The following is a 1,153,433-nucleotide window of genomic DNA, read 5'->3' as shown; positions in this document are numbered from 1 at the left end:
TGTTGTATTCTTTATAAATTTTTAATATTAACATATTATTCGATGTATCATTGGCAAATCTGTTCTCCCATGAAGTGGGTTATCTTTTCATTTTGTTGATGGTTTCCAATAATTTGCAAAAACATTTTAGTTTGATGTAGTCCCATTTGTTTAATGTACTTTGTTTCCCTTGCCCAAGGACATATATCAGAAAACATATTGCTATGTGTTGCATCCGCCATCACCAGAAACAGAGGTTCGGAGACTTTCAGAATTTTCAAGATGTTACTTTATTGGCCAAGTTTTACCTGCACAGGGGCAAGCTCTCTGAGTGTCCGAGGACACTCTGCTCAGGAGAGCTGCAGATGAGAGCCGCGCCCTGGCGCTTACAGCTATGTCCTTCTTTGAACAGAAGCAGACGTGGCTGTTAGCTATTAGCTAGCTCTAAACAGCTGATTGCCATTGGCTTATTAGGGAAATTCAAAAGGCTCTTTAAAAATTTCCCTGTTCCTGGTCAGCCTAACTTTAGTTCCTGGTCAGCCTAACTTTATCCGGGGCTCGTTCGGGATTGTCCCTTTTCAACATCTGTTTTGGACCTCAACACTATGGAAATGTTGGAGACTTTACTGTCTGTTTTCTTGCAGGAATTTCATAGTTTTGAGTCTTACATTTAAGTCTTTGATCCATTTTTGAGTTTATTTTTGTGTATGGTTACAAGGAGGTGATCTAGTTTATTTTTTTTGCATGTATCTGTTTAATTTTCCCAACACCATTTGTTGAATAGGCTGTATTTAGCCCATTGTATGTCCTTGCCCCCATTGTCAAATATTAATTGTGTATACATATGTGGGTTTATTCCTGGGCTTTCTAGTTTGTTCCATTGATCTATATGTTTGTTTATATACCAATACAATGCTGTTTTGATTAATATTGTCTTTCAGGATATAGTTTGACATTAGGCAGCATGGAAACTTCAAACTTCGTTCCCTCTCAACATTTCTGTGGCTATTTGAGGTCTTTTGTGGTTCCATATAAATTTTTGAAATATTTGTTCTTGTTCTGTGAGATATGCTATTAGTATTTTTATAGGCATTGTGTTGAATCTATAGATTACTTTGGATAGTAGGGGCATTTTAATGATATTGATTCTACCTATCCATGAACAAAGTATATGCTTCCACTTATTTGTATCTTCCTCAATTTCTTTCTTCAGTATCTTACAATTTTCTAAGTACAGGTTTTTTACCACTTTGATTAAATTTATTCATAGGTACCTACTATTATTTTTTAATTGCAAATGGGATTGTTTTCTTAGTATCTTTCTGATATTTCATTACTGGTGTATAAAATGCCACCAATTTCTCAATATTAATTTCGTATCCTGCTGCTTCACTGAATTCATTGATCAGTTCTAGTAGTTTTTTGGTGGAATTTTTAGGTTCTCTATATACAGTGTCATGTTATCTGCAAATGATGACAATTTTACTTCTTTTCCAATTTGGATGCCTTACATTTGTTTTTCTTGTCATACTGCTGTGGCTGGAACTTCCAGAACTATGTTGAATAAGAATGGTGAAAGCACACATCCCTGGCTTTCTCCTGATCTTAAAGAAAATGCTTTTAGCTTTTTCCCATCAAGTATAAAGTCAGTTGTGAGTTTGTCATATATGGTCTTTATTATGTTAAGTATGTTTCCTCCATACCCATTTTTGCTGAGAATTTCTAATCATAAATGGGTGCCATATTTTGTCAAATATTTTTCTGCATCTATTGATATGATCATATGATTTTTATCTTTCACTTTGTTTATGTGATGTATCAGATTTATTGATTTGTGAATATTATACCTACCTTGCATCCCCAGGATAAATCCCACTCGATCATGATGTATGATGTTTTTAATGTATTGCTGGATCTGGTTTGCTAATATTTTGTTAAGAATTTTAGTGTCTATGTTCAGCAGGGATACTGGCTTCTATTTTTTTCTTTCTCTGTGGTATCTTTATCTGGTTCTGGAATTAGGATAATGCTGGCCTTATAAAATGAGCTTGGGAGTCTTCCTTCCTCTTGAAATATATGAAATAGCTTGAAAGGAATATGCATTAGTTCTTCTTTGAATGTCTGGTAAAAGTTACCTGTGAAGTTGTCTGGTCCAGGAATTTTGTTTGCTGAAAGTTTTTTTTCATTACTGATTCAGGTTTTGTCTTGAATCAGTAATAAAAAAACTTTCAGCAAACAAAATTTGTTGCTGATTTTATTAGTTGTAATCAGTCTGTTCAGATTTTCTGTTTCTTCTTGATTCAGTTTTGGGAAATAGTAAATTTCTAAGAATTTATTCATTTTTTTCCATTTGGAATCCAATCTGTTGTCGTATAGTTGTTCATAATATTTTCTTATAATACTTTGTATTTCTGTGGTATCATTTTTTACTTCACCTCTATCATTTCTGATTTTCTGTATTTGGGCCCTCTCTCTTTTTTTCTTGATGAGTCTGGTTAAAGGTTTATCTGTGGGGGGTGACTTTCCTCACCAGTCCCCTCAGGCACCACAGATGAGAGTAAACATGACTGAGATATGATGTTATCTGCTTGGGGAGGAGAGGTGGCCATTTTCCCAGAGGAAAAAGGCTGTGAGCAGTGGCCAGTTTCTCAGGGGAAAAAGGCCTCGAGCCCCTTTCTCCAGAGACTTTTACTGGGTTCTAATACACAGGAATACAGGGTGGCAAGAATCAAACAGTAGATAACATTTCAAAGAAATTTGAGGGCTTACTATGAGTCTGAGTCTGTCAGGAACAGAGTTTTAGGATTTCCTGCTCAAATCCTTAACACATGAATGAAAGCACTTTTAGTACAGCAGATTTCACAGGTTTATCAGGAAGTCTTTGTGATGCCAGATTTTCCCCCAGACACACTCTAGCAAGTCAAGGAGCTGCGCCTCTCCCCAACAGGTGTTTAGGCTTAAGGCGGTTAGAGCCAGGGAGCACTTCTCCCAGAGAACATGGGGACTTGGGCTATGTCAAAGTTGGGCTATGTCGAAGTTGGGGGGTGAGAGTCCATTGCTCCCTCTTTGTTGCAGCCCCCGAGTCCTTCCATGAAGGCCTCCCGAGTGACTGAGTCTGGCTTAGGTTGCCCCCGCTGTGAGGGGTTGTACCTGTCATTGACTTTCAACCAATCTTTGGGGCCAGGGAGAGGAAACTGAGGCAGCGTTTGTTACCAGAGACAAGCTTTGTCTCCTGCAGCTCACATTCCAGAGGTAGTTTGTTGGCCCTTAACCACAAGGAGTCGAGATACAATTCCTAGAACCAGGCAGAATGGTCTACAACATTTATCAATGTTATTTATGTTTTCAAAGAAGTAGCTCTTGGTTTCATTAATCTTTTGTATTGTTTTTTAGACTTGGTTTTATTTCACTTGATCTTTACAATATTTTTTTTCTATTCACTTGGCTTTGTTTTTCTTTTGACTAGATCCTTTTGGTGTAAGTTAAATTGTTTATTTAAGTTTTTTGTTTGTTTGTTTCTTTATGTAGGCCTGTATTACTATGAATTTTCCTCTTAGGATTGCTTTTACTGTGTCCCATTGATTTAGGGTTGTTGTGTTCTCCTTTTCATTTGTTTCAAGCTAACTTTTGATTTTTCCCTGACCTCATTATTAACCTATTCCTTGTTTAGTGGCATTTATTTAGCCTTCATGTATGTGTTTTTAGTTTTTCTTCCATGTAATTGATTTCTAGTTTCATGCCATTGTGATCAGAGAAGATGCCTGATATGACTTCAATCTTCTTCAATTGAAAGTGTTATTTGTCTTAACGTGTAGCCTATCCCAGAAAATATTCCATGTGCACTTGAAAAAAATATATATTCTGCTGCTTTGGGGTAAAATGCTCTGAAAACGTCAATTAAATCTATCTGGTCTAGTATGTCATTTAAGGCCATTCTTCCTTGCTGATTTTCTATCTGGATGACCTATCCACTGATGTTAATGGGGTATTAAAATCCCCTGCTATGACTGTATTACTGTCCATCTCTTCCTTTATGTCCATCAGTATTTGATTTGTATCTTTAGGTGCTCCTATGCTGGGTGGATAAATGTTTACTAGAATTGTATCCTCTTGTTGTATTCCTCCTTTTATCATTTTGTAGTGTCCTTCTTCGTCTCTTATTATAGCTTTTTTTTAATTTGTCCCAGGCATGAACCACCTCTGGCCACCAATGCAGGCAACAAGCTAGGATGAACTAAGGACCATACAACTGCTTTGCCCCTGACTGATATAAGAGTAACACCACCAATCATGTGTGTCCTTGCCCATTGCCAGGGGGTTTATAGCTTTTGTTTTAAAGTCTGTTTCATCTAATATAAATATTGCTACCTCAGTTTTTTTTTAGTTTTTCATCTGCATGAAATATCTTTTTTAATCCAATTAGTCTGGGTGTATCTTTCAGTCTGAGGTGGGTCTCCTATAGGGCAGCATATATATGGTTTTGTTTTTTTATTTATTCAGCTATGCTATGTTTTTTTATTGGAACAATTAAGTCTTTTACATTTAGGTGATTATTGGTAGGTACATACTTATTGCCATTTTATTCTCTATAACTAAATTCCTCTTTTTTTTCCTTCCTTCTTTTTGAAGAAGACCCATTAATATTTTTGTAATACTGGTTTGGTGGTAATAAATTCCTTTATCTTATTCTTGTCTGGGAATTTCTTTATTTCTCTTTTAGTTTTAGATGATAGCCTTGCTGAGTAAAGTAATCTTGGTTGTAGGTCCTTGCTTTTCATCACTTTGAAAATTTTGTGCCAATCTCTTCTGGCCTAAAATATTTCTGTTGAGATCAGCTGAAAGTGTTATGGGAGCTTTCTTGTAGTAACTGTTTCTCTCTTGTGGCTTTTAAGATTACCTCTTTGTCTTTTACCTTTGCCATTTTAATTATGGTGTGTCTTGGTGTGGACCTCTTTGGGTTCATCTTGTTTGGGACTCTCTGCACCTCCTTGACTTGTGTGTCTTTTTTTTCACATTTTAGGGAAATTTTCAGTCATTATTTTTTCAGGGAGGTTCTCAGTTTTTTGTTCTCTCTTCTCCCTCTGTTACACCTATGATGAAGTTGTCATTACAATTCATGTTGTCCCAAAGGTCCCTTAAACTATCCTTATTATTTTAAGGGGCCTCTTGGGAGAGATTCTCATGCAGGTCAATGGCAGATGCTGCCTATGACTGGCCCTGGGAAACCTATTTGGAGCTACTAAGCAACACTGTGGCTGCCTCTGATGGGCCTGGGAGTGCATGAGAAGTTACAAGATGTGCACCAAGAATGGCTGCTACCAGCACTGAAATTGAGGCCCAGGGAATCTAGAGATCCTCATCCACCTGCCTCCACCTGCCTCTGCCTGTCTCTGTTTACTGACTGTCTGTTAGGCTCAGTCACTAAAAAAGCCTCTGGTGGTACCTGAGTTGCATGAGGTAAGTTCTCAGTGAGTGACCAGGTAGGGGCAAGTGGTATTCCACAGATTGATACAGATTCAAACTCAATGTCAATGCTGGGTCTAAGACCACTCAGCAAAAGCTCCAGGGTATATCAACACTGTCCAGTCAGGTGTCCAAACACCTTTGTAGTAGGATGGGGTTTCAATGAGTTGTCAGAGTAGGCTCAACAGGTTTCACCAGGCCCAAACAGACCAAGATTTGGCTGTTGCAAGGATGGCTCTGTACTGATCTGTTGTGTGAAAAAAAATGACCCCACATTAGAGTCACATAACTCAGTCACTATCACCCACCACCACATCTGCCCATGCTTTTATAACCCAGGCCTAGGCAGCTGACTCCTCTACAGGGTAAGAGAAGTTGCAAATAGGGGGCAACAGGAAGTTTTTAGAGTGGACCTGTGGCATTTCCACAGTCTGATGCTGTAAGAAGGCGAGTGCTTCACCTAAGAAAGATGGCATCTGCAGTGTTTGGCAAAAGACTCGACACATGGACTTCAGTGGCTGTCCCTTCAGCTTTCTCCTTAGAGCCACAAACCCCAGTCTCTTTGCACAAGACTCTACTCTACTATGCCCTCCCTCCACCACAGCCCAGGTGAGTGACTACAAATAAGATTTTGTGCTTGACTCTTTAAAAAGGTACCGCATGTGGTTTAGACCCTTTTCTCATCACGGGGAACCTTTGCAGTTGAGATATCCCTCTTAATCTCAGGCACTACCTGTATGAGCATGGCCAGACTTTTTAGCATCTCCACTCCTCCTATCAGTCTCATTGTGGCTTCTGTAAATCCTTGGTTATAAAATTTCTGTTCAGCTAAGCTTTAGTTGGTTATTCTGGTTGATTGTTCTATATTTTAGTTATAATTTCAGCTTGGTCCTGGTAGAAGATAAGCTATCTTCCACCAACTCTGCCACCATCTTGGATATCCTCCTAGGAAAATGTCTTATCAACCAGTACCAAGGTGAGCCAAAGTAGGTTTACTGTGAGTAAATGAGACAGTTTATTCTTGTATTATTATTTATTATTGTATTATTTTCCACATGAATGACTATAAAGCTACTTTTGCCCACCCTTGTATAAAAATCTGATTCTTAGTCAGCCAGTAGAAAGGGTGTCAGTCTAGAGAAAACAATGTGTTATATTTTGCTGGACTTCTTGATCCATCCCATGTTAGTTAAAAGCAGCAATTAAATGGAGAGTTTTGTTTGGTGACCCATGTCATAATTTTGCATTGCCTAGGAATTCAAAAACTATAGACTGAAATTTGTAGTTGCCATTTACTATGTTTCCATGAAAGCAGTATTGAGACTGATGACCAGAACTTGGGTAGAATTTTGTCTCCTTCTCCCAATATTGTTTCCACAGTTAGTCAATCCACCATCAGAGCACATGACCCTAAACACATACCACCACCACCACCACCACCTTGATTTTGCATCAGTATAACCCTACAGAGTTAACCAAGTCTTCCTTCTGGTACTTATGACCCCATTCACTCATCTGCTAGATGATGTAGTGAGATAAAACAAGGATGCCTTGAAACTGTTATTTAGGGAGACAGCTGGCTAGAAGCAGTTGTTAACTTACCTATATATAAGTGGATTCAGGGGACTAATTCACAAGGGGTTGACATCAAGCGGCCCATCTTTTTTTTTTTTTCCAGAGAAAATGCAACTGCCCAGTAAGCAGAATGCCTGTAAGAGCTGGTCAATAGTCAAGAGTATTTTCCCTATAGAGAAATGTATTTGGAGAGGGAATTCATAGTCAGAAGCTTGTTGATAAGCATCAAGTCTAAGCACAAGAAGTTGTCTTGGTGGTATTAATGATGTGTGCCTTCAAGTTTGGTCACACAAACTGCTGCTTTCCTTTCCACTATGGTATATTCCAAGCCCTGGAGAGTTAGGGCTTCCCACTGTTAATTGTTGAAGGGACACTTCCACATTCTTTCTTCTGAGCCTCTTCTCTAAATTCTATGGGACACTAGCTTTCTACTGAGGTATTCTTGTGCGTGCAATTTGGCCTCAGTCACCTTAATTCTATATCTTTTCAGTCGCCTATTTGACTGGATGGTGGCAACAGGGGGGTACTTCTGATCATTGATTTCATCCACATATGAAAGATGAAATCTACATGTCATCTTTTATATAAATGTAGGCTCTTCCTAATTTCAGGCCAAAGAATAAGTTTATATTTAAGTTCTTATTTACTACTTTGTTCTCTATTAATTACTTCTACGTCAAAACATAGATCAAAATGTTATGTTATGAAATGTGGGGGCTTTACACAACTGTCAGTGGTAGTGTTGTACTGATTAAGTCACAGGTGGAAACACAAGGCCCACAGGCCAAATCCAGCCCTCCACCTCGTTTTATCTGGCCCAGCACCTCGTTTCTCCCTAGTTAAGAAGTAGTTACATTTACACAGTCCTAAAATTACATTCATCCCTTTGAAGGCAACCATGAGGCTGATGTGGCCTCCAGTGGAGGGGAATGAAAGGGGGAAAATGGGACAACTGTAATAGCATAATCAATCAAATATATAAAAAATAAGAAAAAAAATGAGTTTGACACCCCTGGATTAAGTGAAGGTAAAAGTGACTTAATCCTAATCTTTAAATACCTTAATTTCTATATTAGCATCCAACATTTTTTTCCTTTAGACATCATGAGCTAAAGACACTCACACAAGTAAACTTAAGTAAAAGGGGATTTCTCAGAAGATAACTCTCACAGAAATTAATATGACCAGGCCAAAAGTGAACTGGAACTAGAACTTGGAACTGGGTACTGAGACTATTCTATTTCTGAATGGTTTCTAATGAGTAAGGGCTGTGTGGGCAACTCATACTGCATCTTCACCTCCTCTTACCTTGTTCAATTTTTTTTAATTTTGTATGATGGCCCAACTAGGCAATCAGTCCCAAAGTATAGGTTCTAGATAACCCCATAGCTTCATTTTCCAAAACTAATTCAAGATGGATGTCAAGATGTATATATAAATGAGGGGCAAAACAGGACTAAAATAAATGCAATAAAGCTACTCAGTGGGATTAAGGTATAAATATGGCTCTGAATTTATAGAACTTTTGTTTGAAATATTTGTTTCTTAGATAAGGATTTTCTAAATCTGCTATTTGATTTCTTACACATTGTGTATTCTTACAATAGGCCTGCTGTAACAAAGCAACACAAACTGGGAGCTTAAAACAACAGAAATTTTTTATCTCTTAGTTCTACAGGCTAGAGATGTGTAATCAAGGTGTTGACAGGGTTATGGTCCATCTGTAAACTTGTAGGGGAATCCTTCCTTACCTCTTCCTGGTATTTGGTAAGTGGTCAGAAATTTTTGGTGTTACTCAGCTTACAGATGCATCACTCCAATCCTCCATCTTCACATAGTGTTCTCCCTGTGTGCGTTCATCCCATTTCCCCTCTATGCATATCCGTGTTTCCAAATTTCCTCTTTTTATAAGGACACTAGCCATATTGGATTAAGGCCCACCCTAATTACCCCATTTCTATTTTATTACCTCTCTAAAGATCCTACATCTAACAAGGTCACATTCAGAGATACTGGGGGTTTATACTTCAACATATCTCCTTTTGGGATAAATAATTTAACCTATAGATTATAGACTGCCAGCCAAGCTGGAGACATAGGTAGATACACTGTGCCTCCTCACACAACCTAAAGAAAGACAACAATAAATTTAAGAACAAAAAAATAACCAGAACTGACAGAAAATCAAACTGTATGGAAGTCCAACAACCAAGGAGTTAAAAGAAGAAACATTCATCCAGACCAGTAGAAGACAAACAGCCAGGGGTGAAGACAAACAGCAAGGTAGAGCAAACCTGCAGCAAGGCGGTGGCTGGCAGAGCAAGCAGTCCCACCTCTGAGTGCAGATAAACCAGGAGAAACTACTGGGGAGTGAGCGAGAGCATGTGACCCAGAGTTCCACCATGGGAAAATCAAGCCTCAAAACCTCTGACTGAAAAAAACCTGTGAGGGCTGAGGCAGTGGGAGAAACTCACAGGAGAGCTCATTGGAAAGACTCACAGGGTCCTACAATGTTCAGAAAACCACCCACCCTAGAATCATCACCAAAAGGGCCCAATTTGCTTGTGGATAGCAGGGGAAGTAAATGAAAGCCAGTTGAGAGCTGAGCAAGCAGTATTATTCCCTCTCAGACCCCTCCACCACAGACAATGCCACAGGAAAGCGATGTGGGCTGGCCTGGCCTGGTGAACACCTAAGGCTCTGCCCCTTTGGATGTAACTGGCAGGCCAAGATAGAAAAAATGGCCCAAATGAGAGAACAGATCAAAGTTCTAGAAAAAAATACAACTAAGTGATGAAGAAGTAGCCAAACTATCAGATGCACAGTTCAAAACCCTGGTGATCAGGATGCTCACAGAATTTGTTGAGTATGGTCACAAAATAGAGGAAAAAAATGAAGGCTATGAAAAGTGAAATAAAGGAAAATGTACAGAAAGCCAACAGCTACAGAAAGGAAACCAAAATTTAAATCAACGTTTTAGAACAGAAGGAAGAAATAAACAGTCAACCAAAACAGATTGAAGAAACAAGAATTCAAAAATATGAGAAAAGGTTTAGAAACCTCTGGAACAACTTTAAATGTTCCAACCTCTGAATCATAGGAGTGCCAAAGAAGAACAACAGTGAGAAATTTCAAACTTATTTGAACAAATAATGAAGGACAAATTTCCCAGTCTGGCAAAGGAAATAGGCTTCAGGAAGTCCAGGAAGTTCAGAGAGTCCCAAAGAAGTTGTACCCAAGGCAGCACACACCAAGGTACATCATAATTACATTAGCCAAGATGAAAGATAAGGAGGGAATCTTAAAAGCAGCAAGAGAAAAGGAGACAGTTACCTACAAAGGAGTTTCTATTAGGGCATCAGCTGACTTCTCAAAAGAAACCTTATAGGCAAGAAGGGGCTAGAAAGAAGTATTCCAAGCATTGAAAGGCAAGGACCTACATCCAATATTTCTCTATCCAGCAAAGCTATCATTCAGAATGGAAGGGCAGATAAGTTGCTTCCCAGATAAGGTCAAGTTAAAAAAATTAATCATCACCAGGCCTTTATTATATGAAATGTTAAAGGGACTTATCTAAGAAAAATAAGATAAAAAATAAGAATGATAAAATTACAACAAACTCACAACTATCAACAACCAAACCTAAAAAAACACAAAAACAAACTAAGCAAACAACTAGAACAGAAACAGATCACAGAAATGGAGATTCTGTGGAGCATTATCAGCAGGGGAGTGGAATAGGGAGAAAGAGGGAAAAGGTACAGGGAATAAGTAGAGTAAGTTGTAGGTAGAAAACAGACAAGGGGAACTTAAGAATAGTATGGGAAATGGAGAAGCCAAAGAACTTATATGTACGACTCATGGACATTAACTAAAGGTGGGGAATGCAGGTGGGAGGCGGTGTGCAGGGAAGAGGGGAATAAAGTGGGGAAATGGGACAACTGTAATACTATAATGAATAAAATATATTTAAAAATAATTCAACCTATAGTACAAAAGTAGATGTGCAATTGTTTGTATGGCAAAAGACAAGCAGTAGCTTTATGAACTTAAAAGAATGATTTATTGACTTAAAAGAATATCGCTGACAACTTTAAACCTATTTTTGCCCCCCTGTATATGTAATTTTATATAAAGTCATAAATATGGCCATATAGATAGATTTTTAATATATTTTTAGTGAAATTATTTATTTTACATTTTTTCTTAGCTCTGTCTCCCCCTTTTCCTCCCTCTTCCACTTTCATTCATCTTCATCATCCCTTCTTCATCCTCCAACCGAAGAAACAAATTTTTACAACCTAATTAATATTATTATATTCCCTCAAAAATAGAATCATAGGGAGTTTTCTTCATCTTTTCTTCTCAACAGTTAGCTCATCATCTTTTTCCATTATAACTCATTTATTTATTTATTTATTGTTCAAGTACAGTTTTCTGTCTTTTACTCCAATCCCATTCCACCCCCCCATGCACCCCACCTCCTTCCCAATCCACCCACTTAATTGTTGCCCATGTGTCCTTTATACTAGTTCTTGTAAATCCTTCCCCTTTTCCTTTGAAATTCCCTCCTTTCTCCCCTCTGGTCACTGTGCCTCTGTTCTCTGTTTCAGTGTCTTTGGTTATATTTTGCTTGCTTGTTTGTTTTGTTGTTTAGGTTCCTATTAAAGGTGAGATCATATGGTATTTGTCTTTCATTGCCTGGCTTATTTCACTTAGCATAATGCTTTCCAGTTCCATCCATGCTGTTGCAAAGGGTAGGAGCTCCTTCTTTCTTTCTGCTGCATAGAATTCCATTGTGTATATGTACCACAATTTTTTGATCCATTCATTTACTGACAGGCACCTAGGTTGCTTCCAACACTTGGCTGTTGTCAATTGTGCTGCTATGAACATTGGGATGCATAGGTTCTTTGATATTGATGTTTTAGGATTCTTAGGATATAATCCTAGCAGTGGAATTGCTGGATCAAAAGGCAGATACATTTTTAGTTTTCTGAGAAAATTACATACTGTTTTCCACACTGGTGTACCAGTCTACAATCCCACCAACAATGAGTTAGGGTCCCATTTTCTCCACAACTGCTCCAACACTTCTTGTTTGTTGCTTTGTTTATGATAGCCATCCTGACTGGCGTGAAGTGGTATCTCACTGTGGTTTTACTTTGCATCTCTCTGATAGCTAGCAATACTGAGCATCTTTTCATGTGTCTCTGGATCTTCTGTATGTCCTCCTTGGAGAAATGTCTGTTCAAGTCCTTTGCCCACTTTTTAATTGGGCTGCTTGTTTTCTTAGAGTGGAGTTGTGTAAAGAAATGCACAAATTCTTTGTATATTTTGGAGATTAAACCCTTTTCTGAGGTATCATTGGCAAATATGTCTTCCTATATAGTTGGTTCTCTTTTATTTTAAAACTCTTTGCTGTGCAAAAGCTTTTAATTTTTATGAGATTCTATTTGTTTATTCTTTCCTTTATGTCCCTTGCTCTAAGGGACACATCGGTAAAAATGTTGCTGGGTGAAATATCTGAGATTTTCTTGCTAATGTTCTTCTCTAGGACTTTAATGGTGTCACAGCTTATATTTAAGTAATTTATCCACCCTAAATTTATTTTGGTATATGGTGTAAGTTGGTGCTCGAGTTTCATTTTTTTGCACGTAGCTGTCCACTTCTCCCAACACCATTTGCTGAAGAGGCTATTTTTAGTCCATTTTATGTTGCTGCCCCCTTTGTTGAATACTAATTGCCCATAGAGACTTGGGTTTATTTCTGAGCTCTCTGTTCTGTTCCATTGGTCTATATGCCTGTTTTTATGCCAGTACCAGGCTGTTTTGATTACAGTGGCCTTGTAATACAGTTTGGTATCCGCTCTCGTGATCCCTCCTGCTTTGTTCTTCTTTCTCAAAATTGCAGCTGCTATTCAGAGTCATTTATGGTTCCATATAAATTTTTGAAGTGTTTGTTCTATACGTGTGAAATATGTCATTGATACTTTAATAGGTATTGCATTGAATCTGTAAATTGCTTTGGGTAGTATGGACATTTTGATGATGTTAATTCTTCCAATCCATGAACATGGTATATGTTTCCATTTGTTTGTGTCTTCCTTGATTTCTTTCTTCAGTGTTGTGTAGTTTTCTGCATACAGGTCTTTTACCTCTTTGGTTAGGTTTATTCCCAGATTTTTTTTTCTATATCAAATGGAATTCTTTTTTTTTTATATCTGTTTCTGCTGTTTCATTGCTGATATAAAAAAATGCCTTTGATTTCCAGATATTGACTTTGTATCCCACTGTTTTACCAAATTCATTTATTAGGTGGAACAGGTTTTGGTGGAGTCTCTAGGGTTTTCTATGTACACTATCATGTCATCTGCAAACAGTGACAGTTTTGTTTCCTTTTTTCTGATTTGGGTGCCTTTTATTTCCTTTTCTTGTCTGATTGCTGTGGCTAAAACTTCTAATACTATATTGAATAGGAGTGGTGAAAGTGGACAACCTTGTCTTGTTCCTGATTTTAGTGGAAAAGATTTTAGTTTTTGTCCATTGATTATGATGTTGGCTGTAGGAATCTCATATACGGGCTTTAGTATGTTGAAGAATGCTCCCTCTATTCCCACTTTGCTGAGTGTTTTTATCATAAATGGGTGCTGTACCTTATCAAAAGCTTTTTCCACATCTATTGATATGATCATGTGATTTTTGTCTTTGCTTTTGTTTATGTGATGTATTAGATTTACTGATTTGCGAATATTGGACCATCCTTGCATCCCTGGGATGAATACCACTTGGTCATGGTGTAGGACGTTTGTTAATGTATTGTTGGATGCAGTTTGCCAACATTTTGTTGAGGATTTTAGCATCTATGTTCATCAGCAATATTGTCCTGAAGTTTCTTTCTTTGTTGTGTCTTTATTTGATTTTAGGATTTGGACGATGCTGGCTTCATAAAAACAGTTTGGAAGTCTTCCTTCATTTTGGATATTTTGGAATAGTCTGTGAAGGATAAGGGTTAGCTCTTCCTTGAATGCTTTTTAGAATTCTCCTGTGAAACCATCTGGTGCAGGGCTCTTGTGTATTGGGAGATTTTTGATTACTGCTTCAATTTCATCAGCTCTTATTGGTCTGTTCAGGCTTTCTGCTTCTTCTTCATTGAGTTTTAGAACATTATATTTTTCTAGAAATTTGTTCATTTCACCTAGGTTTTCAAATTTCTTGACACACAGTTCTTCATAGTACTTTCTTACAATCCTTTATATTTCTGTGGTGTCAGTTGTAATCTCTCCTTTTCACTTCTGATTGTGTTTATTTGGGTCTTCTCTCTTTTTTTCTTGATGAGCCTGCTTAAAGACTTGTTGATTTTGTTTATCTTTTCAAAGAACCAGCTCCTGGATTCCCTGATCCTTAGAATTGTGCTTTTAGTCTTTATGTCATTTAATTCTGCTCTGAATTTGGTTATTTCCTTCCTTCTACTTTCTCTGGGCTTTTTGTTGTTCCTCAAGTTCTTATAGACATAGGTTTAGGTTGTTTGTTTGAAATGTTTCTATCTTTTTTTGGTAGGCCTGTATTGCTATGAACTTCCCTCTAAGCACTGCCTTCACTGTGTCCCATAAGTTTTGGGTTGCCGTGAGTTCATTTTCATTTGTTTTTAGAAACTTTTTGATTTCTTCCCTAATTTCATTCTTGACCCATTCATTGTTTAATAACATGCTAGTCAGTCTCCATGATTTGAATGTTTTTGGTCTTTTTCTTTGGGATTGGTGTTCAGTGTAAGTCCCTTGTGGTCATAGAAAATGCTTGGTATGATTTCAATTTTCTTGAATTTGTTGAGGCTCGTTTTGTGTTCTATCATGTGGTCTATCTTTGAAAATGTTCCATGTACATTTGAAAAGAATGTGTATTTAGCTTATTTGGGATGAAGGGCGCTCTATATATCAGTTAAGTCCATTTCATCTAGAGTGTTGTTTAATGCCGCAATATCTTTGTTGATATTTTGTTTGAAATATCTGTCCATTTTTGACAGTGGGGTGTTAAAATTCCCTACTATAATTGTGTTGCTGTCAATATCTTTTGTGAAGTCCTCTAAGATTTTCTTTATATATTTGGGTGTTCCTATCCTGGGTGCATATGTATTTACAATATTTATGTCTTCTTGGTGGATTCTTCCCTTGAGTATTATGAAGTGACCTTCTAGGATTCTCTTTATGGCCCTTTTTCTGAAGTCTATTTTGTCTGATATGAATATTGCTACCCTGGCTTTCCCCCCACCCCCCTGTTTGTTTGCTTGGAAAATTTGTTTCCAGCCCTTTGCTTTTACTCTGTGTAGGTTTTTTGTCCTGAGGTGGGTCTCTTGTAGGCAGCATATGTGTGGGTCATGCTTTCTTATCCATTCAGCTATTCTATGTCTTCTGATTGGAGCATTTAATCCATTTACATCTAAGGTTGTTATTGATAGGTACTTATTCTTTGCCATTTTTGTATCTGTGTTCCTCTCTCTCTCTCTCTCTCTCTCTCTCTCTCTCTCTTGTCCTTAAAGCAGTTTTTTTTAGTATTTCTTGCAGAGCTGGTTTGGTGGAGGTGTATTGTTTTAGACTTCTTTTGTCTTGGAAGCTCTTTATTTGGCCTTCTATCTTGATTGAGAGCCTTACTGGGTAAAGTAGCCTTGGTTGCAGGCCTCTGGTTCTCATTAGTTAGATTATTTCTTGCCGTTCTCTTCTTTCTTGGAGCCTTTCCATTGAGAATTGAGCAGCCAACCTTATCGGGGCTCCCTTGTATATTACTTTCTTTTTCTCCCTTGCTGCCTTTTAGATTCTATCTTTGTCTTGGAATTTTGCCATTTTAATGATGATATGTCTTGAAGTAGGCCTCTTTGGGTTCCTCTTGATAGGGACTCTTTGTGTTTCCTGGATTTGTGTGACTTTTTCTCTCATCAAATTAGAGAAGTTTTCCATCATTACTTTTTCTAATAGATTTTCTATCCCTTGCTCTTCTTCTACTCCTTCTGGTGTTCCTATTATTTGGATATTATTACATTTCCTATTGTCTTGCATTTCTCTTAATCCCTCTTTATTTTTTCTGAGCCTCTTTTTCTTGTCTTAGTCTTTCTGGGAGTTTTTTTCTACTTTGTCCTCCAACTTGCTGATCCAATCTTCTGCTTCATCGATCCTGCTTTTGATACCTTCTATTGTGTTCTTCAGTTCTGAAATTGTATTCTTCATTTCCTCTTGGCTCTTACTGATAGTTTCCATTTTCTTTTTCATGTTGATATAGTCTGTAGTGAGTTCATTGTAATTCCCCTGTAGTTTCTGCTGGCTCATTGTGAGCTTTTTGAACTTCCTGATAACCAGTGCTTTGAATTCAATATCTGATAGTTGACTTGCAGTTGACTTGCCTCTATTTCATCTAACATTCTTTCTGAGGCTTCCTCCTTTTCTTTCATTTGGGGATAGTTTCTTTGTCTTCCCATTGTTTGTGAGACTCTTCTTGTTAGCTTCAGCTTCTTAAATTGATTTGTTCTGGCTTTCTGGGTTTATGGTGTGAACTTCTGTGGTATAATACCTTCTGAGATTCAGTGGTGTAGTCTTCTAGATTTCCCCAGCTCATTGGCCTTAGGTTGTTCTTTATATTGGCTCTGAGTTTGTCTTTGAGTTTTGGTTGTATTTGGGTCTTTCTTTTGTGGGTCCTCTCCACCAGCTGGTGAACTGATGGTCCCTCTGTCCACCACCCATTTTAATTGTAGTTCTGGTGAGGGCAGGTTTTGTTGAAGTTAGTTCTTCCATGTGTATAAGGTTTTGAGAATTCTCTTTTGCTCTTGTTCAGTTGTTTGCACTGGGTATTTTCTCCACTGTTTAGTTGTATTTCCAGATAGGTCTTGGATTGATGTTTGTGTGGTTTCCACTCTCTGCTTCACCTTCTTCTGTTGTTATCTGTTGGTGGTTCTCTTTTTGTTGGGCTTCCTGTTCCAGTGGGTATCCTGGTGTTCACCGCTTCCACCTACTCTTCTTTTTTTGTGATCAGTTGGAGGGGAAGGCAAAATGGTTTAAGACAGTAAGAGTATTCTATTCTATTTTCAGTAGCAGCAGGGAGAGAAGAGATAGGAGATCCTTTGCCTATGTATAGTGATAACTGTAATCTTCAACCCAACTAGCCACTTTTAAGAAAGATGGAAAGATAAGACCCTTGTTGGGGAGAGAAGTTTTGTGAGTTGGATGTAGAAAGCAGTGAGGTTGTGGGATGTCAGATTCTGAGGTAAGGTGAGAATAAAGGATAGTAAATAGGTGTAGTTTGAGAGAGAACAGAGTTAACCACTACAGTATTATAGTTCTGGAAACAATGAAGTGGGCTAAGATCTGAGGAGGGTTTTGTGTAGTATTTACAATAGTGTGGAATAGCTATTATTTACAATAATATTAGAGGAACAATCATATGACGGAATCTATGAGATACCAAAAATAGGAAGTATCAGACCATAAATAGTGTGCTAATGGGGCACAGGTGAAGTGAAGGACAGTAAATTAGCAATACACTATGATTGAGGGAACAGAGGAAACCTGTCAAGTGATACAATATGTCCAGCCAAGGCAAAGAAGACTATACAGAAAGAGGAGGAATACAAAGATACTATTAAAGTCAAAGATGTAAGAATAATGAAAAAATATTAATACAAATATGCAGTAACTTGTAATTCCTCTGCTATAGCAAAGTGAAATTTGTCTCTGTCTCTGCTATTGGGATGCCTCCTCTTTGGATCCAATTCTGGTCTTTTCACAGTTCCAAGTTTTTTGTCTCACTTGTGGAGGAAAGAAAAGGCAGCGGAGGGGAGGAAAAAGCAATAAGTTTGGAAAGAAAGGAAGAAGAAATGAAACAAGAAAGAAGGAAAGAGAGGAAAAAGGTGTTGAAAGATAAAATAATAATAAAGTTTAAAAATAAAAGATTACTTAAAAACAAAACAAAACAAAACAAAACAAAACAAAACAAAACAAAACAAAACAAAACAAAAAACACTTCTTGTTGGATTCCAGCTGGCCAGACCGGTTTTTCTGGTCTCACTGGCTGCAGCAGGCTGAGGGGCAATTGGTGTGTCCTCTCTCCCTTCCCAGTGTGTACTCAGCCAGTCTCATGAGCACTCTCCCAAGATCCAGTCTGGTGCCTCTCCCCCGAGCCCCACCCAGGGAATCCAGGTCCTCTTCAGAGCACTCTTTCCCCGGGAGTCACCGCCAAGGGCTGGGGTGGGGGCACACATGCCCAGCCAGGCTGCCTTTGTCCCTCAGGCTTAGGCACAAACCTTTCCCAGTGCTATGGGGGAATGCAAGGCCTTCTGCCCAACCTCGGGATCACTGCAAGGCTGGGTGGGTAGTAGGCTGAGTAGCTGTCACAGGAGGATCCCTCAAGCAGTTTACTTTTCAAGGAATTTCTCCCACTCAATCCTGCCGCTTAGCTCAGCCCAATTCTCCAGCCAGACTGGCAACATTCAGGGTCAGGGCCGGACACTGCAACTTTCAATTCTCCCAAGCCAGGGACCACAGACTTCACGGGTGATTGTGGCCCCTGTGTTTGCATCCTCATGCCCATTCCCCTCTCTGCAACTTCAAGCAAACAGGTCTCTCCTGGTGTTGCTCAAACTGTGCCCAGCTGGGGAGGGAGGGAACTGATGACCCGGCTCCCTCCCAAGGACCCTGCTGCTGGCCCTTAGCTCCCAAAGAGTTTGCAGCAGACCCGGCACCAGGTCCCTTAGACCTTATTGACCTGCAGCCATCTCCTCACCATCTGGTCTTTCAGTGTCTGCTACAATTTCTGGACTCGTATTTTCTTATTTGCTGGGGCACTGTTGGCTATTTGCTGTGTTCCTCCGCAGATTGCCCAGGTTTTTCTCTCATGTGTGGGGGGAAGCGGATCCTCTCCATCCTACTCCATCGCCATCTTCCCCCTCTTCATTTTTTTCTTTTTTTTTTATTGATTATGCCATTACAGTTGTTCTATTCCCCCCCTTCATTCACCTCTACCCTACCCCCCATCCCCACCATTCCCCCCTTTAGTTTATGACCATGCATCTCAAGTTCTTTAGATTCTATATTTCCCATACTATTCTTGCCCCCCCCATCTATTTTCTATCTACTGTCTATGCTACTTATTTTCTGTACCTTCTCCCCCCTTCTCCTCCTCCCACTCCCCTGTTGCTAACCCTCCTTGAGATCTTTATTTCTATGTTTCCACCCCTGACCTAGCTGTCCTTTTAGTTTGCTTTGTTTTAGGTGTGGTTGTTAATAACTGTGAGTTTGCTGTCCTTTCACTGTTCATGCTTTTTTTAACTTCTTCTTCTTAGGTAAGTCCCTTTAACATTTCATATAATAAGGGCTTGGTGATGATGAACTCCTTGAATTTGATCTTATCTGAGAAGCACTTTATCTGTCCTTCCATTCTGAATGAAAGCTTTGCTGGATAGAGCAATCTTGGTTGTAGGTCTTTGGATTTCATGACTTGGAATATCTCTTTCCAGCCCCTTCTTGCCTGTAAGGTCTCTTTTGAGAAATCCGCTGACAGTCTGATGGAAACTCCTTTGTAGGTTACTGTCCCCTTATCTCTTGCTGCTTCTAGGATTCTCTCCTTCATTTTAATCTTGGCTAATGTAATGATGATGTGCCTTGGTGTGTTTCTTCTTGGGTCCAACTTCTTTGGGACTCTCTGAGCCTCCTGGATTTCCTGGAAGTGTATTTCCTTTGCCAGATTGGGGAAATTCCTCTTTATTATTTGTTCAAATAAGTTTTCCACTGGTGGCTGTGCCTTTCCCCCTTCTGGTACCCCTATAATTTGGATGTTGGAGCATTTAAAGATGTCCTGGAGGTTCCTAAGACTCTCCTCATTTTTTTGAATTCTTGCTTCTTCACTCTTTTCTGTTTGGCCATTATTTGCTTTCTTCTGGTCCACTCCATTGATTTGAGTTCCAGTTTCCTTTTCATCGCTATTGGTTTCCTGTGCAATTCCATTCATTTCAATTAGTTTTGCCTTCATATGTTTGTCTAATTTGTGGCTATAATCAACCAGTTTTGTGAGGATCCTGATCACCAGTGTTTTAAACTGTGCGTCTGAGAGTTTTGCTATTTCTTCATCGCTTAGATTTATAGGCTCTGGGGCTTTGAGTTCTTCTTGAGCCATTTTTGGTCCATTCGTTCCTGTTAAGTGTGAGGAGTGAGCCTTGAACTCCCAGGTCGCTGGGTTGTGATGCTGTATGTGGGGGCATGGTCAGAGCGGGGAAATGGCGGTCCCCTCTGCTGTTATGCGCTGTTAGGTGAGGAGCTGGGTTATGACGCTGTATGTGGAGGTGGGGTCAGAGCAGGGAAATGGCAGCGCCCTCTGCTGCCGCTCGCCGTGGGGACCCGCTGGGACCCGGTCCAATCACCCGCACCCTTGCTTTTCTATCCGAGCATGAAAGCGCGACCACAGTCAACCCGCAGCCCAGGTCCCTCGCTGTTTCCTCGTGGTCACTGGGTCTCTCACTAGGTCCAACCCTGCACCTGTATTCCGCACGCCTGAGTCCATCTGACCGAATTTTCCTGTGCAACTCCACTCCGCCAGCTGCTGGTTTTGCCCTTTACCGATCAGGCTGAAGAATTTGTTGTTAACAGACTTCCGAAAAGTTCAATTTTCTGTGTTCTGGCTGTGTTTTCTGTTGCTAATATTTAGTTGTCTCTAAACTTGGTTGTGTGAGAAGGCAAGGCATCTCCACCTATGCCTCCATCTTGGCGAAATTCCTCCATTTTTTTTATTAATTGCAAAAATATTCTCTTGTATGAGGTGTATCATGAATCATTAAACTACTGCTCTGTGGAAATGTACTTTTGTTTCCCCTGTTTCTTCCCCCTGAACAATGATGCACTAAAGCCAGCTTGGACATATGTCCTTAAAGCTGTTACTTTTATTTCTGTGGGCTAACTTCCCAGGGGCAGAATTCCCTGGATCAAGGAGTACATGCACTTTTTATTTTAATAAATGCTGTCAAGTTTCTTTCCAAAAAGATTTTTAGCATACCACATTTTATGAGCCAATTATCAGAATACATTCCCCCTCTCCCTACCAGCATATGATATTATGACTCTTTCTGCCCACCAAAGTGTAAAATAGATTTTTACTGTTAAGTTTAATTTGCTTTTCTCTGACAACTAGTAAATTTAATTATCTTCTCCTGTTTGTCAGTTTTTTGAGCATTTGAATTTATTCTTCAAGTGAAATGTTCATTTGTATGCTTTGAACATCTTTCTTTCTCCTATCTCACCCTTTTCTCACATTTAAGAGTTTATGTTATAAGACTTCTGGCCAAGATGGAGGTGTAGGTAGACACACTGTGCCTCCTCACACAACCAAAAGAAGGACAACAACAAATTAAAAAACAAAAAATAACCAGGACTGACAGAAAATCGAACTGTATGGAAGTCTGATAACCAAGGAGTTAAAGAAGACACATTAATCCAGACTGGTAGGAGAGGCGGAGTCAGGCAGCCGGGTTGGAGAGAACTTGCAGCAAGATGTTTGGCTGGCTCCACATTCATGCTCAGATAAACCAGACAAAACTGGGGAACAGGATGGACCACACAACCCAGGGCCCCAGCTCATGGAAATAAAGCCTCAAACTACTGATTGAAAACACCTATAGGGGTTGGGGCAGCAGTGGGAGAAACTCCCAGCCTCACTGGAGACTTTGTTGGAGAGACCTACAGGGTCCTAGAATGTACACAAACCCACCCACCTGGAAATCAGCACCAGAAGGCCCCAGTTTGCTTGTGGGAAGCAGAAGAAGTGACTGAAATCTGGCAGAGAGTGAAGCAAGCACCATTGTTCCCTTTTGGACCACTTCCACACATACAGCCTCACAATGCAGCCATGTGGCTTACCCCACCCTGGTGAACATCTAAGGCTCTACCCCTAACTACATAACAAGTGCATCAAGACAAAAAAAATTGCCCAAATGAAAGAACAAATCAAATCTCCAGAAAAAGTACAACTAAGCAATGAAGAGATAGCCAACCTATTAGATGCATAGTTCACAACACTGGTAGTCAGAATGCTCACAATTGGTTGAATTTGGTCACAAATTAGATGAAAAAAATGAAGGCTGTGCTATGTGAAATAAAGGAAAATGTACAGGGAATCAAAAATTATGGGAAGGAAACTAGGACTCGAATCAATGGTGTGGACCAGAAGGAAGAAAGAAACATCCAATCAGAAAAAAATGAGGAAATAAGAATTCAAAAAAAATGAGGAGAGGCTTAGGAACCTTCAGGACATCTTTAAACATTCCAACATCTGAATTATAGGGGTATCAGAAGGAAAACAGGGAGAGCAACAAGTGGAAAAGTTATATTCTATCTATTTGCTGAATTGCTCTATCCAGCAAAGCTTTCATTTAGAATGGAAGGGCAGATGAAGTGCTTCTCAGATAACGTCAACTTAAAGGAGTTCGTTATCACCAAGCCCTTATTATATGAAATGTTAAAGAGATTTATCTAAGAAAAAGAAGATAAAAAGTATGTACAATAAAATGATAACAAACTCACAATTATTAACAACCACACCTAAAACAAAAGCAAAAGCAAACTAAGCAAACAACTACAACAGAAACAGAACCACAGAAATGGAGATCACATGGAGGGTTATCATCAGGGGAGTGGGAGGGGGAAAGAGAGGGAAAAGGTGCAGAGAATAAGTAGCATAGATGGTAGGTAGAAAATAGGCAGGAGGAGGGTAAGAATAGCATGAGAAATATAGTAGTAGCCAAAGAACTTAATATGTGTGACACATGGACATGAACTAAAGGGGAAGAGGTGTGCAGGGTGAAGGGGAGTGAAGGGGGGAAATGAGACAACTATAATAGCATAATCAATAAAATCTATTTAAAAATAAATAGAGTTTATGTTATAAATTTAAACTTTCTGTCCCTTGAAGTACAAATGTACTTTTCTTATGATTTTTTTGAGTTTATAACTTTAAAATCAGATATAATTATATTTTTCTTTATAGCTTCTGGTTTTGATTTTAAAAGTTCTTTCACACCCAAAGAATGTACATGTAGCCTATTAGATATTTAAATATACTCACATTTAAATATTTAATCTCACCCTGGCTTGTATAGCTCAGTGGATTAAGTGTGGGCCTACAAAGAAAGGGGTCACTGGTTCCAGTCCCAGTCAGGGCACATGCCTGGGTTGTGGGCCAGGTTTCCAGTGGGGGGTGCATGAGAGGCAACCACACATTGATATTTCTCTCCCTCTCATTCTCTTTCCCTTCCTCTCTAAAAATAAATAAATAAAATCTTTTAAATAAATATTTAATCTATTTGAAATGATTTTTTCCATGTATGTAGGATTTATGTTCATTTTCTTCCAACTAGAAAATATATTATATATTATGTATTTTCTCCATTGTTACACATTAAATTTTCGGTTATATTGGGATTTGTATATGGCTCTTTCAATCAGCCAATTCAAAGAGGAAACAAAAAAGACTGGAAAGGTAAGTGACATTTTAGCTATGATAGCTTTTCAGTGCTAAGAATTTAGGTAACACTTATTCTTCATTTTGCATAGCAGTATATATTTGGACTTTTCCAAATATACTGATCATGTATTACTATAGTAACAAAAATTAACAAACAAATAAAGGGAAAAACAGTAACCACAACTAGTTTCATCATTGATAGAGTCCTGGGACAACAACAAACTACAAGTAGGGAATGGCACTACTATTCCCTGAAGGAAGATCTGAGAAGCTTTTCTCCATGGGGGGGTGGGGGGTAGGGGGGTAGTGAACATGCATAATAGGGCTGTTCCCAAGAGACCCTGGAAAACCTCTTTAAAGGCCAGTTTGTCCGAGGTGAGGACTGATTAAGTTTTAGGAGCCCTCCTTGTGCCACAGGTTGTGAGGTAGAGATTTCAAGTGTAATTGACCAGCATCATGTTCAAGCGCAATGAGTTTAATTGATTGGAAGAGCAGGTTGCTCTGAGCTGATGCAATAACTACTAGGGCTGAGAGTTCTGTTTGAATGTGTGGAATGATGCAATAATTGCATACTTTAAACAGCAGCTGAATTACTGGTAGGAATTTAAATGCTTAAAACAGTACTTTGAACTGGTGAGTAGAGAGCATGTTCAAATTAAGTATAAGTTACCAGATCCCCTTAACCCTGGGCACAACACCTGCCCCTAAATGATAAGGGTCAGTTAAAGCCGTAGTGTCTCCATAAAACAGTGGGTGGTCCTAGTGAACCCCCTGCAGTAAACTTGCATCTCATTTGTCTGTCAAATACTAAAATAATAATGGCTGGTGGGGACCCTCCCAGTAAACATGACCACCAGCTGCACAGCCCAAGGTAACTCAGGCAGACTCCTACCTGGCACATCACTGCAGGGAAAGTCAGTATGTGAGGAGCAGGCCAAAGCCTTGTACACCTCCGGGCAAGGCCTGGGACTAGGGGCAGAGTAGGGGAGGACCGTCTGAAAACAAACTTGCACATAGGAATTCTAGTTCATGCAGGAGCAATCCTAAAACAGTCATGAATACTTTCTCCAGACTTGCTTATAACAAGTTCAGCATCATGTTTCTTGGCACTGCTTCTTCCTCCTCCCCTCAGAGTACATATAGGGCAGAATGCCAAAGCTGGGCTCAGTAAAACTAACTAGGTGGGAAGCCAGAACTTCATGATCCAGGTAGTCTGCTCTCTAAGGGTCTGCTAACCCAAGACTTAATTTTGGTGTCATGAGGGCATCTCCCTGAGGTAGTCCTCCATAAAACAGAATCTCTCACAACTGAGTCCTTGATAATTATTGATCCTCCTGGTGTATCTTTGGGCTAGGACTATTCTATGATGATGCTGAAAAACAATGGTATATGTTTTGGCAGTCAGCCATGCTTGCAGAACAAGGTGGTGTAAGGACAGAGCAATTTTAATCTAATCTTCTTATGACCAAACAAATCTTGAGGCTCTAGAGTTTTACTTTACCATATCATAATAATTTTTGTCTTGAACATTTAAAGGAGGCATTCTCATATATCCACCTCAGCCATTAACTAAACAATAAAAATCTCAATAAGGCCCAGACAGCCCTTTAACTTAGAGAAATAAAAAAGTACTTCCTGATGTATCTTCCAAGACAATTTGATCAGGAGATAAGTGCCTTGTAAAATATTGGGGGTGTCTTCCCAAATTTGTAACTTAAGTTTCAGAATCATTTGTATCAAATCCATTATTTTTCTCAGAAATGGATGATAAGACCAAAAAAAGCTTTACGTTCACTTCTAGGTGGCTACCACTGAATTATTTTTCCTTCCAATCACTTTAAGAAGCTAGTCAGGTTTTCCCACTTGTTTGTTTGTTTTTTGTTTTTTGCTATATTTTACCCTCTGTCATGGTTGTTTATTTGCTATTGGACAGTCCTTATCAATTCTGGCACGTGAAGCTCAGAGTCCCAGACCATAATGCCGATAAAACTATGTAACTTTAAATTATTAGCAACAATCTTGATAGCAGATGAGAACAGAAAGTTCCCCTTTAAGACACAGGAGGTGGACTTGTGTAAAGTTCAAGTGTGACAGCAGAGCACTGAGGAAGTTTGTAAACCTCAGGGCCCCCAGCGTCCTGTGATCACAACCTGTTCTTCAGGACTGGGAACCCAGTGTCTGGCAAGGTAGAACTTCCAACCTGAGGAAAATGTGGATATTCCTGGCACGATGGAATAAGGCAATAAAGATGCTGGTGTTTTCAGTTCCCCCACCCCCACCCCACACCCAGACTTGCCCTGTCCCCTCCACCGTCCTACCAGTCAGACCAGTTCTTGGGTTTTATGTAAGAGACTAGGGTGGAAAGACAGAGAGGAGGAAGGGAGCCTGAAAGTTGGGCAGCGTAGTGTCCAGGGTGGCTGTGGCATGTGAGAGGATGGAACTGGATAAAATAACAGGGCACTTTAAGAAGTGTGGTTGAAGACTTCTGGACAGCCCTCATATTAAACTAGAAAAATAAGTAAAACATTTCATTTATGCTGACCTGTCTGGAACACAGCATCTGCTCTTTTCACTTGTTTATCACCCATTCCCCCTTCTTCAGCTGAGCAGCTTGATTTTGTTTCGGGGTGGGGGGAAGTTTGGTTAAGAAGCTCCTGATCCCTACTCTGCCACTGCTTTATTGCCAGTTCAGCCAATCAGCTCCTTTCTCCCCAGTCATGGAATTTGGTTGGTGAATGTCAATCCCCAGAGTGTGCTAAGAGCCACTGTGAATGGGACTGCTTTTAAGCAGTGGCTAAACTGCAGGCTCTGAACTGGGACGGCCACCAGCTCACCCCATCCCCCTTCCCCTTGGCCCTCAAAGGCTGGCCGAGGTACTTGGGGTTGCGTAGTAGGCAGTAGAGGGGTTGGGGGGCAGGCTTTGAAGGCCAGGGATGGAGAAACTGGTTTCTAGCAACCAATGGGAATCCAGGGCTGACTGAAGTCACTCTATCGCAGCTGGCTTCTTCAGTCATTAAGTTCCCCCTTCAGTGTCTTAATGAGCTGGTTTGTGCTGGGGTTCTAATTCACTGCACTTTTGGCTGCATGCTTTGGGGGCTGAGTCACCCCAAAACACCTGAGTGTGAAATTACCCCTTGCACCTTCCTCTCATTGACTTTATTCCCTTGGAACCAACAAAATAAATCTCTCTCCTCAGGTGACTGCTATCAGTTTCTCTTTCTAGCATTCTTTTCTTAAGTCTAACACTCCCAGTTTCTCTATGCTTTTATGGTATTTACTCACAGAATGAGAAGGTGAAAGATCAGATGTCAAGTTGTCTTCTCAAAAGGGTGTGGAGTTCCTTGTCTGAGTTGCCTTTCTTCTCTTAGAAGAATGAAAACTACTTGAAACTTCTCAGTGTTCACTTAAAAAAATTTTAAAGGACCTTCTAAGCAAACAGAGCCATATGAGCCGCTAAATTAGAGCCTCCTACCTACAAGTTATCAGCATGACCCAAGTCATTTATTACTATATATAAGATTACAAATAGTATACTTTAAAATTATTTTCTGTAACTTAGAAAAGATAAGGGTTTCCTCTTGAATAATATTGCTCTCACCCATTAACCTTCTGCTATTTTCCCAAGAGGGGAATGAAGGAGAGGGAGTACCAAGGACTATATAGCCCGTAGGATAACAAATCAATGAACAACCCTCCATTATTTGTGCCAGGGTGTAGGAACCACTGTTTGGGAATAGAAACCTGTCCAGAAGGGCATTGGGTCTTGTTTGCTCTTGTGTTTTCAGAGCCTGGCAATAGTAGGTTCTCAACATATGAGCAGTCAATGAATGATGAGCAAACAAATGAGTGAACAAACACATGGATTTTGGGGGCAATAAGGAGAATAACCTTGGAGCAAGGTCATTTTGAATCATAGGAGAAGGTGGCAGTGGAGTCAGGTAACAAAGGGCCTTGAATTTCAGGCAAGAGCATTGAAAAAAACAGCCTCTACAGAGGCAGGAGAACATAGCTGAGGCACTAGATACCAGAACCTTGGTCACAGTTTAAGTACCAATGCTCTATGTCACTTCCCCTACAGAGCCTTAGGTTTCCTCCTAGATAAGGAAATCATAACATGGCTTTTTTTCCTCATCTAAAATTGTGATCTAAGACTCATGGACATCTAGTATGACATGGAGAGCCATTGGCAGCATCACAGCCCCTATGCCCAATGGCACTTTCCTACACACTTTCTGGCACACAGTGCCCCATTGCTTTGTGAGTTAGTCTTCATTCTCTGGCCTGACCATTCTGAAAGTTAAAGACTTTCTCACATTTCTTGTGTCTCCATGAAGTCTAGCACAGCAATGAAGTGAGGATCACAAATAGACACTGTTAGAAATGTGGAAGAGATAGCTATAGGAGGAGCCAGATGATGTGATCCGAGTGCCTTTATTTGATGCTACACTTATAGGCAGGCTGTCTGAATAGACTACAGCCCTGAAAGCAGGCAAGAATGGGGTTTTAAAAGAAAAGTGGTGTTCGTGGGGGGATAAGGGGAGGTTAGTCTCTTGTTCCTCTGGGCTGTTGCCTCAGGGTTCTGGGATGTGAGTCAGGAAAGTGGGTTAGGTAAAGGGTAGGCTGTTCCCAGGTACAGGAAGGTCAGTCTGACCACTGGCCATCATAGTTGGCTCCAGATGTCTATTGTGCAAGATGGGAGAGAGTTTCTCTTAAGCCTCTGGCTATCGAGTGTTGGGATAACTGAGTCATGAACAGTCAAACTTAGCTGACCCTTTCAACTCGGAATGCTTTTTATTATTTGTGTGAGGCTGGGGGTAAATAGATGAAGCTCTGTCTTCTGGAACTGTGTCTGGCTGGGAATGGACTTGGAGCTGTCCCTAAGCCATATCCATGAGCTGTGCTGGCTCTGGTTGATAACGTTACAGGACAAGTACTGCCCCAATTTGGTTTTGAACTGCTCCAGCCTGAAAGATATAAACTTTACAAGCAGGTTAAAGATACATGCTCTGAGCATAAGGAGTAAGAGTATTGAGAGGAGGCAATCCAGGAAAGGCAGTAGCCAGGTTATGCCAGAGAGCCTGGAACTAGGATTTATGGACAGACTCAGATTTTTTATTTTTAGATGCAGACTCCACTATAACCCAAATGTTTTGTTGGACCTTGCCTGACTTGTTAACATAGAAACAGCACTCTTCTTTGAGATACAGACATGTCCCCCTTTCTGATGCTGTGAGTAGGTCTAGGGCTCTTCGATTTTGAAGGGCTACCCCTGCTAGGGAGTCTAACGGTTCCTGGAGTGCAGCTAGGGTTTCCCTCGTCTTAGTCAGTGCCTCTACTGTTTCTAGAAATAATTGGTAATGAATTATTGGTCATGGCCCCAGCCAAGAGAGGACTCCTAGTAATGGGGATCAATGGGCAGCCCCTTTTGCATAAGTGTCCCTGTCCCTAAGGGGAAAGGGGAGTGAGGCATCTTCCCATGTGATTGATTTGTCAGGAAGAATGTATCCCAGGGAGCAGACCCCTGTCCATTTTGGAGGAAGGGTCCAATGGGCCCGTGATCCACAAATCCAAAATGCCCCTAAAGAGTTGTGGATTTCTGCAGAAACTTTGTATTTGACAGACCTAGGTAGGCCTAGGAGGAATGGAAAATCACCAGGTGGGAAAACTGTACAGTGGGAAAATGTAACCTGGGAAAATGCCTGCTACCCTACCCAGGACACCTGGCTAAGACTGGGGTTTGGAATCAGCCTATCTGGCATAACAGGATGCAGCTTTAACTTGAGCCTGACAAGATATATCAGGAACAATGGTCAGTAGAAATGGCACCTAGCAACCAGCTCTAGCCAATCAGACTCTGACATCCCAACCAGTTACCCTTCATGGGTTTTTGCACTTAAAAACCCTGCCCTAAGAACAACCGAACGAGTCTTAACCTCCCTTGGTTGGCTCCCCAACCTCCATAGGTTGGCTCTACTTTCTTTCTTATTCCCTGCTAATAAACCCTGCTCCTTAGCTCGCTGAGTCCATCTGGTTTCTTGAGCGACTCCTGCCTAACAGTATTCTGTCAGCAGGATGGGCTGGGTTTCTACTGAGATATATTTACCATTAACAAATGCTTTAGTAATAGTGTATCTGATGCCCCAGTATTAAAGGCCTTGTGCAGCTGGGATGTTGTGACTATGGCATCGATGAGGAGATTTTGGAAGGGTTTGTCCAGAAATTCAGAATGGACAGAGCCCTGCTTTTTCCTGTAATGAACTGCCACATTGTGATCTCAGTACAGGGAGAGAGACAGTCCTTGTCCTTTTGGGAAAGAAAGTTGAGAAAGTTAATTTTTCCAGCTGGTCTGCTATTGCAGTAAGTAGACAGACATCTGCGTTGGTATTGTGCTGGTGAGAGTCATGGGTTTGGGGAGGCAAATATGTAAGAAAGCAGTTTCATCTCCAGGATTTTGGATTCTGCCTATTCCAAGGTTTGGTGACCAAGTTAGGGAGAATCTTGAGATGTTTCTGAGAGAAGGTTGTAGGATTGTGAAGCTCCGTTGGCACTAGCTTGGGTTAAGTGAGCCAACTAGGGTTCCCCAACTCCTCTGACTTATGTAGAAGGGGTAGGTGGCTTGTAGGTGATTAATCATGTGAGAGACTAGGGGGCCTTGAGGAGAGTGCCAGTTGTGGGCAGAGGTATCTGGTAGTTTGTTGTGACAGTTGTTGGTAACCTGAGGCCCCCAAGCATTTGTGTGGGTGGTTTTGGGGTCAAGATTGCCAAAGACATTACCCCACTGACCTGGCAGTAGGGGTTGGACATGCCCCCAGCTATGGCAAAGCCAGTGGGAGTAATTTAACTTTAGGGATTGGGCTGTATCGATGGCTAGGTTGAAGGAGATTTCTGGCCCAGGTAAGACTGAGTAAGAAGGGGGAGGAAAAAGAGTAGGAAAATGTCAATTAGGGTTAATCTAGCTAGAGCCATGCAGAAACTAGTTCCCAGAAAGAGTCCTGGATATCCCCCTGGAGGTAAGCATCCTACAGTATTTGGAGTACGTCCTGTTTGGTGGAGTGCTGTGGTGCTGTGTCCATTATGATGCTTATACAGGGGCCATAAAAGGCCTGGACACTAACTGGTAGGGGATTCTTACTGCTCATGGGAAGGTCAGGGGTGTGGATTATTTGGGAACAAGGATGGAATAATGCAAAAAGCTTCTGAGAGAGCAAAGAGTTATAATAACAACAGTGAGCAACAGGATAAGACAAAGGAGATGCTCAAGAGTTCCCACACTGTTCCTGCTGTGGGACACATTCTGCTCGGGCTCCCAAGGAGAGTGGTGTGGTGAGGGACACAGTGGTTATGGCAAGATTAGGAGGGCAGGTCTCTTATGACCTTGTTGTCTTCTTCCTGGATCCTAGTTAGCTGCAAATGGGTACATATTAGGACTTCTGGTCCATACTGAGGCAGATCATTCTTTGGAGAAGCAATAGATTCAGGCTGGGAGGTCTTTAGCCTGGAGGAATGTATCCATTGAGAAAGTCCTTGCAGTTTGCCAGCAGAGGGTGTGGTGAGGATGACCTGGTAGGGTCCTTCCCAGCAGGGGCTAGAGTCCCTCATGCTTCTAAGGGTGTCTATAGCAGGACTCAGTCCCCCAGTTCTAGGGGAATGGGAGCTAGGGTGCCTTCTACTGGTTTAGGGAGAACCTTGTTGGTGTGTTCCCACAGGAGCTGCCTGGTTAAGGCAAGAGTGGGGGGATAGTCTCCAAGAGGGGGTGGGAATTTGGAAAGTTAACAAGCAGAAAGGGCCTGCTGTACATTCAAAGGGACTAAGGAAGGTGGGTGCCCATGGAGTGGCTCAGATTCTGGTGAGTGCTTGGGGAAGCAAGGAAATCCAATCCATCTGCAGTTCTAGAGATAGTTTAGTTAGTTTTGTTTTCAGAATGATATTGGGCTTTTCTACTTTAGCCAAAGATTGAGATGGTATGATATGAGAAGCTCCCATTGGCTATTTAGTGTGCTAGCTACTTCTTGTGTGATTTGAGATATAAATCCAGGGCCATTATCAGATTGTATGGAGGTAAGGACCCCAAAGTGGGAAACAATGTGATCCAGTAGGATGCAGATTATCTCAGCTGCCTTTTCTGAGGTAGTAGGAAAGGATTCTACCCACTCCAAGAAGGAGTCTACTAGAGTTAGGAGGTATTTGTGTTTTTTAATGAGGGGCATATGAGTAAAGTCAATTTGCCAGTCTTGTCCGGGAATCTGTTCCCTAGCTTGGTGAGTGAGGAATGAGGGTGGAGGTCTAATCCCTTCCTGCAGGTCCTGGATGCAAATGTTGCACTGGTGGGTGATGCTCTACAGTGTGGAGGCCAGGTGAGGGCAGATGACCAAAGGGGCAAAAAATTTTAATAGTGGCCTAAATCTTACATGTAGGGCCTCAAGGAACTGTTTAAGGATTTGTTCCTTCTCTTTGTTGGGGAGTATTAGCTATTCTCCAGATATGAGCCAACCGATTTCCACATTACTTTCTCATGGGTTAGTGATTGTATTTCTTCAGCTGTATATTGAGGAATAATAGAGGGAATGGCTAAGAGCTGAAACTCTGTGTTCTCTATGGCTGCATATTTTTTTTGCCTGTCAGTCATCTTTTTCATTTCCTAGTGTGATATTGGAAGATGTGACTTGATGGCCTCAGCAGTGGGTTACTGCCATTTGGGAGACCTCTTGTGCCTTTTGTAAGAGTTTGGAGATCAGGTCAGCATTTGTGATAGGGGATACTTTGGTCATGAGAAACCTCTCCTTCTGCCCAGATTGCTGCATGGGAGTATAGGATGTGGTAGGCATAGCAGGAGTCAGTGTAAATATTAATTTATTTGTTGTGTGCAAGTGCTAGGGCTTGGATTAATGCCTTAAGTTTAGCCCTTTGGGATGAGGTTCCAGGAGAGAGAGGACTGGATTCTATGACCTGGCATTAATGAACCAGGTGTCATCCAGGTTGGGCAGAGTGTTTCAGAGATGTGGGGAAAGGGAGAAAGGAGATTAGATACAATTTCAGAGCATGAGTGGGGATTGTGTTGAGGGTCAGGCAAGGGAAGGAGAGTTGCTGGGTTGATTGTGGTATGCCTTGCCACTGTTATATGAGGAGCTTGTAGTAGAATAAGGAAAGTTTGCCGTAGTTGGGCAGGGTGGAGGAATTTTTCTGCCTGATTGAATATTAGATCAGAAATAGCATGAGACCTGGTTGGTGTGGCTCAGTTTGGACCTGGTAAACCAAAGGGTCACCAGGTTGATTTCCAGTCAGGGCTCATGCCTGGGTTGCAGGCCAAGTCCCCAGAAGGGAGCACATGAGAGGCAACCATACATTTTTTTCTTTCAGTGAACTTTTTTATTGGCCTTCTCCCCTGCCAAAAGATGCCCCACTCCTGCTGCCTTTAATGCCTCAAAACTTTGGTGTCACTGACCTCAGACACCACTCTGCCATCCACAATCCTGTGTGTCGTGGTCTTTGGATGGTTTGGAAAGAGAAAGAGGGGCTCTTTTCCAGGGCACTGACAAGATTGAAGTCCTCCCCTTTTTCCAGTAGGTTGTGGTATGTGGCAATCTCAGCCTCCAGCTTGACTTTGATGTTCAGCAGGACCTCATACTCCTGAGTCTGGCACTGCCCCTGTCTGGGTCTGGGCCAGCTCTAACTCCAGGTGCAACAGGATTCCACTTAGTTGTTCCATCTGCATTGCATAGAGCTCCTCCCCTTGCTTCAGGCTGTTCTCCAAATTTCCCTCATTCCTCATTGAGTCAGGTTGATCTCCACGACTGGACCCTACATCTCAGCTCCATAAGTATCATCTCAGCAGTGCCTATCTCAGGTGGTCTGGGAGGTGAGCACTGTGAGGCTCTTTTCAGTCTGATGGGACCAGTACTTATCTAGCTCCTCTCAGTTCTTCTGAGCCAGCTCATCATACTGGGCCCAGAAGTCTGCCATGATTTTGCCAAGGTCCTGAGATTTGAGGGCATCCAACTCCACAGTCTACCCAGAATTGGCAATTTGGTTTTGTATATGATTCCCTTCCTCCTTTCTGTTCTTCATGAAGAGCAGCTTCTCTTTGAGAGCCTCAATCTCTGTCTCCGGAGGCAGCCTAGTGATATCGGTGTCATCAGTGACCTTTTGGAGCCCACTGATGTCATTCTCCACAGGCTGGCACATGGCCATCTCCATTTCATACTTGACTCTGAAGTCATCAGGAGCAAGATGGGCATTGTCAATCTGCAGAATGATGTGGGCATTGTCCACAGAATTTGCAAAGATCTGAGCCCTCAGTCCTTGATGGTCTTGAAATAATGTCCCCAGTCTCCGATCTGGGGTCGCTTCTTCTCTAAGTGTTCCCAGATTTTAATCTCCAGTCTCCCATTATCAGCCTCCAGGCTTCTTACCCTCTCCAGGTAGGAGACCAGGTAGTCATTCAGGCAGTTCATAGTCTTCTTCCTGCTCTAGATGCCCCTTATGCCCACCAGACCCCTGGCCATCCCTGCAGCCAGGCCCTCAAATCCCAAGCTGTCCCACACACTGGTAGAGTGGGGCATAGAGATCCAGAAGCCCAAGCCCCTGATGCCTGCATAGACACTGGCTGCACTGCTGGCCAGCTGGATGCAGTAGCTGGGTAACTGCACGGAGCCCAGGGTCTGGTAGCTTGTCAAGAAGCTGGAGCATATGCTGAAGCTCATGTTGTTCAGGGAGGAAGGTGAAAAGCTGAGACTCAGGTTGAAGCTGCCGGGAGGCAACCATACATTGATGTATCTCTCCTCTCTTTCTCTCTCCTTTCCCCTCTCTCTATAAATAAATAAATAAATAACTCTTAAAAAGAGAGAAAGAAATAGCATGAGGAGAATATACACTTATTTGTTGAGAGTAGGTCAGCTTTTGTGCCTTGAGAGCGAGGGCAACTGCTATGGCTAATGCTCTGAGGCAAGTAGGCCAACCTCAGGCTGTGGGGTCTAGTACTTTGGATAAATAGACTATAATTTTTAGGTATGGGCCTGACTTCTGTTCTGAGACCTACAGCAATGCCCTCTCTTTCATCTGAGTATAGAATGAAGGGTTTATTGAGGTCCAGAGGGCCAGAGCAGGGGGTTTGGTGATGGCCTCCTCTAGCTCCTGAAAGAGTCATTCAGTGGGCTTCCCAGGCAATAGCAGTTCCCATAGGGGTACTTTTATTGCCTCCTATAATGACTTGGCTAGAATACTGAAGCTTGGAATCCAATTACCAAAGTATTCAGCCAGACCCAGAAATAAGAGGAGGTCTTGTTTAGTAATAGGGATGGGCATTGAGGCTATTAGTGTTCAGCTACCTGGTGGCATTCCCTTCTCAGTGGGTGTTAAGGTGAAACCTAGGTAGGTGACTGATGTCTGTGATATTTGAGCTTTTTGGGATGAGACTCAATATCCTAGTTGTTCTAAATAATTTAGGAGTTTAGCAGTGCTTTGTTGGGAGTCTGGAAAGGATGGACTGTATAGTAGGAGGTCATCTATATATTGAAGGAGAATAGATGGGAAGAGATCAGTGTTACACAGGTCACAGGCCAGTTCCTGTCCAAACAGGTGGGCGCTGTCACAGAACCCTTGGGGAAGAACAGTCCAGGTTAACTGTTGGGAATGATGTGTGTCTGGGTCCATCTAGGTGAAGGCAAATAGCTCTTGGGAGTTGGGGTGTAAGGGGATGGTAAAGAAGGCATCCTTAATGTCTAGGACAGAGTAGTTGGAGGTAGTGGGTATTATAAGGGAGAGAATAGTATAGGGGTTTGGGACTATTGGATGTATAGGAATTACAACCTGGTTAATGATTTGTGGCTTTTAGACTAAGTGATAAGTTCCATTAGGTTGTTTTTTTTTTTTTTTTTTTTTTTTTACCAGTAAATCTGGGGTATTATATAGGGAATTAGTTGGTCATAGAAGTCCTGCCTGCAGGAGATGAGTAATTGCAGGTTTAATTCCTTGCAATGTTTTGAGTGGAATTGGGTATTGGGACTCGGCCAGTCATTGCATTGGATCCCTGACAGTATAGTGACTGGTTCATGGTGGCTGGCAATGACTAAGGTGTTAGTGTTCCATACCTCTGGATTACCAGAGGGGGTGGGGGCAAGGGAAAGAGGAGGGGTGGGTTAGGGGTGCATTTGTTAGAGAGAGAAAGAAAATACCCTGTGCGTTTTAAGGAGAAAGAATGAGTAATTGGGCCTTTTAAGCATGGCAAGAATGTCTCTTCCAAGAATTTGGTATAAGGCAGCAAGAAAGGACTGGAATGAGTGAGAAAATAAATGGTCCTCTAGTGAACAGGGTAGGAGAGAGGTGGGTAGCTAATGGTTGTGAGACTATGACATGGACTCCTGCTATTGAGACTGAAGAATTGATTGTTGGCCCAGAGTAGTCAGGGAGAGTAGAGTAAGTGGCCCTGTGTTGATGAGAAAAGAGATATGCTTATTTGTTACTGATAGAGTTACTCGAGGTTCTGTCCTGTTGATTATTCTGGGGCCATGTGTGATTCCAGGACACTGTCAGTCTTCTGCTTCTAAACCCAGAAGGTCACGGAGTTCAAAACCAGGGATCTGATTTGAGTAGGTAACCTGTACCCCCTTGCCTTGAGAGGTGCAGGAGCAGTCAGACTTCCTATGGCCCTCCAATTTGCATAGCGGGCATGGCCCTGAGGGTCTAGGGGGTTTGAACATTGTTTGGCCCAATGCCCCGGTTTCCCACACTTGATACAGGTCTCCAGAAGGGTTTTTCCCTTTTGTCTGGGGAAACCTTGGGTCTCTTTTAGTGCTGAGGCAAGTAGCTGGTAGGCCTGGTTGCAGGACTTGGCCTTAGCTTCCTCCCTTTGTCTCTCCTGCTGGGCTATTACCTTATCTCTGTTGTTGAAAACCCTAATGCCTAGATTAACATTAACGCTTATTCTGGTTTGTTTGAGGGCCTGCCTCTAATTTGGGGGGCTTTTGGCATATGTCTGGACCAATTCGGAGATAAAATGCACATGGAGGAGTAGGGTGCCCTCCCAGGTGTCTCAGTTCAGATTACTAAAATATTGGAGGGCTTCCTGTAGTCTAGCAAGAAAGGCAGTGGGATTCTCACCTGCCTCCTGGGAGAGCTCTTTTAGTCTATCACAGTCAACTGCCTTGTGTGTGGCAGCCTGCAGTCCTGCCAGGAGGCAAATTAACATGCAGTTATGGGACTGCCAACCAGGTTTCCCATCTCAGTAGTCCCAGTTAGGGATTTCATGCAAAACAGCAGTAGCTCCTACAAGGCCGTTGGTGGGGTCTTGCCTGTTTAGGGTGTCAGCGTGAGCCTCAGCCACCAGCCAAACATGTTCCTGTTTTTTTTCCTCTGAGGAAAGACAGGTGGAGAGTATGACATAAAAGTCTCGCCAAGTGAGATGACAGGAGACAGATACTGAAATTCTCTGAGTAAATGAGTGGGATCAGAGGAAAAGTACCCAAGGCATTGTTCAATTTGGAAGAGATCAGGGAGGGAGAAGGAGACATAGACTTGGATGGGCTCTTCTGGTCCTGCTACCTCTCGAAGGGGTAAGGCAGGCTGAGGCCTGCTGGACCTGGTCTGCAAGGGGAGGGAGGTAAGGGATCTGAGGTAGAATCAGGAGAGGTGGGGGATTTATAGTCTGCAGTCCTAGCCCTGGCTAGGCCAGAGGGAGGAGGAGAGGATGCATAGTGAGGGGGAAGAGAGTCTTCAGAGGGACTGAAAGATGTTTCTACCAGGACACTGGGTATAGGCAGATTCTGCTGGGGAAGGTGAGGATTCTGCTGCAAAGGAAAAGGACTTGGTAGGTGGAACAGGTCTGACATAGAGAGAGGTGCCTGAGCAGCTCAAAGAAGGCCTGGACATATGGGGCCACTTGCTGAGACGTGAACAGAAATTGTCTCAGTCTGTGAGGATTCAAGGGTCAAATATCCCGTTTTCTGGCCAGATGGATCCATTATCCCGTGTATAATGAGGCCAGGCAGTTTTACAGAAGAAAAGAAGTTTCTTGGGTTTTAAGTCCATTTCTAAGCCCAGGTCTTTTTAGATTTCTGAGCAGTCACCACAAGGGGGTGTTACAGGGAGGCAGCAATTGCTCCCCACCCCCACCTTATGAGGAATAAGATTGAGAGGGGGCAGGGAAAGGAGCAAGCCTAGTCTCCCTACCCTGGGACAAACAGGGAGGCATCCCACCCTCAAGTGTCTTAGGGTCGTGACCGGAAAAGAGAGGAGAGGAGGGAGATGTCCCACCATCTTTTTCACTTCTGAGGGTCCACGACATGTCAGGCAGCAACTCTCACCTGGTACTGGGATTTTCGAGACATTGTCCAGGACAACAGCAGAACAGAGAAGGAGAGTGTCGAGATGAGGCAGAGGGATATACTCCTTACCCTAGTTTATTTTGCTGGTGTGGATGTGAAGGTCAGGCAAGTGGGCTTCCCTGGTCACTGTCCTCCCAGGTTTCAGCATCAAACTGTTAGAAATGCATGGGAGATAGAGGTGGGAGAAGCCAGATGATCTGACCCAAGTGACTTTATTTGATGCTATGCTTACAGTTGGGCTGAGTCTACATGGACTACACCCCTGAAAGGAAGCAAGAATGGGTTTTTTTAAAGAAAAGGCATGGGGTTGCAGCAGGGTGGTGGGGGATGGCACGGAAAAGAAGGGAGGGGTTAGTCTTTTGTTCTTCTGGGCTATTGCCTCAGGATTTCAGGATGTGAGTCAGAACAGTGGGTTAGGTAAAGGGCTGGGCTATTCCCAGCTACAGGAAGATCAGTCTGACCAGGGCCATTGTACCTGATGTCAGATGTCAGCTGTGGGAGGTGGGAGTTTAAGCTTCTGGGTACCAACCGAGTTGGGATGACTGAGTCATGAGCTGTCCAGCAGGTCAGAAATCTGGCCTGAGTCATGAGCAGACTGATGGGTCAGGAAACTGGCCTGACTCTTTCAGACAGCCCATGGACTTCATCTAGCTTTAGTTTGATTGTTTTTATAAAGGTTATAGCAGGCAGAATAATGGCCACCTGAAGATGTTCACAACCTAATCCCCAGAATCCGTAATGTTTACCTTACAAGGCAAACAGGATTTTGTAGATGTGATTACATTTTTTAAAATAGGAAGAATATTCTGGATTATTTGGGTGGGTCCAGTGCAATCATGATCCTTAGAAAATGGGAGAGAGTGCTGAAGAGTCAAACTAGAGGGATGGCATTATGAGATAGACTTGACTGGCAGTTGCTAGCTCTGAAGGCAGAGGAAAGAGGCCATGAACCAAGGAATGCAGGTGACTTCTAGAAGCTGAAAGCAAATTCTTTCCTAAAGCCCCCGGAAAGAACAAAACACTGCCAACACTGCTTGATTTTAGCCCTGTGAGGCCCATTTCAAACTTCTGACCTTCAGAAGTGTAAGCTAATAAGTTTGTGTTGTTTTAAGCCACTAAATTTGTAGTAATTCATTACAGCAACAATAGGAGACTAGTATAGGAGGTAAATCTGAATGCCTAGTCAGGGCAGGGCATACTACTTCTGATTGTTCACCACTACGCATGATTTGTTCATTTCTACTACATTTGTGACTTCTGGTTAAGCCATGGTCATGACTCAAGTTAGTAATCAGATACCATGAACTTAGGGCTGAGTATCAGAGGAAGACTGTGGCCCTTAACTCTCCCAATAACCAGTGATAAGACTGTGGGCCTGTTGGTTGACCTCATTTGTTCTCCCTTTCCTTCTTTGTAAAATCAATGGGTTATACTAGACTGCCTTAAAGGACTCCTATTCTAGAGAATAATGTTTAAATGGCTGATCAGTAATGGTTTCCTACCCTATTACTATCATATAATTTGGGTTTCTATGCTTCAGTGGCTATTGCTTCCCTGATGATTGGGATAAGAGTAGTTCCCAGCATCCTCTCTCACCATACTGGCTTCCAGCAGTCAACACACATTGAAATGCCTGCCTCAGGCAGGACATGCACCACCTGGGAAAAAATGAGGACTTAGATCTTGGTCCCTGAACTTGCTACAAAGAAGCAGTGATACAAAAAGCCTATGATTAGATCTAGATTCTCACAGCACAGGTACATAATGTCAATATATGTTAAAGGCAACTAATATGTGACCAAAATATTATTCTAACAAATTCCATTTGTACTTCTATAAACAAGAAATGGAAATTCTTTTTATTTTTTAATTCTTTTTAATTTTCTTATCTTTATTGTATTTTTTTCGTTCCCACTTAGTCCCCTTATACCCTGCTCTCCTCAGCCATCACCACACTGTTATGATGCCCGAGTCCTTTTTCCTTTTTGATCTATCCCTCCATCCCTAACCTCACCTTCCCCTGCTAGCTGTCAGCCTGCTCTCTATGTATGAATCTGTCCCCATTTTCCTTGTTAGTTTAGTTTGTTCATTATTAGATGCCACATATAAGTGAAATCATGGTATTTGTCTTTCTCTGACTGGTTTATATCACTTAGCATAATGATCTCCAGGTTCATCTATACTGTCACAAAGGGTAAAATTTTCTTCTTTTTTTTCTTACAGCCAAGTAGTATTCTATTGCGTAAATGCCCCATAACTATTTTATATACTCATCTACTGATAGACACTCATGTTGCTCCCACATCTTTGTTTACAAGCTACAATAAACATAGGGGTGTTTATGTTCCTTCAGATAAGTGTTTTGTGTTTTTACCCAGGCATGTGCCCTGACTGGGAGTCAAACCAGCGACCCTTTGCTTCACAGGCCCGTGCTCAATCCACTGAGCTACACCAGCCAAGGCTGTTTTGTATTTCTTAAGATATGTCCCAAGTAGTGGGATTACTGGGTAAAAAGGCAGATGTATTTTTAATTTTTTGAGGTATCTTCCTACTGTTTTGCACAGTGGCTGGCTGCACCAGTCTACATTCCCACCAACAGTGCAAAAGAGTTCTTCTTTCTCCACATCCTCGTCAGCACTTGCTGTTTGTTGATTTGATATTATTCATTCTGACAGGAGATGGTATCTCACTGTAGTTTGAATTTGCATTTCTCTGATGATTAGTGAGGTGAGCAACTTTTCATATGTCTATTGGTCATCAGTATGTTCTTCTTTCAGACACTGAAAAGCATCTACTGAGGTCCTTTGCCCATTTTTTTTAATTGGGCTGTTTCTTTTTTCAGTGTTGAGTTTTATAAGTATTTAATAAATTTGTATATTAACCCCTTATCTGAAGTATTGGCAAATATGTCCTCCCATTTGGTGGATTGTCTTTTTTTTTTGTTGATGATTTCCTTTGCTGTGCAAAAAGTTTTAGTTTGACGTAGTTTATTTTTTCTTGTTTCTATTGCCTGGGGAGTTACATCTGATACACTATTGTTAACAGCAGCATCTGAGATTTTGCTGCTGATGTTTTATTCTAGGATTTTTATGGTTCTAGATCTAACATTTAAGCCTTTATTAATTTTTAATTTATTCTTGTGTATGGTGTAAGCAGGTAACCCAGTTTCATTTTTCTGCATGTATCTAATTTTCCCAAAACTATTTATTGAATAAGTTATCTTTAGCCCATTGTGTGTGCTTCCTTCCTCTGTCAAATATTAATTGACTACAAAGGTGTGTGTTTATTTCTGGGCTCTTTATTCTGTTCTGTTGTTCTATGTGTCTGTTTTTGTGCCAGTTTTATGCTGTTTTGATTACTATGGCTTGATAGTATAGTTTGATATTAGGTAGCATGATTCCTCCAATTTTGTTCTTTTTCAGGATCGCTGTTGCTATGCAGGGACTTTCGTGGTTCTATATAGTTTTGAAATATTTGTCCTAGTTCTGTGAAATATGTCTTTGAAATATCGATAGAAATTGCACTGAACATATAGATTGCTTTGGGTATTACGGTCATTTTAATCATGTTAATTCTTCCTATCCATGAACACACTATGTGCTTCTACTTATTTGCATCTTCTTCAATTTCTTTCTTCAGTGTCTTATAATTTCTGAGTACAGGTTTCTTCCTTCCTTGGTTAGGTTTATTTTTAGGTATTTTATTCTTTTTGAAGCAATTGTGAATGGGATCGTTTTATTAGTTTCCCTTTCTGTTGGTTCATTATTGACATATAAAAATGCATCTGATTTCTGAATATTAATTTTGTGTCCTCTTACTTTGCTGAGTTTATCAATTCTGGTAGTTTCTTCATGGACTATTTTGGGTTCTCTATGTACAGTATCATGTCATCTGCAAATTAAGACAATTTTACTACTTTCTTTCCAGTTTGGATGCCTTTTATTTCTTCTTATCTGATTGCTATAGCTAGACCATCCAGTACTATGTTGAATAAGAGAGGTGAAAGTAGACAATCCCTATCTTGATCCCCATCATCAGGAGAACATTTGTAGTTTTTGCCTATTGAGTATGATGCTGGCAGTGGCTTTGTTGTATATGGCCTTTATAATGTTGAGGTGTGTTCCCTCTAATCCAACTTTGATGAGAGTTTTTATCATAAATGGGTGCTAGATTTTAACAAAAGTTTTTTCTGCATCTATTGTTATGATCATGTGATTTTTATCCTTCATTTTTTTATGAGGTGAATGACATTTATTGATTTGTGAATGTTGTACCAACCTTGCATTCTTGGTATAAATCTTATTTGATCAATGTGTATGATCTTTTTGATATATTGCTGTATTTAGTTTGCTAATATTTTGCTTGAGGACGTTAGCATCTATGTTCATCAAGGATATTGGCCTACAATTTTCTTTGTAGTGTCTTTATCTGGTTTTGGAATTAGGCTAATACTGGCTTTATAAAATGAGTTTGGAAACCTTCCCTCCCCTTGAATTTTATGAAACAGTTTGAGAAGGAGAAGTTCCCAGAATGTTAGTTCCCAGAACATTTGGTAAAATTTACCTGCGAAGCCATTGGTCCAGGGGTTTTGCTTCTTGGGATTTTTTAAATTAATGTTTCAATATCATTAGGTGTAATCTGTCTATTCAGATTATCTGATTATTCCTGATTTAGCTTTGAAAGATTGTATATTTAAGAATTTATCCATTTTGTCCAGGTTGTCTGATCTGTTGGCATATAGTTGTTTATAATGTTTATTATAATCCTCTGTATTTCTTTGGTGTCAGTTTTTATTTCTCCTCTTTTGTTTCTGATTTTATTTATTTAATTTTATTATATTCAACTCAATGTTATCTAAAATATTTCTTAAGCTCTCATTTTTTAAATTTGTTTTTCTTTTTGCTGCTCTTCCTGCATGTTTTGTACTGCCTTTTGTTCTCCCAAATTACTGATTGAATCCTCTGCTTCATCTAAACTGTATATTCTTTCTAGTGTATTATTTACTTTATATGTTTTCAGTGTATTATTATTTTAGCTATTGCATTCTTTATTTTTGACAGGTCCTTTTTTATGGTTCCTATGTCTTTTTTTCATGCTTTTGTATATCCTTATAATCATTACTCTAAACTCTCTGATAAATTGCTTGCCTCCATTTCATCTGGTTCTTCTGGAGAATTCTCTTGTTCTTTCATTTGGGGTCTGCTTTTTTGTCTTCCCATTTTTGCTGCTTCTTTGTGTTTTCTGCCTTCAGTGTTAAACTAATGAGTCTTTAATGTTTAAAGACTGATTTGGTCAGTGATCTGCTATTAAACTAATCAAACTGTAATCAGCAGCTCTGCTTAAACTCCACAGGGTGGGGCAGTGTAATTTCTCTGGGTGGGGCTCTTGCTTCCCCTCAGGCTGATCCACTTGGAGAAGAGTGCTGTGTCTGAGAAAGATGGCTTCTGAAGAATGAGGAGTGGTTTCAGCACAAGGATCCTGGCTGTTGTTCCTTCAGGTCTCTCCCTAGAGTCACCAACTTTAGACTCTCCTCAAGCATGTCTAGCCCACTCTGCCCTCTTTCCGCTGGAACATAGGGAAAGTGGTTGCAAATGAAATTTTGTGCATCTGCCCTTTAAGAGGCTCTCTTTGTCTCTAGCCATCTCTACTGGCAAGACAGAAACCCTGCTGCTTTTCACAGCTATGTTATCTGGGTTCCTTTCTGGCTCTGGTGCTGGAGCCCAGCGTGGGTATTAGACCCCACACCTCTCACGAGAACTCCAGTGCTGAAATATCCCTCAAGAACTTCAGCTACTGCCCGTGGGAGCCCAGCCAGGCCTCTCGTGCCTCCCATGAACTCCCTACCAGTCTCATTGTGGTAAAGTGCTTTCTTCTGTCTGTCCTTGATCATAAGGCTTTTCTCTAGCTGCTGTTCCTTGATTATTCGGGATGATTTCTCTACAATTTAGTTGTAATTCCAGATTGGTCCTGGGAGGAGTTTAGAGTAGCTTCCCACTTACTCCTCCACCATCTTGGATCTGCTGGAAACTTTTTTATTGTCTGCCCCTCTTCTTTTCAATCTCCTCAATATCTACCCCATGTTATGGATATTGATCCTGTCAGTATCATTTATGCTTTTTCTTTGTCCTAGTAGAAAGGAAATAGCAGTATGTATTTAAAAATGAGCAATGTTTCAACTTTTTTCTCCATTGGACTTAGAACAAGAAAGGAGGGTTGAGAGAAAAAAGAAGATAATTCGACAGATGGTAAAAAAGGTAGGCAAGAATGTTCCCAAACTCAGTTCAAGACATCAACTTGACATTTTCCCCACACTGAGGGAAATTTTATTTTAGGGAGTTAAGTGGGTTGGTCAACTCTGCTGGGGATGAGGCTTGAATGAATATCTTCCTAAATAATAGTCTTGCCTGATAAAGAAGTTTTTTTTAAGTGGCCTCGATTTTCCAATTTGTAAAGCTGTATTTTATAAAAAAAGAAAAAATATCCCTTTACTATCATGAAAAATTTCCCAGGCAGTAAAGTTATTTAGGTTCTACCTTAGTAAACATCATCCCTTCAGGATGTGGCTCTTCAGCCCATGTCAGAGTCACCAGATCCCCTGCTCAGGGGAGGTTGTGAAGAAATGTAAATTGCACATTCCTAGAGATACAACTCACAGCTTCAAAAGAAAGGACAATCTAATATTATCTGTGACTCTGCATATTTATATAGTGAGAAGGGAGTCTCCAGAAAGAAAATTTGAAGGAAAAAACAGAGTTCCTTCCCTTACCCCCATTCTGGGATACTACAAAGTGTCAACCTGTCTGGAGTAGGAGTGTCCAGATAGCCATTGAAACATCCACTATCCAAGTCCACAGGGGACCACATTCTAGTGAGTCTCTGCTGCCTGTGTTCCATACTTGGGACACAAAATGCTTTGATCAGGCTGCCCATGGCCTATCTGCCTGGATGCACCAAGCTCCACTTCTCTGGGGTCCTGCTTTTCCCCCAAATATTCCCCACAACCTCATATCTGCTGTGCCTAAAACCACAGCTCTCTCTCCCCTCTGTTGTAACTCTGGAGGATGGAATTTTTTCCAGTGTGACAGCGAAGCTCCAAATTACCTTGGTTCCTTCAAGATATTCTGTCTTTTTCAGCAAACCCTATTCTCCCTCTCAATTCTTTCAAGACACTTAGGAATCAGATTTTCGAAAAAACAAAACCTAGAAAGAATTATAAATCACTTCTGCTTGCCAGCCCACCTTATTCCTGTTTGGGCAAGGGGCATGGAATAGACTGTCAGCTTGAATGAATGTAGAAGAAATTATATGAAGGAAAGAAATTAATATGTCAAAATATTACCTAGTCATATTAGGTACTCTTTAATGGTACTCCAGAAAAGGTTGCCTCTTGAAAGGGAAGTGTGCTGTGGACACACCTCAGTGCTTCTCATCACTATCCCAGCACCAAGAATACAAAAAAAGATTTCAAAAAATGTTTGTTCCTTCTTATCTTCTCTTGGGAATTCAACCCAAAGGTTAAAATTTTTTGCTCAAAGAGCTAAATTCTTTATTTCAGAGCTCCTCCTCATCTCCATTGTCAAGCTCAAAAATTCTACACACTGTGTCAAAAATTCACTTTCATTGCTCTGAAATACAAATACCTGCTCATCATGTTCAATTTTTTTCTATTTTAATGTTTTTAATTAACCCAATATATTAAAATAATTTTAGCATACAATCAATATAAAATTATTAATCAGATATTTTACATTTTCTCTCTTTTGGTAGTACATCTTTATAATCTGGTGCGTATTCTAATGTATGGCACATATCAATCCAGAGTGGCCACATGTAGTTAGTGGCTATTTCAAATATTTTTTAAACACTGACCACCTGAGAAATAGATATTGTGTCACCTGACTTAAACTAATGCAAAAAGTATAGTGCTTTGACCAGAATGGCTCAGAAACAGAATTAGTTACTTGGCACAGCCACCTCAGAGAGGTTCATGTTATAGGAATAGCAGAATTAAGGAGGAACCCAATAACTAAAAATAAGAAATTCAAGCTGGGTTGTCTTTGTTTGTATTTTATGTAGAGATTTCAGAATATCATAGTTCAGTCAGAGACAAGGTCAGAATTCTAAAGTACTCTGCATAGAAAGATTTTCAAAGAGACCATTTCAAAATTGCACTGGTCAGTCAATTGTTTGGAATTTAGAATTTCTTTCTTTCATAAAGACATTATAAACTATGGGTGCTTTCCAGGCAGGCCCAGAGATACAACTAAAACAAAATGAAAAAATCATCAACATATTTTATTTCTCTTAATGCCATTTTAATAAAGCCAAGAAAGTACCAGCTTCAAGTTATATTGGTTCAGATTTATATGAGAGCTGAAATAACATATTAAATTTTTCAAAGATTTCATTTACTTACATTTCTTGATTGTAGTGGTGGTGTTTTGCATGGTATGTGGCAGTGGTGTGGTTCTGTAGCAGGATATTGTCTAGCTGGAGTGGAGATGTTGTGGTGTCTTGGTTATTTTTTAAAGTATGTTTATTGATTTTAAAGAGAGAGGAAAAAAGATATATATATATATATAGAGAGAGAGAGAGAGAGGGAGAAAGAAACATCAGTTGGTTGCCTCCCATATGTACCCTGACTGGGAATGAAATCCCCAACTTTTTGGTGTATGGGATGATGCTACAACCAACTGAGACACACCAGCCAGGGCAATGTCTTGCTTATTGACCACTGGGATTTGTTGTGTCCATTTAACAATGATCAATCACCCAATTTATTAAGAGCCTTCTTTGTGCATGAGAAGGCAAAGGGAATGGTGACACCCAGTGTGGTGCTGGTTTCATCTGGAAGAAGACTTGGGTACAATCTCCTAGTGGGAGAATGCCTTGCATTGATCTGGAATGCATGAATGATTCATCAGTCTGCAACTTACCTACTTTTGCTTCTAGTGATTTACACTCAGCCGAGCTATCAACTGCATCTAGGACAGAATCAATTTTCCCCAATAGCCAATCTCTAATTTATCTTGTGTCAGTATATCACTGGTCTCTTCACTTGACTCACTTCTAAATGTCTTTTCCTTTTTACTCTTGTCATTTGTAGAGTCATCTCGTCTGTTGGCACTGCTTCCATCCTTGTTTCTGTTTCTGTGACAGCTGGAGATAGAGTTTGGGTCATCATTTTTTTGCGATATATTGTCAGGAGTGACAGTGAATCTCTGTAAGCTGAATCTTTTGGTGGACCTGCTTGATGAGGATCCACTGACTTGGACACTGTAATCAATGATGGCCTGCCTGGATTAAAAACCATTTTGGTTAAAACTTGTTGGATCAATTTTTTAATCATCCTCGATCATTAAAAAAGTAGGAGACTAATTCCTGATTCATTTGCATGATCCAAGCATAGCATTAATGATATTTGAGTAATACCACAAGATCTCAGGACTTCCCACTATTCATCAGTAAACAATGACTGTCCCGTTTTATTAAGCTTCCAGCAAAATACAACCTGGAGCTTTGTCTCAGGTACTCCACCTGGGATAGGATGGCCTTGTTGGTAATCCTTCATAGTAGCCTTCATCTCAGATGCATGTTATAAGATAGCTGATGAAAGTTTTAGGAAGGCAGACAGGGCCACCTTGGCAGCTTCTGGGTGATGTGTAGCCTTGGCATATGAAAACAAGTCGGGTCCTACTTCTTGGTCAAAGTGTCTCCATGCTATGCAAAATTTTGGTATTTCACCTGTAATTCCAGTTTTTAGGATGAGAGCTGAGTCAAATTCTTTGAGAAATGTATTGATAGCCATAAGTGAAGTCATCTATGCTTCTTTGGCTATTATATGAATCTGGATCATTGACAACTGGGGTATGCCAACAAACTTTGTAGACAAAATATTAATTAGCATATAATGGGACCAGTTGTAAGTGGCTATACTTGCTGCATATGATAATGTACATAACAGGAAGTCATTTACATACATGATGTTCAAGCCAGCTGTAGCCTAGAATGCATTAAACCAGTTTTCCATGACTCTTATGTGTGAATTGTCTCTAGAGCCTTGATGCAAAGTCACCAGTATATGTCATAGGGTTCAAGATGATGAGGTGTATCATCAGGTATTACTGAGATTCTATTTGAACTTTGAGATCCACAGCCTGTGGACAACCAGGATACAACTGAACCATCCTGCTTCTTGAAATGGCTTTTAGCTCTAAAAAAAAAAAAAACTGGCAAAATGCCAGAATCACACATAGTTGTACCCACAGTAAGAGAACAGTGATTCCAACAAACGTCATTGTTACATAGGATGAGGAGAGCAGGAACATGTCCCTCAGTAATGAGTGGTACAACATGTTCAAATTGTAGACCAATGGTAGGGAGACTTTCCACAAGAGCTTCTGGCCAAGAGTCCTGATTCATCACTATACATCAGGGGTGTTAGGTATTCATATAAGAGGGTTAGATCCTTCAAGGTGTTCAATGTTTAGGGAATTTTTTTATGATGTCCATTTTTACTTCCTTCTTTATCCTTAATCCTACAGTATTGCCAATAATCTTAGAGGATATCAACCACAATCATATGCAGTGAAGATAAGGCTAAAATACAATAAAAAGAGTGAGAATATTTGAGTGGCACTGAGGTTATTTGGTAGGAAATTAAAGGGAAATGGGAAGAAGAAAAGAAGTAAAAATGAAGGGTGTGTTTGTGATGAAAAGGTCACTTGAAATGTAGTTAATGGAGCTGAGAAATGAGGAAGATGAGCAGTGTCACTCCAAGAAGGAGACAGGATAGAAATTTGCAAAAGCAAAACCCAAAGCCCTTTAGGGTAAAAATCCAGAAAGTTAAATGAAAGAAGCAGGCTGGTTATGGGAAGAAAAAAAAAAAAAAGGAAATAGTAGGGACTGTTGCAAACTGGAAAGTTTCAGGAAATTCTAATTTAATTTTTTGTAAAACATCAGTGTGAGCCAACACAAATAAATCTGCAAGCTGAATTTTGTCTGCTGGCCACCTTTCTGCATCTTTGGCAAAGAGATTACAAGTAAGGGATCTGGTGGCAACCTGACTGGGTTCATATCTCTGCTTCATCACTCAGAGGTTCTGTGACCTCAGTTTCTTTGTTCCTATCTCATAGGACTGTTGTGCAGATTAAGTAAGATGTCATAGGTAAGGTGACTTGCACAGGCACTATCAGGCCTCAAATAAGTGCTTAATAAGTATCTACTAGAACGTAACCCTCTGGTTAGTCTATTTGTTGCTGTATCCCCAGAGCTTTCCATAGTGTCTGGCACATACTTACTATAAAGTACCTGGATGAACAAAAACAAGAGAAGTAACTATAGCAAAGAAATGCAGGGTCATAAATTTTCCCACTGACTATGAGGCAGATTATGATTGTTAGGCTATATTTTAAGGAGTATAGAGTATGATGATTTCGTAAACTCAAAAATATTTAGAACTAGAATGCAATGAGTCTTGCTTCTCATCTGTGATGGTTAATTTTACATGTCAACTCCATAAAGCCATGGGATGCCTAGATATCTGATTAAAAATGATTTCTTGGTGTGTCTGTAGAGGGTATTTCTGGAGAGATTAGCATTTGAATCAGTGGAGTCCGTTAAGCAGACTGCCCTCTTCCATGTGAGAAGGCATCATTCAATTTGTTGAGGGCCTAAAGAGGACAAAAAGGCAGAGAAAAGTTGAATTTACTCTCTTCTTGACTAAATGAGCTGAGACAGTGTTTTGCTTCCTTAAGAGCTCCTGGCCACCACCAATTTTCCTGGGTCTCCAGCAGATGACAGATCATGGGACTTCTCAGCATCCATAATCACATAAACCAATACCTTATAATACACCTCTTTCTAAATTTTCATTATCTATCATCTCTCTCTCTAACATCTATCATCATCTATTCTCCTATTGGTTCTGTTTCTAGAGAACCCTGATTAATCTATGGCCTAACCCCTACATTTTACAAATAAGGAAATCATGACCCAAAGAGACTAAGCCAGGTGTGCAAACTAGGTAGCCAATGATGAGGAAGTAACTGTTTTTTTTCTGTTAGGTTTATATGATTCAAAATGCTATTGGAGCAACATGTACCAGATTTATCACTCACTTGAAACAGTTTAAAAAGTTGACAAAAAATAACCAATATTATGAAGTGTTACAAATAATACAAATTTCTATTTCAGACAAAATATATGAAACAATACTTTCTAAGACTTGGACATCAGGCAACCAAGGACAGTGACCCAAGGAGATGGGAGAAAATAGGGTTAGCCCTTTAATTGCCCCTGCTCACTTCCTTGACTTTCAGGCCATGGTCCAGGGAGAGGGAACCCAGACAGAGAGTAGTAGATTCCCTGTGTGGAAAAGACAGAGTTGAGTCTGGGGAGATCAAGGCAGCTTGAGTTTGCAAGATAGAGTACTGGAGAGAAGAATGCTGCAAGAGAGAGAACTCTGGAGGTCTGAAAAGGATCGTCCTTGAATATTCAGTAGACTACTCACGTTTATGAGAGGAAACTGCTGGAGAATGGGGAAGGAATCACCTGAAAGAATTAGAGGAACATGCACAAAGCCTGAAATAGTGCCAATTCCTATAAGTCAAACTGGAACATCTCAAAATTCATGGGACATTGGTAGAGTAGTCAAAAAGTCTTGCCACAGTAATGGGAAATAATTGGTTCCAGACAAAAAGGTGCTTTGGTCCTTCCTAAAAAAAGCTGAAGAGCCACTGGCAGCCATTGAAAGCATTGTGCTAAATAAAATAAGAAGAGAAAGACAGATAGTACATGATATTTTTTTTCTTCAGATTCCACATAGAGTAGAAAAGTTGTTGCCAGGGCCTAAGGGTGAAGTATGGGAAAAGGATACAAATTTTTATCTGTGAGATGAATAAGATCCTATTTGGTTAGGTTAATAAAACTATATTTTATAATTAAAATTTGCTAAAAGACTAGTACTTAAATATTCTCACACATACAAATATATATGAGGTGGTGGATATGTTAATTAACTAGATTGTAGGAATCCATTTACAGTGTATTTGTATATCAAATCACCATGATGCACACTTGTATCTTACAATTGGGTTTATCATTTATACCTCAATAAAGATAAAGATGAGCTTAAGAGTAAATCCAAAAAGATAAACCCGTTCCCCAATAATATTGCATCCCAGAAGAAACATCTAGTATTTATAGAAACAAAAATATCCAGCAACCAACAAGATAAAATTGAAAACATGTGCTATTCAATAAAAATTACTAGGCATGAAAATAAGCAGGAAAATGTCACCCATAATAAGAAAAATCCATAAAAAACAACCTAGAATTGTCACAGTTGATAGAATTAGTAGACAGAAACATTAAAATAGTTATCACTATGTACAATACGTACAAAACTCTAGAGGAAAGATTGAATATGTTAAGTGGATACGTGGGTGATAATTTTTAAAATATTCAAACTGCACCTCTGGAGGAGAAAACTACAATATATGAGCAAAAAGAAAATGTACTTGATGGGATTAATGGCAGCTTAGGCATTAGAGGGGAAAGAGTAATGGATTTGAAGACACAACAATAGAAATTATCTAAAATGAAACAGAGAGCCCTGGCTGGTGTGACTCAGTGGATTGAGCATGGGCTTGAGAACCGAAAAGTCACTGGTTCAATTCACAGTCAGGGCACATGCTTGTGTTGCAGGCTGGGTCTCCAGTAGGGGGTGTGTGAGAGGCAACCACACATGGATGTTTCCCTCTCTTTCTCCTTCCCTCACTCTCTCTCTAAAAATAAATAAAAACATTTTTAAAGTAATAATAATAAAATAAAATGAAATGAGAAAAAAAACTGAGAACATAGTCTCAGAGGGATTTATCCTAGGAATGCAAGTCTGGTCAAACATTTGAAAATCTGTTAATGTAATCCACTCTAGCAATAGGCTAAAAAGAAAAATCACATGATCATATCAATCAATGCAAAAAAAGCATTTGACAAAATCCAACATCCAATTAGAGTAAAATTTCTCAGGGAACTGGAAGTAGAGAAAAATTTTCTCAACTTGATAAAGACTACGTACAAAAAGCCTACAGCTAACATATTACTTAATTGTAAGAACCTAGAAGGTGTCTTTTTCAACACAATACTGGAAATTCTAGCTAATGGAAAAAGACACAAATAGGAAGTAAAAGATATGCAGATTGAGAAGGAAAAAATAAAACTTTTTGTTTGCAGACGATATGATTGCCTATGTAGAAAATCTAGAAGACTTCCGCCAAGATGGAGGCATAGGTGGATGTGCCCTGCCTTCTCACACAACCAAGTTTAGAGACAACTAAATATTAGCAACAGAAAACACAGCCAGAACACGGAAAATTGAACTTTTCGGAAGTCCGTTAACAACAAATTTTTCAGCCTGACCTGTAAGGGGCGAAACCAGCGGCTGGTGAAGCGGGATTGCACAGGAGGTCTCGGTCAGCCGGACTCAGGCGTGGAATCCAGACGCGGAATTCAGGCGCAGGGTTGGACCTAGTGAGCGACGGAGCGAGCCACCAGGCGAGCGACCGCGGGGGAGACAGCGGGGGAGCGGTGCTGCGTGTTGACTGTGGTCGCACATTTGTGCGCGGGTGGACAGGCGAGGGAGTGGGCAGTTGGACCGGGGCCCGGCGGGTCCCCGCGGCAAGCAGCAGTGGAGGGCGCCGCCATTTCCCCGCTCTGACCCCACCTCCACATACAGCGTCATAACCCAGTGACTCTGACCCCACCTCCACACCCAGCGACTCTGAGTGGCCTGGCCCAGGTGAACCACCTAAGACGCTAATCCTCCCTCACCCAGCTGTGAGAAACAGCAGAGGGGGTCGCCATTTCCCCGCTCTGACCACGCCCCCACATACAGCGTCACAACCCAGCGACCTGGGAGTCCAAGGCACCGCTTCTCACACTTCAAGGGCCAGAACAGACCAAAAATGTCGCAAATTCTCAAAGCCCCAGAGCCCATAGATCTAAGCGATGAAGAAATAGCAAAACTCTCAGACGCACAGTTTAAAACACTGGTCATCAGGATCCTCACAGAACTGGTTGATTATACCGACAAATTAGACAAATATATGAAGGCGAAACTAATTGAAATGAACGGAATTGCACAGGACACCAATAGCAATGAAAAGGAAACTGGGACTCAAATCAATGGAGTGGACCAGAAGAAAGCAAATAATGGCCAAACAGAAAAGAGTCAAGAAGCAAGAATTCAAAGAAATGAGGAGAGTCTTAGGAACCTCCAGGACATCTTTAAATGCTCCAACATCCGAATTATAGGGGTACCAGAAGGGGAAAGGCACAACCACCAGTGGAAAACTTATTTGAACAAATAATAAAGGAGAATTTCCCCAATCTGGCAAAGGAAATAGACTTCCAAGAAATCCAGGAAGCTCAGAGAGTCCCAAAGAAGTTGGACCCAAGAAGGAACACACCAAGGCACATCATAATTACATTAGCCAAAATTAAAATGAAGGAGAGAATCCTAGAAGCAGCAAGAGCTAAGGGGACAGTCACCTACAAAGGAGTCCCCATCAGACTGTCAGCTGATTTCTCAAAAGAGACCTTACAAGCAAGAAGGGGCTGGAAAGAGGTATTCCAAGTCATGAAATCCAAAGACCTACAACAAAGATTGCTCTATCCAGCAAAGATTTCATTTAGAATGGAAGGACAGATAAGGTGCTTCTCAGATAAGATCAAATTCAAGGAGTTCATCATCACCAAGCCCTTATTATATGAAATGTTAAAGGGACTTCTCTAAGAAAAAGAAGTTAAAGAAACATGAACAGTGAAAGGACAACAAACTCACAGTTATTAACAACCACACCTAAAACAAAAGCAAACTAAAAGGACAGCTAGATCAGGAGTGGAAACATAGAAATGAAGATCTCAAGGAAGGTTAGCAACAGGGGAGTGGGAGGAGGAGAAGGGGGGAGAAGTTACAGAAAATAAGTAGCATAGACAGTAGATAGAAAATAGATGGGGGGGGCAAGAATAGCTTGGGAAATATAGAATCTAAAGGACTTGAGACACATGGTCATAAACTAAAGGGGGGGTAATGGTGGGGAAGGGGGGTAGGGTGGAGGGGAATGAAGGGGGGAATAGAACAACTGTAACAGCATAATCAATAAAAAAATTTAAAAAAAAAGAAAATCTAGAAGAACTGACAAAAAGCAAACAAACAAACAAAAAACAAACCTGGAACTAATAAGTGATTATAGCAAGGGTGTAGGACACAAGATTAATATACAAAAGTCAATCACTTTCCTATATACCAGTACTGAACAAGTGGAATTTGAAACTAAAAGCATAATACCAATTACTCAGCACCCCCCAAAAGGAATACATAGGTATAAATCTAACAAAATATGTACAAGATCTATGGGAGGAAAGGTATAATCTGAACAAAAATCAAATAAGAATCAAATACATGGAGAGTTATTTTATGTTCATAGATACAAAAACTTGATATTGTCAAGATGTCAGTTCTTCCCAACTTGATGTACAAATTCAATCCAATCTTAATCAAAATCCCAGCAACTTATTTTGTGCACAGTTTCTAAAGTTTATATGCACAGGCACAACAGCCAGAATAGCCCACACAATACTGAAGAACTAAATTGTAATTTACTGGTATTATCTGACTTTAAGACTTATACTATAGAGCAACAGTAATTAAGACAGTATGGTGTTGGTGGAAAAATAGACAAATAGATCAACAAGACAGAATAGAGAACCCAGAAATAGACCCATATAAATACAGTCAACTGACCTTTGGCAAAGCAGCAGATGTGATACAAAGGAGCAAAGATGGTCTATTCAATACATGTTGCTGGAAATGACTGGACATCCACATATGATCAAATAATGAATAGAGACACAGAACTTATACCCCTCACAAAAATGAACTCAGAATGATCATAGACCTAAATGTAAGATACAAAATGGTAAAACTCCTAGAAGATAACATGAGGAAAACCTGTATGATCTTAGGTATGGCAATGACTTTTTAGATACAATACCAAATGATCCATGAAGGAAATAATTGATAATTAGATCTATACAGAGTAATGAGAAGCACCAGAAATTGGTTGAGTTCCTTCTCTGTAATTTGGGTGTAGCACTTGTGGATTTGAAGTTTTCATCATAATCACCAGGACCAACATGTATATTTGTGTAGGTTGTGACATTGTACAAATTAATAATTCAACCCTGTTAATGCTTCCAGAGTTCAAAGACTGTTTTCAGGGGGTGATCACAAGGAAAGTCTCTGGGAGGTTTAGACAGTCCAGAACATGGTCTTCTTTGATCTCTTGATCTAATATAAATAGTCTATTGGCTGAACCAATTCATAAATTCAGGTTATGAGCTTTACCTACACAGAAGTAAGCTTGAACAGGCTCAAGATTTTCCCTTGGGAAAATATGAACCTAATCTGCCACTGGGTCAAGTAAATATATTTATTAAGTGTTTATTACATTCATGGAACTATGCCCAGTATTATAAATGCTGTCATTCTTTATTCACACTGGAACAAAGTAGATGGGCAACTAAAACCCCCTGTACTGCAATTTCTTTATCTCTCAAATAGGGATAATGTTGCCTATCTTACAGAGCTGTAACCAGAATTCGATAACATAGTGCACAGAAAGCCTGTGGCTCAGTTCTTGACACGGAGTATGCATTTCACCAATAAGAGCTTTTCTAATACAAACTCACTTGTCTGCCATTCAGCAGTCTCTTCTCCTGGGGCATGATGGTGAAAGTCAGAAAGATCACAGTCTAGAATCTTGCTATGCAGAGTGTGTGCCAAGGCCCGCAGAAACAGCACCGTAGAGTTTTTTAGGAATGCATAATTTCAGATCTCAACACAGACCTATTCAATCAGATTCAGGTGATTTGTTTATATATTTGGATTTGAGAATTGTTCCAGAAAATTGCCCTTTCTACATCTACCTTTCCAGCCTGGATAACATCTGTAACTCTCCAAAGTAATGCCATTTATACGAGGTCTGTCCAGAAGGTATCCAGCGATGTAATATGAGAAATAGAGACATTTACTGAAGAAGATACAAGATAAAAGAAACTTAGGACAATGATGCCTCAGTCCCCTTCAAACTAAGCATCTTGGAACCTTACGCAGTTCTCCCAGTTGCCATCAGCTGCCCTGTTGTATTTTCCTGAATCTCATTGATAGTCTGAAATTTCTTCCCTTTCAAAGGTAATTTTAGTTTGGGGAAAAGCCAGAAATTACAGGGTGCAAAATCTGGGCTATAGGGGGCTGAGTCACCTGGGTGATATGATGTTTCACACACACACAAAAAAAACAAACTGCGTGAGATGTGATGTATGAGTGGTGCATTGTTGTGATGAATTTGCCAATCACCAGTTGCCCATAACTGTGGTCTTCTGAATCGTTTCTGTGGGGGGATGTTCAAGCTTAAGGCAAAATCTGATGTGGATTTTTTGCTCTACTTACTCAGTCATTTTGAATTGACAGCCACACAGTACACATGCTTACTCAATAACATCTACTGCCCCTATGGACTAGTACAGTGAAGTCATCATTGCTAATGCATGCACCCTCTAGTCCACTCTCCTTGGCTTCCAGGTTACATCAATGTTGCACAAACTGTTCTTGTTATATTAACAATGGCTGGACTTTTTCCAGACAGACCTTATATATTCTGCCTTTCCCTCTCACTCTGCCTCTCAGGTTTTTTGTGCTCCTTCCCGGTCATCTCCTTCAGCAGACAAGAGGAGGAAACATTTACTCAAAATAAGTAAGCCTTGGTGCTGATATCTATTTCCTACAATTTATAACCAATATGTCAGAGAGGAATGAAGGGTCACATATCTGATTCTCATTTGGTTTGGGGCTTCCTTGCCTGTTTTTCACATCCAGTTCTTGGCACTTTTGTAGCAAAACTATAATGATGGTTCACTATTAAGCATCAAACATTGTATTGGTGGGAAAGCATAGTCCACATTTGCATAATAAATGCTTTCAAACCTATCAAGAAAAATGTCTGATTAATTCTTCTTAGCACCCCCCTGAAGAGTTTGGTACATAAAAGCAAAGTCCATTACCAGTTCTTGGAATCTCCATGCTAATGGCCTTAACATCAGTCTGTAGAATCTGAAACATTGACTCCAAGCAGATAACAAAGTGTACGGAGCTATTGCCATTCACTAGGAAGGGAAGTGATTTTGACTCAAAGAGATTGCATTAGTTAAAAATGCAATTACATAAACAACTAGAAATCCCATAACTGAGAAGTGTGGTGAAGGCCCCAAGGGGCCACCTAATCAGCGTTCCCAGCCAGCGGGTATGGCTATGTGTCACAGGTTGCACTGCGGAAGAGTCTTGGTTCCTCTGGAAGAGGTGAGAATGAAGGATTTGGAAAAGACTGTTAAGTAAACAAGCACTCCTGAAAAAGAGAATGACAAATAACACTACCATTCTGGAGAGACTTCAGCCTGAAGCCAAAGTCGATCTTCATCCTGAGCCACCAAGTGCATATTAAGAAGAGTTACTTTTGGGAGTAGCAGTGTTCAGTGTCTCTTAAATGTCTTCCATCCTCAGAGGAGCTTTCTGTCCTTTCACATTTTGCAAGAAAAGGGGAATATGAAAGTATTGAGGGTCTAAAATACTTCAAACATCATGGCTGCTGTAAGGTACTCTAAACACAAGCTTGTTCTGGTAGATGCCTTGTAAATAACTTGGATTAAAGAGGAGTTGCCACATTTGAGAGCAAACAGCCACAGGAGCTCTGAGAGTGGCCCAGACAAAGGCAACTGATGGTTTTCTCTCAGGAGCAACTCAGCAGAATGTGGTCCAGACTGAAAAACTTACTGGGGGCCACAGGGACTATTAGAAAAGCAAACATAGGGATAGGTGTCCCTGGGAATATCAACACTGGTCTATCCCTAGAGAGAAACCTCCTACATAATCTTTGTCTCTAGAATTTGCCTGTTGCCTGTACCTACCAAACTGAATTACTCTAGGTTTTTTTTAATGTTTCTTTCTCTGCCTAGACTAACGCTCTCTAAGGAATAGGACTGAGTCTTGAGTCTTAGTAATTTTGCATCTCTACCCCCTTAGCGAAGAGGCTAGAACTTTATAAATTTCAGTTGAATGAATAGTGGGGTTCGAGAGGCAAAGGCTGCTTTACCACTTGCCATTAGCATGCAGACGCCTGACGGTCACACTACTGCTGTGGACTAAATGTTTCCATTCCTTCAACGTTCAGATGTTAAAATCCTACCTCCCAAGGTGATGGTATTAGGAAGTGGATCTTTTAGGAGATTAAGTCATCAGGGTCATAAGACTAACATCTTTACAAAAGAGACTCCAGAGAATTGACCTGCCCCTTTCCATCAAGAGAGGTCACAGTGAAAAGATATCATCTATGAACCAGGAAGTGGGTTCTCACCAGACCCCAAATCTGTTGGGGACTTGGTCCTGAACTTTCAGCCTGCAAAACTGGGAGAAATAAATTTCTGTCATTTATAAGCCACTCAATTTACAGGGTGGGGAAAAAGTAGGTTTATAGCTGTTAGTATGGAAAAATACAATAATTAATAAATAATAATATAAGAACAAACTCTGTGTTTCACGTACTTACAACCATAAACCTACTTTTGCTCAACTCTGTACAGTATTCTATTACAGCAGTCCAAACAGACTAAGACAACTACTGTACTCATCAATCCATAAAGGAAATAATCTTCCTTGGGAGCATCCTATGTGATCAGAATATCTGAAGAGTTTTTATGCAAAAAATCATAGCATGTTAGACTGGTAACAAAAATGGCTTCATTGCCCTGGCTGGTGTAGCTCAGTGGATTGAGCACAGGCCTGTGAACCAGAGGATCGCGGTTCGATTCCCAGTCAGGGCACATGCCTGGGTTGCAGGCAGGTTCCCTGCAGGCCAGTTCCCTGCAGGGGATGCACTAGAGGCAACCATACATTGCTCTCCCTCTCTCCTTCCCCTCTAAAGATAAATAAATAAAATCTTTAAAAAAAATGGCTTCAATTCTTCACCCCTCCCTGTACCTGTACCTGTACCTGTTCAATATGACTCTGTGCCTCCTCTCATAAAGAAGTGGAGTCTCTTTTCTCCACTCCTTGAATCTGGACTGGCCTCGTGACTTACTTTGACACAGAACGTGACAAAAGTAATGGTGTGCTGGTTCTGAGCTTAGGTCTCTACAGACCTTGCACATTTCCACTCTCTCTTGAACTCCTGCCACCACTATGTAAACAAGCCCAGGCTAGCCTGCTAGATAATGAAAGACATGTGGCCTAGTCACTCGTTGACTCAGCTGACAGCCAGCCAACTGCCAGATGTGTGAGGCCATCCTAGATGAGCAGCTCAAGAAATAGCTAACTAATATATAGAGTGTTTAAAAGCTGTTTTGCACTCTGATCAATAACTTGGCTAGTTATATTCTACCTTTAATCAGACCAGACCTTCAAATTATTTTCATATTTTAAAATGGTCAAAGGGGAAAATGATCAAGTCTTCATATTTTTCTTGACACAGACCTTGAGGATAGGCTCAAAAGAACTGATTACTTGCAAAATTGACTGACCTTTTCCAGGTTTACTGGCAATTGGAAGCAATCGATAACAGAAATATTGGTGTTATAGTTGCATGCTAATCAGAGACCTTACTAGCCTGAAATGCTTTATACCAGGGGTGTTAAACTCATTTTCACCAGAGGCCACATCAGCCCTGTGGTTGCCTTCAAAGAGCTGAATGTAACTCCAGGACTGTATAAATATAACTCTCCTTACCATTTAAGTGAGAGCTTGGTGCTGCCCTCAGGTAGAACCGAGGTGCTGGGCCAGATAAAACAAGGTGGAGGGCCAGATTCAGCCTGTGGGCCTTGTGTTTGCCACCTGTGCTTTATACTGACAAGAGAATATTAATGTTTGCAAGGCTCATTTACAAAAGCAACTTAATGTAGGTGCTGAGTTACCATATTTTTCAAACTATAAGATGCATTTCTTGATCCCCCCAAAATTTGGCAGGAATAATGGTTGTTAATGCTCCTGTTGAGTTCTGTTTACATTTACATTGGTGAAATATTATGTTATTTATGTTATTAAATATTTTACCACATTTTTTGCTTCAAAATGTTTTCCCTATTTTCCTCCTCTAAAACCTAGGTGCATCTTATGGTCTGAAAAATATGGTAACACCAAAGGGTTAGAATCAAGTGTGTTACTATTAAGAGTTATGGTAGTAAGTGTTTATTTGTCAAAATTAGGTTCAGCTGTGACAGAAAGCCCTAAATTCAATAGTTTAAACAGGATTGCAGTTTATTTACCTTACATAAACATCCATGATGCGAGATCAGGATTTGATGCTCCATGGTGCCAGGGGCCCAGGCTTTCTCTATCTGGGTGCACTGCCAAGGGCGGCCTTGACTCCATGAAACAGCATGGCAGCATGTACACTTCAAGCAGCAAGAGGAAGGAAGGGAAGGGCCCTACACCCAACTCTCCCATAATTAAGCATACAAACACACCATATAGAAACACTCATGCCAGCATCTTCTTAGCCTATTAGTCATCAGGCACACCTAGCTATAAGGAAGGCTCAGAAGGGGAATCTTTGAAAGTTTATGTGCTTAGTTAAGTTTGGATTACTATGGAATTGGAAGTAATGAACAGTCTCTGTCACAGAATGCTTAATATCATCATATTATATGTTTCTACTACATGCCAGTAAGGACTGTCAGGTGAGTTGGGTTCCCAATTATGCTTATACCTCAGTTGTTTATAAAGCAGAAAGCAATTCCTCACAGAAAAAAATGTTATTTATGATGAATATGTTCCCTAACCAATAAACAAAACCTATTTTAGCCTACACTATCTTTGAAATATGGTTTTTCATCTATACTTAGCAACCCCTTATTCTATCATTTCAAGGAAAAACTACATTCCTAATGACCACAGATTGTTTATCTAAGAAACAAGAAGAGATCTCTTGAAACAGCAAAAGCTCAGGGGAAAGGAAACCTCTCGGGTCAGGAGGGTGCCCTACGTTTGCATCAGAGAATATGAATTTTCCTGTCTAGGGCATTAATCATACACTAAGGTTCTGATGTAGAACTGAGAGACCAGTGGGGGATAACCCACTCTGTCTCACTTTAACCTATTCATCCCTCATTTTGGGGGGAGAAACTGTGCTCTTGGAGTCCGCATGGCCCTAGACATGCTTACAAGATACATGAAGATGAGTGCAGTATTGAGCTATCCCAGACCCCAAGGTAGTCCTTTGCCTTCACTCTGCCTCAGTTCCAGGTTTTACCAAATGCAACTGCAAAGACATTAAGCCTCCCATGAAGGCCAGTCTTTCACCAGTTCACAACTGGCCTCATCTGAAAAATCCCTAACTGTGTGTATGTACTAAATACATTCACACTTCCAAAAACAGAGACCAAGAGATAGAGAGCAGGACAAGAGAAAGACAGGGAAATAGAGTAAAATTTAAAATTTCATAGAAGTTGACTTCCGGCCAAGATGGAGGTGTAGGTGGAAACACTATGCCTCCTCACACAACCAAAATTAAGGACAACAAAGATTTACAAATAAAAACATAACCAGAACAGACAGAAAATTGAACTGTACAGAAGTCCAACAACCATTCATCCAGACTGGTAAGAGGGGCAGAGAGGGGTTGCAGTAATAAAAATTGGTGGCTGGCAGACCCAGGTGTGCAGGTGGTGCAGGGCTAGCTGACCCCAGGCACTGGGAGGAAATGAGCAGACCCAGTGAGGAACACAAGACAGCTGGCTGACTGCGGTCACACATTCACATGAAGATAAACTAGGCAAAAATGGGCAGTGAGATAGACTGTGCAACCTAGGGCCCCAGTGATGGGTAATAAAGCCTAAAAGTGACTGAAAACACTTGTGGGGGCTGAGGTGCTGGGAGAGACTCCCAGCCTCACAGTCTGTTTGTTGGAGAGACCCATAGGGTCCTAGAACATACACAAGCCCACCCACCCACGAAACAGCAGCAGAAGGGCCCAATTTGCTTGTGGGAAGTAGCAGAGGGGACTGAAATCTGAGAGAGAGCAGAACAAGCACCATTGTTTCCTCTCTGACCCTGACCCCACATAGAGCATCACAACCCAGGGACTGCCCCACCCTGGTGAACATCTAAGGCTCCACCCCTCAACATAACAGGCACAACTTGACCAAAAAATTATGGCTCAAACAGAAAAACAAATCAAAGCCCCAGAGCCAATAGTTTTAAGTGACCAAGAGATAGCCAACCTATCAGATGCACAGTTCAAAACACTGGTGATCAGGATGCTCACAGAACTGGTTGATTTTGGTTGAAAATTAGATGAAAGAAATGAAGGCTACACTAAGTGAAATGAAGGGAAATGCACAAGGAACCAATAGTGATGGGAAGGAAACTGGGATTCAAATCAATGGAATAGACCGGAAGGAAGAAAGAAACAAACCAACATAAAAGAATGAAGAAACAAGAATTCAAAAAAATGAGGAGAAGCTTAGGAATCTTCAGAACATCTTCAAATGTTCCAACATCCAAATTATAGGGGTACTAGAAGGGGAAGAGGAACAGCCATGAGTGGAAACCTTATTTGAACAAATAATAAAAAAGAACTTTCCCAATCTGGCAAAGGAAATAGAATTCCAGGAAATCCAGGAAGCTCAGAGAGTCCCAAAGAAGGTGGACTCTAGGAGGAACACACCAAGGCACATCATAATTACATTAGCCACAATTAAAATGAAGGAGAGAATTCTAGAAGCAGCAAGAGATAAGAGGACAGTCACCTACAAAGGAGTTTCATCAGACTGTCAGCTGATTTCTCAAAAGAGACTTTGCAGGCAAGAAGGGGCTGGAAAGAAGTATTCCAAGTCATGAAATGCAAGGACCTACAACCAAGATTGCTCTATTCAGCAAAGCTTTTATTTAGAATGGAAAGGCAGATAAAGTGCTTCTCAGATAAGGTCAAGTTAAAGAAGTTAATCATCACCAAGCCCTTATTTTATGAAATGTTAAAGGGACTTAACTAAGTAAAAGAAGATATAAAATGCAAACAATGCAAGGACAGCAGACTCGCAGTTATTAACAATCACACCTAACAAGTAGAACAGGAACTGAAACACAGAAATGGAGATCACATGGAGGGTTAGCAACAGGGGAGTGGGAGGAGGAGAGAGGGGGAAAAGGTACAGAAAATAAGTAGCATAGATGGTGGGGGGAAAATAGAGAGGGGGAGGGCAAGAATAGTATGTGAAATGTAGAAGCTAAGGAACTTATGACACATGGACATGAACTGAAGGGGAGGAATCTGGGTGGGAAGGGGTGTACAGGGTAGAGAGGAATGAAGGGGTGAATGGGACAACTGTAATGGCATAATCAATAAAATATATTATTAAAAATTTCATAGAAGTTAAATTCTGTCATTTTATAGTCCATGTAAATTGTGGAGGACATGGACCATGACGGATTTCCAGCACATAGATCTCTGGAATGACTGAATTTGGAATTTATGTTGTTTTCTGCTACCATCAAGCAGTTCACCATTTCTGACAGATGTCTTTGCTGATTATCACTGGGAGCCTTGCTACTTTGAAAGCTATTGATTAATATTTCCATCTTCCCAGCCTTGGAAGCCTTTTCACTCAGCTGCTTGGGAAAGTTGATTAACAGGCCTTCTTCATATTTTCAATCCCTCTAAAAATCCATATTAGGCTATATAGACCAAATGGGGACAATAAATCAAGGTTTTCGGAGACAAGTTTTCAATGGGCTTAACTTTTTTTTTAGTCAACTCTTCAGAAATTTGCTTTGTCACTTGGCCAAAGGACATGACTGATGATAACACAGCCTCCTTTTAACTTACTTTCCAACAAGTGAGGGATGGGTATCCCTTTTTTTTCTTTTTAAAATATTATTAACAAACTAAGTGTCTTTCAAGAGGTTCAGTTTTGACTTAGCTTCAATCACAAGGAAGGTCCCAAAACTTTCCTGTGGCTATATGCCAAATTACTTTTTCTAATGAGTTTCACTAAATTGGTTGTCAGCAGGACAAACATGTTTGTAATCTCTCATGCCACTTCCTGTGGGGAGGCTGAAATACTGTAGACACTACCACAAGGTTCAAGAATGGAAACAATTTGCATAGATCCAGGATGACTAAGCTACACAGAGGTCTCAGAGCAATCGAGATACACAGTGTAAGATCCAGGCTGCTCCCACCAGAGTTAAACCTGCCTTCTCTTTCAGTAATCAAATGAGCACTAAGACCACCAAAAATGTTTTTTAACTTCCCTCTTTTCCCCTTGGCATTGAATACTATCCAAAAGCCCTGTCCTTAGATTCTGGTGCCTAATCTTTTTTTCCTACCAAGGCTTTAGAGATATTCAAAAATATGTTTACCATTGAGCAGCCAAAGACTCAGAATACATGTATCTTTGTATAGCACTCCTTATACCAGTAATATGAGTGAGTTGGTCTGTCCCCTCAGAAAAAGTAGGTGTGATGCTCATATTTGATAACACATAAAGTATAGCAGTCATCAGCCCAGAGGGATGATGGGCAGTATGTCAGATCAGTACATACCCCAGAAGGTCAGCCCCGTCATGAATGGGGAGACTTCCCCTGGTGAGTAGACCCCAATTTGAAAGACTCACCCCTTGTTTCTTTTTCAAAAAGAGGGCATAGCACTTTGTGGCCTAGGGTTTTTTTTTTCCTTATAGAAGATTCATCCTTCCTTCTTCTAGAAGTTTGAGTGACAGTCTTTTTAAGACTTGGTTAAGGCTGAGAATCTATTTGTAGATTCCAAAAACATTCATAATTTGTAGAATGCCCCTTTCTTCCTAACCAGTCACTAAGGTCTGTCAATTCTACCTTTTAAACAGTCCCAGATCACTCCTGCCTTTTGCCCTCTCTCAGACTTAGGTCAGGCATGGATCATGTCTTATCTAGATTTCTCATAATTAGTCTCTCAGGCATGCCCTTCTAATCCAGGGTACACACACATACAGGGAGGGTCTTCAAGTACAAATCTGATTTTGTTACTTCAGTGCTTAAAATAATTAAATGCTGCTCCATAGTGAGATAGAGTATGTGGTAAAAGGGCTATAACCAAAAAAAAAAAAAGCTATAGGGACAGTCAAGGAGATAGTGAGACCAACTATCAATGGGTTTATGGCTTAGAACCAGAAAAGATCAGCTCAGTACAACATGGCTACTAATTTCACCTTGTGGTAAGCCCTAGCTTCATTATATGCTCAATGTAATACCTTAGCACACTAAACACCACTCCTGGTGGTACAGCGTATGGTGTTTAGTATGCTAAGGTATTACCTTGGCTTGGAGCTCTTCCAAAGAGTCTCCACACCTTTTCTGAAAATATCCTGAATATTCCTTCTCCTTACTGAATGCCCTACTCCTTGATTAAATGAGCCTCAATAAAAAGAAGTAAATCCCAGTAGGGAGGAGCTGCTCTGCCTGTGGAGTGGCTGCTCTTCGTCCTACTGCTTCATTAATAAACCCATTTTCACTTTAAACTCTATGCTGGTCAAGTTTAATTTTTTTCTTCCTCGAAGTCAAAAACCCACAGTGGGTTGTGAACACTCGGGTTCATGAAACCCCAGAAGACCTGCATCAGTAAGAATACAAAGTGTCTGTAATATTTCCAGGCACTCTGTGGTATAACCCTACAATCGTCCCTCACTTCCCAATTAAAGTCTGAAGCTCTAGCCAAGCTCAACTACTTAAAATTCCTTGAAAGTATAGTTCTTCCTCACTTCAGAGACTATATGAGTTGCTCTCACTCAGTCAGGAATGTGGGCTACATGTTTTTCCTCATCTCTCCAAGATTTTGTTTTTTACAATCTCATAGAGCCTCACCTAATGGCTTTTACTGAGGTAGGTAGACATGCTTCACCTCCTTACACAACCATAAGAAGGATCACAACTAACCTCAAAACAAAAAACAGACAGAACTCCAGAAAATCAAACGGTATGGCAGTCTAATGACCATGGATTTAAAGAAGAAATATTCATCCAGAAGGGTTCCTCTCTGGGGCAGAGAGTACACGGTAGGGTGGTGGCAATGTGGCAGGGTGGTGCCAGTAATGAGGCAGTAGCAGTGGTGGCTGGCAGTATGGGCAGTTCTACATTTATATGTGGGTGTGTTCTGTCTTACTCCCCAGTTGTTCCTCCAGGTTTATCTGCATGTAAATGGGGACTGCTCTGTCTGCTAGCTGCTGCCTTGCCAGTTTATTAATATAACTAGATCACAATAAATTAATAATCATGTTAGCACTACAAAGAATTGGTGGCTGCAGAATTTCTGGCCAAGATGGAGGTGTAGGTGAAAACACTGTGCCATCTCACACAGCCAAGTTTAAATACAACAAAGTTTTAGTAAGAAAAATGCAACCAAACACAGAAAATTGAACTATATGGAAGTCCAACAACAACTAACCATTCAACCAGACCGGTGAGAGGGGTGGAGCCAGCGACTAGCAGAGTGGGGTCCACAGGAAAACTTGGCCAGACTGACCCAGGTGCGGGGGCCACAGTTGGCAGATCCCAGGCATGAGGTTGTGATAGGCGGACCCAGTAAGGGTGCAGAGCGGCTGGCTGACTGCAGTTACACATTCGTGCGCAGATAGACCGGGTGAGGGAGCGAGCAGTGAGACCGACCACTCAGGCCCCAGTGGCAGGAAGCAGCAGAGAGGACCACTAATGCCCCTCTTTGACCCCGCCCCCACATACAGCATTACAACCCAGCAACTGAGTTGCCCCACCCTGGTGAACACCTAGGGCTCTGCCCCTCATATATAACAGGTACCAACAGATCAAAACATGGCTCAAACAGAAGAACAAATCAAAGCCCCAGAGCCAATAGTTTTAAGTGACCAAGAGATAGCCAACCTATCAGATGCACAGTTCAAAACACTGGTGATCAGGATGCTCACAGAACTGGTTGATTTTGGTTGAAAATTACATGAAAAAAATGAAGGCTACACTAAGTGAAGTGAAGGGAAATGCACAAGGAACCAATAGTGATGGGAAGGAAACTGGGACTCAAATTAATGGAATAGACCGGATGGAAGAAAGAAACAACCCAACATAAAAGAATGAAGAAACAAGAATTCAAAAAAATGAGGAGAGACTTAGGAACCTCCAGGACATCTTCAAACGTTCCAACATCCAAATTGTAGGGAAACCAGAAGGGGAAGAGGAACAGCCATGAGTGGAAACCTTATTTGAACAAATAATAAAAAAGAACTTCCCCATTCTGACAAAGGAAATAGACTTCCAGGAAATCCAGGAAGCTCAGAGAGTCCCAAAGAAGGTGGACCCAAGAAGAAATACACCAAGGCACATCATAATTACATTAGCCAAGATTCAAATGAAGAAGAGAATTCTAGAAGCAGCAAGAGATAAGGGGACAGTCACCTACATAGGAGTTTCCCTAAGACAGTCAGCTGATTTCTCAAAAGAGACCTTGCAGGCAAAAAGGGGCTAGAAAGAAGTATTCCAAGTCATGAAATCCAAAGACCTACAACCAAGATTGCTCTATCCAGCAAAGCTTTCATTTAGAATGGAAGGGCAGATAATGTGCTTCTCAGGTAAGATCAAATTCAAGGAGTTCATCATTACCAAGCCTTTATTATATGAAATGTTAAAGGGACTTATCTAAGGAAAAGAAGATAAAAAAGATGAACAGTGAAAGGACAGCAAACTCGCAGTTATTAACAACCACACCTAAAACAAAAGCAAACTAAGAGGACAGCTAGATCAGGAGCAGAACCATAGAAATGAAGATCTCATGGAGGGTTAGTAACAGGGGAGTGGGAGGAAGAGAAGGGGGGAGAAGGTACAGAAAATAAGTAGCACAGATGGTAGGTAGAAAATATATAGGGGGGAGGGCAAGAGTAGTATGGGAAATATAGAATTTAAAAACCTGAGACACATGGACATAAACCAAAGGGGGGGATGGTGAGGGAGGGGGTGTGCAGGGTGGAGGAGAATGAAGGGGGGGTAATAGGACAACTGTAATGGCATAATCAATAAAATATATTTAAAAAATAAAAATAATACATTCATATGTGGCAGATAAAAACCAGGAGAGACACCTGGGGAGGGAGTCATCCCAGCCGTAGGCCAAACCATGAAACCCAGGGACCCAATGCTGGAAAAATAAAGCCTTATAATGAGCTGTAAAAACCAGTGGGGGTTGGGGAGGTAGAAGAAACTACCAGTCCTCTAGGAGAGTCTGTTGAAAGGTCCCACAAGATCCTAGAATGTATTCAAACCTACCACTCTGGGAACTACCACCAGGGCAACAGCTACAGGTACAGCAGTCACATATGAGAAATGGGTGAAGTGACTGGAAATAAGAGGAGTGCCCAGCAAGTGGCATTGTTCACGCTCCAACCCCTCCCCCACATTCAGAGTCACAAAGTGATAAACTGGATTGACCCACCCTGGAGATTACTTAAATCTCTTCCCCTTACAACATAACAGGTGTGCCAAGACAAGTAGTCAAAGCAGTTTTACCTAATACACAGAAGCAAATACAGAGAGGCTGTGTTTGAGGAGACAAAGAAATATGGTCCATATGAAAGAACAGACAAAACTCCAGAGAAAGAACTAGGTGAAATGGAGGGAGCCAAGCTATCAGATGCAGAGTCCAAAATATTGGTGGTAAGGATGCTCAAAGATCTGGTTGAGTGTGCCAAATGCATAAGGGAAGGAACAAAGTCTCCACTAAGTGAAATAAAGAAAAATCCACAGGGAACCAACAGTGGAGTGAAGGAAGCAGGGTTCAAATCAATGATTTGGAGCATAGAGAAGAAATAAACAGTCAACCAGTACAGAGTAAAGAAAGAATTTTAAAAAATGAGGAGAGAATAAGAAGACTCCAGGACATCTCCAAAAGTACCAATATCCAAATCATAGGGATCCCAGGAGAAGAGGAGGAGCAAGAAATTTAAAACTTATTTGAAAAAATAATTAAATAAAACATTCCTGCCCTGGCTGGTGGAGCTCACTGGATTGAGTGTGGGCCTGTGAACCACACAATTGTGGTTCGATTCCCAGTCAGGGCACATGCCTGGGTTGCAGGCCAGTTCCCAGCAGGGGACACATGAAAGGCAACCATACATTGATATTTCTCTCCTTCCCTTCCCCTCTAAAGATAAATAAATAAAATCTTTAAAAAAAGAAGAAGAAAACATCCCTAATTTAGCAAAGGAAGTAGTCATACAAGTCCAGGAAACATGGAGATTCCCAAATGAGATGGACCCAAAGAGGACCACATCAAGATACATCATAATTAAAATGCCAAAAGATTAAAGATAGAGAGAATCTTAAAAGCAGCAAGGAAAGACAGATAGTTACATACAAAGGAGTTCCCATAAGACTATCAGCTGATTTCTCATAAGAAACTTTGCAGGCAAGAAGGGACTGGTAAGAAGAATTCAAAGGGATGAAAAGCAAAGACCTACAACCTAGATTACTCTTTCCATCAAAGCTATCATTTAGAATAAATGGGCAGATAAAGTGCTTCCCAGACAAGGTAAAGCTAGGCCTTATTATTTAAAATGTTAAAGGAACTTATTTAAGAAAAAGAAGATCAAAATTATGAATGGTAAAATGACAACAAACTCACAACTCTCAACAACTGAATCGAAAAAATAAAAAACAAAACAAACTAAGCAAACAAGTAGAACAGAAAAAGAATCATAGAGATGGAGATTATATGGAGGATTGTCTGTGGGGAGGGGGAAGGAGAGAATTGGGGAAAGGTACAGGGATTAAGAAGCATAACTGGCAGGTAGAAACTGGACAAGGGGGTTGGTAGGAATAGTATAGGAAATAAAGAAGACAAAGAATTTATATGCAGGACCCATGGACATGAACTAAAGAGTGGGGGATTACTGGATGAAAGCAGGGTACTAGGAGGAGGGGGCAAAGGGGAAAAATTGGGACAAATGTAATAGCATAATCAATAAAATATACTCTAAAAAAGCTTTTATTCAGGTTCATTTTAGAAATGACATTTTCCACCACATTTCCACAAAGTGGTGAGACCCCAAAGGATGGCAACCTTAAGTCATTTAGGAGTAAATTCGACATTTACTTTCAGATTGAGTGGAGTAGTAGAAAGAATGTGATTTTAGGGTCTTAGCACGAACCTTGGTTAACTCAGTCTATTAAGTTGTATCATATGACATTTTTGTAAGTCAAAAATAATAAAATCACCAATTTCATGTTGCTTATATGAACCAAAATCCCCTGCTCTGTAAAATGCAGCTATGTCTCTACCTGCCAAGTCTGCTGTGAGATGGTTTAGCATCGAGGTTAAAGCATGAGTGATGAATTCAGAAATGGGTTAAAGTTGTCAATACAAGTTGTGTGTGGCTTTGGACAAATAATTTGACCACTTTGGGCATCAGTGTCCTCAGTTATAAAATTGGGGATAATAGCAATGCCTTATTCATCAAAAAGTGAGAATACACTAATTTGCATAAGAGGCTGAGTTCATAGTAAACTCCCTAAATAGCAATTTTTGTGAGCAAATACAATGATATATATATGACTCACTGTAAAATGCTCTAATTTCAATTGCTCTGTGTGTAGCTTAATAATACAACCAATTTGCAGTCTGATTGCTTTGTTGATGGCTATCTTTAAAGCCTGAATACTGTCCTCACCATTTAGCAGCCTTCATTTCTATTTATATATATTGATCAGGATCCTGGGTGGGTATGTCTACATGTTTCCTTCTCTTTCTTATTCCTGCCTGTATAGTCCAGATGCCACCATTATGACCTCATAAGGTTGGAACAGAATTACTGTGGACCCCAAAACGTGCCCCATCCCATTTCTCGGACTCCCATTAACTCCTCAAAAAGACAAAAAAAAAAAAAAAATGAAGAAGCCATGCTTAAAAAGGCATATAAAGAGACTGTTTTACTTGTAAGACCTCAGTGAAACCATCCCTGGTCCCAGGAGCATGTTGTAAAATGACTATGCTCTTCTTTGGGATGTCTCCTGTCTTGGCCTCTGTTTACAAAGTCACCTGGATCCCCAGGCCTGGGTCTGCTAACTGCTTCACCCACTGGTTCTCCTCAATACCCCACAAAGAAAGATATCAACTCTACAAAAAGAGATACCACAGAGCAATCTGGCCTGCTCAGGCCAGGTCCAGCATATTTGGTCCACTTATTTTATTCACATTTCACAGGGACATTCCAGAGATATTGCAGTTCAGTTTCAGAACACCACAATAAGTGAGTATCACCATAATGTGAGTTGTAATCTTTTTGCTGGTACAGGATTTAATTTTTTTTTATTTTTTTTTATTGATTATGCCATTACGTTTGCTCTATTCCCCCCTCCCTTCCCCTCCACCCTGCATACCCCTCCCCCACCATTTCCCCCTTTAGTTCATGAACATGTGTCTCAAATTCTTTAGATTCTGTATTTCCCCTACTATTCTTACCCTCCCCCCTATCTATTTTCTATCTACTGTCTATACTACTTATTTTCTGTACCTTCTCCCCCCTTCCCCCTCCTCCCACTCCCCTGTTGCTAACCCTCCATGAGATCTTCATTTCTATGGTTCTGCTCCTGATCTAGCTATCCTCTTAGTTTGCTTTTGTTTTAGGTGTGGTTCTTAATAACTGTGAGTTTGCTGTCCTTTCACTGTTCATCTTTTTTTATCTTCTTTTTCTTAGGTAAGTCCCTTTAACATTTCATATAGTAAGGGCTTGGTGATGATGAACTCCTTGAATTTGGTCTTATCTGAGAAGCACTTTATCTGTCCTTCCATTCTAAATGAAAGTTTTGCTGGGTAGAGCAATCTTGGTTGTAGATCTTTGGTTTTCATGATTTGGAATACCTCTGTCCAGCCCCTTCTTGCCTGTAAGGTCTCTTTTGAGAAATCAGCTGACAGTCTGATGGGAACTCCTTTGTAGGTGACTGTCCCCTTAGCTCTTGCTGCTTCTAGGATTCTCTCCTTCATTTTAATCTTGGCTAATGTAATTATGATGTGCCTTGGTGTGTTCCTTCTTGGGTCCAACTTCTTTGGGACTCTCTGAGCTTCCTGGATTTCTCGGAAGTCTATTTCCTTTGCCATCTTGGGGAAATTCTCCTTTATTATTTGTTCAAATAATTTTTCCACTGGTGGTTGTGCCTTTCCCCCTTCTGGTACCCCTACAATTCGGATGTTGGAACGTTTAAAGATGTCCTGGAGGTTCCTAAGCTTCTCCCTCATTTTTCTGAATTCTTATTTCTTCATTCCTTTCTGTTTGATCATTTTTTTCTTCCGTCTGGTCCTCTCCCTTGATTTGAATCCCAATTTTCTTTCCATTACTATTGGTATCTTTTGTATCAGCATTCATTTCAATTAATTTAGCTTCCATATGTTTCTCTAATTTGTGACTAAAATCCACCAGTTCTGTAAGGATCTTTATAACCAGTGTTTTGAACTGTGCATCTGAAAGACTGGCTATTTCTTCATCACTTAGGTCTATCGGTTCTGGGGCTCTAAGTTGTCCTAGAGCCATTTTTTGGTCTATTCGTGCTGTTAAGTGAGCGGAGCGAAGCCTTAGTTGTTTACCAGGACGGGGCGACCCAGGTCGCTGGTTTGTGACGCTGTGTGTGGGGGCGGGGTCAGAGAGGGAGCAATGGTGGTCCTCTCCGCTAGCCCAGCTCATCCAGTCACTCAAACGCCTCGGGCTTGCTTATCCGATCCTAATTTTGCGAGCCTGCTGCACCACGCGGGTTTCCCTTCTCACTGGTTTCTCCACACGTAAATGCGCGCGACCGACCGACCCACCACGCCTCTTCCCTGTGCGCTCCGGCAGCCAGCTTGCTGGCGATCAGCGCACCGCCCCGGGAATGTTTTCTTGCTAACCTGCTCCGCTGCTGGCCTCGCTCCTCGTACCGGTCCAGCCGAGTATCTAGTTGTCCTTTGGACTCTGTATTGTCGATTTTCCGTGTGGCTTGGTTGTGACTGCTGTTAAAAATAGTTGTTCTTAGATTTGGTTGTGCACAGAGGTGAGGTGGAACCTCCACCTACTTCTCCATCTTGGCGGAAGTCGCTGGTACAGGATTTAGCTTTCAATTTGTAAAAAATGCAACATCTGTGAAACACATTAAAACACAGTGCAATAAAATGAGGTATTTTTTTTCTGGTTCCCCTTTGCTGGCCCTTTAGCAAATGCCCATTGTGATAGACTCAAGAATTGGAAAATTTTAGTTTAAGGTAAAAAGTTATAGGCCAAGCAACTAATGTATATGTTAAAGCTTTTATTTCATAAACTACAGATTAGGCTCATCCTGGCTCCTGGGAAAACTGCTGGCCTCCTGGGGCACTGCTAGAGATTACCACCTGGAGACAAGTGGAGGCATCCAGGTCTATGTGTTCCAGGAAGAGACAAAAGACCACCCATCTCTGGGAACCGCTAACTGCCCAGGACAAGAATGCTGAAGTCTTTTTCACCTATTCCTCCCTGAATTTCAAAACCCCTCACTGCACCTTGCTTATTCCCTGTTATAAAAAGTCTGGCCTGGAAAGAAAAGGGAAGACGGTTCTTCTGGGTGTGAACCCTTCTCAGATCTGGCCATCTGAATAAAATATCCATAAATATCCATTTGCTGGGCTTGGTAGTGACAGGCAGCCTGAATGCTGGTGTCTTTTCCAGTTTCAATTAAATTTGGAACATGCAGCTCTCATCTACTTCAGATGTGGCCCAGTAAAAACCAAGACTTCTCTGATTTTGAAGAGAAGATACCCTTCCGAAAGACTTTAAAGTTCCCCATAAAGACACATATTCCTGAGGTGATCCAAAGCCAAAGAGAGGGGAACCACAGTGGCAGCTTCACTGAGCTTGCACTTCCCTCCAGGGCCTCCTCTGACTCTGATTTAGAGGAGGAGCCCAAGAGGGAAGGAACTGAGGCCCCAACCACAGTTCCTACTGCGAATGTCCTGCCAGTCTCCAGCTCTGCACCCCTCACTCCTGGCCATCACTGCTCTCTACTGTGGGACAATCCTGTGCTAGGGCAGGTAAACCCAAGGAGCCTGTCCTGCAGCCAGAGTAACCAGCTTCCTCATTCTGGCTGCTCTCACCTTGTCTGGGCCCTTATTTTGTCAACTAACTTTCATATAGTTAAGGGGAACAATCACTACCTGTTCTCAGTTCCACTAGCGTTCTCTTGAATTGACACCTCATTTGGAGAGGTGAGGGCCTGCCTATCTGCTGCCAGCCCTCCTGAGGACCATGGCCTCCATCTTAAAACCCAACCAGAACTGAAGAGAATTCTGCTGTATGACATGGTGCAGTGTGGGGAGCAGCTACTGTTCCCTGCTGGCAGCAGAAGAAAAAGTCATCACAAAGAAGGTATAACAGAACAGAGAAAAGACACAAAAGAGGAAAGATAGATGGAAAAGAACATACAATGGGGCGGTGGCAGGGTGAGGAAAGAGAGGAGAGCCAGCAAGAAACCAATTGGAACAACTGTTAGTGTAACGAGGTATAGGCTAGGAAGCTCCAGGGCCCCCCAAAGGGGGGATTTGTATGGGGCCCAGCACTTGGGGTGTTTGGGAATATAGGATATCCCCCATAGGCCTGGCTGGGGGAAGGGAGACATGGAGCTGGGCCATTGAGAGTTATTTTGCATCTCAGTAACAGCAGGATAGCTTCATACCTGATATGCAAAAAATTGTTATTTTGCATATGAGTAACAGTGGGCCAGCTTCCAGCCTGAGTGGAGCTAGAAAGGTATTCATGACTTTGACCCGTGATGTAACTGGGAGGCAGCTCCCCCTGGTTACAGGACCTGGGTGAGAGCTTAGAGATGGTTTGTTCCACACCATGGGGCCACGCCTTCCTGAACTAACTATGGCGCTAAGAAAGGCTAAAAATGTGGGCATGATGGCTGATTGTGAGAGGAGTTGGAAATGGGGTTACAGAGGTTCCAGGCCAGAATTTAAACTAAAGCAGCCGTGAGGGATGGAGACAATAAAGGCAACAACAAGGTCTGCAGGAAAATGCAAGACCATTGGAGAAGGAAAGGGATGCAAGGACTCTTCACTGGTAGGCCATGAGGAGGTGCCATGTAGGTTTGGATTAAGGGCTGGAGATCCGGAGGACACAAGTGATGGTGCTGGGAACTGTGGGCAGGCTGCACAGTTGAGCACAGATTACTGGGAGGAACTGGGAGTCGAGCCAAGCTATGGACATCTATTTGTTTCCTGAGATACAGCAATACCCCTGACTGGCCTGGTTGGACAAAGGGGGAAGGCAGGACTGTGTGTATGTTTTTGGGTGTTTTAAAGGGACTTTGGGGGTTTTGATGGCGATATTCTAAACCTGTACAACTTTTGAATAAATAGTTTTTTTCCTTTTTACTGAACTCTCACACTGAGAGCCACAATTCCTAACACAGTTCTTCTTGTGGCAAGGAAAAGGAACTATAGCACAGAAAGACCCTTGGGGAGGGAGCTTGTTTGCATAACAGTATCTGGGCCCTCCAAATGGGCTGACATTTTGTAACATTGGGAATCTAGTACTTAGCTTTTCTGCTCAAATAGTTTTGAGGAACTGAATGTAACTTTATTTTACCCACCTGATTCAGCAGGGGAACACTGGGCCTAGGAGAGAAAGAGAGAAACATTGGTAAGAAACAAACAGAAATTTACACTAAGCATTCCTTCTTGGCTATTAATTTATTTTTAACACAGGGTGTGCACCTGTAAGGCAGGGAGGACACTCCTAATTACTGGTTTTAAAAGCATCTAGCTTGTTTATACATTTTTGCTTCCTTTTTCACATTGCCAAAATGCAAACCTTGGACAAGTCTGTCTTCAGTCTGACCACAGTTACTGGGACAGCTCTGTCCACTAATAGTGCCCCTTGAACTGTACCCACTGAGCTCTAGCAGCTATATAGGGTAGCCCCCAATTTGATTCCAGGATTCCTCCCTCTGTTCAGTTTTCTCTTGATTGAATCAGTTTTCTGGGTCAATTCAGAAATCATACAATATCCAGTATATCTTCAATCAGTTATCATAATCTTGTTAGAATTTACCATTATCTCTCAGCTATCTCAATTTCCAGTAGGATTTTCTTCCTGTAGCACTTCGTTTCCCACCTCTGCCCGTAGTTATTCACTGGAACATAGGTATGATGGCAATAATAACAACAGGTATTTACAAAGAACTTACCTGACAGACACTGAGCTAGGGACTTTACACTTACTCTCATTTTATACTCACAAGCTGGAGAAATTGTCATCTGTAGACTAGTATTTCTAATCATAGGAGAGAATAGCTATTCTGAAAAGCCACTTACTGCAAAACATTTATAAATGATTCCTAAAATATAACAAGCAGACTTGTAAATGCAAATCCGAGCTGGTCAGAAAGAGAAAAATTCCCTAGGAGTGAAAACTATAGTGAAGAAGAACAAAAGGTCAGGTGGTCAGCAAGCTCTAATTGCCTTGACTGCCCTAGGGCATTGGCTGACCTTCCCAAACAAGGAATTTGGATTTTAATATCCACTTGGGAAAGTAAGACTAAGCCTTGCACTCACTCCAGGTAAAAAGTTGGAAGTTAAATGCCTGTATTAGGAAAAATTGATGTTGAAAATCAATTATGTAAGCATCCATGTTAAAAATTAGATAAAGAACTGCAAATACAATCCAATGAAAGTAGTAATAAAGAGCAAAAATGAACACAAAACAAAACATAAACAGGCCACATAAAGCTATAGCCCCTGAAGATACAACTTCAGTGAAAAGAGGGCCCTAGAGAAAGTTCTGTCCCCTGGCAAAGGGAGACCACAAAGCAACTTGCCCGTGTTGGCCTGGTTCTGGACTGAAAACCAAAAAGCTCTTAAAATTCATAAACATAAACCTCTGCTGGCTCAGATTGAAGCAAACAAACAACAAGTGAACAAATAAGCCTAAAAGAAGTCCCTGATTGGCAAGGCCCCTGACACAGGACATAACCTCCACACAGGCTGCATCCATTCGCCTTCAGGAGAATAGAGGTCTGAGAAGCTGCCGAGTGCAGTCATTCCTCAAGTCCCCGAGTCCCAATCCATATCCATCACTTTAAAAAAGTGGTGCTAGAAGTAATTGCATCAGCATCACCTGGAGCTTGTTAGAAATGCAAGTCATTGGCCCCAGTTTAGGCCAGCTGAATTAGGACCTCTGAGAGAGCCCAGCACTGGGTGTTTGACAAGCCCTCCAAGTGATTTTGATGCACTCAGTTTGAGAACTTTATACTGGGTCTCCTCTCCATGGACTGCCTACAAGACAAACATTCAATCAGTTCCAATAGATTGGGAATTATCACTCTAGATCTTAAATTACCTTATGTCTACCACATCCTAACAAATATAATTTTTAGAACACCAAACAATTTATATTTTTCAAATGTTTGAACATATATGAATCATTCTTTTCATGTTTTATATTATAAAATAGTAGACCTTTTAAACAAGTAAGATTTTAGTTTAAAAAAATTAAGTCCTTGCACTTGATTATTTATAATCTATTTATAATTAGCATATGACAGAGATACCAATTATATTCACATGAATAGAGCAGCTATTTACATAAATTATAATGCTAATAATATTCTATTTTCAGTCCAGAATTTGGGCGTATGTACTGTATTACTTGATAGTAGAAAGAACCACTACCTCTTAAGTAGAAAGAGCATTTATTCTGTTACTTGAATATATGAATAATTTTGAAATTAGAAAATCTTGCTTAGGACCCAATTAAATCATCTAATCACCTCTGATTGCTTACACCCTGAGTTCTTAATTTTTGTAGTTATTCATAGTTCTACAGGTCTGAAATGATGGCATATCTCATTAACAATGAGAACTTTTCTCCAGACAAAATAGGTTTTATTTAATATTTATTATATTATTTTCCATTACCATTAAGATACTTTATACCCCCTGCCCTCCAGCAGTCCCCACACTGTTGTCCATGTGCACAAATCCTTTTTCCTTTTTGCTCAATCCCTCCACACCCTAATTTTCTCCACTTAGCTGTCATCCTGATGCTTTCCATCTGTGAGTCTGTCCCCATTTTGCTTGATTGAATTTGTTCATATGATTTCATATATGAGTGAAATCATATGGTATTTGTCTTTCTCTGATAGGCTTATTTCACTTAGCATAATGTTCTCCAGGTCCATCCATATTGTCACAAAGTAAAATTTTCTTCTTTTTTTAATGCTGAGTAGTATCTTATTGTATAAATGCCCCATAGTTGTTTTATCCACTCATTCATTAATGGACATTTGGGCTGCTTCATATCTCGGTGATTGTAAATAATGCTGCAATGAACTAGTGTGCTTATGTTCTTTCAAATTAGTATTTTGGGTTCCTTCGGATGTATTCCCAGAAATGGAATTGCTGGGTCAAAAGGCACATTCATTTTTAATTTTTGAGATATCTCCATACTGCTTTCCATGGTGCCTGCACCAATCTGTATTCCCTACAATAGTGCAAAAAGGCTCCCCTTTCTCCACATCCTAACCAGCACTTACTGTTTGTTAATTTATTGATATTAGCCACTCTTCCAGGTGTCAGATGATATCTCATTGTGGTTATAATTTGTATTTTTCTGATGATTCATGATATTGAGCATCTTTTCATATGTTTATTGACCATCTGTATGTCCTCTTTAGAGAAGTGTCTATTCAGGTCCTTTGCCCATGAGATTGTTTGCTTTTGTGGTGCTACACTTTGCAAGTTCTTTATAAATTTTGGATATTAACCCCTTATCAGATGTATAGGTGAATTTGTTTTCCCATACTGTGGGTTGTCTTTTTATTTTATTGATGATTTCCTTGCTGTGCAAAAACTTTTAGTTTGATATAGTCCCATTTGTTTACTTTTTCTTTTGTTTCCCTTGCCTGGGGAAGATATATGCAATAAAAATTTTCTACAAGCAGTGTCTGAGATTTTGCTGCCTATGTTTCATTCCAGAATTTTTATGGCTGTGGGTCTAACATTTAAGTCTTTGAAACATTTTGAATTTATTCTGTGTGTGGTGCAAAAAGGTAGTCTAGTTTCACTTTTCTGCATGTATCTGTCCAACTTTCCCAACACCATCTATTGAATAAACTATCTTTAACCAATTGTATATGCTTGTTTCCTTTGTCAAATATTAACTGACTATGAAAGTGTGGATTTATTTCCAGGCTCTATGTTCTGTTCCATTAATCTATGTGTCTGTTTTTATGTCAGGACCAGGCTGTTTTGATTACTATGGCCTTATAATATAGTTTGATATCACGTAGGGTTATTCCTCCAACTTTGTTCTTTTTTTCCTCAGGATCACTACTGCTTTGTGGGGCCTTTTGTAGTTCCATAAAATTTTTTGAAATATATGTTCTAGTTCTGTGAAATAAATCATTGGAATCTTGATAGGAATACTGTTGAATCTACAGATTACTTTGGGTAGTATGGACTTTTTAATGATGTTAATTCTTTCTATCTGTAAATATGGTGTGTGCTTCTACTTACTTGTATCTTCTATTTCTTTCTTCAGTGTCTTTTAATTTTCTGAGTGCAGGTCTCTTCCTTCCTTGGTTAGGTTTATTCCTAGGTATTTTATTGTTTTTGTAGCAATTGTGAGTGAGATTATTTTTCTTTCTTTTTTTTTGGGGGGGGTTATTTATTTATTTTTAGAGAGAGTAGAAGAGAGGGAGAGAAACATCAATATGTGGCTGCCTCCTGTGTGCCCTGCACCAGGAACCTGGCCCACTACCTAGGCATGTGCCCTGACTGGGAATCAAACTGGCAACTCTTTAGTTACCAGGCCAGCACTCAATCCACTGAGTCAAACCATTCTGGGCTGGGATTGTTTTCTTAATTTCCTTTTCCATTAGTTCAATATTGGCATATAAACATGAAACTGATTATGGATATTAATTTAGTATCCTACTACTTTGTTGAATTTATTTATCAGTTCTAGTAGTTTCTTGGTGGAATCTTTGGCATTCTCTATGTACAGTATCATGTCACCTGCAAATAATGACCATTTTACTTCTTCCTTTCCAGTTTGGATACCTTTCACTTCTTCCCCTTGTCTGATCACTGTGACTAGGACTTTCAGTACTATACTGAGCAATAGAGGTGAAAGCAGACATCCCTGTCTTGTTCCAGATCCCGAGAGGAATGCTTGTAGTTTGCCTGTTGAGTGTGATGCCAGCAGTGGGCCTGTCATATACAGTCTCCACTATGTTTAGGTGTGTTTTCTCTAATCGAACTTTGCCAGGAGTTTTCATCACAAATGGATGCTGGATTTTATCAAATGCTCTCTCTGCATCCATTGACATGACCATGTAGTTTCCATCCTCCATTTTGTTTATGTGGTAATCACACATATTGATTTGTGAATGTTGTACCAAAATAGACTCTAAAACAAAGACTGTAAGAAAAGACAAGAAAGAGTATTACATAATGGTAAAGGGGATCCAAGAGGATATTACATTTGTAAGTAATCATGCATCCAATATAAAAGCACCTAAATATATAAAGTAAATATTAATGGACATGAAGGCCAAAACTGACAATAATACATAAGTAGTAGAGGACTTTAACATTCTACTTCCATTAGTGAATAGGTCATCCAGACAAAAAATCAACGAAGAAACAGTAGCCTTTACCTGACAGATTAGATATGAGAGACTTAATAGCTACATGCTGAACATTTCTTCAAAAACCTGAGGAAAAAAAAGATTCCTGAGGAATCTTTCTGGATTCCTAACATGGAACATTCTGTAGGCTATATAACATGTTAGTTCACAAAACAAGTCTCAATAAATTCAAGAAGACTGAAATCATATCAAGCATCTTTTCTGACCACAAAGATATGAAAGTACAAATCCATTACAAGAACATAATACAAATATGTGGAGACTAAACAATGTGCCAGTAGACAACCAACAGTTTAACCAAGAATTCAAAGAGGAAATTTAAAAAACCTTGATAAAAATGAAAATACAACTTTCCAAAGTTTATGGGGAAGTACCAAAAACAGTTCTGAGAGGGAGATTCATAGGGATACAGGCCTACCTCAAGAAATGAGAAAAATTTAAAACACACAATCTAACTTTATACCTTAAGAAACTAGAAAAAAATATAAAAAGCCCAAAGTGAATAGAAAGCCTATCTTTCATTTTTAAAGAAATTTTCATATTGTTTTCCAAACTTGTTTTAAGAGGAAAAGTGAAATTGTATATCATACATGTTCTTAGCTTATATTTATTCTTCTCCAAAATAAAAATCCTTCAGAAATTGTTTAATAAAAAATCAGGTTTTTTATTTATTTTCCAAGATTTAGTTTTAAAACTTTATTGGTAAATTGTTATAATACCTTAAGCCATGATTTTTAAAAACATGATTACCTCAACAACGTCATTTGATATTAGATGAAGTAAAGTAAAACGTTAAAAATTTGACATAGGTACATAGAATTTTTTAACAATAAAAAGCTCTATACTGTTAGTAACTTTTAGTTTTCTAATTTGGTTTACTTGAGTTTTCTGTTTACAAAAAAAGCTAGTTTTGATTATAATGATTTTCTTTTGGTTATTTTGATGAAGAAGCCAGTCTTTATTATTTATCTTTTAATGCTATTAGTTTTCTGCATTCTGATTTTTTTTAATCTCTAACTTCTTGAGTAAAAAGCATTATTTATCTACTTTAACTCAGTCACTTAAAAAAAACATAAAGTTGTCTGCGTACAGCTTTGATTATATCCAACTATTTTTTATTTGTGCTATTTCAAATTAGCCTGCTTTTGGGTGTTAATTTCATCATTTTGCTCAGTCATCCCTTTTCTCAGTTTTATATTTTAACCCTCCATTTGCTCTCTCAGGCTACTCTCTTCTGGTGCCTCTCTTCTAAAACAGATATTCTCTTGACTCAGTTTATCTTTTCCCAATGTACGGTGATTACACATAATCCAATGAGGGATGGGAGATCAGGAGATTATCATTTGTTTTTCTGATCCAGTTACATTATTCAGGCTCACAAAAAGACAATAGATAATTTTGCCATAAAAACAAAAAGTAATTTAAAAATATAATGAAAGAATTGGTACCATTTATCATAACAGAAGAAAAAGGAGTAGAAGGAGGAAAAGGAAAGGAAGGAAGAAGGGAAGGAAGGAGGGTAGGGAAGAAAATAGAAATGCATTATAAAGAATATGCAAGAACTATATAAGAAAGACTTTCAGAAAACTGTAAAACTCTTCTCGAGAAATTTATAAAGAAAAACAGCTTAAATATAAATGGAGAGCTATTTCTTCTATTGGAATAGGGAAAGCCTATATTGTAAGAATGTCAATTTTCTCTAAATTAGTATGCAAATTTGTTGCAACCCCAATAAAATAACAACTAATTTTTAAAAATTAGAGCAGCTGGTTCTAAGATTTTTGTATAAATATTAAAACTCAAACTTAGCCAGACAAAAAAATTTCTGAAAAGGAAGTATATGAATTAGGCAAGTTCTACCAAATAATAAACTGTTATAAAACAAATGTGGTTAAACTAAGCAAATAAATTATGATAGAAAATCCAAAGCTAGATTCAAATCTATATACAAATTTAGTATATGACAAAAGTGACATTTCCAAACAAATGCATTGTTATAATAGTAATAATGATGCTATTTATAAAGTCATAATACTTTTTCTTATGAATGTTTTAATTATTGTTACAATGCTATATACATTTTTTTATGTTGTAACATTTGTCATGAATATTATACATTTTATATATAAATGAATTTGTAAAGTTCTAGGAGAAAAGAGGAGAGGATTTTTTTCAAAGACTTTGTTTGTTTATTTATTTTTAGAGAGAGGGGAAGGGAGGGAGAGAAACATAGATGTGCAAGAGAGTAGGTTGCCTCTCAATACCCACAACCAGGAACCTGGCCCACAACCCAGGCATATGTCCTGCCCAGAATGGAACCAGTGACCCTTTGTTCTGCAGGATGATGCCCAACCCACTAAGCCACACCAGTGAGGGCAACGGGGGAGTTATTTTTATATTTTGGATCAGGAAAGGCCTTTTTAATATTTACTGTGTACATGTTGCCAAGAATCTTGTAAGCACTTTACATATATTTATTAATTTAATCACCACACTATGTTATAATCACCATAACAGAGGAAGCATGAAAGCACAAAATGGTGATGCTAATTTGGCTTCTGACCCAGAGCTCAAAAGTGGCAGAATGAAAGTACATACTCAAATAGTTTTAATCTAGAGCATATGTTCTCAACCTTTATGATAACAACTGAAAAACCACCTGGGAAAAAAACAAAGATGGAAAAATATCAGTGGTAAGTCCTGGTCCAGCCTGCTGGGCTGTCATTCCTTGACCTTGAAACATGGCCGGTATCTGATTGCAAATGTTCACAGGTGGGTCACTGTTAGCAGATGTATAAAAATGTCTTGGCATTATTTTCTAAACTGTGAACAGGTAGTAGGATGGCCCTGGTGGCAGAGAAAGAAACTGTGCCCATCACCAGGAAGTGAAACCCAGATGATATGATATGCGAAAGGCAGCTTTGCAACCTTGTAAAGTAATTAAGATGGACCTGGCCGGAACTTACCCTGGAAATACAAAATGCTATGTGTTTCTCACAGGAAGAAGAAGAGAAGCCAGGGAGGCAGGCTCACCCAACATCTGCATGCCACACACAGCTCCTGGCATACTTTGTTTAAAAAACCTGTATGGCATGGATCATAGTAAACTACTACTTCTGTGGACTTAAGTGTCAGAGGGCTCATTTTGTAAATGCTTCATCCCAGTTGTCTGCAGAATTTCTTTAATTATTACCTCACTGTCTACCCAAAATTCAATTGTATGTGGAGAAAATATTTTTGATAAGAACTAATTAGTAAAGCCCTAGGAGAAGACATGGGGAAATTATTTTTATACTCCACAGTGAGAAAGATTTTTCTAACATAGAAACATAAAGCTCAGATGTTATGATGAAAAAGAAGGATCATTTTTCCTGGATTAAAATTTAAGATTTTTGTATAGAAAAAGTCAAAAGACCAGTGAAAGATAGGGAAATAATTGCACCACCATAGCAGACAAAAGCTAATTTCCATAATACTTCGTTTTCAGAAAACAAAATGCAATATAAAGCAGAACAAAAACCCAATAGATAAATGGAGGATACAAAAAGGAAGTTCACCAGAAAATAAATCTAAGTGGTTAAAAAAATACAAAAACAGTACAACCTCATAAGTTTAGAAATAAATTTAAAATAAAAATGAAGCATCACTTATTTATCTACTGGACAAAAATCCTTGCTAATGCACAGCACTGATAAGGGAAATAGAGATACTTTCTAACTCTGAATAAACTAGTTGGTACATATTTTTTGGAGGACAATTAAATACAATAATAGTAATAATAACAATAGTAATAGCTTACATTTGAGTGTTTCCTATGTTGGACAGGCAATAAGCTCTGTGTTTCAGATATATTAATTCCTTGACTCCTCATAACAACAAAGTAGTTTCCATTATTGTTCTTATGAGAAAACTGAGTCACAAAAAGATTAAAGTACTTGTTCAAGATCACATGTGTTATCAGTAGAGTAGCTGGATTCAAACTCAGTTTGAAAAATTCCGTTTAAAATGGCAAGTTTGACAATATCCATAAAAATTCAAAATGTTATATTTGTTATCTATTCGTTTAGGAGTAAGTTTGGCTACACGAGATGGAAAAGAAAATAACTATGATTTAAACAAGATAAAACTGTCATTCTCTCCGAAGTAAATGAAGTCTGGCAGCTCTATTCTATAAAGTGCCTAGGAACCTAGTTTCTTCCAGCTTACCATTTACCAAAGGGTGTGGCCCTAGAGCTCACGGTCTAAGGCAGCATGTGAATTACAACAAAGAATAAATAATAAGACACAGAAGGCATGCATCAGCTATCTCTCAAAGAACTTCCTCAGAATCTGCCACATGACAATTCTTGTTTTGCTTTGGCTGCAAGGGAGGCTGGGAAATGTGGCCTTAATTCTGAGCAGCTATAGGCACAGCTGAGCATGGGTAATAAGCATGGAAGATGAGGAAATGGATGTTGAGGGGGCTCTTTCCTTTTGACTGATACCACAATTCCAGTCCTAGGAGATTTTCCAACATACGAATGACACGTTTGTGCCAAAACATATTATATTACTTATTCTCTATTTATGCTGCCAGATATATTTTGACCCCACTCTGTTTGTCTGTACTCTGGGGCCTGACCTCCATGGACTGCCTCACCTGGATTTTCTTGTCCTTTGGCTTTCACTTGTATTCAGTTGATGGATTCAGTTTTGGCAGCAGCTGTATTTCTCAATCAATGGCCACATCTCCTGTTGGGTGGCCTCCCTCTCACTGCTATGGACTCACTGGCTGGTATGGACTCACTGGCTGGTACTAAATAACACTGCTTCCTTCCCTTGTCTCCTTGTGCATATGAAGGTGAAGGCTTCTCACTCCTGCTTGTTCCTGAGTACTTAACCATTTACTGTTGGATCCATTAACCCAGCCAGCACCAGTACCAATAGTCCCTCCATTAAACTATCTTCATTTAAGCTTTGGATGTACCTACCATCTGCTTCCTGCTGGACTCTGGCTGATGCAAACATGTGAAAATTTTCATTGCAGCATTGCTTGAAATAGCAGTAGAGTAGAAATAAATTACATATTCATCAATAGGGGACTAATTAAATATATAGTGCAGTCTGAGTGGAAATATTATGTAGTAGTTTAAAAAATAATTTCTCACTGTACTATACACTTAAATTTTTAATAGGGTAGATCTCATGTTATGCCTTGTTACACAATTTTTTAAAAAGTCTCTATAAGCTAAACTGGAGAGCTCTTGATGATAGAATGCTACTGACTATATAAAAATACAGATATAAATATGTATCTAAATTTGGATTTATAGAAGTTAGCACGTGTGATATTTCATATATATATGCATATATATATATATATTTATGGAGAGAGAGAGGTTTGGAGGAAAAACAGAAATTGATAATTGTGGTTACTTCTAGGGAGGAATAATAGAGGCCTTGGGTAGGACAAAGATTTATTTTCATTGAATACCCTTTTATATTATATGAATTTTTCCATTTATATATTTCCTTTTAAAAAACTAGTTAGTGGAAAAAATATTATTTTCCTCAGGACAAATATAGACAATCATATAAATAGGACAATAGCATTCCTTTGATGTTCCATTGCTGTAATTGGAGTCCAACTTCCTCCCCTACCTCCCCCCAGACAGGGCTACTCAGGACTTTCCTATCTAAGAAAGGGAAGCACCTCATTCCCCTGGGCTACTGTGGTCCTTACTGTGGCTCTCCCAAAGTGTCCACTGCTCTCATAACACTTGAGAATAAATAGCTTTACTATGATCCAGAATCTTCTTACCTACATATAGTTATTACAAATAACATTTTAAAGTCTGGCCTCAAGAAATTATAAACTCCCTTTCAAGTTTCTGCTGAAGATCTTACTCTCTAAACTTACAGCTCTTTGAATATGATGAATTCTCCTACAATAGGTTGAAAGGACCCTCTGGTCAAACTCAAAAGCTCTGGTTTTACTCTGGGTTAAATTTAAGTGCATCAGTATCCTTAGTGAGGTTTTTGTCTTTGGATCTCATTCCTTCCTTCATTTGATTCAGCATCGATTTATTAAGCATCTGCTCTGCCCAAAAATTGTAGGAGGTGCTGGAAATTAAGAAAATGGATGAAGCTATTTCTCAGAGATTAAATCTTACATAGAGGACACAAAAGTGTAAGAGTTGTTGCTAGAGTGACTATAAAAATTAGAGTCAGGGCACAGAGAGAGAGAGAGGTAGCTGATTGTAATTGAGGACTAGGATGGGAGAATAGAATGACTTCCTAACAGTATTGAGAAGGGGTGGTGGCAATAAAAGGAGAGTAGGGTGTTCTAGGAAGACATGGGAAAGGGAAGGAAGGGCATTTAAAGCAGCAGAAGCAATATAACTTGATGCAGAACACTTCAGGTAACTTAAGACTGTTGGTGGAAAAATGAAATGGGGAGTCAATCTGTTAGAGATCATTATGTCTTTCTCATCCTGGAGAGAATCAAAACAGAAAAGTGGAGAAATGGATCAAGAGTGTCTACTACAGTCGTTGTGTAGAAAAGAAAAGAATAGCTAAATGTTCGATTGTTGTTTTAGACTGCATTAAAACGTTCATATTAAAATGCTGCATCAAAATACTCTCATATCTGTGTGGGGAGAGGGAGGTGGAAGACATCTAGGCATAAAATAATAGGGCATATTAAAGAAAATGTTGATATTTGATCATACTAGGGTCTAGGGGCATGGATGAATGGCCAGTGACTGATAAGAATGTAGATATCGCAGCAAGGGTTGTATGGAAAGGCCTTTCCTATCATGCTGGAAGTATGGGAGAGACACAGCTTGGCCAGGCAGTGATGTAATCACTTGTACATGGTAGAAAGATCTCTCTAGAGGGAATACAGATGTGAGGACAGTTACGAAACTGTTGCACTAATGCTGAGCCAAGATGAAAAGGGGAGAGGAACAGAAGAAATGTTGATGCTGTAGAATCAAAAGAAGTTGTTACTAGTCAAAATACCCTAAGTTTCTGGTGACTCAATGAGTAGTGGTGTCATATAGTAGAATAAAAAATAAGCAAGGAGAAGAAAATTGGGGGGAAATGTGTTGATTTTGAGGTTATCTGTGTGATGGCCACACAATGAGGTCCAGGACATAGTCAAGAATTAGGGTAATTCAATTGCATATGTTTACTTATACCATCTTTCTAAACTCAATTTTGCTTTTCTCTGTCCTCTAATCTTTGACCTTCCTGTCTCCTTCCTAATCTAGTTTTGCCTAGTTAATATGTACTTACACTTAAAGGCTTAGTTCAAGCAACACTACATTCAAAATGCTCTCCATGACACCTCATCTCCTTTCCATGAAGGTTGTGTTCGGTGGCTTTTTCCCTTCGCACTGTTATAATGTTCTGTGTATATTTCTACCATTATACCATCATGCCCATTGAATTATAATTCATTTATAGGCCTGTTTATCTTACATGATTTCAAGCTTCTTATGGTAGTGTCTATTCTTCTTCATCTCTAATATCCTCAGCATAGAACACACTATTTATTAGGGTATAATACACTCTCAGTAATTAGTAAATGAATAAGTAAGTAATGAGTAGAAGAAGGAATGTTTCTATCTCTTAGACTGGGGTGGAGATATTGGAAGGTGATAAAAGTTGTGGTTGTAGGGGGCTGGGTGAGAGTTCAAAGTTGTCTATATTCTAAATTTTGTCCATGAAATAAGAGTCATTTTCCAGGAGAAAAGTGAGAAGGATAGGCTGGGGAAATGATTGGGGTTTGGAATAGATGCTGTGGGAAATGGAAGTGGGAGGTGCCCAGGCCTATTTAAGACTGTCAGAGAATCCTAAAGTCTAGCTGACATTAGCAACAGTAAAGTGTCGACCAAAGGTTATTGGCACCAATTACACACCAACAGGAATCCCCAATTTGGGGTGTGGTGAAGAACTCTTTAATCAGTGCAAAATAGCTCAATAGTGGTACAGCATGGCTGTGAAAACAGTACAGCTATAAGGCAGCCCTAGTGCCAGGCCCTTCTCTGGCTAGACAGCTCTGCTCTGGCAAGAAGTCTTCAGTGTTTAAGCTCAGCCAAGGAAACATAGTCTTCATTCTTATGGGAAAGTAAAAGTGCACTCCCTAAGCCAACAGGAAGCTGGCTTATATAGACAGAAGTTCCTGCCTCTGGTCCCTGATTGGTCTGTCCTCATGCAAATCAGGATTCCAAATCCTTGCAGTTTGATTAGTCCAAAAAGCACTGTACTGATTAGTTAGAATGAAGCTGCTCTGATTGGTTGGTGGAGATGTTGATGAGAATATAGCTGCACAGTTCTGGTTGGATAAGGAAAGCCCGAGTCCTGTTGGTTGAAATAGGATTCCAGGAACTCCTTTAGAAGGGCTGGCTCAGATGGCAGAAACAGTGCAGGCAGGCAGTTCATTGCAGAGGTGGGCAACTCAGTGCAGGCTTCTCCCTGAAATGTAGTTGGCATGAGAGTCTACTGTGTAGAAATGGCTACTAGACTCTATTAAAAAAAAATTGAGCCCAGTTAGCTCCCAGGAGCCCTTCTACTTTAGTAGCTATCTTCTTACTCATGGCCCACAAAAAATGTAATACCAGTGACTACAATGACTGGGATTCCCTCTAGCAGTTTAGTAGGTTGAATGTGAGAATGAAGGGGACTGGTGGTGGGATGAATCTAAGGTTCAAGTCCAGCAAGACAAATTCAGAAGAGAACAAAGAGGTTCTGACACAAAGGGACACACTGTGGGGTGCAGAACAGATTAGGAGGGGAATTGAGCCACAAGGGATAATAGGCAGAAAAATGAAAGTGAGCAAGGAACTACAAGTCATCATTAGGCTGAAGAAAAGACATTGTGGAGAAAGTTAGTGGGACACCTCATTAGTGGAGGATCTTTTGAGATATCAGGATGTAAGTTTGGGATTTGCAGTTGAATATCTGGATGATAACAGAGCCCAGGGTGCAGCCACAGGAGTTAGTTGCTAAAGGGACTACAGTTGATGTTTAGAACTCAGAAAGTTATAGAACTTTGAAGCCACTGTTGGGAAGCAAAAATCTACTACCTCAAAGAGCATCTCTGGCATAAGGACTGTATCAGATTATTTTTAAGACACAAAAGACTCAGGAAGATCTTTTAACCTTCCCCTTAAATAGCTAAACAATCTTAAAGGGTCTGTTCCCGGAATAGAGCTATGACCAGAGATATGTACCAAGAATATGGGCTAGATGTAGTGGGAGAGACTCCGCAGGGTCTAGAGATCAGAGTCTGCTCTGTATACTGTTGTCTCTGAATGGCCATCTCCATGTGAATGCCTCCCATTTAAAGTCCCAAACTGTAGGGGACCAGTTTGTTTTGGTCTGGCAAATGTGACTCAGCTCTGTATGGAAAACCTACAGAAGCCAGGTGGTAGGCAGGAGCCAGACCTTCAATCAAGTCTTCCGGTAGGAATCAGGCCTAGAAAATGCATAGACTGTTATGGCTTGCTCTTGCTAAAACTCTCACCCTGGTCTGAAACAGTAGATGTGTATTGTCTATCTTCAAGGTAATATCCAAAGCCTGTGTAAATTTTTTCAAAGATGGAGCTAATTAGCTCACTGCCTTTCCTCATGCCTTTCTGCATGTGTTATTTTTATTTCCTTGATTGTACCTAAAATGTAGACAATAATATTCTATATAATAGATAATTGTGGGCGCCACTGGCCCCCCATGGCAAAGCCAGGGGGTCAGGACTAGCCCGGCATAGCCACTGCTCGTGGAGACGTGCGGTAAGCCCCCCCTTGGCAAAGCCGGGGGGCCAGGGCCAGCTGGCAAGGCCGCTGCCCGATGCTGAGACCTCTCCAACCTGACTCCCTGCGTCCTTGACTCATTTCCACCCCCTCCCCTCTCCTGGCGAGGCTGGTCCGCGGCAGATAATAAATCCTTCTTTGATGTAAGACCCAAGAAAAACAATAAAAGCTTGTCTAGGCAAGGGTCAGGGTGCTCTCCTCTTGAGAGAGTGGCCACACTGTCACCTTTTTCTCCACAGGATTGCTATAGCCTGACCATGTTTCTCATGTTCAGTCACAACAGTTGTATTCTGCTGGCCAGAGTCTGCCACACCAAACCACTACCCCTTCTCCTTAGGAAAACATGGCATGTAAGCCTCATCTGCCCAATTAGTCCTTGGGCCACTCATATTCTTATGAAATGCCCACTTGTATGAAATTAAATTGGATTTTTTGGTTAATTCATGATATGTCAATTTAATTCTTAATCCAGCCAGGAGAACCTAGAAGGATAGAGGAAAATATCTTCCTCCCCAACACAACGGTACCAGGACTCTGAAATTGCCTATAATAGAGGCAGAAGCAAGGTGAGAAGAGTAGAAATAGGGTTCCCGAGAACTCAGTGAAAAATAAGTGGTGCTCAGGAATTGCATAGATGGATTGAAGAGGATAGAAGAAGAAATTTCAAGAGAAGATGAAAAGAATTTCTGCATGAGAGTTAAAATAATTCTGGTGCTGGTAATGGGGAGCCTGTAGGATACTGACCAGTATGTCCCCTAACCCTAACAGTTTTTTCCCTACTAGAACAAACTCTTTCATCTCTACAGATAAGACAGCCTTTACCTTTGTTCTATGTTTGGCATCTTGATTCTATTTTCTGGGATGACTCTTAATTTGAGTTCCCAGTTTCGTGCTCTTGTTTTGTCCTTTCATGGGTATCAATCTATGTTCTCAGAATGTTCTGGTGCCTGTTCTCATCAAAACTAATCTGTCCTGTTTTTAATTCCTTAATGTGACTAATATAATCCACTGGAAATAAGCTGAGTTTCTTGCTAGATGATAATGGATAACATGCTACTCTGCCCGAGAAATATATTTGCACCTTAGAAGATCCTCCTAGAAATAAAACTGCATAACCCAATCCAGCCTACAAAGTCAGAATATGAGGCAGCCTCCCTGGTATACCTCACAATACAACAGTTCTGTGTTTTCTAGAGTTTCTTCTTTTGTGAACTTGAAGCTCACATGAGCATGTAGCCCAAAGGGAATGTGCTAAGTTATTTGCAGTTAGGATGTGAAAGGAAGATAAACTGCCATAAAGGTATTATAAATTGTTGGGAAGAAGGGGTTGAATAACAGTATCCTAAATCCAGTCATTCATGCAGGACATCCTGTGTTTCCAGGACTTCAGGTTGAGCAAAATGTGGTTTATATAGTAGAAAAAGCTCAATCCTTGCTTTCTTCTTTATGCTCTGTCTGTACCTGACCACTATGAAAACTGCTGAAACAACCCAGTCAGTAACAGATGGTAATGAAGTACCCATAAAATACTGTGGTAGGTATGTATGGGCAGAGGATATAAAGTACAAAATATGGTTCTTGCCCTTAAGAAACTTAAAACTCAAAGGAAAGGTAAGACAAGTAGATAAGGACAATTAACTAACAAAGTTAGAACTTGTGTTTAAGTAATACTACTTCCTGTCAGCATCAAGGATCAAACACTTTATTGCTTTGGAATTGTTAACGTTGCCAGTGTGTTAGAATGTTCCCTTGATTGTTGGAATATTGTGAAAGTTTGGCTTTTCTGAGCACAAACATTTCCTAGACCTGTGCATTGTGACATAAGCAAGTAAGATCAGGAGGCTCATTATCCTCTGCTTTTTGAAGAATGTGCTGGCACTTTTGTCTGTCTACACCACCTGGCTTAGCAAAGTAGGTCACATCAGGGCTTTTGGCTCAGAGGCAATGAGAGGCACTGGAACATGTTGTAACTGAAAGAGATCATGATGATATCTTCTGTAGAGACTTTTTAAGAGTAGAAAGACCAAGAAGATTACAACTATAATTATGCTTTTTATCTTTAACCCATTCCTCTCTTCCTTTGTTATAGTCTATACTATAGTAAAATATACAAATTCAACATCTTTCTATTATCTTGTCACAGAGTATTATATGAAATAGTATCTTACACTGCATAGGACATTTTCATTTACAAAATTCTTCTACATACACGAACTCATTTGATCTCAAAGCAAACTTTGTAGGAGTAAGTATTACCAACCCAATTTCCTTGGGTTTCATTTCAGGTTTAGGCCCCATTTTACTGCACCGTTAGAACTGAGTAAGCAGTTAGTTATCTACCACCCTCATGGGCACGAGCTCCCCTCCTCATAGAGCAGCTGAGCCTGGTTCCAAATGCCACCATTTTCTGTCCCTAGACCCTACCTCTCCTACCCACAAACTTTTTCTGCTGATCCTTTTTGTACAATTCAATAGGCAATAGACCAACCATGGGCCTAAAATACCATAGTAGAAACTGAGATGACCAAATTGACATCCTCGAAGTATGGCTGACCTAACTGTGGAAAGAGGGAAGCAAATTACTATAATAATATGACAACTATTATAGTAGAAGGATGCACATGGTACCATGATAGTTTCAAGAAGGGAGTAATTAATTCTGCCCGACAGGCTTAATTAAGTGGCAGTTAAGCTAAAAGTTAAAAAATTAATAAACACAGTAGAGAAAGCATTCCAGATGGAACAGCCTGTGCAAAGGTAAAGGAATGGAGAACTGCAAGAAGGTCAATTTATTTTTACCTCTCATCCATATCAATATCAAATTTGACTAGAGAAAAACACACAACAGTTACTTCAGAGTCATTGTCCCCAAATGAGGTCAAAGGCTATTCACACACACCTCTGAATTAGTACTTTACAACTTCTTTCTCTGCAAAACTACAAATGTCACTGACCCCATATTCACTCTCATCTTACAACTTTGCACTGAGCAAATTTAATCAGTGAGAATAGAACTTTGCAAAACCACCTGCCACCACATCTACCATTGTACCTCTATTACCATGTACTCTGCTCTCATCAAAGTTAGTGTGGAGGATCTGTTCATCCCTCTCTGAGCCCACTCTTCACTGGACACTAGACTTGAGGCACTTTTGCCATCTCAAGGACATTGCTGCAAATGATAGTCCCCAACTCTCTCATAAGACCATTTTTATCTGTAAAATGGAAATACAAAAGTGATATTATTTCTCAAATCTTAAAAAAGCCCTTTCTTGATCCCACTTCCTTCCCTCCCCCACTACTGCCTCATTTTTCTTCTTCACTTTGTAACAAAACTCTTCTGAAAAAATTACCTTACCCACTGTCTACACTTCCTCTCCTCTAATTCTCTGTTGAACCCACTACAGTTAGGCTTTCCCCCAATGCTACTGAAACTTCTCTTATCATGTTTCAATTATTTCCACATTTAAAATCCAATGATCATTTCATTAACTTCATCCTATTTAACCTGCCATCAGCACTTGGCCCATTTGCCTCCCCCTTTGAGAAATGTTTTCCACTAGGCTTCCAGTACTTCATCCTTTCCTAGAATCTCTCTTCCTCCTTCAGTGGCCACTCCCTCCAGTTTCCCTTGCTGATCCCTCCCTTACAAATGTTAACTGTGTTAAGATTTGGAACCTCAAAGTTTCAGTTCTTGCAGTTCTTCTTTATTTACTCTCACTCCCCAGGTGATTTCATTCAATCTTATAGCTTTAAATATCAAGTAAACCACAGTGAGTCCTGCCTGAACCTCTCCTGTAACTCCAAATGCCAATATCTAACTACACACTCAAAATGCAGCTTGTAGAAGAGGATAAAGAAGGGATAAATGGTGATGGAAGGAGAATTGACTTGGGGTGATCAGCACACAATACAGTACATAGATGACATATTATAGCATTATATACCTTAAACCTATAATTTTATTAACCAATTCACCCCAATAAATTCAATACAAAACTATATAAATAAATAATGCTGTTTTGATTTATGATAGGCATCTCAAAATTGCCATGTTAAAAAAAAAGTCCTGATATTTCTTCTAACACCCACTCTTCTCATGATCCCAATATCACAAATGAAAATACCTCCATCCTGTGGCTGCAGCCTTGGTGTTATCACTGACTCCTCCTTTTTCTCAGACCCCACCCTATATTCAATCGACCAGCAAATCCTACTATTGATACCTTTAAAATATATTCATAAACATAGTCCTTACCATCTCTCCAGCTTCCATCGTGGTCCAAGCCACAGTCATTTCTGGAATTTTACAGTGACTTTATTATTCATCTCTTTGCTTATATGCTGTTTCCCATCCTATTCTACTCTTCAGACAGTAGCTGGGATGATTCTTTTAAAACAGACGTATCAAGCCACTCAACTGGCTTTCTTTTTTCTTTTATTAAAAGATTTTTTAAATTAATTTATTTATTTACTTACTTTAGAGAGGGGAAGGCAAAAACAAAGAGAGGCAGAGAGAGATTGATATGAGAGAGAAACATTGATTGGTTGCCTTTCACAGGCACCTCAACTGGAAACGGAATCTGACACTTAGGCATGTGCCCTGACCAAGGCTTGAACAGGCAACCATTTGCTTTTCTGAATGGTGCTTAATCACCTGAGCACAATCACCTGAGCCACAGCCATCAGAGATCAACTGACTTTCTACCTCAACTAAATAAAGCCGAAGTCCTTTTTTTTTTTTTTTTAAAGATTTTATTTATTTATCTTTAGAGGAGAAGGGAAGGAGAGAGGGTGAGAAACATCAATGTATGGTTGCCTCTTGTGTGTCCTCTGCTGGGAACTGGCCTGCAACCCAGGCATGTGCCCTGACTGGGAATCGAACCGTGGTTGTTTGGTTCCCAGGCCTGCGCTCAATCCACTGAGCTATGCTGGCCAGGGCCCAAAGTCCTTTCAATGACTCATGCATACTACATAATACAGGATAATCCCACCACACATGCACGCACACACCTGACTAAATAAATCAATGAGAAAATGAGTGAATGGATTGAAGGGGAGAGGAAACTGGGAAGTGTAACACTAAAGAGTTAGGTGATCAACAAACTTTCTAACTAAGCTAAGGAGCTCAGACTTTATTTGAGGATAATGGGTAGTTACAAAGGTTAAGAATTTTAATAAGACAAGTATTTCCAATAACCCCTTTCTACATTCCAACCAATATATGATCTTCTATACAAATTCTGACTTGATTTCTCTACCAGCTTCCCATCCTCATCCATAAATCCAGTCACAGCAAACTCATTGCTTCTCCTTTAATATTTCACATTTCCAAACTCCCACACCTTTGCCCTCCTTGTTCCTTCTGCCTGGAATGTCCTTCCTTACTTTGTCTGTCTGAAACATGTCTATTCATCCTTCTTGACTCACCTCAAATGCCATTGTCTTTGTGAAGCATTCCTTGACTGCCTCAGAGAGGTATGTGTTTTCTTCTTTAGACTTCCAGAGTACATTTTATCCACCTCTGTTATAGATATTATCACCTTACTGTGGATATTTAGTTACATATTATCAGGTCCTAGGAAGACAAGATCCATAATCAGTCCTTGATGAGGCCCTAGTACTTGCACATATGATGTCCTTAACACTTTTGTTGAATGAAAATACATCAGCAAAACAAAATTAAAATTAGTAGAGGAAATGTGTAAGAGAAACCAGAGAAATAAGATGTCATCAAAATGAAAACAAGAGGGATTTTTAATAAATAAAGAGTGGTCAGTACTTCAGAGATTTAAATAAGCTGATAGATGCCACTGTATTTAACAAGTAGGAGAGATTTGGAGATAAAACAGTCAAGGTTCAGTAGCATAAATTGGACTTTTTATATTTAAGCAGTGATCTTAATATGAGAAATTGGTACTCAAAATATCATTAGAATGGCTGGGGAAGTGGGATCTAGACTACACTCCTGGGATCCTAAGACAATACTTCAGAATTGTCCTGCATAATAACCCCAACCTTTGTCACAGTGTGAAAGCTGGAAACAAGGTCAGCACTGGAACTGCTGGCTTCACAGACACTATACCTGCTAGGTCTACACCAACCAAAACACATTCCCTATACCTTGCTTCTTGATACCGATAACTTGTCCCTAAATCTCTGCTAATACTGCCACAGGAAAACACACTTCCATAATTATGTGCATGAGTTTTCTTTGCTGTGTAACAAATTACCACAAACTCTTAAAACAATACCCACTTATTGTATGAATTCTGTAGGTCCGAAATCCAGACAAGCTCTACTGGGTTCTCTGCTTAATGTCTCACCAGGTGCAAGTCAAGGTGTCTGCAGGCTGGGTTTCTGTATGGAGGATCTGGGGAAGAAATTACTTGCAAGTACATTCAGGTTTGGCAGAATTCAATTCCTTTCAGTTGTAGGACTGAGTGTTCTGTTATCTGACTGTTGGCTAAGAGTCATTCTCAATTTCGAGGGCTCATTCACAGTTGTTTATTTATTTATTTAAATTTATGACATTTATTTATTTATTTATTTTTTTTTAATTATTTTTAAGTACAGTTTTCTGCCTTTTACTCCCTTCCCAGCCCCCCCATGCTCTCCACCTCCCTCCCATTTCCACCCCCCCCTTAGCTGTTGTTCATGTGTCCTTTATACTAGTTCCTGTAAATCCCTCCACTTTTTCCCCTGAAATTCCCTCCCCTCTCCCCTCTGGTCACTGTCTCCCAGTTCCCCATTTTAGTGTCTTTGTTTTTATTTTGCTTGCTTATTTGTTTTGTTGTTTCACTGACCCTCTCATATGCCCTCTCACGGCACCATAGCTGGTGCAAGATCTGTCATGTGGAACCCTCTTCACACTATTCCCTTTAACCTCCATTACCACCTCCAACCAGAGAAAACTCTGTTTTTAGATGGGCTGATGTGATGTGATTAGGCCCACCTGTGTCACCTCTCCACCTTTCCACAGTTGATCATTCAACTGTGCCATATAATATAACATAAGCAGGGGAGTGATACCTCATCTTATTTACAGTTTCCAAGGATTAGGATTTGGAACCTTGGGGGCTGATTTTAGAATTCTGCTTATTACACTGTGTTTGCCAGGAAAAGCAATATAACCAAATAGATACACCCTTTACCTTCTAAATTAGTTAAAATTCTCAAGAGAAACAGAACCAATAAGGTATATATATAAAGAGACTTATTATAAGGAATTGGCTCACATGATTGGAGTGGCTGGCAAGTTCCAAGATCTGCAGGGTGACCTGGCAAGCCACAGACCCAAAAGAGCTAATGGTGTAGTTCTAGTACAAGGGCCAGCAAGCTTGAATCCCAGATAGAAGTGATGTTTCAGTCTGGGTGTGAAGACAGGAAGAAACCAATGTCCCAGCTTGAAGGTAGTTAGGTAGGAGGTATTATCTCTTGGGAAAGTCAGCCCAATCAGGATAAGTCCCACTTACATCAGGAAATGTAATCTGCCTTACTCATTCTACTGATTCAAATGTTAATCTCATCCAGAACACTGTCATAAAGCATCCAATATAATATTTAACCAAATATCTGGGCACCCCATAGTCCAGTGAAGTTGGCACATACAATGAACTATCATGCCTTCTGAATCTCATTCAAGTACATCCAATTGGCTGCACCTAAGTTATATCTAGAACTCCAGCTGCAGAGGAGTTGAGCAGTTCAGGAAGGTGTATTACAACAGTACCTTTTAAAAATTTTCACCCTGATCTATGATAAGAAACAAATACTGCGTCACAGTCCAGTGTCAGTATGCACACATAAACAGAATAAAATTTCATGAAATATTGCTTATCCTTACTAAATGTAATGCACTCTGATATTTTCTTTATGGTCCTATTTGATTTTAAACCATGCTGAGCTGGATCCACTAAGTGGTTTCATGATCTTCAAAAAAACAAGGCATCATTAGGAAAGTGAACTGATTTTGAGGGTCAATCTTCAGTATCCATCACAAGTCATCTTTGAGAACCAATTTTTCTTCAGTTATATGTCTCGCAACATCTGATATGTAATACCATGTTTGTTAAGTTGAACTGAATATTTACAATGGGCTTCCAGCTGAATCTGAAGACTGAAAAAGTTTAAATTCTTTTACAGGGTTAGGTCCATAACTATTCAATAAAATCAAACAATGGTCATCAAGGAATGCTCTGTTCTGTCCCCCACCCCCATGCAGAAAGGCTAAATTTGCAAATCCACTGTACTATATAGGACCCATTTTTAAGGGGAAAAAAAACTACCAAGGGGATGTTCATGTGACAGTACAGACTTGACTAAATATTATACAAATAGGTGTTGAAGCACATAGAAATTGTCAGCCTTTGTGCTAATAAGCTTCTGTGCCATAAGTGTCAACTTCTGTGCCATAAGCACTTAATTACTCCCTTGGATTATTATGCCAGAATGTAAGGCACAATTTAGAGAATTCTATTACTCAGACAACTGTGCCCTTTCAACAACTACATGAATTTCACATTTTTTATTCCCTCCCCCCCCCCCGCCTCCGCCAGTGGTGAATTGTGACTCTGCACTAGGAAAAACCCTGAAGAATTCTTCCTTTTTGAACTTCTCAATATCTGTTGCAAAACCGTTTTCCAGTAAAATGACTCACTTGTCTAAACACTTGTTTTTTGTTACTTGGATGACCAGGAGACATATTTCTGAGTGCAACATTTCCATTTAACTGCATTCATGAGGTAGGCAGTTTATAAGGATCAGCCCAGAGAGTTCAACTTGAATTGATCCTTTCTCTCTGTTGCCACATCAATGGCAGTGTTTCACACAGTCAGATTTAATTGTCTGACAGAGAAGAAAGTAAGAATTTGGACTCCTTAAACAAGAATTATATTATAGCGTCTTCCTCATTCAGTTGCTCAATAGAGTGAATGGAAATAAGGGCATTGTATGACCCAGGAAATGAAGCTGTCTCAAAACCTAATCATTGCTTAAAGACCAGAAAATCTTGAAACCAGAAAAATTGCCATGATTTGGGGGTTTTTACCATTAGGATTGTCAAATATCTGGATATATGCTCTATATGAAAACAACAAAACTCAATTATTCATTTAAGAAAGATTCAATGAACACCTACTACGTGATATTTATAACTCTACTATAAACATAGATGTGATCAAAACAGACTAACTCCCTGCTTATTATATAGTAGGAGAAGGCAGAGGACAACTAGCTGGTGACCGAGCACTTAAGAAATGGGCAATGTTAATGATACACTGCAATTCAGCATCTGGGACATGCCACCATCCCCAAGATGCCTAAAGCAAACATACACTACATTGCCCATCTCATTTATGGACCGCAGTTCCAAGAGCTGTGACATCTCTAACTGCTACATATTATAACTGCCAGAGTGTTTCCCTTTTCTCCCAGATACATTTATTCCAAGTCATTTATTGATAGATACTGAGGATTCAAAGAATCAGTGGAGGCTGAAGCATCGGGTTTGAAATAGCAGCCCTGGAAGTGGAGAGGCAAGATATCTAATTGTGTTTTCTTTATAAACAGCTTTATTGAGGTATAACTGATATACAATAAACTATATTTAAAGTATTGGGTTGGCTCAAAAGTTCATTTTTTCCATAACATAAAAGGCACACTTTTCATTTTCACCAATAACTATTGATTTGGATATTTTGAGTATGTTGGCTATCTCCCACTATTGGAATCTAGTTGGTAGAGGCCAAGGGTACTGCTAAACATCTTCCAATACATAAGACAGCCCCACAGCAAAGTATTATCTGGCCAAAATGTCATTAGTACCAAATCACTTTGACATGTTTGACCAGTCACAGCATCCTCTCCATACACTGCACAAATCTTTTTTTGCATTTCAGTTGTGTTTTTGCCTTTATTGAAAAACTGTACTTGAGAGGACTTCTGCCAAGATGGAGGCATAGCTGGAGATGCTGTGCTTCCTCATACAACCAAGTTTAGAGACAACTAAATATTAGCAACAGAAAACACAGCCAGAACACAGAAAATTGAACTTTTTGGAAGTCTGATAACAACAAATTTTTCAGCCTGACCGGTAAGATGGGCGAAACCAGCAGCTGCCAGAGCCGGGTAGCACAGGAAAACTCGGTCAGACGGACTCAGGCACGCAGAATCCAGGCACAGGGTTGGACCTGGTGGGCAACTCAGCAAGCAATCACGGAAACAGTGAGGGAGCAGGGCTGCAGATTGACTGTGGTCTCGCATCCGTGAGTGGATAGACAAGCGAGGGAGTGGGCGATTGGACGAGAGCCAGCAGCCCCAGCGGCAAGCAGAGGTGGAGGGTGCCGCCATTTCCCTGCTCCAACCCTGCCTTCACATACAGCGTCATAATCCAGCGACATAAGTGGCCCTGCCCCGGTGAACAACCTAAGGCTCTGCTAGTCACCCAGCTGCCAGAAACAGCAGAGGGGGCCGCCATTTTCCTGCTCTGACCCCGCGTCCACATACAAAGTCACAACCCAGTGACCTGGGAGTCCAAGGCTCCGCTCCTCATACTTAACGGGTGCAAACAGACCAAAAATGGCTGAAGAAGATCTCAAAGCCCCAGAGCCTATAAATCTAAGCGATGAAGAAATAGCAAAACTCTCAGATGCATAGTTTAAAACACTGGTGATCAGGATCCTCACAAAACTGGTTGATTATAGCCACAAATTAGACAAACATATGAAGGCAAAACTAATTGAAATGAATGGAATTGCATGGGAAACCAATAGCAATGAAAAGGAAACTGGGTCTCAAATCAATGGAGTGGACCAGAAGAAAGCAAATAATGGCCAAACGGAAAAGAGTCAAGAAGCAAGAATTCAAAAAAATGAGGAGAGCCTTGGGAACCTCCAGGACATCTTCAAACGTTCCAACATCCGAATTGTAAGGGTACCAGAAGGGGGAAAGGAACAGCCACCAGTGGAAAACTTATTTGAACAAATAATAAAGAAGAATTTCCCCAATGTGGCAAAGGAAATAGACTTCCAGGAAATCCAGGAAGCTCAGAGAGTCCCAAAGAAGTTGGACCCAAGAAGGAACAGACCAAGGCACATCATCATTATATTAGCCAAGATTCAAATGAAGGAGAGAATCCTAGAAGCAGCAAGAGATAAGAGGACAGTCACCTACAAAGGAGTTCCCATCAGAGTGTCAGCTGATTTCTCAAAAGAGACCTACAGGCAAGAAGGGGCTGGAAAGAGGTATTCCAAGTCATGAAATCCAAAGACCTACATCCAAGATTGCTCTATCCAGCAAAACTTTCATTTAGAATGGAAGGACAGATAAGGTGCTTCTCAGATAAGATCAAATTCAAGGAGTTCATCATCACCAAGCCCTTATTATATGAAATGTTAGAAGGACTTATCTAAGAAAAAGAAGTTTAAAAAAGATGAACAGTGAAAGGACAACAAACTCATAGTTATTAACAGCCACACCTAAAACAAAAGCAAACTAAAAGGACAGCTAGATCAGGAGTGGAAACATAGAAATGAAGATCTCAAGGAGGGTTAGCAACAGGGAAGTGGGAGGAGGAGATGGGGGGAGAAGGTACAGAAAATAAGTAGCATAGACAGTAGATAGAAAATAGATGGGGGGGGCAAGAATAGCATGGGAAATATAGAATCTAAAGGACTTGAGACACATGGTCATAAACTAAAGGGGGGGTAATGGTGGGGAAGGGGGGTAGGGTGGAGGGGAATGAAGGGGGGAATAGAACAACTGTAACAGCATAATCAATAAAAAATAAAAAAGAAAAACTGTACTTGAAAAATAACTAAATAAAATTTAAAAATAAAAATAAAGCATAATACACCAAAAAGTTGTGTATTTTCTTCCATCTTTGATATTAAAATGGCTGTACAATATTCACCAATTTTGATACTTTTTAAAAAGTTCATGCTGATATGACCATACAGTCTGTTACAGTACAATCTAACAAAATTGTTTCAAATGAAAGTAAAGACAACTGACCCCTACTAGAGCCATTGTATGAACTTTTTGGTCAATCCAATACATAATTTGATAAGTTTTGATATATGCATACACCCATGTGCACATCACCACATCCATGCAAAGAACATATCTGTCACCTCTAAAAATTTCCTTGCGTTCCTTGGTTATCCTTCCATCCCACACCTCTTTGATCTCTTTTGGAAAAGTAACTGAGAGTAGATCGACTAAGTCATATGCTAGGTGAATGTTTAACTTTTTAAGACACTGTCAAACTTTCCTTCTAAGTGGTTGTACCGTTTCTAAATTTCCATCAGCAGTGTGTGAGAGTTCCAGTTGTTCCATATCCTAGCTAACACTTGGCAGGCCAGTGTTTTAATTTTAGATATTTTAGTAGGTGTGCAGTGTTATTTTATTGTAGTTTTTATTTGCGTTTCCCTTTATGATATTAAACAGCTTCCAGTGTGCTTATTTGCCATTCATGTATTTCCTTTGGTAACATGTCTTTTCAAATCTTTTACATTTTTTATTGGATGGTTTATCTTTATGATACTTAATCTTAAGAGTTCTTTACATGGTCTAGATATAAATCCTATGTTATATATGTGATTTGCAAATATTTTCTTCTATTTTCTGTCTTGGCACCTTATATTCTTTTTAAAAATATATTCTTAATTTTTAAGTTACATTTAATGTACAATATTGTATTAGTTTCAGGTGTATAATGCAGTGATTAGACATTTATATAACTTACAAAGTGATCATCTCAATAAAACCAGTAACCATCTGACACCATATATAGTTATTATAATATTATTTACTATATTCCCTATGGTATATTTTACATCACATCACTATACTGTAGCTACCAATTTGTGCTTCTTAATCCCTTCACCTTTATCACCCATGTCTCTGACCCTGCCTCCCATCTGGCAACAATCAAAATATTCTATCTATGAGTCTGTTTTTATTCTGCTTGCTTCTTTATTTTGTTTTTAAATTCCACATATAAGTGAAATCATACAGCATTTTCTTTTTCTGACTTATTTCCATTAGCATAATGCCCTCTAGATTTATCCATATTATTGCAGATGGCAAGATTTCATTATTTTTTATGGCTTAGCTATATTTCATTGTACATATGCACCACTTCTTTATTCATTCATCTACTGATGGACACTTAAGTTGCTTCCATATCTTGGCTATTGTGAATAATGATGCAATGAACACATAGGTGTGCATGTCTTTTTGATTTAGTGTTTCAGTTTCTTCATATAAATACCCCAAAGTACAATTGCTGGGTCCTTCTCTGTCTTTTGTTATATAGCTTTTGTTTTAAAGTCTATTTTGTCTGGTATAAATATTGCTTACCCAGCTTTTTTTCCCTTTCATTTCCATTTTCATGAAATATCATTTTCCATCTCTTTATTGTCAGTCTGTGTGTGTTTTCCAATCTAAAGTGCATCTCTATGGAAAGCCTATGTAGGGTTCTTGTTTTGTTATTTATTTAGCAACCCTATATCTTTTTTCTTTTTTATTGAATTTACTGGAGTGACACTGGTTAATAAAATTACATAGGTTTCAGGGGTATAATTTTATCTGTGTATTATAACATTATCTGTGTATTGTATTGTGTGTTCACCACCCCATATCAAGTCACTCCCATCAACATTTATCACCCCTTTAAACTCTTCTACCTTCCCACACTCTCCTTCCTCTAATAATCATCATATTCTTTACAGTTTTATTAAAAGCAAAACAGTTATTTGAAAAGCAAAAATTCTTAGTTTGATGTAGTCCAATTATTTTTTCCTTTTATGGAATCATGCTTCTGTTGTTGTAGCTAAGAAATCTTTTCCTAATGCAAGATCATAACAACTTTTTCTTTAGATACTTTAAAAATCCTGTTCCACTGTTTCATAGATTACATTGGTACTCATGATAAATCTGCTTTAATTTTTATCTTTTTCCTCTGGGTTCTCTTAAGATTTTATCTTTATCTCTGGATTGAAGAAATTTCATTATGGTGTGAGTTGCTGCAGTTTTCCTCATATTTCCTATGTTTGGGTTTCCTTCAACTTCTTAAAAATATACAGTTATAGTTTTCACGAACTTATAAAATTCTTCTATTTTATATATTTAATTAGTTTTCTTTCCTGCTCTTCCCCTTGAGAACCCAATTACATGCATATTAAACCATTTCAAGTCATCTTTTTTTGTGTGTTTCATTTTAGATAGTTTTCATTGCTATGTCTTCAAGTTCACTAATCTTTTCTTTTGCAATGTCTATATAACATTAATCCCATTCAGTAGTCATAGACCAAATTTTTCATCTTAGTCATTATAGTTTTAATTTCTAGAACTTTGATTTGGGTCTTATTTATTAATTGTATGTCTCTATGTAACATAATCTGTTCTCTAATTCCTTGAACATATGGAATATAGTCATAATAACTATTTTAATGTTCTTATCTACTAATTGTATCATCTGTATATTTCTGGGACTGTTTCAATTGATTGATTTCCCCTCTTATTATGGATTTTATTTTTCTTTATTATATTTTTGCATATCCAGTAATTTTTTACTGGATTCCAGACATTGTAAATTTTACCTTGCTGGATATTTTTGTATTCCTATAAATATGCTTGGTCTTGTCTTGATTCTGGAAACAAAGTTACTTGGAAATAGTTCGATTCTTTCAGGTCTTTCTTTTAAGATTTTTTAAGGCTGGACAAGAGCAACATTTAGTTGAGGGAGAATTATTTCCCAGTATTGACACAGGACTTTCTAAGTATTCTTCCAAGTGGCATGTAAATAATGAGTTCTTCCACATGCTTACTAGGAATAGGCATTATTCATGGCTCAATGTGAACCTGGATATTGTTCCCTTTAATCCTTTTGAGTGTTTCTTCCGCTGGCCTCAGATAGTGTCTTTATACACATGAATTGATTAGTACTCAATTGAATACTAAAGGCAGATACTGTTTTTTTTCTGGAGTTCTCTCTCTGTGAAACTTTGTTTCCTCTGACACTCTTCCCTATAAAGTCTAGAAGCCTCCCTGTACAGGTTAGTAAGTCTATCTCCACAATTCAGAGAAACTGCTGGGCTCTGACTAGTTTCATTCTCTCTGTACTGCAGCCTTGATATTATGTCTAATCAGTAAGCTAGGATGATGTAAGGATTATTTCATTTATTTCTCATTCTCAGAGATTATTGTTCTTTACTGACTGATATCTGATGTCTTGAGAACAGTTGTTTCATATATTTTGTCCCCTTCTTTTGTTGTTTCCAGAAGGAGCATAAATTTAATCTGTTTTTATATTTTGGCTGGAAGTGGAAGTGTTAACTCTAAATTACATTTTAATGTTGAGTCTTCCCTAGTTTTATTTTTTATTTTTATCCCTCTTAGATGGTACATATAATGTGGACATATGTGAAATGACAATCAAGACATGGAGAGAAATTAGAGGAAATGAGCTGACAGATGGGAAATGTAGTTTCAAAGAAAGAATTAGAATTGGAATGAGAACAAGCAGTCCGATCCTGGAGAAAGAAACTGATGGTGATTATCAAAGCCATTTAAACCGCCAAATTTCACCTTTAATAGACCTAATATGTGGTTGCAGAATAATTCAAGGTATTCTCTTCACCCTGGAAACTTGAATCAGTTAGTGATCTTTACTAATTTTTACAGTCCTCATAGCTGATGAACAAAGGCAAAGCTTAGAAATTTATCATCTCCATTTCCCAGAGAGAAAAGCATGGAAACTATTGAGTAATGACAAACTCAAAGTCACCCAGAGAATAGTACTTTCTAGGCAAAGAACCAAGAATAGAGGCCCTTTGAATGTGGAGTATGTGAGGGAAATGAAAACACAAATCTCCCAATTCTGTGTATGAACCAACACAAATCCCAGAACCTCCCTGAATGTGTACATGATGTGAAAACAATGCAACACAGAAAAGGTTTATAGATTGGAAAGAAAAAAATAAAACTGTCTCAACTCCCAAATGATAGGGTTATCTACAGGAAAGAGGCATATATATGCAGTATACAAGGTAAATGTGCAAAAATAAGTTTTATTTTCATATACTAACAATAAACAGTTATAATATAAAAATTTTAAACTATCATTTAAAATCACACCAAACAATGAAATACTTAGACTTAAGTCTAACAAAATATGTACAGGATATGTATGCTGAACATTACAGAAAACTAACAATAAAAGAAATCAAGGAAGACCTCAATAAATGGAGAAATATGTCATACATATAGGTGGATGCCTCAGTATTATTAACATAGCAATTATCCTCAAATTAATCTATAGATGCAAAATCATTCCAATCAAAATTCCAGAAGTTTTATGGAAACCAACAAGCTCATTTAAAATATGTGTGGAAAAATAAAGGAAATAGAATAGCTAAAACAGTTTTGAAAAAGACCAAATTTCTACAATTTACACTACCCCAATTTAGGACTTACTATAAAGCTAAGTAATGAAGGCAGTGTGGTATAATAGAAAAGATAAATGCACAAATCAAAGAGACATAATAGTCCAGAAATTGACCCTATACACAAGTGTAGTCACTTGAATTTTGACAAAGGCAAAGAGCCAATTTAATGTGGAAAGGGTAGTTTCTCCACAAATGTTACTGGAACAACTGTAGTTATAGGCAATAAAAGTAAAGCTTGTCCTAAGTTCACACCTTATACAAGAATTAACTCAAATGGATTATAAATGTAAATTAAAGTATAAAACTATAAAGCTTTCAGAAAAAAACATAGGAGAAATATTTAGAAACTAGAGTTAGGCAAAGAGTTCTTAGATATGATGCAAAAATGCATGATGCACAAATTTTTAAAATAGTAAATTGGACTTTAACAAAATTAAAAGCTTCTGCAAAGGACACTGAGGATGAAAAGACAAACATATACTGGGAGAAAAATTTTCAAATTACATAACTGACAAAGGTTTTCATTGAGAATATATTAAAAATTGCTAAACACGACAGGAAAAAGAACACAAACAATCCAAGAGATACTTCACTAAAGATGTATAGATAATAAATAAGCACTTGAAAAGTTACTTAACCATATTAGTCATCAGGGGAATACAAATCGAAACCACAAATTCACACCTACAAGAATAAATATAGTTTTTTTATAAAAGACTGTTACAAGTGTTGACAAAGATGTGGAGAATGTAGAACCCTCATGAACAGCTGGTGAAAATGTAAGAGAGTGCAGTCACTTTAAAAAAGAGTTGGGCACAATGAATCAGCAGAAGCAGAAATCAAGGAAAAAATCCCATTCAATATAGCAAAAAGAAAAATAAAATATCTGGGAATAAACCTAACCAAGGAGGTAAAAGACCCATGTGCAGAAAACTACACAGCCCTAAAGAAAGAAATCAAGGAAGATACAAACAAATGGAAACATATATCTTGTTCATGGATTGGAAGAATTAACATCATCAAAATGTCCATAATACCTAAAGCAATATACAGATTCAATGCAATACTTATTAAAGTACCAATGGCATAGAGTACATTCACAGACATAGAACAAACACTTCAAAAATTTATATGGAACCATAAACGACCCCGAATAGCAGCTGCTCTTTTGAGAAAGAAGAACAAAGTGGGAGGGATCACAATACCTGATATCAAACTGTATTACAAGGCCACTGTAATCAAAACAGCCTGGTACTGGCATAAAAACAGGCACATAGACCAATGGAACAAAACAGAGAGCTCAGAAATAAACCCAACTCTCTACAGTCAATTAATATTCGACAAAGGGGGCAGTAATATAAAATGGACTAAAAAATAGCCTCTTCAACAAACAGTGTTGGGGGACTGGACAACTATGTGCAAAAAAATGAAACTTGAGCACCAACTTACACCATCCACCAAAATAAATTCAAGGTGGAGAAAAGACTTAAATATAAGCCGTGACACCATTAAAGTCCTAGAGAAGAACATCAGCAAGAAAATCTCAGATATTTCACGCAGCAACATTTTTACTGATATGTCCCCTAGAGTAAGGAATATAAAGGAAAGAATAAACAAATGGGATCTCATCAAAATAAAAAGTTTCTGTGTGGCTAAAGAAAACAGTATTAAATTAAAAAGACAACCAACTGTATGCGAAAACATATTTGCCAGTGATACCTCAGACAAAGGTTTAATCTCCAAAATATACAAAGAATTTACACAACTCCACTCTAAGAAGACAACCAACACAATTAAAAAAAATGGGAAGAGGACTTGAACAGACACTTCTCCAAGGAGGACATACAGAACATCCAGAGACACATGAAGAGATGCTCAATATCGTTAGCTATCAGAGAGATGCAAATTAAAACCACAATGAGATACCACTTTACACCAGTCAGGATGGCTATCATAAACAAAGCAACAAACAACAAATGTTGGAGAGGTTGTGGGGAAAAGGGTCCTTAGTTCACTGTTGGTAGGATTGCAGACTGGTACAACCATTATGGAAAACAGTATGTAATTTTCTCAGAACACTAAAAATGGACCTGCCTTTTGACCCAGCAATTCCACTGCTAGGATTATATCCTAAGAATCCTAAAACATCAATTTAAAAGAACCTATGCACCACAATGTTCATAGCAGCACAATTTACAATAGCCAAGAGTAGGAAGCAACCTAGGTGCCCATCAGTAAATGAATGGATCAAAAAATTGTGGTATATATACACAATGGAATTCTATGCAGCAGAGAGAAAGAAGGAGCTACTACCCCTTTGTAACAACATGGATGGAACTGGAAAGCATTATGCTGAGTGAAATAGGCCAGGTGCTGAAAGACAAATACCATATGATCTCACCTTTAATAGGAAGCTAAAAGACAAAACAAGCAAGCAGAATAAAAACAAAGACACTGAAACAGAGAACAAGGGGACAGTGACCAGAGGGGAGAGGGAAGGGAATTTAAGGGGAAAAAGGGGGGGTGGATTTGGAGGAACAAATAGGAAGGACACAAGGAAGAGAACTAAGGGGGGTGGAAATGGGAGAGAGGTGGGGAGCATGGGGCGAGGGGGGGCTGGGATGGGAGAAATAGACAGAAAACTGTACTTGAAAAATAACTAAATAAAATTAATTAAAAAAGGAAAAAAATAAATAAAAAAGAGTTGGGCAGTTCCTCAAAATGTTAAACATAGTGTTACCTTTTACCCCAGCAATTCCACTCCTATGTACATACCCCAGAGAAATGACAACATGTGTCCATATAAAAACTTGTACACAGATGTTCGTAGCAGCATTATTCATAATAGTCAAAAAGTAGAAAAAATCCAATATCCATCACTGGTTAATGAATAAACAAAATGTAACACATCACAAAATGGAATATTATTTGACAGCAAAAAGAAATAAAGTACTGATACATGCTAAAGCAGGGAAGAACCTAAATTATTATGCTAAAAGAAAGAAGCCAGTCACATACTACATGATTCTGTTTTATGAAATATCCAGAATACAAAAATCCACACATTACAGAGTAGATTAATGGTTGCCTAGGACTGGGGGGACAGGCAAATGGGAGTAACTAATCATTACCAGATTTCCTTTTAGGTGATGAAATACCTTGGAACTAGACAGAAGTGATGGTTGTACAACACTGTGAATGCACTAAATGCCACTTCATCAGACACCTTAAAATAGTTAATGATCAATTTCATGTAATGGGAATTTTACATCAATCATATCTTTTATTTTATATTTTTAAAGATTTTATTTATTTATCCTTAGAGGGGAAGGGAAGGAGAAAGGGAGAGAAATATCAATGTATGGTTGCCTCTCACAAGTCCCCTGCTGCCTGCAACTGAGGCATGTGCCCTGACTGGGAATCAAATCCTTTGGTTTGCAGGCTCGTGCTCAATCCACTGAGCTACACCAGCCAGGCTCAATCATATCTTTTAAAGCCTAGATCTCAGGACCAATCATTTCAGCTATGTTCTCATAGTTCGCTTACCCTTTTGGTCTTTTGCTGCAATGATTCTGACACTCCCAGCCATGGATTATCCAGCCACTGACGAACCCCAGGTTGTGAGGCCCTCAACAGTGCCTGCCTAGTTCCACAAGTTTTTCCAAACCTTTATTGTTTATCTAGGCTATAACCACACCTTTCTTCCCTCATATTTAATAAGTGGCGTTCATCTTATAATACAAAGTAAGGAGAAATGATCAATTTTCTGGTACTTAATGGGAGGCACTATTAATATGTATTGAATAGATGAATGAGCACTCTTCACTCCCCTACACTTCATTACAGTCAATTCAGTGTCTGTATTCCTTGCATCCTTTCCTCTTGTCCTAATGAAGTCTGGCTCTATAGTCTTCCTCTCCAAGCTAGCTTCCCTGTCACCTTCCGGGGTTTCTAATGCCCCAAGAAGAGTCCAGACTCCATATCAGGACATTTCCAGCCTCACTTCCCCCACCCCTGTTACAGGGACTGTCCTGCATTCTCATCTGTCTTCTGCCCTTTCTTTTACCTTAACTTGGCGAATTCAGTCAGTCTTCAATAGCTGCCTCGATGCCCATTAAGCCTTCCCCAATTCCTCCACCCAATGAAACTCATCAGTGGATTTGTCAATAATTAGGAGGTTGCTGTTAACATAAACAAAAACCTTTAGTGACCTTTGGTAAGATAAATTCAGTGCACATGACAAATTGAAGCAGAATTAAAGATAAATTATTATTAATAAGAAATTATTTACTATTTTACTCAGTCTCTCATGAGTTGACAGCAGAGTTTTTCAGAGGCTGTATGGAATGCTACATCTCAACAAACTGAACAGAAGCAGATATAAGAACCCAGCGGTCTTTTGCCATTAAAATGATTGGCAAATAGGTAAAACAATGCTCCTCTTCTCACTGATTTTTGGGGGAATATATTGTATATTTCATGAAAATACGTTGTTTGCATTAACATGTATTGTTTTATTGGTGCTATTTTTAAATTATTTGAATATTTAAATATTTTGAAATGTCCCACTTTTATTTTCTAATACAATAAACATCAATAGATATGAGTACATGAAAAAAAAGTTTTTAAAATATATTTTATTAATTATGCCATTAGAGTTGTTCTATTTCCCCCTTCATTCCCCTCCACCCTGCACACCCCCTCCCCCACCATTCACCCCCCTTTAGTTTACGACCACCTGTCTCAAGTGTCTTTAGATTCTATATTTCCCATACTATTCTTGCCCTCCCCCCTATCTATTTTCTACCTACCATCTATGCTACTTATTTTCTGTACCTTCTCCCCCCTTCTCCTCCTCCCACTCCCCTGTTGCTAACCCTCCATGTGATCTCCATTTCTATGGTTCTGCTCCTGATCTAGCTGTCCTCTTAGTTTGCTTTGTTTTAGGTGTGGTTCTTAGTAACTATGAGTTTGCTGTCCTTTCACTGTTCATCTTTTTTATCTTCTTTTCCTTAGGTAAGTCCCTTTAACATTTCATATAATAAGGGCTTGGTGATGATGAACTCCTTTAACTTGACCTTACCTGAGAAGCACTTTATCTGCCCTTCCATTCTAAATGACAGCTTTGCTGGATAGAGCAATCTTGGATGTAGGTCTTTGGATTTCATGACTTGGAATACTTCTTTCCAGCCCCTCTTGCCTGTAAGGTCTCTTTTGAGAAATCTGCTGACAGTCTGATGGGAACTCCTGTGTAGGTGACTGTCCTCTTATCTCTTGCTGCTTCTAGGATTCTCTCCTTCATTTTAATCTTGGCTAATGTAATTATGATGTGCCTTGGTGTATTTCTTCTTGGGTCCACCTTCTTTGGGACTCTCTGAGCTTCCTGGATTTCCTGGAAGTCTATTTCCTTTGCCAGACTGGGGAAGTTCTCCTTTATTATTTGTTCATATAAGTTATCCACTCGTGCCTGTTCTTCTTCCCCTTCTGGTACCCCTATAATTCGGATATTGGAGTGTTTAAAGATGTCCTGAAGGTTCCTAAGCCTCTCCTCATTTTTTTGAATTCTTGTTTCTTCATCCTTTTCTGTTTGGTCATTTTTTTCCTCTTTCTGGTCCACTCCTTTGATTTGAGTCCCATTTTCCTTTCCATTACTATTGGTTTCCTGTGGATTTCCATTCATTTCCATTAGTTTAGCCTTCATATGTTCTTCTAATTTGTGACTAAAATCAACCAGTTCTATGAGCATCCTGATCACCAGTGTTTTGAACTGTGCATTTAAATGTTTGGCTATTTCTTCATCACTTAGATTTATCAGCTCTGGGGCTCTGAGTTGTTCCTGAGCCAAGTTTTGCTCTATTCATGCCTGTTATGTATGAGGAGCAGAGCCTTAGTTGTTCACCAGGGCGGGGGCACCCAGGTCTCTGGTTTATGACACTGTATGTGGGGGTGGGGTCAGAGAGGGACAATAGCAGTTCCCTCTGCCGCTTTCTGCCTCCGGGGCCTGTGTGGTCCCTCTCACTGCTAGCTCCTTCACTAGTTTATCTGCACGTGAATGTGTGACGGAGATCAACCCTCTGTGGGTCCACCCGCTTCTCCACACCTGGGATCCGCCCACGGCTGCTGGCGCACCTGGGTCTTGTGCCCGGGCCAGCCAGGTGGATCTTTCCTGCCCAATCCCGCTCTGCTGCTGGCTCTGTCCCTCTTACTGGTTTGGCTGAAGAGCTTGTTGTTGTCAGACTTCCGTGTAGTTCAATTTTCTGTGGTTTGGCTGCGTTTTTGTTGCTAAAACTTTGTTGTTTTTAAATTTAGTTGTGCAAGAAGATGCAGTGCTGCCACCTACGCCTCCATCTTGGTGGAAGTCGAAAAAAAGCTTTTTGAGGTCCTTAATAAAGGACCCCAAAATGTAAAAGGGGTGCTAAGACCAAAAAATTGAGAACCTCTTCATTCCAGTATTGCTAAGCAGAGCTGTGGGCCTGCCTGAGGTTGGGTATGGCATATTTGCAATGAAGCTGGTTACTCAGTTTTCTTCAAAAGTGACTGTTAGTCTTGGAGCAAGAGGAGAAACAAAGAAAATGCATCATTGTGTTGGTCAATAGTGGGGTTTGGCAGAGTTGCTGTAGTGGGCTGGCTAGGTCAAGCTGTCTTGTGCTTCTGGATAAAAATAAGCTTGTCATCTTAACAAATCACTCTTTATATTTTGCAAGAATTGAGACGATTAAGTGGTTTCTTAATCCTGAACTTCCTTTTCCTTCACAAATCTTCTTTAAATCTGGTTAATTAACCAGATTATTTAAATCTGGTTAATTATGTACTTAGAATAGTTTTTGCAGCTTCTTGTCTCACTTTTATGTTCAGTGACATAAAGAAGCATTATGTATTCAGCCTCATGGTTTGACCTGTCTCTGATGATATACCTGCTCACTTTAAATGATGGAGTCTGTTTAATTTATGTATTCAGTCTCTTGAACCAGATTATAAATTTTCTTCAGTATGGGTATTCAATAAAAGATTTCTTATGGAGATAAGCTATAGATGATGATTATGACGACAGTGACATTGATTCATTCAACAGATACTTTTTGAGCATTTAAAATGAGACAGGCCCAGGCCAGACACTTTGAGGATTCAGCAGTGAACAAAAGAAGCAGTGGTGCTTATGGGCCAGTGAGAGAGACCAACAAGGACCAAGAACAGAAATAGAAACTATGGTAGATATTAAACACTAGAATGCAAAAGTAAATAAACCTTGAGAGATGATAGAAATGGGGTTATATGTGTGAAATGCCAGGTATAGTGACCAGAGAATATCTCACTGAAAAGATGCCATTTGAGTTAGGACTTCAAGGAAATGAGGGAAATGTGGTGACTTGAGAGAAATGTGATCCAAGCAGAAGAAGCCACAGTTCCTGAAGGCAGGAGAGTAACTGATAGAGTGATGGACAGGAAGGAGGCCTATTGTTGCAGAAGTGGGGCAGGCAGTGGGAGTCAGAGACAAGGAAGGGGAGAAAAAAGAAGAGGAAGGAGAGAATGATGCAAAAAATGTTAGCAATAGATAAGGCATAACAAAATTTGGCTGTGTCAGCTCCCCCCCCACATCACTTGCTGTAATTCTTTTTCTTTCAATTGAGATATAACCTGTACTTTAACCTGTTTTCTCCACCAGACAAGGTTCATTCCATTTTTAGCATCATTAAATGCTTTAAATAACAGGAAGAAAAAAAAAAAGGAAAAATCTAAGTGTTCAACAACAGAGTCCAAATAAACTATAGCATGTAATGTGGCCTTTAAAATTCAGAGCTCAGCAGAGCATTTATGACTTATGAAATGCTTATCTCACTAGATTAAAATTGTGAGACTCAATGCTAGACAGCTCGTTTTATTTAAACACCTGCATATATGCACCCTTTTCCCTTCCCAGGTAATTATACCAGTGTTAAAAGTGCTTACTTCCAGATGGTTGAATTGTGAGCATTTTTATTTCTTATTATTTTCTGGCTTTTCTCCTCTAAACTTATATTACTTGTATTACTGTCATAATCATAAAATGATAACATATGGAAGTAAATTATTCAGTCCAGTATCATTTGAATCAATAAAATATTTTAACTCATAAATTTATTAGTTACCCTGAAGATATTACTGGTGATTTAAAATTGTACAGAGTTGACACTGCTAAGATCTATAATATAATCTGGGTCCATAAGCTATTACATTTTTATGAAAATCATATAACTGGCTTTATACCATAAGCTATTTGCTTTAAAACAGAATCAAATGAACAGATTTATTTGGACCCCTATTTACTGCAATTAACATATTAACATCTAAAACACTGTCTTAAGTTGGTCTGTCTCAAAGATTATATTATTTTTAAAGATCAAGAATAGTAGATAGTCAAGACCTAGAGCAAAGTCACTATAAAATCTCATTTTTTTTGACCAGACATTCTTCCAAAGATTATATTGCTTGATATTAGATGTGAATCTCTTTGATTATTTTAAGATAAAGATTTTAGAGCACACTGAAATGATAATGCAGAACCTGTTTTATGTTGTATAACCTTAGGCCTCTAACTTCTGCAAAGCTCAAAAAATAGTTCATTACCACCCCCCTGGATTCTCTCCCTGTGGTCATTCCCAATCACTTCCCAGCTCCCTCTCCAAACTTAACCAATACCCTGACTTTTAAAGTCATACATCAGAATTGTTTGAAGTTTATAAAAATAGAATGAAACCATACGCATTTTTAATCTTTGATTCCTTTCATTCAACATTGTGACGCTCATCTCTGCTGGTTTTGTGTAGTTGTAACTCAGTTACTTTCATTGCTGTATCATATTCTCTAGTATGAGTATTCCACAATTTAGTTATTCGTTCTACTTTGGTGGATGCAAGAGAGAGACCCTCTCTCTTGCACCCACCTCCTGTATATGCTAGCCAGAGCATTTGAGGGATCCCTAGCCCTGGAAGCAGTGTAGCAAATGACAATGCTGACAATACAAGCAGACTCCAGGACAGAGCTTGAGGCCACAGAACCACCCACCTAGCCACCTTGGACTCCTAAGGACAGATAAGGATAGAGTGGGAATTTGGGGCATCATTCATTCATTCACAATTTAGTAGATATTTGGGTTGTTTCCAGACTGCAGTTTTTATAACAAAGGCTGCTATGAACTTTTTAGTTCCATTGTGCTTAGACAGAAGTACCTGTTACAGAGTGTTGGTATTTAATTATCCACCTCAGCCTTAAAGTCTGGCTGCACAGTAGAATTGCATTGGTGCCTGGGGGCTGGTTCCACAGGTAATTCTTATCTGAGCTGGGGTTAAGAACCACTGTGAATCTAAACTCTCAGACAAAAGGAAGAGGAATTTACTACTAGTTCAAAGAATTCTGAGTGAATTATTTCCAGAAAGAGGACAATAAAATGCCATGTAAAAATTAGGTTGTGTCTATATTGACTTTGTCTATTTTTTGCTTTAAGCTCCTAAATCAAAAGTCTACATGTCTAGCTTTATAATGATACTGGCATAACCTGGCTGGTGCCAGTGTGTGAGTGGGGCCAAGGAAGGGACTGCAGAAGAAGGACGCCTGAGGCTGCCAGGGCTAAGCTGTGTTGCCTGGTAACCAAGCTAACGCAGCACAGGAGGGCAGATTCCACCATCCCAGTGGGTGTGAGGAGGTCTTGCACAGAAAATGTGCAAGGCTACTGAGGCTAAGGGAAAGCCCTCCTACTCTCTTCTGGTCCCTGGGTGGGGGTGGGGCCAGGGAGAAGCAGCCACATGAGATCTTAGAGGTCAACATGGCAGCAGGGGCGGGTGCTGTGCCAGAGAAAACCTGTCAATCTAGCCTGGGAAAAAGACAGGATTGGTTGGAGGGCCAGACCCTCCCTCAAACCTTGGCAGTTTGGGTGGGGAGATATGAATGGAGGGAAGGGAGAGACCCTCTCTCTTGCACCCACCTCCTGTATATGCTAGCCAGAGCATTTGAGGGATCCCCAGCCCTGGAAGCAGTGTAGTAAAGGACAATGCTGACAATACAAGCAGACTCCAGGACAGAGCTTGAGGCCACAGAACCACCCACCTAGCCACCTTGGACTCCCAAGGACAGATAAGGATAGAGTGGGAATTTGGGGCATTGTTTTGGCCTTTGGGCTTTTTTGGGAATGGCTTGGTTTTGTTTGTGTTTTTTGGAAGAGATGAGCCTGGAGACAGGGAGTCCCCTGTCTGCCCAAATTGTACAGTATTTTAATAAAGATCTCTTTTCTTCCTTGCCAAGCTTTGCCTCCCAAATTTGCCTATTGGTGGCAGCAGGCAGCCACATCCCACTTTTGTTCAGTAACAATAGCACTGTAAGTGGCCTTCACATTATTTTGAAAATTTCTCAAATTCTCAAAGCAAAATTACTTTAGACATGTTCTAAAAGTACATATGTCATAATCTGCCACAATTTGGGTGGGAGATTTGGCTATCAAAAATTTACACAGACACTAGTCTTGTTTCCCAGCTCCACAAATATTCAAAAAGGCAAGAGTTAATTTTTGGTTGTCCATACCACAGCCTGGAATTACATCAGATCTGCTTAATAATTATTGTTGCAACTGAAAATTTGCTTGGTGCTTTTAATTCCTTGGTTTTTTTTAAACTGTTTTTTGGACCCATGCCCAGGAGTTGTCTTGATGAATGTATTTCAGAGAATGAAAAACAAAAATGAACAACGTGACTCTAGAAAGTACAGCAGCAGATAACATTGAACATCACAAGGCTCCATCTCTGATATGCATTAGCAGATTGGAAAGAACAGAGGGCATAAATAAAACTACTTTGAGATATGCACAGGATATTTTAAAAGTTAATACTGTTTACGTTTACTCAGGTAGTTGAATACCTTCACTTGCTAGTGTGAGTTGTTTTAAGGTCCCACCCCATCCTAAATAACTCCCTTCACCAGACTGACTTGACATGAACTCAACTATTTAACCCAAAATCATTGTTTGAACTTTGACCATGTGACAGGATTCATGAAAGGTCCTGTAGACATATAAAGACTCCATTCTTGCCTTCAAGAAATTTACACTCTGGGGTGAGGCAATAGGCCTGAAATGAATTTTTAAAGGATGATCAGGCTGCTAATTGGCAGGCCAAAAGGAAGAGGACATTTCAGACGAGAGCAAAGGCACAGGGAAAGAAAGGGGCAGATGTTTAGAGAACAATGAGAACAACCCAGTTTTGAACCTTCTAAAGCAGTGATTATTGAAGGTTTGTGTCTGTGACTACAGCAGAGCGGAAGAGGATGTACATACATAACCCACTAGTTCCATATTAGGATGCACTGCTTTGCTGAAAGCAAATAACTGGGGACAGTCAGGATGGTAATTTGGTAGGCAGTTAGACAGACAAGAGCTGAGCAAGAACCAGGGCCTGGTACAGAAGGTCACTGGGGTGAAAAGCCTTGGATGCCTAGCAACGGGCAAAACTGAAAAAAACAAGAACCTTGACCCCAGGGTAACATTTCTTCCCCTAGCATGTTGTTGTTCATTGGCTCAGACCCTCCCCTGACCATTTTCTCCCCTAGCATGCTGCTAGCCACGTAGGTTAGATCTGTGTGGAGATGGGAACAAACAAGGAGGGCAGAGAATAGCTGGTAAGCATTGAGCCCGTAGGACAATGACGTTCTGACCCACATGAAATACATCTAGGCTTCAGTTGTGTTTCAGCTCCAGGCTCAGAAAAGCAGCCAAACCAGACAAGCAACACCCTGGCTGACATCAGGACCCACTGCACTGACTAATGACTTTCTGCCCTGGTGCCAACAAATCAGTGGAGACCATGGCTCTGAAAGGAGACACCTGCAAAGATGATGAATATTTTATTGGGATCCTTCTCTGAGACAACCAGACAAATGACCTTAAGATTGAGCACCCAATGCAGCTCTCTCTGTGGAGCACACTCGTACCTTTCCCCAGCCCCTTCCTCCAGGAGCATTTTTCTTGCCTCCCTCTTTCTCCTAAGTTCCAAGGGCCCTTCTGGTTCCTCTGTAACTTGTTTTCTGGGCCCATTTCTTCTATGGCTCACTTCTTATGCCTCTGTGACTTTCTAAATATCTCTTATACTTTAATTCTTGGGTCTAAATTCTTTCATAGCCAAAACTCAAGTACCAAGATTGCTGAACCAAGACTGGGTCTGACTCTACCAGTCTAACACCTGGTGATGTTTTGTCCACCAACAGTAACAGCTAAGTAACTTGACAGAAGCAAAACAAGCAAAAAAAAATACTAAGCAAAATTTCCAAAATGTATGCTTTAATACCCAAAGTAGCAACAATTAAAATCTATGGCCAACTTAAGACCACTGTCATGATGCTCTGTTAACATTCCTTCTAGCTGCTGAAGCAAGAAACCTGGAACTCACCTTCCATCTCTCCGTCATCAGCCTTCTTCCTGTGACCCATCCAGCAGCAGCTCTTCTCAGCTCTGTACCCACCTCACACCAGGCCATCTTTTGGCTCAGCTCTGTGCCCCCTTCATTCTTCCCACCCTGATCCCAATTCATTCTTTATGCAGCAGCTAGAATGTCATCTAAAATCCTTAATCTCATTAGACCATTCCCCTGCTCCACACACTCCTATGATTCCCCTTGTACCCAAGATAACATATAGAATCTGTAATATGACCACAAGGCCCTGGAGGGTCCCATTCTGTCCCTTCTCTAATGCTGTCTTTTTTGCTCCCCTTTGTAATGGGGACCCACTTTCCTTTCCTGGTTTCTCAAACTAGATCCTCTTTCCTCAGCCACCACTCAAAATGCACTTTTCCTGACTAGTTTCTATTATGGGTCACAGCTTAAAAGTCATTTCCCCATAGAGGCCTACTTTGACCCATCTCCTACTCTATATTTTGTCTTGTGTCATTCTTTCTCATAGCTTGTAGTCCTTTATTTCATGGCACTTACTACAACTTGTGATTATATAGGAGTAAGCAAAAGCAGGTTTACAGTTGTGAGTGTGTGAAATAGAGTTTATTCTTGTATTATTAACTACTTATTAATCAATACATTGTTTCTATTATTATTATTAACCTACTTTTACCCACCCATGTACATGTAAATTGTATTTAAGATTTGAAGAATTGTAACAGTGTGCAGCCAGGGCCCACCCCCAAAAGATGGATTTGTAATGAGGTCAAAAACTCAGGGTCTCCAGGAAATTCTAAAAATATAGTATGTCCTCACCCCCACAAGTCTGAACTGCAGGATGAGACACAAGGAGCAGGGCCCTTGAGTTATTTTGCATACTGACAGTTTTGCAAATAACCTCTGGAATGGTCATTTAACATCTATAACTTTTAACTGGTTTCATGGATATGTTAAATAGCTGTGGCCAGGCTTTGAGCCAGGGAAATGGGAGTGACTTCCACTCAGGATGTAACTGGGAGGCAACCTCCCTGTTTACAGCTCCTTTGTGAGAGCTTGGACATGATTCGCTCCACACCATGGGGCAACAGCTGCCCTGACTTACTATGGCAGCCCAGAAAACCTGGAAAAATAGAGGAATGCTGGCAGGTGTAGTCTATTGTGGGAGGAGTCAGAAATAGGGCTGCAGAGGAAGATTGGCACTGGGATTTTAACCCAGGTGCGGCTTTGGTGAGGGTTGGAACCACACAGCTTTGCGTGCTCCCTTTGCCACGCAGCTTAGGAAGCTATAAAGCAAGATGTAGCAGCAATGCAGAGCTCTCTTTTAGCAATTTGGAAGAATGCAGGAGAGACATTGCAGGAAGGAAAGGGGTGAAAGGACTTTTGCTGGTGGGCCATGAGAAGCTGCCACACAAGTTTGGATTAAGAACTGGAGTACCTGGCAATACAGCTGTTGGTGCTGGGAACCACGGGAGGCCTGTTGGCTGAGCTAAAATTACTGGAAGAACCGAGGGCTACCAGAACCACAAACTTCTATTTGTTTTCCTGAGATATGGTACCCTGGACTGGGCAAAGTGGGGAAGGAAAGACTGTGTGTGTTTTTGTATGTTTTAAGGGACATTGGGATTTTAATGAAGACATTAAGTCATTACTCTAAGTCTATATAACTTTCGAATAAATAGTTCTTTCCCTCTCCACCAATCTCTGTCATTGAGAACTATATTTCCCTGGTGGCAGGCAAGGCGAACCTAATGCAGGGGGACCCTGAGAGAAGGGGGTCCATCCGGTAATAGTATTTTGCCCCCCACCCTGCAACATGGCTCCATTCTGTAACAGAATCATGAAAATATGAACCATGTGTATTTGATTCATCACTGTGTACCTGAGCCTTGCACCCTGACACCTAAGGTCTTCAATAAACATATTTACAAAGCATAAAATGGAAGGAATTTCAACTACCTCTCTGGGCTACACTATAATATTGATTCAAATCCTCAATATTCTTTACCATCACATTTAGTAACTCCTTTGATCAATTCCTACTATAAGTAGGCCTCATTTATATGTAAACAAGAGTTGTATCCCACAAGCATAGAAGAAAAACTTTGCATTTTGGATAGCCCCATATGGATGCCATTTGACCTACAAAAGCCACCTTGAGATACAATGCACATGGCAGTAGTGAGAAGTATGAGGAACTCATAACAACAGCACAGTGTTTATTGAGTGTGCCCTGCCAGGCTGCCTGCCACACCCCTCACAGGCATTGTCTGTAATGGTACAAGTATCCTGAACATAGGTATTATAGCTCCTTTTACAAATGGGAATAGTAAACTGAGAGATGACGTGCCCACAGTCACAAAGTTAGTTGGCAGTAGGAATTGATGAAGTAAATTTTTAAAGAAATCCACAATGTAATCTTTGTGAAATTGGAAAACCATTGTGGAATTTCCACCTCTGCTATTATTTCCCATATTGGTTGAAATGATATTTACCATAAGTTCTTAAGAACTTTTTATTTTGAATAGTAAACAATATCGATTACAAATAAATGTTTTCTGATCCCAAGGTTTGGGTGGAGGGACTTTAGGATTAAAAAGAAAACTAAAACCAAATTAGGGTGTTTATAAATACCATGTGTCTGACCTAAATAACAAAAAATAACATTTCACCCACATACTTGGGGAATGCATGCAGCTCCCTGGTATGTGTCAGGGAGTCTGTGGGCTGGGTAAACAAATATTTAAGCATGTGTAAGGACAATAATGGCTCCTTTGGAAGTCCTCAACACACTAAAACCATAAATATGCAAGGAAATGCAGCACTGTCAGGGAGAGAATTCCAAGTTGACTTGGCATGAAACAGGAGACTGCTTGAAAGCTTTAAAACTTCTTCAGACTTGGACATTAGAAGAATCCTGGAAGGGAGATGTGGAAAAAAGTAGGGGACCTGCCAGGTAATCCTGAGTTGGGGTATGCAGTTAAATTCTTCTCTTTATGGGCCTTAAAGCCAAGTTTTAAACAACAGAGACTATTTTAGAGACAAATGCCACATTGTTAGAGGGAAAGACCTTCTTGTAAGAATTAAGAAAAGGAGAACTACTATATGCACAAGTTTTATATAGAGGTTGAGGCAAAGGTAAGTTTACAGCTGTTCATAAGGAAAATACAATAACTAATGACTAAATAATATAAGAACAAACTGCATTTTGCATACTCACAACAGAGGCAAAGGGACCCTCCAGTGATATTCAACCACTATTATTTTTCTAGTCTTTCTTTGGCATTAGCTAACGCAGAGTGGGCATGAGTGCTGGGCAAAAGGAACAGAAACTAAGTAACCATTAGAACAGTTCCATCTTGTGTTGGCCTCACCCCCTTTGTGGTAAGCAGGGCAAGTGTTATTAGACACAGGCTGGCAACATCTTTCTCTCCCTATCTCTCTCTCCTGACTTCCACATCTCCTTGTCACCCTTATTTCACCCAGGACTTTGTTTCCTGGCTGGATATTATGTCTGGTCTCTGTAGACTTTAGATTATTCTCTTTTGGCTGGGACACCCTTATTTTACAGTCTTTTCCAGGAGTAAGTATTTGATTCTGTTCAGGAAGAGCTTGAGAATGGCAAAAAATGTCATTTATGCATCATTTTGTTGTGTGAAAAAGTTCCAAGTCATCAGTCTGGGATGTTATATGTAAGTAATGATTCTTCTTAGATATTAAGTGGAAACTAATCATTGCAACAATGTTTATCAAGTGGCAAAGTCTGTGGGGAAAGAGACATGAGAACTAACCACTCTAAAGACCTCCAGCATCTCAGCTGTTCTTGACTGTTGGCTTCTGAACAGGAGAAGCATGTGGCTGTAGTTGGACTCTGTGGGAGTTGGAAGGAACATGCTGAGAAGAGGCATTTCCTATGCCCAATCTGCCTGTACCTTAAGGAATAGAGGTGGGAGACACTCTTGAGAAATGAGTGGCCAATTATGAGTCAGGGTAGACGATGGAATGTCCTGTGGAAAATTGAGAGGGGAATTTACCTCAGAAAATAGGAGAATTATTTAAAGTAGAAAATTACAATAAAATGTTTCCTCTGTGCGTGTGTGTATATGACCCTAAACCCCCATTAATAAAAGTACTCTTCAGACCACCAAAAATGATCTTCTTAACTTTAAAGGCAAAGGGAGCCATCTTTTAGTTTATTCTGAACAGCAACTAATCAGATAAGTTGGGGGGGGGAGTTTAGGTCACAACAGGTGCAGAAATAACTTTGAGCCTTGTGGTGGGTTAGTGACCCCAAAACAATACATCTAAACCCTAATCCTTTACCTATGAATGTGACCCTAGCTGGAAAACAAGTCCTGCAGACATAATTGATTAAGGACTTTGAGACAAAATCATCCTGTATTTAGGGTGGGACCCAAATCTAAAGACTGGTGTCCTTATATGAGAGAGGAAAGGGAGATGTAACATGAGGACACTGGGAAGAAGAGCACGTGAAGTTGGAGGAAGTATGTTACACAGACACCGGCAGTATGTTCCACTGCCAAGGGCCCTAGAATGCCACGGGCTGTGGGCAGCCACCAGAACCTAGAAAAGAGGCATGGAATAGACCCTTCCACAGAAACTCCAGAAAGGACTAACCCTGCTGAGACTTTTATATTGGACTTCTGGTATCTAGAATTATAAGAGAATAAATGTCTATTGTTTCAAACCATCTAGTTTGTGGTAACTAATGGCATCACCCTAGGAAACTAATACAGACCCCCAAGCCTCAGGTATGAGTACAGAAGTGAGTAGGAAATAACTTACAGAAAATATTACTTTGACCTACTGCAATAACCTTTACAACATAAATAACTTCTATATTAGACAGAAGAATATGTTTAAATTCTAGTAGTCTTGCCTAAAATCCCTATGACATCAAAGGAAGAAGGCAGCAGGAAGATCTATGCTCATACCCTTGTTGAATTCAGGATTTCCAAGTAGACCCACCAGGGTTTTAGCTGCAGAAAAGTCCCATAAGTTTCACGTGGGCAGTGGTTTGGTTCTGTGGGGCTGGTAGACATCCTGCAGGGCTAAGGCTACAAGTGGGTGTAAATTGGGGCTGCTCTTCATTTCTAGGACAATAGCCAGGCTGGGGAAGGGACTTGCACCAGGGGAGGAGGAAGTGATGGGGAACAGGGTAAGCCCGCAAAGGGGAGCAGTGTTGGAGTGCAGCACAGTTTTGTATCTTCCATCTTATCTTCTGGCCCTTCCTCTTGTATCACCTAGTTAGAGAGCAGGCAGCAATGGACTGAAATGCAGTTCAAATGATTGGTTCAGAGCATCAGTGGAAAAGAGGCTATGAACACAAGCTCTATTGGGAACTGGTGGACAATGGGAGAAGGGTGGTTGCCTAGCCCAGCTTGATGGCTATTGGAGCAGAAAAATAAGAAGCCACATGACAATGTGGGAATATCATAAGGGATGGCAGGAGTGGCCATTTTGGATATTGGCTCAGCAATAGTATGACATCCATGTTTAGCAGGGGTATCACAACAGTGACCGGATTAACACAAGGACAAAAACAGTACATCAGAGAACCCCACAGACCTCTGAACTATCAGGGATGATTTCAGAGTTAAGATTGTAGCTATTTTAACTAATGGAAGCTGGAGCAAAAGGCCACTGAAAAACCAACATGAGATCCCACCTCACACCCATTTGTTTCTATTAAAAACAAAACAAGACACAGAAAATAACAAGTATTGGTGAGAATGTGGGAAAATTGGAACCCCCTGTGCACTGTTGTTAAGACGTAAAATGGTACAGCCACTGTGGAAAACAGTGTGATGGTTCTTCAAAAAATTAAAAGTAGAACTGCCATATGATCCAGCAATGGCACTGCAGGGTATAAATCCAAATGAACTGAAAGCCAGGTGTTGAAGAGCTATTTGTACACCCATGTTTATAGCAGCATTATTCACAATGGCAAAAAGGTGGAAGCAATCCAAGTGCCCATCAGTGGATAGATGGATAAACAAAATGTAGTATGTAATACAACAGAATATTATCCAGCCATAAAAAAGAAGGAAATTCTGCCATCTTCTATAACATGATGGCTCATGAGAACATTATGCTGTGAAATAGGCTTGTTACAAAAAGACACATACTGTAGGATTCCACCTAATATCGAGGCAGAAAGTAGAATGATGGGGCCAGCTAGGATTTGGGGATGAGAGGAATGAAGAATTTTTATTTAACGGGTCAGTTTCAGTTTTTCAAGATGAAAAGAGTTCTGGAGATGGATGGTGGTGATAGTTGCACAGCAATGTAAGTAAACTGAATTGTTCATTTAAAAATAGTTAGGATGACAAATTTTATATTCTTGTACTTTACCATGATTAAAACAAGACAAAGCAAAAGGCATTACTCCATTCCCCTATTTTACCCTGAAACCTACATACACACAACATACGCCTATCTCCATATCCACACACTTGAGGCAGATGACCTGAAGACACCTGTTGCTGTATGACGGGTTCTATAAAAGAAGTTGTGCCTCAGTGTTTAGTGCCTGGTGGATGTCACAAGCCATCTGGCTGCTCAAACAAAAAAAACTGGAAGTCAGTTTGACTCCTGGTTTCCTCTTGTAGCTATCTTCCATTGGCCAGATCTTGTTTATTCTGCTTCCCTGATATATTTTACATTTGTTCCTGCATCTCTATTATTAGTTCAAGTCTTCCACTTAGGTTTTGCAACAACCTCCTCCTTCATCTCCCTGCCTCCAGTCTCACTCCTCCTAGATTCACCTTGCCCAGGGCTTCCAAAGGGATCCTGAAAACAGCAAATCTGATCACGTCCCAGCTCTGAGAACCCTCCAACTCTTGTCCATCCACTCTAGAAGGTGCCTCCTGAGTCTTGAAAGGTTGAAAGTTTGCAAGTTCTGCCATTATTCTGCAGGGAGCAGCCTGACTCACTAGCCTCACTTCCTACCTTTGGCTAATTCCCAGCTCCTGCTGTATCTCCCTAATTTTACTCTCCAGCAATACTTGTGGTCATATTATGAACATGCTGTCTCATGTCTATGATTTTTCACACACTTTTCCTAGGTCTAGAAATGCCCTCTCTGCCTGCCAATCTGACAACCTGTAATTAACTTTCCAAACTCAGATAAGACCAGAGCCTTCGCTTATCTGTGTATCACCCCTCACCCCACCCTGAATAACACTAGCCTCTCCTCTCTTTCTCTTGCCTCTTTAAACATAACTCTATACTGCTACATGTCACCCAGCATGAGAATTCTTACTATTTTCACATGTGTCTCTTCCCTCCTGAACAGATTCCCTCCCTTTAACAGATTTTATTTAGCAAACATTTATCACATACTAAGTATACTAAACCCCTTAGAGTTTCTTAAGGGTAAGGCCGTATGCTTAGTATGTGATAAATGTTTGCTAAATAAAATCTGTTAAAGAATTCCATCCACTAAAGTGGTCATAATTATAAGATTTTTATCATAACTATAAAATTGGTCATAATTTTATTAAAATTAAGTGATCATAGCTATTTAATTTCTGTCAATCAAGGAATCTTTACAACTCCAAGGAATTGCAGACCCCTGTAGTCAGCCAACTATAGCAGAATATCAAGATTTGGGGCCTGGGCATTAGTATTTTTTAAGCTTTCTAATTGGATGAAAGGACTTCAGAATCATTATCAGCCAAGTTTATAAAGTTCTGATCTCACTTATTTGTCTATGATCAACTCCCTATATCCATCCCAAGAAGATATGTATCTTATTACTTTTTAAATTCATTATTTTTTAGAATCCCTGGGGACACAATTCCAGAGTCTCTCTTGCCTTACACTTTCTCTTTAAAATAAATAAATGAAATAAAGTGTTAAAAGAAACTTGTAATACTTTTTTAAAATATTGTTTTTATAAATTTTAAACAGTCCTGAAGTCTTTTTCTGGGTGTCTGCTCTTCTACCCCCTGTTTGGCATGATGTTCTCCTAATTTACTGTGTCTTTGAAAAATAATTTCAGCATTACTGTTTCCTAAGAAGTCTGGGATCATGACAGAATGAGCTGGCCAGCAGAGTGTTTATTTTTAGCTAGAGACTCGGATCCAAGCTCCTTAGCCAGTGGTTAACACTCTGCTTCCTTATCCTGCCCTGACACTTTTCTCTACTTGTGGGCAAATCCTCCTTTTCAGGGAACATCCCATATATGAAATGTTTGCCTGGCTACAGATAGTTCTTAGCAACTCAAGCCAAAGTGGAGCCTTTGACACCCTCAGATACAAAACTTTGAGAGGGCCTTTCAACATTTGTGTGTTTTGTAAAGTGAACCAGAGCATCTGGGGGAGGCCATTTGGAAGGAACAATGGTTATAAAGATCATTGTTTGAATCTGAAAAAAACTATGTGTAAATCCTAAGTTCTGTTGTTAATTTAAAAAAATCTTCTCTTTTCTACAAGCTTAAATTATTTTTATTTAAAATTGCAGACCAAAACCAGAATTGGCCTGTCTTTGTAAATTATCTCCTAAAGCACACATTCCTGTGACAGTGCATAAGCACAGCAGTATCTCCGATTCCTCATATGCCCGGATGCACGCACCGACATTCCTTCATGATCTTTCTTCCATTAGCCCTTCCCCCCATCTCTCCTCTGTTTCTCCCACTCTCCCCACAGGTTACCCTCTATTTACTGTTTTCTTTTCTTCATACACAGTCAGGACTCACCCTGCCTGCTATAACACCACTTTAACTAGCCCTCTTCCTTGTATTAGTTTTCTTTGGCTGCTGTAACAAATTACCACAGACTTACTGGCTTAAAACAATACTATTTTATTCTCTTACATTTCTGGAGTCAGAAGTCTGCAATGACGCTCATGAGGCTAAAATTCAAGGATCAGTAGGAAAGTGTTCCTTCTGGAAGCCCCGGAGGAATCTATTTTCTTTTCTCTTCCGGCTTTTGGAGGCCACTGGCATTTCTTGGATTACTGCCCCTTCTTTCATCTTCAAAGCCCATCATTCCAACTTCTGCTTCTACAATTCCATCTCCTTCTTTTGCCTTTGACCACCCTGCTGCCCTCTTATAAGGACCCGTGTGATTACACTGGGTACCTGTAAATAATCTAGGATAATCTCCCCATCTCAAAATCCCTACTTTACATCAACAAAGTTTTATGACATATAAAGCAAAATATTCCTATATTGCAGGGATTAGGATGTGAATGCTTTCAGGGAGAGGTATCTGTCTACCACAGGTCCTGAAGCTTTCTGGTCAGCCAGCATTCCAATCATTTTCTCCTTTCTCACTGCTAAAATATAGTGTTGAATTGTGCCCCCTGCCAACCCTTGTCAAATTCATATCTACCTAGACCCTGAGAATGCAAGCTTTTTTGGAAATAGTTTGCAGATGAAGTTAATTAAGTTCAGATGAGGTCATACTGGAGGAGAGTGGACCCTAAATGCAATGTGACTGGTATCCTTATAAGAAGGAAAGATTTGGACACAGAGATTCACAGGGAAGAAGACCAAGTGATGATGGATGTAGAAATGGGAATGATGAAGCTACAAGCCAAGGAATGCTGAGAACTTCTAGCAACCTCCAGAAGTTCGAAAGAGGCAAAATAGGATTTTTTTCTCGAGGCTTCAGAGGAAGCAGAGACCTGACAAGGATTTCAGACTTCTGACTTCCAGAACTATGGAACAAAACATTTTTGTTGTGTCCACCTCCCAAGTTGTATGATCTTGTAGCAGCCCTAAAACACTAATACAGAAGCCCTAATGATGGAAAAGAGGCTCCCTATTTTGCTCATGTTGCCAGGTTTTGCTCAGAGACAGTTTCACTGACAGTTCAGCTTACCAAATTCTAAAAGCTTTCATTGTTCCATTTGTAATGTGCAAAGATCTCTGTAGGTTGTTGGCTCTGTGCCTGGGACTTCTCCATCTCAGGGCCTCAGACTGTCTTCTGGCACAACAGGAAACAAGAGCAGTCCAGGTCAGGGTTTTATGTAAGAACTTGTATAATGAGAAAGAAAACAAACTTCCACACATTTTTTTACTGATAAACTTCAAAATATAATAATAACTTAGATTATAATGAGAATAATAAAATTCTTTGGGGGGTGATAACATTTCACTTAATTGGGGTTCAAATGTAATCAGTCTATTATCAACACTGACTGCTAATGCTCATCTGTTAGGGCTGATCTGTAATGAGATATTACCACATTGAGTATTTCACCTCAAAGATGAATATTGCATCTTTGAAAAGTACTGCCAAATACAGATATTAATTCATGAGCATATAATTTTAATTGGGCACATTGATTGCAAGACATTTATGGTTCTCTTAAATTTTTCTATTGATATTTGTCTTTTAGCATATCATCACATTGTAGATTAATCACTACCAATTGAAGGCAGGTAGAAACTCCTCAATTGCTCATTTAAATCGACATTAAAATACATAAATTTTCTTTGCATTTGCATTGAAGTCTAAGAAATGCTGCTGGAGCTGCAGTTTCAACTCAGAAAATATATCCACTGCAAATTTGCAGGGAAATAGAGATCTCATTACTTGTTTTGCCTTTTTATACCACTGGAAGTGTGCAAGGTAGTTTGATCTTTAAATGATGTTAGTTGTCAAAATGACTTTATAGCAGTGTTAAGTTTCTCACATGAGCACGGTTTAGCCTTGTAATTTTAGGTTGAATTCATTAAGAAACATCAGCAAAAACTAATTTCCAAACCCATTCGGTTTTCAACTGTAGTAGTTGAAGGCAGTTCTTCTCATTAAAAATATTTCAGCCCCAGTTGGTGTGGCTTAGTTGTTTGGGCATTATTTCACAAACCAAAAGTTCACTAGTTCAATTCCTGGTAAGGGCATAAGTCTCAGTTGTGGGTCAGTTCCCAGTTGGGGCATGTACAGAAGGCAGCCAATCAACACTTCTCTCTCACATCAATGTTTCTCCCCATCTCCTTCTTCCCTCTTCCCCTTTCCCTAAAATAAAAAATACTAGTAATCTTAGCCCCAATCTCAAAAAGAGTCACAATGAAACTTTACCACTACCTCAAACTGCTGTGTGGCACAAATCAGGATATTCAGCTTCTTTTTCTAACAAAAATCCATGGAACTAACTATGGTTATGTCCACAAAAGCACAGGATGCAATTATTTTCTGCAAAGCACCTGTTAATAAATAACACAATCAATAACCACAAGCTATAAACACCTCATATTTTCTCAAGCTTTGTAAATTTATTCAAATAAGCTTTTAATGATCCACATATACTTTTGACACTATCAACTGCAACACATTTTAGCAGATTCCCCCTCAGGTTGTACTAAAATAGTTTTCTCAAAAATTTTGAAAATATTCTCACTTGCAGATAATTTATCAAAGTTAAATCCCCAGTTGCTTCGAACTCTGCAGTGACTCCTTGAATAAATAGCATCAACTGAGCAGTATCAGTAAGATCTGTGGGATCATCAAGAGCCGAGAAAAACCTCCAAGTTATTTGTCTTATTTTTTTTAATTGACTAGTGATACTGCTTTCAGTATTTTCATTTCTCTGAGCAACTTTTCTCATTGGAAGGCTAAAAGTCTGAAACAAGTTTCTTTTCTCTGGACATATGTCTTTGGCTGCTGCCATCAGTCACAGTTCAGTTATCCCACCATTGGTAGAGAGCTTCCCTTGCTTGGATTACAAATGAGCCACTCAGAACTTTCTTCTGTGAAGAAATTCTGCTGTGATGAGAAATTCTGTTTTAAGTTTTTCTAATTTCTAACCATTGCTGTCCTGTGAGCTGGGAATATTGTGATGATTGTTTGGTCTGGTGATGCTGACATATATTGCATTCTTTTAGCACAACTATAATGTCACTGTACATTCAGCAAAATGCTTTGCCATCTAATTCTGTAACAAAATAATCCTTACTCCTAAAAGCATAATAGTCAAATCCACTTTTCCTTTCTTGTTTTGACTTGATGGGTATTTACTATAAATTCAAGTGAGTAAATGGGGGTAAATAAGTAAGTTGAAAAAAGTTCAAGTAAGTAAGCAGAAAAAAGGGAAGAAACAAAGAAGCGAAGCAGGAAGGAATGTCATCATGACATTTGAAATGATGTTGAATTACAACTGCATCACTGCAATCTGCAGTGCGCGAGATATCAGGCAATGTGAAGGGAGTGTCATTTAAAGAACCTATGCACCCCAATGTTCATAGCAGCACAATTTACAATAGCCAAGAGCTGTAAGCAACCTAGGTGCCCATAAGTAAATGAATGGATCAAAGAACTATGATACATTTACACAATGGAATTCTATTCAGCAGAAAGAAAGGAGCTCCTTTCCTTTGCAACAACATGGATAGGACTGGAAAGCATTATGCTGAGTGAAATAAGCCAGGTGGTGAAAGACAAATACCATATGATCTCACCTTTAACAGGAACCTAATCAACAAAATGAACAAGCAAGCAAAATATAACCAAAGACACTGAAATAGGGAACAGGCTGACAGTGACCAGAGGGGAGAGGGAAGGAAATTTCAGGGGAAAAGGGGAAGGGTTTACAGGAACAAATATAAGGGACACATAAACAAAAAAAAGGGCAGGGTGGAAATGGGATGGGAGTAAAAGGCAGAAAACTGTACTTGAACAACAATTAAAATAAATAAATAAATAAATAAAGTCTATTACAACCACTCAGTTCTGCCATTATAACTTGAAAGCACAAAGACAATATGTAAACAAATGAGCATGGCTGTGCTCCAACAAAGCATTATGGGGAGTGAAATTTGAATTTCATAGAACTTCCATGTGTCATGAAATCTTTTTTCTACTTATTTATAAATATAAAAATTCATTCTCAGCCTGTGTGCCATACAAAAACAAGTGTTATGTCAGATGTGGCTGGTGAGTTGACTTCTCCTGAAGTGACTAAGTCATCTTCAAAGTTCACCCAGCTCAATAGCGTAAGATACCCTGGAGGTACTGCGTAATTATCTTAGTCACTTCCTTCGCACAGTGTACTTGTATATGACTGTTCACTTGCATACTTCAAAGGAAAGGCTGTGAGATTTGTTTTAAAACAAACTTTTAAAACCATTTTGTCTCTTTTAACTTTTGCTGAATTTATTCTTAATTTATTTTATTTATGTTTGCTAATGGTTCATTGTTGTTTTGTTTTGTTTTTTTAAGTGACAGCACAGAATTGGGAGCCATAGTACATTATAATACCTGGGATCCATACACACAAGTTTTCTTATTTGACTCATTAATAGCCCTATCTCATGACAGTCCCAGAGGATTCTTAATCCTACAGAAGACTTAAAAACAAAATTATAAAACAGATCAGTAGTTGTCATGGGTTGGGAGTGGAGAGGCTGATCACAGAGGTAGCACAAGGGAATCCTGTTGGTAAGGGACTATTCTCCATCTTGGTTGTGGTAATGGCTACATGATTTTTTGCATTTCTCACAACACAGAGCTTTGCACCAAAAGAATGAATTATACTGCACATAATTTTTTAAGTGAGTCATAAAAATAAGATACAAAGAGGACTTTTGGTTTCAACTCTAACATGCAAAGAACGTGAAAGTCATCACTCCCATGCTCAGAACAAGATAAAAACTAAACAAACTGACAATCAGTGACTTTTCTTAGATCCATCAGAAAACTGAGGTCACAAAATTCACAGAGACTGGAGAATACAGAGAATCAAGGTTGAGATCAGCATACTGGGAGCAGAAGCCACTGGAGCCAGTAACTGATACGAACGTTAAACTGTAATTGATGAATTCCTGGAGGCTGAATGTAAACTAACTGGGAAGTTAAAATCTCTGGGGGCCCAGTCCTAGGGGAGGTGCCACACATTGATAGGTTTTGCCTCTAGGAGCAGGTTCACAGGGTGAAGGTTACAGAACAAAATTCCCTTATGATTCTGGCAGAGGAAGGGGGAAGAGGTACTCATTTTGAACTACACCCAGAGTTTCTCCATAGGAAGGCCTGGAGAGCACTTTATCAGAGGCTTAGCCAACCTAGTTGGAGGGCAATTAGCCAACTCCAGCCCTCTCTAGCCTTCTTGTCTCACATAAGGAAGAAAAAATACTGAGTAATGCTTCTGAAGATCATAGCTCAGAGACTCAGACCACTAAAAAAATTGAGATTTAGTTATAAGATCATAAAGTACTTTCCCTCCCCAATATCTTATCACCATAACAGGGCTCCAGTATAGTAATAGTAGCTTTCCACTGAGGGACATGTAGAACACAGACTCTATCTAAAAAGGAATTCTTAGGGAAACCCAAAGACAACAAGGGAGGGGGAAGTCTGAAACCCCAGAACCTACAGCTATAGGAAATACTAAACACAACCTGTCTTCTAGCCAGTTTAACATGAAACCTCACACTAAAACCAGTTTATTACGCTTCCTATGATCAGCACAGCATGCCTGGCTTTCGACAAAAAATTACAAAGCACACTAAAAGATCAGGGGGAAAAAGAGTCTGAAAATACAAAGCAAATATCAGAACCAGACTTCAGAGATAAGGAGATCTTGGAATTTAAAGTTAGGGAATTTAACTATGATTAATATGTTAAGGGCTCTAATGGAAAGAGAATAGACTAGATTTAAGAACAGATAGGTAACGTTAACAGGTAGATGGAAATTCTAAGAAAGAAGAAAATACCTTACCTACAGAGAAAAAAAAGATAAGAAAAAGATTATTCAGGACAGCTCTTCAGAAACCGTACAAGCAAGAAGAAGGTGGAGTAAAACATTTAAAGTATTGAAAGGATAAAAACCACCAATCTGCAATTCTGTCCAGCAAAATTCTCTTTTGCTAATGAAGGAAAAATAAAGACTTCCTCAGACAAGCAAAAACCGGGTGAATTTATCCTTTGTAGACCTGCCTTACAAGAAATGTTTTAAAAAGTTCTTTAGAGAGAAGAAAAACTATATAGACTAGATAAAAAATTCAGATCTACATAAAGAAAGGAAGAGCATTAGAGAAGGAATAAATGATGGTAAAATTAAGTATTTTATTTTTCTTATTACTAATAGATCTGATAATCATTGTTCAAAATAATAACAGCAGCAATATATTGGGTGATGATACCACTTGCATAAGTGAATGCAGTGTTAGGGAGGAGGAATTGGGAAGACTCAATTATAAGGTGCCTGTACTACCCGTAAAGTGGTATAGTATTATTTGAAAGTGGACTTAAATTAGTGGTAAATGTATATTGCAAACACTTAACAAATGATGTGTTATAGAAATTGTATACTTGAAACCTATATAATTTCATTGCTTAATGTCACTTGACAAATATAAATAAATAAATGGCACTAAATTTCTTTTGAAATATAATCGATATGCCTAAGAGAGGAAAAAAATAGAATAACAGTAACTGCTCAATTAAAATCAGAGAAGGAAAGAAGGGGATGGTTAAAATGAAATAAAATAAAATTACAATGAATAAAAAACAGTTACAAACATGGTAGATATGAATCCAATGATATGAATAGTCACATCAAATGTAAATGGTCAATTAAAAGTCAGAGACTGTTGGAGAGGATTAAAACAAAAAAAAACAGAAAAACTAAGATCCAATTATTATGTTGTTTACAAGAAACTCATTTTAAATAAAAAGACACTGATGATAGATTAAAATTAAAGGGATAAAGAAAGATATACTGTGATAACACTCATGAAAACAAAGCTAAAGTAATATTAATTTCAAACAAAGCAGACATCAGAACAAGGAAAATTCTGAGGGATAAAGAGGGGCATCATATAACAATAGTGATTGACTTTCTAAGAAGACACCAGATCATCAATTAACAGAACATTAAAATATTGAGGAAAAAATGTATAGAACTACAAAGAGAAAGAGAAAAATGTATTATTATAATTGGAGACTTTAGCACCCCTCTATGAGTAACTGACAGATACGGAAGGTGGAATGCCAGTAAACACATACAGTCCGTCGTTGAACAACACTGGTTTGAACTGCACAGGCCCACTTGCACGTGGATTTTTTTTCAGTAACTACTGTAAATGATTTTTTTCTTCTTTATGATTTTCTTAACACTTTTTCTCTACTTTACTGTAAGAATACAATATATAATACACATAACATACAAAATATGTGGTAATTGACTATTTATGGTATCAGTAAGGCTTTCAGTCAAGAGGAGGCCGTGATATGAAGTTTGGGGGGAGTCAAAAATTATAAATTTCACAGGGGTTCAGTGACCCTAACCCCCATATTGTTCAAGGGTCAACTATAGTTGAAGCAACAGCATCAATCAACTGGATCTAGTATAGATATATAGATATATACTAGTATAGATATCTAGTATAGATATATACTAGATCCAGTTGATATTTGTAGAATACTTCCTCTAACAATATTTGAATAAACATACTTCTCAAGTTTACACAGACCATTTACTAAGACAGACCACATTCTGTGCTATAAAACATACTCTAACAAATTTAAAAGAATACAAATCATACAAAGTAAGCTCTCAGGCCACACTAGGATTAACTAAAAATAAATAACACAAAAATAGCTGGAAAAATCCCAAAATATTTGGAGATTAAACAACACACTTCTAAATAACACATGACTCAGTGAAGAAATGTTAAGAGAAATTTAAAAGTATTTTGAACTAAACAAAATGAAAATACAACCTTTCAAAATGTGTGAAACTTATAGTAAAATGTGTGAAGCTGTATAAAACTTACAGCACTGAATGCACAGAAGAAAAATCAATCCAAAACTAGTAGCGTAAACTTTTACCTCAGGAAACTACAGAGGAAGGTACAAATGATGACTAAAGCAAGCAGAAGAATCAATAGAGACACCGCAAACTGTTTTTTTTTAAAAGAGCAATAAAATTGAAAAATCTATAGCCAGGCTACCCAAGGGGAAAAAAAAGAAGGCACAAATCATTAATATCAGAAATGAAAGAGAGGTTACCACTACTGATTCCATGAACATCAAAAGGATAATTTTAAAAGTCCTGGCTGGTGTGGTTTAGTGGATTGAGCACCGGTCTGTGAACCAAAGAGTCACTGGTTTGATTCCCAGTCAGGGCACATGTCTGGGTAGCTGGCCAGATACCAAGTACAGGGCATGTGAGAGGCAAATGTACCCTGTTTCTCTCCTTCTCTTTCTCCCTCCTTCCACCTCTCTCTAAAAATAAATAAATACAATCTTTTTTAAAAAAGGATAATAAAAGAATATCATAAAAAATTCTATGCCTCCAAATTTGATAACTTAGATGAAATGGACCAATTCTTTAAAAGACACAATGTACCAACACTCACACAAGGAAAAATAGATTTTATGAATAGAACTATATTTATTAAATAAATTTAATCAAGGATCAATAACCTTCCAAAAAAAAGAGAAAGCAACAGGCCCAAATGGTTTCACCGGTGAATTCTATCAAATGTTTAAAGGAAAAATTATGCTAATTCCCTAAACTCTCTTCCTGAAAATTAAAGCAGAGGAAACAGTTTCTAACTCATTCTATGAGGCCAGAATTTTTTTAAAAATCAGCTAATATAAAATGAAATAAAGACATTATAAGAAAGGAAAACTACAGACCAATATCTTTCACTTACATAGTTGCAAAAATCCTCAGTAAAATGTTAGCAAATAAAATCCCACAATGTATAAAAATAATTATACACCACAGCCAAGTGGGATTTATTGTAGGTATGCAAGACTGCTTCAGCATTTGAAAATAATTTAATGTAATCCATCATATCAGGAGGCTAAAGAGAAAAATCATATGATCTTAACAATAGAGTCAAAGAAGCACTTGGCAAAATCCAACCCCTATTCTAAAATAAAAATTATAAAAACTTCTAAGGAAACTAGAAATAGAGGGAGACAATTGATTTGATAAAGAACATCTATAAAATTTTAAAGACCCTACAGTTACAGTATCATATTTAATTCTTTCTGAAAAACTGGTTGCTTTCCGAAATCTGAAAACTAAACTTACCAATGAAGAAGCTAGGCAGGTGAAAGACACCCAGGGTACATCACCTTCCATGTAATCCCTTCAAGGACTTACAAATCAAAAATACCTGTTGGTCCTACCCCTTTGTTGTCATCTCTTCTTAGAGTGGTAATCAATAACCCTCAAATAAACCTTTCCTTTCCCTCATCCCTCCAACCATTTCTTTGAACTCTCCAAGCAGTTATCCCTTCTTTAAGGGTCTTTGTACTTGTGATATTACACACCCACTCCTTCCAAACCTTCAGCCTTCAGAGTCCACATCTACAAAGACACCTTCCTTAACAAGTTCCCCATTTAAGTTATATTCATCCCCAGGATATACTCAGATACTGTGCCTTCACCACATAAAAACTAATCAGCTTTATTTTGAATAAAAGCAACTCCCAAACATGACACTTGTTCCTCCTTCCCTATCTCTGTCTGACAGTGCCCATTCTAGGGCCCAGGTTAATTGATGAAGACAATGATGTAGCAGCACACCAAGAACAATTCTGTTCTGATGAAGCTTCTCTGGTTCTGCCCTGTTGGGAACTGCCCTTCCTGGTCTCAGAAGCTGTAATCCCCCATGGCTAAGGCTGAGTTAAGGACTTTGGGACCTTAGGAGACAAGGTCCCAAAGCTTGTCACTTAGGAGACAAAGCTTATCTTCCTTGTAGGGGTATCACCTCTGCCCCCTTTCTCTTCACCCTACTTGGCCCTGGGTGGATGACTGGTTAGCCAAAGACAGGTAAGATTCCTCAAAAGATGGATGACCTAAGATAAGCACGGTCTTAAATGGGCCCTCAGGGAAGGACTTGAGGGACTATAGAAAAGGGGGTGATGGACCCTCACCCCTCGGCTTTGACGTAGCTTGAGTTCTCACTGTGTCTGGAAGAAGTCTCCTAATCTCTTGGCTGCCTTACTTCCCCTGCCTGACTTTAGCCTGAAATAATGCTGGTGGTGAGTGTCACCCTGTGCTGGAAAGGGCAGGTTCCCTAGGGCAATCAGGCCTAAGAAAGAATGCATAAAATCCTATGAAACCTTGACAAGGTTGGACAGCAGGAAGTGAGTTTGTTTCCCAAAGTTTTATGGCCTTTTAACTATCCGATCCTGACTCAGAATAAGCCCTCAGAGTTCTTTGAATGTTACCTATTGTGTAATCATTTCTACCTGACAATGACTGATGAGCTTTATGTATACATCCTGTATTCCTGTGCAAATTGAATCCAATAATAGCTTGTCAAGGCCTGGGTCGAGGTGCTCTCCTCTCGAGAGAGTAGCCACACCATCCCTTTTCCTCCACAGGATTTGGTAGTTCATGTGAATTTGTCTCTGTGTCATCCACAATGCCAAGAACCCCAGGAGCCAGGCTCTGTGTCACTGTTGACCAATTAACAGTTTATGATCCCATCTTCAACAGGCAGCAAGAAAGTGCAACCAGTCAAGTACGCAGAATGTAAAATTCTCAAACACTCAACGGTTTCTCATGTTGTCAAAGTAAAGTCATGAGCCACCTCCAAGTTTACTCAGAGCTCCACAGAGTTAACAATGTAATACTCATAGCCTAAATTTTACCTGCAAATGGCATTCCTGTCTTTACATTCTGTTGCTTTTTCATGTAAATCCAGAGTCTTATAATGCATGATCCTACAAATGAAGAGTTTTGGGTCATTTGTTTAGATGTGAATTTGAAAACCATAGCTGTATAGACTGCTAAAACAGGCTGAGTTTCCAATTCCCATAAATGTGAATTGATGGAAAGGGAAGAGCATGATATTGCTGGAATTCCAAGGATAGGCATTCAGCTAGCTAAACAGTCAGTGGGACCAGGTTAGTTAGCTTTGGATAGTTTGTATACACAAGCTGCTTAAATACAGTTTCAACATTGACTTCACATCATAAAAAATAAATGGCAGGGAAAGTAAAACAGAACCACAATAATGACAGTAATCTGTGCAGTGAAGAAGATGCCACAGAGATCATATATACTAGTATAAGGTGCTCACTTAACAGGTCTTGAGGTTGCCATTCACACTGCAGGCCATATAATCATGCCACCTAGAGTTGTGAGGTGCATAACTTCTGCAACCAGAAACAATGAACCTGCAAACATTCTGTTGCTTGTATATAAAAGCAAATGCATGCCAACAAAGAGCACAAAGTTAATGGCTGAAGTTATAAGCTTTATAAATTAATTTATTTAAAAGAAAAAAATCAATAAATTGGACTGTATCAAAATTAAAACTTGTGTCAAAGACACAGTTAGGAGAACAAAAGACAAGCCACAGACTAGGAGAAAATATCTGTAAATTATGTATCCAGCCAAGGTCTTGTATCCAGAATGTCATATTATTTAAATACATAAAAAAATACAAAACAATAGACCTTAGAGAAATGCAAATTGAAACCACTATGTGATACTGCCACACACCTATTAAAATGATTTTTTTAAGACAATACAAATACTTGCCAGGATGCATAGCAGTTGTTTATATAGTTAAACATTCACTTACCATATAACTCCTTAATCCCATTCCTAGGTATTTACTCTAGAGAAGTGAAAACTAAAGTTCACACAAAACCTGTATACAAATGTTTATAGCAGTTCTATTCATAACTGACAAAAACTGGAAATAACACAAATATCCTTCAGGAGGTGAATGGGTGGTTAAACAAACCCTAATATATCCATACAATGGAATGATACTCAGAAAAAAAGATGAATGAACATTGATAACATGGATGTTTCTCAAAGGCATTATGTTGAATGAAAAAACATCTCAGAAAGTTAAATATAATAAGGTTCCACTTATATGATTATAAAACAAGATAAAGCTATAGGTATGGAGATAGGTGTGGCTGTCGGGGATTTGGGGTTGGGGAGGGGTGACTACAACATGAGGGAATTCTGGGAGGGTAGAACTCTTCTATATTATGATGGGGAGGGTAGTGTTTTCATGACTCTATACATTTGTTAGAACTCATTGTATACAACAAAGAAAAAAATTTATAGCATATTAATTAAACAAAAAAAACTTTAAAAAAAATCCCAAATCTGTCCTCATCTCTCCTTCTGCTCCCCCCCCCCTTTAATCCCTCCCTGTCACTTTAGCCTCTCTGGACTATTGCCATACTTCTGACCGAATTTCCTCTATTACAGTCCTTTAATCTGTTTTTTTAAAATTAATTATGGAATATTGCTGCTGAACAAAATGTTGTAAAGAAAAACATCAGATTAAAGAACTCTAGCCCTGTTGGTTTGTACACATACACCACTCCCAACAGTATCCCCCACACTGAGACTCAATGTGAAAATTAAAATAAGCATCCAAAATAATATGTTTATAGTATTCTGCACACTTATATCATAGTTTAATGAAGATAAAGCTTGATTACAGAGCTGGTAAAACTTTCTTTCTTATAACTAGCCCATTCTGCTCATTTGAGATTCATTTCCATGTCTCCTGCCCTAATCACTGTGCCCACTGCCTCTAGCAGGTACTAACCTGACCCTAATTGAATTGAATTTCTAGCTGTTTCAACTCAATAGCTTCTTTAGCCTATTTGTTGCCTTTGTCACATGGACCTGAAAGTCAGTGAGGGAATTAACATGCTAGGACTGGCATGGCAATACCAATGCCTGGCAAAGAGCAGCACACTCCCAGAGAGAGTATCTATTAAACAATTAATTGGCTATTTAGGAAACACGAGCCAGAAAATAGAAGAAAGAGAACTTCCCAATAGGATGCTAGAAAAAATTGCACTGGAGTTAAAACTTGAAAAAAAAAAAGGTAAAACAAGGTTTCTGAAGCTAGTGATTTCAAAGCAAACAGGAAAAGAATAGTGTCATATACGCATTGGTATAATTTAGCAGGTAATCAGAGCCACAGAAGACTACCTTTATGTGGAAATAATTAGCATGTCATAGCTGCTCAGAGGAGTCACGTTTACTGCTAATAACTAATGCTCAGGTGGCGTTGATCATTTTATCACCCAGCACTAATTAAGGATCTTAAAAATGAGGAGAGAACCCATACAGGGAGACAGAAATGGCTGAACAGATGGGGTGGCTCATGGGCTCAGTGAAACAGGAGGCCTTCATCTCCAAGAGAACAATTAGCCTGAAAATTCAGGCATGCACACAAGGCTGCCAGGCCCCCTGGTATGAGTGCTGGGCAATATTAGGGGGCACTGTGAAGAGCTGACTGTTATGGAGCCCTTCCTCTGTGCCACGCACATTACTTAATGGAAGCCACCCAATCACCTCTGTTTGCAGAAGAAGGAATTGAGGCTTAAGGAGGCCCTGTAATCTTCTCAAGGTCATGCAACTAAGAAAGTGACAGAGATGGCCTATAAATTCAGCCCATGACCTTAACCTGATATTCTATGTCTCAAGTATACAAAATTGAGCTTTGTGACCCTTTTGCCATCTTTGATTACCAATGTCGCCAGTACAAGTCTTGGCCTATGCTCAGAAATTTTCTACGTGTTAATGCTTTCTTGTCCACTCCAAATCAGAATTTACTTGTTCTCAAAACTCTGGAAGAACATGAAAAATAAATTTAAACATAAATAAATAATATATTGGTATATCATCCCTTGATCTTAGCAATATATTTTTAGCTATCAGAAACATAATATTATAATAAAATATATAGCTCTAATTTCACAGACGAAGGCCAAATTCTGGAGAAGTATCAGGGTCAGCACATGTTTTTCTTTAGTCATTCATGCTCACCCAGTAAAGAGGTGCCTGCTTTGTCCATAAGAAGCTTTGCTGGTAAGTTTCCTTTAGGTTGCAAGAAACAGACACTCACTGAAGTTATCTTAAGTAATGGGGGGTGGGGAGCATTAATTGTGAAGGTTGATGAGGAAATTAAAAATACAGGATTCTTAACTGCTGAGCAAGAACACCTAGAAAAAGAGAAACCACAACAGAGCCAGGCCTCCCAGGCTTGCAATTAGTTCAGAAATCCACAAATGGGTGACCGTGTTACCATCACCCTCAGCAACATAATCTGCTGGTCCCTCCTTCAGAGGCTAGCTTCTCTGTCTTCACTTCCACTGCATTTATTTTCACTATCACTCTTCATCACATTGTGTCTGCTCACGTAAAACTTTTGCTTACTTGTGATAACTGTAGAGACATAAAAATATAGGAGTTGAAAAAAATAAAACTGGCTTCAAGCATTTACTTCAGCATACACACACACACACTATTCTATATGTGTATGTGTGTGTATAAATTAACAGATTTATTCAGCAAGTAGTGCTGGAACACGTGAATGTCCACAAGGAAAAAAAAAAACTTCACATTACCTCAGATCATACATAAAAACTAACTATATTATAGACATAAATAAAGCTAAAAATATAAAATTCCCTTTAAAAAGGAAAATAAAAACATAGAAAATCATTGTGACTTTGTGACAGGCACAGATTTCTTAGAGCACAAAAAAACCTATATTGTATTCTTTGGTTGTGACAAATGAACTGTACTGACATTAATGAGAGAAAAGGCTGGAGGTGGGGGGCAGTGCAGGAATTCTCTGTGCTATTTTTGCAACACTTTTATACATCTAAAACTATTCTAAACTAAAACCTTTATTATAAAAGAGTATAAATAATAGAACTAAATATGGCTAAGTATGGATAAAATTTAAATGTTTGCTCTTTAAAAGACTATTACAAAAATGTAGAGATAAGGCATAATCTGGAGGAAATGTTTGCAAATAAAAAGCTGACAATTATATATAGCATATGTAATGAATTCTCAAAACTCAATAGTAAGAAAAGTCCAATTTTAAAAGATTTAGACATTTTACTAGAGAAGATACCTGGATAGCTTATAAACGTGAAAAGATGCTTGACATTAGTTACTAAGAAAATGAAATATGACTGCACCCTATCAGAATGGCTAAAATTTTTAAATACACTGTACTGTGAGCTTAGAGGATACAAAATGGCAGAAATACTTCAAAAAACAGTTTGACAGTTTCTTAAACATATACTTACCCTATAGCCCAGTAATCCTTTTGCTAAGGTGTTTCCCAGGAGACATAAAAACATTATGTCCAGTGGAAACAAAACAACCCATGTGTCTGTGGGCTGGCGAATGAACGAAGTGCGATATGTTCATATACTGCAATACTGCCTGGCAACCAAAGGACTGAAGTGCTGATGCACATAACATAAATGAATCTCTAAAGTGAAAGAAGCCCGGTGCAAAAGGTGAAATGCTGTATGATGTCATTTACCAGGCATTCTGGAAAACGCGAAGCTACAGTTGGTCAGGGAATGGAGTGGAAAGAGAGTATGGAAGAGAGTATGGACTACAAAGGACAAAAGGGAATGTTTGGGGTGGTAAAATCTAATACCTCGATTGTGGCGGTGATTACATGACAGTATACATTTATATCTCAAAAGGGAAAAATCTCACTGTACGTAAGTCATACCTAAAGATATTTTGAGTTATTTGATTGAAAAAATAAATTAGGACCATATCTTCTACATTCTTTATATACTGCTTCTCTTTTTCACTTAACTCCAGAGCACTAAATGTACTATGAAAACATGACTTTAATGATTACATAAATTTTCATTGTGTGACCTACACAGTCACCTAATTATTGTTCCATACTGGGCACTGTTTATTTCCAATTTTTCTTAAATGTAGTCTTCCATGAACATCTCTGTACACCAATTTAGATTGTTATCTTTGATTATCATGTTAGAACAACATTCTAGATGTGCAATTACAGAGCCAAAGGATATAAGCAGGAGTTCAAGGTTCTGGATATTTATTGCCAACTGGCTCTCCAAAAAGGTGGAAACAACTTACATTCCTATCATTGTGAGAGTGGGTCTATAATAGAAATCTTAAATCTATCTCTTGTTTAACATGAAGCAATCACACAAGAAAAGGTTTTCTCAAAGTGTTAGAAAGGCAGCACCTGAACTCTCAGATTCAGAACAACAAACCAAACATTGGAAAAAGGTCTACGCAGTAGGGAGAAAATAAAAAGGACAGATAAAATGGAAAAAAAAACAACCAATATACAGGAAAGTGGCTTTTCTTTCCTTTATAATCAAAGTTCTCTTGAATAATATTTCCCTCAAGAGGAAAAAGTCGTTTCTTAATACATTTTTGAATAATGAAGAAAAATTAGGAAAGTAATTAATCAGAATCCTATTATACTTCTATTTTCAAGAGCAATCATTTCAACTAAGATATCCCTCTCTTCTTAAGCATCAGTGCCAGTGACTAAGCATGTTGGAATTCTCATAATAGTCTTGCAACAACAATCCCTGTATTCCACAACAGAGTCCTAGGCTCACCATATTCTTTCATGTGCTGCTCACCATATTTAAGACATAGTTTATGACTCCTTTATAATAGAAACAGAACTTTTATTCATTAATTTTGTAATGATATTCCTATTCAGACATTAGTTATTTTATAACTAAGATGAACACATTGCTGCTCTAACATTTTAAGTAAAAGGTGACCAAAATAGAGGAACTAAACCTGGACAATGTTAAATTTAGTTTTGGGGTTTTTTAAAAAGATTTTATTATTCTATTTCTAGACAGAGGGGGTGTGAGGGAGAAAGAAAGGGAGAGAAACATCAATGTACAGTTGCTTCTTGCACGTCCCCTACTGGGGACCTGGCCCACAACCCAGGCATGTACCCTGCCTGGGAATCGAACCAGCAACCCCTTGGTTTACAGGCCCACGCTCAATACACTGAGCCACACCAGCCAGGGCTCTAAATTTAGTTTTAAAATGTCTTTACTGGTGATTGAATAAAATTTCTGAACCTCAGACATATGATCCTGGAGTTCCGATCATCATTTTCCATTACAAACTTGAAAGATGAACAATGTCTATCAGAACAGCTCTAACTGAAGCCCTCTTTTCTGAATTATTAAGGCAGGTACAAATTCTGATTGTATGGAATTCATGTAGAACTTTAACCTGCATCATGAAATTTTGGGATAGAAAGATCCCTGATTTGCACAAATTGTCACAGCAGGCTAGCAGTTGTGCTGGCTGTGAACTCATCTTCCAAACTTCACGCTCCCCATGACCTCCCCATTTCACATTGCCCTCTGGTCTACATTGACTGAGATAATTCATTTCTCTGTACATTTCAGAATGTTCCTGCCAGAATGTTCAATCTGTGATATGAATTAAAAATCTCAACAATGAAGATTCTATTCCAAACCATTTTTAATATTCCATTACATCTTCTGGGATTTAGAAGAAACCAAAGCCAACTTCTAAAATCAAAGGAAAAATGTTTAACAATGCACATCAATTTCTAGATCTAATTTTTATTTATTATTATTGCTATTATTCTTTAGAATTTACTTTTTAAGGGAAATGTCCCATGATTTGAATCATTTGCAAATAATGTGAATAAGCATTCAAAACAAACATCACATTCCTCCACTGTCATTCTCTCTCTCTCTCCCTCTCTCTCTCTCTCTCTCACACACACACACACACACACACACACACACACACACACACACACCTGATTCCCAGACTGCCTGGAACTCACTGAGGCCTTCACATGAAACCCTACCAACACTCAGAACCAGACTACCCAGACCTCCTCACAAATGCCAGAGCTGATCAAAATGGAAGGAGGCAGAACACCCCTCAGGCCTCCTCTCCTGGCATTTCCGTGCCCTCTTTCCTTCTAGATCTCCCTGCTTCTCAACCATCCTGCTGTCACAGCCCCTTTCCCCAGCTCAACTACCTGAGAAACCTACCTTTGTTTGATTCCTACTGTAAAACACAATACAAGTCCAAGAAAGGCTAAGCCATCCTAAAGAAATGAGTGGGCAGAAAAAACACTGGACAGAGAATCAGGTGACAAAGATTCTCATACCACCTGGGTTGAAACAGTAATTTGAGGGAGCTGGGCTGGGTTGTTTCCAGAGGTGGCTCTAAGCCACACCCTTCAAGGTCCAGGAAGGTTGCATTTTAATCAGAAAAAAAGAGCCCTCAAGCATCAAAGACTCCATGAGTGATGAAGTCACTTCAGGTGTGGTGGCTGCTGCATTGCGGCAGGTACAGCAGTGGCGCCTCCTCCCTCCATTGCTCCTGAGGCATAGAGGAAGGACATGCAGTGGGGACTCACAAGGGTCCACCTTCACACTCAGTCATCCTCCTGAATCTGCAGTCTGCATCCGCCCCAGGTTTGGGGAGTTAACCAATAACTTTGTCTTTTGACCAAATGCTTCTGGGGAAAAAAAGACACTGACTGTTGGTCAAACCCTTAAGACAAGGGTGGCAAACACAAGGCCTGTGGGCTGAATTCAGCCCCGCACCTTGTTTTATCCTGTCTGGCACCTTGTTTCTACCTAGTGGCAAGGCTGAGTTCCTTGCCCCTAGTTAAGGAGTAGTTACATTTATACAGTCCTAAAGCTACATTTGGCCCTTTGAAGGTAACCTCAAGGCTTATGTGGCCCCCAGTGAAAATGAGTTTGACACCCCTCCCTTAGGACATAAAATTTTGATGAGCCCCTTCTGGTTTGCTTTGCTTTGTTTAAAATATATGGCTCAAATACCACATGATTTCACTCACATGTGGAATCTAACAAACAAACTGCACTAAAAAGCAAACTAGAGACAGACCCACAGATGGAGAGCAGGATGACAACTAAGGGAGGGGAGGTTAGGCAGTGTGGAGATTGAGCAAAAAAAACAAGGACTCTGGACATGAACAACAGTGTGGTGATTGTGGGGAGAAGGGAGTATACGGAGACTAAACAGTAATGGGAAAAAATACAATAAAAAATGTTTTAAAGTCACTTTGGAGCAAAAAGTGTAGCTAATTCCTATTATTAGCATTTTTGTAAATCACTAAAAATTATACCTATTTTTTTGTCAGAAAAAATAAAGATACTTTTTCCAAAAAAGTAAATACATAAAATATATGGCTCAAGAGTAGTTTTTGAAAAAGATATGTAGAATTCACCAAGATATTAGACCATTCAAGAGTCCCTTCACTAGAATCATCCATTATTCTCAAAACCTTGGATTTCACCCTGTGCGTTAGAGAAAAGAAGCAAGCAACCACCAGCCAAATGGCAATGGAAGAACAACAGAAGGTTGTGGAGTGACCACCTGGAGTAGTAGCCACAAGCAAAGAATCCCACACCAGCCTATAAGCACCAGTGTGCAGGGATTTACATCTAGAACAGATCCTGACATACAGAGGCCCTCAACAAACTTTTGTTAAATGATTGAATAATGTCATGGGTGGATAAATGAGCTGAGAAGCAAGTCTGAAACAGGTAAATCTAGTTGTTCTGTGGTGTTATGAGGAAAATAGGTGTTTTAAGTAATACCAGCTGGGGGTAATCACTATAGAGCAAGAGAATGAGGGAATTGTATTGGTGGTGTTCCCTGCCATGGTGCCAGAACAGCTGATCCCCACCACAGCTGTAAAGTGCAGAGCAAGCGGATACCATGAGCTGAGGACAAGCAGTTCTAGCAAAGGAATGCAAGGGATAACTCTCCACTTTGGTTAGAATATTAACTTCCATTTAAAGACTCTCCAAGTTCCCCTTTTTCCTTTCTCACCTCCCCTTTTACCATCATGTGCCCTGTCCTTATATCAGTCTATCTCTGGTTCTGTGTCCCCTATTCCATTTTGTGTTGTCAGCTGTGTAGTAAAAGCCCTGATTTAAAACTTTACGAAGGTGTTTAGAGAGTAAAAGAGAATTATAATACACCCAGAACTTCATGCACATTGTTACCTTGTAGGATTCTAATACAGGGAGGCTGGCAATTGCAGGTAGAGGAAGAAGGGTTTAAAACTGTGTATGACTCTCCATGGTGAGATTTGTAAAATCTGCATTTTTATTGGCTTACAAGTAATTTGAGACAAAAGTTACATTAAACAAACTTCTCTTGCACCTGCTTGTGGCACTTGGAAGAGAAGGCACATTCGATGGCTTATGATGGCTATAAACATAAGCCAGATCGCCCTGAGGTCCTCAGCCAAACTACAGAACCCAATCAGAGCAGCACAGGAATTCACGCTTATACTCATTTATTCATAAACTTATTCTCTCATAAGGTTATTCACCCACGAACATTAAACACTGATGCTGTACACCAGAGAAGCATATAAGTGAATAATACAGGGTTCTTTTTTTTAATTTAATTTTTTTATTGATTATGCTGTTACAGTTGTTCTATTCCCCCCTTCATTCCCCTCCACCCTACCCCCCATCCCCACCATTACCCCCACTTTAGTTTATGACCATGTGTCTCAAGTCCTTTAGATTCTATTTTTCCCATGCTATTCTTGCCCCCCATCTATTTTCTATCTACTGTCTATGCTACTTATTTTCTGTACCTTCTCCCCCCTTCTCCTCCTCCCACTCCCCTGTTGCTAAACCTCCTTGAGATCTTCATTTCTATGTTTCCACTCCTGATCTAGCTGTCCTTTTAGTTTGCTTTTGTTTTAGGTGTGGTTGTTAATAACTGTGAGTTTGTTGTCCTTTCACTGTTCATGTTTCTTTAACTTCTTTTTCTTAGATAAGTCCCTTTAACATTTCATATAATAAGGGCTTGGTGATGATTGGTTTATTTTTTCACTTGGAGATTTCAATTTCTATGAAGTGTTCTTAAAGGGATAAGGAATTTATTTCACTTCCTCCAAAAATATTTATAAAGATTAGTGGAGGAAGGGGTTTACAACAGATGTGAGTTCAAATTCTAGTTCTGCTACATAGATGTATGATATTTGGCAAATTTATTAAACGAAGCTTCAGTTTATTCCTCTATTAAGTGGGAATGATAATACCTACCTCACAGAATTGTTAGTTTTACTTGAAGGAAAAACAAGCATTAAGTGTACAGAATAGTACCTGATAAGAATTATATCAAAGTTAGTTTTGCAACAGCATGGCTGGAATTAGAGGGTATTATGCTAAGTGAAATGAGTCAGACAGAAAAAGACAAATACTGTATCCTTTCACTTACCTGGGGAATCTAGAAAAAAATAAAAACAGACTCGCAGAGAACAAACTGAGTGAAGTAGAAGGTGGGTTTGGGTACTAGGTGGAAAGATAAAGGAATTAAGAAGTACAAGTTGGTAGTTACAGGGTAATCATGGAGATGTAAAGTACAGCACAGGAGATATAGTCAATAATATTGTAATAACTGTATGATCTCAGAGAGGTACTGTACTTACAAGGGAGTGATCACTTCATAAGTTCTACAAATGTCTAAACACTAAGTTGTACACCTGAACTAACATAATATTGAACAGCAATTGTAATAGAAACTTTTTTAATTTTAAAAAACAAAACCAAGAAGTAATTAAATCAGTTACTTTGTCCATTCTATTATACAATGTATTTTTGACCTGAATATATTGACCTGTAGTACCAGTGTATATTTTGACCAGTTTTTACCTAGGCTGAATCTCATGCACCTCTGAGCTCCTCCCAATATCTGGGCATCCTTTTGCATACACCACTTTTAGTGAATTTGACCTCAATCTCCCAAATAAGTTGGACTGATAAGTTGGACTTTGTGTACTATAGCTGTTCTTTGCTTTCAACACATGCTAGTATGAAAATTTTAAGTAAACAAACTGAGACTCTATAAAGTTTTTTACATTATTACTAATAAAAGCTAACATTTATTGAATTGAAGCTAACCAAGTTGCAAGCACTATTCTTAAGTGTTTTGCCTGTGTTTACCTCACTTAATTCTAATAAGAGCTCTGTGAGGGAGATGCTGTATTGCACCAATTTTTTTAAAGATTTTATTTATTTATCTTTAGAGGGGAAGGGAAGGAGAGAGGGAGAGGAACATCAATGTATGGTTGCCTCTTGCGTGTCCTCTGCTGGGAACTGGCCTGCAACCGAGGCATGTGCCCTGACTGGGAATCGAACCACGGTTGTTTGATTAGCAGTCCCGTGCTCAATCCACTGAGCTACACGAGCCACGTGTATTGCACCAATTTTTTAATAAAATATTTTATTTCTTTATTTTTAGAGAGAGGGGAAGGGAAGGAGAAAGAGAGGGAGAGAAACATCAATGTGTTGTTGCCTCTCACATGACACCCACTGAGGACCTGGCCCACAACCCAGGCATATGCTCTGACTGGGAATCAAACTGGCAACCCTCTGGTTGGCAGGCAGGCATTCAATCCACTGAGCTACACCAGCCAGGGCTTGTATTGCACCTATTTTTACAGCTCAAGAAACTGAGGCACAGAGAAATTAAGTGGCTTGTGCAAAGATTCCTTACCAGTAAGAGATGGAGGCAGCCTGGCTCCAGGGTCCACCACCCTGACTCATGCTTTATGCTGCCTTTTGCTAAGGCTCTCTAAGGTAGTGATTATTAGGTGGGATTGGGTTGCAAGTAAAATCGTAAGAGATATCAAACTTTTCAGCCAGTTCACTTGATCACAAAGTACTAGAAATTCATCAAAATTTTATTACATAATTTTCTGTAATATATATACATATATATTTTCTCTATTACAGATTGCTTCTTTTACACATAATACTGAAATAAAAGAGCTAGTTCTTCCATTAAATTTGTGAGTCTGTGTTCTGAGTTTGTCTGAACTCCATAAACACACTGCATTTATTCAATACCTACTGAGCACTTTGCACACAGCCAGCACTGTTGGAATGAAACAAAGATGAGAGAGATGAGCCCTGCCAATGAGGAATTCATGGTCTAAAAGAAGGGAAAGAGCGCTACTTAAGGAGTTAATTATAATAATGTTGTGAAGAAGTACTGTGGACACACAAGACTGAAGTAGATATGCCCCAAGACACTTTATGTAAAAAAAAAAAAAAGTCCCTTTTAAAGTTCTAGAGGCATTTTCCCCTAATGTTCTAAGTATACTTCTCACTAATTCCATAACAATTGAGCTGAGCCCTGCTGAGTCCAGCCCTTTCAACTTTCCTTTGCTCACCTGGCTTCAAGTAAACCTGGATATTCTGCACTTCTACCTGGTCTCCCTCTCCCACTATCATACCTCCAACCCCTTCAAAGCCTAGGTAAAATCAAACTTTTTCTTCCAGAAACAGGGTTTCCACTATGTTATTGATTAATTCAGTAAAATCCTGCTAATGGCTGAAAAAAGAACTCCAAGAGATGAACTCAAAGTCTCCTCAAATGCTTGGTTTTATGACAATTTAAGTTCACTGAGGTTAGGTTAACAATAGTCAACATTATTCCTGATCTCAGAGGTAGTTTTGTACAAAGGATGAAAAGAAAAAGAATGAATAAAAGACTTTTTTAGAAGCTGAGCTTTATGATGGCAAGAAGAAAATGTGGAGGAAAAAAGTTTTTATTTCATGTTAAAAGCAGAAAGAAAAATCTTCAACTTTGAAAAACAAAGAAATAATAGCATTACACAAAGTGAACTATTAAAAGATATGTTTTATAATCTTATTAATAAAAAGTTTTTAGTAAAATTTATAGATTATGATATTTCTCATAACTCCTAGGGAAAAAAATTCATTGCTTAACTTTTATCTGATTGAATGACTTTTCTTTTTTTTTTAAAGCAAAGCTTAGCCCTGGCCTGTGTAACTCAGTTATCTGGAGTGTTGACCGTAAACCAAAAGATGAGAGGTCCGATTCCCAGTCAGGGCATATACCTAGGTTGCAGGTTCCATCCCAGTCAGGGCACATACACAAATCAATGTTTCTCTCTCACATCAGTGTTTCTCTTCCTCTCTCTCCCACCCTTCCCCTCTCTCTAAAACATTAAAATAAAATAGCATACAGCTACCCTAATAAATAAAATTAAAATAATTCATTTATTTTTTGATTACAGAAAGGAAATCTAATTTATACTTCTAATCTTCTTGTGCCACCTTACAACACCTAGCATATTTCCTTGCGCACATATTTGCTGATCCATAGCAAAGACATTTTTATTTGAGATGAAAAATAAAAGACATTGGTTTATTTATCTTCCACAGAGAGAATCAACTCCTACCAGAATAAATAAAACATTTGAGTATTGAACATGTCAATGCTCTTCCAAATGTTCATATTCAATTTGAGGAAAAGTTTGATGAGTATGGGCAAATGCCTAGTGAAATAATGCAAAAAAAGAAAAGAAAGTTTTAGAGAAAACACCATTGAAAGCTAGTGAAAAACTGGAGACTGAGATCCAAATCTTTAAAACCTGTAAATTTATACTGACAAAGACCTTACAAAGATTTGTTCCCAGGTTAAAAACAATGTTTTGGAAATTAAAAGGGCAATAACTTTGTAAGGAAGAGTTTCTCCAAGGATGATCTGACCCTCCCTCAGGTACAGACCCCAAGGTCCCACCATTATATTTTTAGGGAATTCACCATTTATTGGTAATATAGCCAAAACTAGTACCAGTATTCAAATCTGCAGAGGACACACAGACCACACATTCTTTGTGATAAATTTTAGGTTAGTCCGGTAAATGGGTGAAGGTGACACAAACACATCAGCCTGCATGGGACAATAAAGACTCAAAGTGCTTAAATTGTGTCCTGCCCATTTCTGAGGAGGAACACAGACTCTGCACTGCAGTCCCCCACACCAAGTGCTTATACCAGAACTAGCTGGCTCTCCTGGCCACAGCTAAGTTATCCAGGGGGATGGTCTATATCTCTATCTGCTAGAGACTCACTGACTAATCAGACTTTCACTCCTCGTGTGGCTGGGAAGTAAAATATTTGGAGAGAAACAGACAAACCCAAATGACCAAGAACAAGATGGAGTTCACTCAAGCTCCTACCACTGCCACATCTGAAGTTTCCAGAGCTGATACTATACGTGGGGACACCACTGCTCTGTGATGACATCAGCGTAGTTATATGATGACAAGAATTCAAGAAAATGAAACTTGTTAACTTAGCATATGTTAGAAAATGTCAACAAGAATACATAGTAAAGTTCTTTATTTTCATTTTAATTGACAATTATAATGGATATAAAAGTTGAAGTGCCTTATGTGAAGTAAGGTTTTTGTCAACAGAAGCACAAATCCAATACACTCACAGGAGCACCTTCTGAGAATTAATCCTGAGAGGGGAGGGAATTTAAGGGGAAAAAGGGGAGGGATTTAGAGGAACAAGTATAAAGGACACAGGGACAATAACTAAGGGGGGTGGAAATGAGAGGGAGGTGGGGAGCACAGGGCGGGGTGGGCTTGGATGGGAGAAATAGACAAAAACGGTACTTGAAAAATAATTAAGTAAAAAAAAGTTGCAGTGCCTCATGTGAAGTAAGGTTTTTGTCAACAGAAGCACAAATCCAATACACTCACAGGAGCACCTTCTGAGGATTAATCCTGAAAGAATATTAAATATCATGGATCTTTAACATGATTTGAAAAAGTTGGACTGGTTTCTCCATAACACAAAAGCATTAGAGTCTAGAATTCTTATACTTTCTTGGTGCGTTGATTAGCAAAAGAAACCTTGGAGGAAGCCCTAGCTGGATTGCTCAGTTAATTAGAGCATCATCCCAATACACCAAAATTCTAGGTTCACGTACAAGAAACAACCACTGAATGCATAAGTTAGTGGAACAACAAATTGATGCTTATCTTTCTCTTCTCTCTTCTCTCTCTCTCTCTCTCTCTCTCTCTCTGTCATATCAATTAAAAAGAGAGAAAGAGAGACACCTTGGAGGGATTTAGGTGAAGCCATGTGCCCTGGAAATATTACAGCTAGGTTGTGACTTGGAGAAGATGAACAGGAATGACTTTCAAAAGGCATCACTATTCCACTTCACAAGTTTGTTGTGAGCCTGACATGCTGATATATGTAATGTACTTTGAAGAGGGAAAGTGGCACATAATGAGTAAATATTGGTAGTATTAGCATTAATTATTGCAAACATTTCTTCCAATATTTTGAAGTAGGATATAGAGGAATTGGCAGTTCTGTCCTTCCATGCAGCTTCTTTCAGAAGACACTACTGCCTTATAGTAGTACAGCCTGCATCCTGTTTTGTGAGTAAATCTCTCTGTTTAAACCACTAGTGGCAGGTTTTCTGTTACTTGCAGCTGAATGCATTCCTAACTAATACTACTTGCATTTATTCATACCATTGAAATATAGCTTTACATTTTATTGACCCAGATGACATTAATGATTCAGCCTTTATCAAACGTGAAATTACTAGTTAAAAACAAAGATGAACAGGTGACACTTAAGAAACAATGTCAGAAAAGTTTCCTAATTGAAGTAGAGTCTTGGAAATCCCAATATTCTCTGATACAAGCATGCCTTCAGAAAATAAAGTAAATTGTAGGACCTATAGTTACTACAATTTACTCTCTTTGTTACTACATAACAAATGTTGTTCTTCATCAATGTCAGCAGAAGCCCAAGCTAGAGAAGGGTTTAATTAAAAGAACAGAGATAGTACAATGAAATATTGCTTTGAAACCACAAACTTCTAGAATGAGTAAGTAGACTAAGACAAATATGCAGCTGCAAACACAGGCTACCTTTTGTGAAAAAGGAAAAATGATTCAAAGGATGAAATAAAAAACCCAGAGTGTAGGATTTCAAGATGACTGCAGAGTAGGTGGAAGATACACTCACCTGCTCCCACCCCAAATTGGATTTACAGCTGAATTATATAGCAATCAACCTGAATAACCAACTAAAGGCCAGCTGAACTGAAATACTATAACCAAAGATTTACAGAAGAAGCTGCATAGAAAATGGTAAGAAGGGCAGAGATACAGAAAGGACTATCCCCTGCACACAGGTGCAGCAGTGGCTGGAGGGTTATCATGAGTACAAAACTCCCTCCCCACAGGAGTGTACAGTCCCAACTCCATACAGGAAGCCCAAACTCAGAGCAGCAGAAATTGGGAGAGGAGCCCACATGGCAACTGGTGGTGGAAATCAGTGGAGATTCAGTCTACTTGGGAAACCCAAGCCCCACCTTTCAGGGACTGGCACTCTTATTGTTAAGCACCAGCCTAGGGGGTCCACTTCCTGGTCTCTGACTGCTGGTGAGCCCACTCTGCCCTATTCGTGTCCTGCCGAGGGGTCTGCTGGCTGCAGCCAACAGTGACTGTGGGGGCCCTCTTTTTCTGGGGAGGCTCTTGGTGAAGACCCGGATAGTAACAAAACTGTGTGACTTTGGAAAGAGGGCCAGTATCCTCCACTTCTGGAAAGAGGGCCATTTTCCCCAACCTCAAGCACATAGCCAGCATACCTCCTGTCACCTGTTGAATTACTTGGACAGCCCCCATCCTGCTGAGTTCAACTGAGCAGAAAACCAGAGTGCCACAAGAACTGGGACATTTGAATCATGTCTCTTGGGGGCTTTTCTCTGGGAACCAGATGGGTCAAGCCTGAGTGTAAGGCTACATCACAGGGGAAAGGGACACTCCTATCTCCCTGGTGAGCTAAGCTTGAGCTACCCTGAAAATGGGAAGAAGTGCTTGTCCTCACCCTAAGGATTGCAGGCACTACCCCCAATAGGAGACTGTCTGGATCTACCCTTCTGAGTTCTGGATATTTCACCCCTCTGGGCTTAGTTCTGCAGGGATCAGGGAGAATGGCTCAGAGCCGAAATGTTCAAAGGGTGAGTCTCCCTGATGCTATTATCTGGGACCAGGACAAAGTGCTTAGCTCCTTCTGTGGGCTAAGCCAGCATCACCCCAATGGAAGACTTTTGATCTATCCTCCTGAATCTGGGGCATCTGAGTGTCCTCCTACAGAGGAGATGGCTGGCTGCACCCAACCTGAACCTGCAGTGAGCCTCCTCCAAGGAAAAATAGAGTTAGAGACTCTGGCAAAGACTGAGTGCTTTGATTCTAGAGTAGGGGCAACTTTCCCCTCATTGACTGTCTGACTACATGATACTCAAGTAGGGGGCCCACCAGCCCTGTCCTCCCAACCCTGGTTGCTATGCCCTACTGAGCTTGCAACCTCTGGAAGGGGCTGTGGTTTGCCCCTTCCCACTCTAAAGTCTTTTTTTGGAGGGCTCTGGAGAAAGACTTGGCAACAGGAGGAGGCAGAGCAGCTGACAGGTGGAAGTGGAACTCAGAGTCTCAGTCCTCTTACAGAACTTCCCCCAGCTGTAAGCTGGGAGAAGCAGACCCTTAAACACAGGTTGGCCCCTCCCATGCAGGTCAAGTCCTGAAGACACAGCCACAAAGAATAAACAGCATAGTATCTCCAGGCAGTTAGCCCAAGGCCCGTTATACACGAGGTCTCATAGTGACTTGTACTTGAACCCCACCCAGGTGGACCCAGAACCCAACAACTAATGGTGGACTTCAGACAATATTAGAGCTTAACCCAACTAGCCACACAAGTGGCACACCCAAAGGGGAATTCTGGCAGGCATGATACCTGACTGGGAACAACTCCACCTTGGGGGACAGCCTCTGCACAGTATCTCACACGCAGTGATCAATGTTTACCCTTTTCTCACACACAGTGATCAATGTTTACCATCCCGAATGGTTAACTCCACTCCTAAAAGGGCAAACAGCATTCAAGACTGAACTATAACAGAAAAGTACACATAAATCACAAGAAACATTCCTGGAGTACAGAACTCAGGTGATCTGGAAGATGCTGCCACAGTGCCCAACAAGACACTTTGATCATAAAGCCATCATAATGTAACCAAATGCAGATCCACTGCCTGCCACTATGAAAACCAATACTGGAGAGGCAGGTGCTGATTTAAAGGCAAGTGGTTTATTTGCAGGCAAGTGGTTTATTTAAAGGCAGGTGCTGATTTAAAGGCAAGTGGTTTATTTGCAGGAAAGTGGTTTATTTAAAGGCAAGTGGTTTATTTGCTGTCCATCTGGAACATGGCGGACTCACACCTCAAAGCCCATCTCCTAAAAGATGGGGGCTCATGTCACAGAGCCCAGCTCCACCTCTCAGTCAGAGGTTTTTTCATAAGAAGAGAGTGGGGAATGAAACAAAGAGATCAAGGGAGGAGGCTGAAAGTTCTCTGTGTGCAGATGAGCACAGTCCATTCTGATATTAAAAGTGATGGCCCTGTGTGCATCATCCTGGTTTAGTCATCCTGGCTCCATGTCACCTCAGCTTCAGTCATCCTGGATCCATAGATAAAGGTTAGCAAATCTCCCAGTACTAGGATGCTTAAAAGGCCAGAGTCTATATCTTTTGAAGTTAGTCCCTAGGATTCTTATACAAACACGCTGTTCATCTACAAGCTACATATTAATCAGAGTCAGCACTTACAGAAACAATGTCAAAGAAATGGTGGGATGGGTTACAATTTCCCACCATTACAATTTTCCACTGTTACAATAGCAACTTTGGGATTCATTGCACACCTACATAATACCCAGATACAAAATGGGGAGGCAAAGGAATATGCCCCAAATGAAAGAACAAGAGAACTTCCCAGGAGAAGAATTAAATGAGATGGAAGTAACCAAAATAATAAATGCAGGCTTAAAACAATGGTTATAAGGATGCTAAAGGACCATAGGGGAAGAATGGATGATCTCAGGGAGAACTTAAACAAAGAGTAAGCATTTCAAAAGTTATGAAAACCATAAAAAGAACCAGTTAAAAATGAATGCGATATCTGAAATGAGTAATACACTAGAAGAAATCAACAGTAGGTTAGATGTAGCAGAGGATCAAATCAGCAAATCAGAGATCAAGATAACATATCCACCCAAGGAGAAAATGAAAAAAGAGAGTGAGATAATTTTAGGAAATGAGAAAAGTCTAACGGACCTCTGAACATCAAGTGTAACAACACCCACATCACAGATGTATCAGAAGGAAAAGAGAGTAATCGAAAAATATGCCCTGGCCAGGTGGCTCAGTTAGTTGGGGCATTATCTCAATGTGCCAGGGTTGTGGGTTCAATCCCCAGTCAGGGCACATATGAGAACCAACAAGTGAATGCATGAATAAGTGAAACAGCTCAACTTCTTTCTGTTTCTCTCTCCCTCTTTCTCTCCATCTCTCCTTTCTTTTCTCTCAAAAAAATTCAAATTTTTAAAAAAGGGAAAAAACTAGAGTACCTGTTTGAACAAATAATGGAGAAAACTACTCTAACCTGGTAAGGAAAAAAGTCACTCACTGAGGAAGCACAGAAAGTCCCAATCGAGATGAACCCAAAAAGACCCACACCAAGACACCTCATAATTAAAATGGCAAAGGTTAAAGATAAAGAGAGAATCTTAAACACAGCAAGAGAGAGTCAGCTGGTTCCTTACAAGAGAGTTTCCATAGGGCTGTCAGCTGATTTGTCAAAAGAAACACTTCAGGCCAGAAGGGATCAGCATGAAGCATTCAAAGAGATAGAAAACAAGTACATGCAACCAAGACTACTTTATCCTGCAAGACTATCATTATTTAAAAATGAATGCAAAATAAAGAGCTTCCTCAACCAAAAAGAAAAAACTAAAAGAGCTCACTACCAATAAACTGCATTGCAAGAAATGTTAAAGGACCTGCTTTAAACAGAAAGGGGAGGGAGGAGAGGAGGAGCTAGAGAGACAGGGAGAGAGAAAGAGAGAGAAGAACACAGGTGTAAATAATAAAATGGCAATAAGTAAGTACCTATCAATAATAACCTTAAATGTAAATGGATTAAATACTCTAATCGAAAGATACAGGGTAGCTGAATGAATTAGAAAACATGATCCATATAAATGTTGTCTACAAGAAACCCACCTCAGAATAAAAGATACATACACACTGAAAGTGAAAGGATGGGAAAAATATTTTATACAAATGGAAACAACAACAGCAAAACTGGGATAGCGATACTTATATCAGACAAAATAGACTTCAAAGCAAAGGCCATAACGAGACACAAGGAAGGTCACTACATAATACAGAAAAGATTGATCCAACGAGAGGATACCCAACATAGGAGCCCCTAAATATATAAAGAAAATCTTGGTGGACATTAAAGTAGAGATGGACAGCAATACAAACATAGTAGGTGATTTTAACACCCCACAGTCATTAATGGATATATCTTCCTGAAAAAAAATAACAAGGCAACAGCAACCTCAAACAACAGACTAGATTTGATAGATTTAATTGATATTTACAGATCATGTCACCCCAAAGCAGCAGAATATACATTCTTCTCAGATGCACATGGACTATTCTCAAGATAGGCCACATGTTAGGACACAAAATAAGTCTTAACAATTTTTCAAAGATTGGAATCTTATCAAGCATCTACACTTACCACAATGGTATATGACAAGAAATCAACTACAACAAAAACTGAAAAAGATTTAAACACATGAAAGCCAAGTAGCATATTAAACAACGAATGGGTTAATAATGATATCAATGAAGAAATTAAAAATTATAAGGAGAAGATGAATATGAACATATAACAACCCATAATGTATGGGACACAGTGAGGGCAGTTCTGAGAGGGAAGTTTGTAATATTAAAGGCTTACCTCAAGAAGCAAGAAAAATTTCAAATAAATAATCCAACACTACACCTACAAGAACTAGAAAAGAAAGCAGACCAGCGTAAGTAGAAAGAAAGCAAAATAATAAAGATCAGAAAGGAAATAAATGACATAGAGACTGAAAAAAAGTACAAAAGAGCAATGAAATCAAGAGGTAATTCTTTGAAAAGATAAACAAGATTGACTAACATTTAACCAGGCTTATCAACAAAAAAAAGAGAGGACTCAAAGAAATAAAATCAGAAATGAAAGAAGAAAAGTAACAACTGATATCACTGAAATATGCCAACTAATCAGACAACATTGGTGAAATAGATAAATTTCTAGAAACTTACTATCTTCTAAAGCTGAATCAGGAAGAATCGGAAAACCTAAATGGAACAGTTACAACTAATGAAATTGAAGCAGTAATAAAAACAAAAAAAACTCTCAGCAAACAAAAGCCCTGAACCAGATGGCTTCACTGGTGAATTTTACCAAACATTCAAATAAAAACTAACATGTATCTTCTTACACCATTACAAAAAATTCAAAAGGAGAGGAGACTTCCAAGCTCTATTTATAAGGCTAGCAGTATTCTAATTCCAACATAGAACAGAGACACTACAAAGAAAGCCAATTATAGGTCAATATGCCTGATGAATATAGATGCTAAAATCCTCAACAAAATATTGGCCAATATGACCCAACAATACATTAAAGAGATAATACACTATGATCAACTGGGATTTATTCCAAGGATGCAAGTTTGGTACAATATTTGCAAATCAATCAACAGTATACATCACATAAAGGAAGTGAAAGGTAGTCCAGGCTGGTATGGGTCAGTTGGGTGGAGTGTTGTCCCATAACCAGTTCCCAGCCAGGTAACATACCTAGGTTGTGGGTTTGAGCCCCAGTCAGCAGGAATACAATCCCAAACCTGGATGCATACATGAAGCAACAAATCAGTGCTTCTCTCTCACACTGATGTTTCTCTCTCTCTCTTTCTCTTTATCTAAAAAAAATGAAAAAATGTATTTTGTGAGGAAAAAATAATTATAATAAAAAAGGAAAGATAAAATTCACACGATCATATCAATAGATGCAGAAAAAAAGCACTTGATATAATCTAGCATGTATTTATGATAAGAACTCTCCTCAAAGTGAGAATAGAGGGGTTATGATATAATAAAGGCCATATATGAAAAGCCTACAGCCAAAGTTATACTCAATGGGCAAAAACTAAAAGTATTTCCCTTAAGATCAGTAACAAGACCAGGACATTCACTTCCACCACTCTTATTCAACACAGTACTGGAAGTCCTAGCCATAGTGATCAAACAAGAAGAAATAAAAGGCATCCAAATTGGAAAGGAGTAAAGCTGTCATTATGTACAGATGACATAATATTGTACATAGAATACCCTAAAGACCCCATGAAAACGCTATTAGGTCTAATAAATGAATTTGGCAATGTAGCCAGACACAAAATTAATATTCAGGAATTGTGGCATTTTTATACACTGGTAATGAACTATCAGAAAGAAACATTAAATAAACACTTCCTTTTACTATTGCAACCAAAAAATAAATATATAACACACCTAAGAATAAATTTAACCAAAAAGGTGAAAGACCTACGCTCAGGAAATTATAATATACTGAAGAAAGAAACACAATACAAATAAGTGGAAGCATATACCATGTTCATGGATTGCAATAATTAATATCATTAAAATATCCATACTATGAAAAGCAATCTATAGATTCAATGTAATTCCCATTAAAATACCAGTGGCATATTTCACAGATGGGCAAAATCTGCCCATTGAGTAGAACTAATAATCCAAAAATGTATATGGAACTAAAAAGGACTCCAAATGCCTTAGCAATCTTGAGAAAGAAGAACAAACTTAGAGGTATCACAATACCTAATATCAAACTATACTACAAGGTCATTATAATTATAACAGCCTGGTACTGGCATACCAACAGGTATATACATCAAATAGATAGAAAGCCCAGAACTAAACTAATGCCTTTATGGCGTTGGGAATATTGGACAAGTATTTACAAAAAAAAATGAAATCAGACCACCAACATTCATCATAAACAAGAATAAAGTCAAAAGGGATAGAAGACATAAATGAAAATCATGAAGTCATAAAAATACTAGAGGAAAACACAAGCAGTAAAATATCAGACATACTGCTTAGCAATATTTTATTGGCCAACAAGTCTCCTAGGTCAAGGCATACAAAGGAAAAATAAACAAGTAGGACTAAATCAAATTAAAAAGCTTCTGCACAGCTAATCTCATTCAACAAAATGAGAAGAGAACTTATGAGAAAACATGTTTGCCAATGATATATCTAAAATGGGTTTAATTTGTAAGATATATAAAGAACTTACTTATACAACTCAACATCAGAAAGACAAACAATACAATTAAAAAATGGGCAAAGGCCCTGAGTAGTGTTACTCAGTTGGTTAGGTATTGCCCCACAAAGCAAAATGTCACTGGTCAGGGCACATGTCTGGGTTGCAGATTTGGTCCCCGGTCAGGGTGTGTATGATAGGTAACTGATCAATGTTTCTCTCTCACATCGATGTTTCTGTCCCTCTTTCTCCCTCCTTTCCCCTCTTTCTAAAAATAAAAAATATATATATTTTCTAAAACTGGCCAAAGACCTGAATAGACACTTTTCCAAAGAGGACATATCGATGGCCAACAGACACATGAAAAATGCTCAATATCACTAATCCTGAGAGAAGTGCAAATTAAAACCACAATGAGATATCACCTCATACCTGTCAGAATGGCTATCATCAATAAGTCAACAAACAGCAAGTCTTGGCAAGGATGTGAAGAAAAGGGAACCCTCATGCACTGCTGCTGGGAATGCAGATTGGTGCAGCCACTGTGGAAAACATTATGGACTTTCCTAAAAAAATTAAAAATTGAACTGCCTTTTGACTCAGCCATTCCACATCTTGGAATATATCCTAAAAACCTGGAAACACTAATTCAAAAGAATATATGCACCCTACATTCATAACAGCATTATTTACAATAGCCAAGATCTGGAAACCGTCCAAGGGTCTATCAGTAGATGAGTGGGTAAAAAACTATGGTACATTTACACAATGGAATACTACCCAGCCATAAAAAAGAAGGAAATCTTACCTTTGTGATGGCATGGACGGAGCTGGAGATTATTATACTAAGTGAAATAAACCAGTCAGAGAAAGACAAATATTATATGATCTCACTTATGTGTGAAATCAAATTAAAAAAACCAAGGAACAAAATAAAAATAGGCATGATACATGGGACAGACTGGTGGTCAAAGAGGAGGAGGGGGAGGGGGGACTGGACAAAAGAAGGTGAAGGGATTAGTCAAATAACCGGTATACATGACACATAGACACAGACAATAGTGTGCCAGATTGAAAAGGGGGTGGGGGCTAGGTGCAGGTGGGCAAAAGGGGGAAACAGAGACCGAAGAAGACTTTGCTTGGGGTGAGGGGTGCACAATGAAGTGTGAAGATGATGTTGTACTGAGTTGCACACTTGAAACCTGTGTGGTTTTATGAACCAATGTCACACCGATAAATTCAATTTAAAAAAAAACCAACTCGGAGGGTAAAGCTGGAGCCATAGAAAATTATCCCAGGTTTTGAGTCCTAATAAAATAATTGTCAATTGTGCCCAGCTGAATTTTAGAATTACTACTGTTTTGAGTTTCCCTTTTCCCCCCTTTTGAACAGCAGTGTCTATTCTGATTATCCTGTGCCTGTCCCACCATGGTCTGTTGGTTTTATCTTTAGTTTATTGATCTTCGAATTGAGAAAACAGGTATTCAAGGACCTGTGTTAAGAAAGGCGGCCAAGAAGCCCCATCCATACCTGTATCTATTTTAGATGATAACATCTGGTCTTTTGGCTGATTATAAAGTATAAAAGACTAGGACTTTTAGAGGGAGAATCTTAGGACAGGTGAAAGATATTTTGAATATGAGATGAATGTAAATAATTAAGCCCAGAGGACAGACTGTGGTAGTTAAAATGCTCATAAATTCTTTTTGGGGGCCCTTCAAAAGGTTGAATCTCATTTCCCTTGACTTGAATGTGGGTTGGACTTTGTGAATCATTTCAAAGAATAGAATAAGATAAAAATGACAAAATGAGTCAGAAACACTATAAAAGGTAGATATGATCATTCCAACAGCGTTATAGTCTAGGACCATCTAGGGAAGGGGCAATGAGTAATCACAACTTAGAATTCTAAACCTATTAAAACTGTCAATTAAACGTGAGATAGAAAAAAATATATTTTTAGATATAAAAAACCTCAGAACATTTGATTCTATTCCCTCTTTCTTAGGAAGTTATATGAGGATGCACTTCAGCAAAATAAGAAGAGAGGAAAATAAAAAATTCTCCATACTTTCTGGTTAAGCTTTCTGTAAACCCTAAAACTGTTTTAAAAAATAAGCTCTATTAACAAAAGAAAGGAAGGGGGGGTAAAAGACATTGAGAAAACTTACATACATATTGCTAAGTAAAAAAAAAAACAGTCTGAAAAAACTATATACTCTATGATTCCAACTATATGACATTCCGAAGAAGGCAGAACTACAGAGAGTGTAAAAAAGGAAAAAAAAAAAACACCACTGGTTGCCGTGGGTGTGGGGGAAGAGAGGAAGCGATGAACAGGTGGATACAGGGCATTGTTAGGGTAGTGAAACTATACTGTGTGATACTGTAATAGTAGATACATGACATAATGCAATTATCAAAACATGAAACTATACAACATAAAGTGAACCCTAATAATGTGTCAACAATATCTCATCCATAGTTATAATAAATGTACTCACATAATGCAAGGTATTAATAACTGTAGAGAATGGGGTGTGAGGGGAGGCTCTATATTTTCTGTACAATTTGTTTCTAAACCTAAAACTGCCCTTAAAAATAGCATGTTAAAAACATAATCAGACTTTTTAAAAAAAGTGTTGCCTCTAGGAAAGGGGTAGTTGGGGTGAGGTAGGGGATTATTATTATTATTATTTATTATTTATTATAAGCCCTTATGTGCTATTTAAGGTGGGTTTTTAAAACCATATGTGTACATTGCCTAGTTTTAAATGTTTTTAATTTTTCAAAAGTCTGTGTACCTACCAGGATGGTGAAAATAAGAACAACCAAAGATACCAAGTGTTAGCAAGGATATGAAAATCCTGAACTCTCATACAGTTTATGTAAATTGGTATAACCACTTGGGCAAAGTGAAAGAATTTACCAAATCTGAGCATTTGAATAATATATAATCAGGCAAATTCACTCCTAGGTAAATACTACCCCACCCCACCCCCCAAAAAAAGTTCACCAAAGGACATCATGTTCTCTAATGTTCACTGAAGCTTTGATTATAATTGCCCTAAACTGGAATCTATCTTAATGCTCATCAAGAATTGCAGAGACACTGTAGAATATTTACACAATAGTAGTCTATACACCAATGAAAATAAATGACTTACGACCAAATGCAATTATATGAATGAATCTCATAAACATAATTTTGAGTGAAATAAAGTAGGCGTATGATACATAATTCTATGTACAGGGGTTGACAAAAGTAGATTTACAGTTAATTGTTCATATGAAAAATAATACAATAACTAATAAATAATACAAGAATGAACTGTTTCACATACTTATAACTGTAAACCTACTTTTGTCAACCTCTGTATAAAAAGTCAAAAAACAGGCAAAAGTTATCTATGCTGAAAAATGCCAGTATAATTGTGATCTGGAGGGGAGATAGATAATGACTGAAAGGGGCATTAGTGGTCCTCTAGGGTACTGGTAATGTTCTGTTTTTCTTCTTCGACTGAGTGTTTATTGCATGAGAATATTGAACTTCTTAAATTTTATGAAGCTGTGCCTATAATATATTTTTTTAAAAATTTTATTCACTAATTTGAGAGAAAGGGGGGAAAGGAGAGAGAGGGAAAGAGACATCGACCAGCTGCTCCACCCATCCATTCATTCACTGGTTGATTCTTGCTTGTGCCCTGACTGGGGAATGCAACTTGCAACCTTGGGGTGTGTGACTATACTCTAACCAACTGAGCTAGCTGGTCAGGGTTATAATACTTTTAATACGTGTACTTTTAATATGCTTCAACACTTTTTAACCTAGATTTTAGGGCCCTAAATTACACCCTTTTTTTCCATGCTCTACTAAATATTTAAAGAACATGTACTTGAAAAAATCCTACAAGATGTGTGTAGATACATACAGACACCTTAAAAAATTAATTTTAGTACTTTGAACTATCTCAATGTAACATTTTTATGAATACTTTCAGAAGCAAAAGAAGTCCAATTTATTCAAACTCCCTGGGCTAGCCATAGTGTATGATGTTGTGTGATCACTACCTCCCAGTTGGGCTCTGGATATGTTTACAGTATTATACGTTATGGTTTGAGGTAACATTTACCAATACCAGTGCTGACAGTGAGAAGTCATTGCTATTGTGAAATCTGCAATCAGGCTGTTTGCAGCTTCTTCCTACAGGGTAACTTCCATCTAAGAAAATTCTTTGGTGTCAACTTCAGATACTACAACTTTGGGTTGCTCATCAAGTTAGAATATACTGTTATTGTTTGTACTATCAGGAATTAGAACTAAATTACAGGCTTTAGATCCAAAATCTAAAAATAAGTGTATCAATGCTTCAAATAGGATCTTTTTTACTTTCAGTAATAATTTTCTGCTGTTTCAAACCTAATTATTGCACCCATTTGTTTCCTTTAACAAAGAAAGTACAAACCTCACACAAATTAAGTCCAATTTAGCTCTGTACATGTGGATTAACATGGTTCTTAAGCAACCCTCTGAATTCGTGCCAAGCAAAAACTGAGCGTGGAAATTTGGCAAGTTCTTGGGTCAGTAACTTTAACTGATTACTTTTATAAATTCTCAGTTTAAAACACATAACAGCAGATTTTAAATATCTTGAAAATACCAGGATGATAAGACCCCAAAATTTTAAGAACCTAAAAAACCTCCAACAGTGAAAACTACTACTAAATCAATTTAAACCAACCTCATGCTGTATAGTTTGTCTTTAATTTGCCCACAAATTACCTTCCCTTGTCTTTTAGCTATCCCAGACCACACTCTGTTCTTGGGATGCTAAATTCCCAAAGGACCACTCTTAGCATATTCTTATGTTCAGTATTCATGACTCCAATTAATAGCATTTATTAAATATTTTCTATGTGTCCACCATAAATGTGCACTTTTAATCTAACAGTTTCCTTTACTAACCATGTTTGATACCTGAGGAAACTAAGGCTCAGTCTATGTAACCTACCTGAAGTTCTAATGCCAATAGTAAAGCCTTAATTCTGTCCCAGGCATTGTGATTCACAGCTGTTACATCATGATGATTCCATTTTTTATAGTAACTCAGGTACAAAGACAAATTCAGATCACAGAGGACAATGAATCCTGTGCTTGCTAATATTCCATTTCTCCCTTCTAGACTGTTGAAAATTCTAGTTCTACTCTGTTAAAACAGCCCTTACTGATGCTACTCATATGGAACACTCTTTCTTTCATAACGTGAAAGAATGTGAGCTTTAGACCTTGTATCACTACCACAGAGGAGCTTGGGGTCAGTGATCAAAACTAAATTCTGATGCATTTTTAGTCTTTATTGCTGACAAAGTGGGTAATGACTTGGTCTTGGGCATGAAGCCCTGTCCTGGAGACTCACTAGATCATTAGAGCTGATGTAACAGACTCCCATTATAGCACCTGCACACCCATCTCAAAACTTCCAGGAGTCTGAAGTCAAAAAGTCAAAATTTATCACATGATAAATTAAAATGTTTTCCAGTTCACGTGTAAACATAAAATCCCATTTCAAAAACTTTCAACATTAGAGAAACCAGACACTGTGTATTCTCTAAAATTTATTTACAGTCAATAAATTAAAAAGCAAAGTACAATCAGATTGTAAATCTTAGTCATATGCACATCAAACTGTCCAAAAAAAATCAGTTCCATTACGAACAATTGCCTTCTAATGCACTTTAAGACATAAGTCCATTAAGAAATATTTTAAACAGGTAAATATTATGTATGTCCATTAAAAAACACCAATTTAAAGGGTGCTGTGGTAACCCTTAAAAGAACAAAAAACTTTTGAGTTAAAAATTTACTTTTCAGATTTGCACATTGCAAATCAATAGTCAGCCACCAGCTTAAGTTACACTTGTCCAATAGGGTCCTCAAACTTGGACAAAATAAATACACATCCCAACAATGACACTTTACACTATCAACAATGAAGCTTGCCCTCAACAATCATGACATTACTGGTTTCAGTAAGGAAAAATAACCTTGCTGGTTGACAGGAAGGGTGAAAAAATGACATCAGAAATTTCGAAAGCTTAACTGAGGTGCCAGTCACCACATTTAGGCACTCTAGAGTTAAAAATTAAATAAAAGCTGAGCAAGGTGATATACTTCCTAGCTTCCCCCTTCTCCTTGTGCCATATGAGATATAAGAGAAGGTAAAATAATGAATGAAGATCATAGGACTTCTTACAAAAACTATATACAAGCTAAACTACAGACTCACTTTAGAGGACAGTAAATGGATGCCTCACAATAAAGGCTACTGTGCCAAGTTCCCTTTTCACATTCTGCCCAAAAGTATCCATGAAATACTTTCACTTTCCTATTAATATACTAGTCAACTATATTAGTTGTTTCTTCACATTATGGAAGTTGTAGCATAGGTGTTGCTAAAGAAAACTTGGCAAAAATAAAGATTTTTTTCTACATCATACAAAGTAGAAAATGGCATGAATTTTTAACAAACCAAAAAAATAACATATTGAATTCAGGATGAACAATTAGATCCAAACTGAAATCAGACAGACCAGATAATCCAAAGAAGCATTATGTGAATTCAAGTGCTCTAAAGAAAAAAGCATAAGAGAAAAAAAGTTAAAACCCTAAGTTACAATGAATGCATGGTGTAAATGATTGTTTCAGTTTTGTGCTGAGCAAAATTATCCTCCCAGCTAAGTCTAATTTCAAAATCCTCTGGGAAATTATCTAGATAAGCAGTATGTTCAAATTACATTCTAATATGGCCATTGGATTTACTTTTTAATTATTATAAAACTATATACAATAGTAGTGGTACAAATACAAATTTTCTTCTCAGATGCTAGCTTAAAAAGTTAACTTTTTTTGGCAGGGGAGGAGAAAACCCTATATAACTAAAATACAATTGGCAATGGAAGCTAATAATCAAAAGAATATAGATGAGCTTCCTATCACACAAATATAACACTCTCCATCTTCTAATCATTCACTTTTATTTATTCATGTGACAGTGTATGTAACAATACATTATCACTGAGTAGTAAATAAAAGACTGTGATGCTTACTAGGAAACTGTATAAAGTCATTATATATATATAAAATGTTTTTAACAAAACAAAAACACTGAAAGTAAACTCACAAAGCTCCTACAAAACTATTCAACTTGGAAAAAAATCATTTCAGAAAGCTATGCTGTTTAAATTCTAAGAACACAAGAGTCAAAATTGCAGCTTTCATGATTCTCCAAAGAAGCTGCCAAGCAGAGATAAACCTTAACATTGAGTATTCCATATGTCAAGTTCCAGCCCAGTACAGGTTGCTCCATGGCAGAATACTTACATTTGAAATAATAGTGGTACAAAAACTTGACCCTTTAGATATTGCAGTAAAATCTGGCTGTGGCACCACTGACTAAAAACCATTAAGTCTTGTTGCCAACAATGACCAAAGGCACTTGGATAATCAAGAGTTACACACTGGGCCATATGATATAAACACTAGTGTAAATGTGTAAAAAGAAGGGTCAGAACTCTGTGTGGCTTGCCTGTTTGATTCCTGTGGTCTTCAGCTGTCAAAGACCCATAACTGCAAACATAAATTGAAATGGAAATAAGATTAAAAAAAAGGCAACTGGTGGAGCAAAAAAGTCAACTGTCATGATGTTTATAGAAGTGGTGATATTAGTCTGGACATTTCTTGTTATCCAACAACAAAGCCAAATAAGAAAGAAAAATAAATCTATTTCACCCAAAGAAACTTCCAACAAGTTATTTATACCAAGAAATGCCCCCACCCCTGTAGATCATTTACAGTTCTGAGGATTCTAGTGGGTATTCTGTTTATCATTTTAATCACAAAATTTATACACATTCGTTTCTCCTATTGGACTCCCATTTTAAAATAAATTATCCTTGAAATATTCCTGGATTTGTATGTTAAATCAGTACAAAGAGGCCATATCATTTCCAATCAAATTTCATCCATCTCTTTAACCAACGCCAGTTTTTTATAATGTATTCATTTCTTTTAATCACAAGCCATGTGGTTTCAATGTACTTTAATTTTCATTCAATTTTTTTAAGTTTTTAACAACTCAACTCGTCCTAAACAAAACTTTATATGAGTTTTGTTTACCATTTTCTTTAGGAGCTCAGTAAATATAAACTTTAAATTTCAATATAAAATATTTAGAAACACCTTAAAATATTTAAAACACTTGTATTTTGCATCTCTTTGCTTGCAATCACTGAGCCTATGAAGTTCAAAGTCATACAAATCCTTGACAGTCCATAAGCTTGAATCACTTAGAAAACATCCCTGGTCAAAAGCACTGGAATCCAGTTCACGTTAGGAAACGAGTGAGATTCAGAATACCCTGAGCACAAACTACTGCAACACCACAAAACATGTTTGATCTTTCGTCCAAAAAGAGGGGTGATAGTTCAAAAGAAAAAAAGGGGGGGAGGGGAGGCGGGTACCGGGGAGGAGAGGTATAAAAAGCAAGTGAATTCTGGCTTATTACACAAGCTCGAAACCAAATCCTTTGGAAAAATAGTGACTTCTTCGGAGGCTTCCAGACCAGTGAGGTAGAGTCCAAAAGGGAGAGAATGTATCTGCCCCTACAGTCCTGGAGACGTCTCAATCTGGGGTTAGGAAGAAAAGGGGCCTGTCTTGCGGGTCCAGCACTGGAAGGCAGGAGAGGGCACGCCTGCCCCGGGGTCCCAGACGGCGGCGCAGGTCCAGGGCGCAGAGCCGGGAACATCATCCGGTGACTTCTTCGCTTGTAAAGTGCACTAGGGGACGGAGTTCTGGCCAGATCTGTAAACACTCGACTGACACTTGTTCATCCCTCCAGGCGGAAGCTCCGTCCGAGGGTCCACCGGGCTGCGTTTCACACCCGAGGCACCGGGAAGCGGCGGAGCCTCACCACCGGTTCCAGGTTCACTCGCAGGACTTGGTGTGCTCGGCGCCGTGCCGCCGCCAGGCTGCGCTCGCCCCACACGTCACAACCGACGCGGATAGTGGGGAAGGTGGTCAGCGTCGGGGTAGCAGCCCTCCAGATCTCCTCTAGGGTGCGGCCCCCGAAGCAGGGGCCGAGAGCCTCGGGCTCAGCGGTGCAGCTCTCCTCTGGGGCAGGCGGCGGGGGCAGCGACGGTTTCTTTCTGTGGGCTGCGGCCCCCCGGGCTCTGCGGCGCCTCCTCCTGGCCGCCCAACCCCGGCCCGGCCTGCGTGTAGGGCCGTGGACAGCGGGGGGTCCTGGGCGGTCAGGGACTAGGGCCCGGCAAGAGGAGTAACCATAAACGTCCTTGCTGCGTAGGATGTGCGGGGAGAACTGGTGCTTGAGGCTGCAGAGAAAGCTCCAGAGCTCCGCGTCCGAGCTCATGAACTCCGTGCTTCGGGGCATGAACAGCTTGAAGGCGTCGCCCAGCGCCTTGGTGGTGTCTGCCAGCGACAGCTGCGAGCGCGAATACACCACCTTGTCCTCCAGAGCCTCCAGCCTGACCCCATCTCCTGCCCTAAAGCCGCCGCCGCCCCGGAAGACCGAGGCTGGGGCCGCCTGAGGCCGCCGCTTCTTCACGTTGCGCCGCATCGGGGCCACTCGGGCCGCCTGCGCTCTCAGGGTTCCGCTGCCGCCGCCGCCCCCTCCTGCGTTCGGCTCCGGGCGGCCGCCGCTGCAGGCGCCTTTCGCCGGTGCCTCTCTCGCTACTTTTCTCGCCTCCGCTGTCGCCGCCCCACCCCCTCCGAGGGCGGAGGACTCGGGTGAAGATCCTGCCACCCGGTACAAGATGGCTGCCGGCGCCCACCCCTGGGCTTTGTCATTGGACGGCGCCTCACCCCCTGGTTTCTCTTTCTTCTCCTCTCTCGCTTCCTTTCGCCCTCTGCCTTTCTTTAAATGTGCCCGCCTCAGGCCCCTCCCACCGCAGCCCCGCTTTCCACCCATTGGGTGCTTTCAGAAGAGGGGCGGGGACTAGTGGGGTAGAGGCCAGTTCCTGGAAAATGGTGCTAGGCTTTACTACCCACTACCATAGTGGCCCTTGAACCTGAGTCAACTGTTGGATGGGTATTGGGAAGGTTGCCGTGTGTAGAGGAAGTAGTGGACACCAGCTCCACCTTGGGGGCAGTCATTCCCAGAATGAATGGGTATGCATTTGTAGATTCAGGTGGGAGATCTACCAGTCTAAATAACAAAGGAAGCTATGCTGAAAAGCTGTTGTTTGTATCACAACAAAGAAATTTAGGTTTAAATCAAGAGAGAATGGTCCTTTCACAGTTCCCCTCTAAACCCTCAGAGACCTCTTTTGGCAGCTTCATCCCACGTCCCTCTATTGGCCCCAATCCATTTCAAGTAAGCACTGGTAATCTAGAATTCTTCAGGTAACAGGGGTGACATCAGTGACATTATCTCCTAGACAGTGACATCATATTTAAGAGATACTCTGCTTATTGGGAAAACGAAGTATTTTATACCTATAAAACTAAATACTATTTGCTCAAGTTGATCAAAGATCAATTACAACAAAGCCATTCTACTTAAAATATCCTTATTTTTAAATATATAGTTCTTTTTAATTCACTGCACTTCATTTTTCATTTAGTTTTAATATGTCCTTTTGCAACGTCTGTCATTTACAAATAATACATCATCATAGACAGTCAAAAGAGCTCTGTTGAAAGAACACATTACCTGTTGTATTTGAAAGGAGGGGATTATGAATAATTATAGAGTAGTGGACATTCTAAAGTTGTCTTTTTCATCCTCAATATTTAGCTCAGTGGCTGTCAGAGAGTGGGCATTCTATTTGCTGAGTGAATGGATGAAATATTTTAGATGAGGTGAGAATGAAAGATAGCGAAATTGCTCAGAACAGGACAATTTTATAATTTGCATTTATATTGCAATTTTCTCTTTAACTCCTTCAAATTTTTAAGGTTAAAAAAATCTAATACTTAAAATTCTGAGGTAGACATGCAAATTGTATCCTTCAGTGACCATCTTATTTTGCACTAGAGAACTGATAAAGCACAGAAGTTTTGTGATTTGCATATAGTTTCTAATGGTTCCCTCAAATATTTTAGATTAAAGATACCTACTTCAATTTCCTATTGTTCAGTAACACAGCTTGGACTGGGACTACAGTTTAGGTCTTAGATTCCTACTCTGGTCACCCTTATATTTCCACTGAGGATTTTTCCAGTTGTGCTGTTGGGACTTTAAAATGTTCAACAGAAAATTAAGCATACATGAGGTAATCAGGAGACAGAGCTATACCCTTATTTCTACTGGCACGATACCCATAATTGAACCATTTTTATGTCTTATATTGTACTTGTATTTTGTTTGAACCAGATAATGTTGTGTAGTTTCAATAATTTTTAAAAAACTGCAAAGAAAATAGTTCTCTACCTACCAAAATCATGGAATATCATGGTAAATTTCTGGTGAGAAGATCGTTTTCCTAGAAAAGCACACCCTCACATAGTTTTACAAATAGTTCCTTATCTATTCTCTGAAGGAAGTAAAATTTACACAGGAAGATGATATATTTCTTCTAGTTTCTGAGACTTTCCTGAGACACTATAAAGTTTATGGAAGTTGACAAATTAAATTTTTGTTTTTGAAAATAATAGTTTAAGTCCTCAATTTATTCCTTTACTTCTCAACTTGATGCCTCTTATATGTCTCTAATAAATGATGGGTAATAAGAATAAGTGGGGAGGGATGGGCAGGGGGAAAGGCAGAAAACTGTACTTGTCAAATAAAAAATGTCAAAAAATAAAAATTAAATTAAAAATATAAATGGGAAAAATCAAGCTGTGTACATTTCTGAATTTATCTAAAAAATGAATACAAGCAAAATAAAGTGATTGGGGGAAATTATAACCAAAATATATCTCTCAGCTATCCGGAACCTTTAAGATAGTACTTCTATAAAGTAATTTGCTTCTTGGAAAATGACCAAAAATAAAAAGTATATGTGAGTGGTTGTGAGCATCAACTCTGGAAACAAATATACTCGGAATCAAATAGGTCTTTATAACAAGTATCTTAGAGGACTTTTTTTTTTACCTGAGCCTCAGTTTTCTCATCTATAAAATGGATATAACTTCTACTTCAAAAATTGTTTTCAAGGTTGCATGAGATAACATTGATAAAACATATACTATTGTACCATGATCACAGTAAGCATCCAATAAATACTATTCTTATTTTTCTTATCTAATTATGAGGATTTTACTGATTTACCCAACATATTCAAACCTGTGGTACAGTGTAAGATTTTTTTCAAATAATGATTGATGAAGAGAATATAAAGATGCTGTTGCTACAAGAAAACTTAGAGATCATCTAACAAGTCCAACTCTCAATTCAGATGAGAATATTGAGATGCCAAGAGATCTGCCTAAGGTCACCATAGCTGAATGGTGAAATACCCTACCCTAAACCAGAATTCTGTTAGTTCAGATTTGTTTCTAACATTTTTATATTAGTACAAGGAGATAGCATTAATTATTAGTTCAAATTAAATTAAATAGAGCATGATTCATCAACAAAACTTTCAGCATTTTCATTAGAACCATTCTAAAGTAATTTAGATTTTTCTACAAGAGTTATCTCAAAGCTCTGATACACTATAAAACTGTGTGATGTGAAGCACACAAAGACCATATAAACTGAGAGGCTAGGACTAATAAGTATTATTGTTTTCCCTATACTTCCTCCAACTTATAACTAAAAACCCTAAACATGCCATGTTAAATAATAGAAGATTGATAAATGGAGAGTGAAAAGTAGACATGCTAGAAATCTAAGAACCTAAAGAAAAATATAGCAGAGAGTTCCCTGGGTTTTCTTTTTAATTTTTTTCTCTTGTCTGCACACTTCTCAGACTTAGTAGTAGAGAAGCCAGCAACCCAGAAATGCCAACAGATGTAGGCAAAAGAAGCCAAAACAAATTCTTGTTCTCTCTTACTATAAAAGCAGGGAAGGAACAGACTAGCAAGACAGAAAACTTTTAAGAAAATAGTCTACTTCAGCAAAACACCACAGGAAACTATGGCATCTACCCTTCTCACCCCGGCTATAACAAGGCACCATGTCAACCATTGTGAGGTGGCATCAGAGAAGGCTAAACAGGGAATCTAAATTCTCACCCATTCTAGGATGTTTAGAGGCCATCCCCTCTCAAAGTGTCAGTGGAGACCATGTGGGAGCAATAATAAGACACTCCTACCCCTCCCAGCTAGGAAGCTATCATTGGGATCTAGTAGAAAGCTAGAATTCCCAACTCTACCCAGCAGTAATGACTTGGGTGTCAAAACAGGCAGACCCAGGATACCTGGACTTCTACCTGGCAACACTGAGGAAGCACCTCTCCCTTTACCTGTTGGAACAGTGTCAGAGAAAAATAGCTAAAACAAGTTTAAATAATATCCAGAATCTCACAACACAATAGTGCCCAGGTTTCAATTGAAAATTACTTATCATGCCAAAAAAAAAAAAAAACAGGAAAATCTAAAGCTAAATGAAAACAATCAATAGATGCCAATATTGAAATGAAGGAAATTTTGGAATTATGTAGTAAAGATATTAAAACAGCCATTATAAAGATAATTTAATAAGCAATTGTGAACACTCTTGAAACAAATGAAAAGATAGAAAACTGCAATAAAAAATAAAACTTTCAGTGAAGAAACAGGAAATATAAACAGGGACCAAATAAAAATTTTTAGAGATGAAAAATACAATAATCAAAATTAAAAGCTCAGCTAATAGACTAAACAGCAAGATTGGAGGAGGAAGGGAAAAGAATCAATGAGCTTGAAGATAGAAGAGAAAATTTAAAAATAAAAATGAAACAGAGCCTCAGACACCTATGAGGCTTACAAGAGCTCATATTTGTGTTGTCGGAAGCTTGAAAGGAAAGAAGAAAATTGTAGGGCTGAAAATGTACTTGAAATAATGGCTAAAAACATTTCAAATTTGGCAAAAGACATAAACCTACAGATTCAAGAAGCTGAACTAACCTAAACAAAATAAATCACAGAAATCCATATCAAGCTTGTCAAACTTTTGAAAACTGAAGAAAAAGAAAATCTTACTGAAAGCAGTGACATAAAAATAATACATTACCTACAAGGGGAAAAAGCAATTTGAATGACAGCAGATTCCTCATGAGAAAATATGGAGGCCAAAAGTAAGTGGCTCAACATTTTTCAAGTGCTGAAAAAAATGAACTCTCAACCCAAATTCCTGTATTCAGTGAAAACATCCTTAAACAATAAAGAGGAAATCAAGACATTCTCACATGAAATAAAATGAAGAAAATTTGTAGCCAGTAGAACTAACCTAAATTAATGGCTAAAGGAAGTTCCCTAAATAAAAATAAAACAATAAAGAAGGAATCTTGGAACATTAGGAAGGAAGAACATAGTAAGCAAAAATATGGATATGATAGACTTTTCTTTTTCTATTGAGTTTTCTGAATTATGTTTGATGGTTGTTATGGACTGAATGTTTATGTCCCCCCAAATTTATATGTTGAAACCTTAACTTCTAATGTGACTTTGGAGATAGTGCCTGTGAGCAGGTGATAAAGATTAAATTAAGGTCATAAGGGTGGGATCCTAATCTCATAGGGCTGTTAAAAGAGAAATAGACATCAGAGCTCGTTCTCCCTGCCATGTGAGGACATAGAGAGAAGGCAACTGTCTGCAAGCCAGAGAGTTCTCATTGAGACCTAAATCAGCTGGCACCTTGATCTTATACTTCTCAGCCTTTGGAACTGTAAGAAAATTAATTTCTGTTGTTGCAACTCTACTGTATATGGCATATTTTGTCATGGCAATGTATCAGACTAATACAACAACTGAAGTAAAAAATATAGCACTGTCATATGTGGTTCTAAAGGTATGTAAAGAAAATACTTAAAACAAATTTATTAAAATCAGGGAGGACAAAGGGATGTAAATGAAGGTAAGGTTTCTGTACCTTACTGAAAATGGTGAAATGACACCAGCATACCAGGGATAAGTTATGTATGTGTAATAAAACACTTAGAGCAACCACTAAAAACCCTATTTAAAAAGTCATACAAAAGCATTATAGATAAATCAAAATAGAACTCTAAAAAATTGGAGGACTTCCACCAAGATGGAGGCGTAGGTAGAAACATTGTGCCTCCTCACACAACCAAGTTTAAAAACAACAAAGTTTTAGCAACAAAAACAGCCAAACCACAGAAAATTGAACTATACAAAAGTCTGACAACAACAAACATTTCAGCCAGACTGGTAAGAGGGGCGAAGCCAGCAGTGGAGGGGGGTCAGGCAGAAAATTCACCGGACCGACCCAGGCACGCAACCCAGGCACGCAGGCAGCTGTGAGTGGATCCCAGGTGTGGAGTAGCAGTGGGCAGACCCACTGAGAGCTGACCATGGTCACACATTTGTGCGCACATAAACTGGCAAAGGAGCGAGCAGTGAGATGGACTGCCCAGGCCCCAGCAGCAGGAAGCAGCAGAGGAGACCGCTTTTGCTCCCCTTTGACCATGCCCCCACGTACACCGTCACAAACCAGCGACCTGGGTGGCCCCGCCCTGGTGAACACCTAAGGCTCTGTTCCTCTTGCATAACAGGCGTGAACAGATAAAAACATGGCTCAAGAAGAACTCAAAGCCCCGGAGTCCATAACTCTAAGCGACGAAGAAATACCCAAACTTTCAGATACGCAGTTCAAAACACTGGTGATCAGGATGCTCACAGAACTGGTTGATTATAGCCACAAATTAGACAAACATATGGAAGTTAAACTAATTGAAATGAAGTGAAATGCACAGGAAACCAATAGTAATGGAAAGAAAACTGGGACTCAAATCAATGGAGTGGACCACAAGGAAGAAAAAAAAATGACCAAACAAAAAAACTTGAAGAAACAAGAATTCAAAAAAATGAGGAGAGACTTAGGAACCTCCAGAACATCTCTAAACAGTTCAACATTTGAATTATTGGGGTACCAGAAGGGGAAGAGGAACAGCCAAGAGTGGATAACTTATTTGAACAAATAATAAAGGAGAACTTCCCCAATCTGGCAAAGGAAATAGACTTCCAGGAAATCCAGGAAGCTCAGAGAGTCCCAAATAAGTTGGACCCAAGAAGGAACACACCAAGGCACATCATAATTACATTAGCCAAGATTAAAATGAAGGAGAGAATTCTAGAAGCAGCAAGAGATAAGGGGACAGTCGCCTACAAAGGAGTGCCCATCAGACTGTCAGCTGATTTGTCAAAAGAGACCTTGCAGGCAAAAGGGGTTAGAAAGAAGTATTCTAAGTCATGAAATCCAAAGACCTACATCCAAGATTATTCTATCTAGCAAAGCTTTTATTTAGAATGGAAGGACAGATGAAGTGCTTCTCAGATAAGATCAAATACAAGGAGTTCATCATCACCAAACCCTTATTATATGAAATGTTAAAGGGACTTACCTAAGAAAAAGAAGATAAAAAAGATAAACAGTGAAAGGACAACAAACTCACAGTTATTAACAACCACACCTAAAACAAAAGCAAACTAAGAGGACAGCTAGATCAGGAGCGAACCATAGAAATGGAGATCACATGGAGGGTTAGCAACAGGGGAGTGGGAGGAGAAGGGGGGAGAAGGTACAGAAAATAAGTAGCATAGATGGTAGGTAGAAAATAGACAGGGAGAAGGCAAGAATAGTAGGGGAAATATAGAATCTAAAGAACTTGAGACACGTGGTCATAAACTAAAGGTGGGGAATGGTGGGGGAGAGGTGTGCAGGGTGGAGGGAAATAAGGAGGGGAATAGAACAACTGTAATGGCACAATCAATAAAATATGTTAAAAAAATAAAAAATAAATTGGCAAATTAAAAAAAAATAGTTTAACCCCCCCAGAAGTCAGGAAATGAAAATAAATGGAAAAATAGAGAAAAGACAGAAAACAAAATTAAGAGAGAATAAATCTATGACATAACATTGTATGTTAATCATTGCTGATGATTGATTAGATTAGAAATTGCCCGGACAAGAAATGAACAAAAATATCGACCATATTTGAAGCAAGCCATGCCTGAATTAACCAAAATTCTTTGTCCCTCAGATCTATTTAAAATATTTTCCTTATGTTTAATTGAAATGTCCCTCCAGATTCCAAGATGGCTGCAGAATAAGTGGAAGTTGTATCTAATAGCTTCCAGCTCCAAACCAAATTTACAGGTTAAATTATAACCAAAGAGTACAGAAGAAGCTACCTAGAGACTGGTAAGAAAAGTTGAGATGTGAAGGGAAAGCCCCCACATGCAGATGTGGTGGTGGCAGCTGAGAAGCTGGAGAGATGGAGATACTGTGCTGCAGAACTCCCTCCCTGTTAGAGCACAAGATTTTAAACCATGCAGGGCTCCCTGACCCAGAGCAACAGAGATGGGAAGAAGAGTCATTGTAGCATATAGCAGTGGGAATCAGTGGGGATACACCCCACCTGGGAGACTTAGAGGGCCCCTTCCTAGGATAGAGTGCTCCAGTTATTACAGCACCAGCCTGGGAGTTCACAGTTTGGACTCTGACTGCTAGAGAGGCTACACTGCCACCCTTGGGTCCTGAAGAGGGTTCTGGTGGCTACACTCAGTATGATTGAAGGGACCCTCTATTTTATGGAGAAACTTTTGGTGGAGTCCAAACCAGTAACTAAACTATGTGGCTTGGGAAAGAGGACTGGTCTCCCCCACCTCAAGGGCACAACTGGTGCCCCCATCCCCTCCCAGTTGAGCCACTCATCCTGCCTGGTTTCTGTAAGTTCACAGGCACAGAGGAGCTGTGCATATCTGGGACCTTTCCGTCTGCTGTATTTGACATTGTAGGAGAGATGCATCAAGCTGGGACCTGGCCCAGACCTGCTGAGACTCACTGCATTGAAAGATCAAAGTATATCGCAGGGCTGGGATATTTGACCCTATCTTGCTTGATTTGGAGGTGTGCCAGAGAACAACACAGAACTGGGATTTTCATACTGTGTCTCCTAGGGAGGGTTCTGTCTGGGAGCCAGAGAAGTGAGCTCTAGGCTTCATGACTACATTGTAGGGAGGCAAATACAATATCCCCTGTGAGTTCAACTCATGTTACCCCACGAAAAGAAAGAAGTGCCTGCCCCTCTCCTACAGATTTGCACAAACCACAACTGGAAACTGTTTAGATCAGACCTGCCAAGACCCAGATAACTGCACTGGGTGCAGTTCAGTTGTGGGGAAGAAAGAGCAACTCAAGGTGAGAACTTTCATATATGTGAGACACTCAGAGTCTATTGTCTAGATCAGAACAAAGAGCTTAGCCTCCTATTGTGGGCTGCACCGGCAACCACCCCAATGGGAGACTCTTGTGATCTATCTCCCTGAGCCCAGGAATGATGAGCTTTCTCCTGAAAAGGGGAAAGCTGGCTGTACCCAAACTGAATCTTCCCGCTGATCCCTGCTAAGGGGACTAGGATCAGAGACTGGAAGAGACTGAAGGGGTTGGCTTTGAAACAGGAACTATATTTCCCTTATTGAGTGCCTAAGTGTGCAACCCTGAAGTAAAGAACCCATTAGCCCTATCTCAACTCTCCTAGGCTCATTCTACAGTCACTCATCAGATGGCTCCAGAGGAAGACCAAGCAACCTCAGAGGAGGTAGTGTAGCTGACAGATGAAGGTAGACTTCAGGGAACCTTGGTTCTTTTACAGATCTTCCCCTAGCTCTGAGCTGGAGGAAGCACACCGATGTACACAGACTGGCCCCTAATGCACACATGCAGGACCAGTAGACACAGAAACAAACAGTGAACAGTATGATAGGTACAGACAGGTGACATAAGACTGGTTACACACAACACCTGACAGTGACATGTACCTGATCCCAACCCATGTGGACCCAGAACCAATGCAAACAGTGGTGGGCTTCATATCACACCATAGCTCTATGTGGCATAGAGCCACACAAACAACATACTCAAAGTAGATTCTGGTAGGCACTCAGCTTTGCTGGGAACAACTCCACCTTGAGGGCAGCCCCTGCACAGTGTCTCATACATGGTGTTTCCCAGCCTGAAGGATTAACTCTATGCACAAAAAGGACAACAGTATTGAAGACTCAACTACAACAGGAGGTACACATAATCTACAAGAAACACCTCTGGAGTAAGAAACTCAGGTGATCTGGAAGATTGTGCCACTAAACCAAACAAGACACTTTCATCATAAAACCATGAAAACAAGTTTGGGAGACATAGCAGATCTACCTAACATACAAAGATGAAATGAGGAGACAAAAAGAAATGTCTCTCCAAAAGAACAGGAGAAATCCCCAGAAAAAGAATTAAAAAATGGATGAAATGGAAGCAACCAAAATGCCACATGCAGAGTTTAAAATAATACTTATGAGAATGCTCAAGGACCTTAGGGAAAAAAAATGGATTATCTCAGTAAAAATTTTAACAGAGGGATAATAAGCATTAAAAAGGACATAGAAACCATAAAGGAAAACCTATAATAAATGAAGAACACAATATCTGAAGTAAATAATACACCAGAAGGAATCAAAAGCAGATAAATGAAGCAGAAGATAAAGACAGCAAATTAGAGGACAAGATAACAGTATCCACCCAAGGTGAAGATAAAAAGAAAACAGAATTAAGAGAAATTAAGAAAGTCTAAGGATCATCTGGGACAACATCAAGCATAACAACATCCACATCATAGGGATACCAGAAGAAGAAGAAGAGAATGAGCAAGAAATAGGGAACTCGTTTGAAAAAATAATGGCAAAAAACCTTCCCTAACCTAGTGAAGAAAAAAGTCACACAAATCAGGAATAACAGAGGATCCCAATCAAGATGAGCTCAAAGAGATCCATACCAGACACATCATAATTAAAACTGCAAAGGTTAAAGACAGAGAATCTTAAAGACAGCAGGAGAGAGGCAGTTAGATACCTACAAAGGAGTTCCCATAATACTGTCAGCTGATTTCTCAACAGAAGAACTTCAGGCCAGGAGGAATTGGCATTAAGTATTGAAAGTGACCCAAAAAACACCCCAAAAAAGACATGCAACCAAGACTAGTCTATCCTGCAAGGCTATCATTTAAAATTGAAGGCAAGATAAAAACGTCCCAGGCAAAATGCAAAACAAAAATACAGAAAAACAAAAAGACAAAATAAAAACCCAAAAGCTAAAAGTTCATTACTACCAAACCAGTATTGCAAAAAATGTTAAAGAAACTGCGTTAAGAAGAAGAAATAGAGAGAACATGGTATAAAGAAAAAATGGCAATAAATACATATTTATCAATAATAACCTTAAATAAAAATAAACTAAATGTTCCAATTGAAAGATTTTAGGGTAGCTGGATGGGTAAGAAAATATCACCCAGAAATAAGCCTCTACAAAAAATTCATACAAGCTGAAAGTGAAAGGTTGCAATAAAATATTCCATGCAAATGGAAATGAACAAAAAGCTGGGGTGGCAATATCTGACAAAATAGACTTCTAAGCAGATGATGACAAAAGACAAAGAAGGTAACCACATAATAATAAAGGAATCAATCCATCAAGAAGATATAGCTCTTCTAAACTTATATAGACCTTTTTATGTATTAGGAGCACCTAATATATATATATTTAAAAATCTTTGTGGACTATAAGAAAGAAATTAAGCAATGAAGTCATGATAGAGATTTTGAACACTTCGCTGTCATCAATATAGAGCTTTCGGACCAAAAAAAAAATCAACATGAAAACAGCAACCTTTGAAAAATTTTTTTAAATTTATTTTTAGAGAGAGGAGAAGGGAGGGAGAAAGAAAGAGAGAGCAATGTCAATGTGTGGTTGCTTCTCACATGCCCCCTACTGGGAACCTGGCCCACAATGCAGGCATGTGTCCTGACTGGGAATTGAACTGGCGACCCTTTGGTTCATAGGCCAGTACACAGTCGACTGAGCCACATCATCCAGGGCAGAAAACTGCAACCTTAAATGGCACACTAGATTGGATAGATTTGACTGATATTTATAGAACATTTCATCCTAATTCAGCAGAATAGACATTCTTTTCAAGTGCACATGAAACAATCTCAAAGACAGACCACATGTTAGAACACAGAATAAGTCTTAACAATTTCAAGAATACTTAAATAATATCAAGTATCTTCTCCAATCACAATGGCATAAAACTAGAAATCACTTTAATTTTAAAAAACCTCAAAAAATTTCAAATACACGGTAGATACATAGCATGTTACTAAGCAATAAATGTATTATCAATGAGATCAAGCAAGAAATCAAAAATTACCTGCAAGCAAGTGCAAATGGACATATAATCCCCAAATTTATAGAACACAGCAAAAACAGTCCTGAGAGGAAAATTCATAGCATTAGAGGCACACCTCAAGAAACAAGAAAATTTTCATACATACAATTTAACCCTATACCTAAAATAACTAGAAAAAGAACAACAAAAAAAGTCCAGAGAAAGCAGAAGGAAGGAAATAATAAAGATTGGGGAGGAAATAAATGACATACAGACTAAAATTATAATACAAAAGAGAAATAAAACCAAAACCTGATTCTTTGAAAAGATAAACAAGATTGAAAACATTGTACCAGATTCATCAAAAAAAGGAGAGGACCCAAATAAATAAAATTAGAAATGAAAGAACAGAAGTAAGAACTGGTATCACCAAAATACAAAGGATTGTAAGAAAATACTATGAAAACTGTATGACAAAAAATTGGACAACATTGGTGAAATGGATGAATTTCTAGAAAGATACAATATTCCAAAATGCTATCAAAAAGAATCAGAAAACTTGAATAGATTGATTACAATTAGTGAAATTGAAGCAGTAATTAAAGACTTTTAGAAAACAAAATTCCTGGACCCAATGGCTGTACAGATGAGTTTTACCAAACATTCTAAGAGCTAACACCTATCATTCTCAGATACAAATAATTCAAGAGGAGGGAGCAATTCCAATCTCTTTTTACAAGGACAGCATTATTCTAATTCCAAAGCTAGAGAGAGACACTAAAAAGAAAGAAAATTATAGGTCAATATTTCTGATGAATATAGATGCTAAAACCCTCAACAATATAATAGCAAGCTGAATAGAGCAATACATTAAAAACATCATATACCATGATCAAATGGGTTTTATGGAGGATACAAGATTGTTATAATATTCAGAAAACCAATATACATGATATATCACATCAACAAAATAAAGAACAAAAATCACATGACCATATCAATGCAGAAAAAGTATTTAATATAATCGATCACCTGTTTATGATGAATACTCATAGCAAAGTAGAAATAGAGGAATCAAACCTCCACACAATAAAGGCAATATATAAAAAACCTACCCCCACCATCATAGTCAATAGGCAAAAACTAAAAGTGTTTCCCTTAAGATCAGGAACAAGACAGGAATGTGTGTTTTCACCACTCTTATTCAACATAGTACAGGAATTCCTCGCTATAGCAACTAGATAAAAAGAAGAAATAAGACACCCAAATTGGAAAGAAGGAAGTTAAACTGTCATTATTTGCAGATGACATGATATTGTATGTAGAAAACTCTAAAGACTTCACCAAGGAGAGCCAAGATGGTGGAAGAGTAAGTGGAAGTTACACTAACCCCCTCCCAGAACCAATCTGGAATTACAAGTAAATTACGGAGAAATCACCCAGAACAAACAACTGAACTATAGTGAGAGAGAAGCCTTATAACCATGGACAGACAGAAGAATTAGCTTCAGCAAGAAATGACTGGTGGGGAGTGCGGTGGAGACACAAGAGGGCTAGATGGGCTCCCACAGTCATCAATAGAAGCAAAGGAGGGATATATATGCAGCAGATTGGATTCCCCTGAGAAGTGTGGCACCTAAAACCTAAGCTTGGATCCCCAGCCTAGATCACCAAAGCTGAAAAAGTACACAGATAACATCCAGCTGCAAAAGGTGGCAGAGTTCCTCTGTCAGAGATGGATAGCTGGAGACAAAAAGAGCCATTTAAAGGGTCAACACATAAATTTACACTTGCAGTCACTTACCCTGGGCCCCAGCAAAAGATGAGTGGAGGGGCAGAGTGGTTGAGAGATGCTTGAAGAGAGACTGGGGACTGGAAACTTTTGGAAGAGAACTGAGAGAGTAGCAACTGAATCCCAGTACTGAGTCATCCCCCATACTGTACCAGCCATCTTGCTCAGGCAGACCACTCCCTGCAAAGTGGCAGCAACCTTAGGGGTAACAATAGCATCAACCCCAAAAGGGATTCTGTCCCACCCTGTGGTGCTTTAGCCTGATTGCTGAGTGTAGAGTGACTAGATGAACAACTGAAGGAATCAACTACAGACAGGAGAATGCTGGTAGTCTTGAACAGGCTGCCTAACGTCAGACAGGGACACCATCTGACATCACCAGAAGGGGATCCAGAAGGAAAAAAACAGTGGTAAATACTAGATGCTAGTGAGATGAAATCCACCATGGTCTTTTCCATGATTTGTGATATTTTCTTTTCTGAATAGCTTTTTAATATTCATTTCTTGCCCTTCAAGTTTGTGCATATTAAGTCACTAGATTTTATACTATAGTTTATTTCAATTCACATATTTTCCCCCTCCTTACTTTTATCCCATTTTACCTTCCTCTTATTATTTTCATATTAAATTTTGTTTTCCCTCTGCTACAGTTTGTTTCTATTCTCCACACTTATTATTTCTCCCCTGTCCAGCCTCTCTAAACCAATTTTCTTGTCAATATTCATTTCATTCTATTTCCCGCTCTTAAAATATTTGCAGTCTTTCTCCACCTTTACCAGTCTTTGATCATGGGTTGTGGATAGAGTAGTTGTTGTTGCATTTTTCAATTTTAACACTATATCTTCACTAGTTTTGTATTTCAGACCTCAAATATTATGGTTCCCTTCTCCTACTCTTTTTTCTTTCAAATTTTAATTTTGCCCTCTCTTACCCTCTTTTTTTTTCTTTCACCTGTCTTATATTCCTTTTTACTCTTTATTTTTTCATTTCATCTCAAATTTTAATTTCTTCCTAAGCCTGGTTTTCTTCCCGACTCTTGGTATTCTCTCTCTGTCATTTCAGATTCACTTCCCTTTCCTCTGGACATCTCTTAAGATTTTCTTTCTTTTTCCCCCTCTTATTCCCATCCCATCAATATTAATTTTAGGCCATTTTTTATTCATAGTGATGTGGTAAATCTTTCTCTCCAACTTAGTTGCTATTTTTCATTAATTATTTAATATTTTTCTTTTTCTTTCAATCTCACTTTATTTTATTTTAATTTCTGTTTAAATCTAATATTATATGCTTCATTTCTCTTACTCCATTCTGCATGCTTGATTCCCTTTTTTATTTATGATGTAAATTTTACTTTCTTTATTGCCTTGCTACAATTCTTTATTCTTATTAGTGCTCTTCCGTCTACCCTCTCAAAACCCCTTTCTTTCAGTAGGTCATCTCATATTCAGTTTCCTATCTTTTTTAATAGTTAAAGTTATATTAACCATATTTTCTTTTTTTAAAGATTTTGTTTATTTGTTTTTAGAGAGGGGAAGAGAGGGAGGAAGAGAGGACAGAGAAATAACAATATGCCATTGCCCCTCACATGTATCCCACTGAGGACATGTCCTACAACCCAGGCATGTGCCTTGAGTGAGAATTGAATTGGCGACCCGTTAGTTTGCAGCCCACACTCAATCCACTGAGCTATGCCAGCCAGGGAATCACTTTCCTTCCTTATAATAGTCTTAATATCTTTACTTGCTTAATATCTTTACTTGCTTTACTTGCTTAATCTTAATACAGATTCAGTAGCTGTTCATAGTGAGATTGCTGGTGGAACTTATTTTGCTGGTGTGGATTTGTTCCCTGGGCTTTGTGGTTTTGTTTGGGCAGTACCTGCACAACAACATATGTGATGAATAGAGTGACCCTCAGTCAACCAGTTGGAGAGATGGACCCACCAAAAAAATACCCAACAATCAAAACCCAATTACAACCACAGACCTAACATAAATGGCATAAAAGAGGCTGGAAAGATGGTGACAGAGGAGGACGGAGCAGATTCTAGCTCTTGTACTGGTGGGTGAAAATCCTGGCAGATCTATAGAGAAACAGCGCAACAAACCATCGGTTACCCAGCATTTATGAAATTAAAAGACCAGAGATTGTGACCCACGCTGAAACACTAGATATCGGCAGAGTCAGCTACAGGAGCCGGGACACTCGCGGCCCCTGTGCCACTGCCATAGCGACAGGCCTGGGTCCCTGAGGAGTCGGCTTTGGGACACTCAGCAGTGGTAGGTGACCAGCGCGGGGACCAGTGTGAGGACCAGTGTGGAAGTAGGTGGAGATGGAGACTATCAAGATACCTGAAGGAGTCTGCACCACTGAAATTCACAGGTATTATACCACAGAATTTCACACCATAAACCCAGGGAGTCAGAACAGATCGATTTTAGGAGTTGAGACTAACAAGAAGAGTCTCAAACAATGGGAAGACAAAGAAACAATACCCAAATGAAACAAAAGGAGGAAGCCTCAGAAAGAATGTTAGATGAATTAAGGCAAGTCAACTATCAGATATTGAATTCAAAGAACTGGTTATCAGGAAGTTCAAAGACCTCACAATAAGCTACCAGAAACTACAGAGGACCTACAATGAACTCACTGCAAACTATACCAACAAGAAAAAGGAAATAGAAACTATCAGCAAAGGCCAAGAGGAAATGAAGAATACAATTTCTGAACTGAAGAACACATAGAAGGAATCAAAAGCAGGATCAATGAAGCAGAAGATTGGATCAGCAATTTGGAGGACAAAGTAGAAAAAAACTCCCAGAAAGACCAAAAAAAGAAAAAGAGGATCAGAAAAAATAAAGAGGGATTAAGAGAAATGAAAGACAATGGGAAACGTAATAATATCCGAATAATAAAAATACCAGAAGGAGAAGAAGAAGAAGAAGAAGGGATAGAAAACATATTTGAAAGAGTAATGAGAGAAAATTTCCCTAATTTGTTGAGAGAAACAGTCACGCAAATGCAGGAAACACAAAGAGTTCCAATCAAGAGGAACCCAAAGAGGTCCACTTCAAGACACATCATCATTAAAATGGCAAAATTCCAAGACAAACAGAGAATCTTAAAGGCAACAAGGGAGAAAAAAGAAGTAACATACAAGGGAGCCCCAATAAGGTTAGCTACTGACTTCTCAATGGAAACACTCCAAGCAACAAGAGAATGAAAAGAAATATTCAAAGTAATGAGAACCAGAGGCCTACAACCAAGGTTACTTTACCCAGCAAGGCTCTCAATCAAGATAGAAGGCCAAATAAAGAACTTCCAAGACAAAAGAAATCTAAAAGAATACCCCTCCACCAAACCAGCTCTACAAGAAATACTGAAAGGACTGCTTTAAGGAAAGGAAGGAAAAGAGGGAGACAGAGAGGAACACAGGTTCAAAAATGGCAATGAATAAGTACCTATCAATAATATCCTTAAATGTAAATGGATTAAATGCTCCAATCAAAAGACACAGAATAGCTCAATGGATAAGAAAGCATGACCCACACATATGCTGCCTACAAGAGACCCACCTGAGGACAAAAGACCATCACAGACTAAAAGTGAAAGGCTGGAAACAAATTTTCCTAGCAAACGAACAAGAAAAAAAAGCTGGGGTAGCAATTCTTATATCGGACAAAACAGACTTCAAAAAAAGGGCCATAAAGAAAGACCCAGAAGGTCACTTCATAATACTCAAGGGAAGAGTCTACCAAGAAGACATTGACATCATAAATATATATGCACCAAACATAGGGGTACCCAAATATATCAAGAAATCTTAGAGGACTTCAAGAAAGATATTGACAGCAACACAATTATAGTAGGGGATTTTAACACCCCACTGTCAAAAATGGACAGATCTTTCAAAAAATATCAACAAAGATATTGCAGCATTAAACAACACCCTAGATGAAATGGACTTAACTGATAATATATACAGCCCTTCATCCCAAAGAAGCTAAATACACATTCTTTTCAAATGCACATGGAACATTTTCAAAGATAGACCACATGATAGGACACAAAACGAGCCTCAGAAAATTCAAAAAAATTGAAATACTACCGAGCATCTTCTCTGACCACAAGGGACTGAATTTGGAAAGCAACCCCAAGAGAAAAAACCTAAAGCACCCAAAATCATGGAGACTGAATGGTATGCTGGTAAACAATGAATGGGTCAAGAATGAAATTAGGGAAGAAATCAAAAAGTTTCTGGAAACAAATGAAAACGATCTCACAACAACCCAAAACTTATGGGACACAGCGAGGGCAGTCCTGAGAGGGAAGCTGATAGCAATACAGGCCTACCTAAAGAAGATAGAAACATTTCAAATAAACAACCTAACCCTACACCTGCAAGAACTCGAGGAACAACAACAAAGACAGCCCAGAGCAAGCAGAATGAAGGAAATAACCAAGATTAGAGCAGAATTAAATGACATAGAAACTAAAAGCACAATTCTAAGGATCAATGAATCCAGGAGTTGGTTCTTTGAAAAGATAAACAACATAGACAAGCCTTTAAGTAGGCTCATCAAGAAAAGAAGAGAGGGGACACAAATAAACACAATCAGAAATGGAAGAGGACAAATTACAACTGATACCACAGAAATAGAAAGAATTGTAAGAAATTACTATGAAGAACTATATGCCAAGAAATTTGAAAACCTAGGGGAAATGGACACATTTCTAGAAAAATACAATCTTCCAAAACTCAATAAAAAAGCAGAAAATCTAAACACACCAATAACAGCAAAAGAAATTGAAGAAGTAATAAAAAAACTCCCATCACACAAAAGCCCTGGAGCAGATGGTTTCACAGGAGAATTCTACAAAGCATTTCAGGAAGAGCTAACCCCTATTCTCCATAGACTATTCCAAAAAGTCCAGAAGGATGAAAAACTCCCAAATTCTTTTTATGAAGCTAGGATCATCCTAATTCCAAAACCAGATAGAGACACAACAAAGAAAGAATCACTGATGAACATAGATGCTAAAATCCTCAACAAAATATTGGCAAATTGCATCCAACAATATATCAAAAATATCATACACCATGACCAAGTGGGATTCATCCCAGGGATGCAAGGATGGTTCAATATTTGCAAATCAGTAAATGTAATATATCACATAAACAAAAGCAAAGACAAAAACCACGTGATCATATCAACAGATGCAGAAAGAGCTTTTGATAAGGTACAACACCCATTTATGATAAAAACACTTAGCAAAGTGGGAATAGAGGGAGCATTTCTCAATATAATAAAGGCCATTTATAAGAGACCTACAGCGAACATCATACTCAATGGGAAAAAACTAAAATCTTTTCCACTAAGATCAGGAACAAGAAAAGGATGTCAAATTTCACCACTTCTATTCAATATAGTATTAGAAGTTTTAGCCACAGCAATAAGGCAAGAAAAGAAAAAGCATACAAATAGGAAAGGAGGAAACAAAACTGTCACTGTTTCAAGATGACATTATAGTATACATAGAAAATCCTATAGACTCTACAAAAAAACTGCTCAACCTAATTAATGAATTTGGCAAAACAGCGGGTTATAAAGTCAATATCTGGAAATCAAAGGCATTTTTATATACCAATGATAAATCAGAAGAAGCAGAAATCAAGGAAAAAATCCCATTTGATATAGCAAAAACAAAAATAAAATATCTGGGAATAAACATAACTAAGGAGGTAAAAGACCTGTATGCAGAAAACTACACAACACTGAAGAAAGAAATCAGGGAAGACACAAACAAATGGAAAGATATACCGTGTTCATGGATTGGAAGAATTAACATCATCAAAATGTCCATACTACTCAAAGTAATTTACAGATTCAATGCAATACCTATTAAAGTACCAATGGCATATTTCACAGAAATAGAACAAACACTTCAAAAATGTATATGGAACCATAAACGACCCCGAATAGCAGCTGCACTTTTGAGAAAGAAGAACAAAGTAGGAGGGATCACAATACCTAATATCAAAGTGTATTACAAGGATACTGTAATAAAAACAGCCTGGTACTGGCATAAAAACAGGCACATAGACCAATGGAACAAAACAGAGAGCCCAGAAATCAACCCAACTCTCTACAGTCAATTAATATTTGACAAAGGGGGCAGTAACATCAAATGGAGTAAAGATAGCCTCTTCAACAAATGGTGTTGGGAGAACTGGACAGCTACGTGCAAAAAAATGAAACTTGAGCACAGACTTACACCATACACCAAAATAAACTCAAGGTGGATAAAAGACTTAAATATAAGCCGTGACACCATTAAAGTCCTAGAGGAGAACATTGGCAGGAAAATCTCAGATATTTCATGCAGCAACATTTTTACTGATATGTCCCCTAGAACAAGGAATATAAAGAAAAGAATAAACAAATGTGATCTCATCAAAATAAAAAGTTTCTGTGTGGCTAAAGAAAACAGTATTAAATTAGCAAGACAACCAACTGTATGGGAAAACATATTTGCCAATGATACCTCAGACAAAGGTTTAATCTCCAAAATATACAAAGAACTTACATGACTCCACTCTAAGAAGACAACTAACCCAATTAAAAAATGGGAAAAGGACCTGAACAGACACTTCCCCAAGGAAGACATACAGAAGATCCAGAGATACATGAAGAGATGCTCAATATCACTAGGTATCAGAGAGATGCAAATTAAAACCACAATGAGATACCACTTTACACCAGTCAGGATAGCTATCATAAACAAAGCAACAAACAACAAATGTTGGAGAGGTTGTGGGGAAAAGGGGACCTTAGTTCACTGTTGGTGGGATTGTAGACTGGTACAACCATTATGAAAAACAGTATGGAATTTTCTCAGAAAAATAAAAATGGATCTGCCTTTTGATCCAGCAATTCCAGTGCTAGGATTATATCCTAAGAATCCCAAAACATTACTTTGAAAGAACCTATGCACCACAATGTTCATAGCAGCACACACAATTTACAATAGCCAAGAGGTGGAAGCAACCTAAGTGCCTTTCAGTAAATGAATGGATCAAAAAATTGTGGTACATATACACAATGGAATTCTATGTAGCAGGGAGAAAGAAGGAACTACCACCCTTTGCAATAACATGGATGGAACTGGAAAGCATTATGCTGAGTGAAATAAGCCAGGGTTTGAAAGACAAATACCATATGATCTCACCTTTAACAGGAAGCTAAACAACAAAACAGACAAGCAAGCAAAAATAAAAACAAAGACACTGAAATAGAGAACAAGGGGACAGCGACCAAAGGGGAGAGGGGAGGGAATTTAAGAGGAAAAATGGGAGGGATTTAGAGGAAAAAGTATAAAGGACACAGGGACAATAACTAAGGGGAGTGGAAATGGGAGGGAGATGGGGTGCATGGGGGAGGGATAGGCTTGGATGGGAGAAATAAACAGAAAACTGTACTTGAAAAATAACTAAATAAAAATTTACAAAAAGAACCAGAGACATTGAAATAAAGAAGAAACTAACAGTGAATGGTGAGTGGGGGTGGGGATAACAAGAGAAAGAAGGGGAGGTGTCAAGTCATGTAACATGTATAAAGGATCCCTGGAGAAAGACAATGAAGTGGGGGGGTGACTATAGGAGAGGAAGGATGGGCAGGGCAGGGGAGAGTAATGGGGGGGGATGGGGACAACTTGTAATTGAACAACAATAAAAAACTAAGAAGCTAAAAAAATAAAATAAATAAATGGCATAAAGGATATCCAAAGACCACCAAGTTCAGGAGATCAAGGAGACTACACCACTGAATCTTACAGCTATCCTAGATGGAAGTTCACACCACAAACAAAGTAGTCAAAACAGATCAATTTAAGAACCAGAAGTAAACTAGAAGAGTCTCCCCTGAAAGTGAGAAGGCAAACAAACAACGCCAAACCAAAAGAAAGCAAGAATGCCCAGGAAGAGTGCTAAATGAAATGGAGGCAAATAAACTGTCAGATATAGAGTTCAAAACAATTGTTATAAGGAAGCTCAGTGAACTCAGTGAGAATTACCAAACACTCAGGGAAACTACAATGAACTAACTTCAAATTATATCAACATGAAAAAGGAAACAGAAACAGAAACTGTCGACAAGAGCCAAGAGGAAATGAAGAATACAATTTCTTAATTGAAGAAGACAGTAGAAGGAATCAAAAGCAGGCTAGATGAAGCACAGGATTGAATCAGCAAGCTAGATGACAAGGTAGGAAAAAACATCCAGAAGGAGCAAAAAAAAAAAAAAAAAGACTCAGAAAGAATGAAAAGGTGTTAAGGGAACTCCAGGACAACATGAAATGGAATAGTAGTCATAATAGGGATACCAGATGGAGAAGAGCAAGAGCCAGGGGTAGAAAACCTGTTTGAAAAAGTAATGATGGAAAACTTCCCCAATCTGATGAGACAAAAAGTCACATAGACCCAGGAAGCACAGAAGGTCCCAATCAAGAGGAACCCAAAGAGGCCCACTTTAAGACACATCATAATCAAAATGGCAAAATTGCAAGGCAAAGACAGATCTTAAAGACAGCAAGGGAGAAACGGGAAGTAACACAAAAGGGATCCCCGATAAGGCTAGTGCTTGACTTCTCAAAGGAAACACTCCAAGCCAGTAGCGAATGGCAAGGAATATTCCAGGTAATGAGAACCAAGGTCCTGTACCCAAGATTATTCTATCCAGCAAGGGTTCTCAATTAAAATGGGAGGCCAAATAAAGATTTTTCCCAGACAAAAGAAGGCTCAAAGAATACACCTCCACCAAACCAGCATTGCAAGATATACTAAAAGGACTGCTTGAAGAAAAAGAGGAAAAGAGAGAGGAACACAGGTACAAAGGGGTAAAGTAGCAATGAATAACTACCTATCAATAATAACTTTAAACATAGATGGAATAAATGCTCCAATCAAAAGACATAGGGTAGCTGAATGGATAAGAAATCATGACCCACACATATGCTTCCTACAAGAGACCCACCTCAGAACAAGAGACCTACAGACTGAAAGTGAAGGGCTGGAAACAAATTTTACAAGCAAACAAACAGGAAAAAAAGCCAGGGAAGCAATACTCATATCAGACAAAATAGACTTCAAAACAAAAGGCCATGAAAAGAGACCCAGAAGGTCACTTCATAATACTCAAGGGAAGAATTCATCAAGACATAAATATTGTAAATATATATTTACCCAACATAGTAGTGCCCAAATACATAAAGAAAGGCTTGGAGGACTTCAAATAAGATATTGATAGCAACACAATTATAGTAGGGGATTTTAACACCCCAATGTCAAAAATGGATAGTCTTCCAAACAAAATATCAACAGTTATTGTGGTACTGCACAATGCCCTAGATCAAATGGACTTAACTGATATATATATATAGAGAGAGAGTTCTTCATCCCAAAGAAGCAAAATACACATTCTTTCCAAATGCACATAGAACATTTTCAAAGACAGACCACATGATAGGACACAAACCAAACATCGACAAATTGAAGAATATTGAAATCATATCAACCATTTTGTTGGACCACAAAGGCTTGAAACTAGTAGCCAACCACAAGACAAAAACTATAAAACACTCAAATTAATGGAGATTGAATAGCATGCTATTAAACAATGAATAGGTTAAAAATGAAATCAAGGAAGAAATCAAAAAGTTTCTGGAAACAAATAAAAATGAACAGTAGTGTCCAAACCCTATGGGACACAGTGAATGCAGTTCTGGAAAGTTCAGGTAATATTGAGAGAGAAGTTCATAGCAATACAGGCCTGCCTAAAAAAAATGGAAACATATCAATTAAACAATCTAACCCTACATCTACAAGAACAGGAGAAACAACAACAAGCAAAGCCCAGAATGAGTAGAAGGAAGGAAATAATGAAGATCATAGCAAAACTAAATGACAAAGAACAATTCAAAGGATAAAGAAATTCAGGATCTGGTTATTTGAAAAGATAAACAAAATTGACAAGCCTTTAACCAGAATCATCAGGAAAAAAGAGAGAGGATATAAATAAATAAAATCAGAAATGAAAGAGAAGAGATAACAATGGAGTAGGAGGGAGCAGATTCCACTTCCCCCTACACAAAGGAGAAAAACACAGAAAACAGCCAACAGTACTCCAGCATATATGAAAATAAGAGACTGTCTTTAAGATCTGTCTTTGCCAGAAATTGTAGCAGATACTGAAAAACCAGAAGGTAAGGAGACTGCTACAGGACAATAAGGTGCCAGGGACCAGCATTGGGTCTACAGCTGTAGCCCCAGGCCCGGAGCCTGACATTGGGTCTACCACAGACTCTTTGGGAGGTGCGGGCCTGCCACAGTCCTTGGGAGAGAGCCAGGTCAACTGCTCCTGCCCTCTGTGGCCAAGCAGGGTTTGAGCAGCACCAGGAGACACCTTATTGCTTGAAGTTACAGAGGAGGGAATAAGGATAAAGAGACAAACACACAAGGGCCGTGATCACCCTCAGAGTCTGTGATCGCTGGCTTGGGAGAATTGAGAGCCCTGCAGTGATGAGCACTGACCCTGATAGTCACTGGTCTGGCTGGAGAATTGGGATGTACTGAGTGGCAGGCTTGAGTAGGAGGAATTTCTCAAAAAATAAAACTGTTTGGGGGTTCTCCTACAACAGCCACTTGGCCTACTTCCCACTGAGTCAGACAGCGATCCCAAGGTTGCGCAGAAGTCCTTGTGTTTCCCCATAGCACTGGGAAGGGTCCATGCCCAAGCCCACAGGACCCAGGCAGCCTGGCCGGCATGCATGCCCACACATACCCCAGCCCACGGCAATGATTCCCGGTGAAAGACTGCTCTGAAGAGGACCTGGATCCCCTGCATGGGGCCAGATTAGCTCTTGGGAGACAGCTCACAAGACTGGCTGAGTACAAGAAAGGCCACACCAATTGTCCCTCAGCCTGCTGCAGCCAGCAAGACTAGAAAAACCAGGTTGGCCAGTTTGAAACCAACAAGAGGTTTGTTTCTTTTTTAATCTTTTATTTTTATTATTGTTTATCTTTCAGTGCCTTTTTCCTCTCTTTCCTTTTTTCTTGTTTTATTCCTCCTTTATTTCTTTCCAATTTTATCTCTTCTTCCTCATTTATTCTGCCTTTTTTTCCTTTTTTTTTTACTACCCACAAGTGAGACAAAAAATTTGGAACTGTGAAATGACCAGAGTTGGACCCAAAGAGGGGGCATCCCAACAGTTGAGACAATGACACAAATTTCACTTTGCAATTGCAGAGAGGCTACAAGCTACTGCATATTTGTATTATTCTTTTTCATTATTCTTACGGCTTTTATTTTAATAGTATTTTGTACTCCTTTCTGTATAGTCTTCTAAGCTTGGCTCATTATATTGTATCATTTGACAGGTTTCCCCTTTTCTTTTTTCCACAGTGTATTGCTAATTTACTATCCTTCACGTCACTTGTGTTCCTTTAGCACACTACTCAAAGTTCTATACCCCCTATTTATGTTAATCGGATCATGTAGATTCTGTCATATCACTGTTGCTCTAATATTATTGTAAATAATAGCTGTTCTATACCATTGTAAATACTTCACATCACCCCTCCTGGATCTTGGCCCACTTCAGTTTCCTGAACTTTATTACTGCAGTGGCTAACTCTGTTCTCTCACACACTATGACTATTTACTATCCTTTACTCTCACTTCACCTCAGAATCTGGCCTCCCACAACCTCACTGCTTTCTAGATCCAACTCAAAATCCTTCTCTCCCCAACAAGAGTCTTATCTTCTTTGCTTCCTTTCTTAAAAGTGGCTAGTTAGGAGGAAGATTACAGTTAACACTATACATAGCCAAAGGATCCCCTATCTCCTCTCTACCAGCTGCTACTGTAAATATCATAGAATACTCTCCTGCTGTCTTAAGCTATTTTGCCTTCCCCTCCAACTGATCACACACAAAAAAGAGTAGATGGAAGCAGTGAACACCAGGATACCCACTGGAAGAGGAAACCCAACAACAAAGGAACCACCAACAAATAACAGAAGAAGATGAAGGAGAAAGAGGATAGGCCCTCAATCCAGGACCTATTTGGAAATACAACTAAATAGTGGAGAAACTACCCAGTACAAACCAGCGAACAAGAGTAAAAGAGAATCCTCACAACCGGGTACACATGAAAGAACTAGCTTCAACACAACCTGCCCTCACCAGCACAACAACCTACAAGAGGTAGTGGGCAGAGTGACCATCAGTTAACCAACCGGTGGGAAAGACCCACAAAAGAAAGACCCAAAACAATCAAAACCCAAAGACAAATTGAGAGCCAACATAAAGGACAGCCCAAGACCCGTGAGCTTGGGAGATCAAGGAGACCACACCACTAAATCTCACAAGCATTTTACCACAGAAGTTCACACCATAAACCCAGGAAGCCAGAACAATTTAAGAAGCTGAAGTTAGCAAGAAGAGTCTCAAAAACAATGTGAAAACAAAGAAACAATTCCCAAATGAAAGAAAAGGAGGAAGCCTCAGAAAGAATGCTAGACGAAATAAAGGCAAATCAGCTATAAGATATTGAATTCAAAGCACTGGTAATCAGGAAGTTCAAAGACCTCACAATGAGCTACCAGAAACTACAGGGGAGCTACAATGATCTCACTGCAAACTATATCAACATGAAAAAGGAAATAGAAACTATCAGCAAAGGCCAAGAGGAAATGAAGAATATAATTTCTGGCCCTGGCTGGCGTAGCTCAGTGGATTGAGCGCAGGCCTGCGAACCAGAATATCGTGGTTTGATTCCCAGTCAGGGCACATGCCTGGGTTGCAGGCCAGTTCCCAGCAGGGGACGCATGACAGGCAACCATACATTGATATTTCTCTCCCACTCTTTCTCCTTCCCTTCCCCTCTATCAAAAAATAAATAAATAAAATATTTTTAAAAAAGAATATAATTTCTGAGCTGAAGAACACTGTGAAAGGAATCGAAAGCATGATCGATGAAGCAGATTAGATCAGTGAGTTGGAGAATAAAGTAGGAAAAACCTCCCAGAAACAGCAAGAAAAAGAAAAGAGGCTCAGAAAAAATGAAGAGGGGTTAAGAGAAATGCAAGACAATACGAAATGTAATAATATCCAAATAATAGGGATACCAGAAGGAGAAGAAGAAGAGTAAAGGATAGAAAACCTACATGAGAAAGTAATGATGGAAAACTTCCCTGATTTTATGAGAGAAAAAGTCACACAAATGCAGGAAACACAGAGAGTCCCAATCAAGAGGAACCCAAAGAGGCCCACTTCAAGATACGTCATCATTAAAATAGCAAAATTCCAAGACAAAGAGAGAATCTTAAAGGCAACAAGGGAGAAAAAAGAAGTAACATACAAGGGAGCCCCAATAAGGTTAGCTACTGACTTCTCAATGGAAACACTCCAAGCAACAAGAGAATGACAAGAATATTCTAAGTAATGAGAACCAGAGGCCTACAACCAAGGCTACTTTACCCAGCAAGGCTCTCAATCAAGATAGAAGGCCAAATAAAGAACTTCCAAGACAAAAGAAATCTAAAAGAATACTCCTCCACCAAACCAGCTCTACAAGAAATACTGAAAGGACTGCTTTAAGGAAAGGAAGGAAAAGAGAGAGACAGAGAGGAACACAGGTACAAAAATGGCAATGAATAAGTACCTATCAATAATAACCTTAAACGTAAATGAATTAAATGGTCCAATCAAAAGACACAGAATAGCTGAATGGATAAGAAAGCATGACCCACATATATGCTGCAGACAAGAGACTCACCTCAGGACAAAAGACCTGCACAGACAAAAAGTGAAGGGCTGAAAACAAAATTTCCAAGGAAACAAATGGGAAATAAAAAGCCAGGGTAGCAATGCTCATATCAGACAAAATAGACTTCAAAGAAAGGGCCATAAAGAGAAACACAGAAGGTCACTTCATAGTATTCAAGGAAACAATCCACTAAGAAGATGTAAACATTGTAAATATATATGCACCCAACATAGGAGCACCCAAATATATAAAGAAAATTTTAGAGGACTTCAAATAAGACATTGACAGCAACACAATTATAGTAGGGGATTTTAACACCCCACTGTCAAAAATGTACAGATCGTCCAAACAAAATATCAACAAAAATATTGTGGCATTGAACAATGCCCTAGATCAAATGAACTTAACTGATATACATAGAGCCCTTCGTCCCAAAGAAGTTAAATACACATTCTTTTCAAATGCACATGGAACATTTTCAAAGACAGACCACATGATAGGACATAAAAAAGCCTCAACGAATTCAAGAAAACTGAAATAATAACAAGCATTTTCTCCAAACACAAGGGACTGAAACTAGAAACCAACCCCAAGGAAAAGAACACAAAACACCCAAAATCATGGAGATGGAATAGCATGTTATTAAACAATGAATGGGTCAAGAATGAAATTAGGAGAGATATAAAAATGTTTCTGGAAACAAATCAAAATAAACTTACAACAACCCAAAACCTATGGGACACAGTGAAGGCAGTGCTTAGAGGGAAGTTCATAGCAATAAAGACCTGCCAAAAAAAGATAGAAACATTTCAAACAAACAACCTAAACCATGTCTATCAGAAATTGAGGAACAACAAAAACATAGCCCAGAGCAAGTAGAAGGAAGGAAATAACCAAATTCAGAGCAGAATTAAATGACATAGAGACTAAAAGCACAATTCTAAGAATCAGTGAATCCAGGAGCTGGTTTTTATAAAAGATAAACAAGATAGACAAGCTTTTAAGCAGGCTCATCAAGAAAAAAAGAGAGAAGACCCAAAAAATACAATCAGAAATGAAAAAGAAGATTACAACTGACACTACAGAAATACAAAGGATTGTAAGAAAGTACTATGTAGAACTATATGCCAAGTAATTTGAAAATGTAGGTGAAATGGATAAATTTCTAGAAAAATATAATCTTCCAAACTCAGTGAAGAAGAAGCAGAAAGCATGAATAGACCAATAAGAGCAGATGAAATTGAAGCAGTAATCAGAAATCTCCCATCACACAAAAGCCCTGGAGCAGATGGTTTCACAGGAGAATTGTACAAAGCATTTAAGGAAGAGCTAACCCCTATCCTTCATAGACTATTTCAAAATATCCAAAATGATGGAAGACTCCCAAACTCTTTTTATGAAGCCAGCATCATCCTAATCCCAAAACCAGTAAAGATACAACAAAGAAAGAAAACTTCAGGCCAATATCGCTGATGAACATAGACGCTAAAATCCTCAACAAAATATCGGCAAACTGCATCCAACAATACATTCAAAAGATCATACACCATGACCAAGTGGGATTCATCCCATGGATACAAAGATGGTTCAATATCAGTAAATGTAATACATCACATAAACAAAAGGAAAGACAAAAATCATATGATCATATCAGTAGATACAGAAAAAGCTTTTGATAATATAGAGCACCCATTTATGATAAAAAACACTCAGCAAAGTGAAAATAGAGGGAACATTCCTCAACATAATAAAGGCCATATATAAGAGACCTACAGCCAACATCATGCTCAATGGGGAAAAACTAAAATCTTTTCCACTAAGATCAGGAACAAGACAAGGTTGTCCACTTCCACCACTTCTATCCAATATAGTATTGGAAGTTTCAGCCACAGTGATCAGGCAAGAAAAGGAAATAAAAGGCATCCAAATTGGAAAGGTAGAAACAAAACTGTCACTGTTTGCAGATGACATGATAGTATACATAGAAAATCCTATAGACTCCACCCCCAAAGTGCTCAACCTAATAAATGAATTTCGTAAAACAGCAGGATACAAAGTCAATATCCAGAAATCAAAGGTGTTTTTGTATAACAACAATGAAATAGCAGAAGCAGAAATCAAGAAAAAATCTCATTCAATACAGCAAAAAGAAAAATAAAATACCTAGGAATAAACCTAACCAAGGAGGTAAAAGACCTGTATACAAAAAACTACACAACACTGAAGAAATCAAGGAAGACACAAACAAATAGAAACATATACCATGTTCATGGATCAGAAGAATTAACATCATCAAAATGTCTATACTACCCAAAGCAATTTACAGATTCAATGCAATACCTATTAAAGTACCAATGGCATATTTCACAGACATAGAATAAACACTTCAAAAATGTATATGGAACCATAAATGACCCTGAATAGGAGCTGCAATTTTGAGAAAGAAGAACAAAGTAGGAGGGATCACAATACCTGATACCAAACTGTATTACAAGGCCACTGTAATCAAAACAGCCTGGTACTGGCATAAAAAGAGGCACATAGACCAATGCAACAGGGCAGAGAGCCCAAAGATAAAACCAAGTCTCTATGGTCAATTAATATTCAACAAAGGGGGCAGCAACATGAAATGAAGTAAAAATAGCCTCTTCAACAAATGGTGTTGGGAGAACCGGACAGCTATGTGCAAAAAAATGAAATTTGAGCACCAACTTACACCATACACCAAAATAAATTCAAGGTGGATAAAAGACTTAAATATAAGCCGTGACACCATTAAAGTCCTAGAGGAGAACATTGGCAGGAAAATCTCAGATATTTCATGCAGCAACATTTTTACTGATATGTCCCCTAGAACAAGGAATATAAAGAAAAGAATAAACAAATGTGATCTCATCAAAATAAAAAGTTTCTGTGTGGCTAAAGAAAACAGTATTAAAATAAAAAGAGAACCAACTGTATGGGAAAACATAATTGCCAATGATACCTCAGACAAGGGTTTAATGTCCAAAATATTCAAAGGACTTACATGACTCCACTCTAAGAAGATAACTGACCCAATTAAAAAATGGGAAAAGGACTTGAACAGACACTTCCCCAAGGAGGACATACAGAAGATCCAGAGACACATCAAGAGATGCTCAGTATAGCTAGCTATCAGAGAGATGCAAATTAAAACAATAATGAGACACCACTTTACACTGGCCAGAATTGCCATCACAAACGAAGCAACAAATAACAAGTGTTGGAGAGGTTATGAAGAAAAGGAAACCCTAGTTCACTGTTGGTGTGATTGCAGACTCGTACAACCACTATGGAAAACAGTATGAAATTTTCTCAGAAAACTAAAAATGGATCTGTCTTTTGACCCAGCAATTGCACTGCTAGGATTATAGCCTAAGAACCATGGAACACCAATCCAAAAGAACTTATACACCCCGATGTTCATAACAGCACAATTTACAATAGCCAAGTGCTGGAAGCAACCTAGGTGCCCGTCAATAAATGAATGAATAAAAAAACTATGGTACATTTACACAATGGAATTCTATGCAGCAGAAAGAAAGAAGGAGGTCCTAGCCTTTGCAGCAGCATGAATGGAACTGGAAAGCATTATGCTGAGTGAAATAAGTCAGGTGGTAAAGACAAATACCATATGACCTCACCTTTAACAGGAAGCTAGCAACAAAACAAACAAGCAAGCAAAATAAAAACAATGACACTGAAATAGAGAATAGGCTGACCCTGACCAGAAGGGACAGGGGAGGGAATTTCAGGAGAAAAGGAGGATTTACAGGAACTAATATAAAGGACACATGGACAAAAACTAAGGGGGATGGAAATGGGAGGGAGGTGAGTAGCACTGTGGGAGTGGGCTGGGATGGGAGTAAAAGACAGAAAACTGTACTTGAACAACAATTAAAAGAAATAAATTAGCAAATAAAAATTATGCTTCTAAAACAAACAAAAAGAAATGAAAGAGATTACAAGTGACAGCACAGAAGTACAAAGGACTATATAAAATTACTACAAACAAATATATGCCAAGATTTGAAAACCTGGATGAAAGGGACAAATTTCTAGAAATACATAATCTTCCAAAACTGAATCAAGAAAAAGCAGAAAACCTGAACAGAATAATATCAGCTACTGAAATTGAGGCAATAATCAAAAAACTTCTGGTACACAAAAGCCCTGGAACAGATGGTTTCACAGGACAACTTTACACAACCTTTAGGGAAGAAAAAATGTCTATCCTTCTCAAACAATGCCAAAATATGCAAGAAAACACAAGACTCCCAAACTCTTTTTAAGATGCCAGCATCATCCTAATCCCAAAACCAGATAAAGACACAAACAATGAAAGAAAACTATAGGCCAATATCACTGATGAACATACAGGCTAAAATCCTGAATGAAATATTGGCAAACCATATCCAACAATACATTAAAAATATCATACACCATGGTCAAGTGGAATTCATCACAGGGGTGCAAGGATAGCATAATATTTGCGAACCTATAAACATAATATTCATCACATAAGAAAGAAGAAAGGCAAAAATCACATGATAAATATAAATAGATGTGGAGAAAACATTTGATAAGGTACATCACCAATTTATGATAAAAATACTCAACAAAGTGAAAGTATAGGGAGCATACCTCAACATAATAAATGTCATCTACAAGAGTCCTACAGCCAACATCATACTCAACAAGCAAAAACTAAAAAGTTTCCCATTAAGATCAGAAATAAGACAGGGGTGTCTGCTTTCACCTCTTCTATTCGACATAGAATTGGAAGTTCTAGCCACAATGATCAGACAAGAAAAAGAAATTAAAACCATCCAAATTGGAAAGGAGGCAGTAAAACTGTCATTGTTTGCAGATGACATGACACTATACATAGGAAACCCTATAGAATCCATAAAAAAACTACTTGACCTAATAAGTAAAATTGGCAAAGTAGTAGGATACAAAGTCAGTATTCAGAAATTGAAGGCATTTTTGTACACCAACACAGAATACTGGAAACAGAAATTAAGAATAAATTCTACTTGCTATAGCAACAAGAAAAATAAAGTACCTAGCAATAACTCTAACCAAAGACGTAAAAGACCGGTACTCAGAAAACTACAGAACACTGAAGAAAGAAATTAAGGAAGACACAAACAAATGGAAGCATGTACCATGTTCATGGATTGGAAGAATTAACATCATCTAAATGTCCATACTATCCAAAGGAATTTATAGATTCAACATAATTCCTGTTAAATTACCAATGGCATATTTCACAGATATAGAGCAACCATTTAAAAGATGTACATGGAACAATAACCCAGAATAGCTATGTTGATTTTGAGAAAGAAAAACAAAGTAGGAAGGATCACAATACCTGATATCAAACTATATTACAAGACTACTGTAATCAAAACAGCCTGGTACTGGCATAGGGACACATAGATCAATGGAACAGAATAGAGTGCCCAGAAATAAACCCATGTCTCTATGATGAATTAATATTTGACAGAGAGGGCAGGAACATAAAATAGAGTAAAAATAGCCTCTTCAACAATAGCATTGGAAGATCTGGACAGCTACATGGAAAAAAAAGGAAACTCAACCAACTTACACCATACACAAAAACAACTCAAGATGGATAAAATACTTAAATATAAGTCACGACACTATAAAAGTCCTGGAAGAGAACATAGGCACAAAAATCTCAGCTATTCCATGCAGCAATATTTTCACCAATATACCCCCTACAGCAAGGGACACAAAGGAAAGAATAAACAAATGGAACTACATTAAATTAAAAAGCTCCTGCATAGCTAAAGAAAACATCACCAAATGAAAAGGGAAACATCCATATGGGAAAATATATTTGCCAATGATACCTCAGACAAGGGTTTGATCTCCAAAATATATAAAGAACTCACATGACTCCACACCAGGAAGACAAAACAATCCAATTAAAAAATGGGCAAAGGTTCTGAACAGATACTTCTCCAAGGAGGACATACAGAGGTCCCAGCAATATATGAAAAGATGCTCAGTATCATCAGCCATCAAGAGATGCAAATTAAAACCTCAATGAGATACCACTTCACACTAATCAGCACGGCCATCAAAAACAAATCAACAAACAGCAAGTGCTGGCCAGGTTGTGGAAAAAAGGGAACCCTAGTACACTGTAGGAATACAGACTGGGTTAGCCACTGTGAAAAATAGTATGAAATTTCCTCATAAAAATAGAACTGCCTTTTGACCTGGAAATTCCACCACTTGGATTATCTTCTAAGAAACCTGACACCAATTCAAAAGAATCTATGCACCCCAGTGTTCTTACCAGCATTATTTTACAATAGGAAGGTGCTGGAAACAGCCTAAGTGTCCATCAGTAAATGAGTGAATCAAAAAAGCTGTGGTACATTTACACAATAGAATAATAGGCAGCAGACAGAAGAAGGAACTCTTACCCTTCGTGACAGAATGGATGGAACTAGAGAGTGGTATGCTAAGTAAAATAAGCTGGCACTGAAAAACAAATACCATATGATTTCACCTATAAGTGGAACCTAATCAACTAAATAAATAAGAGAGCAAAATACAACCACAGATGTGGAATTAAAGAACAACTGACAGTGACCAGAGAGGAGAGGAGAGAATAATAGGAGAAAGAAGGGGACGTCAAGGAACATGTGTAAAGGAGCCATGGACAAAGACAACACGAGGGAGGATTGAAAGAAGGAGGTGGGTAGGGCAGGGGAGTGTTAAGCAGAAAATATAGGAACATCTGTAATTGAATACCAATAAAAAATTTTAGGACTTCAGCAATACACTACTCAATTTAGTAAATGAATTTGTCAAAGAAGCAGGATAAAAAAATAATATTCAGAAATTGGTGGCATTTTTATAAGCCAATAATGAACTGTCAGAAACAAAAACTAAAAACACAATCCCATTTATTATTACAACAACAAAAAATATATATGGCACCTAGGAATAAATGTAATGGTTTTTATGTAAGGACATAAAAACCTTTACTCAGAAAACTATGGGCCATTGAAGAAAGAAACTAGGGAAGACAGCAATGGAAGTATATATTGTATTCATGGATTGGAAGAATTAACATCATTGAAATGTCCATACTACACAAAGCAAGCTATAGATTTAGAAATTTCTATTAAAATACCAATGGCATATTTCACAGATCTAGGATGAATATTCCAGAAGTTTATATGGATCCAAAATGGACCCCAAATTGCCTCAGCAATCCTAAGAAAGAACAAAATTGAAGGTACGACAATACTGATATCAAACTATGCTACATGTCCATTGTGATCAAAATGACTTGGTAGTGGCATAAGAACAGCATATAGATCAATAAAACAGAACACAGAGCCCAGAAATCAATACATGCCTTTATGGTCAATTCATATTTAAGAAACAAGGCAAGAATACACAATGTAATAAAGACAGTCTTTCAATAAATGGTGTTGGGAAAATTGGACAGGTTCATGCAAAATAATGAAATTAGATCACCAATTACACCACACACAAGAACACAAAATCAATAAAACACCAAAGTACAAGTCAAAAAACCAAAAATCTTAGAGAAAAAAAGGCAAGAAAATATCAGACATTCCACATAGCAATATTTTTGCCAATATATCTCCTGGGGTAAGGGAAACAAAGAAAAAATAAAAAAATGGGATTACATCAGATTAAAAAGTTTCTGCACAGCTAAAGAAGCCATCAACAAAATGAAAAGGAAATTCACTGTATGGAAGCACGTATGAGGTTTTTCCTGAATGTATCCAGCCATGTAATATGAAAAATAGAGACGTTTACTGAAGAAGATACAAAATACAAGAAAGATTGAGCATAGGACAATGATGCTACAATCCCCTTCAAAGTAGGCACTTTGGGACTTCCCAATCAGAAATCAGCTGCCTCTTCATATTTTCCCAATTCATCAACAGTGGGAAATATCTTCCCTTTCAAAGGTGATTTTAGTTTTGAGAAAAGCCAGAAGTTGCAAGTTGCCAAATCTGGGCTGTAGAGGGGCTGAGTCATCAGGGCGATTTGATGTTTTGCCAAAAATCTCTGCACAAGATGTGATGCAAAAGCAAGCACATTGCCATGATGAAGCTGACAATCACCAGTTGCCCACAGCTGCAGCCTTCTGAATTATCTAAATAGTTTCTATAGAAGAATGTTCAAGCTCAATGCAAAATCTGAGGCAGATTTTTTGCTCTACTCAGTCATTTTGAATGCAATGCCCACACATTACACATGCTCACTCAATAGCATCTACTGACCCCACTGACTGTACAGTGAAGTCATTATTATTCATACCTGAGCATTCTACTCCACTCTCCTTGGCTTCCAGGTTACAATGATGTCACACAAACAATTCTTTTTTTTAGTATGTTTTATTAATTATGCTATTACAGTTGTACCATTTTTTCTCCCCTTTATTCCCCTAGACTCTGTTAACCCTCCCATCCAACATTCTCCCCGCTTAGTTCATGTCCATGGGTAGTACATATAAGTTCTTTGGCTTCTCCATTTCCTGTACTATTCTTAACCTCTCCCTCTCTATTTTGTACCTAACATTTATGCTTCTTATTCTCTGTACCTTTTCCCCCATTCTCCCCCTTCACCCTACCTGCTGGAGATAAACCTCTATGTGATCTTCATTTCTGTGATTCTGTTCTTGTTCTAGTTGTTTGCTCAGTTTGTTTTTATTTTTGGTTTTGTTTTTCAGGTTCAGTTGTTGATAGCTGTGAGTTTGTTGTTATTTTACTGTTCATATTTTTTATCTTCATCTTTTTCTTAGATAAGTCCCTTTAACATTTCATATAATAAGGACTTGTTGATGATGAACTCCTTGAACTTGGCCTTATCTGGGAAGCACTTTATCTGCCCTTTCTTTCTAAGTGCTAGCTTTGCTGGATAAGGTAATCTTGGATGTAGGTCCTTGACTTTGATGATTTCAAATATTTCTTTCCAGGCCCTTTGTGCCTGTAAGGTTTCTTTTGAGAAATTACCTGATTGTCTAATGGGAACTTTTTTGTAGGTAGCTGTCTCTTTTTCTATTGCTGCTTTTAAGATTCTCTCCTTATTTTTAATTTTGGGCTATTTTATTATGATGTGTCTTGGTATGTTCCCCCTTGGGTCTAACTTCTTTGAGACTGTCTAAGCTTCTTGAACTTGCATGTTTATTTCCTTTGCCAGATTGGGGAAATTCTCCTTCATTATTTTTTCAAATAAGTTTTCAATTTTTTCTTTTCCTCTTCTTCTGGGACTCTTATGATTCAGATGTTGGAACATTTAAAGTTGTCCCAGAGGTTACAAAGCCTCTCCTCATTTTTCTGAATTCTTGTTTCTTCATTCTGTTCTAGTTCAATGTTTATTTCATCCTTTTGTTCCAAATTGTTGATTTGAGTCCTGGTTTCCTTCTTTTCACTGTTGGTTTCCTGTTTACTTTTCCTTATTTCATTTTGTACAGCTTTCACTTCTTCCTTTATTTTGCAACCATACTCAACTATTTCTGTGAACATCCCGACTACCAGTGTTTTGAACTGTGCATCTGATAGGTTGTCCATCTCCTTGTCACTTAATTCTTTTTCTGGAGTTTTGATCTGTTCTTTCATTAAGGCCATATTTATTTGTCTTGGCGCATCTGTTATATTGTAAGGGACAAAGCCTTAAGTATTTGACAGGGCAAAGTGACCCACTTCTCTGCATTGTGGTGCTGTATCTGGGGAAGGGGTCAGAGAGGGAACAATGCCGGTTGCTCAGCTCTCACTCTGCTTTTGTGAGACTGGCAGTTTCTCCCACCGCCACAACCCCCACAGGTTTGAACAACTACACGTTTCAAAGCTTTATTTTGCCTAAACTGGAACCCTGGGTTGCACGGTCCATGTTGTTCCCCCATAGTTCCTCCCTACTTATCTGCACATAAATGTGGGACCAACCAGTTGTCCTGCCACTGCCTTGCCCACCTGGTCCAACAGCTACCACCTTGCCACACATCTTCTCCACTATGGCTGTCTCCAGCCCTCCTATTAATCTGGATTAATATTTTTCTTTAACTCCTTGCTTGCCAGACTTCCATATAGTTTATTTGGCAGTTCTGGTTGGTTTTTGTTTTTAAATTGATTGTTTTCTTCTTTTGGTTGTGCAGGAAGTAAAGTGTATCTACCAATGCCTACATCTTGGCTTTTCAGTCCTCACACACACACACTTTCTACTCCAATATCTAGTCTTATTAGTCTCATAATTATATTTAAGACAATTGTCACTATTTACATTATATGACTATATGATTGTTCTTTCTAGCTGCACATGTAGGATAATACAATAATGTATCATTGTTTGCTGACTTTTTATTGTGCTGGGATTGTTAATATCTTCCTTTTCATTTGTTTTGTTTTTATGTACACCTATCTCTCATTCATTTATAGATATTCAACATACCTAAATACTTTCTCAAAACTGTTAAACACATTTGGCAAAATATCAGTTTTATTACTTCTTAGAGACTTTACTTTTAGCTTCCTCAACCCTCTTGTGCCAATCCAAATTAGTATTTCTCTTGGCCAGCTTCTCTGGTCAGCTTCTCTGATGTCCTCCTGGATTCTCTCTTTCCCACCAGCCTGGGACTTCCCTTTATTCTCTCTCCTGTGTTGGATATCTTTGGGTATTCAGATCCTGTGTTATAATTTTTCTTGTTTTATTTCTTTATTTAGTAGAACACCTCCTCTAGTCGTCTCTTGAAAAAATGTACGCATGAGTTACATATTTTTGAAAATTTGTACCTAAATGCCACAGTGGATTGATTGTTTGACTGAAAATAGAATTCTGTGTTGGTAATTTGTTTCCCTAGGCAACTTAAGGAGATTGTTCCATTTTATCCTAGTTTTCAGTTTTACTGTTGAGAAACTTAATGATATTCTGATCCATTAACCTTTGCATGTGACCTGTTTTTTTCTTCTGTAAGCATTAGTGTCTTGTCAAATGTCTGAAAAATTAATGATTATTGTTTTTGATGTGGGTGTTATTTGTATGTTTAGTTGGTTAGGTTTTTTATTGTTGTTCGGTTGCAGTTGTCCCAATTTTTACCCCATGGCTCTCTCTTGCCCCACACCCCCAGCCCTGCTCCCACAGCCAATCTCCACACCATTGTCCATGTCCGTGGGTCCTTTATACATGCTTTGGGTCCTTAGTATGGAAACTGAAAACTTTCCATTCTGAGAATTTTTTGTATTGTTTCTAAGTTAATTTTCTCCCTTCTGTTTTTCTATCTCCTTATTTTTGGAACACCTTTCCTTTTATTAATTCTTATCCATTTTTCCTTCTATCTATACTATTTTTCGGTGTACTGAAAAAGATCTTCATCTTTATCTTCTAACTCTTCTGCTACATTTTTAACTTCTGCTCTCATATACTTAATTTCTAAGAATTTTGTTGTTGGTATTCTCTGAGTATTTCTTTTCATGTATACATTTTACTCTTTTACCTCTCAAATGTTAATGATAGTTTTCTAGTGTTTTCTACTCCCTGCCTTGTTCATGCATACTCCAAGCTCCTCTTTAATTTTTTCTTCCATTTTGTACATTTTATTCTACATTAAAGTATTATTTCAATCATCTCATGACTGTTAGATCTTTAATTATATTTAAAGATGAGCACTGAATAGGGCTTTTACACATCGCTGATTGAACAAAGACAAAACCATTTATTGGGAATCCCATACCACTATATTTGTTAGTTTTTCTCATAGGTTGATTAGTCCTCTTGGGGTGTATAAGTCTATCAACATTTTCTTGCAGCTGTGTAGGGGAACATAGGCACATTATTTTCCAAGCACAACTTGGGCTTCAGAGCCTGAAGGAGAAGGCAGATGACAGAAAAGCAGAAAACAAGTTGTCTAATACAGTTATCTGGTAGTGCCAGTTTTGCACTCTATCTGCCTGTACTTTTTGTATCAGGAGAGAACTTGTGGTTGCTTCACTGGTTTCCTTTCCTCACTTTTCTTGTATTTAAAGGTTAACAAAAAAAACCCTTTCACTGCAGGGTGCAGGATGCTATGCAGCAAGAATGAGAAAGCAGGTGGTAAAAAGCTATGAAAAAACAGTGATAGATAAATTGAAAAAAAGGGAAGATAAAAGAGGCTAAGGAGTAACTTAAGACTGTCAACTATACCAATTGTTTTTAAAAATTCATGAAACATAAGGGCATAAAATAGTCTGCTATCTATGTCAACTAAGATATAAGAATTGACTTTTTTGAGAGAGGCTTTATTGAGTGGTGAAGGCTGAAGCAAGAATGGAAGTGCAAAAATCTGAAATCTGCAGGGAATGTGGGGGACTGAAATATAAAGTTTAAGACTATATTTTCAAAATATTTGGGGTGTCAATAAAAGAAAATAAATAAATTCACTAAATCTGTCTACCATCTTTCCTATGGTCTCCTTTAGTAACCAGTGTACCAGTGACATTGCTTTGCTTACCTAGCCTGAAGTGGGCATTTGTCAAGGGAAGTGAATCTTTTGAGCACAGATAACAATCAAGGAGAGGCATTTAAAGCAAAGCAAATTGGCTTTCTCTTCATAAAGCCTCTTTCAGGAGGAAATTAAAAGTCTATTCATAGTATATGAAAGATGCAAAATGACACTATTGGAAGAGTCTTACGTTTTTGGAGTGATGAACACTCCACTTTTTCTTGGAGATTAATTGATTTCCCCAGTAATTAGTCAAGAAAATAATTTTCAAAGGAAAAGTATCTGCTAGACTGGTTTTCAGAGATCACATCTTTCCTTTTCCATATTTCCCATTGTATTGAGCCACGAATAGAAAAGCAAAGGACCATTAAGGAACCTATAGACCAGGAGTGTTAAACTCATTTTCACCAGGGGCCACATCAGCCTCATGGTTTCCTTCAAAGGCCTGAATATAATTTTAGGACTGTATAAATGTAACTACTCCCTAACAGTTAAGTGAGAGCTTGGCATTGCTGCCAGATATAAACAAGGTGCCAGGCTGGATAAAACAAGGTGGAGGGCCGGATTCAGCCTGTGGGCCTTGTGTTTGCCACCTGTGCTATAGACTAAACACTTTTTGTTTACCCTATTATGATCTCAAAATAAGTAATTGGTCAATACAAAAAAAGCCAAATGAGTTGACAGTCATTGAACTCGGACTTGTTTTTGTACCAACTTACTAGTTTTGTAAGCATGGGTACTTATAATTATATCCTTAAAGCTAACCAGAATTTTTAAAAGTCAAGTGTAACCATGAGCTGTGGCTTTCATTAGTCACAGCCTCCGGAAGTGTTGATTCAGCTGAGCAGGAAGCAATAGTAGTCTTCGCTCTGACTTACTTAGTAGTCATGTGTGGGGGAAGGGTGTAGGACTGAATAGGAAAGGGAAAAAAAGAGATAAGCAAATGATTTTTTAAAATACACTTAAAAAATACACCATTTACCATGATTAAGAAAGTAGCATTTATTTTTTTATGCTGTCATTTGTTCAACTTCACAATAGGTTGTGAAATTTGCTACATTCCTTTAATAATATCTGAGCAAAGCAAGAACAGGGAGGCATAACAGTAAGAGATTAGTGATAAATAATTTACACCATTTTAAAATATGTAATATCCTCTGCCTTTGTTTTGCAAAGGTATACTACCATTTTATTATCATTTTCTGAATGTTACAGCTCAAATAGTCAAGCTGCCATGTCTAGTCTACTGTAAATAAGAAAAATAAACCCATCATTATTGAAAAATCTCAAATGAGGTAACTGCCTTGCATTTACCTCTGTCAAGGCTAGGCAACTTCACTTGGGATTTGGGCAGATGGAAGAAAATGCATGGAGCTTGACATTACTTTATTCAATGGTGGGCAATGCATGCTGTCTGCAAGGCACATGTCACTAGCAGGAAGTCGCAACCCCTTTATATACTAATGCACACAAAGTGTGACTCTGCTCATGCAGGCCAGTTCTCAAGACTATAGGAATACTGCTTATTGGACCCATTCTCAGGGGTATGGGAAACTGCTTCCCTTAGTTGCCCAGACATCTGGTTGAGGGAGCCTAACTGATTCCATTTACCCTATGGTAGTGTCCATCAGTTTGAAGATGGCCTGCTTTTCTGAACACCTGAGAATGGTCTTTAAATTTTTTACCACATACATGAAAAACCAAAGTTAACTTGAGATAAAAACTTAGGTTTTAAGAATTTTTTGGGTATGGGTAACATAATCATTCTGAGAGAAAAGATCTTTTGGCTAGCTTTTTAAATCCCGCTTCCACCCCATTTCACCCACTCCACAACCTACTACAATACCTGATACCAATTTTTTTAATTGATTATGCCATTACATTTGTTCTATTTCCCCCCCCATTCCCCTCCACCCTGCACACCTCTCCCCCACTATACCTCTCTTTAGTTCATGAACACGTGTCTCAAGTTCTTTAGATTCTGTATTTCCCCTACTATTCTTACCCTCCCCCTATCTATTTTCTATCTGCTGTCTATGCTACTTATTTTCTGTACCTTCTCCCCCCTTCTCTTCCTCCAACTCCCCTGTTGCTAACCCTCCATGAGATCTTCATTTCTATGGTTCACTCCTGATTTAGCTGTCCTCTTAATTTGCTTTTGTTTTAGGTGTGGTTGTTGATAACTGTGAGTTTGCTGTCCTTTCACTGTTCATATTTTTTATCTTCTTTTTCTTAGATAAGTCCCTTTAACATTTCATATAATAAGGGCTTGGTGATGATGAACTCCTTGAATTTGATCTTATCTGAGAAGCACTTTATCTGCCCTTCCATTTTAAATGAAAGTTTTGCTGGATAGAGTAATCTTGGTTATAGGTCTTTGGATTTCATGACTTGGAATACCTCTTTCCAGCCCCTTCTTGCCTGTAAGGTCTCTTTTGAGAAATCAGCTGACAGTCTGATGGGAACTCCTTTGTAGGTGACTGTCCCCTTAGCTCTTGCTGCTTCTAGGATTCTCTCCTTCATTTTAATCTTGGCTAATGTAATGATGATGTGCCTTGGTGTGTTCCTTCTTGGGTCCAATTTCTTTGGGACTCTCTGAGATTTCTGGATTTCCTGGAAGTCTATTTCCTTTGCTAGATTGGGGAAGTTCTCTTTTATTATTTGTTCAAATATGTTTTCCACTCATGACTGTTCCTCTTCCCCTTCTGCTACCCCTATAATTCGAATGTTGGAACGTTTGAAGATGTCCTGGAGGTACCTAAGCCTCTCCTCATTTTTTTGAATTCTTGTTTCTTCATTCTTTTCTGTTTGGTCATGTTTTCCTTCCTTCTGGTCTACTCCCTTGATCTGAGTCCCAGTTTCCTTTCCATTACTATTGGCTTCCTGTGGATTTCCATTCATTTCAATTAGTTTAGCTTCCATATGTTCCTCTAATTTGTGACTAAAATCAACCAGTTCTGTGAGCATCCTGATCACCAGTGTTTTGAACTGTGCATCTGAAACTTTGGCTATTTCTTCATCGCTTAGATTTATCGGCTCTGGGGCTCTGAGTTGTTCTTGAGCCATGTTTTGATCTTTTTGTGCCTGTTACGTATGAGGAGCGGAGCCTTAGTTGTTTACCAGGGTGGGGCCACCCAGGTCACTGGTTTGTGATGCTGTATGTGGGGGTGGGATCAGAGAGGGAGCAATGGTGGTCCTCTCCACTCGCCCAGTCTGTCCCATCGCTTGCCCCCGCCTGTTTATCTGAGCGGAAATCTGCGAGCCTGCCGCCCTGTGCTGTGTGGTCTCAATGCTCGCTTCTTCACTGGTTTATCTGCATGCAAATGCTTGACTGATTGCAGACAGCCAGCAGCACCTCTTCCCTGGGTTCCACCCATAGCTAGCCTGCACCTGGGATCCGTGGCCCCAGCTGCCTGTGCACCCCCTGGATCTTTTTTGCCCGACTGGCTCCGCTGCTAGTTTCGCCCCTCTCACTGGTTTAGCTGAGCAGTGCGTTGTTTTCGGACTCTGTATTGTCAATTTTCTGTGTGGTTTGATTGCGTTTATTGTTGTTAAAACTTTGTTATTTTTAGATTTGGTTGTGCGTGGACACAACGCGTTTCCACCTACACCTCCATCTTGGCGGAAGTCCCTGATACCAATTTTTTGAAGAAATATTTATTGAGCACATTTGTATTCCAGGCATTTTCTAGGGGATGGAGACACAGGAATAAATAAGAAGAGTACCTACTTTCTTTTAGAGAAGTATAGGTACTAATACAAAAAACATTAACAATTTAATGATGTCTTCTATGCACTAACATTTAGGTTTTATAGATATTGCATCAGAAATTTATAAAGAATATATGGTGTACCACCTGTACAGAAAAATTCCAATAGGATCAGGAAAAACTTTATATAAGAGATGTCATAAGTTGTATTGGGTTGGAAAATTTATGTCTGTGGAAAGTGATCAGACCAAAAGAAGAGACAGCTAGATACTGAGAGAGTTGTGAGTCCTACAGTAAAACTGTGCAGGTCCTGACTAATGACCATATAGCAAAGCCCTCCACCAAAAAGCACAGCCTCAAATCAGAACCTCAAATCAGCTTTTAGTGCCTGTTCATAAATATGGGCAGATAATCAGGAATCACCACATATTTGAGGAAGGTCTTCATTGTAAATAATAGAATTAAAAAAGGAAAACCTACCCAAAAGCAAAGTAGGAAGAAGCACAATTCAAGAAGAAATCATTTCTAAATATCATAATTGATACCTTTAAGAAAAATTAGGAAATGTGATCCATTCATAAATAGGAATAGAAGGTTATAAAAAGGATACTCAGAGAATATAATAAATTTTAAAGTGATCTCAGAAATATTAAACTCAAGAAAACTTGATTGACAAAACTGAAGAAATATCCTAGAAAGCAAAACCAAAAGACAATAACTCTACATGACTCAACATTTAAATCACAAGAGGTTCAGAAAAAGAGAACAGAAGAAAAAAAGGAAGAAAACTGTGAATGAAATAATTCCCAAGGTTTAAAGGTAAAAGCTTCAAGATAATGAGAGTCCACTGAAGGTTCAGCATACCATCACACAACTTCAAAATTCAGTTAACAAAGAGAAGCTCTAAAGTCCTTGGAATGGGGTCTGGGATGATAACATTTAAGTGATCTAGAATTAAGAGGGCATGAAACTTTTATTGCAAAATTGATAGCAACAAAAGACAGTGCTAACAAATGGAGTGGACAATACTAACAAAATTTGGAGGAAATTTTATGTCAACCTAGAATTCCATACTTAAACAAAATATCAATCAAGGAGTGGAGGAGACTAGAGACATTTTAAGATATACAAGGTCTCAAAACATTTGCTTCTCCAGGATCATTTCTGACATTGCTACTGGAACATGTGCTTCACCAAAACAAAAGAGTAAGCAAAGGAAAAGAAATGCATGTTACACAGATCTTATAAAGATCTAACAAAAGAGATGACAGGGAAACCACAGGATGATAGCAAATGGAAATCTCAAGATGATAGTTGATACAGGCCCCAAGAGCACCCAGTTCAGTTAGGAAGATGGGAACAAAACAAATCATACTCAAAGAAACATTCCCCTCAAAATAAAATTAATAGAATATCTGACCATTTGAATATATTGAGAAAAGGTACAGATTTTCCAGATAATTTGAAAATGAAATAGTGAGAGAAACAGAAAATTAAACAAACATGTGAGGGAGAGTAATTACAGGGGAAATAAAAATTGTACAAGAAAATTTTGAATTAATAGTGTATTACATGGTTCAGGTGGGAGTACTAGTAACAGTCATACTATTGTAAATGGTGAATACATATCTAACTAAAAATTATAATGTAAACTTTGGGGGGAAAAGGAAAGTGAGGAGGATTTATATGTCTTCAGGGGTGAGAGGTAGTAAGAGATCATGAAATAGTTATTTTCTATAATAAGAAATCAATAGATAGGCCTAACTGGAAAAAAATCTGAAGGAAGCAGTACAAGGATGGTGCTTAGAGAAAAAGAAAACAAGCACTAGAGGAAGTATTTAAAAAACTTGAAAGTAGACCCAACCAGTGTAGCTCATTTGGTGGAACATTGCCCCATAAACTTAAAGGTTGTGGGTTCCATTTTTGGTCAGTGCACATGCCTAGGTTGTGGGTTCGGTCCCCAGTTAGTTTGGTCCCCAGTCTCCCATCAATGTGTCTCTCCCTCTCTCTCTCCCTCCCTTTCCCTCTCTCTAAAGTTAATAATCATGTCCTCAGGTGAGAATTTTAAAAAATATTTGAAAGTAGCTGCCTCCAAGAAGTAGAAATAAGGGTATGTGCCTAAAAAAATCCTGATTTTTATATTTAAAGAAGCCAAAAAACTTAAAAGATTATCACACTTCACTGAATTTTAATGTATTAAGATGCACTATTTTTTTTTATGTACCAATAAAGAAAATAGTACTGAGAATTAGGACAAAATGCTCTCCTAAAGCTAATAATTTTTATATTGCTTCATTGAAAGAGCTACTTTGGGCTTATGTAGATATTTTGATAATTCCTCATTCTTGTACATATATAAAAAGGTAAAAATTAAGTAAACTAGCCATAGTATTTTTAAAACTTCCTCACAGAGTCCAACTCTTCTGAGTTCTCTTGGACTCAAAGTAGTTGATCCCCATATTTTTCCTGACAGTACCTGTGCTATCTAGAGTACTAACAAAATATTGCATCTATTAAAAGAGTGCTTACTTATCCTTCCTAATGAAGCCACTTAACATTTTAGTGTTGTCTGGTGGTCTTCTTCCAAGATGCTGACACCCATTCTGTAGCTTCTAATACTGTTATTCTTTAATTTTACCAGAAGGCATCCATAAAAGTTCATATAACAACCAGGACTCATATGCCTTCCTTTCTTACATGGCCCTTCAATAATTGTTGAATAAAACATCAGGGAGTTGCAGTTTTTCAGTCATATCGCTGTAAATAATAATCAAGTTTGTGCAAGCAGATAATGATCGCTATGTTAGAACCACTTCCTGGCTGACAGTAAATGGAAGACATTATCAAGTATAAGATGTACCCCAATTTCAGACATGTTAAAACATAAAAACAAACATAAAAACCCCACAATTATCTCCAATACAGATTTTGAAACCTAGAAAAAAAGGAGGAAGATGAAGATAAAGGGAAGAGAAAGATTATTTTAACAATCCAGACAAGAACTGAAGCATGAGCAGTCAGTGGGCATAAAAAGAAGAGGTTGAATATAAGGCATATTTAGAAACCAGCATCAATAGGTCTTGGTATGATGGAAAGTTGAAGATGAGGACAACATGGGAGGCAGTAAAGGATGACTTGAGTTTCTAGGTTATATATCTGGATAGAGAGAAGAGAAAGTATTAGGAAGAAATTAGTTCAACTTTGGATACACTGAATTTGAGGTTTCATGTGATATCTAGGTAGAGATATACAGTAGGCAGTGGAGTTACAAATCTGGAGCTAAATAGAGTTGCCTAGTCTGAAGATATAAAATCAGTAGAAATAAGTCAATGATAACGGGATGATACCACTCCTGTTGAATTAAAAAAACAACAGTAGAGTATTGGTCAGTATTTACAGGGTATATGAAGAAGAGAATCTACTGGGGCTAGTTTAAGAGGAAAGGGATTTATGACACAATATTAGTGACTGCCTTAGGAACACTAGTTAAAAAAAGATTCTCTCCAAAGTCATTATAAACAATTCCCAAAGCCACACTGCAGAAAGGGGCAGCTGAGGAAGCTGCTGCCTTTACAATAACCAGAGATCTGTAAAATCAGGAAACTGTTGACAACATCAGAAACTAATTTTATAGCTATGTGCTCCAAATCCACAATACACTCATTAAAATCTATAGCAGTACCCCCCACCTCAAAAGTCTCCATGCCTTTACTCTCTGCTTTCAAATTAGCTCCAAGTTTAAATCTTACACAAATGTTATCTACCTGATTGGCAGAACTGAAATTACATCCAGAACTAAAGGAATCTGAAAAATGTTTTCCTTTGTTGTTCTGTTTTGTTTTGTTGTAGTGGAGAGGGGTTTGGTGTGCAGGGCAGGGCATGAGGCAGGGTTGTTTAGCTTTCTGGCTTCCAAGTGATAGAAGGAATCTGGGTTGAAATGTATGACTGGTGAAGCACATTACCTACAATGAATATCAAAAACAGAATATTGGGGGAAATGAAAATTGAAAATGTGAGAAGTCAGTAAGGAGACAGAGAACGCATGGTCAAAATAGTGAGCACCACTGTGAGCACACTGTAATGAAAGCAAGTAGAAAAAAAATTTTAGAAGCAATGAGTGGTAAACAGTGTCAGAAGCTGCTGAGAAATAAAAAGTTTAAACAAATAAGATCTAAAGAGTATCTGATAGAGTTCCCCAAAATGATATCCTTTGGTGAGCTTGGCTAGAGCAATTTCAGTGAAGTGGTTAAGGAGAATGTGTGAAATGGGTTTAAAAGTGAATGAGAAGTATAGGCTGTGATTTCAAGAACTTTAGCCTCATCTTAGACATGAAGTAATCTCTAAGAGCCTGTTTTCTCACCTGACAAAGTGGATTTATATAATACAAACCTTGTAGATTTGTTATAAGTTAACTTAGCGTGGCCAGGACTTCACCACTACAAAACAGATTTAAAAAATTAACCTCACTTTTGCAAGAGGTCTCCCTAATTTCCTCATGGCTGTTGGCATTTGGAGGAGCTCAGTCATTCACTCTCTCCACTTCCAGCCTATTACAAGTTGAGAATAGACTTGTTTCAGAAAAATCCATCTCATCACTAGGAGGCTGTGCCAGCCCTAGTCCCACCGTATTTGCTACCATATGCACAGCCTCAGGGCTTCAGCCAGAGGCTCTCCTCTGACACTCACCACCGGCCTCTAAAAAAACAGAAAGGGCTCATGAAGCTGTGAGCAAGAGTGGATACATGAGTAAGTGCTTTAAATTCAGTTCAGGATTTCCATAAAAGAGAACTGTGATTTATATATTGGCCTTACCCAATGCCTACATGTGGTCTCATCTCACACAGAGAGAACAATCCCCCTATCATGGTGTTGCTCTTGTCTCTTCTGGAATAATAAACTACACTTCCTGTCCTGTTTGAACCAAACTATACCACAAAAGAAACTGTGTCAGTTGTCAATGGTTTGTCTTTTTGCCATTCAAATGGAATGGAGTCAGGTCTATGTACATTCCAATAAATTCTATATACTTGGTGGAAAGTGCAGAGGGCTGGGATAGCTTCCAAATTACCTGCCACTTTAGAATCAGAGCTGAATGTAAAAAAGGTCATAGCTCAGTGCCTGACATTATAAGTACATTTTAATTCTCTCTTATTTTTAAAGGTGAGTAAATCAAACTATAATTGCAAATGACATAAACTTATATATAAAGAATTTTGAGTATTCCACTAAAAACTATTAGTGTTATCAATGGAAAATGGGTTCTTGCAGTGTCCAGAGGAAAAGAATTTGCTGAGACCCACAAGGGAGGATGTGGTGAACTTTACTGATGATGTAAAATTAAGGGGCTCCCGTCCAAACTTCTTAATATCCCATCTCCTTCATCTCACCATGGAAAAAATCTGGTCTTGTCTTCAGTAGGGTCAACATAAAAGTTAGTGTCCAGAGTTTCTGTTCCATATTAAAGACCAGACTGGACTCCATACAGTCCAGTCCAGCATCTGGCTACTTTAGTGTGTGTTCCCAGCTGCAGTCCATTGCTATGCAGTGGTATTCAGGCTCCTTCCTGGAGCCTGCGTGTGTGGAGCCCAGATGGCCATGGGACACAAAGCCATGGGGCCACATACCCCTTAGGGCCACATGGTCACGTGCTTCTGTGTGAGAGAGCACATGAAGAAGAGATCTTCTTTGTTCCATTGGGATTATATTAGCTTGGGTATGGGACAGACCAGGTGCCATTTTAAAAGAACCAATCAACTTTCCAAGCTTTCACAGGCTTTGGATGGGTTTATCTTTCCCCAACTCGCTGACAGGACTCTATGGTCCAGCACCTCCCCTTGTGCCCCCCAACAATCTGGTACTGGAGGGCTAAGTGAGGAGTGTTAATCCTCTTGGCAGAGCACAATGCTGTGGTGCCCTGGATTATGAAAAGCTGTAGCTTCTTGGTGAAGCAAACAGGCTTCTGCTTCTCAGTTTTTTAAGCCCAGTGTCTAATCCCCCATACTTACCTTTTGTAGCCAAATACCAATGGTAACATTAGAAGTAATAAGAGAGTTTGGCAAAATTATAGGATACAAAATCAACACACAAAATATAACTATGTATCTATACACTTGCAAAAGAAAACACTAAAAATAAAATTTAAGAAAATAATCCCATTATAATTGTATCAAAGGGAATATAATTTAAAAAGAAATATCAGCCCTGGCTGGGAGAGAAGGGTTTTTCTCTCCTCTCTCCTTCCTCCTCTAGGTAAATAATTGAAATATCAAACTATACTCTGAAAAATACAAAACATTGTCAAAAGAAATTAAAGACAATCTAAATAAATGGAAAGGCATCTCATCTTCATGAATTAAAAGACTTAATAATGTCAAGATAGTAATACCCCCAGAGTGATCTACAGATTCGATGTAATCCCATCAAAATCCCAGCTTTTTTTTTTTTGGTGAAAATTGACAGTCTGATTATAAAATTTATACTGGAATTCAAAGAATTTGAAATAGCCAAAACAATCTGAAAAATGAAAAACAAAGTTGGATGATCACACTTCCCAATTTCAAAATTAACTGCAAAAGCTGCCAAGATTGGTGTGTGGCTCAGTTAGTTGGGCTTCATCCTGCAAACTAAAAAGTCACCAGTTCAATTCCCAGTCAGGGCACATGGCTGGGTTTCAATTTAGGTCCCAGGCTGGGGCGTGTATGAGAGGTAACTGATTGATGATTCTCTTTCACATTGATGTTTCTCTGCCTCTCTTTCTCCCTCCCTTCCCTATCTATAAAAATAAATAAATAAAATTTGTAAAAAGCGTAAAACTATTGCACACTAAACAGAATGATATGCAGTATACTGTATGCAGAATGGCATACAGTGTGGTATGCACATAACTTAAAAAAACTAACAGCAAAAGCTAATATAGTTTGATAGTGGCATAAGAATAGACCTGTAGGTTAGTGAAATAGGCCTGAGTCTAGAAATAAATCCTCACATTTATAGTCAGTCAATTTTCAACAAGGCATCATGGTAATTCAGTAGAAGAAAGAAATCATCACAATAGATGGTGTTATCATACTTATGGGGGAATAAAAAAGAAATCTGACCCTACATTACACCGCATAAAATGAACAGAAATATGTACAAAAACTTAAATGTAAAACCTAAAACTATAAATATTTTTAGAAGAAAACAAAGGGTTAAATATTCATGACTTTGGGTAATACAGTAATTCAACACCAGAATCACAGGCAAGCAAAACAAAACAATAAATTGGATATCATAAAATTTAAAAAACCTTTTTTTTGGCTTTTTCCATCTGGCATGAAGGGATAAAAAGAAACTTGCCTAAAGATAATGGGACAAGTTCAATCACCAAACCCACTCAGCAGGTTAACTATTTAATTATTTATGTAACTGATTTTAGAGAGAGAGAGAGAAACAATGATTTGTTGTTCCACTTATTTATGCATTCATTGGTTAATTCTTGTATGTGCCCTGACCAGGGATCAAACCATCAACCACAGCATATGAGGACAATGCTCTAAACAATTGAATTTTTCAGACAAGGCTGTTTTATTAAGCAGTAGTCACATCCTAAGCACCACTGGGGATTTAGTTGTGAACAAAACTCAAAGTCCTTATCCCCAAGGAGATTATGTTTGAGGAAAGAGAGATAGACAATAAACAGATAAATACATAATACAACACCAAGTATTTACAAGTGCTATTAATTGAAATAAAAACAAAAAGAATTAACTGGGTGGAAAAGGGTGCATATCAAAGATGGCAGAGGAGTGAGTGGAAGCCACACTAACCTTTCCCAGGACCTTTCTGGAATTACAACTAAATTGTGGAGAAACCACTCAGAACAAACAACTGAACAGTAATGAGAGAGAAGCCTTATAACTTTGGACAGATAGAAGAATTGCTACAGAACAAACCCAGAGTAGGGGATGAGATACTATTACTGAATGGAACCCCCCCTTCTCCTGGGGTCCCCCTGAACTGTAGACTTCATCTTGCCTGGTGCCAGGGAATTACAGCTCTCAATGCCAGAGACTGGTGAAAAGGAAAAAAAATTATTATTTTTTTTTAAAGATTTTATTTATTTATCTTTAGAGGGGAAAGGAAGGAGAGAGGGAGAGAACTGGGGGTTATTTATTCAAAAGTTACACAGACTTAGAGTAATGACTTAATGTCTTCATTAAAATCCTGAAGTTCCTTAAAACACCCACAAACATTTGCACTCCTTCCTTTCCCCCTTTGCCCATCCAGCCAGTCAGGAGTACTGTATCTCAGGAAAAGAATAAAAGTCTATGGCTCTGGTAGCTCCCCATTCTTCACAGTAATCCGTGATTAGCTGGCAGGCCTCCTGCAGTTCCCAGCACCATCAGCTTTTTCCTTGCTGTGGTCTCCAGTTCTTAATCCAAATCCATGTGGCAACTTCTTTCTGGCCTGCCAGCAAGAGTCCTTTCATCTCTTTCCTTCGTGCAACATCTGTCCTGCATTCTTCTAAACTACTAAGAGAGAGCTCTGGATCACTGCTACATCTTGCTTTCTAGCTTCCTAGGCTGCAGGGCAAAGGGAACAACCAATGCCAAGTGATCCCCACCCCCACCCTGCAAGGCTGCTATGTATGGGTTTAAATCCCAGTGTCAATCTTCTCTGCAACACCATTTCTGACTCCTCCCTCAATTGGCTACACCTGCCAGCATTCCTATATTTTTCCAGATTTTCTGGGCTGCCATAGTAAGTCTGGGTAGCCATAGCCCCATGGCATGTAGCTAGTCAACTCCAAGCTCTCATGCAGGCACTGTAACCAAGGGGAGTTGCCCAACTACATCCTGGATGCAGGACACTCCCATCTCCCTGGCTCAAAGCACTGCCACAGCTATTTAACATATCTATGAAACCAGTTAAAAGTTACAGATATGTTATATGACCATTCTAGAGGTTATTTGCAAAACTGTTGGTATGGAAAATAACTCAATGGCCCCACTCCATGTGTCCCATTCCCTAGTTCAGATTTGTGGAGGTGAGGACATACTATATTTTCAATATTTCCTGGATACCTTGAGTTCTGGACCTCATTGACAATCCCTCTTGGGGGGTGCCCTGGGTGTACCTTGTTACAAAATCACCTTCAGCACAACCTGTCTGGTAAGGAGTGTGGTGAAGATTCAAGAGAGCTGGCTGAGTGCCCACAGGCAGCAGCACTGGAGAGAATTAAGCAGCAGGTTGGATCCCCCTGAGAAGAACGGGGGTCTAAGCCCTCAGCTGGGATCCCCTGCCTAGAGTACCAGAACCCAAAAAGTACAGAGATAACAACTGGCAATAAAAAGCTGCAGCATTGCTCTCTGCCAGAGGTGGACTGCTGGAGATGCAAATTGCTGTTTAAAGGGCCAATGCACAAATTTTCATTTGCTGTCACTTACCAGGGGTTCTGGCAAAGGTGGGAGCAGAGTGGGCTTAAGATGCCTGAGGACAGACTAAGAACAGAGACTCTGAGGAGAGAGTGGAGAGAGTAGCCCCAGGGATATCAAGACTGAATTATCCCCCCAAAAGAAGCAGCCATCTTGCTCAGGCAGACCACTCCCCTCTGAGCAGCAGCAGCCTGAGGGGAACAACAGCCTCACCCCCAAGAAAGACTCCTCCCCAGCTCTGTGGTACTTAAGCCCAACTACTGAGTGCAGAGTGACTAGATTAATAATTCAAGGAGACAGCCACAGACATAGATTCCTGGCAAAGCGGGGTACAGAGTGGACTAGAGACACTTGAGGAGAGACTGGGGACTGAAGCTTAGGGAAGAGAACTGAGAGAGCAGCTGCTGAGATCCCAATGCTGAGTCATCACTCAAACTGCAGTAGACATCCTGCGCAGACCACTACCCTCTGAGTAGCAGCACCCTGAGGAAAAACAATAGCTGCAAACCCAGGAGGAATTCTGCCCCACCCTATGGGGTTTAAGCTTGATTGCTGAGTGCAAAGTGACTATTTAACAACCAAAAGAGACAACTATAGACAGGAGATCTCTGGCAGTCTTAGAGCAGGCTGTCTAAGGTCAGACGAGGTTAATATCTGACTCCTGCAGAGGTGGATTGAGAAAGAAAAATAATGATAAATATTACAGGTTACCAAGATGAAACTCACTGTGATCTTCTGCATGATTAGTGATATTTTCTTTCCTGCATAACTTTTCAAACTTCATTTCTTGTCCAGCAGTTTCTGCATATTGAGTCACTAGAATTTTTACTATAGCTTATTTCTCTCCTTTTTTATAATAGTCATAATGTCTACATCCTTATTGATATTGGTTCATTTGCTCTTGATACCAAGATTGCAGGGAAGAGATATTTTTGAGGATGTGGGTTTGTCCTCTGGGCTCAGTGGTTTTCTTCTGACAGCACCTGCACAATATCATACAAGACATGGTGGACAGAGTGACCCTCGGTAAACCAGTTGGAGGGAAGGACCCACCAAAGAGTGACCCAACAACAAACAAAACCCAATTACAACCAAAAACCCAACATAAACAGCATCCTAAGAGCAGCATGTTCAGGAGATCAAGGAGACTGAGCCACTGAATCTCACAGGTCTCCTATCATAGAATTTTATAGCACAAACTCAGGGAGTCGGAAGAGATCAATTTAGGAAGCAGAAGCAAATAAGAAGAGTCTCCCAGAAAAGTGAGAAGACAAACAAGCCACAAATGAAAGAAACCAGGAATCCCAGGAAGAATGGTAAATGAAATAGAGGCAAGTCAGCTGTCAGATATTGAGTTCAAAACAACAGTTATAAAAAAGCTCAATGAACTCAGTGAGAATTACCAAACACTCAGGGAAACTACAATGAACTAACTGCAAATTATATCAACATGAAAAAGGAAACAGAAACTGTCGACAAGAGCCAAGAGGAAATGAAGAGTACAATTTCTTAATTGAAGAAGACAGTAGAAGGAATCAAAAGCAGGCTAGATGAAGCACAGGATTGAATCAGCAAGCTAGATGACAAGGTAGGAAAAAACTTCCAGAAAGAGCAAGAAAAGGAAAAAAGACTCAGAAAGAATGAAAAGGTGTTAAGGGAACTCCAGGACAACATGAAATGGAATAGTAGTCATATAATAGGGATACCAGATGGAGAAGAGCAAGAGCCAGGGGTAGAAAACCTGTTTGAAAAAGTAATAATGGAAAACTTCCCCAATTTGATGAGACAAAAAGTCACATAGACCCAGGAAGCACAGAAGGTCCCAATCAAGAGGAACCCAAAGAGGCCCACTTTAAGACACATCATAATCAAAATGGCAAAATTGCAAGGCAAAGACAGATCTTAAAGACAGCAAGGGAGAAACAGAAAGTAACATACAAGGGAGCCCCGATAAGGCTAGTGCTTGACTTCTCAAAGGAAACACTCCAAGCCAGTAGGGAATGGCAAGGAATATTCCAAGTAATGAGAACCAAGGTCCGGTGCCCAAGATTATTCTATCCAGCAAGGGTTCTCAATTAAAATGGAAGGCCAAATAAAGATTTTTCCCAGACAAAATAAGGCTCAAAGAATACACCTCCACCAAACCAGCATTGCAAGATATGCTAAGGGGACTGCTTTAAGAAGATGAAAAAGAAGAGGAAGAGAGAGAGGAACACAGGTACAAAGGGGTAGAATGGCAATGAATAAGTACCTATCAATAATAACCTTAAACGTAGATGGAATAAATGCTCCAATCAAAAGACATAGGGTAGCTGAATGGATAAGAAATCATGACCCACACATATGCTTCCTACAAGAGACCCACCTCAGAACAAAAGACCCACACAGACTGTAAACGAAGGACTGGGAAAAATATTCCAAGCAAATGAACAGGAAGAAAAAAAAGCTAGGGTAGCAATACTCATATCACACAAAATACACTTTAAAACAAAGGACCATAAAAAGAGACCCAGAGGGACATTTCATAATACCGAAGGGAAGAATTCATCAAGAAGACATAAACATTATAAACATATATGCACCCAACATAAGAGCACCCAAATATATAAGGAAAATCTCTAGGACTTCAAGTAAGATATAGACAGCAACACAATTATAGTAAGGGATTTTAACACCCCACTGTCAAAATATAGATAGATCTTCCAAATGGATAAATCAACAAAGATATTGTGGCATTGAACAATGCCCTAGGTCAAATGGACTTAACTGATATTGTTACAGAAAACAACTCAGCCACTTTCGGGTGTACAGAGTGGAACTTTATTTTATGCATGTGGATCCACATAAGTCAGTCTCCAAATTCTGGGCCCCGAGCAGTGGGGGAGCAGTTATTTTTATAGAGCAAGCCAGGGCCCATCCTTCAGACCCTTACTTCTGGCATGAAAGCAGGAGGCAGCTTACAGAAGCAGAAAGCAGAGTGTTATCTCTGGCGTGCAGATGATAAGCAGTCGTCCAGAGAAGCCAAAAGAAAACAACTGAGCTGCAAAAACAAATCACTCTCTAATTGCTGTCCTGTGTCTTAAAATAGCTATCAATTTCCCCCAACATTCCCCCCTTTGATGCTTGACAGCAGTGTTAGCTGGTCTAGCATCACTATAAGGCTGGCCTATAAATCTTGGAGTATCTTCTGATAATGATGTCTCTGGAGGGACAAGATCTTGGCGGTTGTTCTGCAAGTCACTGTGGCCCCTGGACTCTGGACTATGGTCCGTAGCATACAGGGGCCAAAACTCAGGCCTAAGAAAATGATGATTAGGGGTCCCAGGAAGGGGAACAACCACTGAAGCCAGGCTTGAGGGTTTATTCTCCAGTCCTCTAATTCTAACTTTCTGTTTCTTTGGAACGGTGGTTTATGTTCTCTCTGATTTCTTTAACTTTCTTTGCTATGATCTGCAACTGATTTACATAGTAGCAACATTTCTCTCCTAGGAACATACAGGTACCCCCTTTCCCTGGATTCAGAGCATTAATGAGGTTTCTTTCCTCATCATTTTTCTCCTCCTGTGATTTACTATTAGGGAGGGGTTCTGAGATTTCTTTCTCCTTCTGGAATCATATAAAGGACAATGGACGAAGGTCACATCTTCCTGTAACTACTTCCAGCTGGACATGGACATCGTCCTACCTACCCTTGGGTCAGGGGTACCCTGAAAGAGGAGGGGGAGTGCAGCACAGAGGGAGTCCTTCCTGCAAGGGGAAGGACTTTACAGGGTCCCAGTCAGTTGGCTGTCACCAGGAAGTCACAGGCTTGGTGTCCAAAGGCTGGCATTACTGGCACATTGGCCTTTTGGTCAGGTCATATTCTGGAGGTGACAGATTAGGTAAGAAATTGGAAGCACGATTAAATCATAGCTATTAAATGACGTAGGCAGGGACTTCAGTAAAGAATGGCTTATCTGGAGGAAGGTGTACAAAGCATGTTACACCTATCCAAGACTCTTGTGGCCCACTATACTTCACTCGGGCTGAGGGGAATACATTAGGATTTCCCTTCTTTCAGATTTTTGAGCCCTTTCTGTCCAAGTTATCAAGACAGAAAAGGGAAAATCAGTTCTAAAGTGAAGGCCAGAGACCACCCCAACCCTTTATCAACCTAACTACTTAGTTAAATCAAACCCTTGAGTCTCAGAGGGGCGATGACGAAGATGGGCTCCTTAAGTGAGGCCTATATTGTAACTAATCATCCATAGGCATAGGCAGGTCATAGGCATATGCCCTATGAAAACAGAAGAACATACAGGCAAATTCACACAATAATCCCCAAGCCAGTCACTGTGCTTGTGAGACTGTCTTTTCGGATGACATTCCATTGCAAGGTCCTTCCTGCAATGACATTTAACAGTGGCAATTTGACAGGTCCTTTGCACCTGTAAATTGTACATCTTTGGTGACATTACAAACCTGGTTTCAACTATTAAATGAAAGTAAACTTTTAAGACAGTTAGCTTCACCATTCTGATGTACAATACTGAGCATAGTGATTCTCCTTGAACTATAATTTTTCTCCTTAAGATCACCCTTACTGTTATTACAGGGACTACTTTGGGTCCCACTTTTGATTTTGACTGTTCATTTGCATGAATACACCAAGAGCAGCCTGGATCACTTCTGATCCTTAAGTATGCTTTGCTGGAACTTACACAGGGAACCCTCAGACTGATTTCTCAGTCCGCCCCTCGGGGCACAGAAGCAGAGCCACACATCTGCCATCAGGCTTCACCTGTACTAGTCATTTCACTCAAATCCTTGAGCCTCCATTATGCCTACAGGTTCTTTTTTAGCCATCTTTCAGGAAAGCAACTTTCGTTCCTTCACTGGAAAGGCTGGCTGGAACTGCACAACCAACCAAAGTACCAGGCTTTTCTCGTGGGCTTTTACTAGCTTCACAGGTCAATCCCAGTTCCTCTGAGCTCTCTGGTAACAACCAGAGCCCATACATGCCTCCTTCAGGTGTGACATTCCAGTCAAACTCCTGGTTAACAAAACCACTATTAATGACTGGTCTTATTGGTTTTATGCAAAGAAATCTTACATCATCATTTATGCTTTCAGAATGCCAAATTCTGGAGGGATCAGGTAGGGTGAAAAACACAAAGCTTGAAGGAAAATCTTTCTCTTTCTAATACTCATCAAGATGCATCTCCATGCCTTATACCTTCTATTACTACCACCACATAATTTCTTTCCAAAACTTTCACATTTCCATTTATTTTTATAACTTCCCACAGACTTTCTGCAATATTCACAAACCTTCTATAGCCTTTTTACCTATCCAGATTTATCCATTATTCACTTTTAATCCCTGTTCCTTTCCCACACTGGGAAGAACTGTACTTAAACTTAGTATCTGGCAGCTAAAAGTCCCTAGATTCACAGGGACATTTTTCACCTTTCTGAAGCTTAGACCTTGCAAACACCCTATGAATCAGATGGTCAGCCTTGGACCTCAGTTCATGACCTTCAAAACTAGAGCTATTCCTATCAGAAACAGTTACACAGAGAACCTGACTGCTGCAGTGTCCACACAGCAGCAGCATACAGCTCATAATCTGAAAAGAAGCCTTAGCCAGTTCCAAGATGGCGATGCCCATGAATGCTCTGTCCCCCATGGTGGGTCATTCACGTGGCTCATCCATTTTACCCAAAATGGCAGTACCCCGACTCTGGTTCCGCCCACCTGCATTGGCAGCCCTGAGGCTCTGGCTCCAGTCTCCAGAGCTAAGGAGGCCCCAGAGGCCCCCAAGGCCCCTGGTGCAGCAGGTGAGCAGAGCCCACTCACAGAGGCTGTGAATCCGTAGTGGAGACTTCTCCCACTTGCAGGGTGGGAGGAGCCATAGTGGGCCTCACCTCCCCAGAAGGCAATGGCTCCACAGGAGTTCCTGCTGTCTGGGGTCAGTATGCATTGTTCCCACTCTGTTTCAATTTGTGCCCCTTCTTTAAGGACACTTAGTACCCTGTCTTGGTTAGCAGTTCAAACAGCTGGCAAGGGCCCTCCCAGTACCCGTCTCGGGTTGGTGCAGCTGAAAGGAGGTCATCTACTCACCACAGTAACACTGGGTGAGTCTCCATCTTGGTGAATAATTTTAGATCTCTGGCCAGGGCCTCTCCGAGGGGAGTGGGAGAGTTTATGAAACCCTGTGGCAGTCTGGTCTGGGTCTAAGACAGCTAGGCTGAGGACTGTAGGCACCTGCAACCCTGGTCTTTGTCACCTGCCAGTGGGCTTTTTCTTTTTCCTTTTCAGAGCAGATAGAGAGAAAAATCCGAAACACAGAGTTCTGAAATAATACACAGGTAGAGGCATTCTCTTGCACCAGTGCATCCACTGGTGCCTCGCAGAGACATGCTCCTTCAGGCCCAGTCTCATGGCACAGACATGCTGCTTTGCTTCAGGCTGAAACCCCTTCCTGGGTCCCAGGTGGCAAAGGCATTCTCCCCAACTGGCTACAGGTGACCTTTCCTAGGTCTTACAATACAGGTTTCTGAAACAGAACCACATGAGAGAAATTTGCTCTTTTCCCACGAAATCAGAAAACAAGTAGTTAAGGTTTCCTTTACTCCAGGTTTAAAACTTTCACATTCTTTATACATATTTCTACTTATCTAGATTTGTCTATCATTCTTTTTACTCTTGGTTCCCCTGCTTAGGCAATCTGGTGGCTCCCTGCTCCTGGGAGGTATCTGGTTTCCCAAAGGACCCACTGCTGGGGCCACCAGCGCAGGCCCAGGAGGTCTTCACAGCTCGCTCCTGGCTAAATCAAGGGGGCTCGGCTGGGGTAGCCCTGCTTGTCTCCTTGGCAACCCGTTTAGCAGGACCAGGTGCAGGGGGCCATGCGGGTCTCTGCTGCCTCCCGTCCCTCCAGCAGCAGTGCAGGTCACTGTCTGCCGCCTGGATGGGTGACTTCTCTGTAATACTGGGGCATATTTTAGAGAGGCCGACCCCTTTGAACACAGTCTCTACTCTGCCTCCAGAGACCAGCAGGAGCCGGAATCTAGGTCGCAGACAAGGGTCTTTGTTTCCCCAGGTCTGGCCGAGAGTTTCCAGAGCATATAAGGGAGGCAGACTGATAGGCGGCTCTTCCTCTGGCTCTCCTTTGAAAATGGGGGGGGGGGAGGGCGGCGTGTTTCAACCCGTGGAGCCACAAACACAGTCACTCCTACAAACACACAGACAAACACCCAAGAGTTTATACAGTCCCTCCCGAGTAGGACTGCCCAGGTGGGGATACGTTTCTTTTTCCAGATGGCCAATTGGCCTCCATAGGACTTATGGCTAATTGCCTGCCTGAGAGGTAATCAGTCTCTACTTCCACCACAAGGGGTGGGCCTGGTCTCAGTCTCTGGTCCCCGGGCACTTACTGATCAGCGCCTTCTCAGGTCCAGATAGTTCCAGTCCGCACCCCACCTGCCCGGGTCAAAGAACAGTTCAGAGGATGACTTCCATGGAGCCCGGGGTGTCCAGGACCCGAAATCACCAGGGCGTGCACTTCCCTTTGGCTGCTGGGCTCCCTATGGGTCACTCCCCCCTCACCTTCACAGGAAGCAAAAGTCCTGCTCATGTGAGTGGGATTTCCTGGTCAGGGAACCAAAATGTTACAGAAAACAACTCAGCCACTTTCAGGTGTACAGATGGAATTTTATTTTATGTGCTCAGACCCAGAGGAGTCAGTATCCAAATTCTGAGCCCTGAGTAGTGGGAGAGCAGTTATTTTTATAGAGCAAGCCAGGGCCCATCCTTCAGACCCTTACTTCTGGCATGAAAGCAAGAGGCAGCTTACAGAAGCAGAAAGCAGAGCATTACCTCTGGCGTGTAGACGATAAGCAGTCGTTCAGAGAAGCCAAAAGAAAACAACTGGGCTGCAAAAACAAATCACTCTCTAGTTGCTGTGCTGTGTCTTAAAATAGCTATCAATTTCCCCCAATAATATATATATATAGAACCTTTCATCACAAAGGAGGAAAATATACATGCACATGCACATGAGACATTTTCAAAGATAGACTATATGATAGGACAAAAAACAAGTCTCAACAAATTCAAGAAAATTGAAATCATATCAACCATTTTCTTGGACCAAGGGCTTGAAATTAGAAACCAACCTCAAGGAATAACCTCAAAAACACTCAAATTCATGGAGATTGAATACCATGCTATTAAACAATGAATGGGTTAAAAATGAGATCAAGGCAGAAATCAAAAAGTTTCTGGAGACAAATGAAAATGAACTCACAACTACCCAAAACTTATGTGTCACAGCAAAGGCAGTCCTGAGAGGGAAGTTCTTAGCAATACAGACCTACCTAAAAAAGATAAAAACATTTCAAATAAACAACTTAACCCTACATCTACAATAACTGGAAGAACAACAACAAAGACAGCCCAAAGCAAGTAGAAAGAAGAAAATAACCAAGATCAGAGCAAAATTAAAGGACACAGAGACTAAAAGCACAATCCTAAAGACCAATAAATCCAGGAGGTGGTTTTTTGAAAAGATAAAAAATATTGAAAAGCTTTTAAACAGACTCATCAAGAAAATAAGAGAGGGAGTGAGGCTTTCAAGATGGCGATGGACTAGGACTCAGCAGATACCAGTTCCTAGTACAAAAGGGAGAGAAACCTGTCCGATCAGAGGAGGTGAAACCAGCAAGCCAGCAGTTGCCAAGCATATATGAAAATAAGAGACCAGAAACCTCATCACTCAGGGAGGAACCAGACAGTAGGGAGACAGCAGTGGTACAGTAGTCTCTGGGACAGAGCAATGAGAAACAGCCGGTGCAGGTTAGGGGAACCAGCGCCCAGTGGCGAGATCCCAACGGCACATGGGACAGCCTTCAGCACCCAGACAGCTCCCTCCCTAGGATTTTTGGGCCGGAGACCTGCCAAGTGGCCCAACCAGAGGGGAGCAGAAGTGATTTCATCCTGTGCATAGTTCGGAGGCCCTGCGCCTGGTGGGAACTGTGTCTGGGAGAGTGCCTAATGGCGCCTGGGACAGCTTTCAGTGCCCAGATGGCTCTCTCCCTGGGATTTTTCCACCGGGCAGGCCAAGTGTCCCAGGCAAAGAGGTGTGGAAGAAATTTTAGTCTGCACGCAATTTGCAGAACTAGTCGCCCGACACGCAGTGTATCTGGGTGAGTGCCTGAGGGAGCCTAGACCAACGCTCAGCGCCCAGAAAGCTCCCTCCCTAAGATTTTTGGGCCCAGACCGGCCAAGAGACCCAACCAGAGGGGAGCAGAGGAGATTTCAGCCTGCACACAGTTCTGGGTCCAGCGCCCGGCGTGGTGCTGCTCCATCCCTAGGTTTTTTTTGGCAGAGGTTGGCCAGGGGACCCAGACAAACACAGGAGCAGAAGGGATACACACCTCGCAGAGTGCCATGATGTGCGCACAGAGTTTTTAGGTCGGAGCCCAGTCCTCAGATAGGCTCCCGGCTTCCAGTCCACCCCCCTCAGAATATCGGGAAGCCCCGATATTCTGAGCCAGAATATCTCGAAGCGCTGAGGGGTCCTGGGAAAAGAGCTGAGACCCTCAACCCCCTCCCTTTCTGGCCAAGCAAGGCGGGGGGCCAGGAGAGACTTGTTTGATACAGTTTGCGGAGAGGGTGCAGAGGACAAAGGGCCCCAACCAAAGACTCTGTGGTTGCCAGCCGAGGAGAACTGAGAGGTGCAGCCTGGGGCTCTGAATCCAATAGACACAACAGCCTGGTTTGCTTCACACCCAGCTTGGCAGCAAACCCAAGATTGGGCAGAGGGCCTAGAGCTTCCCAACAGAATGGGGGCAGGTCTATGCTCAATCTCGAGGGAACCAGGGAACTAGGCTGGTGCAGGTGCCCACAAACACAGCAAACCAGCCCAAGGTGGTAACCCCTCGGAGGGGAGCACTGTGAGGCAGTCCTAGTTCCCCATTGTAGGGAGCTGGGGAGAGGCGCCAAGTGTCTGGATCCTGAGAGGGGCTGGCTGAAAAATCACAACAATCGACCCTCAGCCAACTGCAACCAGAAAAACTGGTTCAGCTAGTTTGAAGACAACAAGTGACATTTCCTTTTCTGATGTTGTTTTGGGGGAATATTTTTCTTTGTGTGTTTTTTGTTTTTTGTTTCTTGTTTTTTTACTTTGCTTTATTTTATTTTTATTCTTTCTTTTTTCTTTTACTTTTTTTCCTTCTCCATTCATTTTCTTTATCTTTTTGCTTTTTAAAAGTAATCTGTTTGTTTTTTAGTTATTTCTTTTAAACTTTATTACTGTTTCATCTTTCCATACTTTTGTCCTCTGTTCCCGTATTTTCTGTTTTATTTCTTTTTCTTTTCTTTCTAAACTTATTGCTCTTTCTTCCATTCCCCTACCATTTTTTCTTTCTTCCTTTTATTTCTTTCCTTTTCATTTCTTTCTTTTACCCACAAGAGTCACAATCAACTTGAAAATATGAAAAGACCAGAGCTGGACCCATAGAAGAGGCCTCCCAATAGTAGAGTCAGAGAGACAAATTGCACTTTGCTGTAGGAGAGAAGCCAAAAGTTGCTGCATATTTGAGTAGGTGGAAGCAGAGAACAACAGGATAACCAAAAGAGACTGCACCATTGAAATTCACAGGCTTTCCACCACAGAAGTTCACACCATAAACCCAGGGTGTCAAAACAGATTAATCTAAGAAGCTGAGGCTAACAAGAAGAGTCTCACAAACAATGGGAAGACAAAGAAACAATCCCCAAATGAAAGGAAAGGAGGAATCCTCAGAAAGAATGTTAGATGAAATAGAGGCAAGTCAACTATCAGATACTGAATTCAAAGCACTGGTTATCAGGAAGTTCAAAGAGCTCACAATCAGCTACCAAAAACTACAGGGGAGCTATAATGATCTTACCGTGAACTATATCAACATGAAAAAGGAAATGGAAATTATTAGCAAGGGCCAAGAGGAAATGAAGAATACAATTTCTGAATTAAAAAACACAATAGAAAGCATTAAAAATAGGGTAGGTGAAACAGACGATCAAATTAGTGAATTGGAGGACAAAGTAGAAAGCATCTCACAGAAAGAACAGTAAAGGGAAAAGAGGCTCAGAAAGAATGAGGAGGGATTAAGAGAAATGCAAGACAATATGAAACGTAATAATATCTGAATAATAGGAATACCAGAAGGAGAAGAAGAAGAACAAGGGATAGAAAACATATTTGAAAGAGTAATGAGAGAAAATTTCCCTAATTTGACAAAAGAAAAAGTCACACAAATCCAGGAATCACACAGAGTCCCATTCAAGAAGAACCCAAAGAGGCCCACTTCAAGACACATCATCATTAAAATGGCAAAATTCCAAGACAAAGAGAGAATCTTAAAGGCAGCAAGGGAGAAAAAAGAAATAACATACAAGGGAGCCCCAATAAGGTTAGCCACTGACTTCTCAATGGAAACACTCCAAGCAAGAAGAGAATGGCAAGAAATATTCCAAGTAATGAGAAACAGAGGCCTACAGCCAAGGCTACTTTACCCAGCAAGGCTCTCAATCAAGATAGAAGGCCAAATAAAGAGCTTCCAAGACAAAAAGAAGTCTAAAAGAATTTGCTGCCACCAAGCCAGCTCTACAAGAAATACTAAAAGGTCTGCTTTAAGGAAAGGAAGGAAAAGAGACAGACAGAGAGGAACACGGGTACAAAAATGGCAATGAATAAGTACCTATCAATAATAACCTTAAATGTAAATGGATTAAATGCTCCAATCAAAAGACACAGAATAGCTGAATGGATAAGAAAGTATGACCCACACATATGCTGCCTACAAGAGACCCACCTCAGGACAAAAGACCATCACAGACTAAAAATCAAAGGCTGGAAACAAATTTTCCAAGCAAATGGACAAGAAAAAAAAGCTGGGGTAGCAATTCTCATATCAGACAAAATAGACTTCAAAAAAAGAGCCATAAAGAGTGACCCAGAAGGTCACTTCATAATACTCAAGGGAAGAATCCACCAAGAAGACATTAACATCATAAATATATATGTACCCAACGTAGGAGCACCAAAATATATCAAGAAAATCTTAGAGGAATTCAAGAAAGATATAGACAACACCACAATTATAGTGGGAGATTTTAACACCCCACTATCAAAAATGGACATATCTTCCAAACAAAATATCAACAAAGACATTGCGGCATTAAAGAACACCCTTGATGAAATGGACCTAACTGATATATACAGAGCTCTTCACCCCAAAGAAGCTAAATACACATTCTTTTCAAATGCACATGGAACATTCTCAAAGACAGACCACATGATATTACACAAAACAAGCCTCAACAAATTCAAGAATATTGAAATCATACCAAGCATTTTCTCTGACCACAAGGAACTGAAACTGGAAACCAGCCCCAAAGGAAAAAAACCCAAAACACCCAAAATCATGGAGGCTGAATGGTATGCTATTAAACAACAAATGGGTTGAGAATGAAATTAGGGAAGAAATAAAAAGTTTCTGGAAACAAATGAAAACGATCTCACAACAACCCAAAACTTATGGGACACAGTGAAGGCAGTCCTGAGAGGGAAGTTTATAGCAATACAGGCCTACCTAAAGAAGATAGAAACATTTCAAACAAACAACCTTACTCTATGCCTGCAAGAACTCGAGGAACAACAACAAAAACAGCCCAAAGCAAGTAGAAGGAAGGAAATAACCAAGATCAGAGCAGAACTAAACAACATAGAGACTAAAAGCACAATTCTAAGGACCAATGAATCCAGGAGTTGGTTCTTTGAAAAGATAAACAAAATAGACAAGCCTTTAAGTAGGCTCATCAAGAAAAGAAGGGAACAGACACAAATAAACACAATCAGAAATGAAAGAGGAGAGATTACAACTGATACCACAGAAATACAAAGGATTGTAAGAAATTACTATGAAGAACTGTATGCCAAGAAATTTGAGAACCTAGGGGAAATGGACACATTTCTAGAAAAATATAATCTCCCAAAACTCAATGAAAAAGAAGTAGAAAACCTGAATAGACCAATAACAGCAAAAGAAATTGAAGCAGTAATCAAAAAACTCCCATCACACAAAAGCCCCGGACCAGAAGGGTTCACAGGAGAATTCTACAAAGCATTTAAGGAAGAGCTAACCCCCATCCTTTACAGACCATTCCAAAAAATCCAAAAGGATGGAAAACTTCCAAACTCCTTTTATGAAGCCAGCATCATCCTAATTCCAAAACCAGATAGAGATACAACAGAGAAAGAAAACTTCAGGCCAATATCGCTGATGAACATAGACGCTAAAATCCTCAACAAAATATTGGCAAATTGCATCCAACAATATATCCAAAAGATCATACACCATGACCAAGTGGGATTCATCCCAGGGATGCAAGGATGGTTCAACATTCGCAAATCAGTAAATGTAATACATCACATAAACAAAAGCAAAGACAAAAACCACATGATCATATCAATAGATTCGGAAAAAGCTTTTGATAAGGTCCAGCACCCATTTATGATAAAAACACTCAGCAAAGTGGGAACAGAGGGAGCATTCCTCAATATAATAAAGGCCATTTATGAGAGACCTACAGCCAATATCATACTCAATGGGCAAAAACTAAAAGCTTTTCCACTAAGATCAGGAACAAGACAAGGATGTCCACTTTCACCACTTCTATTCAATATAGTATTAGAAGTTTTGGCCACAGCGATCAGGCAGGAAAAGAAAATAAAAGGCATCCAAATAGGAAAGGAGGGAGCAAAACTGTCACTGTTTGCAGATGACATGATAGTGTACATGGAAAATCCTATAGACTCTACCAAAAAACTGCTCAAACTAATTAATGAATTTGGCAAAATAGCAGGATACAAAGTCAATATCCAGAAATCAAAGGCATTTTTGTATACTAACAATGAATCAGCAGAAGCAGAAATCAAGGAAAAAATCCCATTTGATATGGCAAAAACAAAAATAAAATATCTGGGAATAAACTTAACCAAGGAGGTAAAAGACCTGTATGCAGAAAACTACACAGCACTGAAGAAAGAAATCAGGGAAGACACAAACAAATGGAAACATATACCGTGTTCATGGATTGAAAGAATTAACATCATCAAAATGTCCATACTACCCAAAGCAATATTCAGATTCAATGCAATACCTATTAAAGTACCAATGACATATGTCACAGACATAGAACAAACACTTCAAAAATTTATATGGAATCATAAATGACCCTGAATAGCAGCTGCTCTTTTGAGAAAGAAGAACAAAGTAGGAGGGATCACAATACCTGATATCAAACTGTATTACAAGGCCACTGTAATCAATACAGCCTGGTACTGGCAAAAAAACAGGCACATAGACCAATGGAACAGAACAGAGAGCCCAGAAATCAACCCAACTCTCTACAGTCAATTAATATTCGACAAAGGGGGCAGTAACATAAAATGGAGTAAAGATAGCCTCTTCAACAAATGGTGTTGGGAGAACTGGACAGCTACGTGCAAAAAAATGAAACTTGAGCACAGACTTACACCATACACCAAAACAAATTCAAAGTGGATAAAAGACTTAAATGTAAGTCACGACACCATTAAAGTCCTAGAGGAGAACATTGGCAGGAAAATCTCAGATATTTCACGCAGCAACTTCTTTACTGATATGTCCCCTACAGCAAGGGATGTAAAGGAAAGAATAAACAAATGGGATCTCATCAAAGTAAAAAGCTTCTGTGTGGCTAGAGAAAACAGTATTAAATTAGCAAGACAACCAACTGTATGGGAAAATATATTTGCCTCAGACAAAGGTTTAATCTCCAAAATATACAAAGAACCTATATGCCTCCACTCTAAGAAGACACCCAACCCAATTAAAAAATGGGAAAAGGACTTGAACAGACACTTCTCCAAGGAGGACATACAGAACATTCAGAGACACATGAAGAGATGCTCAATATCATTAGCTATCAGAGAGATGCAAATTAAAACCACAATGAGATACCACTTTACACCAGTCAGGATGGCTATCATAAACAAAGCAACAAAGAACAAAAGTCGGAGAGGTTGTGGGGAAAAGGGGTCCTTAGTTCACTGTTGGTGGGATTGCAGACTGGTACAACCATTATGGAAAACAGTATGGAATTTTCTCAGAAAAATAAAAATCGACCTGCCTTTTGACCCAGCAATTCCACTGCTAGGATTATATCCCAAGAATCCTAAAACATCAATTTCATAGAATTTATGCACCACAATGTTCATAGCAGCACAATTTACTATAGCCAAGAGTTGGAAACAACCTAGGTGTCCATCAGTAAATGAATGGATCAAAAAACTGTGGTACATATACACAATGGAATTCTATGCAGCAGAAAGAAAGAAGGAGCTACTACCCTTTGCAACAACATGGATGGAACTGGAAAGCATTATGCTGAGTGAAATAGACCAGGCATTGAAAGACAAATACCATATGATCTCACCCTTAACAGGAAGCTAAACAACAAAACAAACAAGCAAACAGAATAAAAACAAAGACACCGAAATAGAGAACAAGTGGGCAGCGATAAGAGGGGAGAGGGAAGGGAATTTAAGGGGAAAAATGGGGAGGGATTTTGAGGAACAAGTATGAAAGACACAGGGATGACTGTGGTGGGGGGGGAAATGGGAGGGAAGTGGGGAGATGGGATGGGGGGCTGGGATGGGAGAAATAGACAAAAAACTGTACTTGAAAAATAACTAAATAAAATTTTTTAAAAAAGAAAAATAAACACTAGTGAATGGAAAAAAAGAAAATAAGACAGGACTGAAATAAACAAAATCAGACATAAAAGAGGCAAGATTACAACGGAAATACAAAGTATTTTAAGATATTACTACAAAGAAATATATGCCAGGAAATTTGATAACCTAGATGCAATGGACAAGTTTCTAGAAAAATACAATATTTGAAAACTGAAGAAGAAGCAGAAAGCCTAAACAAACTAATAACAACTGACAAAATCAAAGCAAAATAAAAAACTCCTGGCACACAAAAACCCTAGACTGGATGGTTTCACAGGAGAATTTTACAAAACATTTAAGGAAGAGCTAACCCCTAATCTTCACATACTATTGAAAAAAATCCAAGAAGGTGGAATACTTCCAAACTCTTTTTATGTAGCCAGCATCATCCTAATCCCAAAGCCAGATGAAGACACAACAGAGAAAGAAAACTACAGGTCAATATCACTGATGAACATAGATGAAAAATCTTAAACAAAATATTGGCAAACTGCATCCAGCAATACATTAAAAAGATCATACACCATGATCAACTGGAACTCAGCTCAGGAATGCAAGGATGGTACAATATTCTCAAATCAATAAACACAACACATCACATAAACAAAAAGAAAGACAAAAATTACGTGAACATATCAATAGATGCAGAAAAAACATTCGATAAGGTACAGCACCCATTTATCACAAAAACACTCAGCAAAGTGGGAATACAGGGAGCATTCCTCAACATAAAAAAGGCCATATATGAGATACCTACAGCCATCATTATACACAATGGGCAAAAACTAAACTCTTTCCTGTTGAGATCAGAAACAAGACAAGGATGTTCGCTTTCACCACTTCTATTCAACATAGTATTGGGAGTCCTAATCAGAGCAATTAGACAAGAAAAAGAAATAAAGGACATTCAAATTGGAAAGAAGGAAGCAAATTTGCAGATTACATTATAGTGTACGTAGACAATCCTATAGATTCCATCAAAGAACTACTTGACTTAATAAGTGAATTTGGCAAACAGCTGGATACAAAGTCAACATCCAGAAATAAAAGGCATTTTCTGTACACAACAATGAAATATCAGAAACAGAAATCGGGGGGGAAATTCCATTTGCTACAGCAACAATGGAAATGAAGTACCTAGGAATAAACCTAACCAAGGAGGTAAAAGACCTGTACTCAGAAAACTACAAACACTGAAGAAAGAAATTAAGGAAGACACAAATGGAAGCATGTACCATGTTCATGGACTGGAAGAATTAACATCATCAAAATTCTCATACTACTGAAAGCAATTTATAGATTCAACACTATTTCTATCAAAGCACCAAAGACATATTTCACAAATATAGAACAAATATTTCAAAAATATGTATGGAATCATAAACAACTCTGAATAACTACAGCAGTTTTGAAGAAAAAGAATAGAGTAGGAGAGATCAGTTTCATACTGATATCAAACTGTATCACAAGGCCACTATAATCAAAACAGTCTGGTACTGGCATAAGAGCAGATACCAATAGAACAAAATGGAGAGCCCAGGAATAAACCCAAACCTCTATGGTCAATTAATATTTGACAAAGGGGACAAAGGCATAAAATGGAGTAAAAATAGCCTATTCAACAAATGGTGTTGGGAGAACTGGACAGCTCCATGTAAAAAAGTGAAACATGATCACTAACTTACACCATACCCAAAAATAAATTCAAGGTGGATAAAACACTTAAATGTAAATTGTGACACCATAAAAATCCTACAGGAGAACATAGGCAGGAAAATATCAGATATTCCACGCAGCAATATTTTCACCGATATGTCCCCTAGTACAAGGGACATAAAGGAAAGAATAAACAAATGGGATCTCATCAAAATAAAAAGCTTCTGCATGGCTAAAGAGAACAGTATTAAAGTGAAAAGAGAACCAACTATATGGAAAAACATATTTTCCAATGATACCTCTGATGAGGGTTTGATCTCCAAAATATATAAAGAACTCACACAACTCCACTCCAGAAAGACAAACAACCTAATTTAAAAATGGGCAAGGACTTGAACCAACACTTCTTCAAAGAGGACGTACAAAGGACCCAGAGACATAGGTAAAGATATTCAGTATCACTAGCTACCAGAGAGATGAAAATTAAAACCACTATGAAATGCCACTTCATGCTGGCCATCATAGATAAATCAACAAACAATTGTTGGAGAGGATGTGGAGAAAAGGGAATCCTAGTGCACTGTTGGTGGGAATGCAGACTGGTGCAGCCACCGTAGAAAACAGTACGGGAGGGATTCCCTCAAAAAACTAAAAATGCAACTGCCTTTTGACCTGGCAATTCCACTGCTGGGATTATACCCTATGAATCCTGAAACACCAATTTAAAAGAACCTATGCACCCCAATGTTCATAGCAGCACAATTTATAATAGCCAAGTGCTGAAAGCAACCAAATTGCTGATCAGTAAATGAATGGATAAAAAAAACTGGTACATTTACATGAAGAATATTATGCAGCAGAAAGAAAGAAGGAGGTCCTAGCTTTTGCAACAGCATGGATAGTACTGGAAAGCATTATGCTGAGTGAAATAAACCAGGTGTTGAAAGAAATATACATTATGATCTCACCTTTAACAGGAACCTAAACAGCAAAACAAACAAGCAAGTAATATATAACCAAAGACACTGAAATACAGAACAGGCTGGCAGGGACCAGAGGGGACAGGGGAGGGAATTTCAGGGGAAAAGGGGGAGGGTTTACAGGAATAAGTATAAAGGACACATGGACAAAAACTAAGAGGGTTGGAAATGGGAGGGAGGTGGGGAGCACTGGCGGGTTGGGATGGGATGGGAGTAAAAGACAGAAAACTGTACTTGAACAACAATTAAAATAAATAAATTTAAAAGATAAAAAAATAAAAATGGTAATATACTAAAAAAAAAGAAGGTCTCTTGGTAGCTAACTGGCCTCAAATTTTAAAATACAGAGCCTAGCATCTGTTGCTATACACAGGACTCTCACACAGTCTGCACTTCAGGGAGAAGCCTGCACTGAACTACTTGCCTCTACACTGAATTGCTTACCTACACTGTATTTCTGCCATCTGAGCCAGCCCTTATAAAGGAGTTCCTGGAATCCTTTTTCAACCAATAGGACTGAAGCTTCTCCCATCCAGTCAGAGCTGAGAAGCTCTAATCAACCAAAGCAGCTCTATTCTGACTACAGGACAGTGTATTTCACATCAGTCAAACTGCAGTGATCTGGAGTCCTCGTTTGCATGAAGATGGACCAATCAGGGACCAGGGGCAAGGACTTCTGGGAGTACACTTTCCCATTCCACTGCAGACTAAAGACTGCATTTTGCCAGCTAGAGCTGAAATACTGAAGACATTTCATTGGAACAAAGTAGATCAGACCAGAGCACAGCTGCCTGGCTGAAGAGCAGCCTGACCCCAGGGCTGCCTTACAGCTGTGCTGTTTTCACATCCATGCTGAATCACCATTGAGCTCTTTGCAGTGGATAAAGCTTTCATCTTCTCCACACACCAAATTGGGGATTACCGTTGGCATTGAATTGGCACCTGTCACCATGAATTGACAGCATGGATGACATTAAATTAACAGCTACCCAAGTAATCTAGGTGTCTGAATCCACTGAGTTTAAAACAAAAGAGAGTTTTGGGAATGATTGAGTATGTACTCCATCTAAAAGCGTTTAATATGAAAATTTTAAACACTGATGGTAGAAGTATACAAAAAACTCAATTGTTGCCCAGTTTGCTGAATCCCATGTCTGTTCCTCTGCTAAAACCAACAGATTAGTCTAAGGGAGAAGTTGTATCTTTAACACATTCTTTCTTTTTTAAATGTGTTTTAATAATAACCATTATATTTTTAATTTATTGTTATTCAGTTACAATTTTCCTCTCTTTTACCCCTTTGCTCACCCAACCCCATCACCCCCCATTCCCACAGTCAATCCCCCTCATTGTCTCTGCCCATGAATCCTCTATTTGTGTTCCTTTGCTTATCCCTTCACTTTCTTTCCCCCATTACCCCCCTCCCCACTCTCTTCTGGTCAATATCAGTTTGTTCTTTTATTCCCAAGTCTCTGGTTCTGTTCTGCTTATTTGTTTGTTTTGTTGATTAGGTTCCATTTATAGCTGGTATTTGTCTTTCATTGCCTGGCTTATTTCACTTAGCACAATGCTCTCCAATTCCATCCATGAAGTTTTGATGGGTAGGAGTTTCTTCTTTCTTTCTGCTGCATAATATTCCATTGTGTAAATGTACCACAGGGTTTAATTTTTTAAAATTTAATTATTGCTCAAGTACAGTTTTCTGTCTTTTACTCCCATCCCAGCCCACCCCCCCAGTGCTCCCCACCTCCCTCCCATTTTCACCCCCCTTAGCTGTTGTCCATGTGTCCTTTATACTAGTTCCTGTAAATCCTTCTTTTTCCCCTGAAATTCCCTCCCCTCTCCTGTCACTGTCCCCCTGTTCTCTATTTCAGTGTCTTTGTTTTTATTTTGCTTGCTTGTTTGTTTTGTTGCTAGCTTCCTGTTAAAGGTGAGATCATAGGGTATTTGTCTTTCACCAGCTGGCTTATTTCACTCAGCATAATGCTTTCCAGTTCCATCCATGCTGTTGCAAAGGGTAGGAGCTCCTTCTTTCTTTCTGCTGCATAGAATTCCATTGTGTATATGTACCACAATTTTTTTATCCATTCATTTACTGACAGGCACCTAGGTTGCTTCCAGCACTTGGCTATTGTAAATTGTGCTGCTGTGAACATTGGGGTGCATAGGTTCTTTTGGATTGGTGTTTTAGGATTCTTAGGATATAATCCCACCAGTAGCATTGCTGGGCCAAAAGGCAGGCCCATTTTTAGTTTTCTGAGAAAATTCCATACTGTTTTCCACAGTATGTACCACAGTTTTCTGATCCACTCATTTGCTAATGAGCACTTAGGCCATTTCTAGTACTTGGTTATTGTAAATAATGCTGCTAAGAACATTGGGGTTCATAGGTTCTTTTGAATTAGTGTTTGAGGATTCTTAGGGTACAGATTGTTTTCTAATTCAAGACCCTGAATATTTCTCCATGTATTAACATTGCCTTTTTAATATCTTCATAAAGTCCTGTAGTTTTCTTGACTTTTTAACCTACACATTTCTTGCTAAATCTGTTCCTATGTATTTTGTACGTTTCTTGCTATTATAGATAATTTTTTTCTATTATATTTTTTTAGATTAATGATATAGAAAAATGTTTATTCTCATAGGATTCTCTTGAAATTTGTTAGGGAGACAAATGTATCATCTGTAAACAATAATTTTCTCTCCTTTTTTAGCATATACATTTTATCACTTTTTCTTTTCTCATAATGGCTAATTCTCCAAGTTAATTATTAAATAACAATGGTTATTATAGCCCAAGTATAGTCTATCATTGACTTTTCATTAAGATTTAAATTTATTATTAAATGAGCAAAGTATGCTTTGTGGCCAAATTTGCCAAATTTTTATTTAATAAGGGATAAATGTTTAATTGTATTAAAGTTTTTTTTATCATCTATTTTGATATTATGGTATTTCTTCTTTAATTTGTTGATGTGGTAAGTTATTTTAATAAATTTTTCAAATACTGAGCCATCTCTAAGTTGTTAGAATAAAAATTGTCTTCTTAGAGTGTGTGGATATTTTAATATTTTGCTATTATCCTCTTATGGATGAAAAAGGGGTTCTTTAATAAAACTGGCAAGTTTAGTCAGTTTCTAACTGGGCAGGTAATGGTGGGTGGTTACCACCCACCCAGGCATACATCTTTTATAGTAAAATCTTTGCCTTAAGTAAACCCTGTCCATTGTTCTTGTACATCTGTGTTTTTTGTTAAACATTTAATTTTATTTATTTTAAGAGAGGAAAGGATGGAGAAAGAGAGGCAAGAAAACATCAGTGTGTGGTTGCCTCTCACATGCCCCCTACTGGGGACCTGGCCTGAAACCCAGGCCTGTGCCCTGACTAGGAATCGAACCAGCAACTCCCCAGCACTCAATCCACTGAGCCACACAAGCCAAGAAATGTTCTTGTGTATCTTTGTTAACATTCTTTTGAAATGCCAGAATAATCCTCTTTTTCACGATCCTTGGAGGTATAATCACCCTCAAGGCAGCACAAAATTTTGTTGCTTATCCTATAATCCAGTCATCACCTTCCTTTAATCTTCCTTACCTTGCTTCCTTGGGTCCAAATGTAGAAAAGAAACTTCAAAGTGTCATTCTGGGAAGCAATTTTCTCAGTCTGTTGAGATCTTGCTTCTAGTCTGTTTAACTCAAATAAAATCTGATAAACTGTTATAAAAATTTTCTACAGGTTTAGATGTTCTTACATATTTATGCTATTTTCTCAATTTTGGGATCATTTTTATAGTACTTTTATAGAATGAATTGGAAAGAATTCCATATTCTCTCCATGCTCTTAAAGAGTTTACAAATGAAAAAAATTATTTACTCCTTAAATATTTGGTAGAACTTACCCAGAAAACGTTTTGGTTGGTTGTGGTGGAATTTTTAGGATAATTTTTAAATTTTTTTCCAAAGTCTTTTCTGAATTAACTGGTTTTCCACCTCTCTTTTGGTAAATTTCTATTTTCTTGAAAACTCCATAATTTCTTAGAATATTCAAATTAATTATCATAGAATTTTATCTGATATTTTCTCATTTTAAAAACTGTCTTTTTGACTTCCAGCCAAGATGGAGGTATAGGTGGACACACTTTTCCTCATCACACAACCAAAAGAAGGACAACAAGTTTAAAAACAAAAAATAATAAAAACAGCCAGAAAAGCGAACTGTATGGAAGTCCAACAACCAAGAAGTTAAAGAAGAAACATTCATCCAGATCAGTAGGAGGGGCAGAGAAGGGCAGCTGGGGTGGAAAGGACTCATGGCAAGGGGGCAGCTAGAGTTCCACAGTGGACGAGGTGGCAGATGGTGGACCAGACAGTCCTGTACTTGCATGTGAATAAACCAAGAGGAACAACTGGGGATCAAGACAGACCACACAACCCAGGGTTCCAGCATGGGAAATGAAAGCCTCAAAACTTCTAACTGAAAAATTCTGTGGGGGTTGAGGCAGCAGGAGAAACTCCCATCCTCACAGGAGAGTTCATTAGAGAGACCCACAAGGTCCTAGAACATACGTAACCCACCCACCCAGGCACCAGAAGGGTCCAGAAGGGCCCAATTTGCTTGTAGGTAGTGGAGATAGTGGCTGAAACCTGGATGAGAGCTGAGTAAGCAGCATTCTTTCCTCTCAGACCTCTCCCCCACATACAGCACAAAAACATAGCCAACTGGGTTGCCCTGTCCTGGCGAATATCTAAGGCTCTGCCCCTTATTATGTAACAGGTGCACCAAGACAAAAACAATATGGCCCAAATGAAAGAACAGATCAAAGCTTCAGAGAAAATACAACTCAGCAATGAAGCAATAGCCAACCTATCCGATTCACAGTTCAAAACACTGGTAATCAGGATGCTCACAGAATTGGCTGACTTTGGTCACAAAATAAAGGAAAGAGTGAAGGCTATGAAAAGTGAAATAAAAGAAAATGTACAGAGAACCAACAGTAAAGGGGAGGACACCAGGACTCAAAGCAATGATTTGGAGCTGAAGGAAAAAAATAAACATTCAACCAGAACAGAATGAAGAAACAAGAATTCAAAAAAATGTGGAGAGGCTTAGGAACCTCTGGGACAAGTTTAAGCATTCTAACATCCAAATCATGGGGGTGCCAGAAGCAGAAAAGGAAGAGCAAGAAATCAAAAACTTATTTGAAGAAATAATGAAGAACTTCCCCAATCTGGTGAAGAAAATAGCCTTCTAGGAAGTCCAGGAAGCTCAGAGAGTCCCAAAGAAGATAGACCCAAGCACACACCAAGGCACATCATCATTATGTTACCCAAGATTAAAGATAAGGAGACAATCTTAAGAGCAACAAGAGAAAAGGAGACAGTTACCTACAAAGGAGTTCCCATAAGACTATCAGCTGATGTCTCAAAAGAAACCTTGCAGGCACAAAGGGGCTAGAAGGAAGTATTTGAAATCATCAAAGGTAAGGACCTACATCCAAGATTACTCTATCCAGAAAAACTATTATTTAGAATGGAAGGGCAGATCCATAAAGTGCTTCTCCATAAGGTGAAGTTAAAAGACTTTTTCATCACCAAGCCCTTTGAAATGTTAAAGGGACTTATCTAAGAAAAGAAGAAGATAAAAAATAAGAACAGTAAAATGACAACAAACACAACTATCAACAACCAAACCTAAAACAAAAACAAAAAAATGAACTAAGTAAACAACAAAAACAGGAACAGACTCACAGAAATAGAGATCATATGGAGGGTGATCAGCGGGGAGCCGAAGGGGAAAGAATAGGGAAAAGGTACAGGAAAAAGGAGCATAAGTGGTAGGTATAAAATAGACAGGGGGAGGTTAAGAATATTTTGGGAAATGGAGCCAAAGAACTGATATGTATGTCCCATGAATGTCAACTAAAGTGGAAAAATGCTGATGGGCGGGGGGTGACAGGTGGAGGGGAATAAAAGGGAGAAAAAAATGGGACAACTATAATAGCATAATCAATAAAACATATTAAAAATTTTTAAAGATAAATGAAACCAATAACAATTTTAAATGTCTTTTTCATAAAAATTCAATCAACCAAACTGAGAATGTAGAAAATTCAAGGCACATATAACTTCATTTCTCTCAATATTTTTTTAAATTTTAGCCCTGGCTGGTGTGACGCGGTGGATTGAGTGCAAGCCTGCAAACCAAAGGGTCTCATGTTTGATTCCCAGTCAGAGTACATGCCTGGGTTGTGGGCCTGGTCTCCAGGAGGGGGCGCAAGAGAGGCAACCACACACTGATGTTTCTCTCCCTCTCTTTCTCCCTTCCTTCCCCTGTCTAAAAATAAATTTTAAAAATCTTTTAAAACATTTTTTAAACTTTATTTATTTTTAGAGAAAGGAGAAGGAAGGAAGAGAAGGGAGAGAAGCATTAATTGGTTGCCTGTCACATGTGCTTAACCAGGGACCTGGCCCACAACCCAAGCATGTATCCGGACTGGGAACTGAGCCCATGACATTTCCATTTGTGGGACAGTGCCCAACCCACTGAGCCACATTAGTCAGAGCTACCTGCATTTCTTTGAGAAACAAATGGCATGTGGGAAGAAGTGGTGGAAATGCTGTTTTAGGCTCAAGAGACTTAAGCAATGTATTAACTAAATGCAATGTGTAGACCTTGTTTGGACATAGATTTTAATAAATAAAACAGTTGTTCAAAGAGTTTGAGACTATCAGAGAAAGTTGAACACAGACTGGGTATTAAATGATATTAAGACATTATTGTTCATTTGTTCGGTATAATAATATTACAGTTAAAACATACATTTTTAAGCCCTAATTTGTTAGTGATATATATACTGAAGAATTTATGAGTAAAATACTATATCGTATGCATTTCCCTAAAATACTGCAAAGGAAAAATGAAGTAAGGAGCCAGGAGAGAAAGACAAAGAGAGAAATAAATAATAAGAATGCCAGAAAGTTCAGGATTTTTGAAGCTGATTGATGCATGGGGTCAAGGGGAGAGGGGTCATTGTAATATTTTAAATATTTCGTAATATTTAAAATATTTAAAAACATCCATGTCTAGAACTTTTTCTTCTATGTATGAGTTATCCCTTTTATCATTCTGAATGTTATGTTTTCTTCATTTGCTCTTATAAAGATATTTTTTGTTGTGACTTTAGAGAACTTTAAAATGTATGTACTAATTATTCTGCTTTAAAAGAAAGTAACAGAAGATTTTATAAAAAATAATTTATTTTGTATTTTTTAGGTTAATTTTATTGTTCTTTGCACAGCTTCTTGAGTTGAATACTTAGTTCTCTTACTCATTTATTTTCTTTTCTGGTTACAAATTAAATACAAATTAAAGCATTTAAACTAAAAATTTTCCTTTAAGTATAGTTTTGGTGTACACCATAAGCTTTGACAGAATATTGTACATACATATGATAGACTAACGTTCAATATTTATTTTACTATATTTCTCATGTGCTTTTCTAAACTGCAGAATCTGAAAAGCTAAAAACTACATTTCCCAGATTTCCTAGCAGATAGGGTTTTGAAGGAGATTTAGATTTGGACAATCAGATGTATCCATGCAAGTTTTGGAAAGCAAAAGAAAGGGGGACCTCATGGTGCTTGCTTCTCCTGGCAGGTGCAGTTCTAAACTATTAATTCTCCTGCAGCTGAATAAGCAGAGGTCCCCATGTCAATCACTAGTTTTGTGGATGTCATAAAGCAGGCACCAGGCACTATTTTCCTGATGCAGATTAGAGCAGAGGCTGCATGCTTTTGACCTGAGTGGTTTTGGAGCCAGCAGCAGTAGTGCAGGTTTCTTGTTTACAGTAGCATCCTTATCAGAACAGTATTGTTCTGTAGCAGTGGGTTTCTGATGTGGAAGACAACAGCAGCTGCTTTGGTAACACCATTTGAAGTGTGGTTCTCAGAGTCATTTCTGAAAGCTCAAACTAGCATCTGGTCTTCAGCATGTTCTCAACATGTCCACAAATCATTTAATTTCCTATCATAATCTTTCTACACTGGCCACAATGAATTCTGTTTTCTGCAACTGAACCTTGACTAATATAATGAAATTAGCAGTGTGGTTCTATAGTACTTACAATAAAGGATTGGTTACATTTAACAGACCCAAAAGATCAGTGGCTTAAAAAAGTTAGAATTGTTTTTCTTTTTAATATAAGTGAGCCAGTATGGTGTTCTGCTCTGCAAAGCTTAAGTACTTTCTGTATTTTTGCTCTGACATCCCTGGGCTATTACAAGTGGCATACAGTCTAAAATAGCTCACCACCATGTCTGTATTTCATCCAGAGAGAAGGATATTTACTTGGCATAGTTGGCAGGTTTCCAGAGACATCCACCCAGGACCACCCTGCAAACCTAGGTACCAGCAAGGGCCCATTGCATCCCAGTGGCTTTTCACCTTGCATTTGGTGAACTAGAGTGAGTTTTCCCTCAGAATCCCGACCTTCCTGCTTTAGGTAGCAGACCTGACTTCATCTGAGCTATTCTTAGAAAATCCCTGAGGTGAATAAGTTTTGAGATAACTTAGGGAAAGAAGAAAAATGGGTAACTGCTTTTAATTTTGACTTTTTATTGGTTTGCATACTAGGAGTTGGAACGAAATCTTTGCTGTTTAAATGATAGACTGAACTCCCTTACCTCTGAAAGAGAAAGAACACTTACTTCCTGCAGATTAAAAAAAAAAAAAGGATGCTGTAACAAATCTAATCAAAAGTAACCCATAGGGTGATCTGATCAGAAATTCCTAACTGGGCAGTCATGGTGGGTAATCACGTCTCAGACATATAACTTCTTTAGTAAAAGGTTTACCTTTGCTTTAAACAAGCCCTATCCATTGTTTCTGTGCATCTAGGTTAACATACCTTTGAAATTGCCCTTTTGCAAACTCTTAGGAAGCCTGAGCACTCTCACAAGGGCACATAATGTTTTTAACTATCCTGTAGTCCAGTCTTTGCTTTCTTCTACTTTAATGTAATCTTTCTTATAGTTCTTTTTAAATTCCAAATGTATAAAAGCAACTGCAAAATTGTTATTCCCTGGAGCATTTAAGATCGTGTTTCCTGGCATATGTTGTCACTTTTAGTTGAATAAATTCTACAGGTTTAGACAACTCTTTTTTAAAAATATATTTTATTGATTATGCTATTACAGTTGTCCCATTCTCCCCCTTCATCCCTCTCTACCCTGCACACCCCCTCCCACCCACATTCCCCAACTTTAGTTCATGTCCATGTGTCATAAGTTCTTTAGCTTCCACATTTCCCATACTATTCTTGCCCTCCCCCTGTTTATTTTCTCCCCACCATCTATGCTACTTATTCTCTGTACCTTTTCCCCCTCTCTCCTCCTCCCACTCCCCTGTTGCTAACCCTCCATGTGATCTCCATTTCTATGGCTCCTGATCTAGCTGTCTGCTTAGTTTCCTTTTGTTTTAGGTGTGGTTGTTAATAACTATGGGTTTCCTGTCATTTTACTGTTCATGTTTTTTATGTTCTTTTTATTAGATAAGTCCCTTTAACATTTCATATAATAAGGGCTTGGTGATAATGAACTCCTTTAACTTGACCTTATCTGAAAAGCACTTTATCTGCCCTTCCATTCTAAATGAAAGCTTTAGCTTTGTTGGATAGAGCAATCTTGGATGTCCTTGCCTTTCATGACTTGGAATACTTCTTTCCAGTCCCTTCTTGCCTGCAAGGTCTCTTTTGAGAAATCAGCTGACAGTCTGATGGGAACTCCTTTGTAAGTGACTGTCTCTTTATCTCTTGATGCTTCTAGGATTCTCTCCTTCATTTTAATCTTGGCTAATATAATTATGATGTGCCTTGGTGTGTTCCTTCTTGGGTCCAACTTCTTTGGGAGTCTCTGAGCTTCCTGGACTTCCTGTAAGTCTATTCCTTATGCCAGATTGGGGAAGTTCTCCTTTATTGGAGAAACATTGGGAAGCAACCAATCAATGTTTCTCTCTCTTGTTCAAATAACTTTTCCACTGTTCCTCTTTCTCTTCCCCTTCTGGTACCCCTATAATTCAGATGTTGGAATGTTTGGAGATGTCCTGAAGGTTTGTAAACCTCTCCTCATTTTTAAAAATTCTTGTTTCTTCATTCTTTTCTGTTCAGTTGTTTCTTTCTTCCTTCTGGTCCACTCCATTGACTTGAGTCCCAGTTTCTTTCTCATCACTATTGGTTCCCTGTGCATTTTGCTTCATTTCACTTAGTGTAGCCTTCATTTTTTCATCTAATTTGTGACCAAAGTCAACCAATTCTGTGAGCATCTGATCACCAGTGCTTTAAACTGTGCATCTGATAGGTTGGCTATTTCTTGGTCACTCAGATGTATTGCCTCTGGGGTTTGGATCTGTTCCTCCATGTGAGCCATTTTTTTTTTTTTTGGTCTGGTTGCACCTGTTATGTAGTGAGGGGCAGAGCCTTAGATGTTCACCAGGGCGGGTCAACCCAGTCCCTGGTTTGTGATGCTGTATGTGGGGGCGGGATCCCAGAGGGAACAATGGTGCTTACTTCACTCTGTTGGATCTCAGTCCTCTCTGCAGCTTCCCCCAAGGGAACTGGTCCTTTCTGGTGCTGATTCCCATGTGTGTGGGCTTGTGTACATTCCAGGACTCTGTGGGTCTCTTCAACAAACTCTCCCTGCAAGGCTGGGCATTTCTCCCACCGCCTCAACCCCCACAGGTGTTTTCAATCAGTGTTTTGAGGCTTTATTTCCCAGTGCTGGGGCCCTGGGTTGCCTGGTCTGTCTGGCTCCCCAATTTTGCCTGGTTTATCAGTATGGATGAATGTGTCTATTTTATCTCCTTGGTTGTCTGACTTCCATACAGTTCAATTTTGTATCAGTTCTGATTGTTATTTTGTTTCTAAATTGTTGCTATCCTTATTTTGGTTGTGCAAGGAGGCACAGTGTGTCTACCTAGACCTCGATCTTGGCTGGAAGTCAGTTTAGACAACCCTTACATCAACATTCCACAATGTGAATAGCTAATTAGGCAATGATATTTCTTGCAGATCTCTGAATCCAGGGAGGCAAAGATAAGCACCATTAGGTGTACAGTGCAGTAATGCAACTAATCCCAGAGAAGCCAGGGAGAGTTCTTTGTGAGGGCAGAGTGTCCTGGAGTAGGTTCACCCTGAGAGATAGGCCTGTGCCTTGAAAAGTGTTGCCATTCCAGCAGCATACAGAAGGTTCTCCCTGGCCCTTGATTGGGTATAAAGTGACTAAGATTTTGTGGGGTTGTCTGAGAAAAATTGCCTCTAGGGTGAGAAGTGGTTCTACTGGGATATTAACCACATTTGGCTCATCTGAAATCTGAAGACTTGTTTGTTTTACAAGTCTGGCTTTCCCCAGAAGATTGTTCTGACTCTACAGATCTCCAAAAAAAAAGTAAAATTAACATGGGAAATTGTGCTTCTGAGGCTGATAAGCCCCATAACAGTCAGCTTCCCTTTAATGCAGGAAGATGGCTGAAATGGCAATCTTCTGATATGTCTATTAATACTTTGCCAGTGCAATTTTTAAAGATGGCTATATCTTTAGCCAGTGTGGTTCAGTTGGTTGGAGCATTGTTCTGTACACCAAAAGGTCGGGTGTTTGATACTGTCAGGGCACATTCCCAGGTTGAGTGTTCAGTCCTCAGTCCGGGTGTGCATGGGAGGCAACCAATCAATGTTTCTCTCTCACATTAATCTCTCTGTCCTTCCCTCTCTCTCTACAACTCCCTCTAAATTCAATAAACATTTTAAAAATTAAAAAGAAAAGACAGCTGTAAAATTAGGTAGAATAAATTAAAAACATTTAATTGGTCTTTCCAAGCTACAAAAAGAGGATTTAAATAAATGGATTAACCTATGCTATAATTTAGGTGTCAAACCAATTCTTTGAGTTATTAAAAATGGCTGCTCTTATTTAAAAGAGTATTTTTGAACTTAACTAGTCAGACAGATATAAACTGTAAATGCCTGCAAAAGAAAATTTGGATCTGATTGTTCTTGTATAAACTAGTCAATTGTTCTAATGGATATAAGGTCTCTGTTTGTGCCTATGTATGTTTATATAAACTGTATGTTGTAAATGTGAGTAATTTTCTACTTCTTGATGGTATTGTTAAAATAACTTAAAGGTAGGCTCTTATAAGGATTGAGTATTCTAAAATTCCCAGAAATATAGAAACTAACCCAAGTGTTTTTCAAGTTCATATGATCTAAGATTAATCTTTAGTAAATAAAAGTTAGTTTAAGTTTGTTTCAGTAGAACAGACATGTATTTTGGTTGATATTAAGTATATTATATTTTATACAGCATTTACAAAAATAAGTCCATGTTAATTAACTTTGATATCTATAAAACATGTTTCTACAGATTATAAAATGCCTTCATAATGAGTTTGCCAAGCTAAAGCATGCTAATTGCTTACCTCTTTATTTTCATTAGAAATTGAGGTTTTTAATGGCTAGCAACTCAATGTATGTAGGAATAACTTCGATGTGTTCTGCAGTGTTCTAGAAGGGCACCTGGAACATCTCAAAGGATTTGTTTTTTTATGTTAAAGTGAATGGGAATCATTGAAAATAAATGATGAAAAACTTCAAGGGTGTATGATACGGTAAAAAATGGTTGTAAATTAGACAAATAGCAGGGTCTAAGGGAAACCCAAGATATCCCCCGGGTTTATCCAGGCTCCCTGGCAAACCCTATGTTTGGGTTTTTGCATTCCTTCATTCATCATAGTGCATTTAAGCTTGAGTTATATAAATGAAGGAACTTATAAGCTGACATATTGAAAGGAGACAACTTACACTATTGCTATGGTTTGATAAAGTCACTTCAAGAAAATACCAAATCCAGAAGACATCTAACCCAATTAAAAAATGGGAAAAGGACTTGAACAGACACTTCTCCAAGGAGGACATACAGAACATCCAGAGACACATGAAGAGATGCTCAATATTGTTAGCTATCAGAGAGATGCAAATTAAAACCACAATGAGATACCACTTTACACCAGTCAGGATGGCTATCATAAACAAAGCAACTAGCAACAAATGTTGGAGAGGGTGTGGGGAAAAGGGGACCTTAGTCCCCTAAATCCCACTGTTGGTGGGATTGCAGACTGGTACAACCATTATGGAAAACACTATGGAATTTTCTCAGAAAAAAAAAATTGACCTGCCTTTTGATCCAGCAATTCCACTGCTAGGATTATATCCTAAGAATCCTAAAACATCAATATCAAAGAACCTATGCACCACAATGTTCATAGCAGCACACACAATTTACAATAGCCAAGAGGTGGAAGCAACCTAGGTGCCTTTCAGTAAATGAATGGATCAAAAAATTGTGGTACATATACACAATTGGATTCTATGCAGCAGAGAGAAAGAAGGAGCTACTACCCTTTGCAACAACATGGATGGAACTGGAAAGCACTGTGCTGAGTGAAATAGACCAGGGGTTGAAAGACAAATACTATATGATCTCACCTTTAACAGGAAGCTAAACAACAAAATAAACAAACAAGCAGAATAAAAACAAAGACACTGAAATAGAGAACAAGGGGACAGTGACCATAGGGGAGAGGGAAGGGAATTTAAGGGAGAAAAAGGGGAGGGATTTTGAGGAACAAGTATGAAGGACACAGGGATGAGGACTGGGGGGGCGAGGAAATGGGAAGGAGGTGGGGAGCAAGAGGTGAGGGGGTGGGATGGGAGAAATAGACAAAAAACTGTACTTGAAAAATAACTAAATAAAATAAATAAATAAATAAAGCATAGTATATTGAAAAAAAGAAAATACCAAATCCATATGGCTTCCTTTCACGGCAAGACCCCAAAGAGACAGACTTTAGGTATCAGTGTTTGTCACCTGAAGATTATGTTTATTAAAAAGGACATTCAATAAAAACACTCTCCAGCCCTGGCTTGTGTGGCTCAATGGTTGAGTGCTGGCCTGCAAATCAAAGGGCTGCTGGTTTGATTTCTGGTTTAGGGTACATGCCTGGGTTGCAGGCCGGGTCCCCAGTAGGGGGACCTAGAGCCTGTGTTTATATGGTTTGATTGACCTAGAATGAGAATTCATATAAGGGCCATAATTTCAGCCTTTTGGGTTGAGGTCAAGGGTAGAAGGGGTTGTGCCTCAGTGGTGTCCTAGACACTAACTACTGCACATCCCACCTTTTGCTGCACATTCTGTGCAAAGCTGCTTCCATCAGGGTTTTCTGAGGTTTGGTCTAGCAAGTCATTCCTGCTGGAATATGTAAAATTAATTATCTCTAAGCAGGAATGGGTCAAGCCTGGAGATGATTCTGAAAGCATTAAGGAGGCTGGATTTAAGGTATTACAGGTTTGTATAGTTACTTCAGGGTTGTCCAGGAGAAGGGCCCAATATCTGGTCAATCTATTTCCTATAAGCAAGCTATGAGCCCTCATTCTAATATTCTGTGTAACTGACTTGGGGTTAAGACTTCTAACTTCTGCCAGAGAGTTAACTTAGCATCTTCTTTAGTTAACATGGCTGTGGCCGCAAACTGCTCTTAGACATGAAGACCACCAGGTTGCTACATTGTCTGGCTTTTTAGAAAAATATGCAGCTGGTCAAGGCTCATTTCCTAGTCAGTGGACTAATACCCCTAAGGCCATTTCCTGCTTCTCTGCTATGTATAAAGAGAAAGGTTTGTTTAAATCAGAGATGCTTAGGGCCAGGGCCTTGACTAGGGCCTGCTTGATTTTATTGAAAGCCTGATCATCTTCCTTCCCACATATAATGGGTTCAGTGTCTGGTCCCTTAATAGCTTTGTGTAAAGGTTTTGCAATTAGTCCAATGCTTGGCAACCAAATTCTGCAAAATCCAGCCATTCTTAAGAAAGAGCAAAGCTGTTGTTTGGTAGCAGGTGGTGGTTAGTACAGTGATTGCTTTTATTCTTCCTTGTGACAGTTGTCTAGATCCTAGAGTTAGGATATATCTTAAATAGTTTGTTTTTGTCTGGTAATTTGGTCCTTTTTCTTAGAGAATTGATATCACCAGAGTTTAAATGGTGTTCCAAACTGAGGCTTCCTTTGAGGGGTTGCAGACTAGGATATTATCTACATGTTGTAACATGGTTCCCTCTTGTAATTTCAATTCTTAGATATTTTTTCTAATGCTCCTGCAAACAGATAAGTGCATGACCCATCGGCAATATACTGGGATGGTACTTTTGTCATAGTACCATCCCGGTATATTGCTGATGGGTCATTGTTTTGGGGTCTGTCCCCTCAAATGCAAACAGGTATTGGGAATCTGGACAGGAATGCAAAAGAAGGCATTTTTAAGTCCAAAACTGAGTATAGTCCCATATTTAGGTGACTGTGGTGTAAATGTTGGCTATAAGAGGAGGTAGGAGGACAACAGCTTTGTTAACTAGTCTTAATTCCTGGACCAATTTGTGCTTCCCTATTGGCTTAAGAATGGGGAGAATTGGAATATTGCAGGGGAATTGACGAGGTACTCTTAGTCCATGTTACAAAGTTCTCTATGATGGGCTGCAACCCCTCTTGGGCCACCTGCTTAATGGGATATTGTTTCCTATAAGAGTAGGCTGTCCCAGGCTTTAAGCAAATTTGATCTGGTTGGAAAGTCTTGGCTTTTACAGGAACTCCAGAATCCCACACTAGGGGACCTACTTTTTGTAATATTTGTTCCAGGATGCCATTTTCTAGTTTACTTTGATTGGCTAACATAATTTTAAAGATCTTAATTGGGACCTCCTGAAACTTCAAAATGGCCCCTTTCTGGCCAAAAGTTCTCATCCAGCAATGGGATGGGACATTGTGGAATAATTAGAACAAAATTTTTAAAAATTTGGTTTGCATATTGACACATTACAGGGGGGAGTATAAAAACAAGTTTGAGATTTTCCTTCAACCCCCATAATATTAATTAATTCAGAGGAGAGAGGTCCAGTGTAAGAACTAAGGACAGAGTAAGTAGCCCCAGTAGCAATAAAAAAATTAATTTTCTTGCCTGTCACATCAGGGGTCACCAGGGTTCCTTTGTAGAGACCAAGATGCTAGTGTAGGCTGGAGCCAACCTTCTCCCCAGACACCCTCAGTCCTCAAGTGGGTGCTATGGCCTTAGGTAATGACCACTTTCCACTCTACCTTCCAGTGCCAGGGATCAGTATTTGTACCTTTGCACATGGGACATGGCTCTGGGGTTTGCCTAGCACTGCATCTTGGTATTTTTACTTTTATCCCCTCCCACTGTATTACAGTCTCATTCAGGGTCCTGACCTGGGACTGTGTGAGCTGCAGATCCTACATCACTGGGGTTCTGAGCATGTAATTGATCTACATGTTTGCAGGCCTCTTCCCAAATTTGTTGCTTTTCTTGTGGAGAGGAACAGGTGGTCAGGATTATATAAAGGTCTCTCCAGGACATATCAAATGCAAGGATTAAGGTTTGGAAGTTACTAATGAAGTGTGAGGGATCCTTGGAGAAGTTTCCTAATCTACCTTTGCACTGCTTCAGGTCCATTATTGAAAAGTGTACATGTACCAGAATAGGGCTTCTGTAGCTGCTACTTCCCTCAGAGGTAGGAGGACAGGAGTGGTAGGGAGATGTCAGGCTCTGCTCCAAGTATGCCCCACTGGACTAGGTTTCTTTTCAGAAACCTATGTGGTAATTTGGAATATATTGGAGAGTAGGGTGGAACAGAGGTTAATTCCTCTGAGATGAGAGAACAGAGGCTTCAGTAGGACCTTGGGGCCTACTTGGCTCCCCCTGAGAGACAGATGGGGAACTTACAAGGGGGCTGTTGTTGACCCCCAGTGGGGCTGCCCCCCTTGGCCAGAAACAAAGGGCTAGACTGCAACATAGAGCCATGAAGTATTGATCATAGGGAACCTCTAACCATTTGCCTAACCTTCTACAAAACAGATCAAACTGGAGTATGTTGTGGTTGTCGCTTCCACTTTCAGGCCAAACTTCCACATCTTTTAGTTTATACTGAGGCCAGCCTGTATTTCAAAAGAAAGTTAACCTCTTTTCCTTGAGATTTGCAGGGTCAATTTTCCTGATTTCTGAGAGTGTATCCCAGTGGGGATCCTGAGGGGATAGAGGGTGTATTACCCATCTTGTCTGAGGTGTGCCTAGGGAAAAGAAAAAGACAGTGGAATTCCCTGGCTCCCTAGAGGTTTCCCCCTTCATTTACCTAAGGAGTACTCTAGTGGGTACAAGGCATCCTCCGTTATCCTACCATTCTATACTATCGAACATCTCTGGCAACACAAAGGCTTGGGTGTACTGGAGGGCAGAAAACTATGGTTGCCATTGACTAATTTTACTGTCTTTTCTGGCATCTAACTTAAAGGCTTCAGTTAAATTGGACATGGCCTGCCTCACAAAGAGCTCAGGTAAGTTGGACTCCTGCAGCAAGTTGTAGGGAGGAAACTGTACCAGTCATTTGAAACATTTCCTGAAAAGACTGGAGACCAAAAGAATAACTGCTCAATCCAGACAGACTATTCCTGAGTATGAGAAAAGAATCCTCCAATTATGTGAGCCAAGGTCCTTCCTGTCCCAAGAATCTACAGGATTAAAACAAAAGATGTTTAAAGAGGAGAGGCATGCCCCTTTCTGTAGTCACAGAAGGGGATATTAATGAACTCAAACTAGTTTCCTCTGCTCTTCATGGATGCAGAAGGGAAGGAGAATTCTAGTTTTTTAAAAAAAACTACCTCATCTGCTCTAGGGTAGTACTGGTTGAAAGGGTCCACTGGCCTCAACCTACGTTCAGCACTAGAGCAAATGCAGCAAGCATTGTGGTTGTAAAAAAGACAGACAGGGAAGAAGTACAAGTCGAGAAGCCAAAATTCAACAGGTGAAGCAAGTTTAAGGAGGAACATGGTTAATTTGCAAATGAGGCTGACAGTACAAGAGGACATAGTGAAGAAATGAGGTGCACCCAGCAACCCTGTTCAAGAGTTACAATAGTCCTAAATGGAGAGCCACAGGGAAGGGAATGATGTTATGTTTTAGAGTGTGCCTCATTGTGTGGATGTTGTCTTGTACCTGGCAGGGGACCTAGTATCTTCTTTCCCTAATCCACAAACAGGTAATCCTCACATGGGTGTCTTTTAAGCAGTGAGCACCCTTTTGGCTCTTAACTGCCCAACCCATGCCTGCACAAAAATAGCATACTCTTCAAGGAGCCAGGGAATCCCAAGGCATCAGAAAATGGAACAGAAAAGACACTGAACAAAAATCTCCTCCAACCACTTGGCAGTGAGGAGTTATCTTACTGCTTTGGCATTTCCAAAGAAGATTCTTGGCTGGCTCACCAAATTCTTACAGATGGAGATGGGGTTCAGACTCTTGGTAGTCACAAAGAATTGAATGGACTCCACAAAGATAAGTGAAGAAGCAAAGCAAGTGAGATTTATTAAGCCCAAGATATGGGAGTGGGCCATTTCTGACCATAGAATGACCCCTCTCTAGTGAAGAGTTACAGGCTTTAGCATTTACAGGGTTTTTACTTAAGCTTCTGCACATGCAATTTCCCACAATCCTCCTTGATTGCCCACTTGGGAAGGAAACTGCAATGTTAATTTATTAACGAGACAAAGGTGCAACTGAAATTCTGGAATGTAAGCATGGTTCCTTGCCAAGTGTCACAAGGCAATTCTCAGAAATCAAGATGCTGACTGATGACAGATGTAGTGTCTCAGGACTTCCTCATTCCTATTCTACCTCCTGCCTCACTATGGGCATTTGAGTTTGTGAACCAAGCAATGTTCCTTTTCCTTCTGCCAACTGGAATACCTCCAAGGTTAAAGAGTTTACCATACCCCACTCTAAAGGAAATCAAAGTACTACTAAGGGCCAGTTTCTTTTCATTTATTTTCCTCATTTTATTATAATATTCCTTACATCAATTATTTAGTTTCTCTCTCTCTAAATTTCCATATTATGTCATCTCTAGCCTAGCCTCTTTATGTCACATCACGTCTTAGAAATGTGAACAGGACAAACTAGTACTACTGGGTGGTTGTTTTAAATAATTTGTAACTAATCATTGTGGTACCTTACTCAAGCTCAGTCATTGTTGACCAACAATTACAATATTTTCTTAACCACACTTTATCAGTAGATTGTTCTCTATTTTCTTGCAAGTCAGTTCTCTAATATTCAAAATCCATACAAGGAGAATTAAGTTACCATATCATCCAGCAAATCTACTCCTAAAAAGAGTGAAAACATTTCTCCATGTAAAAACTTGTATTCATAATAGCCAAAGTGGGAAAAATCCAAATGTCAATCAACAAGTGAATAGATAAATAAATGTGGTATATTCATACAATGAAATATCATTCAACCATAAAAAGGAATGAAATAATAATGCATGCCACGTTGTAAATAAAACTTCAAAACATTATGGAAAGTAAAAGAAGGTAAAAATTATATGATTCCACTTGTAAGAAATGTCCAGAATCTATAGAGACAAAGAGTATATTAATAGCCGAATAAGGCTAAGGTAGGGGGTGTTTTATAGGTGGAGGGTAATAGCTAAGGAGTCCAGGTTTTCTGTTTGAGATGATAAAAATATTCTAAACCTGAGCATGGTGATATGTTGTGGACTGCTCTGCCTGGTTTCAGGAATTGTAACTCTACCCCCTGTGGCTAAGGATGAGTGAGTGACTACCTCTGGAATGTGAGCCACAGGAGACAAAGCTTGTCTCTGGTAGCAAATGCTGCCTCAGTTACCTCCCTGCCCCCAAAGCATGGTTGGAAGTCCTTGATGGGTAAGACCCCTCAGAGGAGGGCCAACCTAGGCCAGACATGATCACTTGGGAGGCCATCATGGAAGGACTCAAGGAGCTGAAACAAAGAGCAATGGACTCTAGCCCCCCGGCTTTGACATAACCAGTGTCCCCATGTTCTCTGGGAGAAGCACTTCCTGGCTCTAAGCCCCTTAAGCCTAAATACCTGGTGGGGAGGGGTGCAGCTCCTTGCCTTGCTAGAGCATGTCCCAGGGAAAAACCTGGCATCACAAAGACTTGCTGATAAACCTGTGAAATTTGCTCTGTTAAGAGTGCTTTCATTCATGTGATAAGGGTCTGAGAGGAAATGAGTATGTCTCCCAAAGTTTCTGTAAAACTCCCTTCCTGACAGACTCTGACTCAGACTAACCCCTCAGATCTCTTTGAAGTGTTATCTACAGTTTTATCCTTGCCGCTCTGTATTGCTGTGTACTGCAACCCAATAAAAGCCCTTGGAGGTAGGGGCTCAATGCCTTTTTCCCCTGAGAAACTGGCCACCTCTCCTCCCCAAGCAGATCACATCATGTCTTAGTCATGTTTACTCTCATCCATGACACATGGGGGAACTTGCATGGAAAGTTGCCCCCACAGTGATGGATACACAACTTCACACAGTATTAATGAATTTACTAAAAAGCTACTGTATTTACACATTCAAACTGGGTGATCCATATGCAAAAGAATGAATCTAGACCCTTACCTTATATGTGTGGGGGCGAATTCCTTGCAAGTCCCCCCGAGTGCCACAGACAAAAATGAATATGACCAAGACATGAGTTGATCTGCTTAGGGAGGAGGAGTGGGATGTGGCCAGTTTCTCAGGGGAGACAAAGGTCAGCAGTGGCTAATTTCTCTGAGGAGAAAAAGGCCCCGAGCCTCCTGCTCCAGGGCTTTTATTGGGTTGTAATTCACAGGAATACAGGGTGGCAAGGATCAAACTGTAGATAACATTTCAAAGAAATCTGAAGACTTACTATGAGTCAGAGTCTGTCAGGAACAGAGTTGCAGAAACTTTGGGAGACATACTCATTTCCTCTCAGACCCTTATCACATGAATGAAAGCACTCTTAACAGAGCAAATTTCACAGGTTTATCAGCAAGTCTTTGTGATGCCAGATTTTCCCCCAGGACACACCGTAGCAAGGCAGGGAGCTGCACCCCTCCCCATCAGGTATTCAGGCTTAAGGGGATTAGAGCCAGGAAGTGCTTCTCCCAGACAACATGGGGACTTGGACTATGTCAAAGCCGGGCAGGGTGAGGGGTGGTGAGAGTCCATTGCTCTCTGTTGCAGCCCCCCGAGTCCTTCCATGATGGCCTCCCAAGTGATCAAGTCTGGTTTAGGTTGTTCCCCACTGTGAGGGGTCTTACCTGTCATTGACTTCTGACCAAGCTTTGGGGGCAGGGAGAGGAAACTGAGGCAGTGTTTGCTACCAGAGACAAGCTTTGTCTCCTGCAGCTCACATTCCAGAGGTCATCTCTGGCCCTTAGCCACAAGGGATCGAGATACGATTCCTAAAACTAGGCAGAGTGGTCTACAACATTATATGCTATACAAAAATTAAATTAAAATGACTTGATGGTGAGAATCTATGAAAGTCTTAGAAGAAAATATAGGGGAAAAGCTTCATGCATTAAATTTGGCAATAATTTCTTGGATCTGTCACAAAAAAAGTCAATACAAATAAAAATAGATAAATTGTACTACATCAAAATTTAACACCTTTGTATACCAAAAGATACAATTAATAGAATGACAAGGCAACCTTCAGATTTTGAGAAAATATCTGCAAACCATATATCCTGATAAGGGATATATGCCTAGACTATATAAAGAACCATACAACTGAAAACAAACAAACAAACAAACCAAATAACCCAATTAATAAATGGCAAATGACTTGAACAGACATTTCTCTAAAAATATATATATATAAATGACCAACAAGCATATGAAGACATTCGACATCACTATTCAGGGAAGTTCAATTCAAAACCACAATAAGTATCATTTTATACACATTAGAAAAGCTGCTATCAAAAGAAGCAGAAAATACCAAGTGTTGGTGAAGGTGAAAACAAAATTATGGGTGGGAGTATAAAATGACACAGACACTATGGAAAATAGTATGGATATTCTTCAAATATTAAAAATGGAATTACTGTATGATCCTGTGATAGTACTTCTAGATGTATATCCAAAAGAATTGAAAGCAAAGGCTTAAGTATTTGCACACCCATGTTCATAGAAGCACTATTCATAATAGCCAAAAGTGGAAGCAGCACAAATGTCCATCAATGAATGAATAGATAAACAAATGTGGTGTATACATACAAGGAAATGTTATTCAACCATTAAAAGAAAAAAATTGTATACATGCTCTAACATTGGTAAACTTTGAGGACATTATGCTAAGTGAAACAAGCCAGTCACAAAAAAACAAACACTGTATTATTCTACTTATATACAGTATCTATAGCCATCACATTCATGAAGACAGAAAATAGAATGGTAGTTGCCAGGGTTTGAAAGGAGGAACGAGGAGTTGTTTAATAAGTATAATTTCAGTTTTGCAAGATGAAAAAGTTCTGAAAATTGGTTGTACTATGCTGTGAATATAGTTATAACTACTGAAGGTTACACTTAAAATGTATTAAATGGTACATTTTTATATTATATTTATTTTACCACAATTAAAAATAAAATAAATAATAAATCCATATACATTGGCCAGCGTTGATTGCCCATTCACTGGCTTGAATATTGCTTTAAAAAAGAAGAAAGTGAGGATCCAAGATGGTAGAAGAGTAAATGAAAGCTACACTACCTTCTCTCAGGACCAAACTGGAATTACAATTCAATGATAGAAAAAATATCCCGAATAATCAACTGAACACTAACTGTAGAGAAGCTGGCTCAAGTGCACATAGAATGTTCTCTAGGATACACAAAAGCAAGTCTTCATACATTTAAAAAGATTGAAAGCATATCGAGCACATTCTTTGACCATAAGGCTATGAAATTATATATCAATCACAGGAAGAAAACTAAAAAATGCACGAAGACCTAGAAGCTAAGTAACATGATATTAAACAATGAATGGATCAACAATGAGTACAAGAAAGAAACCAAAAGATGCTTTGTAACAAATGAAAATGAGAACACAACAACTCAAAATCTTTGGACAATGGCAAAGCAATACTAAGAGGGAAAGTCATAGCATTACAGGCTTATTTCAGAAAAACGAAAAAGCCCTGGCTGGTGTAGCTCAGTGGGTTGAGCGTGGGCCTGCAAACCAGAGGATTGTGGTTTGATTCCCAGTCAGGGTACATGCCTGGGTCGCAGGCAAGTTCCCAGAAAGGGACTCATGGCAGACACTGATATTTCTCTCCTTATCTCCTTCCCCTTCCCTCTAAAGATAAATAAATAAAACTTTTTTTAATTTTTAAATCAACTTGTTAATTTATTTGAAAAGACCTATTGGAACTTGGATTGAAATTATATTTTAGTCATAGATACTTTGGGGGTAATTGACACCTTAAACATATCAAGCTTTTCAATCCCGAAACAAAAATCTCTCCGTTTATTTAGATTCTCTTTAATTTTTCTGAGTACTCTTTTATAGTTTTCAGTATATAGATCTCACATGTATTTTGTTAAAATTATCCCTACGTATATACAATTGATTTTTTATATGTACCTCATATTCTGTCATCTTGCTAAATGTTTTAGTAGCATTTTCTATAAAATTTTCTGCACATATGTCATACATTAATAAAGACAGTTTATTTCATCCTTTTTCACATGTATGTCTTTCATTTACTTGTCTTGTTTTATTGTACTGGCTATAATTTCCAGTACAACATTGAATAGAAGTGATATGAGGTTATTCTTGCTTTGTTCCTGATCTTGGGGAGAAATTAATTCTCCATTAATAAGTATAATGATGGTGTAGATTTTTCAGGGATGATCTTTATTAGATTGGGGATGTCCTTGGTAGTCTCCTACATCATGGATGGTTTTTTAATATATCCTGAGATGATTTTAATATGCATGTTGTAAATCCTAGAGCAACCTCTCAAAAGAGAAAACAAAGAGATATAGCTAACAAGTTTATAGAAGAAGTGAAATGGAAAACTGAAAAGTTATTTATCTGAAGAAGTCAGAGAAAGAGGAAAGAACCAAAGAACATATAGGACATATAGGAAACAAATCCCAAGGTGATAGACTTAAATGAAAATATATTCATAATTACATTAGAGTCTAAGCACTTCACCTAAAAGACAAAGATTGTCACAATAGATAACAAAGCAAGACTCACCTATTTTCAGTTTATAGAAAATCATTTTTACCATAATGATACAGTTAGACTAAAAGCAGGAAGAAAAAAATAGGAAAACATTTGCCCTGGCTGGTGTGGATCAGTGGATTGAGCACCAGCCTCCAAACCTAGAGGCCACTGATTTGATTCCCAGTCAAGGTACATGTCTGAGTTTTGGGCCAGGTCCCCAGGTCGAAGAATGTGAGAGACAACTGATCACTGTATCTCTCAAACACTGATGTTTCTCTCCCATTCTTTCTCCCTCCCTTCCCCTCTCTCTAAAGGTAAATAAATAAAATCTTTTTAAAAAAGTAAAATAAAAAAATATAATAAAAAGAAAATGTCAGAAAACTAGATTTTAGGGCAAGCAATACTACCAGATATAAAATAAATATTTCAAAATGATTAAAGGGTCAATTCATCCAGAAGATATAATTCTAAATTTACATTCAACTAATATCAGTGATTCAAAATATATGAAACAAAATCTGATAGATTTGAAAGGAAAAAATAGATAAATCTATATATACAGATAAACAATTGAATAATCCTTTCTCATTAATAAATAAAACTAGTAGGCACACAACCCTAAATATCAGTAAATTTTGAAAAACATAGTTAACAATTTGGACTGAACAGTTATAGAACATTAAGCCCAACAACTACAGAATGCACATCCTTTTTTTAGTGCATGTTGAACTTTCATCAATTCACACTATAGATTTGCTCATAATGCATATCTCAATGAAATAAAATCTTTAAAAGAAAAGAAAAAGATTTTCAAATAAATGATCTAACATTACATTTAAAGGAACATAAAAAAGAACAACAAACAAAGGTCAAAGTAAGTAGAAGGAAGGAAAGGTAAAGATGAGAGAAGGAATAAATGAAATAGAGACTAAAAATCAACACAAATGATCAATGAATATAAGACCTGGTTCTTTGAAATGATAAACAAAATTAACAAACCTTTAACCAGACTTATCAACAAAAAAAGAAAGAGGACCCAAATAAATAAAATGAGGAATGAAAGAGGAGAAATAACATTTGACGCCAAAGAAATACAAAGCATTGTAAGAAAACATTACAAACAACTATATGCCAAGGAATTAGACAACCTGGATGAAATGAATAAATTGCTAGACACACACAATCTTTCAAAACTAAATCAGGAAGAATCAGCAAATCTAAATAGATTATACTGAGTCCAATTGAAACATACACAGAAATCTCCAACGAACAAAGGTCCTCAACCAGATAGCTTCACAGGGGAATTTTACCAACATTCTGAGAACTATTGCCTTTCCTTCTCTCATATTTCATAAAATTCAAGAGGAGGGAAGATTCCCCAGCTCATTTTATGAGACCAACATTATCCTAATTCTATGCCAAAAATTATATGCTGATATCCCTGATAAACATAGATACTAAAATCCTCAACAAATATCAGCAAACTGAATACATCAATGCATCAAAAAGATCATACACCATGATCAAGTGGGATTTATTCTAGGAGTTCAAGGTTGGTACAACATTCACAAATCAGTAAGTGTGATTCACCACATAGAAAAAGTGAAGGATAAAAATCGCACGATCAAATCAATAGATGTAGAAGAAGCATTTAATAAAATCCAGCACCCATTTATGATAAATACTCTGAGCAAAGTGGAAATAGAATGAACATACCTAAACCTAATAAGGCCACATATGACTAACCCACTGCCAGCATCATGTGCAATGGTCAAAAACTATAGGTATTCCCCTTAAAATTGAGAAGACAGGGATGTCTGTTTTCACCTCCTTTATTCAACATAGTACTGGAAGTTTTAGCCATAGTTCTCAGACAAGAAGAAAAAATAAAAGGCATCCAAATTGGGAAGGAAGACATAAAACTGTCATTATTTGCAGATTACATGATACTGTACATAGAGAACATCAAGGATTCCACTAAGAAACTGCTAGAACTGATAAATGAATTCAGTAAAGTAGCAGGATACAAATTTAATATACATGGATGGACCTGGAAATATTATGCTAAGTGAAATAAGCCAGTCAAAGAAAGACAAATACTCTATGGTTCCATTCATATGTGGAATCTAATGAACAAACTGAACAAACAAGTAAAATAGAGACAGATTCATAAAGAGAAGGCTGACAGGTCTGGGAAGGGAGTGGTTAGGAATTGAGCAAAAAAGACAAAGGAGGACTTCTGGCCAAGATGGAGGCAAAGGTAGACACACGGTGCCTCCTTGCACAACCCAAATTAAGGACAACAAAAACTTAGAAACAAAAAAACAACCAGAACTGACAGAAAATTGAACTGTACCAAAGTCTGACAACCATTCATCCAGACTGGTAAGAGGAGCAGAGCTGGTGGCTGGCAGACCCAGGCACACAGACGGCAGTTGGCAAACCCCAGGCACAGGATGGCAATGAGCAGACTCAGTGAGGTGCATAAGAAGGTTGGCTGACCGTGGTCACACATTCACATGCAGATAAACCAGATGAAAACAGGCAGTGAGACAGACCACGCAACCCAGGGCCCCAGCATCAGGAAATAAAGCCTAAAAGCAGTGATGAAAACACTTCTAGGGAGCGAGGTCCCAGAAGAAACTCCCAGCCTCACAGGAGAGTTTGTTGGAGAGACCCACAGGGTCCTAGAATGTACACAAGCCTACCTACCGAGCACCAGCACCAGAAGGGCCCAATTTGCTTGGGGAAAGCAGCAGAAGGGACTGAAATCCAAGAGAGAGTGGAACAAACACCACTGTTCCTTCTCTGACCCTGCCCCCACATACAGCTTCACAACCCAGGGACTAGGTTGACCCACCCTGGTGAACACCTAAGGCTCCACCCCTCATACATAACAGGTGTGACCAGACCAGAAAAAAAAAAGGCTCAAATGGAAGAACAGATCCAAATCCCAAAGCCAATACTTTTTTTTCCTCATTTTTTTATTTAGTTATTTTTTAAGTACAGTTTTTTGTCTATTTCTCCCATCTAAGCCCCCCCCCCCCGCCCCGTACCGCACTCCCCACCTTCCCCCCCACCCCCCAGCCCTCATCCCTACGTTCCTCACATTTATTCCCCCAAATCCCTCCCCCCTTCCCCTTTATATTTCCTTCCCTCTCCCCTCTGGTCACTGTCCCCTTGTTCTCTATTTCAGTGTCTTTATTTTTATTCTGCTTGCTTGTTTATTTTGTTGTTTAGCTTCCTGTTAAAGGTGAGATCATATGGTATTTGTCTTTCAACACCTGGCCTATTTCACTCAGCATAATGCTTTCCAGTTCCATCCATGTTGTTGCAAAGGGTAGGAGCTCCTTCTTTCTCTCTGCTGCATAGAATTACATTGTGTATATGTACCACAATTTTTTGATCCATTCATTTACTGATGGGCACCTAGGTTGTTTCCAACACTTGGCTATTGTAAATTGTGCTGCTATGAACATTGTGGTGCATAGGTTCTTTTAAATTGATGTTTTAGGATTCTTAGGATATAATCCTAGCAGTGGAATTGCTGGGTCAAAAGGCAGGTCGATTTTTATTTTTCTGAGAAAATTCCATACTGTTTTCCATAATGGTTGTACCAGTCTACAATCCCACCAACAGTGAATTAAGGACTCCTTTTCTCCACACCCTCTCCAACATTTGTTGTTTGTTGCTTTATTTATGATAGCCACCCTGACTGGTGTAAAGTGGTATCTCATTGTGGTTTTAATTTGCATCTCTCTGATAGCTAACGATATTGAGCATTTCTTCATGTGTCTCTGAACGTTCTGTACGTCCTCCTTGGAGAAGTGTCTGTTCAAGTCCTTTTCCCATTTTTTAATTGGGTTGGGTGTCTTCTTAGAGTGGAGTCGTGTAAGTTCTTTGTATATTTTGGAGATTAAACCTTTGTCTGAGGTATCATTGGCAAATATATTTTCCCATACAGTTGGTTGTCTTGCTAATTTAATACTGTTTTCCTTAGCCACGCAGAAGCTTTTTATTTTGATGAGATCCCATTTGTTTATTCTTTCCTTTACATTCCTTGCTCTAGGGGACATATCAGTAAAAATGTTGCTGTGTGAAATATCTGAGATTTTCTTGCCGATGTTTTCCTCTAGAACTTTAATAGTGTCATGGCTTATATTTAAGTCTTTTATCCACTTTGAATTTGTTTTGCTGTATGGTGTAAGTTGGTGCTCAAGTTTCATTTTTTTGCATGTAGCTGTCCAGTTCTCCCAACACCATTTGTTGAAGAGGCTATCTTTACTCCCTTTTATGTTACTGCCCCCTTTGTCAAATATTAATTGACTGTAGAGAGTTGGGTTGATTTCTGGGCTCTCTGTTCTGTTCCATTGGTCTATGTGTCTGTGTTTATGCCAGTACCAGGCTGTTTTGATTACAGTGGCCTTGTAATACAGTTTGATATCAGGTATTGTAATCCCTCTTACTTTGTTCTTCTTTCTCAAAAGTGCAGCTGCTATTTGGACTCGTTTATGGTTCCATATAAATTTTTGAAGTGTTTGTTCTATGTCTGTGAAATATGCCATTGGTACTTTAATAGGTATTGCATTGAATCTGTATATTGCTTTGGGTAGTATGGACATTTTGATGATATTAATTCTTCCAATCCATGAACACGGTATATGTTTCCCTCTGTTTGTGTCTTCCCTGATTTCTTTCTTCAGTGCTGTGTAGTTTTCTGCATACAGGTCTTTTACCTCCTTGGTTAGGTTTATTCCCAGATATTTTATTTTTGTTTTTGCTATATCGAATGGGATTTTTTCCTTGATTTCTGCTTCTGCTGATTCATTGTTAGTATACAAAAATGCCTTTGATTTCTGGATGTTTGACTTTGTAACCAGCTGTTTTGCCAAATTCATTAACTAGTTCGAGAAGTTTTTTAGTAGAGTCTATAGGATTTTCCATGTACACTATCATGTCATCTGCAAACAGTGACAGTTTTGTTTCCTCCTTTCCTATTTGGATGCCTTTTATTTTCTTTTCCTGCCTGATCTCTGTGGCCAAAACTTAATATTGAATAGAAGTGGTGAAAGTGGACATCCTTGTCTTGTTCCTGATCTTAGTGGAAAAGCTTTTAATTTTTGCGCATTGAGTATGATGCTGGCTGTAGGTCTCTCATATATGGCCTTTATTATATTGAGGAATGCTCCCTGTATTCCCATTTTGCTGAGTGTTTTTATCATAAATGGGTGTTGTACCTCATCAAAAGCTTTTTCCGCATCTATTGATATGATCATGTGGTTTTTGTCTTTGCTTTTGTTTATGTGATGTATTACATTTATTGACTTGTGAATGTTGAACCATCCTTGCATCCCCTGGGATGAATCCCACTTGGTCATGGTGTATGATCTTTTTGATATATTGTTGGATGCAATTTGCCAATATTTTGTTGAGGATTTTAGCGTCTATGTTCATGAGCGATATTGGCCTGAAGTTTTCTTTCTTTGTTGTATCTCTATCTGGTTTTGGAATTGGGATGATGCTGGCTTCATAAAAAGAATCTGGGAGTTTTCCATCCTTCTGGATTTTTTTGGAATAGTCTGTGAAGAATAGGGGTTAGCTCTTCCTTAAATGCTTTGTAGAATTCTCCTGTGAAACCATCTGGTCCGGGGCTTTTGTGTGATGGGAGTTTTTTGATTACTGCTTCAATTTCTTTTGCTGTTATTGCTGTGTTCAGATTTCCTGTTTCTTTTTCATCAAGTTTTGGAAGATTATATTTTTCTAGAAATGTGTCCATTTCCCCTAGGTTTTCAAATTTCTTGGCGTACAATTCTTCATAGTAATTTCTAACAATCCCTTCTATTTCTGTGATATCAGTTGTAATCTCTCCTCTTTAATTTCTGATTGTGTTTGAGTCCTCTCTCTTCTTTTCTTGATGAGCCTACTTAAAGGTTTGTCTATTTTGTTTATCTTTTCAAAAAACCAACTCCTGGATTCATCGATCTTTAGAATGGTGCTTTTAGTTTCTATGTCATTAAGTTCTGCTCCAATTTTGGTTATTTCCTTCCTTCTGCTTGCTCTGGGTTGTCTTTGTTGTTGTTCCTCCAGTTCTTGTAGGCGTAGGGTTAGGTTGTTTGTTTGAAATGTTTCTATCTTCTTTAGGTAGGCCTGTATTGCTATAAACTTCCCTCTCAGGACTGCCTTCACTGTGTTCCATAAGTTTTGGGTTGTTGTGAGTTCGTTTTCATTTGTTTCCAGAAACTTTTTGATTTCTTCCCTGATTTCATTCTTGACCCATTCGTTGTTTAATAGCATACCATTCAGTCTCCATGATTTTGGGTGCTTTGGGTTTTTTCCTTTGGGGTTGGTTTCCAATTTCAGTCCCTTGTGGTCAGAGAAAATGCTTGGTATGATTTCAATTTTCTTGAATTTTTTGAGGCTCGTTTTGTGTCCTATCATGTGGTCGATTTTTGAAAATGTTCCATGTGCATTTGAAAAGAATGTGTATTTAGCTTCTTCGGGATGAAGGGCTCTCCATATATCAGTTAAGTCCATTTCATCTAGGGTGTTGTTTAATGCCACAATATCTTTGTTGATATTTTGTTTGGAAGATCTGTCCATTTTTTATAGTGGGGTGTTAAAATCCCCTACCATAATTGTGTTGCTGTCAATATCATTCCTGAAGTCCTCTAAGATTTTCTTGATATATTTTGGTGCTCCTATGTTAGGTGCATATATATTTACGATGTTAATGTCTTCTTGGTGGATTCTTCTGTTGAGTATTATGAAGTGACCTTCTGGGTCTCTCTTTATGGTCCTCTTTTTGAAGTCTATTTTGTCTGATATGAGAATTGCTACCCCAGCTTTTTTTTTTTTTGTCCGTTTGCTTGGTAAATTTGTTTCCAGCCTTTAACTTTTAGTCTGTGATGGTCCTTTGTCCTGAGAAGGGTCTCTTGTAGGCAACATATGTGAGGGTCATGCTTTCTTATCCATTCAGCTATTCTGTGTCTTTTGATTGGACCATTTAATCCATTTACGTATAAGGTTATTATTGATAGGTACTTATTCATTGCCATTTTTGTACCTGTGTTGTTCTCTGTCTCTCACTTTTCCTTCCTTTCCTTAAAGTAGTCCTTTTAGTATTTCTTGTAGGACTGGTTTGGTGGAGACATATGCTCTTAGACTTCTCTTGTCTTGGAAGCTCTTTGTTTGGCCTTCTATCTTGATTGAAAGCCTTGCTGGGTAAAGTAGCCTTGGTTGTAGGCCTCTGGTTCTCATTACTTGGAATATTTCTTGCCATTCTCTTCTTGCTTGAAGTGTTTCCATTGAGAAGTCAGTAGCTAACCTTATTGGCCAAAGCCAATACTTTTAAGCAACAAAGAGATAGCCAACTTATCAGATGCACAGTTCAAAACACTGGTCATCAGAATGCTTACAGAACTGGCTGATTTTGGTTGCAAATTAGATGAACAAATGAAGGCTACACTAAGTAAAATGAAGCAAAATATACAAGGAACCAATAGTGATGGAAAGGAAACTGGGACTCAAATCAATGGAGTGGAACAGAAGGAAGAAAGAAAGAAACAACCAAACAGAAAAGAATGAAGAAAAATTAGAAGAGGCTTAAAAACCTCCAGGACATCTTTAAACATTCCAACATCTGAATTATAGGGGTACCAGAAGAGAAGAGGAAGAACAACAAGTGGAAAACTCATCTGAAAAAATAATGAAGTAAAATTTCCCCAATCTCTCTTCCAGCCAAGATGGAAGCATAGGTGGAAATACTGTACCTTCTCACACAACCAAATTTAAGGACAAGAAAGATTTAGAAACAAAAGCAAAACCAGAACAACAGAAAACTGAACTGTACCAAAGTCCGACAACAACGAACCGTTCATCCAGATTGGTAAGAGAGACAAAGTCAGTGGGAGAGGGGTCCCAGCAGAAAGAGGAGGTGGTTGACAGGCACGGGTGTGGGGAGAAAATGAGCAAACTCAGTGAGGCGTGCAAGGCAGCTGGCTGACTGCAGACACACATAAAATGAGCAAACCCAGTGAGATGTGTAAGGCAGCTGGCTGACCGTGGACACACATTTGCGTGCAGATAAACCAGGCAGGTTTAAAAATGGTCAGTGAGACAGACTGTGCAACCCAGGGCTTCAGCAATGGGAAATAAAACCTAAAAGCACTGATTGGAAAAACTTTCAGGGGTTTAGTTGCCAGGAGAGGTGCCCAGCCTAACAGGAGAGTTCATTGGAAAGACCCACAGGGTCCTAGAATGTACACAAGCCCACGCACCTGGGAACCAGCACTAGAATGGCCCAATTTGCTTGTGGAAAGCAGCAAGGGGGACCGAAATCCGAGAGAGAGCCCAACAAATGCCATTGCTTCCTCTCTGACCCCTCCCCCAGTCACAACTCAGCTACTGGGTACACCCACCCGGTTAACACCTAAGCCTCCACTTGTCATACATAGCAGGTGTGAACAGACCAAAACATTATGGCTCAATCAGAAGAACAGCTCAAGGCCCCAGAGCCTATACTTCTAAGCAACAAAGAGATAGCCAACCTATCAGATGCACAGTTCAAAATACTGGTGATCACAGAACTGGTTACTCAAAACTGAGTATCAAAATACAGGATACTCACAGAACTGGTTGATTTTAGTTGCAAATTAGATGAAAAAAATGAAGGCTACACTAAGTAAAATGAAGCAAAACACACAGGGAACCAATAGTGATGGAAACAAAACTGGGACTAAAATCAGTGGAGTGAACTAGAAGGAAGGAAGAAACAACCAAACAGAAAAGAATAAAAAAGCAAAAATTCAAAAAAATGAGGAGAGGCTTAGGAACCTCCAGGATATCTTCAAACTTACCAACATCCGAATTATAGGGGTACCAGAAGAGGAAAAGGAAGAGCAACAAGTGTAAAACTTATTTGAATAAATAATAAAGGAGCACTTCCCCAATCTGGCAAAGGAAATAGACTTCCAGGAAGTCCAGGAAGCTCAGAGAGTCCCAAAGAAGGTGGACCCAAGAAAGAACACACCAAGGCACATCATAAATATATTATCCAAGATTAAAATGAAGGGGAGAATTCTAGAAGCAAAAGACATAAGGGGACAGTCACCTACAAAGGAGTTCCCATCAGACTGTTAGCTGATTTCTCAAAAGAGACCTTGCAGGCAAGAAGGGGCTGGAAAGAAGTATTCCAAGTCATGAAATCCAAAGACCTACATCCAAAATTGCTCTCATTGACCTATCCAGCAAAGCTCTCATTTAGAATGGAAGGGGAGATAAAGTGCTTCTTAGATAAGGTCAAGTTCAAAGAGTTCATCATCACCAAGCCTTTATCATATGAAATGTTAAAAGGACTTATCTAAGAAAAAGAAGATAAAAATATGAACAGTGAAAGGACAGGAAACTTATAGTTATTAACAACCACACCTAAAACAAAAGCAAACTAAGCAGACAGCTAGATCAGGAGCCACAGAAATGGAGATCACATGGAGGGTTAGGAACAGGGGAGTGGGAGGAGGAGAAGGGGGAAGAAGGTACAGAGAGTAAGTAGCATAGACAGTAGATAGAAAACAGACAGGGGGGCAAGAATAGTATGTGAAATGTAAAAGCTAAAGAACTTGTAACACATGGACATGAACTAAAGGAGGGGAATGTGGGTGGAAGGAGGTGTGCAGAGTGGAAGGAAATGAGGGGGAATGGGACAACTGTGATGGCATAATCAATAAAATGTATTTAAATAAATAAATAAATAAAATGTCCTCAATCTGGCAAAGGAAATAGACTGCCAGGATGTCCAGGAGCCCAGAGAGTCCCAAAGAAGTTAGACCCAAGAAGGAACACACCAAGGCACATCATAATTACATTATGCAATATTAAATATAAGGAGAGAATCTAAAACAGCAATACAAAAGCAGAGAGTTACCTACAAAGGAGTTCCCATACAACTATCAGCTGATTTCTTAAAAGAAAACTTGCAGGCAAAAAGGGGCTGGAAAGAAGTATTCCAAGTCATGAAAGGCAAGGACCTACATCCAAGATTGCTCTATCCAGCAAAGCTTTCATTTAGAATGGAAGGACAGATAAAGTGCTTCTCAGATAAAGTCAAGTTAAAGGAGTTAATCATCATCAAGCCCTTATTATATGAAATGTTAAAGGGACTTATCTAAGACAAAGAAGATAAAAAATATTAACAGTAAAAAGATAGCAAATTCACAGTTATTAACAACCACACCTAAAACAACTAGAACAGGAAGAGAACCACCGAAATGGAGATCACATGGAGGGTTAGCAAGAGGCGAGTGGGAGGAGGAGAGAATGGGAATGGTACAGAGAATAAGTAGCATAGACGGTAGGTAGAAAGTAGACAGGGAGGGCAAGAATAGTATGGGAAATGTAGAAGCTAAAGAACTTATGACACATGGAGATGAACTAAAGGCAGGGGATGTGGGTGGGAATACCCCACTGCAGGGGGTATGCAGTGTGGAGGAGAATGAAGGGGGGAATGGGACAACTGTAATAGCATAAGCAATAAAATATATTAAATAAAATTTTAAAATAACCATCACACACACAAAAAGACAAAGGACTCATGGACATAAACAATATAGTGATTGCAGAGGGAGCACCATGGGATTAGGTGGATGAGGGTATAAAAGGGTATAAATGGTAATTGAAAAAATGCAATAAAAAAGAAGGAAGTTAGTGCCATATGTAGAGAGTAGGCCCTTCCACTAGTTCAAGGTAGCTTTGTGTTCATTTTTAAAATCAGAATGATATGTATGTAGTATGTGCTATATGCTTATTTTTATGTTTTACTAGAGAGGTCTCTTTATAATTAAAGATATTTGCAGTACCAGTGTTCCAACCTTTGTCCTTTCCCCTATTGATCTTCAGAACCTCTCTGCTCCGTCAACTCCTACCCCCTTAAGGACCCTGAAATTACATTTTTACTTTTTACAGGGGCAAGTATAAGATAATATTTAGTTTAAATTTACAGTGATTTCTTTTTACCCAAAATTGGCCCTTCCATCATTAAAATTAGACTATGGGGCTGAAGATTAGTGACTGTAAGAAAGGCAGATCATGGTGGACAAAAGGCAGATTTTTGGCTCTTAATTTCTAAAACAGACTCTTGAAATCTATGCCAGAGAGAACAGGTTGGAAAGCCAAGGAATTCAAGAGCAACTGTCTGTTTTTTTGGTAGTGGGGCAGGGGATCTATTCAGATCCCAAAAGGTAAGGATTAGATGCACCAAGTTTATGCCAGTAGCAAAACAAGCTAGGGAGATTCCTTGATTAGGAGCCAGTGTTTCTACCTCCAAGGAAGTGAAGTTAGTTCAGCAACAAAGGCTGTAGAATATTTAGTTTACCGCAAAATTATGCTGTACCCCAACTCAGCAGAGCCATGAGAAGAGACCCAAGTTATGTCCTAGTGCAGCCTGGGGAGGCAGCAGGCTTCCCAGGTACATCTCTGACCTCGGCTCCTGATGCACAGCCCTCTCCATGCCCTGCCTGCCCTGGCATCTTGCTAGTTCTTGAATGTATGAGGATGCCCTCATGCAAGACATCTATTTCAACAAAAGGCAGCAGCAGCTGAATGACAGAAATGTCATCGAGGTTTGTCAACAAAGAGAGCACATGTTTATCTAAGTCTCCCTTTCTGCACCCAGAGGGACAGGGAGCCTTTCCAAGGTTCATCATGCCTCCAGGAGGGACAGAAATTGCAGAAGTGGCAGAAAGAGGAATGATGGAAGAGAAGGGACTTATGGGCCGTGAGGAGAAGACAGAGTGACCTGGATGTTACTAGCTGGAATCTACAGCCAGACCCCTAGTTTCCGCAGCACAACAGATGCTGCCAACCAAAGACATGACAATTACATCTCAGCAGAAGCTGGAGAGGACAGAGAACCACCCGGGATCTGATGGCCCTTCCCATGGATGCCTGAAGTTCCTCCCCTTACCTCTCTCCCTCATGTAGCCAGACCTCCAGGGAGACAGGGAGAGATGGTTCTCTGAACTCTCCGGGAACTCTCTGAACTGATTGAATCTAATTGGAAATGACTAGGTCACATATTTGCTGTCAGCTGAAAGGGGGCTTGAGGTAAAATTAATTTTAGTAATGGGGGAAAAGTTGTGTGCCTGAGATTGGTCAACTGCAGTTATTCTTACCCAATACACAAGAACCTAATAGTAATGCTAAATCTCATACATTCAGTAATAATGTGATGATTCATAATTGTATATTATGTTGGACACTTTGGAGGATTCAGTGGCAAATATGCTGACAAAGGTACTTTGGGCAAGTCATAGCCCTAAAGGAGGGTGAGAGCTGCTGGGAATTTATACAAGCTTTCCAATGGCTGTCTTAGTGACAGAAAAAGCAGTATATTCAGAGATCCCATGGTTTATTTTTATCTGAAGCCTAAATTTGTGTGGACTAATGATTTTCAAATGATTGTTCTTGGCCATGATTTATGAGAAAGAGTTGCAACAATTGTTAAATTTTTAAAAGTTAGATTTTCAAGTATGGATTTTAGGGCCAATTTTGTAGATCTCATATGATCAAGAGCTGTGGTCCTCAGACTTCCCTATGAATAAAACAAATAAATAAGCAATTCTGAGCAGATGACCCAATAACTGCGAGCTTACCACCCAATGCCTGTCCACAGCTACTAACTTCAGTGGGCCTTTAGTATCAGTTGGCAATCTTACTACACATCCTTAGTTCTTTCCCTTTTACTATTCTGGGTGATTCTTTTACTCTCTTTTCACTCTTCTCAAATCTGTACTTCTCCCTAAGTTTGCTTAGCTGATGACCTTGTTTTCTGATTCACTGGAAAAACACAGTAATCAAAAAAGAGCCTACATTTCCTCCATCTCCACATATCAAGCCATTTGCTCTGTGCCCTACATTCTGCCCCTTCTCCACTTTCTATGGATGAACTGTTTGGTCCCTGTCACCTACTCGATGACCTGCCTCCAGGTGAGTGCCTTCTAAGACACTTCCTTAAAAATGTACATAGCACCTGACCCCTTCCCACAACCTCTATCCCTCCAGCCTCAGCTTCATTTAAACCAAGACAGCTGCTCCTGTGGTGAGTGAACTAGCTGTACTTTCAGCCTCACCACCCTGAACACAGTAGACCCAGTTCTTTCCAAAGGCAAGTCAGATGAGGTCATTCATCACTCAACACTCTCCAATGAATTACCCTCTACTCAGAGCAAAAGCAAAAGTCCTAGCAGTGGCCTGACAACCCAACATGATATGGAAGCCAGGAACTTCTCTGACCTCAGCTCCTGCTGCACTGCTCTTTCCATGCCCTGCCCACTCTGGCCTCCTGTTAGTACTTGAATGTATGAGTAGGCCCTCATGCAAGCCATTTGCTTTTGCTGCTTCCTTGCAGAGGAATGTTCTTCTCCCAGATATTTGTATCATTTGAGTTCCCTTTTTTTTATATCTCTGCTCAAATCCATTCTATTATCAGAAAGGATTTCCTTGACTGTTCTTCCTAAAAGAATGGGCCCCTCATCCTGATGTGTTTTCTTCCATGATGCTATCATCATCTGACAAACTTTGTGCCCTTTCTCTTTCCTCCCATCTCCACCCAACTAGAGTGGAACCTTTGATGCTTTGTTTGCCTTTTTGCCCACCACCTGCTACATAGTAGGCCCTGAATAAATGTCTTAAATTAATATATGCATACTTATTTACAAATTATTTTTGTAAATGCCTATCAATTCATATATACAATATTAATAAATATGTATTTGCTTATTTATTTATTAATGCTGCACAGCACTTTCCCTCATGCTACAGTCCCTGGTCTGAAGGTAGCTAATTACTACCCATCTGTAGGCATGGCCTTTTCATATTCGTGGAGTTTCAACTTCTTGGTTGTCTGCTCATTTCAAAATACTTTCTGAATTAGTCTCTGAATGCCTTTTCCCCTAAGAATATTTGGCCATGTATTATTTTCCAAGTGATCATTTTATTTCTAAAACAACTGTCCTCCAAACATTAATAATAGTAGTAATAGTATTAGTTTCATAAAACCTTCTTTTTCCTAATGGCACAATATGTTTTGTGAGGTGAAATATACATTAAAAAGTTTACCATTGTAACCATTTTAAAGTAAACAATTCAATGGCATTGAGTACATTCACATTGTTATATAACTTTAAAGGAACTATTATTTCCGGATAAAGTTATAATATTCTCCTTTCTCCTTGCCTCCACTACCTTATTGTACTTAGCTTCATTAAGCAGGATCACTGTACCCACTCCAAACACTGCCCCTGAGAGAACCTTTTCATGGTGACCCACTGTTCCAGGGTGTTTTGCCTGCATGGTCAGGAGAAAAATCAGGATGAGAACTACTGGTTCAGAACTTACTCTGTTATTTTTACTATAACATTTCAGAAATGGTCTGGTCTAATCTAAGGCTCCTATCAAGGAAAAACAGCTGTTTTCTAAAATTTTATTTTTAAACTGCAGAAACATCTTGATCAAACTCCCTGCCTGTCCATCATTGGGTGATGATGAATATATTCAAATCTAAATTCAAAATTAGGGGGAAATCACATTTATGTATGAACATTTATATTAGCATATAATTGGTATGCAGATAAAATGTTTCTATAAAACTCTACTTGAAAAATAAATAAATAAATAAATAAAATAAATATCTTTTTAAAAAATGCATATACATGTTCATCAACTTACACATCAATTTTGTGTATATGTTTCCCTTTAAACACCAACAAAGTTATAAAAATTAAGTATTTTTTACCTACATAAAGTATTTTTTAAAGATTTTATTTATTTTATTTTTAGAGAAAGGGGAAGGAAAGGAGAAAGAGCAAGAAACATCAATGTGTGGTTGCCTCTTGCATGCCCCTACTGGGGACCTGTCCCACAACCCAGGCATGTGCCCTGACTAGTAATCAAACCTATGACCCTTTACTTCACAGGCATATGCTCAATCCACTGAGCTATACCAGACAGGGCTAAAGTATTTTAAATGTAATCTAGATGATGCAAAATGCAAAGCTTTCTTTTAAGGATGTTCCCCCTAGGCTAGAGCAAAACTCCCCAGTAGTCAACCAAAGATGCTTTTCTCCCTGTGGTTTCTTTATGTGGAAATAATCAGAGCCCCGGCTACCCCTCCTCTGCCACTGCCTGATCATTGACTGTTTTATCACCCACCTTTTGAGTATCTGCAGAGAGCACAGGAGCAATGAGAATGGTGACTACAGCAGCAGATGCACTGCGTCCTACTCCAGGAGGGAAAGTAGGTAAGTGGTGCTGGGGCAGGATGGGTGGACAAGGTCTGATTTTTTTCAGAAAAAAGGTGATGCTTATGCTCCTCCATGAAGAGGATGTTATATGAGGTGAAACTTGGTGCCACTTGAGATCCCAGTAAATAGACATGCGAAGAGAGGGCAAGTGAGGCTCATTTCTTTTTCCTGCTTTTAGTTCTGAAGGACACGGTCACCCTGACTTTCCGGCCTGGTCTGTTTTCCAACTCAGTCAAATTTCCTTTTCTTCCTAATTTAAGTGTAGAGTATTATGCTAAGTGAAATAAGCCAGTTAGAAAAAAACCAGAACCATATGATTTAACTTATATGTGGAATCTAATGAACAAAATAGAAACAGACTCATAGACACAGAGAACAGACTGACAGCTGTCAAAGGGGAGGAGAGGTGGAGGCCGGGTGAAAAGGGTGAAGGGATTAAGCAAAAATAAAAATCTCATAGACACAGATAACAGTATCATGATTACCAGAAGGAAAGGGGGTGGGTAAGGTAGAAGAGGGTACAGGGGCATAAATGATGCTTGAAGGAGACTTGGCTTGGGCTGGTGAGCACACAATACAATTACAGATGATATATTATAGAATTGTACACCTGAAACCTATATAATTTTATTAACTAATGTCATCCCAATAAATTCAACTAAAAATAAGTCAAAAGTAAAAATAAATAAATAAATAAATAAATAAATAACAAAAAAAAGCATAGCCCTGAAGAACAATCACAACCAGAACACAGCATTGAACATTGGGATGCCTATGCTAATAACAAAAGAGGGCAAGACTAAGACATTTAACCTGAACTACAATCTTTCCTGGAATTAAATAACAGGTGGCTTTATTCATCATGTTGGCTTTCATTCATCATCTGTCTGCTCATGTTGGCTTTTATTCATTATCTGTCTACTCCTCAAATCCTCACCTCTGCTTTTTAAATAGCAGGGAAGGGTGGAATAAGTGAAGCCATTTTAAAATGGAAACAGGACAGCCAGTCTGGGGGAACTGAGTAGCATGGCTTGTTTCTCAAATCCTTGGAGTGTTTTCCCTGGGCAAAATAACCTTTGGACGGGACCAAACCAACATTGTCTTCTGAACAACTGTTTGCAAAGCTAACAGGAAAGCAGATATCCTGACCACAAGAGCTGATATTTATGGACATTCTTTAGAATCAGTAAACAGCATGTATAGCTAAAGAATAACTTAGCTTATTAGCACCAGTAGAAATTCCTTTCTTCCGCTCATGTAATTATTTCCTTTCCCTTTCTTATAAAAACCCCTTGTCTTCACCCCATAATCAGACACAATTTGGATTTCTTCCTGAACCTATGTTCTGGATTGCAAGTTTTTAATTTCAAATAAATGCTTGCTGCCTCCCTTTTTGGCTCTTTATTTTTAGGTTAACAGTACTTTACCAACCTGTGTCTGCAAGCCTCACAAAGTCCTAAAGCTTACAAGTAGGGAAAGGAGTGGAAATTGTTCTAATTCTGTTAAAAAATAAAAACAAAGGCTTTTATCACTAACAGGCCCGTGAACAACACTGCCACCAGTCCGGCAGCAATGCCAGAGAGTGTGGCTGTCCTCTCAGTTCCCCATTCAGCTGGCAGCTGCCCCCTCCAACTTTGCCTCTTCTCTGGGCCAGCTCAACACATTACCAGGAGATGGAGCAATAGAATAAAATCAAGGTAGAGGATCTGAGACAAAAAAATTCCATCTTCCAAACTCTCTCTCTCTCTCTGAGCGGTGTGTATTGGGGCTGGCTCACAGCCGCTAGCAAGAGCTCCTGCATGCACCAGTTCAGAGATGCGTCTGGTGAGCTCAATGGTAGCTGTCATCTGGTGAGGTGGGATTATTTACAGGAATACCTTGGTTTATTGACCTTCACAGCCGTTATGTTTTTTTTTTGTTTGTTTTTTTACAAATTGAAGGCAAGCCCCTCCAGCAGCAAAAATATTATGGCTAGTTTTATTGCAATACTCATTTTACTGTGGTGGCCTGGAACCAAACCTACAATATCTGTGAGGTATGCCTGTATACAGAAATTGGTAAACATTACAGATCCAGCCCTTGTTTTCTTCAGAGAGCCCATTGTTAAATATCACCAACACTTCACTGCTCTCGAGCCTAATGTTTGGCTGAGCATTTCAAATGTTTAGATGTCCTAATTCTGAAAGCAGAGTCCAAAATACATGCCTGGTGCCTGCCACAACATAATGACTCTTCAGTCTTTTTGTTCTAATATTGAAAAAATAGTAAGAGGATTCCACTCTTAAAGAGGTTTTATTTTTTTATTGAAGTAGTTTTTTATTGCTCTTAATATGATACCACTGGGAAAATACTAGATAATACAGAGCCATATAAAGGATGTAAAAATCTTTACTCTAAGCTCACTGTCTTAAACACAGTGAATTATCTTTTACATATATCTTTCCAGACATTTGTGTGTTTTGTAACTTTTTTTTCTAATCTGATTATTTTTAATATTACTTAAAAAACAATATTTGATCATTAACACATTTTAAACAATATCAGTGAGAAGTGGAAGACCCATCCTCAATTCCTCTCACCTTTTCCTTCAAACCCCTTCCTAGTTTCACTATTGTCTACAATTTGGAAAATATTCTTTTAGATGCTTCCCAGATATGTGGTTAGACTTTGTTTTTTAATAAAGACAGCATCATTTATAAATACTGTTTCACAGCCTGGTTTTCACTCAATAAAGTAATAGTACTGATATCTTTCCATATCAATACATATAGAGAGTCTGTTAATTACTGTAGAGTTTCATAATATGTAGAGCATGCTATATATTATCCAAGCAGATTTTGGTTGTCTTCCTTTCTTCCTCCCTTCCTTCAGCTATTTATTCATTTTTGCTATTATAAATAGTGCTTCAAGGACCATCCCTTGCAGCACTGTTTATACTTAGTGCCCATACTTCAAACATGCTTGAGCTCTCATTTGCCCACTGCTGTTTATGAGTGAACAGCCAGGTGGATAGTCTTAAATCAGTGGTCTGAATTTCCTGGAGTCAGGTAGTCCTGCTTCCCCTACAGGAGACTTCCTCTGTAGGCTCTATATAGTGGACAGGTAGTTAGTTCATTATTTGGTTATTTGTCATTAGTAGATTATATGGTTATTTATTAAGCCATGTCTATGAATGGGTTATTTCCAATTATTTTGTTATTGAAATAAAACAATGTTACAGTGCACATCCTTGCACATATGTTATCTTTGTGCACATATGTTTCCATAGGATAAATCCCTAGACACATGATTCTGCCTCAGTTATTCATGTTTAAAACTTTAATACCTCTTACTAAACTGCTGTCCAGAAAGGTCTCACTAACATATGCCCCCCAATAACAATAAATAACAATAATTTGTTTTCCTGTCTCCTGACAACTCTTGATCATATCCATATTTTTAATTTTTGCCATTATAATAGGTAAAAAAATCTCCTTTTAAAGTCATATTGCCCTGATTGCTAATTAAGTTTGTCTTATATTCATTTGCTATTTATATATCTTCTTTCACAAAGTACTTTGTTTACATTTTCCTTGGTTTTACTAATGACATTGTCCCTATACCTCATTGATTATGAGAGATTTTTAAAAACTTGGGCAATACATATATTCTATTAAATGTATCATAACTATTTTTCACCTCTTTCCACTCCTCTTGACATTATTTTGTTATATCCGATAGATATTTGAGCATTCCAAGACCCCTAATTCAACACTTGACAAGGTCTTTATTTGTTCACCATGATTGAAATGCCTAATTATGCCCAGTTTGACATTAAACATGGTTCATGAGCTCTCTTAGGTTATTCTGATAACTTAGGGCACATTTTGCTAATAGATGCACAAAATAAATGAGATAAAGTACAAGTGCTCACACACACAATCTGAAACTATGGCAGCCTGATGCTCAGATGCGGAGTGTAGTTGCCAGGACAGAGTTTGGCAGGGCCACTCTCATTGCTCTGGGTGCCTGCTGACTCTGTGACACAAACACTGAATGCTATTCTTGCTTTTTGCCTTACTTCCTAAAAGCAAAAATTCTCTGAATTTCTTTCAGTTAGCAAAAACAAGTACTAGCAAAAACAAGTACTAATATAAGTCTTTCATTAAAGCAAAGTGATGATGCGAACTTTTGAAAAGTGGGAGATACCTGTCTTTGTTTTATTTTTGGTAGTTATTATGAGTTTTATTTGTACTTTTTTCAATTTCTTTTGTTTTTCCTTTTTTATTGACTTTATTGGGGTGACATTGGTTAATACAATTCTATAGGTTTCAGGTGTACACTTCTATAGTACATAATCTTTATATTGTATTGTGTTCACCACCCCAACTCAAGCCTTTTTTCATTACCATTTATGCCCCATTTACCCTCTTATACCTCCTCCCACCTTCCTTTCCCTCTGGTATTCACCATACTGTACCATACTGCTGTTTGTGTCTATGAGGTTTTTCTTTCCTTTTTTTTTTTTTTTTTTTTTTTTGTTTAATACCTTTACCTTTTTTATCTGGCCCTGAAACTCTCCCTCCCTTCTGACAGCTGTCAGTCTGTTCTCTGTATCTATGAGCCCATTTCTATTTTGTTTGTTAGTTCATTTTATTCCTTAAATTCTACATGTAAGTGAAATCATGTGGGGCTTAATGCCATTGTGATATCTTTCCTCCATCACATTTTTCTAATTGTATTTCACCAATATGTAAAAGAGTTGCTGAGTTTGTACCTCAATCTTGAATCTTTCTTACTTTGAGCTCTCATATTAGTTCAAATAGTTGTATTGCTGAGTTTCTTGATATTTCTAGGTAAGAAAATATTACTTGCAAATAGTGACTCCTTGATTTTCCCTTTCCAATATGTACTCCTCTTCTGTTTGTATTATGTGACACTAAGAACCCCAGCATAATGTTAATTGGAAGCAGAGATAGTGAGCTTGTTGTAACTCTAACGGAAATGGTCAAGTGCTTCACGGTTAAGATGAATTTATTGCACTTTTCTAGACAATGTTTACCCATTTAAGGTAATTATGTTCCTGGGTTACAAATGGTTATTTTTCTTGTTGTTATAGTTATTATTATAAGCTTATGTTGAATTTTTTCAATTGTGTCTTTTGGCATCTACTTGAAGAATCATACTCATTTTTTCCTTTAATCTATTGTTATATTCATAGATAAATTAATGATAAATCTTCTATGTATAATGTGATAAACCCTAGTAAGTCATGACTTATTGTTCTTTTAATATTCTGCTGGATTCTATTTTCTAAAAATTTGTCTAGGATTTTTATTTCATCAATGAGAATAACATAGTCTTTTTGTGCTACTCACTGTATGGTTTCACTATTGAGACTATAATGCTGCAGAATGAGTTAGAAAACTTCTCCACATTTTGTGTGATATCGAAGTTTCCAAAGTATAAAAATTTTTCTTTCTACAATTAAATTACTTGTTAATTTTTTATCTAGTTCACCTTTTAGTTCTTCAGTCAATTTTTGTTATCTATTTTTTAAGAAAAGCATACCATTTTGCCTAAATTTTAAAATTGGTTGCCACATAGTAAATTAGACAATTTCTTATAATTTAAAAAGTTATTTGTATCTATAGTTACTTATCTTTTGTCATTCTGTAGTATTTATTATTTCTTTATTCCCTATATTCATCAGATTTGTCACAGGTTTGTTTATTTTACTGGTCTTTTAAAAAAACCATATTTGGGTTTTCTTGATCAAGATTACAATCTTGTAAGGGTTCCACTTATTTGTTATTTTAGGTTTTTTCTCTTTGTTACTTTCTTCCTTTTACATTATTTGGGTTTATTTTTCTTATTTTCCTCCTAGTTTCTGAAGCTATATTTATACTTAGTCATTTAATTTTTGTCTCTCTTGTTTTCTAATAATTCATTTAAACTATAAATTTTCCTGTAGATTCTATATTTGGTGTATTTCACAGAGAATATTTTGCAATCTTATTTTCATTTGTTTCCAAATAGTTTATATTTTCTGTTATTATTTTCTTTGTTTTAAACATGATTTTTAAAAAATTTCCAGGTCTGTGGGATTTTTTGTTAGTTTGTCATTGTTTTGTTATCATTTGGCTATCCTTTTTTGTGTGTGAATTTTTAATTGTATTGCAGTATCATTAGTGATTGTGGTCTCTGTGGTTTCCATTTCTGAGGACCTAATGAGATTTCTTTTTTCTCTAATTTCTTTAATCCTCACCCAAGGACATGCTTATTGATTTTAGAGAGAGGGGAAGGGAGGAGAAAGAGGAAGAGAAACATCAGCCAATTCCATTTTGTACCTGCTCCAGCCAGGGACAGAACCCGCAATCTAAGCATGTGCCCTAACCTGAATCAAACCCACAACCTTTTGGTTTATGGGAAGATACTCTAACCAACTGAGCCACATTGGCCAGGCCTTGAATGGAATTTCTCAAGAATGTAAAGGATGTGTAATCTTTGCTTGTTAGACATGTTCTTGATATGTCTATTAGATTGGGTTTATAAATTGTTATTAAAATATTTCCTATTCTCATTTGTCTACTTAATATGTTAATTTCTAAGAAATGTATTGTATAGAAGGCTCCATGATGTATTTATAAAATAAATTAATTTGGTGTTTTGAACATTTTATCTGCATAACAAATTCATTTTATTCTGTTATTCAATATAGTGCTTTAGTCTTCATTGCTATTTGGTCTTAAATTAGTATTACCACACATTTTTTCTTTGATTTTTATTTTCCTGGTAATTTTTTTCTTCTTTATTTTCAACCTGTGTTCATTTATTTTTAAATTAAAACTTAGATTGACAAAACAAAAAGTACCTAACTTTATTTCTGCCATATTATATTATACTTCCTATTCACAATGGTTTCTTTTTGTTTTGTTTTATTCTTCCCTGACATTTTTTGGCTTGTTTACATTTTCTTTGAAATATATTTTTTCCCATAATGATTTGAAAGTTATATATTCTATTTCTGTTTTTCTATAACCTAAAGCTATAGCTCTGAACTTTATTGTACACCAGAATCACTGGAAGACATTATTAAAAGACAAATTTAAGAACCCTGCACCCAGATTTACTGATACAGTAAATATAAGATAAGACCCAATAATTTATATTTCTTTTTTTTTAAGAAAGCTGCCTTTATTCCATTAGTAGTTGGAAAAATTAACTGGTACAGAAAAAAAGTGTAGTCAGCTGGAGATAAGAGAGAAACTGAGAGCCACCCGAGAGAACTGGCAGCTCCTCCAGGAAGGAATCTGGGTACAGTGAGGAGAAACAGCACTGTGAACTAGAGCCAAACCCTGCAGTCCAGTGAGACAGTTTATGCCACCCTCGCAAGTGTCTCAGTGCCTCAGGCACAAAACCAATAATTCATATTTCTAACACATTCTTAAAGGATATGGTACTCCTGGACTAGAAGACCATACTTTGAAAATGAAAGTTCTAGAAATTTCTACTATGTTCAGGGATAGAGAGAATTAATATCATTAAAATGTACATATTACCTAAAGCAATATATAGATTCAATGCAATTTTTATCAAAATACCAATGGCTTATTTCACAGATCTGGGACAAATAATCCCAAAATGTATGTGGAGCCACAAAAGATACCCAAATTGCCTCAGAAATATTGAGAAAAAAGAACAAACTTAAAAACATCAAGCCACCTGATATCAAACTATACTACAAGGCCATAGTAATCAAGACACCATGGTACTGGTATTAAAAAAAAAACAGATATACACATCAGTGGAGCAGAATAGAAAACCTAGAAATAAACCCATGCCTATATGGTCAGTTAATATTTAACAAAGGAAGCAAGAACATACAATGAGGTAAAGATAGCTAAGTCAATAAATAGTGTTGGGAAAATTGGACGGACATGTAAAAAATGAAAATAGATCTTATTTTTATATCATATATTACACAGAAATAAACTCAAAATAGACTAAAAACTTAAATGTAAGACTCAAAACAATAAAACTCCTAGAAGAAAACATAGGCAGTAAACTCTTAGACATTTCTCAGAGCAATGCTTTCTCTGTTATATCTCCTCAGGCATGGAAAACTGTTGTGGACCTCTCCACCTGGTTTCAGGAATTGTAACTCTACCCCCCATGGCTAAGGATGAGCAAGTGACCCCCAGAATGTGAGCCACAGGAGACAAAGCTTGTCTCTGGTAGCAAATGCTGCCTCAGTTTCCTCTCCCTGCCCCCAAAGCATGGTCTGTGTTGCTGATGGGTAAGTCTCCTCACAGTGATCATGTCTGGCTTAGGGGAGCAACCTAAGCCAGACATGATCACTTGGGAGGCCATCATGGAAGGACTCAGGGGGCTGCAACAAAGACCGAGCAATGGACCCTTGCCCTCTAGCTATGTGACATAGCCCAAGTCCCCATGCCCTCTGCAAGAAGCACTTCCTGGCTCTAATACACTTAAGCCTGAATACCTGACGGGGAGGGGTGCAGCTCCTTGCCTTGCCAGAGTGGATCCCAGGCAGGGGGGATATCTGGCATCACAAAGAATTCCTCAAAATCCTGTGAAACCTGCTCTGCTAAGACTGCTTTCATTCATATGTTAAGGGTCCAAGCAGGAAACCCTAAAGTTTCTGCAAAACTCCCTTCCTGACAGACTCTGACTCAGACTAAGCCTTCAGATTTCTTTGAAATGTTATCTACTGTTTGATCCTTGCCGCCCTGTATTCCTGTGTATTACAACCCAATAAAAGCCCCTGGAGGAAGGGGCTCAAGGCCTTTTTCCCCTGAGAAACTGGCCACCTCAAGGCCCTTCCCCTTTGAGGAATCGGCCACCTCTCCTCCCCTAGCAGACCATGTGTTGGTAGTGTTTACTTTCATCCATGGTGTGGATGGGGGGACTTGCGGGAAAAGTTGCCCCCACAAAAAACAAAAGAAAAAAATGGGCCCACATCAAACTAAAAAGCTTTTTCATAGCAAAGAAAACTATCGACAAAATGAGAAGACAGCCTACTGAATGGGAGAACATATTCATCAATGATACATTTGATAAGGCGTTAACATCCAATGTTAATGACTCATATTACTCAACACCAAAAAACAATCTAATTTTAAAATGGGCAAAGGATCTGAATGGACACTTCTTTAAAGAAGACATACATATGGCCAACAGACATGAAGATGCTCAACATCACTAATCATTAGAGAGATGCAAATTAAAATCACAATGAGGTATCACCTCACACCTGTCAGAATGGGTTGCATCAATAAATCAACAAACAACAAGTGCTGGTGAGGATGTAAAGAAAAGGGAACCCTTGTGTACTATTGGTGAGAATATAGACTGGTGCCACCACTGTGGAAAACAGTACGGACATTCCTTAAAAATTAAAATGGAATTTCTTTATGATGCAGTCATTCTATTTCTGGGTATATATTTGAAGAAACCCAAACACTAATTCAAAAAATACATATTCACTCCTATGTTCATTTCAGCATTATTTAGAACTGTCAAGATATGGAAGCAACCCAAGTGCCTATCAATAGATGAGTGGATAAAAATCTGTGGTAAATACACACAATGGAATAATACTCAGCCATAAAAAAGGATGAAATCTTACCATTTGCAATGGCATTATAGACCTATGAGGTATCGTGCTCAGTGAAATAAGTCAGGCAGAGAAAGACAAATACCATATAATTTTGGTTATATATGGAATCTAAAGAACAAAATGAATGAACAGAGAAAATTGAGAGATTCATAGATACAGAGAGCTGACTGGTGGTTGACAGGAGAGGAGAGGGGGTTTGGAAACTGAGTAAAAGAAGTGAAGGGATTAAGTACAAACTGGTAGTTACAACATACTCTCAGGGATTGGTGGAACACTTCTTACAGTATATGAATGTCTAACCACTATGCTGTATACCCCAAACCAATAAAATTAATTGAAAAGTTAAAATTAGGATTAACAGATTCTGGCCAAGATGGAGGCAGAGGCAGAAACACTTAGATTCCTCACACAATCAAAAGAAGGATAACCACCAATTTAAAAACAAAGAATTACCAGAACCTCTAGAAAATCATTTGCATGGAAGTCTAAAAACCAAGAAGTTAAAGAAACATTCATCCAGACTGGTAAGGGCAGAGATAGGCAGCCAGGGGGGAGAGGACACAAGGCAAGGCAGTAGACTGCTCAGGCAGGAGAGCCTACATTTGTGTGCAGATCAGCCAGGAAGAACAACTGGGGAGCAACACAGACCCAGGGTTTCAGTGCAGGGAAACTAAAGACTCAAAACCGCTGGCTGTAAAAAAAATCTATGGGGGTTGTGGCAGTGGGAGAAATTCCCAGCCTCACAGGAGAGTTTCTTGGAGAGGCCCCACAGGGTCCAAAAACATACACAAATCCACCTACCTGAGAATCAGCACTTGAAAGGGCACAATCCATTTGTGGGAAGTGAGGGAAGTGCTGGAAAGTGGGACATGAGCCCTGGCTGGTATAGCTCAGTGTTTGAACTCAGGCCTGTAAAGCAAAGGGTTGCCAGTTTTATTCCCAGTCAGGGCACATGCCTGGCTTGGGGGCCAGGTCTCCAGTAGGGAGAGCATAAGAAACAACCACATATTGATGTTTCTTTCCCTCTTGTTCTCCTTCTCTTCCCCTTTCTCTAGAAAGAAAGAAATAAAATCTTTAAAATAAAAAAAGAAAGTGGGGTGTGAGATGAGAGCCAAGCAAGTGTCATCATTCCCTCTTGGATGCCTCCCCCACATACAGCACAACAACACAGCCACCTGGGTTGCCCTGCCCTGGAGAATACCTAAGACTCCACCCCTTACTACATAACAGGTATGCTGAGATAAAGAAATATGGTCCAAATGAAAGTACAGACAAACCCTCCATAAAAAGAATTAAGTGACTAGGAGAAAGACATCCTATCTGCTGCGAAGTTCAAAACACTGGTAATCAGTATGCTCACATAATTGATTTAGCTTGGTCCAAAATGAAGGAAGAAATGAAAACTACACAAAGTGAAATAAAGGAAAATATACAGAAAACCAACAGTGAAGGGAAGAAAACCAGGACTCAGATCAATAATTTGGACCAAAAGAAAGAAACAAGCATCCAACCAGAACAAAATGAAGAAACAAGAATGCAAGAAAGTGAGGACAGGTTTATGAACCTCTGGGACAACTTTAAGCATTCCAAGATACGAATCATGGGGATGCCAGAAGGAGAAGAGGAAAAGCAAGAAAGTGAAAACTTATTTGAAAAAATAACGAAGGAAAACTTTTTCAATCTGGCAAAGGAAATAGACTTCCAGAAAGTGCAGGACCCCAGAGAGTCCTAAAGAAATTGGGTCCAAGGAGGAACACAGCAAAGTACATCATAATTACATTATGCAAGACTAAATATAAGGAGAGAATCTTTAAAACAGCAAGAGGAAAGAAGAGAGTTACCTACAAAGGAGTTTCCATACAACTTTCAGATGATTTCTGGAAGGAAACCTTGCAGGCAAGAAGGGGATGGAAAGAAGTATCCCAAGTCATGAAAGGCAAGGACCTACATCCAAGATTCCTCTATCCAGCAAAGCTATCATTTAGAATGGGAGAGCAGATAAAATCTTTCCCAGATAAGGGCAAGTTAAAAAAGTTCATGATCACCAAGCCCTTATTATATGAAATGCTACGGGGACTTATCTAAGAAATAGAAGATCAAAACTATGAATAGTAAAAGGACAACAAACTCACAACTAAAAACAATTGAACAGTAAAAACAAAAACAAAACCTAAGGAAACAACTAGAATAAGAACAGAATCACAGAAATGGAGATCATATGGAGGGTTATCAGTGGAGAGGGGGGGGAGAGAGTGGAGGGAAAAGGTACAATGAATAATAAATATAATAGGTAGACACAAAATAGGGAATGGTTAAGAGTAATATAGAAAATAATGTAATGTAATGTAATGTAATAATGTAATGGAGAAGCCAAATAACTTATATGTATCACCCATGGACATAAACTAAGGGAGTGGGGGAATGCTGGAGGTGGGTGGGGGTGGTACAGGAAGAAGAGAAAAAAGGGGAGAAAAGATTTGGGACAACTGTAATAGCATAATCAATAAAACATACTTCATAAAAAGAAAAATTAAAATGCAAAAATAGGAAAAATATTTTTAATTGTCATTTCTCAACTTTTATCAATGCCTATATTTACCCTGTTTAACCTTTTTATTTACTAATAAATTATTGAAATTGCTACAATGTATTCCATTACATTGTTTGAATCTATGATAGTTTAAATAACTAATTGATTACTGATAAGTATTTAGGTTATTTCTAAATTTTTACCAGTATAAACAAGACCACAACCAACACTCTAAAACATCCACCTTTACATATTTAACCAAATATTTTGTCAGGACAAATACCTACAAGTAGAGTTACTAGGTCAAACTAGTGCATTGATATGAATTGCCACATTTCCCACCAAATATATAAGGTATTGTCAAATTTTCCTCCAAAAAGATTATCTCACTTTATTATGGAATTAACACTGTGCAAAAGTGCCAAAGTATCTATTTTTACAAACTGATGACTTTAATGTCTCTATTTTCCTTTTTTTCTTTTTTTTCCCTATTTTTCTCCCCTTTATTCTCTTCCACCCTGCATCCCCCCAACCAGCATTCCCCACCACTTACTTCATGTCTATGAAGTTAAGACCTCAAAAGCCCTAACTGTATATAAATCTGTGAGGGTGGCAGTGACAGGAGAAACTCTCAGCCTCACAGGAGAGTTTGTTGGAGAGACCCACAGGGTCTGAGAGCATACACAGACCCACACACTTGGGAATGAGCACCAGAAGGGCCCAATTTGATTGTGGATAGTGGAGGAAGTGACTGAAAGCTGGCTGAGAGCCAAGAAAGTGGCATTGTTCCCTCTCGGACCCCTCCCTCACATATAGCACAACACAGCCACCTGGGTTGCCCTGCCCTGGAGAATACCTAAGGCTCCTCCCCTTGCCACATAACAGGTGTGCTAAGACAAAAAAATATGGCCCAAATGAAAGAACAGATCAAAGCTCCAGAAAAAATACAACTAAGCAATGAAGAGATAGCCAACCTGTCAGATGCAGAGTTCGAAACATTGGTAATCAGGATGCTTACAGAAATGGCTGACTATGGTTGCAAAACAGAGGAAAAAGTGAGTCTATACAAAGTAAAATTTAAAAAAATGTACAGGGAACCAACAGTGAAGGGAAAGAAACTGGGATTCAAATCGATGATTTGAAACAGAACTAAGAAATAAACATTCAACCAGGACTGAATGAAAAAACAAGAATTAAAAAAAAAATGAGGAGAGGCTGAGGAATCTCTGGGACAACTTTAAGTGTTCCAACATCCAAATCATGGGGATGCCAGAAAGAGAAGAGGAAGAACAAGATACTGAAAACTTATTTGAAAAAATAATGATGGAGATCTTCCCCAATCTGGTGAAGGAAATAGACTTCCATGAAGTCCAGGAGCCCAGAGAGTCCTAAAGAAATTGGACCCAAGTAGGAACACACCAAAGCACATCATAACTAAGTTGCCCAAGATTAAAGATAAGGAGAGAATCTTAAAAGCAGCAAGAGAAAAGGAGACAGTTACCTATAAAGAAGTTCCCATAAGGCTATCAGCTGATTTCTGAAAAGAAACCTTGCAGGCAAGAAGGGGCTGGAAAGAAGTATTCCAAATCATGAAAGACAAGGACCTACATCCAAGATTTATCTATCCAGCAAAGCTGTCATTTAGAAAGAATGGAAGGGCAGCTAAAGTGCTCCTAGGTAAGTTAAAGGAGTTCATCATCACCAAGCCTTCTTATGAAATGTTAAAGAGACTTATCTAAGAAAAAGAAGAAGATCAAAACTATGAAGAGTAAAATGACAACAAACTCACAACCATCAACAGCTGAACCTAAAAAAAAAATAAAATAAAATGAGAAAAATAAACAGCAAACAACCAGAGCAGAAACAGAAGCACATAAATGGAGATCACAAGGGTGGGAGGAAGAATGGGGGGAAAGGTACAGGGAATAAGAAGCATAAATGGTAGGTACAAAGTAAACAGGGGGAGGTTAGGAATAGTATAGAAAGGGAGAATGCAAAGAACTTGTATGTACAAGCCATTTTAGGGATCCTAAAGCAGGAGGGTCACAAATATTTCAAACCATGAAGGCCAAACACAATAATATAGCTAAAAAAATACCACAGGACCTATAATGACCATTGCATATATTAAATATGAGCCCAAGAGAGAATTTCCCAAACTGTTCAAATTGCAATTAGAATGTTTCTGTAGATTGCTTAATCAAAGTCATATAGAATTTCCTCATCTTTAATTTTGTAAGGTTAATTCCTCACCCCCCAAATCCCAGGAAATATTTTAATAATTTTAAAATGTATTTTAGAAAAATATCAAACTGGTACAGATAATCAGGAAATAACTTGTAAATACAAAAATGAAACTGAAACATTCTTCTGTTGCCATATAAAATGTTTTGTTGACTCCTTGAGTCACTACTAAAAAGAGAATTGGATCATCACAACTCAAGTTCTAAAGAACATGAGAACTTTATTTTTGAGTCACTAATTACTCAGAATTGGAGATCTCTCTTTATTAATCATGTGTTCTGCCATGTCTATAAAATGAGTATTCATCTTTACTGAGCTTGAAGACAATTGATTGAAGTTTTGCAAATGAGTATGTGATACTTTGGCAGATAGTTTAGAGATATTTTTATGCTTCAGTGCTGAAGTCAGTCTATGAGGTAGGTGTGGGAGTGGAGCAACAGTTGGATTCTATTAAAGGTGGCTTCAATTTAACTGCTTTGCTCTTTGCCTGTAGTAATCAGAGACCCATGTAACAACACCCCCAACCACTCCACGTCCCTCACCTCTCCTCCTTTTGCTCTTTTCTCCCAGATGTCAACTAATTTGTGGCCAGAGGGCAAGCAGTTTCTGGTATAGGAGGTGGATATTTAAGAAAAAAAAAAAAAAGCTGTTCTGGAGTGCAATGTTCTAGGTCAGCTGGAGCTGGCTGTCCCTGGCTCAGGCAGAGTAAGTTCTGTGTTTGAGCTCAATGTACCTGGAAGCTGTAGGCTGTATCATCTCACTGAAGGATGGTGGACATGTTGTCCTGGCCTGCCCTTGGCCCTGCCAAGGTGAAAAACAGCTAACAGGATTCAGGTGTGGATTTTATCTTCGAGGAAGGGAAGGTGGCTATCCACAGTCATGATGTGAGAGATGCAAGAAAAGCTCCTTTAAATGCTCACGACTGGTCAATCTCCATGTTGACCTGCTTTCAGTCATTAGTCATGGCATTCCCAAATACAAGGGGTTTGAAAATATTTTCACAATAAATTTTAGCTTGGGTAAACAGACCAAGTTTTCTTATTTTATTCCTTTTGTAATCATAGCCAATTGTCCTGGGAAGTGATTCCTTAATAATAAATGATCGACCTCCCAAGAGCTGTGAAAATTCTGAAGTTCTACTCTATTGGAAAATTAACAAATTTGCTTATTACTGTTCCATGGATGCTGGCAGAAGGCACAAGGCTTCTAGATCAGAGACAAAGGATTTTATCACTCAGAGCTCAGAAGGCAGCACAAACTTCAGGTTTATGTCAATCCCCTTCCTCTCCATATCCCACAGTGCAACATGGGTGGATGCTGTTGTATATGCAGTAGATATGCAATTGCAGATAAGAAACTCCAAATTTAAGGAACCCCAGTCTTTTATATATGGGCTACAAGCAAATCTGTCCATTCTTTGCTTCCAATATCTTTATTATATTGGACAGTAAATTAATCCATTCTCTGCTCCATAGAGAGACACTATCTCTATCTTCCAATGCTGTTCACTATACATTCTTGAAAAGATATTCTACAAACTATTATTTTGAACCCTGAAAACTAATACAATGTTACATGTCAATTATATCTCATTTAACAAAAAAAGAAAAGAAAGAAAGAAATGAAAGAATGGACAAAACTAGGGATTCCATGTAGGGGAGGCAGGGAGACCATTCAGAACAGAGACAGTCAGTGCCTGCACATGTAAAATATGCAGAAACATTAGGGACCTGTTGTAGTCTATTCAGGCTACTAAGACAAAAATACCATTTACTGGATGGCTTAAACAACACATTTATTTCCTACAGTCCTGGAGGCTGGGAAGTCCAAGACTGAGGTGCTGGCAGATTCGGTGTCTAAGGAAGGTCCACTTCCTGGTTCATAGATGCTGTCTTCATGCTGTGTCCTCATATGGCAGAAAGGGTGAGGAAACACTCTGGTTTCTTTTTTATAAGAACACTAATTTTATTCATGATGGCTCCACCTTTATGATCTATTCGCCTCCTAAATGTCCCACCTTCAAATACCATTATGCTGAGGATTAGGTTTCAACATATGAATTGGGGTTGGGGAGAATACAAGCATTCAGTTTATAACAAGATCCATGAAGAATTGTCTCCCAAGAAAATTCTATTTATCAAACCCTCAGCAAGACTTTAATCGATAGATTCACCATTGGTACCTTATCTCGCTTTGAATGCTATAAGGAAGGCAATATTCTCTCCCTCTTATTAAATGAGTTTCAGAAGAGAACCACAGTTTGACTTGGAAGGGAATAAGGAAAGTGATGCCAGCAGTGAACTGTTGCCCTTTTCACTGTTCTCCATCTCAGGGCCTTTGCGAAATTACAAAGTCAGCTATTAACCAGAGGCAATCACTTGAGCCACAGAGACTGTGAGAATAAAAATATTAGCATTATTTTCATGGCACTATTCATGTGGTTATTACAGAAATGATTGACATCAGCATATTACAGTGCTTATTTCATTCTTGAATGTTATGACACCCTGGGAGAAAAATTATATTTATTTGGAAAGGTCTAAATGAAAGTACAGGTCATGTATCTTCACTGAAATAATAGTGAAAATGGGTTTGTTTAAACCATAAAGAAGAAAAGAAGAAATCAATCAAAAGCAGAAGTCTAAAAACAAAAGAGAGAGAACCATAGTATAGTAATCATACTATGAAAAATGGGCATCAGAGACCCACATAAAAAAAGTTTCTTAAAATTCAAGGTACATCAAGGTAAAACTCAAGGTGTCATCAGTTAATTCTACTTTTAACTGATTACTCATGGTCCTAGCAAGTTACCTAATTTTTCACAATTTGAGTTATTATTTGTCTTGGCGGTATAATAGAAACAATGAACTGGGAGTCAGGAGACATTGTTGTATGTCTTTTGAGCTGCCCTTGGGCCTCACTTTCTTCCTCAACAAAATAAGGGGCTACACAGCTGATCACAGGCTGTCCAGCTCTCAAATGCTAATACACCTTTCAGAGAAGAGAATTTAATTCATTTTATCTCATTATTAAGTTTAGTTTAGTCCCATTATTAATTGCTGTATTCTCATATATGACAATGGACTATGCATGGCTGAAAAATTATTATGAAGAAAATCATGTCCTGATTCCTTATTTCATTGCTATCCTGGAACATGACCAATCATCCTCTTTGTTATAGGTGCTACTGGTGCACTACCTAGATCCCATTTACCTCACCAATGCATCCATCCTCCAACTGTTGTGACTGTTGGCTACCCACAGCTATACCCTTCAACTGAGAATCGCCTTCAGCAGCAGTGCCTTTCTGGAAAATACTCATGAGGGTATGCCTTTCCTCACCTTACTTCCTCCAAATACACACACAACATAGACAGCCCATAAGCACTGGCTGACTAATACAGGGGCATCAGAACTCCCTGTGCATCAGGTTGAGGTTAAACTTTAGTTGAACTCATGTCTCTGTCCAGCTTCTTCCCTGGGTTGTCCTGCTTCCCTTATTCTTACATAGGTTTCTCCCAATGAATCACTTGCAAAAGAGTATCTGTTTGAGGTTCTGCATCTAAAGGACCTGACCTTAGATATCCTCCTTGAACATCTCCACAAATAGAGCTAACACTACACAGCATGTGATTCTGTTTTTGGACATCTCTGATCATCAGAAAGTTTTTTTCAATTATATTAATAATATCCCATCTTCCTCTATCATTTATGCCCATAATTTTATGCAGAATGAGTCTCATTTCTTTTCCACATGATAGCCCTTCAGATGTGTGTGGGGGGGGCAATATGTTTATCTTAAATACTTTCTCTAGGCTGTGAGAAAGAAAAGAAAGTTCTTTTTTAAAAAATCAGTATAATATTTTAATTCAGGGTAATGTGTATCTGATAAAATTGCATGAAGAAAAATAATGGAAAATGAACCAGGAGAGAATTTGAAGAAGGCAACACTCACATTTACTGGGGGATAGATGGGGAAGAGACTATCTCAGTACAGGAATTAAGAGAAGATAAAATCTCAGAAAAATAAAATAAGACAATAACTACTTAAAACTAGATACAATGAATGGCTTGAAGTATCCCATGAAAAAGAACTCACAATTCTCAGAAGATGTCCTAGAAACAGGTCAGGAAAAAATCTAGAACTCAAATGTGTATATATATATATATATATATATATATATATATACACACACACAGCATATGTACATTTAAGTTTTTAGGTAAGGAATGATAAATACTGTCTCAGAAGCATCAAGACTTATTGATGAGATCTGTACAATAAGGGTATGCCTTGTTCAATGAGAAAATGTTTCATTGAAAGTACAGGATAGGAAAACTGTATGTTGAGAACATAGACACCGATACACACTTTGTGTGTATACACTTGTATACACACAAAGGAATACATTCTATTGTTATAATTCTAGGCATTCATCTCATGGGGAAAAAAGAATGTGTACATTTTTATAGAAATTCAAAATCTGAGGGCAGAATCACTTATAAGAGTATAAACCCAAGTATGAAATAGAGTTGACCTGTGAACAACATGGGTCAATCAACTGTGTAGGTTCCATTTGTGTGCAGTTCCTTTAAATAAATAACTATAATGTTTTCAATCCACAGTTGGGAGTCTGGAGTCATGGAGGATCAACTGGATGCACTGATCTATTCCACATTACACAGGGGACTTGAGCATCAGCAGATTCTGGTGTTCATGGTGGGTCCTGGAACAAATGCCCCACAGATACTGAGGAACAACTAAAGTATCAGTGGAATCAAAAGACATTCATGGATTTTTTGATTGTGCAAAGGTTGGTTCCCCTAACCTTCACATTGTTCAAAGGCTAACTTTAGTATCTTAAGGGAATATCCCTGCAGATAAATAAAATTAGGCTTACAAATGCTGAATAGAATTTATTGGCATTTTATAATTTAAAATGTACTTGCCAAAATTTGTTTTACTTATACTCTCACAGTAACTCTATCAGATAAATAATGTATTATGATCATTTTATGGAAGTTATGTGTGATTGACTGACATGTCCAAATTACACAACTCATAAGCAGTAGATCCAAAGCTTCAGCATGGGTCTTCTAACTCTATGTTCTTGCAACCTCATCATGCTGTCTTACAATACATACAGGAAAACCACTACAGAACTGGACTTCTGGAATCTGTTGGTGGTCTTATGCTGTTAACTAATTCATTAGTTTCCTAAGACTGCCACTACACATTAACACAAACTGTGAAGCTTAAAAAAACAGAAATTTATTGCCTCACAGTTTGGTAGGTAGAAGTCTGAAATCAAGGTGTCAGTAGGCCCACACTCTCCCTTAAGGCTGTAGAGAACAATCCTTCCTGTCCCTTCCTAGCTTCTCATGGTTGCTTACAGTCTTTGGCATTCTATGGCTTGTAGAAACATCACCCCAATCTCTGCCTCCATCTTCACATGGTGTACTTCCTGTGTGTATTTCCCTGGGTTCAAATTCCCTCTTCTTATAGGGATACCAATCATGTTAAATTTATCCCCCTCCCCATCCAGACTCTATCTCCAAGTAAGGCCACACTTACAGGTGCTAGGGAGACATAAATGTGTGGGACACAGCAGAACAAGTGACTTGCTCTAGGCTATGTTGCTGACAATTTTCCCTCAGAACATAATGGAAGAATTTTAGGAAACTTATGTCCTGGATCCCAGTTTGACCAACACGAAAGAATGAGGCACCATATATAATAACAAGGAAATTTCAGAATAAAAAAAGAAGAAAATTTCAGGATAAAATGGCTTTGATGTTTTACAATAGTGAAAAGGGTAATAATGAGGACTTCAGTAAGGGAGCTTCAAAAACAGTAAAGAAAATAATAGTGCCCAAACAATTTACGAGAGGGATGTGAACTCTAAATATGGGATTCCTTCAGCATTATAAAAAAAATTGATGCTGTTGAGGAAAAATATAGGCTGCCTGAAAAGAAAATGCAATAGAAGTAATAGTGTCTAATAATTGGCCATAAGTGAGGTCCCGGGCTTGAACAGAAAAAAATAAACAGCCTAAGTAGAGAGGTAGCTTATAAGCAGACAGCTCTCAGAGAGGAATTGAAAGGAACATTGAATCTGGAATCAGAAGATTTCAATTCAAGTTCCTATGGATCAGTGAGTTCTCTGATAAGTTCAAAAATATGGATGGGGTAGACAATGTCATGGATATAATAAAAGAGAGGGAAAGAAAAACAGTTTAGAGTATATGAAAGTAAAGCCTCAAAATAAATTGGGGACCTGAGATAAATACCAAACACAATAAGAAAGCTGTTTTTCTTGTTAACCTCTGGTCAGGAGAAGATGAGAGAAGGAATAGTTATACTAAATCTCAGACAATACAACCTTAATGAATGATATCATAACTAAAGAAACATTCATTTTCTGCTTCACTTCCATAATCTCTCTCATGAAAATTATCAGTTGTGGAGAAAACTCTACTGAGAGATAATTAAGTCTCTTACAATAAAAAACTTATAATAGGAAAAGATATAGGAAGAGGTCCTCACCCATTCAAAACTTCAGATAGCACAAATTCTATCCCAAAATATGAGAAATGGTAGATAAGATCAGACAATGGCTGCTGGGAATGAAGGAGGACAAAGGAGGTGTCTGGTGACTGAAAAATGTTTCTATTCCTAAAAGGGGTGAGATTTATATATAAATTAGTGAGCCTCATGCAGATTCCAAGCAAAATTCTAGAATGAATTATTTGTAAGCAATAAGGAAATGCTGACACTAGCAATGACTGTGATTTTACTAAAAACAAGTCATGTCAACCTAATCTCATTTCTTTTCTAGGTTTTGGTCGCCAGTGTGTCAGAAGAAGGCATGAGCACAGCATGTCTTCGTTTTAATGAAATATTTATCAGATCTTACAGTGTGCTTACTTTTACTGTTAAAATGGAGAAATGTTGGTCAGGTGCTAGGAAGATGCCTGAGTTAGCTAGCTTCTTAGCTAGGGAACCAACAACACTCAAAATGTGTTGGTAAAAGGCTTGAACTCAACTTTCACAGACAACTGCAAGAATTTATGATTTTTCTATCCTTGTTCAACATATTTGTCAAAAACATGGAAACCAAAGAACTCAGGTTTATAAATACTTGGATGACAAAAATTTTATATAGAGAGATAATACATCATGACACAATTCAAAAAAACATTTCTTCACTTAGAAACCGGCACCACGACAAAGAAAATAGAAATTATCTGAAATAAATGTGAGGTCCTATTCTTAGGCCAGAGAGAGTGAGAGAGAAGACTATCAATAGCTAACATTTATTAAACATCACTGTACATTATATCTTCACATGAGTTACATTTAACTTCACAATAACCAGTATAATTATAATAGTTATAACTATTCTAATTCACAAAGACCAAGGCCCAGAGAGGCTATGTAACTTATTTTCAAGTGACATGATTACCAAATGGTAAAGGGAGAACTTAAATCCAGGTCTGCCTAACTCCAAAGTTTGTGGTTTCAACCATTTCACTATTTTCATCAATGCATAAATGTAATAAATGTGTCATAGATTTATGAGTTTTAAGGGAAAGCACCTAGACAAAAGCATCTAATAATGTTGCATAGTGGTCACTCAATAATGTTTTCATCTTTGTACAATATTGAATATTTAGGAGAAAAATGATAATTGAATTTAAATATTTTAAGAATTGATGAAATCCATGTAGTTCAAAATGAAAAACAATGACTGTGGTTAAAAATTGCAATGAGACAGATTTTTGTTCAGTAAAATGAACATTTTTCTATGTTGAGTCTGCTCAGCCATAGAAGAAACCACCTGGCTGAGCAGACCCAATACACAAAATGTTCCTTAAGGAATTTTTCAGGACTGTCAGGGAAGAGTGTGTTTGAACCTGGAGAAGCAAGCACTAGGTGACTTCTTAAGAGTTTTCTGAATTTGAGATTCAATTAAAAAATGGTTTCAGGGCTAAATGGTGTGAAGAGGAATTCTCGAGAATCAGGTTTAAAGTTACAAGAAAATTGAAGCCATCAGCTCTCTAAGTTAAAGAAGTTGTAGTCTAAAACTTAATTCTCCATCCTAATTCTATCAGGAAGGTATGAAACGCTTGGAGCATTTCACTTATTTTGTTGCATTTATTTTTAGCATGTTTCTTGAAAGTAAAGCAACCATCAACATCCCTGTTTTATTGACTAGAAAGTGGAAACGATTCCACAGCTAATGCGTGGCCTGGCAGAATGGAAAGTCAGTTCCTGCAGGCATCTGGTAATCTTTCTCCCACATTACTGTTCTCCCAAAACCAATTAGCTCAACAGATCTTGCCAAGATTTTGAAAAATCAAATAAAGCAAAAATTAATTTTGATTCTCTTACAAATATATATATATAAAATATTGAACTTATACAATGTTTATCAGAAACACATTCAAGAAAAAAGACTCATTAAAGCTAATTTACCACTAACAAGAATGGTCAAGAATTGGGAGCTTAAATTAGGACATCTTTCTAAGTAAAATTTCCATATGTTATTACCTAACAGAGTTAAATATTTTTAAACTTTTTGATTTGTTACCATTGTCTACTATAAGTAGATCCTAAGTAGTTAGAATTTTTTACCACGTTAAAATAATTTATGTGACCTATGACTGTATAACTTATTTATTTGTACATTTTATACAGGGTTAAGTAAAAATAGGTTTACAGTTGTTTATATAAAAATAATATAATAATTAATAAAGAATAATAAAGAATAAACTTTCATATACTCAACTGTAAACCTACTTTTGCCTTTTGCTGTATAAAGTTTTCTAAATACATGATAAAATGTCAGCATTTCTTTTTCTTTTGTTTTTCTGATTAAACTCAGTGTTTCTTTGGGTAAATTTTAACAAAGTTTTTGTGGAGGGACTTTGAACCGGCTGGGAGACCAAAAATGTTTCTTTTGCTACCATTCTTTATTGACTGTAAATATTTCAGTTAAAAGAAAGTCATGTGAGAGCAAGTGGTTAGATCTTTCTGGGTTTAAAAGCAGAAAATAGTTCTGCTTTCTTCATCACCCATTCTATCGGTAGCTACATAACTTTGCTTCCTGATGTTACGCAGGAAATGGATGCCTTTAGATATAAAACTCTTGTACATGCTTGCTTTTTCATCCTTTGATCCCTCACCTCTCTTTGAGATGTCAAAACATCACACAGCTTTGACTTGAATAGTGTCAAAACATACATACACACAAATATTGAATCAGCTCATAAATCCTCAAAAGCAGTTATTTTATCTTAGCCAAGTGCCCAGCATTTGTGACTTAAGGTAGTGAGTCACAGGGCAAGGAAGTGAATCACAGCCACCCAAAAATTCTTTTTTTATTTTTTTTTTAGCTGTTTCTGTGAAATTGTAGAGATCAGAATTCAAAGATATCTAGAAAGTATTAAGATGAACTTTTCCTCCCCTACAACATTCCACAACCTTCAAAGTAATTTGCTAACTTAAAAAAGAAGTAAACAAGTCTTAACTAATATGGGTTGTGTGTCATTCTACAAACTAAAAGGTTGCTGGTTTGATTCCAGTCAGGGCAGGCACCTGGGTTGCAGACCGGATTCCCAGTTGAGGCAACAAATAGATGTTTCTCTCCCTCTCTTTCTCCTTCCCTTCCTTTCTCTAAAAATAAAAAAATAAAATAAAAAGAAGTAAACATATTTTTAAATCTCCAACAAATAGCTACAGAAAACAATTGATTACCTTTTATGTAGTCACAGCACATGTTGCCTGCATCTGATGATTCTTTTTCTCATTTTCTCTTCTTTCATTCTTTTGTTCCACTAAACTGACCAACCACCATATTTTTAGCACCCTTCCCCATCACCACCACTTCTTCCCCTTCCTCTCTCACCTAGGAGATCCTTAGAGAAGGTTGCCCAAGGTCTGGGTAACAATCCCAGAAAGTTCCTAGGATTTCAAGTTTAGGTGGGAAAGGGGGAACTTACTTACATTACTTACATGGGGAACCTGGAAAGACTCACCAGTTCACATGAATTCATCCATGTGTTCCAAGTGGGTAAGATAATTAGCTAATAAGTGTAAAAGCAAAATGCTAAAATTAAAATCTCTGAGAAACAGCCCATTCTGTAAAAAAAAATCTTCCTTTCAACAATTCATACATTCTATATTTGTCCTGCCAATTTTCCCATTCATGATCTCATCTTTCCATTGTTGTTTTCCTGAGCTTTGGGAAAACCTGATTATTTAGCACATCCAATAAATTGGAGTAAGTTCAATTGTTCATCTTTGTATTTGCTGAGGATAACCACAATAAAAGAAGAATTGATTAACAGGAACCTAAATTTAGAAAAGTACACTACTAGGACTTCCAGCCAAGATGGAGGTGTAGGTGGAGACACTGTGTCTCCTCATACAACCAAATTTAAGGACAACAAAGATTTAGAAACAAAAACACAACCAGAAGAGAAAGAAAATTGAACCGTACCAAAGTCCAACAACACCATCAACCAGTAAGAGGGGACCCAGGAGAAAGAGGCAGTGGTTGGTGACCCGGGTGCGGGGAAGAATCAAGCAAACCCAGTGAGATGCACAAGGCGGTTGGCTGACTGTGGACACACATTTGTGCTCAGATAAACCAGGCAAAAAACTGACAGTGAGACAAACCACGCAACCCAGGATCCCAGCAATGGAAAATAAAGCCTAGAAGCACCGATTGAAAACACTTGTGGGGTTGAGGTGCTGGGAGAAGCTCCCAGCCTCACAGGAGAGATCATTGGAGAGACCCACAGGGTCCTAGACTGTACACAAGCCCACCCACCTGGGAACCAGCACCAGTAGGGCCCAATTTTCTTGTGGGAAGTGGGAGAGGGGACTGAAATCCAAGCAAGTGTGGAACAGGCACCATTGTTCCCTCTATGATCCCACCCCCACAGACAGTGTCACAACCCAGGGACTGGGTTGCCCTGCCTTGGTGAACACCTAAGGCTCTGCCCCTCATACATAACAGGCACAACCTGACCAAAAATGGCTCAATCAGAAGAACAAATCAAAGCCCCAGAGACAATACTTTCAAGCAACAAAGAGATAGCCAACCTATCAGATATGCAGTTCAAAACACTGGTGATCAGAATATTCACAGAACTGGTTGAATTTGGTCATGAATTAGATGAGAAAATGAAGGCTAAACTAATTGAAATGGAGGGAAATGCACAGGGAACCAATAGTAATGGGAAGGAAACTGGGACTCAAATCAATGGAGTGGACCAGAAGGAAGAAAGAAACAACCAAACATAAAAGAATGAAGAAACAAGAATTCAGAAAAATGAAGAGAGGCTTAGGAACCTCCAGGACATCTTTAAATGTTCTGACATCCAAATTATAGGGGTACTAGATGAAGAAGAGGAAGAGCAACAAGTGGAAATGGTATTTGAACAAATAATAAAGGAGAACTTCCCCATTCTGACAAAGGAAATACACTTCCAGGAAATCCAGGAAGCTGAGAGAGTCCCAAAGAAGGTGGACCCAAAGAGGAACACATCAAGGCACATCATAATTACATTATCCAAGATTAAAATGAAGGAGAGGATCCTAGAAGCAGCAAGAGATAAGGGGACAGTCACCTACAAAGGAGTTCCCATCAGACTATCAGCTGATTTCTCAAAAGAGACCTTGCAGGGAAGAAGGGGCTGGAAAGAAGTATTCCAAGTCATGAAAGGCAAGGACCTACATCAAAGATTGCTCTATCCAGCAAAGCTTTCATTTAGAATGGAAGGGCAGATAAAATGCTTCTTAAACAAGGTCAAGTTCAAGAAGTTCATCATCACCAAGCCCTTACTATATTAAATGTTAAAGGGACTTATCTAAGAAAAAGAAGGTAAAAATATGAACAGTGATTGGACAGCAAACTCAAAGTTACTAACCACACCTAAAACAAAAGCAAACTAAGCAGACACCTAAACCAGGAGCAGAGCCACGGAAATGGAGATCAAATGGAAGGTTATCAACAGGGAAGTGGGAGGAGGAGAGGCGGGGAGAAGGTATACAGAATAAGTAGCATAGATGGTGGGGAGAAAATAGGGGGAGGGCAAGAGTTGTATGGGAAATGTAGAACCTAAAGAATTTATGACACATGGACATGAACTAAAGGAGGGGAGGTGGGTGAGAGGGGGTGTGCAGGTTGGAGGGATATGAAGGGGGGAATGAGACAACTGTAATGGCATAATCGATAAAATATATAAAGAAAGAAAGAAATATTTTTTAAAATTTAAAAAGTATACTACTCATTAAACTGAAAACCAAAGCAAACTTCCAGAAGTTAGATTCAGCAATTTGAAAGTCAGACCACATGAATCAATTGCCCAGTGTAAGGGTCTTGCTCTTCTTTTTTTTTTTTTTATGGCTCAGAGCATGTCAAGTGTTTTTTTTCCCCTCCACTTCCCCCCCCCCGTGTTTCCCTCCCCCCCCACCTTCAGTCCTACCCCCTTTGGCTTTGTCTGTGTGTCCTTTATAAATGTTCCTTGACAACCCTTCCCCATTTTCTCCCCATTATATCCTCCCACCTCCCCTCCAGTTACTGTCAGATTCTCTTTACTGCTAATGTATATGCCCATGTTTTAAAAGTTAGTTGGTACCAGTGTGGACTTTTATGAGACTTTAACTAATATCCACCTAATCATGATTTATACCTAAAATCATGATTTATAAATATAAAAATCAGCAACAATTTTCTTTTTAAGAGCTCACATTTCCCAAGAAGTGTTTCTGTAACAGGTAAATGAAATAAGCAGTTTTTATTCCTTTCTCATTATTCTGGAGGACAATGTTCAAGTACCAAGCCAGTAGGGACACTAGAATATCACATGTAAAACCTGTCCCCACAGTAACTTCAGTTTACAGTAGAGCATTGTTTCCATCAAGGGACAAAGGCACATACATTTTTAAAGGAATTTTTTAAAAACACAGATAGACCCAGATTATGCTTTGACCCATAAGGAGAAATAATCACATCTGCCCTCTTGCAGCCCCTTCACTTTAATGTCCTCCAGTTCCTCTCTGTAACTGGGTTTCATGGGGGAGAAGGTAGCTTCTATCATTCAATACCTCATAAAAGCAACAAAGGATTATTCACTGAATTATGCTTAAGAATAAATGATGCTTAGTTCACCTAACAATTAAATAATATATCAACCTTTATACCACAAGTTTTTAAATGGTATCCAGATAAAATTGCAAAGTTCGAGGTTTGTTCACAACACTACTAACCAAGCATGTCTTCCTTTTGTAAGTTCATTTTCTCGTGTTGCTTAGTTCTGGTTAACCCTCCATTCATGCATTCACCAAATACTCACTGAGTACATCCTAGGTGTCAATACTGTTCTAGGCTCAGGGAAGAAGAAGAAGAAAGGGCACTAACAAAAATCAAGGAAGTTGCATCCTACTGGGTGAGATATGGAATAACCAATAAACATAATAAGTAATAGGGTGAGGGAATCCAGGACCCTGGGTGAGGTCTGGAACTTTAAACAGGGCGGTCAGTGTGACCTCATTGAGAAGCTGACATTTGAATAAAGATGTGAAAGCAATGTAAAAACAAGGCATAAGTTTACTTAAGGAGAGGAGAGTTCAGGCAGAGAGGACCCAAGGCCAAAGCTATGAGGCAGAGTGTGTTCTGGATGTGTTCAAGGAAGAGGAGGGAGACCAACCTAGGAGGGCAGGGACTAGGAGAGACTATTAGGAAAAGTCAAGGTTCCCAGATCCAGCAGGGTCCTGAAAGGATTTTGGTGTTTACTCTGAATGAAACAAAGGGAACTAATCTGGCTGAAGTGTCTGGTTAGAGCCTTGGACAGGAGGGATAGGAGACTAGTCAGAGACTGAGGCTATCATCAGGCCGAGGATGATGTGGACCAGATGGCCACAGTAGGAGTGATAAGAAGGGGCCACACTCCAGAAACGCTCTGAAAAGAGAGTCAACACAAGTCCCCATGAGCTACGAGAGGAAGGCTGAGTCCAGGGTATTGGCCTGAGCAAGTGGAAGGATGGAGAAATGCTTGTGAGGGTAAGATCAAGAGTTTAGGTTTGGATATGTTACTAGACTTCCAAGTAGAGAAAATGAGGAAGCAAGTGGATATCAGCTTGTAGTTCAAAGAGAAGATCCAGGCTGGAGCTATAAACTTGAGGTTGACACTTAAGTCTATGAAATTGACTGAGATCACCCAGGGAGTGAGTGTATATAGAAAAGAGAAGAGGTCCAAAGTCCAGAGTCATTGCAGATGTAATAAGTTTTGTTAAGACAAGGTCATATTGGAATACGGTGAGCCCCTAAATTCAATATGATTGGTGTCTCTATAGAAATGCAAGAATTGGACACAGACACACACACAAAGCAAACACCATGTGAAGACAAAGGCAGGGATTGGTGTAATGTGTCTACAAGCCAATGAATGCCAAAGATTGCCAGAAAACTACCCAAAGCAAGGGGAGAGGCAAGAGATACATTCTTCCTAACAGGCCTCCGAAAACACAAACCTTCTGACATCTTGATCCTGGACTTCAAGCCTCCAAAACTGTGTGAGAATAAATGCCTTATTTACTTATTTAAACTTATGCCTTGTTATGTAACCCACATCGTCTGTGGTACTTTGTTATGCACCCTAGCAAACAGAGCTAGAAAGAGTGAGTGTAGTAGAGAAGGCAGGAGTCAGCAAGGGAAATGCACACGTTGCAATCATGGAGGGCGTGCAGCAATGGGTAGTGATGGGTCTGGTATAACCATGACTGTAACAAAAGGCGAGAGGCCAGATTGTGACAGAAGGTAAACAGGTCACTGAGAAACCAGGGGAATGGAGAAACAATCTATGTGTATATTGAAATTGCCAAGAATCAAGACTGCTATAGAAATGACCTCAAAACAATAGGCATCAGCAAAATAGAAGAACAAGTGACACAACCCAATGATCTGAGATTCAATCTAAGAATCTGAGAAGAAAGAGAATAATCTAGAGACAATAAGAAACAAAACGGAAATGCCGCCCACCTCCAGGTTCCATGGAACAAAACCATGATGGAGAAAACCACAGCCACCACATGACAGGACTACAGGAGAATAAAAAGGCTATGTTCCTAACAGAGAGCCAGGTTTTTATCAGAGCACTCTGGTGGCAGGAACATTCAGGGGTGAGGCTGAGGATATCAGGTTTTGCTAATAGTTGTCTGTGAGTTCTAGCAGGCCAAGAAGAGAGCAAGGTTAGGGAAGGGTAGGAGATGCCTTTTCTATGTTCAGGACCAATGCTGATCCATACTGAACTAATTACTTCCTTTGTTCAAAGCTGATGTATTAGTAGCAATCAACACTCAGTCTCCAGCAATTATTACTCAAACACTTTGTCTTAGAGAACTCTCATTGACTCCATTTTCTGGCTCTAGTAATTCTGTCCCAATACGTGGTTATTATACAGCATAAAGCAATAGTGAAGCTTGGCTTTTTTTTCCTGGGGCTGGGAAATCATGGCTGCTGCAGCTGCCTGTTCCCTTTAAGAAAGGCATTCTTTCTTTTTGCTGCAGTGGAGATGGGGCAGGAGGGTGAAAAAAACTGAATTAACACTGAGCATCTCTTAAGAGGCTCCCACCATTCTTCATACAGCATCATCCTAGCATCCTCTATTCTGTGGTTACTTTGAGGGATTCCCCCAGTAGACATTCCCTTTCTCACAGCATCCCAGAATTGATGAATTTCATGCCCACTTATGGTAAAAACCATGTAGTCTTTATTCCTAACAGTGCATTTACCAATACCTTACAGCAACCTTACAAAAGCTGAGACTGCATCTTTACAGAACAGTCACTTATTCATTCAACAAATATTTATTGAGTACTTCTAGACAGTGGCAGGAGTTCATTAAGCATACAGGGTAGGCAAAAGGAGGTTTACAGCTGTGAATACGTGCAACAGTTTATTCTTGCATTATTATTCCTTAATAATTGTATTGTTTTCCCATATTCACAACTAAACTACTTTTGCCCAACCCTATATAGTAAATAAAATATTTATATGAAACATTAGATCTATTAGTGATAAATTATACAAAGAAAATGGAGAGTAAGAGCATACTAACCATACTCCTTAGCATACTAAGGAGATGCTTTTATAAACCAAAATGTTAATTTCTTGATTTATAATAGGAGACATATCTGGCCAGACAGCCAGGCTCTGCTCTTTGCCCAGACATATCTTTCTGGAAGGGAAGTCTCCATAGAAAAATATATTAAAAGTTTGGCTACCACTGCACCCCAAGGGAGTCCCTTTGCATGGACCTAGGTCTGAAGATGTATGATTTGAGGAGCAGACTATGACTTTTTGTGATTAGAAAAAGGCACCCTTCCTCCTGGTGAACACAGGCCGATGATGGGACATGCAGCTTGATAACGGGAAAGAGGATTAGATTTCAGCTCTGGTTCATTCCTTTTATTTAATATTGTATTTTTAGAGAGGGAAAGGGAGAGAGAACAAGAGGGAGAGAAACATCAATGTTTGGTTGCCTCTTGTGCATACCCTCTGGGGACCTGGCCTGTAACCCAGGCATGTGCCCTGACTGGGAATCAAACTGGTGACCCTTTGGTTCATAGACCAGCACTAAATCCACTGAGCCACACCAGTCAGGGCACTGACTCATTTCTTAGGGTAAGTGCTCCTACCCAGTGAACAACCTAGGGATAACTGTATAGACCTAATAGAACCAAGGAATTAAAATAAAAGTAATTGAGTGTTTTAAGGAACATTGCCTTTAAGGTACCAAGTAAAATGATTGTCACATAATGATGCCTTTTAAACCTTTTAGTGTGTGTGAAATATGTAAAAAGTAAAGCAAAGTATCATTTGTTAATTCACTTATAGATTAATTGATTCAACTTTGAACAAGTCTCTTTGTTTCTTACATGCAAGTGTAGTTGAGAATATTTTAAAGTCACTCCAAAAAGTGTTCACATTTCTAGACTCTATCTCATGCCAAGAAAAAGTTAGTACGACTTGAGTGATGTGGGAGCGGTTGGAATCCTGGTGAGAATAATATTAGACATCCTGGATTCTGGCTTCTCCCCGAATAGCTAAGATCAGCCAGTTCAGCAAAACAGAATTATGCACCATCTATCTTCCACCCCATAGGTGAGAGGACAGCAGACAGGCTTAGAAAGTTTGACCCTGCTACATAGGTCTGATTCGCTCCCTCACTGAGGCCTGCAGTGTGGCTAAGCCTGGAGGTCACATTTACTTTTCTCTCGTCCATTTTTTTTTCCTTCCACATGGCCTGGACAGTGTCTTGATCAGAAGAAATCAATTCTAAGACATTAATAATTTGAAAACATTGATTAGGTCTGCCCCAATCATTTGTGGGATCTGAGGTGAGAATACAATAAAGGCCTCACTAATCATATGTCTACATATTTAGAATATTTAAATCAAAGCTAACAAGCTGCTGTTCTGTTCTTCTATCTGATAAATATAACCTTCAAAAGGGCCTGAAACACCAGATGTAGGAGTGTAGTGGAACAGGGAGAACCAGCTCCTGGCCCACATTCCTGCTTTTCCCAGGGCCAGCCCTCCATCTGGGGCTTTATCTGGCCACTAGTGGACACTGCTGCTCACACAGCCAAACTCAGTCCTCATTTCCACAGGGCCTCTCCACCAGCTGAGGCCAGGGGCTATCTACAGTGGGGTACGCCCTCTGGAGGTCAGCCAAGGGAAGAAGCTCATGCAAAACCCGGTATCAGCTCAGTGCCATTTGGGCAGAACATTCCAGGGACCCAGATCATGGTCCATAAGGTTGGTTCTAGGCTCCAGGCTGGCATAGATCTTTGGGCCCACAGTTTCCCCACCTCAGAGGAGTGTCACAGCCAGAGTAAGATCCTCCTGATCGTAACCCCACAGCAGGAGTCCCACCGGCCTGGACCTAAGGGTGATATTTGTCAATGTGAAAAGTAATTAATTTTTATCCTAGCCACTTCAATTATGAGTCTAATCCTCTTAAAATGTGGCCCAGAAAAGGCCTATTAAAATGTTAATTCATGAGCCCTAAGCCAGACCTATGAATCAGATTAAGTGGGGGAACCGTAAAGAGGGGGGGTGGAATTTCCAGAAATCTACATTTTTAAGCAATGTTCTTAAATGACTCTTCCTCGAATTAAACCTTGAGAACTGCTATCAAACAGCTGGGGGCTGGAGCCAAAGGCCCTGCCTTCCACATGGACTCCATCAACTCTGTCTCCAAAAGCTGGGCCCCTAAACATACTGATGAACTATTCACCATTTTAAAGACATTATCATCTAGATAAACCTGTAGGACTCCCAAAAGCTAAGGCTAGGACCCTTCAGCACAGTGTTAGATACACTGCTCACATCATACTCTCCAATTCCAAGAACACCATTACTTAATTCCTGGCAAGTTGCAGTGTAATTGAGTAGGTTGAGTTTCTTTATACAGCTGCTGTTAGCCAACTTCCTGAGAACAACATGATCTCATGAACAGGCATGGTTTGCCAATTGTAGTGGGCCAATTACTGTTGTTACTATTATTATTATTACTAGTATTGTTATTGCTGTGTACTTTTTTATTACTGTTACCCTTTCCTTTCACCCACCATTTAGCATCAAGGGCACTACCTTTATGCACCAGCCTCAGGGCACAATCAGGTAGGCAGAACAAAAGCCATGGGTTATGAGTTATTAAGAATACTGGTAGACCCATGGCAGAGACCATGGTCTGCAGGGCCTGTGTTTGTAAGTGGAAGGTGTTTGAGAGACTTAAAAAGGGTTTCTCCTTTTTTTTTCTTTTAATTACCAGAGGCTTAACTTTAAATATTAAGATCCAAACCCCTAGAATTCAGAAAACTTATAAAGCATTGATGGGAGAATAATGTAAATGTAGACCAAAAGCATATAAAAATTCAATAAATGGGAAAAATAAAAGTCATAGAAGATATAACTGGGATTCAGACATGCATACATCTCTGAGAAGATATCCAGCTCTCCATTCCTGATAACAAGTTCTGAAGGGAACATGAAGAATAGAAAGTTAGACATCCAGATAAGAACCCCAGAAAAGGTGATGGGGGCTCTGAAAGGGCCAGGGCCAGGGCCTGGCTTCCTGGTGAGATGCCATCTTCCTGAGAGCTTGCAAACTTCAGAGAAGACTCATATCCAACATGGCACTTGAGTAATAGATGAGCAATGGCCAAGGCAAATGGCCAAGCATCTGGGTCTCAGAGAGCCCTGCATACCTCAGAAGGTACAAAAAAATGGAACAAAGAGGTACTACATGCCTATAGAGGGCACTCCTATGAGAAGAGGTTTCTGACTGATAGAGGAGAATAGAGTATATGAATGTGACAAATGAAAGTCATGAAAAAATCACAGACATAACTGTCCATGCAGCAGGGAAAGCTGTCGAGATGCCCAAGACCAAGTGGGACAAGTCACACCTCAGCAGGTGCCAGCATGGACAGAAGATACCTTAGCCCAGTTTACTTTATCCCACCACACCCCATGTTACAGCTAAAGAGAAATGAGGAACAGGATGGAGGGAATCTGAGTTCCCAACTTCAGGCAGCTGAGTTACCTTATGGTCTATCATTGGCAGAGATTAGAACTCGAAATAAAGTTAAATTTCATTACGAAGAAAAAAGATTACACTTTTGCATGCCTGGGTACATGGCCTAACAACAGGATATATGTAAAATATCAAACCTGTCACATAAGGAACAAAGTCCTTGAACCTAGTCTGTTCTGTGTATGGCTTTTTCCAAACAAGTAATGTGTTCATTTTTACCACCTTCTTTTTGGAGCAGTACTTGCTGATGCAGGTCTGTGAATGCAGATTCTGGAGGCATACTCCATTTGAAGCCCTATTTGAGGCCTATCATACCTTACATACTGTCCTCAATTATCTTGCAAGTACATGTCATTGCCATGTCAGGTCTGAGATTTGATTTTACCCTGCATACAAGGTGGTAAGTTAACCTGTTTGCATTTTGAGGGTCCTGGGTCAAAGACAAAGGACTTTATTACAGCGAAGTGAGAAGCATGAGCACCAATATACTTGCCCTCAAGACCCACAGGGTCATCATGATCAGCCCAGATGGATGATAAGCACACAGTAGGTTTGTGTGAGGGCTTGTTACCCAGATTCTCAAGGTTAGCAACCCTGAGAAATGGCCCAGGTAAAAGAGCAGTCAGGGTCTTGCAGATTTGGTACGCCCAGCATGATGTGTAAAAGTAGAAGAGACCCAAAGAGGACTGCCTAACCAATGTGCAGGAGAGGAAACAATGACTCAGGCTAAAATATGATATTATGGGCGAAGTGCCAAACCAAGATCCTCAAGGACCTGGGCTCTATCTTATTCTGACATTTGGTGCCCATATGATGTGGTCAAAACCTAATTAATTCTTCTAGGCCATAATGTTCTCATCTCTAAAATGAAAGTAATAATACAGGTCTTGCCCACCACAAGGGTTGTTATTAAGACCAAATGAGCTACTTTTGTGAAATCATTACATAAAATGTAAAACACTACACACATGAGAAATTGTTATAATTATCACAAATCCATCACCATCTTCTTTAAAAATAACTCAAATGATATCTGCTTCAAAATTTTTGTTCAGAGAAAAATGGGGTGTAAATGAAAAATACTCAAAGCACATCATCACTGACTCCAACTTACTATTACATTGACTTCCAGTTTTCTTCTATGCTGTAAACTCCTTGAGGGATCTTTTCATCTTTGTGATGCCTGTCTTCGTGTCTCTGGCAACCAGCCCTATGCCAGACACGTAGCAATCATGGGTATGATAATGGAGTCTAGGTCTCCAACAGTTAAACCCATCAGAAGAAAAAAACAACTTTGACATAATGGATGAGACCATGCCTCAAAGGTGCTAGCCAAATATTCAGAACTTTGGGAAATGTCTGCAGTTTGCAGGGGTGGGAGGTGGTCATTATTTCTCCAGCTCTGCTTTTCAAAAGCTCATGTCAACAGCACACTTATAACTGCCCTTTTCTGTGCTCAAAATTTTTCTGTCCACTTTTTCCACATGAAGTCCAGCATCATCAACTATTGAAACTATAAAGATTTGACACATTAAATCAGTGATCTTATAACTTTTTTATCTCCTACAGCACAAAAGAATTTTGGAAAGCTATGTATTCCCTTACATAATTTCAAGTAGATACCTAAAATTTCTCATCATAAGTTGGAACAGCTTCAAAATATGTACTTCCTAGCGTATTGTCAATAATTAATTTTTTAATAAAACATATAATATACAATGGACTCTAAATGCCCAAGCAACTTGATACCCAGTCTCACTCATTTAAAAATCTACAGACAAGCTCTTTTGTGACAACTGGAAAATTTATAACTTTTCCTTTTCTTCTCAATCTCATATTTTCCTCAAGGAAATGTTATTAATGCAATATATTTTTATACTTGAAAGATTTTATTTGCTCACCCTATAACTTCTCTACAGTAAAATTATCTATAGGTTGAAACTTAAACATTGTAATTTTGTATAAGAGTCTAAGTTTTTTTAAAGTTTTCTGGATTGTGTTATCTTTACAGTGATTTTTAGTATACAACTGACAAAAGCAACATAAATGTATAACATATTTTGAGAATTATAATTATAATTACTAAAACTTAGCACAAATAATTATACTAAGTTTAATTTAGGATTTAACAAATGAGTAGAAAAGTGGGTGATCTGTGATAGCAGCAGAGTTGTACCTTCATTAAAAATGAGTATGGAACACATATTTTTCTAACTTTTAATAGAAATGTTTGTCCTATGATTTTCAATAAATATTCAAGAAAATATTAGACATTAATTTACCTCTAATATATGTTTCTCATTAGAAAATATAACATTGATATGTTGGGGGAAAATGTGTCTTTTCACCTTGAAATCATGCAAATTATACTATTGAGACTTGATTGAAATACAAATAAATGAGAGTAATAAGACAGAGCTCATCCTCATTACTGAGATGGTAAACTGCAGAAAATATGTACCTCATAGAAGACTGGCATTTCCCAGCATGCTTCTTACAAATCTTGAATATTTAAACATAAGTAGATAGCTAAAGTACAGAAACCTATCATGAGTTTGTCACCTGGGTGAATAACATGCTGCCATCTTCGATATTTCCAAGAGATATTCTTTTTATTCTGTTTTCAAGGGTTTCTTTGCACAGTAGTGCACACAATATTCCATAATATACCTGAAATCAAAATATCCAAATTCCATAATGCACTTGAGATCTATAATATACTCTCCTAATTCCACAGGTATTTGAAATCAAAACATTCAAATATGCATCAGCATACCTGTTTAAAGTATTGTCTCAGGCAGTTGGGGCTGATATAATAAATTGTCAACGACTGTGGCTTAAACCAGAAACATTTATTTCTCACATTTCTGGAGAGCAGAAGTCCAAGATCAAGATGCTGGAAATTCAAGTTTCTGAGGAAGTTCCTCTTTCTGGTTTGCAGATGGCAGTATTCTCATATCCTCATGTGGCAGAGTGTAGAGAGTGAGAGCAGCCTCCCATGTCTCTTATTATAAGAACACCAATCCCATTTATGAGGGCTCTAAACTCATAACCTAATTATCTTCCAAAGGCCAACAACCCTCCACATACCATCACACTGAGTGTTAAGATTTCAACATATAAATTTTTGGAGACACAAATGCATAGTCCTTAACAGTTAGGCTTCGCTCTTAAGAGAGATAAACATAAGACAGGGAAAGACGTGGTGGCCTAGTACCTTTGGTTCGTGGTACTATTTTGATTAAAGGAAGCTATCAAGTTACCTGTAGTTCTAGTTGTCTCTACTTAGTGTCCAGAGGTTCCTACACCAAGGCAATGTACCATAGTAATATTTGGGTTTGATGAGAAATTCGTCTCTCTCTTGTAAACAGAAGAAGGAAGATTATGAAAGTAAAGGTGGAAAAGGAGAAGCAAGCAGCCTGATGCAGGTACATATGCAAGCAGATGAATATATAAAGAATGTTAGAGAGAAATATAGATTCTGGAAATTGACCCCTTCAAAATTATATGAATCTATATACCTCTTAGAATGTCTTCATGTTCCCCTAAAGCTATGCAAACCCCAATTTGAATTAAATATTTCTACTATTGCTAATAACTACCACTACAATGTACTAACAGTTTAAGTATTACATTCTTCATTCTTAAGTATTGCATATTACATTCTTCAAATATATCAGCTCATTTAAATTGTTTTTCATGTGATAGACCTTAACCCGATTTATAGATGAAGAAACTGGGGCTCAGAGAAGATAAAAAATTTGCCACAATTTCCTGGCTAGTAAGTGCCAAAGCCAATTCAATCTTAGCTCCATTCGACTCTAGAGCCTGTGCTTCGTGATAATCTTGTGTGGCTTTGTCTATGCATTCTCGATTGACAGAAATGGTGTTTCCAAAATTGTGGTTCTCTAACTGTGGATTTTCAGGATTATGTGGCAGTCTTTGAGGAACACTTCATCAAGACAGTCTTCCTAGTGTTTCATATAATCATGAAACATATATATATGTATATATGTATATTACTCTTATGATACTACATTTTACTGTGTTTCTAATAGGGTTGCAATGGGGATATCAAATATGAATAGCAAATAAGCATTCAAATTAAGAAAATGAGTTTATTCCAAGGTTTTTATTTAGTTCACTGTTAGAAATTTCTCGTTTCATATATAATTTAACCTTGTGCTTACTGTGTTTTTCCTTTAAAATATCTACCAAAGGATTGCTTCTTTAACTCTCAATTTTTGGTCTAAACCTGAAAATGCATCTGAAAGCCCCTTTACTGATTAACCACATAGTTAAAAATTAAAGGTAATAGGTGACCATAATAGCAAACCCTAAAGAAGATTGCATTGTTGTTTGCAAAAAATAGACAAATTTATGTACATATATCATCTTCAGTGGAATTGTGAGTAAAGTGAATATACATTTGTATTTCATAATACAGGCTATGTTAATATTCATCTAAGTATTCATTGAGGTAAATGAAAGCTTGTTGCCTTGGGCAGAGTAGGGCATGTGTATTTTCAGTCATGAAGACATCTTAGAAGCAGCAAGACATTGGGGTGAAGAAGTCATGTCAGTTTCCCACATTACAGATTTAGGAAGAGAGTAAGCTTAATGATCCAGACTGGAAATACTACACAGCAGTCATTAAGATGAAAGAGCACCTCTGATAAAAGCCACAATGCATGGCTGAGACACCGGTAAATACAGTAGAGGGGAAACTGAAAAATCTAAGGAATTTAGTAAAGTAATGAAGTAGCAAAGAGATATTTTGCTAGTTTTTAAAATTACATTCCCTAAAAAGAATGAAAAAAGATTTATGTGTATATGGTTCATAATGAAATAATAATAATATTACATATTTATGTTTTGCTTAGAGAACTTTTATGTAAATTTATTCCTCATAACAGCAGGTAGAGTTTATGGGGCAGACACTATTTTCAATATATGTCAAGAAAGAAAACTCAGACACAGGAAGACTGGGTAAATTGCCCAGTGTCCTTCAGCTGCTTCTGGACATAGTAGTAGACAGACCCAGTCCAAGAGAGTCCCACTTCTTTCTAGCAGTTTGACACAGTCTCCACTGTCACTTCCTCTGTCCTCTCTCTTCTAATATCTAGTATTTGTAATGGCTTCTTCCGTTACCATCTTCCGACACTAGAAGTACCATCTACTGCACCCTCCTATAGCTACATCTGCCTCATTGCTTCATTTTCAGCAAAGGTAAAGACCATAAGAAAAATATAGGCCCCAAGCTTCTGTTGGTGGTACCGAGGGCTGTGAGCCCAGAATTCCCTACTCAGAGGTTAAGAATTTATATGAACCCCACATCAAGCTATAACTATGAACTCTGTCAATGCCCCTTTTGTTCTATTTCTTGATTATTGTACTTGCACAGAAATAGTGACCATTTTTTAGTAGTTGATATCTAAAAGAATGACTTTGCTTGTAAAATCTCAACAAGAATGTGAAAAAAAGTGCATTTGAGTATCTATACAGATCTAAACAACTTTGGTCTGCTGAGTGGATTTAAATGTTTTGTTATTTTGAGTCTATGTAAATTTTGTCATTTCTGGATGAGGAAACATATATATAAGCTTCTGCAACTAGACAACAATTAAGCAGACATTTAAGTTAAAAATTTCAAGTTAAGTTAACCTCTCTACTTTTCTATATACAAGAATTCTTTTGTCATGTGAATTTGCCACTTGATCACATTTCCTCTGTAACAGCCTGATTTTTAAAAAGATTTTATTTATTTATTTTTAGAGGGGAAGGGATGGAGAAAGAGAGGAAGAGAAACATCAATGTGTGAGAGAAATATCAACTGGCTGCCTCTCATGCCCCCAACTGTGAACCTGATCCACAACTAAGGCATGTGCCCTAATGGGGAATTGAACTGACACCATTTTGATCTGCAGGCTTGTGCTCAATCCACTGAACCACATAAGCCAGGGCAAGCCTGATTTTTAAATCTATGTTAGGTTTGAGTAATAACAATAGGTGACATTTATTTGAGTACCATTCTAAGTGTTTTGTTTATATTATCTTATTAAGCTCTCACAACAGCCTTAAGAGGTGAGTACATATTCTCATTAATCCCAATTTTCAGATACAGAAACTGAGACCACAGGACTTCCTAAAGGTCTACCAGGCAGTGTAAACATTTTAATCCTAGCAGTCTGCTTAGCACCCACATTCTAAACTGTCTCTAATGGACATAGAAATTTGATCTTACCAGTCTAGCTGCTTTTGTCACCTGCATGCTTACCACATCTTCAAATTCTCTGATTTTAAAAGTTGAACAAATTGGATCAATCCAAGATGGTGGAGGAATAAGTGGAAGCTACACTAACCTCCTCCCAGGACCAATCTGGAATTACAACTAAATTGTAGAGAAATCATCCTGAATATCCAACTGAACACTAGCTAGAGAGAAGCCTTATAACCATAGACAGACAAAATAAATCATTTCACCACAATGTGACTGGTAGGGAGTGTGGAGGAAGTCTGAGAGGGCTGGCTAGGCTCCCACGGGTGGCAGCTGAAGTTCTGGAAGAATATTTCAGTAGCTGGAGGGTTCTCCCTGGGAAGTGTGGGATCTAAATCTGAAGATGGGCTCCCAAGCATACAGCACCAGAGCTGTAAAAAACAAAAACAAAAAACAGATAGCATCCAGTTGTGAAAAGCAGCAGGGTTTACGTATGCCAAAGAGAGATGGCTAGAGATGCAGAGAGCCTCTTAAAGGGCCAACACGCAAAATTTCACTTGCAGCCACTTACCCTGGGCTCCAGCAGAGGGAGGTCAGAGTGAACTACAGAAACTTGAGGAAAGTCTAGGGCTGGTGGCTCTGGGGAGAAAACTGAAGGAACAGCTACCAGGACCCCTTTGCTGAGTCATTCCCCACAGTGCAAAAGCTATCTTTTTCAGTTAAAGCACTCCTTTCTAAGTGGCATGTGCTCGAGAAGAAGTAATAGTCCTACCCCCAGGAATTACTCAGCCCCATCCTATGGTGTTTAAGCTGGAGTACTGATTACAGCATGATTAGGTTAATGACAGATCAGTTTAATGGATGATCAATTTAATATCTAAGGCAGAAAATACAAAGCAGCCAAACTGGGAAGATAAAGAAACAAACTCCAAGTGAAAAAAACAAGAAAATTCTCCAGAAAAACTAGATAACATGGAGGCAAGCAATTTATCAGATAATTTAGAGTGATGATTATAAGGATATGCAACAGCATGAAAAAAAATAGAACCCATTAAAAAGGACTAGTCAGAAACAAAGAATGCAATATCTGAAATAAATAATGCACTGGAAGAAACAAACAGTAGGCTAGATGAAACAGAGGATCGAATCTGTGTTTCAGAAGACAAGGTGGAAAAAAACACCCAAGCAGAGGAACAAAAAGAAAAAAGAATTTTGAAAAATGCTTTAGAAACATTTTGGACAACATGAAACATAACATCCACATCATGGGAATACCAGAAGGAGAAGAGAGAGAGCAAAGGATTGAGAACCTATTTGAATAAATAATGACTAAAAACTTCCCTAACCTGGTGAAGGAAAAAATCACACAAGTCCAGGAACCTCAGAGAGTCCCAAACAAGTTGGACCCTCAGAGGACTCTACACTGAAACATATCATAATTAAAATGACAAGACTTAAAGACAAGGAGATAGTCCTACAAACTGCAAGAGAAAAGTAGGTAATTACCTACAAGGGAGCACCAATTAGACTGGCATCTGATTACTCAACAGAAATATTTCAGGCCAGAAGGGAGTGGTGTGAAATACTCAAGGTGATGAAAAGCAAGGACCTACAAATAAGGCTACTCTATCCAGTGAGGCTCCCATTTAAAATGGAGGGAGAATTAAGGAGCTTCCCAGACAAGAAAAACTAAAGGAGTTTGTTAAAACCAAACCAGTATAGCAACAAATGTTAAAGGGCTTTCTTTAAGAAGAAGAAAAAGAGAAAGAAAAAAAGAAACAGAAGAGAACAGTCCAACAAGAAAATGGCACTACATATATATCTGTCAATAATCACCGTAAATGAAAATGGCTTAAATGCTCCAACCAAAAGACACAGGGTAGCTGAATGGATAAGAACACAAGACCCATATATATGCTGCTTCCAAGAGACACATCTCACATCACAAGATACACACAGACTAAAAGTAAAGGGATGGAAAAAGTATTTCATGCAAATGGAATAGAAAAAAAGCTGGGGTAGCAATACTTATGTGTGACAAAATAGACTTTTAAACCAAGGGTATAGTAAGAAACAAAGAAAGACACTACAGAATAATAAAGGAGACAATCCAACAAGAGGATATAACCCTACTAAACATTTACACACCCAACATGGGAGCACTTAAATTTGTAAAGAAAATCTTGATGGGCATAAAAGGAGAGATTGACAGAAATACAGTAACAGTCAGAGATTTTAACACCCCATTTACTTCAATGGATACATCTTCCAGACAGAAAATCTATAAGAAGCCAACAGCCTTAAACAACACACTAGATCAAATGGATTTAATCGATATCTTCAGAGTATTTCACCCCAAAGCTGCAGAATAAACATACTTTTCGAATTCACATGGGACATTTTCTAAGATATACCATATGTTGGGACACAAAATATGTCTCAATAAATTTAAGAAGATTGAAATGATATCAAACAACTTCTCTGACCACAATGCTATGTAACTAGAAATCACAAGAAGAACGCTGAAAAACATGCAAAGACATGGAAGCTGAATAACATGTTATTAAACAATGAATGGGTCAACAATGAGATAAAGAAAAAAATCAAAAGATACCTGAAACAAATCAAAATGAGGACAAAACAATCCAAAATATGTGGGACAATGGGAAAGCAATACTAAGAAGGAAATTCATAGCATTACAGGCCTATCTCAAGAAAAAAGCTCAAATGAACAATCTAACTTCACACTTAAAGGAACATGAAAAAGAACAACAAAAAAAGCCCAAAGTAAGTACAACAAAGGAAATACTAAAGCTCAGAGCAGAAATGAATGAAATAGAGTCTAAAAAATGATATTAAAGATCAATAAATCCAAGAGCTGTTCTGAAAAAAAAGATAAATGAGATCAATAAACCTTTAACAAAAGTCATCAAGAAAAAAGAGAAAGAACCCAAATAAATAAAATCAGAAATGAAAGAGGATAAATAACAACTGACACCAAAGAAATAAAAAGAATTGTAGGAAAATATTATAAATAATTATATGCCAACAAATTGGACAACCTGGATGAAATGGATAAATTCCTAAAAACCTACAGTCCTCCATAACTAAATCAGTAGAATCAGAGAATCTGAATAGACAGATAACAGCTAATGAAATTGAAGCATACTCAGAAAACTCCCAAAAAACAAATGCCCTGGACCAGATGGCTTCACAGGTGAATTTTACCAAACATTCTAAGAAGAACTAACACATCTCCTTCTTGAACTATCTCATAAAATTCAAGAGGAGGGAAAGCTCCCAAACTCATTTTACAAGGTCAGCACTATCTTAATTCCAAAACCAGATAAAGACACTACAAAAAAAATTAGTTTAGGCCAATATCCCCAAGTAACATAAATGCTAAAATCCTCAACAAAATATTAGCAAACCAAATGCAGCATTGCATCAAAAACATCATTCACTCCCTGGCTAGTGTAGCTCAGTGGATTGAGTACGGGCCTGTGAACCAAAGAATCGCAGTTCCATTCCCAGTCAGGGCACATGCCTGGGTTGCAGACCAGTTCCCAGCAGGGGATGCACAAAAGGCAACAATACACTGATATTTCTTTCCCTCTCTCCTTCCCTTCCCCGCTAAAGATAAATAAATAAAATCTTTTCAAAAAAAAGATCATTCACCATGATCAATTCTGTTGAGTGAGAATTTATTCCAGGAGTGTAAGGTTGGCACAGTATTTGCAAATCAATAAATGTGATTCGCCATATAAACAAATGAAGGCTAGAAACCACATAATCAATAGATGCAGAAAAAGCTTTTCATAAAAATGTGTTTTTTCACACATTTATGATAAAAATTATTAGCAAAGTTGGAATAGAAGGAACACACCTAAACATAATAAAGCCCATATATGACAAACTCACTGCCAGGATCATACTCAATGGTCAAAAACTACAAGCATTCCACTTACGATCAGGAACAAGATAAGGATATCCACTTTTACCTCTTATTCAACATGGTACTGGAAGTCCTAGCAACAGTTATCAGACAAGAAGTGGAAAGAAAAGGCATCCAAATTGGAAAGGGAAAAGTAAAACAGTTTTTATCTGCAAATGACATGACACTGTACATAGAGAACCCCAAGTATTCCACCAAGAAACTACTAGAGTTGATAAATGAATTCAGTGAAGCAGCAGGATATAAAATTAATATCCAGAAATCAGTTGCATTTTTATGTCAATAACAAACCAACAGAAAGGGAAATCAAGAAAACAACCACATTCACAATTGCTCAAAAAGAATAAAATACCTAGGAATAAACCTCATGAAGGATGTAAAAGAAAATTATAAGACAGAAGAAAGAAACTGAAGAAGATACAAATAAATGGAAGCACATACCGTGTTTATGGATAGGAAGAATTAACATCATTAAAATATCCATACTACCCAAAGCAATCTATAGGTTTAATTGTATCTTATCAAGATTCCAATGATGTGTTTCACAGAACTAAAACAAACATTTCAAAAATTTACATAGATCCACAAAAGTTCCTGCATGGCAACAGCAATCCCGAGAAAGAAAAAAGTTGGATGAATCACACTACCTAATATCAAACTATACCACAAAGCTACAGTAATCAAAACAGCCTGATACTAGCATAAAAACAGACACACAGATCAATGGTACAGACTAGTGAGCCCAGAAATAAACCACACATTTATAGTCAATATCAACAGAAGAAGCAAGTACATACAATGGGTTAAACATGGCTTATTCGATAAATGGTGTTGGGAAAATTGGACAGACACATGCAAAAAAAATGAAACTAGACCACCTTCTTATACCACACACAAGAATAAATTCAAACTGGATCAAAGACTTAAATGTTAGACCCAAATTCATAAAAATCCTAGAATAAAACATAGGCAGCAAAATCTCAGATATTGCTCATTGAAGTTTTTATCAGATATATCTTCCCAGGCAATTGAGACAAAATAAAAAAATGGAACTACCTGAAACTAAAAAGGTTTTGCACAGCAAAGGAAAACATCAACAAAATAAATAAGAATGGGAGAACATATTTGCACACACATATTGCAAGGGATTAACATCCAAAAAGTTTTTTAAAGATTTTGTTCATTCATTTTTGCAGAGAGGGGAAGGAAGAAAGAGTTCCTCTATAACATATAGAGTTCCTCTATAACATAGAAACTTCTGTGGAAAGCAGTATGAAAGTACCTCAAAAAATTAAAAATGGATCTGCCCTTTGACCTAGCAATCCCATTTCTGAGAATATATCCCAAGGAACCCAAAACTCTGATTCAAAAGAACACAAGCACCTCTATGTTCATTGCAGCGTTATTGACAATCACCAAATCAACCCAAGTGTCCATCAGTAGATGAGTGAATAAAACAACTATGGGACATTTACAGAATGGAGTATTACGAGGCCATAAAAACAGAAGAAAAGCTTACCCTTTGTGAAAACATGTGTGTGCCTAGAAATAAGTCAGTCAGAGAAAGACAAACTAATGCTACACATAAAAACTTGGATAGATCGCAAGGGAATTATGCTGGGTAGGAAAAGCCAGTCTCAAAAGATCACATAGTGTATGCTTTCATTTATATAACATCCTTGAAATAACAAAATTACAGAGATGGGTAACAGATTAGTAGTTGTCGAGGGTTAAGGATGGAGGGTGGATGTGACAATAAAGAGATAACAAAACAGAGTCTCCTGGTGAAAAAACACTTCTGTATCTTGATTGTGGTTGTGGCTACATGAATTTACACATGAGATAGTTTCACAGAGCTATACATACACACTCCCCCAACACACACATACATTTCAGTGTGTGTAAAACTGGAGAAATCTGAATAAGCACTGTGGATTGTACCAATGCCAATTATCTGGTTTTCATATCATAGTTACACAAGGTGTCAATCATTGGGGGAAACTGAGTGAAGCATACATGCAAACTCCCTACGCATCCTTTTTTACAACTTTCTGTGGGAATCTATAATTATTTCAAAATAAATCATTTAAAAAATGTTGGTCAAGCCCAAGACTTTAACCCTGTGGCAATCCACCAAATACCTCATTCCAGGTAGAAAATGCAATTATCAACTCTATTTGAATAACATTAGCTCTAGCAGCTGTAAATTAACCTAACAGTATGATGATCAAGTCTTTATTTCACCAACCTAACAAAAAAAATCAAGGGGAACTTTAATTGCTTTTCTGAAGTTAAGATAGATTACATCTACAGCCTTCCCTCAACCTACGAAGCTGGAGACTTTATCAGTGAGGTTACCAGGACAAGTCCTTGATAGGCCATGCTGGTCCTAGCCGTGATGTCTTTTGTAAATTCTCAGAAACCACATTTAGTAATCCTCGGATTTGATCTGAGATTAACAAAGAGCTGATGTCAACTGTTACGGTATGTTTCCCCATTTCCTCTAGCCCATTGGTTTGTCTTACTTTCTTACATTCATCATACACTAAGTGTTCATCCTACATGCAATACTGCTCTACATGGGGTCATTTGTCTTTCTCCCAACATTTAGCTCCAAGCTCTTTATTTTTCTGTAGAAACAGAGGAGAAAGCAACTAATTCCGCCTGGAGGGATCAGGCAGCCTCACAAAGTGGCCATTTAAGCTGATTTTACCAGGATTTATTTCTCCCTTCTCCAGAAGATTGATTGGAAAAGCCTTTATGACCACATCAGCAATTCTCCTGCCAAACAAATTCTTCCATCCTTTAAAGATACACTTTGGTATGTTTGGCTATTAACTCAACCAATCTAATCTGCTTCTCTAAACCAATAATAAAAGCCAACTCTTACTTCTCTACATCATTTTCTTCCAAAATTAACTAAAAATAAATAAATAAAATTTTTATATAAAATTCTGTTTTCTGTTTAAAACTCCAGTGACAGAGATAAAAGCCCAATTTCTTTTAAAGTCATGTAATATTGTCAGAAATAGATGCTAGAGGCCATCCTCCTGTCACAGAGAAGAAACAGATTCAGAGGGTGGTGCAGTGTGCCGAGTCAGGCAGCTGAGAGAAGGCAGACTTCCTATTCCCCGCCAGGGCCCCCTCCACCCAGCCATATTTGCTAAATATTTTCTCACCGGTATTTCTAGATATCTTAGGATAGCTGCTCAAGGAAGAGGGCTTGCCTCCTGATGAACTGTATCAGATGCTTCACAAGTCTCTTACATTCTAAAGGGATCCTTGAGGGCAACAACATCTGCACTTTCTTTTTATTTTATTTTACTGCTTATGTTATTATTTTTTAATACTAGTTAAGTTCTGAGCCTCAAGAAATCAACAAAGTCCCCACTGCCTGAAGAGGCAGTGAAAAGGGAAGCCCAACAATGCTTCAGACAAGATCAGGGACCCTCCCCATGTTCTCTTCCACATCACTATTGGCAGGAATGGAAAGGGGACCATTCACACTCTAGCAAGAGAGCACCCTACAACTCCAACCCAGACAGTCCACAGCACTGCCTTCCTTGAGACCATCAGGACCAACCTCAGTATAATTGTAACACTGTTTATGTCAACACAATTGGCTCAGAACTCTCAGGTCAGCTCTTGTCCCCCATATGGCTTTGTGAGCAGTGAGGCAACCATCTCCCCAAATATACACACACTCAATTCCTATCACCTTTCCTGCCCTATTTGTTTTACCTTAACATTTATGATGATATGACAAAGCATGTGCTTTATTTACTCACTTTTCTCCCCTCTTCAAAAACGAAAGCCCTATGAGGACAAGAATTTGTGTTTGTTTTGTTCACGGCTCTATCCTTCATGCTGGTATTTTGTAGGAGCTCAAAAATATTTGCCAAATAAATCTATCCCCACAACTATTTTTTAAAATCTGAAAGAGAACAGTGTGAGGACCAAAGGATGTCTGAGAAGTTCAAGAGGACAGCAAAGGTCATTTGTAGCTACCAGAAAACTTGAACAGAAGGCTTGAGACCTAAGGATTTCCATAAATGGCATTAATCACATTAAAGAATTGTGAATAGGGAGATACTCAGACTGAATATGAGCAGACACGGCAAGCAGTGTGCCTTTTGAACAGGAATAGAAATAACTTGGTATCTAGTATGTTCCAAGCACTACGTCAGTAAGTTGTCACAAGAACTATAAAAGGTGGTACAGATGAAGCAACAGGCAAAGAGGAGTTAAGTAACCATCTGATATCCACAATTAATGATTGGCAGAGTCACCTTTCAAACCTAAGTCTCTCAGCTCCAAAAATCCATGTCCTTTCCTCTCTCAAAGCCTTCCTGCCCCCTTCATTCCAGGCAGTGACACCCCTGCCAAGAGCACCAGGTCTCAGTCCCTCAAAGGATCCTCCTCCAAGCCCCACATAACCAACAGGATCCATCAGCTCCCAGGCATGTGTTAATACGCGCTAGCAGGCTTTCACCCTGGTTGCTGTCTTCCTCGCTCTCTTGTGTTTTTCCAGCTTTATTTGGGTGTAACTAATGAAGTTACATGTATTTAAAGTGTACAACACAATGATTTGACTTCTACATATATTATGAAATAGCTACCACAATCAAGTTAATTAAACCTCACATATGTACTCTTTTGTGTGTGTGATGAGAACACATTATCTACTCTACAAATTTCAAAACATCAATTTCAAAGAACCTATGCACCACAATGTTCATAGCAGCACAATTTACAATAGCCAAGAGTTGGAAGCGACCTAGGTGCCCATCAGTAAATGAATGGATCAAAAAATTGTGGTACATATACACAATGGAATTCTATGCAGCAGAGAGAAAGAAGGAGCTACTACCCTTTGCAGCAACATGGATGGAACTGGAAAGCATTATGCTGAGTGAAATAGGCCAGGTGTTGAAAGACAAATACCATATGATCTCACCTTTAACAGGAAGCTAAACAACAAACAAGCAAGCAGAATAAAAACAAAGACACTGAAATAGAGAAAAAGGGGTCAGTGACCAGAGGGGAGAGGGAAGGGAATTTAAGGGGAAAAAAGGGGAGGGATTTGGAAGAACAAATAGGAAGGACACAGGGACGAGAACTAAGGGGGGTGTAAATGGGAGGGAGGTGGGGAACACGGGGCAGGGGGGGCTGGGATGGGAGAAATAGACAGAAAACTGTACTTGAAAAATAACTAAATAAAATAAAAAAACAAATATGCAATTCATTATTAATTATAGTCCCCATGCTGTATTTTAGAACCTCAGAATTTATTCATCATATAATTGAAAGGTTGTAGCCTTTGACCAGTATCTCCCCATTTCCTGGCAAACCCCCAAACTCCCATAACGTCCATTCCACTCTGTTTCCATGAGTTGGACTTTTTTAAAGATCCTATACCTAAGTGATACCATACAGTATTTTGTCTTTCTCTGCTTGACTAATCTCACTTAGTATTATGCCCTTCAAGTATATTCAGGGTACTATCACAAATGGCAGGATTTCCTTCTTTTTATGGCTGAATAGTATTACATTGTACACACACACCATGTGAAAAAGTATAGAATTCACTGGAAAGTAATTCTAGTGAATTTTTAATGATTGCATCTTGAATAAAGAATAAGTCCAGTGAAAGGGGGTTGATAGGGGCTAATTAGAATATAATCTGCTGGTATATTTTGTAAAGTTTTTATGAGTACGATTTTATCAGTCATTTCCAAACCTTAGGAGAACAAAAGAGACTTTTACATAAAAGCAGGAAAGATAGTTTTGTAATGAAGTCATACTAGGATAATGAACATGTGAATGAATTTTTGCTGAGGTTGTGATCCTTCGAGAAATCTTCCAGAAAAGAATTTATTTTGTGAGTTCCAGCCAAGATGGAAGCATAGATAGAAACCCTTCACTTCCTCACACAACCAAAAGGAAGATAACAACCAATCTAAAAATCAATAAACAATCAGAAGTGCCAGAAAATCAAACTGCATGAAACTCCGACAACCAAATAATTAGAGAAACTGTAAACCAGACCCACCAGACCAGTAAAATGGGTGGACAGAGAGAAGTCTTGGTAAGCCTGCAGACCATGTGGGCTGGGCTGGCTGAGAGAACCCCCCAAGGGGACCGTACAGGTGGGGCTGACTGAATGGGAAAGTGAGACTCAGAGCTGACTGTGGACTATGGCAGGGGTTGTCATGGGGGTAGAAACTCCCAGTCTCACAGGAGAGTTCATTGAAAAGTGGGGCTAGAGCCAAGCAGGCAAGCTGTATCATTCCCTCTCTGGCCCCTCCCCCACAGGCAGTGCTGCAGTGCAGCAAAGAGGGTTGCCCTGCCCTGGTGAATACCTAAGGTGAATACAACTTAACAGGTGTGCCAAGACAAAGAAATATGGCCCAAACAAAAGAACAGAGCAAAGCTTCAGAAACAGAGTGAAGTGATGAGACATAGCCAACCTATCTGATGGAGAACTTAAAGCCCTGGTAATCAAAATGCTCACAGAACTGATTGAGCTTGGTCAAAAAGTGACAGAACAAATGAAGGATACCAAAAGTGAAATAAAGCAAAATATTCAGGGAACCAACAGTGACGTGAAGGGAACCAGGACTCAAATCAACAATTTGGAACAAAAGGAAGAAATAAACATCCAACTAGAACAAAATGAAGAAATAAGAATTTGAAAAAATGAAGAGAGGCTGAGGAACCTCTGGGACAACTTTAAATGTTTCAATATCTGAATTATAGGGGTGCCAGAAGGAGAAGAACAAGACCAGATATTGAAAACTTATTTGAACAAATAGTGAAGGAAAACTTCCCACTCTGTCAAAGGAAATAGACTTCCAGGAAGTCCAGGAAGCCCAGAGTCCCAAAGAAGTTAGACCCAAAGAGGAGCACACCAAGGCATATCATTATTGTTACCCAACATTAAAGATGAGAAAATCTTAAAAACAGCAAGAGAAAATGAGACAGTTACCTACAAAAAAGTTCTCATAAGACCATCAGCTGATTTCTCAAAAGAAAACTTGTAGGCAAGAAGGGGCTGGAAAGAAGTATTCCAAGTCATGAAAGGCAAGGACCTACATCCAAGATTCCTCTGTCCAGCAAAGCTATGAATGGAAGGGCAGATAAAGTGCTTCTCAGATGAGGTCAAGTTAAAGGAGTTCATCATCACCAAGCCCTTATTATATGAAATGCTGAAGAGACTTATCTAAGAGAAAGAAGATAAAAAATGTGAACAGTGAAAGGACAGCAAATTCACAATTATCAACAACTGAACCAAGAAAAAAAGAAAGAAAAACAACAAAAACAAAAACAAAGCAAACAACTAGAACAGGAACAGAATCAGAGAAATGGACATAACATGGAGCGTTTTCAGTGGTGGGGAGGGGAGGAAAGGAAGGAAAATATACATGGAAGAAGCATAATTGGTAGGCATAAAATAGACAGAGATGAAAAATAGTATAGGAGACAGAATTCAAAGAACTTACAGTATATGTACAACCCACGAACATGAACTAAGAGGGGGAGGAATGCTGGAGGGTTGGGGGTGCAGGGTGGAGGGGGCATAAAGGGGGAAAATTGGGATGACTTTAATAGCATAATCAATAAAATATACATAAAAATACTTTTAAAAAGAATTTATTTTTTCATCCTGATGGTTCTTACTGCCACCAGCAAGAGGTTTTGATCCTAATCAGTTGGCCTGTTGCAGTTCCCACAATGGGGCAATCTAGGATTAAGAATAGCCCCCTACTTGATGTATCAGCTGTTCAGAGCTGTAGTGCTCAGAGAATTAAAGTCGCATTGAATGGATGTGATTGTTGTTTCTTGTTAAACAGTAAGTATATCTATGGAATGACATTGTTTAAAGGTGCCTATGGACCTTTAATATTTTAATTGCATAAAATCATCTCACCTAAGAAATCTCAGATCTAATACAGGTCTTTATATTTAGTGGTAGAGGGAAATGGAAACTTAAAACTAGGATAGTTGTAAGAAAGCTAATTTAAAATAAATGCAATGAAGACAAAGACTGTTACAAGTAGCAGTTATTTTCCCATCTTCCCAGTAGGTGTCAGCATAAGACAATGTTCCTGCAATTGATGAAGCTTTAAAGCAGATGCAGAGTATGGAGTTATAGAGCAGAGAAAACATAATAAAGAAGGGGGACCAAAATTCCACCTGAAGCTTTAAATGCCTTTGTTTAAAGAGCTGACCTAAACAATTTTTTTTCACCAGTGAGAGTACAGAGTTAGCTGAGGGGGCCTCAGAAGACCCCATCTGGCTCTCATATTCCTTGTCAACTCAGGCAGAATTCCTGGGGTGTCTCACAGGACTTTAGCAGGACTCGCATTGTTAAGTTAATTGCTGTTAACTAGTACAGTAACCAGTGAAGACTCCCAGAGAAGATCACTGTTTAGCCAGGTATACCCTCTTTGTAAAAACAAATACTACCCCTGCTTCTCAGAGATTCACAGTATAAAAGTAAAAATCCTGTAATCCACAAAAATACATAATTATAAGGATTACAAAAGTAAAATGAGGAGAAAGAGGGGAATCGAAGGTCATATGAGTGGTTGCAGAATGTCTAGTCAGCGAGGGCAAGCTGCTTGGAAAAGTTGGCCTTGAGCTGTGAGGGAGGAGTCCCAGCTGCCACTCCACATTCAGTTTTTCTCCTCCAAATACGAACACCCCGTACTCTAGTACAGAGCAAGCAGAATAAAGAGAATAAAAATTAGCATGGGTTATTTTTTAAATTCACCACATAAAGTTATATTGATACTTCAGCAGAATAGGGGAAAAACATGTCTATTGAGCACCTAACACATGCTCACACTGTTATACAGTTCTGACCAAACTCCTGACATATAAGTGGTGTTGTTCTCATTTTTAGACAAAAGATCCGAGGCTCACCAAAGTTATATAACTTGCCCAAGATTATAAAATCTAATATTTATAAGTGATTATTCTGTACCAGCTATTGAACTAAGTGCATTCATAACAATCCTAATGAAGTTACTATTATACCCATTTTGCAGATAAGGAATTTAAGTCTTACAGAAAATAAGTTGTTATCCAAAGGTCACTGGGGTCCTCAGTACAGGTGTACTTGGAGATATTGTGGGTTTGGTTCCAGACCACAGCAAAAAGTGAGTCATCTTTTTCTTAGTGGAGGATCTTGCCTTTAATTTGTAAAAACCACAACACTGTAAAGTACAATGAAGTGAAGCACTATAAAATGAGGTGTGCCTCTAGTTGATGTGAAATTCAAACTTGTGTTGCAGGTTGGATTCTCTGGGAGCAGCCTCTGAAATGGAATTAAAGTTGTCATTGTTGATTAGGAAATGCCTTTAGGATTAGCACCTGTGGGAGGAAGGGAAGCGGCACTAGGCCAAACAGCCTGGTTTTCATACACACGCCTCTGTCAGTCTTTGGATTCGAACGTAGCTCTCTGTTGGTGAAACAGACCCTGCAGGGCTGACAGCCAACAACTGTCTGCGGACAGCACTCCAGGAGCTGGAACCACAAGTCCTTCCTGGAAGGACATCTGTGCAGCACACCTTCTTCTTCCATCACATTGTATCTTTATTACCCTCAGTTGTTTTTCTACTGCCCCACGATGGTGGGAACCAGAATGGTGGTACCCATCTTTGACAGAGTTGTAGCTGTGAGGTTGCAGGGTGGTGAGCCCTGGCCCCAGGATTCACAGGGAAATGAGCACCAGGCTCTCAGCCCTTCTATGCCTCAAAAAGCACCAGCTAGAAATCCAGTAAGGAGGCTGACAGCATTGAATCAACAGTAGGGTGCATCATTCATTGCTTGTTGTTCAGTTGTTTAAGAACATGGCCTAGTTATGGAGGTACCAACCTACTTGTCAACCCAACAGTCCAGGCACTTCTGTTTGGTAACATCCGGTCTCCCTGCATCATGCCATTCACTCACCCCAGAGGCCACCGAGAGGGCAAACCCACCTGGTAAGCCAAGTGCCAGCCTGGACATACTGCTCTGCCCTAGGTGAGGGTAGCGTTGAGTGGGCTATTTTCCATTTGTAAATAGCCAGCTTATGCTATCCCAAGTGGTGAGAAGAGCAAAATTCCAGCCTGAAAGGCAACAAATTCTCACAGTTCTGATTGCATTCAGAGAACAGATGCCCTGACAAGAGGCAGAAAGCCGGGGAGTTTAGCTTACTCAATGGCAAATGAGCACAAAGCAAAATCCTCTACCCATGGTGACATTTTTCTCCAGTGTCATACTGGTTGCTCATACTGGTTGCTCATGGAAGAGAGAGAGACTACAGAATGGCCATTTAGAAGGGAAAACGTGTTGCCTGGTTGATCTGCACCATGGGTTGGTCAGAAGCCTCAGAGCACCCATCATCTTCTCCCTGCACTGTAGTCACTGCCCCCCATGCACTTCACTGGAGTGGCCGCTCCTCACTCCTGGAATGCCATTTCCCCTTTGCCAGTCAGCAGAACCCAGCAAAAGCCTCAGTTCATATTCTCCAGAAAACTGTCTATCCCCTTCCTCCAGGGCAAAGTAATTTCTCTTTTAAATTAATTTGGTACCTACCACAAAGCAGCAGGAGTCCTAATATTTTAAATTGTGCATACGTGCTTGATTAAAAGCCAGATTCCTGCCTTGGCTGATGTGGCTCAGTGGACTGAGTGCTAGCCTCCAAACCAAAGGGCTGCCAGTTCAATTCCCACTCAGGGTACATGCATGGGTTGTGGGTCAGGTCCCCAACAGGGGACACATGAGAGGCAATGCACATTGATGTTTATCTCCCTCTTCCTCCCTCCCTCCCTTCCTCTCTCTAAAATAAAAATAAAAATTTTAAAACAAAAAAAAAACCTTTAAAAAAGAGCCAAATTCCTTGGCTTTGGGTTCTATGCACTGACTCAACAGAAATGGAGAAGCCTGAGAATCTGCATTTTCATAATCAGCCCTGATATTCCTGATGTGCTTGATCTGCAAAGGATAATTTGAGAAGCACTGGCATTGTGATTTTAAAAGGTTTCTTCTCTGCAAAAGAGGATGACACACTTGCTATGGAGTCTATTTCCTCCCCCTAATTGCATGTTTAGATACAACAGGAGGATAGAGACCCTGCCTTAATCATTGCCAGGTCACCCACAGCATCCAGCAGAGTAATTTGCATACAGCAGGTGGTTGGACATTGTTTATTGGCTTGCCAAGAGCCTTTCTGTTCTCCTGATTTTCTTTTTACTTTTCCAAATGATTTGAGATTTGTAGGAAAGCCCAACTCTCACTCCTGTTTCTCACTTATTTGCCCCCCCCCTCACCGCTCCTTCATGCCCCATGATCTAGAGGAGCCACTTGAGCTGGTTCTCATTTAATAGGTCTTCACTGTTTAACAAGGGATTTTGAGTGTGACTTTTCACTCTCTAATTTTTTTAAATATACATTAGTCATATTTTAGAAAATAAAAATATTAAGAAAAAAATCCTCTTCTCCTCTTTAATGCCCATCTTCATACATCCTGAAAAGATCCCTTTTTCTGGTGCCCATGTCAACAACTTCTTTTCCTTTGGACCTCTCCCCCTCTTTTCTGAAAAGGCTGGGAATTACAGATTTAGAAAGGATATTTGAAGGGAACAAAGAATCTAAATACTGTTTTAAGAGAACAAAATTTGTTCTACTATTTACCCCTACCTATCAAAAATTAAATATGAAACTAATAGGACAACTTTGATCAAGCACACTATATAGGGGACAGACATTTGGGCAATGGCATTTTAAGAAATTCAGTGTCTTTTTGTTGGCTTTCAGAATCCACTTAGCGCGAAGGGCGGGTAATTAAAAGAAGGTAGGGAGAAGGTACATCAAAATGACAATAGCAGGTATCTAGTACTTCTTACGTGCTGGACACTGATATAAACACTAACATTAACTGATTTTGCTTCACAATAGCCCTATGAGGTAGGAATGAATGTTACCATCATTTTACACATGAAGAAATTGAGCCCCAGAAAGGTTAAGTAACTTGTAAAAGGCCGCACAGCTGTTCACTGGCAGAGTTGGAATTTGAACCTAATCAGTCTCCAGAATTCACGTTCTTAATCACTAACTGCAAGTTAACTAGGACCATGCCAACACTTAAAACAATTTAGTCATTTAAAGACCTTATATAAAATTACACTTGAACTTTTGTCCAAAGTCCCAAATATCCCAGTGTTTTCTTGGTAAATAAACCCACAGTCAAGCCTCAATCAGACAGTTGTTTCACTCATAGTTTCATGACACAGCCTTATCTGACAGAGCTTGCATGCAGCTTGATTGAATAGCCAGGCTTTATTTTAAGAAGGTGCTTCTTTTATTCCTGGACTTGGTTGTTCTCCTGAACTCCTTTATTCAAAAATTTATCGGGCAACTACCATATGCCAGGCATTATTTTAGGCTCTTGATCCAGAAGACTGGTGAGCAGCATTGTTTACCCACCATGGGAGAACTCGGGTCCATGGATGAACAAGAGATGTAGGGATGGGTTGCATACTCAAAGATTAGAAAAACAGCCATGTAACAGGTGAAAACCAGCACCTTAAATAACTATGCGTAGCTGAAGTATAAGACACCCAACTAGTCCCCATGGCCATCACAAAGAAGCCTGACAAGCCAGGAAGGGGAGTTCTTTAAGCTCCCAGGAATTTCAGATGTCAAAAACATTCCCTGTGCATGGGATTTGGTATTATATGGTTCATTAGGATCTGTCATGGCTCACCTTGGACATTTTTTGTTAACTAGTAGAATTAGATCATGTGATACCGGAGTAGGAAGATTTACCCTGGTGACTGACTATAGGATGCTGGTTCCATTATAGGTATAATTATACATAGCTAAGAATCCATGAAATAGTTGCAAAAGAATAAATTAAAAATAAGATTTTCAACTTCTGGCCAAGATGGAGGCATAGGTAGACACACTGTGCCTCCTCGAACAACCAAAATAAGAACAACAATAATTGAAAAACAAAACAAAAAAACAACTACAACTGACAGAAAATTGAACTACATGGAAGTCCAACAACCAAGAAGTTAAAATAGACATATTCGTCCAAACAGGTAGGTGGGGCAGAGTTGGGCTACTGATCCAAGAAAGGTTGTGGCACAGGAAGTGCTGACACTGGGCATGCAAGGCACCCCAGGCCCGCAAGGTGGCACCAGGCAGACCCTTGGCACCCAGGCGGCGACTGGCAGACCCCAGGTGTGGGATGGCAATGGGCAGACCTAGCAAGGCAGCGATTGAGAAGCAGGGCATCATGCACAAGGTGGCTGGCTGACTGGGCAGCTGTCCCACATTCATGTGCAGATACGGGAGCAAGACAGATCGCGCACCCCAGGATCCTAGTGCTGAGAAATAAAGCCTCAAAACACCAATTGAAAACACTTGTGGGGGTTGAGGCACTGGGAGAGGCTCCAACCCTCACAGGAAAGTTCGTTGGAGAGACCCACAGGGTCCTAGAACACGTACAAGCCCACCCACACAGGAATCAGCACCAGAAAGGCCCAGTTCACTTGGGGGAAGCAGCAGAAGATACTGAGGTGCAACAGAGAGTGGAGCAAAGCACCATTTTTTCCCTCTGAGACCCCACTGCCACATACAGTGTCACAACCCAGAGACTTGGGTTACCCCACCCTGGTGAACACCTAAGCCTCCACCCCTCACACATAACAGGTGCAAACAGACCAAAACATTGTGGCTCAAGCAGAAAAAAAGCTCAAAACCCCAGAGCCAATACTTCTAAGCGACAAAGAGATAGCCAACCTATCAGATGCACAGTTCAAAATACTGGTGATCAGGATGCTCACAGAACTAGTTGATTTTAGTCACAAATTAGATGTAAGAATGAAGGCTAAACTAATTGAAATGAAAGGAAATGGACAAGAAACCAATAGTGATGGGAGGGAAACTGGGACTCAAATCAATGGACTAAACCAGAAGGAAGAAAGAAACACCCAATCAGAACAGAATGAAGACACAAGAATTCAAAACAAAACAAAACAAAAAACGAGGAGAGGCTTAGGAACCTCCAGGACATCTTTAAACATTCCAACATCTGAATTATAGGGGTACCCGAAGGGGAAGAGGAAGAGAAACAAATGGAAGTTATTTGAACAAATAATGAAGGAGAACTTTTCCAATCTGGCATAGGAAATAGACTTCCAGGAAATCCAGGAAGCTCAGAGAGTTCCAAAGAAGGTGGACCCAAGGAGGAACACACCAAGACACATTATAATTACATTAGCCAATATTAAAATGAAGGAGAGAATCCTAGAAGCAGCAAAAGATAAGGAGACAGTTACCTACAAAAAAGTTCCCATCAGACTGTCAGCTGATTTCTCAAAAGAGACCTTGCAGGCAAGAAGGGGCTGGAAAGAAGTATTCCAAGTCATGAAAGGCAAGGACCTACATCCAAGATTGCTCTATCCAGCAAAGCTTTCATTTAGAATGGAAGGGAAGATAAAGTGCTTCTCAGATAAGGTCAAGTTGAAGGAGTTCATCATCACCAAGCCCATATTTTATGAAATGTTAAAGGGACTTATGTAAGAAAAAGAAGACAAAAAACATGTATACTAAAATGACAGCAAACTCACAATTACTAACACCTAAAATAAAAACTAACTAAGGAAGCAACTAGAACAGGAACAGAACCACAGAAATGGAGACCACATGGAGGGTTAGCAACAGGGGAGTGGGAGGAGGGAGGAGGAGAAGTGGGGAGAAGGTACAAAGAATAAGTAGCATAGATGGCAGGCAGAAAATAGGGGGAGGGCAAGAATAGTATGGGAAATGTAAAAGCTAAAGTACTTAAGACACATGGACATGAACTAAAAGGGAGGGAATGTGGAAGGGAGAGGGTGTGCAGGGTGGAGGGGAATGAAGGGGAGAAGTGGGACAACTGTGATAACATAATCAATAAAATATATATTTTTTAAAAACTGAAAAAAATAAGATTTTCTATGAAAGCACCCACACCTTAACCCTGAAAGAAAACAAACCAGTGGCAACAGCAGCAATTGAGCAGAGTCTCAGGCACAGAAGCACAAATAGAACTCATTGAAGTCAGGGGGAACAGAGTTGAGGTAAACTATGTAAAACTATATACCAAAAGAAGGCTTTTAATAAAGTAAATATAGTATGTATAAGTTGAGAGGAAAGAAAGAGAAGAAGGACAGGCCCAAGCAGTATGTGGGCAGGGCAAGAATTTTTCATTTTGCTCCCAGTGAAAGGAGTAATGGGTATAAAGCACCCGAAGCCCATTTCCTGGCTCTCTGAGCTGTGTAAGGATGTGTCCTGATCCTGTTACCCAATGGACCCATGGCAGGGGAAAAAATACTGTTACCGAATGGACTCCCACTTCTCCCAGGGCCACCCTATACTAGGTTTTCCTTACCTACCACCAGGGAATTATAGCCCTCAATGCCAGAGACTGGTGGAAAGGAAAGGAATTATTTATTCAAAGATTATACAGACTTAAGAATAGTGACCTGCCCTGGCTGGTATAGCTCAGTGGATTGAGCATGGGCCTACAAACCAAAGGATCATGGTTCCATCCCCAGGCAGGACACATGTTTTGGTTGCAGGCCAGTTCCCAGCAGGGGACACAGGAGAGGCAACCATACATTGATATTTCTCTCCCTCTCTCCTTCCCTTCCCCTCTAAAGATAAATAAATAAAATCTTTTAAGAATACATTACAAAAAAAGAGTGATGACCTAATGTCTTTGTGAAAATTTCAAAGTCCCTTAAAACACAAACATACACACTCCTTCCTTCCCTGCTTTGCCCAGTCCAGGGTACCATATGTCAGGAAAAGAAACAGAAGTCCATGGCTCAGGTAGCCCCCGGTTCTTTCCAGTAACCCATGTTTGGCTGGCCGGCCTCCCTCAGTTCCCAGTGCCATCAGCTGTGTCACTGTCACGGTCCCCAGTTCTTAATCCAAATCCATGTGGCAGCTCCTCATGAACCAACAGCAAGAGTCCTTTCACCCCTTTCCTTCCTGCTGTAGCTCTCCCAATTCTTCCAAACTGCTAAAAAAAAAAGAAGCTCTGCATTGTTGCTACATCTTGCTTCCCAGCTTCCTAAGCTGCATAGGAGAGGGAGCCCCAAAGCTGCATGGTTCCCCCTTTCTCACCAAAAGCTATGTAATCCCTCTCTAGCATGGCTGCCACACCTGGGTTTAAATCCCAGCACCAATCTTCCTCCGCATCCTCATTTCTGACTCCTCCCACAATCAGCTACACCTGCCTGCATTCCCGTATTTTTTCCAGCTTTCGTGGCTGCCATAGTAAGTCTGGGCAGGCATGGGCCCATACTGTGGAGCCAACCATCTCCAAGCTCTCACTCAGGTGCTGTAACCAGGGGGAGTTGCCTCCCAGTTACGTCCTGGGTGGAAGTCACTCCTATCTCCAGCCACAGCTATTTAGGATATCCATGAAACCAGTTAAAAGTTATAGATATGTTAAATGACCATGCCAGAGGTTAGTTGCAAAACTGTTGCTATGCTGAACAACTCTCAGTGGCCCTGCTCCATGTGTCCCATTCCCCAGTTCAGACTTGTGGGGGTGGGGACATCATATATATATTTTTAAAATATTCCCCAGACACCCTGAGTTCTGGACCCCATTACAAATCCCTGTTTGGGGGCCCCCTTGCTGCACCCTGTTATAATCTCACCGTGTTGGCATAGTCATCTCTTCCTTCTAGCATCACCTTCCAGCTTCACTGTCTTTTACAGTAAATATTTTCTCTAATTTGCCTAAGTATTAAATGTTTTCATGTGCTGTCACTGACATAGCCAAGTAGTACAATCAGTGAACAAAATAAAGATTGCTGCCCTTGCAAAACTTACATTCAAGTGGGAGAAGCAGACAATAAACAAGAAACACTAAAGATATGTGAAAAGTAAATAATATAGTATGTCATTTGTTATTTGTTATAGTAAGATGATAAGGGCTGTATAGAAAACCAGCAGACCAGGGTAAGGGGATCAAAGTGGCAAGTGAAAGGGACACAACTGTCCATAGAGGGGTCAAGGCAGGCCTCAGAGAGGGTGGTACTTGAACAGAGGCTTGAAGGAGGAAAGGAAATTATGTATGACGATATCAGGGGAAGATCATTTTATGCAGAAGAGTTCAGAGGGAAGCGCTAAGATGAGAAGGTGCCTGCTGAGTTGGGGGACAGCAAGGCCAGGGAAGTTGGAACACAGTGAATGAGGGGAGAACGGTGAGAGATGAGATGAAGAGGGCTCCTGGGCCCAGTTCCAACGTGTGAGTGTGACTGTGTGTGTGGTTAGGCTTCGACCAGCAATTCTCAGACACCAGCAGGGTGAATTCAGCTCAATTCTGACACTCCCTGAGAGACAGAATCTGATCCTGCAAAGGGCCCAGTCCCACAAGACCTCCCTCCACTTCAGGCACCAACTGCAAGCCCAGTTTGTTACCTGTGCTTCCGAACCACCAGCTACAAATTGAAGGTTCCAATGACCCCTCCAACTCAGGACAGTAACTGCAAGTCCAGGATGTTGCCTGTACTTTTCATCAACTTGCCATAAATCAGAGCTTCCCATCTCTAACTCCTTAGCCTTGATTAATTGCTAGAATGGGTCACAAAACTCAGGAAAACCCATTTATTCACTAGATTAAGTACTTATTACAGGATATTAAAAGATACGAATCAACAGCTAAATGAAGAGATATATAGGGTGAGATCCTCATGGAGCTGGGGTCCCAGCACAGAGGCACATGGAAGCCTTTTGTTTGCCCAGTGTGGAAGCTGTTTGGAAAAAAAGGCCAACAAAGTGTTCTTTGGGGGTTTTATGGAGGCTTCAGCAGGTAGTCATAACTAATTAAATCATTGGCCATTAGGGTGTGATTCAACCTCAGCCTCCTGCCCCTCCCCAGAAGTCAGAAGGTGGAACTAAAACTCCCAATCCTCTCACCACGTGGTTGGCTACTGCTGGCAACCAGCCCCTACCTGGCTGAGGTCTAAAACTTACCTTATTAACAAGAAACACCATTGTTACTCCCATCACTTAGGAAATTGCAAGGGGCTTAGGAGCTGTGTGCCAGAAACAGGGTTGAAGACAAAACATGCATTGTTATAAATCAGAGTATTGTGGAAAGGTAAAGTGAAGCTAATCATGCTGTGCCACTTAGGTCGCATAAGGACTGGCTCTTACTCTAAGTGAAACCAGGAACCACTACAGAGTTTTGAACAGAGAAGTAAAACAGGTTTTAACAGGATCTCTCTGGCTGCTTTACTGAGAATCAGCCACAGGAGGCTCAGGAAAGATGCAGAGAGATCAGTTTAATCCAGGCCCAAGATGACGATGGCTTGAACCAGGATAGTAATCAGAGTCTGGATACTTTTTTGGAGGGTCTGTTGGCCAACATGAGTAGTTATGCTGTGGCAACAAGAGACCCCCAAATCAACAGCTTACAACACTTTGTGTCCAGGGCGAGTCACCTGTGGCTCAGCTCCCACCTGTGTCCATTGCGGGACATGGTGGCAGGGGGAGAAAGAAGATGTGGCAAATACATATAAATGTAACATACGCGTTAGCTCTTATTGCAAAAACTGAATATGATGTCCATCAATTCTGCCCACATTTATTTGATTAAAGCAAGTCAGATAGTCACTCCTAAACTCAATGAAGTAGGGATATTTAATTCTGCAAGGGGGGAGGGCATGACAGATATAGAAACTAGATTATTAGGTGAAAAGTAACACTACTAGCCATACTGAGCCAACAGAATTTCTTGATGGATTTGTTACAAGATACAAACTGGCCTGGAATTGATCTGCCTTGCTTGGGCTGGCCTGTAGTGTGTAGATCTTGACTTCATGCAGCAAAGATTTCACAACATGAGTCCAGGTGATTGTGAGAGTACATTAATTAAAGCTGGGGACAGTGAAACAAGGAAGGGCCTAAGATAGAAGAAGCAACAGGAAAGAGCCTAGGCAGGGCTGCTGTCAACTCACTAGAGAGGCAGAGAAAAGGAGCCTTGGGGACAGTTTTAGAGGGTTAGCCCAGGTCGAGCTGCCGTTGCCCATTTCTCCCCTAGTTGTAACTTTCATGGGACCCTTAGAATTTAATGGAGAATTCACTCAAAAAGAAGATTCAAGTGGTCACACCCTCAAGGGGAGTGTGCACTGGCTTCCTTGCCTTGAAAGGTTTTATCTGCTTTTGCAAAGATGGGGATTTTAGGGAAGATTTCAGGTTTTCCAGGTATGCCCCTTCCAGGGTTGTGGTCTCCACTGATTGGTCAGCACCAGAAGAGGAAAGCCGTCCTCAGGGTGAGGTCCAGCACCATTTTTGCCCACTACTAAGCAGCTAGGGCTTTCCGCCCTGGAATGCCTCTGCATCTGGCTGTAACTTGCTTGACCAGTTTGTTCAGCTGTCTGTGTGTTTCTCCACTCCACTTGCCAAGGAATTTCCTACCTGCTTACTAACCTGTCTCAGATTGGATGTAGGGGTATGAGTAAAAGAAGTGTCAGAAATTACTTGAAGATTTTGATCTGAACAACCACAAGGATGGATTGCCATCAACCATCCTATAAGTAGGCTATAAGATCAGGAGGTCAGTTCAGGGCAGGTTCAGGTCAAGCTATCAGACATTCTAGCAGAGATGTTAAGTGGGAAGTTAGATAATCTAAGTGTAAATTTCAGGTCAGGCATCTGGACTGGACACATAAATTTGAAAAACATCATCATATGGTTGGTATTTAAAGCCATGAGCCCAATGCAATTACTAGCAGCATGTAGACAGAGAAAGGTAGGAGACCGAGGGCTGAGCCTGAGGCACCAAATGTAAAAAGTTAAAGAAGACAAGCAAGCAGCAGGGGAGACTGAAAAAAACTGAGCAGTAAGGAAACCCTAAGGAGTGTTCTGAATGCCAAGTGAAGACATTTTATAAAAGGAGGACTAAGCACCCTGGCTGGTGTAGTTCAGTGGATTGAGCGTGGGCCTACAAACCAGGAGATCTCATTTTGATTCCCAGTCAGGGCACATGCCTGGGTTGCAGGCCAGTTCCCACCAGGGGACGCATGAGAGGCAACCATACATTGATATTCCTCTCCCTCTCTCCTTCCCTTCCCCTCTAAAGATAAATAAATAAAATCTTTTTTAAAAAAAAAGAGGAAAGGGGCCAATTGCATGTAATCCTGTCAAAGACTGAGAAGTTTTCTTTTGGAGTTAAAAGTGTAGCAGTCACCCCTTGAGAAGAGCAGATTCCATGGGGTGGGATGAGTAAAGCCTGAATAGAAAGGTTTTCAGATACTCTTTCAAATAGGGAAGAAAAATCAAAGTCAGAGAATATAAACTGTACTTTGATTTTTGCTAGAATGAAGAGCAAAGAAATGAGGTCTAGTAGTGGTGGTGGAGTCAGGAAGAGTTGTTTTATTTTTCTTTTAGCAATTTAAAATAGCACAGAAGTAAAAGCTCAGAAGAATGGGTTCAGCAGTACATAAGAGAAAAGGAAAAGAATTGCTGGAGTGCTCTTCTACTGCAGAGAGAAGGGGGTGGTGCTTAGCTGTAGACAGAAGCTCAGATCCTGTCTAGGGCATGTCCAGGTCCAGACAGGATGTGTGCAGACACAAATGCTAGTAGATGGAAAGAGTGGCGGGGAGCCAGTGAAAGGTCTCTCCTTGCTGCCTTCATTTTCTCTCTGAAGTGGGAAACAAGATCATCAGCTGAGAGTGGGGATGAGAAAAGGGAGTTAAAGACTTGAGGAGAAAAAAAAAGTTGTGAGATAGTCACTCAAAATAGAAATCAGGACAGTGTTTGCCCATGAGGAGGTGGAGTTAGGGACCAACTAGGAAGGGACTTCAAGGAACCTCTGAAGTGATGGTGGTATTCTATTGGGTTGGCCAAAAAGTTCGGTTAGTTTTTTGTTTGTTTGTTTGTTTTTGTCAGTTATTTCCTGTCAAATAAAAGACATTTTTTATTTTCATCAATAACTTTATTGATTTGAATATTTTGAGTATATCGGCTATCTACCATGTGGTATAATGTAGATTGTTCTCAATTAATGTCTCAATTTGATTGCTATCAACTTCAATTGTTCTACCTGACTATGGAGCATCACCCAGTAAGATATCTCCAACACAAAACTTCGAAAACCAGTTTGGGCGCGTTTGATCAGTCACTGCATGTTCTCCATACACTGCACAAATCTTTTTTGCATTTCAGTTGTGTTTTTATCTTTCTTGAAATAATAAAGTATAATATGCCCAAATGTTGCATATTTCCTTCCATCTTCAATATTAAAATGGCTACACAAAAATTCACCAATTTTGGTAAGTTTTTAAATGCATGTTGTTATGACAACTGTTACAATACAATCTAACAAAACTGTTTCAAATGAAGTTCAAGACAACTAAGTGCTACCAGAGCCATCTTGCCAAAAAAATTGACTTTTTGGCCAAGCCAATATATCTTGATAAGGGTATGTATGAGTTACTCAATGTATGCATTTGTCAAAATCATCAAATGTATAATCTGTGCATTTCTCTGAGCATAAACTGTATCTCGATTTAACAAGAAGGCAGTGAAAGAGGAGAAAGAAGAGGAGGATGAGAAGGGGGAAGAGAGAGGAAAGAAGTCGTGGAAGAGTGAATGGAGGAGAGAAGTGTGGTATTAAAGGCCCACTTGAAGTTTGTGTTCAGTAATTCAATGAACATCAAAGTGTGGTGTGTTATTTACCTGCCACATTCAGCTGCACAGGTGCAAGGCAGAATTGGATTGTTCCGGGGCTGTGGTTTTGCCAAGCTGGCAGAGTGAAGTGAGAGAGGTATGCAAGAAGTGTTTGTAATGATTGACTACTGTGACTGTAGTTTTAAAAATAGGGCGTCACAGGGTGTGGACTGTATATCAAATCTACTAGAAGACTGAAAGAAACACATGTGTGCATTTCAGAGAAAACACATTCTTATTGTTGATCTGTTATAACCAGCATCACGGATATTTTTAATCATTTCTGACTGCATCTTATTCACAATGTATTCATGTGCTCTTTGGAGATATCCTATAACAAGGAAAGGGCCCTTCTTTGGGAGGACGGGCAGAAATACAGGGGTGAGCAAAAGTAGGTTTACAATTGTTTATATGAAAAAACATAATACAAGAATGAATAACAGTACAAAAATAAACTCTGTTTTGTGAACTGTAAACCTACTGTTGCCCACGCCTGTACTTGATTCAGCACATGCACATTTTCTGGCTCTCTACCGCGTTGGCCAATGACATCGCTGTTTTTGTCTTCCTGGGTTTCAGGCGGTAAATTCCACCATTGCCATTCATGGGTCTGTCCTCATGGTAGGGGAAGTGAATAATAGTCCAGGGGTTGTGAATCCAGAAGTACAACCAAGTTTCTTCCTCCTGAATGAAATCTTTCTTGCCTAATGTCTTGGTTAATGTCTGAATGTCACCAAAATTATAGTCTTCCAGCATAAGGCTTTAATCATAAATCAAAATTCAAGTTATCTGGCTATCAACAAATTATACTTTACCCTTATAATTTCCCCATCCTACCTTTGGCACTCCCACAAGGTTTTGAGAAGCTCAAGACAGAATTTTGTCTTAAGGCTGGTGATCTCAGGGCACTGCCCTCTGCTGAGCGCCCTGCTCCTGATCCCAGTGCTCCTCCGCGGGGTCTGCAGCTCCTGATCCCAGTGCTCCTCCACGGGGTCTGCAGCTCCTGATCCCAGTGCTCCTCCACGGGGTCTGCAGCTCCTGATCCCAGTGCTCCTCCGCGGGGTCTGCAGCTCCTGATCCCAGTGCTCCTCCGCGGGGTCTGCAGCTCCTGATCCCAGTGCTCCTCCGCGGGGTCTGCAGCTCCTCATCCCAGTGCTCCTCCGCGGGGTCTGCAGCTCCTGATCCCAGTGCTCCTCCGCGGGGTCTGCAGCTCCTCATCCCAGTGCTCCTCCGCGGGGTCTGCAGCTCCTCATCCCAGTGCTCCTCCGCGGGGTCTGCAGCTCCTCATCCCGGTGCTCCTCCGCGGGGTCTGCAGTACCTGATCCCGGTGCTCCTCCGCGGGGTCTGCAGCTCCTGATCCCGGTGCTCCTCCGCGGGGTCTGCAGCTCCTGATCCCGGTGCTCCTCCGCGGGGTCTGCAGCTCCTGATCCCAGTGCTCCTCCGCGGGGTCTGCAGCTCCTGATCCCGGTGCTCCTCCACAGGGTCTGCAGCTCCTGATCCCAGTGCTCCTCCGCGGGGTCTGTAGACACAGCTCAGACCCTGCCTTTGTTGCCCTGATTCTGCAGTCCAGCCCCCCAAATTTACCTACACCAGCCACTTTGGGAAAAATTTACTGAAGGATCAAGGTAATTTTAAAGAGACCATAGGCCAAAAAAGAGGAGAAAGTTAAATTGAATGCTGGTTTGATTTCTTTCAAAATCTAAAGGCAACAGATACCTAAGATGTTAACTCTTCAAAACAGGGCTTCCACTCAGGCTCAAAATGAACTTGTTTGCATCCTGAATCCAATGCCTTCATAGCTAAAGGTCTCCCTCATCCCTGACTGGTGTGGCTCCATGGGTTGGGCATCATACATTAAACCAAAAGGTTGTCAGTTCCATGTGCTATTCTAGGGCACATGCTCGGGTTGTGGGTCAAGTCCCAAGCTGGGAGCAAGTGAGAAGCAACAGATGTTTCTCTTACATATCAGTGTTTCTCTCCCTCTCTTTTTCCCTCCCACCCTTCTCTCTTGTAATAAATAAAATCTTCAAAAAAAAAAGAAAGCTTCTCCCTCAAGGAGATACTTGCCTCTAGTTTTCAGGAGGAAAATCTTCATCACCTTCTGAAAAACTATGCCCCTCATGCAGAAGGGTCCATTACCACCCCAGAATGTGTCTTCCCCATTAGAGTGCATCCCTCATCTGAGCCTTTTTGCAGGCACTTCAGTAAGACGATCAGCAATGTCTATGATCCCTCATGTGCCAGGGATGTGGAGAGGAGAGGCTTTCCAGGGGGAACATAGCCCTCCAAATCAGTCTTGCTTCTAGACTTCCCTACAGGGTCAGCTGGGAGCACACACCTACACACCTGTTTATTTAACACCTATTGATTCAAAGGTGGACCCATTACACCAAGTCCATCACACATCCTTCAGGGACAAACATTAATGCTCATGGACAGTCTGATGTCATAATGAGGAAGAAAATATTTACTAAAATCGCTGTAAGTTTTTCCCATAGAGTCAGGAAGTCGCATTATTACACAGAAGAGAATCTAGTTTCTTTCCCGTTTCCACATTCTTGATGGACATTTCCTTGAGACAAAAACTTTGAGACAAACATCTGTTGTAGGTTTGCTTCCATTCTGCTCAGCTCTCAAACAGGTAAAGCAATGCAGTGGTCCATCGGGCTAGTCTCTGCATTGACAACACTAAGCACTGGGTGGTATCACTCCCCAAGTACTCTTCTCCTCTTCCTTACACTGCTATCCCCCACACTTAAAGGACTGAGTGCAGCAGAGAGGGGTTCATATCAATGAGACAGAAGCAGCACAAACTTTGACTACAGAACTGAGGTAGGGACACAAACCTTGGGTGAGCATGTGCTGGGGGGACAGGCATAAGAGGAGACAAGCTTCAGTGGCACACAGAGAGAAATCATGAATGGACTTACAGGCCATGCTGTTCCTAGTCTTTTGAAAATATTGGGCAGGAATTCTGAGGCCTCTCTTCATCAGGCTGATGGCTCATCAGCTGCCTAGATAGCTTTCACAGAAAAGAAACTTGGAAGCCTGTGGTCTCATGGTATTTTTTTTTTGCTTCTAGATAACAAAAAAATTAATTTAATAACTATTTGCTAAACACACATGGAGAATAACAATGACAATTTTCATAACTACTGATAGGATTGGCAAATAAAATTGAGAAGCAGTTAGCAAGGAGTAAATTGGTTACTATGCTTTAGTGCACAGTATAGTAAGTTATAGCTGAAATAACAACCCCAGTGATAAAAATACAAAAAATATAAAAATTTGATGTCTAACTCCTTATTTTATTATAGTTTATTCACAACTATTTTTCTAAATCCTAGTTATTAATAATACTTCTTAATATTTGCCCAGAAAAATATTCTCACTCTTTTCATATTACTTCACAGAAAGACTATAAGCTATTTCATTCCTATTCATGTGAAAAAAGGCTCAGAGAATTCAGTGGTGTGCCAGTCATTACACAGCAAAAATGAAGCAGCTACCCATCAAGGAGACCAAGCCTGTTCCTCCCACAGAATCTTTGACCCAGCTATTCACTCTGCTTAGAATTCTGTTCACCCAAACTTCATATGGCTGGTTCATCGTCATTCTACTTTCATTCCAAATGCTGCCATCTCAGAGGAGTGTCCCCTAACCACCCAGTCTGAAGTCACCATCTTCCACGCCAAGGACCACGCTACTTCAGGAGTCACTAAACTACATCCCAAATCTGGCCAAGTGCCTGTTGTTGTTGTTTTATAAGTTACAGTTTTATCGGAACATGGCCGTGTCCATTCATTCACATATAGGAGAGGTGAGTACTTGAGGCTGAGACAGAGATTGTATAACCTGCAGCTTAAATATTTACTATCTGGCCCTTTACAGAAAAGAATCAATCAACATTTGCTCTATATTCTATTGCTCCATTTATTTTCTTGACCACACTAGTCATAATATGCATGTGTGTGTTCCTACCTGCCTCTAGGCTGACCAAAGGAGGGAAATATCTGATCCCCTTTGCTGTTATATATTTCATTGTTCATTGAATATACTTTTTTGCATTTAAAATAGGTACCTGAAGGGCACTGCCACATAATTCATTTCAATATTATTACATTAAATTATTTAAATTAATTGATTACTGATTAATTATAATTATGATTAATATTGGTATTTTGATATATGAATGCTAATGGTGAACTTTCAAAATTCTCAAACCATTTAATTTCTTAACATAGTATATATTTTTCTAATAAAACCAAGCTGGGAAATATTACCTACTGAAAATTACACAGTTGGACCAATTTAACCCGCCTTCTCTCTTCACTACTAGAAAAATCCTGAAACATTTATCATGGAGACTAAGAAAGAAAGGAAAGTATTTGATTTCTGCTAGCAAATTCCTATTTATATCCTTCCACCATCAACTCTCGCCTATTCCTCTGGCCCGAAAGACCAAAGAGAAATTAGGGGATAGTGAAACGGTTATTAAATGGGGTTACCAGAGGTTGCTTCACATAAAATAATCAGGAGAAATTTTTCTAAAATAGCATTTTCCAGTAAAATCCCCCACAAGCATAACTTGAGACTAATTACTAGATGAGCAGTTAGTTGCGAGTTTTAGCTGATCAGTGACAAGAGTCCAGTTCCCTCTGAAACAGAAGACCTAGTATTCAACCCGGCTTGTCCCCTCTGCACCACTGTGACCTTATCACATCACACCTTTCTTCATAAAGTCTATTGTGTCATAGATTCTCGGATCTTCAGCTTAAAAACAACAAAGGTAATTTTATAAGCCAGATGCCTGTGTTTTCCTCCTTTTCTACTCATTCTCCCCAAAGTAACTTAGATTTTTTAAAAAACACAATCAGAATTAAGAAGCTTACCAGTATACATTTTTGGAATTCTTTTTTTTTAACGTATTATTTTATTTTATTTATTTATTTATTTTTAATTTTTTTATTGATTATGCTGTTACAGTTGTTCTATTCCCCCCTTCATTCCCCTCCACCCTACCCCGCCATTCCCACCGTTACCCCCCCTTTAGTTTATGACCATGTATCTCAAGTCCTTCAGATTCTACATTTCCCATGCTATTCTTGCCCCCCCATCTATTTTCTATCTACTGTCTATGCTACTTATTTTCTGTACCTTCTCCCCCCTTCTCCTCCTCCCACTCCCCTGTTGCTAACCCTCCTTGAGATCTTCATTTCTATGTTTCCACTCCTGATCTAGCTGTCCTTTTAGTTTGCTTTCGTTTTAGGTGTGATTGTTAATAACTGTGAGTTTGTTGTCCTTTCACTGTTCATGTTTCTTTAACTTCTTTTTCTTAGATAAGTCCCTTTAACATTTCATATAATAAGGGCTTGGTGATGAGGAACTCCTTGAATTTGATCTTATCTGAGAAGCACCTTATCTGTCCTTCCATTTTAAATGAAAGTTTTGCTGGATAGAGCAATCTTGGTTGTAGGTCTTTAGATTTCATGACTTGGAATACCTCTTTCCAGCCCCTTCTTGCCTGTAAGGTCTCTTTTGAGAAATCCGCTGACAGTCTGATGGGGACTCCTTTGTAGGTGACTGTCCCCTTAGCTCTTGCTGCTTCTAGGATTCTCACCTTCATTTTAATCTTGGCTAATGTAATGATGATGTGCCTTGGTGTGTTCCTTCTTGGGTCAAACTTCTTTGGTACTCTCTGAGCTTCCTGGATTTCCTGGAAGTCTATTTCCTTTGCCAGATTGGGGAAATTCTCCTTTATTATTTGTTCAAATAAGTTTTCCACTGGTGGCTGTGCCTTTCCCCCTTCTGGTACCCCTATAATTCGGATGTTGGAGTGTTTAAAGATGTCCTGGAGGTTCCTAAGACTCTCCTCATTTCTTTGAATTCTTGCTTCTTGACTCTTTTCTGTTTGGCCATTATTTGCTTTCTTCTGGTCCACTCCATTGATTTGAGTCCCAGTTTCCTTTTCATTGCTATTGGTGTCCTGTGCAATTCCATTCATTTCAATTATTTTTGCCTTCATATATTTGTCTAATTTGTGGCTATAATCAACCAGTTCTGTGAGGATCCTGATGACCAGTGTTTTAAACTGTGCGTCTGAGAGTTTTGCTATTTCTTCATCACTTAGATCTATGGGCTCTGGGGCTTTGAGATCTTGTGACATTTTTAGTCTGTTCTGGCCCTTTAAGTGTGAGAAGCGGTGCCTTGGACTCCCAGGTCACTGGGTTGTGATGCTGCATGTGGGGGCGTGGTCAGAGCGGGGAAATGGCGACCCCCTCTGCTGTTTCTCACAGCTGGGTGAGGATTAGCGTCTTAGGTGGTTCACCTGGGCCGGGCCACTCATAGTTGCTGGGTTATGATGCTGTATGTGGAGGTGGGGTCAGAGCAGGGAAATGGTGGCACCCTCCACTGCTGCTTGCCGCCGACCCGCTGGGCCCCGGTCCAACCACCCACTCCCTCACCTGTCCGCCCGTGCACAAATGCACGGCCACAGTCAACACACAGCACCGCTCCCCTGCTGTCTCCCCCGCGGTCACTCGCCTGGTGGCTCGCTCGGTCGCTCACTAGGTCCAACCCTGCGCCTAGATTCCGCGTGTCTGGATTCCGCGCCTGAGTCTGGTTGACCGAGACCTCCTGTGCAATCCCGCTTCACCAGCCACTGGTTTCGCCCCTTACCGGTCAGGCTGAAGAATTTGTTGTTAACGGACTTCCGAAAAGTTCAATTTTCCGTGTTCTGGGTATGTTTTCTGTTGCTAATATTTAGTTGTCTCTAAACTTGGTTGTGTGAGAAGATACGGCACATCTACCTACGCCTCCATCTTGGCAGAAGTCCTGGAATTCTTAAAATACAAATTTTTTTTTCCTTTGCTTCCCCAAATATTTGACTTCAAAACATTTAGAAATAAATGCAGAGGGGAAAATTTTAAAGACTATTTATTTTATGTTTGTTGTTCCTATGTCAAGAATACCTTTTGTGATGATTTGATTCAAATAGGAGGCTCACTTCCCTTCTACATGAGCTTCATGTGAAAGAAGTTCCCAGGGTCAGGGAGAAACAATACACAAAGCAGTATTTCTGAAGGCTAGCTCCACAGAAACTAAAATACCTTTTTTCACATAATTTGATTATTTAGTTTACCCTGAGTACCCTACCTAATCTAGCACCCCTAATCATTTTCTATTCCCTCACCCTGTAGTCTTCATAATGTGTATCACCATGCTACTAAAAGTTATTTGTGTATTACCTACTTATGACCTTCACATTAGCACAAAAGCCCCACAGTCTTATACTCCACTGAATCTTCAGAGCTTTGAACAGTACATCACACATAGTAGTTGATCAATAAATATTTGCTGAGTGCAGTGAACACTGCTGGTTCTCCTTCCTGATTATATCTTTCTAAATCTTATCTTGTTTCTGTGCATCCCTTTATGTACTTTTGATCCCAGTGGCCCCATTCCTCCCTTCAATATGAAGGGCACTGCTCTGGAGCTACCAGAGCTATTTGGCCACCTTGTGCAGAGGTCCTGAGTGCTTGGGCACTTCCTTCTCCCTCGAGCAGCCCACGGCCAATGACTGACTGTTGTGGGACTATGGGAGCACAGCTTACCTGCCCACAAGTCCTCAGCTCAATATCTGCTTCTAAGGACCCTGACCTACAACACTGTGAGATTGAATGAGTGCACTGTAATATTTTATACAAACTCAAATCACTCCTCCTTGCAAGTTTGGTAATAATAACAAAAATGTCAACCACATTTTGAGGGGCTCTGTCCCAAACAGTAATGGATTGATATTTACCATCTGAATTTATGGTAAAATTAATTACCCAGAGCATTTTAGAAATGACTGAACTTCAGGGACTTCGGGCCAACATGGAGGCATATGTAGACACACTGTACCCCCTCACACAACCAAAAGAAGGACAACAATTTAAAAACAAAAAACAATCCAAACTGTATGGAAGTCCAACAACCAAGGATTTATAGAAGAAACATTTATCCAGACCAGTATGAGGAGCAGCCAGTCAGAGAGGACTTACAGCAAGAGGACCGGGGCAGGCAAGGTGGTAGATTACGGACTGGGTGGCAGATTTGCAGACTAGGCAGTCCCACATCCATGTGCAGATAAACCAGGAGGAACAACTTGGGAGCAGGATGGTCTGCACAACCCAAGGCCTCAGAGCAGGGAAATAAAGCCTCTGATCACTGATTGAAAACACCTGTGGGGGTTGAAGAAGGGGGAGAAATTCCCAACCTCACAGGAGAGTTGGTTGGAGAGACCCACCGGATCCTAGAATGTACACAGACCGATCCAGATGGGAATCAGCACCAGGAAGGCCCAATTTGCTTGAGGGAAGCTGGGAAAGTGACTGAAATCTGGCAGAGAGCAAAGCAAGTGGCATTGTTCCCTCTCCAACCCCTTCCCCAATACAGCGTCACAACCCAGCGACATGGGTTGCCTCACCCTTGTGAACATCCAAGGCTCTACCCCTAACTACTTAACAGGTGTGTAACAGGCAGGTAGTAACAAAAAAAATGGCCCAAACAAAAGAACAGATCAAAGCCCCAGAAAAAATACAAGCAATGAGGAGATAGCCAACCAATCAGATGCACAGTTCAAAACACTGGTGATCAGGATGCTCACAGAATTGGTTAAATTTGGTCATAAATTAGATGAAAAAATGAAGGCTATTCTAAGTGAAATGAGGGAAAATGTGCAGGGAACCAGTAGTGATGGGAAGAAAACTGGGACTCAAATCAATGGCGTGGACCAGAAGAAAGAAAGAAACATTCAACCAGAAAAGAATGAAAAAACAAAAATTAAAAAAAATGAGGAGAGGCTTAAGAACCTCCAGGACATCTTTAAATATTCAAACATCTGAATTATAGGGGTACCAGAAGGGGAAGAGGAAGAGCAACAAGTGGAAAACTTATTTGAACAAATAATGAAGGAGAACTTCCCCAAGCTGGCAAAGGAAATAGACTTCCAGGAAGTCCAGGAAACTCAGAGAGTCCCAAAGAAGGTGGACCCAAGAAGGAACATACCAAGGCACATCATAATTACATTACCCAAGATTAAAATGAAGGAGAGAATCCTAGAAGCAGCAAGAGAAAAGGAGACAGTTACCTACAAATGAGTTCCCATCAGACTGTCAGCTGATTTCTCAGAAGAGACCGTGCAGGCAAGAAGGGGCTGGAAAGAAGTATTCCAAGTCATGAAAGGCAAGGACCTACATCCAAGATTGCTCTATCCAGCAAAGCTTTCATTTAGAATGGAAGGGAAGATAAAGTGCTTCTCAGATAAGGTCAAGTTGAAGGAGTTCATCATCACCAAGGCCTTATTATATGAAATGTTCAAAGGATTTATCTAAGAAAAAGAAGATAAAAAAACATATACAGTAAAATAACAGCAAACTCACAATTATTAACAACCACACCTAAAACAAAAACAAAAGCAAACAACTAGAACAGGAACTGAAACACAGAAATGGAGATCACAGGGAGGATTATCAACAGGGGAGTGGGAGAAGGAGAGAGGGGTAAAAGGTACAGAGAATAAGTAACATAGATGGTAGGTAGAAAATAGACAGGGGGAGGTTAAGAATAGTATAGGAAATGTAGAAGCCAAAGAACTTACATGTACAACCCATGGACATGAACTAAAGTGGAGTAATGTGGATGGAAGGGGGTTTGCAGAGTGGAGGGGAGTGAAGGGGGGGAAAATGGGACAAGTGTAATATCATAATCAATAAAATATATTTTAAAAAACAAATGACTGAACTTCAAAAGTAATTTCATAAGCAATAACTATAAACTATTGGAAAAAAGAAATTACTGAGTCAATTCCCATTAACCATGCAGAATTACACATCTTTGAATTAATGCTATGATTTGAAAAGCACCACTATTTTGAAAGCAACAGAACTATAACAAAAAAACTAAAAATGCATTTGCTTTCAATGCTGCTTCTTTATAACTCCCTGCTAACATCTTCTTGGTCAAAATGTGGGTAAAATAAGTTTACTTTGCATTCTTCAGAATATTATTAGCAAAATGATAGCATAGCTGCATGACTAATTTTGATTAAACTGCACTTCATCTAAATATCTAAGTGCCATGTTTGCTTCTTCAAATGGCCTTTACTTAGCTTGCAGTATCTCCCACAATTAATTTTCCTTACAGGAATGGTAAGAAAGGACACTGTGTCAACTCTAACTGCCAGATACAGAAATAAATAATGGCAGCATTTCCAAGTACAGGTTAGTATAATTTTATGAAATCAATGCTAATAAAAAAGACAACCACTTACATTTCCATTTTCCTGCCCTATGGATCTTGTAGCTACACAGGAAGCAGGTATTTCCCAGCAATGCTTTTAGGATCATGACTAACATTTAAAGAAATAAAGGATGGCAATTTGTACATGCAGTAGTGTGAATTATCTATAGAAAGAAAATACATGTCTTCATATTTATACTTCCTGTTCTCATATGCATAGTTTCCAAATCTTCAGTCATCTCCTTGGTACTTTAGCAAAATCTTTCTGTGTCACTCCTCACACCAAGTTTTTTTTTTTTTAATCAGGAGTTATTCTGCCCTGGCTGGTGAAGCTCAGTGGATTGAGCGCCGGCCTGTGAACCAGAGGATTGCAGTTTGATTCCCAGTCAGGGCACATGCCTGGGTCGCAGGCCAGTTCCCAGCAGGGGACACATGAGAGGCAACCATACATTGATATTTCTCTCCCTCTCTCTTTCCCTTCTTCTCTAAAAATAAATAAATTTAAAAATCTTAAAATTAAAAAATGTGAGTTATGCTTATCAAAAACCCATAAGATTCTCCTTTTACTGTGTATGTATCTCCCCTTACCTGCATAGTCCCAGCTGTAACAATACTGCATCTTCACAGGATTGGGCTCTCTGATGTCATTTCTTTTTTTTTTTTTTTTTGAAAGATTTTATTTATTTACCTTTAGAGGGGAAGGGAAGGAGAGAGGGAGAGAAACATCAATGTATGGTTGCCTTTCGTGCGTCCCCTGCTGGGAACTGGCCTGCAACCCAGGCATGTGCCCTGACTGGGAATCGAACCGCAATTGTCTGGTTCGCAGGCCCGAGCTCAATCCCCTGAGCTACACCAGCCAGGGCTCTGATGTCATTTCTGATTAACTGATTTTAGACTCTAAGTCTCAACAGATTTTGTTCACTTAATGGTTTTTGCTTACATGGACTTAGTGTGGACCCATGTTCCCCTTTGTTACTTCTGTTGCCAACAGTCAAGACAATAGGAGTGATTCTTAATCTTCTACAAATTCCCTGGGCCAACCAGTGGCTTTACCCCAGCTCTTTCTCTACATTTGAGGGACCCCAATTGGAGGTCCAGGGCATTACATAATGTGGAGCATCCATTCTCAACATCTGTGGCAATATATCTACAGAGATAAATAAATGCTAAGAACTTAACATAGGCACAGAGAGTGCATCTTCTTTTTTGTTGCATCTATACAAATATTTTATGCATAAGACAACAATAATAATGTCTGATATGTAGGTAAAAATAGTGAATCTGAAATGCTAGAAATTATAACAGTAAGTTGAGAAATAGGATTTTAAAGAATGTATATGTTCTGTTTTTATTTTTGTTTTCAAATTTTTTTAATTTTATAGATTATACCATTATAGTTGTTCTATTTCCCTGGGTTGTGATGTCATTCCCCTCCACCCTGAACACCCCTCCCCCACCATCCCCCCTTTAGTTTATGACCATGTGTCTCAAGTTCTTTAGATTCTATATTTCCCCTACTATTCTTGCCCTCCCTCCTATCTATTTTCTATCTACTGTCTATGCTTCTTATTTTCTGTACCTTCTCCCCCCTTGTCATCCTCCCACTCCCCTGTTGCTAACCCTCCATGTGATCTTCCTTTCTATGTTTCTGCTCCTGATCTAGTTGTCCTCTTAGTTTGCTTTTGTTTTAGGTGTGGTTATTAATAACTGAGTTTGCTGTCCTTTCACTGTTCATATTTTTTATCTTCTTTTTCTTACATAAGTCCCTTTAATGTTTCATATAATAAGGCCTTCGTGATAATGAACTCCTTGAATTTGATCTTATCTGAGAAGCACTTTATCTGTCCTTCCATTCTAAATGAAAGCTTTGCTGGATACAGCAATCTTGGTTGTAGGTCCTTGCCTTTCATGACTTGGACTACTTCTTTTCAGCCCCTTCTTGCCTGCAAGGTCTCTTCTGAGAAATCAGCTGACAGTCTGATGGGAACTCCTTTGTAGGTGACTGTCCCCTTATCTCTTGCTGCTTCTAGGATTCTCTCCTTCATTTTAATCTTGGCTAATGTAATGATGATATGCCTTGGTGTGTTCTTCCTTGGGTCCAACTTCTTTGGGACTCTCTGAGCTTCCTGGGCCTCCTGGAAGTCTATTTCCTTTGCCAGCTTGGGGAAGTTATCCTTTATTATTTGTTCAAATAAGGTTTCTGCTCGTGGCTGTTCCTCTTCCCCTCCTGGTACTCCTATAATTCGAATGTTGGAGTGTTTAAAGATGTCCTGGAGGTTCCTTAGCCTCTCCTCATTTTTTTTTTTGAATTCTTGTTTCTTCATATTTTTCTGTTTGGTCATTTTTTTCTTCCTTCTGGTCCCCTCCCTTGATTTGAGTCCCAGTTTCCTTTCCATTACCATTTCTTTTCTGTGCATTTTCCTTTATTTCAATTAGTTTAGCCTTCATTTGTTCCTCTAATTTGTGACTAAAATCAACCAGTTCTGTGAGCATCCTGATCACCAGTGTTTTGAACTATGCATCTGAAAGTTTGGCTATTTCTTTGTCGCTTAGAATTATGGGCTCTGAGACTTTGAGATCTTCTTGAGCCACGTTTTGGTCTGTTCATGACTGTTATGTATGAGGAGCAGAGCCTCAGGTGTTCACCAGTGAGGGGGCCGCCCAGGTCCCTGGGTTGTGATGCCGTATGTGGGGGCGGGGTCAGAGCGGGGCAATAGTGGTCCCCTTTGCTGCTTCCTGCCACTGGGGCCTGTACGGTCTGTCTCACTGCTCACTCCTTCGGCTCCTTAGCTGGTTTATCTGCATGTGAATGTGTGACCATGGTCAGCCTGCTGCCTTGCACCCTCACTGGGTCCGCCCTTTGCAGCCCCACACCTGGGGATTCACCAACTGAGGACCACGGGCCTTGTTTGGTCTGGCCAAGTTTTCCTGCGCAACCCCACTCCACCAGCTGCTGGCTCTGCCCCTCTTACTGGTCTAGCTGAAGGGTTCCTTGTTGTCGGACTTTGGTAGTTTAATTTTCTGTGTTATGGCTGCGTATTTGTTTTACTAAAACTTTGTTGGTTGTGCGAGAAGGTATAGTGTTCCCACCTACGACTCCATCTTGGTGGAAGTTGCTGTTTTTGAATTTTTTTATTATTGTTCAAGTACAGTTGTCTCCATTTTTTTTCCCAATACTACCCCACCCCCAGCTATTTCTACCTCCCATCTTCAATCTACCTCCATTTGGCCTTGTCCATGTGTCCTTTATACATGTTCCTTGAAGACCCTTCCCCCTTTTTTCCCAGTTATCCCTTCCCTCCTCCATTCTGGTTACTGTCTGTTTGTTCTTTATTTCAATGTCTCTGGTTATATTTAGCTTGCTTGTTTGTTTTGTTGATTAGGTTCCACTTACAGGTAAGATTTTCTTTCAATGCCTGGCTTATTTCACTTATCATTATGCTCTCCTATTCCATCCATGCTGTTGCAAAGAGTAGGAGCTCCTTCTTTCTTTCTGCTGCACAGAATGCCATTGTGTAAATGTACCACAGTTTTTTGATCCATTCATCATCTGATGGGCACTTAGGCTGCTTCCAGCACTTGGCTATTGTAAATTGTGCTGCTATGAACATTGGGGTGCATAAATTTTTTTGAAGTGGTGTTTCAATGTCCTCAGTGTATAATTCCAGTAGTGGAATTTCCAGGTCAAAAGGCATTTCCATTTTTAGTTTTCTGAGGAAAAAATTTCATACTGTTTTCCATAGTGGCTGCACCAGTCTGCATTCCCACCAACAATGATGGGATAATAATGTAACAGAATCTACAAGTCCATTGATAGAGTTTCAGATTTGATATTGCAACTAATATACAAGAAAATACCATTCACCAATTTTCAGTGGTATCAAACAAGAATACCCACAGTTATCAAAAAGGTTATTAAAGGCTATTTAAATGCAGAGGATATATAATCTGATATATAGATAGATGATAGATAGATAGATCTTTGCAGATAAAGGCTATTTTCTTATATACTTCCACCCAAAAACATAGTATAATAGATTGAATGCAGAAAAAGACATGAGAATCCAGGTGAATTCTATTAAACCAGATATTAATATTAAAAAGATTTAGAAAAATGCAAAACGATGCTACTATTGACACTAATTTTTGAAAATATATCTATAAAATATGTTATTTAGTTTAACATGTTGATTTGTTATTATTGTTTTAAAGTAATTATTAACTTCTTCAAAAATTTCTCAGTTTCAATTTCTAATACTATAAATATTGATGAATAAAGTTTATGTAAACTAAAGCTTTTGGATTGCCTCAATAATTTTTTTTAAATATTTACTTTTCAGAGACAGGGGAAGGGAGAGAAAGGGAGGGAGCAAAACACCAATGTGTGGTTGCTTCTCATCTGTCCCCTGCTGGGGACCTGGCCTGCAACCCAGACATATGCCCTGACTGGAGATCAAACCAGTGACCTTTTAGTTCACAGGCCATCACTCAATCCAGTGAGCCACACCAGTCAGGGCTTCTCAATAATTTTTAAGAATACAAAGCAATTATGAGATTTTTTAAATGGAAATTGCTATAATAGATTGATATAGAGTAAAAATCTATATGTAAATTAGTCTAGGAACTCTTTCAATACATATAAAATATAAAATTATAAAGCATTACTTCATTTGTCAGACTACACTATTGTTTGGTGGAACATAAAATAATGGTGCCTCTTACTATCTATGGGTTTTTAGGGTTATTGGGGGGAAATGCAGACACCTATATTTGAACAATAAAATAATTTTAAAAATATTATTTAAAAACCTCTAAATGAGTGTGCTTAAAAAAAAAAGAAAAGAAAACATGCCCAGAAAACCTATGAATAATTACACCAAAGATATCTCATAGTCCTCCATATGCAACTGCATATTCATTTTAGAAAAAATCTCCCTCATGACTCCTTATATCACTAGCTTTTTTAGCACATTTAAATGCAATCCTCATCACAAAATTTCTATTTACACTTACTTTAGCGAGGGATCACAATCATACTTGTAATGTGAGAAGGAGATTCTGGCTTTCATTTCAGTCATGACTTTTCCTGATATGCATGACTCACACATCCACATCCAATTCACATTGTTGAGTTCAAAATTATCCAAAGACCCTTACTTAGCTTTTCTTTTCCTCTGAGGGGAACTTCACTTTTTCTGAAAAGAACTACGCCCTATCTGATGGTCGCACTGAGCCATTATATCCAGAGGCGTAATACAGTCAATTTTGCTGAGGCTCAGGGCTGTCCCTGTCATCAGGCCAGCTCTGGTGGAATACTTGCCACTCATTTGTGATGCAATCATAGGAACTTTTGCTAAAACAAGAATTTAGATAAAATAGATTAGCAGTTTCATGGTATTTGAGACTCAGCCACAAAAGAAAGTGGTTTTGTAAGGAAATGCCTAAAACAACACATACTTATTAAGGTCACGGTTTTATCTACGTACTTCAGAATCTATTGATTACAATTATGAGAACAAGATCAAGAATTTTTGTTCTCTTATCTTCTATATCTATTTCCTGAAGCAAAGATCAAAAAACAAAACTTCATGATAACAAGCCCTCTGATGTCACAACTCTTCCATAACATGACACCATGACCTCAAAGTCATCCAGCTCCCATTCTCAAACAAGTGTAGGTAAATCGTGAACACTGCCTGGGAAGAGTGAGGGAATAAAATGGAAGTAAGAACAAGATTGAAGGGGAAGATGGCAGGCAGCCCCAGATCACAGAGCAGAGAGGAGGGTAGATTTCTGCCAACAAACCTGGAAATTTATGCAATCCTCATTAAAATACTGGAAGTCCTATTCAGGCACAGGAATCAGAATGGTCGCTATAAATATGTAAGCAGTAGCAAACCACTGCCATCAGGATGGTCCAGGCAGACCCATGAAATTCCTGGCCAGTTAGCTATGCAGATGCACCCCAGGCATTTCATTACTCACTAAATCGCTGTCTTACAATTTATTATTGATTATTTTAGATCCTGCTCTTCCCATTTCCTTATAGTACATATTTCCTGTTGATATTACCATACATCCTTAATGGGGAAAAGGAAATAAAAATACATGAATAAAATAAATATGTTTTTATCTCCACTAACATCCTACTGCAAAAGGATATAGGAGATCAGGAAATATTAAGTAATCCAGGTATGACATTGTAGCACCCTGGACTAGGTTATGGTTGTGGGGCAGAGCGAAGTGGATATATTTTGAGCATTGTTTTGAAGTTAAAATCAACAGAACCTGAGGGTGTTTGGATGCAGCTTATGAAAAAGGTCAAAGGGAACCCATAGTTTTCTGGCTTGTGCATCTGGGCAGATGGTCATGTCATTTGCTGAAACAGGGAGCACAGGAAGAAAGGGGTTTGAGCAGGGAGAATGATGTGTTCTGCTTTGAACCACTGGTTTTTCAGATGCCTGTGGGACATCTCAGCAGATCTGGAGGACACAGCTGCAGACCAGAAGAGAAAGCAGCCAGCTGTGCCAGAGAGACAAACTGTGCAGCTCTTTGCTCTCTGCAGCCAGGGAGGCCTCTTAAAGACAGGCTGACTGGTAACCAAGTATGTTAGAGCGGAGGCATGCATCTTCTGTAGAGAGACTGTAGGCCATCAATACACTCCACAGCCCTTTTTACTTCATCATTCTCAAACGACACATCTAGAAAGTTAAATGCCAATTCCATATTCATTAGCAACTGCAAATCAAAACCTATCTTTCAGAAACATATACAAAATAACAAAATGTCATTCAGAGGTACATACATGATTATTCCACACTAAGTGATGCTATTCGTGAATCCCACAGGGTATCCCCTTGTCATTGTTCATAAACTGACCTGCCTTGCTTGGTCCAAAATTTTAAACCCTGCAGTAAGCAATGCTTGTGTCACCTTCCAGGGGAAATCACAGGAATAATTAAGCATGAGGGCAACTAATAACCTCATTGAAGTGTATTGTCTATCACATCATCAACAGCAATTGCCCCCACTTCACATATTGCCTGACAAAAAGATCTCTTTTTTTCCTAAAATAAAAACCAAATATAAGCTGAAAAATATTTTGATCACCTTTATAGGGCAGAGATATCAATATTTCAGGGTTGCAAGTGAACCCAAGGTAATTTGATCAATCAACAAATTATCAGATTAAAAGTAAGGCTGTCACCTCTACAAACTCACTACTAGGTGAATGTTACAATAGAAATCTTAGACCAAATTTTGCCATATATGCAAGTTTAGTAGTAATCAGGAACAAAACCTGGTTACTTTAAGAGAAGTCCCTGCCCTTTGTCTTAGACAATATACTCCAACAATCACCTTGTAAGAAGAGTTCCCTCTGAGGCAGATAAATGATATTACAAGAGAAGAATCAGCAAAACTTCTAGTTTTATTAGGTATCATTAGATGGCCTGGTCCTTCACTAAGCAGGGAACACAGAACCAAATAGAGTTCTAGACCTTGTTCCTAACTCCAAATATTTGTTGTTGCTGTGCCTGGTCATTCTCATGGTTTATTTATCCAAGGGAGGTAAGGTCCACCAAATCTTTCTAACTTACCACATATTTTTAAAACTCTTTCTTTCAACAATTAAATATTATTGTTAATATCCCTTATGCTGATAATTAACAAGCTCTATGGTGTAGACTTAGATGCCTATATTTACAACACTAGTGCTCACCTCTTTGGTATGCGAATTTTTAGTTAAAGAGCTTTAAGTGCTACTTAACCAGTTCTGCCTAGAAGATAAATTCTTGGGACTTCAAGCCAAGATGCAGGCATAGGTAGACACACTACCTCCTTGCACAACCAAAATAAGGACGACAACAATTTAGAAACAAAATAACAACCAGAACTGACAGAAAATTGAACTGGATGGAAGTTGGGCAACCAAGGAGATAAAATAGACACATTCATCCAGACCAGTAAGCAGGGCAGAGCTGGGCGGCCGAGCAGAGAGGGGTCAAGGTACAAAAAGCAGTGGCACAGGGCAGGAAAGTCACCCCTGGTGTGTAAGATGGCAGTGGGCAGACCCTGGGCATACAGGCGGTGGCTGGCAGACCTCAGGTGCGGGTTGGCAACTGGCAGACCCAGCGAGGCAGCGATTGTGAAGTGAGACACTGTGTGCAGGGCAGCCAGGACCAGGTGGTCCCACATTCGTGAGCAGATAAACCAGGTGAAATTGGAGAGTGAGACAGACCACACAACCCAGGCTCCCAGCTCAGGTCAATAAAGCCTCAAAACACCAATTGAAAACACCTGTGGGGTTGAGGCTCAGGGAGGGACTCCCAGCCTCACAAGAGAGTTCATTGGAGAGTCCCACAGCATCCTAGAACATACACAAGCCCACCCACCCAGGCACCAGTACTAAAAGGGCCCAATTTGCTTAGGGAAAGTGACAGAGGGGCCTGAAATCTGACAGAGAGCAAAGCAAGCGCCATTGTTCCCTCTCGGACCCAACCCCACATACAGCATCACAACCCAGGGACTAGGTTGACCCACCCTGGTGAGCACCTAAGGCTCCATCCCTCACTACATAACAAGTGCAACCAGACTCCCCCCGCCCAAAAATGGCTCAAACAAAAGAACAGATCAAAGCCCCAGAGCCAATACATCTAAGCAACCAAGAGATAGCCAACCTAAGAACTGGTAATCAAGATGCTCACAAAATTGGTTGAATTTGGTAGCAAATTAGATGAGAAAAATGAAGGCTATGCTAAGTGAAATGAAGAAAAATGTGCAGGGAACCAATAGTGATGGGAAGAAAATTGGGACTCAACTCAATGGCGTGGACCAGAAGAAAGAAAGAAACATTCAACCAGAAAAGAATGAAGAAACAAGAATTCAAAAAAATGAGGAGAGGCTTAGGAACCTTCAGGATATCTTTAAACATTCCAACATCTGAATTATAGGGGTACCAGAAGGGGTAGAGGAAGAGCAACAAGTGGAAGTTATTTGAACAAATAATAAAGGAGAACTTCCCCAATCTGGCAAAGGAATTAAACTTCCAGGAAGTCCAGGAAGCTCAGAGAGTTCCAAAGAAGTTGGGAACTTTCTGAGTTGTGTTCCAAGAAGGAACACACCAAGGCATATCATAATTACATATCCCAAGATTAAAGATAAGGAGAGAATATTAAAAGAAGCAACACAAAAGAATAGAGTTACCTACAAATGAGTTCCCATCAGACTGTCAGCTGATTTCTCAAAAGAGAACTTGCAGGCAAGAAGGGGCTGGAAAGAAGTATTCCAAGTCATGAAAGTCAAGAACCTACATCCAAGATTGCTCTATCCAGCAAAACTTTCATTTAGAATGGAAGGGCAGATAAAGTGCTTCTCAGAGAAGGTTGAGTTAAAGGAGTTCATCACCACCAAGCCCTTATTATATGAAATGTTAAAGGAACTTATCTAAGAAAAAGAACATAAAAATCACGTATAGTAAAATAACAGCAAACTCACAATTACTAACAACCACACCTAAAACAAGGAGATCACATGGAGGGTTAGGAACAGGGGAATGGGAGGAGGAGAAGGGGGGAGAAGGTACAGAGAATAAGTAGCATAGATGGTAGGGGAGGAATAGACAAAGGGTGGGTAAGAATAGTATGGGAAATGTAGAAGCTAAAGAACTTATGACACATGGACATGAACTAAAGGGGGGAATGTGGGTGGGAGAGGGTGTGCAGGGTGGAGGGGAATGAAGGGAATGAGACAACTGTAATAGTATAATCAATAAACTATATTTTTAAAAAAGAAGAAGATAAATTCTTGGTTAAAGCATCTCAAAATACTACTTTAAGGTGCCTAGGGCTTAGATTACTGTTACATTATGCCCATGTATATAACATACTAAAACATTTCAAAGTAAAAATCACACATGAACAATATGACATTTGGGTTCTTATTTTTGTTGTTGCTTTGGTGTTAAAAATAAAACCATAACATGGGCTATGCTCCAACTACCTTTTACTATATAATAAGACATCTCAAAACCTAATGGAATCTAATATATAGCAAGCCAATTATAGTTAATAATACTGCATATATACCTGAAAGTTGCTAAGGGAGTAGATCTTAAATGTTCTCAACACACACAAAAAAAATGGTAATTATGTTATGTAATAGTTGCATTAGCTGTCAGCTATGGTGGTAATTATTTCTAATGTGTGTATATCAAAGCACTTTTGTGGGGACAACTTTGCCCACAAGTCCCCCTGTCCACCACGGATGAAAGTAATACTACCAAGACATGATCTGCTTGGGGAGGAGAGGTGGCCAATTTCTCAGGGGAAAATGGCCAGGAACCCCTTCCTCCAGGGGCTTTTATTGGGTTGTAATACACAGGAATACAGGTGGTAAGGATCAAACAGTAGATAACATATCAAAGAAATCTGAGGGCTTGGTCTGAATCAGTGTCTGTCATTTCCTGCTCTGACCCTTAACATATAAATGAAAGTACTCTTAGCAAAGCAGGCTTCACAGGACTTTTAGGAATTCGTAGGCCGGATCACCCTAGATCCTGCACTAGCCAGGCAAGGGGCTGCACTGCCTCCCCCATCGCAGGTTTTCAGGCTTAAGTGAATTAGAGCCAGGAAGCGCTTCTCCCAGAGGACATGGGGACTCGGGCTATGTCAGAATAGCCTGGGGGTGAGAGTCCATCACTCCTTCTTTGTTGCAGCTCCCGGAGGAAGCCCCATTCCATAATGGCCTCCCAAGTAATCATGTCTGGCTTAGGCTGCAACTCCTCTGAGGAGTCTTACCCATCCTGAACTATCCAACCATGCACTGGAGGCAGGGGGATGAAGCAAAGGCAGCATTTGCTGCCAGAGACAAACTTTGTCTCCTTGTGGCTCGCATTCCAGAGGTTGCTCACTCAGCCTTAACCACAGGGGATAGTTACGACTCCTGAAACCAGGCAGAGAGGTTTCCAACACACTTACACTTATATAGTGTTATATATCAATTATATCTCAGTAAAAAAGAAGGCATAATAGAGTAATACAACAACAATCATCATTTGCTTTGTTCACAAGTTTATAGTTTGGTCATGGCTAGTTGGGGGCAGCAACTCCTCTCTGGTTCAATATCCCTCTGGGGCCTCAGCTGAGTAACTTAGAACAATAGGATGGGGGCTGGGATCATGGGAAGGCTCTTGACTGATCATCTATCTGGTACCTGGATTGGAATGACTCAAACAGGGCTCAGCCAGAACTGTCAATCTGAGCATCTGTATGTGGCCCCTCCATATGTTTTCTGTTTCTGACAGAATGCTGGCTGGGTTCCCAGAGGGAACATACCCACAGTCAGTGTTACAAGAGAACCAAAGAGCGTGACCTTTTCAGTCCTAGGTTCAGAAATCACACAGCCTCACTTCCCCAATGTCCTATGGTGACAAACGATTTACAAGCTTCCCCAGATTCAAGGGAGGGAAATTAGACCCCATCTCTAGAGTGGCAGTGGGGGATCGCACTGCAGGAGAGAAGGAGGGATGGGAAATGTCATTATGGCCATCTTTGTAAAAACAATCTGCCACACAGAAATTAATAATGGTATGAAGGACACATGGACAATAACAAGGAGGGGTTGGGAATGGAAGGGAGGTAGGGAAGGCTGGGGTGGGCTGGGATGGGGGTAAAAGGCAGAAAACTGTACTTGAACAACAATTAAAATAAAAATTAAGAACAAAACATATTATACTGAAAAAATAGATATGGTTGTTGTGTTCTTATCCTCCAAGAACTCATAACTTAGTTGTAGAAGCAGACACATAAACTAATAATCACAATACAATACAAGATGGCAATAGAGCAGGGATGGGCAAACTATGCCTTGACTCTTGTTTTTGTAAACAAATTTTCTTGAAACATAGCCATGCTCATTCATTCATATCATCTGTGGCTGCCTTCACGCTGCAGTAGCAGAGCTGAGTAATTGCGACAGATGCCATATGGTCCACAAAGCCTAAAATAGTTACTTTCTGGTCCATTAGAGAAAATATTTACTAACCCCTGCAATAGATTCTAGTAACAAATGTTTGGGCAGAGTATTGAGGATGGAAAAAATTAAATTTTTGTGGGTATTTCAAAAACGATGTCACAAAAAAGTAAAATTTAGACCAAATTGTATCCACTGGCATTCCTATTTGCCTTATTTGACAAAAGGTTAAGGCAGTTTACAAGGATATAGAAAGAATAAATAATGATCACCCAGCAGTGGCATTCAGGAAGGGACATTCCAGGAAAAGGGAACAAAACTCAGAAAACATGTCTAAGGAAATGAAAAGCTTAGCATATTCAGAGAGCTCCAACAAGTTTGGTGAACTGGACCATATGCTCCAGGGTGTGAGAGGAATGAGATGGGAACATGAAATATGAAGATTGAAGTAGGGAGTCAGAAAACTCCTGGCAGGGCGGTGATGGAATCAGAACCTGGTCAGGGCCAGTGAGAAGACAGAAGCACAGTTATGTCCAGACACTCCATGCCCTCAGGCACTCAGATGTCTTTTCATCTGTGACCTCACCAGAAATGTCTTCTCTAATCAGTACATCTAAAATGGCAACTCTGTCCTTTTACTCTGTGTTCCCTTAGCCTGCTTTATTTTCATTTTGGCACTAATACCAGCGACCATTATATTTTTATTGTCCATTGCCTATGCCCCCCTATCAAACATAAGTTCCAAGAGCATGAGCTTTGTTTCATTCATTGCCATTACTCCAATGCCTGGCACAGAATAAACTCATTTGATGAATGAATGAAGAAATGAATGAATGGAAAAATGATGAACAAATGAATAGATAAATGTCAAATAGCAGAGTGGCCACAATTCAGAAACAAACTGGGCGTGGGAAGTGGAAAGGGTCACTCTAGGCTTTCTAGTTCATTTGGCTGGGTAGAGGCTGATGCCATCAACTAAGGAAAGGAGATCAAGTTTGGTGGGGAATTGGGCATTGGTGGAGAGACTGCAAATTTGGTTTCAGATATATTGAGTTCAAGTTGCCTGTAGATACTTGAACAGAGAAGCTGTTCAACAGGCAGTTGGGAATGTGGATACAAAGTTTAGGAGAAAGGAACTTGGTGTGTAGATTTGCGATCACATGAGTACAGGTGATAGGTGGTTCCATGAGAGAATATAAGATTTTCCAAGAAAAGGCATAAAGTAAGAAGAGAGCTGGTGACTGCATCTAGGAAGAGAAAGCACACTTTAATGGACTGACAACAGAATCAAGAAGACTTGAGGCAGAGTCAGAAAAAAAAGAATCAGAGAAGAACTGGTGCCAAGTGAACCAAGATAGTATTCAGTAGTCCTCCCTTATCCATGAGGATATGTTCTGAGGTTACCAGTGGGTACTTGAAACCATGGATAGTAACAAACCCTATATATGCTATGTTTTTCCTATATGTATTTTAATTTATAAATTAGGCACAGTAAGAGATTAACAACAATAACTAATAGAACAATATAACAATAAGCTATAATAAAATTTATGTGGATATGGTCTCCCTATCTCAAAATGTCTTATTGTATGATACTCACCTTTTCACTTAAAGAAAGCATTTATGTCTTCTCTTTGGCATATTCAAATTGCCAGCATCACAACTCTTCCACTTTGGGACCATTATTAAGTAAAATAGGGGTTACTTGATCACAAGCACTGCAATACCACAAGAGTTGATCTGATAACCAAGATGATGGCTACAAAGTGGCTACTAACAGGTGAAGAAAGTCAACAGCCTGGAGATACTGGACAAAGGGATGATTCCTATACTGGGCAGAATGGAACAGGACTTCGTGAGAGTTCATCACACTCTCAGTATGGTTCACAATTTGAATTTTACAAATCGTTCATTTCTGGATTTTTCATTTAATATTTTCTGATCATGACTGACAGCAGGCAACTAAAATTGTGAAAAGTAAAACAAAAAATAATGGGGGGGGGATACTGTATTTTCCGTAGAGAGAATGACCAACAAATTAAAATCCAGCAGAAGACTTGTGATAGGACTAGTGAAAAACCACAAGTAGTCCCTAAAATGTTCCAATGGTGACTCTTACTGTTTTCTGCCAGCCTTAAAGAAATAAGATTCATAGATCTAAAGACCAAAACTCTTCTTCTATAGTTGACAGCCTTTCATCTCCGTGACCAGGTAAATCCATGGTAAAGGAGATATTAATCCAAGTCATTTTTTGTTTGTGTTCCCTCTCTGTGTTTCCCCTTTTCCCTCTCCCATTCTAACTGGGTCCATGCATTTTTTCCTCAGAATAGACTTGTGGCTAGACTTCTGGATTTAGTTCTGAAACACATCAAGGAGAATTTGGTTCAAGGAGATCTGTATCCCCAAGACTGCAAAGATCTGATCTCCCAGAAGCAGCAAGGATGTCACTCTGTCTCTTGGCACTAACCTTTCATTGTATGCCTCAGCGAGGCTGTGTCTTTTCCAAAGACCCCCCCTCTTTTCTAGAAAACAGCTGAGGGGTGAACCCAAAGGGACTATATGCAGATTGGGACTTGCTCCTGTAATTCAACCCATTTTAATATCCCAACTACCAGTACATGGGTTGATCATTAGGTGTGCACTCACTGGCTAGTGAACTTTTCTCTTGGGTAATTAATGAAACCAATATTAAGTCATTGTTTTGAGTATGAGTTACAAACACTAATAGATTTTTTTTCAGTCCTTAATTAAAGTAAACAAGGCATTTTAAGGCAGCCAACAGTCAACTCTTGGCTAAAGAGGATAAAAATTTTCTCTGAATCTCAGTCTATGATTCTATTTCCCTTCCTTTGTTCTTGCATATCCACTAAAATCTCAATATGACACTTATTCACCCCCTGAAACTGTTCTCCTCACAAAAGGACCGAAGAGAGCCTGATCGAATGTAGTAGTCTGTCCAGCATTTTCATTTGCTATGTCTCACCTGATTGGTCACGTCCACCTTCCCTTTCTCTTGGAAAGCTCTTCTCCTTTGGTTTCTTTGATGCCAATCTCTCCTGGTTCTTCTGTTTTTCTATGCATTTCTTCTTCGTTTGCATGTTTTTTTAAATTAAATTTATTGGCACGACATTGGTTAATAAAATTATATAGGTTTAAAGTGTACATTCCTATGATACCTCATCTGTATATTGTGTTCCCACCATCCAAGGTCAAATCTTCTTCCATCACCATATATTTGACCCACTTTACCCATTACTACCCCCTCACCCTAATCCATCTGGTAACCACCCTAACAAGTGTTGGAGAGGCTGCAGAGAAAAGCCATTTCTTTTTCTTGTTTGTTCATTTGTTGCTTTCAATTTTCTGTCCTACAAATAAGTAAAATCATGTGGTTCTTAACTTTTTTGTCTGACTTATTTTGCTTAGCATGATATTCTTTTTTTTTAAATTTTTTTATTGATTATGCTGTTACAGTTGTTCTATTCCCCCTTTATTCCCCTCCACCCTACCCCCCCATCCCCCTCCTTTAGTTTATGACCATGTGTCTCAAGTCCTTTAGATTCTATATTTCCCATGCTATTCTCGCCCCCCCATCTATTTTCTATCTACTGTCTATGCTACTTATTTTCTGTACCTTCTCCCCCCTTCTCCTCCTCCCACTCCCCTGTTGCTAACCCTCCTTGAGATCTTCATTTCTATGTTTCCACTCCTGATCTAGCTGTCCTTTTAGTTTGCTTTCGTTTTAGGTGTGGTTGTTAATAACTGAGTTTGTTGTCCTTTCACTGTTCATGTTTCTTTAACTTCTTTTTCTTAGATAAGTCCCTTTAACATTTCATATAATAAGGGCTTGGTGATGATGAACTCCTTGAATTTGATCTTATCTGAGAAGCACCTTATCTGTCCTTCCATTTTAAATGAAAGTTTTGCTGGATAGAGCAATCTTGGAAACTGGGACTCAAATCAATGGAGTGGACCAGAAGAAAGCAAATAATGGCCAAACAGAAAAGAGTCAAGAAGCAAGAATTCAAAGAAATGAGGACAGTCTTAGGAACCTCCAGGACATCTTTAAACGCTCCAACATCCGAATTATAAGGGTACCAGAAGGGGGAAATAGCCACCAGTGGCACAGCCACCAGTGGAAAACTTATTTGAACAAATAATAAAGGAGAATTTCCCCAATCTGGCAAAGGAAATAGACTTCCAGGAAATCCAGGAAGCTCAGAGAGTACCAAAGAAGTTGGATCCAAGAAGGAACACACCAAGGCACATCGTAATTACATTAGCTAAGATTAAAATGAAGGAGAGAATCCTAGAAGCAGCAAGAGCTAAGGGGACAATCACCTACAAAGGAGTCCCCATCAGACTGTCAGCAGATTTCTCAAAAGAGACCTTACAGGCAAGAAGGGGCTGGAAAGAGGTATTCCAAGTCATGAAATCTAAAGACCTACAACCAAGATTGCTCTATCTAGCATGATATTCTTGAGGTCAACCCAGTTGTTACAAATGGCAATATTTCATCTTTTCTTATGGCTGAGTAGTACTGTATCATAGATATGTACCACATTTTCTTTAGCCAATCATTCACCAAAGGACATTCAGTTGTTTCCATGTCTTGGACACTGTAAATAATGCCACAATTAACATAGGGGTGCATACATATATTATCGTGAATAAATTATTTTCTTTTTTTAGTAGATACCCTTTAGAAGAGGTGTTGCTGGGTCATATGTTAACTCTATCCTTAATTTTTTTGAGGAGACTCCATGCTGTCTTCCATAGTGGTTATACCAGTTTACATTCCTACCAGCAGTGAATGAAGATTCCTTTTTCTCCACAACCTCTTTAACATTTGTTATTACTTGTCATGTGATAATAGCCATTCTAACAAGGATGAAGTGGTATTTAATCTTAGTTTTGATTTGCATTTGTTTTTTTAAAGGTTTATTTTATTCTCAGTTGAGAGGGGGAAGGGAGGAGAGAGAGAGAGAGAGAGAGATCCATTCCCTCCTGTACACACTCTGACCAGGGATCAACCCACGGAGCCACACTAGTTAGGGCTATTGGCATTCTTTAATAGAAGTTCAGCATCTTTTCTTTTTTTCAAGTACATTTTATTGATTATTGTATTACAGTTTTCCCAATTGTTTCCCTCCTTTATCCCTTCTCTGCCCCATACACCTACCACTCTCCGGCATCTCCCCACCTTAGTTCATGTCCATGGGTCGTACATATAAGTTCTTTGGCTTCTCTATTTCCTATACTATTCTTAACCTCCTCCTGTCTATTTTGTATCTACCAATTATAGTTCTTATTCCCTGTATTTTCTCCCCCCATTCTCCTCCTTTCCCTCCCCATTGATAACCCTCCATATGATCTTCATGTTTCCAGTTGTTTGTTTAGTTTTTGTTTTTTAGATTCAGTTGTTGATAGTTGTGAGTTTGTTGTCATTTTAATGTTCATAGTTTTAATCTTTTTCTATTTCTTATGTAAGTCCCTTTACCATTTCATATAATAAGGGCTTGGTGATGATGAACTCCTTTAACTTGACCTTATCTGGGAAGCACTTTATCTGCCCTTCCATTCTAAAGGATAGCTTTGCTGGATAAAGTAATCTTGGATATAGGTTCTTGCCTTTTATGACTTAGAATACTTCTTTCCAGCCCCTTCTTGCCTGTAAGGTTTCTTTTGAGAAATCAGTTGATAGCCTTATGGGAACTTCTTTGTAGGTAACTGTCTCCTTTCCTCCTTGCTGTTTTTAAGATTGTCTCCTTATCTTTAATCTTGGGTAACTTAATTATCATGTGTGTTGGTGTGTTTCTCCTTGGGTTCAAATTTTTGGGGACTCTCTGGACTTCCTGGAAGTCTATTTTCTTTGCCAGATTGGGGAAGTTCTTCTTCATTATTTGTTCCAGTAAGTTTTCAATTTCTAGCTCTTCCTCTTCTTTTTCTGGCACCCCCATGAATCAGATGCTGGAGCACTTGCAGTTGTCCCAGAGGTTCTGAATTCTCTTCTTATTTTTTTCAAGTTCCTGCTGCTTCATTCTGTTCCAGTTGGATATTTATTTCTTCCTTTTGTTCCAAATCATTTATTTGAGTCCTGGTTTCCTTCTCTTCACTGTTGGCTCACTGTATATTTTGCTTTATTTCATTTTGTGTAGCCTTCATTTCTTTCTTCATTTTGTGACTGGGCTCAATCAATTCTTTGAGCATCTTGATTACCAGTATTTTGAACTCTGCATCAGATAGGCTATCTATCTCCTCATTACTTAGCTCTTTTTCTGGAGTTTTGATCTGTTCTTTCATTTGGGCCATATTTATTTGTCTTGGCACACCTGTTATGTTGTAAGGGGTGGCAGACTTAGGTATTTGCCAGGGTGGGGCAACCTACTTTACTGTGTTGTGGAGCTGTATGTGGGGAAAGGGTCAGAGAAGGAACAGTGTCACTTGCTTGCTCAGCTCTAGCCCCACTTTCTTTCTTTTTTAATTTTTATTTATTTATTTTCTAGAGAGAGGGGAAGGGAAGGAGAAAGAGAAAGAGAAATATCAATGTGTGGTTGCTTCTTGCATGCCTCCTCCTGGGGACCTGGCCTGCAACTCAGATGCCTGGCCATGGGGTCAGTTGAACTGGTGACCCTGTGGTTCATAAGCCAGCACTCAATACACTGACCCACATGAGCTAGGGCTAGCCCCACTTTCCAACAAATTATCCTGTGAGACCAGGAGCTTCTCCTGCCTTCTCAACCCCCACAGTATTTTACCACTAGAGGTTTTAAGTCTTTAGTTTTCTGGTGAGCCAGCCCCTCCTTGCCAATGGGGTCAGCAGCCTTGCCAGGGGTCCTCTCCACCTGCCCAGCTACCTGTCTCCGCCCCACTCCTAACAGTCTGGATGAATATGTCTTTAACTTTTTGATTGTCAGAGTTCCACACAGTTTGCTATTCTGGCAGTTCTGTTTGTTTATTGTTTTTAAATTGGTTGGTATCCTTCTTTTGGTTGTGCAGAAGCAAAGTGTTTCTATCTAGGCCTCCATCTTAGCTGGACTCAGCATCTTTTCTTATATCTGTTGGTCAGCTGTATGTCTTTTTGGGAGAAGTATCTGTTCAGGTCCTCTGCCCATTTTTTAATTGGATTGTTTTGTGTTGAGTTGTATGAGTTTTTTAAATATTTTTTGGATATTAACTCTTTATCTGAGGCATTGTTTGCAAGTATCATCTCCCATTCAGGTGTCTGCTTTTTTATTGTGTTGGCAGTTTCTCTTGCTGTGCACAAGACTTTTAGTTTGATGTAGTCCTATCCATTTATTTTTCCTTTTACTTCCCTTTCCATTGGGGAAAATTCATAAAGTCCTCTTTGAGACCAATGTCCATAAGTTTAGTACCTATGTTTTCTTCAATGTAATTTATTGTTTCAGGTTTTATATTTAGGTCTTTGATTCATTTCAATTAATTTTTTGTGTATGGTGACAAGTAGTATATGGTAACAAAGAGCAGTGTAGTTTCATTCTTTTTCATGAGGCTTTTTTGTTTTCCCAGAGCCATTTATTGAAGAGGCTTTTATTTCTCCATTTTATGTTTATGACTCTTTTGTCAAAAATTATTTGCCCATATACATGTGGGTTTATTACTGGCCTTTTAATTTTGCTCCATTGGTCTGTGTGTTTGTTTCTCTGCCAAACCATCTTATTTTATCAAAGCTCTGTAGTATAATTTGAAGTCAGGGAGTGTGATACCTCTGGCTTTGTTCTTTTTTTTTTTTTCAGGATTGCTTTGGTTATCAGGTTTTGTTTTTCTGATTATTTTATGTTCTATTTCTTTTAAAAATGACATTGAAATTTCGATGGGAATTATATTAAATCCCTATATCGATTTGGGTGATATAAAATTTTTAACTGTTGATTCTTCTAATCCATAAATATGAAATATCTTTCCATTATTTGTTTTTTTCAAATTTTTAAAATAATGCTTTGTAGTTTTCAGTATATAGGCCCTTTAAATCCCTTTTTAAGTTAGTTTTTAAGTATTTTATTATTTTTGTTGCAACTGCAAGCAGAATTATTTTTCATTGCTTAACCTGAAATTTTGTTATTAGTAAATAGGAATGCAATGGATTTTTATAAATTGATTTTGCATCCTGCAACCTTACTATATATTTATTTACTGTTTCTAATAGTTTTTTTGTGGAGTCTTTAGGGTTTTCCATTAAAGAATCATGCTATCTGTAAAAAGTGACAATTGTACTTCATCCTTATTTGGATGCCTTTTATTTCTTTCTCTTGCCTTATTGCTGTGGCTAGGACTTCCAGTACTATGTTGAATAAGAGTGGTGAAAGTGGACATCCTTGTGTTGTTCCTGATCTTAGAGAAAAAGCTTTCAGTTTTCACCATTGAGTATAATATTGGCTGCATTATATGGCCTTTAGGTTGAGGTACTTTTCTTTCTTTATCCATTTCATTGAGTGTTTTAATCACAAATGGATGCTGTATCTTATCAAATGCTTTGTCTGTACCTATTGATAAAGTCATACGATTTTATCCTTTCTTTTGTTAATGTGATGTATTACTTTGATTGATTTGTATATGTTGAAGCATCCTAGTGCCCCTGAAATGAACCTAACTTGATCATGGTGTATTATTTTTTAATGTATTGTTGTATTTGATTTGCTAGCATTTTGTTTAGGATTTTTGCATCTTTATTCATCAGTGATATTGGTCTGTGGTTTTCTTTTGTGTGTATGTTATCCTTGCCAGATTTTGGTATCAGAGTTATGTTGGCCTCATAAAACTTATTAGAAAGTATTGCCTCTTCTTCAATTTTCTGGAAGAGTTTCAGGAGGGTAGTTATCAAATCTCATTTGAATGTTTTGTAGAATTCACTAAGGAAGCTATCTGGTCCTGGACTTTTACTTTTGAGGGAGTTTTTCTTGGTTGTTCCAATTTCCTCACTGTTGATCAGTCTATTTAGATTTTCAATTCTTTATGATTCAATCTAGAAAGGTTACATGTTTCTAGGATCTTCTCCATTTGTTCTAGGTTATCAAATTTTGTGGTATATAGTCATTCATAGTATTCTTGTATGATCCTTTGTATGTCTGTAATATCTGTGATAACTTCTTTTTCTGATTTTGTTTATTTGGGTCTTTCTTTTTCCTTAGTGAGTTTATCAAGGTATTTCCCAATTTTATTAATCTATTTAAGCAACCAGGTCTTTGTTGCATTAATTTTTGTAGTCTTTTATATGGTCATTTCATTCTCTATTTTATTTAATTCTGCTTTAATTTTTATTCTTTCCTTTCTTCTGCTGACTTTGGGCTGTTTTTGTTCTTTTTTTTCTAGTCTTTAAGATATAATGTTTGATTGTCTATTTGGGATTTTTTGTTTGTTTCTTGAGATAGGCCTGTTATGATATAAACTTCCCTCTTATTACTGCTTCTGCTGCATCTCAAAAGTTATGTTGTGTTATCATTCTCATTTATCTCTATATCTTTTGATCTCACTTTTTATTTCTTCTTTGACCCATTTTTTAGGTGCATGTTGTTTAATCTCCATATATTTGGGGTTTTTTTCACTTCTTTTACTGCAGTTGATTTCTAATTTCAAAGCATTGTGACCAGAGAATATGTTGGTATGATTTCAATCTTCTTCAATTTGTTGAGGCTAGTTTTTTGTCCCAACACATGATCTACCTTTGAGAGTGTTCCATATGCACTGGAGAAGAAATACAGAATCTGATGTTCTGAGATGAAAGGTTCTATAAAAGTCAGTTATGTCCATTTGATCTAATGTGTCATTTAAGGCCAGTATTTCTTTGTTAATTTTCTTTTTGGATGATCTATCCATAGCTGTCAGTGTGGTGTTTAGGCCTGCTACTAGATTGTGTTTTTGTCAGTTTCTGCCTTTAGTCCTACTAGTATCTGTTTTATGTATTTTGGTGCTCCCTGATTGGGTACATATACAGTAAGAAGGGTTATGTCTTCTTGATGTAGTGTTCCCTTTATTATTATAAAGTGTCCATCTTTGTCTCTTGTTACCTCTTTGAACTTGAAATCTATTTTGTCAGATATAAGTATGTCTACACCTGTTTTTCTGTGGGTCCAATTTGCTTAGAGAATCATTTTTCACCCTTTCACTATGAATCTATATTTGTCTTTGCACCTTTAGTCTCCTGAAAGCAGCATATGGTTGGGTTTTGTTTTTTGATCCAATCTGCTGCTCTGTGCCTTTTTACTGGTGGATTCAGTCCATTTACATGTAGGGTAATTATTGATATATAAAGATTTCTTATAGCCATTTTATCTTTTGTTTTCTGGTAGCTCTGTGCCTCCATTGGTTCTTTCTTAGAACTTTACTTATTGATTTTAGAAAAAGAGAGAAGAAGGGTAGAGAAAGAACAAGAGAGAGAACACCATCAATTTGTTGTTCCACTTATTTATGCATTCACTGGTTCCTTCTTGTATGTACAACCAGAGGTCAAACATGCCACCTGGGTGTATTGGGATGACACTCTAACCAAATGAGCCACCTGGCCAGAGGTCCTTTGTGTTTCTGTCTGTTGTTTTTGTTTAGTGGTATTCTGTAACATTTTTCTGTTCCCTCTTTTTTCAAGTGATGTGTCTTGGTTTTGGTTTTTTGTGTGTGGTTGCAATTATGTTTATGCAAAAGAAAGTTTCATATATACAGTATTTCTTTTTCTTCTGAATGTATCTAATATCCATCTCCCTTTGCAAATTCATACCTTTACACCTTTCCCCTTTGATGTTTTTGTTAGTACAAATTACCCTTATTTATGCTGTGAGTTCATTTCCAAAATGTAGTATGTATTGTCTTCTTCCTCTCTTTTAATGTTATGACTCCCTTTAAACTTAATGTGATATTAAAGTATATAGTACCCTGTTATAAAAAAAGGGTTGTGCCCTGGCTGGTATAGCTCAGTGGATTGAGCACGGGCATGTGAACCAAAAGACCGCGGTTCGATTCCCAGGCAGGGCACATGCCTGGGTTGCAGGCCAGTTCCTAGCAGGGGCCAGTTCTCAGCAGGGGACACATGAGAGGCAACCATACATTGATATTTCTCTACCTCTCTCTTTCCTTCCCTTCTAAAGATAAATAAATAAAAAAATTTTAAAAAGGGTTGTAATATCCTTATTCTGTCTCCTTGTTGGTGATTTTACTGATAGTTGGGTGAATTTTTATTCTCTGTTTTAGGTAGAATAACCCCTTTGAGTATTTTCTGCAGGGGACATCCTCTGGTGGTAGATTCCCTCAGCTTCTGTGTGTTTGGAAAAGTCTTTATTTCTCCTTCATGTCTAAAGGGTAACTTTGCTGAGTGTATTTTTCTGGCCTCATAAATTCTCTATTTCAGTAGATTGAATATTAGTTTCCACTCCTAACTTGAAGGGTTTCTGCTGAACAATCCAATGATAATCTAATGGGATTTTCTTTCTAGGTTACTGTCTTATTTTCCCTGGTTGGCCTTAAGATTTCTTTCCTTGTTATTAAGTTTTTACAGTTTTAATACAGTGTGCCTTGGAAAGCATCAAGGATCAAGTTCTTTCAATAGGTTTGAACAGGATCTCCATTCCTTTCTCCCTCTCTTCTTTTGGTATTCCTGTTATTCTTACATTGCTTTTTCTGACAAAATCAGATAGTTCTTATAGAATTCCATCATAATTTTTATCCTTAAATTTCTTCCTCTTCCCTCTGTGGCATTTCTAGATTTCTATCTTCAATGTCTCTGATTCTTTCCTCAGTCTGGTCAGTTTTATTTTCTAAACTCCTTAGTTTATTCTTTATCTCTTTTACCGAGTTCTTCATCTCTATAATTTCTATTTGTTCATTTTTTAAAGTTTCAATGTCTTTGGTAAAGTATTTCTTATTTTCATTGATTTTATTCCTGAATTCATTAAACTGGCTATCTGTATTTTCTTGTAGCTAGAGTTTTTTCAGAAATGCAATCTTGAATTCTCTATCATTTAAATCACATATTTCCACCCTGGCAGGTGTGGCAAGGGCCTGTGAACCAAGGGTCACTGGTTTGATTTCCAGTCAGGGCACATGCCTGGGTTGCAGCCAGGCTCCTAATAGGAGCCACGTGAGAAGCAACCACACACTGATGTTTCTCCCCCTCTCTTTCTCCCTCCCTTCCTCTCTCTAAAAATAAATAAATAATATCTTTTTTAAAAATCACATATTTCCACGTCTTTAAGTTTATTTCCTGGAGATTTTTGTTCTGAGCTTCTTGGTTGCATTGGTCATTCATGGTATTTGATGGATTTCTTCTTTATTTAGGCATCTGTGTATGAGTGGTACATCTCTAGTAGATTGATAAGGACTTGCTTTTCTTTTCTTGCTTGCTTTTGTTTTCTGGTAGGTGGCGCTAAAGCACACATTTTTAGTTTTCCTATACCACTCACTTTTCAGATCTTGGGAGGGTGGTGGAAATGTTCTGTGTTCCATGGGAAAGTGAGCATCTCATCTGTCTGTATTCAGGTGTCCTCAGTCCCAGGTCAGGTGTCCTCAGTCCCAGGGGACCCCACAAGGGAATGTGGTGGGAGGCGGGGTTCCATATCTGTGAAATCACAGTGCTATCCCCTACAGCCAGATACCACTGGCAGTGCAGCCACAATGGGTGAAGGTGAGGTAAGCAAGAGGTGCTAGCTGCTACCTCTGTTGCTGTGTTCTGCCAGTCATGGTGACTGGCAAACATCAGCAACTTCTCCTCTGTATCTCCACTTGGTCCTGGGATTAGTAGCAGACTATGCTTATTGCTCAGGTAAAAATGTTTCTGTAGTACCAGTTCTCAGGTTTGCAGATAATGTGCTGCACAACCTAACACTCACTGCTACAGCTTCTTCTGGAACCAACTCCTCACTCTGGGAGCATGACACCAGGCAAGCTCTGGGACGGGGAGAGGAGGCAGTAAGGCTCCATGGCTTTGTTTCTCATGTGGAATAGCTATTGCTAGACAACCGTAACCACACCCCTGTGCTTCAGCCCTCTCCAGGTCACTGGATTCAGCCTCAGCATGTACTGATCACTCCTGCAGGAATGTCCATAGTATCTCTCTGCTCCTTCAGAATGAAGGTAGCACCAGTGGCAACCTGATTCCTTCCCTCTCTGGGCCAAAATTCACAGACATCCCAGGGATGTGAGCTCCAGGTTGTCCCCAGCACTGAGTCAGCCCTTCTCCCTTCCCATCTCCATGGTTCACTCCCACTCATCCACCTTCAGGTGATTCAGTGCATGGATCTCTTAGATGTGCTAGTGCATTGAGCAGGGAAGTTTTATTGAATTATAGTTGTTCAAATTGTTGAAACTTCAAGGGGAGAGACCAAGGGGACCTCCCACACCACCATTCCTCTGATGTCACTTCAACAAATCTACATATTTCTTTTTCATTTCTTTGAATGGCTAAGTTTTCCTCCTTCTTCTGCCTGTTGCTGTAAGTTGTCTCCTAAAATTAAGTCTTCATTCTTCAATCCTTTTACTATACCCAGCCTTGTCTTCTCTACTTCTCTGTTCTCCTATACTTTTCTAACTGGTCTTATAGTTTATGTTTTCTTTGAGTATTGTGATTATACAGAACATTAGCATTTGTAATAATATTACACTGCCCACTTGAGTCAGTATCAGTTTAGGTAACCCTTTTACATTGGAGTCAAAGGTGATTTTTTTACTTCAGATATATTATAAAGAAAGCATTTTAAGAGAGAATATCTGAGGATTGTCTAAGAATGAGATTAGGCTCCCCAAACCAGACCATTAATATCAGGACGAGGAGCTCACAAAACATCTGGCTGTAAAAACCAGCCAGTATTCCATCCATTCAGGTGAGACAAAAAGCTGCTAAAAACCCATGCATCCTCTTAAAGGGCCTATGCACTGACTCTTGCTTGCAGGTACTCACCATGGGCTCCAGTGGAGGAACAGAGGCTCAGAAAGTGCCAGAGGCATACAAGGGGAAACTGAGTTTCGTAGCTTCAGGGTGAAGGCTGGAGGGACAACCATCAGTGTCCCTGTGTTGAGCCCTTGTTTAATGCAGTTGGCAGACAAGAACCATCTTTATTTTATTGACCCCCCTTGCCCAACACACACACACAGAGGAATCTGAATCTGCATTAGTCTGGTGAACTCCTCTCACTTCACTCTGAGACCCCCCACCCCTTGACCAAAAATGTATGTAGTCCCCAGACAGTAGGCCTCAGTGTATACTATGACTTTTGCAGATTGGCCTCAGGCTCAGCACCAGCACCCAATCTGAAACTGCATTAACCTGGTAAACATGACTCACTTTACCCTGATGACTCTCTGAGACCATGCCTCACCTAACTCACGTACCACTCAAGACTTTCAGCAGCTGAGGCTTATAGACATCCAGCAGGCAGCAGCAGATCTCAGGGGTCCTTCGTGCCTTTTGCTGACCTGCTCCAAGCTCCATACTGGTAGTAGCTAGCTTCACCTTTCAGTGTGGCCTCTCCCACATGCACCCAGGTCCAGTACAGGCAACTACCAACTGTGGATCACTCTGTAGCTCTTGATGGGTAGTCCCAAGCTGGTCACAGTGTCTGACATTGGTCTGAAACTGAGCCCCTCTCAAGAGGCCTCAGAACCAAAACACCCAGTGGCCTGCTTCAGACCACAATGGACCACAATCTGATAAGCTCCACAAGCAGCACACCAAAAGGATGATCCTGTCCAAACAGGCATCAGACCCTGTTGGGGCAAATCCTGCACCATGATGTCAGCCCCACCCAGCAGCTCATGCACTGTGTTTGTGGCCAGTCGTCAGAGCCAGTTAGCCTGAGGGTCAATCCCACCCACTGACATGCCAACGGCAAACAAGGCTCAACTACAGCAGGGGGGAACACACAACCCACAAAGGAAACACTTCTGGAGCACCCAGTTCAGGCAAGACTGAGATACTGGGCCCCACAGGACACCTACTACATAAGGACATCCTGCCTGGGAGACGTAATAGATCTACACGATACACAGAAACAAAAACAGAGAGCCAAAATGAGGAAACAAAGAAACATGTCCCAAATGATAGAACAGGAGAACTTCCTTTAAAAAAAACCTAAATGAAATCGAGACAAGCAATCTACTAGATAAACAAAATGAAGGATAAAAATAATATTATCAACAGATGCAGAAAAAGCATTTGACAAACTCTATCGTCCATCTCTGCAATGTGGGGATACAGGGAATATACCTCAACAAAATAAAGGCCATGTATGACAGATCCCTAGCTAACATAATACTCAATGAGAAATAGCTAAAAGCATGTTCCTTAAGATAAGTAATAAGACAAGGTTTTTCTGCACTTTTATTCAACATAGTGTTGGAAGTCCTAGCCAAAGTAATCAGACAAGAAGAAGAAATAAAAAGCATCCATATTGAAAGGGAATAAGCAAAACATTATTTGCAGATGACATGATACTATATATAGACAACCCTATGGATTCCACCAACCACTATTAGAACTGAGGAACGTAGTCAGTAAAGTAGCAGATACAAAATTAATATTCAGAATATTCAGAAATCAGTTGTATTTTATATGCCAATAATAGGCTAGTTTAAGACTTTTTAAAGTCCTTTTTACAATTGCTTTAAAAACTACCTAGGAATAAATTTAACCAGAGAGGTGAAAGAGCTGTACTCAGAAAGTATAATTGAAGAAAGAATTTAAAAATACAAATGAAACATATGTTGTGTTCAAGGACGGGAAAAAAATTAACATTTTTAAAATGTCCACACCACCCAAAGCAATCCCTTTAAAAATAGCAATGATGTTTTTCACAGAACTATAACAAATAATGCAAAAATTTATTTGAAACCACAAAAGACCCCGAATAGCTTCAGCAATCTTGAGAAAGAAAAAAGTTGGAGGTCTCATGCTACCGGATATCAGACTGTACTGCAAGGCCTTAGCAATTAAAATAGCATGGTACTGGCATAGAAACAGACAAATAGATCAATGGGACAGAATAAAGAACCCAGAAATAAACCCCAGCCTTTATAGTTAATTAATATTTGAGAAATGAGGTAAAAACATACAACAGGCTAAAGATAGTCTATTCAATAAATGGTGTTGGGAAAATTGAATACATGCAAAAAATGCAACTAGATAATCTTACACCATATAAAAAATAAACTCAAAATGGAGTAAGACTTAAATGTAAAGCCCCCAAACCATATAAACCTAGAGAAAAACACAGGCAGCAAACTCTCTGACAGTTTTCTTATGTCCCAAGGTGGTCTATGGCACAGAGGCAAGGGCACATACCCTCATGACAAGAAGGATGAAGAGGGCATGTGACCCCTGTGCTGTCCTTTGTGGGTCCTCTATGGCCTTTCCTGACATGGACCTGGCTGTCTGTCCATCAGAATCAACTGGAGAGATTATTATAACAATCCTTTTAACAGGTCCTTTTGATTCAAGGGAAGGGATTGAAATGAAAAAACTGTTTTTTTTTTTAAATAAGTCTGCCAGAGGGCTCTGATGTAGCCAAGCCAAACCTGGCATTTGTTAAACACCAGCAGAGTCCATCCTGTTTCCTGTCAAGCTTGGAAATTCCTGCTGTATAGCCAAAGACAAAAGACTCATAAACTATTGTCTCCCATTGAGAGGTATATACATGTTTTCATGTTGCTGTCGTCTTTATCCATTGCTAGGAGTATTGGGGCAGACGATATAAGGCAACCACAATGAATATTGGCCTTGGTTGCAATTATACTACTGCTGCAATTTGAATGTGATAATCATAGAATTTTTAAGACAGAACTGAGGAAACAAAAGGAGAAAAAGCTCTTCTGGCACTAATTTCAGTTATTCAATACCATGAAGAAGGAGGAGTTTCTAAAGCCACACGAAATCCCTGAAGGGGAAGAGAAATGATTGTTATGAAGAAAGATGAAAAGAATTACATGATTTATTTTTACTAAAATCTACACCCAAAACTCTGAAAATTATTTTATTTAAAAACTGCTGGAAAAAGAAATTAGTTATTATTTTTCTGTAATTGTATACCTTAAACATTAGATAAAATATTTGCTGTTTCTTTGGTATTTTCATATAATAAAGAAGCTACAGCATCACTTTGTAGCATTTTTAAATCAAATATTGTATTTTAATAAATAAATAGGGTTGGTTTATACCACTTAAATTTGATGTTAACAAAATTGCCAACCCAAAGCAACATTACATTTCAAATCCCATAGAATGAAATTTAACCTTTTAAAATCTGATCCAAAATATTATCTCAGATTATTGTTTTCAAGGAGAACCCTTCCCCGATATAGCAGTCAGATCTGCATTTACAAACAACTCCAAGACTTCAACACCTAGACCCATGAAAGGTGCGTTTTCTGCCTGTGTATATTCCGAACATGGGTGAACTGGGCAGGTCTGCTGATCCCAGTCTTCCAAGGGCCAGGCTGACAAGGCCTCAGTATGTGCTCCCAAGTCATCCACAGCAGCTTCTGCTCAAATCTCACTGGCCAGACAAATCAATGATCACTCTTCACTTCAAAAAGGGTGGAGGATTTTCGTCTCTCTACTACCTCCCAGGAGAACTGGAGTGTATTTCAGCAGCCTTATTGACTATCTGTTTTTGCTTTTTATCTTCTTTGGTCTTTGGCATCTTATAGCAATCCACACTATCTATCCCCTCATTTGGAACTCACATCATCAATCCAATGAACTGATATTATCAATCAAACAACAACAAATCATTTCATTCTTTTACACCTTCATATTAAAGCAAGATCTTCTTTTTTTCTTAGGATGAACATCCCTAGTACATCTCATTTTGACAGAGCCAGGGTGTTACATACATGTTAAAAGAAAAGAGAAATTGGTAGTGCCAATATGGCAGGGATGACAAGCTGTTCACCAAAGACTGATGACCCTCCCCACCACCACCATAGGGTAGAGATGCTGTTGAGTTGTAACAGGAGATATACTCAGGCCCTTGTAATAGCTCTGTTACATGACTGAGTTCTGGCCAGTGTAAAGTAGATGGACGTGCCATTCACCACTTTCAGGCCCAGCCCATAAAATCTCCTGCTATTCATCTTCTGGCTGGTTATTGATGCCTGAAGCAACCTAGAAAGCCACACTTAGAAGATGACAAACCCTCTAACAGCCTGGTCTCCAGATGACTATATGACTCAGACCCCCCATGAATCCTTTACCCTGCTGATCATATAAACTTTTAAATTAAAAATAGTTTTATTGACCTGGCTGGTGTGGCTCAGTGGATTGAGTGCTGGCCTGTGAACAAGTCACTGTTTCAATTCCCAGTCAGGGCACATGCCTGGGTTGCAGGCCAGGTCCCCAGTAAAGGATGTGCGAGAGGCAACCACACATTGATGTTTCTCTCCCGATCCCTCCTCCCCCTCTCTCTAAAAATAAACTTTTATTGTAATAAGTAAACTTTAATAGTGATGGGGGTAGTTAGAATAAACTGACAGAACACTCCAAAGTGTGAATTTTATAAAACGTTTTGGTTAGCCTTCACAGTGTAACTCCTTAGCTGTCTACGAATTTCTCTCCATTCTCTTGTGTGTATTCTCTGGATTACTGCTCTGCCTGATTGGAAGAGACTTTCCCGGCAAGTGAGGGAAGACTGCATTATTATGAAGGATTTTGGAGAAGTATACAGGGAAGACTACCAAGAAGTTCTAGTTTTATACAACCCTTTACTTATCACTAATCACTTGACATAGAAACAAGATATAATCACAATGTCAATGACTGCCAAAGGTTGACAGGCCATATTCTAAGTGTCTCATGATAGAAATAATTCACAAAGCAAAATTAGATATATGATAGTACTTAAATTTTATCATGCTCACCAAAGCCTTAAAATCTCTAACATGTTGTGGCAAACATATTGCTAATGGCTCTGCCAAACCTATTTTCTTTCCCCCTGGACACACAGGCAGTGAATTTCTCAGCCGCCCTTTGGAGGACTCAAGGCCCGTGGGAAGGCAGGATCACTCCTGGGAAGGAGCTGGGTCCTGAATGAGTGCTTAAAACAGCACAGTCTCCCCCAGCCAGCTTGGGACTAGGAAGTGGAGAGGATATAAATCACCAAGATTTTGTCATCGTGATTAACGCAGCATTCCTTAATAAATGACTTCGGACTGTTGCATTTGCTTCAAAGAACTATGTAAAAGGTTGAAACTGAAGGGATGGTATGTAAAGTATACATCAATAGAGCTGTTAATCTAAAAACAGAAGTCCGACTCTGTAGAGGTACTCTATCCCCACCCCCACTCCCACCCCACTCTGTTCCAGTTGGCTCTTGAGTGTTTAAAAACTGTACAGAGTGCTTCTTGCTGTGGCATGGGGTGGGGCAGACCCTAGAGGAACTTGCCCTCTCTGAGACACACCCATCAGGGCTTTCTCCTTATCTTCAAAAAGTCTCTGATGGAGAGGAATAAGAGGTAAAAACTTCCAGTTAAAAAAATAACAATAATAAGTCATGGGGATATAATGTACACATGAGAGAAAAGTCATTATTATTGTAATAACTTTGTATGATGACAGATTTTATTGCCATGCTCCCATGGCAAGGAATATAAATGATGAATCACTATTTTGTATGCCTGAAATTGATATAATACTGTATGTCCATTATAATTATTAAAAAAGCAGACCCATGAAATGGGTATTCTACCTTTGGAAGAGAAGAGGATTCTTCCTGGGTGCCAAGCAAGGCAGGCACAGCTGTAGCCCCAGGCCACTGGTCCCGCCCTCCCAGTCCACTTACACTGGCCATGCCAGCAGCCTACCAGGAGGCCTTTCCCTCCAGCCACCAAAATAAGGCCCTGCAGGGCTGTGGCCCTGCTGCATCCAGGGCTAGGGAAGCTTAGCTCAGGCCAGCAGCCCCATCCCTTTACCCACCTTCAGTCCACACTCCTGTGCCCTTTTTCTGAACTTGGAGAGGTAGAGCATCCTCTGGCTTCCTTCCAGTGGCTCCTGTCAGACTCAGGAACCCAGGGCTTTGGAAGGAACAATCTTCCACACAAAGACCTAAGAGGCAGCTTCTATTTGGATGTCAGGGCCTCGGGACCAAGGCTTTGAGATCAGGCTGTATTCGAGAGGTCTAAGGCTTCCTACCTCTTAAGACCCTCTGCTATGCTCTTAAACAGAAAAAAATCCTGTGAGGAAAGGAACTGTTATTGGGGATACCCCTTCTCAGCTCTTGTCTCCCTCGAAAAAAGAGAGTCCAGGTGAGAGACAACACGCATAGTAGAAATGAGGTAGCAAGTTTATTTACGAAATACACTTGAGTACGAAGCTGTAAGCAGGGACCCAGTTAGTCTGAGTACTACAACTATTGGGATTTTGTGGGGTTTATGCTTGTACCCAGCTTCTACATTCCCTCTCCTCCTCCCCTTTCCCGATCTTGAGATTAATATACAGTTTTAAAAGCATACAGAACTTCAAGGGATCCCCTCCTCCTATGCTATTTTTTTTTTCTTGTGATTTTCAGAACACCAGGCAATCTTATCAGACCAGGCTCAGGACTGCTGAATTAATGGGTGAGACCTGTCTCCCTCCCCCTCTCTGCCTTGGTTTACTATCTATCCTGTCTAACAGAACCATCTGTGATTTGGAAACTCCCTATTGCAAACAGTTTATTCGGGATCCTCGTATGTGTGTAAGAGGTAGATAGATACAGGTAGGTGATTAGTTAGCTGTGTAAGTAGAGAGCTAGATAAAACTCCTTGACAGTCTGAAAATCATTCTAAAGATAGAGTCCCAGGGGTGAGTCTGGGTAACCATTATATGGGAGAGTTCTTGATCACAAGAATGTAGTACAGTTTTTGGTCTTATGTTTCAGTCAATATAAATAAGGGAACAATAAAGAAAATGAATAAATTGGGTCAGGCAGAGGGGCTAAAAAGGGGATATTTCTAAAGTTCCTACACAGATGCTTACAATTTAATCAGGCTAGGTTCCCTCCCAGGTTCCACACTGCACATCATTCCTCTCCCAAGTTTCCCTCTTAGGGTTCAAGAGGAGGCAGATTGCTGGGCTTTGGGTTTCATGGTTAAATGGGAGGGAGGGGATGCCTGGGCTGATCTGGGCCTTCAGGAGAATCATCCAATATTCCTGTTGCTTCCTATAAATGCAAGGGAATCCACAGACTTTTAAAAAAAAGGAGTTATTCTATACAAACTATCCATTGCACAATTGTTTATCAAGCCCCTTGCTTTGTATGCAGCAAGTACCATGTGTGGCGGTGGGGAGTGCCATGATGAACAGAGCAGCCACTGACCCCAAGCACTCACAGTCTGGTAGAGTAGGCAGCCTCATGAACATCTATTCTCTGCAAGGAGAAGTGCTCTGACAACTGCCACTTGCTGGCAATGGGACCTGGGGCAAGTTACTTGACTTCTCTGTGTCTTGCTTTCATCATCTGTAAATGGGTTTAATAGTAGTGCTCCTCTCCTTGGGCTGTTGGGAGGATTAAATGAATTCATATATTAAGGTGCTTAGAACAATGTGAGACACACAGTAGGAGCTATGCAAGAGTTTGCTCTTGATGATGGTGGTCACTAACAGAGAAAAGCTTCCTGACCCTGTGCTCCCCTAAACCAGAAAGACCTCCCAGAGGATGTTACACAAACTGAGTAGAAGAGGAGTTGGTCAAATGTCTGAGGGGAGGAGAGAGCGGGGAGGAAGAGGAGGGAAAAGAACAAGGGGAATAGATGGAGCAGAGGAAGCAGCGTGTGGCAGCACAGAGGTGTTGAAAACACAGCAAATGTGAGAGCAGAAATCAAGTCCATGGGAACTCGGAGGCACTTTGGAAGACGAGGCAGAGAGTTATGAACAGACCACACAGAATAGGTCATAAAGGTCTGTTGTATCATGCTAAGGAATTTGGATGTTTAAACATCTATTTATGGGAAAAATTTTTCTAGAAATCTGTGAAGTGCTTACTAAGCTGTATTGGCAGTTTAGCTAAACAAGGAAATTGAGAAAAGTGCCCTCAATGGCCAGTTTCCGATTATGAGAATGGAGAATGTGTGCAGTGTCCCACAGGCACCTGGATCTGGCTGTAGATCCCTGGGGCCATGTTGACTGTGACTGATTTCCTGTAGCTTCTTCTCCCTGCCCCTAGAGTGGCTCCCCTCTACCCACATGGCATGATAATAGCCTACCTCCATAAAGGCATTCCAAGCTGTGACAAACTCTCCTGCTGTCCTCCCTGGTGCCCCTTTGTCCTTACTGTCAGAGCATTGACATTTTGTTCTGGGGTCCACCCTTTTCTCCATCTATGAACTCAATAGAGAAAACTCGGATTAGCTCAAACTGCTCATGTCATTCTTTCCCCCTTCCCAGTCATTGGCTGAGAGACAGATGGGCACTTGTCTCAATTCTGGCCAGAGACAGGAGGGGACCCGGGAGGCTCCTGGGAATGTTTTTCCATCTCTGAAAAAGGAACACACAGGCTGACAAGCCTCTTCTTCCTCTGAGTGTTGTGTTGGTATGAGACACCCGGAATCACAGGTCCTCTGGCATATCACAACGACTTTTGTACAGTTAGATAAATAGGCATTTCATTGAAAATTGGAGATTTATGACAACTTCCTGTGGGATATTTAGGGTGGTTGTTATCCCTTTGGTAGATTAGAAAGCTGGAAGATATAAATTAGCATATGTATTAGGCCTAGAGAATGAGCAGAATAAACCCAGGTCTGATGATTGCTAGTGCTTCTACAACACCGGGACGCTTCTCTTTCATCACACCAGGTACAGACCAAAAAGCTTCATAAAGATTGGCATTCATGCCCAGATGGAAAAGCAAGGCATGAAGATCAACCAACCTGTTGCAGTAGATTAAAATGTCCTTCAGCGCTTTTGTTCACATTGTATAAGCCATTTGAGGCTGAGCTGAACATACATGAAAGGATGAATTCTAGTGCTTTTCAAGCTGAGAGATACACACACACATCTGAGTCAGACAGCTACCTTACCCAGGAACAATTACCAATAACACGGCTTCCCAACCAGTGTGTCTCAAAGGGGTTCAGGGCCCTTGGGGATGCAGGCATTATCTCAAGTTTTGAGGAGACTCTTCACTTCACCCCAGTGTCATAGTCAGTCCGGGCTGCTGTAACAAAGTCTCTCCGATGGAATGGTAATAAACAACAGAAATTTATTTCTCGTAGCTCTGAAGACTGAAAGTCTGAGATCAGGGCACAAGCATGGTCAGGTCCTAGTGAGGGCCTTATTCTGGATTGCAGACACAGCTATATTTGTATCCCTACATGGCAGAGGCAAAGCAAGGGAGCTCTCTGAGTTCCTTCTATGAAAGCACAAATCTCATTCAGAAGGGGTCTGCCCTGATGCCCTAATTATCTCCCGAAGGCCCCACCTACTAATACCACTATACTGCCCTCCAATATAGTATTTCATTATATGAATTTGGGGTAGGAGGGCAAACAGTTTATTGCACCCAGTATGCCATATAAATGTCATTACTGTTCCACGTGCCAAGATATGAAATAAGTGGGAAGAACATGCCTATCTTATCATGTTCCTGTACCTTCTACTGCTGTGCTTTACAAACCCTCCATTTCAGCAAACAGATACATTCACTGTTTATGAAACTGTTCTGTTTGTTCACAGTTTTGGCTTGAAGACCTTTCCCATGATCTCTCTTGCCTTAAATCCTGCGTCTCCTCCTGCAAAATTTTAAAAAATTAATTATGCCCAAAGTGATCTTCTCCTGTAAACTATTTCACATCTTATTTTTTCATCTGTGTGCCTTGTCTCCCCAGACCACAATCTCTCTGAAGGCTATCACAAAGATCCTTTCTCAGCAAATAATTCCTTCTTAACCTGTTTATTGGTCATTGACACATCTCACTGTGCGCTTATTTTCTTCTCATTCCTGTGATAGTTGGATGTGCTACAGAAGGTCAGATGATTTGATTGTATGATTCACAGCTTTAGTGTAGTGCACAACTGCTGGGCACACAACATGGTGCTGGGTGTACAACATGGTGCTAGCTGCATGGAGATTCACAGAAGAAAAAGACGAAAAGAAACACATTGATAAAAACAGGATTATAATGAAGTCTAGGGGTCTTCTAACCTAAAAATCTGGAGATAAAGGAGGCCCTAACTAGTAAAGAATTCCTCTGCATGGTGGGAGGACCCACAATGAGGAAGGAGACATCAGCCATTACTTCTCCCTTGGAACATTTACTATATGTAGTCAAATTTTAGTGACTATATTAGGATTTGGGGAAGGGCAGGGTACTGTTATTCTCTAACCACCAATAAAACCTGAAGTATTTGCAAGTTCAGTCATAGAATAGACAACTTTGCATAATTCAACTTAGCTGAATATCTCCTGTGGAAGGTACGAAACCCAAGAGCCAGAGTCTAGCATTTCTGAAATAACCTATGTGTGTTGGAGGTGGGGGGGGGGGCATGTCAGGTTGGGACTTTGCCCCAGGGTGTGACTGAGACAGGGCAGGGAAAGAATCTGTTGAGGGACAGAATCTATTGACTGGTCTGGAGAACAGAGCTGGCCAAGCTTGTGGTTTCTCTGTGGTCAGCCCTACTAACCACAGACCCCTGTCTAGCCCACCTCCCCCTGGGAGCCCTCCCAACACACTCGTATGAAGAACGGCTTGGCAAACTCCTGCAGTGGGGCTCCTTCAGAGTTCCGCTTTTGACTGACTCCTTCAGAATCAGTCAAAAGGGCCAACACTAAGTCTTCTAAAGCTGCCAGCCTCCTAAGGGAGTATTCCTACATAAGAATATGTTTTGGGGTGCTAATAAGTCCCCTATCAATATTTGGGACACAGCTTTTGAATTCAATAGTTTGCTGAAATCAACTATTATAATACCACTTATGAAAAGCTAAGATGCAAGAGGCCTATATGAAAGGAGATAGATAGATCCTGTCAATCATGTAGTATGATGTCAGAATGGTTTAGAAAACTTTTAATTATATACCTCCAAGGAACCTGTGAGGCTAACACCATCCTATCTGTGTTCCCTGGGGCTCAACTGGAGTCCATGAGAACTGAAGGTGGAGGATGGACTCATATAGAAACCCTGGATGAAGGACAGTGGGCACTGGTCCAGGATCTGAGTCTGCTCAGGGGTTCTAGAAGGAATTGAGGTCACCTGGAAGATATAGAGCTACTGCAAAAATTATTTAGAATGGCTTTTCTTTGAATCCTCAACTCCCATGACAATCAGGAGCCAACTCCCAGTGACTATCTGTCTGATTATGTGACAATGCTCAGCTCCCTAGTTTTCCCACGAAATCAAAAACCTCCTAGTTTGTGAGCTGCAATCATTGCCCACAGTTAAGCCTCCACACCAACACTCACATACAAACGCACACGCACCGACACTGTACTTTCTGTTTCAGGCAGCGATACTCTGGATCCTAATGCTCTGAAAAAATAGAGAACTATCTCACCAAGCTAAGGAAGTGAGCTCCCAGACCTTGTTTTTAAAAATGTTCAGCTTGACAACTGAGTCCCCTAGATCATTAGTTTCTCTCCCCCACCCCTCAGTTGCAGTGTATAAACAAGGGATTATTTGAATTCCCCTGAGGGAGAATTAATTGAATCAGCTTTGCAGGACTAATGGATTTAATTTGGTTGTAAAAATCTTCTTACCTACTCGTTTTTCTAATGTTGTGACTGTCAAGCCTTTTCTTCTACTTAGAACTACCTAGAAAATATTTCATATGCTTGTGTCTCGTGAATGTGGGGTTTTTTTTAGATCTATGTAATTTTAATTTGCTTTGGTCTCTCACAATTATTAAAAATTAGTTCAAAGAGTAGAAAGAATGTACATGGTAAACAGTGCCCCTTCTCGTGCTTCACTCTCTGTGCTATTAACAGGAAACGCATTTCTGACACTTTTAAAATGAGCAATCACACGTATAATCAACTTGGTTAAAACTTCCTTCCTGGTAACTGCAACACTTCCTCTGCATCTGGATACGAAGGGAGACCCAGAAAAGCGGAAGAGTTTAGAGGTACACTGGGTAGGTTCAAGTGCATTGTTTTCAAAAATCGAACAAATGATCCTTCAGCTTCATCGCCTCCACTGCTTTATCAGGTATTTTTTCCCTCTCTATTTTTTGCCCTTTTTGGGGGGATGACTGGGAATACTGACTCTTCCTTCTCAGCTAGAATATTTTTATCTGGAACAGTTGCTGGTTCTTGAGACGATACTACCACTGAATGTCTCTGTTTCATTGTCTAGTTCAATCTGTATGTGTAGAGATATCCAGGAGGTCCTGGTGACAGCTTTGCAGGTGCATCAGTCCTTTTTTGTTTTTGTTTGAGAGGAAGAGGGAGGGCACAGGAGCCTGTACTAGCCAAGCTTCACGTTCTTACCAGCGCATGCTGAGCCATTATTGTACTTACCAGTGTTTCTGAGGTCTTCTTGTAAAAGGCAAACGCTCCATAACCTCGACCATGAAGGAAGCAGTGAGTATGTAATCTGCCTGTTTGTTCTGCATCTTGTATCTTTTAAGATTGACTGAGGCAGAAGTTACTGCTCTGTGTTTGTGCGTTGACTAAATTCAGACCTATTTAATTTCAAGTGTGAGTATTAATATATCTTACAGTTCTCTTCTTTGCTATTCTATAATGTAGCAACATTACAGATCAAATAGTTAACGTTTTAAGCTGCAAGAGACAATGCTTTAGGACAGTTGGTGTTGTGTATTTACTCAGTAGAATTTCATTATATTTTATGGAGGGAATATTGACTTTAAAAGTAACTTTAAGCCAAGATTTGAACAGAAGTTTGGATCTCATGAAACTTGTCTTTCATATCATTTAATCAAACTCTTCTTTTTTGTATATGTCAAATGCTCCACTATTTCTTAAGAAAATAAATAGTTATGTGTCTCACTAATATTAGTCATTTTGAGTACATGCTATCTTCTGAAAGAATTTTTGTGTCAATTGTTGATTCTTGTTTAGAATATAATATCTGACAACACAGTGAGACAATATTAAAATAAAAACACCTTATTTATATTTCAACTTCAATATTTTAGCATTTCCATTATTATTTGAAGTGTTTCTTACTATAGTATGTCACACTTGTACTTAAATGTTTTGTACAGGGTAGGTACTCATTAAATATATATATGGAAAGAGTAGATAAATTGATGAGAAGAAACTTGTGAATTCTCATTATACACATGAAAATATTGGAGAAAAAAATAAGTTAAATAATCAGTTGGGATCCGAACAGTAGGTTACTGGAGCCCAAAGCCCTTCCTTCCGTCCTATGGCCTCTTGACTGTCTAATGCAGAGGAGGATGTAATGAACTGTACCAAAGTTAAAATTACCTGAATGCTCTACAAAGAGGGCTCAGCCGTGGGTGCCTCCTCTAAGACACAACCCTAACACAGCAGTGACACCCAGAACTTCCTGATTCAGAATGATAAGTGTGTGTGAATGTTCTCGGCTGAAACTAGCAATTCTGATATTTTTGAGTTTTGTTAATGAAATGATTACCTTTCCTAACTAGAAAGAAAAAAATGAGGGTGGGGGGAAAGGAAGACAGGACCTTGACTTAGGGAGTAGATACAAGAACCAAAGAGTTGGAGCACAGAGAATGTGAAGTGAGGTTGGGGAAGGCATCCGGGTCCCAATAAGTGGGAGACTGCACAAATAGGAAATATTTCAAAGCCCTGTTTCCTTAGTGGGGTGTTTCAATATTTCACAGAACACCTCACAAACTAGCGCTTGATTTTTAAACTGGATTTAAAAATAATTAACACCTCGAGCCGTTATAGTATACTAGACACCATGCTAAATTGGTGCTTTACCTATTTCCTTTATTAAATTAAATTCTCAAACATAAGTAGATAGAATGACTACAGAACCCCTTACAACACAGTGATACTGAATGTTAAAATAAAAATACATTATTTATATTTCAATGTTAATGTTTTAGCATTTCCATCATTATTTGAAGCATTTCTTACTGCAGTATGTCACATTGGTACTTAAATGCTTTGTGCAGAGTAGGTACTCATCAATATATCATCGTCCATATTGAACAGGTATATGCATTACCTTATTTAATCCTCACCTCCAGCCTCTGAGAGTATTACTCCTTTTGAATGATGGGAAACAGGCGCAGAAATTGTTTAACTAGCTCAAGTCACCAGATACTAAGTGGCAGTTTCGGGACTCATGGGCCCTGACCCCGAAGCCCTTCGTGCCCACGTCACTGTCATTCGTCTACTCCGACTCCTGCCGTCTCACAAAAATGCATCCGGACAGTGCCTCCCTGTGACACCGCCCTCTGTTTCTCTGCTCCCAGGTCGCACGGGGCATGGAGTCGGAGAACGATGAACAGCCCGTGGTTCTGAGGGAGGACAACTGCCGCAGGCGCCGGAGGATGAAGCCACGCGGCTCCGCGGCCAGCCTGTCCTCCATGGAGCTCATTCCCATCGAGTTTGTGCTGCCCACCAGCCAGCGCACCAGCAAGACCCCGGAGACGGCGCTGCTGCACGTGGCGGGCCACGGGAATGTGGAGCAGATGAAGGCGCAGGTGTGGCTGCGCGCGCTGGAGACCAGCGTGGCGGCTGACTTCTACCACCGGCTCAGCCCCGACCATTTCCTGCTGCTCTACCAGAAAAAAGGGCAGTGGTACGAGATCTACGACAAGTACCAGGTCGTGCAGACGCTAGACTGCCTGCGCTACTGGAAGGTGCTGCACCGGAGCCCAGGCCAGATCCACGTGGTGCAGCGGCACGCTCCGTCCGAGGGGTCGCTGGCGTTCCAGCGGCTGCTCACTGCCCTCATAGGCTATGACGTCACCGATGTCAGCAACGTGCACGATGACGAGCTGGAGTTCACGCGCCGCCGCCTGGTCACCCCACGCATGGCCGAGGTGGCTGGCCGAGACCCCAAACTCTATGCTATGCACCCCTGGGTGACGTCCAAGCCCCTCCCGGAATACCTGTTGAAGAAGATTACCAACAACTGCATTTTCATTGTCATTCACCGCAGCACCACCAGCCAGACCATCAAGGTCTCGGCTGATGACACCCCAGGCGCCATCCTCCAGAGCTTCTTCACCAAGATGGCCAAGAAGAAATCTCTGATGGATATCCCCGAAAGCCAGAATGAACAGGACTTTGTGCTGCGCGTCTGTGGCCGTGATGAGTACCTGGTGGGTGAAATGCCCATCAAAAACTTCCAGTGGGTGAGGCATTGCCTCAAGAATGGGGAAGAGATTCACCTGGTGCTTGACGCGCCTCCGGACCCAGCCCAGGACGAGGTGAAGAAAGAAGAGTGGCCACTGGTGGATGACTGCACAGGAGTCACCGGCTATCATGAGCAGCTGACGATCCATGGGAAGGACCATGAGAGCGTGTTCACTGTGTCCTTGTGGGACTGCGACAGGAAGTTCAGGGTCAAGATCAGAGGAATTGATATCCCTGTGCTGCCCCGAAATGCTGACCTCACAGTGTTTGTGGAGGCAAACATCCAACATGGGCAGCAAGTCCTTTGCCAAAGGAGAACCAGTCCCAAACCCTTTACAGAGGAGGTGCTCTGGAATGTGTGGCTTGAGTTCAGTATCAAAATCAAAGACTTACCCAAAGGGGCTCTACTGAACCTCCAGGTCTACTGCGGCAAAGCTCCAGCGCTGTCTGGTAAGGCCTCTGCAGAGGTTCCAAGTTCTGAATCCAAAGGCAAAGCTCAGCTTCTCTATTATGTGAACCTGCTGCTGATAGACCATCGGTTCCTCCTGCGCCGTGGGGAATATGTGCTCCACATGTGGCAGATATCTGGGAAGGGAGAAGACCAAGGGAGCTTCAATGCTGACAAGCTCACGTCTGCAACCAACCCAGACAAGGAGAATTCAATGTCCATCTGCATTCTTTTGGACAATTACTGTCACCCAATAGCCTTGCCTAAGCATAGGCCAACCCCTGACCCTGAAGGGGACCGGATTCGAGCCGAAATGCCCAACCAGCTTCGGAAGCAACTGGAGGCCATCATAGCCACTGATCCACTTAACCCTCTCACAGCAGAAGACAAAGAATTGCTCTGGCATTTCAGATATGAAAGCCTTAAGCATCCAAAAGCATATCCTAAGCTATTTAGCTCTGTGAAATGGGGACAGCAAGAAATTGTGGCCAAAACATACCAATTGTTAGCCAGAAGGGAGATCTGGGATAAAAGTGCTTTGGATGTTGGGCTAACAATGCAACTTCTGGACTGCAACTTTTCAGATGAAAATGTGAGAGCCATCGCCGTTCAGAAACTGGAGAGCTTAGAGGATGATGACGTCCTGCATTACCTACTACAGCTGGTCCAGGTAGGGGATGCCAGTGTGATTTACAGAGCACTCTTCCCCAGAAATTCATTTGCATGTGCACAGGAGCTCCATTTAGTTGTCATCAAATGCCCTTTGTCCAGAGCATCCCGATTTGTCAGAGCAGAAATGAAGAAGCCACCTCAAAAAGTGGTATTCTGTTCCTTTTTTTATTATTATTATTCTCTTTGAGGGTTTTCTGACAGGCGTTTTGAAGATGTTAAAATTTCCACTTTTTAGGAGGACTGAGTTAATGGGACTATGTTGTTCACATTTCTTGTATTAATGATAGATTTGATTTATAGAATGCTCCTTTTTGTCCAGGCTTCAAGTGATATACATGCTTTTTATGTATTATTACATTTAATTCTTCCAATAACTATGATGGAGGTCGAGTTAATACTTTAATTATAAGGAAACTGAGGCAAAAAGAGAGGCTAGCTAATGTGCCCAAGGTCACACACTTTGAAAAACTGGAGTTTAAACCCAGGAGGTCTGACCCCAGGCCCTGCTTCTTTCACTGCCTCCCAGGATCCGGCATCAGTCCAGTGTCAGGGTTGGGGTCCTAGAGAGAAAAGGTCATACTCTCTGATCATGAACACGACATTCATGAATAACACCTCATATCTGGATGGGACCTTGAAAGCCCCTCTCTTCAGACAGGTCTGGCACTGTGTTTCCGCTCGTGTTCTCATGCCTTTCCCTGGGGTCGGAAGAGGTCACCTCATTTGCCTAAGTTTTTCTCAGGAAGTTGAAGAAAGGAGGAACGGTTCTCCTACGTGCTGCAGCCAATCTCAAATTAGATCGTGCTGCTTGATAAGGACAAGGAAGTAAAGAAATTGAAATAGCAATTCTCATTTAGAATGCAGGAGTGTTCATTCACGAATTCAACAACATGTGCATCGCGCTTCTGCTGTTCTGAATGCTGGACATGGTGCAGTGATGAAAACAGAGCCTGTCTGCTCTCATGTAGCTTGTCGTGCATGCAAAAGACTGACATTTAATAACAAATTGTAATGAATACTTTGGGGGAAACCTAGAGTGTTATGAGAAAATAGTTACGGATCCTGGGAACACAATTTAGATCAAAGAAGCCAGGGACAGTTCTAAATGGGGGATGTTTGAGCTGCGATCATTAAGATTAGCCAGGGTAAGTGTTGGACACAAAACCACCTAATTATTGTCTGTATGACTGGAAGGCCCTAGAGTTTCTTGACGAGCACTGTGGATGCTCTTTACTTAAACTCTGAACCACCACCTTTCATTAAGCAGATACTTGAAACATGATATTTGGCCTTTACTTTCATCTGTCAAATGTACCCAATAGTTTTAATCTGTCCGTGAGTGCAGATACTAGCATAACACTAAGGAAAATTTTAGAATAAGCCAAGCATCTTCAGCTTTCTAGCTCTCCAAAGCAAAATAGAACATAAAACAAATTTGCGTGAAATGTGTTCCAAGTCCCAAGGCCACTATGAATTATTTTACATGGGCATTTTCACACATAAACTTTACAGAATTGAAAAATGAATGGTGTTCTTGGAAATATTTAAATGAAAAAGGTCAATAAGTAATATCAGCATTGAATTTGTGGTCATAAATTTGAAGAGTATTAGTCATTTGTAAAATTGAGACATTTTCAAATATGGTCGAATGACTCATTTAGACTAAAATGGCCTCCTCATTGAGACCTGCATTGTCTTTGCAGAAGTGAAACATGAAGACGTTTGAAAAGACTCACATTAAAACATTTCTGAAGTGAGTACTGTTAGCGAAATAGCCATACTCTCCAAATTGAGATCTTAGCTGGAGCTATAGTGGCACCTATTTGACCATACCCATGGAAAGGATCTTTGAAAGTATTGGGGATAATTGAAATATTATCAAGTCAGTATTGATCACTTCCAAACTGGAAAACCAGAGTAAGAACTGGAAATCATACCCAAAGTTCCCAGGCCTTAAAACATAAAGTGAAACAGGAATTTCTACTGTTTCATCTGAAAAAAAGGATAGACCGTGTCTATTTATAAAGAAAATACTCTGACATATTTAATTTTAAGCCTCCTCTCTTCATCATACCCACCCTATAGTTTTATAGATGCATCTATAATAAACAGTATTTGTTAGTCTTACTGTTTTTAAAATTATGGACTATTGCAGATTTATAGAAAAGTACAGAGAATGATGTAACAGATATCACACACCCATCAGGGGTTAATTATTTTTTACATTTTATTGGTTCTTTTTCTTCAGCCTTGGAGGTATCATTTAAATCAGTATCTCTACATTAACTAAGTGATATGAAAACCGCTATACACTTTTCCTGAGGAACCATATTAAATAAGAGTTTTTAGACAAAAGCTCTGTATACACCACTACCTGGCAGGGGGTAGAGGTCATGCTGCATGAACTGATGTTTACTTGCAGTTAGAACCTGTGAGACAGCTCAGTGACTTGCCTTTGAGATTCCAGGCACACATCCTGAGCAGAAGTGGAGTGATAAGACTTTTAGGATCTTCACATTTAACAAATATTTTCTTCCTTACATGTATTCTGTCTTCACTATTTTCTTTCCAACAACCTCTCTTGCGTTCCACTTTTATAGATTTGTTATAGCCATTTCCATCTTTCCCTTCTATCCTTCCAATCAATCATCTAAGCCCTTAACAGGAGCCAAAGTCCTCCCCTCTTCACCTTTGAAGTTATCAAAAGCACCTGACTGTGAGTCAAGAGTTCTGGCTTCTACTTCCAGTCCTTAAGCAAGTTCACTTTGGTTCACTCTGGCCCAAAGCGTCCTTGAAAAAAAAGTTTTGCGCTTAAGTGACTGGTAAAATTCTCATCACCTTAGCCATAAAAACCCACCAAGACAGAGTGCTAGTTTTTCTCCATTTCCTTTTCCCTGATTCACCAACATAGAATGTAGCCCTACAAATGCCCATGTGTTCTTCCTTCAGGCTGTGAAATTTGAACCTTACCATGACAGTGCCCTGGCCAGATTTCTGCTGAAGCGTGCTTTAAGAGTAAGTACTTCCATTTTGATAATAGCATGACATTTTAAAAGTTACTGGGAATTGGCTGGTAGATCTAGACCATTAGTCACAATAATTTCAACCATCTTGTTCCCACCCTCAGAACAAAAGAATTGGTCACTTCTTGTTTTGGTTCTTGAGAAGTGAGATAGCCCAGTCCAGGCACTATCAGCAGAGGTTCGCTGTGATCCTGGAAGCCTACCTGAGGGGCTGTGGCGCCGCCATGCTTCACGACTTTACCCAACAGGTCCAAGTAATCGAGATGTTACAAAAAGTTACTATTGATATTAAATCGCTCTCTGCTGAAAAGTATGACGTCAGTTCCCAAGGTATGGTAGCTATGTTTTCTGGGTTCTCTTTCCAGATGCCTTCATCTCCAAATGACATCATCCCTGGAAGGCACTCTGTGCCGTCCTAAAGGCAGCAAAGAGCAATTTTTAAAAAGCGTCTGTCTTTAGGGAGCAAGCAAATTTAAGTTCTCCCTTTACAACTTAATATATTTTTACAACAGTGTATTTTTAATGATGAGTTTATGATAGATATTAAACTGAAAATTATTTTAAGCATTATGCTGATGTAAGATCTATTCTTAAGAACAATTGTGCATACACAATAAGATTAGTTATTTTCAAATATTTACCTTTTCCCCATCTTTCAATATATACATATAATTTTCAAATTTTCAGTATTTTAAAATAACAAATTATTAAGAAGATATTTAAAATTTTTGGCACATATATATATGTCTATACATATACACCTCCATATATTATATCTATACATATATAGTATATATACTATATTATATATATAATATATATCAGAGTACTTCATATAAAAATATATATCACCTCTTCTGTGAAGGAATTTCTAATATTGTTTTCTTATTCCTAAGAAACCCTGTCCCTGGCCCCCACAGAAAATAGATGAAAATTAATCACTCTTTCTCTGTCATCAGTACATCCTTCTGGTCTGCTAAACTATATGAACCTTGAAGCAGGGAAATATCTTTTATTCCTAATTTGTATACCTCGACCCAGCAGCATGGCTCATAAGGGACATTCACTAACATACTCAGCCAGTATTACAAACTTCTGGATATTTAAAATTTCCACTTTTTCCTTTTGATTCTTTTCCAATACAACAATAATGCTCTGTTCTAAAAGTACTAATAGTAATAATGACTTTACTCACTTTTATTTATATTGTAAGTAAGAAAGGGGAACATTCGTACTGGCCTCCAGTCTGTTATACAGGGAGTAATTTTTAATTTTGGAACTTTACTTTTAGAATTTTGAGGCTGTCACATCATCTCCACCCTGCCTAACTTACTCTTTGGAAAAGATTTTACAGAACCCTAACCAAATTCTATTTATTATGGTCTTCAAATGTCTGTTCCCCAAATCAGATGGCAGTTTAAAGTTTCACATGTTAGAAAGAAAACTAAAGTATCAGTTCCTTAGCACTATTCTTAAAATACCCTTCCCTAGGTGGTGGTCCTGGTGCACTGTATCTATCCCCTGTCTCCGTCCCCTGGTGTGGTATGTGCACTGGCAGTATTGCTCCCAGAGCCTGCTCACCTTGACACCCCAAATGGGTAGTTCCTCTAAGACAGAGACTAACCCCCTTTTCTCTTACTCCACACCAGACCAAACGTATAGAATGTCATGAATAGATGTGGCCTCGGGAAGTGTCGTGGAGAATGTTGCTAATTTCTTGAGCTCACATAACTCGTGTGCTTTTGATAATTACAGTCATTTCACAACTTAAGCAAAAGCTTGAAAACCTTCAGAATTCGAATCTGCCCAAGAGCTTTAGAGTTCCGTATGACCCGGGGCTGAAAGCAGGAGCACTAGTGGTACGTATCACCTGGGTGTCTCCGCATAGTCTGCATGTCTTGAAAATGTCTGTACAGCTCTTTTCTAAACACTGGACACTAAAAGCCTAAGAACAAGGCAATCACCCACCCATTTTGTTTTAAATTAGCTTCCATGAGGAATCATTTACATGCAAAAAAATGTCCATTTTAAGCATACAGTTCATTACCACAATTGAGATATAGAACATTTATATAGAAATTTTGTAGAAATAGTTCTTTCATATTCTTTTTTTAGTTAGTCTTTTCTTCCTTCCATGCCCCATCTCTGACAACAAATCTGCTTTCTATTATGTAATTTTGCCTTTTCTAGAATTTCATGGTGTGGAGTCATACAGTATGTAGTTTTGTATCTGGGTTATTTTATTTAGCATAATGCTTTTAAGATCCATCCATGTTGCTATGTGTATCAGTAGTCTGTTTCTTTCTATGACTGAGTAGTATTGCCTGTTATAGCAATGCCACAGTTTGTTCTCCATTCACTTTCTGAGTAAATATTTAGCAGTGAGATAGTTGGGTCAGATGGTACATGTACATGTAATTTCATAAGATACTGCCAGGCTGCTTTTCCAAAGTAACTGTACCATTCATTTTACATTCCCACCAGCAATGGATGTGAGTTCCAACAGTTCCACATCCTAGCCAACACTCGTTGTCAGTCTTTTCAGAAGACTGATGACACCCATTGCAACGGTGTGAAATGGTATCTCATTGTCAGCATCTTCTCATGTACTCAGCCTCCACCTTCTCTTGAGCAGTTTCTGTTCATATCTTTTGTTCTTTTTTAATGTGGGTTGCCTTCCTATTTTTTATGAGTTATTTATATATTCTGGACACAAATCCTTTATAAGGTATACATTTTACAAATATTTTCTCCCAGTCTATGACTTGTCTTTTCATTTTCTTAGTATGTTTCAAGGAGCAGAATTTTTTAGTTTTTATTAAGTCAATTTATCACCTTTTCTTTTATGGCTTATGCATTTTGCATTCTAAGAAATATTTTCTTAATCCAGTGATACTCCACCTGGGGTGGCCAACCCCCTCCCACATACATACACTCACACACCAAAGGACATTTGATGACATATGGAGACATTTTTGACTGTTACAACTGGGAAGATGCTCCAGTGGGTAGGGCCAGGAATGCTGCTAAACATCCTAAAATGCACAGGGCAGCCCCCAAACCCCAGCAAAGAATTATTCAGCCCAAAACATAGTGCCAAAGTTGAGAAATACTGCCTCATTCAATGTAACAAATATTTTTCCAAAAATCATATAGTTTTAACTCTTACATTTAAGTTTTTATCTATTTTGAATTAATTGTTTAATATAGTTTATTATGTTATTACAGTTGTCCCATTTTCCCCCTTCACTTCTCTCCACCCTGCACACCCTCTCCCACCCACATTCCCCCCTTTAGTTCATATCCATGTGTCATACTTGTAAGTTCTTTAGCTTCTACATTCTGCATACTATTGTTACCCTCCCCCTGTCCATTTTCTGTCTACCATCTACACTACTTATTCTCCGTACCATTTCCCCCCTTTCTCCTCTTCCCACTCCCCTGTTGCTAACTCTCCATGTGATCTCCATTCCTATGGTTCTGTTCCTGTTCTAGTTGTTTGCTTAGTTTGTTTTTGTTTTTGTTTTAGGTGTGGTTGTTAGTAATTGCAAGTTTGCTGTTATTTCACTGTACATATTTTTTATCTTCTTTTTCTTAGATAAGTTCCTTTAACATTTCATATAATAAGGGCTTGGTGATGATGAACTCCTTTAACTTGACCTTATCTGAGAAGTACTTTATCTGCCCTTCCATTCTAAATGAAAGCTTTGCTGGATAGAGCAATCTTGGATGTAGGTCCTTGCATTTCATAACTTGGAATACTTCTTTCCAGCCCCTTCTTGCCTGTTAGGTCTCTTTTGAGAAATCAGCTGACAGTCTGATGGGAACTCCTTTGTAGGTAACTGTCTCCTCATCTCTTGCTGCTTCTAGGATTCTCTCCTTTATTTTAATCTTGGCTAATGTAATTACGATGTGCCTTGGTGTGTTCCTTCTTGGGTCCAACTTCTTTGGGACTCTATGAGCTTCCTGGATTTCCTGGAAGTCTATTTCCTTTGCCAGCTTGGGGAGTTCCCCTTTATTATTTGTTCAAATAAGTTTTTCACTTGTTGCTCTTCTTCTTCTCCTTCTGGTACCCCTATAATTCGAATGTTGGAATGTTTAAAGATGTCCTGGAGGTTCCTAAGCCTCTCCTCATTGTTTTGAATCCTTGTTTTTTTATTCTTTTCTGTTTGGTTGTTTCTTTTGGTCCACTCCATTGATCTGAGTCCCAGTTTCCTTACCATCGCTATTGGCTCCCTGTACATTTTTCTTTATTTCACTTTTTATAGCCTTTACTTCTTCCTCTATTTTGGGACCATATTCAGTCAATTCTGTGAGCATCTTGATCACCAGTGTTTTGAACGGTGCATCTGATGGGTTGGCTATCTCTTCATTGCTTAATTGTATTTTTCTGGATCTCTGATGTGTTTTTCCATTTGGGCAATTTTTTTTGTCTTAACATACCTGTTACATAGTGGAGGTGGAGCCTTATATGTTCACCTGGGTGGGTGCTGTATGTGGGGGAGGAATACGAGAGGGAATAATGGTGCTTTTTCCGCCAGATTTCAGTCACTTCTCCCACTTCCCCCAAACAAACCGGGCCCTTCTGGTGCTGATTTCCAGGTGGGTGGGCTTGTGTACATCCTGGGACCCTGTGGGTCTCTCCAACAAACTCTCCTGTGAGGCTGGAAGTCTCTCCTGGCACCTCAACCCTCACAGGTGTTTTCAATTGGTGTTTTGAGTCTTTATTTCCTTGCTCTAGAGCCCTGGGTTGTGCAGTCTGTTTCACTCCCCAATTTCACCTGGTTTATCTGTGTGAGAATGCGGGAACGCCTGCTCCATCAGCTGCCTTGTGCACAAGTGCCCCTCCACAATCCACCGCTTCACTGGGTCCACCAACCACTGTCTGTGCACCCCGCCTGGGGTTCGTCAGCCACCGCTTTGCTTCAAGTCCCATCCACCCAGCCGCCCAATTCTGCCCCTCCTACTGGTCTGGATGAATGTGTCTATTTTACTCCTTGGTTGTCAGACTTCCATACAGTTCAGTTTTCTGTCAGTACTGTTGTTTTTTTGTTTTTAAATTTTTGTTGTCCTTATTTTGGTTGTACAAGGAAGGCACAGTATGTCTACCTATGCCTCCATCTTGACCAGAAGTTCTGAATTAATTTTTGTGTATAGTATGAGATAAAGATCAGGTTTCATTTTTTATCTGAATATCCAAATCTCCAGCACCACCTGTTGAAAAATTGTCCTGTACTTGTTTAAGTATATTAGCAATACTTTTGTCAAATGTCATCTGACCATGTGGATTTATATCTAGATTCTCTATTCCGATCCACTGATCTAAATATATCTATCTTTATGTCAATACCACAAGCTCTTGGTAATATTCAAATGATAAACTACTTCATATGTGCATGAAACTCTTACAATAGTATATTTTTATCAACCTCTTCTCATTGTTACACTGTTTTTGTTATGCTTTTAATTTCTACATATATTAGAAGCCAAATACCTTTTTATAAGTTTGCTTTAAATGGTTGAAATAGATTTAACAGACTGACTTTTTTATATCTACCCACACGTTTACTCTGCACTACTTGTATAGGCCCGTGTTTCCATCTGGCATCATTTTCCTTCAGCCTTTAATATTTTTAACCGTGAAAGTCTTCTGGCAAGAAATTCTTTTATATTTTATTTGTAAAACTCTTTATTTCACTTTCATTCTCAAAAGACATTTCCCCTGGAAAGAAGGGGACATTCCTCCCTTCATGTTTATTTTCTGTGCAATTAGCAGTAAACCGGCCCAAAATAAAAACACATACTGTCATTTGTCCTCATCCAGTTAGAGATTGCTAGGAATAATAACATAATACAGCTTCAAGTTGTGTTTGTTTTCTTTTAAAGACCACATCGCATTTTTGATGCATGGTGAATTCACTTTGGGCCAAAACCCCTAAGATTTTTTTTATCTTGGAGTGGCTGCTAAGCCACATTTCCAGAGAATTTACTTGAGTTTATTTAGGTGTATAGGGTTTTTCTTTTGAGAGAGGATGCATTGTACCTGAGTGCTAGATTTCTGTTTACTGCAGTTAGATTTTATCTTATTATATTTGGCCTATTGCCTCTGATTCTGCAAGGATAGTTTTTACATATTGTGATAGCAATAGAATACTTTTTTCCAAATTAAATCTTATAAGACCAAATATATAAAGAAAGAACAGCAAAGTTGCTCTGCATTAAAGGGGACCTGAGAGTACCAGAGTTCATGGGAGTAGGGCGCACAGAGGATGGGATCTGCTAGACCACTTAAGCATCTTCACAGACTCTTAGGGTTCCTTGGAACACACTTTGAGGACCACTGGTGTAAGTGTGGTGAATTGCTCTCACTACTATTTTCAGATTTGGTGAGAACCCTTTCTATATTTTTATCCAAATCATTGAAAATTATTTCCCAACTAAGGGTTTGTCCTGATTATTTTTAGTGATAACTTTGGAAGAAGATGTGTGTCCCCACAATGTGTATTCATTGCATATTAAAGTATCTGACTGTTCCCTGACAGATTGAAAAATGTAAAGTGATGGCCTCCAAGAAAAAGCCCCTTTGGCTTGAGTTTAAATGTGCCGACCCTACAGCTCTATCAAAGGAAACAATCGGAATTATCTTCAAACATGGTGATGATCTGCGCCAAGACATGCTTATTTTACAGGTACACCACTGTTAAGGATTTTTTTCAGTTACCTGAAAAAATAACTCCAGTATATTAGATCTAAAAAATGCCTTCTACTGACTGTCCTGTTCTGTCTTTGATCGTTGTTCATCTTGTCTGATGAACAACGATCAAAGATTGCGTAAGAGAGCGGGGGAGTATGGCTGTGGGTCGTCAGATGCACATTCTGGTAAACATCACGGTTCTGTCCATTGCTGACAGGATCCATAGCCAACGTTCCCAAATAGCCAGCTATGCCTCCCTCACCTCTCCTCTGTTTCATACACCCGTTCCTAGTATGGCAACCTAGAACACAGGCATATTTAACTCCATAGCATTCACTTAATTCTTATTCATAGATGTAGTTACATACCCACAGGAGCTCTTCTTAGATACATCACCTTTGATACACACCCACATACACAAACTCAAATGAATGACTTGATAGGAGAGAGAAAATAAAGAGGTGAGTGACTGGAGAAACCATGCAGTTAAATAACAAACAGTGAATGGATTACTAGAGCAGGTCAATGGCAAAAGTATCACTGTTAATCATTTTTCTATTTTCTAATATTTCTGGGTAAACTTTCACTTCACAAATTCATAAAATGATACTTTATATTCTAGCTGTTTAACATTGTAGAGGTAACATAATTTCTAATAATAATATGATTTATTTAAAACAGACAAACCGCAATGACGGGAATGTAGACTATTTAAGAAAAAGGACATGTTTTTAATTCCCTCTGCGTTTCTGTTTTTGCTTCTTTCTAATATGGAAACAATAATACCCTCTGCACTCTTTTCAAGAATTTTATGTATATTTTCCTGGAAATAATTTTGTATTAAAAAAAGAAAAAGTCCTTCAAACTTTTTAAAATTAATTAAATTCCCAATAAATCTGTAAAATCCGTTGAATTATTTGCCCTGGATGGTGGCTCAGTTAGTTGGAGCATTGTCCTGTAACTGAAAGGTTACCACTTTGATTCCCAGTCAGGGCCTATACCTAGGTTGTGAGTTTGATCCCTGATGCCTGCACATGTGATCCCAGGTCTGGGTGTGTGCAGGAGGCTACCAATCACTGTGTGTATCTCACGCTGATGTTTCTCTCCCTCCCTCCCTCCCTCCCTCCCTCCCTCCCTCCCTCCCTCTCTAAAAAGCATTGAAAAAGTATCCCTAGGTAAGGATAAAAAACTTTTGAATTATTCAAAGATATATTTGAGAAACACAGAACATCACTCATTTTCCTCTCATTTTGAGGGAAAGTTTGCACTTTACCTTTATGTACTTTATTTTGTTGTTAGGGCACTTTGCTTGGCAGATAAGGACATTTAAGTTCTCTATTTAAGTTCTCTAATCCTCAGTCTCTTCACCTGCAGAATATGAATAATAATCATATCTACACTGTAAGGTGAATGCAAAGGATCAACATAAAACAGCACCCAGTAAATGTTAGTTCTCATTACCATTGTTGCTACTGTTTTGGTTGTAGCCCAAGAGTGCCTTATGAATAAAACTTTGTAGGGATGGGCCCTGGCAGGTGTAGCTCAGTGGATTGAGCACGAGCCTGTGAAGCAAAGGGTCGCCGGTTCAATTCCCAGTCAGGGCACATGCTTGGGTTGCAGGCCAGGTCCCTAGTAGGGGACACATGAGAGGTATCCACACATTGATGGTTCTCTCCCACTCTTTCTCCTTCCCTTCCCTTCTCTCTAAAAGTAAATAAATAAAATATTTTTTTTAATTTGTAGGGATAGTAGAGTGGAACATTTTTTTATTGTTGTTCAGTTACAGTTGTCCCTGTTTTCCCCCCATTCCTCTCCCCTGCCCCGCCCACCGCCCTCCTCCCACACTCAATCCTCCCCCATGTTGTCCTTGTCCGTGGGTCCTTTATACATGTTCCTTGACTTGACCCTTCCCCTTCTCTAGCCCTTTATGCCCCCCTCCCCTCTTGTCACTGTCAGTTTGTTCTTTATTTCCACCTATCTGGTTCTATTTTGCTTGCTTGTTTGTTTTGTTGATTAGGTTCCATTTATAGGTGAAATCGTATGGTATTTGTCTTTCACTGCCTGGCTTATTTCACTTAGCATAGTACTCTCCAGTTCCATCCATGCTCTCAAGAAGGGTAGGAGCTCCTTCTTCCTTTCTGCTTTATAGTATTCCATTGTGTAAATGTACGACAGCCTGGTACTGTCATAAGAACAGACACAAAAATCAATGGAACAGAATAGACAACCCAGAAATAAACCCATGTCTTTATGGTCAATTAATATTTGACAAAGGGGTCAAGAGCATAAATTGGGATAAAAATAGTCTCTTCAACAAGTGGTATTGGGAGATCTGGACAGCTACATGCAAAAAAAGAAAATCAACCACCAACTTACACCATACGCTCAAGTAAATTCAAGATGGATAAAAGGCTTAAATATGAGTCATGGAACTTTTTTTATTGTGTTATAATATATTTAACTAAAGTGGAGTAGATGAATCGTGGCTAATATCTATCTCAAAAGAAATCCATTTATCTTCTTTCTCAAGGTAAATCTCAGGAACCAAAATTAACAGGCTACCAAGGAATAGAAACTTTAGAGCACCAGGTTGATAAATAAAAGTACAGTTGTTACTTATATATTTTGTGTTACCAGATTTTTTAAAGAGAAAAAATATATACATTTAAATTGGAATTTTTTTGTGTGTTTTGATGTGCAGATTCTACGAATCATGGAGTCCATTTGGGAGACCGAATCTCTGGATCTGTGCCTCTTGCCATATGGTTGCATTTCGACTGGTGACAAAATAGGTGTGTGGTTACCCCGGGAGAGGGGTAAAATACTGAGTTAGTTTTAAAGGGTTATACTTCCTTGACTGTAGGTATTTACTAACTGACAGGTTACAATCATAATCCATATAAAAGGGAAGAAAATGCTCTCAGGCTGGTGAATGTGGCTCCCAGTTTAATATGGATATGTTGAAGGTAAATGAATGCATGATTCAAATCCTTGTGCCTAGACATGGAAATGATTTTAGTAAAAACTGCTCCTTCCTCTTTACTTTTCTACCTCTAAACTTTAGCTGTTTCATTACACATTAAACTTCTGCCTCACAGTTAACATTTAAAAATAGAAATATCTGTCATATTTTAGTATCCCAGAATTCACATTATCAAAGCTATTACATATTCCACTCTTAGGTGTTTTTATAAACATTTAACAATTTAATGTCAAGCAAGCATTTTAATTCAAATTTCCAACTTGAGAACTGTACAAAACCATTTACATTTGACCTGTAATTTGAAAAAGGAAAAGGCACAGGTTGGCAGGTAAGGAAGGATAGCTGCTCAGGCCATAGCTGCTTTTACTTAGTACTTTTAAAAACCATCCCTTTCCTCTTTTCATTCAAGGATATTGGAAGCATGTCCCACATGACTTCCATTTTCTCCTCCTTTTATTTGTTTTTCTTACTGCTAAGACCACCAACAGCATGAACCTGGAAAATAGCTCTCTGCCCTCCATTCCACAAAAACATAGCCATTTCTCCTCTGGGCCAGGCACTGGACCCCAACCTGCATCAAACTGTGTGCCTCTCCTCCTCCTGTAGGAATGATCGAGATTGTAAAAGATGCCACAACAATTGCCAAAATTCAGCAAAGCACAGTGGGCAACACAGGTGCATTCAAAGATGAAGTCCTGAATCACTGGCTTAAAGAAAAGTGCCCCATTGAAGAAAAGGTGAGCTCCTTCATTTCCTTACTTTGAAGGCTCCTTATCAGTTGTCATTTATATAGTAATGGTAGTTTCACATTTTCAAAGGATCTGCCGATATTGTGCCTCCTGATGTATTTGGGGAAGCCCTTTATACATGAGGTCGTGGGGGTTTAACCACCTTCCTGTGCTGGCCCAGCATATCTGTATAAAACAGACATGCTCAGTTCAGAACTCCACAAGCATTTGCTTCTCCTTTGATTATCAGGCATGTTTTGCATAAAATTTGGTTCTGTGAAATAATTTGTTAGCACTTCTTATGAAAGTCTATTTTTGTTGTTCAGCAGAAAAATTTAGTTACCACATATAAATTTCTTCCTACCTGGGAAACACTACATACCCTATAAAGTAATTTCTAATTTACCACTTCACTCTAATCTAAATGGTAAATTATGGATGCTGAAAATGTCAGTTCCACCATTTCTCTCAAGTACATGTGCTAAATCCTTCGCATGCTGCTGGGCTGCTGTTTAAAGTTCTGCTGCACAAGATTAGCACTTCTCATTTGCATGGTTAGCAGCTTTTGGAGAGGCAATATAATTAGCAGCACTTATTAGCCTGATATACATGTGTATGGTGACCCCATCGTATTTTAAGTGGTCACAAGCAAAACACATGTTCACCAATGACAAATGATCATGGGTTCTGTATGGCTGTTGTCAAGTGACTCATGGTTAGAAAGTGAAGTGACCCTTTGGTTAAATTGCCCTTTGACTTGTGTTTCCTCCTGGTGCTATTATGATTCATTGAATCTTCACCTAAAACATAAGTAGAGCAATGAGAAAGCTGGCACTGAACAGATATAACATTAATAGAACCAGGCACAACTAACTTGCTCTCTGAAAATGTAACATCTTTTTGAAAGTCCTTTGCAATAGATTCATGCTGCTCTTTGTAGTTAGAACACAACTAATGTTCAGATGCTTTTTAATTAGTTTCAGGCAGCAGTGGAGAGATTTGTTTATTCCTGTGCTGGCTACTGCGTGGCAACCTTTGTTCTTGGAATAGGTGACCGGCACAATGACAACATTATGATTACAGAGACAGGTGAGTTTACTTATTGTAACTTCTTTGGTTGTGGTGAAATACACATGACATAAAATTTACCATTTTAACCTGTGTAAGTGTACAGTGTGGTGGCATCAGCTACATTCACATTGTCGTACAGCATCGCCACCATTCATCTCCGAAACTTTTTCATGTTCCCCAACTGAATGCCAACCCATTGAGTGCCAACTCCTCCTTCCCCCAGCACAGAGTAATTTTTAAATGGAGTTCAAGGGTGGAGCACATATCTAGAAGTCATTGTACAGAAACACAGATTCTGTGATCACCCAGATCACTCAGGCATGAGTAATAGAAGATAATGTAGAAAATGAGACCTAAGTAGCATAAATCAGACAGCAGCTAAGTAGGATCTTATCCTGGAAGCTCATGAAGGTGGGCGTGATCAACAGTGTCAGATTTCATGGAAAAGCAACTAAAGAACTTATAGATGTGTCTTTAAATCTGAAATGCTGTGCCTTCCTAATGACCCTCTTAACTGGTTCACCATGTGCTCTGACGGTGCTCAATATTGGCTACCATGCTAGGAAATTTTTGTCTAAGAAATTTGGGCCAATTTAAGAAGAGAACCTGGAAAAAGCAGCACATTTGGGTAAAGCACTTACTCTCTATGAGAATGGAAAGAGATAATGCCTGTATAGACCCTACATATAATAAAGAGCTCTACAAATGAGAAGAGTTGACAGTAGTTGTGGTGGTGGTGGTGACAGTGGTAGAAATTGACCCAAAGGAGATTCTAATGACTTATTTCTATCTTGCTACTCAAAAATAAAAGGTAAATGTCTCTCCTCCAAGCAGAATGAAACAGTCTCTCTTGAGTTACATAAAGGAAGAGGGTCTTGGGCATATGATGACATATTAGCCAGAGTCTTAATTTACATTTCTAATAATAATTCTGAAGTGACAATTTTTAAATAACATTTGGCTGTCATGTAAAGAACACCGGATGGATATATATAGAAAACACCCTTGGTTCAAAGACTTTGTGGCTACTACTACACACACCTGCTACGACAAAAAAATATCACCAGCTGATAAAACAGTATAACAATAGCTCTGTCACCCAAGATAGTTCATTGTCAGGCAACTTAAAAAAAGTTTCAAGAAATAAACAAACCAGGGTATTGTTACAAGTGCTTATGCCACTGTAATGATGTCAGACATTTTCTTCTTTTAAGGAAATCTATTTCATATTGACTTTGGGCATATCCTTGGGAACTACAAAAGTTTCCTGGGCATTAATAAAGAGAGAGTGCCATTTGTGCTAACCCCAGACTTCCTGTTTGTGATGGGAACTTCTGGAAAGAAGACAAGCCTACACTTCCAGAAATTTCAGGTAACTGGCCTCCCTCATGACCACCTACTGTGAACACCAAGCAGATGGTGCCGGCAGCACACAGGTGCCCTCATCTTGTGCTCCACTTTGAGGCTCCTCGCACCTCTGCCCACCCCTTCTGGCATGACCACTCATCACCTCCGTTCCTTCCCAAGTGCAAAATGACATTTCTCAGTAATCTTCCCACTGACTGCCAAACAGCGAGGAAAAGCTTCAGTGAGACTGGTGATTCTAGGACATCAGGATGACACTGGTACTGAAGAGGGGGCTTTAAGAAAGATCACCTGGCAAGCAGGTTTAGCTTTTAAATACTTATCTGTCCAAGGCACTGCCTAGAAGACCCAATTTTTACATAGGTTTTTCAGGACTCTCAAATGATTTATGGACTTTTCTTGAGCGTTCTTTCTCCAGGTGTATATCAAACTGCTAATGCGGGAACTCTTGTCGCGCCACAGTGTGCTTATCTCATCTTTGTAAAGGACAGTCTCTTCTCCCACTTGCAGTCCTGTCGACTTGACTGCAGGTCCCCCAGGGCTCTAGCTTGCCCGCTCCCTGTGAGCCAGCGCCTGCATGGGTCTGCCCAGCTCCCTGGGGGCATTCACGGTCCGCCTTCTTTTTCAGGCCTTCTTGGTCTACATTTGCTTTTGACTCTCAAATATTTTAAACACCTGAGGAGTAAAATGTTCACGCTTGCAAATTTAGTAACTGTGAATGAACATAACTCAGAGAAATTGTAATTACTACTATAATATACCAATTTTATTAATGAACACAAAACAGACCAATAGAGGCAACAGGTGATGACGTTATATGTACAACAGCTCTCTCCCTTAATGCCTTTTACGTGTACTCAGCATTTTTGAAGTCTCTTTCCCAAGTCTCTTCTCGAGTCCCACGTTACCCTTGGGAGGGGACATGGGCCTGGAGCTCAGGGAAGCAGGAACTAGAATGTACTGTTTTGAAACCTATCTGTTCTTGTTTGTTCTCCTGCCTGACTTTCACTTCAGTGATTACAGGACTTACCCTCCACAGTTCCAGGAGTTCTGTCAGAGAAACTGAGATCTCTGTGGCCGGATGGTCTTAAGATTTTTAGTGTTTTTCTGTGTAAACTCAACTGGGCTTCAGACTGTTGTCAGGGATTTGACACATTTCAGTCCTGTTTTTCTTTAAATTTAAAATCATATGTTTTGACAACTTCCCAGAACAGAAAAATGGTTTCAACAACAAAAAAGAAAGTCAGGAAGGGAAGAAAAAAGAAACACCTGGAAGAATTTAACCGTTTAATTGAGGGAAAACACTCAGTTCTCTTCTCCTGGAGGTGACTCACCTGACTAGCTTTGAACAAACAAAGCAGCAAAAGTGCTATTTAAAGAATCAATGGAAACAAGGAATTTGACCTCACAGATTCTCCTTGTTTCTGTGGATATGTTCTCTTCCTATTGCTGACAACATTTCCATAGACCAAAAAGTGCCCCCTGTGTCAACCCTAAAATCCCAGGAGGACTTCCCCTTTAGTCTTCTTTGTTATTGTTTTAAATTTGCAGGGAGAGAGGGCCAAGGAATGGTTGCCTCCCCCCAGGCAGCTTCCACCCAAAGCAAGAACTCTTTGCAGGGAGACTTCTCCATTCTTGTAGCCAAAGTGTGTTTCTTAAGCCATTAAAACCTCTTTCTCTAAAGTGACATCTAGGCAGTTGCCACTGCTAAAAACACACCTTCATAAATTGCACATACTTACATAAAAACAACTATACTTTAGGGTATTGACATACTATTTAAGTGCCTATGTATATATGCACTTTGATCCTTAAACACAGATCCAGCGAGGTATTGTGTTTAGAAAGATGGGTGTTGGAGCAGAGAAACTTGAGTACATCTCAGGCAGAAGAGTAATATATGAAGCATGAAAAAGAAGCACAGTTCTGGTTAGAGAGCAAGTGAGGGTCCACACTCTGCCAGCCCCGTATCTGTTCCTTTCTGCACTTGTCCCCACCCACATAACTCACAATAGGACAAAAGCCAAGCATATGTACATGTGTGTATAGTTACGCAGACGCAGACCTTCTAAAGCTTCCAGCCTGACAAAGATGAGCAGCAAGTTTTTTCATCACTTAACTCCAACTGTTGAGCAGTTTTTTTGTTTTGGGTTTTTTTCCTTACATACTACTTAGCCTTTCAGAAGATTTCCTGTTTCTTAGCTTTATGTTCCCTTTTGAGATGAAGTTCTTCAAGGTCAGGAAGCACATCTCTAAATTCTCTAAATAGCATCTCAGATGTTGTATAATAAAGCTGCCATTTCCAGGTAAGCTGGGAAATGTTGTATATGTTTACCTTGGAATTAAAGGTTTCCTCATTTCCAGTGAACCACTCATTTTGAATTAGCAAGATTAATTAATGCATGCAGCACCTGTGAATAACTTAGTAGAATGGGTAGAAAAAAGTTGACCCACTTTCTGTTAAGGCCGAGGTAAGCCCGCTGCACAAAGTCTTAAAAATAAACCTAGCACGTGGCTGGAGGAGGGCAGCGGGGGAGCTGCCAGAGGGCGGTGCTCCTTTTGCTCACCCATCTGCTTTCCAAGTTTTAATTCAAACTGAACTAAACGAGCGCTGGCTCGCTACTTTAGCTGAGGACCGGATTCACAAATTATTTCGAGAACAGTGGAGAGTTCAGGAACAAACTATAATCAGACAAAAAGACGCGAAACCAAGGCCTGCTACTGAAACCCAGGATTGTCTGTTCGCCTATGGAGTAGCACATACACACACATATATGTTGATAATGACCATTTTGATAAGTTCTCCTTAGAAAAATCTCTCTTACTGAAGAGATAAAAAAAAGAAAACAATGTTTTGCCCACTGGTAATTTATTTTTGAACCATTTTGTTTTAAATTTCACTGAACAATTATACAACACATATTACATGCAAATACATTTACATCACTGGCAAATAAAATGTGGCTTCCCATTTATTTTTATATAAGAATATGGGTTTTTTCTAATGAAAAGTAGTAACTGCTTCTTAAAAAAAAAACCCCAAAACCAGCAAAATACTGAAAACATCAGTAAGATATGAAAAAACCATTATCCCGCCTCCTAAAAATGATACTGTCAACACTCTAGTGTTTTTCTTTCATTCTATTAAGTACACTATTTGGTGTTTTAGGTTGTACATTAATTAGAACTTGGTTAAAAACGAAAGTAATAGATACAATGTTGCTCCCTTAAACTGTTCTCTGACTTGAAATAAAATCTAAACGTCTCATCTTGCCCTGCGGGGCCCTGTGCTATGGAGCCCTGCCCCCTCCCACCCGCCCCCTGGCACCTTTCCTACATTCACTCAGTTCTCAGTGGCCTTCTTCCATGTCTTCCCTGTCCACCTATCCAGCTGTTCACCACACAGGCCTTCTCCCTGGAATGGCCCCCCTGCCCTTTAGGGCCCAGCTGAGTTTTATCGATCAGAACAGTCTTCTAAATAAGGTCCGTGGGATCACTCTTTGCCACAGCGCCTGCATGTTGCCCTCATAGCATCTACCACAGCGTGTAACCATCTGTGCTAGCCTGCTCTTTGTGTCTCCCTTCTCAGAGTAAGATCTGTGTGACTTGGTCACATCTTACCTGAATCCCTGCCACGGGGCCTGAGACATGTCAGCACTCGGTAGGTTATTTGGGGTGTGAAGGAGTGAATCGTAGAGGAGTAATTGCTGCGTTTGGATGAGACTAGCTTGCCTCTTGGTTTTTTCCTTCCTCACAATACATTGTATTCTATGAATTTATGAAGTAGTAACCCAGGCACAGACAGACGAACTACCATCACATGCATGTCAATAAGCCTTCAAAGTACAGGTTAAACAACTGTATATCAGAGGAAGTAAACCTAATTATGAAATCTAGTATGTTATTAAATAATACAAATATTTGTTATATGGTGCCCATTCACATTTTTGTGAAAATTTTCTGATATAACCATTATATACTTTTTTCTATCAGAGCCATAGTCTGTGCCAAGAAAATAAGGCCTGTGTTATATACACCTGGGGTATATACTCCTATAGTATACATTCAATGTAAGACAGTTTTCAAGGAGCATAAACAACTTGGCCTTGTATAAACAAGCATTTTTAAGATGTTCTTTGCACATAGTAGGCAATAAGCAACTGTACATCAGATAAAGCTGAAAAAGTCAGAGGAACATCTTCGCATGCACATCTATGCAAAGCAAGCAATTTCATGGGCGTACTTAAAAGGCACTTGCCCCTAGATGTCACTCTTAAGAAGCATTATACGAGAGAAGTCATTTCAATTTAGGACCCCAGTTTTATCAGGCCCCGCTGGGCTTCCACCCTGGCAGAGCTCATTTGATTAATCAAATGCCAGGGTGTACCCAACGCCTCAAGCTGCAGGCCCAGTCCTGGGCCCAGCTGCTATCCAGAGTCCTGAGTCGGGTGTTTAACACCTTCATTCTCAGTTCACCTCTGCTCTCATCTCAGATTCCAGGTTGTCTGAACTACTTCTGCCACAGTTCCTCCACCAGGCCCTGCTTGTTAACCTGCTTCGAGCCCTGGGTCCCTGTACCCCCTGCTACCTGTCTTGGAGAAACTCAGTGATCTCCGAGGCCCAGCCCCAGGGAGCCCAGGGCAGAGACCTCCCCATCTGATCCTCACCATCAGTCCCCATTCCTGTTCTCTGACTCCCCTTCCCTGTGTGGTGTGCCCTGCACTTGTCCGCACCTGCAACTGTCTATATGCGTGACCTTCCATGCTGGGCTATCTCAGCCTCCTGCTCCTTCCTGCTACAGTCACCAGGCCCTGTCCTTCCATATCCAAGATAGCACACTTATTCGACACACACTTATTAAATACCTACTACATTTCAGATACTCTGCCAGGCACAAAGAAAGCTCAAGGACTGCTCTTGGTAAGGTGAGATGTCTCTATAGTTTAATCCTCTTCAAATATAATTGTTCCCTAATTCATCCTGATTTTAAAGCAATGAATCTTTCCCAACACTGAACTTGGCTCCTGTGCATTGCACGTTATCTACAGTGTGCTGGACACAGGTGACACAGAGCAGAGGCACAGCCCCGGGGCCCAGCAGAAGAGACACAGTACAACTTTGTATATCGTTCTGCTAAAAGATACATATACAACTTTGTACTAAGGATTTCAACCATGGGCTGCAGAAGAAGCAACTAAATCCTGGGGGATAGAAAAGGACTATAGAGTGAAGGAAGTGTTTATGTTGGGGCCTTAAGGGCTGAGTTCAATTACAATTTGCCCTGTGTTGAATGTATACTATAGGTTTATACCACATGTCCAAACTTCATGCCCTTGCTCATGTTATTCCTTCTGCCTGGATGTTCCTTCCCTCCTCTGCATCATGAGAATAACATGAGCAAGGGCATGAAGTTAGTATTCAGTGTCAGTACTTTAGAATAAAAGCACAGTTGTCCAGTAGGGGGGAACACAGGTACGCATGGGAGTGCGTAGTAGAATTTGAGTCAAGAGAGGAAACGCGGGTCTAATTTGAAGCAGGGCACAGGCTGGATTCGGGGGTAGAGAACAAAACAAAGAAGTCCTTTGGAGCTCATTTGATTAATCAAACATTACTGTAATAAAGGCTTATTACAGGCCACCAGGGAGATGACAAGTTTACCTGTCAAACTGCCCAGAACTTACTGATTTGTTAAAGGGTCTCTTGAGATTTGTACCCTGGCCCCCCAGTGAGGACAAGCTCAGACCCCTCCATCTAGTCTTGAGACTCAGTGCTTCGCTAGGTGTCTGTGCTGCCATTGGAATATGTGCTCAGAGAAAGGTCCAGCCTCAGCGCTTTGTAGGAGTTCAGATATGTTGGTGTGACACCTCCCCCCAGATGCAAACATGGCTGATTGAAGAATTGTTAGGACTTGGATGGGCTTGCTGAATTTTATCACTTTTCTGGAAAAGAAATGAATATAACACTGGGAAATGGCCTTGGATTGGTTCCCTGTTATCCACCCACAGGCAGTGTCACTCAGTGCCTGAGATATGAGACCTCTGGTACTTTTAAACATTTATCAAGCATAACCTTCCAACTGGCATCATTCTCTCAATGTTTGGTTTCTTTTAGAGAACTATTTTGTCTACCATGAGAGTGTTATTGAGGACACTATTCACAATGTTACAAAATGTACTCTTTATTAAAATCCACTCAGGAAATTTCCTAGGTCTTAGTCTCTACAAAAACTGTGTTTCTCCTAAACAAGTAGGTTTTTCAAATCTTCTGTACATTGGATGAAGTAACACATTCAATCTGCCTTTTGGCTACAGACATACTTGAAGACCGTCCATAACAAGTATATAGGATTTGTGATATGGAGGCTCAATCTCTTACCCAGAGTCATTGTGGGTCATTTCCTTTGCAAGTTCCTCTCCTTCTTCTACCCACCTCTAAGTAATATTGTTTTGATTTTTATGTGTACAAATAATCTACCTTCAGTCCTTTTTGGAACAAGATAACACATACTCCTACATACAGTCTCATCTGTTTAGAATATTTTACTAAAATAGGACGATTTAGTTATAACCTCTTCCTTTATAATGAATGAATTTATAGATAAATATGTGAGAACATGGAAATATAGCCCTTCTTCTGGTAGACAGAGCTGGTCTGAGAAACATTTTTAAGAAGTTTTTAAAGATAAGAGTTTCAATTTAAACTGAACAAATGCATGACCAAGTGTCAGACACACTCTTACTTCAGATTTACCGAAAAGGGCTTCATCCTGCATTATTAGGTCTGCTAATCAGTGACCTTCTCTGTTTGCCAAAATAACTTCTAAAGATATTGCCTAGCTAATTCATTGATCCTTATAGAAAACAAAATAAAATCCCCTTTTTCTGACTGAAACATTTTTCTCCACACTCCTTCCTCTAGCAGACAGAGGCAACATGATCATTTAGGAAAAGTCAGTGGATGAGAACATTTCTCTTCATTAATGAGTATTTGTTTTTCTTCTCTTTTTTCCTCTCAGCCATAGATTCTGCTCAGGGAGTTTCTGTTTTTTTTTAAGGTTTTTTTTATTTGTTTGTTTTTGATCCTGAGATTACTTCCTCATTTTTTTGTGCATTATGTACAGTAATATTTCACTTCCACTTTGTCTCAAGATGAGAATGGAGGAATTTAAAGAAAAGGTAGGCATATTCCACATGACCTTGGATGGTCTAAAGCAGTCAGAGCTCATAGGTGGTTAAGAATTGAGTAGATTGTACATGAAAAGTAGTTTGTTTGTTTGTTCAGCTTAGCAGAGTAGTAAGTTGGTCCAGTTAACAAATCAAATCAAAGTGTTGCCCCTGAGATGGTAATGAATTCCTTTGTTCCCAAGAGTTATGGGAGTGGCAGTTCCATAAAAAACAATCATTCTTATGGTACTAGGTGCTATAATCAAGGCATTGGAATCAACTGTGAAGTTAAGAGCTGCTGTCCTGTGTAGGCTCTCTCTGTTTATTAGCTCCTAAAGCATACTGTGTCCAGCTGATGACATTCACAACACTACAGTGTTCCCCACATTCACACTCATTACCAAGTGTACTAACCAAGTCCCTGAGACCGATTCTTCCCTTACCCCTTCTTCTCCACTCAGTAACAGAAAGCTTTCAACAGGCGTCGGAGAAGGACAGAAGAAGTATGTCTGAGGTCAGTGCCGGGCAGCCCTGACAGAAGGGAAAATTCTGTTGCTACAGCCAGTAACTTCTGTGTTCTGTGCTTCCCCCTGAGCTCCCCCAGCCACATCCTCATGGTGCCTCAAACCACAGGCCTCTGGGCTGAGAGCATGGTCAGAATGCTCTCCCAGAATGATGGCTGAGCACAAAGGGCAGAAATGAAACCTTGGGGCTAGAGTGGGTGGAGCAAGTGTGCACTGTGCCCCTCAGCCAGAGAAACACCCGCATGTGCAGCCTTTGTGCCTGCCGAGTGCTCCTGTCTTCTTACCAATCTCAGTGTGAACAAAACCCTCCCCCTGGACACTGGTGGGAACTGAGGCTCCTATCCCGACCCACTTCACCACCTCGGTCTTTACTGTCTAAGGAGACATTTTGAACAGGTGGGTCTAGATGGGAAGGTGACCTCAGTGTTGAGAAGTATGTGATCAATAGTGCAACTTCTCACAGTATTAACGATAATAGCCAACCAGTTACATAGCACTTAAATCTTACCACTACCACATAAAATAGGTATTGTTGTTATTATTATTCCACCGATGAGGAAACCAATGTCCAGAGAGTTTAAGCAACTTCTGTGACAGGCATCTTGTCAGTAATAAAGCCAAGCTTTGAATCTGGGCACTGAGTGAAGTGTGAATCTGTGCTTTTAACCACTGCTCCACACTACCTTTAAGCAATAAATCTGCACCAAGTATCTAAGTCTGCACAGCCAGTCAGAATTTAGACATTGTGTCTGACAAGTATGGAGCATGTGGTTAAATTTGGGGATGACATTTCTTTCTCATAGAGGCGACTCCTGTACAGTATATGAAAATCAGAACTAACCAAATAAATAAGAGCCAGTGTAAATTCCTTATGTAAGTGAGATGGCCTTCGAGAGAAGCAGAAACATCAATCAGTGGCCTCCCGTATGCTGCCCTACCAGAGAATCAAACCTGCGGCCTCAGTATCTGCCCTGACCAGGAATCAAACCCACAACCTTTGGTGTATGGGACGACACCCCAACCAAATGAGCCACCCCAGGGCGACAGCTCCTTTTTTAAACATCTCTTTGTGTGCTTTGGAGATCTTGTGCCTTGGTTAATCACGGTGTCGCCACTTGACACATACTTACTGAGCACCTATAGATTGGTGTTAAAACTTGGCCCTGGATTAATTTTCCTCCTCAAAAAGTTTCTGTTAAAGAATTTGACTACATAGTGCTCTCAGACAGCAGTGTGTCTGTGTGGGGCGAGGGGGGCGGGAAGTAGGGGGTTTGCCTGGAGCTCCCAGTGTACAGAAGAAGAGAAAATAATTAAAAATCAGAAGATATTCTAATTCAAAATCAAAAGTCATCCTTATTTACCCCTTTGTTTAAATTACAAGTTGGCAAATTAATGAGACTGTTGCCTTGGATGAAGTCTACCCTTAGCCTGTGTAATTAGCGGAAAATAAGAGAGACCTCAGTGGGTCCTACAAGTGAGCAAGAGAAAATGATTTCCCGACAGAAGCGGGGCCGTTAGAAACACAAGAGCACTGAGGCACGGGGGCCCCTTCCAGGGTCGTGCCGCCTGGACCGCTGCAGGAACAGCTCAGTCCACTGTGTCCGCGGAGCCTGCCCGGAATCACTCTGTCCTCCAGGTGGGAAGGGAGGCCGCTGACATCCGTTGGAACCTTGCTATGTGCCATCCTCCGTGACAGACATGATATATATATTGTCTCACTTAAAAAAATGCCAGAAGAGTCCAGGAGTTTTTTTCCTTGGCTGGGATGATGCATGCACAGTCCAGCCTTGACCCACAGAGTGACGCAGGCTTGGCCACCGTTGTCGTGGCAGTTACCCTGCCACATGCAAATGACGCAGAAGAGGTCATCTAAAAGCAAAGAGAAAAATCACTATTAACATTTTGGCCTATAAACTTACATTCTTTTTTAAAAGAATTGTGTTCAATTATCAAAATGTGATTATACTATGTATTGGCAGCACAAACCTCCTTTTTAACGCAAAAGCTTTTACATGCTTATTAAATAATCTTCTACAATATCATTCTAGTAGTTATAAAGGACTCAATTATAGGTACTTTCATAATTTTTTTACCAATCCCAAGTTGTAGGATATTTAGGTTGCTTTCAATTTTCTACAATTTTAAACAATGTTCTAATTAACATTCTTATAGATATCATTGCAAGATTAGCCATTTATTAAAAAAAGGTAAATTCTGCCCTGGCTGTTGTGACTCAGTGGATTGAGCACCAGCCTGTGAACCAAAGGGTCACTGGTTTGATTGCCAGTCAGGGCACATGCCTGGGTTGTGGGCCAGGTCCCCAGCAGGGGATGCATGAGAGGCAACCACACATTGATGTTTCTCTCCCTCTCTTTCTCCCTTTCCCTCTTTCTAAACATAAGATAAATACAATCTTTAAAAAGAAAAGGTAAATTTCCAGCATGTAAATTTCTGGACAAAAGAATATAGACATTTTTAAAGTCTAATTTATTGAGGCATAATTCACATACAGCAGAATTGGACCTTTTAAGGTACACAGGTCTTTGAACTTGGACCAGTGCCTATCATATAACCACCACCACAATTAAGTTATATAATACTTATAAGTATGTTAAAGCTTTTAATGCATATTATCAAATTGTCTCCTAATAGTATCATACCTATTCCCATCTACCATCGGCCTATGAAAAGTGAACATTGGGTATTATCCTTAAAAATTGTTTTAATAAAAAAGATTTTTCAATTCAGTAAATGAATGCTTCCATCTCTTTTTAGGTTACATTTAACTGATTACTAATGAGGTTGCATATTTTTTCATATGTTTATCTATTTTACATTTTATAGTATGAATCTTCATTTATATCCTTGGCCTGTATTTCTAGCCAAGTACTTACCTCTTTCTTATTGATTTGTAAGAGTTATTGGGGGGCTGAGATGAAGAAGTGATCTGTCATGTTACAAATATGTTTTTTCTTGTTCTTTGCCTCCTTTAATATTTTTATAGCTTTTTTCCCCCTCAAAAGTTTGAAGTTTCTGTAATCTCTCCAGCTATTATTTACAGATTCTATTTTTGGAAGTCATCTTCATTAAAGTACTTTCCCACTTCATGATTACTTAAATACTGTATTTGCCATTTTTTATTTAAATCTTTAATTCATCCGGAATTTATTTTGAATATTTTTAATTGTTTTATTTATTACATTTTTTCCATTACCATTTAGTGCCCTTATACCCCCTTCTTCTCACAATCACCACACTGCTGTCCACCCGTGAATCCTTGTTCCTTTTTGCTCAATCCCTTAACCTCCTGACCTCCCCCTGCCTTAGCTGTCTTCCTGCTCTCTATCTATGGGTCTGTCTCTATTTTGCTTGTTAGTTTGGTAAGTTCATTAGATTCCACATATGAGTGAAATCATGTGATATTTGTCTTTCCCTGACTGGCTTATTTCACTTAGCATAATGTTCTCCAGGTCCATCCATACCGTTGCAAAGGGTAAATTTTTTATCTTTTTTACAGCTGAGTAGTATTCCATTGTGTAAATGTCCCAAAGCTGTTTTATCCACTCAGCTATTGATAAACATTTGGGTTGCTTCCATATCTTGGTGATTGTAAATAACACTGCAATGAATATAGGGGTGTTTGTGTTCTTTTAGTTTAGTGTTTTAGATTTTTGGGGATATATCCCCAGAAGTGGGACTGCTGAGTCAAAAGGCAGATCCCTTTTTAATTTTTTGAGGTATCTCCATGCTGTTTTCCACAGTGGCTGCACCAGTCTGCATTCCGGCCAACAGTGCAAAAGGGTTCCCTGTTCTCCACATCCCCACCAGCACTCTTGTTTCTTGATTTATCGATGATAGCCATCCTGACAGGTGTGAGATAATATCTCATTGTGGTTTTAATTTGCATTTTCCTAATGATTAGTGACGTTGAGCATCTTTTCATATGTCTGTTGGCCATTTGTATATCCTCTTTGGAGAAGTGTGTACTCAGCTGCTTTGCCCATTTTTTAATCAGATTTTTTTTGGTATTGAGTTTTGTAAGTACTTTATAAATTTGGGGTATTAACCCCTTACAAGATGTATCAGCAAATATGTTATCCCATTCTGTGGGTCATTTTTTAATTTTGTTGATGTTTTCCTTTGCTGCACAAAAACTTTTAGTTTGATATAGTCCCATTTGTTTATTTTTTCTTTTGTTTCTCTTGCCTGGGTAGATATATACAATGAAATATTGCTATGAGCAATGTCCTAGATTTTGCTACCTATGTTTTCTTCTACAGTTTTTATGGTTTTGGGTCTAACATTTAAGTCTTTAATCCATTTTGAATTTATTCTTCTATATGAAGTAAGAAAGTAGTCTAGTTTCACTTTTCTGTGTGTATCTGTCCAGTTTTCCCAACACCATTTATTGAATAAACTATCTTCAGACCATTCATTGTATGTGCTTGCTTCCTCTGTCAAATATTAATTGACTATAAAGGTGTGGGTTTATTTTCGGGCTCTCTATTCTCTTCCACTGATCTATGTGTCTGTTTTTATGCCAGTATCATGTTGTTTTGACTACTGTGGCCTCATAGTATAGTTTCATATTAGGTACCATTATTCTTCCAACTTTGTTCTTTCTCAGGATCACTGTTGCTATGTAGGGTCTTTTGTGGTTCTTGTGGTTCTATAACCATGCAAACTGAGATTTGGCCACTTGGAGCCCTTATATATGACTCAGGAATTTGTGTTGAAGGAAACAAGTTTTTATTAACAGGGTTCTAACCTTGGGGAGGCTGACAGGACTGCTGCTTTGATCCCTTTTCTCTCATGAGACCCAGAACTTCTCTTGCTCTCCAAAAGTCTACAAGCCAAAACCATGCCCAGAAGTCTCCCATTTTCTTCTCTCTCCTTAAGTCAGTCATGCAAACACATCTCCATCCTCTCTGGCATGTGCACTTTTGGGTTCCAGAATCGCCATCTTCTCGCAGCAGCTCTCTCCTTCAGGGTCTGGGGTGTGCTGCTCCCAGATTCCATGTAGCCATGCAGAAACTGTGCGACATACTACATTGGATTATAGTGTCCCAGATGCTGGAGCCTAGGGAGGCACAGATCCCTGCGTGGGACCCTGCCTCCAGGAGTAGACTCCCGTTCATCAGGATCTAAGACCCTGTCGGCCTGGCATCTTCTTGGTCCAATGGGCACTCCTGTCCATGAGGGAGACAGGGCCAGAGGCCCAGAATGTCCAAATGCCAAAAGCCCAGAGAGAGAGCTTGCTCCAAGTTCCAAAGCAAGAGTGACTTTGTACCAAGAGGCCATAACAAGAGTATGAGTAAGGGAGAGAGAGAGCTTTTCTGCCCTTTATGTTTTTAATTATATTTTATTGACAATGCTATTGTAATTGTCCTCAGTTTCCCCCCTTTGTCCCCTTCCTCCAATCACCCCCCCCACTCCCGCAGGCTATCCCCCATCATTGTTCATGCCCATGGGTCATGCATCTAAGTTCTTTGGCTACTCCATTTCCTACACTGTGCCTTACATCTCCATGGCTACTCTGTAACTGCCTATTTGTACTTTTTAATCCCCTCACCTCTTCACTCATCCCCCCACACCATCCTCCCATGTGACAACAACCAAAATGCTCTCTGAATCTGTGATCTGCCCTTTACTTTAAAAGTCCCTCCCAATATCCCATGTGCACAGGAAGCCAGTGAGAGTATCCAGCCTTTCCTGTTTTGCATCAGTGTCCACCATTTTTGTCAGCTCCCCCATGTCTTTGACCCTCTTTCAGGTGCCATCTTTAGTCATGGCAAAAGTTTGCCAGCCACGCACAGGTGCACATGTATGTGCTAGTCCAGGCTGGGGCATCTAGCCCCACAATTCATGGAGGCACCGTATAAAACACCCCCTCTGCCCCTGCACTATGTCATGAGTCACTGCCAATGTGTGTTCTCAGTCACATATGCAGTTTGCACTAGGTAGCAGCCTCCTTCCACAGCCTCTCCCTTCAGGAAAGCATGGGCTGTTTTAATCTGCCTTTGTTATACAATGTGCCTTAACTGCTCTGCCTTCTGCTCCATTAGTACCCTTTCCCACCCTCTACCTTTTTGGAGGACTGGGGGTGTCCCCCTGTTTTCCAGGGACCTGTGGTATGACCTATGCCATTATAGTTCCATATAAATTTTGAAATATTTGTTCTAGTTCTGTGAAATATGTCTTTGGTATCTTGATAAGAATTGCACTGAATTTATAGATTGCTTTTGGTAGTATGGATATTTTTCTAATGTCAGTACATCCTATCCATGAACACAATATGCGCTTTCACTTTTTTATATCTTCTTCAATTTCTTTCTTCAGTATCTTGTCATTTTCAGAGTATAGGTCTTTTGTATTTTTTGGTTAGGTTTATTCCTGGGTATTTTATTCTTCTGTTTTCTTAACTTGACTTTCTGTTAGTTCATTATTGGCATATAAAAATGTAACAGATTTCTAGATATTATTTTGTATGCTGCTACTTTGCTGAATTCATTTATCAGTTCTAGTAGTTTCTATGTGGAATCTTTGGGATTCTCTATGTACAGTTATCATGTCATCTGCAAATAAAAACAGTTTCACTTCTTCCTTTCTAATTTGGATGCCTTTTATTTCTTCTTCTTGTCTGACTGTTGTGGCTAGGACTTCCAGTACTCTGTTGAATAAGAGAGTTGAAAGCAGACATCCCTGTTTTATTCCCAGTCTTTAGGGAAATGCTTGTAGTTTTTGCCCATTGAATGTGATCCTGGCAGTGAGTTTGTCATATATGGCCTTTATTAGTTTAGGTATGTTCCTTCTATTCCAACTTTGCTGAGAGTTTTTATTATAAATTAGAGCTGGATTTTATCAAAAGCTTTTTCTGCATCCATTGATATGACCATGTGGTTTCTATCCTTCATTTTGTTTATGTGGTAAATCACATTTATTGATTTGTGAATGTTGTACCAACCTTGCATTCCTGGAATAAATCCCACCTGATCGTGATGTATGATCCTTTTGATACATTGCTGTCTTCAGTTTGCTAATATTTTGTTGAGTAGTTTAGTGTCTATGTTCATCACAGATATTAGCCTATAATAATTTTTCTTTGTAGTGTCTTTATCTGGTTTTGGAATTAGGATAATGTCAGCCTTGTAAAATGAGTTTGGAAGCCTTCCCTCCTCTTGAATTTTATGAAATAGTTTGAAAAGGAGAGGTGTTAGTTCTCAGAATGTTTGGTAAAATTCCCCTGGGAAGCCATCTGGCCCAGGGTTTTTTGTTGTTGTTGTTGTTGTTGGGAGTTTTTTTATTACTACTTCAATTGTTACTAGGTGTAATCCATCTATTCAGATTCTCTGATTCTTCCTCATTTGGAATATTGCACATTTCTAGAATTTATCCATTTCAATCTTGTTGCCCAGTTGTTGGCATATAGTTAGTTCATAATATTTTCTTACAATGCTTTGTATTTCTTTGGTGTCAGTTATTATTTCTCCTCTTGCATTTATGATTTTATTTCTTTATTTGGATCTTCTCTCTTTTTTTCTTGATGAGCCTCACTGTTGGTTTGTTAATCTTGTTTATCTTTTCAAAGAATCAGCTCTTGGATTCATTGATATTTTGTATCATTTTTTAGACTCTATTTTATTTATTTCTGCCCTGATCCTCATTATTTTCTTCTATCTACTCACTTTGGGTATTTTTGTTTTTGTTTTGTTTTCTTTTTTAATTCTTCTACTTACAAAGTTAGGTGTTTATTTGAGCTTGTTCTTGCTTTGGAAATAGGCCTAAATCTATGAATTTCCCTCTTAGGATTGCTTCCCCAGTGTCCCACAGATTGTAGATTGTTGTGTTCTCTTTTTCATTTGTTTCGAGGTATCTTTTGATTTTTTTTCTTTACCTCATTGTTGATCTATTCATTGTTTAATTACATGTTATTGAGCTTATAGGTCTCTGCATGTTTTTCAGCATTGTTCTTGTGACTGATGTCTGGTTTCATAGCATTGTAGCCAGGGAAGATGCTTGATGTGGTTTCAGTCTTCTAAATTTATTGAGACTTGTTTTGTGTCCTAACATGTGATCTATCCTAGAAAATGTTCCACGTGCTCTTGAAGGAATGTATGTATATTCTGAAGCTTTGGAGTGAAAAGCTCTGAAGATATTAATTAAATCCCTTCAATTTAGTGTGACCTTTAAGGCTGCTGTCTCCCTGTTGATTTTCTGTCTGGAAGATGTACCCAGTAAGTCAATGGGGTGCTAAAATCCCTGACTGTACTGTATTTCTGTCAGTTTCTCCCTTTATGTCCATCAAGATTTGCTTTACATATCGAGGTGCTCCTGTGCTGGGTGTATAAATGTTTACGAGGGTTGTATCCTCTTGTTGGATTGTCCCCTTTATCATTATGTTGTGTCCTGCTTTGTTTCTTCCCATCGCCTTGGTTTTCAAGTCTGTTTTGTTGGATATAAGTATTGCCACCCCAGCTTTTTTTCCCCTTCCATTTTCATGAAATATTTGTTTCCATCTCTTTATTTTTAGTCCGTGTGTCTGTCTTTTGATGTGAGGTGAGTCTGTTGGAGGCAGCCCATATGTGGGTCTTGTTTACTTATCCATTTAGCTACCCTACGTCTTTTGGTTAGAGAATTAAAGCCACTTATATTTAAAGTGATTATTGATAGGTATGTATTTAGTGCCATTTTATTATTAGATGATTTTCCTCTTTTTTCTTTCTTTTTTTCTTCTTAAATCAAGCCTTTTAACATTTGTTGTAGTACTGGTTTGGTGTTAACAAACACCTTTAGCTTTTTCTTGTCTGGGAAGCTCCTTATTCCTCCTTCAATTTTAAATAATAGCATTGGTGGGTAAAGTAACCCTGTTTGTGAGTCCTTGAATATTTCATGCCCCTCCCTTCTGGCCTGAAGTGTTTCTGTTAATAAATCAGATGACAATTTAATTGGTGCTCCATTGTAGGTAATTTACCAGCTTTTCTCTTTCAGCTTTTAGTATTCTCTCATTGTCTTTAAGCCTTGCCATTTTAATTATGATGTGTCTCAGTGTGGGCCTCTTTGGGTCCAACTTGTTTGGGACTTTCTAAGCTTCCTAGATTTGTGTGTGTTTTTCCCTCACCAGATTAGGAAAGTTTTCTTCAAATAGATTCTCCATCCCTTGTTCACTCTCTTCTCCTTTTGGTGTTTCCATAATGCAGATATTGTTATGCTTCATGTTGTCAAAAATGTCTCTTAAGCTCTCCTCATTACTGAAATTCTTTTTCTTTCTGCTGCTCTTTTGGAGTTTTTTCCTACCTTCTCTTTCAAATTGCTGATTTGGTCCTTTGCTCCATCTAACCTACCATTTATTCCTTCCAGGTTATTATTTATTGCAGAGATTACATTATTTATTTGTGATAGGTCCTTTTTTTATGGTTCCGTGATGTTGAGTATGCTTATAATCATTACTTTAAGCTGATGAATCGTTTGCCTCTATTTCATCTAGTTCTCCTGTGGGTTAATTCTCTTATTCTTTCACTTGGGGTCTGTTTCTCTGTTTCCCATTTTGGCTGCTTCTCTGTTTCTAGGTATTATGTACATCTGCAAAGACTCTGGTGGAGACCTTTGTCAAATGCAGCTTGTGACTGGCCCTGGGCCACCTGTTTGGAGCTATCAATGATCCACAGCATGTAGCTCCCTCTGCTGGGCCTTTTTGTGTGCAGAAACAACAAGACTGCACACTAAGGCCAGTTTTTACCACCAGTGGGCCAGTAGAGGTTCAGCTAAACTCTCAGAGCTCTTAGAGATCCACCTTAGTTGTTAAACTTAATCAATGACATAGCCTAAAGCTGTAATCAGCAGCCTGGCTTAAGCTACGTAGGGTGGGGCAGTGTAATTCCTGTGGGCAGCACTATTACTTCCCCTCAGGCTGATGCCACTTATGTGCCTGAGAAAGACAGCCTCTGCAGTATGGGGAATGGCAAGACAGCCTCTGCAGTACGGGGAATGGCAAGACAGCCTCTGCAGTATGGGGAATGGCAAGACAGCCTCTGCAGTATGGGGAATGGCAAGACAGCCTCCACAGTATGAAGGAATCCTGGAGGCTGTCCCTTCAGTTCTCCCCCCAGAGCCATGAGTCCCAGACTCTCCCACATGTCTCTAGTCCACTCAGCTCTCCCTCTGCTGGAGCTGACAGTAAGTGGCTGCAAACAAAATTTTGTGCGTTGGCCATTTAAGAGGCTCTCTGTATCTTCAACCATCTTTCCCTGGCAAACAGAATCCCTGCTGCTTTTTACAACTGGATGTTATCTGGGTTCCTTTCCTGGCTTGATGCTGTAGGCTAGAGAGACCAGCTTGGTGTCTCGACCCCACACTTCTCAGGGAGAACCCTTTGGCCACTGAAATATCCCTCTGAAACTTCAGCTCCCACCCATGGGAGCCCAGCCAGCCATCTCTCACCTCCATACTCCCTACCAGTCATGTTGCGGTGAAGTGCTTTTTTCTGTCTGTCCATGGTTATAAGGCTTCTCATCCAGTGTTCATTTGGATATTCAGGATGATTTCCCTACGCTTTAGTCGTAATTCCAGATTGGTTCTGGGAGGAGGTTAGTGTAGCTTCCACCTACTCCTCCACCATCCGAGGTCTCACCCTGGAATTTAATTTGGCATATCACATGAGGTAAACTTTACTTTTCTCCCAAATGATGAGCCAGTTATACCAGCCCCATTTATTAAATAATAGATTTTTTCCCTATTAATCTGAGAAGTCACCTTTCTATTGATTATATACTTAAATATGTCTCTGAACTTTCCATTCTGTTCCACAAATTTTCTTATCTTTTGGGGGAAAGAATAGGTATTACTTCATAAGTTTAAAATATGATAGTTCTAGAATATGTTTATTATCTAGTATCAAAAGTACTGTTTTTTCATTACTGTACTTTTTCACAGTGTTCTCTAGGGCCCTAATTGTTCCAGATGAAATGAAAGCCCTATCTTTTATTGAAATATTATTATATTTACATATTAACTGAGAAGAATTTGCGTCTTTCTAATAAGCGTCCAGTCATCCCCGAGGAACAGGCTATGCTGCCCCACACGTTTGGGTTTCCTTTTTGTGCCTCAGTAAATTTTTACTTTTTAAATATGGGTTCTGTATGTTTCGTATCTGTATTTATCCAGGAATCATAATTTTTTGTTGCGATTATTCATAGCATCTGTCTTTTCACTATACTTTCTAACTGGCAGCTTCTATTCATTGCATTATGTTTATTAATATAATAAAAAGCTGGTTTGATAAAAACAAGTTACAATAGTATTTTAGTTTTTCTCCCACTTTGGTGTTCCAAGAAGACAATTAAGTTATTTGTAAATACTAACAATTTTACCTTTACTTTTCTGATTTTATATTTTTTCTTTTTCCTGTACTCCTTATTCAAAATGACTGTAACAACTGTCGATTTCAGGTAATTCTTCACATCATTACATTTTAGTTACATATTGTTACATGTTACTTTCATAAAATTAAAAGTGGATTTTAATACAGTAATTTCTGATGAACTACTCTTGCAATTTTGAAATAAACCTTATTCAGCTATGGTGCATTATTCTTTTAACATTTTATTCAGTATTTTATTTTAAATATTTATGTTTATTATTGTTAAATTCAGTTTTCTTTAACATTCTCTCTTTGTCAAGTTATGATATTACTATTGGGTTATTCTAATGCTATAAAGTTGGAAATCTTGCATCTTTTTTTATGCTTTGGAACAACTTAATTGGCATAATCATTCCTGTTGATTCATAAGTGGATTTAGCTCACCTGTGTCATCTATCTAACTCACCTGTATCACCTGTATCATCACCAGACATAGTATTTTTTAAAGCCCTCTCTTTCACTTACTCAGAATTTGTATTCAAATTTCAAAGTTTCCTCAACAATTTTGAGAGTCAGACAGTGAAGGACTAATTCATGCCCTGGCTGGTGTGGCTCAGTGGGTTGAGCTCTGGCCTGTGAACCAAAATATCTCCAGTTCGATTCCTGGTCAGAGCACATGCCTGGGTAATGGGCCAGGTCCCCAGTTGGGTGCATGGGAGAGGCAACCATGTATCTCTCACACACTTATTTTTCCCTCTCTTTCTCTCTCCTTTCTCCTCTCTCTAAAAAAGTAAATAAATAAAATCTTTTTTAAAAGACTATTTTTTAAAAAAGCTAATTCATCCGTTTTCTTAGAAAAAATGACTAAATAAAGATGAACACTAAATCTCAAACATTGTTTTCATCATCTCTGTGGACTCCATTAGCTCTTGGCAAAGATTGTTTATGCTTACATAAAGTTTATTGATTCCAGCATTGTGCTCAAAAACTGACTCATTACTCTTCAGTGACTACAGAAATTTCCATCCTCAATTTCCTAGGGAAGAATTGAAGTAAAAATGTAGACTCAGAAATAAGACAAACCTTAATGGTATCATTAGTTTTCCTTGAGCACACCTGAATATATACAACTACACTCAAGTGCTTAAGAAATGACAAAAACATCTCATCAAGCTTTTCATTGGAGGCAGGGGACCGACCTTGTTTATGGTGGTTTCTTCTCACAGACAGAGTAATGCTGTGTAAATTCCAGTATAGCCCAGTGGTTTCTAGTCTGTTTAGTTACTGTAACAACAGTAACAGCATTTTTTTTCCTTTCTTATCCAGGATGTGTGCGCTAAGGCTTATCTAGCCCTTCGACATCACACAAATCTACTGATCATCCTGTTCTCCATGATGCTGATGACAGGAATGCCCCAGTTAACAAGCAAAGAAGATATTGAATATATTCGAGATGCTCTAACAGTGGGGAAAAATGAGGAGGATGCTAAAAAGTATTTCCTTGATCAGATTGAAGTTTGTAGAGACAAAGGATGGACTGTGCAGTTTAACTGGTTCCTACATCTTGTTCTTGGCATCAAGCAAGGAGAGAAACATTCAGCCTAATACTTTGGGCCAGAATTAAAAACAAGTCATTGTTCCAAAGCTTTAAATCAGCATTTCAATCATTGATCTTGGATTTAAATTGTAACAGGACATTATGAAAGCTGGCACTTCAAAAATATAGCTCTTTTCCTAGTTGGACTCTTTACTGGAGAAAAATATTGGCACATCTGATTGTTTAAGTCATGTTCAGTTCTAGGCCTATTTGCAGGTTTGGTTATTATTTGTCTCAGTGGCTTTGGAGAATATTGTAAGTTTAAACAGACTAATCCCTTTCTTGTTGTGCCTGATGTTTTGACTATCTTATTATTGAGTGCTTCTGGAAATTCTTTAGAATAACTGGTGACATCTGTTTTCATCTGGGTTTACTCTCAATTTTGGTTATCCTTGTGTTCCTCAAGCTCTTTACAGAAAAAGATGTAACCATTGTAATCTTTGTCTCATAGCTTAAACAATATTTTCAAACATCCCCTCTATGTCTGCAGATGTCAGTGATGTGCTGAAAGCAAGGAAAGGGAGTTAGTCTTTTCAGTGCCTTTTGCAATTAGGTTCTTTTACAGTGTACAACTGAGATAAACAAACACAAAATGGAAAATCTGAACCTTTGTGCCTTGGCCCTTCTCTTCTGGTCTGGTTCCAACATTATGAATAGGAAAAATAGAGATGAGACCATTTGTCCCCACTCTGTCCACAGAGTGAATTATTAGGCACAACTATTACAGGTTTTTCCAGCACAGAAATAGGAAGTAACTAAAGGGACTCATTATTTTTGCCTTTATATTTTCCCCCTCCCTTTCTTCCTGACTCCCTTCTTCCTCTTGCCAAAGCTCTTTACTCAGAGTTGTGAAATCTTCAAGAACCCCTTACCTTAGATTCAAAAGTTAGTTGAAAAAGAATTATGGATTAGTTTCCAAGTATATTAATTTTAAATTTTTGTCTAAGAAGCTATTTCTTTCTGTTTTAATGGAAGAAGACATTTGCCAGCTAAAAAGTACTCAAGTTAGGAAGGACACTACTCGCCCTACCCATCGCTCAGTTAAACTGAACTTTTAAACTTTGATGCATTCTCCTCATTTTAAAAAAATAATTGAAATGTGTTTTTAAAAAACTATTTTCATTTATTATATATTTTGGTATTTATTGGAAGTGTTTAAACTTTGAGAAAGATCATTAAGTTATTTATAAAATATTTTAAAATTACCTATAGTTAATACTTTACAAAGGAATAATTCTGTTAGTAGGGTCTATGTTTTTTAATATAAATATATATTAAATCTGAAGTTTTGCTAAGCAGATACCTGGTTTGGTGTAGCCCAAACCTTACTTTTGTGTGTGCAAAAGCTCAGTGGTTCTTAACCCTGGCTGCAAATAAGAATCACCAGGATACTTTTAAAAATACCCCACCTGAGCACCAGTCTCAGGTTATCATTTCTTTGGGGTGAGGCCTACACATCAGTGTTTTTCTAAGTACTCAGGGTGTCTTTAATACACAGCGTTCGAAAGCCCCGCATGGCCTTTGAAGGCATAGGTGACACTGCTTCCTCACCCACAGATCCTTTCCCCTGGCTATAAGGTAGCTAGAAAGAATTCTTTCTTGCTAACTCATCTTTTAACATCATGTTCTGTCCTCCTGTACAGAGGACCATGACCTGCAATGAAATGTATATTCCTCTGTGGTAATGAAGGATAGATATTTTATGGCATTTTTAGAGCAACAATTCCTACCATTCTTTTGAAGAAGAGCAGGAATTATGCTTTCCAATTTAGAAGAGGGTGCTTCTATTATTCTTACAAAAAATAACCAAGCTTGCAGAGGTTTTACTTTTTATTTCAATTGCTGAACTAATCACCTTAATGATAGAAGAATTACAGAGCAATGGATTTATATTTAGCTTATTGGTGCATGTGCATATATATTTGCTCCTCAAATGAACTTGATTCTTCCATATTCCAGTGAAGACATAATTTTAACTTTATAGAATTGCGAATTTAAAAAAACCACCTTCGTGTGCTTCCTTCATTCCCAGTGAATCAGTGACGCACACCTTTTACATTTTTTAAGATGACCTAGAACTAGGGTGATCTTGCTATTAAGAGGAAATGCTGGGAAACTACCCGCAACTCTATCTTCAACGCAAAAAAAAAACAAAACAGAAACCACGAGTCAGATGACTGAGGTCAAAGCAGCTTTTATGTATGCCTAGAATTGGCTACATAATTTTCAGAGCCCAGTGAAACATGTAAACACCAGGCCTGTCATTCAGAATTATTAAGAAATTTGAGCTGGCAAAGAGGAACTTTAGCCAAGCACAGAGCCCTTCTGAGCATGGGTCACTGCACAGGTCACAAGCCCATGAAGCTGGATGTGTGTGTGTGTGTAGATAATGGTTGTGGTGCTGTTTTACATTTAGACCAGGCCTGTATGAGTGCAGATAACGTTCCCAGATCAAAATGTGCTTCTGTTCAAACTGAAATACCTCATCTCTGTGGCTGTGCATCAAGACCTAAAACACCAGCCAGGAAAAGTGAAGCCAAGCAGATATCTTAGACCTCGTGCCGTGTGACTGTGCTCGTCTGGCTCTGGTGACACTCTCGTGAAAGCAGAGCAAATGGAAACATTTGGAGAGGAAATATATCAGCTCCTAAAGAAAGCTCTTGCATTTAAAAAATTAACCTTATGAAATATATCTTCTACAGAAGATGAATTATTTTTTTGAAAAGGTTAGATATAGGAATTCTGCAGCATAATTCAGAGGCTGTTAGTCCTATATAATTGTAAATTATTTTTTAAATGAGTATAAAAATAATTTAGAAATTTTCTGGAGCAAATTCTGACCTTTATTTGGTAAGCTAGGCTATATTTGACTATGAAATAAAATGTTAATTGTAATCTACAATATGAATAAGAAATAAAATAAATGTGGATTGTTAAAGGCTCTACTGTCTCATCTTCTACTCCAACCTAACAATTCTAGCAATGAAATGTGCTTCTAGTCTGGGAGGAGACCTGCAGGTTTTTACCCAGGCACTGGGGAACCCAGAGCACACACCCTGGCTGCAGTGCCCATGCAGAAAGCCAAGACCCTTCCTCTTCTGGAAAGCCCAGTTCTCCCCACTTGCATTTGTATATTAATTAGAAATTGTTAAACATGAATGTAAATAGAAGAAAGAATCTGATATCTTGTGTTCTCTAGTATATACCTTTTAGTGTCTAAAAGGCCATATACTCCTGAAACTCAAATCCTTCCTTTTAAGAAAACTTTATTGAGGGTCCACTACCTATCAAACACTAGCCAAAGTACTGCAGTCCAGGCCACAGAACAAGATAGACCTAATCCCAGTCGTTAAAAAGTGCAGTTTGCTGGTGATAGCAGACATTTTATAATGGGGTGTTGTGGGTTGAATTGTGTCCCCCACAAGATACATTGAAATTCTAACTGATGGTATCCATGAATGTAATTTTATTTGGAAATAGGTTCTAGGGATGTACAGATATGCCTTATTTTACTGTGCTTCACAGATGTGGCACTTTTTACAAATCGAAGGCAAGACCCTCCACCAGCAAAAAGATTAGACTCGCTCTATTGAGATACTCGGTGTATACAGCAGTGGTCTGGTATACATCTAGCAGAGAAAGGACCCGCCGTATCTCTGAGGTCTGCCTGTCATTAAGATGAAGTCCTAATCCAGTGCGACTGGTGTACTTAACAGAAGATGAGGGAGAAGGCCAGAAGGCCATGTGATAGAGGCAGAAATATAATGATGCGTCTACAAGTCGAGGAATGCTTGGGGCTACCAGAGGCTGGAACAGGAAAGGAAGGATCCTTTCCAGAAGCTTCCAAGGGAACAAAGTGCAGCCAACCCTTGTTTTCAGACTTCTAACCTGAAGAACTGTGAGACAACAAGTTTTTAGTGTTGTAAGCCACCTGGTTTGTGACACTTTTCTATGGCATCCTTAGGAATCTAATACAGTGTCAATAACCAAAAGTTTTGTGGGGGTTTTTTTGGGGGGGCAGATGGTGGGAGAATCACACAGCTTTTTTTAAGTAAACTTATTTGATATTTTCTGCTGTTATCAAAAGGATTTAATTGCATACATAACAAAGTGCTAATATTACTACTATATAAAAAGCAAACCCTAATAATTCAATAAGAAAAAGATAAATACCTCATCAGAAAATACTACATTTCCACAAAAAAATATATGTGGCCAATATGACAGCAGACCCCAAATCGCTTTAGATTTAAGAAACGAGAATTAAAATAACTGACATTTTTCACCATCAGATTAGCAGAGATTGGTCATGCCAGCAGTTGGTGATAATTGGGAGAAAGAACAGTTTATCATACCATTGAAAGCCAAGCAAGTTGGTCCGAAGGTTGTGGGTTATTGTTAAGCTGAAAGCCAAGCAAGTTGGTACATTAATGCACAGCATTTTGTCAATTTTATCAAAATTAAGAGGGTATCTATTCTCCAATTCAGCAAGTCCACATCCAAGAATTTATACTTCAGAGATTATTGGATTTGTGGGCAAAAAGTTAACCAGCATTCTTTGTAATAACCAAAACTTGGAAACAGCCTAAAAGTCCTTCAATAGGGACTGGTGAGTTAAGTCACAGTTGTACAATGAACGCAAGGAAGCCCTTGATGAGGTAAAGGTGCGTCGGAAGACAGACCACAGTGTGTGGACAGCCGCGCAGATCTCTGACCTACAAAGGAGTGAAACGGAGGTATGCAGGGCAGTGTCATGTTACCGTATATGCATTAAAAGTCTGGGAGGGTATACTTTGCATTTATTTTTTTCTCTTACATTTTGGGGAACTTGACTTTCTATCATTTGAATTTCTTAACAAGGGAAAAAGTGCCTTTTTATTTGGGTGGAAAATGCAATCTGCCTAATAATTGTATGCTTTAGCTTCTACCAGTCCTCACTAATAATAACTCATAAAATTTTGTTTCTCAAAGAAAAATGAACCATGAGAAAAGTCAATAATTAGCAAGTACTCACATCAAAGCCATTGATGGAACTTTACGACATAAAAGTGACACTGTCAAAGCCTCCTGCTTTTGCTGATCCTACTGGACTGTGATCTGTTATACGCTGAGGCTGGCCTGCTCTACCCCCTAAGATGACCATACTTCTGTAGAAGGAGGGCCTCTAGAGGTGCTGTCTGTTCAGTCAGTGAGCAGAGCCTTGCCTGGCCCAGTTCCTCTCAGCTCTGCAAACCTCCTCCAGCCCCTGTGGCCATCCTGAGCTCTGTCACAGTTAAGATCCCCTTTGGAGGTGCAAACTGACTCATTTCCACTTCTACTGAATGTTAGATTTTTTTCTCTAATCATACACACATTAGTATGTATTAAATCTCACTGCCTACTGCTTTGGTAAGAATTTTCCCTTCCGGGAGCTGGGCTCTGAGGCTGATCCATAATGCAGCTGTTGGTCTGACTTGGAGAAAATAACAGGGACAGGGACATACCAAGGAATGGAGAATCCATTTGTAGCATCTCAGCAGCACTTCTCTTCTCTCACAGCAGATGTACAGCCATCTGAGAAGTTTTATACTCAGATCATCAAACTCAGAATTCTTTCAGTTATGCTACAGAGTTCAAATGGGTCCCTACTTCCCACTATTTCCAGCCATGTTCAAAGTTTATGGCTGAACAGCAGCTTTGATCAGCAGATGTGTTTGGTGGCCAAAGCCATACTGGTCCCAGGCACCTCCCACCTGGCACCTTTCCCTTCCAGCATCACCAGGCACCTGTGTTACAAAACAACCGGCCCTGTGACTACTGAGAGTTTACCCTGGGAAAATTCCCTGGCCACAAAATACTGCCAGATCCCTGACCTTTTCCAGGCTCTGCTCGCTCCATCCCATGGCTCTAGAAACTAGAGAAGACAATTCCTCATTTGGGAAGCAACTAGCATCCTCTAGCTCTTTCTTTCTCACCTGCTCAGCTGGATAAAGCACGTGCCATGTCATGAGCTGCTCTGTGGGAAGGTCTACAGGTCAAGGAACCTGGGGAAGTCTCTGACCAACAGCGTGTAAGGAATTGAATTCTGCCAGCAACCACATAAGTGAGTTGGAAAATGTGTGTTTTCAAGATGAGGCTTCTGAAAGACCCAGAGCCAGACAACCCAAATAAGTCACGCCCAGATTCCTGACCCATGGACGCCGTGAGGTAGTCAGTGTTATGGTTCTAAACCACACAGTTTTGTAGTAATTACTTGTGTCGCAATAAATAATACACTTTAGAGTTGTTTGGAGGATTTAAAAAGATAAAGAAATGAATTGACATGAAAGAACTTACTACAGAGCCTGACACAGAGTAGCCGGTTAGCAAGTTTATTGACTCTAAAAACAGAGGAGTTGCAAATATCACTAGGACTTGCAAGTAGCAGCTGCAGCCACCAACCTGAGAATAACCCATGTGTATAAAGTCTGCTGGTTTCAGCCTCATCAGAGAAACTCAGACCAAAAAGTTTGACGTGTATATACAAACACAAAGACGTAATTAATGGCTGTGTGTGTTATACATACTAATGCAGAAAATCTCACTTTTAAATGTAAGCTTGTTTTTCCATGAATCATACAGCTGTGCCAGGTACCCCAGCAGGCAGTGAGGCGAAGATGATGATGATGATGACGATGATGATGATGGTAACAACGATGACAATGGAAAAGACAACCGAAAAAGAAAGGGAGCTCCACCATGTTTCATAAAGTAGCAGTCCTACTGTTTCTTGTAATTTTCTCTCTCCTACCTTATACTTTATTCAAATATGCACATTCAAAAAGCAATCATCAACCAAATGGAAACTACAAGAAACATTTAAGGGAATCCAATCCCAGGCCCACTCTACCATAACAGTTATCACAGCCCTTCACAGAAACTGGTAGTTGAAAGTACCACCAAAATCTACATGAAAATCACCATGAACAGTGTGAAAGCATTTCAAAATGAGAGCAGGTCCACTCTATTCCACAGAACTTTCCTCTGTGTCTACTGTGTGCCTCAGCCCTGCTCCGTGATCCTGGGGAACCCAAATAAGCTCCATCTAGTGGAGGGAATGGGCACCTTTACACCCGACTCAGAAAAACCCTGATGGAGCAGGACCTACTGATGTCTGTTACAGGCTTGGGAGTAGGGCCAGGGACATACAGATGACCTCTTGACTAGAGAGAGAAGACAGACTGTGATACACTATAACAAGTATAAATAAAGAATGAAGAACATACAAAGGTGGCAAAAGTTAATTCCGACTGAGAGACTAGGAAAGACTCCTAATGAAGGTAACATTTGAGTGTGATCTTAAGGAATAAATAGGATCTCAACATACACGATCATTTCAGATGGTGTGAGCACAGGGGTAGCATAGACAATGGCACAAAGGCAATAAGATGTTAAGCTGCAAAGTGAGGTGAGACATTCCAAGCAGAGCAAAACAGAAGTGTCAGCTATATGGCAAAAAAGTAGAAGCAAAGGCTCAAATGGACAAGATCATAAAAGGTCTTGAAGCTGAGCAGAGCAGGCTAGATTTATTCTGCATGTAATAGAAAGGCATGAATACCTTTTAAGAACAATAGCAATATGACCACACATTAGTCAATATGCCTTATGTTGCTAGTGACTGAAATCCAATGCAAACTAGCTTAGCATTAAAAAAAAATGTATTGGTTCATTTAACTGCAGTAGAGGTGCATGTGGCTTCAGGCTCAGCTGGTGCCAAGGAATAAATAACATCATCTCAGCTCCACGTTCCCCTTCTGCTTTCTCAAGGAGGCTCTCTCCTTACTGTGGCAAAGATGATGGTCAACAGCTGGAAACTTACATCGTATTGGCTTAAGCTCCTCTGTGAGAAGAGAAGGCTTTTCCCCCGGTATTTTCATCAAGAGTGTGGTGGCTGAATCTTATTGGGTTTGGATCACCCATTACAGACGTAAATACTATGGCCAGGGTACTGCAGTGTCCATCCTTGCAGGGTGGACTCAGCCCTACCCCAGCTCCATTCACTGAAGTGGTAAGTTCCTTCGAGGAAAATTCAAGTGCTGTTTATAAAAAAGAGAGAAATAGGAATAAAGGTGGCAAAAAATGCATACATACATTCATAAGATTTTAAAACAGTCCATTACAAAACAGAAAAGAAATTCTAGACAGAAAATCATGGGCCATGAGCATGACCCGAACAAAGCAGTTGTTTGCAGCTTCACACACAGTGTGTAGGAGTCAGGAGAGAAGAGCATTTTAAGAAGTATGTTTGGGAATCATTTACGTAATGAATATAATTTAGGGTGGCATGTAGTGCAAAGTCAAAACTTAGATTTATCATTTTTTTAAAGATTTCATTAATTTACTTTTAGCGTGAGGAGAAGGGAGGGAGAAATAGAAGGAGAGACACAGCGATGTGTGAGAGAAACAGATTGGTCGCCTCTCACACACCCGCAACCGGGGGCGTGGCCTGCAACCCAGGCATGTGCCCTGACCAGTAACTGAACCAGTGGCCTTTCACTTTGCAGGATGACACCCAGCCAACTGAGCTGAACTGACCCGGGCTTAGATTTATCTTTTATATCATGTTTGTACCCATATTAAATAAGTTCAGGCGACCTTGGTATGTTATCATAGTTAATTTGATATCAGAACAAACACATCCTAAGATAACTTAGCTTAAACTTAGAGGAACACTATATATAGGAGTCTACTGGGGAAAAACAATTATTGACATTACTTGTGGACTCATATTTTTCTTCAATTTGTAAAAATAAAATAAATGTCTATAAATTTGTAGTCGGATATGTGGTATCAGTTTTATATTATGAATATTCTAAATATAGTGTAGAAGGGAGAACCCAAGTGAAGGAGTTTAGGACACACCACTCCAAAATATGTCACTTTGGCATTCTTATTTTGAGCTTAAAGCACTTGAGGAAAAGCAGATGCAGGAAGAGTTCTCTGACCTCCTATCTTCTTCCTAAAAACAGGCCATAAAACCTCCCATGACAGAGATGCTCTCCCTGTGCAAGGAAGAGAACATCATTACCACCAGAGGCTGGGAATTGCCGCTGAAATGCATCTGTACAGATATACCACGATACCCCTTATCTTCCACTACCTTCCCTCTCCCACAAATTTCCTAGTCACTTCCCTACAACTACTGCCCCTAACTCTAACCCAAACCCCTTCGTTTTGTCATTTCTGCATAAATTTATTGTTTCTTTGTCTAAAAGTTCTGAAAGATTTCTGTTCTGGTCTCTTTTGGGGGGTCTTTATTATTTTGCAAAGCCCCCCCAATGGGCATATAAAAATTAAATAAAATTTGTATGCTCTTCTATTAATCTGTCCTATGGCAGTTTAATTCCTAGGCCCAGGCAGAAGCCTTAAAAGGATAAAGAATTTTTTCCTCCCCTGCATAGAAATCTAAACCCTTCTTTCATTTGGAAAGTGCTAGAGGCAGAAGAAGTTTGGGAAAAGAACACCGTTTTCTGGAGGTGGGTGTCCCGGCTACACCCCAAAGCAAACCAGTCAGCCTGCCTGGCTTCACAATCCGCATCTGGACAGAGGACATTGTGCTGGACTCTGCATTAGGGTCCTTTCCATTCTATGATTCTGAACCCACAAGTCCAACAAGTATCCCAATCCTGGAGTCCCCTTGGGACTTGGCCTGCAACCCAGGTCTTTCTGGGTCCCAGAAAGGACCCAAAGAAAATTCTGAATCTTCTCCAGTCAGCCTGTTCAGTGTCAGTTCTGTAGACAGCCTGACAATTCACCCTGAACCCCCACAGGATTATGGAGCAGAGTTTCTGTGCAGATTGACCAGCCACACCCAGTGTGAAGCATGGGACTAAAGTCACACAAGGACCCCTCAAATGGCCAGTGTGCGAGGTCAGCATCCTTGTAGTACCACAAGACGGACAACTACTACAGCACCCAGAGAGGTCAGATACGAGAAGGCCCACAGTCCAAAAACTAGACCATTTGGAAAGAAATGTGGTAAAAACTGATTCTAGCAAATCTGGGTGCTTTATGAGGGGCCTTTCAGTTGGAAGGAAGAGAGAACCAATATAACTTAAGATACAGGGTTTACTTGGAGGATATAAATCTGTCTCACAAAATCTTAGATCAGAACTATAGCCAAGCCTCCAAAAAAAACAGAAACTAAAAAAAAAAAAAAAAAAAACCATCAAAATTCCTTCCAACTCTCTTTCCTCTCTCTTACTTTTCTCTCATGTGTGCTTAAACCCCCTCCCTGCATACCAGCCTTCCTCCTGTTGGTTGAGCAGAAACTAAGCAGGACGGCCTCTTAGCTCTCATTTGGGTTGATAGCCTAGTTTAAACCTTCAGCACCTTTGCAATCTAATTAACCTGCACCAGAGGTTATGATTGGCTCAAGTCTGGTCCAGTGTCTGCCTCAAGGCCAATCAGTTATGACCAGAGAAGCAGAATCACATGGTGAAAACATGACTGCCAAGATCTACCCCCACTACACTGGAAAACACGGGCAGAATAATAGGCCATGTTTCTGGGTCTTTTGCCATGAATGAAAATATATAAGTATAAAAATATTTTGGCCAAGTTTTCTGTGATTTTCTTGCTCAAATATTTCTCGGTATATTTAAAAATATACATAAAGACATTCTATGGTATTCACATTTTCTACATAGTCTAATATATATAGGACCTAAGTGGTAAGACACGATTCCTCAATCTAAACATCACTATCACTCATAAGTGACTATCACAATAATATGGAAGAAAAGCCATTCAATGAGTGAAGTTAATCATCCCTTTCACCCTACAAGTGAACCTAGGTCATTTAGTTCTCCCCAGCTGAGCGTGCAGCTGACATTCAGTGAAGGAAGCATAAAAGTGATTTCTGGCTATGTGGGTGTGTTTCATGCAAACACTCTTCTTCAGCAGTTCCTGACTTCAAATAAGAACTTCAAGCAATAACAGGCATGTTTAGTGCTTAACCCATCTAAGAATAAAGAATTAAAGTTATATGGTTTCCATGGAAACCTTTTCTGAAGAAGCTTGCACATGCACCTTCTCCAGAAACAGGTGCTGCAGCCAGGGAATTGTTTCCCCGCCCCAGGCCATCTATTTAAGGGTCAAGGCCAGGCCTCCTCAGCTGAAGCTCTGGGAGCAGTGACTGGGCTTATTTTGCTTAAGGCTAATTTAGTATCAGTTCTCTCTTCATTGGCTGGTTCTATGAGAAAGACGTGCCTCGGTAGCTCTTGGGATCTTTTGAAGCATTTGCAGGTTCTGGCTATCAAAGAAAGTGCAGGAAGTCCTATACTGTGTGTCAAAATTGGGTGACAGGGATTCCCCAGGGAACAAGAGGAGAGAGCTTACTAATTATTAGTTATTTGTGTCTGAATTCTCCATGTACTAGTGTTCAGATTAGAATAAAAATTACTTGGAAAAGGGCCAGGCATATCGGTGTCAGTCTCGTGAAGTTTTTCAATAGCCAGAATCTTATAGTTGTGGGGTAAGATTACCAAACAAAACAAAACTATCGGGTTTGCAGAATTTTAGGAAATTATCAATACTCTAATTTCCAAAATGCCATGGAAGCTAGGTTGAAAATGAATCCTGCCTGGCCGAAAGGGATATATTGTGAAGCACTAAGCTTACCTAAGTATGAACAGCTAGGCCTACCTGAGTAACCCCCTCTTCCACTGCAACATTTCACAGTCCTCTTTCTGTTTCCTTCCCTTCCCATCTCCATAACAACCATGGTTGTTACCAAGAAGAAATCAGCCTGCCTCCTCAATATTTGCCTCTAATTTAGTGATGCTTATCTTGGAAGGTCCATGTTATTTCTTTGTTGGAAACTCTTGACATTTTAAGATATCAGGTCAATATCTTGGTTTCAAAGTCTTCCTTCATGTCCAACATCAATAGAGCAGATGAAACTCAAGCAAATCACATTGGAAAAGAGGGCATCATTGTAAGATATGGAAGAAACTTCCTGACTCCATTTAATAGGTCAGGACAGATAGTTAGGTATTACACTGACTAGTCTTGGATGGACAAGAGGGAAAAATATTGGCCAGAACAGCTGCACTTACTCAAGATTTTTTTACTATGCAAGGCCTCCAAAACAGTGTGCATTTCCATTGGAAGTCAACCTCAACACATAGGATGCCATCAGCTCAAAACTTAAAGTACTTGATTTACTTTCAAGATAATGTACTTTCTCTTCAATCAGCAAACATTCATGTGCCAGGAACCATGTGAAATTTTTAGAATTTAGAATTCCTTCAGAGACAAAGTAGTTAAGCTCCTGAATATATCTTGTCCTGGCTCTCTTTTAGAAAAAAATTGTTCCCTAATCAATTCAGATAAAATAGTATTAGGAAAAACTTTCTTTTTTAAAAAAATATTTTATTTTTTTATTATTAGAGAGAAGGGAAGGGAGGAGAAAGAGAGGGAGACAAACATCAATGTGTGGTTGCCTCTTGCATGCTCCCAACTGGGGACCTGACCCACAACCCAGGCATGTGCCCTGACTGGGAATCAAACCACAGACCCCTTGGTTTGCAGGCCTGTGCTCAATCTGCTGAACTACACCAGCAAATGCAGGAAAAATTTTCTTGAATCCACTTGTCTTTCTGAATTTTCTAAAACACAAGAGCTCAAAACTTTCAAATATTTATCACTGATGTGTGATTTTTTATCCTTCCTGGGCCCTACTCTTCTAATACAGAAAGTGAAGCTTGCAATCCAAATTGACACGGGATGTGTGTGAGCAAGAACTACCACCAGCTGGCCTGCAAAGTTCAATGAAGGTCCATCATTTTGTTAGCGGTCCTGCCCTCTAAAGTCAGTCCTCTGTTTCTACAAATCAACAGTGAAGTGTGCTGACGATTCATAACTAAAACTGTATTCCCTTTTCTTCAAATTTCCTGGAACTTTATAAAATTTTTATATTTATCTTAGTAAAACATGTAGGACATATTTTGAATTCTTAGAATATTCTGTCTTTACCAAGTATATTAATTGACTTAAGAGTATTCTGAAGTTACACAGACCTGGATATAGAAACTGCAAATAGAATGAAAGATTTTGAAATGTCTAATTAATTGCACTAAATAATCAAATGACTGATATTATGACAACTAGAATTACTAGGATCTAAATACACTCAAATTTTAAAAAATCCTTTTATGAACTTTGCTGAGATGGCCACAAACTAGACTGTACACACTTACAGATCTAACATCCTGGAGTTCAACCATGGAAGAACAACTCTGAAGGTTGATGGTGTGGACAAACTAGTCATTTTTTACAGGAAACCAGCTTTGACCCCAAGCTTTGAGGCTCATGTAAAGGAGTTGAGACATTTAGCTAATGTCTTTCTGATCCACCATATTCATATCTCTACAATTCTTGTGGGTGTGCATCAAAAGCACACACTAGTGTGATGCCAGTGTCATTTGTTTATTGCTTTGCATGTCTAGTAGTCATCTATGTTATGCTTTTGTAGTTGGAAAATTCATTTATTCACTTGTGCACCAAAATAAGTATATATTAATCATTGGGGATTCGACAGTAAACAAATACAGGGAAAGTCCCTCTTCTCATAGATGTACACTGTATGACAGAGATAGACAGCCAACAAATGAGATGGTTGCAGATTGTAATGTGTGATTAAGGGAAGGAGTTAGGTGATGGGCTATCAAGTAAATGCAGTAGGACGGTCATACCTAGATGGGTCAGGAAAGGCCTTCCGGTAATTGACTTCTGCAGCAAGACCTGAAGGAAGAGAACTGAGGTGCAGTAGTTAGCTAATTATTACCTGTTGCTGGAGAAAATTAAGCACATGTACAATAGACTCCTATTCATCTATTCCAGGAGTACTTGAACACCAAAAGCCATCTACAAGATAGATATATTTATTTTTTTTAATTTTATTGATTCTAAAGAGAGTGGAAGGAAGGGAGAAAGAGAGACAGAGAAAGATTGCTGTGAGAGAGAAACATCAGTCAGCTGCCTCCTGCACATGCCTCCACCTGGGGACCGAACTCACAACCCAGGAATGTGTCCTCACCAGGAATTGCACTCATAATCTTTTGGTTTGCAGCACAACACCTAACCATCTGGGCTACACTGGCCAGGGCTAGATGTGCTATTTTTTAAAGCTTTTGCATTATGCATCCTCTTTTTAATGAGATATTTCAGTCCTCAGGAAAAAACAAAGCCACTGCTTAAGGTTTAGCACAATCTATTTAGAATAAACAGTATTTCTTGTAGTCGTTTTCTGTTACCAGCATAAATGTTACCTTAGAGCAAAAGTAAGTCAATTATATAAAATTCAACTACATTTCTATACACTTTCAATAAACCACTTGGAAATGAAATAAAGAAAAACTCCATTTATGATAACACCCAAAAGAATAAAATACTTAAGAGTAAATTTAACAAAAGAAGAGCAAAACTTGTACTCTGAAGACCACAAAATATTGTGGGAAGAAATTTTAAAGGATCTGAATAAAAGGAGAAGCATCCATATTCATGAATCAGAAAACAACATTGTTAAGGTGGCAGTACTCCCCAAACTAACCTGCTGAACCAACACAGTCTTCACCTAATTCCAACTGACTTTTTTGTTGTAGAAATTGACAACTAGAGTTTAATATGGAAATGCAAGGGACCCTGAATAACTAAAACAATTTCAAAAAAGAAGAAGAAAGTTGGAGGACTCGTAGATTTCAAAACATACTACATGCCAATGTACTGTAATCATGACCATGTGGTACTTACATATAAGTAGACATATAGACCAATTGACTAGAATTGTGAGTTCAATTTAAAAATAAGCAAAAGGCCTGAATAAACATTCCTCCAAAGAAAATATTAAATAGTTCATAAGCACATGAAAAGATGCTCAATATCATTATCCATTGGGGGAAGGTAAATCCAAAGTACAATGTAAACTTAAAATCACATACCACTTCCTAGTCACTAGGATAGCTATAAGCAAAAAGAGAAATATGTGTATTGCCAAGGATGCGAAAAAATTAGAACCGTCACACATTACTGGTGGTAATGTAAAACGGCACAGCTGCCTTGGAAAAGCCTGGCAGTTGCTTGAAAGATTAAAAACTGGGTTACCATATGACCCAGCAATTCCACTCTTCACATATGAGAAATGAAAACCTATATCCACATAGAAACTAGTACAAAAATGTTTATAGCATCATTGTTTATAATAAACAAAAAATTAGATACAACACGATGAGACAGTAGAAAAAAATTGGGTGGCCAAGGAGCCAAATTAAGATCAGGTGGCCAGAAGGGTAGGTTGATTGCAAGAATTCGATCACCTTTCCACACCTTGCTTTAAAAAATGCAGAATTTTATCTCTCTTCTAACCACTTCATTTTCTTATCCTGACATAAAAAATTCCAGAGGCTTGCCATTTTCAAAAAGCCTGTCTTTTCATGCAAGCCTTCTTTGTTCCCAGCTTATAAAACAGCCAAACAGAGCCAGCCCCTGAATCAGTTCAGAGGACCTTCCTCTCCTCTGGGCTGCCTCCTTTGTGCTCAAACCTAAATTTAACAAAATCTTCCCGGAAATTTCTCTGGATTTCCCCTTAGTTTCTATCTTGGAAAACCCAAGACCCCAGTGCCGGTAACAAGATCCACCAGTTGAAGAATGGATTCAAATGTGGTATATAATGAAACAATATTCATTTAAAATAATAAAGTACTGATATATGGTACAACATGGATGAAACTTGAAACGTGAGAGGCCAGATCTCATTTATATTTCATGATCCTATCTATATTAAACGTACAGATTTGGCAATCTATAGAGACAGAAAATAGGTTAGTGGTTACCTAGGTCAGGGGTGGGGAATGGTGGGAAGGAAATGGGGAGTGACTGTTAGTAGCTGTGGTGCTCCTCTTTGAGGTGACTAAATTGTACAAAAATTTATTGTAGTAATGGTTACACAACTGTGAAAATACTAGCACTGTATACTTCAAGAGGGTGAACTGCACGGTATATGAATTATATCTCAATCAAACTTTCTTGTTAAAAGGAAGTCAGAGACAATACCAGAAACATCAATGCTTCTATCATTGAACCTTGATATAAAAAGAGTCAACAAGAATTTATTGTCATCTTTTCTATATTGCTTCTAGTTACAACCTCCGTGTAATAACACCAGGAGAAAAATCTGTTCTGTTTTTTTGCCCTTAAAAAGGAACATCCATCAGATACTTCAATAAATTATGTCAGTTCTGAAAACGACTCCATGAGTCAACAGAGTCTTCCCTAAGACCGACTTCGTGTTAGATTTTAGGCTAAGATTAATCTCCCCTGAGGAGAAAAAATAATATAGTAATTACTGTGTTTCCTGTTTTTCTGAGTTTCTTTTCCTATTCTTGAACTAAGTCTCTGGTACCAACATATTATGCCTCTGCTCTAGTGGAATCATCTCCAGCTTGGTTCTTTATTACAAATGGTGAGTAAAAAAATCTCATCTTAATTTAAGACAAGAGTAAGGCTTTACAAATGAGTTTCTTTCTCCCTACTTTTATTTCTCCCTGTTATTTCTAAAATGAGGTTATTTGAGCCTATCAGTTTCACAGGATACTGTGTGATAAATGAGTCATATACAAAAGGGAAAGTATAACCCAATAGCAACAGCATCATTTTTTAAAATGACATAGTACTTATTGCTACTTTATAGTTTTGCCAAACCCAAAAGGTCCTTGTCTTCTTTGCCCAGGTGATTTTGAATGCCTTCATTTAAGGTTATTAACTTCTCTTTGCTTGATGCCCTAGGCACTTTAGTATCAGCAATTTTAAAACACCACAGCCTTCTGAAAATCTGAACTAGTGGCTGGAGAATATGAGGAATGACTGCAAAGAAAACTCTCCTTCGGGGAGAATAGCTCTCCAAGAAAATACAAAGTAGGAAGAGAAGAGTGGTTGGTAAAAAAACAATATGAGGCTTTTCATTTGGGTTCTATCACTTTTTCTTTCTTCTATCCAGCATATCGATATGGTAGCCTACCCTTGGGTTATACTTTATGTAAGATTGTCTTCAAAGTTCTCCTAAAGAGTTCTAGCTGAGGTATTCCTCATATAGAAAATTTCAAAAATGGATAGTGAAACACTTATATATATTATTTTAATGCATGAAGACCTTGCCACACTAGCATAGCCTTTTCCCTAGACCACATTGTGTTTGTGGGTTTGTTTTGGGGTTTCACGGGGGGGGAGCAGTTTTGGATTCTTATGTTGCTGGGATCCTCATTTCCTAAAAATAGAAATTTTTGTCTTTGAATAAAATTCAACTTGGCACAAAGATTACTGAATACTATACAAAGCACTGTGGGGGTTAAGAAGATAACTTAGATATAACTCAAGAATCTGAGAGTCTGACAAGGGGATGAAGAGCAAAAACAACTTTGATAGAAGGCAGATTGTGACAGGTGTTGTTCATCAGGAATAGTTTTTAGTTGATGATTTCCCAAAGCTTTTCTTCCATGTTTAATTCCAAGTAGTTGCTAAGCATTTGAATAAAATGCAAATATTAAACAATCACCCAAATATGAGGTCTTCTACGCTCTGTTGTCACTTCCTCCAGTTTGCCGTCCGGGTATGAACAACATTCAAGCCCTCTAATACACGAGCGTTCGGGTCTTTTTTCAGTGGGACATTTGTATCCTCTGAAAGAAAGAACAGTGAGAAGCCAAAACAGCAGAGGAAGCTTTCAAAAGTAAGCCAGACTCTGGTTGGAAATGATTTAATTCTTTGTGATCTTAAAAGATCCAGGTGTTTTACAGTCTCTCAACAGATGGATTTTCTTCAGATAGCTCTTACAAAAAACACATGTAATACTAACACCTTAAAACCCACCAATATTTTGCATAAATATTTGAAACATTCACAGACAAATGCAAAACTCCAACTCCCTTTCCAAACTACAGAATTAATGAAGTGTTCTTTTAAAGCAAACAATGAGGCTTCTCTTTGGCAACATTAGAGAAAAACATTTTCTTTTAGAGAATGATCGTGAAGACTCTTCATTCTCAGGATGTGAATGCCATCTATTTTCAGCATATGTCGTATCTATTGTATTTTCTCATTTTCCTCTAATGCTTCAACTCCTTTCCCTAATGTCACACCCACTACTACACCTGAAAATTTAGTCTTTGAGGTCAACCAAATAAAACTCCCTAGTAAGTTTGACCGCTCAGCAAAGCTAGTAAACTTATTAAATATTTTAGTTGCATTGGTATGGCAAAAATCTTTGCTCCCATAATTCGTCTGTGTCCCCAATGAAGTTTTGATGAAATTCATTTGCTCATATTCAGAACTCCAGAATCAATATGGGTTTCTTTCCCAAGAGCAGACATTAAAAGAAACAGAGAAAGCACTGCCAACATATTTAATTCCAGGGAGGTACCGAACACATCAGCCATGGTGCCCATCCTACCACAGCCCAAGCTAGGGAGTTTGGCTTTGTTCCAAGATACCGTGACCTCACCTGACTGGCTGAACAGCAGCCAATCCACTGCTTGGCTAGTGACCTATGACATATCCTGAAGTGGAAAATTGATAAGATCTTGTGTTGGAAATTTAAACTTGGAAATAATAAGAAGATAAGGAGATAAGCACCTAAACTCTCTTATTTTCTCAAGTTCATAACAGTAATGGTAATAAAAGCATTTACAACATGGCAGAAATTAAGTTGATGGATAAAATTAAAGCACTTAGAACAGGATAGGGTATTGAATAAGCATGGAATAAATGCATTATCATCAACATCATTATAATTTTGAGTAGCTATTTATTATTCAAAAAACCTTTCATAAAAATGCATATGTAATAATGTATGTGTATAAGATGAAAAATAAAGTAATCAAGGCTGACTAGCCCTACCATATAAGAAAATTTAAAAATAAAGCCACTTTAAGCAAAATGAATTGATATTCATGCAGAAAGAGGCAAATATAAATTTTTCAGAATTCCACAACATTCTAAAAATATTCATCCATATTTTTCTTCTTTTACTTTCATTCTTTAGATTTAAATCTGTAGCCAACCTAGAATTTATTTTGATGTAAGAGGTAATTTAGAGATTCTATTTTATTTTTCCAAGTAGTTGCCAAGTTGTTCCAAAAATAGTTATTAATAATTTAATAATATATCTTCTCTTCACTAATATGAAATGTTGCCTTCATTATTAATGAAATCCCCACACATATGTAATATTGAGGGATGTTTTTCTAGGATAAAAAAATATTCTGAAGGCATTACAAATTGCTAACTGTAACTAAAAGCAAATGTTTGCGGGAAAAGTTAAAAGCAAATGTTTTGGGGAAATGTTTATAAAGACAAATAGCAAATGCAGAGAAATATTTGCCGTACAAATCAAAGTCTAAGGACTAATTTCCATAAAGAACTCTTAAAAATCAATAAGAAAAGAGCTGACCTTTCTTTCCTTAGAAAAATGGACACGGACATACAAATGATCAATAAGTCCAGGGGAAATATTTAATTTCCTTATAAAGTAAGTGTAAATTTTAAGCAATTATACATCACTTTGCAACTCAGATTAGCTGACTTATAATAATCACGTTGTTGAAGATGTTAAAGAAACAATTTGATTCACTGCTAAAAACAGCATAGATTGGTACAGTAATTTTGAATGATAATTTGATAATATATTTTCAATTAGAAATGAACATTCCCTTTTAACCAGCAATTCGATTTCTAGATACTCAGGTGAAAAATTCAAGATTATGTATAAAGATGTTCATTGCAGCACTGCTCATAAGAACAAAATACTGGAAACTGTCTAAATGCCCACTAAGAAGGCACTGGTTAAATACATTCTGGATTCTAGAATACTACACAGCCATTGTTAAATTATTACCAGATCTTCCGCCAAGATGGAGACGTAGATGGAGGATCCACCTCGCCTCTGTGCACAACCAAATCTAAGAACAACTATTTTTAACAGCAGTCACAACCAAGCCACACGGAAAATCGACAATACGGAGTCCAAAGGACAACTCGATACTCGGCTGGACCGGTACAAGGAGCGAGGCCAGCAGCGGAGCAGGTTAGCAAGAAAAAATTCCCGGGGCGGTGCGCGGCGCGCACAGGCAACCGAGGGCACTGATCGCCAGCCAGCTGGCTGCCGGAACACACAGGGAAGAGGCGCGGTGGGTCGGTCCGTTGGTCGGTCGCGCGCATTTACGTGGGGAGAAGCCAGTGAGAAGGGAAGCCGGCGCGGGGCAGCAGGCTCGCGCAATTCCGATCGGATAAACCCCAGGCGTGCAGAGTGACTGGAAGCACTGGGCTAGCGGAGAGGAATGCCATTACTCCCTCTCTGACCCCGCCCCCACACACAGCGTCACAAACCAGCAACCTGGGTCGCCCAGTCCTGGTAAACAATTAAGGCTTCGCTCCGCTCACTTAACAGCGCGAACAGACCAAAAATGGCTCTAGGACAACTCAGAGCCCCAGAACCGATAGACCTAAGTGATGAAGAAATAGCCAGTCTTTCAGATGCACAGTTCAAAACACTGGTTATAAGGATCCTTACAGAACTGGTTGACTTTAGCCACAAATTAGAGAAACATATGGAAGCTAAATTAATTGAAATGAATGGGGATACAAAAGATTCCAATAGTAATGGAAAGAAAATTGGGACTCAAATCAAGGGAGAGAACCAGAAAGAAGAAAAAAATGATCAAACAGAAAGGAATGAAGAAATAAGAATTCAGAAAAATGAGAAGATTAGGAACCTCCAGGACATCTTTAAACGTTCCAACATCCAAATTATAGGGGTACCAGAAGGGGGAAAGGCACAACCACCAGTTGAAAAATTATTTGAACAAATAATAAAGGAGAATTTCCCCAAGATGGCAAAGGAAATAGACTTCCGAGAAATCCAGGAAGCTCAGAGAGTCCCAAAGAAGTTGGACTCAAGAAGGAACACACCAAGGCACATCATAATTACATTAGCCAAGATTAAAATGAAGGAGAGAATCTTAGAAGCAGCAAGAGCTAAGGGGACAGTCACCTACAAAGGAGTTCCCATCAGACTGTCAGCTGATTTCTCAAAAGAGACCTTACAGGCAAGAAGGGGCTGGAAAGAGGTATTCCAAGTCATGAAAACCAAAGATCTACAACCAAGATTGCTCTACCCAGCAAAACTTTCATTTAGAATGGAAGGACAGATAAAGTGCTTCTCAGATAAGACCAAATTCAAGGAGTTCATCATCACCAAGCCCTTACTATATGAAATGTTAAAGGGACTTACCTAAGAAAAAGAAGATAAAAAAGATGAACAGTGAAAGGACAGCAAACTCACAGTTATTAAGAACCACACCTAAAACAAAAGCAAACTAAGAGGATAGCTAGATCAGGAGCAGAACCATAGAAATGAAGATCTCAGGGAGGGTTAGCAATAGGGGAGTGGGAGGAGGGGAAGGGGGGAGAAGGTACAGAAAATAAGTAGCATAGACAGTAGATAGAAAATACATAGGGGGAGGGTAAGAATAGTAGGGGGAAATACAGAATCTAAAGAATTTGAGACACATGTTCATGAACTAAAGGGGGAAATGGTGGGGGAGGGGTGTGCAGGGTGGAGGGGAAGGGAGGGGGGAATAGAGCAAATGTAATGGCATAATCAATAAAATAAATAAATAAATAAATAAAATAAAGAAAAAAAATTATTACCAGATGGACCCAATAAAATGCATCTTTGGGCTAGATGCAACTCATGGATCACCTATGTATTATCTTAGGATTTTCTAGGTATTTATACCTGCCCTCACTCTCCAATTGATAATGAGATCTACCCATTACCCAACTACCCCAGTCATTCCTACTAGAGCATAAGCAACAACAAAAACAAAAATTAAAAAACCCACTTTAATAAAGTACTATAATTTACCAGTCCCTTGGTTTTTATGAATAAAACTGGCAATGACATTTTCATGGTTTTGTAAATAATTCATCATTTTCTGGGTTTTTCTGATTTCCACTAAACTCCAAAGTCCTTTGTTTTGTATGATTTTTGAATGAGTTCACATTTGTGTTTCGGTGCCTTTACTACCCCTTTTCTTTTCAGTTTGGCGATCAATGGCTCCTCGTTTTTGCTCCAGTTCTTTTTAAAGGCAGTGCCAGCCAGGGTGCAGTTGCGCATGTCCTGCCCGAGCCTGTGGATACATTTGCAGAAACCAGCCCCTAGGGGTCAGAATTAACAAACTAGAAGTGGCCTCAGGGACTGTGTGTCCCCAGCTCTCAGCGCAGGAACCCTCAGCTCTGTTTCTCTGGGGAGTAACCTCTTATCTGTTGTGAAGGAATTGGGTTTTTCCCCAAAGAATTCTTGACTTCACTTGGTGAGACTGGAGTAGGGTGACAAAGAGAGAACAATGTCAAAAGCACTGTGAGTAGGCTAAAGAACCTTTTTCGTATTGCACAACAATGTTCCTGACTTGACAATTTGGGTAACTATTTTAAGTCTTTTCTAATCCTCTAGAAAGGAAGAATGTTCTTTGCTGATTTCCCAGCTTAGACCAAATAGGCTGTATGTTCACAATGACAGAATTCTTCCTCCTTGTTATGAAACCACTATATGTAATTTTTTAGGGAAAAATATACATTACACATATGTTTTTAAATTATAATAAAACTCTTTGGAAAAGCATTTTCACAGAAGCACATTTGTATTTGATCTCAGTGGAGTGTGGCAAAGGCTAACAGTTGATAAGTGCTTTATGTTTAAAATGTTTATGGTATTCGAATTTCAGATTAACATTTAGCACTTCTTGGTAGATATTCCTATTAGGAGAGTGTATTCCTTCAGAGTAGAGTGGAAAACTACTCCCTTGGGAGGAGATAAAAGTCCCAAAGTTTCCTGCATTCCAGTTGACTTCGCTTTTGCCCAATAGAAGGATAAAGAATAGCAAAGGCCACTGTTGTGGGCCATGACCAGGCCCAAGGCACCAGTTGGAGCCCAAGTTTCCTCCTCGTTCCAGCAAGCCCACTGCATCCTTGGACACAATGAACATGTCAGATGTTAGAGTCGAGGAGGAAATAAGTTGTTTGTGCTAAGCTGTTTGCTCAACCCAAGACTGCTTGCTCAGGCCTGAGTAGAAACCGCACCCACCCCCAGGCAGGTGTTCCAGAGAGTTAGGAATTGGTCAAAACGTAGAGAGGGCTTCCATGTGTCAGGAGTTGTTGTTAAGTGCTTCACACCTGAGCTCGTTTATCGCTAACTGCCACCTTTGCTTCTGGAAACCTGCTTGCTTGCCTGCTTCTGTAAGAACCCTAGCCTGTAAGCGTTAGGCGCGACTCTCATTTGCAGCCATTTTGGCACCGTGTCTCCGGACACCCCGAGAGTTCGCCTCTGCGCAGGTAAAACTTTGAAACTTTGGCCAATAAAACATCTTTGACTGCCCGACCGTCTCCGACCCTTCTTGCTTGTGAGAGCAGAATGTAACGTCAGATCCTTTTGATTGCCTGCCCCTCCCCTACTCTGCTCCTCGAATCCAATTTCCCACTGTTTTCCTTCTTCTTAAGACTTATTGTCAGCTGTCTTTCCCACTTGATCATAAATAAGCCCTTTTATTATTCTCAGCGTATTCAAAGAGGTTCCCTGCCCTCCATGTAACTCTACTTCCCTTGCATAAGAGGGAAACTCTGCTCTCCTTGAGACTAGCACTTTCTCAGTCACCTGGGATAAAAGCTCTTCTGTATTTTCAAGCTTTGCTTATGAGCAGAATTCCCCCATTTCCACTTCCAAATTGTTAATACTTTCTTAAGTCCCTCATTGTCATCCTTAGCTCTGACCTCACTACACCCTGATCTCAGACTCAGGCACTTAAATCACCACTTCCTTCTGGAGGACTCACAGCTCATACAAAAGGCTGTCCCTTAGCCACCTAGTCACAAAATACCTGACCTCTCAAAACCAGACCTTGAGTTTAATTACTCCCTGGAATGGTTCCATTTCTGATGTTTTAGACTCAAATGCCCATCCCCTTAACCACATTCTATTTTTCCAGATCACCACAATACAGCCACCATTCAACCAGACTGGCACCCCCAGTTCTGAATCCCACCCACTCTCTCCAGCCTGTCAACCCCATTTTGTGTTCCCTTTGCTCTTCTTTCCACCCCAGATTTCATGTTCACTCACTCACTTTACTCCCTTGCCTCTTGACCAGCTTCTGCTCTCTCCAGTGCCTCACCTGTGTGGACTATTTACCTTCTCCCAGCTCTTCCCTCTGTATGTTCATATTACATACTCTTCCTGAGTGATCTCATCTACTCCCACAGCTTTAACTGCTATATATAAGCTGATGCTTTCTGAATATCTACAACCAGATATTTCTCCTAAATTCAGGAGGAGCTACATAACCAGCTGTCTACTGGAAACTCCCATAAGCACTTGCAAAGTCACTTTGTCAAAACTGAGCTAATCACCCTCCCCCCATAACTGGCGTGGAAAAGGTGATCCTCCTCTTACATTCCTTTTCTTAGTGAATGGTGCATTCCACCTATATCCCCAAGTGCTTCTACGCTACCTTGTGGAATGCTTCTCATAGCATTTTTCACAATTTCGTGGAAGCTTATTCACTTGCCCGGCCTTCATATTAGCCTATATTTTCAGAGGACAAAGGCTTTCCTTGCCTTAGCATACACAAAGCATGCATAGCACAGTGTTTGGAACATAGAGAGTGCTCAACAAATGTTTGCTGAATTCATGAACAAATAACTGATCCAACTAATTTCACATTTTGCAAAGTAGAATCTGAAATCAGGGGGGTTACAGGAAATATAAAAAAAGAAAAGTGAGACATTCTGACAGAGTTTGAAGAGTTTATTAAGAAAAGAAAGCTACCTGTGTGTTGGGCTCCTTCTGTCTCCAGGATTAGGCCTCCCCTGAAAATGTTATTAAATTAAAATGGAAATAACAAGTTGCTGAGTCTGACTTTTCATGGAAACAATGAGCAAGAGCCCTACATTAACATAATGCAGGAGGTGAGGTACAGCATCTGTCTTCTCTGATATAAAAGAGTTCCTGGGTACCAATGACATTCTCAAAACTAGCAGGTATTTGGAGCAAAGAGAAGACAAAATCAAGCTCAACCAAGAGTGAGAAGACCTCTGGTGGTCCATGCCTAGGAGATGCACGGAAGTGACAATGAGATGTCCCAAAGAAACAGACATGAGTTGGCTCTCTGAGAGTAAATACTTAACAGACACTTAACAGATGGGATTAGAGATAGAGTTGCTACCTACTAGGGCTGTAAACTTGACTAGTTTACCTTAAGAAATGTGTAATTTTGGACTTGGATAAGGTGTGTCTGTAACCAATGACTGAGCAGATCTAGAGCATAGACAAGGCTGAGCTTATGAGCCCTTAGGTCTAAGGACCTGACAACCCAAAGTCCTTGGCCCGAAGGGGATTTACTAACATCTGAGGTATGTTAGCAGCCAGGCTACTATTTCCTAGACATACCTTCTATGGACTGAATTGTGCCTACTCCCCCACTACCCCCCCCCCATTCGTATGTGGAAGTCCTAACCCCAGTGTGATTATATCTGGAGATAGGGTCTTTAGGAAATAATTAAGATTAAATGACATCATAAGGAGGAGGCTAATCCAATAAAACTGTGGCCTACAGAAAGAGGAAAATAGAGAGAAAAAGGTTTCTCGTGGGAGACACAGCAAGAAGACACAGAGAGAAGGCAGCTGCCAGCAAACCAGGAAGAGAGCTCTCACCAGGAACAAAATCAGCTGGCGTCCTGGGCTTCAGGCCTCCCCACCTGTGAGAAACAGATTTCTGTTGTTTAAGCTGCTCACTGCGCGGGGTTTTGTTATGGTAGTCCAAGCAGACTGAGACAACACCCAGTATCAGGTCGGACTCCATACTTGAACTTTTATACTCTCCTCTGAAACAATGAGTTTTCTTACACAAGATTCAGATTTGTAGTCTAAAGCCAAAACATGAAGTCAGATGATCCTTGTTGAGTCAGCCTTTAGGATCCTCTCTCTGTTTCGATCTCTGTAAGTGAGAACGACGATTCCGGCTCCGTCAGCCTCACACCACTGCTGGGCTGACCAAATGCGTAAGAATACACTCCGCGAACCAGGAGGTTCCAGGGAACCGGAGCGGCACAGGATCAGGCCTCTCTCTACCTCTGAGCCACACGTTATGCATGTAGGCTCTTGGGTTTTTTTTTAACCAGTGCAAATGCTTATTTTAATTCCTAGTTGGAATAATTAAACGAGGAAGTGTTCAGAAGCAGCAGGAAAATTTCAAGCAGCCTATGCAGGGGAAGTCACAAGTCAGGAGGGAAACTTGGAAAAGCCGAGACAGGAAAAAATAGAGTAAGACAAATGTGCAGCTTAAGAGGGGGAAAAAGCCAAAAAAATCTAAGAGAGCTCTGGCTTCTTTTCCCAAGGCAACAGCCTGTCCTACAAGACAACGTCCCCTTCCAAAGGGAAGAGGGAGAAGTTTTCACAAGATAGCTCTTCTCTGGCTGTGGGGGTTGGCCAGGGGAGAGGGACTGTGTATCTGAGGTCTAGAGAAGACAAATCACTTGCACAGAGTAAGGGTAAAAATGAAAGGAACAATGAAAGGAAGAAGGCTAGCAGCCTGAACTTGGACTAAAGTAAATTCTGTCAAACATGATTAAATATACACAATGCAGAGAGCAAAAGCAGGAGCTCCAGTTCACATATCAGCCAAAACCTCAGTCTCCAACCTGAGGAGCCACAAGGCAGAGCCCACATGGGGTCTCGCCCAGTGCTCCCGGATGAAGCCACGGTGGACCACAGGCCTGGCAGCATCGCCGGTGTGGGCGCGCCACAGCCAAAGCACTGGAGAAGTATTAGTGAGTCCTATAAAGCTTTTTATTAAGAAAAAGGAAATAGCCCTGACTAGTGTAGCTCAGTGGGTTGAACATTGTCTTGCAAACTGAAAGGTTGTTTGTTCAATGCCCAGTTGGGGCACATGCCTGGGTTGTGGGCTAGATCCCAGGTTGGGAGCCTGTAAGAGACAACCAACCAATCAATGTTTCCCTCCCTCTTCTTCCCCACCTTCCCCTTTCTCTAAAAAAAAAGAGAGAAATAAATAAAATATTTCTTAAAAAAATACAGGTTTATCACTTCTCAGCCTTTCGGCTAAGATCAAGTGTAGTATCTGTTCTTATCAGTTAAAAAAAATACAGGTTTATGTTAATGAAAAAACAAAACACTGGAGAAGCCAAAATGAAAAATGAGCAAATATGACACAATGAAAAGTCCCCCACCTGCGGGTTCCACTCCCACCTGCGGGTTCCACTCCCACCTGCGGGTTCCATTCCCAGCTCTATGGATTAGGACTCCAGACTCCCCCACCATTCACTTCCTGTGCGGACTCCGGTCCTCTCCTTTATAAAATGGGTTTGATCAAACTGGCTCAACCTGCCTTCCAGGGTTGTTAGGAAAATCAAAAGACTTATAAGAGAAACTATTTCATAAGCGAAAAGGAATCATACATAGAACTGGTATTCGAGATAGGTATTTCCTCGAAGGCCACACCCCTTGCAGCCAAGGTTAGACGAGAGCTCCTCTGCGGACCTCAGCGCGCTGTTCGCTCCAAGGAGCTCCCCGCCTTCCTCCTGGGAGCTTGAGCCCCTGGTGGTGGCAGGAAGGTGCTGCACTTTCTCTTCCTCTCCTTTCTCAGATCCGTGCCCAGCAACAACAAAACACAAAACCTCCAGTCTCCTGCTCTCCCCACCCACTTCCTCCTGCTCAAATTCCTCATCTCCCCACTTCCCCCAAAATGGCATCAATCATGAAACATAAAAAATAAAACAGGCCTGCTTACAGGGTCTGCTGCTCACTCCACCTTTGAGTGTAACAAGATGATGCCCCTTCCTCCAGCTGGTGAAAAGGAAATGTGTTTGCCATAGCCAGACTGGAAGACCATGTGCGATGGTCCAGATAAGCACCTCAGGCCCCTGGGGAGCTTTGGGGGGCCCTCTCAGAACACCATTAGGGGCACTAAGGCAGCTGGATTATGTGGGGTCAAAGAGGAGTCTGCAGCCCTGGCTCGCATCCCCTCTCCACCCACTCCAGTTGCAGCCTCTGGGCCCCACCCTGGGATGCTCCTGCCCTGTCCCTGGCCTCCCATGGGCCCCAAGGCACGCACCTGTCCTTCACCTTTTCCTGGTCTCCTGCTCTCCCACCTCGGGAAGGCGAAGAGGGGCCCAGGGCTCAGGAATTTAGGCATGCTGGGCTCACTTTCTTCTTTCATTTTTTTCTCTTTGTTGAGAAAAAAAATTTCCCTCTGTGCTTCACCATCCAGTATAGTGCACTGTGTTTATTTACAAGGGCTTATTGACAACAGGTTTGCTCCTGACTCTGTGGTCTTGAGTCCCCAACCCCAGGGACAGAGAGGAGTTCTGGTTTGCTGATGAGATCCTGAAATACTGGGGAGGAAAACAGGACTTGGGGTCCCCCCATAATCGGGACATATGCTTTTGTTACACTTGACAGTGTATAATACCCTCACGTGACCATGTTATTTTAATGGAGCTCCACAGCAACCCTAATGGGGGGGTGTGGTTCAGATTAGAAATAGGGAACTCACAAAGGTTAACACAAAGACGTTTGGCCCCGCAAACATCTGAGCTGGTTAGGGATGGCCCTGAAGCCTCGGCCTGCTGCTTCTGCCTCTCCCCCTCACCACAGTGTCTCTACAGTCTCTGTAGAGAGACTTCCAACCTCGGCCCTAGGTGCCTACTAGACCTGAAGATTGCTCTGGGGAAGCAGACCCTGCCTCCCCAGGAGCAGCTTCGGTAGCAGCAAAGCCAAATGAGGGCTAAGTAACAGGCCTGAAGACAGACAATGGAGCCTCATGACACCCCGGATGAGGGCCCCCTGGGTCAGAGAGCCCCGCCACTCCTCAAGCCTGCTTTCCCCAGTGGACACAAGCTGCATGTGGCTTGCTGCCTGTCTTGTGGCAGCCTGCAGGAAGTTCCCTCGGAGGTAGGTGAGAGGTGACTCCAACTCAGTGCTCCTCAACTTCATCACATTAGAACCACCGGGGACCTAATTAGAAATGCTGACTGCCCAGATCCCACCGCAGAGCGATTGGATCAGATTTTGAGAAAGGCCTAGGTATCTGCATATTTTTTTATTTCCTCAGGTGATTCTGCTGCACAGGGATGATTTGGAGCTACTGCTCCAAGAGGCTCAGAATGAGTGGGGCACAGATGTGGCATGATGAAAGGGGGGTGGGTCACAGAATAGGGGTACCCTGAAATCACACCAGTGTGCTGTCACTCCTTTTCTCCACTCTCCCCAAAACATTCCCTCTTAACTTGCATTTCTGGCTTCTTCTGGGGTGTCCTTCAATGTCCTAAGAGAGGAGTGCTGGTTTGTGCAAGGCCCTAACTTTCTACCAAACAGCAGACTCACTCATTGATAGAAGGAGTGGCCGGGAGAAGTGGCGACCACTGGAGAAGTGAGGCAGCGAGATGAGAAACTGTCTGTGCTGGGACACCAGCTACCACTCAGCACTTTCAGCTGGAGGCCAAGGGGGCTAATCATTAGCTTTCCTTTCAGACATTTATCTAACAAACTTTCTGAGCCAAGCTTCTCCCAGACTCCCACTACTTACTGCCTCCCTGGGGCTAAAGCAAGTGACCCCTTTATCCAGCACCATAGTCAGAAGCACCCCCACAACTTAGGACCAGCTTAATCATAACTCCCACCTCCCCAGAGAGCCTGTATGCCCAGCCCACGTCACAGGAGCAAGGAGACAAGAAACGGTCTCTTGAGTGGAAGAGGAGCAAGGTGTTTACTGCAGCAATGGAAAGTGCCCTACACAGCATACGCAATACAAAGGGAGAGGAGGAAATGCTTTTATAAACGGTTTCAATTACCTTCGCAATAACTTGTGAGACAGTAATTATTATCTCTGCTTTAATAACTATCTTCTCAGCTCAACAAAGATCCAAGGGAACACATACCCAGGACCTAGAAGGCAATAAAAGCAAAAGCATCATATACAGGCCTCAAGCTTAGCGAATGGGGTGGGGGGCAGCGATGTTGACTGCTCATCAGTAATAAATCTGTGCAGGGTAGTAGGTGCGACAGAAATCAACCGACCTCTCATGCTAACCAAATCCAAAGAGGAATATTACTCAGCCATAAATGGAGAAGCCATAAAGAATGAAGTACTGTGACATGCTACAAATGGATGATCCTTGAAGATAGTAGCTTAGTGAAAGAAGCCAGTCACAAAGAGCTACATATTTAGGATTCCACTTATATAAAATGTCTGGAATAGATTAGTCCATAGATGTAGAAGTAGATTCCTGGTTGCTGGGGCCAGGGGTGAATACTAAGTGACTGCTAATGGGTACAGACGGGTCTCTTTTGGGGCGAGAAAAATGTTTTGGAATTCAATAGGGGTGATGATTGCACAACCTTGTAAATATACTAAAATTTACTGAATTGTACACTTTTTATGGTATGTGAATTATATCTCAAAAATAAAATTTTAAAGAACCCAAGGGTGAAAGGCTTCAAATTCTGAAAGCAAACAGAGTTCCTTGAGGATCTTAGGGGTACCTGTGAGTAATTTTTGTAAGATCTCCTAAAGGGCAAAGGTAAAATAGAAGCTAAAATTAGTCTGGCTCTGAGTGCCCTGCTTTTCTCCCACCCAGTGTCAAGTTCAGCCAGTCCCCTAACTCATCAGCAATACTTGTTAGCTCAGGACAGTTGCTTCCCTCCTGATATCTTCCCTCCTCAGATCTGTGGCACTGAGGAGCTGGGATTTAGGTTAGGACCAGACTGGACTGGAAGAGGGCAATGTGGGCCCAAGAATCCCTCTGGAAGGCTGGAGAAGCCAGGGTGGTATTGCCACAGAAAGCTAAGGGGAACTTTGGGACAGGACAATGTCCTTGCAAAATCCCAGTTCCTGGCACAGTGTCCCACCCATGCCTTCTAAGCCCCACTCCACAAACACTGACACCAAGTTAGGCCTTTCAAGTGGCAGCTGCCATTCACTGAGCACCAGTGGAATGCGCCTGAGAAGATGCAGCCCCTCCCTCAGCTCCCTGTAAAGCTCAGTCCAAATTTCCCGATACTCATCAATCACCCAAGGTCATGTGCTCAACTTCGGGCCTTTTTACTGGCTGTTCTATCTGTTTGGGCCCCTCTTCCCTGGTCACCTATACAGCTAAATGCTTCACTTCCTTGAATGTTGCTTCTGAATGAGGCTGACTACTCTATTTTAAACCACACACACACACACACACACACACACACACACACACACAGTGCCACTGCCTCTGCCCTTCTCATGTCCTCCTCATCCTGCTCCCCTACCTCGTCTTGCTCTTTCTCCATAGCACGTAACACCTAACATAGCACATCATTTGCTTGGGTATTACTTTGGTTATTTCTTCTCTATTTCCCCCGGCTAGAACATAGCTCCCCTATGTGAAAATCTGTGTGTTTATTGATGCAGCCCAGCCCCTCAGAACAGTGCCTGACATGATTTTATAATGCTTTATAAACACATGTGAAGCTGAATTGAAGAATTTGCATTTTGGTCTGTATGTTCCTAATCTACTAGACAGCTGGGGACCCACCACAGACACACACTTCCCTGAGCCCCCAGGAACACCTGCCCTGAGCTCGGCACCAACCCCATTGTTACCGAATCACAAAAGTGAGGATTTGGCTGCCCACTGCTACCAATACAAAAATTCTGGATGCAGAGGTTGTTGGGAAAGGAAAAAGGTCTTTACTCAAATGCTGTACAATCTGGGAGAATGGCAGCCTTGTCTCATAGCCTCTTCCCTTCTGGGAAATCTAGAGGAAAACCCAGCCACCCTCAGCCAGACCAAAATCAAAGGCAGCGTCCAAAGTTCCTTTTCCCATTCAAAGAACTGTCCCCTGGGAACTGCAAGCAGCCGCTGAGAGGTCATCCAGGCAGCTGAGCTTCTCACCAAGCCACTGTCAGGCCTCTGGCTTCCTCCTCAGAACATGCATGTGGGCGGACACTGCCATTGGCCATGTGGCTTCCAGGGCCAGAAGATCCTGCAAATGCACTGGCCAGTATATTGGCAAGGTAAGCAAGCGTGAATTCCTCTTTTCTCCTGCACTTCTATTAGTTTCCCAAGTGAGCTGGACCAAGTGCTTTCTCATCCCAAACTTCCGTGCACTCAGTAAGAGTCTGTCCCCCAACCAATCCCTTCTTTTCCACAGGTTAGACGGACAGGTTCCTCACTGCCCCACCACCAGAGCTGCCATTCTGACCTCTATGGCACTTGTACCTGCCTTCCTGTCCCACCCCCAATCAGCTACCAGAAAAGGGTAGGAGGGCTTTCCCCCCTATCCAATGATCTTACCAGCCTTTCACATGCTTACTGCAAAACTTCCCCCTGTGGCCATCTTGCCCAGAGGAGGAGGATTTGCCCTGGGATGCATCAGGCAGCTGCTTTGGCAATAGCTTGGTTACCCGGACACCGCAGCCCCACCCGCTACCTCAGGCAGTTTGCAAACTCCTCCTCCGTGGCCCTTCCTGTTCTTCATGGTCTGGCCAGGCTAGTGGTATTACCATAACTCAGCCTTTTTCAAAGTCTTTTTTGGAAGACTTCCTCACCTCTACTCAAGCCTGTGCCATTACTGAGAACATCATCTCCTCCGAATACCACCTCACCTGCAGTCCTCTTACAAAGAGGCAATTTTTTCCTCAGTTGGCTACTTTCTCTAGCCTACTGTGTTTCACTGTTTTCTTCTTTCAGCCCCTTCTTTCTTTTCTTCGAAGAATTTGTTTCAACATGGAATTGTTCTTGCCTCTCTTCCTCTAGAATACAAGCTCCATGAGGACAGTAACTATTCTGTGTTCTCCACTGCCACTCCATTAGCACTAAGTGCACATGACAGGCACTGTGTTTTTGAAAGGAGGAAGAGGAAAAGCTGAGGGCATGGCAGGTGTCGAGGAGAGCTGGATATATCCCTGTTATTCCAAACTCTTCTGCTTTATTCAGTTGCACAGGATGTGATTCCACTGAGGCTTCCAGTCCCCTCATTCCACATTAGATAGTGAGCAGATCTTGAGAAGAACAGGCGTTCTGAATATTAAAGGGGCAGGGACGAGATCTGCTAATGAGGATCTGATAATGGAACCTAAGTGGGAGGAAAGGGGGCCCTGGTCAGCAGGAAACAGGAGCGGCTAGAGCCAAATCCAAGCCTATTGTCCTGTTCTCTCCCATTTGCTCGATTAGGGGATGTAATTCCAGAATCCAAGCCAGGGCATAGAAGGCAACCAGCAAGCTAATTCTTCCAATCCAAATGGGGGTAACATTATTTCCCTGATTTTCCAATGAAATCCAGACATGTCCATGGAGGGACACCAAATGCAAGGGTGTTTTTTCCACATTTACAATAGCAAACTTGTATGGGCCCTTCCTAAGTTCTGGCCCTTCCTGAACAATGTAATATGTATCACTTGGTCTAATTCTTACTGCAACCACATGATGTAGCTCTCCTCAGTCCCACTTTACAGAGGTAAGGGGGGAGCATGAATTAGGACTCAGGCAGTGTGGCTTTGAAGCTCACAGGCTTAACCACCACGTCTTCCTCTTCCTTTTCACTGCTCAGTGAAACAACCCTACATAGTTTGTTTGACAAGGATAATAACCCAGCCCCTCTGTGCTCAGACCTAAACTGTGGCTTGTTTACAAAGCTGGCCCTACAGTTGTTGATGCAAGAAAGGTTCTAGCTCACAAGAGTTAATAGAAACTTTTAAAAATGCTGTTGTCAACAATTGCCTCTGTGCTGTTTTATTTTTAATTTTCATTACATCATTGCCTGAAAACCAGTCCTTTTGTTCCCATTTTGTGAAAATGGGAAAAGCCACAAGGCACCAACAACACAGTGGCCATCAAGATCTCTTGGTGATTTGCACTCCTCCCGAGCCACCTGCTATAAAGAACATTAAGTAATTGAGGATGAGGCCTTTGAAGTAGTTTTCACACTGCAAATATCTATCAGTGCATCACTTACTTAGCCTTTCCAAAAATAAGACTTTGATTCAGACCTACTTTGTTCACCTTCACAGAGAAGCCACATTTGAATAAAAGCATGAGCACCACCTGCGGTGCTTTTGCGAGGGCACGCTGATGTTATTTCTGAAGCAGGACTGCAGGGTTGGGGCAGGGAGCAGCCTTCTTCGAGGTTTTACTTAGGATGTTCCGGGTTTCAGCCTGAGCCACTGAGTGTGCCTCCTGTTCACCTTAGATGCTCACTCTGTGGGAAGGTTTTCCGGATACGCCAGACTTTTTCAAGGCCATCCAAGGTGTTTCTGGGATTCTGCATCTATTTAACAAACAGTATGGTTAAAAGAAGCACCTAGGGCAACCTAGAAATGAAAAGAAAGGGATGGAGAGAGACTGTCCAAGAACATCAAAAGCTTAGAGGCTGGAAAAATAGAAGAATGAAGGAAGACATTGCTCAAGACTTCATCAAGGTATGGGGGCCTCACAGCTATTTCTTTATTGATTTGCATCAGTAGGGACAGGAAATCTAAGGGACAACTTTTCCCTTCCTACAGCTTTGAAGCTCTAGTCTTCCTAGAGGTGAAGCCCATGCTAACCTTTGTAAGAAAGGCAGATTGCAATTAGAACTTCGCCTCGAACCTGGAAGTAACACCTCCCACCCACCCCCACCCCCGCCCGTTCCCTAAAGCCAGCTAGTCCTGCAGAAAAGTGGTCCCTTATCTTCTCTTCAGATGAGAACAGGAGGTGCTGGATACCAGTCTGAAGGAACCCTGCAACTAGATTATACTAATCCGAGCCCCCAGAGCAAAGTGAAGTCCAGGCCTATCCTAAAATAACTTTGTGACCTGACTAAAGCCATATGGCTTGAATATATTCAAAGTAGATTTTGTATGGGAGAAAGACCTTGATATTCAATCCATCGCTAAACTCATGGTCTTCCATGAAGGGGACAGTGTCCTCCAATATCCAAAAAAGGGCTTTCTCAGAAGTATGATCACAGGACCATCTGAAATCAGCTAAGGTACCTATTAAAAATTCAGAGTCCTGGGTCTCAGCTCAGGCATACTAAATCAGATTATCTGGGGTGGGACTTGGGAATTTGCATTTTGCAGATTAGGGGATTCTGAAGCGGATTTGGGTGAGGGAATCACTGGATCTAAAAATTAGAGACTTATTTCTCGGAAAAAGCTGGCCCAGGTGAGATCACATTTATAGACCAGTATTTCTTTCAAGCTCCATCCTGTTATTATGCTAACAACAAGGCACTTACAAAGTTGCAGATTCATTGCAGAACAAAAGATCTGTACACAGACCAGTGGCATCTAATTCACTTAAAAGTCTCTGCCTCGATAATAGTGCTATTTGCTGTTTAATGGCAGTTCGCTCTGAACAAAAAAAGCAGAGAGACTGTGTGTGCAGGTGAATCTGACTTCTGCTTGTGATTACCATGGAAACGGCAGCCATTGTCACTAGACAGATCCCCTCCCAGGCAATTTTGCCGGTCCATTTTTTTAAAGGCCCGGCTTGTGCTTACCTCACACTGGAAAATCCTGCCTCCTCGGAGCATGGTTCTGAGAGTTCATAAATGTGTGTCCCAAACAGATGTAAACAGAAAATTTGCATTCCTACCACTCTGTTTTATTCCATGAAGTGTCTTCCAAAAGCATCTCAGCATAATCCAAACAGGATGGAAATTCTTCTCATCCTTTAGCACAGATCTCATCTTGCTTGTTGCTTGTAGGGCAATAGGAGGGGGTGAGTTTGGGGTTGAAATAATGCATTTGCCTTCCTCCTTTCCCTTCTTAATTAGTTGGCCTAATAATAAATACATCTTCGCTAAGATTTTAATTAAGTTGAAATTTTAAACGATTGTTTATTTTATACTGCGTTCAGAGGAACTTTTAAAAGGATGAATATGAGGGAAATGATGTCACACTTTCAATCCAGAAACCTAGGTGTTGTTGCTGAGTACCCATGCACGGTGCACACTGTCTCTGCATTGAGAACTGAGCATTTGCTCTTTGCCTAAAAATGGCAAAATAACAGCAGCTACAAGCACATGTGTTTATCACAAAGGAAACAAGCCTCAGTAAGTTGTGTCTTTATCAAGGAAACTTTCCACATTCCAGGGTAAGGCCTTCCCCTTCCAGGCTCAGAAACCTGAGTGCTCCCTGAATATATCCATCTCCTCAGGGGCAGACTCAAAGCCACTAACCCCAAAACTAAATGCTAGATGGCTCCATTTAAAATGAGAACTACTTCTCACAGGACCAACACTTTCTCTCTTAGTTGATCAACCCACAAAGAAAGCCAAATAATTAATAGAAAATGCCATTTTGCTCATTTACAATCAGAAAAACAAAACCATTATAAGGAATGGAATACTAAAAGTTTTTGTAACAGATGGCATATTTCATAGAACTAGAACAAATAATCCAAATATTTATATGGAACCACAAAAGAACCCCAAATAACCTCAGCAATCTTGAGAAATAAGTACAAAGTTAGAAGAATCACTCCTGATATCAAACTATACTGCAAGGTCACTATCATCAAAATAGCATGGTACTGGCATAGAAACAGACATATAGATCAATGGAACAAAATAGAGAGCCCAGAGATAAAACGAATCCTTTATAGTCAATTAATATTTGATACAGGAGGCAAGAACATACAATGAGGTAAAGATAGTCTGTTCAGTAAATGGTGTTGGGAATATTAGACAGCTACATGCAAAAAAAATGAAACTAGACCGCCTTCTCATACCACACACAAGAATAAACTCCAAATAGATTAAATACTTAAACATTAGACTTGAAACCATAAAAATCCTGGAAGAAAACGTGGACAGTAAAATCTCTGACATTTCATGTAACATTTTTTTTATATCTCCTCAGGCAAAGAAAACAAAAGAAAAAATAAACAAATGGGACTACACCAAACTAAAACTGCTTTGCATAGAAAAGGAAACCATCAACAAAATGAAAAGATGACCCACTGAATAGGAGAACATATTTGTCAATGATGCATCTGATAAGGAGTTAATATCCAAAATTTATAAAGAACTTATATAAATAAACACCAAGAAAATAATCTAGTTTAAAAATGAGCAAAGGTACTTACTAGACACATTTGCAAAGAGTACATAGAGATGTCCAATACACAGATGAAAAGATGCCCAAGGTCACTAATCATCAGAGAAATGCAAATTAAAACCACAATGAAATACCATTTCATACCTGTCAGAATGGCTGTCATCAATAAATCAATAAACAAGGAGAGCTGGTGAAGTTATGGAGAAAAGGGAACCCTAGTGCACTGTTGGTGGGAATGCAGACTGGTACAGTCTCTGTGGAAAACATTATGGAATTTCCTCAAAAAATTAAAAATGGAACTGTCTTTTGACCCAGTGATTCCACTGCTGGGATTATACCCTAAGAATCCCAATACACCAATTCAAAAGAATTTATGCACCCCAATGTTCTGTCTTTTACTCCCATTCCAGCTCCCCCACAGAGTGCTCCCCACCTCCCTCCCATTTCTATCCCCCTTAGTTTGGTCCATGTGTCCTGTATACTTGTTCCCGTAAACCCTTCTTCCCCTTTTCCCCTGAAATTCCCTCCCCTCTCCCTTCTGGTCACTGTCCCTTTGTTCTCTATCTCAGTGTCTTTCCTTGTATTTTGCTTGCTTGTTTGTTTTGTTGTTTAGGTTCCTGTTAAAGGTGAGATCATATGGTATTTGTCTTTCAATGTCTGGCTTATTTCACTCAGCATAATGCTTTCCAGTTCCATCCATGCTGTGGCAAAGGGTACAAGATCCTTCTTTCTTTCTGCTGCATAGAAATCCATTGTGTATATGTACCATAGTTTTTGATCCATTCATTTACTGATGGGCATCTAGGTTGCTTCCAACTCTTGGCTATTGTAAATTGTGCTGCTATGAATATTGGGGTGCATAGGTTCTTTTGGATTGGTGTTTCAGGGTTCTTAGGATATACTCCTAGCAGTGGAAATGCTGGGTCAATAGGTAGGTCCATTTTTAGTTTTCTGAGAAAATTTCATAGTGTTTTCCATAATGGTTGTACCAGTCTGCAATCCCACCAACAATGGATTAGGGTCTCCTTTTCCCCACAACCTCTCCAACACTTGTTGTTTCTTGCTTTGTTTATGATGGCCATTCTGACAGCCGTGAAGTGGTATCTCATTGTGGTTTTAATTTGCATCTCTCTGATAGCTAGCAATATTGAGCATCTTTTCATGTGTCTCTGGATCTTCTGTGTGTCCTCCTTGAAGAAGCATCTGTTCAAGTCCTTTGCCCACTTTTTAATTGTGTTGCTTGTCTTCCTAGAGTGGAGTCGTGCAAGTTCTTTGTATATCTTGGAGGTTAAACCCTTGCCTGAGGTATCATTAGCAAATATATTTTCCCATACAGTTGGTTCTCTTTTTATATTAATACTGTATTATATAGCTGTGCAAAAGCTTTTAATTTTGATGAGATCCCATTTGTTTATTCTTTTATGTCCCTTGCTCTAAGGGGACGTATCAGTAAAAATGTTGCTGCATGAAATATCTGAGATTTTCCTGCCAATGTTCTCCTCTAGGACTTTAATGGTGTCACGGCTTATATTTAAGTCTTTTATCCACCTTGAATTTATTTTGGTGTATGGTGTAAGTTGGTGCTTGAGTTTCATTTTTTTCCAGGTAGCTATCCAGTTCTCCCAACACCATTTGTTGAAGAGGCTATTTTTAGTCCATTTTATGTTGCTGCCCCCTTCATCAAATATAATTGCCTATAGAGTCCTGGGTTTATTTTTGGGCTCTCTGTTCTGGGCATATTAGTATATAAGCCTGTTTTTATGCCAATACCAGGCTGTTTTGATTACAGTGGCCTTGTAATACAGTTTGGTATCTGGTATTGTGATCCCTCCTACTTTGTTCTTTCTGAAAATTTCAGCTGCTATTCGGGGTCATTTATGGTTCCATATAAATTTTTGAAGTGATTGTTCTAGGTCTGCAAAATATGTCATTGGTACTTTAATAGGTATTTCATTGAATCTGTAAATTGCTTTGAGTAGTATAGACATTTTGATTATGTTAACTCTTCCAATCCATGAACACGGTATATCTTTCCATTTGTTTTGTGTCTTCCTTGATTTCTTTCTTCAGTGTTGTGTAGTTTTCTGCACAAGGTCTTTTACTTCCTTGGTTAGGTTTATTCCTTGGTATTTTATTTTTCTTTTTGCTATATCGAATGGGATTTTTTTTCTTGATTTCTGCTTCTGCTCATTCATTGTTGGTATACAAAACTGCCTTTGATTTCTAGATATTGACTTTGTATCCCACTGTTTTGCCAAATTCATTTATTAAGACCAGCAGTTTTGGGGTAGAGTCCTTAGAATTTTTCATGTACACTATCATGTCATCTGCAAACAGTGACAATTTTGTTTTCACCTTTCTGATTTGGATGCCTTTTATTTCTTTTTCTTGTCTGATCACTGTGGCTAAAACTTCCAATACTATATTGAATAGAAGTGGTGAAAGTGGACAACCTTGTCTTGTTCCTGATCTTAGTGGAAAAGCTTTTAGTTTTTGCCCATTGAGTATGATTTGGCTGTAGGTCTCTCATATATGGCCTTTATTATATTGAGAAATGCTCCCTCTATTCTCACTTTGCTGAGTGTTTTTATCATGAATGGGTCTTGTACCTTATCAAAAGCTTTTTCCACATCTATTGATATGATCATGTGATTTTTGTCTTTGCTTTTGTTTATGTGATGTATTACATTTACTGATTTGCAAATATTGAGCCATCCTTGCATCCCTGGGATTAATCCCACTTGGTCATAGTGAATGATCTTTTTAATATATTGTTGGATGCAGTTTGCCAATATTTTCTTGAGGATTTTAGCGTCTATGTTCATGAGCAATATTGGCCTGAAGTTTTCTTTCTTTGTTGTATCTTTACTGGTTTTGGGATTAGGATGATGCTAGCTCATAGAAAGAGTTTGAGAGTTTTCCAACATTTTGGATTTTTTGGAATAGTCTGTGAAGAATAGGGGTTAGCTCTTCCTTAAATGCTTTGTAGAATTCTCCTGTGAAACCATCTGGTCCACGGCTTTTGTGTGTCAGGAGATTTTTTACTACTGCTTCAATTTCATCTGCTGTTATTGGTTTATTCAGGCTTTCTGCTTCTTCTTCATTCAGTTTTGGAAGATTATATTTTTCTAGAAATTTGTCCATTTCACCTAAGTTTTCGAATTTCTTGCCATGTAGTTCTTCATAGTAATTTCTTACAATCCTTTGTATTTCTGTGGTGTCAGTTATAATCTCTCCTCTTTCATTTCTGACTGTGTTTACTTGGGTCTTCTCTATTTTCTTCACAAGCCTGCTTAAAGTCTTGTCTATTTCGTTTATGTTTTCAAAAACCAGCTCCTGGATTCATTGATCCTTAGAATTGTGCTTTTAGTTTCTATGTCATTTGATTCTGCTCTGATCTTGGTTATTTCCTTCCTTCTACTTGCTCTGAGCTGTCTTTGTTGTTGTACCTCGAGTTGTTGTAGGTGTAGGTTTAGGTTGTTTGTTTGAAATGTTTCTATCTTTTTTAGGTAGGCCTGTATTGCTATCAACTTCCCTCTTAGGACTGACTTCTCTGTGTCCCATAAGTTCTGAGTTGTTGTGAGTTCATTTTCATTTGTTTCCAGAAACTTTTGACTTCTTCCCTAATTTCATTCTTGACCCATTCACTGTTTAATAGCATGCTATTCAATCTCCATGACTTTGAGTGCTTTGGGTCTTTTCCCTTGGGAATGGTTTCCAGTTTCAGTCCCTTGTGGTCAGAGAAAATGCTTGGGATGATTTCAATTTTCTTAAATTTTTTGAGGTTTGTTTTGTGTCCTGTCATGTAGTCTATCTTGAAATTGTTCCATGTGCATTTGAAAAAATGTGCATTTTGCTTCTTTGGGATGGAAGCTCTATGTATATCAGTTAAGTCCATTTTATCTAGGGCATTGTTCAGTGCCATAACATCTTTGTTTATATTTTGTTTGGAAGATCCGTCCATTTTAGACAGTGGGGTGTTAAAATCCCCAACTATAATTGTGTTCCTGTTAATATCTTTCTTGAAGTTCTCCAAGGTTTTCTTTATGTATTTGGGCACTCCTATGTTAAGTGCATATATATTTACAGTGTTTATGTCTTCTCGGTGGATTCTTCCCTTGAGTATTATGAAGTGAGCTTCTGGGCCTCTTTTTATGGCCCTTTTTTTTGAAGACTAATTTGTCTGATATGAGTATTGCTACCCCAGCTTTTTTTTCCTGGCCATTTGCTTGGAAAATTTGTTTCCAGCCCTTCACTTTTGGTCTGTGTAGGTCTTTTGTTCTGAGACAAGTCTCTTGTAGGCAGCATATGTGTGGGTCATGTTTTCTTATCCAATCAGCTATTCTATGTCTTTTGATTGGACCATTTAATTCATTTATGTTTAAGGTTATTATTGATAGGTACTTATTCATTGTCATTTTTATACCTGTGTTTCTCTTTGTCTCTCTCTTTTCCTTTCTTTTCTTAAAGCAGTCCTTTTAGTATTTCTTGCAGAGCTGGTTTGGTGGAGGCATATTCTTTTAGACTTCTTTCATCTTGGAAGGTCTTTATTTGGCCTTCTATCTTGATTGAGAGCCTCTGGTTCTCATTACTTGGAATATTTCTTGCCATTCTCTTCTTGCTTGGAGTATTTGCATTGAGAAGTCAGAAGCTAACTTTATTGGGGCTCCCTTCTATGTTACTTCCTGTTTCTCCCTTGCTGCCTTTAATATTCTCTCTTTGTCTCAAAATTCTGCCATTTTAATGATGATGTGTCTTGAAGTGCGCCTCTTTGGGTTCCTCTTAATTGGGACTCTGTGTTTCCTGGATTTGTGTGACATTTTCCTCTCATTAAATTAGGAAAGTTTTCCATCATTACTTTTTCCAATACATTTTCTATCCCTTGTTCTTCTTTTTCTCCTTCTGGTATCCCTTTTATTCAGATATTATTACGTTTCATATTGTCTTGCATTTCTCTTAATTCCTCTTCATTCTTTCTGAGCCTCTTTTCCTTTTCTTGCTCTTTCTGGGAGTTTTTTTCTACTTTGTCTTCCAACTCACTGATCTAATCTTCTGCTTCATTGATTCTGCTTTTGATTCCTTCCACTGTGTTCTTCAGTTCAGAAATTGTATTCTTCATTTTCTCTTGGCCCTTGCTGATAGTTTCTATTTCCTTCTTCATGTTGATATAGTTTGCTGTGAGTTCATTGTAGCTTCCCTGTAGTTTCTGGTAGCTCATTGTGAGCTCTTTGAATTTCCTGATAACCAGTGCTTTGAATTCAATATCCGATAGCTGACTTGCCTCTATTTCATCTAACATTCTTTCTGAGGTTTCCTCCTTTCCTTTTATTTGGGGATTGTTTCTTTGTCTTCCCATTGTTTGTGAGACTCTTCTTATTAGCTTCAGCTTCTTAAATTGATTTGTTCTGGCTTCCTGGGTTTATGGTATGAACTTCTGTGGTAGAATACCTGTGAGATTCAGTGATGTAGTCTCCTTTGTCTCCCAAGCTCACTGGTCTTGGGCTATCCTTTACATTGGCTCTGAGTTTATCTTTGGGTTTTGGTTGTTTGGGGGGTCTTTATTTTGTGGATCATTCCCACCAGCTGGTGAACTGATGATCCCTCTGTCCACCACCCATTTTAATTTGTTGTGCTGTTGAGGGCAGGTTGTGTTGAAGCTAGTTCTTCTGTGTGTACAGGGTTTTGAGGACTCTCTTTTGCTCTTGTTCAGTTGTTTGCACTGGGTAGTTTCTCCACTGTTTAGTTGTATTTCCAGATAGATCTTGGATTGAGGTTTGTGTGGTTTCTACTCGCTCCTTCACCTTCTTCTGTTGTTATCTGTTAGTGGTCCTTTGTTGTTGGGTTTCCTCTTCCAGTGGGTATCCTGGTGTTCACTGCTTCCATCTACTCTTTTTGTGTGTGTGTGTGTGTGTGTGTGTGTGTGTGTGTGTGATCAGTTGAAGGGAAAGGCAAAATGGTTTATGACAGCAGGAGAGTATTCTATGTTATTTACATTAACAGCCAGTAAAGAAGAGGTAGGATATTATTTGGGTATGTATAGTGATAACTATAATCTTCAAGCCAACTAGCCACTTATTGAAAAGGATGGAAAGAAGATAATGCTTTTGTTGGGGAGGGAAGGTTTGTGAGTTGGATCTAGACAGCAGTGAGGTTGTGGGAGGTCAGATTCTGAGTTAAGGTGAGAATAAAGGATAGTAAATATGTGTAGTGTGAGAGAGAGAATAGAGTTAACCACTATAGTAATATAGTTCAGGAAACAATGAAGTGAACTAAAATCTGGGAGGGGTGTTGTATAGTATTCACAATAGTATGGAATAGCTATTATTTACAATAATATTAGAGCAACAATCATATGACAGAATCTATGAGATACCAAGAATAGGGAGTATTGGACCTTCAATAGTGTGTTTATGGAGCACAGGTGAAGTAAAGGACAGTAAATTAGCAATAGACTATGAATGAGGGGACAGGGGAAACCTGTCAAATGATAAAATATATCCAGCCAAGGCAAAGAAGACTATACAGAAAGAGAAATACAAAAAGACTATTAAAATAAAAGATGTAAGAATAATGAAAAAAATAATACAAATATGCAGTAACTTGGGACTTCTGGCCAAGATGGAGGCATAGGTGGAAACACTGTACCTCCTCACACAACCAAGTTTAAAGACAACAAAGTGTTATTAACAAAAATGCAGCCAAAACACAAAAAATTGAATTGTACAAAAGTCCAACAATAATGAAGCATTCAGCCAGACCAGTAAGAGGGACAGAGTCAGCAGCTGGTGGAGTGGGGTTGGGCAGGAAAGATCAGCCAGAGTGACCCAGGAGCACAAGTGGCAGTTGGGGGATAACAGGCCAGGGGTGACAATGGGCAGACCCAGTGAGGGCACAGGGTGGCTGGCTGACCACAGTCATGCATTTGATCACAGATAAACCAAGCAAAGGAGCCAACAGTGAGACAGACCACTCAGGCTAGGGCCCCAGCGATGGGAATTAGAGCCTGAAAGCACCAATTGGAAAGACTTTTGGGGTCAAGATGCCAGAAGAGATAGTGGGAGAGACCCACAGGGTCTGGGAGGGTACACAAGCCCACACTCCTGGGAACCAGCACCTGAAGGGCCCAATTTACTTGTGGGAAGCAGCAGAGGGGACAGAAATCTGAGAGAGAGCGCAACAAATGCCATTGCCCCTCTCTGACCCCACCCACAGATACAGCATCACAACCCAGCGACCTGGGTGGCCCCACCCTGGTGAACACCTAAGGCTCCGCCCCTCATACATAACAGGTGCGAACAGACCAAAATATTATGCCTCAAGAACAGCTCAAAGCCCCAGAAACAATAATTCTAAGTGACCAAGAGATAGCTAAACTTTCAGATGCATAGTACAAAACACTGGTGATCAGGATACTCACAGAACTGGTTGATTTTAGTCACAAATTTGAGGAACAAATGAAGGTTAAACTAATTGAAATGTAGAGAAATGCACAGGAAACCAATAGTGATGGAAAGGAAGCTGGGACTCAAATCAAGGGAGTGGACCAGAAGAAAGAAAAAAATGACCAAACAGAAAAGAATGAAGAAACAAGAATTTTTAAAAAATGAGGAGAGGCTTAGGAACCTCCAGGACATCTTTAAATGTTTAACATCCGAATTATAGGGGTGCCAGAAGGGGAAGAAGAACAGCCACAAGTGGAACATTTATTTGAACAAATAATAAAGGAGAACTTTCCCAATCCGGCAAAGGAAATAGACTTCCAGGAAGTCCAGGAAGCTCAGAGAGTCCCAAAGAAGTTGGACCCAAGAAGGAACACACCAAGGCATATCATCATTACATTAGCCAAGATTAAAATGGAGAGAATCCTAAAAGCAGCAAGAGATAAGGGGACACTCACCTACGAAGGAGTTCCCATCAGACTGTCAGCTGATTTCTCAAAAGAGACCTTACAGGCAAGAGGGGACTAGAAAGAAGTATTTCAAGTCATGAAAGGCAAGGACCTACACCCAAGATTGTTCTATCTAGCAAAACTTTCATTTAGAATGGAAGGACAGATACAGTGCTTCTCAGATAAGATCAAATTCAAGGAGTTCATCATCACTAAGCCCTTATTATATGAAATGTTAAAGAGACTTATCTAAGAAGAAGAAGATAAAAAAGATGAACAGTGAAAGGACAGCAAACTCACAATTATTAACAACCACACCTAAAACAAAAGCAAACTAAGAGAACAGCTAGATCAGGAGTGGAACCATAGAAATGGAAATTACATGGAGGGTTAGCAACAGGGAAGTGGGAGGAGGAGAAGGGGGGAGAAGGTACAGAGAATAAGTAGCACAGACGGTAGGTAGAAAATAAGGGGAGAGCAAGAATAGTATGGGAAATATAGAATCTAAAGTACTTGTGACATATGGACATAAACAAAAGGGGGGATGGTGGGAGAGGGGTGTGCAGGGTGGAGGAAAATGAAGGGGGGAATAGGACAACTGTAATGGCATAATCAGTAAAAAATATATTAAAATAAATAAAAATATGTAGTAACTTGTAGTTTCTCTGCTATACCAAAGTGAAATTTGTCTCTCTGTCTCTACTGTTGGGATGCCCCCTCTTTGGGTCCAACTCTGGTCTTTTTGCAGTTCCAAGTTTTTTGTCTCACTTGTGGGGGGAAGAAAAAAACAAAATAAACAAAAAAAGGTAGCAGAAGGGAGGAAAAAGTGATAAGTTTGGAAAGAAAGGAAGAAGGAATAAAACAAGAAAGAAGGAAAGAGAAGAAAAAAGTATTAAAAAATAAAACAATAATAAAGTTAAAAAATAAAAGATTAAAAAACAAAAACAAACAAACAAACATAAACAACAAACCACCTCTTGTTGGTTTCCAGGTGGCTGAACCAGTTTTTCTGGTCTCACTGGCTGCAGCAGACTGAGGGGCAATTTGTGTGGCCTTTCTCCCTTCTTGGTGTACTCAGCCAGTCTCAGGAGCACTCTCCCAAGATCCTCTCCCCAGTGCCCCACAGAGGGAATACAGGTCCTTTTTTAGAGCACTTCCCTTCCCCAGGAGTCACCGTGGGGGGCTGGGGTGCAGGCACGCTCACCGGGCCAGGCTTTCCTGGTCCTGCAGGCTTGGGCGTGAACCATTCCCAGTGCTATGGGGGTATGCAAGAGCTACTCTCAATTCTCCCAAGCCAGCAACCACAGACTCCATGAGTGATCAAGGCCCCCTTGTTTGCTTCCTTGTGCCCATTCCTCTCTCTGACACTCCAAGCAAATAGGTCTCTCCCACTATTTTTCAAAGTGTACCTGGCCAGGTAGAGAGGAAGCTGATGACCCTGCTGTCTCCCAAGGACCTTGCTGCCAGCCCTCGGCTCCTAAAGAGTCACGGCAGACCCGGCCCAGGCCCCTGGCTCCCTGTGTTGTGGAGTCAGCAGCCTGTGGCACCCTGCCTCAGCAGACCTCTGCGCTGGTCCCTAGGACCTTATTGACCTGCAGCCGTCTCCTCAGTCTGGTCTTTCAGTGTCCGCTACAATTTCTGGACTCCTATTTTCCAATATGCTGGGGCACTGTTGGCTATTTGCTGTGTTCCTCCGCAGATCGGCCAGGTTATTCTCCCATGCATAGGGGGAAGCGGAATCCTTTCCATCCTACTCTGTCACCATCTTCTCCAGTCTCCAATAGGCTCCTTAACAACAATAAAATATTTTTTAAAAAACAATATATGTACCCCTATGTTCATTGCAGTAGTAGTTAACAATAGCCAAGATTTGGAAGCAGCCCGAGTGTCCATCAGTAGCTAAATAGATAAAAAAGCTGTGTTACATTTACACAATGAAATACTACTGGGCCATAAAAAAGGAAATTTTATGTGGAGACATAAAATTTAAAATTTAAAATTTTTTCAAAGGAGACAGTGCGGATGGACCTGGAGAGTATTATGCTAAGTGAAAAGACAAATACCATATGATTTCACTTATATGTGAAATCTAATGAATAAAATAAACTAACAAACAAAATAGAAACAAACTGACACAGAGATCAGAGGGGAGAGAAGTTGTGGGACTGGGTAAAAATGGCAAAGGGATTAAGCAAATACACACACACAGACACACACACACACACACACACACACACACTTCAGAGACACAGAAAACAGTATGGTGATTACCAGAGGGAATAAAGAGTGGGGGAGGCAGAAGAGGGTACAGGTGGGATAAATCTTAGTAGAAGAAGACTTGAGTTGGAGTGGTGAACACACAATACAATCTACTGATGATGTATTATAGAACTGTACCCCTGAAACCTATATAATTTTTTAGCCAATGCCACCCCAATAAATTCGATTAAAATGCCATTTTGTTCATTTACAAATGGAAAAAATGAAAAAGAATGGAGTACTAAAAGCTTTTGTAACAGGTCCATTTCTATAGGCAGAATTATAAAGGAAGTCAGATAATAATTAGAGATTGTCTGAAGAGCAGGAAATCAGAGCAGAGTTCAGATAAATCCAGTGTTTAATGGCATCAGGCTTGGATAGTCTGATGCTTCCAGCTTTGTAATAGGACTGGTCTGGCCAGTGAGAGGGGATTAGTACCTCCCCCTTGGACAATGCTTTGAAGACCCTGCCGACTGTTCCTGGTGACTGTTTTCTGTGCTTCCAAACTAATCATCATGCTCCTGACTTTCACATTATTTCTTTAGCTTTGCTTTTAATGTCAGTCAAGTTATTGTCTTGCAGAATATGGTTGAGGTGAAGCATTGCCTTTAAATGCATTTGCATATTTTGTGTGCTATATTCTGGACAATGTTGTGTTGATTTTATAGTTTAACTCTGTACCAGCTACCTTATTTCAATTTTTGAGAGCAACCTCTCTGAAGCTCCTCATAAATGGTCAACATATCTAAGTTGAATGTTATATTGCTTCTAATTTGCAGGTGACTCCGGCTGGTATTTAAGAAGACAGTAACAAATTCACAATTCATCTCTTCCTTAACATGGGTTTGCTTTGGACTATGAGCTTGACTAAGCCACCTTCAAATGCCATTGCAGGGACATCACTGGTTGCTTTAGAGATGCCTCTCTCCTTATTGTGCTGGTTTGCCTTCTCTCCCGGTTACCATTTGCCCATCACCACACGCACATTAGATAAATGCTTGTGCCTTAAACTAAGAGGACTGGGGGCAGGTGGGAGAGGAGAGGAGAGTAAAGCAGAGGCTGAGCAAGAGAGTGCAGCTGGGGGCCTAGTAGCCCCAGGGCCAGTCTGCAGAGGCACAGCAAAGAGGCCATTAGAAAACATTTTAAAAGAGTTTATTTATTTGTTTGTTTGTTTGTTTGTTTATTTTTAGAGAGCGAGGGGAAGGGAGGGAGAAAGAAAAGGAGAGAAACATCAGTGTGAGAGAGAAATATCAATCGGTTGCCTCTCATACTTGCCCCAACTGGGGACTGAACCCACAGCCCACGCATGTGCCCTGAAGTGGTGACCTTTAGCTATGTGGGACAATGCCCAACCAACTGAGCCATACCAGTCAGGGCCATTAGAAAAGTATTAAATTTTTATTTGTTCTATTAATATTTTTTATTTGTTGGACTGAACATCTACTGCATGACTATACCTGATTGTACACATAATTACCTTTTCAGGTAAATTCTGGTAAGCAGAAGGGAAGGGGAAGCATTTTATATTGCTTTATTTAGGTTACTGAGGGAAAGGAGCTAGGGATTCAATGCTTTCTGAAGGGTTTAGGCTGGAATGAAGAAGCCTCCACTCAGAAACAAAGGATTAGGCCAGGAAAACAAAATAGAATGTAAAAACAACAGATAAACAAGGCCACTGAATTCATAGATTCTAAAAGATGTGTAGGGTGGGGCATGAAAGGATGGCAACCTATTAGAGGGGTTCAGGCTCTATCTTTTCCTTCCCTTTGACCCTTTCCTCTACTTTAGCCTGTGGGTCTCACATTGTGAAGCAGAGCTGGCAGGTTATTGGCGGCAGGGGCATCATTAGGGTCTCTGCATGGAAAGTGTAGACACCCTAAGGACACAGCAGACTCCTGAAGTGGCCCTCTCTGGCCCTCTCTGTGGGGTGTTTGTGGGGCCCTGCAGCAATCTAAATGCATGTAGACTTCTAGTCTGGGCTTCTCCCATCTCCAGAAAATTGGGGATCAAACCTAAATAAGAAGAACAAAGGAGTCTTTTTTTTTCTTTTTTTTTTATTGATTATGCTGTTACAGTTGTTCTATTCCCCCTTCATTCCCCTCCACCCTACCCCCCATCCCCACCATCACCCCCCCCTTTAGTTTATGACCATGTGTCTCAAGTCCTTTAGATTCTATATTTCCCATGCTATTCTTGCCCCCCCCATCTATTTTCTATCTACTGTCTATGCTACTTATTTTCTGTACCTTCTCCCCCCTTCTCCTCCTCCCACTCCCCTGTTGCTAACCCTCCTTGAGATCTTCATTTCTATGTTTCCACTCCTGATCTAGCTGTCCTTTTAGTTTGCTTTTGTTTTAGGTGTGATTGTTAATAACTGTGAGTTTGTTGTCCTTTCACTGTTCATGTTTCTTTAACTTCTTTTTCTTAGATAAGTCCCTTTAACATTTCATATAATAAGGGCTTGGTGATGAGGAACTCCTTGAATTTGATCTTATCTGAGAAGCACCTTATCTGTCCTTCCATTTTAAATGAAAGTTTTGCTGGATAGAGCAATCTTGGTTGTAGGTCTTTAGATTTCATGACTTGGAATACCTCTTTCCAGCCCCTTCTTGCCTGTAAGGTCTCTTTTGAGAAATCCGCTGACAGTCTGATGGGGACTCCTTTGTAGGTGACTGTCCCCTTAGCTCTTGCTGCTTCTAGGATTCTCTCCTTCATTTTAATTTTGGCTAATGTAATGATGATGTGCCTTGGTGTGTTCCTTCTTGGGTCCAACTTCTTTGGTACTCTCTGAGCTTCCTGGATTTCCTGGAAGTCTATTTCCTTTGCCAGATTGGGGAAGTTCTCCTTTATTATTTGTTCAAATAAGTTTTCCACTGGTGGCTGTTTCTTTCCCCCTTCTGGTACCCCCTATAATTCGGATGTTGGAGCGTTTAAAGATGTCCTGGAGGTTCCTAAGACTCTCCTCATTTCTTTGAATTCTTGCTTCTTGACTCTTTTCTGTTTGGCCATTATTTGCTTTCTTCTGGTCCACTCCATTGATTTGAGTCCCAGTTTCCTTTTCATTGCTATTGGTGTCCTGTGCAATTCCATTCATTTCAATGAGTTTCGCCTTCATATATTTGTCTAATTTGTCCGTATAATCAACCAGTTCTGTGAGGATCCTGATCACCAATATTTTAAACTGTGCGTCTGTGAGTTTTGCTATTTCTTCATCGCTTAGATTTATTTCTGGGGCTCTGAGATCATCCTGCGCCATTCTTGGTCTGTTCGGGCCCTTTAAGTGTGAGAAGCGGCGGCTTGGATTCCCAGGTCGCTGGGTTGTGACGCTGTATGTGGGGGTGTGGCCAGAGCGGGGAAATGGCGACCCCCTCTGCCGCTACTCACAGCTGGGTGCGGAGGAGCAGTGCCTTAGGTGGTTCACCTGGGCCGGGCCACTCAGAGTCGCTGGGTTATGACGCTGTATGTGGAGGTGGGGTCAGAGCAGGGAAATGGCGGCGCCCTCCACTGCCGCTTGCCGTGGGGACCTGCCGGCCGGGTCCAACCGCCCACTCCCTCGCCTGTCCACCCTCGCACAAATGCGCGACCTCAGTCAACACGCAGCCCCGGCCCTGCTGTCTCCCCCGAGGTCGCTCACCTGGTTGCTCGCTGGGTCGCTCACTAGGTCTGACCCTGAGTCTGGATTCCGCGGGCCTGAGTGTGTCTGGCCGAGTTCTCCTGTGCAACCCTGCTCCGCCAGCCGCTGGTTTCGCCCCTTACCGGTCAGGATGAAGAATTTGTTGTTAACGGACTTCCGAAAAGTTCAATTTTCCATGTTCTGGCTATGTTTTCTGTTGCTAATATTTAGTTTTCTCTAATCTTGGTTGTGGGAGAAGGCACAGCACATCCACCTATGCCTCCATCTTGGCGGAAGTCCCAGGAGTCTTAAGATTCTGTTGAAAAGGTCTGGGGTTATTGACCAAGATTGATATTGAGAGGTGTGCTGGTTTAGGTTGATCAGGAAATAAACAACTCCCAGGTCCCCTATGGAGCTAATCAACCACTCATCAAGTTACAGAGTAACCCAGAGGAAGGAAAAAGATGCAATATGTCTCAGGGTCTATTCAAAGTTAAATCCTAGGTATTAAGCAGGGGCAACTCAGATAAGCAAAAGGGCAATTTACCAATTTTGGGCCACAAAACACAAAGATCTTGGAGTCTTAAACTTTGCAGCCTACAACAAGTGCATCTTTGCAACAAGATGATGCAGGATAGGCAGCAGGAGTCATGTAATGCATGTTTAAAAAATTAAATTGAATAGATATTTTTTGAACCATTATTAAGCTGAGGGAAGGAGAAAGTAAGGGAAAGTGGAGAGACTGGGAAATGTTTTATTATGTACCAGAGTTTTATTTTTTTTAAGCAGAACCTTTGGAACTAAACAACTCTACATCGATTAATTGTGAAAAGTGTATATGTGTGTATGTTTAATTTGGTGACATAAAAAAAGCTATTTATAGCCCTGGCTGGTGTAGCTCAGTGTATTGAGCACAGGCCTGTGAACCAAAAGGTCACAGGTTCGATTCCCAGTCAGGGACTATGCCTGGGTTGAAGGCTTGGTCCCCAGTAGGGGGAGTATGAGAGTCACTACACACTGATGTTTTTCTCCCTCTCTTTTTCCCTCCCTTCCCCTCTTTAAAAATAAATAAATAAAATCTTTTTTATTTAAAAAATATATTTTATTGATTATGCTATTACAGTTGTCCCATTTTCCCCTTTCACTCCCCTCTACCCTGCAAACTCCCTCCCACCCACATTCCCACCTTTAGTTCATGTCCATGGGTCATACATATAAGTTCTTTGGCTTCTACATTTTCTATACTATTTTTACCCTCCCACCTCCTATTTTCTACCTACCATCTATGCTACTTATTCTCTGTATCTTTCCCCCCTCTTTGCTCCTCTCACTCCCCTGTTGATAACCCTCTATCTGATCTCCATTTCTATTTCTGTTCTAGTTGTTTGCTTAGTTTGTTTTTGTTTTTGTTTTAGGTGTGGTTGTTAATAATTGTGAGTTTGCTGTCCTTTCACTGTTCATCTTTTTTATCTTCTTTTTCTTGGATGAATCCTTTTAACATTTCATATAATAAGGGCTTGGTGATGATGAACTCCTTGAATTTGATCTTATCTGAGAAGCACTGTATCTGTCCTTCCATTCTAAATGAAAGCTTTGCTGGATAGAGCAGTCTTGGTTGTAGGTCTTTAGATTTCATGACTTGAAATACTTCTTTCCGCCCCTTCTTGCCAGTAAGGTCTCTTTTGAGAAATCAGCTGACAGTCTGATGCAAACTCCTTTGTAGGTAACTGTGCCCTTATCTCTTGCTGCTTTTAAATGAAGAAAGATGAAGGATTGAAGGATCCTTCAATGAAGGATTCTCTCCTTCATTTGAATCTTGGCTAATGTAATGATGATGTGCCTTGGTGTGTTCCTTCTTCGGTCCAACTTCTTTGGGACTCTCTGAGCTTCCTGGACTTCCTGGAAGTCTATTTCCTTTGCCAGATTGGGGAAGTTCTCTTTTATTATTTGTTCAAATAAGTGTTCCACTTGTGGCTGTTGTTCTTCCCCTTCTGGCACCCCTATAATTCAGATGTTGGAACTTTTAAAGATGTCCTGGAAGTTCCTAAGCCTCTCATTTTTTTTGAATTCTTGTTTCTTCATTCTTTTCTGTTTGGTTATTTTCTTCTTTCTTCTGGTACACTCCATTGATTTGAGTCCCAGTTTTCTTCCCATCACTATTGGTTCCCTGTACATTTTCCTTTATTTCACTTGGCATAGCTTTCATTTTTTTCATCTAATTTGTGACCAAATTCAGCCAATCATATGAGCATCCTGATTACCAGTGTTTTGAACTATGCATCTGATAGGTTGGCTATCTCTTTGTTGCTTGGTAGTGTTTTTTCTGGAGCTTTGATCTGTTCTTTCATTTGGGTCACTATTTTTTGTCCTGATGTGCCTGTTACATATTAAGGGGAGGAGCCTTAGGTGTTCACCAGGGTAGGGCAACCCACATAGCTGTGCTATGACACTGTATGTGGGGGCAGGGGCCAAGAGGGAACTATGGTGTTTCTCCACTCTCCACCAGATTTAAGTCACTTCCTCCCCTTCCCCCAAACAAATTGGGCCCTTCCAGTTCTGATTCCTATTGGGTGAGCCTGTGCACATTCTAGGACCCTGTTGGTCATTCCAACGAACTCTCCAGTGAAGCTAGGAGTTTCTCCCTCTGCCTCACCACCCACAGATGTTTTCAATCAGTGGTTTGAGCGTTTATTTCCCTGCTCTGGAGCTCTGGGTTGTGCAGTCCATCCTGCTCCCCAGTTGTGCCTCCCAGTTTATCTGTGCATGAATGTGGGACCACCTGGTCCAGAATTCGTCTCCTCATTGGGTCTGCCAGCTGCTGCCTTGCCTCTAGTCCTCTCCATCCAGCTGCTCATCCCTGTCCCTCCTACAAGTCTGGATGACTGTGTCTTCTTTAACTTCTTCGTTGTTGGAGTTCAATACAATTTTGTTTTCTGTAAATTCTGGTTATTTTTCATTTTTTAATTGTTGTTGTCCTTCTTTTGGTTTCATTAGGAGGCACAGTGTGTCTACCTATGCCTCCATATTGGCTGGAAGTCTTAAAATTTTTTTAAAGATAGTTATATTTCATGAAACAATGTCAAATAAAAGGGGAAGGGACAAGACTTCTGGCCAAGATGAAGGCATAGGTAGATACACTGTGCCTTCTCACACAACCAAAAGGACAACAACAACTTTAAAAACAAAAACCAACCAGAACTGACAGAGAATTGAACTGTATGGAAGTCTAATGACCAAGGAGTTAAAGAAGAAACATTCATCCAGACCTGTAGGTGGGGAAGAAATGGGCAGCTAGAATGGAGAGGACTTACAACAAGGTAGCAGCAGCTTGTGGACTGGGGAGTCCCACATTTGTGTGCAGATAAACCAAGGAGAGGAACAATTGGAGGGCAAGACATACCGCACAACCCAGGGTTCCAGCATGGGGAAAGAAAGCCTCAAAACCTCTGACTGGAAAAACCTGTGGGGGTTTCAGTGGTGAGAGGAACTCCCAACTTCACAGGGAAGTTCACTGGAGAGACTTAAAGGGTCCTAGAATGTACACAAAACTACCCAACCAGGAATCAGCACCAAAAAGGCCCAATTTGCTTGTTGATAGCAGAAAAAGAGACTGAAAGGCGACCAAGTGCTGAGCAATTGGCATTATTACCTCTCAGACCCCTCTCTCACATACAGCACCACAATCCAGCAACGTGGGTTGCCCCTCCTTGGAGAATACCTAAGGCTCCACCCCTTACAAATTAACAGGTGTACCGAAACAAAAAATGATATGGCCCAAATAAAAGAACAGATCAAAGCTCCAGAAAAATACAACTAAGGTACAAAGACATAGTCAACATATCAGATGCAAAGTCCCAACACTGGTAATCAAGGTGCTCACAGAATTGGTTGAGTATGGTCACAAAATAGAGAAAGAAGTAAAGGCTATGAAAAGTGAAATGAAAATTCACAGGGAACCAACAGTGACGGGAAGGTAACCAGGACTCAAATCAATGGTTTGGACCATAAGGAAGAAGTAAATATTCAACTAGAACAGAATGAAGAAACAGGAATTTAAGAAATACAGGAGAGGCTTAGGAACCTTCAGGACATCTTTAAACATTCCAACATCTGAATCATAGGGGTACCTGAAGGGGAAGAGGAAGAGCGACAAGTGGAAAACTTATTTGAACAAATAATAAAGGAGAACTTCCCCAATCTGGCAAAGGAAATAGACTTCCAGGAAGTCCAGGAAATCCAGAGAGTTGCAAAGAAGTTGGACCAAAGAAGTGCACACCAAGGCACATAAAATTACATTAGCCAAGATTAAAATGAAGGAGAGAATCCTAAAAGCAGCAAGAGAAAAGGAGACAGTTACCTACAAAGGAGTTCTCATAAGATAGTCAGATGATTTCTCAAAAGAGACCTTACAGGCGAGAAGGGGCTGGAAAGAGGTATTCCAAGTCATGAAAGGCAAGGACCTACATCCAAGACTTCTCTATCCAGCAAAGCTACTATTTAAAATGGGAGGGAAGATAAAGTGCTTCCCAGATAAGTTAAAGGAGTTCACCATCACCAAGCCCTTATTATATGAAATGTTAAAGGGATTTATCTAAGAAAAAGAAGATAAAAAATGTGAACAGTAAAATGACAACAAACTCAAAACTATCAACAAGTGAACCTAAAATAAAAAACAAAAACAAAAATGAATTAAGCAAACAACTAGAACAGGGGTAGAATCACAGAAATGGAGAGTTATCAGTGGGGAAGGGGGAAATGGGAGAAAATGTATGGGGAATAAGAAGCATGAATGGTATGTACAAAATAAATGGGGGGTTTAAGAATAGTATAGGAAATGTAGATGCCAAAGAACTTATATGTATAACCCATGGACGTGAACTAAAAGTTGGGGAATATAGGTGGGAGAGGGTGTGCAAGGTAGAGGGGAATAAAGTGGGGGAAGGGGACAACTGTCATAGCATAATCAATAAAATATATTAAAAAAATAAATTTTTGTAAAATCAACAGCAGCGATTTTTGCAGTGTCTGGTGGGCAAATTAAAAATATATTAAATTTGGTCTAATTAAAAGCTCAACTGCAACACATTGTTTCACTCCAATCTTAATCAGAAAAGAGAGGCCTTGAAAAAAATTAGCCAGGTGACTCTTTTGTCATTTCAGATATTGAGTTCAGTTGATTGCTTATCATTTATTTGTAATTTTAAAATTTCTGATTATCAAAAATATAAAAGTAAAATAAAAGTGGAAGGGGTTAAGAACTCTGGAATTTGAGTTTAATTGCTTGTAAAATCTCTACCTGAACAGCCATGGAAATCCAATATACAAGTGGATCCTTCTTTAAAGAAATAATTTATGGCATCAAATCCTTTCCTATGTATATACACTCTAGTTCTGTAATATTTCCTATTGCAAGTAAATTTATATTCAAAATATAGACAGTGTCTTCAGTCTCATTAAAAGCATAAAAATAGTTTAAAGCTCACTAATTTATTTTTTTAAATTTTCCATTGTCTTATGTTCCTTTATGCAGATTGTCTTATTGTATTCAGTAGTTGGTTCTGTCAAATAATCATACAAAGGCATTCTATTGGTAATCTTCCCCCAAATAGATTAGAGTAAAATATATATTAGTGCACTTCATGTTCTCTGAAAACTTGAGTTTTCATTGCTGATTTCAGTTTTGAGGCCATATGTTATGGAATGGACCCAGGGGTTACAGAGTCTCTCTGTCACTGTGGATTCTTTGTCCCTCACTGGGAAATTGGAATTATGGCTCTCAATGCCAGAGTTTGGTAAAAAGGAAAGGAGCTATTTATTCAAAAGTTATACAGGTTTAAAGTAATAGCAGAATGTTACCGTTAAATACTCCAAGTCCCTTAAAACACCCACCCACACCCACCACACGCACAAACACACACACACACACATACCCAGTCCTTCTTTCCCCTCTCTGCCCAGTCAGGCCAGTCAGGGGTACTGTTTCTCAGGAAAAGAAAATAGAAGTCTGTGGCTTGGCTAGCTCCCAGTTCTTCCCAGTAATCCATGCTCAGATGGCTGGGCTCCCACAGTCCCCAGCAACCTCAGCTGGATTGCCACAATCTCCAGTTATTAATCCAAACTCATGTGGCACCTTCTCATAGCCCACCAGTGAGAGTCCTTTAACTTCTTTCCTTCTTGCAACAACTCTCCTGCATCCTTTCAAACTGCTAAGAAAGAGCTCTGCATGGCTGCTACATCTCACTTTCCTATTTCCTAAGCTGCATGATTAAGGGAGCCCCAAAATCACATGGTTAGCACACCCCACAAGGATGCCATGCCCGAGTTTTAAATCTTGGCGAGAATATTTCTCTGCATCCCCATTTCCAACTCCTCCCACAATCCTCCAGGCTATACCTGCCAGCGCTCTCCTATTTTTCCAGCCTTTCTTGGCTGCCACAGTTTGTCCAGGCAGGCATGGCCTCATGGGTGGGGCCAGCTATCTCCAAGCTCTCACACAGGCGCTGTAACCAGGAGTTAGATTGTGACCAGTTACATCATGGGTCAAATTCATGCCCATTTCTCTGGCTCAAAGCATGGCCACAGCTACTTAACATATCTGTGAAGCTAGCCAGCTGTTATAGACATCTAAAATAACCAATTTTGCATACTGGGTATGAAGCTGTCCAACTGTTGATCTGCAAAATAATTCAGGACCATGGCCCTGGTCCATGTGTCCTGCCCCCTAGTTCTGACTTGTGAAGGTGAGGATATCCTATATTTTTATATTTTCTGGACACTGCAAGTTCTGGACCCCATTAAAAACCCTTCTTTGAGGGGCCCTGGCTACACCCTGTTAAACAGACACAAAATTCAAAATATACATAAACTGAGGGAGGGTGATATAAGTGGGCTGAAAGAAACCACAGGATTTCAGAACAATTAAATTGTGTGTTTTGCTTGCATGAGAACTTTGGTGTGAACAGGAAATGTGTCATCCCATAGCTATAGTAGTGCAAGGGGCTTCTGTAATCTGTGGTGACTGCCAGGCGATGGGAAAACTGCTGGAGACTTTGATAAGAGCTCATTTCTTCTCTGCCTCTTCTTTCTTGGGTTCTTGTTTCAGTTTGTAATCAGCCCAGACGTCTTGAGTCCTATCTTCAGCTAGCACAGAGCAGAGTAGTTTCACAGAAGAAAAGCAGAGTTCATTGGCAATATATTTTTGACTGTCATGGCTTCCTCCTCCGTCTTCCCTTTCAGCCATTAGGTGGCTAACGAACCGGGGGCAATTGCAAACCACAGCCAGATGTTTTAAACCTGGTATCCACAATCTTCCCCCTTTCATCCACTTGGATCTGCCATTTCATTACATCACCACAGGCTGGAGTCCCCACCAATCTAGTTCCAACATTTTTAGATGTCTTGCCAAAAGACCCCCCCATTCAAGGATTTTTATAATGATCAACTATCTTCTTGTGATAGAGCCAGGCTCCAGACACCAGGGCAAGGCTACTGCCTCAGCCGCTTGCTCCAGTCACTGCCAGCTTGCGCAGGCCGAGCCTTAAAGCATTAACACAGGAAAAAATCCCAATGATATGTACTATATTTTCAAACTTGAACCATTTGGGCCATATAGTTGCCCAGGAACTAACTGACAAAAGCTAAGGTTTTTAATGCAGATAATGGTGTTTATAAGTAAAGCCCTTTTCATTCCATTGTTTGCCAGGATCCACACTCTGACAGCCAGGCCCTACCCTGCCCACCTGAGAACAAGCCCACAGCCTTGCCAGCTCCACCCCATGCAGTGTTGGCCAGAAAAGTCCTCCTTACTGCAGCGAAAGAAAGCCACACTAGCTACTCAGTCTTTCCTTCTTACACATGAATGGACAGTTTAGGATTGCTAGACATAGGAATAAAACTAGCAATAAGAGAGACCAAGGTAAATAATCAGAGAAACAAATCATTCAGGAAACAGAGGTTATCCATAAACCAAGGTTAAAGTACTATAAATAAGGAGCAATCAGGAAACAGAAAGAACTATTAGAAATTATTAGTTATGGATATAAAAAAAATGCAACAAAGTTCTCAGACTTTAAAACAGAAAGACAAAAAGACAAAGGAAAAAATGAGATAAAAGTTGAGGCAATTTTATGTTTTGTGTTACTTACCTCCCCCCACACCCAATACACACACACAAAAGATGAGACAAGACCAATTCAACAAGTCTAGCATCCAACAAGAGGACAGAGACCATGAAGAAGAGGAATTAGCAAAGAAATGATGGAAATTTTTTAAAGCCAAGGGTCACAAACCTTGGCTTAAAAGTTTGAAACTATCTATTAAATGCCCGGTTCAAGAATTTTAAAAACTTATTCCAAAACATATTACTATGAAATTTTAGAATGACAAGTATAAAGAGAACATCTCCCAATCTTCCAAAAACTAAAACCAACTCAGCCACGAAAGAGCAAGCCGGACTAGCCCCAGATCTCTCTCTGATTGGCTGTGGTGGGTGCTGGAAGGCCATGGAGCTATACTTTCGAAGGTGTAAGGGAAATACTTTTCAACCTGTTGTGGTGAGATTATATCTTGAAGCATTAATCTGCATCTCCTGTATGTTTCTTTTCCTCTTTACTTACTGATCGAACCACTAGGGTTCTTTTTTCTTCCAGTCTGTTCTACTCAGATAGGTATGAGTTACCCATTTTAGAAGAAGCAAGAAAGACTATGAAATTAAAAGGAACAACCCTTTAGACAAAGGACCAGAGAGAAAGATATATTTTCATGCTTGTAGAACTGGTTTTTCCACCCCAAAGACTAGATAAAATGTGGACTTGGGAAGAAAAGAAAAGGGCAGAAGACCATGTCAGAAAGGGATGAGGAAAGCTCTAAGTTTAAGGTGGAAATTGGCAGAATGGGAAAAGACTTTTTTCCAGCCAATATGTCAGTTGGTTGGCTGGAAACTGATTTGGTGTTGAACTGCCCATACTGATTTCAGTCTCAAGTGAGGAACTCCACCCTTCTGATATTATGGCTGGCCATCAACATGTTGAGTGTCCAGTGTGATGAGATACTCATTAATATGAATAGACAATGCACTGTCTGATGATATACACCCAAGATATTTTGTGAAATGTTGGTGACATGAATAAAATTGTTAGAATGTACTGGTGATACAGGGTGATACAGGGGGGGCCCAAAAAAGATTTGGAATGGTGTCCAGAGCTCAAAGTCTATAGGAATATTGGAGAGACATATAAGAGGTCCTTGCCCCTTCCCCCCACAGATGTGAGTTGGGGGAAGGGACACATAGAACAGGAGCATGCAGGGCTGTTTTATATACCACAGCCTTGCAGCTAATCCATGGCCTGGTCCTTTAACATATCTACAGCCTTTGGCTGGTCACTTGGATATGTTAAATTGTTGTGGCCAAGCTTGGAGCCAGGGGGATGAAGTCACTTCCCCCAAGATGTAACTGAGGGGCAGGACCCCAAGTTACAGCACCTGCATGGGAGCTTGGAGAAGATCGGCTCTAGGACATGGATCGATAATTGCCCAGACTAACGATGGCAGCCCAGTGAACTTGTAATAATACAGAAATACTGGCAGGTGTAACTGACCATGGGAGGAGTCGGAAATAGGGGTACAGAGGAAGATGGGCGGGAGGATTTAAAAGCCATATATGGCAGCCATTGAGGAGAGAGCCACGCGGTTTCAGTAAAGTAAGGGTCCCCTCTTGGCCAGGTGAAGGGAGAGCCATGCAGTTTGAGGCAGAGTGAAGACCCCCTCTTGGTGAGGTGAAAGAGAGGGCCACATGTTTTGGCAGAGTGTAGACCCCCTCTTTCCCAGGTGAAAGGGAAAACCATGCAGCTTTGCCAAAATGGAGATCCCTTCAGCCAGGTGAAGAAGAAAGACACATGCTTTTGGTGGGGTGTGGACCCCTGCAGCTTTGGTACAAGAGGCCCACACGGCTTTGGGGTGCCCCCTTTGGCCACGTGGCCTGGAAATCAGGAGAGACTGTGGCTGGAACTGGGTACAAAGAACTCTTGCCAGTGGACCATGAGAGGGTACCACAGTACTTTGGATTAACTCGAGATCCTGCACAGTGACACAGCTGACGGTGCCAGCAGCCTGCAACACAGACGTGTGCTCTTTTTCTGATTTACGGTACCCGGAGTTGGGACAGTGGGAGAAGGAAGAGCTGTGCATGGGTGTAGGAGTATACCCTAAAGGACGTTGATATTTTAGTGGTGGCATTAGGCCTAAATAGCATTACATAAACATTTCATTTATTTTTCACAAATCTCTGGCATTAAGAGATGTCTTTCCAATTGGTGGTGGACAGAAGAGCCCAGTAGATATTAGTATTCTGTCCTTGGGAGGGGCCCCTGTTCTGTAGCAGTTTTTGGCATCCCTAGGTGGGCCAAATACTGCCCCCCCCCGACCTCTTGTTCGGTAACACTGGGACATGGATCTAACCCATCACCTATGCTGGAACAAAGAAGGTATAGTTGTAAGAGGGTACAGCCAGAGGGCCCCCAAAAGAAGGATTGGTAATGGGATCCAGGACTCAGGGTGTCCAGGAAATATTAAAAATGTGGGATGTCCTTACCCCCACAAGTCTGAGCTGGGGAATGGGACACAAGGAACAGGGACATTGAGTTGCTTTGCATAGCAACAGTTTTGCCGATAACCTCTATAATGATATTTAACATATCTATAACCTTTAACTGGTTTCACAGATATGCTAAATACCTGTGGCTATGCTTTGAGCCAGGGAGAAGGGAGTGACTTTCACCCAAGACAAAACTGGGAGGCAACGCCCCCTGGTTACAGCGCTTCCTTGAGAGCTTGGAGATGATTGGCTCCACACCAGGGGGCCACACCTGCCCAGGCTCACTATAGCGGCCCAGTAAAGCTGGGAGGATATGGGAGTGCTGGCAAGTGTAGCCAATTGTGGGAGAAGTCGGAAATGGGGGTGCAGAGGAAGATTTGTGTGGAGATTTAAACCCAGATGTGGCAGCCATTGAGATAACAATGCACTTTTGGCAGGGTGGGGGCCTCCGCAGCCATGTGGGGAAGAATCACCATTCAGCTTTAGCAGAGAACTGCCACTCAGCTTTGGTAGGGGAGAATCACGCGGCTTTGGGTCTCCCTTTGCCACATGGGTTAGGAAGCTGGAAAGCAAAATGTAGCAGTGATGCAGAGCTCACTCTTAGCAGTTCCAAAGAATGCAGGATGGACACTGGAGGAAAGAAAAGGGTGAAAGAACTCTTGCTGGTGGGCCATGAGATTGTACCGTGGGGTTTTGGAATAAAAACTGGAGATCCCGGCGACATAGCTGATGGTGCTGGGAACTGAGGGAGACCTACCAGCCGAGGTTGGATTACTGGGAAGAACCGGGGACTGCCTGAGCCACGAACTTCTATTTCTTTTTCTGAGCTACAGTACCTCAGACTGGGCAAAGGGAGGAAGGAAGGACTGTGTGTGTTTGTGGGTGTTTTAAGGGACTTTGATGAAGACATTAAGTCATTGCTCTGAAGTCTGTATAACTTGAATAAATAATTCCTTTTCACCAATCTCTAACATGGAGAAGTATAATTCTCTGGTAATGGGAAAGTCAAACCTAGTACAGGGGGAGCCCAGGAGAAGGGGGGGTCGACTAGGTAACATTGTGGGACCCCCTTCCCTGGCGGCCAATCAGGGAAAATTGTGGGAGGCCACATGCGCAGTAGCTTTAAGGTAATAAAACTACCTGTATGCGGCGCAGTAAAAGCCTGCTAAAACTAGCTAGGAAGAATCTGCCCTATAAGAATAGAGTCCCTCCAGTACCTGAGGTCAATCTCTGCTTGGAGTTGGCCTGCTCCATGTTCTCTGCTATACACTCTGGGTGCTCAGTTCAACACTTTGTCCGGATCACCAAGAAGCTGGTTACCTGTTCCCACCTGTGATAGAGTCACAGGCTAAATACCTGACCACGTATCAGCAACAGAAGCACAGCCGCTGGCATCCTACTGGAAACCAGTTAAATCCTCACTGCCCCTTCCCCTCTCCCTCAAGCTTTTTACAGAATCAGCCCTCACTGACCAGATACCCTGGACACTGGGGCAGATCAGGGTGATTAACCCTCTGCCAGGGGTCTACTGCACACCTTAAAAGCCCTTCTACCTTTTCCCTTGGGGCTACCATCTGTTGGGACCCAGCCTGCTTGATTGCAGTGTCCTGCCTGGAATAAAAGCCCCTAATTGGACTTTTCTGGCTCCAGGTCCCCAAAAGACCACCACTGGCTACCTTGGCTACCTAACAAAAATGCATTTTCCTCTGCTTAAAACTGGGCTCAGAAAAGCCAGCTGAATATAGCCCCATTCCAGTTACTTGAATATCATACCCAGCCAAACTATCAAATGCATTGACAAAACTGAGATATTTTGAGACATTCATATCTTAGTTTTATACTATTTTTGGAAGTTTCTTGATCTATTTTATCAAAATGAGGGGAGGCAAGAAAGGAAGATATGGGATTCAATAAACACACTAAATATAATGTAAACAAATAGTAAAGGGAAGCCCTAGTATTCACAGAATATTTGCTATAGTACAGACCTAGAATATAAGCAATGTTTTTAAATCCTCACCCAAGGACATTCTTTCATTGATTTTAGAGAAAGAGAAAGGGAGCTGGGGAGAGAGAAACTTTGATGCCTCCATACATACCCTGACTGGGGATCAAACCCTCAGCCCAGGTATGTGCCATGACCAGGGATCAAAACCTGCAACTTTTTGGCATATGGGACAATGCTGCAACCAACTGAGCCACACCATCCAGGGAAAAAATAAGCAATTCTTTTAAGGAACAGGAGGATAGAAGTGTCTGGAAAGGTGGCCTCTATTCTAAAGGTAATCTTGATGAAAAAGATGGTGTATGGACAGAATGTTTGTGTCACCTCAAAATTTATCTGTCGAAACCCTACCCCCGCCCTTGTGATGATATTAGGAGTTGGATCCTTTTGGGGGTAATTAGTATTACATGAGGTTATGAAGGTGGGGCCCTTATAAGAGTCACAAAAACCCTTTCTGCTCTCCGCCACATGAGAATGCAACAAGAAGTTGCCGTCTACAACCTGGAAGAGTGCCCTCACCAAAACCCAAACTTACTGGCACCTTGTTCTTGACCTTCCAGCCTGCAGAACTGGAGAGAAATGAGTTTCTGTTGTTTCAGCCACCCAATCTATGGAATGCTGTTACAGCAGCCCAAACTGACTAATACAGACAGTATAATGCAAAGAATTTTTCTAAACCAGTTCTTCATGAAAAAAATCAATGTGTGTGTGTGTGTGTCTTATAAGACCACACTAATCCCATCATAAGATCTCCTTCTTTATGACCTAATTCTTCCCCCACCCCCAAACCATTCAAATGCCCATGCTGCCTATAACATCATATTGGGGATTAGGATTTCAACAATTGAATTTTGGGAGAACACAAACATTGCATAGCATCAGCTATAGAACTGGGCAAAATGAGCTCTGACTATCTTTTGGGGAGTAAGACAGAGAGCATTGAAAAAGATGAGGGGCAGGGATTAGAAGAGGATATGAAAGTCCCAAGGCCCAATGAGGGATTGTGTCACCCCTGGTGGTTACCTAGGATGTCTTTAAGGGTGAGGCAGCAAGCGGAGGGAGAGGCCCCTAGAGGGCCCTTTCCCATCTAAAGACTTGATGGCTCTCCTCCCTCTGTGGACCTGAAGTAACTGTGCTGCCTCTAGGAGAGAGACCTGCTGACCTCCACTCCCAGACTGAGCAGTGTCTCTCAAACTTTTTCCTCACTGAGTCAGACCAGACCACAGAAGCTCAGTTGGGTTTGCAGATAGGCAATGATGACAATTTGGCATACCTATGTCTGACTTTGCTTTGATTTTCTCCAAAAGCGGTGAAAAAGGAGCTGCACAAAGGATATAAACAAGGGAAATTTGCTGTAGTGTAGAAAGCTTTCCCATTGCCTCCCTTTATATTTTCTTTTCTCTTTTTACTGTTTTGTACATTGGGGGGACATTTTTTAATATGATTATACATTTCAAGTGTAGAGTACTACCATACATCATCTGCATATTGCATTGTGTGCTCATTGCCAAATTTAGTTTCCTGCCATCACCATTCATTTGGCCCCCTCTATCCTCTTCAATCTCCCCACACCCAACCCTCCTCCCTTTATCTTACAGAGATCTTTCCAGAGTTGGTGATTTGGCCAGCCTGCATAGATGCCTATTATGCTCCAAGTCAGAAGATACTTACACTGGCATACAATGATTTTACTACCCAGAAATTTACATCTCTCAAACCATCTATTTGGTTTATAGCCTTGAAATGTTTATTGTGTCAGCCCTTAGACAAATCTCCCTTTATCGGTGCTTATGCTTTTGGGCTGAGTTTTCCATTTATGTTCTCTAGACAGGCTGGCCATTACACATGCCTGAACTTCCAGAGGTGGAACTACTTATATGAATAATAGAAACTCAATCTTCTATGAATAATAGCAGCTCAATCTAGTGAAGACTTCACTGGACAGAGGAGAAGGGATGAGTATCTACTGACCTTTCTGGAGCAGGGAAGCTTCTAATACACTATGTATAAGAAAGGGAGGGCTACAAGCAGTGTTTCAAAACAATGTATTTTTTAATGTTAATGGAGAATAAAAAACTACAATATAGTGTTGGGAACCTTACACCTGGCTTCTAGCTAAAGGCATTGCGTTGATTACAGGAACCTGTGCGCTCCAGGAGCCAATCGGCTACAGGTACATGAGGTGTGCATGCGCTCCCCAAGCCAATCAGCTACAGGCACATGAGGTGTCCACGAGTACCAGTTGCACCCAAGTAATCAATAAGCAGGCCCTTCTTTGTCTCAAGCTAGCCAATAGCAAGCAACCTAATATCCTTCCTCTCCCTCCCCCCCTATATATATACCCAGTTCGGAAAAATAAAGTTTGCAGCTTGATCAGAATCCTTTGTCTTGCTGCCATTCTTCGCGCCTCCTGTCCCATCCCCCTTCATCCGTTACAGGTATATCGGCGGACCCCGTTGACTGCCTCGCGGGCCGAGGCAATATAGTATCTTGATAAATCATAAACTACTTTCCTACTGTTATGAGTTATATCGATGATGGTATTAAGGATATTTATAATGTATTTTTAATTGTATAAATCCTAATTTCAAATGTTTGAATTTGCAATGCTTGACGAATATAGATTCTTTTAAAATTGGGATTTTTCCAATGTTTTGGGGTTTTTTGTTATCAAGAAAACTTTTTAAAATACTTTCAGCAGTGTAAGAAATTACCTTCTGTACCTGGAGGGTAAATTTGTGACGACAGTGTTTCTTCTTTACAACTCCCCCTATCTTTTTGGAACAGGCTGTGATTGTGGGTGGATTATTCTGATATTACTGCTTTGGCTGTGCAGTATTTTGCAGCTTAAAAGTGGAAGTTTTCTGTTATCACTGAACATGCATCCTTGCTAAACATACAATGGTAATTCACTAGGTATAAATGAGTTATTTAGGTTCTGTTATTTCAGTTCAGTGGCCCTAAAATTTTAGTATGTATTAGCATCACCTGGGAAAATCATTTTTTTAATGATTTAATGATTTTTTAAATCTGGGTTTTACTCACAAAGTATATGATTGAGTAGTTTGGGTAAGGGCCCAACAATTTCTACTTTAAGCTTTGTCCTGAGAACCACATTCTGAGGGTATATCATTGCCTTAGAGCAGATTTCTCAGTCTAAGCACAGCTGTGATTATAGTTGAATGAGGACTTGCCGTGGGGCTGTTCTCTGAATCTTGGGAGACTTAGCAGCACCCCTAGCCTCTGCCCACTGAATGCCAGTAACATCCCCATCCTCCTAGTTCTGACAAACAAAAATGTCTCTAGATATTGCCAAATGCTCCCTGGAGTAGATCTGCAAATCACTGCCTTATAATCTTGGTTCTTATAAATTCAAATATCCTAGCCACCCAAGCATTCTTGTGAGTGGCATATGGGACTCTAGTCTCAACTTAATATTCTAGGACTCTATATGATAAAATGAGTCTTTTGTCATGGAGAGCTCAAACTAAGGGCCTATGACTATTTCTATCCCCCAGACAATTCTTATTTGACCAAAATATTTTTAAATTATTAAAGTTAGTTGCTAACAGCCCTAGCTGGTGTGCCTCAGTTGGTTGGAGTGTTGTTCCATAAACTGAAAGGTCACAGGTTTGATTCCCAGTCAGGGCACATGCCTAGGTTGTGTATTCAGTCCCCACTCGGGACGCATACAAAAGGAAACCAGTTGATGCTTCTCTCTCATATCAATGTTTCTCTCCCTCCCTCTCTCCTTCCTTTCCTCTCTTTCTGAAGTCAATAAGCATGTCCTCAGGTGAGGCTAAAAAAATTTTGCTGCTAACAAATAAAATTTGAGATTTAGTTATTTCTGGCTTTCCTTGAAAATTCAAGTCTTTTCACATTAGCTTTGAAGGTAAGAATCAGCTGAACTAGAGGCACAGCTGAAGTAGAGACCCAGATGTGCTTTCCAGTTGCCCAAGTCTGCAGTTGGCAGACCTCACTCATTCATAGTACCCGCCTGGCTCCTAGGGGCACTGGATTTGCAATTCTTGGTTTACAGCTCCACAACCACTAGCTGATGTGAAAAAAAAAATTTAGGGTTGGCAACTGTGATGTTATCTCTTTTTTTTTAATTTTATTTAGTTATTTTTTAAGTACAATTTTCTATTTCTCCCATCCCAGCCCACCCTGCCCCGTGCTCCCCACCTCCCTCCCAATTCCACCTCCCTTAGTTCTTGTCCTTGTGTCCTTCATACTTGTTCCTCCAAATCCCTCCCCTTTTTTCCCCTTAAATTCCCTTCTCTCTCCTCTCTGGTCGCTGCCCCCTTGTTCTCTATTTCAGTGTCTTTGTTTTTATTCTGTTTGCTTGTTTGTTTTATTGTTTAGCTTCCTGTCAAAGGTGAGATCATATAGTATTTGTCCTTCAATGCCTGGCCTATTTCACTCAGCATAATGCTTTCCAGTTCCATCCATGTTGTTGCAAAGGGTAGTAGCTCCTTCTTCCTCTCTGCTGCATAGAGAGAAGCTTTTTATTTTGATGAGATCCCATTTGTTTATTCTTTCCTTTATATTCCTTGATATTAACTATTGAACGTATTCAAAAATGAATTAGATTGTAAAGCAATGGATCAAATATTTTAATCTCCTGTGATTAATATATCTTCTCATATAGTTATAAAGGATTTTATGTATTTCCACCTTTCTAAAGTAAAATTTTGTTCATAGGCATTCAGCCCCATTTACTAATTTATCACATTCTACAAATCCTTTTTGTTGTTGACTAATGCAACTTTGCCTGCTGAGAATCCTCTTTTTCTTAAGTGCTGGTTCTTTCATTTCCAGAAAATAGAAAAACAAAGAAGAAATGGGTGTGCAATGTACTCCCCTCCACAGTTACTCTCATCCCACCCAAATCTATGCTGTTGTGGGAATAACAATTTCATCTCAGACAGCTAGAAACTGGAACTTGTGACTGATCTCAAGACAAAGGTGGAAGAAAATAACCTGGTAAAGAGATGCATTCATGGACACATGACTCTACAGTCACATAAGACCCTGTGCATAGAGGGACTCTGCACTTCATTTCACAGAGTGGCCATCTTGAATTTTTTTCTTTTTTAAATTCCTTGTAACTCTGTAGTAGCAAATGCCCATCAGTAGGGACTAACTGAATAACCCACATAACAGAGGACTGTGATGCTGCAAAAGGAGCAAGGCAGGTCACCACATACTATTGTCTGGAGGAGAGGCTATTTTATTTTTTTTATTTTATTTTATTATTGTGGGATGTGGGAGTATTCAAGAACATCAAGTTCAGGAAGTGCATTATTGTAAAGAAAATAGGGTCCTTTTCCTTGTTGAGATTGGACTAGATTTATTCAGGAAATTAACAACCTCTGAAAACTATATGTGGGGAACTGGTAGGCAGGGAATAAAAAACACTGGTAAAAAAAAAAAGACAGCATGGTGGTATGGAGCCAGGAATAAATGGATTCTAATAAACTTAGAAAAACCACATAATAGTTCTGATCTTAAGAAGTTGTAAGATTTAAATATGTGTGAGCACCTGGTACAATGGTTAGCACATAGTAAGCCCTTGATATATGGCAGTATATTAATACGAAGGGGAAATAGATGTATCAAACCATGACAGTACAACCCGAGGTATTAGTCAGCTCAGCCTGCCATAGCAAACTGCCACAGACTGAGTAGCTTAAGCAACAGAACTTTGTTTTTTGTTTTTTGTTTTTTGTTTTTTGTTTTTTTTTTTCAGAGCTCTGGAGGCTACACATTAAGATCAGGGTGCTGTCTTGGACAAGTTCTAGTGAGAGCACTCTTCCTCAACAAGAAAGAGTTTGGGTGTCTCTTTCTCTTCTTATAAGGACACCAGTTCTATTGGATCAGGGCTCCACCCTTAAAGACTTCACTTAATCTTAACACCTTAAAGGCCCTGTCTCCACATGCAGTCACATGGAGGATAAGGGCTCCTCATTTGTATTTGGGGGATACAATTTAGACCATAACACCTGATCTAAGTACAACTAGGACACAGGAGAAAGTGCACAGCTTTTCAGGTCGAGGGAGGTCAGAAATGCTTCACAGAGAAAGTAATTTCTGAAATATTTCTCTGTCTTTAAAAGGGATAAAAGCTTCCTGGTTGGGCCACTTCTTTGAGTCATATCTTTGTGGGGTGGCTGTACATATGTACTTAATATTTTCCCCTGTTAATCTGTCTTTTGTAAGAGGTGGGGGTGTTTCACTCAAGATCCTAGAAGAGGAGAGGGAAAACCATTTTTCCTACCCTGTCTCCTCCCAGAAAGTATTTACATTTTGAATGCTAAGAAAGGAAACAGTTCATTGAAAATAATTCATCTCAAACGGTAAATTTTTAAGGACCACATCTCCTAAATGGATGAGATCTTGCACCCCTCAAATGATTTTAAGTAGTCAGAATGTGAGTTATGGAGAGGGGGAAGGGGACCCTTGTAGGGAGAACTTGTAGAAAGGCAGGTCAGATGGCGAGTAAATAATTCTCCACCTTTCAAATTTATCCCCCCAAAATTAAAAAGAAGATGCCTCTTCCCAAACTTATGTTTAAAAACAGAAAAGTTAGATAGCATTCCACTTGGAGCCCATGATAGAAATTCCTTTATCTTCAGAAACAACAATGGCAAATTCCCAAAGAGAGTGAACCCAAACTGAAAAGCACTCAGTCATTTTCCATTACCTCTGCAGGGAAATAAGCAAGACTATGGCTTATGTGGCCAGCCTCTTTCTGAGTCAGCTTCTTCTATAAAGCTGAACTACTTCTACACAGATATTGCAGATATCAGAGGTCTCGTTAACTAATTGTATCTCTGCTAGTAATAATGATGGTTTAAATACAGGCTGTTATATAAGGAAGACTTTTTTTGTTATGACAAATACTAAGTTACAGATTTGAGAGTGTAGTGGTCTTTTCGAAACTATAGAGAAAATGGACATCCGTGGAAAAGAGTTGCAACTCAGAGTAAAAATGTGGTTGAGCATTGAGCCTCCATACTGCTTTAAGTTCCATTCACTGCCCTTCATGTTGTGTGATCCCAGCTAAGACAGGGGAGGGTAGGTTGAACATCATTTAATAGTTTCAAACTGCAGACCACTTTGATATCCAAGCATACCCTCAGCAGAGAAGGAGAAGAAATGAAGTGGTTGTGAGTAGCGGGTCAAAGATAAATTTTAATCTTGAGCAAAAAGACTAATAAGAAAGTTTAGTTATAAGATGTAGAATGAGTGCTAAGCCTTCCATTAAGGAAACAGGTATAGCAGAAGAACTCCTTTTAGAAGGAAGGAGATGTGTACTTAGTCCCAGTTTTAGGACTATGTTGTCATCCACTAGCTTGTGAGCAAGCTGTGGGCAAGAACGTTTTGTCTGTTTTGTTCACTGTTAGTGTAGTCCCACCTTATCCACAACTTCATTTTCTGTGTTTCAGTTACCTGCCATCAACTTCAGTCCAAAAATATCAAATGAAAATAGCAGAATTAAACAATTCATAAGTTTTAAGTTGCATATAATTCTGAGCAGCATGACAAAATCTCATGCTATCCCACTCCCTGGCCAAGGATGCAAATCATCCCTTTGTCCAGCATATCCAAACTGTGTATATATTCCCCACCCTGCCTTGGTTGTCAGATCAACTGTCGTAGTAGAGCAGTGCTGTGTTCCACTAAACCTTATTTTCCTTAATAATGTCTCATTCACCTCAATTCATTTCATCATGTAGGCATTTTATCATCTTAAATCATCACAAGAAGGGTGAATACAAGAAGATATTTTGAGAGAGAAAGATGAATGGGTTAAGAAAATGAGGTACATAGATATAATGGAATATTATTCACCCATTAAAAGGAAATCTTGCCATTTGCAACAACTTGGATGGCTCCTGAGGGTGTTACATGAAGTAAAATAAGTCAGAAAGATAAAGACAAATACCATATGATCTCATTTATATGTAGAACCTAAAAAAAGGTAACAAATTCATAGATACAGAGACCACATTGGTGGTTGCCAGAAGTGAATGGGGTCAAAAGATACAAACTTCCAGTTAAAAATAAATAAATCATGTGAATGCAATGTATAGCATAGCAACTATAGATAATAATACTCTATTGTGTATTTGAAAGTTGAGTATATCTTAAAAGTTTTTATCACAACAAAGAAAATTCTATAATTATGTACGGTGACAGATTTTAACCAGACTTACTGTAGTGATCATTTTACAATATATACAAATATCAATCATTATGTTGTATACCTAAAACTAATACAATGGTCTAAGTTAATTACATGTCAATTAAAAAGGTACATATACATGTAAAGTACTACATCAATAAACCAATATTGGTTACTATGAATAATTATTACAAACTTTCCCCTATTATTAATAGCAGTCAAGAAATGTATTTTTTAATTATTTAAAATTCATTTGAGAGAGAGATTTTGTTTTTCCACTTATTTATGCATTATTGGTTGATTCTTGTGCATGCCCTGAACAGGGATTGAGCCTGAAACCTTGGCATATCAAGACAGTGCTCTAACCATACTTGGTCAGGGCCAGGAATGTATTTTTTATTACATTAAAGTCCAGGAATGTTTTGCAATAAATTCACATAATTTAAAAAAGGGGGGTAGAAGGATAGTTAATCAAAGTTCCCTATAATACACATAGGTAGCTTGGGTGACATGTATATCTTCATACTAAACCAAAAGCAAGAGAAAAGAGTATGTCTATTAAAAAAACTTTGGAGACATTTACAGTAGTGAAGATGGGCCAAGCATTGCTGCCCTCCTAGGAAATCGGTTTCTTGAAAACTGCATCAGAATGTACAGCTCAAACTTCTGGCCAAAATGGAGGCTTAGGTATATACACCTTGCTTCCTCCCACAACCAAAAGAAGGACAACAAATTTAAAAACAAAAAAATATCCAGAAATGCCAAAAAACCAAACTGTATGGAAGTCCAACAACCAATAAGTTAAAGAAGAAACATTCACTCAGGCTGGTAGTAGGGGCAGAGACAGGCAGCTGGGGCAGAAAGGACTTGTGGCAAGGTGGTGGCTGGAGTACCTGGGTGGATGAGGCAGAGGCTGGTGGACCAAGTGGTCCCACATTTGCATGCAGATAAACCAGGAGGAACAACTGGGGAGTGAGACAGACCATGCAACCCAGGGTTCCAGCACAGGGAAATAAAGCCTCAAAACTCTGGCTGCAAAAACCTGTGGCAGTTGCAGTGGCAGAGGGAGAAACTCCCAGCCTCACAGGAGAGTTCATGGAGAGATCCATAGGCTCCTAGAAGGTACACAAACCCATCCACCCGGGAATCAGCACCAGAAGGGCCTAATTTTCTTGTGGTTAGTGGAGGAAGTGACTCCTCCATTGGAGTCATTGGAGAGCCGAGCAAATGGCATGTTCCATCTTGGATCCCTCCCCCACATACAGTGCCACAGTGCAGTAATGTGGGTTGCCCCACCCTGACAAATACCTAAGGCTCTTCTCCTTACTGTGCACTAGTTGCACTGAGACAAGGAAATATGGCCCAAATGAAACAACAGATCAAAACTCCAGAAAAAATACAACTAAGGTATGAAGAGATAGCCAACCTATCAGACGCACAGTTAAAACACTGATAATCAGGATGTTCACAGAAATGGTTGAGTATGGTCGCAAAACAGAGGAAGAAGTGAAGGCTATGCAAAGTGAAAATGTACAGGGAAGCAACAATGATGGGAAGGAAACTGGGATTCAAATAAATGGTTTGGAATAAAAGGAAGAAAGAAACATCCAACCAGAACAGAATGAGGAAACAGGAATTCAAAAAATACGGAGAGGCTAAGGAATCTGTGGGGCAACTTTAAGCATTCCAACATCTGAATCATAGGGGTGACAGAAGAGAAGAGAAAGAGCAACAAATGAAAAACTTATTGGAACAAATAATGAAGAAGAACTTCCCCAATCTGGCAAAGAAAATAGACTTCCAGAAAGTCCAGGAAGCTCAGAGAGACCCAAAGATGTTGGATCCAAGTAAGCACACACCAAAGCACATCATAATTAACATTACTCAAAATTAAAGACAAAGAAAGCATTTTAAAAGCAGAAAGAGAAAAGGAGACAGCTACCTACAAAGAAGTTCCCATCAGACTGTCAGCTGATTTCTCAAAAGAGTCCTTGCAGGCAAGAAGGGGCTGGACAGAAGTATTTCAAGTCAGGAAAGGCAAGGTCCTACATCCAAGATTATTCTATCCAGTGAAGCTATCATTTAGAATTGTAGGGCAGATAATGTGCTTTCCAGATAAGGTCAAGTTAAAGGAGTTCATTATCACCAAGCCCTTATTATATGAAATGTTAAAGGGACTTATCCAAGAAAAAGATGGTGATCAAAGATATGAACAGTAAAATGACAACAAACTCACAACTATTAACTGCTAACCTAAAAAAACAAACACAAGAACAAATTAAGCAAATACATAGAACAAGAAGAGAATCACAGAAATGGAGATCTCATGGAAGGTTATCAGTGGGGAGAGAGATGGGGGAATGGGGGGAAATGTCCAGGTAATAAGAAGCATAAATGGTAGGCACAAAAATAGATGGGGGGAGGTTAAGAATAGTATGGGAAATGGAGAAGCCAAAAACTTATATGTATGATCCATGGACACAAACTAAGGGTGGGGGAATGCTGGTGGGAGAGGGGTGTAGGGCAGAAGGGAAATAAAGGGCAGGATAAAATGGGACAACTGTAATAGCATAATCAATAAAATATATTTTTTAAAAAATAAAAGAAATTACAGCTCAGAAGGGGCAGCCCAGGAGCCTGTGAACTGGGCAGCAGAGGCCCAGGGAGGTTCTAACCCAGCTGTCATTCTCTGGACACTACCTTTTGCCCTTGTCACTAGTGGCTTAGAACCCTATTGCTCTCTGTCCTGAGTAGCATTTTGCAAGATAATTCAGACATACACGTGCCCTCTAGCTCTCCATGCTATTTCTACAAGTTTGAACTTGCACCCAGTTTGCTCTTGTATTTGTCATCTGTAAATTTCTCTTTATATTTTCTCTGTCTCTCCTAGCCCTAGCCCCAAGGCTTCTCTGACCTCCTTAGGGGTCATTACATTTTCTACAAAGTCCCAGAGGAGCACTGGAAAGGCACACTACATTCTGCCAAGCACACCATTACGGCTGTAGCAATCTGCCCTGAAGCAGACCGCTAAACTTTCACTCAGTCCTGTCTTTTACCCTTTGTCAGTTCTGAATATAGACAGTAAGACTGAGACAGCATAAACTATGCCGTTTCTCAACCTATCATTACAAATGAAGAATTGTCCCATTTAAGATATCTGGAGGGATTTCTCAACTTCTAAGTAACTGTGTTCAGCAACCTTCACAGAAAAATGTATTATATTCTCATCTATCCCATATGCTAAAGTTACAACCAGCTGTTTGTTGAAGCAGAGATTGGTTCAATATTTGTTGTCCTTCAATATCCTTTCTCTTCATCTCTTATGGTGACAGAAGCCCTGAGTGCTAAGTATCTATCTATCACATAGATACTTAGTGTAAAGATTGCATAATTTTGCCCCCTAACCCGCACATTTAAGTGTGGCCATGTTGCCAAGAGCTGGCTAATTGCATGTGATGGGAAAAGATATGTTCAGCTCTGGGATATGTCTTAATGGGAGGGGCATGACCCCACTCCCCCAACTTTCTATCCCGCTGCTTGTACTGTGAATATGGATATGCTGGCATGCCATACAGGACCATGTAGATAAGGGCAGTATCCTAAGTGTCAGAGAGCAATAAAATGGAAGGAATTTTGGATCCTGGAGTGACTTCATGGAACAAAACCTCCATTCCATCTCTGGAGCCAGCTACTCCTTGACTATAACATGAGAGAAATACATTTCTACCTGGTTTAAGTCACAGTTACTTTGGGAACCTGTATAATAATAAATACACTTGCATGCTATGCATGAATCTTTTAATTCCAATCACACTCTCTATTGCTCAAAGTACTTAATGTCTCTGAGGGTTCATCTCCTCATCAGTGAAGATAGTGGCACCTACCTCACAATGTTATTAAACATTAAATGAGATTTTATATATATATATATATATATCTGCTTTTATATATATATATGGCAGATTAAAGATGGCCACAATTTCACTGGCATTGCTCCCATTGAAAGGCGAGTTCTCTGCCCTTTTGCCCTTGAATCTAGGTGAACTCTATGATTACTTTGATCAGCAGGCTATGGCAGAAGTAATGCCGTGGCCCCACTCAACATTGCTTAGTGCTGGAGTTAATCTAGTTACCCTTGGTTAAGTGACATTCTGAGGGTCAGTATGACACCAGCTTGAATTATTTTTCCTTTCTCATAATTTCGTACACTGAATTAAGTTAGAAAAATATCCATATTTGTACTCTCAGCTTCCAGTTCCATCTCTTGGAACCCTTATTCTTGGAAGCCAGTTGCCATCTAAGAAGTAGGCTACCCTAAGACCACCATGCTGTGGGAAGCCAAGCTGTATGGAAATTGGAGCTAAGGAGCATTGAGGCACCGAACATGTGACTGTGGGCCTTCTAATCTCAGATGCTCTAGGGATACCATGTAGATCCTAGACAAATGGCCCAAAAAAGGCCTCCCCAAATTCTCGACTCACAGAATCAGGACCAAAATATAAGTCTGCTTTGAGCCACCAAGTTTTGGAGGTAGTTTGTTAAATAGCAATAGATAATTAGAACTATAGACATAAGCATGTGATAAACACTGACTGTTTGCTGGCCCTGATTCAGGTTTAGCAGTCAGCACTCAGTAACTCCTTGGAAGTCCTCCAGCATGATATTCTATGTGAATAATACTGCACATTAATAAAAAACACTTTATTATTCTTATCACAGTTTTTATTTTCACTATTTTGATAACAGTATTTTGATTTAATTACTTTCCTTTGTAATACTGTGTATTTTGTTTGACATAATTAAAAACCTTATGCTGAGATAAAAATCCATAAAACTTCATTAACCTTCCAAAGATTTCATGACAAAAAAAAAAAAGGAAAATAAATAAATAAATAAAGAATCCTTGTTGAGGGATGGCAGAGCAGATGAGAGGAAACTGGGTCCCTAAATAATTGCATAAAGCAGACTCCCCTCCCTAAACATTCCCACAAACTCGTGGTGGACTGTGAGAGCAGCCTAAAATAAACTTTTACTGTGTTAACCCACTGAGATCTGGAGTTTTCTTATTTAGCCTATTATTCCTAATATAGTGTCTAATTATATAAGATTTCATTTATATGCATCAAAAAATGCTACCAGGAGGAGAGGCTATGATAAAGGATGGAATAGTTTGGCCAGGATAATATAAAAAGATAAAAGTGATTCTAAAGATAATAACCAGTGTCACAGATGACCTCAGCCTGGGATCTAGCTGCCCTGGAGTCCCTCTCTGCCCAGGCTTTACCATCTCTTCTAATGCAGACTCTTGGGTGCTTAATCTCTTCCTTAACACCGACCCTTTGCCTCCTCTAAGCTTTTTCCAGGTTCTCTGAGGGATGGCTATTGCTCAGTGTTGACCTCTGCTGCCTTTGAGCACTGGCCTCTGACTCTCCTTGGCTCAGGTTGATCTCCTTGGCTTCCCCTGTGCCTCATTCTTGCTGTTGGCCTGAAGCCTTCTAGGCTGCCTCCCACTCAGTACCCAGAGTGCCCCCGCCTAACATCGCCTGATGCTAAAGTTGAGCCATTCACCCTTGCTTGAGTGGCCTTGTGAGGATTACTCAGCACTAGTTGAAAATATTTTTCCTTTCCCATAACTTTTTAAGGAGATTGAGTTGGAGAATATACATATTTATACTCTCAGCTGTTCATATTACCTACTATTTAGTGCATGAAAATTTAAAAAAAACTATTTATTGAGCACTTTACTATGTGTCAGCCGATATGTTAAATACTTTTGCATTTCCTTTAATCATTGCCAAAATATCCCTCTGAGTTAGATATTATAGCCACACATTTTCAGAAGAAATAAAATGGGGATCTGCAAGATTAAATTATTGCCTAAGGTCACACAGCTATTAAAAAGTAGAGCTGGGAGTCTGAACTAGGTTCATCTCGTCCCAAAGCCCTTCTCCTTTTCACTCCACAATGTTGACTCTGACAACCCTATTTGGGGCTACAATTATTCAAATAGGCATATAAAGTACATATACAACAGGCAGATAAGGCTGGAGGAAATAAAATGCGAATGCATGAGAGCTGTCCTGGGCATCAGTATTTCATCTTTCTCTCAACAATTTGAACCACAGAACAGAAATATGGCCATCACACCCTGCCCAAGTGATTCAGTTGTTGGAAAGTTGTCCCATTGTATACACCAAGACACTGTGAGTTCGATCCCCAGTCAGGGCATATACCTAGATTGTGGGTTTAATCCCTTGTCAGGCTGCAGATGGGAGACAGCTGATTGATGTTTCTTTTCCTCTCTCTCTCTACCTGCCTCTCTTTCTAAAAATCAATGAACATATTCTTGGGTGGAGATTAAAAAATAGAAAAACAATGTGGCCATGACTTGCCAATGATGTTAAGGTGAGTAATTGAGCAGCAGTCAAAAATAATCATGGTAAAATTTAATAAGGACAGAACTTCAAAAGGAAAAATATAAATACACACCTTAGAAGATTAATTTTGTGTACACTTAAAGATATTCTCGGATTCACAGTCACTCAGCCAAACAACCCCAATGATATGTTTTGATGTTGGTGATAGTGTTGAATATGTGTTGTTATTTTTTAAAGTATGACTCCAGGAATTATTGGCAAAAAAAAAAAACATGGCATGGAGAAACCACGTTGTAACCTTTCCACTCTGTTTAACCTTGGCCAGGACTTCATCAGATTTTATGGCCATTTTGGCGCCCCTCATTGCAAGTGATATGTGAAGGCCTTGGCCATGTTCCAGGGGCAAAGCAATAAAAATGGTTAACTTGGGGTACAGAGCTTTGTTAACAAAGCCCAGAGATCACGTTTATGGAGAAGCAAGAGAGATAAGTGATTAGAGAACAGGGTGAAAAATCAGAAATTTCAGACACTATCAAAGCATTTTTCAAATTGTGCACCAGAGACCACAGGCATCGACCACCATCACCGCAATGCCAGTTAGAAATGCAGACCATGAGAAGATCCCAAACCTACTAAAGCAAATTTCTGTTGGAGGACAGGGAAGCCCCCAAAATGATTATGAACACTAAAGATGAGAATCTTTGTGCTGGTGTTTCTCGGCCTTCTCTGTATGTTGGAATCACCTGGAAACACTTCCCAGAGATTCTAATTGATTGGTCTGGGATGACATAAAGGCATCAGAATTGTTAAATCCCCATGGGATTCCAATATACAGCCAAGGTTGAGAACCTCATACAGAATATGAATGCCAACAAGCAAACTGGCCAACTTCCACCAAATAATTGAGAAATGGGTGTATTAAATTTGTGAAACATTTAAATTAAATAATTCCTTAGTATTCACAGTGAGTTACCTTTCCAGGATATTTTTAGAACAATGATTTGTCTGCTCTGGTAATCAGAACCTGAGCCCCAAAGCCACTGTGAACACAAATTTTTTTCTCTGGATTCTGGAGATTGCACTCTTCCTTTCACTTCAGTTTTTCTCACAAGGTGGCTATGTGGAATGATAAATAAAATTATTATAGAGGGCTTTTAAACAATGCAAATGTTGGAGAATGACCTGAGCCCCTTAGGCCTCTGTGTGGTCTTCCTCTTCACTGTGGTCAAGTCTAGGCACCAAATCTGATCATTAGAAATGTCCTACTAGTCATAGGCATGACAGGCAACTTGTTCTGTAGCAGAATAGGGGCAATTACTGCTGCTATATCAACCATTTGTGCCTTAGATTAAATTCGAGTTCATTACCTGGGATATTTGCATTTTGGATCTTATCTGATTGCCTAATGATATTAACTGGCTCCTGAAGGTGCCTGACAATTTCTAGTAAAGACCCTTCCCTATTTTCTTAAAATTATATTTTAGGTAATTTTCATCTTTTTCTATAGATGCATAATTTTGTACATTATATTTTTTAAATTGTGACAAAAGATGCGTAACATAAAATGTATGTACCATCTTAACCATTTATAAGTTTACAGTTCAGTAATGTTAAGTACATCTACATTGTGCAACCAATCTCCAGAATTCTTGTCATAGTACAAGACTGAAACTCTACCTATTAAATAACTTTCCCATTCTCCCCTCCCTTAGCTATATATCTTTTGAACACGAGAGTTATCAGTTTAATCTACTCTTTAAAAATTGTTCTATAATTAATTGGCTTACAAAGTTTAACTTGGTGTTAACTACATTTGCCAATTCAGTCTTAGATCAAAGTATTTTCTTTCTCCTTCATGGATCCACATATCACTGGTCTAGGATAACATATACAAGAACATTCTGATTTTTCTTTCAGTAAAATATTTGTTCATTTAAGAAAGAATAACAGTGGAGTTCTATAAACTAAGTTTCTCTTTAGTGAACATTGAAAACTTTTATGATAGCAGTGCTAGAGAAATATAACTCTCAAATGTTGGTGGAAAAGAAAATCAATTTAATAAACTAGACAATATCCAACCAAATATGTAGACATGCTTTTACCAACTATTAAATGGCTACATCTTTACAGATATAGTTACAGAAGCTAAAAACAACTGAAATGTGAATCAATGGCTGACATTAACACAGTACACTGTATAACAAACTATTATACAACTGTTAAAAATAATGCGATAGCTCTGTGTGTGCTGATATGAGGAGATCTGAAATATATTATTAGTGTTTCAGAGGAGTACATAGGCAGGAAAATCTGAGATACTCCACACAACAATATTTTCACTGACATATCCCCTAGAGCAAGGGACATCAAGGAAAGAATAAACAAATGGGACTACATCAAATTGAAAAGCTTCTGCACAGCTAAAAAAAACATCAACAAAATCAAAATGGAAATATCTGTATGGGAAAATATATTTGCCAATGATACTGCAGACAATGGTTTGATCTCCAAAATACAGAAAAAAACTCACATCACTACTCCACACCAGGAAGGCAAACAATCCAGTTTAAAAATTGGGCAAAGGACCTGAACAAACACCTCCCCAAGGAAGACATACAGAGGGCCCAGAGACATATGAAAGGATTCTCAGGATCATTAGCCATCAGAAAGATGCAAATTAAAACCACGGTGAGATACCACTACACCCCAGTCAGAATGACCATCATAAATAAATCAACAAACAACAAGTACTAGAAAGGATGTGAAGAAAAAGGAACCCTAGTGTACTGTTGGTGGGAATGCAGATTGGTTGCAACCCCTGTAAAAAATTGTACAGAATTTCCTCAAAAAACTAAAAATGGAACTGCCTTTTGATCCAGCAATTCCACTGCTGGGATTATAACCTAAGAATCCTGAAACACCAATTCAGAAGAACCTATGTACCGCAATATTCATAGCAGCATTATTTACAGTAGCCAAATGCTGGAAAGAACCTAAATGCCCATCAGTAAATGAATGGATAAAAAAAAACTGTGGTACATTCACACAAGGGAATATTATGCAGGGAAAGGTAGAAGGAATTCCTACCATTTGCAACAGCATGGATGGAACTGGAGAATATTATGCTAAGTGAAATAAGCCAGGCAGTGAAAGACAAATACCATATGATCTCAGCTACAAGTGGAACCTAATCAACAAAACAAACATGAGAGCAAAATAGAAACAGAAACATGGAAATAAAGAGCAAACTGACAGTAATCAGAGGGGGAGTGGGAGGGGGACAATGGGGGAAAGAAGGGGAAGAGTCAAGGAACATGTATAAAGGACACATGGACAAAGACGATGGGGTGCGGGGAGGATTGAATGTGGGAGATGGGGGAAGGTAGAATGGGGGACAGTAATGGGGCAAAAATAAGGACAACTGTACCTGAAGAACAATTAATAAAAAATTCAAGGTATAATGGAATGGCATAACCCTTTTGTGAAAAATATCTTAATTTTATACATACATTCGTACACAAATATGTATGTATACACACATATATGTGTATGTGTGTCTGGGGATATATTCCCTTTTCTAGAAGGGTAAACAAGAAATTGTTAACAATTGTTCCTTTGGGAAAATAGGCAGATGGTTAGGAAGGGGTGGGAGACAGTAGAACCACCTCTTAATACTATTTGAATTTTTAAAAATATGCTTATATAATTTTTAAATTTTTAAAAATATCACAGAGTTGCCCTGGCTGGTGTAGCTCAGTGGATTGAGCATGGGCCTGTGAAGCAAAGGGTCGCTGGTTCGATTCCCAGTCAGGGCACATGCCTGGGTTGCAGGCCAGGTCACCAGTAGGGGCCACAGGAGAGGCAACCACACATTGATGTTTCTCTCCCTCTCTTTCTCCTTCCCATTCCCTCTCTCTCAAAATAAATATATAAAATATTTTTAAAAATATGACAGAGTTATCTAGAAAATGGGATTATGGACCATTTAAATTTTAGTCTTCATTATTTTGTCTGTATAAAGAAGTACACATTAAAAATTTTTGGCATCTCTGGAAAAATAAATCATGGAATTTTATTTCATGCCTTAGATATTTAGGCAAATACTTTCATGACTAGTTTAAGCCATACAGTCTTCCAATTGTTTACATCTCTACAGTAAAAAGCCCACCAAAGTAAATCAACCAAACAACTGAACAAACAAGAAGTCCCTGCTATATTTTCTTTTTTTGACAAGATGATAAAAGACACTTACTATAACTCCCCTCAGTTTTCTTCTTGGTGCTCTGAAAACAGTTTTTGTAGGAGTTTGGTAATTTTGTTATTTTTTTAAAGTGTTAATACAGGATTCATCATTTTTCTACATATTTTGCTTAGACAGTTTTGCTCAAAGATTCCATTGAAGAGTATATAACATCTATGGATCATTTAGGGTCTGAGAACTTAAAGTTCCTGTTTTTTAATAAGATTGCCTCTTTTTCTTCTAAACCTTGGAATTAAGGTTTAAATATATTTTAACTGGTTTAAGAGAGGTTAGGGGGAGAGAGATCAATCAGTTTGTTGTTCCACTTATTTATGCATTCTTGGGTTCATTTTTGTACCTGCCCTGACCAGGGATTGGACCCATAACCTTGGTGTATTAGGACAATGCTCTAGCCAACTGAGCTAAGTAGCCAGGTCCTGGGACTTAAGTTTTGGTGCAAGTGAAAACATTATGCTTTTCTCAGGTCAAAGAAACACAGTGTTAATATCCACATTCTGACAGTGCAATAGAACAAGAGATCTTCCACCTCTGAGAACTAGCTCAAGATTTCCATGTATACCATGCACTAAAAATTAGAGAAGAAAATCTTTCCTTTTTTCTTTTTTTTTAATGTTTCCTTTTTTCTGTTGTAAAAGGACATGCGGTATTAATTTTCTGGTTATTATAACTACCATGATGTTTACCTCTGTGCACAAATAAGCGCATTGAACAGTTGTGTCAAAAATTACATAAATGAGCTATTTCAAATGGGGTCAGAGCTGCCATTCCAGAGGAACTGCCTCACACATTTTGCTCCTTGAAACTTTAGACTGAGCCAGACCTTGGACTGGGTCAAAGCAACATTATCTTACAACTGTTTGTAAAGCCAGCAGGACAGTGGACATCTTGACTCCAAAGACTGATGATTAGAGTCTGAAAATAGAATTAGTGACCAATCATGTATAGCCAAGAGTAGATCAGCTGATCAATGCCTATAGAAACACTTTTGTGTGTGTGTTAATTATTCCTTTCCTTTTCTCATAAAAACCCTTGTCTTCATCCTGTAATTGGGATACTACTTGGGTTTCTGCCTGAATCTATGCTCCCTGAATTGCAATTCTTTGATTCTAAATAAATATTTCTTGACTCTCATTTCAACTTCTAAATTTTAGGTTAATAGTAGTAACAAATCAGTTCCTACTTACTTTTTTAAAAAAGATTTTATTGATTTTTATTATTGACTTTTTAGAAAGAGGGGAAGGTAGGGAAAAAGAGTGGGGAAAGAAACATCAATGTGTGGTTGCCTCTCCTATGGCCCCCAACCGGGGACCTAGCCTGCAACTCAGGCATGTGCCCTCACTGGGAATCAAAGTAGTGACCCTTTGGTTCACAGCCCACGCTCAATCCACTGACCTACACCAGCCAGGGCCCTAATTACTTTTTTTAAAAAAATGTTTTTGTTGAAAACTGATCACTTTGAAAAATAATAAACAAAACCCAAACTCACTTTTAGTTACCAGAATATCAGAGTTACAAAAAAGTTCAGACTATATTATATAACTTAAAATGGTATTTAGCCTAAATTGAGCTCACACTACTATGTCCCAGCATAAAAATGCAGATAGTACTTATTTAGAATTCAGTAATATTCATTGGAAAATAAATTTCTGGCAAAAATACAAAGAATGTGTGGTTCCCATAGAATTAAACAAAAATAGATCTTGTTCAAAATAACAATAAAAATCCCATGGGACTAAGTAGTAAAAAATGGCTGGCACAATTTGAATTCCATTACAAGAGCTAAAGTAGAATTTACAAAATAGTAACACAGAATCATTTATCTTTCTTTGCAACCATAGCAGCCAACTTGGAACTATCCTGGCGACCATGGCTTCAGATAAGAATTCACGCTAGTAACCACGCTGGACAGAACAAAAATTGATTTTCTATTTGGGGGTTTCAACAAACCAACATGTGCTATTCAGATACCTCAGGTGTTAGCCATCATGCTTATCACAGAAAAATCATACTTTAAACACAACTTCTTGTTTAATTTATGCTTATGTGTCTAAAATGTCATTCCATTGGGCAGAAGGTATTCTTGCTATCAGATTCTAAAATAAGAATAATATGGTCAGAAGATATTGTCCTTTAAGTTTTTTCACGTAAGGATGAAAATTATCACGTCAGATTTTAGTTCACTTTGAATGCTATAAATACAGCATATTTCTGCACCCCTCCATCATCATGTAATTTTTACTATTTAAAAAAAATTGATTTCCAATCATAGCTAATAGTTAGTTGATTTTTATGTCTTTGTAATTATTTTCATACAATAAACTCAGTAATCAGAAAAAATGTTTAAAAAAATTTTTTTATTGTTGTTCAATTACAGTTGTCTGTATTTTCTCCCCACCCCTCCCCCACCCCCTCCAAACCCACCTCCCTTCCTTGCTTCCACCCTCCCCCTTGGTTTTGTTCATGTGTTCTTTATAGTAGTTCCTGAAAACCCTTCTTCCCACTGGCTCCCCCTCCCATCTGGCTATTGTTAGATTGTGCTTAATTTTAATGACTCTGGTTATATTTTGTTTGCTTTTTTCTTTTGTTGATTATGTTCAAGTTAAAGGAGAGATTATATGGTATTTGTCCCTCACTGCCTGGCTTATTTCACTTAGCATAATGCTCTCCAGAGCCATCCATGCTATCACAAAGGGTAGAAGCTCCTTCTTTCTCTCTGCTGCATAGACTTTCATTGTGTAAATGTACCACAGCTTTTGATCCATTCATTTGCTGATGGGCACTTAGGTTGCTTCTAGCACTTGGCTATCATAAAATGAGCTTCTATGAACATTGGGGTGCGTAGGTTCTTTTAGATTGGTGTTTCAGGGCTCTCAGGGTATAATCCCAGCAGTAGAATTTCTGGGTCAAAAGGCAGATCCATTTTTAGTTTTCTGAGGAAATTTCACACAGTTTTCCACAGTGGTTGCACCAGTCTGCAATCCCACCAACAGTGCAGTAGGGTTCCCTTTTCTCTGCATCCTCTCCAACACTTGTTTGTTAATTTGTTTATGATGGCCATTCTGACTGGTGTGAAGTGGTATCTCCCTGTGGTTTTAATTTGCATCTTTCTGATGGCTAGTGATGCTGAACATCTTTTCATGTGTCTCTGGCCCCTCTGTATGTTCTCCTTGAAGAAGTGTCTGTTCAAGTCTTTTGAACATTTTATAATTGGGTTTTTGTCTTTCTGGAGTGAAGTCATGTGAGTTCTTTATATATTTTGGAGATCAAGCCGTTGTCTGATGTGTCATTGGCAAATATGTTTTCCCATATAGCTGGCTCTCTTTTCATTTTAATGCTGTTTTCTTTAGCTATGCAGAAGCTTTTTAATTTGATGAGATCCCATTTGTGTATTCTTCCCTTTATGTCCCTTGCTTTAGGGGACATATCCATGAAGATGTTGCTGCATAAGATGTCTGAGATTTTCCTGTCAATGTAGGAAAAATCTTTTATTCAGAATATTTGTCTTAGAAAATAGTCATTTAAAATGTAGTAAAGATTTCAATTTGCCTATTTGTTCTTGGGGAAGAGTCTCTTAAGACATTAAAAAGGAAAAGCATGAAATGCAAGCCATTTGTGTGTATATAAGTGTTAGCTGCTTTGCCTTTTGAAATAGCTGGAAGAAGTTTTTCCCTACTCCTCAATCCTTTCTAAAGAATAGGAAAAACCTCTGTTGGATGCCTTTGTTAGGTCAGGTGGCCAGCTCCAAAAAAGCCCCAGCAGATGGGAAAGTAGTTCTCCACATGAACTTCACACCTGCTGGTGCACAGGGCTCCTATCTTCCCACCTCTATGGTCTTTGAGTGATCATTGAGGTATCACAGAGTCACAGCTTATTTCAGGGAAACTGTCTCCCCAAAAGATTAAAAAATGGATGCGTTGCTTTGTTCCTGAGATGCATGGTGGCAGAGTAGAAAGAATGTGGGTTTTGATGTTAGGTGGATCCAAACTCAATGTCTTGCTTCTACCTATTCTAGCCATGTTATCTTGCACAAGTCATTTTGTTTGTCTAAGTCTCAGTTTCTGCACCTATAATATAAAATAAGGACAGTAATGATTTCATAGATTTTTGGAGGAGAGTAAATGTGACAATATTTTTAGTGTGCCTTGAATATAAAAGACTCTAACAACTGTAGCTGTTATTATCCTTGTTGTTGTTGCTGTTGGTATAATTTCCTATTCTAATTGTCACATTTAGAATTTATGTTCTCTCCTTGCCAATCCAATATTTTCATTCTTAAGTCTCTCATGGTGCTCAAATGTTTGTTAAAAAGAACTGTCTCCCCTATTAGGTTGGAAGAGCCATGAGGGCAAAGGTCTGGTCAACTTCAACTTTGTATCCCTCCTTTTAGCCTGGCATTCACAGTACAGGTTATTTTTTGTGTGCTGAACATGTCTGAATACATCGGAGCCTAATAAAGCTTATTTGAACCTTTCCAATTTGAAGTTACTAGAAATATGCCAATATTTCAAAAAGCCAAATTTCACCTCCAAAAATACTTATGAAATATATTTCAACACACAACCATTGCCGAGATGTAATGGCAATGTCAAAACACATAGCAACACCTTCTTACTGCTGTTAATCAGAAAACAGATTAGTGCATCTATGCATGTGTTCTGGTTTGAAGTGTTCCTATGACATACATGATGCATCAATATCATCAGCTTCATTATACAGGTGAAAAATATGGGACAAATAAAATGAGTAAATATTGCACTGAAAGTCTATTGTGTAATCAGTGGTGACATCAGCACAGAACCATCACCTGATATAATTCTCCCCTTTGAAACAGATGTTTGTGTCTCAAGATTAAGCATGGGTGTACATTTAGTGCTTAACTGGAGAGTTAGTTAGCATCAGTATAATTTGCTTCCCCAATTGGTATTAATTCCTTTTTTCCATTCTAAAAATGTTTATTCATATTCTCTAATGGCATGTATTGCAAACCTTCAGAAACAATGTGACTTTTAATTTTATCATTTGAAATATCCAAATGTCCTTCACAGAGCAATAGTCTGATATCATGAGAAAGATTAGGTGTCCTTGATTAGTAGATTTTTTAAAGAAATGAAGAGTTGTGCAGATTGCTCCACAGTTTTGGGGAGCTCCCTCTGACATTAGTCCACAATTTTACAAGGATAGAGAGTAAGACAAATAAGTTCATGGCATACAGGAGAAGATTTTACTCTTACAAGAGTGTTTCATTTTCTGGATGAGGGAGGGAGGGAAGTTAATACTTAATGCTGCTTCGATATTACTATAATCTTTTGCAACCATGTAATATAAATTTCCCTTTGCTTTCTTTATAAAAATCATCCTGAGAAAAGACAGCAACCTTTCTTAGCAACTAGCTTCTCTTCCAGGTGTTCTATTTGCATTCTCACCAAGAGGGGCTTTAGCTTGGAAGCTCATGTAACTGCTGTAAGATCACAGCAGATCCAACCCTTCAGGCAGTGACAGGCAAGACATGAGGAGACGTTTCCTCCACTCAGCCATATTCCCTGACATACAACATAGACAAGTGTAACTTTTAAGGAGCCATTGGGGCATGTCTACTGTGTGAGTGGGTACCCACTGGGTTCCCACTAGGCTTTGCCTTGCTAAAAGTGGAGAGGCAACTAGGTAGAAAACATTCTCCTTGCCACTTTAAATTCCCTCCCATTGGTTGGGAAGGAATTCCCTAGTTCCCTAATGAGACTATTCCTTGTCGGGGAAAACCAACATTAAACCTTCTTTTGTTCTTTTCTCTTTCTGCCTCTTTAGAGAAAGGAATTAACCAAATCCTTTCTTAAAAGCATTATATAATAATAGAGAATGAGGGCTATTGGGTAAGGTGGAAATAGAGGAGGGAAAATCCACTAGCCAGCTTCTCTTGGGCCATTTGTAATAGTTGGGTCCCTCTGCTCTGGGAATATACTCACCATTAACAGGACACTAAAGAATCCTAGAACTTTCCCTTTACTGGTGGTGTATTAGCTGGACTTGGAGATGAAATGCCATTTGCTGAAAGTCTTCCATAACTAAGTTGTCTTTTACTTAAGATTCTGATATAATGATTCATATCTTAGAGTCTCAAAAGCATATTCCCACGAGATATTCTAAGTTCTTAGTGTGGTTATTATATCTGAAACAGGAGCACAAACTTTTTTTGGCTAAAAACACTGGAGAACAGAAACCAATTCATCTTCCATAACACTGTTCAACTCTTCTTAGGAATCTGCTGATAAATTCTGCAGTGCTGTTTTCCTGTCTTGCTGGTTGATCAAGGGGGTCAAGACTCAGAACGTGGGCCAGCTTGCTTCCTCCTGTTTCTATCAGTGCTGCTGCAGCAGCACTTCAGTGGTGGCGGCCTTGATAGCCCTCCCCTCTCTGTCCCTCTTTCCCCAATTCTAGACTTCAGTGTGGTCACCCTTTTCCCTTCAGAGACAGCTATGGGAACATGAAAGCTCAGACTGTTATTGTGCTGTACAGCAAAGCTACATTTTAGGCATTTAGTCATTTCATAGTGTTTGAAATTACCACTTGCATGCATATATATATATATATACATATATACATATATATATATAAAAGGTCACAAAATGAAGGTAATATCCACTTTTTAAAAAATCCCTGCATTGTGACTGTAGTTTAGATAGACAAATACATGATAGATAGATAGATAGATAGATAGATAGATAGATAGATAGATAGATAGATAGATGATAGATAGATAGATAGGGTCAAGAGTAAAAAAAATCCAGTTTATGTTTGAATAGTGGTATACATGAGATGTTCCAGGTTATAGGAGGTCAGTCTGAGAAAAGTCCAACCATTGTTAATATGATTAATAAGATTTTCATGGCTTTGATGTAACCTGGCAGCCAAGGAGAGTGGACTAAAATGCACATGGGTGAACAATGACAATTTCACTGTACTAGTCAGTGAGGTCAGTAGATACTGTTGAGTGAGCATGTGTACTGTGTGGCTGTCACATTCTAAATGACTGAGCCATTAGAGCAACGAATCTGCATCAAATTTTGCATTAAGCTTGAACATTCCTCCATAGAAGCTATTTCAATGATTCAGGAGGATTTCAGGGACAATGCAATAAATACAGTACAAATAAAAGTGTGGTGCAAATGCTTCAACAATGGTCAAGAATCTGTTGAAAGTGATCCACATTCTGGAAGGCCTGCAAGCAGAACACCTGAGAATGTTAAATGTGTACAGGCTGCAATCAACCAAGATCGGTGACTGACAGTGTAAGAACTAGAAGCTGATCTGTGGATTCCAAAAACTACTGTGTCCAAGATTTTGATGCAAAATCTTGGCATAAATATGTCGTGGCACAATTTGTTCCATGGTTTCTCCTACTAGAGCAGAAGGAACATTGTGTTGCAGTTGCAACACAATGACTTGATTCAAAATGCTACGAAGGAACAAGATCACCTCAAAAAGTTCAAAACCAGAGATGAATCATGGTTTTGTGGCTATCATGATCCAGAAACCTAGGCCCAGTCGTCCCAATGGAAGTCATCTGCTTCTCCACTCCTGAAGAAAGCACAGCAAAGTCATAATGAGATCAAGACCATGTTAACTGTGTTTTTTTAATTGGGAAGGTGTTGTCAGGCCAAATAATTAGTAAGGTGTACTTCCTGAATGTTCTTCCTCAGTTGAATGATGCAATACAATGCAAACGGCCACAGCTATGGGCAACTGGTGATTGGCAGCTTCATCACAACAATGCACCTGCTTGTGCATCGCCTCTCCGGCAGGGCTTTTTGGGTGAAATATCAAATCATCCATGTGACTCAGCCCCCTTACAGTCCAAATTTGGTACCTGTCACTTGTGGCTTTTCCCAAAACTAAATCACCTTTGAAAAGGAAGAGATTTCAGACCATCAATGAGGTTCAGGAAAACATGACAGGGCAGCTGATGGTGATTCCAACAAAGGATTTTGCAGAGTGTTTTTGAACAATGGAAAGAGATGCTGGGAGAACTGTGTGAGGTCCCAAGTTGCCTACTTTGAAGGGGACTGGGCATCATGGTCCTATGTACAGCGTTTCTTGTACCTTGTATCTTCTTCAAGAAATGCCTCTATTTACATGGCTGTATACTTTCTGGACAGACCTTGTTACATTTGGCTAAAATATTTTTCTAATTTTACTCAATACTTATATATAAACTAAGTTGATACAGTTCACAAGCTAGCAGGGGTCTTTTGTCTAGTGCTCAACCATGAGCTAAAACTGACCTTCCATTTTGCATGGAACCAAAGAATAACGTGGATACTCTAGCTCAACAGCTTCACAATGACACAGGAAACAGGGCAGCTGAAGAAGCCTGTGCTATTCCAGCACCCGTTCCTCAGAGCCCCTTCTTTCAAGTTCTTCTGCCTTGACTCCTGTTTATCTTCCCCTGGCTCTCTAGAAATAAAGTCACTTAAATTATGACCCAGCTCCCTCTGGAATTTCTAAGTGCTTTACAGACATTTTCTTATGCAACCTGTAATACCTCTAACAGACCCGCAGGAAACATAGTTCCATTACTGCAGCAAAGAAAATTAGCTGCATATAGTCTAAAGTATCTGCACAGCAAGTTGATACATCTGCTGAGACAAGGAATCAAAGCCTAATTCATTAAAATATGAATGCCTCGTTTCTTTGTAACCCATGGGTTTGTTTTCATTTGTTTGTTTGTTTGTTTTGGTGTGACATTATCATGAAAGTACGGGTGCTATTTAGTAAATGGAAAAAAAGTACTTTAACCTTTCTGATAAAATTCAGCAAGCATGAGATTGTCACAGTTAGAATCAGTTGTCTTTTCCAGATTTAGGTGACCTTTTCTAAGCAGAGCAATTAAAGTCTAATCAAACACAAAGAAGTTTAAGGTCTCACTCAAGAACCAATTTCTAAATCCAAAATTTCAGAGCCAAGGCTCTGCTTACTTTTAACTGAAAAATAATTAAAAGAGGAGGATTTTTATTTTTTTAATTTTTAAAAATAATTTTAGTTATTTTTCAAGTACAGTTTTTTTGTCTATTTCTCCCATCCCAGCACCGCCCCCCCCCCCTGTGCTCCCACCTCCCTCCCATTTCCACTCCCCTTAGTTCTCGTCCTTGTGTCCTTCCTATTTTTCCTCCAAATTCCTCCCCCTTTTTCCCCCTTAAATTCCCTTCCCTCTTCCCTCTGGTCACTGTCCCCTTGTCCTCTATTTTAGTGTCTTTGTTTTTATTCTGCTTGCTTGTTTGCTTTGTTGTTTAGCTTCCTGTTAAAGGTGAGATCATATGGTATTTGTCTTTCAACACCTGGCCTATTTCACTCAGCATAATGCTTTCCAGTTCCATCCATGTTGTTGCAAAGGGTAGTAGCTCCTTCTTTCTCTCTGCTGCATAGAATTCCATTGTGTATATGTACCACAATTTTTTGATCTATTCATTTACTGACGGGCACCTAGGTTGCTTCCAGCTCTTGGCTATTGTAAATGGTGCTGCTATGAACATTGTGGTGCATAGGTTTTCTGAAATTGATGTTTTAGGATTCTTAGGATATAATCCTAGCAGTGGAATTGCTGGGTCAAAAGGCAAGTCGATTTTTATTTTTCTGAGAAAAATTCCATACTGTTTTCTATAATGGTTGTACCAGTCTGCAATCCCTCCAACAGTGAACTAAGGACCCCTTTTCCCCACACCCTCTCCAACATTTGTTGTTTGTTGCTTTGTTTATGATAGCCATCCTGACCAGTGTAAAGTGGTATCTCACTGTGGTTTTAATTTGCATCTCTCTGATAGCTAACGATATTCTCTGGATATTCTGTATGTCCTCCTTGGAGAGGTGTCTTTTCAAGTCCTTTTCCCATTTTTTAATTGGGTTGGTTGTCTTCTTAGAGTGGAGTCGTGTAAGTTCTTTGTATATTTTGGAGATTAAACCTTTGTCTGAGGTATCATTGGCAAATATGTTTTCCCATACGGTTGGTTGTCTTTTTAATTTAATACTGTTTTCTTTAGCCATGCAGAAGCTTTTTATTTTGATGAGATCCCATTTGTTTATTCTTTCCTTTATATTCCTTGCTCTAGGGGACATATCCGTAAAAATGTTGCTGCGTGAAATATCTGGGATTTTCTTGCCGATATTCTCCTCTAGGACTTTAATGGTGTCACGGCTTATATTTAAGTCTTTTATCCACCTTGAATTTATTTTGGTGTATGGTGTAAGTTGGTGCTCAAGTTTCATTTTTTTGCACGTAGCTGTCCAGTTCTCCCAACACCATTTGTTGAAGAGGCTATCTTTACTCCATTTTATGTTATTGCCCCCTTTGTCGAATATTAATTGCCCATAGAGACTTGGGTTTATTTCTGGGCTCTCTGTTTAGTTCCATTGGTCTATGTGCCTGTTTTTATGCCAGTACCAAGCTGTTTTGATGACAGTGGCCTTGTAATACAGTTTGATATCGGGTATTGTGATCCCTCAAAAGAGGAGGATTTTAAAAATATTGCATGTGCACTAGTTGATATAGTTTCATAAAGAGTATATTCATTAATTTCATTAGCTACTTTCAGATGTCAAAAGAAATATAAAACACTTGAAAAATGAAGTCATTGATAGTAAATGCTGCAGTCAACTTTGCATGGCACAAGAGTCACCAGATAACATAGGGAGATAAAAATTTTCTGTACCAGACTGTGCCTTTCATTTGTGGCATACAGGGGGTGGGGCGGAGTGAGGGTACAATAAGTAGTTCTGTAGGTCAGTATCGAGTTAACTTCAGGAATGCCACAGAGCAGATTGGCTTCATGAGAAGAAGGATCCTTCATCCGGGAAGGATCCTGTGTGTTCTTTTCACTGACATGATAAAAACAAAGAATCTCAGGCCATAGTCACTGAATTAATTAATTAAGGATGTTTTCATTCTTAGTGAAAGCACTAAGGATGGTTTAGTCACTTATAAACAATAATAACAATTGTTACATTTACATGGGACTTAAGTGTTTCAAAACACTTTCATATCCTTTCTCATTTGTCCACACCCAGCCCATTATCTCTATTTACTACAATGCAAAAACACTCAGTTTCTTTGAAATCCAGGCTGTAACCACTCAGCACCATGACCCACGACACTGAGATACAATCCAGAATTTGCAGCAGATTGGAGAGAAACATCTCTGCCCTTCCACCCTGCCTGGCCCTTGAAGGCTGAGAGCAGGGCTACTGCCAGACACAAGAATCACCAGTGTGAGATTCTTGTAGGAGTGGATGGTCAACTGGACCTTTGGGTGGGGATTAAGGACAAAGACTTCTGTGCCATTCTGCATGCCAAATCCCTCCTTTTCAGGCTGAGTCCTGGTCAGATTAAGCAGAATGTGCACTGTTGTGAATTAGGCCCTGTGAGGTAGCCCAGCACTTCTGCCTCAGAGTACGTGCAGTCAGGCTCACTGGGGAATGCATCTGCAACAGTGACTGTCGCTCATACCAGTTCAGCCACAGTGCACACAACCCTTTATGAGATCTCCCATGAAAAATTTCACATTCTGACTCTAAAATGTCGAGTAGGAATTAGTCCCACCTCTGACCTAAATTGCGTTAAAACGAGACACATTCAAGGTTTTCCAAAAAACAAAGCATGAGTCCATTTTATAGATCTGAGAATGCCAAGGTAGGCAATGGGTGCCAGAGAAATATGGCTCCATTTTTAATTGAGCCAGAATTCATATCTTACCCTCGTGAAAAAAATGTTCTCTAACAAAACCATAAGAAACTTCAATTTTCCTTAGAAAATTGCTAGTTTTTGTTTGCAGCGGTAAAGTGTGAAACCTAAATATATATTAGGAAGAACAACTTGTTTTAGGAACCAAGTTACTTTGGATAGCATTATGGCTCCCAAATATCTCACAGGAAGAGTTTTCCTGTGTTGTGCACAGGTATAAGTTTCTGTGGGTGGCTGCAGTATTTTTCATGTTATTATTTCATAACACTGAAATACCCTTCTTACCACCACATGTTTACAAAAAGTCAACTAAAGCATAAAGAAATTGTCCAGCGATTACAGGGCAGTGATTCTCAAAGTGTGGGCAGAGGACTCCTGGGGCTCCTTCTCCAGGTCCTTCCTTTTCCAACCACGTATCTGTGTGAGGTGGAATTTTGTTCATATACTTCAACCAAAACAACATATGGCGACTGTTTCAATGTGGATGCAAAATGGAGAATCAAACCATCTTTTGTTAGGCCACACATGAAAAAGATTTGTAAAAATAGAAAATAATGCCACTCTTCATAATGAATTTGTTTTTGCTTTGCAAAATATAGTTTTTGTCATAAAATACGTTATTTATGTTTATATTTAACTGGTTTCTTACTGTTGCTTTAAAATGAAATAGGGCCCTGGCCAGGTGGCTCAGTTGCTTGGAGTGTCTGTGCAGCAGGTGTGGGTTTTATTCCCTGGTCAGGGCACGTGCCTGGATTGCGGGTTTGACCCCTGGTCGGGGCACATGGAAGGCAACTAATTGATGTTTCTCACGTCGATGTTTCCCCTACCCCCACTCTCTCTTCCTCTTGCCCTCTCCTTTTTCCTCTTCTTCTAATATCAATAAAAAACATGTCTTCTGGCGAGGATTTTAAAAAATAAAATATTTAATATTTAAAAAATGTCTTAGTTGTAATATCTAGTATGATAAATAGCAATGAAAATAACTCAGACAAAAGGTCTTTGAGGTCCTCAATAAATTTTCAAGGAGTCTTTTTTTTAAATTTTAACATTTTTTATTGTTGTTCAAGTGCAGTTTTCTGCTTTTCCTCTCCTACCCCTCCTTACCACCCTGGTCCTCTCTACCTCCCTGTTTCCACCCCCCCACTCTCATTATTGTCCATGTGTCCTTTATAACTGTTCCTACAAATCCTTCACCCTTCTCGCCAGTAATCCTCTGTCCTCTCCCCTCTGGTCACTGTCAGCCTGTTCTCAATTTCAGTGCCTTTGGTTATATTTTGCTTGCTTGTCCATTTTGTCAATTAGGTTCCTGTTAAGGTGAGATCATATGGTATTTGTCTTTCACTGCCTGGCTTATTTCACTCAGCATAATGCTCTCCAGTTCCATCCATGCTGTTGCAAAGGGTAGGAGATTCTTGTTTCTTTCTGCTGTATAGTATTCCATTGTATAAATGTACCATAGCTTGTTGATCCACTCATTTACTGATGGGCACTTAGGTTGCTTCCTGCACTTAGCTATTGTAAATTGAGCTGCTATGAACATTGGGGTGCATAGGTTCTTTTGGATTGGGGTTTCAGGATTCTTAGGATATAATCCCAGCGTTGGAATTGCTGGGTCAAAAGGCAGTTTTATTTTTAGTTTTTTTTAGAAAATTCCATACTATTTTCCATAGTGGTTGCACCAGTCTGCATTCCCACCAACAGTGCAGTAGGGTTCCCTTTTCTCCACATCCTCTCCAACATTTGTTGTTTGTTGCTTTGTTTATGATGGCCATTCTGACTGGTGTGAAGTGGTATCTAATTGTGGTTTTAATTTGCATTTCTCTGATAGCTAGCAATACTAAGCATCTTTTTATATGTTTCTGGACCTTCTGTATGTCCTCCTTGGAGAATTGTCTATTCAAGTCTCAAGGAGTCTTGATACCAAAAAGTTTGAGAACTGCTGAGTGAGGGAATAAAACTCCTGTTAAAACAGAAAGTAAATCACATTATCAAAAGGGACTAGTAAGGATGGATTTAAAATTTAACTGAAGAAATCAGTGTTGTAGTTAAAGAAAAAAGGGATTCAGAAAGAAAAAATATTTTCAATAAGATTAAGAAAGAAAATAAAGTCTTAGGCAAAAGATCCATGTGCAAAGACCAAATAATATAGAAACTAAACTTCAGGGAAAGGCCCTCTCCTTTTGAGACTTTCATGGGAACTTTTTTTGAAGGAGATTTTGGGTGTATTTGCTCTAGTGGGGTGATAGCAAAATCACTAGGAAGGCAGACAGGGAGTTTTGTCAGCCATGAAAGTATTATGGATGGGTCAAAATATTTATAAGTCTAAAATTAACATGAGATCTCAGATTGATACATGAATTGATTTTAATTAAAAGATAAGTCAGGATACAATCTAAATGTTTACTAATTGTGATTTGGTTAAATGAATTTATACATCCTTATGATGGCATATTCAGCCAATTAAGTTCTGGAAGAATATTTAATGACTTGAAAAAATGTTCACAAATCAAAAGGCTGATTTCAAAATAATATTTGAAAGAATATAAGTATAGAAAAAAGATAGGAAGGCTATAAATAAAAATGTTAATTTTGGTAATCTCTGAATGATAACATGAGTGATTATTATTACATTTTTGTATTTTATTGTATATTTCATTTTTCCAAAATAATAACAACAATAATAATATTACAACAAAATAGTTTTAGTGGAGCTGCCTAACATTCTTGTTTTCTTCAGAAGGTCCCGACTGGAGCCATCTTGACCCAGACCGGCCGCACCCACTGAGTCCTCCCTGGCTTTAATAAACAGGCCCAGGAAGTCAGCCTCTTCCTTCCTCCTACAAGGGCCCTGGGAGCACTCTGTTTTGTTCCTGGAGTCAGCAGTTCCAGCATGTGCTAATTGATTGTATTCTGTGAATGTATAATTAGATAGTTTGAAGCAGACTGATGAACTCTCCTTGACATAATAAATGCAAATTAATGTGAAAGTATAACCCCAGGATTTCCTGTAAAAATCTTTTATTAAAGTGACAGAAGTTTTTACAAGTACTTATCATAAATAATTTATTGCCTCCGGTGGCATGCTAGAAACCTTATGTGACTGTTACTATGGAAACATCAATACCCATATACAGTTTAATTCTACTCCCACAAGCTGAAATAAAAGTAGGCATTATCTTAATGTTACAGATGTGAGCATTGAGGTATTCAAAAGCTAAGGAGCTGGCTCAGATCCAGCAACAAACAGAAGCAGAAGAGGGGGAAGACACCCAAGCGGGAACAACTTGTGGCCTCTTCAAATTATGTGCAGTGCAAGTTTGGTTTGGCACAGACTCTTCTGTACTAGGGTGCTACTGGGACAGCCTGTTGCAAGCTCAAGGTGGGAAAAGACAGGGTTGTTAACTAGAAACAGTTAGCAGGAGAAAGAAGAGGGTGGAACTAAGGCTCGGAAGTACCCTTAGGAGTAAAAGTCAACAAGCCAAGGCACGGAGTAAGTGTGCACTAGCCAGTGAGCCCTGCTTTGCCCAAGAAGGAGAAGCTCCAGCAAGCAGGAAGGGAAGGAAATATCCCTGTGCATGAAAGAAAGAAAGAGTGCTAAGAAGCATTTAGACATGTGAAAGACTGTTTCATTTTAAATAAAATGTGGTACAGGAAAGAAATGCAGACCATATTTAGATGTCAGGACTGATATTTCTAAGTAATAATTGTCAAATGGCAAAAGTTTCAGCTGAATAGCTTTTCTTCTGCTTTCCCCATTGTCATAAGGACATGATGGCCCTTCCCCAGGTTGTCTTCTAAGTCTCTGTTTTGGTGCAGGGGGAGGGTGGTGAGGAGAAAAATCCCAGAGAAAACCTAGATAGAGGAGGTCCAATTTTATGTGGAGGTTATAGTCTAGGGAAACAAAGTTATAGTCAAATGACTTAAAAAGAGAATCACTTTCTTACAGATTGACATAAAAACTAGCCACCATTTTTTATTCTTTAATATTGTTTGTCAGTCATTGTAAATAATACTTAATAATGCTTTACATATATAAGAAATATTTTTTTGGTTGTCCTGACTTTTAAAAAAATTTTAAATCATTTTTTTTGTTGTTTGAATATAGTTGTCTCCATTTTCCCACCAAACAACAAGTGCTGGCAAGGATGTGGAGAAAAGGGAACCCTAGTGTACTGTTCGTGGGAATGTGGACTTGTGCAACCACTGTGGAAAAGTGTATAGAATTTCCCCAAAAAAACTAAAAATGGAACTGCCTTTCAACCTGGCAATTCCACTGCTGGGATTATACCCTAAGAATCTTGAAACACCAATTCAAAAGAACCTACACACCCCAATGTTCATAGCAGCACAATTTACAATAGCCAAGTGCTGGAAGCAAAATAAGAAATTATTTTAAAAGACTCTAGAATTTACACTATAAAACTGTTTGCTCTGGTCTTGATAAAAGATTTATAGATCCCTCTAAACCAGAGGCCAGCATGTGAAGATGCAGGTGGTAAATATTTTAGGCTTTGTAGGATACACGAAATTTCTTTAAATGTAAAAATCATTCTTGACTCAGCTGTACAGAAACATAATGTGCTGCCCTTGCCCTAACCTACTGCAGTAAGTGTAGGGCTGTGAAGGGCAGGGGGAAGAATGAATGGGTCGTCAGTACCCACCTCTGTCCTCTCCACAGACACGTTCCATTCACTCACACTGAATCTCCAGCCTCTAGAACAGAGTCTGCTATACATTAGGCCTAACTGTATAATTGTTGACTCAGTAAATAGAATTCTCTCCAGACTTGGATGACTAGAGAGAAGTTGCAATTTGTCGAAAGTCTGTAGGTCCTCCCCTCTTCACCTTTATTGAAAAAAATGTAAAAAATATTTTGGTGCTGATTTTTTTCTATTATGAATCTGAGTGCTGAGAATATACAGGAATGGGCCTTTGCTCTCTCTGGGCCAACATGAGTCTTATAAATAATAAAATGACTAAATATTATGACACAGCAGAATATTTTCTATGTGTATGAGCATCTAAATAGAAAACAGTACTTAAAGGGAGTTAACCTGCAACAGACCTCTTTTATGTGAAAAATCATCCTGAATAGAGGAACACAGACATTTCCTGGTAGAGTGGAAGGAAACTCACAGTGCCTGAGCCAATTTTATGCTAGTGTGTTTAATACATTATTTAATACAATCCACACATGTCATTGCAAGATAGAGAATATTATATTTTATGGGTGGAAAACTGAGGCTTGGGGAGACTGAATAACTTGCTCAAGTTCCAAAAATAGGTAAGTCACATATCAGGATACAAATCCAAGTTTGTCTGTTCCAAAACTTCATGCTCTTATATTATATCTGACTGTGGTCAAGGTCATATTTTTAGCTCTATCAACAATTTGCCATGTGACCTTTGAGATGATTGCTTTACCTTATTCATTAAATACAAATATAAATAGCTACTCACCTCTCTGGGAGTTCAAAGAATTCATGAATGTTACAAAACACAGCAGATAGCACTACCTGGCACTCAATAAACATTTGCTGAATTTGAATTTTGTTGAACGTCTGAGTTGGCTGACTCCCCTGAGCAAGGAGAGCAGCGTGTGTGGAGCCCTGATTTACCGCCCTGAGAGGGAAAATGAAAGAAGCATGAAATGCAATGAAATGTAGACGGGAGCATTAATAGAGACAAAGTGGGTGCAAAGCAGGATTTAAAGGATAGATGATGAGTTTCTAGAAAAATTAACATAAACATGTATCAATGATTTTCAAAGGATTTTTGTTTTTGCTTTTGTTAGCAACAGAGCCTTTCTTCAGAAATCTTATTGCAGATACAGAGCTATTCTTTGCCTTGCTTTTGGGTTTCCATGGTATCCCTTGAGGAACTTTCATGGAACCCCTCAGGCCAGCTCAGGGCATGGTTTAAAATTTCCTGTTTTTATATCTGCCTCCTTTCTTAACACCCAATCTAACATACTATTTACACTTAATGAAGGGTGGGTGTTCTCTTTCTCTTAATAAGAGTATGGAGACCTACTCTGCAGAGTATTTTCCTGTTGATGGTTATCATGCTCAGAGGTCAAGGCTACTTAGGCATGGTTTGATTTAGGCTTTAAACAATGGGGTTGGGAATCTGTCTCTCCATTTTCAATACTGCATGCACTGTGAAGACTCAGTTCTCAAGTCTCTTTCCATATATGGCAAACATGGCCACCAATAATTTCAGGCTTGTATTATCCTTAGTACCTACAATCTCAGGAGAGAGTGATGCTCGCTTAACAACACAAGTTTCCTTAAAGGATTTGATTGGCTCATCATCAGTCATGTGCTCATCTGGATCTAATTACTATGGTTGGAGCAATTCAGAATTTTATTGGTCAGGCCTGGTTCATGTGCCCAACCCTAGCATCTGGGGAAAGCCAATTCCAACAGACCATGTGGACTGCAAAGGATGTGTGTGAAGGGTGATGGTCCAAAGTCAAACTGAGCACAGAAAACACGTCCACTCCACTGATCAGGGAGTTGATCATGATGGTGAGCAAGCCCGAGACAGCGAAATCTGAAGACCAGGCTGACTAAAGTGATTATATATATTTTAAAAAGGTAGACGTAGAATTCAGGCAAAGAAAAAAAGATGAAAGAAATGTCCCATTAGTGTGCACTTCTACTTCCACAAGGAGAGGAAAAAGGCTTCTTTGGTCTCTGAAGGGAAGTTGAATAGATTGTGAAGCCATACAAAGGACTATTTGTCATCAGGATAAGATGAAAAGCAGTCAACAAGTGCCTGCATGAGGATTTCGTGTGGGAACCCAGATTATAAAGTCATTGGGGAAGACTTCAAGAGACATTTTTTGCAGTGATTAAATTGCCAGGGGTGAAAGAGCAGAAAAAACAAGACTTAAGCCTTAGGAGTAGAATAATTTCTTATTTATTTTGGACACAATATCCAGAGGAAAAAATAGAGCTGTTGACTGGACACAAATAGCACTAAGTCAACCAAAGATACAGACCACTTACATGGTAGTGTAGCATAGTGGTCAGATGCTCATGTTCTGGAATCAAATAGATCTAGGGTTATACAGACTCTTGACCTCATTGGTAATAGAATTTTATTCCTTATGGGCCATGGTTTCCTCATCTGGAGAATGGGAATAATAATAGTTTCTGGTTCCTAGACTTTAGTGATTTAGAATAAACAAGATAACATTTGCAAAAGACTTTGTACAGTGTTCAGCACATAACACATGTAAACAAATGTTGTTTATATCATTTAGAACAAGATGGTAGATAGACATAATATACTGTAGATATTTTATAAATGATGACATCAAAACATGTCACCTAGATTGGAGTGAAAAATTGAATTGCCTTAGAGATAAAATTGGAGATAGGGGTAAGTGAAAGTACACTATTGTAGTGAAGAGACCAGAATACATGATATTTTAACATTTGAAATAGAGCAAGTCATTGAAGTATGTTTTTCATGCATTCATTCTTTATTCATTCATTCAAGAATGTTTTGCTAAGACCCATCCATTAAGTGTCAGGCACTGAGAGCAAGATGCTATGAATACAAGAAATAAGATAAAAGTCCAGATCTTAAAGTCCTCACAGTCTAGAAGAGGAGAGAGAGAAGGACATAAATGATAACAGAACAGCATGAGAAGAACCACACAGAGCTTTGTTCAGAGTGTGTGACAGGAGCAGAGCAGCAAGCAGCCTATTCTACCTGAACATTCTACGACTCTAGAAAGCATTAGGATACAGTCTACTTCACCCTTGCAGGTTGGAGGTAGAGAGAATAAGAGTTCAATAATCTGTAGTCTTAGGTGGTCACATCTAGAAGCAAAACTGACAAATGTTAGTATTTGTTGAAGCTGGAACTTCTGGCCAAGATGGAGGCGTAGGTAGATTCCCTTTGCCTCCTTGCACAACCAAAAAAAAGGAGGACAACAAATTTAAAAACAAAAACCAAGCAGAACTGCCAGAAAATCAAATGGTATGGGAGTCCAACAACCAAGGAGTTAAAGAAGAAACATTCATCCAGATGGGTAGGAGGGACAGAGATGGGCAGCTGGGCCAGAGAGAACTCACAGCAAGGCAGTGGCTGGTGGAGTGGGTGGTCCCACATTTGCCTGTGGATAACCTGGGAGGAACAACTGTGGAGTGAGACAGACTGCACAACCCAGGGTTCCAGGGGCAGGGAAATAAAGCCTCAAAACCTATCACTGGAAAAACCTGTGGAGGTTGTGATGGTAGGAGAAACTAACTCCCAACCTCATGGGAGAGTTCATTGGAGAGACTCACAGGGTTCTAGAATATACACAAACACGCCCACCTGGGAATCAGCACCAGCAGGGCCCAATTTGCTTGTGGATAGTGGAGGAAGTGACAGAAAGCCTGCTGAGAGCCCAGCCAACAGCACTGTTCCCTCTTAGACCCCTCCCCCCCCACAGGGCCACAATGCAACAATGTGGGCGGCCCCACCCTGGCAAATACCTAAAGCTCCGCCCCTTACTACATAACAGGCACACCCAGACGAAAAATATGGCCCAAATGAAAGAACATATAAAAGCTCAAAAAATAGTGATGAAGAGATAGCCAACCCAGGGAGTGTTGGTGGGAGTGGGGTGCAAGGTGGAGGCAAATAAAGGGGAGGAAAAAATGAGACAACTGTTATAGCATAATCAATGAAATATATTTTAAAATTTATTGAACCTGGGTGATAGTGGTTCTGTTATTCTCCCTACTTTTATGTATCTTTGAAAGGATGCTTATACAACTTTTTTTTAATGGCATATGAAACCTAATCTCTCAGAGCCAGAAAAGAACAGTGAAGCAAAGAAGCACTTGGCAGCAACCATTCCAGGAACTTACAGACTCTAGGAGAAAAGAAGAAATTTGGGCCTCCCTTGATATGGGTGGAGGAGTGAGCAGAAGAAAGTAAAGAGTAGGGGCCTGGGAAAGACAGATTAAGGCAATGATATCAAGAAGAAAAGGAATGGAAATGGAAAGACAAGTGGGAGTAAACAAGAAAACTAAAAATGAAATTCTGAACACCCACTTACAACAAGAAGGAAGGGGAGGAGGAGGAGGAGAAATGAAAGGAAGAAAAGAAAAAAGAAAATATGATCAAAGCAGGCCTAGATGAAAGCATTAAGGGCAAGCTGAATAAAAAGGTTAAGCCACAAGCAAAATATTATTATCAGAGATGAAAGAAATTAGGATCCAACTCCGAATGAGGAATAGTGAAAGAAAAAAACAGAAGGGTGCCCCACAAGTGCAGAGGGAGAACAAGAATTCCAAATAAGCTATACAACAATGCATTGATTTAAGGTGCTGCAGTTTAAAGAAAATTTTTAGAGTGTGGTTAGTTATTTTTTTAGGAAGACTCACATATACACCTTGACAAGTTCGTTTAAACAAATAGTTATTAATCTTGTTCTATTAATCTTGGTAATTACAAGATGGACATGTTGATCATAGAGTTTAGAGTCTAGCAACGAAGAAAACAACTAAACAAGCAATGGTAATAAACTGTGCTATGTGCCAAGCAGGTAAGTTTACATGGCAGGTCCTCAGGCTGTCCTCATTTCTGTGCAGGATGTTCCCCCAATTCCGGGGCTGCTTCTTGGGCTTTGTAGGTGCAGAAACTCTATCTGTCCCAATGCCTATATCCTTCTCTTGGGGATGGGCACAGCTTAGCCAAGCTCACAAAGACATAGCCACCGGAAGTTTCATGTATTGATTTATAGTAAGAAAAATAAATATGAAAGATTCAGACCTTTGTATTCTCTGATGAGTACATTCTTTCATGATAAACAAATGTAAGTGGAGCTCAGACAGAATGGATCACAGTAGGGGGAAGCGAGCTTATGCCTGGTGTCACAAACAGTGACAGACCAGTGCATTCACCTGTACGCTAGTCCTTATCTGCCTCACAGAAGACACCGGTGTTCACGGGCCAGGGCTCAGTCCCTTTGGCCACTGCTAGAGGAGCTGTCACATTCTGTCTTTCTTATAGCGTCTCCTACTTCTGTTTACACATTCATTCTCCAGACATGGATCAATTTAATTAACCAAATATAATTTTCCTAGATATAATCACAATTCAGCCTTGTCCTCCCAAGTGGTAGGCGGGATACTTGGGTACTCACAATCTGTGGGGTTCTCTCTCTAAAGGTCTGGTTTTATCTTTAATGTTTTAATTATTCCCGTTTTCACATTCAAAGGGTAATTTTAACCTCATTTTGGGGGTGTGCTCCCTATTTTCCACTTATTAGTGCACGCTCTAACCAGGGAAGTTTGGATTTGGCCAAGGAATGGGACGTCAGAGATCAGAGGGAAGGAGGAAAATGAGGCGGGATGTTTAATACCTCAACTCTCTCCTGTGGTCACTGCAAATAGGTTCAATCTCCAAGAGCAAAAATCACAGCTGTTTTGGGGAAAGTCTTCTCTGTTTTTGTACTGTTTTCCCCTTTCAGCCTCAGGGTGATAAGAGTTGCCTGGTTTTGCTATTGCCAAGATAGTGCACAGTCCCTTGTTGGTCTCCCTAAAACCTTTCCACCCCGATGTAAAGTCTTTTTATTAAACTCTCCTCAATCATCTACTTTGGATAAGCCATCTCATTCCTGTTGGGACCCTGTTACAGATTGGCATTGGCTTCAAACCTAAGTATTACTAAAAGGAGATAAAAGTAAATAAAGCTGGAGCACAAATATGTTTTCAACTGATTACATAATGACTGACTCCCAAAGAGATAGGAATTTAATCTGGGGGCCAGTGAAAGAACAAAAGTTAGGTGTTACTTTCTAAAAAAAAGAAAATAGATAAGGTAAAGTAGAAATTTGAATTGAAAATAAATCTTAAGGAGTGTCAAGTTTCTTAACAATGTATAAAATTGAGGCAAGTTAGGTTAAGTGATCCACCCGAGATTCTAGATTTGGCTTTCTCATTCCTACTCATCTGCTACGTAACTCTGTTTACCCACGGGACATGATTTTGTTTCCTAGAAGGCAACATAGGTGTCTTATAGTTTTCTTTCCCCAAACAAGTAATCAAAAAAAAAGGGAGAGAGAAGAAAGTACATGGTAATTTTACATATGCCCACATTTTAAAAAAATAATTTCTCTCTTCAAGAGGTGGAGCTACAGTCTTTCCTTTTGAGTGTGGGCTGTATTTACTAACTTGCTTCTAATAAATAGAATATGATAGAAGACATGATGTGTTATTTCCAATGCTAGATCGTAAAAGGAAATGTGACTTTCTCCCTGTTCTCTTTTGGACACTTTCTCTGGCGGAAGCCAGGTGCCATGTTGTGCGGACACTCAGGCAACCCCATGGAGAGGAACTAGGGCCATGCCAATAGTCCTTTTGGGGCACCATCTTGGAAGCCAATGCTTCAGCACCCATCCAGCCTTCAGCTGACTGGAGCCCTGCATAGCAGCTCAGCTTCAGTCCAGAGCCAGACCACACTCCTCAAGCTTCTTCTGCATTCCTAACCCACAAAAAATATGAGAAAATAAATGTTTATTGTTTTAAGTTGCTGTGTTTGAGGGTGATTTGTCACATAGTTAAGATAGTAGGGAAGTGGAAGGAAGGCAGAAAAAGAGCAGGAAGGGAGAAAAAGTAGTGGGCGGGGGGGAGCTGCTTGTGAAACATTCTTGCACACCATAGCCAAAAACTGTTCAGAGTGTAAGTAAATAACAAAAAAGGTTGATGAGCTGGGGAGGTGCCAGATCAACATATCTGGAGCACAGAATGTCATGGTTTCTGTAAGAATATGAGAAAAAATGCTTTACAGTTTAAAAACTTGAAAAGTGTCACTCTGGTCAGATCATGGTTTATACAAGCCTGATATTCTACTTATGATGGCAGAGTAAGATTTTCTGGGAGAATATGATTACTCTTTATGGTACTTATCTCTGAAATCAAGAGAACATTTCTAATTTCCTAATTTCTGGGAATTAGAAATTCCTAATTTCTGGCAAAGATAGATATACAGAAATTGATAAGTTTCTATAATACACACATATACAAGGTGGAATAAGAGTAGGCAGTTGTTTCTATAAAAATAACACCAATAATAAATAATAATATTTGCATACTTACAACTATAAATCTATTTTCCCCTACCCAGTATGTATATATACATACAGGCTGTATATATATGTATACACACACACACACATATATATATATACAGACTGTATGATAGCTTTGGTGGATAGAGTAATCTTGGATGTAGGCAAGAGTAATCTTGCCTTTGATGACTTCAAATATTTCTTTCCAGCCCCTTTGCGCCTGCAAGGTCTCTTTTGAGAAATCAGCTGACAGTCTGATGGGAACTCCTTTGTAGGTAACTCTCTCCTTTTCTCTTGCTGCTTTTGAGATTCTCTCCTTATCTTTAATCTTGGGTAATGTAATTATGATGTGCCTTGGTGTGTGCTTCTTTGTGTCCACCTTCTTTGGGGCTCTCTGAGCTTCCTGGATTTCCTGGAAGTCTATTTCCTTTGCCAGATTGAGGAAGTTCTCCTTCATTATTTGTTCAAATAAGTTTTCCATTTGTTGCTCTTCCTCTTCTCCTTCTGGCACCCCTATGATTCAGATACTGGAACATTTAAAGTTGCCCCAGAGGTTCTTAAGGCTCTCCTCATTTTTTTTTGAATTCTTATTTTTTTATTCTTTTCTGGTTGGATGTTTCTTTTTTTTCTTCTGGTCCAAACCATTTATTTGAGTCCGGGTTTCCTGTCCTTCACTGTTGGTTCCTGTGACTTTTTCTTTATTTCACTTTTCATAGCCTTTACTTCTATTTCATGACCATATTCAACCAATTCTGTGAGCATCCTGATTACCAGTGTTTTGAACTATGCATCTGATAGGTTGGCTACACTTCGTTGCTTAGTTGTATTTTTGGACCTTTGATCTCTTCTTTCATTTGGGCCATATTTTTGTCTGGGTGTGCCTGTTATGTAGTAAGGAACAGGGCCTTAGCTATTCGCCAGGGTGGAGCCACCCACATTGCTGCATTGTGGCCCTGTGGGGGGGGGAGGGGTCTAAGAGGGAACAGTGCTGTTGGCTGGGCTCTCAGCTTTCTGTCACTTCCTCCACTACCCACAAGCAAATTGGGCCCTGCTGGTGCTGATTCCCAGGTGGGTGTGTTTGTGTACATTTTAGAACCCTGTGAGTCTCTCCAGTGAACTCTCCCATGAGGTTGGGAGTTAGTTTCTCCTGCCATCACAACTTCCACAGGTTTTTCCAGTGATAGGTTTTGAGGCTTTATTTCCCTGCCCCTGGAACCCTGGGTTGTGCAGTCTGTCTCGCTTCCCAGTTGTTCCTCCCAGGTTATCCACAGGCAAATGTGGGACCACCCACTCCACCAGCCACTGCCTTGCTGTGAGTCCTCTCTGGCCCAGCTGCCCATCTCTGTCCCTCCTACCCATCTGGATGAATGTTTCTTCTTTAACTCCTTGGTTGCCGGATTTCCATACAGTTTGATTTTTTGTTTTTAAATTTGTTGTTGTCCTTTTAGTTGTACGAGGAGGCACAGTGTATCTACCTATGCCTCCATCTTTGCTGAAAGTCTCAATGTTAATATTTGAGGAGAGGATGGCTATCAGAGACTAGTAAGACTAAAAAATTATAGCCATTACCTATCTCAACAAAAGATTTAGTCTCAATGAAGATCAGTTGTTCATTTTGTCAAACAATTCTTTGTTTGGGGTCTTCATGAAAGACACCAAGTCCTTGTTGCTAAATGTAAATGCCTCCCTATGAAACTATTTTTGCAGCTTTATGTTATATTTAATACAAGACAAGAGGGGCCCTCTGAAGTTTCTGCTTCAAGCCCTCTAATTGGTAATTCTGATATTTGGTGGCTGTCAGTCATCCTAAATGTGGATTAGTTCTTTATAATCTCATTCCTTTCCTTTCAACTTTTATCTTCTCAGACTCAATGATGGGCAAACATTAAAGAAGGAAAGTCAAACCCTGGCTGATGTGGCTCAGTGGACTGAGTGCTGGCCTACAAACCACATGGTTGCTAGTTTGATTCCCAGTGAGGTCCCATGACTGGGTTGTGGGCCAGATCCCCAGTAGAGGGTGCACAAGAGGCAACCAGACACACTGATGTTTCTCTTCATTTCTTTCTCCCTTCTTTCCCCTCTGTCTAACATGAAAAAAAAAAAAAGAAACTCTTAAAAAAAGAGGTAAAGAAGGAAAGCCAAGCAGAAGAAATATGACTATCATGAAATATAGAAAAAAATTTCTTTGAACAAGCAAAGATTTGTGATAAGAGAATTACTACATTTTGTGCTTGAAATCAGAATAAATAAATATCAGTAAAGAAATGATGAAAATTATAGGAGAGTTTAACCTCATCACCCCAGAAGAAAGAGGAGGCTACAATAACTTGTTAGTGACACAAAGACTCCTGGAGAGTGATTAACGTCCAGACAGTCCAGCTCTGAAAAGACAGTCTATGACAATTATGCAAAAATTAGGGTACAAACTAGGACTCCTAATTCTCTGGGATTGTACTGTTGATTTTCCTAGTGGGAGACTGGATTTTAAGTGGCAGAGGAAATGTCTGAAAGTTAGAGGAGGAAAAAGAGCGTTCTGGAACAGATTGGCTTACCACTGCATTTGCCTATTGTTAAAATAAGCTTCTGGCACATATTTTCAGTCTGATTCTAGAGAAAAGGGAAGTAACAAAGTCCATGATAGTGGTGCTTTAGACTATTTCATTTATGGAAGCTAACAAAGAATAGCAGTAATTGGAGATGCTCAGCATTTTTGGATTCCAATTAAAATTTTTTCATAACTTCGCTGCAATGACGAGTAGTAGCAAGTGACAGAATAATACTTCAGGCCTAAAATTATGCTACAAAAAGATGACAGAAAAGACTTTCCAATACCTTATACCTAATTAATAGTAGAATGACTAAAAAGAACTCGAATGGTGCCTTTGTTTCAGGAGACAATCACCAATACAAAAACAAAAGTAGCCAGCATATGGGTTGCCTTCTGTGATAAATATATAAAATGCCAGGAAAATGTGATTGGAATTCGGACATATTATGAGTAAAGCTCAAAATAAGGCAAGAATATTCACTCAACCCTGTGCAATATGCATAACAATAGAAACTCTGAAAATACACTGCACAATAAAATGTTAATAAAATAAAAAGCAAAAATTTCTGAGCATAATGAATGAAAGTAGTTATTAATGGAAATCTACAGTTTAGGAAAAAGTGAAGCTATATAAATAAATGGGACACAATTAGAAATGGTAGTGTATATTGTATGTCAAAAAATCAGGACAAAATAATACAGTATAATCCCAATTTGTTTTTAAAATAATAGCTATTGTTTCTGGATATTGGGAATATGAGAAATTCTAACTTTTTCCTTATATTTTCTTATTTTTCAAAAATTTTATGTATTATTATTTAAAATATTTTGAAAAATTGTGCTGCAAGTACAAGGCCAGTACACTGTATAAATAAAGAGCACATGTGAGTTGTAGCTTACAAAAATAATATTATTGTAAGAATGACAAGAACAGATGGCACATATTTTCATTTTGGTGACAAATACTCAAGTCTAGAAACAGTGTAAAGAACTACAGAGTTACCAAGGGAGAAAAACAGGAAAATATAAAAAGAATGAGAAAAGAAAAATAAATTTTTATTAGAGTCTTAAGAGTATGTTTTTTTAAAAGGTGAATGGATGCAAAAATAAAGTTGTCAGGAATATTAAATAAAAAGAATATTAAACAGAGTTGATTTCCTATAGACTTTAAAATTACAATATATGTACATTGTATAGAATATGGAGTATTTCTATTGAGACATTGATAGCGTTATAGAATTCTAAACCTAGAAAGAATCTTAGAGATGATCTGGTATTCAAATTATTCATTTTACAGAAAAAACTGAGACCCAGAAAGGCAACAATGTGACCCAAACTTGTTAGGGAGGGTTGGGATATGAACACAGGACTTCAGCATTCAGTGCTTTTTTGGTCTGTTTTTATTGTAATGTGCACTGTATGTGAGCATCACAGTCATCCTCTTACAACTTCCAAAAAGTAGAAGGAACATCCATTAGGGCTTAGCCATGTCATGATAAATGCGCATTTTAAAGGGATGTGTTGGACTTTTCTAAAACTGAAAAGGATTGGATAACAGGGAGCGGAAAGAAAGAGGTAAGCCACTTCTTGGTTGAATGAAGAAAGTGGGGGCAGTGGGGTGGGCACAAGGAATGTCAATGAACTCAAATGCAACTTAGAAACTATGAGTAAAAGAGAATAATTGAGACTGACCTTGAATCAAGGGAGGGAATGGACAGAAGCAGATGGCTCTCTACAGAAAACTGATGATTGATAAAAACAAATTTTAGGTGTTTGGGGTCTAAGTTTTACAGAAAGATGAATAGCCTCAGAAATCATCTTTTTCATGGAAATGGAAGTAGCAAAGTCTCCTGCAAGTCTTGAGAGGAGAACAGGGGGTTAATAGTGTTCTTCTGTTCAGGGAACTATTACTTAAAACACTGACCACAGGAACATAAGTTGAATTTTAAAGGAATTATTTGATATAAAATCGTCCACCCAAGCCTTAGGAAGAAAATCCTCTTTAATGAGAATAAATAAAAATACAAACAAAAATGTATAAAGAACAGGTTGGGGATATTTAAATTTCAGTTTCTGTTATATAAACAATTAATAAGTCTAACCTATGAAAATAAAAATGAACAGAATTCCGTTGAAGAAACTCATCAATATATAAATAGTACAAGGAGAAAGAATGGCTTTTGATAAATATTACAATTGTGACTATTTGAGTTTCCTGTTTTTTAATACCACTCAGAAAAACTGTTTTAAATTCAAAATATTTATGAAGTCTTATGAATAAAGTATTGGCAGCTTAAAGTTAAATGAAAAGATTGTCAAGTATTTATTTCATGACTAATTCCAACCCACTTCCCACTGAAATCAGAGGCTCCTGCAATATACAATAAAGTCAGCTGGGGAGGACCAGACGGCAGCCCTGCACTCTTCCGGGACATGTGTTTTAAGAGAGGAAGTCCTATGGAAGATGGCTGCGTTTGGCCAACTGCTGTCTCTGAGGCTTTGGCTCTGAGCCAAGGATCTTTCTAATAGTATCAGCTGCTCCCAGCTGCTCCCACTCTGGCAGCCCTGCCACTAATATTCTCTGGCTCTATTTAATAGCAAAAAAATGATGTGTCTATAACCAATACCAGCAGTCAACAAAAAGGACACATTTCCACTCGTTTCCAAATTAATTAGGTCTCCTAGTTTATATTCTTGCAGACCATTCTATATTCCTTCATAATTTGTGTTCTATTTGTTTGCATACTGTCAGTTTCCCCAGACAAAATAGAAAGACAGGAATATTTTACCTCATCCTAATTTTCTCCTTGTTTAATGGTAACTCTTAGCATGGTGCCTTGCACAGAACTGGTGCTATAAATAATGTTGACTTGTGTATGAATTCTCTCTCAGAGAACCAAATACAGCCACTAAAGGAAATGTTCCTTAATCTATGTCAAACAGGTAACTTTTCATATTTTCTAATCCTGAAAAATGGTTGCATTTCAAATATCTTTCAAGGTTTATTTTTGTTCATTTTGCTTACTGCAACTCTCAGCATTAATATTTTTGATTCATTGAGATGTGCTCCAAAAATAGGAAACCAAATCTAAATACACAAATTGGCCCAGGAAGTAGCATCCTGGATATACTATTATTCTTATTGATGATGAACTGTCCTCCCAATAGCTTCCCACCCTCCCTGGATTATTTCATGCCAAAAAAGGCATGCTTCTTCACAGAGCTCCTGGTTCCTTAAGTGGCAGCTTCTATTTAAATACACTGATAAGCCTTGTCAGGCTGTGCTGCAAATACGAGTGAATTACTGTAAAGTAACATTGCAGCAAAAATAATACTTTAGGCAGCTTCTCATGTTCCTTTAATCCTTCCTCATTTTTTGGAGAACCTTGTGAATTTAAGGATTGTTTTAAAGAAAATTTTTAAAAAATAAAGAACTAAGAAAATCTAAAATTTTTATTGTAACAATAGCATTGTTACACATGCAAGCACACAGAAACAATAAATGCATTTGAAATCTTAATTACTAATGCATGGTCTTACTTTGATGCAGCCCCTGGGAAATCATGGGGAATACTTACAGAGTTTATGTGATTTTTAGCTTGTGTTCATCTTTTAAGAAAATAGGCTTAGTTCATTAGGATCCATGGTGAATAACATGTTTCCTGAGAAAATACAATCTTTCATAGTCTTGAAGGACCAAACAATGTCTAGAAAAATGATTTAACAAGATTTAACCTTATATGCCCTTACTGAGTTTTCAGTTCAGATATCGTCATAATTTTTCCAGTAGTAGGGTAATAATATCTTAGAGAGGATGAAGTTGCTAAGCTGTGCCACAAGTACATATTTTCAAATGATACAGTTTATATATCAGAATCTTGCTGAGAAATAGTTGGGAATCCGTTGGTAGGAATATCATTTTAAATTCCCACTAGGCCTCATTTTTTTTTTTACAAAATGAAGGAGTTGCATAAGATCAATGCTTTAAAGTATTTAGAACAAACCCCTTTCTTCAAATAAAATATTTTGTCAAAGACTGTGGTACGCGATTGAATATAATTCCAATTAACATAGCTTGAGAATCACTAATCTAAATACTATCTTATGTCCAATTGTCTATGGAATATTATCATCCCATTAATATATTGATGGTTCATATAAACAAATATTCACTGAATGCCTGCTGGAATTAGGCTCTGCAAGGATTTTGCTACACTTTGTGCAAGCCAACCCATGACCCAATGCTCCCAGCAAATTATTTTCCAGAGGGAGACCACACAATCCCACAAAAAAACCCCAAAAGTTATAATATCAGTACAAAAGGATGCACCAAAGATGGAGATAATACTTCTGGCCAGAAGATAAAAAAAGTCCTCATGATGCTGTGTCAATTGACCAAGAGGCAAGATTTCTGACTGAGGAAGATGCATGAAGGTTTCTAAATAGGGCAAACTCATGGAGGCAGGGAATGGAAAGACACTTTAAGAGAAAGACAAGTATTCCAGTTTGGCTGTGGTATAAACAGCATGATGGGGACTTTGAGCTAAAGCTGGGAAATTAGGTTGGAATCACGTTTCCAAGGTCTTTAAATTTCACGGTAATGAGGCTTGCCTTTATTCTTCAAGAATCATAAAGCCTTTTGTGTTGTTGTTAGCAAAAAATAAAATAAACAACTCTGGCTGGTGTGGCTCAGTGGATTGAGTGCCGGCCTGCAAACCAAAGGATCGCCAGTCTGATTCCCAGTCAGGGCACACGCCTGGGTTGCAGGCCACGCCAGGTCCCCAGTGCAGGGCACAGAAGAGACAACCACACATCATGTTTCTCTCCCTCTCTTTCTCTCTTCTTTCTCCTCCCTAAAAAAATAAATAAATAAAATCTTTAGAAAAAAGAATTCCCATTTTTCAAAAAATGACATAAACAGAAATGCACCTAGAAAAGAGATCTCGAAATCATGTGCAATTAGAAATGAGAAAGACTGGAGACGGGAGGGTTAATTAGAAGACATATTCTGGTAAGAAATGATGAAAACCGTCTGCTACAGGGCAGTGCACTGAAATGTGTCCCCCAAAATGTACATGTTGAAGTCCTAATCCCCAATGTGATAGCATTTGGAGATAAAGCTTTTATGGTGCAGGCGGCAAACACAAGGATCCCATGCTGAATCTGGCCCTCCTCCTTGTTTTATCCCACTGGCATCTTATTTCTACTGGGCAGCAATGCTGAACTCTCACTTAACTGTTAAGGAGTAGTTACACTTATACAGTCCTAAAATTACATTCAGCCCTTTGAAGGCAACCATGAGGCTGATGTGGCCCCCGGTGAAAGTGAGTTTGACACTCCTGTTTTATGGGGTTATTAAGGTTAGATGAGGTCATAAGGGTGGGGTCCTAATCCACTAGGATCAGTGGTCTTCTAAAAAGGAGAGAGAGAGAGAGAGTCAGTCAGTCGTGTGAGGACACAGTGAGAAGCCAGAAAGAGGGCTCTCAAGAGAACCTAGCTGGCACCTTCATCTCAGATTCCTAGCCTCCAGAACTGTGAGCAAACAAACTTCTGCTGTTTAAGCCACCCACTCCACAGCATTTTGGTATGGCAGCCTGAGCATACTAACACAGACAGACAGCAATATCAGGAATGGCAGGGAGAGGATGAATGTCAGCAAGACACCATGGAAACAGAATCAACAGGATTTGACAACTAATCCACTTTGGGATGTGAGAGGCAAAGGTCAACAGAGGCTCTGAGTCTAAGCCTGTGACTAGAAGGTGTTATGATGCTATTTATAGAGAGAGAGAGAGCAGAGGGAAAAGAACAATTCTGAAGGGGCAGGGCTTAATTTTATGTTTCTGACAAGTCTGGTGATTGAATTTGAGGTGTTGGCAGCATAGCCACCCAGAGACTTCCAGTAGGTAAATGGAATTATGGATTTGGTGGCTAGGAGAGGTGACTGAATTAAAAGTCTAAATCATTTTTAGAGTCATCTGCAGAAGAGTTAACACCCAGGACTGCTCATGGACAAATAAAAACATCCATGCACAAAAAGATCTAAATAACCCCAAGTCTACCCAGAATAACACCTGGCATTATTTTTGCTATGTATGCCCAGCTTACCTGTGTTTTTTTATAAATTCTATAAGTTGAGCAATAAGAGTCTAGAAATGCAGAGGGTTTACCTTTAAAATGTTGAATAAAATGTAGTTTAAACACCTCAAGTATCCCCTTCTTTGATACATGTGTAATCTGTTTCTGTTGGCAGAAAAGAGAAGCAAACAGAAATTATTAAGTCATACAGTTCAATAAACTAAAGACACGACGACTCTCAGGCAGAGTAAAGGGTAAACTGTTCTTTGGATAAAGCTCACATTAGCTCTAAGAGGACCGAAAGCAAAAATGGAACATTCTTTCCCATCAGGATGATGACTGGCAAGAGAATTCTACACCTTGGAATCCGGGCCCTTGAATTTCACAAGTGACAGTGGAATAACTAAATTGGAGAGAGAAAATGAGGAGCAAAAAGATGAAATAACTCATAGAACAAGATATTATAACACAAAGGAGAATTTCATAAACATTAAATTATGTTGCATTGTACAATAAATAGAGTATTTAGAGAATGAATACTTTGAAGGTCCTTCCCTGTAAAAAGTGCTACTTGTCTAATGAACAACTGATTTCTAAAATTCACAGAATCTGAAGATGCAATGCAGGCTTAGGATTTTCCTACCAGATGTTTAGCCCACTAAATAGGGACTGGAAAATCTTGGCTATATGGTCCCCTGAACCCCAAAATAAAGAGTTGACTGAAATGCAGGGATGCCTGTACCTTAGTAGCTGCTATAGAAATTCATACTCTCCAGTTTAGCACAGTAATGGGAATATTTTGTTTCCATTTCCCACCAGCAAGCACTTTCAATTATGTAAGCTATTTGTTTTGCTATTTAATGCCATGTTTCTACCATAAATAATATATATGCTACTATTTCTTGCTTCTCCAATTCGGACACCTCTACTGACGCCCTGCGATGGGATGTCAGGGTTCACTGCTCTTATTCCACGCTCCCCAACACAGACAGATACACTCCTCTCTCTTCTTTTCTGCCCTGTATCACCATACCACACTTTTTTGTTGTATCAGCCGGTTGTTTTGATTTAATGATTACGTAAATATTGCCTATGGCTAAGCTACATAGTGTTCTTTGATTTTATTTCCTTTCTTGTTCAACCTTCTGTTTTCCTTGGAGTGGACTGTGCTGTTTTTCTTCAATTGTGTAGTTTTCTCTGGAATTAACTTTTATTCATTTCTCCAACCCTGTGCTGGAGGTATAGTTTTTTGTAATATAATCAAACGTATTAGATAATTTATCAGTACCTTCCTTTTTCTTTAGGGACATCCTTCTGCATGTCTTTGATTTCCTGCTTCAGTTGGACCTTATGATCTCTAAACCTGCTGAATAGCCATCCCAAGCCCGTCTTCACCATTATCCTAAGAATTCCCTTAGCCTTTGTTCTACATGTGTGCCCCCAAACTTCTTTCTTTCTCCCTCCTTGCATCTTTATACTCAATAAATATTGAGTGCCACTATGTTCTAGGCATGTATCTGTGGATAAAAGAGAACTAGTAATAGTTAAGTGTTGGACAGGTTGAGTCTGAGGTGCCTATTCGACATCTCAAGGCAGTTGAGTATAAAACTTTTGAGTTCAGAGAGGTAAATCTGGAGGTATGTTTGAGAATCATTTACACATAAATGGCTTTTAAAGCCACTGCACTTAATGCAATTCAACACGTAAGATCAAGAGGATAAGACTTCTTTACTACCCAGCAAAAATACTACAAAGATGTGTACAGGGAGGCAGGAGGAGAACCAAGAAGAAGTGGTCTCCTGAAATCAAGTTCAGTCTGGCCTCCTCAGCAGGGCTGCCAGCAAGGAGACTTTCCCCCGAGGGAAGTCCCTGTCCTTCTTTAAAGGGTTTTCAGCTGATTAAGTGAAGTCCTGGATAAACTGATTTTGTATTGACTCAAAAATCAATTGCTTTGGGACCTTAATTCATCTTCAAAATCTCCTCACCTCTGTCACATTGTACTGGATGGAAGTAACAGGAACTAATCACACTCAGGGAAAGAGATTCTACAAGCCCTGAATAGCAGGGGTCATGATCCCAGGTCCCTAGAATCTATGTGCAACTGAATGGTTCCGTTGAAAAGGAAACAATGACACAAGAAAGAGATGGCAACTGAAGAAGCAATTTCCCTCAGGAGGGAACAGGATGGAGCACAGGTACACAGAACACAGACATCTGAATTAATAAGCAGAGGTACGGGTATATGAGTGCAGGCACAGGTAGTCTGGTTGATGTGGTAGGAGCACATGTCAGTTCCCTTCTGCTTACTGGATCCTATATATTCCTATTTCTCAATTTTGTTCCTTGTTTTGATAAAACTTAAGAATCTTGAGAAAAGATAATGGGAGTTTATACTATCTAAAACTTGACATATCTGAAAATATCTTTATCTACCTTTATTTTGCCGTATTCAGAATTCTGGGTTGGAAATAATTTTCCTTCAGCATTTTGAAGATATCGTTCCATTGTCTTCCAGTTTGCAGTGCTATTACTAAGAAGTCTGATGACTTTCTGAGCTTTTATGCTCTTTTGCTTATGTTAGTGTTCTAAAATTTCAGTATTATAGAGTTGGTGAGGGTTTTTATTTATTGTTTCAAGGGCCTGTCCACAGGCTCCTCCAGCCTAGAAATGTATCTACATCGGCTCTGGAAAAATTTCCTGTATGATTTTTTAAACAATTTTCCCCATTTCTTATTGTTTGTTTTCCTTGAGCTCATATTGAGCTTTCTTTGTTGTTATTTTTCACTGCCACTTTCTAATTTTTTCCCTTTGTTCTATTTTCTGATAAATTTCCTCTACTTTATTTTGAACCTATTTATAGATATTTATATAATCATAGTTTAAATTTCTAACAGTTAACTCTTATTCATTCCAAATATAGAATAGTGGCTATACAGCCAAACTGCCTGGGGTCCTATCCCAGTATCACTGGTGAGCTATGTGATCTTGGAAAAATTATTTAACCTCTCTGTGCTTTGGTTTATTAATCTATAGTGTAATAATGTATACATCTTATAGAGTTTTTTTGAACATTAAATGAGGTAACAGATATTAGGTACTCTAAGTCATATCTGATAAGTAAAGGTTAATTAATGTTTTACTGTTGTTATTATTGTGTATCTGAGGATATTAAAGTACTTTACTTCTCTGAGGTACTTTTTTTTTTAGCTCATTTATTTTGGTGCCAGTCTTTCATACTAAAAGTTTTTATTGGACACCTGGTGATTCTTACCTGAATTCATGTTTATGCAGTGTATGGAGGTGGTAGTGATTACTGACTGGTGAACTTCAAAATGGGATGAAAAACAAGAGAGCTGGGTTTTTCAACCTAAGATATCAGCATCTGTACTTCTTGCCTTTTCTGCTGGTCAGTTCCCTGAAGAGGAGTCCTCTGATTTCCTGCTTGGAAGGGTATGAATCTGGTTCTCAGAAATTTGGGAGTCCAGTGGAGGAAGAAGGCCACTAATAAGTAGTTCAACAAATTGGAATCAATTTGGGGATAAGGTACTTTCTTTTCAGAACAGTACCTTATCCCCACAATCAGCTGTGAAAACCTCTACAGGAGGTCGACTCCTCCATCTCCTGCTAGGCATGAAGGAGAGCAGTTGCTGGCCTACGTAGGCCAGAGGACCGGTCAGAAGGTGGATGGAGTTACCAGGTCCCCATTCAAACATTTCATTAATCTTCGCTCCTCATCCCTCTTGGAGGCATGTGGAGTCTCTGGATTCTGTGCTTCTGTGCTCTGTGATATAGATGTGATCTTGCTTCTTGCTGGCTTCCTCTCACTGACCCCTCACCCAAGCTTAGGTTCTAGCATTCTCTAGTTTGCTAAGTTGGTTCCAAAATTCTAGTCGATAATTCTCATCTGTTCTTCTCTCCTGCTTTTTTCATTTGTAATTAAATCATTTTTAAAAGTTTAAATTGTGGGAAAATACACATAACAAAGTTTACCATCTTAATAATTTTTAAGTCTGTAGTTCTGTAGTGTTAAGTATATTTACAGTTTTACATCTGATTCCAGAATTCTTTCATCTTGCAAAACTGAAACTCTTTACCCATTAAACAACACTTAATTTCCCCTCCCCTCAGCTGCTGGCAACCACCATTCTACTTTCTGTTTCCAAAAATTGCGACTACTCTAGATATCTCATCTAAGTGGAATCATACAGTATTCGTCTTTTTTGACTGGCTTAATTTTACTTAGCATAATATCCTCAGTATCCATGTTGTAGCACATATCAAAATTTCCTTCCTTTTTAAAACTGAATAATTTAAAATTTTTATTATTTTAAATTTTATTATGGTTCTCTTGTTCTTTTGTCCTTATGAGCTTACAGTTTTATTTCCCCATTCCTTTAGCCACTATTTTAGTGGAATTTTAGGAAGCAGAGATAAAGTTGTGAGTCCAACCTAGTCCTTAATAGGAAAGCCATATCCTACTTACAAAATGGACCATTTAAGGATATATTCTGTGTTGTTTCTTAGGATCTAACTTTATAAGAACATCTTTCAGCAGATACCTTGTGTGGTGCCTGTATCGCATGCAGTGCCCATGTTTTACACTTTCCTTTCTGCTGAAGAAGCTGGCCTTGTCATGTATTTATAAACCTGACCACTTCCTTATCCTGCATTCCACTGGCCACACTGACTGAACCAGGAGAGAGCCTCTCACTCAAGGCCAGCCAATCCACTGATGGTCGAGACCAACTAACTGGATTCTGTCTCTGGATAATATCAACTAGAGCCACCAAAATGGTAGTCACTGCTGAACTGCGAAGGTATATAAAACTGTGAGTGATGGCCACAGTGGGCCCTGCACAAACACAGTGCCTGTGTCCTTTCGATTTGCCCTTTTTTCTCCTTGAGTGGGTATATATGTCTTGTATGAAGACAGTTGATCAGGATCCATCTCAATTATTGGTAAGAAATGCTGTATAATTGATTGGTCATAGTTATTATCTATTGTGAAGCTTGCCCAGACCACTGATTTGTCCATACTATTGGCTTCTTTTGGCAATGACATATAAACAAATCAATGTCTCTGTCCAATACCTTTTTAATTTCCCAGGTGTGAAAACAAATTTGGTATCACTCTTATTTTATTCCAATGCTGAATTCTTGGAGTTCCTGAATTCTTTTGCAGTTGCTTCTGATTTTCTGAGAAAGTAATGCAAATTGCTTTGTAAATCAACAACCAAAGAATCAATCAGTGTGTTCTTTTAAAGAATTTGAAGATAAATAGTCCCCGAAAGCCACTGTCACTGCATTCCAAGGGTCAAAAGGATATGTTCTGAAAATGAAAGCAAAGAAAATCAGAAATTACCAAAATGGTTATGTGGTAGTGAATAAATGCCAGACTATGATTTGAAAAGTGAACATTCATTCTGAGAACAATATTAACATAATAGGAATATCAGGATCAAGCTTTACTTTTTCGGCTGATTGTTTTTGATATAAGAATTGATACAAATGAATATTATTATGAGAACTGTTTGCCAAGATATTTTAAATCCAACGGGTGTTCTTTTTAATACCATACTACTGTACAATATCACAGTATAAGAGAGACCATATAGGTCACCTAATCCAATTATGCATTTCATGCTTGAATCACTTCTTTTCCCCAAAAGAAATGACAGCCACAAGACCCTGGCAGTGTATTTGATGACAAAGCCATTCACCATGCCTCATATAGTAAACCCACAAAAAGGACTAAATACTTTTTGAACAAAGCAGGAAGCTACTTTGAAACATGGCTCTTGTAAATGTTTGGAAAAGGTGTGTTTTTCTCTCCTGCCATTTCTGTGGGAAGGAGTGTTAAGCATTGTGACAGGCACCGATTATTGTTCCCAGAATTGATTCTCCTTAATCTTCAAATGTTTACTTGGCACTTAAAGTAAAGATTACATTCCCAAGCTTTCCTTTTACTCACGTGTTTTAGTTGTTATTGCTGTGTAACAAATTAACCCAACACTTGGAGCATTAAAACAACCTTTTTATTATGCTCACAGATTCTGTGGGTCAGGATTTCAGACAGGGAATCACAGGACCGGCACTCTCTGTCATACTGGAATAACTTCTATCAAAACCATCACAAGCCTATTCAGATTCAGAAGAGGGTAACTGAGACTCCAACTCTTGTAGGGGAGTGGCACAGTTACAAGGAAGATGCACACATGAAACAGGAGATATTTTTGCAGTCACCTTTGAAAAATGCAATTTGTGACACCATAGATGTGTCCATCTTGACTAAGTTCTGGCCAAGAGGATATAAGAGTACTCTAGGTGTGCTTAACTTCCTGGAAGTGTCCTTAGAGATGGGGTGTGTGTGGTGGGGGGAGGGGGGGCAAGTTCCCTTCTCTTTTCCATTTTCCTGTTGGCTGAAATATGGGTGAGATGACTAAAGATGGAGCAGTAATTCTGGACCACAAATTAAGAATTACAGAGCAAGGGTCTAGAAGGAGCCTGGGTGCCTGATGATCATGGAACCACCACTAACAGTACTGAACTGCTAACATTTTACATTATAGAGAAATAAGCTATTATGTTTAAGCTACTGTATTTTGCACTTTCTGCCACATGCAAACAATGCTAACCTTAATAAAAAACATCATGAATAAATATACATGATGCGAATTTATCTTAAATTATTGGAGTTATAAAGATAATAATGCTAACTTGGTTAGAGTTTAACAAATATCATGGGCCATGCAGTGAGGATCATGGTATAGTATTTATAAAAGCTTACTCCTTAAAATGCTTGATACTTACAAGTAGAAGTACATTACTGTATTTAAAAACATTACTATGAGACTGAAAAGAAATGGAAATAGAGAAAATATTCACCCTTGGAGTGAATTACAGTTGGATTATTAAAAAAGGTGAACATCAGCCCTGGCTGGTGTAGCTCAGTGGATTGAGTGCAGGCCTGTGAACCAGACAATCGCGGTTCGATTCCCAGTCAGGGCACATGCCTGGGTTGCAGGCTGGTTCCCTGCAGGGCAGTTCCCAGCAGGGGACACATGAAAGGCAACCATACATTGATGTTTCTCTCCCTCTCTCCTTCCCCTCTAAAAGATAAATAAATAAATAAATCTTTAAAAAAAAGGTTAACATCAAGAAGTATTTTCTTAAATGGACTATTTTGTTACAATTTGATTTCTAATCATGTAGAAAAGATAACTCAGAGTAAGTTCGCTTGCTCTTCCGATATTTTATTTACAATAATATGGTGGCCATTGTAGAAAATGACACATGTGTTTTTAAATAGCATTTAATTGGCAAAAAACAATTTTATAATTCAAAACTAAACATTTGCAGAATTGGCTTTATTTCAAAGTCAAGACTTCTACTTTGAAAGAACACATCTCTAATTCCATTTCTCTTTATATTGAAATACTCTTATTTTTGAAGATATTCAAAATCACGCAAGGCCTAAGGGAAAGTTTTAAAATAAATAATAAGAGTCTAATCAAGCAGAGCTTTTCCTGCTTTAGGACCATCTGTCTGACCATGATATTTTATTCCAGTTTCTCCACTATCCTACTTGAAAGGTATTCACTAACTTTGATAGGTGCCTCACAATAAACGGTGCATTTACCTCAATAAGTAGTAGTAAATGCATACGGTGGAAAATGGAATAATATCATTAAATCAAAACACAATAAACAGGATGGATGGAGAAAGGCTGGATAAAATGTGGTGAAAGAAAAAGGAAGGTGTCACAAACATTTTTTCTTTATCCAAAGAGAACCAGTATGACTCTTTAACAAAAGATATTACAAACACTTATCAATTCAACTAGATTCTCGGAAAAAAATAAAATGCGCTACCGAGGTGGGGGCTTAAGTTTCAGGGCAAACCTTGTGGCACCAGCGTGGGTTCCCCCGGGTGAAAGATACGTAAGAATTCGGCTTTGTGGCCAGGCCAGCCTGCTCGGGGCGTGCCGACAGGTGGACGGCTAGGCGAGGCTCGTTTCGGGGCGGGGAGTGCACAACCCCGGGTACTGTGGAGTGGAGGCCCCACGCCTCGGCCGCGCGCGGGAGCGACGTTCCCCGCAAACCCGCCCGCCCGCCCGCTGGGTTACCATGGTTTCCGGGGTGTCACGTGGGCGCACCCGGGAGCTCCGTCCCGCGCTGCGGAGGGGTGGGGGAGGGGCGGTCCGGGCGGGGGAGAGACGCGGCCGCGGCGGGAGCGGGAGGAGCCGGAGATGCTGCCAGCCCTCCCGGGGCCGCGCTCGCTCTGCTATCGCCGCCGAGCCGAGCAGCCTCGTGCTGAACCAGTCGTCCGCTGGGGCCCATTGCGCCACACTCGCAGCCGGTAGCGCTTCCAGCACCCTCTGCGCTTGGTAGGCGGCCGGGGGGCCCGAGGCTTGTCCGGGGAGGGGGCGAGGGCGGCGCGCAGGCGCCCGCCGCCCGGAAGGCAGGATGAGCATCGAGATTCCGGCGGGACTGACGGAGCTGCTGCAGGGTTTCACCGTGGAGGTGCTGAGGCACCAGCCCGCGGACCTGCTGGAGTTCGCGCTGCAGCACTTCACGCGCCTGCAGCAGGAAAACGAGTGCAAAGGCGCCGCGCGCTCCGGCCATGAGGGCAGGACCTGGGGGGACGCGGGCACCGCCGTTGGGGGCGGAACCCCCAGTAAGGGGGTCAACTTTGCGGAGGAGCCCATGCACACCGACTCCGAGAACGGGGAGCAGGAAGAGGAGGAGGAGGCCACGGAAACAGGGGCGTTCAACGGTGAGGACTGACCCCCTGCCCGCCCCCTCTCCCCCTGTCCGCCCCCTCTCCCCACCGCCTTTCTCCCTTGTGCTCTTGAATTCTGCATCCTTGCTCACCCACTTCTCCCTGCATTATCCACCTTCCCTACCTTCCCATTTCGCCCACCCCCTCAGCATCCATTTCTGACTCTCCTATTCGCCCACCTTCGTACTCTGCTCTCTTGTCATGCCTTTCCCCTTGTCCCCTCCTCTGGAGTGGGAAGCTGAAAGGTAAGGTTCTCTGCCCGTCTGCTCCTCTGATCCTGGGCTGTAAGGCCAAGGATGACCGGTTGGGGGTGGGCATCTGCAAGACAACTTTCATTGTGGTTGGAGATATTGCTTTGGACGGATACCATTGTGCATAAAGAAAACTGGCCCGCTTGGCATCCTCTTTCAGCTCTTATGTTTATTAATGGAGTGTCCTAAACAAAAAGGCGAGGGGTGTTCGATTGGATTGGCTTTGTTGTTAGGAGTGCAAATTCTCTAAAAGGTGCATGAAATTGGGGCAGAACAAAATGCATGGTAATAGCTTTGACATTCTTGAAAACAAAGTAATCCCTTATTTTCCAATTTACCAGTGCTGTGTTGTGTTATTTTCAGACACGCAGCAAAGGATCCTTTTTAACCTGTAACGTACTGGGTCTTTCGAATGAGGAAACGGGCTAATAGTTTGTTTTTTATATAAAATAAATATTGAGCGATTTGGAGCCGCTTAAAAAATAAGCATTTGAAAAAACTGTAGGAAGTTTTGAAAGCTTGGTAGTTGTCTTTAGAATGAAAAGCCAGTGAGTAATTGCAAAGACCGTGCCACACTCTGAAGCTAGAAAGAATGAATGGGAAAGAAAAAGGAATTTTCTCAAATAGCTGCTCCTGGCAAGTCCCACCCCTTCTGCTTACAATCCTCTTTCCCTAACACACACCCACATTTGCAGCCTCCTGTGTTTACACAAATGCGTAAATCCCATCTTTGTGGCATCCCAAGTTAAAACAACATTGTGCACTGTGCAAGTGTTTCTCTTTGTGGTGTAAGGCAATCATTCAGCATCGCAGCAGCTTTTATTTATTTACATTACTTGCGGCTTGTGTGCTTGCAGTGCATTTCATATAATGAAAACATTTTCAAGTGTCATCCTCTCGTGTGTATACCTAGGAAGGTGTTTCTTTGCAAAGTTGTTGAACCATATTATAAATTAATGTATTTTTAGCTTGTACAAAACAGTCACAAAATCCCTGGAAATTAGTGCTCTGTGAAGATAAAGGGAAAGATTGTTACTTAAAATTTTTAAATCAGCCTTAAATTTTTTTGTACAAGAATTTAATCAAATAATTTTCTTACTAGAAGCAAGAAAAGAATAGAAGAATATGTATTTTAAATAAACGAGGAGAATCCATTAATGGATAACACAAAGGACAGAGGCATCTAATGTTATTTTTTTATGCTTCCAACACCCATGCGCACATATGTGCATACATGTGCACATGCACACACACAAAGGGAAAAAGAATTGTTTCCAAGGTTGGAGGAAACTGGGAACTAAGGGAGTTGTTAAAGAACCTGATTGTGCTCAATACAATTTAGTATAACTAAACTACTTTGTTTGTATAATGCTTTTGAAGTACTTGGCATTGATAATTCCATTTTTCCTTTACAGCCATGTATATTACACACAGCAGATTTCATTTCTGTTTTGCAATGAAAAAATAAGGTATTAACTTATAAACAGCAGGGATCATTTTGTATGGTTTTATATTTTCCAAGGTACCCTTATTGTAAAAATTACTCAGTGTGAGTTTTAATACATACTTGTTAACCAATTTTACCACCTTCAACGACTTAAAAACTTTTTTGATTTCAACCAAATGCAATTGGATCATTACCCAGTACACACATACACACACACCCAAAACATCAGAAACTTTGGCAGTGGTACTTCCTTCTACTAGGTGCAGTAGAAAATGTCTACTAGAATATTTTCTGTTATAATCCTCTCCTTTAAAAAAAACAAATTGTGTCGAGACTTGAGTTTAAAAACATTTTCAGGGTGCCAGTGGCTGGTAAACTTTTTTGTAAAGGTTCAAGCAGTAAATACTTTATATAGACTTTGTGAGACACATTTGGGTTATATCGCATATTCTTTTTTTTTTAAAACAACCCTTTGAACACATGTTCCTCTGGAGGTTGGGGCTGTACAAAATTGGCCACAGACCAAGGCCATACATAGTTTGCCAGCTTGTCAGAGAGGGGGAGAAAAGGTCAAGGTAACACCACTGGGAAACAGAGTAGGAGTGAACCTGTCTGTTCAATGTCTAGGTCCAAAACAGTGCCCAGATATATTTAAACAAACAAACAAACAAATAAACCAGTTACTTGACAATTTTAGTAATGTAAAGAAGTACTGGAAGATAAGCCTTAATTTACTATGACAACACAAAGCCAGCTGGATCAGTAATTCTTAAATTTCAGTATGCATCTCAAGGAAGTTCTATTCAGAAATAAATATTCCCAGGTACCATTCTTGGACAGCATTTTTGAATAGGTTGGGCTGGGACATGTTTTTTTCTTTTTTTCCCCCCAGACATGTCAGGTCTTACTGATACTCATTGTTCCCTGACTACTCTTTGAGAAACATTGATAAACACTGATAATAATATCCCTTTCTTGTATTAACAATTGAAAAGTAGCTGCCATTTATTGACATTTGGTGTATGCTAGGCACTAGGTAAATGCTTCAATTCATTATCCCACCTTTATGACAAAGATGACTGCCATTTGCTTACTGTTTCACAGCCAACATGCTGCAAAGCCAGACTTGCAACACAGGTGGGCTTGGCTTCATCTCTGTGCCCCTAACTCCCAGCATTTTACCTCTGGGAGGCAGTGAGGGCTGGCATCACTGGAGCATTTTTTTTTAATGTCAAGCTCTACCTTAGTGTGGTTTAGCTTTAGAGCTATGAAAAATTAACTTGTCCAAGGTTACACTTAGGACCAGTAAGTAGCAGAGCCTGTTTTCTTACATCTGTCTGACCCAAGCCTATCAGGGAGTTCTTCCTAAGTTAAATTTGTAGAATGGGCTGACTCACAGGTCAGGTTTTCCTGTTGTGGTGGTGTTGTTTTCCTCAGTAACGGTGATAAAATTGCATTGATTGGTTGGTACCCATTTTCATGAATCCGTTTAGGGCAAGGACTGGTATTTAGAAGAGAATGGGAAAATAGGTGAGTTTTTGACCATGAACCTGGTGCCTGTTGACCCACAGGCATGAGACAGTGACATCTTAGTGTGATGATTGAATTAAAAAAAAAAAGGCAGCGCCGGTCTAGTAGCTGACCCTCGATGGCACCATATGAAATAGGTGGGTGAAGGTGGTCTTTACTCTTTTGCTTTCCTATTCCTCTCCCATTTTGTTTTACTTTTGTCACTCCTGATTTCTATTTTCCGTTTGCTATCAATTCTAGTTAAAAAGGCAATTTTTAGTTGTTAAGAGTAATAATGGCACATGGCAATCCCCTTTTGGGGAACTTCTGACATCCTGAAAGAAGCTGTAATGGAGATCCTGCCTCCCTCTTTCCCATCCTGTAGAAGTGAATAAAGCTCGGCCTATCACGTCTGAAAGGTAGCGTTCCAGGCTTGGAATTTATTAGAAAGGCTTAGAGTTTACAGGACAAAGAGTTGGATTAGTTGAAGTTTGTAGTGGAATCTATAGTAACTACAGGTTTTCCCCATATAAAACTAGAGTGTTCCTGTGAAATCTTTTGTAAAATGAAGAAGCAATTACAGTTGACCCTTGAACAGCAGAAAGACCTTGAACAGCAGAGAGAAGGGGTGGGGGTGGGCTGGTGTGAGAAGCACCAACCCCTCTGGCAGTCAAACATCCATGTGTAACTTTTGACTCCCCGAAAACTTAACTACTGATATAGCCTATTGTTGACTAAAAGCCTACTGATAACATAAACAGTCGATTAACATATTTTTGTTATATGTATTGTATACTGTATCCTTACAAGGTAGATAAAAGAAGGTTACTAAGAAACTCATAAGGAAGAGAAAACAAATTTACAGTATTTACTGAAAATATTCTGCAATATAAATGGACTCATTCAAACCTGTGGTGTTCAAGAGGGGACTGTACCATTAATTTATATGGAAAATTTTGGCCCCCCAAATAACCCACCAACCATGCCAAATAGCACATAAAACCAAAATATAACACTAACATAAAGGAAAAGTAGTGCCACTCTTGCTGCCCAGGGCACATACTACCCCTGCCATGGCTTGCTAAAAAATAAATGCTCAGCACGGTTTTTACCTTTCTCCTTTTTTCATCTAAGAAAAAGAGGATAAAAAATATGAACAGTGAAAGGACAGCAAACTCACAGTTATTAAGAACCACACCTAAAACAAAAGCAAATTAAGAGGACAGCTAGATCAGGGGCGGAACCATAGAAATGAAGATCTCATGGAGGGTTATCAACAGGGGAGTGGGAGGAGGAGAAGGGGGGAGAAGGTACAGAAAATAAGTAGCATAGATGGTAGGTAGAAAATAGATAGGGGGGAGGGCAAGAATAGTATGGGAAATATAGAATCTAAAGAACTTGAGACACATGATCATAAACTAAAGGGGGGAAGGTGGGGGAGGGGTGTGCAGGGTGGAGGGGAATGAAGGGGGGAAATAGGACAACTGTAATGGCATAATCAGTAAAATATATTTTTAAAAAAGCTAAAACAAATGAAAGTCCTCTTTGGATTTTTTTTCAGTTAGCAAAAACAGGTATACAGGTGTTTTGTCAAAGTGGTGTAGCATGAACTTTTGAAAAGCAGAGAATACCTGTAGTGTTTTATTTTATTTTATTTTATTTATTTATTTTGTAGTGGTTTTATACGGGCATCATTATGAGATCTTTTGTTGCTCAATAGTTTCTTCAGTGAAATTGCTATAATTAGAACATTAAATAAAATTTGAAAATACTCTGATAAATAAACAAGTGTCCAGAAAAACCTAAGTTATACATATTGTATATGAAAAGCAATCAAGCTGGAAGAAAAATAAACTAAGCTACGGAAGAAGTAATTTTTTATATTGTAGAAGAAAAAGATATAGAATTCCAAGTGGGTAAACAGGCCAAAAAGGTAGAACGTGTCTAATAAGCAAGCATGCCAGAGGTATATAAAAAAGAAATTTACCATGTAAAAATGACTTAAACCTCTTAACTGTCAGCAATGTAAAATTTTTGTTGGGTAATCTTATCTACTGTTGACTTTTTATGGTTTAAAGGGATCCTCAAAACCATGCAAAATATTGGAAAGTTGGAGCTTGTGGTGGAGATTTAGAGAACAGTTATTTATTGCGAGAAGAAATGGTTGAAGGAGAATTGAGAAGAATAGTCGTGTTTCTGAAAACGTTTTCTTAGTTGATGGCGAGCAAATATCTGTTAGAGACAGAATTAAAAGCACTAAAGCCCCATTCTATCTTGAAGAATAAAAGTCAGAAACTCATCTGTTGGCATGGTTTACATGGTCTTAAGATGAGATGAGGGAAAAGCGGTGAGGGCAGTAGACCAACTGACTTCTCAAGACTCTGCTGTGAAAATGTCCTCACTGCGCTCGTGCTGGGAGTAAGAAATATGTTCATCAATCGAGGTCATAACCCAACTGATGGCAGATGCTGGAGAGAGTAAGTATCACTTTAAAGAACTGTTGCTTCAGCTAATTTGTTAGGCTCAACTTCTGTGTGCCCTTATATAAGAACTTGCTCTCTCTATGGAGACGAGATTATTATGAGACAAAGCAACCAATTGTCAGCTCTTGCCTCCTCCTACATGTAGCTGTCAGCATAGTACTGAGGAAATTTTGGTTGTTGGAGGTACCTTAAGCAAGTGACTAAAAGTTAAAATGTCTTAATATATCAACAGCCTCTTAAATAAATACATTTAATCAGTTTGAATAATGTTTATGAAGGTCAGGTTTTCAGGCAACATTTATTTTTTTTTTATGTATGATGTGCTGTGCTAGGCTTGTTGACATGTTACTACAGTAATAGCACCTACCTCATGAAGTCGTTACACACAAATGGTTTAATATTTGTAAGGCCCATAGCACAGTGCACTCACCAAATGTTGATTGCATGTTAAATTATCTCATTAACATGAAACCTTATAGAAGTGTAAATTTAGCCCTGGCTGGTGTAGCTCAGTGGATTGAGCACAGGCTGTGAACCAAAGTCACTGGTTTGATTCCCAGTAGGGCACATGCCTGGGTTGCAGGCTAAGTCCCCACTTGGCACAGGAGAGGCAACCACACATTGATGTTTCTCTCCTTCCCTTCCCCTCTCTCTCTAAATGTGAATAAAAAATAAAATCTAAAAAAAAAGGAAAATAAATTTTTCTTGCAGAATAGTAATTTTATTGTATTTGGGGGAAGCGAATCTAGAATTTGCACTTTTTAGAGATATAAAGTAGGGAATAAGTTTATGCGAGTTCTCCTTAGGATTTAGTGTGCAGTTGTGTTGCACGGTAAAAAAAAACAAACAAAAAAAGACCCACATCCTTTCAACTCATAATTTGTAGCTAAGAGGCCAGCCCAGGATCTTGTAATTAATGAAACTTAATGGTCTTTGGGTATTAGAAATTTACGTGGTAGTTTTAAATCCTCCTGAAATGGATTACATCATTTATGACAGATGACTAAAATATTGAAGGCATTATTTTACTTACGAGCATAAAATAATTCTATTAGAAATTTGAAAAAATAGTTTGAGTTATAGATGGTGATTATGATTTTCAGAGTAGACAGTTAAGAACATTATTAATTTTTATAGTAATATTCAATGGATTGCTTTAGTATTGAAATTAGAAAATCAAAGTACTTGAAATAGTGTCCTTTTTCAAACTTTTATCCATCTTTTATTTTAGGCTTTAGGAAAAGAGAGCATAGAATGAAAACACCCAAACAAAAGTAAAGCTTTGGAGGCTTCTATGTGTCTACTTATTTTTAAAACCAAACTGTTTAGCCATCGCTTAATGTGATGGTTACAAGTTTTCTTTTTGGGTTGCTGCTAAAATGATGTGCTGTGTCTGGGTGGGATTGGAGTAAATATTTAGTGGTTATTTATTGTTGCAAATCTCATTTCATAGATTCTAGTAAATTTCCAGCTGTCAAGATTTTGTTCATAACTGTGTCAAAAAAACCAATGTTTCTTTTTAAACTGTGTAAATACTAACAAGAGATGTTTGAATTGATCAATAAGAAGTTAAATTGTAAGCCATTAGGTGATTTTTTTTATAGCCTCACCCAAGGACATGCTTATTGATTTTAGAGGGAGGGGAATGGAGGCAGAGAAACATCAACGTGAGGGAGAGAAACATCCGTTACCTCTCGTGTGCACCTGGACTGGGACCAAACCAGGACTGAACCCACAGCCTAGGCACGTGCCCCGACTGGATGTCAAACCCGTGACTTTTCAGTTTACTGGATGACACTCAGCCAACTGAGCCACACCAGCCCGGGCTGTAGCCCATTAAGTCTTTTAATGAGAGTAATCAATGGAGCAGGCCTATGATGGAGGTTGGGACTGATGCACTATTTGAGAGTGGAGTTCAGTTAAGGAGATTTTGAATAACTGACCGCAGAGTCTACTTTCTTAGTGGCAAGAGTCACATGATGTCAGAAAGGGGCTGAGGCCTGGAGAAGGAATATGTGAATGTTGGAAGGGAGGGTGTTATGCTGATTCACTCATCCACTCGCTGCAGAAATTTTTGAGAACCAAATCTTCCATTTTTTTAAGAAAAAGGAAGTTCTTCTCTTAAGTGTGTTCTATCTCTAGACTTCTTAAGAATCAACCCTTTTTTCAGAGACTGTCTCACAGATAGCATACATAGTCTGTTTCATTTAACAGGTGGAGCAGCTGAGAGCCAGAGAAGTTCATTACCCAAATTTAGTTGGTTTGGGTCTTCTTCAACATAGAACTACCACTGACATGTTGAATGCTATTTATATTAACTTATATATTATGAATTCTTTCTGTTTTCTATCAAGGTGATAGATAAGGTTTAAGGTATAAAAGATTAGGCCAGAGGTTTTCAGCTGGTGTACCAGAGAAAATTTTAAAACATGCAACACTTGACTATTTAGTCAGGGGCACTGACCTTTTTTCCCCTTAGACTGTCAAATTAGGAAAATGACAATAGCCCACAATAATAGCTGTCTGGTGTGAGTGAATCAAAATTATACTTATTGTTTTTTGGTCATATCGGCATAAAATATATCTTTGGTGTGCCTTGGAATTTTGGTAATTAGTTAATGTGTACCATGTGATGATAAAAGTTGAAAATTGCTGGGCTAGGCTAAAGAGAAATACTTTTGCATTTTTGCCTTTGGAATTACCATTTTTAAGTATATTTTATTGATTACACTATTACAGTTGTCCCATTATATCTCCCCTTAATACCCCTCCTCCTCGTGCCCCGCTTCTGCCAGCATCCCCCCTAGTTCATGTCCATGGGTCGTACATATAAATTCTTTGGCTTCTCCATTCCTATACTATTGTTAACTTCCCCTGTCTATTTTGTACCTACTATTTATGCTTCTTATTCCCTATACCTTTTTTCCCCATTCTTCCCCTTCCTGCTGATAACCCTCCATGTAATCTTCATGTCTGTGGTTCAGTTCCTGTTCTGGTTATTTGCTTAGTTTTTGTTTTGTGTTGTAGATTCAGTTGGTTATGAGTTTGTTGTCATTTTAATGTTCTTGATCTTTTTCTTCTGATCATCTTCCTTTTCTCAGATAAGTCCCTTTAACATTTCATATAATAAGGGCTTGGTGATGATGAACTCCTTTAACTTGACCTTATCTGGGAAGCACTTTATCTGCTCTTCCATCTAAATGAAAGCTTTGCTGTATAGAGTAATCTACTGCCTTTCACATCTTGCAGTACTTCTGTCCAGCCCCTTATTGCCTGCAAGGTTTCTTTTTGAGAAATCAGCTGACGGTCTTATGGGAACTCCTTTGTAGGTAATTGTCTCCTTTTCTCTTCCTGCTTCTAGGATTCTCTCCTCTTTAATCTTGGCTAATGTAATTATGATGTGCCTTGGTGTGTTTCTGCCTGGATCCAATTTCTTTGGGACTCTCTGAGTGTCCTGGACTTGCATATCTAGTTCCTTTGCCAGTTAGAGGAAGTTCTCCTTTATTACATTTTTCAAGTAAGTTTTCAGTTTCTTGCTCTTCCTCATCTCCTGGCACCCCTATGATTTGGATGTTGGAATGTTTAAAGTTGTCCTGGAGGTTCCTAAGCCTCTCCTCATTTTTTTTTAAAGATTTTATTTATTTATCTTTAGAGGGGAAGGGAAGGAGAGAGGGTGAGAAATATCAGTGTATGGTTGCTTCTCGTGCGTCCCCTGCTGGGAACTGGCCTGCAACCCAGGAATCGAACCATGATCCTCTGGTTCGCAGGCCCACGCTCAATCCACTGAGCTACACCAGCCAGGGCCTCTCCTCATTTTTTGAATTCTTGTTTCTTGTTCTGTTCTGGTTGAATGTTTATTTTTTTCTTCTGTTCCAAATCGTTGATTTGAGTACTGGTTTCTTTCCCTTCACTGTTGGTTCCTTGTACATTTTTTTTTTTAAATTTCACTTTGGATAGACTTCAGTTCTTCCTTTATTTTTGCGATCACACTCAATCATTTCTGTGAGCACCTGATTACCAGTGTTTTGAACTGTGCATTTGATAGGTTGGCTGTCTCCTTGTTGCTTAGTTCTTTTTCTGGAGCTTTGATCTGTTCTTTCATTTGGGTCATTTTTTTTTGTCTTGGCGCACCTGTTACATTGTAAGAGGCAGAGCCTTAGGTGTTCTTCAGGGGAGGACAACCCATGGCGGGGCAACCTTCTCTGCATTGTGCTGCTGTTTTGTCTGGGATGGGTCTGCGAGGGGACAGTGCTGCTTACTCAGCACTAGGCAGGCTTTCAGTCACTTCCCCTGTTACCCACAAACAAATTGGGCCATTTTGGTGCTGATTCCTGGGTGGGTGGGTTTGTGTATGTTCTAGGACCCTGTGGGTCTCTCCAATGGACTCTCCTGTGGGAGTTTTGCCCACTACTGCAACCCCCACAGGTTTTTACAGCCAGAGTTTTTGAGGCTTTAGTTTCCTGCACTGGAACCCTGGGTTGCCGTGGTCTGTGTCATTCCCAGTTGTTCTTCCTGATGTATCCACACGGGAATGTGGGATAACTCAGTTCACCCAGTGCTACCTTACTACCTGCTTCCTGCCAGCTGCCACATTGTTGAGCGTCCTCTCTGCCCAGGCCTCCTGTCTCCACCCCTTCTACCGTGTGGATGTGTGTTTCTTTTTTAACTTCTTTCAGACTTCCATACAGTTTGATTTTCTGTCAGTTCTGGATTTTTTTAAGACTTTATTTATTTTTAGAGAGAGGGGAAGGGAAGGAGAAAGTGAGGGAGAGAAACATCAGTGTGTGGTTGCCTCTCTCATGCCCCCTACTGGGGACCTGGCCCACAACCCAGGCATGTGCCCTAGACTGGGAATCGAACTGGCGATCCCTTTGTTCTCAGGCTGGCACTCAGTCTTCTGAGCTACACCAGTCAGTGTGGTTGTTTTTTGTTTATAAATTGGTTGTTATCTTTCTTTTGGTTGTGTAAGTAAAGCCTATCTACATATGCCTCCATCTTGGCAGGAAGTCCTGAATTACCATTTTTTTCTGTTTGATTTTTTCCCCTTGAATTGAAATCTCCTATTAGACTTTATTTTTGTATTCCTGAAGAAGAGACAATTGAAAAATAAAAAGAATGCAGTGATTTTTCTGAGTTAGATGAGTTATTATCATTGTGTTCTTCAGCCTGTTCTTATCATCTGCTCTTCCACACACCATTTAGGTGTGGTTGGGGTCACCACAGAACCCTGCACAAAAATCTCACCGTGATGCCAGTCATCATCTTTATTTTCTATGGGTGAGTTTTGTGTTTTGGAAATTCAAAATGACTCAGATTGTTCCACCATGTAATTATTTTGTGGAAAGAATTTGATCTAAGGTTTGTAGGTCATGACTTACATGAAAACAAAACAATCTAAAAAAACCAGACATATAAACACAGTTGGTGTAACATTTATAAATGTTTCAGCAATAAGCTCTGCCATGTGTAGCCTAATATGTTGGGAAACTAAGAAAAATTCATTCCAATTGCTGCTGTTTAAAAATGTTTCTGTATTTAAGAAAAAAGACAAAAGGTCAAAATATAAACACATGTTCTACATAAAAGTAAAGCCAAGAAGATATACTGTATACAGTTATTCCGGTATCCGTTTGGCTAGGGACTGACATTGTTTAATTTACATTAGCTGTTCCAAGACAAAATAGTTCATGGTGGTGATATTAAGGGGATTTTTTTGGATTAAAAAAAAGAGAGGAAAAATGCTTCCATTTGTTTAAATACATTTCATTTAGACCCCAAAAGCATAATTCTAAAAGGTTCTCCAAATTAAAACATGACTCAGCTGTTTCATTTCAGTTACTGTAGAAAGCTAATATTTGTTACATGATACTCTTTTTATTTAATAATTATTAACATTTTGACTGCTTAAGCATGAGACATTGAAAAAATGCCACTTACAAAGTGTGATCATTGGGTGTTATGCTCCTGTGTGTTACGTGCCTCCCACAAACCTTGAAAAAATGTGGCTTATACATATTTAGCCCTCCCTAAAGGAAGCGGTATGGTCAGGATTTAAACCTGATGGTCTTAATACAGAGCTCATCTCCTTAGCCATGGTATGTACACTTCATTTTCAGCAGTTCTTACAGGGTCACATAGTTGAAAAGAACCACATATCAAAAAGTAAGCTACTCACTTTTCTTTCTTAAAATTTGCAGTCTAGTCCAGCATTGGTCTGTCTGTTTTATAGTTTGTTTTCTCGTCTGTTACACTCAAATTAGCACTTACAATAGTACTTTTGAAATTCAAGATATTGTTTATTTTTAGAAATAGCACCTCATATACTAAACTGTTTTAATTCTCAAAACTTTTTTGATTATGTACCGTTAATTGGCAAAATATATTTGAATATGCATTCCCAGTAGGTATTTATGAATTGTATGCATGTACCGGTATATTAGTTTATTATGTAGGTGATAAAGTTTCCCAGAATATAAATACTGAAAATAAAAAATATGGCATAACAAGTTCTATTTTTTCTATATTTTGAAGGATTGCCTTAGACTCTGCCTGGGGTGCATGAATCCATTTTGTAGGTCTCAACTCTTGTGGGAGTGACTTCTCTGTGAGCCCCCCGAGTGCCACAGACACGAGAATGAATATGTCAAGACGTGCTGGATCTGTTTGGGGAGGAGAAGTGGGCTGTGGCCAGTTTCTCAGGGGAGAAAAAGGCCCTGAGCCCCCTGCTCGAGGGCTTTTATTGGGTTGTAATACACAGGAATACAGGACGGCAAGGATCAAACAGTACATAACATTTCAAAGAAATCCGAGGGCTTAGTCTGAGTCCGAGTCTGTCAGGAAGAGAGTTTTAGGGTTTCCTGCTTGAACCCTTAACATATGAATGAAAGCACTTTTAGCAGAGCAGATTTCACAGGTTTATCAGAAAGTCTTTGTGATGCCAGATTTTCCCCCAGGACACACCGTAGCAAGGCAGGAAGCTGCACCCCTCCCCATCAGGTATTCAGGCTTAAGGGGATTAGAGCCAGGAAGCGCTTCTCCCAGAGGACATGGGGACTTGGACTATGTCAAAGCCGGGCAGGGTGGGGGGTGGTGAGAGTCCATTGCTCTTTGTTGCAGCCCCTGGAGTCCTTCCAGGAAGGCCTGCCCAGTGATCGAGTCTGGATTAGGTTGCCCCCCCGCTGTGAGGGGTCTTACCTGTCATTGACTTCTGACCAAGCTTTGGGGGCAGGGAGAGGAAACTGAGGCAGCGTTCGCTACCAGAGACAGGCTTTGTCTCTTGCAGCCTGCATTCTAGAGGTCGTCCCTCGCCCTTAGCCACAAGGGGTAGAGATACAATTCCTCAAACGAGGCAGAGCGGTCTACAACAAACGCTAAACAACACGACTCAGAACTCTATTAATATATAAGACAGCATGGCTGATTACCTTTGGTTTCCTGATTGAAGCTGTTGGGTTACAAAGGACCTGCCCATGGGCAGGGTTACTGTGGGTGCACATGCTCTTTTAAATGGACATTCAGTAGGTAAGTTGTTTGACTAAACAGAAATCCCTTTTTTTTTTTTTAAGGAAATAAAACCAAAACCATAGTAGGGAAGATCCAGGCCTTAAGTTTGTATTCCTTAAGTTTGTATACCAATATTCATGCAAATTCTGAGTATGGAGAAAAAGAATCATCATATTACAGGTTTTTAATAATCACAAAACCATGGAAATTCCAGTTGGAATTAGAAGAAAATCTAAGCTTAAAGAAGTTTAAAAGAAATGCAGTTTCATGGAGCATCTCTCTCAGGGAGAATGTCTCTGGAGATGACATCTGGTCTGGAGGGAGACTTCATTATCTCCCTTTTTTGTCTTTTGAAAAAATGTTTATTGTATACTTGTGTTAACCTACTAAATGAATTTTAACTGTAAAGAGACATGAAGAAAAGGCAGTTCTTTTATAAATACTCATTAAGTAGTCATTAACACACAGTCTGCAGAGGCACGTGACATGGTTCTTAACTGACATGACCGAATATTGCTGCGTAAGTTAGTCTGGTCCTGACTGCCCAGTCCTCCTTCCTGCCTTGCTGCTGAACCACACTCTTTCTTAAAGGCCAGCAGACATTGCGCCCTACCAGAAATTGGTGCCCGTTCTCTGGCTGACATTAATGGCATCAATATGGCAGGGCGAATATGCCCTGTATCCGATTAAGCTTCACAGATGTCACCTGGGTGTTCCCGCCCCAGGCAGGCAGGAAAATGTGGGACTGTGCTCCCTTTCAGCTTTCTGGTGTGTACTGCACTTTGCCCAGAGTAAGTGCTCCAGTATAATTTAACCTCAGTTAAAAACTGTCTGATTAGTAGTGAATGTCTGTACATTTATTACTAATTTAAATTAGTAGTAAATTTAAACTAGTAGTACACTTACTACTAATTTAATTTAAAGTGATTGAAACCCTCTTATGCATGTAAATTTTTTAAAGTCTCCTAATAATTCTTTACATAACTGAGTTTTAAAATGTTCACATGAAATGTAATAGCCTTAGCCTATTTTCAGTTTCATAGGTTTAGACTTCATTGAATTAAAAATGAGGCCATATTATATATTGGCTTGATATCTGTTCAGTCTGCAAAATGCAAAGAACATAGGTGTATAGGCTTACCTTGCTGTTCAGTAGTTCATATTCTAATCTAGGGGACATTCTGACCTACCTAAGTTTACCATGTTACCTCTTCTTACATGAGCCTCCTGCCAAATCTAAAACTTGTACATTGCCATGAACCTTCTTCCATCAGCCTGAGCGCAGGCTGCCTCCCTCCCTTTCTGAGTGACTCCTGCCCACCCCTCAAGGCTCACATGCCCTTTGGATCCCCCAGTTTCTCCTCTTTTCCTCTCACTGCAGCACAGGCTTCCCTTTGTTTAAGATTCAGATGAACACAGCTACCCACTTACCAACCACCTCTGCTTGTGTGTCCTTCAGGAACCCCCAAATAATTTTGTTCTAAACAGAATGTGTTACCTTCTGCCTCAGTTGTTATTCTTTGCTGTTATACACACTCATGTTCTTTGTGTGTGTGTGTCCGATGATTTGTTAAACGTTATCAGAGTCTGTATCCTCTGCCTCATACTTCTTACACCTGGTCATTTTTGGAAAACAAACATTGCTTTTAGTTGCTGAAATTGTAAAAGTAGTGACAGGAAAAATGAGAAACAATGCACACTTTTAAAAAAATGACTTCACTTTGGCATGGACTCTGGGTCCAAATCCTGACTCTGCCGTTTATCACACGTGGAACCTTGAGGAAGTTACTTTATCATCTGTGCCTCAGTTTCTTCACCTATGAAATGGGAATAATGATAGTATGCGCCTCAGAGGGTTGTTGTAAGAACTGAGTGAGTGACATTGTCTGGATATACTCATTTATTATGAGTTAAAGAAAGAAGAGAGGGAGGGAAAGGAAGAGTAAGTTTTGAGAATATGATAGTTTCTAAAAATGAAGTTTGCTTGGAAATATAAGAAATGAGAGGTTGCTTTCAAGGCTGTGTAGTCGTAGTGACTTTTTAAAAAAGCTGTTATTGAGCCCTGGTGGCTTTAGTTAATTGGAGCTTCGTTCTGTACACAAAGGTTGTGGGTTCAATTTCTGGTCAGGGCACATGCCTGGGTTTCCAGTTCGGTCCTGGTTGGGGTGCATATGGGATTGATGTCTCCCTGTCTGTCTGTCTGTCTGTCTCTCTCTCTTCCAAATCAACAGACATATCCTTGAGTATTAAAAAAAAGCTATCAATGAAAAATATGAAAATAGCCTTTAGGTTTTTGAGCTGTTTCAGACTTTTAAAAAATGCTCTTTTAAATCTCAAGCCCTACTTTAATTGCATTTGAAATGCAAGTAATTTGACTTTTAAAAATAAAGTTAAAACAACCCCCAAACAATAGGATAAAGCTTTGCTTTGTTTCATACCATCCCCTACCTCGAGAATTAACTAACAGCATAAATAAACTTATGTGTACAAAATTTTCAAGTTTATAGTTTTATTTTAGTTTTAAAATCAGTTTAAAATATTCTAGGAAATAGAAGGTAGGAGTATTGAAAATCGTTGCTTTATTTGAATGAGGCAGATGTTTAGAGTAAAAACATTATGTGTCTGAAATAGAAATTAATTGGAAAAATTTAGTTGCATTAAATTGACAGCTTGTTGCTGTTTCCTTATGTCATAATATTTATGAAAGGAAGCTCGGGGTAGGACAAATGTATACCTGAGTTTTACATTAGAAAGAGGTTTAATTTCAAAAACCTAATTATGTGCTTGCTTCACTATAAATTGCTAGCTTAATAGATTTTTAGAAGGAAAAAGAAGTCAGTCTTTTAAGGTAACTGTTTGTATGGAGTCGTTCACAGGTCTTTGATTTCTTATTTGACTGTCATTAACAACAGTTTAACAGCTAAGTAAGAGCAGGACATTTGATTCTTTTTTTTTTATTTTTTACTTATTTATTTTACTAAGTTTTTTTAACCCAAATTTTTATTTTTATTTTTTTACCTTTATATTTCTTTTTATTTAATTATTTTTCAAGTACAGTTTCCTGTCTTTTATTCCCAGCCCAGCCCACCCTGCCCCGTGCTCCCCACCTCCCTCCCCATCCACCCCTGTTAGTTTTTGTCCATTTGATTTGATTCTTTTTTTTAATATTAAATTTTATTTAGTTACTTTTCAAGTACATTTTTTTTTTATCTATTTCTCCCATCCCACCCCACCACCCCGCCCGGTGATTTGATTCTTAATAATTCCTTAAAATAATTTCCTTACAATTCCTTTAAAAAAAAAACCAAAAGGATTTTAGTGTTTGAATTTTAATGTTCATTTGTAAAAAGGATGTTTTGTAAAAAATATTTCAGGAACATATTTAGCATTAAAAGAGTACAAAGTTTCAGTTAATGCAAGATGAATCAGTTCTGGAGATCTAATGCACAGCACGATGTAGCGGTAGTTACCAGTACTGTGTTACGTGCTTGGATTTTCCTGAGAGGTATAGCGTAAATCTTCATAGACACACAGAGCACACAAAATGGTACCTATGTAGAGTGGTAAGTTATTTAGCTTGATTGTGGTGGTGGTTTCACATTGTGTGCATATGTCAAAATATCAAATTGTATACCTTAAATATGTACAATTTTTATATGTCAAAGGTGATACTTAAAAAATGCGAACTAACCTGGTTGGGCTGCTGATAATAGTGTTAGAGCATAGCAAGAAATTTTATTTGCCAAAACCAACGAGCACAGAACATTTTATATATTTTTTAAATGTGAGGTATTTCTGCCCTGGCTGGTGTGGCCCAGTGTAATGAGCTCCAGCCTGCAAACCAAAGGGTGACTTGTTCGATTCCTGGTCTAGGGCATGTGCCTGGGTCGTGGGCCAGGTCCCCGGTGAGGGGCACATGGGAGGCAACCACACATTGATGTTTCTCTCCCTCTCTTCCCTTCTGTCTAAAAAAATAAATAAAAAGAAATCTTTTCAATGTGAGACATTTCCAATACACAGAAAGGAACAGAGACTAAGTAAAGAACACTCACATAAACCATCCTCTAGCTCTTCACAAATTTTAACATTTTAACCCTTGAGGTCTTTTTCTTTTAAGAAAATACCACGTGCGGGAGGAGTCCCCTCTCTTACCCTGTTCTCTTACATTTCTTCTCCATAGATAACTGCCACTGTGGTCAGTTTGGTGTTGCTGTTTCCAGTGCATAGTCATCTAATTTTATCCAAAGATTAGAAACGTTGTTATTTTGCATACTTCCAAAGTTTTTTAGTTGTACCACTTAACAAAAGTTTCATTTATATACATTTTCATCTTTCTACTTGTTTTTGAGAACATTGTAATGATGTTACATTGATTCATTAAACACTAGTTTATTTTAAACTGCTGTGTGATAGACCCTAGACCCTTGTATAGATCCTTTGTACATTCTTCAGTAAGCATTTTGATCATTTCCAATTTGTTGTTACTAGAGTGCTGTAGTAAACATTGTGTGTGTGATACAGATGTACTGATACTGTAAAGGTAAATTTCAAAGTGTTATGTGGGGCCCTTGGCGGATCCCCACATAGGTGTCAGGGGAAACCCCTATTACATTAATTTTTCATTAGCATTATTCATTCAGCTTTCGTTGAACCTAATGTTTTATATCAAGCAGTGTTCTAGGCCCTGGGGGTACAGTCGTGAAGCAGACAGACAAGGAAGGACCCTGCCCTCAAAGAGCTTATAGTCTAGTGGGGGAGGAAACACAATAAAGGTAATACCCTAGATCCCTTTGGAAGCGCTGATGGCTATGAAGAAAGTGAGACTGGATGATGTGACTGAAAGGAACGACAGGGTCTGCTTCCAACTGGGTGTTCCGGGAAGGGATTTTCAAGGAGGGACCTCTGAGCAGAGACCGGAATAGCAGGGACAGGAAGTTGTGGGGTTGGGTTTTCGGTAACTGTACTTTTATGATTAGGCCAACCATAATCACATCCCCTGATTGTTTACTCAGTTCTTCATTTCAGAGTCCTTATATTTTTTCATAATTACCCTTTTTAGGTTTTGTTTTGCTGTGACTTTATGGTTGTGAGACTATTTGAACTCAAGCTTTGGGCTTTCCTGCTATTCTTACTAATTATTCTATAGTGTTCACTCTTAGAAACAGCAGTAGTCTCCACAAATCTTCCCTTCGCACATATTTGACCTTGTAGGTTTAGAAGAGACACTATTACTATATGTAGAAGCAGAGATTGAATTTCTGTACTTTTGACAACAGACATCCTCTATTCTACTCCTCTTCTGAACCACACTGTAATGAAAAGTATTTGGGAGCCTTCCTCTCAGAACCGTTATTGCATTGACTCTGTGTCATTCAGCTGAGCTACCTTGGAACTCTTCTAGCTGTAGCTGTATTTTTCTTTTTGTTCCCAAGAGGGCATTTTTGGTAAAGTTCCCATGAATTAAAAAGTGGAGAGAACCAAGTTCATAAGCAAAAGTAAGTAGGAGTGTTTTTTTCCCCTTATATAGTAGTTATATGTTATTACTATGATATTTAAAAATATCAGTTATATTTTGAGGACTTTGGTTCATGAATAGAAAGAATAAAAATATGTATCTTTGTAGTGGCCCTGAAAGTTGGCACTTGCTAGAAGCGCAGGTGTCTGTATGGCCCCTCCTCACTCTGCCCTGCGGCCATGCTTCATTATGTGTAGGTGAGGCGGACTCCGGGTCATGTGCTGCAGAATCGGAAAGGAAAAGAAAGTGGGTCCCCCAAATGCCCACTTCTCAAACGGTTCCCATCATGTCTGATCAGAAGTACGTGGAGGGTACATGGCTGGTAACCTGTGTCATCTTAGGAGCAAGACTGGGGAGCTTTGGAGAGTGTCTTTCCAACTGTGGTTCAGTCCTAGTGCCCCAGAGCCCTTAGAAGTTCCCAGTGTCTGGAAACAAACTCAAAGGATCACAGGACAGTGGTGAGTAGAGTATCTCTAAGTAGAAGTAAAAGTGGTCAAAAGTTCATCGTCTTTGACCAGAAATACAGACCACAAGTGATTGTTTTCAATATCAGGAATGAGATATATGATTTCTCAAAAGAGACCTTACAGGCAAGAAGGGGCTTGGAAAGTATTCCAAGTCATGAAATCCAAAGACCTATATCCAAGATTGCCCTATCCAGCAAAGCTTTCATTTAGAATGGAAGGGCAGATAAAGTGCTTCTCAGATAAGGTCAAATTCAAGGAGTTCATCATCACCAAGCCCTTATTATATGAAATATTAAAGGAACTTATCTAAGAAGAAGAAGATAAAAAAGATGAACAGTGAAAGGACAGCAAACTCACAGTTATTAAGAACCACACCTAAAACAAAAGCAAACTAAGAAGACAGCTAGATCAGGAGCAGAACCATAGAAATGGAGATCACATGGAGGGTTAGCAACAGGGGAGTGGGAGAAGAAGGGGGGAGAAGGTACAGAAAGTAAGTAGCATGGATGGTAGGTAGAAAATAGACAGGGGGGAGGGCAAGAATAGTAGCGGAAGTATAGAATCTAAAGAACTTGAGACACGTGGTCATGAACTAAAGGGGGGGATGGTGGGGGAGGGGGTGTGCAGGGTGGAGGGTAATGAAGGGGGGAAATAGAACAACTGTAATGGCATAATTAATAAAATATATTTTAAAAAAGAAAACTGTGTTAGGTTATTTAGCAAAATATTTCAGGCTTTTTGGGGATTTTTGCTTTTCTGCTATTGATCTTTTTAAAAAGTTAATTCTTCCTTGGTTCAAGAGTGAGCTGTACTGCCGTTTTAATTTTTGAAGTATGGGCATAAGAGCTAATTAATTTATTCTGAGCTAAGTATTTGCTCTGTTAAAAACTATTGGTTTACATGGTTTCAATTTGTGTAATTTCTAGTACCATTTATGTAGACAGTTAATAGATTCAGAAAGTGTTTATTGCTGGAAAAGGAGACTAATAGGATAGGGATGCTCATTATTTCACTGACTTCAGGATTATTATGTACATCTCACTTCAGGGCATATGATCACTTTTCTGCACAGAGTCCATTTAACTTAAGTGGCTTCAGTATAGACAGGCTGTGTATGTGCATATGCGTCAAGTGGTCCCTGATCATGACTCTAGGCTGTTATTTTGTTAAGTTGGAACTTCTTTCCCAGAATTTGTCATATGTAGCACTCTACCCTGATGTTCCTTCTTGAAGACCAAACTCACAGATTCATGCTTTCAGTTGACTGCTTTTGTTTTTACAGAATTTGAATTTTTAGTTTTGTACAGAATTTCTCTTCACCCAATTTTTTTGGTTAGGTAGCTGCATATGTGGTGAAAACTGTTGCATTCAGTGAATCTGAAAATACAACCAGCATTCGTCAGACTCTTCAGAGGCAGGGATTCTGTTCACAGTTTCAGCGTCCAGCACCTGCATTCCATTAAGCAGTAAAATAAGTGGGACAAGGAGCTCACTCTGTTGACCTCCCAGAGTTTATTGATTCGTGCGCAGGTAATTACTTGGGCCTCTGCTCTGCCAGGTTCTTAGGCTTTGGGCACAAAGAAGTGGGAAGGTCAGCGGGCCCTGCTGGCACCAGTGGAGTCACAGGTTGGGAGGCTTTAGAAATAAGAGGCTCATTCAGTTCACCTCAAGTCATGGAGGATTTTTCTTGTAAGAATATTTGAGGATTACAGTTACACTTCTGGGTCTCCTGGGAGGAGAGGAATTAAGACCAATCTAGTGGAATACAGTTTGGGAACTGAGGGGATTTCTGGTTAGACAAGAATGAAGATACTCATAGGACATAGGACTCTCAGTCTTCCACTGCAGTGGCGTTTAGAAGAAAGTCAAAGCTATGTAAATAACTCTGCATTTTTCTTGAAGATTCACTAAGATCTTAGGTTGTATCTCTTTAAACTGTTAGCAATTTAGTGTATTCTTAAGTCGTGTTTCATGTTTCTCCAGGAATATAATGCATTTCCTGTATTTTTCCTTCTATATTTTCCTAGTTGCTAGTATTGGTTTGGGGTTTTTTTTGGGGGGGGATGAGTACATTCACAGAATATTTATAGATCAGAAACTCTAAAGGTGAAAACTTTATTTGACTTGTCACATTTTAAAACATCATCTGTTAACTTTTTTTGTGAGTTTGTACTGCTGCTTACTTTGTGTGTGTTGAAAACAGTAATATTGGTAACAGTAGCTCACAATAAATAAACGTTAGTCTCTTACATTTGAATAGGAATGTATAGAGTCACTTTGAAAGATGTTTATGTTTTCTCTTCATAACCTCCGCCCCCACCCCAAAGAAGGCAGGCAGGTCTTACTTTTTATAAGTTGAGAATTTAAGTCAAAGTTACATGATTCGTCCAAGGTTTCACAGAAGGCAACGGGGCCAGCAGTGGATGGAGCCTTAGCCTCCTGACTCCGGGTGGCACCCGGTGCTGGGTCTCAGCCTCGATCCCCAGTGTCAGGGAATCCTCACCTTCCTCCTGTTCTCTTCTCTGTCCTGGGGCTCCTGAGAGAGAGCACCAGGCTGCCCTGCCCAGACGTACGTTGCTTTATTTCCTGCAAGGCAATATGTCACCCTTGGTAATTAGACTTAAAAAATCTAGAAAAGTTGTGAACGTAACTTGTCAAAAGTTTGTTCAGGAAAGGTGTGTTTCATCCCTGCAAGTCGGTGTGGAGAAACATGGGTTGAGGGACTGGGTTTTTGGTAATTGTTGTTGGCACCCAGTGTTCACCTTGGCTACTGCGGACTACTAGTCAACGGCAACTGTCTTCGTAACTGCCCAGTCCTGCGCCCACGTACTGTTGGGAAGTGGAAGTCATAGTCACATAACCTATCTGCCTACAGTTTAAAAATTGATATAATTTCTCACAAAAATATACAGGGGGAATGAAGAAATCAATTTATAGTAAGTAAAATATGTTTTGGTAGGGATGTCCGTCAGCATGTATGTGAGCAGGCGTAATGTGGTCAGGTTTTCCACTTGCACGTGAAGTCACTGAGAATGTGAAGTGGCACTGCAGCTGTGGTGTGACTTTTTGAAATAATGAGCATCTTTTATTAAAATTCCAAACAAGAAAAAGTACAACCCTGCCCCAAATTCCTTTGATTTATGTGGTAGTCATGTTGTGGAAAATTTGGTGTATATTAAAACTGTATAAAATAATCATGTTTACATAAAGCAGTTCTCAGATGGTTATAAACTGACTTTTTTGCACCATGAATGTCCAGTTGGATATTTGAAAGGACAACAGGACAAAAATTGTGGGATTCAGGACAGTTCTTTGTTGTACAGGACTGCCCTGTATGTCGTCTGCCAAATGCCAAGGATGTCTTCTAAATTAAGGTGACAATGAAAAAATTGCCCCACAAATTCAGAATACACCTTCTAGGTGGCAGTGCCACTTATGCCGAAAGTCTCTGCCTTAAGCACTACAGAGACACAGAAACCTAAGGGACCCCAGAGAACATCTCAAACCAGAAGCTCTTAGTGCTATGATGTCGTTGTCTAGAGAGGCAGCAAGAGGAAGTCGACTTTGTTTTTCCCCCAAGGCAAAGATATGTTTTTGCCTTCATCTGGCCTTTATCAGCCCGCACTGGACTACCCTGCGTTCCTGTGGTTGAAGCCTCTTGCATCCCCTCCATTCCCTGTCTTTGGAGCTTTCTGGGGAAGCTTTCTTTAGACTAGGTTCTGAAGCAAATGTGAAAAGTGGGTTTGAAAGTATCCAAGAAAACTAATGGAAGTGTAAATATATGTAACTTACAGTTTACCCAATTAAAGGCTTTTTTGTACATAATTGTGACTTGGCAAATACATTGCTAAATTATTTTGTTACGTAAATCATGAGAATTTTATCTCTTGACAGGTACGATTTTGCTATACAGTACAGTATTTTGATAATTGGATTTGTGAGTTACTTCAAAAAGTTAATCTTTAATACCAATGCAAATCAATATGGAGGGAAATACTTAGCTATTATTGTGATTTCAGGAATCAATATTTTGCTTTCTGTTTTTTGTGAGGCAGCCTTTTGGTGATAGATGTACATACATAGTTCAGATTCTCCATCTGCCATAGGGTGGCTGTGTGAGGTAAAGCAAATTAATCAGTATCTCTGAGCCTTGTTGTAAATTGTCCTCATCAGTAATACAGTGATGCTGATACTTAATAGCATGGTTGCAAGGACTCATTTAGAACATCTGTGCAGTTTTCTCCTAGTACTTGCTACTGTGTGTTCATATTTTTTAGGCAATATAGAATAGGGCTGATAAAAATTTTAAGTCTTTTTTACTTGACCTATTTCCATAATATAATAATTACTGTTTTGAAAATACTGAAATATTAAAAAGTTTACAATAGATTCATGACATTCTGCCACTGAATATACTGTATAGTACATGCTGTCATTTCTGTAAATAATATGGACAGCAGATTTACCTGGTTCTCTCAAGAAATGAAGTTTTTAAAAACCTCACTTCTTGAGATAACTAAAACAAAAACCAAGAAGAAATAGTGGGCTGAATTGAGTCTGGGGAGCGGGCCCATGATAAGCTTCCCAGTTGAGTGGTAAATACACACACACACCAGCCTGAAATTGCAGCCTTCAGTATATAGATTTGTACGTCATTGACCTTTGGGTTACACAAAAATTGCAAAGCCACATATCTTGTATCTGAGAATATCGAGGCTACACTGTCCTTCACCTAATAATGATTTTAGTATACATGAGTGTTTTAAATTTTGTTTCCTAATATTTGCCATTGTAAAAATGATGCTGCTGAATAGTTACATACATTGCTTTTTTCTTTCTCTAGTGGTATTTCTTTTTTAGTTATTATTTAGTGATTTTTTTTTAGAGAGATAAAGACAGAGACATCAGTTTGTTGTTGCACTTACTTATGTCTTCATTGGTTGCTTCTTGTGTGTGCCCTCATTAGAGATTGAACCTTCAACCTTGATATATCGGGATGAGGCTCTAACCAACTGAGTTATCTAGCCAGGGTCTAGTCGTATTTCTTTAGGATAAATCTCTAAAAGTAAAAGTAGAATTACTCTATTAAAAGACACAAACCTTTTATGACACTTGATGTAATCGCCAAGTTATTTATAAACATATTCTATAGATGTACACTGTCTTCAGGTAAGTAGGTTCAGCTGTGTCTAGCTAGGGGATTTTTTTTTATTTAAAGTGTTTTGGGGGATACTGATTTTAAACAAATGAAATATTTTAATTTGTGTTTCTTTGGTTAGTAAGTTTTAACATTTACTTTTCATATGTTTGTGGTATTTCCTCTGGATTATTTATTCACTCATTTTTTCATATTTAACTTATAGGATCACTTAACTATTTGGTTTTTTTGTTGTTTTTTTTCAGAACTTTGGCTAAATTAGACTTTTATCTAATCATATTCTGCTTTTTTTCTTTCAGCTCCGGTAATAAACCGATTCACAAGGCGTGCCTCAGGTAACTCTATGTTATGGATTTTACTTATTAATGGTGACATTTTTAAAATGATGCCAATAGTGGAGAATAAGGTATGAAGAGAATAACTGCTATAGAGAAGTGGTTTTCCACTGGTGTGCAGCTGCAGGCACACTGGTGTGCCACAAGAATTTTTAAAACATGCAATATCTAACTACTTTGTCGGGGGCACGGAGTTTTTCCCCTTAGACTGTCAAATAAAAAACTGGCCACAGCCAGCACAACAATAGCCATTCATTGTGAATGAATCAAAATTATACCTATTTTTTGTCAGATCAGCAAAGATTATATACTTCTTGGTATGCTGCAGAATTTTAGTAGTTTATGTGTGCCATGAGGTGAAAAAGGTTGAAAATCACTGCTATAGATTGATAATTTATTTGTCATTTTCCCAGGAAAACATAACCCCTGATATAGTTAAGAATAAGAAGTAATTGGAAATAGTCTCTGATTGGCTAAACTTAAAAATTACACTGTGCAGTAAGGCTAATATCCCTTTTAAATGGAGACTGTCACCCCAGTTTGTTCACTCTTGCTCCTAATTAATTATTAGTATATGCATGATTGATAAGCCACAGTTTAGAAGCAGTATTTAGAAGATTGGGTAAAGGGTAAAGGACACTAGAAGCAGTGATGGATGAGAGGTTTTAATAAGGGACAGAAAACTTAAAATGCAGATGCCATAAGAACTTGTCATCATGTGGCCCTTTAGAATTGGAGCAGATTGCTTTACATCTGTTAATACCCCTGTGGTTATTGCTGTCTTCAAGACACTACTGTAACCTCCTACATCCTCACAGTGATTACAGATTAGGTTCATTACCTGCATTGGTAGAAGTACAGGACACAGCTGAGAGGTTCCATCCAGAATGATTGGAGTAAAGTTAGTTTGGGTATTTAAATGGGTAAACTGTTATTTGAAAAATAACTCACCTCTGTGGAATACTTCTCTGAAGGTAGAGGACAAATGAAGTCTTACCATGTTTGGTTTGAGAAAATTACTCCTTTTAAATATAACTAGATTTTTTTTGTTGAAAAACACAAGATAAACATTTTACACAGATCATCTTTGATGTTTATATAATGCAAATAAGTAATTTATTTCATAAAATTACTTTATTTCCATCTGTGCTATATTCCTAAAGGTGTTTTAAGGTTGAGTTTTATTTTTAATTGGGCAGCCATTATTGATAAAATTTACTCTAATGTAGTAACCAATTCTGTAAGGAGAAAGACAAGGATGAGAAAAATACGCTGTATTGGGATGCTGTTTATTTTACCCTCCTAATTTTTTGTAATCTCAAGGCATATTTATTTTAAATGTTGAAAACAAAAAGTAAATTGTAATAACTTGTGGAATGAGAGATTATGTTCATATTAGTAAGTCATCAAATTTTATCCCAAAGTAGAGCTATGAAGAATGATCACAGTCTAGTTTGGTATATAATCTTTATGAGCAGTGGTGGAAACAAAAGAGGAATAGAGAATCAATAGGATGATATCTTGTATTTGTGATTTAAAATTCTTTTCATAGTACATAGTTAAGAATTTTAGAGTAAATTATTTACTTTTTTGTCTAAAACATGAGATTTATTTCTGGGCAAGTTTCATGAGTATTCATTGTACCTTATACATATCATCAGTTAATGAGTTTGGGCTCCAGTTATGTAGGTTACTTTTTTTAAAATATTTTATTTATTTTTAGAGAGAGGGGAAGGGGGGGAGTAAAACGTCAAAGAAACCTTCATGTGAGGGAAATATCGATTGATTGCCTCTCATTCATGCCCCATCCATGGACTGAACCTGCTCTGCATTTGCCCTGCTCTGGAATGGAACCAACCACCTTTCGATGATCCCCATTCAACAAAGCCACACTGTTGAGTGTGTAGGTTGCTTTTGAAACACTGTTATTTGAGTGCCCCTTTACCACTAATCCTGTGAGCAGTGTATCTCAGCAGGGCTTTGCTCAAAATGGAGAGAAGGTGGAATGTTAGCAGAGAAATACATATTAAAGCGATATTGCATTTATTCCTAAAATGACAGGACGTAGGAAATGTCAGTGAACATAATAAGAAGCAATTCGATTTAAAGAAAAATGATAAAGTGATACAAAGTCCAAGGATCATGTTTTTAAAGCATACGCCTTAAAAGGAATAAAAATTGTTACTGTAACATTCTGAAACCATGATGAGAATAAGTTGTGACATTGAATATAGGAAGGAAAAGAGAATTAATTTATGGAGTGCCCCTGGTGGGTCAGGCACTAAGCCTTTTATATACATTGCTAAGCATTTTATATACATTTTCAGTCTTTCAAGTAAGGCAAATAGGATTATGTTTACTACTTTAGCTAAAAAAAACAGTGGTTAAAAAAAAAAAAAGGAATGGGATTGTTACAGAACTGCACTCCCCCCCCCCCAGCCTACCCCGTGGGTCTTTTGTTCTGTGGCACCAGATACTGTGGCAGAAAAAACATCTCCCTTCCTCCCCAGTGGTCTTAATTACTCTGGGTTCTTTTTGCCTGCTGCTGATAGGAACTGTGGCTCTCAATGCCAGAGTTTGGCAAAAAGGAAAGGAATTATTTATTCAAAAGTTATACGGGTTTAGAGTAATGGTGGAATGTCGTTAAATTTCAAAGTCCCTTTAAAACTCCCACAGACACACACATAGTCCTGCTTCTCCTTGCCAGACCAGGTCAGTTAGGGGTACTGTCTCTCAGGAAAAGAAGTAGAATTTGTAGCTTGGCTAGGCTCCCATTCTTTTTTTTAAATACTGTTTAATTTTATTGTTCAAGTACAGTTTTCTGCCTTTTCCCCTGACCCCTCCCCAACAACCCAGACATCTCCACATCCCTCCAGTGTTTCCACCCCTCCTTTCATTTTTCTTGTTGCTATATCAAATGGGATGTTTTTCCTGATTTCTGTTTCTGATATTTCATTGTTGGTATACAAAACTACCTTTGATTTCTGAATATTGACTTTGTATCCCACTGTTTTACCAAATTTATTTATTAGTTCGAGCAGTTTTTTGGTTGAATCTATAGGATTTTCTATGTACACTATCATATCGTCTGTAAATAATGACTGTTTTGTTTCCTCTTTTCCAGTTTGGATGCCCTTTATTTCTTTTTCTTGTCTGATTGCTGTGGCAAGGACTTCCATTACTATGTTGAACAGAAGTGGTGAAAGTGGACAACCTTGTCTTGTTCCTAATCTTAGTGGGAAGGTTTTTAGTTTTTGCCCATTGAGTATGATGTTGGCTGTAGGTCTCTCATATATGGCCTTTATTATGTTGAGGAATGCTCCCTGTATTCCCACTTTGCTGAGTGTTTTCATCATAAATGGGTGCTGTACCTTATCAAATACTTTTTCTACATCTATTGGTATGATCTGTGATTTTTGTTTTTCCTTTTGTTTATGTGATGTATTACATTTATTGATTTGTGAAACTTGTATCATCCTTGCATCCCTGGGATGAATCCCACTTGGTCATGGTGTATGATCTTTTTCATGTATTGCTGGATGCAGTTTGTCAATATTTTGTTGAGGTTTTTAGTGTCTGTGTTTATCAGTGATGCTGGCCTGAAGTTTTCTTTGTTGTGTCTTTATCTGGTTTTGTGATTAGGATGATGCTGGCTTCATAAAAAGAGTTTGGGAGTCTTCTGTCTTCATGGATTTTTTTTTGGAATAGTCTGTGAAGGAAAGGGGTTAGCTCTTCCTTAAATGTTTTATAGAATTTTCCTGTCAAACCATCTGGTCTTGGGCATTTGTTTGTTGGGAGATTTTTGATTACTGCTTCAATTTCATCTGCTGTTATTGGTCTGTTCAGGCTTTCTGCTTCTTTTTCATTGAATTTTGGAAGATTATATTTTTCTAGAAATTTTTCCATTTCATGTAGGTTTTCAGATTTCTTGGTATATAGTTCTTCATAGTAAATTCTTGTAATCCTTGTATCTCTGTGGTATCAGTTGTAATCTTTCCTTTTTCATTTCTGATTGTGTTTATTTGGATTCTGTCTTTCTTGATGAACCTGCTTCAAGGCTTGTCGATTTTGTTTACCTTTTCGAAGAGCCAGCTTCTGGATTCATTGATCTTTAGAATTGTGCTTTTAGTCTCTATATCATTTAATTCTGCTCTGATCTTGGTTACTTCCTTCCTTCTACTTGCTCTGGGCTGTCTTTGTTGTTGTTCCTTGAGTTCTTGTAGGTGTAGGGTTAGGTTGTTTATTTGAAATGTTTCTATCTTTTTTTGGGTAGGCCTGTATGGCTATGAACTTCCCTCTTAGGACTGCCTTCTCTGTGTCCCATAAGTTTTGAGTTGTTGTGAGTTCATTTTTATTTGTTTCCAGAAACTTTTTGATTTCTTCCCTAATTTCATTCTTGACCCTTTTATTGTTCAATAGCATGGTATTCAATCTCCATGAGATTGTTTTGAATGTTTTTGAGGTTTTTCCCTTGGGGTTGTTTTCTAGTTTCAGTCCCTTGTGTTTGGAGAAAATGCTTGATATGATTTCAGTTTTCTTGAATTTGTTGAGGCTTGTTTTGTGTCCTATCATGTGGTCTGTCTTTGAAAATGTTCCATGTGCATTTGAAAAGAATGTGTATTCTTTGGGATGAAGTGCTCTCTATATATCAGTTAAGTCCATTTCATCTAGGACAGTATCTTTGTTGGTATTTTGTTTGGAAGATCTGTTCATTTTTGATAGTGGGGTGTTAAAATCCCCTACTATAATTGTGTACCTGTCAATATCTTTCTTGAAGTCCTCCAAGATTTTCTTTATGTATTTGGGTGCTCCTGTGTTGGGTGCATATATATTTACAGTGTTTATGTCTTCTTGGTGGATTCTTCCCTTGAGTATTATGAAGTGAGCTTCTGGGCCTCTTTTTATGGCCCTTTTTTTGAAGACCGTTTTGTCTGATATGAGTATTGCTACCCTGGCTTTTTTTCCCTATCCATTTGCTTGGAATATTTGTTTCCAGCCATTCAGTTTCAGTCTGTGTAGGTCTTTTGTCCTGAGGTGGGTCTCTTGTAGGCAGCATATGTGTCGGTCATGCTTTCTTATCCATTCAGCTATTCTGTGTTTTTTGATTGGAGCATTTAACCCATTTACATTTAAGGTTATTATTGATAGGTACTTGTTCATTGCCATTTTTTCTTCTTTGTTAAATCAGTCCCTTTAGCATCTTTTGCAGAGCTTGTTTGTTGGAGTTGTATTCTTTCAGCCTTTTGTCTGGGAAGCTCCTTATTTGGCCTCCCATTTTAAGTGAGAGCCTTGCTGGATAGAGTAGTCTTGGTTGTAGGCCCTTGGTTTTCATTACTTGGAATGTTTCTTGCCAATCCCTTCTGGCTTGGAGCATTTCCATTGAGAAGTCAGCTGCTAGTCTTATTGCAGCGCCCTTGTATGTTATGTTACTTCCTGTTTTACCCTGGTCGCCTTTAAGATTTTCTCTTTGTCCTAGAATTTTGCCTGTTAATTATAATGTGTTTTGAAGTGGGCCTGTTTGGTTTTTCTCTTGATTGGGGCTCACTGTGTTTCTTGGATTTGTGTGACATTTTCTCTCATCAAATCAAGGAAGTTTTCAGTCATTACTTTTTCAAAAAGGTTTTCTATCCCTTGCTCTTCTTCTCCTCCTTCTGGTATTCCTATTATATGGATATTACTGTGTTTCATGTTGTCTTACAGTTCCCTTAACACCTCTTCATTCATTCTGACTCTCTTTTCCTTTTCTTGCTGTATCTGGGTTTTTTTTTTCTACCTTGTACTCCAGCTCGCTGATTTAATCCTGTGCTTCATCCAGCCTGGTTGTAGTTTCTTGTAGTGTGCTTTTTATTTCTGAGATTTTCTTGTTCATTTCTTCCTGGTTGTTGTTTATAGTTTCTATTTCCTTTTTCATACTGTTGTAGTTCTCACTCAGTTCCTTGTAGTTGTCTGTGAGTTCCTTGAGCATATTTAAAACCATTCTTTTGAATTCTGTATCTGATAGTTTGCTTATCTCCATTTTATTTAGCTCTTTTAGTGGGGAGTCTTCCATTCCTATTGATTGCATGTTCTTTTTTTGTCTCCCCATTTTACGTGTCTCTTTTTGTTTTTTTCTGCACTTCCTGATGTTTTGCTTTGCTAGCTATCTTTGTAGGGTGAACTTTTGTGGTAGGAATTCTGTGGGGTTCAGTGGTGTGGTCTCTTTGATCTCCTTGTGTGGATGCTCTAGGTTTGCCCTTTCTTCTATTTGTGTGGACTCTCTTGTTGTACTTGGTTTTTTACTTTTTTGTGTTTCCTTTATTGGTGGTTTTTCTCCACTAGCAAGGATATTGATGTTCGAAGGTTCCACCTCTTCTTGTATGTGATCAGTGGTAGGGGGGTAGGCAAAATGGATTAAGAAAGTGGGAGAGTATTTTATGGGATTTCAAGTACTAGCAAGTAGAGAAGAGATGGAAGATTCTTTCCATAAATGTAGTGTTAACTGTGATATTTCTCCCAACTAGCTGCTTTTTATGAAAGGTGAAAGATAAAACTCTTGTTTGAGGGGAGGAGGATTGTGAGCTGAATCTGGAAAACAGAGCTTGTGCAAGGTTAGATGATGAGATGTAGTGAGAATAAAGGAGAGAAAGTAGTGTGTGAGAGAATTGAGTTAACAATAATAAAGGAATAAAGTGGAGTGGGCTAAGATCACGGAGGGTTGCTGTGTAGTATTTACAATTGTATGGAACAATGATTATTTACAATAGTACTGGAACAATAATAATGTGTCAAGAAATCTATGATTTGGATAACCAGACTAGAAAGTACATGATCAAGAGTAGTGTGTTATTGGAACACAAGTGAAGTGGAAGAAGGAAAATTAAAATACAATAAAGAGAGAATAAGGGAAACCAACAAACAGTGTAAATAAAAATAAAAATGAGGAAAACTAAGTATATGGAAGAGAAATTTAAAAAATACTAATAAGAGAAGTAAAAATATTGAGAACATAATAATAATACAAATAAACAATAAAATGTTAGTTCTATGGGATAGCAAAGTGACACTTGTCTCAATTTCTCAGTTTTGGGGGTTAGCCTTGTGCCCTCCCTTTGGATTTGTCCCTGGACCTTTCATAACTCCACGTCTTATTGTCTCACTTGGGGGAAGAAAAAAAGAAAAACAAGAAAAGAAAAAAAATAAGCCTCCTGCTGACTTTAAACCTGTTCAGCGAGTTCTGCTGGTCTTCCTAGATGCTACAGGAAGAGGGGGGCTGGGCTTCCCTTTTCTCCCTTCCTATGATTTTAAGGTGGGGACCAGGTCTGGGCTGCAATATTCACAGTTGCTCAGCCTCTGGCTCAGGTTCTCCATGCTGCCAGGCTCAAATCTACCACTCAGTATCTGGGCACATAGCACGAGTCAGGCCCAGGTATGCTGTTCTGCTCATCCACTCAGCCCCTGGGGTATGCAGCTCAAATCCCCCTTGGGGTGTGTCAGCCTCTGTTCCAGAGTTTCTTACAAAGCAGCCCCCCACCGTTCTTATCAAACACGTGGCTTTTCACACAGCCCGACTTTCCAACCAGTCTGGAGACTATGTAGTCAGAGTATGACACAGCCCAACTTCTCCCTTCTCCACATGTCTCCTGGCACTCTACAATTTCTCTGGTGTCAGCGTCCAGTCTCAGTGGATGTGTACTGCCTCTGCGTGTCTCCCACTTCGTCTCTATTCTCTCCCCCTACCCCTCAGTGACTTCCAGCATCCAGGTCCCTCCCTGGTTGCTGGGCTGCCCTCCCTGGTGCTGGGCTGCCCGCCCTGCTCTGGTGGGGGAGGGGCTGGTGATCTGACTCTTTTACTCGTATCCTGAGGCGCTGGGCCAGGGGCCACAGCAGCCTAGGTCCCTGCACACATTCCAGGGACCTTACCATCCTCACTGTCTGTTTTTCAGTGTCCTCTACAATTTTTGGCCTCCAGACTTCATGTAAGTTGGGATTCTGTTGGTTGTTCCCTCTGTTCCTCAAAAGGTCAGCCAGGTGTTCCAGCTGGGCGCAGGCAGAACTGGGCTCAGCTCCCACCTACTTTGCCACCATCTTGCCGTAACCTCTAGGATCCCATTCTTAATCCAAGACTGCATCCTCATGGTGGGCGGGGAATCCTACATCCTTTCAAACCACATGGCTACTACATCTTGCTTTCCTGCTTTCTAAGCCATGTGGTCAAGAGAGCCCCCTCTCTGCCCCCAAACCACGTGGATGAAGCCCCTTTCCACTCCCGGATGGCATGTTAAAAAGCCCCCAAACTGCGTGGTAAAGCTCCAGCATGGTTGCTGCGCCTGGGTTTAAATGCCGGCTCAGATTTTCCTGCATAACCGTGTTTCCAACTTCTCCCACACTGGGTTACACCTGCCAATTAGTCTGGTTTCTTTGCCTTTCTCAGCTGCCATTGTTAGTCTGGGCAAGTATGGCCCTGTGACATAGGAGCCACCTCCAAGCCTCTGGAAGGCGCAGGAAGCCCCTCAGGCTACATGGCATAGCGGTTAGAGTCATGCCCATCTCCCTGGTTCTGAGCAGGCACAGCTCTTTAAACACTGGAAGGTTTTTCAGTTATGCAAAGTAGCTTTTAGTGGCCCTGCTTTGTCCTGTCCTCTCCCCCCCACCCCCCCCAGCGATAGCTGTGGGGGTTTGGGGAAAACTCTAGCTCAGCACCCTACTACAGGATGTAATTAATCATCTACATGTCTATAATTCATGTTGACTTTCTTATGTTAAAAACTTGTTTAAAACTTTCATGGCAAAGAAGAAAATAAAAACAATCTTAAGCCATCTTGAAGAGGAGATTTTATAGTTTTCTTTGTTAATTTAGTGGCTAAAAGTAATTTATTTTCATGGTAGAGATATACATCAGTTTCTTTTCCAGTAACATTTCCTGAAAATGAAAATAAATGTCTGCTTGATATAGGTAGTCATACTTGGTAATTAAAATATTTCTTAGGCTATCTTAGGCTTGGAGTTTTATTTAAGAAATACTTTTCTTCTTGGAAATAAATTGTAAAACTTTGCAATTTAGGGGGTGAAAATAAGTTAGGTAAAATTAACCAGAAGTCTATATGATATGAAAGTTTTAAAAAATTCATCTATTTTTAATATAACAGTAATAAATGCTATGTTTTTATATATAAAATAACAATAAGTACACTATGTTTAGTGCTATGTATTCAACCACTATTGATTGAATGAAACAAATGTTGTATTTCACATTCTGACTGACTTTCCCAAATCTCTGAGGTTTTGGCTTTTGATAATTGCATCTATCAAAATGACTTTTTCAACCTGAATGATTCAAACAAAACATTTATTTCTTTTATGCCTTTTTCTTTTGTTGTGGTTCATGAAGATGAAAGGAATATTTATATTAAAGTGTTTAACAAAAGCGTTATTTAGGATCATTTTTACACTATTAATAATACTTTCTGCTAAACGCTTCTCATGTGTTTTCAGTAGCTCTCCAAAAAACTGTCAATTTTTATTTCTGTAAGTAAAATAAATCATTTTACTTGGTATTTCCAAACAAAATTCCTAGCTTTATTTTTTTAATCCTCACCTGAGGAGGAAGGGAGGGAAGGAGAAAGAGAGAGAAAAACATTGATGTGACAAAGAAACATTGATTGATTGCCCCCCACATGTGCCCCGATTGAGAATCAAACTGGGAATTGAACCCACAACCTGCATATGTGCCTTGACTGGGGATTGAACCGGCCACCTTTTGGTTTATGGGATGATGCTCCAACCAACAGAGCCACACCGTCCAGGGCCAAAATTCCTAGAATCTTAAGAGTTTGTAGTGATTTCAGAATTTCTTTTTTAAAGTTTTTAAAAAGATTTAATTTATTTTTAGAGAAAGGGGAAGAGAGGGAGAAAGAGTGGGAGAAAAATATCAGTGTGTAGTTGCGTCTCGCACACCCGCTTCTGGGGACCTGGCCCCACAACCCAGGCAGGTGCCCTGACTGGGAATCAAACCAGCGATGCTTTGGTTCACAGGCCTGTGTTCAGTCCACTGAGCTACACCAGCCAGGATGAGGTTTCAGGATTTCTTAAGCGGTTTTCCACTTGGTACAGGAATGAAAGAAAGAAAGCAAACCAATGGGCATTGGAAGAATAGGGTCTTGCTTTATATATTAGATTGGGTAAGTTGTACAAACCAAATTTGAAACTCTTAGATATCTCCTGAAATCCAGGTAAAATGTACCTTTGGTATCTTCTTGACAACACTCTGTAACCTTAATTTTATTATTATATTTTTATTGAGATATAATTGGCATATAATGTTGTGTATGTTTAAGGTGTACATTGTGTTGATTTGATACATTTCTATATCGCAGTCTGATTACCCATAATGTTATTTTAAATAGCACCCCATAATCCTACTTTGAAACAAAAAAAGTACTGCTTTTGTTCTTTTTTAAACTCATTTCCACTCTTAGTAATCACTTCTTGTCTGTTTTTCTAAATACACAGAAATCATACACAACCTGTTTTAGAGTTTTTATGTAATTAACATTGCAGATTTGGGGTTTAATTTTTCCTGTAGCTTATTGTGGGCTTTATCTTTGGGAGGTCATTCTTTTTGGTGGAAAATAGAAGTACACCATTTATTGTTGTAATTATTAAAAGTTATCACTGACTGGTGTAGCTCAGTAGGTTGGGCAGTGTCTAGCAAACCAGAAGGTCACCAGTTTGATTCCCAGTCAGGGCATATGCCTAGGTTGCGGGCCAGGTCTCCAACTGGGGACGTGTGAGAAGTAAGTGATTGATGTTTCTTTGTCACATCGATGTTTCTCTCCTTTCTTTCTCCCTCTTTTCCCTGTCTAAAAATAAATATATAGGGTTTTTAAAAAATTATCTGTGGTGGTAGATAGAGTAACTCAGTAAAACTTTGAAGAGTAAACTAAGCAAACAACAATCTTGTTTCATCGTTCATGTAACAAAGTATAACATATGGGAAAGACCCTAGACTGCAGAGTTCCAAAGACCAGACTTGAGTTCAGAGTACCCATTTGCTCATTGAATTTGCATATAAGTTCTTTATCTCATTGAGTTTTACTTTATTTTAATTTTATTTCAGTTTGGAATCATACCAGCTGTAGTCATACTTGTGATGGTTAAATCGTTTTTATTAAGCAGAAAGTCTAGGCTCTCAAAAATGTTAAGTGGTTGTTTTCTAGAACATTAAAACAAAAGAAAACAATAATATCCTCAGCTCTGTGCCTTAGCCTGCCATTAAAAAAGCCTTAAAGTTATAACACTATTTGGTATTCATCCTTTAATATAGGCATCTCTTTTTATGATTTGCACTTGATGATTTTTAAAAAGATTATAATGGTTTTTATTTGTGTTTTTTTCCCCTCTGAATTGAGGGGAAAAAATGTCACAGAGTGTCCTTTCACCTGGAGACACTGGGCTGCAGCCTGAGCTCAGACCTCTCGCTCAGTTTTTTTAACCTCAGGATTTTCTTTTGAAAAAAGGCAAACATAGGAAAGTATGAAGAGTAAGTCAGTGGACACCTTTATCTAGAATTCCCATTTATTAGTATTTTGCCACATTTGCACACTGTTTTCCTTCCTTTCTTACACATGCACATACAGATACTTTTTGTTTTTTTCACTGAACCTTTTAGGAATCCTGAATGCTTCATGGATAGCTCCTAAAAATAAGGACATTCTTCTGCATAATGTAACACAGGAGTTTAATCTTCATACAATGATGTTAATTAATATAGAGTCTAGAGTTTGATTTCCTCAGTTGTCTTGATATGTTCTGTCTCCCTCTCTGTTTTTGTTTTTTAAATTCAAGCTCATTCAAGGCCTTTATATTGATGGAATTTAATTGTCACGACTCTGCTTTTCATGTCATAAATTGACTTCTTTTTTTGCATCCTGCTTTCTTAGAGTTCTGGAGGTTATCCCTAACAATGAAACAGTTCCCTGTATCACGTGCTGTGAATTCCTGGATGCATGGGCACGTCCACTGCCTGGTCACTGGGCCCCATTGACATGCACAAATCTCTGCACTGACACTGGTGTTGCTTTCATGGACTGCTGTGAGCATTACTTGTTGTAATACATAATTATTTCTTATAATAGAAGTGAAAATCAAACTCCAAATTATGAATTTGCTAATCTTTATTTTCTTATATAGATAGTTAACCACCTCTACATTTTTAACATAAGCATTGAACTCTATAGTATATTTTTTAGCAGAGCTAAAACTTTCTATTTTTTCCTAAACCAGCATTTAGAATAATTCAGAGGTAAAATTAAGTTTTTAAATCTCATTTACCCACTGTGTAAAATGACATTAAAAACTCATTGAAATCACCCGAAACAGAAAATGATTAGGCCCCAAGAAAGTGGTGAAATAGCAGAAGTTCAGAATTTGTTTTGAATCTGATTCAGGGAACATGTGCTTTCTTTTGTTTTGTTTTGGAAATATTTTGTAGCTGTGGCATTCATTGTTTTTATTTTGAAGTGATTTGATGAGATCTCTTAAACCCCCGCCCCTCTCCCGTGATGAAGTGCCAGAGGTTATTCTCAGATTGTCAAACTAATTTGCTAGTATGACTACCTTTACCTTTTTTTGTTATAAAACATATTTTATTTAATTATTGTTCAAGTACAGTTTTCTGCCTTTTACTCTCATCCCAGCCCCTCCCCCCCCAGTGCTCCCCACCTCCCTCCCATTTCCACCCCCTATATTTACCTTTATATTTTGTTCTTGAAATGAGCATTTTCAAGCTTGGTAATCACCGATGCTAGGTAGATAACGCACACTGGAAGAATACCACTTTAACTCACTCAGCAAACATTTACTCAGTCTCTACTGTATGCCAGATGCAGTGCTGTGGATGCAGAGTCAGCTGCAGCCCTTGGGAAGCTCGTAGTCTAGCAGGGAGGCTGGCTGTGACTCAGTGTGGCCACCCTCTGAGTGTGACCAGTGTCCACAAAGGGAAAGGGAGAATACGTGTAGTTCTTCCAGGGTATGGCTCACAGGTGTCATTTGAGCTGATCTTTAAGTTCATAATATGGGTTTTAGGGGGCAAATTCACACTTTATTATTAAAAACTAGAGCTGTTTTGACTATAAAAAGCCCTTTTGTACAGTATGCTGCTCTGCCTTTTGCCTCTGCCATCAAGTACCTGTAGTATGTAGTAAACAGATGCCACGGCCATGGTCAGCAGGGTCTTAAGGCCAGGAATTATTTATGCCTTTAACTTAACCATTGTTTCAAAACCTGTCTGTCTTACCAGAGGAGCAGTCTGGGCTCTGGGTTCAGACAGACCTGGGCTGGACTACTGCCTCTGCCACTCACGTGTCCACTTATTAAAAGTAAGTGTGTGTCTGTGCATGTGCGCACTTGGCCTTAGTCACCTTTCTGATGCCCAGTCTTCTCACACGATGATTGTAGTGATTAAACAGTAAATAATCCATGAAAAACACTTAACACAGTGTTTTCTCCAGTTTGGTTTCAGAGTATCTACCTGTTGTCCATATGTGTCTCCTGGATAGGCAGGGGCTTCTAAGGAGCTTGGGCTGAATGTCAAACTGGATCAGAAGTAGCTCACAGACTGCAGACCTTGACCTGAAGAATTTGTTAGAAAGATGATACCCAGGGTGAGGCTGAAATCAAGGGTCAGTGAGTTCAGCAGAGGCAACAGGATGAAACCAGGGGTGCTGTCAGTGAGCCTGGGAGGTGAGAAGGGGGAATGGAGGGTAGACCGAGGGAGGGTCTCTGAGATGCCAGAGCACCGTCCCGAGGCTCTTTGTCTGGTCTTCTCTCTCAGTTGGGGTGGAAGTAGCTTCAGCTACTTCATGCACCTGTTAATGCTCAGTGCCCAGGCTGATGTTAAAATGGATTCTCCCCTGTGAATGGTTACAAATAAAACAAAAAAGAACAGAGCAGGTGCTACATCCACTTGTCCCCAACCTCTTCCCTCTCCTTCTTCATATTCTAGCAGTGCTCATTTACTGTTACTTAAGCATACTGTGTTCTTGAGAGCCTTAGCCAGCTGTGGAATTAGATTCCAGTGGAATCTATGGGAAATGTTGAGTCTGGTTCTTTTTGGTTAGGCCCATGAATGCAGATAAACTATCTCAAGGTCAGTGAGAAATTCAGTTATCTCTTGAACTTCATTTTCTCCAAAGTACTCTTTGAGTCCTCCAGGGAAGAGAGAGGAATACAGTAGTAAACTCATGACTAACAGTGCAGGGCTGGGCAGGGTGGGATGTCTCCTGCTCCTGTGTCTTTAGACTCTTCTCATCAACGGACTCAGGGACTGCGTCATGGGAAGCCTCTGTAGGTCATGAGCCCCTTAGCCGGTCACTGCTTAAAAACAGACATGAGTACATTGAATGGCCATTTGAACTTATTACTCTCATCTCTAATTAGGATCAGTGTTTAGGTAATAAAATCTCCATAATTTACTCCATAAATTCTCTGTGTAAAGGGCCAGTTTTTCCCCATAATCCATTGCAGACCATTACTTTTATAAAATATAGTAAAATTGCCAAGCAAAATCAAATAGCTGTAATAGTTTCTAAACACTTCCACTCGGTACTTATCTCATTGTGGACTGCTGTGATGTGGGTGACGTGACCTCAGTGTGCTCTGTAGGAAGCATGAAAGTTCTCATGAAAAGCTTTTGTAAGGGGAAATCATGTATTTATCTAAAAGAACTGCTTATTAAAACAAAACCAGAAACCTTACTTTGCCACTTTGGCAGTCTGAGAACAGACTGCAGCATGAACAGTGCCCTGCAGAGTGGCAGAATGGTGGTATTTGGCAGCCCTGCCCCAGGTCCATGGTGCACATACTGCTACTTCTGCTGCCTGGCATGTGCCTGCTCCTATTGGGAATACTCCACAAACGTGGCTTCTCCAGCCCTGCTACAAGTCACTGCCTCCCCTCCCCTAATCATGTTCCTTCCCCCACAGCATCATTTCTGTCTCTCTGGATTTAGAGTACATACTCCTGCCGCTGTTACTATTATACATCATTTGCTATTATAGTTTTCATGTGTCTCTTCCCTCCACTGAACTGTGAGCATCTCAATTGATGGACAAAGAGAAGAGGGTATTTCTGAATGAAGTCAAAGAAAAAATAGAAGTGGGAGTGATAGAAGGATGGGAAGATTTGGCCAGACATGGGTAATGGGGTTTACAATTCTATTTTTTTTTAATTTAATCTTTATTGTATTTTAATAAGGGCCAGCTATGTATGTAGTTATAGAGTGAGACTTCTAAAGTGTATGAAGTTTTATTGTTGTCAAGAAAGCAAACACGCTTCTGGCCAAGATGGGGGTGTAGGTAGACACACTGTGCCTCCTCACACAACCAAAAAAGGACAACAGCTTAAAGACAAAAAACAACCAGAAGTGACAGAAAATTAACTGTATGGAAGTCAGACAACCAAGGAGTTAAAATAGGCACATTCATCCAGACTGGTGGGAGGGGTGGAGACAGGCTGCTGGGCAGAGAGGATTCGGGCAAAGCCGAGGCTGGAGGACCCAGTGAGGTGGCGGATAGTGGAGTGGGGCGCTCAAGGCTGCAGCTGGCCGGCAAGGAAGAAGCAGGTGGACTCAGCGAGGTGGCAGATTGTGGACGGTGTTGTCCCACATTCACATGCAGATAAACTGGGAGAAACTACTGGGAAGTGAGATGGACTGCACAAGCCAGGGCCCCAGTGTGGGGAAATAAAGCCTCAAACCACTGATTGAAAACACCCATAGGGGTCGAGGTCAGCTGGAGAGACTCCCAGCCTCACAGGAGAGTTCATTGGAGAGACCCACAGGGTCCTAGAACATACACAAACCCACCCACCCACCTGGGAATCAGCACCAGAAGGGCCCAGTTTGCTTGTAGGAAGCAGGGAAAGTGACTGAAATCCGGCAGAGAGCTGAGCAAGTACCATTGTTCCCTCTAGAACCCCTGCCCCACATACAGCGTCACAATGCAGTGACGTGGGTTACCCCACGCAGGTGAATACCTAAGGCTCTGCCCCTCACTATGTAACAGGTGTGTCAAGACAAAAGAAAAATTGCCCAAAGGAAAGAACAGCTCCAAAGCTCCAGAAGAAATACAACTAAGCAATGAAGAGGTAGCCAACCTATGAGATGCACAGCTCAAAACACTGGTGATGGGGATGCTCACGTATTGGTTGAATTTGGTTGCAAATTAAATGAAAAAAATGAAGGCTACACTAAGTGAAATAAAGGAAAATGTACAGGGAACCAATAGTGATGGGAAGGAAACTGGAACTCAGATCAACGGTGTGGACCAGGAGGAAGAAAGAAACATCCAACCAGAACAGAATGAAGAAACAAGAATTCAAAAAAATGAGGAGAGCCTTAGGAACCTCCAGGACATCTTTAAACGTTCCAACATCTGAATTTTAGGGGTACCAGAAGGAGAAGAGGAAGGGCAACAAGTGGAAAAGGCATTTGAACAAATAATAGAGGAGAACTTCCCCAATCTGGCAAAGGAAATAGACTTCCAGGAAGTCCAGGAAGCTCAGAGAGTCCCAAAGAAGTTGGACCCAAGAAGGAACACACCAAGGGACATCATAATTACATTAGCCAAGATTAATATGAAAGAGAGAATCCTAGAAGCAGCAAGAGAAAAGGAGACAGTTACCTACAAAGGAGTTCCCATCAGACTGTCAGCTGATTTCTCAAAAGAATCCTTACAGGCAAGAAGGGGCTGGAAAGAAGTATTCCAAGCATTGAAAGGCAAGAACCTACATCCAAGATTGCTCTATCCAGCAAAGGAAGGTATCATTTAGAATGGAAGGGCAGATAAAGTGCTTCCCAGATAAAGTCAAGTTCAAGGAGTTCATCATCACCAAGCCCTTATTATATGAAATGTTAAAGGGATTTATCTAAGAAAAAGAAGAAAAATATGAATAAAATGACAGCAAACTCACAATTATTAACAACCACACCTAAAACAAAAACAGAAGCAAACTAAGCAAACAACTAGAACAGGAACAGAACCACAGAAATGGAGATCACATGAAGGGTTATCAACAGGGGCGTGAGAGGGGAAAAAGGTACAGAGAATAAGTAGCATAGACCCTAGGTAGAAAATAGAAAGGGGGAGAGTAAGAATAGCATAGGAAATGTAGAAGCCAAAGAACTTACATGTATGCCCCATGGACATGAACTAAAGGAGGGAATGTGAGAGCGAGGAGGTATGCAGGACGGAGGGACGTGAAGGGGGGAAATGGGAACACTGTAATAACATAATCAATAAGATATATTTAAGAAAAGAATTGTTGATCAACAGATAAATAAGTACTAGGAAAATCACTGTTGGACTGCAACTCTTACCCAATTAACCTTAAAAAAAAAATCTGTTACCTACTGTTCTATCCAATTAACCTTTCCCCAAACCTCTTACCCACCCTTTCTTCTCCTTGTAAAAAGGTCAGTTTGAAAAGAGGTGTTCAGATGGTTTTTGAGGGTATATAACTGGCTATCTTCTAAGATTGCTGGCCATATGAAAAAAAAAAAAGAAAGAAAGCAAACACAATTGAGGAGGGGCTTCGACATTGAAGTCTTTGTGATGATGGCAAACCTGGAGTGGAAAGAAAATTGAGTCAGGTGCCAGTCATGAGGGGTGTCAGGATGCTGCAAATCTCCCAGGAGCACAGGTGTTTGCATAGGAGGGCCGAGCAGTGATCTGGATGCCAGTGTGGGGAGCCATGCGAGTCCCTCGCTTGTGCAGGGACTGGGACCTTCTAAGAGAAGTGGTGTTCTTAGAGAAGAACCAGGTTTCCGCTGAGACAGAGGAATGTTGGAAATGTTTTATAAAAGCACTTAAGGGTGTGGGGAACGTGTTGGAAAGGAGGGGAGTAGTAGTGAGCGGGAGGAATCCACAAGTCAGCACTTCAATGAGCAGATATTAATTGAGCAGTTACCATTGCCAGGCGCTGTGCTAGGCACTGGATACTGCAGCAGCAAACACTCCTTGCCCTCAAGATACAGTCTGATGGGTGACCCTAAAGGAGTGTGGAGATGACACTGGGGCAAAGGCAGTGGTGTGGAGGGTCTTGCATGCTGTGGGTGACCAAGGATGACAGTCAAGAGGGCACAGTTGGTTCTAGGGTCTTTAGGTTCTAATTTGTTTAGTATGAATACTTCATTTGTTTACTTGCTTAACTTACTTTTTTTTCTTTAGGGTTAACTCTGTCGGGTTTCTAATGAGAGCATTTTAACCTGCTATTTACCTTAAGTATAAAGGCAGTATGGTGTAGCTGTGAAGAGCTTGAATTCTTTCGTTTCATTTCATTTCTTTCATTTATATATTAAATATTCAAAAGAAAATCTACAATGTGTCTGGCTTTGGGGTGGGCCTGCAGCAGAAAAACGTCATTTAGGATCTTAGTTGCATCATCGATTAGCTTTGCGGCCTTGGGCAACTTACTCAAACCATCTTGGGTAAAACTGGGTTGTTGTAATTCATGAAGAGAATACAGGCATAGCTGTCATGTGCCCGTGTCTGTTTTAAGTACAGTGCCTGACTCAGTGAGTGCTAATATATCATTACGCTCAATTTACCAAGTTTTTAAAATAAAAATGCCAACATATTAATATCTCTGCTATTTTCTCCTATAATTTATCCCACTTAACTTCAGATGGCCAAAGTACATCATTTTGTGTGTCTCTGACCGCTAATTCCCTCACCCCAAATTTGGATTGCTTTAACATTGTAAGGAGATTTTGTGAGAGATGGAAGAGATTTCTTTGAAATGTAACATCCTTTAGCTTTTTAGATAGAAACAAAAGAGCAACTTCATTCTCTTCTAAATTGTTATATTTGTAGACTTACTTTGAAAATAAATGGATCTGCCTTTTAAATTTTAACCTTTAATTTTAAACAGGTGTGTGTAAATTTAGTTCTCACCCTGCCTCCCCCCTTCCATGCTGTGAATCAGGTTGAACCACCTGCTTTTTGGAGTTGATTAGTATAGCATGTTACTTTCACTGGGTTCTGAGAGCCCGACAATGCATTGTATGCTAGCTGTTCATTTGATTATGTTTCTGATATTTAAAAAATTATTGGCACAACTAAAACTCAGAAAAGTATGTTTAGGCCTTCTCTTTCTTTTACCAGTAGCAAGCAGGTTTCACCTGCACCCCCACTGCCACCCTCTCTCTTGTCTTCAGTCTTGACTTACTAAAACCAGAGAACATTGATTCTGATGTTGCTGTTTTACATATGACAGCATAATTAAACTGCTGAAACCTTAAAATATAGATTAATGGTATGTTGTTAATTCAGAATGTTAGAAAAGAGGAGCCTTTCGTTTGAAAGACTAAAGAACTTAAATAATGGTGTTGTTAGACTTCTGTCAAGGAATTGTGAATATTACCCGTTCTCCATCAGAAAAGGTGGAACTGACCCCTTCTTTAGACATTTTAAAACAGGATTTCAAGTTATAGCTCCCGTTTAAAAACAGATGTGGACAGTGCAGTATGTCCTTTGTATAACACAGAGTAGCAGGGAACCAGATGCAAAGTGTTTCAGAAAATGTGCACGGCTGTGCTGTCAGGTCATTTTCATAGCTGCGTTTCAACGCGTTGTCCAGTGGTGATTTGCAGTAGGAACTGCAAATTCAAATTTACTACATCTACTCTTGTGGCCTTTTAAAAATAAACTGCTACTTTCAAGTTACCTACTTCTTTGGTGTTTTCACTTTATTCAGATTTCGTGGACCTTTAGGGTCTTGCTTTTCTTTTCTTCAGTACATTTATATGAAGGGGAGGATTTAACCTGTTTTTTAGTTCATTTCTTAGATTTGAAAATTGGTCTTGGAATTAGAATAACGATACAGCATTTTGGAGCTGATTACTACTAGAGAACACATTAGGCAGAATTAGATTTTTATTGATTAACATTTAAGCACATTGCATTACGTAGGCAGTTCTACATCAGAAGTTAAGTGAAATTAAAAACTTCTCTAGTTGAATGATTTTTTAGGAGGGAATCTTCATGTTGAACTGTATGGTTGGTAGGACTGCAGTCTCCTGGACCATGCTTGTAGCTGCAGGAGAGCCCCTCTGCATTTCTCTCATCCTGGACAAAGCTGCGAAGGCAGCCTATGAGAAAATCCTGGGAAAAGGTAGGAGGCGCATCAAAAATTTTGTTAATTTGAGCAAAAATTGATTCAAATTGGGTAGCATTCTATCTAGCAGATAGAAAGGAATTCTGAGGTACAAGATGAAACAGAAAGGAGAAGGAGTAGGAACAAGGAAATTGTAGTAGGCAAAAAGTGGGTTGGGTATTAGGAGGGTACTTTATTTTAGGGGATGGCAGGGATCAGTTAGGCTGATTACCTAATTAGTACTGATCAGGCAGTATTCGATTGGCTGCTTTTTCTTTTCTGGGAAAGCTGAAACTAATTAAGTCAAGTCTCAGGTTGGGGACATGGGGCTTAGCAGCAACTCTGTTCTGGGCCTGTTGGTTTGTTTTTTTTTTTCAACTGTCCCTAATGTTTTCCATGAATTATAACTCCCAAAGCTTTGTTCTTTCTCTTTCATCAAAGAATAAGTTTCAGAAATTTGAATAGGCATGGATTATTTAGGTTGTAGCCTCAGCCTGATTTGGGAAAGTAGATGATCATGAAGAAGACACTAAAACGTATGCAGGGGTGTGGACTGTGTTGCCAGGCACCATTTCTTGGGTTCGCTTTCCCCGTGACAACGCGTGAGAATCACTAGTGCTGTCCGTAAAGGAGATCTTCTTATTGTCATCATTTTACAGGTGTGGAAACTGAGGCACAGAGAGTGTAGCATGCCCATGGTCATTTTGATTTTTAATAGTATTTATGCTTTAAAATGGAATCAAACTAGTTTTAACTGTTAAATGGTAGAACTATAAAAATCTTGGATACTTCATAGCCAAATCATGAAGTTGTTAATGAGGATTCTGCAGGCACTAAATCAAATGACTTCTACTTATTTTTCCCTGTTATAATTATCCAGAATTTTGGAAATGTATTACATATTCCATATGCCAAATTCCAAAAAAGTAGAGGAAAAGCAGTTGTTAGAGTAGTTTCTAGTACCAGCATTGTTTTTTCTACATATACTCTTATAGATGAAGTATTTAAATTGTTGTTTAATAAAACCCAAGGTGTTCTTTATATTTTAATCAATTCATCATTCATATTTTCAGTGCCCCAAATTAAATAAAATAGTTTACATTGTAATGGTTTTAGTAACAGTGAGTCTGAGTAATTCAGGTATTTTTTTTGGTATCAGAAAAGGTCTATTAGGAAATTCTCACCCCGATCCGGTGTGGCCTGTGCTGCTGTGTGGCCACTGGCTGAAAAGGACTGGCGGCTCGTTTCCGAGCGGTCCTTGTAAGCAGTGTGAAAAGAGCCGTTTCCGGTATGATTTGTGCTCTGTTTATGCCCCTTGATATTACAATTCAGATTAATTTGGATCTAAATTTAAATATTATCCCCTTCCCTTTTCAGCTAGAAATCTGGAAATACTACATCGCCTCCCAAATTAATGGGTAAATATCTACAAATATTGTCAACCAAAGTACTATTTGTTTATACGTGGAATTAACTATATTTCTGGAAATGATTTGCCTTCAGTTTAGTCAGGTTTATTATTTCTCTTTGCTTCTCCCTAGAGAGGGGGAAAAAACCCTTAATATTGGGAAAATTCAATTTAATTTATGTTGTAATGACTACCATTTATATACTTCCGATGTCTGCAAATCAACAAAAGATGATGCATGTGTTCCTAAGGAAGATGCAGAGAACTGCATACGTTGTTTGCTTGGTTTGCAGAATTGTATTATTAAAAACATACTCCTTTGCAATTATGGATCCTATAGAAATTTTTAAAATCTAATTATATCTGTACAAATTATAAACCAGTGAGACTAGCACTCTAAGCAATCTCAAAGCAGTCCTGGGATGCTCCGTGGTGATTTATAAGAGGGTGAAATGAGAAGGGCCAGAGGAGGTGGGTGTGGTGGGAGGGGAGAGACAAGGTGGGGGCTTGCTCACTTTCTCCACCTTAATTTGAAGTCGTTTTCAGTTCCCCCATAAAAGTCATTTTAATGATGGTGTCATGTTTCCCACTACATATTAAGTTCAACTATGAAAGTTTTTCTAAAATGGAATCTTAGTGAGTCAGTGTTCATGTTTTTTAATAGTTGTAACCTGTGTGCACTATTTTTTATGTCACTTAAACACTTTTTATTATAAAATTGGTACATGCTCATGATAAAAAAATTCAAATAGTACAAAGATGTATAAAATGAAGACTAAAGATGCTTGTTTCTTCCATCATTCCCAGCCCAGTCCTAGTTCTGGAGAGAACCATAATTAAAGGTTTCTTGGGGACTTTCCTGGACATTTCAATGTGTACTCATATTTAGTCGGAATTAAAATTATATATAACTTTGCATATTGCCTGTTTTACCTAATAGCATGTTCTGTGCTACTTTTCATGCCCCTACAGCTAGTGGTACCTAATTCTTATTTTAATGCTGAATGTTAGTCCTTTGTATGGATATATTAAAATTTTGAACAAGATTATTCAAATTTTAGGAACATTTATCTTTGCATAATTGTGCAAGTAGATTTAAAGGATTATTTCTAGGAGTAGAATTGCTTATGAAAGCTATGAGCGTGTGAAATTTACATAGGCGTTTTCAAATTGCCCTCTAAATAGTATACTAATTAATATTTTTATCTTATTTGTAACATTGTATAAAGCATTCAACATTACAGAATTTTTAAATGTGTGTTAATTCATTGGGTCAATTATGTTTTAGGTGCCTTTTAAAAAATTTCTGAGTGAGGCTTGGCATCTTTTTATTTTAATATATTTTTTATTTTATTGATTATGCCATTACATTTGTTCTATTCCCCCCTCCATTCCCCTCCACCCTGCACACCCCTCCTCCACCATTTCCCCCTTTAGTTCATGAACACGTGTCTCAAATTCTTTAGATTCTGTATTTCCCCTACTATTCTTACCCTCCCCCCATCTATTTTCTATCTACTGTCTATGCTACTTATTTTCTGTATTTTCTCCCCCCTTTAACAAACCAGTAAAGGGAAAAAAAATTTTGAACAGACAGTTTACAGGAAAAATAAATACAAAAGGTTAACGGCATCTTTTAATTGTTGTTAACTTTTTGTATTTATTTTTCCTGTGAACTGTCTGTTCAAATTTTTTTTCCCTTTACTGGTTTGTTAAATGTTTGAACTCTGAAGTCAGATCATTTTGGGTTCAAATTTGGGCTTGTCACTCACTAGTTGTTTGACCTTGTGAGGGTTATTTAGTCTTTTCGAACTTCAGTTTATTATGTGTAAAATGTGGTAAGTGTTGCTTCCTCATGGAGTATTGTTAATTGATTAATAAAATAATCAAGGTAAAATGTTTAACATATTTGTATAGTAAGACTATAATATGTTTGCTAGTTTCATTACTAATATTAGTAAGATTTTTAAAAAATTAAGAGAATTTGTCAGATGCCTTCCTAGCATCATCTGATCATTTAGTTTTTCTCTTTTAACACAATGATATAAGTTGTATTAATAGATTTTGTAATATTGAACTATACTTATGTTTCTAAAATAAACTGCTTGGTCCTCATATTTATTATTAATTGTGTTCTTGAGCTATAAACACATATCAGCTTATTTTAGCACAGATCAAAACACATTTTAAACACAATCAAACTGAGAATTTTAGGTATATTTTAGACATATCACTGAATGTGCTTTGCTGATTTAGTGAGAATCATAGGTAGGGATCATCAAACTAGAGGCTGTTGCTTGAAGCACCTACTGACCCCAGCAAGAGGCATTTATCTTGCATGAGATGTCCTAGTCAGCATATGTAACAAGCAGCCATTGTCCATCCACGCTTTTATGTCAATTGAGATTTTATATATGTACCTCATGGCTTTTAAAATAAGTCAAAATGTAGTTTTATAAAACTGCAATAAAACTTTTAATGCATAGGAAAGTCTTACAGGTTCTAAATTTGTGTCTTTTTAAGGATATATGTACCTCCACAATAGTATGTTATATTATTTTGAGTATCCAAATTTTGTTATTAAGATTGATTTTATAGGGAATCTAGTGGAGAAATGAAATATATTAGAACATTTGTGTAAATTACTTCTCATGATTTTTGTTCCTAAAACCATTCGCATTCATCAAATACTGACTTCTTTCTTAATTGTTCCTTTTTAACTTCTGACGTACTAAGAGTATTAGAAATGTGATATGCATGGTAAAGATATTCTACATTGTATACAAACTTATATATGTAATTAGAACCCGGAATACCAATGAGAAACACTTTGAATAATCCTAATGGCTGCCATTTATTGAGGGCTTACCATGAATCAGGAACTGTTCTTTACATGAATGTTTTATATATGTATATCCATTTTATTCTTAAAATACTTCTACACAAGTACTGTTACTGTTCTAATGCTACAGGCAAAGAAACGGATATGCAAAGAGGTAGTCCCTGCCCCAGGTAACAGCAACTGAATGGCAGAGACAGGATGCAAATTCAGGCTTCCTGTGTATAGAACCTGTACTCTTTTAAATACTTCAGTCTACTGACAGAGATGAAATTCCTTTCATTCAAGAAACATTTACTGAGTGCCTACGGTGTGTGGGAATTCTTATTTGTTGTACATCTGGGACAGTGCCGTGGTGTGGTAAGACACAAGCTCCCTGCTGTCATGAGGTGTACACTCTTGTGGAAACAAAAAACATCAATAAAAATGTGAATTTATAGCTTCTCAAGGTTTTTCATAATGATGACTGTTTTTCACCTTTTCTTCGTTTACTTGGTTGGGTTATGAATTCCTCCCTTGGCCATCAGTGATATGCTGTGTTATTATGTAAACCCAGGAGACTGGGCTGTGTAAGGAGAAATTCCTGTACTTTGTGAAGACCTGGTAAGAATGTGTTAGCTGTGGGTGAAATCTGAGCTTTTGCGTCTTCATTTATGAGCTGGGCATTGAGTGCCCTACCTCTTGAGGTGGTGGTTAGGATTAAATACAAACAGGCTCCTAGCACAGTGCTTGACACAGAAGAGGCTGATTTACTGGTTTCCTCCCTTCTCTACATTTTGTAGTCATAATTTTTAGCAAAAGATGTAAATGCAGATAGAGGGACTACATTGAATTGCCTGTAAATGATCATTTATCAAGAAAATGCTGTAGTTTTTTTCCTAACTTACATACTTTTTGTTTCAAATTCTCATTTAGGCATATGTTGAAAAAAGCTGGTATTTTCAGGATATCTGAAAATTATTGGGTGGGCCAAAAAGTTCATCTGGGATTGGGAGTTCTGGCCAAGATGGAGGCATAGGTAGAAATGCTCCATTTCCTCACACAACCAAAAGAAGAATAACAACCAATTTTAAAACAGTAAACAATCAGAACTGCCAGAAGATCAAACTGCATAGAACTCCTTAGGGGTGGAGACAGGCAGCCAGGCGGAGAGGACCTGTGGCAAGGCAGCAGACTGGGTGAGGTGGGGTTGGCTGAGTAGGAAACTGAAGACTCAAAACCTGAGGCTGTAAAATACTGTGGGGGTTGCGAAGGCGGGAGAAAGGCTCAGTCTCACAGGAGAGAATGTTGGAAAGTGGGGCTAGAGTAGAGTGAGTGAGTGGCATTGTTCCCTCTCTGACCCCGCCCCCACAGACAGCACCATGATGCAGTAAAGAAATGCAGGTTTCCCCACCCTAGCAAATACCTAAGGTTCTGCCCCTGACCACGTAACAGGTGTGCCAAGACAAAGAAATATGGCCTAAATGGAAGAATAGATCAAAACTCCAGAAGAAGAAGGAAGCAACAAGGAGATAGACAACCTAGAAGATGCAGAGTTTAAAACACTGGTAATCAAGATGCCTGCAGAATTGATTGAGTTCAGTCCCTAATGAAGGAAGACATGAAAGCTATACAAAGTGAAATGAAGGAAAATATATAGGGAACCAACAGTGAAGGGAAAGAAACCAGGACTCAAATCAATGGTTTGGAACAGAAGGAAGAAATAAACATCCAACTGGAACAGAATGAAGAAACAAGAATTCAAAGATGAAGAGAGGCTGAAGAACCTCTGGGACAACTTTAAACATTCCAACATCTGAATCATAGGGGTACCAGAAGGAGAAGAGGAAGAGCAAGAAATTTAAAACTTATTTGAACAAATAATGAAGGAGACCTACCCCTATCTGGGGAAGAAACTAGACTTCCAGGAAGCCCCAAGAGTCCCAAAGAAATTGGACCGAAAGAGGAACACATCAAGGTGCATCATAATTAAGTTATTCAAGATTAAAGATAAGGAAAGAATCTTAAAAGTAGCCAGAGGAAAGGAGTTACCTACAAAGGAGTTCCCATAAGACTGTCAGCTGATTTCTGAAAAGAAACTCTAGGCAATAAGGGACTGGAAAGAAGTGTTTGAAATCATGAAAGTCATGGACCTACATCCAAGATTATTCTGTCTAGCCAAGCTATCATTTATAATAGAAGGGCAGATAAAGTGCTTTCTAGATAAGGTAAAGGAGTTCATCATCACCAAGCCCTTATTATATGAAATTTTAAAGGGACTTATCTAAGAAATAAAAGAAGATCACAAACTATGAACAGTAAAATGACAGCAAGCTCATAACTATCAACAGCTGAACCTAAAAAACAAAAACTAAGTGAACAACTAGAACAGGAACAGAGTCACAGAAATGGAGATCACATGGAGGGTTTTCAGTGGGAAGAGGGAGGGGGGAAATTGGGAAGAAACGTACAGAATACAAGAAGCATAATTGGTAGGCAAAAAACAGGCAGCTGCAGGGAGGTTAAGAATAGTACAGGAAATGGAGAAGCCAAGGATCTTATATGTGTGACCCATGGACATGAACTAAGCAGGGGAATAATGTAGGAGGGTGGAGGTTGCCGGGCATAGGGGGGATAAAAGGGAGGAAAAAAAATTGGGACAACTACAATAGCACAATCAATAACGTATACTTAAAAAAAGAAAGAGTTCATTTTTTTCTGTTAGGTGGCTCTAGTAGGGCTTAGTTGTCTTTAACTTTATTCAGAACAATTTTGTTAGATTGTATTTTGACAGGTGTCATACCAGCATGAATTTTAAAAAACTTACCAAATTGTTGAGTTTTTGTGTAGCCATTTTAATATTTAAGATGGGAGAAAATAAGTGACATTTTGGCATATTATGCTTTATTTCAAGAAAGTTAAAAACAAGTGAAATGCAAAACAAGATTTTTGCAGTGTATGGAGAGGGTTCTGTGAGTGATTAAATGTGTCAAAAGTGGTTTGTGAAGTTTCGTGCTGGAGTTTTCTCACTGGACAATGCTCCATGGTTGGGTAGACCCGTTGAAATTGATAGTAATCAAATCAAAACATCAATTGAAATAAGCCAGGATGTGAAAGACAAATATATGATCTCACCTATAAGTGAAACATAATTAACAAATCGAAGAAGTTAGAACAGTATAACCAGAGACACTGAAATGAAGAACAAACTGACAGTAACCAGAGGGGAGGGACAAGGGCAATAATGAGGGAAAGAAGGGGAAGGGTCATCAGGGAACATGTATAAAGGACCCATGGACAAAGCCAAAGGGGTGGAGGAGTGAGGGTCGGGGCAGGGTGGTTGGGGTGAGAGAAAGTGGTAGCAGGAAAATGGAGACAACTGTACTTGAACAAGAATAAAAATAAAAAATAAAGACATTAATTGAGAACAATCAATATTATACCGTGCAGGAGATAGCTGACATATTCAAAATATCCAAATCAATAAGTTATCCAGAGTTATTGGTGAAAATGAAAAATGTGCCTTTTACTTTAAAGAAAAAACTAAACATAACTTTTTGGCCAACCAGTATTAATCATAAAAATATATTTTTGAAAGAGTTAAGTATAAAAATTGCATCATAGCAGACTGGTTTCTCAAATTTTCCTTGAATGACATTGGTATATTACATTTCTGTGCTAAACTCAGTTCTTTATTTTATATTCTAAAAATAATTTATTATTTTGGTATTACTTTGAAAATGATATTGCTTCTTATTTTATTATACTTGTTAATATTCACATTTGGTTCATTAGAAACATTTTTAAACTATTTAGTAACTGAGTGTAATGTGCTAGTTTTTATTGTACTATGGTGAGTTCTTGATAGAAACCATATCTATTAAATTATTAATGTGTACAGTTAATAACCTTGGCCCTGTATCTAGTCTGTCAGTGGGCTAAGGCTGTCTTTTATTTTCTTTCTATTGTCACCAAACCAGTGACCATACACACAGATTGCTGTAGTCATGCTAAGTGATCGCTCTTGCTTTAGCCTTCCTCTTTTTTTCTAATTCATTTGGTACATCTCTGTCATTCTACATGTCACACAAGGTAAAGTCTATATATTTTAAATCAATATTCAACTCAAGACCCTGAAGAACCTATACTCAGCTACTCTATAACACTGTACAGGGTGGGGCAAAAGTAGGTTTACAGTTGTGAGTACATGAAACAGAGTTCATTTTTGTATTATTATTTATTAGTCATTGTATTATTTTCTGTATGAAAAAGTGTAAGCCTGACCTCAGAGAGACTTCCGCCAAGATGGAGGCATAGGTGGATGTGCCGTGCTTTCTCACACAACCAAGTTTAGAGACAACTAAATATTAGCAACAGAAAACACAGCCAGAACACAGAAAATTGAACTTTTCGGAAGTCTGTTAACAACAAATTCTTCAGCCTGACCGGTAAGGAGCGAAACCAGCAGCTGGCGGAGCGGGGTTGCACAGGAAAACTCGGTCAGACGGACTCAGGTGCGCGGAATCCAGGCGCGGGGTTGGACCTAGTGAGAGACCCAGCGACTGCGGGGAAACAGCGAGGGAGCAGGGCTGCGGGTTGACTGTGGTCGCGCATTTGTGTGCGGATAGACAAGCGAGGGATTGGACCGGGACCCACGGTAGCGGAGGGTGCAGCTATTTCCCTGCTCTGACCCCACCTCCACAGACAGCGTCATAACCCAGTGACTCTGAGTGGCCTGGCCCTGGTGAACCACCTAAGACTCTGCTCCTCACCCAGTGGCGAGAAACAGCAGAGGGGGCCGCCATTTCCCTGCTCTGACCACGCCCCCACCTGCAGTGTCACAACCCAGCAACCTGGGAGTCCAAGGCTCCTCTCCTCATACTTAACGGGTGCAAACAGACCAAAAATGGCTCAAGAACATCTCAAAGCCCCAGAGCCTATAAATCTAAGCAGTGAAGAAATAGCAAAACTCTCAGACGCACAGTTTAAAACACTGGTGATTAGGATCCTCACAGAACTGGTTGATTATAGCCACAAATTAGACAAACATATGAAGACGAAGCTAATTGAAATGAATGGAATTGCACAGGAAACCAGTAGCGATGAAAAGGAAACTGGGACTCAAATCAATGGAGTGGACCAGAAGAAAGCAAATAATGGCCAAACAGAAAAGAGTGAAGAAGCAAGAATTCAAAAAAAATGAGGAGAGTCTTAGGAACCTCCAGGACATCTTTAAACGCTCCAACATCCAAATTATAGGGGTACCAGAAGGGGGAATAGGAACAGCCACCAGTGGAAAACTTATTTGAACAAATAATAAAGGAGAACTTCCCCAATCTGGCAAAGGAAATAGACTTCCAGGAAATCCAGGAAGCTCAGAGAGTCCCAAAGAAGTTGGACCCAAGAAGGAACACACTAAGGCACATCATAATTACATTAGCCAAGATTCAAATGAAGGAGAGAATCCTAGAAGCAGCAAGAGATAAGGGGACAGTCACCTACAAAGGAGTTCCCATCAGACTGTCAGCGGATTTCTCAAAAGAGACCTTACAGGCAAGAAGGGGCTGGAAAGAGGTATTCCAAGTCATGAAATCTAAAGACCTACAACCAAGATTGCTCTATCCAGCAAAACTTTCATTTAGAATGGAAGGACAGATAAAGTGCTTCTCAGATAAGACCAAATTCAAGGAGTTCATCATCACCAAGGCCTTATTATATGAAATGTTAAAGGGACTTATCTAAGAAAAAGAAGTTAAAGAAACATGAACAGTGAAAGGACAACAAACTCACAGTTATTAACAACCACACCTAAAACAAAAGCAAACTAAAAGGACAGCGAGATCAGGAGTGGAAACATAGAAATGAAGATCTCAAGGAGGGTTAGCAACAGGGGAGTGGGAGGAGGAGAAGGGGGGAGAAGGTACAGAAAATAAGTAGCATAGACAGTAGATAGAAAATAGATGGAGGGGCAAGAATAGCATGGGAAATATAGAATCTAAAGAACTTGAGACACATGGTCATAAACTAAAGGGGGGGTAATGGTAGGGTTGTGGGGTAGGGTGGAGGGGAATGAAGGGGGGAATAGAACAACTGTAATGGCATAATCAATAAAAAAATAAATAAAGAAAGAAAAAGAAAAAGTGTAAGCCTACTTTTACCCCATCTTGTAATGTTATCCCTAACAAAAACCTTGCCATCCACCCATGCCTTGGCTGCCTGCTGTATTCTGAACATTCTTGAATTGAAAATATATGTAATCTTTCCATCAACTTCTTGAATAAGGTACCATTATTACCCCCATTTTATAGACAGTGAAACTGAGGCACAGATAAGTAACTGGTCCAAAGTCCTTCAGCTTCTCTGGAGTGCAGTCAAAGTTTATTTCCTCCTGATGTGGGCTTTTTGCACATCCTTTCTTAGGGGCTACAGCCCCCCTCAGGTGTCATCTTGAATGAGAATCTGTGGAGTGACTCAGTTCTTTAGTGAGTGACACATGACACCTGTTCGTGTGGGTTAGCTATTTACATGGGGGATAATGCCTCTCTAAGGAGGTCATGTTTTAACTGAGGTCATGTTTATTGGAATCGAAGTCTGCTAGCTGATTCTTAGTTTAGACCAGCTGCCCCCTGAGTTTCCTTTCCAGCCCAGGGTGCATCTGCAGTCTACCCAGCACATTAGGAATAAGTGGGGAGCAGGGCTTGGCTGGGGGAAGCATTCCCAGAGATTCCATGTACAAAATCCTGGAGCTTACTTTCATTCATAGGAAAGTATGAGTGTGTGTTTATTCTACTTCATCATTATATGTTTGAGCTTAAGCCATGTATGTCAATATATTTTTCAAGGTTTACTCCTTGTGTGATTCCTATACAGCTGACTTTTAGTTATTTAATCATAGCAACTTGATGAGGTAGTTCATAATAGCCACACTTTACAGATAGAAAAAATTGAGATTCCTAATGCTTAGTAATGTACAAATGTCACACAGTTAATACATGGCAGGAAAAAATGGCAGAGCTGAGATATGCCTCACTCTCTGAATCCTGGGCTGTTTTCCCTACACTGTATATCCGTACTCTCTGTATAGTAACCACATAAAATACTACTGCTTTAACAGATGAATCAATCTCTCTAACCAGATTATAAGCTAGTAGAATGCGAGGACCCTGTTTAGTACTTAGTACTTATATCTGTCATAAGCACCAAGCACAGCTTTACTGATAGTAAGGTAGTTATTTTCATGTGTTAGTTTCACTAAAGCTGGAGGCATTTTGTATTTGATAAAACAGAATTTTAATAGTTAACAAATGAGGTGTTTGCAGGCTGCATGAATCATTTTCATAAAAACAATAAAGCTATTTTTAAAAAACACCAGTCCATGGAGCATAAAAACTAAATTGTAGACTTAAGCTCACTGTTATTTGTTCTGCAAGATAGCAAAATTTGTTGGCAGAGAATATTTTCAATTTGATGGAGAACCTTTATCATTTTTACGTTCTCTGATATCACAGATGAACAGTTGTGGGTACTCTTGTGAGAACCACACATGGTCTCCAAGTTATATCCCATCTACTTTTGTTGTTAGTATTTCATTGAATAGGCCCTAGAGTTTGGACTTCTTTTGCAAATACCACTTCCTTATCAATGATTGGTCTGTAGTTTTATTCTTAGTTATTTTGGTAATTGGATGAACCTTTGTTATATTGTTTTCCATGTTGTCCTGATCTTTTTGAACCAGTGTTCCCCTTAATTTCTGATGCCTCTCTCCTTGGTTGCAAGTTACTGAAACACATTGAAATTAATTAAGTGAAAATGAAAAATGTATTCAAATGTTGGGGGTGGAGGACAGGCAGGCATGCAGCTGGGCCTGAAGAACAACTGCACTGTTAGGGATCTCTCCGTCTCTTGCCTCCACTTCTCTGTCTTGTAGGCTGCTTTCCCCATATGGTGAGGAATATGACCACCACAGCTCCACACTCTACAATGGCCACCAGAAAGAGACTGTCTTGACATTCCCTCTGATTCAGGCCTCCCCAAATCCCAGGAAAGGGTTCTGGTTAGCCTAGCCATTCTGGATCGAGCTGGACGTTGTCTCATTTGACCATCTGGAGTCTGCTGTGACACAGGGCTCAGAAACCTGACCTCCCATGGGACTAATTTTCATTGACCCATTTTGGATTATTGGAATCGAATCTGCTAGCTCATTCTTAAGTTTAGACCAGCTGCCCCCTGAGTTTCCTTTCCATCTGCAGTCTACCCAGCACATTTGTAAGTCAGGGGGCCGACAAGCCCTGAGCTCCGTGTAAGACGGAAACTCAGGTATCTTGTTTCACACAGTTCCCAATTGTGTGTACTGCTGCAGGTGACCTATTTGGATGAGTCTTTTTCTATTAAGAAAAATTACCACTTAAAGATAGAATAATACTTTACACATAGAATAATAATAAAAATGCCAGACAAATGTTGCTTCTCTTCAAAACAATGGAATTATTACCTTGCATATCAGTTCATCTAGCTCCTAAGGGAAAAAGCCCCAAAAGAGAAAAATACTTTACATTTATCCCACAAATTTTAAAAGATAAAGTGGGAGACTAAAGGTCACTGTAATTTTCTTCTTACAAATTCTTTTTTGATGTTATTTCTTCAGAACATTAACAGCAGCCAACCACCTGGTTCTCATACTATGCAGAATTATTGCATTTAAAATCAGATTGGATGGTTTTTGTACACTTGCATGTGTTTTTAATTTATAAGAGGATAACATTTTTTGCTAAAATGTTTGTCAGGGGAATTTTTATTCCCTGATAACTGTAGAAGAGATGGCTTTATATCTGGTTGGTTATGCTATCACTTCAGTTAAATTTAAAAACCACTTATCATGAACTCACTATATGCAGGACTGTCTTTGCATACTGTGAGACTGCTAGAGATGAGAAAGATATATCTTGTGCCCAAGCCCCTGGAAGAGGTGACTGTGTACTCATGGCTGTCCTATCAGACAGTTGTAGGACAGCGCTGCTGTGTTGGGTCAGTGACACCCACTCTGATTCCACTACACACGTACTACAGGAAGCCCAAGTGCAAAGGAACAGAGAGACTTCCATTTAGTGAGTTGGTGCCTTCAGGGGGTAGGGGGGAGATGTGAACTACCATTCCTGCTGGCCTGATCAGTTCCTGCGTGCCTCTCAGAGCGTGAGCATTTTTAGTGTTTGAAGGTATCTGATTTCCACACCTGTGCCTTCTAAATGTAAGCCAGCAACAACTTCTAGTGATCAACAGAAAAAAAAAAGCAATCGGTCCTAATGCTGGAGGGAAAACCCATTGTTGTGTACTTATCATGGGGCTTTAGAACCATTTTTCAGTAGTGGCTTCCTATGGGATTTTCAAGAGTAACAGACTGTTGGAGGTTTTTTCCCTCGTATATTGTGTTTAGAATTTGCCCCCACGTAATACATGATTACACTGAGGTAAATATACAAATAAGGTACATTTCTGTTGCTTCATAAAAGGAAGCATTTAATTCTAACTTTTGTGCTTGGGGAAAGTGTCAGAGAGAATGTGGCATTTATGCAGAGCTTTGGGAGAAGAGTCAGATTTTGATAAGGGGGGAATGGGAATAGAAGGGATAAATTGCCTGTTGAGCAAGCCACACGAAATAATACTGTGTTGAGGAAAAAGTGAGTAGTCCAATAAGGTTAGAAATTTATGGGCTTTATTATACTAGGAAGAGAATATCAAAAAGTAGGTTTGAATCATCATGGGAGACCCTTGAGAGTCTTCTCAAGAATTTGGATTTTATTCTTTGTGTTGTGGGAAGCATTAGAAATTTTTAGTCAGAGATGTACCATGACCAGGAATGGTCTAGATGGAATCCTGGAAGTTCCTTATTATCCTCCACATCTCTTACACCTTCACATCAGGCAGGAACAAACTGAGAAGATGTGATCTCTTTCTGTGCATAGCCATATGTATCCATCAGACCACCTTATGAAGGTGTGTGAACTAGGAGGGATTGAGGGAGGTGGTGTCAGCCCATTGTGCTATTATTATTTTTTAAGATTTTATTTATTTTATTTTTAGAGAGAGGGGAAGGTAGGGAGAAAGAGAGGGAGAGAAATATCAGTGTGTGGTTTGTTGCCTCTCACGTACCACCCCTACCGGGGACCTGGCCCGCAACCCAAGCTTGTGCCCTAACTGGGAATCAAACCAGGGACTCTTTGGTTTGAGCAGGCCTGCAGTCAGTCCACTGAGCCACACCAGCCAGGGCTATTAACATATGTGCTATATATTTATAAACCCAGCCATTTAGTGTTATAATTATTGCTTTATGCAGTCTTGTCCTTGAGTAAAAATTAAGAGAAAAAGCAAAAGATGTGTGTTTATACAGTCTTTTATTTCCTTTTATTTCCTGCCAGTTTAAGTTCACATCTGGTATCATCTCCTTTCAGCCTCAAGAACTTCCTTTAGTATTTCTTTTTTTAATAAAAATGTTGTAAGCTGTATGTCTTTAAAATTTTATTTATTTTTTAGACAGAGGGAAGTAATGGAGAGAAACATCAATTCAAGAAAGAAAGATCTATCAGCTGCCTCTCACACACGCCCTGACTAGGGACCAAACACGCACCTCAGGCATGCTCGCTGACCAGGAATTGAACTGGTGACCCTTTGTTCTGCAGGACTGCTCACACGCAACTGAGCCACACTGTTTAGGGCTTCTTTAATACCTCTCGTAGGGCACATCTGCTTGCAACAAATTCTCTCAGTCTTTGTTTATCAGAGAATAAATGTATTTCACTTCCATTTCAAAAGGGTCATTTTGCTGGGTATAGAATTCTTAGGAGACATTTTTCTTTCAGGAATTTGAATGTGCCATTAATGCCTTCTGATTTCCGTTGTTTCTGATGAGAAGTTAACCATTGACTGTTTTATTGTTCCCTTGTATAATCTTTTTTTCTGTTTTAATGATTTTCTTTGTTTTTGACTTTTAACAGTTTGACTAAAATGTGCCTAAATATGGATTTCTTTGTGTTTATTCTAGGTTAAGGTTCATTGAGCTTCTTTGATCTATAAATTGGTGTTTAATATAAAAATTGGTAATTTTTTTTACCATTATTTCTTCCCATTTTCCCAGTTCTTGGTACAGAGCTCCGAAAACCTTGTAATTTTCTTTTCTTTTTTAATATATTTTATTGATTATGCCATTACAGTTGTCCCATTTCCCCCCTTTATTCCCCTCCACCCTGCACACCCCCTCCCACCCACATTCCATCCCTTCAGTTCATGTCAGTGGGTCATACGTATAAATTCTTTGGCTTCTACATTTCCTATACTATTCTTAACCTCCCCCCATCTATTTTCTATGTACCATTTATGCTACTTATTCTCTGTACCTGTTCCCCCTCTCTCCAACTCTCATTCCCCCACTGATAATCCTTCGTGTGTTCTCCATTTCTGTAATTCTGTTCCTGTTCTAGTTGCTTAGTTTGTTTTTCATTTTTTTAGGTTCAGTTGTTAATAGCTGTGAGTTTGCTGTCATTTTACTATTCATATTTTTTATTGTTGTTCAAGTACAGTTTTCTGCCTTTTCCCCTGACCCCTCCCCACCACCCCAGCTCTCTCTACCTCCCTCCCATTTCCACCCCTCCCTTGTTATTGTCCATATATTCTTTATAATTGTTCTTGTAAACCCTTTACCCTTTTTCCCCATTATCCCCCCTCCCCTCTAGTTGCTGTCAGCCTGTTCTCGATTTCATTGTTTTTGGCTATGCTTTGCTGCTTTTTTGGTGTGTTGATTAGGTTCCTGTTAATGGTGAGATCATAATGGTATTTGTCTTTCACCGCCTGGCTTATTCCACTTAGCATAATGCTCTCCAGTTCCATCCATGCTGTCGCAAAGGGTAGGAGCTCCTTCTTTCTTTCTGCTGCATAGAATTCTATTGTGTGAATGTACCTTAGTTTTTTGATCTACTCATTTAGTAATGGGTACTTGGGTTGCTTCCAGTACTTGGGTTGCTTCCAGCAGTTGGCTATTGTAAATTGTGCTGCTATGAACATTGGGGTGCCTAGGTTCTTTTGGATTGGTGTTTCAGGGTTCTTAGGATATAATCCTAGTGCTGGAATTGCTGGGTCAAAAGGCAGTTTCATTTTTAGTTTTCTGAGGAAATTCCATACTGTTTTCCATAATGGTTGCACCAATCTGCGATCCCACCAATAGTCACTAGGGTTCCCTTTTCTCCATAACCTCGCCAGCTCTTCTTCTTTATTGATTTGTTGATGATAGCCATTCTGACAGGTGTGAGATGACATCTCATTGTGGTTTCAATTTGCATTTCTGTGATGATTAGCCATGCTGAGCATCTTTTCATATGTCTCTGGACCCTTTGTATATTTTCCTTGGAGAAGTGTCTATTCAAGTCCTTTGCCCATTTTTTTAATTGGGTTGCTTGTCTTCTTTTCATATGTCTCTGGACCCTTTGTATATTTTCCTTGGAGAAGTGTCTATTCAAGTCCTTTGCTCATTTTTTAATTGGGTTGTTTGTCTTCTTAGAGTAGATTTGTGTGAGTTCTTGGTATATTTTGGAGATCAAACCCTTGTCTGAGATATCATTGGCAAATATGTTTTCCTGTATGGTAGGTTCTCTTTTCATTTTAGTGCTATTTTCTTTAGGTGTGCAGAAGCTTTTTATTTTGATGAGATCCCATTTGTTTATTCTTTTCTTTATGTCTTTTGCTCTAGGGGATATATCAATGAAAATATTGCTGCATGGAATATCTGAGATTTTCCTGCCTATATTCTTCTGTAGGACTTTAATGGTGTCATGACTTATATTTAAATCTTTTATCCATCTTGAATTTATTTTTGTGTATTGTGTAAGTTGGTGCTTGAGTTTCATTTATTTGCATGTAGCTATCCAGCTCTCCCAACATCATTTGTTGAAGAAGCTATTTTTACTCCATTTTCTGCTGCTGCCCCTTTGTCGAATATTAATTGACCATAGAGACTTGGGTTTTCCTGGGCTGTCTATTGTTCGTATTTTTTATCTTCTTTTTCTTAGATAAATCCCTTTAACATTTCATATAATAAGGGGTTGGTGATGATGAACTCCTTTAACTTGCCCTTATCTGAGAAGCACTTTATCTGCTCTTCCATCTAAATGATAGCTTTGCTGTATAGAGTAATCGTGGATGTAGGTCCTTGCCTTTCACATCTTGCAGTACTTCTGTCCAGCCCCTTCTTGCCTGCAAGGATTCTTTTGAGAAATCAGCTGACAGTCTGATGGGAACTCCTTTATAGGTAATGCTCTCCTTTTCTCTTGCTGCTTCTAGGATTCTCTCCTTCATTTTAATCTTGGATACTGTAATTATGGTGTGCCTTGGTGTGTTCCTCTTTGGGTCCAACTTCTTTGGGACTCTCAGCTTCCAGGACTTCCTGAAAGTCTATTTCCTTTGCCAGATTGGGAAAGTTCTTTATTATTTGTTCAAGTAAGTTTTCAATTTCTTGCTCATGTTCTTCTCCTTCTGGCACCCCTATGATTCAGATGTTGGAACATTTAAAGATGTCCTGGAGGTTCCTAAGCCTCTCCTCATTTTTCTGAATTCTTGTTTCTTCATTCTGTTCTGGTTGAATGTTTATTTCTTCCTTCTCCAAACCATTGATTTGAGGCCCGGTTTCCTTCCTGTCACTGTTGGTTCCCTGTAGATTTTTCTTTATTTCATGTAATGCAACCTTCATTGTTGCCTGGGTCTTTTTGTATGCTGTTGAAGTACCCAGTGAGTTCCTGGAGCATCCTGATAACCAGTGTTTTCAACTGTGCATCTGAAAGGTTGGCTGTCTCTTTTGTCTCTTAGTTGTATTTTTTTTCTGCAGCTTTGAAGTGTTCTTTTATTTGGGCTTTTTTTTTTTTGGTCTGGCCATGCCTGGTACATAGCAAGGGGTGGAGTCTTGGGTATCCACCAGGGTGGGGCAACCCACATGGCTGTGTTTTAATGCTGTATGTGGGGGAGTGGTCTGAGAGGGGAACAGTGTCGCTTGCTCTGCTCTGTGCCAGTTTTCAGTCACTTCCTTATCTGCCCACAAGCAAATTGGGCCCTTCTGGTGCTGATCCCGGGTGGGTGGGTTTGTGTATGTTCTAGGACCCTGTGGATCTCTCCAATGAACTCTCCTGTGAGGCTGGGAGTTTCTCCTGCTGCCGCTTCTACCTTCACAGGTTTTTTCAGTCAGAGGCTTTGAGACTCTATTTCCCCATGCTGGAACCCTGGGTTGCGCAGTTTATTTTGCTCCCTCGTTTATCTACACGCAAATGTGGGTCTGCCCAGTTCGTGAGTAGAACTGCCTTTCTGCGAGTCCTTTCCACCCAGCTGCCCCATTCCACCCCTCCTACAAATCTGGATGAATGTTTTTTCTTTAACTCCTTGGTTGTCAGACTTCCATAAAGTTGGATTTTCTGTTAATTCTGGTTGGTTTTTGTTTTTAAATTTGTTGTTTCGCTTTGGTTGTGCGAGGAGGCACATTGTGTCTAGCTACACCTCCATCTTGGCCAAAAGTCCTAAAGCCTTGTAATTTTCTAAGTGATGAGAGTACTAACAGCATCTTTTGAATTTGGTCTTTGACCCTAGTTCTTGACGTGTAACTTGTGAATCCTTTGGAATTTCCTGGGTTATAGGAGTGCCTTTTGTTCTAGTGGGGTGACCCTTGGTGGGCTCTTGGATAGTTTCAAGAGGGGAGCTGGTCACCAGAAAGACCAAGCCATATGTGGGATCTCAGAACTTTGAGCTTCTTTCCCCATCTTCTAAGAAGGGGAGAGTATATGGAGATGGAGTTCATGGTCAGTCATGCATAGGTGATTGAGTTTAGTGAGTATATCTACATGCTAGAAGGGTAGCTTACCTTAGCTCCACTGGAACAGACGCTCCTGCCCTCAGGACCCTTCCAGACCTTGCCCTCTGTATCTCTTTATCTTACTTTCCCTGAATTCTGTGAGCTATTCTAAAAGTGATCAAATTTGAGGAGAGGGTGTGGTAACCTCTAGTTTAGCGGTGTTCGACATGTTGTGGGTAACCTGGGTACCTGTGCCCTGCTATTGGCATTTGAAGTAGGTAGTCTTATGGAACCGAACCCCTGCCTTGTGGGATCTGGCTCCAGGTTGATATTGTCAGAACTGGGTTGAAATGTAGAACACCCAGCTGGTCTTGGAGAATCAGCCAGTGTGGAAATGACCCACGTATCTGTGTCAGAAGTGTGTGAGTGTGGTAGTAGTTTGAGTAAATGAAAAACACTCCTTTGTTTTTCCCATATACTCCCAGTTTTGTAACTTGAGATTCAGTAGTTTTCTGTGAAATGCTTCTCAGTTTATTTTGTCTTTAATTGATTTTGAGTCCTGAAATGATTTTTTTTTCTCTGAAAATTTCGTCTTGCTTTATCATTGCTTTGGGGGCAAGGGTTTGCCGCACCCTTCCCTCTGCTGTACCTCACGCCGGCAGGTGGTTTTTAAGCATTCAAGGGTAAAGGAAGCCGAGTTGTTATAAAATTGAGGTAGACATTAAGTCTGTATTCTTTTCTTTTAATCCTCACTGAGGATATATTTATTGATTTTAGAGAGACAGGAAGGGAGAGAGAAAGAGACATATTGATGTGAGAGAGAAACATCAATTGGTTGCCTCCCATATGTGCCCTGACCAGGAATTGAACCCACAACCTTTTTGGTGTATCGGATGATACTCCAACCAACTGAACCTCTCATCCAGAGCTAAGTTGGTATTGTTGTTTTAGAATTTTTACTAGAATATTTTCAGGTTTATAACAATATTGTTAATGAGATTATTTTTTATAACTACTTTCTAAGTAGTTCTAGTACCTTATTTCTGCTAGTTGTAGAAGCTGTACATTTTTAGGAAGTATTAAATTATAAGAGTAATTTTTATAAAAGGATTAGATATACTTGAAAGAAAGAGTAATTATTAGCAAGATAACTTATTTTTAAGCCTTTTTTATGTTTCAGAAAGTTTTGTAATCTCTCTTTTTAGAAAAACCCTTTATTTCCATTTGTAAACAAATTCTCTGTTGAAAATGAGGAAGACCTAGGAAGGCACAAATATGAAAAATAGAATCATTGCAGTCATACTACCAGGAAACAAATACAAATTTTCTTGTCTGTCCTAGCAGACTTACGCGTACTTTATGGGCTGAAATCATGCACCTGGCTTGAAACCTGCTTTAAAAAAAAAACCCAAACTAGTAAGATTTGGTGAATGTTACCTTTGTCATTAGATATTCTTATAAAACAAATTTTAAGTGGCTGCACAGTATATCAATAGTATATATGGATAGCATAATTTATCATTTGTTTATTTTTGGAACTGAGGTTTCTTCTGTTTTGAGCTGTCATCTCTTTAGATCAAATTATTTGAAGATCACTTGCTGAATTGGACATGAATATTTTTTCTTTTGCTTAAATATATTTTAAATTCATTTTTTATTTTCTATTTTTCCATCACCATTTATCCCCCATACCCTCTTCCACCTCCACCTATGCCCCTTTCCTCACAGTCACCACACTTGTCCGTGTCCATGAGTTCTTTCCCTTTTGTTTTCTTTTTGGCTCAGTTCCTGGCCCCCCAAGCCTTTCCCCTCCTCCAGTTTTCCCCACCCTCTGATGTCTGCCTGCTTTCTGTGAGTCTGTCTCTGTTTTGCTTGTTAGTTCAGTTTGTTCATTATGATCCTCATGCGAGTGAAATCATATCAGTACTTTCTTTCTCTGACTGGCTTATTTCACTTGCATAATATTCTCCAGGTCCATCCATGCTGTGACAGGAGCATTTTCAAGGCTTTTAATATTTTCACACTGACTTCTCCATTTCTAACCCCACTCCTAGTTTAGCATTTCACCAGCAATGTATGAAAAAGTTCATTCTAATCTATGTACCCCTTCTAACAGTGGGTTTTATTAAAATACTAACTTGGCTCATTTATTAGATTTAAAATACAGATTCCAGCACAGACAGTGCCCCTATTTATTACAAAGTCTTTCATTACAAAATCATAAGCATGTAAATCTGTATCACACTTAAGCACACTACATGACATTTTAGGTGAAATGTTCAAATTAAAACTATAAATTATTACACCCATTTTACTACCCTATTAACCACACTCAAGCAGGTGTTACTTTTGCTGGTCCTTGTATTTAATTGCTGTTTTATTTCCACATCTCCTGTGTTATTGTCTTTATATCATTTTTCTTTTTAACTAAAAATTCATTTAAATTCATTGTCATTTATCACCTTGCAAATTTTTACTTTTTAAAAAAGTCTCCCTTTAAAAAGTAGAATTAGAAATTGTCTTCAAGAAAATCCAATTAGGCCTCTTACAAGGATTTATGTCTTTTGAATTTAATGAGAAAGCTTGACTGAATTGCAATATGTGTGTGTTGTCTCTGGATATTGATATGTGTTGTTCTGTCACAGTTTGGTCATATTTTCTTAAAATAGCATTGAAATTCTTTTTAGATTTCTGATTATCACATAGAGAGCCTTGATTGAAATATGTTGCCCAGATGTTCACATTTGGTAGTTTTATCATTAAACTTGGAAACCAAAAACTGACTAAACTGTTTTCCTATAATTCTGGCTATGCTTAAGTCCATATTTAGCATCCCAGAACCATCTGGTCAAATGGTACTGGTTCTGAAAACTTAATAAATTATAGAAATCCTTGTGGTGATTCTCTTTCTATACTTTTCTTATAGGTACATGTTAGGCACATTAGTCTGAAAATCAGCAAACAATTATTCAGAAGCTTTAAGAGCTCTAGCTTTATTGCATCTGAAGAGCAAAATTGTATTTTGATAAATGTGGGTATATTACGTATTATCAGCTAGCATTTATATTCATATTACTTTAATGTGATTCAAGTCCTCAGACCAAAATAAAATGCCATGAGACGATGACATTATCTGAACTGTTAGAGCATTTGCAAAAATTCTTGGGAGGCTGTTGATGTTTTTAATCAAAGGATCAGAAGTCTTTTTTGATTTCTCTTTGGCTCTTAATTTTTGAAAACCAATAACCATCAAATACAATGCTCATAAGTCCTTATTAGACCCTTTTCAGCAAAGCACATTATAATTTCTGTTACATGTCCTCTAGTACAGATGATCTTCTTACTTTTTGTTGTTTAACAGTTCTGGAGAATTTCAGTGAGGAATTGTAGTGATTAGCATCAGGCTTTAAAATATTAATGGTTATCCAAATTTATTCTTAGAGTTATTTGCTACGTTCTTTGTATTTTATCTACTTATCTGATCCTTGGTCATTTGTAAGTTTTTATACTTTAAGAAAATTTACTTGAAATAGATTATTTAGAAAATATCCAAAAATTAGGCCCTTTGATTACATGCACTTTCCTATCTTGGATCTTGCACATTGTTAATTTTTTATATCCTTACCAATGAGAGGAACCTTAGTAGCTTTGAGGACCACTGTTCTTTGTAAGAGAGAAAGAAGGCTCATGGTGTATCCTCCATTCTCTGAATCCCACAGGCTCCTCATAGTGCATGAGCAGTGGAATTACGTCAAGTAGTAGAGCCTTCGGGTTCTGGATTCACCCTCACAAGTATATTCCATACTGACATGGTTTTCTGTATAAACCTACTGAGTGGTTTGTCCTATTAAACCGTGCCATATTCCTTATAAATGAGTTAATTATTAAAAGAGGTGGTGGATGTTTTATAGACTGAATGCATACATGTAGATCATGTAGTGGAAAGAAAATGAATTGGAGATAGACGCAATGATTGGGTTCATAACTAAAGTTTTTAAATACATTGGAATTCAAGTATAGAATAAAAATTGCACATACGTGGGTTCTACACAGTTAGGGTTTTGTTTTTTCTTTGGAGGAGGCTTTGAAGAAAAATTCATACATTTTTTGAAACAGATTAAGGAAATTTTGTTTTCTGTAGCTTTAATAATAGGGAAAAACCAAGTGAACACATTTTCATTTGTCTGAAGCTCTGTTGCTGCTTATTTGACTCAGTGACACTGATTCAATAGTATCTTGAACATGATACTTGTTTGTAAGATATGTATGGTTCTTCATTATACAGTCACTTAAAGAGCAGTAGTGTACAGGTAGAAGAAAATTGTTTTTAGAAATATAACAACAATCCCATTTACTGTTACAACAAAAATAAATAAAGTACCCAGACATAAATTTAACCAAAGAGATAAAAGACCTGTACTTGGAAAATTAAGAGTACATTGAAAATGAAATTAAGGAAGATACAAATAAGTGGAAGCATATACTGTGATCATGGTTTGGAAGAATTACCATCATTAAAATGTCAGTACTACCCAAAGTAATCTATAGATTCAGTACAATTCCTATTAAGATACTAATGGCAAGTATCCCAAAAATGTATATTGAACCATGAAGACCCGAATAGCCTCAACAATCTTGAGAAAGAAGAATAAAGTAGGAGAGACCAGAATATCTGATATTAAACTATACTACAAGGCCGTTGTAACCAAAACAGCCTGGTGTAAGAACAGACACATAGATCCTGGAACAGAACAGAGATCCCAGAAATAAACCCACACCTTTATGGTCAATTAATGTCTGACAAAGGAGGGCGGTATCTTCAATAAATGGTGTTGGGGAAATTGGACAGGTACATGTGAAAAAAATTAAACTAGATCGCTAAATTAAACTATACATAAGAATAAATTCAAAGTAGTAAAACACTTGTATGTAGACCATAAAACCATAAAAAATACTAGAAGCAATCATAGGTAATAAAATATCATATGTCTCAGAGCAGTATTTTTGCTGAAATGTCTCTTAGGACAAGGGAAATAGAGGATAAAAATGGGACTATATCAAACTAAAAAAGTTTTGCACCACAAAAGAAAACGATCAACAAAATGAAAAGGGAACCCACTGTATGGGAAAAACATATTTGCCAATGATACTTCAGATAAGGGGTTAATTTCCAAAATACTTCTACAACTGAATACCAGGAAGACAAACAGTCCGATTAAAAAATGGGCAAATGACTTGACTAGACACTTCTCCAAAAAGGACATGTAGATTGCCAGCAGACATATGAAAAGATGCTTAGCATCACTAATCATCAGAGAGATGCAGATTAAAACCATAATGAGGCATCATCTCACACCTGCCAGAATGGCTATGATAAAACGCAAGTGTTGGTGAGGATGTGGAGAAAGGGAATCCTTTTGCACTGCTGGTGGGAATGCAAACTGGTACAGCCACTGTGGAAAACAGTATGGAGTTTCCTCAAAAAATTAAAATTGGAGCTGCCTTTTGACCCAGTGATTCCACTTATGGTAATATAGCCTAAGAATCCTGAAACACCAATTCAAAAGAATATATGCAACCCTGTGTTCATAGCATTATTTACAATAACCAAGATCGGGAAACAGCCCAAGTGCCCATCAGTGGATAAAAAAGCTGTGGGACAGCCTGGCTGGTGTAGCTCAGTGGATTGAGCATGGGCCTGCGAACCAAAGGATCGCAGTTTGATTCCCAGTCAGGGCACATGCCTGGATTGCAGGCCAATTCCCAGCAGGGGATGCATGAGAGGCAACCATACATTGATATTTCTTTCCCTCTCTCCTTCCCTTCTCCTGTAAAGATAAATAAGTAAAATTAAAAAAAAAATAAGCTGTGGGGCATTTATACAATGGAATACTACCCAACTGTAAAAAAAAAAAAAAAAAAAAAAGGAAATCTTGCCCTTTGTGGCAGCCTGGTTGGACCTGGAGATCACTATGCTAAGTGAAATGAGCCAGTCAGAGATGGACAAATACCATATAAACTCACTTATATGTGGAATCTAATGAACAAAATAAACTGATGGACAAAATAGAAACAGAAGCATGGACACATGGAACAGACTGGCAGCTTTCAGAGGGCTGGGGAGAGGTGGAAAGAAGGTGAAGGAATTAACCAAAGAACATATATGCATAACTCATAGACATTGGTAATAGTGTGGGGACAGCCAGAGGGAAGGGGGCTTGGGGCATAGGTGGAGGTGGGTAAAGCAGGGGGTAATGGGGATGTGTATTAGTGTCAGCAATAAAAATGAGGGAAAAAAGAAATATAAACACACAGAAAGGAACTGGTAAATTATGCAGTCTTATTCAAAATACCTCTTGTTAAAGTGCAACAAAGATACTGTTTTTGTAACGAGTCAGGGCAGTTTAGTAAAATATATCTGAAATATGAGACAGTAGAATGTTCTATACTACTAAAAATAGCAGGAAAAAAAGTATCAGTATTTTCTTTAGGATTGGTAATTATATATCTGGGATGATTTAGGAACCTACCTGAGTGAAGTTTAAAACAGAATTCTTTAGAGAACCAGAGGTGGTTTATGAAGGGCTGTGGTAACTTTGATGACTTTGTGGAGAGGTAAAACAAAGTAGATTAACTGGAAAATATATTTCCGCCCTTTGTACAAGACAGTGTTATATAGTCTTAACTAAAATCTTTTTAGTAAAATTCTGCTGACATGAACATATGTGATCTATTTAAGTACTATTTAGGGAAAATGGACAGGAAAAGGTACAGGGAATAAGAAGCATAATAGGTAGGCATAAAATAGACAGGAGGAGGTTAAGAATAGTATAGGAAATAGAGAAGCCAAAGAACTTATGTGTACGACCCATGGACATGAAGTAAGGGGTGGGGGATGCTGGAGTGTGGCGGGGTATGCAGGGTGGAGGGGAATAAAGTGGAGAAAAAAATTGAGACAACTGTAATAGCATAATCAATAAAATATACTTTAAAAATACTATTTAGTGAAGCTTGCCAACATTTCTGCAAGATAGGTTCATGATGTATATATTGCTTTTTTTGTAGCTGAAATGTAGGCAGCAATACAGTGGATTATAATAATTTATAGTTTGATGCAGGAATGCATTATGTTATAAATTAAATCTTTGAATATTCATTGACTATTTGAAATGCAGTTTTAAAGAAAATTGTAATGATTCTTTTCATAGTTTATGAACCTTACTCTGAAGATTTTTAAGAATTTTTTTCTTTGTTTTTAAGGAAGCTGTGAGGTTGAGTTCAGTGCTCTCTTTATTCCCTGTCTGAGTGAGAGGAAACCTTGGGTTCAGGGCTTTCAGGTGGTTTCTCTGGTCATTAGGGCTCTTCACAATATCCTGTTTTTTCCTTCTCTGAGCACATGGTGACATTATACTTCTCTGTCTCCTTAAAGTTAGGAATGGCTGTGTCACTTGTCACATAAAATGTGACATCGATTCCTTCTTGGCAGAAGTGACACATACCATTTCCAGGCAGAAGCTCTAAGAGTGCAGGGGAGAGAAAATTGTGTTCCCTCTTTTGGTCTCTGGCTAGGCCTAAGTATTAAACAGACATAAGATTAACAAAAGAAAAACATACAAATTTTATTGAAAATTTTACATATATATGAGAGCCTTCACAGGCAAATGACGCCCCGAAGAAGTGATTGAAGCAAGAAGCTTTTATGCCTGTCAGACAAAGAAGCAATAAATGTGTGAAGAATTGACAAGATGGGTTGGTACTGTGTTGGTACATTTACTATGGATACTAAGTGATGAAGAAGTGCCAAGATTAGTTTATAGCCTTTTCAGCTGTAAGTTCCCTGTCTCCAGTGATAAGGATGTCTCCCTCCTGGTATAGGGAGAGGGTACCTTTGAGATGAGCGGTTTATCTCCTGCTTTCAGGGAAGAAGCGTGACCTTCCTGCTTTTGCTGTTTTCTCAGATGCCTTCAGCTTAAGATAGTCATTATGCCAAGGAACCATGTTTTGAGGTGCCACATGTTGACCCCACTAGGAGCCAGTGAGCAGTTTGCCATGGGCTTGGTGACTGGTAACATTCCACATGGTGACAGCTCTGTTAGCCTGCAGTCTTTAGTAAGACCATACAGAGCAGATTACCCACTGCCCCGAGATAGTTTTAGCAAGAAGTGAACCTTTTTTTTTGTCACTAAGATGTGGGGATGCTTGTTACTGTAGTATAGGCCAGTCCACCCTGACAGATGCAGTTTCCATTAGTCTAAGGATCAAAAAAACCTCCTATTTTTTCCTCACCCAAAAAACCACTATTTTTCTCACCAAAAAAAACACATTATATTTTCTCACCAAAGAAAACCTATTTTTTCTCACCAAAAAAACTATTTTTCTCACCAAAAAAAAACCCTTCATTTCTTCAACCATTTTTGTTAACATTTACTGTGTGCCGGCCATTAGTCTAAGTGTTAAGAATACAGCAGTGAACCAAACAAGCTCCTTTTTTTCTCAGTGAACAACTCTCCATTCTTCATTAATTCCTTAAGGAGTCTCTTCTGTGAGTCCTTCCTCTGTCCTTTAAGCAGCTGGTCACTACTCTGTCTTCCCTGCTCCCACAGCACTTTGTACATACCTTCATCATGGCATTAGTATTATCGTTGATTATTCTATTTCTGTCTTGCTTTCTAAGCTGTGATCTCCTAGACAATAGATGGTTATACACAGTACATAGTTATGTATAATATTTAAAGTAATATAAAATAATTTTTACCTTATTTATAATACATAATGATAATGTTTTGAATTATTCTTTTGCCTTTTGTATTATTTCCTGCATTTCACAAATTATTTTTTGTTTTTTAAGTTAAATTTATTGGGGTGATATTGGTTAATAAGACCATTTATGTTTCAAGGGAACATTTTTCTGATACATGATCTATATCATGCAATAGCATTGTGTGCCCAACACCCAAAGTCAAATAATCTGTCACCATATATTTGGCCCCCTTTACTATCCTTCCACCTCCTTTCCTCTGGTAACCAACATTCTGTTGTCTGTGTCTATGAGTGGAATCATAGTGGTTTTTAGATTTTTCTGAGTCACTTAGTTCAGTTAGCATAGTAGTTTCAAGTTCCATCCATGTTGTCACAAATGGCATTGTTTTATCTTTTCTTATAGCTGAGTAGTATTCCATAGCACATCTTCTTTATCCAGTCCTCTATCAACGGACACTGTGGTTATCTCCAGGTCTTGGCCACCTTGAATAATACTGCAATGAATAGGGGGTACACATATCTTTGTGAATAAATGTTTTTTAGTTTTTTGGGTAGATACCCAAAAGGAAGATTGCTGGGTCATATGCCTGTTCTTAATGTTTGAGCCACTGCCATACTGTTTTTCATAGTGTCTGTATCAGTTTCCATTCCTACCAGCAGTGAATGAGGGTTCCCTTTTCTCTACAGCCTCTCCAACACCTATTGTCTTCTTGATAATAACCATTCTAAAAGTTGTAGGATGGTATCTCGTTGTAGTTTAATTTCCCTGATAGCTAGTGAAGTTCACCATCTTTTTCTGTATCTGTTGGTCATTTGTATGTCTTCTTGTGAGAAGTGTCTGTTCATATCCTCTGCCCATTTTTAATCAGATTGTTTTGTGTTGAGTTGTATGAATTCTTTATGTATTTTGGATATTAACCCCTTGTCAGAGCTGTTGTTTGCAAATATCATCTCCTATTCAGTAGGTTGCCTTTTTATTTTGGTGGTGATTTAATTGAATTGCTTCAACAATTGCAGTCTTGAATTCTCTCATTTATATCACATATTTCCATTTCAATAAGTTTGTTTTCTGGAGATTTTTTTCATTTTCTTTCTGAACTGCCTTGTAGCCTTGGTTATGGATTATTTCTCTGTCTAGGTATCTACGTATGAGTGGTACTTCTCTAATAGATTACTATAAAGAGGTCTTTCTGTCATTTTCTAGTAGGTGGCACTGAATCACAAGTTTTTTAGCTCTCTAGCACTCTGGCTTTTCAGATCTCCATGGGTGGCGTTCCCTGGGTAGATGATTCTCTCCCCCATGAAGTGGTCATCCTGGTCCCAGGTGACCAATCCCACAGGGAAATACAGTGGGCAATGGAGCTCCAAATCTGTGAAGTCCCAGTGCCATTCCCCGAAGCCAGATGCTGCCATCACTATAGCAATGATGGGTGGGGGCGAGGTGGGCTGGGGGAATGCAGCTGGCTTCTTTGTTATTTGGCCTTTCCAATTATGGTGACCCTGGACCACTATTTGGTCCCCCTTGTGTCTCAGCTCCAGGCCCAGTTACAGAGTGCACCCTTTTTTTCAGGGAATAAAATGATTTTGTAGAATCAGTTCTCGGGTTTGCAGGTAATGTGCCTCACAACTCAACACCAAAGGTGAGGGGAGGCACAGCTATGGGAGGTCACAAGGTGGCCAGATGTGGCGTTTTTTCTCTGTATAGAATGCCAACTGCCCAACAACTGCAGCCTTCTGTGTTCTCTCTTGCCTAGGTCTCTGGGCTCAGCTTCACCTTCTACTGCCCTCTCCTGCAGGAATGCTTGCCAAATTTCTTTGCTCCTCCTGGCGGAAGGGAATTCCAGCCACAGCCTGATTCCTCCCCTTCCCAGGCCGAGCCCTACCAGGAGCGTCCAGCTGCAGGGCTGTGTTGCTGGCTCATTTCAGCTTTTCTCCCTTCTTTTTTCTCCAGTTTACTCCCACTTGCCTACCTTTAGATATTTCAAAGTGCGATCTCTGAGGTGTGTTTGCGCATTGAGTGTGGACTCTTTTGTTGAATTGTAGCTGTTAAAATTGTTGAAACTTCAAGGAGAGGGACCAAGGGGATCTGTTATGCCACCATTCTTCTGACATCCACAGTTTTTTTTTAATCTTTTAAAATTTTATTTGTTTATTTTTAGAGAGAGAGGGAGAGAAACATCAATGTGTGGTTGCTTCTCACATGCCCCCTACTGGGAACCTAGCCCGCAACCCAGGCATGTGCTCTAGACTGGGAATCGAACTGGCGACCCTTTGCTTCACAGTCCGGTGCTCAATCCACTGAGCCACATCAGCTAGGGCTGGGTTTTTTTGTTTTTTTGTTTTTTTTTTAAATGAATAAATAAGACTTCCTATGGGTCCTTTTGCTTGAATATGATTTAGGATCAGAATGTGAACTTCTGTATTTTTTGGACCCATGCTTAATGCTTTGCTTTGTGAATTCAGATTTAAGATTGTGGACCTGGAGAAGGACTGTATCTGCCAAGAAGGACTCCTTGTGGTTAATTGGGCACAAATTCATAACTCAAATCTAGCAGCTGTTGCTCACAGAGGCCTTTCACATACAGTATTTCAGGGAAAAGGTGTAGACTGAACTATCAGCCTACAAAACAAGAGTACTGTGCTCCTGCCCTCTGAATCAGCCCTTATCAAGGAGTTTCTGGTATCCTTTATGGAGCAATGGGCTGAGACCTGCCCCATTCAGTCAGAACTGCACAGCCATATCTCCATTGCATCTGAACCGACCAATCAGAGTCGCTCCATAACAACCCGTCAGAATGTGTGAAGCCAGCCAATCAGGAAAGTGCTTTTGTGACCAGACAGCATGTGTGGAGTCATCCTTTGCATAAAAATGGACGTATTGGGAACTAGGGTGGGAACTCTGTATATAAGCTGTTCTCCCTCTTGTTTCTGTGGAGCCCAGTTTTGGTGTCCACCAGAAACTGCATTTCTCCAGTTTTTGAACCATTCACCTGAATATAGTTTCTCCTTTTTCTTCAGATTAGGAACTCCTGTTGACATTGGCTTGGTGGCAGACAAGATTATCACTTAATCTTGTGTTGACAAGATTATCACTATTGTGTCAGAGAACATGGAGCAAATTACCTTGACAGAAATGTAAATAAGTGGGGAAGGGGAAGGTATATTGACTTGTCTTTTAGCTTCTTCCCTCTACCTAGCTCTAACTAGTATGTTCTTATACCAGCGTTTCTCAATTTTATTTTTATAGGCACCTCTCCTTTTTAGATTTTTCCCCTTAATAGTTCCCAATGACATTTTAATACCACAGATATACTGTGTATCTGTGTGTGTCTATATGGGTGTGTGTGTATATAGTGTGTGTGTATATATATCAGTGCTATATGTGAAAAAAATTTTTTTGACCCCTCCCCTAACTGTCTTGTCTGAGAATGCATGCCTTAAACTAATCTCTGTAAAAGGTAATTTTTTTCCCATAGTAGGAGGGCATTTCCACTTCAATAGGCTAAGTTTAACCATATTAAATCAGAACTCTGTTGTCTGATGCACCTGTGCTTTTATAATACCTTTATTTGAAGCTGATTATCATTTAAATAAGTGTACTAAAATCTTAATGTACTGAGAACATTGGAAAAGTAAATTTTATGTTTTTTATAGAAGTCAATTTTTTTCCAGGCTAAAGGCCTTTAAAGCATGCAGTGTTTCTGTACAGGCTACATTTCTTTTTATTGTTTCAGTAAATATTTATTAAGAGTGTACCATGTGTAAGACTCTGCACCAGGTGCTGAGGCCCATTGGCTCATGGAATTCAGTTTGGTTCCCTTATGCTTTGTTAGCTTTGCTAAAGCTAATGTGGGTATGTAAAGTTGTCCAGTGCAGAGTTGTTTTGACTGTACTGCTTTTTATGCATTACCAACAAAGTATAGTGGGTACTTCATGAAAGGCCCTGGGAGTTGGTGTGAGATGTAAGTAAGAAAGATACTTGGTTTTGTGCATGCCTGGCACCGAGTTCCAGAAACCCTTAGTATCTCCTCAGTGCTGAGTTTCTTTGGTGTGCTCCTGAGGAGCTCCTGGACTCTTTAGAATGGGCGCTGGTTACCAGAAAGGCCAAGCTTTGATTAGAAACTTAAAACTTTCAGCCCAACCTTGGGCTGTGTAATGAGACCTCCATAAAACCCCCTAAACAGGTTTCAGAGGGCTTCCAGATGGGTGAACAAACACATCGAGGTGCTAGGCGGTGGGTGCGCTAAAGACAGCAGGGGCTCTGTGCCAGCCCTACCTGCTACTCTCCATGCTACCCCCATTTCTTGTCCTCTGCCTCTCCTTCTTGGCTCTTCTTAAGTATCTTTTATAATAAACCAGTAAGAGTAAGAGTAAGAAAATCACTTTTTTTTTTACATTTCTGTTGGGTAATTCTAGTGAATTATCAAACCTGAGGAGGGGGTTGGGGAACCTTCAGTTTATAGCTAGTTGGTCAGAAGTATGGGTAGCCTGGGAATTACACTGGTGTCTGAAGTGGGGCAATCTTGTAGGGCTGAGTCCTTTAACTTGTGAGATCTAACGTAACTTTAGACAGATGATGTTAGAACTGAATTGAATTGTTGGACACCCAGTTGATGTCAAGGAGTTGAAGAAGTGGTGTTGGAAAAGATAATATTTAATACCCCTCATGTATCACTATTTCTCTTTATCTGTCTGTCTACCTATTTACCTATTTTTCATCTCTCTGTTGAACTGTATGAAGAGATTGAAGGCAAGACCCCAAAACATGCAAAGTCAGTGTATTTCTCACTTTTGTGTTCTGTCTTGCAAACTGTGACAGATGTCTGACTACACCATAGTATGTCATACTCTCTGCAGTGTGAGGATGTACTTAAAGTATTGGACCATTCTAGATAACTAATGTATTATCCAAATACATATATGCACAACATAACAGGAAAACCTCAATATTAGGTTCACTTAAACAAGAAGGCTCTGTACATCACTTTTGTGTAATTACCAAAGTATTATATATCATTTCAAGCTTGTATTTCAGATTGCCCAGGAGGGATGGGGCAAATACACTTCAGAAAGAAATGAAGAAGCTCAAATTATCAGGAGACCATAGTTTGACCATAGAACATTTCATTCATTCATTTATTGGACACATAGTCCTAATCTGTGTGCTAGGCCCTTTGGTGAACAGGACAGAAGGTCCTCATTTTCACTGATCTTTTCTGTCCCAGTTTCTTGGACAAATGGTATAGGACATTTTACCATAAATGCCAAGAACTAAATCATTTAATACTGGCACAATAAATGTTCAATGAATTGGATAATTCAGAACCAAACAATAAACTTGATAAAGTAGGTGTCACAAGTCAGGAGGGTAAAATAGCTAAAATAGCAAATAATAGTGGAACAATCGGTAAGTTATTTACGAAAAAAAAAATAGATATCCCTCATGGTTTTTAGTCAGAGTGTAGTGCTTGAAACTTAGAAATTACAGGGTTAAGATTTTCTTCTGTAAATTAAATTGTAAGATCAATGATAATAGGCCAGAGGATATATATGCTTATAACAAATTACCTTAAAAAACCAAATACCTTACCTGCTGTATAATCACTTCATTGAATGTATTCATTTCATTAGCAGAGCTTAATTCATAGGCCCCATACTCATAAGGGCCTCGATGTTGGTTTAATGTTCTATTGTTGACCTCTCAATATTCTTAATTTTTAAAAATGGTGCCTTTGTTTTTGCCCCGAGTCCTGTAAATTTTGTAGCACTCCTGCCTGTGAGATTGGCCATTTATGGAAACAGAAAGTTACAGAGCCCAGCTTCAGAAGTAGATGTCCTCATGCCCGTAGGAGGTTGTAGCCAACAAAATTAAATGGTCTAGGCCACATTAGCAGGACCATCTGTTGTATAAGTGGATGCCTCAGTCTGTCCCAGGTCACGCCATCAGACATTCATTTTATTTGACAAACTCTCTTCCTCCCATTTCCTTTCCACTGAGCAAGCTTTTAATTGTGATTTGGCTTCGTCTGTGGTCTTCCTCCAGGTAGAAAGCTGGCTAGTCATGCTGACTCCCTACTTGATTCAAGAAGTTAGTTATTAAATTGGCATTTTTGTTATATGCATCAGTTAGGTTCTTTAATGAGGAGCCTGCCCCTTAGAGACAGGTCTCCTGTAGATTTCTGAAACAGAAGGCTGAGGTCCAGGCATCGTGCTGGTGAATTCATCAAAGCAGTTGAGCACAGAACCGTGGTTAAGAATGGGGGCTTTGGAGTCAGCCAGCCAATCCTGGGATCAAGTATTGGTACTGTGGAACTACAATATGTGATTCTGGCCAAGATACGTAACCTCTGCATATCCTAGTCTTTTATCTGTCAAGCAGTGACATACCTGTCTTAGGGTTGTGAGATTGAATGAGAAAATACACACTAGGTCAGGGTTTCTCAACCTTAAATCTATTGACATGTTGGAGGGTGGGTGCAGCAGGCCACTGTCCTGTGCATTGTAGGATGTTTAGCAGCATCTTTGGCCTTTTCCAGTAGCTTCCTCCTCAGCCCTCATAGGTGTGACAATCAAAATGTCTCCAGACATTGGCACATGTCCTCTGGGGACCAGATTTGTCCCTGGTTAAGAATCACTCACTGGCCTAGGTATATAGAGCAATGCTTGGAAATGAGAAAGGTAATGGCGGGTTTTAGAATAATAATGGTGATAGTAGTACTAATGATGATAATATTTTTTTTGTGTTGCATTCTCTGCTTTATTATTTTCTTAAACTATTTTTTATTTTAAATTACAGTTGACATACATTATTACATTAGTTTTAGGTATATACCCTAGTGGTTAGACATTATATAACTTAAATGATCATCCTGATAAATCTCACACAATTTGACACCATACATAGTTATTAGACTGTTATTGACTATATTCCCTACGTTGTACTTTACATTCCCTGACTATTTTGTAACAACCAATTTGAATTTCTTAATTGCTTCACCCTTTTTGCCCATCTCCCTGCTCCCCCCACCCCAATCTGGTAGTCATCAAAAACATTTTCTGTCTCTATGATTCTGTTTCTTTTCTGCTTGCTCATTGATTTTGTGTTTCTAGATTCCATTGTTGATAGATGGGTGTTGATTGCCATTTTATTGTTCATTTTTTTGTTGTTCTTCTTCTCCTTCCCCTCTTCCCCCTTCCTCTCTCCTGCTCCTTCACCCTTTAACATTTCTAACAATACTGTTTTTTTTAAATTTTTAAAATATATTTATCAATTATGCCATTACAGTTGTTCTATTTTCCCCCTTCATTCCCCTCTACCCTGAACACCCCCTCCCCCACCATTCCCCCCCTTTAGTTTATGACCACGTGTCTCAAGTTCTTTAGATTCTATATTTTCTATACTATTCTTGCCCTCCCCCTATCTATTTTCTACTGACCATCTATGCTACTTATTTTCTGTACCTTCTCCCACTCCCCTGTTGCTAACCCTCCATGTGATCTTCATTTCTATGTTTCCACTCCTGATCTAGCTGTCCTCTTAGTTTGCTTTTGTTTTAGGTGTGGTTGTTAATAACTGTGAGTTTGTTGTCCTTTCACTGTTCATCTTTTTTATCTTTTTCTTGGGTAAGTCCCTTTAACATTTCATATAATAAGGGCTTGGTGATGATGAACTCCTTGAATTTGATCTTATCTGAGAAGCACTTTATCTGCCCTTCCATTCTAAATGAAAGTTTTGCTGGATAGAGCCATCTTGGATGTATTTGGATTTCAGGTATTTGGATTGTATAGGTATTGGATGTATAGGTATTTGGATTTCATGACTTGGAATACCTCTTTCCAGCCCCTTCTTGCCTGTAAGGTCTCTTTTGAGAAATCTGCTGACAGTCTGATGGGAACTCCTTTGTAGGTGACTGTCCCCTTATCTCTTGCTGCTTCTAGGATTCTCTCCTTCATTTGAATCTTGGCTAATGTAATGATGATGTGCCTTGATGTGTTTCTTCTTGGGTCCAACTTCTTTGGGACTCTCTGAGCTTCCTGGATTTCCTGGAAGTCTATTTCCTTTGCCAGTTTGGGGAAATTTTCCTTTATTATTTGTTCAAATAAGTTTTCCACTGGTGGCTGTTCTTTCCCCACTTCTGGTACCCCTATAATTTGGATGTTGGAGTGTTTAAAGATGTCCTGGAGGTTCCTTAGCCTCTCCTCATTTCTTTGAATTCTTGTTTCTTCATTCTTTTTTGTTTGGTTGTTTCTTTGTTCTGGTCCACTCCATTGATTTGGAGAAGACTCCAGTTTTTTTTCCATCACTATTGGTTCCCTGTGCATTTCCATTCATTTCACTTAGTGTAGCCTTCATATTTTCCTCTAATTTGTAACTAAAATCAACCAGTTCTGTGAGCATTCTGATCACCAGTGTTTTGAACTGTGCATCTGAAAGTTTTGCTATTTCTTCATCACTTAGATTTATGGGCTCTGGGGCTTGGAGATCTTCTTGGGCCATTTTTGGTCTGCTGGCGCCTGTTAATTACGAGGAGCAGAGCCTTAGGTGTTTACCAGGGCGGGCCACCCAGGTCGCTGGGTTGTGACGCTGTATGTGGAGGTGAGGTCAGAGTGGGGAAATGGCGGCCCCCTCTGCTGCCTCTCGCTGCTGGGGCCTGCTTGGTCCCATCGTCTCACTGCCCACTCCCTCGCTGGTCTATCTGCGCACGAATGCGGGACCACAGTCAACCTGCCATCCTGCACCCTTGCTGGGTCTGCTGGTCACTCACTGGGTCACTCACTAGGTCGCTCACTGGGTCCGCCCTTTGCAACCCCATGCTTGGGATCAACCCCGCTCCGCCAGCTGCTGGCTTCGGCCCTCTTACTGGTCAGGCTGAAGAATTTGTTGTTATCAGACTTCCGAAAAGTTCAATTTTCTGTGTTCTGGCTGTGTTTTCTGTTGCTAATATTTTGTTGTCTCTCAATTTGGTTGTGGGAGAAAGCACGGCGTCTCCACTTATGTCTCCATCTTGGTGGAAGTCTAACAATACTGTTTTGATGAACAGTATTATTAGTGGTGATGAACTCCTTTAGCTTTTTCTTGTCTGGGAAACTTTATCTGCCCTTCAATACTAAATGATAGCTTTGCTAGGTAGAGTAATCTTGGTTGTAAATTCTTGGTTTTCATCACTTTAAATATTTCTTGACACTCCCTTCTGGCCTGTAAAGTTTTTTTATAGAAATCAGTTGACAGTGTTTTGGGAGCTCCCTTGTAGGTAACTTACTGCTTTTCTCTTACTACTTTTAAGACTCTCTCTTTGACTTTAGCCTTTTGCATTTTAATTATGATGTATCTTGGTATGTGCCTCTTTGGGTTCATCTTGTTTGGGAGTCTCTGTGAATCCTGAACTTGGATGTCTATTTCCCTCATCAAAGTAGGGAAGTTTTCTGTCACTATGTTTTCAAATAGATTTTCAATTTCTTGCTCTTTTTTCCCAGCACCCCCATGATCCAAATGTTGGTATGCTTGAAGTTGTCCCTGAGACTCCTTAAACTAACCTCATTTTTTGGATTGTTTTCTTTTTGCTCTTCTGATTGGATATTTTTTGCTTCCTTATACTCGTATTCCAAATTGCTTATTTTTGGATAGCATGGCTTCATCTACTCTATTGTTGATTCCCTATAAATTATTCTTTATTTCACTTAGTGTATTCTTTATTTCTGTCTGGCTCTTTTTTATGCTGTTGAGGTCCTCACTAAGTTCATTGAGCATCCTTATATCCAGTGCTTTGAACTCTGCATCTGATAGATTACTTGTTTGCATTTGTTTAGCTCTTTTTCTGGAGTTTGTTCTGTTCTTTCATTTGCGCAATGTTTCTTTGTCTCCGCACTTAGGCAGATTCCTTGTGTTTGTTTCTGTATATTAGGTAGGGCTGCCATGTCTCCTAGGCTTGGCAGATTGGCCTAATGTAGTAGGTGTCCAGTAGGATCCAGTGGCATAGTCTCTCCTCTATCTTCCAAGCTGGACAGTCGAGGTGCACCCTCATGTGTTCTGTATACCCGTATCTTGTAACTGAGTCTTGATTGCTGTTGCCATGTCAGTGGTAGTAGGGTTTTACCCAGACTGATCAGCTGCAGCCTCTGGCTGTGACCACTGACCACCCACCTCCAACCACCTCAAAGGACCAGCTGTGCAGGGACCCACTCTGCAGAGCAGGACTTCCTTCAGCAGGGCTCTGGTGCTGGCTACGTCCTCCTCTTGAGTGTGTCACTTGTGGAGGTGGTTGAGTGATGGTGCTTCACTGTGGCCTGAAACTGACCTCAGAGGTGCAGGCTAATGTAAGCCATCACTTGTGTCTTGTGTGGGGCCACCCTGCATAAGCTACAGAGTGATCTACAGATGGCTGCTATTTGTGCTGGGCTTAAAGGTGCCCAGGCAAAGCCAAGTCGTAAACCAAGGCCTGTTGCTGCTTGTGCCAGGCCAGGGGCTACTTAGAGCAGAAGTATGGGGCTTTGCTGAGGCCAGATGATATGTTTGAGAAAATTTAGGAAAATCTGAATCATGAGCCAAGACAAGCCATTTGTATGAAAAAGTCACTGGAAATAGGTTGGCGGCGGGGTGGGGGGGTGGCTTCTGGAAACCCCCAGGGTGGGGCAAACAGTGAACTAGGTTGAATGAATCTCAGATATGGCACCCCACCTGCTGGTTCTGTGCGGGGAGGGTTCAGCAAAGTAACAATGGCCTCTGGCAGCACCTCTGTCTAGAACAAAGCTGCCCCTCTAGCCCTCACCCTGATGCCAGACAATTCAGTTCCTCCCTGTATGTCTCTGGTGCCTTTCAAGCTACTGCCCAGTGCTGGGGCTCAGAGAGGGTGAGTCCAAGTAAGTTCATTTGGGGGCACATTAAGAGGAACTGCCTGGGACTCCAGAAGTTTCTGTCTTCCTCAGCCTCAATTGCTGCTGGTTTTTAGAGCCAGAAGTTATGGGGACTTCTCTTCCCGGCACTGGAACCTGTGCTATGGGCAGGGACCCCTTGCTCCATAGGGGGGAACTCCACAGGGGAGCTATCCCTCCTGATTTTTATCTGCCACAGTCTGGTGTGGGACTGTCTCATTCAGTATCCCTACTCCTCCTCTCATTGTGGTTTCTTCTTTAATTCCTTAGTTGAAGGACTTGCACTCAGCTTGATTTCTGGCAGTTTTGGATTGTGGGGTTTTTGTAGTTTGGTTGTAATTTTGATGTGGCTGTGGGAGGAGGCGAGAACTGTGTTTACCTATTCCTCCATCTTGACTGGAAGTCCTCTGATAATATTCTTCTCTGGAGTCCAGGCTCTTGCCCACTGTACCATGCTGCCTGTTCTTGATACTATTCTTAATGATGATACATTCTTGATTCTATCAGAGGTCCTTGGAAAGACATTCTTTCAGCCTTTTATCTATCCTCTGTTCTTTAAATTTCTATACCTGTGGCAGAATTAAGTTCATATGGGCTAGAGGGTAATGTATTAATAAAAAGGTCTGCCTTAAAGAAAAAGGAAAGGACTGTAGAGACTTGTTTATTTCTGGGCCCTCTGTTCTATTCCATTGGTCTATGTGCCTGTTTTTATGCCAGTACCAGGCTGTTTTGATTACAGTGGCTTTGTAATACAGTTTGGTATCAGGTATTGTGATCCCTCCTGCTTTGTTCTTCTTTCTCAAAATTGCTACAGCTATTTGGGGTCATTTATGGTTCCATATAAATTTCTGAAATGTTTGTTCTGTATCTTTGAAATATGTCATGGGTACTTTAATAGGGATTGCATTGAATCTATAGATTGTGGGGATTGGGGACAGGGGGGAGAAGGGTTTCAGGAACTACTATAAAGGATACATGGGCAAAACCAAGAAGGAGCGTGGAAGCAGGGGAGGGAGGTGGGTTTGGATGGGGTGGAGGGGAGCGGTGGGGAGAAAATACAGACAACTGTAACTGAACAACAATAAATAATTTTAAAAAACTGAAAGGAGAAGTAACAGATCTTTACTTCCCCTTTAAAGTAACAGACTTGCAAATTAAGGGATTTCCAAGCTCAGAACCAGTGGTATCAGTTTTGTGGTGTTTAACATTTTAATGTAAATCATATTGGGGGATTTTCTCCCTTGGTATCACTACATTAAAAGTATATAAATATGCATATCTATAACATCTTTGTAATTATAGTTAAAAAGCAAATGGGAGGACTGAGAAATATGACACAGCAGTATTAAGAAATTGGTATAAATCAAAAAGAAAACCAAATACATACATAAATTCTTTTTACATAAGGATAAAGGAGGAAATATAGTCAGCTTATAGACATTTGACACTTGTTTGAGGTCAGCAATAACCTTGAAAGTTTTAAATCCCTTTTTCATCTAAATTGTCAAAGATTTGAAAAGCATTAACATCCAACCCTGTTGTACAGTTTACAGGAGTTGTCTCACACATTCTCTATAGGACAGTAGATGGGAACACTCTCTTTGGGCGGTGTGTCTTAAAAACTGTATCTTTTAACCTACCCCCCAAAAATAACATTTGAGAATAATTTCTTACAGTGTAATTTGGAGTATAGAGAAATATTTCTGCATGAAGATGTTTATTGAAAGGTGGTTTTAATAGAAGCCAGGCTAAGTGTCTAGCATTAGGTAGGGGAGTGGTTAATTATAGCTTAAGATAAGTAATCAGCAGTCCTTAAAACATTATTTACAAAACTGTTTCTGATAGCATGTAAAGTTCTTACAGTGTTAAATGAAAAAAGGAGTTTTTAAAATTGCATATATAATATGAACGCAATTCAAAAAATAAAGACTGGATAGGAATATGCAAAATATTAATAGAAGTACTTGTTCCTAGAAGATTGGGTTATACATAATTTATGAAAGTTACTCCTGATTATATAATTAAATTGATCATTTCATAGCAGACTTAAACTTTTTTTTGCTGTCTGTTCTTTTAGGTAACTTTTAGATCTTATACATTTCTATAGCTTGGAAATGAAGTTGGCAGAGGTTAAGCCAACTTCATGGCTTAACCATTATGTTTCTCTGAATAAGAGGAAGCAAACAGCAGTTGTCAGTGTCTTAAAGTGCAGCTCTGTATATTAATAAATTCCATATGTACTGCAAGAGGAGATTGGTTTGGGGGTGGACTGCTTGTCCTGGATGAGGTGAATTAATGGTTTTTACACAATAGTATTTTTGTTTATTAATTTTTTAAAGATATATTTATTATAGTATGTTTCTTGATGAAAGAATCTTTAAAATGTTCATTTTTTTTATAGTTTGTGCAGAAGCTTATAATCCTGATGAAGAAGAAGATGATGCAGAGTCCCGGGTATGTAATTTACTAAATAAAGTAATTTTAAGTTACTCCTTTATCGGGTAAGGAAAGTAATAATAGAAAAGGTGTTAACATGCACATAGTTTAATGGAATTATTTTGACTATTTCTTTCCCTAGTTTTATCTCTGATAGTTTACTTGTTCTTCAAGTTCTGTAGAATTACTTTTATCCAGTCTCTCTCTTTGGCTAAAGGAAAGGTAAATATAAGACTTCACTGGAGTTGTGGTTTTATTTCTTTTGCAAAAATACAGCTTTCTCATAGCAATACTTTATTTTTCTTAGTATTTCTAGTAAAGAAAAATACTGGGAAGAGCCTGCTGCTCCTACTGATTTGTGGTAACAGAAGCTTACTCTGAAACAAACAAACAAAATCCTGGTAAAATGACATCTAACGTGTCAGTACAGCAGTTGATATTTTTTTATGAGTCTTAATAGTTTGCTCAGAAACTGTTTTCTTAGAGTTCCTAATGTTTTTGTAAAAATTTGTTTGGTTTAGTTTGAAGCAGATTTTTAAGCTGTGTTCTTTAGCTCCAATCTCCTGTTATTTATTTAGTAAAAAGTAAACTAAACAAAGAGGTTACTGTGCTTGGAAATGGAAGCAATAATACCCTTTTTCCAAGTACATATTTTACAAAAGTCCCCCTTTTCTATTTGGCCTTTAAAAATATAAACACAAGTCTACTTCTGTAGCTCTCAAAAATAATTCTGTAAAACCGAGTTTTAATGGAAAACCAGATATTGCATCCCTAAGTCATTGCATCATTAAGCTCCCTGAAATATATGGAAAATCCAATAGTAACAAGATGAGGAGCCTTATATGACCCAAAGATCTTAAAGGAACTCTCATTTCTCTCCCTCCTGTAGAGATTCCCAGCACCAGGGTTGGGGAGGGTGGGAAGAAAATGAATAAGAAACAATGGAATTAGTATAGAGACCAGAGTTGGCTTAACTTGGGGATTGGCTGACTGGATATATCATGTTTCTGGTGAAGCAGAGCATTTCCAGGGAGGTACCCAAAAGTTACCAAAGTTTTGGTTTGCCAGTATGGCACCCCAGGTGGGAGCAACTCCAACTTGGACGTAGAATGTTATTTCAACAATGGTGACCTGCTATCCCCAACTGTTTCTCTCTGAGGACAGAGCTTCTCAGCAGGTAAACATTTAGGAATGCTTTAGCTTGAAGTTCTTGATGAATTTCATCAAGTGAGAAGTAACTTTTTGTTTTGTGCAGTTAGCCTTCCCTGCCTAAAGTAGGAAGAAGTAAATTTTGGTTGGCATGATTTAGTTAATACCCACATTTTGCAAGTGTCTTATACACAATGAGTTAGTAGTCACCAAATCTGCTTTTTCTGTGTTCATGTGTCACCATAGAATCTAGTTTGAGATGAGTATTGATCCGTGAACAAGGGTTTGCATATCTTACTCACCCTTATAGGAAGGCGATAGTCTTTTGAGTAGTATATAAACAGTACACACATAAGTAGTATACATTGTAAATTTGTATTGTAAATTTCCTTGATTCTTATTGGACCTATGATTTTCATTAATATTTGGCCATCTGAGGTGTGTCTGAAATACTGATTTTCATTTCCCATTTTAAGTTCTGATATATTCATGGGCAGAGAACTTACCACTGCTGGATTTTCGATGCTCTGGGGGTGGGGCTGGCTGGCTGAAGAGGAGAGGTACCAGCTTATTATCTCCCACAGTCACTCTTAGAGTGAACATCAGAATAGGAAAAGATGGTTTATAGGTTTCTGGGAGACCAGCTTGTTGCTTGCTGCTTTTAGGATTGTCTTTTGCTTGCCTAACTCATTTTATAAAAGTTACACACTACAGTGTTCGTGAAAAAATAGGCCATTTGGTCCAAGACAGTTTTGCCTTCTCTAATTTAAAGGGACTCTGGAGAGTTGGCAGGCCACACTTACCCAGAGCATTCTGTTTGTTCTTTACCTCACCGGAATGGAAGGTTTGGTAAGAATATAGGATGCTGGTTTTCTTTGAGCTCATTCTAAAGTGAGCACACCAGGACTGCTGGATTCATTTGTTTTCAAATCCACATTCTTGGTGTGGCATGGCACAGTCGCTCCCTCCCTGTGAAAAGTTGCTCCCTGAGAAGGTATTTACATACACGATACATAAAAATGTATTTAACATCTACTGCACTGTACATGTAAGAATTTACTTGATTCTAGAGACTATTACATTCTGAGTAAGAATATTGAGAGAGTATTAAACAGAATAAAGGCAGTCTGTTGAGTTTCAGTACATCTGTTATCACCTGTCATCCTGTTCTGTGTTCCCACTAGCTGGGAGCTTGGGTGTCTTTAGTGATTAGACCATCACAAACCTTTACGAAGTGTAACTTGCTAACCTGGGGGAAACATTCCTTTCAAAAACGTTAAAGTGCTATCCAGAACACTTAATTTGAAAAGATACATGCAGCCCTGTGTTCACTGTAACATTTTTTAAAATAGCTAAGATATGGAAGCAACCTAAGTGTCTGTCAGTATTGGATAAAGAATATGTGGTATGCACAGTGTGGGGAGAGCTAGGTTTACAGTGAGTATGTGAAACACAAGAGTTCATTCTTATATTATTTATTAAATATTGTATTTTTTCCATACCAACAACTATAAACCTACTTTTCTCCCACCCTGTATATACAATGAAATATTACTTGGCCATAAAAAGGAATGAAGTCTTACCATTTGCAACAACATGGGAGGACCTAGAGGGTATTATGCTTAAATGAAATAAGTCAGATAGAGAAAGACAAGTACCACATGATTTCACTTAAATGGAGAATCTTAAGAACAAAGTAAATGAATAAATAAAATAGGCAAAGACTCAGAGATAACAGAATCAACCAGTAGTTGCCAGATAAAGCCAGGGGTTGCAGGGCTGGGTGGGAAAGAAGAAGGGAGTAAGAAGTACAAATTGGTAGTTACAAAATATCAGGGAGACCTAAAATACAATACAGAGAATAAAGTCAATAACATTGTAATAACTATGTATGGTGCCATGCAGGTACTATATATAGTATTTTTATAGACTTACGGGGGAAATTACTTCATAAATTGTACAGTGTCTTACCACTTTGTTGTATACCTGAAACTGATATAATATAATATTGAATGGCAAGTATAATTGAAAAACTAAAAAAGAAAAGAAAAACATTGAAGTGCTGTATTAATCAATGTCCACCCACTCCCTGAGACAAATTGTATTATTTTCTCCCACTTAGTGGCCTGATAGGTATCTAATTGCCTAAAGCAACCTCTGCACTCTCAGTTCTTCCTTCTAACATCCTACTAGGAAATTTTATCCCTTATAAATAAGAATAGACTAATTATTTGTTGGTTTATTTCGTGTTTTAGATTATACATCCAAAAACGGATGATCAAAGGAATCGATTGCAAGAGGCTTGCAAAGACATCTTGCTGTTTAAGAACCTGGATCCGGTAAGAAATCTCAGTGATAGAAATGGTTTCTGCAGTAGTAGTGTGAACCTTGGGATTCATTCTCTTTACTAGCTAACGTCACCCTGTTGTGTAATGGCCCTGTTGTGGGTGCCCGCGTATACAGTGGGTTGTATTATAGGGGAGGAATGTTTGTCCTGGGCTTGGGAGGTCACTGCTGTTAGAAGGAGGAGTAAGCAGGCCTGCTGTTTGTCTGGAGGAAGACATTATCTCATCCCTCAAAGTTACTAGCTACAAACAGCCCTGAGAAATGGCCCAGCTGAAGAGAAGTTCAGACCTTGCATTATCTGTACACCCCTCTGGAACATGCAGGCATGTGCAGGGCCCTTGGTGAATTGCCTTTCTCACCAGCTGATAATAGTAACTGTATTGTGGTGGCAGTGTAGAGGGTCGAGTTAAAGACCAGAGGGAGAGTGACAGAGCAAGCACAGAGGAATGGAGCTCAGTGAGGAAACAGTGCCATCTGTGATCCAGGGAAAAGAAATGGGCCCAACTAGGGACAGGGAGGAGGGGATGGCTTCACAAAATACTCAGGATTAGCAGAGGTTGGTACTTGGTGGTTGAATGAATTGGAACCCAGCAGAAAGAGTCTAGGATGATCCCCTGTGTCTAGCCAGAATGACGGTGAGGTGGTACGTTTTCCTGAAATGGGAAAACTTGACAGAGGAAAAGGAAGCAGTAATTACTGACTGACAAGAAGAAGAATCTTGGCTTTGCATCTGCTATCTCATTTGAATTTCTTAAAGTCATTGTTTATCTTGAAAACCTTGCACCTCCTAGGCCTCACAGCATTCTTCCCTGGAGTGTTATATATTCATACATTGAACGCAGCATTTATAATTATTAATCTCTTTGAAGATAATCTTTTCATGAATATTTTAATGCTCAGCTCAGTAGGCCATTTTTCTTCAGAAGTATTTCTAATATGAGGCAAACTGAAATAATTTTCCTAAGCTAGGCTCTTTCATTAATGAAGAGTAAATTGTTCTTTTTAAGTGAGTCAGGGCCCTTTTACTGAGCTTAGTCTCCTAACTGCATTCTGTAAGGAGAATAAGACAGGGATTTCCTATAGAGGTTGTCAGTTATTTTGATAAGGCCCTGCATGTTGAATATTTCCTAAGTTCTTCTCACTCTGTGTATAATTATGGGGAAATTACATTTTGATTGACTAGAACAGACACCTGTCACATAGAGAAGTTCTAGAAGAAATAATTGTTCTGTATTTTATCAGGAATTACTTTTTAATATATCCATGTATGAATTCTTAAGCTTTATAATATTTTTAAATGCAGCTAATTCAAGGATAGCAAAAATACGTACTATAGCACTGTTTTTCATCTTTTTCTTCATTTGACATTTACAGCTAGAACTAATCAGTAAAGCTGATATTCCCCCTCCATTTGACCTAAAAGAGTTGAAATATAAACAGTAAGCAAAACAAAGTATTAGTAAGCCGTTTAACCCAATGTCATAATTTTAATAATGACCATATGTTGCCTGGTTCATGAACTCATCTAGGTAAAATGGCCCCTGTGGGGTCAATTAGCACCATGCCAAGAAAGCACTGTTTTGCTGCCACATTGGCATCATCTTTAGGCCTGGCTGCTGTTTCACAAAGAGGTGCCAGGGCTCACACAGAGACCCAGGGCAGGGGTGAAAACCACTCCCTATGAACCCATCACCATTGTTCTCCCAAAAGTCTTCTTAACTCACATGAAGATGCAATATTATGTTCTCTGTGTAAATGGAGAGTTTGGTTTTTTAATTAATTAAAAATGGTAAATCAGTATACATGTACAATTTACAAAAATTCAAAAAGAACAAAAGAGTAAAATTCTTAACCAACAGAAGAGTATTCAGTGAAAGGAAGTCTCCCTTTCATTTCTGTCTCCCAGCACCCCAGTTTTTCAGGAGCCAAGTTCTTTTAGCATTGTCACGTGTATTTTTCCAGAATTATGCTATGTATATACAAGTATAACCTTTTAAAAATATTGGCAGCAAATTCTACATAGTATTGTGCCTAGTTCTTTTTTTACTTAATACCATGTCTGTACTCGTAGAGATTCTATAATCTTTTAAAAAATTATTTTGTTACTATTAATTTATTTGTAAAGGTTAAAGGTAATATGCTATAAAGCTTAATCGTGAAAACATTAACATTTTGTTGCTGTCTAATGTATGATTTAAAATTGTATATATAGTAGGGGGGCCTCAATAGCAAAGTAATATCAGAAAAGAAGAGCAAGTTGGAAGACTCACACTGGCCAGTTTCAAAACTGTTACTACATAGCTACAGTAATCAAAACATGGGATATAGTGGAGTCTAGAAATAAACCTGTGCATCTGTGGCTGTTTGATTTCAACAAGAATCCTAAGGCCATTCAATGGGAAAGAATAGTCACTTCAACAAATGGTGCTAGGACAACCAGATATCCACACATTACTTCATGGTATGAAGTAGAAGTGGTCTCCTACTTCATACCATATATAGAAATTAACTCAAAGTGGATCAAAGACCTAACCGTAAACTCTAAAACTTCGTATTGTAGTTCTTTTAGAAAAGAACAGAGAGGTATTCTTGACCTTGGATTTAGCAGTGGATTCTTAGATGCTAAAAACAAAAATAAGAAAAGAAAAAAGATTACAGTACCTTGGTACTTGTTGGCTTCAGAGCTTGCCAAACCCTGTACTCATCACATTTTGATGAGAAAAAAATGTTTCCACACTTGGCACTTGCTCAGGACTCGTGGTAGTTGCTAGAGCTTGTATGAGTCAGTGCCGTCCTGCAAGAGAAAATGCTTCATCGTTCAATATTTGTTGGTTTCGACACTTGTCACGAGTTTTGAAGGAAATTAACAATGAGAACAGGGGTAATGTTGTAATTGGACTCCATAAAAAAAGGAAATATAAAAAATTGTGCATTAAAGGATATCATCAGAAAAATGAAAAGATAACTTACAGAATGGGAGATAATATTATAAATCATATGTATGGTAAGGGCCTAGTATCCAGAATATGTAAAGAGCTCTTACTGTTCAGCAACAAAAAGACAAATGACCCAACTTAAAAATGGGCAAAGTACTGGGAAAAGATACTTTACAAATGGAAAAGATGGACATTTCTCCAAAGAAGATACACAAATAATCAATGAGCACATGAAAAACTTTTCAACATGGTTAGTCATTAGGGAAATGCATCAAAACCACTTCACCTGTACCCTGGCTGGGTGGCTCAGTTGGTGGGAGTGTTGTCTGTACATCAGAAAGGTTGCAGGTTCGATTTCCAGTCAGGGCACGCACCTAGGTGTGGGTTGGATCTCTGGTCAGACATGTACTGGAGGCAGCTGATTGATGTTTCTCTTTCTCTGTCTCAAATCAATAAACATATCCTTTTGTAGTGATTAAAAAAATCCACTTCACCTGCAGTGGGGTGGCTATAACTTAAAAAAAAAGAGGAAAATAAGTGTTGGTGAGGGCATGGGAAAATTAGAACCTTAATACATTTCTGGTGGGAAAGTAAAATGGTTCGGGCACTGTGGAAAACAGCTTGGTGGTTTCTTCAAAGTTAAACACGTAACTCAGCAAATTCTGCTACTCCTAGGTATAGATCCAAAAGAACTGAAACACAGTTTTCAAACAAATACTTGTATATGAACGTTTATAGCCACATTATTCACTGTGAACCGAAGTATTCATCGGCAGATGAATGGATAAGCAAAATTTGGAATGAATAGTATTTATCTCTAAAAACAAATGAAGTAATGCTGTAAAAGGGATGAACCTCAAAAACTTTATGCTCAGTGAAATAAGCCAGACACAAAAACCCACATATTATATGACCCTATTATATGAAACATCCAGAATGGGTAACTCCATAGAAACAGAAAATGGATTAGTGTTGCCAGGGGGTGGGGGGGTGGAGGATGGCAAATGACTGCTTAATGGGTAGAGGCTTTCCTTTTAGAGCAACGAAAACTGTTTTAAAACTAGGTAGGTGTGATGGTTGTACAACTTTGTGGCCACTGAATTGTTCACTTTTAAATGGCTTTTCATTTTATGTTGTATAAAATTTCACCTTGTAATAATTTTGTATATTTAATCCAGCTGAGCATTTTGATTTCCGTTATAGCATTTAATGGCTAAAATACACTTTAAGGATGCAATTAAATTAACTATTCACAGAATTAGTCTCCGGAGCACCTCCAGAAAAGCCATGGGTTCCACCAAGCACAATTTGAGAAACGCTGGGCCCTTTCATAGCTTGTGGAAGATGGAAAGCCAGCCCTGAACATTCCGTTGAGTGACAGGGAGCTGATCTCTGTGCAAGGGATCCCGTGCCACTGATTGACAGCTCCCAGTCTCCACTGATAGACAGCTCCCAGTCTCGGACAAGTCTTTACATTATGCCACAGTCTCCATGACACTTTGACCTGGAAGTCCTGGTTGTGGCCTCTAGAATCACTGACATCGTCAGTGTGACGGAAGATAGCTGATTTGTTCACATGCAGGTCTTCTGTTCTCTCGCCTAAACGCCCCCGGTTCCTTGAACTGTTCCCCCTGTGGCAGGTTTTCCAATTTCCCGATTACCCTTGAGTGTTCTCAGTTACTCCAAGGAAAGATAGATGTCTTAAATATCACATTCTTTCTTACAGCTGCATAGCTTCCCAATGTATAGATACACCAGATTTACTTATCCAGGGTCCTGTAGGTAAACGTTAGTTTGTTTCCATTTCTTTTGCTGTATGATGCTGCAATGAAAAATGCCTATGCCTGTGTCATTTCGCAGATATCTATATAATATCTTTCTAGAAAAAGAATGATGAGGTGAAAGGTACGTGTATTTGGAACTTTATCAGATATGGAGAGATTATTCTCTAGTTTCTCTCACTTCCCCTTCCCCTTAGCAGTCTGTGTGAGGGGACCTCTTTTCCACATCATCTCCAACACTCAATTCTGAATGTTTTTATTTTTTTGAGTCTGACAGGTGAAAAGAAGTATCTCATTTCAGTTTTAATTTGCATTTCTTTTTATTTCTTTGAAAGAAGTGGAACATCCTTTCGTGTTTTTAAGAGTTCCTTCCCTCTTTTTGCTGGAAGCTTTACAGAAGTTGACAAGTCATGTTGGGGTGGGTCTTTCAGTCTTTGATCGTGTTGGACACCTTCCATTTACTGTATTTGTCATGTAGAATGCACACTTTTTGCCCAAATGTTTGAGGGAAAAATAATCATGTGCATTATACATGGGTATAAGGAATACATACCATGGGTATAATGGGCCTAATCCCATGTATAATGAATACAAAACGGTGTGTGTGGATTATACACGGTAAAATCTGGTAACTGCCTGTGCTCTAGAAATGTCAGCCATCCATTTCTCCTTCCCATACTCTGTATTGTGTGTGTTCATACCTTATATTCCTGTGAAATGTTCAGAAAGAGTGGTGTGTGGTCTGTTCTTGCTTTTAATTCAGAGCATCTTTTTTAAAAAATTAATTTCGATTTTAGAGAGGAGGAAGGGAGAGAGAGGGAGGGAGAGAAACATCAGTGTGAGAGAGACTGATGTTTCATCTATTGGTTGCCTTCCATAAGCACCCTGACTCCCAGCTGGGACCGAACCTGAAACCAAACCCAGGCATATGCCCAACCAGGATAGAACCACCCCTTTCTTTTGGTTTTGTGGAATGACATCAAATCAACTAAGCCATACCGACAGGGACAGAGCATCTTGTTATTTAACCAGTGTTCTCTGCTTATATCTTCCCCCAAACCCCCCCCCCCCAATCTATCTTCAGCTCCTTAACTTATAATACTAATGTATTTTGGCATGGGCAAATTAGGATTGTACCCTTTTAATACCCATTGAAAATAACTTGATAAAATATTAAGAGCCAGTAAGTGTCAGAGCAAATAACCCTCTTAAATCTTTTGACTTTTTTATTACTGTGCATCGTGCTATTTTTCTATGTCCTTTGTTTTGTGTATTCGAAGCCCTTTGAATTGTGTGTGGATTTCTTTTACTTCCTAGTTTATTCTCACTGGCTGACGTTTCTTTGTAAGCCTTGTTAAACTACATGTTAGCAGAATAAAATGTTTATTTTAAGTAGTTTCTGAATATTAGATTTTATGTTTCTGGCTTCAGCTTTAATAAACCTCTCCAGAGGTAAATGGTTGTTTCTTGAAAAGAACCTTAATGAGAAAAAACAGTGATACAGTATTTGCTGCAGTCATTTTTTATTTTGCCTTTTGTGTGTGTGTGTGCTAAACCAAAAAGGATCAGAGTCAGGATTTAAATTCACCAAGTATTTAAGTAATCTTCATATAAATTCTAGTGATGACTAATATAGGGAAGTTTTAAAAACAGATTTTTAAAAAGATATTTGCAGTAGTTCTTTACTTAACCTGGTCATTTTAGTTATGATTATATTTCACAAGGTATATGTGGTTTGGTGGCTAATTTTTCCATGTTAAAGAGGTGCTAATTGCAAATATTCTGAAACAGACTAATTAGAATTCCATTTAGATCCTGTATATGAGAGTAAATATATAATCATCTCATTTGTATATGGCCAGAAAGACTGCTGTGTATTTTTTTGATAGGACTTAATAGCATGATGATATTCTATTTATTTGCACTTGCTCACAGAAATATAAAGCTAATTATGGTTACTTAAGAAAACATGTTCTAGATAAACATATAGATTATATCTTTTCTTTTTAAAAAATAGGAGCAGATGTCTCAAGTATTAGATGCCATGTTTGAAAAATTAGTCAAAGAAGGGGAACATGTAATTGATCAAGGTGACGATGGTGACAACTTTTACGTAATTGATAGGTAAGTTTTGCATAGCTTCACTACTAAAATGTAACAAACCTTTTGGGTACAATCTCAATGGTTATAATGATAGCAATTTAATATATAGTTGCTATTGCCTCTTTACTCTTATTACTACATAATAGGCACTAAACCTGCTGTGAATACATGCAGGGAATTCATATTGGATCATGAAAAGAGGCATAGTTTATAAAAGAACTGATGATTTTTGTTTATTTCAATTTATACATCGCAGTTGCTTACTGTGAGCCTCCCCATTTGTTAACTTCTGTTTTGCAGGCTGACACTCAACCACTGAGCCACACCAGCCAGGGCCATTTGTTAACTTCTGTTTGACAGGTAGTTAGGATGTAATTGTTGCCTATTACAGTGAGAATCAGAAGCATAATACAGCACCTGAGATACTGAATCACAGTAAACTCAATCTGTTACGTTTTTTATTAGCTATAAAGTAAAATGTGCTCATGGTTTAAAAAGTCAAAGGGGACATAAGGCAGAAAGTCTCATCCCCACTTCTTCAGCATCATGTAGTCGGTCTAGTAGTACTTCTAGTCCTTCTAGAAGTTGCTTATGCATTATTTTGCCCTTTAAAAACTCTATAAATTATTTTATTAAGACAGCATGCATCTGCATTAAAAAATCTAATTTTAGAAAGCTTCAAGTTGTACTTTTTAAGACTTTGTGCATTAAGGATGCATTTACCAGTAATTGAGAGTCCCAAAATTGTGATAGGGGAGCAGTCTGAACTGAGTATTTATTCACGTTGTAAAGCGATGTTGAAGTATTTATGAGACAGTTGGTATCCCTGCCCTAATTTATTGGATTACATTTGCTTCTGTGGGTAGAGCCGTGTTCAACTCAGAAGACTTGTGGAAAATTACTCCCCATCTGTCTGCTTAGTCCTCCTTTCTTGATCTTGGTTCTGTGGGTGGTATCTTGCATAAATCAGCAGCGCGTGCTTTCTGCATCAAGGGTTTCCACAGATTCCTCCATTCCCTCATCCCAAATACCCTGGTGCCCTACAGAGCTGTTGCCAAGGCAGTATCCAGGGCCATGGTGCACTCTGATTTTAGAACACAACAAACAGTTATCTCATATGTTACAGTCACGGTTTTTGTATCATTAACCACTTCCATCAGTGAAGTGCCTCAGAAATTCATTCAACTGTTTGTTGTTTAATTGTAGGGGCCTATGAGAACCCCAAATACCATGTAGGATTAATCTTCCTTTAGTAGGTATGTTGACCATAGTAATTCCCCTGCATTTGTATATAGTACATTCTTTTCAGGTACCTCCTGATTACCATTTGACAGGTGAAAACTCTCAGGCACACAGAAGTGGTGTGAGTGGGTGAAGATTGCCCAGATGATTGGTGCAGAGGCAGCCCTGCAGGCAGGTCTCTTGGCCACCATTTGTATTCTGTCCTTGCCCAAGCCCTCACCTTATCAGGGCAGCGATCGTATAAAAAAGCAGCACACAATATTTTAACAGATTATGTGATTTCAACTGGACTAGAACTCATTTTACTTCTCATCAGCACATTTGTTGTATATTTTACCTTACCTCAAAGTAGAAAATGTAGAGACTAGTTTTAGTGCAAAGGTGTAAATATAAAATAGAAGAATTAATCTATGCTTGAAAAAATAATTATTCAGAAAAAATTCTAGATGTTATCCTTGAAATAGTCATTCTATATGTGAATTATATTAAGCCAGTTATTCTCTTCACTAATATTATTGTCTATTATGTCTTTGCTTGTATTGCTTTTACCATTCATAACGTTTTTTTTTTAAATAAAAACATTCCCTTTTTTGTCTTTGCTAGGGTTTAGCCAGTAAGGTAAAACCAAAGAACTTCCCTTGTCTGCCATCACAGATGCTTCAGCAGCCTTGCAGCCATGTGCCCTGATAATCTGCAGCCTGTGGAAAGGCGGTCCTCCACTAGAAGAGTGTAGTTCATGTACATGCAGGGCCCGGACAAGACGTAGTGCAAATAAACCTCAGTGTGCTTGTGTTCTAGTAAAACTGTTTATGAAAACGCAGCCAGTGTGTGGGCCGGCCCCTCCTTGGGATTAAAAAGGATCCTCACAAGTATTGTATAGTAATGGCTGACCAAATTGTTTTTATGTATATATATAAAATATATATATGAAATAGTTATATATATATTAGTTATATATTTTTTAATTTTCTTCTGATCTCAAAAGTAATACATGTTCATTTTAGAGACAAAAACTCTGTATTAGGAGTAGTTCATGTCCCTGGATTCCTTCAGTATTCTTATGCTTAGAGATACCTACAGTCAGCATTTTCATATACATTCTTTCAGATGGTTATCGATGTGTAAACTGCTTGGTTGCTCTTAGTTATATTTTATCATTTATTTTATTACCTCCAGTTTTTATTGTTTTGCCTTCTTTTCCCCAGCAGGCACATGTCTGGTCCTCCCCCTATTCTAATTGATGGTTTCTTCATGCTTTTCTGGATCAGCTGGTGTCTCTGGAGCATCTTAATGCCCTTTAATTGCTTATTGCCATCAGAAGGGAAAGGAAAGCATGGAATGAGGTTTTACTGTACAGGGCTTTTTCTCTCAAACCAGGTTTTATTGTAATGAGATTTTACCTGAATTACTTTTACCTTTAATTTTTCCTGTGTCCAACAGAGGAACATTTGATATTTACGTAAAATGTGATGGTGTTGGAAGATGTGTTGGTAACTATGATAATCGTGGGAGTTTTGGTGAACTGGCCTTAATGTACAATACACCCAGAGCAGCTACAATCACTGCTACCTCTCCTGGTGCTCTGTGGGGTTTGGTGAGTGAAATATTTCCTTGAACTGAATATTATTTGTAAAAAGCATTATGACCAAAGCTACGTAGATACAGTATTTTAGTTCTGATAGGTGGATTTATTGGGATCATCGCTAAGCACCAGGGGCTTAAGCAACTGCTGGATGCTGAAATGCTGGGCACTAAGACTGTGCTGAGTGAAATCTTCGTGTTCTTTCCCCCATTCAAGTCAAGTGCTTAACGCACTGGCCCTGGAAAAGACACTCAGATCCAAAGTGGTCCTCTGCCTTTGCTCATCTTTAAACAGTCACACAAGAAACCAGCAAAGCCTTCAGTGCTCTTTTCTGAAATAGTTTTCCGTGTTAAGTGTGACCATCTGTGGCTCCCAAAGTGCAGTCCCCTAACTAGGAGCATCTGATCTGGGGCCCCACTTACTGATTTGGGCTCACTAAATCAGAAATTCTGGAGATGGAGCCCAGCAGTCTATATTTGAGCAAGCCTGCCAAGTGATTGTAATGTGCACTAGAGTTTAAGGAACCACTATAAACTGATTTTGGTGGGGTGTACTTTGATTGGTAACAGCTTTGCATTGAATAGCAGCTGTGTAGAGAAAATAAATACCTGGTGCCTGTGTTTCTTACCTGGATGCGTATCAGAAGTACATGGGGGCGGGGGTAAAAAATCTTTTTGCCTAGGCCCCACCACAAATTTAATCTCACTCTCCCTAATCAGACTCTCCCCAGGGTAGGACCTGGGCTTTCAAAATAGGTTTCTCAATGCTAGTATTAGGGTAGTAAGTAATGGTAGTAACAAGACTTACAAGTTGGTTCAGAGGCATTTAGGTTTGGTGTTTGAGCTCCATGTCATCTTTTCATAGATGATACCAGGACGCAGAGGAGCAGGCACTAGTAAAGCTGATTCTGGAAGACCGTTTAAGCTGATGCTTGTACAGATCACCTTGGAATTTAGTTAAAACTCAGATTCTGGTTCACTGAGTCTGGGATGAGGCCTGTGAGTCTATATTTCTTATAAGCTCCTAGGAGACACCAGTGCTTCTGGGACCAGAAACACACTTTCAGCAGCACTGATTTAAGGGACTGTTTATACCACTTATATTTTCTTTTTAAATTGTTGAAAATAGTCCACCCTGTAGTTTCGACATGCATCTATCAGGTTATTTCTCTCAAATCCTTTGTGGAAGGGGGGAAGGTTGAGATGATAGGAAGTGTGTTAATTTCATTTCCAAGGACTGTAGCTGTACAGAAGTTAAAAATTATTCAATCAGGACTCCACATTTGACTCCAAAGTGGATTCAGCTGGTAAAAATACCACTTGATCATAGAAATAAGACTGTACATTTCTTCTTAATAGAACTAGGCAGTTATTGGTCTACTTATTAAAAACGAGTCACATTTTAAGTTGTAGAAGAAAAACTGGAATTGTTTCTGGTGGAGGAAAACTCATTATCTAAAGTGTTTTAAGGGCTATAAAAGATTTGACTACCCAAAGGCAACACAGTAAAACTTCCACATCAAGAGCAGACTTGATCCACAGGAAGTGTTCACTTGTCATCAGAGTGGTGGGGAGAGCTAGAGTCTGCCATACCTGTTTCCTACGATATCATGGAAAGAATTGATCTTCTGTGCAGGGTTGCTTGATAGCCTTAGAGAAATAACTGATCAGCGTGACCATGCTGATGATTCAGAGAGGTGATTACTGAAATGACTAGGATGAAAACATTTGACATGGGACATTCTGGATTTTCTGCATATGTCACAGTGGGTGTGAAGAGGTGGGCCACTGATAGAAATTTTTTCTTGAAAATTTTTCTAGAATTTTTTTCTTGAAAATGTTTTCTTGAAAGACATAAAGCTTACTTTCAAATCACTAAACCATTTCTACTCTTCTCTGTTTGCAATAAACTCGGTCCATGAAATGGTGTTTCAGCTGGTTCCCAAACTATATTATATGCCAGAATCACTTGGGAAGATTTTATGAAACCCAGGTTATTGGACCCTACATGGAGAGATTTTTCAGTCATGAAAGTCCGGGACCTCAAAAACCTTTTCTTACTCAGCTGATTCTGCTGCCAACCTTGGAAAATATTTCAATACTTTTTACTTTATAAGACTTTCTCTTTTTTAAAAAAATATTAAGAGTACAAGTCCAAATTATAGCCCTTGTAAAATTATAATAAACTAAATTGGAGGAAAGTATGTTTAATTTTCTCGAGACATGTTCACACTGGCATTATTCTCCATATTTTCAGTTCATTTAAATTCAGCCTTAATATGTTGGCACAATAATTTAGTAATTGAATAACACCCCAGTTAATTTTATTTTATGTAAGTTGGTATTATTTATCAAGGTATGCCAAAGTAACATAATTTGGGGGCTGTTTACTAAAAACAAAAATTTTGTTATGTAGGAATTTTTTTGAAAATAAAATTTGTAGGAAAGTCTTTTTTTTGTAAAAAGGAACAGAACTTTTTATTCGAGTTATGTAGATATTACAAAGTTCCTTTAAAACACCAACAAACACACACTCGAGTCCTGCCTTCCCCCATTTTTTGAGCTGTGATATTTAAAATTTCTCCAGTTCCTTAATTGAGTTGTCTTTGAGTTAAGTAGTATACACATAGGAACATTTTAAAATTATATACATGAAATAAACACTTGAATTGGACTTAAGAAAGTTGTTGTTTCTCTATGCACATCTTTAAAAGGATTGATATAATGTGGATGTGAGAAAAATAATTTTTCTAAAACTCTTACAATTGCTTTATGATTTTTAAACATTTCCTAATAGTGTTTCTCATGTATTTTTTTTACTGCAGCTCATATTAAAAAGCACATTAGGAAACATGTATCTGTGTGTAAAACTGAAACAGATACATAGGTAAAAAAACACTTTACTAAAAGGAATTAATGCTATATTCTATTTTACTTAATTTTTTAAATAAAAATGCTGGTCATGGGTGAAGAGGGTCAAAAGGTACTAACTTCCACTAACATAAAAAGTCCTGGGTATGTAATGCTCAGCATGGTAACTGTAGTTAATAATGATACTGTATCGTATATTCGAAAGTTGCTGGCGTAGGGTCAAGATGGTGGGGTAGGTAAATGTACTTATGTACTCCTAAAACCACATCAAAATTACAACTAAACTGTAGAACCTCCTGAAATCTGGCTGAATGATAGCCCTATAACTAGGGAATTAAAGAAGCCACTTGGAGACTAGTAGGAGGAGTAGAGATACAAACAGGCTGGTCTCACACCCATGTGTGACCAATAAAAATCAGGAGGTCAGCTGTGGAGGTCGCCCCCTGTGGAGCAAGGAGTTCCAGCCCCACACCAGTCCCTCCAGCCCAGGGTCCCCGTGCCAGGAAGAGAAGTCCCTATAACTTCTGACTCTAAAAACCAGTGGGGATTGAAGCTAAGTGAGACAAAAGGCTTCTAGAGTCCCAGGCAGTTACTCTTAAAGGGCCCCCACACGGACTTACTTGGACTCACTTCCTCTGAGTTCCAGCGCTAGGGCAGCAGCTTCAAGGGCACCATTGGCATACAGGGAGGAACTGAAACGTATCAGGTAAGAACTTGGGGAGATGTGCAGCTTTCTGCCAGAAGAAAGTGCTGGCAGACACCATTCTGTTTGAGTCCTCCCCCAACAAAGCCAGCAGGCAGGCATCATACGGGAGTCTCCATTAACTAGGTTAACGTTGTTTTGCCCACCCCGGTGATTCCCTTAAGTCCCTCCACCATCCAACTTTTGGTCCACCCAAGTTGATTCCAGTGGCTTTTCCATAAGATTGGCCTGTCTTGGCTCATGTTTCAGATTATTTAAAATCTCTCAAGCAAATTCTGGCTTCAGCATGCCCAAACTTCTCATTAAGTGGCCCCAGGCATAGCACTAGCAGCAGCCAGCCTTGATTTGCATCTTGTCCTTACCTAGGGACCTCCAGCCCCAGCACAAGTAGCAGCCATCTGCAGATCGTTTTGTAGCTTATGCCAGGTGACCCTGGCCTGCATCTCCTAGGAGACCTCAGAGCCAGAGCACTGGTGGACAGCTTCAGACCACGCCAAAGCAACCCTCAATCACCTTCACAATCAACATGCTAAAAAGGCAGACTCAACGGGTACCACAGCCCTGCTGACATAAGTCCTGCTCCATGGGGTGGGCCCCTGCATAGCTGATACTCCACTCTGGTCAGAGGTCGGTGAACACAGCCAGTCCTTGAAGCTGATTTAGCCTGGGGGTAAATCCTTCTCATTGATGTGCCAACAGCAATCGAGGCTGAACTACAATAGGAGAGAGTATACAGCCCACATGAGGTAGAGGATGGATGACACCTGGAGTGTCCAGCTTGGATGACTGGGGGAGGCTGTGCCACTGGACCCTGTAGTGGGTAGAACACCCACTACCTCAGGTCACTCCACCAAGCCCAGGAAGACGTTAGCAACTTTACTTAATACGTAGGAAAAAAAACACAGGGAGGCTGCCAAAATGAAGAGAAAGAAACATGTCCCAAATAAAAGAACAGAACAAAACTCCAGAAAAAAATAAACATAATGGAAACAAGCAGTCTACTAGACGCAGAGTTCAAAACACCAGATGTAAGGACACTCAATGAACTTAGAACTTCAGCAGCATAAGAAAGGACATGGAAGCTACACAAAAGAACCAGTCTGAAATGAAGGATATACTAACTGAAATGAAGAACAATTTACAGGGAATCAACAGTAGAGTATATGAGACCAAGAATCACATCAGCAATTTGGAGTATAAGGAAGCAAAAAACACCCAATCAGAATAGTAGAAAAAAAAAATCCAAGAAGTGAACATAGTGCCAGAAGCTTTAGGGACAACTTCAAGCACACCAACATTTGCAGTCATGAGTGTGCCAGAAGAAGAGAGAGCAAGAAATTGAAAACCTAGCTTGAAAAAAATAATGACAGAAAACTTACCTAACCTGGTGAAGTAAATAGACGTACAAGTCCAGGAAGCACAGAGTCAGTCTCAAACAGGATGAACCCAAAGAAATCCACACAAAGAGATATCATAATAAAAATGCAAAAGGTTAAAAACAAAAAAGTATTAAAGGCAGCAAGAGGAAGCAATTATTTATCTATAAGAGTTCCCATAAGACTACCAGCTAATTTGTGAACAGGAACTTTGCAGGCCAGAAGGGATTGGCAGGAAATAATGAATAGTCATGGAAAGCAAGAACCTACAAGCAAGATTACTTTATCTAGCAAAGTTACCATTTAGAAGCAAAGGACAGATAAAGAGCTTCTCAGACAAGAAAAAGTGAAAGGAGTTCACCACCACCAAGCCAGTATTACATGAAATGTTAAAGGATCTTTAAGAAGAACAAGATAAAAAAAATGAACAGTAGAATGTCTATCAACAGTTGAATCTAAAAAACAAAATGAACTAGCAGAACAGAAACAGACTCAGATACAGAGAACATTTCGACTTTTGCCAGCTAGGAGGGGGTTGGGTGGATGGGTGAAAATGGTGAAGGGAGTAAGGAGTACAAATTGTTGTTGGAGGTGTAAAGTACGGCATAGGGAGTAGTCAGTAATATTCTAATTCCTGTGTGTGGTGTCAGATGGCTGTGAGATTTACCAAGATGATCACTTAGTTATATAATGTCTTAACTACTGAGGTGTACATCTGAAACTAACATAATATTGTATTTTCACTGTAATTTAAAAATTAAGTCATTTACATTATAAATAAAAGTTGCAGAGAGCTGATTTTAAGTGTTCTCATCACAATTAAGTTTTTATAACTGTAAAGTGATGGATGTTAACTAAACTGTAATTGTGATCATTTTGCAGTATATACAAAAATCCAATCATCATGTACAACTGAAACTGTAATATAATAGTTATACCTCAATTAAAAAATGCTGGTCATATCTTACCACATTGATTTGATAATACTCTAGGGCTGTATCATCCATGGGCAAAGAACTGAGCTCTAGTCCCAACTAGAAGCTGCATACATTGGTGGTTGCCCGGGGCTGTACATGGGGTACAGGGGGAAATATTGGTCAAAGGGGAGATACAACTTTCAGTTAAAAGATGAGTAAATTCTGGGACCAAATGTACAGCATGGCGATTATTACAGTTGACAATATTGCATTATATACTTGAAAGCTGCTAAAGTAAATTTTAAATATTCTCACCATAAAAGAAATGTCAATTAGGTGATAGAGGCTTTAACAAACTCTACTGTGGAGTCACTTCACATTGTATAAATTATCAAATCAACATGTTTACTTTAAACTTACTCCATGTTATTAGTCAATTACGTCTGAAAGCTGAAGCAAGAAAAAAATACGTTGCTGGTATCTAGTTTTTAAAATGGAGCGATAGTGCCACCTTGTGGGTTTAGCTTAATTACATGGTAGTCGATCTCTGTTCTGAATAAAAGTAAACTGATGCTTTCTTTAAAAAATGTAAAATACTATTTTATATGGTTCTGTATTTTATGCTTGAATAAAAATCTTAAATGTTACATTAAATGTATAATATTCTTTTATTTCAAAATCTTCAGTTATCATTTGTTTCTTGTAGGGAATGAAACTCTTTCTTAAAACTTTTTCCTCAGAAAATTTATCTTTTAACTCTCTTTGTATTTGATATTCTGCCTTAGGACAGGGTAACCTTCAGGAGAATAATTGTAAAAAATAATGCCAAAAAGAGAAAAATGTATGAAAGTTTTATCGAGTCACTGCCATTTCTTAAATCTTTGGAAGTAAGTATATATTTATATTTTGCTTTGAAAACTTCTGTTTTGTTAGGAATATTTACTTATATACAAGAGTTTATTTGAATAGAAATCTATCCACATTTTCATTGAAAGATTAGTTATGGTGCTTGTATAGTTAAGTATTTTTTACTACCTAAAACTGCATTTATTTTACTGTTTATAAGCAATAGGTTCCTGTGAGTATCTCTAGCAGTTTTATGTGGTCCTTTTCTAAGAGATTTGAAATAAGCATGCAATGTCATCAGGAGCCACTAGTTATACCTCTCTAGGGAGACATTATTTAAATATAGAAATGGATATTAACTCAATATAACAAATACCTATTTCCTTATAAAATATACCAGGGAAAAGAAACAACAGAACAACATTGTCCCCCTCACCAAAAAATTAACCCATCTAGTTACCAAAAAAAAAAAAAATTCCTCTCTGGCCTTTCCTTCTCAGTCATCTTTGCTGTTTATTCCTCTTTTCGTTTTCTCTTAAATTGGCATTCTTGTGTCTTTTCCTTTTTTAGGTTACTCTTATTCACTTGGTGAACTTGTCAAATTTCCTGTCTTTAAACACTGTGTTAATGCCTTTTAAAATTGACATAAAGGATAAGGTCCCTCCCTAGAATGCCAGACTCATAATTATTTAACTGCATATTTAACATTTCCTCTCAGACACTAAACAGACATCTCAAACCTCACATCCTAAATCTACTCCACCCCTCTTCCCTGTCTTAGTGGCTGGCAGCTAAGATCCTCTCAGCATCTGGGCCAGAGTCTTTGGGGTTAGCACTGACTCATCTACAGAAGTACCTTTGTTGTATTGTTAGTATATGCCTGGCAAAAATTTTGGCCACATTACAGAATGCAAATTAGGCAGCTATCTCTAGCAGCATATGTCTTTAAATTTAAATAGATCAGGGGTTGGAAATCCAAATGCCTTGAGATCTAGGCAAGTTACATAAAGAAGAACCAAGCCAGGACAGGATTTTGGTAAACTGGAGAATATGTGCTCCATCTAAAGAAACAGTTGTTATTCCACTATAGTTATTTGCCATGTGGAAATATGGCCTATGTACTGTTGATTTTTCAAGAGAAGCTGGAAATTCAAATTTTTTTGAGACGTTTACTTTAAAATGCTGTTGGTTAATTAATGTAACACATACAAACCCACATACTTCTTGGCTTGTTTGGCTTATAGGTTACTAATTTTTAAATCTCTGAAATAGATATTACCACCCAATTAATCTTTGTTATTTTTTTCTTTGTAGGTTTCTGAACGCCTAAAAGTGGTAGATGTGATAGGCACCAAAGTATATAATGATGGAGAACAAATCATTGCTCAGGTATAATCCTTTTTATGTAATTTAATTTAGAGTTATATTCCAAAAGTTTCTTAAAAATTGTGTTTTGATGGATTTTTTATGTCTATAATTAGCACGTATTTATGGATTAAATATTACTTTTACCAAGAGACCTATTTAAAATAGTTTAATTTACAGCCATTAAGCTTTGAATATTTTTATTTATATAATTATCTCCTAATGAATATGTATTGTCATCAAGTAGACTTCTGCTTAATTTTGTCTTTGTACATGATATATATATAAAGAATAAGATGCCATTTATAAGAGGAGAATTACAGGTGAATGTTCTATGAGATTAATGAGGACTCAGAAGGTATACTGGAAGATATTAGACTTTTGTACAGTCAATTCACGATGTCATTCACGAAGGCTGCTCCCTCATAAAATTAACCAAAAATGGAACATGTTGCACCATATACTGTGTTGGCTTCCAGATACTAAACGAGGGCCAACATGCTATTTAACCATTAATCTTATCTAAAAATCACACTTTGAGCCAGTAGTAATATATACCTTGGTTAGAATATGGCTTGTGAGGAGTAGGACTTATGAGATAATTGAAGTTCATAGATTGAGCACACAGATGATAGCACCTTATTTCCTAGTTATATTTTTGAAGTATTAAACAAATTATTTATAGATTTTTTAATAGATTCTGTAATTTTTATCATAATGTACTATATTGTACTATTTATCTAAAATCTCTCTTCTTTGGATGTATGTGAAACAAGATTCAAGGTCTGTGAGACTGAGGAAATAATTGTTTTAGAAGGTAAATAAGTCCATCTCTGTCCCCTCCCTACTCCCCATCCCCTAGACATACAGATTAGAGCAGTGAAGGATTGGGAAGAAGTGGAATCAAATTAGAAAACAAGGCTAAGATTCTGTTATATAAATTGATAAGTCTAGAGTACTTTTGAAATGATTGTTTCAGCTTTTTATTTTGAAATAATTATAGCTTCACAGGAAGTTGCGAAAATAGAACAGAGAAGTCCCATGCACTCTTCACCTAGTTTCCCCAGGGCATCTTGTATCATTAGAGCACAGTCTCAAAACTAGGAAATGACATTGGCCCGATCTGCAGACCTTACTCAGATTTCACCCGTTTATATGCACTTAAAGCATGTTTTGAAAACTAAATTACACAGCAGTTGATGGACCTACTATGATTCAAATTTGAAAGTGAACCTCTTATGAAAACTTGATGTAAAAATAAGGGAAAGGACACATGTATACTATACTTGGAGTTTATTAAGGATATTTTGAGGTGTTTTTTAAGCATTCATAAACACACACATTTATATTATTATAAATCTCAACATTTATTTTGTGACATAAATTGGTACTGTAGTTCTTGAATTGTACTAAAGGGTTTTTGAGTACCTAAGTTTCTTTTCCAGATTACTTGGAGAGGCCCAGTAGAGTCAGTATCTGCTGTCTTCTGTTTATACTATTTAATTTAGAAGGCATCGTTGGAAGGTGGAGTTTATTCAGAAACATCACTGAGAAAAAAATGGATATGCAGTTAGAAATAGCAACACCTCAACTCCCCCCCCCCCCCCCCCCCCCGGGTTTTATTTTTATTTTGCTTAATCTCTTCATCCTTTTCACCCAACACTTTTCTTTCCGGTTTTTTTCCGAGGCCTTGAGGTGGATTGTCACTTAACAGGCATCTCAGAGTTGGGTCTCTAGCTAACTGCAGTCAAAACATCAGGATCCAAATCTACAGTTTTTGAATAAGTCTGGGTGTTCTAACATCTGGAATTCTTACCCCGGTGTTATTTGCCATATATTTTTTTTTTACTTAAAAATGCTGTGGTAGAGAGTATATTCAAATGATGTTACAAATGAAATCATTACTACCTAATTGCTGACTGTAACTTCTGTTACAAAGTGAGAGACAGGAACTGTGGGGTGTTACTTTTCAGGCAAATCATCTGTACACTGGAGTTGGACTGACTTCAGGGTTTTGATAGGCAATAGGATTTTTGTCAACTAAATCTGCATTTTCATCCTTTGTTTCTGTTTTATTCTAATAGGGAGATTTGGCTGATTCTTTCTTCATTGTAGAATCTGGAGAAGTGAAAATTACTATGAAAAGGAAAGTAAGTGTGAATTCTCAAAAATTCACATACTAGCTAGGAACATAATAAATTTTCTTTGTGATGTTTAGACTAAGATTAACTTTTGTTTTTCCAACATGCTGAGTAAAAGTTGATGCTTTTAATGACCTTGTCAGAGTAAATCAGAAGTGGAAGAGAATGGTGCCGTGGAAATCGCTCGGTGCTCTCGGGGACAGTACTTTGGAGAACTTGCGCTGGTAACTAACAAACCTCGAGCAGCCTCTGCACACGCCATCGGGACTGTCAAATGTTTAGGTAGGATGCACAGTGGTGGGCGTACTCCTCCTGACTGACATCTTTATGTCTGTATTTTATGTGTCTATGTGGTACAGATTTACTTACTGGATTCATAGGTTTTATGGTCCCCACAAAACATAACAAGGGTAGCACTGCATTATAAAATCAGTTTGTGGAAGCCAGTTTTGTTTTTGTTTTTTGTGTGTTTTTTTGTTGTTAAAAGTTTCACATACATATATAGTGGTTTTTTTAATATGCTTGAAATAACATTATAATAATTCTGGGTACATTTTATATCCGATTTTTCAAATAAACATGTAGTATGTTCCTCAAAAAGGCTAAAACAATATTTTTATAGAGTGAATTAAGCTCTGTGGAGAAAGTTGGAATGTCTGTGGGAATACTTAGTACTGGGAACATAGGTTAAGGTTGTCAGCACAGTAAAATTTTCTTTATTGTTTAGCTGTTTAATTACCTTTTTAAACTGTGTAGTAGCTTGGCAGAAGTGCCATCTTCAGCTGCAAGATTTGAAATACGACCAACAACTTGCTTTAAAAATGAAAAATATAATTCAGGTGGTGTCAACATAGATGACATTTTCTTAAAAAAATTATTCAGCCATAATTAGCCACTCTATTTTCCTCATCTACCGTTTAGTAGAAGAAACTCAGCTTCCATATTCTTAAGATTTGCTATTATTCTCAGAATTAACTTATGGAGAAGTCGCTTTTTAAAATGTTTTCAAGTATAATGTTAATCAATTGTTACACTTGGATAAAACAGAAGACAGAAACTGGCAGGGAATTTCCCTGAGTAGAAATAGTAAACAGTAAGAGTAAAGGTGATATGAATGAAAGCCCAATATTTTTTCTATACTTATATTCACATTAAAGAAAATTTGAGAAATACAGAAAAGGTAGGAAAAACTAAGAGGCACCCACACCACCACCACCCAGTGACTTTCCATTCCACATCCTGTTATAGTTCCTTTTCATCTTCTACTTGCATGATTTTTCTGTTTTAAACAATTTTGTTAAATGCTTTTTTCATTTATAGTTTAGGCATTTTCTCATTTTACTGCATCAAATTGTAACATTCTGTTAGGGAAATATGCACATTATTTAATGATCCCCCACTGGTAAATGTTTTGAGGATTTTGGCTCCATTTTGATGGGGGTGCTGCTTTTTCCAAATGTAGTAGTTTCCCTTAGAAATGGTTTTTTTAGAAGTGGGTTTCCCTTTTATAGCTTTTGCTGTATATTGTCAGGTCACTTTTACTTGTACCGATTTACATGCTACCAGCAGTGCAAGAATGCCCATTTGCTCTAAACACTGCCTTTTTTTTACCTTTGCTGCCTTAAAAGGCAAAAGCATGTATTTTAAATTGTAGTTCTAGGGTACAGAGTGTGATCATATTTTCCATGTGCATATTATAAATTTAGTTTTTAAGAGTGCATGAGATAGGCAAGCAAAGTGACATATACAGTTATAGAAGTGGATAAAGCATTATTGTGGCTATTTCAATGCGACTATGATACTGTAAGAGTAAAAATTATAAAAGGTAACATTTAGTCTTAAAACATGGCATTATAAACCCTGAGGAAAAACAGAAGTCACTTCATCATCTTTGAGTTTGTATCTACTCAGATGATGGCATAAAAGCTAATGTTTTTGAATTTCAAGGCCTTGCCAATGACAGCCCCTCATTCTTTTCTCAGTCTGTATCAGGAACCGCACCCCAGCCTTGCATTGCGCATCATGTTGCCAAGGAACCCTGGCTACTTTGAAGTGGAACAATTTTATCATTATGCCTTTTTCTTGTATATTTATCTAAAAATACCATTGAATTACTGATATATGCAGAATGACATTACGAATTACTCAGAAATTCTACAGATTTTCAAAGGATGTTCATTTTACTTTTATTTTCCACCCCTCCCCTTTTCTTTTAGCCATGGATGTGCAAGCATTTGAAAGGCTTTTGGGACCTTGCATGGAGATTATGAAAAGGAACATCACCACCTATGAAGAACAATTAGTTGCCCTGTTTGGAACAAACATGGATATTGTTGAACCTACTGCATGAAGCAAAAGTATGGAGCAAGACCTGTAGTAACAAAATTACACAGTAGTGGTTAGTCCACTGAGAATGTGTTTGTGTAGATGCCAAGCATTTTCTGTGATTTCCTGTTTTTTCCTTTTTTTTTTTTTACATTTACAATGTATCAGTAAACAGTAGTGATAGGCAATAGGCTTTAACATCACTTTGTAAAGAGTAGATCATAAAAATATCAACATACTGATAAATTGATTTTGTGTTCCACAAAATTGAAAGGTTTATTCAGATGATTGTAATATACTGAAAGTATCTGTGTCTAAGAAGATAATTAAAGGATGTTATCATAGGCTATTTGTGTTTGTTTTGACTTATTCAGATTGATACGTCAGTGAGTATGCCCATGTAAGAAGGAACTTGGCAATGAATCATGCTATACAGCATGATTTCACATTCTCTTACAACTCATTGTATATATAGTAAGTACAATTTGAATCATTTTTGTTTTAAAGTTTTTCTGCCTTGATAAGTTATGTGCTGGCTTTGGCCTATTGGTGAAATGGTATAAAACATCATATGCAATTCAAGAACCTTTTATATTTTTGCAATAAAGTACATTTTGACTTCTTTGGCATAATGTCAGTAACCAGTAGTTTTAGGACAGGCGATTTAGTTGTAATAGGTGAGAGTCTCTTTTAGATGAGAGATCATTAACATCTTTTCCTCATAAAGCATATATCTCTGCTTCCTTTTTTCAATTACAGTTCCCTATTCTTTATCTTTAAAAAAGTGAGTTAGACATTTAATGTCACAAAGTTTTTTTAAAGCTTTAATTTAAATTAACTTGTTGTCATCTAAAAGTCTAAGATTTTATATATATTACCAAAAAATCCACACCAAAAATAATATGGGGTCCTTATCAACATGCCCACAAGATATTTTTTTGTTCTTCACTTGTATCCATATCATGATTCTTTCAGATATCTGCTCCCATGGGGTTCCTCCAGGATGGTAAAAATAAATATAAGCAAAATCATACGCAAAGATAAAAGGAATTTCTGCCCACTCTGAACATACCATTTGGCCTTACCATTTGCTTTAATGTAAACTCAAAGAATGACCTCAACCAGAATAGATTTTCATTGATAATTGATAACTTATTATTGGCTACATAAGATGAATTATTCAGCCAAAGCAATATAGCCTTACATTTCTAACCTATGTATAATCCAATGTCTGGAGAGATTAATTCTAACCAGTTTACTTTTCGGTGAGCAATTCCATTTTAGGAAATGTTTTAAAGAAATACATACATGGGTAAAACTATTCTGTGGCTAGTGTGCTCTTCTTAGAGAATGGTTTTGGTCTTACTTGTGTAATTAAAATGTGGTTAAAATATGTTAACCAGATAATGTATATATAAGAAGTTAAAGTATGTAAAGTGTAACTTCAGCCACATTTTAGAACACTGTTTAACAATTTTGTAAACTTTCTTGTAGGAAGAGAGCTGCTTACTATATGAAAATGACTTGTTTTCTATTTAATTTTATTTTAAAAGCCATGTTAATAAATTTAAAAAAAACAGAACCCCAGATTTCTGGTTCATCATTCTGTATTCTTTATTCACTTTTTCAGATTACCTATTTTGTTGCATAAGCTGATGAACTATTCATGGAATAGCAAAAATGCCTGTTTAATAAAGAACTCGGAAGCTGTAAATGCTGGTTACATTATTGTTGGTTATATTTAAATTTTCCTTATAATGAAGCACACTTTTATAATAAACTATGTGAATTATGTTTAATCGAGGGTTTTTTGTTCACTTGTTTTTTAATGACTTCCAGAGTGCATACTGCACCATGTGGAGGGCATGGCAGAGGTCCAGCACATGTGGGCCTAATGGAGCATGAAAGCGTGGTTCTGAATGGCAGCAGAATTTAAAAAATCTTCACTATTAGTCATATGATTCTGGCATGTTTATATGAGTATGTTATGTTAGAATAACCAAATAAATCTGGCTAAGAAATTCATGTCTTAAAGTATCTAAAACACCTCTAGTTTTACATGTGGATGTTATTTAATCACTAATCAAGAATCCTTACTAGTATTTGGAAGTTGTCTGTTGAAGTTTCATTCAAGGATGTATTATATGTAGCTAAGAATTCTTATCGGAGAACATTTTTTAACACAAAAGTTCTTCCCCATATTTATTTTAAATAAATATAAGAGTGTATATGTGCTTCCTGCAGATCTATATGAACTAGGGCTTGGTGCATATAGTTTAACATAAATACTGTGACACAAGTTGGTGAATATATCTGGTTTGTTGTTAACCTGCTGTTACAAAACGGTGGCCAGCAGACTATTTACTGTGCTCAAAAATGCTGCTGCTGCAACTAAGATACAGGGCATGAAACAAGGGACTCTGGATTTCATAGAAGAGTGTAAGATTAAGTGCTGAGTCCTTTTCCTTTATAAAGCATCTTCTAAAATAATAATGTATTTTTCTTACTTTTCTCAAGAAATGTTATGTTTATGACAAGGATTTGTCGTAACATGAGCTTTGTCATTCTTAAAGAAAATTAATAATGTGTAAGCCTAAGTAATACATCTGGGTAAGCCAAGGCTTTCTTAAATAACTGATGGGATTCTAATATCTAATTATGTTAACACTTAAGGAAGAAACAATTATAATGAATGCTGGCTTCTAAAATAAAAAATAGTGTATGGTACAGCTTGATTATGAATATCAAGATTTTGACAAAAAGAAGCTGGAATGAGAATTGAGACAACCTAATAGGATATCTGGTGAAGATGGAGGCATAGGTAGATACACTTGGCCTCCTCATACAACCAAAAGAAGGACAACAACCAATCTAAAAACAAAAAATAACCAGAACTGCCAGAAAATTGAACTGTACACAAGTCTGACAACCGGGGAGTTGAAGAAGAAACATTCATTCAGACTAGTAAGAGGGGAGGAGATGGGCAGCTGGCAGACTGGGTGGTCCCACATTTGCATTTGGATAAATCAGAAGAAACAACTGGGGGGTGAAACAGACCACGCAACCCAGGGTTCCAGCATGGGGAAATAAAGCCTCAAAACCTATAACTAAAAACCTGTAGGGGTTGAGGCATGGGAGAAACTCCCAGCCTCACAGGAGAGTTCCATGGAGAGATCCACAGGGTCCTAGAACGTACACAAACCCACCCACCTGGGTATCAGCATCGGAAGGGCCCAGTTTGCTTAGGGGTAAGGGGAGAAGTGACTGAACAACAGCGGAGAGCCCAGCAAGCAACATCGTTCCCTCTCTGACCCCTTGCCCATACACAGCACCACAACGCAGTGATGTGGGCTGTCTTGCCCTGCCCCAGCCAATACCTAAGGCTCTGCCCCTTATTACGTAACAGGTGCTCCAAGAAAAAAATATGGCCTAAATGAAAGAACAGATCAAAGCTCCAAAAATAGAGCTAAGCGATGAAGAGATAGCCAGCCTATCAGATGCAGAGTTCAAAACGTAATCGGGATGCTCACAGAAATGGTTCAGTGTGGTTGCAAAACAGGAAGAAGTGAAGGCTCTAGAAAGTGAAATAAAGGAAAATACACAGGGAACCAATAGTAAAGGGAAGGAAACTGGGACTCAATGATTTGGAACAGAAGGAAGAAATAAACATTCAATCAGAACAGAATGAAGAAACAAATATTCAAAAAAATGAGAGGCTGACGAACCTCTGGGACAACTTGAAACACTACAAAATCTGAATCATGGGGGTGCCAGAGGAAGAGCAAGAGCAAGAAATTGAAAGCTTATTTGAGAAAATAATGGAGAACTTCCCCAATCTGGCAAAGGAAACAGACTTCTAGGAAGTCCAGAAGCCCATACAGTCCCCAAAGAGTTGGACCCAAGGAAGCATATACCAAGGCACATCATAATTACATTACCTGAGATTAAAGAGAAGGAGAGAATCTTAAAAGCAGTAAGAGAAAAGGAGACAATTACCTACAAAGGAGTTCCCATCAGACTGTCAGCTGATTTCTCAAAAGAGACCTTACAGGAAAGAAGGGGCTGGAAAGAAGTATTCGAAGTCATGAAAGGCAAGGACCTACATTCAAGATTACTCTATCCAGCAAAGCTAGCATTTAGAATTGTAGGGCAGATAAAGTGCTTCCCAGATAAGGTCGAGTTAAAGGAGTGCATCATCACCAAGCACTTATTATATGAAATGTTAAAGGGGCTTATCTAAGAAAAGGAAGATGTTAAAAAATATGAACAGTAAAATGAAAACAAACAATAATCAAGTACAGGACCTAAAAAAAATAAGTAAACAACTATAACAGGAACAGAATCACAGAAATGGAGATCACATGGAAGGTTATCAGCGGGGCAGGGGAGGGAGGAGAATCGGGGGAAGATAGGGGAATAAGTAGCATGAATGGTAGGTACAAAATAGACGGGGTGGTTAAGAATAGTATGGGAAATGGAGAAGCCAAAGATCTTATATGTACAGCCCATGGACAGGAACTAAGGTGGAGGAATGCTGGTGGGAGGGGTGGTGAAGGCGGAGGGGATTATAGGAGAGAAAGAAAATGGGACAAGTATAACAGCATAATCAATAAAATATATTTTTAAAAAAAGAATTGCAAAACCTTACCTGCTCCAGGGCACTTTTAAAGGCAGGAAAACTGGTTGCCCACCTGAACTATATAGTTATTACTTTTCACCAGTATTTTTTAAAAATTTGAAGTATAATTATGCAAATATAAGCAACAAAGTACACCAGGTATTTCCAGGGGACTTGTGTGCCCAACAATAGCTATGAGAGCTTAAATTAATTCAGTTCTATAATGGATTGACCTCACCAAAATCATATTATTTTGTGAGTCCATGACAGAACGCATGGGCAATTAAAATCTCTTGGTTCCTTATGCAATTCTTGGCTTCATATAGTTTCCTAATAGTGATGTTATTGGGCCTAGTGTATAGAGAAATTTATAGAAAGTTTCCAAAGCAGACAGAGTATTTTGAGAGGAAAACCTTTTTATTTGACCCACAGATCTGCATCACTCTGTCCCTTTTTATGCTGTTTGTAAATCCAATATTGCCTAGGAAATCCTAAAGAAGCATGTGATGTTTGATATGGAAGTAATTTTCTATACAATAAAAATGAAATGCCACCTATTAGGTGGTTTTGCTAGATTTTGACTTAAGCATAGCCTTGGTCTTCACATTTTACCAAATTTTAACAAGTATTTTTTATATGTGTATATATACATATATATGTTTGTGTATATATACTGCAAAATATACATGAAATGTAACAGTTGTAACATTCACTGTACTAATGAATATCTTTTACTCTTAATGGAAAAACAGAAAACTTTTTTCCAGGTGCAGGGGAAAGTTTAGTGTAAGCAGGGCATGAACTCTGAAATGACAAGATGCTGGGCTCTTCACTGGTTAACCCAGAGGTGAAACTAAATGTTTTCTATTGAACATTAAAAAATGTTTACAAAGTAGAACCCCTGAATGAGCTTGTGAGCAATAAATATGACCAGTCAAAATATTGGATAAAATTGCTTCCAACTGCTGATTTTCTATCTTTGTCTGAACTAAAACCTACCTGGATCCTGCTGAGGAACAAGAGAATGAACACGCATCCCTACAATGCCACTGCCTCTTTAGGCCAAAGGCTGACACTTAATACAACTGTACTTCCCTTTACTTGATGATTATATTCTTGAAATGGAAGTGAATGACACTTTTGAAAGCCAAATAATATTTTAATTATTTTAGGAGAGGTGCTCACTATAAAGATATTTTTGGCAAATCTTTTTCTCATAATTGCTCCTTAAAGCTGAACTCAAATATCCTCAGCCTTTTTATTACTATAGTGCAGTGATTTTCAACCTGTGTGCTACAATAATTTTTAAAACATGGAATACCTGATTATTTAGTCTGGGACACTGACCTCTTTTCCCTTACATTGTCAAATAAAAAAAAAATGACTCCAGTCAACAACTGCCATCCAGTGTGAATGCCCTGTGTTGAAACATAAACATATGGGTCATATAATAGAGTTGCATCTTATTGGTGACATCGCTTAACAAGTTTGTGTCTGACTGGTTAATTGTTGGTAACAGAAATCCTTATATATAAATATAGGTACCTGTTTATTTCCTTATTTATTTATATTTTTTTAAAGAGGTGGGAGAGAGAAGAAATGATTTGTTGTTCCACTTATTTGTGCTTGATACATGCCCCAACCAGCAAATGAAACCGCAACCTTGGCCTACTGGGGCTATGCTCTAAGCAACTGAGATACTCAGCCAGGGCAGTTCCTGTTTTTCTAAAATGTCCCTTTAAAGCAAAAGGGGTAGATAAATACTATTATTATTTTTTTGTGAATCAACCAAAATTATACCTATTTTTTGGTCAGACTGGCAAAGTATCTTTTGGTGTACTGCTGAATTTTAGTGATTAGTTTATGTGTGCCATGAGATGAACACAGTTGAAAATCACTGCTATAGTGCATTATTATATGCTATTATATGAACTCTTGAAGAACTGAAGTGTATTAGACAAATATCATTTGCCTTTGAGAAGTCATTTGAGCAGATAAAAACCCTTTATACCAGGAGGAGAGAAAATGAATGACAATAGTGCTAATTATACATAATGTAGCTAAAAGATGAGACCTGTTCTCAAATAATAGTGATAAATATATAGAACAGGTGAGACTTAAAGCCCACGGAAGCTGTTTAACAGAGTTAATGTTCAAAAGTGCATATGACATAGAGCACGACACAATACACGCTATACATTAGTAAGAAAATTTAGCCATGGCTAGTGTAGCTCAGTGGATTGAGCACGGGCCTGCAAACCAAAAGATCACAGATCGATTCCCTGTCAGGGCACATGCCTGGGATGCAGGCCAGCTCCCAGCAGGAGCCAGTTCCCAGCAGGGGATGCACCAGACGCAACCATACATTGATATTTCTCCTTCTCTCCTTCCCTCCCCTTCCCTTCTAAAGATAAATAAATTAAATTAAAAAAAAGAAAATTATTGTTACTTATTTTCCCCAACTTTTTTTTTTCCAGCAAGCATATACTTATTGATTGCACAGACAAAAAGATGCTTTATGGTCACGAGAGTCAAATCTTAACTTTTAGTGGCATTAATAATTATAAGCACCAGAGACATGTATTACTCAGTTCTAAAATGGCACTCATCTCCTAGACATTACAAGTTGAGTTTTTAAAGTATAGTTAGTAAAACAGGAAAGGATATTTTTGAGAGTTTAAATCTACCAAGATGAAGCTATCTGAAAAGTTCGACAACTTAACTTTTCAGACCATACATGTGTACCATTTCCCAATTTTAATATTTAATTTGCTTACCTTTTGAGAATTTGAACAGCAATATTCTCAATATTTACGTAATACCCCATGCTTGAACTTCTAAGTCTAGCAAAGCAGTCACTGACCTGCCAAATGTGATGGAATCAAGGGAAATGTATTAATTACACACAATAGAATTTATCAATTTTTTTACCATCTTTAAATTAAGACTTCATTTCTTTTTGATAACAGAATTTTATCATTGGAAAGACCTTGATTTTAGATGACTTCTCGACATATTTTGGCCATAGTTTGTGTGTAACGTGTGCACAGATATTGTACTTACACTAACCAAGAGTAGGTGTTATTTAACAAAACTGATTTTTTCTTGCCAGTTTTATCATGCAAATGTCTGAAGAACATATAAAAGTTAGTTATATCTGAAAAAGCTGTGGTAATTACAGACAATGAAATATTACTCGGCTATAAAAAAAGAATGAAATCTCACCATTTGAAACAGTGTGGATGGACCTAGAATGTATTATGTTAAGTGACATAAGTCAGAGAAAGACAAATACCATAGGATTTCACTTATGTGTGGAATATAAAGATCAAAATAAATGAACAAACAATCGAAACAGACTCATATATACAGAGAACAGACCTATAGTTATCAAAGGGGAAGGGGTTTGAGGGACTGGGTGAAAAAGATGAAGGGATTAAGAAGTATAAATTGGTAGTCACAAAATAGCAGGAAGAGAGCATAAGGGATACAGTCAATAATATTGTAATAACTATGGTGCCAGGTGGGTACTAGAAATATCAGGGGGAGCACTTGGTGAAATGTATGATTGGCCACTCTGCTGTACATCTACCTGAATATAATATGCAATAAAAAATAAAAAAACTTCTATGAAAAAAGTAATTACAGTTATATTTGTCTTAGTGAAAAAATAGAATTTATACATGTAAAGATTTCCAAGATCTTACTAGTTTTTGTTCTTTGATCTTTGTTCTGGCTTACCAGTTGGCTGGTTTGGTAATAGTCACCCAGGAATTAATGCTGTTGTTTCTCACCCAAGGATATGTTCATTAATTTTCAGAAAGAGAGGAAAGGAGAAACATGGATCTGAGAGTCAAACATTGGTTGGTTGCCTCCCATGTATGCCCTGAAGGGGAAGGAAACTGCAATCTAGGTTGCAGGAATTGAATTTGCAAACTTTTGGTGTTTGGGAAGATGCTACAACCAACTAAACCACCTGGCCAGGGCTTAATATGATGTTTCTGTTAAATATATGTAAGGTACAAATGTGGTCATTTAGTTTTTCAGGAAAGTCAGAAGATAGGACTAATTGTAGAGAATTCTAATACTGATATTTAATCAGTTGTGAGTGAACTACTACAATTTTATGACTTGGACAAAAATTAAAGTATGTAAAAAATTTAATCTTTGCATCCTTATCAATTAGCAAAATGGTCAACAAATATTATAAACTGCAGCCAGTGCCGGCCAACCTGTGAACTTAAAGGTTGCTGCTGCTGGTTCAACTCCCAGTCAGGGCACATGCCTGGGTTGCAGGCCAGGTCCCCAGTTCGGGGCATGTGAGAAGCAACCGATCCATATATTTCTCACACAGCAGTGCTTCCCTTCCTCTCTTTTTCACTCCCTGCTCTCTAAATGTAAACAAATAAAAATATTTTTAAAATATTAGAAACTAAAGAAATTTTGATTGAATCAATAGAAACAACTTTTTAGTGCTATTCAAAGATAATTTATTGCTTAGACTGATACAATACCTTGATCTGAGGTTAAAATTATTTTTCCCATTACAGTATTTACCAATAAGAATACCTGCACTAAGACTGTTAGCAGTATAAGGTTTGTGGGCTTGATGCTTTGAAAGAAGGGCCAATATTCAATACATCAGAGATGGAGTAAGAAAGTTCAAGAAGATAGAAGAATACACAAAGCCATCTTAAGAAAGCTCAAAATTCAGGGTTCTTATATCAAGGGGAGACAGGATGGGTAGGGCAAACAGGTGGGTGGAGACTATAGATAGCCAGGCTGGGAAAAGGAGCCAAAGAAAAGTGGGCAATTTCTAACTCCCTGAATTCCTGGGGGGTCCTTTGACCCTCTCTGATCTGCATCCAGTTCTTGAGTCATTATTTTATGCATATTTCCCCACCTGTGCTGACAGAAGGCATCCTCAAATCTCAAGCAGAATTCCTCTACTTCAGCAATTTTCAACCTTTTTCATCTCACGGCACACATAAACTAATTATGAAAATTCTGTGACACAGCAAAAAATATACAGGGTCCAGCAGAAGTAATGCCTGCTTGAGTGTGGGTGGTAGGGTAATAATATGGGTATAATAATTTATAGTTTTAATTTGAACATTCACCTAAAATGTCATACAGTGTGCCTGAATGTGATATTGTTAGAGAATTACATGCTTCTGATTATGCAATAAAAGATTTTGTAATAAAAAGGGGGCTTTATTTGTGCTGGATCCTGTGTTTATTGCTAATCTGACCAAAAATAAAAGGGTATAGTTTTGATTCAATCACAGTGATGGAAAAGAGATGAGTGTCCCTGACTAGATTCTCAGGTATCGAGTGTTTTAAAAATTCTTGCTGGCACACTGATTGAAAATCTTGAAATTGCAACTCTAGTTAATTACACATCTATAACAGGAGATATTAGCCTGAAGGCCAGAGAGAGGAAACATTTCACTCTGTCACAAGGCTTTCAGAAAACTTACAAATGGAAAGACTTTTAATGTAAGGTTTAGCCAAAAACAGATCTCACAGTTTATGCCCTGTAGAGGGAAAGGAGTAACTCAAGCTTTTGAAAGCTCACTTTTTGGGCAAGGAGAAGCTTTTCAATTTCCTGGAAGAAGTGAGTCATAAATATCACAGATTTTAGTTTTAAATGGATAGGTGAATTCCACAGATTTTCCTTTTGTCAAGAAATTTAACACTGGAATTTATGTTTTCAATTTCGGGACAAAATGAAAAAATAAAGAAGGAAGAAAATAAGGATATACAGAATTGCATAGACACATTCAAGCTCTTTTCTTGGATTACTCTATTAACCCCTTTTGGATAGTCAAATCCTGTCCTTTTTCCTGAAGGAAAAATTCTGGCATTTTGTGAGCTTTCTGAGTTATTTTTCAAAAAATGTTTGATTACTATTTGTGAATTTGGAAAGTAAAACCTTTGATCACATTCTATTGTGATAGGAAGGGCTATCTTATAATTCTCTTCAAGCATTTAAACAGGGAATCCCTAAAAGGAATTTGAAAATTTGTTTCAACATATGAGGGTAATTTTGGATTTCTTGATTTGTTATGTGGCTTTCATGCAGATCTAAAAATTCAAGAAATATAATTAACTTAAGAAATAATGTGCTCCGATTTTAGGCTCTTTTCAGAAATTTGACTTTACTGATTTCTTACTAATGTAAGTTTTCCTCCTCTTAAACTTTAAGCATACATATAATGATCTAAAGATATAAAAACCTAAAGCATAGCTTAAATGATTAAACACTAAAAGTTCAAAGGGAAAAGGCTTAATAATGTCTTTGTAATGTGAATGGTAAACATACCAATTACAGGCTGATGTGCTGTGATGGACAGCCATGTTTAAAACGAAGGGAATCTAAAGCAGAGAAGCCATCCTCCTTTGGTGAGTCAGACAGAGCATTAGTAATTTAAGGAGGAACTCTTGGTGGAAACAAGTGGAAAGGCTTTTTTTTTTATTTTTATTTTTTTATCAATGGGAAGCCATTGGGAAGGGGAATATGGTTGCCTAATACTCACCAAAGAAACTTAGATAATGATTAAATCAGCTTAAGTCACATTATAACCCTCAGTACTACTGTTAACAACGAGCAAGCTGGTCAAAATAGAAAATACCGTTTTGACTTCCTTCAACTGTAAAGCATATAGTAATCGTCCACCCCTTTTACAGCTTTGTAAAACCTCCAGACCCTAAGCTTTCCTCTCAACTGCCCATTCCCAAGGTTATCAGTGCCTCGCAAACAACCGGCAACAAATGTTGGGTGACTTGAATTGAGTTGGCGAACAAATCTTAAATTACTCTCCCGGGGTGACGAGCGGAGGCTCAGAATTAAGAAAATCTAATTCTTCCCACTGGAGCCCAACACCACCTTTATTGTCCCCATTATGACTGGGACCGAGATTTGTGGGTGACTAGGACCCTCGCGAGGCTACAATGCTTCCGCTTTGGTAGTCATCTCCTTCCCCTAACACTTAAACAATACCTTGGCCTGCTGCCAAACTTTGAGTAGCCAGGCACTAAGGCTGTTTATGACCAAGAACGGGTACTGCGAGAGGCTGGGGCTGCTCCAAGTGCTAGGACCGGTCCAGAGAAAGAGAAGAAGCCAAACCTTTAAAATGCTCCCTTCCTCCGCCTCCTCCCTTTTGTCCCAGACACCAAAACAAACGAGCTGATACACGTGTCCCTATGACTCTTGTTTACTATCAAGACTGCGCTGTTTACGCATCTCTGGGATATGTAGTCCAACCGGTTCCTCTGGCATGCGGCTTCCCAGAAGCAGAAGCAAGGCTGAGACTACGAACCCACAATCCATTTCGGGAGCAAAGTTTGGCGTGAGTCCCTTCAGCCTCGGCAGTAATCCAATCCGAAGCGCTTATTTTAATGACTGACATGCTGTCTTCTCCAATAAATACAACACAAAACTCAACACAAGCCCGCCCCTCGAGGTGGACTTCGGTATCACCCAATGGGAAAGGAAAAAGATCGAATGGCAGTTCTTCAGGCCAATAAGAGGGTGAAAGAGCTGGCAGGAGGCTCAACCCCCAGGGGGTTGAGGGAGGGGGAAGACGAAGCTTGAAAGACTTGGTAATGGCGACGGGTTTGGTAAGTAGGAAAGTTTCGGTTGAAGAGTAAGAGCGGAGACGGGAACAGTAATGCGCACCAGGGAGGCCGGCCTCAGTGGGAGAGGGGATACGCGAGCTGCTGGTGGTGTTGTCGCGGCCAAGGCCGCCCGTGTCGATGCTGCCCGCACTCCGCGGCGGGTTTGTTGTCTTTTAGTTCGGGAAGGGGTGGGGGTGGGGAAGGGAGGGGCAGGATCCCGAAGGGAACAGAGAGCCCGGCGAGGCCGGGTCCGCGCTCGTTGTCCTTGAAAGGCTTCCCTCACGAAGGGGGCAGTTAACCGTCCGGTAGCTGCCCGCTGCGAGCCCACTGGATCAGCGTCCTGCGCAAGCTCACCTGGGCTTCGCGGCAGCGCGGCACTAGGGGGGCGCAGGCGGGGGCGGGGAGGAGTAGTTGAAGACTAAGTTCTGAAGCACGTTCCCCGTGGGTGGCCCGACCTGGTAGGGTGACCGAGGTGGTTCTGGGCCGGGGAAAGAACGGAGGCGGCGCCTGGGCTGTCCAGAAAAGTTTGACTTCCAACTTTCACCGCATGTAGGTGGCGGTTCTGAGGTTGGCCCGCGGTGGGACACCGGCTGGGAATGGGGGACCCAAGTGAGGCGCTGCCTCATTCGGGTCCCAGGGTCCCAGAAGGGCTGGAGTGGAGTTAAGGAGCTCGAGGAGCCGCTGGGCCCCCGGGCTCATTGTTACGCAGTTCGAATGAATGGACTCCGAGGCGCCTGCGCGGTGGGGCTGAGCGGAGGGGAAAAACAAGCCTGGAGTCCAGGCTGCGGTCACATGATGGGGGGAGGGGAGGGGAACGCGATGAATGGCGAAAGAGGGTGGGGGATGGACTTGGCTTGAAGCTGCGGGCGCTGCCTCTGTGACCGAGAGCCGAGACTTGGCAGGGGATTCCAGTCTCCGCCTTCCAACCTTTGCTGCCGCCTCAGGCAGATTAAAACAAAAAGGAATCCAGGAGAAGTCGACCGCGGGGTCCCGGGTTTTGGCTTGTTTAAACGCTGTGTACATACTGTCTAGGGGATTTTACTCGTTTCTGTGCCTTTTGCAATACTTAGAGTTAATTCTTAGGAAGTTTAAAAAAAATCGTTTTTAAAAGGAGCACTGACAGCAGGAGTACTCAATAGTTTTTAGCTCAGGATGTGACCGATGCCATAAAACAGAAGGGTAAAAGGGAGTGATATATATTAGGAAGTGTTGGAGCCCTAATAAGACTTCCATCTTAACAGATAACTCCGAACAGTGGTTTTGAAATTAAACTTTAGAGATTTAGAATAATTATAACATTTGTGAATACTTTTCTGTTGTTTATCTATTGATAATCTACCTTTGTAATGTATTTCTAGAACTTTTGGTCTTAGCTTACTTTTTTCCATTGTCTTTTGACAGCGTGTTAGGATCTTCTGTTCTATTTCGTTGATTAAACTACCCAGTTTTGTTGGGTTGGCAATATTTAGAAAGTTTTAAGGAAATTTAAATTATATTCAAAATAATTAAATTCTTAAGTTTTTGAACTACTTTATGCTTTTGAGGAAGCCACTGTGCAGCAAAATACTGCAGGTTGTTCTAACTCGACATATTATTTACAGAACGAAAATTTGATTTCACATTCTAGTCCATTTTATGTAGTTTTGCAAACCGAATTACCTTTTTTCCTCCGTCTGGAAAACCCATCCCCCCTTGTTCGTTTCTCAAACTTTGTTCACTTCTACTAAGTTAGTTAAACGATTACCTTCTCCCAAGATTTTACTGCACATTTGCCTCCACAATCTTCCATGCTTCAAAGTGCCTACTTCTCGGACTTCAAACATGGACTCATCCTTTAAAGAATGGTCTCCTCCGCTGTATTTTTATTTTTTTTGGACTCTTGTCCCTATCCAAATGCTCAGAATGAATAAACTGCTAGGCCCTGAAGATTTCCTGGAGGGAGACTTTCAAGCTGGTGTGTTGTATTTCTGGTTGAAATGAAGATATTTTATTTTTTCTTGTCAAAAATTATGTTACCACCATGTTAATGAGACAATGCCAGGTATTTTGCATGTACTTTAAGTGTGAATATGAATATTTACTTAGAATGAAAGTGTAAATCACAGTAAACAAAATTTAAAGCTGACCTATACCTTATATATCACAAAATTCAGAAAAAAATATTCTTAACTGCTTGACACATGGATAAATACATTCCTTTATATTTTGGTCTGCACTTACTTGGGTGCTTCATATTATAATTTACACTATCATTTTCCATAGAAAATAGAAAAATAATTTTCTGATGAAACAGATAGTTATAAATTTTTTTTAGCCCTGGCTGGTGTAGCTCAGTGGATTGAGCATGGGCCTGTGAAGCAAAGGGTTGCTGGTTCGATTCCCAGTCAGGACACATGCCTGGGTTGCAGGCCAGGTCCCCAGTAAGGGACACATGAGAGGCAACCACACATTGATGTTTTTCTCCTACTCTTTCTCCTTTCCTTCCCCTCTTTCTAAAAACAAATAAAATATTTTTAAAAATAAAATAAAAATTTTTAATTTTAAAAAATTTTATTGATTTACTTTAGAGAGAGGGGAAGAGAGGGAGAGAAGCATCAATTGGCTGTCTCTCGCACACCCCCATTGGTTTACAGGCCCATGCTCAATCTCCTGAGCCACACCAGCTGGGGAAGTTATAAATTTTTAAAAGTTACTCAGGAAAAGTTAAATAGCTTAGAAAAGCTATTTTCACATGTTGTTATAGGTCATGTAGAATTTTTAGAATTTCAATTAAGTTTAGGAAAACAAGTTTCATGTACGAATTTTAGATTTCAAGTTTTTCCTACAATGACTCATCTTGAATAGTATTTGAATGGATGGTCCTCTTTTATTTATTTATTTTTTAAAGATTTTATTTAATTCTAGAGAGGGGAAGGGGGAGAGAGGGAGAGGGAGAGAACCATCAGTATGTGGTTGTCTTTCACATGCCCCCATACTGGGGATCTGGCCTGCAACCCAGGCGGGCATGTGCCCTAGACTGGGAATCGAACCGGCAGCGTTTTAGTTCACAGGCCCACGCTCAATCCACTGAGCTACACCAGCCAGGGCAAGATAGCCCTCTTTTAAACAGGTTTGTACATGACTTGTAGGTGATGTATTGTGGGTTTTCTATTATCTTCATCAATATTAGCATTTTGTGTCGAAGCAGTTTAGAATTGATAAGAATTTGTATAGATGTGATTTTGCACTGTCCAGCAAAAGCAAGGAGTCTGGTCTAGGCAGCAGTGACTGGTGCAAGAGGGCTTTGGAATCAGGTAATCATGTGGGATGTAGTATTTTTTATACCTGTGGTAATTGTGCTAGGTAGACAGGTACTGGTCCCATTTACAAATAAGAACACTGAGGCATAGAGGTTAAATTCTTCAGTTGTGTAGGTAGTAATATTCTCAGTAGTATATTTTACTGCAAGAATACCACCCCCTGCTGGGGTGAGTGTGTGGGTCACCAGCACAATGCCAAACAAGTCGTTGAAACATTTCTTTGAAGTCTATTGTTAGAAGTTTCATGGAAAATTATTCTGGAAGAACTGCATTAAGGTCCCCAACTACTTTCCATGTAGAAAGTTGCATTTTAATATATTTTATTATGGAGGTTCATTTTAGCTTAGAATTATGTAATCCATTTCAAAATATCTCAGTTGTCATGCTAGAGATGTAAATTCCTTGCAAATTACCTTTTCTTCACTCTCTGCTCACAAAAAAAAATTGAGTTTGATATACAGCCCTTTAGAATTAGGGGAGAGCACAGAGGAACTTTTTGTGAAATTTATAGTAAGGTTGGAAAGTGAAGGATTTGGGGAAGAATAGGCACTTGGAAGTAGTCTAACTTAAGTTGGTCTATACCTTTTGTCATTTTTCTCATTTCTTTTCAGAAAAAAATGAGTCCCATTCAGTTGGCAGAATCCTGTTTTCCTTGTCCATAATAATACTTTGTTCACAGAGGTGTTGTGAGGCTGTACAAGATTAAACAAACTATTATGTGGAAATGGTCTGCGTGGAATAGGAAGGCATTTAGAAAAACCTGTTTACTTCTCTTTCATTCACTGAAACTGAGTTATTTCTGGCCCCCTCTTATTTCTAATTTAAGATCTTGTGACTCTGTACTTCTGAAAGTATGCTAAACAAAAGCAATAGAGTCTGCCCAGTCCCACCCAATGAAAATTTGTAATACTTAACATCACATTTCAAAGTACAGCTGCTGGAGAATGTCACTCTTACCTTTTGAGAATCAGTGATCTAGTGAAGAGATGACATACATACTTATATATGAATCCTGTAAACCAAAGTAGAATACAAAAATGTGAATGAACAATGGGTTTAGCTCTACCAGGAAGTATCTGAAAGAGGAACTTGTTTGTCAGAATGAATGTATAATTGGTATAATGTATGGTGAAGTGGAGTATTTTTGAATAACGACTCTTCTGTATTCCTTTAATGTTATCAGGGGCCTCCCTTCCCCCAAATAGTTTTACAAAAAAATGAGAGCCAAAAACTTAAGTTTGTATATGGGTTTGAATTTTGCTTTTATGTATTTAATTCTCACACAAGCCCTGTGAATACATAGAGTTACTGTGAGGCTGAGGTTAAGTGACCTACCCAAGGTGACAAGGTCTGCAAGAGTGAAATTCAGGTCTTTTGATTAAGTCTGGGCTTCCACTTACTGTATGAAGTTTACAGTTGCATTATCTCAAGACCAGCTTTTGATAACCAGCAACAATAAGGTATGGGAACACAGAACTCAAGTTCAGCAAGTAATTATTTGGTTCCTTTTATTATTTGTAAGTGGCTCTTTTGAAATTACTTTACTTCATTTGAGGAATATTGTGATGGGATATTGGTAGATAACTAAGGCTAGGTGCTGAAGAAATGATAGTTGTAAGGAAGTATTAGTGTATTATAGTGAATGGTGGACAATGTAGGACCTGTTAATAGAAAAAAATTTAGATGGGAAGAAAAATCAGAGAGCTCTAGAGAGTGAGGGGGAAGGCAGACAAGCTGCTACAGTGCTTCTGTGGACCCCAAGAACAGCATTGTTTCATACACTTAAGGCTAGCTCTGAGCTGTATACAGGGCAACCTGAGTTTCATTATAAAGATAAAATAAAACTTTCAAGTTTAAGATTAAAGCTGGGGGTGACTTGAGCAGATCACATCTGTATGTAAAGAATTTATAGAATGACTAATTCCTCTCATGTCTTGGGTATTACTAACTAAGGAATCCATACAGATAACAAACTGTTGCAGAGGAAGCTGGGGGCAGGTGGCTTACATGGATAGAAGTTTGGAAAGTTAATACATTGTGGGTTTTTTTTTTTATTTAAGATTTTGTTTTTTTATCTTTAGAGGGGAAGGAGAGAGGGAGAGACACATCAATGTATGGTTGCCTTTTGTGCACCTCCTGCTGGGAACTGGCCTGCAGGGAACCAGCCTGCAACCCAGGCATGTGCGCCGACTGGGAATTGAACCCCGATCCTCTGGTTCGCAGGCCTGTGCTCAATCCACCGAGTTACACCAGCCAGGGCTACATTGTGTTTTTAGTACACTGCCCCTTAATGTTAGCTATAGATGTTCTTGCATACTGTTAACAATGTTTCAGGATGATTTTGTATAGAAGTGAAGAGAATGTCAGACCTCTATTCCAAAATCTTAAGTGGTTCCCCATTGTTTGATAGTAGCTAACACTAGTCACTTTACTCAGGTTTGCTTTGTATTGGGCAGTATCGTAAGCTTTTTACATTTATTGGCTCATTGTGTTTTTGAAAGAACCTATGCGGTGTAGATGTTTTTATTAATTCCATTTTATAACAAGGCATAAAGATTCTAAATTGTTCATGGAACATAGTAAATAACAAATTTGATGTTTCAAAGTCCTTATTCTTCTCTACAAAAAACTCCCCAATTTTCCTACACTAGGGTTGAAGATTCTGATCTCAGTCTAACCTTCTAGCTTTAATATCCACGGTCAGTGTTTGTTAGTGTGTGTATTTAATTTGTGGCCCAGAACAACTCTTCTTCCAGCGTGGCCCAGAGACACCAAAAAGTTGGACACCCCTGCAAGCAGTGTCCAGGATATGGGTCATTTTTGAGGTATGCAGACAGCACCCAAAGTAAAATATCAGAAAATAAAATAAGGCAATGTGCAGTTTGGCTGTATGTGTCAAGAAGCTTAGGAAGGTGTTTTATTGCCATCCGCCTATTAGGAATCTAAAGAAATAATCAGGTCTAATCAAATACTATTAAAGTACTACATTAAAAGATAATGTAAATGCAATGTTATTAAAAGTAATGAAAAAACATGTTCAAGAATAGGAGGAATAAGTTAATTTTGGTACAGCCATATGTATGTTACTTATTTAAAATGGATATTTGTTAATGACACAGAAAAATGCTTATGAACTTACGTAAAGGAAAAGGTATATGAAGAAAAATATGATCATGGGTATCTGTGTGAAAAAGACAGCAGGCAATACACGAGTGCTAACAGTGTCCAAATCCAGTTGGTTGATTAGAAATATTTAAATTTTTTAAGCTGTATGCTTTTTAAATTTTTGCCACAGTGATTGTATTTTATAGTCAAAAAACATTTCATAATTTAAAGGATGAAAATGCCTTTGTAAGAAAAAAATTAGTGTTGCCAGTGTTTTTTGGTATGTCAAGACTCTAAAAGCTCTAGTATCAATATTATGCATTTAACATCTTTCAATTTTTTTGATTAGCTGGGTTGGGGTACTTTTAATGACTTTTAGCAGCAATATGTTTCATTTATTTTGAAGAGAAAACTGTGTTTTCAGACTTTCTTTGTTTATTTCCTATTAGCCCAGAACTTTTTTAAAAGTGAGATTTGTGTACAGCCTGAGAAATCAGGAAATCATCCTGCTTCTCTCGCCTGTGTTAAATAACCATTTTGATAATATCTAAAGGCAAGAGTATAAAAGGTATTATTTTCATAACAAAATTTAGTTGGTGGACTTCCTGACAAATTAATTCATTGTGTTAACCTGTGTTATTCTTTGTGATAACTTTGTGGTCTTGAAAGTAGATTGACTATTTATTAGCTAAATCTCCCTTGATTAGCATTTTTTTTTTTTTTTTTTTATTTTATTTTTTTTTAGAAATAATAGCCTAGTCAGAAGGACAGGTGTCTTTTTATTATGTCTAGGCCCCAAATTCTCATTAAGAAGACATGAACATTTTTATTTTCACGAGAAGTATGATATATGGCCATTTTAAGAAACTCATCTTAAATGTTATTTACAGAATGTAATTTTAAGAGTGTTAAACTTGTTTACTCTCATAAGATGAAAAAATAGAATATTCTTTGTCTTTTTGTATGTAATTGAGGAAAGTGTTAATTTTCTTTTAAATTTGAAGATAAAACTAAAGGGTTTGTTGGTCTCAATATTGGGGTCTGAAAGAGATACTTGATTAAAACTGTGCTATTAATCTTTAGAAGAAAGGACTTTTATAAATTCAAGATATGGTCCTTTGGGATTGGGTATAATTTAGTGCTGACTACATGGATGGTAGGCCAAAATATCAGGGAGTTATCCTGGTGGAAAGGATATGATTGAGATGTAAATAGAAATGTATAGTTAAAAGTATAACATTGTGATGTTTTTGATTGATTTTATACTTACATAATCTTCAGATCACATGATTTGACATTTTTTTCTTGCGTTATTTTTGTTTTAAAGTCGGAGCACCATAACATGGTGTGGGAAGTGAAGACAAACCAGATGCCCAATGCAGTACAGAAACTCCTGCTGGTAATGGACAAGAGAGCTTCAGGAATGAATGACTCATTGGAGTTGCTGCAGTGTAATGAAAATTTGCCGTCCTCTCCTGGCTATAACTCCTGTGATGAACACATGGAACTCGGTAAACAATTAGAAACTACTTAGGAATCTCACTGAAATTCAGATAATTTTCATGTGTGGCCTACCTTGAACTGCTAAAAAGTATGTGAAGTTTTGTATGTTAGTTTTCAATGTTGTCTTGTTAATTGCTTATAAAACTATTACTTAAAGCCAACATAAATTTGAACTATTTAAGGTTGTCATCACATTTATGAATTATTATACTCACCTGACTTTTATAAAGACTGAGCTGTTAAACACCTTAGCAGAACCCTGCTCTGTGACTTTTCAAAAGGTGTTTGAAACATCCTAGTGAGCTCAACGAATTATCCCTTGCCACTCCTCATATCTGGTTTATTGGTGGACCCTTGAAATTGTGGTTATCACTGTTGCCAAGCCTACTACAAAGATATGTGACCTGTAGAAATGTGTAAGGTTGTTAATACACGATTTTGAATTCTACTGCTTTGAGATGTTGAAGAGTAAAAAGCTAATGAGTAACCTTGGCTTGCTGCCTAGCTTGTCAGTTAGGCTTCCCTCCTCTTTAATATGTAATTTTCCTAACAAATAGCCTGAGATGTGATTATCCTTATTTTACAAAGACGAAATAGAGATCAGATTATATGCTGCAGTGCTGTGTGGGAATTTGGAGATTCTGAACATCTTGGGACATACACCTATTTGAATGCCAGGAGTTTACTGGGCCCTAATAATTCATTAAGTAGTAGTTATTGTTGAACAGAGACACCATTTTCATGACATAATTGATCTTCTACCATCACGTTTTAGGTTTCAGGAGTAAATCAGGAACTTAGGGCCTAGGAGTGTAGGGGCTCAAAAGTTTACACCATCCAAAATGACTTAAGTTAAAAGCAGTTAATTTCCTGTACTTCAAAGATAAGTGAGCTCTTTATAGTATTGAAAAAAAAGAAATGATGGTAAAAGAAGGATTTTACAAGGAGGGAAGAGGCTTGAGCAGAATTATAGGGTGGAGGTATGTCAAGTTGGTATGACATTTTGGTTGCTCAATGAAGGGGGTGGTATATTTTACTCAGTTTTGTGAATGGATATCCTGATTCGGTATTTCTAAACAAGAGATTTCAATTTTAGTAGGCTTTTTTGGAATATTTGCCTGAATAGGAGTTAAGTGTAAGTACATTTACAGTGACTAGAAGAGTTTCTTGACATATATTGAAGGGAACCAAGGATCTAGGTTGTGTAAATGTGTGTTTCATAAGAGTTTTAAGGCCTGCAAGATGCTTGCTATGTATTTTTTTTTTCAGTATTTTAGAATTTAATTTTATGGAATTCCTTATAGTGTTCATAGCCTTGGTGTGTACATGAGTGGTACATGGGAAATACCTCTAGTCTTCTCTCTTGAGGAGTAAAAGTCTATCATGAAATACCTATCAGGAACACATTTACAGGGAAAAATAACACTACTGAGTTCAGAATTTCTCAGTAAAGAAATAACTTGTCACACATAAAGTTGAATGTGTAGTACCTAAAAATTTATGTGATTATCTTATCTTCGAAAATTGCTTGTTTCATTATTGCAGTAATCTTGTATAACAGGTTAATAAAAGTATGTGAAATAATAAGTACATATATGCACACATAGAATGCCTTTTTCCTCATTAATATTTTCATATAAAAATGTCTCAATAGTATATGGATTACTCCTCAGGAAAGCATAAAAACCTGGGGGGAAAATTAGGAAATACAAACAGTATTAATAGTTTTTCCAGTTTGTGAATAGTTTGTGTTAATTACATGGTTTTTCCAGTTAGTGAATAGTTTGTGATAATTACATGGTTTAGGTAATGAAGTTACTACAACATTTACATTCGTTGAATTCACTTTTCTACTAAGCTTGTTTACCTTTAATGTACTAGGCGTCACTTTTTAATATTGAAGCTTGCTTTATACAAAAAAATTTTTGAATTTATACTTTTTCTGTCACAAAAGTACTTAGCTAAATTTGAAGATTTCTCTTCCAACTATAATTACACTATTGCTCTGTTTTAGTAATTTCCTTTTTATAATGTTGAGTGTGTTTTTGCAGACGACCTTCCTGAACTTCAGGCTGTTCAAAGTGATTCTACCCAATCTGCCATATACCAGCTAAGTTCAGATGTTTCACATCAAGAATATCCAAGACCATCTTGGAACCAAAATACCTCAGACATATCAGAAAATACTTACCGTGAAAATGAGGTGGATTGGCTAACAGAACTAGCAAATATCGCCACCAGTCCACAAAGTCCACTCATGCAGTGCTCATTTTACAACAGGTAAGAAAACTACATTTTTGAAAACTTCTATTATTACAAATAGCTATTATTTTTTTCTAGTTTTAAAAGTAGTGCTATTAACTATTTAATGAATGGCTTACTTAAATTGGGACTGAAGTAAAGTTATCAGAATTAAGCTTCCTATAATGGTCAAAGAGCTATTTCACTCAATAACATGATTTCGTATTCTGATAATTAGATAAAAGAGATGTGAAAACAGCAGAGTGAAGAATATTTGTAAATATTTTAAAGTCACTAGAAAATATATCGGACCAAAAAATATTTTATTGTTACTGTATTTCTACCTATTGAAATAAAAATTGTATTTGTACAAAGAACTGTGATTATAATAAACGTATTTTAAAACTGTACCAACCATAAGTTTAGTTCTTCTTTTATCTAGGTTTATTTTCTTCTCTTCTAGTGTATGTGACCTTATGGTACTTACCTGTGTGCTAATACTAAAATGTGCTTATCTTAAAATTGTCAACTTAAAAAAGTTAGACTCCCATTGGCGAAAACCACTGTTTCATATACTCTAACTAGGGTTTAAGAAAATGAGTTGTGCTATGAAATTATGGCAGCTTTCAAACAATATTTCTAGAGAGACCTAGGTGGACAATATTTCATTAACTATTAAAATCGTAAAGTTATTTATTTAAAAAGACACAGATAAAAATAATAGTAGGAGGGAGAAATGCCCAGATTTGCACTCATGCAGGTGGATAGATCATAATTTCATACTAGGTGATATAGAAATAACTCAATTTTGGTAAGTGCTCTTTTAAGTTAGTATAATTCTTTGCTAAAGAATAAATGTTTTTAGGTGTGAAAACTGATTTTCTTACAACCCATTAATTCTGCTGCTTTTATTCATCAGGATATGGTCTTCATTAGAACAAATTCATTTTAGTTAACTTCAGTTTAATTCCATGAAAATTTCCACAGGATAGAAAAACTTGCCTTTTAGAGTATTACTTCCTTTACAGTCCCAGTTTTTGTTACAGTCTTAGTAGTCAAAAAGCTAAAAATAATTTTACCTTTAAAAAAAAATGACTTCAGCCAAGATGGAGGTGTAGATAGGCACACTGTGCCTCCTTGCACCACCAAAATAAGGACAACCAATAATTTAGAAACAAGATAACAACCAGAATTGACAGAAAATTGCAGTGTATGGAAGTTGGACAACCAAGGAGTTAAAATAGACGTATTCATCCAAACGGGTAGGCGTGGTGTAGTCGGGCAGCAGAGTGGAGAGGGGTCATGGCACAAGAAACGGTGACACCCAGTGCACAAGGCACCCTGGGCGCGCAAGGTGGCAGCAGGCAGACCTTAGTCACCCAGGCAGCAGTTGGAAGACCCCAGGCGTAGGGTGGCAATGGGCAGACCCAGCAGGGGGGCAAGTGTGAAGCGAGGCCCTGTAGGCAAGGCGGCTGGCTTACCAGGTGGTCCCACATTCCCATGCATATAACTGGGGAGCGAGACATTACGCAAGCCAGGGTCTCAACACCGGGAAATAAAGCCTCAAAACACCAGTTGAAAACACCTATGGGGGTTTATGCACAAGGAGACTCCCAGCCTCACAGGAGAGTTTGTTAGACCCACAGGGTCCTAGAACATACACAAACTCACCCACCCAGGAACCAGCACCAGAAGGGCCCAGTGCGTTTGGGGGAAACAGCAGAAGGGACTGAGGTCTGACAGGATGGAGTAAGCAACATTGTTCCCTCTAGGATCCTGCTCCCACGTGCAGCTTCACAACCCAGCAACTGGGTTGCCCCGCCCTGGAGAACACCTAAGGCTCCGCCCTTCATACATAACAGGCACGTCAAGACCATAAAAAAAAAAAAGGCCCGAATGGAAGAACAGATCAAAGCTCCAGAAATAATACACCTAAACAATGAAGAGGTAGCCAACCTATCAGATGCATAGTTCAAAGCACTGGTGATCAGGATGCTCACAGAATTAGTTGAATTTGTTCGTAAATGAAAAAAATGAAGGCTACACTAAGTGATATGAAGCAAAATGCTCAGGGAACCAATAGTGATGGAAAGGAAACTGGAATTCAGATTAATGGAGTGGACCAGAAGGAAGAAAGAAACAGCCAAATGGGAAACAATGAAGAAACAAGAATTCAAAAAAAATGAGGAGAGGCTTAAGAACCTCCAGAACATCTTTAAACATTCCAACATCCAAATTATAGGGGTACCAGAAATAGAAGAGGAAGAGCAACAAGTGGGAAAATTATTTGAACAAATAGTAAAAGAGAACTTCCCCAATCTGGCAAAGGAAATAAACTTCCAGGAAATCCAGGAAGCTCAGGGAGTCCCAAAGAAGTTGCATCCAAGGAGGAACACACCAAGGCACATCATAATTATATTAGCCAACATTAAAATGGAGAGAATCCTAGAAGCAGCAAGAGATAAGGAGACAGTTACCTACAAAGGAGTTCCCATCAGACTGTCAGCCGATTTCTCAAAAGAGACCTTACAGGAAAGAAGGGGCTGGAAAGAAGTATTCCAAGTCATAAAAGACGAGGACCTACATCCAGGATTACTCTGTCCAGCAAAGGTTTCATTTAGAATGGAAGGGCAGATAAAGTGCTTCTCAGATAAAGTCAAGTTAAAGGAGTTCATCATCACCAAGCCCCTATTATATGAAATGTTAAACAGACTTAGAAAAGAAGATAAAAAACATGTATAGTAAAATGACAGCAAACTCAGCAATTATTAACTGCCACACCTAAAACGAAAACAAACTAAGCAAACAGAACAGGAGCAGAACCACAGAAATAGAGATCACATGGAGGGCTAGCAATGGGAGTAGGAGGAGGAGAGAGGGGGAAAGGTACAGAGAATAAGTAGCATAGATAGTAGGTAGAAAATAGACAGGGGAGGGCAAGAATAGTATGGGAAATGTAGAAGCTAAAGAAGTTTTGGCACATGGACATGAACTAAAGGGGGTAATGTGGGTGGGAGAGGGTGTGGGGGGTGAAGAGGAATGAAGAGGGGGAAATGGGACAACTGTAATAGCATAATCAAAATATATTAAAAAATAAACATAGCACATCAAAATATTAGCACTGGTATTTTCAGTGACTAATTTTCTTTCAGATAACTTACTTTCCACAAAGAAAATGTTTACTTTTACAGTTTAAAAATAATAAAGTTGCTAAGTTACAAAAAACAAAACAAAAAGAAAAACCAAAAAACACCCTGGCTGGTGTGGGTCAGTGGATTGAGTGCTGGCCTGCAAACCAAAGGGTCGCTAGTTCGATTCCCAGTGTAGGGGGCATGCCTGGGTTGCAGACCTGGTCCCCAGTAGGGGGTGTGTGAGAAGCAACCACACACTGATGTTTCTTTCCCTTTCTCCTTCCCTTCTCTCAAAAAAGAAAATCTTTAAAAACAACAACTACCACCACAACCCTAATTTTACTATTGGTCTTTCTTTTCCCCCTTTCTAGTTCACAGATAATACTTTCCATTTTTCACCATAAATAGACTCACGATGATTAATAATATAGTTCATGGAAAGTTGAGTAAGCCCTTCAGAAGAAAAGCAATATAAATAAAACTGTAAATAAAGGAGCACCTCTCTGAAGATGTAAATTCATTCTCTGTTGTATTTTCTGTGCTTCCCTTCTTAGGGAACAAGACTAAGAGTCACACTCTGCTCTCTTGTTTGCTTTCTAATACTGTCAGCTGTTCATGCAGCCTCTTGTAGCCTGTTATTAACCTATTTAGTTACTGAGCTTTGGATGTCCGAACTTGTAACTGTACAAGTACCAAGAGTTTGAGGACAGGTAAAATTTATATTATCCCTGCATACATAGAGGGATGAAGAGACCAATGGTATTAGTGTTTTAGATGTGCTTAGCATGTTAATTTTTACAGAACATGCAGGCCACTATACATTTTGGAACATTGCATTGTTTTCTTAAATGGTTAAATAGAAGAACTGATAAAACTCATTCTTTTTATTAATGATGAGGGTAGGAATGAGGAGTTTTTAGCAGTTTGACCATTCTCCAATACTTCATAAAGTTCTGAATACATAATAAATGGAAGAAATTAGTCAAAGTTGAAACATTCAGTATTTGTATTTTGAAATCTGAAATTGATTGAAGAATATGCTAAAATGCATGGAAATTGGTGGGGTTTTTATTTAAGAAGTGATATGCACATGAAAACAGTATAGTTTTATAGATCTTTATTTAAAAATAACTTCTGTAAAGGTATAATGAAAAAAGGTTAATGAGGATAAAATTAAAATTGGAGGGGCAAATAAAATTGTCAGGAACAAGGGAAAAATTAAAAAGTGACATGTCCCTCCTCCCCTTTTTAAAAACAGGGTTAATACAGCCATACATAAACTTTTTTTCTGTTAAGGACCAAATCCCTGTTTGGCATCTCAGAATTGTTCTGGTGTTGGACCTTCAGACAGATCTACCCCCTGGTCTTACTCTCTGCTGCTTTCCCAACTCCCATGTCAGCGCACATTACTGGACATCCTTTAGAGGCTTGCTTCTTACTGTTACCCCTTCTGTGAATAGCAGTTGATCTGTTTGTGGAGGAAGGATTTTAGTGTGTTCTTGGGAACATAAGCACTCTAAGGAGAGCACTGCCTAGTAAAGAGACTTCTGAGGGAAAAACTGGGGAAGGGGTTACTTTCTAAAAAGTGACCTGGTGGAAAATAATTAGCCCTTAATGTGTGGATGCTTTTCAACAAGTTTGTATTGGAAAATAGTGTCCAGTTATGGTTTGTAAGTAAGAGTCCCATGTTGGTTGCATTAAGCGTAGATTCATTCATATTAAGACTTAAAACTGCCTCAATAGAAAAAGGAAATGGATGGGGAGCATTTATATGTACTTGTTGATATAAAAATAAGTGAATCAGTGAAATAGTAATTTGAAGTTTAAAATACATTGTCAAATATTGAAAAACTTTAAAATGAATGAGAAGAACTTGGGTAAGAAGTTAAGGAACAACATATTATAAATGAAATCTTGGTATCTTTACTAGTGTTTTCCATAGTTTCTTATATGTAATAACATTGGCATTTTGAATATAAATTTTTTCATCAAAAAGAAAGATCTACTTTAAGTACCCACACTTTATGGTTAAAACTGCCTCCTTATTTTAGATCATCTCCTGTACACATCATAGCTACTAGCAAAAGTTTACATTCCTATGCACGCCCTCCACCTGTGTCCTCTTCTTCTAAGAGTGAGCCCGCCTTCCCTCCCCACTGGAAGGAGGAAACACCAGTCAGACATGAAAGGGTGAGTTTGTTCATGAGATTAAACTTTTATAAAGATTGCACAACAGTTGTAATGTATTAACTTTCCCTCTTTAAAAATGTCTCTTGAAGTACATACAGATGGGAAATAGTATGTCTCATTGTTCAGCTAGTGATCTGGATTTGATTCTATGTACAGCTCTATTAACTGTCAGGAAAGTTTGTTACAAGTGGGAATATATAATTAACTGAAACTTTCAAAAACTTCAGTTTTGAAAGTGTATTTTTTTTAAGGTTAGAATGATTAAGTTATACCCTAATAAGAAGAGAGCCTGAAAGCTTGAGATAGAGACCAATAGTAACGAGCTGTGCTTTAAAGTGAAGTTTATCATGTTATTCTTCACAGGCAAATAGTGAGTCCGAATCGGGCATTTTCTGCATGTCCTCTCTCTCAGATGATGATGATTTGGGATGGTGCAATTCCTGGCCTTCAACTGCCTGGCACTGTTTTTTGAAAGGTGAAAAGAAAAACCAAACTTGACTTTGTTTACTGATTACTTGTCTAGAGCACTATCACATACCTAATACTTGTTTTTTTTTTTTGTTTTTTTTTTTTTTTACTTAAACTTTAGGCACACGTCTGTGCTTTCATAAGGGGAGCAATAAGGAGTGGCAGGATGCTGAAGATTTTGCTAGAGCTGAAGGCTGTGATAATGAGGAAGATCTCCAGATGGGCACTCAAAAGGTTGATTCAGAATTCCTTGAAAAAATATTTTTAATGAAACATAAGGTTTATGGTTATCATACAAGACCATCCTCCACTTACTTTCCTATTTAAATGGTATCTTACATTGTAGGTAGTAGTTTTGTGACTACTTACTGTTGCTTAGCCTGACGGAGAGGCTTTAGGTTTACCTTTATAATTAGGCTTTCTTAGGTGGAGAAAACAAAACTCATTAAAAATAAATGAACCAAAGCCTTACCTTTCATAATCTATAAAGTGGTTAATTCCCCTGCGGATGATTGAGAGTCGACTATATTAAGTTGCTTATTTACTTTTCTGTTTATTTATTTTAGGGAGGGGAAGGCAGGGAGAAGGGGAGAGAAACAGCAGTGTGTGGTAGCTTCTTGCACGTCCCCTACAGGGGACCTGGCCCACAGCCCAGCATGTGCCCCAAGTGGAGATCAAACCGACCACCCTTTGGTTCGTAGGCTGGCACTTCATCCACTGAGCCACACCGGTCAGGGCTTAAGTTACTTTTTAATTGACTCCATAAAAACACTGGCATTTTCTTTTGTTTTTTTCCTCCTAAGTTTTTAGTTATATTTTATCGAGTTACAGTGCATATACCAGAGCATTCACCATTTTTTTTTTTAAAGATTTTATTTTTATTTATTTATCTTTAGAGGGGAAGGGAAGGAGAGAGGGAGAGAAACATCAATGTATGGTTGCCTTTCATGCGTCCCCTGCTGGGAATTGGCCTGCAGGGAACTGGTCTGCAACCCAGGCATGTGCCCTGACTGGGAATCGAACCGCGATTGTCTGGTTCACAGGCCCGTGCTCAATCCACTGAGCTACACCAGCCAGGGCAGCATTCACCATTTTAAAGTGTGCAATTCATTGCTTTTTAGTACAAGAATGCAACCATCACAAGTGTCTAATTACAAAATATTTTCATCACCTCAAAAAGTAACTTTAAGCATAAGAGATTACACCCTATTCCTTCTTTTTCCCTAGACCTTAGCAGTCATTAATCTGTTTTCAGTGCCTATAGGTTCGCCTATACTGGACCATTTTTATGTAAATGAAATCATTTAATATGTGACCTTTCATGACTGGCTTCTTTCACTCAGTGTAATGTTTTCAAGGTTCATGTTTATCATAACATTATAATAACTGTTCTTGTTGTGACTGAATACTCTATGGATGTTCTGGATTTATTTATTCATCAGCCAAAAGACATTTGGGTTATTTTCACTCTCAGGCTATTAGGAATAATGCTGCTATGAACCTTCCTGTATTAACTTCTGTGTGAACATATGTTTTCATTTCTCTTGTTACGTACTTAGGAGTGGGATTACTGGGTCATACAGTAACTCTATGTTTAACATTTCGAGGAACCTCCCCAAAGTTTTCCATGGTGAATATTTCCATTTTACATTTCATACCAGTAATATATGAAAGTTCTAATTGATACTGTATCTCGACATCCTCATCTACCCTCACCTTCTATTTTAGTCAAAAACCATCTAGGTGTGTACGAAGTGGCATCTCCTTGTTGGATTTGCATTTCCCTAATGACTAATATGAGCTTGTTGTCATGTGCTTGTTGCTCATTTGTGTATCATCTTTAGAGAAATGTCTATGTTCAGATCAATTCCCCATTTTCAAATTGGGTTGTCTTTTTATTGTCTCTTTAGATATTCTGGAAAGTACACATTATCGGATAAGAGATAACGCAAATATTTCCTGCATTTTGTGGGTTGTATTTTCACTTCCTTGATAGTGTCTTTAAACATATAAAATAGTTTAATTTTGATGAAGTGCAATTTTGTTTTTTTGGTTGCTTGTGCTTTAGGTATCATACAAGAAACCATTGCCTAATTCAAGGTCATGAAGATAAACATCTTTGTTTTCTGCTAAGAGTTTTGATAGGTGTAGGTGTTACATTTAAGTCTTGGATCCAATTTGAGTAATATTTGTAGCTGGTGTTTGGTAATTTTTTGAAAAGACTATTTTTCTCAAAATTTTTTGGTGCATAGTTGAAAATCAAAAATATTTTTTAAGTTGATAGGCAAAAGTAGTAGAGGGCAACGATAGGATAAATATGGACTGACACCTTTGTCTTTGAAATCATGAATTTCTCCAATTCTACTACAGACAAAGAAATGGGCATGTGAAGTGTGCTTATTTAAATTTCTGTTTGATCTTGTTATTCCTGACTATTGAGTTTCTTGAGAAAATTAGTCCTGACATAGCCGGCTTCAGTTTCCACCTTTTATTGTAGTGAAGTTTGCTATAGTCTGATATCCGCATGTACCACCTCACTACATTGTGTCAAATTAGCTTTACTCTGATTTCTAGAGACTTCTGCTTGTTCTCTTTGACATCTCCATCTGAGAAAGTGAGTTCGTTTTTGACATTGTCTTGATTTGTGTAACAGAGCAGTGCCCTGATTCTCTTTAATGTCTCAGTCTTTTTCACTGGCGGTTTGTCTGCTGGTAATGTTGAAAGTAAGTAAGGTCCTACTCCTCTTCACTCTCCACAAATTCCTCTCTGCTGTTCCTGTCAGCACCACCTCCTTGTAGCCCTTGGAGAGCACTCTGGGCTTGGATTCAGGAGGTCTGGGCTCTCTCTCCAGTGCTTCCAGTAGCCACGTGATTTACCTTGGTGGGTTGTTAACCCTGCTATGGGCTTCCTGATCTGTAAAATGGGATTGGATTAGTTTTAATGTCTTGTAGCTCCAAGAATTAGGAGATTCTGTTAATTCAGTTTACAGCTAGATGTTCATAGCCTTTACCTGTATGTTTCCAGCTTCATATTAGATATCTTGGCTTATTAGTATAACCAAAACTGGATTTACCTTTTCACCTTTTTTATTCTTCTTTCCTGGCCTACTTTTCAGCCCTGTTTTTTTAAAGATACTGTTACTCTTCTTGATTGCCAGATTCAAAACCATAAAGTTGACTATTCCGTTTCCTCCCTTCATGTTCAGTTATCAATTCTATTTCCTTAAAGATTTTTACAGTCATTCTCTCCCATTCTTTACTTTGTTCATGCACTAGTGTAATAATAATTGGATATGATAGCTAGGTGTTGGCATATCTGTCCCTTGTTTTCCTGTGAATTTAAGGATAGGAATCATGTGGTGGTAACGCTTTTGTTTTCAGAGGCTAGTACCTGGCATGCGCTAAATGCTCAATATATTTATCGAATTTAAATTTAGCCTGGTTCTACTGCCACTGTACTTGGTCATATGGGCTTCTCTCACTATATCTTGAAATGAATAGAATCTTAGAGGTAACTTTGATTCTGTAATCTTTATCATTATCTTAAAATGAACAATCGTATTAATAAAAACACCTTTATTGATTTCCCAGTACCCTCTCAGAGGAAAGTTGAAGTCCTTTCCCTGTCTTTTAAGACCTTTTCCTTACTAACTGCTCCTCTTTTTCAGTCTTACTTGCTCTAACTTCGAACTCAATACTTGGCACCCCCCCGAAAGCACTTTTTAGTTACAACTGCCCTGGTGTAAGCCATGTTCTTCTACCTTTCTAATTTTCATTCTTCTTTTAAATCTCAGTTCAAAGGCGAGTCAGAGCATCCCTAGTATCTCTCTTTTGGGATTGTCTCCCTTTATTAAACTGCTTAGCATTATTTCTACTTGAATTAAAATGTTTAGTTCAGTCTACCTTATATATTTGTGTCTTTCTTCATTACTGGTCTAAAGCTACATAAAGACAGGGATCCTTCCTTGTTTATTTTTACTTTTTCGACACAGTCTTACCCATGATAGGAACTTCCTGTGTGTTAAATTGAATGTTGCCAATTCATTCACTATATGCATGTATTTTCAGGGCTATGGTTCTGATGGTCTAAAGTTGTTATCACATGAAGAAAGTGTATCATTTGGCGAGTCTGTACTGAAGTTGACTTTTGATCCTGGTACAGTAGAAGATGGTTTACTAACTGTAGAGTGTAAACTGGACCACCCTTTCTATGTTAAAAATAAAGGTAGGGCTTTAATTTGAATTTGTAACTACTTTTTAAAAGAAATTTGTATAATGTGTCTTGTGGCATAATTGTTTGAGGATTAAGAAAAAATTTGAAGGGAAAATTTCAAACTAAATAAAACTACCTTAGGAAATGCCTTATGGTGCTTACGTGTCTCAGTGGTAGACTGAGCTCTACCTCCTGCAGTATGAAAAACTTATGTTTATGTATCATACTGTAACAAGCTGTTATCTTGGTGTATATAGTTTGGGGAATGGATTGTTCCGGTAATTGCATTTTGGTTTAGGCTTACCAAATATGCTATATACCTGAATCACTTCAGAGTCTTTTTACAACACCACCATGTCAGACTGATAACTTCAGAGAGTATTCTGTGCTCTCACTCCTCATCATTTATCACTCACTGTCTTGCAGATCAGTGCAAGTGCTGATTGATAGAATCTATCAATAAAGTTTAATTTGGCAATTAAACTACATTTTGGAGGGCTTTCACATTGCTTAAAGCAAATACTTGTACTTGGCTTTATGGTGTATGTACGTGATTTGTTTTAGAAAATCTCTTGGTGCTTATTTTTAAATAATCAGTTTATTTTTAAGACTTGGAAATGATATATCTGTCTTACAGTAAATTGTGTGGGTGTTTTCTATCAATCCTGTCCTCATGTCACTGTTGTTCGTTTTGACTTCAGGTTGGTCATCATTTTACCCCAGCTTGACTGTGGTGCAGCATGGCATTCCGTGTTGTGAGATTCATATTGGTGACGTATGTCTACCTCCTGGACACCCTGATGCCATTAATTTTGATGATTCAGGTGTTTTTGATACATTTAAAAGGTAATACTGGGTTAATTTTTTTTCTATTAGAAGTTTACTCTAAATCGCCCTAGTGATTGCTAAGTCAAATACTGAAGAGGTTAATAAACCTTTAATGCCTTGAGAGATAATTAAAGTACTATTCAGAGGAAGTATATATACATGATTAAGTGAAAAACTAGTAGGTAAGTAAAATAACAGCTCATGGTTTACATAGAGTAGTCAATATAGGGAAAGTAAGTCCATAAAACATTAAAGATTATGATAGGAAAAAATCATGTTATATGATGAAGAATTTAATAGATTAACTTGATATTATATAAAAGATGCTGTATCTGGCCAGTTTTTAACTAGTCAATAAAACTCTTAGTAGAAGTACCTTTATAGTTAACTGTATCTTTTTTCCCCTTTAGTTAACTATGTCATTAATACCCATTTTGACCAAGGGCATTAATTGCATAGTAAAAATACCTAAAACTTGATATTTGGAAAGGCTTAAGAGAGAAATGATTTTTCCTGAGATCTTGCTATTAAGTCGTACAATAGGACAAAGAACCCACATGTCCTGACACTCAAGGAGTTCTTTAAGATAATTATCAAATCCATAGGTGTTGGGTAGAGAATTCTCAAGAGTTCCTGCTGGCTTGTAGAATTTATTCCACTCAATTTAATATAATATAAGGTAAATATTTGTATATCAAAAAGAATAAGATCACTTAAAAAAACAGGCTACATGCTCAGTGCCATCTGCAAGATTGGAATCTAAGTGCCATTTGATTACATCCCTCATACACATTCTACAAAAATGAGACAAAACTTTTAAGGTCTGATACTCTAATTATACAGTGTTTGGATCAGTGATAACTCTTAGGTTTGGGTGAGTGTAAATAAAATTTTGGGAGATAATTTGGCTTTATTTAACAACACCAAATATCAGCAGTCTTGTTCCTCTGTATGTATACCCTAGAGAAAAAAGCTCTTGTAGACATGCACTAGGAGATATGTAACTGGGTTCATAGCTGTGTTGTTCATGATAGCACAACTTGGAGACAGTGTCAGTATTTATTAACTGTAAACACCTGAGTTGTGTTATAAGCATATAATGGAACTCTCTACTGTCAGTGTAAGACTAATGAACTGTAGCTATACATTTTATTATTTTATTTTATTCTTTTAAAGAGGGGGAAGGGAAGGTGAAAGAGAGGGAAACTTTGATGTGTAAGAAAAACATTGTTGCCTCTTTCACACACCCATTAGGGGCACTGACCTGCAACCTAGGTATGTGCCCTGACCAAGAGATGTTAGCAATAAACATGGATTAATTATGGAAATAATATTAAATAAAAATTAGTCTTAAATAATGCTGTTAACTAAAAATTAATCTCAAATATATAGTGTGGTTCCATTTTTTATGGATTCAGATGTTCTTTGAAAATATATGTAATACAATTATAAATAAACATTTATATTATACTATTTGTATACTATATATAATACGTATTGTGCAATTATGCTGGAGGTCTTCAGGATCATCTCCAGGTACAATGATTCACTAGGACTACAGGATTCAGCATATAGTCCTACAGTTCTGATCCTTACAGTGAAAGAATGCAAAACAAAATCAGGAAAATGAAAGGAGTGGGATGAAGTCTTGGGAGAAGCCAGACTTCCAGGAGTCCTCTCCTGATGGAGTCACACAGGACATGCTCATTTCTCTCAGCAGTGAGTTGTGACATGTATGAAATGTTATCTGCCAGGGAAGCTTGTTCGACACTCAGCTGGGTTTTTGTTGGGAGCTGGTAACCTAGGCTGCCCCAGGCTGGCACCTATCAAAATTCTAAGCTTTCTAAAGGAAAGCAGGGGTTCAGGGTCGACCATATTGTTTGTACATACAATAGAGGGAAAGAGCCACTCTTCTTAGTTGTGGGAATGGTAGGAACCATTCCGAAAGCCAGGATGCTCGAGGGTCAGCCCTGTAAGTAAACCTTTGAAAGGATAGCAATAAAGCCTGCTAGGTTAACTCTTTCTGCAAAACAAAATACTATATATTACATACTAATAAATTGGCATAGTGACATAATTAATAGTTACAGTGTTTATATAAATGAGTAATGCATTATTTTTACAATAAAATTATTGACAAAGGAATGATAAACTTATCTCTGGAGGGTGGCAAGTGTGGAACTTCAGTGATAATAGAAAAATATTTTTTAATTGGTTTTGGGTTTATTCTTATTTGTTCATATACTATTTATGTATAAAGTAATGCAGAGTGCAAAACTTCAGTTTTTAAAGCAAAACAGGAACATTTGGCTACCTAATTCCTAAGATAGCAAGTTTTCATCCCTTGGTCCCACCTAGTATCACTCACTCTTAGTATTAGTCTTATTTTATGGTAGAATGACAGCAGCATCCCTCTTTCCCCCTCCCCATTAAGAAGTGGAAATAAGCAGTTTCACCCCAGAGAAACCATAAAAAGTTAAGAGGGGTTGTATTTTTTTTAATTGTTCAAGTACAGTTTTCTGCTTTTCCCTGCCACCCCAAAGAGGTACTGTATTGCTGTGTATAATGCGCTCCCAAAGTATAATGCAAACCCATGTTTGTGTGTGTGTTATACAGGGAATTGTTACACCATTATATACTCATGGTATGTAATCATTATACTCATCTATAATGCACATCCTTTTTCCCTAAAAAACTTTGAGCAAAAAATGCACATTATACATGGCAAGACATGGTATAAAGTTTACTGAGTTTTCCTTATGGATTGGATTATGACTTGCGGTGGGGGTTGGGAGTGGGTGGGGTCTTAAGGAAGATGCTTCCTGGTACAAGGAAGGTAAGAAAGGAAGAAGAAACACTTAGGGAACCAGGAGCCCCAGAATCAGTTCCCAGGTTCCACTTGTAGACCTCGGGCAAGCCCTTGAGTCATGCTGTACAGGGAAGACATTGGAGTAGGTATTAGCTTGGTAAGGACCAGAAGTCAGCAATAAATTGATGAGCTCTGAAACACAATTGTAACTCTCCTGTGGAAAGAAGTTTCTAAACGAGAGCATGGTTTGAAGAAGTTCGCTCAAGAAATTGAGAATTGAGGCCAATCTTCTAGGCATCAGGCAGGTTTATGAAATAGTCATTCCTGACTTTGTGAAGTTGACATTTCTGTTCAAGTAATATAATTTAATAAACATAATGAGTGCCTATTATGACCAGACACTGTACATGTTAATTTACTTAATCTGCATTACCCTGTTGGTAGATTATATCCTCATTTTACAGAGAGAGAGAACTAAAGCTGAGAGAGGTAAAAAGAACATGCCCAAAGCCAGTTAGTATTAGAAGTAGTATTCAAAGCAGTAACATAAAAAGGTTGTAGGTTTAGTATACAATAATAGATACTGCGATTAACTCCCTACTCTGTGCCAATTTCACCTGTAGCATTTTCTTTTTAAGATTTTATTTATTTTTAGAAGTGAAGGGAGGGAGAGAAACATCCATGTGTGGTTGCCTCTCATGCATTCCCCACTGGGGACCTGGCCTGCAACCAAGGCACGTGCCCTGACTGGGAATCAAACTGGCAACCCTTTGGTTTGCAGCCCAGGCTCAACCCACTGAGCTATACCAGCCGGGGCTGTAAGTGGTTTTCTATATATTCCTTTAGTAATGCAGCATTGCATGGCATGTATTATCTTTATTTTAGAAATAATGTAAACTGAGGCAAGATGGTTCAACATGCCCAAGGAATCCAGTTAAATTTTTACATTAATATGTTTTGCAAAATTATTTTTATTTTACCTTCTCAGTCACTCATCAAACATTTGAGAGCTTAGTATATGCTGGGCATTTTGGATTTAAAATTTAAAGCATGGTTGAGCGCGGGCCTGCGAACGATGCGATCGCGGTTCGATTCCCAGTCAGGGCACATGCCTGGGTTGCAGGCCAGTTCCCAGTGGGGGACACATGAGAGGCAACCACACACTGTTTCTCTCTCTCTCTTTCTCCTTTCCTTCCCCTCTCTCTGAAAATAAATAAATAAAAAAAAATTTAAAGCATGGGCCTGCCTCTCTGCTTCTAGCCTGGAGAAATAAATGGATTGGTAAATGCATGGTGTGGTGGGTGCTGGTTGAGACAGTATAGCCTAGTAGCAATGTGAGCTCTGGAGCTGGACTGCCAGGGTTAAGATCCTGGCTCTGCAGTAATTTTCTTTGAAAGCTGGGGTAAGTTAATTACCTTGCAATGGTTCTTTATAAAAATCTGTGAAATGAGGACAATATTGGAGGGATGATTAAATGAGTTAATAAATATGACATAGTTAATAGACACTACACTATTGTGGAGGGTTTTTTTTGTTTGTTTTTTTTCCAGAGTAATAATTAGTGACGGTCAGAAAAAACATTCCAAGCTGATTTAGCGAATGGCATTTATAAGAAGCAGAGGTGTGAAAAAAGTCACATTTCATAAACTGTAGACAGTGAGGAAATCAATCCTGAATTCCGTGATTGAATACCTCAAACTTCTTTAAATTGTATCCATACTAGAAATAGATGACGGTTATTTGTGCCACTAGATGGTAGTGTTTTCAAATAATCAGTGGTTAAATAGCGTACAATATTTAAAAAGAGATCTAATTGAAATGTAGTTGACATGCAGCATTTGTATAAATTTAAGATAATGCAACCTGTTGATTTCATATATTTATATACTTTAGTAATTGCCATTGTAGCAGTCAAATAATTCACACCTCTATCATGTTACATAATCATTTCTTTCTAGTGGTTGTATAATTGTGTTCTTCTCTCTGAGCAACTTCCGTTACAGTACAATGTTGTTGTCTGTGTTAACTGTATTGTGCATTAAATCTGTGGGACTTATGTATCATTTGTCATAAGTTTGTACCCTCAAACAACATCTGTCCTCCCCTTTCACCCACATTCCCTGCTAATCATCATTTCCATTTTTTTTTAATTGCTATTTTTTTTAAAGATTTTATTTATTTGTCTTTAAGAGGGGAAAGGAAGGAGATAGGGAGAGAAATATCAATGTATGTATGGTTGCCTCTCATGTGTCCCCTGCTGGGAACTGGCCTGCAACCCAGGCATGTGCCCTGACTGAGAATTGAACCTTGATACTCTGGTTCGCAGGTCCGCGCTCAGTCCACTGAGCTACACCAGCCAGGGTTATCATTTTTATGTTTCTCTTTAAAATTCCTCATATTAGTGAGATCATACAGTACTTTCTCCATCTGACTTAACGCACTTAGCATAATATCCTCAAGGTCATCCATGTATTCTTACCCTAATTAGAAGTCTTTTGGTATTTCAAGTTGTAATTAAATACTTGTTTTCAGTAGTGATTGTGCCAGATTCATATATAATGCTTAAAGTGTGTTGTTTTTCTGAATTATATTTGGAATTTGCTTAAGATAGGAAGAGTTGTTTCTCTGACACAATACTGATTGCTGTGCATTCATTAGCTGATTTTGGAGTCATACTGTAAGTACGATTATTTTGTGTGGCAGCCTTAAAAACACACTGTGTGGTTGAGTTTTGGTCGAAGTCATTTTTGCTGCGCGGTTAATGGCAAGGCCTTCATTCCTTTGGTTCTCTCCATCTGTCTTTAGAATAATTGAGAGTCTCATGCTTTACCTTTACACCGATACTACTCCTTCAGCTAATACCAACCTGTTTCGATGCATCACTAGAGTTTGTTTTTCAGGGAGTGAAGGAGCTGGGTTTAGAATAGAAAATGTATAAAACATTTTCTGGTAACAAAACAGTATTAAGCAGGAGTTAACACAGTTGGAACAAAAGAAAATAACTTACACAGGTATACCTTTGGCAAACGTAGGCTGTGAATGACATTCGCTCTAATTTTCAGTGATACTTTCAATTAATATGATGAGGATTTTTTCACCTTGAGGTTAGCCAGTGGCAGTAAGGAGCACCATGGTACTAATGTTCAGAAACCTGGGGCTCTGGAGGTGGACCAGCAGATCGGGGTTTGGATGTAGTAGCTGTGTGGCCTTCGGCGAGTCATACTCTCTTAGCCTGTTTCTTCATGTAGGAGGGGAGAATGATACCCTTCAAGCAAGCTTGTTGCGAGGATAAGAGATGATATTGTTGTTAGGCTAAGTTCATATGGATGGCCATTTGGGGAGACTGAAGTCTAACTGTATCTAAACAAATAACCCAGATTATTGTGCATTTTGAAAGTTCTTTTAGCTTCATTTAATGGCTTTTGATTGTTCTTACCAAACATTTTATCATCTGTAGTAGTCTTTAGGCCAGCTATGTGCCTGCCACTGTTTCATAATAATTTCCTAGTTTTAGGCATTTATAGGTCCAGAAATCACATAAAATTAGTCACAAAGTGAACCTAAAATAAGAATAAAAGGATGTGCAGGATCTGGAGGAGAGACTAGCTGTATAACAGTTCTTTGGGGGTGGTGGGGGGTGCTTGAAGTTTTTTTATTTTTTTAACTTTTTCCAGATTAAAAAAAAATTAGTGCATACAGAAGCTTTCATTTTATAAGTAACTGTCAGTGGTGAAGTTGTTAGTGTTAATGTAAAATCACTTGTAGTGGTAACAATACAGGCAAAAATGCCTTAAAAAACACTGAACTATCTGGGTAGAAATTATTTTTTTTAAGTCCTGTTTTTATAAATTGGGTACTTAAATTGAATTAAAACCATGTTACAAATTTTTTTTTTTAGCTATGATTTCACACCTATGGATTCTTCTGCAGTCTATGTGCTGAGTAGTATGGCTCGTCAGCGTCGTGCATCTCTGTCATGTGGAGGACCTGGAGGTCAAGACTTTGCAAGATCTGGATTCAATAAAAACTGTGGCTCACCTGGATCCTCACAGCTCTCTTCCAGTTCTTTGTATGCTAAAGCTGTCAAAAACCACAGCTCAGGGACTGTGAGTGCCACCTCTCCTAACAAGTGCAAAAGACCAATGAATGCCTTCATGCTTTTTGCCAAAAAATACAGAGTTGAATATACTCAGATGTATCCAGGGAAAGATAACAGGTAAAGTAATGATGATTCTAAGTAATTAACACTTCACTGCAATTCACAGGAACTGGGACAGGTACTTACTCTACAATAGTCCTTAGTGTCGAAGTCTTTGTTTTCTTAGGTTGACAGTGAAGTAAAGAGTGTAAGTGGAATTTTTAGTGTTATAATTTTAGTGTTAGTACTATTTAATAATACTTAGGTAACTAGGTTATATCTAAGTGGTAAGGACCTGCCTTCTATAGTAGTATTAAATGTCATTCACCTGTTAAAGGACACAGTTCTAGCAATTGTCAGTTCCATCTTTATTGAAAAGCATTACGGAAAAGTCTAGCTCTTTTCTTGCATTAGATCTCATTATTTAACAATTTTGTATAGTATGGAATGTGCAGGCATCAGCAGTTTGTGATAACTGCCAGATCTGTCAACTAAACCTAGAGGTGCCCTCAGTAGGGCCTGGGAATAAATACTCACTCCAGTTCTTCTGTTCTGTTTGCTGTACCCTTACCTTATCTCAGAATTCTCTAACGCTCACTCCCTCTCAAAACCAACCAAGTTTTCCAGGTATGAAAATTACCTTCTTCCAGTCATCCTAGTCCCCGACCGTTAAAACCTATACCATCTCCTCTACCCTTGATAGCATGAGAAGTCAAATGATTATCCACGTGAAATAATCAGGATTTAATGTTTCGTGAACTTTATTTTTTTATGTACACACACATATTTCTAAAGTACAACTGATATAGCATTGAGGTATATAAATGATTCATATTTGTGTATTGCAAAATGATCACCACAGTAAGTTAACGTCCATTACCAGTTTTTTTCTTGTAATGAGAACTTTTAAGATCTACTTTCTTAGCCATATTCAAATAAGCAATACAGCACTAAGTCACCCTGTGTTAATGTTAGGTCCCCAGTCCTTATTTATTTTGTAGCTGGAAGTTAGTACTTTATGACCATCCTCACCTATTTTGTACCCAGGCCCCGCCCCCCACTTCTGGTAACAACCCATCTGTTCTCATGAACTTAAGTTTTAAGTAGTTAACATTTGAAAAAGAAGCTACTTTTATTGAGTGCATCCCTGATTTAGGAATTCACACGCAGCTGAGTGTTTTCCTGATTTAACTGGTGAACATGTTGACCATTATGTGGTATCTTTAACCTAGAGACAAACACATACTGGTTTTTATTTTAATAAAGGAAGATGGAGTACAGTTATAGTACTTGATTGTATCCACTTACTGCATTAAAATATTTACTACACATTTGTTTTTAAGTAGTAGAGCTTCTGTAGTTACTGTTCTGTAAAGCCTATAAGCAAACCAAATCCTGAAACAAAGCTCAGATGGGTATCTCTAGCCTCCCTGTAAGTTACTGTAAAATCCCTTATATGAGGGGGGTACGCCCCCCAAAATGAAAGTTACTTATAAGAAGTTATATATACTTCCATGTTTAAACTTCAGTCACCTTCAAAGCACTCTCCATGTGATGCAGTACATCTGTTGGAGACGTCTTTTCCACTGCTAAAAACAATTTCTGAACTTGTCAATTTTGATGTCTTTTAGTGCTTTGCCATTTTTGTGTTACCTTTTCCACATTGACAAGAGTTTCCCTGTGAGGACTTTTCTTCATCCAGGGAAATCAAAGAAAGTTGCTTGGGGCAGGGGATGAAATCATATGAATGGGGAGGGTGGGGCATGGGGGTCATGCCGTTTTTTATCAAAACTGAGTGAGAACACTCAGCATGGTATGGGCAGGTGCACTCATAAATCACCCATCATGAAGTGAGCAAATGCGTTGTCTTCAAAAAAATTCTCTGAAGCTGAATGCAGCCTCTCATAACACCACCAGCTGGGACACTGATACAGATGGGTTCCTTGTACACTCACTTAGCGGGGAAGTCACCTAGAATTATCTTCTGGCCTTCCCTACAGAAGATTGTTCCATATTTTGTTTTTTTTGGGGGGGGGTGGGTTTCCCTCTTGTACACACCTCATGCAATTATTACAGGACCTGTTGTTTTGTATGGGTGTCATGGAATTAACAGTTAAAAGCTCTTCATAGAAGAAAAATGGTTTATGTCTACGTGTCCTGAATGAGACTATTTTAAGTAGGTTTAAGAACAGGTTAACAAATATAAACAGCAAATAACTTCAGATTTCTATCATAAAATCTTACAGTGTGACTTCTTTCCCTTTGAGTTTATGCAGTTTTCTCAAGTGATAAATGCAAATGTTACTTAAGGTTTAAGTGGTCTTGTCTTATGTAAATAGTAGGGTTTGCATATTTATTGCCACATTATTACTGTGGCTGCATGAGTGAAAGACTTAAAATGACTTGACAGGTTATGGGCACAAATGAAGAGTAGCTTTTAATACAAGATGAATACTTTATGTTGCTGATACTGAATATTGTCTGCCTTGACATCTTAAACGTCTTTTAAAAACCAGTGTACCAGGATAGATCCAATGGTAATTTAAAACATTTCTTTGAAATAGTTAACTTCTTTCTTTAAACTAAACTTTGTAGAACAGCCATTTTTTAACTATTTCAGATGTCCTTTGACAATTGGAAATGTTGGCATTATTCCAGGAGGCTTTAACTGCCAAGATTGTGATAAATGGACCATATCACTGAGATTTTACTGGAATTGACTACTATAGTCTTGCTTGTTCCCTCCTCTTCTGGAGATTTTTGTCTTTTTTTCTTCTATGTTTTTTCCTGAAGTAGTAGCACTTGACATGAGTTTTATGAAAACTTCTTGCCCTCAGCAGTGTGTAAATGTTTATTTTTGCAGAGCCATAAGTGTGATCCTTGGTGACAGGTGGAAGAAAATGAAGAATGAAGAGAGAAGGATGTATACATTAGAAGCAAAGGCTTTGGCTGAAGAACAAAAACGTTTAAATCCTGACTGTTGGAAAAGGAAAAGAACCAATTCAGTACGTTTCAACAAGAGTTGCTTAACATTATCTTCACTCCTCTCCTGAAATTGTACTGGAATGTTGCAGTAGTTGTCATAACTTTTAAAAGTCTGTGTTGCTACTGTTCTCAGCCTTTTTGTACTTCAAAACCTAATAGTGTTTTTATATCGTCATATTAGGCAGGCTTCCTTTCTTTTCATTACTCAGTGTCATTTAGTCTTTTAGCATGGAAGGTAGAAATGTTTGTTAGACATGCATGTAAAGAATGTTGGAAACATTGAGGCGTAAAAGTTAGAATGTATTTTTGGGGGGATTGGAAGTTGAGTGTTAATTAACTTTAATATCACAGGAATGTTTTCTAATTTGGGGGTGGTATGTTTGAACAGCCTTTTTTCCCTTAATTGGTGAGGGGTGATAGAGGAATTGCAGGTATAGGGGTACATTACCCAACCTTCATGAGGACTGCTGACATACGTGTTGTTTCTAGATTTAAAAAAACTCCAGGGAAGAGAAGAAATAGGCCCAGGAAGACTGGTGAAAAGTTTGTACAATAATGCTACCTTAATAGACTTGATTCTTAGAACTTTGCCATTATGAGACTGACATCTTTTAGCTGTTTTTAGATTAATGACAAGAAAATGTTGCATGAGAGAACAGAATGAGCTCAATTTGAAATACCTAAAAATGAAGGGCAGGTGTCAGTTTGCAGCAGGAGGACTGTCCTGTGTGTCTGTGTCTGGTTCTTCAGGGTAACCCGCACTTCACATCTATTTACATTTTTCAAGAATTTCTTTTATAGAAATAGTGGTCAGGTTCCAGTATAAAAGAGTGGCTGATCTAGATTTTCAAAGTTCTTGATTACTAGGATTCTATGGAGGACTCTGCCTGCATCCCTTTCTCTGCACCTCCTAAGTTCATTTCTCTCGCCTTCATCTTCAAAAATGCCTTGAATGCTTCAGCCATAAGATATTAGCAAAATTTTTTAAATTCTCACCTTTGAGAAAGTGATTTTTTAAAAAATAATCTTACAAATGTTTCACTTTAAATTTGCAGTTACTATTGTCTGTTGATTTGTAAACACAAACTGAGTTTTAATTTTATCTCCACAGGGCTCACAACAACATTAAACTGGGATGCTCACGTCGTCTGCATTTGCATAAACCTAGACTGCCGAAGGGAAGGTTTAAGATGATCATAGTCTCACCGTTTGTCCAGAATTCCTGTGACCATAAGATACTGAAAGCATTGAGTCTTGAAATGACTTAATAATAAGAGTGAGGATTTGCTTTCTCCATTAGAACATTAAGTAAGCTAAAACTATCAATATTGTAAACCAAATTGCCTTATTTTTCTTCCAAACTTCACATATGTCTATCAGGTAATATAGGCTTGAAAATTGATATCCTGTGGTGCTAAAAAGTACAGTAGAGAGGAGAAGTGTATACATGTTTTATTTTAAATTGTACAAAAGGGGAATTTAAAAATATGTAACTGCTGTTTATACATTGGCTCCTTACTGCTTATTAATCTGTATTGTATACATAATGGAATGAAACAGATGTTGGGAGTTGGCCTTTCTTTGAGCAGCCACCATGAGCAGCTGTGCCAAACACAGGAGCTCTAGTCTGGCCAGTGCCAAGAGGCTACCAGAACATGTGGCAGGTGGCTGGTGTCAGAGTCTCAGCAGAAGAGCCACCTGCTGTAGTTACCCGAGCATGCTGAGTTTATGCACCAGGTGGCAGCACCCCTCCATTATTTCCAGTGGGGACCTGGCCCGGGCCACCATGAAGTTAATAGCATTGGGGTATAGTCACTGTAATGGTGCTATTAACAGTCGATACCATTGTATTTTCAATTTTGTGTCATGTATCTCCTCAGCCACATATCTTAAGTATCTTATTTTGTCATCGTATCTTTATGGTGGGGGCAGACTTTGCACTTATTGCAGTGCAACACTTGCACTTTACTTTTCCTCCAACTGTCTGAAATTAGAGCAAATACATTGGCAATACAGCTGCTTTGCTCTGAGCTACAATCATGGCTTTTCATGTTACTTACCAAGTGGTGTTTCTGGTTAGGAATCACAGCTGTAAAATTGATTTCAGTTCCTTACACTTCATGATGTTGCCCCTAAATTTTGCACACTATATTCTTGTATATTATTTCAAATAAAATGAAAAAAATTGTTTATCTCTGACTTCTGCTGATTGATTTTGACTGAACGTCACGTATGAGACATCAGAATAACAAGTTCAGGAGATGGAAAATAAGTTGCAGGTGTGGTTTTAAGCATCAAATTAAAAATAAAATGTTAATAGGACAAGGGCAACAGGAACATAAAACCTAAATTTTTATATATTAGAATCTGTAGAGTAAAATTGTTTTTATTTTTGACTTTGCAACAGACCAGAAAGTCTGCTTTTAATAAAATGACACACACAGTGTAAAGACAGCCTTTCTTTATTGCAGATACTGTGACAGATTGAAACAGCCAGTTAGCTCTCCGTTTCTGGGCCGTGCCAGTGGTTCCCAAACTTTGTTGCATATTGGAAACACTTAGGAATGCTTTACAAAAAATACGAGTGCCTGGCTCCTACTCCAGATGTCTTACTATGCAGTACAGATTAATACCAGGGTGTTTTTTTTTTAATGTTCCACCACTGATTCTAATGTGCAGCCAAATGTGGAACGACTTGGGCTATAATCTGGTGAGGAAGCAAACTGGTTGGGAGAAGCAGGGTATGTGACTGTATCACCTGACAGATACCGTAAAAAGCAGTGGGGACTCAGTATGCGTATCTGTGGGAGACTTGGTTAGGTGGTGGGGAAGGAATTTTAGCCAGCCTTGTAGAAAAGCTTAAAAGGAGAGATAGGAGTTGAAGGTCCCTGAAGTTTGAAGGTGGTGGTGATTTTTGACATTTTATGCTACTTAAGTAAAAAAGGCTAAAGAAATCAACAGAAAAAGCAGTAGGAAGTACAGAAATGTTGATTACATTCTTAAGGTAATGACTAGTGTCTGTCTTTTAGTGTCTCTCAAACTGCCCACCTTGAATGGGTTAGCACAAAATGGAGATGAGTACTTCACATTATTACTGAAGAGCAGACATAGCTTTTTGAAGCAATTGAACCATTATGGGATAAACTGGAGCAAATTCTTTGCCTTCTCTACTTCTTACTGATTGAACGTAAGCTTCCAGGGCTCCCCTGAAAATAAAAACAAAAACTTTGTCAAAAGTTATACAAAATAAAATAGCTTAGAGGGTATCAATATATAAAAAAGCAGCAAGCCCATTTCTGGAACTGCTCTGCCCAGTTCTGTAAGAAATGACCAAACAGCCTTCACATTGGTAGTGTTGCTGTGGGTAAGGTACAAAACAACTTTTTCCAGTCTGCTTTGTACTTGGTGGTCTAATTATACAGTCGGGCTCTCTGGCCTCTGAACATTGTTCTCAGTCGCCCTGTTTATCAGACCTCTGAAGAGTTGCCTTACCTGCAGCTTGTTCCCATTCAGAGCTTACTCGGAGGGGGAAGGCCTGCTCAGGAGCGTGGGGGCTGGGGCCCTCAGGTGCACACTGTGACACCAGTAGGTGCACTGTCATTTGACAGAACATAAACCCACATGGAGAATTAGTCTTGGGCTCAAACTTTTGGCAAGTGGTGGGATAATAAGGCAGTCAATTTAGTCACAGGTATGTGATATGAGCCAGTTATTCATGAGTATAATGTTCTCATGGATTAGATCGCGGTTAGTGAATGGCCCACAGGCCAAATCTAGCTCTGTGCATGTTTGTGTATCAGTGGTGGTGGCTTTACAGTGGCAGGTGGGACGGCCAGGCAGCGGCCATATGGCCTGCAAAGCATAAAATACTTGGTATCTGGCCCCTCATGGAAAGTTCTCAATCCTTGAACCAGATGATCTGTTTTAAGTGTGAGATCACATTTCAATGGAGCTAAAACAGTAGTTAGAAGTTGTGACTACTGGTCTATTTAAGTCCCAGGTATGGTCGTCAAATTTGTAATATTAATAGTTTTTTAAATTGCACAACCCTGAGATTAGAACATTTCTACAAAGATGTAAGTTAATACCATTAGCTCACATACTCAGTCTCAGTTTCCACCTAATACCTAATTCTTAACTGGTTGATTTGCTCCCAAACACTGAAAACGTTAATCCTTGATCAGGTTTGTTCATTATTTTCATGTAACTGTGGGGAATGTACGTGCCCAGGGCCTGTCCAGGGCCTCTTTACCCCCACTGTTTGCTTTCACAGTCTCAGCCCCTTTATTTCCAGCTCAGACCTCCCTCCTGATGGCTGTTTTCTACCTGCGTTCTGGGTACTTTTACCTGATTTCTTCCAGATCCCTCAAATTTAACTGTCAGAAACCTAGGGCAGTGGAAACCCATAAAAAGTGCAGCACCAAGAGTAAGCCCTAATGTAAACAACAGGCTTTGGGCGATAGCGATGTGTCATTGTCGGTTCACGGATTGTTACAAGCAGACCACTCTGGAGGATGCTGATAATGGGGGAGGCTCGGCATGTGGGGGAGGGGTGTATGGGAAACCTCTTCCATCTCAAATTTGCTGTTAACCTAAATTTGCTCTAAAAAAATGAAGTCTATCAAAAAGCAAAGGGAAAGAGACAGGAAGAAAAACACCACCCCTAGGGTACAGTTCTGCCCACCTTACCCTATTTCCACAAAAGGTCCCATCGTCCCCCAAATGCTCCCCATCGATGCTACACTTAGTTATCGTCTTACTATTTTGTCTCGTGTACTGCCACATCCAGTCCCTTCTCTCCTTTGCTTTAGTTTGTACCCTGCCATTGTGTGTGCCTGACTGTTGCTGTAGCTTTGTAGACGGTCATCCCAGTGCCAGTCAGCCCTGTGTGAGTGCTGCCGCCTGCAGTCCATCGCTGGCCATGCCCTGTTCCCTTGAGGACGGTGTAAACTCACTGCCCTCTGCCCTGCCCCAAATGTGTGTGTGCTACTGCTGGGTTCTAGACAGTGCTGTGCCCTAAAAGACCCCTCACCTAACTAGTTTCCATCATTTGTGTCACCAACACACGTGCAGAGCAGCTTTGCCCTGTTGTGACTCTAGGTCCCATCCCAGTGTCCACCTGGGGGGAGATCAACGGTGTGGCTGCAAACAGGACTGCATAAAGACGCCTGTCCGTGCCACAGAAGGGCCCGCTCTGAACACCTCAGTATTGGGACTCATTCTCTTAGGCCTTTCTCATCTTCCTCTCATCCCTGGAATGCCCTCCCGTTCTTGCTCTCTTCCTTGCAGAGCTAATTACCTAAGATCCAGCTCAAATGCCCTCCTTTTGAGAAAGTCTTTCCTAATTCCAAGCGGCACAAAAGAATTGATGCCACGCTGCTGATACAGAAGGTGCATCAACAGCCCTGGCTTAGCAGGATCCAGCGTTTGGGGATCCCTGAAGACTGGCTCCATGCCCTGTTCAGGGTCTGCTCACGTGACGCAGAGGACTCGCTGCTTTTAAATAAAAGCAGCCTAACTGGTACTCCAGGCTCTGCCCCACCACCTGCTGCACGATCTGGGCTACATTTGAGCCAATTTGCTTTGAGTGGGAGGTTTACACTTCTACCACATTAGAATTACCTGTTTGTTGGTCAGTATCCCTTTTAAGCTGTAACTTTTAACATTGAGGGTTACAGCTGTTTTTGCTCACTTACGTAACCCTAGGACCTAGTGCTTGACAAGTGCATGATAAGTGACTAAAAAAAATGAATGGAAATACAGGATTATAGTGAAAAATAAGCAAAACTGCAGAAGAAAGTAAAGGAGAAACATTGTTGGGTCCTCAAAAGAAGCAAAGGCCAAATGGAACTCAGTGCTGTTAGAGAACAAAGTCTTGTGAGAGGCCTTAGTTCACGTCAGAGCTAAGCCTTAGTGAGGCTCTTTCTTCATGAAAAAAGAAACTTGCTTCTTTCAGTAACTTTTCAAGTTGCTATGGTATCCCGGGCAATCACCCCACTCCCCCAAGTAGCCCCTGGAGATTTACACGGAGTAGAAAAATCCCCAAGGGCTCCGGCTGTCTGAGACAGTGTGTGTGTGTTATCAGTCTCAGGAACAAGTGCACTGAGATTCTCAGAAATTGTAATTGCTCTGCAGTGAATGGATTAGACAGACCCCTTTTATCTAATACAAAAATCAACTCTGCAGTTTCATTTGGATTGAAAAGGATAAGGCATACGAACTACACAATATGTAGAAAAAAGTTTAGAAATGAGTTTGGTTGGTGTTTTTGGTATTCATCAAAATCACAATCAGAACTACAAAAAGAAAAACATTAAAGCTGCCCTCCTACATAAAATAATCAGAGCAAGGTTTTCAAGCAATTATTAAATTACTTTATTTGCTTGAGCAAAACATAAGCTTTCTTGGAAGTCAGGCTAAGCATTATGTAAGAATCAGTCCCAAATCTGGTTTGTAACCAAAAGGATTATTAGTTATCCTTATTTTTAAAAAGTACAGAAATTGTGCAACCGATTACTAAAGGAATAGCTTATAACATGGTAACGCTCCTCAATGCGATACAAACTAGCCAGGGAGAGGCTTTTCTGGAACACAGATCTGGTTTTGTCAGGCATTAAATATCAGTGTGTTTAGTACTGGAATGAATAAACGACTTCAAGATCTACCATGTGCCTTCCCAGGCAGGCAAACCCCTGGCTTCCCCGGGCTCCATCCTCCCTTTCGGACTCATCTCAGGCGCCAGGTTCCAGAATGGTGCCACAGGGACCCCCGGGGGAGAGACCGAGTAATCACCCTCCATCCACAGGGGTCCGAAGCACAGGTGCTGGGGAATGGTTCCTAACTCGTGGGCCTTGGCCCAGGGCAGGAGGGCAAGGGGTCCAAGGATGCATCTGGCACCAAGAACTACATGGTGACTGCACAGATAAAACTTACCAATAGGTAAATAAAGCCTGTAAACATTTTTGACATCATAAAGGTATTCTACTTAGATGATGGAACAGCAAGGAGAAGAGCTGCTGCTCCATTACAAATGCCAAGAGTAAATGGGTTTGCAGCCAATTCCTCCACTTTGCAGAGCTTGAGAAACCTTTTCATCAAAAATTCAGCCTTCCTCTCCACTGACAGCACATTCAGCATTTACAGATGTACAGGTCTTCCCCCAGGGTGCAGCCTCCCTACGTGCGGGCACACTCGTGACCGGAGCTCCTGCCTGGTGGGCGCTGAGTAGGTACACCTTGCCCCCACTTACACCACTTGACCCCATGAGCCAGTGGGTACTCTAATTTTAAAATTAACTTGACGAGTATCCACACAAGCTCCAGAGAAACATCTGTGTCCAAAGGAAGGAAACAGGAAGGAAGGCAGAGGAGAGTTCGTTCTCTGCCACCTCGTCGCAGCCGCAGTCGCACTGCCCTCTGTCCGCCCTCCTTCCCGGCAGCCGAGCTCACTGCTGCGGGGGACGAATGAGTGTGTAACAAGGTTTGCCCCGAGAGCTAAAACAGATTTACTGACATTTAAAGAGCAACACTCGCCCTGGCTTTATCTGCAGGGGAAAGAAATTCACCCAGCAGGGCTTTAGCATGCAGGGGAAGGACAGTCTGCAGTAACAGATGAGAGAGGACAGTCAGGATGAAGCCTTGCCCACAGCCGGGGCTGCAGCAGGGGCCACCGTGGGACCCCGGGGAGGGTTCCATTAGCTGCTGGGAGCACGAAGAATCTAGTATCGGACGTGGGGGGGATGGATAGACTTTATTTTAAAAGCATGACATTATTTCTTAGCATGATTTTCAGTTGCTAATTATAGGCTTAGCAACAGCACTGCTGATGAAATTGCCCAGGAGACATTTTTGAAGAGCAGCAAAAGAAGGCGGATCTGTGACTGTCCACAGCAGGACAGCTGTTGCGGACAGACTCATTCCAACTTGTTAAGAAGACAAAAAGGAACCCTGTTCGATTGACTGAATTCTAAATACTCTTCTATTACCCCCAAGTGGGTTGCAGCTGAGTGAGTCTTTGGGCCTCAGAACAAAAACGGCACAAAGACGCTGCAAATCCCCGAGTTAGCCCAGGCCCGCAGTCTTTTCTGAGGGTGGTTGGGACCAGTCTCATGAACTGCAGGGAGGCTCACCTGGTGTCCTTTCCCATTTCTGGGTCAGATGCTCATAGCTGAGAAGAGGAACACATACGCGAGGATGAAGAGCAGGGGCCAAGTGAATCTACTTTTTATTCACAGAGGAGCGTGGAGGGTGAGGGGCTCAGGCAGGCTCTGCACCAAGCCTGAGAGCTCCACGCCTCTCCCTGAAGCTGGGCTGGTGCTCCTCGGGGACTGCCCAGGGCACCTCTCGTTGGTGGGGTCCTTCACCTAACACCAGGGCAGCAGGTCTCCGCCTTGGCTGCGGGGGACCTGCCTGGGCAGCTGTGAGGGCCTGAGGCCAGGTCCCAGCTCCCGAGATTCTCGGGTAGTCAAGAGTGTGGCCTGAATGCCGAGATTTTTCAAAGCTCTGTAAATGACTCCAGTGTGCACACATGGTTGACACCACATCCCCACATTGGCCTTGGGAACCTGACTCATCACCTGCACTTAGGCTCAACTGAGTCTCGTTCGGGGCTGTGATCCCCAGACCAACAGCACGGAGACCCTCTGGGAGAGCTGCAAATGCTTTCAAGAGCTACTGAAGAGGTACAACTGTCTGGATTTGGAGGATGAGGGTGACGAGGAGCTGAATGATGACTTCAAGGTTTCTAGCTTGCTGGGTGAGTGATGGTGACAGCATATCCAAGATGTGGAGTCTACAAGAATGAGCAGATTTGAGAGGAAAGATGGTTTATTTCTGACATTTTGGGGTTGAGGTTTCTGTGGAGCTTTGCTAGGTGACATATGATAGCAAGTCTGCTGGCCTGAGGCTCTAGGCAATCAAGGTGGGGTCCCAGACCCAGGAGCCATTGGGGTAAAAGCAGTCACTAGAGTCATGGGTCTGAATGAGCTCACTTGGGGACCAAACACAGGGAGAACATGAAGGAAAATGAGCCAGGAACAAATGGCAGGAAACAGTGGCATTTAAGGAGTGAACAGAAGATAGGAAAAAAATGGCCAGAAAGGTTAGAACAGAAAGAGACGACTAGGATATCCTGGAAGCTCCAAAAAGACTGGACTGTGTCTCATTTTGCTCTGTGTCCCCAGGGCCTCGTGCACAGTGGGCGTCAGTCAGCGCTGCCGCAGGGCACACGGTAATCTAAATCGCTGCTGGCCTGCCCTTGTTTTCTACTAATAACTGCATCAAACTTTTAAGTATTTTTAGAAGTTTACTCACATCTGTACTCCACCAATTCAATAAGTGCAACATGAAAATAAAGCAGAAAATGTGAAGCTAAGACAAGGAGTCTTTTCATAGCTGAAGTTGGTTTTCAAAAGCAGAAACACATGTTCCTAGGGCCGCATCAGGCGTGGAACAGCACGGTAGGGCTGTGAAGGCTTGGAAGTGAAGGCGGCAGGAAGCAGCCCCGTGGTGCCCGGTGGTTCTCTCCGGGCCCCTTCACGTGTGTGCCCCGCGGTGAGGCGCCATCACATGCACACGCCCAGCGGGCACCGTTCCTCCTCTTCCCCTGTGTCTCCCACTCTCCCTGGGCTTCTACAATGAACAGGTGCCCCTGGAACACATGGCTTTACCTGATGAGGAGGAGCCTGTCCTTTTCAGATGGATGGTCGTCCAGCCACTGGGAGAAGCGGGCGTGGGACCATTCTGCCCTCTGCAGGGTTGAAACACAATTAGAGAAGGGCGTACACATTCTTCAGGGAATGGCGGCAAGTGCTGGTTCAAAAGGTGCTCTGAAGGATTCCAAGGTGAAATTACCTCCAACCGCGGGAAGGAAGGTGGCACAGCGAAGGGAATGGGGCCTCTATCAAAGAAGCTTTATGAACATAAGCTACTACATTTTTCAGACCATAAGATGCACCTAGGTTTTAAAGGAAAATAGGGGAAAATTTTTTGAAGCAAAAAATGTGGTAAAATGTTTAATAACATAAATAACATAATATTTCACCAATGTAAATGTAAACAGAACTCAACAGCAGCATTAACAACCATTATTCCTCCCAAACTGGGGAGGAAGGGGGGGAGTGCATCTTATAGCCTGAAAAATAAGTTACTTGTGTCATTATTATTTAAAGGGCCTATTCTGAATTCATTAGGTAATTCCTTCATTGCAGGGCAGTGGGAATCTTCCTTCTTTAATGGTCCTGCTAAGACAGAGGCCCACGACTACCTGGGATAAAAGCAAGGCCAGCAATGCATTCCGTGAATGGGGCTCAGGGTTCACAGACTGAAGAGGGAAGACTCTTCATGGGTTGTGGCCTCACATTATTACCTGGAAGGGGGATTTCAGCTCAGCGGGCGCTCTCGTGAACAGAAACTGAATAATGATGCTGAATGGAATGAGGTCGCCCAGGGCAGGACTGCTGGCCACGTGCTCGCTCGTCTGGAAGAGGAGTGGTCTGAAAGAGAAGCAGGGTTACTTCCTGCTGGTCAATACTGAATGAGGTGATTTGGTGGAAAAATCAAAATAACATATTAGTACAATAGAATGGCATAGGAGTATAATAGCATAACAGAAGAATGAATAACAGCATTCTTCCTAAACTGGCCAATTCTTAACCATTTCTTAACTCCACACTCAGCCCGGACACCCACACACATCCGCGCACTCTGCCGGGCTGACCCCCGCACAGCTCCTTCCTTGTCCCCCAGCTCACTGGCCTATGGGTCCCACTCTGCTGTCAGCAAAGTCTCCTCCTGGAGCCCATCAATTAACAGGCTCAACTCAAACCACCCAGTAAAGCCTTCAAGCAGTTATCATGAACAAATTCTTATCTTCATCAAAACTTACAGCTTTCATTTTAAATAAAATCCTTTTTTGGGCTATAATCTAAGGTGGGTAAATTCAAACATTCTCTACACAACTTTTCAGAGGGCAATTATGTCTTTGTATACACAAAATTATTTCTTTGCTGAACACTGCATCAAGTATTTAAGCCAGCTCCCTTCTGCCGCACTGCAGGTCGGGGTCACCGTCCACCACGCAGGGGCACGCAGGCAAACCCGCCCTGCTCCCAGTCACCTGCCGCCTTGTCGGATGGCTGGCAGCAACGATTAGAAACTCTTACTGGCCTCTCCTGGGCTTTGGGCCCTGAGGAACAGGAGGGCGTTAGAGGCCTGGCTGGAGGTGAGAGGTAAGACGGCAGCCACGTCTTAAAGAGCAGCAGTGATGTTCCCCACGAGGGCAGCTCTGTGTCCTGGGCTCCTTCCCCACCCCGCCGGGACCACTCCCGTCCGTGGCTGAAGGCCCGCTCGGACCACAGACCAGCTTCTCCCTCCCCGATGCTCAGCTGGGGTGTCAAGTCAGGAGTGCTCTCAACAAAGAGGTGATTCTTGTTGCATCCAGAATGTTATTGGAAAGAATGTCTTTATATTAATTATTCTATAGGTAAAATCTATCTCTGGGAAGATTTGTCTAATTTCAACTGTTTTATCAAATAATATTTATCCGTAATGTATTTTATGTAGTTAATGTAGAAACACTTTGGATCATTTGTGAAGCCTATCACCAGAAACCCGCACCGCTCCAAACCGGACGCTGCCTGGAGTCGTGGCTAAGGTCCCCCACGGCCGCACTGAGTGCAGTGTGCGGGAAGGCCCAAATCACCTCAGTGTTTTATGCTGCAGAACTTCAGGCAACAAGCCAAGCACCTCGTCAGGTACAAAGACGTGTTGAGGGAGCTCTGGTCTTCCTGAAGGCGACCCTGTAAGTCCTGTGCGGTGTGTGGAGGACCCTGCCTCCATCCACGTGAGAGCGCCTAGTTTCAACAACGGCAGCAGCAGCAAGAGCACCAGCCGCCACATAGGGCAGCGGTCCCCAACCTTTTTGGCAGCAGGGACTGGTTTGTGGAAGACAATTTTCCACAGACTGGGGTGGGGGATGGTTTCGGGATGGGTCAAGCACATCACAGTGAAGCCCAACTCCTGCTGTGTGGCCCGGACCGGTACCAGCCCGGGACCCAGAGGTTGGGGATCCTTGACATACAGCACTGACAAGGTGTCAGACACTGTTTTAAAAACTTTGTATGTATATACATGAACTCATTTATTCCTCTAAAAACCCAGGGGGGACTAAAGAATCAAGTACAAGCTAGAAAAAGGCGGGGCAAGGATTCAACAGCCCTAGGCTCTTAGTTTTGCTCTTCAGCTCCTTTGAGGATCTCAATGGTATCTCAAAACTGCCTGCCCTGTTTTCAAACCAGATAGACTCTCAGCGAGAGAGAAAGACCCCTGGAGAGAGGATGGTTTAAAACTGTCAACACTCCTATAGAGGAGCCAACCTGAGCTTCTGGCAAGATGGCAGCATAGGTAAACATGGTACTCGCCTACTCCCACAACCACATCAAAATCACAACTGACGTATAGAACCACCACCATTCAGAACTGCCTGATATCTAGCTGAACAGAAGTCCTATAACTAGGTTTATACAGAACAACACATCAAGACTGGTAGGAAGGGTGGAAAAGCAGAACGTGCTGCTACCATACAATGTGTGGTAGTTAAAAATCAAGAGGGAAGCCCTGGCTCATGTGGCTCAGTGGATTGAGCGCTGCTCTGTGAAGCAAGGGATCACTGGTTTGATTCCCAGTCAAGGCACATGCCTGAGTTGCAGGCCAGGTCCCCAGTACGGGGTGGGTTACAGGCAACCACACATTGATGTTTCTTTCCCTCCCTTTACCCCTCCTTCCCCCTCTAAAAATAAATAAATAAAATATTTTTAAAAACCAAGAGGGACACCTCAGCTGCACAAGGTACCCTCCCCTGAGGGGTAAGAGGTTCCAGCCCCACGCCAGGCACCCCGCCCAGGGTTCCCAGGAAGAACAGTCCCTATAACTTCTGGCTGTGAAAACCAGCAGGGATTATGGCTGAGATGAAAGGCTGCTGGAGTCCCAAGTATTCCTCTTAAAGGGCCCGCACAGGGACGTAGACTGACTCACCGTGAGCCGTAGCTCGAAAGGCTCCAGGGACCTGCGTGCAGGATCTGAACTGTCTGGCTTCCAGGTGAGAGCTGGAGGAGCAGCTTGCTCCCAGAAAGAAGCGCTGGCAGAGGCCACTGTTCCTTTGATGAGCCCTCCCCACACAGAGCCAGCAGGTGGGCACCGTTTCTGAGTCTCCATCAACCTCCCTAACGCTGTTTATCCCATTCTGGTGATTTCCTGAGACCCCACCCAACCTGACATGTAGGCTCACCCAAGCCATTTCCAGCTGCTTTTCCATGCAAATGGCCTGTATTGGCTCATGCTGCAGACTTTCCTAAATCTCTCAGTGGGTCACAAATCCCAAACAAGCAGCATCTGGCCTCAGCATGCTCCATAGCTCCTACTAAGCATCCCCAGGCCTGGCACTAGTGACAGCCAGCCTCTGAATGCAGCTTGGCATCTCCCAGGCACCTCCAAGCTCAGCACCAGGAGCAGCCATCTGTAGATCACTCTGTAGCTCATTCAGGGTGCCTTTGGCCTGCAATTCCTGGGAGGTCCCAGAGACAACACACCCTGTGTTTAGCTTCAGACCATACCAACGCACCACACAACCACCTCCATCAGCAACACCTTCAAGTGGTGGACTCCTCAGGCACCAGAGCCCCAGTGAAATGAGTTTTACCTTGTGGGGTCAGCTCCTAAACAGTGGATCCTCCACTGTAGTTGTGGTCAGTCCTCCCAGCACACTGGCCTGGGAGTAAATAACTACCATTGACCTGCAAACAGGAATGAAGGACCAAAACCAGTGCGCACACACCACATTGGAGCGAGGATGCACCTGAAATGCCCAGGTTGGCTGATAGGGGAGGCTGCATTACTGGGCTCTACGTGACACCTACTACATAAGGACACTCTATAAGACTGGGAGACACAGTAGCTCTACCTAACACATAAAAACAAACACAGGGAGGCTGCCAAAATGAGGGCATAAGGAAACATGTCCCAAATTAAAGAACAGAACAGAACTTGAAAAAAACAACTAAATAAAAAGAAGACAAGCAATCAACCAGATGCAGAGTTCAAAACACTGGTTATAAGGATGCTCAATGAACTTAGGGGAAAAGTAGATGAACTTAGAACTTCCACAAAAAAATAGGAAACATAAAAGCGAAACTAGGAAATATAAAAAGGAACTAGTCAGAAATGAAGAATATATTAACTGAAATAAAGAATACATTACTTGGAATCAACAGTGGAGAAGGTGAAGCAGAGGGTTAAAAAACTGATTTGGAAGATAAGGAAGCATTAAATGTCGGGGACTATTCTGTGTGGTTTTGGAGACTGTAGTCCCATTGAGAGCAGGCTCTGAAAGGGGCTAGTACGTGTCCCTGGAAAAGCAGGTAACGTAGGTGGCAGGCACGACCCGACTCTAACACTAAGGGTTCCTGTGGGAAATCAGGCCTGATAAATACATTATATCCTTGAAGCTTGCTTTGCTTTGTATAGCCCTGTTGCTATAAAGCCACTATTTAAGTTCAAGGCATAAGGAGTAAAGTTCTTATCTCATTAAATACATCTTAAAGACCATCTGGCATCAGCATGTCTTACAGACCCTGACCTGTGACAAATCTCTGTGTTCCTTCAATTGTTATCTACAGATAATACCTGTTTTTGTATGACCATAGCCTTTTGACATTGACTGATGAGCTAGGCATGAATGCTGTATACCCCTGCGCATACTGATCCCAATAAAAGCGGTTTGGGAGAAATGCTCAGGGCATTTCCCCACTAGAGAAAATTGCCACAACTTTTCCTGCTGGAAGTAAGTTGTGTCCAACTTATTTCTCATCCATAGCAGCCAGGAGAGCTCTGTGGGATGGAGTTTTCCCTCAATTAAACACCCAATCAGAACAGTAAAAAGAAAAAAGAATCCAAAGAAATGAGGATAGTATAAAGAGCCTCTGAGACAACTTAAAGTGTGCTAACATTCACGTCATGGGCATGCCAGAAGAAGAGAGAGTAAGAAATTGAACACTTAAAAAATGATGAAAAAAAAATCCCTACTCTGGTGAAGAAAAGAAACATACAAGCCCAAGAAGCTTACAAAGTCCCAGACAAGATGGACCCAAAGAGGCCCACACTGATACACATTGTATCTAAAATGCCAAAGTTTAAAGACAAAGAGAACAATTTAAAAGCAGCAAAAGAAAAGCCATTAACTACCTACAAGGGATTTCTCAACAGAAACATTTCAGGACAGAAGAGATTTGTACAAAATAAAGTGATGAAAAAGCAAGGACATACCTACAACCAAGATTACTCTACCCCATAAAGCTATCATTGAGAATCAAAGGCTAGATAAAGAGCTTCCCAGCTTTAAAGAAAAAAGTAACGGAGTTCATCCCCACCAAGCTACTATTACAAGAAATGTTAAAGGGTCTTCTTTAATAAGGAGAAAAAAATTAAAAAATATGAATAATAAAATGGCAGTAAATATAGATCTATCAACAATGACTTTAAATGCAAAGAGATTAAATGCTCCCTCAAAAACATATGGTACCTGCATAGATAATGAAACAAGACCCTTATATACTGTGTGCTGCCTACAAGAGACTCACTTCATATTAAAAGACCCACACAGACAGAGGGATGGATAAAGATATTTCATGAAAATGGAAATTAAAAAGAAGAAAAGCTGGGGTAGCCATACTTATACCTGACAAATTAGACTTTAAAACAAAGAGACAATGAAAAAACCCATCAATTCTGCTTCTTGGTATTTTTCAGAAGAAACTCAAACACTAAATCAAAAAGACTTATGCATCCATATATTCATAGCAGCATTATTTACCATAGCCAAGATATGAAAGCAATAAATTGCTAAGTGTCCATCAGTAGATAAATGGATAAAGAAGTGATACACGCACAAAGGAATATGACTTACCCACAAAAAAAAAGAATGAAAATTTGCCAACTGCAATACCATGGACAGACCTAGAGGGTATGGTGCTGAGTGCAATAAATCAGACAAATACCATATGATTTCATGTATATGTGAAATCTAAATACAAAATAAGTGAACAAGCAGACCAGAAACAGACTCAGAGATACAGAGAACATTTTGACAGTTGCCAGTGGGAGAGGGGTTAGGGGAATGGGTGAAAAGGGTGTAGGGATGAAGGGAAAAAAACAATGAACAAGTCACAGACACAGACAACAGTATGGTGATTGCCAGAAGCAAAGGAGGGGGAGGAATCGAAGAGGGTAAAGAGGGTAAAGGGGGAATAAATGGTGATGGAAAGACACATGACTTTGGGTGGTGAACACACAATATAGATGCTGTATTATAGAATTGTACCCCTGCAATATAATTTTATCAACCAATGTTACCCCAATAAATTCAATAAAAACTAAGAAAAAAGAGATGATGTGTAATGCACCACATCCCCTTGCTCTGCTGGGAAGACCTCAGGAGCTCAGAGAGCCGCTGTCAGTCCAGATCCTGAGAGTCTCCGTGGAGCACACACAGGCTGCCTGACAGCTCTCACACATGTGTGCAAGAAGCAAGGAAAGAAAAAACAAACTTTGTTACGGTAAGCCACCAAGACTCTGAGGTCATTTGATGTTATAGCGTAACCTAGTCCATCATGCTTAATCCACCTGGTGTACAGTAACCTCTCAAATTAGTACCATCTACGACGACCATAATTCTTGTTCATCAGTGGTTTACAGCTCATTTAGAAGCAAGACTTAAAAAAATGAAATACTAAATGATAAGCTTTCACTGTCTATGAGAAGTCCATAATTTCCCTTCAAGTATACATTCTAGAAGGCAGTAACGAGAAAGAGATTGTGACCTACAATAATTTGAAAAGGCCTGGTTTTATAAAATCCAAATTTACTGAGACTTTAATTTTTGTTCTATCTAAAAGAGAAATTTAAAGAGAAATTTAATTGCTGGGGAAAAAGAAAAAAAGAAACTAGGAACTTTCAGCCTTACCCTTCATCCTCCAGAGAGGGGAAAAGGGCTGGAAGTGGATCGTTGGTTGCACCTATGTGAGGAAGCCTCCATAATATCCCAGTGGGAGAGCTTCCAGGCTGGTGAGCAGCTCCCCACCGATCACAGACCCAACTCCACAGAGACAGAAGTCCTGTACTCGGGACCCTCGGACCCCCCCAGACCTCACCGTAGGCATCTCTTTATCTGGCTGTTCATCTTTATCCTTTATCATATCCCTTAATAAACCGGTTTGTAAAGCTAATAGAAAAGGAAGTACCAATTGGTAGTTACAGAAGTCACAGGGATGTGAAGTACAGCATAGGAAATATAGTTAATAATGTTGTAATAACTATGTGTGGTGCCAGGTGGGTACTAGATTAATTGCCGTGATCACTTCGTAAGTGACCTACGAGGGGGCATCTCCAAAAATGAAATTTATTTATAAAAAATTATGTACTTATTCTTACATGTTTAAACTTCAGTCACCTTCAAAGCACTCTCCATTTGATGCAATACACCTATTGGAGACGTCTTTTCCATGACTCAAAGCAATTTTTGAACTTGTCGATTTTGATGCCTTTTAGTGCTTCTGCCATTTTTTCGTTTTACCTCTTCCACATCCACAAAACGTTTCCCTTTGAGGACTTTTTTCATCCGGGGAAACAAAAAAATCTTTGGAGCAAGACTGGATGAATAGGGAGGGTGGGGCATAAGGGTCACGCCATTTTTGGTCAAAAACTGCTGAATGCTCAGCATGGTGTGGGCAAGTGTGCTCGTAAATCACCCATCATGAAATGGGCAAACGAGTTAAAAGAAGTTTTAAAAAAATTCACTGAAGCTGAATGCAGCCTCCCACAACACCACCAGCTGGTGCACTGACACAGATGGGTTCCTAGAGCACTCATCTAGGAGGGGAAGCCTGTCCTACAAGGGGCCGGCCCTCCGGAAGGTAATTGTTTTTTGAAGGGGTCGCCCCTCATAAATCTCTAGTCACCAGGTTGTACACCTGAAACTAATACAATGTTGTAGATCAACTGTAATCAAAAAGTAAAAATTATTTAAGAAAAAATAAAACCAACCTGAAAATAATGTTTACAGGATACCATTCAAAGCCCATGCTATTTTTATCTCTCTAGGTACCCCAAATTCTCTTTTTGGGACAAAGCAGACTCCAGTTCCCTGCATACTTGAGCCATGTTTCACAGCCTCTCTTGGCATTATTGTCACCTGGCATGACTGTAAATCCCTGTGGAGACCCGGTGGAGCTGTCTCACAGGCCTCCGGAGGCGGACTCTGGCTTGGAATGGGGATGAGGCAGCACCACAGCTCCACTTACCCCAGACTGGAGGCCTCTTTTTTCCAGAAGGGGAAGTTAAAACTTCACAAAGCCCAGTGTCCCTGTAAGCTTAGCAGCTAGCATTCCCAGACAGCTCCCTGGAACTCCAAATTGAGTGAGTGGCTCAGCAGCCTGCTTATGGCACCACTGACAAGATACTCCCGCATTTGAGCTGTAAGACAGTAAAGAGGCCATGGGAATGGGGTCCCTTCACTGGGCTTATATTGCAGGCATGGCAGGCCTGAAAGGCCACTCTGAGGGATGTGGGGAGACAGGGGCACTCATGCCTTCATTTTCCCCCTGCTGTCCTGGGTCCTGTGAGGTCTTCTCCTTTCCCCAGAAGAGCTCAGTGTTTGCCTACACCGTGTGACATGACAGGGTTCATCTTGAGCCCTAGTTCATGACACAGGAGACCCGGGAGGTCAGTCCTCTATGACAGTCTTTGGCTCACTGAAGAAGAGCCCAGTGGAATTCTTTCTGCCTCCATAACAGGAAGATAACCAAGAACTTTGGCCCCCATCTCTCCTGAAGCCCCATGTAAAAGGACTTCAAAATTAAGTACCAAGAAACACTAAACTTCCCTGTACGAAGAGATATATTTCTTCTCTTCTGAAAATAAGGGTTACATAGCTGATTCTATTTCTTTTCTATCTTTGATTTCAGGAACTTCTGGAAACAGCCTAAGTGCCCATCAGTAAATGAGTGGATCAAAAAACTATGGTACATTTACACAATGAAATACTATGCAGCACAAAGAAAGGAGGAGCTCCTACCCTTTTCAACAGCATGGATGGAACTGGAGAGCATTGTGCTAAGTGAAATAAGCCAGGCAGTGAAAGACAAATACCATATGATCTCACCTATAAATGGACCCTTATCCACAAAACAAACAAGTGAGCAAAACAGAACCAGAGACATGGAAATAAAGAACAAACTGACAGTAGGGAGGGGAGAGAGGGATGAAAGGGAAGAGTCACCAAGGAACATACATAAAGGACCATGGACACAGACAATGGGTGGAGGGGGAGGTCTGAATGGAGGAGGTGGGACCGGGTAGGGTGGGGGAGAGTAATGGGGGAAATGGGGAAAACTGTAATTGCACAACAATAAAAAAAAGAAAATTATCTATAGCAATTAAATTAGTTTTATGCTTTGAATATTTGTTTTTCTTTAATTTCCATATATAGAGAGTATATATTTTATCCTCACCTAAGGACATGCTTATAGAGAGTAATGGGGGGGGGAGAGAGAGAGAAAGAAACATTGATGTGAGCGAGAAGCATCTACTAGTTGCTTCTCGTATGTGTCCCAACTGGGGACCTCTTGTACGCACCCCAACTGAGGACCGAACCCGCAACCCAGGCATGTGCTCAGTGGAAATCAAACTCGCAACCTTTCTTTCAGCTGTGGGACAACACTCCAGCCAAGTGAGCCGCATTGGCCAGGGCAGATTTCCTTCAATATATTCTTGATGCAAATTGCAAATGATACAATGACAGAAAGGGAAGAAGGAAGGGAAGGAGGGAGAGAGACGTGGGGAGAGGAACGATCTGTAATGTGCCACATCTAACAGGCCAACGAACACCGAGGTTGCTGGCTGAGATGCCTGCATAGGCCCAGCCTGGTAAAACCCAGCTCACTTTAAAACGGGACCTTTCAGCCAGTCACCTTTGGAGCTCTGAGTCACAGCGGCCATCTTTCTGCCAAGAGCAAATCTTTCACTCTAGTCACTAACAGGACTGCCCAAACAGCCACAGAAAGCAAAACTAAACTGGATTCCATATTATGCTCCATGGACACAATTACAAATGCAGACATTTTATTTCTGGTGCCTTTAAAAGAACCTGACAGAACACAGCATGGAACTTCCCTTCTCCCTGAATCCCAGTAGAATCTGAAATATCAGCAATTTAAAAAATAAATCACCATTTGAGATGATATAAGGAACAAAAGGAAATTAATATGTTATAAAACGCAGGTACCCCAAATGTGACAGTATTATTCTTAGAGAAAAATAAATACAGCAGCACTTTCAAAGTTAAGCTTTACGACCAGCAGGTAGTCTTAATCAATCATGTATTAGGCCCTATTAGAAAAAAGCGGAACCTTGCCCTTAATTTGTTTGGACGGCTATTTAAGGAGCAATTTGTTAAAAAAACTGAATCATTTTTTTCCTGTTATAAATGATATATATTGAATTAATTCATTCCAGACTCCCAAATGATTCCCTGTTTTAACCTTTCTTCATATTTTTAGTAAAGGATCTCCACAATTAAGTGGCCCATAACTGTGGAGCTGTAAGTCTTCTGTCAAGGACAATTACAAAGGGAAGACAGATGAAAATCCTGCTGTTTGTGCACATTCAACGTCAGTGGCAGCCCATGCCACGTTGAAACCCCCATTCAAACCTCCTTCTGGCGAGGAGTCTGGGAAGGTGGCAGGACCACTGAGACTGCACGCCAAGATCTGGAACCAGCGTAGAAATAAGAAGTGGTGGGAGGAAGCACAGTTCCCCCTGCCCAGGACACGCGGAGGGCCCTCTGGGAGAGGCAAGGGGAGAGATGAGTGTTGGAGACCCATAGGAAGTGAGGACTTCGACGGAGTGTCTTTAGGGAGACCCAGGCCCTGGCTGGTGTAGCTCAGTGGATTAAACGCTGGCCTGCAAACCAAGGGGTCGCCAGTTTGACTGCCAGTCAGGGCACGTGCCTGGGTTGTGGACCAGGTCAGGCCCCCAGTAGTGGGTGCATGAGCAGCAACCACACATTGATGTTTGTCTCCCTCTCTTTCTCCCTCCCTTCCCCTCTCTCTAAAAATAAATAAAATATATTTTTTAAAAGGCCCTGATACTGTGGCAAGAGGGGCAATGGGAATCCCAGAAGAGAGTGAAGCAGGACTTTCAGGTTCCTCTCTTAGACCTAGACTGTCGATCAAGAGGAGCAGTGTGAAAGGAGGCCAGGGTCTCCGGCAGACATTCCATAGAAGAAGAGGCTACACTGGGCTCCAGGTTCCTGATGCGCCTCCTGGAAGCCTGTACTCGGCGGAAGACAAATGAGATGGGGCATTTCACTGCAGAAGGCCCCCACCAAAGGAGAAGAGTTAAGATGCTCTTAAATTTTCTGACACTTTCCTGGATGATTCATAGAAGCATTCAAATGTGGTTTTAAGGCCAGAGTACAAACACGTGGGAACTTCAGGAATAAGAAGTGGGTGTGGTGGTTACACACACAGGCTTTGGGACCAGGCAGGTGTGTTGGTCTGTCGGTCTGTCTGTCTGTCTCTCTCTCTCTGCATCAACTGCCTCCGGGGGTCATACCTGACTCGCAAATGTGATGGTGAAGTGAGAAAATGGCAGTAAAACATGCAGCATAAGCTTAGCACAAAGCAAATGATTAAATAATGATTGCTAGAATTAAAATGGTAATAAATCCACCCCTCTCTGTTTACTGGGTGCTGTGGCAAACAGCAAGCCTTACTAGGCCCAACATGTGGCTAACTTCTGGCTACAGTGCTGATATACCGAACTTGGAATTAAGTATCTAGAAGCTTCAGGAAACAGTTATTTCAGGGGATGAGTTGATGAGATCCAGACTCACAAGTGGAAAGAAAGGACAGAACACATTTGGGGGTCCTAGTTCTTCAAGTGCTAAAAATGGCAGCTGTTGAGAGGCCTGCCTTCAGTTCTAGTGACACGCAGGCACGGAGGGCGGGGGTTGCAAGCAGCAGATGGTCACCAGTACAAACTGTAGACACGGAAAACGCTCACAACTAAAAACAGCTGACACGAACACTGTACTCTGGAGTTATTGATGGTTTTTTCCTTCCAGGCCCCTCACGCTAACACACCCACGGCAACAGCCCATGTCTCCCAACAGCTCTCGTCACTCTTCCAGGAACCCTAACGAAGTTTCGGCACAGCAGGCTGTGGACACGGCTCAGGGACAAAGCTGCTCCCTCCAAAGCAAAGGTGGCAGTGCCTGCCTGAGAGCAGGGTCTGTGTTCCTGAGCTGGTGAAAGGCCTGTGGTCCCTTTTCTGTCCTTGGCCTCACAAAGATCTGCACTGAGAATGTCAAGGGTCGGAGCTCTCTGACCCCTGGAAGGGGAGCTTGAACTGTGTCGTGTGGAAACAGAAGTCATCCAGGAGCAAATCCATAATGTTGGCAGCTTTGTGAGGCAGCGCCAGAGGTGTCTAAACTTTTGGTGTCCCTGGGCCACACTGGAATAAGAGTTGTCTTGGGCTACACATTAAATACACAAACACTAATGGAAACTGATGAGTGAAAAAGAGGTTTTAAGTAAATTCATGATTTTGTGTTGGGCCGCATTCATAGCCATCTTGGGCCACAGCCACAGGCTGGACATCCCTGTGGGTAAGAAATGATTCTTGCTGCCTGAGACTCCCAAATGTAGGCAGTAAAATGTAAATGTATGCAAGAAGCTTGTTGGCTCACCTAAAAAAGTCCACTAATATTACCGTCAAGAATAAACTGCCCTGTGGCAGATGGCTGTGTGGCGGTGGTTGGCAAGGGGGGGTCCCTGCTGAGGCCCGTGTGTTCTGTGTGTGAGGGGTTCTGCTCCTGGGCCCGCACTGGAGAGCCTCTGGCTGGCACTGCCACAGTCCCTTCCGAGGGGCCCACTGCCCTCTCCTGCAGCCACGGCCACTACTTCAGACCAAGGCCCACCTGCTGAGGGTGAATTGTATGGCTGCCCATTTTTCTTGCTCTGCCCCCCCGCCACACTGCATAATGTTTTAGTATGTATGTATGCATGTGTCTGTGTGTATGTATATATATTTAGCTCCCTTGTTATTTTAAAATGGGAAAACACTGCAAAAGGGATTTTAAAATGTTTATTGACTTTTCTGACTACAGCTATTAAACAACCAAGGCAGAAAATCTGAAAAATATAGAAAATCTCAATGTAGAAAAGAAAAAATCACTAGTGACAATCCTATTCTCTAAAAGTAACATTTTGATGTTTATCATTCCTAGATTTTCCTCTCCATATGCACACATACATTAAAAACAGTAGGGATCACATCACATATGCTGTTTAGTAGCCTGCTTTTTTACTTCATGATGTATTAGGAAGTATTTTTCATATTACTAGTTATTAGCTAACAAAACAAATTGCTTGTTGGTGTGTGTGTCTGATGCTATGGACACGGCATGCATTACTTGGCCAGTCTCCTGCTGATGCCATTCAGCTGGTTCTGGTGTGATTCAGAACGTCCGGGGAGGAGACGGTGGGCAAGAGCCAAGTCAGCTCTATACACAGCCACTGGCTGATGCCTCTTCCTTGTCACAACCCACAGCACAGATGGGAAGATTAACAAGAGTGGGCTCTTCCAATGCAACTGCTCAGAACTAATTTTGGATTACAGATAAATCCCTAACAAGTTTTTGCAGATTGGCAAATAGAAGGCCTAGAACTAGGTTATTGGAATAAAGATTACTCTGTAGTGATTTGCTTCTCTCTGAGAAGGGATTCTGTCAGTCCCTCCAACCAGGTAAGCTTTCCTGGGTCAGCTCTCTCCACGTGACGACTGGGGAGAAGCCTGCAGCACAGCCAAGGGCCTTTTCAGCATTTACAGGCAGGGCAGCAAGTGTGTACTGACATCTCTCGCCTCAAAAGATGGGACCTAAAACATTCCTTGCCAACTAGGCTAGATTTAAGCTTAGAATACACTATGCTTTCATTTTATTTCCTGACCTGGTTAGTCCTAAAATCTTTATCAAATGGTTGCCCAAGTCCTATCAAACATACTGAGAAAATGCTAGGATCTATTCAATAGATTTTTGTTGATTCGATATGACTGTAGGAATATACTGGCAGATACAAACCTCTGTTAGAATTTTTCACTGAATTCAAGTTATGGAGAATGCTCTGTACATAAGATACAATTATTATATAAGTGCCAAGGCCTTGGAAGCTAAGGAGGTATCTGCAGGAGGAAGTCAGGTGTACCTGAATCCCAGGAGAAGAGGGGATAAACCATTACAGTGTAAAAAGGAGCAAGCTCTGCCCCTGTTACTAAAGCAACTAAAGTGTAGTGTTAAGGGCCACAGGAGAAAGGTGAGACACTGTGGAACACAAACCATTAGTGGGTCATGAAACCAATTCAGTGGGTTAAAATAATCGAATGAAAAAGAAATGTAAGAGCATATTGCATGTAAGAGGAATTCTGCTTCACGACATACAAGTATGCATGTGTGCCATGTACACGGATTTGAGCATGCTTTGCAAGTTTCATGCAGATCTAAGCCAGATTATATAATAAAGAGTAACTCTGTGAGTCATGCTCAAACATTTGAAACCCATCTAGATTGACCTTGTTCCATGAATGAAGCTAGATACACAGAAACCAGAATTTTCTTTTGTTATACATTGATCAATCATTAATTTTTTTTTCTCTGAGTAGGTACTAGAAGGTGTCACTATTCAAACTTTAAATCTCCTTCACAGGTTTTTTCACATGTGAGAATTGGGGACCTAACATAAAAGTCCCATCTTAGATGACTGTTTTTTGCAGAACTGTCCTATGTGAAACTCTCAGCACCTGTACCACCGTACCATGACACACCTGTAACAAAGACCATCTTGTGCCAACAACCAGAAAGACAAGCACTAGTTTAATACATACACATACAACAACAACTAAACACAGTGGCCAGGACTATGAGAAATAATAGTCTGATTTTAATACAGCAAATGCCTTTCCAACAACTAGCTGGCTAACATCCTCCAGTATGTTAACTGATTCTGTGACTCAGGGCAGTGTCTTATTACCTGATTGGGACTGCCATGTTATCATCTTATTCAAGGTAAGTGATTTTTATGAGAATTTTATTCAGGTCAGTTTTACAGTACAGATGCATTACTTGTGGATGAGTAACCTCTTAATCTTTCAAGTTCTCCATGTTGGTTAGCGTCCCACTTTAAATTTTTTGAAGTCTCCACTTGTGATTCCACTTTTAATTTTTTTTGAAACCCACCTCTGTACAGAAGGACATTTGAGAAAAATAATTCAGGCTTTTGTGTTGGCAGTGAAAAAAATCTTTGCTAGTTACAAAGCACAGGACTCCCTTTTATTTATTTATTTATTTATTTATTTACTTATTTATTTTTAGAGAGAGGAGAAGGGAAGGAGAAAGAGAGGGAGAGAAACATTAATGTCTGGTTGCCTCTTGCATGCTTCTAACTGGAGATCTGGCTTGCAATCCAGGCCTGTGCCCTGAGTGGGAATCTAACCAGTGACCCTTTGTTCGAAGCCCATGCTCAATCCACTGAGCTACACCAGCCAGGGCAGGACTCCCTTTTCAATCACCAAACTTGGATGCTTATATTTCAAGTGATGTTATACCTGAATTTTCTACTACCAAAAGCTTGGATGAAATAAGAGAGAAAAGTGATTCTTTAAAGGACATACTGCTTGTTGATTATTCTAGTTTCCAGTACTGAGTCCATTTTTAGAAATTACCTTATCTTCATAGAAATACATTCAAAGACCATTATACAAGGTGGGGTGAAGTGAGGTTTACAGTTGTTCGTATAGATAACACAATAATTAATAAATAAGAGGACAAGAATAAACAGTTTTGTGTGTGACAGCTGTAAACCCACTTTTGCCCCACCCTGTGTGCTGTCGGACACTGTGGACAGTTTACACGGAGGTTTCCCATCCAGTATGCTGGTCACCTAATGGTGGTAAGTATTGTGTGGATCCCCTCAACCTCCAGGGATGGTCATCTTGCTAAATGTGTACATTTTCTATGTGTGCCATGATGTGAAAAAGTTTTGGAAGTTCTGGCTGACTGAACAAACAGCCATATGAACATCTTATCACTTGTAATCTGCTACTAAAGACACTAGTCCTTAAGTAGAGTTACCCAGTGTTCCTTAAAGTCCGAATTGGTAAAAGACCTATGGAAGTCTTCTGCACTGAAAAGGATTTTCCCATTAAATTGGTACATTCTTACATCATGAGTATGAGTTAACTCGTTTTCTTTTTGAACGGGGTTTTAGGAAGCTCAATTCTGAATTTTGTGCTCAACTACACTAGCCATCTTTAGTCTAAATTATCTGCTACACTTAGAGTTACTTACTCACTACATTTCATCACTAAACAGTTCCTTTAATACTTTTTTCAATAATTTTGTTATAGAATGTAACCTATGACCTATTTTGTAGATTGAATTGAAAAGAGTAAATGAACGAATAAATATTTCAGAAAAAAAATGTAATTATAGAAAGTCTGGTATTACTATTCAATATATTTCTGTAAAAATGGAAAAAAATTCCCCTAGAAAGAGCATAATAAAATTTACCAGCTCAATCTTGTGAACTGTAACTCAAAAATAGCACACACGTAAACTCATTAGTCACTGAGTACAATGCTATACAGCTTTCTGGGTTGCATAATAACTTTTGAGGTAAACTATATGAAACTGCCATTGTTGTAGGTCACAAAATGGTTAAATATTGGGAATTTCAGGTAGTTCTACATGAATAGGAAAAAAAAAGATTTATCTGCTAATAGGATATGGATATATTAACAACAAAAATAGAATTATGTCTCACCTGAATGACCTCAGCATCCGATAGGACTTTCCTAAATCAGACACTCTTCTACAGAATGGAGCCACAGCCAACTCCATCTGAAACAATAAAAGGTAACACCCATAGCTTTAATGCAGAATCCTAACGTGAACCGGGGACACACCTGGATCACAGAAAGTTGTAGCTTACAGTAACCTTAATTTTATCTGGACTCCGAGGAAAGTTTTAAGTCAATCAAATTTATTAAAAGATAAGAACTTAGGTGACTTTGGCACATATTTAGTAAAAGAGCATAAAATAAGATAATTCCTTCATAAAAATAGAAAAATATTTTTCATTACATAATACGTTTTAGACCATTTCTCCACTAAAAACTCAGAAAAGTGAAGGTTTTCAAGACTGTGTGCCTATACTTAGTAGGTATAACAGGACTTTTTATATTAAATATAAACAATGACAATTTTTACTAGGCAGGCCCAAATGACTAAAAGTACTGACTCTGGAGGTAGCTCATCTGTGTAAGAACTCCAATCTACAAGGACTAAACTAGTTGTGTGGTCTTGAACTTAACATCTCTAAGTCCCAGGTTTCTTATCTGTCAAATGCAGATGTATGTACTTCATAGTATTATGCAAATAATTTCACAAAACTCTCTGTGTCTGGCATATATAATAAGTGCTCTTTAAATGTTGGCAAATTCGTGTTAATATTTTTAAAACTTTTTCTCATTTTAATTATTAGTAAATTACTTTGCACTGTGACTCAATAATTTAGCAACTACTGGTTTTACTTCTCTTTATATTCCCCCTTTGATTGGAAATTTTACTCATTATTAATTGGAGTTTCAGGCTACCTATTCTTTAAAAAATAAGGTTCATTTATTTATTTACGTGTAGACAGATGGGAAGGGAGGGAAAAAGAGAGGGAGAGAAACATCAATGTGTGGTTGCCTCACACCTGTCCCCTACTGGGGACCTGGTCTGCAACCCAGGCATGTGCCCTGACTAAGAATGGAAGAGGCCACCCTCCAGTTTGCAGGCCGGTGCTCAATGTACTGAGCTCATAAGCCAAGGCATAGGCTACCTATTCTCTATCTATCAATTGCATATGCAAAGTTTTTGCACATGTGGCATTCAGATGATAACTGTCTCTGCACTCTTGCTATAAAGGGGACCCTGGCAAAGAATTGTTTAGAAAGTAGCTGAACAAAAGGCTGCTAGCTGCTAATGCAGCATCTTCCTTCAAGAAAAACACACAAAAGGAAAGTGGGGGCTTCCATCCTGCTGGCCATCCTTCTGAAAAACTGTTCAAATTTCCTTGCCATTGGAAGACCATGGAGACTTCCACAGTCACTCTTGAGATTCACTGCAGGTACCAAGCTAGACATGGAGATGAGAAGATGAATTACACTGTATTGTCTTCAAGGAGCTCTCTCAAATTTAGTGAAGAAAAGGATATGTGTTTATCTAAAGGATATAAATATTACTTAAAAAGTCATAAGAAAGGTGTGTGTATAGATATATGCACACATATGTATAGAGATGCTCAATGATGAGTATTCAGCAAAATGCTGTGTGGTATCCAACTTATGGACTGTCAGGGAGAACTGGGGGCGGGGTCCCTGAGATGGTCTTGAGGGTGACTTAAGGCCGGGTGATTTTCCTAATAGAGACACAGAGGATACATACTGTATGTCCTGGAGGAAAACTGCCATGCTTGAAAAACGTGCTAAAACAGAGAATAAGTAAGTAAAAAGTAAAAAGTTTAAGAAAGAAAAGTCCGAATTCTTGCCAACAATGCAAAACAGAACAGCCTCAAGCTGGTGCTCAACTCAAAAGACGGTGGGTGATGGATGGGCTGTTCCCTGGGGTCTGTTTAGTGTATTCACTCTGTGACAGTTTGTTTTTCTTCAGAATGGGTCATATTTACACTGAGCGTAAAGTAAAAACGTGATTATCATGTATTTGAGTTGGCAATTCCAATCATATACTAACTCTGTGTGTACATAACATACTATGCTGGTTTTTTACACACAAAATTTTTTGGCCATTTCTTTTCAATGACTCTGAAGATGATGGGTTTCATCATCTTCAAAGCTTAAACTAAACAACCTTTACCTTTGCACTTGAGCGGGATTAAATGTTAAAACAAATAGGTGGCTGGGAAAAAAATGACAATATGAGAGAATACACGTATGACAGCAAATGGCCGTGTAATCCATGATAGTGCAGGATATTTCTATGCCATAGGACAGTTTGAAAATGTTAAGGGCTTAACATTAATTTCTGATCTGAAAGAACCTCTAGGGTACTGAAACCCATTTTCTTCTGCAGGAATTCCAGTAAGTAACGTGGGCTGTGTTTTGAAGGGGCAGGAGTGCCACCTTTAGAGGAGGTGACTCTGCCTTTCGCTGTGGACATGAGAACGGCACGTGCAGTGGCCTCTCTCCAGCTCCCCTGTTGGGATGGAATGAGTGGTCGGCTGCAGGCCCGTGAACTGATTACATAGCTGCTCCCCACCCGTCACAGACATTTGGCTAACCCCAGGGCATCTCTGGGTGCTCCTAGGACACGCCTGCCCTGACACAGTTCAGGAGAAAAGGCAATGGAATTAGAACAGAAAATAGAATCTTGAATATTTCGTTTTCTTTTGAAGTTTGTATTTCCAGGCAGAATACATATAAATAGAAACTGCTAGAAGTACCACTGAGTAAGTAATCTAACACTAACAGCAACAGTCATCCATTCCCTCAAGGAAGAAAAGAAACTGAGAAGCAGAGGGGGGTGTATGTGCTTCAGAGGACATTGTGGACACGTCCCTAAAGCGACTCTGACTCAGCAGAACCTCAGCAGCCTTGGACCAGCTTAGTGCTTCAGAACCACTGTGTGATCAGTGTCAACACAGAGACCATGTGGTCACAGTAAGGAATTAATTACCTGCAGGAAACCACCTTGTGCTGTGACCTGATTCCTCAGGGCACTGGATGTCGGGTCCTTCCTCCCCATGAACCCTCCAGATGGCACCCCAAAACCACTTCCTCTTCCACCTGTGCAACGGTGCCAGGGGGAGAAGTCGGGGTCCTGAAGCAATCCTTAAGTATATCATGTCTTTGTGACTGGACTCTATGCCAAATAATCAGTATCCCCAAATACACATCACTGGTCTCTTTATGAGCAGTTTCTGTTTCTGTTCTTTGTGCCTGAGCACTTTCCTCACAAGAACTCTTTCGAACCCACAGAGGATATGCATGTTCCTGATTTTAGCAGCCTGGGTGGTTTTGTTTAATTCTGGATGCAAGTGGCTAGAACTTTCAATAACGAGGCACTCGGAGGCTCTCTAGTCCTCAGTTGACGCCTGTCATGAATATGAATGTAAGGGTGACGCTATTTAAGTGTGGTGACCGACCCCAGAAAACCACTTCCACCCACGTACGATTCTGAAAGCTGAGGAGCAGCACCACATAATTGCAGATGTTGCCAGACACCAAATCAAACAAAATGAAAACCACAATTCCATGTAGTCACTGTGTCATTTTAAAGTTTTAAAAATATGGGCAGAAGGATAATATAATAGCTGCATAATATTTGTCAGAATTACTGGTCACAAATAGGATACGAGAGTACTCCCACCGGCTTTCCTGTGCCCACCACCCACGAGACCAGGAAGCCATTTCCAAGGTAAACAGAGGGATGTTCTATGACTGGGGCCCACTGCACGGGAGCGGACAGAGGAATCAGTGCTACAGAGGCTTTGGCAAACAGCGTCCTGCAGGACCGGAAAACATACTGTTAACACGGAGGAAACGCTGTGTGTAAATGGGTTTTCTCTATGTATTCAAGCAATGAAAACATCGGATGCTCTGGAGCACAAGAGTTTCATTTAACTTAAGGGAAGGGACCTGGAAAAAGGTTTGGTTTATTGGGCAACTTGTCTTAAAAAGAAGGAATGCCAAATAAAGTTCTGAGTAACACAGTTTTCAGAAAGTGGGAGCTCAGCCCTGCCCCTGGATGCTGCGCGTTTTTGAGCAGGTGCCTGCCGCAGAAGGAAGGGTTGGGGGCCACGCCTTCCATCTTTCGAGAGTCACAGGCGATGTATTAAAGTGAAAAGTGAAAACCAAAGCCTCTTCCCGCAGCACTCTCGCTCTGGCCACATCCTGGTCATCTCCTGCTGGCCTGCCACTCTAGCTGGACTTGAAGTGCTGCCTCTAGGAAAGTGACTGCAGGACCAGCTGGAGCAGAATGCAAATAAACCCACGGGGGAGGCCAGGGAGAGGAGAAGACAGAAAAAGAAAAAAACAAAATTAACAAGGAAAGGGAAAAGAAGAACAGATATTCGTTTGACTATAGCTCATAATGTTTTTTCTTTTTATATTTACTGACTGATTTTAGAGAAAGGAAGAGATGGGGGGGAGACACAGAGAGACAGAGATTTTGTTCCACTCATCTATGCATTTGTTGGTTGATTTTGTGCCCTGACTAGGGATTGAACCCACAACTTTGGTGTGTTGGGACAGTGCTCTAACCAACTAAGCTACCCAGTCAGGGCTGGTAGTCACTACGTCTTCATTTCAGTAACAGTATGGAAGCCTGTTACTGAAGGGACAAGGAAGACACTATTTACATATAATTCTATTTAAGCTTAAGTTTACCTGTGATAATAAAGCAGAATATACAGGTGCCTTAGAATGAAACTGATAAAAATGAGAAAGGTAAAATGAGCCACATTAATGGTAACAATTAATTTCTATTTTCTTTCTAAGGCTACCGAAGATGTATTTCCCAAAGGAAGACTCTTTAATATGGTCTAGTGGTATCAGGTGTATCATTTGGGGATAGAAATGACATTTCTACACTAATAGGTATGCAAAGAGCCTAGTTCTCAAAACATAAGGTTGTGTACTCGGTTCATTTTTGTGACTCTATCGGGTGCGAGGGAGTGTCAGGCAACCATCACACTGGTACAAGCATCCTGTCCCATCCTTTTCTCTGTGCAGGAAGAATATACTAAGACTTTCTCTCTCTCTCTCTCTCTCTCTCTCTCACACACACACACACACACACGTATAAATATGAACAGAACATTACAATGTGTTTATCTTTATAAGCAGGGGGATCTGGAAACCACTATGAACACTCCATTTCAATACCAACTACTAAGCCAACAGCTCTGAAAGGCTCAAAAATGATTTCACCTTTGACATGCTAGGTAAATAGGAATTATCTATTTCTGAATATTTTAACTAAAGCGTATGCTTGAGGTGTTTCTTCTTTACCTCTGATACTATTAAAAGGTATAAAAAATATATCTTGGAGAACGAAGAAAAAAATACTATCTATAAATGCTGATTTTGGTTCTATTTTTTTAACGTCATTTTTACCTCATCCACATCACAAAGCCCGACTGAAATGATTTTAAGCAGGTCCATATACGAGAAAACTCCATTTAATAGCGGGCACCCGCTACTCAGACTTTATCTCCCAGCCCCTGCGCATCTAAAGGAATCAGAACACTGTCTTGGAATGTTGAGCTAGCCACCAGAGGACCACACGTGTGTTGGAGTTCTTTCTCTTTACATGACAACAGACAGCCCCTTCACACTGTGTGAAGAATAAATGTCACTGTCTACATTATTTTCAGCAGTCACTTTTATCCTGACCGCCCTGCCCTGGTGGGACAGTGAGACTGAGGAAGCCCCGTGTGACATAAAAGGGGGAGGAGCGACTTCATCTTGACTGTGGCGTGTGAAAGATGAGTGATGATTCTTTTGTTAAATACAAAGAAAATAAGTATCTGCTATGAATTATCTCCTATGAAAGTACCTTTAAACGTTTTTGTTTGTTACCTATTAGGTTTAAATGAATTTCTTTTTCCTCATACTTCAACGCTTTAGAACACCGAGAAATATTTATTTATTTACTCCTTACCCAAGGACATACATTTCATTTTTAGAGAGAGAAGAAGGGAGAGAGAAAGAGAGAGAGAGAAACATTGAATGGCTGCCTCCTGTACACGCCCCAACCCGGCATCGGGCCTGCCACGTCGCTATGGTGCGTGCCCCGCAGGTAGTCAAACCTGCGACATTTTGGTGTACATGAGATGATGCTCCAACCACCTGAGCCGCCCGGCCAGCGCCGTATTTAGTGTTTTACTTACAGATAGCATTGAGGCTGAAACATTTTCCCCCTTGTAGCTATGCACCAACTTACCTGTGCAAAATCAGCAGCAAGTCGCATTTTCCCACCTTCACCGAGAGGTCTTATGAGGCTGGCATTGCGGATGAAAAGTTCAATCGCTCTTTGGGCAATGGCTTCAGTGTTATCAAAGACAAAGTCTGAGCATTCAAAGTGCTTAAAGTAGTCACTCATGACTCTGGCAATGAAACCTTGAAGCTCCTTCATATACAGAGAACAAGGAACATCAGGCTTTCCCGAGCTGGGTAATGACCTGCGAGAGAAAAAACAGCCGATGCGCTAAAAGGGACTTGACATTTGTTCCCCCTTCTGCTTATTTCAATCCCAAGCACTTTTCCCCTTATCATGTAGAAATGGCATTGCTTATTTTTGCTAAGAGTTAAAAGGCATAAAACAATGTTTAAATTATATCCTAAAGGCTGTTTTAATAAGATGCTGGGAAGGTTACTGAAGGACTTGTTAGAATCCATTTACCTAAAAATTAAAAAAAATAAACTAGACAGCCATCTGTCCTGGATAATTCACGCGGGTGCCTTACGCACTCTCGGACCCCTGAGGTCCCTCCCAGCTTCACAGCTCTGCACCCACTCACACGTTCTGCCTGGTTGGTGAACAAATAGATTCTGAAGTAGCATTTTACACTTTGTAAACAGTAATAAATGCCGCCTTCCCCAAACAAATTCTTGGCAAAGATATTTCTGCTCTTGTATCTGATCAGTACAACAGTCGGACTCTTACTCTGGAACTGGTTAGGTAACAATACACACTGCGTGAAATTCTTCCTCCCAGCTGATGAGGCCTGGAAAGGCTGTAATTTGGATCAACACCTAACGCTGGCTGATGCTCCACAAAATAGTCTTTATAAGTGATAAGTGTTCATAGTGGCTTTTTAAAGAATATGTAAAAGAATGTTAAATAGTTATAGGAAAGAAGAGTTATATCGAAACTAGAAATCACCTAATTGATTGATTCAATATTGAATCATTTTTAAAAAATAAGTCACATGTTTCCATATTCTGACAATGACAGAGAGAAACTGTTAACAGTCTAAAGAAGAACTGACTCAAATACCTAGAGTAAGAGAATGAGGTAAACTAATTTTCAAATATAGCAATCCTCCTCCTTATTATAAGGAGGATACTAATCGAAGGTCTTCCATTTCCAGAGGCAGAGAGACATAGCGAAAATAGCCAGAAATTCCAGGCAAGCTCTGGGAGTGCCAGAGACACACAGGGAAAGAGTGAGTTGTGTGGATGCCCAACCCGCCCCCCACCATTCCCATGCTGGGCCCTACCCCCACAGCGCCACACCTACACCGCATTAGACTGAAGCACTGCACTAGCTCCACCCTGGTGGCAACCAGAGGCCCTGCCCTGCCCTGCCCAGCTGGCACATGACTGTGGCAGAGGCCAGTGCTGCAGCATTTCTTAAAAAACTCTCAGGGAGTTCTGGGTGGGCTATGGGAGTGCCAGAGACACACAGGAGAGGCTAGGTTGTGTGGCTTTCGGGTCAGAGCCTTCTTCCAGTAAAGCCTGATGGGCGCCGCCTTCTCCCTGCTGAGCCCTCCCTCCACAAGGCCCAATCTTAATCTGCTTTAGCCTGATTAAAAACTTGGCTGGTTCAACCCCGATGACTCCTGAGACCCTGAGCCACCACGACAATCCTCAGGCCCCAGGCAGATGGTACCTGAGACTTTTGCTAGGTGGCATCAGATCCAGCAGTAGCGCTGAGTTTCCATCTGTGTTAACCCGGTGAACACCACTAGCCCTCACCTGGGTCCTCCAGAGAACCTGTCTCACACAGCTCATGTATTACCTAAGGCTCTTCTGGGGCTGAGCTTATCGAGCAGCAGCAGCAGCTCTCAAGGTGTCTCCAGCTTTTTGTTGACAGATATACTTAATACACAGAAAAAAATAAGGAGAAGCAGTGAAAGTGGGGAGACAAAAAACATGCTCCAAATAACAGAAGAAATCTCTAGAAAAAGAATGATATGAAATGGAAGCAAGTAATTTACCAAACATACAGTTCAAAAAAAGTTACAAAGATGCTCAAGAAACTTAGTGAGAATTACAACAGAACAAAAAAATGACATAAAAACTACAAAAAAGAAATAATCAAAAAGGAAGAATAAAATAACAGAAAGGAAGATAAACTAGAGATAATCAAAATCAGGTTAGATGAAGCAGATGATCAAAACAGTGATTTGAAAGACAAAGTAGGAGAAAATACCCAGTCAGAGCAGAAAAAGAATTTTTTATACGAGGAAATTTTAAGGCACCTGTGGGATAACATCAAAATAATGACATCAGCATCACAGTGGTACCAGAAGAAGAGAGCAAGAGATTGAGAACCTATTTGAAGATAATTGTCTGAAAATTTCCCTAATGGTGAAGGAAAAAGGCACAGAAGTTCAGGAAGCACAGAAAGTCCCAAGCAAGATGAATCCAAAGAGACCCAAGCAAGAAACATCATAACTAAAATGGCAAAGGTTAAAGACAAATAGAGAATCCTAAAGGCAGCAAGAGAAAAACAGTTAACTGCAAAGGAGTTCCCATAAGGCTGTCAGCTGATTTCTCAACAGAACCACAACAGGCCAGAAGGGAGCGGCATGAAGTATCCAAAGTAGTAAAAAGTAAGGATCAGAAACCAAGATTACTCTAGAAAGGCCACTGTTTAAAATTGAAGGTGAAATAAAGAGCTTCTCAGACCAACCCCCCCCCAAAAAAACCCCTGAGAAGTTCATTACCATCAAACCAGCATTGCAAGAACTATTAAAGGCCGTAATTTAAGAAGAAATTCAGAGACAGAGGGGAAAAAAAAGATATGCAGAGAGAGAGGAGCTTAGGCATAAATAATTAAAATGGTAATAAATAGTGACCTATCAATAATAACCTGAAATGCAAATGGAGTAAATGCTCCAATCAAAAGACATTGGGTAGCTGAATGGATAAGAAAACATGATCCATATATAACCTGTCTACAAGACAGCCACATCAGAACAAAAGATTTACACAGGCTGCAAGTGAAGGGATGGAAAAAATATTACATTCAAATGTAAATTAAAAAAAGCTGGGGTAGCAATACTTATATCCGACAAAATATACTTCAACACAAAGGCCATTACAACAGAGAAAGGGATGAAATAACACTAAAAGGACCAATCCAACAAGAGGATATAACCCTTGTAAACATATATATGTACCCAATACAGGAGCACATAAATATATCAAAAAACTCCCAGTGGACTTCCAGGGACAGATCTACAACAACTTAATACCCCAATGATATCAATAGACAGGTCTCCGAGACAACAACTCAACACGGAAAGAGCAATGTTAAATGACACAACAGATCAGATGAATTTGCCTGATATTTACAGAATATTTCATCCCAAAGCAGTAGAATATATATTCTTCTCAAGGATACATGGAACAGTTTCAAAGACAGACTACATGTTAGGACACTAAGTAAGTCCGAAGAAAATTCAAGACTGAAATCATACCAAACATCTTCTGAGATAACAATACCATGAAACTAGGAAATCTATTACTCAAAAACAAAACACCTCAACTACTCAATAAAAAAACCTCAAAAACATTTAAACATATGGAGGCTAAATAGCATGTTATTAAACAATGAATTAGTTACCAATGAGATGAAGTAAAAAAATCAAAAACTATCCTGCGACACCGGAAAATGAACGCCTTCCACTGCATGGAACACAGTGAAAGCAGTCTCGAGAGGGAAGTTTACAGCACCCCAGTCCTACCTAAAGAAGATAGAAAAACCTCAAATAAACCATCCAACCTCACACCTGAAAGGATTAGAAAAAGAACGACAAAGCCTAGAGTTCCTGGGCTGGTGTGGCTCAGTGGATTGAGCAAAAGCCTGTGAACTGAAAAATCACTGGGCCGATTCCTGGTCAGGGCATAGGCCTGGACTGCAGGCCAGGTCCCCTGGCAGGAAGTATGCAAGGGGCAATTAATTGGTGTATCTCTAACACACTGATGTTTCTCTCCCTCTCTCTCTCCCTCCCTTCCTTTCTCTCTAAGAAGTAAATAAATAAAATCTTTAAAAACACCCAAAAGACAAAACTCAGAGTAAGTAGAATAAAGGAAACAATAAAGATCAGAGCAGAAACAAATGACAGAGGCTAAAAAAGACATATAAAAGACCAATGTAACCAAGAGCTGGTTGTTTGAAAAGATAAATAAAATTGATGAACACTTAGCCAAACTCATTCAGAAACAAAGAAAAAGGACCCAAACAAATAAAATCAGAAATGAAAGAGGTGAAGTAACAATGGACATCACAGAAATACAAAGAAAATACTGTGAACAAATATACGCCAACAAATCGAACAACCTGGGCAAAATGGACAAATTTCTAGAAACATAATCTTCCAAACCTGAGTCAGCAAGAATCAGAAAACCTGAATAGAACAGTAACAACTAATGATACAGAAGAAGTAATAAAAAAACCTCCCAGCAAACAAAAGTCCTGGACCAGGGAGCATCTCAAGCTAATTTTACTGAACATTCAAAGAAGAAATAACACCTATCCTCCACAAACTATGCAAAAAAATTTAAGAAGAAAGACGTTGAACCGTTTTATATGAGGCCAGCATTATTCTATTCCAAAACCCGATAAAGAGCCCTGGCTGGCATGACTGTGGATTGAGTGCCAGCCTGAGAACCAAAGGGTCACCAGTTTGATTCTCAGTCAGGGCACATGCCTGGGTTGAGGACAAGGTCCTGGTAGGGGGCATGTAAGAGGCAAACCACACACTGATGTTTCTCTCCCTCTCTTTCTCCCTCCCTTCTCCTCTCTCTAAAAATAAATAAATAAAGTCTTTAGAAAAACAGATAAAGAAATTAAAAGAGAAAAAAATTAGGCCAATATCCCTGATTCTCATAGATGCAAAAATTCTCAACAAAATATTTGCAAATAAAATCCAGCAATATATTATAAACATCATACATCACGATCAAGTGAGATTTATTCCTAAGATGCTAGGTTAGTTCAATATCCACAAATCAATTAATGTGATACACCACATAAACAAAATGAAGGATAAAGATCATATGACCATACGAATAGATGAAAGATAAATATTTGATAAAGTCCATCTTTGATTAAAAAACTCTCAGCAAAGTGGAACACAGGACATATACCACAAAATAGTAAAGGTCATTTATGACAAACACACAGCTAACATCACACTCAACAAGGAAAAACTAAAAGCATTTTCCTTAAGATCAGGAACGAGACCAGAATGTCCACTTTCACCACTCCTAGGTGACACAGCAGTGAAAGTACAGGCCACACACAGCAAGGCTACATTATCAAAACACCATGGTACTATCATAAAAAAATGGACACAGGGATCAGTGGCATAGAATGGAGAGCCCAGAAATAAACCCACACCTATATGGTCAATTATTACAAAGGAGGCAGGAACATACAATGGGGGTAAAGATCTCCAAATTAAATTAAAATTTTTTATTAAATTAATAGAAAAAAATGGGATTTTGGAAATTTTTTTTTTTATTTTTTTTTTATTTATATCAAAAAAAAGGAAAAAAAAAAAAAAAATAAAAATGGGAGATTTAAAAAAAAAATTTTGAATTTTTTTAAAAATAATTTATAAAAAAAAAAAAAAAAAAAAAAAAAGGGGGAGGGGGGGGGGGGGGGGGGTGGGGGGGGTTGTTGTATGTGTGTGAATACACCATGCAACCAATCAATGCTTCTCTCTTTTATCAATGTTTCTCTCTCTCTCCTTTCTCCTCTCTCCAAATAAAGCAATGAAAAATGTCTTCAGGTGAGGATTAAAAAAAAAAAAAGAGCACAGAACGTATACGGACATTACTCCAAAGAGGACATACAGATGTCCAATAGATAGAAGAAAAGATGCTCAAGGTCATCAGAGAAATTCACATGAAAACCACAATGAGATATCCACCTGTCAGAATGGCTGTCATTGATAAATCAACAAACAAGTGCTGGCACAAATGTGGAGACTGGGGGGAAAAAGCTGCCAATCTCTGTCGTATCTTCTTATGCCTTATCAAAGGCACTACTGTTGTCTTCATAGTACTCTGGAGGGCTGTTCCTAGAATTTTAGTCTGATCAGTAGAAGTGACTTCCTTCAGGATTAGAAAATAACATACTAAACAAGTTCCGTAAGCATGTTTTGATGTAATTAAAATGATTTATTATACAGAATCTTGAAATATATATGATTAATTCTCATCTGGACTAGAAGCTTGATTTAAATTTACTAGAATACAAAACTTGCTTGGCAATTATTAAAGCTTAATTTTCCAAATTATGCCAAAACTTTTAGTAAGAGGTTCTCAACTGACAAAGTACAGTAGTAAGTAGCGCAAAAATGTAAGGGCCTTTTACAATGAAAGCCTGCATGCAGAAGTTGAAGACAGACTACAAAGGCGTCTGACAAGTGCTGGACGGTCATCTTCTGTCGCTGACCCTTTCAGTGAGTGTGTGTGACTCTCCCTCCCTCATCCACCACCTCAAAGACCCAGGGTCCTCCTACTTCACTGCCTTCCCTCCCCCATTTGCAGTAATTAAACACAAGTCATTTTATATTAAATAAAAGAATTTCAATCAGTGTACTATGTCAATCACTTACATTTTAAGCTCTAGTTGTGAAAAAACACAGTGGTCCTATTAAATAGATTTCAACTACCAGGAAACCATGTTGAGGATAACTCTTTAAATAGCAAGAAATTCTGGAAATACACTACAGAGATAAGGTTGGCCTAGAAGGTTAACCTTATTTATTCCTTTTACGTAGAATAAGTGCAGAGGGCTTGGAAGGGCAGGCATTCACTTTTGTTTTTCCAACTGTGTCCCCTGGAGGCTGGCCCTACTATGAAAGCAGTGCCTACTTCCAGAGTAATTTAATCTAAATTTACATTTCATGTAAGCCATGCACAGATGACATATAAGAATTATTAATAACAATATTCCAGAAAGTGGAAATATTATTGCTATAGAAGCAATACTTTACTTTTTAAAAAGATTTTTAAAATTTATTTTTAGAGAGAGAGGAAGGGAAGGAGAAAGAGACACATCAGTCAGTTGCCTCCCACACGCCCCGCCCCCTACAGGGTATCTGGCCCAAAACCCAGGCATGGGCCTTGACCTGGAATCGAACTGGCCATCTTTCAGTCCATGGGGTGGTGCCCAAACCACTGAGCCACGCCAGTCAGTGTGATAGAAGCAACACTTAGATACAATACAAAGCAACAGTGCCCCATAGTCCTGTATTGCCATACACGGAAAACGACTTCAGTAGAATCTCAAATGTCTGCTGTACACGAGAGCGCGGAAGTGGAACCATCAGACATTTGGGGAAAAAAATAGTGTATAACGTTTGGGGATAATGTTATACACTGTGAAATAATGCTTCAAACTCATGGCAACCCCAGTACTTAAAGAACCAATCTGGCTTACCGGTATTTAGGAAAACTAGTAGGAACATACCTATTTGGGAAACCAACTTTTAATGTTTAATGTGTTATTTGTAGGCATTAGTTTGGCTCACTAATATAATTACTGAAGTAAATATATGACCACTTTTATAAAATAAGCCTTTAAAATTCACCTCATTTTTGCTTCCTTTTCAGAGGCACTTATGATTAGTCTAACTGGAACCTTTCATATCACAATTAAATAAAGTTCATGTCCTCCCAGATACTGGTATCAGCAATTTTACAGTCTTGCATCCAAATATTACAGCATTTTTTTGTAGAATCCACTTTATCCTTCTGTGCTAAGATTCTTACCATTATTAAAAATATAAATTAACCGTGTCACTCTTCAAAAGATATACGGTAAATGAAATGATAAATGATTTAAAAAATTAAAAGAGAGTGTAATAACCACACAATTTCTTCACAGACTAGTGGCTAGAAATTTAATAAACTAGCTATTCTTTTAAACAACATGAATATAAAGAGAAACAAGACAGTTCAAAAATAGTAACTAAATATAAACTAGGAATATAAAATATACACTTATATGTAGTATTTAAATGTTTAACTCCAGAGTGTGTTTTTTTTAAATCAGCTTAAGCATATGTGAATAATGTGGATGAAAAAAGGTGTTCAATGGAAAGTAGTACCTACCATAGGGTAAAATGATAATAGATTGCTAACTGGGCAGATTACGGTGGGCAGTCACACCTGGGGCTTAGAACTTCACCGAAAGGTTTAGCTCGGCCTTAAGCGAGCCCTGCCCATTGTTACAGGGCACCTAGGTTAACACACCTGTGAAATTGCCCTTTTCAGCTCCCTCAAGAGAGCACACAATCTTAACTACTCTGCAGTCCCCTCCCCAAGTTCCTTCCTGCCACCTTCATGCAATCTTTCTGAAGTTCCCTACATAATTTCAAATGCATAAAAGAAACTGCAAATTGTTATTCTTAGGAGCATTTATCTCAGTCTGTGGAGATCTTGCTTTCAGGTGTATCCTCTGTTTGGCTCAAATAAAACTTAAAAAAATACATGTTTTGATATGTGTATTGTTTTTAGGGAGACAGGGAGAAAGAAAAAGAAAGAAGCACCAATGTGAGAGAGAAACATTGATTGCCTGACTCCTAATGCGCCCGCCCATGGATCAAACAGGCAACCTAGGTGTGCGACCTGACCAGGAATCGAACCCCCCAATCTTCTGATGTCTGGGACAATGCTAGAACCAACCGAGCCACACTGGACAGGGTTCAAATGCATTTTAATAAAAATTGTATATATTTTACTGTCTTACATTGACAATAACTATTCCAAATTCTCCAGGAACAGCTTCCTAATACACTGAGTCAAAACCGTTTTACTCAGCTTAAAAGAGACTGCAGTAAACACTGGGTTAGGAACTATGATTCTTATTCTCAAGATACTATCATGTGGATAAGCAGTACACATATGGAACAGCTATGGAGCAATATCAGAATGTTTATGGCTGGCTGTGATACGACCAGGTTAGACTACCACAAAACTCTGGGAAAGGAAAATCACTCTGGGAGGGATTGGGCAGGAGCCTGCTCTCAAAGCCAGAGCAGGATCTGAATTTTACACGAGAAATACCATGTCTATGCCAGAGCTCAAGTACAAGGTATTTATGAAAAGTAGACAGAGATAAAATGGGAACGGTAGGATGGTACAGATTACAAAGGTTCTGCAGTGCCCAGCTGAGTCCTGCAGATGTGAACCATTCTATGTTTCAATGATAGGAGAGAAATGATGAAAACAGCAACTGAAAACAATTTCATCTGCTAATGGTGATCACCGTGAATAAAGCAGGATAAGGCTGGAGGCCAACCCTGTCACAAGAGGAACAAGCCCCAGATGTCAGGAGACTTAAGGGAGTAGGAGTGGAGAAGGAAATGAAAATCAAATGCAGTAAAGGTTAGAGAAAAACCTGGTTTGAAGGTGTTACCCAGAAAAATCCTCCTGATGCATGGTGATGATTATGGCCTCTATCGCATCTGCCACTGAGGTCAGTAAGGGCTGCACCGCATTTCCCATTAGAACATGGATCGTCTGAAAAGAAGAAAAAAGGAAGGACAGGCAAAATTAAAGGAGACTAACAAAGAAATAGGAGAAGCATTTTGACTAAAAATTTTTATATCATGTCAAATTCAAACTATATACAGTTTAACTATAATAATTCAACAGAAGTCTGGTCCTCTCCCTACCTGCAGTCAAAAATGACTTTTAAAGTTTACATTTGTAGATGGCACTAAAACATTTTAACTTCCCATTCCTCTTATTTTTAAAAGTTTAATGGTCAAATGAGCCCCTGGAAAAAGGAAAAAGAGAGGAGTAGTGCTACTGTGAGTAAAGATCCAATGATCACATTTTATTTTTTTAAATTTCTGAGGAATGAGTTAAGACCAAAACTGATTCTTCACAACTGGAAGACATCATACGCTTGTAACCAGAGTGACTATAACATAGTGGTGATTCTTACAGGGCAGAGAGTTAAACGCTTCCTGAGTTAGGTTTCAATTTAGAATCTCACAGTAGTGATTCTCAACTGGGGACAGTTTTGTCGCCTCCTGTGAAAATGTTTGGAGACACTTTTGGATGGTTAGAACTGGGGCGTGAGAGGGTTTTACTATTAGCACCTAGTGGGTAGAGGACGGAGATGCCGCTAAACGTCCTACAGGACCACACCCACAACGAAGAACTAAAATGTCAACAGTGCCAAGACTGAGAAACTAATCTATAGTGAGGTATAATCACTGGTTAGGTTATGTAAGACTGTAGGTCTTAGTTTGGGTTTTCGGTGTGAAAATACTGACTGGTTCTCTGTAAACACTCGAAATTGAAAATTTAAGTATATTATCTATGTTTCAATAATGACTATACACAGAATGAAGATGGATGGCTGTGGCTCCTACAAATGTTTCAACCAAAGAAAAAAGTTTAAACAGGACCCTTATTCATTAAATTCCTAAGTGCCACCCGTGGCCCTTGGGGAGCTCGCGATCCAGCGACAACAGAAAACAAGCCATAGCACTATCAGTGCTCTACAGTGTGCTGAGGAGAGACCTCCAACTCACAGTGAGAGAATGTGAGGAACAAAAGTGTTCCCTGAACTGAATTTCAAAGGACCGCTTTTTCCAATAGGCACAGGGTAGGGACAGGAGAGCTTATGCTAAAGGCAGAGGAGCCTGGGAAAGCTGATGCATTTGGGGAACTGCACGCAGTGACCACGGATCCCAGGGGGCGCCTGCCTGGGTGGAAGGGAGCCGGGCAGCAGACGTACTCTGTGTGGGCTGCTACGGAGTTGGGAGTTTATCCTGACGGGACAGGGAAGCCAATGATGGGTTGTAAGCGATGGAAAAATGTGGTTAAAGGTTTGAATTTGGGAAAAATCCTTGTGATTTAGACAGGATATATCAGACTACAGGCAGGAGGTCTCAGTGGCTGTATAAATGCAAAATGGTGGGCACCTGAACCAAATCAGAGGCAGAAGAAATAGGAATGAGGAGACAGGATGAAGACACTTTGAAAAGAGAATCAAATTTCCATTTGTTTTTGTTCATATTTTTAATTACTATAATGAGTTTCCTACTATTTTTCTATTATTAGCACTTTTTTCTTTACCTCACTGATGCAATCACCTGATAATTATTGAGTCGGGGTCATCTCAGGGTAGACAAGTTACCAGACAGGGGCCTGGCCCTGAGTGGGGCTGCCTAGGGCCAGCTGTAGTGTGTGGGTTCCTGACTTCACGTAGGTGAGATTTCGCAACAAGAGTCCAGGTGACTGTGAGGATACACTTATTAAAGCTGGGGACAGTAAGACAAGGAAAGGCTTACCATAGAGGAAGCTCAGGCTGGGCTGCCTGAGTTCACTGGGCACTCAGAGAAGAGGGGGATTTGGGGACAGGTTCAGGGGATTAGCCTGGGACGAGCTGCCAGCTGCCCATTGAGATGTGTGCCTGTGAAGCAAAAAGGAGGGGAAGATGACAGCAAAAGGAATGGCAGGGGCTGCTCCCCAGAGGGAGCGTGCACAGTGTCCTGTGTCTTGAGGCTTTTCTCTTTCTTGCAGGTGGGAATCTTAGGGGAGGTCTCAGGGGAGGGTTTCAGCAGAATAGTCATCAGTTCTCCAGGTGTGCCCTTTCAGGGTCATGGTCCCCACTGATTGGTCAGTCACAGGGTGTGGGGTCTTTAGTCACTGCAGTTGGCCCTGGCATTGCCCACCTGGTTTTGCTGCTCTTCTGGGCCTGGAGCTTAAATACAACTGAGCCCTAGATGTTATCTCCAGGGAGGAAAGGCCAGGGAAGGAGAGGTGGCCCTGGGGGTGAGGTCCTTGTTTTCCCAGTCCTGCCCCATGCCAGGCACTGGGGGCCTTCCACCCTGGGGAGGATCTGCACCGGACTGTAAATTGCTCCTCCATTGTGTTGAGCTGCCTGCCTCGGTTTCCCTATTTCACTTTCCAAGGAATTTTTCTAGCTTCTCACTATCCTCAGACAGATGTTGATTGTCTTTTCCCATGAGAATGATACCATTTTCTAGCTTTTTGTATATGTAGTGATTTTTAATATATCCTGGATATTGTGCACACAGTATTTTAAAAATATTGTTCCTGAGTGTTGATGTTTCTTTAGCAGTTAATTAGCTTGATTAGACCCAGATTGTACACTGACACACCTGTAGTTGGCCACGCCTTACATCTTGATTCAGTTCTTTAAGCCTTACCTACAAAAACCACTTTTGGTTTGCTCTGCACATACGGGGTTGATGAGTCAAATTAAGAGCAGTGGTGAGCTGGAACAGAGAACCAGATACTCCCCTCCCCTGGCTCTCTCCTGTCTGAGGTTTTCCTACCACTTTCCAGCAGCTTTCCTCTTGTTCCTCTGACCTGAAAATCTGCAGTTTTGTTTTGTTTTTTTTCTCCAAGTTTGAGCCAACCAGCCTTGCCTCTCCCGTGACTGTAGTCACTCTTAGAGCCAAGTCAGAAAAATGGAAAACACGCTCTTCGTGTTGTCTGCTCTAGATCTCACACCTTCTAAAACGACCCACTTTTCTCCCATCTCTGTAGCCCTCCACCTTTCATTTTTTTCCATATTTATTTGTAAGAGGATGTGTAGTTAGCACTCACTGCTTTATACAACAGTAGGAAACCAACCCTTCTTCTTGAAATCGTCTTGTCTGTTTATTTCTGCCATGCTCTAAGGGAAATTTACAACTTTAGGTGTTTATTTTGGGGAAGAAGAGTTCTAAAAACCAATGGTACATGGTCTCAAAATTCTTTTTTAAAAAAGACAGAGAAAATACAAAGTAATCAGAAGTCAATAAAAAAGACAAAAGTAGAAATCAATGAAATAGGGACATAAACAATAAAGAAAATTAATAAAGCCAAAAGTTGGTTATTTGAAAAGACCAATGAAATTGATAAGCCCCTAGCCATACTAATGAAGAAAAAAAGGAGAGTATTAATCAATATAAAAAATGAAAAAGAGGTTATCACTACAGGTCCTAAAGACATTAAAAGCACTATGAGAATATCATGTCCATAATTCTGATAATTAGAGAACTTAGAAGAATAAACAAACATCTAGAAAGTCACAAAGTATCAAAGCTCACTCAATAAATAGATAATCTGAATAACTCTTTATCTATTAAACAAATTAAATGTGTAGTTATAAACTTTCTATTGCTACAAAGAAAACTACAGAACTAGATAGCTTTACTGGTGAATTCTACTAAGCAGTTAAAGGATAAAACAGTACAAATTCTACACAAACTCTTCCAGAAAACAAAAGAGGGGGAAACATTTCCAAACCTAATTAGTGAGGCCAGTATTAACTTTATATGAAAGCCAAACAAAAACTTTCAAGAAAACTATATACCAATACCCCTTATGATTATAGATGTAAACATCTTTAATAAAAATTAGGTAAATCAAATCCAGGAATACATAAAAAGGGTAATACATCATGACAAAGGTTGGTTTGATATTTGAAAATAACTTTCTGTATTTTATTAACAGAATAAAGGAGTAAAAACATATGATCACTTCAATAGATACAGAAAAAGCGACTCAGTGAAACAATACCATTTATAATAAAAAAAAGTTTCAATAAACTAAAAGTAGAAGGGAACTTGCTTAACACCATCTAAAAAACCTACAGCTAACATCACACCTCACTCAGCCCAACACTGAGTGCTGCCCCCATCAACAAGGTCCACTCTTGCCAGCCCCAGTGAAGACTGTACGAAAGGCCATGGCCAGTGAAACAAGGCATTAAAAAGCAGGCATAAAGGCCAGAGAGCAAGGAATAAAACTGTCTATGTCTGCATGTAATATGATGGTTTACCCAGAAAACTTTATAGCTGGATGAAGGGTCCCACTCAGGGAAAATATAAAACGGGAAGAGAAGAGAGCACCTCGGGGATGCCTTCATTTCGAGGATGGTTAGAGGATTAGTAACTACCAGAGGAGACTGAGGAAGGAATGTAACTTACACTTTAGAAGCTCTTTACAAAGCAGGGAATTGTGCCATATATATTTTTTTAAGATTTTATTCATTTATCTTTACAGGGGAAGGGAAGGAGAGAGGGAGAGAAGCATCAATGTATGGTTGCCTTTTGTGCGTCCCCTGCTGGGAACTGGCCTGCAGGGAACCGGCCTGCAACCCCGGTATGAGCCCTGACTGGGAATCGAACTGCAATTGTCTGGTTCGCAGGCCCGCGCTCAATCCACTGAGCTACACCAGCCAGGGCTTATTTTTTAAAGATTTACTTAATATAATTAAGAGCACAAAAATATTGAAGCCTTAGCAATGTGGAATATTCAATTATATAGAACATCAAACTTTCACAATAAAAGAGAAATGAAGAATTGTCATATATAAACCTGGCAATATAACTGTTATGTATACCTGATAATCATAGTAATAAACAGATCAGAATTACTGGGCCAAGGTGTTTAAATGGTACTAAGAGCAGAGGGGTTATAAAGAAACGACATGAAGTGCACAGTCAGTGACTGTGCCACTCGTGACACACTGGATAGTGCTTGTAAGATGAGATGTTGAGCTTCAAGCCTAAAGTAACCTTTACTTTTAGAAAAAATCTCAACATGATAGAGAAGAAAAGACTATCATGTGGCTTTACCTACATTTTCAGTAAATAAGTTTAATATCTTCTCTATCAAATGATAAAAGCATACAGATTTTTTGGTTCTTGGGCTGCTGTCATTCAGGCAGCATATCATTCCATTCCTAATTCAAAGTGATGTAGTAAGTTTCCTACAATTTTATGAAATGCATTTTTATGAAAGTCTTTTGTAAAAGTCAGCGGGTTTTGTTAGTTTTTATACTTAATTATCATAATGATTTTAAGATTTAACTGAAAAGGTAAAACTTTCATTGATAAGCAATTAAGTCTCTAATTATCAGGGACACTGCAAGTTGGCCTTGAACTAACTGCTAATCTCCTCTGACCCAGTTCTCGAGGGCAAAGCTGCTGCTGCTTTAGCAAAGCGCAGTACTCAAACACAGGAGACACTGGTTCTGGTGGGCAAACCTCAGAGTGAGGGCTGGAGCCCAAGATCAAGGCAATTTCCCTGTACTGACCTCAACTCCCAGCCCAAAGTGATTAATACTAGGAACAACCTTTGCTGCATGTTATAATACAGATTCAGAGACTCTACCCTATACTGAATTGCTCTCTGACAAATTTTCATTTTTAACTTGTCTAGAAAGTTTCTATCATCAGGCAAAAGGTAGGTACTCTGTCTTAACCTATAGAATAACTCTTAAAATATGAGTTTGCACCTTGGCTGGTGTACCTTAGTGGAATGAGCACAGGCCTGTGAACCAAAGGGTCACTGGTTCGATTCCCAGTTAGGTCACATTCCTGGGTTGCAGGCCAGATCCCCAGTAGGGGACACAGGAGAGGCAACCACATGTTCATGTTTCTCTCCCTCTCTTTCTCATTCCTGTCCCCTCTCTCTAAAAATAAATAAATAAAATATTTTTAAAAATATGAGTTGCAATCATTAGGGGCCAAATAATCTGTTTAGTGAATCACTATCAGAATATTTTATTTATTATTTTTATTTTTAGCTTTTATTTATTTTTAGAGAGAGGGGAAGGGAAGGACAAAGAGGGAGAGAAACATCAGTGTGTGGTTGCCTCTCTAGCGCCCCCTAGTGGAGTACCCAGCCCACAACCCAGGCATGTGCCCTGACTAGAAATCCAACCAGTGACCCTTTGGTTCACAGACCTTCTTCACTCAATCCACTGAGCTACACCAGCCAGGGCACAATGTTTTAAAAAGTAATATAGGAGTATAAAAAACAACAGTGCCTCACAAAAAAATAAGGGAAGGTATTTGTCTTGTGAAACCTTTGTTTTAATTATGGAAATGTGCACAGTTGTATAGTCTATTACATGCAATTATCTACGTGTGTACATGTTTTTAAATGCATATGTATTATGTATGGGGTAACAAAGGAAAAAGTACTTGTTATCTTGGGTAGTAATCAAAACATGTTTGACAGCTACTGCTAGAACATAAGGAAAAAAATATGGAACTATAGAAAAGAAAATTACATGTATTTCCTGTTTGAGAGCAAAAATATTAAGACCCTTTGCTTTGTCATACTCACCTGATTTTCTAGTGTTTTCATTTTTTATGTTCATCAATAAATTGGACAATTCTTACTAAAAACTATTATTTAATTATGGCAACTTTAATAACATTTTATCATCACAAGATGAACACAATGAGCAAAGGAAAAAGACAGAGAGAAAACATCCAAGAACACTTTCCATATGCTGGGGGAACACAGACCGTCTCCTCTTACCCTCGTATCTGAATTTAGTGTCCTTAAGTTTTGGGGCCTGTTAAATCCCTACCCAGGTCACTTATGAACAGTATTTGACCTCGAAAGTTCCCTTTTCCTTTAGAATTTTTGACACTGTCCTCTTCCAGTTTTCTTCCTCACGCTCTTTCTCTGTGTGCTCTTTACTCTCTGAATATAAATGTTTCTCACTGGAGTTCGCTGGTGGTCTCTGTGTGTGTGTCTCTCTCTTTATAACTCTATCCAAGTGATTTAAATCCAATCTAAATATAAACTTAGCAACATAATCACAGTTGACATGAATTATCTTTGTGTCAGTATATTATATATTTTGTAGATGGAAACCAAGGCAAGTAAAAATCTATTAACTTGTCTGAAGGTCATACAGCTAGGTAACATAAAAATGAGATGCATATAAAGGTAGTTTGGCTCCACAGTCTTTACCATATGGCCTTACTTATTTAGTTAATGAATGAATGAATGATAGTGCCAAAGCAGAGTAGACATGACTCTTCTGTGTCAGTGAGGTCTAGTTTTATCAGTTACTATGACTTTGAGCAAGTTATTATTTGTAAGTTCTATAAAACGGGGATAAAATACATAAGTTTTGTACTTCCGCTGCTGTAATGTTTCAACTGATTGCATGTGATTGGCAAGTAGCAGGTGTTAAAGGGTATCTATTACTATCATTAGAATGAATGATTTGCTTTTTTTAAAGCGTTACTAATGTAAACTACATATGACTCTGAATCTCATAACAACATTATTTTTTATTAACCTTACTTGTAGTAAAAAGGGGGAATATTTGTTAATTTATTTAAAAAGGTGTGTATACCTTACAGACACACATTAGAGTTTCTCAGCCTTGGCGCTATTGACCTTTGGGCTCCATGATCTTTGCTGCAGGAGCTGTCCTCTGCATTGCATGACGCGTCACAGCACCCTTGGACCAGAGGCACCCCTCTCCCAGTGTGGCAATCAAAACACCTTCTGAAACTGTTAAATCAACCTGGTGGAGAAGCACTGGTTTACTAGGATAATTCTTGGCTGTGCTGCCTTAAGATACAGTGAATTTTCCTGCTTCTCTTGCTTATTGTACAATTATTGTAAGTAGAACACAATCTGTAGACCAACAGAGTCTATTTTTAAATTCTAGAAAATATAAACATACATGTATCCTCCTCTTTAGGATAAATATCAACATGCTACTTTTGGTATATGTAAAGGATTCTGAATTATCTTTAAAATGTGACATCTCCCACTCATTCTAACAAATAACTCTAAAATCCATTTTGATCTACAGACTCAGAGATTAAATTAAATTATTTTACCTTTAGTGCTGAAATTATAGTTTGCTCCGCTGCTGGTGGGAATGAGCTCTGAGTAGAAACCACCTAAAACAAAGTTTCGATTCAGTTATACTTTTGCTTAAGCTATTTATTTTTGTAAATACCAATTTTGACCATGATATGATAGAGCTATTTCCACAAGCCATATATAAAACAGTATCTTTATTTTACAGCATCTCATAAATGTTTTACAAACTCATTAGTATTTATTGGTTAAATAGTTGAAAATACTTTCTTGTACCAAGCAAATATATACTCAAATAATCAAAACATTAAGAATTCTTGGCCCTAGCTGGTGTGGCTCAGTGGACTGAGCACTGGTCTGTAAACCAAAAGGTCACCAATTCAATTCCCAGTCAGGACACATGTCCGGGTTGTGGGCTGGTTCCCCAGTAGGGGGCATGCAAGAGGCAACCATGCATTGATGTTTCTCTCCCTTTCTCCTTTCCTTCCCCTCTCTCTAAAAATAAATAAATAAAATCTTTAAAAAAAAGAATTTTAAGAGCTAGCTGTTCTTACTTACTCTAAGTAGGTTTTAATGATAAAGTTTTAACTTGAAAAGGTCAATCTAAAGCCATATTTACTTATTTCTTTAAAAAAATTAACTTTTCTAGGTTGACTGTAATTTTCAACATTTAAAAACCACCAATGTCAAACATTTCCCTTTTTACAAATCAATAAAAACATTATGAAAATTGTGAAAGTATCAATAGAAACATTTAAATCAGGTTAAATAAACACAACCTTTCATTGCTTGAGGTGCTTTGGGGTAATAAAGAAAATGGAATACACATCATTCATTGTTTTTATTTACTTTTGCTTGTTATTTATTTTTCTGAGATTCACCTGATAATAACTATTTATTTATTTACTTATTTTTAGAGAGAGGGGAAGGGAAGGAGAAGGAGAGGGAGAGAAACATCAGTATGTGGTTGCCTCTTGCACGCCCCCTACTGGGAATCTGGCCTGCAACCCAGGCATGTGCCCTGACTGGAAATCAAACTGGTGACCCTTTGGCTCACAGGCCTGCACTCAATCCACTGAACCACACCAGCCAGGGCTGATGATAACTCTTTAAAATATATTTTGCTTAATGTGTGAAATGTTCATTTTTAGAAACCCCTACTTGATAAACGGACTTGCTGAAAAGTTTAGTAAGTAGATAATAGTCACATCATTTCTCTAAAATACCATTTAGCATAGTAAAGTTCATGTTAGAGGTGAAATTTTAAAGAGCATCATCTAACCTTTAGCAACACTCAGGCTTCTAAATATTTATCTCCCTACTTTCTAAATACTTTGAAGATGATTTATAGAGAGTAATCACAAGCTACTCAAAGGTCAAAGATGGGCTGAAAGTGCTTTCCTAGTAATTATGAATACCGTTCATCTTAGACCTAATACACCAAGGCAAACAAGTTAAAGTTCAGTCATTTTTTTAATCTGACAAAAAGAATATATATATATATATATATATATATATATATATGGTATAATAGTCATCAGTGATTATAACAATTTAGTTTTAATGCAGCTCCTCCCATTTTTAGTGCAAAAATGGAAGCTTTTTGACATGTTGGAGGGCTTAGAATTCTCACTCTGTAATTAGCTTTGTTTAACTTACTACCAACCACATGATACCATATTATGTTTTTAATAGGAATGAAACAGATGATTTACCCTTAAATAATTTGTTTAATAAACTTGATTATAACAACCAAACTTGCGAATCTACAGTTCATGTGTTTTAAACTCAATGTATAGACAAAAAGTCACATAAACAGTAAAGGCCAGGGTCAAACACTATAAAGAGTTAAGTCTTCAGATTATTTTATAATCATGTTTTCACTGTAATCTTTTGCAAAATTAAATAACTCATAAATTGTCTAATTTGAGACAAGAAGAAACAAAAAACTTGAAATTAAGTCAAATGAATGTGAAATACCAAGAAAGGTTACCTTAGTTACTGACTGGTGCAACCTAAACAGGGAATTCACAACGGCCACATTTCTTCTCTGCCCTTCAGTAAGAGGCCCGATCACCTGACTGGCATCTCCTTGTGTGGACAGCTGTAAGAGTTCGACACAAAAAGACATTAACAAAATGACAGTCCATATTAACTGGGGCGAGGGAACCACTGCCCCTCTGACAGAATGTTAACTGGAAATATTCAAGTCAAGCTTTAGACTGAAGGCACAGCAGGAGCCTCTCTCTGTGGAGGTAAGACCACGGATACGGAGACAAGCTTGCACGGGAGGAACATCCTTCATCAGTACATCATTGCTGAGGGACTTCTGAGGCGGTGTGACCCCAAATCACAGGAAGGGTTGCTATTTTGAACAGCACAGTACTTCTAGGGAATACTTCCTGACAACTGTCATAGGAAGAAGGAAAGGAGGAAAGAACAAAAATAAACCCACATCCTATGCACATTTGGTTGTCATCATAATATTCCCATGAAATGAGTGACAAAGAGGGTATTACTCTTATTTTTTATGTTGATAGATTAAAAACAATTAAGAAAGGAAGTTGCCTAAGATTATACTGTGTGTGGATGATTAGTAGAAGTAGTATTAGAACTTTCTACTCCTGACCTTTAATTTACATCTAAATGAAGGCGTTTTAGGGAACAGGGCCTGGCATGTTCTACTGAGTTAAACTGAAACTACTGCAGTTCAACTTAAGGGAAATAATCCACATATAAACCATTCTCATATTGGTCAGATTTTAATCCATTCATCTATAACAATTATTATTTAAAGGTAAATTAAACTTGATCAAGACAAATAAAACATGGTGAAAGTAACCATGAATGTGGATGCAGATCTCAAACATATGAAAAACTGGCCTTTTAGGAAAATTCCTAATAGTGAGCCAAATAAATTGAAAGAAAAAGAAATATTATTTTTCTTTCATCTTTCCTTTTATAAACAGACATACATATTTTCAAAGTTAAACTCAATTACCACTTTATCAATTCCTACTATGGTAATAAAATACAATTAAAAACATCAACAATTGCTATTAAAATAAAAGGAATAGCCCTGGCTGGTGTAGCTCAGTGGATTGAGCGCCCCTGGCTGGTGTAGCTCAGTGGATTGAGCGCGGGCCTGCGAACCACACGATCGCGGTTCGATTCCCAGTCAGGGCACATGCCTGGGTTGCAGGCCGGTTCCCTGCAGGCCAGTTCCCAGCAGGGGACGCACAAAAGGCAACCATACATTGATGCTTCTCTCCCTCTCTCCTTCCCCCACTTCCCCTCTAAAGATAAATAAATAATAAAATATTTAAAAAAAAAAATAAAAATAAAAGGAATAAGCTTTTGTTGAAGTCACAATCCATGATAATGGCTATTAATTCATCATAGGGTTTTTGACATCAGGTTAAACAAATTTAATTTAATTTCATCTTTTCTAGTGGACACAGTCACCAACTTGCAATCGAGCTGTGTTCTCTATGATCATTTGTAAAGTTAGCAGTCTGAAAAACACCATAGTGTCCTTAACAGCATTTATGTTAAAAATTAATTATTAGATTCTCAGAAGAGCCCATAAAATCCAGTTTAACTTTTAAATGGTAAACTGGTACTAATATAACGTAAGCTCTGAGCCCACATGGAACAGCAGATGATGCAGGCTCTGTGTTGAAATAAAGGTGGGAACGGCTCCCAAAGAAGCCACTGTAGAGATCACCGTGGCCATGGGCAGTGGTTATAGCAGATGTAAGGGTCAGATGCCAAGTTCAATTGCATTTAATAGGCGTTTAAAAGTTACCAGTTCTAAAACAAAGGAAAACAAAAAAAAGTTATCAGTTCTAGATGTACAATGAAAAAAAACTGATCTCCCTTACTTCTCAAGATTTTCTCCGATTTGGAAGAACTACAAAGAAATGGGAAGGAGAAAATTTTTTTTGTTACCTTACTTCCATTTATTTTATGTATTCCGTATTTAATGAAGAAAAAGGCTGGCTGCTAGAAAAGGGTGGAGATAACCTTATTACTGAGGAATGATCATATTTTTAGGTGTTAAAAGCATAGAAAAGGCCCATTTCATAACCACTGGAATGCCCATTTCATAAACACTGGACATTTCATAAACCATTTCATAAACCATTGGAAAGGCCCATTTCATAAACATTGGAATCAAAAAGACAGATAATAACAAAGTTGGCCAGAACGTGAAGAAATGGAAAGCCTCATACTTTGCTGGTAGGAATGTAAAATGAAGTACCTGCCTTGAAAAACAGTCTGGCCACTCCTCAAATACAAACACAGCAGGACATAACTCAACAATTCAATTCTTAGTTACATACATAAGATTAATGATAACACACGTCCACACAAAAAACTGTACACAAATGTTCACAGCAGCATTATCTATAATAACCAAAGAGTTTTCAAAAACCCATGTTACCTAATTAGTGAATGGATAAATAAAATGTAGCATGTCCATACAATGGAGCATAACCCAGCAATAAATGAATGAATGAATGAATGAATGAATGAAAATAGGAACGAAACTCTGATATATGCTATAACATGAATGAACCTTGAAAACACTGTATGTAAATGAATCCAGTCACAAAAGGCTACATATTAAATAGTACATTTATATGAAAATTCAGAATAAGCAAATTCAAAGAGACAGAAAGTAGGTAAGTGAAGGATGAGTAGAAAGGGGATAAGTCAGGGCCTGATTGCTAAGTAGGAGATTCGGACGCTGTGGTGATGAAACATTACAATTTTGATTATGAATATACTAAAAACCATTACACTGTATATTTTAAATGAGTGACTTATATTTTAATAAACCTGTTTAAAAACACATAGAAAGAAGAATTCCCAGACTTCAAGATTCCTGACGGAAGCCCTGAGAGCCTTGTGAAAACTGAAGTTCAGATGGCTAAGTTATATAGATCCAGAAAGTTATATGAAGAAAATATTAGAGGAGAAAGATACTGATAATATAAAAGAACTAAAAATGAAATACTACTATGCCAAATACAAGGAAAAAAATTTAAATATCAAAGTAAAAACGTAGCAGTGGATGACTGGCAATGTAAGATATTGCTTATTCTGGTTTCACAGCACAGAATGCAATCAGTCCAATGTCTAGCTAAGTGTGTTGCCCAGTGTCTCCATCCAACACCACTCCCGTCTTCATCTTTTTTGGGGAAATAATTTTAAACTTACAAAATGTTACAAAAATAAAAACCATGCAAGGAACACCCATATACACTTTACCCAGATTTACCTATTAACACGTTATCCCATTTGCCTACCACTTGCATTCTCTCTCTCTTGCTCCCCAGCCCCTTCTCACACATGTACAATATAGGCTTATTTTTTCCCTAAATATTTCAGCATATATTTTCTAAAAATACCAATATCCTCTTATAAAAACTCTGTTGTGAACTTCATTAGTTTATACCAGTATAATACTTTTATCTGGAATCTTCCATGTCTCTAAAAATTTCTGGTTCCTTTTGGTGGGAAGTGGTATTAGAGACCAAGATCTGGACATTAGGGGCACAGTAGTTACACAGACAGTCCTTTCGATACCCTAGGCTCTTACTTCCTCACCCTCGTCTCCTTCAAGTGAAAAGAACTGCACAGTGAACACCCATACGTTCCTTAGCATCTCCTGACCTACATATAACGTACATTTCATAACTAACATTCTACAATTTACGATATATCACATATCTATTGTTCATTTTATATTTTTGATTCATTTTGCAGACATCAGTATATTTGATAAATAATTTGCAGACATCAGTATATTTTACCTCAAAACACTTAAGCATGCATATAATTAACTACAATCCAATATTTACTTACAGCTTTTTCCCTTTTAAGACAAATTTAGGCATAAGGAAATGTAGACATTACATGTAAAAGTCAATGAGATCTGGTAAATAGTTTTACTGGGATAATTAATTAACCACATCATTTCAGCAGGTTCCTCATTCCATCTCCCACTGTTCTGATTTGATTAGCCTTGGGGTTAACAGGGCTACATTATCAAATAATGATGAAAAACATTTTAACAAGTTCCAAAGACCGTGTTTCATAGATCACTCAGTTTTTTACCAGCCCCTGTTGCCACTGTGTTGTTGTTCTTGGGGAAAATTTTTTTTACCTTTGCTCATACATATTGTTTAAAAGAACACTAAATGTAATGTACCATCCATTTTTTCTAACATTTAATTATGAACAGTTGAATGATTTGTACAGTGAACACCCACATACTCACCACCTAAAGGTTTTACAATACTGGTGTATGCTGTGCATCTCTATCCATTTTATATTTATTTATTTATTTTTAGTTTATTTTATTTTTAAAATATATTTTATTGATTATGCCATTACAGTTGTCCCATTTCCCCCCTTCATTCCCCTCCACCCTGCATACCCTCCCCCACCATTCCCCCCTTTAGTTTATGACCACGTGTCTCAAGTTCTTTACATTCTATATTTCCCATACTATTCTTGCCCTCCCCCCATCTATTTTCTACCTACCGTCTATGCTACTTAGTCTCTGTACCTTCTTCCCCCTTCTCCTCCTCCCACTCCCCTGTTGCTGACCCTCCATGTGATCTCCATTTCTGTGGCTCCTGATCTAGCTGTCCTCTTAGGTTGCTTTTGTTTTAGGTGTGGTTCTTAGTAACTGTGAGTTTGCTGTCCTTTCACTATTCATCTTTTTTATCTTCTTTTTCTTAGATAAGTCCCTTTAACATTTCATATAATAAGGGCTTGGTGATGATGAACTCCTTTAACTTGACCTCATCTGAGAAGCACTTTATCTGCCCCTCCATTCTAAATGAAAACTTTGCTGGATACAGCAATCTTGGATGTAGGTCCTTGCCTTTCATGACTTGGAATACTTCTTTCTAGCCCCTTCTTGCCTGTAAGGTCTCTTTTGAGAAATCAGCTGACAGTCTGATGAGAACTCCTTTGTAGGTGACTGTCTCCTTATCTCTTGCTGCTTCTAGAATTCTCTCCATTTTAATCTTGGCTAATGTAATGATGATGTGCCTTGGTGTGTTCCTCCTTGGTCCACCTTCTTTGGGACTCTCTGAGCTTCCTGGACTTCCTGGAAGTCTATTTCCTTTGTCAGATTGGGGAAGTTCTCCTTTATTATTTGTTCAAATAAGTTTTCCACTTGTTGCTGTTCCTCTTCCCCTTGTGGTACCCCTATAATTCGGATGTTAGAATGTTTAAAGATGTCCTGGAGGTTTCCTAAACCTCTCCTCATTTTTTGAATTCTTGTCTTTTCATTCTTTTCTGTTTGGTCATTTTTTTTTCTTCCTTCTAGTCCACTCCATTGATTTTAGTCTCAGTTCCCTTCCCATCACTCTTGGTTCCCTATGCATTTTGCTTCATTTCACTTAGTTTAGCCTTCATCTGTTCATCTAATTTGTGACTAAAATCCACCCATTCTGTGAGCATCCTGATCACCAGTGTTTTGAAATATGCATCTGATAGGCTGGCTATCTGTTGCTTAGAAGTATTGGCCTGGGGCTCTGAGCTGTTCTGCTTGGGCCATAACGTTTTGGTCTGTTTGCGCAGGTTACATATGGGGAGCAGAGCCTTAGGTGGTCACAAGGGTGGGGCAACCCAGTTGCTGGGTTGTGACGCTGTATGTGGGGGCGGGGTCAGAGAGGGGCAATGATGTTTGTTTTGCTCTCTCTCTCTCTCTCAGATTTCTGTACCCTCTGCCGCTTCCCACAAGCAAATTGGGCCCTTCTGGTGCTGGTTCCCAGGTGTGTGGGCTTGTGCACCCTCCAGGACCCTGTGGGTCTCTCTCCAATGAACTCTTTGTGAGCCTGGGAGCCTCTCCCAGGACTTCAATCCCCGAAAGTTTTTCCAATTGGTGCTTTTAGGCTTAAATTCCCGTGGTTTGGGCCCTGGCGTGTGCGTTCTGTCTCACTGCTCACTCCTACGCCTGGTTTATCGGTCTGGCTGAATGGTTTGTTGTCGGACTTCTGTACAGTTCAATTTTGTCTGTTTTGGTTGCACTTTTGTTACTAAATCTTTGTTGTGTTTAAACTTGGTTGTGCAAGGAGGCACAGTGTTTCCACCTATGCCTCCATCTTGGCCGGAAGCCCCATTTTATATTTTTGATGCATCTCAAATAACTTGTTGACATCGGTATACTAGTTACCACTGATTTAACCCCGTTGATTAGCCTTGCCTATCCTATATCTTCATAACTTTTTCTGTGTGTATGTGAATGTAAAGCTTCTTGCACTTGGCATAATGCTTATAATTTTCCATGTTTGTTCCCTTTTATTGCTGTGTGATATTTCATTGTATGGATTTATCAGTTTGCTTTATGCACTGTCCTATCATTCCTAGAATGTCTGCAATAAAATGAAGAACAAACTTAGGAATCTAAACAGACTTGTCTCTACCACTCATGCCTTCCATTTCTTCATCTATAACATGGAACTAATAACACAGTTGATGCAAAAAGTATGCTTTCTACACTGTAATACATCTTGGCAATGTGAGGTATTATCATTTTTATCTCTAGACAATTCTATATCTTCTTTTCATTTTATTCTCACTTATTCTTTGGTTAGTCCTTTCCCCTACAGCCCACTCCTCCAAGCTCTAGCCTCAGTATCAACTAGTGTCTAAAGGTGTTAGGATTGAGGAATCAGAATCAAAAGCCACTGAAGCTGCCTGGCCTTAGAGAGTGAATTTTGGCCCCTTTTGGGTTGTGATAAAAGAGCACCTTACACAGAGCAGGCATTGCTAACTATTTCAGAAACTTCTACCCATTTTGAGCCATTTTAACTTCCATTGTTTCAAGCTATTTCCTTTATTTGAACTTCTTATAGCTGATTTTCCACTGATTCATGTACATATTCAGCAAGATGTCTTTTGTTTTTAAATTTAAAAAATTTTGTTCTTGCCTTGGCTGGTGTGGCTTAGTGGACTGAGTGCCAGCCTGTGAACCAGATTCCCAGTCAGGGCATGTGCCTGGGTTGTGGGCTAGGTTCCCAGTAAGGGACACATGAGAGGCAACCACACACTGATGTTTCTCTCCCTCTCTTTCTCCCTCCTTTTCCCTCTGTCTAAAAATAAATAAATAAGATACTTAAAAAAATTTTTGTTCTTTACAGTTTACATTCAATATTGTGTTAGTTTCAGGTGATCAGCACAGTGGTTAATCATATATATACTTTACAAAGTGATCCCCTAATATTTCTAATACCCAGCTGGCATCATACACAGTTATTATAATATTACTAACTATATTTCCTGCATTGTGCTTTATATCCCCATGACTGTATTCAGCAAGGCATCTTAAAATAGAAGATGCTCATTACGTATCTGTTGAATGACTGAAATGCCAGAATAACGGTATCTCGTTGTTGCATTTTTAAAGTCCTCTGTATTTGAGATGTATAATACAGATTTGGATGTAACGTTTTAGGACTTAGGGGACTAAAAAGGTGGGAGCAGGAAGAGATTCAAGATTCTAAACTATGAGAAATGTACACTGTTTAACACAGTATGAAGAGATGTCAGAAACCAAATCAGTTGTATTCAAATACTAAAAACACACAAATACACATACACGGTAATAGAGGGAAATCAAAGCTTAAACAAATCCTTAATAATAATTAAAATGGCTCCTATATGTGAATGACAAGACATAGTAATCCTTTTTACATTTACATTTCTGAAAATAGTTTTCAGCAATTCTAATTTTGTATGTCTGCTCACGGAACCTTGGTGAATCCAGTGTACGGGAAACAACTAAGACCGAAGCCCTGTAACAGTGATAAACTGCGGAGTCAACATGAGGACTGTTTTTATACAAATAATAATTTGCAGAGGAAATGACAAAGATCTCCCAAATATCACAGCTAAGGGCTAGTACAGAAGTAAAAGAAATAAAATGAACAATTCAACAGATGAATTGGGTGAGAACTTTAAATTTCTCATTAGAAAATCTACTGAAAATTACTTTGGGGAAATTATAAAGTTGGTAACTCAGAAGAATGTCTAAAAAGAATAAGAAATTATATTGTAGATTAGTTATGAATTACAGAACGTTAAGTAACTTTCCGGATACTATGGAAATACCACTAGTGCTCTATTAACGTATAATTTCTTTCACTGCTGAGGAAATGTCAAGACTAGAGGACAGGTACTTTTTACACGGATTTGTTCATAAATCTAAATATTTCTTTGCAAGCATGTTAATCAGACCAGCTAGCTGGGGAGCAGAGGAGACCCTAATCCAGGGGAACCCTGGTCTGGCCCAGAGCCTGCACTCCCCCAGAGAAGGGAAGAAGGGTAGGGAGAAACTCAGAAGTGGCAGATTGAAACAGCTGCAGCAGGAGGAGGCTGCCCAAGGCAACTGTAAACAAGCCAACGTGCGTTGCCCCAGCAACCAAACTGCAGGGAAGGGGCTGTGGGAGGAGGCTGCTGCCCAAGGCAACAGTAAACAATCCCGGTGCCTGGCCTTAGCAGCCCTGAAGCTCACCAACCAGCCTGAGGGAGCTGGTACTGAGGCTGGTGGGTATGAAAAAGTCAAAACACTCGTGCACGTTAGAGGTTAGCAAGCTGCAGCAGGGGCTGGACGCTGGCCCAGGCCCAGACATTTGTGTGACTGCGAGACTGGGAAACTTCTGCCCCCTTCCAGAAAACGCAGGCTGGAAGAGGGGCAAAGACATTGACAACATTGCCAACACTGGCCCATACTGGTGGAAAAGCTGGACACTCCAACAACAGCTAGTGGGATTTTAGGAGGGGTCTTTAAAGCAGAACAAACACTGAAGCCTTGCTCTTTCTTGCCTATCGCAGACGCTGGGCCCACATGGGGCTTAGGCTTCAGGTGGTCGGAAGCCAGCTTACAGAGCCTTCTCCCCATGCTTGGAGGTGCATCGATGGGGGCCGCCCTTGAAACGCTGGCAACACACAGCGAAGGTCCTGGACTGCTTCCATTCTCTGGCCCTGAGAGCAGCACATGGAGGCATGAGCTGGGAAAAGTCCTTGTCCTAGGGGCACAGACAGCCCCGGGTACTAGGGCCCCATGGATGCAGCTTCCCCTGCACGACCATCTGGAGTGATTTGCCAGTGCACCCCAGACCCCAGGAGAGAGCAAGCAAGCTGCAAGGTGATGACCACCCTAAAACCCACAAGCGTGCCCCACAGAGAGAGCCTGAGGATGGACACCCATTTGTGTAGCCGTCTTGAGGTCCAAAAGGACAGATAAGCAGTAACAGGGAACTTCTGTGCAGGATTTAGACTTTAATCTTTCTGGGAACAAGGGGAATTTCTGTGCTTTGCGGAAGTTGGCTTGGAGCAGAAATACTCCCAGACCCCTCAAATTGGGCACCCTGTTAATAAAAATCTCTCCTCCCCACAAATCTTCATGTTATACTTACACACGGTGGCAAGTGGCTGGACCCCAGGCTGCCTGGTGAGAGCACACATAAAACAAGTGAGAAAGAAGTATTAGACTTTCATAGGTTTAGAGCAGAAAGATGTGAAATGTATGTAATCCACAATGCTTCTCTGAAAGCAAGTCAAAACATTTTTATACTTAGATCAGATATATCTTTTTAATTTACTTTTATTTTTTATTTTAGAGATAGGTAAAAGGAGGGAGAAAGAAAGGGAGAGAAACATTGATATGAGAGAGAAACACTGATTGGTTGCCTCCTGCACATGCCTCCACCAGGGACGAACCCTACAACCCAGGCATGTGCCCTGACCAGGAATGGAAGGGAATCAAACTGGCAACCTTTCAGTTTGTGGGATGATGCACAACTAACTGTGCCACACCAGCTGGGGCTAAGTCAGTTATTTTTAATAAAACCTTTGAAATTACCTTTGGAGACCCTTTGCCTGGATCTCAGATGGCCACTTTCTCCTCCCATACACACAGAAAACATCAGTAATCAACTGCGGGTCTCATAATGCAGTGCTCCAGGCAGTGACTACCAATCTCTTAGACCTGACACCGGATGAAATCTATTTGTAATCTCTGATCTACCTCATATCAGTTCTTCTGGACATATGGCCCAATAATTTTAAGTGAATTCTGCAGTTCATCTAAATGTTGTCTAGGTCAAGAGATGCTAATGCACAATATATTCTGGGAGCCTCAAAATTGCTGTATCCTAACATATCCCACCTATTAGAAATGTATCCTAAGGAAATAATTTAACATTATATGCACAAGATGAATGTTAAATGACAGAGAAACTGGAAAGCCCTATGTGTACAAGAACAAGAAAATAGTTGGGTGTGTGAGGTAATTCACACGGTGGAACAAGTAAACAATGAGAGCTGTGCAGGTTACAGCCTTAACTGTAATGAAAGCAGATCTGTCTCTGAAGCACTTTGCTCTCACTAAAAGACTGGGAAGATATTAAAAAATGTTGACACAGTATGAAGCGTTGCATAATGAGAAAAGTTACTAAAATTCTAATAGAGGGTATTAAGGAATTCCATAAAATATCTAAACTGTTCACTCACAGATTTCACTTAGAAATTGTTATGAAAGATAATTTCATCCACTATAAACTTCCTGAAAAATAAACTAATTGTCTCAGGTGCTAAAACTACCAAAAAATATTTCAAAAAGTCTTGCTACAGTGCATATCACACGTTCCTAGTTTCATAAATAAGGTACACAGAACCACTGGATATGTTCACTAGTGTCACTATGCCTAGTGTTTCGTGCTATTGCACTTTTGCTTTAGGAGCGACTCTATCAGAGAGCGCAGTAAGGTGTAAATGGCTGCCTTCCCCTTCTCTAGCTAAATAGCCCGAGGTTACTGCATTTTTTGAAGCTTTGCATTTCCCTTTTATTTAAATTTTGGTGCTTCTATGAGTCTTCTCATATTGCAAAAGTGTCCGTTTTCTTTTTTTGATCTTCTTATATCCCCTCATGCTGGTATAACTTGCTTTAAAGTGGGAATCTAAAGACTAATCACATGACAACTGGGAGACTTTCCTATGTGTTAAGTGCATGGACATTGTGACATCAATTCTAGCAGTTCGGAGGATATTCTTATTTCCTTCTTGGTTTTATTTATACTTCAGGCTGTTGAATTTGTCCACTATTTAAATACCTGATAGAAAAAGAAAGGTGCTACTACATACCTATGTATGTGAAAATAAGAACAGGTTAATTCAGTCACAGAACAGATTTGAGGGTGACATTACATCTTGACATCACACTGAATCTTTACAGTTTTGAATGTTATCAACAAGAAGACAGCTTGAGACCATTTCCCTTTTGAATAGTTAACATATAACCAAAAAGCTGGAAACAAAATCATATCTTGCTTATACATGAGAGATGAGCAAGACCATGACACAGGGCATTAAAATAGAGCTTTCCAGTTCAAAGCCGTATTGCTCAGGCACCCGTATTTCTGTTACAAAAATTTTGTCAACTTGCCTTTCTCATGAAACTCCCTACATCTCCCGGCTCCTACCCTTTAAGCCAAAACCTCCACCTGGCACATGGGGTCTGTAACTACAAGGGCTGGGGAAACACACTCAATATGCTCAGAGGGGATCATTTAGAGCTTTTACTTTATTTTTCTTCAAGAGCCTTATGCTTTTGAACAACAGATGGAGGTTCCACCTACCCACAACCAAGCACTACATCTTAAACACCAGCCTTGTTAATTAAATTTAGAGTCACAAGTCTGCACATTTTTTAATTCTTTGAGGTAGAAAGAACTATTCACTGTCAAGTATACTAAGCTTTCCTATTTTTCAAAAAATGTTGTAACTAATTTATTAATCAATAGGTACACTCTTCACATAAAGTTTAGAGAATAAAGGCTCTTTGATTTAGGGTAATTTGGATTCCATACAGATTAAATTTCAAACCACAGAATCTCCAAAAGAAATAAAAGGGTTTTTTTTACCGTTAGGGATAGAGAAAAACTAAAATTGCAGCATCCCCTTATTAAGGCCCAAGTTAGCCACAAAAATACGAACTATTAGAAGTAATCAGTAATTTATCTAGTTTACATAGGCAAGTACTTTCACAGTTTTAGATGTAAATTCTAATATAGTTAAATCTATAATTTTGTATGCATTTTAATTTTCAAACTAAATAAGTTTTTTACATGTGGTAGTGTAAAGATAAATTTCAATTTCACTAAAGTCTTAATAATAAAAATTTTATATTATTGAACTCCAAGCTGAGGCTCTTCCTATAAATTAATTTTAATAGTACTGTTTACAATGTCAAACTAGAAAAAGAAAAAGAAAAAAAAGAGGTTAATTACCTGATTGAGAGCAACTGTTTTCTAAAAAATTAGAAATTTGTTGTGCAAATTTGGCAGTGCTATTCTATGTCTGTATCTGCAATAAATCACTATAATTGTCTGAGGAATCTTTGTGTTGTTGAATTTATTGGGTGACAGTGGTTTCTCCTCTCTGAGGAGGATGAGGTAGGTAGTTCCAAACAGTATCATTTTGCTGTGGTTCACTGAACTCCATTAATGCCGGCAATCTCCCATTCTGATACTGGGGCTCTCAATTTTTCTCTTCAGTTTGATCCATTTTGTTTTATTACTCCGAGGCTGTGCTGTAAGGTGTATCATAATTCTCATATTTCCTAGTTAATTATTCCTTCTCTCACTTTGTGACAGTCCTCTTAATTACTAATAATGCTTTCTACCTTACAGTCTGTTTCTCTGATGGTAATACAGTTATATCAACTTTCATGTAATTAGTATTTGCTTGAAATACTTTTCTCCATTCCTTTACTTTCATCCTTTATGTTTATGTTTTAAGCAACATTGCACAGAGCTAGATTTAATTATTGAATCAATCCAAACTGAAAAATGTCAATAACCAGTTTAGTCTACATTCATCTTGATCAATCATGTATTTGGAATCCATCTTTTTTTTTAAAATTTTTTTATTGATTATGCTGTTACAGTTGTTCTATTCTCCCCTTCATTCCCCTCCACCCTACCCCCCATGCCCACCATTACCCCCCCTTTAGTTTATGACCGTGTGTCTCAAGTTCTTTAGATTCTATATTTCCCATGCTATTCTTGCCCCCCCATCTATTTTTTATCTACTGTCTATGCTACTTATTTTCTGTACCTTCTCCCCCCTTCTCCTCCTCCCACTCCCCTGTTGCTAACCCTCCATGTGATCTTCATTTCTATGTTTCCACTCCTGATCTAGCTGTCCTTTTAGTTTGCTTTTGTTTTAGGTGTGGTTGTTAATAACTGAGTTTGTTGTCCTTTCACTGTTCATGTTTCTTTAACTTCTTTTTCTTAGATAAGTCCCTTTAACATTTCATATTATAAGGGCTTGGTGATGATGAACTTGATCTTATCTGAAAAGCACTTTATCTGCCCTTCCATTCTAAATGAAAGTTTTGCTGGATAGAGCAATCTTGGTTGTAGGTCTTTGGATTTCATGACTTGGAATACCTCTTTCCAGCCCCTTCTTGCCTGTAAGGTCTCTTTTGAGAAATCAGCTGACAATCTGATGGGGACTCCTTTGTAGGTGACTGTCCCCTTAGCTCTCGCTGCTTCTAGGATTCTCTCCTTCATTTTAATTTTGGCTAATGTAATTATGATGTGCCTTGGTGTGTTCCTTCTTGGGTCCAACTTCTTTGGTACTCTCTGAGCTTCCTGGATTTCCTGGAAGTCTATTTCCTTTGCCAGATTGGGGAAATTCTCCTTTATTATTTGTTCAAATAAGTTTTCCACTGGTGGCTGTGCCTTTCCCCCTTCTGTACCCCTATAATTCGGATGTTGGAGCGTTTAAAGATGTCCTGGAGGTTCCTAAGACTCTCCTCATTTCTTTGAATTCTTGCTTCTTGACTCTTTTCTGTTTGGCCATTATTTGCTTTCTTCTGGTCCACACCATTGATTTGAGTCCCAGTTTCCTTTTCATTGCTATTGGTGTCCTGTGCAATTCCATTCATTTCAATTAGTTTCACCTTCATATATTTGTCTAATTTGTGGCTATAATCAACCAGTTCTGTGAGGATCCTGATGACCAGTGTTTTAAACTGTGCATCTGAGAGTTTTGCTATTTCTTCATCACTTAGATCTATAGGCTCTGGGGCTTTGAGATCTTCTTGCGCCATTTTTGGTCTGTTCGCACCCTTTAAGTGTGAGAAGTGGTGCCTTGGACTCCCAGGTTGCTGGGTTGTGACGCTGTATGTGGGGGCGTCGTCGTCAGAGCGGGGAAATGGCGACCCCCTCTGCTGTTTCCCACAGCTGGGTGAGGATTAGTACCTTAGGTGGTTCACCTGGGCCGGGCCACTCAGAGTCGCTGGGTTATGATGCTGTATGTGGAGGTGGGGTCAGAGCGGGGAAATGGCGGCGCCCTCCCTGCCGCTTGCCGTGGGGACCCGCTGGGTCCCAGTCTAATTGCCCACTCCCTCGCCTGTCCGCCCGCGCACAAATGCGTGACCACAGTCAACATGCAGCCCCGCTCCCCGCTGTCTCCCCCGCGGTCACTCGCCTGGTCGCTCGCTCGGTCGCTCACTAGGTCCAACCCCGCACCTGGATTCCGTGCGCCTGAGTCCGTCTGACCGAGTTTTCCTGTGCAACCCCGCTTCAGCAGCCGCTGGTTTCGCCCCTTACTGGTCAGGCTAAAGAATTTGTTGTTAACAGATTTCCGAAAAGTTCAATTTTCCGTGTTCTGGCTGTGTTTTCTGTTGCTAATATTTAGTTGTCTCTAAACTTGGTTGTGTGAGAAGGCACGGCACATCCACCTATGCCTCCATCTTGGCGGAAGTACCCTGGAATCCATCTTACTATGAACTTTTCATATGATGTTTTTGCTTCTTTTTATTCTGTTTACTTAGCCTTTACTATACTGGTACTTTTCTCTCTTTCTATTCATTTCTCTATCAATTCATTTATCAATTACATATTCTATTTCTATTTATTCAGTGGTCATAATTTATATTACAATTCATACCCAACTTAATTCAAGTACCTATATGGCCTTATAATCTCCTAAACCACACAAGCATTTTAGAATGCTTCAAAATTCATTATCTTCTCTTTACTTTGAACTTTAATATGGAGTCCTGGCCAGTGTGGTCCCCAAAAGGTTTGATTTCCGGTCAGGGCACATACCCAGGTTGTGGGTTCAACCCCCTGTTGGGACATGTACCAGAAGGCAATCAAGCTATGTATCTCTCTCACATCCGAACTTCTGTATCTCCTTCTCCCTCTCTCTAAAAAACAATGAAAAAATGTCCTTGGGTGAGGATTCAAAAATAACCCTTTAATGTGGACCTGTATTTTATTCTATCTTGTTTATGTGTCCCATATCAGTCCATATTTTCTCTTATTTTATTCAATTAAGGCTTGGGTTTACCTACATGTTTATCAATTATTTGTGTTTACTATTACTTCTTGCTACTCAATCCTTCCTTTCAAATTAGATTTCCTTGTTACACCAATAAATGGCTTCCCTCTCACTCAGAGTGAAGACTAAATTCCTTCCTATATCTTGCAAGGGTGGGAATATCTGGAGTTAAGAAGTACTAGACTCAAGTATATTAGATTTGATCACAAGAATTCTAGGGAAGGAAAAGCACTGAATTGGTCTCTTTTCTTTCAGTATTCAGGAATCCAGGCATGTAAGCAAGGTTAAAGAAACAGTCCTGAGAACTAGGAGCTCTGAGTTGAAGGTACCAGTTTATGATGGTATAAATCGAAGTCTAGAACACAAATTGCATCAAGAGCTACCAGACTTCTGTTGGCTTTTTAAGGAACTTGTACCTGCTTTCTCAGCCCTCACAAGGGTGATCAGGTCCTTTGGGGCCTAATTAAGTGATTTTTTTGCATATGGTAAAAATTGAAATAGAACTGAAAGAGATAAATTAAAAAACAAAAGTTCTTTCTCTATATTCTTAGTTCTAACCTGCACTGTTACACACTAACAGTGTTTTAACCTTCTAGGGGAAAAAAACAGAATAAAGAGGAGAAGGAGGAGGAGAAAAAGGAGGGGAAGGAGAAGGAAGAGGAGAAGGAGAGGGGAGAAGGGGAGGAGGAAACAACCATATACACAAGGGAGGACCCCTAAAAAACAGAATTATCTTTTGGAGGGTGGGCACCTTGCAGTATAGGCTTTCCCTGCTAGGTGAGTGTTCCAGGAACCCATCTGTATCAGTGCACCAGCTGGCTGGTACATTGTGAGAGGCTGCCTTCAGCTTCAGTGAATTTTTCTTGAGGACTCTTTCAACACATTTGCCCATTTCATGATGGGTCATTTACAAGTCCACCTGCCCATAGCGGGCTAAGTGTTCAGCAGTTTTTGACCAAAAAAGGCATGACCCACATGCCCCACCCTCACCTGGTATCTCCCCAAATGACTTTTTTTTGGTTTCCCCAGTTGAAAAGTCCTCAAAGGGAGACATTTTGCCAACTTTGCCATTGAGGCAATGTTTTGCCTCAATGAACATTGGCAAACGGGTAAAACAAAAAACGACAGAAATACTAAAAGGCATCAAAATCAACAAGTTCAAAAACTGTTTTGGGCAGTGGAAAAAAAGTCTTGATAGGTATACTGCATCAAATGGAGAGTACTTTAGAGGTGACTGATGTTTAAACATGTAAGAATAAATACACACTTTTAATAAATAAATTCTATTTTGGGGGGTTCCCCTCATAACTATTTTTACTTACAGTTAGATCAACTGCATAAAGAAGGAGTACCCACACCTGACTTGGGACCAGCTACCCCCAGGACCATGCTCCTTCTCCAAGAGAAGGCCTACCTCCCGGCCATAGGGCAAATGAGTGTCCTAGGCTTCAAAGGGAACCTAGTGCCTCCAAACCAATGATGGCCAAAACACTCCAAAATTAACAGTGCGTAAGACCTCCTACTGCCCTCACTGCCTATCTGACCATCTGACCATCTGACCAAAGGAGCCTCAGGTAACCCTTGATATGGCAGGTAAGCCCATTAGATTTTTATTAGACATGGGGCTGCTTACTCTGCTCTGACCACCCACCAGGGCCTCGTTCTTCCTAAACCTGCTTGATCACTGGGGTAAATGGGCTTCCTCAATGCTACCACTTCACTCAACCCCTCAGCTGCGGCCTTGGGAGTCTCACTTTCAGTCAGGCCCTTGCTGTGGTTTCTGGGTGCCCCATCCCTTATTAGGGAGGACATCTTATCTAGTCCAGAAACTACCATCCCACTAGGCACATTAGCCATAAAAGCTAATGGACCCTCATTGTTATTATGCATGATTGCCAATCTAACTTCTCACCCTGAACCAGAAAGGAGTAATATTCCAGAATCTGTCCTCCTCATAGTGAACCCTGAGGTATGGGAAACTGGAGTGCCGGGGAAGCCAATGAGCGTCAGCCCTGTCAGGATATCTCTAAAACCAGGGGCACCCTGCCCTACCAAAAACCTGAGACCATGAAAGGGACTGAACCTTTCATTGAAAGACATTTAAAGCATGGGCTTCTCAGGACCTTCCAGTCCCCAAGCAATATGCCTGCTCTCCCGCAAAAGCCAGACGGAGAATACCCGTTTGTGTAAGACCTCAGGCCAGTAAATGAGACTAATTCTGGTACATCCTATAGTTCCAAACCCCTACACCACCTTAACTCAAATTCTAGGAGAAGCCAACCATTCTACTGCACTAGATTTAAAGGATTCTTTTCTGTGTTCCTCTTCACCCTCTCACTCCCAGTGTTTGTTTGTATTTGAATGGACTAACCCCCAACCAGGGAGACTTGCCAATACACATGGACTGTATTCCCTCGGGCTTCAGGGACAGTCCCCATTTATTTGGAAATGCTTTAGCCAAGGAATTAAGGGAGCTCCAGTTGATCAACAGGGCCCTTCTCCAATATGTTGATGACTTCTTAATTTCTAGTACTAACAAAGAAGACTCAGATAATAATTACATCCTAGTATTAAACTTCCTCACAGATAGAGGGTATGAAGTCTCTCCAGAAAAGGCCCAAACAACCTCCCAAATGGTTCAATATCTAGGGTACCTACTCACCCCAGGAGCCTGGACCTTGTCATGCAAAGAAAACAGGCCCCTCCTGTGATCTCTTTTTTTCTGCTTCCCCTCTCCCTCCTTATAAAAACCTCTGCCTGCACTGAGATGTTAAGATGGGCTTTGAGAGGACAGTCCTCTATCTTTATAGATTGCTGGCATCTGAATAAATCACTTCCTTTTCGACAGCCTCTGTCTAATGAGTTTGCCTTTTGTGGCAACAGGCAGCCAGACATGTATTCAGTTACAGTAATGATAGGATCCCAATTATATGTGGAATCTAATGAACAAAATAACAAATGAAATAGGAACAGAAGTATAGATATTTAGAAGAAACTGACAGCTGTCAGAGGGGAGGGGAGTTCAGGGGGATGGATAAAAAAAAGGTGAAGGGATTAAGCAAAAAAGAAATACACAGAGAAACACACAGATACAGACAACACATGGTGACGTCCACAGGCAAAGGGGGGAGGGGGAGGTGGAAGAAAGCAAGGTGGGACTAAATGGAGATGGAAGGAGACTTTGAGTGATGGGTGCATGATGCAGTGAGCAGATGACGTCTGGTTGAGTTGTACACTAAAAATTTGTATGGTTTTGCAAACCAATGTCAGCCCAATAAACTCAACTTTAAAAATGCTGCTTTGGAAGACTGATTATTTTGAGCAGAAGGTACTTAGAGAAGGACAAATACATGGAAAGGCTTTCACTGGATCCACCGCTCTACCTAAAGAGAGAGCCAAAGTGAACTCAACTGGCACCAGTCTAGCCAGGGGGTGTTTCATCAACCAGGAAAGATTGATTCTCTCTCTTTTTAATTTTTTTTCACTGCTCCCTGATGTCTGCAAATAAGGGACTAGGCTGCCATTGTACCTTTTCTGCAGTTATGACAACCTGTCCACCTTGCTTTAGATAGCTGAGTGCTATGCTGTGCTTTTCTTAAAGGCTGTCATCCCCAGAGTTCATCCCCAACACTTGGAAGCCCAGACCCAGAGCAGCCTAGCAAGCCAATCACCAGGAGCTTCTTAATGCCAGGGGCCCCTCACTGGCATAATTCTTAATTCACTAGTGAGGAGCTTACCCTCAGGGCTCTCCCAGAGATGGTTAGTTACTAGACTGTCTGATCTAACATAATAAGCCAATTTTTGTACACCTCCCTCACCAAACCTTCTACCCCTTCTGCTGCCAAGATGTTCTGGCACAAACATCTCATTTACTCGAGACCATCATGGCTTTCAAGATTCAGGTCATTCAGCAGCAGAGGACTGGCTTGCCAGGATGCTCAATCCTGAGTCATGGGACAGTGCCACACATCAATAAACTTTCTCTTATTTGGCCTTACATTTTATTCTTAGTCGAAACTCTCACGACTCATTTACAGATGTAAATCCACTCTTACCACAGGAGAGGGAACTAGAAGTAAACATCATACCCATTCAAACTTTGTCACAAACAACCATAGTGTTATAGTAGAAGGGGCAGCTAGAAGGGAAATAAAGGCAGGACCCTCACCATTGCAATATAACAAAGAACTCAACACTGGAGGCCAAAAGCAAAAGCTCACACACTGACCCAGTCATGCTAAGCCTGGTTCCATAAGGTTGCCGGGCATTCTGAACAAGATAGCGTAGGGGTGGGGAGTCCCCTTGAAAGTCTGTATGTATCATCTCCACTAGCTTGGAAAAGGAAAACCTCAAGACTCTGTATTCATCCCAAGGCCTAGAAGAGAGAAGGGGAGGAGGACTACAGTGCCCAAAGAAAAGCCCATAAACAACTTTGGTTAACTGTCTACCTCCCATCGTGTATACAAAGTGAACAAATAGAGTCAGCAGCAAGATAAGGATTTGGGCTAACAGACCCCCATACCTACCTTTGGGTGGTCATGTCTCCCTGGGGAAAGTTGGCACCACCTTTACCTGTTAATCAATATGTAACTCCCTTACCCCCATCTCCCCAATTATGTAAGTTCTTAAAACAAAAGACTGTCTCTCAACTGTTGGCCCTCTTGGCTCTCTGGCCACACAGGGGACCCCTGGCCTGCCAGCCTCTGGCCAGTGAGCCTCTGGCTACCTCTTTTGGCCACCTGGCTTCTAGCCACCTGGCCTCTGGCCACCCTTGCTTTTGCTTTCCTATTAGAACTTAGCATTAATAAACTTCATTTGCACGGTAATAGGATCACTGACCTGTGATTCTTACTGTGTTGGTGAGAAGAATGCAGTTTCTCCCATGACAATATTGCCCATCTATTTCTCTAAGAGCCCACTCAACCTTTCTAAAATTAATTTACACTCTCCTAAGTAGCCTATATTCCCTCTCTTCCACTTCCCTTATTAAAATGGTAAATTCTCAAATTTCATCCCTTTTTTGGGTATTCACTTATTTTTTCCTGTGATGCCCTCATACATGTACACACTTATTTAAATGTGTACATGTATGTACATGTCCACATTTAATAAAAGTATACATATTTATTTTCCAATGGAAAATAAATTTGTATACTTTTTCTTTTTTTAATCTCTCTACTGTCAGTTTATTTCATGGACCTGGCTATTGAACCTAAGGCAGTAGAGGGAAACTCCTTCCTCTCCTATGTGTAAATTCATTTCAAAAAAGTCACTTTTAATCTGTGGACAAAAAAAGCAATGCTGTAATAAATCTAACCAAAAATAACCTCACAAGGTGATCTGATCATAAATTTCTAACTGGGTCGGTCACGGTGGGAAGTCATGCCTCAAGCTTATAAACTTCTCCGGCAAGAAGTTTAGCCAAGCTCTGTTCATTGTTCTGGCGCATCTAGTTAACACACCTTTGAAATCCTCTTTTCTATATCCTGTGAAGTCTAAACATCCTCGGAGGGGCACAGTATCTTGTTAACTGTCCTGTACCTTACTGTCTGCTACCTTCGTGCAATCTTCCTTAAGTACCCTCCTTAATTCCAAATGTATAAAAGAAACTGCAAAACTCATTCTCGGGAGCATTTCAGGTGTTGCTTCCCAGCAATTGTCAGTTTGGCTCCAATAAACTTACAAAAATTCTCTACAGGTTTTAGACTTTTCTTACATCAACACATTCTAAAAAAGGCTTTTGGTTTCACTGATTTTTCTTGATTGATTCCTGTTTTCAACTTAATATTTCCACTAATTTTTATTACCTCTTTCTTTCTACTTGTTATGAATTTAATTTGTTTTCTTCCTCTGTTTGGGGAAAGCCACAAAAGTCTAAATTCACTATTGATTCAAAGAACTGACCTGTAGCCTTATTCCAGTTCATAAGGGCTTTAATAGGAGAAAATTACATATGCAAGCAAAGCAGCTGTTTGCTCCCATTGGTGACCAGCTGGGAATAAATCCCTCCCTCCCAGGACAGGGTCTCTTTTCGTAAGGATTCATAGTAAAACCATATGCTGGGTAGTCACTAGACCACCAGAGAGAGCAAAGCCTTTCTAAGTTAATAAATAACATCAGGCAGTTAGCTACTCTATAGATTCATTAACCTTTCTGAGGGCCTGAAGTTTATCTTTCAGTGGCATTCCAGTTTTCTGTGTAGTGAGCCAAGCCTGAGGCCACAGAGAGTTAAACAGTCACAGAAAGTTAAACAGAGAATCCAGCATTTCCCAGGCGCTTTACTGCTGGAGTCACAGTGCACCTCTGACTTCCCCTACAGCACCTCAGTGTCTTGAGGTAGAAGATCAGAACACTGACCTGTAACCGCTTCCCACCCCCACAACGATACAAGATTTACTGCTATGAACTCCCCTAAGTTTAACTGCAACCCACAAATTTTGATATTTTATATTTTGATTTTTAGTTCAAAATACATTTTTACATTTCCGTTTTTGACCCAGGGGTTATTTAAAAGTGTGTTATTTAGTTTCCAAATATTTGGGAAACTTTCCAGATATTTTTAAGTTACTTTGGGAGGAAAGCTCATAGACCTCTTTGAAATCCTTTGCAAAATGTATGGAACTCCAGTGGGGTAATCAATTAGCGTGCAGTACTTACATGAAATCATTTGAAATGTTACTACATTTTCCCCGAAAAAATCCACATATCGTAATATTTTATAATTTGCTGGGGTTCACAGATCCCCAGAAACCTCTTCACAGAGCTCCTCGATTAATAATTCCTACTCTAAGATACTGAAAATGATTAAATTAAAAAAGAACTGTCCAAGAAGGAGAAATATTTCCTTGATTCCTATCACAGAGAAAACGCTTTCCATATGCACCATGTCTCTTTAGGTGTGTCCTGAAAATATTCTAAATTGGTATAAACTCGCACCAGTGCACCGAGTAACAAGTGCTGTCAACCCAAGAATGTCCAACCCTGTACAGCTTGTTGTAAAGAGTTTATCTGGGCGAAAACTAATGAGGCATGCCAGGCAGCAAGATCTCAAAAGTTCCCAGGAATGGCAGCTTACAGCTTCTTTTATACATTTGGAATTAAGGAGGGAATGATTACATGAAGGTGGGAAAAAGCAAGTCAGGGACTGGATTGCAGGACAGTTAACAAGATTATGGGTTCTCTTAAAGGTGATTTCTCTTCTAAGGGGCCTGAAAAGTGGCATTTCACAGGTGTATTAACCAGGATGCACAGAAACAATGGGTATGGCTTTCCTAAGGCAAAGATAAAAGTTTTTACTGAAGAAGCTGTGTGCCTGGGCGTGACCACTCGTCATGACTGCCCAGGCAGAAATGTATGCTCAGACCACCCTGTGAGGTTACTTTCCCTGGAATCCCTTTTAGTCCACAGTGTCCTATGTACTTCACATAGTAATTAAAGGCAATCAACAGCTTTTAAAATGCAAATGAATTTTTAATATTCAAATGCAGTAAATTTCAGACTGTATCCTAATTTTTAAAAGGAAGCATTTGGGTGTGTTTCCCTCCTGGTTTGTCCCCAGGGATGTTATCAGTGCTCTTTCAACCATGCCTCCCTCCCTGCCACTGTACCCCAGCTTTCTCACTCAGGACCATCTCTAATGCTGGGGCTCACTGGGGCTCCGGTCCCCCTGGGACACTGCAGATCCAATCCCTGAGCACGCGTTCCATTTGCAAGACTATCTTGTCTCAGGTCACACTATGCTGATAACTAGAGAATAAGCAGAGGTAGAGAATGAACTTCCTAGGCCAAGGGTGTCAAACTCATTTTCGCCAGGGGCCACATCAGCCTTGCTGTTGTCTTCAAAGGGCCAAAATAATTTTAGGACTGTATAACTGTAACTACTCCTTAACTGTTAAGGAGTTGAAATTACATTCGGCCCTTTGAAGGCAACTGCGAGGCTGATGTGGACCCCAGTGAAAATGAGTTTGACACCCCCGGCCTAGGGGGTAAGTACAGGTTGTCTTTATATCTTATTTGTGAGTGTGGCTATACCTTTGTTGTTACTTGCATATGCATGTCTGTGTTTGCTAGGGAAGAGGGTGCTCTGAGTGAATCCGAGCTTAACTTAAATGCTGACAGTTTCTCTCAGAAACACACTTTAAAACAGTATAATTTTAAAAGGAAACATTAGGGAATTAGATTACATTCCTATACCTTGGAACAGAGACAAGAGTGAAAATTCTTCTTGATCACTGGTATGATTAAAAAGATTTAAAAGTTCTTAGTATTAAATGGACCAGGAAAGTCAGACCAATCCTAATATAGTAAGAAAATCTTCATGGTATCAAAGTGCAAAATTTTGGGGCAATCACCCAATCTCTTTTCAAGTCCCCAGCTATTGCAGCCTAGATCAGCAGCCAGCCTCTGTAAGCCAAGATTAGCAGTCACCCAGCTGTACCTCCACTTGCCCTGCAAAGTATGAGCAATAAATGTCTATTGTATGCCACTCAGGTTTTGAGGTTGTCTGTTATGCAACATTCTTACTGCACACAGAGAACTAATTCAGATTTTGAAAGACTTTAACTGCAATGTTAAAGTTTTGACTTTCTCTTGAAAATATTTCCTACTGCCAATAACCATTATTTGACATTTCTATTTTCACTATGGCCTACTGCATCTTAGACAAGCGTGACCATCTACTACTGACCTGGCACAGTCCCCAGGAAATCAAGCTCGTAAAGTCTGGGAAACAAGTCAGAGCTATCTTAAAGAAAAGAATGAGTGGCCCTAAAATAGTCCAACATAAGAACAGATAAGAAGAGACAGAAATAAGGAGAAGGTTGTCTAAAGAATCGAGAGGGTGGGTAATCCAAAGGGATCAGTGTATTTGTATTAGAGCTAAAGTACATTTGGTCCAAGGGGATCTACTAATATGGTTCATATGTCAGCACGTACTATAAAAACTATTCCAAGTGATTTCTCAGTTTCCTGGTGCCCTCCCTCCCAGGAGCACTCCCCTGCCTTTCTCTTTCTCCTTTTCTTCCCCTACAGGTGTGCATCTCCTGAGCTTTAAGAGATATCATGAGACTTGCAACCAGGGAAGCAGTGGGCAGTGGCAGCTCCTACCAGGCTAACCCCTTAAACCTGTCCCCATGTCCCCTCTGCTCGCCCGCTCTCTGGTTAGCTGTAAGCAGCCCCACCTTCTCCCTCTCCTGTCCCTTCTTCTATCCTAAGCCTTCCTTGTTTCACTGTCCCCAGCTTCAATAAATGTACTCTCAAAAATCACACACAATTTTTGTTTACTTATTTGAATGTTAAAAACATAGGTTATTACTATATGGTATTATATGGGATATAATCAGGTAGATGAGATTTAAATCTGCATTCAGTATTCATTTTATTTTATTTTGTTTTATTTTATTTTTTAAAGATTTTATTTATTTATCTTTTTTAAAGGGGAAGGGGGAAGGAGAGAGGGAGAGAAACATCAATGTATGGTTGCCTTTCGTGCGTCCCCTGCTGGGAACTAGCCTGCAGGGAACCTGCCTGCAACCCAGGCATGTGCCCTGACTGGGAATCGAACTGCAATCGTGTGGTTCGCAGTCCTGCGCTCAATCCACTGAGCTACACCAGCCAGGGCCTCAGTATTCATTTTAAAAGTAAAAAATGTTGACCTCATATTTCTATACCACTTAAATAGCACAATGTAGGTTGTCTTCCATCATAGGAATGTCAGGTCTCCAAAATTATACAAAGAATAATGTGTATACTGTATTTACAAAGCTTTAAAAAGCCCTATTGCCATCAAGAACTCCTGACCTCATACAAAGCTAATGACCTGCATTGAAGCTGAAACCTCCCCTGAAATGTCGTTCTATTATTGTTTCATGCAGTCTGCAACCTAATGAGATGCCAGTCTACTTTCTCAGTTTGTAACATTTGACATCTATATACTAAGATCCTAGATATTCCATCATATGATAATTACTGTTGGAAAATATCCTGACAGTTTACCTTTTAAAAGGAATACTTATTAGTATATTTGCTTATAATTTGATATTATAAAAGTTTATAAGCCCGTAAATTATAAAACACTAACTCCCTTATATATTAATATTTTTATTTCCTTTCTACATATAAAAGAAAATAATTAATTCCAAATCCCATAGTACAGTCTAGTGATATTTTCTTCTCAAGGTCACATTTCAAAACTCTTCAAATTACAAACACGTCACCATTAAATAATGTTTGTTTAGCTCAATCATAAACTATTTTATATGTACATCTATGGGTATTCGTGTATATTGTGAACAAAAAATTTTACTTACTAAATAAATTATAACTTCTAATTGCTGTCAACACAGATGAATAAGAATTTTTAAATGATGAGAGTCTATTAAACACTGATTTAGTTCCACAAAAGGGCACCTTGGAAGCCAGTATTCACATGACACATACTGAATTAGAGGAAGTAAACCCTATTGCCTATAACTCACACAGGAGAATTTAAGGCTAAATCCCTATTATTTGTGAATTAAACTACTAAACCATCTAAGTATTTGCTATTGTCTGAATGTCTGTATCGCCCCAAACCCAATTCGTGTGTTGAATCCTAATGCCCAAGGTGACAGCATTAAAAGGTGAGGCCTTTAGGAGATGCTGAGATCCCGAGATAAAGTACTCATGAACAGGATCAGAGCCCTTCACAAAGAAGCTTGAGAAAGCCTTGCCCTTTCTACCCCCTGAGGTTACAGGGAAAGGAGGGCCACCTACCAGCTGTGAAAGAGGCTCTCATTAGACATCAAATAGCTGGTGCCTTCATCTTAGACTTCCCAACTCCCAGAACTGTGAGAAACAAATTGCTATCATCTACAAGCCACCCAGTTTGGGTGTATTATAGCATCCTAAATGTACTATAGCACTATCCATTAAGAACAAAGAAATGAAATACGCTGATACACAAATGAAATATATTATACATTTATAAAAACAGTAGATATAGGCCCGGTTGCTGTACCTCAGTGGATTGAGCATGGGCCTATGAACCAAAGAGTCCTGGTTCAATTCCCAGTCTAAGGCACATGCCTGGGTTGCAGGCCGGGCCCCCAGTAGGGGGCGTGCAAGAGACAACTACACACTGGTGTTTCTCTCCCTTTCTCCATTCCTTCCCCATTTTCTAAAAAATAAATAAGTAAAATCTTTAAAACGACCCAGTAGACATAGATCTCTATGTAATATTATAAAGGGAATAAGTGAATCACAAAACAATATGTATGCATGAGGCCACTTTTATTATTTTTTAAAGAAAAGATGTATTTGGGACTTCCGCCAAGATGGAGACGTAGGTGGAACCACCTTGCTTCTGTGCACAACCAAATCTAAGAACAACTATTTTTAACAACAATAAACACAACCAAGTCACACAGAAAATCGACAATACGGAGTCCGAAGACAACGAAATGCTCAGCTAAACGGGTAAGAGGAGCAAAGCCGGCAATGGAGCAGGTTGGCAAGAAAAAATCCCCGAACGGGTGGTGCGCGGTGCTGATCGCGGCTAGCTACGGGAGCACACAGGGAAGAGGCACGGCGGCTGTATGCGGTTGGTCGCGCATCTGTGTGCAGATAAACCAGTGAGGAGGGAAGCCTGCGCGGGGCAGCAGGCTCGCACAATTCCAATTGGATAAACAGGCCCGGGGCGAGTGGTGTGACTGGACGGACTGGGCTAGCGGAGAGGACCGCCATTGCTCCCTCTCTGACCACGCCCCCACACACAGTGTCACAAACCAGCAACCTGGGTCGCCCCGTCCTGGTAAACAACTAAGGCTTCGCTCTGCTTACTTAACAGCACGAATAAACCAAAAATGGCTCTAGGACAACTCAGAGCCCCAGAACCAATAGATCTAAGCGATGAAGAAATAGCCAGTCTTTCAGATGCACAGTTCAAAACACTGGTTATCAGGATCCTTACAGAACTGGTTGATTTTAGTCACAAATTAGAGAAACATATGGAAGCTAAACTAATTGAAATGAATGGTAATACAAAGGAAACCAATAGTAATGGAAAGGAGATTGGGACTCAAATCAAGGAAGTGGACCAGAAGGAAGAAAAAAAAGATCAAACAGAAAATAATGAAGAAATAAGAATTCAGAAAAATGAGGAGAAGCTTAGGAACCTCCAGGCCATCTTTAAACGTTCCAACATTCGAATTATAGGGGTACCAGAAGGGGAAGAGTCACGAGTGGAAACCTTATTTGAACAAATAATAACAGAGAACTTCCCCATTCTGGCAGAGGAAATAGACTTCCAGGAAATCCAGGAAGCTCAGAGAGTCCCAAAGAAGTTGGACCCAAGAAGGAACACACCAAGACACATTATCATTACATTAGCCAAGATTAAAATGAAGGAGAGAATCCTAGAAGCAGCAAGAGATAAGGGGACAGTCACCTACAAAGGAGTTCCCATCAGACTGTCAGCTGATTTCCCAAAAGAGACCTTACAGGCAAGAAGGGGCTGGAAAGAGGTACTCCAAGTCATGAAAACCAAAGACCTACATTCAAGATTGCTCTACCCAGCAAAGTTTTCATTTAGAATGGAAGGACAGATAAAGTGCTTCTCAGATAAGACCAAATTCAAGGAGTTCATTATCATCAAGCCCTTATTATATGAAATGTTAAAGGGACTTATCTAAGAAAAAGAAGATAAAAAATATGAACAGTGAAAGGACAGCAAACTCACAGTTAGTAACAACCACACCTAAAACAAAAGCAAATTAAGAGGACAGCTAGATCAGGAGCAGAACCACAGAAATGAAGATCACATGGAGGGTTAGCAACAGGGGAGTGGGAGGAGGAGAAGGGGGGAGAAGGTACAGAAAATAAGTAGCATAGACAGTAGATAGAAAATAGATAGGGGGGAGGGGTAAGAATAGCAGGGGAAATACAGAATCTAAAGAATTTGAGACACGTGTTCATGAACTAAAGGGGGAAATGGTGGGGGAGGGGTGTGCAGGGTGGAGGGGAATGGAGGGGGGGAAATAGAACAAATGTAATGGCAGAGTCAATAAAAAAGTTAAAAAAAAAAACAAAAAAAGAAAAGATGTATTTGTATCAAAATATAAGAGAGTTTCAAAGGCTGGCCTAGAGTTAAATCTGAGCTTAAATGCTAGTTACAATACTTGCTAGCTTGCATTCCATTTTTAGCAATCTATTTAAGGTATGCTACTAATTATTCCTTCTCAGCCTCAATTTCCACATTTCATAGCGGCGAATACTGATATTTCATTTTATAAGACTGTTGTGAGATAAAAGAGATCATACACATGCATTGCTTGGCACAGTCCATGTCACTATAAGAGCTTTATAATGGTAGTTACGTTGATGGCCCACCCTAACTTTATTTCATTTTTTTTTTAGGGAAACGCAGTTTTTTATTTTTAATTTTTTTCTTTTTTAAAATATATTTTATTGATTATGCCATTATAGTTGTCCCATTTCCTCCTTCATTCCCCTCCACCCTGCACACACCCCCTCCCCCCTTCAGTTCATATCCATGTGTCATAAGTTCTTTAGTTTCTACATTTCCCATAACACTCTTGCCCGCCCCCTATTTTCTACCTACCGTCTATGCTACTTATTTTCTGTACCTTCTCCCCCCTTCTCCTCCTTCCACTCCCCTGTTGCTAACTCTCCCTGTGATCTCCATTTCTATGGTTCCGCTCCTGATCTAGCTATCAGAGTAAAGATAGCCTCTTTAACAAATGGTGTTGGGAGAACTGGACAGCTACGTGCAAAAAAATGAAACTTGAGCACCAACTTATGCCATACACCAAAATAAATTCAAGGTGAATAAAAGACTTACATATAAGCCATGAAACCATTAAAGTCCTAGAGGAGAACTTCCTATAGGCAGGAAAATCACAGATATTTCACATAGCAGCATATTTACTGATATGTCCCCTAGAGCAAGGAATATAAAGGAAAGAATAAACAAATGGGATCTCATCAAAATAAGAAGCTTCTGCGTGGCTAAAGAAAACAGTATTAAATTAAAAAGAGAACCAACTGTATGGGAAAATATATTTGCCAACGATACCACAAACAAAGGTTTAATCTCCAAAATATACAAAGAATTTACATGACTCCACTCTAAGAAGACAACCAACCCAATTAAAAAATGGGAAGAGGACTTGAACAGACACTTCTCCAAGGAGAACATACAGAGGATCCAGAAACACATGAAGAGATGCTCAATATTGCTAGCCATAAGAGAGATGGAAATTAAAACCACAATGAGATACCACTTTACACCGGTCAGGATGGCTATCATAAACAAAGCAACAAACAAATGTTGGAGAGGTTGTGGGGAAAAGGGGTCCTTAGTCCACTGTTGGTGGGATTGCAGACTGGTACAACCATTATGGAAAACAGTATGGATTTTTCTCAGAAAAATAAACATCGACCTGCCTTTTGACCCAGCAATTCCACTGCTAGGATTATATCCTAAGAATCCTAAAACATCAATTTCAAAGGACCTATGCACCACAATGTTCATAGCAGCACAATTTACAATAGCCAAGAGTTGGAAGCTACCTAGGTGCCCATCAGTAAATGAATGGATCAAAAAATTGTGGTACATATACACAATGGAATTCTATGCAGCAGAGAGAAAGAAGGAGCTACTACCCTTTGCAACAACATGGATGGAACTGGAAAGCATTATGCTGAGTGAAATAGGCCAGGCGTTGAAGGACAAATACCATATGATCTCACCTTTAACAGGAAGCTAAACAACAAAACAAACAAGCAAGCAAAATACAAGCAAAGACACTGAGATAGAGAATAGGAGGACAGTGACCAGAGGGGAGAGCGGAGGGAATTTAAGGGGAAAAAAGGGGAGGGATTTGGAGGAACAAGTATGAAGGACACAAGGACAAGAACTAAGGGGCGTGGAAATGGGAGGGAGGTGGGAGCACAGGGCAGATGGGGCTGGGATGGGAGAAATAGACAGAAAACTGTACTTGAAAAATAAGTAAATAAATTTTAAAAAAAAGAATCACCAGTGAATATATCAATAAGTGGAACAATTAATCAATGTTTCACTGTCTTTTTCCCCTCTTCCTTCTCTCTCTAAAATCAATACATTAAAAAAAATAAACCATGCTTTTTTAAAAGCTTGAGACAAAAATCATTCATCTAATTACCTACAAAGAGCTTTGATAGTTTCCATAGGGCCAGTTTTCAATAAACAAAGTTTAAAAACAAGATGCTTTTAAATTATTTGTCAAAGCTGTGAGAATAATTAAATGGGGAAAGTAGCACCATATCATTAATATTATTAATAACATGCAAACAAAAAACCCGGCCAGCCTTTGGAACTGAAAGTAGGATATAACTGTCCCATCAAAATTCATTTTACATTAATTCCTTCAGTTCCATTTGTTACCGGCCTTGCCTAAAAATTATTCCAGAGACACATGGACCTACTAGGATGTAGGTAAACCAGATTACTTCATTTTCTGACATTACTATCGGGAGCGGTCAGAGAGGCTAAACTGAAACTATGCTTGGTTATACAATAAAGACAGTAGAGATACCAGATTTTGGCACATTCTCTAAAGTTACTGTAGTCTATCAATGACAGTTAAAAGTATATTAAAGCCTTATTCTTTACAGTTCAGTTAGCACACATATATACTACTTAAACATGTGCTTATTTTTAAATCATTAATTTATAGAATTAAGATTAGGATTCAGCTATACAGCTATTGTTTTAAATATATGCAAACATTGGTTTCAAATAGAATAATTTTAGGGTTAAACTTTCAGGCTATAGGGTTAGAACCTTTAGAAAGTTAATCAATACTTTTCTATTACAATTTTAAGCACTTCACTTCTTCCAATCATTTTCTAACAGTTAAATTTCACAGTAGGTAACAGTGCATGAATATCTGGAGTAAGTGGTTAGTTAAAAAAAGGGCAAATTTGATCAATCTGAAATAATTATTATTTAAAAAAATATGTAAATAGCCCATAAGTGGCACATGCATTTTTTTTTAAAGTCCTATTTAAAAAACCTGCCTGCATTCTGAGAGTATAACAGTGGTAGGGGGGCCATTTTTAATAGATGTAACACTTTTTTTTCAGGTTAAAATTCATCAGAAAGTTTTGAAAGTTCACCAAAGCAAAAATACCAGTAAATTAATATTCACAGTGTGGTGATTGCTGGGGGAGGGAAGAACAAGGGCGCTAAGTGGTAATAAAAAGATACAATAAAAATATTAAAATACTTTCCAGCTAAGATGGAAGCATAGGCAGATATATTTTGCTTCCCTGCACATCAAAAGAAGGACAACTAATTTAAAAACAAAAAATAGCCAGAACTACAAGAAAATGGAACTATATGGAAATCCGACAATCAAGGAGTTGAAGAAATATTCACCCAGACTGGCAAGAAGGGTGGAGGTGTGCAGCTGCAGTGGAGAGGACGAAAGGCAAGGCAGCGGCTGGAGGACTGGGCAAGGTGGTGACTAGTGAACCAGGAATTCTAAATTCATGTGTGAATACACTGAGAGGACGGGGAAAAAGGCAAATGGCTCAACCCAGGATTCCAGCATGAGGAAATAAAGCCTCAGAATCTCTGGCTGTAAAAAAACCTCTGGGGGTTGTGGCAGTGAGAGAAATGGCCATGTTTTCAAATGGGGTGAAAGCCCAGCAAGTGGCTTTGTTCCCTCTCTGACCCTTCCCCCACATACAGCACCATGACACATCCGATGTTGGTTGCCCCACCCTGTTAAACACCTAAGGCTCTACCCCTTACAACATAACAGGTGTGCTGAGACAAAGAAATACAGCCCAAATGAAAGAAGAGATCAAATTTCCAGAAAAAAAGAATTAAGCAATGAGGAGGTAGCCAACCTATCAAATGCAGAGTTCAAAACACTGGTAATCAAGATGCTCACAGAAATGATTGAGTACAGGCACAAAATGGAGGAAGAAGTGAAGGCTAGTGAACAAAGGGAAATATACGGGGAACTAAAAGTGAGGGGAAGGAAATCGGGACTCAAATCAACAATTTCGAGCAGAAGGAAGGAAGAAACTTCCAAACAGAACAGAATGAAGAAACAAGAATTCAAAAAAAATGAGGAGAAGTTTAGGAACCTCCAGGATAACTTTAAACATTCCAACATCAAAATCATAGAGGCGCCAGAAGGAGAAGAGGAAGAGCAAGAAATTGAAAACTTATTTGAAAAAAAAAATAATGAAGAACGTCCCCCAATCTGACAAAGGAAATAGACTTCCAGGAAGTCCAGGAAGTTCACAGAGTCCCAAAGAAGTTGGACCCAAGGAAGCACAAACCAAGGCACAACATAATTACATTACCCAAGATTAAAGATAAGGAGAGACTCTTAAAAGCAGCAAGAGAAAGGAGACAGTTACCTACAAAGGAGTTCCCATCAGACTGTCAGCTGATTTCTCAAAAGAAACCTTGCAGGCAAGAAGGGGCTGGAAAGAAATATTTGAAGTCATGAAAGGCAAGGACCTACATCCAAGATTGCTCTATCCAGCAAAGCTATCATTTAGAATGGAAGGGCAGATAAAGTGCTTCCCAAATAAGATCAAGTTAAAGGAGTTCATTACCACCAAGCCTTTATTATATGAAACGTTAAAGGGGGGATATGCTGGTGGTAGGGCGGAAGGAGATGAAGGGGAGGGAAAAAAATGGGCCAACTGTAATGGCATAATCAATAAAATATACTAAAAAATTAAAATAAATTTAAAAAGAAAATATATAAATATTAAACAAACAAAACATCAACTGGTCACAAAGAAAAATTAATTAATTACTATGCTGTCCATTTAATATTCATAGTTATTTGAATATTGTATAATTGGTAATTTTAAACAAAGTTATGAAAATTTATAGAACAGGTAACACTTACAAGCTGCTCTGATTTCACACCGTATAACTGGATGGTCTTTGCCACGTTCTTTGATACAGCTAATGTGAGGTCTCCATCAACAGCAGCAACATTTAGTTCACTGGAGAAAACAAACAGACTTCATTATTAGCATCACTGCTTATTAATAAATATATAAACCTAAAATCAATAATAAACTTATAAAGCTAAAATGAATACACAATATGGTACTTCTTTTTTATAGATTTCATTGATTACTTGCAAGAATTGGTTGCATTGTTTCACTTTCCCTTCTAAATTCAGCATTGGAAGAAAGTGCTTTGAGATGGCTTTGTTAACGACCAGTTTCTCATTAATAAAAGCATGTCATGTGTGGATTCAGGCTGTGATTATGAGAGTAAATTGTGCACAGATTTTTAAAGTTGCAACCTTGTTAATACTGAGAAGTGCAATTAGAGCCACTGCATATTACAGACATCTGCACGGAAATGACAGCTCTTGAATGGAAATGACGACCTTGGAGGACAGGGGCTAACAATATAAATCACATATGATACATAAAGGAACTCAGTTTCTAGGAATTAATGCCAATTTATGCTACTTTGTTTACATTTTCAAATATCTCAAAAGCATAATAAGAATTTGAAAGATTGAATTCTTAAAGTATTTCTTTCTTATTTCTATTTCCAACTTTAATACCAAGTTAATTGGGACATTTGAACTGACTACCAAGCCAAAAAAAAAAGAAAACAAACAAACAAACAAACAAAACCCCCAGAATGTTTACGTGGAAAGAATACTCAGGGTTAAAAATTGCATGAAAACCCACAAAGAGGTAGAAAGCGGAAGAAGTATTTATTGTCTCTGAAGTAGCAGATTAAATTTTGGCACTGATCAGATTCTCTTTATGAAGCGATTGAAGGACTTTGAAACATTAGTGCAGACTATGGGTGACAGAATGTCTTTCCAGAGGTCTGTGCAGAAAGTATCCAGCCATGTAATATGGAAAATACAGACATTTACTGAAGAAGATACAAGATACAAGAAACATTGTACGTAGGACAGTGATGCCTCTGTCCTCTTCAAAGCAGGTACCTTGGGATCTCACACAGTTCTCACAATTGCCATCAGCTGCCCTGTCGTATTTTCCTGAATCTCATTGATTGCCTGAAATCTCTTCCTTTTCAGAGGTGATTTTAGTTTTGGGAAAAGCCAGAAGTTGAAGGGCACCAGAGAGGCTATTGAAGGGTTGAGTCACATGGTGATTTGATGTTTCACCAAAAAACTGCACAAGATTTGATGCATGAGCAGGCAAGATGTCACGATGAAGCTGCCCAATTACCAGTTGCCCATGGCTGTGGCCTTATGAATCATCCAAATAATTTCCATGAATGAGTGCTCAAGTTTAACACAAAATGTGATGTAGATTCATACTCTACTCACTCAGTCATTTTGATGCAACAGCCACACAGCTGCTCACTCAGTAGCATCTACCGCCCCCACTGACTAGTACAGTGAAGTTATCATGGTTCACACATGTGCATTCCAGTCTACTCTCCCTGGTTGCCACGTTACATTGATTTTGCACAAACCATTCTCACTGTATTTATAATGGACACACTTTTTCCATACAGATCTCATATAATAGTGTGACATAATTTCTTTAATGTTCACTTTGAAGCCAGGACTATTTTTATCGCTACCATGCTAAACAGATAAACACATTAGAGTTAAAAAAAATCTTGAGTCAGAACTTTGGAAAGTCAAGATAATTGTGGAGAGATTTAAGATCAAGGTGCTGGGTAATTTAGACAATGTTAAGGTACATATGCAGCTGGAGAGATGCTTATGTATATTATATTATATCTGTGACTATGTAGTCTTATTCTGACATGCCACAGAATCACCACCTTCAAATTTGTAGTATAAAAGAATCTAGACATTTCTATACCTTGGTCCTATATTGACTGACTACTAGTTTTACTCCTCAAAGTGCTCATGGACAAATGTAAAGACCTCCTGTTATGATGATTTGTTAGCTATGGCAGGAACTGAGACAGTCATAACTGCAAATTGATTTGGGCAGCTGTAAATATCTAAAGGCAACAGTATAATTGATATAGAGAGATCTGATCGGATCACTGGGGAGGAACAGGGAGGAGAAGAGGGAGGAGGTCTCCCAAGGCAATGGTAAACAACCTAGGATGGGACTGACTGAGAAGCTGAGTGCCTCTGGAGTGCATGGAATTATGAGCCAGAAGACCTAAAATAAAAAGAGGGCAGAGACGGGCTCTCTGGCTCTTCTTCCTCAAGGATGCCTAGATGGCAGTGCTGCAACTGCCTGCATTTCCCAAAGGACAGTATTTTGGATGGATTTTAGATGGGAGGAGAAATTCCAGGGCCCAGCCTAAGACGGGACTGGACCGGCCTGGCAGAGGGTGCCAGGGTTATTCTTCTTTGGGTGTTCTACAGCAGCAGTCCGTAGCCTCTTTGGTACCAGGGACCAGTTTCATGGAAGACAATTTTTCCAGGGATAGGGGGAGTTGAAGAGACAGGAGGCAGAGCTCAGGTGCTATTGTGAGTGAAGCTTCACTCCCTTGCCTGCCACTCACCTCCTGCTGTGCAGTCTGGTTCCTAACAGGCCACGGACCAGTACCAGTCCATGGCCCTGGGGTTGGGGGCCCCTGTTCTAGAGGGACCCCCAACAGGTTCTGAGCCAGAAGCCTGACATCGTACTAAAATCGTGTAGCTTTTTTATCTTATGTTGTTTTAGTTTATAATCTTATGTTGTTTTAGTTTATATAGTAATCCTATCTTAATATTTCTATCTTACTTGTATCTTATAGAAATAAGATAATTAAAAACTAATAGAGGGAATAATAAGGGAACTCAGGAGTATAATACTAGAAATTTATTATGGCATAAAGAACTAATTTTACTTTGCATCATTGACAAGATAAAATAATCATAACAGACTGTCTCTATATTGTATTTAAATGATGTTATTAATTGGAATCTCAAGTACTTTATGTGTATTCGCTCACTGCAAAAACTCTTAATTACAGGACTAATTACTTGAATAATTTGCAATAAATTAAAAATATACTGCAATCACACATGACTAGCAAACTTAATAGGCATTTTAGTAACATGCCATTATATAAAAATATACATACCTTGCTATAGTTTTAATAATACCATCCAATTCATCCGAAGAAGGAGGATTACGACCACCAGGAGGGAAAACCAGGTTGATAGGATCGAAAAGTCGAGATAAGGATTTTGATAGATAAGCAGCCTCATAGGGCTGTAGTGAGTCTTTTAACGCCTTTTCTGGACTGTGGGAACACAATTTATTAAAAATTAACTTAAATTATATATTACTAAGTGCTATTATATCAGGCTATAAATGCCTTTCTTAAAAAGGATCTCTTAAGTAAAGTGTAACTCTGCATGCAGAAAAAGAAAAAAAATTATTTAAAAATGTATAAAAAATGCCAAAGTCTAAAGATGAAGAGAGAATCTTAAAAGCAGCAAGAGAAAAGCAGAGAGTTACCTACAAAGGAGTTCCCATAAGACTATCAGCTGATTTCTCAAAAGAAACCTTGCAGGCTAGAAGAGAGGGCTTGGCAAAAAATGTCCAATGTATCCAGAAAAGCTACCATTTAGAATGCAAGGGCAGATAAAGTGCTTCCCAGATAAGGTCAAGTTAAAAGAGTTCATCATCACCAAGCCTGTATTATATGAAATGTTAAAGGAACTTATCTAAGAAAAAGAAGATCAAAATTATGAACACTAAAATGACAACAAACTCATAAATATCAACTAAGCAAACTCATAAATATCAAATAAACTAAGCAAACAAGTACAACAGGAACAGAACCATAGATATGGAGATCATTTGGAGGGGCATCAGTGGAGGGGGAAAGGGGAAATGGGGAAAAAGGTGCAGAGAATAAAGAAGCATAAATGATAGGTACAAAATAAACAGGGAGGCTAAGGGCAGTATAGAAAATGGAGAAACCAAAGAACTTAAATGCCCTACCCATGGACATGAACTAAGGGTGGGAATTGCTGGAGAGAAGGTGGGTGTGGGGTAAGAAAGGGGCAAAGTGGGACAACTGTAATAGCATAATCAATAAAATGTACTTTAAAAAATCCGTACCAAATAAAAAATTTTTAAATCCTTAAAACAAACAAATATTGTTACAAATGTATTTTGTAATTAATTTTTTTAAGGACTAAACATTTTAATTTATACCTAAATTATCATACATAATATTATATTCAGCAGTACCTACTGGAGTGTCACTTGAAACTTAAGAATAACACTGTAAAACCTTAATTCTATCGGGACTCTGCCTTTAGTTAGCAAATCCTGTCTTTATACAGTATCAGGTCTGCAGAGACCTTTTCACTAGTTCAGTGATTGCCAACCTTTTTCATCTCATGACACATATAAACTAAGTACTAAAATTCTGTGGCACACCAAAAAATACACTCTTTTGCTAATCTGATAAAAAAAATAGGTATAATTTTGATTCATTTACAAAAAATAATAACAATAGTAACTATCTACCCTTTTTGCTCAAAAGTGACTTTTAAAAAAATCAGGTGCTTATACTTCTATTAAGGAATTCAGGTACTAAGAATTAACCAATCAGATACAACCTTATTATGTGATGTGAGCAATAAAATGCAGCTCTATTATATGAACTACATTTTTATGGTTCGAGACCATAAAACATTTGACAGCTATTATGTGGTCTGTTGTCAGTTTTCAATTTGATAATCTAAAGGAAAAGAGGTCAGTGCCCTTGGACTAAATAGTCATATATGGAATGTTTTAAAAATTCTTGCAGCACACGGTTGAAAATTACTGTGCTAGCTCAACCCTTTTCACTCATAGCCGCCAGAGTCCACAAGGCTCACAGACTGAGAGGGAAGTACACATACAGGAATAGGCTCTTATCAATCTTCCCATGTCAAAGCGGTTATTATCAAGAGTGAGGACAAAAATAAAACATATTTTGTTAAAGTTCTACAATTACATAAATACACCCAATTGGAGTTCTAAGCTAATTAATTTTACAATATTCTTCACAAACCAAAACTTAACCCACTGAATACTCTTTCCTCCTTACTCTTTCCATGTCTTCAATTATTTGTACTGATTTTCATTTAGCAATCCAATTACTGGGTCTTAGAGTTTTCCTTTGACAATTAATCTCAAATGTCTATAACCATTATTTCCATTTCCCCTTTCCTACTCCTATTATTAACTCCGTATCTTCTCATATCACCCCTGTTTATGAACCTTTTGCCAGCCCTACTACTTTTGTTTTGACCTACCACTGTCTTTTTCTTTCCTTTTTAAAAAATAAACCCCTCTTCATCCTAAATATTAACCCTGAAAATGACTGGCTTGCTCGTTCACGTATATAAGACCTGGCTTTTTCCTTCCCACCCTTTCTGATCAACTGACAAGACCTAGAAGTTGGAATGCTCCTGGCTCCTACATCATAATTCCATAGTTATCTTTTAATACTTTCTCATTCAAGAAGTATTTCACTTAGCACACCTTTAGTAGGAATACACATACAAGACCTTTGTTAAGTACTGCGAAGATACAGTTTTAAAACGCCTTATACTGTAGTAAAACAATGTGCAGGTAAAGTGGTAACTATAACTTCTAGAACAGAAGAAGACAGAAAGGCCCCAATGGGAAAAGTAAAGAACTAGTATCTAAATCTGTCTGGAGCAATCCTCTGTTGAAGTCCATGTCTTGTCTATCTTTCCTCCTGTCATTTACTAGACTTAAGAAGCTTCTTCACGCACACAATACAGTATAAAGAGTATTATGGAGCTGTACTCCTGAAACCTATATAATTTTTTGACCAATATCAACCCAATAAATTTGAAGAAGACAGAAGAGGAAAGGAAGAAGAAAAAAAGCCAATGGAAGAAGAAAGAAGAAAGAAGTAAAGGAAGAAGGGAGGAGAAAGAGAAGCTGCTTCTCCCCGCTTCCACAGAAATTTCAGCACTGAATTATAAGTACTTAACATTCTTCCTGTGCTCCAGAGCTGTGAGGATCCTTGGTGGCAACAATGTCAAAACAAGTAACTTTCCAAACTTTTTTCTGTCTCTGTCAGAAGTCTACCTAACTTTTATTTTAGCTGTATACTGTGGATCCTTCATATCTGAGTCAACCTTTTTAACTCTAAAACTCTAAATCTTTCTAACTCTAACTCTAAAATGTCGGAGCTTGGGAACACTTTCCATACCCCTAACATCCTTTATTTCCTTCCCTCTTACTAATACAGTAAAACCTCCATAATTTGCCTGGTACTTCCTACATGCAAAAAATGTAGCAGTGAAGTGGGTTAGAAAATTCTCTGTCTTCAAAGTTTACATGTTAATGAAAGTGATGCAAAATAAATAAATAATGTTAAATATGGAATACAATGTATGTATTTATACTCTTTTTGAGTTAATCCTGCTTCAATTTTGTTGATCTTCCTCAATATGTAGATTGTTATTTTAAAATACATTCTGTAACTGCACAGAAACTTAATTTCTTTAATGTGACCCATTCTCCTTTCTATCCATCCTCTCTCTTCCTTCATCATTAAGCCCTTAAAGACATCAGATTTGGTCAGCATTAAACTGTTTTTTTTAAAAAAAAACCAAGGCTCAGGTAACATGTTACTCAAGGAACTTGGTAGGGGGTGGGGGGCGGGCAGCAGCCTGGGGTCCCCTCAGCCTGTATTTCCTGGCACGGAACCCCACTTAAAAAGCCAAGGGAAAGTGTATTGGGACTCTAGTATTTTAAGAGAGCCACAACAAGGTAGAGATGCTGCTCCTGAGTGGCACGCGGGCACAACATGGGAGCACCCACCTCTTGATCTCATTTGCCTGAATTAAGCCTCAACTATGGGCAGCTGTGGGCAGGATCAGAAGTGCTGAGGCTCTCCTCCCCCCAGAAAGTCAACCCTCTGGTTGGAAATTGGGACCTGTGGATTAAAAAGGGGGGTTCTATGGAAAGTAACCTCCCAGGGTAATCTGATCATAAATTCTTAAATGGGCTGGTCGTGGTGAGTAGTCATGCTCCAGGACTGTAACTTCTTTAGATAAAGGTTTTAAGCCAGCCCTGTCTATTTTTATATGTTAGCACTTTAGAAATACAGGAGGAAGTAACACCCCTGGAGTATTGCTCCTCTTGGGGCATTAATCCCCAAGAGCACACATACAACGATTCTGTAATCCAATCTCTGCCTTGATTGCTCCAATCTTCCTTATATCCAATGACCTTTGGTGTACAGGATGATACTCCAACTGACTGAGTCTCACCCACCAGGGTTCAAAAGAATATCTGAAGCCCATTACATTTGTTTCCTTGTAAACTCATGATTTGGGGGGGGTCCTGAAATATGGGTCATAGGTCTTTTTCCTCACCAACTACTTTACTGAATTTAGTCTCCAAAAGGTGGCAATGACATCCCATTAGTCAAAAACACAGGGATTTTTTTTTCTATTGAATTTAAAAAGCAGAAAATACAAAATAAAAACTCTACCTCCTAGAGATAAACCACTCTTACCATTTGCTGTCTATATTTCCAGGTGTTTTTAAAAGTAAGCATAAATGAAAAATAACTAAATAAAATTTAAAAATATATATTTAAAAAAGTAAGCATATTGATTTTAAAGACTAAAACAGAAATAGAATCATAATAGAATCATATAGCATGTTATTATATATTTTTGAAAAAACTAATATATTATTTGCTCTTTGCAGATCAACACATGGGTTCAGTCCTCTTGTCCCCTCTTCCATTAGTCCTTATCCAACCACCATGTTTTGCATAACCAAGTTACTGGAGAAAACAATACAGCCCTCTCCCTTCCCGGGAACACACCCATGTCTTTCTTCCCTCTCAGGCTGGCATCTCTTAAACTCTAAAGGTCCCACTGAGCCTTGCAACCAGGGGAGCAATTGGCAGCAGCAGCTTGACCCAGGCTAACCCCCTAAACCTGTCCTCAAGGCCCCCTTTTCCCTGACTTTTCTGTGGGCTAAAGCAGCCCAGCCGAGACTCTCCTGTTGTTTCCTATCCTAAGCCCTTCCTTGTTTCACTGTCCCCAGCTTTAATGAAGAAATGAAAGGAAAAAGGAAAGGTCAGGACAGGAAAAAAAGAAAATGAAAAGAAAGGAAAGGAAAAAAAATGAAAAGAAAATAAATAATATATAGACTCAGCCTATCATTCTAGTCTACTCATTTTCCACCTATTCTGCCAGTCAAAATTTCTACTTCCTATATTTTACCAGTCAGAGCTACTTAGTGCAAAGGACACAATTCGAGTATAAGTTTTTTTAAAAAGTGAAAGAGAAACAAACATTTAAATATTACTCATAAATCTATCCAACATTTTTCTTACAAGGTAGGTGATAACACAAGGTAGGTGGTGTTATCTGAGCCAGCCTCCTCACTATAGCTCTGACTCTAGTGTTTAAAGATATGCAAACTAATTGATTTGGTATGCAAATAAAATACTGAAAATAATACTCTTTCAATATAGGAGGAAAAGTTGGTTGCTTTAAACTTAGTGAGATATGTGTTGTTTTCCAATGTGGTTCCTAAATATGAGTGATCTATGAGATTTTTCAGGTTTAAATTTGAGTATATTCAGGTTTTTTTCCTAGCAGACTGAGAACCTATCCTGACATAAGATTATGTTAAGACAAATCCTTAATATGCCAACAAACAGGTTTGATTACACAAACGTACTCATAATCTGGCTTTTTTTGTATGAATATGTCTTGTGCATCATCTTCCATGTGCTGTAGGTCAACATAGAGGTCTGTGGCTCCAGTTACATTAAATTTTCCTTGAATATTTTGGCTGTACTGTTGAAGACGTTTCCATAAATCGTTAAAAAGACGCAGTAGTTTGGGGTATTCTCCTTCAAATGCCTGTTTCAAAAACATGGAAGCTGCCAAGCAAAACAATAATATGCATTAGATAAATGATGAAACAATAAAATGTAGCATGTAAAAGTTTCTTTTTTATACAAAAATGATGAGACAAAGGGCCTACATTACAGGATAAATCAGAGAGATATCCTCCAAGGCCACTTGAAATAATGTGAGTACCAGTAATTTCCTACCCAGACTATATTCATTGCATTTGATGTTTGTGGACCATATGTTTTGAAATGTGATGTATAAAGAAATAGGCAAATCAAGAATTATAATTGAAGATTTCAATTTCTTTTCTCAATGATTGATAAAGTACATATAAAATCAGTATGCATATGGAACACCTAAACAAAACACAAAATTTACTTAATTGACATTATCCAAAACAGCCAAGTACACATTATTTTCAAGTACATATGAGTCATTTACCTAGAGAGACAATTTTTGATTCCATAAAACAGTTTGAATTTAAAAGTTTTCACATCACACAAAGTATGTTCTCTAACCAAAATAGTTTGGGATTAGAAATCAGTAACAGGTATCTTTGGAAGTAAATATTTGGGACTAAAAAAAATGCTTCTAAATAAATAATTCATGTTGTTTGTTCATACAAGAAATTAAAAGGGAAATTAGCAAGCATTTTGAACTCAATGGAAATTAAAATACAACATATAAAAATCTGTTGAATTTCACTAAAGGAATACTTTGGAGAAATTTATACACACATCTACGTTTGAAAAGGAGACAAGTCTCAAATCAATGACCTCGGCTTCCATCTTAAAAATACAGAAAAAGAGGAGCAGATAAATATCAATGTAAACAGAAGAAAATACAAATCTAAGCAGATATCAATAAAATAGAAAAAGAATAAAAACACTGAAACCAAACACTGGTTCTTAGAGAAAATGAGAAAACTTCTAGAGAGATTGGTTAGGAAAGAAGAGAAGAAACAAATTAGTCGTATTAGGAATGTGAGAGCTCACCTCACTATACTGCAGATGTTAAGAAGATCATAAAGGAATTATGAACAACTTTATACCAATAAATTTTACAACATATATGAAATATACAGTTTTATCAAATTCCTGGAAAGACAAACTACTAAAGCTCACTAAGAAACAGATACACTGCACAGCCTTATTATGTGTTGAGCTTTTTAGTTAAAAACCTTCCCACAATGAAAATACACAGGCCCAGATAACTTCAGTGGTAAATTCTATCGAACAATTTAAAGAAGAAATAATATAAATTGCCAACTCTTATAAGATTGACATTACTCTGACGACAAAACCAAAAACATAACAGGAAAACAAATAACAAACAAAAGAATAATATCCTTCATGAATGTAGATATAAAAAGGCAACACATCTTGTCCAAGAACATATAAAAAGAATAATACATTATGACCAAGGCAGGTTATCCTAAGAATCCATGGTTGGTTTAACATCTTTAAGTGAATCAATATATAAAGGAGGGTAAGTTCGAGGGTGGCAGGTAGGGATGGCTGGGGAGCGGGGGAGTGGTGGGGGGGAATGGAGACAACTGGACTTGAACAACAATAAAAAATGTAAAATAAAAAAATTAAAAATAAAAATGAAGTCAATCAATGTGATCCATCATATTAACAAAGATGAAAAGTATGTGATCATATAAATAGATGCAGAAACAGCACTTGAAAAAATAAAAAGTTAATTCCTAATAAAAACTCTCAGTCTACTAGGAACAGACGAGAATGTTTTCAACTGGATAAATGGCATCTACAAAAATCCCTACAGCTAACGTGATACCTGGCAAGGCTCACTGCTTTTGCCCCAAAGAAAGAGGACAGCACTTCTATTTAACATTGTCCTGGAGGCTCCAGTCAGTGCAGTAAGACCAAGAGCCAAACAAGACAAAACAAAACAAAACAAAACAAAATTCAGCTTGGAAATCCATAAGAGATACCACTATTTTACTCATAGACATGATCATCTACGTAGGAAATGTGATGGAATCTACAAAGAAGCTGTAAGAATAAATACATTTAACAAGATTATAGGGTATAAGATCAGTGTGTAAAACTCAATCATATTTCTACATACTAGAGATGAACAATAAGAAACTTGTATGAAAAATAATGTGATTATAATAGCATTAAAATGTGAATACTTAGAGATATATCTAACAAAAATATGTGAAAGATATGAACACTAAAAACAGAAAAGGCAATGCTGAGATAAACTAAAGAACAGCTAAATAACTGAAGAGACAACATATTCATAGGTTTGAAAGCTCAGTGTGGTTAAGATGTAAATTATCCCCAAATTTATATATTAAAATCAATGCACCCTTTCTTTTTAGAAATTGAAAAAAAACCCTAAAACATATGAAAATGCAAAGGATCTACAATAACCAAAAAGAATAAAGTTGAAGAAATAACACTACCTGATTACAAGATTTATAAAACTACACAAATCAAAATACTGTTAAAGCCAGATACAGAGACAAATGACACAAAACAGGAAGCCCCAAAATAAAACCACATATACACGAGAAAACCAAATTCTGACCAAGGCACAAATGCAATTTAGTGGACACTGGGCACATTTCAATGAAAGATATCATAACAATCAGGTGTCTATTTGAAAAACAAAACTTTAATTCATACCTTGCACCTCAGATAAAAATACAGGAAGGACTCAAGACCTAAATATAAAACCTAAAGCTACAAATCTTCTACAAGAAAACATGTGAGAACCTTTCTGCCCTTGGGTTAGGCATGATGTAAACCTAAAAGTATGATCTATAAAACAATAAGCTGATAAACTGAATGTTATCTAAATTAAAAGCATCTGCTCTTCAAAAGACACCTAAGAGAATGAAGGAATAAGTCCCAGGATGGGAAAATAAATTTTCCATATATCTGAAAAGGGATTTGTATCTAAAATATATAAAGAACTGTCAGATCTCAATAATAAGAAAACAACCTAACTTTTAAAGTGGGATTTTTATCAAAGAAGGTATACGAATGGCAAATAAGCACATTAAAAATAGTCAATACCTTTATTCATTAGCAAAATGCAATTAAAGCCATGATTAGATAGACTACGTGCCTGTTAGAGTGGCTAAATTTTAAAAAATCAAATGTTGGTGAGGATAGAAAAACTAGAATTCTCATATACTGTTGGTGGAAAGAAAAATTGTATAAGCATTTTGTGAAAGAGTCTTGCATTTCCTTAAAATGTTTGACATATACCTACCAAATGGTCAAACTATTCTTACTCTAGATGTTTACTGAATAGAAATAAAAGTATAAGTCCAAATAATGAGTTGTACATGAATATTCAAAGCACCTTTATTTGTAATAGCCAAAAATCAAAAATACCACAAATGTCCAATAATAGATGAGTATAAAGAAACTCTGGGACAATGAAATACTACAGCCAGCAAAAAGAACACACTACAATACGGATGAATCAAAATACTGAATATAGTCACGCTGCATGAAAGACAAACAAAAATACATAATGCTGGCTGTCTGTGTCATTCAATTTATACAAAGTTCTAGAAAATATAAACCAATACAGAGTGAGAAAATCAGCATTTGCCTGTGGGAGGAGAAAGGAAATGGAAGGGAGAGGAAATACAAAGGGGCACAAAGGTAATGTGTTCATTGATCTTGACTGCTGTGATGGTCTCATGGGTGTGTATCTATATCGAAACTTACCAAATTGTACACTGTAAACATGTTCAGCTTACTGCATGCCAATTATACCCTAGGAAAGCTGTTTCAAAAAAATTTTTTTATTGATTGATTTGAGGTTGGGGGGAAGAGAGAGAGAAGATTGCTTTATTTTTCCACTTCCACTTTTATACATTTATTCTTGGTTGATTCTTGTAGGTACCCTGACTGGGGATCAAACCTGCAGCCTCGGTGTATCTGGACGATACTCTAACCAACTAAGCTATTTGGCCAGGACTAAGCTTTTTCTTTTTGTTAAATATCTGAGAGGACTTCTTTGAAATCCCTCCTCCCCTTAGAAGAAGCAATCCACCAAAGCCCTGAGTGTCCCTACACATTTCTACAGGGTATGCTAATAATGGGGGCCTTGGCTGCTCTTTATCCAGGCCATTTATCAGGTTCATATTTGCAGAAAGCAATTTTGAGAGCTGAGGTAATGTCTCCCTGCACACAAAGAGCAAGCTTGCTTACTGCTTTACTACAAAAGTGGTAGATTCTCACCCGCAACAGGACTCACAGCATGTACACCAGCTACTTGGGCTCCATATTTTGTCTCCCAATGAGACTTGGAGGCACAGGGAACCAACAATATTTTGAGACTCATGATCCTTGCTGTACTGCGAGTAATAAAGTCCTTTTGCTCTGATTCAGGAATCTGATATCTTCTGACAACACTCAGCAAACTTTGGCAGGCCAGCCAAACCCTATTCTTTTGGTTACTCTCTCATAAACAATCTGTTCTTTGCCTTCTTGGCATTCACTGCAATTTCTAATTGTATTTGCCTAAAGACAGTTTTCCCTACTTTACTGTAAACTCCATTAGGCCAAGAACAATGCTTGTTTTCTTCAGTGCATATTTGGTACTCAGCACAATGCCTGAAATAGTAGAAATTAAGTAAATATTTTCTTTTAAAAAATAATTATTATTTATTTATTTTAAGAGAGAGGGGAAGGGAGGGAGAAAGAAAGGGAGGGAGAAAGAAAGGGAGGGAGAAAGAAAGGGAGAGAAACATTGATGTGAGAAAGAAAAACTGATTGGTTGGTTCCTGCACAAGCCCCAACCAGGGACTGAACTCGAAACCCAGGCAGGTGCCCTGACCGAGAATTGAACCCACAACCCTTTGTTTTGGGAGACAACTCCCAACCAACTAAGCCACACTGGCCAGGGCACTACCAGCTTTTCTGGAGCAAATCACAGACATCGATACATTTTGTTATGGAGCAAGGGCTTGCTGCCCAATACAACAGAAGTCAATACTATGACACTGGTTTTTGAAAAAAGACAAAGCTTCCTTGCCAGGTTGATGGGCAAGGAGATAGGAGGCAAAGCTCAAATCTGTCTCCCTGATCAAGAGTTTGGGGTGGAATTTAAGGGGTTAGGGAAGGATGAGGTGGGATGGTATGTGGAAGCACCGATGGGACAGGTTTCGTTGGCAGAGCTTTGGAATTTGACCATTTGTGGCAATATATGATAAGGGACTTGAGCAACCAATCTTCCTGGACAATGGACCAGTTGCTTCTGAAAGAGTTCCTGTGTTCAAGTTCTGATCATGCCTCAATCTTTTGGTTTTGTCAAAAGGAAAGAGACTTTGGTTCCAGGAGTAACTGGAGGTCAAGATTCTCACCTTTGCACCTTTTTTGATGGCATAACTTGTGCTTCTGGTCTGCTGTCTTTGAAATGCAAACTCAGTATCTCATTAGAAACAGGATAGGACCAGTATGAGCTGGTTCAGTGGTTATAATTTCATTCATAAATATTTCAGCATGTAGCTCTAATAAGTAAAGACCATTAAAAATAACCATGCTTTTATCACACTTTACAATAACAATCAGTGCTCACGTTTCCCTGATTGACTAGCAATTTTTTAATGGTTTATTTGATTTAGTACCCATAAACAGTTCACATATTATAATTAGCAGATATATCATCAAGCCTGATTTATAGTTTCTTTTTATTACTTTTAATTCTTCAAGAAACTGGGTCATATATCCTACTGTTTCCCACAATCTAAACTTTGCTGATTGTACCCCACTGATCCCAGTATTTTCTGTAAATTATCAGTTGGATCTAAAATAGTGCATTTCAACTTTGGCTACCCAACTTGATGCTTAGATCTAACCCTCAGAAACTTTAATGTAATTGCAGCTAAGGCTTTGGGATTTTAAAACGCTCTCCGAGTGATTCTATATTTATGAGCACAGGGAGGAGGGGCAGTAGAGGGAGGGGCAGGGAGGAGGGGCAGAGTGAGGGCAGTAAAGGGAGAGAGGGTGGTGGAGGGAGAGAGAGAGAGAGAGAGAGAAATTGATTTGTTGTTCCATTTCTTTATGCATTCGTTGGTTAATTCTAGTATGTGCCTTGACTGGGTATCGAAACTACAACCTTAGTGTTTCAGGACAACGCTCCAACCAACTGTGCTACCTACCCCCGTGATAGATAAGAGGTTGTGATCAGGTTCCTGTTTTATAATTTCTGACAAGACAATTGAATATGTAGTGCCTGAACTTGTGTACTGTTTGTGTTTTTTATATTCGCAGTCAATGATAATCATTGACTAGATCTACTAGGAGATTTCAAAATAAAAATGTTTTAATATTTTTTGTGCATTTGTTACAGGTAATACTTTTATAAATAAATACTTTTGCCATCACTTATTTGGGTTCTTTGAGATATCATTTGTATAGGAAGGGCAGAAAAATGTTTGATATTTTCCCCTGTAATAACCATTTTTCAAAGTAAGAAGTCAGTCCCATGTAATCACTTATCGAGGGTAACCACTAAGTGTTTCAGTATGAACTCAGGGATTTAGGAATATTTTATGGGTTTCAGTCCCTTGTGATTATTATTCTGTTGATGCTAAACTTATTCCATCTTTAGTAGATATCTACTCAAATTGCTTCCTGGGTCCTTTAACTACAATCCTAACAGTCTCTGGTATCTTCCTTGCTTTTTGCTACACAGGATTACAGAACTGTCCTGCACATTTCCTGGCCCAGTTCCAGAACCACTCACTTCTTCAAGGATCCCTGTTTTTTTGTTGTTGTTGTTAAATGGGAAATCATGATAAAAACTGCAAAATGTGTATAAGAGTAGTTTAGTACTGTTGAAATGGTCCCTATTTCTAGGCCTTTTCAGTGGACAGAGACATAAAATATATGGGAATCAAATTACATATTTTCAAAGAAAAAAACATCTACTCAAGTGATCTCATTTTATACTTTTTCATGTTGAAAATCCTGATTCACTATGATGCCAACATAATTATTCATTTAGTTTATCCCACACTACATACACAGTGGTCTGATAATGATGATAATGCCATCTATAACGCGACTACTGAAAAGAGTTAATGGAGATTTTGGAAGATCTTGTCCTTGACATAAATCCCAGTAGGGCTACAAAAACAAATTACTGTGTTTTAATACACTAGTTAAATAAGGAAAAGGTCAAATGAAGAAGTTCTTCTCTATGTGGTTATACCACCAATTAGACACATACTTACATTAAGATTTGCCTTTTTACTTTTGATTTTTAGTAATTTCTTCTTTTATTTCACTTTTGTTTTATGACTATATAAAATATCTACATGACTTCAAAGTTAAACCTACACAACAAAATATATTTAAATACTTCTACTTTTTATCCCTGGTCTCTTCAATGTATTCTTCACATGTACCTCCTCCCCCCACTATTGGTAAGCATTTTTCTGGAGTTCAGGGTTTATCCTTCCACTTCTTAAATATATAAGCAAAAATATACATGTATTGATACTATGCCCTTTCCTAGGTAAACAACAGCACACTGTATACATTTCTCAACTTTCTTTTGTAAACTTAATATATCTTCAATCTTTTTCAAGATTGCTCTATAGTAGTATAAATAGATATTCCTTATTCCTTTTTGTTAAATTCCTCATTCCTTTTTACAGCTGCACAGCACTTCATTCTATGGATATACCATAGTTTAACTAATACCCTACTGATGAACATTTGACTGTTTCCAGTTTTTTTCTATTCCAAATGATGATGCAGTTAACAGCATTGTAAATATGTCTTTTCACAATTTTGCTAGCGCATCTATGGAATAAATCCTTACAATAAATCCTGAGTAAAAACCAAATGCCTATATAATTTTCCTCCATAAGGCTTCTATGCTAATTAACAATGTGTGAGTGACTGTTTTCCCATATCCCCATAAACTTGCTAACAGAGTGTGGTATAAATTTTTTTTCATTTTTTGCTAATTTTATAGATAAGAAATGGAGTCTCTCTGTACTTTTATTTTTCATTTCTCTATTTATGCATGACATTGAGTATCTTTTCAAATACTTAAAGAGATAGCTACATCTTTTCTTTAAGGTTGTTGGCCTTTTTCTTCTCAACTTTTTATACATGAGAGATACTAACTACTTTGGTGTAAATTATAAATGTTTTTCTAGTTTGTGTCATTTGTCTTTTTATTTTGCTTATGCTTATCATGCCATGTAAAAATTTTAATATAATCAACTACCAGTTTTTTATTTATTGATCCTGGACAATAAAACTATTAGAGAAATTTTCTCAATTCTTAGCTTACTCACTTAATTCTAACCCTTGAATGTTTTAATAATTTATATTTAACTATCTTTTATGATTTTTTGCTTAATCCCTTTACCTATTTCACAAACCAGTTCCTCAATCTCACCACTCCCCACCAACAGCTGCCAGCCTGTTTTCTGTATCTATAGTCTGTTCCTATTTTGTTTACTTATTTTCTTTATTAAATTCTACATATGAGTTATAAGTGAAATAATTTGGTATTTCTCTTTCTCTGATGGCTTACTTCACTTAACATAATATGCTGTAGGTCCATGCATAATGTAGCAAAAGGTACAATTTTTAAATTTTTTATGGCCAAGTAGTATTCAATTGTATAAATGTACCACAGCTTTTTATATCCACTCATATACTGATGGGCACTTAGGCTGCTTGCAAATTTTGGCTATTTATTGGAAACAGTGCTGCAATGAACAAAGGGGTGCATATACATGTATTCTTTTCAAAATAGTGTTTCAGGTTTCTTTGGATATATTTCCAGAAGTGGAATTGCCACTTCAGGAAAGGCAGTTCCATTTTAATTTTCTGAGGAAACTCCATAATGTTTTCCACAGTGGCTGCACCAGTCTGCATTTGCCCAACAGTGCACCAGGATCCTTGCCAACACTTGTTTGTTGATTTGTTAATGATGGCCATTCTGGCGGGTATGAAGCGATATCTTATTGTGGTCTCAATTTACATTTCTCTAGTAGTGATGTTGAGCATTTTTTCACATGTCTATTGGCCATTTGTATGTCCTCTGGACAACTGTCTATCCAGGTCCTTAGCCCATTTTTAAATTGGACTATTTGGTTCCTTGTTTAGGTTGACGTTTCTGAGTTTTTTTATAAATTTTGGATATTTCATAGACATATATGGTCTTATCAGATATGTCATTGGCAAATATGGTCTCCCATTCAGTGGATTAGCTTTTTATTTATTTGTTTGTTTTATTTATTTATTTTTAGATAGATGGGAAGGGAGAAAGAAAGAGAGAGAGGAACATCAATGTGTGGTTGCCTCTTGCGTGACTCCTACTGGGGACCTGCCATGCAACCCAGGAATGTGCCCTGACTGGGAATCAAACCGGTGATCCTTTCTTTCACAGGCCAGCACTCATTCCACTGAGCCACACCAGCTAGGGCTGTCTTTTACTTTTGATGGTTTCCTTTGCTGTGTAAAAACTTTTTAGTTTGATGTAGTCCTATTTATTTTTTATTTTGTTTCCCTTGCCTGAGGAGATATATCAGAAAAAGCGTTGCTACAAGAAATGTCTGAGATTTTACTGCCTATGTTTACCCTTAGGAGTTTTATGGTTTTGAATATTACATTTAAGATTTTAATCTATTTTGAGATTATTCTCGTGTGTGATATAATAAGTTGGTGGCATACTTTCATTTTTTTGTACATATCTGTCCCAACACCATTTGTTGGCTAGACTATCTCTAGCCCATTGTATGTTTTGCCTCCTTTGTGAAATACTAATTGACCATAAAGGCATGGGCTTATTTCTGGACTCTATTCTACTCATGTATATGTCTGTATTTATGCAGTATCATGCTGTTTTGATTACTCTGGACTTGTAGTACAGTTTGTTATCAGGTAGTATGATACCTCCAATTATGTTCTTCTTTTTCAAGATTGCTGAGGCTATTTGGGGTCTTTTGTGGTTCTATACAAATTTTTGGAATATTTATTCTAGTTTTGTGAAATATGCCATTGGAATTTTAATAGGAATTACATTGAATCTATAGACTGCTTTGGGTAGTATGAAAATTTTTAATGGTGTTAATTCTTCCTGTCCATGAACACAACATATGCTTCTACTTATTTGTATCTTCTTCAATTTCTTTCTTCTTTAGTATCTTAAAATTTTCCAAGTAGAGGTCTTCTATATCCTTGATTAATTTTATTATTCCTAGGTACCTTATTTTTTTTGTTGCAATTACAAATGGGACTGTTTTCTTAGTTTTCCTTTCTGATAGTCCATTATTTGTGTAAAAATGTCACTGACTGCTGAGTAATAATTTTGTATCCTACTACTTTACCAAATACATTTATCAGTTCTAGAAGTTTTTTGGTGGAGTCTTTAGGATTTTCTATATACAGTATCATGTCATCTGCAAATGAAACTGCATTAATGACAATGCAAATAATATCAGCATTACTTCTTCCTTTCCAGTTTGAATGCCTTTTATTTTTTCTTTGTCTAATTGCTGTGGCTAGAACTTCCAGTACTGTGTTGAATAAGACTGGTGAAAGCCAGTTTTTCCCTATAAGAACTGGACATCCTTGTCTTGTTCCTGACCTTAAGGGAAACACTTTTAGTTTTTACCCACTGAGTATGATGTTGGCTATGGGTGCATTTAATTTTTTTAAAAATATATTTTATTGATTATGCCATCACAGTTGTCCCATTTCCTCCCCTTCCCTCCCCTCCCCCCAATCTCCCCCTTTAGTTCATGTCCACGTGTCACAAGTTCTTTAGATTCTATATTTCCCATACTATTCTTGCCCTCTCCCCCTGTCTATTATCTACCTACTGTCTATGCTACTTATTCTCTGCACCTTCTCCCCTCTTCTCCTCCTCCCACTCCCCTGTTGCTGACCCTCCATGTGATCTCCATTTCTGTGGTTCTGTTCCTGTTCTGGTTGTTTGCTTAGTTTTTGTTTTTGTTTTAGGTATGGTTGTTAATAACTGTGAGTTTGCTGTCCTTTCGCTGTTCATCTTTTTTATCTTCTTTTTCTTAGATAAGTCCCTTTAACATTTCATATAATAAGGGCTTGGTGATGATGAACTCCTTCAACCTGACCTTATCTGAGAAGCACTTTATCTGCCCTTCCATTCTAAATGAAAGCTTTAGCTTTGCTGGATAGAGCAATCTTGGATGTCCTTTCCTTTCATGACTTGGAATACTTCTTTCCAATCCCTTCTTGCCTGTAAGGTCCCTTTTGAGAAATCAGCTGACAATCTGATGGGAACTCCTTTGGAGGTGTCCCCTTATGTCTTGCTGCTTCTAGGATTCTCTCCTTTATTTTAATCTTGCATAATGTAATTATGATGTGCCTTGGTGTGTTCCTCCTTGGGTCCAACTTCTTTGGGACTCTCTGAGCTTCCTGGACTTCCTGGAACTCTATTTCCTTTTCCAGATTGGGGAAGTTCTCCTTTATTATTGTTCAAATAAGTTTTCCACTTGTTGCTCTTCCTCTTCCCCTTGTGGTATCCTTATAATTTGGATGTTGGAATGTTTAAAGATGTGCTGGAGGTTCCTAAGCCTCTCCTCATTTTTTTTGCATTCTTATTTCTTCATTATTTTCTGGTTGGATGTTTCCCCCTTCTGGTCCACTCCATTGATTTGAGGCCCAGTTTTCTTTCCATCACTATTGGTTCCCTATGCATTTTGCTTCATTTCACTTAGTGTAGCCTTCATTTTTTCATGTCATATGCAACTAAAATCAGTCAGTTCTGTGAACATCCTGATCACCAGAGTTTTGAACTGTGCATCTGATAGGTTGGCTATCTCTTTATCACTTAGAAGTATTGGCTCTGGGGCTTTTGAGCTGCTCTTCTGCTTGGGCCATAATGTTTTGGTCTGTTCACACCTGTTATGTATGAGGGGTGGAGGTTTATGTGTCCTTGGGGCAGGTCAACCCAGTTGCTGTGTTGTGACTGGGGTCAGAAAAAAAATGGCATTTGTTCTGCTCTCTCTCAGATTTTGTTCCCCTCTGCCACTTCCCACAAGCAAACTGGGCCCTTCTGGTGCTTGTTCCCGGGTGGGTGGGTTTGTGTATGTTCTAGGACCCTGTAGGTCTCTCCAACGAACTCTCCTGTGAGGCTGGGAGCCTCTCCCCTGGCACCTTGACCTCCGAAAGTTTTTTCAATTGGTGCTTTTAGGCTTTATTTCCTGGCGCTTGGGCCCTGCGTTGCACAGTCTGTCTCCCTGTCTGTTTTTTCACCTGGTTTATCTGTGCGTGAATGTGTGACCATGGTCAGCCAGCCACCTTGCACCCTCACTGGGTCTGTCCATTGCCACCTGACGCCTGGGATCTGCCAACCACCACCTGTGCACCTGGGTTGGTCCAGCAGCCACTGCTTTTCCCTGCGGAGACCACTCTCTGCTAGTCACCAACTCCATCCCTTTTACCAGCCTGGATGAATGGTTCATTGTTGTCCGACTTTCGTACAGTTCAATTTTCTGCCTATTTTGGTTGTGTTTTTGTTTCTAGATCTTTGTTGCCCTTAAATTTGGTTGTGCGAGAAGGTACCTATGCCTCCATCTTGGCCGGAAGTCTGTATTTAATTCTTTTAATCCATGTGAAATTTACTCCGATATGTGAGATATGCTGGAGATTTCTACTCTTTCTATCTCACTCTAAGGTTCAACTCTGAGCACTTTATCCATTTCTATAACTACTGGATCCATTCATTTGTCCACTCTACCAGTCTTCATGGAGGAATTCTTAGTCTTATTTTTGCTTTCTTATTTTATCTCAATGAAAACTGTTTCATATTTTATAACTAATGATATAAAATCCTCAGTGCAAAGAATCAAATTAAGTTATAAAGAAAAAAGTAAGGGTGGGATGGCTGGGACAAGAAAAAGAAAGAATTATTTGATATCCTATTATCTTATGATAATCATCTTCACATTACTGCATCATCATTTCATGCCCCTGTTTATCACTTATATATACTGTTTTCTTTTTTAATATTTAGTTATTGATTTTAGAGAGAAGGGAGAGAGAGACAGAGACAGAAAGGGAGAGAGACAAAAACACTGATTCACTGTTTCACTTATTTATGCATTCATTGGTCTTGTATGTGCCCTAAAGAGGGATTGAACTCACAACTTTGGGGTATCTGGATGATGGTCTAACCAACTGAGCTATCTGGCCAGGACCATTGCTGTTCTAATGGTACTTCATATTAGGCTCTTATTTAGCCTATAAGTTATTACTAATTTTTTAATGAAAGCACCTTTATTTTTAAAGTTTGTTTTCTCCTCAGACTTCCATCTAATTCCTAAAGCCTTTAAATATTAATTTAACACTTTGGGATCCAGTTCAACAGCATGCATATTATGAATTGCTCCTTGCCCACTGTGCTCTGTGATTCAAGGAAATGAGCCATTATAATGCAGTGAGGTACATCCTAAATTGGGGGCATACAAAAATTGTATGGGAGCACGTAGAGGATGTCATACCCATATCTGAATGCCCGGGGATGGAGATGTCTGAAACACTTCATTTCTAAACTGAGACTGTAAAGATGAGTCCAAGTTATCCACATGAACAGGAGGATAAAAATATGTGTTTTAGGTACTTGTAAATACTGAGAAGATAGACAGTGATTCATCCAAAACCTAAAGCTCAAGTACAGAGATGAAAAATCAGGGTAAAAAAATGAGTGCTGAACAATAGTAAAGGACCAGAAAAATCATGTTTGGAATGTATTCTGAGAGTAATGTGGAAAGAAGAGTAGAGGCAGACCAGTGCTTCCATTGTAATAATTAAAGAAGCCATACCTATTTCAAAATTAAAGCTGGCCCAAGCAGAAAACCTCTGGTAGAGAAGAGAAAATCTTGGAAAGGTTTTAGTGGTTCATGGGACTGGACTGAAATTTTTCAAACTCAAGAAATCTCAAACCAAGTTTCCCATGGAAGATTTACTTTATTTATGGAGTTGCAAGTAAAGCTGATAACTAGGTCTAAAGCTTTCAAGAGCAGATGTAAAATATCCTTCATATTTATGGAAACCTATCTTAGGAAACAAGAACCAGCTTGGGGGAGAAAATATGCCACAAACACAGGGAGGTCTTTCTTTACATGAAGACATTCACAGGATGCTGCAATTTCATGAGGTAGGAGGCTGAAGAGTTTGTCTGGAAACCTGTGGTTGGCAGAGCTAGTCAATCCCAGTACTTCAGTGCTGAGAAGACAAAGACCTTCTGAATTTTGATTAAAAGCCTGAGAGGCCCTGGCTGGCGTGGCTCAGTTGATGGGAATGTCATCCCATGCACCAGCAGGTCTCGGACAGGTTCCATTCCTGGACAAGGTACGGACCAAGGTTGTGGGTTCGGTCCCTGATCAGCATTTGTGTGAGAGGCAACTAATTGATGTTTCTCTCTCATATCAGTATTTCTCTCTCTCTCTCCCTCCCTTCACCTCTCACTAAAATCAATAAGCATGTCCTCAGGTGAGGATTTAAAAAATAAAGCCTGGCAGAAGCATGTCCAAGAAAAAGGAAGAGTTAGAGATAGACTAAGTCTATGTACAACTAGAGTTACCAAAGGGAGAAAAAACAACTCAACAAAACAGTTCAGAATATGTAAGTAAAATCCTATAACTCAATATGACAGACAATTCTATAGAAAACAAAAAGATACTTTGTAAAGGAGCATATCCAAATGGCCAATAGAAAACACAGAAAGATACGTATCTTCAATCACACAAACAAAAATTAAAACTACAATATGATCTGACTAAATGTTCACCAGAACACCTAAAACAAAAAATACAGAAAATACCAGGTGCTGACAAGGATATGAACTCTCATATACTGGCACTGGGAATTTAAATTGGTAAAACAACACCGGCACACTCTGGCAGTGTCTAAAGCAGAACATATGCATACTCTTATCACCTACTGTATTCGTTTTCTACACTTGCTGTAACAAATTACCATAAACTTGGCAGCTTAAAACAACTTAAATGTATTATCTTGCAGTTCTGAAGACTCAGTACAGGATACAAATCTGGCCTCACTGAGCCAATGGCAGGGTGTGAGAAAAGCCATTTTCCTTCTGAAGGTTCTAGGGAGTTTTTCCTTCACTTTTCCACCTGCCTACTTCCTTGGCTTGTGGTCCCCCTCACATAATTATATTGTTTTGACCTTTGTTTCCATGAACATCTCCTCCTTTGTTAAGTTCTTAAGCTTTTATTAAAAAGCACTGACATCTTTTCTTCCTTGATTCCTCCTCCCTTTCCTTTCTTCATTCCATTCAACAAGAGTTTATTGATGCCCTACTGTGAATCAGGTACTCTCTGGGCCATTAAGGATACTGCTGTGATAAAAACAGTATTACATGTCTTCAAGGGGATTACATTCTAGTGGGGTGGTCATGTGGTGGGAGGGGGAATGGGTCTAGATATAATAAAGTAAAATATTGGAAAATGGTAAGAGATATGGAGAAAATAAAGCAAAGTAAGAGGAATGAGATATTTTAGGAAAATAATCAGATTACAGAGAATTATGTATTCATTTGAAAGAGTTCAAAATGGTCATGTTTATTTTGTTTATTTCCATTGAGGCTTAAAAATATGGATCATAATCCAACAGGTTGGTGAACAAATATTATTATCTGAAAACTACAATAGAAAAGTAACAGACACAGAGCTTCAAATCATCTTGGAAATAACTACCACCCACAGGTAATTAAAGGAGCAGATTTCCTATAGAGCACATTTTAAATCTTCATGATAGGTTCAGGCCTCTTGCTTTTTTTGGTAAAGTAAATTCATTGTTAGTCAAACCCCTGGATTCTATTTTATTTTATCTAGGAAGTTTTCTTTTCCTAAGCATGAACATGGGTAATCAGAAATAACATGTTCCTAACTAGAAAAAATTTCCCTTTAGATATTTTCTGCCCAAGTAAGACTTAGTGTGGTGTTCATGGACACAGCCCTTCCCCCTCCCATGACTGAGGGCTGGTGAGACATACCGGCCAGAAGGGATGTGTATTGTTTTAGGATGGATTTACTCCCGCCTCATCTCCTTTTGGGAGTGGCTTCTTGTCCTGTGACTGTTTCTTGATCATTTTACAAAATGTGGTAACACAGTTTACAGTCACACAGAGGACACATACCTCCTTTCTCTGGACCCCTTATAATGAGCCTCAGACTGGAGAAGGCGTGGCCTCTGTCACACCAATCTGCCACCCTTGGTGTACTCCCCGTAACGTGAGTATGAATGGCATGTCCACATCTGCTAGTGCACCAGGTGGTTATTTTTGGAAAATCAAGAACACTTAAGTGGCTTCCAGGTTTGGGGCTTGTGTGCAACACTTAGACAATATGTTACATTATATAGTATCTTCAACTCTGCAGATGGATGAATTTCCTTAATACTTTGTGTCTATAATTTTAAGTACTACAGTACACATCAGGGACTGTATGTGCTATGTTAATAAAAGGTGCTTTGCAAAAAACTTACTTTGGAGTTACCCAAAGGTATTTATTAAAGCAATAAAGCTATAGAAGTAACTTTGGAGTTATTTATTAAAGGTATTTATTAAAGAAATAAAGCTATAGAAGTAACAGACTACTCTGAATATGAACTATCAATGGGATTTTTTAAAATTCTCAACCAAGGACATGCTTATTGATTTTAGAGATCAGTAAAGAGGAAGAGAGAGAAAGAGAGGTGGAGAAAAACATGGATGTGAGAGAGAAACATACCAGTTGCCTTCCATATGTGTCCTGGCTGGAGAACAAACCCTCAACCCAGGCATGTTCCTTGACCAGGAATCAAACCTGTGGCCTTTCAGTTTACAGGATGAAGTTCTAAACAACTAGCCAGAGTTCAATGGAGTTTTTCATTAAACATATTATACTTGTTTTCAGTAGATTCTTTGACTACCCAAGCCAGATAGGTCTAATTAAGATAAGAATTGAAAAACATACTGTATTTGGTAATTAACAGGTAGGTCACTGCTTATACTAATTTCAATAAAATGGTGGAAGATAAACAGAGTACACTTAGTTGAGAAATAAAAAGTACAAAAACAAAAACAAAAACTAGGATAAAAGAGGAGAGATTAAATTGTAACTAAAGAGAAATTCTCCAGTTTGTTTCAGTTTTTATTAAATTACGGAAACTTGAATAGGTGTCTATTTCAAAATAAGAAAATTTTTTCTTTTTTTAAAATACAGTTTATTGATTATGCTATCATAGTTGCCCCATTTCCCCCCTTTACTCCCCTCCACCCTTCACACTCCCTCCCACCCACATAGCCCCTCTTTACTTCATGTCCATGGGTCATACTTGTAAGTTCCTTAGCTTCTACATTTCCCATACTACTCATGCCCTCCCCCTGTCTATTTTCTACCTACCATCTATGCTACTTATTCTCTGTACCTTTTCTCCCTCTCTCCTCCTTCCACTCCCCTGTTCCTAACCCTCCCTGTGACATCCATTTGTGTGATTCTGTTCCTGTTCTAGTTCTTTGCTTAGTTTGTTTTGTTTTTGTTTTTGTTTTAGGTATGGCTATTAATGCTTGTGAGTTTGCTGTCATTTTACTGTACATGTTTTTTATCACCTTTTTCTTAGATAAGTCCCTTTAACATTTCATATAATAAGGGCTTGGTGATGATGAACTCCTTGAACTTAACCTTATCTGAGAAGCACGTTATCTGCCCTTCCATTCTAAAGGAAAGCTTTGCTGGATAGAGCAATCTTGGATGTAGGTGTTTGGATTTCATGAGTTGGAATATTTCTTTCCAGCCCCTTCTTGCCTGTAAGGTCCCTTTTGAAAATCAGCTGACAGTCTGATGGGAAGTCCTTTGTAGGTGACTGTCCCCTTAGCTCTTGCTGCTTCTAGGATTCTCTCCTTCATTTTAATCTTGGGTAATGTAATTATGATGTGCCTTGGTGTGTTCCTTCTTAGGTCCAACTTCTCTGGGACTCTCTGAGCTTCCTGGACTTCCTGGAACTCTATTTCCTTTTCCAGATTGGGGAAGTTCTCCTTTATTATTTGTTCAAATAAGTTTTCCACTTATTGCTCTTACTCTTCCCCTTGTGGTACACCTATAATTTGGATGTGGGAATATTTAAAGACGTCCTGGAGGTTCCTAAGCCTCTCCTCATTGTTTTGAATTCTTGTTTCTTTATTCTTTTCTGTTTGACTCTTTCTTCCTTCTGGTCCACTCCGTTGATTTGAGGCCCAGTTTCCTTTCCATCACTATTGGTTCCCTGTATACTCTCCTTTATTTCACTTAGCATATCCTTCATTTTTTCATCTAATTTGAGATCAAATTCAACCAATTCTGTGAGCATCCTGATCACCAGTGCTTTGAACTGTGCATCTGATAGGTTGGCTATCTCTTCATCACTTAGTGGTATTTTTTTCTGGAGCTTTGATCTGTTCTTTCATTTGGGTCACATTTTTTGTTTTGACGTGCCTGTTACATAGTGAGGGGAAGAGCCTTAGGTGTTCACCCTGGCCAGGCAACTCAGTCGCCCCGTTGTGACTCTATATGTGAGGTGGGGTCTGAGAGGGAACAGTGGCGCTTGCTCCACTCTCTGCTGGATTTCAGTCACTTCTGCTGCTTCCCACAAACAAATTGGGTCTTTCGGGTGCTGATTCCTGTGTGGGTGGTTTTGTGTACATTCTAGGACCCTGTGGGTCTCTCCAACAAACTCTTTTATGAGGCTGGGAGTCTCTCCCAGCACCTCAACCCCCACAGGTGTTTTCAATTGATGTTTTGAGGCTTTATTTCCTGGCCCTGGAACCCTGGGTCATGCAGTCTGTCTTGCTCCCCAATTTCGCATGCAAATGTGGGACCATCCGGTCAGCCAGCCACCTTGTGTGCCATGTCCCTCTACAACTGCCACCTCGCTGTGTCTGCCCACTACCACCTTGCGTGGCCGGGTCCACCAGCTGCTTCTTTGCCTCCAGCACTCTTCACCGGCTGCCTGACTCCACCCCTCGTACCGGTCTGGCTGAATGTTTCTTCTTTAATTCCTTGGTTGTCGACCTCCATACAGTTCAATTTTCTGTCAGTACTGGTTGTTTTTTGTTTCTAAATTTTTGTTGTCCTTATTTTGGTTGTGCAAGGAGGCACAGTGTGTCTACCTATGCCTCCATCTTGGCCAGAAGTCCAGAGGAAGAAATTTTTTTAAAGGGTAAAATGCAGATAGAAAAAAAAAAGTATGAATGATGTTGCTGAGATAATGGGGTAGACAAGCAAGTAGGCAGGCCATCACCAGTAAGTGAGTGACCCTGAAGAAGAACGAGGCCCTCAGGAAGGAAATAAGGCTTTTCTTTGGAGGGAAGGTACAAGACAGTCAAAGAGTTTCCTAAGGACATTTGTGGGGGACCGTTTTGTGTGGTATGGAAGACTGTAGCCTCAAGTGAGAAAGGTCTTGCCTATAAGTCTGGAGCAGAATGCTGGGAATGCAGATGGCAGATGCGACCTGATACTAACACTGAGTGTTACCATGGGAAATCGGGCCTGAAGACTACATTGTATCCTTTGAAGCTTGCTTTGCTTTGCTATAGCTCTGTTGGTATAGACCAGTTGTTTAAGTTCAAAGCATAAGGAATGAACTTCTTATCTCCTGAAATACACCTTACCAACCATCTGGCGTCAGCATGTCTAATAGACCCTGACCTGAGGCAGATCTCTGTGTTTCTTCAATTGTCATCTATAAGTAATATCAGTTTTTTTTATAACTATAGCATTTGGACATTGATTGATGAGCTATGCATGTATGCTGTATATCCCTGCAAATACTGATTCCAATAAAAGCCATTTTGGAGAAGGGGTTGGGGCATTCTCCACTGGAGGGAATCACCACCCCCCTTCCTACCAGAACAACAGACTGTGTGTGGTACGACTTATTCTCATCTGAGGCCACAAGAGCTCTGCGGAATGGAGCATCCCACAGACATTAACTGTCCTGATGACCCAGGAGATAAGACTGGCTACTAAGAATGAGCAGAATGGAAAATCAGAGGTCATGTAAAGAGTGTCGAAGATTTCTAATAGTTAAGAAAAGAAAGCAGATGACCAAAAACAAGTAAATGACAGTACCATTAAACTTACATACACACCATACAGTATTTTGAAATATACTTTTGTCACTGGGCTATCACCTGGGAAACCCTACGGTTCCCAAATATCTAAACTATGTCACAAGCTGTGCTTCCTTACAGGAACTAAGGTCAACTGCTAGGGGTAAACCATGGTATCTGCAGACAGCTTAAGCAGGCAGCTCATCTGCAGAACCGCCAGCTCCGGATGCTGGAAGCAGAATCCCTTACTCCCCGCCTTTGACCTCTGAAGAACTTGTCTTCATTACCTTACTAAAAACTACGCTTGGGGGGAGAAATGCACATTGCAGGCACAATTAGTGCCACATGCAAACCAAGCCTTCAGGAATGTGCATAATCCAATTTTTCCCAGTTGTTGGCCCATTTCTAAGAACTCTCCACCCTTATCACTGCCCCTGATGCCAGCACATACTCTGAATGCTTTACAGCCTCCTGAACGGCCCCAGCTCAGGGAGAAGGTGCTTTTAGAGCATGAGCTCACCCTCCTCTGTTCCTTGATGAAAGAATAAGGTTTATGCTCTGCTTTGCCAGACTTCACCTTGTTCCATTGGTGTGAGAGGCACTGAGAGAAAGACCTTTGTTTGGGTCCCCGACTCAGAAGGATCGAGTACACTTTTAATCACTGTTCTTAAAACTAGGTGAGGGACTTCTGCTTCTGATCCAGATGGAGTAACAGGACCCAGAGTTACCACTCTATCTAAAACAATCAAAAAACCAAAATATGCTTAACATCATCCAATAAAGACACAGTGTTCCTTAATATCATACGCTAAATAATACAATGTTCCCTGAGAGACAAAAACCAAATAAGGTAAACCCTACCATCACCACAGTTGATTTCCCAGCAGGCGTCTCCTGCTTCTGGCAGAAGGAATGGAAAGAGATCCTTCTACCCCTACTGTCCTGGACACCAGGAACACAGAGGCCCTAGAGTACACAGGACAGAATACCAGAGAGGAGAAAGATACATAAAGAGAGAAATGCAGAAACCTGCAAATGGGTCATCTTGAGTATTCAATAAAACATGAATCAGCAGATGCATGTGGGGAAATTTCCAGAGTATGGGAGAAAAAACTCTGCAAAGGTTTAGATAGATATACCTGTTAAACAAAACTGGTAAGAGTACCTGTTACCAAAATCCAGGCTGGAAAACCTGAAATTCAGTATTTGGTAAAGTACCTCTAAGAGTCAGGCCTCAGTAGTGGGAAATAATTAGCCCTAAACTAAACAGTGATCAGGTTCCTTTCTTAAAAAAAAAAAAAAAAAAAAAAGATTGAAAAGGACCAAAATGTTTCTAAGTAACTTGACAGCATACAGAATAAGAATAGTTAGAGAGGTAAAAGTATCCAGTACAAAAAAAAAAAAAAAAGCAAAATTTATGCCTGACACTCAATCAAAATTATTAGACATGCAAAAAGTAGGAAAAAAATCTATGACAAGAAAACCCAATCATTCAGATCCAGAATTAACACAAGTGACCAAATTAGCAGATAAGTAAAAGTTTCCATTCCAGTCCCACACCCTAGAGTTACACTCTCTTAATATTTGTGACATGTTGGGACGAGGTTTACATTATACAATTTCTACTAAAAATGTGATAAATCAAATGTGCTACATTTGTATTAGAATATGTAATGGCTAAAGGTTTAAAATTTTGCAAGTATGCTAAAGACTATTTTTGGTACATTTGTGTCACATAGAGAGAATAAATATTCAAAATACAAATTAAATCTAATTAAAAAAAACACACAATAACTCCAAGATTTTTTAAAGTTTTTAAACTGATAAAATACATTTTTAATGAATGCTTGGAAGCAGATACACTGCAACAGCCAAATGTTAAATGAGCTTTAACATTTGCTTTCTTTTACTCTAAAAACTGAGGTTTTAATTAATTTTATAATTATCTTACATATTTTGTAGAAATATTTATTCTTATATTTTCTTATTGGTATATTAGCAATTGTATTCCATCAAACATAATTGGGTTACAATGTGAAGAAAACTTCATGATAACAATCATTCTTATGAAAACCAGTTACTTTCACGGATGAAATGAAAAACTACTAAAATGCTATATTTATATAATATCACATCTATATAATTTAAAATCTACCTTCTAAAATTACGAATTTTAACTTTCAAGCTGCTCATTTAGTTGGAAAACTCTTAGTAATTACTGAATCAAAGACATAGATATATAGATGTTATTTTACTATTATTTTACCTTTCTTATATGTTTGGAAAAATAGTAAGGTGACTATAGCTTGCAGCTAAAATATTGCCTATAGAAAAAGCTTTAGTATGAACACTTACATTACAAAAGAAAGGTTTAAGGTATAAATCTCAACTTAAACTCAATAAACAAGAAAATGAACAAATCAAACCCAAAGCAAAGTGTAAAAATATACTGTATACATAATAGCAGAATTCAATAAAATTGAAAACAGAAAATAGAGGAAAAAAATCAATAAAACCAAATGTTGATTTCTGAGAAGATGAATAAAATTAATCAACCTTTAGTTATAATGATTAAGAAAAAGAAGAACACATTAATGACATCAAGAGTGAGACATGGAACATCACATCAGATTCCATAGGCATTCAAAAGGTAATAAGGAAGCATAAAGCAACTTTATGCCAATAAATTAGAAAACTTCAATAAACTAGAAAAATTCTTTGAAAGATGTAAACTACTACAGCTCATTCAAGAACAAATAAATGAGACTTCCTGACAAATGGAGGCATAGGTAGACACACTGTGCCTCCTTGCACAACCAAAAGGACAACAAATTCAAAAACAAAAAACAACCAGAACTGCCTGAAAATCAAACTATACGGAAGTCTAAAAACCAAGGAGTTAAAGAAGAAACATTTATCCAAACTGCTAGAAGGGGCGAAGATGGGTAGCCGGGGTAGAGAGAACTCATGGCAAGGCAGTGGCTGGTGGAGAGGGTTGTCTCACATTTGCATGCAGATAAACTGAGAAGAACAACTGGGGAGTTAGAGAGACTGTGCAACCCAGGGGTCCCAGCATAGGAGAATAAAGCCTCAAAACCTCTGACTGTAAAAACCTATGAGGGTTGTGGTGTCGAAAGAAACTCTCAGCCTCACAGGAGAGTTCACTGGAGAGACCCAAAGGGTCCTAGAACGTACACAGACCCACCCACCCAGGAATCAGCATCAGAAAGGCCCAACTTGCTTGTGGATAGCCAGGGAAGTGACTGAAAGCCAGCTGAGAGCAGAGCAAGACACACTATTCACTGTCAGACCCCTTCCCCACTGACAGCAACACGACACAGCAACTTGGGTTGCCCTGCCTTGGTGAACACCTAAGGCTCCACACCTCACTACATAATAGGCAGATGGAGACAAACAAAACAAAATAAAACAAAACCAATGGTCCAAATGAAAGAACAGTTCAAAACTCCAGAAAAGCTAAAACTAAGCAATGAAAGACAGCCAACCTATCAGATGCACAGTTCAAAACACTGGTAATCAGGAAGCTCACAGAATTGGTTGAGTATAGTTGCAAAATAGAGGGGGAAAAGGTGGCTATGAATACTGAAATAAAGAAAAATGTACAAGGAACCAATGGTGATGGGAAGGCAACTGGGACTCAAATCAATGGTTTGGAGCAGAAGGAAGAAACAAACATTCAACCAGAACTGAATAAAAAATAAGAATTCAAAAAAATGAGGACAGGCTGAGGACCCTCCAGGACAAGTTTAAACATTCCAACATCTGAATCATAGGGGTGCCAGCAAGAGAAGAGGAAAAGGAAGAAACTGAAAGCTTATTTGAAAAAATAATGAAAGAGAACTGCTCCCATCTGGCAAAGGAAATGGACTTCCAGGAAGCCCAGAAAGCTCAGAGAGTCCCTAAGAAGCTGGATCCAAGGAAGCACACATAAAGGCACATCAATTACATTACCCACGATTAAAGAGGAGAGAATCTTAAAAGCAACAAGAGAAAAGAACACAGGAGTCCTGCTTACAAAAGAGTTCCCATAATACTATCAGCTGATTTCTCAAAAGAAAGCTTACAGCCAAGAAGGGGCTGGAAAGAAGTATTCGAAGTCATGAAAAGCAAGGACCTACATCCAAAATTACTCTATCCAGCAAAGCTATCACTTAGAATAGAAGGGTAGATAAAGTACTTCCCAGATAAGGTCAAGTTAAAGGAGTTCATCATCACCAAGCCCTTATTATATGAGGTGTTAAAGGGACTTATCTAAGAAAAAGATGAAAAATAAGAACAGTAAGTAAAATGACAATAAACTCACAACTATCAACAACTGAACCTAAAAAACAAAAACTAAGCAAACATCTAGAGGAGGAACAGAATCACAGAAATGGAGATCACACAGAGGTTTATCAGTGGGGCAGCAGAAGGGGAGAACAGGGGAAAAGGTACAAGGAATAATAGGCAGAAAATAGGGGGAGGTTAAGAATAGTGTAGGAAATATGGAAGCAAGGAACTTACATGTATGACCCATGGACATGAACTAAAGTGGGGGTATGCAGGTGGGAGGGAGTGTGCAGGACGGAGGGAAATAATGCGGGGGTGGGAAATGGGACAACTCTAATAGTATAATCAATAAAATATATTTAAAATATAAATAAATGAAATAATCCTATACCTATGAAAAACATTGAAATTGTAGTTAAAACCTTACCATAAAGAAAATTCAGGCCCAGGTGACTCTTTGGTGAATTCTACCAAAGATTTAAGGAAAAAATAATACCAATTCTACACAACCTGCTTGTGAAAATTGAAAAGGAGAAAATACTTCCCAACATAAGATTGGAAAAGAAGTAAACTGCCTTTATTTGTAGACCACATAATCGCCAATATAGAAAATTCTCCAAATTCTCCAAATTTTCCATATTAAAAACCTCCAAAAACTATTAGATTTAATAAGTAAGGTTAGTGAAGCCCAGGCTACAAAGCCACTTCCTGAAAACATCAAGTGTATTTCTATGTTCTAACAATGGACAATTGTAAATTTAAAAAACAATATCATTAATAACAGCTTCAAAATATATGAAATCATAACCAACTTAAGAACAGATCTGCTCAACCTGTAGACTGAAAACAGTACAAAACTGATAAGAGAACATGTAAAAATCCTAGGTCAACAGTAAGATACACCATACACATGGATCATCGGACTCAATATTGTCAAGATGTCAGTTCATCACAAATTGCTCTATGGAGTCAGTGCAATCCTAATCAAACTGCCAGGAGATACTTTTATAGGAACAAAAACCGTATTCTGAAATATCTATGAAAATGCAAAGGACCTAGAATAAGCAAAATTATTTTGATAAAGAAGATAAAAGAAGGACAACTTACTCTTTAGTAATTAGTAATTAAAGTCATATGGTTTTTATACAAATATAGACACGCCAAAAAAGGGAACAAAACAGAGCCTATAAGTTTTACTTACATATAACTACACAATTTTCAACAAAAGCACCAGGGCAGTCAGTGGGCACATTATAATCTTTTAGATCCACATGCAAAGAAATGAACCTTAACCCCTATATCACATTAAAAAATTAACTAAAAATGAACCTAGTAAAAGTTCTAGAATAAAAAATAGGAGGAAATAGCTCTGGCCTTGATTAGAGAAAAATTTTAAATTAAAAATTCCCCCCACGAATTATAAAAGAAAGATTGATAAATGTGACTTTACCAAAACTAAAACTGTCATTTGGAAAATACTGTCAAGAATGAAAAGGCAAACCACATACAAGGGGGATATATTTGTAAAATACACCTCTGAGAAAGAACTTTGAATCTAGAGTATAGAAAGATCTCTTCAGACTTAAGAGAACAAGCAATAAACAAAAAAATTAATTAAAAGCCAACAATTTTGACAAACATGTAACCAAACTCATAGAATTTTTTGCTTAAAATTGGTCAATTTTACTATATGTAAGTTATATCTCAGAAAAAGGTCACAAACATAGACACCCAGTGGAGGGAGATGTGCAGTATTCTACGAGTCAATGCAGTAAACCAGTCCTAAATAAGCCCTCTCCTTAAGTTCTGTTTGGCCACACATTTCAGGAAAACCCTTCCACGGAGGAAGTCCTGCTGCGCACTGATTTAGAAATACAAGTGGGCAGGGAGGGAGGGGAGGTAGTATGGTTGATTCAACTTATGTTGTCAGTGACTAAATAATGTTTCTAAGTCCTAGATACTTTCAGTAAAACTTTGTGAATAAAATTTAACTACATACCAACTCTCAAAATGCTTTTAAAAAGCATACGTACCTTCAATACTATTTCATTCAGTGATTGTATTAGCTTGTTTGTATATTTCATTGTTTAGAACTACCCTGTACAACTATTTCATGGCAAAAACAAATTAAGAAAGTTTTCCAGATCATATTTGGATAGGCAACTTTTAATTCATGAAGCAGGTATTTCATCTGTTCATTCATTAAATCTTCATGTTTAACTATAAGGAAAAAACTATAAAGTCCCTCATTTTAATATTTTTTAATTAGGAAAATAATTCTATATGCATCAACTAAATTCTTCAATATCAATTCCTTTAGAGCCTTTATACACAGGAAAATTCAGACAAAACTATGGAGAATTAACTTATTCTTTGCAGAATTTTATTCAAGACAGTATTTGAAAAGGTAAAAAATTAACTTACTGTTTAGAAAACTAAATATATGGCTAACTTAAGAAGCCACAATTAGCCTGGAGTTTTTAAAAGATATGTTTTATAAACCAACAGGAAAACCTCTTGACATTAAATTGTAAAGTAAGTAACCAACTTTGAAATGGATCTGCAAAACAAATAGTGTACTTACAATTTGTTGCCGTCTGAAATTGCGAATGAAGTGCCTGAGTCACCGAATTCCAAAACGTATATAAAATTTCAGACTGTCCATCCTGTGACCCAAAAAAAAGATGTGTTCATTAATTTTGCAAAAAGTTATAATGGGTAAGATGTAATATAGATATTTAATTAAAATGTATTAAAAGAAAAATCTCTAAGACATCCATCCAACAAGAGAATTGTTAAGTAACTAAGAAGAAATATCCAGATGACTGAATCGTATTTCACGGTCAGGTGCTCAGACAGTCACCATCCTGCTCTGCTGCCCTCTCAGACTTCACTAGCTGTGTGGGCTTGGGCAAGCTGCTTACTCACTCTGAGCCTCTCTCCCACCTGTGAGATGGAGATGGTAACAGTACCTACACTGCAGGATTATTACAAAGGTTCCAGAAGTCTATAAAAGTTAAGCCTTGGAACAATTTCTGATACATAATTAACCCCTAGTGAATATTAGTTATTGCTATTTTTATTAGCCTTCCATGTAAAAAAAGGCAACTTCTGTGACAACAATAAAATGATGGACAAAACATGTTTATCCTAAGAATCCAGGCCATAATCCATCTATTACAAAGGAGAACTGTGTAGAATATAGATACAGGATTTTTTTTCAAGTATCATTTGTTACATTGAGACAAAGTACTTTAATACTGTTAAAACAGAATTATACTTCTAGAAATTTTACTGAGTACTTTTAAGGTTCTTTTATACATGTGTGGTACACAATATCAAATTACCAATATTCTATTTTTGAAGTAAGAAAATGACAATTTCCCATGGTTCACACTAATAATATCCATGTAATTCGTCTATTGCTCAAATATGACTACTGTCATAAAAAAGAATAACCAGAAAATTTGATAATTGTTTTATTTTTGCACTTGTAACAAAAGAAATCTTAATTTTCAAGGACATAAATGAAGAAAATGACCAGCCAAAAAATACTGATTTCTCACTTTTATACCTATGCATACTTCTATTTTCATTGTAATTTCTTTTTTTAAATATATCTTTTGTTTTGATTTCTGAGTATGGTACATCTTAAAAAAAGCAAATCAAATAACTGCTAATTTCTTCTGCAAAAATTTAGATCCCCAAGATTTTAAACAATATGTGCACTGTGTATCATGCACTTACGTATATGCGTTTCATCTTACTGAAGAACTATTGTAATACAGCACATTAACAGGGTGAAGGACAAAAACCACGGATCACCTCAAGTGATGCACAAAAAAGCATTCAGTAAAATTAAACACCCTTTGGTGATAAAACCACTCAACAAGCTAGGAACAGAAGGAAATTACCACATCATAATAAAGGCAATCTACAAAAGCTCACAGCTAACATCAAAATGGTAAAAAACTAAAAGTTTATTACCCTAAAAGCATGGACAATTTGATGACTGTATGTACTTTCACATACACACACATACACACATACACGTAAAGAAGAAAACTACAGGATCAATGTTGTATAAGAGTCAAGTGCAAAAATCTCAGATACAAAAGCAAATTTATTTCAACAGTGTTATTAAAATAATTATTTTAAGAATCTATCTGAACAAGAATAAGTTAGGTAAGCAATGTAAATACCATTTAATCTTATGAAGTCTATTAATACAATAGCCCAGTAAAGAAACTTATAGCTGAGTGAATAATTATTTTTTAAAAAATTATATAACCTTCTGAATAAAATAGAAAAGTATGAAGATATATAAAAAAATCATTTCACTTACATTTTCAAATCAAATTATCCCATCGAATAATTGCTCCTAAGCATGTTGAAATAAAATTTATTTAACTAGACTTTAACAGTTCAACTGGATTTCAACTGGAAGGCTATTTGACATTAACCTATTTACAATTTCTGCCCAATACTGTCTTACTTTCTTGGCCCATTTGGACTACTATAACAAAAATATCATAAGCTGGGTGGCTTATGAACAGCAGAAATTTCATTCTCACAGTTCTAGAAGCTCCAAATCTAAGAGTGAGATACTGGCAGATCTGGTGTCTGGTGAGGACCTGCTTCGTCACTGACGGCCACCACGTGTGGAAGGGAGCAGCTCTCTGGGTCTCTTTCATAAGGGCACCAATCCCATATTTATGGGGCTTCAACATAAGAGGTTTAGGGGACACAAACATTCAGACCACAGCACTTTGTGAACTTCAATGCAATCATGCTGTCAGATCAAGTCTGTAACACATCTGCAATTTCAAAAGCTTCTTGGCCTTGTTTCTTAGTTGTAAATGCAACCAACAGAAATAATTTCAACTTTCAATAAGGTGAAATTTGGTCCTTTGAGTGAGATCCATAATTGAAAAATAAAACCCAAATCAGATATATTTTATACATATAAATAGAATAAAAATAAAATATACAGGAATACTAGAACATTTATGTTTGAATGAATCTGTTATTTAAAATTACAGCTTGGTCTTTGCTTTTGTCATTGATTTTGACATCACTAAATATATAAAAAGAAACTTAGAATGATAATACTTACAAAGAGCAGATTTCAAGGCATATATGATTTAGTTTACCTTCATAACACAGACTTAACCACAGACTCTCAAATATATTTGATAGTCTTACTGCACACACTATAAGGTCCGAAACTTCAAGCTAACATTCTTGAATCAGTGTGGTGGAAGGGTATGGGGGGCAAGGTTGAAGATGACCTTGACTTAAATCCAAGGTCACTTATTGGCTCTATAATGATGGGCAGGTACAGTGCTTCATCTTCCCAAGCTTGTAAACTATGGAAACAATAGGGAGTATAATACTTTCTAGAATTTACTTATTATAAAGATACCTTAGGCTAGAGCCTTAAGGAAGATCAGAATTCACCACACAGATAAGAAGAGGTGAGCAGAGATGTGAAAAACCACTTTCTACCCTCTGAATACATAGTGAGCATTCAGGAAAGAGGAAAGAAGTGAGACTGAAAAGCAAGGCAAGGATTAGATCAAGTCGTGTCTTAACTGACCATGTAAGCACCAGACAAACATTTAAGGGTTTTAATGTGCAAGTAGAACAGTTGCGCCTGTGTTTTATGTAAATCATAAATAGTATATGAGGAGGTCATGAGCCTATGGCGACAAGATCAGTTATGAATTTCCTAAAAAAAAACTGATAGGACATGATGAGTAGGCAAATATTTACAAAGGATTAGGACTAGATGCATCTGTGCAGGACTAACAGGGGTGTCCATCCCACGGTCCAAGATGCCTATGAATGTGGCCCAACACACAACTGTAAATTTACTTAAAACCTCTGTTTTTGCTCGTCAGTTTTCGTTAGTGTTTGTATATTTAATGTGTGGCCCAAGACACTTCTTCTTCCACTGTGACCCAGAGACACTAAAAGGTTGGACACCCCTGATAGAAGATGTAACCAAAATGCACTTTCAGAAGAGGCAGAAGGTGGACAGAGAAAGATTTGTTCATCTTGTCTTCTAGAATCTGTGGAGCATACAAGTAAAGATAATCCAGTGAATGTAACCCTCCTGCTTCAGAACAAGCTCTAAGATGAAAAAACAGATTTAGGTATCATCTGTATGTGGAGTTGGTAGAAACTGTTATCAGGTGTGAGCTTTTCCACAGATTGTATGTGGCATCAGAAGAAAAGAATCTTTAGAATGGGTCCCAGGGGAAAAACTTTACCTGAAGGGTGGTAGAGGAAACAATTCAGAGTAGAAACTGATGAGCGAGTGAAGATAATTATTTCTTTTTTAAAAAGACTAGTGAAAGTTAGTAATTGTTGCATCTGGGTGATGGGCACAGAGATTCATTCCAGTAACTTCTTTAGTAAAAGGTTTATCTCTGCCTTAAGCAAGCCCTGCCCATTGTTCGGTGCAACTAGGTTAACACACCTTTGAAATGCGAGAGTAATCCTCTTTTTCCTCGGAGCCCTCAGAGGAGTAGACTCTCGGGAAGGAACACATAATCTGTTGCTTATCCTATTATCTAATCCCTACCTTGCTTTTCTCCCATCTTCGGGTAGTCTCCCTTAAATCCAAACTTACAGTATAGAAAGAAACTGCAACTGTCAGTCTCTGGATCATTTGAGACCTTGTTTCCACACATGTTGTTGGTTTGGCCAAACTCTTTTAAAAACTCTCTATAGGTTTGGACATTTCTTACAGGGACACTGTGAGGGAGGAAAGCATTAAGCAGGAACCATCATGGCCTCCATAGGGTCAAAAGTGAGTGGAAGTGATAGGAGACTCAAGAGTTGGGAAATTTTGGTTTAAGTGATAGCTAATAAGCTTAGTAATCAATGCATGTAGAAGCTATTGTTCCAGGAAATGAGGTATGACTCACCCTAACTCCAGGAGACCATAGCCAGATCCACCCTTGTGCTTTAGGAGGGCTGCAAGCAATTCAAGGTGGTATTTGAGCCACTGTACTCAACGGTGAGATGACCACTGCCCAGGGGGAGAATACTGTAATTTTTTAATCCAATTAAATTTTCCCTGACTTCCAAACCCCTTACTTCCATTTTGTTCTTCTTATAAAAAGGGATATTTTAGAATGGATTTAGGGTGTGAATCTGCCATTTTCTCAGATCGCCAGCCATCTCAATAAAGCACCCATAAAGATTCAATGCCTGTCTCTGCTTACTGGGTTTGGTAAGTGACAGGCAGCAGGAACCATTGGTCTTTTCCAGTTTCAGAAGGGTTTGGTAGTTAGGTCATTAGAATGCCTTTATTGGGAACTGTTTCAGTGGAGAGCAAGCTTCATTTCAATGATTTGGAGTAACAGAGAAATAAGAAAGTAGAAACAAAGTAGCTTACTGAAACCTGAGCATGAACACAAGAAAGAAAGGCAGGTATAGGACCAAAGATCAGGGTTTTGTTTTGGTTTTAGTTTTAGATGGCAGACCACACAGGGTAATTAATGTCAGAGAAAGCAGAGCATTTCCTAGGAGAGGGTAAGATGTACTGGATTGGCTAAAAAGTCCAGTTAGTTTTTTCCACAAAATAAAAGATACACTTTTCATTTTCACCAATAGCTTTATTGATTTGGATATTTTGAGTAGGTCAGCTATCTCCTGCTTAGTATAAATTGATTTTTCTCAGTTAATGTCTTGATTTGATCACTATCAACTTCAACTAGAGCATTGTCCAGAGAGAAATCTCCCGCACAAAATTTCGAAAACCACTTTTGGCACATTCAATCAATCATAATACCTTCTCTAGACTGCACAAATTGTTTTTTTGTTTCATTTGCATTTTTAACTTTCCTGAAATAATAAAGCATAATATGTCAAAAATGTTTAGGATTTTCTTCCAAATACACAATGAACAAGGTAGAAGGATAAATCTGAGAAAAGGAAAAGATATAATGTGATTCTACCTTTGAAATGAAAGGCATAGATAAGGATCAGCTCAGAGAAAGAGCCTTATATCCTCAGAGAAAGAGCGCTTAAGCAGAGTAAGTCAGACAGGAGCAGGGAGAAGGTTTAGCAAAAAGTCCGGGCTGGAGGTCGCTGCAGAGATTATGTCAATAAGGAAGCCTGAGGACCTGATCAAAGACACCGACTAGATATGAACTTTAAAATAACTCAGTCATTTTCTGAAGTCAAAGCAAAGGAATTCTGGAGAAGCAAATACAACAAAAAGAAAATAAATTCTCTTTACTGAAAATAGCCTTCACGGTGAAACAGTTTGCTGTGTCTGATCACAAAAGAAGGAAGACAAAGAAATTCAGTAGAGATTGCAAGATGGAGACTACAGAGCAAAATGGGAAAGCCTACACACCCAAAAGAATTTTAGCTAAAATCGAAATGTAGGCTTTTATTATACAGATATTCTTTTTTTCTCTTTGAACAATGTAGTTATGAAACAATAACTTTTTTTTTTCAAAATAGGATGCTTAGACTAAGGTGGTACCGGGAAATAGTGAAAAGTAGTCAGATTTCAGATACCTTTTGAAGGTAGAACAGATGGACTTGTTAAAATGTACCCAGTCAAATAAAAAAAAACATAGATAAATGTTAACACAGGTTAGCTGGGTGATATAATTAAATATGACACTTCCAGTATTCTTTTTAAATTTTGGAGTAATTTAGATAATTTAACTTAATTCTAAACAGAAGAATAAGATCTTGATATAAAAATTCAATACTGAAATACATAAACATGTTTCGGTTCCTCTTCAAACTCAAACCCCTTATCCCATACTCTTCCCTAGAGATCACTGTTGAACTACAACGTTAAAGGGTCTCAAAGCCCTTCCCATATTGCTTACTGTCCTGTTTCTCATCCTTTCATTTCTTTCTCTTCATTCAACCTTTCATTTTATTATGGACCTTCAAAGAGAAAACTAAATTAAATAATTAATGTGTACATACTGTATAATCATATAATTTACTTAATTAATTTAATTTTAAATTTAACTTAGTTTCTACCTAAATCCCCCCAAATTAAATACCTAAGGAATAGGATTTTGCGGGGCTGAGCTCTGGAGGCCACAAACCACCGTAATATCTAACATCATTTTATGCCACCCTTCTCCCCTCAGAAACAGAACTATCTCTCCCCCTTGGTGTCAATGCTGCCCTTATGAAGAATGCAGGGTGCACTGATATTTTAAATAGACTGGCATATCAAGAGCATTTGGTATGAACCATGCTCTCCATAAAACTGTCTTTTCCCTTGGCTTCCCGGGCCATACTCTCTGGTTTCATGCCCCTCATGCCCCTCTTAGTCTTCATTGCTTCCTCTGTTACAGTGTTTCTGAAACTCATTATGTAAAACATTTTTTAATTTACACTCTACTTATGCTTACTTGTTTCAAAATTATATACAAATATTCCCACAGTAATAAAATATGTACAATATAAAACATACAAAAATAGTTTAAAGGATAAGACACTTTAAATGTAGATACAGAAATTATAACTATCCTTTTCCACATCAAAATATATCTACCATATTGGAAAACCGAGTTTTATGTGAATTTTATAAGTTGTATTTTCTTCAGACTTTGTCTAGGTATGTATTTTTTTTTTTCTATATGTCACAGGTGAGCACAGGTAACCAGGTTCTTGGTGACTGGGACAAAGAATTGAACCGAACACTCAGAGTTTATAGCAGACAACATGGGAGCAGGCCAACTCCAGGCACAGACTGACCTCATGGGCTCAAGGGACTCTATTCTTATACGGTGAATCCATCCTGGCTAGTTTTGGTGGCCTTTTACTGCACATGTACAGGTAGTTGTATTACTTTAAAGCTACTGCACACGTGGTCTCCCGTGGTTTTCCCGGATTGGCCACCAGAGAAAGGGCTGCACAATGTTACTGAATGGGCCCCACCTTCCCTAGGGTTCTTCCTGTACTACATTCATTTTGCCCACCACCAGGAAATTATAGCTCTCTGTGTTAGAGATTGGTGAAAAGAAAGGGAATTATTTATTCAAGTTATATAGACTTTGTAAGGGAAAAAGCCAAATGCCGTTTTTTTTAAAGCTCAAACAATAACCTCTGCTTTCGCTTCTGTAAGCCTGCTTGGCACGCCGAAACCACAGACATCCACCTGCCCAGCAGCCTTAGGCAGGAAACTCTGCAAAAAGGGCTGCTGAGCGAGCTGAAAACTGCTGGCCCACTTGTCACTCACACCCACCTGTCCTGCTGAATAAAAAGGAAATGAAATCGAAGTTTGCCGCCCCAACTTCGGGAGGCTACTCCTCTGGGCCCGCGTGCGTGATAAAGCTCCCTTCCTCACTCTCTGCCTCACTGAGTCATTCTGGTGCCTGGTTTTCTGCAACGCTTAAAAGAATGACTTAATGTTTTCCTTAATATCCCAAAGTCTCTTAAAACACCCACAAACACACAGTCCTCCCTTCCCCCGCTTTGCCCAGTCTGGGGTAACATACCTCCAGAAAATAAATAGAAGTCCATCACTTGGGTAGCCCCCGGTTCTTCCCAGTAATCTGTGCTTGGCTGGCAGGCCTCCCTCTGTTCCTGGCACCATCAGCTGTGTTGCCAGGATCTCCAGTTCTTATTCCAAAACCACATGGCACCTTTTCATGGCCCACCAGCAAGAGTCCCTTCACCCCTTCCTTCCTGCGGCATCTCTCCTGCATTCTTCCAAACTGCTAAGAGGGAGCTCTGCATTGCTGCTACAATCTTGGTTTCTAGCTTCCCAAGCTGCATGACATAGGGAGACCCAAAGATTCATGGTTCTCGCCTGCTAAAGCCTCGCACTTTTCTCTATTAAAGCAGCATGGTTCCTCTGCCACAGTTGTGTGGTGATTCTTGTCATGGCTGCCATTCCTGGGTTTAAATTCCAGCACCAATCTTCCTTCACAGTCCCATTTCCAACTCCTCCCACAATCACCTACACTTGCCAGCATTCCCGAATCTTTCCAGCTTTTCTGGGCTGCCATAGCAAGTTCGGGCAGGCGTGACCCTATGGTGTGGAGCCAATCATCTCCAAGCTCTCACACTGGGGCTGTAACCAGGGGGAGTTGCCTCACAGTTACAGCCTGGATGCAGGACACTCCCATCTCCCTGGCTCAAAGCACAGCCACAGCTATTTAACATATCTATGAAATCAGTTAAAGGTTATAGATATGTTAAATGACTGTTCTAGAGGTTATCTGCAAAACTGTTGCTATGCAAAACAACTTAATGGCCCTGCTCCATGTGTCCCATCCCCGAGCTCAGACTTGTGGGGGTGAGGACATTCCATATTTTTAATACTTCCTAGACACCCTGAGTTCCAGACCCCATTACGAATCCTTCTTTTGGGCACCCCCTGGCTGTACTCTCTTACAAAATATAGCAAACCTCATCTATTATCATGGCTTGTATTGCCATCTAAGAGCTGCTGTCTCCCAAATTTTATGTCTCTTGCCTAGGCCTCTCTTCTGAGCTCCAGAACCACATATTAAATTGCCTCACTACACCTTCATTTGGATGTTACATGAGCACTTGAATACAGAGCTCCTCATCGTTCCTATCAGAAGTCCTTCTCACCTTATGCTCTCAAATGAAGTCATTACTATCTACGAGGAGTCCTTGTCAAACCAAAATTAGTGGTGTCATCCTTGATACCTTCTCTTCCATTGTACCACCTCTACTCTATCACTAAGATGTCAGTTTTATCTCCTGAATAATTCTCAAATCAGTCCACTTGCCTCCATTTTACTGCCATCAACATAAATTACTTTATAGAATAAGTCTATTCCTATAAAATTCATATGTGGAAGTCCTAACCTCTTATACCTGGCCACATTTGGAGATAGGGTCTTCAAAAAAGTAATTAAATAAAAAGGGGGTGAGTAGGTGGACCTTAATCCATTGTGACAGGTATCCTTACAAGAAGAGGAAATCTGAACACAAAAACATACAGAAGGAAGGCAATGTGAAAATAAGGGAGAAGATAGCTGTAGACACTTGTACTCAAGTCTTTGTGTGGATATAGTCTTTCATTTTTCTTCGATTAATACATAGGGGTATATTAGTAAAGCACATGCTACGTGTTTGTCTTTTTAGGAAACTGTCAAACTGTCTTCCAAAATGTTTGTACAACTTTATGTTTCCCATCAGCAGTATATAAGAGTTACAGCTGCTCCATATCCTCAACAGACACCAACACTTCATATGGTAAATTCTTTTAAATTTTATTTACATCTATCTATAAAGTGTCTACTCAAATTTTTGGCCTATTTTTTAAAACTAATTTTATTGTATTCTTATTTAGTTTTGAGAATTTTTAGACATAGGTTCCAAGTCTATGCCTTGTATACTCTCATTAAAGTATTTTGGCGAATAGCAATTCTTAACTTTTAGTAAGTCCAAAATGTCTGCATTTTTTCTTTTATGAATACAGCTTTTGGGTGTTGCATGTAAGATATCTTTGCCTACCTCACGGTCACAAACTTTTATTCTGTTTCCTTGTATGAGTTTTAGATTTTTAGGTTTTACATTTGGGTATCCAAATGTTTCAGCACTATTTGTTAAAAAGACTATTATATCACTACTGAATTACCTTGTTATTTTTTTCATATGGGTATTTTGGGGGCTCTATTCTGAATTAATGAATCACTTTAACTTTATGTTAACCCTACACTTTTTTAAGTACTGTAGTTTTTTTGTTTCTTTTAAAATCCTCACCCTATGATATGTTTATTGATTTTAGAAAGAGAGGGAGAGAGAGAGACAGACAGACAGACACATCAATGTGAGAAACACTGATTGGATGCCTCCCATACTTCTCTGACCAGGGAGAAGTTACGAACCGCAACATAGGTATGTGTCCTGACCACCAATTGAACCTGCAAACTTTCAGTGTACAGGTTGACACTCCAACTAACTGAACAACCCAGCCAGGGCTTAAATACTGTAGTTTTATAATAAATCTTGAAATTAGGTATTGTTAGCTCTCCAGTTTTGCTTTTCTTTGTCAAAGTTTTGTTGGAGACCCTAGGTTCTTCGTATTTCTATTTAAATTTTGGAATTAACTTGTCAATTTCTCCAAAACACTTGTTGAGATTATAGATCAATTAAAGAATGAACATCTTAACTACAGTGAATCTATCAAGTCATAAATATCTCTATTTATTTAGGTCTTCATTACTTTTTATCAACAATATTTACACTTTTTAGGGAACAAGAGTTGTTCCTCTCTCTTTTTTAAAAAATATTTTATTTATGTTTAGGGAGAAGGAAAGGAGAAAGAGGGAGAGAAACATCAATGTGTGGTTGCCTCTTGTGCACCCCCTAATGGAGACCTGGCCCACAACCCAGGCACCACCCTGACTGGGAATCCAACAGGTGACCCTTTGGTTCACAGGTTGGTGCTCAATCCACTGAGCCACACCAACCAGGAATGCTCCTCTCTTAACAGATTCATTTCAATGTATTTCTTATTCTTTGATATTACTATATATATAATTATTAAATTTTAGTTCTCAATTATATATTAGTAATTATACACAGAAGTACGACTGATTCTTATATATTGACCCTGTATTCTATAATCTTGCAAAATATCACTTATTAGTTCTAGTCACTTTCTCGTAGATCAAATTATTTACATACCTGATCATGTCATCTGCAAAACAAAGACCATTTTACTTTTCCCTTTCTAAGCTGGAAGTATTTTATTTCTTTTTCTTGTTCATTGTACTAGCTAGGATAATGTTAATAGAACTAGTAAGAGCTGAAAGAAATCCTGTTTTCTCCCTAATTTTAGGAAAGAAGCAATCTGTCTTCTCCATAATGTATGATTTTTCACCTGTTCATTGTTCATGAATACCTTGTTAGCAGGATGAGAAAGCTCCCTTCTATTACTAGTTTGCTGAAAGTTCTTATCAGGAATGGGTGTTGCATTTTTAACATGGCTTTTCTGTATGTATTGAGATGTTGATATTTTTTTTTCTTTTGTTTGCTGGCTTTCCTTTCCTAACTAGTTTTATACTAAAACCTCATTTAATCCTCCATATATTTTACCCTCTTATATTTCCCATACCATTGTTCTTATGCTACATAATGGACAATTTAATCAACTCTACCTGCCAAGCTGCTAATTCATTCTTTGGTTTTTTGCAATATCTGTTTAATACATTTGCTAAATTTTTTATTTCAGTAAATTTATTTTTAATTTATAAATGTTCTATTAGGCTTCTTTTTATATCTGAATGGCTTTTTGAACAGTAACTTCTTTCTCATTTTTTATTCCATCCTTTTTGTATACAAGTTTTTTAAATATGTTTTATTGATTATGCTATTACAGTTCTCCCATTCCTGCCCCATTATTTCCCTGCGCCATGCACCACCCTCCCACCCCCACTCCTCCGCTTGGTTCATGTCCATGGGTTGTATGTATAAATTCTTTGGCTTCTCCATTTCCTATACTGTTCTTTACAACCCAATGGTTATTCTGTACTTCTTATTCCCTGCACCTTTTCCCCCATTCTCACTACTCCCCCTCCCCACTGATAGCCCTCCATGTGATCTCCATTTCTGTGATTCTGTTCCCCTTCTAGTTGTTTGCTTAGTTTGTTTCTTGTTGTTGTTGATAGTTTAAGTTTGTTATCATTTTATTCTCCATACTTTTGATCATCTTTCTTTTCTTAAATAAAAGTCCCTTTAACAATTCATATAATAAGAGCTTGGTGATGATGAACTCCTTTAAGTTGACCTTACCTAAGAAGCTCTTTATCTGCCCTTCCATTCTAAATGAAAGCTTTGCTGGACAGAGTCAACTTGGATGTAGGACCTTGCTTTCATGACTTAGAATATTTCTTTCTAGGCCCTTCTTGCCTGCAAAGTTTCTTTTGCGAAATCAGCTAATAGTCTTATGAGAACTCTTTTGTAGGTGACTGTCTCCTTTCTATTGCTGCTTTTAATATTCTCTCCTCTTTAATCTTGGGTAATATGATTATGATGTGCCTTGGTGTGTGCTTCCTTAAGTCCTGCTTATTTGGGACTCTCTGAGCTTCCTAGACTTCCTGGAAGTCTATTTCTTTGCCAGACTGAGGGAGTACTCCTTAATTATTTTATCAAATAAGTTTCCAATTTCTTGTTCTCCTCTTCTCCTTCCAGTACCCTTATGATTCGGATGTTGGAATGTTTAAAGTTGTCCCAGAGGTTCTTAAGCCTCTCCTCACTTTTTTGAATTCTTGTTTCTTCATTTTTAAAAGATTTTATTTACTTTTAGAGAGGGAAAGGAAGGGAGGAGAAGAGGGAGAGAAACATCAAAGTGGTTGCCCCTAGTGTGCCCCCAACTGGGCACCTGGCCCACAACCCAGGCATGTGCCCTAGACTGGGAAACAAACCAGTGATCCTTTGGTTCACAGGCCGGCACTTAACCCACTGAAGCCCCATCTGTCAGGGCTGTTTCTTCCATCTGTTCTGACTGAATGTTTATTTCTTCCTTCTGCTCCAAATTGTTGATTTGAGTCTCGGTTTCCTTACCTTTACTGTTGGTTCCCTATATATTTTACTTTATTTTGCTTTGCATAGCCTTCACTTTTTTCTCCATTTTGCAACCATACTGAACCATTTCTGTGAACACTCTGATTACAAGTGTTTTGAACTCTGCATCTGATAGGTTGGCTATCTATTCATCACTTAGTTCTAGTTTGGAACTTTGATCTGTTCTTTCATTTGGGCCATATTTCTTTTGTCTTGGCACATTGTTACATTGTAAGGGGCAGAGCCTTCAGTATTCGCCAGGGCAGGGCAACCTACTTTACTGCGTAGTGACTCTGTATGTGGGTGAGAGGTCACAGAGGGAACAATACCGCTTTCTGGGCTCTTGCTTGCTTTCAGTCAGTTCCCCTGCTACCCACAAGTAAATTGCGTCCTTTTGGTGCTGACTCTTGGATTGGTGGGTTTGTGTATGTTCTAGAATTCTGTGGGTCTTTCCAATGGATTGGTGGGTTTGTGTATGTTCTAGAATTCTGTGGGTCTTTCCAATGGCTCTCCTGTGAGGCTGAGAGCTCCTCCCGCTGAGGCAACCCCCACAGGTTTTTCCCACCAGAGGTTTGGAGGCTTCATTTCTCCACCCTGGAATCCTGGGTTGCACAGTCTGTCTCACTTCCCAGTTGTTCCTCCTGGTTTATCTGCATGTGATTGTGGAACCTTCCAGTCTGCCAGCCACCACCTTGCCTGCCTGGTTCCCCAGCTGCTGCTTTTCCCCAAGTCCTCTCTGCCACAGCTGCTTTTCTCCACCCCTCATACCAGTCTTAATGAACATTTCTTCTTTAATTCCTTGCTTGTCGGACTTCCATACAGTTCGATTTTCTGGCAGCTCTGGTTATTTTTTGTTTGTAAATTTGTTGTTATCCTTCTTTTGGTTGTAAAAGGAGGTAAAATTGTACCTATCTATGCCTCCATCTTGGCCAGAAGTCTCCCATTCTTTATGTTTTAATCATTTAGAGATATTTTAAGTTTTTATCAGATGATTCTTTACTCTCAAGTCCACAGTGTCCTTTAAAAGTTCTTTAACAGTGTAAAATCTCTCTTGCACTGTCTTTATTTTGCCTGCGGATTCTCAGTACCAGCTTCTAGTTTATTTATAGGATTGGTGATTTTTTACTGTGAGCTCATATTTGGCTGACCTTAATGTTATGTGGAGAATTCTGATGGCTGAAACTAGAAATGCTTCCCTCCGCAGACGATCTGAGTTTGTTTCTTGTGGGAGTGAAGTACTGTAACTAAAGACCATGTTAGCCACTGCAACTGTGCCCAGCTTTGTGCAAGACTATCTAGTTTATTCTTTTAGCTTGTTAGAGCCCCAGAGTTTACCGGACTGATCTTGGCATTGACATGAACCAAATGTTCATGTCCCAACCTGGGACAACTACAGCTTATGCAATGACTTATAGCTCAGAAATCTCCATTATAGTTTCAACTATTTTATCTGCTTGTATATATGCATATGTTTATCTGCTTATGTATATATGCCCCTCAGAGATTCTCTTACTTTTTGGAGGCCCGACAATGGACTAAAAAATATGCTTTTCTAATTTATCTAGAATTTGTTTGTTCTGTAGTGAGAGGACCCTTAAGACTATCTAGTCCCTATACCGATAAAAGTGTAAATCTTCTAACATTTATAAATAAGAATCTTATTTATAGATAATAATCTAACTTAAATATTTAACTGGCTATTGGTACATAATTTTTAAAAATCAAATGAGATACCAAAGATAAACTGAACATTTTTCTTATAAAATTAAAAAGATTTCATATTTGGGTACTCTAAAATTTTTCTAAGTCTCTAATGCTATCGTGAAATCATTTGCTATGTCTAAAAAAGAAAAAAACATTAAATTTCATAGTTAAAATTCTCATTATTAGTATAGCTGCTCAAAATGCTGAACACATTCCAAATTTAGCCTAATACATCCTACACACATGATTACAAGATTCTATTCAATGATAAAAATTGCTGGCTCAGAAAATGAAAGTATAACTATATTCCCACATACTGCTAAACTGGCTTAATTCCACAGATGAGAATCTAAAACCTGTTTTTGACTATGTGGATACTGAATAATCTGTCAATAATTTTCCTCACCCACTTTCAAATGAAGTATTAAATAACACTTATGATTATATAGTCATACTCTAACTCAACTGGTTTTAAAAAATACCTAAATTTTTAATGTCTAAAAAATAAAGTCAAATACCAATTTACAATCAAATTGTTATTCATTCAAATAAACTACAGATAATACAATATATAGAGAGAAAAAAGTATATTCCACATTTAAATGTCATAAATAATTAATTTGATTAATACATATGAATATGTTTTCAAACTACTTGATGAATAGGTATGAAAATAAGCTAATTTTACAAGTTTACAAGGTATTTGTTAAAGTAAACAGAAGTAAAATTAGTCATCTTAGCTAAGTAAAAGCTTTGAAAAGGTTCTACATTTAAATTACACTCCTAAGACTTATTATAGCCAATATAATTGGTCCAGTTCTATTTTTTACTCAACCCATTTCTACACACTTTGATGTATTCTTTAGTAACATGATGAACATCTACTGCAAGACTTTCTGAACTAATAAAACATCACAGAAACTACCATCAGGCAAAATTTTATTCTCTTCTTAAATATTCTTTAAGATTAGCCTCTGAATACTACTAATATATACTCCCTGTCATCTAGAATAAAATATCTTGTAAACATCAAGGCAGACTTGGCAATATTTATTTGGAAAGAAAAGATTTAAAGTCAACTTTTTCTTGGCCTAATAAAAGTATAAGTGACTTAACAATTCTCACAAGATCTCATAGACTGGAACCAAGGAATATAATTTTTATTGTTTTTATGGTTACAAAATTAACAAATGTTAAACCATAAACCCATGATTCCTTAGTAAAGTGAGACATACAATTGGGACATGTTCATAATAAATCTTGATACTGTCTTATTTAAGGAAGCATCATTTCTTAAATTTCTGATACTCTTAATGAATCAATGTACATGCATATCATGTTATTAGAACTGTTAAACAAAACTGACCTCCTTTTTAAAAAAATTGATTTGAGAGGGAGGGAGGGGCTTGGGAAGAGGGAGGGAGAGAGAGAGAGAAAGAGAGAGAGATGTTTGTTGTTCTACTTATTTATGCATTCATTGGTTGATTCTTGTATGTGCCCTGACTGTTAATCCAACCTGCAACCTTGGCGTATTGAGACAATGCTCTAACCAACTGAACTACCCAGCCAGGGTCAAAGCTGACTTTTTCACATGGCAGGATTCTACATTACCTAGCACATGGCAAGTTTAAGATCCCTAAATAAAAATTTCAAGTTTTAAAAACAAAACATTGAAATAATTATGATAGCAAATTATTGAGCCATTCTTTGAATTAAGCCTACGTCTACGGCCATACCACCCTGAACGCGCCCGATCTCGTCTGAATTAAGCCTACATTATTTCATTTTCCCTCAGAATGCCACAGTTAAGTAAGCAGTATTACCATCCTCATTTGATATTCAATGTTCTGAAAGATTACAGAACCTACCCACGGTTGCATAATAAACATAACAATGGTTAGCTCTGTCTGTACCAAGATAAAAGGCCCCAGTTCACTCTACTATCCTGCCTTTGGCATTACTTAAATAGGTATACAAAAAGGAAACCTTTAAGATTTGTCTTTCCCAATACTAAAAAAACGATACTTAATCTTACAAAGATATTTTAACACATTTTAAGCACCTGGATTAACTATAACATACAAATATTGAATAATAAGCATGGCAAGACTATATGGATAAAGTCTTAGACCCTTAATTAATGAAGATATTTTTCCATAAATTAATTTTTGAAAAGTCTATAGGGAAATACAAATTAAAACAATGAGATACCACCATTCACCTATTAAAATAGCTAAAATCTAAAACAGTGACAATACCAAATGCTGGTGATGATGGAGCAACAATTCTGTTTTCTTTGCTAGTGGGAATGCAAAATGATACATCAATGTTGGAGGACAGTTTGGCGATTTCTTACAAAGCTAAATGTGGTTTAACAATATGATCCAGCAAGCTTATTCCTCAGTATTTACTCAAGTGTGTCAACAACTTATTTCCACACAAAAATCTGCATATGAATATCTACAGCAGTTTTAGTCATAATTGCCAAAAAATGGAAGTTACAAGATATCTTTCAGTAGGTGAATAAATAATGTACATCCATATGGAGGAAGATTATTCAGTAATTAAAAGAACTGAGGAATCAAGCCACAAAAACTCATGAAGGAAACTTAAATGCAAATTACTAAGTGAAATAAACCAGTCTGAAAACGCTATCTATTATATGGTTCTAATTATATGAAATTCTGAAAAAGGAAAGCCAATAAAAACAGTAACAAGATGAGTGCTTATCAGGAGTTAGGAAGAGAAGTGGGAGAAGAATGAGCTGGTATAGCATGAGGGATTTCTTCAGAAGTGAAACTACTGAACCTATTTTGTGTGACACTAGAAAGGTAGACACATGACACTATGCATTTATATTATGTGTCTTACATTGGTAGGGTTCATGTGTTACAACTGATGACCATTATTAATTAAAGTCCATAGTTTATTAATTTATTATTATTAATTCAAGCCCATAGTTTATATTAAGGTAATATGTTCACTGTATTATGCAGTTCTGTGGGGTTTTCATAATGCATAATGGATGTTATGATAACCTAAGTAACATGTATTTTCTGCTCAATTTTTTATAAACCTCAAGCTGAAGTAAAAATTAAACACTATTAATTATTTTAAAATCCATAGGTTATGAACTATGGCAAAAGGATAATCATTATAAAAATTATTTAACAAAAATATGCAAAATAAATTTTTGTGAAAATAACACAAGCTGGTAAGAATAAGTTAAAATATGAAAATTCCATCACAGTTTACAGAGAAATACAGAAGCATTAAAATCAAATGTTTCAAAAACAAAGAAACCCTGAGAAATGGATTCTTAATTTTCCTGCTGACATGAAATTACTAGCATAACTCTGTTTATATTCCATACTATAAATGAAGGAGAAACTATTTATTAGTTTAGCTTTTAGTGAATTTCAAAATATGTACTACTTCTTACAAAAATTTAATACATATTTGAAAATCTGTTCTATGTAAATTTCATTTTAAAAAGATAGTTACTAGAAATACTCTCCCTAGGAAAAAAAGAATTAATTTCTAAAAAGAGAACACATAGGATAATTCAATATTGTTTTATCTTAAATTATTTACACATTTTGGTTTTTTAAAAGATCATTCACAGGTTTAAAAGGCTAAACCACTAAATTAGAAAGAATTTCAATACCAGAATATATCCTTCTTAAAAATCTTGAAGATAAAAATACTTGTAGGCCCTGGCTGGTGTATCTCAGTGGATTGAGCCCAGGCCTGCAAACCACACAATCACGGTTCGATTCCCAGTCAGGGCACATGCCTGGGTTGCAGGCCAGTTCCCAGCAGGGGATGAATGAGAAGTAACCATACATTGATATTTCTCTCCCTCTCTCCTTCCCTTCCCCTCTAAAGATAAATAAATAAAATCTTTAAAAAAAACCAAACCAAAAACTTGTAGTCCCCGAACATTCTGTTCACAATCTTTTCCTCAAAAAGAGATTAACAGATGATGTTGAGACCACATCTTAACCTAGACATTGTTCTTCTATACCCAAGACACCAGAAATATATAAAATCACCTACAAAGGTTTAACATTTTCTGAAGATTTTAAGGGTTATTATGTAGGGCCTCAAATCATTCTAAAAATCTGACGCTTTAAAAAGGGTTTTACTGCCATTGAACATTATTTTAACTAAATAATGTTCTAGGTTAGTTATAAATTTAGTAAAATTATTTGTTTATAGCTTTATAAATGAAGACCGTTTTAAAGAAACTATAGTAAGTATAGTGACATGTATGTGCTATCTTTGTAATATATAACAAATATTTTCCTGGCCCTGGAATTCCCAAGCAACAGCAAGATCTGCTTTTTTGCTGGTGGGAACGCAAATGATGCAGCCATGTTGGGAGAGTTTTGCAATTTCTTACAAAGCTAAATATGATTGTAAGGGCAAAAGTAATTTTAGACTCTTCACGAAAGATTGATCTTTTCTTAATACAGGTAAGTACACAGAATTCCAAAAGGAACTATTTTTTCATAAATAATACTCTAAAAGAACAATCAACTAAACTGGAAATCTGCTTTAAAATTTACATATAAATATAAATGTGTGTTATGTATGACTGTAAACTTAAACAGATCGACAGCAGTATTTGAAGACACTGGATTTGAGAGCAATCTCTGTTACAGTTTTTTAAATAAGAAATGTTACTAAGTAAATGAAAAGGGTACTAAGATGAAATTGCACGTTCCTATTTCCTGTTTAAATGGCAGCAGTTCACATGCCTTCAGACCAGACCCATGTGGGCTGCCAGTGTCCACTCACTATAACAACTTCACCCTGAAGCCAATCAATACAAGCTTTTAACACTGAAACTTTGCTCAACACTGTGCTATCGCAAATATAAAGCCTCCTCAAATGGCATTATTCCTTTTCTGTCATTTTTTAGACTATCTTAAATAAAATGATTTCATTAATAATTGTTCACGTGTTGTTAGTAGAATATGAAGTAAAAAAAAATACAAAAAGAAACAAAAAATATACAAAAGACTAGCCAATAAAGGCTTAGAATCAAGACACCCCACATAAAAACTAAATTAATCTGTGTAGAAAGATGACCAAAATCAGGAGAAATGAATGATAATACTTCATGTGTAGCAAGTAGCTTGCCTATAAAAATGAAGACCTGGTATTAGTAATCCCTTCTACTAGAAAATGTAAAAAACCAATAATTATACAAATCGCCAAAAGCATCTTATTGTTTCTTTCACACAATTAAAAGCCGAATACAAAGCAGGGTAATGTAAGTAGGTATGTACTAAAGCATTAAGTACATGTGAAGAAAAAGTTAACATAGCAGGTCCATATTTTAAAATGCCTGCTAACAATCTGATCCTTGCCTGACACGAGACAGGTTTTGACAGGGTCCCCACGATTCTCTGACAGGAATGCTCACTGAATATAAAGTGTTCACAAAAATAATGTGGTTTGTGCTGAACAACTGCTTTTCTTTGGAGGGGTCTAGAATTTTCGTATGTGCTAGACACTGACCTCTGATGAGAATCCTGGACTGCTAGGCTCAACAAGATTCCCTGGAAGACAGCACTTGTTGTATGTTGTCAGAACCTATGGCTGAGGAATGAGGCGTGTTCTCCCTCCAGTAGGAGAGGACTCTTGGAAGCTTGCACCTGGCCTCCTCTGGACTTCACCATACGCCTGCACATTTCCCCTTTGCTAATTCTGCTTCATGTACTTCCACTATAATAAATCACAGCCACCAGCATGACTGTCTGATGAGTGCTGTGAAAGCCCCCAGTGAATCATCAAAACTTAAGGTACTTTTTGAAATCTCCAACATGGTATATAAAAATATATATATATATTTTTAAAAACCATTTAAAAGGAGCCATTTAAAAACCATTAAAATATCAATATCAGAACCATTGATATTTCTCTCTTTTTTAAAAGATTTTATTTATTTATATTTAGAAAGGAAGGGAAGAAGAGAAGGAGAGAAATATCAATGCATGGTTGCCTCTCATGAGTCCCCTGCTGGGAACTGGCCGGCAACCCAGGCGTGTGCCCTGACTGGGAATCGAACAGCGATCGTGTGATTCACAGGCCCAGGCTCAATCTACTGAGCTACACCAGCCAGGGCTTGGTATACAAAATATTTAAAATTTTGAACTACAAAGGAAACTACTTATGCCATGACACTAGAACCTTAGAGAATTTTTTTCTTTGGAGCCCCAGGTGTTAATATTTAATAATGAATAATCAGTTCTTCTATTAGTCATTATCAAAAACATATCCAAATGAATGAATAAAATGTAGAGTCAGGGTTTCCTAACCACAGAATGAAACCTTATTGCTTATGAAGCCAGAAGATCTGTGGACAACAGGAAGGGTTTCCGAATTCAGAACATGAATACAGCTATGTCCCATTTAGAAGAAATTAACAACTGAAGGGATCCTACCATCTTCAGTGAGGACTTTATAAGACATTATTATAACAACCACTAAATAAATTCCTTATTTACAATGTTTAAAATGTTTCATCTTATTCTCTAGTGGAACTTTAAAAGATAATTATAATAAATCATTTTAATAAAGAAAAAGGAAAAATATTATATGAATTTCAGAAATTATTCTATAAATAGTATTATGCAAGCAGCCACTCAATAAACAAATATGTTTATACATATATTGCCTAAAATATTTGTGGTTTTCAAGAAATACACTTATTTTCCTAAATCTATTTGACATATAGCCTTACTGTAAGATAGAAACACAAATAACACTCACTCATTATCTCCTTACATTATTCAATGAAAAGACAAGGATATTTTCATGTAAACATACCTTAACTATTTCTTCAATGAAACAAATGTGAGAAACAGGATCTCTCTTCTTGGCTAATATTTTTTGTAGATGTTGAACCTAAAAAGGGGAAGAGAGGGAAAATGTATTTAATTGGGATTTTCAAATGAAACAAGTGGAAACAGCAGGCACCAGAAAAAGCAAGGGAAGGGAAATGACGTTTTGTCAGAACCTTTCTATACATGATAATCAGCTAAATGTACTTATTTTGAATGCTCAGAGATTTTAAGAAACCTGCCCTAGGTCACCCAACTTGAGATGCCCTGGAGTTAATCCCTAATTAATGTTCTTCTCACTCTCTAAAACAATTTACCTGCCCACAGACAGTACAAATATGATCCACAAGTTTCTCCATATTGGTCCAGAGGGAAGCACGAAAAGCGGCGGTGTTTCCGGGGGCTGGCATGGTGGACCGTCCGGGTCCCCCTGTTCATGTGAGTGAGAAAGAAACAGAAGAAATAAAATTTTCCAATGATAACAATTGCACGTTATTATAAAAATCTAAAAAATTAGGAGTCCATTCTTTCAGAAATCATTTCTTATAAGTAACATAATAAAGAATCTTAGCTTTTGTGTTTCAGAAGGAAAGAGAGGCCCTGGATGGGTGGCTCAGTTGGTTACAGCATCATCCTGATACGCCAAGGTTGTAGGTTCAATGGTCAGAGCACATACAAGAAGCAAGCAGTGAAGGCATAAATAAGTGGGACAACAAATAGAGGTTTCTCTCTTTCTCTCTCTCTCTCCCCCTCTCCCTCGGCCCTCTGCTACATGCCTGCAGGCAGAAAGGATAATACAAAAAAAGATTAATGAAGATGGTTTCCTAAAAGGGGAAGTGGTGGAATGTAGTACCTAGATGAAAGCAATTGGGATAGAAGTAGTAAATCTTTGTGAGCCATGTAAATGTTTTAAATATTTCAAAATAAGCTTGAATTCTAAAAGGATGAAAAAGCAACTCTAAAACTAAAACTAAATGCGAATAAATCAGAAGCAAAATTAACTGTACTTCAAATTGCTAATATAAAAACACACAGGGTAAAACAAATAGTTGGTGTGAATTATTTATTAATTTTAAAGATTTTATTTACTCATTTTTTAGAGAGGCAGAAAGGGAGGGGGAGAAATATCAGTGTGTGGTTGGTTGCCTCTCATATGCCTCAACTGGGGACCTGGCCCACAACCCAGGCATGCGCTCTGACTGGGAATCAAACTGTGACCCTTTTGATTCACAGGCCAGTGCTCAATCCACTGAGCTACACCACCAGCCAGGATGGCATAATTTTTTTTTTAATCCTCACTGGAGGTTATGTTTATCGATTTGCAGTAGGGGTATAAGGAGACAGGGAATGAGAGAGAGAGAGAGAGAGAGAGAGATATTGATCAGTTTCCTCCCCTTCACACCACAACTGGGTATAAAACTTGCAACCTAGGCATGGGCCCTGACTGGAAATCAAACCCACAACCTTTTCCTGTACAGGATAATGCTCCAATCAACCGAGCTACCTGGCCAGGCAAATTCTAGTAATTTTTAATTATAGAACCCTGGTAAAATATGTTTTAGGGGCAAACAGAATTGCAAAGAAATACTGTACTTAATAGATTTGTTGCTGGAGGTAGTATTGATATAGTAAACCTGAAACTAGATTAGGTGTAGTTTAGAGTAGAACAAATGAAGGTTCTCACTGTAAACAGAAGAAACATACAAATATATAAAAGGGAGTAGAGGTATTTCTCAGTTCTGTCCACTAAAGAACAGAAAGACAATGACTCAATAGACATGAGCACACCTAGTGCCCACATTTGATTCATATGCACCATTTCCCAATAAAAGAAACCAGTGCCTGCTGAAGAAAAAGGGTGATTCCATATCTGGAGCAGTGAGCATAGAGGGTGAATGTATACATTCTGTGCCAGAGAGCAAAGAAGTGTTCCAAGTCAGATGGAGATCTGTCCAAGGACATAAGAACTTGACTACAGGAGGTTTGCATAAAATAAAGTTGGAAACATTTGGCCATACAAAATAATACTAATCACAATGGATTATAAAACACTAACAATTGATGAGTTCATAGTAAAAAATCATGTTTAAAAGGATGGGAACTGTTTACAGAAGAGAGTCAGTTAATAAATGCAGATGAAATGATAGAATGAAAAAAGTTCCCATTTTGAAACTACTAGTAGAATAACTGAGAGAATGATTATCGTTGAACACGAAAACATTCGGAGAAATGTTACAGGAAACAGGATATTCATATGGTCTCAAAGTATGTGCTACCGATGACTAACTACAAAGAAAAGAGTACTTTTACAGAGCAATCTGGCATAAACCACAGTAACAAAGTGATTTCACTTAGCATCCGCAATTATGAGACAGATTAACATAATTCTGATGCTTCCTGATATAATGTAATGAGGAATACACATCACCAGTTTACCATTTTGTTTACTCAGTATGTATCATGAAGAAAAAATCAGATAAATGCAGACAAATACAGACTGTGGGTTTCTCCAAACATGTTAATGTCATAAAAGACAAAGAAGTCAGTGGGGTTTTTGATTACAAGAAAGTAAAGGGACAAGATAACCAATAAGCATGATGCCAGATTGGTTTAAGTTGGGAAAAAAAACAGTTACAAAAAACATTTTGGGAATCAACTAAAAATGTTGAATATGAATTATATGTTAAATAATATTAGTACATCTGTTAAATTTCTGGAGATTGATGTCTAAGAATGTTACTGTGTAAATACACACACAGCTATCTGTACAGGTTTAAAATGCTTCAACAAAAAGGGAAGGAATTTTAATCTCAAACTGAAAAGTATAAATTTCAATCCAAATTAAGCTTAAAAACCAGGCAGTACAAGCGGTCATCAGTGACTAGACAGTCTACCCTGCATTAAAGAAGGGCAAAAATCAAGAAAACTATAGGCTGTGTTTGTAAGCTAATTTCTTCAGTTTTTCAACAATTCTGTTTAGAAAAGAATTACATGTACCTTTAGTAAAAAAGATGCTCTGATAATTTTTACTCTTGTAATTGAAAAGTAATAAAAAAAGAGAAACATCAAAAAGACATACTGCCTTTAAAATATAACTCCTGTCTGAAGTCTAGGTCTAAATAACTTTTAAATTATTTGCATTGCTTTGCAAAGAACATTAAGGAAAAATATAGAGAGAGTAGAGCAGTAATATTGAAACAGTATGCAATTTTTTCATGTCAAAGAATGAACTTGCAATAGTGAGGAAAAGCTATGTCGTATCTTTGTGAAAATTATAATATAGTGATCAAATTGCTAGAAAATGTTCAGTTTAATTTCATTATAAAGAACTATGGGATGCATCAACCCATTACTCTCAAAATAAATACCAGCAGAGACACAAGAAAATACTATTTTCTGCTCATATTTAGTTTGGTAAAACTGAGATACAGAAAAACAAGATCACAGTCACAGGCTCAACTTGTTCTGAAGACTTTATTTTCCTTACTTATAGCTTAGTATTTAAAGATTTTCATTCTCATAAGCTTAATACATCATGTCATATAAATATGATAGAAATAATCAACTGAACATAGGACATCTGTGCAAAGGAAGAAAAGAAAGAATAATTAAAAGAAAAACAGATGCCATTATTAGTTAGCTTGAAGGGACTCATGAAACAAATAAATAATGCCATACACTAAGTTCTGTGAAAGTGATAAAAGAAAACAAGAGTTCCTCAAAGAGACAATGCTTAAGAGTTCTCTCCAGTAAATTATAGCAGGATAAAATAATTTTCCTACTTTTATCCCTTGAAAGGTAATGAAAACAAGAACATAAAGTAGAGCAAAATGTCAACGTCAAAAAAATTAGGATTCAACTAAAACTTCAAACTTGAGATTATGATGTGACCCATATGCTGTAGATAAATCAAAATGTACAAGGAACCAGAAAGCTGACCTCTAAGACCATTAACAAAGAACAAATCATTCTTAAAATCAATTGTAAGAATTTGAACGTGCCATCCAATGATTCTTTGCTTGGGGTTGAGAGGATAGACCTGGATGGTTCAGGGAAGAAGCTAGTAACGTGGCAGAGTGGCAAAGAAAGAAAGCTGCAAGAGAAGAAATCATAATAAAATGATACTGACATTCTGTAAGAATCAGCCCTCTAACTTGGGGAGACTATAACATGTAAAAGGAGGTGAAAGAGGAAAGAAAAGCAGAGAATAATGACATTTCCACACAGAAATTGCTTAAAGGCTTTACCAGGACTCACACTAAATTCCAGAACAGTCCAAAATTTAAGAACAGAAGTGTAGAAGTGTTACCAAGGTAGAATGAAATAAAAATTGGTGAACAGTTATACTAGATGGCAGCTGGATGGGTGGGGGATGGAATGAAGATTGCTAAGAGAATCACTTAAAATAGAGTCAAGAGGCTATGTAAGGAAGTGAGGCCTATGTACATCTTGCGCCTCAGTTCCTAGAGCTGCTGTTAAGTTGCTAAACTCAGCCCAAGGCCAAGTCATTAACATCCTGGAACAACAACTGCCTATCACCATACATCAGCGATTTTCAACCTGGCTGCTGAAAGAATTTTCAAAATATGCAATACCTGACTATTTAGTCAGGGGCACTGACACCTTTTCCCTTAGAGTCTAAGGGAATGTAATTTCAACTCCTTAAGGAGTAGTTACATTCATATAGTCCTAAAATTATTTTGGCCCTTTGATGGCAACCACGAGGCTGATGTGGGCCCTGGTGAAAATAAGATTGATACCCCTGTTTAGACTGTCAAATAAAAAAATGACAACAGCCAACAAAACTATAGTCATCTGGTAAGAACATATCAAAATTATACCTATACTTTTTTTGTCAGATCTGCAAAAAAATATTTTTGGTGTGTTACAGAATTTTAGTAATTAGTTTATGTGTGCCACGAGATGAAAAGGGTTGAAAAAATACTGCCATATATAAATTTTACTTCCTTCCTGCCTTGCTGCATGCTGAAACTGTACAATTCCCTTTAACCTAGCCAGCAATCCTTCACTTGATTGAAAGAATTTTATTTTGTGCCTTTTATCTTTATATACAGCACCTTCTTTTGTTCTTGCCAGAGCACAGTTTGTGTTGCTACCTGAATCTGCCTGTCTCAGATTCAATCCTCTAAATCCCCAAATACACTTTTAATTTTTTATAGCCTCAAATTTTTATTGGTTAATACTACTCAACAAACCTAAAACGAAGTCATAGACTGCTCTAAGTCGCTCCCTACAACCATTCCTATACTATTAAACAGTAACTTTCAAGGATGAACAGTAGTCAGAAATGAAGCAACACAGGACCTAACATTTTGGGGGTGTGGGGGGGGAGTGAGGGGGCTCTGGGAAGGCAAGAGAAAGAAGAAATGATGGAAAAGCAATGATAAATATAGGTTACCAAAAACATTCTCAAAGGAAACAACAAGAACTGTCTCAAAGTAATTAGAGAAAACATTCTCAGTATAAATATGTAACAAAGACTAAGACCACATCAAAAAATATAATGATCAAGGGTGAAAACACAGATATGGGAAATAGACAAGAGGAAATCATTCAAAATTAATAGCATACAAAGATATTTAAAAAAAGGGGGAGGGATTTAGAGGAACAAGTATAAAGGACATAGGGACAATAACTAAGGGGGGTGGAAATGGGAGGGAGGTGGGGAGCACAGGGTGGGGTGGACTGGGATGGGAGAAATAGAAAACTGTACTTAAAAATAATTAAATAAAAAATAATAAATTATAATATAATTAAGGAGAAGATACTACAAATGGAAAATAAGATATGATATATGCATAAAGTTCCTGAAGAGAAAAGTATTTAAATGTACAACTGAGGTAAACTTTTCTATACCAGAGGAAATAATCTAACTCAAAAACCAGATATAGAGCATCCAATCCCAAAATATATCCTAAAGAAATTGCTGAACTTCAAAGATAAACAAAGAACCATTTAGACATCAAAGAAAAAACAAGTGAGTTATAAAATTGCTCATCAGAATGAGCAATTCCATTACTGGTTCCACCTGTAAGGAGCCTGGAAGTCACCATTCTGTCCTAACAACAAATAAAAGACTGAACACACTGAAAAGTCATCAATTCTTCGTGGACCCATAAGAGAGGGGAGGAAATGTGGCAAACCACTCTCCTTCAAACTAGAAAAGACACACAAGCAAATACAGGGAGTCGCTGCTTACCAATGCAGAACCTCCCCAGCACAACTGCTGAGGGAACCAGTTACCGTTCTGGTAGGGAAAACAGAATGGTAACTAATGAACTGCTAGGGGCTCAGGTGAACCATTCAGAGAGTTAAAAACTCCAGAGGACCTAGTCACAGAGAGATCCTACAATATTGAGATTTACCTTTAGGAGCCTGACTAGGCTTCCACAGTAAATAAGAGACAAAAATCCCTTCATGCTTCCAGAGGAGGAGAGGGAAAGGAATCATTTTCAAATATGCAGAGCACCCTGTCTTAACATGGCCTGCTCTCAGGAGAAACTAATTACCAGAGCCTAACCGACCTGGGAAACAGAAATACCCAAATCTAGCCTAGTCTTACTTGCATACCTAAAGGAGAAAAAAAATCTAAAACACTTGTTGGGAAGGTCACAGAACGAAGGTATACACTCACTAAAAGAGTGAGACCTAACATTAACATTATAGAATGCTTCCCCTCCCCAAATGTCTTACCTCCATATTAAAGACCTGTTTACAGCAATTACCTTTACCAATGACAAAATTACAAGACATTTTAAAAGGCAAAAAACACAATTTAAAGAAATAGAGCAAGCATCATGATCATACATGGCAGGGATGTTGGAATTATAAGACCGAGAATTTAAAATAACTAAGATTACTATGCTATGGGCTATAATGGACAAAGTAAATAGCATGCAAGAACAGCAAAGACATGAAAATGCTTAGGAAAAAAACCCAAAGAAATGCTAGAGATAAAAAAATAGTGAAAGAGAAATAAAGCATGCTTTGGATGGGCTTATTATTAGACAAGAGACAGCTGAGGAAAGAGTCTTTGAGCTGAGCATGTATCAGTAAAATCCTCAAGAACATTAAAAGAAAAGAGAACACTGCAAAAAATCAAGGACAGTGGGACAACTACAAGCAGTGTAATGTACAAGTAATGGGAATACCAGGAGAAGACAGACAAGGGGAAAGAAATATTTGAGACAACAATGACTGAGAATTGCTCCAAGTTAATGTCAGACACAAAATCACGAATGAAAATCAAAGTGGAGGAAAAAAGATAAGAATTATATCCCACTTCTCAGAAATCATCCAAGAAAGAGAGTAGGATATTGAGAGAGTATGTACATATCGAGATTTAAACAAACAAACAAACGAAAAACACCAACCTAAAATTTTGTACCCTGAAAAGTTATTCCTCAAAAGTGAAGGATTATTAAAATTTTTTTCAGTCAAACAAAAAGTGAAGCAATTTTTTGTCCATAGATCCACCTACCCAGAAATGTTGAAGGTAGTTCTTTAGAGAAAAAGAACATAGGTTAGAAATATGGATCTACATAAGGAAAGAAAAAGCAATGAAGAAGGGATAAATGAATGTAAAATAAAAACACTTTTATTGTTGACTGATATGAGTATATTCAAAAAATAATATCAGCAATGTATGATTCTCCTAATATGCTTATGTTTATATCTTATGTGTGTGTACTTGTATCTTATATATATATTTATGTATACTTATACATAAGTAAAATAAACCACAGCAATGGTTCAATGGATAAGAGGAAGGAATTAGGATTATTTTGTTATTAAAAGGTACTTAAGCTATCTACGAAGTGGTATATACTATTCTTTTAAAGTGGACTTCAATTAGTTCTAAATTTGTATTGCAATGCTTATGAAAACTGCTATAAAATTTTTAAAAAGTATGACTGATATGCTAAAGAAGAAAAAATGGAATCATGTAAAATGAACAATTAAAACCAAAAAAGGAAGAAGAAGGGTAGAAGACAAAAATATGGACAAAGAAGCGCAGCAAACAGAAAAGAGTAATCCAACTATGGCAATAGTCATTTTCTATGTCAAAGGTCCAAATACACCAATTTTAAGACATGATAGAGTGAATCAAAAAATGTCACTAACTACATGTGTCAAAAGAAATCCACTTTAAATATAAAGACATATATAGATTCAAAATAAATGGAGAAAAATATATCATTCTAACACTAACCAGAAGAAAGCAGGAACAGCTATATTATCAAATACAACATTTTCAAAGTAATAAAAGTTATTGGAGATAAAGAAGAACACTACATAAAAATAAATGAGGTCAATTCTTCAAGAAGACATAAATAACAATTAGCACGATTGTACTTAACAATGTTGTGTCGAACTATAACACAGGAGGCAAAAAGTGAAAGAATTGCAAGAAATAGATGAATCCACTATTACAGTTGGAGACTTCCACATCCCTCCTTCATTAATGGACAGATTAGCAGGAAGAAAATCATTAAGGAAATAGTTGAATTTCAACAACACCATCAGTCAATTATATCTAATGACGTCTATAAACTTCATCCAACAGCAACACAATATACATTCTTCTTAAGCTCACATAAAACATTCAGTAATATAGACTATGCTCTGATCTATAAGACACATCTTAACAAATTTAAAAGAATAAAAATCCTTTAATGGTTGTTCTCAGACCACAAAGAAATTAAACTAGAAATCAACGAACAGATAAGTAAAAAGTCCCCAAACATGTAAAGATTAAACATTTCTTTTTTTTTTTTGGAAAATTTTTTATTTAATTATTTTTCAAGTAGAGTTTTCTGTCTTTTACTCCCATCCCAGCCCCCCCCCCAGTGCTCCCCACCTCCCTCCTGTTTCCACACCCCTTAGCTGTTGTTCATGTGTCCTTTATACTAGTTCCTCTAAATCCCTCCTCTTTTTCCCCCAAAATTCCCTCCCCTCTCCCCTCTGGTCACTGTCCCCCTGTTCTCTATTTCAGTGTCTTTGTTTTCATTTTGCTTGCTTGTTTGTTTTGTTGTTTAGCTTCCTGTCAAAGGTGAGATCATATGGTATTTGTCTTTCAATGCCTGACCTATTGCACTCAGCATAATGCTTTCCAGTTCCATCCATGTTGTTGCAAAGGGTAGTAGCTCCTTCTTTCTTTCTGCTGCATAGAATTCCATCGTGTATATGTACCGTAATTTTTTGATCCATTCATTTACTGATGGGCATCTAGGTTGCTTCCACCTGTTGGCTATTGTAAATTGTGCTGCTATGAACATTGGGGTGCATATGTTCTTTTGGATTGGTGTTTTAGGGTTCTTAGGATATAATCCCAGCAGTGGAATTGCTGGGTCAAAAGGCAAGTCCATTTTTAATTTTCTGAGAAAATTCCATCCTGTTTTCCATAATAGTTGTACCAGTCTGTAATCCCACAAATAGTGAACTAGGGTCCCCTTTTCCCCATAACCTCTCTAACATTTGTTTGTTGCTTTGTTTATGATAGCCATTCTGACCGGTGGAAAGTGATATCTCATTGTGGTTTTAATTTGCATCTCTCTGATAGCTAGTGATATTAAGCATCTTTTCATGTGTCTCTGGATCCTCTATATGTCCTCCTTGGAGAAGTGTCTGTTCAAGTCCTTTTCCCATTTTTTAATTAGGTTAGTTGTCTTCTTAGAGTGGAGTCGTGTAAGTTCTTTGAATATTTTGGAGATTAAACCTTTGTCTGAGGTATCATTGCAAATATGTTTTCCCATACAGTTGGTTCTCTTTTTATTTTAATACTGTTTTCTTTAGCCACGCAGAAGCTTTTTATTTTGATGAGATCTCATTTGTTTATTCTTTCCTTTATATTCTTTGCTCTAGGGGACATATCAGTAAAAATGTTGCTGTGTGAAATATCTGAGATTTTCCTATCTATGTCCTCCTCTAGGACTTTAATGTTGGCACAGCTTATATTTAAGTCTTTTATCCACCTTGAACTTATTTTGGTGTATGGTGTAAGTCGGTGCTCAAGTTTCATTTTTTTTGCACATAGCTGTCCAGTTCTCCCAACACCATTTGTTGAAGAGGCTATCTTTACTCCATTTTATGTTACTGCCCCCTTTGTCGAATATTAATTGACCATAGAGACTTGGGTTTATTTCTGGGCTCTCTGTTCTATCCCATTGGTCTATGTGCCTGTTTTTATGACAGTACCAGGCTGTTCTGATTACAGTGGCCTTGTAATACAGTTTGATATCAGGTATTGTGATCCCTCCTACTTTGTTCTTCTTTCTCAAAATTGCGATTGCTATTCGGGGTCATTTATGGTTCCATATAAATTTTTGAAGTGTTTGTTCTATGTCTGTGAAATATGCCATTGGTACTTTAACAGGTATTGCATTGAATCTGTAAATTGCTTTGGGTAGTATGGACATTTTGATAATGTTAATTTTTCTAATCCATGAACATGGTATATGTTTCCATTTTAAACAACACATTTCTAAATAACACACGGGTCAAAGAAATCTCAAGAAAAACTGAAAAATATTTTGAATTAAATGAAAATATTAAAAATTAATGGGTTTTGGTAAAAGTGATAGGGGGATATTTATGATATTGGGTGCAAATATTACATAAAAAAGAAAATCTAAGAGTAAGTTTCCACCTTAGAAAACAACAAAAAAGAGCAAACTGAAGACAAAGTAAGCAAACTAAATAAATAAGAATTACAGAAGAAATCAATGAAATTTCCAACAGAAAATTAGTGAAGGAAAAATATTAATGAAACAAACAAAAATATGGCTCCTCAGAAAAAATCAGACTTCATCAGAATAAAACGCTTCTGTACAGGTAAAGGAAACATCAGCAGAATGAAAAGGGAACCAACTGTATGGGAAAACATATTGGAAAATGATACTTTGGACAAGGGTTTGAGCTCCACAATACATAAAGTACTCACAAGACTCCACACTAGGAAGACAAACGACCCAATTAAAAAGTGAGCAAATGACTTGAACAGATACTTCTCCAAGGAGGACATACAGAGGGCCCAGAGACATATGAAAGGATGATCAGTATCGCTAGCCTTCAAAGATGCAAATTAAAACCACAGTGAGATACAACTTCACACAAGTCAGAAAAGCCATCATTAACAAATCAACAAACACCAAGTGTTGGAGAGGTTGTGGAGAAAACGGAACTCTAGTTCACTGTTGGTGGGAATGCAGACTGGTGCAACCACTGTGGAAAACAGTATGGAATCTCCTCAGAAAACTAAAAGTGGAACTGCCTTTTGACCCAGCAATTCCACTGCTGGGATTATACCCTAAGAATCCTGAAACACCAATTCAAAAGAACCTATGCACCCCAATGTTCATAGCAGTACAATTTATAAGAGCCAAGTGTTGGAAGTAGCCTAAGTGCCCATTGGTGAATGAGTGGATCAAAAAACTATGGTATATTTACACAATGGAATATTATGTGGCAGAAGGAAAGAAAGAGCTCCTACCCTTCATGACAGCATGGATGGAACTGGAGAGCATTATGCTAAGTGAAATAAGCCAGGCAGTGAAAGACAAATACCATAGGATCTCACCTTCAAGTGGAACCTAATCAATGAAACAAACAAAATATAACCAGAGACACTGAAGTAAAGAACTGACAGTAACCAGATGGGTGAGGAGATAATGAGGTGTGGGGGGGCAGGGGAAATGGGGAAGGATCATCAAGGAACTTGCATAAAGTACACATGGGCAAAGCCAAAGGGGGTGGGTGGCGGGGATGGGTGGGTGGGGAGGTGTGGTGGTGGGGGGAATTGAGACAACTGTACTTGAACAACAATTAAAAAAATAGAAAATAAAAAATAAATTAAAAAAATCAATAAAATTGATAACTCTTTAGCCAGCTAACTAAGAAAAAGAGGATACAAATTACAAATATCAGAAATGAAAAATGAGACATCACTACAGATCACATAAAATTAAAAGGCCAATAAAGGAATACTATGAAAAATTCTATGCCTACACATTTCCTTGAAAGATGCAATTTGCCAAAACTCATGCAAGAAGAAAGACATGATCTGAATAGGCTTATATCTACTAAAGAGGTTATATAAATACTTAATAACCTTCCAAAATTAAACTACCAGGTCCAGATGAACTCACTGCTGTATTCTACCATACATTTTTGGAAGAAATTACACCAGTTTTCTACCATATCTTTCAGAGGATAGAGGCAGAGGGAGTACTTCCCAACTCATTCTATGAGGGCAGTAGTACCTTAACACCAAAACCAAGCAAGGATATTACAAGAAGAGGGAACTACACATGATTATAGATGCAAATACCCTAAAAAACTATTAGCAAATAAAATACAAAAAGAAGTTTATGCCATGACCAAGGAGGACTTCTCTTATGTGTGCAAGACTGGTTCTACACTAAAAAATCAGTTAATGTAACCCATCACAACAAGAAGCTAAAAAAGAAAAATCACATGATCACATTAATGCATGCACAAAATATATTTGACAAAATCCAACACCAATTAATGACAAAAATTCTCAATAAACAAGGCATAAAGACAATTTTCTCAACTAGATGAAGACTATCTACAAAAATCCTGCAACATCACAATGAATGGTAAGAAACCTTCCCATTAAGATCCAGTGCAAGGAAAGGAAGCCCTTCTCACCATTTCTTTTCAACACAGTATGGAAGTCCTTACTAATGCAGTAAAGCAGGAAAAAAAAGGTACACGTTGAGAAGGAAGACATAAAACTTTCTGTTTGCAGGTGACATCATCATTATTAGAGAATTTTTTTAATTGGTCATAAAAATCACGGAACTAATAAGCAATTATAGCATGTTTATAGGATACACGGTTAATATTTAAAAGTGAACTGCTTTCCTCTTACCAACAATAAGTGGAATTTGAAACTGAAAACCAATACTATTTACATTATGCTCCAAAATGAAATACTTAGTTGTAAATAAATCTAACAAAAAAATGTACAAGATCTACATAAGGAAAACTATAAAAGAAACATGGCCCAAATGAATGAACAGATCAAATCTTCAGAAAAAGAGCTAAACAAAATGGAGATAAGCAATCTATCAGAAGCACAGTTCAAAATACTGGTTATAAGGATGCTCAAGGAATTTAGGACCTCAGCAGCATAAAAAAGACCTGGTCAAAAATGAAGGGCACATTAATTTAAATAATAAAAAATTTACAGGGAAACAACAGAATGGATGAAGCCAAGAATCAAATCAATGATTTGGAACATAAGGAACCAAAAAAATAACCAATCAGAACAAGAAGAAAAAAGAATCCAAACAAATGAGGATAGTATAAAAAAAAACCTCTGGGACAACTTTAAGAGGTCCAAGATTTGCCTCACAGGAGTGCCAGAAGACAAAGAGAAAGCAAAAAATTGGAAATCTGTCTGGAAAAATAGTGAAAGAAAACTTCCTTAATTTGATGGAGGAAATAGACATATAAGTCCAGGAAGCTCAGAGAATCCCAATTATGATGGATGCAAAGAGGCCCACTCTAAGACACATCATTATTAAAAAGCCAAAGGTTAAAGATAAAGATAGATTTTAAAAGCAAGAGAAAAGAAGTTAGTTACCATAATGTAGCCAAAATGGGAGGTTGTAGGGGGAGAATGGGTAAAGAGGTAAGGGGAGTAAGAAGCACATATGGCAGCTACAGAATAGCCATGGTGATATAAAGTACAGTATAGGAAATAGAGTAGCCAAAGAACTTACAAATATGACCCAGGGGCATGAACAATGGTGGGGGGAATGTCTGACGGAGGAGGGAGTGCTGGGTAGAAGGGGGCAAAGTGGTAAAACTCAGGACAACTGTAATAGTATAATCAATAAAATATAATTTAAAACATTTTTTTAAAAAGCAAAAAATAAAAAATATTTTAATTCCTTAAAAACAAAATGTTAAAAAGGGATTAAAAGTGAATGAATAAATAAAGTTCCCTTGCCCTGGCCAGGGAACTCAGCTGGTTAGAGCTTCACCACAACATGCCGAGCTTCAAGTTCCATGCTAGGTCAGGGCGCATATGAGAGGCAACCAATGAATTCGTAAACAGGCAGAGTAACATACTGCTATCTCTGTCTCTCTCTCTCTCTCAAATATATAAATAAAAACTTAAAAAAAATAAATTAAAAAAAAAAGTTCCCCTTATACCCCTCCCATCTTGGTCCCATTTTCTCTGCTCTCTCCCCAGAGCTAATTTTGAATTTAACAACTATTATTACAATGCATATATTTATACTTTTATTACATATTTACATATGCAAAACAATATATAGCATAGTCTGTCATGTTCTTAAGCTTTAAATATAGCATCATACTATATGTCTCTTTCTGCGACTTGCTTTTTCATGTGATGTTTTTGATAATTATCTATTCTGGAAATTTATTAATTTATATATCCTATAGTAGTCTACTTAATAAATAAGCCAGTTTATTCATTTTTCCATTGAAGAAAAGGTGGTTTTCACTGTTTCATTATTGTAAAAAATAGTGCAATAAAAATTCTAATACATATGTACCAGAATTTCTCTAGGACACAATGGTGCCAACCTTTTTGGCACCACAGACTTGCTACATGGAAGACGGCTGGGGGAGGCATAACAGGAGGTGGAGCTCAGGTGAGCTTTGCTTGTGGCCCATTCCTAATAGGCTGAGGACAGTATTGGGTTAGCAACCCTGGCCTTAGGGTATAATCTTATAAGGGAAATAATAAAATCATGAAGTATACACATTTTAAAATTTACAGAACAATTTGATAAAATTAAGTACAGGCCTAGACCATGTTATTCTCCTACAATTAGAGTATAAGAGTTTGTGATCTTACCCAATCTCATGACTGAGAAATAGTACCTTGTTTAATTTGTATTTCCCTAATAACTAGTTCACTCTCCAAAAAGAGAATGATCATCTTCTCACATTTATGGGATGTCTTCTTTGAATTGCCTATTAATAGTCTTTATTTTTTTTCTGATTCTAAGATTTTTATGTTTTAATATATTTTTATTGTATTTTTCCATTACCATTTGTCCCCCTTACATCACATCCTACTCCATAATCACCACAGTGCTGTCCTTGAGTTCTATTTCCTTTCTGCTCAATCCCTCCACCCGTAACCCCCACCAAGAGCTGTCATCAGCTCTCTATCTATGAGTCTGTCTCTATTTTCCTTGTTAGTTCAGTTTGCTCATTAGATTCCACATATGAGTGAAATCATAAATGAGTTGTTAATTTTTCTTATCAAATTATCAACTTTTAAATATGTCACAGGTAACATTTTCCTCTTAAAATTGTATTAATGCTATCTTTTAAAATCTTACGGAAAATTTGGAAAGCATAGTAAAAAAAATTGTTTTCCCTGCATCTTTTGTGAATAATTTATTGACATGATGCCCAACCTTGAATGTAACACTTTAACGTGTATTTCTAAAACACAGTAACATTTACTACATAATATCAATACCAGGAACAAATCAGAAATTTAACATTAATATTGTCAATGGGGGAAGTGAGGAAGGCTTTTCAGGAACAACTGTAAAGGACATATGGACAAAACCAAGGGGGAGTGGAAGCAAGGGAGGGAGGAGAGTTTGGCTGGAGTTGGGCAGGGGAATGGTGGGGAATAAATGCAGACAACTATAACTGAACAATAATAAAATCATTAAAAAATAAAAATAACACTGATTATTCTTTTAAAAAAGAATAAAGAATTCATGCTTAAGGTTTCTACATTAAATCACGGTATCCACTCCTTAACAGATGACAATAAGGGTTTAAACTCTTTTCCTTACAACAAAAGGCTGTACAGAAAAAAGGATCAACAGCATGTGAATAATTGCTCTCATTTTTTCCCTATTTCTGACAACATAAGAGGGACAAAATGAAACTACTTGTGAAAATTTAAATAGTAGATCAACTTTTCTGAGAATAATTGCTAGGGAAAACTGAGAGTGAAATCTCCTCTCACAATTTCTGTTCAAAGTTCTCCTAAAATAGTATTAATACAGACCTACTCAGAGGTTTGCACTAACCTTTAAAAATTTGTTCAAGACCTAAGACTTTTTTATCTCTTTGTATCTAGTATAACTTATTTATGAGTGACATATATTCTGTGCTATAAGATTATGTTCATGAAGCAAATGTAAAAATAATAATGGCTGCCAATAATAATTTTTTTAGTATTAGCCATGTATCAATAATTCTGTTCTTAATTTTACATGTGTCATTCCGTTTATTCTTTAGAACAACTCTGTGGTGATTAGAGTACCTTCTTCAATAGAAAAAAAGAAAGAGAAAAATTGGAGGCATTGTGTGCACACAACACTTTGGGGCATTTTTCTACAGTCTGAAAAAAAATGGGGTAGTAAAGCTGAAGAAAGCAGTCAACATAGATTTGTTTGATTGTCTTTAACCAGAACATACACAAGCATGATTATGTGTGATGAAAAAGACAAGTGAAAAATGAAACGTGATGAACTGGCAGAGAGAGGGTAGTCTATTAAAACAATGTCTCTGAGTAATGGGATCTAATGCACAGCTCATCCACATTAATAGGAGAGAAGAAAGAATATAAAGTGAAAAATGCAGAGTTAGGGTTGCCTAGGTAAGTGAGAGGTATACATAAGTTACAGTCTTTTCCTATCTGTGAAGTACGTTATATATGTGAATGTCTCTATCAGGTGCAATGTGGGGACACTCCTCTCCAACTTGGCTCTACCTATCTTTAGTGGTTTTCTTTAGATGTTGCCATAGTCATAATGTTTCCAAGGTTTTGTCATTTTCAATCTTTATAGTTAGCCATTGTTGTTCCTGAATAGCAAAATTATAAGGAAAAGCCCAAAAAGCTAAGATAGAGATGGCATTTCCTTAAAAAATATTTTCTATCTCAGTAAGAAGTACATGTGATATGAATTTCAGAGAAAAAAAACATGTTCCTTTTTTTCCCTGCATCTGTTTCCTCTGAACTAAATGAAGTCACAGTTTGTAGATTTTTATCCACAAGTTCTGAATATACCAATTGGCCAGTTCAACTCACTGATTAGACAAAAATGTTATAAATAAAATCTGAAACATAATTTCTTCTCATTTTCTGTCTATTAAAAATGAGTCATTAAGTTGCTTTGAAACTCGAGTGTTTCATATACTATTCAAAGGGCTTCTTGGTTATAAATAAATAAAGAAACTAAATATAAACCATATCCTTACCTCTCACAGCTGACTGAGAAGGCTGAGTCAAAACTTTGACATCTAATGCACTGCTGATACTTTCTTCTAAAGCAGCACAATATCCTTCCACGACACTGGTGATAGTATTCTTCAAAGTTCCAAGATTATGGAAAACCTGAAGAGCCGTTCCAACTTGTGTTGGATTCTTTTAAAAGGCCGGGGTGGGTAGGGTGGAAATAGATATAAAGAGAAAAACAAATAAAAAACACACGAATCTATATAACTTTTATTGGTACTTGAGCAGGTACTATAATATTTTTAAATTATCAAAAACAAGAACTAAGACAATGCATTTGGAACAAATATTACTTTTAGTCATTATTTATTTCATAAAAGACAAAGTTAAATATTTTATATATAATTTCACTCAAGTGCTTTTCCTCCTCTTTTAAAGGATAAGATCAGCCCTGGCTGGTGTAGCTCAGTGGATTGAGCATGGGCCTGTGAAGCAAATGGTTGCCGGTTCAATTCCCAGTCAGGGCACATGCCTGGGTTGCAAGCCAGGTCCCTAGCAGGGGACACATGAGAGGCACCCACACATTGATGTTTCTCTCCTGCTCTTTCTCCTTCTCTTCCCTTCCCCCCTCTCTAAAAATAAATAAATTTTTTAAAAAAGGATAAGATCAAAAGTTTTTTATATTATTATAGTGTTTTTTAAACTTACTACCAATACTTATGGAGAGAGTCATGCTGGAACTAACAGTAATCCTACATTTCTTTGAAGAAAAAATCAATGAATTCTGCATACTTACCTGAGGGCTAAGCCATGCAAACTGATACTTACTTTTTATTATATTTTATTCATTCACTCTAACTACAAATACTTATACAGTGCTTAACTATGTGTCTGTCTTGGTTCTAGGTGCTGGAAATAAAGTAGTAACTAAACCAATTAAGTCCTTGCCTTCATGGAGCTTATAATTACTGAGAAATGTATAAAGAGAAATACAACAGAATATCAGATTTTGATAATATTGTAAAAATGAAGAGGGAATAAGAAAAGAGAATAATGGGAATTATTATAGAGAAGAGTCAAAGGATCTATCTCTGAAGTGACAAAAAGAGAGACCTGCATATAATGGAGAGAGTCTAGGGAGAATCTGGGAACTACAGATCTGAGCAGAGGTATCAGCAAAAGTGCAGAGGCAGAAATGTGCTTAGTAGCCAGCCAAACAGCAAAAAAGCCTTACTGGTGCAAAGTGACTAAAGCAGAGGGAGGTAGGTAACCAAGTAGGCAGTAGAAACACTAAGAGAAGATTAAGTCTATAGTACTGATAATATAAACAGATTGCTGGATTTGTCATCAAGTAAATCACTGAATTATCAAGACAGAATCTAGTACACCAAGATATATTTCCAAGCCTAAATAGCTGAAATTCCTCTTTCATTTATGATCCAATGTCTATTATTATAAGAACATAGCTAAAAAGTTAAATAATTTCTTTAACTTATATTCTTCACTTCTAAGTTTATAAATAAGACAAATGGTTGTTTCTGAAATCTATTGGTGTTAGTACATACACATAATGTAGATACATATAAACACACACAGAAAAGAAGTAGAAAATATCATAAAACATGGTTCATGAGTAACACTGTCCCCTTTGCTTTTTTAAAAACAAACAAACAACAACAACAAAAAACAAATGGGCACTTTTAAATTAAAATGGTTTAATTTAGACTTTCCGGCCAAGATAGAAGCATAGGTAGACACACTGTGCCTCCTTACACAACCAAAATAAGGACAACAATTTAAAAACAAAAAAACAACCATTACTGACAGAAAATTGAACTGTATAAAAGTCTGACAACCAAGAAGTTAAAGTAGACACATTCATCCAGACCGGTAAGAGAGACAGAGTTGAAGAGCCGAGAGAGGACACATGGCAGGGTGGCTAGTGGACCCAGGCACACAAGGCAGCAGCTGACAGACCCAGTGAGGCAGTGGATTGTAGAGGGGCACAGCTATTCTGGTCCCACATTCGCACACAGATAAACCAGGCAAAAATGGGGAGTGAGACAGACCACGTGACCCAGTGTCCCAGTTCAGAAAAATGAAGCTTCAAAACACCAACTGAAAAAACCTGTGGGGGTTGAGGTGCCAGGAGAGACTCCCAGGCTCACAGGAGAGTTCATTGGAGAGACCCACACAGTCCCAGGACATACACAAACCCACCCACATGGGAATCAGCACCAGAAGGGCTCAATTTGCTTGTGGGAAGTGGGGGAAGTGACTGAAACCCAGCAGAAAGCAGAGTAAGCACCACTGTTCCCTCTCAGACCCTTGCCCCACAGACGGCATCAGAACACAGCAACTGGGTTGCCCCTCATTGGTGAACACCTAAGGCTCCGCCCCTCACTACTTCACAGGCTCATCAAGACAAAAAAAATGGCCCAAACAAAAGAACACATCAAAGATCCAAAGAAAACACAACTAAGCAATAAAGAGATAGCCAACCTATCAGATGCACAGTTCAATACACTGGTAATCAGGATGCTCACAGAATTGGTTGACTTTGATCATGAATTAGATGAAACAATGAAGGCTACACTAAGTGAAATATAAAGGAAAATATACAAGGAACCAATAGTGATGGGAAGAAAACTGGGCCTCAAATCAATGAAGTGGACCAGAAGGAAGAAACAAACCAGTCAGAAAAGAATGAAGAAATGAGAATTCAAAAAAATGAGGAGAGGCTTAGGAACCTCCAGGACATCCTTAAACGGTCTGACATCCAAATTATAAGGGTACAAGAAGGAGAAGAGGAAGAGCAACAAGTGGCAATGGTATCTGAACAAATAATAAAGGAGAACTTCCCCATTCTGGCTAAGGAAATAGACTTCCAGGAAGTCCAGGAAGCTCACAGAGTCCCAAAGAAGTTGGACCCAAGGAAGCACACACCAAGGCACATCATAATTACATAACCCAAGATTAAAGATAAGGAGAAAATCTTAAGAGCAGCAAGAGAAGAGGAGACAGTAACCTACAAAGGCGTTCCCATCAGACTGTCAGCTGATTTCTCAAAAGAGACCTTGCAGGCAAGAAGGAGCTGGAAAGAAGTATTCCAAGTCATGAAAGACAAGGACCTACATCCAAGATTGCTCTATCCAGCAAAGGAAGGTATCATTTAGAATGGAAGGGCAGATAAAGTGCTTCTCAGATAAGGTCCAGTTAAAGGAATTCATCATCACCAAGCCCTTATTATATGAAATGTTAAATGAACTCATCTAAGAAAAAGAAGATAAAAAATATGAACAGTAAGTAAAATGACAATAAACTCACAACTATCAACAACTGAACCTAAAAACAAAAACAAAAACAAAAAACAAAAAACACCACTAAGCACACAACTAGAAGGGGAACAGAATCACAGAAATGGAGATCACATGGAGGGTTATCAAAAGGGAAGTGGGAGGAGCAGAGATGGGGAACAGGTAGAGAGAATAAGTAGCATAACTGGTAGGTAGAAAATAAACAGGGGAGGGTAAGAATAGTATAGGAAATGTAGAAGCTAAAGAACTTATGACAGATGGACATGAACTAAAGAGGGAATGTGGGTGGGAGAGGGTGTGCAGGGTGAAGGGGAGTGAAGGAGGGAAAATGGGACAACTATAATAGCATAATCAATAAAATATATTTAAAAAAACAAAAAATAAAATGTTTTAATTTAAAATCTTAACTTAATATGGTTATAATATAATTTAATTGTAATATATAATATCAATTCTCGGTACTAACAAACAAAATAGGAGAAAATGAAGTATTTCATATAAAAACAATTAACTGAAAATGAGGTACAGTGCTTTGCCTGGATTGTTGTTAGTTTCATCCAGTGATGATGTTTTAAATTTTTAGTAGATTTCAAGAATTAGGCAGCTGTAAAGAAATTTTTCCTTATCATTATATAAGTGTCTATGTAAGAAAGCACTGCCTGAACAACTTCAGAGAATATTCTCAACCTCATAAAACTAGAATACTGATATATACTGTAAAATTATACTTATTGCTTTAACTATCTTCAAAGGAGTTGAAAAACGTAACTTCTCAACATTATGGTAAGGTTTCAGTTTTATCAGTTGAATGTACACTGTAGATTATATATATACTTTAACTGAAAAACATTTAAAGTCATATTTCACTTAAAAGATTTGGCTAAAGCTCACTCTCGTCCTCTCTCCCTCCAAAAAAAAAAACCAGTAAGAAAAATACGACAATAAACCACTCCATAAACAATTGACTGCCAAAACATTTTAAAAACAGAAATATACATAGCTCATACTTAAAAGGCATCTTGTAGTAATATTTATAATTTATAATACTTATAATTTGAGATGTAATTTTAAGTTTGCCAATTAACATAGTGACTTTTTCACTTAATGCCAATTATTCGTACTCATTGCTTAATATAAATATATCATTTGTTAGTTGGTGAACTACAAACTAATGATTTGCGTATGCAAATTATATAAGCACAGCTTTATGTATTATCAAAAAGTAATCACACCTATGCAACTACCACCTAGACAATGAAACCAAGTATTATCAGCACCTATGAATTTCCTTTTCCCCATGGGAGAGCACGAACCCAGTCCCCTAATACCACAAATTATGCAGTCAAGTTTCTTGCATTTGGGAAATCCCAGGAGTCAGCATATTTGGAGTGCAATGGGTGAGCTTAACCCTGGGAAACCACCCTGTGATCATGGTATTTCCCCTGCCAGGTAAGTGTAGCACCTATGACTCTTGTGGGACTTCCCCAAGTGCAACTCTCCAAATATTATCACTATCCTAGCCTCTAACACCATTGATTATTTTTATCTGTTTTTGAAATTTTACATAAACGGAACCATAAACTAAGTGCCATTTTGTGTCTGGCTCATTTTAGTCAATATTCTATTTGTAAAATTCATCCATGTTGTTGTTGTATATAGCACTAGCTGATTCATTTTTGGTGTTACCAACTATTTCAGCATAGAAATTTACCTTGGTTTATCTATCCTTCCCACGGTCGATGTATGTTTGAGTTATTTCCATTTTTTTTAGGATTTCAAATAATGCTGCCATGAACACTCCAGTGAATGGCTTTTAGTGAACACATATGCATATGCACTTCTGCAGGGTCATCGCTATTTCTATGCTTAGTGTTTGTAGACACTGCCAGTTTCTGCAAATCATCATAACAATTTATATCCACACCAGTAACAACAGAATGTGGGAGCCCCACAACCTTGCTAAAATTTGGAATTACCAAATTCCAAATTTGGGTGGTATCTCCCTCTCCCTCCCATGCGGTTCTCTGCCGAGGACGAAGGCTCAGACACACCCTGTGTTCCTCCATTCACTTCAGGTTAAACTTTGGGACTGGAGGCAAAACTGCAAACTCCTGGGCATGACTCCTGCAATGCAGTTCTCCTTGTGCAGAAGAGGGGGGGGGGTCTTAAAGTCAGACTGGGATCTCTTTCGGAGTTCTCAAGCTCAGCTTGTTAGCCTCCTGGTCTCGGGGCTGCTTCCACTTCTGTGTGGTTCTCTAAGGAATTATTTTCTGAAGGTATTGAGAGGAGAGGTGGCGCCCATCATGACCCCCAGGGTCTTCTATTTTAGCTGTTCTTCTGAGTGAGCACTGTGGTTTTCATCTGCCTTTTTGTGATGACTAAGAAGTTATCCTTTTTTTGCATGTTAAGTATCCATTTGGATACTTTCTTTTGTGAAGTACATATTCCTATTCTTTGCCTGTTGTTCTCATTGGCTTTTTCCATCTTTTACATATTTATAAAAGTTGCTTATAGATTTTATGCAATCCCTTTGATAATTATATGTATTATAAATACAATGTCCCACTCTCAAGAAGTCATTAAGTTCCCAATTTGAATGCAGTCCATTTTATTAACCTTATTCTCTGTGGTTAGCACTTTCAGTATCCTGTTTAAATTTTTTTCCCATATTGCATTCATGAAAATGTCTTTCATTCGTGAAGTTACACTCCAGAAACTCTGTTTGCCTTTCACATTTAGATAAACAAGCCACTTGAAATAACTTTCTGTAGAGTGTGAGATTGAAGGTATGATTAGTGTTTTTCTACATGAATACCCAATTGACACAATTTATTTGAAAACTTAAGAAAAAAATGAAGCGCACCACCACCTACTCTTAAGCTCTATCTTTGCAATAAATCAAGTTTCCATTTGTATGTCTTGGTTTCTAGACTCTCAATTCTGTACCATTAACCTGTCCTTATACACATTCACCTATGTAAATTATTTTAGCTTCAGAGTAAGTTTTGATAGTTCTCTACGTCTGTTCTTCAAACTGATATAGGCTCTTCTTGGTTCATGGTACTTCCATATAAATTTTATAATGGGCTCGACAATTTCCATTGGAAAACAGAGCTTCTAAAATTTTGAGATTGTATTAAATCTATAGATAAAATTAGAAAGACCACAGTCATTAAAAAATTGAGCTCTTTATGAATATGGCATTTCTCCTCATTTACTTAGCTCTTTAATTTCACTTTAAATGTTATAGTTTCTGTGATGAAGTCTTACATGTCTTTAATTTGAATTATTCTACACATTTGGTGTTCTTCGATATTGTAAATGGTAATTTAAACCTTCTTTCTGTGTTTCTGTTACTGGTATATTGGGCCCTGGCTGGGTAGCTCAGTTGGTTAGGGCATCATTCCCATAAGCCAAGGTTGGGAGTTCAATCCCTGTTCAAGAAGACACATACAACAATCAACCAGTGAATGCATAATTAAGAGCAACAACAAAACAATGTTTCCACTCTTTCTCTGCGTTTTTCCCTCACTCTCTCCTTTCCTTTATCTCTCTAAAACCAATCACTTTTAAAAATACAATTGATTTTATATATTGAATTTCAGCAAAATTTCAAAATTCAGTTATTAATTCTAAAACTTTGTCTGTAGATTATTTTGTGTTTTTATATATACATTCATGTTATCTCTGAATAATCTCTTTCTTCTCTCCATTCATTCTACATTTCATTGCTTTTTCTTATTCCCTGGTTAGGATCTTCAGTATGTTTCTCAGTAAAAGTAATGAGAAATTTCTTTGTGTCAAGAAATTTCCTAATCTAAGGCAGATAGACTGAAATATTTCACGCTGAAAGTCCTAAAGATAGTTCTTTATCAAATTAAGAAAGTTCTATTGTTAGTCTGCTAAAAGTATATGTAATGTTGACTTTTTATTACATGCTATTTCTGCACAGTCTGCTAAAAGTATATGTAATGTTGACTTTTTATTACATGCTATTTCTGCACATGTTGAGATTATCAGTTTTTCCCTTTATTGAAGAAACTACATTGTACTTCTGGACTAAAGAAAGCTATCTTGGTCATGACTGATTATGCTTTTTAGATATCCCTAACACTTACTAATACTTTGTTTAGTATTTCTGCATTGATTTCCAAGAGAGCCAACTAGTAATTATAATATCTCTTTTGATATCAAGTTTATGCTGACCTTAATCAGTTAAGTGTTCCCTCTTTCTCAATTCTTGGATAGAGGTTATGTAATACTGGTTTATTTAAAAATGTTTGAATTAATTCACCAGCAAAGCCATCTGTTTTGTTTGAGGGGAGGTGCTTAATGATAAAGTCAATTTGTCAATAGAACTATTCAGATTTTCTAATTTTCCTACTGTTATTTTGGTAAGTTGTTTTCTCTAGAAGTTTAACTTCATCAAATTCTCAAATCTTCCAAATACAGTTGTGCCTGATGTCCTCTAAGTTTTTAGTTTCTATTGGATCTATATTAAATCACCTATTTCATTCTTAACACTGGTAATTTGTGCCTCTTAAAATTTTTTCTCCTACTCTCATCAGTCTTTTTCAGTGTTTATCAATTTAATGTATTAATCTTGTTAAATAACCAACTTCTGTCTTTCTTAATTCTGTTATAAGCTTTCACTGTTCTTACTTCATGGACTTAACAGCAAGACCTAGATCAAAATCCAAGCGATAGTACTCAGCTAAAATCTTAGCAAATTAGTTAACCTAAGACTTATTTGCCTCATCAGAACAATGGCAAAAATAATATTACCAACCTCACAGGAAAAAGAATGAATCCTTATAAATGATCCAGTGCTGAAGATAGAGCGAAGACATCATAAACATCAGTTGCCCTTACCTTCATCTGGCAACATCATGGTATAAAGAATGTGGGCTTTCATAATTAGGTACAGCCTTGAGGAAAAAAACCAGTTGTGTATAGATAAACTTGGTGACTTTCAGCAAAGTACTTTATCACTAATCAATTTTCATTTTATTTATATAATCAATTTTGATTCCTCATCATATTTTGAAGTCTCTGAGGTAATGTTCCAAGTTTGTTTTGTTGACTGCTACAACTTATGGCATCTAGTGCAGGTGTTAGATAGGTATTCAAGAATTATCAGTTTAATAAGTGAATTAGTGAGCAAATGTTATGATTTGGTTGATAGTATCAGTTTAATAAGTGAATGGGTAAGTAAACTTTGACTTGGTTTCCTGATATGTTGTTTTGCATGACGGTGGGGAAGAGTGAGAACACATTAAAAATGCCTGGCACTCCCTAACCATGTCCCTTTCCACCTCTGAACATCTCGTGCACGTGGGGACTCGCTTCCCTCATGTAAGTCTCTCATACTTATCCTATCCACAGATAAGTATGTATTTAATTTGCTTACATATTTAATGAAATATGGTTCTCGTTAAGAAAAATAAAGATACCTAATACTCAGTATATGAGAGCCAGAAGACATTAGCTCTCAGATCATTCATTATTCCAAAATTTAAAAGTATGATATGCAATAGCCTTACTCCAGTTAGTAAAAAATTTTTATCACTCCCTTTAACTTATCACTGAAATATGTGAAGTCACCAAATAGATATTATTTGAATAACTCTGAGAAACTCAGCTCTCTTCTCTGTATCTCAATAAATTTCAATTTAATTTTTTTCCTTTATTTTTATTCTTCACACTACAGCAGATGCCCACATCTTACCCCCTCCTTTGCACACCCTCTTCCCAGACACCATTCCTCCTTCCTCTGGCCATCGCCACACTGTTGTGTGTCTCCGTGGGTCATGTTCATATGTTGTTTGGCTAATCCCTTCACCTTCTTTCATCTAGCCGCCCCTCTTCCTCTGCCCACTAACAGCAGCCTGTTGCATGTATCCAGGCCTCTGTTTCTATTTTGTTTATCAGTTTATTTTTTTCATTGAATTCCACATGTAACTGAAATCATATAATATGTCTCTCTCTCCAAATGGCTTTTTCCACTTACTATAATATTCTCAATAACCACCCTTACTATTGCAAAAGGTAAGATTTCCTTTTTTCCATCCAAGTAGTATTCCATTGTATAAATGTACCACTGCATTTTTATCCACTAATCTACTGCTGGCACTTGGGCTGTTTCCAGATCTTGGGTATTGTAAATAATACTGCTATGAACACGGGAGTGCCTATATTCTTTTGAATTGGTGTTTCAGGATTCTTAGATATATTCCCAGAAGTGGGGTCAGTGGGTCAAAGTTCCATTTTTAATTTTTTGAAGTAGCTCCATAATGTTGCACAGTGTCTGCACCATTCTGCACTCCCACCAACAGTGCATTAAAGTTGACTTTTCGAACATCCTTGCCAAGACTTTCTACTTGTTGAATTATTAAGGTTAGCCACTGTAGCAGGTGTGAGCTGATATCTCATGGTGGTTTTAATTTGAATCTCTCTGATGATTAGTGACATTGACCATTTTTTTCATGTCTACTGACCATTTGTATATTCCCTTTAGGAAACTGTTCAGGTCCTTTGCTCATTTATTAAATTGAACTGTCTTTTTGGAGTTAAGTTTTATAAGTTCTTTACACATTTTGGATATAAATCCCTTATAAGATGTATCATTGGCAAATATGTTCTCCCATTCAGTGAGTTCCCTTTTCATTTTGTTGATGGTTTGTTTTGCTGTGCAGAAGGTTTTTAGCTTTATATAGTCCCATTTGTTTATTTTTTTCCTTTGTGTCCATTACTGTAGAAGACATGTCAGCAAAAATATTGTTCCGAGACATACGGGATTTTTACAGGCTGTTTTCTTCCAAGGTTTTTATGGTTTAACATTTTCATATTTAAGTCTACTACCCATTTTGAGTTTATTCTTGCGAATGGTGTAAGTTGGGGGTATAGTTTCTTCTATTTTTTTTTTGCATATATCTGTCCAATTTTACCAACACCATTTATTCAAGAGACTATCTTTACTCCTTTGTATATTCCTGCTTTTTTGTTAAGTATTAATTTACCACATAGGTGTGGGTTGATTTCTTTGCTCTCTATTCTGTTCCAATTATCTACATGCCTATTCTTATGTGAGTACCAGGCTGTTTTGATTGCAAGGGCCTTGCAGTATAGTCTGATATCAGCTATTGTGACCCCTCTAATTTTGTTCTTCTTTCTCAAGACTGCTAAGGTTATTCAGGGTCTTTTTCCTTTTCTTTTTGGTTCCACATAAATTTTTGAATATTTGTTCAAGATAGGTGAAATATGTCATTGGTATTTTAATAGGAATTGTGTTGAATCTGTAGACTGCTTTGGGTAGTGTGGTCATTTTAATAATGTTAATTTCTTCTAATCCATGAACACAGTATATGTCTTCACCTACTTGTATCTGCACCAATTTCTTTCCTCAAAGTCCCATAGTTTTCCAAGTACAGGACTTTAACCTCTTTGGTTAAATTCATTCCTAGGTACCTTAATTTTATTGTTGAAATAGTAAATGGGACTGTTGTTTTTTTATTTCTCTTTCTGATACCTCACTTTGGTGTATAGAAATGCCACCAATTTCTGGACATCCAAGAATTTATATGAATAAAGAAAACATTAACAAAATAGAAAGGGAACCAACTGTATGGGAAAACATATTTGCCAATGATACCTTGGACAACGGTTTGATCTCCAAAATATATAAAGAACTCATGTGACTCAACAACAGGAAGACAAACAACCCAATTAAAAAACGGGCAAAGAGAAGTTTCAGCCAAGATGGAGGTGTAGGTAGATACACATTCCCCCCTCACACAACCAAAAGAAGGAAACAAATTAAAAAAATAAAAAACCCAGAACTGCCAGAAAATCGAACTGCGTGGAAGTTGGAAAACCAAAGAATAAAAGAAGAAGCATTCATCCAACCCATCGGAAGGGCAGAGCTGGGCAGCCAGGGCAGAGGACCCACGGTAAGGCAGCAACTGAAGGACCAGGTGGGTGAGGCAGTGGCTGGCGGTCCCACATTTGCACATGGATAAACTGGGAGGAACAACTGAAGAGTGAGGCATACAGAGCAACCCAGGGTTTTAGTGTGGGGAAATAGCCTCAAAACCTTAGGTGGTAAAAACCTGTGAAGTTTGCATTGGCAGGAGAAACTCCCAGCCTCAAAGGAGAATGCATTGGAGAAACCCACAGTGTCCAAGAATGTATACAAACCCACACACCTGGGAATCACCACCAGAAGGACCAGATTTCCTTGTGGATATTGGGGGAAGCAGCTGAAAGCTGGCCCAGAGCTGAGCTAGCGCCACTTTCCCTCTCTGACCCCTCCCCCACATACAGAAGCACACCAGAGGAACTTGTGCTGCCCCACCCTGGCAAATACCTAAGGCTTTGCCCCTTACAACATAACAGGTGTTCTGAAACAATGAAATATGGCCAAAATGAAAGAACAGATCAAAACTCCAAAAGTAGAACAAAGTGTACTAAGGGAAAGCCAATCTATCAGATGCGGAGTTCTAAATACTGATAATCAGGATACTCACAGAAATGGTTGACTATGGTCACAAATTAGAGGAAAAAGTAAAGGCTATGCAAAGTAAAATGAAACAAAATTATACAGGGAACCGACAGTAAAGGGAAGAAAATTGAAACTAAAATCAAGGACTTGGAGCACAAAGAAGAAATAAACATTCAACCAGAACAGATAAAGAAACAATAATTCAAAAAAAATGAGGGGGCCCTTAGAGACCTCTAGGAAAACTTTAAACACTCCATCATAATCATAAGAGTGCCAGAAAGAGAAGAGGGAAGAGCAAGAAATTGAAAACTTACTTGGTAAAATAATGAAGGAGAACTTCCCCAATCTGACAAAAGAAGTAGACTTCTAGGGAAGTCCACAAAGCTCAGAGAATCCCAAAGAAGTTGGACCCAAGAAGGAACACACCAAGGCACATTATAATTACATTAGCTAACATTAAAATGGAGAGAATCCTAGAAGCAGCAAGAGATAAGGAGACAATAACCTACATAAGAGTTCCCATAAGACTATCAGCTCATTTCTCAAAAGAAACCTTGCAGGCTTCTAGAAGGGGCTGGACAGAAGTATTCAAAGCAATGAAAGGCAAGGACCTACATCCAAGATTACTCTATCCAGCAAAGCTATCATTTAGAATGGAAGGGCAAGTAAAGAGCTTCCCAGATAAGTCAAGTTAAAGGAGTTCATCATCATCAAGCCCTTATTATAGGAAAGGTTAAAGGGACTTATCTAAGGAAAGGAAGATGATCAAAAACTATGAACAGTAAAATGACAACAAACACAACCATCAACAACTGAACCTAAAAACAAACAACTATAAAAGGAACAGAATCACGGAAATGGAGATCACATGAAGGGTTATGAGTGGGGAGGGGGAAGGGGAGAATGGGGGAAAATGGTGCAGGGAATAAGAAACATAATTGACAGGTACAAAATAGGGAGAAACTAAGAATAGTACAGGAAATGGAGAAGCCAAAGAACTAACATGTAATGATCCATGGACATGAACTAAGCAGTGGGTGAAGGAGAATGCTGGTGGGAAGGTGGGGTGCAAAAGGAAGAGGAATAAAGGGGAGAAAAAAATGGGACAACTGTAATAGCATAAGCAATAAAATATTCTTAAAAAAATGGACAAAGGACCTGAACAGACACTTCTCCAAGGAGGACGTACATACACAGGACCCAGAGGCACAGCCATCAGAGAGATGCAAAGTAAAACTACAATGAAATACCACCTGACATGGGGCAGAATAGGCATCATTAACAAAGCAACAAACAAGTGCTGGCAAGGGTGGGGAGAAAAGGGAAACTTAGCAGACTATTTGTGGGATTGCAGACTGGCGCAGCACTATGGAAGCAGTATGGAATTTCCGCAAAAAAACAAAAACAAAAAAACCCCTAAAAATGGAACTGCCGTATGACCCAGCAATTCCACTGCTAGGATTATACCGTAAGAATCCTGAAACACCAATTCAAAAGAATTTATGAACCCCTATGTTCATAGCAGCTTTATTTGTTTGTTTGTTTGAATATGCTAAAACAGTTGTCCTGATGTTTCTCCCTTTACACCCCTCCATCCAGCACCCTCCACTCCCTCAGGCAACCCTGCCACCATTGTTCATGTCCATGGGTCATGTGCAAAAGTTCTTTGGCTACTCCATTTCCTATACTGTTCTTTACATCCCAATGGCTACTCTGTAACTACTAGTTATACTTCTTAATTCCAACTCCACCCATGACCCTACATCCCCCCTTCCTATCTGGTAACCATCAAAACACTCTGTATCCATGATTCTTTCTTTGTGCTTCTCGTTTGCTTAGTTTGCTTTTTACAATTCAATTGCTGATCTGTACTATTTGCCATTTTATTGTTCATAGATTTGATCACCCTCTTTTCCTTAAATAATTCCCTTTAACATTTCATATAATAGTGGTATGGTGATGATGAACTTCTTTAGTTTTTCCTTGTCTGGGAAGCTCTGTATCTGCCCTTTGATCTAAATGATAGCTCTGCTGGGTAGAGCAATCTTGGTTGTAGGTCCCTGCTTCTCATAACTTTGAATATTTCTTGCTAGTTCCTTCAAGCTTGCAAAGTTTCTTTTGAGAAATCAGCTCACAGTCTTACAGCAACTCCCCTGTAGGTAACTAACTTGTTTTCTCTTGCTGCTTTTAAATTTTTCTCTTTATTTTTAACCTTTCGCATTTTACTTAAGGTGTGTCTGGGAGTGGGCTTCTTTGCATCTATCTTGTTTGGGACTCTCTGTGCTTCCTGAACTTGCATGTCTATTTCCTTTACCAAACCATGGAAGGTTTCTTTCATTATTTTTTCCAATAGATTTCTAATTTCTTGCTTTCTCTTCTCTGTCTGGCACCCCTATGAGGAGAATGTTAGACCTCTTCAGTTGACCCAGAGGCTGCTATACTGTTTAATTTTTCTGGATTCTTTTTTCTTATTGTTCTGCTTGGTTGTTTTTTGCTACCATATATTCAAAATCATTGACTTGATTTTCAGCTTCATCTTCTCTACTCCTTGTTTCCCTATAAATTGTTTGTTACTTCAATTAGTGTATCCTTTGCTTCTTACTGGATCTTTTTCTTATTGTTGAGGTCCTCAGGAAGTTCCTTGAGCATCCTTAAAACCAGTGTTTTGAACTCTGCATCTGATAGATTGTATACCTCCATTTCATTTAGCTCTTTTTCTGGAGTTTTAATCTGTTTTTTCATTTGGGCCATGTTTCTTTGTCTCGTTGGTTTGGCAGCTTTCTTGTGCTTATTTCTATGTATTAGGTAGAGCTTCTTTGACTCCATGTCTTAGTAGTGTGGCCTAATGTATTAGGTGTCCTGTAGGGTCCTGTGGCATAGCCTCTTCTGTCACCCAGGCTGCGTACTCGAAGTACACCCTTTGTGTCTGCTTAGTACACTCTCCTCTTATATTTGGCCCTTGGTGGCTGTTGGCAGACCAACGTGAGGGATTTACCCAAATCAGACAGCTGCAAGGATTGGCCGTGACCACTTACAAGCTACCTCTGCCCTCTGTGGAGGATCAGCTGTGCAGGGGCAGATTGTTGGTGCTGTGATGTGGTCTGCTCCTGTCCAGTGGGTTCACTGGCCACTGGGCTTTCCAGGTGGTACAGAGCAAGGTCAGCCTCCACCTGTGTTTTTCCCAGGGGAACACTGCCTGAGTTACAAAGCAATCTGAGGTAGCTGCTGCTGGTGCTGGGCATGGAGATTCCCAGGGAAAACCAAGCTGTGAATATTGGCTGATTGCTGCTAGTTTTGGGTTTGGGGCTCACTGAAGCCAGCTGTTGCCTGTTTGGTAGGATTTATGAAATTGTGAAGTGTGAACCAAGACTAATCATTCATATGGAAAAGCAGCTTGGGTGGGCCCATAAGTTGGGTGGGGTAGTGTCTGGGGATCTCCAAGGCAGGGAAGAAAGTTTTAGCCAGGTTGTTGGAGTCTCAGAGACAAGGCACTAGCCTGCCGGCATTGTTGGGGGAGGATTTAGAAAAGGGACAATGGCCCCAGCTAGCCTTGATGCCAGGCACTCCAGCTTCTCCCCTTATACACCATGGGTTCCTTTCAAGCTGCTATACCAGTGCTGGACCTCAGAGGGAGTGAGTCTGTACAGATGAAGCCATGGGTGGGTTAAGAGGAACTACTTGGGGTCCAGCAGTTTCTTCTACCGACTTCATATCTGCTGGATTTTGTAGCCAGAAGTTGTGGAGACTTACTTTCCTGGCACTGACACCCTAGGCTGGGGGGCTTGGTGTGGGGCTGGGACTCCTCACTCCCAAAATATCCCTCCCAAATTTTTATGCACCACACATGGGTGAGGGACCAGACTATTTCATATCTCTACCCCTCCTACCAGTCTGGATAGATCTAGTTTCTTTAATTCCATAGTTGTCAGACTTCCATTCAACTTAACTCCTGACAGTTTTGAGTGATGGCTGTTTTCCGTAGCAGCATTATTTACAATAGCCATGTGCTGGAAACAGCTTAAGTGCCCATCAGTAAATGACGGGATCATAAAGCTGTGGTACATTTACACAGTGGAATACTGCACAGCAGAAAGAAGGAACTCCTACTGTTTGCAACAGCATGGATTGAACTAGAGCGTATTATGCTAAGTGAAATATGCCAGGTGACAACAGAAAAATAACATATGATCTCACCTATGAATGGAACCTAATGAACAAAACAAACAAAGGAGCCAAATAGAATGAAAGGCATGGAAACAAGGAACAGACTGACAGTGACCAGAGGGGGTAGTAGATAAGAGGAGAAAGAAGGGGAAGGGATTAATCAAGGAGCAGGTATAAATGACCCATGGACGTGGACAACAAGTTGGGGATTGGCTGTGGGAGTCAGGAGTAGACAGGGCAGGGTAGAGCAACAGGGAAAAAAATGGGACAACTGTAATAGACAACAATAGAAAAAAAAAAGACCTGTATTAAGAAAATTGTAACATATTGAAGAAGATACAAATAAGTGGAAGCATATACTGTATTCATGAATTAAAGAATTAACATCATTAAAATGTCCATACTACTCAAACCATGTACGAATTCAACGCAATTCTTATCAAGATACTAGTGGACTATTTCACACAACTAGACCAAATATTCAAAAAATTTATATGGAATCACAGAACACCCAAATATAGCAACAATAATCTTGAGAAAGGAAAACTAAGTTGGAGTAATGAAGCTTCCTGTTATCAAACTGTACTAGAAAGTCATAGTAATTAAAACATCATGGTACTACCACAAAAATGGACATAGAGATCAATGGAACGCAACAGAGAGCCCAGAAATAAACCTATGGCTTTATAGTCAATTAATATTTGACAAAGAAGGCCAAAGTATACAATGGGGTAAAGACAATCTCTTCAATAAATGTTATTGGGGCTAATTGGACAGAGACATGCAAAAAAAGGAATGAAACTAGACTGTCTTCTTATAAACCCAAGATGGATTAACATTTAAAAATGAAACCATAAAAATCCTAGAAGAAAACAGAGGTAGTAAAACCTCAAACATTTCTCATAGCAATATTTTTTGTGATATATCTCCTCAGGCAAGAGAAACAGGAACATAAAAGAAAAATGAAAAACTGGGACTATATCAAACCAAAAAGTTTTTGTACAGCAAAGAAAACCAACAACAAAACAAAAAGACAACCTACTGAATGGAAGAAGATATTTGCCAATGATACAAAGGATGAGGGGCTGATATCTAAAATTTATAAAAAACTTACAAAACTCAACACCAAAAAAAAACAAACAATCCAAAAACTGGCAAAAACCTGAATAGACACTTCTCCAAAGAGGGCATTCAGACAGCCAACAGACATATGAAAAGATGCTGAACATCACTAATCACCAGAGAAATGCAAATTAAAACCATAATGACATACCACCTCACACCTGTCAGATGACTACCATCAGTAAATCAACAAACGACAAGAGTTGGGAAGGATGTGGGAAAGGGAACCCTTGTGCACTACTGGTGGGAATGCAGGTTGGTACAGCCACTATGGAAAGCAGCATAGAGTTACCTTAAAAAAATTAAAGTGGAACTATCTTATGACCCAGTGATCCTACTTCTGAGAAACCTGAAATAATAATTGTAAAAAATATATGCACCGCTATGTTCACTGCAGTATTATTTACAGTAGCCAAGGTTTGGAAGCTGCTGAAGTGCCCCTCAGTAGATGAGTGGATAGAAAAGTGGTGTATTTATACAATGGAATACTACGGAACCATCAAAAAAAAGAAATTCTTATCCTTGTGCAATGGCATGTATGGCCCTAGAAAAAAATATAGTAAGTAAAATAAGTCAGTCAGAGAAAGACAAGTACTATATGATTTCTCTCATTTCTGGCATCTAATAGACAAAATGAATGAACAATCAAAATAGAGACAGACTCACAGATAGAGAGCAGCCTGACAATCGTTGAAGGTGTGAGCCAGGGCTTGCTGGGTGGGCTGGAGGGATTGAAAAAAAAGAGAAAACTCATGGGCATGGACAACACTGTATTGACTGTAGGAGGAGCAGTATGGGGAGGAGGAGGATATGGGGGGTAAACGGTGATGGACAGAAATTACTTGGCTTTTCAAGACACAAAATAGTGCACTGATTTTATTATACAGAATTGTGTATCTGAAACTGGTATAATTTTGTTAACCAGTATCATCCAAATAAGTTCAATAAATAAGAATTAAAATAAAGAGAAGGGGATACATCAAAAAATAATGGTACTATTTCTATGCTGCAGTGATTTAGTAAGCTCTACTGTAAATGAGGGATTATTTTAGGGGCTTTATACATATGATGTCTGTTGAAAAGAAACAACAGGTCCAAAATGGACTCACTTATGCTAAAGCTCATCAAACCAAAATTTAACACCTAACTTAATTACAGTTAACAACATTCCCCAGTGACATAGTCTTAACTGGTCAGTCTGAATCTGGATGTCAGCACCAATGAGATCATCTACCACATTTCCCCTTTAGATTCCCCACAGGAGGGTGAGGGAATCCTTTTTTCCCTTATTCCTTCCCCCTTCTGACTATAAATGTCTTCTATTTTGTAGCACTTCTTGAATGCTTTTTGATTTATCAATTGCTAAATAAAGCTAATTAGATCTTTAAAATTTACTCAGTTAAATTTTCTTTTTTAACATGTCTAATCCTCCCCCAACAAAATCTTCAAAGTAGCTGTTATTTTTCCCTACTGAAAGATGGGAACATTGAAAAATGAAGTTAACAGAAGGTCCAATACACATAGGATAAATGGCAGCGTCTGATTTTAATTTTTAAAGTTCGTGCTTTTCCAAGTAATGATGGTAAATTGCAAATAATCATTAATACCAATTAAGGAAAATTCTGGCTTTCTTTAAGCAGGGAAGTTTAAAAGGACAATGACCAATGTATGCCTTCTTTTTACTTTGCCAAGTGAAGACATTTACAAGAACTCACTATTTACTATCATTATGTCATTTTATAATGGTTATTTAAGAAAAACAGGAGTAAAGAAAAAGAGGAGTAAACAAAAAGGAGAAACATTGTTTCAATTATGAATATTGCTTTATGAAACAGTCACTACCTTGTGCTCATTTTTAGTTTTACTGGGAACTAGTAAAACCTCAGCGAGACTGCAACAACCCACAGGTCAGTGTTGGGAAACCAGTACTGATGTTATCTCTCTGCACATATAAGCAGTTTAGCCCATCTTGCCAAGAGGCTCCTGCACACATTAACTGCAAGTTTAAAGTCTCCCTGAAAACTGCCCATAAAAAAACTCCTTCCAAGAACCCTGGGTCGTTGTGTTCTCTGGGAAGCTTAATGGTATTAATTCAGGAGCAAACAGTTAATCAACTCCTTGCCTTACTCAGCTGGTTCTCCACTGCCTGCTGCAAATCACAAGTTTAGCATAGTTTAAATCAGTAAAATCATAACTTGTCCTTAACAGTACCCTCTTTCTCATCCCACAGATAATGTTCACAAATATAACGTGAATACTTCAATTCACTGATCACCTTTAACTGCTTGATGTGTGTGCCTGTTTTCCCAATGCTCCAGGATCAGCTCTATGACTTTTCTTTGTTTTCTTATACAACCTACCAACCGCCTCTCTACAAAATCAGAGCCATTCTTGGTGTTCTGTGCCCTTGGTGGTCTAGATTTATCATAATGTCCAAACCTGACCTGTGGAAATATTATACCAGATGGAGATGCTTTCTCCCCTTGACAGCAATGTTTCAAGGGCCTTCACACCCACCAATTTTGTCATTAAAACATCAGCAGGGTATATATTACAATGTTCATTTTACAGTTAAGGAAACTAAAGTAGGAAACCAAGAGGGAAGGCTCACAGCTTCCTAGTGGAAGGCCAGTTTTAGGTTTTGGGACCTTCAGTCCCTATTCTGTACTCTGCAACAGGCCATCCTATCATGATACACCTGACTTAGGACATCCCCAGATACACCATTTTTGCAGGTGGGAAATAGTCTCTGGCAATTGTAAGAGATCTCAAAACAGAGAGGCTAAACACACTTGAAAAATACCATGCTAGAAAGAAATGAACTTCTACTGAAAAGGCAGCAATGTTTTTAGACAATGTATTGTCTTTAAATGAGACAGTCAATATTCTAAGAATAATTTTCCAATGAATTATCACTGTGACTTCCAACAAATTATTAAATTTGACAGGAAATTACCCAACTTCATAAATTGTACATAAAAAAAGCAGGACAAAAAAGAGAAAGCTTGTGGACATGAACAACAGTAAGTGATTGCTAGGGGGTGGGGAGGGAGGAAGAGGAGGGTATGGGGGATAAATAAATGGTGATGGATGGAGACTTGACTTGGGGAGGTGAACACAATACAGCATACAGATCATGTGTTGAAGAATTCTGAACCTGACACCTGTATCATTTTGTTAAACAGTATCACCCTAATAAACCCAATAAAAAATGCAATGAAAGACTATGCACTAAAGTAGAAAGGATAATTTCATAAGTAGATCAAGACAGAACTCTATTCCCAAGCATTTCAAAACATGGCAGAGGCATTTTATTTATTAAACTAAAATTATTTATTCTGCTTTGGAAATAAATATGATGGTTTTGTTATTTCCCTTTTGATGTCTTGGTAACATTACAGGGAGGAAAATAAAATCACAAAGAACACGTCAGAAAAGAAATGTAGTTTTTTCAGGTCCCTAAAAAGCTTGCCTAAACAGGAACACTGTAACCAAAGCAACAGCTGGCACTGAGCTAATAGGCAGAGACATATCTGTAGACTGCTGGAAAGCCCGTTCCAAGAAAGAGCAAGCAATATCCAGGCATTTACTAAGCTACATACTAATGTGCAGTGACCTTTGTGAGCATGCACACAGCATTAAATCAAGTTGGACAGGATTTTAAAAGCTTCACATCATTGAAATTAGAAATGGAAGGAGTAACAAAATTTTATTTAATTGGAAACAAAACACACAAATGACATGAATTCACAAGATCAGGATTCCACTGTGGATGATACAAAAGTTGGAAAGGTTCGTATAAGCCTTGTATCACATTTTACTTTTTCTCTTCACTAAATAATTCCTTAGCAGTCAAATTAGTTTTCTTTAGGATTTATAGATAAAAGAAGAAAAACACACAGAAAAGGAAAAGGACAAATATAGAATATAAATTTTGATGATGCTCTTCTGCTGCTGTAGTTCATGCAACAGTCCACAAAATGACTTCATTTATAAAGCCTTAAACACGACATAAAATTCTGAGTTGATTTCAGCTGATTTTGACTAGAAAGAAGAGATTTAAAAAATTTTACTTCCAAAACAATTTATTAGTGAGAAGCCTTCAGGACCCCAATATTTCCTCGAAGTTTGATTTTATTAAACTATTTCATATTTAATGAAAACAAACAATAAGGAATTCTACAATCACACTAAAAAGATGGGGGTTGGTGAGGAAAGAGAGGCAGAATTGATGAACATGTCCCCAACCTGGCTTCTCCTAAGACACAAGGATTATACTGAGAACGATGTGAACTCACTTTAAGCAAAAATTCAAAGAACAGGTATCTCTCACTATGAAGATAATTCTTACTGCTAAAAAATAAAGCATTTTTATAACATAGGAAAGATATAGATCTTTATTTTTAAAAAGCAGGTAATTCTTTAAAATACTCTCTTAGTACACTATAACTTTAATAAAATTAGGTTGACTTTCAAGTACATTTTAAGACTAAAAAGCACAGTATCTTAATCAATAACTGAGGAACTTTAAAATATAAATATTTAATTTATCAAGAGTGGTGCTAATAAACTCACAATACCTTATAGGTAACAGGTATATATTAGGACCAAATAGTTAAGGCAACTTATAATATCTGTGTGCACATGTACTAACATGATACGATATATACATAACCCTTTTTTGAGCTATAACATGCCTAAAACATTGAAAACTTAATGGAGCCCCATGAAAAATTGCATGTACTAAAGAAAGAAGGAATCACATTACATAATGTAATTTAAAATCAAGAATTACATTAGCTACCTTGGTTGTGATTCAGAGTTTACCAGTGGCTTTTCTGATTCAGTAACATGCAGCCCATTAATGCTTGATATGTACTTCTCAGCTAACCTAATATAATTATTTCAGAACCTGTTAACAATCAACAGTCAACAGTACATAACCTAAATGAAATTAAGAAACTAAGCAGGATATTTAATAGCATAATATGATCTTATAAGCTAGAAATCAACTTTAATCTAGGTCTTTTTAAAGAGAAGCAGAAAAAATAAGGAGCTATAGTAAAGAAAGGAAAAATGGAGAGAGAGACAAGAAGAAGAAGCAGAAAAACAATAAAAGTGAACATGGTTTGGAAGGGGAAGTTTCAAAAGAAAAGCAGTTATAACACAAACAGACCTTAAGAAAACGGAGAAGAGAGTAAAGGAATAACCAATTCCTTTAGAGAAAAGGGTTATTTTAATTTCCAAATTTCTTTACAAAATAAACTTGACCCTAAGAAAATGGAGAAGAGTAAAGGAATAACCAATTCCTCTAGAGAAAAGGGTTATTTTAATTTCCAAATTTCTTTACAAAATAAATTTGAAGAGCATAGCCTGTATCAATTCAAAGTTCGGCATTCATCATATTATATAATAGTAGATAATATTTCAAGGTCACTAAAATGTGTTCAATAATAAAATTTTTAAGACAATAAAAGTAGTCACAGAACACTGAGAGTCAAGCCATAAATTTCACTCCTTGAGTATAAAATTTAAGTTAAATATATATGTCTTATTTCTTATGTAAAGTAACAATATAATAATTCTAGTCATTCATGCTTTAACAAAAATATTTATGGCAAGTATTACTAGTTAATCACCCCTTGTTTCTTATTAACAAAAGTCTAATTTTCTCCAGGGGTAAAAAATGTGCACCACCCCAGGAAATGGCTCATAAATATCCTAAGGCAATGTTGACATTTCTATTCCTTTTTGCCAAATACTTGCTTTCACTGTCTTCTGGACAGCTGGGGTGATACTGCGACCCAGATCAGGCCAATGAGACATAAGGGCAGGACTGCTGGGGCAACTTTAGAAAAGGATTTTGTAACACTGCCTTTTGGCCGGCAGCTAGCACTGACCCATCTCCACACCTTGAATACAGACGTAATGCCTACGGGTGTGACAGTTACCTTGTGACCATGACAAAACAAGCAAGAGGACACTAAGGATGACAAAATGGAAATACCCTTGTTGAATAGCTGAAACAGTGTTAGAACCACCCACATAAAAATACCTACTTGTTTAAGCTACTGTTAGTAGCTTGTTGATACAATTCTAGCAGTCCCATCCAGCACCAAATTGATTGAAACACTATATATAAAAATACATCACTCCACAACATTTAAAAAAAGGAACAAGGAGAAGATCCAAGAAACAGTGGATTAGGTGAAATCTACACTAATCTCCTCCAAGCACCAAATTAGAATTACCACTACATTATAGAAAAATAGTCCTGAATATCCAACTGAAAACTAGCTGGAGAGAAAGAAGCCTTATAAGCAAGGACTTAGAGAAGAAGCCATATCAAGACTGGCAGAGCACTCCCCTCCATCTGGCATCAGAATGAAGACAATCAATAGCCTCCCCACTGGAGCCCCAATCACCCCACCATGTGGAGCTCATGCCCTGCTGAGAAATACAGCCAGAGGCTCTTTAATGACTAAGCCTAAGAGGCAGTCTGTAGGAGGAGGCAGATCTCTGGGTGCTTCCAGACTTTTGCTAACCCACCTCCGAGCCTGGTACCAGTAAAAACCAACCATGATGTGCAGCTTGGTACTTCCTGCACACACTCAGGCCCAGCAGACAGAGCCCCAGCTGTGAATCAATTTAGCTTCAAACAGACTGCACAAAGACAATCACAGTCAGTGTCTGACACAGGTCTGCACAGAGACCCTCCAAAGAGGTCAGTACCCTACATACCCAGGGGCCACCTTCAGACAGAGCAGGGACCAGTAAGTTTCACAAGCAGCATATCCACAGGAAGATTTCAGCAGACACCAAACCCTGGTGAGGCAAATTCTACTACATGTAATCAACAACTGCACACCCGCTTGCACAATGTGATAAGGGTGGAGACTCATAGTCAGGCAGACTAAGGAACTGATTTAATGCACAATGTGGCCAGTAACAATCAAGACTCAATTACAAAAGCAGGGCCCACATAATACACACAAGTGACATTTCTAGAGCACCCAGCTCAGGTGATGAGGGGGGCTATGCTATTGGATGCCACAGAACAACTACTTCATAAGGCAACGCTACCAAGCCTGCAAGTCACAGAACATCTACCTCATACGAGGAAACAAACACAAAGAGGCAGCCAAAATGGGGAGACAGAAAAAGGCCGAAAATAAAAGAACAAGAGAATTCTCCAGAAAAAGAGCTAAATGAAATGAAGACAAGGCCTTTATCAGAAATAAAGTCCAAACTACTGATTATAAGGATATTCAACACCATGAAAAAGTACATAGAAATCATAAAAAAAGACCGGTCAGAAATGAAGAATGTAATGGCTGAAATAAAGAATACACTGGAAGGAATAAACAGTAGGTTAGATGAAACAGAGGATCAAATCAATGATTTGGAAGAAAAGGTAAAAAATACCTAATCAGAGAGGCAAAAAGAAAAAAGAACATTAAAAAAGAATGAGGACACTTTACAAAACCTTTGGGACAACATAAAACATAACAACATCCATACCACAGGGGTACGAGAAGAAGAAAAGGGTGAGCAAGAAATCGAGTACCTATCTGAAGAAAACTTCCCTAACCTGGTGAAGGAAAAAGACATACAAGTCCAAGAAGTGCAGAGTCCACACAAAGAGGACTCAAAGAGGCTCCCCAAAAGACACATAATTAAAATAGCAAAGGTTAAAGGCAAAGACAGAATCTTAAAAGCCACAAGAAAAAGGCAGTTAGCTGCCTACAACAGAGCTCCCATAACACTGTCAGGTGATTTCTCAACAGAAACATTTCAGGGTAGAAGGGATTGGCATGAAATATTCAAAGTGACAAAAAGCAAGGGCCTACAACCAAGGTTACTTTACCAGGCAAGGCTATCACTGTAAATTAAAGGAGAAATAAAAAGCTTCCCAGACAAGAAAATGCTAAAGGAGGATGTTACCTCCAAACCAGTATTACAGGAAATGTTAAAGGGTTTGCTGTAAGATGTAGAAGAAGTAAAAGGAGGCAAAAAAGCAGAGGAATATAGCTTAAAAAATTGCAACGAATACCTACCTATCAATAATCACTTTAATTATAAATGTATTAAATGTTCCAAACAAAAGACATGCTAGCTGAATAGATAAGAAAACAAGACCAATATATATACTGTCATGAAGAGACCCACCTTAGAACGAAGTATACACACAGATTAAAAGTAAAGGGATGGAAAAACATTTCAAGTAAATGAAAAGGGGAAAAAAGTTGGGGTAGAAATACTTATATCTTGACAAAACAGACTATAAAGCCAAGGCTATAGTAAAAGACAAAGAAGTATACTACATAATGTTAAACAGAGCAATCCAACAAGATGATACATCCATTGTAAACATTCATGCATACAACTTAGGAGCACTTAACCACGTAAGGCCAATCTTGATGGACATATAGAAAGAGAATGACAATAATAGTCACAGTAAGATTTTAACACTACATTGACATGAATGGATAGATCTTCCAGACAGAAAATCAACCAGGAGACAGTGGCCTTAACTGACATATTAGGTCAACTTAAGTGGTTTTAATTGATATCTTCGGAGCATTTTACCCCAAAGCAGAAGAATAGAGAGAACAAGAACTTACTGCAGTGTTAAAATTCTTCAGATAAGTATTTGGTGGTAGTTTATCAAATCTTGTATTTGTGTCTCAACCCTTCATTTCTATACGACTATACATTTGGAAGTAGTGTGTTTAAATATGATTTTCAACAATTGAGTATCTTTGGAATAGTCTCTGATTCCTTTCTTATTCCTGTTAAAGGATGTATTCAGCATAGGTGAATTAAAAAAAAGTTGATGTGCAATCCCTTGAATAGTTCTTTGAGAAAAGGTATCTTCTTTCATTTGATGTAGACAAGTATCTTATTTATCTTCAAAGTGAGACCCTGAGTTAAGATATACTTGGCAGTAGATAAAACTAACCTCCAGTATTAAAAGTTAAGAAAATAGTTACCTTTTGAAAGTAAGAAGAGAGTGACTGTGAGAGGAATACAGTGGACTTTCTGGGGCTGGGTTTTGATTTCACAGTTGTGTTCACCTGGTCGTATTTCAATCCATATGTCCAAAATTTATCTTTTCAATAGGTACATAATCATTTTAAAAGTTTACTTCAAATAGTAACTGACATTCAGTTATATATTTTAATTTACAACAATTAAGAGAAGTCAAATAACTAATTTTCCAATTTAGAGACTACATAAATGAATTATTTGTAAAATTATTTTCATCCAATACAAATGCACAAAATGAAATTCCTGGTTTAAAGCATATAAATAAAAAGATAGGTATTAATGACTGTACTTGAATCAACTACAAATAGAGAAAACAGCTGGGTGCAACACAAATGTAGAACTGGTATTTACACCTGATTTGTTTTATTTTTTACTGGAACTATTGGGGTGACAATGGTTAATAAAATTATATAGCTTTCAGATGTACAATCCTGTAATACATTATCTGTATACTGTACTGTGTGTTCACCACCCCAAGTGACTTGTTGATTCTACTATGTTAGTATGTCTAACATTTGGGTTTCTTCTAATTCAGAAATTTAAGCATCAGGAAATTAACACCTTATGAAAATCTCAAGTCAACATTGTTTTTTAATCATGACACGGTGCATATGAAGGGTGGACGGTCTAGGTTTAGAGTAGTTAATGTTTTGATCCAAACTATAATATTTATGAGCTATTTCTTCTTCAATAAATTATTTAAGCTCCCAGCTCCAGGTCAACATGGTAAAGTAGGGAAAGGCAGTACTCAGATTTTTCCACAAATAAATCAAAATTACAACTAAACTACAGAACGACATCATTCAGAACCACTTTAAATCTAGCTGAACAGACATCTTATAACTAAGAACACATAGAAGAAGCCACTTTGCGACTGATAAGAAGGGTGGAGATGCAGAATGGGCTGGTCCCACCAAACACGTGGCAATTAAAAACTGGGGAGGACATCTCGGCTTTGGAGGTACTTCCTGAGGGGAAAGGGATCCCAGCCCCATCCCAGGATCCAGCCCAGGGTTCCAGTGCTGGGAAGAAAAGTCCGCATAACTACCAGTTGTGAAAACTAGCAGGGATTGTGGCAGACTGAGACAAAAGGCTCTGGAAACCCAGGTGTATCTCTCAAAGGGCCCCCTCATGTAGTAAATGGGACTTACTCCCTCTAAGCTCTGGTATTAGGGCAGTACCTCAAAAGGTAACAGGGACATACACAGAGGAATGGAATTGTCTAGCTTTAAGGCAAGAGCAAAAAGGATAGCTTTCTCCCAAACAGAAGTGCTGGCGGAGGTCACTGTTCCGTTGCTGTGTCCCCCACCACACAACCAGCAGACAGGTACCACAGCTGAGTCTCCATCAACCTGGCTAACAGTGTTCTATCTGTACTGGTGACTCCCTATGACCCCGACCTCACCCAACTTGCAGGCCCACCAAAGCTGTTTCTAGTGACTTTTCCATACAAACTGCCTTTCTTGGACTTGCCTAAAATCTCTCAGACAAGCAGCATCTCACATTGGCAAGCCCCATCCATCTTGCTAGTGGCCCCAGGCCTGGCACTAGCAGCAGCAAGCCTTGGTTTGAAGTTTGGAAATCTATTTGAAAAAATAATGAAGGAAAACTTCCTTAAATTGGTGAAGGAAATACACACAAATCCAGGAAACACAGAGTCCCAAACAAGATGAACCCAAAAAAGCCCACAGTGAGAAAAAAATATCAAAAATACATACAGTAAAATGACAGTAAGCATATATTTATCAACAATTACTTTAAATGCAAATGGACTAAATGATCCAATCAAAACACATAAGGTGACTTAATAGAGAATAAGACCCATCCATATGCTATCTATGAGAGACTCACTCCAGATCAAAAGATACACGAACACTAAAAATAAAGAGATGGAAAAATGTATTTTACAAAAATGGAAACAAACAAACAAGAAAAGATGAGGTAGCAATTGTTATGTCGGTCAAAACAGATTTTAAAACAAAGGGTATAATAAGAGATGAAGAAGGACCCAGCAATTACACTTCTGGGTATTTATCCGAAGTAGCCCAGAACACTAAATTGAAAAAAACACATGCATTCATAAGTTCACTGCAACATTATTTACAATAGCCAAGATATGGAAGCAATCTAAATGTCTACAATAGATGAATGAATAAAGAAGAAATGGTGCACATACACAAGAAATGACTCAGTCATAAAGGAAAAACAGAATACAACCTTTCCACCCACAACAACATAGATGGACCTAGAAAGTATTTTGTTGAGAGAAGCAAGTCAGACAGAGAAAGACAAAGTCAATATGATTTTACTTATATGTGAAATTAAAAAACACAAACAAACAAGAGGATTCAAAGGTGGAGACATAGGAAGAAATGCTTCGTTTCTTCACATAAACAAAAGAAGGATTAACAACCAACTGAAAAACAAAAACAACCACAACTACCAGAAAATCAAACTGCATGAAAGTCTGACAACCAAGGAGTTAAAGTAGAAACATCTATTCGGACTGGTAGGAGGGGAGGAGACAGGCAGCCAGGGTGGACAGGACTTGTGGCGAGACGGTGGCAGACTGAGGCAGGCAAGGGGACAGCTAGTGAAGAGGATTCCCCACATTCCTGTGCAGAGAAGCCAGGAGGAACAACTAGGAGCAAGACAAACTGTGCAACCCAGGCTCCAGTGCAGGGAAATAAAGTCTCAAAACCTCTCCCTGTAAAACCTGTGGGTATTGTGGCAGTGGGAGAAACTTCCTGTCTCACAGAAGAGTCCAATGAACAGGCCCGTGGGGTCTCAGAATGAACAGAAGCCCACCCACCTGGAAATCAGCACCTGAAAGGGCACAATCTGCTAGTGGGGAGCGAGGGAAATGGTGTAAAGAGGGGTGAGAGCCTAGCAAGCTAGCAAGAGGCATTGTTCCCTGTCTTACCGCTCCCCCACATACAGTGCCATAATGCAGCAACCTGGGTTGCCCTACCCTGGTGAATAACTAAGGTTCTGTTCCTTATAATGTAACATGTGTGCTGCTCAGAAAAAGAAACATGGCCCAAATGCAAGAACAGATCAAAACTCTAGAAAAAGAACTAAGCAATGAGGAGATAGACGACCTATCACATGCAGTGTTCAAAACACTGGTATCAGGATGTTCACAGAATTGATTGAGCTCGGTCACAAAATGAAGGAAGAAATAAAGGGTGCACAAAGTGAAAATATGCAGGGAACCAACAGTGAAAAGAAAGAAACCAGGACTCAAATCAACAATTTAGAACAAAAGGAAGAAATAAACATTCAACTGGAACAGAATGAAGAAACAAGAATTCAGAAAAATGAGGAGAGGCTGAGAAACCTCCAGGACAACTTTAAATGCTCCAACATCCGAATCACAGTGGTGCCAGAAGAAGAGGAAGAGCAAGAAATTGGAAACGTATTTGAAAAATTAATGAAGGAAAACTTCCCCAACCTGGCAAAGAAACTACACATACAAGTCCAACATATTCAGAGAGTCCCAAATAAGCTGGATCCAAGAAGAAACATACCAAGACACACCATAATTCGGTCACCCAAGATTAAAGACAAGAATCTTTATTTTTCTTTTTTAAAGTTCAGTATATTTTATTGATTATGCAATTGCTGTTGTCTCATTTTTTTCTCCCCTTTATTCCCCTCTACCCTGTACTCCCCCACCATCATTCCCTGACCTTAGTTCATGTCCATGGGTTGTACATATAAGTTCTCTGGCTTCTCCATTTCCCATACCATTCTTAACCCTCCCCCTGTCTATTTTGTGGCTACTTATTATGCTTCTTACTCCCTGTATCTTAACCCATATTCTCACCCCTCCCTCTCCCCACTGAGAACCCTCTATGTGATCTCCATTTCTGTGATTCTGTTCCCCTTCTAGTTGTTTGCTTAGTTTTTGTTTTTGTTTTTTTTAGGTTCAGTTGTTGAGAGTTGTGAGTTTGTTGTCATTTTACTGTTTATAGTTTTTGATCATCTTTCTTTCCTTACATAAGTCCCTTAAACATTTCTTATAGTAAGGGCTTGGTGACGATGAACTCCTTTAACCTGACCCTATCTGGGAAGCACTTTATCTGTCCTCCCATTCTAAATGACAGCTTTGCTGGACAGAGTAATCTTGGATGTAGGTCTTTGCCTTTCATTACTTTGAATACTTCTGTCCAGCCCCTTCTAGAAGCCTGCAAGGTTTCTTTTGAGAAATCAGCTAATAGTCTTATGGGAACTCCTTTGTAGGCAACTGGCTCCTTTTCTCTTGCTGCTTTTAAGATTCTCTCCTTAAAAGATAACATAAGATAAACTATCAGCTGATCTCTCAAAAGAAACCTTGCAGGCAAGAAGGGGCTGGAAAGAAGTATCCAAAGTCATGAAAGGCAAAGTCCTACACCCAAGATTGCTCTATCCAGCAAAGGTATCATTTAGAATGGAAGGGCAGATAAAGTGCTTCTCAGATAAGGTTGAGTTAAAGGAGTTCATCATCACCAAGCCCTTATTATATGAAATGTTAAAGGGACTTATCTAAGAAAAAGAAGATAAAAAAATATTAACAGTAAGTAAAATGACAACAAACTCACAACTATCAACAACTGAACCTAAAAAAACAAAAAAAAACTAAGCAAACAACTAGAAGGGGAACAGATTCACAGAAATGGAGATCACACAGAGGGTTATAGTGGGGAGGGAGATGGGGGAGAATGTGGGAAAGGTACAGGGAATAAGCATAATTAGTAGACACAAAATAGACAGGGGGGGTTAAGAATAGTATGGGAAATGGTGAAGCCAGAGAACTTGTATGTACAACCCATGGACATGAACTAAGGTGTGGGAACGATGGGTGGGGGAGTACAGGGTGGAGGGGAATTAAGGGGAAAAATGGGACAACTGTAATAGCATAATCAATAAAATATAATTAAAAATAAAAGTAAACACACAAACAAGCAGAACTGAAACAGACTCATTGATACAGAGAACATTTGGATGGTTCAGATGTGAGCTGGCTTGGGGGCTGGAAGAAAAAGGTGACAGGGTTAGGTAATACAAATTTGTAGTTATACAACAGTCATGGGGATGGCAAAGCACAGTACAGGGAATATAGTCAATAATATTGTACTAACTATGTGTGTTGTCTGATGGGTACTGGATTATTTAGGGAAATCACTTCATCAGTAACATAAATGTCTAATCACTGGATAGACCACCTGAAACTAATATAATATTGTACATGAACTGTAATTAAAAATCAAAAAATAATTTAAATGGAAAAATTATTTAAGCTTTCAGTGTCCTCATTAAAAAAATTTTTTCTAGTCCTCACCTGAGGATATGTTTATTTAATTAATTTTAGAAAGACATGAAGGAAGGAGGGGAGTGGGAGGGGGAAAGAAAGAGAGAGAAACATCAATTGGTTGTCTCCCGTATACGCCCCCACAGAGACTGAACCCACAGCCTCTCTGGTGCACAGGATGATGCCCCAGCCAACTGAGTCACCTGGCCAGGGCCTCGTTTTTAATAGACAGGTAACAATAATACTAACCTTACCGGACTGCTGAAAGGTTTAAATGAATAAAAGTGCCTTGAACAAAGTAAACATTCTCAACAGGTTACTATCCATTTACATATACAGACATTATATAAAAATATATTTCATGTTATGTACATTATATATCAGAAATCTTTAAAAGTCTATATTTAGAATTAAACAAATTACATTAAATATTTTTTCCTGTATTTACTATATGCCCAATTCAAATTATAGTTCTGTGATAAAATGAGAATGTGTTGCTTTTGTAAACCCAAAATTTAATCTGTATTATGACATTTTTTCACATTAAAAAGGTGATATTTTTATTACCTGAGTCTCCACACCCTGCTCCAGTAGACGTTTAGCTTGATTTTCCACTTCAAGACGAGCTCTTGCAATAAAAAGTAGATCATTTTCTATTACCTCAATTCCAGAAAGATCTACTCCTTGAGAAAGATAATCTATTTAGAAAAAAAAACACACAAACGTGTTTAAATATTTTAGTATTAAATACATATCAAGGTAACAAAGCATCAGGTCTGAACTTGTTCAAAATACTAAATTTGCTGTTGAACACTATTCCACTTCGAATCTGTATCTAAAAAAAATCTGTATTTTAAAAAACACCTAAACATTTTCTACTCAATAAATAACTTTATTTCAGAGCAAAATGCTCCAAATAAAATAGTAAAGAATAGAAAGTATGAATATCTTAATTTCAAGGTAATGTCAACAGGCTATATAAAAAGTAGTGTCAAATTTATTTTAATGAAAATAAATAACCTCATAAGCTTAGAAATTTCTTAATTTTCAAGGCTGATTTAAAAAGTTATCCTATAATAACAAAACACTGGAATAAATGTATGTTTAGAGAATGATTAATAAATTATGAACCAGAACCCTTAGCAGGCTTCTAGTTCACATGATAATGCAGTTCTCCTACTGACTCACACTGAAAAACTTTCATATTGCTGAATGAAAAAAGTTAGAGAGGAATTTAGTCTATATAATTATGTATCACTTATAATTCTGTAAGTTTTAGTTACAGAATTATACATATTCTATTTACAGAATTATGTATACAGAGCAAAAAGTATGAAGAGGTATATACCAAATTGTTAAGTTTTCTCTGCATATTTAGAGTCTGAGAAGTTTATTTATTTTTATTTTTTTGGCTTAATCTTAGACATATCTAGGTTAACTAAAATGTTACAAATAAAGGTCAAACTTTCACTAAGTATCTTATACACCATTCTAAAACTTGTATATTCTATTTTATTAAGATAAATTATTTCTCACAAAATTTATTTGGATAGATAACTTTGTTTTCCAATGACTCAACAGAATATTAAATTTGTGTTTTGGTTTTCTCTTACTGTATTTTGCTGTGTTTAAGGCAGGCCCACACCTGGTGCACACTGTGCATGGATTGTCGTGCTCATTATTGTACCTACAGTATGGATTCACTATATCCATGTATAACGCACATCCTTATTTTCCCTCGAAAATGTGGGCAAAAGTGCACATTAGACATGGCGAAATAAATCATTATAATTTTAAACTTTAAGCCTTACTTAAAATACCCCTAACACTTACATATTATCATATCTTATTTAAACTGGGTGTCAACTACTACCTAGGTAAAACTACATTAAAGCATCTAGTAAGATGCCTTAGCGATCACTTAGCGATACTCAAATATCTGCTAAGTGAACACCATATAGTTAGTTCTACACAAGAGGACAAAATGAAATGATGTACAGTGCAGGTGAATAGTGGTTATTGATAACTATACTTCAGCCATGACCCTTTTTTAAAAATGTGTATATTTAGTGGGACATTTGCCTATCACAAAGGAAAGAGTATTGAAAATGCCTTTAAATCATTTGGGCTTAGAGTCTAAATTTACTCACTAGGTGAACACAGTCAAGTGATATAGTTTCATAGGGACTTATTTTTATATCTATAAAATGCCAACAATTTATAATTCACGCCCTACGGAGACATTAAATGAGCTGGTCCTATACCCACATGTGGAGGTTAAGAATCAGGAGGGATCTCTCGGCCGCAGAGGTCCCTAATGATGAGTGAGGGGTCCAAGCCCCACAACAGGCTCCCCAGCACTGAGCACCAGTGCTAGAAAGAGAAGCCCCCACAACCTCCAGCTGTGAAAATCAGCAGAACTCTGTCCAGATAAGATGCAGGACTGCTGTAGATCCAGGTATCCTCTTAAAGTACAGACTCACTCAATCATAAACATTCACCCAAAGCTCCAGAGAAGCCACAACAACTTGAAAAGTGCCAGGGATACATACACCAGGAGGAAATGAATTGTCTGGCTTGATGAAGAGGGCTGGAAGGGCAGGCACCAATGTTCCTTTGTTGAACCCACTCCCAACATGTCTTCCAGGCACAGGTTGCTGCCATATCTGAGTTTCCATTAACATCCTAACATCTCTCATCACAACCTGGTGAGTCTGTGAGACCTTGTCCCACGCAATTCAAAAGGCAGGGATAAACTTCTTTTAGAGGCTAATCCACACAAGCAGTGGGCCAGGCTGGACCTCTGCTTTGAACTTTCCTAAAATCTTCCAAAGGTCCATAAAACCCAAACAAGCAGCAGATGGCTTCAGCATGCCCTATACCTTTTACTGAGTGCCCCCAAGCCTGGCAATAGTGGCAACTGGCCCTGGTTCACAGCACCTAACATGCCAGGTATCTCAAAGCTCAGTATAGGAGCTACAAACTGCAAATCACTTTGTAGCTCCCACCAGATGGATCCAGGCTAGACACAGGCAGTGGCTGACCTAGCCTGCCCCATATCCCCTCCCTATAAGCCCTAGACACAACACACCTAGTGTTGTTTCAGACCACATCAGAGCATCACCAAATTGGCACCACAAATGACACACACAAAGGGTGGACTCAGCAGGCACCATAGCCCTGCTATAGGAAATCCTGCTCAATGGGTCAACCCCCACACAACAGCTAATCTTCATAGCTAGTCAGCCTAAGGGTCAATCCCATCCACTGACAAGCCAACAGAAATCAAGGTTCAACTACAACAACCAAGCATACAAAACTTACAGAAGGGATACCTCTGGAGCACTTGGTTAAGGTAAACAGGGACACTGCACCTCTAGGGCCCCCAGCACACCTATTACATAAGACTTCTCTGCCAAGAGTGGGAGATGTAACCATCTAACTAATACATGCAAAGAAACAGAGGGGAGCAGCCAAACTGAAAAGAAAAAGAAGTATATCCCAAATGAAGGAACAGGATAAAATTCCAGAAAAAAAGAGCTAAATGAAATGGACACAATCTATGAGATACACAGTTCAGAATGTTAGTTATAAGGTTGCTCAATGAACTCAGGAGAAGAATAAATAATCTCACTGAGAACTTCAACAATGACAAAAAAGAAATACACAACAAAAAAGGAGAGAGAAAACATAAAACAGGAGAGATAAAACAAAAAAAACTAGTCAGAAATGAATACAATCATTGAAGAATGTATTAGATGCAATGAAGAGTAGATTAGAGGAAAGAGGGAAAAGACAAGGTAGCAGAAAACACCCAATCAGAATTTAAAATAATGAGGATAGTTAAGGGACTGCTGTAACAACATCAAGTGTAACAACATTCATATCATGGGGGTACCGGGAGAAGAGAGAACAAAAAACTGAGAAACTATTTAAAGAAATAATGATTAAAAACTTCCTTAACCTGGTAAAGGAAATAGGCATGCAATTCCAGGAAGTACATATGGAGTCTCAAAAATGATGAACCCAAATAGGCCCACACAAACCCAAATCATAATTAAAATGCCAAAAGTTAATGACAAAGAAAATCTTAAAAGCATCAAGAAAAAAACAGTTAGTTACTTAAAAGGGAGCTTTCGTAAGACTACAGGCTGATTTCTCAAGAGAAATTCTGCAGACTAAAAGGGACTGGCATGAAATATTCAAAGTGATGAAAAGCAAGGACCTGCAACCAAGCTTACCTACCTAGCAAAGTTATCATTTAGACTCAAAGGAGAGATAAAGAGCTTTCCAGAAAAAGCTGAAGGGCCCTGGTACGGTAGCTCAGTTGGTTATAGCATCATCCTGTTCCACCAAGATTGTGGATTCAATTTTCAGTCCCCAGTCAGGACACACCCAAGAAGCAACCAATGAATGGAACATAAATAGAAGTGGAACAACAAATTCAAGTTCTCTTTCTCTTCCTCTATCCTTCTCTCCTCTCCCCACCCCCAACACTCTCCCCCTCTATCTTTCTCTCTAAAATCAATTTTTAAAAAGGCAGAAAATCTAATGAGATTAATAGATGAGACTGTAGGAAAAACTGAATGTATTGTCTCATAAAGAAGAATTTAATGCCAGGACTATTAACTGGTAACTGGATAAAGGTTTTTCTTTACCTTTTAAATATATCATGCTATCTATAGCCATACCACCCTGAACACACCTGATCTCATCTAAATATATCGTGCTCATTAAAAATTTTTTAGAAATCAGAAAAATATTTGTTAAAAGGGGGGAAATTATATAACCATACAACACACAGGCTACAAATGCCAAGTGGATCATTGGTATATACACGAATACGTCTGAGAAATTTATGAATCTTCAAATTCTCAAGTAGCACCAAAATAGTATATATCCTCCTCCTGGATGTTTATGTGAGAAAGAACATAAAAAGCAAAAACTGACATACAGGGACTGGGCAGCTGGCTGTAGACACTTAGCAATGAAAGTGACTCCCTCCCACACAAAACTTTGCAAAGAGCACAACTCAAATACATGTCTCAAGAGGAACTTGAAGCAACATTCAGATGTTCCTAAAATACTTAAAATTTTTATTGTGCTTAAAACTAAAGGTCTATTATATTCTTTTAAAATCTTATCCTTTGGAATCTACTGATGAGTTGTTTTATTCTTGCTTCTGTTTGTAATTATACTTATTTACACTGTATTCTTTATTAATTTAATGTTATATAAGCATTCACCCATCCTTTTATAGTCCTTTCAAATAGGAATTTTTGAGACCCAATATTTCATCGAGTTAGTGAACCAAAAATTATTTAACCAATTGCCCAAGAAGGAACAGTTATCATACATAACTTCTTTATCTTTACATTTAAAGATTTTAAATATCTAGAATTATTTTCTTAGGAAATAATCAAAGAATTATTGGATCAAAGTAACACTTTTAAATTTATTGATACAAATTATCAAATTTATTTTCAAAATGGCTGTGCTGCTTTATAGACTTCTTTCAGTAATCTACAGGAGTTAACCACAGATAGTACTGGATGTTATCACTACTCTGAATATTTCACATGCTTAAAAAGATGTATGTTCTTATTGATGATCTGACGTGGTTTTACAAGCAAAATGAGATAATATGCAAGAAGAATGTCTTGTAAGTTATTATTTTCATAAATGAGATATGAGTTAACCTCATTTTTTGATGGAGGGAAGGACACTGAAAAACAAATAATCTAATAAATTTGGTATTACAAAAAAACCAATAAGGTTAAAATTTGTACATCTCTAACTAAACCAAATTGTTATTACTTACATTAAGCACAGAATAGATTCAGGCATAAGTAAACTCCTTTGAGTGAATCTTTATACTTCAAAAGTAAGCACTTCTCAGGGCATGTTGATCCTTGCTCTTCAAAGCATCATGGAAACTTACTACCAAAAGCTTTCATTTTTTTTTCTTGTTGTCATGCAGAGTAGGAAAACACCTTACTATAAAAAGAGATTAGTTTTCTTTTCCCAAGTCCTACTCTATGTCTATTTCAGCTAGCACAAAAAGATGGCTAAGTGACAAAAAAAAAAAAAGATAATGTAATTTTTACCTTTCCTCTGGACACAGGTTTTGGGGTTTTTCCCCCTTCTTTTTCCTTTTCTAACAATGGTGCTGTTGATATGACATTATAATCTAATAATATAGATTTATACAAAACCTCACCTCTTCCTCTCCAGTATCATATTTCAGATGCTTTATTTAGCAAATCAATATCACTCTCAATAACTGAGAGAATTACTAGATAAAACCAGGAGAAATATAGACAAAATGAACCATACTATAAAAAGGGGATATAACTGACATCTACAAAGGGCACTACTCAACAAAACCGGAATACACATTCTTATTCAACTACATTTGCAAAATTGACCAAGACAAAGCATGTTCTGGGTCATGAAACAAACATTGTAAGTTTAAAAGACCTGAAATAATATAAAGTATTTTCCTCAAACAAAATGGAATTAAGCTACGAATCAATAATAGAAAAATAACATAAATAAATTTTTCAAACATCTGGAAATTAAAAAACATATTTCTAATTAATCAAGAGATAACAATCGCATAGCAATTCTTTGTTAAAATAATTAAATAAGTGGGTGAAACTTCCAGCCAGGATGGAGGTGTAGGTAGATATACTTTGCCTCCTCACACAACCAAAAAAAGGACAACAACAATTTTAAAAACAAAAAATAGCCAGAACTGCTGGAAAATTGAACTGTATAAAGTCTGACAATCAAGGAGTTAAAGAAGAAACATTCATCTAGACCAGTAGGAGAGGCAGAGATGGGCAACCACGTGGAGAGGACTCAGGCAAGGCAGCAGCTAGTGGACCAGGCAAGGTGGTGGCCACACGTTTGCAAGCAGATAAACCAGGAAGAACAACTGTGGAGTGAGACAGACTGCACAACCCAGGGTTTCAGTGCAGGGAAATAAAGCCTCAAAACCTCTGACTGAAAAAACCTGGAAGTGTTGAGGCAGTGGGAGAAACTCCCAGCCTCACAGGAGAGTTCACCAGAGAGACCCACAGGGTCCTAGATCATATATGCAAACCCACCCACCCGGGAATCAGAACCAGAAGGGCCCAATTTGCTTGTGGGTAGTGGGAAGAAGTGACTGAAAGTTGGTCCAGAGCCGAGCAAGCAGAATGGTTCCCTCTTGGACCCTTCCCTGACATACAGCACCACAAGGCAGACCTGGGTTGCCTTGTCCTGGTGAATACCTGTCTTTGCCCCTTATTACATAACAAGTAGGCCAAGACAAAAAAAAATGAAAGAACAGATCAAAGCTCCAGAAAAAATACAACTAAGCAACAAAGAGACAGCTAACCTATCAGATGCAGAGTTCAAAACATCGGTAATCAGGATGCTCACAGAATGGTTGAATATGGTCGTAAAATAGAGGGAAAAGTGAAGGCTATGCAAAGAAAAATAAAGAAAAATATACAGCAACCAACATTGAAGTGAAGGAAATCAGGACTCAAATCAACGGTTTGGAGCAGAAGGAAGAAACAAACATTCAACCAGAACATAAGAAACAAGAATTCAAAACACACCCAAATTAACAACACTGGGAATGAGGTAACATCACTAAAGAAACTACAGCCATGAAAAGGTTTAAAATAAATTTATGAATAATGTTATACCACAAAAAATATAAGTGATTATCAATTAACCATGCTGTGTTTAAAAGCTAAACCAAAAAAACATACATGTTATAGGATTCTATTTTAGAATTTTTAAAAATGTAAGCTATAATGGAAGTCAGTGGTTCCTTGGAAAACGGAAGGGGATTTCGGTGAGGCTGAGAAGGAAGCCTCACATGGAAACATTTAAAGTGATGAATATGTTTATCTTTATTGTGTTGATGGTTTCTCTGCATATAAATATCAAACTGTCCACTTTAAACATGAGCAGTTACTGTATATTAATTAAATCCAATAAAGTAGCTTTTTCAAATGGAGATAAACTGCAAGAGAAACACATCAAACCAAACTATGGGATTTGTTCAACAAAAAAGTCATTTTCCTTTTTCATCTCGTTTATGAAAGACATCAAGAAGGATTCGTATGGCTTTGATTTCCCTTTCAACAGCCATTTAAATGCCTCCTTTGTGCTAGGTATTGTCTATACACAGACAGCAGACACCTATCCTATGCCCGAAACATTTACTTTATAGCTCTGTTGATGAACTAGAAAACAGAACTATATAATCCAGGCAATCCCCCAACCATAAAGTCTAACAATGAACTTACACATTATAAGGTTTTGTTCCCAAAGAGCTAAAAACAGTTACTTCTCTCACACTACTTCTCTTAAATCCTGGCATTCCAAAAGATTAAAAATTGAATGGACACTGACTCTTCACTATATTAATCACAGTATGATTAAAAACAATTAGGAAATGCCTGGTTATACACAAAATAAAGCAGATTCTTTTAGTATAGTACTCCTCGTAAACATTAAGCTGCACTAGAAATACCCAAAAATGATATATATTTTCCCAATCTATTTATCTCATTTCCCCCTCAAATTGCAGATCCAGAAGTAGTAGTGTGACATAAAATAGCTAAAATATAAAAGATGAGGAATATACATAACCATATCTTACTCTTATGTAAATAAACATTAGATAAACATCTATGACTATAGAGTTGATCTATATCTCTATTACCCCATATATATATAACAACTTCTAGCCATATTAGTTCTAATTCTATACCTGAATTTTACTAAAATTAAATTTTACTTAACAAAAAACACAAGAAGTATCATATGGCTCTCTTAATTCATCTACACTATGAAGACTACTGTGAAGAAGCAACATAAAGGTGATTAACAGTAATTACTAAAGTTTACAGAATTAAAGTTTACCCTGAGAATATCTACTCTCTAATCCATATATTATATACACAGCATATTGATGCAAAATGTTAGAAAAATTACACTCACAACACAACTAGTCATCTAATAATAAAAAGAATAATTATCACTCATGCAGTGCTTACGTATGTGTTTTAGGTTGAACTGTATACCCCCAAAATTATATGTTAAAATCCTAACCCTCAGTATTTCAGAAGGTGATCTTATTTGGAAATATAGTAGTTTCAGATGTAATGAGTTAAAATGAGGTTCCTAATCTAATATGACACAACCAGTCACACAGGGAGAGCACTACATGAGGATGAAGGGAGAAACTGGGGTGATGCTTCTACAAGCAAGGAACTCCAAAGATTGTTAGCAAATCACCAGAAGTAGTGGTGAGGCATGAAACATATCCTTCCCTCATCACATTCAGAAGGAACCAATCCTACCAGTATCTTGATTTTGGACTTCTGGCCTCCAGAACTGTGACATGATCATTTCTGTTGTTTAAGCCACCCCAGTTGTGGGATTCTGTTACAGCAACCCTAGCACACGAATACACTGTGTATCCAGACAAGGGGATAAGAGCCTGTTAGGTACTTTCATCTATTCCACTTTATGGACAACAGAACCAAGGTACAGAGCAGTTAATTTATCTTGCCCAAGTCATAAGTGTTGCATTGTAATGGCAGGATTTTGGAAGTGACACATATGGCGCTGATAAAATAGTTCCCACAGTGTGGGTGAAAATTTCAACTGTCTGATAGTTCACTATTAAAGTTAGAAACCCTGGCCTTCTAAAGCATTGTTTTCTTCTTACACTCTCTAAAATCTTCTAATATTCATTTCTGCTTAAATTAGTGGGAGGAGATTCAGTTGGCCTCAACTGGGAATCTTGACTGATGGATAAGGAGATCTCCGGTTAGGAACTAGAGTGCAGGAGAACGCTGAAGTACTTAACGAAATCTAACAATGGTCCCAGACCCAGGAGAAATATCTATGTGATTCTGTGACTACCAATTATTCTGTGGGTTTTGTGTTTTGCACTGAGGTAATGAAGGGTCTATCTGATAACCCTGGGCATAAAAATTAATTCCTCTGGTCTTAAAGTAGCTTTATTTGTTCTGACCATAAACACTTCAGACCACTCTCCAAAAGCAAGGCCATGTGTAGGTGTGTGTGTGTATACACACGGCCTTGCTTATATATATAGACAGATAGATAGAAATAGATAGATACAGATACATATCTATATAGATGATATAGATATAGATATAGATATAGATATAGATATAGATATAGATATAGATATAGATATAGATATAGATATAGATATAGATATAGATAGATAGAGAGAGAGAGAGAGAGAGAGAGATACCATACTAGTGTCCAATTAAGGTGTGCAGGGTAGAAAGGTAAGGAGAATAATGGAGGGGAGAATGATGAACTTCGGGGACTTCTAGAAGACTACAAGATCAGTACTTCAGGTTTGGTTTTTCTTGTATGTCAAAGTTGACAATGGCCCAAACTTGATAATTCTTTCTCAACTTTTCATTGCTTTTAATTAAATTCATTTTATGTTACTATCTCGTAAAAACACCAGCACTTGCAAATTATTTCACAACTTGATAGTTAAATATATTTACTTATTTTACATTTATAATAGTTTTATTGTTATTCTATTACAGTTGTCCCAATTTTTCCCCTTTTGCCCTCTTCTGCTCATCCCACACACCGCTCCCACAGTCAATTGCCACCCTGTTGTCCATGTCCGTGAGGCATTCATACATGTTCTTTGACTAGTTCCTTCCCCTTCTTTCCACCATTATCCACCTTCCACCTCCCCTCTGGCCACTGTCTGTTCCACATTTCCATGATTCTGGTTCTATTCTGTTCATTAGTTTATTTTGTTCATTAGATTCCTATTATAGGTGAGATCAATGGTATTTGTCTTTCACCAACTGGCTTTTTTCACTTAGCATAATACTCTCCAGTTCCATCCAGGCTGTCACAAAAGACAGGAGTTCCTTTTTTCTTTCTGTTGTGTAGTATTCCATTGTGTAGACGTACCACAGTTTTCTTGTCCACTGATTTAATGATGGGCACTTAGGCTGTTTCCAACAACTGGCTATTATAAATAGCACTGCTATGAACAGAGGGGTATGTAGGTTCTTTTGAATTGTTGATTCAGGATTCTTGGGGTGCAGTCCCAACAGCAGAACTGCTATGTGAAAAGGCAGTACCATTTTTAGTTTTTAGTTTTTTTGTTTTTTTTTAGGAAATTACACACTGTTTTCCACAGTGGCTGCATGAGTCTGCATTCCCACCAGCAACTGCATTAGGGTTTCTTTTTCTCCACATTCTTGCCACCACTTGTTGTTTGTTGACTTATTAAAGATGGCCATTGTGACAGATATGAGGTGGTGTCTTAGTGTGTTTTTAATTTGCATCTGTCTGATGGCTAGTGATGCTGAGCATCTTTTCAAATGTCTATGAGCCCTCTGTATGTCCTCCTTGGAGAAGTGTCTATTCAGTCCCTTTGCCCATTTTAAATATATTTTAAAACAATACTCTTCTATTATGGATTGAATTGTATCCCACAAAAAGACATGATGAAATCCTAACTGCCAGTTCCTGTAAACGTGACCTAATTTGGAAACAAGATGAGGATATACGGTAGAAGGGTGGACCCTAATCCAATGACTAGAGTACTTCAAAAAATTAGGGAAATTAGGGCAAAAAGGAGAATGCCATGTAAAGACAGAAAAACCTATAAGGAAGAAGGGTATGCGAAGAAAGAATTAGAGAGTGAAATGACCCTCTATAAACCAAGGATTTCCAGCAACCTGCAAAAGCTAGAAGAGGCAAGAAAGGATCCTTCCCTTAGAGACTTCCCAGTCAGCACAGGCCTGCCAATAACTTCATTTCAGATTTTTAGCCTCTAGAACTGAGAGAAAATACATCTCTGTTGTTTTAAGACACGGGTTTTTTGTTATTTGTTAGAAGAGCCCTAGGAGAACAATACATCATCTGGCAGATATATTCATATTTTTCCAACTTTAATAACCCCCCAGATTAGGCCTGAAGCTATAGACCAAAAGAGGTAATTAAGAAACAAAGTCAATGAAGGTTTGGCATGCAGAGCAGCTGCAGGATGAGCCATTCAATCTACTATAGTACGGCATTTACTGGCCCATTATCAGTGAGTTTCCATGTCCTGTTAGCTTAAAAGCTCTTGAGCTACTGAACACAATTTTCACAATGAATGAATTATGCTTGTAAAGAAGAGTGAAAAAAGTGGAACAAAAAACGATTTGGGTTTAAAACACAGAAACCAGACAGTTTGCTAAATAAAATGGAGATTATGACGCCATTTCATCATTAGCATTTCCTGTCTGTTCTATATTAACAAAAAAATTCAAGAATTATGCATGCCAAATCAATTGTACAATGGAATATACTAAGAACTAGAAACTACAAAAAATACATACTATTCAAAATTTTACCTAAAATATACTGGCTACATATAAAAACATAAATCCAGATTTTACTGTACAGAATCTTTAGGAAACAGCCATATTTTAGTTAAATTTTCAAAGGGATTAAAAAATCAGGATCTTTGTAGATCTCTGGTAAGCACAACATGAATGTGACAGCTTCAAATGACTGAAATGTTTCTAACTGCAAAAACTGAATTATTTCTCCAACAGTTTCAGGAAATTATAAATGGCTAGATGATACATTAAATCCTGATTATATCATATGATATTATATATACATTTTCTTACCCATCATACAAGGGAAAGAAATGTCAAAAACCAAAATATTCTAATGTTTCCATTAGTTTAAGAATGAGTATAATTATGGTATCCTTTTTAGATAAATATTGTAAAATAGTCTTTTGGTAGTTTTTTTATAGTTTATTGAAATATATTTCACATACCATCAAATTCATTAAGTGTGTGTATATATTCCTAAAGCTGTACAACCATCACAATTTTAATTTTAGAACATTGGTATCACCTCAGAAAGAAACTCCAGTCCTATTTACAGTCGCTTCCTATTTCTGATTCCCCCAATGCACTCTGCCCTACCCCAAGTAACCATTAATCTATTTTGTCTCTATGGATTTACCTACACTGGATATTTGATATAAATATAGTAATACAATTAGGTATTTGTGATTGGCTTCTTTCATTCAGCATAATGTTCTCAAGATTCATCCATGATGTAGCACGTATCAGTACTACGTTCTTTTATTACCAAATAATATTCCATGTATGGAGAGTCAATGTTTCTTCAACCATTCATCAGTGACATTTAGGTTGTTTTCAATTTGAGGACTATTATGAATAACGCTGCTATGAATACTCATGTATAAGTTATTGTAACTTCTTGTGTGCACTTGTGTTTTCATTCCTCATAAGAATGGAATTGATGCTTAGCATTTTGAGAAACTAGCAAACTACCTTCCTAAGTGGCTGCACCATTTTATATTTCTATCAGTAGGATATGAGAGCTCCAATTTTTCTACATACTCTCAATACTCATTATTATCTTTAAATTTTATCCATCCTAGTGGATGTGAAATAGTATTTCATTGTGGTTCTCAGTTGCATTTCCCTAATAACTAATGATGTTGAGCTTTTTGTCATGTGTTTGACCTTGAAAGCACATGAAACCACATGTGCTTGTGAATGACCTTTTGTATACGATCTTTCAAGAAATGTCTATTCAAGTCCTTTGTCCACTTTTTAGCTGGGTTATCTTTTCTTTGAGTTTTAACAATTCTTTATATGTTCTGCATACAAATACCTGGTCAAATACATGATTTATAAACAACTCTTATTCTATGGATTGTCTTTTCATTTTCTTGATAATGTGTCCTCAGCAGGACAAAAGTTTTTAAGTTTGATGGAGTGCAGGGTTTTTTTTGTTATTTTTTTTCTTGGTGGCAAATCTAAAAAAATCAGCATCACAATAATTTACTCCATGTTTTCTTCTGGGAGTTTTGTTTTTTAGGTCTAATATTTAGATCTATATTTTTTGGATTTTTAAATATATTTTTTGATTATGCTATTAGTTGTCTCATTTCCCCCCTTTATTCCCCTCCACCCTGCACACCCTCTCCCACCAGCATTTTCCCCCTTCAGATCATGTCCATGTGTCATACACATTCTTTCACTTCTACATTTCTTATACTATTCTTAATCTCCCCCTATTTTCTACCTACCATTTATGCTACTTATTCTCTGTACCTTTTCTCCCTCAATCTCCCTTCCATTCCCCCCACTGATAACCTTCCATGTGATCTCCATTTCTGTGATTCTGTTCCTGTTCTAATTGTTTGCTTAGTTTTTGTTTTTGTTGTGTTTTTAGGGTCAGTTTTTAATAGCTGTGGGTTTGTTGTCATTTTAATGTTCATATCTTTGATCTTCTATTTCTTAGCTAAGTCCCTTCAACATTTCATATAAGGGCTTGGTGATAATGAACTCCTTTAACTTGACCTTATCTGGGAAGCACTTTCTCTGCCCTTCTATTCTAAATGATAGCTTTGCTAGATAGAGCAATCTTGGATGTAGGTCCTTGCCTTTCATGACTTCAAATACTTCTTTCCCGACTCTTCTTGCCTATAAGGTTTCTTTGGAGAGATCAGCTGATAGTCTAATGGGAACTCCTTTGAAGGTAACTGTAGGGGACCGGTTTGTCTTGGCCTGGCAAATATGACTCAGCTCTGTATGGAAAACCTACAGATGCGATGTGGTGGGCAGGAGCCAGATCTTCAAACCTAGTTTTTCTGTGGGAATCAGGCCTAGAAAATACTTACAGACTGTTACGGCTTGCTCTTGCTAAAACTCCCTCACCCTGGTCTAAAGCAACAAATGTGTATTGTCTATCTTCAAGGTAACTTCCAAAGCCTGTGTGAGCTCTCCCAAGGACAGAGCTAATGAGCTCATTGCCATCCCCCTCTGCATGTTATTTTTATTTCCTTGATTGTACCTAGAATGTACACAATAATGTTCTATGTGATAGACAATAAATCTTTCTATGATGTAAGACCCCAGGAAAACAATAAAAGCTTCTCTAGGCAAGGATCAGCGCTCTCCTCTTGAGGGAGTGGCCGAGGCACCATAGACACTCTCCCCTTGAGAGAGTAGTCCTGCCTGTTCCCTTTTTCCACACAGGGTTGTTGTCTCCTGTGCGTTGATGCTCATTGTCAACCACAACAAGTTGACTCTGCTGGCCAGGGTCTGCAACAGGTAACTCTCTCCCTTTCTCTTGCTGCTTTTAAGATTCTTTCCTTCTCTTTCATTTTGTGTAATGTAATTATAATGTGCCTTGGTATGTTCCTCCTTGGATCCAACTTCTTTGGGACTCTCTGAGCTTCCTGGACTCTCTGAAAGTCTATTTCCTTTGCCAGATTAGGAAAGTTCTCCTTCATTATTTGTTCAAATAAGTTTTCAATCTCTTGGTCTTCCTCTTCTCCTTCTGTCACCCCTATGATTTGGATGTTGGGATGTTTAAACATGTCCTGGAGGTTCCTAAGCCTCTCCTAATTTTTGGAATTCTTGTTTCTTCATTCTGTTCTGGTGGGATGTGTATTTCTTCCTTCTGCTCCAAATCCTTGATTTGAGCCCTGGTTTCCTTCCCATCACTGTTGGTTCCCTGTAGGTTTTTCTTTATTTCACATAATGCAACCTTCATTGCTGCCTGAGTCTTTTTTATACCGTTGAAGTACCCAGTGAGTTCCTGAAGCATTCTGATAATTAGTGTTCTGAACTCTGCATCTGATAGGCTGGCTGTCTCTTCATCACTTAGTTGTATTTTTTTCTGGAGCTTTGATCTGTTCTTTCATTTGGGCCATGTATTTTTCGTCTCAGCAAACCTGTTACATAGTAAGGGGTGGAGCCTGAAGTGTTCACCAGGGTGGGACAATCCAAGTCACTGCGTTGTGGCAGTGTAGGAAGGGGATGGGTCCAAGAGGGAACAGTGCCACTTGTTTGGCTCTCTGCCTTTTTCCAGTCACTTCCCACACTACCCACAATCAAATTGGGCTCTTCTGGCACTGATTCCCAGGTGGGTGGGTTTATGTAAGTTCTAGGACCCTGCGGGTCTCTCCAATGAACTCTCATGTGAGGCTGGGAGTTTCTTCCCCTGCCACCTCAACCCCCACAGGAGTTTTCAGTCAGAGGTTTTGAGTCTTTATCTCCCTGTACTGGAATCCTGGGTGCTCGGTCCATCTCGCTCCATAGTTGTTCCTCCTGATTTATCTATATGCAAATGTGGGATTGTCCTCTCCACCCAACTGCCCATCTCTGCCCTTCCTACTGGTCTAGATGAATGTTTCTTCTTTAACTCCTTGGATGTCCAACTTCCATACAGTTTGATTTTCTGTAAGATCTGGTTGTTTTTTGTTTTTAAACTTGTTGTTGTCCTTTTGTTTGTGGGAGAAGGCACAGTGTGTCTCACTATGCCTCTATCTTGGCTAGAAGTCCCAGATCTATGATATTTTTTGAATGTTATAAGGCAATATTACAAATTTTTGTTTGCATGTGGTTATCCACCTATCCCAGTACCATTTGCTGAAAAAACTGTTTTTTCCCCATTCAATTCTCTTCACACTTCTGTACAAAATCAATTCACTGTAAATGTTAAAGTATAAATTTCTGGAGTCTAAATTCTACTCCACTGACCTATATGTCTATTCTTTTTTTTTTAATGTCTATCCTTATTTTAGTACCCAACTATCTTTTTAAAAAATTATTATTTATTTATTTATCTTTAGAGGGGAAGGGAAGGAGAGAGGAAGAGAAACATCAATGTATGGTTGCTTCTCATGCGTCCTCTGCTGGGAACTGGCCTGCAACCCAAGCATGTGCCCTGACTGGGAATCAAACCGCGGTTGTTTGGTTCGCAGGCCCACACTCAGTCCACTAAAATACACCAGCCAGGGCTGTACCCAATTATCTTAATTACTCTAGCCCTTTACATTTCAATATCAGGAAGTTTAAGCCCTCAACTCTGTTCTTTTTCAAGTATACTTTGACTTCTTTCTCAAACTTCTTTTAGCTATTCTGAGTCACTTGCATGTCAATATGGATTCTAGGATCATCTTGTTGATTTCTCCCAAAACACCAGTTAGAATTTTGATAGGGACTGCATTAAATATGTAGATAAGTTTGGGGAGTTTTGCCATCAATGGTGCCCCAAAGTTATTTTTATTCTAATCATCATAATGTGTAAATATGCTACCTTACAGGGTAGAAGGGATTACAAAAAATAGTGTGATAAATTTAGGATTTTCCAGATGGGGAGAGTATTCTGGATTATCTGGGTAGGCTCAACATAATCAAAAGTATTCTTGTAAGAGGAAAGTAAGGGTAGATTTGACTGAAGAATGCAATGTGTGAATGAAAGCAAGGAAGGAAAAGATGATGGAATGCATCACCATAAGGAAGAAATAAGAAGACCCTCCAGGAACTGAAAAAGGCAAGGAAATGGATTATTCCCTTTAATTTACAGAAGGAACCAACCCTGCTAATGTAACAGGGGGACTGTCCCATGGAAATGGGGGAGGGGTTGGGAAGTGCCTAGGACTGCACAAGAGCAGCAGCTGCACCATGGCTGCACAAAGCAGTGTGCATTGCTCTAGCAACTGGGGTGACTCAGCATAACTGCACAGAAAGAAGCATATAGGGCACATGCATCAGGCCAAGGAGGTGACTGGATGGGGGGACATACCCTCCTATCTACTTTCACCATCCAGGGAATTCTGGAGGCCACCTTTAAAAAGCAGAGAGCACAGGAACACTGCACTCTTTACGTTCCCCTCCCCTCACTGGTCCAGCCAGTCACTGGGGGCTCGAGTTCCTGGGCCAGTGCGCCCTGGAGATCATGTAATCAGGGAGCATTCCCAGCACCCCATCCAAGTGCTCCAGGGACTGCCTGGCTAGAAGCACAGCAGGCCCTGGGCTGCTAGGACAGAAAGGGCGAGGCTAGTGGGCCCTTCAGGCTGCACAGCCAGTAGGCAAGCCCTGCGCCCCACCCCCACATGGAAAGCCATGTACACGCTGGTGACTGGAGTGAGCACTGCACATGTGTGCCTGACCAGAAGGTCAGCTGCAACAGCAGAGATGGGGTGCATGTGCTGGACCTGCAGGCAGAAGCCAAGGAAGGAAAAATGCTCCAGGAGTAGGACTTTGGCCAGCACCCAGACTCCAAGGATACCTAGAGTAGACCATGACTAGAAGCATGTTGCAGCCACCTGCATTTTCTTAAGGATGGTACTGTTATAGGGGGAAAAGAATTCTGGGTGCAGCCTAGAAATTGTCTGGCCTGGCAGAGGGTAACAGTGTCATCTTTCTTTAGATATTTTAGAAAGAATGGGATTTGAGGCAGAAACCTGCTTTATTTCTAATTGTATGGTCATTAAATAAAAGATTCCTTTTCCTTTCCACCAAACTCTGTCACCAGAGTTTTGCCTGCTTGGCAAGAAGTGGTAGGATTCACACTGGCTGGTTCAGTAACACTAATACTCTGATTCTAGTCTCATAACACTCATTTCAGACTTCTAATCTCTTATAAAAAAATTAATTTGTTGTTGCTTCAAGCCACTAAATTTGTGTCAATTTATTAAATCAAATTTAACAATTTAATAAATTTATGTCAATTTGTTAAATCAGCCATAGTAAATCAATATACATAATACCTCCTGTTTTTTACACATAACAGCAGAGTTGAATATAATGAAGCAGGAACTAATAAAAATGAAATAAACAAAAAACTATAGTTATAGTTAGATCATTCCTATATTCTTCCCTCAATAATTGATAGACAAAGCACACAGAAAATCAGTGAGAACATATACAGAGAATATCTACAGACATTGCCAAATTTTTACAACTGGTAGATTTAGGTATGGGTAAAGGGCATTTATTCACTTTACAATTTTTTTTCAATTTTTCTCCAGTTTAAAAAATTTCAAAGTAATAAGATGAAAAATTCACTGAAGTACAGAGAATATAACAAATGAAATACAGTCTTTTCATTTCAGGCATCAGATTTGACCATCTGACCATCAGGCACTGTTATTGCCTAAAAAAGTCCTGTCCTGAAGGGACAGCTGAGTTGGTTACAACATCGTCCCAATACACCAAAGTTGTGGGTTCAAACCTCATCAAGGCGCATGCCTGGGTTGTGAGTTTGGTCCGCAGTCAGGACACACATGAGAGGTCCCTGGTTGGGGTGCATATGAAAAGCAACCAATAAATGTTTCTCTTCCTCTTTCTCTTTCTCTCCCCCTTTCCCTCTCTATAAAATAAATAAGCATGTCCTTAGGTGAGGATAAAAAAAAAAATCAACCAATTAACGCATCAATAAGTAGAATGACAAATTGATGTTTTTCTCATCAGTAAAAAAGAATTTTTAAGTCCCATTATTTCCAAATATTGATTTAAATAAAGATCAACCTCCAAACATAGAGCTTAAATAAATATTATTTTGACAGTAAATTTTGAGGGTTTTCTTTAACATTTTATAATAAAAATTTCATAAAAGATAAAATTATATAATGAGACCACAATACCCCACTACTGAACTTTAACAACTCTCATCATTTACCAATCCTATTTTGTTTATACTACCACTCCATTACTTGTTTTGCTGAAGCTTTTTAAAGTAAGTCTCAGAAATCAGGTTATTTCCCCTTTATATACTTTAGAATATGCATTAAAATCTCAAAAAAAAAATCATCAAGGAGAGTATGTCAAGTGAAAAGACCCAAGTGTGCTACAAAAATAGCTGTATTTTAGTTAATAAGGTTGAAAAATTAAGCACAAGGAAATAATACAAAACACTCCTAGGATACAATAAAATTTATGATAAAATATGCCAAGCCACAAAACACTTTGGAAATTCAAAAGTAACTCATCTCTCTCTCTCTCTCTCTCTCTCTCTCACACACATACATGCACACAGTTAAAATACAACCATGTAATCCACTAAGGATGCAATCTACAGATACTGAAACTAATGATAACATGAATCCCTCTAAGCAAGTATATATACTAGAAAGCAACAGTTTCAGTTAACTAAACATTAACTTCAAAAACGATATCAAACTAGCCCTGGCTGGTGTAGCTCAGTGGATTGAGTGCAGGCCCGCGAACCACACAATTTCAGTTCGATTCCCAGTCAGGGCACATGCCTGGGTTGCAGGCCGGTTCCCTGCAGGCCAGTTCCCAGCCGGGGATGCACGAAAGGCAACCATACATTGATGTTTCTCTCCCTCTCTCTTTCCCTTTCCCTCTAAAGATAAATAAATAAAATCTTAAAAAAAAAAAAAGATATCAAACTAGTCTTGTAAGAAACACTGCCTCTTGATGAAAACAGTCTTTTTTTCCCCTTAACTAACAACTTAAACTAGAAAAAAATGTGGATCTCTACAGTCATATTATATTTTTATTGCATATACTCTACAAAGTACTATAAAAAATGTAATAATGTATCACTTTTTGCAGTAAAAATTCTACAAAAAAAAACCCTTCTATTTTTTCTATTCATCAGTACTGGAAGTCCTAGCCAGAAGAATTATGCAAGAAAAGGGAATAAAAGGCATCTAAATTGGAAAGGAAGAAGTAAAATTATCTCTGCTCACAGACAACATGATCTCATATGTTAAAAAAGAAAAGAAGTCCTAAATATTCCACATAGAAAAATGTTAAAAATAATAAATGAATTCAAAATTGTGCAGGATATGGAATGAACAAACAAAACCACTTCCTATCTATAAACTCACAATGAAAAAATCTGACACAGAAATTAAAAAATCAATCCCATTTACAATAAATAGCATCAAAAAGAATAACATACTTAAGAATTAACCAAGGAGACAAAAGACTTGTACTTTGAAAACTATAAAACAATGCTGAAAGAAATTAAAAATGACACGAATAAATGGAAAGATATCGGGTTTTCACTGATAGGAAGAATAAAACATTAAGATAAAATACTGTTCCAAGTGATCTACAATTTAATACAATCCCTAATAAAAATTTCATTGGCACTTTTTGCAGAAAGAGCAAAGGTCATCCTAAAATTTAGATGGAACCTCTTGAATAGCCAAAACCAAAAGAAAGAAAGAAAGAAAAGAAAATGGAAAGTTTCACACTTCATGATTTCAATCAAAACTTAATACATAGCTACAATAATCAAAACTGTGGTACTGGCATAAAGACAGACATATAAACCAGTGGAATAAAATAGAGAGCCCCAAATAAACCTTTGCATATATGGTCAAATCATTCTTTTTTAAGATTAGGGTACCAAGACCATTAAATGGTAAAGTATAGTCTCTTCATCAAATGGATATCCACATACAGAAAAATGAAGTTGGGTCTTCACCTTATCATATACAAAAATTATCTCAAAATGGATTAAAAACCTAAATATAAGAACTAAAACTATTTTTAAAACTTTTAGAAAAAATATAAAACAAAGCTTCATAAACTATATTTGATGATGATTTTTTAGATATAAAATCAAATACACAGGCAACAAAAGTAAAATCGACAAAATCAGACTACATAAAAATTTAAAAGTTCATCAAAGTACATAGTGAATAAAGTGAAAAATGCAACCTACAGAATGGGAGAAAATATCTGCAAATCAGATATCTGATAAGGGGTTACTATTCAAAATATGTAAAGAACTCTTATAATTCAACAACAAGTAAAAACAACTCAATTTTAAAATGGGCAAAGGACTTGAGTTGATAGTTCTCCAAAGATGATATAGAAATTGCCAACAAACATATGCAAAAATGTTCAATATTATTAATCACTAGAGAAATGCAAATCAAACCACAAGATAGCACCTCACATCCATTAGAATGATCACTATAAAAAAAAAAACAGAAAATAACAAGGGTTTGTGAAGATGTGTAGAAACTGCAACCCTTAGGCACTGTTGGTGGTGATGTAAAATGGCGTTTTTGCTATGGAAAACACTATGGATGTTCTACAAAAGATTTAAAATAGAATTACCATATGATCCAGTAATACCATGTATGGATATACATCTAAGAAAATTGAAAATATGTTCTTGAAGAGATATTTGAAACCCATGTTCATTGTAGCTTTATTCACAATAGCTAAGAGATGGAATCAGCCCGAATGTCCATTCATGGGTGAATGGCTAAAGAAAATGTGGTATGTACATAGAATAGAATATTATTCAGTCATTAAAAATTGAAATCCAGCCACATGCTCTTTCATACAACATGGAGTTATCTTGAAGGTGTTATGCTAAGTGAAATAAGCCAGTCACAAAATGACAAATACTGTATGATTTCACTTACATAAGGTATCTAAAGTAGTCAAACTCAAAACACACAGCAGAATGGTGGTTGCCAGGCACTGTGGGAGAAGGGAATGAGGAGTTCTTGTTCAATGAGTACAGAGTCTTACTGTTGCACAATACTGTAAACACAGTGAACACTATTAAACTGTAAACTTAAAAATGGATTAAGATGATAAATTTTCTTATGTGTTTTTATCACAACTTAAAAAAAAAACAGGGAAAATGTGCAGAAGAGAATATGGAAAAACTGGAAGGAAACCTTGTGCACTGTTGATAGAACTATAAAATGGGGCAGCTTCTGTGGAAACCAGTTTAACAGTTCCTCAAAAGATTAAACATAGAATTACCATATGATTCACCAAACTTTACTTCTAGTATATACACACAAGACTTGAAAGCAGGAACATGAACAGATATTTGTATACTCACGTTCATAGCAGTATTATTCACAATATTTAAATAGTGGAAGCAACCCAAGTGTTCATCAAGAGATGAATGGATAGAGAAAATGTGGAACAGGCCCTGGCCAAGCAGCTCTGTTGGTTAGAGCATCATCTCGATACTTCAAGGTTTTGGGTTTGATCTATAGTCAGAGTATATACAAGAATGAACAAATGAATGTATAAATAAGTGGAACAATAAATTGATGGCTCTCTCTCTCATTCCCTGCCTCTCCCTTTGAAACAAATCTACCAATAAACAAATAAAAGAAAATGTGGTATATACATATCATGTAATATTATTCAGCCTTAAAAAGGAAATTCTGACACATGCTACAATGTGGATGAAACTTCAAGACACTAAACTAAGTGAAATAAGCCACTCACAAAAGGCCAAATATTGTATAATCCACACATATATGGTACCTGGAGTAGTCAAATTCATAGAAGCAAAGTAAAATGGTGGGTTCCAGTGACTGGTGGGTAGAGAGAATTGACAGTGTAGAGTGGGTACAGTTTCAGGTTGGGAGAAGAACATGTCCTGGAGGGTAATGATGACAACAATTGCACAACTATGTGACTGTGATTACTGCTCATGAACAGGGCTAAAGTCAGTTGATGCAAGGCCTAGCTGAGGAATGTGAGGTGGGGACTGGCCTCATCTGCTACCCGCAGAAAACAGCCTGGAGTGTTCCAAATAAAAGTCAGTGACAGTGGCATATAAAACTTGTGGGGGCATAGAATAGAAAGTGATATCTGAGAGGAAGGGAGGGACCAAAACTTTCTATTTTAAACATAGTATTGATGTTAACTTTGTATTGGTTAAGCTTTTATATGCTGTTTATTTTTGTTTGCACTGACAGAAAGAAAACAAAATCTGAGCATAAAGGGGAAAAAGGAAATCATTGGCTCACAAAATAGAAAACTCAAAGCAACAGAGTTAAAGTGGAGTTGAATCATGCATGCTCAGCAAATATCAAAGACTCAGTTTGCCCCTTTTAAGAATAATCCAAGTAAAAATAGGCAAAAGACCTGAATACACAATTCTCCAAAGAATACAAACAGATAGCCAATAGACAAATAAAAAATACTGAATGTCACTAATTATCAGGGAAATGCAAACGAAAACCACAATGAGATATCACCTGACACCTGTGAGAATGGCTATCATTAATAAATCAAAAAACAACAAATGCTGGCAAGGATGTGGAGAAAGGGAACCCTAGTGCACTGTTGGTGGGAATGCAGACTGGTGCCGCCACTGTGGAAAGCAGCGTGGAGTCACCTCAAAAAATTAAAAATAGATCTCCCTTATGACCTAGTGATCCCACTTCTGGGAATTTATCCCAAGAAAGTCAAACTACTAATTTGAAAGAAATAAGCACCTATGTTCATCACCAAGATTTGGAGGCACCCTGAGTGTCCATCAACAGATAAGTGGGTAAACAACTATGGTACATTTTACACAACAGAATACTACTGGCTGTAAAAAAAATTTTTTTACCCCTTGTGACTGCATGAATGGGCTTGGAGAACATTATAAGTTTACTATCTAATAATTACAGAAAATAATATGATGTATTTGTAATGCAAATATTATCCATAATTACCACTTTAAAAGAATGAATGTCCATTTATAATAACATCCAAATTAAGTAAAAGACATTCCAAGGGCATAATTTATGGTCATATACCATGTATTACCCCAAAACTAGACCATAAATCAGGAAATCAAAGATCTAATCTCACCTTCACCACTTAATAAGCCAAGAACCTCTGGACAAGGAGCTTTCTGAGCCACACTTTGCTCATTTATTCAAATGGGATCACTTCTCCAGTTAGTATGTGTTTTAAGTGGGATATCTGTGAAATCTCTTAGAAAATATGAAAGTTTTATACAAACCCGAAATGTTATAATAAAAAGATTTATTTCTGCCCTGGCTGGTGTAGCTCAATGGATTAAGCACGGGCCTTCGAACCAGAGGGTCGCAGTTCGATTCCCAGTCAGGGCACATGCCTGGGTTGCAGGCCAATTCCCAGCGGGGGATACATGAGAGGCAACCATACACTGATATTTCTCTCCCTCTCTCCTTCTTTCCCTTCCCCACCTAAGGATAAATAAATAATCCTACAAAAAAATTTTTTTAAAGATTTATTACTTAAATATAGGAAGCAAAAGGATATATTGCCATATAATGACTGCCTTCCTACTTTACTTCACCAAGTCCCTTTTCCTCCACTCACTCCCACTCCAAAAAGGTATCTAGTCCCAGTGCATTCTGCTTGAAACTATCTATTGTGTTGGATGGGATATGGTATGTGTGCACAGGCCCTGGTGTCATTAATTTAAAAACACTTAGCTGAGCCCTGGCCAGGCAGCTCAGTTGACAGAGCATTGTCCTGATACGCCAAGGCTGCAGATTCAATCTGCGATCCAGGCACATACAAGAATCAACCACAGGACGCATAAATAAGCAGGACAACAAATTGATGTCTCTTTCTCTTCATTCCTTTCTTTCTCTAAAATTAATTAAAAAAAAACAATTAGCTGAAACCTGAGGTTTAGGCATCTTAAATGAAACACTACTGTAATTTTTATTCTTGCTTATATGATATTTTCTGCCTAAAGAGTTAAAATGCTACTGAATGGAACAGAATTAAATGTCTTTCTGTTCATAGGAAAATAATTGTTGAATAGCCACTGTGTAACAGATACTATCCTAGGTATTCAATTTAACCTTCCACCATTGAGACAAAATAAGATTTTAACATTTTATATGTACTTTACTTTTATTATCTACAATGCATTAATTCATTATTTATTATATTAAAAGGTACATTTTTAAAAGATGTTTTTAAGATTTTATGTATTTATTTTCAGAGAGAGGAGAAGAGAGGCAGAAAGAAGAGAAACATATGCAAGAGAAACATAGACTGGTTGCCTCTCCCACGCCCCCAACTGGGGACCTGGGTCATAACCCAGGCATGTGCTCTGACAGGCAACTGAACCAGTGACCTTTCGGTTCTTCACAGTCCAGCACTCAATCCACTGAGCCACACCAGCTATAGCTAAAAGCCATATTTTCATCTGCACCCACTTATGCTTTTGTACAAAAACTCTAACAGAGTCAGACACTCCAAAGAAATTGCATTTCCCACTTTCCTGTAACAATAAGATACTAAGTATTTCATTGTAGTCACAGCAACATGTCAAAATAATACCATTCCCCCTTCTTTACTAACCGGGCTTCAATTTTGTTCAAGGCAAGTTACTCAGCTAAATAAATCTCCTGTTACAGCTAAGTGTGCCCACAGGACAGAGTTCGCATGCTAGAGGTGGCCAATTAGATACACTGACAGTCTATTAAGAATTTCTGGGAAAGTTTTACTTTCTCTGATTGAAAACACCCTTTGCTTCATGGATTTCTTTTTCCTATAGAGAACCTGGATGTGATACTTGGAAGTACAGCAATCTTCCTGAGGACCCAAGAATAAAAATAAGAATGGTACAGTAGAAAAAGAGAAGAAGCTCAGTTCCTTGACATTATCCTTAGTTCCTTGATACCACTCCTGGACTATTATATAAGAAAGATATGTTTAAACCTGTTATGTTTAAAGCACAGTATGACAGGGTTTGTGTTATTCACAGCTGAAGTGTTGATACATGTTACTTATAAATAAGTAATTACACAGGAGTGCATGTCTGTTTTGACTTAGTGTTTTCATTTTCTTTGAATAAATACCCATAAGATACATAGATGTCAAGTCACTATGTTACCCACTGAAACTAATATGTTGTAATTATAATTATAACATTGTAAATAATGTCAATTGTAATTTTGTAAAAGTAAAAAAATAAGTAATTATAAACAATAATTTCAGTGCTTAAAAAGAAAAGACCATCAGAGAGAACAGAATTTAGATTAGTCACAGACTGCATGAAGAAAACAAATTCACACCTTCTGTTTCCAACTTAACCTGGTTTCCCTCTGTACGTTTTATAGATATTCATAATCAGATTAAGGGGATCCCTTACTATTTCTTGTTACCTGTCCATTTTTATTTTAAAAACAGTTGAATATATCAATACATTTTCTCCATCTATAGAGATGACATTTTTGTGTTTAAACTGTTAATTTAATTAACTAATGATTATAATGTTAAATTAAATTTATATCACCCAAATAAACTCAACTTTCTTGGGACGCTTGTCATTTTTAAACATTGCTGGATACCTCATTATTCCTCCTCTCACTCTAAAAAGCCATGGTTCCCAATATTTCTACACCATGGAGAGAGTTTTCTGGGTTCTTAAGTTCAAATATCCATAAGCAGGCCATCTGATACAGGAAGAAAGTTGTTCTTCCTTTGTCCACAGAGTTTCCAGAAAGTGGAGACTTCTAGTGGACACACCAGAGAAAATGCCATCCTGAACTCATAATAGATTGGAAATTATGAGCATGGGAGGTTGGATGAGGGTATAATGAAAATGGGTTGTACTTTATCAGAATCTGAAAAACTGGGCAAAAGAGAAAGTTCTGTTCCAAAATAATATTTAAAAATGAGATAGGCTGGCCCTTGCCAGTGTGGCTCCACTGGTTGCAGCATCTTTGTGTAAACCAAAAGGTCACAGGTTTGATTCCTATTGAGGGCACATCCCTGGGTTGCAGGTTTGGTCCCCAGTCAGGACACATATGAGGCAACTGATCGATGTTTCTTCCTCACACCAGTGTTTCTCTCCCTCTCTGTCTCCATCTCTTCCCCTCTCTCTCTCAAGTCAATAAGCATGTCCTCAGGTGAGAATAAAAAAAATTACATGTGCTGGGAAAAAGGAGGAGAGAAAGAGGAGCAGAAAGAAGAGCAGGTATGCAAGTTTGGTAAAGCGAACTGCAAAGGGGAAAGGCTATGGACTAGGGACAAGGAAAGAGGTCCCTTGTTTTTGCTGGGAAAGAGCTTGGTTTCTAGGATTATTACCATCCACACTACTGACCTCAAATTTATAGTCTCAGCCCAGTGAATTCCCTAACTCATATATAATCTCCTCTTGGGTAACTTAAAAGTCATCTGAAACTTAATATATCCAAAATGAATGATTTCCTCCCATAAACCTACTCCTCCTTCAGTATTCTCCATATTAGTAAAGAGTACCATATATGTATTTAATTGTCAAACTACCCCAGAAAATGCTCTTGTAATCTCCTTGAGATCAGAAACTTAGCTTTTTTAAAATCCCTAAAGCTTAGTGCAATATCTAGGACATACGGAATGTCAATAAATACTTGTTTGAATAAATTTATTACCAGAAGATTAAGTCTGATCTTAATTCTGCCCTCTTCTGCAGAAATCAGTAAAATAATTAAATCTTCTAGTAGCTATAAGACACTTTAGTTTTAGTCCTTCCTCCTAGTTTAAAAAAAGAAAAAAGCAAATACGTATGTGTATTCAGTATAGAACAGAGAGGGAAACAAGGTAGAAAGGTAGAGAGAAAACAGTAATTCCCCATATTAACTAGACACACCCACAAAGTGACCAAGCTAATTTGTGGCCATTATCATGACAAATAAGCCTAGAGCTGCTTTAACAAGATTATAGTCTTACAACACACAATTCGAGAGGAGATTCACCCTGCCAAGCACCCTGGCACAAGCACTTTATTCAAAGTAGACTCTGATAAGCAGAAGAGAAAACCCAGGGTTAAAACTGAGAGGGTTTTGCCATTAAGGAGGAGAACAGATTTACCCACAGGAAATTACAGGGTGCCAAATTGCTACCTCATTTCCTTCTTTCTTCCCTAAATTTAGGACAAGCATCCACATTTCACAGTTTTTCTGGTCTGACCTGTTAATCAACTGACCAACTGAATAGATCTTGGGGAGTGTTTAGTTGCTAGTACAGAGTATTACCAGTCAACAAACCTATTTCCCAACACCAAAGTGGTTTCTTCAAAATTCTCAGTGATAGCTTATAGAAATTCAAAACATTCCCTTCTTTTTAGTTCCATCCCTCACCCCATCTTCAGGAGCCTCTGGTGCCTCTAGTTCCGAGCCTGTCCAGGATTCCATGAGGTGATGCCACCATGAGGTGATGCTTCCTCCTGGCCTCCTCCCCTGCAGGTATTTCTGTTCTCACCGTCTACACTTTAATAAACCCATTACCACTCATCTACCTGCTTTCCATATTCCAAATTTCTGTTAACTTCTCTCTTCTGCTATATCTCTTTTACATTCTATGTCCTTGTAGATTATACCTTTTTATTCCTTTATTAAAGTCATTTCAGTGAATTGTAAGAAGGTGCAGAAAAAAGAAGTTGTGCTTTCAATCTATTACATGGAACCAGTAATACAGAGGTTACATTTTGGTCAAACTAGAATACTTCCTATTACCCCTAACCCTAAATTCTTGCACCTTCCCAGGTTCTAAATGTCCCCCAAAGTCCTATCGTTAGTGCTAAAACACACATAACATCTTTTCCACTCTCCCAAACTGTAAATTATCTATCTTCTGAATTTTCACAGCCTATTTCTTTTATTTCTTCTGGCATTTATTTAGACCATATGTGCTAAATTTTAATGACTAATGCTTAAAAATCTTCTGCAATGCCCAAAGTTATTCACTTTACTAAAATACTTTAAGTTCTATCAATCAGGGATTTATTTAAATGATTGAATTTTTGACATATAAAAGACTCCCCCAACTGGCTTCTGGCCCAAATGGAGTCATACGTAGATGGCTTTTGCTTCCTCACACAATCAATAGAAGGATAACAACAAATTCAAAAACAAAATAACCAGAACTGCCAGAGAATCGAACTGTATAGAAGTCCAACAAACAAGGACTTGAGAAAAACATTAATTCGGACTGGTAGGAATGGTGGAGACAGGCAGCTGGAGTGGAGAGGACTTGTGGCAAGGTGATGGCTGGCAGACTGAGAGGTCCCACATTTGCATGCAAGTAAACTGTGAAGAACAACTAGGGAGCAAGACGGACTGGACCGTGCAACCCCAGGTTGCAGTGCAGGGAAATACAGCCTCAAAACCTCTAACTGAAAAAACCTGTGGGGGTTGAGGCAACGGGAGAAACTCCAAGCCTCACAGGAGAGTTTGCAGGAGAGACCCACAGGGTCTTACAGTGTACACAAACCCACCTGCCAGGGACTCAGCACCACATGGGCCCAATTTGTTTGTCAGTAGCAAGAGAAGTGACTTGAATGCCAGTCCAGAGCCAAACGAGCAGCACTGTTCACTCTCAAACCGCGCCACCCACCCCCCCCCCCCCAGTATAGCAACACAACGCAGCGATCTGAGTTGCTTCACCCTGCTGAGCACCTAAGGTTCTGCCCCTTACAACACACAGGTGTGCTGAGACCAAAAAAAAAAAAAAAAAAAAGGCCCAAGTGAAAGAACAGATAAAACCTCAAAAAACAGAACTAAGTGATGAAGAGATAGCCAAGCTATCAGATGCAGAGTTCAAAACACTGGTAATTGGGATGCTCACAGAAATGATTTAGTATGGTCACTAAATAAGAGGAAAAAGTAAAAGCTATGCAAAATGAAATAAAGAAAAACATACAAGGAACCAACAGTGAAGAGAAAGAAATCAGGATTCAAATCAATGATTTGGAGCAAAAGGAAGAAACACTCAACCAGAACATGAGAAACAAGAATTCAAAAAAATGAGAGGTTTAGGAACCTCTGGGAAAACTTTAAACATTTCAACATCTGAATCATAAGGGTGCCAGAAGGAGAAGAGAAAGAATAAGAAATTGGAAAATTACTTGAAAAAATAATGAAGGAGAACATTCCCAATCTGGCAAAGGAAATAATTTCCACAAATCCAGGAAGCTCAGTCTCAAAGAAGTTGAACCCAAGGAAGCACACACCAAGGCACATCATAATTACATTACCCAAAATTAAACAGAAGGACAGAATCTTAAAAGCAGCAAGAGAAAAGGAGACAGTTACCCACAAAGGAGTTCCCATAGACTATCAGCTGATTTCTCAAAAGAAAACTTACAGGCAAGAAGGGGCTGGACAGAAGTATTTAAAGTCATGAAAGACAAGAATGCACATCCGGGATTACTCTATTCAGAGAAGTTATCATTTAGAATGGAGGGCAGGTAAAGTGCTTCCCAGATAAGGTCAAGTTCAAGGAGTGCATCATCACCAAGCCCTTATTAAATGAAATGTTAAAGGGACTTATCTAAGAAAAAGAAGATAAAAATATGAACAATAAAATGACAATAAACTCATAAGTACCAACATCTAAACCTAAAAAAAACAAAACAAAACAAAACCAAAAACGAACTAAGCAAACAACTACAACACAAACAGAATCACAGAAATGGAGATCACATGGAGGGTTATCAGTGGGGAAGGGGAGGGGGAGAGAGGGCGGAAAAGGTACAGGGAATAAAAAGCATAAATGGTAGGTACAAAATAAGGGGAGGAAGAATAGTATAGGAAATGGAGAAGCCAAAGAAATTTTATGTATGACCAATGAACATGAACTAAGGTGGGGAAATGCTGGTGGGAGGGCAAGGTGCAGGGTGGAAGGGAATAAAGAAGAGATAAAAAGTGGGACAACTGTAATAGAAATACCAATAAAACATATTTTTAGAAAATAAATAAACCAGGAAAAACCAGTTATAGGGTTACTTAACCCAAGGGGTACACTGCTTGGGATGTTCTATGCAAAAATAAGACGTGGTTTTCGCTAAGTAGTTTTATTTACTTGTATCAATTAAAGAAGACAGGGCTTGAATCCAGAAGGAAGGCTCAGCCATTTCTTATATATCCTATTTGTTTAATTACATGTTGATCTCTTGTAGTGGCTAAACTTACTTCCCATCAGGCTCATCTAGTGAAGCTCATCTGGTTACAGCTGCATGTGCAAATTCTTAGGCTACATCTTAACATTTAGCAAGAATAGCATGAAATAAGAACATGCCGGACCTTGAAACCCTTGTGCTCTAACAATAGTCTTCTATCTTCAACCTTCCTTGAATTTCTCAAAAAATACCTCAGAATACTTGATCTTAAAAGGGCACAATGAAAGACAGTAGTGCTGGGAACTTTAAGAAACACCTGTTTGTTTAAAGTAGCTTGAGATGGTATCTAGTGTTGACATATAAAACTAGTTTCAACTAATCTCAATTTCAAATGAAAAAACACAGTTTTAGAAATACTCATCAACTTGCACAGAATTACACTGCAGAAAACAAATCCAAATTTACAAATATACAGAACAATTGGTGGTGACCAGGGAAAGGCGTTTGGGAGGTATGCAAAATGGGTGGAAGGGGGTCAATTGTATGGTGATGGATGGAACCTTTCAGGCTGAGCACTCTGTAGTGTATACAGATGCCAAATTATAATGTTGTACACCTGTAAAATGTAATTTTTAAAAATCACACTGCAGACCTGGGACTATACATGCCAAATGAGGTAATCTACAACTGGTAATTTGTCATCTTAGTTAGGCACATCCATCCTGAGGTTGCCAGCCTTCAACATGATCCCTTAATGATCTCTGCCCCCTGAAAATCACACTCTTCTGTGGTACAATTCATCATTATACTAGTGTTGGTCTGTGTAAGCAATAGAATTTGGCAGACAGGATATGTCACATCTGGGATTTGATTTTAAAAGATATTGTGGCTTCTACCTTGTGTACTCAGATGCCGTCAAACTCATTCTCTCGCTTTCTCTCTCACCACTCACTGTTGGAGAAGTCAGCTGCCATGTTGTAAGCAGCACTATGAAAAGGCGCTCATGGTAAGTAACTGAGTTCTACCAACAACCATATGAGTGAGCATGAACGCATCCTGAAGCTCCAAAGAAGCTTCCAAATGACTGTAGCTTCTGGAGAGCTTCTGTGCAAACTCTTGAGAGTCACAATCACCCCGGCCAATCTGGTTCTGCATGCCTGACTCCACATACAACTGAACTCTTGTTTATATCAATTACCTTACAGTAAAACTGGTTTCATTATAGGTCATTTTGCTTGAAGTTTCAGAATTTAACAATGTTAAATTAGGACTTAACTGAGGTTGCTAGTGCTGCCACAAAATTAGTGGCCTTAAACAATACAACTTACTAACTCACAAACCTATAGTTCAGAAGTCCAGTGGGTTCAGCTGGAATTTCTCATCAAATGTACATATATAGTACCCTATTAAACACCTACACCTGTGTGTCAAACAAGCACCTCAAATTCAACATAATCCCAACACACACTTATAATCATCCTGCATAACACCATCCCTCCTAAGAACTGTAACTCACTGAGCAGCCCTCCTGGTTTAGACCAATCCACTTAATTGGTCAAAATAGCCTTACTCTTCTCACCAAATCTCACTGCTCTTATACCTCCTTAAAGTCGGTCTCACTACTTTGTCCCATCCTCAATATTCCAATAATTCTTACCACAATCAACTCTTGTCTAACATACTAGGTTTCTGTGTCTATAATTATGCTCCAACTTTCTAATTCATTTGACATTGCCGTCAGCGTGATCCTTCTAAAATACAAGCATGATCACATTACTCTCTTACTTAAAGGCCTTTAGTGGAGTCCTTGTTGCCCTCCTGTGAAAGTTCAAATTCTCTAACATGGCTCGCATGACCATTTACTGCCTGGTCCTATCTCTCAACACTTCACTGCCCCCTTTCCTTATTTTTTCTACCTCTAACTCCTAGGAAACACTGTTGCTTTTGTCTTTCATCAATCTGGACCAGTACCCAACCCCTTAATCTGGTTAATGTCTGAATATCATTCATGCCTCATCTTATCTACGTCCTCTGGAAAGCTTTCCCTGATCATTTCCCTCCAGATTATTACCCACTTATGATTTCACAGCACCTCATATGTAACCCTTAGTACTGTACTTACTCTCCCATCATAGTACATTTGTCTGTCCCTCTCACTAAAAAACTTGTTATCCTTGTTTCACTGGCACCTTACCTACTATCTGACACACAGAATTACTGAACAAATATTTGTTAAAGGATTAAACAAGTCATCAGACTTTCCTTTGATAATTTTGGTATTATATATATGACCACCTAAATAACAGTCATGTCTTCACTACACAAAAGTAAAAATTATAGCTAAAAGTACAAGAGTCAAAGCTCCCAGACAGTACATTCAAAAGATATAAGTGACAGTAATTTCAAGAATTCCCAGTTTTTAAATATTCCTCTTATAAGAGTTAGTGTGTACAGTATCATTAATGAAAATCTGAAAAATAATAGAAAACAAAACAAGACAAGACTAGGAAAGCAGACAGGGCTAGGCTACATATTAGCAAAATGACTCCCTGAACATCAGCAAGATCGTGTGTTTCAAACTTTTGTCTCAGAAAATAAATCACTATAAATCAAGCAATCGTCCAAGACAAATGAAACAGAGTCAAAATCTAAAATGTTAAATTTAATATTTTCACAGAGCAATTTCTCAAGTAACAAGTCATGACAATACTTTTACTGTTCTCTTTTATAAAGCTAATGAAAGCAATTATGTTTTTAACTTATCTGAAGTATCTTCATTACATCATATGTACAAAAAAAGATCACACCCTGACTGGTATAGCTCAGTTGGTTGGGCCTCATCCCACAAAGTGAAAGGTCACTAGCTAGATTCCCAGTCAGGGCACATGCCTGGGTGGTGGGTTCAGCCACCAGTGGAGGCATGTATGAGGGACAACCGATCAATGTTTCTCTTTCACATCAATGTTTCTCTCCCTGTCATTCGCCCTCCCTCCTCTCACTCTAAAAATAAATATTTTTTTAAAAAGATTGTAATAGCATAGTACAAATTTTGATTCTACTTATGTGATTCAACAGATTTAAATACTAAACACAGCTATTATGATACTGTTTCTTTATTCTAGGCTCAAATACTCTCAAATCCAAGTGTAACATCAAACACACATTTAAAAATGTTAAATTATTGTATTCTGAATACTTCCAAGTCATTCAGTGCAACTTCCTTCAATTTTGAAAAATTCTGAGTTATATTTTACATATTTAAAAATCCAAATCAAAACTATTTTTTTGAAATTTACTCAAACAGAACGCTTATTAATGATGCCACTGTGTGCCCATGAAAAAGGAGAAACAGGAAAATTCAAGAGTAAAGACTCACTACAAAACTAATCAAGAAAGACAAAAGGAAGCAATTAAAATACAAGACAAAGCACTGTCAACTTATAGCATATGTGATTGTAAAATAATAAAGAATAATTACATCTAACAAAATATACAGTCACAGAGTATAAATACCTATTATATGATATGGCTACTTAAGAGAACAACCTGCCATAAATTCAGTCTTGAATGCTTAAAATGATTTCAAAGTTTAATTTAATTCAGAAAATTACATGAAATCTGAAAAATAACATCTACAGATGGAAGTCTAGTACTGTGTGTTTTACCTCTGGGAGTTGCAGGCTGCACCATGATTCTATTCTTACATTATAAATCTGTTGTGTGGGGAGCGCGGGAGGAATAACTGTGTTACCAAAAAAAAAAAAAAAAAAGGATAGAACAAATTGTTGTAAGAACATGTAGTTTTTTAATGTGTCTTAATCCTTTACAAGTAACCTTAATCTTTAAAGTTTCTTTTTTATATAAAGAGACTCATCTATATTTAAAACACAGAATGCCCCTTGTGCTTCATAGTATAAGAATGATCTGAAGAAATCACCGATACTTAAACCCATAACATCATAAGAACAATGAGGGATTCTTTTGTGTTTTTCCTCCCCCATCATAAACCAAAACACCAATGCGAACTACTCCATGAAGGAAGAAGAGAAGAGGGACTGCTGGGACAGCAGCTGTGCTGACGCTCAGCGAGGACACGCGTTGGCAGGTTTGTGAGCGGACGCCTGCAACACGATATGCCTACAACTAGTCTGATCCCTACATGTTTTAAAAAAAAATTCTAGACTCTATGTGGTCTACAAAGCCTAAAACATTGGCGATCTCACCCTTTACAGAAAAGTTTGCCAATCACCGGCCTATTAATAAAAGATGGGGAAAAGATGGTAAGTTAGAAGACATAAATTTAAAAGTATCAATCTACGTTAACTGTATAATCTTTACTCCAGCAGTTTATTTTTTTCTCCAAAAAGGAAAAAAATAAGAGGCACTTACAAGAATAAATTTTCCAGAGCAGAGATTTTAAATGGAAACAATCTTAATTACATGACACAAAATATTACCAGCCTACTCCCCTATCACATAAGAAATAAGGCAAAGAAAGTGAAACAAACATTTTAATAACTTTAAACAGCAGTAAAAGAAATGTCACAAAATAGTTTGTAATTAATTGCTAAAAGAAATCCCATAATGGTCCTGGCTGGATAGCTCGGTTGGTTAGAGCGCTGCCTCCATATGCCAAGGTTGCAGGTTCCCTCCCGTCAGGGCACACACAAGAAGCAACCAATGCAGGCAGGAATAAGTGGCACAGCAACTCCACATTCATCCTCTTTCTTTCTTTCTCTCTCCCCCCAACCCCATTTCCTTTCTCTCTCAAATCAATAAATAATTTTTATAAAAAGGAAATTCTATAACTAGTTTTTATAAAAATTTGAAGCTTCCACTCCCAACCTAACAAAATAATGTATACAGGATTTACCCTAGCAACTAGAAAACAGGACAAAAAGTTCATGAAACTACTATTTGCAAATACTGGTCAATAGGAAGTAAAAGACTGTGATCCCGGGAAATCTAATAAAGTGATTATTTAGGTTTTATGCCTAAATACACTTTTCCTTAGAAAGTAAACAAAAACCACATCAGAGCATAATGGTGTAGATGAGTTAAGGGGACAAATTTGAGTTAAGGTGGCTGAAGCAGCTGGGAGTTGAGAAAGGTCAAACTAACAGAAAAAAGCTAAGCAGAAGAAAGTTCCAAACATTTCTATATAGAGTTCCTTGAGTCTTCAAAGAAATCTTAAATTATGAAGGCATATGGTAACACTGAAAGAGGCCAGGCAAAAAACTACTAAAAAGCCTGCAAACAGATCAACTCTCAGAGTACATAGACAAAGTACTGGAAGATATTCTAGCTTGGAAAGCCAAAATGAATGACACCATTGAACTCAGGGGCATTCAGTATAGATCTATAAAGAATTATGCCTTAATGGCAGAGTTACACTAGTCTTAGAGTAAAGGCTCTTCTAAAGCTATCTAATTATAGCTTGAAAATAAATATTAAAAGGATCACCTTGATTCACAAGTAACTTGACTGTCTGACAGAACAAAGCATAACTTTCATTAAAAAGAACAAAATCTATTTACAGCATTCAAACATAATGGCCAGTTTCAAACTAAAATTTATTAGAAATAACCAAGATGTAAAAAGATGATGAATTAAGAGAAAAATATCTTAAATATCTATTATAACTGTGTCCATAGTTTTAAAGAAAAATATAGGTACAATGAAGAGAGTAATGGACTCTATAAAAATTGGTCAAATAAAAATTTTAGTCCCAGCTGGTGTGGCTCAGTTGGTTGGGCATCTTCCAGCAAACTGAAAGGTTGCAGGGTAATTCCCAGTCAGGGCACATGACTGGGTTGCAGGTACAGTCCCTACGCAGGGCATAAATGGAAGGCAGCCAATCAGTGTTCCTCTCTCACATCAATGTTTCTCTCCTTGTCTTTCTCTCTCCCTTCCCCTTTCTCTAAAAATCAAAAATAAAATTTAAAAATTCTAGAACTGAAAATTATAATATTTAAACTGAAAAATTCACTGGAAGGGCTCAACACAGATCAGACACTACAAAAGAAGAGAGTGATGAACCTACAGCAAAAAAGTATCCAAACTAAAATACAAAAGAAAAAGGAAAATAAAAATTAACAGAGCTTCACTGATATGTGGGACAATACTAAGAATCTAAAATGCATGTCATCGAAGTCCCACAGAAGAGATGTAAGAAATAAAAGGTATGAGAAGAAAGATGAATTTTTTTCAAATTTGGTGAAAAAAATACAAAAGCAAACAACAAAATAGCAGCAAAACCAACGTAAGACAGATCCAAGAATGTAAGTGAACCCTGTGCAAGGAACAAAGGAAACACAAGGAAAGCATACCAAGGTACATCATACTGAAACTACAGAAACAATGAAAACAAAAAGATAGACATAAAAGGGCCAGAGAGAACAAATACACACCACAGAGCAAGGAACAAACTTACGAATGTTCGCAGACTTCCTGTCAGAAACTATGAATGCCAAAAAATTACAAATAATTTTTATTTTATAAAAATGTCTATATTTCTCTACAAGTGAAAATAAGTAAAAAATAAAGACGCACAGAACGCATTTTTGACAAAAGCACATAGAATTTGATAGCCAACAGTCCAAAAAAAAAACAAAACGCAAAGGTCTTCACAATGAAGGATCTCTGATATACACAAAAAAATTAAATGTCAGAGATTGTATGTGAATAAATATAAATTTTTTATGTTCAAAATTTCTTTAAAAGAATGATGGCTATTTAAAGCAAAAATAATAATGATCCATTATGATGTTTATAACAAGTAGAAAAAAATGTATTTATTTTTATTTTTTATTGATGTTAGAGACAGAGGAAGGGAGAGAAAAAGAGAAACATCAATTTATTGTTCCATTTATTTACTTCTATTAAGTATGATGTTGGATGTGAGTTTGGCCTTTATTATGCTGAGGTATGGTAACAGAATTCAGCCAAGAGGGGGGCCCCAGACAGGGAATGGGGTCCAGAACTCAAGGCATCTAGAAAATATTAGAAAAATATATTGGATGTCCTCACCCTCTTCCCCCAAGGCTGAGCTGGAGGATGAGACACATGGAGTAGGGCCATTGAGAGCTGTTTTGTATAGCAACAGCTTTGTGGCTGACCTCTGGCATGGTCATTTAACATATCTAAAACCTTTAACTGGTTGCATAGATATGTTAAATAGCTGTGGCCATGCTTTGAGCCAGGGGGGTGGCAGTGACTTCCACCCAAGATGTAACTGGGAGGTAGCTCCCCCTGGTTACAGTGCCTGTGTGAGAGCCTGGAGAAGACTGGCTCTGTGCCATGGGGCCGTGCCTGCCCTGACTTGTGACAGCAGCCCAGTAAACCTGGAATAATACAGGAATGCTGGCAGGTGTAACTGACTGTCGGAGGAGTCAGAAATGGGGGTACAGAGGAAGACTGGTGCTGGGGTTTGAACCCAGGTGTGGCAGCCATACCTGGGCAGGACCACATGGCTTGGGCAGAGGTTAGGACCACGCGGCTTTGGGGTGTGTCCTTTTGCCACCTGGCTTAGGCAGCAGGAGAAACTCTGCCTGGAAGAAAGGGGAGAAAGCACTTGCTGGTGGGCCACGAGAAGGTGCCACGTGGCTCTGGGTTAACTGGAGACTGCAGCAGCGACACAGAGGACGGTGCTGGAACCGAGGGGCTGCCTGAACCACAGACTTCTACCCTTCTCCTGACATACAGTACCCCGGACTGGGCAAAAGGGGAGACGGAAGAACTGTGTGGATTTGTGGATATTCTAAAGGACTTTAGTATTTTAATGAAGACATTAAGTCATTACTCTAAGTCTGTATAACTTTTAAATAAACAATTCCTTTCCTTTTCACCAATCTCTGACATTGAGAGATGTCTTTCCTCCTCTGGCAGCAGGCAAAGCAAATCTGGTATGGGGGAGGAACCCAAAAGAAAAAGGGGGGTCTTTTTGATAATAGTATATCACAGCATATCATAGTTTATAATTCAGCATCCCCCCACCCGGGCCTGGTCTGTTCTGTAACAGTATGATCTTTCTAGTCCCACTTTGCTGAAAGTTTTTATCATAGATCGGTCCTAGAGTTTGTCAAATGCTTTTTCTGTACTAATTGATCACATGATTTTTATTCTTCAGAAAGTCTCTTAAATAAATGGTGCTGGGAAAACTGGACAGAATATGTGCAAAAAAATGAAACTAGACCACCAACTTATACCATGCACAAGAATAAATTCAAAATAAATTAAAGATTTAAATGTAAGTTGCAAAAACATAAAAATACTAGACATCAAAATACAGGCATCAAAAGCATAAAAATACAGGCATCAAAATTTCAAACTTTTTCTGCAATAGCTTTTATGCTATATCTCCTTGACAAGGAAAACAAAGGAAAAATAAACAAATGAGACTAAATAAAGCTAAAAAGATTTTGCACAACAACAAAAAAATCAACAAAATAAAAACTCAACCCATTGAATGGGAGAACATATATGCCAATGATACATTTGACAAGGGGATAATTTCCGAAATATAAAGAACTTATACAACCTAATACCAACAAGACAAACAACCCAATGAAGAAATGGGCAAAGGACCTAAACAAATGCTTCTCTAACAAAGACACACGGATGGCCAATAGATGTATGAAAAAATGCTCAACATTACCCCAGCCGAAAGTCAACCAAATGGTTGTGGGTTCAATTCCCAGTCAGTACATATTTAGGTTGCAAGTTCAATCTACAGTCCAGGTGGCGTGTGTGCAGGAGGCATGTGATGGATGTTTCAATTTCACATCAGTGTCTCTGTCTCTTTCTCTCTCTGCATCTCTCTCCATAACCAGTGAAAACACATCCTCAGGTGAGGATTAAAAAAGTAATAATATAAATAAATAAATAAATAAATAAATAAATAATTTTTAAAATGCTCAATGTCGCTAATTATCAGAGACATGCAAATTAAAACCACAATGAGATATCACCTCATACCTGTCAGAATGGTCATCACAAACAAATCAACAAACAAGTGCTGGCAAGGTTGTGGAACAAAGGGATCCCTCGTGCACTGTTGGTGGGAATGCAGACAGGTGCAGCCACTGTGGAAAGCAGTGTGAAGGGTCCTCATCAAAACAAAACTGTCTTTTAACTCACTAATCTTACTTCTTGGAATATTATCCTAAGAATCCCAAAACACTAATTCTAAAGATGTATGCATCTCTATGTTCATTGCAGCATTATTTACAATGGCAAAGATCTGGAAACAGCCCAAGTACCCATCAGTAGATGAGTGGATAAAAAAGCTGTGATACATTTACATAAGGGAATACTACACAGCCACAAAAAAGACGGAAAGATGAATACCATATGATCCCACTTACATGTGGAATCTAATGAACAAAATAAACTGATGAACAAAATAAAAACAAAGGCATGGAAACAGACTGACAACTGTCAAAGGCACTAGGTGTAGGGGGCTGGATGAAAGAAGGAGAAAGAATTAAGAAAAAACATATATCATATATAATATATAAAACACACAGACAAGAGTGTGGTGATACATGAAGGGAAAGGGGGTAGTGGCAGGTGGAGGGAGGTGAGCAAAAGGGGATGGAAAGAATCTTTGCTTTGAGTGATGGGTGCAAAACACAGTTAGATGTTTAGCTGAGCTGTACGCTTGAAACCTGTATGGTTTTGTGAACCAATGTCGCCTCAATAAATTCAATTTAAAGAGTACAAAAAATGGAAGAGAGATGAAGGAAGTGATATATTAAGCATATAACATTATGGCCTTGACTGGTATGTCTCGGTTGGTTGGTGGGTCATTCTGTAAGCTGAAAGGTCCCAGGTTTGATTCCCGGTCACGGTACATGCCTAGGTTGCAGGTTCTGTCCCTGGTTGGGCTGAGACACGTAGGAGATACAACCAGTTGATGTTTCCCCTCTCACATCAATATTTCTCTCCCTTTCTCTCTCCTTCTCCTCCCATCTCTCTAAAACCAATAAGCATGACCTCAGCTGGGGATTTAAAAAAAAGGATGTAACATTAAGTATGCTATGATCTATTAGTTAACCATCTATAGCATAAAACATAAAATACACCAAAATTAGAAAACTAAAAGAGCTAATAAGTTGATATGCTATTTACTATTCCATTTCTATTATTATTCCATTTTATTTATTCATTACTAAATGTACAAGTAATTATTACTCCATTTTTACTATTCAGTTTTGTTTGGAATGGTAAAATTGATTAGTAAAGATTATTCATTCCAAAAGAAGGTAGAAAAGGTTAAAACATTAAGCTAGAACACATAAAAGAAACAAAACAAATACCAGGTACAGGACTTAGCACACCATATGTAAAATTATCCAGTCATGCCTTGGTATTCATCAGCTTCAAAACTCGTCAAACCATAAATTCGTTGCATTTTCATGAGTGAAAAATGTTTCAGCACTTGGCACTTGCTTGCCACTTGGTGAGCCTCTCTCATACTGAAACAGAGGTTGAGTGTCAGTTTCACGGTAGCTCCAGAACTGGTTGGTACTTGTCGATTTCAGCACTTGTCACAAGCTTTCCAGCACTCATCACAAGTTCCAAAATGAAATCAGTATCAAGGTTCTGCTGCATTAAGTGTAAGTGTTCTGCATAAATAGATTCATAAAGGGAGAGACTGGGTTGTGTGGCTTTGGGGAGAGCACGGAGGAAGGGGCACCAATGCCCCTATGGGGAATCGTCCTCCCGCGCTACCCAAGATGCCATTTCTCCTGGGCCAAGCACTCCCCTCCATAAGGCATCAGCCTGTGGAGATGCACTGGCCCCTCTCTCCTGACACCCTATTGACCTTGCTCTGCCAAGCTCCTGCCATGAGGAGGAATCAGCTAGCTGTGGCCAGCCTGGACACACATTGCAATCTTCTTGAGGGGCTCTCGAGGAGATCCATGTAGACTCAGGGGATGCCAGAGACACACAGGAAGAGACTGAGCTTTTATGGCCTTCCTGCAAGGCCCATTTTTCCCCATGTACCCAGACTACTGCCACAATTCCTGTGCAGAGCCCTCCCTCCACACAGTCAACTATTAATCTCTTTTAGCCTGATTAATTCTACTGGCCTTACCCTGATGGCTTCGTAAGACCCCACCACACCACAAAGGTCCACAGGCCCCAGGCAGGTGGTAGTTGGCCTTGATGGACCCTAAGACTTTTGCTCAGTGTCCTCAGAACAAGTACTGGCACCAAGTTTGAATCTGTATCAACACGGTGAACCACTCACCCCTACCTGGTAACTCAGGAAAAAACCTGACACACAAATCATGTTCTGCCAGAGGCTCTTTCAGTGGCTGAGACTAACAAATAGCCATCAGACAAAGCCTGATTATAAGGTGCTTTGGGCCATTTGCAAACTTGCCCCAGACTAAGTACTGGAGAAAGATGGCTTCGGTATGTACCTTGGCCCTCCCATGCACACCCAGGCCCAGCAGAGACAACCACCAACTATAAATCACTTTGTAGCTGCTAACGGGTAGCCCAAGACCCATCACAGGCAGTGCCTAATACTGACCTGTCCAGGAGTCCCTCCAAAGAGACCCAGAACCAGCGCACCCAGTATTCAGACCACTTCAAACACTGAAACAATTACCTCCACAAGGGGCATACCCAAGGGGAGATCTTGGCCCAGACCCCGATGGGACAAATTACACTTCATAAAGGGCTTCGAAGGGTCAGCACCTACACAGCAGATCAAACTCTGTGGTCAGAGTCAATTCGCACTGTCAGCCAGCCACAGGGTACACTCCATTCACGGATGGGCCAACAATAAAAACTGAACTAGAACAGAAGGATTCACATAATCCACGCAACAGACAGTCAGTGGAGCCCCAAGCTCAGGTGATCTGGGAGGCTGGACCACTGAGCCCCATGGGAACCCACTGAATAAGGACACCCTTCGAAGACTAAGAGACAAAGCACATCTATCTAACACACAGAAATACATACGGAGATGAAGTCAAAATGGAGAGAAAATAAAATTCCCCTGATCCCCAGAAAAACAACTAAATGAAATGGAGGCAAGCAGCCTACCAGATACAGAGTTTAAAACAATGTTTATAAGTGTGTCCAATAAACTTTTGAGAAGAATGGAAACACTCAAGAGAAAAGATCAACCAAGAGATAGTAAGCCTTAAAAAAGGACATAAAAACCACTTTAAACAGTCAGAAATAAAGAATACAATACCTGTAATGAGGAATATTATTGAAAACAAATCAACAAAATATTACAAGAAGCAGAGACCTGAATCAGTACTTTGAAAGACAAAGTAGCAAAAATCAACCAATTGGAGAAACAAAAAGGGAAAAGAATTTAAAATAAGGCTAAGTTAAGGAACCACCAGAACAACATTAAGTATAGCAACGTTCACATCATAGGGGTACCAGAAGAGAAAGAGAGAACAAGGAATTCAGAACATACCTGAAGAAAGAGCAACCAAAAACTTCCCTAACCTAGTGAGGAAAAAGACACATTAATCTAGGAAGCACGGAAAGCCCCAAACAATATGAGTCAAAGAGGCTTACACCCAGACACATACATAATTAAAATGGCAAAGGTTAAAGTGAAACAGAGAGTCAGAAAAGCAGCATGAGAAGGACAGTTGCCTATAAGGGAGTCCCATAGGAGTGTAAACTGATTTGTCAACAGAAACTTTTCAGACCGGGGGAGAAGGGGGGTGTTGTATTAGGGGACTAAATGGTAATAGAAAAAAATACAATAAAGATTAAATTTAAAAAAAAAAAAAAAGCTCACCAGAAAAGAAAAAGCCAAAAGAGTTCATCACACCAAACAGTATTACAAGAACTGTTAACTTTAAGAAAAAGAAAAGAGGAACATAAGTATGTATAACAAAATGGCAATAAATACATACCTATCAATAACCATTTTAAATGTAAATGGATGAAATACTCCAATATCAAGGCATAGGAGGAGCACTATGGATAAGAAAACAAGAAACACATGAGAAACACAAGAAAACAAGAAAGATACATAATCTATATACATGCTGTCTGCAAGAGACCAACTTCAGATATAAAGATAGACTGAAAGTAAAGGAATAGAAGTAGGCATTCATGAATATGGAAAGAAACAAACAAAAAACCTAGGGAGGCAATATGTATATCAGACAAAGTAGACTTTGAAACAAAGGCTGTAACAGACACAAGGAAGGACATTACATAATGATAAAGGAATCAATCCAACAAAAGGATGTAACCCTGTAAACATTTATGAAGCCAGCACAGAAGCACCTAAACATAGGAAGTAAATCTTTATGGACAAACAGAGATAGCGGAAGCACCACAGTCATAATAATAGTAATACAGTGATCATCACTGACACAAGCAGTTCTACATTCCAGACAAAGTCAAGGAAACAGCAGCTTTAAATGAAATACTACACCAGATGGATATAATGCTTATTTTCAGAGCATTTTACCACCAAAGCAGCAGAATATATATTCAAGTGCACATGTAACTTTTGCAGGAATAAAGAATATATGAGGCCACAAAACAAGTCTCAATAAATTTAAGACAACTGAAATCTTATCAAGCATCTTCTCTGACCACAGTGTTATGGAACTAGGTATGAATTATACAACAAAAAAATGAAAATACAGAAACAGATAGAGGCCAAATAACATGTTGATAAGAAATGGGTTAACAATGACATCAAAGACGAAATCAAAACATACACTGAAAAAAAATGACAATGAAAACACAACCCTCTAGGACACACTAAAAGAAGTCCTAAGAGGAAAATTCATGGCAACAAAGGCCTACTTCAAGAAACAATAAACATCTCACCTAAACAATCTAACCTTACACCTAAAGGAACTAGAAATAGAACAACAAACAAAACCCCGAAGTGTAGAAAGATAAAAAAATTATAAAGGTCACAGCAGAAATAAAGGAAATAGAGTCTTAAAAAACCAATACAAAAGATCAATGAAACCAAGAGCTGGTTCCTTACAAAGATAAACAATATTGATAAACCTTTAATAAGACCCATTGGTTGGGGTGGGGAAAAAAAAGGACCCAAATAAATTCAGAAATAAAAGAAGTAAAAACTGACACCACTCAAACACAAAAGATTATAAGATAATATTATGAACAACTATATAACAAGAAATTAGACAATCTGGAAGAAATGGATGAATTCCTAGAAACATACACTCTTCCAAGAATGAATCAAGAAGAAACAGAAAAATCTGAACAAATTAAAACCAATGAAAAACAAAAGCAGTAATAAAAAATAAAAATAAAACACTCCCAAAAACAAAAGTCCTGGACCAGATGGCTTCCCAGATGATTTTCACCAAACTTTCAAAGAAGAACTAACACCTATCTTTCTCAAACTATTACAAAAAATTTAAGAAAAGGGAAGACTACCAAGCTCACTTTACAAGGCCAGCATTATCCTAATTCCAAAACCAGATAAAGACACCCAAAAGAAAGAAAAGTATAGGCCGATATCCCTGATGAACATAGCTGTAAAAATCCTAAACAAAATATTAGCAAACTAATTCCAGCAACACAATAAAAAGATCACACACCATGGTCAAGTAGGATTTATTCCTGGGATGCAGGCTGGTTCAATACCCATGAATCAATAAACATGATATACCACATTGCTAAAATGAAGAGTAAAAACTATATGATCATAGAAACAGATGTAGAAAAAGCATTTGATAAAATCCACCACCCACTGATGAAAAAACCCTCTGAGCAAAATGGCGACAGAGGGAACATACCTCAACATAATGAGGGCCATATATGACAAATCCAGAGCAAATATCAAACTCGGTCGGAGAAAACTAAAACTGTTTTCCTTAAGACGAAGAGCAAGACAGGGAAGTCTGCTTTTACCACTCTTATTCAACATAGGACTGGAAGTCCTAGCTACAGCAATCAGACAAAGACAGGAAATAAAAAACATCCAAATTGAAAAGGAAGAGTAAAACTGTCATTATTTGCAGATGACACAATACTGTATGTAGATTAACCTTAAAGATTCTACCAAAAAACTACTAGAACTGGTATGTTCAGTAAAGTAGCAGGGTACAAAATATAGATACAGATATCAGTTGAATTTTTATACACCAATAGTAAATCATTGGAAAGGGAAAATAAGAAAACAATTCCACTCACCATGGCATCAAAAAAATAAAATAAAATACCAAGAAATAAATTTAACCGTGAATGTAAAAGACCTATAGTCAGAAAATTATAAGACACTGAAGAAAGAAGTTGAAGAAGATACAAATAAGTGGAAGCGCATACTGTGTTAAAGGGTAGGAAGAATTAACATGATTAAAATGTTCATACTACCCGAAGCAATCTATAGATACAACACAAGTCCTATCAAGATACCAAGGGCATATTTCACAAAACTTGAACAAATAATGCCCAAATTACATGAAACCAAAAACACCCCGAATAGTTGCAGCAATGTTGACAAAAAACAACAAAGTTAGAGTTATCAAGCTTCCTGATAACAAATTATACTACAAGGCTACAGTAAACAAAGCAGCGTGATACTAGCTTCAAAACAGACATAAAGGTCAGTGGAACAGAGTAGAGAGGCCAGAAATAAACCTAAGTCTCTATGGTCAATTAATACTTCACAAAGAACATAAAAAATACAATGCAGCAAAGACAGTCTATTCAATAAATGGTACTGGTAAAGCTGGATAAATAAATGTGAAAAATGAAATTAGACTACCTCTTTTGCCATATACAAGAATAAATTCAAAATGCATTAGACTTAAATGTTAAGACTTGAAACCATAAAACTCCGAGAACAAAACATAGCCAGTAAAATCTCTGCCATTTCGCTTAGCAACATTTTTTCTTATATATCTCCTCGAGCAAAGGAAACAAAAAATAAAAATTAAACAAATGGAACTACACCAAACTAAGGTTTTGCACAGCAAAGGAAATCATCAACAAAACAAAGACAGCTTACTAAAAGAAAAAATATACTCATAAATGATACATACAGTAAGGGGTTAATATCCAAAATTTATAAAGAACTTATAAGACTCAACACCAAACAAACAACAACCCAAATTTTAAAAGTGAGCAGAAGACTGGAATAGAGACTCTCCAAAGAGGAGATGTAGATGGACTACAGACATATAAAAAGATGTTCAATGTCACTAATCATCAGAGAAATGTACATTAAAACTACAACGAGACATCACTATCATCTCACACTGTCAGAATGGCTATCTTAATCAACAAGCAGTAATTATTGGCAAGGATGTGGAAAAAGGAAACCCTCATGCACTATGCTGGGAATACAGATTTGTGCAGCCACTGTGGAAAACAGTATGGAGGTTTCTCAAAAAATTAAAAGTGGAACTGTCAGCAATTCCATTTCTAGGTATACACCCACAGAAACCAAAAATATTAATTCCAAATAATATATACACCCTTATGTTCATTACAGCATTATTTACAATAGCCAAAATATGGAAGCAACTAAAAGATGCCATCAAAGATACAAGTGGATAAAAAGGTTAATGGTTCAAGTACACAAGGGAATATTACCCAGCCACAGAAAAGACTAAAATCTGACCATTTATGACACCATGGATGGATCTAGAGGATAATTATGCTCAGTGAAATAAGTCAAAGACAAATACCATATGATATCACTTAAATGTGGACTCTGAAGAACAAAAAGAACAAATAAAAAAGTTGAAACAGAATCATATGTACAAAGACCAGACCGGTAATTGTCAGAGAGGAGAAGGTTTGGGGGCTGAGTGAAAAAGGTGAAGGGATAAAGAACTACAAATTGGTAATCAAAAATACTCATGGGGTTGCGAAGTACAATATAGGAAATATAATCAGTACTACTGTAATAGTTATGTGCAATGCCAGGTGGGCACTTGAAATATTAGGGAAATCACTTTGTAGAGTAAATGATTGTCTAACCACTGAGTTGTACACCTGAAATTAATAAAAAAAAATATTGCCCTGACCAGTGTGGCTCAGTGGTTGGGTATCACCCCACAAAGGAAGGGTTGCAGGTTTGATTTCAGGTCAGAGAACATGCCTAGGTTGAGTTTGGTCCCCGGTCTGAATGCATGCAAGAGGCAACCAATCAATGTTTCTCTCTTACATCAACATTTCCCTCTCTTTCCCTTCTCTTTCTCTCTCTCTAAAAATAAATCAATAAAATATTTTGAAATAAAAACAAAATAATATTAAATGTAATTAAAAATAAAATTTTAAAGCCATAAAAAATAAATAACACAACATAAAAAACCAAGTAACTAGAAAATAAAATATGCATCATAATTACTGATCAATTTTAATAATGTAAATGCTCTGAGATCCAATTAAAAGACAGAAATCAGAATGAAAAAAATGAAAACACATTACAGCTATCAGCAGAAAAACATAATAAAGATACAGAGAGTTAAAAATAAAAGGATGAAAAAATATATAAGATGTAAACTATATCAAAAAATCCTGGAGTTGACTACACTGATACCAGAGAAAGCAGACATCAGAAAACAAAATATTAGATATTATTACATAAAGACATATATTTCTTAACATTCTTAAATGTGCATGCACCCAATAACAATGAATGGTGCAAAAAACAGAAAATCGGAAAGTTCTCATTAGACTATCAGCTGATTTCTCCAAGGAGACCTTACAGGAAAGAAGGGGCTAGAAAGGAGTATTCGCAGTCATGAAAGGCAAGGACCTACATCCAAGATTGCTCTATCCAGCAAAGCTTTCATTTAGAATGGAAGGGGAGATAAAGTACTTCCCAGATAAGGTCAAGTTAAAGGAGTTCATCATCACCAAGCCTTTATTATATGAAATATTAAAGGGACTTATCTAACAAAAAGATCAAAACTATGAACAGTAAAATGACAGCAAACTCACAACTATCAACAACTGAACCTAAAAAACAAAGCAAACAACTAGAACATGAACAGAATCACAGAACTGGAGATCACAAGGGCAGGAGGGAGAATGGGGGAAAAGGTAGAGGGAATAAGAAGCATAAATGGTAGGTACAAAATAGACAGGGAGAGTTAAGAATAGTATGAAAAACAGAGAAGCCAAATAACTTATATGCATGTTCCATGGACATGAACTAATGCAGGGGAGGATTGAGGGAGGGGTTGGAGGGCACAGAGGGATAAAATGGGGGAAAAATAGGGGACAACTGTAATAGCATAATCAATAAAGTATACTTTAAAAAACAAAAAAAGTTACCTTCAGTACAAAGCTAAAACAAGTAAATACAAAATCAGTACGGTGAGAGAAGATAGTATTATTCTCTTTGAGTAATACTATCGATCAACTTGACCTGTTTGATGTTTGTAGAACACTACATCCAACAATGGGAGAAAACTATTTTCAAGAGTATATTCACCAAGACATCAAATTCTGAGCCATGAAACAAACCTAAAAAGTTTTTAAGTCCTGAAATTGTACAAGGTTATGTTCTCTTACCACATGGAATGAATTTGAAATCAATAACAAAAACACCAGAAAAATCACCCAACACTTAGAAATTGAAAACCACTCTTTAACAATCCATGGATAAGCAAAGAAATACAAGAGACACTGAAGAATATACTGAACTGAGGATTACAAAATAAATCATAATCAAATTTGTGTGATGTAGGTAAACCCCACACTGGATAAAAAGAGATTAAAATCTATTAAAGATGCTTTCACAAGGTAGCAGAAGAAGGAAACACTACAGGTAAGAGTAGAATCAATAAAAAAGATAAAAAACAGTAAGAACACTGTTCACTAAGAACTATGAAACTTCAAGCTGGTTATTTGAAAAGATGATTAAAACAGACACACCTCTAGGCAAAATGACCCCCCAAAATATGAATTTTCAATATCAGTAATAAAAAGGAAGATATAGTACTGATTCTACATATATTAAAATATAATAATATTATGTTAAAAATAAATTAATGCCAATATATTTGGCAAATTATGTGATATAAACAAATTCAAAAGATATTTACCACCAAAAGAGAGAGAAAAATACTTTAAAAATACAAAATGATCTATTAAATTAGAATTTAAAACTTTAAACAACATAAATCCTCCAGGCTCAAATGTCTTCTCTATTAAATTCTGCAGAACATTTAAGAAAAGACCAGTAGCATTGTTATACAAACTGTTTTACAACTATAGGTAGAGGAAACATTTTTCAACTCATTTTATTAATCCAACATTACTCGGATTCTAAAACCAGACAAGAACATTATAAGAAAAGAAAATGACAAATCAATATTTCTTGAGCATACAGATAAAAGACTTTACCAAAATAACTACAAATAAAATCATATAATGTGTAAAAGGGTCATGATTGATTAATCATGCCCGAGTAGGGTCATGAAAGTAATCTATTATCATAGTAAATCGGTGCAAGGAGAGTTGAAGTTATAGGGCAGCCAAACGACCAAACTCTACGGAAAAACAGGTGCCTTAAAGGACAAATGGGACATGAGCATGTGAGTACCTAGAAAGATAATACTGGACACCAGTAAGATTAATTCAGCTAAAATTGTTTATGAATTGCTAACGACTGAGTGTGTACTGGGGAGAAAATATAGAACTCATGGAAGCCAAAAACAAAGGGAAGGCATACCTATTTACGCCTATTCACAGGTTCTTCACAGACTTCACCAGGTGAACCAAAAAACCACAAGGTGCAGAGTGAGAAGCCTAAGAAAGCGTCCCTCACGGAGCAGACTTGGGGGCGGAGAACAAGAGCCACTGAGAAGAAGGCATAGAGTCCGCTGAGATCCTTTCTACCGTCTCTGATACAAGGAGGGGAAGGTCTGAAACCACTGAGGGAAGTGCAAACCCTGTCACTCTGGACACTGTTGAAAACACGTAAGAGCTGGGGCAAGAGCAAAAAAAAAAAAAAACCTGTATCTGTGGGGGAGGAGAAGGAATTTGTCCCATACGTGTAAGTGGGCGAGGGACATCAAGAAGTCCCCTTTCCTAAAACCCAGGACACCATGGTTGCCCAGTACATTAGGTGGACATGTTGCTATATCCAATACAATAATGAATTGGGGTAGAAATGGCAACGATCTGAGAAATACAGGTTCCAGTGACCCAAACTGTCTAAGAGCCTCAATGCGTTTCCATGCTTTGCAGTCCCAAAGAGAGATGTTTTTAATCTGTGGATCTTCCAAGTGGTATACCTGAGGGCTAGGCTACTGGAAAGAGCCCAGCCAGAAGTCAGTAAAATATATCAACCTTAATGAAGAGGAATGAAGTGGTCACTTCCACTCTCGGTTTTCTGTAGCTGGCCCTGAGGTTGAATGGCTGCAGCAACACAATGGATACACATCAAGTATTTACAGGAACTTCTGAAAGTCTTAAGGCCCCATTGAGCCAGTGACTTTGCTTTAGGTGGGAGAGATAAGGTCTTGCCAAAGGGCTTGCTTCCACCCCTTCATGCAAAACCACAATGAAAGGAAGCCCAGGCAAGATGTTCCCCCTTAAAACACCACTTTCATTTGATCGAAGATGTCTGTTGGGCCCTTTCCTTGTTAGTAGTCAAGTACAAATTAACCTAGCCCAAAATGGTGACATGAGTCTTTAGAGTCACAAGACGTCTCTGGGTAGGTGTTTTCCTTTTAACATGACCTTAGCAGCAGACTTTTTCAAGAGGTGCACTTGGTAGCTGGGTCAGCCAGGTGGCACTGCTGTACTGAGAAATAGCCTGAGTCCTTTTGCAGCCACAAAATCACAACTAAAGCAATTGTGATTTTCTTCTCTTTCTTTCTTCCTGGAATGATACATTGTTTGTGCTGGATCACCTAGGGAGAGGACATGGAGCAGCCCATTATGGGAGAATCTCCTGTGAACTTGTAAGCATTCACAGTTTGTTTATGCAAAAAAGATCAACACCAAATATACATTTGGCAGAGAAGTGAGAACAACGGTGAACTAAGTAGGCCCAAGGACTCCAGTAACACTTCAGCTTTTCTTAAATGTAAGTGTTTTTCACACACACAAAAAGGACTATAGCCAAAGCTCCCAGTAGATGACATTATTTTCTGACCAGAAGCATTGGAAGTACAGTGTACTGCAGCAGGCCAACCTGCAAAGGTGGACTGAGGAGGGGAAAGCTTTTCTTCCAATAGGTCCTCAAGGTGCCGACTCACCTCAGCTCCAAGCTCCTGAAAGCACCTAGGCCTAGGGGCCCTTAATTTTTGCCTTTGTGCAAGCTCCACACTGCACTTGGCAGTGCCTTCAGCCTCTCTTGCCCCTTACTTTTCTTTCTCCCCCACAAGATTTGGTAGGATGGTGCTTGGGCACCTCTATCCAACAAAGCTATACAAGTCTGAATCCCTCCCCCTCCTTGGGGTTCCTTCCATACTTGGGTTTTATCCTAAGCAGCTGAGGTTAGAGTAGAGGGAGAAAGGAATCAGAGGGCACAGAATGAAAGAGGAGCTCCTGCACCCGATAAGCAAGACTTTGTTTTGCATTTACATTGAATTTCAAATGGCTGGGGGACTGCCTATCTGGATTTAACAAATGAATTTACAGTGTATTCAGTCTCACCAAAGCTCTGTATATCTTCACTGCTGATGCCTTTGCTGCCTTCTGCCTCGAACCCAGAGGCTTGCTGCCTTACTGATGTAATAGCATTCTTTCCTCCTGTAGCCTAGAGAGTGAACAGTGACCAAAAGCACCATTCAAGCAGCTTCATTTAATATTCTCTCTCTCTCTCTCTCTCTCTCTCTCTCTCTCTCTCTCTCTCTCTCTCACTGCTTAGCCTTTAAAAAGTAAGTATGGGATCTAATACCCCACCACTTAAATAAGACCATTTGCTACGGGATCTGATAATCCCTAAAATGGCCCACAAGAGCCCTTGTCTTTTCCCTTGCAGGAAGCCATGTTTCCTTCAACATCGTAACATTGTTACCAAAACTATCAAAAATCATGGAGGGCCTAGGATTTTTGCAGCAACAAAGCTATGATGTTTCTATCATGGATGCTGGCAAGTAATGAAATGCCTGTGTCAGACGCAAAGGACTTTGTTACCCATGACAAAGCAGGCAGCAGAGGATAAGGTAAGTGACAGCTCACCTTCCCCTCCAAGTCACCTAGCAGAGGGACCTGGTGGATTCTCTGTACACAGTAGGTTTATATCCCAGCTGAAGAACAGCTGAAGTGGTATATTTTAAAATACACCACTTTTACAACAAGCAGAAGCAAGTCTGCTCTTTGCTTGGGGAGTCATTATTGCATCTCTCAAGGTTGCTAGCTTCAAACACAACCCCCCAAAATGGATCAAGTAAAGAACAGTAAGGTCTTTGCATTCTTACCATACCCAGCGGTACCCAGCATGCCCAAGGACACTCAGGGATGCTCAGGGCCCATGGCAGTTTGCTTCTTCTCACTCACTTTCAAATCTAATACCAAAGGTCTTAAGCAGTACAACAAGCAAGTAAATAAAAGTTATGGTTTAAGAGAAGTAAACTGTCTCTAGTTGCAGACATTACCTAGATAAAAAAAAAAAACTATGAAATTCACAAAAAAGTTCCCAAGACTAATATGTAACTTTAGTAAAGTCACAAGACACTAGGTCAATATACAAAAAAATATATACATATAATATCGCTATATATTAAAAATAAACAATAGGAATTTTGTTTTTTTAAAGGTGCCGTTTCAAATAACACTGAAGAAATTAAATACTTAGGTATAAATCTAACAAAATATGCACAGTATTTATAAGCTAAATGCTATAAAACACTGATAAAGTAAATCAAAGAAGACCTAAAAATAACAAAGATATTATATCTATATATTGGAAGAGTCAGTATTGTTAAGATGTCACTTCTCAAATTGATCCATAAATTCTCTGTAATACCAAGACTTTCTGTAGACAGTATATCCCTAAATAGGGAAAAGGAGGTAGCAGTAACTGAAGGTATACTGCTGTATTTTGCTAGCAGAAAGTCACCAGTGAGCACAGCCTGTAACTACTATTAAATGTAAATACTTAAAATGCATCCATTTGCCCAAATGGATGCCCCCAAAGTAGAAATTACTAAATCTATAGCAGAACTCTACCATTATCTGGCTGTATGCATCAAGGACAGCAGCCTACTTACAAAAGCATTTTCTGTCTAATTTCAATAAAAGCTGAAGAGTTCATAGACAGCCATGCAGTTATGTCTCCTATCAGAGCACAGGGCGAATAACAGCACAAAAGAGATAGTATCTGCCATACTTTGTTAAATGTATGATCTAGTTCATCAACTGACTTGGTTTCAGGACCAAGGATCTTGGTTTCAGGATCAAATTCAGAAATGAATTTGATTCTGCAAAACAACCTACAATAGAAGAATTATGCAAAGAAAATGAAACAAAAGAAAAAGAAAGAGAAACCAATGTGAAAAGCACAAACATGACTGAGTGATTCTTTTATGGAAATACAAACAAAATCATAATAAAGACGGATACTAAGAGGGATATAAGGCAGTCAAAAGAGAAAGACAGAAAATTGGGGCAGAGGTGGTAATAATTTGGACAAGAAGCCAAAGACAACATGCCAACAGTAGGAAACAGATAGAGATTAATAAGTAGTAATAGTCACAAAGTCCCAAATGTAGGTTGGATGAGAACACAGAAAAAAAATCTATGCATTTATTTTAACAATATGTCATGCTAGTTATTGTTACAAATACACAGCATAAAAATAAAAAATAAAACCTTTTAAATGCCAAGCTAAGGTAAGGTAAAAAAAAAAAAAAAAGCCCATGGAGTTACTCTGTTAGGGTATAGAATTTTACCCTGAGGAGCCACAGCAAATTTGAGAAGAACAAAGTCGGAGGAGTCATGCTAGCTGATATCAAACTACATTACAAGACCATGGTAATTAAAACAGCATGGTATTGACATAAAAACCAAGATACGGATCAATCGAACAGAAAACAGAGCCCAGAAATGAACCAACACAGTTATGGTCAATTAATATCTGACAAAGGAGGCAAGAGATACAATGAAGCAAAGATAGTCTATTCAATAAATGGTGCTAGTAAAATAGGACAGATATATGCAACAAAATGAAACTAGACCACATTCTCACAGCATACCGAAGAATAAACTCAAAAAGAAAAATAGACTTAAATGTTAGACTCAAAACCATAAAAACCCTAGAAGAAAACATAGGCAATAAATTCTCAAACATTTCTTGTAGCAACATTTTTTTTCTGATATATCCCCTCAGGCAACAAAAACAAAAGAAAAATTAAACAAATGGGACTACATCAAACTAAACCGTTTTTCCACAGAAAAGGAAATCGTCGACAAAATAAAAAGACAACCTCAGTGAAAGGAAGAACATATTCACCACTGATACATCTTCTAAGGAGTTATTATCAAATATTTATAAAGAACTCATAAGATTGGACTTCCAGCCAAGACGGAGATGTAGGTAGACAAACTGTGCCTCCTTGCACAACCAAAATTAAGGAAAACAAAAAATTTAGAAACAAAAAAACAACAAGAACTGACAGAAAACTGAACTGTACGGAAGTGCAACAACCATTCATCCAGACCGATAAACCAGGCGAAAATGGGGAGTGAAACAGACCTCACAACCCAGGGTCCCAGCGCCAGGAAATAAAGCCTAAAAGCACTAATTGAAAACACTTGTTGGGGTTGAGGCATTGGGAGAGACTCCCAGACTTACAGGAGACTTCATTGGAGAGACCCATAGAGTCCTAGAATGTAAACAAGCCCACCCACCCAGAACCAGCACCAAAAGGGCCCAGTTTCCTTCTGGGAAGTGGCAGAAGGAACTGAAATCCAAGAGAGAGAGGAATAAGCACCATTGTTCCTTCTCTGACCCCACCCCCACATACAGCCTCACAACCCAGTGATGGAGATTGCCCCACCCTGGTGAACACCCGAGGCTCTGCTCCTCATAGGTAACAGGCGCAACCAGACCAAAAAAAAAAAAACAAAAAACAAAGGCTCAACCAGAAGAACAAATCAAAGCCCCAGAGCCAATACATCTACGCAACCAAGAGATAGCCAACCTATCAGATGCACAATTCAAAGCACTGGTGATCAGGATGCTCACAGAATTGGTTGAGTTTGGTTACAAATCAGATGAAAAAATGAAGGCTACACTAAGTGAAATGAAGGAAAATGCACAGGAATCCAAGAGTGATGGAAAGAAAACTGGGACTCAAATCAATGGAGTGAACCAGAAGGAAGAAAGGAACAACCAAACAGAAAAGAATGAAGAAACGAGAATTCAAAAAAAAATGAAGACAGGCTTAGGAACCTCCAGGACATCTTTAAACATTCCAACATGCGAATTATAGGGGTACCAGAAGGGGGAAAGGAAGAGCAACAAGTGGAAAACTTATTTGAACAAATAACAAAGGAGAACTTCCCCAATCTGGAAAAGAAAATAGACTTCCAGGAAGTCCAGGAAGCTCAGAGAGTCCCAAAGAAGTTGGACCCAAGGAGGAACATACCAAGGCACATCATCATTACATTAGCCAAGATTAAAATGAAGGAGAGAATCCTAGAAGCAGCAACAGATAAGGGGACAGTCATCTACAAAGGAGTTCCCATCAGACTGTCAGCTGATGAGAACTCCTTTGTAGATGTTTCTCAAAAGAGACCTTACAGGCAAGAAGGGGCTGGAAAGAAGTATTCCAAGTCATGAAAGACAAGGACCTACATCCAAGATTGTTCTATCCAGTAAAGCTATAATTTAGTATGCAAGGGCAGATAAACTGCTTCCCAGGTAAGGTAAAGCTAAAGGAGTTCATCATCACCAAGCCCTAATTATATGAAACGTTAAAGGGACTTATCTTAGAGAAACAAGATGATCAAAAATATGAACAGTAAAATGACAACAAACTCACAACTATCAACAACTGAACCTAAAAAACAAAAGCAAACTAGAACAGAAACACAATCACAGAAATAGAGATCACATCGAGGGTATCAATTGGAAGGAGGAGGGGGGAAAATGGAGGAAAAGGTAAAGGAAATAATAAGCATAATTGGTAGATGCAAAATACACAGGGGTAAGGTTAAGAACAGTATAGGAAGTGGAGAAGCCTAAGAACTTATATGTATGGCCCAAGGACATGAACTAAGTGGGGGAATGTGGGTGGGAGGGAAGGTGCAGGGAGGAGGGAGATAAAGGGGAGAAAAAAAATGGAACAATTGTAAAAGCATAATCAATAAAATATAATTTTAAAAAAGATATTTTATAACAAAATTTGGTTTTAAATCACCAATTGTAGCATTTTTCAAAATTGGTATCCTACATGAATATAAAATACATTAAATGCAGAAGTATCAGAATCTGTTATTATGGAAATAAGAATTTTTTAGAATTCTGACATATGTAGTTTAATACTGTTTGTTTCAGGAAATAATACCATCTGATTTTCAATGCTGAGGTATAGACATTTTCCTCTTTGTTAAAGAAAAAGGAAGTTAGGATTATCCTGCTAAGAAATCAGAGAACCATGTAATCACCAAGCCAATCTGTGGTGTTTAAAAAGAAAACTATACTAAATACTGTATGCAATAAAAAGATGTTATTTGTAATATATTGTGTATTCTTAACCACAGGGAATAAAGAACAATATCCAGACCTCACCTTTTTTCCTGCCATTATTTCTTACAGAGAGCCCAGAATGTTTTTTCAATATAGTCTCAATTTTTAACTTAGAAATAATGCCTCACAGAGAGTTAAAGCACAGAAATACACTTTGACAACAACAAAAGAATCAAAGCTCTGTGACCCAGAAAATGTCTGATTTTCCAAAAGTCATGTGACTAATGGGTAATATCTAAACCCAGATCATACAAAACTAAGTGCCAAATATCTTCAGAATTTTCTAAACAGAGAGGGCCCACTACAGGTAAAAGGGAGTTTGCTGAGATCTAACACTGGCTTTACTACTACCTTACCAAGACTTTTTCAAGTCATTAAATATCTCTGTGTCTTGGTGTCCTCTATTTCATGTGGCTATTTTAATTATAAATATAAAGCAAATACTTGAACTCTGGCAGAAAAGCAATATATGTATTTCACCCCATGAATCCTCACAAGTGTAAACTGACACTAACACTTTTTCTCTGGTTTTCATTTCAGGCTTCAATTAATATGTTTGTGCACATGCACACACTATCTTTCAACATGGATGGCATTCTAACAAGACTCTTTTCTCCAGCTTTCAAAATGTATGAAAAGTAACAACATTTTAAATTTTTAGCATTACCAAAGCCTCACCACCCAAAGCTCTGCAGAAAATTTTAGAAATTAACAAAATTTTCTACCACATTATTCTCAGCCTCTACAGAAATTCAATTCAAAACTCATATACCACTCAGCCAACCCCCTATAAAGCTTGAATACTACCAGCAGATTATAAAAATGTATGCTGATTTTCAAAAATATAAAAGAAGAATTCCAATTAAAATTTAAAATTTAGCATACATTTTAATAAATGAAGGTCACTAGTATTCCTAAAATAATGAAAATAGGGCGATAATCAATATTCTAATAATTCAATCATTTGCATTTTGTCCTCTATTTTGTCAATAGATAGAATATAGCTACTTTATATACTCAATTATTGAGAATAGAAAATTATAGATAACCAAAGTTAACAGAAATCTAAGTTAAAGTAATATTTTAAGTTAATTACATATTATACCATCCATTGCTTTTACTCTTTTGAGAGCACATCTATCTCAAAATAATTTAGTTTTATAATCTACAAAGACTTATGAATAATTTCCTTTTCCAACATATTTACCCAATAATATTAGCATATAGCTACATATAATACTTAGGACATAGCAATCCACTAATATTTCCCAGCTTAGAAATAGAAATAGCCAGTTTAAATAAAATATTATGGCAAGATCAGTATATATCTACTGAATAAATGGGTTACCAAAGGAGAAGGCAATAGTAGTCTCAAAAGTAATGCACATGATTAAATCTTTATACACTGAGAGTATACTAATAAAAATGGAATTTAAAAAAAATACCGAACACCTTGAAATGTTCACAATTTGGAACACACAGAGGAGGTGATTTGAATACAAACACACTACTTGAAATTCAATGTGGTTCACAGTAAAGATGCAGTGGCTTCCATTTGTACAACAAAGAATCTCAACCAAAAACATACATATAACCAAAATATTCTCAAGTACAATTATCCAGGCTTTAAAAAGAAAATATATTCTTACTATGTGAATTCTTTCTTGACCCCCACCTCCCTGTATTTTTCAATATTTTGCATAAATGAACAACAAACCAGAATAGAATTGACATTTTTAAAGGACTAATTTACTCATATTCTATTTAAGAGCAATATAAAACCCCTTATAAATATAGCCTTTCAAAAAAGCATCCTTATGTAAAAACATTGGGGTAAAAAACCCTGCTATACATATGAAGCACAGTTGAAGCCCAATAAAACTGACCAATCAAAATTAGTGAATGCACTGCATCTCCCTGCAGTGGAGAGCAGCAACAAGGTAGGCTGTCATTCTGCAAAAGCTGCCCAGAACAGGCTTTCCTCTGACAAGCAGTGCCGTTCCTTTTGAGAAAGACAGAATCTAAATGTTGTCTCTGGAGACAAGAAGCCTTCAGTATGTCAAATTACTTTCATTATGTATTTCCAGAGGCTTATTGATTCCACACTAGGAAGAGTGAGAGACTGCCGCAGCCTCTAAGCAGCACTACATGTTCCATACATTAGCAGTACTGCTGAAACAATGGCACCGTACAGACCTATTTTCATTACAGTCTTTTCGAAGAGATGTTTATGACCCTCTTCCCCAAGTCCTCTGCTAACAAGTGAACAAAATGAATCAATCAAAACTGGAAATACTTCAACTACATCAAGAATTTATCAAATCCTTAGCAGAGAGAGGTAAGATTCCTTATTATAGTATGCAGCTGCTTTTGAACCGGAATAGTGGGGTAAGATTACTTTAAAAAATTTCAACCTGAATTTTAGGAGTTTATTTTATTTAATAAACATGTATTTTTTAGATCTATTTTTTAAGACAATGTACTTTGCACGTAATTTAAGGGTGCTATGTTAAATACAAGAAATATTCTTTAACTCACTATGAAGACATCAGTTTTTAAGTCACTTCAGTTATACTAAGTATTTTTAATATCAGCAATACACTTATTTCTCAGGTGTTCAAAAATGCTTATTTTTCTTAAAAGAACCAGGTTTATTATTTTGCTATTATGTATTACTCAGCTTTTGGTTAAGTTTATTACTGGGAATGGCCATTGAAAATTATTTAATTTGCAGTAACATTTTGCATTATCTTTTATATTTTAATTATATAAACAGTTCTTCAGTGCAAGTTGATAATATCATGAAATCTGTTGTAATCGATTGAAATTCAAACTATGTGCTAATGGTGTAACAAGATATAACATTTTACAAAAGGAAATATTGTCAAATTTATGATAAAGACATGGGGGAATGACAGTATGTTTAGTATAAGCTAATTGATCATAAACTCTGAAAATACAGGTTAGCTTCAAAAATGCAGAAATCAATTTAAAAGAAGAACAGTTTCCTTTAATGGTTATATTTGCAATGTTAATTCTGTTATTAAATAACGTAATATTTACAATTCTTACTAGGAAAATAAAGTATTTTATTTTCTTAAAAAAAAACTTAGATTTTATGTATAAGCTGTGTCTATAATAAGTTTGCTTACTCTGATAAAATACTATATACAGTGTTAAATAAACAAAGCTAACTTTCAATTAATTGGAAATGTTAGAAACCCTATTTCTTAACTATTTTTTTCCTTTTTCACAAGGGCCCACAGCAGCTAATTCAGTACTTACAACTGAAAATATGAAGAATGCATCTGACGGAGCATCTCTCTCCCTAGCTGTCTGAATCATTAACTGCAGGATATTCTTGTAACACATGATTTTAAGATACTAAGGAGTTAAAACTGGGGAATATAGGTCTACATTACTGCTGGAATATAGCACATCGACAGTAATCATCTTACAAAGATGCTGTATAAAACAGCCACAAAAAGAAAAACAATGTAATTATAAAATCCTGAAGACAAAATGGTGAGCATTTTTAAAAAGGGAGAGTATACTTTAACACACCAGAATTGTGGAGCTACTAATTCTTAAAGAAACAATGAACATGGATTGCCACAGTAAGAATGCCATACGTTACCAGCAAGCTAAATGAAGCTTTAGCAAGTATTTTCTGCACTAAATATACAGATATTTGTATTAATTGATATTCCTAAAGAATTTCTGCATTGGAGTTTTATGGCCAATTATCTATCTTCTTCTAATGAAAACAAACCAGATTGAACAACAGATGGTTCTTATCGAAAAACATAAACTGGATTTGTAATATGAAGCAAGTTATGTGATCAAGAAATAATTCCAAAATAATCAAGACTGCTATGAGACAGTTTGTAACAAAAGGATGTCTGAATACATTTTAGGAGCTAGAAACCTTGTATTTCCTTTTTTGTTTTCACATGTTCTGGAAAACAGAGAGACACTATCATATATTCCCACAAAGGGAAACATAATTCTTTTCATCTGACGAAGTTTCTCTTGGTCGTGACATTTTAAGATGAAACAAACAAACATATTTTGTACTGGTCTTTAGAAATCCATCAGCCAACTAAATCTCACAATTCATGCAGCTGAAGTACTGGAGAGAAAAATGAAACAATTCCCACAAGACATGAAATAAAACACAGCTACTTCACTGTTGTCAGGTAAAGTTCATGTCAAAATCACTCAATGACATCATGTTTCAATTTGTGAAAAACTGCTATATGGAGCCAAAAGGCCCATAAGGCAACAGCAAACAGGTAGGTCAGAAAATGCATGCACTCCACCAAACTGTTTAACATTTACAAAAGAAAAGAATCTTGTTCTAGAAGAGATGCATTTGTCTTAATTCTCACCTAACTTCACATTTCTGCTTTATTTACTTATAAATTTAACTGATATGACAAAGAACTGATATTTACTCTGTCAGTTCAAAAAATTTGGCACACTTAAAATTTTTCAACTTTATAGGATTTCCTTTACTTAAGTATGTGCCTTAATAATACTTTATACCAAGCTCAAAAGAAATTAATATTGTGATTGTTTGTACTTCTGAAATATTATCGCTAAAATAGTAGGCATAATAAAACTATATCCTAAAACTTATACACTAAGTGAAAGGTTAACATGTTACCAAAATTATGAGCTTTTATCATTTATGTTTGATTATGATTTTGCAATCAAAATGCTATACTTGAAATGTGAAATATAGTTGGTTATAGAATTTTATATTTTAACTGAATATACTACTGGTTACTGACATTTTAGCCCAGAAAATCAGACATTTTCATAAATTACTCTACACCTTTACATATTAATATGTAAATTTGCATGACTTAGGAACAGTTTTTTTGTTTTTTTTTTAAGTTTCCTCAAAATTATATTCAGGGTAATTTATATAAAAGGTTCCAGAAGAAATGTTTAACTTCAAAAGATTCTTCAGAAAATGGTCTTCAGATACTTTTTCCCTAAAATTCTACTTTTTTACTTAAACAAAATCAGTGGATATAGTCTTTTAAACCACTTTGAAAGGGGCTATTTATTAATAAGGTATTAAATTTTAATTTTCTTTCACAAGATACAAGAGGGTGTGGTCACAAAATAAATCATTCATAGGAGTGATTACTGTTCCAAGCTTTGTGCTGTTTTACTTTCACATATGTCCCTTCTCTTCCAATTTTTAGAAGTTTGCCCACTTTAAAGTTCAGTGAACAGTTTAACTATGAAATGTGAAATATTCATCCTTTGTCTCCTTCTGTGGGAAAAGAAGTCCCTAGTCACACTGTTGACATGTGAATATGAATTTCAATCAAGAACATGAACAAAATAGTTTAAACAAGCAAGTGCTCTATGCCATTTATCATATTAAATGAACACTGTTCCGTTCGTCTGAAATCTCATGGGGATAATCAGACTTACACTAATTATGCTAGAACAAATTAAAAGAATGTTTATTTGCCACCTACTCGAAATATTTTTAAATTAAATATTAAAATATTGGGCTAAGATTAGTTTTCCATTCTAGGTAGTTTTATTATACAAAAGTACACTGTGTCTAACAAATAAGTTTGAAAAACCCAAATGAGTAAAATGTTTTTAGTACATGAAATATCCTTGAACTACAGGAGTAATCCCCACACAGTTATTTCTTCAAAGGTAGAACCCAATTTCCTTTTCTATCAAAGTAATGCAATCTTAATGTTTCCTAATTCTGTTTTCATTAATAGTTTGCAAACTTAAAAATTAAACTAAGTACACAGTAAAGAAGGTTTTTTTTTACAAAGAACACATGTTCTATACATCATTTAAAATGCCAAATATCAAATAGTTTATTCTATTTCATTTTCTAGGGAAAAAATCCAACTGCTCCAAAAGAATGTGTTTTTCTCCCCTTCTGGAAATCATCATGCAGTCTGAATCTAACATTACAGTTCGAGATGACATTGATGACATCAATACCAATATGTACCAACCACTGTTATACCCATTAAGCTTTCAAGCATCTCTCACTGGATTTCTTATGTTAGAAATTGTGCTGGGACTTGGCAGCAACCTCACTGTACTGGTACTTTACTGCATGAAATCCAACTTAATCAACTCTGTCAGTAACATTATTACAATGAATCTTCATGTACTTGATGTAATAATTTGTGTGGGATGTATTCCTCTAACTATAGTTATCCTTCTACTTTCACTGGAAAGTAACACTACTCTCGTCTGCTGTTTCCATGAGGCCTGTGTATCTTTTGCAAGTGTCTCAACAGCAATCAACGTTTTTGCTATCACTTTGGACAGATATGACATCTCTGTAAAACCTGCAAACCGAATTTTGACAATGGGCAGAGCTGTAATGCTAATGATATCCATTTGGATGTTTTCATTTTTCTCTTTCCTGATTCCCTTTATTGAGGTAAATTTTTTCAGTCTTCAAAGTGGAAATACATGGGCAAACAAGACCCTTTTGTGTGTCAGCACAAATGAATACTACACCGAACTGGGAATGTATTACCACCTGCTTGTACAGATTCCAATATTCTTTTTCACTGTCATAGTAATGTTAATCACATACACCAAAATACTGCAGGCTCTTAACATTCGAATAGGTACCAGATTTTCAACAGGACAGAAGAAGAAAGCAAGAAAAAAAAAGACAATTTCTCTAACTACACAACATGAGACTACAGACATGTCACAAAGTAGTGGTGGGAAAAATGTAGTCTTTGGTGTAAGGACTTCAGTCTCTGTAATAATAGCCCTCCGGCGAGCTGTGAAACGACACCGCGAACGGCGAGAAAGGCAAAAAAGAGTCTTCAGAATGTCTTTATTAATTATTTCTACATTTCTTCTCTGCTGGACACCAATTTCTGTTTTAAATACCACCATTTTATGTTTAGGCCCAAGTGACCTTTTAGTAAAATTAAGGTTGTGTTTTCTAGTCATGGCTTATGGAACAACTATATTTCACCCTCTTTTATATGCATTCACTAGACAAAAATTTCAAAAAGTCTTGAAAAGTAAAATGAAAAAGCGAGTTGTTTCCATAGTAGAAGCTGATCCCATGCCTAATAATGCTGTAATTCACAACTCTTGGATAGACCCTAAAAGAAACAAAAAAATTTCCTTTGAAGATAGTGAGATAAGAGAGAAATGTTTAGTACCTCAGGTTGTCACCGACTAGGGAGAAGTGTAAATTTCACCAAATCCACATTCAGAAGTTTTAAATTTAAATTGTAAAAAGTGAAATTACTGCCAAATATAAGAAAAGAATATTTTAAGTATTGGTTATGTTGTAAATTTTCAATGTAAATGACAAGATTAGATTAGGTGATATATATTCAATTTCTTCATAACTTAATGTACTTGTTGCATGGCAGTTTGTTAAAGTAATATTGTGTATATTTTGTCAATATCATGTCCATCAGAAGATATTCATGTAAGTCATGTTTTCTAAATAATAAATACATAGCCTTAAAACAGTGTATAACTTAAAAATGTAACTGACACAGGTATCCTTTTTTTTAAATAAAGTATATTGTTTCTAAGCCACAAACTAGAGATACATTTATATAATGACAACTGGAATAGCATTTTAACATAAGAACCAAAATTCTGGCTCCAAACAATCAAAACAATCCAGGATTTTCTGTACCACTAATTTGTTTTCTGTTACTGTCAACTTGCTATATTACTTGATGCACCAAAATTAATGAACCACGTACAAAACCTTATCCTTCTTTTAATGTAGAAACTGTAGGGTTTCTCAGGATTTCAAAAACCCTATGAATGTTAAAATTTATTGTTATATGTTAGAATGAAATTTTTAAATGTAAAAGCAATAGAGGTAACAGTAAACAATGTGGGGTTCTTCTTATAATTGTTTTTCTACCCATATGTCACAAATCACAGAGATAGATATCAATTTCTATTCGTTAACTGGATAGTTTTTCAAAAGCAAACAATCTGCATATGTACACCAAGACAGAAATACTTTGAAATTCAAGTTTATTGTGAGAAAGAGACTGACTTTCTACGAACAAGAGCATTATGCCTATGCTATACAAATGACTGACAATAGAGAGAAGGGAGGAAACTAAAGCGCCAGCCCTTTCTTCCTTTCTCACTTCCGTCTAAGCCAAATGCCTGAAATTAATACAATCTGCTGGCAAAAGAGTACATTAACTTTATTCAAGCTGGCCCTTTTGAATAGAAGTTAACTATTAAAATCTAAATACATGGTAGAAAAAGTATATTAGTGTAGAAAAGCTTAACAAAGCCAATTATTTCTAATTTTACATACATAGCAAGTTTAGAGTAATACAATTTACACAATGTTTCTACCCTATCATAAAGCTCCCAAATGTTTCAAAACACAGTAGTTCTATTTTCACTCTGAAAATCATTGAAGTGGCAATAAATCTTGTCATTTTGTTTTACTCTACATCACTTAATTTAACTTTAAGCATTTTGCTTCCAATCCTCAAATCATGCTGGAAAAAATATGAAATTACTAATCCAAACTATATATATCAGGTTTGGGAATTCTTATCAAACAAATATTTTCCAAATGTAATAATCTAATAATCTATCCATGAGTGCTAAGTATAACTATATCAAAAAACAGCAATAAATTACTTAATAGAAAAATACTTGTCACCTTATAATTGGTTAACTGGACAATTTTTTATTCTATTTTTAACACTATATTCACTAAATCAAGTAGCAACTCATTTTAATTACATTTCATATCAAGCAACTCAATAAGATATCACTTTAATGTAACTAAATGAGATTCATCCAGCTGAGTTTACCAAATTCCCTAATTCTTGGGGAAAGGAGCACAATGCAATAGTTTGAATTCCCTGAGATTACATAACAAATTTAATAGTGATTTACTTCTGATAGTAATACTAACAAGTCAAATCTCAACAAAGCCAAAATTACCTTCTTTTCTACTTTTCCAGATTTAAAGAAATGCTTCAATTTGACAAAATGTTGCATAAGACTTATTTTTTTAAACCTTTGAGAAAAATTAAGAATTCACAAAAGATATTGAGAAAATGTTCATTTGATAAATATATTTGGCATAGAATATCTGCTAATATATTAATTTCAAAAATATTAAACATTTTATATGTAGACTTCCAAATACAAATTAAAGTGTCAATATATAGTTTTATAATCTTAATAAAAATTAGACTATTTTTAGAGTTTTCTTATTCAGAGAAAACCCTTTGTGTTTTAAATATTTTAAATTTTCAAGTCTATATGCATGTCAAAGAACTCAGCTAAAAAAAAACCATTTTTCTAGCCCTGACTGGTATGGCTCAGTTGGTTGGAGCTTCACCCCATACACCAAAATGCTGCAGGTTCGATTCCCAGTCATGGCACATACCTAGGTTGCAGGTTCGATCCTTGCTTGGTCTAGGCATGTACAGGAGGCAACTAATAGATGCTTCTCTCTCTCATCTATGTTCCTCTCTCTCACTTCCTCTCTCCCTTTCTCTCTCTCTAAAAGCAATAAAAAAATGTCCCTGGGTGAGAAAAAAATTTTTTTAAAGTTTTCTAATATGTTTGCCCAAACTGCTTTCAAGCCCTCTTATTCTCTGTAATAAGAAATCTAACAAAATAAGAAATAAATGGCAAAATTATAATGCGGCCCTCTAAATTGTTGTTATTTATACACTTGACATTAAAACAGAAAATTAACAAACATTTTGCCCACCTGTGATGATCTTTCAGGTACACACAAGTGTACCCAGTAATTTACAATAAAGAAAAGGCACATCTATCAGACAACTTCTCACAGCTTTTTAATGTTAAATACTATGATATATATGAATCAAAATCATACTTATAAGTTCGGTTTTCTTAAAAAGATTGAAATTACTGACTTCAGCTTAAATGAGAGGATGAGGGAACATTTTTGTTAAATATTTGTTCTATGAAAAGGTACATTTTTTTCCTAATAATGACTTTCACCACTATGTATAAATTTTTCACTTTACTTCATTAAATGCAAAAGCAATGGAGGTAACAGTAAACAATGTGGGATTCTTCTTAAAATTATGTTTTTCTAGCCGTATGTCACAAATCACAGAGACAGATATCAATTTCTATTAGTTAACTGAATTAATTTTTCAAAAGTATAGAAATAAGAAATATCATTTTAAAAGCTAACCAAAGATTAGCTCAACAACATATGAAACTGTTCTTTTTCTCTTTTATTTGGTCTGCTAATCTAAGGAGGTTATTATTCTAACAACTAGTACCCAACAACTGTCAACCTATTATGAAAGTTAATTTATAATTATGCTTTTTTAAAAAATGGTTTTCATAATAATTCTGTACTTCTCACTCAATGTAAGTCAATTCTTAGGTATGTGACCTATTTTTTAATACCCCAAATAAAATGAAAGCAAAATCTCAGTTCTTTGGACATTAAAAATCAAACTCTTCATTTAACAGAGATTAGACTCAAAAGTGAACACCTAAAAGTATTAAGAAAATAGGTGCTTAGTAGCACTTTAGTAAACATAGTAATTTCAAGACTGCTTTCCAAAGTCAATAAAACTTTTTGGTTTTATTACATTTTATGATTATACACTTAAGTAAGCTTTGTAATTCAATTAACACTTTAATTCTTACAATGTAGATGGTCTATGGTAAATACTTATATTCATATGGAACAGAGTCATTACTCACAGAGCTTAAAATCTAGAATCAAGCTACAAAAAAGTATAACAATCTGTATTTTAAAAGGTAGAATGTGATCAGTGCTATAAAAATGAGTTCTTAACAGACTGAAGACAAAAGAGATTATGATGGATTTAAAAACAATGCAAACAAAAGCACTGCTGAGGGAAGCTGAAGCACATTATGGTAAGTTAATTGTTTTCTTTAAAAGAAAAGTAATACGGTAGTGAGAAGTTTACTCGGGAGGTTGAATTGGGGACAAAAGACAGAAGGCTTTTAATGCCAGCAGCAAAATTTGAGCAGGGGAATAATACAGTGAAAAATGAGATGCAAAAATAATAATAATAGACAGCAAAATGTAGAAAAGAGTTGACTGGGTAAAACAGAAATGAGAAGCTGAGACACTGACTTGTTGCTGGATAAGACACAGAAGACAGGAAGCTGTTGCCATCACCTGGATAGGTTCCTGAAAGGCCTGATAGTAGCTCTGCAAAGGAGCATATAGATGTGACAGGCAACAGGAAGGCGAGATCAATACAGAATGCCAGCTGACCAGAAAGACCATGTGTATAAGGGATTAAAGAATTTAAAACAATGACCATAAAAAGAAACATAAGAAACTAGATTATCCTCAATGATCTAAGAACTTTTTAATTATGTTTTGTATAAAGTACATAAATAAAAAAGACAAAAAAATCAATTAATTAAAATCAATAACATTATTCAAGAATGCTCCACCCTCACAGGTGTGGCTCAGTTGGTTGGAGCACAGTCCCATCAATCAAAAGGTCTCAGGTTTGATTACCGGCAGTGATCATACCTGGGTTGCAAGTGTGCATGCGAGAGGCAACCAACCAATGTTTCTCTCTCACATCAGTGTCTCTCTCTCTCTCCTTATCTCCCTCTCTTCCCCTCTCTCTAGAATCAATAAGCATAATACTGGAGGAACAAATAGGAAGGACACAGGGACGAGAACTAAGGGGGGTGGAAATGGGAGGGAGGTGGGGAGCAAGGGGCAGGGGAGGCTGGGATGGGAAAAATAGACAAAAAACTGTACTTGAAAAATAACTAAATAAAATTTAAAAAATAATAAGATAAAATTTGAATATACTTAAAAAATAAGCATAATACTATACATAGAATTAAGAAATATTTCTAAAATAAATATTCAGTGAAAAATGCTAAGCAGATGTCACTAAAATTAGGTAGATGGTTTGAGTCAAACATTTTCCCTTTGTTATTGTAATTTCCTTTGTATCATCAACCCAATTTAGAGAATATTCAGCTATTCTTAATAATTTATGACAACTTTAATTTCCTATTCTGTTATATAACAGTTACTAAAACTAATACACTGATATTCGATAAATACTTCAAATTATACTGTGGAAACGCTACCCTGGGAATATTTCTTATTAGCCCATTCACTGAGAATTCTTTCCGACAACACTGATACTATCATCTTTAGTTATAACTCTTGTTTTTTTAGCATTTTCATTCATTGAATCACAGAACCGAGCTATAACAAGCTAGTATTATTGAAAAGGGGCTGCTAGGGAATACAATTTAAGTATATAAAGATAAAAGGCTCAGATGATTGGATATAGACACCTTCTAGAAAAACATCTGCCAAAACACATATTACAGATAAACAGGGACTTTGGGACAAGATTTCTTGGGAGTCTCATAAATCCCCTGAAATTTTGTGCAAAATTTCATGGTTGTCTCTGTGTGTTTCCTCTGGAGCAAACATCTATAAATCAGTAAAGTCCTCAAAAGAGTATATAATCCAAAACTAAAACAAAAACTATTCTTAGTGTTAAGAAAATAAGAAAACAAAATTGGTAAATGTTACATGTGATTTTATTTATTCATATCCTGCTTTATTCAAAAAACAACTTTTAAATACATACAATTTTAAATATACTTCAATGAGAAAATAAGTAATAAAATCAGAACAAACAGGATGAAAAGAATGAAAAAATTAAAATTAACCCAGGAATGAAAGGAAAATACAAAATGCTTATCATTGAGTCCTATATTCTTGCAAAAAACCAAAACTACCCCTATGTTTTCTATTAGGTCATATAAAGAGAGAAAAGGGGCTGATTACAGGACTCTTAGCATCAATAAAATAAAACTCCTCTCGCTTTTCATAAATACAAACTGTTCTTAATACTGAGACCACTGTTTTTCATGGGTCTTCTTAGAAAGTACAGAATGTGTAAACAATGTTTTTACAACAACTTGTTTCTTATGCACAAAACTAGCCACAACTACCTTACAGAAAAGGCAACGAGAAATTTTTACACTATTATAATTTTCCTCAGTGTATAATTACAGCAAACTAAAGGGAAATTAATAAAAGAAATTTTATGGAAATGAATAATATGATGTCCAGGTACATAACCCTTTTCTGGTTTATTCCAAGGACAGATTCTAGAATAGTGAAGCAGTGGATCTTACTGTTCCCTACACATCTAAGGGGCTGACCAGACTCTTTGGAGCACAGATGTGGCACTGCCAACTGAAGACAGGTGTTCCTAAAAACAAACAAAAAAAAGCCCTCTAGGTAATTCTGATGTACTTAATTCATCTCCTCCCCTCCACTCCCCAACCTTTAGACTCCCCTCCAGTCCCCATCCATTCAAGAGAAATTGATGGACTAATTATCCTTCAGAAAATCATCCATAAATATTCTCTCAACAAAATTATGGAAAAAATAATTGGCAGGGATATGGTTAAGTGCAAAACCATAAACCCGAACAGCCACCTGAGCTAAGGGAAAGACTAACATTCACAAACTGACACTCTACTCTTTGCACAGAGGTGGCTGTTAGCAAATTCTAAAATGACAAGTTAAAAGCCTGGATTTTCATCAACCAATTTTACAATCATCTACTTTGCCTGAAATTTCTGATCCTCATTAAAACATCTTACTGATGTTTCAAAGATACAATTAAACAGATACAATAAGAGCTAAAAGGAAAAGAACTGTGCTTTCAACTACATGGAGAAAGACTATATATTTTATCACTGTTGTTAAGTACAAAAAATAAGATACAATAAGTTTTTACTTTTAAATATAGTACTCTATCATTACCATCTATATTAACAAATAAGCTTACTGGTTGTATAACACATAAATGTTTCTAATAAACTTATGGAATAACATATGTCACAGGACCTAGTAAGCAGATACACAAAATATCCAGACAAAATAGTCAAGTAGCAATAACCATAAAATCCTAGTGACTATCATAAACAAGTCTGTTATCTTGTAAGCATTTAAAAAATCATAAAAGCACTTTAAATGGCCCCTTATAATAGCACTTAGTCCTCACTTGCCCAAATTTGAACATTTCATAAAAGGTTTGGGTTGTATGCACTTACGGAAGCAGTGGCAATAAGAAAAATATGTCAACATCAATATCACAAGGCAGAATATAACTACAATCAAAAAAAGAGTGCAAATGAAGACCAATGGGGCTCAAAGTAAAAGGTGCACATGGACTTGGACAAGCTGCAGAAAGGAAGCGGCAACTGAAATAAACTGTAACTGAGAGACGAGGGAGGCTGATGGCGTCCAGGCAACAGCAGCATATCAAGTACAGGCATAAGCATGAGCAATTACACAAAAGCAAGAAAACAAAGTCTCCAGACCAGCAAACAATTCAATTTGGCTGGTGCACAGGCTATGAATATGAACATGAATATGAATATGAATATGGATGCGTGGAGAGATAAAGCTGAAAAATAGGTTATAATCCTGTTCTGTCAAAGAAAAAAATCCAAAACCCAGCAAAAGTCTTTCTAGAGTTGAGGGTATCTAAAATATACAGCCTTGTACTTTATTTCTATCATCAGAGTCTGGCCTCCAATACCTCGACCACTCAACCTCCCACAGTTGCCACTTTCCACATCCTCAAGGACAGTTCCCCTCGCTTCCATCCTCTGATCACAGCACGCCTCCTCCCAACAGATACTGTTCATTGAGACTTAAAGTAAAATATAATATCTAATAGGAAAGAATTAAAATCCAAATATTATTAGTAGTAACACCTCCATGTTTTTCAAATGCAGAATTAGAGATAACCCACAAGTTACACAAAAACACAGCCTTTAAAATATATCATCGGAAAACTGTGTATGGCTTATTCTATTTTCCTATTAAAAACAATTTAAAATGCTGGAAAAATTTAGCTGTGAATAGTAACTAAAAAATAATTAAATACAACAACTTAACCCCAAGATTTAAAAAGGAAAAACAGAACAGACAACTGAGATATAACAGAAAACCCAATAAAAAAATTCAAGCAAATGAAGGGATATATTATGAAATAATGGGTTTTTTCAAATGTGAAGAAATAGATTATTCATTAGGGGGTACTGGGGAAATAACTAAACATTGGCAAAATAAAGATAACTGCTTACCTACCACAAAGGTCAGAGAGTTGCACATCTAGGAAGCACAATTCTATAATACTTCATGTGAAAGTAAATGGCACTGCTGAGTGCTGTGAAATGTGTGATTACATGTGTTCAAGTTATACCAAAGTAAACTGCAGATGGACAAATAAATATATATATATTTGAAAAGTAAGTGGATGAGTACTTTTCTAATACTCTGGTGAGGAACCAAAGTAAACCGTTAAGTAAAAAGATTAACAAGTATAACTATAGGACTTTTAAAAGTATACATAAAAATCAAGTAAGAGATAAAACAACCTGGGAAACAAACTCAAGGCCTATATAGTAATGCAAACAGCTTCTATCATGTAAAGAACACTTACAAGCCAACACAGCAATAGGAAAAGGAGCCAAGAACAAAAAACAGGTAGCTCCCCAATGAAAAACAAATGACAAACACAAAACTGTTCAACCACAGTCAGCAAAACGAATGTAAATTACAGTAAGTTATAAAACAAATCAATGCCATTTTTCACATAATATGACTGGCAAATAACTTTAAATGTTAATACCTACTAATTATGATTAAGTTGGAGGTATGCTTTCACACTAGTACGAGAAATAAGTTTCATTTTGAAATATGAAGCAAAATCTTAAAGGGAACTTTTGATCAAGAAATTCAACTTCCCAAGTTTATCCTAAGAAAACAATTGTACAATTTTGCAAAAATGTATATCCAGGCATGGTCATCAAAGGACAGTAATAGTAGTAAAAAAACAAACAAAAAAACTAGATAGTTAAAATAGTAGACTATTTAGATAAATTAACAAAAAATTTTCAACTGAATACTCTCTAGCCATTAAAGTGATATAGATTTGATTACTAACATAGAAAGGTGTTCATAATGTAAAGTTAAGAACATATATGAATAATAAAGTAACATACAGGCAAATAGTTAGGAGGTTAGTCTCCCCCAAATGAATCTCTCTCTAGGTGATACGTACCAACTTATCGGCTTTCAGCAATTAATATATACCTGAGTTTTCTAGTTTCACAATGAACATATATTAGTATAATTTTAAAAATTAAATAAATTATTTTTAAACCTTTGCTAGTAGTCTGACAGTAGTACTTAATTTTTAAAATAACACAGAATTGACCCAGTAATTCTAAACCTATTTATTAAAAAATAAAAAGATACAGCCCTGACCACTGTGGCTCAGTTGGTTGGCCATCATCCCACAAAGCAACAAGTCACTGGTTTGATTCCAGGTCAGAGCTCATGCCTGGGTTGCAAGTTTGGTCCTTGGATCAGGGCACACGCAAAAGGCAACTAATTGATGCTTCTTTCTCACAATGATGTTTCTCTCCCTCTCTTTGTACCTCCCTTCCCCTCTCTCTAAAAATAAATAAATAAAATCTTTTTAAAAAAGATACAGTAAATGGCAGGCTTTATCAAAATTCCTTCCTCAGCTGCCTTTAGGATCTTAATAATAGTCACCAGACATAAGTGTAAAACCATATTATTAAACAAACCCTATATAAGTAAAATTGAGACTTTAAAAATCAAATTAAGTGGGCCTAGCTGGATAGCTCACTTGGTTAGGGTGTCGTCCTGATATGCCAAGGCTATGGTTTAGATTCCTGCTCAGGGCACTTACAAGAACCAACAATGAATCCATAAATAACTCTCTCTTTCTTTCTCTCTCTAAAATTAATAAATAAAAATTTTTAAGTCAAATTAATTGATCACTTTTAAATTAACTTATTTAATTTAAGGAAAGTACCTTTCCTCACAAAGGTACTGTCCATATTGAGACTTATTTGTCAATAGCCAGCTCTTATTCTTTCTCTTTAGTTTAACACTTTCTTAATTTATGTGCATACACTATAAAATACTCATTCCTCTGCCATATTTTACAAAGATTTTTAAAAATAAAAATTTATTATTGTTACCTAATTTTGGTTTATTTTAAACCAAGGGTAATAGCATTTTTCTCATTTCTCCCTTCTGCATTCAAAACTATATATTTTCCCCAAAGTTAAAATATTAAATATATGAAATATAACATTTTCATTTAAAATATCCTGAATAACTCCATAAACATGGTATATTCATTGTGATTTCTCCAGCCCTTAGAATGTGCCTTGAGTAAGTTTTCCTATGGTATCTTATATTTTAATTAGGCCGAGCTATTAAAACTGCAGGGGTAAAAATTTCTTAAGCTATATACTTACAGTGTGTGCACACTTTTTACATTTCAATAAAATGTTAAAACAAAACTACAGGGGCTATTTAAATGATGCCAGTTTTTGTCCTTAAATGTTCTCTAGAATACATTTATATAGCCAGAAACAAATTATAAAGCCTTGACTAAGATATATTTTTATTTTCTTGGAATAGTCAAAAGGAACTCATTTAAATCCCAAATCACTCTCCTATCTCAGCTGAGATAAATGTTTGTTCAAAAGAAAATGCAAGCAGCATCAATGGAAGACAGAAGGCAACATTAACATTTTTTTACTGATTGATTTCAGAGAAAGAAAAACTCTGATTTGTTGATCTACTTATTTATGCATTTATTGGTTGCTTCTTCTTTTATTAGAAAATCTAATCTTTATTAAGAATGGACATACTTATATCTAAATGCCTAATCAGACTCCGAAAATTCCAATTTGTTTTTCCATTTTCTAAAAGTCCTCTTCAATGACTATCATAAGATGAATCCCACAACCTTAAGACCCAGATTTGAGGGGAAGGGTCCTGCCTTTCCTTCCTTCCTTTCTGTCATTCTCCTTCCCTCCTTCCACTGTCCCTTCCATTCTCTTCTTATTTTACAAAATTCTAAAGCTAATTTCTAAGTATATTTTATTGATTATGCTATTAGAGTTTTCCCAATTTTTCCCCTTTATCAACTCCCTCCACCCTGTACCCCCAACCTTTCAGCATTCCCCCCGGCTTTGTTCATGTCTGTGGGTTGTACAAAGAACTCAAATTTCTTTGAGTTCTCTGTTTCCTATACAATTTTTTACTTCTCCCTGTCTATTTAATGCCGACCATTTATGCTTCTTCCCTGCATATTTTCACCTCTATTCCTCCCTTCCCCCTCCCCACTGATAACCCTCCATGTGATCTCCATTTCTCTGATTCTATTTATGTTCTAATTGTTTACTTAGTTTTTGTTCTTGTTGTTTTTCTTTCTTTTTTATTAGGTTCATTTGTTGCTAGCTGTCAGTTGTCATTTCACTGTTCATATTTTTTATCTTCTTTATCTCAGGTAAGTCCATTTAACATTTCATATAATAAGGGCTTGGTAATGATGAACTTCTTTAACTTAACCGTATCTGGAAAGCACTTTAGTTGCCCTTACATTCTAAATGATTGCTTTGCTGAATAGAGTAATTTTGGATGTAGGTCCTTGCCTTTAATGACTTCAAATACTTCTTTCCAGCCTCTTTCTGCCTACAAGGTTTCTTTTGAGAAATCAGCTTATAGCCTTATGGGAACTCCTTTGTAGGTAACTCCTTTCATCTTGCTGCTTTTAAGATTCTCTCTTTGTCTTTAATCTTATGTAACTTAATGATGATGCGCCTTGGTGTGTTCCTCTTTGGGTCTAACTTCTTTGGGACTCTCAGCTTCCTAGACTTCCTGGAAGTCTATTTCCTTAACCAGATTGTGGAAGTTTTCCTTCATTATTTGTTCAAATAAGTTTTCAGTTTCTTGCTGTTGTTCTCCTCCTTCTGCTACCCCTATAATTCGGAACATTTCAAGTTGTCTCAGAAGTTCAAAAGTCTCTCTTCATTTTTTTTTAATTCATGTTTCAGAAACATCCATTCTGTTCCAGTTGGATGTTTATATCTTCCTTTTGTTCCAAATTGTTGATTTGAGTCCTGGTTCCTTTCCTGTCACTGTTGGTTCCCTGAATATTTTGTTTTATTTCATTTTGGGTATCTTTCATTTGTTCTTTCATTTTTTGACCAAGTTCAATCACTTCTGTGAGCATTTTGATTACCGGGGCTTTGAATTCTCCATCAGATAGGTTGGCTATTTCCTCATCACTTAGCTCTCTTTCTGAAGAAATCTGCTATTCTTTCATTTGGCCCTATTTCTTTGTTTAGGGCACCTGTTAAGTTGTAGGGGGCGGGTCCTTAGCATGGGGGCGTGAGAGGAAGGCAAGGCGGCCCTCCTTCCGGCACTGCTGCACTGCCTGTGGGGGAGGGGCCAGAAACTATGCAGCTCACCTGCTTGTCTCCAGCGCACTTTCCAAGGAACTCTTGTGTGAGACTGGGAGTTTCTCCCACCGCAGTTGTCACCTTAGTCCACAGTCAGCTCTGCATCTCATTTTTCCCCTTAATGTGTCCTATCTGCGCAGCCTGCCACCTCGCCTAAATAGTCCCTGCTTCACCTTAGGTTCTCTCTGTCTACTACCTTACCAGTCTGGTTGTTCTGTTTGACTGTTTCTTTAATTCTGTGGTTATTGGAGTTCTATGCAGTTTGATTTCCTAGCACTTCTCGTTTTTTATTGATTTTAGACTGGGTGTTCTCCTTTTAGTTGTGTGAGGAAGCAAAGGGTTTCTACCTACACCTCTAGCTTGGCTGGAACTCTGGTTGCTTCTTTTTTATGCCTTGACCAGAGGTCAAACCCACAACCTTGGCATATTGGGACAAAGCTTGAAATAACTGAGTACCCAGCCAGGGCAAAAAAATGTTTTTAATTTGAGGTAGGTTATATAGGTCATTCAACTTCCACTGACAAATAATATGGTTATAGCCTCTGCTGCAAATTTACAAAAGTCCCAATTCATACAATTCTTGCACCTCATAAAACTTTGATTCTCATTAGCACCTCTCTACCAGAGTACAAGTAGAGGAAATAAGTAAGTACAAGTTGAGGTCCTCTCCTGGGCATGTTACTTAAATCTCATCCAGACTTGGCTTTCTCGTCTGTAAAATGGTAACATGTTCCTCAGTGGCCTATGTGAAGCTTCAATTAGGTAAAACAAACACCATGTTTAGCACAGTACTTGCCACACAGCAATGAATGGCAGCTTTTATCATTTTCCTGATACTTCACTTTTTAAAATATTAACAAATATATTTTCAATTCAATTATATAACTGAATCCCTATGGGTTGATTACTCTAGTTCCTCAAAAAAGCACAAGCCTTGACTGTTTCAGTAGGAATTTGAGACTTGATATTCACTTTTCTTTTCTTTTTAAAGATTTGATTTATTTATTTTTTAGAGAAAGGGGAAGGGAGAGAGAAAAAGGGAGAGAAACATCAATTTGTGGTTGCCTCTCATACACCCCTTACTGGGGACCTGCAACCCAGGCACATTCCCTGACTGCGAATCGAACTGGCTACCCTCTGGTTCATGACCCAGAGCTCAATCCACTGAGCCACACCAGCCAAGGAAGATATTCACTTTTCTTAAAGATTTTTTATTCCCTTTCAGTGCCTGTCTTTAACTTGAATATCTTTATAGTAATACTCTGGTATTTAATTACTAGAAAAAAATGCAAGAAACATGTACATTATGGTGTGATTTTTAAAAAACAATAGCATTTTTGCAAAAGAGTAGACACACTACCACAAATCGTGATGTATAACCAATGTGACCTTCAAAGTATCATATATACTCAATCTTTACTTCTATTTCTAAAGAAAGATAGATAAAGGAAAACATTATTTGGAGGGGTCTATTATATGCTGGGCAAGGTCAAAGGCAATCTATAAATCTGGTCTGATTAAATCTACCCAACAGCCCTTTGAAATCTGAGAGCGAAATTAACCTGTTGAAATTTACAATTAGCAAAAAGGAAGGAAACTGTATTTAGAATAAAGGTCTAAATGGTTTCAAAGCCTACATGCTCCTTTCTCTTCATTACAAAGTACATAGCAGAAACAATTATGGTATTCTACGTTATAATCTTATGATGTATAAGTCTCTAAAGTGTTAGTAAAATAAATATTACTTTGATGGAAGGAAAGTTTATGAATACTGTGTTGTTCTGGTTGTTACATTATAATAACTAGCCTCTGTGTGCCCATTCAACAAGACTTCCTCCTAAGTCATTTACCCTCAGTAGAAGTCTTTCCAACTACTTTTTTTCAGTTTTTATTTTTCTTGCCACAGTTTAACTCAATCTGAAATACCAATTTTACTACTTGGTTTTAGGTGGAATGTCTCTTTCAAGTGGCTATTCTTAAGTATTCCCAAGAATTACATTAAAAAATAACAATAAACATGCTACCTTCTCTCTACCCTCTATCCTCTATCCAGCAACTACCACAACTCAGTATTTACGGAGAAAACCAGGCAGAGACTACATCTATCCTTTATCTTTTAAACAGAAGATAGTCATTTTGGGTAGCCTTCCATCCCTAAAGAGTGACTGGATCAAGCTGGAGGATGTAGGCCATGACACAGCACTAAAACACTAACCAGAACAGTATGTATCATATTTTATTAGCAGTATCTCCTCACAGCTGTTTACTTTAAAATCATCAGTTAACATTTTATAGCCGTGCATAAAATTTTTGCTCACCAACACTTTTAGTCTATTCATCTGTTATTATATATTTTAGCCATTCACGCTCTCTCCACTCTGTCCCAAAATGTAATTCTTCCCAAAGTCTCCATCGAACGGAAGGCTTAGATCCTTCAATTGCCTCAATTAATGATCTACAAAACTATATCTTCCAAGATATAACATGACTTCCATTTTCAAACTTATTTTAGCAATATAATTTTTTCTTTTTCAAACGAATTATTTTACGAAATCTAATACATATGATAAAAGCAGCTTACTCTCAATGAAATAAAATTAAGGGAGTTGAGTTAAGTAACTATATACAAATAACCAGGATTCCTCAGAACACAATTTAGAACAATATGATTTTGAACTACTAACCTTAACAAAAAAATTCTATAGAAAATTTCCCCCTCACTGTATTGAGATCCTGACTAAGTAACTATGACTCAATCCAACTCTACCACATGCCTGTAATCAGATCTAGATTCATATTCTGTAAGTGTCCTGCAGATCATAAATCTATTTCATTACTTTATATAATTCTAAAACAGTCTCAGAGATGAACACATAGTAGGATTTTAAAATATATCTGAACACAGAACTTAATATGTAAATCAAGTTAGAATAAAAAGCTGTTTTCTTTAATTCACAAATTATTTACCTATTATAACTATATTTCTTAACAGCAACAACAGAAAAGAAAACGTATCATTAGCAGTAATATCAGAAGAATATGCAGGATATTTTATAAGCAGTATCTCCTCACAGTTATTTACTTCAAAATCTCAGTTAACATTTTGTATCTGTGTATAAAAAATGTATCTAGTTCCCTGCCAATCTCATTTAAGGAAACAACTAATTGATAAAATGGTAATAAGACCCATAAGTACAAGACACATCATCCAGAATCTTAGGATCCCCATCCTGACTATATCCAAAGATTAAAAAAAGGTATTGCTGATTTAAACTAGTTTAGGCAAACAGAAATAATAACTTCTATGAGCATAGTTTTTCTGCTGGTTTTCTAAATAAAGATTTGCCTTAGAAAATAGATTGTTAAATATTTGGAAAAAATGATCCCAAGGAACTAATTTCTGACTTTCAGTAAAAATTTCCACAAGACGTATCATCTTTCTTCTAAATGTACATATTTTTAATTTAAAAATTTTATTTATTTTAATAAGTCCATTTATTGAAATTAATTTATTTTACTTATTTTATTTTTATTTTTATTATAACTATCCAATTATTTTTAATTTACTTATTTTAATAAATCAATTTATTAGAGTGGAATTGGTTAAAATAATTATATAAGTTTCAGGTGTACAATTCTATAACACGTCACCTGTATATTGTATTGACCGTTCACCACTGCAAGTCAAGCCTCCTCCCATCACCATCCATCCTCCCTTTACTCTCGTCTACCTCTCACTACCTGCTTTTCCCTCTGTTAATCGCCAATCTGTTGTCTTTTATCTTTTCAAGACAAAGTAATAAATTTTTAATAGTAGTAGACTCCAAATGGCAATGTAATGATAAAATGATTTGGTAACTTTATTATACTAAATTTGTATTTACTTAGACTCTGAATTAATCTTGCTTCCATTTGTTCTTTCACATAAATAAAACTGAAGTCTGCTTTTAACCACTTCTAATTGTATCTAAAAATTAAAAGAATGGACAACTTCCAGCCAAGATGGAGGCGTAGGTAAAAATACTGTACCTCCTTGCACAACCAAATTTGAGAACAAAACAGATTTAAAAACAAAAACACAATCAGAACAGACAGAAAACTGAACTGTACCGAAGTCCGACAACAACAAAACATTCATCCAGTCCGGTAAGAGAGGTGGAGTTGGTAGATGGCAGAGAGGGGTCAAGGCAGGAAAAGGCGGTGGTTGGCAGACCCAAGTTCAGGGAAGAAATGAGCAAACCCAGTGAGGCACGCTAGGTAGTTGGCTGACCGCAGACACACATTCACGCACAGATAAACCAGGCAAAAAATGGGCAGTGAGATAGACTGAGCAAGTCAGGGCCCCAGCGCCAGGAAATAAAGCCTAAAAGCACCAAATGAAAAAACTTTCGGGGGTTGAGGTGCTGAGCGAGGCTCCCAGCCTCACAGGACAGTTCATTAGAGACACTCACAGAGTCCTAGAACATACAAAAGCCCACCAACCCAGGAATCAGCACCAGAAGAGCCCAACTTGCTTGTGGGAAGCTGCAGAGGAGACTGAAATCCTAGAGAGAGAGGAACAAACACCACTGTTCCCTCTCTGACCCCACCCCCATATACAGCGTCACAACCCAGCAACTGGGTTGACCCGCCCTGGTAAACACCTAAGGCTCCGCCACTCATCAAAGCCCCAGAGCCAATACTTCTAAGCAACCAAGAGATAGCCAACCTATCAGATGCACAGTTCAAAACACTGGTGATCAGGATGCTCACAGAACTGGTTGATTTTAGTCACAAATTAGATGAAAAAATGAAGGCTACACTGAGTGAAACGAAGCAAAATGCACAGGAAACCAAGAGTGATGGAAAGAAAACTGGGACTCAAATCAATGGAGTGGACCAGAGGAGGAAAGAAACAGCCAAACAGAAAAGAATGAAGAAACAAAAATTCAAAAAAATGAGAAGAGACTTAAGAACCTCCAGGACATCTTCAAACATTCCAACATGAGAATTATAGGAGTACCAGAAGGGGGAAAAGGAAGAGCAACAAGTGGAAAACTTATTTGAAGAAATAATAAAGGAGAATTTCCCCAATCTGGCAAAGGAAATAGACTTCCAGGAAGTCCAGGAAGCTCAGAGAGTCCCAAAGAAGTTGGACCCAAGAAGGAACACACCAAGGCACATCATCATTACATTAGCCAAGATTAAAATGAAGGACAGAATTCTAGAAGCAGCAAGATATAGGGGGACAGTCACCTACAAAGGAGATCCCATCAGACTGTCAGCGGATTTCTCAAAAGAGAGCTTATAAGCAAGAAGGGGCTGGAAAGAAGTATTCCAAGTCATGAAATCCAAAGACCTACAACCAAGATTGCTCTATCCAGCAAAGCTTTCATTTAGAATGGAAGGGCAGATAAAGTGCTTCCCAAATAAGGTCAAATTCAAGGAGTTCATCATCACCAAGCCCTTATTATATGAAATGTTAAAGGGACTTATCTAAGAAAAAGAAGTTAAAAAAAACATGAACAGTGAAAGGACAGCAAACTCACAGTTATTAACAACCACACCTAAAACAAAAGCAAACTAAGCAGACAGCTAGATAAGGAGCAGAGCCGTAGAAATGGAGATCACATCGAGGGTTAGCAATAGGAGAGTGGGTGGAGCAGGGGGAAGGTGGAGAATAAGTAGCATAGATGGTGGGGAGAAAATAAACAGGGGGAAGGCAAGAATAGTAGGGAAATAGATGGGAAATGTAGAGGCTAAAGAACTTATGACACATGGACATGAACTAAAGGGGGGGAATGTGGGGAGAAGAGGGAATGCAGGATGGAGGGGAATGAAAGGGGGAAATGGGACAACTATAATGGAATAATCCATAAAATATATTTAAAAAAATTAAAAGTATGAATTCTCAACCTGCACAGATTTTTATCAAAGGGGCAGAAAAATGGGGACATCTGTAATGGTCTCAACAACAAAAGTCCAAAAATTTTTACAAAGCTGATTCAGTTTTATGTACTTTTAGTGCATATGAAAAACAACTGCCCAGTCTGGCATGGCTCAGTGGACTGAGAAATGGCCTTCAAACCAAAAAGTCACTGGTTCATTTCCTGGTCAGGGCACATGCCTGGGTTGCAGGCCAGGTCCCCAGTAGGGAATAGGCAAGAGGTAACCACACATTGAGGTTTCTCTCCCTCTCTCTCTCCCTTTCCCGCTCTCTAAAAATAAATAAATAAAATCTTAAAAAAAAAAACAAATGCAGCCCTGGCTGGTGTAGCTCAGTGGATTGAGCGCAGGCCTGAGAACCAGACAATCGCAGTTCAATTCCCAGTCAGGGCACATACTGGGGTTGCAGGCCGGTTCCCTGCAGGCCAGTTCCCAGCAGGGGATGCATGAAAGGCAACCATACATAGATGTTTCTCTCCCTCTCTCCTTCCCTTCCCCTCTAAAGATAAATAAATAAAATCTTTTTTAAAAAAATGCAAATTAATTTAGTCTTTCTTCTGCTAATGGCAGAATGAATTGGTCACGTGTGGTTTCCTGAAGATAAGTTTTTCTATTTTATTGACTAAGAGAGAGAGAGAAACATCTATTTGTTGTTCCACTTATTGACGCATTCATCAGTGATTGTTACAAGTGCCTGACAGGGGGTCAAACCTGCAACTCTAGTATACTGTGACCATGCACTAATCAACTGAACTACCCATTCAAGACATGGCAAATAATTTCTAAATCTAGATACATCATTTTTAAAAACACACTATTTGAAAGCACTAGAAAGTTACAAAATTAGGAGCAGACAAGAGGAAGGTTTACCTTTGAAATATAGAAACTGCAATGGGTAAGAATCACAAGTTTGGGCTTTTTCCCTGAGGGCACTCAACCATCACTACTCCTACCAATATCCCCATTCAATACCCACAGCTCTTGCAGCAGAAAAATACAGTTTTACAGTCCTGTGTGACAGCAGAGCACAGAAATCGGGGCAGACAGATTACCTAGAAATTTAGGGGGAGAAATGCTAAAAACAACAGAGCTACAGAAGGAGAAAAATCCAAATTCTTGATTTATCATTAAAATTCATATTGAGGAGGGGAGACAGAAAGGGATTCAGAGTAAAGCAAGCAAAAATAAGATGGGAGTATGTCCATAGAAGATTGGTAGGATATGTATGTTTACTGCTTTCTTCAGACTGATGGAATTTCCCAAGCAGTGCACAGTTTAGAGAGCAGAAACCTAGGGTCTTACTAACGAGGTGTTACAAGACAGGCCTCGTGGCTGAGAAAGGAGCTGAGAACGGAGCTGCAAATTTAGGAAGGAAACTTCAAAGAATAAGATGCTCTGAGAGGTAAGGCCCATAATCTTAGTATCAACTCTGCCCAAACTACTACTTTTGGGAGTAGATAGCTAAGGACAGAGGTACAGGGAACATCCCTCAGGCACTAGCTTCCAAAAGCAATAGCTATAAGCTGAAAAAAACTGAGCTGAGACAAAGACTATACAACACAGGCGAAAAATGTGGAGTTTGTTTGAGACCAGTGAAGTTAATTGCCATTAGAGCAATAACAAAGCCATCCTTAGAGAACATAACAGAATCTAGAATGACTAAGATGTACTGCAAGCAAATAGCCCAAAAGTCCATAGACAAAGTAAAATGAAATACACAAAAGTATTTGATTAACACAAAAGACAAAGTACAAAATTCCAACAAAGGAAAGCCCAGGACCCAGTGGCTTCTTTACTGGTGAATTCTTTCTACCAAATATTTAAAGAAGATTTAATATCAAAATTTATCACTCTTCCAAAAAAAATGAAGAGGCGGCAACACTTCCTATCTCATTCTATTAGGTCAGCATTACCCTGTTACCAAAGCCAGACAAAGACACACTACAAGAAAAAAAAAAACTACAGGTGCAAAATTCCTCAACAATATATAATAGCAAACTGAACTCAGTGGCATATTAAAAGAATGAAAGCACCAGGACTAAGTGGGATTTACTCCCAGAATGCAAGGATGGTTCAACATACAAAAATCAATCGATATAATACACCACAATAATAGAAGAGGGGGAAAAAAACACGATCATCTCAATTGATGAAAAAGCATTTGACAAAATTCAATACTCTTTCATGATAAAAACAACAAATTAGAAATAAAAGAGATTCCTCAGCATAATAAAGACCATACCTGAAAAACCCACAGCTAACATCATACTCAATGATTAAAGACTTAAAGCTTTTCCCTAAGATCAGGAACAAGAAATGGATGTCTGCTTTCACAACTTCTGTTCACCATGGTACGAGAAATTCTAACTTGTGCAATTAGGCAAGAAAAAAAATAAAAGGCATTCAAATTGGAAAGAAAAAAGTACCATTACCTCTGTTCACAGATGATATCTTATATGTAGAGAACCCTAAAGAAGATACCCACACACAACAATTAGAACCCCCCAAAAATGAATTCGGCAAGTTGCAGGATAAAAAAATTTTTAAAAACACTCATATTTCTATATGCTAGCAATGAATAATTCAAAATCAATATTAAGAAAACATTTATAACAGTATCAAAAAGAATAAAATACTTAGGAATAAATTAACTAAGGACGTTGAAAGCTTTGTACACTAAAAACTACAAAAGACTGCCAAAGGAAATTACAGATCTAAATAAATGTTCATGAATTGGAAGATTTAATGCTTTAACATGACAATACTACTCAAAGTGATTTAAAGATCTAACATAATCCCCCTCTACATTAAATACCTAATTTAAATCCCAATACTACCTTTTTATAGAAACAGAAAAACCCATCCTAAAACTCATATGGAATTTCAAGGGGCCCTGAATACCCAAACCAATTTTGAAAAAGCAGAGCAAAGAGGACTTAATCTTCCCAAGTTAAAAACTCACCGCAAAGCGACAGTAATCAAAACAATATGCTACTAGCATGATGACAGACATATACCCCAAAGGAACAGAGGAGATAGCCCAGAAATAAACTCTCACAAAAATGATTAAATTTTGACAAGAGTGCTATTAAAAAAATAAAAAAGGGTGATAACAGGCCCAAAATGGAGTCATTTGCCCCCAAGACAACTGTCACTACAACTGCCACTAGATTTAAGTCTTCCAGATTTAACTGCACTATTCAACCTCTAACAAGAATGTGACCTTTAAATTGTCAATCTGAAATTTCCCCATTAGCTTTAGTGAGGGAATCTGCAAAGTCAAATGCCTGCTGCAGTCCCGTGCCCTCAAAGAAGATGCCTTGGCCTGAAATAAAAATTTATTTCTTTTGCTAAATAACTCCTGGCCCACCCTTCTGCCTATTTAAGAGAAAATTTCAATTCTGTACAATCCCTCTGTGTGCCCTTCTAATTGCTAGATGGGATCTTCCCAATTCATGACTTGTTTAATAAATCCATTCAGATTTTAATATACTTGGTTGAATTCTGTTTTTTTAACAGTGCTGTGTCCATTCAATGGGGAAAGATTCATGTTTTGAACAAATGGTGCAGGAAAACTAGATACCCACATGCAAACACATGAAGCTTGAACCTATCTTATACCACAAACAAAAGTTAACTCAAAATGGATCGCTGATGCAGACACCAGCCCGCAGTGTCTGGGGCATTATAGATGAGACAAGACAAATTCACACAGACTACAGAAATCCTGTGGAGAAAAAGGAATGACATAGCTACTCTCTCAGTGAAAGAGAGGTCCAGCCCCGACCCTTGCCTGGACAGCCTTTTATTGGGTTTAATTTGCATAGGAATACAGGGCGCATATGAAAATTTCATCAATCATTGTCACGAAGTAATGATCAAATAGATAACATTCAAAGAACTCTGAGGGCTTATTTTGAGTCAGGGTTAGATAGCTAAAGGGCCATAAAATTTTGGGGAACAAACTCATTTCATGCTTTGACCCTTATCATCTGAATTGAGGCTATTAGTAAAGCAGGTTTCATAGAATTTTATGCATTGTTTCTTAGGCCTGAACACCCTAGGGAACCCGCCCTTTCCAGCACAGGGCCACACCTACCTTCAGCATTGTTTCAGACTTAAGGCATTATTTCAAGCTTAAGTCCAGGGGGGGGAGTAAGGCAGCCAAGAAATTAGAAGACTTCTTGCAGATAGAATGAGGACTCAGGATATGCCAAAACCAAGCAGCAAGGCTCCAACACCCCCTTTTTGCATAGCCCCCCAAGTCCTTCCCTGAGAGCTCTTTCATGACTGTGCCTGTCTTAGGTCGTCCCTCCTTTGAGGAATCTTACCTGTCATTGGCTAACCAGTCATCTGCCCGAGGCCAAGCAAAGTGAGGTGAAAGGGGGCAGATGCAGTGCCCATACAAGGAAGATAAGCTTTGTCTCCTAAGTGACTTACGGTCCCAAAGTCTTTTTTTTTTTTTAATTGTTCAAGTATGGTTTTCTGTCTTTTACTCCCATCTTCCCAAGGTCTTTTTACTCAGCCTTAGCAATGAGGGTCTCTGTAACCAGGCAGGGCAGTTCCCAACAAATCACAGACCTAAACTGAAGAGTTGAGGATTCTAATAAATTTTGTGACCAAATATCTAGACCCTTCTGCAATCTGGTCAAGTAACTAGAACTGTTTTGCAGTTTAAACTCTGACTCTGCCTATCTGACAAACTGCATTGCCTACCTTGTCTGTTTTACCACAAAACTAGTTTTACCTTTTTTTTTTTTTTTGCAAAATCCATGAGAAAGTGAGGCACTGGCCCGTGCTTTATGAACCCCTTCACTGCTGAATATGTCTTATGACTCCAACTGCTGGTCATATCCCATGATTCTACCTGCTTACCATAAGTCAACTGAAATTACCCATTGTTCTTATCTTACGACCTCACTTGCTACTGAGTCTACTGAGAGTTAAAAGTCCAGTTGTCCCCATCACTCAGAAAATCAATGCTGGAAGTTTATGGTCTTTTCCTAGCAACCTACCCCTTTACTCCTTGCAACTTTCACCTTTAAAACCCTTGTATTATTTTTCCCACCTCAGAGCAAATCCTCGGTTCATGCCAGCATATGCTCTCTCATTTGCAAATTATATCAGAATAAAAGTTTGTTTTAATTCCTCAGAGGTGCCCTGAGAAACTTTTGTTTACACAATTAAACTATTTAACACTCTTAGAAGAAATCAGAGATAAATCATGCCCTAGATTTGCCAATGGCTTCTTACATATTACACCTAAGCTTCAGGAATAAAAGAAAAAATAGATTAAGCTGGATTTCATTAAAATAAAAACTTCTGAGACTTCTAGAGAAGATGGAGGCATAGACAGAGATACACTTTGCCACCCTGTACAACCAAAAGAAGGACAACAACAAATTTAAGAAAAAGTAACCAGAACTGCCAGAAAAATCAAACTGTATGGAAGTCCTACAATCAAAAAGTTACAGACCAAACATTCATCCAGACTGCTAAAAGGAGTGGAGGCAGGCAGTTGTGGCAGGGAGGACACATGGCAAGGTGACAGGTGAAGGACTGGGTAAGCAAGGCAGCAGCTGGCGAATTGAACGGTCCCATATTTGCATGTGGATAAATGGGAGGAACAACTGGGGAGCAGGACAGACAGTACAACCCAGGGTTCCAGCACAGTAAAATGAATCAAAACCCCTGCCTATAAAAATCTGTGGGTGTGCGGCATTGGGACACTCTCCCAGCCTTATAGAAGAGGTCACTGGGGAGACCCACAGGGTCCTAGAAAATAGGACCCACCCACCTGGGAATCAGCACCAAAAGGGCCCAATTTGCTTGAGGGTAATAGGGGAAGTGACTGAAAGCCAGCAGAGAGCTGAAATAATGCAGCATTATTTCCTCTCTGACCACTCCCCCACATAGCAGTAAAGTGGGTTGCTCCACCCTGGTGAATACCTAATGTTCTGCCCCTTACAATGTTAACACGTGCACTGAGACAAAAAAAAAAAAAAAAGGCCCAAATGAAAGAACAGATAAAAACTTCAAAAATAGTACTAAGCCACAAAGAGACAACCGACCTATCAAATAGTTTTCAAAACACTGGTAATTAGGATGCTCACAGAAATGGTTGAGTATGGTCACAAAATAGAGAAAAAAAGTGAAGGCTATGCAAAGTAAAATAAAGAAAAATATACAGGGAACCAACAATGAAGGGAAGGAAACCAGGACTCAAATCAATGATTTAGAACAGAAGGCAGAAGTAAACATTCAACCAGAACAGAATGAAGAAACAAGAATTCAAAAAAAAAAAACAAAAAACAGGCGAGGAGAGGCTTAGGAACCTCCAGGACATCTTTAAACATTCCAACATCTGAATTATAGGGGTACCAGAAGGGGAAGAGGAAGAGAAACAAATGGAAGTTATTTGAACAAATAATAAAGGAGAACTTTTCCAATCTGGCAAAGGAAATAGACTTCCAGGAAATCCAGGAAGCTCAGAGAGTCCCAAAGAAGGTGGACCCAGGAAGGAACACACCAAGGCACATAATAATTACATTATCCAAGATTAAAATGAAGGAGAGAATCCTAGAAGCAGCAAAAGATAAGGAGACAGTCACCTACGAAGGAGTTCCCATCAGACTGCCAGCTGTTTCCTCAAAAGAAACCTTGCAGGCAAGAGGGTCTGGAAAGAAGCATTCAAAGTCATGAAAGGCAAGGACCTACATCCAAGATTGTTCTATCCAGCAAAGCTTTCATTTAGGGCAGATAACGTGCTTTCCAGCACTTTACTGGAGAGGCAGACAAAGTACTTTTGAGACAAGGTAAAGATAAAGGAGTTCATCATCACCAAACCCTTATTGAATCAAATGTTAAAGGGACTTATCTAAGAAAAAGAAGAACAAAACTAGGAACAGTAAAAGGACAACAAACTCACAAGTATCAACTATGAACCTAATAAAAAACTAAAACTAAAACTAAGTAAACAACTAGAACAGGGACAGAATCACAGAAATGGAGATCACATGGAGGGATATCAGTAGGGAGGGAGAGGAGGAGAATGGGTGATAAGGTACACAGAATAAGAAGCATGAATGGTAGGTACAAAATTGATGGGGGGGGGGGAAGGGTTAGGAACAGTACAGGAAATGGAGAAGCCAAAGAACTTTTATGTAGAACCCATAGGCATGAACCAAGGGGAGAGGAATGCTGGTGGGAGGGGGTGCAGGAAAAAGGGGAATAAAGGGGAAAAAAATGGAACAACTGTAATAGCATAATCAATAAAATATATTTAAAAAAAGGAGTGTGAAAACAAGGCTTAGATGAAATGGCCCCTTGAACTCTTCTGAGTTACCTCACAGATCCCATCCTGCAAAAATGTAAATAAATACATAAAATAAGAACTTCTGTGTCAAAGAATACTATCAAGAGAGTGAAAAGGAAATCCATAGAATGGGAGAAAATACTGCTTTTTTAAAAAGATTTTATTTATTTATTTTTAAACAGAGGGAAAGGGTGGGAGAAAGAGAGGTAGAGAAACATCAATGTGTGGTTGTCTCTCATGCACCTCCTACAAGGGACCTGGCCCACAACTCAGGCATGTGCCCTGACTGAGAATCAAATCAGCAACCACATTGGGACATTCTCCCAGCCTTATAGAAGAGGTTCACAGGCTGGCATTCAATCCACTGAGCTACACCAGCAAGGGCAGGAAAAAAAATTATTGTTAATCATATTCCTTTCAGATGAAGAACTAGCACTCAGGACATATTTAGAACTCAACAACTACACAAAACAACCCAATTTTAAAAATGGGTAAAAAACTTGAAAAGACATTTCTTTAAGTAAACATACAAATAGCCAATAAGCACAAGAAAACATGTCAATATCACAACTCATTAGGGAAATGCAAATCAAAACCATGACTTACTATTTCACCCCTATGAGGATAAAAATTATGTCTAATAGAAAATAACAGATGCTTATGAGGATGTAGAAAAATTGAAACCCTTGTGTATTATTGATAGAAATGTTAAAATAGTCAACTGCTGCCCTGGCTGGTATAGCTCAGTGGATTGAGCGCAGGTCTGCAAACCAGAGGATTGGGGTTCAATTCCCAGTCAGGGCACATGCTTGGGTTGCAAGCCAGTTCCCTGCAGGCCAGTTCCCAGCAGGGGACGCACTAGAGGTAACCATACATTGATGTTTCTCTCCCTCTTTCCTTCCCCTCTAAAGATAAATAAATATTTAAAAATTAAATAAATAAAATTTAAAAAAAAAATAGTCAACCGTGGAATACAGTTTGGCAGACTCTTAAAATGTTGAACACAGAATCACCACATGACCCAGCGATTCCACAGCTGAGTATATACCAAAAGGAACTGTAAATGGGGACTTGAATAGAGCATATTTGTACACCAGTGTTCAAAGCCAACAGACAAAAGGTAGAAACAACCCACATATCCATCAAGAGATGAATAAACATTATTTTCAACAGCCAAAATGTGAAAACAACCCAACTATCCACCAATGGATGAATAAACAAAATGTGGCACACACATACAATGCAATATTAGTCATTAAAATGGAATAAAGTTTGATACATGCTACAACATAGATGAATCTTGAAAACGTGCTAAGTAAATTAAGCCAGATACAAAGGACAAATACTGTATGGTTCTACTTATATATAAAATGTCTAGAATAGGCAAATTCATAGAAACAGAAAATAGTACAGAAGTTACCAAGCAGTAGGAGAAGGGGTAAGTAGGAGAAGGGGAGTTACTGTTTGGTGGGGATAAAGTGTGCATTTGGATAATGAAAGTTTCTGAAAATAGATAGAGTGGAAGTTGACACAACATTGTGAATATAATTAACAACACTGAATTATACACGTAAAATGGTTTTTAAGGAAAAAAACAGCCCTAGCTGGTATAGCTTAGTGGATTGAGCACAGGCTGTAAATCAAAGGGTTGCTAGTTCTATTCCCCATTGCAGGCCAGGTCCCTAGTGGGGGCCATGTGAGAGGCAACCACACATCGATGTTTCTCTCCCTCTCTTTCTCCCTCCCTTCCCCTCTCTCTAAAAATAAATAAAATCCTTTCAAAAAAAGAACAAAAACAAGAAAAAGCAGGAAAGACAAGAAAAAAAGATGACAACTACAGAATATATTAGAAAAATAGCAAACTTAATCCAACCATATCAATAATTAGTAAAAACATAAATGACTTAAACACTCCAAACAGAAGACTGAAATTATGAAAATTTTAAAAAGCAAGACCTGGCAATATTCTGTCTATTAAGAAATACACTTTAAATATAAGTTCTAAAATATGTAGTTAGAATAATTAGTGAATAAAAAAAGCTGTAGTACATTCACACAATGAAATACTACAGATAAGTAAAAAAGAAGGAACTCCTACCTTTTGTAACAGCATAGATGGAACTGGAGACTATTATGCTAGGTGAAACAAGCCAGGCAGTAAAAGACAAATTACCATATGATCTCACTTATAAGTAGAATCTAATGAACAAGATAAACTAATGAGCAAAACAGAATCAGAGGCACAGAAACACAGAACAGACTGACAACTGCCAGAGAGGAGGATAGAAGTGGGACTGGTTGAAAGGCAGTCAAGGGATTAGTCAAAGAACATGTATGCATGACCATGGACATGGACAATGGTATGGGGACTGACTGTGGGAGTTGGGGGACAGACTGGGTGCAGGGGGGCAAAGGGGAAAAATGTGGGAAAACTGTAATAGCATGAACAATAAAATATGTTCTAAAAATATAGTAATCAAAACATAGTTATATGACATTAAGATAGACACAGAGATAAGTGAAAGAGTAGAATCCAAAAATATACCTACACACTTATGGTCAATTGGTTTCCACAAAAGTAACAAGGTAATTTGGTGGAGACAGAAAGGTTTTTTCAACATACAGAAAATAAGTCGCATAGACAGTAGATAGAAAATAGATGGGGGGCAAGAACAGCATGGGAAATATAGAATCTAAAGGACTTGAGACACATGGTCATAAACTAAAGGGGGGGTAATGGTGGGGACGGGGGGTAGGGTGGAGGGGAATGAAGGGGGGAATAGAACAACTGTAACAGCATAATCAATAAAAAAATTTAAAAAAAAACATACTGGATCAGATGGATATCTTCATGGGAAAAAATAAGCTCCAAAAATTTCCTCACAATATATAAAACATTATCTTAGAATGAATCATAGATCCTAACACAAAACTGCAAAACTCCTAGAAGAAAATCTAGGAGAAACTCCTTGCTATCATAGGAGAGGAAAAGACAATATTAAATGGGGCTCCAAAAGAACAAACCATAAACAAAACGGTATCTACACTGGGCTTCCTCAAAAATTGAAATTTCTGCTTAAAATAAAAGGAAACCACATATTTGGAGAAAACATTCACAATATACATATCAGACAAAAGACTTGTATCCAGAATATATAAAGACCTCTTAGAACTCAATAAGATATTCAGTTTAAAACAAGTGGCAAAAAATCTAGACAGACATTTCACAAAATAAAATAAACAAAACAAAAATAAATATACAGAAGCAGGATCAACATCATCAGCATTCATGTAAATGCAAATTAAATCACAAAGAGATACCACTACACCTCTATTAGACTGGCAAAAATGAAAAGGACTCACAATGCTAAGTATTACAGGATATAAAACAAATGGGGCTCTCATGCACGAGGGTTAGGAATGTAAAATGAAACAATACCACCATATTGGAAAATAGTGTAGCAAATCTGAAAAATTTAATCATAAAACTTACAGATGACTCAGATATTCTACTCCTAGGTTTTTACCTAAGAGCACTAAAAGTAAATGTTCAGAAAATTTTATTTTATTTTTTTGTTTGTTTGTTTTGTTTTTTTTGTTTTTTTAGAAAATTTTATTCATAATAGTCAAAATACGAAAACAACCCAAATATGCATCAAAAGATAAGTGGATAAATATATTCTGACATACACATACAGTGAAATACTACTCATCAAATGAATATATACTGTATGATTCTATATACATGAAACTCAAAAAAGGACAAAATAAAATATCTAGTTACAAAAAATCTGGATCAGAGACAGAGAAACTGTCTCAAAAAGAAACAAGATAACTTCTGGGGATAATAGAAATAGTCTTTGACTTCCGCCAAGATGGAGGCACAGGTGGAAGCATTGCACCTTCTCGCACAACCAAGTTTAAAAAGAACAAAGTTTTAGCAACAAAAAATGCAGCCAAACCACAGAAAATTGAACTATACAGAAGTCTGATAACAACGAACCATTCAGCCAAACCGGTAAAAGGGGCAGAGCCAGCAGTAGAGCGGGGTCAGTAGGAAAGATCCACCAGATCCACACCCGGGCACACAACCCAGGCACGCTGGCAGCCGTGGGCAGATCCCAGGTGTGGAGTAGCAGGCGAACCCACAGAGGGCACAAGGCGGTGGTCTCACTGAGGGCTGACCACGGTCACACATTCACGTGCAGATAAACTGGTGAAGGAGTGAGCGGTGAGACAGACCCTGCAGGCCCCAGTGGCAGGAAGTGGCAGAGGGGACTGCCACTGTCCTTCTCTGACCCCGCCCCCACATGCAGCCTCACAAACCAGTGATCTGGGTGGCCCCGCCCTGGTGAACACCTAACACTCCGCGCCTCATACGTAACAGGCACACAGAGATCAAAACATGGCTCAAGAACAACTCAGAGCCCCAGAGCTGATAAATCTAAGAGATGAAGAAATAGCAAAACTTTCAGATGCACAGTTCAAAACACTGGTCATCAGGATGCTCACAGAACTGGTTGATTATAGCCACAAATTAGACAAACATATGAAGGCGAAACTAATTGAAATTAATGGAATTGCACAGGAAACCAACAGCGATGAAAAGGAAACTGGGACTCAAATCAATGGAGTGGACCAGAAGAAAGCAAATAATGGCCAAACAGAAAAGAGTCAAGAAGCAAGAATTCAAAGAAATGAGGAGAGTCTTAGGAACCTACAGGACATCTTTAAATGCTCCAACATCCGATTTATAGGGGTACCAGAAGGGGGAAAGGCACAGCCACCAGTGGAAAACTTATTTGAACAAATAATAAAGGAGAATTTCCCCAATCTGGCAAAGGAAATAGACTTCCAGGAAATCCAGAAAGCCCAGAGAGTACCAAAGAAGTTGGACCCAAGAAGGAACACACCAAGGCACATCATAATTACATTAGCCAAAATTAAAATGAAGGAGAGAATCCTAGAAGCAGCAAGAGATAAGGGGACAGTCACCTACAAAGGAGTCCCCATCAGACTGTCAGCGGATTTCTCAAAAGAGACTTTACAGGCAAGAAGGGGCTGGAAAGAGGTATTCCAAGTCATGAAATCCAAAGACCTACAACCAAGATTGCTCTATCCAGCAAAACTTTCATTTAGAATGGAAGGACAGATAAGGTGCTTCTCAGATAAGATCAAATTCAAGGAGTTCATCATCACCAAGCCCTTATTTTATGAAATGTTAAAGGGACTTATCTAAGAAAAAGAAGTTAAAGGAACATGAACAGTGAAAGGACAGCAAACTCACAGTTATTAACAAACCACACCTAAAACAAAAGCAAACTAAAAGGACAGCTAGATCAGGAGTGGAAACATAGAAATGAATATCTCAAGGAGAGTTAGCAACAGGGGAGTGGGAGGAGGAGAAGGGGGGAGAAGGTACAGAAAATAAGTAGCATAGACAGTAGATAGAAAATAGATGGGGTGGGGGGCAAGAATAGCATGGGAAATATAGAATCTGAAGGACTTGAGACACATGGGCATAAACTAAAGGGGGGTAATGGTGGGGATGGGGGAGTAGGGTGGAGGGGAATGAAAGGGGGAATAGAACAACTGTAACAGCATAATCAATAAAAAAATTTTTTAAAAAAGTATTGTTTTTGTTTTTGTCAAGATGATATTTGACACTGTGTGATGATGATAAAACAAATAACCTAATACATTAATGCTGTATGAGTATCATCTATTAAATAAAAATTTTAATAACATTAAATTCAATTAGTTTTTTAAAAGTTTGTGTAGTGTAATTTTAATGTTTATCTTTGCAACAGGCAAACCCGTATGTAAACATAAGCCCATTATTCTGAACATTTGTATTGGAGCACATCACCCCCACTGGTGGTAGCTAAATCCAGTCACATAAGTGTGTAATTTAGAGAACACTTAAATCAAACAAACCTAAGGAAAATGTTTATCATCATAGGTGTCTACACTGTATGTTTAATTTTTTTTAATTTATTGATTTTAGACAGAGAGGAAAAGAGAGAGAGAGAGAAGCATCGATTTGTTGTTCCATTTATTGATGCATTCATTGGTTGATTCTTCTATGTGCTCTGACCAGGGATCAAACCCACAACCTTGGCATAACAGGATGACATTCTATATATAATCAAGTGAGCTTTTCTCCAGGGCTGCAATATAGGTTTAAAAATGCATGAATTCTCCATGTTAAAGTTGTCACAAAAACACCTAAGCATGTTATTAAATACATGTAAGAAGTTATTTCAGATCTAATTTAATACTGTCATATGGCATTTAAAATGTTTTTCCTACCAATAAACAATTTTTAAAGTACAGTAGCAGCCAGCTGCTGATCACCTTGTAGTTCATGCTGGGTGGCTCCAAGCAGAACACAGGTGACAGGTGACCATGGCCTGCACCTCCCAGGAGGCCCCTGACTCAGTCCACTCCATAGCCAGCTTCAGACCACATGGAAGCACCTCCCAACCACAATCACAAGCAACATACTCAAAGGACAGACTAAGGGAGCACAAGAACCCCGCTTAAGTTAAGTCCTACTGTATGGGACAGGTCCGTGCACAGCTGATCATCCACAGCGGCCAGTGGTCACAGCCCATCCTTGCAGCTGTTCAGCCTAGTGGTAAATCCCTCTCATTGACATGCCAACAGCAATCGAGGCTTACCTAAAACAGGAGGGTATACACAGCCCACACAAGTGCCCACATAGCACTTGGACTACCCATCTGGAGTGATGAGGGGGCTGTGTCACTGGACACTGGACATAGTAGGTACAGAATACCTACTACATTAGGCCATTCTACCACACCCGGGACACATAGCAGCTCTACCTACTACGTATAAACAAATGCAGGGAGGCCCGCAAAATGAGAAGACAAGAAACATGGCCCAAATAAAAGAACAGAACAAAACTCCAGAAACAGAACTAAACGCAATGGAGACAAGCAATCTACTAGATGTAGAGTTCAAAACACTGGTTTTAAGGACATGCAATGAACTAGTGAGAATTTCAACAGGATAGAAATGGACACAAAAACCATAAAAAAGAACCAGTCAGAAACGAACACTATACTAACTGAAACGAAGAATAATTTATAGGGAATCAACATCAGAGTAGATGAAGCCAAGAATCAAATCAGCAATTTGAAATATAAGGAAACAGAAGATATTCCATCAGAACAGCAAACAAACAAACAAACAAAAAAAACCCAAAACTAGTATCTAAGAAAATAACCAATGAACTAAATTCTAAACAGTACAAATTTACATCTTCCATGTCCTCTCTGTATTTGAATATTCTAATCCAATATCTAGCAGAATTTTACCACTTAATAACTCTAAAGCAAAGAGAACAAGAGACTCCTCACCAATGACTGAAGGATGAGTGGGCCAAGGTATCTAAACGACGGGTGGGTGGAATACCTAATTATGTTCCAAAGGAGGAAACTAGAATGTGCTACTGTTGATTGTAGAAATACAGCACTACGCTGTTTCATCACTACAGTGTCAGTCCAACATGAAAGAAGCACCAATACATTCCATGGAATAAAGCAAGTCCGCTGCTCCAGGTATATTAATATTAGGAGAACCTCTCAATATTTCTAACCTTAAGTGCTTTCAGTCACTAATTTAATTCAAAAATAGCACCTTATTCTGGTTCACAATGATAGTTTACCAAACAGCTCAAAATATTTTTAAAAATATCAATTAATGAATTATGTAGGGTTCTTGTTTAGATGGGTTAACAGTTTTGAAAGGTAACTGGTAGCATCAGCAAAAATATATATATATATTTTAAATACATTATTTTACTAATGTATTCAAAAAATGTTACCAATTTATAGTAAGGCTCAGCTAAATTTAGTCCCCAAACTCTTCTTGAAGAAAAGCCATAAATAAATGTAAGACAATTTAATACTGAAATGTGCACTATTTAGTTTTATTTTTAATCATTATAAAATAATCAGTACGAAAAACTAAAATGTCTTAAGTAATTCTGTTTATTCGGTCACTATGACACTAGTATGATTTAAATTTTTATTTGCCTAATGCTTAAGCATCTTATATGCATATTTGCCATAAATCTCCTTTTTTATAATTTATTTTATTGATTATACTATTACAGTTATACCAATTTCCCCCCTTAGTCTCCCTCCTCCCAATACCTCCACTCCATCCAGCAATCCCCCTCTTAGTTCATGTCCATGGGTCATGCATATAAGTTCTTTAGCTACTCCATTTCCTGTACTGTCCTTAATACCCCTAAGCCTATTTTGTACCTACCAATTTGTACTTCTTAATCCCTGCATCTTTTCCAACACTCTCCTACTTCTTCCTCCTAACTGATAACCCTCCAAATGATCTCCATATCTGATTCTGTCCCTGTTCTGCCTGTTTCCTTAGTTTGTTATTTAGATTCAATTATTGATAGTTGTGAATTGTTATTTTAATGTTCATAGTTTTGATCTTCATCTTTTTCATATAATTACCTTTAGCATTTCATATAACAATGACTTGGTAATAATGAGCTCCTTTAGTTTTTACCTTGTCTAGGAAGCACTTTCAAAGTGCTGCCCTTCCATTCTAACTTTGCTGAATAGAGTAATGTAAGTTGCAGGTCCTTGTTTTTCATCACTTTGGATAATTCTTTTCAGTCGCTTCTAGCCTGCAAAGCTTCTTGTAAGAAATCAGCTGACAGTCTTGAGAGCTGCCTTGTAGGTATCTGTTTTTCTCTTGTTGCTTTTAAATTTTTCTTAACCTTTTATCTTTAACCTTTGCCATTTTAATTATTATGTTTCTTTGTGTGGTACTCTCTGGATCCATCTTGTTTGCAGCTCTCTTGGTCTTATATGTCTATTTCCTTTGCCAAATTTGGGAAGTTTTCTTTCACTATTTTTTAAAATAAGTTTTCGATTTCTTGCTCTTCCTTTCCTTCTGGCATCCCTATGAGTCAGATTGTTATGTTTAAAGATGCCCCAGAGGCTCTTTAACCCATCCTCCATTTTGTGGGGTTTTTTTGTTTAACTCTTTTGCTGTTCTGATTGAATGCTTTCCTCTTCCTTATGTTCCAAATCATTGATTTGATTGTTGGCTTCATCCCCTCCACTGCTGGTTCCCTGTCAGGAGTGTCCAACCCGCAGCCCACAACTGCATTCAGCCCAGAATGGCTATGAGTGCAGCCCAACACAAAATCATAAATTTACTTAAAACCCTTTTCATGTTTGTGTATTTAATGTGTGGCCCAAGACAATTCTTCTTCTTCCAGTGTGGCCCAGAAACATCAAAAGATTGGACACCCCTGCCAGATTTTTCTTTATTTCACTTAGTGTAACCTTCATTTCTGTCTGGGTCTTTTTTATGCTATTGAAGTACTCAGTGAGTTCCCTGAGCATTCCGATTACCAATATATTGATTACTGCATTTTAAAGGCTGCTTATCTCTATTTCATTTAGTTCTTTTCTAGAGTTTTGTTTTGTTCTTTCATTTGGGCCATATTTCTTTGTCTCCTCATTTTGGCAGCTGCATGTTTATTTTTGTGTAATAGGTACAGCTGCTTCGTCGCCCTGTATTAGTAGTGTGGCCTAATGTAGAAAAGCACACCCATGAGTTGTATAGTGTGGAGCTTTAGGTAACAGCCAGAGCAGGGCAACCCGTGTCACCACTGTGTGGCTCTGTGCAGGGGAGGACTCAGAGAGGGGACAATCCCACTGCCTGGCCTCTGGAGTTTTACCTGGGAGGAAGCTACCTCTCAGCACTTACCTTGTTTGCAGTCACTTCAATTTCTCCCCATATGCTACTGGTGCCCTTCCAGCTACTGCACTGGAGATGAATCCCAGAGGAGGTATGTCTGGGTGGGTCCCAAGTCTGCTGAGGGCCCTTTAAGAGGAGTCTCTTGAGAATCCTGCAGTTTCTTCTGCTGCCCCAAACCCCACTGGTTTTTACAGGCAGAAGTTACAGGGACTTATCTTCCTGGTGCTGGAACCTTAGGCCAGGTCTATTTTTTAATTAAATTGTTTGTGTTCTTACCAAGGTTGGGGAATTTTTAATATATGCTGGACACAGTTCTTTACCAAACATATATTTTACAAAAATTTTCTCCCTGTCCATGGCTTGTCTCTTCATTCTTCTAACAGTATCAGTCAAAAAAACAGAAGTTTTAAATGTTTATAAAGTCATCTTTTTCATATATGTAAATTATGCTTTGGGTGACATATTTAAATAGTTTTCTAATTCAGAATCACAAAAAATGTTCTCCTATGTTTCCTTCTAGTTTTATATTTGAGATTTTACATTCAGGACTATGATCTATTTTCATTTGAAAATTTTTATATAAAGTGAGGTATAAATAAAGTTCACTGTTTTGCATGTAGATATCCAATTGTTCCAGTACTATCTGTTGAAAATATCTGTTTTCTCCATTAAAAGTATAAAAAATCAGTTGTTCATATACATCTGGGTCTATTTCTTTGCTCTCTATTCTGTTTAGTTGATTCATCTATATTTTTGTCTGAATTGCTGTTTTTGTAATAAGTCTTCAAATCAGGTGGGGTATATCCTCCAACTTTGTTTTATTTAAAAAGTTTTGGCTATTCTAGATCCTTTGTATTTCCATATGATTTTAAAAATCAGTTTGCCAGACCTGGCTGGTGTGGCTCAATGGATTGAGTGCCAGCCCACAAATCAAAGGGTTGCTGGTTCAATTCCATCAGGGCACATGCCTGGGTTGTGGTCCAGGTCTTCAGTAGGGGGCACATGAGAGGCAACCACACACTGATGTTTCTCTCTCTCTGTTTCTCCCTCCTTTCACCGCTCCCTCTAAAAATAAATAAATAAAATCTTTTTTAAAAATCAGTTTGTCAATTGCTAAATAAAAGCCTGCTAAAATCTGGAAAGTAATTGCTTTGAATATCAATTTAAGGAGAATTAGCATATTAATAAATATTAAGTCCTCCAATTCACAAACAAGGTTTATTTATTTAAGTCATTTTTAATTGTTTTCAACAATGTTTTCTAGTTTTCAGTGTACAAATCTTGTGTGTCTTTTGTCAAATTCAACCCTACGTATTTCATATTTGTTATAATAAGTGGTATTTTTGAATTTCAATTTTCAATTGCTTGTTAATAGTAGACTATTGATCTTATATCCTGAAATCCTGCTAAAATCTTTTATTAGTTCTAGTTATGTCTTTGTAAACTCAAAAGAAGATACAACTACACACCTCTTACAATGGCTAAAATTAAGAAGACTGACTCTAAAATCTGTGGGCAAAGACATGAAGGAATTAGAATTTTCATGCACTGCTGCTAGGAATGTAAAATGTTACAACTATTTTGAAAAACACCTTGGCCATTATGGTACATAAAAACTTAAACATACATCTACTACGTGATCTAGCCATTCTACTCCTATGTATTAATCAGGGAGAAATTAAACCTCATGTCTTACAAAGACTTACACATGAATGTTCATAGCAGCTTGATTTGTAAGTCAAAAACTTAGGAACAACTCAAATGTTCACCAACAGGTGAAGTGATAAATCAGCTACAGGATATCCATACAATGGAATACTATCAACAATAAAAGGAATGAGCTATTAATACACACATTAATGAATCTTAAAGTAATTAAGCTGACTGAAATGAGCCGAACAAAAACACATACAAATTGTATGACTCCAATTATGTAAAATTCTTTAAAGTATCAACTAATCTATAATGACAAAAAGCAGATCAGTAAATGCCAGAGGAGGTAATTACCAAGGCACATGAGGAAACTTCTGAGGGTGATAGTTATGTTCATTATCTTGATATTGGCAAGGGCTTCATTTCAAAACTTACCAAATCATACATTTCAATAGGGGCAGTTTATTATTAGTCATTTAGACCTCTATTTAATAAAACAAAAAGGTATCAGTGTAAGATTATTGTCACTATATATACTATATACTTTTTAAACTGATATATTTAATGTACTTTTAAAATTAATATAGATATATTTGTTAAATTGATATATGCTTTTATATGTATATATAACTCAGATACCAAAAATTCACCATTTTAAAGTACAAATTCACTGTTTTTTTTAAATGACAAGGTTATATAATAATCACCACAATTTAACTTCAGAACCTTGTCGCCATACCTCCCCACAACAGAAATCTCTACCACATTTTCCCCCAGGTTCTCAGAATATGCTTAATTTCTAGATGACGATTATTTTATCTGGTCACTGCAATTCAAGTCTCAAGGCCTTTCAAGTTTGAGAGATTGGTTTTAAGTTAATTTCAAGGGTGCATATGGTGTAAGTACTGGTCCTCTTCATCATTTTATTCTTTCTAATGTGAATCAGACCCATATTGATATAAAAATTGATAATTTCAAGACATTCCAGTCACAAAAATATAATTTAGATACATGTGTAATTATAGTAGTGATTACCAAATTATTACTTCTATTAAAATATTAATTTCAAATAAAGAAACTTCATTTCCCTCCCGGCGTCTCCTTATTATCAATGCTAGATCTAGCCAATACTGAACCACAGCAGTGAATAAAGAGAAGATGCCTTCATAAATTTTGAATAGCACATAATCTATAAAGCTTTAAAAATTTAAATTAATACAATCCATTTTGAAATAAACTCACTGCAAACAATAATTTCTCAACAACCTCTCGTCATCATCATATTTATAAAATTTTCAGTAAAGTCAACACCTCATTGGAAGCATAATGGGTTTATACTCTGTATTGCACCAACTCAAAGCATTATGATTGACCATATGATCTCACTTATGTGTGTAATCTAATAATGAATAAAATAAACTGACAAACAAAATAGAAACAGAGGCATGGACACATGGAAGTGACTGACAGCTGTCAGAGGGGAGGGGGAGGGGAGCATCATACACTGGATGAAAGAAGGTGAAGAGATTAGCCAAAGAAGGCGTATGCATGACCACAGACAAGGACAGGATTGTGGTGATGGCCGGGGCAGGGAGAGAAGGGGGGAGACCAGATACAAGTGGGCAAACAGTGGGAAAAATAGGGAATCTGCAATTCGGTCAAGGACAAAAATAAAGAAAAAAAATTACCATCCCCATAACAACATCCATAGTTTCTACAAGAACTGATAATCATAAAACCTAGCAATTTTTTATTGTAAAGGAATATTAGTGATGATAAATATATATATTAAACTTTAGGAGACCATTCTGCATGGCATGGGCCCAGCCCCCAGTGGCAAACATTTACTGTAAAACAACTTCCTAAAATCCATGCTAAACCTTCCTAGGACCAGTGTAACTGGTCCAACCACTTTTGCCGTTTTCATTTGCAAATATCCCTCCTCTGTGATGTGATTATCGGCATTGGCTCCTTTGTTTTCCGTAAAAGGTAACCACCTAAAGCAACCTGTGCATAGTAAATGAGGACCATCATGTGATGTGTCAAGAAACCCAATAAAGGCTGGTCATGGCCAAGACCAAGATTTTTGCTCCCCTTGAGAGAAAAGCCATGCTCTCCCTTTTCCTCCACCGGACTCTGTAGTCCGCCTGAATGTCTCACTTTCATCCATAATGGCATGAACACTGTGGGCTGGTGTCCACATCAATAAACCTTGAAATAATTTATATGTTTTTACTTATTCTATTGTCCTACCTATTATTTTTGAAGCACAGCAATGAAATGTGATAAAGCAAAAAAAATGCTGGTACTAGGGAGTTTACACTCTTGCATTTAGCACACAGTCTGAAAAAGAAGCAATCATTACTTACTGCTAAAAATTTAACTTTTTAAAAATTTATTTATTTTTAGAGAGTGGGGAAAGGAGGGAGAAAGAAAGGGAGATAAACATCTATGTGTGGTTGCCTCTGGTGTGCTGCCTACTGGGGACCTGTCTTACAACCCAGACACGTGCTCTGACAGGGAATCGAACCAGTGACCCTTTGGTTCACAGCATGGAACTCAATCCGCTGAGCCGCACCAGCCAGGTTTTAGCCAGTGCTAAATACTTAACTTTTTATACAATATATTCCAAGCATTTCAAATAACAAGTTAGATATGTTCCCAATGATGTACATTTAAGCATTATAAATTGTAATGTGTTAAAGCATGATTTGTGAAAGATATTATTATATTTTCTTAGGAAAAAATATGGAATAAACATTACAGCATGACCATGTAATTGAAATATCAAAGGCAGAAAATTTTCAAAAATCATTTAGTACACATCTTTCTGATAATATTTTGGCTAAATAATAATATCACCAAGACTAAGTAGAATCTTGATATTTGGGATGGATATTATCAAAGACCTTCTGAACCTACAAAGTTACAAATACCACTAAAGAAATCCACTTCAGAAAAATTACTGGGTACCTCTTAAAAAGGAAACCACAAATCCTCATTAAAATGCAGGTGTTAGGTAATTCTATGCGTATTTGATAGCTATTCAAAATTTTGCCTGAAAAACTGGGAACTGCTTCATCACAGATCCTGCAGCTTGTTAATAGTCAAAACCATGAATATTACCCTTGAGTATCAAGAGTCTATTCTGAATGTTTGGTAAAGTAAGGAACAAATAAAGAAATGAATTAACTAAGTCTTCTAGGCATAATGTCAACAAGGGATGTGTCACCTACAAAACAGCATTTCTCCTAGGTATCTCTCCTAGAGAAATGAAAACTTAAGTTCACATAAAAACCTGTACATGAACATTTATAGTAGTTCTATTCATAATCACCAAAAACTGAAAACAAATTTCCTTCAACCAGTGAATCAATAAACAAAAGTGATACAACCACACAGCAGTATCCCAACACAAAGTAACAAATTACAGTGTATATACAAAAACTTGGATAATTCTCAAAGGCATTAAGCTGATCAGGTACAAGAAGTCAGCCTCAAAACAGGTACGTACTTGATGACTCTACTGACGTTCTCCAAAGACAAAACTACTGGGATGCAGAACCCACGGGTGAGGTCACCGGGGTTAGGCACAGCAGGTGAGGGGCGGGTAGGCATCACTATAAACAGAGATCATGATGGAATCTGGGGGTGATGGAGCCATTCTGTACATGACTGTGCTTGAGGTTACATAAACCTATGCATATGTTAAAATTCACAGGACTGTATTTTTAAAAGGCCTATTGCATATGATAGTTTTAAAAATAAACAGCATTTCTAAGAAATCAATTAAGTTTATTTACCCATTTTGAAAAGTGTGACAATGTTGAAAACAGCCAATTATTAAATAAGTTTGACCAATAATATTTGTTAATGGTGATAACATAAGTCAACAAACCAAGTGACTAAAAAAAACCTTTAAAACTCTGCTAACTTTGTAATCAGAAAGAACTTACCAAGTTCATTGAGACTCTGGGCAGCTTTTGTAATCTCTCGACTTCCCCCTTGCAGTTGTCCTTGGAGTCTCTTACTGAGATGTAAGATGCGAATTATTCTCCGAAGCAAATCACAGGCAACCTATACAAATATTACAAGGTTAAAAGTAAATCTCTTCATTTTTTCTAGATGCTATAGATTGTTTTTTTTATTTTCACCAATCAGAAAGCTAAATAAGCACAAGTCTTAAAAAGCATCATTATAATAAAATAAACTCCAATTCATCCCACATGGAGATAATTTAGGATTAAGATACTATGAAACCCACAGACTCTTCAGTCCTCCACCAGGTTTCTTCTCTAGGCCAGTGGTTCTCAATCTTGACCTCCTATTAAAATCAAGGGGGTAGGTTCAAAAAGTTCCAGTGCCAAGGCCATAGTCCCAATCAATTAAATCAGAACTTCTAGCAGTGGGAACTAAGCATCATCATTTTTTTCTAATATCCCAGCCCACAATGACATCCACTGTGGGAGGAGTGCCTAGCTTCCTACTACAACCTCCTATTATTTCCAATCCTGGCTTCTCTTTTCTAAGGACCAGAGGAACAGACTTGAAGTTTTCTCCCAATTTTACTAGACCTCAAAAAATAAGCATGCCCTACTTAAATTTTCCTAACTTTTTAATCACAAATAATTATCCAAGAAAAAGTTATTTTAAAAAATTTAAAAAATAAAAGTGTTTTAACCTTTGTCAACATATACATTACCATATGTGTCACCTCCTATTACCTCTCCTTATCAAATCTAATACTTGTTCTATATGTGTCCAAAAGACTAAGGCATAAAATAAAACATATTTCAGGGTGCTTCGTTACAGAAGCCAGATCCAGGACAACTGCCTGGGGGAGAGTGAGGAGAAGGGAAACTGACGGAGTGACATACATCTAATGTCCTTCCAGCTTCAGCAGTGATAATGAACGAGAGACCGTCTGTGCTGCTGCAGCACCACCACCAGCACCACCACCATCTTTGCACAGCCCTGAAGCTTGTTGAACATCTCCCATCTAAGGAGGAAAATCCTAACTAGTAGCACTAAAAAAGCGCTGAGAAGACAGGGTCCCTGAGGCTCCAGCTGTAATAAACATTTTTTTATTCTGAGTGAAACACACACCACCATACTCATGCACTCACAATGTGCACACACATGTTGAGCATATACAAGCACTAAAATATAAACAAAAAATCAAATATATGTTTACAACCATGTAAGTCAAAGGCAACCAGACATTAAACATGTTTATCTGATTGCTTTTCTGTGTAACTACAGTCTGAAGTACTTGAATGCCAAATGTGAATTTCCCCCTGGAAAGTGAAGACATGGGCATCTTTATCTTTTAATTACATTTTATTTATTTTCTGAATAGGTAATATGAGCACGATTCAAAATTCAAAAGCTAAAAATGATAAAGTCACCTTCATATCTCTATGTCCCAACATAAACTCTCAACACAACCATTCTGTCAGCTTCATGCCTGCGGGACTGCACTTTCAGACAGACCATTTGGAATGCAAAGTCCCTAGCAATCATTCCTCTGGGATTCTAAATACATCATGAGGAGAAATACACATCCTATTTCAGTCTAATCACCTAGAATTGTCCTGTCAGAATTCCCCAGTACCTACCCAATAAAGGATATAACCTCAAACATAAAATCTTTGAGCTTATTTCTATTGCTTTTACTTATAACCACAGTTAATCTCTCACCAAGTCTGACTATCCTTTTGTTGCATAATACAAGAGCTATTTTTTTTAACGATTGAGTTAAGCTAATTTTTTAACAATTGAGTTAAGTTATGGTTTGGGGGGGGTTAAAGATTTTATTTATTTATCTTTAGAGGGGAAGGGAAGAAGACAGGGAGAGAAATATCAATGTATAGTTGCCTCCTGTGCGTCCTCTGCTGGGAACTGGCCTGCAACCCAGTCATGTGCCCTGACTGGGAATCAAACCACGGTTGTTTGGTTCGCAGGCCCATGCTCAATACACTGAGCTACACCAGCCAGGCACAACAGCTGTTTTAACTCTATTCCTACAAGCACCACGCTAATCCAAGTCTTCATCACCTTCCCCTTAATACTGTGGTCTCCTGGCTAGCTTCCCAGTCTCTTACTGAAATCCATTCTGCCAGATTTATCCTCTTACAAACAGTTTTCAGCACTCTAGCCCCTTTTTTAATAACCTCACTGACTTACTATGCTGAATATTCTCAGATTAGCATTTAATAAAATCCTCAGTCAACAAGTCATAGTCTATTAAGACATCCCCTCTCACCATTTTCTAATATAGTTGCCTCTACTTGAAACAATTTTCTTTCCTTAATTTTAGACTTTTATTATCAAAAATAATACAAACATTATTCAGCACTAAAAAGCAATGAACCATCAAACTATGAAAGGACAGAGGAACCTTAAATGCATATTACTAAGTGAAAGAAGACAATCTGAAAAGGCAACCTACTATATGATTCCAACTATATGACATTCTGGAAAAGCCAAAACTATGGAGACAGTAAAACCACCAGCGGTTGCCAAGGACTGGGGAATGAGTAAGCTGAAAACCAAGGATTCTAGGGCACCGAAAATACTCTGTATGACACTATAATGATGGACACATGTCATTATACATTTGTCCAAACCCACAGAATGTATTCCAAGAGAAAACCCTAATGTAAACGATGGGCTGTAAGTGATTCATCAGTTGCAGCATATGCACCACTCTAGCAGGGAACGTTCATTAAGGCGGAAGCTGTGGATGAGAGGATACACAGGAATTCTCTGTATTTTCCTCTCAAGTTTGCTGTGAACCTAAAACTGCTCTCTAAAAAACTAAAGTCTTTAAAAATACAGATAAGATACTACAAAGAAAATCACATACAGAAGTAATAGCTGACTGAACTTGTAACCACCACACAGAGCAGGAGAAAGAGCCACGTCAGCTGTTACCGAAGCCCCCCCATGAACCCTCTGCCAATGTCAAAACCCTCCGCCCGTCACCCTGTATTCCTCATCCCAACAAAAGAAACATCTATTCTGGCTTTTGTGGTAATCACGTCTTTACCTTATTTATGGTTTTTATTACTGAAATGTCTCTATGTAAACACTTTAGGTTAATTTTGCCCACCCCCCTTTTTAAAGATTTCATTTATTTATTTTTAAAGAGAGAGTAATGGAGGGAGAGAAAGAGGGAGAGAAACATCGATCAGTTGGTCACCTCTCACATACCCCCAACTGGGGACCTGGCCTGCAAACCAGGCATGTGCCCTGAAAGGGAATCAAACCAGCAACCTTTAGCTCCAAAAGCTGGGCCCTGGCTGGTGTAGTTCGGTGGATTGAGCGCGGGCCTGTGAACCACAGGATTGCCGTTCGATTCCCAGTCAGGGCACATGCCTGGGTTGCAGGCCAGTTCCCAGCAGGGGACTCACAAGGGGCAACCATACATTGCTGTTTCTCTCCTTCTCTCCTTCCCTTCCCCTCTACAGATAAATAAATAAAATCTTATTTAAAAAAAAAAAGCTGGCACTCAATCCACTGAGCTACACCAGCCAGGGCTAATTTTGCCCTTTTAAAATCTATATAGATTCCACTGTTATCTCTTTTTTCTTTTCAATCTGTTGTATATATTGGATCATCTGTCCTGTATAGTTTCCCACGGACTAAGTTTTCTTGGCTGCACCCCCACAGTGTAGTTCAACACGTTCTGCTGTCATCTGTATTTCTTACACCAGATTCGGATTTAATATCTTTGGCAAGATTATTCATTAGGTGGAAGAGTAACTAGAACACATATGATTTTCTCTTTCAGTGCTTTTAGCAGCCACTAAAACTAAATGTCAAAATCCATTAAAATGATGATACTCCAATTCTATCATTTTGTCTTTATTTGCCAGTATATAAAATTTCTCTATAAAAAGAAACTTTACCTCACCTACTATTTGTTTAGCCAATGGTATGTTCATACAGAAAAGTAACAGTAAATACTTGACTCTTCCCATGGTTTATCAGTTTTTTAAATTAAAAACTGCCTTCCTAATATCCACCAAAGATAAATAATTACTTGATTTTGTTTTGGCTATCATCACAAACTCATAGATCTAACATAAAAAGGGTACCAGTCCACTGTAGTTCTTATCCTATAGATGCTTACACTGTCCCACTGTTGGCCAATGGGAGCCTCTGATGGTGATCAAATGCACACATTTACAGAAGACTAAGAGGTCTCTGGGGGCACAAAACTTTCAGTTCTAAAACTGTAAGAGTTGGTCATGCTAGAGCCAATGCAAGTAGGCTGCTGAATCTTTTTGTCATGACCTCTAGTTAGTAGCTGTTGATAGCTTCCTTGGTATATAATATAAAAATATTCCAGAATTATTTTATATATTTCATGCTGCAGATGTGGAATGAATGATTTATCAAAAAAGCCCTGGTTTCTTTTAGAAGGTCAACAGCACGTCAAGACCACATTCCAGGAACTAGGTTTCCACATTTCTAGGGCTTTTCAGTACATACAGCTAGGAAATGTTAGAATTAAAATGTCATATAAATATTCATTCACTCTATTCCATAATACACATAAAAATTCTCAAATTAACATTATATACAATATATTTGTACAAAAATACATACACATATTATATATATATATACCTTTTTAAGATAAAATTAAAATATGAATTCACGCTGATTACTTTCAATTAAAAATCAAGAAAACAGGGTGTTTACTTTATCTTCTAACTTATTTCTTCCACACAGGAACTCCTGGCTCTCAAAACACAGAAAATTAACAGCATAATAATAATTTAAACTACTCCTTAGTTTTGCTACACAATACATAGAAAACATCTTAATGAAAAACCAACACTACAGAAATATAATTGCTAAAGACAGTTTAAAAAATTTGTTTTGTGTATGTCCATTACCTGTTTTTCTACAATTAAAAATTTTTCTTCTGTCAAAACATATGGCTAATTGCCCCGACCAGTGTGGCTCACTTGGTTGGGCATCATCCTACAAAGCAAAAGGTCACCGATTTGATTCCCAGTCAGGCACATGCCAAGGTTGCGGATTCAGTCCCTGGTCAAGGCATGTACATGAAGCAACCAATTGATGTTTCTCTCTCTCCCTTTCCCCCTCCCTTCTCCTCTCTCTAAAAATAAATAAATTAAAAAAAAAACCATACAGCTGTTAAGGGAAATAAATCTGTCAGAAAAAGACAAACACCATGTTTCCTCTTATATGTGGAATCTAAAGAACAATATAAATGAACAAACAAAACAGAAACAGATTTAGATACAGAGATCAGATTGATGGTTGCCAGAGGAGAGGCTGGTTGGGGGACTGAGTGAAAAAGTGAAGGGAGTAAGAAGTACAAATTGGTAGTCACAAAATAAAGTACAGGGCCGGCTGGGGTACTGACTGGGCAGAGCTGCTGCGGCCTCCACGTGCCCAGCAAGCAAGGCGGAGCCAACTGTGCAGAGCTCTGCGGCCAGCAACCAGGAGAGAAGCAGTTATGTTGTCCAGGTGAAGTGAACTGGCCTCCTTAAAACTGCCCAAGCCCTGGTACCAGGTCTCGGTTCCAGCACTAAGACTCATTGTAGAGGACTGTCACCCACGGCTTCATGCTGGGAATTCACCATTGCAGGAGAACATCATAATACAGAGAAAAGTGCCCCAGCCTCAGAGACATTTGACCTTGGTTTGAGCCTGGCTTGACCATAGTTGTGTGATTACCTGGCCTTTCTGACCCAGTTACCTCATCTGTAAAATGGCCTGAATAATAACTACCTAGAGTGAAGATTAATAGAATTATTTATATAATGTTTTCTCCACAAAGTAGATGACTATTAAATGGTACCCCTTTTTTCTTGTACCTCTACTGAAGTATAATTGATAAAAACATGCACATTCAAATGTACATCTTGGTGAATTCTGACATTTGTATATCCTCCTGAAGTCCTACCCCAAAGTAATGAACACAAACATTACCACTCAAAAGTTTTCTACATCACCTTATCTCTCACTCCTGCCACTCTCTCTGTCTTGCTTCCCAAGCCTAGGCTATCACTACTCTGCTTTCTATCACTATCGGTTAATTTGCCTTTTCTAGAACTTTCTGTAAAGAGCATAATACAGCATGTGGCCTTCTTAAACTCAGTGTAATTCTACTGATACTCATGCATGCTGTATGTATCAACACTTCATTTCTTTATTGCTGAATAGTATCCATTGTATGGAAACACCATGATTTGTTTATCCATTCACCTGTTGATAGACATTTGGGTTGTTCTCATTTTGGAGGGGCTATAAAAATAAAGCCACTGTAGACTAAATAAATAAATAATGGATGGATGGATGGAACTGGAGAGCATTATGCTAAGTGCAGTAAGCCAGGCAGTGAAAGACAAATACTATATGATCTCACCTGTAAGTGGAACCTAATCAACAAAACAAACAAGCAAGTAAAATATAGCCAGAGACAATGAAATAAAGAACAAACTGACAGCGACCAGAGGGCAGAGGGGAGGCAGACAATGAGGGAAACAAGGAGAAGGGTCATAAAGGAACATGTATAAAGTACCCATGGACAAAGCCAAAGTAGGGGAATATGGAGGGTGGGGCAGGGGAAAGTGGTGGTGGGAAAATAGAGACAATTGTATTTGAACAACAATAAAAAAATGATAATGCAAAAAAGTAAGTAAATAAAGTACAGAATAGAGAATATAACCAATGATATTGTTATAACTATCTATGGTGCCAGGTGGGTGGGGGGATACTTTGTAAAGCAGATGATTATCTAAACATATGCTGTAAATCTGAAACTAATACAAAATAATATGGAATGTAAACTGTAATTTAAAAATAAAATACAAGAGAGTATATATAAGAAGTATAGCTGTTATATGCTGTACTCTCCTATATATCAGTCATTTAACCCTAGTTCTAGTAATCATCACTAGTCCTACTTTGATATATCTCTAGTCATTTTGGTTGTCTGAAGTGTACTAACAGATGCCTGAGAAAGGGTCAGAGGAACCATCGATCTATAAGAACTGGCACTCTTTTTTTTTTTAAGTTTTATTTATTGATTTTAGAAAGACGGTGAAGAAGAGACAGAAAGGGAGAGGGGAAGGAAGAGAAAGAGACAGAGAGACAAAGAGAGAGAGACTGATTTATTGTTCTACTTATCATGCACTCTTTGGTTGCTTTCCGTAAGTGCCCTGACCAGAGATCAAGCCTGAAAGGCTGGTGCATCAGGAGGACACTCTAACCAACTGAGCAACCTGGCCAAAGCCAGAACTTGCACTCTTATATGTAGATACCGGCTGTTATCAATATCTATTGCTGCACAAAAACCAGTCCAAAACTCTGGTTTAAGATGACCTGTCTGGTGTAGCTCAGTGGATTGAGCGAGGGCCTGCGAACCAGACAATCGCGGTTCGATTCCCAGTCAGGGCACATGCCTGGGTTGCAGGCTGGTTCCCTGCAGGCCAGTTCCCAGCAGGGGATGCACGAAAGGCAACCGTACATTGATGTTTCTCTCCCTCTCTCCTTCCCTTCCCCTCTAAACATAAATAAATAAAATCTTAAAAAAAAAAAAAGATGACCTGTTATTTCCCACAATTCTGTGGATCAGGACTTTAGGTAGGGCTCAAACTGCTTCATGTGGTAAAACCTAGGATTACACACTCTGCTGCACTGAGCTAACAAGGCTCATCCTGATGGTACAAGAAGGCTGCACTCATATGCCTGATGCCTCACTTCTTCTCCACCTGTTATCTCCACAAGGCTACCGGGCTTCCACACAGCATTGTTGGTGTCAAGGTACTTTGACACTTTACATGGATAGTGGCTTTCCTTGAGCAGAAACAAAAGCTACTATGCTCCTTGAAGGGTAGGCCAAGAACTAGCACAGCATTACTTTCACCAGCATAAGGTGCTTCCTTTTGCTATCCTAGTTGCTCTACATGTTTTTACAGTGTTTAGGGATACTGGTAATTTATGTTGCTTTTGTTATCCTCGCTCTTCCTTCCTTCCTTCCTGGTACATTAACTTATTTGGTGGATAATTATAAAGCCAGTATAAAATAAGTCATCATTCCACATAACAATATAGATGAAATTATTTGATTATCAACTGAAAACTAAAAAAGGCTCCTACAAAAGTATATTTAAAAAAAACAGAAAGATTTCCAGTCAAGATGGAGGTGTAGACAGATATGCTTTATCTCCTTGCACAACCACAAAAAGAATTACAACTAAATCTCAAAACAAATAACACACCAAACTGCCAGAAAATTGAACTGTATGGAAATCTGACAACCAAGGATTTAAAGAAACCATACTCATCCAGAAGGGTAGGAGGGGCAAGACCCGAGGAGACACAGTGTGGTGACGAGTGGCAGCAGCAGCAGCAGCAGCAGCAGCAGAACAGGCATAGGTGGTCCCACATTCATATGTGATAGAAAAAAATCAGGAAGGATACCTTGGGAGCAGATAATGCCAGACACAGGCCAGACTGCACAGCCCAAGGTTCCAGTGCTGGGAACATAAATCCCCATAACTTCTGGCTGTAAAAACCAGTGGGAGTTGGGGTAGTGGAAGAATCACCAGATTTTTAGGAAACTACACTTAAAGGGCCCCGACTATCATAAAACATATGCAAACCTACCCACTCTGGGATTCAACATCAGGACAACAGCTGGAAGGGCATCAGTCACATACAGGGAGTGGGTGAATGACTGGAAACAGGGCATGTGCCAAGCAAACCTCCAGAAGCCAAGCAGTGCCACAGTCACCTCTCTGAGCCCTCCCCCAACACAGAGCGACAAAGCAGTGAAGAGAGTTGCTCCACACTGGCAATTAATGAAGGCCGTGCCCCACACAATTTACAGGTGCCTTTCTATTAATAGGCCATGATACTAAGAGAGGGATTCAATGCAGCTCTACCTAATACACAGAATAAAACACAGGGAGGCTGGCAAATTGAGAAGACAATGAAACATAACACAAATGAAAGAACAGAACAAAACCCCAGAAAAAGAACTGAACAAAATAGAGAAAGCCAACCTATCAGATGCAGAGTTCAAGACACTGGTGATCGGGATACTCAAAGAACTCACTGAGTACTGCAACAACATAAAGGAAGAAATGAAAATTACACTAAGCAAAATTTTAAAAAACATACAGAGAGCCAACAGTGAAGGGAAGGAAGCTGGGATTCAAATCAACCATTTGGAACATAAGGAAGAAATAAACATTCAACCAGAACAGAAAGAAGAAACAAGAATTTAAAAAAAACACCACAAGGACAGTATAAGACTCTGGGACATCTCCAAATGTGCCAACATCTGAATCATAAGGATGTCGGAAGGAGAAGAGGAACGACAAGATTGGAAACTTATCTGAAAAAATAATGAAAGAAAACTTCCCTAATCTGGTGAAGGAAATAGATATACAAGTCCAGGGAGTACAGAGAGTCCCAAAGAAGTAGGACCCAAAGAGGACCACACCAAAACACTTTATTATTAAAACACCAAAGGTTAAAGATAAAGAATCTTAGAAGCAGCAAGAGAAAATCAGAGAGTTACCTACATAGGAGTTCCCGTAAGACTGTCAGCTGATTTCTCAAACTTTGTAAGCAATAAGGAACTGGCAAGAAGTATTCGAAGTGATAAAAAGGACCTACAACCTAGATTACTCTATCCTGCAAAGCTATCATTTAGAATGGAAGGACAGATAAAGTGCTTCCTAGACAAGGTGGTAAAGGAGTTCATCATCTTCATTAAGCCATTATTACATGAAATAATAAAAGAATCTTATTTAAGAAAAAGATCAAAATTATGAACATTAAAAAGGCAACAAATTTACAACTAGCAATAACTGAAGCTAAAAAAATTAAAATTTAAAAAAGATTAAAAACTAAGCAAACAATCAGAACAGGGATAGACTCATAGGTATGGAGATTATTTGGTGGGGCTATTGGCTGGGAGGGGGAAGGGGAAGAATAGAGAGAAAGGTGCAGGGATTAAAATGTATCATTAGTAGGTACAAAATACACAGGGGAAGGTTAAGGACCGTATAGGAAAGGGAGAGGCCAAAGAACTTACATGCACAGCCCATGGACATGAACTAAAGGGGCAGGGGAATGCTAAAGGGAATGAGGATACTGGGTGGAGGGGGACAAGGGGGAAAAACTGTTACAACTATAATAACATAATCAATAAAATATACTTAAAAAAGAAAATCATGTACATATAAAACATAAACATATGAAAATAAAAAAAGGTTTTATGGATTTCTCCCTTCTTTAATATTTTCAGAAACAGTCTTACTTAATTTCAAAGTTAAAAAATTAAATAAAAAATTTAATTGTATATGTATGACTTAAATATAATATGTATATGTATGGCTTAAAATATTAAAAAGTAAGGTGATAAAAAATTTTTAAATAAAAATATAAATTTATAATAGATGAATTATATCTCAATAAAGCTGTTCCTATTTCTAAAACATAATTAAAAGTATTAAACTTACAAGATCTGAACATTAAAAAATCTTTTTCATATATAACCTTAAGGAAAAATTTTAAATATTCTATAAAAAGGATAATAAGCTCTTCAAAATTTCTTTTTGAAAAACTCTGAGACAGTTCATAAGCAAACAATGTTACTAACATAAGCTAAGATAAAAATTATTCTTGGGATGATAATTAAATTCAATTCATGTATATATATATATATATATATATATGAACTCAGAAACTTCTGCTTCAAGAAAGAGTGAAATAGAAATGAAAGGCAAAAAGAATTAAGTGTAAAAGTACTTCTAATTGAAGGTAAATCTATAGGGATCTTAAATTCAAGGTAAAAACAACTTTGTAGCTATTTCTTTCTTGATTTCAAATACCACAGGCATCTAAATGAATTAGAAACTCAAAAAATAAAAAGATTAAATAGGAACATTAAAGTTTCTCCAAATGTTTAAATTGAAAATGGCTAGAGTGAAGAGAATAAAAATGGTTAAAACATAAGCTTCCCCAAAGCCCTTAGACTTCAAAAGTGCTTGAAAAGCAATAAATTTCTAAGATGAACATCCTTCCTAAGTGCATATGAGTCAATCCAGAAAAAATTAAATACTGGATATAAAAATAACAAGATGTTCTTGCCCTGGCTGGTGTAGCTCAGTGGATTGAGCACGGGCCTGTGAAGCAAAGGGTCACTGGTTCGATTCCCAGTAAGGGCACATGCCTGGATTGCAAGCCAGGTCCCCCATAGGGGCCTGTGAGAGGCAACCACACATTGATGTTTCTCTCCCTCTCTTTCTCCTTCCTTCCCCTCTCTCTAAAAACAAATAAAATATTTTTTTAAATATTCTTAAGCATACTTCTTTTCCTTTTCCCTTCCTTCCTCTCTTTCTTTATCATGATTTGACCAAATCCAACTTGATTGTCCCTATAGAGTAACATATTTTATAGTAGGAGTGTAGAAAATTAGGGCTAATATTTAATAACAATAATAAAAATAAAGTGTTTATCTTAAACACAAGCAATCCTGACATCTCATGCTTGCATAACCATAAAAAATAAAAACATCCATATAAGAAACTGTTGCAACTTTACAGAATCATAGTATTTTAGAGCTGGAGGAGAATTCACAAACCCAGTCTGAACTTTCATTGTAAAAAGACATTATAGCACTACCATACAACAAACATGATGATTATATGAGGTGAAGGATATGTTAACTAACCTTGTTTTGGTAATCATTTCACAATATATACACATATCAAATCATGAAGTTATACATCTTAAACTTTATAATGTTACATCTCAATTATATCTCAGTAAAGCTGGGAAAAAAGACACTAAAGTTTGTTTTACATCATGCAGCTAGAGTGATAAAAGCAGTCAGGGCTCTTTATCTGTACTTCACAAACCTAAATTTGTTATTTTTTTTTTTTACCTACAGAGAGCATCTTCACCTGTGTTACTCAGGATAGATAGTAAACCAAGGCAGGGAGAGAGAGGAAGACATCTCTCACCATTAATTCTGCAATCCTGAGCCTGGTCCAATAATATTGCCAGATGTTCTGAACATCACAAGCAAAACTATGATAGTGCAAGAGAAGGGAAGTCCTTGAAATTCTCTGTGTATTATCTCCACTAGCTTGGAAAGAAAGCCTTTGAAACTGTGTATTAATCCCAAAGTCTAGAGAGTGAAGGAGGAAAGGTTCCTAGAAGCTGGCTAAAGCATACAACCCCTTAACTCTAATAGTTGAGGCACTCGGATTAGGTAGGTGTCTGCTTGCAGCTTTGGTAAGTACATAAAAAACTCACCATCTTATTTCCATTATACCTGGGAAACACAGAAAAGCTGAGTGCCCACTTGCAGCCTTGTGTTCAAGTTTACTTCATTAATAAACTGGTGATCTCATTTCCACTATCTGTCTTTGTCTCTCTCCTGAATTCTTCTCTTGCAAGCAAGGCAAGAACCGAGGACGGGGGGCCCTGACTGGGGTCTCCCCGGTAACAATCTATACTTTGCCCTTCATCTGTACTTTATGAATCCAGATTTGTCTTTGATTTTTTTTTACCTACAGAAAACTCCTGAAAAACAGAAACAATATTTTCTACATTTTTACATATTCCACAACATCAAAAGCAAAAAACACTAACTTTACAGAAAGACATCCTGTTTTACAGTATGAACAGCACTACATACTGGCTATATGAACTTCACAATCATGATTTATTCACCCATAAAATGATGAGATATTTAACCTCTAAAATAATTATTATAAAGGTTAAATAATTTAGAACACATAATTTTTCTTACATTATAAACTCCTACATAAACATAAAAATTTTTTATCACTAATACCTAGGTAGGTGGCAAAAATAAATCGATTCTTAAAACTTACTGTCAAAAAGACTGTATTGAGCAAAGGAGAAAAGAAGAAGTAAATGATTCTGACATATTTAAGATCCAGAGTTAAATAAAAGCAGAGAGGTGATCTGAAATTAAATTTTACTTCATTTCTTAAAATTAAACAATAATCTATAATCAAAACAACATTCTATAATGCACATAGGACTAACATGCCTATACTCTTCATACATAAATATATTTTAAAGTTTACTAACCTAAAAGTTAATTTCCATCTATGCCCAAAATATAGAATTTTATAAAATTTCATTTTATTAAGGGCAAATTTGTAAACATATAGACATAATCATTTTTTGTTAGCAATACCATCCTTCAATGTTAGTCTATTTTTCAATGCTTTTAATTTATTTTTTTCCATCTCCATTTAACCCCCCATACCGTCTTCTACCCAACCTCCTTCCTCCGGCCCCCACAATCACCACACTGTTGTCAATGTCCATGAGTTCTTTCCCTTTTTTTTCTCTTTTGCTCAATCCCTCCACCCCCAACTCTCCCCCAAAGTGTAAACCTGCTCTCTAACTACAGCTCTGCTTTGATTTCGCTTGTTAGTTCAGTTTCTTTAGATTCCATGTATGAGTGAAATCATGTGGTATTTGGCTTTTTCCGACTGGCTTATTTCACTTGGCGTAATATTCTCAAGGTCCATACATACTGTCGCAAATACTAAAATTTTCTTCTTTTTTACTACCAAGTAATATTCATTTATGTAAATGTACCACAGCTATTTTATCAACTCATCTAACTGATGGACACTTGGGCGGCTTTCAAATCTTAGCTATTGTAAATAACCAAGATTTACATAAAGATTTAAATAACCAAGATGAACATAGAGGTGCATATATTCTTTCGAATTAGTGTTTTGGGGTTTCTTTGGATAAATTCCCAGAAGTGGAATTACTAGGTTATTAGATAGATCCATTTTTAAGTTTTTGAGGAACTCCGCACTGCTTTCCACAGTGGCGGCACCAGTCTGCATTCCCACCAGCAGTGTACTAGGGTTCCCTTTTCTCCACAATCTCACCAGCACTTGTTGTTCGCTGATTTATTGATGATGGCCATTCTGACAGGTATGAGGTCACATCTTATTGTGATTTTAATGTGCATTTCTTTGATGATTAGTGACATTAGCATTTTTTTCATTTCTATTGGCCATTTGTATGTCCTCTCTGGAGAAGTAGGATTTCACAAAAAAAAGAATTCCAATAAACTTAATCCTATAATAAAGTTATCCTAAAAAGCAACATTTAAATCCCAATTTAAGTTAGGACAGTATTTTAATGTATATATTTTTTAATTTTTTTATTGATTATGCTGTTACAGTTGTTCTATTCCCCCTTTATTCCCCTCTACCCTACCCCTCATCCCCACCATTACCCCCCCTTTAGTTTATGACCATGTGTCTCAAGTCCTTCAGATTCTATATTTCCCATGCTATTCTTGCCCCCCATCTATTTTCTATCTACTGTCTATGCTACTTATTTTCTGTACCTTCTCCCCCCTTCTCCTCCTCCCACTCCCCTGTTGCTAACCCTCCTTGAGATCTTCATTTCTATGTGTCCACTCCTGATCTAGCTGTCCTTTTAGTTTGCTTTTGTTTTAGGTGTGGTTGTTAATAACTGTGAGTTTGTTGTCCTTTCACTGTTCATGTTTCTTTAACTTCTTTTCCTTAGATAAGTCCCTTTAACATTTCATATAATAAGGGCTTGGTGATGATGAACTCCTTGAATTTGATCTTATCTGAGAAGCACTTTATCTGTCCTTCCATTCTAAATGAAAGTTTTGCTGGATAGAGCAATCTTGGTTGTAGGTCTTTGGATTTCATGACTTGGAATACCTCTTTCCAGCCCCTTCTTGCCTGTAAGGTCTCTTTTGAGAAATCTGCTGACAGTCTGATGGGGACTCCTTTGTAGGTGACTGTCCCCTTAGCTCTTGCTGCTTCTAGGATTCTCTCCTTCATTTTAATTTTGGCTAATGTAATTACGATGTGCCTTGGTGTGTTCCTTCTTGGGTCCAACTTCTTTGGTACTCTCTGAGCTTCCTGGATTTCCTGGAAGTCTATTTCTTTTGCCAGATTGGGGAAATTCTCCTTTATTATTTGTTCAAATAAGTTTTCCACTGGTGGCTGTGCCTTTCCCCCTTCTGGTACCCCTATAATTCGGATGTTGGAGCGTTTAAAGATGTCCTGGAGGTTCCTAAGACTCTCCTCATTTCTTTGAATTCTTGCTTCTTGACTCTTTTCTGTTTGGCCATTATTTGATTTCTTCTGCTCCACTCCATTGATTTGAGTCCCAGTTTCCTTTTCATTGCTATTGGTGTCCTGTGCAATTCCATTCATTTCAATTAGTTTCGCCTTCATATATTTGTCTAATTTGTGGCTATAATCAACCAGTTCTGTGAGGATCCTGATGACCAGTGTTTTAAACTGTGCGTCTGAGAGTTTTGCTATTTCTTCATCGCTTAGATCTATGGGCTCTGGGGCTTTGAGATCTTGTGACATTTTTGGTCTGTTTGTGCTCTTTAAGTGTGAGAAGCGGTGCCTTGGACTCCCAGGTCGCTGGGTTGTGACGCTGTATGTGGGGGCGTGGTCAGAGCAGGGAAATGGCGGCTCCCTCTGCTGTTTCTCACAGCTGGGTAGGAGCAGTGCCTTAGGTGGCTCACCTGGGCCAGGCCACTCAGAGTCGCTGGGTTATGACGCTGTATGTGGAGGTGGGGTCAGAGCAGGGAAATGGCAGCGCCCTCCACTACCGCTTGCCGTGGGGACCTGCCGGCCCGGTCCAACCGCCCACTCCCTCGCCTGTCCACCTGCGCACAAATGCGCGACCTCAGTCAACACGCAGCCCCGCTGCCCCGGTGTCTCCCCCGCGGTCGCTCGCCTGGTCGCTCGCTCGGTCGCTCACTAGGTTCGACCCTGTGCCTGGATTCCACGGGCCTGAGTGTGTCTGGCCGAGTCCTCCTGTGCAACCCTGCTCTGCCAGCCGCTGGTTTCACCCCTTACCGGTCAGGCTGAAGAATTTGTTGTTAACGGATTTCCGAAAAGTTCAATTTTCCGTGTTCTGGCTGTGTTTTCTGTTGCTAATATTTAGTTTTCTCTAATCTTCGTTGTGTGAGAAGGCACGGCACATCCACCTATGCCTCCATCTTGGCGGAAGTCCCCTTAATGTATATTTTTAACATTAAAGTAAAACTTAGCTTCCTAGAGAGAATCTTAAAATGCTCTGAGCACTTGCAGTGACCACACCCCCTTCTTCAGGAAAGTAGCTTGGGCCAGTCCTTGTGTATGGTTCCCCACATTTCAGGTCATATGATCTTGAGACCTCAGCCACCCTGGTTAGATCAGGGAAAGGAGGCTAGCTAAAAGGAAGCCATACAGATATCATCTTGCACAAGAACTGCCCAAAATCGTTATTGACAATCACTGCTCTGTTTAGAGAAGTGGTGTACAGACAAGGGCAGAAGCTGAGGTGGCAATAATCAGGAGTCATGAGACAGAAGCAAAGAGTGAGAAGAAACAATGAGCAAGTGAAATGGAGAATGAGGGGAAATTCATAGTGGTAGCAGGAAAAGCTGCAGATAAAGAGAAATGCAAAGATGCAGGAACTAAGGAACAGGAAAGGTTAAGGTACTGTTGTCGGCTAGGTGATGGTCCACCATCCAAATTTTTGGATGTTAAGACAGGTTCCTGTGCATCCTTGCTGCCCCATGTATTCTTTTCAATTGATTTTAGAGAGAGAGGAAAGGAGAGAGAGAGAAACAATGATTTGTTGGTCCAGTCATTATGCATTCATTGGTTGATTCCTTTATGTGCTCTAAGTGGGAATTAAACCCACTACCTTGCAGGATCAAGATAATGCTCTAACCAACTGAGCTACACAGCCAGGGCTTATACAATCTACTCTTAAGTGGTTATCCCTGAGATAATCTGAAAGTATCTCTTGTCATTTCAAAAACACTAAGACATTTGACTTCTGGCCAAGATGGAGGCATATGTAGACACACTGTGCCTCCTTGCACAACAAAAATATGGACAACAAAAATTTAGAAACAAAAAAACAGCCCTGGCTGGTGCAGCTCAGTGGATTGAGCGCAGGCCTGTGAAGCAGGTGATCGAGGTTCAATTCCCACTCAGGGCACATGCCTGGGTTGCAGGCCAAGTTCCCAGTAGGGGACACATGAGAGGCAACCACACATTGATGTTTCTCTCCCTCTCTTTCTCCTTCCCTTCCCCTCTCTCTGAAAATAAATAAATAAAATATTAAAAAAACAAGCAGTATTGACAAAATATTGAACTGTAGGGAAGTCCAACAACCAAGGAGTTACAATAGACACATTCATACAGACCAGTAAGAGGGGCGAATCAGGCATCTGGGCAGAGAAGGGTCCAGGCAAAAAAAAGCGGTGGCTTGCGGACTCTGGGCACACAACACAGTGGTGGGGACCCAGTGAGGCAGCAGCTGGCAGACCCCGGGCGCTTGGTAGCAGGAGGCGGACCCAGCGAGGTGGCAGATTTTGGAGGGGCACAGTGTGTAAGGCAGCTGGTGGAACAGGTGGTCCGACATTCATGCACAGATAAACCAGGTGAAACTAGGGAATGAGACGAACTTTGCAACCCAGGGCTCCAGCGCGAAAAAACAAAGCCTCAAAGCACCCATTGAAAAAACCTGTGGGGGTTGAGGTGCTGGGAGTGACTCCCAGCCTCACAGGAGAGTTTGCTGGAGAGATCCGCAGGGTCCCAGGACATACACAAACCCACTCACATGGAAAGCAGCACCAGAAGGGCCCAGTTTGCTTGGGGGAAACAGCAGAAGGGGCTGAAATGCAGCAGAGAATGGAGCAAGCACCACTGTTCCCTCTCAGACCCCTGCCCCACACATAGCATCACAACCCAGCAACTGGGTTGCCCCACCCTGCTGAACACCTAAAGCTCTGCATCTCACCATGTAACAAGCGCATTAACACACACACACACACGCACACACACATGGCCCAAGCAAAAGAGCAGATCAAAGCTCCACAACAAATACAACTAAGCAATGAAGAGATAGCCAACCTATCAGATGCACAGTTCAAAGCACTGGTGATCAGGATGCTCACAGAATTGGTTGAGTTTGGTTGCAAATTAGATTAAAAAATGAAGGACATACTAAGTGAAATAAAGGAAAGTGTACAGGGAACTAATAAAGATGGAAAGGAAACTGGGACTCAAATCAAAGGAGTGGACCAGAAGGAAGAAAGAAACATTCAACCAGAACAGAATGAACAAACAAGAATTCAAAAAAAATGAGGAGAGGCTTAGGAACCTCCAGGACATCTTTAAATGTTCCAACATCTGAATTATAGGGGTACCAGAAGGGGAAGAGGAAGAGCAACAAGTGGAAAAATTATTTGAACAAATAGTAAAAGAGAATTTCCCCAATCTGGCAAAGGAAATAGACTTCTAGGAAGCTCAGAGAGTCCCAAAGAAGTTGGATCCAAGGAGGTACACACCAAGGCACATCATAATTACATTACCCAAGATTAAAGAGGAGAAAATCTTAAAAGCAGCAAGACCAAAGGAGACAGTTACCTACAAAGAAGTGCCCATAAAACTGTCAGCTGATTTCTCAAAAGAGACCTTACAGGCAAGAAGGGGCTGGAAAGAGGTATTCCAAGTCATGAAATCCAAAGACCTACATCCAAGATTGCTCTATCCAGCAAAGCTTTCATTTAGAACTGAAGGGCAGATAAAGCGCTTCTCAGATAAGGTCAAGTTAAAGGAGTTCATCATCACCAAGCCCTTATTTTATGAAATGTTAAAGGGACTTATCCAACAAAAAGATAAAAAATATGAACTGTAAAGTGACGGCAAACTCACAGTTACTAACAACCACACCTAAAACAAAAACAAACTAAGCAAACAACTAGAACAGGAACAGAACCACAGAAATAGAGATCACATGGAGGTTTAGCAACAAGGGAGTGAGAGGAGGAGAGGGGGGAAGAGATACAGAGAGTAAGTAGTGTGGATGGTGGGTGGAATATAGATGGGGGGAGGGGGAAGTAGTGTGGGAGATGTGGAAGCTAAAGGACTTATGGGTATGACACACGGACATGAACTAAAGGGGGGGAATGTGGGTGGGAGAGGGTGTGCAGGGTGGAGGGGAATAAAAGGGGGAAGGTGGGACAACTGTAATAGCATAATCATTAAAATATATTTTAAAAAACAGTAAGACATCTAAACTTCTCAAAAGTTATACTTCTCAAGTTATTATAGGAGACATGTACAAGTACATTATTAAAAAGATTTTTTAATACCATGTATGTTTTTTGTTCAGTCACGTTACATTTTAGAAAAAATCTGTAACTGGGGCACAGAACAAGGAACAAATCATTTTATTCATTCCTTAAACATTTAATAAGTTTAAATGCCTGGCACATAACACTAATTAGGCTAGAGATTCAAATATTAACAATATGTTATCATAGTCCTCAAGGAGATCAGAATTATGGGAGAGTATGAGTAAGGGGAAAGCTATGTAGAAAGTACTGTAACGTAAGTATTTATGAAAAATTAACAGAACCACGAAATGAAAAAGACACACTCTGCTTTGCCAGAAGAAAGGGCAGCAAAGAATATCACAAACGAGATGACATATCACTTAGAATATGTTGAGTGACATTCTGAGAACATTCTGAGTTAGAGAAAAAAGAAAATGTGCAAAGCAATGAATGTGAGAATTTCTAGCACATTAAGTAATTGGTAGTTCAGTATGATTTTGCCCAGAATAAAAATTTTTTAAATGAGAAAAGGTAAATTTGATAAAAGCAAGAAGAGGCCACATAACAAAGCGGCATATATGCCATATTAACAACTTGAGATTTTGTTCTCTTTCTTGTTAAGAAAGTACTAATAATTTTATCAGGAGAATAAAATATCTGATGTTTGTTTTATAAAAAAGATGACACATGTAAGCTTCCTATTTTCAGTAATGGTAGAGTAAGTTATTACCTTATCACTGAAAACTAAAAAGCAAATCTGCTTGTAATCTGAGCACACCTGCTAACCCTGAAAACCAGAACCCACATTTTGATTGCCTCTGAGGCAAAATGAAGCAAAAGAGTTAAAGTTAATTAAATTATACTTAGTGCTGTCCTTGCACTGGTAATGACTTTTGATGCCACAAAGAAACAATCAAATCCTCTCAGAAGGATGCTAATATTCTAAAAAAAATAACTTTTCAAATAAATAGTGTAGGGCATAGCAAAAGATAACCAGGCACCCAGGGAAACTGAACTCTCTTAGATAGAAGCAGCAAACACTACAAATACAAACATACCCACAAGACTACAAATACTTTCCCTACCAGAGTATGCAATAGAACACCTCATCAGAACATATCAAAGAATGAAAAGTCAAGGAACAAGAAATAAAACAGGTTATACAGCAGTTTAGGAAAATAAAAACAGAGCTTCTAAGAATAAAACATACAATAATCAAAATTTAGCAAAATAATAATATATAGACTAGTTTGACTAAGAATGAAATGGAAAACTAACCAAAAAAAAACACCACAGAGAATAGCATGAAAAGACAAAAACAAGTAAAATAAGGAAGATAAAGAGAGAATGTTGAGCATATATTTATTCAGAATCTAAAGACAAAAAAGACAGAATGATGCCTATTTGAAGAATCATGGCTGAGAAATAATAAAAGGGATAAATTCACAGATGGAAGAAGAAAAACAAATTGAACATGAAATGATTAAAAAAAAAAAAAATTCTGAAACTGAAGGGAATCAAAAGAAGAGGAAATCCTGAAAGCCAGAGGAAAACTACAAATTACCTTCAAAAGACCTGGTCAGAATAACAGCTTCTCGATAACTAAATTGGAAGCCACAACACAGTGGAATACCTTCCAAGCCTAGAAAGTAACTAAAGGAAGAGAATAAGGGAGGAAGGAAGGGGAGCCAGTAAATAATGTACCTTAAAAATTAGCAAAAGATTTGAATAGACATTTCTCCAGAGATAATATATAAATGGTCAACAGGCACAATAAAAGATGCCGATTATCATTAGTCATTGGGGAAATTCAAATCAAAATGTTGAAATGCTACTTCATATCCCAAAGGATGGCTATATTTTTTTAAAGTGTTTGCAAGAAATAAAGTAACTGAAACTTTCATATACTGCTAATAAGAAAACTGTTTGGTATTCCTCAAAATGTTTTTTCCCACTTTATTAAGATAAGTTTAAGACATCTGTGGGTTTTTTATTGTTGTTCAATTATGGTTGTCCCACATTCTTCCCCATTGCTCTCCCCCACACTGCCCACCCCGCTGGCTCCCCCAGTCAATCCCCACCCAGTTGTATAAATGCTAGGTTTCTTTCTGATCTCTAATAAAAGAAATAATTTTGAATTCTAAAATGTCAGTCACCGGGCCCTGACTGGTGCAGCTCAGAGGGTCTGACACTGCCTTGCAAACCGGAAGATTGCTGGTTTGGTTCCAGGTCAGAGCTCATGCCTGGATTGTGGGCCAGGTCTTGGTTGGGCATGCGCAGGAGGCAGCCATTGATGTTTCTCTCACATATCAATGCTTCTCTTCTTCTCTTTCTCCCACCCTTCCACTCTCTAAAAAATTTTAATTAATTTTTAAAAAAATCTTTTTAAAACAGTAAATAAGTATATACTGCAATAACAAGAGTGAGAATAATTCAATGAAATGGTAGTTTTGATTTGTATTTTTTTAACTTCATATCTTATTTTAAAGCCCTGTAGTATCTCCCCCTTTTGTCTTATTTTCTCAGAATTAATTCACTTGAAATTTGTCCATTTATAAAAATAAGGTGAACAAAGTATAAAGAAATGAAAAGTGAGAGCCTACCTGAAGTCTTGCTAATTGTGCAGTACGGGCTACTATTTTATTATATGGCTCAACAATTTTTGTTTTCATCCTAAAAGAAAAATAAAGAGAGGAATCATGGTAAAATAATCTTCAAAACATAGACAGATGACAATCTTCCCACTCCATTTATTTACAAAGTGAACAACAGTACCTATCAACAGCTCCCTGTAACGCCCCGATTCTTGTCTGCATCATCTGAAGAACACCTAGGAAAATATGACAACTTACATTACTTTACAAATTTACAATGGCTCAAATTCAGTAAAAATTTAAATTAAATAGATACGTATACACACACATATATATCCATATATATAGAAAATTTCAGGCCTTGGCTGGATAGCTCAGTTGGAGCATCGCCATGATACGCCAAAATTGCAGGTTTGATCGCCTGGTCAGAGCACATACAACCAATGAATGCATAAATAAGTGAAACAACAAATCAATCTCTCTCTCTCTCTCTCTCTCTCTCTTTCTCTCTGTCTCTCTCTGTCTCCCCTTTTTCTCCCTCTTACAAATCAATAAAAAAATTTTTTAATGTCAAGCTTTTTCACCACCATCGTAACCTGAGTAACCAATATCTTTTACCTGCACTATTATAAAAGCCTCTATCTGCCCTGGCTGGTGTAGCTCAGTGGATTGAGTGTGGGCCTGCGAACCAAAAGATCACGATTCAATTCCCAATCAGGGCACATGCCTGGGTTGCAGGCCAGTTCCCAGCAGGGGACGCATGAGAGGCAACCATACATTGATGTTTCTCTCCCTCTCTCCTTCCCTTTCCCCTCTAAAGATAAATAAATAAAATCAAATAAAAAATAAAAGCCTCTATCTCCCCCTCCAATCCCTGGTCCACGAAAGTCTGACAAGAAATGAGGAGTGACTGCTTAATGGGTATAGAGTTTCCATTTGGAGTGATGAAAAACTTCTCCGCCACAGTGATACTAGTCCAACACTGTAAATGTAATGTATTTTTCAGACTATAAGACGCACCTTTCCTTCAAATTTGGGAGGAAAGGAGGAGGATCTTATAGTCCAAATGTAGCTTACCTAGCTTGCTGTAGGGGGGTGAGGGTGGGCAGCGGTAGAGTGGTGTCACAGGCTATTAAATATTTTACCATATTTTTTGCTTAAAATTTTTTTTCCTATTTTCCTCCTCTAAAACATAGGTGTGTCTTATAGTCCTAAAAATACAGTAATTAATGCCACCAAATTATATACTTTAAAATGGATAAAATGGTAAATTTCATGTTAATATGTACTGTGCTATAATTACAAAAAAGAAGCCTCAATGATCTTTAAAAATGCAAATTGTACTAAGACATTCCTGTGCTACAACCCTTCCACAGTCTCCCCTTCACTCCTATGTTACAACTAAAGTCCACAGCTTGGTCTACAAGACTCGACATGCTCTGGAAATGGTGTACTCGCTACCTGGTATTGTCTCTCCAAACTTCTACCCTACCACCAGGCTCCAAGTGGATAATTTACTATCTGTTCAAGCCTTGACTTATCATGAACAATTACTAACAGGTCACTCAACTAATTTGTATTCTCTTGTTATTTTCTTCAGCAGCATATTTCCCTCATGGCACTAATTACATTAGGTAATTATATATGTATTTGTATATATGTTTAATGTTTTACTGTCTTACTAGCCTATAAATTCCTGGTGATTAGGCAGTCTTTTTCTTTCACAATTATATGACCAGAACCTAACTCAAACTACTTCCCATAGCAAGTAGTCAGTGAGTATTTAAGTTTATTATATGCTAGATAAATAAATAGGGACAGCAAGGGTATTATTGCTTTTAATGTCCATGTATACAACATGATAAATACTTTTTACAAAATTGTAAAATACTTTCAGAAAGATAGATCTTTACCATTTATAGGCCTAAAAAATAGACTTTTCAATATTACAAATTTAATTATTTTGAACTTCATTCTTTAAAACTCAGCTTTTATATTTAACTGGCATAGCTATATAGTTTTGTAACATAGTATTCTAAATAAATTTAAGTATAGAATGTTGTCATATATTAGATGAAGTAATAATAGAACTAATAAACATTCCTATCAGTATACAAATATGCACGCTTTCACATGGCTCCATCCAACAGAATCCTCTTTGGCCCCAGGGACTCCTGTTTTTCTGCTGGCTTTATGACTCTTTAACCTGAAACCTCCAAGATTGAACTGCCCTTACCTGATATCATTACTGCCATACAGCTTACTCTCTCCTAAGTCAATCTCCATAGGTTTTTCATACATACTCCATCAAGACGGATCTTATCAAGGTCACCAGGAACCTCCAAGATGCCAAAGTCCATTGTCAGTTCCGTCTTTTATCTTGTTCAAAATCTCAGAAATTCATCACACATTTAAAACCCTCCTTCTCTAAAACATTTTTTTCCTCTGGGCTTTGAAGTCTTCACACCCCCTGGACTTCCTCCTACCTCATTATTTGTTCCTACTCCTTTTCTGTTAGATCTCTACATGCTGGAGTACTCCAAAATTTGATCCTCAGCTATCTTCTGTTCTCTATCATAATACAATCTTTCTTAGAGATTTCATTCAGTCGCACTGTTTTAAATACCATCTGTTCAATAAAATACTTATTTTATACATACAGTATGTTTATGCACACATGTGCATATATCTGTGGAGATTTTTTCTGCCTATGTGTACACACCCACGCGCGCGCGTGCACAAATCTTTAACCCTGAACTCTAATTGCAAATTTAAGACACCCAAGACAACTTCTGCTCCACACTGGCCCATCAAAATCATAATCTCTTCCAGCCTAACACACCTCAGTTACTCACAGTTATTCATATCATCATCTATCCAATTCTCCAGACTAAAATCTTAGGAATCACTCCTGGTGACTTTTTTCCCTTGGCCTTTTTATTTCCCATCAACACACCCTATCAGCTCTGTCTGCACTTCAATCCATCCATTTTTTCCTCTCTCTCCTTACATCCACCACTCTAATCAACTTGTACTACTCTAATAACTTCTAAATTGGTACCAAGGATTTTACTCTTGCCTTCTTATAGAACCACCAAATAAATAAAACTTTGAAGAGCACTAATCTTATCACATAATAAAATCCTCCAATAGTTTACCATGCATTTAGAAAGAAAATCAAAATTTCTTCCAAGAATCTCATCTACAGTTCTCTCCCTCATTCACTAAACTCCAGTCATACTGTATTTCTTTCTGCCCCTCAACTTGCCAAGCTAATACTGCCTTCCCATTTATTGGTCCCTCAGCTTCTCTTCAGATCTTTATGTGGTAGCTCTTCCTCATCATTCACATCTCAACTCAAATGTCCTCTTCTCAAAACAGCCTCCACTGACCATCCATCCTAGCTAGTAAAGGACCACCCCTGCTCCACCCCATCATCCATTTTATCTTCTCTGTAGAATTCTGCAAATAACTGAGGTTTCCTATCTATATATTTTCTGCTCTATTTCCCCACCTACTACATAAGTTCCACAGAAAAAGTAACTTCATCTATTATTCGCAGGTGTCTGATACCTAACAAGTTCTCAATTGCTATTTGATTGAGTGAATGAATGAGAATTATCTCTTTTTATAAAACAGAGCTAATTAAATATTCCATGAAAACAGGGACTCTACTATCACAGCTGCCTGGAACCAAGCAAATCCTCAATTAATACTGAAAATTATTAAATTCTCAATATTAATTAATAAACAAAAATAAATAGGATGCAATTTTTAATAAAATAGGCTTGATAACGATACCTCCAAGTACTTATATGACAAAATTTTAAGTACATAAGAAAAAAGCAGATGAAGTACAAGTTGGGAAACACACCTTTTCCAATATATATCACACTTTTCAACATCTCAAAATAATATCCTAAAAGGGGTTAGAAATATAAATCATGCTAAAATACTAACCAATTCATACTTTGACTTTTTATGTTCAAATAATCTGGAGATTATTCTTAGACTAGCACAGGAATTCAGAGAAACCAGCCTTTGTACTCTATACAACCATCCAACAAATAGCTACTCTTACTCAATACAACAGAATATTTTAAATATTATAATCAGTGAACAGCATTCTAGGAAAAACGAGCACATTATAGAACTAAATACATATAAGAAAACAACAATGAGAAGCATTTCTGTTGTGATGATTCGTATATACATTGGTACATATGTACATTGATATACACTCAGAATCAATGCTCTACCACGCCATCCTTATGGCACAAATGATATAATTTATCATTTGTTTAAAAAAATTACTGTTGAAACAGGTTATTTACTTGCTTCCAGAAACACATAAAAAAAAGATTTAAAATATAATTAATTTCCAGTAGTACGTCAGTACTTAGAGCCTCTAATTTTTCCAAGAACATAGTCTGATACACATCCTAAATATTAAAATGCCAGTCAAACTATTATATCTGAAAATACTAAGTTACTCATCAAGATGTCTTAGAAACAGAGTACATGCTGCGAATAATGCCTTTGAGTGCATAAGAAACAGTGGGGGAGCGTTAACGAATATTGCATTACAAAAAGCAATATCCTTCCTCCTTAAGACTTTCAACAACACAGAAAAATATCACTCAGCTTTCCTTTGACATGCAATGATTAATAACAATAATCAAAACAGAATAAAGTAAAACACGATATTAACATTCTGTACCTATGAGATATGGTTTAATCAAAATGGAACAAAAAGTTCGTAAAAGTTAGTCAAACAAAAATAAGAGGATTCATAAAATTAAAAATCCAATTTATTTTTATCCTATACTTTCATTGAGAAGTGTTTCAAAGAAAGCTAAAAATAATGAAAAATACCAGCTTACTTCCACAACTACCCATTCCGGTGTTGTTGATGTTTTAGTTGTTTTAATTAACCGACAGTTATAGAAATACTAAAGGCATGCCAGGAATGGTTCAGAGCATTTTGCTAACTCATTTAATTCTATGAATAGCACCATGTTAGTACATATTAATATTCCTCTCCTTTATAGATAAAACTGACACAGAAACATTAAAAGTCACACATCTAGTAAGTGGCAAAGCAAGGCCCTGAACCCAGATTTAGCCCAGGGATCAGCAAAGGTTTATTAAAGATTTGTTGGAACATAGCCACACACATTCATTTACATATTTTGTCTGCTTTCACTCTGCAGTGGCAGTTAAGCAGCTGCCAACAGAGACAGTATGGCCTACAAAGTCTAAAATAATGACCATTGACCTTAATAGGAAAAGTTTGCCAATCCCTGGTCTAGCCCTATATAACCTGTAATAGTGTATGGAGATATACCTTCCAAAGACTCAATCCCAGTTGCTTGTGCCAGTAAATCTTCATGTCTTGCCACAACCTGGAAATCAAAAATGAATAATCAGCACATGCTCTAAGTATAAGATTTTTTTCTTTGTAACCATAGGTAGAACTGAAGATCTCTCTCCATATAGGAAGGAAACAAATACTGTCATGAAAAAAAATAAAATGCAGGTTACAAAAGTGTTTTTGAGATGAGTTACTAGCAGGAACACACACTTACAGTTCAACATAAAGCCAAAGCAGCAACAACAAGAGCCTTCTCACTAGTCCCTTGCTTTCATAGTGGGATGTGCAGATGGAGTTGTGCCAAAACTGAAAAATAAAAAACAGCTAATTCTTGCCCTGCTATATACACATTCCCTTTAAAGAATATTTTCAAACATCAGATTCTCTTAGCTCTTGAACTTAATTCAACATCACCAAGACCACATTCCAATCTGGAAAGAGAAAGTCGAGTCAGTGCCCACATCTCTGAATATTTCTCTGCTTCTAGTTTCCCAGGCACAGCAAATCCTCTTCCCTGCAGAAGGCTGATATTTTTGTGAAAATTAGGGCTGTGTGAATGATCATTATTAAAAAACAAAAAAGGTTAAGAGTTCAAGACCACATGCAAAAGATTCCTAGAAACATAAAGAAAGCATGCAAATCTTTAGAATACAACAGTTCTTATCATTTTGTACCCTTTGCTCCAATAAATAAGAAGTTTCCTGTCAAAGCTGTATACTAGAGCTCTGAATCAGCAAGGATTCATTCACTGGAACTCCTGTACCCTCCATTTAGTCCTGTTTCAGATACGATGTTATTCTGTGAAGTCCCTTTCTATCATGTGCATCTAAAATAAGTGTTACTTTTGGTCTCTTATATCTCTTATCCTTAAGATCGTCAGAAGATGTCTAAATTTTCCCCAGAGCACTGATATAGTCACCAATGTGTCCATTCTAACAAGACTAACTTTCTTTTAATCCTCCATTCCTTCTTTGTCCCTTATGATAAATACTTTGGAAAGGTTGAAAAGTCTAAAACTACACTTTCCTAGATACTCCTGTAGCCAAGTAAATGAATTTCCAAGAGATGTGGAAGACAAACAGAAGGGAAAGCTATCTTCCTGTTACTGTTTCAGGTAGTAAGCAAGGCCCTGAAACCTGAGGATTAAAAAAAAAGACTGAGATAGCTGGTTATTCCAGAGTTTAATTCTCAGGTATTTAGAAGCACAGTTTTAGCCATGCTGTGGAAGGCAACCCCAGGAGCTTCTGGGCCTCTGTGCTGCATTTACTGCAGATCCTTCCACTCAGTCCACTTGCTGTCATCCAACAATTACATGAGCACACAATTCTCTGTATTAAATATCTTCCTGCTTTAAATACTCAAAGCAGATTATATTTCCTAACTAAACTGCAACATTCCTCCGTATATCTTTTCTAATCATAATCACTGCAATTATTACCCCAATTTTTTCCTGGAGAAAACAATTGTAGCAGGTTCAGATCTTATACTAGGACTCAGACTTTTTTCCCCTCACATACAAAACTACTGTAGGTATAACTTGTCCCCTTTAAGAGATGTAAACACATTTTTTGCAGTTCTATTTTTAATTTTTATTTATTTTTTTATTCTTCAATTATACTTTACATTCAGTATTATTCTGTATTAGTTTTAGGTGTACAGTATAGTAGTTACACAATCACATACTTTACAAAATGTTCCCCCAATATACCAAGTACTCACAAGATGTTAACTAAATATAAAGTTTTTACTCATTCCTGCAGAAAAGGCATTGCATGCAAGAAATAAGGAAAATACACACCATAAAAGGGAAGAAAGAATTTCAGGTGGTTCTTGCAAAAAGCAACCTCCTGCAATCCGTAGGCAGAATTAAGTGCATTCCTTCCTGCTTGCATAAAAACTCTGTAGCATTCTATTTAAAATAGGCATCACTTGGCTGTCATTATTTCTGATGTATCTGCCACTGGTCTGTGAGTCCTTGGGGAGCCAGAAAAATGTATTCATTTTTCTATCCCACAACCTGACAATTAAAGTGTGTTATAAATGTTTGTCAATGAACTCTAATTATACTATAATCAGAATATTAAAGTGACCTTTGAAGTTATTCTAGTCCTAACTAAGCAATTCTTTTAATTGATAAAGAAAATAAGACATAAATATGTACACAAATATGTCTCATGACAGAATAGTTCTGGGGTTCCTGGGAAACAGTCCATTTATTCAAAAATTTTTTCATTCATTTAAATATTTATTAAGTACCTACACAGACAAAAGGCAACACTAATAAGTATACCATCAAACCACCTGATAAAAACTATAGAATTGATTATGAACAATTATATGCCAACAAACTGAACAATCTGGAAGACATAAATAAATTACTAGAAATATATACATACAATCTTCCAAAACTGAATCAAGAAGCAGAAAATCTGAACGGGCCATTACAACCAACAAAATTGAAGCAGTAATCAAAAGACTTCCGGCAAACAAAAGTTCTGGACCAGATGGCTTCACCAGTGAATTTTGCCAAACATTCAATGAAGAATTGATACCCATCCTTTTCAAACTATTCCAAAAAATTCAGAAGAAGGGAAGATTCCCAAGCTCTGTTCAAAATACCAACAGTATTCTAATTCCCAAAACAGAGAAATACACTACAAAGAAAGAAAATTAAAGGCTAATATCTTTGATAAACACAGATGCAACAAAATACTAGCAAATCGTATCCAGCATTACATTAAAAAGATCAAACACAATGAGCAAGTGGGACTTATTCCTGGGATGCAAGGTTGGTAGCATATCTGCAAATCATAAACATGTAGTGTATGATACATATGTAGGTATCATAAACATGATATACTACATCAACAAAATGAAGCTAAAAATCATATGATCACATTCATAAATGCACAAAAACACTTGACAAAATCCAGCACCCATTTATGAAAAACCTCTGAACAGAGTTGGAATAAACAGACTTCAACATAATAAAGGCCATATTTGAAAAACCACAGCCAACACCATACTCAATGAACAAAAACCAAAAGTGCTTCCCTTAGGGATGTCCATTTTCACCACTCTTATTCAATGTGGTCTTAGAAATCTGAACCACAGCAATCACACAAGAAGAAATAAAAGGCATCACAATTGGAAAAGTAAAACTGTCATTTGCAGATGACATCAATATCCCTAAAGATTTTACCAAAATACTACAAAACCTGAGCAATGAATTCAGTAAAGTAGCAGGATACGAAATTAATATTCAGAAATCAGTTGTATTTTTATACACTAATAATAAACTATCAGAAAGATAAACTAAGAAAAGAATCCCATTTACAATTGCACCCGAAAAATCAGGTCCCAGCCCTGGCTAGCATAGCTCAGTGGATTGAGCACAAGCTGGAGAACCAAAAGGTCACTGGCTCAATTCCCAGTCAGGGCACATGCCCGGGTTGTGGTCCCATCCCCAGTAAAGCACATGAGAGGCGACCACACATTGATATTTCTTTCCCTCTCTTTCTCCTTCCCTTCCCCTCTCTCTAAAAATAAATAAAAACAATCTTTAAAACAAAATAAGGTCCCTAGAAATGAATTTAACTATAGAGGGAAAAGATCTATATTCGGAAACGTATAAGGTACTAAAGAAACTAAACAAGAAACAATAAGTGAAAACATGAGTTCTGTCCAGAAAAAGTCCAGCCATTGTTAATATAATGAAAACAGCTTGTGAAACATCAATGTAACCTGGTACTCATGGAGAGTGGACTGGAGTGTGCATGCATGAACAATGACAACCTCACTGTGCTAATCAGTGGGGGTGGTAGACACAGTTGAGCAACTATATGTACTGTGTAGCCGTCACATTCAAAATGACTGAATGAGTAGAACAATGAATCTGCACCAAATTTTGCATTAAGCTTGAATATTCCGCCATAGAAAGTATTCGGATGGTTCAGAGGGCCCCAATTATGGGCAACTGGTGATCATGTAGCTTCATCAAGACAAAGTACCTGCTCATGCATCATCACATCACATGCAGTTTTTTGGCAAAACATCAAATCACCCAGGTAACTCAGCTCCACTACAGCCTACATTTGGCACCCTGCGAATTCTGGCTTTTCCCAAAACTAAAATCACCTTTGAAAGGGAAGAGATTTCAGGCCTTGGATGAGACTGCGTAAAATACGACGGGGCAGCGGATGGCAACTGGGAGAACTGTGTGAGGGCCCAAGGTGCCTACTTTGAAGGGGATTGATGCATTATTGTCCTATGTACAATGTTTCTTGCATTTTGTATCTTCTTCAATAAATATCTCTATTTTTCATATTGCATGGCTGGATACCTTCTGGACAGACCTCACATACTGTGTTCTTGAAAAGGAAGAATTAAGATCATTAAAATGTCCACAGTACCCAAAGCAATCTATAGATTCAACACAATTCCTACCAAAATATCAATAGCATTTTCACAAAGCTAGAATATTTCAAAAATGTATATGAAACAATTATTTAAAAAGATCCCCAAAGCCTCAGCAATCTGGAGGGGGAAAAAAAACAAAGTTGGAAGTATCACAATACTTGGTATCAAACTATACTACAAAGCCATAGTATTCAAAATAGCATGGTACTGGCATAAAAACAGACATTTCTATTTATGAAATAAAATAGAGAGCCTACAAATTAACCCACACCTTTACAGCCAATTAATATTTGACAAAGAAGATAAGAACACACAACAGGGTAAAGACAGTTTATTCAATAAATGCTACTGGGAAAATTGGACAGACACATGCAAAAAAGATGAAACTAGACCACTTTCTTACAACATACACAAGAATAAACTCAAAATCAATAAAAGGCTTAAATATAACACTTGAACACATAAAAACCCTAGAAGTAAATATAGGTAGTTAAATCTCAGAAATTTCTTGCAGCAATATATTTTGCTGATATTATCTCCTCAGGGAAGGGAAACAAAAGAAAAAAATAAATGAATGGGACTACATCAAACTAAACAGTTTTTTCACAGCTAAGGAAGCCATCAATGAACAGAAAAGACAATCTACTGAATGGAAGAACATACTGGCCAACGATACATTTGATAAAGGGTTAATATCCAAGATTTATAAAGATTGAGACAACTTAATACCAGAAAGACAAACATTCCAGTTAAAAAGTGGGCAGAATACCTGAACAGATACTTCTTTAAGGAAGACATACAAATGGCCAATAAACATATGAAAAGTTGTTCATATGCTTACTAATGAGAAATCACTAATCAGAGAAATGCAAACCAAAACCACAACGAGATACCACCTCACACCTGCCAGAAGGGATATCTTCAATAAATAAACAGCAAGTGTTGTCAAGGATGTGGAGAAAAGGGAACTCTAGTGCACAGTTGGTGGGAATGCAGACTAATACACCACTATGGAAACAGTGCAAAGTTTCTTCAAAAATTAGAAATGGAATTGCCTTACGACCATCAATTCCATTCTGGAAATATATCTGAAGAAACCAAAAATACTAATTAAAAAGAACATATGCACCCTTACGTTCATTGCAGCATTATTTACTAGAGCCAAGATATGGAAGCACACCAAGTGCCCCTAAGTAGTTCAGTGGATAAAAAAGCTGTGGTATATTTACACAATGTAATAATACACAGTCATAAAAAAGAGGGAAATCTTACATTTTGCAACAGCATGGATGGACAGAGGGTATTATGCTAAGTGAAATAAGCCAGAGAAAAACAAATATCATGATGTCACTCACTTATACGAGGAATCTAATGAAAAAACAGACAAAATAGAAACAGACTCATAATACAGAAGTCATATTGACAGGTGTCAGAAGGAAGGGGAGATTTGGGGGGGTCAGGTGAATAAGGTCAAGGGTTTTAAGCAGTACAAACTGTTAGTTACAGAATAGCCACAGAGATGTAGATTATAGCATAGAGAATATGGTCAATATCAAGATAAATATATGTATGTGCCCAAGTGGATATTTGAAGTAGAACAGGGGATCACTCTGTAAAGCACATAATTTTCTAACCACTTTGCTGTATATCTGAAACTAATAGAATATAATACTGAATATAAATTATAGTTAAAATTAAAAATAATTTTAAAAATTATATAAATGTAGAGAAAGGAACCCTCAAGATTTTCTACTATAATCTTCTCTTCCTTATTCACTCTAACCCACTTGATAATTTTTTTAAGCAAGACTCAAAGGCACAAAAAGGTATAAATGGCAACAGCAGAGCTGAGATTAGGACCTATCTCCTAACTCCCTCTACTGTGTTCTACCCACCACAAATTTATCAACTTTCCATATTTTGTGCTCATAAAGTGTGATCTGCCCATGTGAACATCACAATTTTTCTTATTTACAACTTCAAAATTCCATTTTCTATTATCTTTATCAAAGTCATCTTATTCTTTGCCCATCTATATTCATTGTACATCAATTAAGATGGTAAAAACAAAGTATGAAAAATAGATTTTCAACAGATGAACATATTAGTTTGTCAACTAACGAAAAGTGCATTACAAAAACCTTTTCAAAAGCATACTTTAAAAAATAAGCCACATTTCTACGTTATACATTTGTTTATGTAAATATACATTTAGATTAAATAATAAAAGGATTATCAAAATGATAAATTATCCCTTTAAGCTGAATAAGCTGTGTGATCCAGAAGATCAGAATTACCTGTAGGTGTAGTTCTTTATCCAACTGACTGATTCCTTGGGCAAGTTTTGCTAGTTGTTCAGCAATTACAGCTTGATGAATAGATTGGGAAGTATAAGCCCTTACATCAAAGTCTTCATTTAAAAAATCACTATAACAGTCTGGAGAAAATATAAGGAAAAGTCTTTATTTATTAATTACACTGTACTAAACCACAGATATTAAACAACAGAATTACAATCATAGTTAACATATTCCAAGGTCTTTCTATATACCAAAAATTGTTGTAAATACTTTCTGTTGCAAATGAGAAGAGGAGGCAACATCAGAAGACAGTGGTAATACTCACTGAGAGCTTATGATACACCAGGCTAATCTGGTACATCTAAGCACTTTATTGATCTAAGCACTTTACAAGTATTAACTCATTCAATCCTCACATAACCCTGTTGGACTATTATTTTCCCTACTTCACAGATGAAAAGGCAGGTACACACAGGGCAACTTGTCCAACATGAAATTTGAACCCAGGTAATCCAGGTTTGGAGCCCACATTCTGAACCACTATGCTACACTACTAAAAACTAACTTTTGTCAGTGAGTCAAAAAATATAGCTACTGAGTAAAAGATTAAAAATTAACTATTCACCATAACCTTTAACACACACACACTTCATATAACAAAAAAAAACAAGGTCACTGATGATGATAAGAGGAAAGTTGACTATACTTGATTTATGACCTCTGCTATCTCTAGATCAATACATGAAAATTGTTACTATACAGTGGCTCTGGAACTTTTTAATAGATTATGTTAGGACAGTTGTCTCAATTTTCCCCTCCCTTGCCCCATCCTTTACTCAGAGCCCCCATACTCCCTCTGGCAATCCCCCCTCCTTTGTTTACATGCATGGATCATATAAATAAGTTCTTTGGCAACTCCATTTTCTATACTTACTCCTAACAACACCCTGCTTATCTGTAACTACCAATTTGTATTCTTAATCCCTTCACCTTTTCCCCATCCCCCAGATCCCAAACCACACAGCCACTATCCCAGTGTTCTCCATATTTATGATTCTATTTCTGTTCTGCTTGACTGTTCAGTTTGTTTTTTAGAATCAATTGCTGACAGTTACATATTTATCACCACGTTAATCCTCATCTTCTTCTTTTTAAATAAGTTTTATCTTCTTTTTCTTAAATAAGTCCCTTCATACTTCATATAATAAGGGCTTGGTGATGATGAACTCCTTTAGTTTTACCTTGTCTAGGAAGCACTATATGTGCCCTTCCATTCTAAATAGCTTTGCTACATAGAGTAACCTATGTTGTAGGTCCTTGCATTTCATGACTTGGAATACTTCTTGCCAATCCCTTCTAGCCTGTAAGGTTTCTTTTGAGAAATCACCTGACAGTCTTACCAGAAGTCCGGTGTAGATAAACAATTGCTTTTCTCTTGCTGATTTTAAGATTCTATCTTACTTCCAGCCAAGATGGAGGCATAAGTAGATACACTTTGGCTCCTCACAAAACCAAAAGAAGGACTACAACAAATTTAAAAATGAAAAATAACCGGAACTGCCAGAAATCAAACTGTATTGAAGTCTGATAACCAAAGAGGTAAAGAAGAAACATTCATTCAGACTAATAGGAGGGGTGGAGACAGGCAGCCAGGGTGGAGAAGACACGTGTCAAGGGGTAGACTGGGCAGTCCCACATTTCCATGAGGATACACTAGGAGGAACAACTGGGGAACAAGACAGACCACGCAACCCAGGGTTTCAGTGCACAGAAATAAAGCCTAAAAACCTCTGGGAGTTGCGGCAGCAGGAGGAAATCCCAGCCCCACAGGAGATTTGTTGGAGAGACCCACATGGTCCTTGAACATACACTAGCCCACCTGCCCAGGAAACAGCACCAGAAAGACCCAATTTGCTTGTGGGTAGCAGGGGAAGTGACTGAAGCTGGCCAAGAGCTGAGCAAGCAGCACTGTTCTCCCTCAGACCCCTTACCCATATAGCACCACAATACAGTGATGTGGATTGCCCCACCCTAACAAATACCTAAGGCTCCAGCCCTTACAACGTTAATAGCTACACTGAGACAAAAAAAAAAAAATATGGACCAAATGAAAGAACAGATCAAAGCTCCAAAAATAGAAGTAAGCAATGGAGAGACAAACAACCTATAAGGTGCAGAGCTCAAAACACTAGTAATCAGGATGCTCACAGAAATGGTTGAGTATGGTCACAAACTAGAGGAAAAAGTGAAGGCTATGTGAAGTGAAATAAAAAAAATATACAGGGAACCAACAGTGAAGGGAAAGAAAGCAGGACCCAAATCAACAATTTGGAACAGCAGGAAGAAATAAATATTCGACCAAAACAGAATGAAAAAGAATTTTAAAGAAAGGAGACTAAAGAACCTCCAGGATAACGTTAAACCTTCCAACATCTGAATCATAGGGGTGCCAGAAGGAAAAGAGGAAGAACAAGAAACTGAAAACTTATTTGAAGAAATAATTAAGAAGAAATTCCCCAATCTGGCAAAGGAAATAGACTTCCAGGAAGTTCAAAAAGCTCAGAGAATCCAAAGAAGGTAGACCCAAGGAAGTGCACACCAAGGCACATCATAATTAAGTTACCCAAGATTAAAGATAAGGAGACAATCTTAAAGTAGAAAAAGAAGACAGTTACCTTCAAAGGAGTTCCCATAACACTATCAGATGATTTCTCAAAAGATACCTTAAAGGCAAGAAGGGGCTGGAAAGAAGTATTCAAAGTCACAAAAGGCAAGGACCTACATCCAAGATTACTCTATCCAGCAAAATTATCATTTAGAATGGGAGGGCAGATACAGTGCTTTCCAGATAAGGTCAAGTTAAAATAGTTCATATCACCAAGCCCTTATTATATGAAATGTTAAAGGAACTTATCTGAGAAAAGGAAGATGATCAAAAATATGAACAATAAAATGACAAGAAACACAACTACCAACAACTGAACCTAAAACCAAACAAACAAAAAACTAAGCAAACAACTAGAACAAGAACAGAATCACAGAAATGGAAATCACATGGATATCAGTGGAGAGTAGGGGGCAGAATGTAAGAAAAAGTACAGGGAATAAGAAGCATGAATGGTAGGTACAAAATAGACAGGGGGAGGTTAAGAATAGTACAGGAAATGTAAAAGCCAAAGAACTTATATGTACGACCCATGGACCTGAACTAAGGAGGAGGGGAATGTTGGTGGGAGAGGAGAATAAAGGGGAGGGGAAAAAATGGGACAACCCTAATAGGATAATCAATAAAATATATATTTTTTAAAAAGTGCCCTGGCTGGTGTAGCTCAGTGGATTGAGCACGGGCCTGCGAACCAGACAATCGCGGTTCGATTCCCAGTCAGGGCACATGCCTGGGTTGCAGACCAGTTCCCTGCAGGCCAATTCCCAGCAGGGGATGCATGAAAGGCAACCATACATTGATGTTTCTCTCCCTCTCTCCTTCCCTTCCCCTCTAAAGATAAATAAATAAATAAAATCTTTAAAAAAAAATTTAAAAAATTAAAAAAAAATAAAAATAAAAAGTATCTCTCTTTAACCTTTGGCATTTTAATTATGATGTGTCTTGGTGTGACACTCTTTAGATCCACCTTGTTTGGGCCTCTGTTCTTCCTGGACTTGCACATCTATTTCCTTCACCAAATTAGGGAGGTTTTCTTTCATTATTTTTCAAGTAGATTTTCAATTTCCTGCTCTTCTCCTCTCCTTCTGGTAACCCTATGATGTGAATGTTGGAGTGCTTGAAGTTGTCCCAGAGACTGCTTATAACTATCCTCATTTCAGGAGATTCTTTCTTTTTGCTGTTCTGATTGGCTTGTTTTTTGCTTCCCTATATTCCAACTCATTGATTTGATTCTCCGTCTTATTCACCCTACTGTTGTTTCTCTGTAAATTGTTCTTTATTTCAATTAGTGAATCCTTCACTTCTGACTGGATCACTTATGCGGCTGAGTTTCTCACTAAGTCCCTTGAGCATCCTTATAAACAGTGTTTTGAACTCTGCATCTGATAGATTGTTTATCTTCATTTTGTTTTGTTCTTTTCCTGGAGTTTTGATCTGTCCTTTCATTTGATCCATGTTTCTTTCTCTCCTTGTTTTAGCAGCCTCCCCATTCCTGTTTTTATTATCAGGAAGAGCTGTTTTGACTCCATGTCTTGGTAGTATGGCCTAGTATTGTAGTTGTCCTGCAGGGTCCAAAGGCACAGCCTCTCTTATCTCCCAAGCTCAGTACTCAAGGTGCACCTTCCACATAGGCTGTGTACTCACTCCTCTTGTAAATGAGTCTTGATTGCTATCAGCAGGTCAATGGGAGGGACTTAGCCAGTCCAGACAGCTAGCAGTACTGACTATAACCTTCTAGCCAGCAACCATCTTCCTCCCTGGGTTGTGGAGGTGGTTGGATGGCACTCCATCATGGTCTGTGGCTGTCTGAGTGAGGAAGTTTTGGGGTTTCCTAGGTAATACAGGCAAAGGTCAGCCTCCACCTGTATTCTGTCTGGGGCCCCTTGGTATAATCTATAAAGCAACCTGCAGATGGCTGCTGCTAATGCCAGGCCTGGGGCCACTCAGTGAGAGGTATGGGAGCTGTATGAGCAGATTTAGGAAGGTCTGAAGCTTGTACCTATCCCAGACCTTCGTATGGAAAAGTCACTGTTACCAACTTGGGCAGATTCTCAAGTAATCACCAAGGTAGAGCTTACTATGTGAGCCACGTAGATCAAAATTCAGATATGGTACCAACATACTTTGAGTTTCTGTGGGAGAGGGCTCAAAAAATGTACAATGGCCACCATCTGCAGTTCTATGTGGGAGGAAGCTGTCCCACCCCTCTCACCTTGACGCCAGCCACTTCAGTTCTTCCCTGTATGCCCACTGGTGTCCTTCAAGCTGCTGCCCCAGTGCTGTAGCACAGAGGGCGTGAGACTGAGTAAGTCTGTGTATGGTGCAAGGCCCTTTAACAGGCGAGGTCTGAGAATCCCACAGTCTCTTCCAATGACCCAAGACCCAGGAGTTTTTACAGCCAGAAGTTATGGGGACTTAACTTCCTGGTGCTGGAACCCTGGGCTGGGTGGTCTGTTGTGGTGCTGGGATCCCTCACTCCTGAGATATCCCTCTGTTTTATATCCACCACATGTGGTTTTGGGACCAGCCAGTTCCACATCTCATGTCTCCCCTCTGTCCCTCCTACCAATTTGGACGAATGTGGTTTAATTCTTTAGTTGATTCTATTCTCAAGCTGATTCCATACAGCTTGATTTTCTGTTGGTTCTGAGTGATGTTAGTTCTATATATTAGTTGTAATTTTGCAGTGGTTGTGCAAGGGGGTGAGCTGTGTTTACCTACCTCTCCATCTTGACCTTTCTGGTCAATCTGAATCTAGATTTTTAACAGAAAGACAAACTTACAGGTACTAATAAAACTTAGAATTTTGGGGTGAAATAGTAAATTGAAAGAGAAACTTCAAAATAGACCATTAATAGACAGGGGAAAAGTGATGTTAGATGTTAAGATATCTTTCAGTATAGAAATCCTGTGAATGAAAGAAAACCTATGAATTGAAGAAAAAATGGAGAGAATTATGAGTTAAAAATAAATATATTAAAGTGAGCTTGATATAGGTATAATCCACTATTTCCTAACCATGTGCTAGATATAGGTAAGACTGCCCTGACAGATTATGAAACAAGCAAAATAGAGTACTAATGAAAACAGTTAATTTATCTATATCCACTGTGTGTGCATGTATATGTGTGTACATATAGGTACATTTATGTCTGTACATGTATATGTGTGTATATGTATATGTGTGTGTATTTGTGTGTGTGTGGTGTTCCATGAGGGCAAAGTATTTATTTACTACCACATCCCTAGAGCCTGAACAATGCCTGACACGTAGCGGGTGCTCAATATTGGTTGAAGGAATTAATTAACATATGTATCAGCTAGAAATATCATTCTGCATTCTTTCCTACTTTCAAAGTAGAGTGAGGTAAAAGAAGGAAACTGCTACTTTGGCCTTAATTCTGAGAACCATTTCCTTCAGTCTGGCAAGTCCTCAGAATTAAGAAGCCAGTCAGTCAGAAAAGTGGAGACAGCCATTTCAAGAAAAGGAAAATTGTAGAGGAAGCAAATACCACAGCATATTTTAATATATAGAGGAATAGTGACTGTATGTCTAGACCACAGTGTGTGTTGGGCAAAAGGGTTAAGAATAATAGGAGTTGAGGTTCCACAGGGAGGTTGGGGATCAGTTTAAAAAAAGGCTGTTAAGACATCAAGATGTTCAGACTATATCCCACTTAAGGTTTTAAAGCCAAGAAGAGCACTACCATCTTTGTTTTAAGTTTCTAGCAGCAAATGGATGATGAGTGAAAAGAAACTAGTCACATAGTGGTGTTTTGGAGCTGGCTTCTAGTGGCTCCAGAGAGCTAACTGTTAACTTTTCAGGAACTGTGTGAGCCAGCTGACATCACATGTATCTTAAAATTGACCATGGTGAGAGAATTTACAGCATGGAAGCTGGCACACCTACAAAACCAGGGCTTTCCCTGTTTTCCCAGAAAGATGGTTTATCCACACACCCATGAACACAGCCACGAAGGCCAATAAGGTGCTATGTTAACAGCCCAAGTGACAAGATGAAGGCCTATGACAACAGCACTAAGAATATCAAGGAATTGACAAATATTCAGAGACTATAATGTGTAGGACTTCAAGTCAAGCTGAAAATGGGTGATTGGTTAGAGCAAGAAGGATGATTCCTAAGTAACTGACATAGAAAATTCAGCTTTGCATTAAGCTGGGCCACTAGGCATCTTTTTATAAATATGAACATGCCCCTACCTCCAAGGAACTCATAATCTACATGGTAAGCAAGCACACATCTAACCACATGTAATTAATGTTAACAGAGACTACCAGAGTAAAAGATTGGGGGAAAGAGGTTTTAAAATTTTCATTTAGTCTTGGCCGGTGTGGCTCAGGTGGTTGGAGCATGGTCCAGTACACTGAAAGGTCATGGGTTCAATTCCCAGTCAGGACACATTGGATGGGTTGCAGGTTCAGAACCAGCAGGAGTGAGTGTGAGAGGCAACCAATCAATGTTTCTCTCCTTCCCTTCCTCTCTAAGATCAATAAGTATATTCTCCAATGAGGATAAAAAAATTTTTACTTCACTTTTTTTTTATTAAATTTATTTTTTTAATTGATTATGCTGTTACAGTTGTTCTATTCCCCCCTTCATTCCCCTCCACCCTGCCCCCCCATCCCCACCATTACCCCCCTTTAGTTTATGTCCATGTGTCTCAAGTCCTTTAGGTTCTATATTTCCCATGCTATTCTTGCCCCCCACCCCATCTATTTTCTATCTACTGTCTATGCTACTTATTTTCTGTACCTTCTCCCCCCATCTCCTCCTCCCACTCCCCTGTTGCTAACCCTCCTTGAGATCTTCATTTCTATGTTTCCACTCCTGATCTAGCTGTTCTTTTAGTTTGCTTTCGTTTTAGGTGTGGTTGTTAATAACTGTGAGCTTGTTGTTCTTTCACTGTTCATGTTTCTTTAACTTCTTTTTCTTAGGTAAGTCCCTTTAACATTTCATATAATAAGGGCTTGGTGATGATGAACTCCTTGAATTTGATCTGATCTGAGAAGCACCTTATCTGTCCTTCCATTCTAAATGAAAGTTTTGCTGGATAGAGCAATCTTGGTTGTAGGTCTTTAGATTTCATGACTTGGAATATTTCTTTCCAGCCCCTTCTTGCCTGTAAGGTCTCTTTTGAGAAATCTGCTGACAGTCTGATGGGGACTCCTTTGTAGGTGATTGTCCCCTTAGCTCTTGCTGCTTCTAGGATTCTCTCCTTCATTTTCATTTTGGCTAATGTAATTATGATACGCCTTGGTGTGTTTCTTCTTGAGTCCAACTTTTTTGGTACTCTCTGAGCTTCTTGGATTTCTTGGAAGTCTATTTCCTTTGCCAGATTGGGGAAATTTTCTTTTATTATTTGTTCAAATAATTTTTCCACTGGTGGTTGTGTCTTTCCCCCTTCTGGTACCCCTATAATTCGGATATTGGAGCGTTTAAAGATGTCCTGGAGGTTCCTAAGACTCTCCTCATTTCTTTGAATTCTTGCTCCTTGACTCTTTTCTGTTTGGCCATTATTCGCTTTCTTCTGGTCCACTCCATTGATTTGAGTCCCAGTTTCCTTTTCATCTCTATGGGTTTCCTGTGGAATTCCATTAATTTCCCTTAGTTTAGCCTTCATATGTTTCTCTAATTTGTGGCTATAGTCAACCAGATCTGTTAGGATCCTGATGACCAGTGTTTTAAACTGTGCGTCTGAGAGTTTTGCTATTTCTTCGTCGCTTAGATTTATCTCTGGGGCTTTGAGGTCTTCCTGCGACATTTTTGGTCTGTTCTGGCCCTTTAAATGTGAGAAGCGGCGCCTTGGACTCCCAGGTCGCTGTGTTGTGACGCTGTATGTGGGGGCGTGGTCAGAGCGGGGAAATGGCGGCGCCCTTTACCCGCCGCGGCTGGTCCAACCGCCCGCTCCCTCGCCCGTCCGCTCGCCCGTCCGCTCGCCCACAGACAGGCAACCGCAGTCAACACGCAGCACTGCCTCCCCACCGTCTCCTCAGCAGTCGCTCACCCGGTGGGTCACTCGGTCACTCACTAGGTCCAACCCTGGGCCTGGAACCCGTGCGTCTGGATTCGCGCGCCTGGGTCCGTCCAACCGGAGCCCTCCCGTGCAACTCCTCACGAGACGCCGGTTTCGCCCCTTACCGGTCGGGCTGAAGAATTTGTTGTTAACGGACTTCCGAAAAGTTCAATTTTCCGTGTTCTGGTTGTGTTCTCTGGTGCTAATATTTAGTTGTCCCTAAACTTGGTTGTGTGAGAAGGTACGGCACATCCACCTATACCTCCATCTTGGCGGAAGTCCTTACTTCACTTTTTTATATGTGGAATTTGTACTATTTGTTCATATGTAGGTATTTATAGGCACAACTACTAGTGTTTATTCACGATCAAATAGAAATGTCAAGTAGACAGTAGTTCTATAGCTCAGAAGAGAGGTAAGTACCATACGTGTGTGTATTTGTGAGCATAGATATTAATTTTGAAACCATGAAAAAACTCACATGACTTAGGAAGAAATTTTAGAGTGTACAAAAAGATGGAAATGGGAAGATATAATTCAGAAGCCAAGAAAACACCAAAAATTTGGAAGGAGACGAAAGAAATGAAAGCAATCAAAAAGACTAAGGAGTGTTCCAAGAGAAAGAAAGAAACAGGAGAGAATGGCAAAAACCAAAATGGACATATTGAAGCAAGTGATGAGTACTATAAAAGACTTTATAAAGACCAAACACAATGTAGGTTGAATACTGCCCACTGAAGTCAGACTTATGGACTAATGGTCTTCAGAGAGAACAAGTCTTCTCTTTTATAGTTTATAATGTCTCTCATAGTTTTCTCATTCCTATAGAAGGCAAATCAGGAGCACCTCACAAATTTTCAAATTATGCAACTGCACACCAACCTTACCAATCCTACCTTCCATTATTGACAGATCACTGTTGCTGATCAAAATGTTAAATTCCTTAGCAATATTGCAGGGGATGAGTAAGCAAACTACTAAATTAGGGGCAAACTGAGGAAGACAAGCATCTAAAAGAAAATGGAACAGAGCACTTACAGAATTAGAAATTTTATTTTAATTTTTATTTTTACTTCCCCAAAGTTTTTTTTAAGATTTTATTTATTTATCTTTAGAGGGGAAGGGAAGGACAGGAGAGAAATATCAATGTATGGTTGCCTCTCGTGCATCCCCTGCTGGGAACTGACCTGCAACCCAGGCATGTGCCCTGACTGGGAATCAAACTGTGATCATCTGGTTCGCAGGCTCACACTCAATCCACTGAGCTATACCAGCCAGGGCAGAATTAGAAATTTTTTAAATATGGAATTCAAGTCACATGAGGAAAATATTTCAAAAAGAAGTCAAACCCTTTTAAAAGGTCAAGTAAGAAAGTCAAAAAGTGCCCATTTGTCAAAAGTTTTTAATTGAATCTATTGGGGTGACACTGGTCAACGAAGCCATATAGGTTACAAGTGTACCACTCTGTAACACATCATCTGCACACTGTATCATGTACTCACTACCCAAAGGAAAGTCTCTTACCACCATCATTTATCACAGCTCTGCCTTCTCCCACCTCTCCACCACCCCCTTTCCACTGGCAATCACCATACTGTCATGTCTGTGTTTATGTGGCTTTTTTTTTCCTTCTTAATCTAAACTTCACCTTTTTCACCCAGCCCCCCAACCTTCCTCCCATCTGACAGCTGTCTGTCTGTTCTATGTACCTATGATTCAATTTCTATTTTGTTTGTTAGTTTATTTTTGTTCATTAAATTCCACGTATGAATGAAATTACATGGTACTTGTGTTTCTCTGACTGGCCTATTATACTTAGCATAATATTCTCCAGGTCCATCCAGTGTCTCAAAAGATTTCCCTCTTTTTCACAGCCAAATAGTATTCCACTGTGCCAATATAACACAGCCTCTTTATCCACTCATCTACTGATGGGCACCTGGGTTGCTTCTAGAGTTTGGCTATTATAAATAACACTGTGTCCATTTGATTTATCCACAAGGAAATCACTGCAGACCTCAGCAAAGCAATTTCAAATGCATAGACTGAGTGTGACTAGGCCCTTGAGAAAACAGGAAGAAAATCCAGGGCACAAGAGGAAGAACTGTCCTTAGGAAGGAGCAAAGGTTCCCTTCTGTTGTAATTGAAAATATAACAGGAAAAGGGGAGAAAAGATAGTTGCAGGCTCAAGTTCAACGTACAGGTTTAATAGCGAGAAATGAAGAAAGTTCACATCTGGTGGATTTTTTTTTTTTAGGTAAGTATAAGTCATTTGTCAAACTTGAAGGAAGAGTTTGAAAAGATTTAAATAACGACTTCCGCCAAGATGGAGGCATAGGTGGATATGTCGTGCCTTCTCACACAACCACGTTTAGGGACAACTAAATATTAGCAACAGAAAACACAGCCAGAACACGGAAAATTGAACTTTTCGGAAATCCGTTAACAACAAATTCTTCAGCCTGACCGGTAAGGGGCGAAACCAGCGGCTGGTGAAGCGGGGTTGCACAGGAAAACTCGGTCAGACGGACTCAGGCGCGGAATCCAGATGCGGAATCCAGGCGCAGGGTTGGACCTAATGAGCGACCAAGCGAGCGACCAGGCGAGCCACCGCGGGGGAGACAGCGGGGGAGCGGTGCTGCGTGTTGACTGTGGTCACGCATTTGTGCGCGGGCGGACAGGCGAGGGAGTGGGCGGTTGGACCGGGGCCCGGCGGGTCCCCGCGGCAAGCGGCAGTGGAGGGCGCCGCCATTTCCCTGCTCTGACCCCACCTCCACATACAGCGTCATAACCCAGCAACTCTGAGTGGCCTGGCCCAGGTGAACCACCTAAGGCGCTGATCCTCACCCAGCTGTGAGAAACAGCAGAGGGGGTCGTCATTTCCCTGCTCTGACCAGGCCCCCACATACAGCGTCACAACACAGCGACCTGGGAGTCCAAGGCCCCGCTTCTCACACTTAAAGGGCCAGAACAGACCAAAAAATGTTGCAAGAAGATCTCAAAGCCCCAGAGCCCATAGATCTAAGCGATGAAGAAATAGCAAAACTCTCAGACGCACAGTTTAAAACACTGGTCATCAGGATCCTCACAGAACTGGTTGATTATAGCCACAAATTAGACAAATATATGAAGGCGAAATTAATTGAAATGAATGGAATTGCACAGGACACCAATAGCAATGAAAAGGAAACTGGGACTCAAATCAATGGAGTGGACCAGAAGAAAGCAAATAATGGCCAAACAGAAAAGAGTCAAGAAGCAAGAATTCAAAGAAATGAGGAGAGTCTTAGGAACCTCCAGGACATCTTTAAATGCTCCAACATCCGAATTATAGGGGTACCAGAAGGGGGAAAGGAACAGCCACCAGTGGAAAACTTATTTGAACAAATAATAAAGGAGAATTTCCCCAATCTGGCAAAGGAAATAGACTTCCAGGAAATCCAGGAAGCCCAGAGAATACCAAAGAAGTTGGACCCAAGAAGGAACACACCAAGGCACATCATAATTACATTAGGCAAGATTCAAATGAAGGAGAGAATCCTAGAAGCAGCAAGAGATAAGGGGACAGTCACCTACAAAGGAGTCCCCATCAGACTGTCAGCCGATTTCTCAAAAGAGACCCTACAGGCAAGAAGGGGCTGGAAAGAGCTATTCCAAGTCCTGAAATCCAAAGACCTACAACCAAGATTGCTCTATCCAGCGAAGCTTTCATTTAGAATGGAAGGACAGATAAGGTGCTTCTCAGATCAGATCAAATTCAAGGAGTTCATCATCACCAAGCCCTTATTATATGAAATGTTAAAGGGACTTACCTAAGAAAAAGAAGTTAAAAAAACATGAACAGTGAAAGGATAGCAAACTCACAGTTATGAACAAATCACACCTAAAATGAAAGCAAACTAAAAGGACAGCTAGATCAGGAGTGGAAACATAGCAATGAAGATCTCAACGAGGCTTAGCAACAGGGGAGTGGGAGGAGGAGAAGGGGGGAGAAGGTACAGAAAATAAGTAGCATAGACAGTAGATAGAAAATAGATGGGGGGCAAGAATAGCATGGGAAATATAGAATCTAAAGGACTTGAGACACATGGTCATAAACTAAAGGGGGGGTAATGGTGGGGATGGGGGGTAGGGTGGAGGGGAATGAAAGGGGGGAATAGAACAACTGTAACAGCATAATCAATAAAAAAATTTTTAAAAAAGAAAAAAAAAGAAAAGATTTAAATAACCACTGTGGAAGATGGGTAAGAAAATTAAACAGGAAATTCAGAAGGCAGAATTGAGGAATAATTACCCTCCAAAAACTGATTACAGTTCCTAACATGTATCCTACCGAAATACTGGGTTGGCCAAAAAGTTCCTTTAATTTCTTTTCCATACGATGGCTCTAGTAGTGCTTAGTTGTCTTTAACTTTCTATGAAACTATTTTGTTAGACTGTATTGTGACAGCCGTCATGTCAGCATGCATTTTTTAAAAATTAACAAAACTGGTGAATTCTTGTGCAACCATTTCAATATTGAAGATGGGAGAAGATATACAACATTTTCAGTGTGTTACGTTTTATGATTTCAAGAAAGGTAAAAACGCAACTGAAATGCAAAAACGATTTGAGCAGCCTATGGAGAAGGTGCTGTGCCTGACAGAACATGTCAAAAGTGCTTTGCAAAGTTTCTTGGTACTCTTGACATTGTGGCCAAATAATTCTTTGCTGTGGAGTTGTCTTGCTCATTAGAAGATGTTTAGCAGTATCCTTGCCCCTCTACTCACTAGAAGCCAATAGTAGGAGATACGTGACATACTCAAAATATTCAAGTTATTGGTGAAAATGAAAAACGTGTCTTTTATTTTACGGAAAAAACAGAACAGACTTTCTGGTCTGGCATGTAACCCTGTGTAACCAAATATATACCTATGTCTGGCATGTGCTGTTTCTTCCACTTCTTCTGCGGCCCTGTCACTCTCCTAACAACCTCCAGTTATCACCCTCCTCTGAATTACTATTTTACTTTGTACGCAATTTCACTGCTACCCTTACAACCCTCTATTACAGTGACTCTCTTTACAGCTCTACAAGACTATTTCCCCTACTAAATTGGTGAGCTACTTCAGAGTGGGAACTGCTCAGTCTATCAGAGCTTAAAACCTGGTCCAACTGAATTTAAATTAAGACACAAAGATGCACTAGAGAGAATCTAACCTGCAGAACCTAATAACTTCTAGTTCAAAAAACACCACCAACAGGTAGGTTTTGACTAAAGTATATATATATATAAATTGCGAGAAGGCTAATAGTTAAGGACAATAATAAAATATACAGCAGTCAGAGAAAATTTAGAACTGTCAGATGTAAGAAACATCCAAACCTGTAAGAATTTCTATGAATTATTTGAGCCAAACTAACGAATGCCAGAAAGCAAAATATCAACAGACTGAGAAGAGACTTCAGAGAATGACAGTTCTGCACCTGATTTATACATCATAATCAAAGAAGACATAAAGGGGTTACCCAAAATTCCTTGGTGACAGATTAGAGAGGGGGGAGAATGCAAAGCAGGAAAATATCTGAGACAGGATGAAGAGTAAAAGGCAAATACTTTTACATTGGTGGGTACGGGATAGTTGAAAATTAACCTTTATAGCACCTAGAGATGTTATGTGGGAAAACAACAATGGGTTCTCAGGTCCCAAGCTCTGGTGGAAGATTGTGCCTTGAGGGGTATGGCAATGGCGAACTGGATTAGTCTGACATTCCAAAGGTTTGTTATCTTGGATGCCAAAATAGACAGGCACGGTTAAGGTTAAGGTTAAGGTTGACCTCTGTCAAGAAAGATACCCGCCTAGGGCTACCCACCAGGACTCACTTTTAGTTACAAAGTTTTAATTTTAGACCATCCCATGTGGTTACTTCAGGTCTCTGAGTTTGTAACGTCCTACACAGGCCTCCTGAGTTTGTCAGTTTAGTATGTGGCCCCCTTATTGTCTACAGAACTTTATTTCATTCGTTTTTAACCTACGTGGTCTACAAATGTGGACATATGCTTCTTACTTTGATGTTCAATTTAAAAACCCTTATTTGTCCTGAGCAGTGTGGCTCAGCTGGCTGAGTGTCAACAGCAAAGCAAAAGATTGCCAGTTCAATTTCCAATCAGGGAACACGTCTAGGTTGCAGGCTGGCATAAGAGAAGCAACCAATGGCTGTTTCTCTCCAGTACTGATGTTTCTCCCCCTTTCTCCCTCCCTCCCTGCTCTCTAAAAAATAAGTAAAATTTAAGAACACTTATTCTGCACTTATTATGCAAGATAAAGATATAAACACTGTCGGGCGCAGAGCTACCTGGGTAAAGCCCAAAATGGCTTTGTCCAGCTAGTACCTATGTGAGGCCTGCACAGGCGGTTCTTGTCATCTCCTTGATGGTCACGGCTAGTCAGCACTCTGTGCTAGGGTGGTGTGCTATTGTAGGGGAGAGACGAGAACAATGGCAGGGAGCCTCGCTGTGGCTACAGGAAGGCGCCTGTGGAGCTGGGTGCCCCTGGCCTGCAGAAGCTTCTCTCTGGGTGTTCCTGGAATTTATTTTGTAAGGGTCATGGTCCCACCTCACAAAGCGGTTGATCGTTGGAAGAAGAAGAGGGCCATGTTCAGTGTGTATGATAACATCGGGATCTTGGGAAATTTTGAAATGCATCCCAAAGAACTAATCAGGGAGCCCAGGTGGCTTCGAGGCTGGAAGGGGAATGACTTGCAGCATTGTATCCGAAAGAAGAAAATGGTCAGAAATTGGATGTTCTTTGATGACCTGCACAACCTTAACAAACGCATCAGCTATCTCTACAAACACTTTAACCCACGTGGAAAGTTCTGATAGAGGCAAAAGCTGGGGACCATGGAAGAAGCATAGCTATTAGAGAAGGGAAACAGCACTTTTCATTGTGTGGAAGAGGATTTGTGTGCTCTCCATAATAAAATGGGGCTTCTTTAAAATCCGTCATCCACGCACTTTATTTTTCTCTAGATGCTACTTTTACTCATTCATGTAGGGGTAAAATCTAAGACTGTAAGACTTTACCCTAAGTCTTATAGTCTTAGATTTGGACTTTACCACTTGCCCTTTGCAGTCTAGCCATACCTATGGCCTTTAAAAAACAAAAATTATTGTTGGCACTTTTTGACATATAGATTTCATGTATTGAAAGTGGTAATTTTTAGTTGCCCCATAATACTATAAATGTTAAATATATTTTTGAAAACCCTTCCAAACTGGAATTAAATGTTAACAAAAATAGAATTATATTTCTGTACTAGTCTCATCAAAAATATTTATTGGGTACTTTTTCTGAGCTCAGTATTGTAGAAGAAAAAAAATTGTAATATATCCTTCACCCACTCCCCGCATATGCTTTTCTAGTTGGAATATAAAGTTAATAGTCTCACACGTTCACTTTAATATGAGGCAAGTACCATATGAATGCTTTGCCTGATCATGAGAATCATCTCGGTAATTTAACAATTTCCAAAGCCTGGTCCCTGTCCCCCAAAATCTGTGATCCATGGAGCTGAGCTGAGTCTTATGCATCTGTGTGTGTGTTCAATCCAAAAAAAAAATCCATACATACAATGCAAATTTAAAAATTCCAAAAGGGTAATCAGATGAAACATGTTCTCATCTGATTTTTTTTTGTTCCTTCACAAGGGCAACCACTCTTAAAAGATTCTTCTTATTCTTTCACATATACTCTGTATGTACAAGTTTGTATTAAAAACTATATCTCCTTAAAAAATTGGATTTTATACACAGTTCTGTGCCTTGTTTTTTCACTTAATATAACATGGATATTATTTTATAACTTCAAATTATATACCACAATGATTTAGTCAGTCCCATTTTAATAAACCTTTACAGTAAAAAAAGATATTAACACTGTCGAATATAAAAAGGAATTTTACAATGCAATAGAAAGATTAAACTATCAAATTATTTTAATACCAGGTGGGAAAACGTGGCAATTTGGTAAGAAAATTAAGAACAGATGAGAAGGGTCTTAAGAAATTTGAACTTTACTCTAAAGAATAAGAGATTTGGGACATGTTAACTGGAATAACACAATTTAATGTGCTTCTCAAATGTACTATGTTTAGCTTATCTTCTACTATCTAGCAATTTCTGTCTAAACTGTCAGTAAACCTAACTGCATATCCCAGGTTGAATGAATGCTCCAAACTCTCTTCCATGTATGGTTGTGGATAAACGCCTTTAAAGAAATAAACGGAACTGCAAAAACTGCCATCTGTGCAGTCTAAGGATTTAACAGAGGGGATGTTCCCAACTCCATTTAAAAATAACGCCCTCTTTCATTAAGTGTCTGTCATCTGTTCTATATCTCACTTCTCACGGGATGGGATGCTTCACCCTTTCCTTAAGAACTGCAGCAACTGCCAGTGGCTGCCAACGCCAGTAACCGGTTGCGAAGTCCCAGGACTTCAGGGAAGCCCCAGGAACGTGGAGGACAGAGTTGAAATGAGCAGCAACCAAAAACCGGACGTCCCAGAAACAAGGTCTGCGAGGCTAGCATCCGGATGCCAGGGGGCCGGGCGGAGGGGAGTGGTCACGTCCAGACCGGAAAACTTTCTGCAAAGTGATGGGTTGAGTCCACCGCCTGGGCCCACATGCAGCGCAGGACATCCCCCCATTCCCACGTTACGACCCACCCCGACTCCTTACCGTCCTGCAAAAGCTCCCGGACTGTCACTGCAGCCGCCCGGGGGCCTAGAGCCCCTTGGCCAACGAAAGCGACGCCTCCTTCTCCACCTTCCATGTTGGCAGGTACCAGGAGTGATGACGTAGGCGGCAGACTGCCCCTCCCACGTAGTGACGCAAAATCCCGGCGCCGCCCGTTCGCCCCGCCCACGGCTTCGGACTTGCCGGGAGCATTGACTTAATAGATAGCAGGTGGTAGGATCCTGACCAGGAGCAGTGTTTGTCCCAGAGCAGGCGGTCGCCGAGGGTTTAAGCCCACCTGGGAATCCGAAGCCTCGGGGCCGCCGCTTTCTGCCGTCTCTCGCCGCGCCACTGGGGCTTGAGTGATTCCAGGGACGTAAAGGTGGGCGCCGGAACGTGGCCGCAGCAGTTATCGCTAAAGCTAGTATTTACCCTAAGAACAGGAGCTTCTTGGAGGCCAGAGAGGAAACAGAGGGTTTGTGGGTGCTTCGCTTGCGTTTCACGGGCCCAGCTGGCGAGAGTTAGTAGTTACCCAACTTTCTCTGTCCCACTCCTTGATTCTCAATTCTGGGGGAAAGGCTGGGGGAAAGGATCGGGAAGGAAAGTTCCCGAGAATGAATAATGAGAATTAGGGAGAGCCGAGAGTCGATGAAAAATGGAGTTGTAGACTCAGTCTCTGTCCTGTAAGATCAGGACCTGTTTTTCTACTTAATCTACGTTTCACCCACGTGCTGTGAATGATGCTGTACTTCTTCATATTACAAACTGATGGGTTTTTTCATATCTCAACTAACAGTACTTTAGCTGTAAAATGAAGTTCTTGTCATCGTCTCCTCTGTTACATCTGCATTATTCATTAATCTAGATTTCTCCCAAGCTAAATGCTAATTAATTAACAGGTCAGTCACGTATGCAGGAAGGTTAACTTAAGCATTTCTTCATTTAAAAAAGAGTATTACAACCTTTCCTTTATGTACACAGGGATCCCTATTCAGAGCTATGTGGTTCTCTTGATTCTGCTAAGAGTGTTTCAGAAAGTGCAGTAATGGTATTTACCTTGTGCTAAATGCTCTTCTAAGTACTTTATAAATGCATTCGATACTTAAAATAGCTCAAGTGATCAAGTCTCATGACGCACTGCATTATGCTTTTTCTTTGTCTCAGGTTTCTCCCTACTGTAATTTCAAATGCGTGGTTTGAAATTATATTTTGTGATTTGATTGCGATCACACAATGATCTCAGTCATGGTGTGAATATAATTGAGGGTTCAGAATGGAGGTCACACAAATTGAGGTTACACAATTGCCAAGAGCATTGTGCTCAGACTCAGGTTTCATTATCCGTAATTCGCAAAATCGTAAATAATTCTTGAATGTTAATAAGCAGTATTTTTGAAATATGAAATTTATTTTTCTTCCCTTCGTGTTTACATTGAAAAATTTTAGAAAACTTACATAGTATTGCTCATCTAGTGAAGAGTTTTGAGCCCCTACTGTACCTACCAGCATGAGTTTACAAACATAAGACTCAATTCATATTCTATCCCAAAGGAGCTAGTGGGTAAGGGAGAGACGTTTAAATATGCAGTTGAAGCAGGTGCTTTGTACTGTATGGATTTATTTTCCCTATGCTTGGTTGCATATTGAAATCACCTGGAGAGCTCTAACAGTCCTAAGCGTCCTAAGCCCAAAGATAAATGTTTAATTGGTCTGGAATATGATCTGAGCATCCTGATTCTTAAAAACTTCCCGTATCATGCTAATCTACAGCCATGGTTGAGAGCTACTGATTTATGAATTTATTAAACAAAATTACAAGAATGAATATGAATAAAATTGTCTTGCGAAAGTCACTAATGACCTAGTTGCCACTGCACACTTTTTAGTCTTAACTTTTCTATGATGTTTAAGATGCTTATCCCCTCCCTCCTTCGTAATACCCTCCCCTCTCTTGGTTTTTGAATATGTCTTCAGGTTTCTTCTTCCCAGTTCCAGAGTTCATCTACACCTCCTTTGTATTCTTTTTCTCTTTTACTTAAATGTTGGTGTTTTGAAGGATCTCTTGCAAGCAAGGCATGCTTAAGTGTTGTCTATGTTTGTGCATTCAGTTTATTATCTAGAGGTTAAAGACTCAATCTCTATCTTTAGCTTTTTCCTTAGCACTACATCTATATGACCAATTATGAAGCATCACCATCTGAAAATCCATCCCATGAGCACCTCAAGTTCGTTGTGCTCAAATGTGAACTCATGTTTCCCTGCCAAAATCTATTTCTCCTTCTGGTTCTTTATTTCATTGATTCAAATTGCTGTCCACCCAGAATTCTTTCTTCCTGTGTAACATGCAGTCATAAAGTGCTTTCCACCTTCTAAATATTTTGCCAGTTTATTGTTGTTTCTAAATAGCTCCTAAATTTGTTCTCTTTTCTCTATTCTCCCACAGTCCCAGATCAGAAACGTATGCATGACCTGATCTACTATAATGACCTCCTTACTGATTTTGCCAACATCCCTACCCCTTCCAGTGAAATCTTTCTAAATCAAAAATCTGATCTTGTCATTTCCGTGCTAAAAATTTTCAGTTACAACTAGTAACAAGGAGAGCAGCTTGTATAGAAATATGTGATGCATGCATGGAAATGGGTTACATGCATATGTTAGCATGTTGAGTACTTATGTAAAAATCTCCCATGGAGGAGAAAAACTGCTTAAGAACCAAGGCCCTACTTCAGCGATTTTCAACCAGAGTGCCAGAATGACTCCCTCACTTCTCTAGACAATAACGCAATGGCTAAATTGTGAGTGTGTGCCTGTGTGTTTCTGAGCTATTGTTTTGTGTATTTCTAATATGTTTTTAAGGACTTAGGGAACATATTTTCATCTGTATTTCCAACATCTACTAGGAACTTAGTATTTGTTGAATGAATAAATACATGTCCATGCCCTCAAAAACTCATGAAGAGATAGGTAGGTGTTATTATACCTATAAAAATAATTGCAAATACACATGATGACATTACAGAGAAATGGGTGTAGTGGGTTAGTAGGATCAACTCTATCTGGTGTTTCAAAAGACTGTCAGGAACAGGGATTATGAGTATGTACAGAGAGGGGCAACGAAGATGTGCTTAACGATTAATTAAAGGTACCACTTGGTTAACACTCTTGTGGGAGATGGAGAAGGAGGGAAAACCCTAGACTTCTGCCTTGAGTGAATAGGGGGAAACAGTGATGGTATAACCAAGATATGAAATGCAGGAGAAAAGAAACAGGTTTGACTGGTAGCTGGTAAAAGTATAAATAACTGTTTTGTTATTTATGCTTTATATATGTTTCTTACATCATTCTAATGAATCTTTATTATGAAAAAGATAATAAAGGTCAAGATGGTGACAGAGGTAAGTGCGGTAACTTGCCTCTCCTCACAACCACTAAACTGCAAAGCAACCATCATTAAGGACTGCCTAAAATCCAGCTGAATGGAAGTCCTATAAATAGTAAATTAAAGAACAAGCCATATCAAGACTGGTAGGAGGAATGGAGACTTGCACAGACTGGCCACACACCCATGTGTGGCAGATGGAAATTAGGAGGGATATTGTCTATAGAGCTACCCGGAGGAGTGGAGGGGTCCCAGCTTCACACCAGGCCCCCCAGCCCAGGGTTTTAGTGGCAGAAAGAGAAGTCCACATAACTTCTGGCTGTAAAAATCAGTAGGGGTGAAGGCTGAGGGAGACAGGGACAATAGAGTCCCAGGCAGTTCCTCTTAAAAGGTTCATGCACAGATGTACTCAAAATGACTCCATGTGAGCTCCAGCCCTGGGCAGCTACTTGAAAGGCACCAAACACATATAGGGAGGAAATCAGTTACCCAGCATCAGGACAAAAACTGGGTTGGGAACAGCCATGTCCCAGACAGAAGTGCTAGCAGAAGCCATTGTTCCTTTGATGACCCCTCCCCACACAAAGCTGGCAGGCAGCTGTATCTGAGATTCCATCAACCTGGCTAATACTGCTCGCCCCACCCTGGTGATTCCTCAAGGGCCCACTGCTCCCAGCTTTCTGCCTGACCCAAGCTGTTTCCAGTGGCTTTTTCATGCAAATAGCCTGTCTTGACTTAGCCTGCAGACCTAATTAGTTAGGTCAAAAAAGCAGCATCTGGCCTCAGTGTGCTCTGTACCTCTTAAGTGGCCCCAGGCCTGGCACTAGTAGCAGCCAGGCTTGGTTTGCAGCTTGGCCTCACCTGTGCACCACTAAATTCAGCACAAGTGGCAGCCTTTTGTAGATCTCTTTGTGGCTAATGCTGGGTGGCCCCAGCCAAAACACAGATGGCAACTGAGCTTAGCCTACACCTCCTCGCAGACCCAGAACCAGTGCACCAGTGGACAGCTTCAGATCACATTGAAGCACCACCACCAACCACCTACACAAGTGACACACTGAAGGGAAGGACTCATCAGGCACCAGAGCCCCACTGAGGTAAGTTCTGCTCTGTGGAGTGTGCCCCTGCACAGCTGATCCTCCTGGTCTTTGCAGGTCAGTGTTTGGTGGTTGCAGGCAGTTCCTCTTGCAGCCAACCTGCCTGGAGATAAATCTTTCCCACTGATGTACCAACAACAATTAAGGCTTAACTGCAACAGGAGGATGTACACAGCCCACAGAGGGGGCACACCTTGAGTTCTTAGCTTGTGTGATTAGGAAAGCTGTCACCAAACCCCACATCCACTACATTAGGCCACCCTACCAAGCCTGGGAGACATAGCTCTACCTAATATATGGAAATGAATACAGGGAGGTGGCCAAAATGAAAAGACACAGAACAGAACAAAACTCAAAGAATTGAACAGAATGGAAACAAGCAATCTACTTGATGCAGAGTTTCAAATACCGGTTATAAGAATGCTCAAGGAACTTAATGAGAACATCAACAGCATAAAAAAGGACCAGTCAGAAATGAAGGATACACTAACTGAAATGAAAACTAATTTACAGGGAATCAACAGTAGAGTAGATAAAGCCAAGGATCAAATCAGTGATTTGGAATATAAGGAAGCAAAAAACACCTAGTCAGAACAGCAAAAAGAAAAAAGAATCCCCCCAAAATGAGGATAGTATAAGGAGCCTCTAGGACATCTTCAAGCGCACCAACATTTACATCATGGTTGTGCCAGAAGAAGAGACACCAAGAAACTAAAACCCTATTTGAAAAAGTAACGATAGAAAACTTCCCTAACCTTGTGAAAGAAGGGAACATGCAAGTCCCGGAAGCACAGAGAGTTCCAAACAAGGTGAACTCAAAGAGGCCCACAAGACACATCATAATTACAATGCCAAAGAATCTTAAAAGTAGCAGAAGAAGAGCATTTAATTATCTACAGCGGAGCTCCCTTAAAACTCAGCTGAGTCTGGACAGAAACTTTGCAGACCAGAAAGGACAGGCAAGAAACAGTCAGAGGGATGAAAAACAAGGACCTACAACCAAGATTACTGTACCCAGCAAAGCTGTAATTTAGAATCAAAGGAAAGATAAAAAGCTTCCCAGACAGGAAAAAGCTACAGGAGTTCATCACCACCAAGCCAGTATTATATGAAATGTTCTTTAAAAAGAAAAAAATAGATCAAATATTTGAACAGTAAAATGGCAATAAGTACATATGTATCAACAGTTGAATCTAAAAAACAAAATAACCCTGGCCAGGTGGCTCACTTCATTGGATCATTGTTTTGTACACCAACAAGTTGCTGGTTTGATTCCCTAGTTGAGACACATATGTGAGGCAACCGATTGATAATTCTTTCAAATCAATGTTCTCTTTTTTATTTTTCCCCCTAACTCCCTCCCTCCCTTCCTCTCTCTCAACTCTGTTAAAAATAAGTAGAAATTAAAATAAAAAACAAGTGGAACAGTAGCAGACTCAGAACACTTTGATGGTTGATAGGAGGGGTTAGGGGAGATGTGTGAAAAAGTGAAAAGATTAAGAAGTACAAATTGTTTATCACAGAGTAATCATGGGGATGGAAAGTACAGCATAGGGAATATAGTCAATAAAATTCTAATAACTATTGATGGTGTCAGATGGGTACAAGATTTATTGGGATATTCACTTAATTATGTAATGTCTAATCACTGGGATGTAGACCTGAGACTAATACAATAATGTACGTCAACTGTAATTGAAATATAAAAGGTAATTTTAAAAAGGTAATGAAAAGATAAGATGCCAGTAATTTTGTCCAAATTTTTATTAAGTTGGGTTTATTTAACAGTGGTTAGTAAAACTAGTTTATCATATTCTAACTATACATTCCACCTAAGAAAATTACAGTGATTGGTTTATATTTAGGTTATATCTCTACTTTCAGGATTAGCTAAATAAAAACTTGCATGTTCATCAAGTCAGCCTTTCTAAAGTTGGCCCATATCTGTTTCTAAGTTATTAAGACCAAAAACTGAAATATGAAAAGAAACTAGCATTGTGCAGTTATAAGATTTTAAGTATAGTAGCAACTGTAAAATACTGTTAACTGCCTAATTTAATCATTTGTTCCTCTTTGGGAAGAAAAGTAACTTACTAGGCAATTATATATATTTCATGAAATTAACAGTAGATAATACTACATTTAAGTTTTTAGGAATAAAGGGGTTTTTTTTGTTTGTTTTTGCCTTGTGATTCAGGTACAAAGAATAGAATTTGAGAGTAAGAATAAACATTAAACACACCAGTCTTATCTTTTGAAATGCTAACTACTTAAAGTTGTTCAATTAATGCCATTTAAATTTCCTGGATAAAATAAGGTATTTCAAAGTGCCAGGCTTACATTTACAGTATGTAAAATGATGCCAGTCAAATTTCTTTGTTTATCATTGCCAAAAATTTATTTTTAATATGTTTTATTGATTATGCCATTACAGTTGTCCCATTTCCCCTACTTCGTTCCCCTCCACTCTACACACCCCCTCCCCCCGTGCCCCCCTTTAGTTTATGTCCATGTGTCACAGGTTCTTTGGCTTCTACATTTCCTATAGTATTCTTGTCCTCCCCCCATCTATTTTCTACCTACCATCTATGCTACTTAGTCTCTGTACCTTCTCCCCCTTCTTCTCCCACTCCCCTGTTGCTAACCCTCCATGTGATCACCATTCCTACGGTTCTGCTCCTGATCTAGCTGTCCTCTTAGTTTGCTTTTGTTTTAGGTGTGGTTGTTAATAACTGTGAGTTTGCTGTCCTTTCACTGTTCATGATTTTTTAACTTCTTTTTCTTAGATAAGTCCCTTTAACATTTCATAAAATAAGGGCTTGGTGGGGGTGAACTCCTTTAACTTGACCTTATCTGAGAAGCACTTTATCTGCCCTTCCATTCTAAATGATACCTTTGGTGGATACAGCAATCTTGGATGTAGGTCTTTGGATTTCATGACTTGGAATACTTCTTTTCAGCCCCTTCTTGCCTGTAAGGTCTCTTTTGAGAAATCAGCTGACAGTCTGATGGGATCTCCTTTGTAGGTGACTGTCCCCTTATCTCTTGCTGCTTCTAGGATTCTCTCCTTCATTTTAATCTTGGCTAATCTAATGATGATGTGCCTTGGTGTGTTCCTTCTTGGGTCCACCTTCTTTGGGACTCTCTGAGCTTCCTGAATTTCCTGGAAGTCTATTTCCTTTGCCATATTGGGGAAGTTCTCCTTTATTATTTGTTCAAATAAGTTTTCCACTTGTTGCTGTTCCTCTTCCCCTTCTGGTACCCCTATAATTCGGATGTTGGAATGTTTAAAGATGTCCTGGAGGTTCCTAAGCCTCTCCTCATTTTTTTAAATTCTTGTTTGTTCATTCTGTTCTGGTTGAATGTTTCTTTCTTCCTTCTGGTCCACTCCATTGATTTGAGTCCCAGTTTCCTTCCCATCACTATTGTTTCCCTGTGCATTTTGCTTCGTTTCACTTAGTGAAGCCTTCATTTGTTCCTCTAATTTGTAGCTAAAATCCACCAGTTCTGTGAGGATCCTGATCACCAGTGTTTTGAACTGTGCATCTGATAGGTTGGCTATCTCTTTGTCACTTAGAAATATTGGCTCTGGGGCTTTGAGCTGTTCTTCTGCTTGAGCCATAATGTTTTGGTCTGTTCACACCTGCTATGTATGAGGGGCAGAGCCTCAGGCATTCACCAGGGTGGGGCAACCCAGTTGCTGAGTTGTGATGCTGTATGTAGGGGCGGGGTCAGAGAGGGGCAATGGCGTTTTTTTCTGCTCTCCGTTTAGGTCCCCTCTGCTGATTCCCACAAGCAAATTGGGTCCTTCTGGTGCTAGTTTCCTGATGTGTAGACTCGTGCACCCTCCAGAACCCTGTGGGTCTCTCCAACGAATTCTCTGTGAGTTTGGGAGCCTCTCCTGGCGCCTCGACCCCAGAAAGCTTTTTCCAATTGGTGCTTTTAGGCTTTATTTCCCGGTGCTGGGGTCTTGGGTTGTGCGGTGTATCTCACTGCTCACTCCTTTGCCTGGTTTATCTGCGTGCGAATGTGTGACTGCGGTCAGCCAGCTGCCTTGCACCCTCACTGGGTCTGCCTGTTGCCACCCCAGGCCTGGGATCTGCCAGCCGCTGCCTGTGCACCTGGGTCGGTCTGGTGGCTTTTTCCTGCAGGACCCCTCTCTGCCAGCCACTGACTCCGCCCCTCTTACCAGCCTGGATGAATGATTCGTTGTTGTCAGACTTTGATAGTTTAATTTTCTCTGTTTTGGTTGCATCCTGGTTTTTAAATATTTGTTGTTCATAAACTTGGTTGTGCAAGGAGGTACAGTGTTTCCACCTATGCCTTCATCTTGGTCAGAAGACCAGTCCTCATTGCCAAAAATTTAAATTAAAAAATAACATGAGCCCAAGCTGGTGTAGCTCAGTGGATTGAGCGCGGGCCTGCAAACCAAAGGATCATGGTTCTATTTCCAGTCAAGGCACATGCCTGGGTTGCAAGCCAGCTCCCAGCGTGGGACGCATGAGAGGCAACTATACGTTGATATTTCTCACCTTCTCTCCTTCCCTTCCCCTCTAAAGATAAATACATAAAATCTTTTTAAAAATAACATGAAAAGTTATGATAGGGTATACTATGAAAGAAATCTTGTAGTTTTCCACTTCTCGATTATTTATTAATTTGAGCAGAACACATTACTGTAATGAGTTAAGTATATAATTTTAAACCATTAGTGTTTGATATAAACAAGACTAATCTGTACAGAACATAAACATCATAATTTCTCATTGTGCTAAAAACTATCAGTGACTTGTAGAGATAGAATTTTGTGGTATCACATTTGATACTGTGAAAAGAAGTTAAGAAGATTTCTGATCCCACCCTGGCTCGTGTGGCTCCATTGGAGCATCATCCTATACACCGAAAGGTTGCAGGTTCAATTTCCAGTCAGGGCACATGCCTAGGTTGTGGGTATGGAAGACACCTCATTGGTGTTTCTCTCTCACATTGTCTCCCACCTCTGCCTCTGCCTCCCTCTCCCTTCCTCCCTCCTTTTCTTTCTCTCTTTCTCTCTCCCTTCCTTCCACTCTCTCTAAAAGCAATGAAAATGAAAAAATATCCTTAGGCCCTGACTCATGTGGTTCAGTTGGTTGGGCATCAGTCCACACAATGGAACGTTGCCAGTTCGCTTCCCTGTCAGGCAGGTGCTGGTTGCAGGTTTGTCCCCAGTCGGGGCACATATGAGAGGCAGCCTGTCAGTGTTTCTCTCTCATCAGTGTTTCTTTTTTCCCCTCTCTTTCTCCCTTCCCCTCTTTATAAAGATAAATAAGTAAAATCTTTAAGAAAGCAGAAAGGATTTTAAAAATGTTCTCAGGTGAAGATAAACAAGGAAAGCTTTCTGATCCCACAAGCCTAATGAAATTATTAGAATGATAGGAATCCATGTAATGAAAGGTAACTTTTCTCTATGTAAACTGATTGATTTTTTTTTCAGATTTGAAACAAAACGGTGTCTATGAAGAAAGACTGCATACAAACCACAGTATGTCAAGAAAGAAGAAAAGATCCAGTAGAAATGCTTCATTCTGGGCAGCTGGTTAAAGTCTCTGCCCCAATGGTTCGATATTCAAAGTAAGTATTGTTACATGATGATTTCCTTTTTATGCTCTGACGTTTTAAAAGATCACCTTACCACATGGCATCTTCAAACACCAAGCTTTGTCATCTGAACTTGGCTTGGGCCACTTGTCAAGTGTGTAGGTGGCATTGAGTAAATAACCTCTCCAAGCTTGATTTTTAGATCTATAAAAATGGTAGTGCTTATAGCTCCCACCTATAAAGATATAATGGATATTAAATAAATATAAACATTCATGCACAGGTTTTTGTGTGAGCATAAGTCTTCATTTAATCTAGAACAATTCCCCAGGACTGCATGTCCTGGGTCATATGGTAGTTACATATGTTTACTTTTTTAAGAGACTGCTGGACTTTTCTAGGGTGGCTTCACTGTTTTATGCTTTGACCAACAATATACGAGGGATCTGGTTTCCTCTCCTCCTGCTCACCAACTTTTCATAATGTCGTTGTTTTTATTTTAGCCCCACTGATAGGTTTGTAGTGATATTTCATGGTTTTTTGATTCCTACTTCCTGTGTGTCTAATGACATTGAACATCTTTTCATGTTCTTCTTTGCCATCTGTGTATTATTGAAGAAATGTTTTTGTCTTTGGTAATATTCTAATTGTTTGCTTTTTTATTAGTTGGTTTTTAAAAATTTTTTAATTGTGACAAGATACATATAACTCAAAATTTATTGTTTTAAACATCTTTAAGTGTATGATTCAGTACTGTGAAATACCTTCATATTGTTTTGCATCCAATCACTTTTCATTTTACAAAACTGCACCTCTATACCCATTAAAGTCATTTATTAATGAACACTTGGGTTACCATAGTTTGGCTTTTGCCAAAAGTTTGCTGCTGTGAATATGGTAGTATAAATACCTCTTTGAGACCCTGTTTTTAATTCTTCAGGGTATTTGCCCTGGAGTGGAATTGCTGGATCATATGGATATTCTATTTTTAGGTTTAGAGGAAACTCCATATTGTTTTTCATAGTGGCTGTACCATTTTAGATTCCTACTTGCAGTGCACAGGAGTCTAATGTATCAACATCATCAGCAACGCTGTTTTTGTTTTTATGATGCTCATCCTAATGGATATGAAGTAGTACCTCACTGTGCTTTTGATTTGTAATTAGATGGCAATGTTGAGCACCTTTTAATGTTCTTTTGGCTGTTTGTATGTTTTCTCTGGAGAAATATCTAATCAAGTCCTTTCCCATTTGGGGTCAGGTTGTTTGTTCTTTTGTTTTTGAGTTTCTGTTTGCTATTGAGTTTTGAGTTCTCTGTATATTCTAGATAATACCCTTGTCAGATATGTGGTTTGCAAATATTTCTCCCAGTATGTAGATCATATTTTCATCTTCTTAATTGTCTTTTGCAGAACAAAAGGTTTTTATTTAGTGATTAAGTCTAATCTATCAGTTGTTTCTTTTGTAAATTGTGCTTTTGGTGTGAAGTATAACAAATCTTTGCGTAGCTCTAGATTCTTAAGATTTTCTCCTGTTTTTTTTTTCATTTAAAAGTCTTAATAACTTTAATCAATTTTGAGTTATTTTTTTGTAAGTGCGAGACTTAGTTAAGGGTCATTTTCTTTGCCTATGGACATCTAATTACTTCAGCACCATTTATGGAAAAGGCTGTCTTTCCACTGTTGAATTACTTTTGCATTTTTGTCAAAAATTAGTGGGGCATGCTTGTATCGCTCTATATCTAGATTTTCTATTCTTGTTCTGTTGATCTCTGTGTGTATTCCTCCACCGGCACCACAGTCTTTATTACTAGGTGTATAGTCAATCTTGAGATCAGGTAGACTGAGTCCACCTCTCACTTTCCTTTTGTTCTCGAAATTGTTTTAGCTATTCTAGTTCATTTGCCAGCCTAAATTGTATAATGATCTTGGTTGGTATGTATAAAATATCTTGAAGGAAGAATTGTGTTAAATATTCATATCAACTTTGAGGAAATTAAATTCCTTACCATGCTGTCTCACCCAACTCATGAATACAGTATGTCAAGATTTAGTTAGATCTTGTTTGATGTCTTTCATCAGTGTTGTATAATTTTTAGCGTGTAAGTTTCATATGTTTTTTTGTTAAACTTACACCCAATTTTTTTGAGTGATTGTAAATGGTATTATACTTTTAATTTCAGTGTCCATGTGTTAATTGCGGTAGATAGAAATAAAAATGATTTTCATATGTTAATCTTGTATCTGGAAACTTGAACTCACTTTTCGGTTCTAGGAGAGATTTTTGGTAAATTCTTTGGAAGTATATATGTAAACAATCATGTCATCTGCAAATAAGGACAGTTTTATTTCTTCCTTTCCATCATATGCCTTTTGTTTTGGGTTTTTTCTTCATGCCTTACTACACTGACTAGAATTTCTAATACTATTTTAAATAAGAATGATGAGAGGAGATATCTTTGCCTTCTTTAAATTTATTTATTTAAAAAATTTTTAATTTTAATTTTATCTTTATTGTATTTTTTTCTATTTCCCTTTTTCTGAATCTAGGAGGTCAGTTATCTTTTATCTTTAAGTATAATGTTAGCTGTAGGACCTTTGGTGGGTGCTCTTTATCAAGTTAAGAAAGGTCCCTTCTATTCCTGCTTTTCTGCATTTTTTTATCACGAATGAGTTATTCTGTCAAATGGTTTTTTTTTGCATCAATTGATATAATATGTTTTTTTTCTTTAGCCTATTGATATAGTGGATTACATTGATTCTGAGTCTTGAATCAGTGAGTATTGATTCAAAAACAGTATCTGGTTTTTTTTTTTCTGACACTACCACAGCAGGGGAAAGATGAGGTACCACTTCATCACAATCAGGTGGAGGAGGAAACCAAGTTTCTGTCACTTGGTCTCCTTTCACAGTCTGAGGGCAGGGGTCTCCTCCTTACTGTGCAGCAGGGGTGAGAGTTCCAGCTCCCCATGGAACGGGTGGCCTGGTAACTACTGGGTGATGATGAAAGTAAGTGTGGGCTCTTCACAGTGCACACTCTGATACTACTCCTAGTGTGGGGAGAAGGGTGCCTTGCCTCACTGCTGCTGGGTCGGTGTGGGAATCCAGGCTCCCCCTGAGGTCTCCACTGATGCCACAAGGGACACATCATTACTTGGAAGCAGGGATTAAAGTCCTAACTGCCTACCTGGCCTTTTCCGATACTGTCTTGGAGGGGTGTTAGAGAGAGAACATTGTTACAGCCTTGAAATGGTAGAAATCTAGGCTCCCACTCAACCTTTGCAGAGGTGGAACCATAACTTTTCTTTTTCTTCAGTGTTTGGTTGGGTAGAGCTGCTATTTAAAGTTTTCTGTTTTTCTAGGCTGCCCCTTCCCTGGCTGTTTGGTTAGGGAGAGCAAACTTTTGTTGGGGCTGTTTTGTCTGCACCCAATGCCAGCTTCTTGAGCTCCAGGTCTGGGTTATTTGAAGGAAAAAGAAAACCCAGGGAACTCACTATTTTTATTCCTCAGGTCCTAAGGTCACTGTCTTACTCTCTTCTCTCCACCTTTCAGAGTTTTCTTATCTTCATTTTACATATAACATCCAGGATTTTTAGTTACACTAAACACAAAGTACAGGGAAAAGTATATCTCCACCTTCCCATGGGCAGAACTTTCCTTTAGTAAGTATTTAATAATTAACTGAATTAAACTTGGAAGTGCATATGATTGTGGTGATTTCTAAATGCCTAATTAAAGTCTTACCCGTTTACAGGTTGGCTTTTAGAACACTAGTCAGAAAGTACAGTTGTGATCTGTGCTACACACCAATGATAGTTGCTGCTGATTTTGTCAGATCTGTAAAAGCCAGAGACAGCGAATTTACCACAAACCAAGGTACGTGAAACTCAGAGTTTGCTGACGTGGTAGAATTTAAAAAGGAAAAAGAACTCAACCATCTTGTCTAATCAGAGACAACAAATTCTGAGATTTTATTTTAAAAGTATTTTAGTTTTTTTATGTTTTTAATATAAGTTTCTTTTTAAGTATCTTTTTGCTGAGTGTCTTCAAACTTTGGATGGCATACACAGTGTAAGGTTAGCCTTCCCTGTGGCCCCCTTCTCTCACCTGGACTCTTCGATTAGATTCCTATCACAATGCCCCCAGTCTTGTCCCATTGCAGACTATCCCCCAACACCCCAAAGTGACCTTTCTAAAACATAAATTTGATCACATCTCTTAGATCTCTCATTGCCTAAACCAGTGATTCTTAAAATGAGCTCCAGACCAGGAGCATCAGCATCATCTGGAAATTTGTGAGAACTGGAAATTCCTAGGCTCCACTCCAGGCCAACCGAATCAGAAACTTGGGGTATGTGGTCCGACCATCTGTTTTAAAATGCCCTCCAGATGATTCTAAGCTTGAGAACCACTGACCTAAAGAGTAAAATTCCAGCACCTGTGAGTAATATATAACATTTCTCATGATCTAGTCCTAAATACATCTGTAGCTTTAGCTTTCATTAGTTTTTCACCAGAGCCCACTGACTTTATTATTGACAAATACTGTTATTTAGAGTCCTTGAACATGCCCTGTTCTCTCATACTTCTCTACATAGAACATCTTACTGTTCTAGGTAAGAACATGTCACAGTCATGTCAATCCCCTATGTCCCCATTTCTCTGCCAAATGACCCTTAATGCTTCTTTATCCAGCTCTCGAATTTTGTGGCCAAGATAATTCCCTAAACATCCTCCACTCATGGCCATTCTTTGATGCACAGGCTTTATGTTGTACTGAATCCTGCTGTGTTATAATTTCCTCTTTAAATAACTGTCTCTCCTGCTAGACTATGAACTCCTTGAGGCCTGGAACTCTTTCTTACTGACTTGTACCCTCCACTTCTAGCACAGTGTTGGAAATATATTAGACCCATAAAGGAATGTAACTCTTGAGTTGCAGAGGAAAACACACCCTACATCCTCAGGAGAAAGCAAATTCTCTGATCCCGTGATAATACTATAAATGGTGGAACTAGGGTGATATACAGAAATCTGCATTTTGGCAAACACACAGTAAATCTCATACAGGTAGTCATCAAAAAGTCTTTAGAAAAATTAAAATACATCTATTTGGAGTTTATAACACTAACCAAAATATGAAAAAAATTGTCCTTAAAACCTAAGAAAGGCCAGATACATTTAGCTATTTTAAAATTTTAACTTTTACATGTAAGAAAAGAGCACAAATATACTCAAAGGCAAACTAAAACTGGGGAAATATTTTTATACTTATGATAGAGCCAATTTCATTGCTTTCAAAATTAATAAGAAAATAAGGGGAAAATAAGGAAAATAAAAGAAAATTGTGCATAGAAAAATATTCAAAGAATATGGAGAGTCCAAGATCAAAATGTTAGATGCTCATTCAATACTTACAGGCCTGGGAGTTTACCCAGTGAATATACTCACAGCATGTGTGTAAGAGCATCCTCACCACAGTGTTTGCAAGGGCCGCAAGTGAAAAACTAGAAGTGCGCTGTGGGATCCATCTGCACACATTGGAATATGCCTCTAAAAATAGGGAAATAAGTCTCCCAGATACATCAGATTTAAAAGAAAGCAGTAGACATAGCAATGTGCATAAAATGTACACATTCGTTTAAATTTTACAGGTATACATAAAATTGTTCTGGAATACAATAACTAGTTCTCACCATTGGAAAAGGGGTCTGTCAACAGTGTTGTACTTTTCATTTTACAAAACTTTATACTGTTGAATTTGTACTAAATGTAAATTGTTTTTAATTTAAAATATTTAAAGTTATTTTAATGCTATCTTGTTTGAAGAGATATATTTCTTAGGCTAAGAAAGTTATTTTATATTGTACAAACACTAGAGTTTGGTATCATACATGTGTTTCTGCGAATTTTAACGTTGAACTATTTGTTTTATCAGGTGATTGCCCACTGATTGTTCAGTTTGCTGCTAATGATGCAAAGCTTTTATCTGATGCTGCTCGTATAGTTTGTCCTTATGCAAATGGAATAGACATTAACTGTGGTTGCCCTCAGAGGTAAAGCTCAAAGAAGTTGGAAGAATTTTCAAAAAAGATTAGAAAAAAAACTATGTGACATGGTAAACTACCTTTCTAGTTTTCCAAGAATTAAAACATAAGGAAAATAGAGTTAAAGCTCTTGGGCTCTAAATAAAAAGCAAGAAACAATAAGGAAAGATTATTTAGGAACATATATGCAGTAGTAGGTTTTGATGGCTAAAACAGTGTGTAGACACTTGACAACTGTTTTAGCTTACCTCACCACCAGAATGGTTTTAATCTGTGGATCTGCCTTAAACCTCATTCATAAGTATTTACTGAGATGCTAATGTTTATAGTAATTTCTTAAAGGTATTTTTACTGCCATGTTAGATATCCTTGGTTTAGAGAGACTACGATTCTGTGATATTGGAGCTCACCATTTATTTTCTCCTAATTAATTTTTTTATAAAAATACTTTCTTATACTTTTTTCTATACCACAGTTTTTTGGTTGATTCTGAATGATTAGGTATCGATAGATATACTTAATTTGACAATAATATCCCTGTGTTTCTGACATTGTACTAAATTATCTGGCAGTAATTCAAAATGTGTCCAAATAATAAAATCAAAGTTTTAAGTAGAGCATAATCCAAATTAGATTAGACATATTTGTATACTCATTAGGAGAGTTAAATAAGCTGTTTACTGGTGTTGGAATGCTGTAAGCCAAAATTATATCTCTACTGTTGAGACTAATAAAACCTCTTGTTATGTACAATAAACATCAAATTTGAAATTTAAAAAATCTGAAATAATTGCAGTTAGTTACAAATACTTAAATCTGTTTTGGTTGAATGGATGCTAATTTAACTTTCTCACTTGCCAATGAAAACCATTTTCCCCTAAGTACTTTTTGGTCTGAGAACGTGTTTACCTAATCTTAAGTTGATCCACTTAGAAATGTTGGGTTTATGAATTGTAAAAATCTGATCCCATTCCAGATTACTATACAGATGCATTTACAGTGTCTTTAGAATTATATCTTCTCTTCTACTATTTACAATTTATTTGTTATGTTGGCTTTATAAAGGTGGTCAATGGCAGATGGTTATGGAGCTTGCTTAATAAACAAACCAGAGCTTGTTCAAGATATGGTGAAACAAGTAAGAAATCAAGTGGAAAATCCCAGATTTTCAGTATCTATTAAAATAAGGTAAAGACAATATTTTAATCTATTGACAGGTAATTCTTAGGAAATAAAAGAGTATTCCTTCCATCTGGTGTTCATATCCTTAATTTGTAGCTGGGTACATGGAAGTGTTGAAACAAGATACTTAGCAAATGGATATATACCTTAATTTTTATTTATAATCCAGAACAACTTCATCTTTGTATTTTTTAACAGAAATGAAAACATCCCTTTATCACTAAAAACTTCCCCTGGAAAGAAATCCTCAACTTTTTCTATGTGCTATGTAATTAATGCTAAGAAACATTCCTGGTACCAAGAGTAGAAAATAGGAATGGTATTTGCACAAAAAAATTCCACAATGGAAAGAAAATAAACCAGGAATGAGTTTTTTGGTGACAAATTAAACACATGTTTCGAGATAAAATAGTATATTCTCCCACCTTGGGGGTGGAGTGTGTACAGCAGATATTAGGATAGCATCTTTCAATTCATGTGTGACAGTATTTGGATGACTTAGTTACAAAAGCCAAAGGGGAGGAGCACTGGGTAGGATAAAACTTGTCATCCTATTGTTCCCAATAGCAAAACAGCTAAATTCGAAATCTTAAAAGGGAACTGATCCCTGAGCAAAAAACCTTAGTGATAGTGGAATGTAGTGATAATATAATACAGCAAAACTAACTAAATAATGTTTTATACAAAATATTATTAATTTTAGCTTTGATTTGTTTGCTATAAAAAGAGATATAATTTTGAAATTACAGGATCCATGATGATCTGACAAGAACTGTAGATCTTTGTCGAAAGGCTGAAGCAACAGGTGTTTCCTGGATTACAGTCCATGGGAGAACTGTTGAAGAAAGACATCAACCAGTTCACTATGAAGCCATTAAAATAATTAAGGAAAATATGTCTATACCTGTCATTGCTAATGGAGACATCAGAAGCTTAAAAGAAGCAGAAAATGTATGGCATATTACTGGGACAGATGGTAAGAAATAAGTACTTGAATTTTTGACTTTTAACTAGCAAATAAAGTTGGGATGGGAGAATCATGTTAATGTTTTCATTATCTTTCTTTAAAAGTACAATTTCTTTAAATTGTACTTTTATACCGGTTTTAAGCTAAGCAGTTTATTAAAATGATGTTAAAACTCTTCTACTTAGAAACAATCAATTATTTCATTATTCTTTATAATCCTCACCTGAGGACATGCTTATTGACTTTAGAGAGAAGGGAAGGGAGGGAGAAAGAGAGGGGGAGAAGCATTGATTGGTTGTCTTTCATACATACATAACGGACTCAGCGTTAAACCCACAGCCTAGGCAGGTGCCTTGACCTGGAATCAAACCCCTGACCCTTCTACTGAGGGAACCACGCCCAACCAACTGAGCCACACTGGCCAGGGTGGAAACAATAGGTTATTTTAATGGGAGTAAATTTAATTACTCTACTGCCACCATCATATCGAGTGAGTGACCAGTTAAGAATCTTCCAGATAGGCTATTTGTAAAATAGAACACTGAGACTAGAATTGAGAGTGACACAAGAGTAGTCATAGAAATGGAAAGAACCCCAGACTGCTATGGAGTTTCATTATCCTCTTAAAGTACGGGCATACCAAGCCCTTGGATACCTATTGCCAAGGGGGAGAATACAGATAAACTTAACTTCAAGCAAGCCCAATTTATGACAGTTTGGATTTACCCTTAACAAAAATCTTCAAGATTAATTAATGTAGAAGTCTTAATAAAATAAAGAATACTTGTAAATTTAAACTTTCTGGGTTTATAAAAACTGTCAAAATAAATTGTATTATAATTGAATTAGACTAATATAAGAGCATTGTAAAACCTTGTGATACTACTTTAATTTTTTAATTTATTTATTTTAATTGTTGTTCAAGTACAGTTTTCTGTCTCTTACTTCCATCCCAGTCCACTCCCCTACCTTTTTTTTAATATTCTGTTTGTTTGAGTTTGACCTTGTAATTGTGAATTCTTAATGTGTGGATAAATGTGATGTGCTTTAATTTGTAGGTGTGATGGTTGCAAGAGGACTCTTAGCAAACCCGGCCATGTTTGCTGGATATGAGGAAACCCCTCTGAAATGCATCTGGGACTGGGTTGACCTTGCTCTTGAACTTGGAACTCCTTATATGTGTTTCCATCAACACTTAATGTACATGATGGAAAAGATAACTTCAAGGCAAGAGAAAAGAGTTTTTAATGCTTTGTCAAGCACAACAGCAGTCTTAGATTACCTAACAGACCATTATGGGATTTGACTGGACTTCCTAAGTTATTTTAATACATACTTTAAAGGAAGAGTGTTTAACATTTTTATATTAAATAAAACTTTTTACTTTAATACTAAAAGTATGACTCATACAGTATCTGTAAGCTAACATGAAGTATTGTTACCAAACAGTACTTAGGGTTCTGCTGCCCCACACCTCCCTCTAGGCAAAAATTCCAGAGGCAGAGGTTTGATGATGAAGGAAAGGAATCTTTATTCCAACGTAGTTACTTAAGCCTATCAAATCACAGCATTAATCACTTAAGCCTATCCTTAAAGCTAAACTCTAACACCTGAGTTCTCCTAGCTGTTTCCCTGTTTTTATCTTGTTTCTATAGGGTTATTTACAAACTAAAAACAACATAATACACAAAAACTACACAATTTTGGAAGAATGGCTGACTTCTACCTCAGAGCCTGTTCCCTCTAGAACATCCAAAGAATAAAACTGCCACCCTCTGTGAGGCCAGCCTGATCCTAAGCTGTGCCGAGAGTTCTTTCCCATACAAAATACTGTCCTTGGGAAATGCAGGTAGCTGCAGCACTATCATTCAAGCATCCTTGAGGAGGAAGAGCCTCAGAGCCAGAGTCTGAGAGAGAGAGAGCCAGCTCTCTATTTCCATTGGCTCTGGAGGCATTCAGCTCAACCAATCCGGTCCTGGACTGCAGTCCACAATTGCTTCAGCAAACTCCTCCTGTGGCCCCTCCTACTTCTCCCTAGTGATCTGAGTTATCTTAATCAGACCGGTCTGTATTAGTCTGTTATTAATGAGAAAAAGTGCAGAGAAGTGACAGAACAAAAGCCAACTTTTGTAAAATGAAGAGAAACAAGACATTCTGTATAAAGTTACATTAGGGGATTAGATCAAAAGTTCAAATTGTGAATTACACACCCCACACTATTTGTTTAAATTGTATATACCTGAATTTAATTAGGTACATTTTCTATAATTTAAAACTAAGTTTTCATTAAGCTTTTTTAGCCGTATTAAGCATTTTTTAAATTTTTTTACTTTATTGATTATGCCATTACAGTTGTTCTATTCCCCCTCTTCATTCCCCTCCACCCTGCACCCTCCACCCCCACCATTCCCCCCCTTTAGTTTATGACCCTGTGTCTCAAGTTCTTTAGATTCTGTATTTCCCATACTATTCTTGCCCCATCTATTTTCTACCTACCGTCTATGCTACTTATTTTCTGTACCTTCTCCTCCCTTCTCCTCCTCCTACTCCCCTGTTGCTAAGCTTCCATGAGATCTTCATTTCATCTTCTTTTCCTTAGATAAGTCCCTTTAACATTTCATATAATAAGGGCTTGGTGATGATGAATTCCTTCTATTTGATTTTATCTGAGAAGCACTTTATCTGTCCTTCCATTCTAAATGAAAGTTTTGCTGGATAGAGTAATCTTGGATGTAGGTCTTTGGATTTCATGACTTGCAATACCTTTTTCCAGCCCCTTCTTGCCTGTAAGGTGTCTTTTGAGAAATCCACTGACAGTCTGATGGGAACTCCTTTGTAGGTGACTGTCCCCTTATCTCTTGCTGCTTCTAGGATTCTCTCCTTCATTTGAATCTTGGCTAATGTAATGATGATGTGCCTTGGTGTGTTTCTTCTTTGGGACTCCCTGAGCTTCTTGGATTTCCTGGAAGTCTTTTGCCTTTGCCAGATTGGTTAAATTCTTCTTTATTATTTGTTCAAATAAGTTTTCCACTGGTGGCTGTTCCTTTCCCCTTTCTGGTACCCCTATAATTCGGATGTTGGAGCATTTAAAGATGTCCTGGAGGTTCCTAAGTCCTCATTTTTTTGAATTCTTGTTTCTTCACATTTTCCTCTGTGGTCATTTTTTTTCTTCCTTCTGGTCCACTCCCTTGATTTGAGTCCCAGTTTCCTTTTCATCACTATTGGTTTCCTGTGCAATTCCCTTCACTTCAATTAATTTAGCCTTCATATGTTCCTCTAATTTGTGACTAAAATCAACCAGTTCTGTGAGCATCCAGATCACCAATGTTTTGAACTGTTCATCTGAAACTTTTGCTATTTCTTCGTCGCTTAGAGTTATGGGCTCTGGGGCTTTGAGATCTTCTTGAGCCATTTTTTTGTCTGTTCACGGCTGTTAAGCATGAGGAGTGGAGCCTTAGATGTTCCCGGGGTGGGGCCACCCAGGTCGCTGGATTGTGACACTGTATGTGGGGGTGGGGTCAGAGCAGGAAATGGCGGCCCCCTCTGCTGCCTCCCACCGCTGGGGCCTGCTCGATCCCATCTCACTGCCCACTCCCTCACTGGTCTCTGCACACAAATGCACAACCACAGTCAACCCACCACCCTGCGCCCTGGCTGGATCCACTGGTCGCTCACTGGGTTGCTCACTGGGTCTGCCCTTTGCAACCCCACGCCTGGATTCCGCGCACCTGAGTCCGTCTGACCGCGTTTTCCTGTGCAACCCTGCTCCGCCAGCTGCTGGCTTCGCCCCTCTTACCGGTCAGGCTGAAGAATTTGTTGTTATCAGACTTCCGAAAAGTTCAATATTCTGTGCTCTGGCTGTGTTTTCTGTTGCTAATATTTTGTTGTCTCTAAACTTGGTTGTGTGAAAAAGCACGGTGTATCCACCTATGCCTCCATCTTGGCAGAAGTCTCATTAAGCTTTAAATGATATTAAACTTGTTACATTTCAAACCTTCTGTATCAGCAATTTTTAACCAGCGTGCCACTTCACACTGGTGTGCCACAAGGATTTCTAAAATATGCAATACCTGATCATTTAGTGGGGCACAGTCCTCTTTCCCTTGGGATAAAAAAAGACAACAGCCAGTACAATAGCCATCAGGTGTGAGTGAATCAAAATTATACCTACCTTTTTTATGTCAGATCAGCAAAACGTTCTTTTGGTGTGCCACAGAGTTTTAATAATTAGTTCACGTATGGTGTGAAATGACAAAAGGATGAAAATCATTGGTCTAGATCTTTAGAAGATTGAAAGACTGATAAATATAACCACCTAAGCTAGTATCAATTTTACTCCCCCACATTTTAAGTATTAAAAATGTGGTAGCTAATCTGAAAATGATTATATATTTGAAACATTTCCTGAATAGTAACCAGGTTTTATTTTTAACTTAAAAACCTAATTTTCAGATCCTGTTTTTTAGTGGTGGTATTTTTATGCCTCCCAGCAGTTGATAATAATTTTAACCTTAAAGTTCCATGTTTGGGAAATGTTACCGATAGAATTTTGGTATTGGGGAATGTGCTATTACAAAAATATCTCAGGTAAAATAAAACAGCTCCATAATCAAGGTACTGGTCTATATTACTAACATGAAAACTTGCGAAAGGAGACAATTATCTAAAACTTTTTAATTCAAGAGTTTGGGAATATAACATTAATCAATTTTAACATAAGCACTCTGTTTTCATTTTTTTCTCAGATGCATTCTCCTTTCATTTTTCAGTTACTGTATTTTTTTAATGCTCACCAGAGGATATACTTACTGATTTGGGATTGGAAGCAGAGACGCTGCAATCAACTAAGCCACATGGGGCCAGGGTTCAGTTACTATATTTTTAAAGATAACTGCCTTTTTCATTTGATAGGAGTGGTATTGTCAACAGCATATATTCCTGATAGTCTTTTCTGTAAGTCAGCAGGGCAACTGCTCAGCTAGCTGCCTGCTGAGCAGCCCACCACCAAAGAATACACAGGAGCCACACACAGTAACTATGCTTCTCAGTCAGCTGTTTATTGAATGCAGGTTCACTCAAAGTAGAACAACAACATACATGAATATCCTACTCACATTCTAACAATCTAAAAGAAATATCACACACACAGCAATCAATGGGGGCTAACAAACCCCAGTCTCAGAGTCTCAGTCTGCAGGTCTGGGAGACAGCACAGTGAGCAAGGGACTTGTCAGCATCTTGCAAGGAATGATCTTCAGAGCCAGATGGGCAGCAGAGGCAGGTGAAGTCCTCAGTCGAGCAGAGCAGGACCTCCAGTGGCCAATGCGAAGGGACCGTCATTATGGAGTGGGGTAGAACTGGCTGTCTCCAGAGTGGTCTGGAACCTGCCTCCATTATACCTTGAAAGTGGTGTACTCTACCTTTCTAGATCTTTTTATAAATGTCTTGACACCCCCAATGGCAAGTGGAATTTACCCAGGAGCTTATCTGTGGGTGGTCCCGCTCTGCAGTTGTGGCTGTTCTGATCACGTGTGCAGATGTCTTAGGTGTGTCTCCTTGCCAAGTGTGTCTGTTCTGACTTAGCTTCCCTCTTGAACCAAAGTGTTGTGGCTGACTGACAGCCATTTTGGTTGACACAAGTGACTCCACTTTGTTTTATATACTTTATGCTAACTTGATCAGACCAGTGCCATTTTATGTGCCCTGCTCTCCACAAGCATACAAGCAAATAGGGAGCCATCAGCAAAACTTAAGTCATCTTTCTAAGTTAACTCTGAGGTGAATTATACTAGTGTTGTGATAACAAAATACTTAAATTAAGGTGAACAGCCATCCAAAGGTGCCAGTGTGGAAGAGCAAGGAGTTCTACATGTGTTTGGTTAAAAAAAAATTCTTCCATATGGTTAATCTATGTTGCCTTTTATTTACATGTCATCAAGTATATTTATCACAAAAAAGCACCAACTTAAATGTTTTTATATTCTGTAATTATGTCTTTTTCACCCTTTGTTTAATGTTCCCAAAATAACTGTTTCCAGAAAGATAAATTCATTTGCATTTTTTATGTTATCGAGGTTGAAATAATACATACTTAATAATTTGAATGTAGTCACACAATTTGAAAGCCTGGAAAATAGTCATTGAAAGAAACTACCCATACCTACAGTTTCCCTTTGCCATTAGTCCCCAAACACCACAACATCACCCTTAAGTTTATGGCCTCTTCCCAGCCCCTGGACAACAGCAGAAAGAGAATACTTTCCACTCTACATGTCCTACAGTCTCAGGAGAACAAAATGCTGCACAACTCCCCAATCCTGACGCTTTTAGTTAACTAGAGCTTATTTCCGGACTGTGAAGTCAGTTCTATCATAAAACTGAACCGAAATACGAAAAGAGTGCGTTTCAAAAATGGTCACGGAATTTACACCATGTTATCCAACCCTCGGACCCGGGGCCATTTTCCCTGGACCCCACGCTGCTTTACCCTAAGAGGTCCATTAACTATGCTACCTACCCAAACCACACAGTATTAGAAATTTAAAGTCGGCTCTCCTGAAGTTGCACCTGGGAGTCCCACACGTCCACCACCAATTAGGACACAATCATTTTTAGTCGTATTCGCCCCGCCTGCGACACCTGCGGGGACTGCACCTTGAGCCTGAGCCTGAGCGGGAGACCGGCCGCTGCGGGTGGGGGTGGGGCACGCTTCCCACCGCGCCCGCCGCAGCGTCTGACGTCTCGCACGTAGGCGGCCACGGAGCTGTGCGGGGAGCTAGGCCGGCCGAAGGGGGGTAAGGCCCTGCGAGGTTAAGGGGGGGCCGCGGTCCTCCCTGCCGCTGGGGGCCGCAGGGTCCCCGCGCTCTCCGCGGTTGGGCCTGTCCCCGACCGGTGGATCTAGGGCCCGCGGTGCGTTCTGGGTCTCAAGGCGCGGATGGTAGTGGAGGCTGGCGTTACGCCAAAGTCGCTGTGAAGCGGAAAAACCCAGTTCTGTGCAGGCTGCCCAGCACGCGGCTCAGGGTTCGGCAGGGCAGGTAGACGCCGGTCTCCTGGGCCACCCTTAAGCCTTCCCTTCCCTTGCCTTGCTTTCCGCGGTTGGGCGCCGGTAGTTAGAGAAGATCGGACTTCGTAAACCCCCTAGATGAAAACATTGGCAACCCGGGGGTTATACCCACTTTTCTTTGAACGTCAACAAAGTAAAACAAGTGTTTCTCTATCTAGGTGTGAAGAGAAAAAAAATGACATTCCAATGGGCGGCAGTTGCAACCTTTCTCTATGCTGAAATAGGACTCATTTTAATCTTCTGTCTACCTTTTATTCCTCCTCAGAGGTAGGAAAACGCCAAATTGTTATAATGATAAGTATACGACTAGCTCCTTTATGCTGTTTAGTGTGATACAGAAAAGGTTTTCTTAAAATTTGGAAGTTTTGAGTGCTGATTATATAAAAGATGCACTTAAAAAATAAAGCCACTAACAAATTTAAGTAATATATGACATTAAAATATCACTGTTTATATAAAACTTTTTGTTAAATGTACAAATTAACAGCTCCTAAAAGCAAATGGCAGGTCCTTTGTTTCTGTTAATTACGGGTAGAATAAAGGTGGTGGTTTTAACATCTGTCTTGTCATCAGGTTTTACCTTTGTTTTATTGCCCTCAACTGGAACAGGGCACTAAGTGAAGGGTAGATAAATGATGTTTACAGCCCAGCATGGGGGCAGCAATGTTTCACTGAGGCAGTGAAAGGACAATTTAGAAACTTAAACCATTAAGTGATTCTTAGTTTTGGCCTATCTAAACAAGGAATTGTTTCATTAATGGTAATTTTACCACTGTTCCCCCCACACAGAATTAATGAATATAGGTTAAAAGTGCTGATTATGATAAGTATCAGAGCCATACATTAGCATTGGTTCCTTAGGTCTTTAAATATTAAGTATTTTAATTGAAACATTGGCTCACTTTATTCCTGCTAATTCACTTATTGGGAGTTCAGTTTTAGGTCCAGAAACTTGCTTCTATGAAAGGTGAAATACACTTGTAATAAAAATGTTATATCACTTTTGTTCATACTCATGGCATAAAAGAAAATCTTCCATAAATGAAATAACCTACAGATAACCCACTGAAGTTTACTAGGAGCCCGTGAAAGAGATTTACAAAAGTTTTTACCTTGGCTCAGGGTTCAGATAGTCTTTCACAACTCTTAGCTTGCTTCTTACCTACCTGGATTTCAACTCATTTCTGTGTCCATCAGTGGTATCATCATTTTTTTTCTTTCTTGCTCAAGACAAAAATAAATGAATGATACTGTAGGAAAGGAGGTTAGAGATAATTGTATCTAACCCACTCATTCTATAGGGAAAGTGGTCTAAGGTCATGTAGCTGATTAATGGCAGATTCCAGGCAAGAATCTTGCTTTCAGGTTAGTGCTTTTTCTACTCCATCCCCTCCCTACCTCTCAGCACCTTGATTTGTTTTTTCATCCTCAATAACACCCTGTTTTGCTTTTTGGTAATACTTGCAAGGACTTGCAAAAAATATTTTTATTTTGTTTACTTTTTCTCCATCAAAATGATCCATAAACTTTTCTATATCAAAATGATCTATAAGTTGTTTTTCTTCCGGCCAAAGAAATTTTTCCCTATTCTGATCAAGTAGTTATTGGATAGATGTGTACATATTTATATTATATAAACATACACTCATATACATGAGAAAATATCCTATATTTGTACATATATCATTTATAATATGCCCTACTTTGTGTATCTCCATCTTTTTACCTTTTATATGTGTATCATCATAATCTTCAAAGAAGAGCCTTTAGTCTTTTTTATTTGGTGCTCTATTTTTGTCTCATAAAACCCACTGGTTAAGCACATGCTAAGAGGTCAGAGTTCAGATCGTCTGGGTTTATAGCCTATCTGCATTTTACTGTTGCAACTTTCTGCAAGTTATTCACCATCTCTAGTCAGTTCTCCCATTTGTAACATGGAGGTAATACTCGTATCCACCTTACATACTGGTTGTGGTGATTAAATTAGCTAAAACATATAAAATGCTTAGAACCATAGTGTATGGTTCTATATATGGTAGCTATTATTAACTCTTCCTTGAATTTAGTGTTAGTATAAACTGCTAGTTGTTCTCTGTAGAGTGTCTCTTGTGTTTCGTTTTGCACTGGCCCTTGAAATGTAAATTTACATTTGGACCTTGATTGCCACGTGTGTTCTCTTTCAAATAATATAAAATTTTTATAATGTAAAATCTAAATAGTGTCCTTGAAATTGGAAGCATAGAGACAAAAGAAGTCATTTCATCTTATGTCAATCTTCCTCTCCCCTCAAAATTCAAGTTATTATTTAGGGTTGTTTCCAAAACTTATTAGTTAATAATTTGTCATAATCTTAAAGTAAAAATTTTTTGAAGTTGTGTTTGAAGTTTATTTAAGTGCTTATTTCTCAGTTAATACTTTAATTCATTTTAAATGCTCATGTGCAAAGTTTGTTACCTTTTCAGTTGTGTGATGAGTTACTTTACCAGTCTTTGCCATTTATAATCCATACATTCCTACCTCTGTCTTTGTTTTTACCTTTTAATTAATTCGTTATAGACTACTTTCCAATTTTATTTCCTCTGTGTTCAAATCTTGATCATGGTAACTACATAGGTACATACATATACATACATATACCCTTAAAGTTATATATGTAAGAGTTTTGTACTTTGTCGTGTGTATGTAATATCTCAATTTTAAAAATCCATGGTAAAAGAGGGGAAACACTTTTACTTGGAGTAAATGTTAAAATTGTGCTACGTAAAATAAATAGTTGAGAGGGTTGGGCCCACCACTCGAATATTGCTAATTTGGAGCCAGTATTTGTTATTTCCCTTTTATTACCCTGATTAAGAAAAAGATATAAAATGATAGTTTCTATCAGCAATATAACATTTTACTATGAGAATTCCTTTTTAAGATTTTGATCATGTATCTTGCCTTTAAGTTACTTTCACTGTAGAGTATTTAAGTTTCCAGAGAGAAGTTAATCAAATGTCAGTTTATTATTAAATGTGAGAGTAGTATTCTTCATTTTATAAAACTTTTATGAATTAATAACTCTCTGATATGACATAAGTTAAATTTCTGTAATTCTTATTACTCACTGCACAATAACCAAAATGTCAATTCAATATTCAGAAAGTATTTCAAAACATTATTTCAGTTTTTTTTACACCTAATGTAATTGTATTGCTTTACAGATGGCAGAAGATTTTTTCATTTAATATCTGGGGTAAAATTGCAACCTTTTGGAACAAGGCTTTTCTTACTATTATAGTCCTATTGATTGTTCTGTTTCTAGGTAAGTACTAGAGTAATAGATGCCTACTTTGAATAAGCTTACTCTAGTCTTATTTATTAATGAATTCATTGGTTTTTAATTAAGTTAATGTATCTATTGATGTGCAGTTGACTTTGTATAGTATATGAATAATATATAGAGCAAATACTGATATATATATATAAATAGTTAATAGATACTACTATTATGTATTCAGAAGCATAAATTTCAACAGAAATTTATTGTTCTTAGCCTCTTTTAAGTTGTTTTAAAGTTTAAATAAACCAATGTACAGTGATCCCTCACTTATCATGGGAGTTACGTTCCAGAGATCCCTGTAATAGGTGAAAATCCACAAAATAGTGGCATTATATTTATTTTATTATTTGTATATATTTTAAGGCTTTATAAACCCTTCCACACTCCTATAAACCTTTCCCACACTCCTATAAACCTTTCCCACACTCCTATAAACCTTTCCCACACTCTTATAAACACTTCATATTCTCTTAAACACTTTCTATGCTCTTAAACCTACGTAATTTTAACAACATATAAAATTATATATGGGTACTTACCAGTGAAGTATTCCCCACTTTTCAGAGTTACCAGTTATACAGTCCTTTGTTACTGTGGTATCCTACGCACCAGGGGCTTAGCTGTTAGGGAGGCACAGAGGAGTAAAATCATTAGGCCCTCAAAGGGACTCTTAGATGCAGGTTTAAAAACAATTACAACACAGATATTTGGGGACTACTGAAAAAAATTGAATACGGACTGGTTGTTAGATAATATTAGGGAATTTTTTTGTTAACCTTAGTTGTGATAAATGTTGTTACATAGCTACAGCCTGCAAATCAAATGCCAATTTTGGAAATTAAAATTTTACAGGAGCATAACCACACCCATTTGTTTATGTGTCATCTATACATGTTTGCATGGACAGCTACAGAGTGACGCAGTTGCAGCAGACACATCATGTGACCAAAAGCATTCACTCTCTGCCCTCTTACTGAAAAAGTTTACCACCTGTTCTATAGGAATATGTCCTTATTTTTAGGAGCTGCATGCTAACAAATGACAAGTGTCATGTTATTTTCAACTCACTTTCAAATGGTTAAAAAATTAAGACAGGTAAAGCAAACATGCAGAAAAGTTAGCAATTATTGAATCTAAGTGGTAGAAATATGGGTTTTATTATACTAGTTTTTCAGCATGTTTGAAACTTTTATAATAACAGTATCTTAGATATTAGAATTAAACCCTTTAGGTTCTTGTCAAACCAAAAAATTTTTAAATCTAGATAATTATATTTCTTAGAAGAAGTAGCTGAACTTAGAAAATTAAGTAACTTGCCTGATCTCCCAGCTGCTTCTTGGCACTTCAGCTTTTAATACACATTGTAGAACATGTTTTACTTCAGAATCCCTAAGAGCTGTTGTGTTGCAGGTTAAGTTTTTACAAGGGCCAGCCTGCAGTCATAGCCACCATGTGTGCCACTGTTTTGTGAGAAAATGTTTCCCATGTTCCATAACACGAGCCTCTGAAATGGAATCCTCTTTATAAAACTGGGACCAACTGGTGTGAGAGGGTGTGAGGAGGTAATTGTATCAGGGTGTGAATGGGTTTCTGCCTCATCCAAAAATGTCAATATTTGTCTCCTGGTACATTATTGTTAATGTTATCGATTTGACCTCCAGCCCTATAAATAATAGCACTAACTGAGTAAAGAATAAGGAAAGCAGGTCCCACTTTGCCACCAGCTAACTAAATGACTTCTGGAATGCCATTTCCTCTGACTTTGATTTATCTATTGGCAAAGTCACTGGAGAGAAGATAATTTCTGCAGGTTTTTCTAGCTATAAAGTGTTTCGAGATCTAACTCTAAAATTATCACAAGAGTTTCTACTGAAAACCACCACACACCCCACCTATATAAGGAAGGAGAACTTTAGTCACAGTTTTGGTCACATCTATCAGAAGCAAACTTGAACTCACTTGAGCAAGAAAGAGGAATTTATAATAAAATATGAGGTTGTTTCAGAGCAGCCCAGGGAAAGAAATAAGCCAAATTCTAGTGAGGAACTAATAGTCACTAAAGTGCCCTTTTTGTGTCCCTCTGTTTCTCCCTGGGTCCACTTCATTCTTCCTCATCTCCACAGACTCTCAGTCTATTCCCAAAGCAGAAAATGGCCACCACACAGCTGCCAACTGTTAATTACTCCAGCCATATGCAAGGATTAATTAGCCAATTCTGAATCCCAATTCTAAGGAAAACATTGGACCAGCTAGCACCAGGTATGCAGCCCTTGACTGGTAAGCTGTGACAGAGTCATGACTGCTTGCTGTAGCCTACATCCATGAGCAGAGTGCGTAATTCCCAGAGTGTAGGGAAGTCATGGATGATTACTGCAGGAACTTTATCCATGGATGAGTAAAGGCAGGCGGATAGGCACTTACTTTTTAAGCCTCAGTGTTTTCATTTTAGAAGAGGATAGTAACATTTACTTCACTGAGGAATTGGAAGTTTTTGCCTTGATAGATTTTTTAAGTAATAAATTTTTAAAAGATAAATGGCAAGATAGCTTGTATTAGATTAATCCTCCTGTGATAACAATTATGAACACTGGACAAAATAAGAAAAAAAAGAATTTGAAGGCTTAGGAGAGCAACCAAAAGTAGATGGAAACTGGAGGCAAGTTGAACCTTGAAAGTAGGTAATCACGCAGGGCGTGGATCAGATTTTCATAGCTCTTCCTCTAAGGACAGTTCTGAGCCCTGTGGCATGGTCACATGACCTCAAAGCCAAAAGCCACAGTATTACTGGCTTAAAGGTGTCAAAGATCAAAGAGGCTGGAAACTAAGGGAAATATCCAAAAACAGAGAAAGCATCATAAAGTGAACCCTAAAATCTGCATAAAAATTCACCTCAAATCCTTGGTTGAACCTTGCACCCTGGATCTGTAGGGGAGATTACAAAGAGTTCTGTGGAAAGCAACACCTAGAACACTAAAAGAACTGAGCAGGCCCTGGCTGGTGTAGCTCAGTGGATTGAGCGCAGGCCTGCGAACCACACGATCACGGTTCGATTCCCAGTCAGGGCACATGCCTGGGTTGCAGGCCGGTTCCCTGCAGACCGGTTCCCAGCAGGGGATGCACACAAAAAAAAGGCAACCATACACTGATGTTTCTCTCCCTCTCTCCTTCCCCCCTAAAGATAAATAAATAAAATCTTAAAAAAAAAAAAAAAAAAAAGAACTGAGCAGATTTAGATGCTGCCCACCAAAACAGAAACAGTGTAGGGTTTCAAGTCCAACTATGTTTGAAGGCCATGGTAAAAACCTTTGACCTTTCCACTAAAATCACAGAAGATTGCTTCTTCAGAATAGAGAAGTTATTGTGTCTCAGGAATTAGGAATTTAACTAAAATTAAAATCAAAACAGACTAGCCTTAAAAAGAGTAAAAATAAAGTCTCCAAAAACACCTGTAGACACTCTACTCTGTTCACAAAGATACACTATTCTGGCCCATAAATATAAGTCTCAATAAATTACAAAAGAATTGAAATCATGCAAAGTATGTAAAAGAGAATTCAGTAACATACCTGAAACAATCCCATGTGTTCGGAAATCAGATAAGACACTTGTCAGTAATGCTTGGGTTATAGAAGTTCTCAAAGCCAAAAGAGAAAGTATTTTAATGGAGTAATAATGAAAATACAATGTAAAAAAATTTGCTAGATAATTAAGCAATAAAGTGCTGTTTAGAGGATATTTATAACCTTGAATGTTTATTAGAAAAAGAAGAAAGTTAAAATATTTTTTGCTACCTTAGAATATTCATTCATGATTTTTTCTAAAAGGTTAATCATAAAAATCATATGATCATCTCAATAGATGCTGAAAAAGCATTTGAAAAATTCAACATCCATTTATGATTAAAAACTCTAAACAAAGTTTGTACGGAAGCCGTGTACCTCAACATGATAAAAGCCATATATGACAAGCCCCCAACTAATATCATATTCAACAATGAAAAGCCAAAAGCTTTTCCTCTAAAGTCAGGAACCAGACAAGGATACACAATTTCACCATTTTTAGTCATAGTATTGGAAGTCCTAGCCAGAACAGTGAAGCAAGAAAAAGAAACAAAAGGCATCCAAATTAGAAAGGAAGAAGTAAAACTGTCACGATTGCAGATGACATGACACAGAAATCTAGATCTGTATCGATATAAAAAACTCTAAGACTTCATAGAAAAGACTGTTCAGTTAATAAGTGAATTCAATAAAATTACAGGATACATCAATACACAGAAATCTGCATTTCTATATACTAATAAAAAGCTATCAGAAAGGCAAATTAAGAAAACTTCATTTATAGTCATATTAAAAAGAATAAAATACCAAGGAGTAAATTTAGCCAAAAAGGTGAAGAACCTGTACACTGAAAACTCTATGACATTAATGAAAGAAATTGCATAATAAGAAAGATATTCTGTTCCTATAGATTGGAAAATTAATATTGAAGTGTTTATGCTACCCAAAGTAACCTGCACATTCAGCACAATCCCTATCAAAATTCCAATGGCATTTTTTTACAGAAATAGAATGAACAATCCTGAAATTTGTATGAAACCACAAAAGACCCTAAATAACCAAAGCTCTCTTGAAAAAGAATAAAGTTGGAGGCATCATGCTCTCTAATTTTAAACTGTATTACAAAGTTATAGTAATAATCAAAACAGTATGGTATTTGAGGGAATGGGAGAAGAGGTGAGGGATTTAGGAGGTACAAATTGGTTGTTACAGAATAGGCATGGAGATGTAAAGTATAGTGTAGGAAATGAAGTAGCCAGAGAATATATGTATGACCCATGGACATGAACAATGGTGTGGGGATTGCTTGAGGGAGTAAGGGGTGCTGGGTGGAGAGGGGCAAAGTGGAAAAAATTGGGACAACTATAACAACATAATCAGTACAATATAATTTTAAAAATATATAAACAGCATGGTATTGGCATAAAAAACACACATAGATCAATAGAGCAGAGTAGAAAGCCCAGAAATAAAACCACACATATTAATTTTTTATAAAAGAGCAAGAATATATTTGGGGAAAAAAGAGTCTCTTCAATAAATGATGTTGGGAAAACTTGACTACTGTCTTGCACAATACAAAAATTAATGTATACCTGGAACTAATACAAAATAATTTTGAATGTAAACTGTAATTGAAAAATGAAATTTAAAAAATTAACTCAAAATGGTCATATAGTTACAAAAGACTTGAACTTAAGACCTGAAACCACAAAACTAAAAGAAAGCGTAGGTGGTAAGGGTCTTGGCAATGATTTTTTTGGAGTTGACACAAAAAACAAAGGCAACAAAAGCAAAAACCAACAAGTAGTACTATATCAAACTAAAAAGTTTCTGCAAAGCAAAGGAAACCATTGACAAAATAATAGATACAATAAAATGCTAGTACAGTAAAAGAAATAGGATAGTCTCTCATAATTGATTGTAATGGGATATGGCCTATGTGTTATTGTTAATAGGTTAAAATATAGTCACCCTATTAGGGATATAGAAAGAGTAAAGGATGATAGTTTGCATTGTAGCTAAAGATGAGACAGTAAATGATGGTGAGTACTAGATAAACAATAAAAACAAAAATGGTGAGTACAGATTATCCATTTTGAGCACAGTACCCTCTCAAGTACTTAGAGCAAAAGTCTCTGCCTAAAGTCCATTATTTTAGAGTTATATCAGTTACTCTAAAACTGCTTTCCATTTTAATAATCATTTTATATTCTTACAAGCCAAGAGTAAATGCATTCTCTTCTAATAGATGCTGTGAGAGAAGTAAGGAAATATTCCTCTGTTACTACTGTTGAAAAGAGCTTACCCAGCAGACCTGGTGCCCATGAACATACACAGATGAAACTTTTTAGGTCTCAAAGAAATCTTTACATTTCTGGATTTTCATTATTTTTTTGGCTGTAAGTAAAACACACACATTTGAAAACAATTTGTTTCTCATTTTTTTAACCTATAGATTTTTATGCAATATTAATTAATTATACTAACATCTGCATAAAAGAACTCAGACTATATTTCCAAATAACAAGTAATAGTTATGGATTGTAGGTTTGAAAGGTTAATAAGCTCTGAATGATCTAGCTCCTGCTTCTATCTGGAGCCTTCTTTCATACTGTTCTCTGACAAGTACACCACATTCCTACTCCACTATTAATTCATTCATTCTTTTAAAATTGATTTTAGACAGGGAAAGTGGGAGAGAGAGATAAACATCAATTTGTTCCACTAATTTATACATTCATATGTGCCCTGACTGGGTATCAAACCACCAACTTTGGCATATTGGGATGATGCTCTAACCAACTGAGCTACCCATCCAGGGCATTCATTCATTCTTGTAATGAATATTTATTAAGCGCCAATTGTATAATTAGCTCCTGCCTACTTCAGGATCTTCTTACCTGCTTTTCCTTCTGCCAGAACACTCTTTCCTCTTTCTCTGGCAAACTTTTCATCATTCAGTGTCTTTCCCAAGGAAGCCTTCTATGACCATCATTCCCCTAGAAGAAGATAGGTCTCTTGTAATCTCCTATAGAATGTATATATACTGTATTTTGTTGTGTATAATGTGCTCCTGTTTATAGTGCACACCCATGTTTTTGGCCCAAACTTTCAGGAAAAAAACTTTAATTTTTAATTCAATTATTTAGTTATTTATATTTAAATACTTGTTTTTTTGTATTATAAAAGAATTTTAGTATTTATTTTTGGACATATGGTACAAGAAACTTTATGTAACATATAGTTTAAAATACAAGAACAGGTACAAGGTCTTTCAGGTACTACCCATGTATAATGCACAACCTTATTTTTCCCTCACAAATTTGGGCAAAAATATAAGCATTACACACAACAAAATATGATACTTTCTTTCGAGTATCATTCATGATTATAATTAAACACTGTTCTAACTCTTGCCCCTCCAACTACAACCTAAACTCTTTGAAAAAAAGGACTTTGTCTTATTTCTTGCTGTGTCCCCAGTACCTGAAACACAATACTTAACACTTAGCAGCTCCTGAGGAGATGTCTGTTGAATGAGTAATTGAAGATACTAATTACTACTTCTAACAATAGAAGTTACCCACAAACACCCATTTATGAGCAGTCTGGGGGCTTGACCAGCCTCATACAATGCTCTTTAAATAGCAAAGTTTGAACTGGGGGAAAAAATAGAGTTTTGTTACTAGCCCTGCCACACTGTCTGAAATTCTGTTTCTGCTCCTCTTGGCTGGAAGCATCTACAAAGAAAAACCTTAAATTAGTAAGTACCATTGGACTTGTATTTCAAATGTTAGTCTTCTAACAAAGATTCTTTTTTTATTATATTTTATTGATTATGCTATTACAGTTGCCCCAGTTTTCCCCTTTTGCCCCCCCTCTACCCAGTAACCCCGACTCCCTCAGGTAATCCCCATACACCATTGTTCATGTCCATGGGTAATGCACATAACCTTTTTGGCTACTCCATTTCCTACACTGTACTTAACATCCCCATGGCTGTTGTGTTGCTACCTATTTGCACTTCTTAATCCCCTCACCCATTCATCCATTCCCCAAAGCCCTTCTCCCATCTGGCAACCATCAAAATGCTCTCTATATCCATGATTCTGTCTCTTTTCGTCTTGTTTGCTTGGTTTGTTTTTCAGATTCAATTGTCGATTTGTATTTGTTGCAATTTTATTGTTCATAGTTTTGATCTTCGTTTTCTTAAATAAGTCCCATTAACATTTCATACAATAATGGTTTGGTAATGATGAACTCCTTTGGTTTTCTCTTGTCTGGGAAGCTGTTTATCTACCATTCAATTCTAAATGATATCCTTGCTGAGTAGAGCAGTTGTGGCTGTAGCTGCCTGCTTTTCATGACTGAGTATTTCTTGCCAATCGCTTCTAGCCTGCAGTTTCTTTTGAGAAATCAGCTGAAAGTCTTATGAGAACTTCCCTGTAAGTAACTAGCTGCTTTTCTCTTGCTGCTTTTTATCTTTAAACTTTGGCTTTTTAATTAGAATATGTCTTGGAGTGAGTTCCTTTGCATCCATCTTGTTTGGGACTATTTGTGCTTCCTGGACTTGCATGTCTATTTTCTTCACCAAGTTAGGGAAGTTTTCTTTCATTATTTTTCAAATAGAGTTCCAGTTTCTTGCTTTTCTCTCCTCCTTCTGGCACCCCTACAATGTGAATGTTGGAAAACTTTATGTTGCCCTAGAGGCTGCTTACACTATCCTCAATTTCTTGGGTTCTTTTTTCTTTCTGTTGTTATGATTGGTTTTATTTTTCTTCCTTACATTCCAAATCATTGATTTGATTCTTGGCTTCATTCACTTTACTGTTGTTTCTCTGTAAATTGTTCTTTATTTAAATTGGTGTATCATTCATTTCTGACTGGGTCTTTTTTATGCTCTTGAATTACTAAGTTTCTTGAGCATCCTTATAACCAGTGTTTTGATCTGCATCTGATAGATTGCTTATCTCCCTTTTGTTTAGTTCTTTTTCTGGAGTTCTGATCCGTCTTTTCATTTGGGCCATGTTTCTTTGTCTCCTCATTTTGGCAGCCTCCCTGTGTTTGTTTCTGTGTATTAGGTAGAACTGATATGACTCCCTGTCTTGGTAGTGTGGCCTAATGCAGTAGATGTCCTGTAGTATCCAGTGGCATAGCCTCCCTTATCTCCCCAGCTTGGTACTCAAAGTGTGTGCTTCATGTGGGCTGAATTCGCCCTTCTCTTTTAGTTGAGCCTTGGTTTCTGTTGGCAGGTGAATGGGAGGGATTTTCCCAGGCACGTCAGCCACAAGGACTAGCTGTGACTACTGACCACTAGCCTCTGCCCTCCGTGGAGGATCAGGTGTGCACGGGCAGGTAGTGATGCTCCAGCATGATTTGTAGCTGTCCCCTGGGAGCACAGGCCCTGGGATTTTCCAGGTGGTATAGGCCAAGGTCAGCCCCCACTTCATTTTGCCTAGGGCATCCCTGTCTGAGCTATAAAGCAATCTGAGATGGCCACTACTTGTGCTGGGCTTGGAGATTCCTAGGCAAACCCAAGCTGTGAATCTAGGCTAGCTGCTGCTAGTGCTGGCCCTGGGGCCACTTAGCAAGAGGTCCAGAGTTTGGTGGCTCACTGAGGCCTGCTGTTACTTGTTTGAGAGGATTTAGGAAGTGGTGAAGCATGTACTAGGACCAGCCATTCATGTGGAAAAGCCACAGTTAACAGCTATAAGTTGGGTCAGATGGAGCCTCAGGGGATCTCTAGGGCAGGGTAAATAGTGTTAGCCAGGTTGATGGACTCTCAGATATGGCACCCACCTGGCAGCTCCATGGCTTTGTGGGGGTAAGGTTCAGAATAGGGACGGTGGCCTCTGCCTGCCTTTTTGTCTGAGAGATAGTTGTCCCCCAGCTTTTGTCTTGATGCCAGACACTATAGTTCCTCCCTAGTACCACTGGTGCCTGTCTAGCTGCTACCCTAGTGCTGGAGCTCAGAGGCAATAGTTGTGAGTAAGTTTGTGTTTGGCTTAAGATGAACTACTTGGGACTCTAGAATTTTCTTCCACTGACTCAGTCTCCCCTGCCTTTTGCAGCCAGAAGTAATGGGTACTTACCTTCCTGGCACCGGAACCCTGGGCTGCAGGCCTGGTGTGGGGCTGGGACTCCTCGCTACTGAGATAGCCACAATTTTTATCCCCCACCTGTGGACATGGAACTGGCCCATTCTGCATCTCTGCCCCTTCTACCAGTATGGATGGATATGATTTCTTTAATTCCATAGTTGTCAGACTTCAGTTCAATTTGATTTCCAATGGTCCTGAGTGATGGTTGTCCTGTAATTGAATTGTAATTCTGATGTGGCTATGCCAGGAGGCAAGCTGTGTTTACTTATGCTGCCATCTTGACTGGAAGTCTAACAAAGATTCTAAACAAATGAATCACAGGTATGTTTTGACTGAAAGACTTGGATCTTTTTAAAAAATGTGTCCTTTCTAACCATCATCTCTCTCGACTACACCCATACCTAAAGAAATGTTGTTTGTCAATGACTATTTAACGTTTTTTTTTCTTTAGAGTGCTGAGACGTCTGGTTACCCTTATTACTCAGTTGGCAAAAGAACTATCAAACAAAGGAGTACTTAAAACTCAAGCAGAAGATACTAACGAGGCTGCCAAAAAATTCATGAAAGAGAATGAGAAACTAAGACAGGTATTTAAATTTTCTTTTTAAAAATTTGTGTGAATGTTGTTGATATTCCCACAGGATACTATATTATTTTTCAGCACTGAAAAGAGCATTTGTTTAATTTATATGCAGAAAATAACCAAAAATAACAATATTGTTCTACAAATTAATTATTTTATTATCTTTTAGATTGATTTGTTCTCATAGTTTCCCTCCATAGTAGATTAATACCATTGAACTTTCTTTCTGTGATTCAAGTAGAAAGGTATTCTAGGAATGTGAATTTTAGTTCATTCATTACCATTAATATTACTTTATAACCTAAAACAGGTATTTATAAGTCTCTTTATTTCTTCGTTTTTAATCCTTACCTGAGCACATGCTTATTGATTTTAGAAAAAAGGGAAGGAAGGGAGAAAAAGAGGGAGAGAAACATTGATGTGAGAGAGAAACATCTATCCATTACCTTTCTTACGTACCCTGACCAGGATATACCCACAACCAAGGCATGTGCCCGGACCGGAATCAAACCCTGGACCTTTCTTTCCGTTCATGGTACCATGCTCCAACCAACTGAACCACACCAGCCAGGACTAAGTCTCTATATTTACATTTTCTTTTCAGTTAAATTATTTTTGTAGTGCTGTTTTGCTTTATTTATTTAGTTGTATTTTAAATGATGGTAATATAGGAAGCAGGGGAAAGTAGTTGATGGAGATCGATGACTATATAATATTTGAAATCTTTAACTTTGTGATGCTGATGATAATGCTTCTTTGACAGCCTATTGCTGAACCCCTGCCATTCAGGGAAAGTGCTTTTCCTATTAAATAAAAAGAACAAATGGAAAAATGAAAGATACAAAATTATTTGGGGTATTTTTTTCCTTAAGTTTAAAATTTAGTACGTAGATCTCATACTCGAGTGTGTTCAGTTCATTGTAAGCCACATATTTTGAGAATTCTGCTTTTTAATAAAAATAACCAGTGGAACCATTCATAAAGCAGACTTTCTTGAAGAAAACATTCCTAAAATAATGCAGTTAGATTATTTCCCTATTGTAAATTAATGAAATGCAAATAATTATATGTTACACCAAGTTATATTTATGTAAAAAGTTTTGGTTCCCTCAGTAGAGAATGTAAATTCTTATCTAAGTCCTAAAGCCCAGACTCTTATAAGAACTCCAAGCACCACCTTCCATCAGTTCTAAATGAGGTAGCTAATACATAGTACAGTATAAAGCTTTCCAAAACCTATTAAATAAGGCAAAATTCATTTCAGAAAATCTGTTTGGTGCTACAATATCATGGTCACTTTCTCAAAACCTTGTTTTACCTTTTTTTGATGTCGGCCTTATTTTCCATACATCAAAAAGGTATCTTTATATAAATAATTCAAAAATGTTTCTTAGATTATATGCAGCATCTTTTAAGGAAACCTTTAGAGAATAAGCATCAGTTTGTTTTTCACTTTGTTTTGATCTGTTGTGAAAAGTCATCGAATCACAAATGTCGTGTAAATTTCCCTTGGTAGTAAACATAGGTCTGGGAAATCAAGCTGTTGATAAAAGCAAACAGTGAGTCATTTTTGCTTCTTGGGGAATATTTCAGCAACAGAATCAGCCTCATTTTGTACCTTAATATTTTTGCTTCATTTTCTATCCTTTGATCTCATTTCCTAATGGTAAAAAGAAAATAAAACCTTCAAAGCTTTAATTAATATGATGGCTAGCCTCGAAGCACACAGCTGTTTCTTTGTGGACTCACCTTGTGCCTGTCTGGATTTGATATTCTGCCCATCATGTCAGATTAATGAGTTGTAACTACAAATAGAGCACTGCTTTTTTCCTCTGATTCTTGCATTATTTTTTTTCTGCTCTTTAGCTCTAAGAAAATAGAAAGTGCTTTTGTACTATTTGTATTATTTTTCTCATATTGTCATAATTAATATATTTAAATTAGTATTGTCCTTCAAAGATCTTCCTCACAACATTTTCGGAATTATTTTCAGAACCAGTTACCATTCCAAGGAAGCTTATTTCGTGACTACTGATTCTTTGATCCCCCACACACGATTTCTTCCTTTTTTTGTTTTCCTTCCCTTTGGTTCCATGCTGTCCTTCCTGCGTATCTCCAATCAGATCAGTAGTCCTAGATCATCAGAGGTACACAGGTATGCTAGGCTAAACCAGGACACAGTGGGGAGGAAGTCTGTGAGTTGGACATAAGTACTGTCAGTGCCCAAAGTGCAACTAATTGCTGCAGAGCCAGCCATGCCTTCGCTGACACCACTGCTGCTGAGGGCCTGCCCAGCTCGGCCCAGCAGCTCCTGGTGCCGCATGCCTAGATCCATTCCAGGTCTCTGCAGGAGCAGCTCGGGACCATATCTCTTTTGGGCTCACCTGCTGCCATCAGGGTGTGCCTTGTCTCACCTGGAGAGCCACAAGAAGCAGGAGTGAAGGGTGCTGTCCTCTCCCTCACTGCGTAACCTGAACACCCCTCACTTGCCCTGATCAGGTCTGCTGCACTCCTGGCCAGCCTCCCCCGGATCATGTCCTTCAGTTTACAGTGACCTCTTCTGCAATCAAAATCTCTTCTCCACTGTGACATCCTGGGACCACGTATTTCAGTTTATAAGGTCCTCAGTACAACCTTCCTTTGTAATGATAAAATCTTTTTAAAAAGTGCAACTAATTGATCAATAAAGGCCATAGGTTAGAACGTCAAAGATGACTTATATTTCAAGTTACTTAATTCTTGTAGGTGTTGAAATACTAGTTAAGGAAGGATAAAATTGCTAAAACACCTCTTCATTCTCTGTCAGAGACACATTATCTAATGGAAAGTGTATTACCCTGAGTTGCAAGAGACTTGGCTGCTAGTCCCAACTCTAGCAATAATGAGCATTGTCACCTAGGGCAAGTCACCTCATATGTTCTGGACCTCAAGGTCATAAGTAATAGTTAACACTGTGCCAGGCATCACTTCAGATGCTTCACAGTAAGATATTAATTCTTAATTCTTGCAACAACCCCATTAAGTTGATACTGTTATTATCTGCAATTTATACATGAGAAAGGGAAGCACAAAAATGTCAAGTGACTTGTACAAAATCATGCAGCTAAGTGACAGCTAAGATTTAATCTAAACAATCCGACTCTGCCATCCACAATCTTAACCATGTTGTTTTGTGCCTTCTCTTGTATACTAGCCTATAAAATGACTTGCAGATGGTGCCTGAGACCCTTTTGTATTCTGATACTCAGTTAATTAAATGAAATAATTCTGTGAAAGACCAGTTAACTTTTAATTGCTTTAAATAACAACAGTAATGGAGTTTTACTTCTTACTAGTTTTTTTCCAGCCATGTACCAAGATGGGATAAGGTAGATGAAAGAGTGAAAACATGCATTATTGTAGCTGGTAGCTATTGGATTTCAGATTCCAAAACTCTTAGTTTTTCTCCACTGTCAAGTTACACATAATAAATTTGGACAAGTTTGCAGGTGCAGTAATGAAAGCATATTTACAAGACCAACACAAATTCAACTTTTCTAAGTAAATGGCATAATAATTCAAGCAGTATAAACATTCCTGCAACTCAATGATTCCCTTCCAATTTGGGTAATCACTGGAGAGTCTTTGTGAACTGAACTCAGTGAAGCAACAGCTAGGATTGTTTTGAACCTGAGTAGGCAAGAAATTCACAGAAATTTGGAGAAAATTTTTTTTCTTATTTCTGATCTTTACATTTTTTAATTAAAAATTTTTTGAAATTATAGGCTTCTTTAGTCATAGTGTGCACTTCAGTCCTCTTACCTCCTAAAACAATTTCTTGGATTACATAATATATTCATTAGCACTTTAATTCCTCTCAAGCTGCCTAATCTCTATTGCAACACAGTAGTGCTGTATTTGATCTTGTGCTACAGCTTGTATGCTCTTGTCTCATCCTTTTCAGTAGTCTAAGTTACCTGAGAGCAGAGATCATTTCTCTTACGTTTTTATCCCTTATAACACCTAGTATTGTAATATGTACATGTTGCCAGTGCTCAGAACGATTCGTTTGTCGAATATACCAGCTTACATTAGAAAAGGAACCATCTGCACAAGAAATTGTTTTCTGTGTCAATCTGTTTTAAATTATCCTGTGTTGCTTTTTCACCTATGGAAATTGTCACTATCAAGTTGCCGCACTCTTGTCAAATAACCCATGCCAGTGTGTACATACTTCATTTTTCAAACATTAATTTGCCTTTCTTGGTAACTTAAATTTTTTAAAATTTCTTTACAGTGTCAGCTTCTTAATTCTATTAACAGTGGTAGTTTCCACCTAGACATACAGATCAAGAAATTTATGATTTTATTTTAGTCATATATTTTACTATTCAGACTTTAATTTTTCTTCCCTTGAAAGTATAAGCTGGAAACATAAAATAAAGACTTTAAAAGCCAGAATAGATTTTTAAATATGAAGAGCATCGTAAAGGATTAACGGAATAAAATTAATTTGGGGACTAATCAATGAAAATTGGATAGAATTTTCCAGGCATAGAGATGGCCCTTCCATTTTGTACTTACCCACCTCCACCCTGAGAACATATTCTTCTCTTACAAATTCATCTTTATAAAAATAGTGTGGGTAGACAGCTCACACTAATTGTAACATAATGGTCATCCAATTAATATCCTCAGAATTGATCTTTCCTTAGATTTGCATTATTCAATTGATGAAAAGGCATGCATATCATTTACCTAAATTCTATTTTCATTTTTTACTTTTATTTTTTTATCCTCACCCAAGAGTGTGTGTGGTTGCGACTTCCTCATGAGTCCCCCCGATTGCCACAGACTCGAGTGAATATGGCCAAGACATAACATGATCTGCTTGGGGAGGAGAAGTGGGCAGTGGAGAAGTGTCTCAGGGGAGACAAAGGCCAGCTGCAGCCAGTTTCTCCAAGGAGAAAAAGGCCCCAAGCCCCCTGCTCCAGGGCTTTTATTGGGTAGTAATACACGGGAATACAAGGCGGCAAGGATCAAACAGTAGATAACATTTCAAAGATATATGAGGGCTTACTATGAGTCCGAGTCTGTCAGGAACAGAGTTTTAGGGTTTCCTGCTCAAACCCTTAACATATGAATGAAAGCACTCTTAGCAGAGCAGATTTCACAGGTGTATCAGGAAGTCTTTGCCATGCCAGATTTTCCCCCAGGGCACGGCCTGGCCAGGCAAGGAGCTGCACCTCTCCCCATCAGGTATTCAGGCTTAAAAGGATTAGAGCCAGGAAGCACTTCTCCCAGAGAACATGGGGACTCAGGCTTTGTCAAAGCCTGGGGGTGAGAGTCCATTGCTCTTTGTTTCAGCCCCCCTAGTCCTTCCATGAAGGCCTCCCAAGTGATCGAGTCTGCCTTAGGTTTCCCCCCTCTGTGAGAGGTCTTACCCGTCATTGACTTCTGACCAAGCTCTGGGGGCAGGGAGAGGAAACTGAGGCAGCATTTGCTACTAGAGACAAGCTTTGTCTCCTGTGCTCACACTCCAAAGGTCATCCCTCGCCCTTAGCCACAAAGGGTCAAGATACAATTCCTAAAACCAGGCAGAGCAGTCTGTAACAAGTATGTTTATTGATTTTATATAGAGAGAAACATTGATTGGTCACCTCCCATACATGCCCCGACCAGGAGTGGAAACCACAACTAGATATGTTCCCTGACTAGGAATAGAACCCACAATCTTTCGGTGAATGAGATAATGCTCCAACCAACCGAGCCCCCTGACCAGGGTTACATAAATACTTTTGAAAATACCATTTTAATCATAGCCCAAATAGAAACCCGTGTTATTTTTATTTTAGAGATTTCAGCCATTGTAAGGAGAAATTTATTTGTATGTTAGCCAAATGCCAAGTTTCTGTTGGCAAAATTACATTGTAGAAAATTAAAAAATACTAAAAAGACAGCATAAAATAAAGACTAATAATTTTAAATATATTACTTAGACCATTTTTTGGAAGAATATCTCGCTATTGCCATCTAAGCTCACTTCTATAACTCTCTTTTATCATAGCTCTTGAAAGGCTATAACAAGGAAGAAGAACACCTTTTGCAAGCACAAAACGAAAAACTGGTAGAAGACCAGGAAAAACTGAAAACTGAATTAAAGAAGACTTCAGATGGTAACTTTGAGTGCATGTGCCAAAGTAGAAAGAGCATGGTATTTTATGCTGTTACACTTCACTGTTTTCCCTTAAACAAATCTAATGGCTTAATGTTCTTCTGGCTGAAATACCACAAGCGACCTATTTATAATTTCTGTTCCTGCTCGAATATGAAGATAAAACATTGTTTCAGCCAAGAGAAACATGCTGTGTTATGCAGAAAAACATGTAGGTGTTTCAGGTCTGTGTTGTAAATACAGATGTTCCTACCTTAGCAAAAGAGCTGTGTTCCTGAAAAGTTGCTTGTAAACACATTATTGGAAAATAAATCACATTCTTCCATCACAGTGCATTGCTCCTTTGAAAGAAGTGATCACAGGGGAATTGTTTTGGTTATAAGGAATTATATTGCTAATCTCAAGCCCTTATATTTCCTATCTGCCAGATAAAAGGCAAGCATTCCTTGAAAGAGAGGGGTATGCACATAGTAAGAAAAATCTGATGATGGAAAAGCTGAGAATTTGAATGTCTCATTCCAAAATATATTGCATTGAGCACTTGAGGTAGGGCATCCTAACTTCATTTCCCTGAAGGGAGCTATTTCTTCCACATTATTTTGTTTTTTAAAAACTGGTTCTGATAGTATTTTCATCTTCTTAGTCAAATAAATTATTATTGCCTACAGTCACATAGCACAGAAAAGTAGATACCCCAAGTCCAAAGTCCTCCCAGGAAACTCTGTAAAATTCTGTGGCTGGACCCCAGTCAAAATTTCTGCATATAATAGATACTCCTTGACGTCATCCAAACACTAGGGAACCTCTCAGTCAGTCAGAGTTAAAATAATGATCTTCTCCAGAGACCTCCTCCAATTTTAAGTCTCTTTCATTACTTTATGTTGAAAGTAAATTGGAGAATGTTCGGTAACTGAATCAAGGACCTACTTTATGCCATTTTTTTTGGTCTGCTTTCTTTTTTTTTTTTTTTGTTGGTTTGATTTATTTTTTTTTTTTTTTGAGAGGAGATATTTTTTTTTTTAGTTTTTTTTTTTCTTCTAGAATTTTTGTATCAGTGTTTTTCTTTTTTTTTTGGGGTTTCTCCTTATTCTTTATCATAATTATACTTTTGTTTTTTATTTTTTTTTTTTTTTTGGGGGAGGGGGGGGGGGGGGGATTCCCACTGCACCCAGACATGTGCCCTGACCAGGAATCAGACTGGCCACCCTTTGGTTCACATGCCAGCACTCATTCCACTGAGCCACACCAGCCAGGGCAATCAAGAAGTTTTAATATTTGTATAAAAATAAATTCAGTAATCCCCTACTTTCTACATTAGACATTTCAGAAAAGAAATGTGTTCTTTTTTTACCCAACACAAATTAATGCTACTAATCCTTCAGAAGAAGGCAAGGGACTATTTTCAAAATACCTTTGCTTAATTTTTAAATATTGGTTCAAAATCTTGCTTTCTTTTTTTCACATCTGCAAATGATCTTTTTTCTTATGTTATAATCAGGGTGGTGGGAAAACCAAGGACAGACGAGAATAGGCTGTGTGCCATGCTACACCTCTCAACCCTGGCCAGTTTCTTTGTCCTTTGCCTTTTAAAAATTCCAACTCTGAGATATTTTGAGCTTTAATTTCACAAGTCTGGAATATAACTCTTGAAGCTCAGTATTATTTTAGATAACCATAAAGAAACTCAATATTTCTTTAACAGACAATTCACATGCTTGGAGAAAATGGGCTCTTTGATAATATAGGCATGGGTTTTCTAATCTGATAACAAAAGATGCCAGCCTCTGTGTTTGAAGTGTAGACTACAAAGCTACTTTCAGAGTGAATCAGTGTTGAGGTAAAAGCAGATTTGACCTGTTTGAGTATGTCCTGTTTGGTTCCTGCAAGGTGTGTAGTATTTTATGAGTACAGTTTATTTACCCAAAATTATTATTTTAGATAACATTATTAATGACCTTCAGAATATCAACTTTTAGTTCTAAAGGAAATATATCCTAGGCTACATTCCCTTGACCCGCACCAGTCAAATTTATTATGGTAAGAACTAAGAAATTACATAAACAAATAGCATAAGATTTGGATGAATTTAGCAGTGCAGTGCTTTGCATGTTGTACCATTCAAAAATATTCACCAATTTCTAAAGATTGAGGGTATTAATGCTGACAGTGCTTAAGAAATGTTTCAGAAAGTTCTTTTATACTTGAAAATTGAGTAGACAAGCAGTGTGGTTTATTTTTTATAGTGATTAATAGAGTATTTGCCATGTAATTTATCTTACCCTTGGTGTTTTTTTAAATGAAACATTTTCTCCAAAGTGTATAAGTAGAAATAAAACATAAATACAAGTATTTATTTTAGCTGGTTGGCCCCAAATTGGAAAACTGGCATTCTGAAGGCAGGTATCAAAAGCACTCTATCAGATCTGACTGGGTCGCTCAGTTGGTTAGAGCACCATCCCAGTCCACCAGGGCTGTGGGTCAGTCTTCAGTCAGGGCACATACTGTAGTCAACCAGTAAGTACATAAATAAGTGGAATAACCAATTGATGTCTGTCTGTCTCTCTCCTTCCCTCTCTCTTCCTTTTCCCCCCTTTCCCTCTTTCTCTAAACCAAAACAAAAAAGCACAAAAAAAGAACACACAATCAGTAATACCAAACTCTCCATCAGTTTTTACCAACCAACTCAGATTTCACCCAGAATTAGTAAATTACCATGCTTCAGTGCAGTAATATGACCCTAGTGATCCAAAAGGGTGTGCATGTCCCAAAACACCCAATTTACACTCAGGACTAAGTCAGGTGTAAGGACCTGCCAGATCTGTCATTTTTAATGATCCGTTAACAATAAATCTAATGTCCCGGTGTGTGGAGTAATTGGGAAAGGGCACTGCCATGTGAGAACTTAAGTTTTGAAAAATTTACAAAGCTCACAGCTTTCATAATAGAAATAAATCTTGTATGTAGTGGAAAACCTTCTGATATTCAAGGACATTGACTTCAAAGGAGTCTTTCAGGATAGCCACCATATTTATTCTTATAAACAAATACCTTCTCGGTATTATTCTTATTAGAGGAGGCAGTAGGTACCATTTAATCATTGCATGTATCCAAGCAGTGGTAAAAGTAAATCTGATTTTAAAAGTGAACTGCATGTGGAAATGTCTCCGCCTCATTCCTTTAGGACTGGGAGTATATCCATAACTTGTTTCATTAACAGAGTTCTTAGGGCTGCCATCTTTTAGTAGGAGTTGAGTAGTAGCATTTGTCTCCTGCAAAAAGGTCGCTGGCTGGAGGTGTGTGGGAGGCTACTGATCAATGTTTCTTTCACACATCAGTGTTTCCCTCTCTCTCCCCCTTCCCCTCTCTCTAGAAATAAATACATCTAAAAAATAAAATAAGCATCCATATATATAGCCCCAAATAATGTAATTAAGCAAAGTGACTGTCAGGAACTATGTTTATTGTTGGCTTTGACTCTTAAAATTATTTATTTTTTATGAGAAAAAACTTTTCACTGTAACCTGCCTTCTCCTAGACTTAATTCAGTATGTGGTTAACCAAACTGAATTTCTCAGTTTCATGCAGTCTTAGGATCATAAGTACAGAGCCTGGCATGTTTTATTCATCCATACACCAAGTGTGTAATATATGGAATGGGGCCACAGATCTTAAATGTTTAACTCCCTTGGATGGGACATGTGGAAGGAGAGGAGAGGAGAGGGCATATGCCAGTAAACATAGCCATTTCTCGTTACTATTTTTAAAGATTTTATTTATTTTTAGAGAGAGGGGAAGGGAGGGAGAAAGAGAGGGAGAGAAACATCAATGTGTGGTTGGTTGCCTCTTGTGCAACCTCTACTGAGGACCCGGCCCACCACCCTGGTGTGTGCCCTGACTGAGAATTGAACCAGAGACCCTTTGGTTTGCAGGGGGCGCTCAATCCACTGAGCCACACCAGCCAGGGCAGTTTCTCATTACTTTCATAGTGTGGTTATTTGTTTAGAACATCTGTTGGAATCATAAATATGGAATGATAAAACTTTACAAGAAAGGGCCCTGGCAGGTGTGGCTCAGTGGATTGAGACCCACCTGTGAACCAAAGAGTCACCTGTCAGATTCCCAGTCAGGGCACATGCCTGGGTTGTGTACTAGGTCCCCAGTTAGGGGTGCACATGAGGCAACCACACCAGTTATTGATGTTTCTGTCCCTCTCTTTCTCCCTCCCTTCCCCTCTCTCTAAAAATAAGTAAATAAAATCTTTAAAAAGAAACTTCACAGGAAAAGAGAACTGATTTGAGTAGAGAAACCATCATGTTCTTTTTATTATAAATATTGTATTAGGGAAATTAAAAATGAGACTACATCTCAAGATCTCTTTCTAGCTCTGAGAGCCTTTGCCTATGGGATTAATAATCACTTTATGTTTAAAAAGAGTACCTACCTTTTTATTTCTTTCTAATTTTTATCAGAATTTTGCATACACATAAACAATAAATAGTACTGTAGGACTTAAAATGAAAAACAGCAGTCCCCTGGGACCCATCCCCCGAGGCAGCTGTTCAACTCATTAGCTATTATTTCTGATATTTGCCTCCAGATTTCTAAATACAATGTTTAGGTACCAGTTTATTTTTTTTAATATATTTTATTGATTATGCCATTACAGTTGTTCTATTTCCCCCCCTTCATTCCCCTCAACCCTGCACACCCCCTCCCCCACCGTTCCCCCCCTTTAGTTTATGACCATGTGCCTCAGGTTCTTTAGATTCTATATTTCCCATACTATTCTTGCCCTCCCCCCTATCTATTTTCTACCTACCGTCTATGCCACCTATTTTCTGTACCTTCTCCCCCCTTCTCCTTCTCCCACTCCCCTGTTGCTAACCCTCCATGAGATTTTCATTTCTATGGTTCTGTTCCTGATCTAGCTGTCCTCTTAGTTTGCTTTTGCTTTAGGTGTGGTTCCTAATAACTGTGAGTTTGCTGTCCTTTCACTGTTCATCTTTTTTATCTTCTTTTTCTTAGGTAAGTCCATTTAACATTTCATATAATAAGGTCTTGGTGATGATGAACTCCTTGAATTTGACCTTATCTGGGAAGCACTTTATCTCTCCTTCCATTCTAAATGAAAGCTTTGCTGGATAGATCAGTCTTGGATGTAGGTCTTTGGATTTCATGACTTGGAATACTTCTTTCCAGCCCCTTCTTGCCTGTAAGGTCTCTTTTGAGAAATCCACTGACGGTCTGAAGGGAACTCCTTTGTAGGTGATTGCCCCCTTATCTCTTGCTGCTTCTAGAATTCTGTCCTTCATTTTATTTTATTTTTTTACCTCTTTTTTTTATTGATTGTGCCATTACAGTTGTTCTATTCCCCCCCTTCATTCCCCTCCACCCTACCCCCCGTCCCCACCATTACCCCCCCTTTAGTTTATGACCATGTGTCTCAAGTTCTTTAGATTCTATATTTCCCATACTATTCTTGCCCCCCCATCTATTTTCTATCTACTGTCTATGCTACTTATTTTCTGTACCTTCTCCCCCCTTTCCCTTCTCCCACTCCCCTGTTGCTAACCCTCCTTGAGATCTTCCTTTCTATGTTTCCACTCCTGATCTAGCTGTCCTTTTAGTTTGCTTTTGTTTTAGGTGTGGCTGTTAATAACTGAGTTTGCTGTCCTTTCACTGTTCATGTTTTTTAATTTATTTTTCTTAGATAAGTCCCTTTAACATTTCATATAATAAGGGCTTGGTGATGATGAACTCCTTGAATTTGATCTTATCTGAGAAGCACTTTATCTGTCCTTCCATTCTAAATGAAAGTTTTGCTGGATAGAGCAATCTTGGTTGTAGGTCTTTGGTTTTCATGACTTGGAATACCTCTTTCCAGCCCCTTCTTGCCTGTAAGGTATCTTTTGAGAAATCCGCTGACAGTCTAATGGGAACTCCTTTGTAGGTCACTGTCCCCTTATCTCTTGCTGCTTCTAGGATTCTCTCCTTCATTTGAATCTTGGCTAATGTAATTATGATGTGCCTTGGTGTGTTCCTTCTTGGGTCCAACTTCTTTGGGACTCTCTGAGCTTCCTGGATTTCCTGGAAGTCTATTTCCTTTGCCAGATTGGGGAAATTCTCCTTTATTATTTGTTCAAATAAGTTTTCCACTCGTGGCTGTTCCTCTCCCCCTTCTGGTACCCCTATAATTCAGATGTTGGAGCGTTTAAAGATGTCCTGGAGATTCCTAAGACTCTCCTCATTTTTTTGAATTCTTGCTTCACTCTTTTCTGTTTGGCCATTATTTGTCTTCTTCTGGTCCACTCCACTGATTTGAGTCCCAGTTTCCTTTTCATTGCTATTGGTTTCTTGTCCACTTCCATTCATTTCAATTAGTTTTGCCTTCATATGTTTCTCTAATTTGTGGCTATAATCAACCAGTTCTGTGAGGATCCTGATCACCAGTGTTTTAAACTGTGCATCTGAGAGTTTTGCTATTTCTTCATCGCTTAGATTTATAGGCCCTGGGGCTTTGAGATCTTCTTGAGCCATTTTTGGTCTATTCGCGCCCGTTAAGTGTGAGGATTGGAACCTTGGATTCCCAGATTGCTGGTTTGTGATGCTGTATGTGGGGGCGTGGTCAGAACGGGGAAATGGCGGCCCCCTCTGTTGTTTTGCGCCACTGGGTGAGGAGCAGAGCCTTAGGTGGTTCACCAGGGCCGGGCCACTCAGAGTCGCTGGGTTATGGCGCTGTATGTGGAGGCAGGGTCAGAGCGGGGAAATGGCGGCGCCCTCTGTTGCCACTGGGGGCCTGCTGGGTCCCATCTACTCGCCCACTCCCTCGCTTGTCTATCCGTGCTTGAATGTGTGACCAAAGTCAACCCGCAGCCCTGCTCCCTTGCTGTTTCCCCGAGGTCGCTCGCTGTGTCGCTCACTAGGTCTAACCCTGCGCCTGGATTCCACGCGCCTGTGTCTGTCTGACCGAGTTTTCCCGTGCAACCCTGCTCCGCGAGCTGCTGGTTTCACCCCTCTTACCAGTCAGGCTGAAGAATTTGTTGTTATCAGACTTCCAAAAAGTTCAATTTTCTGTGTTCTGGCTGTGTTTTCTATTGCTAATATTTAGTTGTCTCTAAACTTGGTTGTGTGACAAAGCGCGGCGTCTCCACCTATGCCTCCATCTTGGCGGAAGTCTTGTTCTTCATTTTCATCTTGGCTAATGTAATGATGATGTGCCTTGGTGTGTTCCTTCTTGGGTCCAACTTCTTTGGGACTCTCTGAGCTTCCTGGATTTCCTGGAAGTCTATTTCCTTTGCCAGATTGGGGAAATTCTCCTTTATTATTTGTTCAAATAAGTTTTCCACTCGTGGCTGTTCCTCTCCCCCTTCTGGTACCCCTATAATTCAGATGTTGGAGTGTTTAAAGATGTCCTGGAGGTTCCTATGCCTCTCCTCATTTTTTTGAATTCTTGTTTCTTCATTCTTTTCTGTTTGGTCATTTTTTTCTTCCTTCTGGTCCACTCCTTTGATTTGAGTCCCAGTATTCTTTCCATTACTGTTGGTTTCCTGTGCATTTCCATTCATTTCAATTAGTTTAGCCTTCATATGTTCCTCTAATTTGTGACTAAAATCAACCAGTTCTGTGAGCATCCTGATCACCAGTGTTTTGAACTGTGTATCTGAAAGTTTGGCTATTTCTTCATTGCTTAGATTTATCAGCTCTGGGGCTCTGAGTTGTTCTTGAGCCATGTTTTGATCTGTGTGTGCCTGTTACATATGAGGAGCAGAGTGTTAGGTGTTCACCAGGGCAGGGCTACCCAGGTGGCTGGTTTGTGAGGCTGTATGTTGGGGTGGGATCAGAGAGGGACAATGGTGGTCCCCTCTGCTGCTTCCCGCCACTGGAGCCTGCACAGTCTGTCTCACCACTTGCACCTTCACCGGTTTATCGGTTTGGCTGAAGGGTTCGTTGTTGTCAGGCTTCTGTATAGTTCAATTTTCTGTGGTTTTGGCTGCGTTTTTGTTGCTAAAACTTTGTTGTTTTTAAACTTGGTTGTGTGAGGAGGCACAGTACTTCCACCTACGCCTCCATCTTGGCGGAAGTCTAGGTAGCAATTTCTTGATCTTTCTTTGTCTGGGATATAATCTTTGTCTGTCTTATGTAGACAAGGACTTAGGATCTGAGGACTGCTCTCTTAGCTTACCTAACTCCTCACACACATTTCCCGTCCCTTCCATTATTCCAATATAATAAACACATCAATTTTTATTATATTAAATTATTAAGATTATATATTTATTCATCATCATCATCAAGTGGACCCCTTTGTCTAAGAATTGTTATTTTCTGAAAATCATTATTATTATTTTAGGTCTATCACCATTGATTGCAAAATGTTTAACCCTAGAAATTTGAAGGCTGTGCTTCATTATCTCCTGGCCTATGTTATTTCTGTTGACATGGCCAAAGTCATTCTAGTTCCTGATGCCTTTTGTATATAACCTGTTACATTTTGTTTTGCTCCCTGGAAAGTTGTAGAATCTTCTGTTTGCCTCAGGGTTATGAAATTTCATCTAAAGAGAGATTTTAGTAAGCATGCAGAATCAGTAAGATTTGGGCAATGAGGGAAAGTAAAAGTTTAAGATGACCGCAAATGTATAACCTGGTTAACTAAGGTAGGTGACACTTTTAACTAAGATTGGTACCAAAGGAGGAGTGGAGTGCTTTCATTTATTTGTGGGGAGGGGGGAAGCAGAAGTAATGTATTTGGTTATAAATATACTGAGTTGAAGGAGCCATTAGGATATCCTAGTTAAAATACCCAAAGAACAGTCGAGGCTTGAAAGAAAGGTAGTCTCAATATGGAGTCTAAACCATCGTATAGATGGATCTGATGGTTAAATCAAGGAGTTGATGATTACCAGTCAAGGAAGACTGTACTGAGTGGGAAGGAAGAAGCCTGAACATACAACTCTGGCACATAAAAACATTTGAGGGTTAGACTGAGAAGAATCATCAGGGTTTTTTTCTAGTATCTACTCACCTCTAGTGATTTAATTCTCAGTCATTAGTAAAGATTTTCTGGATTCTAGGTGATACCTCTACTTTTCAGTGTGTATTAATAATATCAAGCCCACTGATGATCTAGAAAGTATAGTAAAAATGCTGTATGTATAAAATTTTCTACTAAAATTTCAAAAAATGTTTATGTATTTTAGAGAGAGGAAGGAAGATAGAGATAAGAGGGTGAGAAACAGTAATTTGTGATTTGTTTCACTTATTTATGCATTCATTGATTGATCTTGTATATCCCTTGACCAGAGATCAAACTCACAACCTTGGCATATCAGGATAATGCTGTAACCATCTGAGCTACCTGGCCAGGGCATTCTACTAAAATTTTACCCTTTGAAAGATATTTTGAAATTGCAAGAAGAATGGAGTGTATAAGAAATGTGTGGCTAATATGAGTTGGAAGAAGTTGGGATATAAGAGGCAACAAACCTGGGAAGCAAATATTAGGTTGCTCAGCATGCGCCTTTCTCTCTCCCTGGACTCCTTCACTGATTTCCGCAAGTTGATCTTTTCTTCGCAAGAAATTCAACAGTGTTTTCCTTCACTTCCTCCCTCCCCATCTGATTTCACCTTCTTAAATGTTTGCAAGACATTGCTGTCAAAAGTAAACTTTATTTAGTCAACACTTCTGAAGGTTTGTGTTTCATATATTTCAACCATTATGTCTGCACACAAAGTGACCTTTGTGGAAAACATTTACCCCTTTGCCTCTGGTTCAAAAGCAGGTCTTTCTATTCAATACTTTATAGAATGTCCTACAACCTTCACAGGCCAAGAACTCCTCAGCAGTTTTTATAGAACTGGTTTTTGGGATTTGGGGTTCTGCAGATGGTTGTGGGTTCCTGCAGGTTGCATACTGCAGAGATTTTAGCAACATGACTTTCTTTGCTCAGTTCCTCTTATAAACTTTTACTTGTACCTGCCGTGTAAAAAGTATTGTGCTAGATGTTGTTAGGGATACCAGAGGAATACATTGTCGTCTCAGTCTTCAGGGATGTCTGGTGAGAAAGATGGATAGACTCACTGACTACAAAAATGTAGGTCAAGGAATGATAAAAGCTAAAATAAAGGTATTATGTACAAGGGGCTATGGTAGCATAGAGGAGAGAGTGATTGTTATTGCTGGCAGAGTTACAGAAAAATTTGTGGGGGAGGTATCATTTGAGCTGAGGCTCAGGGATGAGTGGAATTTCACAAGATTAATGGGAGAGTCTTCCTCTAGCCTCAGGAGTGCACACAGACCAAGGATGAAAGCCCATGGTGCCTAAAAGCATTATTTATAGCAGGGTGGAGTGGGAAAGTTGAGACAAGATCTTGAGGCCCATGAGTACCATGCTTGAAAGTTCAAAATTTATTCTAAAGTAAGTAAGTACAGAGGCAGCAGCAGATTTTTAACAAGAAAAAATATAGAGCCAGAAATAGTCTGCTGTCAAATAATTTGTGGATAGGGATTTAAATTAGAGAACGAAGAATAAGATGACTCTGAAATGTTTCAGTCTATTTAAGAGTTCTCTTGCACAGTTTATTTGTTTGTTTAAAGATGCTGTGAAAGATCTAACAAGCATTTGGGAATGTGAAATTTGAAGTGACTCAGGTTTGGTTTAAGACTGACCTTCCCTTTGGGGAAGTTAGTCTACATTGCAGTTCTTCACAGAGTTCTTCCATGTACTAACGGTCCAGTGCATTGTTTATGTTGAAACTTAATAAAGTGCCAGCTATTATTATTATTATTAATATCAAAAACTTTACAAGATAAATAAGGAATGATTGAAACAAGAGTTTTTTCATTTAAATTTCAAGTGTCAACCTAAAAAAATTGTCAAAACTAATTTAAAACACTTCAGTTTAGGGATCATTTTTCTGGTACTATCTTATTTTCTTAAACCCCTTTGTCTTTTTGTATATCATAATAAAAAGTTGTCAAGTATAAGGTAAAATCTTTTACAAGCTTCTAAATTGAAAAAGATAAACACACCTCTCGTAGCCTGATTGATGGTAAAACGTGCATTATTAGATGTTTGGTATGTTCATTTGGTAATTAAATCCATAACTGATTTATACAATTGAAGTATAATAATAGCACTGTTTTTTTCTGTGAGCGTCTCGGAAATATATTGCTTGGGCCCAGGGTATTTTAATTGGCTATGTTTAAAAGTGATTAACATCAATGAGATGAATTAGTTTTGCTTTAGAAGCTGAAGCATGAATTTTTGCTTTAGAGGTTGCCTGATGGGGGCACCTCCATGTGAAAGTCCAACTAGGCTTGAATCAGCTTATCCAAAATCGAACTTAACAATTTTCTTGTTCAGATTCTTTCCTCTTGGTTCCTGACTCAGTCATTTTTTAAATGGACAGAAAGCAATCAGCTAGGAAAGTGACCTGGAAAATTGAAGGAGGAAAAAACCTTTTTTTCCTGTAACTAAACTTTATTGCAACATCCCCTATCTATGTAGACTTTGTTCTTTCTATAAGGAAAATGGATAGAGCTAAAATAGGAAACTTAAGGGGACTTCTTAAAATGTCCAGTATAATTTGGACCCTCTTCTCCTGTTCTGAAACTTTATTTTTTAGTTATTTTGAGTAAATTTATAACTCAGGAGAAACTGACAAAACCTACAAGTGTTGTTTTAGAACAGGGGTCAGCAAAGTCTAACCCAAGGGCCAAATCCGGCCTGCTGCCCTGTGTTCACAAATTAAATTTGATTGGGACAAAGCCACAGTCATTTGCTTATATATTTCCTGTGAGTGCAGAGTTGAAAAGCCAAGGTCCACATGGCACAAAAAGGTGAAAATATTGACCATCTGGCCCTTTACAAAAATTGTTTACTGAGCCTTACTTAGGCTCTTCAAATAAAAAAGAATGCCTTTTTCAGATAAATGAAAATGCTAAAAAGATTTGCTTCTGCTGTTAATGTTAAAAAAGTGCTTATTGAATGAATATTGATCAGATAACTTAAGAAATTATATATGCTAATGTATACTAAAACTAGTTCTTGGTTTATAGTTTACGTAAATTGACTCCTTCAGTTCTCATGTTATGATGCTTTGGTAATTCTGTGTTCCACTTGCTTTTGTTTACACATGAAAAGTGCTTTATAAAGCATACCCTTTTCAAAGCAGTTTGTTAGGATCTATACTTACACATCACTTCGCCTAAAATGTACATCCTGATTTTTAAGTGCAAAGCTAGCATATTAATATAATTTATAATTATTCTTTGTTAAGTACAGAACCAAAATTGTTTCCTTAAATGCGTTACTTAACAGTCTAACTAAGATTAATGAAGTCTTTATGCATTTCTTGATATTTCTTATGCCAACAGCATGCACAGTGGGGCTGATTTCATTCATTAAATTAGAAAGCCTACCTTTCTGTTCCCTGGCCCAGGGTACAAGTAATCATTAGAAGTGTCAACATGAAGTGTCTTTTCTAAACGCAAAAGCAATTTACCCATGAACCTCATTCATGTTCCCAGTACATTGGAAGGTATGGGCAGACACTGCAGTACCTACTGATGGGTAGGGAAATCGATACACATGCACAAAAATAAATATATAATTTCTCCTTTGTTCTTTGCATGTGAAAAATAGAATTATTTGTAGTGTTATTCATTAATGTTTACTCTGTATTATCGCAACTTGTGCAGTTTTATTCCACTCCAAAAATTTTGCTTCTCCTCTCACAAAGCAAGCAGTCTCCTCATGCATGTCCCACTTTAGTATCTCTGCCATTAGTTTGGCTTCGTCACATTGCCACCAGAAGCGGTTTTCAACCCCACATATCTGACTATGCCTCTGCACTATTTAAAACTCTTTATTGGTTTCTGTCACCTTTACTGTCACCTTTTCTGACACCTTTACTGTCATCAAGATGGCACACGTGGTCTTCTATGACCTGATCCCCAGTGTCATCTGTAGTTTTGTCCCCCACCTTTGTCCAATCTAAATTTCATACTCATACTTTATTAAATATTGTAGTTTGTAGTTTTAACAATGGGTTTCATTACTTTTTACTTTGCCCAGGACTGCACATCTGGCTGCCTGTAATGTCCTTCTTTCTTCTCCCTTCTCTATAGCTTATGCTCATCCTTCAGTTTCTTTCTTTTTTTAAAAGATTTTATTTATTTATTTTTAGAGAGGGGAAAGGAGAAGGAAAGGGAGCAAAACATCAGTGTGTGCTTACCTCTCATGCACTGCCTCTTGGAGACCTGGCCCACAACCCAGGCATGTGCCCCACACTGGGAATTGAACCATTAACCCTTTGGTTCATGGGCTGACATTCAATCCACTGAGCCACACCAGCCAGGGATCATCCTGCAGTTTCAATGTTGCCACCTCTAGAAAGCCTTCCCAATACTCTCTCCCTTCTGGCTGGGTTGAGTGGCCTCCTTGGGGCCTCCATATTCCTGCATGGTCATTTATTTGATAGTGCACTTTTTATCTTTTTATCTTTCTTCCTAGATGGTAAGTGCTGTGGAAGGCAAGGGTCACATCTAAATCAGCTCTGTGTCATCAGCACACACCTGCTATTCCAGATAGCAGATTCATTCATTCATTCATTCATAAATCTCACCACAAACACTGAATTTGGTGCCCTCTCTTACCTCCTTACCCAGTTTAGATTTCATGGTTCATCATAATTATGTTTTTGCACACTACTTAACTCTTTCCTCTCCCTCCCTTTTCCCTCCCTCTCCCACTCCCCTCCTCTCTTAAACACCTAGCCCTAGTAATAATCAAATGTCCCTCTATGTGTTACCTGCATCCAAACATCTCAGCATTGTTTTAAGTCCATGGTCACTAAATTCAAATGGGCCTTCACTACTGCATGACAGTCCTATTGCACTTCTCTAAAATCTTTACTTTTCCACCTTCCAAAGCTACTTTAGGTCTTCTCATCTCACTTCTAAATTCTAAACCCATCCTGCTTCTGTGGACACAAAGAATAAATCACAAAATCTTCATTTGCTCATCAACTTTACTACCATCCTCTCCCAGCTGGGGTCAGACTTTCTGCCTGTCCTTGGGTCACAGTGGATTAAGTGTCACTTCTCTAGTGCTGTGCATCCAGTCCCCGCTGTCCTCCTCAGGACTTTGTTTCTGCACTTACTCCCTTCCTGTCATCCCACAGACATCCTCCATTATCTCCTGTTCAAAAGTGAAAACGACGACTTCCCTTTGTCTCATATTCATCCTGTTACCCATTTCTCTGCTCTATACTTGACAAAAATTCTTTTTTCCTTTTTAACTTTTTATATAGACATAATTTCAAAGTCACAGGAAAAATGCAAAGTAATACAAAAAAATTCCCCTATATCCTTCACTCAGTTACCCAAATGATAACATCTTACATTTACTTTATCCTTTCCTCTGATTCTTTTTATTATTTCACTTATTTTTTTATAATTTTCAAATAATAATTTCTAATTTCCTTATTCTACATTTGTTAGATGCCATTCTTTTGTGAGGAAGAGCTTTCTTCACTCCCCCCAAGTTTTTTTTTTGCTTGTTTAATATATTCAGTGGGTTATAATCTATTATGAGCATTATATTTTATTGTTTAGTTGTCTCAGATTTGGCCTTTTCAACCTGGACCATTTTGCCATTATCATTTTGTCATGCTTCCATTCTGTAAGCACTTACTTTCTGGTATAACAAGATAGTTCAAGCTCATCTTGTGCATTTCCTCCTCCAGCCTTTGAATCATCATTCCTCCAATGGGCCTTGGTTCCTTTAAGTGGAGAATGGTATTCAGAAAATCAAATATGGACCCTAGGTGTGCTCATTGCTACTGGGCATCATTATTCATGACCCCTTTAACAGAGAGAACTAATGTAGCTTAAATTTCACCTCTTCAGAAAAACTTTTCTGACTACTCAACCTAATGTAGCTACACAGTCATTTGCTCTCCCATCACCCTATTTTAACTTTCTGTATGACACTTAGCACTCACTTTTGGTTGGTTGGACTCTATAGTGTGTCTTTCACCCTCACTAGAAACTGCGTGTTATAAAAACAAAGACCCTGGCTATCTTTTCACTATATCCTCAGCATTTAGAAAAATGTCTGATGCCTGGTAGGCATTCCATAAGTTGTTGAATGGATCAGTGAGTAGATAACTCCCTTGTCTTAGAGCACTTTCATCTGTGTATCAACTTTATATTTTATGGTTATGAACAGTAGGAGTCTTTGGGAGGTAGCCTTTCATTTCATGGCCTCTCAACAAGTAGAGGCTAGCAGAAACATTTTCTTCCTCATGTTCTTAATGAAAAGTAAAGGTTTGTCATTACTGTTAAGAAGTTTAATTCTCACAGTCCTTCCATATTTGTTGTACATACTGACCCTAATGTATGATTCCATAAAAACAATTTTTATGAACCCCAATTTTAAATATTTTTAAAATATTTATAATCATATTGCCCTTCAACCCTCTTGAGTAACTAAACCTTTTACACAAGATGTATACGTAAAGATTAAATGTCTTTGCTGTTCTTGAAATACATTAAGTCTATGCCTCTATATTAGAATATCTGCTTTTTCTTTATCTGCTTTCTCATTGCATATTTACTGCTTTTTTAATATTACCATTTTTAAAAAATACACAGTATAATACTATAATAAATCATTTTAAAACATCATTTTGTTTATTTAAAGCAAAGGAATTTTGAGGGTCAGATTTGATAGGTTCTTACTCAGGACTTACTGCTTTTTTATAATAAGCTTTTTATGTTAGGACAATTTAGATTTACAGAAAAATAAGATAGTACAGAGAATTCTCATATATCCCACACTCAGTCACTTTTTAAATTTATGTCTTACATTAATATGGTACATTTATACAATTGATGAACAGATACGGATACATTATTATTGACTAAAGTTCATAGTTTACTCAGATTTTCAATGTTTTTACCTGATGCCTTTTTTCTATTATAGGATCTCATTCAGGATACCACATTACATTTAGTACTCTTGTCTCCTTGGGCTCCTCTTGGCTATAATAATTACTCAGACTTTTCTTATTTTTGATGACCTTGACAATTTTGAGAAGTACCAGTTAGGTATTTTGATATTTTATTTTATTTTTTAAGATTTTATTAATTTTTTGAGAGAAAGGAAAGAAGGGTGAAAGGGAGAGAGATAAACAGATATGCGAGAGAACCATCAATGGGTGGCCTCTCGCACACCCCAACTGGGGGCCTGGCCATCAACCCAGGAATCAAACCTGTGACCTTTAAGTTTGAGGGAGGATGCCCAACCCACAGAGCTACAACAGCCAGGACCTGGTTGGATATTTTGTAAAATGTTTCTCTGTTGGAATTTATCTGATGTTTTTCTTGGTTAGACTGGGTTATGGATTTGAGAGGAAAGGCACAAAGGTGAAGTACCATTTTCATCACATAACATCAGGAGCACGTAGCAACATGACTTATTATTGTTGATGTTGACCTGGTTGAGGTAGTGTTTTTCAGGTTTCTCTAACATAACATTATTTAAACCCTTCCCTCCTTGGAAGGAGGTCACCATTCACAGCCCATACCTAAGAAGTGAGGAGTTCTGTTCCTCCTGAGTCTGGAATACCTACAGAAAGTATTTGGAAGTATTCTTCATGGATTTGTCTCTTCTCCCAAATTTATTCATTTATGTATATCAGTATGGACTCGGGGGTATTCATTTTTTACTCTGAGTTATAATTTAATTTTTTTTTTTTGCTCAAGTTGTTCCAGCTTTGACTGGTTGGACTCTTTCAGTTGGATCCTGTGTCCCTTTGACATATCTCCATTATTATAGATTTTTAAAAAAAAATTTTTGAGTGCTTTCCTAATTTCCGACACTATAAGATGCTGTAGACTTATCTTTCATATACCCTCACCCATTTCTAAAATGAGTGTTTTGTGTTTTCTATTTTAATTGAACTGGGTTCTGTGATACTATTTGTTTGGTTTCTTGTTTTTAGTTCTGAAATAGCATGAGATATTTATAACATGATTATATTTTTATCAAAATATCTCAAGAAAGCTGTGTTTGCTTTGTGATTGCCCAGCTATCCTGAATATTTTGGTTTTTTTTAAATTAAAGATATAACTGTTTTTCATTGGAACCAAGATTCTTATCATGTAACTAAAGTGACACGTCATTGTTTACCTGGTATTTATTTTTATTTTTATTTTCAGGAAATGAACTGGTTTTACACAAGTGGATTTTTTAGGTGCTTAAAGCTTAGACTTCTCGTTTATCCATTCTCTCCTTCCTTTAAGGAACATTTTTAAGCACCTTCCATGTGCTGGGCATTGTGCTGGGTGCTCAAAACAGACAAGACACAGCTGTTTCTTGAGTAGTCCATAGTCTAGTGAGGACATAGCTATACTTCAGCATGATAAGTGCCATAATAAACATAAGCTCTCCCAGCTGGGTAGCTCAGGTGGTTGGAACTTGGTTGGAGTTTCGTCCTATACACCAAAAAGCTGAGGGTTCTATTTCCATTCAGGGCACATACCTAGGTTTTGGGTTTGATCCCCAGTCAGAGCACATGTGAGAGGCAACTGATTAATGTTTCTCACATTGATTTCTCTTTCTCTCCTCCCCTCTTCTCCTGGTCTCTCCCTCTCCCCCTTCCCTGTCCCTTCCTCTTCCTCCCTTCCTCTTCCTCTAAAAAATCAATAAGCATTTTCTCAGGTGAGGGGTGGGGGGAAGGTAAGCTCAAGATGAAGTAGAAGCCAACAGCAGAGATCAAAGACAATTTGTTAACATTTTGAAGGGTGAATCTTAATTAGCCAGACTAAATGGAGGAGAATAAGAAAAACAGGAGGTTAAGGGAGATGGGCAAGGATGTTTTTACAAAATGAAAAGCATGTAACTGAAGGAGTATGGCACTTTCAAAGTACTACAAAGAGCTCAGTGTGACTGGAGCATAAAATAAAGTGGAGGCAGTGCTGAGTTCAGCAATAAGCCTAAAATCCATCATGAAGGGCTTCATGCCATGTTTATGTTAACATTCTGGGGGCACTCTGGGAGAGATTTTTGGCAGAGGAGCAATTACTTTGACAGTACTGTGGCAATGAATTATAGTAGCCAAGAAACTAGGTGAGGAATCCTCTTCAGTAATCTGAACTACAGGTGAGGACAGTGGTGACAGGTGGCATGGAGTAGATGGGTTGTCGAGATGTAAGGAAGTATAGATGTGAGGTTAAAAGATGACTGAAATGATGACTGAATCAGACATCATCTATATGTGCCTGATAATATAGGCATGTACAAAAATAAAATTAAAACCTTACTTAACAGGAGTTTGTGAGTCTACTTTCCACGCCTCTTGGACAAATTACTGTAGACTAACTGTCCAGTAATGAGTCACTGGTAAAGGAATAGTACATGAGAGGATTAAGTACTGAGCAACTCTAGTATATAACACTCATAAGTTCTCAAAAATAGAAGCAAATAAGCTGAAGGGAAAGAGCCAAGAATACTAGGTGTATGGGAATCCATCAAATTAAAAATGTTTCCTCCAGCACAATCCTTAACAGCTCTTGTACTATAGCCATCTTTAGCTGTCACACCAGTGCCTTTCAAAACTTCCATTTCCTGGCGAAGGTAAGCTTGCAGTGTCTTTTGTCTCAGGTATAAATCATAATGACACAGCACATTTATTTACACAGTGTACTAGTTTCACCAGCTCCTTCTACTATGCAAATAGCTCCATAAACGTAAGTTTGGCACTTTGAAAGCCACAGGTATTTTTGGCCTGCTTACATGTCATTTTAAACAAACATTTCCCCTTATTGTGAGTCACTATAATATTAATTGGGGATACTATGATGCATGTGCCTTAAACATGACCTAGTTTCTATTTGAATCTGGCCAAAATGTCATGAAATATCTCAGCATTTCCATAAACCCACTGTCTAGTGAGAGCAACTCATATTTGCTCATGAGAAAACTGAAAGTGAGTTAGATGGATCACCTCAAGTCTCTTTGTCTCATTATATCTTCCCTATACATGCTGTTTCCAAAATAATATGCTTCAAAATAAAACAAGCATTTTCAAATGTTAGATAACAAGTTTATGTCATCTCTTAATCACAAAGTCCCAAACGGAGGTAGAAGGCATGCAAAACAATATTGTAATTTTTATAAAACAAACAGTAGGACTGGAAAACAATCCAGAAGGCTCCTGGACAGTAACAGCCTGCACTCACAGGAGTACATTCAGTCAGATAGTAATCATCAGGTTTACTAATATCCACTGAGACACAAAACAAAGTAAGAAACACAGTTTATATCTTGGCTAATAGTGCCAGGAAAACAGGATTAGTCTATAGTTATTTCTTTATAGCTTCATATCAGAAGCAATCAGAAGAAACTTCTGAATAATTGGTATAAGTGGTTCTCTAACTTTTTTTAAAATTAAATTTATTGGGGTGACAATTGGTTAATAAAATTACATAGGTTTCAAGTGTACATCATCTGTGTATTATGTTTATCACCCAATGATAAATCTCCTTTTGTCGCCATATATTTGACTTCCTTTACCCTTTATTATTACCCACCCCCTTTCCCTCTGGTAATCACGATACAGTTGTCTGTGTCTATGAATTTTTCTCTTCTTTGCTCATTTATTGCTTTCAGTTTTATATCCCACATATAAGTGAAATCATATGATTCTTGCTTGACTTTTTCTGTCTGACTTCACTTAGCAAGATATTTTCAAGATCCATTTATGATATCGCAAATGGCAGTATTTTTTCTTTTCTTAAGGATAAGAAAACATAAACCATTACTCATGGTTGCCAAGACATGGAAATGGCGGAAGTGTTCTTTGATGGATTCCATTGTATATAGGTGTCCATCGAAGAACACTGTCATTTCCATGTCTTGGCAACCGTGAGTAATGCTGCAATGAACACAAGGGATACATACAGCTTTGCTAATGAAAGTTTTCAAGTTTGGGGGGTAGATAACCAGAAAAGGGATTACTGGGTTAAATGGTAACTTTATTTTTAATTTTTTTGAGGAACCTCCATACTGTTTTCCATCACGGCTGTACCAGTTTACATTCCCGCCAGCAGTGAATGAGGGTTCCTTTTACTCCACAACCTCTCCAACATTTATTACTCACCCTGTTAATAATAGCCATTCTGATAGGTGTGAGGTGATATCTCATTGTAGTTTTGATTTACATTTCACTAATAGCTAGCTAAGTTGAGCATTTTTTCATATATCTGTTGGCTATTTTTATGTCTTCTTGGAAGAAGTGTCAGTTCAGGTTCTCTGCCAATTTTTTAATTGGATTGTTTGTGTTTTAGTTGTTGAGTTGTATTAGTTATTTATATATTTTGGATATTAACCCGTTGTTGAAGGTGTTTGCAAATATCTTTTCCCTTTCAGTTGGTCACCTTTTTGTTTTGTTATCAGTTTCTCTTGCTGTGCAGAACATTTTAATATAGACCACTCATTTATTTTTGTTTTTACTTCCCTTGCCTCGTAGGGAAACTTCATAAAGTCCTCTTTAAGACCCAGGTCCATAAGTTTAATACCTATTATTTTCTTCTATGTAATTAATTGCTTCAGGTCTTATATTTAGGTCTTTGATCTATTTTGAGTTAATTTTTGTATATGATAACTAAGCACAGTCTAGTTATATTCTTTTGTATGTGACTTTTCAATTTCCCTAGTACCATTTATTGAAGAGGCTTTCTTCACTGTATGTTTTTGGCTCCTTTATCAAAATCTTTTGCCCATGTACATGCACGTGGGTTTATTTCTTGGTTCTCAATTCTGATCCATTGATCTGTGTATCTATTTTTCTGCCAATACCATGCTGTTTTGATTATGGTTGCTTTGTAGTATAACTTGAGGTCAGGGAACATGATACCTCCAACTTCATCCTTTTTTCTCAGTGCCGTGCCAGCTATTCGGGAGTTTTTTGTGGTTCCATACAAATCTGATAGTATTTTGTTCTGTGTGTTTTAAAAATGCCATTGGGATTTTGATGGGGATTGCATTAAATCTGTATATTGCTTTGTGTAATATGGCCATTTTAACTTCGTTGATACTTCTAATCCATGAACATAGAATGTCTTTCCATTTCTCTGTGTCTTCTTCTATCCCTTTTAATAATGTCTTACAGTTTTCACTGTATAGGTTCTTCACACCCTTTGTTAAGTTTATTCCAAGGTATTTCATTTTTTTGCAGAAGGAATTGGTTTTTTTCCTGAAATTTAATTGTTAGGATATAAGAATGCAGTGGATTTTTATATTGATTTTTGTATCCTGCAACTTTACAGTATGTGTTTATTGTTTCTAATAGGTTTTTGGTGGAATCTTTAGTGTTTTCTGTATAAAGAAAGAATCATGTCATCTGCAAAAAGTGACAAGTTTACTTCTTCATGCCTTTTATTTCTTTCTCTTGCCTGGTTGCTCTGGGTAGGACTCCCAGTACTGTGTTGGGCAACGGTGGAGAGAGCGGGTATCCTTGTCTTGTTCCTGATCTTACAGGAAAAGCTTCCAGCTTTTCACCATTGACTATGATATTAGCTGAGGGTTAATCACATATGACCTTTTTTTATATTGAGGTACTTTGTTTCTATACCTATTTTATTGAGTGTTTTATTCATAAATAGATGCTAGCACATTAAATACAATAGTACATTAAAATGATAATACATTATCATCAAGTGGGGTTCATTCCAGCAGCACAAGGAGAGTTCAAAATATGCAAATTGATCAATGTGATACATCAAATTAACAAAATGAGGGATAAAAATACAGTCATATCAATAGATACAGGAAAAGCATTTGACAGGATACAACATCCATTTGTGATTAAAACTCTCTTCTTTTACAGATTCATAAGACACCTGACTCATTCCCTCTACTAACAATTCATGAGAAAAATGATATCTTTTAATGAGAGATGATGTCTAAGGTTTATGAAATTTCCTAAGTAATTTATTCATGTCAGAAATTTAAGTATAAATCATTTTTATTACTATTTTTTAATCCTCACCTGAAGATACATTTATTGATTTTACACAGAGAGGAAGGGTGGAAGAGAAACATCAATGTGAGAGAGAAACATCGATTGGTTGCCTCCTGTATGTGCCCTGATGGGGAACCAAACCCACACAACCTTTGTGTGTTCCCTGACCAGGAATGGAACCCATGACCTTTTGGTGCACAGGGCAATTCTCCAACCAACTGAGCCACACCTGCCATTACAGTATAAATCATTTTTAACATTAAGACCAACCTCTGTTCATTAATAAGCTCCTCAGCCATATTTTTCAAACCACCATTATTGGCTACTCAGATCTTATTAGGTTGTAGAATCTTCTTTGCTTCTTATATACTGGAAATCTAGGCTCTTAAACATTTTTAGTTTCATATTTTCAAGTGTCCTCTAGGAAATGTCCTGGAGAACCCAAACTGAAAGCAAGTATATAAATCTTTGTGTTGTGGCTCTGGTTCCAGTGAAATCTAACAACTACCATAAATCTCTCTTCCCTTCCTAACCCATACCTTTACCAAATGACACATTCATTTTGTTACGTTCAACTTTTAAGTAACCCTGGCCGGTGAGGCTCAGTTGACTGGAGCATCCTCCCATAACCGAAAGGTTGAAGGTTCACGTGCAGTCAGGGCACTTGCCTGGGTTGCAGGGGTGGTCCTGATCTGGGTTTGTGCAGTCCCCAGTCTGGGCACCTGTAATCCCTGGTCCAGGGGCATGCAGCCCCAGGTTCAGGTGGGTACAAGAGGCAACTGATCAATGTCTCTCTCTCTCTCACTCACTCTCAGGCACTCTCTCTCTCTCTCAAATGCAATGGAAAAATGCCCCTGGGCATGTATAAAAATACATAAATAATTAACAAATTTCAGACCTTAATACCTAATTTAGATTTGTGGATCTATGGAAGTAAGGTGGAAGAAATTATAAATTGTGCTATTTAAACCAAAATTTAAAAGTAAATAATTAGAAGTAAATAAAATTTAAAATTCAGTGCTTCAGTTGCACCTGCCACATTTAAAGTACTCAGTAGCCACAGGGAGCTAGTGGCTACCATGCTGGACAACAGAAATGTAGCACATTTATTGGACAGTGTAGATGCAGGACAGTACAGAAAGTTCAACTTGACAACATTGTTTAGAAACTGATACAAAAGGCACTTTAGTTAGTAGTGAATATACATATATTTTAAAATGCCCATGTGAGGGCTTCTCAAGAGATAAAGCAACCAGATTGTTTATAAAGAGAACCTATAATTTCATTTACTGTGCAAAAAAGTGCCTTTTAAATTTATAAATTCTACTTTCTTTCCTACAACTTATACCCTAAGAGATTTACAAATGCAGAACTTCTAAAGGCTACATGTGCAGAATTGTATGTATAGCTAGTTCCAGATCCCCAGAATTTCTTCAATCCATCTTATACTCCCTTCCCTTCTACACATTTGATCATTAGCTTCTCCATAACATGTTGACTTAAATGTTTAGCATATATATATATACACGGGGTGGGGTGGCGGGACAAAAGTAGATTTACAGTTGTAAGTACACAAAACACAGAATTTATTCTTGTATTATTGTTTGTTAATTATGGTATTGTGTTCCATGTAAACAGCTGTAAAGGTACTTTTGCCCTAACCTCTCTGTATATATTTTTAAACTTCTGTCTAATCTGCTGGCTTAGACTGGAGCTTCATGTTGAACAAAGGCTAGTTTATAGCCATTTTTGTGCATCATCTTGAGGTAAAATCTTTAAGTGCCACTTACACACCTTCATATTTTTCAGCTTTCTATAAAAAAGTGATTTTCTTTGTTCTTAAGAAAATATGGTTGCACAACCCTTAGTAAGAATGATTAAATCACTTTTCTTCCCTCATTTTTTTTCAAAAGCAGACCCTTCTGATAAATTCTGTTTGATAATGCCTGCCCGAGTGGAGGCTTAGGCAGGGAAGGGTTAGGATGAGCCTGGAATATTTTGTGCCTGAAGCCAAGTCCTCAAAAAATGGTGGGAACATTAGATCAAAAGACGTCAGAGCCCGCCTAAAGGAGGTTCCACTGGCCAAATCTGGGGGAAATTAAGTATAGTAATGAATCATAAATCACTGACAAAACAGGCACCTCCGAGTTCATCCTGATGGATGGATCAATGGATGGATAGATGAATGGACAGACAGCTGGATGGATAGATAGATGGGCAAGAAAGGAAGGCTCTTCTTTTTTTAATTTGTATTTATGAATTTTAGAGAGGGAGTAAGGGAGGAAAGGAGAGAAACTTGATCTTGTTCCACTTACTTATGCATTCATTGGTTGATCCCTGTGTGCACCCCGACCAGAGATCACCAGCAACCCTGGCGCAATAGGGCGACACTCCAACAAACTGAGCTGCCTGGCCAGGGCAGAAAGGCTCTTTGTTATACTAGAATGCTGGCTGGTAAGTGTGGATGGGTTGGTAAAGCTGGAAAATCACCATTTCACAACCATCATAATAAAGATTGGTTTAGGCAAGAGTTATTGGTGGGTGCTAAATATAGGGGGAAGTTTATCAAGGAACAGGATGTTTACATAGCCTTAATTGTATTCCCACATACTGCTTCTTAATTACTGGAAAATAACTATAAAATGGAAAAACCAGAGAGAGGCAGATGGGCCTCTTTTCATTGATCTTGAAAGACATTCCACACAACTTATTTCATATTTGTATGTAAATGGGATGCATAAGCTGAATCTAGTCATGAGGAAACTTCAGACAAAACCAAAGTGAAAAACATTCTGTTACTTTTAAAGCATCTTATATTTTTAAAAATTTCAGTGTCCCAAAAGATGAGGGCAAGGAGGGCGGGGCAAGACTGCAGAACTATTCCAGCTTAAAGGAAACTAGAGATGTGACCACTTACTGCAAGTCTTTGATACAGGACTGCATCTTGGACAAGAAGTGGAAAAAAAGTAATAAAAAGAATGTAATTGAGACAATTGCCAAGATTGGAATATGAATGGTAGATTAGAAAAAGTATTAATGTTAAATTTTATAACTGTCCTATGGCAATTGTTAGAGAATACCTTTGTTCTTAGGAAATACACCAGTGAAGTGTTAAGGAGTAAAGGGTCATGATGTCTATAATTTATTCTCAAATGGTGCAAGAAAATAATTGTGTGCATGTGGAGAGAATACAATAACAAATGTGTTGTATAATTAACAGTTGGTGAATTTGTACAAAGGGTACGAAGGAGTCCTTTACTTATCTTGCAAATTTTCTGTAAATTTGAAATTATTTCAAAATAAAAATTGTAAAATTTTATTCAATGTTTTCTAGCCCTTTCTAAGGCACAAAATGACCTGATGACAGTGAAGATACAATCAGAGAATCTTTCAAAAGAATATGACCGTCTCCTAAAAGAACACTCAGAACTTCAGGTGGGTGACATCTATGTTATGGGCCTAAATTTTTTTAAATTGTAATTACTTAAATCAACTATTTGGGTTATTTGCTCTTCCCAAATCAAGAGGTTGTACTTAATCCTGGCTTTGTTTAGTGATTAAGGAAGATAGAATTTACTTAGAGGGTAAAGATTAGGACATTACATGAAAATACAAGATAATCATAACAGAGAGAGTAAGTGGCCTGCTAACTTAAACCGTTGAAGTTTTTCGTGAAGCTTTAATCAAAATAATTGAACCACAAAAATGGCAGCATGAAAAAACACATTGGCTCTAGAAAATTTTGTTTTGCTCTTTGGAATGTTTGTCGTACCCATACCAAAGAAAAATCAAAAATGAAGTCCCTCATCATACTGCTCCTTCTGTCCTGCTCTTTTAAGCATTTTAGGACAAAGCCTATTGGCTTTGATTTACCTGCAATTGATTTGAAAGATAGAAATGAAAAAAAACTTTTTGTTGTTAAAGTCACAAAGTTGGGGCCATAGATATTTCTTTCTCTTCCCCTCCAGTCTAGCAGAGTAAGTTTCCAACATTTATTCATGTCGGGTTTGTCTTTTCCTTTCCTCTTGGGCTTCCAGCCCCTAACCTGAATTGATTTCCCCTCCATACTTTGACCATGTGTGGGGAGAGTTCAAGGGAGCAACCATTCCACGGGCAACCCTGGCCATCCTACTTCCTCCCAAGATGGAGGGTCTGTGCTCCTTTTCTTTCAGGTTGGGCTGATCCTTAGAATTTGGAAGCCTTGTGTTATTCAATCATGGCTTTTTAGCAATTACAGTCCTACAGTTACTGCAATACACTTATATCTCCAAGGTCTCGCACTGTGCCTGGCATAAGACAAGGAGGCACTGTACCTGTGGGCCTTCGCGTCAGGCAGACCTGAAGTAACTGCTGGCTTTGTGATCCCAAGCGTATTAATGTAACCCCTCTGGGGCTCATTATTCTCCATTTGTAAAATCAGAACAATAATAGCACCCATATCACTGGGTTGTTGGGACTATTAAATAGAATGTGAAGGGCACTTAGCATTGTGCTAAGTAAATACTCCAGAAATGATAGCTATTAACACAATTCCTCTGTAGAAGTTTTGCTGAGAGAATGATATTCTCAGCCAGCCACTTGGCCTTCATCCTAAAGCCAGTCAGGAGCATTCCCAAGCGTGTGTGAATCTGGTGTTCCAAGTTGGGTTGCATGTTTGATTTAACTACGTACTTTGACAATAGGGCAATGCAGAGCAGGTAGATACCCATTGTTTTAAGCCCAGGACACCAAGATCTCAGTTCACATAGTCTGTAGTGGGCGGTTATGGTATCAGCAATACCAACACCTTCTCCCCATCTGTAAACAGTGGTCCTGATATTGCCAACTTCACTGAGGCGTCCTTCAAGATCCACCATGGAAAGTAAAAGAACAGCCCTGCCTGGTGTGGCTCAGTGGGTTGAGTGCCAGACTGCACAGCCAATTGTTTCCCTCTTTCTTCCTCCCTTCTCCTCTCTCTAAAAATAATAAATAAAATGTTTTTTAATAAGAAAAAGAAAGTGAAGGAACACTTCAGAAGCCTCTTCACTTCAGAAGCCTCTTGCCTAAAAATAGAACTTTTTTCGCCTCCCACTTGTGAGGTCAGAATGACCTCACACCAACAAGGGTGAGGACCCACACCAGTGGACTTTGCCAGTGTCAAAAATGTTTAAGAGAAGCAGGAATATTTCCTCATTTTTTTATGGCCAGTGGCCATTGCTTGAATGTTCCCATTGTTGGAATAGTTAATGTTTCTCTTAATACTTGAAGAATATATGTGATGATGAGATTTTCTCAACCCATTTTATTCCCCCCCCCAAAAGGCATTCTTGATAAAAACTGTGAAAGAACGTTAATGAGTAATTCCTTCCCCAGAAAGTAGGTACTCTGTCTTACCTGTTTCTTTGAAAAATGATCCCATCCCAGATACCCCAAGTGCCATGCTGAAAATTGGGTCTTGTTCACTAGTGCCTTTCGGCCTGGACCTAATTTCTGCTTGTATCAGGTTTTTTGAAATAGTTAATGGATAACATTTAGTAAGGGTGTGGTCTGGACTAAGCACTTAACTTCACATAGGTTACCCTGTTTACTCTCCATCACAGCCCTCTAAATTAAGGTATTTTAATATCCTGTTTTGTAGATGAGGAAAAGGAGAACCAGAGATGTTATATAATATACCCAAAATCATTGAACTAAAAAGTGATAGCATTCGAAGTCAAGAAGTATTTCTCCAAAACCTCCATCATTAACTGCTCTGGTCTTTGGCCTGTGCCGGTCATTGGACTATACTCTGGGATTCATTCTCTTCCCACTGCTCCTCTGCTCCATATCTCTGGGAGACAGATATATTTTCCAGGCTCTCTCTCTCCACGGCTGCAGTTCCCACTGGTCAGCTTCCACCTGGTGGCCCTCACTCCTGGGATCCATAACACTGTCTCCTCCCTCATCCCAGCCTGAAGAGTGGCGGTCGTTCTCTGCTGTTAATCCCTTAGGTGCCTTGCTGCCCTGTGTGGTGTGTGTGTGCTTGCATCACTATAAAACCAAGCCTTGGAATAAATTACTTAAGGAAAAAAAAAATCTCAGCTCCATAGTTTACCATTTCTATAAACCTCATGTAAATCATTTGACATCCGTTTTCCTTGGCTTCTTCATTACTTAGATGAGTATTATAATTCTTCATGAGCATTGCACCAGATTCTGTACAAGAAAATACTTTAAATATTTTTAAACAAGCCCTGACTGGTGTAGCTCAGTGGATTGAGCATGGGCTGCAAGCCAAAGGGTCACCTGTTCGATTCCTGCCTAGGGTACAGGCCAGGTCCCTAGTGGGGGGTGTGCAGGAGGCAACCACACATTGGTGTTTCTCTCCCTCTCTTCCTTCCTCCCTTCTTCTTTCTCTTAAAATGAATACATAAAATCTTAAAAATACCTTTTGGAAAACATATATTTTTAAACAAGAAAAGCTTTATATAGCTATAAAATTCTAGTAATTATTTCTTGATTGGACACATTTTTTCCCCATTCACCTGCTATCCTCCCCAAACACGTTTTACACGTTTTACACGTTTTACACGTTCTCCATTATGAGAACATGTAAAAGTCTGAGATCCAGGTGTCATTAACTGAGAACCATTGTCTTAAAAGTGACTCTTACACTCTGATATCCACTTTTGGAATCCAACTGGAGAATCAAAAAATTGCTGTAGACCTACAGTGAAAAGCTCTATCACACTGTCCTTTATGAATCTTACTTCTCTTGTCAAACTAACCTTCACAGTTGAATTATCCTGAAGTTCTTTGAGAAACTTAGCTTTCTCAATTTTACATAGTTGATTTACTTTAAATAAAATTACCATAAAGTACAGGACTGTAACACATTAAGGAAACAAAGGCGGTAGAGGGGAAAGCTGATTTCTTTACTGAAAAATCCCAATTTGTAGCTTTTCAATCCCTTTGGATTTCACCATGCAGTCCCCTATCTGTGATAAACACTAAATAAATATTAGGAAACAGTCCCTTCAGAAAATGTAATTTTTGCTTTTCCTTGTTTGTCCTGGCTGTCTTCTAGAAAAGAAAAAAAAACAGAACTAAGAGTTATTGGCAGCAAAAACACATAAGCACCTGCCAGTTTTTAAATTTCATTTTGGATAATCACCCTTCACTTAAGGGACTTGTCCACAATAACAGCTCCATTAAAGGTATAATTTTGTCTAAAGTGGTAAGAGATATAAACACGTGCAGTGATACACTATCATTTAAAATGTCTCCTCTAATCTTATCTTCTGATATGGGTGCTTGATGTTATTAAAGTTGTTCTGAAAGGATCAATGCTCAGTCTGAATGAGATCTTGATGAACTTCCCATGTAAATATAATAATACTGCAACTCTATTTTATGAGATTTTTTTCCCCTCATGGTAGACTGTTCCCTTGTTAGTGCAAATGATTTTTTAAGATTAAATTCTATCCCATTTTCTTCCCGTTTTAAATTATATCTTATAGTTAACTCTTAACATGATCAGTAAAGAGTATAATTTGAAAAGGTAGTTCTATTGTCAGATAATTGAAGAACAACAATTTAAAAAGGCCAGCCTATCTGGGTTTTTGCTTTCCTTTATTTCTTTCTCTGCCAAAAAATCTTAATTGGGTTTGCAAGAGGAGAATTTTAGAAATTTTGTTTTTCTGATATAAGTATGAAACTAAAGCAAAATAGATTGAGACAGGGAGGGAAGAAAAGCTTAGCAAGAGCGTTATTACCCCCTTTAGACATTTTTTCAAATAAAATTCATCAGTTTTGCGTTTTTTTAATTTGAGACCTTCTCAGTACATATTTCACTTTTATTACTCTTATAATTAATAACTATACACAGAAAAGAGAAAAAATTTTAAAGTCCTTGTCATATCTATGAATCTGTTTCTCACTCTTTGCTGTAACTACTTAAGTCATTTTTTTTCTTGCAGGGTCGTCTGGGGAAAGGCAACAAGAAAGGCCAGTGAACTGTACGAAAGAAGATTACAGCACACATGTCAAGATAATGAATTTGTGATCATGTTAGCCTCTAGAAAATTTAAGTAATTTTCAGTCCAGAAAAATGAACTGTGACCAGCCAGTATTTTTGAAATGTCATACACAATGGCATCATCACAATATTTGATGATGTTTTATACATGTTGTACAGTATTCTGGCTCTTAAATAAAATATAAGCATGTTGCACACAATAATTATATATTCATAGTAACACTGGTACATGGTGGTTGTTCACCAATAGAAGGAAAAATTCATTAGCCAGTTTCTTCCAAAATTAGAATTTTAAGTTGCATAAAACCATTTATAGCCTTTAAAAGCTTTGATGAGTTTCCACTACTAATAATCTAATTCATATGATGATAATGATTATATATTTGAATATAGTATCCAGTACCAGCAAATTTGTTCATAGGGATATTAAATAAGGGTAAGTGATCAGAATTTGCCACTATATTAATAGGGAAGAGTCAGAAAGTGCAAAAAATATAAACAATGTCCTTAGGCTTTTTAAGTCAGATGATACTATGGTCTACTCTCATGAGACAACTGTATTTATAATTTTTGTTACTGTACTTCTGCAACTGTTGGACTGTTTTTGTTGACATTTGTGTTAACATAATAAGTGTTCAACCTTTTAAAAGTTTATCTAGGAATGGAGTTTACATCTATTTGCATTAACTGTTAGAGCACTGAACTGAAATTATTTTACAATAATGAGGAATTCTTGACTCAGAAAGTTAATGTACAACATATTTTAAAAAAACAAGTATTTCCCATTGCTGTGAGAGTTACTAATTATACAGATAATACCTCAAATATATATACACTGGTGTCACAGTTTTTCTGAGATGTTTCTGTAATCTGAAAACTAAATAATAAAAAATATTTTTTCATTCAAATATTCATTTAGAGTTTTCTTTAGAAGATGATAATTATTACAACATTAATATGCTGTAGGTTGTTCTAGTGTTTAGACATCAAAATTATCTTCCACGCCTCATAAAAACCTAAATATAAGAGAATATGGAGCCCTGGCTGGGTCACTCAATTGATTAAGATGTTGTTCCAATACACCAAGGTGTTGTGGGTTTAATCCCTAGTCAGGGCACACAAAAGAATCAACCAATGTTCCCAATACCATTTATTGAAGAGACTTTATTCCATTGAATGCTCTTGCCTCCTTTGTCAAATATTAACCATAAAGGCATGCTTTTATTTCTTGGCTTTCTGTTCTATTTTATTGATCTTTATGCCTATTCTTATTCCAGTACCAGGCTGTTTTGATTACAGTGGCCTTGTAGTATAGTTTGATATCAGGTATTGTGATACTTCCAGCTTTGTTGTTCTTTCTCAAGATTGCTGAGGCTATTGGGGTCTTTTTTTGTTTCATAAATTTTTGGAATATTTGTTCTAGATCTGTGAAATATGTCATTGATATTTTAACAAGAATTGCATTGAATCTGTATATTGTTTGGGGTAGTATGGACATTTTAATGATGCTAATTCTTCCAATTTATGAACGTGGGATATGCTTCCACTTGTATGTTCAATTTCTTTCTTAAATGTCCTATAGTTTTTGAAGTACAGGTCTTTTGCCTCCTTCATTTTATATATATGTGTGTGTATAAAATATATATGTATGTATATACATATACATGTATTTACATACATATATATGTATATAAATATATATACATACATATATGTATGTATGTATGTGTATATATATATATTCCTAAGTACTTTATTATGTTTTTGCTGCAGTAGTGAATGGGATTGTCTTCTTAGTTTCCCTTTCTGATATTTCATTCTTGGTATATAAAAATGCAACTGATTTCTAATATTAATTTTGTTTCCTGCTACTTTGCCAAATTCATGCATTAGATCTAGTATTTTGTGTGTGTGTGGAGGCTTTAGGGTTTTCTATGTACAGTTTCATGTCATCTGTAAACATTGACAGATTTACTTCTTTCTATCCAATTTGGATGCATTTTAATTCTTATTTTTGTCTGATCATTATGGCTAAGACTTCCAGAGTGGTGAAAGCTGACGTCCTTACCTTGCTCCTGATCTTAAGGGAAATGTGTTTAGTTGCCCATTGTTTAGTTGCCCATAATGTTTGCTGTAGGTTTGTATATATGTCCATTACTGTGTAGAGGAGTGATGCATCTATTCCCACTTTGCTGAGAGTTTTTATCATAAATAGGTGCTAAATTTTATCAAATGGCTTTCTGCATCAATATAATCATGATTTTTATCTTTCATTTTGTTTGTGATGCACGACATTTACTGACTTGCAAATATTGTACCAACCTTGTATTCACAGAATAAATCCCACTTGACCATGGTTTCTTTTTAGTGTATTCCTTGATTTAGTTTGCTAATATTTTGTACTGGACCACCAACTTAACCATACACAAGAATAAACACAAAATAGATGAAAGACATGCATGTAAGCCACAAAATCATAAAAATCCTAGAAGAAAACATACACAGTAAAGTCTCAGACATCTCTCATAGCAATGTTTTTGCTGATATGTCTCCTAGGGCAGGGGAATAAAGGAAAAAGTAAACAAATGGGACTACATCAAACAAAAAAGCTTTTGCATGGCAAAATAAATGATTAACAAAATGAAAATGGAAGCCAATGTGGGAGAGCATATCAATCAGTGATACATCCGATAAGAGGTTACTTTTTAAAATATGTAAAAAAAAATCTTATACAACTCAACACCAGGGAGACAAACAATCCAACCAAAAAAATGGGCAAAGGGCCTGAATAGACTCTTCTCCTAAGAGGACATACAGATGGCTGTTAGACTTATGAGAAATGCTCATCATCACTGATCATCAGAGATGCAAGTTAAAACCACAATGAGATATCACCGCATACCTGTCAGAATGGCTATCGGTAATAAGTCAACAGTGCTAGCAAGGATGTGGGAATGTAGACTGGTGCAGCCACTATGAAAACCAGTATGGAGTTTGCTAAAAAAATAATTTTGCATAGAACTGCCTTCTGACCAAACTCCACTACTGGGAATACATATTAAGAATCCCAAAACACTAGTTTGAAAGCCCAGTGAACTTAGAAGAAGAGTACATGAACTTAGAACTTTAACCAAGAGATAGGAAACATAAAAGTAGAACTAGAAAGCATAAAAATGAGCAATGAGAAAGGAAGAATACATTACAGGGAATCAACAGATTAGATGAAGCAGAGCATCAAATCAGTAATTCGGAATATAAGGAAGCAAAAACCACCCAATCAGAACAGCAAGAAGAAAAAAGAATCCTAAAAAATGAGGATTGTGTAAGGAGCCTCTAGGACAACTTCAAGTGTAACAACATTCATGTCATAAGGGTGTCAGAAGGAGAAGAGAAAGAGCAAGAAATTGAACATCTATTTGAAAAAAATAATGACAGAAAACTTCCCTAAACTGGTAAGGAAATAGACATACAAGTCCAGGAAACGGAAAGTCCCATACAAGATGAACCCAAAGAGGCACACACCAAGACACATCATGATTAAAATGCCAAAAGTTAAAGAGAATTTTAAAGCACCAAGAGAAAAGCAGTTACTTACCTGCAAGGGAGCTCCAATAAGAGTGTCAGCTGCTTTCTCAACAGAAAATTTGCAGGCCAGAAGGGATTGGCAATAAATATTCAAAGTGATAAGAAGCAAGGACCTAGAACCAAGATTATTCTACCCAGCAAAGCTATCATTTAGAATTAAAGGACAGATAAAGGGCTTTCCATAAAAAAAAAAAAAAAGGCTGAAGAAGTTCATCACCACCAAACCAGTATTATATGAAATGTTAAACAATCTTCTTTAAGAAGGGGAAAAAAAGATCAAAATGGCAGTACATACTTATCTATCAACCATTGTAAACAAGCAGAACAGAAATAGACTCATAGATATAGAGAACATTTTTGGTGGTTGCCAGATAGGAGGAGGCATAGGTGGAAAAGGTGAAGGGATTGAGAAGTATGAATTGGTAGTAATAGAGTAGTCATGAGGATGTAAAGTATAGCATAGGGAATATAGTCAATAATCTAATAACTGTGGTATCAGATGGGTACTAGATTCATTGGGATGATCACTTAGTAAATTATATAATGTCTAATCACTTGGATATTCACCTGAAGCTAATATAATAAAATATGTTAATTGTAATTGAAAAAAAGTTAAAAAAAGAAAGAACACATGCACCCCTCTCTTCTTTGCAGCATTATTTATAATAGCCAATATCTGGAAACAGTCTATGTGCCCATCAATAGATGATTGGATAAAAAAGCTGCGGGACATTTACACAATGGAATACTACACAACCTTAAAAAAGAAGGTAATCTTACCTTTTGTGATGGTATGGATGTTCTAGAGATTATTATGCTAAGTGAAATAATCCAGTCAAAGAAAGACAAATACTGTATGATTTCATAAGTGAAATCTAATGAACAAAATAAACTGAAGAACTTAGCAGAAACAGAGGCATGGACACATGGAACAGACTGACACCTCTCAGAGGGGAGGGAGGACAGGGGACTGGATGAATGAAGGTGCAGGGACTAACCAAAGAACACATAAATATGACACATAATCAGAGAGAAAATGGCAGCTAGGTAAGTGGGAGTAGATTCTACTTCCCCCTACACACAGGAGAGAAACCTGGCCGATCTATGGAGGAGCAGAGCAGACAGTCAACAGTACCACAGCATATATGAAGGTAGGAGATCAAGAATTGTAGCAGACATTAAAAAAGCAGGTGGTAAGGAGAGTGCTTCAGGACAATAAGGGCCCAGGGATCAGCGCGGGGACCAGGGAGGCCACAGCCCTAGACCCGGGTCCACTGGGCAGGCCACAGGGCTCTTGGGAGAGAGCTGGGTCAGCTGCTCCCTCCCAGCCAAACAGGGTTTGAGCAGCACTGGGAGCGACCTGGTTGCTTGAAGTTTCAGACAGGGGAGAAAGGACTGAGTGCCAAACACATGGGGGCTGTGAGCACCCATGCATAGCCTTGGGAATAGTGTGCGCCAGAGCCTATGTAACCAGAGGCAGCCTGGCCAAGTGTGTGCAGGCCTGCGCCCCCACAACCCAGGGGGAGAGAGCTTTGTGGAACACCCAGGGACCACACCCATGGACCTGGAGTGAGCATATGCGCCTCAGGAGACCCAGAGCCTGTACCAGTAAACGGAGTGAGCAACCACTCCTCAGGAGACCTGGAGCCCACATCTGTAAACCCGCCCTTCAGCCTGCTGCAGCCAGCAAGAACAGAACCAGTTTGGCCAGTTTGAAACCAGCAAGAGGGGTTTTTTGTTGTTTTGGGGGGGGGTTGTTTTTTGTATGTTTGATTTTTTTAAGGTAATCTTTTATTTTCTAATTTTTATTATTCTTATCTCTCAATACCTTTTGCTTCTCTTTCTTTCTTTCTTGTTTTATTCCTTCTTCCTTTCTTTCCAATTTTATCTCTTTTACCTTCCTTAGTCTGCTTTAAAAAGAAAACCCCACAAATGAGACAAAAAAAACCCAGAACTGTGAAAAGACCAGAGTTGGACCCAAAGAGGGAGCATCCCAACAGCTGAGAGAGAGACAAATTTCACTTTGCTACTACAGAGAACCTGAAAGGTAATGCATATTTGTATTATTATTATTACATTATTCTTATATCTTTTATTTGAATATATTTTTGTATTTCTCTTCTTTCTGTTTAGTCTTCTTTGCTTGGCTGGTTATATTGTATTGTATGACAGCTTTTCCCTGTTCTCTCATTCATAATGTATTGCTAATTTACTGTCCTTCACTCCACCTGTGTTCCCTTAGCACACGACTGAAGGTCCAGTACTCCCTAATCTTGGTATCTAGATCTCATAGATTCTGCCATATGATTGTTTATCTAATATTATTATAAATAATAGTTGTTCCATACTATTATAAATACTACACAACACCCCTCCCAGATCTTAGCCCACTTCATGGTTTCCTGAACTCTATTACTGGAGTGATTAACTCTATTATCTCACACACTACACCTATTTACTATCCTTTATTCTCATCTTACCTCAGAATCTGACCTTCCACAACCTCAGTGCTTTCTAGATCCAACTCACAATCCTTCCTTCCCCAACAAGAGTCTTATTTTCTTTCCATCCTTTCTAAAAAGTGGCTAGTTGGATGGTATATCATGGTTAACACTATACATAGTGAAAGGATCTCCTATCTCTTCTTTACTGGCTGCTAATATAAATAGCATAGAATACTCTCTTGCTGTCTTAAACCATTTTGCCTTCCCCTCCAACTGATCACAAAAAAAGAGTAGATGGAAGTGGTGAACACCAGGATACCTGAAGGAGACTGCACCACTGAATCTCACAGGTATCCTACCACAGAAGCTCACACCATAAACCCAGGGAGTCAGAACAGATCAATTTAAAAAGCTGAGGCTAACAAGAACAGTCTCACAAACAATGGGAAGACAAAGAAACAATCCCCAAATGAAAGGAAAGGAGGAAACCTCAGAAAGAATGTTAGATGAAACAGAGGCAACTCAACTATTAGATATTTAGTTCAAAGCAATGGGTCAGGAAGCTCCATGAGCTCACAGTGAATTACCTGAGACTACAGGGAAACTGCAATGAACTTGCTGCAGACTATATCAATATGAAAAGCAAATAGAAATTATCAACAAGAGCCAAGAGAAAATGAAGAATACAATGTCAGAACTGAAGAACACAGTAGAAGGAATCAAAAGCAGGATCGATGAAGCAGAAGATCGGATCAGTGAGCTGGAGGACAAAGTAGAAAAAAGCATCCAGAAAGAGCAAGAAAAGGGGAAAAGACTCAGAAAGAATAAAGAGGGATTAAGAGAAATACAAGACAATATGAAAAGTAATAATATTCAAATATTAGGGATACCAGAAGGAGAAGAGAAAGGGATAGAAAACCTATTTGAGAAAGGGAAAACTTCCCTAATATGATGATAAAAAAAAGTCACACAAATACAGGAATCACAAAGAGTCCCAATCAAGAGGAACCCAAAGAGGCCCACTTCAAGACACATCATAATAAAAATGGCAAAATTTCAAGACAAAGAGAGAATCTTAAAGGCAGCAAGGGAGGAAAAGGAAATAACATACAAGGGAACCCAGTAAGGTTAGCAACTGACTTCTCAATGGAAACACTCCAAGCCAGAAGAGAATGGCAAGTAGCAGTAATTGAAGCAGTTATCAAAAAACTCCCGACAAACAAAAGCCCTGGACCAGATTGTTTCACAGGAGAATTCTACAAAACATGTAAAGAAGAGCTAACCCCTATCCTTCACAGATTATTCAAAAAAGTTCAAAATGATGGAAGACTCCCAAACTCTTTTTATGAAGCCAGCATTATCCTAATCCCAAAACCAAATAAAGACACAACAAAGAAAACTTCAGGCCAATATTGCTGATGAACATAGACACTAAAATCCTCAACAAAATATTGGCAAACTGCATCCAACAATACATTAAAAAGATCATGCACCATCACCAAGTGGGATTCATCCCAGGGATGCAAGGATGGTTCAACATTCGCAAATCAGTAAATGTAATACACCACATAAACAAAAGCAAAGACAAAAATCACGTGATCATATCAAAAGCTGTGGAAAAAGCATTTGATAGGGTACAGCACTCATTTATGATAAAAAACACTCAGCAAAGTGGGAATAGAGGGAGCATTCCTCAACATAATAAAGGCCATTTATGAGAGACCTACAGCCAATATCATACTCAATGAGAAAAAACTAAAAGCTTTTCTACTAAGACCAGGAATAAGACAAGGATGTCCTCTTTCACCACTTCTATTCAATATAGTTTCAGCCACAGCAATAAGGCAAGAAAAGAAAATAAAAAGCATCCAAGTAGGAAAGGAGGAAACAAAACTGTCACTGTTTGCAGATGACATGATAATATACATGGAAAATCCTATAGACTCTACCCAAAACCTGCTCAACCTAATAAATAAATTTGGCAAAACAGTAGGATACAAAGTCAATATCCAGAAATCAAAGGCATTTTTGTATACCAACAATGAAAGAGCAGAAGCAGAAATTTAAAAAATCTCACTCAATATAGCAAAAAGAAAAATAAAATACCTAGGAATAAACCTAACCAAAGAGGTAAAAGACCTGTATGGGATGGGAGAGATAGACAAAAAAAACTGTGCTTGAAAAATAACTAAATAATTTTTTTAAATGAAAGACCTGTGTGCAGAAAATGACACAACACTGAAGAAAGAAATCAATGAAGACACAAACAAATGGAAACATATATCCTGTTCATGAATCAGAAGAATTAACATCATCAAAGTGTCCATACTATCTAAAGCAATTTACAGATTCAATGCAATACCTATTAAAGTACCAATGGCATATTTCACAGACATAGAACAAACACTTCAAAAATTTACATGTAACCATAAATGACCCCAAATAGCTGCTGCAATTTTGAGAAAGAAGAGCAAAGTAGGAGGGATCACAATACCTGATACCAAACTGTATTACAAGGGCACTGTAATAAAAACACCCTGGTACTGGCATAAAAACAGGCATATAGACCAATGGAACAGAACAGAGAGCCCATAAATAAACCCAAGTCTCTATGGTCAATTAATATTTGACAAAGGGGGCAGCAACATAAAATGGAGAAAAGACAGCCTCTTCAACAAATGGTGTTAGGAGAACACCTTACACCACACACCAAAATAAATTCAAGGTGTACAAAAGACTAAAATATAAGTTGTGACACCATTAAAGTCCTAGAGGAGAACATAGGCAGGAAAATCTCAGATATTTCACACAGCAACATTTTTACTGATATGTCCCCTAGAGCAAGGGACATAAAGGAAAGAATAAACAAATGGGATCTCATCAATATCAAAAGCTTCTGCATGGCTAAAGAAAATGGTATTAAAATAAAAAGAGAACCAACTATATGGGAAAATATATTTTCCAATGATACCTCAGACAAAGATTTAATCTCCAAAATATATAAAGAACTTAGACAACTCCACTCTAACACAAGCAACCCAATTAAATAAGCAAAGGACTTGAACAGACACTTCTCTAAGGAGGACATTCAGAGGATCCAGGGACACATGAAAAGATACTCAATAACACTAGCTATCAGACAGATGAAAATTAAAACCACAATGAGATACCACTTTACACTGGTCAGAATGGCCATCATAAGCAAAGCAACAAACAACCAGTGTTGGAGAGGTTCTGGAGAAAAGGGAACCCCAGTTCACTGTTGGTGGGATTGCAGACTGGTACAACCACTATGGAAAACAGTATGGAATTTTCTCAGAAAACTTAAAATGGATCTGCCTTTTGACCCAGCAATCCCCCTGAAACATCAATCCAAAAGAATCTCTGCACCCCAATGTTCATAGCAGCACAATTTACAATAGCCAAGTGCCTAGGTGCCCATCAGTAAATGAATGGATAAAAAAACTATGGTACATTTACACAATGGAATTCTATACAGAAAGAAAGAAGGAGCTCCTACCCTTTGCAACAGCATGGATGGAACTGGACAGCATTATGTTAAGCAAAATAAGCCATGTGGTAAAAGACAAAGACCACATGATCTCACCTTTAACAGGAACCTAAACAACAAAACAATCAAACAAGCAAAATATAACCAAAGACACTGAAATAGAGAACAGGCTGACAGTGTCCAGAGGGGAGAGGGGAGGGAATTTCAGGGGAAAAGGGGAAGGGTTTACAGGAACAAGTATAAAAGACACATGGACAAAAACTAGGGGGTGTAGAAATGGGAGGGGGGAGGGCTGCATGGGTGGGCTGGGATGGGAGTAAAAAACAGAAAACTGTACTTGAATGACAATTAAAATAAAAAAATATGACAGATAGACACAGATAATAGTGTGGTGATGTCCAGAGGGAACAGGGGCTGATGGGCAATGGTAGGGGAAATGGGGTCGTCTACAAAATAGCAGAAACAATAAATAAACAGTTGAAAAAAGGAATCAGCCTTTGCCTGGTGGCCATGGCCTGGTGGATTATGTAGTTGGTTGGAGTGTTGTCCCATACATCAAAATGTTGTGGGTTCACTTCCCAATCAGGGCACATTCCTAGGTTGTGAGTTTGATGCACCTGGTCCGAGTGCATCAGGAGGCACTCAATGCAACCAATCGATATTTCTCTCTCACAAGAATGTCTCTGTCTCTCTTTCTCCCTTTGTCTCCCCACCCTTCCTCTGTCCCTGAAGTCAATAAACATATCCTCTAGTGAGGATTTAAAAAGAAGAATTGACCAATGAATGCATAGGTAAGTGGGACAAAAAATAGCCATTTTTCTCTCCTTTTCTCTCTCTCTCTCTCTCTAAGCCATTTTTTAAAAGGAAAATATTTACTAGAGTTTTACTCTCAATATTTGTTCCATCCTTTGTTGTTTATTATCTATCATTTTAGCATCAACTTCACACATATTTAATTTTTTCATTGTAAAATGGATGAACTGAGCAAGTACATATAAAATAAGAGTTTTATTTCAGATAAAAGTCAAGAGTTACTACTAGAAAACAAGACATGTAGGAGACATTTAACAGGAGTAAGAAATGGGAGTTAGACCATATGGGCTGACAGCACCATAAATAACAAGAAAAGGGAGGGAGTGCTGAAAAAGGACAGAACAAATGACAACTCAGAGTATCAACTTAGAATATCAAAGTTAAAGCTACATGGGTAAATATATAGATAGTGTTTGTGATTCTGGCCTACTATATGGAAATCAAGTCTGATGACAATAGCATACAGAAAAGTAGAAAATATACAACTTTAGAACTGGTAGAACTAAAATCTAATCTCAGCCTCACAAAAATTTACCCATATAATTTTGTATAAATTATTTAAACTTACTAGACTTCCATTTCCTCATCTCCAAAATGGGGATAATAGCACTTAATCAGGATTACTATATAAACTAAGACAATACTGTGATTCTCAAAGCTGTTCAGACTGTACAGCGAGGAGAAAGTCTGGGCAGTCTTTGAAAAGCATGAGGATTTCAAAGACTTCATGAGAGCAATTTAAGTGTAGATTTAAGTAACCCTAAACCTCAGCCCTCAGTTGTACAGATGGGCAACTTGAGGCCTCAAAAGTCTGAGTCATTTCCCCAAGGTAACATGAATAGTTTGACTCAGGGTCAGGATCTGCATCTAGAATTCAGGTGTCCTGGTTCCCCTCCAATAACTAGTTTTTATAAACACAAGTAGCTATAGTTTGTTAAACAAAATATTGCCATGATTTATCCAGGGTTCGAACCAGGAGCTCAGGCTTCAGAACCTGTGTGCTTTACCACAATACCAACATGCCCCTCAAACTATTCCTGTTCGTTGTTATTCTCCTTGCCGATAATGGTGGTTAGCAAAAAGTGAACATGTATTCCACTGATTTAGTTACAATTCATATTAGGTTGTGTTCTTTTCTATTGTCAGTAATAACTTCTTTATGTCTTGTAAGAGCATGGCTGTACTCTGGTCTCAAACCCAGGAGAGCCATTCTTGTCCTCTCCTGTCAGTGTTACATAGAGTTTCATCAGATGCTCTCTCCCTACTTACAAATCCAACTTGAGGTTCTGGAGTCCAGGAAGTAGCACTTAATAAGTTCTAGTCAAGTATTCTAGAATTTGGTAGGAGTCACCCTTGTTGCTTATCTGGCTATATCTTTGGCCCAGTACTGGTAGCTAGAGTACCCTGAACCCCAATTTAGATCCTGGAGCTTTAACAATTTAACTATTTCTTATGATACTGCCCAGATGCCACCAGCCTGCAAGGATCTCTAAATAAATATCTATGCTTGTAGTTCTGGGCTGGTCTCTGCCTATAGTGGCATTCCTGCTTCATTCTTGGGCCTCTTAACCACAGCCACTTGGATGTACCTGCTCCTGTTGTTTTGCTCTACCTCTGTAGGTTAGCCTGGTCCTGCATTCTTATTCCATTGCCCACTGCCTATTCACTATTCCTCCCATCCGTGTTCCACCACAGCTGAATGGCCCATACCCAGGTATACTGACATGTGATATGCCTTGTGTTTAAGTGGTCCCTATACATGTCTAAAGCCCGTGAAGCCCTTCTGAATTTCTTTTGTTTTTCAGCATACATTTCTGAGAATTCTTGAAAACTGATGTATGAAGTTTCAGTTTTCTTTTTAACATTTTCTCTAATTAGTTAACTAAATGACATTATTATCTTCACAGTGTTGCTTTCCACCTTGATCTCTAAACAAACATAAGACTTTATTACTCCTTCCTTCTATAGCCAAAAGTGATATCAACATGACAAAAGTGAATAACACCCTCCCCCCAAAGATATGTCCTAATACTAGGAATATTCTCTTCTGTATCAAAAGAGTGAATGTTCAACTGATCGATGTTTCTCACACTGATATCTCTCTCTCACTCTCTGTCTCTAAAATTTTTTTCAATTCCAATTAACATACTTTATTATATTAGATTCAGGTGAATATCCCAATGATTGGACATTATATGATTTACTAAGTGATCATCCCAATGAATCTAGTACCCACCTGATACCACAGTTATTAGACTGTTGACTATATTCCCTATGCTATACTTTACATCCTCATGACTACTCTATTACTACCAATTCATACTTCTCAATTCCTTCACCTTTTCTACCTTTGCCCACTCCTATCTGGCAACCACCAAAAATGTTCTCTGTATCTATGAGTCTATTTCCATTCTGCTTGTTTATTTTGTTTTTTATTCAACGGTTGATAGATAAGTATGTACTATCATTTTGTTTATCTTTTTTTCCCTTCTTCTTAAAGAAGATTGTTTAACATTTCATATAATAC

The 1,153,433-nt window shown here is 38.6% G+C and overlaps 9 protein-coding genes, 1 long non-coding RNA gene, 2 other non-coding genes and 4 pseudogenes across 22 annotated transcripts; 9 read left to right on the top strand and 7 right to left on the bottom strand.

Moving 5' to 3' along the window:
- Window positions 1–4,153: 4,153 nt before the first annotated feature.
- On the bottom strand, window positions 4,154–4,298 carry LOC119037829 (uncharacterized; annotated as a pseudogene).
- Window positions 4,299–32,916: 28,618 nt separating this feature from the next.
- LOC119037827 (keratin, type I cytoskeletal 18-like) lies at window positions 32,917–34,204 on the bottom strand (annotated as a pseudogene).
- A 133,465-nt stretch (window positions 34,205–167,669) lies between these two features.
- CCDC71L (coiled-coil domain containing 71 like) lies at window positions 167,670–171,984 on the bottom strand. Its single transcript, XM_037130108.2, has one exon. It carries the CDS (start codon window positions 171,696–171,698, stop codon window positions 171,000–171,002), a length of 699 nt encoding a protein of 232 aa, XP_036986003.2. The 5' UTR covers window positions 171,699–171,984; the 3' UTR covers window positions 167,670–170,999.
- A 224,688-nt stretch (window positions 171,985–396,672) lies between these two features.
- Window positions 396,673–439,790, top strand: PIK3CG (phosphatidylinositol-4,5-bisphosphate 3-kinase catalytic subunit gamma). Of its 5 annotated transcripts, none has more exons than XM_037150468.2 (11): window positions 396,673–396,826; window positions 399,060–401,066; window positions 404,018–404,083; window positions 404,196–404,421; window positions 405,847–405,950; window positions 410,634–410,780; window positions 413,487–413,577; window positions 414,375–414,505; window positions 415,474–415,585; window positions 416,782–416,939; window positions 437,302–439,790. In XM_037150468.2, the coding sequence occupies exons 2-11, from the start codon at window positions 399,072–399,074 to the stop codon at window positions 437,578–437,580; spliced, it is 3,309 nt and encodes a 1,102-aa protein (XP_037006363.2). In that variant the 5' UTR covers window positions 396,673–396,826; window positions 399,060–399,071; the 3' UTR covers window positions 437,581–439,790. The 5 variants fall into 5 exon arrangements, with proteins under 5 accessions (XP_037006363.2, XP_037006366.2, XP_037006362.2 ...); XM_037150467.2 differs by lacking the exon at window positions 396,673–396,826 and adding an exon at window positions 397,057–397,200; XM_037150469.2 differs by lacking the exon at window positions 396,673–396,826 and adding an exon at window positions 397,057–397,204.
- Window positions 439,791–464,733: 24,943 nt separating this feature from the next.
- Window positions 464,734–464,934, top strand: LOC119053051 (uncharacterized; annotated as a pseudogene).
- A 30,615-nt stretch (window positions 464,935–495,549) lies between these two features.
- LOC119053035 (iron-sulfur cluster assembly enzyme ISCU-like) lies at window positions 495,550–556,057 on the bottom strand (annotated as a pseudogene).
- A 4,495-nt stretch (window positions 556,058–560,552) lies between these two features.
- On the top strand, window positions 560,553–674,510 carry PRKAR2B (protein kinase cAMP-dependent type II regulatory subunit beta). Of its 2 annotated transcripts, XR_005083230.2 has the most exons (12): window positions 560,553–561,119; window positions 585,758–585,793; window positions 646,995–647,047; window positions 650,434–650,517; window positions 657,259–657,365; window positions 660,027–660,180; window positions 666,820–666,921; window positions 668,195–668,269; window positions 670,330–670,395; window positions 670,530–670,668; window positions 672,603–673,185; window positions 674,342–674,510. XR_005083230.2 is itself a non-coding variant. In XM_037150466.2 (11 exons), exons 1-11 carry the CDS (start codon window positions 560,810–560,812, stop codon window positions 672,734–672,736), a joined length of 1,260 nt encoding a protein of 419 aa, XP_037006361.2. In that variant the 5' UTR covers window positions 560,553–560,809; the 3' UTR covers window positions 672,737–674,510. The 2 variants fall into 2 exon arrangements, 1 of the variants encoding a protein (XP_037006361.2); XM_037150466.2 differs by having other exon boundaries at window positions 672,603–674,510.
- LOC119053037 (uncharacterized) lies at window positions 669,566–684,530 on the bottom strand. 2 transcript variants are annotated; one of them, XR_008392978.1, is made up of 4 exons: window positions 684,333–684,452; window positions 680,107–680,192; window positions 671,126–671,199; window positions 669,566–669,792 (listed from the first exon to the last, which is right to left on the bottom strand). It is a non-coding gene; the product is annotated as an uncharacterized LOC119053037 (long non-coding RNA). The 2 variants fall into 2 exon arrangements; XR_008392979.1 differs by lacking the exon at window positions 684,333–684,452 and adding an exon at window positions 684,459–684,530 and having other exon boundaries at window positions 669,568–669,792.
- A 337-nt stretch (window positions 684,531–684,867) lies between these two features.
- On the top strand, window positions 684,868–718,057 carry HBP1 (HMG-box transcription factor 1). 2 transcript variants are annotated; one of them, XM_037150478.2, is made up of 11 exons: window positions 684,868–684,952; window positions 692,681–692,864; window positions 694,908–695,136; window positions 700,280–700,418; window positions 700,782–700,893; window positions 701,008–701,120; window positions 704,954–705,110; window positions 705,800–705,944; window positions 712,634–712,951; window positions 715,737–715,878; window positions 716,970–718,057. In XM_037150478.2, the coding sequence occupies exons 1-11, from the start codon at window positions 684,938–684,940 to the stop codon at window positions 716,985–716,987; spliced, it is 1,572 nt and encodes a 523-aa protein (XP_037006373.1). In that variant the 5' UTR covers window positions 684,868–684,937; the 3' UTR covers window positions 716,988–718,057. The 2 variants fall into 2 exon arrangements, with proteins under 2 accessions (XP_037006373.1, XP_037006374.1); XM_037150479.2 differs by lacking the exon at window positions 684,868–684,952 and adding an exon at window positions 690,906–691,073.
- A 247-nt stretch (window positions 718,058–718,304) lies between these two features.
- COG5 (component of oligomeric golgi complex 5) lies at window positions 718,305–1,065,610 on the bottom strand. Its single transcript, XM_037150482.2, has 22 exons — window positions 1,065,493–1,065,610; window positions 1,048,071–1,048,210; window positions 1,041,328–1,041,385; window positions 1,036,162–1,036,216; window positions 1,035,990–1,036,059; window positions 1,014,155–1,014,275; window positions 908,596–908,726; window positions 876,605–876,770; window positions 859,663–859,775; window positions 859,332–859,409; window positions 837,829–837,910; window positions 810,676–810,880; window positions 805,070–805,231; window positions 801,915–802,014; window positions 768,608–768,718; window positions 766,632–766,694; window positions 758,414–758,517; window positions 748,970–749,207; window positions 742,785–742,861; window positions 726,224–726,350; window positions 725,526–725,605; window positions 718,305–719,064 (listed from the first exon to the last, which is right to left on the bottom strand). The coding sequence occupies exons 1-22, from the start codon at window positions 1,065,584–1,065,586 to the stop codon at window positions 718,950–718,952; spliced, it is 2,490 nt and encodes an 829-aa protein (XP_037006377.2). The 5' UTR covers window positions 1,065,587–1,065,610; the 3' UTR covers window positions 718,305–718,949.
- Window positions 881,195–881,355, bottom strand: LOC119053050 (U1 spliceosomal RNA). Its single transcript, XR_005083232.2, has one exon. It is a non-coding gene; the product is annotated as a U1 spliceosomal RNA (small nuclear RNA).
- Window positions 970,042–973,392, top strand: GPR22 (G protein-coupled receptor 22). The gene is made up of 2 exons (XM_037150480.2): window positions 970,042–970,461; window positions 972,052–973,392. Exon 2 carries the CDS (start codon window positions 972,078–972,080, stop codon window positions 973,377–973,379), a length of 1,302 nt encoding a protein of 433 aa, XP_037006375.1. The 5' UTR covers window positions 970,042–970,461; window positions 972,052–972,077; the 3' UTR covers window positions 973,380–973,392.
- On the top strand, window positions 1,063,203–1,063,635 carry LOC119053047 (39S ribosomal protein L51, mitochondrial-like). Its single transcript, XM_037150481.2, has one exon. It carries the CDS (start codon window positions 1,063,252–1,063,254, stop codon window positions 1,063,633–1,063,635), a length of 384 nt encoding a protein of 127 aa, XP_037006376.2. The 5' UTR covers window positions 1,063,203–1,063,251.
- Window positions 1,065,611–1,065,656: 46 nt separating the features above from the next.
- Window positions 1,065,657–1,085,139, top strand: DUS4L (dihydrouridine synthase 4 like). Of its 2 annotated transcripts, XM_037150473.2 has the most exons (8): window positions 1,065,657–1,065,871; window positions 1,069,852–1,069,968; window positions 1,075,442–1,075,578; window positions 1,079,298–1,079,419; window positions 1,081,482–1,081,599; window positions 1,082,656–1,082,778; window positions 1,083,522–1,083,748; window positions 1,084,798–1,085,139. In XM_037150473.2, the coding sequence occupies exons 3-8, from the start codon at window positions 1,075,463–1,075,465 to the stop codon at window positions 1,085,043–1,085,045; spliced, it is 954 nt and encodes a 317-aa protein (XP_037006368.2). In that variant the 5' UTR covers window positions 1,065,657–1,065,871; window positions 1,069,852–1,069,968; window positions 1,075,442–1,075,462; the 3' UTR covers window positions 1,085,046–1,085,139. The 2 variants fall into 2 exon arrangements, with proteins under 2 accessions (XP_037006368.2, XP_037006367.2); XM_037150472.2 differs by lacking the exon at window positions 1,069,852–1,069,968 and having other exon boundaries at window positions 1,084,798–1,085,138.
- Window positions 1,085,140–1,090,440: 5,301 nt separating this feature from the next.
- On the top strand, window positions 1,090,441–1,142,909 carry LOC119053041 (B-cell receptor-associated protein 29). 3 transcript variants are annotated; one of them, XM_053673189.1, is made up of 8 exons: window positions 1,090,441–1,090,533; window positions 1,090,961–1,091,069; window positions 1,094,006–1,094,106; window positions 1,099,936–1,100,086; window positions 1,104,240–1,104,375; window positions 1,110,418–1,110,526; window positions 1,135,892–1,135,992; window positions 1,140,495–1,142,909. In XM_053673189.1, exons 2-8 carry the CDS (start codon window positions 1,090,978–1,090,980, stop codon window positions 1,140,528–1,140,530), a joined length of 726 nt encoding a protein of 241 aa, XP_053529164.1. In that variant the 5' UTR covers window positions 1,090,441–1,090,533; window positions 1,090,961–1,090,977; the 3' UTR covers window positions 1,140,531–1,142,909. The 3 variants fall into 3 exon arrangements, with proteins under 3 accessions (XP_053529164.1, XP_053529165.1, XP_037006369.2); XM_053673190.1 differs by lacking the exon at window positions 1,090,441–1,090,533 and adding an exon at window positions 1,090,547–1,090,648; XM_037150474.2 differs by lacking the exon at window positions 1,090,441–1,090,533 and adding an exon at window positions 1,090,669–1,090,773.
- Window positions 1,113,672–1,113,802, top strand: LOC119053052 (small nucleolar RNA U109). Its single transcript, XR_005083234.2, has one exon. It is a non-coding gene; the product is annotated as a small nucleolar RNA U109 (small nucleolar RNA).
- Window positions 1,142,910–1,153,433: the final 10,524 nt, after the last annotated feature.

Source organism: Artibeus jamaicensis, unplaced genomic scaffold (genome assembly GCF_021234435.1).
Source record: "Artibeus jamaicensis isolate MK-2021 breed Jamaican fruit bat unplaced genomic scaffold, CSHL_Jam_final contig_834, whole genome shotgun sequence".
Taxonomy (NCBI): domain Eukaryota; kingdom Metazoa; phylum Chordata; class Mammalia; order Chiroptera; family Phyllostomidae; genus Artibeus; species Artibeus jamaicensis.
This window is presented reverse-complemented; position numbering and strand designations above follow the sequence as displayed.

Excerpts from the sequence above, each read along its gene's own strand:
- CCDC71L (XM_037130108.2), bottom strand. The coding sequence starts at position 171,698 with ATGCGGCGCAACGTGAAGAAGCGGCGGCCTCAGGCGGCCCCAGCCTCG.
- PIK3CG (XM_037150467.2), top strand. Across the intron at positions 401,067-404,017 it reads ACCTACTACAGCTGGTCCAG|GCTGTGAAATTTGAACCTTA; the intron begins GTAGGGGATGCC and ends TTCTTCCTTCAG. Across the intron at positions 415,586-416,781 it reads CATTATGATTACAGAGACAG|GAAATCTATTTCATATTGAC; the intron begins GTGAGTTTACTT and ends TCTTCTTTTAAG.
- LOC119053047 (XM_037150481.2), top strand. The coding sequence starts at position 1,063,252 with ATGGCAGGGAGCCTCGCTGTGGCTACAGGAAGGCGCCTGTGGAGCTGG.
- DUS4L (XM_037150473.2), top strand. The coding sequence starts at position 1,075,463 with ATGAAGAAAGACTGCATACAAACCACAGTATGTCAAGAAAGAAGAAAA. Across the intron at positions 1,079,420-1,081,481 it reads CGAATTTACCACAAACCAAG|GTGATTGCCCACTGATTGTT; the intron begins GTACGTGAAACT and ends TTGTTTTATCAG. Across the intron at positions 1,082,779-1,083,521 it reads TCAGTATCTATTAAAATAAG|GATCCATGATGATCTGACAA; the intron begins GTAAAGACAATA and ends TTGAAATTACAG.
- PRKAR2B (XM_037150466.2), top strand. The coding sequence starts at position 560,810 with ATGAGCATCGAGATTCCGGCGGGACTGACGGAGCTGCTGCAGGGTTTC. Across the intron at positions 650,518-657,258 it reads TGTTTAAGAACCTGGATCCG|GAGCAGATGTCTCAAGTATT; the intron begins GTAAGAAATCTC and ends TTTAAAAAATAG. Across the intron at positions 670,396-670,529 it reads AAATTACTATGAAAAGGAAA|AGTAAATCAGAAGTGGAAGA; the intron begins GTAAGTGTGAAT and ends TGACCTTGTCAG.
- GPR22 (XM_037150480.2), top strand. The coding sequence starts at position 972,078 with ATGTGTTTTTCTCCCCTTCTGGAAATCATCATGCAGTCTGAATCTAAC.
- HBP1 (XM_037150478.2), top strand. Across the intron at positions 705,945-712,633 it reads GTTTTTGATACATTTAAAAG|CTATGATTTCACACCTATGG; the intron begins GTAATACTGGGT and ends TTTTTTTTTTAG. Across the intron at positions 712,952-715,736 it reads TATCCAGGGAAAGATAACAG|AGCCATAAGTGTGATCCTTG; the intron begins GTAAAGTAATGA and ends TTATTTTTGCAG.
- LOC119053041 (XM_053673189.1), top strand. The coding sequence starts at position 1,090,978 with ATGACATTCCAATGGGCGGCAGTTGCAACCTTTCTCTATGCTGAAATA. Across the intron at positions 1,100,087-1,104,239 it reads TTTTCATTATTTTTTTGGCT|AGTGCTGAGACGTCTGGTTA; the intron begins GTAAGTAAAACA and ends TTTTTTCTTTAG. Across the intron at positions 1,135,993-1,140,494 it reads AAGAACACTCAGAACTTCAG|GGTCGTCTGGGGAAAGGCAA; the intron begins GTGGGTGACATC and ends TTTTTCTTGCAG.
- COG5 (XM_037150482.2), bottom strand. The coding sequence starts at position 1,065,586 with ATGGAAGGTGGAGAAGGAGGCGTCGCTTTCGTTGGCCAAGGGGCTCTA. Across the intron at positions 1,036,217-1,041,327 it reads TGGGATTGAGTCTTTGGAAG|GTGTTCTTCAGATGATGCAG; the intron begins GTATATCTCCAT and ends ATATTTTCCTAG. Across the intron at positions 719,065-725,525 it reads GACAGGCTCCTCCTCATCAG|GGGAGCCCTGGAAGCTTACG; the intron begins GTAAAGCCATGT and ends TTTTATTTTCAG.